This window comes from Rhyacophila brunnea, unplaced genomic scaffold (genome assembly GCF_057557595.1).
Source record: "Rhyacophila brunnea isolate RB1 unplaced genomic scaffold, BYU_Rbru_1.0 scaffold_14, whole genome shotgun sequence".
NCBI classification, from domain to species: Eukaryota; Metazoa; Arthropoda; class Insecta; order Trichoptera; family Rhyacophilidae; genus Rhyacophila; species Rhyacophila brunnea.
Genome location: NW_028232796.1, coordinates 6,154,754 through 7,134,407, shown reverse-complemented (window position 1 = coordinate 7,134,407; position 979,654 = coordinate 6,154,754). Strand labels below are relative to the sequence as shown.

The 979,654-nt window shown below is 33.6% G+C and overlaps 6 protein-coding genes across 11 annotated transcripts; 3 read left to right on the top strand and 3 right to left on the bottom strand.

Moving 5' to 3' along the window:
• Positions 1 to 4,305: 4,305 nt before the first annotated feature.
• On the bottom strand, positions 4,306 to 65,109 carry LOC147075568 (uncharacterized). The gene is made up of 4 exons (XM_085941861.1): positions 64,888 to 65,109; positions 13,648 to 13,746; positions 5,883 to 11,331; positions 4,306 to 5,727 (listed from the first exon to the last, which is right to left on the bottom strand). Exons 2-4 carry the CDS (start codon positions 13,734 to 13,736, stop codon positions 4,855 to 4,857), a joined length of 6,411 nt encoding a protein of 2,136 aa, XP_085797987.1. The 5' UTR covers positions 13,737 to 13,746; positions 64,888 to 65,109; the 3' UTR covers positions 4,306 to 4,854.
• Positions 65,110 to 142,895: 77,786 nt separating this feature from the next.
• Positions 142,896 to 146,149, top strand: LOC147075567 (MORN repeat-containing protein 5-like). Its single transcript, XM_085942348.1, has 4 exons — positions 142,896 to 143,106; positions 144,216 to 144,402; positions 145,844 to 146,017; positions 146,125 to 146,149. The coding sequence occupies exons 1-4, from the start codon at positions 142,896 to 142,898 to the stop codon at positions 146,147 to 146,149; spliced, it is 597 nt and encodes a 198-aa protein (XP_085798474.1).
• A 6,922-nt stretch (positions 146,150 to 153,071) lies between these two features.
• On the top strand, positions 153,072 to 203,077 carry LOC147075566 (free fatty acid receptor 4-like). The gene is made up of 3 exons (XM_085941879.1): positions 153,072 to 153,677; positions 159,179 to 159,335; positions 201,742 to 203,077. The coding sequence occupies exons 1-3, from the start codon at positions 153,481 to 153,483 to the stop codon at positions 202,660 to 202,662; spliced, it is 1,275 nt and encodes a 424-aa protein (XP_085798005.1). The 5' UTR covers positions 153,072 to 153,480; the 3' UTR covers positions 202,663 to 203,077.
• A 4,039-nt stretch (positions 203,078 to 207,116) lies between these two features.
• On the bottom strand, positions 207,117 to 634,816 carry rols (zinc-RING finger and ankyrin repeat domain-containing protein rolling pebbles). 6 transcript variants are annotated; one of them, XM_085941854.1, is made up of 15 exons: positions 634,338 to 634,816; positions 556,765 to 557,003; positions 242,011 to 242,484; positions 226,401 to 226,547; positions 219,318 to 219,520; positions 216,882 to 217,038; positions 216,553 to 216,663; positions 214,998 to 215,341; positions 212,946 to 214,389; positions 211,671 to 211,885; positions 210,773 to 211,061; positions 210,197 to 210,465; positions 209,716 to 209,795; positions 208,424 to 208,649; positions 207,117 to 208,254 (listed from the first exon to the last, which is right to left on the bottom strand). In XM_085941854.1, the coding sequence occupies exons 2-15, from the start codon at positions 556,994 to 556,996 to the stop codon at positions 207,937 to 207,939; spliced, it is 4,509 nt and encodes a 1,502-aa protein (XP_085797980.1). In that variant the 5' UTR covers positions 556,997 to 557,003; positions 634,338 to 634,816; the 3' UTR covers positions 207,117 to 207,936. The 6 variants fall into 6 exon arrangements, with proteins under 6 accessions (XP_085797980.1, XP_085797981.1, XP_085797982.1 ...); XM_085941855.1 differs by lacking the exon at positions 226,401 to 226,547 and having other exon boundaries at positions 634,338 to 634,584; XM_085941856.1 differs by lacking the exons at positions 556,765 to 557,003; positions 634,338 to 634,816 and adding an exon at positions 505,243 to 505,807.
• Positions 634,817 to 747,326: 112,510 nt separating this feature from the next.
• On the bottom strand, positions 747,327 to 877,962 carry LOC147075563 (collagen alpha-2(XI) chain). Its single transcript, XM_085942347.1, has 7 exons — positions 877,958 to 877,962; positions 875,805 to 876,022; positions 806,885 to 807,025; positions 800,392 to 800,606; positions 790,938 to 791,119; positions 776,469 to 776,592; positions 747,327 to 747,498 (listed from the first exon to the last, which is right to left on the bottom strand). The coding sequence occupies exons 1-7, from the start codon at positions 877,960 to 877,962 to the stop codon at positions 747,376 to 747,378; spliced, it is 1,008 nt and encodes a 335-aa protein (XP_085798473.1). The 3' UTR covers positions 747,327 to 747,375.
• Positions 832,081 to 834,091, top strand: LOC147075564 (uncharacterized). The gene is made up of 3 exons (XM_085941934.1): positions 832,081 to 832,434; positions 833,370 to 833,741; positions 834,071 to 834,091. Exons 1-3 carry the CDS (start codon positions 832,081 to 832,083, stop codon positions 834,089 to 834,091), a joined length of 747 nt encoding a protein of 248 aa, XP_085798060.1.
• Positions 877,963 to 979,654: the final 101,692 nt, after the last annotated feature.

Here is a 979,654-nt window from a genome sequence, read left to right as displayed (position 1 = left end):
TGCCTCTCACTCACACGAGTGATACTCTGTGGATGACCGAATGTCCATTATCCAAGCACCTCAAGACTATATAAATGTTTGTAGCTTAGTTTGCTTCCGAATCACTTGCACTCAGACCACGTTTGACATAGTTCCACTGTAATTTTATCCTATATTGTTAACCGTTTAAATAAACACTCATTCTCCGCTATCGGATTCATTGATTAATCGGAATACCAATTTCTTATCAAGTACCTCGACTCCTACTCAACAGTTGTCTCTTAATTTAGGCGATGTCACTGCTCACTCACAATATTGCGTAATAAAAGAACGGGCATATATGGTAATGCAGGTGGCAAGTTCCGCTGTCATTTGTGACAGGACTATGTACTGGAGTTAGTATACAGAAGTGAAGCTATTTTTATAATATTTTGCAGCTGATCTGCTTTTACCATGCTATGCTTTTTTGGAGTATAGTATTATTATGAGACTGCCATTTTTCCTGGTAAAATTCACCTTAATTCAGCTAAAGAATGTTTTTTATAAGAAACGACTTTGATATAACTTTTCCATGTCTGATTGGTGTTTTTGATGCTTACTCGGTTGTGCATTTGCGTATTTTTTGAACGTATTATTGATCACTTTACACCATTTGTAGTGACAAAAGTTAAATCTTTCAATCGTTTGTTGTAAAATCAGGATACAAATAAATATTACGTAACTTTCTCGCAAAAACTACTGTTTGTGCGTTGTGCAGATATACACATTACGTCTGCATGTATCATACCATTACCCTATAAGCCGGCTCTCACATCAGAAATCGCCTTGTATATTTGCGTAATGGCGTTTGACGTCTAGCTAGAGTATATTTCGACGTTTCGAGAGATTACGCGCGAGTGTCGCTATGTGGTTGTGACATGCAACTGGGTCGCCGGTTTCGGAAGGTTCGATTTATGGCTGTGCGGCACACGAGGCGAGTTCTGATGTGAGAGCCAGCTAAATATGTATATTGTATGTACAAATAAGGTATTTGAGAAAAAAATTGTCATATTTAAATACATATATCCATTTCAGTCTTGATTTTAGATCGATTCGAATCTTTTAAATTTGATTTTCTTAAAGAAAACATTTAGAACTGGACATACAAAATTTGATCACAATTCCATCTATATATACGGCTGTTGGGTTGGGTGGAGGTAGGCTGTGAAGATTCAACATAAATAGTGCACACTTCGTCAGTCATACTTATCTGTTTTCATTAAACTAATACAAATTGCAGTTTTCTAAAATTTGATTAGGCTCTGCCTAATCAAACCATAAAAGATAAAAAATAGTCTTTTATCTATAAAATATCTAAAATGATGTATGATTTAATGCCATAATTTTAGATATTATTTTATAGAGAAGAATATTTTTTACCTAATTGTATCTTTTATATTTTTAAAAGCTAACAAATACTATCTGTATTTTAATTCATTGAAAACAAATAAGTATGACTGACAAAGTTTAGTGTGTACTATTTATGTCCGATTTCCACAGTCTACCTCTACACTTCACCACTGATCATGGGTCCCACATCCTGAAGCGGGCCCCCAAACTAGGATCTTTGCCGGGTCTCTTACCTATCGTTAAGGATAAAGGCAGTGTGACGCTCTACAGTAGCGTTTTCCAAATGGTGTATGCAGTAAAATTTATCTGTATATTTAGTTTTTTTTTTTGTATATTTTAATACATCGAGTATTGATACACAATTAAAAATTGTATTGTACAACCACATAAATTTCAAATAATAATGTTATTGAAGGAAAATAGCGCCCGCAGGCGACTTTTTTTACTTGTGAAGCAAATTTGTGATGTGTGTTTATCTCACTTATCTGGTTGACTTGCCTCGCCGGGCCCCCAGGCTAGGGTCCTGTCAGTACCCCCCCCCCCCCCCTTGTGGGGGCCATGCAACTGATACATGGTAAATTATTGCTGCCAATTCTGTAGGAGCTTTTCTTAAATAAACTGTATTATAATTTAAAAAAATATTATAATCAATTTCTAACCTATGCCGAATGTATGCCCCTTCTAAATTATCCCACTATATTCTATTTGTTTCTTCATCTTTTAATCCAGTGCAATTTTATAGTGTATTTTGTAGAACCCCGAGTGATGTGTGTAGAGTGTTGAAATTTTATATCACAATCAAATTCTAATTAAACTGTTCTATGTATAATTTTTATATCACATGGATCCTGTATTCATTCAATACAATTATTGTGAATCTGCCAGCTTTAAAATACCCCAACAGTTTTCTTTGGACTTCTGATTCCCCAATAATATGTCATTATTATTACAATGTTTTATATGTAATAATTATATTATTATTGTAAAAATAATAGGATATTAAAATATTTAATTGCAATGATTAATGTGTTTTATTACATACCTATTGACAAAACAAAAAGGGCATAATCCACACAAACAAAACTTTACAGCAGCCGCAAAAATGTTTCTGTTATGGTTTTCGGTCAAAGTTAAAAATATACAAAATAGACAGTCTTGAAGTGCATGATAATTAATAATTTGGCTTTTATATCCCTAATCTAATATTAATTATTGAGTCAATTAAAAAAAAACCTACAAATATGATAGTTAAGTCGTTTTTCCCATTTCACTTCCTTCTTTTTTAAAAAATTGCCAGCTAAATTTAGATAATAAATTGGTGTTTGCAGCTTCCATCCTTTGGACACAGCGTGTATTTAGTCGTATACAACGTTATTATCCAATAAAACCTATTTTGACAAAACTGAGGAATATGCCGTTTTTCCTTTCTACAGTCGATTATTATTTAATATTATTTTTATATTTTATTCTATGAATAAAGTTTGTAATGATAATATTACTTGATTTAAATTACAAAGACAGAATTTGAAGATACCTCAGATAGCGAATAAGATGAACATGGCAAGGTTGGTAGCACAGCAGTTAAAGACCCTGCCCAGTAAGCAGAAGATGTGTATTCAAATCCTACTTGGTCGAAGATTATTTCTAGGAATTTCCTAATAGATATGTTTCCGAGAGTTTATCATGGAATGTATCTTTAATGAAGAATGCTATATTCTTAAATATTTGTCGGAATTTTTGATGTAACTAAACTATGGCTGGTTGAACTGTGACAGCTCTATTATCAATATTTTTACCCCCATTAAATGCTTGGAGGTATTAGCATGCCAGTACCCGGTAGGCTGCGAATTTCTATGAAGAAAAACCTTACAAACATCTTTTTTGGAAATATATTAAAAGTATATTTTACAATGTATTGTGTTGTTGGATAAATAATAAAACGTTAATTTTTAACAAAATTATTTATTTTCAATAGAACAATAAAATTATTACTCTACTCTATCGAATCTATACTATAATTTTTATAATGTACAAATATATTAATTATTATACTATTTCCAAATTTGCTCGAACATCATTTTTTAAAACAAGAATAGTATTTTTTCCAAACATACCATACAGTTCTTAACTCTCATTTTTACAAAAAGAAATAATATAATAATACTTCTAATTTATAACTATTTTTTTTTTATAATTATATTCTTGACAAAATAATATTTATTTAATAGTTTAATTTTTTCAAGCAGTGCATAGTTTTTAAAAGTATATCTTCCCAATACTTTTTTCATTTACTACATACTTATAATACGTATTATAATCAGTTCCACATATAGGTAAGCCTCAAAACACTATCTTATTGATTGTGTATTGAGCATAATAAATAAAATCGAACATAACATAATTATTGAGGAACTGAATAGAATAGCGGCCTAAGTAGAATTAGGACATTCCACTGTCTTGATTGTGTTAATTAGTTTAAACACATTATTATCAAAACATAATTTAGCACTTACGCCGCTCTACTACTTAGCTCCTCAATTTATTTTCGAATAAAATCAAATACATAAAATATTATAAACCGTCGTTTAGTTTTAGCCCCAAAAATATAATTGGAAATATTTTAAAGTCGTTGAGCTAGTAATTTAGAAGAGACCACATTTTGGTCAGAATAATAAAATAACATCACTGGATCTTGAATTAATATAGTTGAGACTCAGGTCTCGATTACAGTATTCACGCAAAACGCAGTCTCCTGACGGTTAATAGCTCAATATATTATAATTTCAACTTTGTGCCTGTTAAAATTTAACCCAGCCCTGATTTGATTCTTAATAAGTAAAAATTGCTCATCACTACTTAACTGTATTCTAAGAAAATAATTTATTATAGGAAGTTAATGTCAAAATCAGTGAAGCACAACTGTTTAATTTCTTTTTTCTATAGTAGCCAAATCTCCAGTGCAAAATTACCCATGCTCCTTAAATTGTTATATTGTGATAATTATATAAAAAAAAAACAGTTTACCATATACCTATAAATTTTTAAATATCCCCTGCAAATATAAAGATTTCTTTTTCACCCTGAAGCATGTTTCGTTGTGGATCACTGTGGATATTTTTTTTAAAAATAATTATATATGTTTATTTCCATTATTATAATATCTGTTATGTGTGGGGTTTAACACATTGCATCAATAATAATCAATGGCCCATACATTTGAATCACTTTTGGCCCTTAAATAATTGCACAAAAAGAAATTTATCTTTTTAAATCTCATTACAGTCCTGAGTTTATATCTCACTGGTTCAAAAAAATAAATTTCTTAACACAACACGACGTGAACAATGCAACATTAATATCTAAAATATGCACCATTTTATCCACTAACCGTTGAGACGTCACATTACTCGAAATACGTCAATCTGACGTACAATATTTCATAAAGTTTATATCAACCTAACTTTGTAGGTTATATTTATTTAACACTTACGGCAATAATCTAGGATTATATCTACCCATGTGCAGTATTAATCCTGTCGGGTTATGTCTTATGAAGAACATGAAAGGCCTGTCAAATTTGAGTCTCGGGGGCTCCTGTATGGGTTCGGGTAGTCTAGCTTGCCTCGGCCGGAGATGAAGAGGCATCGAAAGATAGCTGGTATCGTGAAGGGGATCATGGAAAGCTCGTTGATAATCTCGAGGTTCATCCCAGAACTCGGTACCGCTCTGCGTCTGGAATGCTTCTTGGAGTATCGGCCTCTGCGGTGTCCTCCAGAGTCTTCTTTGAACTTTGTTCGGTTCTCCTGGATATACTTCCACGTGATGCTGATCTCCTATGTAACCTTCTCCGCATGTTGTAAAAGTATTCACCAGCATCATGTCGGATAGATACAGATCATTCGCCATACCGTTGAGTCCTCTTAAATCTGCCTTTTCTGCGTTGAATAAGTCTCTAAGACCCATTTGCTTTAAAGCCGCTGTTCCATTTACCACTGAACGATGTGAAAGTCTAGGTATCTGTAACTCGAGACCTTGCCGAGGGATAAGCGATCTTAGTAATTTTGCCCATGTTTTTTCTTTGAACGACGAGTCAATCAGTCTTTTCTGTAAGTCTATTATGTCGTCTCCGTGTGCTGTGCTCCCTTGCTGGCCGGGCATTGCGAGAATAGTGCTGACAATCTGGTCTCCTTCTCCAATAGCCGCGACTGTCGCATCGAGTTCCGGCACGTAGCCTGCCAGGAAACCTTTCTTGTAGAGGACTGCTGGAACTGGAATCAGTCTTCTTTGCCTGATTGTCGGTGACACTACAAAGTACATCTCTCCATCACGGCCGTCTGTTGAAGCCGCAGAGCAATCAGTCTGAAAAGATAAAGAATTTTGATTGAACATCAAGAAATTTCCATTAATTTTCCATAATATGTATTGTGATATTTAAGTAAATGTTTATTCATTTCGCACTCTTTAAAATATTGGAAGAAGATGTTGCGTTAACAGATTATCTGAAATAGTATTACCTGGAAAATGTTTGCTGCAAATACGGACAGCGGCGGACTCAACACCATATTGTTGTCTTTGACATATTCTGAAATCTTTCCCCAAGTCTGTCTCTTGACCAGTAGATTGGTCCGTCTTCTGATGACGTCTCCGATCATTTTGAAATTGACTTCTTCAACGTGTCCACTGTAGAATTGTTGGACTCTGTCTTTGTAAAAGCTGAGTAACCTTCCTTTCGCACGATCACTGTAAAGCTCTCTGATTAGCGCAGAAGTAGCAACGCCAGCTTTTTTGGAAACTTCGATGGATTCAGTGACATTTTTAAATACAATATGCGGATTAAATGTCACCATGTCATCTAGTTTTAATATATCATTCATTTCTCCGGATGTGGCACCTCGAGCACCTAAGAACATCATGGCGAGAATAGACGTGACAGCGAATGGAGAGACGACTAAACTTCTTTTAACGTCCACTCCATTCGATGATACGGCATTGAAATAACGGAACGCTAACTCGTTGCAGAGTTCGGAAAATTGAAACACGTCCTCCCCGAGTGTTGACGTTGTCTTTTCAAGTCCTTGGCCATCTTTACTTTTATCTAAGTTGATATTTGTATTGAAGTTCTGTATTGGTCTTTTACTGATGACTACGTGTGTTTCACCAGAATGCGGTCTTTGATAGGGTAAAGGCTTGGCAGAATTTAATGTTGCTTTGTTTATGTTAGATATATTATGCTTGATCACTTCGCTGTGTGGGAACACCGTCGGAATAAGTTTCCATGTGTTTTCTTCTGTTTGTTCATTAACTTTATCAGGATATTTGTTTTTATTAAAATCATCTATCGCAAGAGTTATCCTTAAATGTTCACTATCAGTCAAAGGATTTATGGTTATGCTATCTGCAGCTTTTGTCTGAGGAATTGACGGTGTTGTCCTGAACTCTGTGGTTGTACTGGTATCCTGTTTTACAGAAGTAGAAGTATGAGGATTTATTGGTGGCAAGATTTCTGTATATCTAGTTGTTTTCTGCGTAGTTTGTGTAGTGTGAGGAGTGATTTGGAGTTTTTCTGTGGTTGATCTGTATTCTGGCACCTTAGATGTAGACATATTTTTATCATCTGGCTTAGAAACAGTTTCAGTTACGTTTATATTATTATGTTCAGTTTCTTTAATTTGACTTAAAGCCTTTGGAGTTGTCGAGATTACTGATTCTGTAACATGTATTGTCATGTTCTCTTTATTAGGCTTAGAAATTGCTTTTGTTTTATTCTCGGATTCCATCGAATTATTCTTTACGACAACTGGTTTTGGTGTTTCTAACTTTTGTGTTGTAGATTCAGGAGTACTAACTTTGTCTTTTGAAATTATTACTTCAGTATCTTTTGGTTCAACCTTTAAACTTTCTTTATTTACCTCTTTCATGTTGCTGTTTATCAAAGCCTGTACCTTTGTAATAGTCTCATCAATACTAGATTTGTCTTTTAATAATGGTTTCATAAGATCTATAGACACCTCTGGAACGTTTTTAATAACTTCCTTTATTTCATTTGAAACAGAAACTACTGATTTTTTAGGAATATTTTCTTGAGATTGACTAAGGTTTTTATTTTTTTCATTGCCCATTTCAATTTGTGCTCTTGTTGCATTATGGATTAACGGTTCTACTTTTGGTAGTTCTACAAATTCAACTGGTTTTATTGTATTCACTTTCATTATTTCTTGTTTATGAATTGGTTTTTCATTGCTAATATCTTTAATTACAGGTTTGATTTTAGTTTCTTTTGTTGGTGCAGAATCTTTCTTTATAATTACATCAGTTTTACTGACAGTATTGTCATGGATCACTGTTTTATTTAAAGAAGTAGTTAATTTTTCACCAGATACTAACGAATTTGGTGTCTTAGAAGTATTATTTACTACAGCCTCTTCTTTTACTGGTTTCGGAATTTTCGTAGTCGGCTGATCAATTTTCAAATATTCTTTTTCAATGGTTGTATCAGTCTTTTTATATGCCGTTGTTTTATTCAATGCAGGGTTTTTAGTAATATCAGGTTTTTTTGGTTCAACGTTGGAAGTAATTTTGAAAATCTCACTGACTTGACTTAACATTTCCATTAATTCATGATCTTGTGATACGCTTGTTTCTGTGGTTTCAATGTCTTCATCATATTCATCTATATCATTGACGGTTGTTGCTTCAGCTGATTCGAAACCTGCATATTTTTCAGTATTTATTGTAATCTTTAAAGGCTCATCATTTTCAACGGAGGATGCCGTGACTGGCAATTTTGTTGTTGATGGTGCCTTTGTTACCGTTGACAGAATTTTTTGGAAATTCTCCTTTATAATCTGTAACTCTTCATTCTGATTTGCAATCGTTGAGTTGGATAAATTACCATTGTTTTTATTTTCAATTATACTCAACAATTGTTCAATCTGAGTTCTAATAGTTGTCGTTAGTGGGGTGCTATTTTTATATGCTGCCGCTGGTCTATATGTTGTCGGCTTAATATCCTGCAATGGAGATATTTCCGTATATTCTGATGTTGTTAAAATATTATTTTTATTATTTGCCTCAGTCGTTCGTTTGATTTCATCTTTTTTTATTTTTTCTGTTACAAGCTTTTCAGCTTTTACTGTGGTTGCTTTGGAAGCAGCTTGGGTAGTAGAAGATATTTTCTCACTCACTTTAGCATCGCTATCAATATCATCGTCACCTAAACTGGTTTCATCTTCATTAATGCGACTGAATATAGTTGTTCCTTTAGTCTCAACATACTTCGCTTCTGGTTCTGTACTCATTTCGACACTATCTTTAATTTTATCACTGTCCTTCTGGAACGAGTTTAAGCTTGAGAGTGGAATAACAGTTGGTCTAGAATCATCGACAATTTGTGAAATGAGATCAGTAATAGAGCCAGATAATTCCCCAAGAGCTGGTTTAGTTACGGGTAAAATTTCATAATCTGTTGCTGCAGTATTTGATTCAAGATAATCATCATATTCTTCTTCTGATTCTTCTATTTTTAATGGGGCTAAATTTTCTTTATTTTCAATGACTTCTGAAGGCTTAGTAACAAATTCCGACGTACTGGATGGTTTTTTAGAATGTACTGTACTATTTTTTGTGTGCGTGTTTGAGATTGGTTGAACTTTAATAAATGTGATTCCATCATTATCAAATTCAGCTTTCGTTGTTGTAGACAATGTGACGACTTCCGGTAGGGCACTTGTAACCTTTTCTGTAGTCACTTTGTGCGGAGCAGCTTTTGTGGGTATTATGGTGGTTGTGGAAACCTTTGGTACAACATCTACTTTATGCGTTGAAGATATCACTGGTACACCAGTTGATGAGGCAATTAAATCATCTACCCTGTTATTGTCTTCAACTTTATGATCATCAAACGGAGTATTATTCTTGACTGGTGCATACGGAGAGTCGTCGCCTAAGTCACTAGCAATCTGATTTATTATCTGGCCTATATCAAAGTATGGCTGGTCCGTTACATTGATTGTAGGAATTCGGGTAGGAATTTTTGATGTAAGTGCTTCAGCTTTTTCTGTAGAAGATGATGAAACTTTGGAAGCAATTAAATCAGCCTTTTCTGTGACATCATCATTAGGAAGTGGTCTTTCCAAGTAGTTAGAATTTTCTGTTGGTTTTTTTATAGGCCTTGATAGAAGACTATCAGTACTGTCTTGGTTAGAAGCCTGGCTGGTTACACCGGTTCTTAAAATAATTTCTTCGATTGGAAGTAGATCCGCTACTATAATTGGCTGTAATTTTTCGAAGACCGTGTCAGATTCATCGAAATTCAGATTGTTTATTGATTCAGTTGTTGTAGTTGTGGTAGTTGGTTCAGTAGTAGTTGTAGTAGTCGTTGTTGGTTTAATTGTTGTAGTTGTGGTTGAAGTAGTAGTTGGCTTAGAAGTTGTAGTCGTCGGCTTAGGGGTGGTGGTTGTGGTTGTCGGCTTTTCAGTTGTAGTTGTTGGCTTAGGAGTTGTGGTTGTCGCCTTTTCAGTTGTAGTTGTAGTCTTCACAGTTGTGGTTGTTGGTTTCTCTGTTGTAGTTGTTGGTTCCTCTGTTGTAGTTGTTGGTTTCGCAGTTGTGGTTGTTGGTTTAGCAGTTGTGGTTGTTGGCTTAGGAGTTGTGGTGGTCGCCTTATCAGTTGTAGTTGTAGTCTTCACAGTTGTGGTTGTTGGTATCTCTGTTGTAGTTGTTGGTTCCTCTGTTGTAGTTGTTGGTTTAGCAGTTGTGGTTGTTGGTTTAGCAGTTGTGGTTGTTGGCTTAGGAGTTGTGGTGGTCGCCTTTTCAGTTGTAGTTGTAGTCTTCACAGTTGTGGTTGTTGGTTTCTCTGTTGTAGTTGTGGGCCTCTCAGTGGTAGTCGTCACTCTAACTGTGGTGGTTGTGGGTGGAACAGTTGTCGTAATTGGCTGTGTTGTGGTGGTCGTCGGCTTAGGAGTAACTCTCGTCGTTGTTGAACTGGTATGCTCTGTTGTCGCTGTGAATGCACTCGGGGAGTTACGTTTCACAGTAGTTGATTCAACTGTTGTCGACTTGGATGTTGTGGATGTTATCTTGGCTGCCGGTGTACTCGTCAGCGCCATACTAGTTGGCACACTTTTATTTGGCGAATCATCACTATGTATAATCACTTCAGAGGTTTCATCATCAATTTCAAAAGGCATCGAAGAAGTTGATGTTTTAATATTGTCTATGATTTCGCCATCTGTTGTTTTAGATGCCGCATTCAAAGAATCGTCTTCCAAATCTGAAACTATCTGCGAAATATTGTCTATATTCAGAGGTGACATATCGTCTATATCTTCTTCAAAAGTCTCTGACGAATGAGGCTTTTCTTCAATATTTAAATTCAGGCTATCATGTTCACTTTTAATTTCTAGACTCTCAGTTGTATCTTCTAAAATCTGTTCGCCATCTTCTTGATTAGGTTTGTCCTCATTATTGATAACATCAGTCTCTGGTTCAGAATGTGTCGGAGAAAGACTGTCTGTAGTAATACTTCCACCAGTATTACCAAAAATAGCTGGTAGTATTAAACTCCAAGAGTTCGAAACGTCTGGTGTATCGAAAATTGCTGGCTTTGGTGGACTAGCTTTCTGGGCTTCCATTTCTGCTTTCAGAACATTTTGCACGTTTGATACGATCGTGTGAACTTTAACGTGCGAAGGTGGCTGGAAATTGAATGTTACAGCCGGTTTATTGACATCTGATTGAGCAATGGTCAGCATATGGCCATCGTCACCGTCTCCGGTTGCGATGATCTCTTGGATTTCTTCCAGCGTCATCAGTCTCTTGATTAACTCTCCTGTCTCGTCGAAGGTGTAGAATTCGTATCGATCTGGTCGGATGAGGGTCGATGGACTTCCGACTTTCGCAGGCACTTTTGATGGCCTCGACAGTGGGTTGCCAGCTGGGTCGGCCACGTACGCCATCTCTTGTTTTCTGCAATTTAAAAAAACGTAACATTTAATAACATAATAATATATGAGTCGTGGGAGTATAGAATTTCTTATGAAATTATTTATCTTCAGACAACATTATATAATATAATGTGAAATCGCAGGCAGTGAACTGATAAAATGAATATTACATTGGAAAAATCTCAGAAACATAGTCTATTATACAAATCCAAGAAAGCTACAAAAACTTACTTGGGTTAATAGCTCAGTGAGTTACAAAAATATGTAGGTACATATATTCGAATCATCTCGATCTCAATGTATTGAAAAAAATATTTTTATTCAGGATACGAACAGGATCCATCGTAGATGAATAATAAGAGTTATAAAGTAGTTGAATAAGTGATGGTCCCAATAACAGGCAGACGCAGGAAGCATACTTATCTAAATCAAACTATAATAAATACATTGGAGAAAGCTATTAAAAATGATTAGAAGAGAAAAATGCATAAGTAGGTAATGCAAAATAAAATATACTTAAAAACATTAAAACGTATATATTAAGCAGCGCTCAAAATGGAGAAGTTTACGAACCGGAACGCTCGACAAATTTCTGAAGATATTTATATAGTTATCAAATTGTATGTGTATTTTACAAAAATAAGTGTGTTAGATTTTCTATTATATTGCCTATCTAGCTCAGACGGTCAACGTATTTTGTCTACGGGACGGAGCGATAATTTCACGAACAGGAACGGCGCTCCAGTCCATTTCGAGCCCTGATATTAAGAGAAATCATGCAATGTAAGAAAATAATTCAGTGGCCCAGTTACAATGAGCGATAAATTTTGGGGTAATTTAATTTAAAAGAGGCAAGAGAACAAAAAAGTTCCACTCGATTACTGTAATGATTTATAGTTATATAGTTAATCGGTATATATTTGAATATGTAGAAGTGAAAAGATGTGAGGACGATTATTGACTTTTATTAAATATTAAAATGTTTGACAGTATTTGTGGGCGATCTGAATGATTATATTATAATATTAATGTAATGAATGCTTCTGAGGAGTTTCAAAATTTTGTATTTTCAATATACTTACCAATACAAAAATGCTTCATTATAAAATTTTGGTTATATTCGGTTTGAATAAAAATCATTATATTGTAAATTAAAATTGTTATTCATTGTGGCTAGTTCTGACTACATACAGGGGAAAACTCTGAGCTTGAATCACACCTCGTCGAGTAAATATCATAATGTACCTTCTATTTATTCATTTGATTTATTAGCAGAGCTCGAAATAGACCGGAGTGCACCAGAGCCCACCTCTAGCTCGTGAAACCCCCGAGATTACATACTTTGTAAGTGTATATGAAACTTGTTGAATTCATGGTAAAAAATAATATCTATAGTGAACCTCGGTTTTTGCCTGTCGCACTGATATTTATGGCCTGAACACGTTATTATCACGTCAATATTTATATCTCAGTGCGACAGCACGTGACGTGATGGTAATGTGTTCGGACCATTACATGCCATAGTCTTGCATTCGAAAAGTTTAAAGTCTGTTAAGCCATTTGACCGTCTGAGTTTGGCAGGTAATTTAAAAAAATAATTTACTTACAATTAGGTATATAAATACCTACGAAAGTATGCTAATATATTATGAAAATATTGAGCGCTCCGATTCGTAAACATTTCCATTTTGAGCTCTGAATTCGTTAGCTGATATTCTACGAAATATATATATTTGACTATGTCCGATCCCAATATGATCATATAGGCCTCCACAGAGTTGAGTGGAGATTATTGTTTTTACGAGAAATGGATATTAGCCACTTGCTCAACCTATTAGGTCCATACTCTGACTCCAAACACAAATTGAAAAACAATATTTGTATTTGCCAGACTCAGGATTCAAATCTGGGACCCACAACATTTTAATCCGATGCGTAAGCCGCTCGGCCATCGGACAGCGAAATAAAAATATAGCAAGCTCTAAACAGTCTGCATAGTAAATAATCTTAAATAGTAGGTACTCAGGTACCATAATTTTATTAAAGTATTAAAAAAATACTATGCTTTTGTAGAATTCAATAGAAAAAATAACTATGTAAATTTTAAGCTTTTTTAGAATTTTGTACTATAATCCAATTAAAAAAATATGGCTGGCTCGTGTTCTTTATCTCTCCACTCGTAGAATAACGTGTTCAAAAATGCTAGCTACAGATCATTATAAAAGTATACCTAATAAGATGGTGTCACATTGTTTTGTGACCATTTTATGCTCCAACTGGGCGGTAAATATTTAAGTACTTAATATGTCGAAAATTAAATTATTTAATTTTTACACACCTTTCTGCAGCTTTTCCATTTGTAATGTGTAGCAAAGCAATCAAAAGCAACAGGTAAAACGCTAGAAAGCGTTCTTCCTTGAGCCACATATCTCAGCTTCTGAAATCAAATAGAAAAAAAAATTGTCATTTATTGTACAATACATAATGATAATATACATACACAATATTAAGTGCAACGTTGAAACATTTCGAAAAAATACTGCAAGAAAAACGTTTTGTCAATATGTTGGAAAATAGCTGGTTAAAAGATTTACCGGTAGTGGAAAAGACTATTGATCCATTCACAAGATATACAATAAATGTTTTATAAAGGTATTAAACTTTTAATTTGGTTAAATTATCCTATTATCACCCGGTTAGTCGATTCCTGATTTTTATTACATCGTTTTTATTATGTCGTATTCTTATTTGTTCGGTGGTTGTTTATCCGGTACAAATCTTGCAATCGATTTTTAACTAACTCCCCGACTAGCTAGATATTTGAAACATTTAGAATATATCAGAACACGATGCCATGCATTTTTTTAATACTTTTAGCCATCTTTAAGTAGAATTGAATTCATTTTCAGTTAATTCTGTTTTGTATGACAAGTTATTTCGGAAGAAATCCGTAATACAATCCACTATTATTGGTTACTAGGGGTCTGGGGTCCCCTACATGTAGATTGTACGTATAACATTTCACCGTAGCACAGTTCGCCGTGAGCTTTCATATCGTATACTATACGGTCATCTCTATAGCACCAAGATGAAAAAATACGCGTTGTTCGTGAAGAATTTCAGACAATAATGTTTCAATTTTATTAGATCCTAACCTAACCTAATAAATAATCCAGTATATCGCCTATTTTCAAAATTAGTTTGACGCTGGCTTCCTGTAAACCGACAAGAACCGTGTTTTAGTTAGACATGATCTCAGTAATATACGACCCAAAGAGGTTGGAGGGTCTTTAATACAGGTACGACCATATTATATTTTCGATAGGAACAACATTTCACGGTGCATGCGTACAAATTTCCGGACACGCTAGCCTGCCGGGATTTCTCCCAGTGTCCCTAGCCTGACCAATCCGTCTCTGTTGGTAGGTTTGTACCTAATTCATAAAATTAATTGAACCTATGGCATGCGATAAAATAATTAAATAAAAAAATAATCCATGTTGAAGTTGAAAGGTCATCAAAATGTATGTTAAATATAATTGCTTGCAAAATTGCTAATTTTTCATGATCACTGAAATTTTGATATACCTACATACGTTTACATTATATTATTATGATATGGTATAGATATAGATAGAAGTACAATATGTTAGGCCATGATTTTGAAATGACCTAATAATTAAATTAATCATTAGAATATCAATGTTAAATTTCGTTTTTTCGAGACCGACAGGCAATATGAATCACTCAATCATTCGAGGATTTTCTAGGTGTGTAGTTAATTAATCAGATCACTGTTTCCCAAAATGTGGTACGCATACACATCCATAGGACCGTCGTATAAAAAGAAACAGTAGGTATCAATACTTGGAATGGGTATCATAAAAGTGTCGATACCAAATTATTATGCTTATCCGCGAAGGTCTTTTTTTCCGAAAAAAAAACGTAAAATATCAGTCTCGAAAGAAAGAATCGATACCATAGAATATAATATATTCTATGGTATCGATTACCATCATACATCGTCAGGTGTTCGAATTTAGAACTAATCTCAATACAGTATAAAAAGTAACCAAATGTTAGCATGTGGCGTCGTCACTCAGCGGACAACACTTGTACTGGTGGATATATAGTATTAATGTATTGAAACAAAAATATCGATAATTTTGAATGGCCCTACGTATGCCTAGTACCTACGTATGTGTAGGCGCCTTTTTTCTTAATTGGAAACTTCAGTGAAACGCAAAAAAAACATCAAGTCTAATTAATGAATATAATAAAATATAAATCTTTTGAATGATAGATATACTTATGTCAACGGTGGTCAGATGTTTTTTCGGGTTTTCGTTTAGTAGTATCAAAAAAGTTTGTAAAAATTGAAGATATACACTATCAATATTTTTAACTATGTTGTTTTATACTTACTGTATTAAAATATGACAGCAATATTCCCCGTTTAAACGAAGGCTTTATTTTAAAATATTAACTAAAACTCTATACTTGCACTAAAAAAATATATCAATATAATCAATAGTTGTCCCCGCACGAAAGTGACCATCAAAAAAGACATTTAGTTTTGATTTAATACACCAAAAACGTCTAAATTCTTACATTTGTGTATTTACGTCGGCGGTATATTTTTTAGCATTTTACGATTAGTGGACAGCCGATCAGTGATTCGAGCGGTGTTGCCAATTGTACTATATTATTTTTACTATAAATTTGGTCTGCTATGACATAATAATATGATAGTAAGTAGGCGTATAATTCGCCAAATAATATACACACTATAAAAATTTGAAGATTGGCATAATAATATTAAGAAAATGCTCGTAGATGACATAATTGAGAAAAAAATCTCTTTCAGATCTGAATTCGGTCTGAATCTACGCGCCTCTAAATGAGTATGTTGTATGTAGGAAACACACATTATAATATTGTATAACATGTATTATTATTAGCGGGTTGGAGCGGACACTTTTTTGAGCTGCTCCGCTCCGGGTAGAAAGTTCTAATAAGTATTATATGTATACAAATGTTTCTACACCCATGGTGGCCGCGCGGCTTAAACGTTGGACTATCACGCCGTGGGTCCCAGGTTCAAATCCTGGGTCTGGCAAGTACACAAATGTTGTTTTTTTTAAATTTGTGTGTGAGTCATGGTATGGACCTAATAGTTGAGCAAGTGGCTGACATCCATTTATCGTAAAAAACAAAATCTGTGTATACAAACCTCTACTATGTGGAGGCCCATATTATGATCCTATTAGGATATGACATGGTCGGAAAATGTTAAAAAATATTTAAAAAAATCGTTATTTTCATTATTAAACACAATTTGACAGCAAATCGTCTCTCATTATTTACCTCTTCTGTCAAAGAAGTGAGGTTGTTTAACACTCGGTTGCCGTATTTCAAATAATTCCAGTGTCAGTATCAAAATATACTACTTTCGTTGGATTGTAGGACGACGATCCGGAGCAGTGGAGCACTACAAATTTTCGGTGCTCCGGCTCCGCTCCTGCTCCGGGTATAACCCTATTGCTTCACTTCTACGTGCTCCGTGGTCCTGCTCCGAGCTCCGCTCCAACGCTCTGATTATTATACTCGATAATTAATGTACATAATCGTCAGTGACGTCCCTAGACAAAACGCCGCCCCTAGGCAGGGCCAAAATGCCGCCGTATTTTTTTTTATACAGTACTTTATATCATCCTTTCATGACTCCAATACCTAAGAAATGTGTTGTATGGATACATTACTAACAATATTTATATATTATACTTACCACTTAATCTAATTTAAATGCCATATCTGCTTCAATAGACAATATTGCGAGTCTACGGTTTCAGATAGGTATATTTAAAAATACACTTGACAACTTCCAAAACTCGCGTGTGACTGGCAAACATATTTTGGATTAGGTATGCACGTGTCATTGCTGTTCACCAAGAACGTGACATCCAAGAACAATGGAAATAAACTAGACATCACAAATCCGACAAAAAATACCTGTTAGCCCCTAATTAATACATTTTGTTTCCAACCAGTCAGCTGATTTTTTTAATGGAAAGATATTTATGTTATTACTAAGTTTGTGCATGAGTCAGAGTATGGTCCTAATAGGTTGAGCAAAGGGCTGACATCCATTTCTCGTAAAAATAAAATCTGTTAATACAAACCTCCACTCTGTGGAGGCCCATATGATCCTATTAGGATCGGACATGGTCAAAAGAAAAAAAGAAGTTTAGGTAGCTTTTTCTATATATACCTAGTGATTCTCCTCGATTTGCCGCCCTTTGGGTAACTGCCGCCCCCAAGCGACGCTCAATCTGCCTACCCCCACGGGACGTCACTGATAATCGTCTAATAATTGTTTTCTGCCATACGATAGCTTATTTGATAACATATTACATATACAGAAAACAATTATTAATATAACATTATAACCATCACATTTCACTGAACACTGGTAGGCATTGAACGTTAACATTATACGAACCAGGCAATTAAAGATAAACCCTAATGGTCATAATATTATTTAGTAACAGAGAGTAATATTATGTGAAATTCGCGTATTCCGTAACTTTTGTCATTAAGTTTAACCTTTTATGAGTGACAGCAATTTTTAAAAAACTTTATTGACTCATATTAACATTGTTTTATTACTGCAATTTTATAAAGGTTAACTTACTAATTATTATTAAGTTATTATAATGTTTTAATAATTGTATCTTGTTGATCATGAAGAGAATATTGTCCTAATTTGTTCAAATTTATATACTTAAATGAAAACCATGTTTTATTGTCATATAATAATTATATAAAATGTATTATTGTATTTTCTCATATTGATGTGTTACCATTCCAAAATCAAAACACATTATGATATCTCCTTAATTTATATAAGATTTTCAAACTACGTTTATATGAAAATTTATTCTCTAATATCAGAGAGAGTTATTTTATAAACGTATTTTATTTATTGGTTACTACTAAAAACCTATCGGAACAATTACTTGAGTGTCCTGAGAATTTTTAAAATATATTTCCTTTATCTACCTACTTATGATAAATTTTCATTTTATTTGTTATATCTCAGAATTATTGCTTGCCTTGTATCTGTCAAAATTGCATGTGGAGTGGGCAAGCTAAATAAGCTGCATTAAAGAAATTAAAATGCAATACACAGCATACTTTTATGCACTACATCGAAGTGATTTGACCTACTTGCAAGCATGTGATGGTATCATTCATGGACTTATGCTAAATTTTCAGATTTTTACCCAGAATAGAACTAAGAATTGCCATCTAATAAAATTGCGTGCGGAGTGGGCAAGCTAAACGTTATAAACTAATTTATGAATAAATTTTTAGCATATGCTTATATATTATTCTACTTTTATGTAATATAACAACCAAATTTTAAAATTTCTACTGTATCAATTTTATTTTTAAACAACCAAATAGCAAATATCTCACCACACCATATTTGTTCCCATAAGGCAGTGTTTCCCAAACTTCCGACATCTTTGTACCCCTTCTATAATTTTGAGTACCCCTCGCAAAAAATTCCATATATCAAAATATTTTAATTTTTTTACTTTTTTAATACATACACAAAATAATAATAAACGAAAAATAAACTTAATTCATAATTAAATATTAATAAAATAAATTAATAAAAGTTATATGATATATAACATTTATTATAATCAATGAGAATGATGAAATTCTTTACGTTGAGACGACAGATCATCGTAATTTGGTTCCCTGGTTATAAATTTTTATCTGAGATGCGGTTCCACATCCAAAAGTCTGGTCCTTTTTTTGACTTATTATCTACAATAATGCTGACTAAGCTACTTCACATAGATATGAAGTTGGAAAAGGCAAGATATATTTCAGAACTTTCTCTGTTAAAACTGCATACACATGTTGCATTTTTGCAACCAGAATGATGTTAAAATATACTCTTTAAATTTATTTTTCAAGAATCCGTCTGAAGCTAATTCCAACAATTGCTTTTCTTTAGCATGTGATAAACCATAGAGGTATTACATAGAGATAAACCTTCTAGCATGGATGTTGTATTAATGCTTGTTGCACCAGGCGCAGACAAAGCCCGGTGCAGCGCGTACCCCCAGCAAACTCTTCCCGTACCCTAGGAGGTACGCGTACCACACTTTGGGAAACACTGCCATAGGGCATTATTATCTAAATTTATTAATATTATACTTTCTTCGTTATCGTGTTCTTCACTGTTGATGATCATGACTTTTGTCAAATGTTCTGATTTTTCTAATTATATTACTTAATCTCGTCTCTGTTCTGGCAGAACCACACTAACTGGAGAATACTAGTGTTGAAAAATTTGACTTTGAAATTGTTAAAATGTTTGAAATGGTCTATCATGTGAGTTTATTAAGTAATCGTAAAAAGGATGACTTTAAAATAAATACTGTTTATTTATTAAAAAGGTTTCCAGACTGTAAAGTTTGAAATAAGGAACATTTTGGTATAACTAACTTAATATGTCATTTTTTCGAATTAGTGTCTTCTGCCAGAACAGTGACGATCTGTTTACGAAGAATGAACTTTGTAAGAGCAAAAACAGATTTCTTTGAGCAGGGTAGTTTAAGGGGACGCTTTTGTTTTTAAGATGCTGTATACTAATAAAACAATCCTATGTTATTAACCAAAGTGTCAAATACGTAAATTGTTAGATTCATGCTATTAAGTCAGCAATGGTAAATTATTTCACTTTAAAATTTAGACGAAATCATATTATATAATAACTGAATTTACTCACTTTTTACATTTATGTATATTATGCGATCGATTAAAATCCATCTCCCCGCGATCAACACGTTGGACATTCCTGGTCAATAGCGCCAATTTAAGTAGAAGTAAATATGTATTGTATATTTACTATTATATTATGTAAATATTAATATAATGGTTTTGTTATAAACAATATAAGTACAGATTTATAAACTGATTTATTGCAACGTTATCTTTGTAGTTGCTTTCATCTCGCACTGTTTCAATAATACCTACTGTTCACCCCAGTTCCGGTTCGCGAATTTCTATTACAAATCGCACCTGAATAACATTACTGTAACATCACCGATCAAAAAATTATAAAAGCTTAAATTTTTACGAATAAACTTTCATAGCTGCAGCGCCATAGCAATCTTATTCGTGGATCTATAAATGGACAGACTTTCCCACTTTCTGCGGCAGTTACCAGTAGGCAATCATTCTTTCTTTTTGTATAATGACATCGCTAATAATAGACTGCGTAGGCTAGCCCGCATCGGCCATTCATTTATCGCTGTACATTGTTTTGAATGTAAATTTCTTGCACTCAATATTTTTGTGAAACGCAGAGATGCATTCAGAGAATTGACGGTGTTTGTGGTTTTGGGATCAATGAGCTCAATAAACAGATCGTCATATTAGAATTCTATAAACAAAATACGAGCATCCGCGATATAAATGAAACATTTTGTATCCTCTCCATTTTCATAACCTTCAATATCGTGTTCGTCAATATATGGCAGGGGCCTTATGTTGTAACTCAATGATACTCAACCTTTTTTTTTCTTCGGGCCAAATACATAATATATTTGTAAATTAACGCGGGCCGCATCACTACTGGTGTGACGAAAAAAATCATGAAACCCCCCTATTTTACAAAACATTTTTGAGATTTAAAAAATTATGCGTGTTTTAAAAATTAATCGTGTGCAATAGCAACACTCTTATACCAGATCTGATATGGACCATAATGACAATCCTCTTCGGGTGTCACTATCTGTGCGTCAAAGTCGAAACGAATCTCAAGATATACGAAATTCCTGATATTAAATGTGTTTCGGGCCGCACATAAAAGCTTAAAGGGCCGCATGTAGCCCGCGGGCCGCAGGTTGAGTATCGCTATTGTAACTTGTGAGTTGAAGTCACCCGGTGACATGACGTCATATGACATCATTGTGACGTACTACCGGAGTGAGTCAATAGTCTTCGAGAAATTAACGCTAATCTAATACTGGCGTTATTCATTGTCCCCATACACAAATAGGTGTTTCAGCATAATAATATCTATGGTGAGCCGTGTGCATTGGGCGGCTCGCCTCGATGCGTGTATTGAACATACGTCACAATTACGTCATGTCGTCGGGTGATTTCATGTCACAAGTTACAACATAGGGCTGCTGCCTGTGAATTTTTCGTCACCACTGTTTTCCATCCCAACAAGGTTCGCCGCATACTCGCAAAAGACACCCATCAATTACATAATCTTCGTGATATGTTACAATTGTAGTCTTAGTTCAATAAAAACAAATACGCATGACTAACAAAGTTTAATGTACGCTATTTATGACGGATCTTAACAGCCCACCTCCACCCTTCTCTACTGATATTAGGTATTGATAATAATAGGTAATAAGAGGCGTCTAATTACAAAAAGCGACAAGTTCATAATTCAATATTTTCGGGAAACAACGTTTTTATGTTTCTAGCTTCAATTATTTGTTTTAACGCGAGACTATTTTTTCCGTTGTCTATGTCGAAATTAAAACCAAATGGCAATTTGTTTCAGCTGATAAACTCTTAAATGTAATAAATATAGGCAAAATAAAATTGGACGTAGCGCTACTTGTACCTTAATTTTTAATTTATTCCGCATAAGTCATGAGTTTACCAGATGATACAGCATGGGAGACGCCCTTTTCAATATTGAAGGTTCCCTTATTGGTTGACTTAAACACGCGCGAAATCAACCAAGCTTTAAATAATATGAAACACGGACTTGGCGCTTTTTGTAACAAATCGAAACTAAAAATATTTTTTTCGTAGGGTTATGTCGCGTTTTCCGGAATTTATAGATCAATACATATTGTGTTAAATTATACAAAGAATACGTGCGTATTTTTTTCTCGATTTTGACCAAATCGCTTTTTGGAATTAAACGCCTCATATATGAGCTTTAATCTCAATATTAAACAAAATATAAACGTATAAGTCAATCCAATCATTGTAACGAGCAATCAATTCTGAATAATATTTAAATAATCTATCGGATAGATAATTTTGACAGTTCGTTTCTGTCCAAATGTATGGCCACGAGGCTACCAGTGGACTGTCCGGACATACAATCTTGGTCCGCGATGAATATTTAAATTTAATGCACGACCGTGCCATTTTCCTTTGCAGCATTAAATGCACAATCCGATCGTGAGCCGAACACAACTTAATCTCAGGGTAAGTAAAGCACAGGGCGTGTTTCGCTCACCCAATTCTTCTTACCGCATACCTTATTAAATCTGCTCTGCTTTGCAATATTGCAACGTCTCGCGGTGCAGGGGCTTTTGCAATCGGGATTTTTCGCAATTTTTAATTCGTCGTATTGAGCAATCGGGATTTTAATGACCGGGATTTTAATGAGTTGCTTAATTATTATTTCGTTTCGACCTTTCTGTCGGCATTCACTTAGTCGTGCGGAGCTTCATTTTATTAAAACCGCACAAATCCGAATACAATACTACAATTAATTAATTAATTAACAAATTTAATGAGAAACATAATATAAAATAGGTACGTTTATTTTTGTTTAAAAGAGTAGGGATTTTTTTTAAATACCTTCAACTGCTTACGTTAAGTTTGAAGATATAACTATAACAATAAGTATTATCTAAAATAGAGTTTCACAGTCGGTAGGTATACTGTAAGTTTTATCTTATTTCTCTTATGAATCTTGTAAATTATTATAAAAGTAATAATTTCGTTTATTTTCGTTATTTGATTTTTTTTTCTACTTGTAAAAATCGTATTCGGAGCTATGTTCTTGTGCAAAGTCATAAAATGAGTAAACTGTTAAAAGCGCCTGTATACGTGCATGGATTTACTTGCAGCAATAATGTGTATTATAAACTATAGCAATATTAACTGTTTACGCGTAAGTGGTGACTGTCACGCCAATCTCATTTTTCAAGAGTATTTTATAATACTCATTGACAGGTTGTGAAAATTGGTTTAACCTCAAAATGAGTCTGCGCGGTGTAGTTCGTTTTTTACCGGCAGGTTCGCCACTATCGTATATCGAACAAACCAACTGTCGCATGAAAATTCAGAAGCTTCCGAACTTTTTTGATTCGTGCATACAATCTTGCTACTTGCATGATAATACATGTTTACATATGTATTTTCTTGTTATGGCCGCGATAATACGTACTGTCAGCTAAATCTATGCACGTGTAAACGGGGTATTACTCTAGCAAATAATAAATTCATACTGCAGTTTACAGAGACACTTTGGACTAAGGCAGAACATTAGCAAGCTCATATTAATGAATGTATCGGAATGCTGGGCACTATCAAAAGAGAGGGGGTAGTTGGATCTATTTGAAAGGATGACATTAAGAAGGGTTTTTGGAGTCGTGTAGTCAATGAAATTGGTATAGTGAAAAGCAGGTATGTATAATCAGTAAACAGCTCAGATTAACTGTAAACTCAAAATACTATCCAATTAATAACTTGTGTTTTCTCAATTATTGGTAATATTATCAGAATACAGTACAAGAAAAATGCAATTTACAAATATAAGCCATTCAAATGAAAATACCGCCGACGCTTGTGAAATATTACATCGTACCGACCAATGTTGATTTTAGATAACGTGTATTTAATATGTTAGTATCTCTTGGTTTTGTTGCCTACAGTAATAAAACGAACCCTGCTTCAAAACAGCTACCCATCCGGTACGGTATGCCAGTTTCCATTACTTTATGTTCTCTGGTACCAACTTACAAGATTTTCATATCCATCTTCGATATTTTTCAAAAAAAAACTTATCGGCAATAATGCACGTGTAACAATATGGGAAACGCGCGCCTAGAAATCTAACAATTAATAAAACGAGCCGATTTATTTCTTTATTGTGTATACAGTAGAACCTAGATATAACGGACTCCGATATAACGGATTTCGGATATAACTGACAAAATATCCGGTCACATATCAAAATTGTTAAAAACATCCTGTGAACGTTATACATGTTTAAATCCGTGAAGTATCAATAACATTTTTTGACTATTCGTCACGAAAATCAACTATATTACACGTAATTTTAAAGTTGATTATACAACAGCCCGACTTGAAAAATGCAAACAAAACTTCATTCTTTTTCACTGCAGTATTACCGAAAGCAAGCGCGTCGACATCTAACATTAACGTCACTCCATAATGAGTGTGTCTCGATTTATCATCCGAAAACGAATAAACAGGATCTTATTTGTATTTTTATATAACAGACATTTGGCTATAACGGACATTCCCTTACCCGCATCGGGACAATATATCGAGGTTCTACTGTAGATAGGTACTGTATTTCTATACCTTTTCTTTCAATATTTCATGTGGTCAGAGTCGTTGGCGATCGTTAGTAATTAATAAAAATGATATCTTATTGAATCGCTTTATGTATTACATGAATACATAATATGAGCATTTTCAAATTGGAGCTTTTATTCTATTTTCAAAGCGTGATCCAGGACATTCCTTAAACGTTGTAGATAATCTATTTATATAATTTTGAAGCCTTATTATCCTATATAATTTGATGACTGCATAAAGTATTTTTATTACATAAAATAGTATTCTTTTAAACCTCTCGCTCTAATGTTTTAGAATATAGTCGTATTTCAGTACATAAATATGCAAGGTGTGTTAAGATTTCTTGCATTTAATAATTTTTAAACGCATTTATAAAACTATCCGTATAATTTATGTCGACATTATTATAGTGAAATATTTACGATAAAAAATTATATTGATAATCTCTGTGATTCCAAATTTGACAAGAATTAGACATTTTATTATTCAAAAAATGGGCAAAATTAACACATTTGAAGATAATTCTAAAGATACTAATTATAAGCTATGTCTTTGACCATTCAAGTGTGATAAACATCCTACGAATAATGATTGCTTTATAATAATTATTGACCTAAGAATAAGGTAGTGTTTTTTTGATATACGCCATTTCTTTTGGCATTCCCCGGTGGTTAAGCTACAACATACGCCCGTAGCCATAAATTGACAAACCAAAACTGAAGTAGGGAGTAAGATCATGATAACGCGCGTGTTTGAACATGTAACGTTTAAAAACAAAAGATTTTTTTTTTCGGTTAGGTTAGGTTTTTTTTATGTACTGAAATATGACTATATTCTAAAACATTAGAGCGAGAGGTTTAAAAGAATACTGTATTATGTAATAAAAATACTTTATGCAGTCATCAAATGTTTAAAATAAATATAAAGGATAATAAGGCTTCAAAATTATATAAATAGATTATCTACAACGTTTAAGGAATGTCCAGGGTCATGCTTTGAAAATAGAATAAAAGCTCCATTTTGACCTACGCTGAGCATGTCCCCCCTTATCTCGTTCAGAAGTTAATGCTATTTATTTTAAGAGGACAGTATTTTGATAGCCATTTCAATCATTTCGAATCTCCCATACAGCTATACGATATACCTACTATTTTTAATCTTTTAATGAATTGAATAAGTATATAGGTACCTACCTATAGCTATATCACAATATTATTGTTTTGGTATTTGTGAAACTCCTCTAAGTTGTTATAAGTATAAGTAACAGCTGTATTATTTAGTGTGATATAGTGCGTCATAGATATTTACAGCTTTTAAACATTTTACAGCAAATCGATTGGCATTTAGACGCAACGGTAAATTCGCGTGTTCAGATTCTTTATTGCTAATTTGAAGTATTATTTTAGAGCTATTGTTTCGTGCAATATGTTACTCGCTGTAAATTATTAATTGAAGGCAAGTATATTGTGCATTTTATAAGCGAATATTATTACATTCGCAATTAATTAAAACCAGCAGTTAAAATACAAGTTATTATAAAATCTTTCTTAGTCACTTTGAAACAGCTAAGTTAATGTTTAATCACCGTACCGAATTCAAATGAAACATCAACTCCACAATTTGCTGATAGGTATTACCTCATCTATTTTACAGCAAAATTATTGTCGTGGTACGATTTCATAATGCTTCACAGAATTTGATATTGATTTATTGATTTTTCGAGAAGCTTTAGATTGACTTGTGCAAAAAAAATTGACCAGCAAATTTTTAAATCTCCGTGTCAGTTGAAACTCGAGAACTTTTTTTTGCTTTTCTTGCCCAAAGACGAGAGATGTTCAATAAATATTTGACTGGCGAATAAGAAATTCCGTTCTGGTCCACAGTCTAGTGCTCTCCTTCCCCATGGTATTTCAGAGTTTCCATTTCAGATCAAGGTCGGTATTTTCCGCTAAAAATTCACTTCCTCTTTTTTCTAGCAACAATTTCTCGAATTATCGAGATTCTTATTAGTGATATCTTGAGAATTCTCGAGACCAGATTTATCGATCGCAATCTTTGTACTCCAATACACAATAATATGTACAGTGTATTCATTACATGCACTTGTCTTGTAGCAACGAAACCTGAAATAGCGTACCGTCAAATGGGGTTATTCCGCCTTCTAAGTATAATTCTGCCTAGTAAAAAATATTTTGTTTGTATGGCCACTACTTATTTTTGCACTAGGGCAGACAAAATATTTCTTTATAACCTTATTCTCAATTGTCAGTTAGTCATATTGTACATTTTAAACATCTATAAGTTTACGTTAGTTAATATAAAACTTGACTTTTGTAAATGATATGTGCATATGCAGTTCCGTCAACTGTCTAAAGATCATCATTTATCTACCAGAAATACAAAACGTACGATATTGATATTTTTACTCTCCATTCCATTATATGTTAGCAATTAGAATGGATAGCTATATTTAAATAAATATATATAAAAAAATATGATGATTAATCCATCAAATTTTGATGATTTGCTTTACTTCGAAAATAATGCGCATTGAGCCAAGAAATATTACAAAATAATAGTTGAGGTCTTTGGCACGTGGCTATATAGACGAATACGAAAAAACTCTTGTCAGGGTAACTTAATATGTCAACGTCCCCAAATAAATATTAAAAGTTCCAAAAGTTCTGGCCTGATAAGAAAAAAGACATTGTTTTAGGTTTTAGCACATTTTCGCTTATCTTATATAAAGTTATTGGATTGTTTTGACATAATTATAATTTCTAAATAGATACTTTTATAGCTATGTCAAAACAGTCCAATAAGTGTACATAATGTAACAGAAAATGTAGATTAAATCTCTGACAACAATTAATTTCACTAAACCAAAAACACTGTCTTTTTATTTAGCAGGGCAGAGTTGTACGTAGTTTTAAAACCTATACATTTACAGTAGGTATTTCGGCCACATTATAAAAGGACAAAAGTAAAGTATTTCCCAGCTTAGTATCTAAAAAAATACCAATGGGATACGTAGCAGAGGAAAACATCGCGTTATGTAGGATATTTTTAAGCGCAGCTTCACCAAACATTTTCCGGTAACGGTCAATCAAATAATGACCACACCAATCTGCGATAGATGATGGAATAATCTAGAGATCATAATATGAGTATTGTTTGTAAATCATTCAATCAAAACGCTGTGCGAGTTTCAAAGGGAGAGAAAGAAAATAAAATCGCCATAAATACTGTTGATCTGGATTCAAATAATACGGATGTTGATTTTATAAAGTAACCATTGAATCCCTTGTTCTACACCTGTGCTATAGAAAGCGGGGTATTAGCTATAGAATGTCCCTTCGGCTAGGTCATTTAAGCATTGGATTGGCATTCAAGAGGTCTTATTAGAGGCGCTTTCTGTTACTCGAAGGCATCAGGCGCTGGCCCCATAAATTCAAATTTCAAGTTAATTTATTTATACATATACCTAGTGTACTACACATAATACAAATTCAATGCATGAAAAACAAAGAAGTAGTATTATGAAAACGGTATATAGAGTTAATACAAAAATTATAAAGTAGATGAAAGTACGCCAAATGAACTAAGTAGACCATATTTTAAGAATTTATAAAACAATGTTCGCCTAAACTCATTTCACGTAGGTGGAATATATCAATCTTCGAAGCAATTTGGTTAAAGTTATCATACTTATAATTGGTATTACCGATGGGAGGTTAATTCTGCACATTGGGACAACAAACAACTGATGTTACCGATTTCTAAGATAGTTATCGGGGACACACATGCCGACACTACCAAGAATGGCAGAGTTTACATCTACACCACGTATAAGTTGATTACGTAGCCAAATTATTTAGATCTCTTAGAAGACCCTTACAACGGAACTTAAACTATCAACTGTCAAGTAAAAATCATAAATGACCCATTTTTTTGTTTGGTATGAAATTTACGTAAATAGATCGATGTACGAACGCGCCCCCGGATTCGCGCCCATGTACCTGTCATTTAAGTTATGTGAGTCCTATCTAATTGCGACGAAATTAACAAGTAGTTTTTATAATTCTCTCTGAAGCATTTTCTAAATTGAGTTAATTATTGGCAGTCGGCTTTTATATTTGAAATCAAAGTATTAAATACCTTAATTACTAAACGGTGTCAGGATCTCTCCAAATTTTAGTTATAAAGTACTTGTACTTGCTAATAATAAAAAAAAAACCATTATTTTACTCACAGAATAATTTTCTAATGGTTATTTTCAAATTTGACGATTACGATGGCCGAACGGCTTAAGCGTCGGCTTATAATGTCCCAGGTTCAAACCTTGAGTATGGCGAATACATATTATACGGTTTTTCAATTTGTATTTGGAGTCAGAGTATGTACCCGATAGGTTGAGCAAGTGGATAACATCCATTTCTCGTAAAAACAAAAATCTGTTTATACAAACCTCCACTCTGTGGATGGCCTCTATGATCCTATTAGGATCGGACATGGCCAAAAGAAGAAAAGGGAGGATTTTAATATTATGTATATTTAATAAAGAGTGGCACATTCTTAAATCTTGTGAATTATTCGTTGAATAAAAAAAATAGTTGATTATATTAGCATACTGTTAACTGGTCTTTTGTCTTCATTTGGATAAAAATGATTAATTACAATAATTTTGTAAATTAAGTGAGATTAATAAAAAAACAATGTAGGTTAAAGTTAAATAGTTTAATCAAAGTTATACAGGTATATTTAATACTTACTGCTTAGCTTATTTGCATGTATTACAATAATAATTATTATTAGTAAACGTGCGTATTAGTTACTTGCGTTGTACTAATCCAGATCAACTGATTTCCCCATGTTATATATTCAGCACTTTGTCTACTGGAGTAGAATATAAAGATTGTAGTAAAGATATTAGATTATCAATGAAGCTCGTCTCTCGCATAGTAATTGTCCATGAATGAAGCGTGTTGGACACTTTTAGTTTATGTGACGCATACAAATCAATGCTAATTTGAATACACTTAATTCTAATGCTATTCTAATATGTATTGGCATTGAAAATGAATTTTACTGAATTCGGTCAAAGTTTAATATACCAGTGCAGAGTTCAGCAACCTTGTTACGGAAGGGTGATCAATATAGTGTCTGGAACATTCTTCGCCCACAATATTCATCGACTAAAGTTCTTTGCCGAATAAAATGTGATTGTTTTCATTAATTATAATGATATTTTTATGGAGCGTTCCCACAAAATAGCTTGTCACATCGCGAATACAAATAACATTGCAGTTTTCCCTCAACGGATAATTAGACATTATAGCGGCGTAACTTCGAAAAGAGAACCATAGATGGCGTGGCCCATTGACTAGACGCCGCAAGCGCTATGTAGACAGATTAAGATAATTTAACTATATGTTGACTCCGTAATTGATATCTCTCAAAATATTACATAACTTTAAAACAATAAATGCATTACACAAATAAAATAATATATCTACAATGTTTGTTCATACAATTGAAAGTTATTAATTAATTGTTCCCAATTAGACTTCACAATTTTCCATTTTTACTTTAAATAATAATTATAGCCTAGATTTATGTTAATCAAGTAAGGTTTAAATTTCATTTTCCCAGCAATGACCACATCAGAGTTATTGACGTGACGATATGTAATCGATTTTGACTAACGATGTTGCATACTAATGATTTTTAGTTTGTGGCATCTGAAAAAAAGAGTCTTTTTCTCATTTATTTTTGAGGATTCAAGCCCTTTAGCCCTGTGGTAAATCCAAGCCTGCATATTAGACGTAATAACCCATTTTCATTACGAATTTGGCAATAAATTAATCCTTTAAAGACAGTGTCAAAATATTACTAAATAAACGATCATCACCAAAATTACATTATAATCTGCAATTTCCGTGGGACGCTCGCATTCGATTAAGAATAAAAATAACTCTGAGATTATTATTTCGGGTTTTGTGCAATAGACCTGTTGCGCGTTGATGTCTCTTGTGTACCTGAGGCCGGCCAGTAACGGTACAGAGGAATGAGTATTGTACGGAAGACGCCACCCATCGACTGAATACCTACCATACATGCTCTCATCTCAAATGGACCACGCGAGAAGATATTATCTTCGCATCAATATATCGCAAGGTATTTCTTTATGGCAGTATGTACCTACCCGTATTACATGCTATAATCTTTAGACATGATACTAAACGAAACATATTTAAAACAAATGAATTTTATAAACAAAATAAGTACATAAATATAGTGAAAATTGGCATATTATTCTACCCATAAAGATATTACAATAATCTGTTGAAAATAACCTTTTTCTTAAATACTTAAATGTATGAAATCGAAGCAAAAAAGTACCACTGGTTTACTCATTAGATTGCAAGTTTATTTCAAGAGAACTTCACACGTCTCTATAAGTTTATATTCACCCAATTAGTTAATTACATACATGATTATAATAGCAGATATTGCCAAAATGAGCCTTGAATACTTAAATTTATAGGATTGGATTGGAATTAAATTCTACTTAAATTTGAGTAATTTGACATTTCACGCGATTCACATAGTGTTATATAATATAAATTATAACTATATATAATAAATAGTAACAAGATAAAAATAACTTTTTATATAAGTACAACGTTTTTTAAATTTTCTGTTGAATTATTATGCTCAATAATATGCTCACACTTGTACTTGTTATGAAGTAAATAAAAAACAAACAAACATATATTACTGAAATGTCATTCTGACATTTCATTTTGATTTCCATAGTAACGCACGAATATATTAATAATTTAGTTGCTAAGACCACCCCCTTAGCAACCAATAATAGTCTTTTACTTTTTACGGATTTTTCTGAAATAACTTTCCATACAAAACAGAATTAACTGAAAATGAATTCAATTCTGCTTAACGATGGCTAAAAGTATTAAAATAATGCATTGGCATCGTGTTCTGATAATTATATTCTAAAAGTTTCAATTGTCTAGCTAGTCAGGAAGTTAGTTAAAAATCGATTGCAAGATTTGTACTGGACAAACAACCACCGGGCAAACAAGAATACGAGCCAATAAAAACGTTGCAATAAGTAGAAAGATACTTCCTAGTCAATTTTATGTAGGCAGCCAAAAGGTGATACATTGGTCATCAATTATATGACGCATAACCACGAAAAACACCAATAAATGCGTACGTAAATTATGTAAATAATCAACAAACTTCAAACCAAAACGCAAACTGCCATTTTCATTTTGGGGCAGTAGAAGAAAATAATAAATTTATTACCAAAAGAACTACACGTATAATCGTTAGTTTCGACAACACAAACATGGAACCCTTCAAACCAACCCCTCCCAGCACCACACTCGGTCTTAATCGAACATATCACGAGGCCCTATGTTTGCATGTGAATCATTAGCAGTTTTTTTTACGCCTGGGAATGTCTCAGGAGCAGATACCCAAAACTTAGATCGCCACGTTCTCAAGTGAGTTTTGACTGAGTTAGTTAAAATAAGGTAATTTAATAAAAAGTGTCATGGGAGAGAAAGGCACGGAGACTTAATAGAAATAAATAAATTTAATGATATTATAAGATACAAAAAACAAAACTATGTGAAGAGATCTTCACGTCCGCAATAAGACGCCGCATTTATTTTTTAAATGCAATATAATTGGCCTTAGTAGCGACCAGGTCGGACGGCCCGATGGGCCCAACAGCTGATTGGACCGACTTAAGCATCATTTCTATCTCGGAGCACATTCTCGGACATTTCCAGAGGATGTAGTTTGTTTCAACAATCGAATTGCCTTCAAAATTTATAATACGGAGTGCGTATAAAACATCGTTACTACTTCTACTATTTACTTGAGAATCAAGATGCTGGCCTTTTGTGCATTATATTATATTTCTACCATTAAAATAAATGAAGCATACAATATTGAAGTGATGATTGTACGTTAGTTATAAAAATATTTTATTGCTTGCGAAACAATAAATTCTACATCATATTTTAGTATCATCATAACAATGTTCATTATTGATGTGATCGTAAAGCGATGACTATGGCCAATTAAGATCATAATATGCTCGAATATAATATATATCTGGTAGCACCTATATACATATATGAAAAGATATTTACAATTTTCCAAAATCTCAATACAGATAAGCAGTAACACAATATAACAAACGTCTCAATTTGGTATTATCTATTCAGATAATATCTTATCATTAGTGGAGCTGCATTTCAAACAATATTAATTGTAGTTCATTAGGTTATGCTTTGTTCAATAAATAAAATTGGTGAAAACTTGTCATTTTTCTTGTTATTTATCCCTTAATTGCATGGTGTTGCTTTTCAGCAACAAACTGTATTATTCTTAACATATTTTGTGTTATACTTGTGATATACTTTTTTTATTTACTTTTTCAAAGATGCCATTGCTAATTTATAATAATATTAAACATTATATTTAGTTGATTATAAAAGTAATATACAGATTAATGGGTTACCATCGTGCATTTTAAGGGTTAAGTAGACTTTTATTTGGTTGGTCCTTTACGAAAAATATTTGCCGAATTTTATGTATACACAATGTCTGTTAGCGCTGATTGACTAATGTGCTTACTCATTATGACGGGTCCACACTGGCAACATGTCGCCGGCAACCTCGTTAAATTTTACGATAATTATCATAATTGCTTAAGAAATTTAACGATAATTATCATACTTATCGTAAAATTTAACGAGGTTGCCGGCGACATGTTGCCAGTGTGGACCCGGCATTAGACTTTACATTCAATATTGGATTATCCAGCAGAATTAGGAGATCCATAACCTTAATCTAAAAGAGTTATAGTCTTTCAAAAATCCTAAAATAATACGTAGGTACATGTTTTCCAGAATTTAGCCACCTTCATATTATGTGTGATACTAGTAATACTTATAAGCGCGGCGAATATTGTAGTAGGTATACGTTTAAAGCTTAAACCCGAGTGATCTATTTATGGCAGATATCTCAGCGATCGGCTGTAGTGATTCATCAGTTTCACTGTTGCACATGACCGCAACATTTAAATGTCCTTGCTAGATTAGTCTTTAAAAAAGAATGATTCCCCCTTCACCACAATTTTATAGTAATATAGGTTACTGCAGTGGCGCACCCCATGGCAAGGGGCCCTGGCACCCCCCAAACATGAAAATTATCAGAATGATTTTAAACATTGAAATTGAAAGCCAATAAACTATACCTTTGGGCTTAGACAAATAAAAATACGGCAAAAAAATGATTTGTAATAATTCTCCAGCACCCTTTTTACAAAAATTTCGAAACACTAATGTCAGGTTTTTTTAGAAACCCAATCCCTAATGGAACTGTCAAAAAATTCTCGGTGTCCACCCGAATTCCGGAGTGGTGTAGGTCATGGCTGGGGAGGGCTGACAGGGCTCTAGCTTGGGGGCCCGGCGTGTCGGGTTGACCAGATAAGTGAGATAAACACACCTCATAAATTAGCTTTAATAGTAAAAAAGTCGCCTGAGGTGCTATTATACTTCATGGACATGAACATTTTCAATTACTTATGTAATTGTGCAATGTATTTTTTGATTATTATGTGTCGATACTCGACAGCTCCATTATTTAAGTAGATATTTCACTGTATAAGTACCCTTAATTTGAACTAAAACACAATTTGAAAAAGGTTAATGTAGTGTTTCACACTGCCTTTAATCTTAGAGGTAGGTAGGGGGCCCGCCAAATATCCTAGCCTGAGGGTCCGTTTCAGGATGTGGGGATCATGGCATAGGTACACCGAGTGCAATAGACAAAAGACCGATAAACGAGAAATTAGGCTGTGAAGAAGAAAAAGAGCCTATGGGACTAATTTACATTCTCCTCCTTGGGTCCCCCCCAATATTAAATCCTGGGTGCGCCACTGGGTTACTGCCTAAAATGCGAAATAAACTAAACAATGTTTAAACTATTTATGAAATGACAATATTTTAGAAACACAAAAGAGGGATACCTACTAAACAAATAGTAGGTATTTCAAAAACAGCATAATATGTCAAGTATCTTTAAAAATAATTTGTCTGTTTCACCACCAACTTTCGTTGTATTATTAAAGGCAGGATTGCGTCAAAAATGATCATATTTGGTAAAAATTAAATATATATATATAGGTATGCTAGGTATTAACAAACTTCCCTTTGACTCTGGACGAATACGGGGAGGATTCGCAGGAGAAAAGGGTGGAATGTTTTTGTGGGGGAGGGGCAGGGGACGTGCTTCAAGACTAACACTGTTGAAGGTGAATTTATTTATTGGGGAACGATAAAAATTATAGAGATTAATACAATATTTTTGTTATACTACTCAGCGCGTGTGCGGAAAACGTTCAACAGGGAGGCCGGAACTGACTTAAAAAACTATTCAGTTCAACTGAGGGTGAATAAACTCTGAAAATCATTACTGAAATCTGAGACTAATTGGTATTTACGAGTTCCATAGGGGTGCCGTTATAAAATGATGGTGTTAGTATCTATGTCTTAAAACCCCGTAAACTAAAAAAACATATTTGCGTCATTATGATGCTCTATCCTTTCTTACCATGCGAACAACATTTTAAAGTTGATTAGGCACCTATAGACTTTTAGTGAATTTACACACATCACATCGAAAGAAAGTACTTATAGAAGTATCTGTCAAAAAGTATATGCCTGCAAATATCGAAGGTTATTCGCGAGGGATTAAAAAATAATTACAAGATAAAAAGAACTTTTTATATACTTACAACATTTTTAAATTTTCTGTTCAATTATTATGCTCAATATGCTCAAACTTGTACTTGATATGAAGTAAATAAAAAACAAACAAACAAAATAAATATGGAATACTTACTGAAATGTCATTTTGATTTCCATAGTAACGCACGTATATATTAATAATTTAGTTGCTAGGACCACTCACTTAGCAACCAATGATAGTGGAATGGATTACGGATTTCTTCCGAAATATCTTTTCATACAAAACAGAATTAACTGAAAATGAATTCAATTCCACTTAAAGATGGCTAAAAGTATTAAAAGAATGCATTGGCATCGTGTTCTGATATATATTCTAAAAGTTTCAAATGTCTAGCTAGTCGGAAAGTTAGTTAAAAATCTATTGCAAGATTTGTACTGGATAAACAACCACCGGCCAAAAAAGAATACGAGTTAATAAAAACGTTGTTAAAAGGAGAGATTAATTTATGGTTTCCTTAGAAGCTATAATAACGGTAACCGTTGGTTAAAATTAATATGAATTTCAACGGTAGTTTATTTAAAGTAAAATAATAAAGTAGTAAATATTTTATTAAGATAAAAATTACAATAAAAAATATCATAATCTTGTATTCGTAATGGTGTCTACATTATAATATAATATATGATTAAATCTGTTTTAAATTAATATGTTATTCACTGACTACACATCACACACCCACCAAATATATTCATATTCATAAAAATATTATAAATAATAACTTTATTATAAATTAAAACATTTTTATGTGAAATCCAAGAAGTGTGACGTGTTTTCGCGGTTTACCGCGTGTAATTTTGAGTCTAATATCAAAGTATAAATTAGCATACTTCTATTTAATTCAAGGTAATTTTGAAGTCATCAACACTTCTAATTACAAAAGCGTGTAAAATTCAAGCATTTTTTTTTAATACAAAACGGTACAATTTAGTCTGGGTTTAAATAAGTTGTTGAACCTACTATTAGGTAGGTGGATACACTCTTTAAAATTATTAATTCTTTGCAGTGTGAGTGAGGGCATTAATCAAAATGAAATTCTTTATTCATACTTAGTCAAAATTTATTTTTTATTCTAATTTATTGATGTGATTTTGTACTATTCCAAAAGAGTATGGTATAGTGATTTTTTCGGGTCTAGGACGATTTAACACCGGACAACTGGACGCCACGGAATTCGAAAATAAATAGACGTTAGGTACTTATAGGTACTTTAAAAAAATATATATACTATTATTATTTATATTTAAATGATTATATTATGATTTAATATTTGGTGAGAATGTAAATATGCAGACGTAAATAATGATTTAAACGTGCATATGTTTAAGTTCCAACGAAAAAAGAGTTTTTTATTTTATATAAAGCCTTAGGCATGGTAATTCTCAATCCGCAATAAAGAATACATTATGTTAAGAGTAAAATGAATTAAAACTACTAAGTAGTAGATAGAAACTGATTAAAATACCTCGTCTACGTTCTGTATACGTGTCTACGACAGTGCGGCGTCCAATTGTCCAGAGTCCAGTCGTCCCATTCCCATTTTTTCGAATTATTTTGTAGATTTAATGTATGAGTTTAAATTTAGAACAAAACTTTGATTTTATAGAGTATAAAAATGTGTCTTAATAAATAATTTGAATGTCATGTTTAACACATTGTTATACAGATTTTTCATGCGGTACACTGTTAATCGTACACGGTTCCGTAACCGATGATTTGACTGTCAAACAACCTTCTCAACGGGTTGAACCTATTTCTCTCGGTATTCTACGACAGGAAGAAGACCTGAAGAACCCGCAGCACGTGGCACCCGTGGAAGGCATACAATGTTTGGTTTAATATTCTGAGACAGCATTTCAAAAAGACATCGCGGACGACACAAACGGATACCTACTAACCACCCCATTAATTATAACCATTAAACCAGTCGTATTCGACAACCGTTTGTGGATACGACAGTTTGCAATAACTCGTAGGTGCGGAGTGTCTGGTATGGGGAATGTATCTGGAAAAGTGCGGTATTCCGCAGTTGAAGCGACGAAAAGCTATAAATAGTAAGCGGAGTAAATGTAGAAGTCAGTGGCAGCTGCTAGATTTTCTTAACCCCACCCCCTCCCACCACCTTAAAATCAATTTAAAACATTATGGATATTTTTTCAAGGTGTACTCAAACCATTTTTCTGTCTGCGCATCTGAAGTTTGTGATTTTTAAATAAATTAAAAATACAATAAAATTATGAATGATTCGAAAAACACTAGAGCAGAATTTATTTAACTACATTTGTACAATATATATGTTGTACAATGTATATTATAAATAACAAAATCCATATTATCCAATTAATAATCTCCGTGTGGACGAAACCGGCTTCGTTTGTATTTCATATTTTTTCAAATTGTTTTGTTAGATATTATAATATTCTGTGCACCAAGAATTAACAGTAAAAATAAAAATAATAAGATGAAAGTGTTCAAAGAATGCACCCCATAGATTTAAAAAAAGTTGAAGTTGTGTTTGGATTTAAATAAATAGTTTTTAAATAATATAATAATATATTGATAAAATGTAATAAATTCCATCTTTTGTATTATTTCCCTAAATATACTAAGTAAATTAACAATATCAGTAGGTACACTTCGTTTTAAGCTATATTAAATATGTGAATGACATATATTATTATTACACCACATTTCCCGGAAACGCTAATATGTCGTCTTCTTTATATAAAATATTTCACATTCGAAAGCTTGCATATATTTTAAATTACCTAATTAATAAATCACTTGCATAAAACCATGTTTAATATATTAATATACATAATTTGAAAACATCTCATGCATAAACACACTAGAAAAAATATTTTATAGAAAAACAATATGACACCCGACGGGACTTCTGGATTCGCGCCAGTATGTTTTCCAATTAAACTACGGGCATCTTAGTTAATTACGACGATTTTAACTAGTAGTTGTTACTATTGTTAGGTACATGAAATGCTTATCGAATTGCGTTATAAGGTTGGCTATCGGTTTTAGTATATTAAATTACGGTAGGTATCAATTAATTCCTTAAATACTAACCGATGACACGGATTACTCCATTATTTAATTTTTATAACGTAGGTACTTAGACTTCCTAATAATTTTAATAAACTATTTCTTTTATTCAACAGATAAGACACAAGATTTTAGAATGTAACATTCTATATACTGAATATATATAATTTTAAAACATCGTATGCATATAGGTACACACTAGAAAAAATCATTTTGTAGAAAAAAAATACGACATCCGACGGGACTTGAACCTATATCTGCTGGATGATTTTTTCTAGTGTGTATATGCATGAGATGTCTTCAAATTATGTAAGTATATTCAGTATATAGAATGCTACATTCTGAAATCTTGCGTCTTATCTATATATAAAAAAATTAATGCTTGTTTGTCGGTAGGTACAACCATTTTCTTCTTCTTCTATTCGTGTGCGTTCCTATACCATTCATCAGATTGCAATGAAACTTTTGTGAGTTGTCGTGCGCACGCCCGCGAAGTTTCTGAATTAGTACAACTATCTTATTCTTCTTCTATTCTATCTTCTTCTATTTGTATGCGTTCCTAAATCCATGCTTCTCACATGGACAGCTGTATGTGGCCTGCTCACGCGTTGGTAAACCTTCTGATTTATTCGTGTACGCACCAGACGGAAAACCAAAAAATATTGTGTATCCAAAAGCACTTCAATAAACAGAATTAAAACACAAACACTTTCTTTCTTTGAGTGGAATTGCAACGCATGCCGGGTACTCGCTAGTTCGTTGAATAAAAGAAATAGTTTATTGATATTAATACATTGCTTAAACTTTAAAGACACATATAATAACGCATTTCCCGGAAAACATTCCTATAAAATTTGTAGCTTCCTATACAATATTGCATTTTATCTTCCCTAACAGGTTCAGTTAATAATTGTGGATTTCTCAGTAGAGATTATATCTGGGCGCCTGGTGTTACTCTGAAATGTATTGGAATAATTTTATTTTAATCGCTCCAGAACAGGTTTGGGCAGAATAAAATCGTAAGTATTTTTTTTATATAAGGTTTTTAACCTTAAGGCTGCTTCCGCGTCTCGAGATTAACGATATGAGGTGGCTTTCGATGTATGAAGGCTACGTTATTTAAATATAATAATATGCTTCGCCCACACAATTAATCATATAATATACTCTTACTTAGGCGTATAGAGCTCAATACGACAAAATAATCGCAATATCATCTTTGATAATACGTAGGTAGCATTTACACATACTATCTGTATCTTCAGCGGTATTACGGTACTCTTCCGTAAAAAGAAGACGCGAGAAGATTGATGAACGTGAAGGATTCTTCGAGATGCTGTGCGGTAAACATGCATCGTTCATTGTACGAAAGACATGAGACATGTGAGTCAGATGGTGCCCGTCGGCTTTTATGCGAATGCATCTTGACTTGACCATGGCCTCCATATCATGAAACAAGTCCCAAGGCCAGAATTTTTAGCGCAACCCCCCCCCCCCCTCCACCCCTATCTGTCGCTAAGGTTAAGGGCAGTGTGATGTTATCCAATGGTATTCCGTGAAGTAAAATTAAGGGCATTCCGTGTGTTTTTAGAGATTTTTTTTGTATTTTTAAATAAATCCACATGAATTATTGAATTGTCGGCACTGATAATCATATTATTTTTTTTTATTATTATTAATAACTATGTCCCTGCTTTTCGTACAAGGTAGTTGTTAGTAATTTTGAAATTTCTAAAATCACATAAATACTGTGTCCTAACCGGGAATCGAACCCAGAGCTCCCGGATGGAAGGGCAGATAATCATATTATTATGAAGCACCGATCGGGACCCCCTTTTCTGTTAGCCATGTAAAATGCAAACCTTTGCCATATTGGATAAAAAATAGTCATTTTATTAGTCAGGCAACATAACAAAAATAATTATAAAATAAAATTCTACACAATTATTGAATAGTCATTTAATTATATCAATCATCATTATATTATCATATCTAATTGCATTGCACAGCTACATTTTGTAAATGTTAAGAATCTTCAAGTAAAATAGCACCGCAGGCGACTCTTTATTTACTGTTACAGGGCATTTGTGACGTGTTTATCTCAGTTAACTGGTCGACCCCCTACGCTGGTCTCCTCCTAAGCTCTATCAGCCCCCATGGTAACATGGCAGCCAACGTATTTTGTGAGCGCTCTGAAGATATGAACGAGCCATAAGGTAGATACTTTGTGGACGCTCTTAAGACAGAAGCATGCTATAACGTTCTCGTGACTCGAATGACATAATCAGTAAGAACGAGACATGAAATGTAATTGACGCAAAGACTTAGGTTCAAATAATGTAAGTGACTCATTTCCCATGACTACTATGCGGTGCCCATATGGTCCACTTATGGACTGAACATGGAAGAAGTACCAACATTATATTCGCATCCCGTATAATTTTTTTTTTTTAATCTAGAATATTTAAAAATCGATTTTCAATTTAATTATTTTAATTTTTTTTTTAACATATTGTGGACATTACAAATTATAAGTTTAAGACGTTCACAATATGACATTTAGAAACAAAGATATATAAATATAACAGTGTTACATAAAAAAAGAGATATATCAGTAGACAAGTTAGATAGGTACAAGGAAGTACACCGGATGAGTTAAGCAGACCCTATTTTAAGAATTTATAAAACAACATCCACCTAAACTCATTTTCACGTAGGTGGAATACATCAACACCCGAAGCAATTTCGTTGAACATAGTTATCGCTCTCCCAAATTGGCATTACCAGTGGCAGGTTGGTTCTGCACCTTGGGAGAATAAACAACTGATGCCATTGGTAGGAATTTTAAGAATTGGTGACCCATGATGGCCGCGAGGCTTCAACGTCAACCTATAACGCCGTGGGTCCCAAGTTCGAATCCTTTGTCTGGCAAGTACATTGTTTTTCAGTTTGTGTATGAGTCAGAATATAGACCTAATAGGTTGAGCAAGTGGCTAACATCCATTTCTCGTAAAAAAAGAATTTGTTAATACAAACCTCCATTCTGTGGAGGCCCATATAATGTTATTAGGATCGGACATGGTAAAAAAAGACTATATTTTATAATCAGTCTATACGCCAGACGTTAAAGGCCGGTAGTCACAATATATTCGAAATTGTTCAGGAAATAGCAAAATGTAAAATAATCGAATGACTGTTTTGGCACATACGAAATGGTTATTTTTTTTATTTGGATACAGGTTCATATCCTGTCTTTGTCTGGCGCCATTATGTTTTCGAGATCTTTTTTCTAATATGACGTTTTTGAGGTGTTTCCAAATTATTTATTAATCGCTGTGAATTATTTGTTGAATAAAAACAAACAGTAAATCCAGTTTTGTTCATGGTCACTTTCAAGTACTCACAAGGTACCAAATGGAAACCATTGATATGTGTACTATAAGGGATAGTAAATGGCAGTGGCGAAGGGTGACTTTTGGAAAGAGGTAGGCCGTGGAGTAACCAAGCTTATCAGATATATTTACGGGAAATAAGAAGATAACCCTATATTACTACTGATGAATAGGTACACTAAATTGATGAAATTTCAAAATCTCAATTAGTTTGATATAATTAGTTTATAAATAAGCAATTCGATTGAATTATGTATTTTCCTAAACATTTATAAACGTAACATACGCTCAAAATATATTATCTGTCATCTTGGAAAATATCCGTTGTTGTGTATAATAATATGTTCCATAACAATTTATAATTTAACCCGTAAAGCTAGACATTTTAAAATACTTTTATATTTAAAAGACAGACTTAGGTATAAATAACTGATAAATAAAAATCGCGAGATAAATTATTTTATATTTTTAACAACAATCAATATTTATATGCGATTGAATCCCATAGAAGTTATTTTTTAAATTATCTTCTTATTAATTATTTTGAATAAATGTGCGGATGTAAGCGATAACTAAACAGCCTATGATTTTGGAATAAAAAGCCAGACAGAGACTGGCGTCAGTGGCGTCACGTGACTAAAAACGCATACAAACCACATCTTAAATTCCCATCGAATATTTCATAACATAGTTGAATCCATGCGGCAGTAGTTATGGTTATAAACCTTACTAATTTATAAAATAAAGCTATGTACTTCTGAATTTTGACGATAGGTGACTATCAATTATCTTGGATTTTTCAGTGTATTTTTTTTAAATTTAAATTATTTGCTTGAAGATCTATTTTTCTTAGTAGGTAGGCTTTAAATATTCGCCTACTATGGAGCCTTCGCCACTGGTAAATGGAAGGGAATTTCCTCAAAATTTAATATACCAACTACTCAGACTGTAAATTACTGCACCCCGTGGTCACTTTCCTGGAAGAGATTGCAGTTTCAATTAAGAAAACTGATGATATAATTGGCACCCCGACAAAACCGCCCCGACATTGCCGCCAATCCAAATCCGCCCGTACCAGTGCTCGTCAATACCGCCCGCAAAAATACATAAATATTAAAAACAAGTGCTTTTTTGGTTTTTCGAATTGCGTATCGATATAAATTTACCTACTTACGATAATCAGTGTAATTTGAGATTTAATCCGTTGCAACTGTTAGTAGAGTAATAACTGAAAATCGTCAGCTATTAACACTTAGTACTAAAAACAAAAAAATCACCGATAATACGTGTTTAATCCGATGCAGCTGCGTAGCTTATACCTGAGTTCCTTAATGGAATACCTGGAATATCTACTATTTTTCTTATATCTTTATTCGTATGTTTTGTTTATTTGTCTATATAAATTATTATATTATTAAAAGTAAAAATTGTCTCATTTGTAAATTGTTTTGACGGCAATGTCTGGGCTGTTTTGGTTCGGGCGGTTTTGTCGGGGACCCACCCCGTGTGATGCTGAGTCTTTATAATATGAATACATCAGCTATTCCGAGCTCATTCCTACAAAACCGCACTTAAACATCTCTATGATAATATGATTTATCAGTACTGGTTCCAGATTATTGTTCAACTCTAAGGAACATTTTTTAATTTTATGTCTTCATAGTAATTTATGAAGTCGACATTGTAATCCTATATTTTATTGTAAGCCGGTAAAGAATTTTATTTGTAATAAATAATATTCTCATCGTGATTTATCATTATTATTATCATCATCATCAGCAACGGTCAATCCACAACTAAATTAAGGTATCACCTAGCTTCTTATCTATTTATTTTCTGCCACGTATGTATACCCGCCGAATAAGATGAGTACGTCGATCGAGATCATTAGCATATTTAAACACAATTTAGATTGATTACGATGAAAAGAGATGACCGTATACTATACGGTCTCCACCTTTTTTATATTCAATATGAACATTATTTCAATTTTTATGGCTGATTTTGGCAAAATTCATGAATTCAAGTATGAAAACCTAACCCAACCTAACCTAACAAATAATCCAGTATATCGTCTATTTTCAAAATTTGTTTGCTGCTGGCTTCCTGTAAAGTGTACACCGACAAGAACCGTGTTTTATTTAGACATAAATTTTAATGCAATACGACCCAAAGAGGTTGGACGGTCTTTAATATACGGCAATATATTTCCGATACAACATATCACGGTGAAGTGTGATTCGGCGAACTGCATGCGTACAAGTTTCCGGATGCGGTTTTGATTGGCAAACGAGAACAGTTTCGTTTTTCTACTTATTTACATATTATTTAATATTATGTGCTTGGACATTGGATATTGGGGCATAAAATAAGTTAATATGGAGAAATTTAATATTTCACATTTTTTACGTATTCAGATTACCAGTATAATTTATATAAAAGATAGGTGCAATTACATAGATATAAAAGCAATTAAAATAGTAGGTAAATGATATAATTATACCGAATTTGACAGATGGCGTCATCAGAAATGAAATAACTTATCAGTTTAGTCACTATGTCATAAAAATGTTTTCTATGATTTATAGACAAAACCTCAGTATTATTTCGAAAATGTTTGGGATTACTTGAACATAAAAATATTTAATTTTGGGTACAATCGTTAACTAAAAATTACGTTATCATATACTTCTGCAGAACGTTTTGTACCTGTTTGGGTTAAGGTTTGTTCAAACTATATAAACTGTTTTTTGGTTTACTATCCTTATGCCCAGCATGCACCTCTTCATACCACGGTGCACTACTCTCAATTTATGTATATCTCTTCTCGCAAGAAGTATGTGTACGCTCTTATATTGCATACCTATGCTTAATTATACTATTTATTTTCTTTACACATTTTGCCGAGTTCACTTTTCCATACATTCTTTTGGCTTCGGGGCCATTTCATATACGCGAAGTACCTACACACTGTTTGAACACCTTTGGATTAAAATATAATCAAATGCCACCTTTGCAGATATTGCAGTATCAAAATGCATTCTAATATGCGTATATAGTTATGCAATTTTAAAAGCAATACTATTGGTTGAGATTGTCTCGATTGTGTGGGTTGTGTTCTTCCTCCTTTCTCGAGGTGTCTGCGTCGTTACAGAGGTCATCTATCTAATACGAATAAGAGGATATTAATATTATCACTAACAATATTCAAGATTACATCTAGAAGGTATCTTTATTAATGCTTTTAAAAGGTTGTATTAATTAGATAACTGCCAGATTACAAAACTATAAATTTCGATGAGATGTTATAATCGAAACATCTTTCTAATACACATATTGTTCAATGCCGTTTCGAATAACGTGATTAACATCAAATGTAATCGTGCAATTGTTGCTAATATTTTTAATACTTACACATTTAAATTTAAAACTATCTTTAATTTCATTATTAAATGTCAATTTTTTGTCGCCAAAAACGAAAAAGTACTCTTTGACGTTCGAATTTCGAATTCGTAATACATACTTACCTACCTCTGTAATATCGTTCGAAATTTGAATAGCAACATAATTTATTACAAAAAAGTCGATAATGTATTATGGTAAAACAGGTTTCATTTTATATGTCATGTCATTTAATTTTTATTGGATCTTCTTGTAAATTCGAGATGATCAAATTTATTTCAAAGCAATCAAATCAAGTTTTGCTAGAAACTAAAAGTTGATACGTTTTAATTGCTCTCTAGAAATAGATCGGTTCTTGAACGAAAGTCATATTATAAATTCATGGATATTTAATCATAAAATCGTATCAATTTAAAAAGAGTGAAACTTTAAATTGGATTGTTTTCAACAGCATTTAAAATGATCGGTGAAGAAATATTTTGAATAATATTAATTTTGATGCATTCATTCTGACATTTTGAAATATTCAAAAGAATCAAAGAGTCATTCTCACTATTCATATAAATATCGACTTATAACACCGTGATCTCCTTCCTGTCACTTTTTGGCATACGCAAGAAACATTTTTTTGAGAATAGAAAACAAGTATAATTATTAAGTCAAAACACAGTATTTTGTGCTATTTTAGTTTATTTAGATGCATTGTATACCTATGTAATAAAAGTTACAACAAATTATTAATCCAAACAGTCTACGACATAATCTTTAATTTGCGAGGTATATCCAAATGCTAGAAAAACCAAGTACGTCTAACTTCTATAATATACTAAAGCTTCCGGCTTCCCGGAGAGAAAAGGACGGATCATTATTATAAAGAGAGAAAGAACGCCATCATGTATCTATCCTTCGTAAACAACTCTGCTACTAAACACCATCTGCAATCACTTTGAAACTGAATAAGTAAATAAAGAGTTTGTATATAGTGCATAAACCACAAATCGCACAGTGGTGGCATATTTTTTCTGGTGACAATCCTACTTATCAAATCGGTGTAATAAGTACATTGGATATACAATAATATTTGTTTTAAAATTCCATGTTGACTAATATTTTCTCCATTTTTTTTATAATTATGTGTAATATTTTTTTTTAATAAGCTTGTGATTTTGTCCACGCGTGCACTAATCAGCGTTAGATTTGACAGTGAAAAAATATGCTTTGCGTAGGTTATCGACCGTTAACAAAAACCATGTTCACTGTCTCATATTTTACCTATTTCAAGATATTTTACCATTTATTCGTTTATTTAATGGTTGCTAGATTGTTGCATTATTCAAGAATTGGTGTTAAGAAAACATGATAGCATATTCTAAAGAGTCTTTAATCCACACAAGTAAATCTTACTTGTTGTAAACACCAAGTGGTTAATGCACAATATGTTTTCAAACATTATGAAACAGAATTATTATTACAAAATCACCGGCGATTTTTTAAAAATGCAAATGACACAATATATTATTCAGATGATTTAAAATGGGGCCTCGAAATAGTTCAAACCAGTAATATAATTATTACAGTTTAGACTAAAATCTATTACCCAAATCACTATATTGAACACTAAATTGAATAGAAAAATAAACTTATAATAATATTATATCGTATTGATAGGAAATAGTTTTTTAAATGATTTTCCCGCGCATTCATAAAAATGTCTATATTAATAATAAAATTGATGTGCCTGTTTGTGATTTCGAAATGTTTGCATTTTGATCGGCGATTCATGATACCTAAATACAAAATATAGTTTTTTGTCTGTTTGGTCAGTAATAACCGAAAGAATAGTTAACCAATATTAATTGACAAAATATTATTGATAGGTATCGATTTTAAAGAAGTTTTTTTTTATTTTTATCTGAAAAAATTCTCGGAAAAAAGTATTTGTAACAATTCATTATGAGTATGTGAAATGGTCAGATAATAGCGGTGGAGTGGCAAGGTGTAATGCGAGTAGAGAGCGTGTATAGATCCAACTGTTGTATACCTCATCGATTGAAAATATCAAAACGAATCAGAATATTTTATTCATTCTGTAAAGTTGTTATTTCCGTATTTCACGCAGACGAAATCGATTGTTATCACTAATAACGAATATAGAACATATTTAAAAGTGGAACAGTTTAGCTACTATTAGGTAAACATAGTAATTAACGATTTATTTATTCATGAACAATTTATTAAGAAAATGACCTTTCGTTGATTGATTTTTAAATAAATTTCGACATTAGTGACTTAACCTTAAACTTTCTGTGGAAAAATGAGCCTCTTTTTTTATAATGTTTTGTTTAAACTAATCCATGGAATCATCTTTTGATGATCTAGAACAGGATTCCTAACAGTGTGCCCACGAGCTCAGGTACGCCCCTGACATTTAGTTCACCGTCAGCAAAATGTCGTTTTAAACATAAAAATATAGTGTGTGTTTGTATATTGCCATCTTTAAAATTATATTAAGTAAGTAAGGTCAGTTTTTTTTATCGATATCTATTGTCCAAGTTTAAGTACACCTATACGTATCCGAATTAATGGGTATCAGGACCAAAGTGAAATTTACAACATTTTATCCTAAGTTTACTAGTTATAGAAAAAAAAAACTTCACAAGAGTATTGTCATCTTATTTCCCTTAAAGTTGTATTTTTTTTTGCTTCATGCAGTAAAAAAAGTGTTCTCCTGCGCAATTTTGCTTGAGTCTTATTGAGACCCGTAAAAACTGTAAATATTTGCTCAGAAAAATAAAGGAGTATTTATTTGTACAATTGTAGGTTCTAACACCGCCGAAAGATGTCGCTCCCTAAAGATTAAGCTCAACGGAACCTTAAAAAATCCAAAATCATTATCGGGCAGTCTCATAGAAGTAGGAGCAGGGTTGATTACGATTATTTTTAATTCAAGAAAAATGTTTAGATTATTCATTATTAATAATATTATTAAAATTTGTTTCTGATTCGCAATATATTAAGGATAACGCGGTTTTATTATAAACGGAACTTTAAAAAAGTCGGAATCATTATCGGGCAGTCTCATAGAAGTATGAGCAGGGTTGATTACGAGACAGCAATTTTTAAGCCAAGAAAAATGTAGGTATTCATTATTAATAATATTATTAAAATTTGTTTCTGATCCGCAATATGTTAAGGATAACGCGGTTTTATTATAAAAATAATATTTCGCTGACCTCTAACGTTGACGTTCGATTCGTGCGATACTACCACTGCTGATTTTTTTTTAAATATCTCTATAACATAATATTATAATCACCAGTAATGACATTTCACCGTCTTTCTATGCAATTATCCGTGTTTTTTTATCATTCGATGTAACAAACTGCAGACGATATTATCATACACCAAACACAATGAGAGGGAGTACCAAAAGCTCCTATCCCTTACTGTCTGAAGTGATAGTTACTATATTGTTTACACATGGAAGTTTCATTGCAAAAATAATATGTGACCACCAATCTCTTCTTGATCACAATTTTGTATTCCTGACCAACAAATCGGTTGAGAATCTCTGATCTAGAATCTTAAATGAAGGACACCGGACACCATTACATTAATTGCGATGTTTACAACCAATGTGATTCGTAATTACTCGATTATGGTTCAACACACCTTTTAGTTTATTGAAAGCATTTTCATATAAGTGTTTTTCTGCAATTAAAAATTGAAACTAAGTAGCAAAAAACAATTTATTTTAAATGCTTATTTTTATATTTGATATAATTTGTTCGATTATATTATATGACATCATAATAATATATTCATAAATTCAGGAAAATCATTGACGCTACTATGCAAAAGTGACTCACTTAATTTTTGACATTTTTTTTTCTAATAGAGGACATTGCTTCATGCTAATAATAATTAATTATTATCGTAGTGAAGTATACGACATTGAAAAAATATTCTATCTACATTCTTACGGAGCACTTCCGTTATAAATATTATAGGAACATAATATATTATAATATAATTATGTGTTCATAATCTTTATATTTAAAGATACATAATTTAAATAAAACCGACACCAACAGAGAAAAATCTCTCTAAGATTTTTAAAAATTATGTTTTTTCATTAATAAGACATTATTATGTAGGTACCTACTATATTCTGTATTAAATAATAAAAAAATAACGACATAATCAATTGTTTTTCCCAAATTCCGGGGTGCTTTTAATAAATTTGGTTAACACGGGACGCCATCTATAATCATGTAGATAATAATATTATTAGAGACAGCAGAGGAGATAAAAATCCGCCTTATCTCCGGGAATAAATGCTGGCATGCCTGCAAGCGACTGGTGGGGTCGAAAATTCTAGACGAAGAAGTAAACTTCTAATATATAAAACAATTATTATAAGGTAGTGGTCACTTATGGCTGTGAGACTCAGTGCTTAACTCAAAACGAGGAAAATAAATTAGCTGTCTTCGAACGCAAAATATTGCGAAAAATCGTTGGACCCACGTTGGAAAATGGGAACTACAGAAGAAAAATGAACTACGAGTTGGAAGAGCTGATTGAACAGCAAACAATCATAAGATACTGTAAGTCCCAAAGACTACTATGGGCGGGACATGTGGAGAGAATGCCTGAAGTTAGAGCGCCAAGGATCATGACGAAGTGGCTACCCTAACGGAAGGGACCCAGAGGCCGACCAAGAAGGAGATGGGCTGACGCCGTAGAAGAGAAGACTGTATTCATATAGGAAGACCCGGTAACTAGAGAAGTGTGGCGAGAGACCGGAGTGAGCGGAGAGCGGTTGTGGAGGAGGCCAAATTCCACCCCGGGATGTAGCGCCGTGGAAGAAGAAGAATAATATTGTCATTATCTTACTTGATTACACATCTGGTTACCCTTCCATTGGCGGAGTTTGGGATAGCTCGCAGAATGTATTTGTTATACTAGAATCCACATAACTCAGGAATAATGGGAACTGAAATACCTACCTAACGGGCAAGGAGTAACAGGTAACCGATCTCGAGTAAGGAATAATCCGGGATAAACTTAAACATGTATCAAGAATACGCAATACGTCGAATACTGACAACTGTTCTCGGTTTATGCATTGACGCTCATTTATTATTGGTGTATTACCTGCATAATGCATGTTTCATTTTCGTAGGACACTCACACATTCAAAACCCTGCATCAAAATGTAGTGTATTGAATATTGCCTATCGGAATTCTATTTATTATCTGTTCTGTGCTAAAATTCACATAACTCACAGGTGTATAGTATAAGAGTTCTCACCCGTATAGTAAAATATTTTTTAGGCTTTGTTCTAATATGTATTTATGAGGTTTCCCAAAATTATGTATTAATCAGAATTTTTTAAACATGAATACAAAACTTGTGTAGGTACTCATATACTCAGAATATTATACTCATTTATTTGTTTGTACACTTAAATTATTGAAAAATATGGAGAACGCGTTTTAATCCGTATTACTAAATGTTATTTGTGGTGAAGCACAGTGGTCAACATACTAAATTATTGTTTTGTAATGTCAGACATTATTCATTTTATTAAATATTGCAGTGAGTAGGTGGATAATAATATATTTTGTGAATAAACTTGTAAAATTTACCAGCACGATCAATCGTCCGGCCACGGAGACGTTTCCTGTGGACCACATCCACGCCCCACATTTAGCGTTGCCAATTTAGCATTTTTCTTTGCCAGATCTAACATTATTTTTCGACATTGAAAAAAGCTTTAGTTTTCTTACAAAAAGACTAGGATATTTGGTATATCAGATGCTTATAAACAAACATAACTGTTGAATCGTATATCTTAACAATTAATCAAACAATTACCATGAGTACGAAATTAATAAAGCGATCACTCAATTTTGTACCAGTATACTAGGTTGCCGAAACGTAAGTATTTATTACATGGAAACAGATGCGCGCACACAAGTGGGGAGGATTCGGTTATGAGGCAAATTATTTAGATGAATGGAATATTTCTTCTTCTTCCTGATCGTCAGGATCTCATGACTGATGACCCTGATAATTTGACTGTCCATCAGCCCTCTCAACGGATCGGCCCCATTCTTGTATTCTACGACACGAAAGGCGAGTAGCCACTGTTAGTTCTGTGGTACTCATGAAATGATGCAACCATCTGGAGAATCCAATGTTGGCTTAACAATTACAAATTCTTTAATATCCATTTACCATAGTGCCCAATTATGGCAAACTCAGTAAATAGCTTACTGTAATTATAATTTCCGCAATATCCATTTTCCACAAAGTCGGGAATATCCGATGACGTAAACTCCATATAGAGTAGCTGACTCAATTTTAATAATTATTTCCTAAATATTCTTTTCAAGATATTATTTTGATTGTGAGTAGGTACGACAATAAATAGTGGATCATAATTCATTGGACATGTCACTCGAATATTAGTTCCCGGCCTCTGTATCGCTCCGCACTACATCTCATTCTACCGTGACTCGGACCTCAGAACAGTATCATAAGTATTGTAACATAACTACTGTAACATACTCTTCTACCGACTGTTTACGCTGCAAATAAAACTCGCTCCTCCATACATCGGAGCAACCACCAAATCTCGACTTCATCATCTACAATTCTACAATACCTGAAACACACATATCTAATCTAAAAGTCAAAACAGCGGAGACGACACAAACTGACACTAACGATCGAAATAATAACTGTGACCGTTAGACCACGCACATCCGGCAACCACTTGTGGATACGACGCTTGCAATAACTCGTATAAGTGTTTATCGTCAGACCCTGTGTCCTGGTATGGGGAATATATATATAGAAAGTGGTGGGATACACGTTTGAATTGATGAGAAGCTATAAGTACCTAGTCGATGGGAATAAGAATCAACAATAAATCAGGAACTCTCCGTCAAAACATTTTTCTGTGTGCGCGTCTGCTTGAAAAACGATAAATTCTTTTTCAATCTCTGCCGAATAGCTACTGTTTTACTACTTACGAGTATGTCTGGCATAATATTTTAGTCAACGACAGTTGGCAACACTATTCATATTGGGTTGTTATCTCATAATGATGATGATGAATATAATACTAGAACATTATTAATATTAAAATATTGATGGTTATTTTTTTTATATCGGTTAATAAATAATAAAAGGCATGTCTATGTTTAATTTTACCGGCTTCTAACTGTAAAAATCGTAAGAAACCAAACGAAAATTATGTTTTTGTAAATAAAAAGCAGTCCGTTAGCGTGGTGATAGTCAATTATGGTTAAGTAATACCATTCTGTGATTTTTTTATCCACTGTTTACGACAGAGTCGGTTCAAGGGATTGTAAAAAAATAAAAACATAATATATGGTGCGTATTATTATTTCAAGATACTAGATTTAATATTGAGACGTAATTCAGCAGCAATCAAAATGTACGACCGTCTAATGGACGACATAATATTACGTAATAATGGTTTCTTAAATTTTAATTATATGTGTAGGTACTATCTTTAAAATTATTACTTTTATGGTGGTTCCCATATTCATTTGAATATTTTAATTTTCGACTGCAAGCATAGAGTTATTAAGCAATGTTTTTTTTAAAGTCAAAGCCATGATATTTATGCGGATTTGCGTGATACTGGCGAAAATAAAATGGGTGGAGTCTTGCAAATCACTATGCAAGAGTATATAGACCTAGAATATTTCAATAATTCCATCAAATTTTTCAGTGAATTAATGAAAAAAATAGCTACCTATATCAATAGTTAATTATTGTGAGGATATAATAGGTATAAAAATGAAACCGACGACTTTTTAAAAATATTTTGTTTGCCAAAACCTCCGTAAATGACACAATGCATCGGCGATCTTATATGAACGATCCAGGATAGGGAAGAAACAATATTGCAATATAATTTTGTAAGGGAGGATCTAAAAAAGGTCTTATTTTTTTAATTTCTTCTTCACGATACTGCGCCCAAGCATTCTTCGGTATTATCGTAATCTTTCGTACATAATACCTGTTCTTATTTTAATTTACGGAACCTATGAATGCCTAGCGGTTGAACAAATTGAAAAATACTTTAATAATACTTACAAGAAAATTTAGATAAAAAATTTCAATAAAAAACGGACGGAAAATTAAGAATTATAAAAGTCCATTTATAAAAAAATATTTTCTTTAAAAATCTCGAGGTAATAAATTAGTTTAGAATTCTTAAGATGCAAGAAATCAAAAGTTCTACGCACGTCCAAGATAAAACCTAGATGGAGTAATTATGTATTTAAGAAAAATACATATTTATTTAAGAAAACAAAACATTATAGAAATAAAAAATCTAAATTCAAGACGTACACAACATGAGATTAACATTATAACAAATATTACCCTCACAAGAGAGAAAAATAGATTATATACAATAATAATAATACTAAAAAATAAAATTAAAAACATTGAAAAGAAAAAAAACATACAATTTTATACAGAAAAATTAAATTTCGAATACAAAATTGCTATGTACGTCACAGAAAATATCGACGTCTTTGGGGAGCGCATTATGTGGCATGACTTACTTAATTGGTTACAGAGGAATTTTAATATTACTTTTTCACCCTCCAAAACTAGTGCATCCACCGGCCTATGTGTCATCCGGATCTGTGTTTACCGTTCTCAGTGGATGCGTGTTGTAGTCTCAGCATCGGAGACACCATTCTGGGAACAAACTGTGTAATATCCGCGAAGAGACTATTCTGAATTTGATGGAGTGTGCAACCGATATTATTTTTATGGGCATCCGAAAGCCTACATCTTTTGCGAAATGTTATCATGACGTCTCGTGTGCAATTAGGCCAAATTTGAAAACAAAAAAGACATCTTACTCATGTTAAAAGAGCAAACCGTAAAAAAAAAACAATCGAACATCCGCATCGAAACCAAATTAAATGTCAAAATTTTAAATTTGGATAAAATACATTAATTTCTAGTCATAAACAATAAAATATAAGTTACAACATTTATTTGTTTGTCTTTCTAATGGAGTGCTATATTATTATATAGGTTTTTTTACCAGTGTGACTTTAATGTCAACGACTATATTTTTGGTGGAATAATTTTCTTTTGTAAAATATATCAAGCCAATTGTCTATAATCTATGCGTCACGATCTGATGATAGTTCGATAACATTATGCAATATAGATAATTCTTGTTTACGGTATTTTAAAACAGTCATTAATTTATGTCGCCTAGTAACAATATAATATATGACTTTATCTTATTAGTTAACTCCATTAAATTTCGAATACGTTGCTATTGTTCCCAGCATTAACGATTTTACACGTCTTGAATATAATATTTTTATTGATTATAATTACTAATGATCTATTAGGTTTTTTACGATCTATACGCTTATTCAATTCAATTTTCAATTTATTTATTTTTTAACATATTGTGGACATTACAGATTATAAGTTTAAGACGTTCACAACATGACATTTAGAAACAAAGATATATAAATATAACAGTATTACATAAAAAAGAGATAGATGAGTAGATAAATTAGATAGGTACAAGGAAGTACATCGGATGAGTTAAGCAGACCCTATTTTAAGAATTTATAAAACAACGTCCACCTAAACTCATTCTCACGTAGGTGGAATATATCAACACCCGAAGCAATTTCGTTGAACATAGTTATCGCCCTCCCAATTGGCATTACCAGTGGCAGGTTGGTTCTGCATCTTGGGAGAATAAACAACTACTGATGGTCTCTATTTCTAAGATAGTTATCAGGGACACACAAGTCAACACTGCCCAGAATGGCAGAGTTCTCGTTTATACCTCGTATAAGTCGAAAAAAATATGTAGCTAAATAAAGATTTCTTCTAAATTGCAGAATGCAATATGTAAGCATGCCTAAGGGAAAGTCAGTTGGATAAAGCCACGGATAGTATCCATACAACCTCAAGTAAAGGAGTCCCAGGAATTTCTTCTGTACCCTCTCCACCATAAGGCCATACTTCAACTGGTGCGGTGCCCAAACAATAGACCCACTCTCAAGTCTGCTTCGAACTAAAGAATTAAATAAAAGTTTTAATACCGTAACATCTGAAAAGACCCGGGAAGTACGCATGAAACAAATGAACATTTTAAGCGCTTTGTTACAAATGGTAACTATATGGCTAATAAATGTCAGTTTACTCTCAAACGTAATGCCAAGATCCCTTACAGATGATATTCGATGATATTCGGACAGAACTCTGCCATGCATCGAGTATTGGAAAAACAACACTTTTGAGGCTCTGGTAAACGATAAAAGATTGCATTTATCAATATTGAATTCTAGTTTGTTACGCCTGCCCCAATTTAATATATTATCTATATCAAGTTGGAGCTGACGACAATCGTCCAAGGTGACAACTTCCAAAAAGAGTTTCAAGTCATCAGCGAACAACAAAAACATAGCATTTTTTATTACCAATGCTATGTCATTTATAAAAATCGTGAACAGCAACGGCCCTAAGTTTGAGCCCTGGGGGACACCAGAAAATGTGTAAAAGGTATGTGACTGATAAAGGCCGTACGATACTTACCGAGTGTATTATAAATGATAAGGTAGGGGTTGTTTTACAAACACTTCAACTATTCGTAATGTTAATACTATGGGTTGGTTTATTTGTGGATTTGTTATACATATTTTAAAAAAAATATTATAAAAAATAAAAAAGTAGTTATTATGTAAAAATGTTATTGAATATTAATTGTTAACTAATAAAGACTGATATCATAGATATATCTCATTAATTTACTCCATAAATTCCCAATACGTTACCATTGTTCCCAGAATAGACGATTTTACACACCTTGAGTGTAGTATTTTTATTGATTATAATAATTACTAATCATCTGTTATTAGGTTTTTGCCGATTTATACACTTATCGAGTGTATTATTAGTGATAAGGTAGGGGTTTCCTACAAACGCTTCAACTATTCATAATTTGTTTGTTATATATTTTTATTATGATTCTTGACTAAATAGGTGGGTGACAAAGTTTTTACCTACTTTATTGTATTAATTTATTATACAAGTTAGAATTAACTGTATTCGTTGTCTGTGTGTATTAATTACCTTTTGGTGAGTGCACATAGTGCCTGCCGAAAGGCGAAACCCGGGTCGCGAAAAACGACTCAAATGGAATAGTACAAAACTTAAATCTATTAGAATATAATGTTTTTTTCTAAACGAGTTTGAGGAAACCTTTTCAGGAAGACGAAACCTAAATATAGGTGTCAAAAATCAATTGAAAAAAAAAACAGTAGTCATTTCGCATTGCGAATTAATTAGTTGCAAACTTTACATTTTTCTCATTCGCATCGGTCAAATACTACAGGTATTTTAACATAATTTTGAATTCACACAAACATTGAAATCCTTATTATTAAAATTAATTACACTGGTAATAAAACGTAATATTGAGCTTGTTATATATATGAATGTAATAGTATGTTCGACTTGTACCGAAACCAAAACATTCACATTATAATGCAAATCTAGCTATGTTGTCAGAGTGGTGTATTAGTTATTATCGTATGGGGAATGGAGTGAAATACGAACATTATTAATTTCGGATATTTAGATTAACAATCACAAAAATAATACACGTCAACCTATATTACCGAAACGTTAAAAAACTGCAAAATATGAGGACTATAAGTAATGCTGCTATGTTTCAATGCGCCAACCTACAAAATATACGTATATATTAATTCACTCACACTAGTACGTAACATTCCAGAAATGCCACCCAGTGCTGTAATAAAATAATAAGATTCGATGAAAATATTTGAAAAACTCGATTATATTAGTCAATATAAATTGAAAAAATTATATTAAACGCTTCCACTTCATTGATAATTATTCAAAGATATTAAAAAAATATATTATAATGTATGTAAAATTTTCTTATTATAAAAAAAGCTCTGAGTATAATATAAAATAGCTACTAAAAGGAAGCTTTTTATATTAAAAAAGTTCAATTTGTTTAATTATTATGTTAGGTATGTTAAATCACAAAACAGAACGGTAGAGATTAAACTTGTAATGTATATATATATATATATATATATAACAAAGTATAATAAGAAACTAAATCAATTTACCTGTAAAAAGTAATCTAGTAAAATTACATTTTTAATTGCCATTTGTTATCACAAATGTACCTATGTAGTTTTGGTATATATTTAGTAAAATTTGCCATGTTTTAATATTAATATTAAATCCTTACTACCAGTAATTCTATCTATACCAATATCACATATATTTTGATTCAATCTTCGAGCACAATTAATTTAAAATTAATAACCTTCAAATTGGAGTAACGGATTATTAAAAACAGATAACACACGCGGGTTTTAAAATATGTACGATATTAGAAATGGTCAGTTGAGTGGAGTTATTTTAACCCAAAAGTAATGTAGGCTAAAACCAGTACCTTATAAGAAATTTACTAATACTTCAGAATGATAAGTAATTCTACTTAATATACATACATATTACATTATGATATAAACTAAAGCACAGTTAATAAATAATACATGTGTGCTTACAGCACGAAGCCTGTCACTACGGACAGGTTAAAATCCTATATGAGAAAAGTTAAACTGTTTTACACACTGATTGAAAAAGTAATCTGCAGGCATCACGCACGATTTATTTTCAAGACATAGGCAGAGCAACTATGTAATAATTTATCTTTCCAATGGATTCGGAATTTACTTTGTATTTTAAAACACTACCTGAAAGAAAAAATGTCTTATTATTTATTAAGTGAAAATTACATTAACAATAACATACTTATTAAATAAATCAACCATACGATACGCATTATCCTGGGACACTATGTCTATCCGGTAATGGGGTATTATTTTTGGTTTTACTTTGGGGTAGAAATATGGTAATTGACTCTTTTGTAGGTATCTATATTTTCATTAAAATGTCGTATTGAAAACACATGAAACGTATTAAACACCCAAGTTAAACATAATCATTTATAACCACTGTATAAACCAACTCATTGAGTAAATGCTATTTTTTACCTATTGAATATCTTATATGGCGCTGAGTTAAAGAATATGATACTTTAAAGATGTGGATTTATCGGAGAATGGTTAAGATATCATGAAAATAAACAATACATAATGGCGAAGAACCCTGAGATGGTAAAAAATCTATTACACTCAGCCTTATTGTAATATAGGTAGAGCTCATTTTTCAACTACATACCGTAATAATATTATGATTTTTTTATAAAACGGTATGACATGCGGTTAGCTGTATATAAAACAGAACAATACTGCTTATCAAGAAATAACAGTTAGGTCACATCATGAGAAATTACAAGTGAGATAAATCTTGAACATTAAAATTATAATATAGGTACCTAAAAATTGGTTAATAAGTCAATAGTCCTTTAGCTAAAATGGAAATTTAACACCCACGATGGCTGCGCGGCTTAAGCGTCGGCCTATAGCGTCATGGGTCTCAGGTTCAAATCTTGGGTCTGGAAAATACACATATTGTTTTTCAATTTACGTTGGAGTTAGGTTATGGACCTAATAGGTTGAGCAAGTGCCTGACATCCATTTCTCGTAAAAACAAAAATCTGTTAATACAAACATCTACTCTGTGGAGGCCCATATCTTCTTATTAAGATCGGAAATGGTCAGAAAAACACTGAATTCTACTAATTGAAAACTGATTCTATTAATATTCAAATATGATTACTGTGCACCAATGGAAAGGAAGATACATCCAAAATTACTATTTTTCAGTTGATTAAAAAAAATGACATTTGGACAACTTTGTGTGGGGCTTTTTGAAATTTACTAATTTTATTCAGAAGCGATTTCACTTGTTCTTTTTTCGAATTTACACATACATGATATTATAATGTGGGTAATTTGGTATAATCAACATTTTTTTCAAATTTAACAGTTATTTCCGTTTCCTTGTATTAAATAGAAGTATGCACTGTTTCATTTAATCATATAAGGGAAGAAAAACGATAGATTCTTGGTTGAAAATTCTGTGGCAATACTTCCAAAGTACATACAGGAAAACCTTTTAGAACTGTACTAAAATTAATAATAAGGACATTAAAACATAGTTAGCTAATACGTCAGCGTTTGATTTTTATTTGCGTTGAATCATTGCCCACTGAAGAAGAAAGCCGATACATTACACGACTGGTCCTACTTTTCGCCCTTCCCGTTGTCTATGGAAGACCTGTCATTGACTATAGAGTGCTTATACTGACGCGTCTGTCGTGTTCACTTGTTGGATTATTCTTAGTTTCAGATTATTTTAACGTACTCGTATCTTGGAGACCTTGGAGTTCATCTAATTCAGTGGTTCTGTGTTACTTATAATTGGAAGTGACGATCAAATTAAGCCTTGGCACAGGGAATGGTTTGATTTGGATAAATGAGTTAAATGATAAATAATACACTAGCATTAATACACTTTCTACAAATGTAATGCATAGATCAATGCTACATATTTTTTGAAAATCGATACTATCACCGGTTTTTGTGTGAAGGACTAGTCTGACTTAGACAGCTGATGAATAACAGGAATGTATATTATTTATAAATAACACTACCTAGTTAATTTGGTACTGTTCGGTTATCAGTAATACAGAGGAAAACACATTTTGAAAATACCCGATATACTTGATTATTTGTTAGTTTGGGTTAGTTTAGGTTAGGTTAGGTTGGGTTAGGTTAGATTAGGTTAGGTTAGGTTAAGCTAACAAAAAAATCCAGTTTTTCGGCTATTTTCAAAATGTGTTTTCCACTGTATTCCTGATAACCGAACAGTACCGTTCATTTATTTGATTTGAGAATTTTTCATAATTCAATTTGAAACGAGAAAGGGCGAATCAATATGTCAAGCAATCTGGGATCTGATTTTGACAGCTGAAAAGTGGACCACTCGTTGCTTGTGCAAAAAGTTATGATCGGGCTTCATTAATCTAAAGATGGCGGTGGTTGAATACAAAATGATGTTTTAATATTTAAAAAACCCATATATCATTCATAGAGAGGCATTCTAATTAAATTAATAAATTAGTGAGACTTGTAATGAACGATTTTTCTCATGAAGTAAACGCCTTTGGTTAGTTCTCACCGCGGTACCTTACATCATCGTAATATAGAACAATCACTTTGCTTTACTTTCAGGCAATTTATATTGTTACTGAGATTTTTTATTGCGTGCATCGGCGACAACACTTTTGCACAAAACATAACAAATTATTTAATGAATGCCTTTTTTTATTATTTCTACGCTGAACTCATTTGTAATAAATTTACATAAGCATTTAATAATATTTTATTTAAATTAATCAATTCAAGTAATATGTTTTATTCAATATTATTTAATATGCACAAGACTTATTATGAGGAATACAGCGGAAAACACATTTTTAAAATAGCCGATATACTGGATTATTTGTTAGGTTGACCTAACCAAACCTAACCTAACCTAACCCAAACTAACAAATAATCCAGTATATCGGGTATTTTCAAAATGTGTTTTCCGCTGTATTCCTCATAACCGAACAGTACCGTTTAAGCACTTCAGAGCGTCTATTCCAGGGGGGGGCAAACTTTTTGGATGGAGGGCCAAATTCAAGAATTCAAAATGAGCGGCGGGCCGCAAGTAAAATACCATTTTTAGATATACACTATTTATTTTCACGAAAAATAAACATTACAAAAAAAATAATGAGAAAAATGAAACTGTTGTACATTTTTGAACATTTTTAAAATTCAGGTGTTATTTTGTAGTTGATATTTTCAAAACTACTTGTAAATGGGCATCGGAGATATTTAATCGTAAAGAATTTTTATTGAGGTTCATGATCGAAAATGTTTGTTCACATATATAGGTTGATCCAAAAATAACGAACATTTTTCATGCATAATCTTTAAGTTGGCCGAATTTGTCTGAATTAAGGGCATCGTAAAATTTGGAGATTTCTTCATGACGATGCAATTCTCTTAAATCAGTGTCACACTGCAGGTCAATAATCTCAAGTTGTAGCTCTGTCGGCACACTATCAATATTTATTGAAATCGATGTTCAGCGTAGAAAATAGTGGTTACATAGTGTGAGACGAGACGCAATGAAGACGTACTGAGATAATACATCTACAAAACAATAAATTCTTCAAATTTTAATCTATTGTCAATATTTTTTTAAAAAGTTATTCGTAATCAGGAGTACAATTAATGATGGCGGGCCGCGAAAAAATACCCGGCGGGCCACATGCGGCCCGCGGGCCGCAGTCTGCCCCCCCCCTGGTCTATTCTATACCGGAGACTGCTTTTCGGCCTCTACGGCAGCTATCTATCGTAGGTTTGTATCGTTTTATTAACACTTATTGTAACACGTACAATAAATAAAACATAGCACTTATTTATTGTAACAGTTACAATAAATAAGTGCTATGTTTTAACAGCACCTCTCTTGGCTGTGTTAACTTTAGAGCGAGATAGAAAGTTTTGACTGTTTAGACGGCTAACTCATTGTAACAATTATAATACCTCAATACATAAATATGATAAAGTGGTAATATTTATCACTCGATAATCAGCGTTGTGTATAGAATAGACTCACAGAAGTAGGTAACGTGGTAGTTAAAATTAATTCGCATGAGTCGTAGTAGACGGATCGGTAGCTTAGTGGTTAAGAACACTCACCCAGGTAGTGAAACATGGGAGGGTAAGCAGTTAGGTATTTCAAAATTTAATACTTTTATTTAAATTCATAGTTTCCTTCTTATTGTTTAGAATCTAAACTTAGATAACTAATTTTATTTAAAATTGAAAGAGAATATTATAAATTTTATAATATAATCAACGAAGTACTTATTTGAATTATAAAAACAATACTTATTAAACTTCCGGTTAACAGACCCTCTTCTTTATTAGAACTTCAGATACAGTTAAATAAACAGATATAGTGTTCCGATATACATAGAAATACTCCCTTCGCAATTATTTATCAGATAATCGTAGCCAATTCCAAGACTCTAAAATATTGAACACATTTTGCTTAAAACACTATTTTTATTTTTCAAAAAGGACGAATCGTCCAACGACCGTGCCGACGGCATGGTATGGCATTATTTTCAAGAATAGGTACTAAAAATAGAAGTAGTCCGCATGATAGTCAAGATTATCCAAATGTTTATAACAATACAGATGAAAGGAGTGTTCTATATATAGTAGATACCTAGGTATATATGTTTGGTACTGCCGTAATATTATATTGTATTAGCAATGTAATAATAGTATGAAAATAAAATATATTCTATCGGAAAGAATATAAAATTAAAATTAACATATTGTTCGCTCTAAGCAGATCATATTATGAGCATCCACATAGTGTAGGTTATATCGACTTTTAGAGAAATGGCTGTTAACTGTTGTCTAACCCAATAGGTCCTTGCTCCAGATCAAATAATAGCACACGCTGAAAATAACACGCATATTTGCCAGGTGTAGGATCAAAAACGCGACACCAGGCTACCAACTATAAATGAAAATTTATTGCCGCTGAAAATTGAGTTCCAACTGAAAACGAAACTATATTTTAATTCCAAGGTTTTTTACAAATTATTTATTTACTTTATGATTACTGCATTATTGATGAGTGCAAAAAATCTGGGGGTGTAATTGTCTGTAAACTTTAAAAAAGTCCTGTGTTATTAAACGTTATTTATTCTGAAAGAAAGTTGTCAACAAATAATAATTATCGTTTTATTATGGAATACTTAGTAATTCAATATAACAGTAAATAGGTAATAGTTTTTTAATACGCTTGTGAATCTGTTCGCGTGTTGAATTATGCAAGTATGGATAATATAATGGGTTAATTTTACAGCAGTTTGGCCACAAATTTTGTTAACGATTCATGAAAACGTCCTGATGATATCTCAGTGCTGTTCTATCTTGTATCATTATCCTACGTTATATTTTTGTCATTCTGAAAAACCGTTAAAAAAAGCTCTTCAAAGAGGGGCTGGAAAGCTTTCGATTAATAATAATAATATCTAAATAAAAAGACTTTGAAACCTTAATTAAGAATCTTCTGTAAAGATAACAAAGGGAGGTGTTTTTGTTAGTGAAATACCTTTCGTATAAAATTGCTAGTTATTTTATTTAGTTAGGTATCTTCATATAAAAATTGGTGACTAATACTAAAGCCTTTTTGTAAAAAACACGTATCTGAATATTATTATTATGATGACATCATTAGAGAAAATATAATATTTTGTAACGTTTAATATTATGCCTTATTAACAAAATATATTGAGGCACTACATTAGGGGTCAAACTTCGCAAAATACACTTATTTTGTCCTTGCATTATCAAACTTTGAATGGCACTTTCAGACTATCGTCAAAAATCTGATTATCTTAAGCTAGTAGGTACAGACAACTTATAATGTGTTTTTGCATAATAAAAAACATCGGCGTCTCTGCTGATTTTTAATATGACGTATACATATTTTAAAATTTACGTATGTACATCGAATTTCTCAAGTCGAGACCATTTAATTAAATCTCTTACAAATTCATATTCAGCATTCCAAAGTATCGCCTGAAAGAGTTATTCCGTGACGAGCTACAAATAGTTTGTTAATACAATAGTTAGTGAAAAGTTTGTAATAGACCAATCAAATTCAGCTCATTATGGCTTAAAAAAAACTATATGTATGTACCAAATCTTCTTACATAATATGGAGCCTTTTGTGGTTTACATATTAAAATAGCTGTAGTAACTATTTATTATTTTTGTATGCAAAAAATTACATTAAAATAAAAGCATTTTCTCGTTACATGAAAATGTCACAAATGTATTTTTTGACTCATTTTCATATTTTTAGGCTTCGTCCCTAAAAAGAGGGTTATCTTTAATATATTTGATATATTATATTAATGTGTAAAATAAGGTAGAGTATACATTTTATAACTTTGCACTTTTTACTATAGTGATACGCCTCTTTACCTGATAACCTCGTATAAAATTACATTAAATGATATTCTTTTGTATTAAATTAAATTAAATAAATAGATACAATATGTAAAAAAAAGTATTTTTATAATAAATTACATCATTTTCATCCTAGAGGCGGAGTTCAAAGATACGAAGCATAATATACTTAATTGAATCATATATAAATTTTATAAAAGGAAAATTCTTTCAAATTTATGATATTATATATATGGTATGAAGCTACTTACTAAAATTCACATAGTTTTTTTATTATAAACATTAAGAAGGATCCAAAACTAATGCCTGTTTCACACAGATAAATCGGCCAAATTGAAAACAGAACAGTTATATCCTCAGTTCGAACTCACCTGTTCGATCGGCGCACACGTCGATCAATACAATAAATAAACAATAATCAGTATACTATTACAAAATAAATAGTAACAAACACACAGCGCGCACACCGCGAGCGGACAAACGCAGAGGACAGTAATGTACTAATTGGGTTTGATTTTCCGGCGCGATTTAAATGCGAGCGCCGAATTGTGCGTCCCGGAAGATGCAGCCTGCGCGACAAGTCAAGTGTAACTGTCAGGCCTCGAGCCACGGCGGCCGCATCAGCCTCCGACGCGCCCTCCTCTTCCCTCCATCTCTTCGCGGCGGCCGCTGGCGGTGCCATCATTTGGGCTGATTCACTCGTCCGAAATGCGACGCGCCACTTTCGGTAGCGGAGCAATTAGCCATTTTTGGGGGTGTTGTTGTTGGCACCGTCAATAGACCGGTCGAAAACTGGACATAAATAAGAATATCTTAATAATACACTATACTTAATTCATGTTAACATTCTACTTGATATTGGCTACATATAAATTATCTTTTAATAACACTTTCAGCCCGGCAGATTTTTATAAATCTAGCGCTGTTCCCGGCAGAGCATTGGAGCGGAGCTCGGAGCAGGAGCACGGAGCGCTGGAGCAATGGGATTTTACCCGGAGCATCAAAAATTTGTACTGCTCGACTACTCCGGATGTTTTTTTTATTATTAAATTTTCGTCCTAAAATCCAATGAAAATAATATATTTTGACACTTCGCAATACTGGAATTATTTTAAATATGGCAACACTTCTGAGTGATAAATAACCTCACTTTTTTGACAGAAGAGGCAAATAATGGGAGACCGATTTGCTGTTGTTAAATTTTATTTAACAGAATTAAAAATGAAAATGACGATTATTTTAAAACTGCTTATTTTTTTTTATTTTTTCAACATTTGTATACATATAATACTTTTGACCCAGAGCGGAGCAGACCCTGGAGTGGAGCCGGAGAAAGTATTAGGTCCCGGAGCGGAGCTGGAGCGGGGCAACTAAAAAAAAGGGTCCGCTCCAACGCTCTGGTCCCCGGACAAATTTGAGTGAGATTGGTATTTTATAGTAAATAATGTAACGTGGCCGCGGGGCTTAAGCGTCGGCCTATAGCGCCGTGGGTACCAGGTTCAAATCCCGGGTCTGGCAAGTGTACACATATTGTTTTTTGATTTGTGTATGAGTCAGAGTATGGACCTAATAGGTTGAGCAAGTGGCTGACATCCATATCTCGTTAAAACAAAATCTGTTAATACAAACATCCACTCTGTGGAGGCCCATATTCTTATTAGGATCGGACATGGTCGAAAAAAATAATGTAATTTTAGTTTATTGGGTTATTTATGGGAATATTTAAATTAAACTTTCAGAAACAATAGAAAACAGTTTAATAATTTCGAAGAGTGTAATATTTTTTGCAAACAACCTGTGTTGTGTAGAAGAAAATCACACAATTTACATGTGTAACGAGTCTCGCCTCTCTTCTTCATCTTGACACGTCATACCTTAGATACCCTTGACGCGTATGCCTTCTTCTGTGTTACTGGAATCGCATGTAAGGTATGTCTAGACTCTAGATATATCTCCAGATAAGCTAACAGGCAATCATAAGTAACATTAAATCACTACAATATGTGATCGTAAGTTGATCATATTAGTACCAGATTAATGCTGTAGCTATTTGTTCGACATATTGGGTCAATACTCTGGGTCCAAATACACATTTAAAAAACAAAATACGATTTCGCCAGACCCGGCATTTGAATGCGATAGCCATTTTGGCTGCTTCATCAAGTATGAGTACCGAAGTTTAAATTTATGTTCATGTAATATTATAGTTTGTGCCAATACTGTGTGATTGATGTAGAAAATAAACTACATTGGAAAGGGATAGTTTGAATAATTCCTAAATAATTTTAAGTTGGAAATTTTAAATGGAAAAACTCTGAGGAAATGGATGAATACCAAATGAAATGATAATATCATGAATATCCAACAAGTATACGCCGAATCTCTCCAAAAGATTACTGTGTTTCATTTTCAATTTGATTAACGGCATTGTGAACGTTTCAAAGTGTAATTTCGATAGGTATATTAAGAATAACATTTAGATGTTTACAAAACAAACAACCAAATAATAAGCCTCGAGGTAGATAATACAGTAAAATATTATAACATATAGCAATAATAGTGACAAACTTAATGCAGTTATCATAATGAGTGAGTTAAACAGACCCTATTTTAATAAATATCATTAATTGATAACATCTGTCAAAAAATCATTCTCACGTAAGTGGAATATATCGATAACAAAAGAAGTTTCTTGAGTACATACTAGGCTTAACGATAAAGAAGTAAATTATTTATTTATTCAACGAATAAGACACAAGATTTGAGAATGTAATATTCTATGTATTGAATATACGTAATTTGAAATCATATCATGCATATTATACACTACAAATATTTTGTAGAAAAAAATACGACACGACTTGAATCTGTATCTGCTGGATGAATTAATGCTTATCGAATTGCGTTATAAATAGTTTATGTAACAACTACATACTAGTTAAAATTGTTGTAATTAACTAAGATGCCCGTAGCTTAATTGGAAAAACATATTGGCGCGAATCCAGTAGATACAGGTTCAATTCCCCTCGGGTTTCGTATTTTTTCTACAAAATGATTTTTTCTAGTGTGGATATGCATGAGATGTTTTCAAATTATTATGTACATTAAACGGTAAAGTACACGTACCGATATGCGATGATTATAAATTCAGCATAAATATGTTTATTTATTTTTTCAAACGGTTTTGATGTGTTAGGTATTGCTATTGAGATAATATTTTCTTTCATTGTTATAATGTTTGTTTTCAATATGGGAGATGCACTTTTGTACGAATGTAAAATAAAAATATATTCTGTATCACCTCTATACCACAACCGCGTGTTTTGGTTTCAATATTGTTGGGAAATTGAATTATAAAATTTACCAAATAATTTAGAATGGTTTACATTGATTTATGAGTTACCTGATGATTACATTATGCAGAGAAAAAAATAGTGCAAAAAATATTAGAAGAGAAAAAAACAAGTTACCGCATTGGAAGATTGAGATGACGAATGTACATGTATTTACGGATAGAAATTGAATGCATAATGAAAATAATATTTTAAACATTCAAATACCTGACAAAATGAAAAGTTTGTAATTAGATATCGTTTTAAAATCTTTTAAGTAGTTGTATAGTTTTTACATTGCAAAGGATTATTAGAATATTATATTATTTAAAATCAAATGCGGCCTATTCGATGCTTATATTTTGACGTTGCTGCTTTACGGTAGCGAATTCTAGCACCTTATGAAGATTCAGAGCATTCGTATACTAAACTGCGAGAATATTAATGTTTGCAACGGATACGGAAAGTAACAAGGAGATAAGAGAGCGAACCAATCTCATAACGCTGTGAGTGAAGAGGCGACGTTGACCTGGCTTGCATGTTCTTCAAGCCAACTGGATTCTAGCATCCTGGAAGACCGCTGAATACTATCTACAGAGTGTATACTATGAAGCAAGGACGCTAGTGTAGAGGTTTTATCTAACTCCATACAACTGACATATCTATGCTCTAAAAATGAGCATAGAGAAAACCAGAACGGAAATGTCAGAAATTTGATCACTTCAATATATACGCGACTTACGTACCAACCTTACTACATAATGTTCATATATTTACGACATATACGTCTATTCTTAAGTTTCAAAGTTAAAATATCGTATACCTATGTATACCATTAAAAACCTTTATCCACTGCCGTGTAATTATTATCAATGAAAGGTGTAAAGTAGCATTTTTGCGTTATACAAAAATATAAACTATCTAAATGTCCACGAGTGTTTCCGTTTACAAAAGCCCGTATACATCATTATCTATACATTCTTATGCAAGCTGTCTGAACACAATATATAGCGGGACAGTTGACTCTATACATCAACATACCTCCACAATACTGGCATATCCTGGAATGACGCGAGAAGACTGATTAAGGGGCAGACAAGGCCGAAGAAGAATTCATTACCAGTAACTTTTTAATCATAGTTTTGTGCCAATTTTGATACCGGATGTTTTTGTCAATATTTTCTCTGTCTGCCATTACTTCAAATCAGTGACGTCCCGTGGGGGTAGGCAGATTGAGCGTCGCTTGGGGGTGGCAGTTAATTGAAGGGTGGCAAATCGAGGAGAATCATTCAGTATAATATATAGAAATAGGTACCTACCTAAACTTAGTAATAACGGAAATATCTTTCCATTAAACATTCAGCTCACTTGTTGGAAACAAAATGTATGAATTGACATAAACAGGTCTGATTTTTTTTTTGTCGGGTTCGCGATGTCTAGTTTATTTCCGTTGTCTTTGGACGTCACGTACATGATGACCAGCAATGACACGTGCATATGTGCGAATTATAGGTAGGTACATACGGGCCTAATTAATTTATCCAAATATTATTGAAAGTTGTCAGGTGTATATTTAAATGTATCTGAAAACGTGGACACGCAATATTATCTGTTGAAGTAGAGATGGCATTTAAATTAGATTTAATGGTATATATTTTGTTAGTAATGTATCCATATAATACATTTCTTAGATATTGTAGTCATGAAAGGATGATGAAAAATACTATATTATAAAAATGGGGCGGCATTTAGGCGCTGCTTAGGGGCGGCATTTTGTCTAGGGACGTCACTGCTTCAAATAGCGGTGTATTGATGGGGTAAGCCAAAACCGACTTAAGTACAAGCCGAAGCATTCGGAAACTATCCCTACCGCTGCTGTATATGAGTGACCTATCATTATTTTATAGAGTGCTTATACTGACGTGTCTGTCATGTTTACTTGTAAGAGCATTTTAATTGATTTCGTTAAAAACTGATTGATTTAACGTATCTTGGAGTTCATGTGATTTAGTGTTATTAATAATAAGAATTTTTTGTATGAAGGAATAGTCTGACTTTGACAGCTGATGAATAACAAGAATGTATATTTGTAAATAACACTGATAGGTGATACACTTGATTTGCGAAATTTTTATAATTCAATTCGAAATGAGAAAGAGTTTATAATTAATGTGGTTTTGCAAATCAATATGTCAGTCAATCTGGGATCTAATTTTGACAGCTGAAGAGTAGGACCACTCGTTTGTGAAATTTACTTGTACAAAAAGAAATGCTCAGGCTTTGTATCGTAAGATGGCTCTGGGTAAGCTCAAAGTTCTTCACTTACCGGAAGTCACCCCTTAAATAATACGATGTATAAATTGATACTTCTCGAGATGTGCTTACAGATAATTCAATCATTAGCTTTATCAAATTTTTTTAGCTTTTTATAGCTTCTTTTTACTGTGTTTATACTTTGTCTTACCTGACAAAATCAAAATATATAACTACTCAACGAAATCCATAAAAACATATGCTAAACTTGATTCTGAGCAACAATCCATATAACAAAGTTCGAAGGACAACTAGGTACTACCTATTTACAAACTGTCACATTTCTCGAGTACGTTTCGATATTAGATTGTTGTTTATAATATTCACAATATTATGATACACATGACCAATAATGCAACACGAAAGGTTACATTGAACATGTTTATGCTCACACATATTATATTATATAGTTCACTTCATAATATTTTGAACGGAAATAAAACAATAGATATTGTGTAAATTTTCTTTTGTTGATAATTTAAATATTTACTCCATCATTTGTTGTTAAAAATGTCGGCGTTGAAAACAGATAACAAATTTTATTATGGTAGATAATCTACATGCACTGAATAAGACAAGTTCTATTATATTGGTGATACTACATAGAACAAGAGTTTTGATAGGCGTGTCAATAAATTCTACGTATTTGTCACGATAGGGTGACAGATAATACGATTGATCTTTTAGCCAGGACGCACACCTAAAATTGTCTCTACTGAATCATGTCGATTTTTTGCATTGAGGCATCACATGTTTAGTTTATTAAAATCAGATAAATTATTTATCATTTTTTTTCGACCATATTCGATCCTAATATGATCATATGGGCCTCCACAGAGAAAAGGTTTGTATTAATAGGTTGTGTTTTTTTTACGAGAAATGGATGTCACCCATTTGCTCAACATATTAGGTCAATACTCTGAATCATACACAAATTGATAAATAATATATTGTGTACTAGCCAGACCTAGGATTCGAACATGCGACCCACGACGCTATAGGCCGACGCTTAAGTCGCGCGGCTATCGTGGGTGTATTTAGATTCCAATAATGTATTATACATTTTTAAATGTTTTGTGCGAGAAAGGAATAATATCTAAATTATAACTTATAATCGAGATCTCTCGTTTCGAGAAATAGTGAGGTAAGTTTATTCTCGTTTCTCAAGAAATTATCACTGAGAATCTCAAGAATTATAGAAATTGCTACCAGTAATAAATAAACACAATGAGATTCGAAAGCAAAATGAAAAAAAAATCAATCCAATTCTGGACGGAATTTGTAAATTTTGCCGATGATTTTTTTCTCCAGTAAGAGCTAAGCGGGGTTGCATATCTCAACTCGTCTGGATAACATCACGTCGAATATGTCGATGTGATTTTATTGGCATACAAAACATATTATGAAATATAATATAGGTACATCAACATACAGCTCGAATGCGACAAATTAGTTTGAACAAAATAGCTGGTATCGTTAGCAACAATAATATTACCCGACACGGGACAATGGTATAATACCTAAGTATCGCACAAGCACATGTGCAAGACCTGTTTTTTCATTAATTTCGCCTAGCCGCGTGACGTTACTATCCCGGTATGGCCTTGCCTATGTACGCGGAAGAAAGTTGCAAGATTGCGCCCAGTTTTGATTTATGACAATCTCCCAGTCGAGACTATTTTTAATGTGCGACTGAGCTTACGCTACGCTAAAGAAGAACCATATTCAATTAACACTGTGTAGGTACTTAATTTAATCTATTAAGACAAATCTTTAAAACGTTATATCATAAAATCATATGTCTTAAGATTAATAAACCTGTTAAGTAAACTGTCATCACATTGTACATACAGATTAATATTATTTCATGTTATTCTGCCTTTATTGTGTACCAAATTAACCTTTGAAAGTAGAAAGCAATTTATGCTAAGATTCTCAGCGATTACTTGTTGGTATTTAATGATATTTTTTTTAAGTTGATGTATGTACCTACATGTATTGACCCATTATGAAAACAATCACATAAGTCATAGATAGACTATAATATATTTTTTGTAATCATCATCAGCAGAAGCCGCTGTGCATCGATAGCGGGATAAAGGCCTCCCCGAAGTGTTCTCATTTATTCTTGCTTCACGACATTGCGTTTCCCCGCACTTCGGAGACAATGTATTGCATTCCATACTCTTGTACGTTTTATTTTGTTTAACCCATCGGACCGTCCAACTTGATCGCCACAAAAGCCAATTTGGTGCTTTTATAAAATATGCGACGTCATATTGCCAACTTTAAGATTTTTTAAATTTAAATTGTTCGGCAGCTTTTGTTACTTACTACAATTTTTAATTTTACCTATATGCACTCAAAATTACAAAGGTCCACTTTTATTCATTTATAGCACCTGTACATGTGCATGAATTTACTTGCAGCAATAGTGTGTACTTTAAACTATCGCGATAATAACTATTTACACGTAAAAGTGCTGACTGTCTCGCCAATCTCATTCTTCAAGAGTAAGCGAGACGCGATGTTGTCATTTTATAGTACTTGTATAGGTCGTCAAAATCGGTTATTCTCAAAACGAGTCTGCGCGGTTTAGTTCGTTTTTTTACCGGCAAGTTCACCACTATCGTTCTACTACGCAGGCGCAGATACAGAACAAATCCCAACTGTCGCGTGAAAATTCAGGAGCTTCATGCATGCAATCTTGCAACTTGCATGATAATATATATTTACACGTGCATTTTTTTATGGTCGTGATAATACGTACGGTACGTGTAAACGGGTCTAAGACGATTTGGCGCCGGGAAAACTGGACGCCACGCAATTCGAAAATAAATAGACGTTAGGTACTTATACGTGCCTTTAAAAAATGTATTTAATATTATTATGTATATTTAAATTATTATATTATGGTTTAATAGTTGGTGACAATTTAAATATACAATCGTAAATAATGATTTAATCGTCCATATGTTTCAGTTCCAACAAAAAAGGAGTTTTTATTGTTATATAAAGCCTTAGGCATGGTAATTCTCAATCCGCAATAAAAAAAACATTATGTTAAGAGTGAAATGAATTAAAACTACGAAGTAGTAGATAGAAACTGATTAAAATTCATCGTCTACGTTCTGTTTACGTGTCTACGACAGTGCGGCGTCCAATTGTCCTGGCGTCCAGTTGTCGCATTCCCGTGTAAACAGGGTATAAGGCTCTATCTCTATGAATAATTATGGTTTCTTCAATGTCGTTAGGTTACTTCATTATTCTCTTCATACCATGAGTTGCAAACGTTTTACGTTAAACTCAATATTTAATTAGTGTAATCTTGTGGTTGCATGTCAAGTATATATTTGTGTTTATTTTTATACAACGTTTTGTCATACTTAAAAAACCTGTGCCGCATACGAAATACTAATTATTGTATGCAACGTATCAAATTATTGCATACTTACACTTGATGACGATTTCAGAACATAAGAAAATATCAAGTGAAAAGTGAATTATCGTAATTAAATGAAGCTAAAATATATTGAAGTGAAGCTGACAATAAATGATTTAAGTAACTAGAAATAATTTTGCACAATATATATTTTTTTGTATTACTTCTTCACAGCCGGTGGTTTCTTTGTCAGAAAGTACCAACATCACTATAATCTGTTTTACGCATTTTTCACAATCTGAGTATAAAAATAAATCCTGGCAACATAACCATTGATTGCTATATACGTATTTTATACACTCAATGGTGGTTTATCACAAAGCAATGTTTTTTCAAGAGAGCCTCTAAACCATGGGTGGCCAACCTGTGGCCCGCGGGCCAAATGCGGCCCGCTGGGTGTCAACTTGTGGCCCGTGGAGCAGTGAGAAAATAAAAATAATATGAAATGTTGCCGCTAGATGTGCTAATTTCGCAAATTGATATTCGATATTGGTTCAAGATTTTAAAAAGCACGGTGTGGTTTTTGTTGCATTTGCAACGCCATTCTCCGTAGACGTGAATTTATTACCGGGAAATTTACAAATGGAACATTGTGAAATATGTTGCGATGAACAGTTAAAGGAGAAATTCCATCATTTTGGTTTGGAAGAGTTTTACAAAACATATTTGGACAAGGAGAAATATCCTGCATTTTACATACTCTAATAATGACGTCGCTATTTGGAAACACTTACACGTGTGAACAGCTTTTTAGTCGGATAAAGCATATCAAATCCCGAGTGAGAACACGAATCGCTGATGTGCATTTGGAAAACTGTTTGTGTATAGGAACAACCTCACCCGATATCGATATTGATGCACTTAGCTCTGCCACACAAAATCAAACTAATCACTAAAATTTATTATTTTTATATTACCTATTTTGTTTAATTTTTATTATTTAAAAAAAGTCTAATCTAATAAATATGTTTGATTCTCATTTTTGTTTTATTTTATTAATATATAATATATATTTCTTTTTTGTTTTATATAATAAAAAAAACGGTTGTGTGGCCCGGTAGGAAATCTTATTTTTAGAATCTGGCCCGGCTGCTGAAAAGGTTGGCCACCCATGCTATAAACCTTTCAAATTCAAATTTAATTATTTTTACATACGTTGAAAATTACAATTTATAAATTGAAGACGTTAATAATATGATATTTAAAAACAAATAAACAGTGTAAAATAGAAATAAATATATGCAGTATCACAAAAAAACAGTGTGAAAAGTAAAGTAAAAGGTACAAAAAGTATAAAGCATTGAAGCACACCGAATGAACTAAGTGGACCTTATTTTGAGAATTTACAAAATATCACCCACATATACTCATCCTCACGTACGTGGAATATATCAACATCCGAAGCAATTTGATCGAACAGAGTTAGTTATTGCCCTCCCAATTGGCATCACCAATGGCAGGTTATTTCTGCATCTTGGGAGAACAAACACCTGATGCTCTCGACACACAAGTCAATACCACTAAGAATGGCAGATTTCTCGTTTACACCACGTACAAGTCGAAAAATATACGTGGCCAAATATTGGTATATTCTAACATTTAAACTACACCGTGTAAGCATACCTAAGAGAAAGCCAGTTGGATAAAGCCACGGATACTATCCTTTGATCTCGCTCCACCATAAGGTCTGTTACACCCCCGTATGGTCCCCATTTGGGGATGTCTCTGTGTATTTGGAGAGGCCCGAGTCGGTTTTGTTTGTTTTTTTAAAGAATATTGAACAGTTATCATGTTTTCATATCTACTGTATCATTGTTTGATTAATATAAAAATTAGATACATAACTAATCCATAAATTATTTCAATTTCCCGGGAATATTTACATTAAAAATATTACTCCGTAATAATGTGATGCTATAAATGCGCTATGTATTTTTTACACGCGTGTGATTGCAATAAAATACAATAGTAAAATTATAAATACTATACACATACAGTCGATAAAAAATGCATTCTAATCAACAAGGTCACAATTGAATTTAGTTGACCTAAAATTACGATTTAATCAAGCTTATTATTGGTCAATTATCTGGAGCTCTTCTGAAGTTTCCTACAGGCTTATAGCGCGTCCAGAACAAATTTATTCGATGTCTTTATTTTAGCACTTACCTATAACTATTTTACTTTTAATAATTCGACAGCCTTTCTTCAAGGCATGGTCGCTTTTCACTCTCTTAAAGCTTTTTAAAGATTTTTGTCTGCCGTCACACGCCCGTCAATTATTACCTACGTGGTTGCAGCCATGACATCTTCTGGGTGCCAGGCTTATCAGGCACCATTAGTGAGAGGTGCGAGACTAATCAATGCGCTCTTCAGAGGCATATACATTTTCAGTGATGTACTGTATATTTAGTTTTTGACATTTTATTTTATTGAACATACATAATTCGTAAACACCTCAGATGTATACACACTAGAAAAAAATATATTTGAAAAAATATACGATGATCGACGGGATTTGAAACCGTATAACCACTGGTATCGCACCAACTGTACATTAACCAATTATGCTACGAGCCTCCTATCTAATTACGACAATTTTAACTAGTAGGTCATACATGAAACGCTAGTGGGTATATATGGAATGTTACATTCTCAAAATCTTGTGAATTATTCGTTGATTTTATTGTTTATTATTATTTGTACTTTTATTTACGTTTTCTTCTCCTTTCTGAGGTTAATATTAATTGCTTTGTATTTTTATTTAACTCATTTGATAATAAACAGTTATTCTTAAATAATTTATATCTCATGTTGTGAACGTACAAAACTTTTTTGTTTTTTTTTTTAAACAAATAAATAAATAAATGAGGTGATATCGTATTTTTTCCAAAGTGTTACGCATCCTTTCGCGACTAGTTGAAAGCATTAATAAAATAATCAAAAATTTTAAACCGGATCTTCTTAATTCATCTGAAAAATATCTACAAATCGATACCCTACATTTTTGTGTCTTCTTATCGTATAAATCTTTCAAACAGTAAACAGTAGAACAGTAAATTAATTTCGACAGTAGCTTGCCAGTCGAGTTGATTGAATTGTTATGAACATTCACCATTTTTAGCGCGTAGCAAAAATAATACAACGACAACTTACCGTTATTTTTCACATGAAAATTCATTACGGCTCCATACCATTTACGTTATTTAAAAATCATAAATTGACTACCTACTTTACTAATGAAGTCTTTACTTTTGACTTAGGTATATTATTTTGTATTAACCTTAATTTGTGTCTGTATTGTGTAACCTGGGAAGTGGATTATCATAGCCAAAATGTAAGCTTTGTGTGTTTACTCAGTAATACCAATTACTAGTTTGTATTCAAAATTATGCATATTTTTTAATAGATAAATAATCCTATACCAATATTAAAACATAATCAGTTGAATGATTCATAATTCACATAGACAAAAACATTTTCCATTAGTCATAAAGAAGTATACCTATTAACATGGATATGATGTAGGAAATATTCGTATAACACCCTAATCGGCTGCAATTTTATTTGGATGCTGATAATGCAATCGATTCGTCAGAATTTTAAAAAGTGGGCCTTGAAACAATGCAAATTAGTCATACAATTATTAAATTTAAAAGACGCGTACCTATAATATATTACCCAAAGGATAACAAAATCCTTAAAATTAACTTGAAAAAAACATATGACATACAGCTCAAACAGATACCTACGTACTTACTCATAAAAAAATAACAATTAATATTATTATATTGTGCAATCACTGCCTCCTTCAATAATAATAACTTTTAGTTACTGGGTGTGATTCTAGGAAACAATTAATACATCGATATTCTTTTTATTTTTAAATTCTATTTATTCTTTTTAACACTACAACAGACGTAGAGACCCAATGACAGTAGTGTATTTGTGAAACAATCACAAGCACCCAGGCTTACCACTAAGCACATTTGTATATCGTCTCTGTTCTGGCAGAACACACTAACTGGAGAATACTAGTTTTGAGTAATTTGACTTTGAAGTTGTTAACATGTTTAAAATGGTCTATCATGTGAGTTTATTAAGTAATCGTAAAAAGGATTACTTTAAAATAAAGACTGTTTATTTATTAAGAAGGTTTCCAGACGGTAAAGTTTGAAATAAGGAACATTTTGGTATAACTAACTCAATATGTCATTTTTTCGAATTAGTGTCTTCTGCCAGAACAGTGACGATATGGAATGTGTGGTCTTTATTTTATTTCTATCATAACAATCAGTCAGCGCCTCGGGCCTCGACGTTGGTAAACCCGCAACTGGACTAACCGTTTCTAGCTAAGTTTTACTCGTTTCCGTAATTCCACGAGAATTTTTCAAAACCTCGCTAATGAACTACAACATGCCAACCTCGTTTTGAAATTAAATACAATTAACACACCATTTTTTAATAATGTATCAATAGAGTTCCAAGATCCAAGGTTTTTTAAGCCAGATAAAAGCATTAAAGTTGTATATGATTTATTAGTAAAACGCTGAAGAAATTCCAAAGTTAAGCTTTGGTCGATATTCACGTTAAAGTTATTATTGGGAACAGGGAACTGTTTTCCAGGACGATTCCACGTGTCTTGCCGTTCCACTGCTGCATTATCTCACCAATATTATATATTCCAGCGAAGCTATTCTAACATTTATGACTTAACATACAAAAAGAGCTGCATGTGATAAATATATCGTAATGTGATAAATATATCATATGTATCACATTATGTATTCAGGCAGTTAATTATTACAATAAGTTAACCATCTGAACTGTCAAAAAGTGCTATCTTTTAACAGCCCCAAAGCTGATATACGAGGGTGGGTCAATAAGTCCTTAGAAAAGCCAACAGGTGGCGCGACTAGTACTGTAAGCGGTTTGTTTTCATGCAGCGGCACTACCGATTCAGTATGCTGCGAAGTTTCAATCAGATTGGTCGGGTTGTTGTGTGTTTCTCGTACATTTAAAAAAAAAATTGCTTGTTTACAAAAATGTGAGAAAATTGAGTTTAGAGCTGTTATTAAACATTTTAATATAAAAGGGTTAACAGCAAAGGAAATAAAAAATGAGTTGGATTTAGTTCACGGCATATCTGCTCCTTCACTTGCAACTATTTATAACTGGTTAAATGAATTTAAACGTGGTCGTACATCAACAAAGGATGAACCACGCTCAGAACGTCCTGTAGAGGTGACTACACCAGAAATGATCAATAAAATCCACGATATGGTGTTAAGTGACCAAAGATTAAAGTTGAGTGAGATAATTGAGGTTACAGGGATCTCAAAAGGTAGCGTCATTTCTATTTTACATGACAAATTGGGCATGAAAAAAATTTCTGCAAGATGGGTGCCGCGTTTGCTCACAGTCGACAATAAACGCAATAGGGTGGTGGCCTCTAAAGCCCTGTTGTCGCTCATGCAACGCAATCCGGATGAATTTTTTCGTCGCTTTGTGACTGTAGATGAAACATGGATACACCACTATACTCCCGAGACGAAAGAACAGTCAAAGCAGTGGATTGCGAAAGGCGAACCATGTCCAAAGAAGGCGAAAACCGTAAAATCAGCTGGTAAGGTTATGGCTACTGTATTTTGGGATGCACGTGGAATTATTTTCGTTGACTATTTGGAAAAAGGAAAAACAATAACAGGGGATTATTATGCATCTTTATTGGACCAGCTAAAAAACAAAATTGAAGAAAAACGGCCTCATTTAAACAGGAAAAAAATCCTCTTTCATCAGAACAATGCCCGTGTTCACACATGTTTACGATCAATGGCTAAAATTGAAGAATTGAAGTTCGAATTGGTCAACCACCCACCGTATTCGCCAGATTTAGCCCCCAGTGACTTTTTCCTTTTCCCAAACTTAAAAAAATGGCTAAGTGGACAACGTTTTTTTTCAAATGAAGAAGTCATCGATCGGACAAATGCTTATTTTGAGGACCTTCCGAAAACTTATTTTTCTGACGGTTTAAAAAAATTGAGAAACGTCTAACCAAGTGTATTGAGCTCCAAGGAGATTATGTTGAGAAATAAAAAAAAAATACAAAAATAATAACTGTTTTAATGCTTTTTTCTAAGGAATTATTGACCCACCCTCGTAGTACGTCAATTTTACATATTATTGAGAATTAAGATGTAAGTACGACTGTTTTGAAAAATAATTACGCCAAGGCCGCCGTCTTAATTAATAGTTCCCTGCGAGTTGTCAAATATCTGAGGCTAGTAGCAGCTAGGAGTAATATAATATTTGTTTTACTACATGCTGTAATCGAAATGACATGACTAATAAAATTGTAGGTTATGTTGATATGTTTGACGTTTCAATACAACATTTTGGGATTCGGATGGATATGCCAACACAAAACTAGACCGATCCAAACCAACCCTCCTCGCACCACACTCGGTCTTAATCAAGCGTATCACGAGGCCCTATTTTTGGATGTGAAGTATCAGCAGTTTTTTACGCCTGGGAATGTCTCAGGAGCAGATACCCAAGATTTAGATCACCACGCTCTCAAGTGAGCTTTGACTGGGTTTACTGAAAGACGTAATTTAATAAAAAGTGCCATGGGAGAGAAAAGCACGGAGACTTAACAGATATACCTAAATGAATTTAATGATATATAAAATATAAAAGACATACGTGTATACGCCAGCACGAACATACCCGAATTGGATCGACATGTCCACCAACCTAAATTTTCGCCGTATTATCAATTTACCAATTATTGAAGATAATCGCCGATAGCCGTCTATACCGTCTTGGGTATGAATGCCTTCAGTGTTAATTTATACCAATGAAAATAACGGAAATAAAGTGCTAACTGTTAGGAATATCTGCATTTCTTCTTGTTATTTTTATCAATTTGATATCATCATTAACTGTCTGCTTACTTTACCATTTCATGTTTGAAAGTCTTCTAACATTGTACTCAACATGCATCTTTCCTTGATACATTGCAATGTGAAACCAGAAAATGCTTAAAATAATATATAATTTGTAGGTATCAGTTCTTCATTTCACTATTGACTGTACAGTTATGTTTAGTTTCGTTATTTCAAGATTTTATCTGTGAACTGTGAAGAAACTTTATTAAATTATGATCAAACTGTTTCCCGGAGTCACCCACTTATCAATCAAGCTGCACGAAGTCTTTTTCAGCCTCATTACATCGCTGTATTGTGATACTTCGTGTAGACGTCGAAGGCGTACAAAATTATGTAGACTGCGTAATGCAACATAATTTATTCTAGTGGTAGATACTGACTTTTTTACAACATAAATCAAACAAAAACATTATACCTAGGAGTCTTCTTTATATTATTTTGCGGTTATAATATACGAGAATAATTTAAATTTGTTTGGAAATTGGATTGAGAAAAATGCATAGAAATAGAGTAGCACATCGTGTTTATACTTAAAGAGGTTTTTTTTTTAAAGTATTGCTTGAAGGAGACACAATTTCTGAACATAATATCTAGTCAGAGTAGTAACCAAGAGGCAGTCGCGAAGGGTGGAGGTAGGCTTTTAAGATTAAAATAAATTATACATTAAACTTTGTCAGTCAATTCGTATTTCTTTTCATTTAACTACGATTACAATAATAATTTACAGATGGTGCTGGTTAGTATTTAAAAATCAATTAAACCTTGCATAAACCAAACCATAATAGTTCTGGTATGTTATGGGCGATTCGACAAAATAGTGCCCACTTTTTCATTCACACCTACTTATTTGTTTTCGTTTAATTAAGAATGCATATTACACAATATGTTGTTAGTGAGTTTTTAAAAATGTATTAACCCCTGCATAAACCAAACCATAGTAGATAAAAAAATATTATTCTATCTATAAAATTTCAAACATTACGTATAATTTAATAGCACAATCAATTTCAATAGTAGTCAATCCAAATTCATCATCGTTCATTGACACATAGATTCTATCATGGGCCCCACATCCTGAAACGGGTCCCCAGGCCAGGACCTTTGGCGGGCCCACCTACCTATCGCTGAGGTTAAGGGCAGTGTGGTGCTCTAAAGTAGTGTTTCCTTAATTATACATGGGAATTATCATTTAGGTATATCAATCATCATATAGGTATCACATCAAATTGCAATGCACAACCACATAATATCTAAAATATTTAATAGTTTTGAAACAACGCAGCGCTTACTGTTAATAAAATAATGTGAAAAGTGCATTAGCAAACTAACCAAGAACTCAGTAAATAGATTTTTGTTTGCTTCTATATATCTGGCGCAAAAATCATTTAAAAGTGGAAACATGGCGAACTTATTTTTTTTGTAATTTTGATTTCCAAAGCTCCAATTTTGTATGAATGCCTTCACTTTGTCTGTTTAAATCAGAGAATACATTAGCGCGCTTCACAATAGTATAGAAGTAAGGTATTATAAAATTCGACTCCATATATTCAGACAGGTTTTCAAACAACCTTTTATAGTACTGTTTTTTTATGTAGTTTATAACTAGCGGCCGTTCTATAAACTATGCATTTGCAAACAGCAAACCTGTGGCTACATTAATTGTGTTAAACTTTTCGCGCCTCCCTTTGAAACACTCCGCGCTTCCCAGTTTGGAAATCACTGCAATAAAGCATTATAAGTATAATGACTAAAAAAATATTTTCATTAGTCCAAATTATTTGTTAATACAATTGTACGTAAATAGAACAAAAATTAACAATTTCTAAAACAAGAATTAAAACGATTTCCACGGCATTATCGATTGAAATCATTAAAAATCTACATAGACGCAGAAATTTCATTTTGCAAACTAGGTTCAACTATTTTCGACTATTTTCTATGATGAGAAAATTCGTCTATTGTTAAATTACTAAATTTAATTTCTTAAATTTATCCAAGTATTCAGTATTGTTAATTTTCTTTCGTATAATAATATACGGTATTGTTCACAGTGCATTCCTACAAAAAAATTGCGCTAAGATCACCCGAAAAAAAAGTGTGTCAAGCAAACATTATGTTTTTTTTCCGATGTGTGAAAAATGGTATGCGGTCATTCTTTTCGTCTTTATTTTACTGTAAGCTGAAACAATACCAACAAAGTGCATAGGTATTTACTTAACATTATACTAAGTGTGAGTAATATGACATTTTAATACAAATATATTTTTCTGGAAAACCAACCTTTTAATATATGGCATAAATAAAAACGTCAGTAAGTAAACACCCTTTGGTTGGCTTTAAAGTAAATGAAAACAAAACTAAAGTCATGGTACAAAGCCGACAAAATCAGAGTAAGCTAGGCCAAAGTTCCCGTTTTGGAAAACATCAATTTGAGGTTGTCAACCGGTTCATATACCTGAGTTCCAATATTACTAAAGAGAACGAGGAACTGAAAGAAATAAAAGCCCGAATAACCGCTGCAAATAAATCGTACTTCTCATTGCTGCCCATATTCAAATCCAGAAATGTCCACAGAAAAACTATGACTCGGCTCTATAAAACCGTCATATTCACAGTTGTTGTATACAGATGCGAGCCATGGACGCTAAATATTATGAAAGCAGCTGAAATGGTGAATTGCTTTGAGAGAAAGATCCTGAGGCGGATATACGGACCCATGAATGATAGTGGGGAGTGGAGGATTAGGTAAAACACGGAACTATACCGCTTATACCAAGATTCAAAACTCTCCACCTTCATAAAACTCCAGAGGCTAAACTGGGCAGGCCATGTCCAGCGCATGCCTGAGTCACGGATACCGAAGATGATCCTCGAAGGAAACCCAGGGGGGGAAAGGCCAGTGGGAAAGCCACGCACACGATGGGGTGATAACGTTACAAAAGATGCCAACCAGCTGCTAAAAATCAGGAACTGGAAAAGACATGCGGAGGACCGTACCGGCTGGAGGACGGCGGTGGAGGAGGCCAGGGCTCAACTTGAGCTGTAGCGCCATCGAAGAAGAAGAAGAAGTAAACACTCGCTAAAATCGACTCATCGAATTATTTGATAGATTTTGGTTACAGAATTGAGATTGTATACGTTGTGATATTTTTTTAAAACATAAGAAAATGCCCGACTTAATATTACGATAACTATGACGCACACAATCACATAAGAAGTCAGTCTTTTATCAGAGGTAAATAACTTAGTACCTAGTAATAATAGTAGAATACAATTTTATAAAAAAATTTAATATAAACGGCTATATTAAATTTTACAGACACTAAGACAGTCTAAATATTCCTATGATAACCAAAATACCGAAACTAATAACTATAAACTGTAAATATAATACGTATTATAATGTTCCCTATATTTATTTGTAATATAATATTTTCTTAATGACATTTGAATAACATACTATGCAGTATACCTACCTACACAAATATGTAGACTTTTATTGGCATATTGAATCAGTAATTAAATGAAAAATGAAATTGCATGACATATGCAAGTAAGAAGAACCGGTAATCTTAGATTATAGAAAAATACCGGTAATAGATTTATGTCTAGATATTTTATTATATAATTGTATTGGTGGTTGAAATTACTATAGTAAAGATGTTCTCAAAGTAATGTAAGCTCAAGTTGATGGAACGTGGCAGATATTTATTAAAACTATACCATTTACAATATATTAACTAGTGGGGATCCACCTCCCATCAGAACTTTCAACCCCCCACTAGAGTCCTTTTCATCCCTTTGTTATTATACACGGCAAACAATGACAAACATCAATGCAATGTTTATATTCCATTATCTTGAAAATTAAATCGATATCATACATTTATATGTATATCTGGATATCAGTAGCGAAAGGTGGAGGTAGGCTGTTAAGATTTGCCATAAATAGTGGACATTAAACTTTGTTAGTCATACGTATTTGTTTTAATTGAACTAAGACTACAATTTACATAATATGGTGTTGGTTAGTTTTGAAAAAATAATTAAACCCTGCCTAAACCAAACCATAATAGTTTTGGTATTTTTTTCCGACCATGTCCGATCCTAATAGGATCATATGGGCCTCCACAGAGTAGAGGTTTGTATTAACAGATTTTGTTTTTTTCGAGAAATGGATGTCAGCCATTTGCTCAATCTATTAGGTCCATACCCTGACCAACACACAAATTGAAAAACAATATGTGTACTTGCCAGACCCAGGATTCGAACCTGAGACCCACGGCGTGATAGTTCAACGCTTAAGCCGCGCGGCCACCGTGGGTGTCTTGGTATAGTATAAGCGATATGACACATTGTGCACACTTTTTCATTCATTCTTTGTTTTCGTTGGATTAGGATAGGCCCTGCCTAAATCAAACTATAATAGATCAAAAATATTATTTAATCGATGAAAATATCCAGTTATGTATGATTTAATTGCATTATTTTAGATATTTTGTAGGTAGACGAGTATTTTAAACTATTATCTAGTATGGCTTGTTTTTCGCAGGGTTTAATTGAATTTTAAAAACTAACTGACACCATCTGTAAATTGTAGTCTTATTTCAATGGAAACGTATGACTAACAAAGTTTAGTGTGCATTATTTATGACGGATCTTAACAGCCTAACTCCACCCTTCACCACTGCTATATATCATCCATAAGAAATCAATTAGTGAAGGTTAGAAGTAATTTTAAAGAACATTGTATCGAGATTATATGTTTGGAGTACTGGACCATCTCCAAAATTTAATAGAAATTATTATACGGGAAGTTGGATAAAATTGAGCATGCTATAAAAACGTTGTAGTTATATACTTATATTTTTATCTTATAGAGTATATAGATATTATATTGTGTACCAAGGTGTCAAAACAATTAAATCCTAATATTTTTTTTAACCAGACGCCGCATTTCCGTTAAAATAAACAAAGAATTTACGGCATGTAATTGTTAAAACACTCTCTCAAATCGCGTTCCTAATCGAAATTTTGCATGCCCTAGTAACGAAATAGTGTCAATAGGGTAATTATCGCATTGACACTGAGAAATATATTTAAAATAAAAACAAAAAACAATTGACGTATTGATCATACCGTAACCGAGTGATAAAGTTGGGTAGGTATATCCAAAGAGTTTGGCATATAACTAGAGATACTTATAGCAACACTAACTCAAATTCACTGTAGTGCCAGACTCATTATCGTTAACACACGCAAAACATTGTTTATTTGTTCATTCGAATACATATATATATATATTTTAGAATTAACCATGTCTTTGCTTTTTCGTACAAGGTGGTTGTTAGTAATTTTGAACCATCACAAACACCCAGGCTTTGAGAAAAACATATAAATATTATGTCCTCACCGGGAATCGAAACCAAGACTCTCGGGTGGAAGGCCAGCGTTTCATGCACTGCACCACGAGAACCGCCCATTCGAATTTATTATAAAATGTAACAATAATCTTGAACGTATTATCTGATACTACTACTACAAGGTGGTTGTTAGTAATTTTGAACCATCACAAACACCCAGGCTTTGAGAAAAATATATAAATATTGTGTCCTCACCGGGAATCGAAACCAAGTCTCTCGGGTGGAAGGCATGCGCTTCATGCACTGCACCACGAGAGCCGCCCATTCGAATTTATTATAAAATGTAACAATAGTCTTGAACGTATTATCTGATACTACCTGCTTGTTGGGGCGACGAGCCGACCGGCACTTGAGCGTGCAGCCACGGACGCCTTGGGCAGAATCCTTAATTGGGGGTTGCTGAACAAGCTGACCTTTGCCCCGAGCAAGACGGAAGCTGTCCTCCTCAGGGGTAGTTCTCGGGTCAACATAACTCGACGGCCACCCACGGTTCGTTTTGGCCAGACCTCAGTGCGTTTCTCCGAAAGGGTTACGTATCTGGGAGTAATTCTTGATGACAAGCTGTCTTTCGTTCACCATGCCAAGACGGCCGTTTCTAAGGCCAATTTGGCCTATCAGAGAATGGCCCGAATGGCAGGCAGCAATTGGGGATAGAGCCCTTAAGATTGCATACGGCGCAATTTTCATGGGAATTGCCGGTTACGCCTCCAGCATTTGGCATTCCCGAGTAAACTCCTTAACTCTCGTGAGACGCGCACTACTAAGCGGGCAGCGACTTGCGCTGATCTCGCTTACCAAAGCCTACCGCACAACTTCTACTGACGCGCTTGCCGTACTCGCGGGGGTGCTACCCCTCGATCTGCACGTCCAAGTCAGAGGATCGATCACCCTCCTCTTGAGGAGGATCAGCACAACACTCGCCGGTGTCCATCTGACACCACCGCAGAGATCCAAGGACGTTCCTTACAGGAAGACTGTAAGTGACATTGTGTACAAGACCTCATTTGCGGCATGGCAGGCGAGGTGGACCGCCTCCCCCAAGGGGCGGCACACTTACCGTTTTTTTCCAGACGTATTCTGCAGGCACCAAACTAGAAGACTCCAACCTTCGCACTGGATTAGCCAGTTCCTCACCGGCCATGGCAACTTCGCCGCAAGACTCCACGAGTTTGGCTTGATAGTAGATGGGCCGGGTTGTACCTGCGGGCATGACCACCAAGATGTTGAACACATCCTCTGGGATTGCCCGCTTATGGAATTCGAACGAGCGGAGCTGTTTGCCAGGGTCCGTCCTCACACGGGCCCAATTGGTCATGGAGATCTGGTAGCAACCGAGGCCAACTTTGCGGCATTTGAGAAATTTGCAGCGTCGTATGGGGAGCGGGATAGTCCCGACTCTTCTGTAGACTCATCCATTTCAATTCGTGACACTCAGTGTGCGGGTACACAAGGCGCTTAACGTCAGCGGACAGCAGAGCCAGTTCAAAAAACAAATTTTTTTTTTCTTAACTTTCTTCTTTAAGCACTACGGTGCATGGTTGCAACATCAGTCCCGTGCGGCTCCGTCTCGGGACGGAATGAGCACTTAAAATCACTTCTTTCAGACACGTTTAAAGCGTCATAGAAAGCGGCCGTGCATATCCACGGTTGTGCATATATGACGGGTGGTGGTGGGCACTTTAACGTACTCCTAGATACCTACTGCAGAAACATTTTTTTTGACGGCGTGGTTAATTAAATGTGAAAGCATTTAACTACGAGGGTAGTACTGTGACAACATTCACTCTAGTGTCAGTCTTGGTATCACTTACTATCTTGTGTATATTTTAATTTATTTATTAGTGTATTAGTGTAATGTACTTATGTATTAACGGTAGTTTATCAGCGGCTCTCGTGGTGCAGTGGATAAGGCACTGGCCTTCCGCCCGAGAGTTCTGGGTTCGATTCCCGGTGAGGACACAATATTTATGTGTTTTTCTCAAAGCCTGGGTGCTTGTGAGTGTCCAAAATTACTAACAACCACCTTGTACAAAAAAGCAAGGACATGGTTATTAATAATTAAAAAAAACGGTAGTTTATCATAATTTGTATGTATTGAGGCGGTTAATTGTTACAATAAGTTAACCACACAGAACAGATAATAAATAGAATACCGATTGGCTATATTCAATACGCCGCACGTTGAAGCAGGGTTTTTGAATGTGTGAGTGTCCTACGAAAATGAAGCACGCATTATGCACGTGCAATAGTGTGTGTAATACGCCAACATTAAATGAGCGAAAATGCATAAACCGAGAGCAGTTTTCAGTATTAGATGTACAACGTATTCTTGACACGTGTGTAAGTTTAACCCGGATTCTTCCTTACTCCAGACGCTTACTTGCTATCTCCTTACCCGTTGGGTATTTCAGTTCCCATTATTTCTGAGTACCCTGGCTAACCATCTAAACATTCTAAACTGTCAAAAAGTGCTATGTTTTAACAGCCCCTATCTTGGCTATTTTAACTTTTAAAGCAAGATGGAAGATTTACACGGTTAACTTATTGTAACAATTATAATACATCAATAGTTAAATATGATAAACTACAGTCGATAGCCGCCTTGTGTAAAGAATTGACCCACAAGAATTTTTAAATGATCATTAAATGTTACAACAATGGTGCACATAATACTAATATTATCTATAATCAATCCCCACCGCGTATGTAACATATACGCATATACTCATATGAAGTATTTTTTAAATGGATCATTATTTGTTTATTCATAATTTATCAATGATTGAACTTTAATTCAGATATAGATCTTATCTATTTTTTTATATTTGGTACAGTAATTGTCTGGTTTATTAAGATTTTTCATACTTTACGATAACAGAACAGATTAATAAGAATGTAAAAACCAGTCGTCATTAACCAAGAGGACTAGAGGATGCCTTTTATATAGATACTAGCGGAAATCTCAAAAGTTTTATAAATATTTGTTTATATATTATTAGGTATTTACTTCTTTACTGTCGTTTAATTTTACACCTTATTTCTCTGTTATTTTGTATTACTCTTTTATTATTATTCTGTATCTATAAGTATATTATTAACTCTCTATGTAGTATGTAAATATGTATGAAATCTATAATTTTAATAAACTTTACCATTTGACAGTTTATTAATTAAATAATTTTATTATCGGAAAATAAAATTAATTAAAGTAGAGATGTGCACAAATCCTTGCCAAATAATGTGTTTATTCCATCACCAAAAGGAATTTATTTCGGCAACGCCAAGAGAAGAAGAACACAATTAAAATTTCAGACGCGCAATGTTTTTGTTTCGAAATTGTTTCTTCTTTTAAGATAACCCAGAATTATAATATGTAACTGGGTTATAATTACGCCATTTGTTCACCACTAAGCTATTCTGCCAGTGAGATATTTGACATTCTGATAGTTTTACGTTTTAATAATGGTTTAGAGTTACGATTTTTATTAGTTCATAGGCTAAAAAGGTGATAGTCTTATATCACCACCTTTTTAGCAAACAAAAAAAACAATGTTAAATTAAAACTTATTCTAAATACACAATAGTTATTAATGACTAGGTATAAACCATTTTTTTTGCTTTGGTTGTGATCGTACGATTTCTGTTAATTGGTTGTTTTTGAACGAATAAATTATAATTTGATATATCATATACATAATATCATTTTAGTATATACCTACATACGTAGATAGAATTTAGAAATTATTGATTTACCCATTTGAGATAAAATGAAAGCGATTTTTTAAAAACTTCTACGAGTATATACGATGGCTGGGATTGACGGGAGAGAAATTTTATGAAAAGGTTTTACAAATTGGCGGAGGGGGTGTTAATAACTGTGTTTAATAAAGTCACTACGAATATTGATATATTCCACTTGCGTGTAGATGAGTTTAGGTGCACGTTGTTTTATATATTTTTAAATATTGTTGAAATTGTTTTCTTTAATTAACATTTGTCTTGTTTTTTTTTGTCAATTTGTAATCGGCAATGTTCACTACATTAGGTATACCTTAATTTCTTTCAAAATTTCAGTACTATTCTAGTAAGTAATAGTTTTTTGAATAAGTTTTTAAAATCGTGCAATAATTACCCGCGTGGTCCGGATCCGGATACAACAATGTTTCTAGTAACCACAGAACGGGTTAATAAGATAGAAATGTGAAATCTAGCCGCCATGAACCAAAGTTTTAATTTGCTTTATTACTTTATGCCATTAAACAAACTGAAAATAAAGACGCCGACTGTCCTCAAACATTGAATGCGCGTTTCATTCGCGTGACAAACTTAATTGCATATTGTGAGACAGGTGTGGCTATTTAAAATAACATATTATTCTTTAAGACGTAATTAAATTTATTCCATTTCGAGAACTGTACCACACCCAGTAGGGTAAGCCAGTTTCCATTAGTTTTGTTTTTACTGGTGGTAACTGAGGCGATTTTCTTTACGACAATATACAAATAGTGTGACGTTATCTCGGTAACGTGTAACGATTCTTTGAGTCATGCCATCTTGCAATATTTGAATATTCGCCGGAATAATAATGGGTGCCATAATTAATTCCTCGTTGGATAATAGTACAAAATTCCCACAAAACATTAAGCAACTGGTATGGCGTTCGTTTATTAATTCGAGATAGCTTCTTCGCCTACTTGGCTGCTCAATTTTGTTATTAATTGACTTTTGAACGGGCCAGCTGTATGAAACCTGCTAATGATTTGAAATACATCAGTTTAACACTATCGAATTCAGCTTATTCGATTTGAAAACATAAATATTCTGTCCATATTACAATTTGAATTGTAATAATATTGTAAATATAACATTATAAAAAACATTCAAACAAAATTTTAAATACAAGAAAACAAATGCTATTCAAAATTTTGAATAGAGAACAATAAGTCGAGACAAACGAAGTGTTTTTGTATTATTATTTATTATATTTATCTACGGATTTGAAATGTTCATCAATAATTATTTACATTTAACTTATGAACTTAATTACTCCATTAGCTGCCTGAACTGCTCTTCATGAGAGCAAATAATGTAATATGGTGCAGTGGCGAAGGGTGGAGGTGGGCTGTTAAGATCCAACATAAATAGTGCACAATAAACTCTGTCAGTCATACGTATTTGTTTTTATTGAACTAGGACTACAATGTACAGATGATGTTGGTTAGTTTTTAAAATAATTAAACCCTGTGAAAACGAAGCCATATACGATAATAGTGAAAAAATGTTCATTTATCCATAAAATATCATGCTATAACATCATAGATAATTTTGGATATACCTATTATAGATAGAATAGTATTTTTTATCAAATATGAATCAACACCATGTGTACTATGTATTGTTAATTCAACGAATACAAATAAATATGAATGAAAAATTGTGCACTATTTTGTTGGATCATCCATAACATACCAAAACTATTATGGTTAAGCTTAGGCAGGTTTAATTGATTTTTAAAAATTAACCAACACCGTCTATAAATTGTAGTGTTAGATGCAGTTTAGCGTGCACTATTTATGTCGGATATTAACAGCCTACCTCCACCCTTCGCCACTGGTGTGGTGAGGGTTTTGCAATTTCGTACATAATGAATTTAATTTTATATAACAGTGAAATATTACGATCACTATCTTGTTTTAAAATTATAAGATTACACATAATTATTTAAATATTATAATAACATCAGTTCTAGAATACATACAGGCGGAATGTGTTTAACTATTCCGGATTATATTACCGTTCACACGTCAATTGATTTTACTTTCTTGATTTATTACCAAGAAGATTATACTTAATGAAAAATAATTGTAAAAATCGTTTGAAGAAGCGGAAAAAGTTGGCACACCTTCGTGCTATCATATCTGTCACGCCGTATTTACTTCCGATGTTTCAGGGTTACCACTAATTTTGGTTTAGATAATTAATATAAATACATTCAACATACGTGCATAATTGTGAAAACACTTCTGAGAAAATATATTATAACCGACACTGAAGTTAAGCGCCCTCCACCGAAACCCGTCCCGCACCATACTCGGTCTTAATCGAGCGTATCGCGTGACCCTACAATTGGTGTTGTGAAGTATCTGAAACAATTTGACTGGGAGTGTCCTGGGAGAAGATGCCCAAGACTTAGGTTGCTACGCTCAAAGTGAGGTCTAACTGAGTTTAATGAGTTTATTTTAATGCAAAGTGACAGGAAGTGAAAAGCACATTATAACCGACAAAAAGAATCTTTTTGAAAAAGGTAAGCAATCGAACCTGCATCTATCGGGTATCACGCCCATGCACAAGACTTGCTGCAGACATCTTTCAGTATGTAATATAGGTACTTAAAAAGAAACATTAGAATTTAGCATATCGTCACTGTTCTGGCAGAAGACACTAATTCGAAAAAATGACATTGAGTTAGTTATACCAAAATGTTCCTTATTTCAAACTTTATCGTCTGGAAACCTTCTTAATAAATAAACAGTCTTTATTTTAAAGTCATCCTTTTTACGATTACTTAATAAACTCACACGATAGACAATTTCAAACATTTCAACAACTTCAAAGTCAAATTACTCAAAACTAGTATTCTCCAGTTAGTGTGTTCTGCCAGAATAGAGAGGATATAATGTTAAGAAGGTGCTTTCCAAAATTAATAACTTTAAGGCAAAGTGCATAAGCGATAAATATTGAAAATTGTATTTGAATACATTTCACAGTTTTCTTTATATTAAATAAAAAACAATAAGTAGGTATATTAAAACAATAAATTATTTAAAAAATATATCGTAGAAATATTTAATTATATCTTTTTAAATTCTAAATAAATCAGTGAGACATTATTAATAATAATAAATATGACAGCAATATTTTCTTATTCGCTAAATGATTCCGTATTTATACAGTGAAAGTAAGTCTTTCTATACCATTTTTTTTTCGTTCTCTTGACCGAAAGCTTTATTATAAAATTTCAAAAACATCACTAAAAAATAATATGCTTACACTTTAAAAAGAAATCATTAGAATCATAGTTACCTCAGCACAAAGATTAAGATAAAAAAATGACGTTTTGTTCAGATTCATTACACTAAAAAATTATGAGGATTTTTATATTAAATTTATGTATCTGTATAATAGAGAATTTAAACAACAAAATTTCAAAAAACAAATATAACCTATGTATAATTTTTTATTAAATTTAAAATCTTATTAATTGGAAGCCCTGCGTTCAATTTCTAAATCAAGTGGAAAAGTGCCATTGATATGGATGGTGTCGCATAGTAAAAAAAACACACACAAAGTGTCGCAATATAAGTAATTGTTATAATTATTAATTGCATGTGACATAATAGTGAGAAAAGAAAGACTTACTTACGCCAAGAAAGTAGAGCAGAAAAATTATATTAGGCAATCTCACACACGCGTTATATATTATTATATTGTACGGATTCGTTTCCAGCTAAGAAAACGTTTAGCAGTAATTAAGTCGCCGAATGGGATTAATTGTTTTCTCTCGTTTATGTATAGCAAAATTTTTAATACTCTGTGATTACAGTGTTATGAACAAAAAATATATTTGATAGCAGTTATTGTACGAATTGACTATAAATAATTACAAGATAAAAAGAACTTTTTATATACAACGTTTTTAAATTTTCTGTTGAATTATTATGCTCAATATGCTCAAACTTGTACCTACTTGATATGAAGTAAATAAAAAACAAACGAACAAACAAATATAGAATACTGAAATGTCATTTTGATTTCCATAGTAACGCACGTATATATTAATAATTTAGTTGCTAGGACCACCCTTTAGCAACCGATAATAGTATTTTACTTTTTACGGATTTTTCTGAAATAACTTTCCATACAAAACAGAATTAACTAAAAATGAATTCAATTCTGCTTAAAGATGGCTAAAAGTGTTAAAAGAATGCATTGGCATCGTGTTCTGATATATTCTAAAAGTTTCAAATGTCTAGCTAGTCCGTATGTTAGTTAAACATCGATTGCAAGATGTTTACTGGACAAACAACCACCGGACAAACAAGAATACGAGCTAATAAAAACGTTGTAAAATTGATGAACTATGTCGGTATTTATGTATATACTGTATTTTGACATTTCCAAAGAAACAAGGTGCACCAATTACTGAGTAATTTGTAATACCTACATAGAATATTGAAATTTTGCACAAACGTTCGAAATTTGAATCTACTATTACATTATTTATATTATTCAAAGTATAAATAAGAAGCTGAGATTTTTTTGTAAATTTGAAAGGCATTTATGGAGAATTTTAGAAAAATTGTAGGTTCTTGTAATACGTAATATTATGTTAAAATAATCATTATGTGTTATTTTATCTATTGAGGAAAAAAATAATATAAACAATACATTGTATAGTAGAAGTTTTTTTACGTCGCTGGGACATATGTTCTGGATGCCACCAGATAGTGCGACACTTCGTACTCTTGTGGCACACCTTCAGGAGTTCTGTCACCCTTTCTCACCCTGCGGCGGTGCTATAAAAACGATCTACGCACTACAGGTCTGGCATGGCGAGAGGCGCGAGATTTAGCGATGGACCGAGGGAAGTCGCGCAAATCTGTGTTTGTCCTATGCCCCAATGCCGGGGCGTGAAAGAGTGAAAAAAGAAGAAGTTTTTCATGTAAAATTCACTATCTACTTATTTTAAAAAACTTTCACAAAGCGTGGACCGCAACGCACGAGATTTAGAGAAATCAGCTTGGAGAGGTCTTCAACCACCAGTAAACTGATTTTGACTGATGAACAGTATATAAATATAAGAGTATAGAAATTATGTCGTTAAAAAAGGATCTGCACCTGAGAGCCAGCGTATCGTGTTTTCAAAAAGAACACTTTCAGGAAATTATAACTTAAGATTTTCAGTAGCGTGATGTCTATGGACTATAGCTTTTAGTTTTAGACAATAAATAAGTAAATCGGATTTAAAATATGTGATAGATACTTTAGGTAAAATATTTGTTCTTATTTTCTGCAAAATCATATATATTATATATATGCCAAACAGCTGAAATGGAGATGCGCGGGGCACATTGCTCGCCGAAAGGACGGCCGCTGGACAAATGCCGTCATCCAGTGGTACCCAAGGGGCACGAAACGGCCACAGGGTCACCCTAAAAGCCGCTGGATCTACGAACTAGTAAAGTTCGGCGGAAATACGTGGCAACGAAAGACACAGGACCGAGAGAGTTGGAAGAAGCTTGGAGAGGCCTTCATCCAGCAATAGAAATCCCAGCTGATGATGATATATATACGACACACTATTATCATTATTGATATCTACGAAAAATCAATGTTTTTCTATATAAATATATGAAGCATCGTATAGATTGTATAGAAGACGCCACGACTCTTGGACGGCGTTAACCAAAACAAAACGCATTATACGTGTTTTTCTAACACATTAATTTCACATTAAAAACTTTAGTGTTGTAACCGTTCAGAAATTACCCCGCAAACCGTTTAACACAGCCTTCCTTGCGTTAAACTTACATGAGATAATCGCTGTACATCGCCACGAGCTTCGCACTTGCATATTATCCGGTCGCAATGTTATTTAATAATAATAACTCTGAATCCGGTTTTGCATTGCGAGTCGAACCTCTGCTGTAGAACTTGTTCCGATATGAGGTGCAGCTAATGCACTGACTGTATTGCAGTGTGGAAATATGTCCGGTACAAGAGTTGCATTCTGAAACATTTTATTAAATATACATAGCTTTATAAAAGCTTTGATTGCAACTCGCTGATTCTTTTAAGAAAACTTCACAGTATTACCGAGCTTTTCTTCTTTTCCTAATGTCAATGACATTTCAGTTCCTCGACATAATGATATTACAGGAGAAATTAAAAAGAGAATCATGTCTGCGAATAAATGCTACTTTGGCCTGTTAAGACATTATACCGCATACTATCTCGCCTAACTAAAAGCACTCTTTACAAATCACTTGTAAAGCCAGTACTCACCTACGCATTGGAAACCTGGATAATAACTCTGCGAAATGAACGAGCCCTGAACATTTTTGAAAGAAAAAATCTCCGCCGTATATATGGACCGATCAGGGACGTCACCAATTGGAGGAGAAAATATAATGCTGAGCTCTACGGGCTGTACGAAGATTGCAGCGCAGTTCAATCAATTAAGATTGGGAGACTGCGATGACTAGGTCATGTGCACCGTATGAATGACAAATGAACCGGCAAAGAGAGTGATGTCCAGCAATCCAATAGGGCGCAGGCCAAAGATTCGCTGGTTGGATGGAGCTGCCAGTGACTGCCGTATTCTGGGAGTACCGAATTGGAAAGCGACCACGCTGGATAGGGACAGGTGGAGGGAGCTGTTGGAGGAGGCCAATACCTACACCGGGTTGTCGCGCCCCTGATGATGTTGATGATTACCGAGCTCTTCAGCTTTTCCCAATGTCAGTGACATTTCAGTTCCTCAATGTTCCTGAAAGTCGTAGCTTTATTGAATTTTTGGGAATCGTATACATATAATTATATGGGCATCAACAATCATAACATTTATCGCAGAGCTTCGAATTATTGCTCTTCCCCATGAGGATATCAAATATTTTACCCATTGCGTGACTTATTCTTAGTTTCAATACCAGTTTAAACACATGTCTGCTACGAGTATGAAGTGACTACTAGGGCTCAAAACATCGGGAAAGTAGAATGGATATACATTATTTCTTCCAGCCTATTTTTCTCTGATTTATTTGATAATTTTTATCGCGAATAATTTTTCATATTCCTCGTTTTGGTGTTCCTTACTGTTGAAGCACAGCATTAGAGTGTACAGCTTTTAAATGTCCTTATTACATATTGTAACTTTTCAACTTCGAGTTATCTTTTAATGTACAGCAAAGAGCTATACGTTGGTGCGAATTCATATACTATCGAGATTCTACCAGACGCATTTATTTTATTTCAAAGATTTTTACATTAAACAGAAACTCAATTACAGATTTGACGTGTGGTTGAACATTACATAACTCCCAAACAATAAATATAGCTTAGTTTACATTGTTAAAATTATTCTTCTTTTTAGTCTGTATTTGCTCTTTAGTCGTAGCATTATAATAGGTTACATGTAAATTGTACGTATTAGGTACATTTCACCATAGCACAGTTTGCCGTGAGCTTTCTTATCGGAAAGAGATGACCGTATACTATACGGTCTCCAATTTTATTAGATTCAATATGAACATTAATTCAATTTTCATAGCCGATTTTGGCAAATTTCTTGAATTCAAGAATGAAAACCTAACCTTACCTAGGTTAACTTAACCTAACCTAACAAATAATCTAGTATATCGGCTATTTTCAAAAAAAATTGCCTCTGACTTCCTGTAAACCGACAAGAACCGTGTTTTATTTAGACATTATTTATTTATTTAGAAAAGAGTATTGAAATTACAATGAAATACAAATCATAAAAATGACTTAATTACAAATAACAACCGATATAACAATAAAATATGGGCTTATGTAGATATTAAAGTAAAATGATAAATGCAATTATAAATTTAACCTATTTAACACGTCCACAAACATGATATAGTTAATGAAAAATAAATAAACCTTTATGGTGCCATCAAATAAGTTAATCGCACGATACACAGCATCAGGAAACATTACATCCGTCTTGCGACGGGGTATCATGAAGACCGTAGAGTTACGAGTGATATTGGTGGGAACATGAAAATTAATAATTGTCAGTATATACGGATTGTAAATGAACCCACGAAGAAGTAAAATATATGGAATGTTATTTCAGTACTATACGATGCAAAGAGGTTGGACTGTCTTTAAAATACGACTATATATTTCCGATACAACATTTCACGGTGTAGTCTGATACGGCAAACTGCATATAGACAAGTTTCCGGACGCGAGCATTATATGGATACCATACGGCGCCTACGAAAATTGTTATCTTCTTACGCATTCTCAGGTAATATCAGTGTTTTGCAGGTTCAATGTATACACCACGTCAATGAAATTTAGCAACCTTTCAAGGCGCAGATATCCGGTTGGTTTGGAAAAAGGCAGGGCAGATTGAGACTCTATTAAGGTATTCGTTGCACGTAACTGAGCTTAGTCCAATGTCACTTCTTTTCAATCGATGTGAGGAAAAGCTGTATGGTTCGCTTTATCTCACCGTATTCCTTATCCATATTTTAAGAAAATAAGCAACACATAGGTGGCATTCGGTTTCAATCTAGAACAGTCGCGAGTCTCAGATACTGTCGACCATGGCCCCGATACCCTGAAGTGGGCCCCCAGACTAGGATCTTCGGTAGCCCCCGCTACCTATCACTAAGATTAAAAGCAGTATGGCGCTATACAGTAACGTTTTCCAAATGGCGTTCGAGGTAAAACTAAGAGTATTTAATATATATTTTTAGCGATTTTTAGTATTTTTAATACATCAACTTGAATTGTCGAATATCGACACATCTCAAAAATTTCATCGCATAACTACATGTTTCAAAACCATTATCAACATTAACATTTGAAGTAATTTGTTAACTTTTTACTTTTAGGATCAATTTGTGATGTGTGTTTATCTCACTTTCTGGTTTACCCACCACTACGCTCCTGAGCCCGGCCCACCAGGCTAGGGTCCTTTCAGCCCCCCCCCATGCTGTCGACAGTTTTAAAATAATATTTCACGATGATCGAATACTTCAAATATTTTAACATACTATGCATGTAACCAGTTGAAATGGGAAGTATTAACCAGTACTAAAATTCCAAATGTGTAAGTATATTTATGGTGTTTATGGAATATTTCATTCACGTGGGCAGTATCGCTATCTTGTAATACACGTTAGGTGTTTTCTATGAAGCGCGGTTGTAAATTGCGGATGACGCACACATTTTATGTCCGTAGACAGCAAAGCGACGTTCAACATCGCTTTAACGCACCAAAGACAAGTAATACTTGGGTACTCATATTATAGAATCCAAACTTCTTCCATGATAAAAAAAATCATGGATATACCTATATCAAAGGTTTAGTTATAATGAGAGGTGGGTATCTTTGATTTTTAGTACCATTTTTTCATGTGTGGTGACTAGGGATTGCAATACCGAATGAATATATCAATACCGGTATTTCTTATTGAATACCGGTATTCGTCAAAACAAATTATAGAAACAAAGAAGTACACTTATCAATAAATATAAGTATTAAAATCTTTTTAAAACACCATGTTATAGCAACTTGAAGTACCCTACCGACATTTATTTTGTTAAACTTTGTAAATATGTATAAATCATAATATTTTAGAGCTGTTAATTTTTACAAAAGTACGCTTACAGAAACATCTCTCTGAAATTTAACGTATTTTGGTTGTACTATCAACGTTGAATGAATAATTATAGAATAATTGGAAATATTTGCCATGAATGTTTTTTTTTCGAAATATGTTAATTCTATAAGCATATATAAGGGATTTTGTTTTAATGTTATTTAACTTTTGTTGGTTTCAGTCAATATATTTGCATTTTGGCTGTATAAAACTTATACACAAAATTTAATATACAATTTAAATTCATTTTTGAAAAAAAAAAATACGTGTAAGTATGCTTTGTTAAAACCGAAAATACCGGTATTTTGGATATTTTAAACCGGTATTTTGGTATCGATAGATAATTGAATACCGGTTTTGAAATACCGGTATTGCAATCCCTAGTAATGACGTAACTTGGCCTTCCACAACGGTCATCATCTTCTAATGACACTCTACCTTATTTAAATAAACCTAACCATGTGTAAATCATGGTTTTACCACAACAAAGAGTGACATAAATCGATTCATTTCATTTCAGATAGTTTCCACACTTTTTCTCTATTTTGTGAGGAATTTAATTACTTCATGGAGCTCAATATTTGATATTTTTTCAATTATCATAGACTTCCATTTCGTTTCTGTTCTGGCAGAACACACTAACTGGAGAATACTAGTTTTGAGTAGTTTGACTTTGAAGTTGTTAAAGTGTTTGAAATGGTCTATCATGTGAGTTTATTAAGTAATCGTAAAAAGGATGACTTTAAAATAAAGACTGTTTATTTATTAAGAAGGTTTCCAGACGTAAAGTTTGAAATAAGGAACATTTTGGTATAACTAACTCAATATGTCATTTTTTTCGAATTAGTGTCTTCTGCCAGAACAGTGACGATTTGTTCTATTGAATATTGGAAGCGATTTAATGGAAAAATCTACTTGAAATTGAAACAAGTAAGGATTACCTAACAATAAAAAAATAATTTAACCCCAATACTTGCTACTTTCACCACCATTCCGTGAACTTATGGAACTTCGTATATAAAAATGTCATTTAAAAGATAAACTTTCAAAAGCGCAACCGATTATGATTGATTTTAATTCATCAGGGCGGTTTATCATTATTTTCAACCTACTTTATAGCTTTCATTTACATGTTCTTATATGTATACCAGCGCTCGGAATGGACAGGAACGCACCGGAGCGCCGTTGTGGTTCGTGGAATTCCAAAATATACCGTTCCGGCTCGTGGATTCATTTAAAATTGCGTTGCGGTTCGTTAGATTGAGATATTTATATTTGAATGTATCTTTTAAAGTTTTTCTCAAAATTAAAAATTAACGAAGTTATGTTATGCCGGGCGTGCAAGGGTTAAAAATAAAAATTATGACATCCCTAAATTTCTTTCAACCTTCTTATTTTGTGTCGATATGTCCATGCCTAAATGCATTGTCTAAATAACAAGAAACAACCAGCTGCAAGCGTAAATTACTTTATTACCCAAAAAAATGTGCCTTGCTGACACTATTTGAAAACTCTTAAAAAATAAAGTATACATTGTTTAATAATTTCTAAAGGATGAAACATTTCAAATCTCAATACAATCTTGCCTTTGACTTACGCATTGTTAATTTACTTACCTACTAATTTATTATATTATTTTATTCGGAGTGACAAAAATTATTACTTCGCCATTTATTTTCGGGTGAATGAATTGTGTTTTAAAAGTTTTGTGTTTCTAAGTGGATAATCACCCTTACAATTATCGTTTTTAATAAGTACTTTCCTGTGGGATACAAATTCGCCATTTTTACATAATTATATTATTACATATATACCTATATAGTATATACTATTGTCGCTGGTATCCAAACTGATTTAAGATAATTCTGGCCACACGCACAATTTGATAATTTTGTGGATATTTATAAAAATAATGAAGGCTTAATTACGTAGTAGGTACTTCGTGTAAATCTGCTAAAACATTAGGAATTCTTTCCGGTGGACAATACAGTGGCAACATCTGTTCTGTGATTCAATAATTATTATCATCTCAACAACTTGACTTGTGTTAAAAAAATATTTATGATAAGTCGTAAACCCCAATTTTCACAATGAATAATGAATGATTTTTTCTACAAAAATGTGTTTGTGCCATTGATGGTTTGGGCAGAAAATATTGAATAGCCTTCTGCAGAGTTTATTTATTTGGGACGTTCCTATTGTATTACAATTATTATTACATGCATTGTAGCTTGTGACTTTAAAAATAATAGAAATAATACATAGGTAGTGTGGAGAGAACTTTTACTTAATTTTTGTTTGTAAATTTGTTAAAAAAAAATATAGGAATATCCTTTAATAAAAATGTACGACTATCATAATATCTGTATTGTATGTAGGTACCTATTATCATTTCCATGGCAATAATAATGTGAGTAGGGAAGGACAAACAACATAGATTGAATCGTTTAGAATAAGTAGGTACTAACAAATTAGGTACCTATGTGTCCAGTGCGGACATCTAATTATCTTAGGTGGTGTTAGTCATAGATTATTAAATAAATACGGTGGTAGATGTATATTACAATAATGGTAACCAAAGCATCACCATTGTAACATACCATGCATACAATACAATATTAGTCCTTATAATGTTGAATATAGTAGGTACTAATTAATGATAATTTTATATTATTCTATAAGAATCGTGCTTAGCAACCTGAGTTTCACCTTCCGTCATGTTTTATCTTATATAAATGAAAATGACACACCATTGGTAATTTAATTACAAATAATGCTATGTTTACGTTGTTTGGATGACTTGAAACTTTTATTAGATGTAGGTACGGCCTTATGCCCCTTATAGTGGAGAAGGTTCAAAATAAATCTTTGAGAATCCTTTAAAGCTGTGTGGATAGTGGATACTATCCATGGTTTTATCCGATTGATTTCTCAAGACGCATGCTTACATACTGTATTCTGAAAGTTAAAAAGAGAGCTAGGTATTTAGGCTTAGGCTACGTACTTTTTCCAACTTATATCTACCCAGTACAAATGAGAACTCTGCCATTATTGGTACTTAGTATTGATTTTATTATATATTATTTTATAACTTTCTTGATAATCTAAGTTGTTTGTTCTGCCAAGGTGCAATAATTGCTAATGATAATTGGGCAGGAAATAACTATGTTCAACCAAATCGCTTCGGATAATCGTATATTCCACCTGCGTGAGAACGAGTTTATGTGAACGCTATTTTATAAATTCTTGGTATAGGTAGGCACTTGCTGTTTTTTCTAATACTATTTCTTTATTTTTTAAACACTATTTTAATACTATTTCTTGATGTTTGATATTCTGTGCTCGTATTTAAATGGAATTTGTAAAATTACTGTTTTTTCTAATACTATTTCTTTATTTTTTAAACACTATTTTAATACTATTTCTTGATGTTTGATATTCTGTGCTCGTATTTAAATGGAATTTGTAAAATTTTCTATAAGTACATAAATATTTTTTTAATTTGAATCTATAAGGTACTTATGTGGATATGTTGTTTGTTATGACTAATTAATTACAAACTTATCTATCCCAAATGAGACAGTAAGTTACAATCAGTGACGAGTGGTGGTAGAGGTATCATGCACTGGTTATAGTGGTAGATAAAGTAAAAATAAAGAATAATACAATTTTTGACGGTATACTTTGTTAAAACAAGATTATTTCGCCTGCGGCGCTGACAATCCTTACCAACCTGCCCAATATAGATCCGCGTAAGAAGTTTAAAGTTTATTGTTGCATTTTTATATCAAAAGTACGTACGTACGTAAAGAAAGGATAAGCATAAGTACTTAGTTTCGGAAAATTATACAGCGTTCCTGTTCGTGAAATTTTACATTTCGAGCACTGATGTATACTACCTAGAAGGATCAATTAATTGACGCTACCAGTAACGTAACGTCTCCTCTGTATCCCACGTAGACATCCCGTGACGTCATAACGCGCCGACCGTCTTCCACATTACCTACAGCAGAAGGCTCGAAGGAAAGGAGTGGTCGAACGCTGCGTTCGGTGGTTCATGTTTGCGCTTATGGTTAGAGTCCTGTGTAGGTCAACATTATATTCTATGAGGACTAAATACCGGTTGTTCAACATGTGCATGCTATCTGAGCCCCTGTACGGCTATGTCGACTTTTAAGCTATAATGATCGCTGAATCTTAGGAGTGCACTGATATGAGGATGTTAAAAACTAGGGAACTCAGAAATAATGGGAACTGAAATAACTAACGGGTGTGGAAAAATAGACAACTGATCTCGAGTGTGGAAGAATATGGGATAAACTTAAACACGTGTAAGCAATACGTTTATCTTTGTTCCGACAACTGTTCTCGTTTTATGCACTGACGATCAATTAATATTGGTGTATATGAAGGTATAAGCGTTGGACTATCATGCCGTGGGTCCCAGGTTCGAATCCTGAGTCTGGCAAGTACACATATTGTTTTTTTGATTTGTGTCTGTCAGAGTATGGGCCTAATAGATTGAGCAAGTGGCTGACATCCATTTCTCGTAAAAACAAAATCTGTTAATACAAACCTCTACTCTGTGGAGGCCCATATGATCCTATTAGGATCGGACATGGTCGAAAAAAAAATGAAGGCTGCAACACACACTATCGCACCTCTATAATGTGTGGTTAATTTTCGTAGGATACTCACACATTCAAAACCCTGAATCAAAATGTAGTCTATTGGATAATAGCCAATCGGTATTATATTTATTAATTTGTTCTGTGTTACAAAATACTCTCTCGGGGGAGTCTGTAACCCCTAGAGAGCGCGTCTCCAGGTGGCGGATAGGAGAATGCCCTAATCAAGGGTAGGAGAAAAATAAAATATCTCCCGCGGACCAACAGACCTGGCCCTCCAGGTTGGGGGTTGGGCAGAGGGTTAACCACTCTCTCCCGTGAAATCACCAAAGGTTACTAATACTACACAATGCCTCGGACATATGGCAACCGCTTATAGACGACCCGGACCGAAAAATGGACTACGAATAGGATTTTGGAACGTACTTAGCCAATACCGAGCTGGCGCAGCTCAAAACCTAGTGGAAGAACTGTCAAAATATAAGGTCCAAATTACCGCCATCCAGGAAACCCGTTGGCCGGATAGCGGAGAACTTATAGTCGGACAGCATGTTATCTACTATAGCGGATACACAGAGGTGAAACATGTTTTCGGAACAGGTTTTGTGGTCGCCAGAGAAGTAGCAGATGCTATACTTTCTTTTGAACCCGTAAACGAGCGCATATGTGTGCTCAGAATCAAAGGAAGATGGTTTAATATATCACTTGTGAATGTACATGCCCCGACAGAGACTTCAGAAGAGGCCGAAAAGGATAATTTCTATGATCTCCTTGAAGCGACTTTTGACAGGCTACCGGGACATGATATCAAATGTGTGCTAGGAGACTTCAATGCGAAAATAGGGAAGGAAGCTGTATTCAGACCCTTTATTGGAAAAGAGAGCCTACATGGTCATTCTAACGAAAATGGTAAAAAAGTGGCTCTCTTCTGCAGCGCCAAAAACTTAATCGCCCGAAGTACCACTTTCCCTCGTAAAAAAATACATAAAGTGACTTGGAATTCAAGGGACAGGAAGACCTTTAACCAGATTGACCATTTTCTAATTGATAGACGACACCATAAAGCTATTGAAAACATTCGAAGCTACAGAGGCGCTGACTGTGATACGGACCACAACTTATCGATAGCAACCTTTAGGGAAAAACTTAAAAAGACAGCCCACGCAAATGCGAAAACGAGAGTGAAGTACCATATAGAAAAGCTGACAACTCCAAACGGAAGAGATAGCTACAGAAAAGAGTTACAAAACCAAATCGGAAAACTCACCGAAGGAGCAAGAAAGAGCAAGTGCTAAAGATATGGAAGTCCCATTTTGAAAACTTACTTCAACGCTCTGTACCAGATGAACCTTTGGAATCGCCAGAAATCGCGACAACAGAACCTCTTATACCGCCACCAAATAAGGCAGAGTTGATGGGAGCACTGAGTTATTTAAAGAATAACAAATCGGCAGGAAACGATAATATTCCATCGGAGCTTCTCAAGCATGGAGGAGAAACCTTTCTTAGTGCCATGCTTGAGCTACTGCAACAAATATGGGAGGAAGAAAAGATCCCTGAAGAATGGAAAGAATCACTGGTCTGTCCTATCTTCAAGAAAGGGGACAAACTCAACTGTGCAAACTACCGTGGCATCTCTATTCTTCCTACTGCATACAAAGTTCTGTCGAACATTATTCTCGAAAGAATTCTACCATATGCCGAAAACATTCTTGGTGACTACCAATGCGGCTTTAGACGAAACCGCAGTACTACCGATCAAATCTTTACACTGCGCTTTAACTGAAAAGAAATGGGAATACGCCCAAGATGTACACTGTCTCTTTGTAGATTTTAAAACCGCATATGACTCTATTGATAGAGAAGCTCTCTGGAATATATTAAAAGAATTTGAAATACCGTCAAAACTTATAAATATAATAAAAGTATGCATGGACGGATCCAGAAGTAGAATTCATATGCAAGGTAGTATATCAGAATCTTTTGAGGTGACAGCAGGACTAAAACAAGGCGACTCCTTATCACCCATGCTGTTCAACTTAGCTTTAGAGAAAGCCGTTAGAGAAGCTCTGAAAGCAGAAGGTGGAGTTACCCTGAATGGGTCCCATAAAATATTGGGCTACGCAGATGATTTGGTGGTGCTCGGAGAATCTGAAGAATAAGTCAGAGATATTTTCACTCCTCTGGAGGACACAGCGAAAAGGTTGAACCTACGAGTAAATGTGGGAAAGACCAAGTATTTGAAAATGACAAGAGGCATTGAACCCTCTGGAAACATTGGAATAAGAAACTCCTCGTTCGAGAGAACCTCTCTCTTCAAGTACTTGGGCTCCAACATTACCTCTAAAAATGAAATGTCCCTAGAGCTCTCTGACCGACTGAGAAGTGGAAATGCAGCGTACTTCGCGCTGAGTCGTCTGTTCAGGTCGAAAATGCTGTCCATCAAAACGAAATTCCGGGTGTATAACGTGGTCATCAAGCCAATCGTCATGTATGGATGTGAAACGTGGGGTTTAACAGAAAAACAAGAAAAGGCGCTCCAAGTGTTTGAAAACAGAATCCTCCGGAGAATACTTGGACCCGTCAATGAGAACCACCGGTGGCGCATCCGCACAAACGCTGAGCTCTTCGACCGATACCAACCTAGAATCACTAATATTCTGAGGTCAAGAAGGCTCAGATGGGCGGGCCACGTTGAACGATCTGAAAGATCTAGAACTCTCTATAGGATTTACAAAGGCACACCAGCTGGCACTCGACCTCTTGGCCGCCCTCGACGGAGATGGGCGGACAACATTCAAAGGGATGCCGAAAGGCTGGGGATAGTCAACTGGGAAGAGAGAGCGCTGGACAGAGATGCCTGGAGAAACGTTGTGCAGTCGGCCATGGACCTGAGCGGCCCCTAGCGCCAGTTTAATAATAATAATAAGTTACAAAATACTCCTTTTTATGAGCTGACATGTAAGTCATCCAGCGCTCAAAATGGAAAAGTTTACGAACCGGAGCGCTCGGAAATTTTCTGAAGATATTAAAATAGCTATCAAATGTTATGTGTATTACATAAAAATAAGTTTGTTAGATTTTTGTTATATGGCCTATCTAGCTCAGACGGTCAAATTATTTATTCCACGAGACGGAGCGATAACTTTACCGATTTCACGAAAAGGAACGCCGCTCCGGTGCGTTCCGGTCCATTTCGAGCCCTGAAGTCATCGAATATTGGTGTAATCACCTGGCTGGAAGCGTGAGGGAAGTAGTGCTACACTGTGCTTGCCTATGATCCGATGCTGGAGCATAACAGGGTACAATGAGTGAGTATAGTCAATAATTAATTATTAGAATCAAAAGTTTAATGGATAATTGATATTACAATTTGTATATTTTTACCTGCCTTAACACAGTGGATTAGTGCAGGGGTTGGCATAAGCGACTTGCGAGCCGCATGCCGCTCTTTTCATATACGTTTTCGGCCCTTCAGATATAAACTCCAATTTCACTTCATCTCAAGCAGCCTTATAACTTATGAGTTATGATTTATCAGCACAAGTGAACAGCTATAAAACAACTGCCTAACATAGAAACAATAATATTTGATACAAGGAATAGTTTGCCTAAAACATATTATTATGAAGCGTTAAAAAAAACTAGCTTTTGGTATTCTCACAATCTTTGGCTCTTTATAACAAACATTCTCATATATGAACAAAATAAAAAATAAACTTAGAAGCAGAATAATGAATGATAATTTACAATCATATATTTAATTAAAAATAAGTAGCTATTTGCCAGATAATAGTAAAGCTATCAAAAGCGATCCATAGACGCCGTTATTTTCCCCCCTCAAAATCCATATACATAATAATACATATGTATATTACATAATATATGCGGTTCTCTGGTAACTTTGTAATCCTGTTTCCTTGATAATTTGGCTCTTCTCACTTGATAAACTGCCGACCCCTGGATTAGTGGAAGGGGGTTTTTTTTATCGAGTTTCGCTCTTAACTGTGCGTTTGAGTCTCTTTACATCGTTCAGTAAAGTTGATGATAAAATTTCATCAAAGTATGTGGCTTGCAATATAATATTAAATTAATGTGCATCGTAATAAATAGTGAACAAACATATAACTAGGTAGTAGGTACGATGTTTTATTTCCATAATACAGTCCTCAGCTAATGTTGCTGTCTATGCTAGTTAGAGTTTTATTAATAACAGTTGTTCCCGTAAGTGACTGTGTGGCTTTCAAAATTAATTAATTGTATAAATACGTGTACCTATTTATATAACTACGCAGCATTTTTAGATAATGATCTTCCTCTTAGAGCTGAAATAAGTTAAAATATGATGCGTGGATTAAAGCTTTTGGATAATAGGTACATGTTGAAGATTTAATACGCGACCAATAGAGCAATATGGAAAATTTGTAAAATCTGCAGCCATTCCATAAATAACGTAACACAATAATTATCGGTATGCTTAACCCTCTTTCTTTCATAGTCACATTTCGACACAAAAAAGCCACCCCTCCCCAGTTTAAATAATGTTACTGCCCCCCTCCCTCGTTAATGCCCACTATAGTCAAATCGCGACACTTTAATCGTATTGTCGAACAAGAATTTCTCGTCCACGTGTTAACACTGTGAACTAAAAATTCCCTCCAGTGCAGCTAATCGCACGTTCTTTATCAAATGAGGAATGCCCTCAAATTTATTATATCATTTTACGCTACCGTGGTGTTATGTACGGATCTATCAATTTATGTATGTGATGCTATTTATAATAAACATATGTATAAAACGATCAGGAGTATTGTTAGAATTGTTATTAGTAATCTTTTGGTTTATTGCGGAGAAGAAAAGGGGTCACATCTAAAAGAAGAGCCGATACAATATTTAAACACGTCTCTAACATGCTTTGCCTCCATGACAGGTACGTCACTGATAAGTCACCTACATGCGACTACAGCGACCTCCTGTTATCGCAGATTTATTGTTGTAGAACAATAGTGCTAGTTATTATTATTATTTAGTGCAATATGGTCAACTGTTAAAAATGATAATTGCTTACGTTAATTGATTCGAAAGAAATATAATTAATCACATAAATAAATAATCTTCATTTACAGCGAACCACAAAATTTGTTACCAACCCAAGAGATAAATGTAAAAATATATTTTTTAATGTGAGTGAGACAAAGTTTTCACTGTCTTGTAAGTTAAAGTTTTTGGACATAAGCTGTCAAAAAAATAAAACCCTCTTACACTTAACAACTTGAACTTCGAAAAAGCAATTCGCAGCGAGTAACTAAAGTCGCCTGCGGCATATTATTTTGTATGTGCTCCCATATAATATTTAATGGATTTTGTTATGTTATAAATACTCAATATAAAAGGATTTCCGCTACTCAATTTGTTTAAAAAATGATGTTTCAGTGTGTTTTTTTTAAATTTTGCACATATGTTGTGTTTGTAAAAATTGTCTGTAGACATATAGAAGAATAGAATAGTCACTATAGTAAACTTTTTTGTTAGATTTTTAAAAATAATCCTGAAACAAATTGTTTTATAAAATTCTATGAACCCGTCGGGGGTATACAGAAAAAACCTTTGACAACCCCTATGTATTTAATTGTAATGGGAAGCACAGCTACAGTTAATTAAAAAAATATACTTTAAACAAAATCTATATAAACTGTTGTAGGTATACATCATTATTTCCCTTATTTTATTAGCGCCCACGATGGCCGAGTGGCTAACGTGCCAGTTTATAATGTCGTGGGTATCAGGTAAAAATCTTGATTCTATAATATATATATAATATATTGTCTTTCAATGTGCGTTTGGAGTTAGAGTATGGACCTAATAATTTGAGTAAGTGGTTAATATCCAATTCTCGTAAACACAAAAATCTACTCGATGGAGACCCATAGGGTCTTTATAGAATCGGAAAAAATACGTCCTTATACAAGTAGAACATATCGACACTTAAAACACATAAGATGACGCATATTAATGAAACACAATTTAAACTCAATGTTTGTTAATAAACAAGCAGAAAGTTGGACCACAACAAACACACAAAATGACACATACTTGAGAAAAATGCGATGTTTGTTCTCTTACATAAAATAACCTCATGACTCCAAAACACAACATGATTCAATATACGATCGAAGGCAAGAGGTGCCGTGTCCACACTAGCAACAAGTTGCTGGCAACCTCAATAAATTTCACAAATTTGTTTGGCCAAAAATTATTTTAATCGAAATTTAATGAGGTTGCCAGCGTGGACACGGCATAATGGCCTCACAGTCTCTAACTTTACTGTCAGTGGATAGAAGAATATTTTTTTATCGATTATGGTTTGGTGGCAGGGCTTAATAAATTTATAATAAACTAACGAACACTATATAAGCTGTAATGTGTATTCTTCATTCTACCAAAATAAATAAGTGTGCACTATTTTTGTCGGATCGCCCATAGTATACAAAAATGATTATGGTTTGGTTAGCCAGGGTTTGATTAAAATTTAAAAACAAACTGTCACCATTTGCAAATAATTGTATTCTTAGGTAAATTAAAACAAATAAGGATGACTGACAAAGTGAGTAAATAGTGTGCACTATTTATGTGTAATTGTAACTCCCTACCTCCACCCTTTGCCACTGCTAATTGTCCCACAAAGGGGTGACACCACCTACCTTAGGAAATACTGTTATAATGCGAATTATATTTGTATGAATGTGGTTGAAAAATAAATCGGTGTGCATTGTAAAACAGAAGCGTTGCAATTTCACACACTTAGCTTTTGACTTTGACACATTTAGTTAACTTAATATTGAGCTTTTAGATATAAGAGTCAGTCTTGTTAATAAGTTAATGCGTTAAGCACAAAAATAAATACCAACTCAATTAATTAATTCCATTACTTTTTCACGACCATAAAGAATAAGTCATGTGAATTAATTGCAATCAGACCATTACCCACAGCGCCCGTTCCATTAATGGACATCACAATGATAATATTATATCATTACTAGAGCAGTCGCTATGGCGCAATACATAGACTCTGGTGAGTAGAGGCCGAGTGGTAAGTGGTAAGTGGTGTCGGCGGCGTTCAAAGCGGCGGTCCTCGGTTCGTTAACCGGTTGCGGTCGACGTCCACCAACCATTGCAGCCAGCCGGCGGTCACTGCCATGCTACGTCATACAGTATTGTATATGGAATATACTTATGGATATTATATAACAGGTGTATATCAGTCATACACATGGCTGCGTTTTGGTGAAGATTGTAAAGATATCGCGAACTATTTTGTACAAGTCACTGAACACATAGTGATTATTTTTAGGACTTGTGACTTTCTGCCCACATAAAATGAATATCTTTAACTCGCATGTTTTGTGAAAATAGCAGTTTAATTTATTTATTTATACAGTTATGTAATTTTATTAAATATTTCAAACGAATATAAACTATATTTGAAATATAGATTTAATGTGACTTGCTATTATACATAAATTATACATGCTTACTTACAAATTCTTTTTTTTTCTTTTGAACATGTCCAATCCTAATAGGATCATATGGGCCTCCACAAAGTAGAGTTTTGTATTGACAGATTTTGTTTTTTTTATGAGAAATGGATGTCAGCAACTTGCTCAACCTATTTGGTCCATACCCTGACACACACAAATTGAAAAACAATATGTGTACTTGCCAGACCCAGGATTCGAACCTGGGACCCACGGCGTTATAGTCCAACGCTTAAGCCACGCGGCCACCCTGGGTGTACTAACAAATATTCACCATAAACTAATTCAATAAAAAAAAATATATTCATAGACACTATTTTCACTCCAATAATAAATGCATGCGCATATATTTTATACACAAGGCTACTATCAGCCGCTATCGGAGGGTATTGAGGGTAGTTTATTATATTTATTTTTATGTACTGAGGTATTATAATTGTTACAATAAGTACTATGTTTTAACAGCAACTCTCTTGGGAGTGTAAACTTTTAGAGTGAGATAGACACTTTTGACAGCTAACTGTTCGGTTCAGCTGCAGAGTTCGGTCAGATCTCTTCGTGCGGCCCTTATAGGCCCATGTATAAGGTGCTGGGCTTTCATCCGGGGACTCCAGGTTCGATTTCCAGCGAGGTCACAATATAATATGTAGGTATATGATTTTCTCAAAGCAGTCTCAAAGTGTTTGTGATTATTTCACTTCTATTACTACACTACTACTATTTCACTACGTTATTTGGTTTAATGACCTATTGTAGTGGCAAAGAGAATATAATAAATAACATCGGATTTATCTTTATAAACATGCGAATAAACTTTAATGGTAATATTATAATATATTGAACTAACCATCGAATCATATAGGTAAGAATTACATTATGTACATCCATCTTGATTTATATTTATGTAACGCGTAAACTGTCTCAATCCAACGCACATAAATTTTCGTGCAGAAAAATGTGCGTCTTTGTTGCGCGATCGCCTCAATATAATACTCACCTTACATACCTTTCATCTTAACCTAAACGATTGTATAAAAATTACCATTATACCTAAGCCTACCTAATAAAAAGAGTTTAAATCACTTGAGAGGGATTCTGCAACGTTGTTGGTGTGGTTGAATTGGTCGCTTCAGAAAAAATGTTGTATACGTTGGCCGAAGATAACAAGAGGGTGGTCTGTTTGACGTTTATCTAGAGAAGCACGACGTGCCTATATTCTAACCGTTGTATATCGTATCGTATTTGATTAAAAAAGTCAAATCTGGTCAGTCTATTTCGTCATTCTATAATAAAAATATTATTAATCTATATCTTGTGGGCAATATTGTAAAACTATAGACTATAAACGACCTCTTAATCTCAAATCCATTTTGACAAACTTAAGGGTGAGAGTAGTGTTTTTCGCAAAAACTGAAATTTAAGGCTATACTTCAGTTGAGGCATGGTCTAAAAAGATCGTGGCTAGGCGATGCGCGGATTGTGCAAATGACGCGTGCCGAACGAAATATAATCTGTCATAAAAATCCAACATGCGTCCATTTAATGTTATGTTTATGGTTATATTACTAATAATAATAGTATACTCATTGACATGTTTTTTTTAAGTACATACGTACAGTTTTTTAGTCATCTTTACACGATTTAAGAATATTTTCATCCGACGCCATGACAAAACAAATCGACGTGCGCACACTTCGAGTCCAGGCGACGAGTGAGAAATTTCGTCGCACCTACTGTTGAAAATTATTTGCCGTTTCACTGAAGTACGCTCTTAATAAATTTTACTGATAACTTCAATTTTTAATAATCAATAGGTACGTATCTAAAAATATTTAAAGATTTAATTTAGTTAAAAATTAAACTTAGGTAAAATTTACAGTGACAGTACTTACGATTTTTATCAGTAGGTACTTACATCGTTTGCAATGGATATTTTTATCATTAAAAATATAGTTTAATAAGTTCTTTCGAAAGGTAGCATATTTTTTAAAAATATGAAAACATCTATTTTTCTGGACAATAAAATTATATATATATACATACGACACCCACGATGGCCGAGCGGCTTACGCGTCAGCTTATAATGTCGTGGGTCTCAGGTACTAATCCTGGGTCTGGCAAGTACACACATTGTTTTTCAATGTGTGTTTGGAATCACAGTATGGACCTAATAGGTTGAGAAAGTGGTTAACATCCATTTCTCGTAAAAACAAAAAAATCTGTTAATTCTAACCCACACTCTGTGGATGCCCATATGATCTTATAATGATCGGACATGGTCAAAAAAATACTTAGGTACCTAATATTTAAAATAGATATTATCATTAAAATTAATTTTACAATTGCAGCTTTAATATTCACTCACACAAGTATTACAGTCATTATAAGGGCAAGTATAGTCAAAACTTTTTAATTATAAATTATTTTAATTAGATAAACAAAAAACGGTAGAAGTATGATTAAGCATGTCATACAATGGCTTTTCTCGTCATTTTTTTAAATTTACGGTGCAAAACAACCATGAATAATCTAATCGGCCTAGGTCAATTTTATTGTTACGAAATTAATTGTGCGTATCCGCATGCAGCCTTCCCAAGCATCCCATAATAATATTATAAAATGATTATAATCAATGGTGGCTATGTTTAATTTCGGTGGGAATAACAATTATTGTTGTAAATTATCCACAAATAAGTCGACCGCCATATCCGTACAACTAAACTTTATTTAAGACTTAAATTAGCAGGACCGAATTTAGGACAATTCAATTAGCCATGTGGGCATTTTCGCCAAAGTTTGTACATGTTTGAAATTTGGGTAATATTATTTTTTCACTCAAATTAACCATTTTTATATAGTTAGCAGATTCCTTGTTCTATTGCTGAATTGGTGATAGCAATTTTTCAGCAAAATATTGATTAATACAATATTTATATCATTTTTTTAATGACATTGGGCATAATAAGTTTCCGTTCCGTGACTACGAAACTAAGCTTATAAAACATGAATGAGACACTTTTTATCACTTAAAAGAGCTCTATTAGATTAAAAAAACCATACACTTAAAAATAAAAGTACAAATAGTCAAAAAATATTATTGAATTTTAATTCATGGGCACATTTCATTCCACTCCGTTACCCTATGTCTATAATGGCAGAGCATTTTTCCTTTAGTATTTGAAAAAACCAATCAATGTTCATTCTGCTATTTTTTTAAAGACAGTAATCACTTTTACTAAATTTTATTGGAAAAATATATATGTTTCGTTATTTAATAATCAAATGAAAAATAGTTAACGTTCAACTTTTTTGGGGACATTTTCGGAATGGAACGAAATGGTAACGGAGTGTAATTTGTAAAGCTAAAGTTACATGTTACCATAAAAACAAATTTTTGTTTTATGAAATTTATTTGATTTTTTTGATAGTCAGATATATATTCAACGTGCGTCACAATAACAAAACAAATCAAACTTAATCACTAAAATAGACATATTTTATAATAAATTTCACAATACTAGTAAAATAAGGTAGGTAATAATTTTGACACACTATACATTACCATAACTTTTATTTGGCATTTATATTATTTGTAACTCAGATAAAAAATATTTTAAAGCAAATTAACAATATATGAAAAAAATTAAATCAGCAAGGGATTCGGACGCGAGTTTCTAGCGCGGCACGGAGTATATAACTTTTACGAAAATAATTACAGTCGAACTCGGTTATTACGATCATGGACATAGCGAGATCTCGGATGTAATAAGGAAACATTTGTTGACATTTGGTTTATGATTTTCGCCATACATTTAATTTATTCACTGTTATTACGAGCAACTTATCGTATATACCGAGCTAAAATACTGTTAATGTGTCGATCGTTTTAAAACATTTCGACCCTAAGCAATAAAATCCGATTGGACAGGATGCCGCTGGGGTCGGATTACGTTTATGACACTAGTAAAGTGTCTAAGTACCTACGTTATTGGTGTTTCGCCGACAATAATAAAAAAGTATCCACGCATATGGTTGAAAAATCCAAGGTTTGTGAGGTTCGTAGGTACCTACCCGAGTTCATTACAATAAACAACTTCTTTTGTAGTTTATGAATGCCATGCTCGTTTCGGGGATTTTTACGATGGTTTCCAAATTTTTTATTTTCGACTTTTTGTGTAATGTGACATGCTCATTATAAATACCTATTCTCTGATATAACGAGTAACGCTTATAACAAGCAAATTCAGTCGGTCCCATCTTCCTCGTAATAACCAAGTTCAACTGTATGTTGTCTTGAAATTTACTTGTATTCATCAACATAAAATGTAGCTATACAGGTTGATTGTAATCAAGACGTACTTTTCTGACATTTCGCGAATACCTACAGTTCCAGATAGTAAAAAATACTTTTTCATACATTTTTATAAATTTCTATGCCTAAAATGTATGGAGAAGTTTTAAAAATTTGGTGGCGTATAACAGAAAGAGTATGACAGAGCCAGTGTTTGTCTCGCAATTATTTCAGTCTGGTGTTTTTTCTTTTCCTTCTGTTGTTTTTGTATCTCTCCATACTTTTATCTGCGCTAGTTTTGCGTATTCAGACATATCACATACTTTTGTAATCTTTATTATATAGTCAGGTTATTTTCTATATTTTTTAATGAAAATATTTTTGTTTTTCATACGAACAGACAAAATAAAACTTTTTATAATCTATGAAGAACTAAACACACAATGTAAACCCAACTTTATGCATTCAATTTCGTTACTTTTACATTCCACATATACGTTACCACCAATATAGTTTCGGAGTGGAAGTAACGGATTCTGTTTTAGAAGTGGTTGAAGCCAAAATTTAGCTTAGTTTTATTGTTAAACCTGCGATATGTTTTATTATATCTGTAGTATGAAAGATAAGCTCCATATGTATAGTATGTGAAATAGGAATATGTGATTTCTTACCTTACAAATCGTGGTAAGAGTAGTGGAACTTCTTAAATGACCAACCCAGAAAGCAACCTGTTCCGATAGCGATACCGACACACACCAACAATTTAAATTGTAAATGGCGATCAGTGTTATACAAAAGTGTTGCTACATTAAAAAAATACATATTTATAGTGGAAATTTTTTGCCTTCATGCTAAAATCATGGTAACGGAATGTGGAATTCCACTTTTTCAAATATCCTGGGACACACTTTAAACGTGATTTTTTTTCAATATTGCTCAAAATTTACGGAAAAACTGTATATTTTCCAAAAATATATAATGTAAGCTGTTGAAGACACTACGAATTTAATTTTACACACTCAGAATTAATGATGAAATCAGACTTTGTTTATTTGAATTTAAGAGTGGGACATGGTAAAAACACACTACCTTTCGATCTAAATAATCAATTAAAAATATATACAGGTCAGACAGTTGTATTTAACTGATCGAATAAAGTAAATTAATAAATTTGCATGTTAAAAATACATAACTTTCCAATATTCTATCAGTCATGGGACATGCCAAAAATGCAATGTACAAACTTTGGCGAAAATGCCCATATAACTAATAATAGAATGCACCAAGCAGCCTCTCATCACATTGAGAGTGAACAGGCGACGTTGGACCTCGGCACCATGGTGCGGATGTCAGAAGAGAACTCCTGGCTTGCCTGTTCTTCAAGACAACCGGATTCCGGCGTCCTGGAAGGCCGCTAAATTCTATCTATCAAGTGTATGGGGCGGAGCTACAAGATGCTGGTTTGACCTGGAACGATCCAATAAGACTGGCGAGTGACAGGGATTCTTGGAGGCGCCTCGTGGTGTCCATATGCTCCAACTAAGAGGCGGATATGGGCGAACAAGAAGGAAGAAGAATATAACTACCTATCAAAAAATATTATGTTGTTATAACATTATTAGAAAATTTTGTTATTTACACGGAAAATCTGTATGTATAGGTTAGGTATGATTGGGTGATATTAAATAAAATAATTTGGTTGGGCCATTTATATTTACCTTAATCCTTACTTCCCACCTCCCTCAAATTCCAATATTATTGTCACAAGACCAGACAATGAGCAGTCACGGGTCATGAGAGACCGTGACGCAAATAGCATTTAGTTAATTCAAAACGGCCGTCGCGCGTGGGTCAGCTCAAGAATACCGCTGGTGCGTATTGCCGCACAGCGTTATCAGCTATTCAGAAGTAGTTCGTGGACCCCGACCGGGTCAGCTTGATATAATGTGACTGTAGTTCAAGCGATACTTCTGAATACCTGCCAAGTCGTGATACCGGCTCTCATCATTCATATAATCAATCATCATCATCATTCATCAACCTCACTTATCATCCATACATAGTGTACCGTCAAGAGCCGCGCACCAGGTAACCCAAACAAACAATACCGCGCGAGTGATAGTACAACCAGACCACGGAGTCATCATCAATACCATCAAGGTCAGTTCATCGACTAGCTTTAAACATTTAATTATACACTCAAGAAAAGACTTGTTAAATTATACACTCAAGAAAAAAGACCGCGGACCGGAACGCCGTTGGTTTATTTCTATACAGTTTAACTTATATTACTAAATTATATAATTATTTTTCGTTGTTTTTATTCTTAAAGTAACATACTATCACTCTGACATTTAATCATTTGTTTACATAAGGAATCGCAAATGGCCGACAATAATAAATTCGTTGCCTAGGAGCAACGGAACAATTCGACTATCAACTTTCGTTTGTATACAGCTGATTGATTCGCAGCTAACTTCATACTGTCGCGCACTTTCGTAACGGTGTGCGCGCGCAGTTCTTAATTTCACTCTCTACCAAACGCCCCAAATGGAGTATAACTTAAAAAAAACATTTAAAATCATATCAAAACCTCGGTTCTCTAGACTAGACTAGTATACTGTCCATCTATCGACAAATTTTAAAAACTCGTAAGTCTCGTGGTTTCAAACATGGAATTAAAACATCGTATTTCACAACCAGTGTTATCTGATTCATCGATTAGAGAGGCGTTAAATATATTGTTTTTATTACGTTTTTCCTTCCCTTCAACATTCTTCTCAAACAGACAGACTTCCGAGGTTTTAATAGTAAGGTGACGATATGCATTCTTTAATCTTGCTAATATTAATAAAAAAAATAATTAAATTGACTTTAATATAATTGACCGATTTAAAAAAAATATTGAATACAGCTCTGGGTATTAGATTTTCACAGAGTTCACACAGCGCGACCTTGATCTAACGGTAAGATCTTACAAGCAAATAATATAATATGGCCAATGCGTCATGTATGTACCTCTCTTCCATACAGCGGGGCATTGTGCCGTGACCCAAAACCGAATTCCATATTGACTTCATTCATCTTCTTTACCGCGTCGCTTATTTGGCGACATCTAATTCGATGGATCATGACATGTTGTGAACGATTATTCGTTTTAAAATGAGAACGATTTTATGTCAACACCAACAGTAACCGGAAATAGATGTTTTTGCATTGAAGCATCTTATGTTTAGATAATTAAAGTTGGATACATTATTTAGGCATGGATAATTTATTTATAATATATTTTTAAATGTGTTGTCTTCTCTTCTTCTTCAGCCATATCCGCCCCTTAGTTGGAGCACATGGACACCACGAGGCGACTCCAAGAATCCCTGTCGCGCGCCAGTCTTCTTGCATCGTTCCATGTCAAACCAGTGTATACACTCTATAGATAGTATTTAGCTGCCTTCCAGGATCCGGTTGGCTTGAAGAACAGGCAAGTCAGGTTAAAATTCTCTTCTGGCATCCGCAGCACGTGGCCGAGCCAGGTTCAACGTCGCCTCTTCACTCTCAGCGTGATGAGAGGCTGCTTGGTGCGCTCTCGTATCTCCTCGTACGACAAACAAATTATGTCAAAAATTATAGCTTGTGATCAAGATTTCTCGTATCAAGAGGTAAGTCGGTTCTCGTTTCGCAAGAAATCATCAATGGGAATATCAAAAATTCGAGAAATTGCTACCAGGAATAAATAAACATAATGAGATTCGAAAGTAGCGTTGCCAGCAAAATGAAAAAAGTTTCTCAATTCTGGACGAAATTTGTGAAATTTGCAAAAGATTTTTTCCCTAAAGAGCTAAGCGGGAGTTGTATATCTAAACTCGTCTCGACTGCAACACGTCGAATACTTCGACATGATTTTCACATTTCACATACACAAAACACATATAATTTAATGTACCTCCCCACACAGCTGCAGTACATATTAAAAAAAAACAGATGGTGTCGCCAGCAACAAATTTCACCCGACATGGCGCGCACGTATATTTTTCAGTGATTGATTTTTAATTCTTTTCAGCTAACCACGTGACGTCACTATCCCGACAAGGCTTCACCTATGCGCACGGAGAAAGTTGCAACATTGCGCCCAATTTTGATTTATAGGTATGCCTCCAGTCATATCAATTTTCAATGCACGACTGGTCTAAAAAGGGCCCTTACGTGTGATTAATAATTATTTTTTTGAATTCCTTCGTATTTTATTATTTTAGAAAATTCTTTGGTAAAAACGAGAATTTTCCTATGCAAGATATCGACAAGATATGTAAGATAGCTGCGAATCCATATTTTACATATTATACGAAACACGCTTATTAGAAAAAATCTTGAAAATGATGTTTTCTAATTTTTTTTACATTATTTGTTTGACAAATTATTTGACATAGGTATATATTTCACGCATTAAGAAACATACCGTTTTTTGTTTTGCATAAAACAGTTTCAAATTCACGCAGTTTTTTTACGGCATTACTGTTTATACATTCAATGTGTATTAGTTCACCCAACGGACTTACCTATTTGTGTTTAACTAATATATTATTGACATAGACAAATTGCGCTGATTCGACATTAAAGCAGCAAAAACCGTTAAGTTCATGTACTTACACCGTGCGACTATTTGATTTGGATTCAAATCGTTTTCCTTCATACAGATTACCGTAAGCCACTCTAAAAATCTTAAGATAATTCTAACCTTACACAAAACAAAGCTATTCATTGAATTTTGAAAGTCATCTTCCATTTGAGTCTTATTATTTAACTCATAATGGATGAACGTAACTCGGAAGACTTGAAATGTGTTTTAAAAGGTTCTTTAATTAACCATCTAGATACATTTAACTGATTGTCAGTAAATTAGATATCTACTTACTCGATTTATATCTATCTAACGGAGTAGTGGGCTTAATGCAGGTATTTAAATCCGTAGATAAGTTATTCCCAACCTTGAGACATTTTATAAATCTCGTCAAACCCTTACCAGCCTGATAAATATCAAGGTTAATACTAATTCACTCACATACACTATAACTTCCACCTATTTTAGCCTCAAATTTTGTGTAAATTTACTTCTTCTTTGGCCACATCTGCTTCTTAGTTACAGCATATAGACATCAGACGGTGCCTACAATAGACACTGTCGCTAGCCAGTCGTCTTGTATTATCCCAGGCATGACAAGGCAGACAAGAGGGGGCTGACAAGGTTTTAACCTAGGGGCCTGTGCTCAAGAGGGGTCGGCGTAGTGGGTCGACCAGATAAATGAGATAAACACACATCTCAAATTTGCTTTAATGGTAAAAATGTCGCCTGCGGCGCAATTTTATTTCGGGGTTATCACCATTTCAAAATATAAGGTTGTGCGATGCTATTTTTGGTCGTTGTGTGTTGATACTCGATGACTCCATAATTCGATGTATCAAAAAATCGCTAAAATACACTGAATTTTATTTGACTCGAGGTCAACACCATTTGGAAAACGTCACTGGAGAGCGTCAGACTTCCTCCTTCCGCCAAAACTTCTGACCTGGGGCCCCGCGTCAGGATATGGGGCCCATGATCTCAGGTCATCACGTAGCACCACCGTATACGATATGTGAAGTATATTTAGCGGTTCTAGATCGAAATGAAGACAACCCAGGTCAAAATACTATTAAGCCACTCGCACCACGTGGCCAAGGCAGGTCGAATGTCGTCTTTTCGCTCTCAGCGTTATGAGAGGCATTATTCTCAACGCTCAGTATACGGTTGATCTGAGCTTTCATAAGGTGCCATGACTCGCTACTGTAAACTGTAAAGCAGCACCACGAGAATGCAAGTGTCGAATAGGCGGCATTTGGTTTTAACCGTATACAGTCGTAAATCTCGAGATTTCTGAACTGTGACATACAGTCCATATATGCTGTAGATGAGGAGCATCCAAAGTATCTAATGTACTTGTAATAATATTTGGCGGTAGATGACGATGAAAGAGATAAAGTCGTTGATGCTTGGATGTTGTGAGAGGAGTTAATTGATCGATACAAGAATGCAATAATACTTTAATAAAGAAGACAGCATGAGATTATTATCCTGGGTAATTATGTATTGGTGAGATCGATGTGATCAAGAGATTGATAATAGTAATGAATTGACAGACTTGATTCGAGTGGAATGACGTTGTCGAGTGAAGGATTCATGACTATGGTAGTGCGTCTCGTGATGGACTCGATGAGTTGAGTGAGGATTCATGCATTGTCCTTCTAGTTTATAAAAATGCAGTATACATATATATTACAAGATATATTATCGCAATTAACAGATCAAAACAGACCCTACTGATCTAGTTATAATTAAGGAAATTCTGACCAATATTATTGCTCTATTGTTTTGTTTTGACAACAAAACATACATGTATGATTGCTACAAATATTATGCATTCATTATGCAATTGTGTGGCAAATTTTGCTTTGCTTCTTCTAAGTGTTTTATATTATTAATATAACGTAAATAATTTTAAAATATTGCAAAGTTATTACCTACTCAGAAATATAATGCCTGGTCCACACCGGCAACAAGTCGCGCGACAACTCGTTAAATTTTACGATAATTATCATAATTGCTTAAGAAATTTTACGATAATTATCATGCTTATCGTAAATTTTAACGAGTTGTCGCGCGACTTGTTTTCGGTGTGGACCCGGCATTATACTTCATCACTTATCCGCCATGATTAAATTAGTTACAAGTGTTACAACACCATAAGTAAATAATATTATGTAGCAAAATGGTGGAGATAGGTATATTTATTTTTAACAGGGTCCCTACAAAAATGCCCCCAAGTCACCACATGCCACTGATTTTCATGTAGGTACCTTTTTAAAGATTCCATACATTCCATGCGTGACAATTTCAAAACCACCTTACCTCAAAACCTTAAGTTTTATTTGCATAGGACCACGCATCCACTGACTAAAGAACAACTTATCTAAGTAGGTACTCGAAGGCAGTTGGAATTCTATTTATTTAGCAACTTAAGGGTCAAGCAACCGGTTTCTTTGCACTGAAATCTTTAAATAGATACTACAATGGGACAACTTCTAGGACAAGTCCTCTATCTATACGAACGAAAGGAGATAGAAATTCATTCAAAATCATTTATAAGCATCAGATCAATTCTACTGAAAAAATTAAAACAAGTTGTAATATAGGTAAATAAACGATAATAAATCTGAAAATAAAAAAAAAGATGTTGAGAGAAATCTGCGCTCATTGAGTCGACAGTTATATTTACGATCTCAGAATATGTTGAATTAAGGTTAAGATATAATTTAAATGTGAACCAATGAATCATCGTCATCATCTTGTTTTAATCTGCTAGATGGAAACCTCCGCATGACCATTTTACTCTTCGATTCTCATCTTCTTCGCTGTTACATACAATCACTAAACTTGATGAGTTTGTCGATCTAGCAGGCCGGCTAAACACACCTGAACTCGCCTCATCTGCCGCACAGCCATAAATCAAACCTTCTAGGAACGTCGTTCCGATGTTGCATATGAAGACCGCGCACATCTATCTGGCGAAGGTCGCGCGTAAACTCTCGAAACGTATATATTATATTTTGATGTGGCGACCAGCGAGTCAGTATAGGAATGACCAATTTGTAGGCGTGCGTATGCGTTCCGGCGTTTTTTGCAATTTGTTGATAGCAGCACTAGATTCTTTTTAAACTAAAAAGTCGCATTCAACCAATTTGTGGAGCTCTATTTGGCATTGTGTGTTTTGTGAATAACGAGACGTCACATCGACGTATTCGACACGTTGCAGACGAGACGAGTTTTGATGTGCGAGCCGGCTTAGGCGACCTTGTGGTCGCTTTGTTATCTTGTGTACTACTGTATAGGCTTGTTTACATGGGCTCAGTACTAATCATTAGTGCGAGTAGTGTTAATGATTATCACTGAGCCTTATGTGTGAGTGCATTGTCCAGAAGTTGTCTGCTCACCGGGTGACATTTTGGTTCATCACCAATTCAAAAATAATCCAAAGGCTACCAGAAGTGCAACGTAACAAGGAATGATGTTTGTTGGGCGTAACGCAACAAAAACATAAAATAAACCAATGCATATGGAGGGACACAGAGTAGATATGCAATGTGATAGAGGTAATCATGCGAATGAAATGCGTACATATTATTTTTCTGTTAAAGTTAGCGGCTTTTTTTTATTTAGCAAGTCACTCACAATACGGTAAACACACGTTAAGTGATGAAAAAATAAAGGTGACCTAGTAGGTATAATATAACAGTGGCGAGGGGTGGAGGTAGGCTCTTAATATTCGACATTAATACTTAGTGCTTACTAAACTTTGTCAGTCATATTTATTCTATTTCATTGATCTTTTCCAGCATGTCATTGAAGTATTTAATTAACTATATCTTGAATATGATAACATATATATATTTAAAGCCTAAGTTAAGTTAATAAAAAAACTTGGACCGACAAAATCTGCATAGCATTAAAACCATAAAACTATAGTATCCTGACTACATTATGAGACAAAAAAGTACATCATCCTCCTCATTATTCAACGAAAGATCAACAGCATTCATAGCTGAAGCCGAATATGCCATGGTTGGTATGAGTGCACTGTACAGCTCCAGCGAACTATTCACAACACAATGATAGAGTTGGGGTCGCCCTGCGATAAAGGATGTCATAGGAAAAAGAAGAAAGGGTATAAGTATACACAAATATATTATACAGTTTATTGACTAAACATGGTAATTATTTATTTTTTATTCAATACCTACTGAACATATAGAAGATTTAAGAATGTTAGATTTCTATTATCTATATCAGTGGTTCCCAAAGTTCACTGGGATCCGACCCATCTAACAAAAATTTCCAATCTTGGGACCCACCTCTTAGCTGTCTTAGAGAAAAGAGGGCATAAATATTGGCAATGCTCAGATTCCCTAGTGGCGAGTCGTGGAACTACTTAATTCTGTCTATTTGTTCTAATTGAAATAATAAAAATATTTTTTATAAGTGTTACCAATATGAATGAAAGACTGTTGAAATAAGAAACACAACTTAAATTTAAAAAAAAATATTACTTAAATACCTACACCTGCAAGGTTTTTTACAAAGTTATTTCAATGGGAAGGATGTATTTATTTTGTTTCTTATTTTTCTTCATTACATTTTTAGCATTAACTTCAACTTTAGTTACTTTTAATCGCAGTGAGTTTGATATATCTAATTTATTTCGGTATTTAGTTTTAATGTTAACCATAGCCGAAAATCCGACCTCACATAGATATGAGGTAGTAAAGAGGAGGAGGACTTTCATAGCTTCATCGACCAGGCAAGGATAATTATCAGCAACTGAGAGACAGAATTTCGTTTAAAACTATTTTTCAATGACGTATCTTCTGATAAATCAATGAGTTCTTCACTTGCTTTTGTTGACATACTAGTTGGTAAGTCGTCTTGAAATGGGTTACAAATCCAACGCAACGAATCAAACTTTTTCATCTCTTCCCCAAAATAGTCGTGGAAGTTATTTATCAACAGTGATAAACTGATAAATGACTGGAAATTTCAGACAGTACGTTCATCTTAGGCTGCACTTGGTTTTCAATAATAAAAGTTTCAACTGTTTCAAAACTACTAATTTTTAGGAATTATAAATAACTGAGTGAAATATCAAATTTATCACTTCATATTTTTTTTAATTCATGTATACAGTGGCGAGGGCCCACTCAATATTCGCTCGCGACCCATAGTTTGGGAAACCATGATCTATATTATGTTTATTATATTGTTTCAAAAATGGTAACTGACAATGTTTCGTATTTTTATATTTGCAACACATACAATTTTGTATGTTTGCATTTTTGTCAAAAATTACAACCTTGTCCTGCCTAAGGAAGGCCCGATTTTTTCAAAGTCCTTTTAAAGCAGAAAAATAATATAATAATAATTATTTTTAATCTCGTATACTTACTGAATCTTTCTTCAGTGTATGGAAAAGGCGATTCGCAGTTGTTTCAGTATTGTTTGTTAGCATTGAAACAGGTATTTTAGGCTTTTTAGTTTATACCATAAAACTCCCAATTACAATTCAACATATTTGACATATTGGTATTCAAATCTTTCATCATGCATGAGAAACGATAAGCTCTGTACATTGTGGGAAAAAATAATACGAAGAAAATAAGTTGCTGCTCTTAAAACTTCGGCTAGTAGTAATAATACACCTACATTTTTTGTGTTGGTCACCACTTAATCATTCGGTTCTTGGCGCCGCGTCATTAACCTCTGGTTATTTTTTCATAACGCAAAAATCTCTTGTTAAAATTTTATTATTGTGTCTTATAAAGAACTGTCTAAACCAGAGGTCGACAAACTTATTTCCGTGAAGGGCGTAATACAAAATTTGAAGTAATTTTTAATCACGTCAAAATGAGTGATAAAGTTTAATTGACACGAAAACATTTATTCACATTTAAATGACTTTAAATGAATTTTACATAAACAGTAGGTACGTTTTAATTATCATGAATTATCATACGCATCTTTTTAATATATTTTTTGATGTTGTCAACTCTCGAGTCAGATTTTTAACCACGCTTATTCATATTTGTAAAGAAACAATCATTAAAATAAAACAATTTAATAAAGATGTCTCCGTAATTGTAAATCAAGGGCATGGCCCCCACATCCTGAAGCGCCCCCCCCCCCCTACCTAGTGCTAAAGATAAAGGCAGTGTGACACAATAGCGTTTTCCAAATGGTGTAAAAACGGTAAAATTAATGTGTACTTATATTTAGTGTTTTCTGGATATTGTAATACATCCATGTGAATTATGGAGTTGGCGAGTATCGATACGCAATTAAAATTTGTATCGTACAACCACATAATTTTAAATAATAGTGCCGCAGGCGACTTTGTTTTAATATTAGAGAGAATTTGTGATGTGTTTTTATATCACTTGTCTGGTCGAAACGCCACGCCGGGCCTTTCCTGAGCTCGGCCCCCCAGGCTAGAGCCCTGTCAGCCCCCCCTTTGTGGGGGCCATGGTCAAGGGTCTCGGGTACATATCCCGGGTCTAGAAAAATTCACATACAGAACATGAACCGTTGTATTTGTTACTAACATCCATTTATCGTTAAAAAAAATCCACACCGATTGTATAACCGTTTAAAATAATGTATCTAAATAATATAACGTAATTCACAGATACTTATGAAAAATATAGGCATAAAGGGAAAGAAAAAATACATCAATGTATATAAAATGCACCTCGTCGACAGCTGACGTATAATTATCAAGTCTAATCGTCCGATCAGGACTTTGAAGTCAGACTGCAAATTGCGTCACTATCTCAACAACTACTCCACGTTAACTCTAAGTGAATCAGATTGTATAACCCAATAAGCTACTAATTTTCCATCAGTAAGTAGGTAGCCAAGATGAATCTTTTCTCTGATGTAACTGACGATAGCAAATTGCTTTGGACGCAGATTCAAAAACTAAGACATTTTAATATGGTTAACCATAAGTGGAAAGTGCAGGGTTTGGGAATACTTGTTAGCACAGAAAATATCGAATTAATATAAAAAATATATGAATCTTTCCTACATTATTATTTCTGTATATAGAGGCTATTTTAATTTTTTTTTCGTTTCGCTATGCCTATTACAGAACAGATTAATAAATATAATTCCGATTCGCTCCGATAGGATGGAACACATCCCTGAGGGACTCATGCACATTTTCCAATACCATGTATTTGCTTTTATAAAATAATTCTTTCGACCATGTCCGATCCTAATAGCATCATATGGGCCTCCACAGAGTAGAGGTTTGCATTAACCGATTTAGTTTTTTACGAGAAATGGATGTCAGCCACTTGCTCAACCTATTAGGTCCATACCCTGAAAGACACAAATTGAAAAACAATATGTGTACTTGCCAGATCTAGGATTCGAACCTGGGACCCACGGCGTGTTAGTCCAACGCTTAAGCCGCGCGGCCACCGTGGGTATAAAATAATGATAATGGGTAAAAGAATGACAGAGAATCAGACTAAGTCATTATACATATCGAATTTATGTCGATATGTGGTTAGTTATTTATGTACACAGAGCCTGAAGATGCCGAAAGGCGAAACCCGGGTCGCAAAAAACGACTCAAATGGAATAGTACAAAACTTAAATCCATTAGAATTTATACAGTTTTGTTTACTAATAATGTTAATAGTTACACAAATATTTCAATAATAGGCGCAATTTTAACAGCTTTACATCAAGTGAAAGGTCGTGAGGGAAATAACCAATCCATTGTCTGTCATCGTTTACATCATAGTATCAAAACAGCTTAGATCCCACGACTCGGGTTGCCTGGTTGGGTTACGTCCGTATTACACCGAAAGACTATTCTACCCGGCAACCATGGAACATTACTAGAATGAAATTTATTACACTAGAACAGCGGTTATGAATTTTTTTTTTTTATCTCAGAATCCTTTTAGATTTTGTATAACGAGTAATTATAATATGAAATTTAGCATTGCCTTACACAATGTAGTTTTACTGTTGTAATGCTTTACAATCCCATATGGGTTATTTATGGTCGCTCTTTTTGCAGTGGACTGTAATTTATAGATGCTGGATTACGGATCTAGAGGAGGAGGGGTTACACAGGATGCCAGATACTGACCTTGTGATACTGACCACGTCCAAGTATGCACTCGCACGTTACACGTTTGATGAATGATGTGATGATTCAGGAGACACCTTTACCGGTAACATGGACACAGGTGTTTTACTATACTCTAATAGACTTATGGTTTCCCCGACGGTAAAACTATAACAAGCCTGTTCGCGTACGCTTTCTTGATGTCACTAAACTTAACTCAATGTTAGTTGACTGATGAACCGTAATTGCTGGTTGTCTGGTCTTATGACAATAATAAGGGATTTGTGGTTGGTGGGAAAAAAGGATGAATGCAACCATAATTGGCCGAACCAATGTTATAAAACCAATCTGGTGTATGTCATCATAATACACCAAAACCTTGTACTGGTATCGTCCGAAGTATATTACGTAATGAATAGTACAATAAACCTAATATTGAAGATGAATAATATTTTAGTAAGGTCCATAGTTGGCGATGGATTGAGTAAAATAGTAGAGCCTTGTATTTATCTTATGCTCCGATGTTGGAGCATAACAGGGTGAAGAAAATATTAGGTAAGTATAGGGAAATCAAAATTCAGCAGCATCATAAGCACAGTAAAAGTGCCTTGCAGTTGTAATGGTATTGTTTGCTTGTATATAAACAGGTGTTGCATCAAATAATTATTTCAATACACGCCAATTTCAATACAATAAGTATTTATTCACGGCCGTTGTCGGGCTTTTACTAGTGTTATTTGTATTTGAATAATAATAACAAAAATATTGCGTTTTTCATCTACTAGTCGAGCATAATATAACTGAATAATTCTTTGTAATATGGACATTATGGCCAACTCGAACGTGTGAACCAACTTTACTTTGCTTTTATCAGCTACTGCTACATAGAACGTCGGTCAGCTGACTCCGGTTCCGACAGGATGACGAGGCCATGGCACAGTCTTCCTCTTCATCGACCCATTTCAACATATAAAGTCATATATGGCGTCTTAGCTGCGTGCGAATCAACCACGTTTCGATTACCAAAATGAATACAAGAAATCATCTACTCAGGGGTAGTCAACCTGGTCCCTACCGCCCACTAGTGGGCGTTCCAGCTTTCATGGTGGGTGGTAGAGGCATCAGCCTCAGTGAACTCATTAATAATTTAATTAATTAAATGTAATTTAATCAGACTTCATGCTTCTATGTATGCAAAGAATAAATAAAAAGACAGATTTAACTACAGTAAGTTGTTTTATAAAGATTTATTCTGCCGAACTTAGCGAAAGTCTGACATAAAGTATTTGGTATGTAATTATTTTATGCTTTTTGCTTTAACTTGCTGTAACTCTGCTTTATAAATTTTATAAAGTAAAGTTACTTCCTTACTTTATAACATTACCATTACTGTGGAACCGGTGGGCGGTTAGAAAATATTACTACTAACAGAGTGGGCGGTGAGTATAAAAAGGTTAACTACCCCTGATCTACATAATATAACTTTACTGTAAGTATTCTTTCTTCTTCTTCTTCGTGTTCTTCTTTATATTTGAATAAAAGATTACTCCAGATTTACATTATTCTCGCCGAGTATAGGTATTGCTTAAAATATTGAAATCTTATAGTATAAATTTATACATCCTTCAATGTGACTATTTTATGACGAGGATTGGATTTACACTTGAAGGGCCCATGAGCTAAAACGTAAAGGAGAGTCAAGAAACGAAACTGATCAAAAATATTAAAAAAAAATCCTCAAAGATTCTCTGGGGCGAATTAATTTGGGGGCCTGGGCCATAGCCCGTTTAGCCCTATGGTAAATCGGGCCCTGTTTATGACCTAAACATAAGTTTACCGGTGACAAATTGAGTAAATACGACTTCAAATCACTGTATGTGAGATTTTGATCTCAAAGGATCGATTATTACTACGCAAGAAAATATATTGATATTTCTTTGAGGTTATTAATTTATATTTACAGAGTTTTAAAATACCTCGGAAATATACATATAAGAAAAAAATTAAATCCGGACGGGATTTGAACCCGCATCCGTCGGATTTCGGCCAATGTGTTAACCAATTTAGCCACCTGCGTCCTACAAAATCAACGGATTAGTTGGATTGATTCAGCTTATGCGTTACAGACAGATAAAACAAGATAAATATATTATAATTTTTACATATCATATGATTCGATGGTTAGTTTAATACTATATTTGACCGTTGAAGTCTATTCGCTCGTTTACAAGGAGAAATTAAAAATAACAGTTTTCATATTCATGTTCTTTGTAGCACTACAACAGGGCATGAGACACGATGACGGTAGTGTAGTGAAACAATATTGTAGTAATAAAAGTTAAACAATCGCAAATAACCAGGCTTTTAGAAAATCGTGTAAATATATTGTGACCTTACTGGGTATCGCACCCTGAGCTCCCGGATTGAAGTCCAGCACCGAGGCATGAACAAAAACGAACTATAAATGCGAGTGAGAAAGCATTCGGCACGCTTATATCTCCGCACTATGCGTTAGAGTACGATAGAATTTCTACGGCTGAATTAAATATTTTTTTGTAAACGGCGCCGGTAAATATTGATCCGAATGATTACATTTATTTAAAAACTACAAGCACGTGTTGGTGAAATATATTGTTTTTGTGTTAAATACATTGATATACTACTAGATGAGCAGTTCCCATACAAGTGTCATTTTAAAAATGTACCACAAAACATATTACGAATATCGTCTTATAATATCTCCTTGTAGGTATAATGCGTTAAGACCGTTAACATGGATTCCCGAATTTCACCCGTATTGCCCTGGCTGTAAAACTAAATTTGCGTTCTTGGAATAGTGAACCTAAGGGTGCTGCAACGCAAAACAGACAGAGCAAGTCGTCATGCGCTGACTATTAGTTAGAGTAAGATGCAAGCTAGATCGGGCTTACTCAGTAAGTTTTAACAAAGGCCGAGTCGCTGAAAATCGGGCGTCATTTTAAGAAGCATATGATTCATCCAGTAGTATATCAATGGTTAAATATAAAGTTAATGGTAATTATTTTTAGTTAATTTAGTAGAACATAATATGGTTAACTATGTTGTGTTTAAATTTGATAGTCGTACTGAGAAGCAACATGATGGTATAACGTTTCATACTTAAGTTAATAACAATAAAATTTAGGTTCTCGTGTACGTTATACGCAAGAAACACGGTTTAATTTTACCGAACAATAGCCACTCTCTATATATTATTACTCTTAGGCCAGTACCTTACGCACTGGACTACTAGGGCCGCATGTTCTTGTACTATAAAAGCCACAGAAATTATAGAATATTTTTTCGACCTCTTTCTACCTAACCTATTTTTTGTTCAGTCATTAACCTTGTCACGCATGCATGCGTAAATACTGAAGAAGTGCATTTCAATATTTCCAGATGATAGTTTAGGTTTGTAATTTGTGCATTTTTCTGTTAAAAAAATTGATAATCACCGTATTGTTTACCGCTTTTCGTCGGTTCATATTTTATCAACCGGAAAGCAAGTGCGCCTGGGATTTTTGTCTTGAACCTCAATTATTTACTTCTCACAATATGCAGTCTATCATAACGGAATCATAACAATTTAAAAAATATACCTATATTACTACGTACTACCTGATCTTAAAACGTTTTTTGAAACTTTTGACATCTTCCGATATCTAGCCGCTCTTCTTTGGCCATATCCGCCCCTTAACTGGAGCATATGGACACCACATGCTCAGAGAAATACTGAAGATGATTTTTTTTACTGTAAATATGACTGTCTTAGGACTTTTTTCAGTTATCTACCTACCTTCAAGATACACCTCTCGCCACTGGTATTCTTCTTCTTCTTCTTGTTTGGCCATATCCGCCCTTAATTGGGATATATGGACACCACGCGGCGCCTCCAAGAATCCCTGTCGCTCGCCAGTCTTCTTGCTTCGTTTCAGGTCAAACCAGCATCCCATAGCTCTGCCGTATACACTCTGTAGATCATATTTAGCGGCCTTCCAGGACGCCGTAATCCGGTCGGCTTGAAGAACAGGCAAGCCAGGTTGAAGTTCTCTTCTGACATCCGCAGCACGTGGCAGAGCCAGGTCCAACGTCACCTCTTCACTTTCAGCGTGATGAGAGGCTGCTTGGTGCGTTCTCATATCTCCTCGTTGCTCATAAAGTCATACCACCGCACACCCAGTATTCGTCGCAAACATCTGTTTTTGAAGCTCGGTATACGGTTGCTTTGAGCCTTCGTAAGGTGCCATGATTCGCTACCGTAAAGCAGCACTGTCAGAATGCAAGCGTCGAATAGGCGGCATTTGGTTTTGACCGAGTACAATCGTGAGTCCCAGACATTCCGCATCGAGTTGAATGTTTCTCCAGCCATTACCATTCGGATAGCGAGCTCTTTCTGTCTCTCTGCTCTTTCTCTTTCATCTAGCCGCTCGGTTATATGTAAATTGTACGTAAAACATTTCACAGTAGCACAATTCGCCGTGAGCTTTCTACCGGAAAGAACCCATACATTATATGGTCTCCAATTTTATTAGATTCAATATGAACATTAATTCAATTTTCATAGCTGAATTTGACAAAATTCATGAATTCGATAATGAAAACCTAACCTTATAACGTAACGTAACCGGTAAACCGACAAGAACCGTGTTATATTTAGACATGAATTTTATCTCAGTACTATACGACCCAAAGAGGTTTGACGGTCGTTAATATATGACCATATATTTCCGATACAATATTTCACGGTGCAGTGTTATACGGCGAACTGCATACGCTCAAATTTATTTTACATATAATGAACATTACAAATTATAAATTTATAGCATTCACGACATGACATAATGTAAGTGTTAACATTTTTTTCAAATAAAAATACAGGGTAATGTGAGTAAATAATACAATAATAAAATAAGAAAAATTAAAGCACACGGAAGCACACAGAGTGAACTAGGTTGATAGACCCTATCTTAAAAACCTATAAAACAACGCTCACCTAAATTCATTAAAAAACTAAACATAGTTATTGCCCTCCCAATTGGCAGGTTAGCTGTGAACCTTGGGAGAACAGACAACGGATGCCCCGATTCCTAAGATATATAAATGCATCGTTCTGATGGAATTATACCTATAAAGAGACAGAAACTGAATATGCTGGCATATTATGTAACTTCCCAGAGATAATACACAAATTCAATTTCAGAGATCGGAATCAAACTAAAAATACTGCTTGCTCATTAACTGGGCTGGTTGGAAATGATAATAATTGCTGAGTAGAGCCTTTTGGAAAGCAAGAGGTTGTAGGTCCAACTGAATAATCAAAGGGGTTATCTTCACATCGCGAGATTGCGTAATTTTAGTGATTATTTATAAGGGAAGATTGGATTTCCGGCAGCAGGCTATTGTAGCTTATATAAAGTATTGTGGAAATAGTTAATAAGTCATTACGTCATTATTTCGCATTATACGTATTTTTTCATTATTATATTTTTGATTAAATTTATCAATATTAAAAAACTCGTATATTGTTTGGCACAGTGACAGTTGTTCGAATTTGCCAAAAAATCTTATTAATCAATGTTTTTATAGTAGTTGTAAAAGTATACGAATGGATTATTAGAGGACAAATATTATGAAGTTTGTAATTAAAGATAAATTACTAGTAATTTACTTTTTAAAACGTTTAAAATAAAAAATAAATAAAACGGTTGTACAAAATGACAATATAAATTATATTAAATTTTAGTGGTTAGATTATTAGCGTTGATTTTATTATTGCAAAAAACACACACAATGTCAAAACAGTACCATACTATCAGGTGACCTGAGGCCGATACCGAAACTGTCACATTTTTTAGCCCGAGTTCGAATCGCTGTCGGGTATTAGTTACTTATCTTTAATATATATTTTAGTACCTGTTCTCTTTTTTTCATGGAATATATATTATAAATTATATTATTTCATGTAATATATATATATATATATATGACACCCACGATGGCCGCGCGGCTTAAGCGTCGGCCTATAGCGTCGTGGGTCCTAGATATGGCCCCCATATAATGAAATGGGCCCCTAGGATTATGGATATATGTATAGTGTATTTTTAGTACCTACTTAAATCCACTTGAGTTGTCGAGTATCGATATACAATTAAAAATTGCATAGCACCACCACATATTTTAAAATATGTATTAACGTTATTGAAGTAAAATATCGCAGCGGGCGACTTTTTTACTATTAGAGAAAATTTGTGATGTGTGTTTATCTCAGTTATCTGGATGACTCGCTACGCCAGGCCCCCAGGCTAGAGACCTGTCAGCCCCCCATGGTACGAGGTTTGAATTCTGGGTGTGGCAAGTACACATATTGTTTTTCAGTTTGTGTATAAGTCAGAGTGTGGACCTAATAGGTTGAGCAAGTGGCTGATATCCATTTCTCGTAAAAACAAAATCAGTTAATACTAACCACCGCTCTGTGGAGGCCATAATCTTATTAGAATCGGACATAGTCGGAGAGAAATAGTGAAGATGATTTTTTTTACTGTAAATATGACTGTCTTAGGACTTTTTTTCAATTATTTACCTACCTTCAAGAGACCTCTCGCCACTGGTATGTGGTGATGTGAAAAACTGCTCCAAATTATTTTTTACACCTACGTATACTTGTGCTCACGTGTACTTGCTTAATCATCATCTTCTTCTTCTTCTTTGGCCATATCCGCCCCTTAATTGGGACATATGGACATAATCCGGTCGGCTTGAAGAACAGGCAAGCCAGGTTGAGGTTGTCTTCTGGCATCCGCAGCACGTGGCCGAGCCAGGTCCAACGTCGCCTCTTCACTTTCAGCGTGATGAAAGGCTGCTTGGTGCGTTCTCTTATCTCCTCCTCATAAAGTCATACCATCGCACACCCAGCATTCATCGCAAACATCTGTTTTCGAGGCTCAGTATACGGTTGCTCTGAGCCTTCGTAAGGTGCCATGATTCACTACCGTAAAGCAGCACCGTCAGAATGCAAGCGTCGGATAGGCGACATTTGGTTTTAACCGAGTACAATTGTGAGTCCCAGACATTCCGTATTGAATTGAATGTTGTTCCTGCCATTACCATTCGGATAGCGAGCTCTTTTTGTCTCTCTGCTCTTTCTCTTTCATCTAGCCGCTCGGTTATATGTAAATTGTACGTAAAACATTTCACCGTAGCACAATTCGCCGTGAGTTTTCTACCGGAAAGAGCCCATATATTATATGGTCTCCAATTTTATTAGATTCAATATGAACATTAATTCAATTTTCATAGCTGATTTTGACAACAGTTTGAGTTCCAGATATTCCGCATTGAATTGAATGTTGCTCCAGCCATTCCCATTCGGATAGCGAGCTCTTTCTGCAAAATGCCATCTCCCGTGATGTGTACCCCCAGGTACTTGAAGCTGTCTTAATTAATTAAACTGTCTTAAGCTTAATCATCAGCACGTTAACAATTATTCTCGAATAATTTCATATAGTTTAACGATCGCGATGATCGTACCAACTATCAAAAAACAGTTCGTTAATAAACTCATCAAAATTTACTTTTTACTGGCTGCATTACTAAGATTTATTACCTCCAGCGCGTGTTTTTTTGGCATAAGCAAACAAACACAGGGCCCAAAACAATTTCACGCTACGGAATCGATTCTGGTTAGAACGACGTTTCTTTAATATCTTTTCTCGGTACACTTTTGTCTCCGATCGAGCCAAAAACATCGATTTTCTTATTATTTTCTTGGCGCGATGATCCGCCGGTGAATAATAACGGAATTGTTAATCTTAGCCTTTGCCAGTCGGCTGGCTTCGGTGTGTTTATTATAAGTAAGTCAGTTTTAACTGATCATCCGTGAAATCTATTTACGCGCCCATGAAAAATAATAGTCTTGTTTTTTATAAGTGTCCATTGCCATGACGTAGTGATTCTGAATTTTATAAAATGAGTTTATCATCACATATAAAGATTGTTTTTTGATACGTGTTTCGCTCACGTGGTGAGCAACGTTCCCTCTAAGACAGTGATTATCAACATTTATCAATTGTTAGGGCGATAACTCTATTCAAACAAATCACTTCGGATATTGACATATTCCACCTGCGTCAGAATGAGTATAAATAGGTGGGCATTGTTTTAGAAATTCTTAAAATAGGGTCTGCTTAGCTCATTTGGTCTATTTCCTTGTATCTATTTTTTGTATACTTATACTCTTTTCTATTATTTAATTACTGTTATATAATACTGTTTTAATAATATTTCTTTGTTTCTAAATGGCATGCTGTGAACGTCTTAAATAAATAATTTGTAATTTTCAATATAAGAATCCAACTGTTTTATCCATGGTCCATTATCTGGAGTCATTATGAGGTTTCCTATAAGCTTGTTTTAGAGCGTGCTCAGTTTCGTGTCAAGTTTATAATTATTTTCCTTTTGACAGCTTCTCAAACGAGTATTTTCCGACTAACTTTCTTCAAGGCATGCTCGCTTTTCATTCTCTTGAAAGTTGTAGGTCACTTCTGCTCTTAAGGGCCCACATGCGCCACGTAGGTCAATTCTGCCCTCTAATCTGTTGATTTACATCATAATAAGTTGAAAAAATCACGAAAGTTATCGTTTATTATGTAATGATAAATTATAGGATATTTAAGGGCCCACATGCCCAACGTAGGTCAAAATGGAGATTGTATGGTATTTTCGTAGCATAAGCCTGGACATTTCTTAAACGTTGTAGTTAATCTATTTATATAATTTTAAGCCTTATTTTCCTTTATATTTATTTTAAACATTTGATGACTGCATAAAGTATTTTTATTACATAAAAAAATAGTATTCTTTTAAATTTCTCGAGCTAATGTTTTAGAATATAGTCATATTTCAATACATCCATGTGCAGTGGTGTTAAGATTTTTTAGATGTATTTATTTTTAAACGCATTTATAAAACCATTAGTAAAATTGTTGTTAACATTATATAGTGAAATATTTACGATAAAAAATTATATTGATAATCTCTGTGATCCCAAATTTGACAAGAATTGGGCATTTTATTATTCAAAAAATGGGCACGATTAACACATTTGAAGATAGTTCTAAAGATACTGATTGATGTTTTTGACCATTCAAATGTGATAAAACATCCTACGAATGATTGTATTATAATAATTATTGGCCTAAGAATAAGGTAGTATTTTTTAAAAAAATACGCCATTTCTATTGGCATTTCATTCCATCATTCATGATAATTAATTAATACTGTCGTAAATAAATATTAAAAATATATTAATTCATTATATAAACGTATTTTCTTATAATTACCTATAACAGTTGAAATATAACTAAGTGGGTAGTGCACTGGCGGCACACCGGTTGAAAAGCACTGCTCTAGAATAGTTGTTTTTACTTACCTAAATAATAATTATAAGATATTTACATAATAAAAATATGTTTAATATAATATTATCTTCCTACTAAAAAATATGAACGTAATTAAGCACAAACCAATTAATTAATTGTAACAATAAATTATTGTTGTGTTTTTTTGTTATTACGTACGTGGCTCAGCATTTTGTTACTATTCATACAAGTAACGTATAATTATATAAAAGTATCTAACGATCTTGTAGTAAAATATTATATTGTTAAGAATATTTTTCTCACATTTCTATAATTTTGTATATTAACTTTAACTTGCTATAATTAAAACAATATAATCATTCCGCTTTTCATAGTAGTGTTACGTTATACAAATGTATTTTTTTTATAATATATCATGCAATATGTTAACTCAGTACTTCTCAAACTAATGTGGTAAACTGGAAAAGAGAACCTATTCAGATATTATTGTTTCATTTATTTATTATCGGTATCATACCTTTTAAGCGTCCGTGACGTCCGAGTGGTAAGGTATCTACTTGGTAAGTCGAGGATCTGGCATATATTCATATATTGTTTTTCACTGTGTGTTTGAATTCAAAGCATGGACCTAATAGGTTGAGCAAGTGGATAACATCCATTTCACGTAAAAAAAATAAAACTGTGAAACCTCTCTGTGAGGCGACGAAGATGCACCCAAGATTGTTGATTATTTACTGATTAATAAAAATTGCTATTGATCCATAATGGCCGAAAGATCGAGTGTTACAAAAGGGGTCGTGATAAGTTCATAATATGATGCCCAATTTTTCAAGTGGATTTATTTAGAATAAATAAATAAATACTGTAGAATTATACCACACTGCCCTTAACTTTAGTTTTAGGTAAGGGGGGGGCAAGCCAAACATTCTACCTAGGGGGCCGCTTCAGGATATAGAGGTTGTCAATATGTGATTAAATGGAGGCTAAAATAGAGGAGAGAATGTGTGAATAAAAAAATAGAGATTGGATTAATTGTAAGTTAAGAATAGAGCATGATTAAGATGTAAGCGTAAAGAGTAAAATAGGACAATTAAATTATTCAGGGCATGAGATCGCGCTGTCATCAGTGAACTAGTATCTATAGAATATAATGAAAAAACCAATTTTAGTAGACTAAGAAAACTATGTATAAACCAAGACTTGCAAGTGTATGATAAATTGAATAATGATTAGGGCGCCAAGTGCTTTCTATGTGTGTACATAGCTAAATACCATATAAATAAAGAAAACACTATGATTTAGAGGTAACAACTGTTTATTAGGCTAGAAATATTGAATTAATTTGAACAAGTAATAATAAAGAGACAGTAAATAAAGAAGAACATTATGATACCAAAAATAGGGGTACTCATCTGCTGGACGCTGGTTCATTTGAAGTTGAAGACACTCGGTATCCGAACCGGCCATGAACTAAGTAGGTTAAGTTGAGAGATCCGTCCAGTTTAGACGTCAGGGTAAAAGTGATAGAAATCGATAAAGGTCCAACCCTCCTGCCCGCCAAAGTACAAGTAGGATCTCGTCCTGCCGCAGGGTGGGGATTTGTGTGAACGACAATCAATCTTGCATCCTCTTCTATCGGTCAGCATTTACCTACTTTGAATTTAGGTATAGGTATGAATCCACAACGTGACAAGGTCACACATATTGGTATACTGAGTTGAATCCTGGACGTTAAAAGAACGGACGGTGGAAACGTGAGATTGGAAATATTCGAGATATGGCTGTATTGGCATATGATGAGGATTTCCTGACCTGATAACATCACTAATGAAGAGATTTTAATGCGAGTTGATTAGCCAATGGAATTTCAAGTTATATTCAAACGTTAAAAAGCTGCACACTTCGACCATACTTCTCCCAGTGATAAATATGATTTACTTGTAATGCAGGCAAATGTAGACGCCATCAGAAGCATAGCTAGAAAGATATTCTCCTATAAACTTCGTGCTTTCAATTCACCACCCACCACCCACCACGTCTTCATAAACTTTCAGATGTATGCCGTGACGTAACGAATGAGATGCGCCCTTCAACGTAGTGCCGGGAATGTCCAGGATTCTTAGGTGCAGAACCAACCTGCCACTCGTAATGCCAATTGGGAGGGCGATAACTATGTTCAACCAAATTGCTTCGGTTGTGATAATTATATTCTACTTGCGTGATGGTGAGTTTAGGTGTACGCTATTTTATAAATTCTTAAAATAGGGTCTCTTTAGCAAACTCGGTGTAGGTACTTCTTTGAGCTTCTATTATATATTGTATAATTGTATTTTCACTGCTTTTGTATGTTTATATTAGGTATGTTCTCATTTTATATTTTCATTTTTATCGCTTTTATTACTTTTTTCTTCTTCTTTATAATAATGTTTCATGTCATGTTGTAAACGTCTTAAACTTATAATTTGTAATATCCACAATATGTTAGAAAAGTAAAATAAATTAAATTGAAATTGAAACCCGCTCAAAAACCTGAACATAAGGTTGCTCCACAGCCCTAGGTACATCGTCACGTTTCGTGCTTCCCGCTATATTATGAGACCTGCATGTTATATCGCTGTTGTAACACCGCTGCTGGATGAGGGAAAGTGAGGATATACTACAAATACACTGAGTGTCATACTCTCTGGCGTCATCCGAAAGACGTATGAATCATATTATCTTCGTGATCACGTTAATCACGCTGACTGAAACACCAATACGCGAGTGCTAAAAAAAGTTTTACAAGCACTGTATAATTAGCTTCGAATGCCTTCAATCTGAATAGTATAAATTGCAAACAATATTTTGCGAAGAAAACAATCGCATTGATTAATAGACTCGTTCAAAAAATTTCTTACGGCACTTTATATCTTATGAGTGAAAAATAATTTATTTAAATTTATGTCTTATCTGACATGTTGACTATGAATCATAATAATTAATCCACGCTATTAGTGAATATTTCGTATTGCATTTTTAAATGTTATGCAATAAACATCTATGAAGGCACAGCTCTAATAAATTCAATTTATCAAAAAAAAAATACAATAGCTATTTCGTACATGGATAGTACAGAGACTGCAAGAAGATTTCATCTTTATATTACAACATGTGACGGTTCAAGATATGTAGAGGTTGAAGGCGCTGACTGGTCTATGACATAAATTAAACCAATAAACTTATCGTAAAAAAATACAAAAATTGTTTTATCGAATTGAAAATAATATGTTGTACATGTTGGTATCTATTTTAAATACCTATAAAATTGTGATTACATTGAGATGCATGTCGCGTACTGTTACGCTGTCACGGCGACAAATTTAGTCTACACTCTACGGTTTTCGTCATTTTGCAGATTATTTTGAACGAACACGATCTTTGTAAATTCAATGATGGAGTAACCTAGTAACAAGTATCTGTAAATTCTATACTATTTTGAACGGAACTCAACCCGCAGACCATAGATAATAGACAACATTCTTATAGAAAATATATAGTGCCAACCGCTAAAAACAAAAAACACGCGATTTTGATATGATTCCAAAATGTGTAGGCATGAAGAAAATCATAAAAAACGTTCATTGACTCATGCAGGTGTCGATGCAGTGCGGTACAACGTGAGGTGACCTCATTGTTGTTCTGTTGATTTCGGCAGATTTTGCTAAATGACAATGTTCATTTAAGCAGGTATAGTCAACCTTTTTATACCTACCGCCCACTTTTTTATCTCTGTTAGTAGTGAAATGTTCTAACCGTCCAGTAACGACCGGAAGTAACTTTACTTTATAAAATGTATATTACATATATTGAGTTACAGCAAGTTAAAGCATGTAATAATAATTACTTACCAAATACTTTATGTCAGACTTTCGCTAAGTTTGGCAGATTAAATCTTTATAAAACAACTTACTGTAGTTAAACCTATCTTTTTATTTATACTTTGCATACAGAGAATCATGAAGTCTGATGAAATTACATTTAATTAATTAAATTATTAACGAGATCCCTGAGGCTGATGCTGCGAAACTAAATACTGGATACCCCTACCGCCCACCATTAAAGCTGGAACACCCACTAGTGGGCGGTGGGGACCAGGTTGACTACCCCTTGTTTAAAGGTTCAAAATGTGCTACAGGATGGAAGCACCAGTGTGATAACATTTAATAATTTAATCAAAATTATACACTTTTTTCCCGTAGCGGCAGCTTATTGTGACGTCACGTGATAGTACGCGACATGCACCTCAATATATTTCGCGCTTTATTAGCTATAAATTCTCAGCGTCATACTATACTGCAGACGTAAAGATCTCTTACTTTACTTAGATTGTTTGTCAGTTTTAGAAGTAGGACAATTGTACAAATGACAATGCTTCAATCAAAGCGTAGACTCCCGTGATAAGCAGGATAATGGTGGGGACACTTCAATGTTCGGTAATGCATAACAGTCAAGCAAAGTTTTTTCGCTTAGGCGTATTATGAAAGATAAACATATTTTTAAGATTTTGAAACTTTCTGAACAAGAGCGCCTCCTGTGCTTTATGGAAAACCGCCGACGATCACTGCAAATGCTTTTCAATTATAAAATTTATTATATTATTTTATTTCATTTCTAAAATAATAGCTTGTTATGAAAAGTGAGTGTTGGAAAACATTTTGAATTTTTTTCAAATAATCTCATGTTCCAAAAATTCGTTGTTCATTTGTTTGTTTACGTCTTGTTTTAAATCTGTCATATTTTGACGGTTACAAAATGTATTACCTATATTAAAAGACGGAACACCGAATAGGTGCAATTATTTAATTGAATAAAAGTTATCTGTGATCACATAATCATGTGTGATAATATTAGCGATATAAGTGACGTTTCTACAAAGGAAGAGATGTTTGCCGATGTAGAAGATTCTCTATGGCGTCAAGCGATATCTGCCAAACTTATACATACTGATTCTACAACAGAACACAGCGGAAAATTAATGGTGAATTCAGCTGAAAGTTGTCATGTTTACAAGAGGCTTGTGACAGAATCAAACTATGAGGGAGATTGGGATGAACTTGGGATGGCCGGAAAAGGGCAATACACGTTTGAAAATGGTACAATATTAGTATTCAATATAAAATAGTTAACATTAATGTGTGCACTAAGTGTCGGAGTATCAAAATTATAATATTAAAACACTACTTATCGAAATCATTGTAGTACGCATTGACAATATTGACAAGAAGAACAACCCTTCTTATACGCGTATTTGATTGGGTTAGGGAATATTTTTATTGGCAACTTGTAACGCTCATAAAAGCTAAGAAGGGTCTCAAATCCAACACCGGAAGCATTTTTTTTAATCGGCAGTGGCAATAACAATTTTAGTGAGTCACTGTGACAAAAACTATCTTTTAAACGGGTACCTAACTACAATATTTAGATTTTGGTATAACGCTGATCAAAATTTAATAATCATGTGCTCAGTGCAATTCTGGCAAAGAAATCTCAAAGTACAAGTGTGAATTATGCTATATATAATTAATTTTAAATTGCTGTGATAATTTAACCATTGGCCGTAGTATCCCTAGTTTTATGGAAAAGCACCAAAAGCAAAGAATATTTTTCTTCAATTGTTGTTCATAAATACTAGACACTGAAAATTTTAACGTGAGGCCTGGCGGCGGCGCTCGTGTTGTATCTTATCTATGATTTTCGACTTCGAAGCATTGTGAGTTTTGCCAGGATTGGAAGATATTATTTCCCACTTCCTTAAATAGGTATATATTTTCGCAAATTTCAAATAATGATATACTTACATTTTTCCCAATAAATTTTATATGGCAACATTAAAATTTTAAGTGTGTTTTGTAGTTGCCATCACGGTAACTCTTTCGATAACGTTGTTGAAGAGCCAAATGAGGTTATTTTGTCGTTTTCCTTCTTCACAGTAGGAGATAAGATGACTTATAAACTTCCTGCTGTCACTTTTCAAAACTTTTGCCATTATTAACACGTCTAAATGACTGATACCGCGCACTTATAATAAACGTCAAATGCGTTTGTGGTGAGGGGAATAAATACTGAAACGCGAGAGGAGGAGATCTAGTTCTCCAAGCTGCCGCCCATCACCGTAAACTTTTCGCACTCTAAGTAGACAGCATACCCATGAAATTGCCCTCCAAAACCCTCACAAAATAGTTAAGCAACAAATTCATTGCAGGTACTAAATACATTGGCGAGATGGTAGACAGTCTGTTCGATGGTAAAGGAAAAATGTATCTCCCAAGCGGTGCTTACATTGATGGAACATGGTCTAAAGGAAAGTTGCAAGAACATAAAATATTCTTTCATGACGGACTGGAGTATTCTAAAACAAACTGGACATATTGTCGACAGCCCGATAGGAGGTTTCGTACATAAAAACTCACCATTCTTTAATGCAGTCATACTGAGCAATAGTATTGTACATAGTATATAATTTGAAAACACGTCAGTTAATCAATATTTAACCACTAGAAAAATTCTTTTTGAAAAAATCACTACACCCAGCAGATTTCGAACGTGAGCTCCCTGGGATTCGCACCTATGCGCTTTTCACATAAGTGCGAGAAAATTGACTAAGTAGTAGTTTTACAATAATAATTAAGAGCATACTTCAGTAAAACGGCAAATAATTTTCGACTATAGGTGAGACGAAATTTCGGACTCGCTGGCAATCGGAGAGCGAAATTCGAGCTGTGAACACGTCAATTTGTTTTGTGATGGCGACGGGGGAATTAATTCTTAAATCGTGTAAAGATGACTAAAAAACGTTACCCATTTACTTGAAAAAGAAAACATGTCAATGAATATATTATTATTATTACTAATATAACAATAAACATAACATTAAAAGGACGCATGTTGACTTTTTATGACAAATTATGTTTTGTTCTGCACGCGTCGTTTGCACAATCTTCGCGTCGCGTAGTCACGGTCGTTTTAGACCGTGCCCCAGCTGAAGTATAGCCTTAAATCTCTGAAGCGTTTTCTAGTTTTCGTTGTTATTGGCAGTTGTACAAAAACATTGGCGCGAGTGGTTACAGGATCAAGTCCCGTCAAAATGTGTACGGAAAAGGAATAGTTGCTCAAGTTGGTCCAACCAGCTGTTGGGCCCATCGTACCGTACGACCAGGTTGCCACGAAGGACAATTTTGTTCCATTTAGAAAATTTTCGGCGTCATACTATCAACGTGAAGATCACTTGGATTATTCGGCATTTTTGTATTAACTTTTGTTACTTACTACAATTTTTAATTTTGCCTCTACATGCTCCACTTTCCCATGAGTACTTCTAACTTAAACTCATGTAAATTCAGTCAAAGCACATTTAAGTGCATGGCGACTTCAGTCTTGGGTAACTGCTCCTGAGGCATTCTCAGTCATTAAAAAAACTATGCTTCACATTCAAATGTACGGTTCCGTGATACGCCTAATTAAAACCGGGTGTGGTGCTGAGCGATATGATTTGGTTGGGCCATTAACTTTAATGAGGTGTTTTCAAATTATGTATATTAATTAATCAATTATTTAATTTTTAACCAAAATTTATATCAAAATTAAAAATCACGAAGATGGTCGCCAATATTATCGAATTTCAAACACTTCGGACGTATAGTTGGTACAATTTGGCGTGATTATGCAATCAAGTACATTGGTCGGCTACCAGTGGGTGCAGGTCCGAGTCGGTACAAATATTTTTCTAATGTATGATTCTGATGTATTCCAAATACATTGTAATATAACAGTACATATCGTAGTAAAATAGAGTAAGAATGTCATGTCATGACACTTGATTTTTTTTCACAGGTTTCAGTATGAAATTATTAATGGATTAAATCCTGCGGGAAAATCAATCCTAACAAATGAGCAACCAACAAAAGTAATCCCAAAAAGCCATTACGACACGGTAGATGGGTTCTATGATCCGAAAAGAAACGTTATCTATGATTCGGACAATCCATCTACGAGCAGAGTTATCAGGTTAATCGTTTACATATTCCATTATTTAACGTATTTTTCTCATTTAAAGGAGATAGTTAGAGCTATCGTAAAATCTATTGAATCAACAATTTGGTTGCTTGATGCAGATACGCGATGGTCCACGAGGAATGATAGAAGCATGCGGATCATCCATTCAGTAATCGATCAACTATGACTAACCAAAATCTCAGTCACTCTTAACCTACTGCTAGATGAAGGTCCTTGGTCCTTCGTTGTCATGTCAATACATCCGTTAAACTTGTTTATCTCAGCGCCTTTCAGGTATTTTAATATCTATCGGGTACCAACGAATGACAAGCTTTATTGCCTCTACCTATCTCCATTTCAAGGTGTCTAAATCCTTTATTATTTTCTTGTGCGTTAATTTATTTTTCGATCCATTGGTATTACCAAAATTATCAAATATACTTTCCCTGTTACTGCGTCGTATTACTCTTAGTTTTTCAACTTTTCTGAAATTTATGATCCATGTAAGTACGTTCTGGAAGAAGACACTGATTTAGGATAAAACCGGTAGTACACAAGGTGCTGGGTCGAATACGTACACAAAATTATGGATACGCATTTTCTTTTCTGATTCGTCTACCTAAGACGATAGTATACACGAAACATGATGGTGCCAGACCGGGAAGAAGTAGTATTGGGTCCCACTATTCACATATGTAGCTTGGTACTTGATGGGCACTGAGCGCATGCTGCGCATGCCTCCCAAACTTTCAACATCTATGTACCCCATCTATAATTTTCGTAACACTGAGTACCCCTCGTCAAAAATAATACATATTTAAATAATATATCAAAATATTTTTCCCTCTTTTATTAGCTACTTACATAAACAAAATAATTGATAAACGAAAAATAAAATTCATTCATAATAAAATATAAATAAATGTTATAAGTATTATAAAAAACATTCATTATAATCAATGAGAAGGATGAAATTGTTTATGTTGAGACGACAGATCATCATAATTTGGTTCATTGGTTGTTAATTTTAATCTGAGATGCGGTTCCACATCCAAAAGCCTGTTCCTTTTTGCGGAAAACGCAACTTCACATAGATCTGATATGAAGTTGGAAAAGGCAAGATGTATTTCAGGACATTCTCTGTTAAAACTGGATGCATTTTCCACCAGAATGATGTTAAAGAACACTCCTTATATTTATTTTTCAAGAATCCGTCTGAAGCTAATTCCTGCAACTGCTCTTCTTCCGCATGCGATAAACCTTCTAGCATGGATGTTGTATTAATGTTGAACGGATATCTTATCCATTCAATGTTTTAGTTTAAATCAGGAAAATAGTTTTTCAGGCCCACTTGTAAATTCTCTAAATGCTGTGTTATACATTTCAGAGTAACCACACATACGCAATACTAATAAGTAACGAAGTTTTTTTAAATTATTTTTCCATGTTTGTAATCGAAAAAACTAAGCTGCTTGTTGCACCAGGGGCAGCCAAAGACCCCCACCAAACTCTTCCCGTACCCCAGTTTGGGAAACACTGATCTACATAATATGACAGAAGTAGTTTATTTTGTTATTCGTTTAACTGAGACCATCACAAAAGAAAGTGTGTCTCCCTAATTATGACATGTATACAGATTTGATCCAATCACCCGGTTTATATTGTGGTGGATTAAAAATTATGGAAACAGTAGGTACATACGATAAAAAAATATTACTTACATAATAGCAAAGTATTTTTTTTATAATGCCATGTCTTTCCATCAAGTAGTATTAATAGAAAGAAAAAAAATAGTATTTAGGTAAAATTACGAAAATAATACTTGTATCGATTTTTCTTTCAGAATCCCAAAGGACCGGAATTGGATTAAAAATAATTGTAGAAAACAATGGGATGAACCGGCTGGGCCAAGGCCTGATCTTTACGAATCTTGGTGGCCATATGAATCATAATAAATTGCCCTTTTTCATTATTTATGATTATTTCAAAAATTCTTTGTTAATTATCCATTTTAAAATTATTGGTTAAAATATAGCTGACAACCATGCGTCGCTACTTCTGATGGTACAGTAAAAACGTCGTAAAAATTCCCACACCTAATAATTATTGTTTATAAATGCGTTCGTCTATGTTTTCAAAAATATTTTTAATGTTTGTAAATAGTTTTTATACTGTGTTTATTTGTTTACAGGCAAATGTACATTACGTCTTCATACCTACACGCTAGGTCGAAAACAATTTAGGTTCCTGAGAACCACATTATTATTATCATCAATAATTGTTTTATCATTCATGACTGCAGCGAAAAAATCAAATATCATTGTTATCATCAAATTATCAAATTTAGCAAAATTTGCTTTTAATTTAATTAACTTCGTAGTTGATTTGTGTTTTTAGTATTTGAAAAGGTACAACTCGAAAAATTGATTCAAATTAGAGTTTTTTTTTTTTTTTTTAGAATTATTAATAACCATGTCCTTGCTTTTTCGTACAAGGTGGTTTGTTAGTAATTTTTTTGAACAATCACAAACACCCAGGCTTTGAGAAAAACACATAAATATTTTTGTCGTGACCGGGAATCGAACCCAGAACTCTCGGGTGGAAGGCCAGCGCCTTACCCACTGCACCACGAGAGCCGCCTTCAAATTAGAGTTGTAGCTAATAACAATATTTTATGCACATGGTTTCCTGGATTGTTATCCAATTTTAGGAACAAAATTCTAATGGCGTGGTAGGTCAACCAGTTACCTAAGTGAGATAAACACACACCACAATTTTGCTCTAATATTAAAGAATATACTTTTAGTGTGTTTCCTGACTAATAAAAATGACTATTTGTCCAACATGGCGAAGGGTCACATGTTATTTGGCTATCACAAAAGGGGGTCGCGATAAGTGCTTTACAATATGATGCTGAGTGCCGTGCACACCTATAGTCATGGCCCCCAGAAGGGGGGGGCTGACAGGGCCCTAGCCTAGGGGCCCGGGCTCAGGGGGGCTTGGCGTAGCGGGTCGACCAGATAAATGAGATCAACATGCTGCGGTATTTTATTTCGGGGTTATTAACATTTTAAAATGTAAGGTTGTGCGATACTATTTTTGGTTGATGTGTGTTGATACTCGACAACTCCATAATTCGTTGTGTTAAAAAATCGCTAAAAATACACTGAATTTTATTTGGGGACCCGTTTAGGATGTGGGGGCCATACCTATTATTATAGTCACCACAGACTAGCTAGTCACTTTTTGGACTGGAATATCATGGCTGCTTTCCCTCCACAATTTTATGGACATAAAAATGGTTGTACATAATTTAAAAGCACCTATAGTATTTTATTATTTATCTCATTGTGAACCAGAGATAGAACATTCGTTTTGGCAAAGGGAAATGCTATAAAAAATTAATTATAGCGCATTAAATATAATATTTTATATGACGTACATACACCTGAAACTCTTAAAATACAACATTTTTATAACATCTGTTTCACTGATACATCTGATGTTTACTGTATCCATTGATTTTTTTCTCGTGATAAAAAAATATATCATCCATCATAAATTCAAACCTAATTTAAAGAATTCGCTCATAATGTAATAGGCAAGAAATAACAAAATTCTAGAAACCAACAATGATTTCCGACGCGTCTGGCGTAGTGTTATAATTTTAGAACAACATCTTTTATGGCTAATATCACTGGTGCTAAGCGAATGTCACATTTTATTAGTTCAATGCAATTCCAGACATTTTTAAATTGACCACATCACTTATTCTAATTAAACGCTTCGTTTTTACTAATCGAATAGATTTCTAGACACAGCCGAATACAGCATGTTTTTTTTACTTGCCTATTAATAATTGAATAAACTTCTAAAATGTGTGTGGAGATTGAAAAAACAAAAAAAAATCATGCAATCAAAAAGTAATAGATCTTACAGTAAGTATTTCATCAGTATGTATTTTAAAAGCTTATTTTGGGTAGAAAATATTGAAAACATAAAAGAAAATATATTTGATAATTTATAAATTATGTTTATTATTTGGCATTCACCATCTATAAAAGAAATATGACACGTGTTTCGCTCAAATGGCAAACTTTATCATGCGTGTGAGTACCGAAATTTACGTTTATAGAAGGTTTTTTTATAACAATACTTTGGGGCCACGTTGCTCGCCAGTAGTATGTTATAGTTTATATAACATAGAAACACTTACGGTTTTTGTATGTATTTCGAGTTCACAGAGATTAATCAACAATGACAGAGAATACTTCAAACGATACGCGAAGATAGTTTAACAAGATAGGATGACTCGCTCGATCAAATAACCTTATGAACTTGCTAAAGGATTAGTTCAGGTCAGGTAGGTATCACATTTGAAAACTAGATACCACACTTATCACTAGAAAAAATATCGATAGTGTAAGGTGCTTAGTCTCAAAATAAAGGCTGCGAGAGATCGTCTGCGAGAGGTCATCTACGAGAGATCATCTAGGAACTTCGAACGATGAACTTGCCAAAGGATTGGTTCAGTTCAGGTAGGTATCACATTTAGAAACTAGATACCACACTCACCACTAGAAATGAATCTTAATAGTGTAAGGTGCTTAGTCTCAAAATAGAGGACCTGTATGATCAAAAGGGTAAGAGCTAATTAGACTAAACTGACTGGCTGTGAGAGATCTGGAAAAGATCTCTCAGAGATGCCAATTACGGAGTTAACATAGAGTTAAATCCTAATTCGTCTACATAGTGCGTGCGATGTCCAGTCATCTATGAATCTCTTTTCGAAGTTACACCGCTATATATAGAGAGTTCTTTTTTTTAAATTGCAATTTTATCTTTTACTTTAAATAAATACTCGTAGTTTTCGTTTTAATGTTTTAAGATTTATTCATTAATTAAAATACTTTAAAATGTAAATTATCAAAAAATGTCTCAAATTCCAAGCATTGTATTTTTTCGCTAAGTGTCTCTTGTAGGTGGAGTATTCACATCAACAATTGTATTATTAGGTTGTGTTATTATAGAGTTAGATCTACGAATGCACAATAAAATTACTGGTACATTTGTCAGTACGTCGGTCATGGGATTACAAGTAAGACTGACTATACATGGAAATTATCCATAGTCCATTGACTGTCCAATCATATCGCTTCTTCATGGTATTACAAAAAGCCATTGAAATGCTTCTTTTTCGTGTATAATATAGAGTTTTTTAATGAAGTTTTTGTAAGTTTACTATTATAATAAAATTACAATCAGCCATTTAAAAATGATATTAGTAGAACGTTACCTACTGACGAAAATGGTAGGACCTTGCGGAGTGACTTTTTAATTGTAAGTAGTCCTCGAAAATTTCAATAATTTATCTATCATCGATCTAATTTCGAAGTGATTCAAAAACCGAAATATCCATATAAATAGTTAACTACGTATTATATAGTAGGTCAGTAACGTTGACCTACGGGTCAGAGTGTTGGAACTCTCACCGAGCGCTCAGTGTATTCAAGAGAAAAGTGCCACAAGAAGAAGAAGAATTGTGTATACCTACAACATAACCTGGAGCTTGACAACCTCTTCCATGAAGAAAATATCTCCGCATTCGTTATACTTGGTAGAGCGTAGTAAAAATGGACGGTCTCAGACCGCTGGAGGACATTCTGGATACCAGACCAGACGGTCGGAGGTCGAATGACAGGCCCAGACTTCAGTGTCAATAAAAATGCTATAGCGGCTGATATACATGCCTGGAGGCAGTGACGTCTCGTGGGGTAGGCAGATTGAGCGTCACTTAGGGGCGGCAAGTTCGCATTTCTTGGATGGAGCACAGGACGAACCAGTCAATCATCCACAAACTGAAGATAAAGGAACGGCTCTCGACGATATGTCTGAGAAGAATTCTGCAGTTTTTTGGACATATTGTCAGGCGCGGACCGGACAACCTGGAGAGACTGGTAATTTTTGGTAGCCTCCAGGGAAGGCGAAGCAGAGGAAGAGCGTCTGCGCGATGGAGCGACCAAGTGAAAGAGCTGACTGGGGGCACCATCCATTCTGCCCTGAGAGAAGCGGAAGATCGAGAAGGATGGAAAGTCTTGGTCGCTCAAAGGATGGCGAAATTTAAATGTGGTCACGATCCTCAGCCATGAGTGCACGACCAAGAAGAGAGAGTAAGTATAAAAAACAGACGATTTTTGGTATAATTTTCTCGATATAACAATGCAAACTTTTAATTGACATGAGCAGCTTTGTAAAAACGAATATTCGAAAAAATATTTACTAACTATTAACAGAAATATCTTATCCTTTATCTTTCGAAATAATTATAATATTTGTTAAGTATTTATAAAATGTTTGTTATGCAATGCAGCAAGTTTTTGTTTGATTTAAATTTCCTCTTAACATAATCAATTAGTTCATCGCGATCATTAAATCTAATGATTTCATCGAATACAATGTATTCGATTCAATACATATCATTATAACTTATAATAACAAACACATCATTCGATTATTTATATGTAAACAATAATAAAAAATCATCTGTGTTGTAAGGAATTCTAAGAATTTTTCTGACGTCATAATACTCGTGACGCATTATATTGTATTCGAATGGAAGATACTTTTAAACATTTTATAACATTAAATTGAATACAATAAATTTTGCTCTTTAATTTACATCATAATAAGTTTTTAAGAAATACGAAAATTATCGTTTATTATTATGTAAAAATAAAGTATAGGTTATTTGATACATATTTGTGTAGCTATTTAACGCTCATGTTTGTGCTTGATTAATTAAGCATTACGAATAAATAAAATAATGCTTTATCATAAATATTTGTTAAACAAAGCATTTGATGTTTTTGTTATCAGAAAAAACCGCAACAAGCAGCCGATAGAAGAGTAAGTCCAAACAAACAGAACTTCACAGCCATAACTTTATTTTCCTGTATGCGAATAAATAACAATAAAAAACACACACTTTACGTATTAAGCCATATTAGTCATTTATCGTGAGTTGATGTGGTATGGCTTTGAAAATCTGACTCAACTGAACTTAGTTTAGTATGTTTTTAAATATCGATGAGTTTAAACGTTGTTTTTAAACTGATTTGTCATAATAAAATCGATTAAAATTATTGAACAAACAATACGATACAAATAGCTACTTAGTATTACCAGTACTTAAAAAATATTAAGTAGGTAATATTTTTTGTGAAACTGTGTTAAAAAGTGAATTTAATATAATATTATGAAACAAAATATTTGATCGCAAAATAATAATTATTAAAAAATGTATACCCATGTGAGGTTACCAGATAATTTTCTTTATATTGAATAAACTAGAGTTTAACTGATTCAATACTGTTGTACCTAGTTAGTGTCAATGATAAACAGTGTTAGGTGAAAGTGGTTAAATCTTAGATTCAATTCCACAGTTCTTTTAACTTTTGTGATACTGATAGTGAACGATGACTCCACGTTGGATGTCTTCGTATGGGTTCAGCTCAAAGGATTTGAGCGGGTGGGGTGAAAGATATTACTTCACATACTACACGACTCTTGGTGACAGGGAGACATGTCCGATAGTCTTCGAAGTTATTCTTTTAGTGATTATTTTGGTATGCTCGTTGGTGGCCAACATTGCGCATATAGCTGCTATTTTAAGGTATGTAACAACATTAATTGGATCGCGTTATGCATTGGAAGATCAAGCGACATGATATTTTTTAAATTTAACTACAAATTAGCCTTCCTACTTTAAACTACGTGTTTGTGATTTCTTTCAATATCTTATTGTTTTTCCACTAAGTAGACTATCCTCCAGATAACCTTTCCATTGTACACAGTACACAGACAAAGATTTGTGTGTATAAGCAACCGTATAATTGTATTAGTAAAAGCCAGGCACTTGATTGGTTTACTAACGTTTTAATTCAAAAAAATATATTCCAAATGGCAAGGTTATGTGGCGTCCACTCTACCAGTAAACAAAATTTATAATAAATGCTGCTTATTTATAATCGACAATTGGTTAGATTCATAATTGTATATTTTTTTTCATTGTACGCTTTTTATATATTTACCCGATGGTTTGTTGCATATTATGTATTAAATAGAAAACTTTCAAATTAATTAAGTATTTCAATTGTATCCAAAAAGCAGCTTTATCTATAAATACACATGGTCATTGAGGCACATGCCACCTCCCGTTTTTTTTTAAATCTAGGTACTAAAAATTACAAGATAAAAAGAACTTTTTATAGGTATTTTTAAATTTTCTGGTAAATCATATAAACTTGACTTGACTAGCTTAAACGATAAAAAAAACTGTAAATGAGAGAAATACTGAATAATGAAATGTCATTCCATATTGATTTCCATAGTGACGCACGTATATATTATTAATAATTTAGTTGATAGGACCCCCTAGCAAACAATAATGGTATCGAAATAACTTTTCATACAAAACAGGATTAACTAAAAATGAATTCAATTCTACTGAAAGATGGCTAAAAGTGTTAAAAAAATGCATTGGCATCGTGTTCTGATATATTCTAAAAGTTTAAAATGTCTAGCTAGTTAGTTAAAAATCGATTGCAAGATTAGTACCGTACAAATAAGAATACGACCTAAGAAAAACGTTGTAAAATAGATAGATAACAGTATATTTATATTTGTTTTCACCTGTGGCGCTAACACTATCGATTTTTATCAAAAAACCTGAATGCCCTGATTTCGCAAATGATTCCATCAAATAGCAAGATAAACGATATTATTTTTAATTTTCTGAGAAAGGCAGGGGGGGATCAAATATGTCAGGAGGCTATTTACTTTTAAAGCGTATTTTTTTTTTACAATAATGTCAATAATTATTCATTTGTATTAGCAATGCTACGTGAGTGATGATACTAAATTCCAATTTTACAGTAGATACACTTGCCAGAATAGGCCTAAAGATTTTTACGAACCAATATTAAAATATATATCTAATGTCAGTATCTATTAGAGGTGAGTTGGAAATACTGTCACCAGTTTGTGTACTCAAATTTCGGATGAAACTACCCGTACTAAGTATTTGTTTCCCAATAAACTTATTCCAAAAAACTTGTGATAATATCATCGCGTGGTAGACATGGTAGACATTCAACACTATTGACATAAAATGCGCACGAACGAAATAGCACTTGAATATAGGTATATTTTAATTTATTAGTCTATTGCGTTCGAATGTCTAAATAATAATAGGTCATAAATTTTGTGTCGCAGCACAGTGGTGAGATGACGCACAGGCTTAATCTTGTTATATAACGCTAAAAACATGTTTAAAATTTTAAAAAAATCACTGTTATTCATTTCTGTTAACAATAATAACCTAACTGAAAAACAACTCATAAATTTAAATTTTTACAATAAATGGGACTTTTCGACAAACGGAGCTCAGCGTATTTTTAGCGATTATATTGAAGCCGATACACAGTCTGAGTTCCCTGAGCCGATACGTATTTTAAAATACTAATAATACGGAGTTGGTTTTAGTTTCAGTTGAGTATGAAACTTTTGTCGCATACGCACGCCAAACGATCTATATAGTATTCCAAATACTAGGAACATGTTTATATACTAAGTATTTTTTTTATACTGGTAGTAAGTATACTTAGTCTTCAAAATCGACCAGTTTTCCCATCTCTAGTACCTACCTAGTTAGTTCACCCTTCCTGCCATTCTTTTTGTCTCCGCCTATGGTGTTTATTAGGAAAAAAGCACTTGAATCATTTTATACGATTAGTAATGTTTTTTTTTATTAAAAACAATTTGTATCGTTTTTTTAAAATAAATTTGTGAAAAAGTGACTCAAGTTTGTATGGTAAAATTACGACTAAAAACAGTGATGCTCAACTCAAATTAAATAAAGACTTACAGTATGTACTTAAATAATAAATTTATATCCCGAATGAAATGAATCACGTAAACAAACGTGAAGTAAAAGTGGTCGGCCTCATTTTTTTTTGGATCAAATTTAAAATTATTGTTAATCAAGTGTCCACCAGATGACAAATCATTTTCTTCCGCGAACGCGAATAATAGCGGCATGTCATGTTTTTGTGCGAAATGAATATCGCTTGCAAAATAATATACGATTTTGAGAAGAAGACAAATTATCATTAAAAAACAAAGTACTTAATACTATTAAGGGTGACTGTAATACATCTGCAAACGAATTTGAAAACTGCAATTTGATATATTTCCTTGGTAATTCTCGTTTTAACAGTGAAACGATGTTATTTTTAATTTAAAAATAACGTTAGAATTTAGATTTAAAAAAGAACAGAAAATGTGCACATTTTGTAAGTCAGATTTTTATTATTAAGTACATCGTATTATTTTTAACTAAAATGTATTTTTTATAATTTTTCCAATATAACCCATTTTTCTTGAAAATGTTAAATTTGAAATCTTTGGGGTATATTTATAAAAATTTGAGCTTTTGTTATATGACCGCACCAAAGCTCGATTCGACATAAATAAAACACGACATAAAAAGTTACACATTTTTTTATAAAATGATTTAGTATGTCATCTTCTAAAGAACTTAACAATTTTTTTATAAACTTATTAACTTAGTAATAAAAATCATACTTCCAAAAAATCGTAGTTAGGTACATTTAATGTACCTTTTTTTATATCCTAATAGTATGTTTGTTTAGATAGTATCTACCTTTATTTTTTTTCTTTTGACCATGTCCGATCATAATAGGATCATATGGGCCTCCACAGGGTGGAGATTTGTATTTGACGAAAAATGGTCCTTGCTCACTTGCTCAACCTATTAGGTCTATTCTCTGACTAAACAAAAATTGGAAAACAATATGTGTATTTGTCAGACCCAGGATTTGAATCTGGGAATCATGACATTATAACCCGATGCGTAAGCCGCTCGGCCATCGTACCTACCTACCTACGTGTTGATTATTTAAAACAAAAATTATCAATAAAATTTATTAAATTGCAATTTTTAAATTCGCTCGCAGAGGCAGTATGGTCACTCTTAGGTAGGAACTGTGATGAATAAGTACCTACCTAACAAATATTGTTTAAATTCGTACATTTTATTTTGTATAATTATGTAATTAGGTATGTACCTAAGTATCTACTTATATAATACTATGCTTTTCCATTCAATATCCGCCACGTTGCATGGATGTCACACCACACGTCTGAGAATCCCAGTCGCTTGCCAGTCTTGAATATTCCCAGTTCATTCCGGCATCCCGTAGCTCCGCCTTATACATTCTGTGGTTGGTATTTAGTGACCATCTAGGACGCCAAAATTGTGAGCTTAAATAACAGACAGGTTTAGTTGAAATTTTCTTGAGGCATGCGTAACACGCGGCTGAGCCATGTCCAACGTCGCTTCTTCACTCTCAATGTGATGATAGGCATGGTCCTCTCTCTCATCTCTCGTTACTAAGATCATGGCAAACACACCCTGAAGAGGGTCCTCAGGCCAGTATCTTTGGTAACCCCCTACCTATTACTAAGATTAAAGGCAGTATAGCGCTATATACAGTAACGTAACGAACACCAAATGGTGTTCTAGGTAAAATTAAGAGTATTTAGTATAGTTTTTAGCGATTTATAGTATTTTACAACGATTTTGTTAGCTCGTATTCTTATTTGTCCGGTACAAATCTTGCAATCGATTTTTAACTAACTTCCCGACTATCTAGACATTTGAAACTTTTAGAATATATCAGAACACGATGCCAATGCATTTTTTAATACTTTTAGCTATCTTTAAGTAGAATTGATTTCATTTTCAGTTAATTCTGTTTTGTATGAAAAGTTATTTCGGAAGAAATCCGCAAAAAGTAAAACTATTATTAGTTGCTAAGTGGGTTCTAGAAACTAAATTATTGATATTAATTTAGTTCGTGCGTTACTATGGAAATCAATATGACATTTCAGTATTATTTCTATCAAGTACAAATTTTTTTGATCGTTTAAGCTAGTCAAGTCAAGTTTATAATATGCTTCAACAGAAAATTTAAAAACGTTGTAAGTACCTATATAAAAAGTTCTTTTTATCTTGTAATTACTTTAATACATCCACTTGAATTTTTGAATTATCGAGTATTGACACACATCACAAATTACATCGCATAATTACCTACATGTTTTAAAACCATAATCAACATTAAAATTTCAAGTAAATTAGCGGACTTTTTTCTATTAAGGTCAATTTGTGATGTATGTTTATCTCACTTATCTGGTTGACCAACTACGCCGGGCCCCAGGCTAGAGCCCTGTCAGCCCCCCCCCCCCCCTTGTGGGGGCCATCCTAAGGTTATACCACCGCACATACAGTATTCGTCGCAAACATCTAATCTCGAAGTTATGTATTTAGTTGCTCTGAGTTTTCGTTAAGTGCCACGACTCGCATATACCTTATACCTACATAGTTTAAATTTAAAATCAATTTCCACTATCCAGGATTAAAAAAAAGGTCACTGATCTACAATAGTAATTATACTATGATTCTATTAAATTCCACAATTTCGGTTTTATTTTGAGTTGATAACTATTTCGGTTCTAAAATGGGCGTGTATCTAAATGCTTAAATATTTTACTTACAGAAACATACGTGTCTTCCATTTTATTTATAGAGTAAATAAGAAGGTAGATCTTGTCACTATTTAGAAGTAAAATAATATAGAAACAAGGACAAAATTTTATTCACAGTCTTGATAATGGTGTTACAACTGAAATACGTATCGATAAAAAATATGGTATTATTTATGAGGTATACAATTGAAAAAAAAATCTACGATGGAATAATTCATTAACGGTGCAGATAGGTTCGTAGCAGTAGTAGACTCTCAGTGATTAATTCGAGTGCAGCTTCATCGAACTGATCCGGGCAGCAGTCAGGTAGTTAAAATCACCCTGATGGTGGCCAACGTCTGATAGGGATTCCACAGAATGTTGATGTACAGGAAGTACCTCCCAACCCGCGTCTGAATCCATTCCGCCGAGTAGAATTCTGCGGCTGGATAAAATTGACATGCTTTTGTTTGAATCCATTGGCCGTTAATCACCATTAATAATCTGATCATAGACGCCAATATGTTTTACCTGAAATTTACCATTGTAATGTTTATTTTTCAGGAGGAAAGAAATTCAAACAGTGACAAACAGTTTCATAATCAACTTGGCGTGTGCGGATGTAGTGTTTGCTTTGGGAATCCCCGCCATCATTGCCGCTAGGTCAGCATCGTCGTGGAACCTTGGAGCAGCTACCTGCAAATTACTGCCGTATTCGCAGGTGAGAACATACATTCTTATCGACATATAATGTACGGTATTAGGCGTCATTTAATTGATCATTAGAAAGACATCTCAAACTACTGATTATATTTAGGAAAAGAGGTGTGTCCTAACCCACATGAACGAAAATGTTGTCTATTTTTTATTGTATTTAATATAATTCTGAATGCAACACGATCCACAAAATTTTGTTGCAACCGACATACATTAAAATATACCATACGGACTACAGTGACAGCTGTGAGGTTAATAGTATACATACTATTATATAGGTATGCATAGTATATATATATAGTATATATACATCTATATTTATTTTCTGAGATTGTTCAAAAACATTTATTTTATTAATAAGAATCTAACATACTTAAATTATGTACCTATAAAATTCACAGCGCCTGACGCACATGAATGATTCGTTATAAAGACTTAAAAGGGAGCCTCAAAATAATTGTTAAAATCAGTGATGTAGGTATGTAGATTATTAAGTTATACCAAAATCATAAAAAGAGGCGTATTTCTCACAAATTGAGTATTTACAATTGAGTACCTACTTAAATACAATTTAATATTACCCATTTTCCATCCATTCCAAAAATGGAAAATACAAGTCCATACTCTGACTCATACAAATTGAAAAACAATATGACGTGATTTGTTAGACCCAGAATTCGAACCTGGGTCCCACGACGCTATAGGCCGCGGCCACCGTGTGGAATTATTTTACTACCCTCAAATTCAGTCATTGCCTCGAGTCTCCAAATCTTTAAATCCGACACTGTATATTTAATATTGAACCAATAAAATAAATATTGGAATTAATTAATGGCCCACTGAACCATATTCGTCCCGCACTACACCCGGTCTTTATATACGTTTGAATGTAAAGCATCAGCATTTTTTATGACTGGGAATGTCTCAGGAACAGTTACCCAAGACTTAGATAGACACGCACTCAAGCGTGCTATAACTGAAAGATATGACTTTAAATTAAAATGAGAAGGCTGAGAACACGGGACCCTACGTTTGAATATAAAGCATCAGATTTTTTTATGACTGGGAATGTCTCAGGAGCAGTTACCCAAGTCTTAGGTAGACACGCACTTAAGTGTGCTCTGACTTAAATATATGACTTTAAATTAAAATGGGAAGGATGAGCACATAAAGGTATTTTTTAAGAAAAAACTAATACAGAACTGCCGAAAGTTTTAAGTTAAGAGATCTTTACGTTGACAGAATGTTGAAATGACCGAAGTTACAGACAAATTTTCTAAACGCAACAAAATTGGTCTTTGTGGCGACCATTTCGGACGGTCTGATCGAATCTATTTGAGTAGCTCTTCCATGTACATACACATTTTATGATATTCCCAGATGATGTAGGTACATAAAATAAATAATTATAACTTGAGGATTTGACTCAATCATTGGACATAGCCGATGCACCAATGGGTCTATTCTATGCTTATCGACCGCTAAAGTGATAAAGTGAAAAATATTATCAAACTTAGGGTAGGTTTGTATCAAAATATTAGCACTTATTGTAACAATTACACGAAGCCGGTTTTTATTGTTGCAATAAGTGCTATATTTTAACAGCACCTATCTTGCTGCTGTTAAAATATCGCACTTATTGCAACAATAAAAACCGGCTTCGTGTAATTGTTACAATAAGTGCTAATATTTTGATACAAACCTACCCTAAGTTTGATACTATTTATCAATTTAGTGTTCGATAAGTATAGAATAGACCCACAGGAGCCGACTGTGCTGACCTCTACCCCACAGTGGGCGCTAAGGGGAAGACCATTATGAATTTAGTAGTAAAAATACTCGATTGAATATTCTTGGCAATGCTTCTATTGCAATAGTAATTGATGATACGACGTGATAGGAAATAAAACCACTGATCCTATTAAACGAATTAATTCTACGAATACAAAATTTGCATGTCCGTGATGGAATTTTCTCTCTACAATGGAGCAAACATGGCGAAATTTGTTCACGCATATATTATTTCGTTGAGCGTTGCATTATTTTAATACGCCAGGACGGTGAAAGTTTCACTTGATTGATGACCCTAGCTTTTATGTTTTGTCGATAGATTGATAAGGACAAGGAGTTATTTGGGTTTATAGACTCGTTGATGGTATTCATATTTTAGGTAGGTAATAGGTATACGTACATCTAAAACGTTTAAGAATACATGGATAATAAATTAGAATGAACACAACCCAGTGTTACCAGTGTTTGTCCAAGCAATATAAAATTATTTTTAACAATTACTACCTAATAAAATTGATAATATTATGCTTGTACCTAAAATAGTTTTTAATTGTTTATACTTGAGAGATTGTAAAACTATATATTTAAACAGTTGTGGAAGTAAGTTAATCTGATTTCAAAATACTAAATATTATGTACATGGTAGGTATCTGAATAAGTATCTAATGGTCCTAATGGAATATAACAGGGAATAGACCCGGCAATATAATGTGGGTTAAGTTAAATATGTAAGAAGAGATCTCAGAATATAATATACTATGAAAGCCAGTCGCCATGAACCAAGACTTTGAAGCCATTTTCTGTTTATTTCTTAATGACAATGACCCGCTGAGTGTCTTCAAATATTACCAATTTTGAGTTCACGTTTTGTTTACGTGACAAACTTTAATGCACATTGTGATACATGTGTTACTATTGAAAATAACGTATGATTTGACACATATTTAAGTTTATTCCGTCTTTCTCACACCACGAGAATTATATCTTCTTACAGCTTTGCCCAGAAGGCAGCCCACTTCCTTTATTTTTGTGTTTCCTGGTACTGGTAGAGACAAACCGAGTGGATTTATTAAGTCTTGATAATTGTATGACAACCGAAATAGCTATCGATCAATAAGCGAACATGCAGAATTTAATATAATTTATTGTATCATTTTGTGAATAGTAAACAAGATTTAATGCAACATCGTGTACTGAAAATACATAATTTTGGATAACCTCAGTAACATAGATACATACTTATTTGGAAAAAAATACAATAACCAACATATTTACTGCTCATCACTGGGAATGGGAATGGTTGGAGCAATAATCTACTCGATGCGAAATCTCTGGAACCCACAGCAGAATGACAACTCCTGGAGCCGTGGATCCTAAATTAGAATCCAGTTTCAGCGTATGAAAAATACACATGTCGTTCTAAAAACGGGTTTTTGGGTGAAAACCACGTGTTTATTCCTAGAGTAATTGGTTACCAACAATAAGTAGGTGGCCAAGCTCTACGCCAGATCATAGAGCCAATGATGACTTATTTATTGTCACCAAGAGGCAGCTTTAAGTGGCAAAGTAATCAACCTGTACAAGCTGTTTATAATCCATTAACTACATGTGTAACACAAGTAACTTACCTGCACCATAAATACACCTCAGCAATATTTTAAACTGACAATTAGATAAACATGTTGGTCTCGTATCTAGGGTTAGCATCGGTCGTGCGTGAACAGAACAACTTTGATAGAATATTTTTTATAACAGTCGCGCCTCAGTTAGTACTTTTCTATATACCTACCATATATTGCCAGTTTTAATTGGTTCACTTCCTTTTCGAAAAATTAATATGTAGGTACTCAACGCCTCCTGGAAATCTATCATTTTAAGCGAACAAACAAAGGTGCAGTGACAAATTTGCGTTATTTTATGTATCCATATTTCTAAAAAATGTATAAATATTGTAAATCTGATTGATGCCTTGAAGCTAAAATTATAAAATTATTTAATAAAATAAACTGTATTGACATTCCTTAAGACTACTTACTTGTCTTGTATTTTGTATTTATTTGGAAAACATAATCATCATGTCATCATTATCATCATCATCAGCCTGAATCAATCCACTGCTGTACGAAGACCTCTCCAAGCTGACTCCACCTCTCTCGGTCATGTGCGTTGCGTTGCCACGTACTTCAGCAAAACTTTATCATTTCGACGATCCGGCGACCTCTAAGTCTACCTTGCAGACGTTTTGTACCTCTTGGATTCCACTGGATGACTAAATTTGTCCATCGATTGTCCCTTCTTCGAGCTGTGTCCAGCCCATTCCCATTTGAGGTTTTTTGCGAACTCTATTACATCGCAAACCCTTGTCTGTCTTCTTATCCACTCATTCCTCTTTTTGTCCTTTCGCGTTATGCCCAGCATGCACCTCTCCATACCACGTTGTGCTACTCTAAGTTTCTAGATATCTCTTTTACTTAGGGTTCATGTTTCACACGCAAGGGAAGCACACACTGGTACGAACGATGTACGAACAGTTTTTAAAAAAAAAATCTTCTGCTTTTTTTATATTCAATACCTCCCGACACTACTGCCGCCCCTCTGGTTCACTTTTGCGCCCTCTTGGAGGCGGTATCGCCCACTTTACACGCAATAAAACCTTTTCACCTTCGCTGTCATTTAGTTACACTTCATCTTTATAATATAAGAAGGTTTCCTTAAATATGTTTGAATATTCCCTATATTCCGGCTGTTTCTTTCGTATAGCAATCCTACTCATACCCGCTATTAAAGAGAGAGCTACACATATTATGTACATTAGTTATGTGTGCATCCCATTAAAACAGCGCACATGCCCTCAGGCCGCGACCTGTCACCGGTCCCGATCCACCGCTCAATCGCCCTGCAAGATTGATGCAAGCCCATCTATCAAAAGCCCTCGTGTGCCAACTCCAGTCAGTCAAACTGAAGACAGTCACAGTCAGTCATTTGATCTGACTGGGTCAACGAAACTTACCTATATTTTGTATTCAATCCTTGTTCGCCCGAAAGTGGAACCATGGCAGGGTTACCAATACGCGCTAAACTAAATTGTACTTAATTAATTTATAGAATTATATTTTTTTCCTAATCAACTTACCGTTGAATTAAAAATGCATTCATATAGAAAAACTCCTAAGTCACATCGCTGCATGCGGTAACACTGTAGTGCTCGTCCGTAGTCATTTGGCGGGCGCGGCGCGGCGGCGTCTTGCGAAACTCAAACGTATAACCGTGTGTATTATGCCCCAAAAAACACACTGTATACGAACATTTTACACACGGTTATACGTTTGAGTTTCGCAAGACGCCGCCGCGCCGTCCCCGCGCGACCACTACGTTCTTGCACTTAGGTCACATAGTTTTTACGTGTTGGCTTCTTATAGCAGATAATTTCTATCTCTGGTACTACTGAAAAGAATTAAGTGCAATTTCTCTAATGTAATAATGTTTGTCGTCAGCTTCCGCAAAGGTTTAAGTATTTTAGTGTAAATAAAACTCGTATACGTTAAAAAAACAGTAGTAAAACGACATAGAAAACTCGATATAAAAGTTGCACTGTAGTTTATTCTTTGGCGGGAGTTTTGTATTTTACAAAATAAACAGAACATTATTTGATAATGCTGTGGATCTCGTATCCAGTTACATCTATTTTATTGCAAATCGAGAAGGTAGTTATGACTAATTTTAATACATAGTTAATTCACTGAGTAATTTATTTACGAGGAAACATTTGTTACAAGTTGAAGAAAAGCAATGATAATAATATGAAAGCTTACATGATATTAATATTATCCTTTCATTTGCCAAACGTATTGCTGAAAATATGAAGGTTGGTAATAGATAGAGTTATTAATAGCGCTTCTATAATCACAACAATACTAGACTGCGAAATTATAACTTCAAGTGTCATGGCCGCCTCAGAATGTGCTATCTACCTACAACGAAAGACTAGGCGACAATATTTTTCCAATCTGTAGGGATATTTTTAGTTACATGGTAACATTGAAATGTCAAAGAATATGTAGGTACCTGTCAATGCAGCAACTCTATCATCGACCTTATAAATGTATAAGCCCAATGAGCTCATTTTGTTTTTTTTTTCTTCTTTGCAGTAGGTACGACTTATAATCCTCTTGCTACCACTTTTTGATACTTTTTGCATTATTAATGCATTTAAATACTTCACATGAACTTGCAGCTTGCACAAAATATTAAATAACGAACGTCAAACGATTGCGTAGCGAGGGGAATGAAGAGAAAGGGGCTAGGGAGGATTTTAGTTTTCAAAACGGCCATGCTTCACCTAATACTTACCGCAGTCTATTATAGTATTTGTTTAGTATTAGTATCTACATACGCAATAAATGGCACGCCAGCATTGTGAATCATTATTACGTCTATAATGTCTTTACACTTCTTTGGAAGGATTCGAAGATTGTGGCTCTTTTAAAATATCTTAGTTATGTTTCCTTATGAAGACCTTAGCCTTTTTTACTTGGTTGGCTATATGATCTAACGATTAGCCCCCTTCTCTTTTAGTTACGTGGTCAAAGAACTACAGAATTCTCTGTAATTATATTTTTATAAAACTCTTAAATTTATTTCTTTCATAATATATAATTGTATCCATATATTCGTTGTCTTTGCCCTTCATAAAATTCAAAGTCTTTGACTCGATACCAAAAACAATTTAGTGAAAATACCCTAACGCAAAATATACCTAGCATAAACACGGTACATACCAGGCTTATTTGCCCCATTTTTAAGGAATCAGCCATAGAAATACCATTTAATTAAATCATGGGAATTATCCCCCAAATTTACTCAAAAATATGACCATGCAAGTACATAGGTACTACAAATTTTTAATGGATCTCAATTTCTGTCTGCTTATAACAATGACATTAATATGGACAAATCATCTGGAAAAGAAAATTACACTCACTTTATTGTCTGGTCTGCCGAATGGCATAATCTGTTCTAACGCCTTTACAATAAAGGTGATATTGCTATAAATTCCTGATGCTTTTTGTTGGGTCTGCCGAATGGTTCGGTTCGAACGGGTTCGCTCAAATGAACTTTGACATTAGAAACACTGCTCTAACGCCATTACAATAAAGGTCATATTGCTATAAATTCCCGATGCGTGATATCGCATAATGGAAATTGCGTGACGTCTACCTATACATGCGAATGCGCGAATTTACTTGCTAGCTACTGTATTGAGTGCGTCGTTCATTAATAATGTCATTGGTTTATAATGACTCACTAAAGTATTAAGCCTGACACTTTATAAAATCTTTTTCAATAAACTATTTAATATAATGTAGTGGCAGCCCTGCATCCGACACACTAAGCCGGCGCCATTGTAGCCAATTATTGGTCACTGTCCCGGTTGGTTGAATGGACACTGGATAGTCAGTTTGGATAGTCGGCTAGTCGATCTCAGATGATGATTCAATGTCATGTCATGTCTTCTCTTCCTTCCACATTTGCATTTGTGCAACGCTCGCTTTTTTAAGTCGACATGGACGGTTAACGATAGGTGGGCGCTGAGTAAGCAGATTTTTTTTAAAATAATTATTTTGAAATAAATAATAATAACAATGTTGTAGTGTTTCATAAACATTGTATGATCTACATAATGATGAATAGTATGAAGTATATAGGTACCTAATTCAGCAAAATATCTAACTATAGTTATTTGTAGATTTAGATACTTTGTTGTCAAATAAATGGCAATTGGACGAAGAACGTGTCCACAGAACAGATAATAAATAGAATTCCGATAGGCTATAAAACCAATAAGTACAGTAATAATTGACGCAGGGTTTTGAATATATGAGTGTCACCACCACGCAATATATAGACGTGCAATAGTGTGTGTAATACATCAATATTAAATGAGCGTCAATGCATAAACCGAGAACAGTTATCAGTACATATTCTACGTCTGACGTATTCTTAATTTTTATCCCATATTCTTCCTTACTCGAGATCGTTTGCCTGCTTCTTCTTACCCGTTACGTATTTCAGTTCGCATTATTTCTGTCGATTATCATTTCATCCGGTCAATGTTATTTTGCCATCTGTTATTCGAATAAATGCTCACGGCCATAATGTTTACGTACACCTGCTTACGTACAATTTATAATGTAGATAACCTCATTTCTTCAAACATCTCGGCATTTTACCGCCAGGTGTAATCAATAAATTCTTCAAGTCAAATATCAGCAGAATCTACTATACCGGGTTTAGACTCTTGTCAGATTCCTCGACTATTTGTTTTTTTTTTAATTTGTACCCAAAATACACATTAACCACCATGGGTTTTGAATCCAAAATATATTAATTGAGAAATTCCTGTTAAGTGCTCTCATTTATTTTGTATATCAGTAGATATGTTATCTAATTACAATGTAAACAAAAATGTTTTCTAGAGTATAAAACATATATAAAGTCTGAAGCCTCGACGTGATTTCTCTTTTTACCATAATAGCCCATACTTGTTTTTCGGAACCCCAAAGTCCATTGATTGTGTGTTTAGTTTATATTTTTCGCGCTAACTTCATTTTCAGCATTTGACCAAATTATTTACCACGGCCGAGAATTTATTTTAGTTAAAATCAAATTGGACACGTTCCATATATACATAAAATAAGTTATTGTTGGGATATCATTCTATAACGACTCACATATCTGGTTGACTTTCAATAGTAGCCAATTCCATATTGGAACGAAGTTTCAAAAAATGGAGTGACTTTCAAATCGGGACATGTTCAACTTTAGTGACATTCACAATGGGACCTATCCGTTTCAGCCAATGACGTAAGCGTATAGCCGCTGTAAGTAGGTATGTATTTAAAAATGGAATAAAGTTTATAATGTCTAGATCATTTATATTTAAAAAATATATATAAATAAATACTATCATTGCGGGCAAATCGAATTACAGATAGTACATTTATCTCGAAACGGTAAATAGTGGACATGCGCAGTTTTGATTGCACAAAAAATGTCTAGCCATGAAATAATTAAAATATTTACCACCATGAGTATACTGATAATAATTAATGGCACAATAAACATATGTTAGGTACGTGTCTACTTGACATTATTATTCATCTGTGTTTTAATGCGTCTTGTCTCTTTCATGGTGTTCCTGTGATCCCCCTTCCTCTAAGAGTGCCCATTGATTATCCATGTCATAGGTAGAGTACCTATATAGCGGTGGCAAAGACTCCATACTGGCGATTATTTAAAGCCTACCTTCTTAAAAAAAAATATTTTTTTTTGCATATTGACATATAATCACTTGATTATTTCATATTCTATAAAAATAATTTAATTTGACAATGAGAGATGTCGTATATGTAGGAATGTATTACACAGATTACAAAACAATCGGCAAAGATTTAAAAAAATATATACCACAGCGCGACATCTCTCTTGACGTAAATAAATGTCGGATTATGTGTGAAAAATTATGATTTTTTTTCGTATGGACTACGCTACGTAACCTCAGTCAGTCTATCGAATTGTATGAAATATAGTAGGCTCTTATCGCAGAGCCTAAAACCTTTCCGCATAATATTATTGTCATGACTGCACTTTGTCAAAAATAATTAATAATTATTAGATAATTTAAAAAATAATTTCTATGGCGTTTAATCGAATATTAATAAATATAGATTGTTTTTAAAAACAACAATAAATTTACCTAATAACTTTTAATGTGTACCTATAAATGTTTTGAAAAATACGAAAGTACTTAATTTAAACTCATCGCTCAATTTTATTATGTCATCAATGAGTTTTTGAAGTTTCATTGAATTGTGTCTTTGTCATTAGAGTGCACCTATTCATTAGTAGTAATATCGTATTATATGCTTATTTCTTGTAAGCATATCTGACAAGTGTGCTCTTTTTCTCAGATCTTCCTACTTCAGGCCTAGGATCAGCCTACTTCTTTCCAAAAGTCACCCTTCGCCACTACTATATAACGGTTTTAAGTTGTATTATGCACATCATAGCCCCCACATCCTTAAACGGGCCCCCAGGTTAGAATCTTTTGCCTTCCCCCCTACCTATCGCTAAGGAAAGGCAATGTGACACTATACAAGCATTTTCCAAATGGTGTTCGAGGTAAAAATATTTTTGAAAACACCTACATGAATAATTATGGAGTTGTCGAGTATCTACCTACCTATTGACACACAATAATCGAAAATTGTATCGCATATCGACATATTTTAAAATATTAGCATATTTGAAGTAAAATAGCACCACATGCGACTTTTTTACTGTTAACGCAAAATTTTAATGTGCGCTTATCTCACTCTCATCTGGTCGACCCATCATGCAGGGCCCATTCTAAGCCCGGGCCCCCAGGCCAGAGCCCTGTCAGCCCCACCCTTGTGGGGGCCATGATGCACATAAGTCTTTACATATAAGTAAGGAATCCAATCCCGAGCCAAAATTATGATCCCGAGATTTCGGGATTACAATTTGACAATCCCGGGATTGGCATTTTTTCCATTGTTAATATAAAAATTTTATATTTACAAATAACATTGATAAATCGCTCAAAAATAAATCTAGTATAATTTATACTAGACATTTATTGTTAATATTGTATACGTTCAATCTTGGAAATACATAAGTTTAATGGAGTAGATAATATTGTAATATAAATAATATTGTGAATTTAATATGAGATTGCTGTTTCTGATAGTAAACACTTAATGAATGGGTTAGCGAGATTTAAAATAGTAAAGCAAATCATAGTGTACTCATGACCTTTCCGCTTCATAAATCTAATTAGTCAGCCAAATATGAAACTGCTGTAAAACGTATGAGATTATGGTGGAATTACTTTGTTAATGGTGGGAAGCATTGTTTTTTCCAATCTTTCTCATTTTTATCAATTTATGTAAAAAATAAATGAATCGGCAACTTACACATGGGTATAAATCAAATTTAATTCAAACTCAGTTTATTTCCAATGTATTTATTTGTTATTAAAAGTATTTTTTCTGTTATATTTTCGTTTTTATTTTATTTTCTATAAAAATTGCTAAAAAAATCAATCCCGAAAGTTTCGGGATTATGTTTATCAATCCCGGGATTCATAGGTAACGAAAATAGCTCGGGATATAGATTGGAATCCCTACATATAAGTGTATATATTGCCAAAGTGTGTATTGTGATTTTTTATTACGAATCGTTTACATCCTTCCAGCAAACAGGCAGCACTCGCGTAAAAAAATAATCACCAAAGTAATCATTTACATATGCATACAAGTAAACTCCACCGTGCTCCTTTGTGAGGAATGATTAACGACCAATGCACGTGCGAGAGGTGTGGACTGGCTCTGACAGGTTATGTTACTTATTATGCATCGCCTGTTTTGTTTTTACACCTCGTGGAATTTACCCAATTAAAGGAAAGCAATTTCCGGTACACAATAATAGGAAGAGACTTCAACGCATGCACGGTGTTGCTAGCCGTGGTCTATTTTCATAATTATTGAGTAATTTTTACAAAACACGTGCTTACCGAATGAAAGTAGATTTGTGGAACACTTAGTACTTACCTAAATACAATCGGCGTTGGTAATTTAATACATCAAAGCTTTGATTCAAATATATCAGTCTGCATCAATACATTCTTGGATGAAGACCTCTCTAAGTGGGTTCCATTTTTCTCAGTCCTGTGCGTTATCTATGTTAGACACAGAGGCGAGTTTATTTGACGCAAAAGATTCATCAGCAATAATGGAGACCAGTAAACACTTCAAATTTTAAATGAACTATTTTTTTATTCAACGAATAATTCACAATATTTAAGAATGTAACATTCTAATTATTCAACAAACATAATTTTGAAAACACTTCTGAGAAAATATATTATAACCAATAGAAAAAATCTTTTTTGGAAAAAGTAAGTCACCCCGCAGGAATCGAACCTGCATCTCTCAGGCATAAAGCCCACCAAAGCGGCGCTCGGTGCGCTCACTACGAAGTAGGTCCCCTCCCACCCGCGCATTACCCTTCACCTATGTAATAAGGGGCACAAGAAGCACAAAATAATAATTATTATCAGCGTCTCTCATAACAAAGCAATAAAAATATTATTAAATTTCTCGGGGCTTGTAATTAATATTCACGATGACATCATTCTACCAGCGAAATATCGGACACGCAGCAACTAAACAATGAGCTCACTGTTATTAAATAATACATACTCGCCCGTCTATCGACGACGCTTCCAGAGCGTGATTTTGCTTGCCGTGTTCAATGAATGGGCTACGTTGTATTTTTGTTAATTCGTCCCGCTGAGAAGCCAAACAACGGTGAATCATGGAGCGGGCGGGCACAATGCTTCGCAAATCCAGTGTGCTCTGGCGTATATGATTACGTTGTATTTTCGATGATTTACGCGCCACTTGTGAAATTTTGCGCGACTGCCCCACTCGCTGCGTTAAGTGGGTTTTACGCCTCAGGTTTCGCGCCCATGCACATATACCACTGTGCTAAAGGCGCCATACTTAATTGCGACAAATTTTAATTAACCTGAAGCGCTTTCAAAATTATATAAGTATGTTTACTTCAAATTTGTCTTAAAATTATTAAATTATACCAAAATCTATAATCTCACAAATCGATGATTTTATTTTAATTATAATCACTTAGATAAAACAAACGATCAACTATCGTTCTATAATGTTAAAATCTGTGACGTCGTGTGAGAGCAGGCAGATCATGTATTGCTATAAGGCAGCAGATTAAGTTTTAAGAGTAAGATTTAATTTTTAACGTCTCAATGTCTCAAAAATAATACCCTTTTTTAAGTTGTAGAATAAAATAGGTAACACACTAGATAACTGTCAGTTTTGATACTGGATAGGTAGATCACAGCGTACTTGACACGCGTTTTTCATTTTAGATATCTGGATCTATCCATCGAATGTGTCTTATTTGGCCTATGTATCCTGTCATTTATGGTGTTTACCCAACTCTATTACGTAGGTACTTCGAAAAGGTACCCACCCTTGTAATTCCTCTTGTCCAGTTATTCCGTTTTTTGTTCTTTCGCGTTATTCTCAGGTGCACCTAATTGTACAGCAGCACATTGGTCATTCACTGTTATACCATATTACAAACAGTATCTATATTCTTATGTTTAAAAATATCGGTAGTGTGTACCTACCTAATAATAAGATTGTTTGTGATATCGACTTCATTACCATATAAATTAATCATCGTTTCAATCAGTTTTGAATATCGAATTATATTTTTCATTGTTTGTAATTTTTTTTGGTTCGTATTCAATAAACCCAAATCAACAACCAATAAATAATAATCGACGAATTTCTATCGACCGATTCTGACAGCGAAACAAGCCTATCAAAAAAATACCTACACTAAAAAATTGACAGCCGATCAAAAATAATAAAGAAATTTCTTCGCATTGTTTGAGTGAATGGGAGAGATATGTGTGCCATATTTGACACATTTTATATGAATAGTAGCCTTATAACATTTGATAGTACATTTTTGACATTGCTAGTAACCTAGGGGTCACGGGTTTGATTTATTGGAAGTGCAAATAAGTATCTAATATAATTTTAATATTTTTCAATAACGCTTTCTAAACATCACCTACTAAGCATATTCGTGTTTGTAATATTTGTTAGTAATCTATAAATGGTTTGATATTAATTCTCATCTTTATCATACCTCTTGTTTATGCAGTAGGTGGGCTTATTTTAAAAAAAGAAGAAGAAAAAACACAAGCTTTCCACCACCCGCTATGCCTATACGCGTTTTCGAACCTATATCGTGACGTACCAAACAAGAAGATGACGTCTTTCAAACCAAACTCACTTTGCAATCGGGACCCTATTGCGTCGCCCGTAGACCGACCTCCCTTCGAGTATAAAATAAATACTTAACAAAAGATGGTGGCCAGTCTGACACTTGACATAAGTGCAAACTTCAGAAACCACCCACCCTAGGTATTAAAAAATATTAAATACCTAATCAAAAACAAGCATAAAAGCAAAAGAAAGCATAAAAGATAAAATTCTACTTGATGGACTGCGTTTATTTTCCCCGAAACAACCTCTTCTTTGGGTTTTTACGCAGCATAGTATTTCCTTCGCCTTTACGATGATTGTGGATAATAGATTCAGACTTGTTTCTCAACTTTATATAGATTCCAATTCTGTTTTTGTCATTGTCATTGTCATTACATTATGTTCAGCAATCAAGCAGCGCCACGACCCTGACAAAAATTGACGACGGGCCAACAGCAACATAACATACTTTTCATCGACCTCTGGAGGTCACGACATCAAGCATACCAGAGACAGTACCCAGATATAAATAGGATAAAGGCTTTTGCGCCTAGGTGCCCCATCCCAGCTTATACCCTAAACTAACTTACTAACAAGAATACGAAAATACACTCGACGTAAATGACTAGCACTAGAGCAAAGCTTCGCAATCGGTGTCACGAGATATTAATGTACACACAGTAAAATTCAAGTCATACCAGCATCTCGTAGCTTTGCTGTATGTGCCCTATGGGTGGTATTTACCCCTCTATGTTACCCCTCCGAATCTGGTTAGCTTAAAGAAATAGTTTTCCAGGTTGAGACCGAGAAATTTAGATAGGTACTACGACGGGCGGTGTGGTCCACCATCTTATCTCGTCTTTACTTTTAAAGTCAAACTACCGCACTGAGTATATGTTCTGAAAGCTCAGTATCTGGTTGCTCTGAGCTTTCGTAATGTGCTTTGATTTGCTACCGTCAGAAGTATAATAGGTGACATTATTTGGTTTTAACTGAGTGCAATCGTAAGATATTTCAAATCGAGTTGAATGTTGCACTATTGCAATTCAAATAACGAGCTCTTTTTACAGAGTGTCATCTTCTGTGATTTATTTAAGAAAACAAAACATTGTGGACATAACAATACAACTCAAAACGTTCACAATATTAAATTTACATTATAATCAATATTACTTAGAAGAGAGAAGAAGAAAAAGTAATAATATCAAAAAAAAACAAACAATTTGAAATAGTAAAATAAAGTTTCAAAAACAAAATGCAAAGTATATCAAAATATAAATGTCTTTAGGAAGCGCATTTACTAGTCTTGCACCCCTCGCTAATGATAGCTAATAGGCTGACTCAAGGAAACATTTCAGACCCAGAATAGATTATGGCTGCGACCACGTACGTAATTAATAGGCGCATATCAATTTTAATTCTTTAGGACGCCAGGATTGGAAACCATCTATCGTAATAACAGGTAAAAATGTTTCAAGAGCAGAAGTGACCTATGAGATTCAAGAGAGTGCTCTAAAATAAGCGTGTAGAAAACTTCATGACTCCAGATAATAGACCCATATTCAAGAATACTACGCACTAACGAGACGTATATTATACGTATGGCATTTGTATTCTTGAATGGGTTGGGTTATCGTATGATGAATCCTAGAAGCTTACTTGCACGTGTTTAAAGCGCTCGATAATCAGGTTGAAATCTGTTTTGGGACAGGTGCTATTATACAAAACGTTATTGTCTCTGAAATGGCCTCGATTGAGTTGTCGAATGAAATAGCTCGATCGGCGTTAAGAAAATTTAATAAACAATTAATAAAATGACATATTGAAGTTAATCCCTCCAAACCAAAACCCGCCACGCACCACACCCAGTCTTAATCAGGCGTATCACGTGGCCCTACATTGGCGATGTGAAGCATCTAGTTAAGTTTTAGGTCGGGAATGCCCTAGGAGGAGATACCCAGGACTAAGGTTGCTACGCTCAGAGTGAGCTCTGACTGAGTTTAAAGTTACTTTCTAATGCAAAGTGCCGGGGAGAGAAGAGCACAGAGAAATTATGAAAATAAAAATGATTCTAGTGTATATAAAACAAAATAATGAAGCTAATCATACGGACAGCAAAAATTATGTGAAGAGATCTTCACGCCCGCAGTAAGACGCCGCAAATTTTTAAAATGCAAGATAATTGGCCTTAGTAGCAACCAAGTCGGACGGCCCGATGGGCCCAACAGCTGGTTGGACCGACCTGAGCATCTCCTGTTCGGAGCACATTCTAAGACATTCCCAGAGGATGTGGTTGGCATCCTGAATCTCCCCTCCGCATGGACATGTCGGACGGTTTACAAGTCCAAGCTCAAAGAGCAAGTAAAATGACAGGATAAACGGACTATAATTAATACACTAATGAGAAAGTAGACCAAGTGTCTTCTGCTAAAAAAATTGATAATGGATTTTTACGCCTACGTAAAAATCCAGTCTCATCGCGCCAATTTTACAAACAATAAATAATTATTATGGATGGACCGGTGCGGATGTAATTCAAAAATAATCTGATAAATGTAATTATTTTGCTTGCGGTTTGATATTGCTTTAATGCCCACACAAAACCGAAATGCAGATCGCTTAATGTCGTTGGCGTCCAATATGGCGACCCTCTAAATCGACATGGTGACCGTGACATTTTTTCGTCCGGTTAAAATTTTAAATCGTCTTGGCCAATACGGAATATCAGCATATTAGGGCTTGACATCCCGGGATTACTCTCATGTTCTTTATTCAAAAACTTAATGAGTGATAAGTTTGGAATTCCGGGTCATGTTTTTTTTGGCAACAATAGCATATTTGCATTATATTTAAAATATAACTGAATAAAATTAACAGTTTCGAAATAATTAAAAAAATGAACTACGAAAATTACGATTAATTCTTTATAATTTAATTTTTTGGCCAATCGACAACATCATAACGAGGTCGATAAGCAAAAAAGGACGTAAAGGAAATTCTAGTAGTAATTTATTTGTCAGCAAGATTTATTCCGTGACTAAGTTACATTTATTTTTTCATACGGTAGTTAGTGAAAAATATATGGTGAAACCAATAAAATACTTATTGCTATGCCGCAAAATTGTGAATGGTCACTTACGCCGTTTTTGTTTTTTAAAAACTCGATATTTTAAGCTTTTACTAGATGGTTAGTGTAGATACAGTTTTTTCCTCTAAATAAAAAATATATCAGATATTATTATTTTCCATTGTAATAGTAACAAACGTAGAAAATAACTCTTTTTTATGTAGGCACGTGTATTATTTATTTTCTAATAAACTCGAGATCAATATTTTTTTGATAAGGCCCGTTTTAGACGGGACACCGGTGTCGCGCTCGTATATAATAAGGAGGCCTTTGTATTATGTTTATGAATTCCTCAGGGCGAATGGGTCAACGCGTGTCCGGTACACTTTTCCGTCGGCCGCTACATTCTCAATCCGCCGATACACTTGTTTTTATTACCGCAGCCAGTTTTATGTTCTAATTTATAACGCGAAATTATGCGGTGACTCATTAGCTCTGGGGCGTTCATAAACATAATACAAAGGCCCGTTTAGGCCATTGCCTCCTATATTATATCGAGCGCGACACCGGTGTCCCGTCTGAAACGGGCCCAACTGTCAAAATTCATCTTTACTTACATATAGTACTTATATTTATATTTAGAAATACTGATAAATCCCAATACCGGGATCCCGGGAAAAGGTTACTAATCCTAAAATCTCGAGATTGACAAGTATTGACCGGGATTCTAATCCCTACTGCGCACTTTTTGATATGCCTAATTATTTTTACGATATTGGCTAATTTATTATCGGCTTAATAAAAATGATGATTAACATAATTTAGTAATTATTGTTAGGAAAACATTTTGCATGCCTATATTACTTTATAGCACTACAAGCATGTAGTTAATATTAATTTACGGGTATAGGAAAATATTAAACATGAAGCACTGATAGGTTGTATAATATAAAAATTTTAATTATAAAAGAGTCTAACAGCCAAATTCATTATTCAAAGGAAAACGCGTTTTAAAAATACAAAAATAATATTATATTTATAACAAATTAATACAACACAAACATATACCCCTCCAAACCAACCCTCCCCGCAGCACACTCGATCTTAATCGAGCGTAACATGAGGCCCTACGTTTGGTGTGAAGCATCAGTAGTTTTTTACGCCTGGGAATGTCTCAGGAGCAGATGCCCAAGACCGAGATCGCCACGCTCTCGAGTGTGCCATGGTACAGAAAGGCACTTTAATGAAATATAAGATACAAAAAAACAAACCTAAAACAATACGGACAAACAAAATTATGTGAAGAGATCTTCACGTCCGCAATAAGACGCCGCACATTTTTTAAATGCAATATTATTGCTCTTTGTGGCGACCATGTCGGACGGCCAGCTGATTGGACCGACATAAGCATCCTCGGACATTCCCAGAGGATGTGGTGTGCATCATATAGTTCTCCGCCACATGGACATGTTGGCCAGGTAACAAGTCCAAGCTAGTAGAGCTTGGCAGCGAATCCACCATGGCCTGTCAAAAACTGACTGGTGTAGTGGTCAAATTAAAAAAAAGTTGACAAATTAATAATATTATATTGACATCACTCCTATCATAAAAAATGATCCAACACACAAGTGGTGTCCGCAAGACAATTATTCGCAGCCATAATTCTCCGCCTAGAAAATACTCACCGGGAATATTAAAATACGTAATATAGATGTTAAAATCCCTACAATTTATCTTTTTAAAGTTCGTTCAAATGATATTATTTGAATAATCTAATGACTTTTGATCGACTAACGATTGAAATTATCATTTAAAACAAGTTACCGATTATGCAAACGCTTTATTTTCTACAGCTTGTTAGTGTGTTTACATATTTTTTAGTTATATGTAAGAATTTTGAGAAATCATTTCATGAATATTTACGAAACGGTATAATATGATTTGTAGATAATTCATGAATAAATCAAAATGCTTGTCTAAAATGTACTTGTTACGATAATATAGTTCTTGCATGTTCGAAATGTTGACGAAGTAACGACCCTATAATGTTTATTTAAACTACGTTCTGATCAATCGGACAGTCATCATCATCATTTTATGGTGCAACAGCCCGGGGTGGACTTTGGCCTTCTCCATTCGTCGTTTACATTCCACTATATTATTATAATCTGATATCTCTCTCTAATCCCAGACGACATTCGCTGGGTTATCTCATCCAGTCACCGCATTTTGGTCCTCCCAAAATTTCTTCGATCTGACCGCTTCGCATCAAAAACTCTTCGAATCGATCCATCCCATCTATTTATTTGTGATAACCAACCTATCTTACATTGTATGCAGGCACGATGATTAAGACGATACATCAGTGAAACGGCAAATAATTTTCAACTATAGGCGCGACGAAATTTTGGACTCGCTGAGCGAACGTCGATGTGTCAATACGTCAATTTGTTTCGTGATGGCGACGGGGGTATTAATTCTTAAAGATGTCTAAAAACGTTACCCATTTACATTAAAAAGAAAACATGTCAATGAATATATTATTATTGTTACTAATAGAACAATAAACAGAACATTAAATGGACGCATGTTTGATTTATATCAACAAGTTATATTTCGTTCGGCATGCGTCATTTGCACCCGCGACCCGCAATCCGCGCATCGCCTAGTCACGATCTTTTTAGACCATGCCTCAACTGAGGTAAAGCCTTAACCATACCCACACGCTGCATGCTGCATTTCCAATCCTGTTTATATGGAACGTCTGCATACTCTTTATAGCGTTTCACGGCCTGATACAACTTACTACTGAGTTCAAGAAGCCTAGAGTTAGCGTCTCGACTAAGGACCATTTGTAACGCGTCGTATATCTTACCATAACTCGTAGCTTCCACGGAGGACCCGTCTGCAGTCTTCATGCCTAGGCAGCACACAGCTTAATTATTCTAGAATCGTGCAATGAATGGCCTGCAGCTATGACAACCCCTATAATTGCCGCTGAATATTTTAAATACACTGCAAATTCCCAATAAGCTTCGTAATTACCTTTTTTGAGTTTCTCCTCTCCAGAACCCAATACTCGCCCCAGCCCGCTCCAGGGTCTGCTCCGCTCCGGATAAAAAGTAATAGGTAAGTAGTGTATGTACACAAATGTTAAAAAATTAAAAGCTATATAAGTAGTTTTAAAATAATTGTTATTTTCATTATTAATTCTTAAGCAAAATTGGCGACAGGAAATCGTCTTTCATTTGCCTCTTCTGTCAAAAAGGTTAGGTTATTTATAACTCAGCAGTGTTGCGGTATTTCAAATAATTCTACAATTAATGTTGCAAATGGCAAATATAATATTTTCATTGGATTTTAGGAAGAAAATTTAATAATAATAATAATAAAACATCCGGATCATTGGAGCACTACAAATAATTTTCAGTGCTCCGGGTATAACCCCATTGCTCCACTACTCCGTGCTCCTGTTCCTCCGCTCCAACGCTCTGGTAATTACGATACATTCAATCTTCATTATTGGCTCCGAATATTGCTCGCAGAAGGTTTCTTTCAAATTCTAGAGAGAGCTAATTGTAATGTAATTAAAATTAAAACCCATTTCAGCTAGAAAATTCCCATGTTTTTTAAATGTGAGTATGCTTGAAAGTGGTCAAGACATTGTGAATGAATATAATGTCGTTTTTCATCAAGGTTTTCCTTTACAATACTTTACAATAACTTCCAATAAATGACAATAGTATGATAGTAAGTTATTTCCCAAGACATTTTCCTATGCGTATTACAATAGAGAATACCTAACAATTAATTATTAATAATCTGAAATAGTTAACCAACAAGTAGGTCCTCCGTTAAGATTTTTTTGCCCAGTGGGTGTGACTTTATTGAACAGTCACAATTACAAAGAATTTTATCAAACCACTAAGTTGATTAGCTCAAGGATAATACGCAATACTATAATGGTATATGCATGCATAGTTATAGTATTATTAAATTGAATAAGGAAGAAATATTGAATAAAATAAATAAAAGTTAGGTAGGTAACCAATGAAACTATTATAATACTAGCTATCCAGAACAACTCCCTATGGAAGCAAATGTGGTGTGGTGTCAGATCTGATAATGTAAAATAAAATTATTGGTATGGTGAAAAATTTGGTACTGTTCGGTTATACGGAATACAGCGGAAAACGCATTTTGAAAATAGCCGATAAACTGGATTATTTGTTAGTTTAACCTAACCTAACCTAACCTAACCCAACCTAACTTAAACTAACCCAAACTAACAAATAATCCAGTATATCGGGTATTTTCAAAATATCTTTTCCACTGTATTCCGTATAACCGAACAGTACCAAAAATTTTATTTATGGTTTTAATATTACATAAAAGTGAAATAATTTATTTATTTATTTAGAAAAGAGTATTATGGCATTACAGCGATTGGCCAATGCGCCATAACACATCAACATCATCATCAGCCTGAATCTATCCACTGCTGGATGAAGGCCTCTTCAAGCTGCTTCCACTTCTCTCGGTCCTGTGCATTGCATTGCCACGTACTTCCGGAGAACTTTATCATTTCATCAATCCAGCGGCCTCTAGGTCTACCTTGCGGACGTTTTGTACTTCTTGGATACCACTGGATGACTAGATTTGTCCAACGATTGTCTCTTCTTCGAGCTATGTGTCCAGCCCATCTCCATTTAAGGCTTTTAATAAACTCTATTACATCGCAAACCCTTGTTTGCTTCCTTATCCACTCATTCCTTTTTTTGTCCTTTCGCGCTATGCCCAGCATGCACCTCTCCATACCACGTTGTGCTACTCTAAGTCTCTGGATCTCTCTTTTACTTAGGGTCCATGTTTCACACGCACATGTGATTCAAAAATACAAATTATAAAAATGACTTAATTACAAATAACAACCAATATAACAAGATAGTAGAAAATAAAGTATGTGCTTACGTAGATATTAAAGTAAAATGATATAATACAATTATAAATTTATGATATTCTATAGGTATATGTTAAAAATCAATTTGTAAATAACCTAATAAGGTTTAGCTTGTCTAAATGGCGATTATTTGATGTATGTCGGCCAAAACACTGAATAAAACTATCATACGTAGACAATTTTTTTTTTTAAATCTGATGGCAAGCTATTTTGCTAAGCCAATGATACTATCACATGCCTGCATTTGGCTCCAATCACTTCGATATATTTTTTTCCACAGCTCATTAAACATTTTCAATCTAAGTATCATTGTTGACTAATTTTATTGCTGATAAAATTATAGTCCATAAAACTTTGGGAAACTTTGGTCCTACTTCAAATGAGTTTAATTTAATTTACATTGTCATGACGATAGGTACATATTACTAATGACACGGAATTTATAATTCGTATGTTCATTGTCAATTAGGATAAGCCAATTGTGATTATTTTTCCATGTATGCAATACCTGTAAAATATATATTATGAGATTTTGTAAACATAAGTATTTTGTATTATCTTTTTAAGTCTAAATTCAGGACTGTGAAAAATATAGGTATACTAATAATAAAATTTCAGTGTTCAGATTTCGAAATATTTTCACTATTTACACTGTTGGTACCAATTTATTAGAGTTTCAACTATATATAAATCATTAGAATTCATTATGAGTTAAAAAATAGTAGTCGTGGAGTTTTTGGGGTGAGGTATGGATAGAGGGGCGCGTCTACATCCAACCGTTGTCCACATTATATCTATTTTTTTCTTTCCTTATTTCACGGTAATGATGACTAGATGTAAACAATTACACGGCCGCCTTTGTGTTGCGCTTGGGAAACGCTGGTTATTTTTAATGTGCGACAATAAATCTTTTTAAATTTATTATTTTACGACCTTTTAAAATTTTATTCGACCCCACACAAATGATTGTTGTCTCCCACTCAATAAATAAATAACATATATTACCAATATACATACGTCTGTGACAGAATGACCTAAGCAAGACCTATATTTTCATACAATTTCCGGCTACATACTCTTGACTGTTGAGGAAGACGAATTGACCGCAAAACGTCATACAAAAATATTCTTACTAGTGATAACAAATATCTTATCATATCAAGCTGTGCAGTGAACACTATATACAATCAATTATGTTAAGAGGAATGCTATCATTTAATTCGCTTCGTATAGGAATCTAAGATCGAATAACGTTTCTTACCTAACATAAACTTATAACTTAGGTATCCAAATAAATTTAATTTATAAACCATATTTATAGTTGCCTTACCATGAGTTACGTTGAATTCACGGGAGATTCACAGCAAATTTAAAACTGAATTCCATGCATTGATATACTACTAGATGAAGAGTTCCCATACAAGTGTCATTTTAAAAATGTATCACAAAAGAAGATATTACGAATATCGTCTTATAATATTTCCTTGAAGGTGTAATGCGTTAAGACCGTTAACATGGATTCCCGAATTTCACCCGTATTGCCCTGGCTGTAAAACTAAATTTGCGTTCTTGGAATAGTGACCCTAAGGCATAAAGCCCACCAAAAAAGCGTTCGGTGCGCTCACTACTGAGTCGGCCCCCTCCCACCCGCGCATTACCCTTCACCTATGTAATAAGGGGCTCAAGGACACGCACCAGAAGGACACGCAATAACTAAACAAAGAGTTCACTGTTCTTAAATAATGGCTTCTCGCCCGTCTTATCGACGACGCTTCGAGGAGCGTGATTTTGCTTTCCGTGTTCAATGAATGGACTACGTTGTATTTTCGTTAATTCGTATCGCCGAGAAGCCAAAAAACGATGACTCATGGGGCAGGTGGACACAATGCGTCGTCAAATCCAGTGTGCGCTGGCGTATTTGATTACGTTGTATTCTCGATGATTTACGCGCCACTAGTGAAATTTTGCGCGAGAGCCCCACTTGCTGCGTTAAATGGGTTTTACGCCTAAGGGTGTCTGCAACCCAAAGCTTGCAAGCTACCAAAAATTCGTCATGTGCCAGAGCAAGTCGTCATGCGCTGACTATTCGTTAGAGTAAGATGCAAGCTAGATCGGGCTTACTCATAATTATTGCCAGGTCGTTTTCGAGACAAATATTAAGTGAGCTTATATCGAGTTAAGTCCGCTGATATTAAAACAGTAAGTTTTAACACTGGCCGAGTCGCTGAAAATCGGGCGTCATTTTAAGAAGCATATATGATTCATCCAGTAGTATATCAATGATTCCATGATTCTTGTTCATGGTTGCCGTATATATTCATTAATTTAGTGGCGAAGGGTGGAGGTAGACTGTGAAGATTTGACATACATAGTTCACACTAAACTTTGTCACTCATACTTATTTGCTTTCATTGAAATAAAAGTGCAATTTACATAGTATGGTGCTGGTTAGTTTTTAAAATTCAAAACAACCCAGCGTAATATACTAAACCATAATAGTTTAGTTATGCTATGGGCGATCCGTCAAAAAAAGTGCACACTTTTTCAGCCATGCTTATTTGTTTTCGTTGAATTAAGTATATATATAACATATTATATTGTATGGTGTTAGTTAGTTTGTAAAAAATTATTAAGCCCTGCCTGAACCAAATCATAATCGATAACAAATAGAATATTTTAAATTATGTATGGTTTAATGACATAATTTTAGATATTGTATAGATAAACGATTTGTTTACTATTATCTAGGTATTGTGGCTTGGATTAGGCAGGGTTTTATTGAATTTTAAAAACTAATAAACACTATCTTCACATTGCAGTCTTAGTTGAATGTATACAAATACGACTGTCAAAGTATAGTGTGCACTATTTATGTCGATCTTAACAGCCTACCTCCACCCTTGGCCACTGTTAATTATTGAGGAATTGATAAAAATACTCTAGGAGACATTTCAAATCGTATTATCAAATGTAATTTATAGCGATCAATACAGAATAGTTATAATTCTTCCATCTCGACGCTACATCTCTGCGCTACACACTTATCACACTACACACAAGTGTCTTCTACTAATTCCTATAGTATTTCAAAGTGTCCTCTAGTTTTCCAGTTTTTTTCAAACTGTTCCAATCATCCCCATACAACCAATTTACTCCTGCCACTAGGTCGCTTCCGCTGGAGCATCCACATGGTCAGGATTGTTGGTGTATTTGCAACTGACCTAATCAACCAAATATGTTTCCGTTCAAGGTTGTTCAATTCGTGGTTCATCTTTATTCTGTACACCCAATTTTGCAGTGTAGGTCCAAACATATTTTTCATTCAATGACATTTTTTATTATTTTGTAATGTCATAGTTAATTGGAAAAGCATACTGGCGCGAATCCAGCAGATACATGTTCAAGTCCCGTCGTTTGTCGTATTTTTTTCTACAATATGATTTTTTCTAGTGTGTATATACATGAGATGTTTTCAAATTATGTATATTCAATATATAGAATGTTACATTCTCAAATCTTGTATCTTATTCGTTGATTTTTTTTTTAATATTATTATAATGTCATAGTAATTGTATTTATTTTATTCCCTCTCATACTATGTCCGCGGGTACAGATATTTGAATAGTTTTTTTTAAGGGGGGACATGCTCGTCGTAGGTCAAAATTGAGTTTTTATTGTATTTTCAAACCATGATCCTGGACACTCCTTAAACGTTGTAGATAATCTATTTATATAATTTTTAAGCCTTATTATCATTTATATTTATTTTAAACATTTGATGACTGCATTAAGTATTTTTGTTACATAAAATAGTATTCTTTTAAACCTCTCGCTCTAATGTTTTAGAATATAGTCATATTTCGGTACATGAATGTGCAGTGGTGTTAAGATTTTTTACATTTGTTAATTTTTAATCGCATTTATAAACCCATTAGTATAATTTATGACGAGATAATTTTAGTAAAATATTTACGATAAAAAATTATATTGATAATCTCTTTGATCCCAAATTTGACAAGAATTAAGCATTTTATTATTCAAAAAATCGGCAAGATTAACACATTTGAAGATAATTCTAAAGATACTCATTATAAGCTATGTCTTTGACCATTCAAGTGTGATAAACATCCTATGAATAATGATTGCTTTATAATAATTATTGACCTAAGAATAAGGTAGTGTTTTTTTGAAATACGCCATTTCTTTTGCCTTCCCCAGTGGTTAAGCTACAACATACGGCCGTAGCCATAAATTGATAAACTATAATTAAAGTAGGGAGTAAAATTATGTTAACGCGCGTGTTTGAACATGTACCTAACCGATTTTTTTTTATTTTTTTTTAAACGGTTCATAAACAAACAAACAAACAATCATAAAATTCATGTCTAAATAAAACACGGTTCTTGTCGGCTTACACTTTACAGGAAGCCAACAGCAAACAAATTTTGAAAATAGCCGATATACTGGATTATTTTTTAGGTTAGGTGAGGTTAGGTTTTCATTCCTGATTTGATGAATTTTGCCAATTGAAAATTGAATTAATGTTCATATTTAATCTAATAAAATTGGAGACCGTCTATAGTATACGATCATCTCTTTCCGATAAGAAAGCTCACTACAAACTGTGCCACGCTGAAATGTTTTACGTACAATTTACATGTAACCTTTGATTTTACGCTGAAGATTTGATACTTAGTACCCACTCGTTTGATATCTAATCTCGTAGAAATAAATTAAGAATACAGGTAGGTATAATTTTGACGCAGGTGGCACGACGATAACTGTAATATTAATCATTATAATAATTTCTAATGCACTTGGTCTATCTCAATCAATCAGTTCTGTAAAACTTCAACAGTCTTCCTCTTGATACCAACCCTCTCACTCACAAAAACATTCCACCCATTCACTCTTCCAATCCCCTCGTATTATTCCGGATCCGGAAGGCGGTTTGTTTCCACATACAAAAATACAAACTAATAAAATTGATGAGACTATTCAAACCAAAGGCAACATTGACCCATTCATGTTTTCTTATTGGACTTTGGTTTCAATATTCACTTTTTTACTAAGCAAACGAAATAGATACAATTTGGTAAAATTCAATTTTACATTAGATCACCGACTAGATAATCCAGTGTATCGGAGTTTTGTGGTTTTGACCTAAAAAATGTATGTGACCGCTAATTCTATGACAGACTTTATGACACCACTTTCATTCGTTTTCTCCGCAAATCATTTATTTAGATACATACATTATTTATTTTATGGGCAGTATACGTAATAAAATAATACAACATTAACCCAAAGTGAAACTTCTCAGTTTCGATTAGATTAACTTCTATTAGTTGCATAGGTGGACTAGGGATTGCAACACCGGTATTTCAAATCCGGTATTCCAGTATTTATCAATACCGAAATACCGGTTATAAAAATCCATTTTACCATGATTTTCGGTATTGAGAAAGCACACTCGTTTACGTTTTTGAAAATGGATTATAAGTTATGTGCTGCTAAAATGCAAATATATTGAGTGAATCTTACAGGGGTAATACATTCAAATTATTTGTAAAAAATCACTTGTTCTACAATTATGATCAATACATATTTTTAAATGTCAACATAATAAATGTAGGTATGTAGGTTTTGTCTATAAAATAATATTTTTAAACGATTTTAATATCTATATTTATTATTAAGCACCTAATTCTGTTTTTAAATGTTTAAGAAATACTGGTATTCAATAAGAAATACCGAAAAACCGGTATTACCATTTTAATTCGGTATTGCAATCCCTAAGGTGGACGTATGCATTTATCGAGGAACGTATTGTATTACTTGTAATTTTAAAGTTTTGTTACCTCCCATTATGTGTACGCAACATAATATACCTAATATAACAGGGGTGGCCAACCTATGGCACGCGTTTGAAGAGAAAAAAAATACCTATAATAATAATACATGACAGATTGCATTGTATAATAATTACAAGATAAAAAGAACTTTTTATATACAACGTTTTTAAATTTTCTGTTGAATCATTTATAAACTTGACTTGACTAGCTTAAAGGATCAAAAAAATTGTACTTGATAGAAATACTGAATAATGAAATGTCATTCCATATTGATTTCCATAGGTTACTAACGCACGTATATATTATTTATAATAATTCAGTTGCTAGGACCCCGTAGCAACCAATAATGGTATCGAAATAACTTTTCATACAAAACAGAATTAACTAAAAATTAATTCAATTCTACTTAAAGATGGCTAAAAGTATTAAAAAGATGCATTGGCATCGTGTTCTGATATATTATAAAACTTTCAAATGTCTAGCCAGTCGGGACGTTAGTTAAAAATCGATTGCAAGATTTGTACCGGACAAATAACCACCGGACAAACAACCACCGGATAAATAATAATACGACCTAAGAAAAACGTTGTAAAAATAGCGAGCAAATACTCTTCAGAGATAAGCATTGTGTTTGATTTAAATATATAATTTGATAGGTCAGTCCTTAGACTTTATGCATCATATATAAGATTATCACAGTAACTTCATCGGGCGGCGGGGGTTGCCGCGCCGCGAACCTCTAATTTTGATATATTTACAATGCTTGAGACCACTGATCGGAACAATTCTGGTGTCAATCTGTGCGTAAAGAATCATACTTAGTAATGCAGTAACAAACAATCATTTCTACCGACAAAAATGGCTGCACTAAATAAGAAACAAAAACTTGGTGAAGCTAGTAGTAGTAATTCTGTTCAGTGTCAAAAGTATGTATGGCGTAATTGAAAAAAGTGATATATGCCTGCTATGTTATGTAATGGGTATCTAGAACATCATCATTTTTATAATAGGATTTTTAAAAACTATTTTTTCCTCATGAAAAAATGCTCGGCACGTCATCAGAGTTGAAAAATAATATTTGAGAAATTTTGGCACGCGTACATAAAAGATTCGCCAACCCTGTAATATAATATTATGTAGTAGGTACCTACTCCCAAATCCAACCATATTTTTATTGATTTTCTAGAATATAATATTATGTTACCAATATGAAAATCGGCGACATCATCTATGGAATAATTATTAAACCTTTAAATTTATCACTGTAATTTTAATAGTTTAATATAAATTTAATATAATATAATCCGCTATCTTCGGCGAGCTTTTTAAATTTCATACTATGTCGTTGTCATAGTGTCATTGTATGTGTATTCTTCAAAATCCATCTTCCCGTACCATCCCTTATCGGACGCCATTCACCATTAGGGGGTAATCTTTGTTTTATCGTCTGCACAGTTAAATGAAGTTTTTTGTTTAGTTTTGATTCTACTATAGGTAAATCATTCTACAGTGGCACCATAGGCGATTCGCGCGTGTATTGAATTGCTTGCGACAATGCCTGTTTCAATGCTAGAAAACAATACCACTACAACTGCTTGCCGTACCCATGGTGCCACTGTAAAACGATTTACCTATACTCTCCTGTATTTTCTGTACTGTATCTGTATTTCCCTATTCGTTTGAGACATCTATTATTTATGTGTTCACGGTATTTTGAGGATACGCCTCCAACACTAATAATTAATATCCATAAAGGTTCCCCACAACGACTGTTTTACATTAAGGCTATACTTCAGCTGAGGCATGGTCTAAAAAGATCGTCACTACTAGGCGATGCGCGGATTGTGCAAATGACGCGAGCCGAACGAAATATAATTTGTCATAAAAATTCAACATGCGTCCTTTTAATGTTATGTTTATTATTATATTCGTAATAATAATAGTATATTCATTTACATGTTTTCTTTTTCAAGTACATGCGGAACGTTTTTAGTCATCTTTACACGATTTAAGAATATATTCCTCGGACGCCATCACAAAACAAATTGACGTGCTCACACCTCGACTGTCAATCTCTGATTGGCGACGACTGCGAAATTTCATTCCACCTACTGTTGAAAATTATTTGCCGTTTCACTTAATTATGTATGCTCTTAAATTTAATGTACCAAAAGTCAATATTCGTCCTCACATTTTCTCACTGTTATACATTCATACATAATATAAAACCAATTTAGATTACAATAATTGTCCAAACTTGAATCTTCACAGTGATCGAGTGGATCTGTTTTGTTCCCTTGCCTCTTTCAAATTAAGTTGCTCCAAAATCCACGACTAATTACCTGGACGACTGCTTATTTTTTGTAAATTTTTTTAATTTAATTTTTTCTTTTCTTGTATTGCCTGTCTTATCTTTATATATCACTGTTCTGGCAGAAGACACTAATTCGAAAAAATGACATATTGAGTTAGTTATACCAAAATGTTTCTTATTTCAAACCTTACTCTATGGAATCCTTCTTAATAAATAAACAGTCTTTATTTTAAAGTCACCCTTTTTACGATTACTTAATAAACTCACATGATAGACCATTTCAAACATTTTAAAAACTTCAAAGTCAAATTACTCAAAACTTGTATTCTCCAGTTAGTGTGTTCTGCCAGAACAGAGACGATATACTTTTTTATGTTTTTCTTTTTTTTTTCTCTCTATTTTTCTTTAAAGATTTTCATTCCAGCTGTACGTAATATTTGATCTAACTTAATTTGATTTATTAGGTTTTTTAGGTCCGCCTGTTATTGGGACCATCACAGATTATTTTTTTCTATATTATATTCATACGAGTATCTATCCTCTGTGATTAAACGTGTTGGCCTAAATAAATATTTAAAAAAAAACACCTCCTGTTTCCCTGTTTACCGTTACCATAAAAAATAATTACGACTGAACCATAATAAATATTATTATAGTCTCAGTCTCAGGTCTAGGCTGAGGTCTCATTAATTGCTAATGAGACGTTTAATTATGCACTCGTTGTTGTCTCAATTCTATTTTTGAAACTTCCCATTCTCATTGACCCTATATTAATATTAGGTCGCACGTTCATTTGATTCTCTGTTACTTATAAAACTTGTCTTTCATACAGCTTTTTTTGATACTGTTAATAATTTCATTTTATTGGGGGTTACAAGTTTCTGAGCTCGTTAATATTTTCTATTACTTTATCGTATAATGGTGTGTTCTACTTAATACCCGTTAGTAAGTACCTACATTTATTCAAACGTACATTATTTTTATGTCGCCTATCATTAACTTTCCTCAAATAGGTACATATTCTTCGCCACTGACCTTAGATACGTAAATTCATTTAGTTTTCCTGGATTAATTATCATTTTTCTATTGATTAATTTGAAGGCTGTCGGTAAGTTGTTATTCATAACTTGTTTTTGTACTTACGTATTAAATTCTATTGTACCTACTGTTGGTTCACTAGTGTGGTGTTCGATGTGTAGATTAAGGATGATGATAATGAAGTCTACAATGTAGCAGGGTGAGATTTATTAGCAGCGTATCGGTACAATAGTATATTATACATGATAGTTACGAGCTAGGTACTTGGATTCGAGTGACATCTAGATAAATTATTCTTCGTTATTTATACAACAAAAAGTAACACATTAACATAAAATTCTGGTGCATAATCATATTAGACTAATTATAGAATCAGCGTTTTATATTGAGTAGCGAAATGAAATATTATTTGTTATTACAGTTGTAAGAAAATATGATACTATGAAAAATGATTATTCGGCTAATACACCGTAATGGTATAATGTGCTGTGATATGATGTAATAATACACCGTCTCTAATTTCGCCAATCGACTTGCTGGTCTAGCTAAGTTGTTTACTGGAAATGGATTCGCTGGGAATATATTACTGCAGAGTAATTTGAAACCTTTAAACAATAGATATTTCATCGCTATTACTCTGCAGCTACACTACTATAGTTTACTATAAGCTGTCGTACAGGAAAGTTGTTCAAGGAGCATTGCAGACAGTATTAGATTAAAATAAGAACATTAATTTGATACTCTGTCATTATTATCAAGTATTACGATTTGATACTTACGAGTAGGTACCTACATGCTAATCTACTTTTGAATAATTCATAATTTTATATACATTAGGTATATAGGATATGATTGTATTTATAAATTACTTACCAATTTTCTTCTGTCTTTCCCCTGTATTTCGGTGGCTTTTAAGAGTTTTAGTTAGATATTAATGTGATTTCAATGCTATATAGTCATCGGTTTCCGATACAACAAGTCACGGCGAACTGCGATACGGCCAACTGCATACGTGCAATTTTCCGAACACATTGTAGGTAAAAATGCGCAATCATTTGTTTGGAACTCAACGCATGTCTACGCCTGCATACATTACTATCAATTAAAACCATTTTGGACCGTTTATTTCGTACAAATTTAGTCGATTTAATGAATTCCTAAAGACCACGCATTGTTACATCGAATGAAAGAGTAAAAAGTCCTTAAATATTATGGCCAAAGTTGCACATCCGCGTTATAGTATATAATATATTTTATACTTACAACTGTCATGGTTTTTATAAAATGTATATTCGTCTGGACTGAACTTATACTAAAGTATCATATTTAATAGGCATGAATGTAATAATTGTATGATTTTCCTTTTGGGTTTTTACGGTGAATATACCAATAGGCATTATTAAATTCACCTGTTATCAGGACAATTCCATAATCTGATAAGAGTAATAACTATTAATAATAATAGGTAAGCATGTAGTAAAGTTAGGTTGGTAAGTTTTCAGGGGAAACTACGCACAATTTATCAGTAGGTATTAATTCAGGTATTATCCAATGTTGTATTTATAGATACTGAACCTTTGTGGTTTTTCGATGAAACGTGATAGTTCTAATTTTGTATGCAGGCAGTTTTGTAAACTTAATCAATAATTATTATTACAAAACCACAGTTAATTCCAGCGAAATCCTATGTTTGTAGAGCTGATAACTGCTAATTAATAATAATATAACGTAACTAGTTTACTTTTACTCGTAATTATTGCGAAATCAAAATACTAAGCAAAGCCACTAATGTATGGATAATTTTTATGTATCAATCGCTCGAACTTCTCAATTTATTGATGTTTGTTAATTATTGTAAATTCTTTGTGGAAAGCAGTGGCGTATCAAAGGTGTGCGTGCGTGGCAGCCGCTCCGGGCGCAGAAGTGGAGTTTCGTTGAATATGCAAGAATCAAAAAATAACGAAACATTTATGCCTAAAATTACCAAATTATAGGCGCTTTTAGCAGTGGACTGTAATTTGAAGATGATGGTGGATGTTGGATTATGGATATAGCGGGGGGGTTACACAGGATGCCAGATACTGACCTTTATGTTTAGAGGGCTGGCACGCACTGGGGCCGGTTCGGTGTTCGGTAAACGGGCGACACATTTTGATGGATGATATATGAGGTTAATGAATGATAATGCTAAGTTCAAGATGGATGATAGACGCGACGTTCACTCAAACCGTAACAGACTCAGTGCAACGAAGGTCGAACATATATGTTTTGAATCACTCAGTAGTTAATGTGGTGCGACAACACGCATCCGTTCGTTGTCTTGAGCTCAACTCACGCGCGACGGATGTCTTGAAGTAACTCCATGTTATTAGCAATCATGGTCGTCTTATTACCCGTAATTGCTTGTCGCCCATGTCTGGTGACAATAATAAACAAGGATTCGTGGGTAGGTGGGACGAAAGGATGAGGGCTAACATTTGGCCCAACCAGTGATCAAACGTAACAAACGTGTGTTTATGTAAGTATTATGAACAATACCTAATACGTTGTCGATTATTGTTAATCGATTGTTTAGTCTTTCGTCTGGATAATGATAAATGTTATGTTTAAAATTCAAATGTGTTCTTTCATAATTAGGTACTTACCAATAAATTTATAATCATTTCAAGTACTTATCATATTTTTTTCAGTTTCAGGGGGCCGTACATTTTGGAAATACCTTTTATTACTTAGTTATTTACCTAATTCGTATATTCGTAATTCTGTTAAATGCAAGTCTTGTATTACGCAAGGGGCGCATTTTTCATTACTGGCTCAGGCGCTAAAATACCTAGCTACGTTCCTGGTGGAAATATATTTTAATAATTATTAAAAGTAAAACACAATATTATTTAATATTTATTTCACGTAATTTAATATAGAACGTAACGTATGGAACGATTTTGCTGCAATTCCAGAAAGAATGTTACAGAGAGTAATGGTTAATCTGGAAAAATGTGTGCTGAACGAAGGAAGGCTACTTAATTACTTACTTATATAAGTTTTCACAAATAAAAATGGCATTCGAATAATTCTATTAATTAATTACATTTGCAAAATCGGTAGGTCTTTCTGGCTAACTCGGTATTATTAATTAATAAAAACAAACAAGGCTGCACAAAGGCTCTTGAAATCGCTCACTAAATGCGTAGAGGTAGAGAGCTATTTTCTAATAGTTGTATTGTTTAGTGTATTTTCATAATGTTGACGTGTCCCGTTGTCATAATATTTACATAGAGATAGTGGACGATTATAAGATCGACAGAATAATACACATTGCGATATCGATATTGTATACATGTTAAAAATACACAATTGATAATTATTATCGAAGCATTTTTTTGTATTCATTTTGGACTACAATACAAGATATTATATTATTATGCAGGGACAAAGCTCGTGACTTAATTTTCATACGATTACCCGAAACCTGAAATTAAACCTATAAGAAAAGAATCATAGAAAAAGTTGGATCGAGTGCATATTTCACTTCCCAGAAGAGTGCTCTTATCATTTGAGATACCGGTCCGCCTATGACGCATGTGAATTAATTCTAAAAACAACGATGTACGGTTTTTAAACTTTAACAAAGAAAATGTCAGATAACTTCATACGAACCTAAGAAATCAATAAAATTTCGAATGCTCACCAATGATTTAAAACTGTTAGAGACAATAATTATTGATTGATAATTTTAAATTTTAGGCCCGTTTCAGATGGGACACCGGTATCGCGCTCGATATAATATAGGAGGCCTTTGTATTCGAATAAAGGTGCCTTTGTATTATGTTTATGAACACCCCAGAGTTAATGAGTCAACGCATAATTCATAATATTGACGTGTCCCGTTGTCACAATATTTACATAATAATAATAATAAATTAAACATAAAACTGGCTGCGGTAATAAAAACAAGTGTATCGGCGGCTTGAGAATGTAGCGGCCGACGGAAAAGTGTACTGGGCACGCGTTGACTCATTATCTCTCGGGCGTTCATGAACATAATACAAAAGCCCCTTTATTCGAATACAAAGGCCTCCTTATTATATACGAGCGCGATACCGGTGTCCCGTCTGAAACGGCCCTTACTTACATAACTACCTACCTATTTTATTAAAAACAAAAATAATAAAATCGAATCGTACTATGTAAAAATGAATTACTTTGATAATTTTCCACTAGATAGTATCGTGGATTTCCATACACCATGTATTTTCGATTACCTACCCTTGATAATTCCAATATATTCGAAACAAGTAATACTTTTAATGGACCATAAGGGGAAGGTAGCGAAGGCAATTAATTGATGCCATCAAAATGTGGTGTTGGCGCCGAATGCCTCGTATTTCTTGGACAGAGTACAGGACGAACCAGTGAAGAATCCAGAGACTACAAATAAAGTAACGGCTGTCGACAATATGTCTGAGACGCATTCTGCAGTTTTTTTGGATAGCCCCCAGGGAAGACGCGCTGTGGCGACCAAGTAAATTAGCGTACTGGGGTAGCCTACACTCTGCCCTGAGAGTAGCAGAGAACCGAGAGGGTGGAAAGTCTTGGTCGCTCAAAAGATAAGGAAATTTCAAGTTGGTCACAATCCTCGGTATCCATGAGGGACCGACCAAGAAGAGAAGAGATACTTTTAATTAGTTATATCGGGGGGATTAACATCGGGGTTTATTCTTACCCCCGTTTTAGATCATGTTTTAGATCAGTTAGTTGAGTGTGAGTGATATAATATGTTCGGGCAGTGAGAATAATACACGCGTTGGTATTTTCTTGGTTTTATTTTATAGTAATAAAGTTCGGTAACACGGCACTAAGAAATGACTGTCATATTGATTTAAGTTTGAATTGAAAGGTTTAAATTATACTTTGGAATTTAGATAAGGTGAGAGACACGGAGCGGGGGCGCGTGTCGACTACATTGTAGGAAGGCTCAAATGACAACTGTGTTTTCGTTGCATCATTGTCTATGGTCTATCAATGAACATAGCCAACAACATGACAGTTGTAGGGTTATATACAAAACCTCTACAGTCATTACAATAATGTAAAACATAATATGTTTCATAACGGTAATTAATCTGCACAAACGTTGTGTAGTTTAATCATATAAAATCCTCATATATAATTAAAAAGATTTCTCAACTTTTACAGTTACGTATCTATATAATATGTACAATGTATTTTATCATATTTTGTATTGTTCGTAAGAAATCAATCTAGCGTTTTGGTGAAATCGTATTGAAAAGTAGAATTTACGGCTTATTTGTTTGACCACAAAACCGAAATGAGGTAATCGATTTTGTACAAACGCAGGTACGTGATCATAATAATATAGAAATACTTGCAGCTTATACAATGTTTACTGAAATAGAAGAAGAAGAAAATTCCGTTGTTTAATCCACATTCCCGCTTCTTTTTAACCCTTGCAAGACAGATGAAAACAGACAGAAAAATCAATTGATTGTAGGCACATATTGAAATTTGATATAAGCTGTTTTTTTTATTTATTTTTTTATTAAGGAAACAAACAGTTACATTTTGATTACAAAAATATGTTAAAAAAAATAGTGAAAAATTATTGCAACCAGCAAAGTTTCCATATAATATATATAGTTATAATACAGTTAAGCCTAACAAGATAGAAAGTAAGAAAGTAAGAAGAAATTACATGAGAAAAATGAGGAAGAATAATGAATAATTATTGACGAAAAAGTAATATTTTTTTAAATACATAAGTATCTATAAGCAGGTATCTATATTATGTGTGTTAAGAATTATTGAAATGTATACATAATATGGGTGATCTAAGATAGAACAGAAAAAGAGAATAACAAGAAAGGAAAAGAAAAAAACATATTTAAAAATTCGATCAATGTCCATTATAGAGAATTTTGGAGATGGCGCGTTTAAACGAAACAGGTGAATTATTGAAAGGATCAACGGTGGAGAAAGACATATTGTAATTTAAACAAGAGCGCCGAATAAAAGAGTTTTGTGTATAATTAGAAATAGGTATAGATATAGGCTATATAGAGTCGTCTGTTCAGGTCCAAAATGCTGTCCATCAAAACGAAATTCCGGGTGTATAACGTGGTCATCAAGCCAATCGTCATGTATGGATGTGAAACGTGGGGTTTAACAGAAAAACAAGAAAAGGCGCTCCAAGTGTTTGAAAACAGAATCCTCCGGAGAATACTTGGACCCGTCAATGAGAACCACCGGTGGCGCATCCGCACAAACGCTGAGCTCTTCGACCGATACCAACCTAGAATCACTAATATTCTGAGGTCAAGAAGGCTCAGATGGGCGGGCCACGTTGTACGATCTGAAAGATCTAGAACTCTCTATAGGATTTACAAAGGCACACCAGCTGGCACTCGACCTCTTGGCCGCCCTCGACGGAGATGGGCGGACAATATTCAAAGGGATGCGGAAAGGCTGGGGATAGTCAACTGGGAAGAGAGAGCACTGGACAGAGATGCCTGGAGAAACGTTGTGCAGTCGGCCATGGACCTGAACGGCCCCTAGCGCCAGTTTAATAATAATAATATAGGCTATATACCAATATAGCAAAATTTGATTATTAGGATGTTTGTAAACTAGCACTATTTTATTTAGCTCTACACCACTAACGAGGGTTATGAAAAGTAGGGTAACCGAATTTGTTCTCCTGCGCAGATCGGGTTAACAATTTTACAAACCAACTGAATTACGCGTTACACATTTTGGTACATCTCGGCCTAGTTTCGTTGTTTACCTATCTCTTTGTCATTTTCTGAAGAATACAAAATGCGCGCGAACCAAAACGCAAAACCGCAAGACCATCACGATGCCTCAGCCCAATTTTTCACTCCCACATAACAACAATTATACAAAGAAAGGTCGTGACTGTTACGATCTAAATTGCGTCACATTTTGTAAATTAATGTGAGAAGAGCGGGAAAAATGAGCACCATCTTCTATTTTTGGGATACTGTCGAATTTGCATTTTAACTCATTCAACACCGAGAATAGTTTTCTAGGACAAACATGGAAAAATCCCGGAACAAGGCCTGAACAACAACGAACCATAAGTGCGAGTGAGTAAGCATTCGGCACGCTTATATCTCCGCTATATGCGTTAGAATAAGATAGAATTTCTACGGCTGAATTTAAAAAATTTGAAAACGTCGCCGGAAAAAAAATATTTGGCTGATTACATACATTTAAAAACTGAGAGCACGCGTTGCCGAAGTTTATTATTTTTGTGTTAAATATAAAGTTAGCGGTAATTATTTTTAGTTATTTTAATAGTTAATAATTTTATGGTTAACTATGGTGTGTTTAAATTTAGAAGCAACACGATGGTTTAACGTTTCTTAGTTAAGTTGATAATAATAAAAACGTTGTTCTACTGTGCGTTATACGATAGACACACGGTTTCATTTTGCCGAAAAATAAGCCCTCTCTATATATTATTACTCTGAGTCCCAGAACAACTATTCGTATAGTTTCTAATATATTTTTGACTCGACAATCAAATACGAATCTCAGCCATCTATCTCCAATGGAAGTTTCTTAACAGACTTTTAAATATAAGTGATTCTAAGCCATTCATTTAACCAGTGGTGTCCCAAGGAGTAAGGCAGGTTATGTGTTACTTAAGGGCGTCATATTATAAAGGGCGTTGAATGAAGTAACATATATAAATTTTACAACTTCTGAGAATAGGGGCGGTTCTACGTCTTAGTTTAAAAAATAATCGATGCATAAAAAATCCTGATAACATAACCATGATTGTATTGTAATAACCGTTGTAATACATTGTGAAATTTTCACGAGGGTGTCTCCAAACCTCCAAACCAAACCCCAGGAATGGAAAAAATATAAATTATTAACGTGAATGGAATATTCTCTGAATTTTACAACATGCAAGACCTGTACTCATAAATTGATGTCATCTGGGGTATCCAATGTTCGCTTTAATCTTCTGATACGACATGCGCGGACGACACAAACTGATACTAGATTTTTCGGCCTTAAACGAAACTTTAAGTAATTGAGATAGAACTTAAATACTTAGTAGAATTCAATTATACAAGTTTATAATATATCACTAATATACTATTTATAATTTAGTTATACGAAAATATTATTATAAAATCGTTGGTTTATAAATACTGTTACCTCAGTTGAGGCATGGTCTAAAAAGATCGTGGCTAAGCGATGCGCGGATTGCGGGTCGCGGGTCCAAATGACGCATGCCGACCGAAATAATATAATTTGTCATATAAATCCAACATGCGTCCATGTAATGCTCTGTTTATTGTTCTATTAGTAACAATAATAATATATTCATTGACATGTTTTCTTTTTCAAGTAAATGGGTAACGTTTTTAGTCATCTTTACACGATTTAAGTATTAATACCCCCGTCGCCATCACGAAACAAATTGACGTATTCACACCTCGACGTTCGTTCTCCGAATGCCAGCGAGTCCAAAATTTCGTCGCGCCTATAGTTGAAAACTATTTGCCGTTTCACTGATGTATCGTCTTAATAATTATGACCGTTAGGCCGCGCGCATTTGATAGCCACTTATGGATGCGATAACTCGCAATAACTCTGGGTATGGAGAATGTATCTGAAAAATTGTGGGTTTCCACGGTTGAATCGACAAGAAGCTATATTATAAGTATTTAGTATGAGGGGTGCGGAAGTCAGTGGCACCTGTTTTTATTCTCCCCGCCTTCTCCCATTGCCTTTAAAATCAATAAAAAATATGGATATTTTTCAAAATGAATCCCCCCAAACCGTTTTTCTGCGTGCGCGCCTGCTCTCTTCAAGTAGATGTTCCAATAATCCGGCGCATATACGAACATGGCTTATGTTTGGATTCAGTTTTCAAATTCAATTAACTCAAAACTAATATATTGCACTAATAAATTAAAACTGTGGTGAATAAATGTACATTCATCAATTCATGGGCCGATGACACTCTGAGCCAGATAAAATACTTATGCATAATATTATTCACAGTGGATTTAATAAAAGATAAATTAACATTCTTTCGTCACAATTTTATAATTGGATGCATTTTGTATAATATAAATGTTTATTATTATAATATAGGTTCACTAACTTGTTTACAAAATTGTGCACACCGCAAATTTCGCGAAGAATTGTTTCGTGACCTTTTAAAACGACTTTTGCGGTTCAAAAGGCGTCAAGTTGAATTTTAATTAGATATCATCCTACATACATTTCGACATTCGGTAGGTAGGATATTATCTACCTTCATGAAATTTCACAACAAATTAAGGAATTTAAAAATTACAAAACTTTAAATAACTACTAGGTCTAAGTATATAACTACGCCAAAATTCATCAGACGTGCCGAACATGTTAAAATATGAAAAGCAGTCTTTGCCAAATCATTAATTTAACATTAAATATATTATTAATATTGAACTATTCAATAATAAAATATTTCTAAACTTAAAGCAATAATTGTAATTATTCCTGCCTAAAATCGTCAGAATTCAAAATCTACAAGACAAGTTGTCAACCAAAGAATGCCTAGCTCACTTTCAGTGACGTCTCGTGGGGGTAGGCAGATTGACCGTCGCTTGGGGGCGGCAGTTACTCGTAGGGCGGCAAATCGAGGAGAATCATTAGGTGTATATAGAAATAGGTATCTAAACTTAGTAATAACGGAAATATCTTTCCATTAAAAGATTGAGTCACTGGTTGGAAAGAAAATGTATTGATTCAACATAAAAAGGTTTAACAGACTTGATTTTTTTTGTCGGATTCGCGATGTCTAGTTTACTTCCGTTGTCCTTGGACGTCACATCTTTGATGACTAGCAATGCCACGTGCATATTTGCGAATTATATTTGAATTATAAGCATGTCCCCCACAAAGAGGTACCTACAACGATAAAATATTTAATTGTATATCGACACTCGACAACTCCTTAATTCAAATGGATTTACACATTAATTTTACCGCGTACACCATTTGGAAAACGCTACTCTAGAGCATCACACTGTCTTTATCCTTAGGCGTAAAACTCACTTTTCACAAAATTTCACAAGTGGCGCGTAAATCATCGAAAATACAACGTAATCAAATACGCCAAGTACACTGGATTTGACGACGCATTGTGCCCGCCTGCCCCATGAGTCACCGTCGTGTGGCTTCTCAGCGGCACTAATTAACGAAAATACAACATAGTCCATTCATTGAACACGGTAAGCAAAATCACGCTCCTGGAAGCGTCGTCGATAGACGGGCGAGAAGCCATTATTTAATAACAGTGAACTTATTGTCTAGTTATTGCGTGTCCGATATTTCGCTGGTAGAATGATGTCATCGTGAATATTAATTACAAGCCCCGAGAAATAATATAATATTTTTATTGCTTTGTTATGAGAGACGCTGATAATAATAATTATTTTGTGCTTCTTGGGCCCCTTATTACATAGGTGAAGGTTAATGCGCGGGTGGGATGGGGCCTACTCAGTAGTGAGCGCACCGAGCGCCGCTTTGGTGGGCTTTATGCCTTAGAGATAAGTAAGGGGGCCCGCTAAAGATCCTGGCATGTGGGGGCCATGATTATAAGTACAGGTACTGACCAAATTAATTTATCCAAATATTTTTGCTAGTCATTCGCGAGTTTTGAAAATTGTCAGGTGTATATTTAAATGTATCTAAAACCGTGGACACGCAATATTGTCTATTAAAGTATGGCATTTAAATTAGATTTAGTGGTACCTATATATTATGTTAGTAATGTATCCATACAACACATTTCTTAGATATTGCAGTCATGAAAGGATGATAAAAAATACCTACTGTATAAAAAATGGGGCGGCATTTTGCCTAGGGACGTCACTGCTCACTTTGGTATAATAAATGATCCTAAATGTCAATGCGGAAGTGATAATGAAGATAAATCACGTTGTTCTGTAACGTCCACTATACAATGGTCAAAGATGAAGGCTCCATGAAAATTTAAGGAAAAATTATGTTTATAGCCCAGCCAAACATCAAAACGTTTTTGTGTATCCAAACATTCAAGTGGTTCACGCTGACATGTAATATTATGCCGTATCCACACTGGCAACCTCATTAGATTTCGATTAAAATAATTTTTGGTGAAACAAATTTTGATAATTATCGTGAAATTTAATGAGGTTGCTAGCAACCTGTTACCAGTGTGAACACGGCAATGCACCTCTACCCATTATAAATAATATGTTTTTTGTTTTTTTTTATTCATTAATCTTATAGAAATGTAATAGCAATGTATAAAAACAGCTAAATAAGGGCGCAGACACACGGCATTTTAGTTGACCCACGTCCACTGTAATTCCGTGTGTCTGCAGCCGAAGCCTCAGCTGAGACTTTATAGGTTAAAAAAAATTAAATCTAATAGACGGTTTTTGTTTCATTTCAGTTTGTGTGCGGCTCCGTCCTACTATGGACACTCACCGGAATCAGCATTGACCGATATCGTTGCCTGGCGTCACCAGAATATCGATCTGGACTCACGCACCGGACAGCCGTGATAGCATCAGTCGCCGCCTGGATAATAGCACTCCTCATCTACCTTCCAGCAGCTCTGTTCTTTCGGGAACAAAACATCGAATTCAACTCGACGATCTCCACCAACCCAATGATATACATCAAGAAAAACATTACAATATGTACATTAGTTTTCCCGGCGTCGAATAACTTCAATTCTGGTTTAGCATTTACATTGCCGAGTGCTGTAATTAGTGGTTTAGTTCCAATGGGTATTCTAGTTTACAATCATCACATTATATTCAAGAAACTTAAAGAAATCGAGCTACGTTTAAAAGAAAAAATTGGGAATATTGAATTGCCATCGAATAAACTACGAACAAGCATTCAAACAATAGCAGGAAACCTTCTCCCTGGACTTTCTTTATCCAGCATTGCTGAATCAGGAAGACATAATCCTTTAGTAAGACTTCCTTCAAGCGGAGATATTCAGCGACTAATAAAACACAAAAGAGCTGTAAAGATATTATATTTGAATGTAATTGCTGTTCTGTTAATGTGGCTTCCTATAACTGTAACAATGTTTTTGATTTACGAAGACGGACATAGAGACGATACGGAATTCTTTTTGACGAATCAATACTTTGTATGGAGCATTATCATTGCCCTATTGAACACGATTGTGAACCCGATTTTGTACGGGTTTCTTACGGAGAACTTCAGAAACCATTACCCGGTGTGTAAATGGATCCAGGAGCACTTATGGCCCGCGCGGGACTCTGTTGTTGAAGTTGTACCGAGTCCGGCTTGGAATACAAATCCTAGCAGTGGTAATGCCTCGTGTATTTTTTGACAAAATTTTGTCATAAATGCGATATTACTAACTCCAATTTATTTGGAGCACGGGGAAAGCACAAGATCGCTCTTCCAATATCATTCCCTGAATGTGTAGATTCCTGTTGTAGCACCGCTGTAAAGTAACAGATGGTCAGACAGTAAGACAAATTCCAGGAGTTTGGATCATGTGGAATTTGACAGTGATAATACTCATCATTAGAGAGATTGTTAAATGTAAATAAACTGACATATTCAGTTATAATAATATGACATGTAAACATAAGCTAATTTAGTGTAGATTCAATAATAATATCACTTGCATTAGATTTAACTATGAGAGCACAAGATTTTTAAATATTTATAAAAATAATGACCAAATGTATCTCCTAAGAATAGATTTAAGTATAAATAAAATAGGTATGTTATTTATCAATTGAAATTAGTTTTTAATACCTATGTATATATTTATAGCTTTTGGCAAGATGTTTTTATTAAACGGTTCTATGCCTTCCTTTTCACTCTGTGAGGCCGTGATCGCATTATCTCATCCGACTTTAAACTCAAATTACTAGCCACTGTCGATTGATTTGCATAATCTAAAAAATTAAACACACAGTGACATCTATTTGAATAATTATGAAATACTAAGCCAAAAATCATCGGTATTACAGCGATTTTGGTAAGAGCTTCGTTCTACATTCAACGTGCGTCGTTAAAAGTCTGTGGCCTGTCAAATACAGTCATAGTAATATCGTGAGGCATAGAAAGGGTCATAATATCACTTTCATTCAGCACAATAAGAAAATGATTTAAAGGTGATACTGTTTTACTGATTCAGTGTTGCCCTTTGTCATTCAAACTGATTGTGGAATTACTATGTGATTTTGTATATTAACTTATGCCATATTTTACCACAGTATGATGACCCTACTTAAACAGTATAATATAATATCGTGGGCGTACAGGCAGAAGTCACTAACTCCAAATACACAGTTCTGAGATAATCAATGTTTTTGGTGTTCTTAAAATGGCTGTAAAATCTTTATTTTTTGAGTTCTTCGTTACTTTTATTTTTTTATATGTTCAATAATCTTAAATTGTGACTTATGCCAGTCAAGCAGCATTACTTTTTCTTTATAATGACATTAAAATCTCAATTTCGTCAAAACTGGAGTTAGTGACTTCTGCCTATACGCCTATGAATTATGATATGCACTCTAATATTTATTTTAGTTGTACCTTTTAGTGCATGTATACCGACTGTTTTACGCCATAAATAAAAATTCAAACGTGTGATTGTTAATCACATAATACTATAATTATATTATAAAGTATTATAGATTGTGTTATATTAAAATAATTAATCTTTATAACATTTTGTTAAAAGCAAAATATTGATTATCAGAAAATGTGAATATGTAGATTATAAATTAATATAGACTGTCAAAAATAAGGATCATGAAATTATTTTACTTCTTGTGTAAAATGTGATAACTTGGGAGATGGCTTCATTCAGCAGTGAATCGATGACAGGTTCTGATGATGACGATTAATATTATTACTTCATATTCAGTGGCTTCTGTGATGATAAATCTCTAAACATAATAATCTAACTGGAACATTTGTTTTACGGGAGAGCAAGTGAAATTGGTTAGGCCAAAAAATTTTACGTAATATAAAAAACACTTCATATCTAAAGAAAACTACATAATTATCATCATTTTTTCAATGTATTTACATTTGTTTCCTAATTATATGAAGGTTTTCTTTTTGGAACATTAAATAATAACATTCTTTTGTCTTACCTAAAATGAAACTTTTAGCCTATTCAAATGTCATACATAATATAGAGACATCTCTTGTCAGTTTTGTAAACATTTAGAGCAAACAAAAAGTTGCAGCTGTGTTTTTGCCGTATCAAAGAATAAATACCATTTGAAATAATTCTTGGAAGAAAACTAAAAAATAAGAACTGTCCCCGTAAGCATTAAGCCATTGCAGTATTGAAATAACTATAATTATTATCATGGCCCTCACAAGGTAGGGCGGCTGACAGGGCTCTAGCCTGGTGGCCCGGGCTCAGGTGGGGTCCGGCGTGGCAAGTTAACCAGATAAGTGAGATAAATACATATCACAATTTTGCTTCAATAGTAATAAAAGTCAACCGGCTTGCCAAAAAGTTGTCCTTCAATAATACTTTTACACAATTTCTATACAATGTTTTATTGTGTATGGATACTCAACAACTCTATAATAATTCAAATGGATGTAAGTATTAGAATATACAAAAGAACACTAAATATACACATTAATTTTACTGCGTACACCATTTGGAAAACGCTACTGTAGAGGGGCCCGCCAAAGATCCTAGCCTGGAGGCCCGCTTCAGGATATGGGGGCCATGATTATTATATATGAATTTTTTTTAAATATATGCCATATTAGGTACAACTGTCATTTAAGTAAGATGTTGTAGATGAAAATCATGAATAAGTAAATACAAATAGCACCATACAATGACAACATCATGTCTTGCTTACGTTTGAAGAATGAGATTGGAGAGACAGTCAGCACTTTTACGTGTAAACAGTTATTATCCCGATGGTTTAAAACAGTGCTCCGCAACCGGTGTGCCGTGAGACGATGCTAGGTGTGCCGCGGTGCAATAGCCAAATTTGCATACATGGCTAGTAATTTATATTTGAGCACCTGCGTGAACTTAATAAAACAATGCAAGATCAGAATGAAAATATATTGACGTGCTCTGATAAATTGGCAGAATTCAAAAATAAACTCGAACTTTGGCAGAAGGAGTTAAGACAAGGATCTCTACAAATGTTCCAAAGGAACTACCAGATTACCATTGAAAACAAGGAATCAATTTTGGATCCATCTCAAAAACATTTAACTTTGTTGCAAAAGAAATTTCATCAGTACTTTCATACAATCAATGCGACTGGATACGAAACCCTTTTGCAACCAATGCCGAAAATTCTATAGAAGCGCTTTTCCTATAAATTCAAGAGGAATTTGTTGAATTGAAACTGAGCTTCGCCGATGTTTCATTGGTTATTTTCTGGATTTCGGTTAATAAAAATATCCTCGGATTTCCGACAAAACTATTGCAGTTCAGCTCCCATTTTCGAGTCAAAAAAAGTCGCCTGCAGCGCTATTTTACTATTTTTAATATTAATATTTAAAAAATAGGTAAGGATACAATACAATTTATTATTATTGTGTCAATACTCAACAAATAATTATTCCTAACCCGACAACTAACCATAATTATATTAACATTTATTATAACCATACGAAAAATTGCTAAACATAAAATCAATATCATTAATTTGACCTCGAACACTATTTTAAAATGCTATTTTTTAGTATCACGCTGTCTTCAACCTTAGCTATAGGTACAGGGGCCCGCCAAAGATCTTGGCCTGGGCCTTCCCTTCAAGATGTGGGGTCCATGTTTTGGTGTATAAATTGTTTTACGTGTGGTCTGCCGCGGAATTCTGGGAAGACCTTTGGTGTGCCGTGGGTGGGAAAAGGTTGCGGAGCACTGGTTTAAAATACACACTATAGGTGCAAGTAAATCCATGCACGGGCGCTACAATGCTGACAATCAGAATCAAGAAAAGTGAATAAAATAGAGGTTACCGACTTTGAAACTATTAGCCTCATACCATTATTTTAGTTTGTAAAACTAGCAACTCTTCTTTTCTTTTGAATACCTGGTATTAATGGAATATCATCTATAGCATATACGTCAAATCATTTTAAAAAGCAATCCATAAAAACCTCGTAATTTGTCTCAACAAATTTACAAACCTCGTAAATACCAAGAATTGTTATCATTTTTTTACAGGAGTGTTAAAGATTTTTATTTATAAATTATCTAAAAATTTTATTAGAATTTGTTAGAACATGAAAAAACTTGTTGATTAATTATATTAAAAATTGTGAGATTAAAGAAATAAAAAAAATAGTGTGTTCGATTTTGGAATATATTATATTTCTCGAATAAAACCAAAAGTTGTACATACATTCACATGAACCGTTTCCATACAATATATTGTTTGATATATTTTATAAAATACGCCAAAATATTATGGGCTAGTCATGAAATGGGCTCTTAAAAACATGTTTCATTAATAATTATAATATTATTGTTACATAGTAGTAGTAGTAGTAATCAATTGATTGAATCAATATTTCAGTCTTGAAATAATTTTGTTGTCATTTTGTAAAAATTTCTCCAAATAAATAAACTATCATCTAAACAACTTTCGCTACATTTTCATTAATAAATCAACCTAACATAAAAAAAAATACAATAAAATAATAGGCACTAAAAAAAATCATTTACAAAAGCTTTTAAGCCACATGGATAGAGGCCACTGAGATGTTTCACACGTGACTTTAATAAACTGAGAACATGCTAAATAAGTATAATATATTTTATTTTTTCTCTAATTCATATAAATGAATAAAATAATATTATTCCGGATATAAATTACACATTTAAAAAAAAACACAAGTAACAATAGCATACTGTTTTTTTTATGAATATTTTTTTTGAAAGGCAGAAAAAACTAACAACTTAATTTTATTATACACTTTTTAAAGAAGTAAATACATTTAATAACATATTGCAGATGTTACAGAACACGAAAAAAATACCATGCATTTTTATTAATATTAAATATTTTATCAAAAAAAATATGCTAAAACATGGCAAGATATTAACTTTAATTTCATTAAATATCTCAAAATTGACAAGAAATAGGGCATAAATAATAAAAATCATATATCGCGGGGTTACTGCGAAAAGTTGGTATTTAAGTCGATAATTTAGGTATTTAGATTAAACAACAGATTATGTGTATGTATAAATATGTGTGTTAGAAAAAAAAATCATGGACATCCAATATATAGAACATGCACATAAAGCACAAAGAAATTAGGATACCTGATTTTAGAAGGCATGTCAAACTTCAAATTACAATTACTCCATTACATGATTTTGAGACATACCAACTTTTGGCAGTAACCCCACGGCTATTATTACACTAATTTTGCATATTATGAAAGGCTTGATATGACTCATTAATATATTCAATTAAGAAACACAGTCATTTTATTTAACTTTTTATTACATTATGTATGAGAAAGCAAACAATAATTCTAGAAGTGTTTTAGTATATTTATAGTAATGAATCATATCAAAGCTGTAAATGCTAGGATAATATAAATTATTTAATACTAGAGGGGACACTTAGTAGTAAATTTAAGTCAAGTTAAGACTTAGTGTATCATACGAATTTCTATCTGAATTTCTTTCTGAATTTCTATCCGAATTTCTTTCCCTCGCGGAGACATTTTTATTAGTTATTTTATTGACAATTTCTTGTTGCAAACTTGTCAAAACTTTTTTGACATTGGTGTTATTCTGCGGTGTCAAAAGCAGGGCCTTTCTGACGTCTTGGAGGCTCTCCGTCACTTTGTCGAGGGCCAGGTACGCCTTGGATCTGGCGTAGAAACATTCAAACGAGTCAGGTCTGAGAGAGATCGCTTGCGCAGCCAAATCTGCAGACTCAATGTATTCCTGTAACAATGAAATTTAATACATACTTATAATATGTTAATGTTAATTTTTATAATGAGCACATTTTAATTAGTTACTTCCATTGTGCTTTGACCTTAAAATAATTTTAATTTGAAAAAAAAATGTCACAATAATATTAATAACTGGGAATAAAAAATCTTCTACTCACGTTGAGTTTCCTTTTACATCTGGATTGGTTCAGCAGAAAGTTGGTCTTAAGCTGCGTGAATGTGCAGAGATGCTCCGGTGAGAGGGAGGTTCCAGTTGTGATGGGGTCATTAATGACATTGTTGATCTTCTTGAGGGCATATTGGTAGCGGTGAGATGCTTCTGTGAGACGGCCCTTCCTGTACAGCACATTGCCATCTTCGAGGAGTTTGTTTAAGAGAATCAGCCTGCGAAAATATAACATATATAATATATTAGATTAAACAATATCAAGCGCACTACCTCATCTATTTTAATTTAGGTATCCCACGAGTGAATGTTCAGTGCAGGTGTGTCCAACCAGCTCCTCCCCAAGTAGGTGAATATTAAAAAATACACAGCCATGTTTTCCACTTTGATACAGGAATTTGAGAACAGGTTACACAAGATTTCCGGAAAAATCATCAATATTTTAATAGTACATTGAAACCATGATTTTTAAATTTAAAAAGTCTTGCAAATTGCTTTGGTTTACAAGTGCGTATTATGTTTACATGTTCTTTCACCTTTTCGAAAATGTTCCTTTTCTTTTGAACTGACTAACCTATATTTTTCTTTGAAGGGGTACAAGTAATAAAAAAACACGTGTACAATCGCAAAGCGTAACCTTAGTCTCGGGCACAGCAGAAATGTCTATAAATATAAACGCACACAAGCGTTAAGAATTTATTTCAATGATTGCCATGCATTGAATTGAATTTAATTATAATACCGAATTTTAATAGAATTCTGAATATTTCACACATAAATTGCAGGAAATAAAAATGAAAAATTAGAAATTAAATGTATTACAATGAAACTAGAAACTACACGCAAATAGTGAGAAAATGTCAATTTAGGGCACGTAATATTGGAGTCTATATTTTAATTATAGACTCCATTTTCGTCAACACAAATATATTAAGTAATTCTTAGGAATCTTTTTGCATCAGAAAATCAACTCAAAAAAATTGATGTCTCTTACTGGACTTTGTAAGACCTATCTTCTGAGAAGAAAATATCCCTTTATTCACAATCAAAATCTTATTTATGGTATTTTTGAAAGGATGATATTGACAAGGACTTTCAGGGTTGTATGCGACAGAGATGGTAAGTGGCGAGTGAGGTACAACCACAAACAATACGCGTTGTACAATAATCCCCCCAGGCCATATTAAGCATAGAAGACAGCCTACCACTCAAGAGACTCCTCTTTGAGAGTTCATAATATTTCTAATAGGAAAAAATTTAAGCTCAATAAAAATATGTACTCACAATATTTCTGGTTTTCCAGCAGCCATGGCCCAGGTAGCAGGACCGAGCTTGGCACCTCTATTCAGAAAACATTGCACCACCTGAAAAATGTTAAAAATATTCTTCGATAACATAAGATTAATACAAAGATAAAATATTGCCAACTTTAGAATGAGTATTAATTTCTTGTACTGTCTTGGTTTATCACTAATTCCTTTTATTAAGTGTTATTACATTAATAAACATAGATTTATAATGGAAATACAATACTCTCTTTACATGAAATCCTTTGATATTTTTAATACTACTATACTAATAATTAAGACTTATCTAGTGATTCTAATTAAAACTGTCTGCAATAGTAACAATAAATCTTTCCACCACTGGTAAATAAATGTATCTATTAATAATATGATTCATAATTCTCTTACTAGATGTCTCTACTGCTACGTGTCACATGATCCTTCAATACAATAACTTTATCCATTAAAATTTTACATACCTGTATATTCTTCTGCCCGATCGCCCTATCGAGTGGCCTCATCCCATGGATGTCCACCCATTCCATCTTGGCCCCCTTTTCGAGCAGGGTTTCCACAATATTGGGGTGACCGCCACAAGCCAGGCACAGAGGAGTTCGTCCCACAGAATCTGCCTGCGAAATAGATGCGCCGCGATCCAGAAGTGCGGCGACGCAGCCGAGCCTGCCTCGGAGACAGGCCCAGCCAAGGGCTGACACTCCTTCCGCGTCCGTAGCATTTACATCGGCACCTGGTGAAAAAAGAGAGAACTGATTAATATTTTCTTGAAAAATATGGACTTCACAGTCAGCAGTTGTTGCTAGATATTCTTTCAACTCTATTCAGTACTATGGAAAAGAGATAGGAACGGGGGACATCGTCGAGATTTTCTTCTTCTTCCATGTTATGTAATTATTACGGAAAAATCTAAATTTTGAAACTGATGGCCTCGATTAAAATAGGTTTTGATACAGCAAGGATGCCAAGGAGCTGGTGCTGGAGAATAAAGATTATGTATAGTTTCTATAAATAAACTCAATAAATTAATAAATAATTACCATGGTCCAGTAAAATATCCACAACATTAGGATGGCCTTCAGCCGCTGCGATGATCAGCGGATTCTTGTTGGGATTGGTAAACGTTCCTCCGGCCAGCAGCAGCCTCTCAACAATGACATTGTGCCCTCCCCGGGCCGCTAGACAAATGGGATCCATCCCTCTCTGATTGGAACTCCGGAGGTCGGCCCCTCGATTAATGAGGGAGTCCACCACCGCTAGACAGAAGCTTCCTGAGCCGCATGCTGCCGTGAGAGCTGTTTCTCCCGTTATCGAGCATATGGAATCCACCTGGAATATTTAAAGAAATTGTTATAAGTTATAATCATTCATAAATTATATAAAAATATAATGACACCTGTTAAAACTGTATAAAATAAATAAATTTAATTACAGCATTCTGTATTACCCAAATTACATGAGCAGATTTGTAACGTGACAACTCTTATTGAACATTTGGTCCGATCGACTTATGTCATTTTTAAATCTATTCATTGAGTCATGAGCAAAATCAAAACATTTTTATTTTAGCCTGATCCAACTCAATGATTGTGGTAACAGGTTGAATTTTAATTGGCAACTCTAAAAACGGATACGATAACTGACGGAAAACCCATCCTATCTCGTCTCTGTTTTGGATTCACTGGATAAACTGACAATTCGACTGAAACGGAGACTGATCGGACAGCAAAACTGATCATTTAAAATCACCTTAATAGATATGTCCGAGTGGTTCGAATAACTGAGATAATCATGAGTTTCAACTGGTAATCATGACTTTTTTATCTTCACTGTCTCACTACCACATTTTGGAGTTAATAAAACAATGATGTATTGTGCCCTTCACATGCAATTCACAAACAACGTAATTTAGGTAGGTTCTCAGTATGTTATACATACCTCCAAATCGGCAGTGTCGATCAGATACTCCACGATGTTGAGATGTCCAGCCTGTGCGGCGCCTACAAGAGCATGTTGGGCGCCCAGCACGTCGTTGTCCTGGTTTTTGGGACCCTCGCATCCCAGCAAGTAGGCTACAGTTGTCCCGTGACCTTTCCGCGCAGCGTGGAACAAAGCTGTCTGACCAGTTTGGTCGATGTCTCCCAGAGATGCACCTATTTGACAAAGAGTAATAGATTGTAATATAAAATTATCAAGGGATATTTAATAATTTATAACTTCACCTTTTTGAATGGTGAAGTTTTAAGATGTATGCATGGTGGTCATGGATTGTCTATATATGTACATAAGAGTGTACTACAAATAATGAAGAACTGAGGATTGAACGAAAAATAGTATCAATAGTGATCAACTAGAGTAAATAGACTTAAAAATTAAATATGAGATTGCAAATTCTACATAATTGTATACGACATTCTGTAAAGTGTAAATGATATCTTGTACTATCCATAATTACTATTCCAAGAAGAAATATCTATGTTTTATATATTTATTAATCTTAGAAGGAGGTCGTGTCAGGCCCTGCTCCAAACTCATTTTATAATATTATGTCAGTCATGTTGTACTTATTTGATCATAAACATTGCATTGATATTTAAGTATTGTTATCTCAGTAGAACAGTGACGAAAGGTGGAGGTAGGCTGTTAAGATTCGACATAAATAGTGGACACTAAACTTTGTCAGTCAAACGTATTTGTTTTCATTGCACAAAGTGATTAAGGCAACAATGTGTAGATAGTGTTTGTAGTTTTAAATCCAGTCTAATCTAAGCCAAAGTAGATGATAGTCAAAAAATATTGGTTTATCTATAAAATATCTAATATTATTCCATTATACCATAAATAAATTAAGATATTTTATATTAATTATGGTTTGGTTTAGGCAGGGCTTAAAATTTTTTCAAAAACTAACAAACATTATCTGTAATATGTATTCTTAATTCAACGAAAACAATTAATAAGTATGACTGAAAAAGTGCACTCTATTTTTGTCAGATAGCCCATAGCGAACCGAAACTATTATGGTATGGTTAGGCAGGGTTCAATTTAAATTTAAAAACTAACCAGCACCATCTATCTGTAAACTGTATTCTTAGTTCAATGAAAACAAATAATTATGACTGACAAAGTTTAGTGTGCACTTTTTACGTTGAATCTTAACAGCCTACCTCCATCCCTTGCCACTGCTGTAAAGTTATGAAGACAAATATTTACCTGAAGCTACAAGGCATCGAGCGACATCAGTGTGTCCCTTCTGACACGCGAGAATGAGGGCCGAACATCCTTGAGAGTTTTTCAAATGAACATTGGCTCCAAACTCCAGCAGCATTTGAACCATTGATAAAATCCCTTGATAAGCGTATATTCCCAGCAACGGGGAATTACCTAAGTAGTCAGTTATGAAATCAGGGGAACCCCCGGCAAGTAACATCAGCCTGGAAACTTTCACATTTGGATTGTAGATGTTTCTCAACGTTGAAATGGCTTGACTGACATTTGAAGCGCTCTCCGACACCCATTCGGCTTGTAAATCTCTTGAACAAGTTCCCACAGGTGCCGGGCCTAAGTTTCTATAAAGATGGGCCTTTAAAATATGATGCCCGAGTTCCAAAGTTTTTTCAGCATCTAAAGGTGATTGAACTCTTGATAGTCTGAACGCTATCGCAGAATGACCGGCTCTCAGATCACATAAGAACTTAGGACTTTCTCCGTCGTCTCTGCGTATAAGCCACTCTCTGAACGACGGGTGGAAGAACATGTATGTGTTGTCAATTCGCTTCACCAAGAAGTTTGACAGAGTAGAGAATCTTTGCAGGAATTCTTCCCACGGTAAAAACGTATTCACCAGAAGTGAATTTACAGAGTAGTATATCTCTACGAGGGTTAAAGGATACAATGCCGCAAGACATACGCTTAAAATATGAGTAACTTTTTCAAACGCTTGCAGAGTTTGGAATTTGAGATTTAATTGCAGTAAAAATATTTGCGCCAACGATACAGGCAGCACTTTGTAATTTGCCGATTTCACGACTAAATGACCTTTCTCTATTAAATCCAGTAGAAGTTTTACAAACAGAAACGATCCTTGAGCTAATTGCAGCATGTGATGAGAGAATTTTAATATTCTATCGTGTTTTCCGAGAACGGATTTAATATTTGTTTCTATCGACGGGTTCATCTGCATTCGTAAATTAATATACTCCAAAATATCTCGGTGAACATTATCAGAAGACTGATATTCGTCTAGGCTTAATTTAGTGTACGGAAGTTGTTTCGTTAGTTCTATAAACGGCGACCGAACAGTTGCGACGATTTTGAGCCAATCGGGCATTTCGCCAGTATGATTCGCTAAGAAAGAAGAAATTGTATCTCCATGGTCCGGCCGATGGTATTCCGCCTCGCATAGTCCGTCAACTAATATCACACTGTTGCTTTGATCTATGCTGTTGTTTCTCCGTAGGGTGATGAGGGGTTCGATTATTCCCCTCTTGAAGGCGAGATCAGGGTCGGCGATGCACTCCTTGATAGAGAGGCAGCCCAGCAAGTGAGGTTCTCCGAGTAGATACTCTCGGTAGGCTTGCAAGCGGGGTGATTGGCAAAGCTGTGCGGCGAGGGAGTGGACGAATTCGCCCACTAGACAGGTACTGTTGTTATCGGCCTATAAAAGTTAAAAAAAAATTATGTTAATGAACAATCATTTTATAATCAACTATTGATCCCTTTGCATAAGAATACTGATAGTGATTCTAATAATATGGTCAAATAACGATATAAGTTAATATTCTATGTATTGGTACACTCTAAATTAAATCAGACTGGTGGTAAGCTGTTGTAGTTTTTTGCTAGATAGTCCATTGTATAAAAAACTAGGCTTGTGACATGAATGGAAGGTGTTTTTATATCGGTTGGCAAATATATCTCGGAACACAATGCAGTGTGTGCTATGAATGAATTTACAATGCAAAATGACTTGCAGCTAATTTAATCATTCTTTTTTCCATCGGCACTACAATCGAATGTGGATCTTGGCCACCTTCCAAAGAGGTTTCTTAACAAAGCCCATGTTCTGGATCCAAATACATATTGACAAAAAAAGTGGCCCATGCCTATATAAGAGGACAATTTATTTACTACTCGTCCATCACTGGCAGGTATGCTTTATCATTTAATCATTAGCCTTAGTAACCATATTATTATCAGCTTCATTTTCATATACAAAGGCTCCATCTTAATAGAAAGTTTTTCTTCAAACATATTTGATCTCACCTGGCAAAAATGATAGGCAACAACTTGGGAAGCGAGACTAGCGAGAAGTTTCATGTTGACATCCATTGCCGGCACATCGGCGCAAATGTCTGACATCTCCCTGACATGGTCATAGATGGAATCTTTCTTCCTACCGAAGCAAGAGTACTCAACCAGTTGTAGAATGACGGCAGTCTTCCCGGTTCCTGGTTCACCGGAAATGATGATTCCCGGTGAAGAGGTGTTGAGGGTTTCCTCCATCTCCTGGAAGAGCCACTGTCTTCCGACGAAGAGCGGGTCTTGTTCGGGGATGGGCACTTCGAAGAACAGCGGACGAAGTGTCAACTGAGGTATAGGCGGGTAGACTGGAATAAAAAATAAAATAATTGCACAAATTTGTAATTTTAGAGTCAATGACATTTTAAGCCCTGATTAATGGACTAAACGCAAGTTTTCAAATCTAATAGTTACAACAGAAACCTAATTATTTCAAATTTAATAACTTTACTTGAATAGCGGCAAGCAGATTTAAACCAATAGAAACCATTCCATTCATCAGCCAGTACAATACAATTCACTGCTGGATGAATGCTACTCTTAAAATAACTCCATTCCTCTCAGTATTTTTTGCTGTACAGTATTTTGTCAATCCAATGAGTTTTAGGGTGACTCTGTAGCAATTTAGTGCTCTTCCGCCCTTGAAAATTACTGTATTATCTATTCGCCGAGTGACAATGCATAATTATATGACAATATAGGCATAATTCCTTTTTGTTGTACGGGGCAAAAGAAATATGAAGTTAAGCCCTAAACCCCCAGTCTATAATATAGTTTAATGTGTTGTATTGTTCATACTGTAGTTTACGTGCTAGAAGATATCAATATTTGGCCACGTATTTTTTTCGACTAATACGTGGTGTGAATGAGAACTCTGCCATTCTTGGTAATATTGACTTGTGTGTCCCTGATAACTATCTTAGAAATCAGGAGCATCAGTTGTTTGTTCTCCCGAGTAGCAGAACTAACCTGCCATTGGTGATGCCAATTGGGAGGGCAATAACTCTGTTCAACCAAATTGCTTCGGATGTTGATATATTCCATCTACGTGAGAATGAGTATAGGTGGACGTTATTTTATAAATTCTTAAAATAGGGTCTGCTTAACTCATCCGGTGTACTTCCTTGTACCTATATACTTCATATTTTTTGTATTTACACATTTATACTGTAGAATAACTTAATATTGCATAATTACAGTATTACATAATACTGTTTTAATAATATTTATTTGTTTCTAAATGTCATGTTGTGAACGTCTTAAACTTATAATTTGTAATGTTCACAATATGTAAAATAAATTGAAATTGAAATTAACTCATTTAGTGCTAACACCGCGACTGGCGCGTTTGGAGTAAATGGCCATTAGATATAATTGACATGTTATTTAAATGTGGTAATTAAAAGGTTAGCAGTGATTGTGTTGTCATTTACCACTCATCCCTCGTATTCTAATTCTAACTCCTAGTATCTACTGTTCATTCAAAAGTGACTTGAAGGCATTTGGTAATAATACTTACGTTTCTTTGCATCAATTGTAGGGGCGAGTCGAGTGCCGGTTCTTGCGGATCGTCTTGCAGAAGTTCGTCTATTTTTGAAAAATCCCAGCTCATCGATTTTATTTTGTGTTGCTAGAAAGAAAATAATATATTAATATAACACCCACATTAGAAAAATGGCAACTACTGATAATATCAATATCTATGGAAAAGTTTATAGTTCTTTTGAATTCTAGTACCCTCACAACTAGTTTAATAGTATTACTTTTTGAATTGGATACTCCAGACAATGGAAACCATAAATAAAGTATGTTTAATGAAAACTAAACGTTACAAATATGACTACTCACTTGTGACCGAATGTCTCCGACTGACAGGACTTGATGAGCAATTGCTATTCCCTGACATAGACATGGACATTAGGGATCCTATCGAGTCGGAAGTCTGCTCTTTGCTTCGGGTCATGACACTCACATCAGCCTCTGACGATCCGGTAAGTGTGGAAACCTTAAATTGAGAAGAAACAATGAATATTAAAAATTCCCACAGTTGTAATACATTGTCAAGGAGTTTTACATAACGATCACTTGAATTTGGATTTTGGAAGGAGAATTTGGTTCTAATTATTATTCTTCTTCTTCCACCCTGTCACGTCCCAATATTAGGGCATAGGGCAAGCACAAGTTGGCGCCACTTCCCTCAGTCCATCGCCAACTCCTGCGCCTCCCGCCATGTCAGACCTGTAGCACGTAGGTCGCTTTTGTAGCATCGCTGCAGGGTGAGGGAGGGCCGGCCACGGCGACGAAACCACCGAAGGCTGTTGTGTCTGCTCACGAACTCGGGTGTTTGTAACGCGGTCGTACCAATGTACCCCTAAGATTCGGCGGAGACATCGATTCTCAAAGCTCAAAAGCCGAGACTCTTGAAGCTTAGTAAGATGCCATGTCTCACAGCCAATAATAATCTGGGAGTATTTTGTTGAACAATCAATGCAAAAAAAAAAGTATAAATACTTTTGGCTCAAGATACACATAACCACTACAGTGGCGAAGGGTGGAGGTAGGCTGTTAAGATCCGATATTAATAGTGGACACAGTGTTGCCATATTTTTCTATGCTGATTATGGTACAAAGGCGTACAAATTATAGTATTTCTGATAAAAATATAGCACAGGAACATTTTTCGTCTTGAATCCCTTAAAATTATAGTATTTTGGCATATTTGGCGTAAAAATATAGTATTTAGTATATATTAATCATAGTACGGTTGTCAACACTGAGTGGACACTAAACATGACGTGTTGACAAATGATTAAAATAGTGGAAAAGCCACGGATATCATATAAAACTAAAAATTTTACAATTTATATGATCATTACTTATAGATAATATCATGGCCCTTACATCCTAAAGCAGGCCCCCAGGCCATGATGTTTAGTCGGCCCCCCAACATATCGCTAAGGTTAAGGGCAGTGTAATGTTCTACAATAGTGTTCCCCAACTGGTATTCCGTGTATTTTTCGAGATTTTTAGTATTTTTGAATAAATCCACATGAATTGTCAGCACTCGATATGATATTATGAACCACTGATCGCCACCCCCTTGTGTGATAGCCAAATAACATAATATGACCCTTTGCCATATTGGATAAATAGTCATTTTTATTAGTCAGGAAACACCAAAAATAATTATAATATAAAATACTTCTTGTGAAATAGTCCGCAGGCGACTTTTTTACTATTAGAATGAACTTGTGGGTGTTCTTCCCACTTAAGTGGTCGACGCGCCACGCCGGGCCCCCAGGCTAGAGCCCTGTCAGCCCCCTTTGTGGGGGGCCATGGATAATATTAATTCATATGACGAGAAAAATTTACAAAGCATCAAAATCACACAGATAATATCTTTCCCGCCAAGTTTATAGATTTGCCAGCCCTAAGCTTACTCGATTTTTTTAATTTTTCAATTTTCCAAGGAGTCATCTTTACAGCGTCAGAGCGGAATGCAGAAACATTTGTCATAACTAAAATTTCCTTAGCAGAAAACACTATGCAGAAACACTGTCTTTCTATTGAAAATAATACCATATTTAAAAATTCTCGTTAGGTAAATTAGGAAAATTATTATATAATTGTTAAACGATGACAAAAATATGACAACTGCATTTTATAAATGCAATAACTATAAATACATATTAATATTTAATTATAATACTCTTATGTTTCCGTTATAAGTCATTATACGTGATTCCACAGGCATCACAAGATTTTTTTTAACATGGTAACACTAGCGTCAATTGTCATTCTTCATCTGGTATTTTGTATTTCTGCGGGCTGGCGTATAAAAATAAAATAATATTCTGCAAGTACATGCCAAACGAATTAACACTATCAATATCCATATTGAGATACATTGTTAAATGAATTTGAGTGTATGGACTGTGTTATAGACATGCGAATTTATTTTGACAGCAGCTGTCAGTGGTAAATGGTAATACAGAAGGGGGCGTGTTCATAACAAAAGTAGTCTATGGTTAAGGATTCCTTAACTCTATACTCAGGATTGTCTTTAGTTAAGTCATGCTTTTCGGCGACTTATCCTTAGGAACGAAATCATAGATCGTGCATTCCGCTCTCAATACTTAAAAAAAATATGAGCATAAATTATTTTAAATACATCGAATGTGTCACATCATTGGTGCTAAAGACTCGTGTTTCATTACACTGATTAAAAGAGATTACGGAATTTTTCTTTATAATATATTTACAAATAGTTGACTCTGTTCTTACCGGACTGGTGTTATTGGAGGCCAGGGTATGGGTGTCGAGGCTGGCCAAAGACGTGCAGCTGTCCCTCGCGATGGACTTGTGCTTCTGCCTCTTGCTCCTGGCGCTGTCTCCCATGAAGAGTCCAAGCCGCATGTACAGTTCATTCTGGTTGCCCTTTCTGTTCTCGCTTAGTCCAATAGGCTTTATTGTACCACCCTCGTCATCTGGAAAAGAAATATATATTATAACAAAATTAAGAGAAATTTAAGATATATTCAGGCGAATAATGCATATTTATAATATTATTATGTATTGGAAATGTTGTGTTAGAAGGAAATCACATCAAACATTCAAAATATTTTTTAGTACATGAATAAGCCATTGCAATAATATCTGAATAAAAGCTGCTATGTATGCAAAGTATAAATAAAAAGATAGATTTAGCTACAGTAAGTTGTTTTATAAAGATTTGTTCTGCGAAACGCAGCGAAAGTCTGATATAAAGTATTTGGTAAGTAAGTATTATTATATGCTTTAACTTGCTGTAACTCTGCTATATAAATTTTATAAAGTAAAGTTACTTCCCTACTTTATAAATCACCATTACTGTGGAACCGATGGGCGGTTATTTTTTTTTTACTATTAACATAGATACAAAAGTGGGCGGTAGGTATAAAAGGTTGACTACCCCTGATTTACATTAACCAAAAAGGTATAATTTTATTGGCAAAGGTAACCTGTCTATACCTGTAGTGAAGTGCGTTCAAACAATAGTGGGATGCCTCCACTATTATAGATTTGGCGCGGAGTGGGTTGGCATCCCACCTGCAATTTCCTTGTTTATAAACATGTGAATTTTGTCACTAAATATTTGATTTCATTTTTATAGCACGCCATGAAACAAATTATCAATGTGGGCCGAGTATCCAATGCAACGAGAGAGTATTTTAATTTTTAAATGTCTATGAATGAATACTGCGTGGGAATTGATGTAAGAGATACCTCCGCATTGTCAATACAAAATGTTTGACCACTCGGCCATATGTTCATGTTGCCTACTTGAATAATCACATTATACACATTATAAACAAACGAAAAAAAATGTAAACAAACACAACTAATAATAAAACACTCAATAAATTAGACAAAGACTAATGTACACCAAAAAATACACCATTAGGCGAGGTTGGTTTTTACTATTATTTTATATTTGAGTAGCCAACTGCTAATGGGTGCAGTTTGTTAATTTTGTATCATTCAATTTCACTAAAAGTTTGAGTGGGTATAACAGGACCCAGTGTGATTCATATTTCATTCGAAGAGAGTCCACAGAGCGAGTAGCACGTCATTTTAAATGAAATTTACAACAAAATCCCTGGTCATCGAAGATTTTATTTTAAAAACTTAATAATAATAATTGTCGCTAGAGCAATTCTTTGCAATGATTTATTAGGTGCCGTGAACGCTCTTGCCAGCCGGCGTAATGTAAAACAATGTGAAAAATAATAACAGTATATGGGGTGCCTATACGATAATATTTATTTTTAGGCGTTATAAATTATTTCGTGCATTGGCTTTACTCAACCAACAAAATACAATAATGGTACCTACCTATTGTTTCACTAGTACATATTATATTATAAAAGTAATTGCGTTACTAGTTTGTAAAAGTGTCTCTAAACTCGGGTACATCACTAGATATATTGTACGTTTTTTTTTAAATATGCATTAGAATTAAACAATACTTAGCTATTTTTTTTTTAAATAATTATGTAGGTCTTACACATTAAAAATAAAAACTATTCATTAATTATGTTTTTTGGATAGCACATGAAATAAAAATGTAGGTAGATAATGTGTTTCAAAATCCTTTGTATGTTTAGTTCTCGTACAATTTCAGGTTAAAAAGTTATTAATCTATTTCTAAGTTTCTAAACTACTAAACTAAACTCTAAGTTTAAAAACGTCACAATATCCACCATATTGGTTGTAATACTTCCCACCAAAAAGCTGATTAACATATTGAATTTAGTAACATTTAGTAACAAGTATATTAAAAGAAATTATTTTTTGGTCACCCCATACTCACTAAGCTGAAGTGAGTTTGTTTGTTTTAAATTTAATTTATTGACCATTACTTTTGACCCACGTATCGGCGGCGACTTTTTAATATTACTAGTAGACCAGCTATATCGGACCACATATAAAAATATCATATTTTCAATGCTCAAGGGCATTTCTGTAGAGCGTCCCCTTAACTGTAAGTTAAACGTAGTCGATCGTTAAAGAAAATACTCTCTTCTTCTAGCAACATACTACGAAATCTCAGAAACATACTTTAGGGATAATCTTGAAAAAAATACTTTGGAGGTTGTTTTATATATGTTTAGGACTATGAAAGTTATACATGTCAAGAAAAATACTTCGGCTTCTAAAAATCAAATATATTCAGTCTTAAATAAAAATATTAATAAATATTATTGGTTTTTAAATTCTAATGGACTTAAATTTTGTACTATTCCATTTGAGTCATTTTTTGCGACCCGGGTTTCGCCTTTCGGCATCTTCAGGCACTATGTGCACTCACCAAAAGGTAAATACACACTGACAACGAATACAATTCATTCAAAGTTGTATAACAAATTAATACAATAAAGTAGGTAAAAACTTTATCACCTACCTATTAAGTCAAGGATCACAATACAAATATAACCAATAAATTATAAATAGTTGAAGTGTTTGTAGAAAACCCCTATCACCAATAATACAATGAATAGGTGTATACTTCGTCAAGACCCTAATAATAGATCATGAAATACCTCATTCAAAAGGTATGAAATACCTCATTCAAAAGGTATAATATCGTCAATACTAGCTGCATGTAAGAATATTTTGTAACCTTTAAAAGACTAATAGGTATTATTGATATACCTCATTAGTTAATTTCATTAAATTCATAGAATTTAAATTCAAATCCCAACAAGTACATTGTGTTTATTTAATTATTCTTTATTTCTTAAGATTATCGATCAAACATTAAAACCAAAGGATCGTGTCCTAGGTGATCACTAAATACTGAATAGACAGGTACCTACTTAGCGGTCAGAATAACAAACATACATGACATAGATTACATTGTAAATTATGCATTTAATACAGGCTATGTCGATATTATGTTTCACTCAAGCGAATTCCAGTCACGAATATAATATTATTAATTCCAAGGCAAAAATGCAACATAGCAAAACAAGTTAGTAGGAAAACAAACGTGTAAAAGAAATAATAAGTTATTAATAAAAATAATATGCAGACAATCTTATCCTCAGCTGGAATCAATAATATTAATTTAATTGCATGGACAGGGACGGATTTATCGGTAGGTTCTCCGAGTGCACGTAGAATTAGGGACCTGCGCTGAAAAGGAGCCCCCATCAGAAAATGTTGGGCAAAAATAGTTCTGTCGTAAATATTTAATTTTCCTTAAATCACTTTAGAAGAGCAATCATCAAAAAGGCTCACGTAATTCAACTAATTAAACTAAATTAATTAACTAAAATAAAAAGCAAATATAGCAGCTTTATTACCCCCCCTACCCCATAGACATCCCCATATGAAAAAGAAGAAGAAAATATTTATGGATAGAAGGATATCAAATTACAAAAGAATGTACCATAAGGTAGCATAATTTATTTTTAATTAATTACATTTCAAAATATGTTTTAAGTACCTACAATATAATTAATTATAGCAATACCCTTGCTTTTCTTATAGGGTGGTTCTGTTATTAAATGGAGATATCGCCATTTGCCTCAATACAATAATAAACTAACGTTATAGCGCCTTATATCTATTTACTGGCAGTGTGTATTTTAAACTATCGTGACAATAACTGTTTACACGTAAAAGCGCTGACTGTCTCTCCAATTTCATTCTTCAAGAGTAAGCGAGACGCGATGTTGTCATTTTATGGTACTATTTGACAGGTCGTAAAAATCGGTTTATGTCAAAATGCGGTTTAGTTCGTTTTTTGCCGGTAGGTTCGCCACTATCGTTCTACCGCGCAAGGTAGGCACAGGAATGTTTAAAATGAATAAAAGTGGAAAACAAATTTGAAAGGAAAACTAAAAAAAAGATTGCGGCTTTCATCCTGGATTTTTTTTGGAGAGAAAACTGCCCGAATGGAAATAATCTCAAGTGTGTAAAGTTTATAAGTAAGTACTAACTTGTGCAATAGTATACAATATATAAAAGGAGATGCAATATAATAATAAATTATTATAAAAACAAATATGGTAGATGTGTAAAAGGTGTTTTAACAAAAACAAAAACAACTCAAAATAGTTAGTGCATTATTGTGTATTGTTTGTGTAAAAAAAAACACATTAGTGTCTAAAGCTAAACAGTACTAAGTAATGCACATTTACACAAAAAGGAATGCTTGCTACTGGCACTATAGCAAAGTGTCTCGGTTCTATTAAATTTGATCACCGATGCAAGTGCACTTAGCAAGTTTCCAACAGGTGTTCATTCCGGGCAAAGGTAGGGGGCAGTTAGACAGCGGTCTGCAGCTAAAAACTGAATGAAAGACAACAAACGAGACGGAAAAGCGTGTAGAATAATGTCCATGCACCTAACTGTTTTCTATCAAATAAATGGGGTCACTCGTGTATACAAAAGCTCAAGAGAAATATTCAATAAAATAGTAATGTTTCAATCCGACGACAGTTTATTACCAACTAGGTTAAGGGGTACAATTATATTATCATAAATATGGACCTGGTATTTATCAAGCAGAGCTTTCTAACCGGTGTCCCGAAAGATGTGAGCAATAGCTTTTATCTAAGCTTATTTTTTATATAAAAAAATGAGTTAACAAAAGCTCTCCCCAATATTTACTCGGTGTTTTAATTACAATACTAGCGATGAACTATCAGCACTAGCGTGGTATTATTTGGGCAAGATTCAGTAGAAGGATTTTCTCCTATTATTAATTTGACAAAACCAACGCTCAAAAGTTCAGTTACATTCGTTTGTAGATTTTAAGAATGATCGAAGTGTATTTAACTCAAACATAGTAATTATTTGTCTGAATTCTGGTCAACCCCATGCCCACTATAGTCAAACCGTAACACGAAACTGTAAACGTCGATCGTAGTGCAAGTTAATACTCATACTTCGAATGCAATATTGTAAATGATTGGTGCGTATTTAAATAAAGGGTAATAAATTGAACCCTCCATACCAACGCCAACTCGTCCCGTACCCAATCGACTTTAATCGAACGTATTACGAGGCATACATTTGGATGTGAAGCATCAGCAGTTTTTTACGCCTGTTAAAATCACAGGAGCAAGTACACAAGACTGAAGTAACCACGCAATCGAGTGTGGTTTGACTGATTTTACAGATTGGTTCATGGCGAACAGGTGACCGCATTGCATTCGAAGATAATCAATAACTAGCACTACCATCATAATTCGCAATTCAGTACCATAGCCTGTAGTAGACTGAGCACGGTTAATCAAGAATTTTAAAAATATCACATTTAAAAGAATACAATTAGAAGAAGCATCGACCCATACAACAAAATGTATGTTTTCTTAGAAGCATAAGTTCAATCTCATATATTTTACTCTTCGGTGTTTGCGAATATGTTGTGATCTGAACAGTGTAATATAAAAAGCTTATTCGTTTTTAACACTACATCATGCCACGAAGCCCATTTATAGTACCTAGTGTAGTATTAGTAGTGAATCAATCACAGAAATACCCGGCGTTTATAAAATCACAAAGTTGAATAATTCTAATTTCGGAACTCACCAGGTATCAAACCCGGAGCCCTCGGTATTAGAAACCAGTACTGTAACTATTAGATTACGAGAGTCACTTGGACTGTTAAGTGTATTTATGTCGGTAGGTATTTACAAAAAAAATCTCAGAAAACATTGAATTCGCATGTGTCTACTAAAAAAGTTTCTAACGAACTCGTTAGTGAAGCCGCTAGAAAATGTTTTATTGCCCTCTCAATAAGCAGGTAAACACAATTATTCTCTTCAAACGCGATGTGAGTAGATATTCTAACAACTTAATAACTATTTGCATGTGCCATTGCATTGATATCGGGGAAGGAAAAACATTATTCCTAACATCCTAGCAAGAGTGTGTGAAAAATCGGTAGCGTATTAAGAATGGTTTTCTCAGTAACTACTTAATAAAAATTATATTGCACACCCCTGCGATTTATGCCATGGATATAACAAGCCATAAGCAAACACACTGTTATTCAAATTGCATCTTTGTGCAAAATAGCATTATTTTCAATATTTATCGTAAATTTTTTTTTGGCTTGATAAGTAAGCTACGTTAAATTATACACAATATATTATAGTGGATTTTCACTGTCCTAAATTATTTTATAATGACTATATCTCTCGTAATCATTATATTTGAACTTCGTACACATTACAAAACTTTGGATTTCGTGTTGCCTTCCAATTGACGGCAGGAAGCTCTGATAATAATATGTGATTTCATTTTAAGGGTTGAGCGGTAGGTAGATGATAATAAACGATTTTACAAGGTTGGGTTTTCGACAAACATACTTATTATTTTTTTTATATTAAAGTCAATTACAGATTGGAGGCTATGAGGATGGTTGAATATTCCCCCTAGCCCCCAAAAAACAAAAATGGCGTTTTTTGTTTTTTGAGTTTTTTGAAAAAAAAGTTTTCTCGGGAAAACCGTCAGTCTTCGATTGGCAAAGCATCACTGTTGATAGTTTGTTGAACCTCGATTATCTCAAAACCAAGCGTTTTTTTTTAATTGTTTTTTTTTTTTACAATCAACCACATATTATGTGTCGTTGGTTATCGTGATAATTTAAAACAGATACGTGTCATGGTAATAATTAATTTTAATTATGTGTGCCATTTGTACATAATTATGTTATACTTTTATTGAGTAATATGCTCGTCAAACTCGTTATTGTTGTCTTTCATTCAAACGAAAAAAATAAAATAAAACAAAAACACAAAAAACAAAGAAAACACATCCAAAGGGCAGGCAAAAAGTTCACTCTTAAAAGGGCATAAAATATCCCCGTGCCTGCGAGTTGGTTGAGTCCCCTGGAAACGGAAGTATTAGCCGACCAGAGCGATCTGATCTTGTTAAAGACGAAGCTGCCCCAAGTTCCGGACGATCTTCCGCCCTGAGACACTTCCATCGGCTGGGGGAGGGCCTCGACTGATCGACCTACGAAATTGGCGACATTCTAGTATACCAATAATAATAAGTACACAACCATAAAATAACGCTAGGATAATATTAAATACTTCACAGTAGATATATAATAATTAAAGCTACAATTTTATTAAGTATATCTGTATAGTTTTCTTTTAACATACATACATAATTAAATATTCTTTATTGTCCATTCATATCAATCGTTTCACGTATAAAAGCAATCATTCTATAATTCGATTCCATAACAACTTCATAAAGCCGCGTACTGACAGAGACAAAGTTAACAAACGCATTTAATATATTATATTCATTAAAATTATCATAATTTATTTTAATGTGACTGTTTTACTAACAATAACTTCATTAATATTACTTTTTATCCGTGATTTAATTGACAAGTCGACATAGCAAGATACCGGTGCTGTGATGTTGTCAACTTGTGTGTGAACAGTCTTTAATAGTACACAATATTTTATTTGGGAAATACCACATACAACACTTTTATTTGTAAAAGTAAATATTAAAATTAAATTCTTGTAAATTTGATAATAAAATAATAGTCGATTTATTTTATTGATAGACAATGAATTGTACAGATTAGTTTTTGAGTCAATAACGATTTTGTTTTTCACAATAATCATACAATAGTCCATAAATGAAGTAAAAGTCGTAGTATGTAGGGATTCCAATCCCGGGATCCCGAGCTATTTTCGATACCTATGAATCCCGGGATTGATAAACATAATCCCGGGATTTCAGGATTGATTTTTTTATCAATTTTTATGGAAAATAAAATAAAAGCGAAAATAAAACAGAAAAAATACTTTAAAAAAAAATAACTACATTAGAAATAAACTGAGTTTGAATGAAGTTTGATTTATACCCATGTGTAGGTTGCCGATTCATTTTATTTTTTCACATGAATTATTAAAAATGAGAAAGATTGGAAAAAAACAATGCTTCGCACTTTTAACAAAGTAATTCTACCATGATACTCGTATCATACGTTTTACGGCAGTTTCATATTTGGCTGACACATTAGATTTATGATGCGGAAAGGCCATAAGTACGCCATGATTATTTGCTTTACTATTTTAAATCTCGCTAATCCATTCATTATGTCTTTACTATCAGAAACAGCAATCTCATATTAAATTCATATTATTATTTATATTACAATATTATTTATTCCATTAAACTTGTGTATTTCCAAGATTGAACGTATACAATATTAAAAATAAATGTCTTAAGGGGGGACATGCTCGTCGAAGGTCAAAATTGAGTTTTTATTGTATATTCAAACCATGATCCTGGACACTCCTTAAACGTTGTAGATGATCTATTTATATAATTTTGAAGCCTTATTATCTTTTATAGTTATTTTAAACATTTGATGACTGCATGAAGTATTTTTGTTACATAAAATAGTATTCTTTTAAACCTCTCGCTCTAATGTTTTAGAATATAGTCATATTTCGGTACATAACTGTGCAGTGGTGTTAAGATTTTTTACATTTATTAATTTTTAAAAGCATTTATAAAACCATTAGCATAATTTATTACGAGATAATTTTTGTAAAATATTCACGATAAAAAATTATATTGATAATCTCTGTGATCCCAAATTTGACAAGAATTAGGCATTTTATTATTCAAAAAATTGGCAAGATTAACACATTTCAAGATGATTCTAAAGATATTTATTATAAGCTATGTCTTTGACCATTCAAGTGTGATAAACATCTTATGAATAATGATTGCTTTATAATAATTATTGACCTAAGAATAAGGTAGTGTTTTTTTGAAATACGCCATTTCTTTTGTCATTCCCCAGTGGTTAAGCTACAACATACGGCCGTAGCGATAAATTGACAAACTATAATTAAAGTAGGAAGTAAAATGATATTGACGCGCGTGTTTGAACATGTACCGTTTAAAAAAAAATAAAAAAAAAATCGGTTAAGTACATGTTCAAACACGCGCGTTAACATAATTTTACTCCCTACTTTAATTATAGTTTGTCATTTTATGGCTACGGCCGTATGTTGTAGCTTAACCACTAGGGAATGACAAAAGAAATGGCGTATTTCAAAAAAACACTACCTTATTCTTAGGTCAATAATTATTATAAAGCAATCATTATTCATAAGATTTTTATCACACTTGAATGGTCAAAGACATAGCTTATAATAAATATCTTTAGATTCATCTTCAAATGTGTTAATCTTGCCGATTTTTTGAATAATAAAATGCCTAATTCTTGTCAAATTTGGGATCACAGAGATTATCAATATAATTTTTTATCGTGAATATTTTACAAAAATTATCTCGTAATAAATTATACTAATGGTTTTATAAATGCGTTTAAAAATTAATAAATGTAAAAAATCTTAACACCACTGCACAGTTCTGTACCGAAATATGACTATATTCTAAAACATTAGAGCGAGAGGTTTAAAAGAATACTATTTTATGTAACAAAAATACTTCATGCAGTCATCAAATGTTTAAAATAACTATAAAGGATAATAAGGCTTCAAAATTATATAAATAGATCATCTACAACGTTTAAGGAGTGTCCAGGATCATGGTTTGAAAATACAATAAAAACTCAATTTTGACCTTCGACGAGCATGTCCCCCCTTAAATAGTTTAAATTATACTAGATTTATTTTTGACCGATTTTATCAATGTTATTTGTAAATATAAAATTTTTATATTAACAATGGAAAAAAATGCCAATCCCGGGACCAGTCCCGGGATCCCGGGATTGTCAAATTGTAATCCCGAAATCCCGGGATCAGATTTTTGGCTCGGGATTGGATTCCCTAGTAGTATGTAGTCAGTCTACATAATATTATTAATTTCTTCTATGGCTATAAATTCAACCCTACTAAGAACTCTCTGAAAGAGTAGTAAATGAATCGTATTAATTCTTCTACTTGAATATTTTTGAAACTATTTGGTGTAGATAATTTTTTTCTCTCAATTAAAAATGCAAAAAATAAGTGTCCATTTTTTAAGATTCTACAATATGAACTTACGTCAGACAAAAATTAAAGTCAGGCTGATATAAATCTTACAATAGAATACAGAATACACACACGGGCAAAACTAAAACAAATGAACCCTTAAATGTAGATACCTACATGTATCTACTTTGCAATTCATTCCTATAATTAAGTTACGATAAATTGTCTGGAAAAGACTTACTCATGACAATTATCGTTCATTTAATAGTCTGAATACATGTACAATATTATTAAAATTAACACAGTGAGTGTGAAATACATAAGATAATAATTTACCCTTCGTTTTCTTTGCGTAATAATAATTATCAATTTACACTGTCAAGCTTTCGTTTTCAAAAAGCACGGAGAGTAATAAAAGAGAATGCTGGTTACATGCAGTTACCACAATCTTATACGAATCTCTTATAAACCATTCGCTGCGAATTACAAGGTTTAAGTTTAAATAAATCTAAAAAAATTAAGTTACTTGAAATTATTTTAAAACATTCATGAATACTAATTTAATATTTTCGTACGGTCACATTGATAGATGCAATAGATCCAGAGTTTTACATAACGTTTGTGAAAGAATCACGGTAAGCACTCCAGTAGGAGATATGCGTGCGTCAAAAGGGTCAAGACAGGCTGAGTGTGACCCACAGCTCGGGATAGAAATGTCTGTAGCCTCGATTTGAATAATCTAAATACAAGAAATTAAAATTTCCTTTTCCATCAACAGAACAATGTTTACTAGAAATCGAATAGTCTGCAGATACCAAAAACCTGTCTACTACTGTCGTCATGACTACGTTAGATATTATTTGCCCTATTATTGGGTGACAAGAAGTATCCATCTGGGTGGAAGGACGATGAATTGTATATAAGTATTGGAGTAACCATAACACGCGATGATCTGTCTGCTTTCTGTGTTTAGTTAATTCTAAACCGTTGACGTGGTATTAATTACCACCCACGACACGCAGACGTGAGGTCAAGACGTGAATTAGAGAACTTTATATATCGCACAGACAGAATAGAAGAAGAAATTGGTTTCCAATAAACTTCATAATTCGATGAAGGCGATCTATTGCAAAAGTTCACGGTTTAAAATTAATCGCCTATTTCTCCTACTGTTTGCTACTGAACAATAGAGTAAACGTACGAGTTTTTGACAGCTAGGAATGATAGTAAAATATTCTGTAATGTCGTTGTATGCTCTTGAAATAATGTGTTATTTTTAGTAAACTTATAATAATCTATTGACAAGTAAAAATTACTCCTACCATCGTTCAAATTGACCATGTTAGTGATGTGGATTTGTCAAAAACAACCATAATAATATCCAATGTGATAATTTATCATAGCTTAGTTAAAGCAGTGTTTTATTAAAGATTCTGGTTTTATTACAAACTATTTTAGGCGATTTAATTTATTTACTTGTGAAATTATTTTTAATTAAGTGAAAACTATTTACTAAACGTTTGAATATACCTACTCATAATTTTGAATAATGCAAAGTGAGACTAATTCCCACCCTTAAATCAATATGTTTTTAGAAAATATATAAAGGTACCTAATATTAAATTTAATTAACTTGTGTTAAAGACATGGCGTTTACAATTAATATACGTTTTATAAACATACAGTGAGTGAAGAAGTTTAGCAATAGAAGACCATAAGCGACTGTGTTGTATTGCACTCTCAATAATAATTGTCTTCACTTATGTCAGGCATCAAAGCAGAACTTCCATATCACTAATTTCTAAGATAAATTCACTAAAACATTTTTAAAGAATCCTAAAACCAATTGTGTATCTATTCACCATACCAGCGGATTAAACTTTCATTGTATTTAATGTTAACTCTACCAGAAGCATTGAAACGGTTAACAAACTGTTCTGTCGTCTGTAATTAGGTTAAATGCAACGAATATGTATGGGTGTGCGAAGTTAGCAGTAGGTAAGGTAATCGACGCCATTTGTAACTTATTTCGCTTATGCAATATCCAACGATAATTAAATTAAACTCTGCTATATTGCATTAAAAGTTCTAACGTAAATGAGTAAAATGGACGAATCAACGAATAACGACATCACATAATATACCTAATATAAGATGTATTTATTTGCTAATTTGTAGCATTTGTTTATCTTCTTCTTTTTATGGCATATTCGTTATCTGACATCGGCGATGAGTTCGGCAATTCTTTCTCTATCCATATCTGAGGTTCTTGAGCCAAGAGGTTCTTCTTCTTCCAGAACCTCACTTACCGGAGATATTCCCTTCAATCATAAGAAGCAGAAGTTAATATCTCTCGGGATGCCGCATGATATGGCATTCCAACTTTCTCGTTTTTATTTCTCTGGTTATTTCTTTGGTCTTTACGAGGACATTACCTCGACATTTATACTTAATAATACCTATATATATATATATATATATATATATATATATATATTTATGACCATGTCCGATCCTAAGATCATATCGTCTCTGTTCTGGCAGAAGACACTAATTCGAAAAAATTACATATTGAGTTAGTTATACCAAAATGTTCCTTATTTCAAACTTTGCCGTCTGGAAACCTTCTTAATAAATAAACAGTCTTTATTTTAAAGTCATCCTTTTTACGATTACTTAATAAACTCATATGATAGACCATTCCAAACATTTTAACAACTTCAAAGTCAAATTACTCAAAACTAGTATTCTCCAGTTAGTGTGTTCTGCCAGAACAGAGACGATATATGAGCCTCCACAGAGTAAAGGTTTGTATTACTTAACATATTTTTGTTTTTACGAGACATGGCCCCCACATCATGTAGTGGCCCCCTATATATCGCTGTGTTGCTCTACAGTAGCGTTTGCCATATTCTACACATGAATTATCATTTAAATAAATCAATCATCATACCACAAACAAATTGCATCACACAACTATATATTTTTTAATGTTCAAAAACCTAAAATGAAATTGCGCCGCAGGCGACTTTTTTAACATTATAGCAAATGCGATCTGCGCATATCGCATTTAGTTAGTCAACCCGCTATGTCAGGCCCTCCCTATGTCCGTGCCTCCATGCTAGAGCCCTGTCAGCCCCATCCCCTGTGAAGGCCATGGTCATACATAAATAATTGATAGAAAATGATTAAGTTTAATATAAGAAATTGTGAGGAAATCAGAAAGACTATAAGGCATAAAGCCCATTGACGCAGCGAGTGCGGCGCTCGCGCAAAATTTCTACAAGTGGCGCCGTAAATCATCAAAAATACAACGTAATCAAATACGCCAGCGCCCACTGGACTTAACGATGCCTTGCGCGCCGCCTGCCGCATGAGTCACCGTTTTTCGCTTCTCGGCGATACGATTTAATGAAAATACAAAGAAGTCCATTCATTGAACACGGCTACTTGAGGCGTCGTCGATCAACGGGCCAAAAGCAATTATTTAATAACAGAGAACCCATTGTTTTATTTTATTCCGTGTCATTATATTTCGCTGGTTGAATAATGTCGTCGTAAATATTTATTACAAGCCCCGAAATAATATAATATTTTTATTGCTTTGTTATGAGAGACGCTGTAAAAATAATTGTTTTGTGCTGCTTGGGCCGCTTATTACATAGGTGAAGGGTAATGCGCGGCGAGAGACGTGTGATTATGGTTATGAATACGCCGACTTCGCCCGCTCGACGCGTTCTGTGGGCACCATCGCTAAGAGGTGACTGTGAATGGAATACTGATGAAGAAGTACCTACGTACATAGCTATAAATATCATTGGTCATGGTTATTATTTAAGAATAATAGATTTTTCAAGATTTCCGTTTCATCCGCACAGTTCTAACGCTACTAGTACTTGATGTGGTTTATAGACATAATGTCTAGAGTGCAATAGACAAATAGTCTCTGATAGGCGATAGTAATGCCGGTTGTCCGACATGATCCAATTAATGTGAAGCGAAAGGACTTGGGCGACAGGTTTAATTCGCGTAGGAGTTTTCCGTTGTGAGTGTACTTCACATAGAGGAAATATTGCTTCGTACTAAGAAAATGAACGCCCCAATCCAGCACCAAATGTTTTTGTATCAATCTACATCTACAACAATTATTATTGTCGTTCAACTTTTAGTTGCAAGCATACAGTTTGTGTGATTTGACGTTCTTCTCACAAAACTTTGGCACGAAAATGGAAAAGATTTAAAAACACAACATTCTTTTATCTATCATACATAATTTAAAAAACACTTCTGCACATCTATTCTATACACAAGACTACTTTCGGCCGCTACGGCAACTATCTAGCGTAGGTTTGTATCGAAGTATTAACACTTATTGTAACAATTAGGTACAATAAGTTAGCCGTCTAAATAGTCAAAACTGTCTATTTCACTCTAAAATTTACCACAGCCAAAAGAGGTGCTGTTACTAACTTATTGTAATTGTTACAATAAGTGCTAATAATTCGATACAAACCTACCCTAGATAGCCGCCGTAGCGGTCGAAAGCAGTCTGGTGTATAGAATAGATGCGCTGAGAAGTATATAATCAATAGAAACAATTGAAAAAAAATATGACACCTAGCAGGCTTCGAACCAGTGCCACCCGGGTTTCGCGCCCATGTGCTCTAACAACCAAGCTATACGTGTCCTATTATATTGCGACGACGTTAACTAGTGATTATTACATTTTGGCAATCATCTTTTTTTAAGATATATAGATTTTTTCTATTGGTTACATAAGTAGATACGTGATATTATAATAAAAAATTGGAGTATTCTTGACACCAGTTAGTAATTATGGGAATTATAATACTTTGTTGTAAAATACAAAAGCCGATTACAAATTATTGTAAAACCACTAGTTAACTTCGTCACATTAATCACAGGGGTGAGCAGGTTCGAATCATGCTGGGTGTCGTATTCTTTTCAAATTATGTATTTCTATTCAAAATATGATTTCACTGCTTTAAGTATTCTCGGTTTAATGCTTTCTGTTATAGTATTATCTTCTAACGCAGGTCAGCGTCCATTATTATTGAAGTTCACAAGTCTTCATTTCCTACCGTTTTCTCCTGAATAGTAATTTAAGATTACCTGTCATATTGTTATAAATAAGCAGCTTCCATTCGTCACTACAAAATAGTTCATAACTTCACTCCACTGTCAGTGCGAAAGTGTTTTATTGCAAATTGTTACAACTCTTCACTCCATTCACAATGAGTTAATACACATATGGAAGCTGTTGTTATAATTTATTAAAATAGGATGTCTATACTCGCATAACAGTGGCGAAGGGTGAACTGTTAAGATCCGACATAAATAGTGCACACTAAACATTGTCAGTAACGGTAAGAAACAGAACGGTGATAAAATAAAACAGTGACAAAACAAAACAGCCAGGGTAAATATAAAACATTAATTTTTGTCGTTTCTATTAAAATTATTAATTAAATACTTATAAAACATAAGTTTACAAACGAAGTATATACTATACATATTTATATAATCACTGCATGTTGGCCATTCTTAAAAATTAAAAATCTATACAACATAATATAGAGATACAACAATTTCAATATTAAATGTTGTATTTTTCCTGAAAGCTCATATTTATATTTATCGCTGTTCTGTTTTGTCACTGTTCTGTTTTTTCATGTTCTGTTTTTTTCACCGTTCTGTTTTCTTCATGTTCTGTTTATTCATGGAACCGTCAGTTACACTCATAATTATTTGGTTTCACTGAACTAAGAATACAAATTGCAGATGGTGCTGGGTAGTTTTTGAAATTCAATATATAAAAATTAATAGATGTCACATGATTTTTATTTTTCCGAAATAGTAAGCTTGGCCATCAGAAAGTACGTCCTCGTTCTGAGCATGTTGAAGACGTTCCTCGTTGTAAAAAATGTGTGACTGGTATGAACATTAAATAAAAAATAGTCACATGATGTTTCAAGAAATATTGTATCAAAGTATTGCATCTATGTAAATAATTCTTCGATAAAAACACTCTAAACTCATAATAGCAGTGTGGGATGTAATTATTCGCGTCGCAGCAAAATATACGCCGTATGACAGAGCGAATTAAAATGCCGGACACTATTATACATAATATTATTTCTTGTTTATTGATATAAATATACTCAACAGATAGATCCAGATGGTACCAATATACGCCAACGATTTTGTAAAATCGTTATCAGTGAGTGACCAACTCAGTGTTTGTTTACTATTGTAATACGAACAGGATAACATTATTATGAAAAGGATTTATGTGAAATGGGGAAGCTCATATCGACCCTCATTCTTATTTTCGTGACTTTAAAAAAATGCAGACTGCACTAGTGCCACTATGTACGCACCCCTTGAGGGTAAAAGAAGACTTGTAAGGTTCCCGGCCAACATAATTGGATGCCGCAAAATTATTCGGGATGGACAAAGTGTCTGAAGGAGACCCAAACTCGTCAAGGGTTATAAAGACAAATGAGAATAATAAAATTATAAACCATACTCTCATAAAAGTCATATTTCCTTCAAGTGATATCACCTAAGTAGGTATAAATTGCAGCTTTTTATAAGAAAGAGTAATTCTATAGTAGAAGCCAGCCGACGCTTTAAAGCGACAGTCAATAATACTGGCATAGTCTATCGGTTTAAAATGCATGATCGATGTCGAAGGAGATATGAATGTAATAATCAGTAGGCGTGTTTTAATTGCAGGATTAATGATGAACGTCGTCTTCACCAGCAGTGCCTATTCTGCAAACGATTCTCGTCCAGTTGCCACCAGACACAACACCAGTAAAGATATTGCTGTTGCACTCTCGATTTGATCGATCGAGTCATTTCTAGTTGTCACCCTCTCTAATCCAGTCCCATAAAGAATTTTAAGAGTAGAATCAGACCAGGGAATACTGTCTCAGACAAATGGTTGAATGCAGTGTTGCCAACTAACGTTGACAAACTTATCCCAGACAGAGTAAGAAAAAAAACTAATTAGCAGAATTAAAAAATAGTATTTGTACGAAATTTGTTAATCGCTTAAATTTCGTACATTACATTTATTTTATCGTCAAAAAATGCTAGATTTAACGCAGTATGCCATGTTTGCAGACAGATTAAAAATGCTAGAACTGGTAAGAAAAACGCTAAGGTGGCAATGCAGGTTGAGAGTCAGTTTTTTTTATGATTGCCAATGCGGGATCTGAGACGATAGGACGATTTGGCGCCGCAAACTGGCCGCGGGCGATTGGGCCCCGCTAATTGGCCGCCGGTACAATAGGACGCCGGGACAATTGCCCGCCGATACAATTGGACGCTGCACGGTCGAATTAAATGGGCAAAAGAATAGACGTACCCGCGTATCGATTTGATAGAGAAAGTAGACAAGTCAGTTTTATATGCGTCTCTTTACTTAGTAGTTGTACATAGCTTATACATTTCGCGCTTGAAACATTTTCAATACGGATTGAGAATTATTATGCCTTATGATGTTTATACAAAGAAAAGAATTCTTCCCTCATTAGAACTTAAAGATGTGCATAATTTATTTATTTATTGTGTACACATGGGTACTTATTTATATTTTACAACAAATATTACTTCACTGGGTGCTGACACCATCACATATTTTTCCAATTACATTTTAAAATCGATAATTTGATCCTGTCCCTAGCTTTAGGTTTTATCAATCCTGTACCACGCATTGTACGTACAACAGACATAGGTACCTACCGGTCTCGATTTGCGAGTAGGCCGACAACACTTACGCAATTTGTATGCAAATATCGCCGAGAAGCCAGTCGACCGGCCATTTTGTTTCATTAATAAATTAATATTTTTTTATATAAAAACTCGCTGCCCCTGGTTATAATAACAATAACTCATTCTTGTTGTAATGTTTATTGCAAATATAAGAAATAGTATATACAGCATCATCAGGCTGCATTTATTATTTAGTCCGAAGGACACTACGTTCAAATGGCAGATATTATTATATCTACTAAGAAAAAAATATCAGGTGATAACATCTGTCAAACCATAATTTGTTTTCTTCTGCCAACAATACTTTTATTTTTATGTCAGTTTATTTTTCGAATTTAGAATTTGTAATTACGCGTATGTTTTCTTTCATCTTACCCCATTAAAAACGTCTTCTGCCTGTCTCGCTCCGTCATAGGCATTTACATAATATATTTTCTCTTATGCGTTACAGATAAATGAAGAATATTATATGGTATGGTAATAAATCAGTGGCGAAGAGTGACTTTTGGAAGTAGGTAAGCTATGAGGATCATAGTGCATAGGTAAGTTGTTGTCTGTAAGAAAATGAAAACAGACAGTTACTAGTACAGGTAATAATACTGATGAATAGATGTTAGTTAATTTAATTAAAACCTTAAGGCTATACTTCAGCTGTAGCACGGTCTAAAACAATCGTGATGACTACGCAACGCGAAGATTGTGCAAACGACGCGTGCAGAACAAAACATAAGTTGTCATAAAAATTCAGCATGCGTCCATTTAACGTCATATTTATTGTTCTATTAGTGATAATAATAATATATTCATTTACATATTTTCTATTTCAAGTAAATGGGTAACGTTTTTCAGTCATCTTTACACGATTTAAGAATTAATTTCCCCGACGCCATCACAAAACAAATTGACGTGTTCACAGCTCGCCTTTCGCTCTCCGATTGGCAGCGAGTCCGAAATTTCGTCGCACCTATAGTTGAAAATTATTTGCCGTTTTACTAGACTAGAGAGTGCTCCTAAGAGATAAAATTTCAATTATATTAATAAAACTATATCAAATTAAATATGATTTAACGGTGTAAAAAGCTTTATTTTTTTTAAATGATCTATTTCTTAATTATTTGCTCGAAGACTGGCGCTGGCAATGAAAAACCCTCAACTTTAGTGCAATTTTCCGGTAGATGTTATGAAGCCAAGCAATCCAATCTAACTATTTCATATAATTTGCTAAGGCTGACGATTGCTCACGACTAGGGATTCCAATCCCGGGATCCCGAATCCCGCGATCCCGTGCTATTTTCGATACCTATGAATCCCGGGATTGATAAAAATAATCCCGGGATTTCGGGATTGATTTTTTTATCAATTTTTATGGAAAATAAAATAAAAGCGAAAATATAACAGAAAAAATACATTTAATAAAAAATAACTACATAAGAAATAAACTGAGTTTGATTTATACCCATGTGTAGGTTGCCGATTCATTTTATTTTTTTCACATAAATTATTAAAAATGGAAAGATTGGAAAAAAACAATGCTTCCCACTTTTAACAAAGTAATTCCACGATAATATCATACGTTTTACGGCAGTTTCATATTTGGCTGACTAATTAGATTTATGAAGCGGAAAGGCCATAAGTACGCCATGATTATTTGCTTTACTATTTTAAATCTCGCTAATCCATTCATTAAGTCTTTACTATCAGAAACAGCAATCTCCTATTAAATTCACATTATTATTTATATTACAATATTATTTACTCCATTAAACTTGTGTATTTCCAAGATTGACCGTATACAATATTAACAATACATGTCTTAATGGGTATAAATTATACTAGATTTATTTTTGACCGATTTTATCAATGTTATTTGTAAATATAAAAAAATTATATTAACAATGGAAAAATGCCAATCCCGGGATTGTCAAATTGTAATCCCGAAATCCCGGGATCAGAATTTTGGCTCGGGATTGGATTCCCTACTCACGACAATATGCATTGAGTTTACAAGTACGCATGTAATAATTAGAATATGAGGCTAGCGCTAGAAGATGTCCTAAGTATTTTTTTCTATATTTTTTCACAAGTTGAGAGTATGATTATTAATTAAACCAACAGGTTCTGACTTACATATTTTTATAATTAAAAATACACTGGTATTTCATCAGGAAAAGACAAAAGACAATAATGTTAACCGAATGCTTTTATATTTTGAGCACGACCAGCCAACACGGCGTGTTTGGATTATGCACAGTCAAAATAATCCATCAGAAAAGATCGCCGAGATTTTTTGTGATTGCAAAAACCAAGTACCACAAAAAACTTCGCTGATGAGTCAAGATTCGAACCATCAATCAAGAGCAACGAAAGGGTATTATTAAAAAAGTTAATCGAGGCTAGCGCCCGGTGAATCATCGAGACGTTTTTCAACTGTGGTCGGCTTTTTTAGGAACCGGTATTACAACGGCGATCAATACAAACAGAGCATAATATAGATGGCAAGAAATTATTACATTTTCAAATATATAATCGAACAAGATCAATATATAACATATATCTAAGAAAAATCAATAAAAATTAAGCAATCGCCATTTATTCATTCAGTGCTGTACAGAGTAGTGTTGCCAGATCTGGCATTTTTTTTAAATCTTGAAAAATACGCATCTGGCGTATGGCGTTAAATCTTACGTTTGTCGACAACACTTAAAACTTTTCATAAAAAGGCTAGAATATTACACCATAGTAACTCAGTCAGATCAGCCGTACCTACCGTATATCCTACAGGTTAAAGGTTAAATAAATGTTAGGTATAAAAACTATTTACGTATACACCAAATTCCGTATCTGCATGAATATTAATATAATATCTATATAACTGATGTACCTACCTACCTACTAATATTATGCTAGTTTCTAGGTTTATTTTGTTTTTGAGAAAATCTAGCATACTTTCTGCGTCTAACTTATTTTCTTACCCTATCTGGCATATTCTTCTGAATGACAATAATTGGCAATACTGGTACGGAGTTCAATCCATTTAAGTAGGAACATAATATTTAAAAATATTTATTTCTTAACTTACTTTACTTACTTTATACTTAATCTTACTTTATAAAATATGATTTTTTTTATGTTGTCAACTTTTTTCTTTGTGCGTACACGCCTTTACTCTCAATATAAAGACTGTGAAACATAAGAGAATAAAAATCGTGACAGCGTTTTCAATAATTATTTGTTTTCTCTTTCATTCATCTCCTGTCAAGATTTTTCATTCAACTCTTATTACCAAGCGATACCAGAATCATAATCAATCACCCACAATTCAACCATCATTCATAATCCAACCCTTTTTTCTAACTGTGTTTCTTCGACGCATTCTTATGCCGGGTCCACACCGAAAACGGGTCGCGCGACAACTCGTTAAATTTTACGATAAGCATGATAATTATCGTAAAATTTCTTAAGCAATTATGATAATTATCGTAAAATTTAACGAGTTGTCGCGCGACTTGTTGCCGGTGTGGCCGCACTTTTATATCTATACTAAACAATACACAAAACAAATCCAGCAACTAGCGCTATGCATTAACAATCAAACGACAGTTATTTTATTACATAAAAAAATATTATAATAGTTGAAATATTTATTACAGTTTTGAATTAAGTGCATCATTACTAAACCTTAGCACCTATCAGCTGCAAAGTCAATTACTCCTTATAAATAGTTTTTATTTCTAAATACCATATCCGCACATCATAAAATGAATAGATTCACCCATTTTTGTTAAAATGGATGCCAATGGATCAAAATGGGAAATAGCCAGTTGTTTGCTACAGATGTTTGCATGAATGTTAGAGGTCATCCATGGACTGCAACCGTATGCGGTTTAGATCCGTGTGCCATACTAAACTTATTTTTGTTCATGAAAATATATTTTAACTAAATTTGTAAGTGGTATAAACGGATACGATCAGATGCTTATAATATCGTTTGTGAAAATATATTTCCAAGAACAGAAAAAATAAGCTTAGTATAGCACACGGTTCTAAACCGCATACGGTTTCAGTCCATGTATGGCCATTAGGCACTTTTTTAAAAACTATTCGTACAAATCTAGTCCATTATAAGCAGACAAAGATGGTCCTGATAATAAATTGAATTACCTATTAAGTATACAATGCGATTTTATTGGAATCATTAAATTGATAAATAATTGAGTATGCATATCTAATTCATTCACTATAGTATAGTGTATTTAATTGCAGAGTAAATTATAAAGGTTTTTATGTTACCAATTTCAGAGCCATGAAAATGGTAAATAGCAATTTTCAATATTATGGTATGGTTGTTTATTATGACAGTATTATAAGTCGTAACAAATATATATTACACCATAATTAGAAATGCTAATTGCGAAATATATTTATTTAAGAATCATTAATTTAATTATTATTAGAAGAGTATATTATTATAACTCATAATTTTATCGCAATTTTACTACTGAAAGGAGTTGTTTTTCATTCATTGTAAACGTGAAGGTGACTGACTTTTGTAACGAACATGTGAGAACAAAGCTAAACAATTATTGTTTTCGATCAAAAAAACGTCACTTGGTTGATCAATGCATAACGCTACCCGTCTTAAGTCTACGAGCATTATATAAAATTTTGATTAGTATCATAGAGAATCGATAACTCACCGGATAAAGGAGGTTGGTTTTCATTGTGATGTCCATTCCTGGAACGCTGCCCGAAGGAGCTCCGAATGGACTTTGGACTCAAGAAGAACTTTCTTCTGACATGCGGTGGCGTGGGGCAGCTCTGAGTCATGGGCTGTGGTATCTGTTTCGGAGGCTTCGGAAGCCTGCTGGGAGAATGTTCTTTAACACCGTTATTTCTGTGAATTCTATTATTACTCATCCTTGAAGGTTCGTGGATTTCTACTCTTGTCAGTGATCTGTCGTCGGGGGTCTGGTGTCCCCAGCTTCTGGGCGTTTCAGAGCTGGGCATGCAGATTGTGCACTGTTCGTGCAGGAAGGTGCAGGTGAAGCATCTCTCGTGGCCGCAGGCGTCGATTAACTTTCGCTTTTTGCCCTTATCGAAGGGCATATTACAGCTCGGGCAGTTCAGCCCACCGATTTCGCTCTCGAGGAGTTGTCTGATAGAAGCCAGGTCTGGAAAAGAGGAAAAGAAAATAATTAGTACATGATGTCTTGTAATTAAATCAATGTCCGTACAGTAACGGTCCTATATTGTAAACACCCAAGATATATGTATCATTAATTTTTGAATCACAGTTTCGTAACAATATGATTTTTACGTAATGAGAATAAATAATCGTAGTACCTAACCAAAGTAATAACCAAATAATAATAATTCTTCTCCAACAATACATATTTCAAATAAAATCAATAATGACGGTATTCTATCAAAATTAAATCCTAATTCGCATTCACAAAATGTTAATCATTCTAAAAAAACACTTTTAACGGGATAAAAGAAAAAACTAGTGATGAAGTACCTACAAGAAATGAATTAGTTTCTTTATAAATAGAAAACGTTACAACTAAAATGACACATTTTTAAAACATCTCTTTTTGTAAGTAGGAATATATTGTGAACATACCGAAATATGATTCAATATAAAATTATATATTTTAATTTAATATAAAATCATTTTTTATATATTTTTTATTTTTAGGAAAATCGACGTTTAGTAAAATAAATATGAAATAAGTAAATTGAAACTAAGAATTATTCAAAAATATTTTCACCGCATTAAATAATAGGTACTTAATAACAAGGTCCGATCCTATATAGAATTCACATTTTATATATCGTTATTTTAAAATTGTATCTTATACTTTGCCTTTAAATAAAAAAAATATTTTTCTTTTTAATGTTTTTAGATACATACCTACGTTTTGATTAATAAAAACACTTTTTTTAATGTAAATTCATTATCAATAAATTGACTTAAATTGCAAGCTCCGTATTTTTCCGCTAGATGCCTCTGGTGATCGGAACATTCACGTGAAAATATTTTTAAACTATCAATATAAAAACTCGATAAATATTCAAAAATATTGCATTCTAATGAAAAAATAATAAACTAAAACGATGAAGGCAGTTTCTATTTTATTTTGACATTGAAAAATTATTGTTTCTGCATTTAATAATGTAAGTATCAAATTAACACATTGAAAATTCCTAAAAATTATAAACGATTTAGTAAGTAATAACACAGTAATCGCGCGTTAAAACCAAAAATAAATATATATATATATTATATTATACAGAAACTTAATAGAATACAACTGACCAGTAAAACGCATATTCTAACGTAAAACTTTGGCCTATAGTCTCTTTATAATTTATACGAACTGTTCATTTAATATACACATCACTCGAAAAAATATCGAATAGTATTAAACACAAATAAAATTAAACACTTCGAACACTTTCAACGGCATATTGTTATAATTCCCTGATACACAATCCGTTCAATTACGTATAAACCTCACTCAACTCTAGTCACCGTAGGACTAATTAAAAACTGCACTCGGAAAAACACAACCGATCCGTTGCATCCTAACGGACATACAGCATGACTCAATTGCCACCATCATCGTAAATATATTCCCCATATCCGGCGGAAACGAAGTAAAAATAACATCAGCTGTGTGGAACAGCCAGACAGACGTTCGAAAATCGCGGCGTCTTCAGTCGGTGAGACTCAAAATTATTGCAATATGCACCTGCGTTTTGTGCCGAGAGTCGAGACACGCAGGAAACGATATCGTTAAGAGTCATTCGTCTGTCTCGGGAGATGGTATTGTACTGAAGTGCTTACTTAGTTGCCGCCTGAGCTTGTCCGTCTGTCTGTGTGTATAGGTACACATTTCTGTTAGATCTCTTTGGAGTGGTTTTTGCGGGGGTGTACTGCAGCGTGACCGCGCGGGTTGGACCAAACATGGAATTATTTACTATACTTACAATATTATTGAATGTTATAAAAAGCGGGGTCAATTTTATTAAGTAACTGTAGAAAAAGGGTAAATTATCATTATTTTCTCCTACACGTGGTGCAACACGTGGTACAACGGCGTAGAGGTTTTCGCAACAGACTTTTATCAAATAACGGTTGCTAACCATTCGCTTTAATTAATGGGTAGATACTTACTATATAAATGTAAACAATGTTATATTTTTGGCTGACTACTAAGGAACAAGCGCAGCGTTACCAGCTTTTTTCTTGCCAGATCTACCATTTTTAGATGGGCATCTAAACTTGCAAAACTGCATGTGGCTTATGGCGTTTTTATTAGCGTTTTGTGATGCCTTCAACAGCTTTAAATGTGATGTATAAAAATAAGCTAGATGTTTATTAAATTTATTTTCTTACACATCAGATATTTAATGAAGGTGGGTTCGGTAGGTACTTCAGAATTAAACACAATTAAACAATATGGGCATTATTGGCGTTATAGTGATATAATGGTATCAGCTGTTATAATTTAATGTGTGCTAAGGCATGTGGCATCGGATTGACGATTATCGGCGATTCCACTTTCTGGTATTACCTAATTCAATTATTACTTATCGAAGGTTGTTAGATAAATAAATTATATTTTGTCAGAGCCATAGCCAGAGCCATAGAAAATGTGGTGTGATTTTTACCCGTATAATGAACACTTTTTTGATAGGCAAAAAAAGGAATCGAAATTTATTTTCACAAAATCTACCTTTTTTTCCTGCCAAATAGCTTGTTTTCGTACCCCGTCTGGCATGTTTTTGTCAACGACATTGGCAACACTGAACAAAAGTTGTAAAAACGCGACGCTTACAAGAATCATATTACAATCCTTAAAAATAGTAAATGAAAAACACGGATAACTCGGCGAATATACCTACTTATTTTGTGTTGATATTTTAATGAAAATGTAAGAATATTGCGCAGCAGGCGACATTTTTTGGCGTAGTTGAGAAAAGCGAACGAAAATAAGACTACTGTGAAAATAAAAAGATAATAATCATGAATGAATAACATTAGTCAACTGTGAGATATCAATACTTACATAAGAATTAAACATTAAATTTGTTTACGGGATGGCCATGTTCCTCATGGCCACATTCTAGGATCCGCATAAATGACTGTGTATCACATAATTAAATTATGTAAATAGATTTTACCATTTCCTGAACATTTTATCAGTTTGCATACATAGTCATTTACTGCCTATTCATATAATAAAATATAATATAACTAATACGAAATACAATATTATGTACAAATATCGAATAAAAAGAATTACACATGTTAGTTAACAACATAACTATAACACTATGGTATAAAAAATACATTCATACAATAATTATCGTTTTTAATCATACTTTTCACAACACATAATGACGGCTTGTACGAAAAACGTTGTCGCTGTACCAAAAACACCTTCAGATGATTAAATCATTAATTAATTCAATAAATCGAACTGCCGGTGCCATAAATAAAACAGCATGGTCAAAATATTGTTTTATTGTTGATACATTATTATTATGTATGAATTATATTATATAGTGGAGCGGATTTTTTGCAGGACTTAAGCAACTAATAATACAAGTGTCAAATCGCTAATAAGGTAGGTACACATCGTGTTTTTCATATAATTTGAATTTCGATAGCGCATTCCACAGAAGTAAGTTTACAATATTCGCATGATTTGAATAGAATATAGTGTGAAGAATAGTTGTCATTTTAGGGATGTCTAAATAGTTATGTAATTTATATTAGCAATATAATAATGTAGCAAGACTAGTGTAAAATTAATCTCAGAGTTAGTTAAAATAAAATATTAATCAATATAAAGTTATGTGTATGAAACTAAAAATGCTATAATGACTGAATTGTGTAATCGTGCACGCACATTCTTATCTTTAATTTTTGTAGATGTATTAGCTGGGTTATCCTCATAAATGGCACTAAAATCGTGCATGTCAACAACTACGTCTATCTCGGCCATCAAATATATGTGTGATTAGATTGCTAGAAGAATGATATGGAGCGTATTTCGGCGTCTGAATAATATCTTCAAAAGTGATTCCGATCGTGTCTTATGCGTAAAGTGTTCAACCAATGTGTGCGACCAGTGTTCACGTACCCACTCGTAATGTAAGAGAAATAACGCGGAAAGACCACAATAGCAACCGATGGATAAGGAAGCAGGTCGCTAAGTAGCAGTGGGCTGGACATATCGCTCGACGAGTGGACACAAGGGACAATGAACGTACACAAGGATGCCCTAAAACCCGCTGGATACACGGAACTTATAAAATGCGGTGAATATATGACAGCAAATAACTAGGGACCGAGAAGAGTGGAAGAAGTCAGCTGAGACCTTCACCCACCAGTGGATCGACACCAGTTTAAGTTTAATGCTGTTTGATCATTTACTTTTTATTGTATTGTATTATTCAATTATATTGTTTCATATTTCTTTTTATAAATAATTAGGTACATACGTCCGTAATTACATGCTGCGCTCAGGAGTGAGGAATTTTAAATGGAACTGATGTCAAACGTTTTGAGCAGCATTAATGAAGTTATACTTTCCTGCTGTAATATTGTGACGGATTTAAATTCCGCAGAATTTTCCCACTGCGTGTATGGTCAATTAACGCAACGATTATTAATATTACCATTCGCACGAGACCAGGTGAGGTTTTGACATGCACTCCTCGAGAGGCGGGTGGAAGTGCGGTGGCGAAGAAGTGGCACAGGCTGCAGAAGTATCACAAGGCTGGCGCTCCGCCGCGTCGGCCGGGGGCGGCAATTGCCGGCCGGCCAAGCCTCTGAATTACGCGCGACTTTACATTTAGCAGGCCTATCCGTAGCCATAATGGATGTCCAAGGAGGAGACCAAACATTGCAGCATGCACTATCAAAAATAATACATCGACTTAATTGGCTAAAGGAATCCATATTAACCGGTGTTCTTAATTTACTACTTAATGCGATCCTAGAGTCGCGCGTCCAAAATGTTTGATTTTTTTAAAACAATGTCACAAGCCTGTATCTAAATAATATACAGCCTCATTCCATACCAATATCAACAGGCCGATACCCCATTAGTTATATAATAAAACCGACCAATGAACGGCCCGGTCCCAATTGCCGTACAAAATGACAAAAACCATATCCGCGTAAAATATATGCTAAATTAACTAAAAGCCTATTCTATACGGTGAACCAATGGTCATGCAGAGATGTGATACAAAAAGTACAGATGCAGTAACAGATAATTTGAAAGTTTAGCACGGTGATATGATCGGGTGAATTCAATTGAAAACAACATTTTCCCATACAATTTAGTTTAGGTACATCTACATCTACACTTTTAAGGTAGGTTTTTAATCTTCATTTAATTTCTATCTAAAGCCGTGCAAAGATGGAATGACTACATGTAGCTAGCGAATCGGGACGTGGCCGAGGCGAGAATTAAAGATGGTGATGTCGTCAGGTGTAAAGGATGCGACCGGTGTTATTAGTGAATAATATTCCCGACTCGCTACAAGACTTTGGTGTCTAATAAATTTACCAACGAATGGTAGTATACGCTAACGTTTTACATATTGTATTTACACCTAGTATCTACAACCAACTGTTCGTTCGATACCTATATATTGTGAAAATACACCTATTATAAATTTTAATAATTTGAAGTAATAATCGTACATTCACCTACAACTACATGATGTGGTATATGGAATATAGTGCCTACCAAAATTTTACTGGTTTTAAGCGATTACCTCCAGTTTATCCTTAAATACTAGGACCCATTTCCTGGGAATCGAACAATTTGGCGGCGTCAAATTGCCATAAACCCTTTTAAACGAAACAGAGCGATAATTTAAAATAAACTGAGAAATGCTAAGCTTAATACTTTGGTCGCTGAAGACGCACCCGGCGCGTAATGACCAGGCGGCCGATCGATGTAATTAACGTGCATTTTAAAGGTGGTAATTAAAAAATCATTATCTAGTCAACAGCGAATGAGTTTTAATAAATAGTGTATTATACGATATAACCTGAATCATAGGCAAAATATATTTAGGTTTTAAGAAGACGTGTTTATAACAATTTTCGAGGATGTCATTACCACAAATGAAAACATAACAGGAACGGTAGGAGTGGAAAAGACAGAGAAAAGGCTTATGGATAAAATATGATTTTATAGAATATGAATATACATTTGATTCGGTTGAAACTGTCCAATGTGGAGCTTTTCACGTTTGATAATAGCCACTTAAATAACCCTCTCACTTACGCAGTTGCAGTGACTTCGCGTTGATTTCGTTTTGGCGGGAAAAGTGCGACGTGCAAACGGCCGACAGATTGAATTAAGATACGCGAAAGTGATAAAGATGCGTTTTTTTTTTAATAAAAACTTCGAGAAGGTTAATTCGAAATTGCACTCACTCGCCGAGCGATTGTTAATTTGACGAGGCAATTAGGTAATTGCTTAATGACTTTGTCAGGGCCCATGACATTTTGGCCGTATTCTTTAAATATGCGAATGTACGTAAAATTTATATTGGTTTTATTATGTCTATATTCGTCGCAGAAGAACGTCTTTATTTGTTCAAATTATGGTGATTTTACACAAAGGGGCGTACCCAAACATATTGGAGTCAATAATTTATTGACTTGTCTCGTTAATTATCAATATTACTGGAATTTATATATCGTAAGTATATCTACATTAATCAATTATTGAGGTAGCTGTCTAATAGTAGCGACATCATCCGTAATACACCGCCAGAAACAAATAATATACGAATGTAAGAATTTATGCAATCGTTTTAATGTTTCAAATAATCATTTTCGGTGTTTTAAATCTAAACATGTTTTTATTGTCACTTTTGTATTGGGACAATTATTATTGATTGTAATCAGAGCGTTGGAGCGTAGCTCGGAGCAATGGAGTTTTACCCTGAGCAGGAGCGGAGCCGGAGCACCCAAAATTTGCAGTGCTCTACTGCTCCGGATGTTTTTTTATTATTCAATCCAATGAAAATATCATATTTGATACTTTTGCAAAATTGAATTATTTCAATACAGCAAAATTGTCGAGTGACAAATAACCTCACTTTTTAATAATGAAAATGACGAGTAATAAACCTTGAACTTTTTATTTTTAAACATTTGTATAGGTACATGTTATAATACATATAACCTTTTTACCCGGAGCGAAGCTAGAGCGAATATTAGATCCCGGAGCAGCGCAACTCAAAAAAGGTTCCGCTCCAATCCACTGCTTGTAATCATTTATTTTTCGAGTGCAAGCATAGAGTTTTTTGTACTTGTTTTTTTTTTATTATTTATTTTTGACATAAAAATACGTGTTACTACGTAATTAAGTCATCATGTAAAATATTGTAAGCGTATGCTGAGTATCGTTTTTTTATTGACCCCTTTTCAGCAGCCTATCGCTTTCATGACATGCCCAATACCTCCGTTGAGTCTGCAACCGCTACCGGAGGGGAGGGGGAAACTGCTAATTTAGAAAACACTGGTAAAAACTTTAAAGATAATTACAGCAACAAACATCTTACCTACGCACGGGAAATAAGACATGCTTATTTTACTTCAAAGATTCATTAACCACATGTTATTATAAAAGTATGCCGTTCTACGTGCATTTCCTTCCATCAACGTCTCGCCGCATTAAATGAAGTGCAGGTGGCGTCACCCGCAGCGATGCAACTCGCAAATTGGGCCTCGCGAGGGAAAGTGCAACGCAGTGCGCCTACTGCCCTATCTCAGCGATGCACAAAGGTTTACAAAATCATCATGATTGTTCATTTACAAACTATCTAAGAAATCGGAAGCACATACATATAATTAATGTCTATCCAAGGACTAACAGAACAGATCTAACGTCTTGGTGTTAGTAGTGTTCAAACAAATTAGTTGCTTGAGTTGAGTTTACTTGGACGCTGTTTTATAAATTCATACGGTAGGGTCACAATTTTTAATGGTGTTCATAAATTATGGTTTACTGTTACATGTCATTTTTATAAAGATAATTAAGCAATGAGATTCTTGGGTTTCCTCAGCGGCCATGTCCGATCCTAATAGGATCATAATATGGGCCTGCACAGAGTAGAGGTATGTATTAACAGATTTTTGTTTTTTACGAGAAATGGATGTCAGCCACTAGCTCAACCTATTAAATCCATACCCTGACAGACACAAATTGAAAAACAACATGTGCACTTGCCAGACCTAGGATTCGAACCTGGGACCCACGGCGTTATAGTCCAACGCTTAAGCCGCGCGGCCACCGTGGGTGTTAATTTTTAGTTCAATGAAAACAAATAAGTATAACTAACAAAGTTTAGTATGCACTATTTATGTCGAATCTTAACAGCCTACCTCCACCCCTCGCCACTTTATATTATCATATCATATCGACATAAATTAACAACAGAAAAGATTGCCGCACATATTAACAATGTTTGAAAACCATTCTAAATTTGTACCTACCTAGTTTTCATACTATATTCCTCAATCGTAGTGCAAAATTTCCATATAATACTACCGTATTTAAGTTAACAAGGCCCAATCTTCGAAAAGGCTATTTTTGGAGCGAATCAACCCAGATTTCTGCCTTATATTAAACCTTAAAGACGGTAAACACTGCTGTACTGCGTTCACTTTCCAATGCAGTCTCTTATTGAGATTGCAATATAGGTCAATATGTGAGCCAAGTTCTCAGTATCGATTTTCACCATCATTCAGATAATGGTTTGATCGTTGATATATTAATTTAAAATTGAGATAACTAATAGGTGTATGATTGGAGATTATTAAGCACATATTAAAGGGAACTTCGATTTGAATTTTTGTAAGTATCAAGTCAAGTACCTAGGTGTAATTTTAAAATTAATTTTTGAACGAGATGTAGAAATATTTAGGCGCACGACGTACCTATAACTTATTAAGTAGAGAAAACGCAAGCATTTATTATTTCCAGAGAACATAAAAATAATTGGAAGTGGGCATCGTTGCTAATATAGCGTTTGCTTTCTTGCCAGATCTAGCATTTTTCGCTAGGCATTTAGCTTGCAAAAAACGCATCTGGCTTGTGGCGTTTTTACAAACATTTTGTTGATGCCTCCAACAACTTTCTTCTTCTTATTGTGCCATCCCCTAGCGGAGGTCAGCCACCATCAAGGCGATCTTATATTTGTCGTCTGCTACCCGGAACAGTTCGGTGGAGCTGCACTCGTACCAATCACGGAGGTTCTTAAGCCACGAAATGCGGCGCCGTCCTTTGCTACGCTTCCCATTGATCTTTCCTTGAATGACAAGTTGGGGAATGCTGTATTTTTGTCCTCTTATAATGTGGCCGAGGTATTGTAGTTTCCTGGTTTTGATACTACGTAGAACTTCTCGGTCCTTCCCCATTCGATTGAGAACTTCAACATTTGTCACCCGGTCAGTCCAAAGAATTTTGAGGATGCGTCTATACAGCCACATCTCGAAAGCTTCAAGTCTCCGTGACATCTACGCTAGATATTTAGTTTATTTATTTGTATGCGCATAAAATTTCTGACTATCAGGTACCTACTTAGTGCAGGTAGGCCGATACATATTTTAGTAGTGAGAAATAAAACAACACAAATTGTGTTTCGCACACACTCGAAATCGGTTGCTTGTTACTCCACACCCATTAGCTATTTCAGTTCCCATTAATTCTGTATTCCCTGTGCAATAGTTAGTTACTCACATAAACATAGCTACAACATATTGAACTATGTACTATATATATAAAATATTGGATATATTGAAGATCTTACTCTACTTCCTAAAAATCTTACTCTACTTTTTAGAATTGCCTATCTAAAGCTCAAATGACACTGGAAGACTCAAACTGATCGTCTGTCCCGATTTCAAGTGTTAAATTAACACTTGAAATAATATGAGTATCCATGGTCTTATAGTGAAATGGTATCATATAATATAATGTGTGCTTAGGTATGTGACATCAGTTTGACGATTATCATACAGGGAACACAGGAACTGAAATATTAACGGGTATGGAGTAACAAGCAATTGATCCCGAGTGTGAAAAAATATGGGATAAACTTAAACACGTGTGACGTTGCAGACGTCACCAACGGGCTAATTAACCATTGTAATTAGTGGAGAGGTTTTTCTCTCGCGGGCAACACAAAAATCCTGCGATTGGCACTTCAAGCTTCCGGGTTGTTTGAGTGGTGGGGGGATCGATGTCAGGCGATCGAATTTTGTTTGGATTTCCGTCCTTTCTGGTTGACCCTTGACACGAGTGGACGTGGGAGGAGCACATCCCGCATAGCGGAATCGCTATGCGGCTGTAAATACATTTCATTTTTTAGTATTAATTAATTTTAAGTCTTTGCTTTAATTATAACCTCACTCACATGTGGATATTTTGGTTTAAGTTTAAGTTAGTTGCTGAGAACTTATTGTGTTAGAATTTCAGTTAGCAGACGCTGATATGGTGTCTTTTGTATAACGTAAATATTTATGTATTATAACCTCGTCGTTTGTGAACGGTGGTGATTTTTCTATGGCGTCATGTCGCCATTTATGTATCATTGACTTTTAATTGCATTTATTTTAAATACAGTGAGGTTAAAATTATCACGGTGTTTCATTTAATTTAATTGTATCCCGTAATATTATGTTCTTTTATGTTCTTTTCTTTCATAGAAAAGGCTTTGGCGTCCAATAGAGTCAAGTTTTCAGTGCTCGCAATTAACCGCTGCAGCGGTATGGTAGACATTATCCATCGAATACCAATTGATTTCGATGGTCCTTTCCGTAACAGGATTGGAATTCATCAGAGAGATAGTGTGGAAACCCAGTACCCTGAGCTAGCGGTGCCTGTTCTCCACATAGCTTGGATAACAGTGTTGAATGGTGGTTAGATGTTATCATTTAACACACGTGTTAATAATACGTCATTCTAAGCTTGTCCTTCATTCTGACAACTGCTTTCGGTTTATACACTGACGCTCATCCAATATTGATGTATTTGAAGGTTGCAACACACTATTTTCGTAGGACACTCACACATTCAAAAACTTAAAAATGTAGTGTATCGGACTTCTATTTATTAATCTGTTCTGTGATTATGTAGTACCTACTATTAACTATCCATATTAACATTACAGAATTACGTAGGTATACCGTAATTTCCGTCAGTATCAGTATTAATAAACAATAAATAAGTTTAAAAATTACTACAACACCGTTGATTGTTTTTGTGTCTAAGAACCACGTTTAAAATATAGTAAAACAAAGTGTATCCACCTGCTATGCTGTATATAATCAAACTTAATAAATACCTGTGGTGTGAAACTGGAAGTTAACATAATAAAAAAGTCGTATAATTAAAAAAAACATCGTAAAACTACCATTATCAATATTGCATGTTCACTATTTTGTCGAAATAAGGGACACAGAGAATAAAAAACTGGTTTTAATAAGTTAAAAGAAGAAATTGTGTAGTCAGAACTGTCATTAAAAATATATTTGTATATGAATAAGCTATAAATGCATCTAACAGCGGATGTATATTAAATAAATGTCCATAATAAAGAAACAAGTTAATAAAATAGCAATATACTATACAATGTATCGATACTCGATACTACGATAATTTGAAAACGATAAGATAAAATTAATATTATAGTTTTTAGGTACATCTTAACAAAAAAAATGTTTTTGCAACGAAATGGAATATACATAATTTTGAAAATACTTATGAGACAATATAATATTATAACCAATAGAAAAAATCTTTTTGAAAAAAGTAAGACCACGCAGGAATCGAACCTGCATCTATCGGGTATCTCGCCCACGCACATACTATGCTAAAGGAGGCATACTTAATTACGACAAATTTTAACAATTTGCATTTTTAATAGTCACTGAAGCGCTTTCAAATTTGAGTTACTATCGGCTTTTGCATTTTAAATCAAAGTATGTATTACTTTAATTACCTACTAACTGACGTCACGGATCACTTCAAGATTTTTTGTTGTAACTTACTAGAACTTGCTAATAACTTTAACTAACAATTAATTCAAATATTTAAGAATGTAATTGAATTATATAAGTACATATTCCACCGCAGAAATTCAAATGTCGTTATAACATCGAAATACTACAGAAGAGACCAAAAAACACAACGTAAAAGATAGTGGATAGACACATAATTATCGAATATATCGAATGGAAAATATATTTTCATGAAAATTTCAGAAATCAAAGGTTTAGTATGGCACACGGTTCTAAACCGCATACGGTTTCAGTCTATGGATGGCCTATAAATGAGATGTTATCTGTGTTTTCTTCCAATGTATCCATGTGAATAATATGTAAAATTGCGTTTTATTAAATCAAACAACAATACAATGCAGTTCCACCATGAATTAACAGACAAAATAAAAGAAATTAATATGTAGATATTGTATGTAATGTAGTGTCAACAGCATATAATATATTTTACGAAGACCAATTTTCCACTTTCCTAATGCGATAAACCGTGCATCATGCATAAATGAAATAACCAATAATACTCTTAATACTGTCTCACAATTTCACTCAATACAATAAAATATAACTAGTAATTCTTTTACGACATACATCATGTTTTCTATCAACGCGGACTATAAAAGAAGCAATAAATTGACTGACAAGCATTAATACTTACAAATATTATCGTTTTTAACGACAATAAACACTTTATTTGGCAACATTAAATATGATTAAATTTTACGGTAGCTATGAATAAAATATTGATTTATTTTACAGTGGGTATAATAATTGCACTAAAAGTTATTGGGTTGATGGATTCATATACGTATAAATAATTTCTAGTGACTGTCAATCGAGAGAAATTATTTTTATCAATTCAAATAATCATACATAATTTGAAAACACTTTGGAGAAATATATAACCACGAGAAAAATCTTTTTGAAAAAATACGACACCCAGCAGAATTCGCCCCCCATTTTTTAAGTAACGCAATTTACACACCAGACACATCAGTTAACTTCGTCGCATTTGATTGGACGCATATAATAGCTTAGTAGTCTCGGGGGCGCAGATTTGAATCCTTAGCCATAAATTAAAACCTTCGAGACTGCCGGCGAATGTTGCACGATCACAACCTCGCACATCTGCCTAGCGCTGCTAGCTCTAGCTCTACCAAACGCAGCGACAGTCTGGAGAGAAATGGCCGATTCGCCCGATTCTGCAGCTGTGTGCATGCGCGGAGTCGATATTGGCCGGACATCGACATGCAGGCTTTGGCCAATGCAACTAGACGAATGTCGCAGGGTCGCAGAGTTGCAGTTGCATCGACCAATCTGCGAAGCTTCATTTGATAACGTTTGTTTCTTGGTTTACGATGACGTGCCCTCTTAGAGGGCTCGCACATCAGAACTCGCCGCATGCGTCTTACGACGAATTCGTCGATGTGACGTCATCGTAAACCAAGAAACAAACGTTATCAAATGGAGCTTCGCAGACTGGCCGATGCAACTCGACGCTGCGACGATCCTGCATGCAACATGTCGCATTCTGCTACAGCCTGCATGTTGTATCTAAAATAAGTCGACTCCGCGCAAGCGCACTGCCCGCGGCCATCGGCCATTTCTGTCTCTATCTCTGTCTACACTGTCATTTCTCGCTCATCGCTGGTCACCGCGTTTGACGTTTGTTCAATTGTTCATACAATCAACACAATAAAAATGGCAGACGAGAGACTCTCCTTTTTCGCATTTGACGTTTGCCGCTAGGCAGATGTGCGAGGTTTTAGCAAGCAACATTCGTCGGCGGTCTCATAAAATTTGATTTACGGCCGTCAGGCACACAAGGCGAGTTGTGATGTGCGAGCTGGCTTAGGGTGTCATTTCTTTTAAAAAAAGTTTTTCTAGTGTTTATATATTCTCAGAAGTGTTTTCAAGTTATGTATGTTCAATAAAAGAATGTTACATATTTAAAAATTGTGAATTACTAGTTGAATAAAAAAAATAGTTTAGTATATAAATATGTATATTGAATTGAAAAATTGATTAGCAAGTAAGTACTCGGAAGTATTAATTCGTTCCTATCAAATATCTGATAATAATGACAATGATCCTCAACAGTGGTCAACACGAATACGAAGAATGAGAAAAAAATATCTGGTTTCTCTAAAAAAGTGAACTTCTCCAATTAAAGCTGGTCGTAACATTCAGCAAAAACTGTAGTATTGTTATTTTATTATCCAGTACAAGAATAATCAGTTGATTGGGTTATATATTAGGAAATCAAATGAAGAATATAAAAAAAAACTGTACAACACCTGCATGAAACCCAGTAGAGATTCTTAGAATTTCTCTAGCAGTTAATTTAGAGCAGATTGTGATGATAGTGTTGATAACTTTTTCATGATAACTCATTATATCTATCTCCTACATACCTTCCTACTCTCTCTTTTCCTCATACGTGTTGATCAATTAAACTAAATGATCGAAGATTGCTGTACTAGGAACTTTCCTCGGTGATATATATTTTTAAACTGATCAACATATTTGCAGTGATATATTTACCCAAGTACTTATCCATCTATTCCGCTAGAGGCGTTGTGATTAGGAACACCAGTTATAGTCTAACTACTCGAACTTAATAATATTCATTTGCACAAACTTAAAAGTTTAGCTACAGCTTAGTAATATACTAAGTGGTTTCTTAGCAAGGTGGAAAATGGGAGCTTCACGTTATATGCGAAATATTATATTGTAGTGTATCTAAAACATGGTTTGTAAATTAATATTCTCCCCCTTTTATCCTTATATTTTGATTGATGTCGAGGTTGATCGAAAAGCTATCTACGTCGGGGTCACCGATATGGAAAAAAATGTGAATGATTGAAGGTAGGTACACATGTTTACTTTTAAAACGTATTATTATATTCTTTTGCTATTTGGATAAAATTGTATATATAAGAATGTATAGGCGCGGAGAACAATTTGACATGTCGATGTAAACCGAACTGCGAGGTACAAACGACAAATTAGTCTGCCGTTGCGTGGCGCGTGCGTCGATTTTAGGCTTTCGGGATGATGACACGTAATATCTATTTTACGCATGCCAAAAAACTATTTTGATCGGAAGACATCATGGATCATTTTACTTAAACTGCAAGATGACAATTTATGTATAAACGTCTGTCCTTCCTTAACAGATAATAAATAGAATACCGATAGGCAATATTCAATACGCCGCATGGTGAAGCAGGCTTTTGAATGTGTGAGTGTCCTACGAAAATGAAGCACGCATTATGCACGTGCAATAGTGTGTGTAATACACCAACATTAAATGAGCGTAAATGCATAAACCGAGAGCAGTTTTTAGTATTCGACGTAACACGTATTCTTAACACGTGTGTAAGTTTAACCCGGATTCTTCCTTACTCGAGTCGGTTACCTGCTATCGCCTTACCCGTTGTGTATTTCAGTTCCCATTATTTCTGAGTTCCCTGATTGACTCAATGTGGGACGCCGTAGGCAGTTACTTTTCTGAACACGGTTCTCCTTTGCGTATTACTGACCTCTGAAACTGGGCGGATTGCTGATACCAATGAAAATGCTGTAGCATTCTTCTTTTGATATGATCAGCATGCGGATATTCTTCATCGAATAGTATTTACGCTGGAAATCATGCAAGATCAGTCCTAACCAAGATAGTAACCTTACTCCATGGCATGGCAACACAGCCAAAGAAATGCCGAGTTTTTTTCCAGATATAACTATGGTTGAGAGTATGTATTTTATTTGGTATTTTAAATTAAGGTAATGACATTACTAACTTGACTAATATAGCGTCACTATAGGATTGCTTTGTCGAATATCCGTTTTTGTCGAAATCGACCTTGTAATGCATAAAGATTTTTTGTATCTAAATAGACCAGAACCACCCTTTTCTTTTAATTGCTTTGTAATGAATAAGTATAGCATTCATATGCTGTAAAAACAGCAATTTAAACACCTCTATGTATTTAAATATAGGATAATGAAATTTGTTTACATCTGAACATTTGACATTTGGTCTATTCGACAAACCAATCCTACAGCGACGATATGGCGTCAGGATTTATTAAAATTTTGGTTTTGATGCCCTTACAGTTTTTAATTACATTAATTTTTATTCAAGACTGTATACATAGAATTTCGCATTCTTGTTATTGAAAATACGTAATTTTGAAAACCTTCAGAAATAGAGGTATTTCCTAAAAATGATAAGAGCACTCACCTGGAAAATGACGGATGTCTTCAAATTCAACTCAATCCAAGTTTTTTCCTGACGTTACTTAAGGTGACGCATCAGTGAAACGCCAAATAATTTTCAACTGTACGCGCGACGAAATTTTGGACTCGCTGCCATTCAGTGAGAGAATGTTGACCCAAAAGCACGTCACTTTGCTGCGTGATGGCGACGGGTCAATTAATTCTAAAATCGTGTAAAGATGACAAAAAACGTTACCCATTTACTTTAAAAAGAAAACATGTCAATGAATATATTATTATTGTTACTAATAGAACAATAAAAAGAACATAAAATGGACGTATGTTGGATTTATATGACAGATAATATTTCGTTTGACAGGCGTCATTTTCACCCGCCACCCGCAATCCGCGCATCGCCTAGCAACGATCTTTTTAGACCGTGCCTCAACTAATGCATGGCCTTAAGTATATATTTTCAATAAAAACAAATGGTCTCTCTTGAATAAATGCATGTTCAATTAAAAATGTTTTTTTTATCTTAACTACATCAATTAAGAAGATAATATAACTAAGATTTAAAAAAATCATTTTATCTTAGAGAGTAAAAGACTCTCTAACAGTTGGAGGAACGCAGTTATTCGGTCAAGAGAATGGCACCTAGTCAATACCTATCTGCATATGCAATTTTACTGACCTATTTTACATTATACCTTTCAATGGTAATAATTGAGAGTGCTGTATACTCGAACATAGTCATATAATAATATACTATCATATTAAAATAATAAAATATTTAATTGGAGTTTATTCTATAGCTAATAGCTACACGATACGTATCTTTATTACCTGATATCAATACTATTGTCCGGCAACTTCATCTTGGCTACGTGGCAAATCTGTGAACTACAATCCCCTCCAGAACAGCTAATCGAACTTCCGGTTTCAAATTAGGAACGCCCCCAAATCATTGCATTTTTGACACTTCCTATTGGACGCATCTATCAATTTACGTAATTTGAAGCTTTTTATATTCAAAAGATGTCTAAAACAATACGAAATAATGCTCGAATTATTATCAGTAAACTTTTGATTTATTGCGAAGAAGAAAAAGTGTCGTATTTAAAAGGCGAGCCTATACAATACTTTCAACAAGCCCATTTTACGGGTTCCTGTCATGTCAGGTATGTCAAAATTCAGTGTTGTAATACTAGAAATATTTCCCCAAATACTGGAAATTATGTTTGGATATTATAAAGTTATGTGTATCGTAAACTATTTTATTAATATTTTTAGACGTAAATGATAATTAAGTATAAATGATCATTAGTTAGTTAATGAATCCTTGTATTTTTAAACCGATAAGTAGGTAGGTACATATTGTTTTAAAATTTATGTAAGGTGGATATAATTTAATTTATAGAAAATTATTTTCACAGTATGTGTTTCTACAACAATTTTACTAAAAATACGATATAAAGACATTTGTAAATTATATAACATGTGATTGGGTCATCAATATAATATTGAATATGTTATATCTTTTACTTCTACTTTTTTAGTCTATTTCTATTTGTGTTCTAGTTATTTAACTAATAAATACCTGCAGCAATATTATCAGTTAATGTGGGTTCAATGATACATTTCCTTCCAAATTCAATAATTACGCTGTATTAATTAACCTAATATAATAGTAATAATTAAGAGGTGAAATTATTTGGAAAAAAAAATCTATTGATATTTATTGAACAATAATTAGACTTATAAATTAATGTACTTATAAACTTACTGAGAATAGAATTGATATAAACTTAAAACCTAATTTCGCGGGATATGTTTTCTCAAAAAATGACAACACTGAAATATTCTATTCGCGACAAGGGCGACTTCCTGTTTTCGCCTAAATGATGTTGTCGTACAGTACACAAAAACATAAATGAAATTAATTGTACTTTTATATAGCCAACGCTTTCTTATATACTACCGAAAACTACGGTATACCTACTGAGTTTTTTAGCTTCAACATTTGCACAATGATTTGATCAGTTACAGTTAGAAATTAACCACACAAATTGCAAACATAACGAGATTAGTTCAAATAGTATTGTACATTTGCACAAGAGTTTACAAAATACAAGACAAAATATACAGTACCTCAGTGATCGCTCACTAATGTAATAGGTACAAAAAGGCCAACATTTTTACAAAGATGTGTAACGAGATACGTAGTTATGTTCTGCAGTATGAATTAAATCAGCTCTAAGAGGCCTATATACATGTTAGTGATGACATCAAGATAACGTAGGTGTAAAAAAAAACAAAAACATATAATATTTAAAGAATAAATCCCATAGGTTTAGTGACTAAATAGTCAAAAAATAGATAAGTCTAACCATGCAGAAATTGTCCCTTGAATTGTTGTGGTGAATAGAGATAAATAAACGAAAACGAATGACTAACGACGATATCGTCATACACGAGGGTTGTTTCTTTGATGATCCTGTAACGTAGACCTGTTGTAAGCATTCAACAATTATTATAGTATGCGATGTGATAGAGGTCGCCAAACAGATGAAATGGCAAAGGTCTGACCGTGTCGCTCGGCGAGTGGACAACCGCTGGACAAATGCAGTGATACAGTGGTGCCAAATGTAGACTAAACAACCACAGAAATGTCCTAATACCCGCTAGATTGATGGTGGATGTAAGTGGAAGTGGCAGCGATGAACTAGGGACCGAAAAGGGTGGAAGAAGCTATGGAGGCCTTCGGATCTACGGCGGATATTTCATTTGGTTAAATTAGTTTAATATGAAGAATGTCAATCCTGTAAAAATACTACATTCAGTTTATTAGTACAAACACGTGTTCAACAATGAATTGAGCTTTGAAGTTTCGATGATTTTCAGCAATTATTCACAAAATCGGAGCCGAAAACTTGTTTAGAAGTTTTATAGGGCAAAGTGTGTACGAGATTTTTTAAATATTTGTTTTCTCCTTTTTTACAACCAGACGTAGGTACGTATATCAGTTACAAATATTTCATCATTTGCGTGAAATCAAGCGTGCTAACTTTGGTAAAGCGACGCCCACACGCGTTTTTTATATTTCATTGATATTACAATATTTGCTCGACATTTATAGATTACTGGCTTATTTGGGCGTCGCACTACGGAGGAGTAAACATATAGGTAACATCTTTAATAATAAAGATAAATGAGATATAATCTCAAGTCGTCGAGGAATATAGCTACTATCGATTATGTCACATTACGAAAAATTAATGGAGGAAAAAACAATTTAGGATCAATAATTTAAAGTATTTATGTGTCACGTATATAAATTATTTTACGACACGCGTTTCGCACACATCGTGAGCATTCTCAAATATGTGTAGGTATGTATTAAGGTGTATGCTTGTGTTTATCTAATACCTATTACAATTATTGTAAATAGTTTATGAGGTTTATATGGTTTATGAGGGAACCCTAGTAGGCAATACAATCCTGGACCGCCCCCGGAGATGTGAAGACGACGTCAAAAGGGTCGTGAGAAGTGGGAACCAATTAGGGTTTTATATGTGAAAATTTGCTAAAAACTTTTTTAGTAGAAACTTTTACTGGCCATTTTCATTTCAAATAATCAACACGCATCTAAGAATATATGAATATGTAAATTATTTTATTTAGTTAGAAAATAAGCTCACATAAACTAGTAAAATGTGCGTTTTTGGAGGTCCGATTTTTATTAGTACCTACCTACATAGTATTTAATGAACACCTGTATCTTTAAAATATAGTTTGAACAGTTTTCTACACGGTACCATAACGTTTTTTTTATAATTCACAGTTCTTAAGTATTTTTTAATTAATTACAATTTAAATTCAATTTCCATCAAGTATCCTTGGTCAATAGTATCAATTTTCAAAATGAGTTAAATTGCAATTTCAACTTTTGTTACCGGATGCATTAAGGTCACCCACCCTTGACCTTGAGGGTGAATGGGCAGGGCGAAGAAGAGACAATCAATGGCCATCCAATTACTAGTCATCCAGCGTTAGGTACCCAACAGGTAGAAAACTTCAAGGAGGCAGTAAAGTTCTGCGTACGTACGAGAGAGAGATTGAGAAGATATACAGTGAATATACAAAATTGATATTGAACCCTTCATTCGAGACATTACTTTTATTCAAGATTATATTAACGTTTTATGCATAAAATTTTAGTATATTCATCATTATATTTTGTTTATATAGAAACGGTTTATGCCCGTTCGAATATAAATATAAAACTTGTTTAGTAAACTGACATTTCATTCGAATTTTATAATATAATATAATGAATTTTATAGGTGTGTTAAATTTCTTAATTTTACACCATCGGTAACATATTTTTTTGCATGGGCGATGAGTTCATTGATATCCTCCTACTCGCAACCTAGTCGCGCTATGTTTGGAAAAGATATTTATTTACGCGAACGAAATGATCTGAATAGTGATGTAAATTGTAAATCACGAACAGAATATAAAAGAGAGTTCAAACCATAACCCACAAGCGATTAATTCATTAATAATTCATTCATTCATAAACACACCTAAATGACATTGGACAGGACACATCTAAAGAAGAACACGCCATCGATCAAAGGATACAATATTAGGTATAGTCATGAAATCATTGTTTTCATCCCTATATCAATAATATTATGAATCGTGATTGTAAGGCCCGTTTCAGACGGGACACCGGTGTCGCGCTCGATATACTATAGGTGGCCTTTGTATTCGAATAAATGGGCCTTTGTATTATGTTTATGAACGCCCCAGAGCTAATGAGTCACATGACTATTTTTAAACATTTTCTTTAATTCTAATTGATTTCAGTTTTTTTTCTTTACTATTCATAATGTATAACAGTGGCGAAGACTCCATACTAGGCGATATTTAAAACCTACCTTCTTAAGACATATAAAATTTAAATAACAGCAAATATACCAACAGATATTATATTTTTTCTAAGCAACAGAGCTATCCGCCTCAAACGTAGGATTCACATAATTATGTACTTACATATACAATATATTATACTGTGTCCAAGTCTATCGAATCTTCTACTAAAACATGCAAATAAAGGTTTGTTATACGTTAGGTATACTTAATCCAAAGTTTTTGTTCATGAACTCTGATCGTGTTTGTCCTTGTGATCGGATGTAACCGTATATTTTATTATATGAAACGGGTAATACTTTCATGACAACGCCTACCTTTTTTATCACAAGTACGATTCTCGATTCGGCATCACTCTTTTTGTAAAATATCTATTTTAGTAAAGTTGTAGGTAAGGTAGTTTGTAAAATATTATGTCAGAAAATATTAGTATTTATAATATTTGGTTGGGTTAAGTATGGTGGCCCTCGTTCCTTTTCCCCACCTACCTAAACTCCCTAGTTATTGTCCAGTTATCGACCAGCAGTCACGGGACATCAGTCGACCGTGATTCAAATTACATGAGTTAGCTCAAGTTACGTCATAACAGCGGACGCGCCTAGGCTTGTTAAAGCTAAGCCGTCGTTTAATGATTAATTCGATTATACAGACTGATTCAAAAGTTATTTGTGGACCTCGGTCGGGTCAGCTTGATATAGTGTGAACGTCGTCCAAGCGATACTTCTGAAGACCTGGCAAGCAGTGATACCAGCTCTTGTCATTCATCAAAAGTGTGCCGTCAAGTACCACGCACCGGGTAACCCAACAAACAATACCACGCGAATGATAGTGTAACCAGATCACGGAGCCAGCCTCAACATTAATAAAGTTAGTCCCTGGCATCCTAATAATTATAACACCCTCCTCCCTAGAATCCACACCATCACAATCATTTCGTCACAAAATTACAGTCCACTATGGACAGCGCAAGAAATAATAGAATGGGGAAGGATTTCACATTATTAAATCTTAAAAAAAAATAATATTAAGGTGTTGTCAGTGTTCCAAGTTCGGATCCGGATCCAGCATCAGTAAGAAGTCAATGGGTAATAATTATATAGATTTTATGTTGGGTGATGAGATGAGAATTGTACTTGGTGGAAGGATAAGAAACATATATACTAGGTACAAAGAGAAACTTGACATAAAAGGCTAAAGAAAAGCTGAACAATGGAGAAATCTTCAAATAGTTATATAGGTACATAGGTAACAATTTTCAATGCTTATATTATTATACATACAATAGAAATTGATATTATTCATACATAAAAGGCGACAATCTACTTCGTTCTACTTTTTAAACGTTAAACAATGAACATTATTTACCGTTTTTTTTAAGTATATTTTTACTAAAGAACTCATTAGCAACATAATATTAATTGAGAACACCAAAACGAAAACTAATCAGAATAATTTACACGTCAATAAAATACATCCGTTTGGATTCAGCAGGTTTGCCAATTGAGGACGAATAAAATATATTAAATTTGAATACGTAAATAATTGTAATATAAAAGTTAAAAATATATAGGTGTTTAACCCAAACGGATATAGGTACAATAATTAAATTACAGCTATTCCGTAAAATCCGCGGGTGGTCGCCATTGATGATTTACTATATCCGATTAAGTCCACGCAAATTGAATACAAATTAGCTAACTCTTTTGTTAAAAATTCAGTTCTAAATGTCACGAATACCGAAACGATTATGGGCGATGTCGAATTTCACGTGACCGTTTTATAATGGAAATAGACTAAAAATGAACTCGCGCTAAACTTACACAATATAACTTATTTATAATAAATACGATAAAGACTACGCCACTGGTATGTGCAAAGAGGGTAGCAGGTATTAACAGTGTACACACACTCTTAATGTTATGAGTTTCAGCTCATGAATGTTTACTGTGATTTTAAGCCGGCTCTCACATCTAAACTCGCCTCGTCTCCCGCACAGCCACAAATGAAACCTTCCAAGAACGGCGATCCGGTGTTGCATATGAAGACCGCGCAGATCTACCTAGCGACAGTCACACGTAGCCTAACGAATAGATATTCGAATGCGGCGATGGGCTAACCGATCATGCAATATGTCGATTGCAACAGATGTTTTTTTTCAAACTAATCAGTCGCATTCGACCAATCTATGGAGCTCCATTTGGCAACGTGTGTTTTGTAAATAACAATGACGTCACATCGACGTATTCGACATGCTGTAGGCGAGATGAGCCGGCAAAAATGGAGCTCCTCTGATTGGTTGAATGCGACTTTTTAGTTTCAAAAAAACATCTACTGTCGCAATCGACAAGTCGCATGCTTCTCGGGCTGCGAGTCGAAGACGCCAGGACACATAATAATACCTACGAATTGGTCATTCCTATACTCGCTCGCCAATCGCTGCATCCAAATATCTATACGTTTCGAAGGTTACGTGCGAATGTCGCTAGGTAGATGTACGCGGTCTTCATATGCATGATTTATGGCTGTGCGGCAGACGGGCGAGTTCAGATGTGAGAGACTGCTAAAATCGTTCTGAGGATGGGTCGAAATACATGTCAATATAAATAACTGTTTCAAGACCATTATAATAATTAATAAACTTCGCAAATATCAGACGGAATGGTAAGTATGTAATGAAATGTGACGGAATGGCAAGTAAGTAATTAACTACCCATATAATATCATGAATGAATCTATGACTATTAAAATTTAACCACACGCGCGTGCGATTAACAAAATATATTAGAGAGTCCGTTTCTGAAACCGTTATGTAGGTTCGAATCCCGCGACCGACGAATTCATATGATTTTTTTATTCAGTTATGTTAAGATCCATAGCATCGACCTAATAGGTTGACCGAGACGATTAGTACGAATTCTTGCAAAAATATGTTGTTAATTAAACCTATACGCTGGATTGCGGAACCGATTATATACAAACATATTATTTGGATATCCACTTCTAAATAGGCATTTAAAAAAAATCAAAAGATGATTTGATTTAAATTTTTTGAAGGATCTCCGGCTCTATTTAGTTTATAATAATATTATTATGATGGGAATAACAACTTTGGCATTCACAAAGTTTTGAAAAAGTGGTAATACGTTAATTTTTTAAATACACTATTAACACCTACATAGGAATAGGTAGCTAGGCGGTTAACACCTGCTTTCGTGAGATATTTAAATTTAAAGCGTAACATATCACGGACAAAATTTAATGTCATAGAATAATACTAGAATACTAATACTATTGTGTACAAGATAATACGAGTATTATAGAATGTATTGAGTCGCAGAAAATTATGCATATCACCATTGATACTAAACCGGTGATTCAAGAATGATAAAGCGTACTCGAGATTGACATGAATGTAGGTACATAATATGACCGAAAATGGTCGTCATTTTCTTTATTTTTATTTATTTTAAAAAAGACACTGAGCACAAAACAAATTATTAATTCAAGACGTTCACAACATAACTTTTAGTATATAAAGTACAGGTAAATCAACTTATTGGAGAAAGAAAAGTAAAAAATAGTTTTATAGCAAAATAAATAAAATAAATAACAACAATACATAATTCAAGAAAAATACAAATTAAACAATAAAATAGAATTTTAAAAACAAAATAGGTACATTTTGCATCGCTAAAAATGTCTACTTCTCTAGGAAGTGCATTGACCAGCCGCACATCCCTCGCTTTGGTGCCTGGTGAGCCTGACATGAGGAAACAGTTTTCACCCAAGACAGGTCATGGCTGCGGCCACGCATGTAATTGACGGGTGCATAAAAATTATAATTTTCCAGAATATCAGGATTGGAAATAATAGCACGTGAGGGCAGGGAAAAATGCTTTAAAGTGCAGAAGTGACCAAGGAGTTTCAAGAGAATGAAAGGCGAGCATGCCTTGAAGAAAGTTAGTCCGAAAATACTCGTTTGAGAAACTGCCAAAAGGAAAATATTTATATAGGACATTAAAATAAAGATGTTGAAGAAATTTCTTCTGAACACGCTCTAAAACTAGCTAATAGGAAACCTCATAAGGACTCCAGATAATGGACCCATACTCAAGAATACTCCATTCAGTTTACCATATCGCATCCGAAGTATGACCAATAACTAGTACAAAGTTTACAGTTTCGAGTCACGGCCTGACTATAACGGGCCTTGGGGGGAAAGTAGTGACACGTGGTCTTGAGGAACTAAGGCTATTAGTTATTACATCACGTTCTCTCAAATCGCGCCCTTCCGACTATATTCTGTTTAGTGCCAAAACTATCAAACCTCACGGTAATGTAGTATATTATATAACTCTCGACTCTTATTTGAAAAGTCATAATAATTGATAATCTTGCAATGAATCGATGTGCACATAGGTACTTACTTAAAAATCTACATTAAAGTAGGTACAATTTTATTGTTAGGCGTTAATAATATTGTATATCGTGTATAAAACTTATTGTTTACGATCTCTTTTTTATTTGTTGCTATATAATATAGGTATAATGATGATATCCTTGGAATTTTGCCATTCTAGGTTGAAATCATTCGTGTTAACTGGCGAAAACATGACAACATCGTGTTGTTACATTCTATGCCCATTATTAACGTTTCAGATGACAATAAATAAATAATAAAATCATACTGTGCTAAATATTGTCTTATAAACATATATCTTCCAATATGAGAACGGTAAAGCTGCATAAATTATTATTAAAGTTGTGTTGAAATATATGAAGGAAAGGAACCTCAGAGTAATAATGAAGGAACTGAAATATAACTATAAAGGATGTTTCGAATACAAAAATCATGACCAGATAAACATAAAAATAACGTCGAAATTAAATTAGAGAAATCAATAATAACTGAGTGTAGCGTAACGTGGCAAGGGATCATGCACGTTGGGAAAAACGCGAAATTATCACAAAATATACCAACGGATAAGGTGTCGTTCAAGTATTAGTAACCAGCAGCCCTATGTTCTAACTTGAAGTCACCCGACGACATGACGTAATTGTGACGTAAGCCAATACACGGTCGACGCAAGCCGCCCAACGCACACGGCTCAAACATGCTGAAACACCTATTTGTGTATGGGGACAATGGATAACGCCAGTGTTTGAGCAGCGTTAATTTCTCGAATGCTATTATCACTCCGGTAGTACGTCACAATGATGTCATATGACGTCTGTCGACCGGGCGACTGGGACTCGCAAGTTCTAACATAAGGCTTCAGAGCGTTGGCGCAATGGGGTTTTACCCGGAGCACCGAAAATTTGTAGAGCTCCACTGCTCCGGGTGTTTTTTTTATTAATATTAATTTTTCGTCCTAAAATACAATGAAAATATTATATTTGACACAGCAACACTACAATTATTTGAGTGAGAAGAGGCAGATAATGAAAGACGATTTGCTGCCGGTAATTTTATTTAATAGAATTGATAATGAAAATGATGAATAATAAACGTTATTTTAAAACCACTTATTTTTTTAACATTTGTTATGTCATACATTATTATGTATTTTATTGTTGAACAATAATATAATAATATTTGTGTTATTTATTATTTCTGTGTTTCAAGAACAGGTATCTGCGGCGGATACTGGGTGTGCGGGGTGGTATAACATTTGGAGTAACGAGAGATATGAAATACATAGTCTAATAATTATGCTGAGGGTGAAGAGGCGACGTTGGACCTGGTTCAGTCTAGCTTGTCTATTCTACAAACCAACTGAATTTGGCGTCCTGGAAGGTTGCTAAATACCTTTCACAGGTATGGCGTGGGAAGAAGCAATAAGGCTGTGCGAGCGATAGGGATTATTGGATGAACCGTGTGATGTCCATACGCTCTTACTCAGGAGCGGATATGGAAAACGAATGAATAATTGAAGTGTAAATGAGGAAATATGTGCCTGCACAGAACAGATAATAAATTGAATTCCGATAGGCAATATTCAATACACTACATTTTGATACAGGTGTGTGAGTGTCCTACGAAAATGAAACACGCATTATGCACGTGCAATAGTGTGTAATACACCAATATTAAATAAGCGTCAATGCATGAACCGAGAGCAGTTGTCAGTATTCGACGTATGGCGTATTCTTGGCATGTGTTTAGTTTATCCCGGATTATTCCTTACTCGAGATCGGTAACCTGCTACTGCTTACCCGTTGGGTATTTCAGTTCCCATTATTTCTGAGTTCCCTGTGTGCCTGCCACTCGTAAATATGCTGCTGATCAAAAACTAGTTGGGTACAGTTAGAATATATTCTTCTATATCGATGCACACTTTTTAGAAATATATTTATTTATTGTTCACGATAGAAAGAAGTTTCGTATTCAATTGATACTGTTATTTTGTGTCCGCGAATTTTCAACCAGTGATTGTAGATGCAGACAATACCTGCCTGAGTTTCGTTGTTAGAAGTTATATTATTACATGTTATAATGTATGACGTGTAGCTACTCGACTGTCTTACACATGTCAATATTGATATTGGTTTCGGATCGAGTCTGTGGCGAACGGATTGGTGAATGGAAAGGCTGAATTGAATGTTAAACAGGACGAATATGACATATGAAATGAACGTGAATTATTCATACAACGATCAAACTATATAATACAAGACGGTTGATGGATGTTTTCATTACTTAATACAAAGCAACATGAGATTCTTAGTATTAAGAATTATTTATTGTTATTAAATAATGATAATAATATTTTAGATTCAAATGAAGCACAAGACTGTCGAACGGTGTTTCTTAAATAGGGTTCCTCCGCGAGGGTTGCTGGTTTTTGTAAGATAATATGATTTTGACAAAGAGACCGAAGAAGATTAGTTAAAATATTTCAATCACACTCATATACATATAACTGTGTCAGACGAAGCGGTCAAGATTTTTTTTTTAATTCGATCATTAACTGCTAAACGATAATTTAAAATTATATATGGGCCACTCGGCCCTATTTTTCATTGTAGTGGCATCACGGCATGAAATCCTTGTTAAAATGTTAGAACTACTTATGGTACATTTTATGTATCACAGAGTAATCGTTCCATGGTTAACAAAAATGACATAAAAATGAATCATTAGATAAAATTTATTTTTATTTTAAAAAACAGTCTATATTAAATTTATTAGTAGATACTATGCGATTAAACGTTATAGATTTTTTTTTAATTATCTAATTATTAATTATTTTGGTCATGACAACAATAATAAGTATTATGCGAGATGGTTTTAGGCTCTGCGATAGGAGCCTACCATTTCAATACAATTCGATAGACTGGCTGGGGATAATCGACATTTTTATTTACGTCAAGACAGATGGCGCGCTGTGGTATATATTTTTAAAAGTTTGCATATTGTTTTGTAATCTGTATCCTACGTCAATCCTACATATACGACACCTGTCGTTGGCGGATTAAATTATTTTTATAGAATACAAAATAATCAAGTGATGCAATTAAAAAATATTTTTCTTAAGAAGGTAGGCTTTAAATAATTGTCTAGTATGGAGTCTTCGCCACTGGTAGGTATATTGAATACATTAAGGAAATAAACGTTAATGGTTTTAATACGAGATCTCAGCTGTGGAGAAATTTCAATAAACACTATAAGCAAAACTGATTTTGAACTCGAAGAATCACTGCTGCGAAATATTAATATTCTATAATGTTCCACCATGGTGAACAAAATATAAAAGAGATAAATGGTTCAAATTATTTGAGAAACGCTGCTTTAGACAGACGTGTATTGAAAGTGCTAGAATAAATTAATAACGTACAATTATTATCTCTACTGTACTTTTGTAAGACACCTGGTCACCTCGCCTTGATTGCACCTAGACTACATACTTGTATTTATAATCAAATTTTTAAACGAGCAGGAAATGGGACACAACAAAATTACTAAATGGGAACATACGTGGAAGAGAGCTAGGAGTACCGGGCAACTGGAGCATAGTGGAAAGACCTGGGAGCTGGAGGAAGATGACGAGAAACAGGAGGCTAAGCCAAGCCAATTTACTTATCGACCACATGACAGTTATGCATTGCCACAAAAAATATTTTGTTCATGGTATTTTAAAACGTTTTTATTAGCTCGTATTCTTGTTTGTCCGGTACAGATTTTAAACTAACTTCCCGACTAGCTAGACATTTGAAACTTTTAGAATATATCAGAACACGACGGCAATGCATTATTTTAATACTTTTGGCAATCTTTAAGCAGGATTGAATTCATTTTCAGTTAATTCTGTTTTGTATGTTTCGGAAGAAATTCGTTAAAAGTAATATTTACTACTCACTATTATTGGTTGCTAAGAGGGTGGTCTTAGCAACTTAATTGTTAATATATACGTGCGTTACTATGGAAATCAATATGAAATTTCAGTATTCTACAATATTTTTCAGTAGATATTTCTATAAAGCACAAAAAAATTATTAATACATAGAATTGTCAAGTTTATATGATTCAACAGAAAATTGAAAAACGTTGTATATAAAAAGTTATTTTTAACTCGTAATTTTTATTTGCAGTTAGGTACCCAAATCACTGTTTTTCTCCAGATGTTATCACAGAGCGGGAGGTATCTTAACAAACATTTTAGAAGATTTGGTTGTTGGCCATTCGCTAAAGTCATATTTATGTGTAGATAGTGATGGTCAAAATCGAGGGATGTGATTTATTGATAGAAAAGAATCGATACTGGTTAGAGTATCTACTGGGAGAAAAGTGTAAATACCTGTAGGTTAACGGCATCAAACGATCCTTGTTTATGAGAGATTTTAATGTCCGCTTGGCAAAAATATAGTAGCTATCAAAAGAAAATTATCAGTACTTTTGACATCCCTATCGAAGCCTAGATTTCTTTATAACTCTTATATAGACGAATAAAATTTAATTATACCTAAATACAAGCATAAATAATTTTGTTTTATTATGACACAATTTCAGAGAACTTAATTAGTTTGCGAAACATCGTGTAGGTACTAATCTATCTACATAGATTGCAATTGGTTGAGACGATACCATTCTAATTTTACTGCTAAATTTTAATGGTTGTTTTATAATCAATGGTTTCTAATGTCTAATTACGAGTAGGTATATTTTAGGAGTTAAAAATACGAAGTTAGTGCAGTTTGCATAGTAATAAAATAATAATAGGTTAGGTAGATTTCACAACAGTTTATTAGCTGTATTATACATTAATATTAATATTATTACATAGATATCATTTCAACATTTATTAGATCTGTATCCGTAAGCCAGTGTACCATAATTTAAAAAATAACACTTTCTTTTTAACTTTTTAATGTTAACAAGTACGGTTGTATGATTTAACATAACAATTTCGTGTTTCTGTTATGAATAAACTGAAAAGGTGAACTGGCTCTGAGATTACCATGATAATTTAGGTTTAAAATCTGTACTTACCTACTTACTTAAGGCTATACCTCAGTTGAGGTATGGTCTAAAAAGATCGTGGCTAGGCGATGCGCGGATTGCGGGTCGCGGGTGCAAATGACGCATGCCCACCAAAATATAATTTGTCATATAAATCCAAAATGCGTCCATTTAATGTTCTGTTTATTGTTCTATTAGTAAGGGACTGGCTTTGCCACAAACTCTCGAGTAAGACGTACATCGTGTAGCTCCCGGGTCTTTTGTGCTTTAAAAATCGAAAAGTCATCCGATTTAAAAAAAAAAAAAGGGTTTCTCTGTTTTGGCTCATGAATGTCAACCTGGTGATACAAAACTTTTCCGAGAGATTCCTCCGGAAAGCCGTAAAATCGGAAAATCTTTTTGAATGTTAGTTTTTTGATAAAGTGTCGCGAGAAAGTGTTTCAGAAAAGTCGGTTTTTGCTCCCAGGCGTCGACGGGAGCCTCCTTGCATTCGAAGTCGTCGGAAAGTTTTCGGAAAATCTCAAGGTTCTTCGTGAATCGAGTGAAAACCATTTTTTTTTTTGTCTTTTTTGTGCTATTTGTGACATTGTGAAGGCCCCCTTTGGGCTATAGTGATAAATTGTTTGTGGGATACAGGCGTATGTGCCCTCAACGTTTTGGTGTTTGTCCGAAGAAATTCGGTTCAGACCAACCGATTCTAGCTCCAAAAAACCATAATTTGTATTGTACCATTCCCCGAACACGTGCAAATTATTCATGTTTTGATTTGAACGATTTCCAGAACTTTCTCGAATGATCTGGAAGAATCGAATTTCGAAGTCCGCATAGCAATTACACTTAACTGCAAATCCTTCTAGAAGTTTCTCGAAACTACTGGAGGAAATCGAAAACTTCGAGGGACTTTTTTATTAATAATATTACTTGCATATATATTTTAAGTTTAAATTTAATTTAGATTATTTTATTGAATTGAATATTATCATTTACCTAGTTTCTTTAATAAAGAATATATATTTTATATATATTTTTTAGAAATATTTTTTTTTTTTTTTATAATTCTAAAAAAGGATTTTTTAAATAGTTTTTTAATATTTTTTTTAAATAACATTTTTTTTTTCTTTAAATATTTTTTTCAATAATTTGAAAAAATATATAAATTTTTTTTTAAATTTTTAAATTTTTTTTTTTTTTTACTTTTTCTTTTACTTTATTCATTTACTTATGCCACTAATCTTATATATATATATATATATATTATATAATAAGCTTCTCCACAGCAACTCCACAAGAAAAGCAACGGCATGGGAAAACCTGCAGTCGATCCGCCCCCGGGAGGGGATAAGCCAATAGTTCCCGAGGACTGGTACAATACGCAATCCGACCCCTCCTCCGAGGACTCTGACACATATGCAGTGCTTGACACCACCAAATCCGAAAAGGAAACGGTGAGAACTAGGGCGGAGGCTGCCACAAAGGCGAAAATCCTTGCTCGAAAGGCTGCGGATCTGAAAGCGGAAAAAATCCTAGCGGAAGCTGCCGTGAAAGCCAAAGCATCCGAACGCCAAGCGGCCACAGAAAGAAAAGAGAGGGAAGAGGCGGCAGCCACCAAGGCCAACAAGAAGGTCAAAAAGGTCAGGAAGGAAAGACGTTCCCTGGCTGAGGAAATACCACAGGACTCCGAGGAAACCCCGAGGCCAAACGCCAAGAATCCAAAGAGCGTTGCCCCTCCCGGGGATAGGATAGCCGACTCGGATGTGACGGACTCACAAAACTACTAAGGTTGCTCAAGCAATCCAAAGAGTGAAAGAATTACTTTCCGGCGACGGAAATATCCCCGCATCGACAATTAAGGCGATAACAATGGAACTGGAGGCAGTCGTCGCGGAGACTTGGTCTCTCGCAATCAAGCTTGAATCCAGCAAAGCCATACTGGAAGATCGTGCCTCTTACATAAACGCGGTTGCCGCTGCCACTGGTGACGCAGTCAGTGAAGGAACCAAGTATTCTTGGAGCGACGTCACTCGAAAAGGCGCCAAGCCGGTCAGACAGACTTCTCCGGAATGGCCAATTGTGCCACCAACAACCGCCGCAAGGCCTGGCGTGTTCTTTTTTCCTACACAAGAAGGAATGGAGTCTCCGGCCACTAAAGAAGTCGTCAAGAAAGCCATCGTGCCCGCGGAACTAAAAGTCCAAATAACGGGCTTGCGAATGGTACGTGGAGGTGGGGTAATCATTCACCCCAGAACCGAGGAAGAGGCCAAACGACTGGCCGCCGCTCCCGGTCTAAAGGAGGCCGGTCTCCGGGCTGAAATCGCAGGAAAAAGGCTCCCGCGGATAATTGTATTCAACGTGCCGGTCAAGACGACGGAGGACGACCTTAAGGAAGCCATTAAGGCCAACACTCAAGAGGTCACGGGTCTCCCCTCGGAGGCATACCGCCATGTTAAACTGAGCCACAGGGCAGGCCCCAGAATCGGGAAATGTCACATGGTGATATCGGTCCCGGCAAAGGTGAGGGAAGCGCTCATCAATGACGGGCGCATATATATGGGATGGGAATCCTTCCCAACCAAAGACTTTTGTGGCGCCGTCAAGTGCACAAGGTGTCACTTATACGGCCACATGGCAAAGAATTGTTCGGCGAGAAGCGCCACATGCGGCCATTGCACCGAGGAAGGACACGATAGGGCTGAATGCCCTAATATTAAGGCCCCCGGAAAGTGCCCGGCCTGCGCCAGGCATAAGAAGCCGCACCAACATGCAGCGATCGACCCTGATTGCCCAGCGCGCAAGTACGCAATGGCACAGGAGCGGAACCGAACGGATTATTCGATTCAATGATTCGGTTCGGTCAGTTAAATGCGGGCAAAGGGAAGGCTATAACGGCGGAGCTGATCAAGACGGTTCGGGAAATGGACATCGATTTGGTCCTGGTGCAGGAGCCTTACTCCTACGGCCCCAACCTGGGTTTCAGTGGGGGTCGGGTAATGCACCACGGCCTGGGGTCCATGGCCTGCATCTTCGTTGCGAATCCTACCCTAGTGGTGCTACACCTTGCCCACTTGTCGAGCGAACTCTTTGCCGTAGCGGAGGTCTCCGACCGATCGGGGAACTCCATTGTGGTGGTCTCTTCTTACTTTAAATTTAGCGTAAACATCCTGAAATGCGTCGAGCAGCTCGATAAAATTCTGGTTGCATGCCGCGGCAAACAGATTATAGTGGGAGCGGACGTCAACGTTCAATCATGGCTGTGGGCCCCCCGGGGGCCGCGGTCTGGCCGGGACAATCCAGCGCCCCTCGAGGAACTCGTGGCAACTCACGACCTGACGGTGCTGAATAACTCTAATGGTCCAGCCACATTCTCTACCAACAATGGGGAATCTCACATTGATGTCACTTTGATATCCACTGGTTCTGCCGGACGCGTCGTGAACTGGACTGTCCATTTGGAAGCGTCAGCAAGCGACCACCGTCTGATCACGTTCGCTTACAGGACCGAGAAGGGCCACGCGTCTCTCGCTCCACTTGTGAGCGAGTCACTGCCGAGGCGTTTCAGGACCAAGGGAACCGACTGGGTACGTTTTGACCGCGAGTTTGCTGAGGGTCTGGACAGGATGGCCTCGCGCCCTCTGCCAAAGGACATGCACGCTGCGGCTGAGGACCTCACGAATCTCATGATTGAAAAAGCGGAGGGCACTATCGGAAGAACGACCTCGAGACCGCCGAACCTCGCACCCTGGTGGAAGCCGAGACTGACAAGACTGAGAGACACGATGAGGAGGGCCAGAAGGGCCTTACAAGCAGCGCGAAGATCGCTGGAGGGGCCGCTGCACGCGGACCATCCGCTTGCGGTCACCTACAGGACCACTAGACTCAAGTTCAAAAAGGCAATCAGTAAGGCTAAGAAGGTGCACTGGAGAGAGTTCGTCACTGAAATGGGTGGCAATGATCCGTGGGGCCCCCCCTTCCGCGGGATGAAGCTGGGCTTACGGGCCGGAAAAGTCATGTCGGCGGTACGGCGCCCCGACGGATCGTTCACCAATAGCTCTGAAGAGTCCACCACAGTCCTGTTGGATGCTCTTATCCCGCAGGACAACGAGTCGCTCGACATTGACAACGACCGATTTCAGCAGCTTCGCGTCTATGCGCTGCTCCCCTTAAACACTCCGCGATCCGCAGCCACTACCATGTCCGAACTAGGGATCCTGTTTGCCAGCCTCCCGATTGGCAAAGCCCCGGGGCTTGACTGCATAGATAACGCGCTAGCGAGAAGGGCGTGGTCTCTTGCCTCACACGAGATCACGCAACTCTACAAAGAATGCATGAGTAGTGGCATATTCCCCGACTGCTGGAAAAAGGGTCATCTCACGGTGATCCCCAAAGCTGGCAGTCGCCCTCCTTGTGACCCGAAAGCGTATAGACCGATTACGCTCCTTCCCGTCTTCGGGAAGATATTGGAAAGATTGATAAACAGCAGGATTGAGTCCCACCTGTCGGAAAACTGTCCAATCTCGCAAAGACAATTTGGGTTTAGACCCGGAAAGTCCACCGAGGATGCGATTCGCTTTGTGATCGATTCTGTGGAGAGCTCTGGCAAGGACCTCGTTGCCGGGATTTTTCTCGACATCGCGGGCGCGTTTGATACTGCGTGGTGGCCCTTGGTTCTGGCAAAGCTTAGGCTGAAACAGATCCCCGGGGACCTCTTTGCCTTAGTTCAAAGCTACTTCAGCAACAGGGAGATAACCTACGACTCCGGCTCCAGCCTGATTCACAGGAGGACCACCATGGGGTGTCCCCAGGGCTCCGTCCTGGGACCCCTGTGGAACATTCTGTTTGACGACGTTCTGTCTCTGCCACTGCCTCCGGGCTGCACGCTCGTTGCGTACGCCGACGACTTGCTCCTGCTTGTTGGGGCGACGAGCCGACCGGCACTTGAGCGTGCAGCCACGGACGCCTTGGGCAGAATCCTTAATTGGGGGTTGCTGAACAAGCTGACCTTTGCCCCGAGCAAGACGGAAGCTGTCCTCCTCAGGGGTAGTTCTCGGGTCAACATAATTCGACGGCCGCCCACGGTTCATTTTGGCCAGACCTCAGTGCGTTTCTCCGAAAGGGTTACGTATCTGGGAGTAATTCTTGATGACAAGCTGTCTTTCGTTCACCACGCCAAGACGGCCGTCTCTAAGGCCAATTCGGCCTATCAGAGAATGGCCCGAATGGCGGGCAGCAATTGGGGACTAAAGCCTAGAGCCCTTAAGGTTGCATACGGCGCAATTTTCATGGGAATTGCCGGTTACGCCTCCAGCATTTGGCATTCCCGAGTAAACTCCTTAACTCTCGTGAGACGCGCACTATTAAGCGGGCAGCTGATCTCGCTTACCAAAGCCTACCGCACAACTTCTACTGACGCGCTTGCCGTACTCGCGGGGGTGCTACCCCTCGATCTGCACGTCCAAGTCAGAGGATCGATCACCCTCCTCTTGAGGGGGATCAGCACAATACTCGCCGGTGTCCATCTGACACCACCGCAGAGATCCGAGGACGTTCCTTACAGGAAGACTGTAAGTGACATTGTGTACAAGACCGCATTTGCGGCATGGCAGGCGAGGTGGACCGCCTCCCCCAAGGGGCGGCACACTTACCGTTTTTTTCCAGACGTATTCTGCAGGCACCAAACTAGAAGACTCCAACCTTCGCACTGGATTAGCCAGTTCCTCACCGGCCATGGCAACTTCGCCGCCAGACTCTACGAGTTTGGCTTGATAGTAGATGGGCCGGGTTGTACCTGCGGGCATGACCACCAAGATGTTGAACACATCCTCTGGGATTGCCCGCTTATGGAATTCGAACGAGCGGAGCTGTTTGCCAGGGTCCGTCCTCACACGGGCCCAATTGGTCATGGAGATCTGGTAGCAACCGAGGCCAACTTTGCGGCATTTGAGAAATTTGCAGCGTCGTATGGGGAGCGGGATAGTCCCGACTCTTCCGTAGACTCATCCATTTCAATTCGTGACACTCAGTATGCGGACATACGTCAGCGGACAGCAGAGCCAGTCCAAAAACAAACATTTTCTTTCTTAACTTTCTTCTTTAAGCACTACGGTGCATGGTTGCAGCATCAGTCCCGTCCGGCTCCGTCTCGGGACGGAATGAGCACTTAAAATCACTTCTTTCAGACACGTTTAAAGCGTCATAGAAAGCGGCCGTGCATATCCACGGTTGTGCATATATGACGGGTGGTGGTGGGCACTTTAACGTATGTTCTATTAGTAACAATAATAATATATTCATTGACATGTTTTCTTTTTCAAGTAAATGGGTAACGTTTTTAGTCATCCTTAGACGATTTAAGAATTAATACTCCCGTCGCCATCACGAAACAAATTGACGTATTCACACCTCGACGTTCGTTCTCCGAATGCCAGCGAGTCCAAAATTTCGTCGCGCCTATAGTTGAAAATTATTTGCCGTTTCACTGATGTATCGTCTTAACTCATTTTCGGTTAAAACGGTCGAAGCGTGTCCGAGAATTTGTACGTATGCCGTATCATACTTCACCGTGAAGTGTTGTATTGGAAATATATGGTCGTACATTAAGGACAGTCCAACTTCTTTGGATCGTATAGTACCTACTGAGATAAAATTCAATTCTAAATAAAACACGGTTTTTGTCAGTTTACAGAACCAGCGACAAATTTTGAAAATAGATGATATACTGGATTATTTGTTAGGTTAGTTTAGGTTAGGTACATTATTGTCTGCAGTGACGAACTACGCGTAATTTTTATAGTATACGGCCATCCCTTTCCGATATAGAGCTCACGGCGAACTGTGCTACGGTGAAATGAAATACGTACAATGTACCTACATGTTACCACTCAAAAGTAGAGATAGTGTATTTATAAAGACTTATATTTACACCACGTTATGCGTATGGCTAAAATAAGTCATGAAATTAAAAATAATTGCAGGTAAGCAAATTAATTATCATCTTGTAAATCATATTCATCATATTTTATAAGCTATAAGGTATAAAAGACCACATCATAATCATTTTCAAGCCAATCTGGTATAATTTTCTAGCTTTATTATGAGAAGTTTTAAGCTGTCTACGGTGTCAAAAAATGTTAGATTTAACTACATAAACCAGGTGAATATAAACATTTCGTATCTGACATTCAATATTTTTGACAGGTGGTAGCGAAAATTTTATACAAACACTATTAAATTAAATTAAATCAAAAATAATTACAAGATAAAAAGAACTTATTATATACCACGTTTTTAAATTTTCTGTTGAATCATAATATTTAAACTTGACAATTCTATGTATTAATAATTTAGGACATATAAGGCAATTGTCAACAAATCATTTTTTTGCTATTTTGCAACAAACAAACGAATATAGAATACTGAAATGTCATTTTGATTTCCATAGTAACGCACGTATATATTAATAATTTAGTTGCTAGGACCACCCCCTTAGCAACCAATAATAGTGGATTGGATTACGGGTTTCTTCCGAAATAACTTTTCATACAAAACAGAACTAACTGAAAATAAATTCAATTCTACTTAAAGATGGCTAAAAGTATTAAAAGAATGCATTGGCATCGTGTTCTGATAAATTCTAAAAGTTTCAAATGTCTAGCTAGTCGGGAAGTTAGTTAAAAATCGATTGCAAGATTTGTACTGGATAAACAACCACCGGACAAACAAGAATACGAGCTGCGAAAAACGTTGTAATAAGCTTAATGCAAAAATTATTTAAGTACTTTATTTTTTAAAGCTGTATTTTTGTTTTTATTTAATTTGATTAAGTACCTGTTTTTTATAATAGATAAAAAATGTCAGATACGAGGTGTCAATATTAGATGATCGATATTCAAAACCACTAGATCTGGCAAGAAAGAGTTCTGCAATATTCATTCATCTTGCCATTTTCTTCACAAAAAACATCCACCTCCCGCTTCGCACGATTTCCCCGTATTCGACTAGACCTAGAAAGCAGTTTGTTAGTGTGTAAAAAAATATATATAAATCAGGGTGCCAAAAAAGGAAATCGTCAAAAACACTTTACCATAGAATCAAGCGGCCCAGTTCAATTCAAGACAAATCGAAAATAATCACGTATGGAAAACCAGTCAATTGTATCGTCACTTTCTAGAATCAACCTCACTACCTAATAAGAGTAAGCATATAGTATGCAACAAATGTATAGAAACATTTCGCAATATTGCAGAACGAACGTGACGAATACTATGGTTATTAATCATAGTATTGTATTGAGATCTGACGCCCACAGAATTGCTATTGGCGGAACTGAAAACTGAATCACAGTTTCAAAAGGAGTAAAAAACGAAATTAGCGTAACTCACGGCTAACTAATGATAGGCAATTATTAGAAGTCAGATTTCTTGACTGCCAAGTTATTGATAGACTTGTCTCCTTTTATGGAAAAGGATTGTTTTGTTTCAAATATAAATTTCAAACGAGTATCTCGTATAGAAATATCAATAGTCTGACATGATTAAGATGCTGTACTGAATATTATTTGCTTGTATATCAAAATGAGAGGGAGAGTTTGACTTCATTTGTTCTTAGATATTCTTAATGTCTTCACGGCAGGATAACAATAGCATATGATATTTATAGTTAAAAAAAAAAACTAAATTACCATAGTTACATGTAGAGTTGGGTTTCGGGAATTTCCCGACGGGAAATTTTCGAGATTTTCGTTTCCGAATCTCGAGAATTGAAATTTTTAACATTTCGGGACTTCTTTATTATCAAATATTAATTGAAAAAAAAACGGTTTTTCTACATGAAAAAAGTGGACAGAAAATACAAAACGTTTAAAGACTGATTGGGGGGGGGGGGGGGTATTTAACACAATTAAGTCAACGTCGACTCAAAGTGAGCGCACTTTTTCAGCATCAGGGTCTGTGTTTTTTGAAAATCTATTTTAATAAGTAATGTTTTGAATTATTTTTGTTTTCCTACTTGTCTTCTTACTTACATAAATGAAAAAAAAACAATTTTTTTGGAATTTGTCCGTTTTCACACTGATTTTAGGATTGTATACATGTTTTTTTTTAAATTTCCCGATATCTCGAGATCTCTTTTCTGGAAATCCCGAATCTCGAGAATTCAAAATTACATCATTTCGGGAAACCCCTAATCTCGAGATTGAGATTTACTCGGGAAATACCCAAAACTAACAAATAATCCAGTATATCGTCTATTCTCAACATTTGTTTGCTGCCGGCTTCCTGTAAAGTGTAAACCGACAAGAACCGTGTTTTATTGAGACATGAATTTGATATCAGTACTATACGACCCACAGAGGTTGGACGGCCTTGTCGGTGCAGAGGTCCATTAGGTTACATGCACAGAACAGATAATACATACATTTTGTTGCAGGGTTTTGAATGTGAGAGTGTCTTACGAATGTGAAACATGCATTATGCACGTGCAATAGTGTGTGTAATACGCCAATTAAATGAGCGTCAATGCATAAACCTAGACCAGTTGTCAGTATTCGACGTATTCTTGACATGTGTTTAAGTTTATGCCGAATTATTAATCGGTTACCTGCTACTCCTTACCCGTTAGGTATTTCAGTTCCTAATATTTCCGAGTCCCTGGTGACATGTGTTTTTTGAATGCCAGCAATATGAAATTGACAAATTCGACATGTTGCATACGAGATGAGATGGTTTGAGACTAGAAATTCACTAGACCTATTTCTACAAACTACATCCTCTGCCATTGGATCCAGGTTCAAAACGCATTTCTCAGTCATGGACCGAAATACGAGCCTTTTTAATATTCATGAAGAAAATCTATAAATTCTAAGTATCTACGCGCTATTAACTTAGGTACAATTATTACGTGCTGGTGTGCAATAGCCTAAATCAAAGAATAAGTTGAGATATGGTGTATTTAACAGGTGCAAAGTTATTATGCAATTGCGATAAATATAATTAACGTCTCTTCAGATTTGGAGTGCGTGGTGTCGAACGGTGACTGCTGCGCATGCTCCAGATAACGTCATCCGCCATTACAATATTATATAGTTTAGTTCAGTTACCGCAGGACGCCGTTAAATTAGTTGTGCCACCTGTTCACTAGATAGACTGCCCCAGTTCACTCTATCCCACTTGTGTCTACATTTCAAACATCTGAAGCATTGCGCAAGTGACTCGGCGGATTTATTACAGAAAATGTCACTTCGATTCAATATATTCATTCAATTGTTGATAAAGAGACATTTAAGTAATATTTTATGGACACTCTGCAACACAACATAAGCCCAGTGTTATTTTATTACACTCAGTGTCAATAAATGAGTTTACACTCACACCTCAGTTATTTTTTATTAAGTAAATACTTATACTTTGATATTTAGATTCATTCGGAAAGAATGTCTCATTTTAATATTCCAAGAAAGATTTAATAGGTGTAAGCATATGTAAACAAATTGCAAAGTTTTCTAAGTGACACATACATAATATCAAACTTTTCATTGTGAGACACAAGAAAATAAACAATCACAAAACTTATTATAAACAGTTTTTATATGGTAGCATGCACACATAGCTTACTAGTTTTAAATAAAATGTCAAAACAAAAAAAACTTACTTAATAATTAATAGTGTCAGTAGCAACAAACATTGCATTTTTAAAATGCCACGATTTTATAACACAGCAAGACTTTTAATAAATACAAAGGTCATATTATTATTATTTTGAATGCAGTTTCTGGTTGACATTTTACTGCAAAACACCGCATATATTTTTTGTGATAGTTACAATCTATTTCGATTAAGTAGATGCGAATTATTATTAATTTTAATAGACTGAGTAGGTATCATAAAATGTAAACCAGGTGCGAATTCAATTGTTGTTAATAACAATAAAGATTGAAAATACGGATAGAAAATGATTAAGTTCTAAGCTACAGTTTAGAGAAACATGCATTGGTGAATACAAGAAGTTGTCAGATCAAAATGATGTTTAGTGATATTATAGTAAAGGCATAAAGAATTCTAAAAATACTCACAACTTTATTTACTTACGCCCCTCTTCTATTCAGATTTCAAATTTTACTTAGTACCTATCTTTGAAAAGACTATCAATAAGTTACTGAATAAATATTGGTGAAAAGGATAGACGCAGGTTTAATACAAATAAAATTAATTTAAAAAAAAATAATACTCTCAACTAAAGGTATCACTCTATGGAAATTGAATTTAAAATATAATTAATTAAAACTGTCAGTTGTAAGTTTGCATTTAATGGGTGTGCACACACAAGACGCCAAAAAGCGAAACCTGGACATATTATTATAAATACCTACGCAAATATATTTCGAATGAAAATTTAAATCAATTATCATTCTATTATTTTATTTTACTTTTGTGGGGTATTGTAACCTCGAAACATTTGTTTTTAAATAAAAACATAAAATGTAGTTATAATTCTGGGATTCAGCGATTTCTGACATAATATTTTTATGATTTATAAATTTTAACAAGTTCAGTGATGCCTTGCAGAGTATCAAAACATACTAAAACTAGTTTATATAAAACGTTGTTAAGAGCAGTATTACGCTATGGCTTAGATACGTCGATATTATTTACCTGTCAGTGATTAAAAATTGGTACAGGTATTTGATCGTAGAATCTTGCGAAAAACCTATGGCGAAAATCGCACCTGTCAGCACTCTATATTTTTTGTTAGGTTAGGTTTATCAAAATAATCAAGCACTGACAAAGCACTTCACATTCTGTAAACCAGAAGGAAAACGGTGGGTGTGTGGCCTATAGAAAGACTTAATCAACTGTAAAAGGAGGGTGGAAGACCGAGCACAATGGACGAGTCCGTTCGAGGTGGAAAATTTCCACCCAGGGTTATTGCGCCAGAAAAAAAATATTCGGTAAATAATTTCAAAACAAAAAAAGGATGTATCGTTAAAAACAGAATACTGCGAACCACATTTTGAGATTAATTTCTTCTCATAGCGGACGTGATTCAATGTGAGCAAACCTACTCGATTCCGCGCATTGTTTCTGCCTGTTTCATGGAAATTATGTACTTACAATATATTTCAGGCGCCATAGGAATCAAACTGGTCAGTATCAAAAGGAGCAATGCTCGTATAAATATCGCACGAACAGGTAGTTGTTTGAAATTGGTTGATATAAATTATATAGGGTGTGACTGCAAAGTGCATCGTACTAATAAAATAAAAAGTCTAGAACAGATTTATTGAGCGGAGTGCTATTAAATCAATTTAAATAGAATATCATTTGCAAATAAAACTTTTTAATTATTAGAGCAACGCATTTAAAATGTTTGCTTTAATATCATATAATATATATTATTGTGGTAAACTGTTAATAACTGCGTTAATTAAATTATTTCTTGTGAGGACGTTTCATAGTAGCGTTCACATGTAGTGTACCGTGCATAAATTTATGAATGAACGCGTATATAAAATCTCTTCCTGTTGGCGCTTTCGCCCACCAAACAATTCAGTGGTGGGTTATTAATATGAATATTATAGTATTTTTACACACTACCACAGCGACAGATACGTAGGCATAGGTACATTTTCGAGAACATTTTTTATTATTAAATTAAATTAACTTTTATCTTTTAAAAATCTTAAAAACTACTGAACGTAAAAAATATAGGTACCTTCAGGGACCAAAAAACTGTTTTTTTCTGTTTTAATAAGGGTCATTCTAAAATAGTACCTGTATGACGTAGGTACTTATAATAAAGACGCCGACCCCGATTTTTTTACGTTGTTTTCTAAACTTAATAAGTACCTTCTTAGGGAACAGGAATAGGGAACATTATTCTATAAGTGTGTGAAATGTATGCACAAAAAAAATAATGAAAGAAAAAACCAAAATACTGGTTTAAACATAATGGTTAGCAAAAAAAATACATATATATATACTTATATATATTTTCAAAATTAATATCACATAAATATAATATAGTAGGTAGGTACATATTTGTTACGATATAGTGAAATACTTGTTGTTTGTCGGATGTCAATTTATTTATTTGCAATTTATAATCCTAGACTGTTCGAAGATAATTGAAGACGAAGATTATAAGACATGGTTCGGTCAAATCATTACGAAGGCGATGTTTTACTTACGATATAAAATAATTCATCGACGAAAATAGTTGTTCGCAGTCATATTATGATATCCAAATATACTCAAAATAGTGGTTTGCTTTTTTTTCATTGAATTATAGGTATCGGAGAAAGAGTTCCGTTCAAATTTGGCAATAATATTAGTAATTTTTCACAGATAATTCCAAATAATTGTAGAATAATCCGCTCGAACGCCGATAAAAAAATAAGCCAGTGTAGTAGAGATCTTCGATAAATTAAATGCTTAAGTACGATATAAAATAATTCATCGACGAAAATAGTTGTTTGCAGTCAGATTATGATTATCCAAATATACTCAAAATAGTGGTGTGCTTTTTTTTATTGAATATATCGGATAATGAATTTCGTTCAAATTCGGCAATAATATTAGTAATTTTTCACAGATAATTACAAATAATTGTAGAATAATCCGCTCGAACGCCGATAAAAAAATAAGCCAGTGTAGTAGAGATCTTCGATAAATTAAATGCTTAAGTACTAAACTTTTGCACTGAGCATTCAAGCTTTTCTTGGTCAGCTATTACAACTTTACTCTACTATGACAAATTGTGTTAAGAGAATTTTCCAGAATATTTTTGATCTTAATCAATGAATTTCACACTAAATGGTGTTTAACATCAATCAGTTTCATTATCAAACTATTTCATGATTAATTAAGTAAACAGCATTACCTACTTAATGCACAGTAATTTTCAATAACTGCGGCAGAGTAGATGCCTAGCAAAAGTGTATTTATTGATCAAATTTACAACATAAATTAACTGAAATTACAATCGAGCACATACGAGGGTGGGTCAATAAGTCCTTAGAAAAGCCGACTGGTGGCGCGACTAGTACTGTAAGCGGTTTGTTTTCATGCAGCGGCACTACCGATTCAGTATGCTGCGAAGTTTCAATCAGATTGGTCGGGTTGTTGTTTTTTATTTTTGTACATTTAAAAAAAAATTTGCTTGTTTACAAAAATGGAGAAAATTGAGTTTAGAGCTGTTATTAAACATTTTAATATAAAAGGGTTAACAGCAAAGGAAATAAAAAATGAGTTGGATTTAGTTCACGGCATATCTGCTCCTTCGCTTGCAACTATTTATAACTGGTTAAATGAATTTAACGTGGTCGTACATCAACAAAGGATGAACCACGCTCAGGACGTCCTGTAGAGGTGACTACACCAGAAATGATCAATAAAATCCACGATATGGTGTTAAGTGACCGAAGATTAAAGTTGAGTGAGATAATTGAGGTTACAGGGATCTCAAAAGGTAGCGTCATTTCTATTTTACATGACAAATTGGGCATGAAAAAAATTTCTTCAAGATGGGTGCCGCGTTTGCTCACAGTCGACAATAAACGCAATAGGGTGGTGGCCTCTAAAGCCCTGTTGTCGCTCATGCAACGCAATCCGGATGAATTTTTTCGTCGCTTTGTGACTGTAGATGAAACATGGATACACCACTATACTCCCGAGACGAAAGAACAGTCAAAGCAGTGGATTGCGAAAGGCGAACCATGTCCAAAGAAGGCGAAAACCGTAAAATCAGCTGGTAAGGTTATGGCTACTGTATTTTGGGATGCACGTGGAATTATTTTCGTTGACTATTTGGAAAAAGGAAAAACAATAACAGGGGATTATTATGCATCTTTATTGGACCAGCTAAAAAACGAAATTGAAGAAAAACGGCCTCATTTAAACAGGAAAAAAATCCTCTTTCATCAGGACAATGCCCGTGTTCACACATGTTTACGATCAATGGCTAAAATTGAAGAATTGAAGTTCGAATTGGTCGACCACCCACCGTATTCGCCAGATTTAGCCCCCAGTGACTTTTTCCTTTTCCCAAACTTAAAAAAATGGCTAAGTGGACAACGTTTTTTTTCAAATGAAGAAGTCATCGATCGGACAAATGCTTATTTTGAGGACCTTCCGAAAACTTATTTTTCTGACGGTTTAAAAAAAATTGAGAAACGTCTAACCAAGTGTATTGAGCTCCAAGGAGATTATGTTGAGAAATAAAAAAAAAATACAAAAATAAAAACTGTTTTAATGCTTTTTTCTAAGGAATTATTGACCCACCCTCGTAACATAGTATATATCGTCACCGTTCAGGCAAAAGTCACCAACCCTAAAAACATAGTTTTGAGATATCGCAATTTGAAAGTTTGAAAATGCAGGAAAAATCAGATTTTAATGTTTTTAAGGTTTTATTTACATTAAATTATTTTCTCATGTCTTCTTAATAATTTCTTTAAGGTACTTTTACTTTTTGATGCTAATTAAAACATCTGGAAGGTTTTAAAGGAGGCAAGGTAGCTCAAATTATGGTTCGGTGACTTTTGCTTGTTAATAATCTGAACAATGTTAGCCAAAAGAAGCATCAGTAAAACTCACCATCCATAGTATAGTGACTTTTGCTTGTATATTTATAACGAAGGATATTTTTTTTATAGAGTCAATAATGTCTATTCACCCATAATGACTTTTGCTTGTTAAGATTTTATCGAAAGTCATTTAGTGAAAAACAAATAATTCGGATTTAAGCAAAATTTTACTAACTAATGTACCGAGGTGAGTTTTGCATCTTAAAGAACATAATTTTACGCTTCGGGTGACATACTCAACTCAAAACTGCCATTTTCAGGGTTGGTGACTTCTGCCTGAACGGTGACGATATGTAACAAACCAGGCGTACATTAACTTAAATCAATGCGTTGGTGGGAGTTGAACCGTAAACCTATCTACATCGTAGGAGTACGCCTCAACAGCGTGGACCAGCGTTTTAACTTTTTACACTTCTTAATATGCCCATAATATATTACTGCAATTATGCATACACAGATGGACGCGAAAAACAATATAAATTACCTAAATAATTGCTATAAATTGCATAATAGTATGACGCGATCATACGCAATTTGTAATTTAAGACGAAACTTCAGTGAAAGGGCAAATTTAATAATTTTCAACTATAGGCGCGACGAAATTGTAGACTCGCTGGCAATCGGAGAGGGAACGTCGAGGTGTGAATACGTCAATTTGGTGCGTGATGGCGACGGGGGTATTAATTCTTAAATCGTTTAAAGATGAATAAAAACGTTACCCATTTAAGTACTTCAAAAGAAAACATGTCAATGAATATATTATTATTGTTACTAATAGAACATACGTTAAAGTGCCCACCACCACCCGCCATATATGCACAGCCGTGGATATGCACGGCCGCTTTCTATGACGCTTTAATAAACAGAACATTAAATGGACGCATGTTGGATTTATATGACAAATTATATTAGGTTCGGCATGCGTAATTTGCGCCCGCGACCCGCGACCCGCAATCCGCGCATCGCCTAGCCACGATCTTTTTAGACGATGCCTCAACTGAGGTATAGCCTTAAGTAAGAGTTTGGACTATAAGCAGCGTTCAGTAAAAAATATTCTAGGTGTCTTTATATATACCCCGCGTTTATTACCGAGTGTTTTTTTGGTACGCAAACTATTCTACTTGATGCTAAATAAAAAGAAAAATATCGTAGTGGAAACAGTTCGTCTACCCCGCATCGGATATTGCTGATTAGAATTCGACCCAAGACTTGTAAATGCAATGCGGCGGGCAAGTTATTGCTTATAGTGCAGTTATATTAGTAGCCAAGCCACACAAAAATATATTTTATATGTTGGCGCATAGAAACATGTTGCCATCTTTGACACCTAGGTATGTAGGTATATTATCTATGTTTAACGTTTCGTGTGGATGACAGACGATTTTTGTCAGCTAACTAAACTAAATATTGTATGTTCGTTTAGCTGGGTTCCCTTTCTTACAACAATTGACATGTATGTCCTTTAACAGTGGTTATATCAGAATGTAGAATAATATTAGTAAATAATTAAAGCTACATCGTAACAATTCAGTGTATCAGGATTTATCTTCGCGATATCTTCATTTTTTAGAATTTTGGGTGATTCCTAGATTGTGTTGACTTAATGCTTTCGGATTTTGCTACAATTCTGGTGATTGTTCTGGTGATTGTATTATTAGTGATAGGAGTTTTTTTATAAACACTTCAACTATTCATAATTAATTTGTCGACTTAATATGTGGGTGATAAAGTGTTTATCTACTTTATTGTAATTTATTATATAAGTTAGAATTAATTGTATTCGTTGTCAGTGTGTATTGCCATTGCAAGAGGTCTTGGTGAGTGCACATAGTGGCTGAAGATGCCGAAAGGCGAAACCCAGGTTGCAAAAAACGACTCAAATGGAACAGTATCTACAAAACTGAAGGCTATACTTCAGTTGATGCATGGTCTAAAAAGCTCGTGGCTAGGCGATGCGCGGAATGTGCAAATGACGCGTGCCGAACGAAATATAATTTGTCATAAAAATCCAACATGCGTCCATTTAATGTTATGTTTATTGTTATATTATTAATAACAATAGTATATTCATCGACATATTTTCTCTTTTAAGTACATACGTAAAGTTTTTTAGTCATCCTTACACGATTTAAGAATATTTTCACCCGACGCCATGACAAAACAAATCGACGTGCGGACACTTCGACTGTCGGTGTCCGATTGTCGACTAGTAAGAAATTTCGACGCACCTACTGTTGAAAATTATTTGCCGTTTCACCGAAGTACCTACGCTCTTAAGCCATTAGAATTTAAATTCAAATTCCATCAAGTACCTTCGGTCAATAGTACTTATTAATATTAGTGTATCTAATTTTAATCATTAATCTTAGTTTATTAAATTGAATTTATATTAAAAAAAGTGACAATACGAAATTGTCTTGACTGTGTGACACAGTGTTTTTGTTTCTTCTGTCGTTGACAAACTGCCACCATAAAAATAAATATAATTATTATTATATTAGTCTGAGTAAAAAAAGGCTATACTTTTATTTATCTCCCTTTTATAATGAGAAGGTTTTCATCAAAATATTTGGTACATACATTCCTTACTAATAATGACATACGTTAAATTTATACATTGAGATATATTCTACGAAGGCACCAAGGTTAAATTTTTTTAAGAAATAATGCAATTGAAAAATATATTTACTTTTAAAATCAAGATGACTTTCGCACACGTCCTATATGCGTACGAAAGAGTCCCATAAATTCCCAACCACCCGATGTCCGCGACGGTCTTTATAAGGACTCTACTTTGGTATGCTAACGAGCCAGCCCGTTGCACAATAGAGGCCCACTTAGTATGGGCCTAGTAGATGTAGACGAACTCAATTGACAATTATTGCCGTTCGTTATTTCGACACTGTCGCACGGAAGACGATGGTAAGCCTTTCACAAAGGACTGAGGCAGATGTTCTAAACGCTGGTACTGTGGACGGTTTATTACTTATGCATATCTGTTTATACTAAGTCAATACGTACATTTAAGCCACGGCACGAGATTACGCGTGTACGCTTCATAACTTTGCACTCCGGATCTAGGATGAAAATTATGTAATATATTCTTAAAGTATGCTTTTTACATATATTATATATTTACTTATTTATTACCACATATATTAATGAACGTGAATATCATTTGATCTAATTTTATGCGAGGTAATCACGGAAAGAGATGTATCAGTGTAGTAAAAAGTGCAAAGTTATAAAACGTATAGGTTCTCTACTTTAAACGCAATTCAAATAATATTACCGCAGTATCGTAACAAATTCAGAAAAATAACGTCGTTCGTGTAACTGTACCGTGAAAGAGAAAATGTATTGGAAACTTAGGTTTTTTTCGCACTCTGTTAAAAATATCAAGACGTTTAGATTCTTCTTCTTCTTATGCCTGGCGCTGGAATCCTATGTGGGTCTTGGCATCTGTCAGCATCTGCTTCCATCCAGGTCTGTCCAAAGCCACTACCACAAGTTTCGGACGCACAAAATCTTTAAATCCAACTCGACACTATCCTCCATCTTGTATGAGGTCGAACGGGCCGGCCACCCGAATGTCAGTTTCTTTATCATGCGTGACTCGTCCATCTTGTACAAAGCGTGCGGCTCGCAATTGTATCTTCGTCTACACCCCAACTGTGTGTCATTGATGGGCCCGAAGATAACATGCAGCATGCTTCGCTTAGATGAGCCCAAGACTATTTCCATGCTTGATTAGTGTATTAAAATTTTAGAATGTACCAATAGGTTAGAGAGCAACTACGTCCGATCCTAATAAGATCATATGGGCCTTTACAGAGTGGAAGTTTGTATGAATAGATTTTTTACGAGAAATGGATGTCAGCCACTTGCACAATCTATTAGGTCCATACTATGACCCATACAAAAATTGAAAAACAATGTGTACTTGCCAGACCCAGGATTCGAAAATGGGATCCACGACGCTATAGACCGACGCTTAAGCCATGCGGCCATAGTGGATCGTACATCAATACCACGTATGGACCATGCATACCTACTACCTACCAGCTTTTGAAAAACCGCGAATGAACCCCGATATAGAGACAAAAAAACTTGTTACAATGGGTACTGTAGGCGACGCAATCTATGTTGCGATATTGGGCTCCTAAAGATAGGCGCGTATCTTAGACTTTCGCTCCTAAGCATGATTGTCTATTGCGATCGACGTCAAAACAACATAGGTGGTTATCGTATCTCAATCGGGAAAAAAGTCATCGGAATTATTTGTCCGCAAGCCGGAGATGTTTGCATCTGCGTAGAGCAGTGGCATACTAAGAAGCCGTACAAGCGGATACGGTGTACGATAATACAATTTGATGTTCTGATGATGAGGATGATGATCCTCCAGCCGCTTGTTACGTCACGCCCTTAATCACTGCTCAGTACCGGTTTGAATTCAGGTCTTCGTGCGAACTGATATAAACCGTTTCGCTCAATAACTCAGAACATTCACAAGATAACTTATATCTGAACATAATATCGCCACTCCAATTTATTGGTTTTGATTTAATCAAGTTTGAAATTCGCATCCAAATATAATGTATATACGACAGAGTAGAATTCCGCATAAAAAAACATTTACGCCGATGAATAAACATATTATAGCAATGCACACAGAATACAGACATTTTTTGTGGTCCTCGTGGTCTAGTGCGTAAGGCACTGGGCTCTCACCCGGAGGCTCCGGGTTCGTTCACGGTGAGGTTACAATATGGTTACCTATGTAGGTTTCTCAAATCCTGTGTGTTTATATGATCGTTTCACATCTACTACTTTACTACTGTCATCGGACTTACTGGTCTGTTGCAGTATTAAAAAGAATGGAAGTATACATATATATAATATATATATTTCTTACATTGATAATTATAGTTCTGAAGAACAGAAAAAACTTAATTTTCCTTTACGGCAAATTAGAAACATTCTCATCAATAAAATAATGATTTGACACTATACGATTTATCTGAAACGTTGAACATTGGACATAGGGCCATCCATAGACTGAAACCGTAAGCAGTTTAGAACCGTGTGCCATACTGTTAACGGAAATATATTTTCATAAAGTATATTGTAAGCATCTGATCGTATCTGTTTATACCATACACTTACAAAATGAATGAAAATATATTTTCATGAACAGAAATCATAAGTTTAGTACGCGCAAGGTTCTAAACCGCATACGGTTTCAGTCTATGGATGACCTCATACACTATGATAATTCCACAAGCACTTAAAATTCCCAACACTTCAGATTTTATATTTACAACTACGGTTTCATACTTACATCATAAGGCTTTCATGATATTTCAATGTTTTGATTTGGTATATAAACGATAATTAATTGTAATTATGATGCGTCTGTATGCATTTGTCATTGACGAGTGTGCCGAAGATGACGAAAGACAACAACTTCGTGCAATACTTAAATCATTAGAATTTAAATTGAACGTAGTTATGCAGAATGTAGCCAGTCCACTATAATGTCGAGCTGAGATAATGGGACTTTATCAACAACATGATGTATGTATGTATGTAAAAATGTATGTAAAATGTAAAATTGTAAATAGTATATTATTTCAAGAATACTTTTTTTGCGACTTGGCTATTTTCAGCAGAACGTAGAGAAAACTTTCTCGCATCTGATCTATATCATATCTCATTTTTATTTATTTTTTGTGGACTGCTTCTGCATAACTATGTCCAATTGTTATTAATTATAATGCTCAAATGGTGTTCGTACCTTCATCGGAATCATTTCGTGGATCAGAGTCTCGCTTGCTTGGTTTATTTTCAAAAGCGGATGACTGCAATTACGTCGCCTTTCAAGTAGGTGGCATATTCAATTAAGGGATCAAAACACTGCGCGAAGTGAAAACATAATAATAGTACGTTATAATATCACGTAGAATACCCGAAGATGACATGAAAAGTGTACTTATAAGATCGACGTGTCAACGCCTTGTATTCTATAGTTTACTTTCGATTTTATCGAATTCCAGTATCAACACTATCTTTCGATGTAATACGATGCTAAAAGTAGTAGGTACTATAATAAATAATAGTATACACGCCAATATTAGTAGTATTGACTTGTGTGTCCCTGATAATTAATTTAGAAATCGGGAGCATCCGCTGTTTGTTCTCTCTAGGTACAAAACTAACATACCTATTGATAATTCCAACTGTGAGGTTAATAACTATGTTCAATCAAGCTTTCGATATTGACATATTCAACTTTCGTGACGAAGAGTTTAGTTAGATCGACGTTGTTAAATAAAATTTCAAGTCTACTTATACCCCGTTTACACGTGCATGCGATTTACTGCTGACAGTACGTATTACCAACAAACGTAAACATGTATTATCGTGCAATTTGCAAGACTGCAAGATTGCATCAAAAAAGTTCAGAAGCGTCTGAATTTTCACGCGATAATTGGACTGTGCGATATCCGCGCCTGCGCAGTAAGAACGATAGTGGCGAACCTGCCGGAAAAAACGAACTAAACCACACAGACTCATTTTGAAGTAAACCTATTTTCACAACCTGTCAAATCGTATCTACCATACAATGACAACATCGCATCCAGCTTACTCTTGAAGAATGAGATTGGCGAGACAGTCAGCACTTTTACGTGTAAACAGTAACTATAGGTGCAAGTAAATCCATATTCGTCTACAGGCTCTATTAGTTCACCTGGTATTCTTCCATGTAGGTACTTTGTTTAAAAAATATTTTTTACTCATATTACCGTGTTTTATTTAAATATTGTTAATACCTACATATACCTACATAAACTCAACACCCACGATGGCCGCGCGGCTTAAGCGTTGGACTTTGGCGTCGTGGGTCCCAGGTTCGAATCCTGGGTCTGGCAAGTACACATATTGTTTTTCAATTTGTGTATAAGCCAGAGTATGGACCTACTAGGTTGACCAAGTGGCTGACATCCATTTCTCATAAAAAAAAAACAAAATCTGTTAATAGAAACCTTCACTATGTGGAGGCCCATATGATCCTATTAGGATCGGACATGGTCGTGGACGTTTTAAATTTGTAATTATTTTTTCATGTAAAATAAATGTTTCAATTTGTTTTAAATAATTGAAGTCTTAAAACACACTGTATCAATAATAGTTTCATTCAAATGCCAGCAGGTATGCATCAATATTTTTATCACCTTAATTAAATCTTGTAAATTATTCATTAAATAAAAAAAATAGTTTAATTAATGTAAAAAAATTGTAGAATTAACAAAAAAAAAAATTCAAAACCATTGTACCGTAATATGGCAACAAGACAGGAGTATAAAATAAAGAAAACCATGTTTGAATTAAAGAGAATGCACATAAAAAGTTAATAACATCGAGTTCCTTATTAACTGCATTTTCCTTGTTTTGATGGTGCAACGAGCGTTTGATAATAACGACTGCAGTGAATGCAGGAACGCGGACTGTCATTACGTTTTGATTGCACCTATCAAACGATGACAAAGGATACTGGATGCACTAGATTAGCCGTGATAGCGATGGAGACGAGTGGTTGGCGAGCCAAAAGTAACACAATACAGGCGGACCTCGACTTACGAACGTTCGACTTTCGCACAATTCGCTATTTCGCACATTTCAAAAGAAATCGTTTTTTTAAAACGTTGCGCTGGCCGTGGGGTTAAGATATCACCTTCTCGCTCGCTCACAGGCAAGTGCATTTCTTGCGTCACTTGCATCCTGCTCGCACCCGTCACTTTGCTTGTGAGCTAGCTAGGATAGGTTTAGCTTGCGCAGGAGCGCGTGCGGGCGTGTCATGTTGTGCGTTTTGCTAATTTTCTTCATTTCAAATATTTCACCCTAAAAATTTATAAACATGAGTGAGAAACGGAAGAACTGCAGTGTTGATACGAACAAAAAGAAATCAAGGACTTATAAACTTCACATGACGTTCTGATTGCAGTGAATCTTTTGCTTCAATCGGACGTTCGTATTATACAAACAGGTCTACTACGATATGTTCAATTTTGAAAAATTAAAATAAAATTAAGGAATACGTTCAAAATTGTGGAAATATATTATCTTTAAAGGTTGTTTCCAAAAGAAACGGCATAGTTATGGATGAAATGGAAAAATATTTGTCATCATGGATCGACGACCAACATCAAAAAGATGTCCCTCTGAATATTTCAATTATTCAAGCGAAGGCTCTTAGTTTGTAGAAAGATTGGAAGGCTAGAAAAAGAAGATTCTAACACAATTTTTCAAGCAAGTAACGGTTGGTTTATAATTCACTGGAGAATCGGCTGATTCGGATACAGATGCTGCAAAAGAATTTATTTCTTCATTATCCAAAATTATTGAAGATGGAGAATATTCCTCTAGCCAAATATTTAATGTAGATGACACAGGTTTATTTTGGAATAAATTCCTAGTCGTACATTCTTATCTAAGGAAGAATCAGTTGCCCCTGGGCATAAACCTTCTAAAACCGATTGACATTGCTTCTTGGTGGAAACTTGGCTGGTGATTTAAAATTGATGCCAATGTTAATTTATCAACAAGAAAATCCCAGAGCATTGAAAGGGAACGATAAAAAATTGCTTCCAGTAATCAAATAAAAAAGCCTTGGTTTACTGCGTTAATATTAAAAGATTGGTTCACTTTACATTTCGTCCCAGCAGGTAAGCAATATTGTAAAGTTAATGATTTGCCACTTAAAATAAGAAAAAAAAAGAGTGGCAAACAGTTAACTCTTGATAACTTTTTAAGGGAAACACCCGCAAACCCCACTTAAACATGTCTCTTAAACATCTTATATTTACTTGATAAATAAATATTTCAAAATACACACAATTTAATTTTTTTTTACTTCCCTCTACTTTCGAACATTCAACATTCGCACACCTTTTCAGGAACCAATTATGTGCGAAAGTCGAGGTCCTCCTGTATCATTAAAATGGTAATGAACAGAAATGGCGAGCTTCAAGATACATGCTTGATTTCGTGAATATTTTCTCCGAACATTATTTTCCGACATTGTAATCTCGTAAAAGTTAGAATGTGTATGGTATTTTTTCTGAGATTTTAATATTTTTTCAAACCCATCGCTTTCTTTAAATTTCACTTCTTTGGCTGACAAACCGTCTACTTCGTAAAAAAAATCATATAATAAAAGTGATATCAAAATTTATAATACCAGAATTTCGGGATCAAGAAATAGAGCGGGATCCTAGATTCCGGGAATCTCTGGTAACTCCAGAGTACAATTATATCAATTTACTTAGTTATCCATTAGTATATTATACTAATTGTAAATTTAATCTCACATCTCCGTTGGGAGGATAATAATTTGGAAAACCCCAAGATATTTGATCAGGTTTAAGTCGAAGAGCACGAGGAAGAGCCATATGGGTGGATTAAAGCAGCGATTTCCAAACTGGGAGGCGCGGAGTGTTGCAAAGGGAGGCGCGAACAGTTTAACAGAATTATTAATGTAGCGACAGGTCTGCAGTTTGAAAATGCATAGTTTATAAAACGGCCGCTAGTTATAAACTACATAAACACAGTCATATAAAAGGTTGTTTGCAAACCTGTATGAAAATATGGAGAATAAATTTATAATAGGTACCTCACTTCTATATTATTGTAAAGCGCGCTGGCTATCTCGTGGAAAAATGAAATAAAAGGGTCAAATCATAATGTTGAAATTTGAGGCAAATTTGTTTAGGAACGATAATTTTGTTGTTAAACTTATCTATTTGGTTGAAATTTAAATAAAAATTGAGTGAATAAATTAATGCACCGACCACTAATGCATTCACTGATTTAAAAAGACAAAGTGAAGGCAAGGCATTCATAATAAATTGGATCTTTGAAAATTTTTATTATTAGTACATTGTTGACCATTTAAAAATGTGTCTGTATTATTTAATGAAATAAACGGGGGGAAGGCGCCAAGATTTGATTTTTTAAAAGAGAGGCGTAGTAACATAAAGTTTGGAAACCACTGGATTAAAGTATGATGGGAGTTTCTCGCGGGTTTTCCACTGACACGCTCTGAATGCCTCTGTATGTCGATGGGGGTAAAGCTGAGCTGCGGATAACGTAATTGCCTGCTGGCCAAATCATTTCGGGCACGATCGACAGAGATCCCAACGGAGAAGAAGAAAAAATTCAAACTAAAGTGACGCCCGAGCGCGGTGCCTTTTAAAAACTAAGTTAGTGGGGTGAGGAATGAGATACATGATGACTTCTTGGGTAGATAATAATACAATCATATTATCCATACGATCGATGGCTTTTCGTGTAGGTACACTGTCATCTCGGGTAGACGAATCACAAACAAAACTACGTCCATCATATTATTATTATGTATTACTCAAATCTACCTTCACTATCACGAATGAACCGTATTTTCACGACGCTTCAAACAATACACAATAAAGTGATTTAAAATCCAGGTTAACATCTCTCTGTCTAAGAACTGCTATAAAGCGAACATTTTATGCCTTTATCAAAACAATGAATTCGCGCATATTCGTTCTACATTTATCTCTCTCGTTGGTCAACAGCTTGCTTATAATATAATAGTGTTTAATTTAAATATAACAATATTATATAGGTACATATAAATATTGATACCAAATAACGCAATAACTGCCTAAATCCCACATTAAAAGAAATAAGATAGGAAGAAAAGAACTCATACTTACACAATAATATCATTTTATCGTAGTATATTCGTTAGTATATATTGTGAAATCTAATATTCGAGCCGGTATCCCTGGTCGTAACGATTGACAGATTACTCTGAGCAACGTTTGCCCTTAGCTAATCGGATTCCTTTTGACATTCTTAGAGCAACGTTTACATTTACATACCTACACTACTCTAAGCAACGTTTGCTCCTAGCTAATCGGATTCCTTTTGACATTCTTAGAGCAACGTTTACATTCACATACCTACACTACATTTTCATTATAAAACATATCATCTCTTGATAATGGCCTCTGCAACGAGCCCAAAACATCGAGTAAAGAAGGAAGGAGACACGGTGGAAACCCAAGAATATACTACGATAAAAAACAACCGTGAAAGCCGTGTAAATAAATAATATTATTTTGTAACTTTAAATGATAGATAGAGGAATGCTTCACCGGGATGCACAACGAAGTGAAGAAAGTAACGTTGCTTGTCTCTGCGTGGCTGGAAGGATAGACGACAGGTAGACGTTAGTCACCAGTCGGGAACTAGCCCTTGAAACCGCCTAACCTAACTCGCTGCCTTTATTTCCTGAGTAAAAGTTTTATTTCTTAAATCTATATCTGAGTATCTATTCTATACACAAGACTGCTATCGGCAGCTTTCGGGGGTAGTTTTCATATGTTTGTATTGAAGTATTATAATTGTTACAATAAGTTATCCGTCTAAAGCTAAACAGTCAAAATTATCTATCGCGCTCTAAAATTTAGCACAGCCAAAAGCGGTGCTGTTAAAACATAAACACTGAATATAACAATTACAACTAACTTGTGCTATTACTATAGTGCCGATGGCAGTCTTGTGATATCAATAGATGCGTATCTCATGTGAAAAGCAAAATATAATTAATATTGAAATTCCCCGAATCCGTGGCATTATAGTGAAACAACCCTCTCACATAAACCCGTCCATATTAAGATGTATACGTTACCCTTGGTTTACGCGGCATGTAAAGTCATTTTTTTAAAATTAATAAGTCCCTGTACATAGGTAGGTACCTAATCTATGTACTTCCTATGATAAAGGTATGTTATTATGTAGGTACTGACTGCAAAATGTTGGGTCATGTACACATGATGGACAAGTCACGCATGGCAAAGAAAATGACATTCGGGAAGCCTGAAGGCAAATGAAGACCTGGTCGACCTCGTAAAAGATTGAGTTATGGTGTACAGCAATTTATTTTTAATTTATTAAAACACAGTACCTAAAATATATTTAATTCAGTTTGATATCGATAAAATATAATATATTAAAAAAGAATAATTAATAGTAGACATCAAATCAAAACAACGTAATATTATTATTCATTTTTAAGGACACTGCGAATATTGAAAGTGAAATCAAACAATATGGTACGCGCAAACTTTATCAAAAAGTTTGACCTCAATCGTAGATTTTAAATGTTGCCAGTCACTGAAATGAAATATTTTTTTTAAAAATAACTCCGGCTGACGACATCGGCAAAGGTAATCTATTATTAAAAGTCCTCGGAATAACTTGGGTGCGACAGGTAATTTGGAAATGACAAATTAAAAAACGTTTTCATTCAATAAAACACGATTTGATGAGGGTTCTCCTGGAGGTTTAATACTTTTTGATACACCAACAATATAATGAGTAATTACTTATGTATTACGAACTAGTGCATACTATTATGCAAGTTATTCATTGCCATGATCCTCTCACGATCCACTGTTACGAGACAATGAAAGTTATCCTAGATAATTTATTACACGCTCAGATATATATTAAATTTTAAAAAATCTGCGATCAAGTTCGCTCAACTGGTGGCGAGTGTGATCAAGCGAAACGGCTCCCGTAAAAACCTAGGTAGGTATATTACAAACCCTCCGTCAAAACAAAAACACGAGGGTATTCAAGACGAGTTTTTTTGTATGACACAAATCAAACACATTAGCCGGCTCTCACATCAAAACTCGTCTCGCCTAAAACGTGTCGAATACGTCGATGTGAATTCATCGTTATTCCCAAAACACATGTTGCCAAATGGAGCTTGTTAGATTGGTCGAAAGCGACTGTTTCGTTTGAAAAAAACATCTGCTGTTACAGTCGACAAGTTACATACTTCTCAACACCTACGAATTGGTCATTCCTATACCGGCTCTTATATAAAAAAAACTAGGTAGATGCCTACCGGTGGCGTGCGGTGACTTTTGCTGGTAGGTATTCTGTTGAGAAAAATCTGATTACTACGTATTACCCACGGTTTTTTTTAAATTAATAAAGGCGGTATATGAGGTAGTATAGTGTTATGCTTTTGCAGATTTGATAGCTCCAATATATTCTAAAAATGTATTGTTATATACTGTTATAAACAGAATATAAATCAATGAAACAGAACCTTTTGAAGTATGTAAAGGTAAATATACGATTAGATAGCAAATGCCTACTTAACAGTATCGTGCGATGACTTTTTCTTATGGGGATGTTTTTGAAAACTGCATACTTACTTAATATATTATACGTACATATTACTACTGGCCGATGAAATAGTATGGCGCGTGGTGCCGCAGCCAGATGGCTTTGATATATTTAAAAAAATAACTACTTAATAATAATAATATTGAATCTTTCGAAGAAAAAATACCATATCATTTCACAATAAATAACTACATAAGATAATTAGATTATTTCTGAGAATGCGGAGCATCTACAGCATATATAGACCGCACGCCACTGGTAATCTACTCATTCGTTTATTGAAATCACTATGGCATTGCAAAACAATAATGATGCAGTAATCAGTGTGGCTGTGTCTGCGATAGGCTTCACTGTAATACAACCCTACAAGATACCTCTTTAAATCATAGATTATAATATGAATATGTAGCCATTTCCCAATTGATTGTCTATCTCTACAGAAAATAAAATCATAAAACAATATGCAAAACAAATTTTAAAGTTTGCGTACGATTATAATTATTGATAGACTTCATAAAATATTAAATTATCATAAAAACCACACGTAAGTATGTACTTCGAATAGAAGATAACAACATAAATATTATCTAATAAAATCCGTTATTAGTTTATTTTACTGCCCGACCAGGAATAGAGCTCAGGGACAAGTATAATAAGTGAGCTAGAAATCTACCTACTGTGACATCATCACCAAGTGCAGTTTGATTACAGCCGTTAATCGATTCTTAAAACTCTTGAACGTAGATACAAATACTACAGGGTGTTTTCAATTTAAACTAACATAGTGAGTGTGTACCTCAACGAAAATTGAAACAAAAACTTCAAGTTATTGGACATCTAATAATAATAGGTAGGATACTACAAAATAAAATTACAACTCATGTATACATACGACGAAGTTTAATTAATTAATATCATGTATCCATCAAGTCGTATTGTTTAACGCTGTCTATCGCGTGGTTAACCTGTTTGATACTACCATTCAATTTAAAGTTTTATTTTCATATTAATAAATTATCCAAAATTTGTCTCAATATATTGATAAATAACAAAAAATATATAAGAGAGGTCTTCGCATAACTATTCGAATAGATCCCAATAAAAAAAATTCACTCCATTGAGGAAATTGGCACCAGTCAAACGAAGTAAACACAAATTCTATCGCCTGTTTGTGGAACCAAGAATAACATAAAATATATTATATTCTTAAGGTAGGAGGGGGGCTACATCGCAAGATGGAGGACACGTTAATGATGACGAAGGTCCACTGGAAGACCCAAGTAGTTTGACTATCTGAATAGAGATACCATCATAATGGGTCTTTAAAATTGGATACAGCGAAGATTCTCACCGGATTTTGTGACTAATGATATAATTATTAATATTTGTATGTAGGTAGGTACATATCGTGTTTTTTATATATTATATAAGTAGGTACAATCAGCACCAGCAGCCCTATGTTCTAACTAATGATAAAAGTCACCCGACGGCATGACGTAATTGTGACGTCAGCCAATACACGCTCGAGGCAAGCCGTCCAACGCACACCGCTCACCATAGATATTACTATGCTGAAACACCTATTTGTGTATGGGGACAATGGATAACGCCACTATTTTAGTAGCTTTATATTCTCGAATGCTATTATCACTCCGGTAGTACGTCACAATGATGTCATATGACGTCATGTCGACCGGGCGACTACAACTCGCAAGTTCTAACATAAGGCCCCAGATTCGCCAACATAAGTCGCACAGCTTTACAATAATTAACATAAAACAAACATAATTTATTAGTACACGGCATACCATGTATATAAATTAGTACATAAACCGTACGGTCATCTTCATAGCTTTGATGATACAGTTATGTTAAATCCTTACCAACGGACCCCGATCCTTTACGTGGTCCAGTGGAAGGTGTACGTCGGTAATAAGACTCGGTGGATGTTAGTTATTCTTCCGTGTTGTTTATTCGTCAATTAATCTCAAAGTATAAGTTCATGGTGTCAATAAAACGGAAAGAACTCGGGAGAGTTCGATTCGCAATGAAACAACTCGGAGAGTAGAGCTAATAGCTAAGTTAAGTTTAAACACGTTAAATAATGGTCTGAGTTGAATAATATTAGAATCATTTACAATACATATTATAAATATGAAAAGTAAGTAAGTAATTTTAATGACGCTTAGTTCACGCACAAGGGTTTATATCGTCGCCCCAAAAGCAAAAGGGCACTTGTGCATAAATTGAGTTTTGAGAAAAACGCATTTTTAGTGTTTTTGGAGTGAAAAAAAATCGTGGAGAGGTTATTACTTAATATTTTGAAATTAAATTTGGAACACATGTGACCTAATTACTCAAGATTGAAATGCAGTTTTTATTTTTTTTATAATTTGTCAATTTTTTAATTTTAAGCGGTTACATGTTACCTTTTTCTTATATGCATTTATGAATAGCTTTATCTTCATCTTTTGATTTGCGAGCGTCCAATTTACGCTTATTGTGATCTTCCAAAATATTTATTTGGGCCTTTTTCCGCTGCCACCCTGTTTTTATATTTTTCACAAATTTCACAAGTCCCCTTTTTCTGCAACGAAATTATTTTTTTTTTGTACAAAGGCCCTTACTCGCTTTTAAATAATTACACATGTTACTTTTTTCCTATACATTAAATGAAGATCAGTTTACAAATACACAAGTAACCTTTATTTTCTTTGCTTAATTGTAAATTCATGGGTCTTGCTTCACAGATGCCGTTTTGTCCATAATGTAGAGAAAATAATTACGAAGAAAACTGCATTCATAACTCAAAACCGTCCAAATTGCACATGTGCCCTTTTGCTTTTGGGGCGAAGATATGTGTGTAGTAACACAGCTATAAGGGTGGATACATTGGGGTTGATGTGTGCAATAGTCGAAATCACACATAACAATAGGAACTTAATTAGTTACTTAAGGTGTCGATGAATTAAACAAAAGACAATTTTTTGTCATTGGGAAGATATCATAGAGAAGGGAGTTATGGATACAATCAATATATTATTTACTGTTTAGTTACTTTCTAAACACTTTGTAATTGTAATTTGTTTTATTTTTTTAATCAAAAGCGTAACAAGATGCATTCCTGATGCACTAAAAAACAAATAAAACGCTATTTGAGTGGGGTCACATATTCCTCTCTGTAAATAACAATAAAAGAAAGAATATCAAGATAAAATACTTTATTGCTTGAATAAAAACAAATTTCAATGGACAAAGTTGTGAGGCACGATTTCGTGTTTGAATCAAATTCCCATTAAAAGACCGTCCTCGTTTTAGAAATTACAATTTATCGGACAATGAATTTCACTGTAAATTTTAAACGTAAAAAAACAGGTATTATTTTTATTGGATTGGCTTGCACCGTATGGGTTCTTACACTTTAAAATCACCTATATTTTAGACGTCGTTATTTTATATTAGTAATTTACCACACAGGTGTATAATATTTATTGTCCGAAATTGTATTGTAAGAACCATGTACATTTTTTTAAATTATAATTATTGTGAATATTGTGAGGTGGGGGCAGAAAAGAAGTAAACTATACAATTTGGGATAGGGATAGTTGATAAAATTTCAAGTTATAATAGAGTAGAGGGGCAATTACGGATTTTTTTTTTAAATAAATGTGTTGTTTATTTATAAAAAATTTAACTGTTATAGCATAATGCAGAACCATGATCAATAGGATCCACTTAGCTTATTCAGTGTGCTTCCATGCTTTATAATTTTTATATTTTTTGTACCAACGTATTTACTTTTATGGTTTTGTGATACTGCATTTATATTGCTTTCTTCTTTACACTGTTTTAATACTATTTATTTGCTTATGTCATGTTGTGAACGTTTTAAATTTATAATTTGTAATGTTCACTAGGTATCTGTAAAAAAATAATTGAATTAAATCATAAGTAGAAAAGAAATAATTACAAGATAAAAAGAACTTATTATATACCACGTTTTTAAATTTTCTGTTGAATCATATAAACTTAACAATTGTATGTATTAATAATTTAGGACAAATAAGGCAATTGTCAACAAATCATTTTTTGCTATTTTGCAACAAACAAATATAGAATACTGCAATGTCATTTTGATTACCATAGTAACGCACGTATATATTAATAATTTAGTTGCTAGGACCACCCCCTTAGCAACCAATAATAGTGGATTGGATTACGCACTTCTTCCGAAATAACTTTTCATACAAAATAGAATTAACTGAAAATGAATTCAATTCTACTTAAAGATGGCTAAAAGTATTAAAAGAATGCATTGGCACCGTGTTCTGATGTATTCTAAAAGTTTCAAATGTCTAGCTAGTCGGAAAGTTAGTTAAAAATCGATTGCAAGATTTGTACTGGATAAACAACCACCGGACAAACAAGAATACGAGCTAATAAAAGCGTAAAAAATGTAACAACACGTTGTATGTTAACACTATGTTTTTTTCGGTCAAACTGGGTCGCCGATTTTGACATCGTAAGTTAGACGTCTATATTTTGTTTCTGCATTATGCTCTCAAAACTACTATTTTTATGCAATAGTGATTTTTAAAACGACCATCTTTAACAATGGCAATGTAGTAATCATTTTCGATTAAGAGGTTTGTAAAGTTTGAAAAATTGTTAGCTTTTTATCTAGTCTAATCCTACGTTCATTAATCCTAATAATATTATGTCGTTAAACAATTTTTTTATATATGGGAATACGAAGTAATAACACACACTTTTATAAATTATCATGAATTTTTACTTAGTATCTTGAAAAGAACGAACGAATACTCGTAAATACGTTATCGCAACTGATAAATGTTATATCTTTATCTATTGAAAAAACGTCGTCACATTTTTGATTCAATTTCAGATTCATAAAAATAGGCTTTTGGAAGATAGGTTCCACGTAAGAAATGTTTTGTCTGCACATTTTATCCTGTGTATGGCTCAAGTATGTGCAATTGGGTGAAAAGTTGACGAGAGTCGAATGGAACAAACAAAGTTATATTATAACTCTTCGTTGCTATAGAATTGGTTTGTCGAATATCCGTTTTTGTAGAAATCGACCTTTTAATGTAGAATGCTTTTTTGTATCTAAACGGACCAGAACCATCCGTTTCTTTCAATTACTTTATACTATTATTACTATATGCTGTAAAAACAACAATTTAAATACCTACATGTATTTAAATAGATGATAATGAAATTTGTTTTTGGTCTCCTGAACATTTGACATTTTTTGGTATATTCGACAAACCAATCCTACAGAGACGTCTTGTCTCAGAGAAAATAAAAATAATAAAATATAAACAAAATCATCACAGCCAAGGTCTTAAATTGAATATAATAATTTTACTTTACAACGAATGCAATAAAAAATCGCATTTAACAATTACCTTTTATGTTGGAGTATAATACGAATGTAGTATAATTAATATTGTTCAAAATGAAAATGTTACTCCAATGCGACTATATTACGAGAGAATCGTATAATTATTACCGGCCCACTACGGATGTACCCGACTGCAAAAGGTCATTTTATATAACTCTGTAATTTAATGTAACTCCGGGCACAGCTCGAATGCGACCATAGATGTTAAATGCGACATTTTAGTTTGAAAAAAAAAACAGCTGTTGTCGTAAACCAAAAATTTCACCTGTAATACCAAAATGTCACACCGGCACGTGTGCAGGGGCTGCTTTTTCAATCATTTAGGCTAGAAGTGTAATGCCAGTGTCCCGGCATGGACTCAAAAATGCGCACAAAAGATAGTCGTAACATTGTGTTGATAACAGTTTTGATTTATGACTATATTCCAGTCGAGATGAGTCAATGTGCGACTGGGCTAACGTGGATGCGTATAGTGTTGCATTATTATGCTGAAATTAGTCTATACCAGTGGTTCTCATGTGCGGCCGCATGCGGCCACCACCGCTTTACAGAATAATATTTCAAAAAATTATTTTTCACGGTTGAAAAATTTTGGTCGTAGTTATACGTTGACCAAGAATCAAGTCAATTCAAAGAATAATTGGCAATAATTGCTTTATTAATGATATCGATTTGTCCTACTACTGTATATTGTGAAAGATCATTCAGTGAAATGCACGTCATAAAAAAACAAATATCGAAGCCAATCGACAGATGTAAACTTAAAAGCAGTCATGCGACTCGAGGTGGAAAAAGGGAGAATTTCCATGTGCATCAATTTTAAATAAATAGATATATACTAAAATGTTCAAATGTCTTTTGTTAAATGGACTTGTTTACAAATAAATTGATCCATTTTTTTAGTAAATGAAATTTAGCTTTAATTTTTTCAATCACAACAAAAGTGAAATTGGGTGCGGTCACCAGACGTTTCCAGAGAATTGTCAATGACAATTGTACGGCCACAATTGAATTTCACATGAGAACTCGTGACTGTTCTGGCAGAAGACACTAATTCGAAAAAATGACATTGAATGAGTTATACCAAAATGTTCCTTATTTCAAACTTTACCGTGTGGAAACCTTCTTAATAAATAAACAGTCTTTATTTTAAAGTCATCCTTTTTACGATTAGGTACTTAATAAGTCAAATTACTCAAAACTAGTATTCTACAGTTAGTGTGTTCTGCCAGAACAAAGACGCACTGGTCCATACTGTATACAATTTGAATATATACCTATTTAAAAAAATAATTCGCTTTTCGTATCTTGCATTCGGTTATTTTTGAGATGCACTTTTGAAATGAACGTCTTGTAAATTTTATGGAGTCTGGCCGCTGTTAACGCCTCCAATATCTCGTTTATGTAACGTAACAAATAAGCAAAAATAATAAAAGTTCATGTAAGTACATATTTCAACGATACGTTTATGATGAAAGCAAGTTTATTACCTTTTCCAGTATTATTAGCGTGTATGCCAACTTCTGTAATACATATACATATGTTATAATCAGGTAGAGTCGGAAAGTTCGTCGACAACACTTCGTTGAATGATGGATACATGCTGCATTCCATTTTTTTCTTAATCTAGCATCTAGATTCTAGAATATTCCAGGTGATTTTTGTTCTACGTTATCCTGGACTAGTCGCATCAGATACCAACGCGTTAGACGCTGAGCCACTTACGGAGGTTATGTAGCCAAGAAAATCTCTTTCTACCTAAGCTTCTGCTCCCCTCCAAATCATCCAGAGAAAGAAAATAATGCCATAATAATTGTACAAATCAAGTCAATAATGTGATGATCTTGATAATAGTAATGACCAAGGTCTAGCGATTGCATTACCGGTATTTCAAAACTGGTATCCCGGTATTTTTCGATACCGAAACACCGGTTTTAAAAATCAGACAATACCAATATATTCGGTGTAGAAAGTGGAAACAAAATGTATTAATTAACAAGGCTCAACAGGACTGTATTTTTTGTAGGGTTATGCGATGTCTGGTTTACCTCCGTAGCCCTTGATTGTCCTTAGTGACCAACACTGACCCATATATTTTGAAGAGATTTATATAATATATAAGTATATTGGTAGATACTTCTGTTTTTCAATTATATTATATTGTTATATTACTTAAAATTTTATTATACTTATAGGTATTTTCCTTCGGTATTGGAATCCCTAGTGGTAGCCATCTCTCTCTAACTAATACTGCTTAGCGCCTGATTAGAGAAGTAAGAAATGACATAATTACATGAAAATAAAATCAGTATACCTACCTACTTAATTTATTATGAAATTTTCAGTTAACCCGAATTCGACAGAAAAAAAACATCGCGTGTGAACTGGCGTTATTGTAACCTGCATGCATAATATAATTCAGTCATAAATAACACATCGAATTTAGGCATTGCAATACCGAATGAATATATCAATACCGGTATTTCGGTATTTCTTAATGAATACCGGTATTCGTCAAACATATTATAGAAAAAAATAAGTACCTACCTATTAATAAATATGACTAATAAAATCTATTTAAAACACTATTTTACAGCAACCTAAAGTACCTACCTACATTTATTATTTATTTATTTTAAAAAGACACATTGAGCAAACAACAAATTTTTATTTCAAGACGTTCACAACATGACATTTAGAAGTACAAGTAAATCAACTAGAGAAAAAAAAAACAAAGCAAAAAAAATTTTATGGAAGTATGTATATTGACATTTGTAAATATAGGATCCTAATATTTTAGAACTTTTAATTTATACAAACACAATAAGTCTGGGTGCAGAAAAATCTTTCTGAAATTCAACGTTGGATCAATAGTTATAAAATAATTAGAAAAATATTAACCACGAATGTTTTCTTTTACGAAATATGTTAATTCATCGCGATTCAATTCAATTATTAATCTACGAGTATATTTTTTGATGGATTTTGTTTTAATATTATTGAACCGTTGTTAGTTTCAGCCAATATATTTGCGTTTTGGAAGCATAAAACTTATACATTAAATTTAATAAGTATATTATAATAAAGTAGTGAATAATTTCAAAATAACATTAATTTCAATATCGAAAAACTAAATATGTATGCTTTTTTAATACCGAAAATACCAGTATATTGGATTGTTGAAACCGGTATTTCGGTATCGATAAATAATTGAATACCGGTATTGCAATCCCTAACATCGATCAATATGTATTGTTATTCTTTACGCATTCGCCACTTACATGTACGGTACATCAGGCAACATAATATTATTGGTAACGTAGATACTTCCTATTTAATTTTTTAATAAATTCATTATTTTTTACATCATCGATGAGAGGTCTTTTATTGGCTTTGCAACAACATTGTGCTTTCGACGAATTCACATGTGACCAAAATTCTGATATCAGGAATACGATATTATTGGAAATATGATACGAATCGCCATTTACGGTTCGAAATAGCGTCGTTACTTTTGAGGTTAACTTTAACCGTAAATCACGAGACTTCGCTCAAATGCAGCACAGTTAATTAAGAATATTACTCAAAAATATATTTTTTAAGTCCTACAGTCAGAATTCGCCGTAAATTATATTGTCATATGAGGTATTCAACTTTTACGAGGTAAATAAATGGTTTTGGAAGCGAAATTCTGAAGGTATCCACATGCAAATGAAATGAAGTAGCTGCCCGCATGCATACTAACCGACACGACGCGAAGGTTTAATTTACGAATGGGTAATTTTTACATCATGATCTTGTACACAGACTATACTTATTGTACGCGATGGTAGATTCACAAGCTTATTTAATAATATATAACCCACGCATTGTGATTTTGAAGAGAGAGAATAATTATTGTGTAATTTACAGTTGAAGACACAAGTGGATGAAGGTGTTTATGTTACATTTTATGACAAAGTCTTTTTATTGCGTGGATGGAGGTGTTATGTACCCATCTTTCATATGGATGTTTCAAACATCTTAAAATAATCATCGGTCTGGCATTACGGCAAGGGATGAAGGGGCCTGTTACTTTATTTTTTTTAGTTTTAGTTTTACTTTTAAATTACACATTTGAAGATTTTAACAAACTATTTCTCACGTTAGTAAAATTGTGAGATCCTTAGTTACCACTTGAATAAATCACTAGTTAAATTATCCTTAACTGAAAAAAATACATCAAAAAAACTTTGACATCAATTTACTCAAAACTTTGATTTTGTAACACAACTCCTTCATCCACTTGTGTGTTCAGTTGTTTTCAGCACAAATAACCGAAGTACAATACTAATACAAATTAGAGTGTCATATATAAAATTAATTAATCTTATTTTACAGCTAATTAAAAATGTTGGCCAAATCATTGTTTTTTTTTTCTTAAATATGATCTCACACAGGGGTACACCTACTAGAAAACATTGAACTGACCTTTCTTACCGTGCAGTGGTGATACAAAATTGGCGGTGCACAATCACCTTGCATAGGGGTGTAGGGGAAAATATATTGGGTCAATCTATGAAAATAATTACAAGATAAAAAGAACTTTTTATATAAGTACCACGTTTTTAAATTTTCTGTTGAATTATATAAAATTGACAATTCTATGTAAGTATTAATAATTTAGGACAAATAAGGCAATTGTCAACAAATCATTTTTTTGCTATTTTGCAACAAACAAACAAATACAGAATACTGAAATGTCATTTTGATTTCCATAGTAACGCACGTATATATTAATAATTTAGTAGCTAGGACCACCCCATTAGCAACCAATAATAGTGGATTGGATTACGGATTTCTTCCGAAATAACTTTTCATACAAAACAGAATTAACTGAAAATGAATTCAATTCTACTTAAAGATGGCTAAAAGTATTAAAAGAATGCATTGGCATCGTGTTCTGATATATTCTAAAAGTTTCAAATGTCTAGCTAGTCGGGAAGTTAGGTAAAAATCGATTGCAAGATTTGTACTGGATAAACAACCACCGGACAAACAAGAATACGAGCTAAGAAACGTGGTAAAAAATGAAGGAACGTAATAAAATGTTAATCAAACGATTTTTTAATTTTCCAAGAAAAACATTTAAAATGAATTAATTTTGTAGTATTTACTGGTCATTGTCAGACTACATGAATTCAATTAATTATCACTGTCATCGTCATAACAATACATCGGTAAGATGTGTCAAACGATAAAATAAGCGCTTTTTAGCAAAGCGACCAATATCAGCGCTCTCGCATTCGTACACCTGAGAAGGATCAATCGCCTTTAAACCGAGCTAGTGGGCATCCGACTCAAAATGTAGCTTTCCCAGGTTTGTTTTTTTTTTCAGAGCTAAGAAGCGTATTGTAATCTCTAGCCCCTTCCAATAAGTAAAAAAAAACAATTCCATAACGGTGTATAATTAACATATACATTTGTTTTGTCGAATGCGATACAATTAGTATCGAAATAAATGTGTTTGGTCAGATCCGACCAATGACATTCATATGGACGAAGCATCTGAAAAAAAAAATGACACTCACTTTTGTGTCGGGTCTGCCGAATGGCATAATCTGTTCTAACGCCATTACAATAAAGGTGATATTGCTATAAATTCTCGATGCTTTTTGTCGGGTCTGCCGAATGGTTCGATTCGAACGGGTTCGCTCAAATGAACATTGAAAACACTGTTCTAACGCCATTATAATAAAGGTGATATTGCTATAAATTCCCGATGCGTGATATCGCATAATGAAAATTGCGTGACGTCTACCTATACATGTGCGAATGTCGCTATGCGCGAATTTATTTGCTAGCTACTGTATTGAGAGCGTTGTCCATTAATAATGTCATTGGATCCGACCGTAAAACGAAGTAAGTACATACCTATTAAAATTAATTTAATCAAAAGTTGAGTTCTTTTTCATTTACCCTAAAGTACCATAAGTCATAGTGACACTACTACCAAATAATATATTATATTATATGTAGGTATATATTTAATTTTTTTTTTACGAATATACTCTATTGCAAGGTAGGTAACAATGTAGGTTTGTAGGTAGGCTGTTTTTAACCCCATATGTTGACTTACATACATAAGTAGGTTGCACCCGTAGCTATATTGTGTATAAACTACTTCATTTCGCACTACCAGCATCAAACTAAAGCTTCGCAGTACACATAAATAATACACAGTATTGTTCAATAGGTTTCTGATAGCTTTCTCTTCCCTCAATTGCCTCAAGTGTGATTTTTTGCAACATATATTAAAATACTTATACCCAGTACCAAAAGCAACCTTGTATAAATAATAACTCGTCTACTCGACTTAAAGCTTTAAAAAAATGATAATAAAAGAGTGTATATTACTAAACTTATCGCATTTTAAAGGGCAATGGTGTAATTTTATTATTTTATTATTATTACGATGAATTGCATTTACTGCCCGTGAATAAATAAATAATTGCCAATATTTTCTGGTGTGAAATTAATATGATGCCACAGGAAATGATTAAAATAGGTTTCGAAGCTTTTCCATTAAAATTGCTGCACTTGTTTTGTGATATTTTTTTCAGTTAAATCGTTAAATATAAATCAAAATAGGGAGGTGTAAAATAATAATAGCAGGTAATTCATCCACATTAAAAATGTTAACTGACTGGTGAGAACTGAATTGGCACTGTCCATTTAAGTGGAAGAAACCAATCATCGTCTATATTAAACGATATGGATAAAATACTACTATAACTACAATAAATACATACTATATTTTTTTTATTCAACGCATAATTCACAAGATTTTATGAATGTAACATCGTTTTATTGAATATTTAATTTGAAAACACCCCATTGTAGTTAATGGCCCCATCAAACGACACCGCCCCGTACCGCATCTAGTATTAATTGGGCGTTTCACAAGACCCTACATTTGGTATGAAGCATCATTTTTTCACGACTGGGAATGTCTCAGGAGCAGTTACCCAAGAGTGAGGTCGGCATGCACTGAAATGTGCTTTAACTGAATTTACACGATTTTAAGTTAGGAGTACCCATGGAAGAGAGAGAAAATACGACGCTCAGCGGGTTTCGAACCCGCACCCTTGGTATTCTCGCCGATGTTCTCTACCAATTAAGCTATGTGCGCCCCATCTAATTGCGACGAAATTAAATAGTAGTTTTTCAAAAAAAAATCTGTTTTCTAGTGGTTAAATATTTCTCTGAGGTGTTTTCGAATTATGTATGTTCTATAAAAGAATATACCATTCTTATACCTTTCAGTATTATCAAATACACTCACCCTTGTAGATTGTAACTACGGTATTTCATAAACCTGCATTGATTTGGTCTGGTACATACCTGGAACAAAACAAATATAAACATTAATTTACTTTTTAAATTAAATTTCATTAATTAAACATTAGTTTTTCTTGTATGTAGGTACATGTATTTACAGGCGCGCACATAGAAACATGTTAACAGGGGGGGGGCATTAAAAAAATACCCACAATAATTTAGAGGTAAGTATATTTCATTTTTTAAGGCTGCGAGGCTGCGTTAATAAAAACAATTACGTGTGACGGACAAAGTTTAGTGTGCATGATTTATGTCGAATTTCAACAGCCTACCTCCACCCTTCGCCACTGTACAATAGGTATAGTACCCTACCGCATACACGACACGTATCTGATCTATCTACTCAATGCCAGACTAAATATTATTATAAACTTATATTCAGTAAAAATTCAAGGTTATTTATTTTTCATTACGCTTCAGTCTAGGTGTAATAACACAAACTTGATTTTTCTTTACATTTTTACGCGATGATAGTTTTAAAGCTGATTAAATATCAGAAGGCCGCTGGAGCAATTTCGAGAATGCATCTGAATCAACTTTCTGGATGGAAATAACAATATCGTTGCCTTGGTCTTAAATAATACTTTCAGATCCATGATACGTAGATATCTATTTTTGAGGAAAGGTCAAAAATATTACTCCCAAGTATTGCGCTATTCAAGGTATCGCGATTAGTTCATTGCATGTTAATTTGAATTAACGAATTTGTTAATCTTTTTAGAGTTTCAGCGTGTAGGTATTTAATGACATGATGACTTTATAAAACATATCTATATCTTGCTAAATAAAAAAATATTTCGTACGCCGTGTATAAAAAGAAATTTTAAAAAAATAAGCTGAGTTTATATAATGTAATTATTATCAATAAGGGAAGAAAATGACTGTGTAATGCGGGCGAATATGTAACATATCTAAAAGGTTAGAAAACTTTGAAATAGCAATGGTAAAATACCTTTAGATGAATGCTGAATTTATGAGATATAATGCAACAACTGTGGCCCAGTGTATATTAATGGAAAACCCTAGCAAAGCTTCAAACACACAAAAGAAGTACATTATATGACGCATTGAGCTGAAGCAAGTTATTTATTTTATTCTAATTTTAACTAAGTAATTTTTATAATTGATTTATTATGATGGTTCTGTTGAGATAAGTTAATTATATATTTTCATTTTGAGGTTATACTAAATATATTTAACACTGCTCAGTTAAGTGGAAGATATTAAAAATTACTAGTGTAGTATATTAGTAGAAGTCTAGTAGTAGTGAGTAGTTAGAGTTAGAGTATACGCTTTATAACTTTGCACTTTTTACTACACTGATACGCCTCTTTGGCTGATTACTTCGCATAAAATTAGTTAATGATATTCACTCGTATTAATATAATACCAGGTACCAGGAATACAAACTGCCACTATGCATGGGTTTTATAGACTATGAGAAGGCGTTTGATTCGATAAAGAAATGTTCAATACTCGACGCACTCAGAAAACAAGGAATCCCTGGACGCTATATAAATATTTTCAATAATATATACAGTAGCGCAACAGCATCTGTAAATCTCCATAAACCATCGCGCAGATTTCCTATCAGCAAAGGAGTCCGACAAGGTGATACAATCTCACCTAAACTATTTACAGCTACCCTTGAAGACTTATTCAGGCAACTTGACTGGAATGACAAAGGGATCCCCATAAATGGAGAATACCTGAGTCATCTGCGCTTTGCCGATGACATAGTAATTTTCTCGCAAGACTCAGAAGACCTCCAAAGCAGAATGCAGGAACTCGCTGAAGTAAGCAACAAAGTAGGTTTGAAAATAAATGTAACAAAGACGAAAGTCATGTTCAACTGCTTTGCAGGCCAAAAAGAGATCCTCATCAATGGCACTCAGCTCGAACAGGTGAAAAGCTACATCTATCTGGGACAACAAGTATCTATAGATGGATGTATATTTGATGAAATTGTTCGCAGAGTAAAGCTAGGCTGGAGTGCTTTTGGCCGCCTGAATAATGTCTTCAAAAGTGACCTTCCACTGTGCCTAAAGCGCAAAGTGTTCAACCAGTGTGTGCTTCCCGTGATGACATATGCGTGTGAAACATGGACCCTAAGTAAAAGAGAGATCCAGAAACTTAGAGTAGCACAACGTGGTATGGAGAGGTGCATGCTGGGCATAACGCGAAAGGACAAAAAGAGGAATGAGTGGATAAGGAAGCAGACAAGGGTTTGCGATGTAATAGAGTTTATTAAAAGCCTTAAATGGAGATGGGCTGGACACATAGCTCGAAGAAGAGACAATCGTTGGACAAATCTAGTCATCCAGTGGTATCCAAGAAGTACAAAACGTCCACAAGGTAGACCTAGAGGCCGCTGGATCGATGAAATGATAAAGTTCTGCGGAAGTACGTGGCAACGCAATGCACAGGACCGAGAGAAGTGGAAGCAACTTGAAGAGGCCTTCATCCAGCAGTGGATAGATTCAGGCTGATGATGATGATTAATATAATATTATGTAGTAAAAGAAATATATAACAATATCTAAAAAAATATTTTATAAATATATTAAGTAGGTAAGTAAGTACATCATTTTCATCCTAGAGCCGGAGTTACTTCTTTAATTTCATTTTTAATGAGCAGAATTAGATATTTTTTGTAGTGTTTCTGTTTTATTTTGCTGTTTAGTATTTCGTGAGGTTTTTGGATGTCAATATCGTAATTATGCTGTCTGTGCAGACCTCCTAGACTCTAGAGCACATCGCTCCTTTTCTAATATTGGGCAGTCGTTAATGACCTCCCAAACTGTTTCGAAAGGTGGTGCCATCACACAGACAACAGTGCTATGTGGCCTATTAATCTTTATTGATAAGTGGCTAATACATTTTTGTATAATATAATTATAATCGTGTCAAAGATACATTTGAATATTATGTAGATCAGTGGATACCAGAAAACCTGGACTGGAATGAGGCCATAAAGAAAATGTGCCATAGTATGTGGATAGATTTTCACCATAGGGCATCATTAGAAAAGGGGAAATGGAGTAAGTCGATTCTACCAACACCACGAGAGGTGCCCTGGTTTGTAGAGTCTTCTTTGACGAGGAATGAGCTTAAGTTAATACTGAGGCTAAGAACAGGGCACACCATGGGCAAAAGATTTGATGTCCTCATGGGAAGAAGCGAATCGCAGCTCTGCGATGAATGTCATGTTTTAGAGGACATTGTACATATAGCACTGCAATGCCCCAAATATGAAGTTCACAGAGTACAGCTGCGAATTGCAGATATCTATGAGAATGACGACGAATTGAAGGGTGTCCTGGCGGTGGGTAAGACGGAAGAGCTAGGCAAAATTGTAAAGTTAATTAACAGAATAGGAGTGAGGACCTGATCGACGGATCCCCTTCTAGAAGAGAAGAGGCGATATGACAGCGAGTCGCAGTCAAAGCCTCGGTAAAATCACAAAAAAAAAAAAAAAATATTATGTAGGATAATCTTTGCCCGTAAATTAATTCCATCAGTAAACTACAAGCTCAGTTTTCTTTAAAAGCTATTATTATATTCAAAGGTAAGTAGTACTGTTATAATATTACATTCGCTATTCAACAAAACAAAACCATTACTAACAGTTCCACAGAGTAAATGCCATCCTGATAATAGGATGTAAGACACAATGCAATTGCAAGAAGATCTCTGCCCATCTCAGCGTTCACATTTCTCTTCCCACCCGCCTTTTGACCGACTCTTCTCGCTTTGTATAAGATTCAGAACACAGCCAAGCTAAGCGGCAAAGGAATTCATCTGATGATTAAATAGTCGTGGAGTATACTACCAGCGATTCTTGTACAACCTGCGGCTGTTTACGAGAAGCATCAAGGCCATCTCGAGCACACAAGCGTAGCACAAAGTTTGGCCCTAAAACTCGGTGGTCCTATTTCGTATCTTGTCAATTTCAAAATATACTCCGTAGTTTTGATTGAAAATAAATAATTTAACCGTAATTTTGCATTAGTATTCAATCGTATGATATAAAGTACAAATTAAAATTATTTAATGACAATACATAATTGGTGCTCAAAATGAATGTAAAAAATAGATTATTTTTTTTAAATATTCAACTAAACAACAACAAAAAATGTTGCTTGAGAAAATTTGAGCTTCAGCAATGATTTTAAAATGTTTAGTAAGTAAATAGAAACAATTGAAAAAAATATTTTATGTTTTTTTACCTATTCAAAAGGTATACAGTGATCAAATTGGCTTCAAGGTATTTCGCGTGGCAGATACATAATTATTTTCCAGGGCCACAATGCGATAAAAACGTCTCGAATAAACGCAGTATACCTATAAGTAAATTGCTGCAGTTAACAATTTGGCATTTAGTGAGTGCCGAATTATTATTATATCTCATAACATAAAATTATTGTAATGTCGAATGATAAAAATTTCCGATTATTGGGAAAGTTGCACACTCATTAACATAACTTTTAGATAATTTCGACTATGTATTGACATACAAAAGACGAACGTGCAACAAAACGTAAAAAGATATTCAATGAAACCAAAGACTTTTTAAAATAGAAACATTAATATAGTGAAATAGTCTATAATAAGGCTCTTTATAGGTGGAGAGCTTTCATCTGTGACACAATAGTTGTGTAATTTGATAATAAAATATCATATACTTACGAGATGTACGAAAAAAGAGAGATTATAAGATTAACGAAAACACTTTTTTTCTAAGGGGGGAGCCCAATTGATGCTACAAGTAAGCTGCCGACGTAATTTTGGACTCGCTGGCAATCGGAGAGCGAAAGTCGAGCTGTGAACACGTCAATTTGTTTCGTGATGGCGACGGGGGTATTAATTGGTAATTCGTGTAAAGATGACTAAAAAACGTTACCCATTTACTTGATAAAGGAAAGATGTCAATGCATATATTATTATTGTTACTAATAGAACAATAAACAGAACATTAAATGGACGCATGTTGGATTTATATGACAAATTATATTTCGTTCGGCACGCGTCATTTGCACAACCGCGCATCGCCTAGCCACGATCTTTTTAGACCATGTCTCAACTGAGGTATAGCCTTAATATAATACATAGTTTACTCTTATTGCGTCCCGTTGTTAGACCGCACCGCTTCTATGTGTGCATAACTTCAGAGTCTTTCACTTCCGAGGTATAGGATAAGAAGGTTCGACTCCCGCCCACGTCACAATCGTCCACAACTCATTCGGGCCATTTCTCTCCGCTCCCTCAATAGAACCGGTGTTTTCTCGAGTAACAGGTGAATATAACAGCGTCTCCGAAGAACCTGTACAGGTTGAAGTGTTTACGGCCTTAAAATGGGATACCCGGTTTAATGAAGTACCTATGTAAAAATGTCCAGTGTATTGGAAGAAGTCGTGTAATCATGTTTAACGAATAGGCATCACGCCCATACATTCATTATGCACCATTCTTTGACTAATTAAATTTTAAATCATCAAAAGAAACGAAGTTATTAATTTTAATAGAAGAAAATATTAATTAGGTACGTACCATACTTTCATTGATTGGACTGGTAGGAAGATTATATTCACACATTGAATTTATATTATATTTCATTACGAGACCGAGAAGAATCGAGGGAGTTAAGGAAGGCCTCCGTCAAGCAGTGGATCGACCCTGGTGATGATGATATTTCATTTTTAGTTAGGTATAGCGTATAGCCAAATTTTTCATAATATTCATCAGTATATGCGTGGTTTAAAAACTGTAATGGGTCTAATGACTTCGGACAACTGCACACAGCATTTATATTTTTTTTTTACCATTGGCATTTACCATTTTTACGTGGTCCGCCACTTGGGGAATGGAAGAAAGTAATTAAAGGATTTTTTTACGAGAAATGGATGTTAGCCATTTGCTTAACATATACCTACTTGCTTTTCTCTCCACCACCCCCGGCACATCTCCACACCCGTTATGCAGTCGTATACCGTGGCGTAACGAACATTGGGCGCTCTTCAAAGCTGTGCCGAAAGTGTCCCAGACGGTTAATTGTTACAATAAGTTAACCGTCTAAACCAGCGATACTCAACCTGCGGCCCTTTAAGCTTTTATGTGCGTGCTTAAAAAAAAGGTTGAGTATCCTTGGTCTAAACTGTCAAAAAGTGCTATCGTTTATTTTAACAGCCCCTCTCTTGGCGGTGCTAACTTTTAGAGCGAGATATACAGTTTTGACAGATCAGACAGGGCGGCTAACTTTTTGAGAAGCTCTTCAGAATCTGTTGCAGTTTAATTATTTATGCATATTCATAAAATATTAAATTTAGGTGCTATGAACTCCTTCATTTTGTACGATCGTGTAACGGTTGCAAACATACCCACCCAGCTATCCGACTTTTAAATACGTAATTGTTTCGACTAAATCTACCACACTTAGGGCCGTCAAAAAAGTATTGATACTTCGTTACTTTGTAATCAATACTTTTATTCCAACCAACATCGATACTTTTCCCTCATTCGTTGGAATATCTAAATTCTGAAAGACGATTACTACCTTCACCATAGCATGTGCATGGGCGTGAAACCCGAGAGATGCAGGTTCGATTCCTGTTGGGTGTTTTATTGATTATTTTCACAGAAGTGTTTTCAAAATGTCATAAGTATGTTTAATATTATCATGTTTTTTTTTTAAATACTTACTGCATTTTTTGTAATACGTATTTTTAAAAACATCGATATTTCAGAATCTATCGATAATTTTTCATTAGACGTGGCCGTTCACCACACTAAATGAAATCAGGAAGCCAATTGAGTCAACAATATACGACTCTTATTCCTTATTGAATAGCTATTCAGCTTTATTTGTATTTTGTTATTCGTAAGGTTTCCTCTTTGTTAGTGGAATTTCTTTGAATCAATATGAACTGTCTATTATACAATACTACAAAGTTCTATGTGCCCATTTTTCATTTGACCTCTTTTATCAATGGGCCGGAGAATAATCTTAATTCAACCGGCCATGATGAAAATAATACCACATTTAAATAACCGATTGCTTTGTACTGATATAATAAATGTACGGAAACCTGAATATATATATTATTATAATTATTAATAATAATGCAATCGACATCTTCAACTTTCAAGTCATTTGATTACAATTGAATGTCCTTGCTAAATTCATTTAGTGTATACTAATTACAAATAATACAGTATAAACTTAGATACTAATGGAGGTTTCGGAGCTGTCTCTGGTGGAAGAAATAGGTACATAACCATCACAAATCTGCCAGACGACAAAGACATAATATACAGTATCTCGCATCAAGACATTCGTTTTTTCTTTAAAATTGATATTGTATACTGGTCTGCCTTCTTTGCATACATAACGAGACGATATATATATATATATCTCCAAAGTTTTAGACATAAAAAAATCTAATATATTTGCAAATGCACAGATGAAATAAGAAAATATAATTAGACTTTAAAAAACACTTTTTTTTATTTTGTTAACTGTCAATTCATGGTGGAACTGCATTGTATTGTTGTTTTTATTTAATAAAATGCATTTTTTTGTAGTACTTATTCCACTTTTAATCAAGAGATTAGGACCGGTTTCGTCCGCCTCAGAGGGACATTTTCAACTGAAGTTGAGTTGAAAATGTCCCTCTGAGGCGGACGAAACCGGTCCTAATCTCTTGATTAAAAGTGGAATAAGTACTACAAAAAAATTGCGTTTTATTAAATAAAAACAACAATTTAAAAAAACACGTTAATAGTACCCTATTAGTTAGCATAATTCAACCGCGTAGGCTTAGAAGGATATTAATTTCCAACAGATATTATATTTAAATATCTGCATTTTAATTGATAAGATAGCGAAAACTTGCAAACTATTTTATGATGTATGCAGCATAGAACATTTATTGTATACCCCAGATAATTTCACTAAATTGAACTCTCTTTGCGGAATAGGCAGAAATCGTCTTCTGACAGTCTTACAAGTAATAGACTGCAGCGCATACAAATATTATTATTATGTATTATTTAAGTATTGTTATTAAATATCCAAAACTAGACATAAGGTGTGTAACAAACATACAACCTGCCTCAAATTCCAAGAAACTAAGCATCAGCTATAAAGCCAGGCTATCATACTTTATATTATATATAGAGCAATCGGCGGAAGACGGAAGCTCGCCCATCACCGGGCTTAGTGGCTTCACTTTAATTCTCTAATTAATGTAGAATAATTATTGTACATTGTACGCTGTCTGTCTTAATCTGTAAAATATAAATCGTTTACCTTTACCACCTAAGTCCGTTTTTTTAGACATTTTGGCCCTCCCCAACCGTCGTTCAAGAAGTGTACGCAAAAGCGATTTGCAGTTGTAGTTGTATTCTGCTAGCATTGAAACAGGTATTGTACCAAACAATGGCAATACACTTGCAAATCGCTGACGATGTCAGTGTTGAATGATTTACCTATATCCAATATTGTCAAACTATAAAAATCCCATTATTCAATTTATAATGACTATATTTCACACGTTTCGCTTATTTTGGCTGGCGGATATTTTTTTTATTTTTGTAAATGTAAAGCCTATTGTAAAGGATTCTCTATACGTTTACAAATTAATATAATACATTGATGAGTGGTCTAAGTGTCTTAAGAATAATAATTAATTGTAGCTATTGAGAATCGAGGCTTCGTAAGACGCCTTGGGTCATAATATTATCAGATGGTCGAAGCCAACAATAATAATTATTTATTGATAACAATATTATTAATGATGTCCGGGTTAAAACGAAATGGTTATCGATTAATATTATATTTTCTAACTTCGAGGATCTAGCAAAGCTCGGCGTTGTCAACAGGGAGTTAACAAACTAAAAGCTCGCGGCGAGCTTTTAATTGCAGGAGTTCCATAATTAAGTTTAATGAATTATCCTTCTACTACGTAGCAGTAGTAGGTTGAATATATTAATTACACTGTAACGACGCCGTACATGTACTCTAATACTTGTTTTTTCGGGACATCATGAATGAGGTGCATAACCCGAATGATTAGATCGTCTGACAGCTTTCTCCACGCTTTGAATCGATCCTATAGGCATTCAGTACCACGCCGGACCAGTGGAAAACCCGTGGTATTATTGATTTGTTCCGTCCACCTGGAAAGGGCTCTCCCTCGTATTCTCCTACCTGATCAAATACCACGCATTTTCCCAGAGTGTCATCCTCCTATCGGGTTATATGATCAAAATATTGGAAGTCCAGCGCAGGTAAACCGAGGAAAGTCGGCCGTTAGTTCGCTTGACTGTCCAAGAGACTCCCCAGCACATTCGTGTTCAAATTAATATAATCTCATTATTTATATATACCTATATATTACCACGAAGGCTAAGTGGCTAACGCGCCGGCTTATAATGTCGTGGGTCACAGGTTGGAATCCTGGGTCTGGCAAATACACATATTGTTTTTCAGTGAATGTTTGGAGACAGGGTATGGACCTAATAGGTTGAGCAAGTGGCTAACACCCACTTCTCGTAAAGATATTTGTTAATGCAAGCTTCCACTCTTCTTATATATATATAAGGAGGTTAGTTTCAAAATCGGTAATCTCCATATTCAGAAATTTTGAGATAATCGCAAAAAACTGCCAAGCACATTAACGACTGAAAATAAAATAATTTTGTGTTGCAAACATAATATTATTAAACAATACTTAGAAAAGGGGAATAGCAAAATAAAAAGTCCTTAATTAATGTCAACCAAATTAATAAAAAAAAACATTTCTAAAATCAGTCGTTAAGTATAATATAAAAATGACCACTGATGAATGTAAACGACTTTGCAATATTTTTTATTGGATTTGATATTATACGATTAACAAGCAACTACTTACAGAATCAAGAAAAATATCGAATAAATAAAAATTGAGGTTACCGACTTTGAAACTAATATATAGAAAGTGGAATCTTGATCACTCTTATAATGTATTATCAATATTACAAAACCCGAAATAGATATAGTCACAACAACGTATTTTGTAGAATTCTAAATAATGTAGGTATTATTAATTGTATTTCTCATACAAATAAATTGCATATTTAAATACATAGGAAATTATGAATCATATGATAGACACAACTCTATGAACACACTGTAAATATGATGATAATCTAAAATTGATACAAGGAACGTTTCGTATTTTAATTATTGTCTATTTGGTTGTTCTGTTGCCCCTCACTACTGTTGGAATAGATTAATTATTATACAAAGTGTACTATCATTGGATTCATTGGGGTATTTTGTTTGTAGTATAATAGTGTTATGTATTGTAGTTAAATAACTGACAAACTAAAGTATTATTCAGTTAACCGCTTCGTCGAAGTTTTAGTAAAGAATGTTTTGAAATAGTTCAAATTGAAAGGAATTTAAACAATTAATTCATTATTATATAAAAAGATCTCACGAGGCCTTACACATTAGCGTTTTAGCGTCGTGCTCTGTATTTCTATACATTTTCATATTCCGTCTGCTACGATCGCCCCCGATTGTTAAAAGTCACTTTTAAGTCGTTCTCTGAAGTCGTGACCGAATTAGAACAATTCCCATTTTTTGGGCACGATCGCGTCGAAGATTACCGAAAACGTACGAAAATATACGAATTAATCTTGAGGTTCTAAGCGTGACCGTGCGAACGTGTCCTGTCTTGCGTTTGATATAACAACATAAGTTTGACGTTTAGGTACATCATGAGGCTGCCTGAATTCATTATTTTAACAGACAATAATAAATAATACAAAACAATACCCTAGTAAATAATATAATGAGCAACTCGTTACTTGTCTATATTTCATTTGTTGCGTTACTTATAATTCACACTAGCAACTGAGCGTATATTATGAACCAATCAAAGTCTGATGGTGTAATTGTGCAGAAGCGCCACTGCGTTTGACAAACAGTTTACCGCATTGCATTTGAAACTAGCACTACGAACGGAATTCAATAATTGATTTTGCACCGATGGTGATTACAGTGATTTGGCCTCCTGAATAATATCTTCAAAGGTATATTTCTCATGTCCCTAAAACGGAAAACCTTCAAGCAGTAGGTATGTATTTTCCGTAATCACACAAGCGTGCGAAACATGAACCCTCAATTAAAGAAACATCCAGAATTTTGGGAATTACGCGAAAGGAATACAAATTATTAGAGAAGAAAATAATCAAGGGCATGCAATGTAATAGAGTCCGCTAAAAACCTTAATCAAACATAGATCGAAGAAGGAATAATCCCTGAATAAATATAGTCAAACGATCATAGGAAACGTCTGAAAAGTAGGCCTAGAAGCCGATGGTTCCATTAAATAGTTAAGTTCTAATAAACTTGGAGAGGCCTCCATCTACCAGTGCTACATGACGATATGTATTACATGTGTAAATTATTTTTTATTTATATAACCAGAGTGTTGGAGCGGAGCTAGGAGCATGAGCACAGGAGCAATGGGGTTTTACCCGGAGCAGAAGCGGAGCCGGAGCACCGAAAATTTGTATTGATCCACTGCTCCGGATGTTTTTTTATTATTTAATATTCGTCCTAAAATGCAGTGAAAATATTATATTATTTGACACTTTGCAACACTGGAATTATTTAAAATACGACAACACTGCTGAGTGATAAATAACCGCACTCTTTTGACAGATGAGGCAAATAATGAAAGACAATTTGTCGTCGGATTTTTTTTAAATATAATTAATAATGAAAAGGACGAAAAATAAACCTCATTTCAAAACTAATACGTATTGTTTATTTTTCAACATTTGTATATGTACATATATAATACATATTAACACTTTTTACCCGGAGCGGAGCAGACCTGGAGCAAGTATTAGGTCCTGGAGCGGAGCAACTTAAAAAAGGGTCAGCTCCAACCGTCTGTATATAACTTACAACCCATATTTATAATACAAGATGTAGCCGCCTTAATAAATAATAATGTGTTCAGTACAAGAAAAATATTAAAGCTAAACATCATTTGTGTAAATTCACGACGGATTGAGGGTTGAATACTAAATAGTTTGCGTTGGCGTTAAATACAAGAAATGCAATATGCATTTGGAAAAACGAATAAGACATCATGAAAAGGTGCATGTTTATACCTAAACATGTCACGCAACTTTTTATATTCACAAAAAAAGCTGTCCCTAAGTTCAAACGATAATATATTAGTCTGAACCTGTTTGCCACGATGAAAGTTGAATGTCCGTTTTGTTTAACCCTTCATACTTCAATGGCGTCGTACAATACATAACAATGCAACACGTCGAATTTGATTTTTCTGGAATTCACAAAACACATGTAACGTACCCTTGCAGAGAGTACAGTGCCACAAACTTATCTGTTTTTTGAATTATGGGGAAGCCACAGTCGAAAACTACCCAATCAAGATGCGTAACTGAACAGAATCCGACATTGGAATGATGTATTCAAAATGGCGTCCATATGGCTTCTAGTAGTTCGATTTTTGACCGTTCTTCAGATAAGTTTGTGGGACTGTTAACACTTTTGGTTGAAAAAAATTATCTGGGATCGCATACAACTTTAAATGAGCTCGACGTGTTCAGCCATTCGTTTTGGTTGGTCACATCACGTAACTGTCCGGACCAAGGCCTGAACAAAAACGATGCATGAGTGCGAGTGAGAAAGTATTCGGCACCCTTACAATCTCTGCGACACGCGCTAGAGTAAGATAAGAAAGCCCACAAGAAAAAGCTTGTCGAGGTATAATAGATTTCGGGGGTTTACGACGTATTTGCTCAAAGCAGACAAAAAGCAGAAGGTCCTGTTTTACCCATTTTAATATCAAAGTAATTTGTCGTTATCCCTGCAAGTAGATCGACGAGATAAGTACAAATGAATCGATTGTCGAAAGCTAAATAACAAATAATATGGAAACATAAAAAAAATGGAAAAACCATTAACATAAAAATTAGATCCACCAGTATAAGTTGTCCGCTGAGTGAGAGCGCCACATGCAAACATTTGACATAATATCATTTCATAATTTCTATACTGAGATGAGCTTAGTTCTAAATTATATAGTATTTTTTATTTAGAGCTTTCATAATTTGTCGTTCAAAATAATAATTACGAAACGTTACACCAGTTCTATATTCAAAAAAAGTAATTTTCATTTACGATTTGGTACAAATTTTGACCCCACTCATTAAAATTGAAACTCTAATAAAAATTAGCTTAATCCGTTTATATTATAAGAAGTTATTAATAGTAGACAGTAGTTTCAGCAAAAGACTTTCATAAAGAAAAAAATACATATTATGTAGGTATATTCCGACACATCTGGTTCAGGTACGGTACAAGTATGACATATTAATTTAATTTTAGTAGGTATCTACTAAGTTTTGGCAAGTATATTATATAATAGTGTAATCAATAGATCATTGAACCGGCGATATCCATACGTAATATATACCTACACTATACATGGATTCCTAATATTGACTGAGTTCCGTTTACTGATGCCTTTATACAGTAGATTAGGCACCGAACGTGTTAAATGGACGCTTGATAGGATTAATCCCGCCCCCCATCGGAATTGACTTATGATGCGGTTGTAGATAAATACGAAAAGTTATCTTATCTCATGACCAGGTTCATATTTATAACTCAACACAATGGGGTGCTTTAACTTAGCCCCGTATAATCAAATCCTTGGAGACAATATCGTATTCGACTATATGGTGGAGAGTTGTAGACTGTAGAGGTTTACTCAACCCTACAACTGACGCATTATTGTCTATGCTCATTTATATAGCATAGACAATAATACGAACAGGAAATGACAGTCAATCAAATCAGTTGCATTTCGGCCCTTCAACAGTGTAGCCCATTTATGCGAGCAGCTCCGCATAAGATTTAACCTCAAATCAAACCATAATGTAAATTGTAAATTTTCAAACTCAACATAAAAACTAATGTTACAGTCCTGTATTAGTGCTGTGAGCACTGGCGGCTCCCTGCTTAGGTCATTCGGTCATTGACCTGCCAAAATAAATACCTTACAATCGACATAATAATATTAATAATATGTGCAATGTCATATATAATAATATTAATAATAATCGGTGGATTTGAAATTATAGGGCGCGCGATATTGTGTCGACCCAGTCTATTGGGCTTTTTTTATTTGGGCGATAATTCCCCGAACAAAAATATTGTGTTCGCCGGCAGTCTGAAAATTGCCCAAATTGAATATTTTTATAAAATTTTCTCTCTCGTTTCTCATACATAAGACAGAGATCGATATAACACAAAATACGAGATCGAAGCTTGTAACGGTGCGTGAATTACTGTAATATCGGCAATGCCCGAGTGTGAGACAAAAGATTTTTTCACCTAATTAAATGAAACAGAATGATAGCACTGACTAGATAATTGGTCTCAAGACGCAACTGTGTATGCGGTTCGGATTCGTTGACAGGTTTTGACGAATGCCTTTGGTTATTTTAATCATATGTAAGGAGTTTTTGGTGCAGTTATTGCATATACACACAACGTTTAGTTTTTAGTGATTTATAACATTTTTGTGAAGCAGTTAGTACGCACGCAGTAGCAATTGAAGTCTGTGATACAATTATAATGGAAATGGAAGCACGATTCGCATCCAACGATCATCTCATTATATCCGATTTGTTCAATAAAGAAAATTACACTGATTTTAAAAATAATTTTCCCACACGTCAAGTAAATTTGGTAAAACTGTTAGAAGAAATAAACATAATCAAGTTAAAAAATGAATTATTGGTGTTTTATCAACGATATGATTTGCATGGCGCTAATAGTGCAGTTTCTCTTCTACATTTTTTACTCAGCAATAATTTCAACGAAACATTGTCCGAGTCGATCAAAGTTCTCCAATCATCATACCAATGACAACAGTTGAAAGTGAAAGATGTTTTTACACTCTCAAAAGAATAAAAACCTTTCTACGCAATAGGGCCAGGATAGACTGACCGCTCTTGCAATGCTCAGTATTGAAAAAAAATATGTGGGAAAAATAGACAATTTTTATAATCGTGTGATTGATGATTTTTCAAAAAGCAAAGAAAGAAAAGTGGACCTAATTTACAAAAAATTATAACGCGTTATGTGCAATTTCGGTTAACGATGGGTTGGCGTTATGAAAAACGGACATTTTTTGAAGGGTAAGTAGGTACCTACCTATAACAATTTCTAGCACTTATTCTATAATGTATAAAAAGTCAATTTGCAATACGTCTTTTCAGTATACAACGAAAAGGCAAATTAAAATAATATATTCAAAATTGACCTGCTAGTTTTTTCCGGATTAAGCCGCCAATGGCTGTGAGTATCCAAACTTTATATCCATAATATAAAAACAAGAAAATTCAACCACTGTGTATCATTTCTCACTACCCGGATAACCATATCACGCACACTCAACGCAGCCGTCCAGAACAGATATTAATAACATCGGGGCTACATCAGCATCTTCGAGATAACCGAATATATATTTTCTTCTTTTCCAACTGATTTCTTCACGAAAGTTCAACCACGCATTGATGCGGGGTTAATAGGAAAATAAAAAATAAAAAAATAAAAAAAATAGGAGCAAGTAAACAAGGCGGACTACAGTAACCGCGCCGTCACACAGAACCAGGGAACTCAGAAATAATGAGAACTGGAATGCCTAACGGGTAAGGAGAAGCAGGCAACCGATCTCGAGTAAGAATACGGGATAAATTTAAACACGTGTCAAGAATACGTCATACGTCGAATACTGACAACTGCTCTCGGTTTGTGCACGATCACCTTTCTTTCGACCATGTCCGATCCTAATAGTATCATATGGGCCTCCACAGAGTAGAGGTTTGTATTAACAGATTTTGTTTTTTACGAGAAATGGATGTCAGCCGCTTGCTGAACCTATTAGGTCCATACCCTGACAGACACAAATTGAAAAACAACATGTGTACCTACTTGCCAGACCCAGGATTCGAACCTGGGACCCACGGCGTGATAGTCCAACGCTTAAGCCGCGCGGCCACCGGCATTGACGCTCATCTAATATTGGTGTATTAAACACACTATTGCACGTCTATAATGCGTGGTTCATTTTCGTATTACACTCACACATTCAAAACCCTGCGTCAAAATTTACTGTATTGGTATTAATTAGCCTATCGGAATATTATTTATTATTTATTATTAAACAAGAGGCGGCGTTCAGAGAGCGGGCAGCGGTCTAAACGCCTCGGAAGGCGTTAGCGAGCAGTAGCTTTGCACGACTATTAACCCTCTCCAGGCGGCTCTCGTGGTGCAGTGCGAAAGGCGATGGCCTTCCACCCGAGAGTTCTGGGTTTAGTTCCCGGTGAGGACACAATATTTAAGTAATTTTCTCAAACCCTGGGTATTTGTGATTGTTCAAAATTACTAACAACCACCTTGTACGAAAAAGCAAGGACATGGTTATTAATAAGTAATTCTAAAAAAAAACCTTCCCCCGCTTCTCACCAACTGGAACGACACCGTATAAGAATTGAAGACACGGTACGAGGAAAATGATTCCAACATTGTTAAGGGTTGTGATCTACTATAGCGACGCTGATGCTTTTAATGAAGCCATAAAGGTTAGTATACGAAAATATAATAAATTACTATCCGCAAATTGCAAAATACTTCGTTGATCGATATCACGGTTGTCCGGCCAGGATGCGCCTCGAGAGGTTCGCACTAATTAAAACGCAATAAAATTAATTGCATTCTTATAAGGGAAAAAAATAAAGACATAAAACCTACAATTAAAACTTGGATAAACAACTTTAACTGAGGCAGTCGCGCTATTCGCTCGCGAAGTTAGCAATAAATCGACCATAAGCTCACAGTTGACAGGTTAGCTGTAAAACTTACTTAAAAGGAAAAGCAGTAATTAACAAAACGCTCGGTTTTAACTTTGCACAAGTAAATCTGCTCGTTCTTTGTGTAACGTTTTAAAAGTTACACTTTAAATTTCGAATAAAACGAAGCCTGTCGTAGAAATTTAAATAAAACATGTTTAATCCGACGACAGATAAAACAGTTCTATCATGCTCTTTATCAAAACGTTAGTACAGATAATTCAAAGTTTGCATATCATATTGCTTTTGTGGACTGTAATTATTTTGTTGAAGGATGCTGTGAATTCCGGATCTGGGGGGGGGGCGATTTACCCAAGAATACCAGGCACTGAACTTTGATATTGAGAGGGCCGATGCGCACTGGAACTGGTTCGGTGTTTACGCACTCACGCACTGGTAAACGGACGATACACTTTTGGATGGATGATATATTATGAGGTTGATGAATGATGAGGATGAGTTCAGAATGGATGATATAGACGCGAGGTTCGCTCAAACCGTATCAGATTTAGCGTAAGAAGGTCGAACAGATGTGTTTTATATGAGTCATTATCATATGATATCCTTAATTACCGTCGATTCATGAACCGCAACTGTCAGTCGCCCTGGTCTGGCAACAATAATAATTAAGGATAGGTAGTAGGTGTGATATATTTTTGCGAATTTAAGGATGGGATTGCGATTATAATCGGCCCAACCACATACATACTTGTTTGCACAAATTATTTTACACACACATTTAACTACCTACTACAAACTTTCGGATATTTATCGTAAATACATATTTAAATTAGCTTAAAGCTTTCAGAGATTAAAAGCTCGAGCATTTACTGTTCCATGTAATTGCATATCTTGATGCTGCATTATGTAATTTAGGTGGTCTTTAATCCAATGAGCAGGGTTAATTAGATTCAAAGAAATTTCATCATGAATGAAAGAATCGAAACAGCTAAGTTTATTCAGTGTAACTCGCTGGGATAACGATATCAAATAAATATACCATAAAACCGTCAGTGCTGAATTAGTGCCCTCTGAGATGGGCGAGCGTATACCCAATAAAACGAACATGACTGAGTTCAACCGAGAGTTAAACCCGCACTTGTTTAACTGCCTTTCTAAGACGGAGAAGAAGACGAAGAAGATGCAAAGGGGAAAAAATATGCGAAGCGAGTCCATAGATGTGCACAGCACGAGAAACAAACTGGATATTAATATTATAAAGTGATTTACAACCCGCGGTTAAAGTAACGACGATCATATAGACAGGATGATTCAAGGAAATCCAAAGTGTATTGTGCATTTTTGACAGATACAATAATAAATATTATTACTTACCAGTGGCGAAGGGTGGAGGTAGGCTGTTAAGATCCGCCATAAACAGTGCACATTAAACTTTTTCAGACATACATATTTGTTTTCGTTGAAATAAGACTACAATTTACAGATAGTGTTGGTTAGTTTTTAAAATTCAATCAAACCCTGAGAAACCAAGCCATAATAGATAATAGTCAAAAAATACACGTTTGTCTATAAAATATCTAAAATTATGCAATTAAATCATACATAACTTCGAATATTTTATAAAAAGAATAATATTTTTTATTTATTATAGTTTGGTTTAGTCACGGCTTAATGAATTAAAAAAATTAACCAACAATATGTGTAATATGTAATTTTAATCCAACGAAAACAAATAACTATGAATGAAAAAGTGTGCACAATTTTGTCGTATTGCCTAAATTAGACCAAAACTATTATGTTTTCGTTTAGGCATGGTTTAATTAATTTTTAAAAACTAACTTACACCATCTGTAAATTGTAGTCTTAGTTCAATAAAAACAAATACATATGACTAAAAAAGTTTAGTGTGCACTATTTATAGCGAATCTTAACAGCCTACCTCCACCCTTCGCCACTGTTACTTACATAGTATACGGATATAAATACTAAGGAATATTCATTCTTTACCAATGAAATATTAAACTTTATGTGTATTATAGTGTAGTAAAAGAAAATAAAACTTTTATATATTTTTATTCTTTTTTATAATAGTGAAGAATTGGGGAAGCATAAAATACAGAGTGACTCATAAGTTATGGTTTTTTCCTGAAAAAAAGCAGCAGATAGGAATATTTTATTTCCAAAATCGCAAAAGGCAAACACGCGTTATTGCTGTCAGCAATTAAGACAACGATACCAGCAGTATGTCATTTTGTTCAACTGTTGGTGATTTGGTGGGTTATATGTAAATTATACGTAAAACATTTCACGGTGGCACAGTTCCCCGTGAGCTATCTATCGGAAAGAGATGACAGTATACCTACTATACGGTCTCCGATTTTATTAGATTCAATATGAACATTAATTCAATTTTCATAGCTGATTTTGGCAAAATTCATGAATTCAAGAATGAAAACATAACCTAACCTAACAAATAATCCGGTATAGGTATCGGTTATTTTCAAAATTTGTTTGCTGCTGGCTTTCTGTAAAATGTAAACAGACAAAAACCGTGTTTTATTTAGACATGAATTTTATGTCAGTATACGACCCAAAGAGGTTGGACAGTTTTTAATAACGGCCATATATTTCCGATACAACATTTAATGGTAGAGTGTAATACGGCGAACTGCATACGTACAAGTTTCCGGATATGGATTTGGTGTAGTCACGGTTTCGCGCGGTGTAACGTCCGAAAGGTAATTGCACAATAGTTTTTTGAAGAATAGGATGACAATACCTTTACAATTTACAGTTACTGTTATGCAATATCGAGAAATGCAGTAAAACGATGACAGCTTGGTGGCAGCAAAATGGAGCAATTGCCCATATGGCCAGATCCACACTGCATCTAATAAAGTTTCGAAGAAAGGACGATTTCGGAAGATTTCCATTGTCATCCACTTTCAACCTATTTAGCAGCAATAGACATTCCCTCGGGGGCTACCGGACGAATCGTGTGTATATCATTAAAAGGCGTATCATCCAGTAGATTAAGGACATTTAGGAAGAAATTCAAGAGTTGGGACAGACGTGTAAATAGCCGTTGTGGAAAATGACACAAAAAGAGGCCATGATTGCGGCATGTAAATCGGTGTGTATTAAAATTAACAAGGTTATTTTCAGAACTTAATTATATAAATAATATAAAAAATAATAAACAAAAATCAACCAAAATTCTATCAAGCGATTTATGGGTCATTCTATATTTATTAGAACATCAGCTTGTATGGTTGTTTAAGTCGATGGTTTAATAGTTCTCTTCCACGGCAAGCAAAATACGTATGTACGATTCCCATTCGGGTTTTCCCTCTAATACCAGTGAGTCTGAGATATTTTTACGTTATATTTAAAGAAATATTTCATACACAATATTAGAGGTATATTATATTATTTATACTAAAAAAAGGCAATAAGTATTATTTTATTATCATCATAATTATCATAACGGTTCAATAATCCACGGCGGGTCTTAGCCTCCTCCGAGAACTTCGTCCATCTCCCCCTATACTGGGTCAATATCCTTCAGGTGTCTAGGTTCTCCGTTAACACCGTCCAAACATCGGAGTCTGGGCCTGCATATTAACAATGATTAACATTCTATTTTCAAAAATAAACCAATTAAATTCACATAGGTAGCCTTTCAGAAAGCAGTCGACGTATATGAAAGGCTGGCAACAACTGCAATAGTATCGCCGTTACACGCAGTCATCGAATCCGAACTGCAGATAAATTTTCTATTAGAGTCGACACGGGTGAAAACGCTGCACAATAAACCATCCACTTCTACGTATAATATTTTATTGATCTTTGTTTCGATCTCGGCCGAAGAGGTGCGCGGAGACGATTCGTGATTGCCGATAGATGGCCACGGTGTGAACAGGTGTACCTTTGGAATCGCAACTAAATAGGGAATGAGAGATTCAAAAAAATTTAGCTAAATTAATATTATATGAATCGCTAAAAATCAGCGAAAACCACAGTAATTTCTAGCCATGTTCCACGAAGCACAATATTATGTGCAAATTAAATGAATGAAAAATCTTTAATTACCTACACTAGATATCAGTAGCGAAAGGTGGAGGTAGGTTATTAAGATGCGCCATAAATAGTGCACATTAAACTTTGTTAGTCATACGTATTTGTTTTATTGAACTAAGACTACAATTTACAGCTGGTGTTGGTTAGTTTTTAAAAATCAATTAAACCGTGCCTAACCAAACCATAATAGTTTTGGTTTGGCGATACGACAAATTTGTGCACACTTTTTCATTCATACTTATTTGTTTTCGTTGGATTGATTAAGATTACATATTACACCATATTGTTGGTTAATTTTTTTTATTCATTAAACCCTGCCTTAACCAAACTATAATAAATAAAGTATATTATTATATCTATAAAACATCCAAAGTTATATATGATTTAATTGTATAATTTTAGGTAGTTTAGACTACTATTTATTATGGCTTAGTTTCGTAATTTCGTTAAATTTTAAAAATTAACCAACACCGTCTGTAAATTATAGTCAATGAAAACAAATACGTATGACTGACAAAGTTTAGTATGGACTATTTATGGCTGATCTTAACAGCCTACCTACACCCTTCGCCACTGCTTAAAATTTTGCTATATTCTTATCAGATTTTACTTTTCTTCGGGGTTTTTTAATTTTTTTTTATGAACAATAAATAACACCAAACGCACAACTATTTTATAATATTCATAATAATGAGATAAACAGTAAATGAATAAGCGATGGTCCCAATAACAGGTGGACAAAGAAAGTATTAATCATACATTACACTAAAAGTGGAGGGATACATACAAAAAAGTTATTTCACTTATGTAAGCAGATCGTAAAAAATAAAAAAATATATAATAAAAAGAGCAGACAATATAAAAATACAATTAACAATACAGTTATCCAGATATTATGAACATAGCTCTAAACTATCTTATTTCGAAAGAGAACAAAACATATCCACTGATAATTCATACATACACAGTGCTGCAGAGTTAAGCCACCGGATTGGGTATGTTATATTGTTGTACAGTATAACCCCTATTTTACGTTTTTTAAGGGACTGAAGAAAAAAACCTAATTGGAGGGAAAATGTAAAAGGGGGGTATTGAAAAAAAGAACATTTAAATTTTATGTTTCTAAAAAAATAACGTTTTATTAAAAAAAAACATTCAATTAAAAGTTTTATTGAAAAATCGTTCGAATGTCACGACCCAATCATTGTCAAGTGCGCGTAACTCGCATATTTTGAATATTTCCGACGTAAATCGCGGGAAAGAAAAACGTAAATGCGGGTATTAAATGTACTGAAATACATCGGGACTGAAAAAAATACACGCAATTGCCGGGAAAACGTGAATTCAGGGCACGTAAAAACGAGGTTATACTGTATGTGTAAATGCCGCTGGCGAAGGATAGAGGTAGGCTGTTAAGATCGGACATAGATAGTTCACATTAAACTTTGTCAGTCATACATATTATTATATGTTTTCATTTAACTAAGGCATTGTTTTTTCATTTAACTATATAGGTACAGATAATATTGATTAGTTTTTAAAATTAATTAAAACCTGCGTAGACCAAGCCATTATTAGACAATAGTCAAAAAATTCTCATCTATCTATAAAATATCTAAAACTAAGCCATTAAATCATACATAATGTTGGATAGTTGGATGGAAGAATAATATTTTTTAATCTATTATAGTTTGGGAAGGCAGGGCAGGGCCTTAATGAATTTAAAAAAATGAATGAACATTATGTGTAATATGTATTTTTAATACAGCGAAAACAATTAAGTAAGAATGAAAAGGTGTGCACAATTTTGTCGTATCACCCAAAGTATACGAAAACTATTATGGTTTGGTTAAGGCAGTATTTACTTGATTTACTCTTAAAAATTAGCCAACACCACCCGTAAATTGTAGTCTTCGTTCAATAAAAACAAATACGTATGACTGACAAAATTTAGTGTGCACTATGTAGGTACCTATATCGGATCTAAACAGCCAAATGCAAATTGCTTGACAAGTCTATCAAACGAAGTAGGAATCAAAATAATGATTTATGTTTAAGGCTCTTGATTACTTATATTATTGTTTATGGTATTAACTGTCAGTTAATAAATTATTATTACAGTAAATCAGTTAAAAGTAGTGTCTAATTAACTAACTTAACACATAGAAAATTGACGGTGTCCTGTAGCATTGCAACTATTGCAAGTATTTCTACGCACAAGTCCACTCTTTTAGAGACTAATTAATTAGCATAAAATGATATTTATAGCACCTGATTAATGTCTTGGCAATGGCGTCCTAGGAAATAAATGCCAGTTCAATTAATCAATACAACATTAATAAACATAATCAGTTTGTTTTTCACTTTGCATTTTAGTCGAAATATTCTCACATTAAAATTCATAAACCATGTTTAGGTATACATTATTTTTTTTGCTTGAAGAAGATTAGTGACTATATAGATAGGTAATACTTTTGCATTGGGCATTCAAATCCTTTGATTAATTAGAAACATTCATTTTATTCAATTTAAGTACCTACATAATATTTAAAAAAATCTACGATTGATTTACAGAAATTGCAAATTGATATTGGAAAAAAAATATTAATTTATGTTAATTACCTGCCATTTAGCATTAAAATAACAGTAAATACTAATAACACGGTTTATGATTAACTATTTGACCTTTAATTTAATAATTAAATACTTTAACTTCCTGTCAGAATGATAAGGCTCGTCGCACATTACAACAGCTAGACGCACTCACAAATCGCAAAAAGTACCAGTATATGACGCAGCAACCCCTTTTATCGCGCCGAGGTTCTGCATTCCAAGTAATACCGCCACCCCTGAAATGTACCTCCACCTTAACACTCCCGTTGCCATGAAGAACTCGCACTTTATTTAGGCCCTTAAATCATGGATACCCCATTTATTATTATATACAAAAAAATCTACTTTTAGCTATTTGTAGATAAAATGCTTATGCGTAAAAATAAAAATGCACAAGTAGTTTAATTGAATGTTTTCTATATAAAATTAATCATTTTCCAAAGTCTGATCGATATTTTGATAAGACAGTGATAGGGCTATGTAAAAAGATATACGTTAGAGAAACCCACATAATAATTTTGTAAAGTGAGACACTATTATAAAATGTTATTTGTTAGAACAGCGAGACCAATTTATGTGTTTGTTCAATTTAATTATATGACTGATGGCTTGTATAAATCCTCCCATAATATAACGAACCTTGAAATTTAAAATGTTCCGTGCATCTGACGATAAATGCCAAACTAACCCTTAATGTAATGTTATTAGTGTTTATTTTATCATGTTAACTTTGCTTCATATGACGTTTATTCCTAAACACTTACCTTAAATTCCCGGTATCTCGGGCATGTCATAAAAACCTTTTTACCCAGATTTAGAAGAATACCAACCCTTATTACAAGGTCTGTAAAGTTTACATCAGTTTGTGGAACATGTGCATTTGAAAATATACCTACCTCGAGTGACCTGCACAAAAACGCACAGCAAGCGGTCGGTTTTCCTTTGTGCATATGAGTACTTGCATATTCTACCTCTATAATAAATTATATTGTAGTTATAAATTACTAATAATAACTTATGCCCGAAAAGAATATTATTTAGTCAGGACATGCATTTCAAATACAACTAGATATTCTTTTGTTTATGAAGTATGTAGGTATACAATAGTCGCAGAAAGTATTTTTAGTATTTTCAATAGTATAGTATACACGACATTCTCGTGGTACGAACCACTATGCTTTCTTTCAGTTGGTTACGTCTAATGAATAAGTGCTTACTGATATTTATTTTTATCTTTTTTATTTAAAAAAAATAATATTAGTGAGTAGGTACATGTCTAAATAATTAATTATATTGAAACTGTTGCATTTACATGTAGTTATTATACTATAACATTAACTCCATGTTATTATGTCCCTGAAATCAGTGAATTTATTTAGGTAGGACTAATACATTTAAGATTACCTACTAATTATTAATTTTGCTTTTAATGTCATAAGTACCAAATAATATTATTTTATTATAAAAATGTTATCATACTCAATCTGATGTAGGTATAAACATAATATAATATTATTTCTCTGCACCCCATGTCTGTAAAATCAATTCATTTTATGTTGGTATACCATTTTGGACATAGTCCGTACATAATGGTATTGACTAAATTTAATGTAAATTGCAAAAAATACCTCTATCACATGTATAAAATGTTTTTATGTATTTTGTATATATTATGTAGGTAATGTTATTCTTAATATTTTGCATTTCAGAAAGTGAGTATTTTTCTTAGAAATATAATAGTAGGTAGTTTTATTATTTCGATTGTTTTATATTATAATATAAAGTTATGAGTCACCATTTAAATTTTAATTAGATAATATTATGTAGATATATTCATTTGTAGTTTGTATAATATGTTATGCTTAGAAAATTAAGTTAAAACGTAGTACAATGAAATAGTCGTAATGGGAAAACCACAGATTTAAAAAAACCCGCAATTTAACTGTACCTCCACGGTGGTGTGGAATTCAGTACAATTTTTGAAGTAAGGGGTCTTTCACACCGTTATCTTCCACCTAAGTAAATCTAATGATTGTTTTATTATATGTAGGTAAGTATAATGTTTAGTATCTACAAAAATACACAAGTATTAAATTACGGTTCCTATCAAATACATCAGTGATTTCCAAACTTAATGTTATTACGCCTCCTTTTTAAAAAAAAATGAAACTTGGCGCCTCCCCCCTTTATTTCATTAAATAATTCAGACACCTTTTTAAATAGTCAAAAATGTAGGCACTAATACAAAAATAAAGAAAACTTAAATATATAAATAATAAACAAGGTTTTACTACTTATATTACTACTTATACTTATTTAAATTAATTTATTTTTCATGCGATGGATGTTTAAAAAAGATTTTGCGAAAAGCGAGCCCCTAGGCCAGGATATTTGTCGGGCCCACCTACCTATCTCTGAGGTTAAGGGCAGTGTGGTACTATAATGTAGTGTTTCCTAAATTATACACATACACGGGAGTTATCATTACATATATCACTCATGATATAGGTATCACATCAAACGTACAACTACCTACATATTTAATATATCATAGTTTTGAAATCAAATGATTTTTTTACTATTAGAGTAAATTTGTGAAATAAATAATGGGGAAAGTGCATTAGCAAACTATCATAACGCTCAGTAAATAGATTTTTGTTTGCTTCAATATATCTGGCGCAAAATCATTTAAAAGTGGAAACATGACGATTTTTTTTTTAAATTTTGATTTCCAAAGCTCCAATTTTTTATGTATGCCTTCACTTTGTCTTTTTAAATCAGTCAATGCATTAGTGGTCCTTGCATTGATTTATTCACTTTTTTTTAATTTTAACTAAATAGACAAATTTAACAACAGTTATCATTCGTTAACAAATTTGCCTCAAATTTCAATATTATGATTTGATCCTTGTATATCATTTTTTCACGAGATAGCCAGCACACTCAACAATAGTATAGAAGTGAGGTATTAAAAAATTAGTCTACATATTATCTTCAGACAGTTTAACAAACAACGTTTTTTAGGACTGTTTTTATGTAGTTTATAACTAGCGGCTGTTTTATAAACTTTATTTGCAAACTGCAATCATGACGTGGCTTTATTTGTGTAAAACTTTTCGTGCCTACCTTCGCAACACTGCGCACCTACCAGTTTGGCAATATATAATATGTATGAAAGTACATTTTTATGGAGATACAATATATTTATTTTAACATAGACTAGAAAACCTCTTGTTATGAAATTCTCGAAAGGTGGGTATATTATAGACTTACTACATGCGTATAGGTACACATAGCGTAGTGATTTAATTTTTATTATGTGTAATTATTTCAGCATAATAAACATAACATTAAATAATTTTAGTGGAAACTATAAGATTGAATTATTTTTGTTTTTAATTATTCTTATATAAATATTTAACGTGTTTTGAAATTATATTATAGGTGAGATACCCGGCTTCGCACAGGGTCGCTTAGTGGATACATTTACCTTAGATATTTAAAAAATAATAATGAAATTATCTTTTTAATATTAAAATATCTGTGTAATACAATATGAAAGTAATTCTAATAGGAGTAAAGGTCAAACAAAAGAACTGTAAATTAAAATCGAATCCAAAATATGCAAACGTTATTAATAGTATTAATATGTAGTAAAAAATTCAAAATTGGATGGAACAAACAAACAACAAACTTTGTATTTTATATAATACTAACCATCCCAGGTGTGCGAACAACAACTGAGAAAAATTTCATCGCAATCTGATGAATGTTATAAGAACGCATACGAATAGAAGAAGAAGAAGAAGAAGATAATTGTACTAATTTAGAAACCTTCGCGGGTGTTGGCACAATTACTGACGAAAGTTTTATTAAAATCGGATGAATGGAATAGATACGCATACGAATAGAAGAAGAGGAAAAATATTGTTGTACTAATTCAGAAACCTTTGTAGGTGTGGGCACAACAATTGACGAAAGTTTCATTCCAATCGGACGAATGGTATAGGAATCATACGAATAAAAGGATATAGAATAAAGACGATGAAGAAGAAGAAGATGGTTGTACTAATTCAGAAACCTTTGCGTGTGTTAGCACAACAACTGACGAAGGTTTCATCGCAATCCGATGAATGGTATAGGAACCATATGAATAAAAGAAGATATAATGAAGAAGAAGAGATAGTTTTTCTAATTCAGAAACCTTTGCGGGTGTGCACACAACAACTCACCAAAATTTAATCGCAATCGGATGAATGGTATAGGAACTATATAAAATAAATGAAGATAGAATGAAGAAGAAAAAGAAAATGGTTGTTCTAATAAAGAAACCTTTTCAGGTGTTAACACAACAACTAACGAAGGTTTTATCGCAATCGGATGGATGGTATAGGAACCATATGAATAAAAGAAGATATGATGAAGAAGAAGAAGGTGATTTTTCTAGTTCAGAGATCTTTGCGGGCATGCGCACAACAACTGATCAAAATTTCATCGCATTCGGATGAATGGTATAAGAACGCATATGAATAGAAGAGGAAGAAAATAGTTGTACTAAATCATAAACCTTTGCAGGTGTTACCACAACAACTGACGAAGGTTTCATCGCAATCCGATGAATGGTATGGGAACCATGCGAATAAAAGAAGATATAACGAAGAAGATGGTTTTTCTAATTCAGTAATCTTCGCGGGCATGCGCACAACAACTGATCAAAATTTCATCGCAATCGGATGAATGGTATAAGAACGCATACGAATAGAAGAAGATAGAATAGAAAAAAAGGTTGAAGAAAATTGTTGTACTAATTCAGAAACATTCGCAGGTGTCGGCACAACAACTGACGCAAGTTTCATTGCAATCGGACGAATGGTATAGGAATCATAAGAATAAAAGAATATAGAATGAAGACGACGAAGAAGAAGAAGATGGTTGTACTGATTCAGAAACCTTTGCGGGTATTGCCACAACAACTGGCGAAGGTTTCATCGCAATCCGATGAATGGTATAGGAACCATATGAATAAAAGAAGATATAATGAAGAAGAAGAAGATAGTTTTTCTAATTCAGAAACCTTTGTGGGTGTGCACACATCTTCTTCTTCTTCGATGACGCTACAGCTCAAGTCGAGCCCTGGCCTCCTCCACCGCTATCCTCCAGCCGGAACGGTCCTCCGCACGTCTTTTCCAGTTCCTGATTTTTAGTATCTGGTTGGCATCTTTTGTAACATTATCACGCCATCGTGTGCGTGGCTTTCCCACTGGCCTTTTTCCTCCTGGGTTTCCTTCGAGGATCTTCTTCGGTATCCGTGACTCAGGCATGCGCTGGACATGGCCTGCCCAGTTTAGCCTCTGGAGTTTTATGAAGTTGGAGAGTTTTGAATCTTGGTATAAGCGGTATAGTTCCGTGTTGTACCTAATTCTCCACTCCCCATCATCATTCATGGGTCCGTATATCCGCCTAAGGATCTTTCTCTCAAAGCAATCCACCATTTCAGCTGCTTTTACATTTAGCGTCTATGACTCGCACCCGTAGTGCACACATCAATTCACCAAAATTTCGTCGCAATCGGATGAATGGTATAGGAACGCATATGTCAGACAGACTTTCATTTGTATGTATAAGATATAGTCTATAATCTGCGCGCAAGTGCAAGCAATAAGTTGACAAAGTTTTATCGCAATCGGATGAACGGTATGGCAGCGCATAAAAAAACGAACAAACAAACTAACAAATATTCATTTTTATATTATAGATTATAATCAGGGAATCGATATTGCAAAATTATAAGTATTTTTTTTATATACTAGGGAAATTATCTAAAAGTAGGTAAGATATATCTAAAGTCTTAGAGGTATAGACTTAATACGTGCGTATAAGTTCAAGTAGCGTAGTTATTTATATTTATTAATGTGTATTATTTCAGCATAAGAAACATGATATTAAAATATATTTAGTGGAAACTATACGATCAATCGGAGTATTTTTCTTGATTAATTGTTCTTATGTAAGTATATTATTTTAATGTGTTTTAAAATACGATTTTTAAAAATACTTAATAACATGATACAATAAGATCACAGTGTTTTAAAATTATATAGGGAATCGATATTGCAAAATTATAACTATTATTTTATGTGGTGAACGTGATAACGCAAGTCCACACAGATGTTATCCTACCTAATAACATCCCTCGTTCGCTTCGGATGAATTAGCCACCCCCACTCTCCGTGAAATGGCAGCGTATGTTGGTTGTTCCATTTAAAACAGACCGAGACACGCCGTGGCTTAGATATGACGTACTTTTATCGATGTCCGATATTATACACGATTATAAGATAATTGCATGTAATATACACAGAATAAAATGTTAAACGATGACTAAACAGTATTTAAAAACATACTTTACTTTTTGAAGCAATCAATTAGCTTTTAAAATGCCTTAAAATGCCAAATTTCTATCGGGACACTGAGTGGACGGCATGGGAACGGGCGTAATTTTTTTATCATGGTAAGGGAAAGGTTAACTGCTACTCCCTGCGATTGGTAACGCGTGGCCGTTATAATGTACGAATTGTCTAACTCAGTTTTGCAGCTATTTTAAATAGATCTGTATACAATTTTATTGACGCGAGTGGAAAGTCCAAGTATCTTAAGCTTCCCGTCAAGAACTTTTTACTCTAAACATCGTAAAGTTTATTACCTACTACGCGTTTAATAATAACGAGTAAGGCATATCTTGATTGAGACATTTCGTTAAATGAACTATTATGTTATGCAAACAGTTAAAAAGTACAGTTAAGCTGTTAACCTATCACAGTTAAAGCAAAAAATACTATGAAATGCTGTCTATTAAATAAACCTGGACTATTTGCGTTCGATAACATGGCAAAAACGGAAATCATTTTTATCGACTAAGCGTCGAGCGAACTGCCCAACGATTCTAATGTACGAGAATAAGGTAGTAGGTTCTAGGCATAGTGTAACAATGTATGTATATTAATTTTCTATTGAATCAAAAAGTGTTTAGTAAAGATTATAATACTTATTATAGATAGACAAATAATACACTATATTTCTAATAATTTCGGTAGGTAGTACAATTTTAAAGAAATAACCAACCAAGGGAAAATTATAGCAAATTATATCTTCTACGTATACCTACAAGTCATAAATATTGTGAAATTAGGCTTATAAAACTCAAGAGTCAGTGAACAAAAAAAAATATAATTTATTATATTCACCTCACCGACATACCTGGAACTGCAATAAAAGGATTAGCTACTAACCAGAGGTAGAGTGGGTCCTAAGTGATTTCACGGGGAAAAAATAAATTTACAAACAGCTGCGAATTTAATCTTCAAATATTTCATCTCTTCTCGGAGTTTTGGTATGGGTTTTTCATGTAAAAATATGGTCAGTATAATCCGATTGACTTTAACAACTGCGTTTTTCTCATGCCTAATTTGAGATTGTACGTATATGTACTTACAAAAGTGAATTATATATTAGTAAAGAAGATTTTTGGGTAACAGTAATTAATGCCCATACATAACTATCGTCTGCACACGTTGCGTAGCGTGTTACTCGCTACGGAGTCCAGAAAGTCCACAGCTATCAATCAGATGACTTCCATTCTTACTCTGCTCACTCATGCCTCGTCACTTTTAATGCAGAACCTGCACTTTTCCGGGTAGATTTTTCATGCCCAGAGACCCATAACTATGATTTTAGCGATGAACCCCTGACCTGCAGCTACAACTATTGGTGGGAAACTTAAATATGAGTCGCTGTGACATATCGTACACATGCGTGACATCCAAATAATTAGAACCATTAGTTTCCATTTGTATCGTCCGCGTCGTGCTGTCTTGTTTGTTTTGTTCTGCCGCGGTAGTTATAAATAATTTGTGTTATTTCGGCTATGGGGAGGTCCGAAACTGAGGAGATACCGACCCACTTGTTTTACAAAATGATAATATAAATTGCCTGTGGAATTTATTTGCTGAGTGCTACTAAATTGTGGCTGTGCCATATACATATTATAATATAATATGTAGAGTGTCGAAGGGCATCTGTTGAAGGTAGGTAGGCTGTGGTTGATAACTAAAAGAAAGTCCTAGGACAATCATATTTATAGGACTTGAATTTAAATTTAGTTTATATCTTAAGTATTTTACTGAACAAATATTATACTTTACCTTTTTATAATAGATATTACGCGTAAAAAGACAATAAAGTAGATATCAAAAAAAAGGAATTCCCATACGCGATTCGGACACGGGTTAGAAAGTTCTGCTGTCACGATAGTTGGGCGTTTTTACTACGAGACTATTTGGCATCGATTAAACGACTGTATATTAGAAAGTAACTTCTTTAAACTCAGTCAGAGCTCACTTTGAGCGTAGCAACCTTAGTCCTGGGTATCTTCTCCTAGGACCAATAGCGGCTGGTCCATTAGGTCAATTGGTCAATGACCCTCCAAAAATAAACATCTTACAATCTATGTAGGTTATAATCTAAGATGTAGGTACAATGTATTTTAATAATTATCGGCTAACACGTCAAGGCGAGACGCACACGGACGAACGAACTGTGTGTATAAAATTCAAACAAAAGGAATCCGCTCGGTCGCTATAATTTGGGCATTTGGAAATATGCCGGAATAAAATATTTCTACCTATTTCTCTTTCTCTCTCATTTTCCATATGTGAAATGGAGAAAACACACATTTCGCCAGTCTTTTTTTTAATTTGTTTTTACGCTGCATAGGCAAGATTTTCGTCATTGTCCCAGAAAGAGATAACAATACATTTTTCAGTGTGTTAAAGGAAACAAGTATAAAACGTTGTTCTGTTATTAATTATTATTGCCTCGCGATTTCATCGAGCATGTATTATATTACCTACTAAGCATGAGCATGTATTATATTACCTACTAAGCATGGTTTCAACCGTATTATTTTTTATATTTTTATTATTTCAAACTTCCTATTGTTGTCTGAAAGTTTCATATTATGCAATGTCATTGTTTGTTTTGTAATATTATAGTACTCAACCAAAAATAGCTTTTTAGTTTAGTTTAAATACAACCTTTGACTAAAACGCATCGACTGCATTCATTGTATTAAACAGTTAAACCATTGTATAAAAGTTACCCTTTAAAATGTAATCTGCTATATTAATCGTAAAAGTTACCTTCTAATAAAATCAGTGGAAATATAAAAAGTGTTTATATATACATGATCCCGCCATTTCATAACAGTACACAACACTTTTTCTGATAGTGATAGTTTAATGAAAAAACTACGGAGTTTTTATTAAATATTTTTGATTGTTTGATGTGAAAATAGACATTTTTTTTAAGGTTAAGTAGGTATCTATCTTTTTAATCTAACTATCTAACAATTTATATCACTTCTTTTTTAATGTATAAAAAGCCAATTTGCTTTACGTCTTTTAAGTGTACAACGAAAAGGCAAATTAAAATAATATAAAACTGACCTACCAAATCATCGAGCATAGAGCCGCCAATGCCTAGGACCTAGGGCATTACCGGCCTAAAGCTGAACTAGATGCTTCACATCGCCAATGTAGGGCCAAGTGATACGCTCGATTAAGACCGAGTGTGGTGCGTGGCGGGTTTTGGTTTGGAGGGATTAACTTCAATGTCTAATATATACAAAAAAATACATCGCTGCAAGGACCGGCGGGGAGGTTTACATAATATACATAGCCTCATGTTACGTTTTGACTGCGTTTTTTACAATACGTACGTAATCGTATGTATGTGTTATATGCGTGAAATATTCGAAATTATGTGCAGTCTTTTTTTGATTGTGTAAGTCTGATTAAGCAAGCTGGTAATTAATTTATAATACACACCTACCTACAGACAGAAGCTGTTGGTAAATTATATAATTTTTGTAGAATATAAAATAATGAAGTTATTATTAAAAAATGTTACTTAACAGGCAATTAAAAATTATTTTTCTTAAGAAGGTGGGGTTTAAATAATATCCTAGTATGGAGTCTTCGCCACTGATATAATATAGAAATATAATATGAACATTATATGTTATTAAAATCTTTAAAGTATCAGGATGCCAACAGTAGAAAGTGAAAAATTAAGATGAATGACTAATTCATTCATTGGCGCGTTAACTTTTCACGTTTTCAGATTATCGAATCGTGGCTACACCATCAACTATGATAGAAAGATTTACGATTTGGTGTTGCAATATGTAAATTGGATAATATGACGATATTGTAATAACAGTAAGCTGTCCAGGCTACCTACAAGTAGATATCTAAATCGACAATCATCATCAGCAAGTATCGATCAACTGGTGGATGAAAACCCTCCTAGCTCCTTCCATTATTTTTAGTCACCAGGTCTTCGCTATCACGTACATCCGTCAAATGTTATGAGTTCTTTAACTCTCCGAGTTATATGTCCTATTCTAACTAGTTAGCACGGTCACACGTTGATAATATTTTTCTTACGTTTACCACTCTGGGAAATTCAGTATAAAAGGCGGTTATCTATAATAATTGATAATGATAACACGTGATAAGTGATACGCGAATATTTAAGTTGGTACGCGTGTCAGGTGAATCGCATTTTTTATTTTGCAGAGCTCGGCCAACTTCACGATCTCAATTCTGTAAGAAATTACTATTAAATTCGCCGCATCTCAATACTCAATATGTAATTGTCGTACTCTATCTCGCTCTGAATAAGTTAACGCGGTCATATCTACCCGCGATAAGCATGACAGTTCATATCTCGGGATAATTAACTGTCGGAATACGACATATGAAGCGCCCAATTTCAAAAGCCCCTGAAACGATTTTAAGTTGTTCTGAGAAAAATGGTTTTAGGTAGTTTTGAGAAAAATGAGAAAAAATCATTGAACTTTATGCATTTATTTTTTAATTTGTTACATTCTAAAGAGTATTTTGGCTTTCCATTTTAGCGGTATTTGAAAAGCACACCCAACCATTTTAGCGAGTTTTGAAATTTACCCTAATTTTTGATCATACTTATTGACGAATTTTGACGTTTTTTAAAGTTCAATCTTAGGCCATCATATAGCTCACAAAAATATCCATCTAACTACATATTAACTCAAAAAATTTTAAAAACCGTTTTAGGGGCTTTTGAAACTAGGCGCTTCATATCATATGTACCTATCACATTTTTTATTGATTTTGGAGTTTGGTAAGTGATTTGTTAGAATAGCCGTTTCGATGTAGTCGTTTGTTGACCCTCGGGTACCATTATATATCTGCATTATTTGTCCGTGTGAGATGTCGGCATTACCAGCTCATCAGTTTGGCCAGATCTATCACATCCCGTATGCTTATCTACTTCATCATCCATTATTTTATTTTGTGGTAAAACCTAAATCTATACTTCATATCATTAATTAAATTTAACCGATTAATGAAAACTTTAGACTAGACACTACACGTCCCTTAAACATAAAATAAGACTCGCCCTTAAAATAATAATTTTGAAAACAGTCAGTAGGTAGGCACATAAATTGAAACCAGCCTTTTTTCATAAAAGAGTTCGTTCCACCAAGGAGGAAAACTAATCAAAATTAATTGTTATTGATTCTCACCGAATCGATATACCTCTATCTGCCTACGCAGCAACGTCTCTATTTTGTTGCAATGATTTCATATTATATTCTTGAATATACAAATGCCTATTATAATTGCTGCCAATGCACATTACAACTTTCAATACCGCCTGGTTAAGTCAATATTAACAATAGGCACCACAAAGACAACAATGGACGCAACCGAGTTCCCACAACGGGCGAGTACCACATAACACGGTGATATCGGTAACATTGCATTTCACATGATAGTCGGCTAGACTTGGAGCCCGGCTAGATGATCGTCGGCTGATACGCTCCATTAGCTGATTTCATGATATGCCAAATCGTGGCTAGGAAGAGCCACTTTGACTTAGTGCTTTTTGATCAGGTGCAGTGAAACTTTTCGATATCGCACGACATAAAAAGTCGAATGCATTAATGTGTATAATATACGGGGAGGCTGAACTGCTTATCAATTTCGTACCCTCTAAAAATGGCGAACAAATCTACATTTTTGAATTACACAACCAAACATGTTGTTAATCAGCAGAGCGGTCAGCGGAGCGAAAACTCCAGGAGAGAATCACATCGGGCACCTATGTACAAAGTCAACGACCATTTTGGATTTCTCCAAGTGTTTACAGCAAGAAAAAAAAGTTTTTTTCGCAATTCCTCTAAACGATGTGTGCTCCACGTAGTGACACACGGATCGGATACGTAGGTACATTATAATAGCATAACATCAAGTCCAGAAATGAAGAGTATAACGAGCGATAGAACGAACAAAATCATTGTTTCAACGTTTATATCTCTATCTCAACGTGACAGCACGTGGCGTGATTAGAGTTGGGTTTCGGGAATTTCCCGACGGGAATTCTCGAGAATTTTTCAAGAATTCCCATCCCGAATCTCGAGAATTGAAATTTTTAACATCTCGAGAATCTTTTCTCGGGATTCGGGTTTTCTTTATTATCAAATATTAATTGAAAAACGATTTTCTATATGATAAAAACGGACATATAACACAAAACGTTCAAAGACTGATCGGGGCATTTAATTAAATTTTTGCAACATCACGGAATTCTGTGTCTTAAAGCGTAGGTACGCGATCGTCAGACGCAGCGAACAGTCTGTGTTTTTTTAAAATTCTATTTTAATAAGTAATGATTTGAATTATTTTTGTTTTCCTACTTCTATTTTGTTTGTCTTCTTACATAAATAAAAAAAATTGGAATTTGTCTGTTTTTGCACTGATTTTAGGATTTTTATAGGTTTTTTTTTTTTAAATTTCCCGATATCTCGAAAATTCTCGAGAGTTCTTTTCTGGAAATCCCGAATCTCGAGATTGAGAATTTCTCGGGAAATACCCAACTCTAGGCGTGATGGTAATGTGTTCGGGCCACAATTTGTTTCTATAGTCAATAACTAGTGAATAGTGGAACAACTTAAGTTTGAAATTGCACAGATTGCGATTTCTTATACTGCGCACGAATTAACTACGTTACATTAATTTCTGTCAAAATTATCGAACTTCACGCTGATGTGGTATTTTTACTATATCATTAGCGTAAACGTAAACGCAAAAACGTATTGTCACGTCTATGTGGCGGTTTGTCGAGGATTTGGCGAAGGGCTTTCCATTCAGTTTTATTAAATTACTATTGTCAATAATGGAACCAAAGATACTCAAATCTCCCAGTTTAGATAGGATTACTGCAAAGCAATATTAACGTAAAATTGGCAATGCTAATAATAACAACTGCATCAAGAGACATTGTGCATGCATGAATATTGGTGTGGGTGGTTTGGTTTCCGTACGTGTTTTCTGTATTGTTTCAGCACCCTATCGCCATATGAGAAGAATAATAATTAGCAATAGGTATATTGATAACTAAATTGACTAAACTAAAAGGTTGACAATCAATATCTTCGAAAGCGCATACAAGCGTTAAATGCCGCCAACACAAAATAATCGCATTATATCCTTTTTGGCGCGAAACTTTAGCACTAGTTAATGCTAGCGAATTGTTATGCAAATTTAAGGCAATCCAATGAAGTTTTTCAAAAAAAAGTTACTTCACTTGGCTATCCGCAAGCCACATCCAATAACTTTCTAATATGTTATTATAATGTAGTTACTTATGTCGTAGGTATTTTATGTAGCTGTTATCATGGGTAGTATAAATTTTCGATTTGTCGATTATGGTGCTTATGTCTTTTGAGACGACCGACGAGAATTAATTAATGCTTAGTATATTTTAATGGTGTTACGTGTTTCTGCAAACAAGTACTACCAAACACAGCGTTCGCCCGCTCGCCTGTCGACCCTTCCAGTTGAAGCCAGTCGGCACGGTGTGCCTGCGCGGGGCATATAGACCATAACTAATAACCTACATAGGATAATAATAATAATAATAATAATATGATAACTTACCGGCGAATAGTCGTCCGGTTTGCATATGGCTATCTCGATAAAGCTTATTGTCGTTGTATTGAATTCGGTTTGAAAATATGATATGCTCACCTGAAACAAAAAGAAAACAAATGAATATTAAGAAAATAAATAATTATAAATATGGGTACGAGACGAGTAGGTACTTTTTCTTTTCGACCATGTCCGATCCTAATAGGATCATATGGGCCTCCACAGGGTAGAGGTTTGTATTAACAGATTTTGCTTTTTACGAGAAATGGATGTCAGCCACTTGCTCAACCTATTAGGTCCATACCCTGACTCACACGCAAATTGAAAAACAATATGTGTACTTGCCAGACCCAGGATTCGAACCTGTGACCCACGGCGTGATAGTCCAACGCTTAAGCCGCGCGGCCACCGTGGGTGTCAAAGTGGGTACGAGTACATTAAAAAAACGAAAGACATTTAGGTGATACTAAAAGTATAATATAAGTCAGATAATTTAGAGCAGTAAAACTTGACACAATCATTCGATCTTTGTTTAAAATTATGAACATTTTATAATATACTTAATGTAAATATTTTTCATGAATATACAATGAATTATCAAGTAAACACTATATTTCTTGAAAGTTTTACAAGATGTCTATTGAACGAAACAAAAAATACTAAGGTAGGTATGGGCTTATATCCATGAAATTATGCATAGATTTTAATGTTATCTTAACTCAGCTGGATTCGTTCCAGTAGGAACCATTTCGGTCGAATGGACTGCATATTCGCGGATGACAAAGAAACGGTCTCCAATTTTATTAGATTCAATATGAACATTAATTCAATTTTCATAGCTGATTTTGGCAAAATTTATGAATTCAAGAATGCCTAAATTAAAGAAAGCCTGCCAAACCTAACCAAACCTAACAAATAATAATGCAGTATATCGGCTATTTTCAAAAGTTGTTTGCTGCTGGCTTCATGTAAAGTGTAAACCGACAAGAACCGTGTTTTATTTAGACATGAATTTTATGTCAGTACTATAGGACCCGACCTCCAAGGTAGAATTGCAAGAAATCGCAGATGTCAGTCAAACGGTCGGCCTAAAGATAAATGTCTCAAAGACAAAAGTGATGAGGAATTGCTTTTCGGACCCTGCGATTACCTGTATTAATGGCACCCAACTCGAGCAAATCAGCAGCTACGTCTATGTCGGACAGCAGGTGCCCATAGACGGAAGCATGCGCGATGAAATTGCTCGCAGAACAAAGCTGTGATGGAGTGCTTTCGGACGTCTGAATAGTATCTTCAAGAATGACCTACCATTATCTCTTAAGCGTAGGGTGTTCAACCAATGTGTGCTGTCCGTGCTCACGTATGGCTGCGAGACGTGGACCATCAACACGCGAGATGTCCAAAGGCTAAGAGTCGCACAGCGAGGCATGGAGAGGTGTATGTTGGGCATCACGCGAAAGGACCGTAAGAGAAATGAATGGGTTAGGAAGCAGACAGGAGTACGCGATGTAATAGACGTTGCCAAACAGCTGAAATGGAGATGGGCGGGGCCCATTGCTCGCCGAAAGGACGGCCGCTGGACAAATGCCGTCATCCAATGGTACAAGAGGGGCACGAAACGGCCACAGGGTCGCCCTAAAAGCCGCTGGATTGACGAACTGATAAAGTTCGGCGGAAATACGTGGCAGCGAACGACGCAGGACCGAGAGAGTTGGAAGAAGCTTGGGGAGGACTTCATCCAGCAGTGGATTGACCCCGGCTGATGATGATGATGATGACTATAGGACCCAAAGAGGTTGGACGGTCTTTAATATACGGCCATATACTTCCGATACAACATTTCACGGTGAAGTGTGATACGGCTAACTGCATACGTACAAGAACATCTATGCGTACAAGTTTCCGGACACGCATGGTACCTAGACCTATATTTAATAAAAATAATAATATTGTTTGTCTTACCTTTCGGCCCTGTGAGCTAGGTCATTATTTTTTTAGACGGAATACAAAATTATAAATATTCACGGCGGCAAGAAACCAAATTTGGAACCATTATGCAATTCAAATATTAACACGTCTCATTTGTCTTTCGAATGCATTAAAATTAATAAATGCCGGATTCGCTTCACGGTAAACGATCGTACGAATTGACAGCGCACCACAAAGCCAGCGACATTCGCAGTATATTATTATTGTATTTCAGTTACACGGCACATGAATAAGAAAAGGTAATTTCAAGCCTAATTAGTCAGAGCAGTCTCCTGTGGCGCATCTAAACATAGCATTTGATCATAAACGTACCTGGGTACGGGGTACAACGTACTCTACAACTGGGCACGTACCTACCTTGGGCCCACCTAGTGGAAGTGGGGTAACTTCGCAGACGTGGTAAGGTAGGGCCGTCAAAAAGTATTGATACATGTTGATACTAGTATCGAATATCGATAGATTTTTGTCGAATATAACGTGTATCGTTCGTTATACACGTTTGTTATGAAGGTCGAATTGTGACAAGTTAAGTAAAATGGGCAATAGTGACGTCCCGTGGGGGTAGGAGATTGAGCGTCGCCTGGGGGGGGGGGGGGGGGGGGCAGTTACTCGAAGGGCGGCAAATCGAGGAATATATAGAAGTAGCTACCCAAACTTAGTAATAACGAAAATATCTTTCCATTAAAAAAAATCAGATCACTGGTTTCATCGGGTTCACGATATCTGGTTTACTTACGTTGCCCTTCGACGTCGTTGGTGATCAGAAATGATACGTGCAGATTTGCGAATAATTCGTCTGATATTTTGTCAGTACCTAATGTATCCATACAACACATTTCTTAGATATTGGACTCATGAAAGGATGATAAAAATATTGTATAAAATTAGGCGGCTTTTTGGCACTGCCTAGAGGCGGCATTTTATCTAGGGACGTCACTGGCAATAACTACATAACATTTTCATTAACATTACGGAGTTAAACTTCTTTCGGATGTTATACTCAGTTCTGGAAGTTTTTCAAATACAGACAGAAAGTGATAGCCATATAGCATTGATATTTAAAAAATGACGCGTTGTACGTAAAATATTGCAGACAATAATGTTGCAATTTTATTAGATTTCATAATAATGTTAATTTGATATTGATTGGAGTTAAATATTTGATAATAACACTGTCATTATTATTGTATTTCTAATAAACTTACCAATGCACTTATTTTTTCTGTCTTTACATTGAATTCCGGTGGTTTTTATTACGTTATTAAAAAGTGTTTTATTTAGACATGAATTTGATCTCAATGGTATAAGTACGGTAATCGGTTTCCGATGCAGCATCTCACGGTGAACTGTGATACGGGCAACTTTCTAAGTACAACTTTCAAGACACAAAAAAAACAACGACATATTTTTCTACATTTACGTGATTCAAAATTAATGTGTGTACTAATTACGTTTCGTTCCCGAAAAAAGTCCCAGTTCGCCGCCCCACTAAACCACCGATATCATAAATAATACACCGTTTCGAAATTAATCATTTGACAGTTGTTTTGAGTCGATGTGTCGAAAAGTACCACCCCCGCAGTGGGATCAGTAACACAAACTATTGTTTAATCCCTAACGATATAAACACGTAGGTAGAGTTGGGTTTCGGGAATTTCCCGACGGGAATTCTCGAGAAATTTTCGAGATTTTCCATCCCGAATCTCGAGAATTGAACATTTCGGGAAATCCAGGATCTCGACAATCTTTTCTTGGAATTCGGGATTTCTTTATTATCAAAAATATTAATTGAAAAAACGATTTCCTATATGAAAAAAGTGGTCAGGAAACACAAAACGTTCAAAGACTGATCGGGGCATTTAACACAATTAAGCCAACGTCGACTCAAAATGAGCGCAATTTTTGCAACATCGGGGAATTTTGTGTCTCAAAAGCGTACGCGATTGTCAGACGCAGCGATTGACAGTCTGTTTTTTGAAATCCTATTTTAATAAGTAACGTTTTGAATTATTTTTGTTTTCCTACATCTATTTTGTTTGTCTTCTTACATAAATAAAAAAAATCATGTTTTTTGGAATTTGTCTGTTTTTACACTGATTTTAGGATTTTTTTAAATTTCCCGAATCTCGAGAATTCTTTTTTGGAATTCCCGAATCTCGAGATAGAGATTTTCTCGTGAAATACCCAACTCTACACGTAGGTACTGTGAAATTGTGCGACATTGTACCAATGCTATTTTAAAAACTTTTTGCACGTAATTAATGTAAACTCTCAAATTTTGTTAAGTAGTTATCCCGAATGACTATATAAAATTATTTAATTATTGCTTTAAAAAAATACTGAATGTTCGTAGTATGTAAGTGTCAATATTTCTCCATCAATATTTTAATTTGATACAATACCCATGCCGAGTAGCGATATATTTTCTTTCGACATGACGACCCTAGGTACAGGTGCGGTACGTAGATCACAGGCACAATAGAATCAGTAGGTGGTTCGACAAGTTTGCTATATTAAAAGTAGTTAGTATCATTACTCTTATTGATAATCCAAAATACTAGCAGGCAACTGTGCATATTACATTTTGACAACAATACTCCACTGCTACACTTGCAGTCTAGGCAAAACTGACTAGACTAAAGGAATCAATAAAAATCGTCAAAAAATGGTAAAAATAGCGCAATATGTAGAATTGTAACACCAGGCCTGTCGAGTCAAAATCGTGATAAGTATGTGGCATTTTTGGCGCAATTGATGTTGTGTTTAGTCCTGAGTCGGGTCACATGTGATCAGATTTTTTGAAAGCGACACTACAGCCTAATTTAAATTCTACAAACATTTTAACATTAATTCGTATAATATGTATTCCCATTAAAAAATATTTGTGAGCAAAGGTAAAATCTCTTCTTTAAAAAATAACAAATTAAACATAATGCATGTTACAATCCCAAATGGTCTCCATTTATGGATGTCTTTGTGAATCTGGAGAGGCCTAAATCGATACCAAATCGACAAATAGTAAGGGTTGATTAAGAAAATAAATAATAATAGAGCCGGCAATGCTGTAAATCACGGCCGTTTAAAAATATCGGCAACGTCGCAATTGTCGCCGTTTTTCGACAACGCTTCTCGCTGAAAGCGAAACACAAGATGGCGCGTAATACGCGCCAGACGGCCAAACAGTAAACATCGTTAACTCTCACTTCATATAAAAGAAATTGTAACTGTGAAAAAATGTAACCATTAGTATATATTAACGTAAATACATCTCGTAATTTCCACCACAATTCCGGTGTGTTATTTGTCCACCTCCAAGTCCTGAATCCAGACGAAAACCCATACGAAGAAACAAAGTGACAGCGTGTTTTCACTTTCGAAAATGGAGGGAAATGACATGCACCAATGTATAAAATCAAAAAAGGAAGATGTCACAAGTACCTACCTTTTTTCAAAATTCATCGATTTTCGTTTCGGGCTAAATGTCTACGAATTACATACAGAAACAACAATCAAATAATATAATTATTAAAGTCAACTTAATTTGCTAATATCATGCATTACCACTAAATATATACTGAATTCATTAATTATGATTTTTATTGTACACGACAGCTGACTCCCAAATGGAATATTTCGTCTAGAATTCTAGATCGACTATTGAGGGTGTGAATTTACGAAAAAAATATCGGAAGTGGGGAGCAAAATTAAAGGTTAATATCTTTTTTTACATTGGCGCGTACAAATAAACAAATTTCGATATTACAAAAATATCATTATAAATAGAAAACTATAGAGAATTAAATTATATTAAGTAATATTACATAAAAAATACGATGATAAAAATAGAAGTAAGGAAGCTATACCTAAATTATATTCGCCTAATCGAATAATTTATCCAATATAGTGAGCGATATTAAAAGTTCACGAACGTTGTTTTCTAAGCACTAATAAGTGTGTATAATAAATTTCACCACTATGTGGGTATAATGCCAAACTGGCAGCAAGATCTAGCGAGACAGCTGGCAACTGGTTCTGCTAGTGTATAAATAATTGAAACATGGACGATATAAAATGCAAACATTTTAAAATCATGCAACCAATCAATAATAATCGACGTCATAACAATCGAATTGAAAGAGCTTTGGCATTGAATTAAAATTCCATAACGCATCATCACCGTGGCGCATGCAGTTCTCTCTGTTTGTTTTTAATCGGCATAATTATTAGCGGCCAGCAGGTCGGCTTTTTGTTTATTTCCTTTTCCCGGTATCGAATCTCGAGAACGGCCGGTTGAATAAGCGAGATGGTCGACTCTGACCGTATAGGGAAGTCTCGATCGAAACACGTTTCGCGCTCATTCGCTGACAACGAGATCGTCTGGCGCACTTATCGAGGGAATAGCTTCTTTCTTGCACTTGTCCGAACGGTGCTCTCTCCTGGTGAATAGGGAAAGAACCACGTTAATCCTGCTTGACGAGACAATGTATTTTTAATGCCAATTAGACAACACAAATAAATGACAATCGTATAAGTATAATTATTGAAAAAAAACAAAGATGAGAAATAAGAAAAAACAAGTGAACGACTATTAATTGTAAGTAGTGGCGGATTTCCATTAAGAAGGGATATGAAATTTTTTAAAAAGATGCATATTATAATATTATGTTATTATGTTTTACAATCTGAGTGTAAAAAAAGACTCTGTAGTTTAACACACAACGGCCGTTTATGTCACGGGGAAAATCTGAACAGGGAGACTTGCACATAATATTAAGGTGATTCATCAGTGAAACGGCAAATAATTTTCAACTATAGGCGCGACGAAATTTTGCACTCGCTCCCATTCGGAGAGAGAATGTAGAGCTGGAAACACGTCATTTTGCTTCGTGATGGCGACGGCCGTAATAATTCTTAAATCGTGTACAGATGACTTAAAACGTTACCCATTTACTTTAAAAAGAAAACACGTCAATGAATATATTATTATTGTTACTAATAGAACATTAAATGGACGCATATTGAATTTTTATGACAAATTATGTTTTGTTCTGCAGGCGTCGTTTGCACAATCTTCGCGTCGCGTAAATGATAAAACAATAAACAGAACATTAAATGGACACATGTTGGATTTATAAGACAAATTATATTTGGTTTGACATGCCTCATTTGCACCCGCGACCCGCAATCCGCGCATCGCCTAGCGACGATCTTTTTAGACCGTGTCTCAACTGAGGTATGGCCTAAACATTAACATAGACCAGTAATGGATAAATTCCCCATATCTGTCAGTCACATGCTTCCTATTGTGTCCAAGCTATGGGTTCAAACACACATTAAAAAATAACATGAGATTCGAACTGGAAACCCACGACTTACTAACCATGTCGACCATCGTAAACGCTTTATGAAATGAAAATTGACGTAGGGATACAGATAAACACAGTTTGGAAATTGACCTCTATTAGAGTGCAGCTAGGGTTAGTTTTTCTGTCACGTTATCTGTTTATTACGAAAGAAAATATATATATAAAATATAACGATTCTAATAGAAATAGACTAAACTTCAGGGTAGACGAAATTTTTTTATTTACTCATCTTATTTTTCACACACTTTGTCTATTATACCAGATGAGTCAAGAGCGAATTCAATGTAGCTAATGATTTCGTATTGATTTTTCGAGGGTTGGACACTACTAGCTAGCTAAATTTCTGATAAGGGAGGATTTAAAGATGACTTCATCCGGCAAAGGATGATCTGTATGACATCTGTGTTACCGGTGCGGTGACTCACCATCATAATTGGATAATTATTGTCTCATTTCCGCCCATCAACAAGCAACGCAATTAGAATAATCCGCCAATTATTATTCCAAACCGCCAAACTAGATACAGTTAAACTCACCTTCGCCAGGTGTCAGCCGGCATCAAGGTGTTACCTGCGAGCGGTGAGTCACCGGCGCATTTATCAGCGAACGTCGGAGGCTTCGAGGGAGCGCGGGAGGGAGGAAGGCTCGACCTGATAGTCTGTCGCGCGAAAAAAACCGTCAGCGGCTGAGAGCGGTCAACCACTCCGCCGCCGGTTATCGAGATGCGCCAATCAGGAGATGGAGCTACAAATGTCATAAACTGGTATACAATTTTGTGAAGCTTGCGCCAAATTGTCGGGTAGGTATGTTTCCATAACCGACGATACTTACATAATAAATAGAGCACATACCTACATATACCAAAAGAAACCAACAAAAAGTTAGTAGGAAGGTACCTACTAAGTACGTCTTGTTTATCATTCAGTATGAGTATCATCATTCATATCTGGGTCAATTAAGGCTATACTTCAGCTGGGGCACGGTCTACAACGATCGTGACTACGCGACGCGAAGATTGTGCAAACGACGCCTGCAGAACAAAACATAATTTGTCATAAAAATTCAATATGCGTCCATTTAATGTTCTATTAGTAACAATAATAATATATTCATTGACGTGTTTTCTTTTTCAAGTAAATAGGTAACGTTTTTTAGTCATCTTTACACGATTTAAGAATCAATACCCCCGTCGCCATCACGAAACAAATTGACGTGTTCACAGCTCAAGTTTCGCTCTCCGATTGCCAGCGAGTCGAAAATTTCGTCGCGCCTATAGTTGAAAATTATTTGATGTGCTCTTAAGAGTTTTTATGATTTTAGCCAAGGCCCTATATATATTCAGTACTACTGTATTCCAGTAGCGAAGGGTGGAGGTAGGCTGTTATGATCCACCATAAAATAGTGCACATTAAACTTTGTTAATCATACGTAATAAGCATAAAAAATATTATTCTGTCTATAAAATATCCAAAGTTATGTATGATTTAATTGCATAATTTTAGATATTTTAGAGATAAACGAGTATTTTTTAATACGGTATGGTTTTCGAAGGTTTCATTGAATTTTAAAAAGTAACCAACACCATCTGTAAATTGTAGACTTATTTCAATGAAAACAAAGACGTATGACTGACAAAGTTTAAAGTGCACTATTTATGGCGGATCTTAATTGCCTATCTCCATCTTTCGCCACTACTGTCTTCAAGCCGTGTCACGAAACTGTAAACTTCGATGGTAGTGCCAGTTATTGCACATTTTATTTCGAATGCAATATGGTAAACTGTTTGTAGAAAATGACGATTATTGCATATTTAAATAAATGATAATAATTTGAACGAAAATCTTCATTTTTTGCGAATAAGATAACCGCATTCCATTCGAAGATAATCAGTAACTAGCACTACCTAGCTTGAATTTAGTCGGCCATGGATTTCAGCATAATATGAATATTATAGTTTTGGAATTACTTCCTCGTATTATGTCAATAATAAAATTGCCGTACACGATTTATTTATCCATCGCTAAGTTAACTAGATCTTAAAAATGCGGTAACTTGGATTGAGGCTTTACCGGTGCCTCTGCAGTGCCATTGGGCATTGTGCTTTTGTTACTGTGACTGTGCTTTTGTTCATGTAAATATCGTTGCCATCAACACCCTGCCGTCATACAAGTAGGTATAATAATATTATTGAGATAAGGATAGATTTGGATAATCTATATTTGGCCACGTATTTCTAGCTTTTTTTCTTTTATTTTGTTAACTGTCAATTCATGGTGGAACTGCATTGTATCGTTGTTTAATTTAATAAAAACGCATTTTATAAATTATAATCATAAATTAGGACCGGTTTCGTTTTTAGTTGAAAATGTCCCTCTGAGGCGGACGAAACCGGTCCTAATTTATTGATTAAAAGTGGAATAAGTACCTACTACAAAAAATGCGTTTTATTAAATTAAACAACAATATTTTTAGCTTGGTGCAAATGAGCCGCCATTCTTGGTAGCATTGACCTGTATATGAGCATCAGTTGTTTGTTCTCGCAAGGTGCAGAACTAACCTACCATTGGTAATGCCAATTGGGAGGACAACAACTGTGTTCAATCTAATCACTACGGATATTGATATAAATATTCCACTCGCGTGAGGATGTGTTTAGGTGGACGTTGTTTTATATAATAAGTATATTTTAGCTCATTCAGTGTATTTCCATGTATGTACGTTTTATGTTTCTATCTACTTTTATAAGTATTATTTTTTGTACTAATATTGCTAATACTGTTACTTACATATATCTTTGTTTCTTACCCCCAATGCTATGGTGTGAATGTCTTGCATTCATAATTTGTGAAGTTGTCTTTATTATATTATGCCAAAATAATAATTTTGAAATGAATTGAGAGTAGAATTATTGAATTACATTACAATTATTAAACGGTGTAAAACAGAGTTATTGTTTTGTACCTAATGTCATAGTTCAATGTTATCATTATGCAATGCCACAGCAGGCATAGATATTTGTGAAGTGTGTGAATCTATCCGCGCGTAGAGAATACGTTTTATAAGTTTGGACTTTTTGTGCACTTTTTACTACACTGATACGCCTCTTTACCTGATTACCTCGCATTAAATTAGATCAAATGATATGCACTTGTATTAATATAATATGTATGTAGCATCTAATAAACAAATAGATAATGTATGTAAAAAATATTTTTAGATTATATTACATCATTTTCATCCTAGAGCCGGAGTGCAAAGATATGAAGCGTATACTCTACAAATCTACAACGTTGTACCTAATACCATTTTTATCGAATTTTCTCAGTTTTTCTGGTTCAATTGGGTGTAGTGCTAAATTTCGACTCACGGAAGGTTCATATTATCATTAGGTTGACTAAAAAAGGGACACATTATGCTGCTGCATAATTTGGAACATAAATCACATTTACTCCATAGTGGAGTAGATGGTAGAGGTCTCTGAAGCCGTGAGTGCGAGCAAAAAATACAAATAAAAATAAGTTGCCGACAAAAATATACAATTAAAAAGAAACACTTATTTTACAAAATGTTTCCGGGGAGGTTGTATAAATAGAAATGAACTCATACAATTCTGAATGACGTTGATTAGCTAATCACTTTTAATCGCTTAAATTTACATATTATTTTTAATATGCATATTAATTGGACATGTAAAATGTTATATTATTTAGAAAAAAATACAGTTATATTATAAATTAGCAACCATAAAAACATTTAAAATACAATCAGTCATAAATTAATCAAATATAATACAATAGTAAATTATGGTTGCGGGTTCAATAACGTAATCATTAATCAACAGTATCTATCATAAAAATGCATGCAAAAATGTAGGACATCGCTGTTTTTGCAGATATTGCAATGTCCACATTTCTATGTAAATTGAGTTGATTATTTTTTGTCAAAAATATATATGTTCTTTAGGTATTTAAATGTTTTAAAAATGCAGTCGGTAGGTATATATAAATGGGTATGACGAAATCTATATTGTAACCACATTATAGAAGAGAGGTTTCACCATTTTTCAGATTAAGATTTTGCTATCTGAAAAATACGTTTTGTAGTTTTTTATTTATAAGGCTGAGAAATAGGTATATTACTTTTGAAATTTGTAGTTGGCGATACTTCAGTGAAACAGCTAATAATTTTCAACTATAGGCGCGTCGAAATTTTGGACTCGCTGGCAGTCTGAGAGCGAACGTCGAGGTGTGAATACGTCAATTTGTTTCGTGATGGCGAAGGGGGTATTAATTCTTAAATCGTGTAAAGATGACTAACCCATTTACTTGAAAAAGAAAACATGTCAATGAATATATTATTGTTGTTACTAATAGAACAATAAACAGAACATTAAATGGACGCATAGATTTATATGACAAATTATATCTCGTTCGGCATGCGTCATTTGCACACGCCTAGCCACGATCTTTTTAGACCATGCCTCAAATTTAAAATAATATGAGGAAGAATAGTAATGAAGAATCAGTTATCACGAATAATTGTCAAAAAATAAAAAAAAATAAGTGAGAACAATTCCAACCTCTGAGATTGATTTGAACGTATACCTATATACTTTTATAGCATAATGGTAACTTCTATGTTCTACTATGTTCTAACTATGTTCTAAAAATATTATCTAATGTAAATTTAATACTATAAAACCTTCAGAAGAAATACATCTAAGAAAACTTACCATACAATTGCACAATAAATGGGTACTTACCTAAAGAATGCAATTGCTACTTTATCGATTATTTCTGTGGATGTATGTATGTCTATTGTCTGCTGATATAACGGCAATTTATTACGTCAATGTTTATAATACGTGAGACATTTTCTAAGATATTATGATATTGCCAAATGATATACAAATCATTGCGCATTGCTACAATATCATAACATAACATAAAAATAAAATTTATATAAAAGAGTCAGTATGCAGGTAATGTAATTCAAAATAACCGCACCTGACCGAATATTACGTATGCCATATCTGACACAATTATTTATTTATAAACCGTATTATTATTATTTTGTATTCACGTTTCGCATATAAAATTAGTATTTGAAAGGAGATTGACCTTCTGTTTTGAATTCCACACCACTAAATTGTATGTCATTATTACGTGGTTGGTGCAGTATTCTATTTTTTCTCCACATACAGTGGCTGGAATTAATTTGTGACTACGTGAATATGGGTATTATGAAATTAAATTCATAATACGACCACAAAGGTATCTAATTAAGCATTTTGCATGCTACCGACTTAATATACGTAAGAAGTAGTTAAAATAAGCCATAAATATTGCAATTTTTTTAAGTTTCTGAAATATAGAACAAGCATTAAAATTTTTTTAATGAGTTGGTCCACCAATACCCCCCCCCCCCTCTTTTGTACTAGACTTTCACTACACTACTCTTGCGACCCGATGTTTGTATTTGAAGATAAAATAAATTTGATAAGTACCTAATTTTACAGTTAATAATAATGTAAATTAATCCAAAACACAATGAATTATACATTAGCACCATATATTTGTTTTTAATACGACGCCCGACGGGACTTGAACCTGTATCCACTGAATTCGCATTAATATGATTTACCAATTAAGCTACGGTCATCCCATCTAATTACGACAAAATTAACTACATAGTAGTTTTTACATAAAATACTTATCAAATTGCGTTATGTTTGGCTATCGGTTTTTGTGTTTTAAATCAAGATTAAGTGCCCTAATTACTAACCGATGCCCAGATCACTCCAAATTTTAGTTATAACATACGTACTATTGCTAATAATTTAATAAACAATATTTAAAATACAAATAGAAAATGACATGCATGGTTTCATTTTCGTTTATCGGGCAAGTGTAAATGCGGAAAATCTATTGATAATGTACATTTTAAAGTGTTTTAATCAATCAATACGTAGGTTAGGTAATATCTCAAACATTAAAAATAAAAAAAATATTTATTCAAAGTCAAAGATAAACGTACAATTACAAAAAAACGTTATAAAATGTGAACTCTTTAAAGGATCCCCCCCCATCTTATTATCACATAAGTAATATTATTTTAGGGTTAGATATGTTTAAATTTTGTTTATTAAATTTGCGCCGAAAATATTTTTCGACAATTCACGGTTTTAATGTAGGTTACTTGCCTACTTATTTTATATTCATTTTAAAATGCATCGATTTTTATATATAAAAAAAAGTAAAAAAATGTGTGCAATCGGCAGTCACAATAATCGTGGGGTTGGTTACTTAACTGCCAAAAGTTGGAATATGCCCTCTAAAATATGCTGATTTTTTTGTACATTATGTGCACGTTCTATATATCGCATGTCCTTGGATTTTTTTCTAGCATATAATATATTTATATATAGACACACAATCCGTTAAATCCTCTAAATTCCAAAATTATCGACTTACCAATTTTTGGCAGCAACACACGATATATTGAAGATCGGACCTATTCCTAATGTGTTTGATCATCATGATTATAAGGTGCGTCTCACATGGTCATAAAATAAGTAACTGTCATGAAACTTCGGGTATATTGTAACCTTAATATTTTCATAAAAATGATCCAAGTGAGATTATGCTGGCTTTTGTACCAAAACTGTCCGAAATCGACGGATGAATGTAGGACAAATGCGTTTTTCAATATAACTAATTATATTAATTATTATGTACTTACCTACAAGTAAATTTTAAATGTGTTTATTTTTCTTATTGCGATTTTAATAAAGTAAGTACGGTAATGATTGCTATCCTTCAGTGCTGAGAGAATGGCTCAGTCACTTTTATCACATCATCGAATGACTTCAACCTCACAACTAAAAGTGTTTACTGTAAAAATTACCTCTTACAATATTTGCAACGATGTCGAGCACACAGTCTACAAAATGCAATTATTTCTCGGTTATCTGGCTACCTTTAATTTGAAATACACAAAGAGCTACATTTCAAAATAATAATGACTTCGAAACAAGAACGGCACGAAATTTAAAAATTGCAAAATTACGAATATACACAATCATCATCATCATCACCATCTGGATGAAGGCCTCCCCTAGATCTCTCCACTTTTCTCGGTCCCTAGTTCTTTGCTGCCACGTACCTACATCCACCGAAGTTTATGAGCTCGTCTATTCAACGGGTTTTAGGGCGTCCCTGTGAGCGTTTAGTGCCCCTTGGATACCACTGTATGACGGCATTTGTCTAGCGGTTGTTCCCTCGCCTAGTGACATATCCGGCCCATTGCCATTTCATCTGCTTGGTGACCTCCATCACATCGCGTACTCTTGTCTCTGCTTCCTTATCCATTGGTTTTTTGTGATCTTTGTGTGTTATGCCCAACATGCACATTTCCATGACACGTTGCTATACTCGTAATTTTTTAATTTCTTTTACATTAGGAGTCCATGTTTCACAAACATACGTGAGCACATAATATAGAAACATATTTAAGTGCCATTAAGAATACAAAAAAAAAAAAAAAATTAAACAATGAAGAATGATTCCAATTATTAGCGTACTGGGTGTAATCATTTCACGTCTCATTTCAGACATTAAACATTACGAGCATTACCAAGTTAGTGTTAATCGCTAGAATCAAAACGTGTAGTGTCTGGAGATGGGTGTTGGACGCGTGTGGAGGTCCGCGGTGGAAGCGACGAGGCACGGTAAGGTAATGGGCGAGGTGGGAGCTGTGGACATACCGAACTCCGTTACAAGTGTCATGCCTTCGTCATTTGACTGTGGAATGGAAAAAAGGCGTAATCCACACAAAACAAATTTAAAAAAAATTTAAAAAAAAAAAAAAACAAATTTCAAAGTTACAATACAAAATAGACATAACCGTGAAGTGAATGATAGGCAATTCATAATTTGGTTTTTATATGCCTAATCTGAATTAATTAATTATTGAATAGATTTTAAAAAAAGTTGTTTTTCCAACGTCAGTTCCTTCTTTTTTTTAATTGCTAGCTAAATTTAGATAATAAATAGGCATTTGCAGCTTACATCCTTCGGACACAACGTGTATTTAGTCTTGTACATGTATCATTATAATGCAATAAAACCTAATTTTAAAAAAACCGACGGTTACGCCCTTTTTCCTTTCTAAGGTCGAATATGCTAAATAAAGGGCGGTCATATCGATAGAAAATGTATCGGTATCAAATAAAGATTTTCCGCTAGGGATTTATTTCCGACGACGTTCTGACCCGTGTGTCACCTCCGGATTGCGCGTTTGCCCCCTGCCTAACGAGACGTATCCGTAGAACCGTTGTATAAACGCGATTGTTAATGAATTGTGAATGTTCCAGGCGAGAAGACAGTCGAGATAACTGATATCGCAATGGAACAATAGGCGTAACTAACTGAGACGCTTTTGACATTGAAACAAAACGAAACGTGATTTTGTGATTCATTCCACGCGCCGACAGACAGATGTCACAACTCACAACACACGACCGAAGCGGCTGTGAAAGTTTTCTACTGCGAGAACCTTTCGAGCTTTTTTTAAAACTTAATTTAATGAAACTCATCAATCGATTCATTGGGCCAGAGCTTAATATCGGGATTACTACGCCAAACTAAGTGATAATTTTCAACTTAATATTAATTAGACCAATTCGAAATAATAAAAAAATATTGGTGTGTTCGTAAGTATCTATTATTTACGAACTACCCTACCAAAATATACTTGTAATATTGTCACTTGATACTTGATGGAATTTGAATTTAAATTCTAATGGATTTACGTTTTATACTATTCGATTTGAGATGCATATAATACATTGCGTATACTATACGGTCTCCAATTTTATTAGATTCAATATAAACATTTTTTTTTTAGAATTATTAATAACCACGTCCTTGATTTTTCGTACAAAGTGGTTTTTAGTAATTTTGAACAATCACAGACACCAAGGCTTTGAGAAAAACACATAAATATTGTGTGTCCTGACCGGGAATCGAACCCAGGACCTCTCGGGTGGAAGGCAAGCACCTTACGCACTGCACCACGAGAGCCGCCTCAACATAAACATTAATTCAATTTTCATAGCTGATTTTGGCAAAATTCGTGAATTCAACAATGAAAACTTAACGCTAACCTAACCTAACAAATAATCCAGTACACCTATCGGCTATTTTCAACATTTGTTTGCTGCTGGCTTCCTGTAAAGTGTAAACCGACAAGAGCCGTGTTTTATTTAGACATGGATTTTATGTCACTACTATACGACCCAAAGAGGTTGGACACGTTCGCTGCGTCCAACAGAACTGGTGCGTTGCACATCAGGTGGCCATTAGATATAATTAACATGTTATTTACATGTGGTAATTAAATAGTAATTAAAAGGTCCGCAGCGAATGTATTTCCGATACAACATTTCACGGTGAAGTGTGATAGGGCGAACTGCATACCTACGTACAAGTTTCCGGACAGGATGTCCACATACACCGGACGCCGACTCTAGTGTTTTAAATTTCTCATGGTAGGTAGGTGTGTGACGGCTACATATTTTGAGAATCGCTGACAGATCATGCACAGTCTGTGGGAGACCCGAGGCGCCGGCAAACACCGAATAAACAAAGGACAGGAAGCGTTTATTGATATGAAACTCCAATAAATTACAAAACAATTAACTGTTATTGTAGCTTGTTTTATAGTGCGCCAAATTCGGTACGCATTGACAAGCACTGGATCTTGATTAGAGTGCTTAATTTGAGAAATTATAATTAATTTACCAACATTTATAGATCTTTATTGCAATATCCGGAAAAAAACAACATAAGCTCATTAATATAAATTTAAGTATGGCAATGAAAGTACCATAATCTTATGTTCTGACAGTTTTGATTTCACTACTTTAGTTTATACCCAATTTGATTATAGATACCTACATGTTGCTGATTTTAGTATATATGTAGATCATTCAATTCTGTCAATTCTAAACCGGACACTACCAGTTATTAGTAGCTCCGTCAGTTTGGCCTAATAAAATCTTTCACCGGCTTTTTTTGCGAATGGCAAAGTTCTCCATGGAAATAACTTCAAATGTCAAAAACAAAGTCAGTTCGATCATCGTCCGAATGCCTCATATACGCCGCTAAATCCGAGGAATGTTTCCAAATATCAGAGAATTCTTGAAGACGAGAGAAGTAGGAGTCATGCATTATTAATCAAATCATCGACAAAACAAATAATGAATAATTACAAGATAAAAAGAACTTTTTATATACAACGCTTTTAAATTTTCTGTTGAATCATTCATATAAACTTGACTTGACTAGCTTAAACGATCAAAAAAAAATGTACTTGATAGAAATACTGAATAATGAAATGTCATTTCATATTGATTATGTACCATAGTAACGCACGTATATATTATTTAATAATTTAGTTGCTAGGACCCCCTAGCAACCAATAATGGTATCGAAATAACTTTTCATACAAAACAGAATTAACTGAAAATGATATCAATTCTACTTAAAGATGGCTAAAAGTATTAAAAAATGCATTGGCATCGTGTCCTGATATATTCTAAAAGTTTCAAATGTCTAGCTAGTCGGGAAGTTAGTTAAAAATCGATTACAAGATTTGTACCGGACAAACAACCACCGGACAAATAAGAATACGAGCTAAGAAAAACGTTGTAAAAATAGAAATGTCCATCATTAAACACTACTATCATATTATTATGTATGGTAACGCAATGTGACGGCACAGGATAGAACGGAATTTATTAGCACAGTGACCGAATGGTTAAATGGACACGATAGCAGAATCGGTCAATGACATGAATACGAAATCTAATTAAGCACCCTCTTATTGCAATGTGGATAGTTAGTAGTTAATTTTTAACCACATCCATATACTTACACATATAGGTACATATATCAATGTATATACATACATATACATATATTTTATTTTTTTAAATGCCGCGTCCACTAACAATAATTGACTGGTACTACTACAACTTATAATAAATATGTATTAGCGTAGTCCGATGCTTACGGCAATGGCTTCTCATACGGGTGTTCCGGTTTCGATTCCCGGTGAGGTCACATCACAATACATATATGTGATTTTCTCAAACCCTGTGTGTTTCAGTGATCGTTTCACTGCTACTGCTTCACTTTTCCTTCACTACTACTTCTACACTAACGCCATTAAAACCCACAGCTTGTTGTAGGGTTAAAAAAACGAACAATATATATTTTAATAACCGAATTTAGGTTAGATATTTTAGGGCCATGGGTAGGTATATTAAGACTAAATATTGTTTAGATAAAATGTATGTATCTTTAGAATAAATAATTGGAATATACATAGTATCAATTTCTGCTTAGTTGATATGCAAATAAAGAATTGGAACTATGAAATATCGATAGTTTTTTACCTGTTTCGATACGATACCGATAACAGATATTGTTGTTTTTATTTAATAAAACGCATTTTTTTTTTGTAGTACTTATTCCACTTTTAATCAATAGATTAGGACCGGTTTCGTCCGCCTCAGTGGGACATTTTCAATTCACTGAGGCGGACGAAACCGGTCCTAATCTATTGATTAAAATTGGAGTAAGTACTACCAAAAATTGTGTTTTATTAAATAAAAACAACAATACAATGCAGTTCCACCATGAATTGACAGTTAATAAAATAAAAGAGATAACAGATATCATTACTTTTTCATTCGGAATGACTGCTCTACTTGTACTTACATGCTATTCAAACAATATCATAACATGAAAATTCGCTTGCCGCTGAGTAATCAACAATCGGAAAGCTTTAATAAAAGCACAGGAAACGGAAGTGCTTATTGATTGTACATACTGTACTGGACCAGTACAATAAAATAAAATATCATGCAAATATCAGACGGCTTTCGTATGAAAATTATTTGCAAAGTAGGAAATGCAGTCCCATGCACAACGATACATAGGTATAACATTAAACATGAATATCGTGACAAAAGAATCTTTGCAATAATAATTAATGCCAGGGAATGATAATGAAATTGTTGTATACGTCGTAGAGTATTAATTCATTGTTCAAACATCGTAAAATTGTAAAGAGAGTTAGGTACTATAATTGTTGTACATATAAGATAAATATAATAATTTTCTGAGATGTGGGAAATTTTTAGAAAATATACATTGACCTAGTCAGCGCCTATAAATAATGCATATAAGCAGTCTTCAAGCACTAAAAATTAAATCTTTCAGACTTGCATTGTACGTATTCTGTTGAATGTCTGTTCAAGAAGGGATCATCCATATAATATTATGTCACTCCCTGAGTGGGGGTCTGACATAATGTAATGATTTATGACAATGGGTTTGTAAGAAATATGACACCACATAACCACAACCAACAAAATAATATTAAAAAGTTTTTTTTTCTGAGAATAATATAATACTGAAATCGATAATATTATTTAACGAATTTATTTTTTAGCCAAAACTTTGATAGGAGGGGGCAAAAGATTATTTGACGAAGTATGGCATTGAAGGGAGGGGTAGTAAAAATACCGAGTAATAATAATGTTAAACGCCTTGTCGACCTTCCCCCACACTGGAAAATTATATAAAATCCATCTATAAAACCAATAAGACAATTTGGAAGTGTAATAATTTCAAATGGCAAATTAGGAAATAAAACAAGTTGAAACTGAAATTATAAAACCATGTATGACGATGAAATAACAAAAGTAAAATTGCACAGAATATATTCATATATACCAGTTGCGAAGGGTGGAGTTAGGCTGTTAAGATCCGCCATAAATAATGCACATTAAACTTTGTTAGTCATACACATTTGTTTTTATTGAACTAAGACTACAATTATTTAAAAATTATTAAAAATCCATTAAACCCAGATCAAACCATAATAGTTTTGGTATATTTTCGGCGATAGGACAATTTTTTCACACTTTTTCATTCATAATTATTTGTTTTTGTTGGATTAAGAATACATAGTACACATATTGTTGATTCATCTTTTTTAATTCATTAAGCCCTGTCCAACCAAACTATCATCATCAGCCGGGGTCAATCCACTGCTGGATGAAGGCCTCCCCAAGCTTTCTCCAACTCTCTCGGTCCTGTATCGTTCGCTGCCACGTATTTCCGCTGAACTTTACCAGTTCGTCAATCCAGCGACTTTTAGGGCGACCCTGTGGCCGTGCCCCTTGGGTACCACTGGATGACGGCATTTGTCCAGCGGCCGTCCTTTCGGCGAGCAATGTGCCCCGCCCATCTCCATTTCAGCTGTTTGGCAACGTCTATTACATCGCGTACTCTTGTCTGCTTCCTAACCCATTCGTTTCTCTTACAGTCCTTTCGCGTGCGTGGAGTGGGATGGATGGGGATGGGGATGGATGGATTTCGGGATGGAGTGCTTTCGGACGTCAGAATAGTATCTTCAAGAGTGACCTACCATTATGTCTTAAGCGTAGGGTGTTCAACCAATGTGTGCTACCCGTGCTCACGTATGGCTGCGAGACGTGGACCCTCAACACGAGAGATGTCCAAAGGCTAAGAGTCACACAGCGAGGCATGGAGAGGTGTATGTTGGGAAACCAAACTATAGTAGATAGAAATATTATTCTATCTATAAAATATTCAAAGTTACATATGATTTAATTGCATCATTTTAGATATTTTATAGATAGACGAGTATTGTTTTATTATTATTATCTATGATACCTAGCTTGGTTTCGCAGGGTTTAATTGAATTTTAAAAACTAACCAACACAAGTCGTATTAGTAGTAGCAGTCTTATTTTAATGATAATGGCGTATGACTGACAAAGTTTAGTGTGCACTATTCATGGCGGATCTTAACAACCTACCTCCACCACTCACCACTGATATATATTGCTAACTATAATTAGTAATCACATGTATATTAATCCAATATCTACTGATTTAATTATTTCACAATGTTATTCCCCGTATAATTAATTATTTATTTGGCTACTATTTAAGATAATTAATTCATCATACGATTTTCTTTATCTCTATTTTATCTTTTCTGTGTGATAAAATTAATTATTATGAAATTTGTATGAGACACATTATTATTAACAAAATACTGATATTGCAAGACCTCATTTAGTGATAACCTTATCAATATTATCAATATTATCATTATAAACTAATAAGTAGGTGTATCATTACATGCATTAACATTGTGTGTATGGCAATACATAAGTTGAGAAAAAAATTATAGCCAAACAGCATATTATTAACGTGAAAGTTTTGTTACTAATGGAAGCTTTAAAACGCTAAGGAGGATGTTCCTAAGTGAAATTGTTTGTTAGCAGACATGTAATTGTGATAATAGCATTGGTACAGTCGTGAAGTATCTATAGTCGTATCTTCGGAACAGAAAAAATAGATCACAGAGCCTCGTAAAAACTCTAATTCGCCGCCATTTTAATGATAACAACAATAATTTAGCTATAAAATGGCTGCTCGCCAAAACCATGAGGGTAGGGTTGCCAATATTAATTTTATCTCGGGCGGAAAGGCTTAATAAATAGGTACGTGTACACTTATTTAATAATTTTAATATTTGTATAATATAAAGGATAATTGCCGAGGATTGGTTATCATTCAAAACCGCTTTATTTAGTATTTTAGAATACACTACGTTCACATTGGATGCTAGAAAAGATTTTTACACATTCGGTGGCATAGACCTACTTCAATCCTTCAATATATCCATCGAGTGCAGTTTACCACAGTCTACGGTCATGATTCGTACATTGCATTGGGAGATTCACCAATAAGATCTGTCCAAGATCGATAGTGGGGTGTATGTATGTATTGCTAATCTAATTATTACTCCAGACTGACACGGATATCCCAGGGAAAGGTTATCTGCATTTGAAATTTGGTTCTGGAGGCGGATATTCAGTCTCGTGGTCATCCCACAAGGATAATAGAATTTATCGTCAACAAGCATTAGATATTCGAAACAGAATTTTTTGTAGCCCAAAAATAACGACAATCTACACGAAAATTGTGGTGTTTGATGAGGTAGGTAGAAGGTCTCGGATGATGATGAAGTTGTATGAACCAAATCAAGAGTTCCACGGGTTTTCTACTTACACAGGACATCCGTGTTGCTGATTGCCGAGAGGTTGGAGGCAATCCATTGAAAAAGCAATCATACTCAGTATTGCCAAAGAAATTGGAAAGCATGATATAACTATATAAGGGTGCGTCGAATATAACATAAAACACCGCATTACAGATTGGTTTGGCGACTACTTCACAATACTACCATGAGATTGATTTGCCAATTTACCAGGTGTATTAAAAGACAATCCGCCACGACGAGTAGGTAAATAAGCAGCCAATAATAAAACAATGTTTATTTATATAAATCCAGGAAAATCGATAAAGTAAGGTAACTTAACAATGTTAATATCATTCTATGCAGTTTGGCATGCGTTCAAATGTTATATTAGAAATAATGCATGCGCTTCCTGTATAGAATATACTAATTCTCCTTTTCTGCGAATCTGTGGGAATCACCACTGTTGGGTGTCATAGTGTGGTGGATTAAGAAATCGTAGAAGGAGAGATGAGAAGTCGAGATTTGGTGGTTGCTTCGATGAATGGAGGAGCGAGTTTTATTTGCGGCGTAACGGTCGGTACAATAGTAGATATGTTACAGTAGTTATGTAACAATACTAAACTTATGATACGGATCCGAAGTCCGCATCTCGGTACAATGAGATGTTGTGCGGGACGATACGGAGATTGAGATAGTAACAGACCGGAAACGTATATTCGAGTGACATTTCCTATGAATTATTATTCACTATTTATACGATCAAAATAATATTCTTTTTATTGAAATAATCGAGCCGGCTATTATCTGGCGTTTGCGTCAATGGATGACTTGACTAAGTGAAAAATGGATATGCGGAATTTAATTGCGGTCAGCTCCTTGCGAGTTTGCTATAATTTGACACTACGGAAAATAGATGTTTAATTTGTAATTCTATATCTCTATAAATCTTTCTACTTTGCCCTGTTGTAGTTCTCTATGGAGAACCTTTATTTGGATAATACATAATAAATATAACATACTCGTTCACCTGTATCGTCCAGACGCCGAAGCTCGGGCTGGTGTTGGCAACCCTGGCGGAAGATGGCCGCGGGTGCGTGATTAAATTATTGTTGCAAAACAATAGTACAAAAGTTAATCTTACCACGGATTTAATAGTTACAATAAAATATGCCATGTTGTATTATTATTTGAGTAACTGCAATAATTCGAAATCGCCCGTAAAACTTTCAATAGCATCACGACGTGGCGACGAACAAAGGCAGTTTTAGTAATCAATTTAAAACATCACTTTCTAGTTCTAAAACATTCTCCCGGGTAAAATCACGAACATTTTATAAAATCAAACTTAATATTCGTCATACTCTCAAAATCAGATCAATGAAACTTACACTTACATCCTACCAAACTTACAGTCAAATTGTTATCGAATCAATCAAAACTAATCACGATTATTTTATTTACAACTACATAAATGTAAGTAAGTATATTACAATTTTTTTCATCAAGGTTCTTCTACGGTCCAAGGCATTGAATGACAAATTAATAAATAAATGTATATTATACGAAACACTTCCAATACTAGCTGTAATGTATTTATCTGTCACGCGATTTTTTAAAGAAGTATATTTTGACACGGATGTAAAAAAAGTCTAAATTGATAAATAAAACTTTAATATGTACTCTCATGTAGCTAACCATTATTTTAATAGTGTGATTGACCAAAAGAGTTATAGGTATTTAACACTGCATACCTATCACGACTTTACAAGTTTTGAAGGTATCACAATTAAATAATGATCACTAATCAGGATCGATTTCGGCCTTATCAATGGGACATTTTCAACTGATAAACTGATAGTTATTTTGGTACATTTACTAACAAATTTAAAAAATATATATTGTTTATTAAATATAAGTACTTATGGACAATAATTAAATAAAATTAAGTTTGCATGCCTTTTCGTGTTAAAAAATTAATATATTGACCATTTTCGTTTTAAATGTGTTGTAATATTGTACCTACTGTCACGAACACGTTTAGTGTGCCCCTGAGAGGACGCTCCCATAAGGAGTGGTACCATCCAACCGCTCGATCTGATCAAAATAGTCAATGTACCACCGGTTATATAGCGAGAAGCTCACGACCCCCGACAAAGACGAGCCATATATGATGTATGAGGAAGTCCTACAGTTGCCCCAGCAGGTTCCACTGCTCCTCAGGGTGAACTGTAGAAGAGATAAGTCGGTCATAAGGACCATGAAGAGTGATGGTAAGAATGTAAATAACGACGGAGTAATAATAAGGTAGTAATTAAAATTCAATTAAATAAATAATTGATAGGTATATAAATGTTAAATTAGCATAATACTGTATTGGACTTCGAGTAGATATAATAATGTAATTAAGATAAATGGATCTAATATTGTATAATTGCGATGATTAGGTATTGTCAGCGTGTGTAATTGTAAACCGACATTAATATATAAATCTGTACCTATAATTAGAATATAATGTTGACATAGTTCGATCCACGAAATTAAGCTAGATAATAATTAATCAATATTTTAATTAATTTAATTAGACGAGAATCGGTCCAGACCTGGGCTCTGTACGTAGCATCTACATAGCATCTAAGCCACTCACGAGGTACCGTATACCTCTGGCATCTAATACTTACTTACTTAGGATATGTGCTTATTCATTTGGGCCACCTAGACGGTTTTTAGCGTCTATCCCCTTTATATGAAGTGCCTATCGGGAGTGAAGCATGATTGGGTTTGAAGAAGGACCCGGCCTCAGTGGTTTCGCGACCGACTGAGGCTAGGTTTTAGGTCTGGGAGAAGGGATCTCTAGTAAGTAAAAAGATAAAAGTGTTTCACGTGTGCAAACAAAACAACAGAACCGCCGCCGTCTCAGGCCTCCATCGACCTTCCACCCCACATCTCGCTTCAGTCCGGTTCTGCGGAGTCCAGCGTTCAGTCCGTGGGATTAGGTGTTGGTCCAATCCGAGTCCCGTGTTGGGGTCAGCTTCTTCCAATCCAGTCGAGTGCTCCCAGGAAGACTGAGAGAAGGCCACAAGCAAATCGGCATCCATAATCTCATCTTTATCGCATGGTACATTCGGGTCTTAGCCCGTATGCTCATCAAAATTTGAGCCGCAGAGGGGTGAAAAACTCCGGAGGTGAGCAAGCCCACCTCCGGCCAAAAACCCCTCCGCTGTGGAATTTTCATCACTCTCATATTAATACCATACGCGTGATCCGCACATCCAGCGCGAGATTGCCCCGCGGGATTTCTCGCGGATCATGTGTGTCATATGAGCAGCCTTGGCGCTGCGTTCGCTGGTCGGTAACCGGACAGTTGTCTCCCTCGCACAACTGGATCAATTCCCTATCCCGACCGCGGCCACAGCCGATTGGCTCATGTGTGGAGCGAAAACCCGGTTACGCAATCCATGACAGCCGCGAGATCTCCATACAAACACATTATCAATGATAGCTAGAGCTGCGCGTGTCCGATCAACGTGAAACTTGAAATGACGTATGCGTCTATGGACCGCGGAGATTTTGGTTATTTTATAGTACGCGTAACCATAAAGGTTCGCGAGATATAGAGCTCGGAGACTGGTCAGATTCCATTAATTTTAGCGCCTTAAATATAAGTTAATTAGATATAACATTTATATGTATACGTAGAGAATAAGACCTAATATTTTATTAATTTTTATTTTTATCATAAATATACACGTAGCGCGTGGGCGGCCCGCTTATAGGTCCGGACTGGTGGCTCCCGCCCTTCAATCATGAGGAGACTCACATCACGGGGTGCATACTCAAATGCTAGCGTAAGCGGTAACGAGCAGATTGACGTATCACACTCTTTGATACACTGAGTTTTCGCTTGGTTAATTAAAATCTAAAAGTACAATACCAGCTAAAAAACACATTCATTGTAAGGAGAGCTATATGAAATCGCGCTCTCAGCGGGATGTCGCGAACGAGATTTCATGCCAGCGGCCCGCGCCTACCGAACTCCGTTGATTTCAGCTCGCTCGCGGCTTGCGGTTCCGCGGGGCAATCAATTAAGTCCAAATCTCATAGTGAAAATGATATGTGGATTTTTGACCCGTAGAACGCTCGCCGAGGGGATGAAATCTCCCGATTCGAATAAAAACCCAGGATTTCCGAATTCTGTATCCAGTTTTCTCACTGCTTCCGAGGACGTCACCACGCCGGTGGACGATCCAAATTCGCATCTATTTTCATACATTTGTGCAGTTGCACAGGAGTTTGGGACCACCCAACTCCCCCTTTCCTCCTGCGGGTAAAATACCCTAAGTTGGACTTAGCGTTTCGGCGCGAAAAATCGTTTAGAAGTACCTAACCGGGACTTATAAAAATTTCGTGAATAATTTTCTGTCATAAATACCTATCTGGTACTTTAATATTTTTGGAACAAATTGTGAAGTTTCTCTCTCGAATCAATATCTTTTTTTTGTGTTGCGAGTGTTAATGTACTTTATCATCTGACGGATGACCGTATACTGTGCTTCGAACATTTATGTGAATAATATTAACTTTTTTTTGAACACTAATAATTATAATATGATGAACCATGTGAACTTTGTGAACTTTTGTGAACTTGAACAATATATGGACCATCTACCAACTATGAGTTTTTATTCTGACTTCCAACCATACGAAGACCTTGGCCTGTGACTCCTCTTGGCATTGACAACCTTCACTTCCATACCCTTGGAACTAGCCGCGGCAGTGGAGGGCCCCGTCACTACCTATATTTTTGTAGGTAGGAAACAGTCGAAAATATCAATTTGATGCTGATTAGTGATTATTCGTGAATTATATAGAATAGCTATTTGTCTTTCCATCAAGAATTGATATTTAACACCATCATTGAGGATGATAATATTATATGTTTTTTTTAAATATCTTTTTCGTACAGGGTGTTTGGGAGGGTTAGTTACATTGATGCGCAGTTATGTTCCTCTATTTATCTTTATTTTCTTTATGGACAGAATTAAATAGATGTAGTGTTCTTGTGTTATTTTGTTGTTTAGTAGTTCGTAAGGTTTTTGGAGGTCAATGTCATGGTTTTGCTGTCTACATAGAGTTCTGAGAGTCCATCGCTCCTTTTCCAGTACCTATAGGGCAGTCGTTTATGACATTCCACATAGTTTCGAGATGTGTAGCCGTCACATTGACCACAGCCATCCTCCCTCAATTTAAATATTTTTAGATAGGCTTAATATGGTTACTCACTACAAAAACTCATGTGAAATTAATTTATTATGATATAAGTAGGTACTTCATAAAAAAAGTTTAAGTCCATAGATAAGTAAGTGTTAGTCATATTAAATTTAAAGGTGTTCATGAAAACTTATGATTAATTTAACATACGAAGCCCGAAATTACATATAAATGACATTTACTACGTGGGTTAATCCAGTTGTGCTTGCATGCAAAAGACAAAATGAAAAATGTTCAGGTTTTCACATTAGTGAGTAAATTGAATTTATTTTCATCACAGGACATTTATTATAACCCGGCGAAGTTTATTAATAATTCGTGCGCAAGATAAAGTAGCGAAAACAATCAACAGTTGAACGCTACAAGATAATAATTAAATTCAATATCAGATTTTTATTATCAAGCTTTTCAAAATTGTAAGAAAGCCAAAGAGCTTCAAGCTATTCATAATTAAATATTTTGTTAAACAGTTAACAAATTTTCAAATAAATAACGGACCTTCGGTAGGGTGTAGCGCTCATATAAAAAAGTTATATTTAATAATACTATATTTCTGGACATTCGATTTAAGCCTGGTTATAAATTGTCATCAGAAGTGTGTTGCAATAAATTTTGGTACACAAATACAAAGCGAGAGTAATGTGATTTAAGTGATATTTTGTAAGAGCTTACAATATAGTGGAGGTATCAGTATCAAAGGGTTTGAATGCGAATCTAAAATCACAATATTATCAAATCCAAAAAACGTAGATGAAACCCTTATGTTTAAATAGTTTATCATATTTAACTATTGAGGTACTTATATGAGGTAAACTATTTTTTTATTCAACGAATAAGACACAAGATTTCAGACTATATATACTGAATATACATAATTTGAAAACATCTCATGCATACACACGTCAGTTAGTAATTAAGGAATTAATTGATACCTACCTTAATTTAATATACAAAACCGATAGCCAACCTTATAACGCAATTCGATAAGCATTTCATGTAATAACTACTAGTTAAAATCGTGGCAATTATCTAAGGCGCCCGTAGTTTAATTGGTAAAACATGTTGGCGCGAATCCAGCAGATACAGGTTCAAGCCCCGTCAGGTGACGTATTATTTTCTACAAAAACGATCTTTTCTAGTGTGTATGTGCATGAGATGTTTTCAAATTATGTATATTCAGTATTATAATAAGTTAGCCGTCTAAACTGTCTATCTTGTTCTGAAAGTTAACACAGCTAAGACTGGTAGGTACTATTAAAACATAGCACCTTTTGACAGTTTAAGCTAAACGGTGATTCCCGACGTTTTTTTTGGTTTGGACGGAACCCTTGGCGCATTTTGTATAAATGTCGAGGAACCCCTACCTAACTGTCTCTATTTATTCGCCAATTATTGCAAATTCACGCGGGACCTGGCTGGGAATCTACTAAATACGGATCCTAAATATATGAAAGTGATGCTGAAAAAATGTTATCAATTCTAAAGGAAGCATTAAGCATTAAATTTGTGATAGTAGTAATAACAGTGAAACAACTAAAAAGACTTTATTTAAAACATGCTTTATCACATAGATAGAATCTAATAGATATAAGTCGCTATATTTCAAAATCAGCCAAGTCCACCTTTAGGTATTTTTGACTTTTTTGTGAATTGCTGAAGAACTACTGCTTTCTAACATTTCTGCATTATCAAAATGTGGAATTTATTAATTTTAAATATTCTATACTCGAAATAATATAAACTTTCACCCTAACTTGTGACTGTGTATTTGAGAAAACAAAAAGCTGTTTTTCCCCTATTTATCTATTATGGACTTGGCTGATTTTGAAATCTAGCGATACAATTGATGTATTGTGACCTCACTGGAAATCGTACTCGGAACCTCCGGACGAGAACCCAGTGACTTACGCATTGGACTAGGTACGAGGGCGGCGAACCTGTTATTGTACCTATAACATGATACGCATTTCAATTAAAATCGCGTGCGTTTAAAATTAGATCATTTAGTTTCCTGTCTCTGGTGAAAAAGTTACGATTTTCTATTAACTCAATGTACCTCTTGGGGGCTGATCTTTTATCGTATAGCAGTTACAAGTATTGCAAAGACGCATTGAGTACTTACCTACTTTCATTCATTGATAAATCCTGCAGAGCTGGTTGGCGGGTGGCTACAATAAACTGAATTCATTCAAATGCGTGGGCGAATCCTTTCTACTCTACCTGTGCATACGTCATATAAAATGCATACATACAAGGATAACTTATTAACTTATTAATGTATATTGATACACAGTATACATACACTATACAGAATACACCCTTCAATAAAACACGTCAACGGTAACGGTTATCTGAGGAAAATCTGTAAAATATCACCCGTCCCAAAATGTTCCTCTGAGGTGGACGAAACCGGTCCGGATTTATTTATTAAAAGTGGAATAAGTACTAAAAAAAATTGCGTTTTATTAAATTAAATTAATAATATCACCCGCATTTTTTTATTAATTACCATGCCCTTGCTTTTTTGTACAAGGTGGTTGGGTGGCTTAGTTGTATTGATGTGGGGCTAATTAGGTTCCTCCATTTATATCTTTAATTTTCTTTATGGCCAGGATTAAATATTTTGTGTAGTGTTCTTGTGTTGTTCTATTGATTAGTACTTCGTGAGGCTTTTGGAGGTCAACTTCCTGATTATGATGTCTATACCGAGTCCTGAGAGTCCATCGCTCCCTTTATAGTATAGGGCAGTCGTTGATGACATGCCACACAGTTTGAGATGTGTTGCCGTCACATGGACAACAGTCATCATCCCTCAATTTAAATCTTTTTAGATAAGCTCGCACCACTCCGTGGCCTGTTAGTATCTGTGTGAATTCGTGTGTTTATATAATATATATTATATAACATCACCCGTATTGCAGTGTAGTTAGATTTAACCAACACACCGTTTTAGGATCTAGCAGTAGGTACATCAGTAGATATGTTAGCAGAATAGGGCAATAATAATTCATAAAAATTAACGCAAATTTGCCAATACTGCAATGCCATTTTCACATATTATATTTTTGTCTACGAACGAATGGAGCTTGCATGTGGTGAGTCAGGCACTAATATAATGTATAGACACAGTCATTTATGAGGGACCTTCTATTTTTCACAAAGGTACTAGGTACGTCTAAATACGTTAATTCTAATAACATATTTTTCTGTGTCAAATGTGGACTTCAAACCAATATTTTCAGTAAGTAGGTATATCTCCATGCAATAATAAAAACACGACATAGTGTGTTCGTAGAACAAGTGACGTTGTGCTTTCCATCGTGGTTTTTCGAACAAAATAGAAATATTGCCATCCATTGATTTTAAAAGGAAACCTATTTCCCGCGAAAAATATTAAATTTAAAATCAGATGCGTTATTATTATGGTAATAGTAGGTAGAGTTGGGTTTCGGGAATTTCCCGCAGGAATTCTCGAGAAATTTTCGGGATTTTCCATCCCGAATCTCGAGAATCTTTTAACGGGATTCGGGATTTCTTTATTATCAAATATTAATTGAAAAAATTCTATATGGAATAAGTGGACAGAGAACACAAAATTCAAGGACTGATCGGGGCATTTAATACAATTTAGCCAACGTCGACTCAAAACGAACGCAATTTTTGCAACATCAGGGAATTTTGTATCTCAAAAGCGTACGCGATTGTCAGACGCAGCGAATGACAGTCTGTGTTTTTTGAAATTCTATTTTAATAAGTAATGTTTTGAATATGTTTTGTTTTCCTACTTCTATTTTGTTCGTCTTCTTACAATTTGTTTTTACACAGATTTTAGGATTTTTACAGGTTTTTTTGATATTTCCCAAATTCTCGAGAATTCTTTTCTGGAAATCCCAAATCTCGAGATTGAGATTTTGTCGGGAAATACCCAACTCTAATAGTAGGTACACAATCGGCACACGAGCGCTTACTTCAAAATCTCTCTCGATATCTCCTCCGTGCTGTTCACTAATATCATTGGCAGATTCTGTCGCAAAGGGTCATATTAAAATAAACCCAGGCAACAGTAGATGCCTACACCAAACACCCTGACCAGGTGGGTACACTAGGTTGGAAAGGTCGGGAAACTATAAATAAGTGGTGTCTGACATGGGGATACTTTTAGAGGAGGCCAAATTCCATCATAAGATCTGGTTGTGATTCAGCACAACGGTTTACATCTATACAGCCTGCCCATCAAACGAGAGAATTAATAAAACACTGTATGTGTGTACTACTTCCATTTATCGTTATTTTGTATGTAGACGTTATATTGCTATTTTTTCTACAATTTAAGATAAATAAATAGTGGTAGATCGACAGAAACGCGAGTTTTTTTGTGTAGTTACATTCTAGACATTTTTTTAACTTACTCGAACACGATGGACACGAAACTAAATTTCACCATTTTTTATTAACGTGTCGACGTCATTGACCCCGTCCCTTAAATATGTATTTAAATAATAATGTAGGGAATACCTACATGTTAAAAGTAGCCAACAACAGCTGCAATTCATTAAACGAAGATTACTGAAGTATTCAGACTCGGTACCGAATTCGGTTTCGACCAATTTCCTTCCGTACAATAAAATTAATGTTTTCATATAATTAATCATCGGGGACAGTTGCGACAAGACTAACAATCGATTCTAGATATTAAAAAGTTAATAGAATACAATATCTAATATATTAATTGTGCATTATGTGGTAGAACGCCATTGAAGTATTATTTTGTTTATTCTACAATATTTAAGTTATTTCTGTTGACAGCTGTCGGGCTTATACTGTAGTTGTAGTACAATTAATTAATATGCTCATATCCAGTACCTAGGTAATTACAGTTAATTGTAAATATCACCATTCGAATCATAGTGTCACTCGTAATATAGTTTTGCTTTCTTTCCAAGGTGTGCCAATGTTCATATCACCGCGATATTGTCATATGCGAGGGTGGCGGAAAAGGGCGGGAAATCGGCGCACGCGCAGTTATTAATATTCCGTATAGTACGTTTCACAAAATGTTTCCGATCACCCACACGATTACACCATATATCACATAAAAGTCATAAATAAATTTATCGGTTACCGATAAAATGCACCATAACTATTCAATTAAACAAGGCTATGCTTATTTATCATTAATTAACAGCATTGTAAAACGTATAAATTGATACTTTTCAAAAGAGTACCGGAGTCTCTCTGTGAAATGAAGTTTACTCGCATTTAATGAATGAATAATTTCGCGCAATTTTCGTCCGTACACAGTACTTGTTCTTGCTTACACGGTAAACCCGCTGTCATTAACATTTTCAGGTGGGCAGTAATCGAATTTAATTGACTAAGCAAATTTGTTGAATACATTTACGATCCTTTCAAGAATGCGCTTTCTATAATATAGAAAGCATTTTATGCGTGCTTATCTAACCTAACCCCTTGACGAATGCCTTGGTGAGAGACAACCAGAACCGAAAGCTGATGTGATGATGCCCCAACGATGATTTCAAAGAATTGTACTCCAACCGTTAGTCAAAATGCTAAACAGGATGTAGAAGCATTTAATGTAAACGAGACATCGTCCGAGAGAATCCGGCGGTTTAAAATTTGGGTATATAGACGTAGGTATGTTTAAACTATCGTGGAAAAATGAGATAAAAAACAGAAACAGAGAATCCAGGGCTATAAGACATTATAAAGGGCAAGAAAAGAATCTTTTGGATAAACTCCTCGAGAAAAAAGTCTTAGCAGAAGACCACATAACAGATTAATAAGATGTAAATATAAAAACCATCGCCATGGACCAAGGTTTTGAAGCAGGATACTTTATGACGATTAGGTCATAAAACACAAGTCAAGCAAAATGACATATGACATCATATATTGCGCGTTATATTTAAGTGACAAACTTTAATCCTTTAATGCATAGTATTATGATACATACGTAACTATTGATTCTTTAACGCGTGTTTAAGTTTATCCCATTTTTATCCACACTCGCGATCCGTGGCCTATTATATCACGCCGAGAAGTGTAAGCCAGTTCCCATTAAGAGCGTACATACCTAAGTGAAACGGCAAATAATTTTCAACACTGTGTGTGACGTAATTTCGGCCGCGTTGCCATTCGGAGAGCGAAAGTCGACATGTGAGCACGTCAATTTGGCGTCGGAGGAATATATTCTTAAATCGTGTAAAGATAACTAAAAAACGTTCCGCATGTACTTGAAAAAGAAAACATGTCAATGAATATACTATTATTATTAGTAATATAACAATAAACATAACATTAAATGGACGCATGTTGGATTTTTATGACAAACTATATTTCGTTCGGCTCGCGACATTTGCACAATCCGCGCATCGCCTAGTCACGATCTTTTTAGACCATGCCTCAGCTGAGGCTTAATATGTTTCTCTGTAGAAGACTAATATCATGGCTGAAAAATATAAGGATTTTAAATATATAACGGCCTCAAAGGAAGAGATAGCTTTGATGAGTGAGTGACAGCAATAAAAGAAGTCAGAAAAAAACGTATTAATAATAAATATTGAAAGTACACATACTTTACTAGAGTCAAAATCGGTCGATTTCTGTGGATTCCAATTCTTCCAAAAGTACCATAAATCAGGCTACTTCTACAGTCCTGATTACCGAGCAACGAATCATTTGTTATAAATGAAATTCAAAGATTACAATTTCAATCTAATTCGAACATCATATTGTATTCGAATTAACTTATACCTACCTACATCTCAAATAAATCACGTGTTTTAAAAAAATCCGTATAATTTACCGATCGGCGAAATGCTAGTCGATAAAAATCCCATTGGTTCTCAATGCAATTTATCGGATACGGATTATAATCTTATAAGGATGAAAGTAACATAGCTCCTTTACTATATTTTACATCATTATTAATTCGCATTGAAGCAATGCAGCCAATGCTAATATATTTAATGAAGAACCTACATAACTTGCACACATAAAATCTGTACGCTCATACCCGACAAGAGACCACATCATAAAGATGCACTTTACACGAAAAATCCGCAGTGGTAAGTGACGCTGCGAGAAGGAGTGCATGATCACCACCGGTGCAACTGCATTACGCCTTTGAGTCGCATGTCGCGAGTGGGCGGGCCGCCTTGGATCCTGTACCAGTCCGCCCACGGTCCGAGAGCTGGTCATAACATTATAGCACTTTGTTGCACAACTATTGATAAAACAGTCGTGGATATGACATGATGTACGTGAAATCGGTATCAAGGGGACATATTGTCAAAAAAAAATATCATCGACATCGCTTCACTTGCCGAAAAGGTGTCCAGGCTGTTCGAGACAGACTAATAATAAAAAATATTGACAAGCGTGTTTTTTTAGATTTTGATTAATGAATACAAAGGGTCAACAAGTATATGCGTACTACTTGAAATTTGTACCGGTTATAGCCAGCGCCGAATTTACTTTTGAAGGGGTCAAACCAAAGTGTAAATTTTATTGATCTAATGACAGAATAATTCTATCGATGCACGCCACTAAGCTATCATACATTTTACGTACTGTTTTTAATATGCTTACTCACGGTTCAAAAAGAACAAACTGAAGTTCAACACGGTTTTCTTCAATAATGAAGTTATTTGATTCACTCACAAATTGGGTATAGTATGTATTTTTATTTTAATTGTGTGACATATTGACAAGGGAAGCATCTCATATATTAATTGTGTATTTTAGATATTTTTGCAGGTGGCATATATTTTGCTACAATTGATTTCAGTAATATTATATTTTCATGAAATTATCTTTCTACCATTATCGAGATTGGTGCGGGAGGCAGCTGCTTTATCCGCCTTGAGGTTTTTTCTGGCCCCGGGACCCCTACCAATTCTGGGCCCAAGGCTAAAGCCTCTTTAGCCCTATGGTAAATCCGGCCTTTAGCCCCAAATGTATGGTCATCATATATTTAGTACTTATTAGGTATTGTTTTCTAGGAAAATATTATATGTTTTGTTGTATTATAAAGTTTCGGTACTTTTTCTTTCGTAATGACGGCCCTACCCGTAGGTATCATAGATCCTCAACGGACTATATAGCACTAATTCTCACGTGAAAGTTAACTATGGCTGCACAATTGACAGTTCTATGGAAATTTCTATTAGTTCTATAGTTCTTATCTAAATTTTATTTACTAAAAATATGGATCAATTTATTTATAGACAAGTCCATTTAATAAAAGAGATTTGAACATTTTAGTAAATACCTATTTATTTAAAAATAGTGAAAATGGAAATTCCTCAAAACTCCTTTTTCCAATGCGAGCCTCATGGCTGCTTCTAAGTTTACATCTGTCAACTGGCTGCGATATTTGTTTTTTATGAAGTGCATTACACTGAATGATCTTTCACAGTATACAATAGTAGGAAAAATCGATAGTATTAAGAAAGCAATTGTTGCCAATTCTATGAATTGACTTTATTCTCAGAAACAGACTATTTCACACATGATAATACGAGGGTGGGTCAATAATTCCTTAGAAAAAAGCATTAAAACAGTTTTTATTTTTGTATTTTTTTTTTATCTCTCAACATAATCTCCTTGGAGCTCAATACACTTGGTTAGACGTTTCTCAATTTTTTTTAAACCGTCAGAAAAATAAGTTTTCGGAAGGTCCTCAAAATAAGCATTTGTCCGATCGATGACTTCTTCATTTGAAAAAAAACGTTGTCCACTTAGCCATTTTTTTAAGTTTGGGAAAAGGAAAAAGTCACTGGGGGCTAAATCTGGCGAATACGGTGGGTGGTCGACCCATTCGAACTTTAATTCTTCAATTTTAGCCATTGATCGTAAACATGTGTGAACACGGGCATTGTCCTGATGAAAGAGGATTTTTTTCCTGTTTAAATGAGGCCGTTTTTCTTCAATTTCGTTTTTTAGCTGGTCCAATAAAGATGCATAATAATCCCCTTTTATTGTTTTTCCTTTTTTCAAATAGTCAACGAAAATAATTTCACGTGCATCCCAAAATACAGTAGCCATAACCTTACCAGCTGATTTTACGGTTTTCGCCTTCTTTGGACATGGTTGGTCTTCGCAATCCACTGCTTTGACTGTTCTTTCATCTCGGGAGTATAGTGGTGTATCCATGTTTCATCTACAGTCACAAAGCGACGAAAAAATTCATCCGGATTGCGTTGCATGAGCGACAACAGGGCTTTAGAGGCCACCACTCTATTGCGTTTATTGTCGACTGTGAGCAAACGCGGCACCCATCTTGCAGAAATATTTTTCATGCCCAATTTGTCATGTAAAATAGAAATGACGCTACCTTTTGAGATCCCTGTAACCTCAATTATCTCACTCAACTTTAATCTTCGGTCACTTAATACCATATCGTGGATTTTATTGATCATTTCTGGTGTAGTCACCTCTACAGGACGTCCTGAGCGTGGTTCATCCTTTGTTGATGTACGACCACGTTTAAATTCATTTAACCAGTTATAAATAGTTGCAAGTGAAGGAGCAGATATGCCGTGAACTAAATCCAACTCATTTTTTATTTCCTTTGCTGTTAACCCTTTTATATTAAAATGTTTAATAACAGCTCTAAACTCAATTTTCTCCATTTTCCATTTTTCCATTTTCCACAAGCATTTTTTTTTAAATGTACGAGAAACACACAACAACCCGACCAATCTGATTGAAACTTCGCAGCATACTGAATCGGTAGTGCCGCTGCATGAAAACAAACCGCTTACAGTACTAGTCGCGCCACTTGTCGGCTTTTCTAAGGACTTATTGACCCACCCTCGTATCATCACAAAAACAAATAGATCATTTGAGCGTGGAAATAAATTTAAGACAAGTCATGTGTATTCAACCAATTTTATAAATAAATTTTTGAAATATTACATATTCTGTAAAGCGATGGTGGGTGCAGCAAAATCCTCTGGTGGCCGCACATGAGAACCACTGCTATAGAGGCAATGCTAATGATGAAAAATAAAAATGTTATTTTAACTAAAAAAAAAATCAATTGCTTATGCCGTATCCGTGATTCACTGTATCAATATACCCAACCTGAATTTCATATATCTAGTTACTAGTAGTTGGTACTAGACGCAATAAAATATTTTATTTTCCATGAGCCGTCCGCATCAATGAAGTCTGGTGCTGCAAGACAGAGAGACGCCGTAGGTTATGTGAATGTTTTGTGAAATGAATGAATGAATAAATGTGTGAGAAGTGCGTTGCTCAATATGTTGATGCCACTTCAATGAAACTTGGTCACCAATAAAATCGATTAAGTATATATAAAAGTAAGACCATAAAAGGCCTGCTTGTAAACTGCGGATTGTTGATTCGTTTGGTGGCAATAAATTTGTTTTTCGATAATAAAACGTAATATTATGTAATTTTAGACGATTCGAACTAAAGTTTGCACTGTAACTGATTCAAATACATAACAAAAATTATTACAACATTTGACGATTATGATTATAGTATGCTCACTCGAGACCCGACGCATAATAAAATGTTTATAAAAAAAAATGCAAGGATTCTGTTTTACTTTGGGAAACATATAGGTAAGAAATACGCATCTTATTTGAATTTCAGTTGAAATTGTTTGAGTTTGAACAGTTTGGATGCACTTTTCTAAATTTCCTGACGAATATGTCACGAATTACGTCAAAGAAAATCTCCCTTGAGTATATTTGAATTGGTAACTATAGGAAAAACAAGTTGAAAATCTCTAGGTTGACAATTTTCTATGCTTGTTTACTTATGTAAGTACCTTTTTGTAATTTTATATCGGCATATTAATGATTCGGTACATTTGGCTGCCTATCTACAATGCTTGATAATGATAACGATCTGCCTTATGCCTGGCAGATATAGCTACATTTATATTATAATGTCAATGATTTGGTTCCGGTACAAGTCGAACATATTTCGCGTTCGAAAGGTGAAATGTATATATCAATTTGCTTATATTTATTACAATAAAGAGTTGTTTGTCTAAAACGTATGCATATTGTTCTAATTTGAAAATTAGATACACTGGAAAAAATAAAATAATGTTAAAACTAACCATACTTAACATACCTACATAATATATATTTAAATGTGGATGTGTCTGTCTTTGAAAATATACGCTTCATATAACACAATATAATATGTCTACAAATTTACAGGTTGCGAGGCGAATTTAATATTCTGTGTAAGTACTTACCTACAGAATTTTAATAGTTTTTGTTTTGACCAAGTTTTGTTTACGGACGGTCAAGATCACGATGTGGCTTCCCGCACGAAGAGATTCGGTTTCAATATGCGGACCAGACCGATAAAAAATCCCATCGAAGCAGTTCTCCTCTCAACGATTTTATTGGACATTTTTTCAGGACCCGAAGTGTACCGGAACACTTCAGTGATCCGGATATGGATTGTATATTATGTAGTTACATGAAACACAAGAATGTAACAAATGGAACACGGCTACGTGACCTGACCATATGATTATTCCGGATAGAATAATTATGCTAAATATATATGAGGGTCGAAGAAGTTTTAAGGTCAAATATTTTAATATTAAACTATTACTGTAAAAACATCCACCGCTCCCAGGAGTTTCACAATTGATATAAAACTAGTGAGAGTTCTAAAAGTTTATATATTTGACGTGGACCGCCCATTACGTTATGTATACTGGACTAATTCTACAGTGGCACCATAGCTACGAAAAAAGCGATTCATAGATATATTGATATTGTTTCCTACAACGCCTGTTTCAATACCACTATATAATGATCCTAGTATACACAGTGTAACAACTCCATAAAAAGGTCGTGATTGTGATCGCGACGAGTGTTGAATTATTAATTTATGGGTCTCGACTCTCGGGTACAAATCCCAGGTCAGGTAAAATCACAAATTGTTTTTCAGTGTGTGTTTGGACCCAGAGAACGGACATAATAAGTTGATCAAGTGGCTAACATCCATTTCTCGTAATACAAACTCTGTTAAGAAACCTCGTCGTGAGGCAGACAAGATCCACATCACAAATTGTTTTAATCTATTGCTGGGCTAATGATAGGTTCATTTTTCCTTCATCATTCCGAATCGAGCTATTTTTATGAAGTTGTCGCCTTGAATAGGTAGGTATATATACAATATTTTTAATTCACCTTTCAATATAAGTAGATAAAAGGTATTGGACGATCCTAGGCAACCGTGACTTGGATGCACTAATATTATCATATTTATCATCCCGTCATTTCCGATTTTTACAACGTTTTTATTAGCTCGTATTCTTATTTGTCCGGTACAAATCTCGCAATCGATTTTTAACTAACTTCCCGACTAGCTAGACATTTGAAACTTTTAGAATATATCAGAACACGATGCCAATGCATTCTTTTAATACTTTTAGCCATCTTTAAGTATAATTGAATTCATTTTCAGTTAATTCTGTTTTTTATGAAAAGTTATTTCGGAAGAAATCCGTAATCCAATCAACTATTATTGGTTGATAAGGGGGTGGTCCTAGCAACTAAATTATTAATATATACGTGTGTTACTATGGAAATCAAAATGACATTTTAGTATTCTATATTTGTTTATTTGTTGCAAAATAGCAAAATAATGTTTTGATGACAATTGCCTTATTTGTCCTAAAGAATTAAATTAAGAATTGTCAAGTTTATATGATTTAACAGAAAATTTAAAAACGTGGTATATAAAAAGTTCTTTTTATCTTGTAATTATTTCTGTTCCGTTCCGTTCGACAGTCTATGAATATGTATCCACCCCGAGCCCTGACTTTTATATGGATTGTGATGATTTTGCTTTATTTGGCGCAGATCAAATGTCAAGCCACAATCTATAAGAAGTACCTACGCCAAGTTGAAAAAGATTAAAGTCCGATCGAAAATCATAACGGCGGATAATTATTATTGCAATTTCATTTATTATTTTTTTTTTGCCACATAAACGATAACGTCTGATTGAACATCAATATTTCAACTCAGCAAAATTTCTATCAGACGTTACACGAATAGTTTCAAGATTCTCGGGAGAAATTCAGAACATGTTTTTTGTCAGTCGATTATGATTAAGTTACTAAATACAAATTTAATTCTATAATGCATATTCAAAATAATCGAGTATTCTTTCGACTAAGTTCAGTTATATTATGATTGAGCCTAAACGGTACACGTACGGTATTTATCTACAAAAAAAACACATTAATTACCTGCTAAATTAATTGAAATAATATAATAAAGATCACGAATGGTTTCGTCCATTTAAATGGAGCTTTGCAAAAACACATTATGCAAACAATTGAAATAATAAAAATTCTAAAAATGAGGACTAGGTAATACAATATTCTGTGGTCCAATGCCATATTTGACTATTTACTTTGCCTAACCAAATCAATTACTCATTAGCATCAGTAAGTGGATAGGTAGGTAAAATAACAACAACTTTAAAAATATAATGTTGAGTTAACTATAAACTTATTCGTACTTATTCCACAGGACTAATAAAATGAAATAGAAACGCAAAAAAAAGCTAGACTTCGAGTCACCTTTTCGCATAGCAAATATTAAGAACATGGCACCCACATCATGAACCGGGCCCTCAGGCTAGGATGTTTCCCTTACCTATCCCTTTGTGGGGGCCATGATTAAGAGCAAACATAAGTGAAACGGCAAATAATTTTCAACAGTAGGTGGAACGAAATTTTGCAGTCGTGCCAATCGGTGACTGACAGTCGAAGTGTGAGCACGTCAATTTGTTTTGTTATGGCGTCGGAGGAATATATTCTTAAATCGTGTAAAGATGACTAAAAAACGTTCCGCATGTACTTGAAAAAGAAAACATGTCAATGAATATCTTACTATTATTATTACGAATATAATAATAAACATAACATTAAAAGGACGCATGTTGAATTTTTATGACAAATTATATTTCGTTCGGCTCGCGTCATTTGCACAATCCGCGCATCGCCTAGTCACGGTCTTTTTAGACCATGCCTCAGCTGAAGTATAGTCTTAACGAAATAAAAGCGACAGTCGCATTTTTTATAGCTACAATACTACAACTGCATGCTGTTACGCTCGAGCATCGGAGCATAAGGCAAGCACACAGTCGTGAATCGCCCATGGTGCCACTGTACAATAGTTTACCGAACCTTTTTACGTACATACTTACGCGTGTCAAAATTTCACGCAAATCAAATATTATTTTTCGACTGCCTGACGTGCCGAGCAGTTTTTCATGTTGGAAAAAAGTAGTTTTTTAAAATTCTAATTCTAATAAAAATGACGATGTTATAGATACCCCGCTCATAGAACATAGCACACATATAGCTTTATCACTTTTTTTAAATTACGCTATTCATTTCGGTCCACCAATTTTGAAGCTGTCAGCAGAATTAGTAATAAGTACTAGCGCCACCAGGTTTTTTTCTTATTTGGTACAGCCATTTTTGTTGGTGGAAATTGACACCATAATTGCTCGGATCAGATAAGTAATTCTCTCGGTACAGTAGTCTTAAGATATATTTTCATTAAACGTAAAGTTTATTCTTGGGTATTTGTCTGCTATATTTTATACAATGCGGTCTGTCATTTATTATTATCATTGGTATTTTTTTTCTCTTCAAAATAAAACATTCGCGTTCCTTGCATAATCATCACGCGTGCCATAGGTTCGCAACCACTGACCTATACAATCTTAAATATTATACAAATCGGGCTGAATACAGACAGCATCATTTGCCCGGCTGTTTAGTGATTTAACGTAAATCGACAACGCTAAAGAGCTACGAGATTCCAATAATTATCACGTATGAGTTCAAGAAACTTGACGTGTTTGTCTGTAAAAAGTAAAATTTATTCTCACGCTATTGTTATAAGTGGAAGCAACAATGCAAATAAGCTGAAGAAAATAATATGTTCTCATTCGAAAATGAAAAGCTTTGTATATTCTAAGTCTAAGTGAAGCTAATGAGAGCAAGTGAAGAAATAATATGTACCATCTACATTGGATTCAAAACGATGTAAAATTTGATGCAGCGCTTAGTTATTATTCGTATGGAAAGTTTCATTTCAACAATGAAGAAGGGGGAATGGGGATAGATCCTTATAAGAGCTTATATGACCAACGATTATTATTATTATGAATAACACAATAATATAAACTACTATTATTATTATTAATTGACAATGGTTGGGCCAATAGGGCCAAAGAGCAGTTACGTCCTGAGTCGAACGTGATAGCGGACGCATGCAGGCTTGTTACAGCTAAGCCGTCGTTAACTGATTAATTCGATTATACAGACTGATTCAGAAGTTGTTCGTGGACCACGGCCGGGTCAGCTTGATATAGTGTGACCGTCGTCCAAGCGATACTTCTGAATACCGGCCAAGCCGTGATACCGGCTTTCATCATTCATACAAACCTTTATCATCATACATAAACACAAGTGAAACCGTGAGAGTGACATTCCGAACCGTCCGTTTGCCAGTGCGTGGACACCGAACAGGCTCTTTGCTTTCAAGCTTTGGAGCATCTCCATGTAGTGAAGATTCATACTAATACCTGTAGAAATTCAATGGTTTTCATCTCGATGGTGCTGTTTATTAAATAGAAACCGAGGTAACTTGGATATTGACAAAATACAAACTATCACCAAGTAAGGGCTATCACCAAGTTAGCTCAGTTTACCCTATGTACCAAAATCGATCCTTTTCGACATAATATGTACCTATTTGATTTGAAGGAATTGGGGTTGCTCAACAACATGACGTAATTTAGACAGGGGATAAAAGATTTTGAGACGAAATATGACAATGGAAAATACCAAAAATGCGTTGCGATTTACGATGATTTTTAGCAATTTATCAAATCATGTTCAAAGGTTAAGTCGCTAAAATAATGACATAAGACAAAACATAAATTAATAATAAGTGAAAGAAACTATGTATCAGAGTCTCCAAGGTTTTATCTAACAAGTCGCGAGCCGAATACTACAAGGTTCTAAGTGTTCGTCCTTGAAAAAGTATTCTAAGCTGCCTCATTGTTACTTTTGTTTCTCCAAGGACAAACACTTACAACCTTGTAGTTCTCCACTCGCGAAGTGTTATTCGAAAAGGTGCATTAAATTTAATGCCACGTCAATATTATTGATTGATTTTAGCAGTCATCGAATTAAAGCCTCGTACAGACTAAAAAACATCGCCCCGCAAACTTTTGGCTAACACAAATGCAGGTGCACAAAGAATAGTCTGAAACTGAAGGCATGTCCACACCTGCTATTAGACAGTTTGTGGGTTTAAAACAAAAACCCACGTAGTAGGTACAACTTTAAATATGTCCACACTTAGGAGTGCACCAGTGTTCCGTGCATTTTCGCATTTTTCCATCCGCGGCGAAACAAAAAAAACGTGGACACTTGTATAAAAATATTTAAAATGTTGAACAAGAGAAACGGGAGATGGCACTTCGCAATCCGAATGGGAATTGCTAGCTAGAGCAACATATAACTCCAAGCGGAATGTCTGGGGTGCACGGCTGAACTACCATCGATTTGATACTTATATTCTGACGTTGCTGCTTTACTACAGCGATTCATGACACCTTCCGAAGATTCAGAGCCGTGATGTGAGTTATGAAGAAATAAAAAAAGGAAACGATGAAGCCTCTCGCCCAAAGTGAAGCAAATTGGACCTGGCTCAGTCACGTGTTACGATGCCGCAAGAAAGTCCGAACTTGACCTGTTATTGTACCTAGCCAACAAGATTGCAGCGATCTGGAAGGACACTAAAAACCACCCCAATGGTTTTTACCGCGATCGCGATGCTACTCGGGGATATTGCCATGACCCGGGAAGTGGCAAGAACACTAGCGAGCGACATGCATTCTTGGAGCCAGCATTGACTAAGAAGAAGCTTGTAAAAAGTTTTTATGCAACTTTTAAGCAGTTTTTTTTTATATATTATGTACTTACATATTATTGTGTATTTGCGGGTAGATAATAATATGTGTGTCTGTACTAAGCTTAATGGCAATAAAATTAATCACACATTATTGCTATCGCGAACACGGACATGCAAAATATTGTAACCTCTCGTGTAATGAAATACAATGAGATGTAGCAAAAGTCGCGCCACGCCCTATTCTAGTAGAAGCAGAGGAACCTTGGCTTATATTGCCGGGCTAAGCAACCTGCAACATGCAAAGGTGACCAACTTTCTTGTAATTACAAAGAGGCATAAATTTCATAAAACACGTCCAATTAATCGCGATATCACGAAACTCAATTTCGCGAGCGCTGTTAAAAAACCACAGTAAATTACGTAGACAGTGGTTCCGAACCGTGTGCCTCAAGATACGTACAGTCGATAGTCTATCAAGCAGTGGCGAAGGGTGGAGGTAGACTGTTACGATAGCCATAAATATTGCAAATTAAACTTTAGTTTTCGCATTTGTTTTCATTTAAATAAGACTATAATACACATATGGTATTGATTAGTTTTTAAAATTCAATTAAGCCCTGCGAGACCAAGCCATAATTATAATAGAATATAATATCTAGTAAAAAAAACACTCGTCTATCTATAAAATATCTATAATTATGCAATTAAATCATACATAACTTTGGATATATTATAGATAGAATATGTTTTACCTATTATAGTTTAGTTTAAGCAGAGCTAAATGAATTTGAAGAAATTCATCAACAATATATTGTGTAGGTAATATGTATTCTTAATCCAACGGAAAAAAATTAAAATTAATGAATAAGTGTGCACAACTTTGTCGAATCGCCCAAAATATACCAAAACTATTATGGTTTGTTTTAGGCAGGGTTTAGTTGATTTTTAAAAACTATCCAACAATCTGTTAATTGCAGTCTTAGTTCAATAAAAACGAAATACATATGACCAACAAAGTTGAATGTGCACTATTTATGGCTGATCTTAACAGCCTACCTTCACCCTTCGCAACTGCTATCAAGAATTCGGAGGTCACATTTAAGAATTAATAACGAACATGAATATTTACGAGTAGCTCTTTCAAGTATCAATAAAATAGCTGTAGTCCTACAAAGAAGAGAGTCACGGATACCGAAGAAGATCCTCGAAGGAAATCCAGGGGGGAAAAGGCCAGTGGGAAAGCCACGCACACGATGGGGTGACAACATTACAAAAGATGCCAACCAGCTGCTAAAAATCTTGAACTGGAAAAGACGTGCGGAGGAACGTTCCGGCTGGAGGACGGCGGTAGAGGAGGCCAGGGCTCGACTTGAGTTGTAGCGCCATCGAAGAAGAAGAAGTCCTACAAAGAAACGTATCTTATAAAAACTACATAACTATCTTTTATTAAGATTTAATTTCGTAATTTTTTTAAATGACGGTCAACTAAAAAAATCTTCATAAACATAATACGACGTTTTTCTTCAAGTGTTTTTCTCTCTCTATTAAAATATTCTTTACGGAGCTATAATATGGCTTAGGTAATAAATCTCACCCCTCTTAAGCCAGAGGTAAACAAACATGGTTAACAATCAAACTCTGTATAAAGGTTTCGCAAAAACATTGAGTAAAATACCAATTGTGGGAAGCCAGCTGTTCATTGAGTTTAACGGCCCACGTGCTCGTCGTAGGTCAAAATTGAGTTTTTATTGTATTTTCAAACCATGATCCTGGACACTCCTTAAACGTTGTAGATAATCTATTTATATAATTTTGAAGCCTTATTATCCTTTATAGTTATTTTAAACATTTGATGACTGCATAAAGTATTTTTGTTACATAAAATAGTATTCTTTTAAACCTCTCGCTCTAATGTTTTAGAATATAGTCATATTTCGGTACATAACTGTGCAGTGGTAATAAGATTTTTTACGTTTATTAATTTTTTAACGCATTTATGAAACCATTAGTATAATTTATTACGAGATAATTTTTGTAAAATATTCACGATAAAAAATTATATTGATAATCTCTATGAACCCAAATTTGACAAGAATTAGGCATTTTATTATTCAAAAAATCGGCAAGATTAACACATTTGAAGATGATTATAAAGATACTTATTATAAGCTATGTCTTTGACCATTCAAGTGTGATAAACATCTTATGAATAATGATTGCTTTATAATAATTATTGACCTAAGAATAAGGTAGTGTTTTTTTGAAATACGCCATTTCTTTTGTCATTCCCCAGTGGTTAAGCTACAACATACGGCCGTAGCCATAAATTGACAAACTATAATTGAAGTAGGGAGTAAAATGATATTGACACGCGTGTTTGAACATGTACCGTTTAAAAAAAAATAAAAAAAAAATCGGTTAGGTACATGTTCAAACACGCGCGTTAACATAATTTTACTCCCTACTTTAATTATAGTTTGTCAATTTATGGCTACGGCCGTATGTTGTAGCTTAACCACTAGGGAATGACAAAAGAAATGGCGTATTTCAAAAAAACACTACCTTATCCTTAGGTCAATAATTATTATAAAGCAATCATTATTCATAAGATGTTTATCACACTTGAATGGTCCAAGACATAGCTTATAATAAATATCTTTAGAATCATCTTCAAATGTGTTAGTTTTGCCGATTTTTTGAATAATAAAATGCCTAATTCTTGTCAAATTTGGGATCACAGAGATTATCAATATAATTTTTTATCGTGAATATTTTACAAAAATTATCTCGTAATAAATTATACTAATGGTTTCATAAATGCGTTTAAAAATTAATAAACGTAAAAAATCGTAGCACCACTGCACAGTTATGTACCGAAATATAACTATATTCTAAAACATTAGAGCGAGAGGTTTAAAAGAATACTATTTTATGTAACAAAAATACTTTATGCAGTCATCAAATGTTTAAAATAACTATAAAGGATAATAAGGCTTTAAAATTATATAAATAGATTATCTACAACGTTTAAGGAGTGTCCAGGATCATGGTTTGAAAATACAATAAAAATTCAATTTTGACCTTCGACGAGCATGTCCCCCCTTAATGAATCATTGATGATGAATAGTGACGGAAGAAAGATTACCAACTGGTTTTAAATAAACTACTGCCACTGTAAGTAGGTTTCGTCACCAACCAAGTTTCATTCACGGTTGGTTAACTCAAGCTAATACTTACTAATTCAGATTAAAAAATATATCTGTCACCTAACAAAACTCACACTAGGTACGTGTTCCATACATACTAAGTTATGTATTTAAATTGGCTTTATCGGATAGTATTGAATCTCACGAAATCTAGTGGCTACAAAACTGACAGTTCGGTCAAACTTTTACTGATTTGTACTCACTGTGTTTCGTTTCCACTTTTTTCCGTAGCTGAATAGTGTTTCGAGAATCCAAACAAGTGCCGTCAAACTATTACGAGTGTAGTACTATGCAGTATCCGTTCCCAAGGTATCCACTGGAGACTGGACAGGTAATAGATATGTAATTAGATATGCAAATGCCTCACACCAGTGCTACGGATATACCTGTCTATAGAGCGAACACGCAACACGTGAGCACTTGCTCTTACTTCGTAATAGAGAGTCTTTTCAGCGGAAGCAATTCGTTCATCCTGTGGACTTATTACATAGCAATCTGTAACGTTATATCTTAATTAATGGCTCTTGCGATATAAGAGAAATTTTATATGACTCGCACAGTATATTCTCTTGTAAGTTTAGTATATTTTTCTCTGGAAATCAAGTATTGATAAGGCTTCATTGTGGGAGAGGCTTAATTAAAGATTTTCGATCTGTCTAAAAAATTACTACCGATTAGTTGATTTTATGTACCTATATGATCTATTATGGAGTCAATATTGAGCAAACTACATGGTGTGGTAATTTCATATATATTTTGCATTACGTTTACCTTCCTTTTATATAAAAGGTTTATATTATGTAATCCATCGATATGTATTTCACTGTACGTATTACAACGTTTTTTTACGTGTCTTCATTGATAATTTTGATTTTGGTGAGTGTGTTAAAATTTATTCCTTTTTTGTGTGTTTTAAGAACTGATGACGATATACACATAATGCCTGAAATCTGAATGATAAGATTTTGGTACCACACTTTCTTGTCGCGAGACAACCAACCATGCATAGTGGACATGGTGCATTTTGTCTTTAATAGAAATAACTTCAAAAAAATCTTGACTTAATTTGACATTATTTAAGTGTAGATACCACTGTACTGAAACTCTGTCTAAGCAGAGGAGCCAGGAGTTGGAAGTGATGAATCTAAGGGGGGAATTGAAATAATTCCGTCCTCCATACGACGCAGTATTTTTTTCAAATGTCCCAAAGTATACCTTTGTTGATATCAAGTCGGCTGGCAAACAGCTCCAATCGATCGGATCCCAGTAGTGATGTGACAATATAATCTGGCATTCTTGTATTATGCATGTCTCATCATCATCAGTTAATGCACTACAACCCTTGGCGGGTCTTGGCCTCCTTCAGAAACTTCCTCTATCCTGGACGATCCAGCGCCGACACTCTCCAATAATTGCTTTGACCTAGCATTTTTAAATCTCCTGTCTCTCCGTTATGCATGTCTAGAAGCGTCATATCGAAAAAAAGGTATTTTAACGCCACGCCCTCTGTAGAAAGTATATGACATTTTTGAACCCCCTTCCCTATCGTAAAATAACCAATTCATTGAAAATTATCGATTTACGTAGGTATTACGTTCGTGCGAAATATTTTATTTTTTGTGTTTTGTGAGTTCACATTTTCTACAACCATACTTATGGCGTGACGTCATACAAGGACGAGCCCTAACAAATAATCATCATTATCATCATCATCATCAGCCTGAATATTTCTACTGCTAGATGAAGGCCTCTCCAAGCTGATTCCACTTCACTCTGTCCTGTGCGTTGCGTTGCCACGTACTTCCGCAGAACTCATTTCATCGATTCAGAGGCCTCTAGGTCTACCTTGCGACATTTTGTACCTCTTGGTTACCACTGGATGATTAAATTTGTCCAACGATTGTCTCTTCTTCGAGCTTTGTGTCCAGCCCATCTCCATTTGAGGCTTTTAACGAACTCTACATCGCAAACGCTTATCTGCTTCCTTATCCACGCATTCCTCTTTTTGTCCTTACGCCCAGCATGCACCTCTCCATACCACGTTGTGCTAGTCTGAGTTTCTGGATTTCTCTTCTACTTAGGATCCATGTTTTACATGCGTGTAACAAATAATAAAAGGGCATTATTTCGAGAGCCCCGAGCAAAATTTTCGAGTCGTATAATCCTTTAAATTTTAAATTAACGACAGCTTTTCGGCGGGTAAGTTTTTAATTCGCTATCCGGAATTAATTAAGACGTTCAGTACTCATAACTCGGCAGTTTATCCCACAAGTTATTGGTCGGACACACACGGTCGACAAGACAAGAAAAACAGCCCGTGTAAAGCGATCTTATTAAGAAGCGGCGAAGGAATTAAGTCCACCGAGTCCGTAGGCGACTAATTGACCACATTTTGTACATAATACTACACCTGCATTTTCAACGGAGAATTAAATATTATTATATTTAAATGAGTAGTTGGTCCCCATTCATACTTAACATACCGGTCATTTAGAGCCGATAACCGAAACTCAATGATTGTGACGAATTTAAAATAAGACGGATACCTAGATAATTCCGATTATCAAACATGTTTGAAAACATCGGTCCACTCGTCAAGTTATCGTGGTACAGAAAATTTGAACACAGATCATTTTATGCACAGCGATTGTCAATAAATTCTTTCAACCGAAATTTTGGATTCCGCGAGGTCGTTACTCGATCATTACAGTCGCTATAATGCAATATTAGAAGTTAAGGGTAATCACTAGAGACCGGATTATATGCAACATACAAAGCTTGAAATATGCATGAAAAGTGTCAAAATATGCAACATAAAAAAATAGTCACTTTATTTTTTTTATTTAAAAATCAGCATACAATTAGTAAATATCGACGATAATTATTAATTATTAATTATTTAACATGTTGTTAATCTTGTACCTAAACGTTAATTCGATTCAAGCAATATTTTCGCAGAAAACCTATGAAGGTAGGATTTGTAAGTTTGTGAAGAGGAAGACGACTTGCAAGCAGTGACGTCCCGTGGGGGTAGGCAGATTGAGCGTCGCTTGGGGGCGGCAGTTACTCGAAGGGCGGCAAATCGAGGAGAATCATTAGGTATATTTCAATTTTTCAATTTATTTATTTTTAACATATTGTGGACATTACAAATTATAAGTTTAAGACGTTCACAACGTGACATTTAGAAACAAAAAATATAAAACAGTATTAGATAAAAAAAAGAGAAATAAAAAGAAAATATATAGAAAGCTACCCAAACGTAGATAGTAATAACGGAAATATCTTTCCATTAAAAACATCAGCTCACTGGTTGGAAACAAAATATATTAGGTAATTAAGTAAGTAGGTGCTATAAAATTTTCAACAGGACTAGTTTTTTTGTCGGGTTTGCGATGTCTAGTTTACTTCCGTTGTCCTTAGACGTCACGTTCTTCAGTCACTCGCGAGTTATGGAAGTTGTCAGGTGTATTTTTAAATGTAGGTACCTACCTATCTGAAACCGTAGACTCGCAATATTGTCTATTGGAGGAGATATGGCATTTAAATTAGATTTAGTGGCACATATCTTGTTAGTAATGTATCCATACAACACATTTCTTAGATATTGGAGTCATGAAAGGATGATAAAAAGTACTGTATAAACAAAATGTGGCGGCGTTTTGGCACTGCCTAGGGGCGGCATTTTGTCTAGGGGCGGCATTTTGTCTAGGGACGTCACTGCTTGCAAACAATGCTTATAAATCTATGCTAAAGTGATTTTTTGTTTGCCTTTGGAAGTGGAATCACTGCTACTTGCCGCTGTTATAAGCTGTTATTGTCGTGGGTCTTTCTTTTGCAATCCTGCAATATGAAGACTTGTCTTGACATGATGGTCTATTTGAAACTTCTTTGTGCACGAAATATTTTTCTCGCAACTCATCAATATAAAGCATTTCCGTCGTATGTAAATGTTCCAGGATAGTCAGCTATTCACGAAGATGCACGTTTTTTCCGAATGCATGGTACACATTAAACTTTGCACAAATAAAAAAACTAAACTGATGCATTGATTTGATAATTAGATATTGGATGATTGGATATTGTAAATATAGCGAAAACATGCACCATCACTAGATTTTAGGTAAAATATGCAATAACCGGTGAGAATGAGCCAAATATGCAATTGCATAAGTTGAAATTTTGGATCTTGTGTAGAGAAATAATACAAATCTAGGTATCTTCTACATATATAATTATGAATGAGAACAAATGTATGCAACACAAATAGGTATTTATATTTTTTTGCATTCCGCATGGAAAACATTGTTCACATACGTATAGAATACAGATATATCTTGATCAAAATAGGCATACACCTCATTTTTAACACAGATTGTTCCTGAACAATCCAAACGTGAAATATAAGGGAAAAAATCAAATAAAAAATAGTGTCGCCTGCGGTGGATTTTACTTATTCTGCACTAAACTATGTAAGGGGTTCTGTTATGTTGTATAACATTAAAGGGTTCCGTAACTGAAACTATTTGAGAAACGCTGCTATATAGTAAACAGTCAAACGTATAATAAAAATGGGCGAACGTAAGAAATTAAGAGAATTAGGTACATAACCGTGTTCCAAATCTGAAATTATTCGACTTTTCAATATTTCTCATTTGAAAACACATATAACTTTGGTGTATTTTTAAATCGTAGCGCCCAGGATGATTAATTCTTGCAAACAGTCCCTGCAATGCATAAAGATAAGCAATGTCACACCAACAAGTGGTCGTCATCTACGCTTGGCGTAAATCAGAGTTAATTCTGTAAATTCATAATAATAATGTTATATGTATCACTTACCCTATCAATATAAGCGAGGCAGGGAATGCTTTTTTATTAATTTATCGTCCTTACCTGAAACAAGAAAAAAAAATAATGTATTAATATAGATAAACAAGGCGATGCGCGGATTGTGCAAATGACGCGTGCCGAACGAAATATAATTTGTCATATAAATCCAACATGCGTCCATTTAATGTTCTGTTTATTGTTCTATTGGTAACAATAATAATAATATATATTCATTAACATGTTTTTTTTTCAAGTAAATGGGTAACGCTTTTTAGTCATCTTTACACGATTTAAGAATTAATACCCCCGTCGCCATCACGAAACAAATTTACGTGCTCACAGCTCGACGCTCTCTCTTCGGTTGCCAGCGAGTTCAAAATTTAGTCGCACCTATAGTTGAAAATTATTTGCCGTTTCACTGAAGTACCGTCTTAACACATTGACTGCTGACTAGATAATTACCACATTTAAATAGCATGCTAATTATATCGAATGGCTACCTTAATCGTTCGCGTCTTTAGCGTCCAATCTATTAAGTACGCTATATTATGAGCAGCTACATAGTAAGTATTCGGTTCTGCAAGTATTTATTTGTTTCTTAATCTATTGCACATAATAAAAACTGGCACGTTTCATGATACAAATATATTCTATTGCATTCACTAAATAATAATTTTGATTAGATAATAGGTACTATATTTACGAGAATGATACAAGTGTATTTAAGACTATCTACTATCAGTTATCACTTATCAGTGTTATCACGGTATGATTCATAAAGATGTGTGTGTTAACATCAGCTGTAAAATAAAGTATCAGAGGGTCACTGGCGAAGTTTAGCAGAGTTTATGGTCATAGAACTATACAATGTCAGCAAGGCCGGGTCTAACCGAAACTAGCGTGACAGAAATGCATTTATTTTCTATATTGAATGAATGAATAGAAAGTTTGCAGAGTACAATATAAACGACCGTATCGGTTGAGATGTCACGGAGTAAGACGCATAAAATGGCCGTCGGAACGCAGTTATCGAAGCGTATTTTTCCCCATCCGTCTCACTGATATAGAGTGTCTGACTTGTTTAAAGTCACCATTAATGCAATACTTTTTTGTCATCATCACCGAACAGACCTACTTGCCTATTACAAAGACGCGTTCCACATGAAACAAAAAAAAAATATATATGTAATTATAATATAAAATATATAAATTTAAACGTATTTCTGGTACTCAAACTTGATAAAGCTTAACATCTGAGCGAAAGATTTGTCGCAAAATCATTTATATACCTAGTTGTGGTGAATAACAAGTGACACATTAATAATAATTGGGCCAGACCTTTCACCGTCCCTTCGCCACATGCGTAAAACGACGACACACAGAAATGGAATATTTAAGTTCTATTATCTTAAAAATTAAACCGACGATATTAATTTTTTATATTAATACTTGGAAACGGTTAACGGAAACGGAAAAGGTACCTATGTAATTTTAGTGAAGAAGAAATTTTGCGGAGATCTTAAATTAATAAAGTCTCTGGGTATAGGTACAGGAAATATTTACATAGGCAAAAATTGAGTGAGATAGAAAAACTTTGAAATATAGATTAGAGTAGATAATGAACTACCGCAAAGTGGACGATATCTATTGAAAAGGTGTGATACATCATTACATGGTAATAATCAGTTGTCATTCATTTGGCTTCTAGTAATCGAAACGAAAGTTAAAATAATTGATCTTTTAGATTTTAGAACACACGCCTAGCGGTCCAATTCTTTTTCACTAACGCAAATTAAAAATAAATCACCCACAAAGGCCCACGCCCTACAGCGAAGACACAGCGTCTTTCTAATAATATAATACCATAGTGCAAACGCCAATAATACTATCAATACGATCTATCGGCTGAAAAATATCAACAAATGGCACGCGTTTGCTCTAGTATGAAAACCGCATGCCAGTAATAGAGTACAAACCGCAGGTAGTAAAAGTGATATTGACTGCTTATGTTAAAGCGGATTTTTGTTTCACCTGTAGATACGCAACCGTGCCATAAAAAATACACGCCTGCCTGCAGATCTGCAATAAGTGAACTATTATTAATTATTGTGCACAAATTAATTATATCGATTGGTACAATACCTACAGGACTAAAATCTTGTTTTGCAGTTCCTTTTAGTTTCCTGCATTTTAAGGTTATACCTCAGTTGAGACACGGTCTAAAAAGATCGTGGCTAGGCGATGCGCGGATTACAAGTCGCGGGTGCAAATGACGCATGCCAAACGAAATATAATTTGACATATGAATCCAAAATACGTCCATTTAATGTTCTGTTTATTGTTCTATTAGTAACAATAATAATATATTCATCCACATGTTTTCTTTTTAAAGTAAATGGGTAACGTTTTTAGTAATCTTTACACGATTTAAGAATTAATACCCCCGTCTCCATCACGAAACAAATTGACGTGTTCCCAGCTCGACGTTCTCTCTCCGAATGGCAGCCAAAAGTCCAAAAGTTCGTCGCGCCTATAGTTGAAAATTATTTGCCGTTTCACTGATGTATCGCTTTAATATTATCATACTTGCTTTTCCCTCAACCACCCGCCACGTCTCCACATCCGTTATGCAGGCGTATACCGTGGGGTAACGAACGTTAGGCGCCCTTCAAATTGTTGCCCAGTGCAACTTCCTAATACCTTGGTTGGCGTGCACTAGAGTGTGCGTGATCCCTACTTCGATATAATGTATTACGGTCAATTCTCGATGAGAAGAGACCTTCTCGCTAGCCGTAAAATGCCGCAAACTTTTTAAAAGCTGAGAAATTTCCCCTCGTTGATACCAAGTCGCAGTGGCCGACCGGTCCAACTGAGGGTCGGACCGATTTGAGAAGCTCTCCCCTTTCAACCAACATAATATGGGGACACTCCCAGAGGATGTGATCGGCATCCTGCAATTTTCCACATAAGCAAGTCGGAGATTTTATTAGGCCTAGCTGACAGAGCTATTAATACTGTGTAACTAATAAGTATTGGTGACATTATTATCAAGTTGATTTTTATAAGTAGGTACTAACCTAATCTGTTCTGAGAAGCATGGCCCCAGACCAGGATCTTTGGCGGGGAAGCTATCGATATACCATCATAAATCGTCAGGTGTTCGAATTTTGAACTAAGCTCATCACAGTATAAAAAGCATGAAATCATAATTAGGGATTCCAATCCCCCGGGATCCCGAGCTATTTTCGATACCTATGAATCCCGGGATTGACAAACATAATCCCGGGATTTCGGGATTGATTTTTTTATCAATTTTTATGGAAAATAAAATAAAAACGAAAATATAACAGAAAAAATACTTTTAATAAAAAATAACTACATTAGAAATAAACTGAGTTTGAATGAAGTTTGATTTATACCCATGTGTAGGTTGCCGATTCATTTTATTTTTTCACGTAAATTATTAAAAATAGAAAGATTGGAAAAAAACAATGCTTCGCACTTTTAACAAAGTAATTCCACCATGATATCATACGTTTTACGGCAGTTTCATAGTTGTCTGACTAATAGATTTATGAAGCGGAAAGGCCATAAGTACGCCATGATTATTTGCTTTAATATCGCTAATCCATTCATTAAGTCTATTAGAAACAGCATTCTCCTATTAAATTCACATTATTATTTAAATTACAATATTATTTACTCCGTTAAACTTGTGTATTTCCAAGATTGAACGTATACAATATTAACAATAAATGTCTTAAATTGTAAAAATTATACTAGATTTATTTTTGATTGATTTTATCAATGTTATTTGTAATTATAATTTTTTTATATTAACAATGGAAAAAATGCCAATCCCGGGACCAGTCCCGGGATCCCGGGATTGTCAAATTGTAATCCCGAAATCCCGGGATCAGAATTTTGGCTCGGGATTGGATTCCCTAATCATAATAATGTCAAATCTTAACATGTGGCGCCCTCACTCAGCGGACAACTTATACTGGTGAATCTATGCCTATCGCTAAGGTTAACGATAGTGTGACGCTATACAGCAGCGTAATGTTAAGGGTATTCAGTATATTTTTAACATTTTTTTATTGAACTATTGAGTTGTCGAGTGTCGACAGACAATAGTGAAAAAATGCATTGCACAACCACATTTCTTTAAATGTCGCGATTTTTTTTTACTGATAGAGCAAATTTGTGATGTGCGTTTATCTCACTTATCCGGTCGACTCGCCACGCCGAGACCCATCTGAGCGCAGGCCCGTGTAAATCGCTCATGCATACAACGTGTTTTGGTAACTGCAATCTGATCTTGTAAATTCATTCCGCCATGTTTTCGGGGCAAGAAAATGAACTTCTAAGCATTTTATAACAAGTAATCGCAGCGGCTGTTTTGGGTACGTGGAGCCTCGAGATACTGAGTGGTTTCGAAACATCCTTCGAAGAATTGAAAAATACTCGATTAATTAAATTTCATTGCCCTTTGGTGAATTTCTAACTGTCGCCGTTGTATTAGGTACTTATAAGATACCCATATCGCAGCGGCGGTTTTGGGTACGCGGAAGCTCGAGATACTGTCCGGTTTGGAGACCCCATTCCGAAAATCGAAAAAGAACCATGCATTTTGGTGGATTTAAAACTGTCGCCGTGTAGAACTAAGATACGAGGGTGGGTCAATAATTCCTTAGAAAAAAGCATTAAAACAGTTTTTATTTTTGTATTTTTTTTTTATTTCTCAACATAATCTCCTTGGAGCTCAATACACTTGGTTAGACGTTTCTCAATTTTTTTAAACCGTCAGAAAAATAAGTTTTCGGAAGGTCCTCAAAATAAGCATTTGTCCGATCGATGACTTCTTCATTTGAAAAAAAACGTTGTCCACTTAGCCATTTTTTTAAGTTTGGGAAAAGGAAAAAGTCACTGGGGGCTAAATCTGGCGAATACGGTGGGTGGTCAACCAATTCGAACTTCAATTCTTCAATTTTAGCCATTGATCGTAAACATGTGTGAACACGGGCATTGTCCTGATGAAAGAGGATTTTTTTCCTGTTTAAATGAGGCCGTTTTTCTTCAATTTTGTTTTTTAGCTGGTCCAATAAAGATGCATAATAATCCCCTGTTATTGTTTTTCCTTTTTCCAAATAGTCAACGAAAATTAATTTCACGTGCATCCCAAAATACAGTAGCCATAACCTTACCAGCTGATTTTACGGTTTTCGCCTTCTTTGGACATGGTTTGCCTTCGCAATCCACTGCTTTGACTGTTCTTTCGTCTCGGGAGTATAGTGGTGTATCCATGTTTCATCTACAGTCACAAAGCGTCGAAAAAATTCATCCGGATTGCGTTGCATGAGCGACAACAGGGCTTTAGAGGCCACCACCCTATTGCGTTTATTGTCGACTGTGAGCAAACGCGGCACCCATCTTGCAGAAATATTTTTCATGCCCAATTTGTCATGTAAAATAGAAATGACGCTACCTTTTGAGATCCCTGTAACCTCAATTATCTCACTCAACTTTAATCTTCGGTCACTTAACACCATATCGTGGATTTTATTGATCATTTCTGGTGTAGTCACCTCTACAGGACGTCCTGAGCGTGGTTCATCCTTTGTTGATGTACGACCACGTTCAAATTCATTTAACCAGTTATAAATAGTTGCAAGTGAAGGAGCAGATATGCCGTGAACTAAATCCAACTCATTTTTTATTTCGTTTGCTGTTAACCCTTTTATATTAAAATGTTTAATAACAGCTCTAAACTCAATTTTCTCCATTTTCCATTTTTCCATTTTCCACAAGCAATTTTTTTTTTTAATGTACGAGAAACACACAACAACCCGACCAATCTGATTGAAACTTCGCAGCATACTGAATCGGTAGTGCCGCTGCATGAAAACAAACCGCTTACAGTACTAGTCGCGCCACCTGTCGGCTTTTCTAAGGACTTATTGACCCACCCTCGTACTAACTAAGATACCCGGAAAAAGAAAGGGGGTGCTAACATAACGTAAAGACACCGCTCCACCTTCTCCATTTATCCATTACAAATGCAATTATAATTTTTACTGCGGCTAGCAGCCAGCAGAAAGTTAATACGCCACATCCGCGGATCGGATTATTCGGCAGAACCCGAGAGGTCTCTGGTTAACCGCACCATATCCGTGATGCTGATGATTGAGGGTCTGTTACAATATAAATAATAGCGTGGTGTTATTAAAATTATTATTATACCTGATCGAAATCGTAAGTGTTTCAAAACTTTGTAACATTATCCTCAACATACTTTTGTACCGGTGAGTGAGTCATGGCTTTTTTTCGCAACTTCTCTGGTCAATGAAACGAAATTAGGCTCCAAATGAAAGCAAAAATATTTTACAGAAGACTTTCAAAACTTTTGATGGCTACTCTGTAATGTTTGTATGGATAAATACGTACCTACTTACTCTCCGTATCTCTCTGGAGCCTAATTTTTGAAGCAAGCAGTATCATAAATATGAAAACTTGCTCGAAAACGCGAATTGAAAAGTAAGCATGATGCTTCGAACGGTGTCCAAAAAGGCAACGGAAATATTGGGGAATGGCACAACTGGACGCCAGGACAATTGGACGCCGCACTCTCGTAGACACGCAAACAGAACGTAGACGAGGAATTTTAATGAGTTTCTATCCACTACTTAGTATTTTTCATTCATGTTACTCTTAACATAATGTTTTTTTTTATTGCGGATTGAGAATTACCATGCCTAACGCTTTATATAAAAATAAAAAACTCTTTTTTCGTTGAAACTTAAACATATGCACCATTACCTAAATCATTATTTACATGTGCATATTTAAATTCTCACCAACTATTAAATCATTATATAATAATGTGAATATATTTTTTTTTTAAAGTACCTATAAGTACCTAACGTCTATTTTCTTCGAATTGCGTGGCGGAGTCCAGTTGTCCCCGCGTCAAATGGTCCTAGACCCGAAATATTGGACGTATATTTATGATCGCGCAAGAGTTTGCATTATATCTTGTATATGGACTCCATGACAGCCAATAACAGCTCAAGTTAACATGTAAACAAAATAACTTAAAATATGGTAATGATAAATGCGTCGCATTGACTTGAGATGCTGAAGCGGGGGGAATTTAGTTCCACTAGTTCATAAAAGAACCGTGATGACGTGTACGCCAGCTTATAGAAATTTGACTCTAGTACGTAGCTAAGTATTTATCCTCAAAGAAGCTACGTAGGTACGTCAATTATTTACAATAGATATTGGTATCGATATTTTCTTTCGATGACGAACGATTTTGCTAATTTCTTTTAGAAATAAATCCCTGGCGGACAGTATTGATACGTTTTCTTTTTGTATGACGGGCCTACGTTTATTTTTCACAAATGAGGACGTTTTTTATACAATCACTGTAATACTAATCAAGACACGAGCTATTTGAATACAATATTCGATGGCGTGGTGTTCCGTAAACAGATGAACACGTTAAACAACGCCTAGTAAATATTCTACAATTAATTTAGAAATCGACGTTGGCGGTTTTAACGAGACGCGTTATCATACCTATTACATATTCTAACGGTCGAAAAACTAAAGTATTTGTGTAATCCGACGACGGATATGGATAGGTTTGGGCGGGAAAGATTTCTTTCCGTATCCGTGGAAATTATTGCCCACCAGTATTACTGCCATCTGTTGGCCAGAAAATTATAAGTTACTGATTTACTATTAAATTTATTGGTAATTTCTTTTGCGTGGGATCACACGAAAAATACAGTACCTAATGATTTAAAAATGACCATTAACCAACTCTTCTGTTGTTTACTATAATAACTCACTTACTACGATCACCACTCACTGTGGACTTCAGAGCGATGCCCCTTGTGAAAAAAGGGCTTCTTCAAAAATTACAATTTTAGAAAATCCAAGAAGATGCTGGAAACGCTACGAAACATTCTATATTTTAGTTCAGTTCGAGGTTGTCGCCTCATTTTTATACATTTGTGGAATTTGGTTTATTTGAGTTTATCATATTATGTTAAGTGCGTGTGCTCTGTCCCTGGGCCTACGACGGACTGATTTAAACAGGGCGGCTACAGATTTAAATGAAAATATGGAGATATGTACCTACTGCATTTATCAGGTTATTGTTCTTTAAAAACTTTAAATAAAAGTTATATTTTAATTACGTGTGATGGATAGATACTGTAGGTACATTGGTATACATAATACACAGATATCTAATACAGTATAACCCCTATTTTACGTTTTTTAAGGGACTGAAGAAAAAAAACCTAATTGGAGGGAAAATGTAAAAGGGGGGTATTGAAAAAAAGAACATTTAAATTTTATGTTTCTAAAAAAATAACGTTTTATTAAAATACAACATTCAATTAAAATTTTTATTGAAAAATCGTTCGAATGTCACGACCCAATCATTGTCAAGTGCGCGTAACTCGCATATTTTGAATATTTCCGACGTAAATCGCGGGAAAGAAAAACGTAAATGCGGGTATTAAATGTACTGAATTACATCGGGACTGAAAAAAATACACGAAAACGTGAATTCCGGGCACGTAAAAACGAGGTTATACTGTAATTTGTATAAAAAATAATATTATTGCAACTTTAATTTTAAATACGACTGCATGACAAGAGACTCGTGACGTGTCGCTAAAACGACGGAAGTGACACGACGTTGTATGATGTATCTATAGTCTAAGCCAGCGGTTCCCAACCTGTGGTACGCGTACCACCGGTGGTACGCGAGTGGATAGTTGGTGGTACGCGAAAAATAATCAGTAATGGCGGACATAAAAAGTAAAAAAAAAATCAGTCATAAAAATAACATTTAAACTATTGTATTTTTTCTATAATTCATAATTTTAATTAATAATTTACAGTACAGTTGTTAATATGTACACTCGATGATCGAAAATCCAACAATCAATATCGTATTTTTGGAGTGCACTTTAGCGCCGTTAGCTATCAGTAACTTGAGATGTCGCCGTCACTGTTATGATGGCGCTGTACTCCATTCACTTTTTTTTAAATAAAAATTAGTTGTTTAAAAAAAACTTCTTTGTGTCCTGGTTGTGAATTTCGACAAGAAATGAGGTTCGGCACCTTTTATTAAAAAAAAAACATTGTGATATGCAAAGTTCAAATGTCTCATTTTTATCAGAAAAAATAAAACCTTTGGTATTTTTTTTTTAAACTTAAATAAATTGAGTTCTGGGAAATATAGTCACCCTATAAAATTTATAATGCAAATAGAATAACAAATTTCTCGAAATACAATCATTTTTACGAAGTGGTACAATTAAGCGTGATGTAGGTACTACCAAGTGGTACGCGAGCCAAAGAAGGTTGGGAAACGCTGGTCTAAGCTTAGATCACGACCTTATGCTTGCCCTATACTCAAGAGACTGCGACATGATAGGGTGAATTATATAGCAGTGTGAAGCTTATCAGTCCGGCTGTGTGTTATAAGTTATTTCAATATATCAAACAGACACTAGAGATATAACAATGTGTGTTATCTTATCACTAAATATGCACTAAATATTTATAGTTTTCCCCGTTCGAAAACATTTACTAGGCTATATATATATTACACATTATTTATATAGGATTAGGAATAACTGTTGGCGCCGTTGACGGATAAGAAATAACTCAACAGTGTTGTAATGAAACTATCACCCGTTATCGGTTTTATATTGAAAATAAATATTAAATAAAAACGTATAAAATGTATATATACCTATAATATGTATACATATACCGACATATTATGCTGCTGCCCGCCAAAGCAACCGTGTTACTTCTGGCAGGACGTGCCACAATGTACACAAATAATATTAGCATTAATTAAAATAATATTTAAATAAAACACGATTTAATTGCGTATGCGGGCATCGGGATGATGTCACTGTACGAAATATTTAAATTAAAAAAAATATCAGCAAACAAAAGAGGCGTTAACTTTAAATTAATATTTATTTTAAATACAAATAATCAAGTAGTACCTAAGTATGCTGTGTGCCACACATTTCTGATATCACACGTTACTGGCACATTAGCCCGGGATGGGCCTGGTCTCCTGGAATCGACTAATCCCCCTCAAATCCCGAATTCTAATGGTTCCCGCATCCATCCAATAACCACAATAACTTCGAATCAAAAAGTTTACGAGCTGGTGGGTCATTCATTAAATATCGTATAACCAGGTCATTTTAGTCATGAAATTTTGATGCTTTGGTAATGTTGGGTTCCCCAAATTCCTCGTAGACCTCGCAGTTGTAACATAATAATATGTATACGCCATGTTTCATCTTAATTCTTTGCTCTAAATCTTGCTTTCCGGATTATTTCAAATATCAGAAGACCGTTTTCAGGCGTGTTACTAATGACCTGACATTCTTTTTTACCTATCACTGTTTATTGAATTACCTACTAAAAAATATCCATGATTGATGATTTCTTATTAAATGTGTCATTATTTTTGGTCGTACACCCTACAGGTATGGAGAGGTGTATGTTGGGCATCACGCGAAAGGACCGTAAGAGAAACGAATGGGTAAGGAAGCAGACAAGAGTATGCGATGTAATAGACGTTGCCAAACAGCTGAAATGGAGATGGGCGGGGCACATTGCTCGCCGAAAAGACGGCCGCTGGACAAATGCCGTCATCCAGTGGTACCCAAGGGGCACGAAACGGCCACAGGGTCGCCCTAAAAGCCGCTGGATTGACGAACTGGTAAAGTTCGGCGGAAATACGTGGCAGCGAACGACACAGGACCGAGAGAGTTGGAGAAAGCTTGGGGAGGCCTTCATCCAGCAGTGGATTGACCCCGGCTGATGATGATGATGACCCTACAAGAAGGATTGTATTATAACCGAGAGACAGAACAAATCGAGAATGCCTTGTTTTTCACTGACACAGGCCCTGTATGCCGCTGAATTACACGATGAGTAGAGACAAACAGTGGAGAAGTTTGTCAAACGGCCAAATTATCCAAATCTCGTTAAAGTCATAAAGTCAATGTATTATTTTTAATAAGAAGCACAAATACGATTAAGTCTACTGTAAAATAATATATACATTCATTTATAGCTCTCAATGGTTATCAAAATTAAACATGACATTCATTATATTCGTACAACTGACTAGATGTCATAATTAATAATAGAGTTGTGTTAATCAAAAGTGTGCTGTAAATTCGATATATCTACTACATATATTACTACATTTTACATCTACAGTCCTGCAACCAAGATTCAATTATAAAGGCTATCAGATTGAAAGCGCAAGAACACGACGTATAATAAGAAAAGTATTTTCATAGTCAAAGAACATCTGATGCGATTGTACTGATGATAAACTCACTGCGTTTGAATTATAACTGGTAAAATGATTCTAATAATTAAAATATGAAATTAAATGGAGCAAAGTCATTGTACAATTATTGTGAATTGATTATAATATGTCTACTCGTTCTGGCATACGTCGATATCATGATGCATTGATATAGATACTGTCAATATGCTGGAGCATAAATTTTGATTGGACAGATATTTCAACTAGCGGTATTGCGATTATAACTAATACTACACCTGTAGTTATCGAATACATTTACAGCTATAAATAGAAGAAAAAAAAAATTTCATTCGCTCAACAATCATATGTGTAGATGTTGGCCTCCTGCCGACGCCAAAAAATTCGTGAACAGATTTTACTTTTACAAAAAACAATCGGTGTATGTACATGTAAGCGCGTTAGAATTTATACTTATTTGGCGTAACAAAACAAAAACAAAACTTGTGATAACCTAGATTCTTCGACTAGCTCTTAATTATCCTGTTAAATTACACACTCAAGAAAAGGGGCCGCTTATTGGAGTGCCGTTGGTTTATTTCTATACACTTTAACTTATATTAAAACTAAATTATATAATTATTTCTCGTTGTTTTTATTTTTAAAGTAACAACTGTCACTCTGACGTTTAATCGTTTGTTTACGTAAGGAATTGCAAATGGCCGACAATAGTAAATTCGTTGCCTAGGCAACGGAACAATTCTACTATCAAACTTGCGTTTGTATACAGATGACTGATTCGCAACTAACTTCATACTGTCGCGCACTTTCGTAACGGTGTGCGCGCGTACCTCTCGATTTCACTCTCTACCAAACGCCCCAAAAGAAGTATAACTTCAAAAATGGTGCTGGCCACTCGTTTGACCTATTAGGGTTATGCTATAAATCTAACCACACATTGAAAGACCAACATGGGAATTTGTCAGATGCAGGATTCAAACCAGCGACCACAGTTTCAGATACGAACACTCTACCACTTGTCCATCGCGGGCGTAATACGTTTAAATTGTAATTATAATAATTTAGCAATCTATCTACATACGTCACTAATTAGAAAGATACACAGGTAAATAAATAAAACTAATTAGCTTGATCACATTGATTACACACCATTATTATATAATCAATAAGGAAGCCAATAATAGATGTCGCTAACACTACTTTGTGCCTAACTATAACGATACCCCGTATTATTGAATCAGCTGCAGCTCAGTATCGTTAAGAAGGTAAGGTTTAATCAACAGTCATTAACGGCCTTATCTTGGATCGCAAGAGACCAGCCGGAGTACAGGAAACTCCTACGAGATTTGACGAGACTGATTGTATTAGAAGTCAACCAACGCCCGTTTGACAATGTTGAAATTGTGAAATCGTACAATGACACTTGTTCGATGCAAAGTAATTAATTGTCTATATTATTATAACACAGAATGCACTTTTAATTATAATAAAAAAATATTTAAGTAGGTATCGAATTGGTTACATACGAAAATAAAACTATACACATATAAATAATGTATGCAGATATAAGAAATTGTTCACAAACACATACAAAACTTGTTTTTATATAATAAAGTAGGCTTTCAATCGTATACACTATACAGCATGGCCCCCACAAGGGGGGTGCTGATACCTCTAATAGCATAAAAAGTCGCCTGCGGCGCTGGTTTACTTCGGAGTTGTTTACCATTTTAAAATATATGGTTGTTGTGACGTGTTGAGTGATACTCGACAACTCCATAATTCGATGTGTTAAAAAATCGCAAAACTACACTGAATTTTATTTGACCTCGAACACCATTTGAAAAACAATACTGGAGAGCGTCAGACTGCCTTTAACCATAGCGACAGGTAAGGGGGCCCGCCCAAGATCCTGGCCTGGGGGTCCGCTTCAAGATGTGGGGCCCATGCTATACAGTATGCAGATTTACAAAGAAAAATATTATTTGCATATCCCCATACCCTGACAACGCCTTGGGTATTGAGACAACCTAATAATGTTACGTAGCCAAGAGAATCTCCTTCTGCCTGACATCTTTCCAGCATTGTGAGCTGGAGTAATTATCATACTTGAAGTATGTCACCTTTCTGCGCATTATAGTATGTAATAAGTAACCTAAGAAGTTACATGATTAATTATCATATTGCATTATATAGATATTCGAAAGGACTATAATTACTATTTGCGCCCACGATGGCCGCGGGGCTTAAGCGTTGGCCTATTGAGTCGTAGGTCCCAGGTTCGAATCCTGGGTCTGACAAGTACACATTGTTTTTTTCAATTTGTGTACGAGTCAGAGTATGGACCTAATAATATGAGCAAGTGGCTGACATCCATTTCTAGTAAAAACAAAAATCTGCCAATACAAACCACTCTGTGGAGGCCCATATGATCATATTCGGATCGGATATGGTCGAAAGAAAATATTATAATGTACATCTTTATAATTAGCAGACTCGATTGATTATTTGCTTGGACCCCGCATCGTTTGAAGTATAGATGATGAAGGATTCGTTTACTTTACCCTGCATGGATATTAGCAGTGACTATGATAACATACTGTAGTTTAAAAGTCGGAAGATATTTTTATTCGCCTGCCTTATTTACCGACTTCATGTCGGCGCCGACATGAACCACGAAACGCTGAGTTCGACCCCCAGCTCGCCTGCCGACCCTTCCGCAGTATGAAATGTACAAGCCAGCCAGATAGAGTCGGCATACACACTTTAAAACGCAACCACAGACGGCGTTAATGAGCACGCTGGATTATACGTCATAGGGTACACGATCCGCTGTTTGGTCAGCCACTGTGTCAAATTAACCTGACATTATTATTGCCAATTGGGAGTGAAATAGCCATATTCAAACAAATCTCTGGATATCGATATTCCATCTACGTTGGTAATGGTGAATTTAAATGGAAGTTTAATAAATATTTCTTAAAAAAAGAATCAGCTTAACTCATTCGATAGACTCCCCACTCCCCAGTAGGTAGGTACCTACTTACTTAATATAGCTTGACTTTTATGGAACATTTTATTCTCATCATGTTATAAACGTTTTCAATTAATACACATTTTGTAATGGAATAATATGTTAAAATAGACAAATTTAATTAAAAATTAATAAACCGTGTATGGTAAAGACGAAATCAAATAGAAACGTATTGATTTGTTGAAAATTAAAGATGGGGATTTCGAAAAAGCAGGATATAGTCAACTATAAAACTTTTATCACTATTCGGTATTCAATCCTCTGGATTGGATAGGGATCCAACGGTAAAACTGTCGTATCTAAATTCAATTTACTTCTAGAGTTATTTTCGAAAATATAGAATTTCGTCTAATGAAATTATACGTATGCACTAAATTAGGCTGATTAAACTTGGTTTTTTCTAGCTCCACCAAATATCTACACTATTTATTTTATGGCTTGATTTAGTAAGTCTCCTTTCGATTCAATTATCTCAAACTATGATACTTCACATACTTACTAGTCTGGTTTCAGGGCAGCGATTTATCTAATGTAACAATGAGCCAAAATATAACAAATGCATACTACACAAAACCCACTGACTAAAGATTAATTATATAAATTTTTAATTCGACTTAATACTTATCTTCTGGTGATTATTTGGTTATCATTCTCAATTCCCATACCTCTATCTATCAATTAGCATAACTAATTCCAACCCAATCCGTTTACAAAGAAAATAAGACAAGCAAATACACAAAGTGACGCAATCCATCGACGTGTCCAATACTGGCTTCTAGAAAAGCAAAGATGGCGAGGAATTATTTATTTACTGCAAAGGCGGAAACCGTAGGATGCACCGAGTGCAAGTTTTGCGCGGCGACCGGATGCTCGCGTAGAGAAGTAAAGCCTCCCAGCAAAGCCTACATTGCGTGGACATAATATGAATTACAGAACACATTGTATGGCGTGTTATGCCACGGTACATTGTGTTCGCATGTCTTACAGATAAATAGTTGTCATTTTGATGTCACGCATATCGGTTTTGGAATAAATTACATTGGATTACGTAATAATGATTATAATGCATGCATGAATGAAATGAGTAGTAGAGAAATAGAGAAAGCTTCCGTATGAAGAAATAATTTAATAAAATGCTACCCGTCACATCATCGATATTGGTTAAAAGTGGAGCATAATAATATTGCAAGTGAGAATATAATCATACCTATTTTATTGTAAGACGTTTCGTGCATACGGCACAGTAGAGAATTAAAATTAACGTGTCAATGTATGTATAAGAATCCTCGGTTGAAAGACATCGTATTAATTACGAGTAAAATTAGTAAAAACTACGTACTTATTCCACATAATGTAATAATGATAAGGACCGGTTATATCCGCTTCTCAATTAAATTGATTTATTTAAGTATGTATATTGTTTTTATATAAAAATTGTATTGGATTTTGTACCCATCATAATTCATAAGTCCCCTATTATAGCACGGTTTGACCAGGCTGCAATAATTTGTCACAAATTAGTAATTAACTATGTTATCTTATTAAAATACTTGATTGTATTCATTTATTAGACAATTGTTTAATCGGGTATTTAGCATACATAACTTAACAGTATGACGTCTGATACAAGTCTCGTTATATTCGCTAGATGCTCAATATACGAGTATATTATGTTGGATACTGAATGGACATTTGTTGTACTTTCGATATATTCCCACGGACAAGGGTCAAATGGGGAGTCCCCCAATCAACAGATGTTACACAAAATCATCATAAAACATTGATTTGATGGCGTGAACAATAACATTCATGTTACTAGGTACACCCTCTACAATACTGTGGGAATATAGATTTACACAATAAATCTCTATCTAGTCTAATCAGTACTTAATCTAAAAGGTATCCCTTATTTATTAATATAAAAAAACATCCCTTGCTATTATATAATATTTAGTAATATAACGTATTACTGTGGGAATTAGCTAAGCTAAGAAATAATAATAAATAACTATATTGATTCACATCTTATATACATACATCTAATAGTATTTTATAACACTCCATAGATCACTTGAATTACATTTCAGTAAAATTATTAATACAGGATTGGCAAAAGATTGTAAGTATCTATAGCTTACATTTCGATCATAGGACGGTTAATTTAATCATTTTGTTATTCTACAATAAGAGCGGAATGCAGAAACATTTGTCATAACTAAAATTTCCTTAGCAGAAAACATTATGCAGAAACATTGTCCTTAGTTAAGATCATTTCTATTGAAAATAATACCATATTTAAAAATTCTCTTTCCTATAGTTTAGGTAAATTATTTTATAATTGTTAAACGATGACAAAAATATGACAACTGCATTTTATAAATGCAATAAATATAAATACATATTAATATTTAATTATAATACTCTTATTTTTCCGTTATAAGTCATTATACGTGATTCCACAGGCACCGCAAGATATTTTTTTAATATGGTAACACTAGCGTTAAGCGTTATTCTTCACCTGGCATCTTGTATTTCTGCGGGCTGGCGTATAAAAGTAAAATAATATTCTGCAAGTGCATGCCAAACGAATTAACACAATCAATATCCATATTGAGATACATTGTTAAATGAATGAGTGTACGGACTGTTTCATAGACATGCGAATTTATTTTGACAGCAGCTGTCAGTGGTAAATGGTAATACAGAAGGGGGCGTGTTCATAACAAAAGTAGTCTATGGTTAAGGATTCCTTAACTCTATACTCAGGATTGTCTATAGTTAAGTCATGCTTTTCGGCGACTTATCCTTAGGATCGAAATCTTAGATTGTGCGTTCCGCTCTAATATTATCTATATTTCAATAATTAACGCAAATTCCCGTTTAAAATCAATGGACCCTGTGTATATAAGTCAGCTAACTAAGTAAACGGATGTCACCACTGTCGACTGTGCAATTACTTAGTTTAAATAAGAGTAAATCTTAATTATTTAGCTTTTAAAAGTTATTTGGGTACCTAAGTGGAAACAGACTGCTTTTTAAATGGCAAATATTGACTTTACTTGACTCGTTCAGTTAACGGAAATCTTGAACGCGGTCAGAGGAAAATGACATCATGTCGTTTTAAAAGATATTGATGCAGATTTTGTTAGGTACTTATATTATAACTGTTAATGATATTTTTTACTGAAGTGACTGAAATGATAGTTTTTACGGTAAGTATACAAAAAATGAGAGGCCAGCGCGATTCTATACCCAATTTTAAATAGTCCCATAATAATGCAATAGTTGATGACGTATTATCGATTAGATTCAGAATTTAGAAGTGAATCTAAAAACAAAACATATACTTATAGCAATAGTTGATTATTATTATCAGGGAGCAGAAAAATATTGGAAAATGCATTTGTTACGATTCTCGAGTGTGGAGAAATGAGGGATAAACTTAAACACATGTTAAAGAATATGTTATTTTCAATATTTAGGTAGGTATGTGTTATAATATGGATAAACTCAACGCGCATTGAATATTGGTCAAATTTGAGGATACATATTAGGGGGCTCTGTATTACTTACATTTTAATGGCTTGCCCCTCATTCACTCATGAACCAAATCTGTTCTGTATTACAATGTCCTGGGTAAAAAAACCAGATGTTTATCGTTTTCATTTATTTGATATTTCGTTTGTGATGAATTTTAAAATAACCTATGAAGATTGAATAAATAAACTTCTTATTGTGCCATCCCCTAGCGGAGGTCGGCCACCATCAGAGAGATCTTAGTTTTTTCATTGGCTACCAGGAACAGTTCAGTGATGCTGCACTCGTATCAATGACGGAGGTTCTTAAGCCACGAAATGCGGCGACATCCTCTGCTACGCTTACCATTGATCTTTATCTTTCCTTGAATGACAAATTGGGGAATGCTGTACTTTTGTCCTTTCATAATGTGGCCGAGGTACTGTAGTTTTCTGGTTTTGATACTACGCAAAACTTCGCGGTCCTTTCCCATTCGATTTAGAACTTCAAGATTTGTCACCCGGTCAGTCCAAGGAATTTTGAGGATGCGTCTATACAGCCACATCTCGAAAGCTTCAACTCTCCGTGGCATCTCTTGGTTTAGCGTCCATTCTTCCAAGCCGTAGAAAAGAATTGAAAGAGCGCCATACATACATACGCAGACAAATACATTAAAAAAATACTTTATATTCACATAATTATTAATTTTTGAAAGATTCATAATGTTTTGTTTAATTCATATGAAAACAACTGTTCATAAGATTTTTTGTGTTTAATTCGTGTATTCTGTTCGTTCGTCTCCTCAATAGACACTGAATCATTTAAACAAAAATTTCTTATGGCATAACGTGACCTTCCATAATATTATAAAACATTAATAACAACCGAAGAATCTATTTTTTGTATTAATTACTAACTATGCAATGCCATACTAAGTATATTATATCGCTGTCAGAAAATTAAACCTTTTAACGCGCCAACGACTTTAGTCGTGCTATCGTGCTATCGTGCTATCAAGAACAAAAAATTAACATTTTCCTATTGCTATTCACACGTAAGTAACCAATAAACAAGGGGATTAAATTTAATTTGTATTTCAAATTTCAAGGCAAAGCCAATGTAACTTAATCCAATATACCAAAGCGTTTTTATTAAGAAGCTGTCAACGTTGTCCAATATCCGAGGTGATTAAATTCACGGTTTACTTTTTTTTACACAACCGGTGATTAGATGTTGAGTACTGGTTTCACTAGAAACACGCATCGGCAATAAATTAATTAAAATATTATCTATACATACAACGAATGATTAAACCAACGCCCACAATCGAATCTGATGAATTAATAATAATTTGATCAATGAATCACAATAGTAATAAAGTCTATTATAGGAATTATTTACTGCTGAATAGTATTGCCATGTGATTTGGTATGTAGAGATGCCATATTGGGCACCTGCATTACGCACATCGCGTGAATATAGACAAATAAAATTCTTCATATTAAAGACATCCAAAATCAAGTTTGACAAAAATGTGTGACAAAAAAACTGGTGGGAAATAAAAGGGTGGCACTAAATCGGGAAGCATTCATCCACCAGTGGTTCGAAGGCGATCAAATAAAAGGTTCCTTGTATAGTACATACAGGCTTTGCAATAGATTTTTTCAATCAGTATCGTATACTATGGGAGTAGATAGTAACGAGGAGATATGAGTGAGGACTGAGGATCATGCATACATACTCTAGTCACATTGAAATTGAAGAAGCAACGCTGGATCGACTGGCTCGGCACGTACTACGGAATGTCTCAAACTGACCATCCTTTACTTTAAATCTACAAGATTCCCTGTAACTAACTACTATCCACGGGATGCTGGCACGACTTGGGAAGTCGCAAGAAGACTGAAGAGCGACAATGATTCTTGGAGGCGACGTGTGGTGTCCATGTTATGGTCCGACTAAGGGACGAACATGGACTCTGAATAAGGTAGTGACAACGATCTCTTTAAGCAGACGGCAGAAGCATTAATTGTATGTTTAGAAATTCTCACGGCTGTCTATATTAAGATATCAATTAATGCGGGATACATAAAAAAAACATTTACAAGATATCCAAAGAATACAATACTTCAAAATCAGTATCGACCTTCCAGGCAAATTATATAGTGTAGGTACTGGTTATATGCATCAGTTCAGTCCTTAATGGTTGCTCCCCATATTAACCCGGAGACCAGACAGAGATTTGTTAGCATCCACGTAATTAATTGTACTTAAAGATCAAAAATAGATGTAAAAAATACTGCTTCCTGCTTTCTTGATAAAAAGAATGATCAGGAAGGTACAAGATTTTCCATATAAACGAACGATATTAATTTCATAATTTTAATGGGCGAATGAGTAACATGTAATTAATGAATTTATTTCTCTCCTTTTTCTAGTAAACCCAGTGTCTTCATTTTAAACTTAAAAAATTTAATAGTAGGTTTAATTACGTGGCTGGGACATGTATTCCGGATGCCGCCAAAGAGTGCGGCACTTCGTACCCTTGTGGCACAGCCTCAAGGGTTCCGTCGCCGTGGCCGGCCCTCCCTCACCCTGCAGCGATGCTACAAAAGCGACCTACGTGCTGCAGGTCTGACATGGCGGGAGGCACAGGAGTTGGCGATGGACCGAGGGAAGTGGCGCCAACTTGTGCTTGCCCTATACCCCAATGTTGGGACGTGACAGGGTGAAAGAAGAAGAAGAAGAAATGAACGTATAAATTGGATAAAACTGATACATGTAGTTATAAAGTACGTATTTCATCACCGATTTTTTAATTTCAATAAATAAAATATGACCTTTTTATCAATTCCCAATTACACGTAATTTGCTTAATAGGACTCGATTTTAGTTTTGACAGATTTCGTTAATTGTGTAAGTAACTGAATTATTTATTACCACTAAATGTGAATTAATTAGACGTCTAATGCAACGGTTCCCATTAAACCCAGCCTTCGGACAGTCCATTACATTATCTGTAAGTCTAATTACGTATTCCGTGATAAAATCAAATCTGACATTTGAGATTTGAATTTGGAACGAGTCGAAGGATATTGACACTGGTTTGAAGACGCGCGAACACTAATCTCAAAAAAAGCGAACCACGTTTTCTAAATGGAGACTTCAAAATCATAATAATGACAACATTTAAAATAATTTATTCACGGTGAGATAATCAAAATAAAGATGTAGTAGGCTTACTTTACAACAGACAATTCAATTATTTATCTTCGATTAGATGGATTGTTATTTTTATTATGTTGTTAGTATTGGAGAGATTAAATCATATTAGGTACCTACTCACTTATCTATAATTAATTCTGTACGATCCGTTGTAAACTAATACTTTATTAAACGAATCAGTCTTAAATCAAAAAATAGATTTAGAACTGTGTTGCTGGAATTACTAGTTAAACAATATTTAAAATTTATATCTCACCATACACACCTACTATTAATTGATTATAATATACAAGATTTAAAAATGTAGCATTCATCTTAATTAAGAGGCTCAGAAAAATCCTTGAAAAAAATGGATACACTGGGATTCGATCACACATCATGAGGTGAGGGTGTGAAAGTATCCTAATTCCTGCGAATAATTCTAAATACGGAAGTACTCTATCTATCTGAGGCGTTTCAAATTCCGTTTGGAAAAATTAAAATATTTTTTGTCATGACTTTTCAGTAAATCTATATACACACATAAAAACGTGAAAATTTCAGTAACATGATAACATCGATAGCCTAATTATTAAGAGCGTACTTCAGTGAAATTGCATATAATTTTCAACAGTAGGTGCGACGAAATTTCTCAATAGTCGCCAATCGGAGACCGACCGTCGAGGTGTCCGCACGTCGATTTGTTTTGTCATGGCATCGGATGAAAATACTCTTAAATCGTGTAAAGATGACTAAAAACTTTACGTATGTACTTAAAAAAGAAAACATGTCAATGAATATACTATTAGTAATATAACAATAAACATAACATTAAATGGACGCATTTTGGATTTTTAAGACAAATTATATTTCGTTCGGCACGCGTCATTTGCACAATCCGCGCATCGCCTAGCCACGATCTTTTTAGACCATGCTTCAACTGAAGTATAGCCTTAAGCGCGACGCTCGGAATGCGATGGTTGTAGGTTAAAAAATCTGGTATGCATGTTTTCTGAATAAACGAAACGAAACGAATAATCATCACAATACCACCCCATCTCGTCAACATTAAAATTCTCCCTTTCGCTCTCGCGATTACTCAATATTCTTGTGAATAGCACAAGAAGATTTGTTAGTAGGTAGGTATTTTTTTCATATTTAAATTGAGATGATTATAATATTTAATTACACAACTTTATGAACTCCGGCTTATTAAAAATACAAGAGGTCATGTTGTAAAATGTAAATAAAACACGAAAACGGTGTTATTTTTAATTCAGTTTAAGCATAACAAGTTTTTTAATGTTCCATATTACCATTCGCAATGTCCAACGGTATTTTCATGATAACACCTATAACACCTATTTATTTATTAAGCAATTCTAAATTGGATCCATTCCGAACGTTTAAATTTATATTACATACCAAAGGTGAGTGAAATGTATAAAAAACCTTAGAATAATAAAATATAACGCCGCAAAATATTATGACACCCCAGAGGAAAAATAACTATAGAGATACCACATTATTTTATAGGTGAATATTATACGCCGCCGATTTTTTGCCGTGAATCACTATGAACATAACATAAAGTAGAACTTCAATTAATTATACTGACGGTAGGGGTAGAAATGGGCACTTCCTCTAGACAATGGCAATTTTCCATTAGTCAGTCCAGTTAATAAAAAAAATATTTTATTCAAATAATTCATAAGATTATTCATATATATTTTATATATTATATACATAGCCCCCCCCCCCCCCCCCCACAAGGGGGGGCTGACATGGCTCTAGCCTAGGGGCCCGGGCTCAGGAAGGGCCCGGCATGATGAGTCGACCGATAAGTGAGATAAACACAGACCACAAATTTGCTCTAATAGTAAAAAAAAGTCGCCTGCGGCTCTATTTTAATTAAATAATTATTAATAATTAAAATATTTGATTGTACGATGCAATTTTTAACTGTGTGCCGATACTCTACAACTCCATAATTCAAATGGATGTACATATCAAAAATACAAAAAATCGCTAAAAATAAATACACCTTAATTTTACCGCGTACACCATGGAAAACGCTACTGTAGTGCGTCACACTGCCTTTACTTTTAGCGATAGGTAGTTCGGCTACTAAACTCCGATACAGCATACAGCTCACTTTATAAATCTCTGATTAAAAAGTAATATAAGTACAACTATTTTATTTGTGTGCCAAAAAGTAATATTTAACACTCCGTACACAATAATATTTGCCTTATCGTTTATAAGAAACTAGAATGCAAACATAGATTCAGATTAATTAGTGACTGCACGACTCTCTACCTATCTTCATCAGCCAAATAGATACATTCCATCTTACTCTATCGTAATACAGAGATTAAACGGATGCCCAACGCTGTCTCACTCGCACGCCTTACTTCGATTTTGTTCAGGCCTTATCTAAGTTTATTCAGAGTAATCAACAACGTCATATACATATTATATATAATAAAAAGTGGTCAATTTGCAATGGTGACTTCAGTAGATGTCTATCTTCTATTAATTTATTCATATTCCGTTTGGCAGACATGTAGTATTAAAATACTTCACCGCATTAGTCCGATTTCCTGGTAATTTCTTAGAACTCGAGTCATCTCGAATTCCAGCAAATATGTCTGGCAATTCATTGTCAGTGAGCACATAGCAGAATCCGAAATCCTTCCTTATAATATAACATAACATCTTAGGTATATCAGTTATTGAAGAAACAATCTTTCCCAATAGCCACATATTTCAAAATACCCCAATTAAGAATGTTAATATGCTTAAGGCCATACATTAGTTGAGGCACGGTCTAAAAAGATCGTCGCTAGGCGATGCGCGGATTGCGGGTGGCGGGTGAAAATGACGCCTGTCAAACGAAATATTAATTGTCATATAAATCCAACATACGTCCATTTTATGTTCTGTTTATTGCTCTATTAGTAACAATAATAATATATTCATTGACATGTTTGATGGGTAACGTTTTTAGTCATCTTTACACGATTTTAGAATTAATTGACCCGTCGCCATCACGCAGCAAAGTGACGTGTGCCCGGGTCAATATTCTCTCAGTGAATGGCAGCGAGTCCAAAATTTCGTCGCGCGTACAGTTGAAAATTATTTGGCGTTTCACTGATGCGTCACCTTAACAGGAAGTTATAAAGGCAAAATGTAAGGCAATTCAACTGAATACCACAAATTAATAAAAAGATAATAATAATCAATCGACGAAAAAGGCATAACATAACGTACCTACGTATGTGAATTTATATACACCACGATTATCTAGACCAGGGGTGGGCAAACTGCGGCCCGCGGGCCGCATGTGGCCCGCCGGGTATTTTTTTGCGGCCCCCCCATCATTAATTGTACTTCTGATTACGAATAACTTTTTCATAATTTTTAAAAAAATATTGACAATTGATTAAAATTTTAAGAATTTGTTGTTTCGTAAATGTATTATCTCAGTACGTCTGCCTTGCGTCTCGTCTCACACTATGTAACAACTATTTTCTACGTTGAACATCGTGACACATTTAAATACTTTTGACTCCGCGTTGCAAGGAAAAAAATATATGCCCATGATATGGTAAAAAGTTTGAATGGATTTCAATTAAAACTCAAGTTATTCCTTCGACAAATATCGAATAACAACGTGGAGCACTTTCCAACTTTGAAGTTGCTGAATATACCAGAATATAAATTTGAAGAATATGGTAAAATTATTAAAGCTCTGAATGACGATTTTTCACAAAGATTTGATGACTTCCGAAAAATTGAGACAAGTTTAGCAATAGTACGCGAACCACTTTCAATAGATATTGATAGTGCACCGACAGAGCTACAACTTGAGATTATTGATCTGCAGTGTGACACTGATTTAAGAGACTTGCATCGTCGTGAAGAAATCTCCAAATTTTACAATGCCCTTAATTCAGACAAATTCGACCAACTTAAAGATTATACAAGAAAAGTGTTCGTTATTTTTGGATCAACCTATATATGTGAACAAACATTTTCAATCATGAACTTCAAAAAAAATTCTTTACAATCAAATATCTCCGATACCCATTTACAAGCAGTTTTGAGAATAATAACTACATAATCAACACCTGAATTTAAGAAAATGTTAAAAAATGTACAACAGTTTCATTCTTCTCAATAATTTTTGTGTAATGTTTATTTTTCGTGATAATAAATAGTGTATATCTAAAAATGGTATTTTACTTGCGGCCCGCCGCTCATTTTGAATTCTTGAATCACCCCTGATCTAGACTAAACACAGGAAGTTTGAGATATTTTCGCTTTCAACAACTTTACGATCAGGACGCATCAGTCGCGAAGCACAGTGTTGGGTTTCTATCGTAGGTTTCGTAAAGAGAGAATTTTGTGAATAGAGGCGCGCCAAACGAGGGTGCTATGGATTCGAAACACCCGGGGGGCAAGATTCAGGGAGCGGCAAGTAAGAAAAAAAAGATTTTTAATCATGTTGTTAAAACATATGTTTTCAAATTTTATGTATTCAATTAGGTTCATAAAAATATTAACTTTATGATGAAAAAAATCGAATGCGGCGCAATTTACAATTTGTACTTTCGAGCCAGATCGAGACATTATCGATCGATTTAATATGCTTTAGATTGTAATTCAGCATGTTTATTATTAGCATTATTAAACAGAATATCAGATTTATTTCATAAGACAATCAATTAAAAAAAACACTTCTTTTAGTACACATATACAATAAAAGAGCGGTCCAGAAACTCAGAGTAACACAGCGTAGTATGGAGAGGTGTGTGCTGGGCATAACGTAGATTAAAAAAAACATAATTGCATATGGCAACAAACAAGGGTGAAGGTAATTTTTGTGATGTGACAATAAAATAATTGTTTCAACTTTTCTTTGACTTCTGTCATATTTTCACTAGAAAGGTGTATTTTTATTTGGGGGGGAGCAATTTTAGGTTGGTTCCCGCGCGGCAGCCACCCTTGACGCTTCCCTGTGTATGAAAATGACATCTTGTATATTTTATGGTTTTGCGTCTGTTCTATTTCGAGTTTTGACCTATTAGTTGGCATTGTTATCCATGTATTTGTAAAGAAGAGGTTTTAACAATTGTCAACGTAAATCACTACGACATGTCCGTGTGGGAAACATCGGACTGGCAGGAAGACAATTGCGAGGAGCCCAATAATCAGTAGCACCATTGAGGAAGAAACTTGTACAGAAATGCATAAGAACACCACCAATAAACGGAAGCCTGCATTATTCGTGATGGCAAAGATAATAACGTCCCTTAAGTAGCGTTATAAACATACTTTAAAACGTGCGCACTATCATTGCGTTATCAGATGAAGATCCCTAATGAACGTATGTTTTGTACAACGTCGGAGTAAACCGTGTAGGATTTATTCCCAGGCGCCTCGGATAATCTTTGATCGTATCGACCGATCTGTTAGAGTTAGCCTTATTTGCTGATATCAACGGATAACCATTGAAAATGATCTTTGGATAATTAATAATATCGATAGAGAAACTACCCATTTATTCAGCTTCATTATTATTACTATGTGATGATATAGATCTGGAGGAAATTTCTATGAAGTCTATATAATTATATATTTAAAAACTTATTTGATAGTATCTTTAGCTTAAGTAATCAGTATATTTTAAACGATTAATAATCAATCCAAAATATTATATAGGGAATAGCATTCTAGTGGGTACTTGAATGTATTAAACTTATCCCTATCCATGCACTTCGTGTCTTATATAACGAAATCGTCCAATCGAAATACGCCATAATTATGTATTCATAAGTTTGACAAGAGATTCATTTATTATTTCAAAATAAATCTTCACCGTGGGATCTTGTATAGGAAACCGATGGCTGTATAGAATGATATAAAATCCATGTCCAAATAAAACATTTAACAATACGTAATAAAAAACCACTGGAATACAAGGAAAAGACAGAAGAAAATAGGTAGGTAAGTAAATTAGAAATACAATTATTACCGTAATACGTATACCTATATTTTATAAAATTTTGGCAGGTGCACGCAACTATCATGCCATGCCTACCAAATATCAAATTAATGTTCTTATTGAATCTTATAAAATTGGAACATCACTACATGCAATGAATGCTCCACGAACAAAGCGTATTTTTTTATATGAACGCTATACGGCTAATTCTTGCCGGTACGACAGCTCACGTTGAACTGTAATACGTACAATTTACGTGTAACCCAAATCCTTAAGAGCTAGTCCAGGTGATGCGTGTCTCGCCACGAGTGCATGTGGACGGCTCAATGAGGTCACATGTACCTGTACGTTGTCCAACGTCGCCCATACACAGCGAGAGGCTGCTTAGTCCATTTTCTTATCTCTTCGTTACTCCGAATGTCATACCACCCAGTATCCGTCGCAAACATCTGTTTTCGAAGTTCAGTATACGGTTGCTCCAAGCCTTCGTAAGGTGCCATGATTCACTACCGCAAAGCAGCACCGCCATTTAATGCAAGCGTCGAATTGGCGGCATTTGGTTTTAACAGAGTACATTAATTGAAACGGTCAATCATCGAAGTCGATTTGAGTAAATCTTTTATGTTCTGGTAAATTCTGGTGAATTAATGTTTTTTTCTCTGTGTGACTAGAACTGCAACAATAGGTTAGAATACGTGTTGCGTGCAGTAACAATCAAAGTAATTATACAATTAATTAATAACACTTAACAATCTAATTGCAAATCGCAACTGCGCGCACAAACTGGTATTTCATTCTGTTTTGTCCTATACTTAGCCAAGTGGCATTTTCAGCCCACGCTACTAATGATATTCAAATGAAAATAGAAGCACGACCATAACCATATTAAGTTAATGAGAAAGAGATTATTAGTAGATAGCTATGATTTTTACCAAACTATGTCTTGGTCTAGGAATTTACTTAGAAAAAAGACAAGTTGCCTTGTTATTGGCAGATTGTGCAAATTTACACGACACTTAATTGAATAAGCCCAACGCTAATATCTACCAATAATGTGAGTAGAAATTGCGCCACATACTCAAGTAAATAAAAATACTAGCTTATTACATATTATACAGACGGTCACCATCAGGGCGATTTTTATTCGTCCTCCATACATTGATTGAAGCTGCACTCTTGTTCTTTGATAATGTGGCCGCGATAGGTACAGTAGTTTTCTGGTGATAAAACTTCTCAATATTTACTATTTATTTAAGGACGTCGACATTTCGTTTTTTGAATGTCACCCTGCAGTCCAGTTAAAGGATTTTTTAGGATATGCATCTTCAAAATAGATTGGAAAGTAACTTAGATTTTGGTTGTACTAACAATTATTCGATTTCTTTATGGTCATTAAGGTTAGATCGAATGTCGGAGAAGATAGAGTTCGCTTTAGAATTTAGATGGACAGACAAAATCAAATACACCACAGGTTGTCCACATTCCATTCAGGAATCAGATCAAAATCATCCAGGTAGGGTAAGAGGTCTCAACGAAGAAGAAAACTTACAATATTTTACTTATCTATATTGACAGCTAGTTTGTACTACAAACCCATGTGTCACAACATTCAAAGCGAAAATTAACGTTTACTGTTTTGCTATTAAAATTAACCATAGTAATCGCTAGATCATTTAAACGTTGTTGTAGTCTCTAAAACACCTGTCGACATCAATAACTCTAAAACTGTACAACCCAGAAAAACTTTGTTTCAAAACCATTAAATTTAAATAGCTTCAGTAAAAATCAACTTTCATAAATTACACGTTTCTAATTTTGCTATTCATCGTCATAAAACACACATAAATTAAAGCATAATTTATTAAGTCAATACATTAAAGACTGGGAGATTATACTTACTATACTATAACTAAAACTATCTTAGGTACCTAATAGAAAAAATGCAAGCACTAATATTTACTTATTGTTGTATTTTTTTCAGTATGCACGGAGAATAGAATAGGCTTTATATTACGAGGGTTGTCCAAGACCTTTCTTATTTAAAAAATCAGGAAAATTTTATTTTTTATAAAAAAAGCAAACCAAATTTTAGGTACATATTCCCACTATTTTTCAACGTAGTCTCAATTACGATCTATGCACTTGGTGAGCCGTGGCACGAGGTCCGTTATTCCCTTAGGTATTCCTTGAGCTCACGGACTGGCGGACGGCGATCTTCACGAACGTCACCAATTGGTGACCTCCTTCCTCTCCCCTTCTCATCATGGACGAATTCTACCACTCGAAATCTCAGTGCACCACTTCCTCAGGGTGGACTCCCTCCTGGTTGAGAAACAGAGTGATTGAACGCACCTCGCAGACGGCGGGATTCGACGGCGGAGCGTCCATCTCACCACGAAGTAGCTACCGAGCCGGCTCACCGCTCGTTCTGGAGAGGGAAGTCTACGCTACATGCCAGTGCAGCCATCTTTTGAGAAATAACATCCGCGTCGCCAAAAATGAATAAAGGTCTTTAATTCTTGGACAACCTAGTATATAAAAACGCAACAGCGAACACCAAGGCGTTATGGGCACGTTGGATATGTCTGAAAAATCTGGGTAGCAAAATGAAACGAAGCCGTAAATAAGTCAAAGCTGGATTTGAAGTAACCGCACGCACACGGGAGGGGGATTTGGGTCTGGACCCTCCCAGGAATAAAAATAATATTAATTTTACGTAGGTGAATAGAATTTGTCTTCTTCTTTGTCATGATCTTATGACTGTGGATTGTGACCCAGATGATTTGGCCGTCGAACAGCGGGTTGGTTCCACTTCCCTCGCCATTCTACGAAACGCAAGGTTTGTGTTAATAGAAGATCCATGAGCCGTGATATTCATGCATGCGTCTACCGCTAGATTCAAAATGCGGGGTGTCTAGGTATGGGGAATTTACCCAAGTACGTGAATCCACTATTGAAGGGACGAGACGCTATAACTAGTAGACGGGGTAAATGCGAAAGTCAGTTGCACTGTGTTAACCTAAAAAATCGCCGCCTAAAACAATCAATAATAATTTATACTGTTTATAACAGTGCCATCGAGAACGACTAGAGAACAGTTTAGTCAAGTTGTATCTTGAAAATTTGAGCAGATTTAGTAGGTAATTAAAAACATGTCGTGATAATGACAATCAAACTGTCAATTAATATTTTTAAAAAAATGTTTCCATTTATAGCGCGACGAGATCAACCGGAAGAGACCCGCTTCCCTGATAAGGTACGCATGACAAAACCGGCCCTCCGAGAATATCTTCTACTACTTCTGGACCGGTGTAGTGACCTGAGACAGATTGACCGTCAGTCGGTCTGATTATTATAATCCAAGTGTAACTGCCTAACTGCATTAACTACCTAAGTAAATAAGTGTAATAAATTACACAAATGTCAATAAACATTTGTCCTAAAACAAATGTCCACGCCTGCAAATGTCACTATTAAAACGTACATTTTACGTCGTATACATTTTGCGCGTTTTAATCAAAATACCATTCGACAAGACGACGCGTCGCGATGAAACAAGAAAAATTTTCCCACATATATTTTCACATTTTTTTCAAACCGCTGCGGAAAACAAAAAAAAACATGGGCAACACCATTTTTATATAATCTTTATAGTATTTACGGTCAGATGTATGGAACACAAAAATAATGAGAAGTGGGCTGCCTTCTGGGTGAGGCTGTTACAACTCGAGTGTGGAGATATGGGATAAACTTAATACGTCGAGTTAAAGAATAATGTTATTTTAATAGTAAGTGACGTCTGTATCACAATATGCAGTAAAGCTAGGGTCTAGACTAGTGATTCTCATGAGAAATTTCACTGTGGCCGCACAATTGACATTCGACAGTTTTATGGAAACGTCTGGTCAGGTGGCCACACCAAATTTCACTTTTGTTGCGATTGAAAAAATTAAAGCTAAATTTTATTTAAGTACTGAAAAAAATGAATCAATTTCTTTATGGACAAGTCTATTTAAAATGACATTTGAACATTTTAATGCCTATTTATTTAAAAGTAATGCTAATGTTAATTCCTCAATACTCCATTTTTCCATTGCGAGCCGCGTGACTACTTCTAAGTTTACATCTGTCAACTGGCTTCGATATTTGTTTTTTATGAACTGCATTGCACTGAATGATCTTTCACAGTATACAGTAGTATGAAAAAATCAACAATCAATAAAGCAATTGTTGCCAATTCTTTGGATGGACTTGATTATTGGCCAACGTATAACTTCCACCAAAATTTTTCAACCGTGGTATTATTATATTTAAGTACTTGGTCATGCAATAACGCATATTTAACGTTAGCCCAGTTAATGAAATTAAATAATGAAAATGACGTTGGTGACCGCACATGAGAACCACTGGTCTAGACCAGGATCAGTCATAGTTTTCCATTATTTATATTATGCAAGTTCAAGAACGTGAGCTGTTTCATTGGACCCTCCAATTATATCGTATTCGCATACGGGCATTAAGGGGCCATAGAACTGTTTTATATAACAGTCAGCAATCAAAAAGTATATCAACCATCATATTATTATAGTTAGGCGAAGGAACAAAACAAGACAAGGCCCCGAGGCTGACATTCGGTCGACGTACCTGACCGTCGGAGCCCGTCTTGCCAATATTCGATACAACCCAACCTGATTGAACCGTTGCTTTTGATCGGATTCGGATAGAAAGAATCGCAACTAGTATGTGCGGCTACAGTGCAGAATACTTACGGCAATAATTATGCCACGTGTTTGTCAATCATATATCGGTCGTTTTCAACAGAATACTTACGTACCGTTCATTATAAAAATGAATTAGTATTCGTGCTTTCAAATTTCCAATAAGTACAAAAAAATATTTGAGTTGTATGGAACCAAAAGTAGAATTATCCAAAATCAAAAAAAAATAGTGTTGATAAGTAGTTCAAATTTTAATCTGATACAACTGTATTAAAAATATATTCTTCTTCTTTTTGTGCCATCCCCTAGCGGAGGTCGGCCACCATCAAGGCGATCTTATCTTTGTCGTCTGCTACCCGTAACAATTCAGTGGAGCTGCAATCGTACCAATCACGGAGGTTCTTAAGCCACGAAATGCGGCGCCGTCCTCTGCTACGCTTACCGTTGATCTTTCCTTGAATGACAAGTTGGGGAACGCTGTACTTTTGTCCTCTCATAATGTGGCCGAGGTACTGTAGTTTCCTGGTTTTGATACTACGTAGAACTTCTCGGTCCTTCCCCATTCGATTGAGAACTTCAACATTTGTCACCCGGTCAGTCCAAGGAATTTTGAGGATGCGTCTATACAGCCAGATCTCGAAAGCTTCAAGTCTCCGTGACATCTAATGGTTTAGCGTCCATACTTCAATACCATAGAAAAGAATTGAGAGAACATAAGCCGGCTCGCACATCACAACTCGCCTCGTGTGCCTTACCGCCATAAATCAAATTTTCCGAGAACAGGCGGCCAGTGTTGCATGACACAACCTCGCACATCTATCTAGCGACAGTCGCGCGTAGCCTTCGAAACGTATTGATATTTCAATGCGGCGATCGGCGAGCCGGTATAGTAATGACCAATTCGCATGTGTTTCTTTGTGACTTCGACCCTCTGACTCGGAGCCCGAGAAGGATGCAACATGTCGAATGCAACAGCCAGATGTTTTTTTCAGACGAAACAGTTGCATTCGGTCGATCTGCGAAGCTCGATTTGGCAACACGTGTTATGTTGTTTCGTTAAATAACGATGACGTCACATCGACGTATTCGACACGTTTTTAGGCGAGACGAGTTCCAATGTGCGAGCCGACTAACAACGTACACATACGCAGTCTCAGACCTAGGTTAAGGTCTCGATTGCTAAGGAGGCGTCTCATTTTGAGAAAGGCGCTCCTTGCAATCTCAATTCTAGTTTTTATTTCCTTTTATTTTGTAAAAATATATAAGTATCTATTAATTAATTAGTCGATTAATTATTGGTTAGAATCGTGAGCGGACACTGCAGCCCTAGGTGATTGAAGAGTAATCACGAGGAGACGTTTTACGTGGTTGGGACATATTGTGGGATATATGTAGACGGATACACTTGTGGCACAACCTCAAGTGTTCCGTAGCCGCCGCCGACAAACCCTCATCTTGTGGCGGTGCTACAAAAGCGATCTACGCGCTGCAGATCTCACATAGCGGGAGGCGCGAGACGTGGCGATAGAGCGAAGGAAGTGGCGCACCCTGTGCTTGCTTTATGCCCTAACACTGGGGCGTGATATCAGAATCGGTATCAAATCAATTTCAGGTGTGAGTATGATAGGTATAAACATTTTTAGTTGACAGATATTTCGGTTATAACACCATTCCACGTACCACTATCAAGTGTTGTTTAATGCACTCTTGGAAATGGTGTTTCAACAAAACTGTCAACTAAAAAAACTATTTTTGTGAAAGTCAATATAGGTACTTACTTAATATTGTATTATTAAAATATACTGTTAGATAATAAAAAAACACCTGTAGAATTTTAATATTATAATTTTGAAAAATAATATTCGTTTGGCTTTTAATCACTTAATTGTTATAAGACTCATATTCTGTATGTACATAATTCCATTCTTTAATCTCTTCTATAATTCAAGTGTTAAATAAAAATAATTTAATCAGATGGTTTCCTGTCTATACTAGTGTGAACTATTTATAACCTCTTTTTGTTTTCTTTTATTTTGTTAACTATCAATTCATGGTGGAACTGCATCGTATTGTTGTTTTTATTTAGTAAAACGCAATTTTTGTAGTTGAAAATTTCCCTCTGAGGCGGACGAAACCGGTCCTAATCTCTTGATTAAAAGTGGAATAAGTACTACAAAAAAATTTCGTTTTATTAAATAAAAACAACAAAACCTCTTTTTGAGTATAAAATTTAAATATCTTAGGGGCGGAGTACATGGACCTCACTTTTGCAGTCGTGTCACAATAAAATTATTATTATACGAACGTCGCGGTCGATCACTAAAAATATGGTAGCCACGTTACGTCGTTCCTCCATAGTCTATGCCATCTCGAACATCTAAACTCGTCCGTCTGCAACATATCTAATACGTAGATGTGACGTCATCGTTATTCACAATACACACATAGCCAAATGGAGTTCCGCACATTAGTGGAATGTGACATTTTAGTTTGAAAAAAATATCTAGTGTTGCAAGCAACAAGTTGCATGTGATTCACGCTGCGAGTCGAAGCCGCCAGTGTTGCTGTCACGCATGCGCACAGGCTGCGAGTCGGTCATTTCTTTATAGACGTCAAGTTCACCGGTCACTAATCAGAGTATATTTTGACGTTTCGAGAGGTCACTAGGCGCGCATATGTGCACGGTTCAATATGAAACATCGGTGCGACATTCCTAGAAGGTTTGATGTATGGCTGTGACGCAGACGATGTCGAGTTTAGATATGCGAGCCGGCTATTGCGGCTGTATCGACCGAAAACACTGTTCGTTTGTGGCGCCACAATCTACAAAATATAATAGTGCATTTATCACGTCACACACAGGCGTTTAATTAATAGCATGGAAAACGATACTGGTATGTTTACCTACGTAATTAATAGCTGCGACCCATTACCAAAATGTAGATCATAGCGAGTTTTCTATCTATGAATCACCCGACTTCCTTTTTAATCTAGTCAGTAATTTGTTAATCGTGCAATAAATCTAGTACGGGCAATTTACAATTGACCGTAAAAAGAGTGATAGATTAATAGGTTTAGGTGTTTCAGACCAGCTACAGCTACACGGATTGTGAAAAAAAAACAATATTCACAGCCCGCACAGAACCGGCACGAAGATTATTTTGCACGTTTCGTTTCTTACTGAGATGTTATTTAAAAGTTCACACGTATTATCGTGCAATTAGAAAACTAGAGCTTTGAATTTTTTCAGGTTACAGTAATCATCTAAAAAATATATTATTCGTATAAAATCTTTTGAGTAATCCCCACCTCGACAGATTGAGAGACACCTAGAGATCTTATATTACGTAAATTATGTAAATTATTACTATATATTTAAAATAATTAAAAGTGGTCAGAAATAGAGGAGAAAGGGAAAACAATACAAATGTTTCAGCAATATCAATTATTATTATCGCTCACTCATTATATGCATACAATAATTTCACACGCATCTAGTTACTACTTACAAATTGGAACGTTAACTCATTTATTATGTTGAATATGCATATCTCACACAGTCAGGCAATACTCAATAAAGTTGTCTGACCAAAATTTATGGGATACTCAGTGTCAGCATTATTCGATTGTGAGGGCTCCAATAAATCGCACATCGTAATCGAATGAAAATGTCACTCAGTATCGCCGAGCCTCGGGCTAAATATTTCACTTGTTTTTTTTTTATATTGTACATTGTATTCAAAAACTAAAAGTTTTTATACTCTTGATTCCTCCACCGCTCGTCAACATCAACATCTACACACATACTTACCTATCACCCCAAACAAATAATGGTCCAGATGCACATTCACAGGATTGAGACCTCGATGCTACAGTAGGCGATAGTCTGCACTACATTGGTTACTTTCTAATGAGTTGTAAGAGAAATAAAAAAAACATTTTTTTAATTGTCACAGATACATGGGCTTTCGTCTTACTGCGGTGACGATTTACTAAAGCGTTAAGAGTATTATGGCATTACAGAGATTGACCAATGCGCCATAATACTCGTACATAAGACATACAAAATAAAAAAAATGATTTAATTACAAATAACTACTACTTCAACACCTGAGAATTTTTTCCAACGGTTTCGTCAGGTTCGTGTATTTGATGCTTCATGAACATACAATAATGAAATTTACTGGTTAGTGCATACGATATTTAACTTTTTAAAAGTTACCTTAAACCAGGGATCGGCAAACCGTGGCTCGCGAGCCTCATGCGGCTCTTTGGGTATTGGCTTGCGGCTCTTTGCCAAATTCCCAATTCACATTTTTTTACAAAAAGGGTATGATTGTTGTCGTTTTAAATCCGCCCATTGCAAAAGTCGACAAATTAAATTTTTCTCCATTTCATATTGACACGAGCACTTTGAAATAGATTTTTTGTGGATTTAACAAGCAAAGAGTTATGTAGCTCCAAATTTGTAGGTCTTGCCGCCAAAATTGAGGATTTGGAGAGAGAAAAATGCAATTTCATTACACAACTCAGCGGAGCGCTCTAAAAGAATACATAATAAAGTAGATACTACGATTTTTAATACATGGTATAGCTTTTAGAACTCATATTCGAGTCTACATAATGTGTATGTGAACAATTATTTTCAAACATGAATAATATAAATAGCATTTAGATAAGCCAAATAACCGATGGGAATTTGGAGTCGCACCTGAAATTGAAAACTACAAGTTACATGGATGTAACTCATTTTCTGTAAAAAATATATTTATAATTTCAACAATAAAAAAAACTTATATTTGCGTTAGTTTTATTCGCAAAATCGTCTTCACTTGATAAATAAACAATAACATTCAATGAAATAAATCATATTTATAAAAATATATGTATGGCTCTCGAAAATTTTTTTAACCGTTGTGATACTCATATTTGGCTCTTTTGGTCCAAGAGTTTACCGACCCCTGCCTTAAACTAAACAATGCAATACCTACGGACCTGCATTGTACCAAATCAATCCTCAATCACGACTATTTTTAATATGAATGGATAAACAAAACGAATCCACAGGTTCGCGTAGGTTTTCTCTTCCTCGTCTTTCGCCAAAAGCTGATTTATCGCTTAGATAAGTCGCTCCACTGCGAGACTTTCACAGAGCACTCTTTTATTAACTGTTAAAAAACCGATTATGCGCCGTTTATTCGCGGTTAATACGCTGGGAATGTAAACGATGTTTTTCCCGAGGCATTTCTAAAAACGAGAGATATTTATTTGAATATTGTTGATCGGTCATTGTCTTGATTCAACGTATCGAATGATATACAATTCAACCTGTTCTACCTACCGCGTCTTCTAAACAACTATGGAACAAATTTAAAGTTCGTATAGCAACATAATATAATATTATGTAGGTACCACTAAGCTAGTGCATTGCAAGTCAGATTTCAACGAAAATTTTTCAAATATAAATTTTGTAAAGAAACCCAAAAGTCTTAAAACAAAAAAGTAATAAGTACAAATTATACTAAAAAACTAACTTTTGGACTTAAGATACACTGCTTCTCAGGTATCTGGGCATTTTCGCCAAAGTTTGTACATTGCGTTTTTGGCATGTCCCATGACTTTGATTGATTTTTTCATAGTTATTATATTATAAAATGTTGGAAAGTTATGTACTTTTAACATGCAAATTTATTAATTTACTCTATTCAATCAGTTAAATACAACTATCTGACCTGTATATATTTTTAATTGATTATTTAGATCGAAAGGTAGTGCGTTTTTACCATGTCCCACCCATAAATTCAAATAAACAAAGTCTGATTTCGTCATTAATTTTGAGTGTGTAAAATTAAATTCGTAGTGTTTTCAACAGCTTACATTATATATTTTTGGAAAATATATAGTTTTTTCGTAAATTTGTACCAATATTGAAAAAAAATCACGTTTAAAGTGTGTCCCAGGATATTTGAAAAAGTGGAACTCCACATTCCGTTACCACGATTTTAGCATGAAGGCGAAAAATTTTCACTATAAATATGTTTTTTTTTAATGTAGCAACATTTTTGTATAACACTGATCGCCATGTACACTTTAAATTGTTGGTGTGTGTCGGTATCGCTATCGGAACAGGTTGCTTTCTGGGTTGGTCATTTAAGAAGTTCCACTACTGTTACCACGATTTATAAGGTAAGAAAACACATATTTCTATTTCACATACTACACATATGGAGCTTATCTTTCATACTACAGATATAATAAAACATATCGCAGGTTTAACAATAAAACTAAGCTAAATTTTGGCTTCAAACACTTCTGAAACAGAATCCGTTACTTCCACTCCGAAACTATATTGGTGGTAACGTATATGTGGAATGTAAAAGTAACGAAATGGCATGCATAAAGTTGGGTTTACAGTGTGTGTTTAGTTCTTCATAGATTATAAAAAAAATTATTTTGTCTGTTCGTATGAAAAACAAAAATATTTTCATTAAAAAATATAAAAAATAACCTGACTATAATATAATAATATAATAAAGATTAAAAAAGTATGTGATATGTCTGAATACGCAAAAATAGCGCACATAAAAGTATGGAGATAAAAAAAAACAACAGAAGGAAAAGAAAAAACACCAGACTGAAATAATTGCGAGACAGGCACTGGCTCTGTCATACTCTTTCTGTTATACGCCACCAAAATTTTAAAACTTCTCCATACATTTTAGGCATAGAAATTTATAAAAATGTATGAAAAAGTATTTTTTTGTCACGTTTAACAGAAATGTGTACTCGATTAGATTTAATACCTAGAACTGTAGGTATTCACGAAATGTCAGAAAAGTACGTCTTGATTACAATCAACCTGTATAGCTACATTTTATGTTGATGAATACAATTAAATTTCAAGACAACATAAAGTCGAACTTGGTTATTACGAGGAAGATGGGACCGACTGAATTTGCTTGTTATAAGCGTTACTCGTTATATCAGAGAATAGGTATTTTTAAATGAGCATGTCACATTACACAAAAAGCCGAAAATAAAAAATTTGGAAACCATCGTAAAAATCCCCGAAACGAGCATGGCATTCATAAACTACAAAAGAAGTTGTTTATTGTAATTAACGCTGGTAGGTACCTACGGACTTCACAAACCTTGGATTTTTCAACCATATGCGTGGATACTTTTTTATTATTGTCGGTGAAACACCAATAAGGTAGGTACTTAGACACTTTACTAGTGTCATAAACGTAATCCGACCCCGGCGGCATCCTGTCCAATCGGATTTTATTGCTTAGGGTCGAAATGTTTTAAAACGGTCGACACATTAACAGTATTTTAGCTCGGTATATCCGATAAGTTGCTCGTTATAACAGTGAAAGAATTAAATGTATGGCGAAAATCATAAACCAATTGTCAACAAATGTTTCGTTATTACATCCGAGATCTCGCTATGTCAGAGATCGTAATAACCGAGTTTGACTATAATTATTTTCGTAAAAGTTATATACTCCGTGCCGCGCTAGGAACTCGCGTCTGAATCCCTTGCTGATTTTTTTTTTCATATATTGTTAATTTGCTTAAAAATATTTTTTATCTGAGTTACAAATAATATAAATGCCAAATAAAGTTATGGTAATGTATAGTGTGTCAAAATTATTACCTACCTTATTTTACAAGTATTGTGAAATTTATTATAAAATATGTCTATTTTAGTGATTAAGTTTGATTTGTTTTGTTATTTTGACGCACGTTGAATATTTATCTGTCTATCAAAAAATTCAAATAAATTTCATAAAACAAAAATTTGTTTTTATGGTAACATGTAACTTAAGCTTTACAAATTACACTCCGTTACCATTTCGTTCCATTCCGAAAAAGTCCCCAAAAAAGTTGAACGTTAACTATTTTTCATTTGATTATTAAATAACGAAACTTATTTATTTTTCCAATAAAATTTAGTAAAAGTGATTATTGTCTTTAAAAAAATAGCAGAACGAACATTGATTGGTTTTTTCAAATACTAAAGGAAAAATGCTCTGCCATTATAGACATAGGGTAACGGAGGGGAACGAAATGTGCCCAAGAATTAAAATTCAATAATATTTTTTGACTATTTGTAGTTTTATTTTGAAGTGTATGGTTTTTTTAATCTAATAGAGCTCTTTTAAGTGATAAAAAGTGTTTCATTCATGTTTTAAAAGCTAAGTTTCGTAGTCACGGAACGGAAACTTATTATGCCCAATTTCATAATAAAAATGATATAAATATTGTATTAATCAATATTTTGCTGAAAAATTGCTATCACCAATTCAGCAATAGAACAAGGAATCTGCTAGCTATATAAAAATGGTTAATTTGAGTGAAAAAATAATATTACCCAAATTTCAAACATGTACAAACTTTGGCGAAAATGCCCATCTACAGATTAAGTAGGGATAGGGAGAGATTTGCACTACTACCCAATTCTTTGGTTTATCACCATGCGTTTTTGCATCGAACCTATTAGGTATCACGTATTCCCAATACATGTATCTTTATCTTTCTGTGAAATGACAAATAAAATGGTAATTATCTCGCAGGGGTAGTCAACCTGGTCCCTACCGCCCGCGGCGTTCTAGCTTTCTTAGTGGGCGGTAGGTTTTTCATAAAATTCTCCATGACAATTTAAATTTCGGAAAATATACTATTTGTATCGCCCTCGCATAAGTTTAGTTCACGTTACGTAAGTGAAACTAGATGGCGATATAGTGCGACCGCAAATAAAAGAGCCTCATCCCAGAATAGATCGCGCATGTAAATTTTATTAAGTTAAGTTACTTTCCTACTTTAAAATTATAAATCACCATTGCTGCAGAACCGGTAAGCGGTTAGACAATTTTACTACTAACAGAGATACAAAAGTGGGCGGTAGGTATAAAAAGGTTGACTACCCCTGATCTATAGTGTGTACGTACATGGTGAAACCCCGATTTCTAGAGAGTACAAGATACAACTAAAAAATATTTTGCAAGATTTATCTATTTGAATATGCCTTTAGCTTTCGCATTTGTCATATGGCGTTAATCTAATGTTTTTCAAAAAGCTTTAACTTTATTAGAAACAAGCTATAAGTACTTATATATTAAACCAGATTTGATTGAATTATGCTGGCCTTTTGTGCCGTATTACTTAACAATAACATAGAGTTATCATAATTACGATACTTAGTGATTGCCAAATGTTCTACTTTGGTACATTGATTTTCAGACAACTTACATAATTCTAAGTAAAGTTACAAAACAACCAATAATTCTTCTTTAATGTAGATATATTCGAGCGGATTTTCTCACCCTGTATTTTTGTTAACCGAAGTTGCCAATGTTGGCATTTATTTCCGCGAACTTGGCAACACAAAAGGCTACACCAGCACAACAGGAATAAGAAAATAGCCTATTTTCGATTATATGTATTATAATCTAACAGTTATATTGGAATTGGTAGCAGTTTTCTCTGTGCGTACAGTTGCTAAGAGACTTCGTAACCGACGCCGTGAGTACCAAAAACAACCAATAATTCTTCTTTAATGTAGATATATTCGAGCGGATTTTCTCACCCTGTATTTTTGTTAACCGATGTTGCCAATGTTGGCATTTATTTCCGCGAAATTGGCAACACAAAAGGCTGCACCAGCACAACAGGAATAAGAAAATAGCCTTTTTTCGATTATATGTATTATAATCTAACAGTTATATTGGAATTGGTAGCAGTTTTCTCTGTGCGTACAGTTGCTAAGAGACTTCGTAACCGACGCCGTGAGTACCCAGAACGGATGATACCAATCAAGTCAAGTGAGAAAAGACATCATCATGACACCAATAGCTCTTGGGATAGAATATACCTAGGTACTATAAATCGCGGGTTCCCAACATGTGTTGCGAGGTGCTTACTAGGAGGTCGCCAACAATGGTAAACTAATATCGACCTTTTTCGGAGGAAATTTCACATTTACATTTATCTGTTTTGTATAAGTCACATAGGTATATATGACAAGAATGTGTTACTCGGGAAATCTACACTCGATTGGTAGGTATACAATATAATATAAAATCGAAAAATAACGTTAGTTACCGATGTAAAAGATAAACATTAGTCTTTAAGAGCCTCGAAAAGTGCAATGTTTGACAGTAAACAAAATATACACTAATACCTAAAGTGTATTAAATGTAAAACGTGACGATTCCGAATTGACATGTAGGAAGTGTGAAAACTGTGAATTAATAATCCATTTAAGTATGTAAATAATGTATTTATGATAATTATTAATTTGTTTTTTAACATATTAAAATGCATAATGTGAAAACACCGCAGATACATAAATACCTATTAGACCCCGTATCCATCGGATTCGCGCCAATGTGCTTTACCATCGAGCCACCTACGTCCTAACTAATTACGACGAAATTGGCTAATATTTATTAATTTGGCAATTGATTTGAATCGAGGTCCAATAATAGTTACCTACTTTGATTCATGGCCGAGGGAATGGGACAACTGGGCGCCTGGACAATTGGGCGTCGCCGCACTGTCGAATGAAATAAATAGACGTTTTTTACGATTGTATACAGAAAGTAGATGAGGAATTTTAATCAGTTTCTATCTACTACTTAGTAAATTTTAATTCATTCTGCTCTTAAACATAATGTTTTTAGTGCAGATTGAGAATTATCATGCCTATCTCGTTGGAACTTGAATAAATGCACAATTAAATCATTGTTTACGTGTGCATATTTAAATTATCAACAAGTATTAAATAATAATATAATAATTTTAATATAAATAATGTATTTTAAAAGTACCCATAATTCACAAACGTCTATTTATTTTCAAATTTCATTCGATTACGTGGCGCCCAGTTGTCCCGGCGCCGAATCGTCCTAGACCCATGGCAGACGTCCGAATCTCTCCAAATTTTAGTTTTAACGTAGTTGCACTTGCTATATCCGAGGTGTTTTCAAATTATGCGTGTATTGAATAACGAATGTTACAAAAGGCGGACGAATAAAAAAATTTTGGGAATCCGTGATATATATAGATGAATGGCGGAGAGAGAAAGACTATTGAGTCTCTCACCACCATGACAACGGCAAATAGATAAAGATAAATTAACATCATTTATGCACATTTATTATAATAGGCCTTCCAATGTCCAAATTGTGATTATCGCAAGGATGCACAGTTAGTCTCCTGTCCTGCCAATGTGATAACTTAAATAATTAGTTATAATTAAACTTATATCATTGAGAGATCGGTATTGAGGTCGTCCAAGCATCGCCGAGCAATAGTCCTGAAAGAAGTTGCTTACTGTCGATAAATTTTGCATTCACTTGTCAATAATATTTTCTGACCTCTATAGTCGCTCATCCGTTCTGCACGCAGGCTTTAAAAGCGACAAACAAACGGAATTTTCCAAGGATATTGAAAGGAATTAGATTCAGGCACACATAATAATATATTGTGCTCTGGTAAGCTACGACCCAGACACCATATTATATGCGGATAATTCCTAAAGTTCAGAGTAAATGTTAATTCCTAATGGATTCAAGCTCTGTACGATTCCATTTAAGTCGTTTTTTGCGACCCGGGTTTCGCCTTTCGGCATCTTCAGGCGCCGTGTACAACTTGCCATGTCAATGCAACAACGCCATGTCAACTTAGCTTTCCTAGTAGCCCGTCGTTCTCAGTAGCAGGGTCAAAGTAAGGTCAAGGTAAATTCAAATTCCATCAAGTACCTTCAGTCGATAGTATTAATATTGTAAATGTTAATGTTTTTGAAATTCGTGAACAGGTAGGTGGCTACGGTCTTTATGTTAAATTAAAGTAGTAATCATTACTAATTTTAATTCATAGAGAATCTGGAGTAAATCAAAAACTGTAAACATTAGGTATTATTATTAATATTATTATTAAACACTGCACTTATATATCTAATATATTACATGCTTATAAGCATTTTCATTGAAATATGTGACTTATGAAAACCTCTGAAATTATTATGTACGTATTCGCACTGAACACAGACATAATGGGAAGCGGGTTGCCGATCGATGTATGACGATCTGATTTAGCGGTTAACGCTACGTTTTCATTCGTTTTGGCTAGCCATGTGACGTCACTGTCCCGCCTGTGCACGCGGATGAGAGTTGCAACATTGTCGGAAATTTTAATTTATCATCATGTCCGAGTCGAATTAAATTTTGTTACGTAAACGAGTCACGAATTCAATATTGGTTTTATTCAAGGACATTCAGGCAGTTTTTATGTCTTGTGTTTAATAGTCTAACTATCATTAAGTCAAAAACCAAAATTGCATCTAAATTCTTTGTCTAAGACTATTGACTTGCGCGTGTCTTTCTTATGCTCAAATTACATTGGCAGATTGCATCTGGCCCGATCGTCTGCCACGATTGCCAAAATCTATCTATGGTTTTCCGGGATCGTGAAAGATCGTGAGTAAATTGGAACCAATTCTTTTTCCGTCTGCCACGATTCACGAAGATTCAAGCAAAGATTGCCGAGAACGTACAAAAATATCCGAAGCTAGATTTAACAGCTGAGGATTTTCGGTCAACCTATGTTTATTTTAAACCAATCAAAAGCAAGGACCAACGCAATCGAATCGTTGTGTGTAATTGCTTATATTGTAAAGACGTTGGTCACGACGGTCGGCGTGGATCGTTGGATATGGTTGGATCTGCGCGTTTGCCAATGTAATTAAGCCTTTATTAATCTGCACTGTGGTACTAGTTAAATGAGACTAGTGTGTGATAAAATAAATAAGTTTGTAGACATTGAAGTTACTCTAATCTACGTTCGAACACGACGGGTAATATTACTAATTCCAGTCCAGCTTTGGAAGACCGTATCTCGCACAACATCCGCACGTGTAAAGGCCAATAATGAGATGGGTGGCAACGCAATAAACCGGGGAACGTCTTCGATTCCCGATTGCGATCTGCAGTACTCATTGTTGAAGTTATACGTACGCCCGCAGGTCGAAGAAGACGGCCGACCCACTGTCGGAAGAACGGTGGCGTATTCAGGCACGGGCAACAATGAACAACCTGAGACAGGTGGTCTCCACACAGATGATAAACTTGTTATCTCGAATGACTTGGGGAGTTCAGTTCAATTGCAATTTTATATTACGCTTGTCATATCCTACTATTAATACCTAAAATATAAATGGATGTTTTTAAGACTGTAACAAGTGTGAATTACAATAAGACAGTTCGTACCACGCATCACTCCGTTATCAATAAATGGAAACGCTGCTTATCTCAATTCTGTAAATGTAATACGATCCAATTGTATAATAAATGTAATGCAAACAGAGGTTTGGTGACAGTTTACCACCGAATGTATTTTTCAAGAATTATGAGAAGAATACAATTATAACTTTAAACTGCTACTTGAAATTAAACAGTTATCACTAATATTGCACAGTCACAGTATTGTCACACCTTCTTGACAGGACACATAGTTGCTAGTACGTCAGGTATAATTTTTCTATATTATTATACCACACCTATCGAATGTTTACCTATTTCATCAATTAAATAATACTGCACACCACCAGAGTCTAAATACTCTAAATCATTGTGAAACCTGTGACGTTCATCGCTTGATCCGTCAATCTGGAGGGAGCTCTTCCTTTCCGATTTTCGACCTGACCCAATAACACTAGTTCTTCCAGGTTGTCATCTTCGTTACGGACTATATTATGGCCAAACTGTTATAAAATATTATTAGCTATAAGACATGAGTCAATAAATAAATTCATGACTGACCGAATTCCCACAGTATGTTTTTTTTTTCGACCATGTCCGATCCTAATAAGATCATATGGGCCTCCACAGAGTAGAGGTTTGTATTAACAGATTTTGTTTTTTACGAGAAATGGATGTCAGCCACTTGCTCAACCTATTAGGCCCATACCCTGACTCACACAAATTGAAAAACAATATGTGTACCTACTTGCCAGGCCCAGGATTCGAACCTGAGACCCACGGCGTGATAGTCCAACGCTTAAGCCGCGCGGCTGATGTTACATTGTAAAATATTATAGCAAGGGATATTTTGATATGCATAAATAAAGGATACGTTTTTGATTATGTACTGATTAGACTAGATTTATTGTGTAATTTTAAGAACTAGCTATGTAGAGGGTGTAGTAACATGAATTGTAAATGTTCACATCATACAATCGATAGTTTATGATGTTTTTGTGAAACATCTGTTATTTAGGGGACCTACATATTCTCCCTTTGACCCTTGTCCGTGGGAAGATCGCAAGTAACAATAAATATCTATTCAGTATCCAACCTATATATTAAGCATCTAGTAAATGTAAAGATGACTCTTGTTAGTCTTGCTGCAGACGCCATACCGATAAGTTATGTTAATATCTGTTAATAATACCTGATGTTACAATTGTCAATTAATTGAACCCAATAATCTATTTTAATAAGATAACATCGTTGATTACTAATGTTGGATAATTATAGCAGCCAGGTTAAGCTATAACAAAACAAATTAAGAATCCATCGAAAGCAACCCGAGGAAAGTTTGCCACGAATCTGGAGTTTGCTGGTTACGGAATCGAGACATCTTACTAGAATTATTTTAGTCGTTTTGTTGATATGTTCTCTGTTTCAAATTGGTTACAGTTTCGATATAGCATTAGTTAATGTCATGATAGTAATTATTGAATAAATCTTTAGTTCGGTCCTGGTGGAAAGAAATCCAAGAATATAAGAGTGCAAGAGGAAAGCTCAATGTGGCCATTGAAAACAATAACTTTTATCCGCGCCAGCAAGTTCCATTCAATTCTCAATACGACTTTCACGAAAGATCAATATAAATAATAATATTATAGAGATGATTCAATACGATTTTATTTTCGAGTAGTGGGATGTGGCAATTCAACAGTGGTAATAGTAGTAAGTAATAATAGTATTTAAAAAATATATAGTATCCACCACTAATTTGTGTAGTTTTAACAATAGGTACCAACCCTAGGCGCAATTAATTTGTGTAGTTTTAACAATAGGTACCAACCCTAGGCGCAATTAATTTCGACTAAAAAAAGGTGGGTATGTACCACTACCATTACTGTCGACGCAAATTACAATAAAAGATCGCGTCTGAGTTCAAATATTACCAAAAACAAGGGGTAAGTAAATGGTATTCTGCCATCTTTAAATTAATACCCTTGACTCACATTTGGAGTTACAGTTGGGAATTTGTTTTATTCTATAATATCGCGAGCTTTTTTGAAGCTCTTTTTTCACAAAAAAAAATCCGCGCGTCTGATTTCGCTTTTCCTCCCAAACGTTTTTCCAACTTTCTTCGGCATTTTGTTTGGCTTTTGCATAGTTTTCGTCAGTTTTTCCACTCAACAATAAATTGTCGAAAATTTTACTTATCGTGTTTTTCTTCCGGACAGAAATCGATTTTCCTTCCAGATTAAGGTTCTTGACCTTTCATAATTGTTCCGAGCTGCATATTCAAATCCTGGGTCTGGCACATTCACATTGTTTTTCGTGTTTGGACCCAGAATAGTAATACGTTGAACTAGTGATTAACATAAATTTCACACAAAAAAAAACACTAATGTCAATACAACCTCCACTTTAATAATATTTACTTTCATACTGATTATTAATTGACCTGTGTTTACCGAAAAACTCTAATAAACAAAACAACTAAACGTAGTACACGAATAATTTTCCTGTTCGAAAGCAAACTTTCGAATTGGTAACACCCAACCAGCAATTATATCTAGCATCATACTTTACAAAAAGGAAATTCATTAAGTTAAATAATGACACAGGCCAGTTAAGAAAAATGCGCAATCACAAGTGACTACTGGCAAAGTGTTAGCCTCGATACGTTAATACTTTCGAATAAGTAAGTAAGACGTACGATTAAGGCTTTAATTAATGTTCACAAGAAACTCGGAAAACGATATAATACGTGATGTTGATTAACTTTGCAAACGTTTGATAAAGCACATAGTGGGTACAACTAGTTGTTCGCTGTAATTGAGGGAAATTTTTAATTCAATTGAGATATTAAAAGATGTATTAACAATAACAACAATTAACGAAACAAGGCAAAAACAATTAAGTATCGAATAAAAGCAATTTAAGTGTTTATTACTTGAAAGACAATCGGTAAAAGAAATCAATTATTCTATTCTAATTTTTTTCTTTTATCATATATCAATTATTATATCAATATATCAATCATTCAATTGACATGTTTGAATTTATGGAAGGAAAGTGTGGGCATAATTTAAAACGAATAGAATGGTGCAATTAAATAGATAACATATATTTATTACATTTTTAAATGTTTAACCGCTAGAAGTCAATGCATTCAAAAATGGTCATATAGTAATGGCTACATAATTATTATCTTTTCTAAATATTTATTGACAAATAACAAAGGAACTTATCTATGACACAGAGTTTACATATTATATAGATGATAAATAAAACAAAATTTGCAACAAAACTTAAATAAGATATTCGATAACATACCTATTCAATGCAGCCTTCAGATCAATTTTAAAAATTGGTACACATTTGTAAATAAAAACAGACATTAACAAGACTCTCCATACAGGACCTTATTCTTTGAAAAATTATTGTGGAATTGGAATTTGGAATTAGAACGTATTCAGGCAAAAAAATGAGACCATTACAAATTGTTGCCATTTACGAAAATAATAAATAAGTATAAAATACACACGCGCACGCCATTTTTGGAAGTTTAGTAGTAGTTCAAATTTGTTGATAATTTATCAGTATAATCAATAGGAGGGCCAATTGGTGCTGTGCCCTCATCGTATGATGGTGTGAAACGTTGGCTTTATAGCCCGAAACGGCTATCAACATAATTAACTAAAATATCATAGAAGTAATGTAAACTTTGTTTCAAACAAGTTCTAATACATAACCGCCAATTAAAGTAATACATTGGATTACCTTCAAAGTTATGCAAAAACTACCCCAGTGCCTTCTAAAAGCTTGATTGACTTTCTCTATACTCTATAGTGGTCTTGCTTAGAAGAGCACTTGCCGATAAATTGTTGAAAGAATACTCTATAGTCAGACCGCGGTGCGAAATTACGAACTCCAATCGTAGTGCTAGTGATTGCTGTTAGTAAATAATTATTATTTCATACACATTAGATTATTTGAAAGAAATTTTCATTTACCGCATTGCATTCGAAAAGTATAAGCGATAATTATTAACACAATCTCGAATGCGAGATAATTATTAACAAACCTTTTTTACACTGATCTGGGCGAAATCTGTAATAAATATATGCAGCTAAGCTTCGAGATTATACCAATTGAAAATGCTTGTTTGATTGATAATATGCAAACACCCATTATCCAATAATAACATTAAAACATCTAGGCATGACAATATCTCCTAGCGGTGACATGTTATTTCCCGAGAATGATATTTCAATTTATAAACGAGATAAATCAGTACAATAATATAATGTGACATAAGTGTAACAAAAACAGACACTCACACTGTGTTACGATCGGGTTATCTGAAATTCATTCATAAATAATTTAACGACTATTTTTATCGCCCACACATGAATGAAACTCCAAAATATACGAGTTATGGAGTAGCTCTAAAAATACAATGTCACATTCCTATTGACAACACAAAAAAACTGTCGATTGGTAGTTTAAGTTAAGACATTATGGCTGGCTGTCAAGGTTAATAAAACTTGTCGCGTGTTACAACACAACTAAGTAGCAATGTTTTATGTAACATTGGTATAAATTAGAATAAGCTCAATTAAATGAATGCTTTAATTAATTAGCAGCTGGTTCGAAAAGATCATTAAAAACCAGTAAGTATTGAAAATTTACTAACATTTCAATTACGCATAAGGCCACTCGCACACGATAAGCACTTATGGGTGCGACAGTAAGTAACAACTCGTAGTTGAACATCCCACCGATGGTTGAAGCTGCAGACTAAGTTTGTACATAGCATGAATCAAAACACGCGTTGTTCGGACATGGGGAATTTACCCGCGAAAATGCGAACCTTCAGTCGCAACGGACTTCTGAACTCCGCTCAGTTGCATCCGGTCGGTAAGTAGCTCCTTCCACTATTGGTATTTGGCCAGAGTGAACGGGCGCGTGCAACTCAAACGTATAACCATGTGTGAAATGCCCAAAAAAGACATTCTCTACAAACATTTCACACACGGTTATACGATTGAGTTGTGCACGCCGCTGCTGCCCCGGCGCCCGCTCGTCCACTCTGGCCTAGCGCATAATGCTAGCGCAGATACAAACACTTCTGGTTGCGAACGGTGACACCCGCACGATACAGACCATATTCATAATAATATTTATATGGGAAGTGTACATAGATATTACATTTCGCCATATCACAGTTCACTGTGAGCTGTCGTAATGGAAAGTGGTGGCTATAATATACCATTGAGATTAAAACATATCGCGTTGTTCGTGGAGCATTGCGGACAGTAATATTCAAAGTTAATTCGATTCAGTATTAACAATAAGTTGATATTGGTAAATAACTAATAATAAAGTTATCATTGACTTGCAAAACTACTTTTGAATCTTAATACACTATATTTTTTTATTCAACGAATAAGACACAAGTTTTCAGAATGTAACATTCTATATAGGTACTGAATATACATATTTTGAAAACATGTCATGATTCGATAAGCATTTCATGTAACAACTACTAGTTAAAATCGTCGTAATTATCTAAGGCGCTCGTAGTTTAATGGTAAAACATAATGGCGCGAATCCGGCAGATACAGGTTCAAGTCCCGTCGGGCGTCAGATTTTTTTCTACATAAACGATTTTTTTCTAGTGTGTATAATAATATACATGAGATGTTTTCAAATTATGTATACTTTTGAATCATTCAGAATTTTATATAAATATGTAGGTACGATATGATTGTATTTCTAATTTATTTATCTACCTATTTTCTTATGCATTTCCCTTGTATTCCGGGTTAAAATAATAATTAGAAATACCCACATCAAAGCGATATGCACAAATTATTGTCTAATCACCGGTGCACTGAGTTCTATAAAGAGGCCAGCCCGCAGCCGCCAAGTGTTGCAGTTTTCTGCATCCGAGTTTCACTCCGGCGCCAGCTTGCGCGACATGGGCGCGCGACCTCTGGCTTCCGTGGATATAAATAATATTCCTCAATGTGGCACGGGTCAAGGCCTCCACGGAGAGGAATCGGGCTGTTATCAAGAAGCGCGTGGAGTGTGTTGAACTCCTTATCGCGTGTAACACATAGTATATTAAATTCTCACTTAAGTAGGTATACCACTCCAAGAGTGTTATCTTTGTACAGCGAGGCTGTGAAAGAACTCCGGAAATAGTAGCGCGATAAAACTGTGCTACAAATAATATGATGAAATGTTTACAATAAACATTACGAATTACGACCAGGAGTTATTATTAGTTTTAATTTATTTCAGTAAGTAACATGCTGTTTATATTATTAATCCACAAAACGTCACTAACAATTTAAATTCACCTGATGCCTTTCATTGTTTTCAACACTATGTTTGTAAGTTTGTATGACTACTCATCAGCAACATCTTTTTGGCTACTGTGGACTAACATGCTCCGCCCATTTTTAACCGCACTTCCAATATAAACTAACAAGCTCCTCCCATTTAGCAGACAACAGCGCCTAGAAGCGTAGCTAAGAAGATGTTGCAGAAGTAGTAGTGATGGTGCCCACAGAACGCGTCGAGCGGGCGAAGTCGGCGTATTCATAACCATAATCACACGTCTCTCGCCGCGAATTACCCTTCACCTATGTAATAAGCGGCCCAAGCAGCACAAAACAATTATTTTTACAGCGTCTCTCATAACAAAGCAATAAAAATATTATATTATTTCGGGGCTTGTAATAAATATTTACGACGACATTATTCAACCAGCGAAATATAATGACACGGAATAAAATAAAACAATGGGTTCTCTGTTATTAAATAATTGCTTTTGGCCCGTCGATCGACGACGCCTCAAGCAGCGTAATTTTGGTAGCCGTATTCAATGAATGGACTTCTTTGTATTTTCATTAAATCGTATCGCCGAGAAGCGAAAAACGGTGACTCATGCGGCAGGCGGCGCGCAAGGCATCGTTAAGTCCAGTGGGCGCTGGCGTATTTAATTACGTTGTATTTTTGATGATTTACGCGCCACTTGTAGAAATTTTGCGCGAGCGCCGCACTCGCTGCGTCAATGGGCTTTATGCCGTAGAAGTAGAAGAGTATGTGTCAGTGGCGAAGGGCGGGGGTAGGCTGTTAAAATCCTCCATAAATAGTGAACACTAATCTTTGTCAGTGATACATACGTATTTGTGTTCTTCTGAAATGAGACTACAATAATTTACAGACGGTATTGGTTAGTTTTTAAAAATCAAACAATCAACAAATCAAACAACCCTGAGACACCAAGCCATAATAAATAATAGTAAAAAAATACTCGTCTACCTATAAAATAGATATCTAAAATTATGCAATTAAATCATAGATAACTTTAGATATTTTTTCGATAGAATAATATTTTTTTATCTATTAGATATAGTTTGATTTAGGCAGGGATTTTATGTGGAACAATGCAGGGAACAATATGTTTAATAATATGTATTTTTAATGCAACGAAAACAAATAAGTATTAATTAAAAAGTGTGCAAAATTGTGTCGTACCTATCGCCCAAAGTATACCAAAACTATTATGGTTTGGTTTAGGCAGGGTTTAATTGATTTAAAAAAAACTAGCCAACCCATCTCTAAATTTTATTGTAGTCACAGGAACAAAGATTTTTCAGATCAGTATCCTCCTGCCTGCCTAATAAATTATATGGGTTCTAAATATTCCAAAAGAGTACACACGCGTGGTGTAAACAAAATATTTTCCATAACTTTGTAAATTCTACTGTATGTCGTAATAATCAGTCCTAAAAACATTCTACCCTTAGACTATATTATACCCGTATTCGTCTGGAGTCAGAGGGCGGTTTAGTACTATAATACTTATAACTTATAATACATACATTATTGGGTAGAGACCAAAATTGATTGTATATAATATTAAATTAAATCAAATAAATAATCGCTGTGAAATTAATACTTAAAATGAGACATTCGAATGGTTGGATTCTTCTTGGTTGTTTTCTTTTGATTGTAATTAAAATAAAATTTCATTTAAATTAAAAGTTGAGCCTAAAACATGTAAGTACCTATCAATTTCTAGAAGAGAAATACACGATGAACATTTTCCCACGATAATTTCCACAAAGATGCAGCAATCATTATTTGCGTAACATTTTTTTCATATAATAAAATTAACATCTAGATTTATCTAGCCTTAAAATAATATTTATAATAATCTAATCTAAATTGACAAGTTTGGTCACATCAATTGAACATTTGAACATGTTCCGACTAGTAGATGTAATATAAATTATGTTATTAAAAGAGTCAACATTGTAGAGATAGCGTAACTTTTTATGTAGGTAATTTATGACATCAGCAATGTGTTAAACATATTTTTTTACATTTATAAGCATACCTATCACGGCCTAACTACAAAATAAATAGAATTATTTTACTATCAAAATCATTCATGTAATACTCGATTCATAAAAACTAGACACATGTGGATTGATGTTACTTGTTCCTGAGAGAATTTTAGATTTAACTATGATAAGCGTTCAATAATTAGTTGTACACATTATACTGCGCACTCAAAAACAAAGAGATTGGACTACCTACTGTGCATTATCAATTCATTAGCCTCTTCACTCTCTTCTATCCACTCTATCTTCCACTGCGCTGCGTTTTCCCGACCCTGATTTTCCTATTGGGTGGATGGGTGCAGGGGCGCGCCTAGCGATGGTTATAGGGGTGCAAAACACCCGGGCGGCAAAAGTCCCAAAAACCAGTCAACAGAAAATTGATGAAAATGAGTCATACAGGTAGAATATTTCATGAAAAAACAATTTGTTTGATTAACATTGTTGCACGGATACTAAAAAGTCGCCCGTGGCGCAATTTTCGTCAATATCTTTAAATATTATTTCATAAATTCCGACTTCTGTGCTTCTCGATACAATATATTGTTGATACGAGAAGTCGCTTTGCATTGTACAATATATAATATTGTTATATTACTTAATGGGTAAAAATATGCCATAATTTTTTTTATGAATATTTTGATGACAATACAATAATTTTTCTATGACGTTTGTTATATTTCCGTTAAAAATATATTTTCAATGTGAGTGGAGCAATTATGGGTGACACTCAGGCGACAGACCCCCCTTGACACGTCCCTGGATGGGTGTCTTCCATCCTTGAGACGTGGTCTATTTGACAGACTCGTTTTACTTTCCACTCAGAGATGTTAGAGAGATACTGTACATCTCATATAATAACACTATACTTACTAATTAATATAAGGAAGAATACGAACATGTGTTTCTAAAAGATTTTGGCGGCAATCCATGAAAGTTTGAAAAACATTTGAAAAGTTAATTATAGACAAATATTAAGGCTTTGTGTTGGTAGCATTGCATACGTTCATTGTAAACAATAAATTAATGGCGGGCAGTTGTAAGTTGTCACCTAGCTTTAGTTAATAAGTGAATAAACTACGTAGTTTATTTATAATTTTGCGTGATGAACAGAATAATGATGGTTGATTGTAAGAAAAACTTTTGGTTGAGCCAAATATGGTGGCCGTCATCCCTTATTTCCCCAACTACCTATTTATCATTGTCACAGGACCAGGCGACGAGAAATTACGGGTCATCAATCGACCGTGATTGAATAACATTCAGTTAGCTCAAGACAAGTGTTGGTTCGTTGCCGCTAAACCACAGTTTATTGATTAATTCCATTATACAGACTGATTCAAAGGTTTCTCGTGGGCCACGGCCGGGTCAGCTTGATAAAGTGTGACCGTCGTTCAAGCGATACTTCTGAAACCTGGCAAGCCATGATACCGCATCTCATCATTCATACAACCTAGCATCATCATTCATCAACCTCATATATCATCCATCAACAGTGTACCGTCAAGTGCCGCGCACCGGGTAACCCAACAAACCATATCGCGCGAGTGATAGTGTAACCAGACCACGGAGCCATCATCAACATCATAAAAGGTCAGTGTCTGGCATCCTGTAAACCCCTCCCCCCCTTAACCCTAGATCCCTAATCCACCAGCACCACCTTCAAATTACAGTCCAATGCTAAAAACGCAACCAACTATACATCCTCAACAATAATTATATTTAAATAATTAATAAAGGATTGGTTAATTTTTGTTTTTTTTTTATCACGGCATCAAAATCAACCAATTTGTCGGGCCTCCATATCCCTAAACCCGACACTGCCTGGAATAAATTACAACGCAATACTTTGGTTATACGACTTCGCTGTTGAGTACCTACCTGTTTACATTATGATTAATAGGCAAGATTTTAAGTTCAAAAATAACCATTGCCATATTAACATAATCATACAATAAAAACACGGACACGATGGCAGATTAAGTCAAAAATATATATATAAAAAATGAAATACATAATATTAATCAACGTGGATTATTTATGACATATTATTTTGAGAAAGCAGCAGTCAAGGAAAAAATATTAATTACATTAATTTTATAATATAAAATAAGATAATTTGCATTTTTTAAAAAAGTATAAATAAAATACTATTTTAAGTTAAGTAGGTAGATATGTCATTAATTTTCTTTACTGTTAATTCTGTGTTATCCTCGTATCAAATAACATGTGCGAAAAAACTTGTACAGAAGTAAATTGGCCAAATCCGTAAAGCCGATTCATGAGTGGCATAATGTGGTAATTTGTATGAATTAAAAAAAATATTGTCATTAATTTTAGAGATAAAATTCGTACAAATACGAATTAATGCCATTTGTTAATCGGTTTTGCCTAATCATATAAGTGTTTTCGTATAAATTACACGTAAACTCTAGTGGATGGCTTGATTAATTAATAACACAACTTTGTACATTTGCCGCTTTTTATTTTTAATTACTAAACCCAGACCAGTTTCGCTAAAAAAAATTCAAATGACGACAAAACTTTTAAACCCATGGTAGAGTAGCAATACGTTTTATAACTTTGCACTTTTTACTACACTGATACGCCACTTTGCCTGATTACCTCGCGTAAAATTTGATCAAATGATTTTCACTTGAATTAAAATATGTAGTAATAAGAAAATGAATAGGATAATATATGTAAAACATATATTTCATCATTTTCATCCTAGAGCCAGAGTGCAAAGTTATGAAGTAGCAACTCTATTTACCATTTCAAAAATCATAAAAAAGAGGTAGGTACACAACAGTGGCAAAGGGTGGTAGGCTAATAAGAAGATTCGACATAAATAGTGCACATTAAACTTTGTCAGTCATACTTGTTCGTTTTCATTGAAATAAGAATACTATTTGCAGATGATGTTGTTTGGTTTTTAAAATTCAATTGAACCCTGCCTAAACTAAGCCATGATAGTTTAGGTATGCTATTTGCGACCCGACAAAACTAGTGCACACATATTAGTTTTTGTTGAATTAAGAATAAATATTACTAATGGTGTTGGTGATTTTTTTTTAAATTAATTATTAAGCCCTGATTTTGCCAAACCATAGTCGATAAAAAATATTCTTCTGTTTAAAAAATATCTAAAATGATATGTGGTTTAATCCGGTTTAATGTTTAATGGCATTATTTTAGATATTTTATAGATAAATGAATATTTTTTCACTATTATTTACTATTACTTGGATTAGGCAGGGTTTAATAAATTTAATTATAAAAACTAACAAACACTGTCTACACATTATAGTCTTAGTTCAATAAGTATGACTGACAAAGTTTCGTGTGCAATATTTATATACATTCGCCACTGCTACACAATATAAAATAATGGGACATAATACAAAAAACTAATATTTCTGTTGTTATTTATTAAGGTAACTAAAAACTTGAGTTAACGGATCAAGGGTATTTTGGGTGAGTATTTCGCAAATACAACGCAATGATAATTATTTATAGATTTAAAAATAAATTTATTAAGAACGGCTTGAAAAAATGGCAATGACCAATAATAATTACCAGAGAGCGTTGAAATTTTTATCTTTCATCGAATAATAAATGATTGCCTACTGCCGAGTCTGGCTTATAACAACTGAAGGCGAAATAAAACATATTAAATACAAAAAACCAATGAAGCAGTGGGTGGGGTAGGGAGCACCAAATCATGTGCCCCGTTTATTTTATGCCATTATTAATAAAACACAAAATACAGAATATTACACAATTACGACGAGCCATGCCCAGTATTATTATAGATCTTAAGAGCGTCAAGAATTGTTATTAGATACAATCAAGGAACACAAAATTAATGGGAACTGGGATCTCAAATATGGAAAAAGAATAATATATTACTTTAAATAGTTGCGTCTGTTTCATAATACATTTGTCATTTAAATATAGCGTGCATTCAATACGTGAGAACAGTCGGCGCGCTGTGTGTCTCTTGCTTTTATGGTCTAACTCTAACTACTCTAACTAAAGTAGTAAAGGGAACCGTGCTACCACACAGGTACGGTAAGTCAGTTCAGCGGAGAGTAGAGCCAGTCCAAAAATATAATTAATTGTTCTTCTTTCTCAACTTCCTTCTTTAAGCACTACGGTGCATGGTTGCAGCATCAGTCCCGTGCGGCTCCGTCTCGGGACGGAATGAGCACTCAAAAACAATTAGTTTAGACACGTTTATATTGTCATGGAAGGCGGCCGTGCATATCTACGGCTGTATATACATGACGGGTGGCGGTGGGAACATAGGTAGTTTCCATTAATTACGTGTTCCCTGGATGCAATGGATCTAGATTCTAGAGCTATCTATAATAATTATGTATTCTATTAAAAACAGTTATGTTAAATTTACACTCGCATATTTAATTTTGAAGTTAACGGTGCACTCGTATTAGTTTAATTCTCAGCGCCTCGATTATTCTCAATTGTCAGAATACTATAATGCAGCCAATAACTGATAGTAACAGTAATGCATTTTTTTCATTGCGAAAACGATTCCCTTATCAGCGAAATAATCTCGTGGTACTTACTACAAGTACCAACTTTCACTGTCAGGGGGCGAGATGAATTATTATGTTCTCCGAGGCTCGGAGCAGAGGCCAGCATCTCGTAAGATGTAAAACACCGTTGCATATTATAATAAAGGTACCTGAGTGCTGCGGTGAGTAGCAGGTATATAATATACCTGCAGCCAGATCTTGCAACGTTTGTTACGTGGATAAAATTTTCGACTGCAAGAATAAAATTATTGTATGGATGTCTGAATCCGCTAATCTGACTATTTACTTACTTAGGTATCACAGAGTTCTTGCAAATAATGATCAGTGCAATCAAGAACTGTGATATCTTGTCACTATACATCAGTGGTTTCCAAACTTTATGTTACCACGCCTCCCTTTTAAAAAAATCTAATTTTGGCGCATCCCCCCTTTATTTCATTAAATAAGCAAGGTTTTACTACTTATATTATATTAATTTTTAAATTAATTTGTTTTTCATGCGATGAATGTGCTTGTTCATTAGCACAATCAATTTCAAAAGTAGTCAAGCCACGGAAGAAAGCAGAAAGACTTTTTTTTACTATTAATAAAAAAATGTGCAAACTAACTAAGAACTCAGTAAATAGATTTTTGTTTGATTCATTATTTCTGCCGCAGAAATCATTTAAAAGTGGAAACATGGCGAACATATCTGAGAACAAAGCTCCATTTTTTTATGAATGACTTCACGTTGTATTTTTAAATCACTGAATGCATTAGTGGTCCTTGCATTGATTTATCGACTCTTTTTTTTTAAATTTCAACCAAATAGACAAGTTTAACAACAAAATTATCGTTCCTAAACAAATTTGCCTCAAATTTCAACATTATGATTTGACCCTTTTATTTCATTTTTTCACGAGATAGCCAGCGCGCTTCACAATACTATAGAAGTGAGGTATTATAAAATTGGTTTTTTGAAAATTGAAACAAGGCAGGTTCGCAAACAACCTTTTATACGAGTGTTTTTTTTATGTAGTTTATAACTAGCGGCCGTTTTATAAAATATGCATTTGAAAACTGAAACCTGTAGCTACATTAATTGTGGTAAACTTTTGGCGCCTCACAGTTTGGAAATCGCTGTTCTACATTATCCTATCCATCGGCACGCGTAGAAATTAACAGGATACCGACCGACCATTGCATAAATAGCTCACTCCAATACCCGAACGAAGAGGGGCCAATTGAATGAATTCAGTTACGTCCTGCTTATGGATGTTGAATGTTCTAATAAGAATTGAGGTGCTGACTGTCGAGTATTGGACGAATGTTCAGCAGTCAGTATGTCAACTGAGCTCAGTGACCGAATTGAGTAAATTGACTTCAAAGATAAATATGCGATTGTAGATTCTGTATAACTAACTGTTTCAACTATATAGGTACCATTATAAATCGCCAGGTGTTTGAATTTAGAACTAAGCCATCGTATAAAAAGTATTGAACAATAATAATGTCAAATGTTAGCATGTGGCGCCCCCACTCAGCGGACAACTTATACTGGTGGATATATAGTAGTCCATTCTCAAAAGATCCTTTGGGTAAGTATCTATTCCAATAAATCAAATTGATACATTACCTACCTTTTGATTTTTTTTATTAATATTTTTTAGTTTTGAAGAATTCATAAGCCATTCAAATACATCAAGTCCACGTGATACAACTGCAATGATATTGAAAAAAAAATGCGTAATATACATCATAATAATGCAGTGACATGTTTAAATCCGTCCAATTCTACGGATAATTAATAATAACTTTGTGGTACATACTATAAGAAAACTGCTTTGCAATTATGTCACTTGTTCCAACGTGTTTAAAGTTGTGATTATATCGAGATGCACGTCGTGTACTGTCACGCCGTAACGGCGAAAATTTAGTCTATGGTTTCGTCATTTTGCGGAATACTTTGAACGAGCATTGTCTCTGTACGTTCAATGATGGAGAGTGCCAACTCTGATGTATTAGCATTTTGAATTATTATTCATTATTCATGCTAATTTCATTTAATTTTAACATTTTCTACGAGTGCGTACGTTAAAATTACTTGCGATATTACATCCATAAATAATATTTTGAACAGAACCCAACCTGCAGACCATAGATAATAGACAACATTTTTATAGAAAATACATAGAGCCAACCGCTAAAAACAAAAAACACGCGATTTTGACCAAATGTGTAGGCACGTAGAAAATGATAACAAACGTTCGTTGAGTGAGCTGACCTCATTCTTGGTGATTTCTGCAGATTTTGCTAACTGACAATGTTTGTTTAAAACTTTAAAGGTTCAAAATGTGATACGGAATGAGAGCATCAGTCTGATAACATTTTTAACACCAAGAAAAACGACATTACACCCTTTTTCCGTTACGGAAGCTTACTGTGACGTCACGTGATAGTACGCGTCGTACATCTCATTATAATCACAACTTAATCTCCATTATAAATATTTATATCATCTCAAAAACTTACCATCGGTTAAATTCGACACGATATCGTGTACCTGTACTCAGTACTGCATGAAATGTATGTCTTACCTGGAACAACAACAAAATATATGATTAGTATTATGAAATAGAAGGAACGTTATACGTAATTTGTATTTGTAATTAGTAGAGAAAAAACAAACCAAAAAATAATTGAATAGCAAAGTAAAATTTAAAAAAAAGTCAAATTAAACAATAAAATAGAATTTTAAAAACAAAAAACATATTGCACCGGTAAAAGTGTCTACATCTCTGGAGTGCGTTACCAGCCGCACAGCTCTCGCTATTGATGCCTGGTGAGCCTGACACGAGGAAACAGTTTTCACCCAAAATATGTCATGACTGCGACAACGCATGTAATTGACGGGTGTATAGAAATTAAAATTTGCTATATTAGTTCCTAAGTATTATTAGTTGCTTATCAACTCATCGTGACAGATTGTCTTTTTTATATACCCATGGCCATAATATGTCATAGCCGTGGGCGTAGAGAATAGATAATATTGTCATAGTAATGTGAAGATCTCTGCAATTTAACGAGCAATGCGACTTGTAACGAACTTAATCAATGTACCAGAGGTCCTTCTTTTGCTTCAATTTCAGACATGTATGCTTCATCTCTGTAGAATAAGGTTCTTCCAATACATATTATATTTGGTATTAGGGCATTTTCGCCAAAGTTTGTACATTGCATTTTTGGCATGTCCCATGACTTTGATTGATTTTTTCATAGTTATTATATTATAGAATATTGGAAAGTTATGTATTTTTAACATGCAAATTTATTAATTTACTTTATTCGATCAGTTTAATACAACTGTCTGACCTGTATATATTTTAATTGATTATTTAGATTGAAAGGTAGTGTGTTTTTACCATGTCCCACTCCTAAATTCAAATAAACAAAGTCTGATTTCGTCATTAATTCTGAGTGTGTAAAATTAAATTCGTAGTGTCTTCAACAGCTTACATTATATATTTTTGGAAAATATACAGTTTTTCCGTAAATTTTGAGAAATATTGAAAAAAATCACGTTTAAAGTGTGTCCCAGGATATTTGAAAAAGTGGAATTCCACATTCCGTTACCATGATTTTAACATGAAGGCGAAAAATTTCCACTATAAATATGTATTTTTTTAATGTAGCAACATTTTTGTATAACACTGATAGCCATTTACAATTTAAATTGTTGGTGTGTGTCGGTATCGCTATCGGAACAGGTTGCTTTTTGGGTTGGTTATTTAAGAAGTTCCACTACTGTTACCACGATTTGTAAGGTAAGAAATCACATATTTCTATTTCACATACTATACATATGGAGATTATCTTTTATACTACAGATATAATAAAACATATCGCAGGTTTAACAATAAAACTAAGCTTAATTGAGGCTTCAACCACTTCTAAAATAGAATCCGTTACTTCCACTCCGAAACTATATTGGTGGTAACGTATATGTGGAATGTAAAAGTAACGAAATGGAATGCATAAAGTTGGGTTTACATTGTGTGTTTAGTTCTTCATAGATTTTAAAAGTTTTATTTTGTCTGTTCGTATGAAAAACAAAAATATTTTCATTAAAAAATATAGAAAATAACCTGACTATATAATAAAGATTAAAAAAGATTAAAAAAGTATGTGATATGTCTGAATACGCAAAACTAGCGCAGATAAAAGTATGGAGAGATAAAAAAACAACACAAGGAAAAGAAAAAACACCAGACTGAAATAATTGCGAGACAAGCACTGGCTCTGTTATACGCCACCAAAATTTTAAAACTTCTCCATACATTTTAGGCATAGAAATTTATAAAATTGTATGAAAAAGTATTTTTTTTGTCACGTTTAACAGAAATGTGCACCCTATTAGATTTAATACCTGGAACTGTAGGTATTCGCGAAATGTCAGAAAAGTACGTCTTGATTACAATCAACCTGTATAGCTACATTTTATGTTGATGAATACAAGTAAATTTCAAGACAACATACAGTCGAACTTGGTTATTACGAGTAAGATGGGACCGACTGAATTTGCTTTTTAGAAGCGTTACTCGTTATATCAGAGAATATGTATATTTAAATGAGCATGTCACATTACACAAAAAGTCGAAAATAAAAAATTTGGAAACCATCGTAAAAATCCCCGAAACGAGCATGGCAAAAAAGAAGTTGTTTATTGTAATGAACTCTGGTAGGTACCTACGAAATTCACAAACCTTGGATTTTTCAACCATATGCGTGGATACTTTTTTATTATTGTCGGCGAAACACCAATAAGGTAGGTACTTAGACACTTTACTCGTGTCATAAACGTAATCCGACCCCGGCGGCATCCTGTCCAATCGGATTTTATTGCTTAGGGTCGAAATGTTTTAAAACGATCGACACATTAACAGTATTTTAGCTCAGTATATCCGATAAGTTGCTCGTTATAACAGTGAATAAATTAAATGTATAGCGAAAATCATAAACCAAATGTCAACAAATGTTTCCTTATTACATCCGAGATCTCGCTATGTCCAAGATCGTAATAACCGGGTTCGACTGTAATTATTTTCGTAAAAGTTATATACTCCGTGCCGCGCTAGAAACTCGCGTCCGAATCCCTTGCTGATTTAATTTTTTTCATATATTGTTAATTTGCTTTAAAATATTTTTTATCTGAGTTACAAATAATATAAATGCCAAATAAAAGTTATGGTAATGTATAGTGTGTCAAAATTATTACCTACCTTATTTTACTAGTATTGTGAAATTTATTGTAAAATATGTATATTTTAGTGATTAAGTTTGATTTGTTCTGTTATTGTATATTTATATGACTATCAAAAAATTCAAATAAATTTCATAAAACAAAAATTTGTTTTTATGGTAACATGTAACTTTAGCTTTACAAATTACACTCCGTTACCATTTCGTTCCATTCCGAAAATGTCCCCAAAAAAGTTGAACGTTAACTATTTTTCATTTGATTATTAAATAACGAAACATATATATTTTTCCAATAAAATTTAGTAAAAGTGATTACTGTCTTTAAAAAAATAGCAGAACAAATATTGATTGGTTTTTTCAAATACTAAAGGAAAAATGCTCTGCCATTATAGACATAGGGTAACGGAGTGGAACAAAATGTGCCCATGAATTAAAATTCAATAATATTTTTTGACTATTTGTACTTTTATTTTTAAGTGTATGGTTTTTTTAATCTAATAGAGCTCTTTTAATTGATAAAAAGTGTCTCATTCATGTTTTATAAGCTTAGTTTCGTAGTCACGGAACGGAAACTTATTATGCCCAATGTCATAAAAAAATGATATAAATATTGTATTAATCAATATTTTGCTGAAAAATTGCTATCACCAATTCAGCAATAGAACAAGAGATCTGCTAGCTATATAAAAATGGTTAATTTGAGTGAAAAAATAATATTACCCAAATTTCAAACATGTACAAACTTTGGCGAAAATGCCCATTAACCAATTTTATTCTGAGAACATATTAACATTATTGATTATTAAGCGAAGTAGATAAGATATTTATTAGTCGTAAATTCTATTAATTTTTAAGACATTGAATCTTATTCCAAGTTTAACCTTCTGTGATTTCATTTAAAAGAGAACCAACCTGAAGTGTTCGGAGTGTGAAAATTAGTGGTCCTTTTTGACAATACCCTTAATACATTTAGGCCCCATCTCTCTACAAGGTTTCCTTCAACATTATTGGTTAGCTTTATCAAGGGATAACCACAGAACAGATAATGGATAGAATTCGGATAGGCGATATACAAATACAGTAAAGTTTGATGCAGGGTTTGAATGCGTAAGTGTCCTACGAAAATGAATCAGGCATTATGGACGTGCAATAGTGTGTGTAATACACCAATATTGAATGAGCGTCAATGCATACACCGAGAGCAGTTGTCAGTATTCGACGTAAATGACGTATTCTTGACACGTGTTTAAATTTATCCCGTATTCTTCCTTACTCGAGATCGGTTGCCTGCTTCTCCTTACCCGTTAGGTATTTCAGTTCCCATTGTATCTGAGTTCCCTGATTGAAAACTTGATAGATTTACTTACTTGAATTAAACAAATATAATAAGTAAAAACATAAGTACAAAAAATACCTAAGGGATTATTCAAAAACCACAAAACAGAAGTCCTAAAATCAGCTTTCGTTTCGACCCCAAACTAATCCTGTCTTTCTGCGAATGTTTGTTTTTATTAGAGAAGATTAAGTGCCCACTTTCCCTGAATTGTTTTTGGTACACGCCACTTACTAGGCACGGCTTTCGGGATTTATTTCTACAAGACAAAATCACTCGAATAATAATACATATTCACTCAACATCTACTACAACACAAATATATTATTGTTATTTACGTAAATCCTTAAATCGGAGAAGAAAACAAAAATACCAAGTAAGATTAAAAGGTAGGTAGATACTTATATACACTTGTGTCGTATAAGTACGAGTATGTATGTTGAATGTTATAACTGACTGTCGTATGCATGAGATTCCCAAAAACCTTATAGGCTATATACTGCACGTTTGTATGCATGAGTACAAACGTAATTAGCTGTTAAGTGACGTCACGAATGTGACATATCACGTGTCATGGTGCTCGTATTATAAAATTTCATTCCCCGATAAATATTCAAAATTTTGAAATTGTAAATGTGTCTGAAAGTGTGCGAACGGTACCATATAAATTTAATAATTATATATGAATAATTATTATGAACTTTAAATAATTTATCAGCTATTTTATCACATGTATTTTATAAGTATTCTACTGTACGAAAGGTTGTATTGCCAGTAAACTTTTCCATTTGGTGGCAACACTGAATACATTTGGTGGCAATACTGAATATTATTATGACTAACTTCACTTCAATTATTGAGATGTCAAAAGAGAATAAGAATAAATGACAGAAAATGCAAATGATTTAAGACAATAATATGTAATGATCTCTGTATAATATTATCATTTATACCAATCACCGTATGATACTATTGATGTTTCCAGTGTATTTGAGAGTTGTGCCTTGTTTATTACAGTTATCTTACAATAATTAACTAGGTAGGTAGGTGGTACCGTAATATTTTGAAGAACGCAGAATGCTTACAATTGTATATTTTAATGCCAGATACAGCAGTAGATACATATTTTTGCGGTGGTTTAGCGGAGATATTTTATCGTAATCTTACGTAAGTCCATCTTATGTCTCCATGAGAAATATTGCAAGCGAAATAGGTACGAGGCATTTTATCAGTTACCTACTATCTAGATTATAGACTAGGGACCAAATTATACGTATTTTGTAAACAGCACGACTAGGAACTGTTTTTAAAGTTCGCAAATGTTTTACAGAATCTACAAAACGAATAAGGGCCTCAACCAAATGTTTGTTGCAATGAATGCAAAATTAAAATGACATTTGAAAGTGACAGCTGAGGCAGCCATTTTTAATGGCGCGTGACGTCAGATCGCTTACGTCACAAAGAGTGTTATAAGCTATTCGATGGAAAATCGGTTAAATAGCTTATAAAGAATTTGGTAATCTCATACATACGGCCCTGAGAATATAATTTAGACGAGAAAATCAGTGACATTGTATTTGGTCTTATTTTAAAATCGATGTTTGTTAATAGTGTGATAAGGGAATGGGACAACTGGACGCCAGGACAATTGGACGCCGCACTGTCGTAGACACGTAAACAGAACGTAGACGATGAATTTTAATCAGTTTCTTTCTACTACTTAGTAGTTTTAATTCATTTTACTCGTAACATAATGTTTTTTATTGCGGATTGAGACTTACCGTGCCTAAGGCTTTCTATAAATATATAAAAAACTTTTTTTTCGTTGAAACTTAAACATATGCACGATTAAATCATTATTTACGTGTGTATATTTTAATTCTCACCAACTATTAAATCATAATATAATAATTTAAATATAAAAATAATATTAAACCTTTTTTTTAAGTACGTATAAACCTAACGTCTATTTATTTTCGAATTGCGTGGCGTCCAGTTGTCCCGGTCCCTAGACCCTGTGATAAATAGAAAACTGATAAAGAAGATTTAAGAATCTGCACATCTATTCTATACACAAGACTGCTATTGGCCGCTACTGCAGCTATCTAGGGTAGTTTTGTATCAAAGTATTAAAAATCACTTAGTGTAACAATTACAAAAAGTTAGATGTAATTGTTACATCTCTATCAAGATATTATGAGACGATGTTGCTGAATGATAGCATGTACATAAACATGTGGATTTTATAAAAATCAGCCTCTTAATGAGCATTCAAAGTAGGGCACGTCTCACACGGTCCCACGACGCGACGATACCCAGCATCGCGAAATGTTGATGAGAAAATACGTGATACACAAACATAATATGAAGAGATCGCCTCGCAAGAACAAAGGATTCGCGGACGATGTCTCATACGAGAAGGTTAGAGCATGCTAAGAGATAATCAAGATTCACAGAACGAACGTCAAGAACGAGTTATTTATATGCGGAAAAATGCAACGGCTATCTCAGGCGCCGCTGCTTAAAACTATACAGAGATCGCGAAACTATAATAACATTATGCTCTAGCCTAGCCGCTAGCGAGACAATTCATATTTCCCTATTAATTATTACAACTTATAAGAAAACATAAAACCTATCTGTAAGCGACATCTGAGAAGTGGGCTATTGAGCTCTGACATAAACAGTGCACACTAAAACTTCTCAGGAATACTTATTTATTTTCATACATAATATTGAAAACATTCAGAGAAAATTTATTATAACCAATAGAAAAAATCTGCATCTCTCGGGTATCGCGCCCACGCACATATACCACTATGCCAAAGGAGTAATACTTAATTGAAACACATTTTAACTAATAGCTTTCAATACTCACTGAAACGCTTTCCAAAATGAGCTACTATTGTACCTTTTACTTTACTTTTCATACCTACTGTTTTTGTGATACTGCATATATTTATTTCTTCTTTACACTGTTTCTTTGTTTTTAAATGTCATGTTGTGAACGTCTTAAATTTGTAATGTTCGCGTTGACACAGTTATGTAAAAAAAAAATTAATTGAATATTTTGTTGGTTCTGTGATGTCGTCACATTATCTAAATTCTAAAACATCTATTAGATAAACTTCATTTAGAAGTCAACGACTACAAAAAAATTAATCTGAAGACTATCGATCATAAAACACTAAAACAATTCAATCGATTCGACGAAACCATATTGTCATTAATAAGCCCACATTGCATAACTTACTATAAGACTACCCTATTATTTACTGCAAACGCAATTATTGCCCTTTTAAAACCACTGTGATATCTCGATCCAGCATCCTCCGCGACATTGCGGAGACGTCGTCACGTCATCGCCCCTCTTACTCCCTCACTCCTGGTCAGGTAGAATAACGAAGATGCGTGTGAAAATCGCTGCAGGACATCCAATAAAACGCAGCAAAAAAAAGGATTCAAACGTGCCGGTGGCAACAAATGGGCCAAAAGCTAGCTAAGAGAGCTTTTACTATGTATTGCACACAAAGTATACACATATAAAATTAACATATTTTATATTTCGATTCATTATTAGATTATAATATGTATTGTTTATAATCGCCGGGATAAGTGATAAAATTTTTCATGACTGAAGATCGTGACCAAGAAGATTTGGCCGTCTGACAGCCTTCTCTGAAGCTTTGCTTCACGCAGGGCCTTTGTCAATGTTAAACCTAAGGTACTCTTGATTTGACCTGTACATCTACTCTAAACTGTTAAAAAAGCTATGTATTAACAGCCCCAACCTCTAGAGAGAGCTCTTCATCACCCACCCCGACCTTCGACGTAACCCAATATCACGAGCTTTTCCAGGTTGTCGTCTTCCCTGCTGGTTATATGACCAAAAAATTGAAGATTCCAGCGAAGGCAAACCGAGGAGAGTCTAAACTCTAAATTCCACTAAACCCATTTCAGTTATTTTGGTAAGTAAAATTTTTCCTCTGTCAAATTAAGTACCTAACATAGATAAATTATATTAATTTCTAAGACATATATGTATATCTATATATGTAAATATTTTCTTAATTTCAAAAGATTAGTCAATGTACGTACGGCATGTTAGAGAAATGATTTTCATTACGCATTTAAAGTGTTTTATTTAGACATGTATTTGATCTCAATATTATACGGCCATAGCTAAAGCTTCTTGGGTCCCAGGTTCGAATCCTGGGTCTGGCAAAACATATTGTTTTTAATTTGTGTTAGAGTCAGGGTATGGACCTAATAGGTTGAGCGAATGGCTAACATCCATTTCTCGTAAAAACAAAATCTGTTAATACAAACCACCACTCTGTGGAGACCCATATATGATCTTATTAGGATCGGACATGATCAAATAATAGCTAATAATAATAATTTATTACCAATGCAACAGCTCACGGTGTACTGTGATATGGCCAAATCCATTCGTAAATATTTATGGACATAAGCCTGACTATAATATAGCCCCGAGTAAGTTGTTATAAGTAGGTAAGTAGAAAAATGGATTCAAATTTAATTACATGCTTATCTATGAGATTAGATCGAAATACATTTCGCAATTTTTAATGTTTACGATATTGTCATAGAGAAAATATTATATTCCATGTTAAAATCCAAATCAACAACCATAAACATGACATTTTCGAAGTGTGCCATAACTATACAGCCATAATGAATTTATTGTACGGGAAATATTGTAAATAAATTTAATAATCAATAAAAATAACGTATAAAGGTTAGCCGTTTGAGTGATTGATTGGCATGAATCGATAGCGCGCGATGCAAGTGTTTATCCAAGCAAAAAATAAATAAACAATCAATCGACGCAGAGTTACCTACCTACTTTCACAAAGTTTGATATACGAGAGATGAATAGTGATTTATTAAAAATCAAAATACGCAAGTACCACCTGACATTTTACCCAAGCAGTTAGTGAAGGTAGAGTTCAATAAATTTGTGTCAATCTGTACCTCTCACGATACCTACTTAGCGAATTTAACTGATTTTCTAAAGATTTCGAAATAGGCATCATTTATGATAAGTTTGTTTGAGTCTTTATCTGAAGTGTTGTAAACTAAATTGATTTACTATAAGTAATATGTTTGCGGCGAACATAAATTTTGAATCCAATTGTTCGGCGTACCCATTGGTATAAGAAATACCCATATCGCAACGGTGCAAGAGAGTCTAAACCAGTGGTTCTTAACCTTGTTGGAGGTACTGACCCCCACCAGTTTCATATGCGCATTCACCGAACCCTTCTTAATTGGAAAAATAAAATATGATTTTTTTCAAATTCAAAACATAGGTATATATTTTACTGGTGCACAAAATGAAACGTGCATCGACATCACTGTGTTCAAAGAACAAAACCATTAAAACATGATTTTCACACAAAAACAAAAACATAATAATGAATATTTACTGCAAATCAGTGTGACTTCTGCTGTTGAATTTCATAGACCAGTTCAGAAATGCGCGGCTTCACCTTGGCAAGTGCCACTCTCATGTCATTTTAGAAGTCTGTTCCTTTTCTTCGTTTTTACGTCCAGCATCCTCGAAAAGGATTGCTCGCAAAGATATGTTGTAACAAACGGTATGAAAATCTCCCGAGCTTTCTTAGCCAATAACGGGGTACGTTACCATTTGTTGACACCAAAACGTTGAGAGCGTTGTTGTTATGAAGAGTTGCTGTTAAACCTGGCTCTGCTGAATTTCAATGATTTCATCGAGGTATTCATCATTGACATCTGTTGTCTCAACACTAAACGGGAACGGCTGTCTCACCCATACTGGATGTGACTCTTTTGTAGAGAAGTATCCGTCGAGAGACTTTGCAAGCTCATCATGCAAGTGCGTGGCAATTGCTTACTTCAGTTCCTGCTGTAATCACCTGCAGCCAATAATGGCCAAGCGGGGGGTGTTATCACGAATCATATGAGTCGGGTGTATGTCTTGACCTCCGCCGAACCCCTAAGACTGACTCACCGAACCCCTGGGGTTCGATCGAACAAGGTTAAGAACCACTGGTCTAAACTGAATCCCACTCGTTTGAGGGCATCAACATCTTTCACATCTAGGAGGCCTCGACTCCTTGCGACATATCCTGGTTTAGCGTCCATATCTCCATGCCATAGAGAAGGGTTGGAAAAACATAACACCGAATCGAGGCTCTCCTTGCAATCTCAATCCTTATTTTTCTTTTCCGAGACAGGTCCTCTTTTTCATTGACCAGTCCTCAAAATTTATAGTGGATTACACGTATAATCTTTCGCTAATCTTGGCGTCGCTATTTATGATATTACTGTTAAATAACATTTTCTATTTGATGTAAACAATTTATTAAGCTATCTAGGTTTTTTGGGTATACGCTCTACGGTGAGTGCAACCATGGCCCCCACAAGGGGGGGGGGGACTGACAGGGCTCTAGCCTAGGGGCTCAGGAAGGGCCCGGCGTGATGAGTCGACCGATAAGTGAGATAAACACAGACCACAAATTTGTTCTAATAGTAAAATGCGGCGCTATTTTAGTTAAATAATTGTTATTAATTAAAATATTTGATTGTACGATGCAATTTTTAACTGTGTGCCGATACTCGACAACTCCATAATTCAAATGGATGTACATATTAAAAATACACATTAATTTTACCGCGTATACCATGGAAAACGCTACTGTAGTGCGTCACACTGCCTTTACCTTTAGCGATAGGTAGATGAGCCCGCCAAACATCCTATCCTGAGGGCCCGGTTCAGGATGTGGGGGCCATGAGTACTACCCACAATTTTTTGTTGTTATACAATTGATTATACGAGTATATCTACTAAAAATCGAAAATACAGATAAAAACTATTCAATTTAATGAGTAGATAGATACCTACAACTTTAGAATTTTACGTCATATGTAGCAGGTAGGGGACAAATTTAATACTTTCAGTAAATACTTAGGTACAATAAATCATTGGATACGGAGTCAGTGTGGATTTAAAATGCACTGACGCATGCTACCGGTGCGATGTGCGGTGGTCGGTTAGCTGGAACGGGGTTGAAAGTAGGTTGGAATGAAACTTCAAAACTGATAGGGGTTATTTTGTCTAGGTATATTACATAATATATATCTAGAATGTTATACACGTACAAATGTTTCACCTTATTCTTTTGTGAATACTGAATGGACAAAGTACAAATACGTTCGATTTAGGACTTGTTTTATAATCAATGTCCCCTTCTTAAACCATAAGGCTTAAGCAGTCGTAAAATGCCACCCCTTTCAATTAATTTTCATTACAGTATTACTTATTGAATTTGAGGCTGTTAATTCCAAAGTATGGTAACCTCAATATTCCACCATTTTAAGATTATCGCAAAAAGCCATGAAGCATATTTTACGACTGCAACTAGAATATTTTTTTCTATATAACAATTAGAAAATAGCGGAATAAAATATCTTAACTTCATTAAAATTAATAAAAAAAACATGTTTTAAGTTAGTCGTAAAATAAACGACTTTGCAGTCAACCTCCAGTTTAATTCTGTTTAGCCAGCGAACAGGCGGAGCTGAATTTGATATTCTATGAAAAAACAAACGATGGAAAAGTAAACAGGTGCCTGCGTACAGAACAGAATAAAGAAAATTATCAAAAAGTTAAAAATATAAGCAAACGAGTTTGAAACTAATCGTCTAATTTTAATATGGATTTCTACCCAGCTTATTATAAACCGACAAATTCCATAAAGCTTTTGACGTGCACATCTTTGAGTTTCAAATCCTTACAACCGCCCCTTATGATGTACCGCCCTTCAACAGGGCACAATCTCACCGTTTCTAATAATTCACGTCAATGAACTGTAGATCATGGCCCCCATGCCAGAATCTTTGGCGGGCCCCCCTACCTATCATTAAGATTAAAGACAATGTGAGGCCTACAGTGGCGTTTTCTAAATGGTGTTCGAGGTCAATAAAAATTCAGTGTATTTTTAGCGATTTTTAACACATCGAATTATGAAGTTGTCAAGTATCAACACACAATGACCAAAATTGCATCGCACAACCATACTCAGATGTATTTTTAAAATAGTAATAACCCCGAAGGAAAATAGCGCCGCGGGCGACTTTTATTTACTATTAGAGCAAATTTAATAGGTGTGTTTATCTCAATTATGTGGTCGACCCGCCACGCCCCCCCCCCCCCCCTTGAACCCGGGCCACTAGGCTAGAGCCCTGTCAGCCCCCCTTGTGGGGACCATGCTGTAGATATTCGAAGCATCAGCTAATGCTTCACACCAAATGTAGGGCCTCGTGATACGCTCGTGCGGTGCGGGGCGGTTTGGTTTGGAGGGTCCATGTTTGTGTTGTAGATATTCGAGTAAGTAGTTGTATGACAAAAATATGTAAATGTTCAATGTTTTAATGCTCAACCCGTGAAGATCCCAGACTATGGCCTTAGTTAGAAACTTAGTTAAACACTTAAAACCTAATAAAAAATGAGTGACACGTCAAGTAGAATAAAAAAAATGCTATACTTAAGACTGTTAATGACTGTGAATTGATGTTTTTGATAATTTATTGTAAGTAATTAATAATATTATCTATGTATTTATAGAAAAAAGTATTGGACTGAGTGGGACTCGTACTAACGTCTTTCACTTTCCGGGTGAGTGCTTTGGCTTCTGACTATAATTATTCATGCAAATTATTCTTTATGTTTACGTTTAATCGGAGGTGCTTCAAATTCCACCAATCAGGAACCAATCTACTTTATTCCGTATCGTGGATAAAGATAAAGTAATATTAATTCGATAGAATGTATTGACAGATCAATTTAGTTTTAATTTTAAAGAAAACTGTAAAACCGACTGCAAGTGTGCCTACCTAATTTTTCGACGAATTTTGTCGGGGATATCATGGATGTTTACCCCGGGATATGCATTCTAGCAGGTAGACAAGACTATAACTACCTACAACGAGACAGGCATTTGACGCCAGATGTTCTCCACTGTTTACCTTTACGTGTAATGCGCACATGAGAAATATATTAATGTAATTTTTAATAAATGAAAAGGTAGACGTTTTCTCTACTAGACTATTAATTCCTCAGAGCAATGATATTAATTATTTCTAATCTGCGACGAGACGATTATAAAATAATATGTACCTACCTACTTAATAAAAATAAAACTTTTTACAGTATTATTATAACTCTCAGTCCAAGTAAGTATATACCTAGGTAACCTTAGATTATAGTAAGTAACATTGGAACATATTTTCGGATTGTCACGACATTTCGAGCTCGCGGCAGAATCCATACTCAAAAATAGTGTAATGATGTGTAGGTGCTGTTAGCACAGAAGTGATTGTTATTTTTGTGTTCCCTGTGTGCACAGAAAGATGCAAGATTAATAAATAGAATTCAGATAGGCTATACCCCAATACACTACAATTTTACGCAGGGTTTTGAATTTGTGAGTGTCCTACGAAAATGAACCACACGTTATAGACGTGCAATAGTGTGTTGCAATCTTCAAATATACCAATATTGAACGAGCGTCAGTGCATAAACCGAGAGCAGTTGTCAGAACGAAGGACAAGCTTAGAATGACGTATTCTTGACACGTGTTTTAATTTATCCCATATTCTTCCACACCCGTTAGGTATTTCAGTTCCCTGCCTGTGTGTATGAATGCTAAAGTCATTCCAAAGGGTGTGTATGTAGGCCCTCGTAGTCTAGGTCGTAAGCTGCTGGCCTTTCATCCGGGGGCTTGGGTTAAATTCCCAACAAGCCCACAATATATTTATGTGATTTTCTCAAAGTCTTTTTTACTTATATTACTAACTACATTACTGTTTCACTACACTACTGTCATTGGGCTTCATTACCTGCTGTAGTTTAAAAAAATATGGTAAGTACAAGTCGGTTGTGGGGAAGCCAACAATATTATAGGTATTATCACTTCCCTCCATTTTCGAAAGTGAATAGCAAGCTGTCACTTTTATTTTTAGTATGGTTTTTTGTCTGGATTTTAGGACTTGAAGGTGGACAAACGACGAGTTTATTTGATGAGATCCAGAAACTTAGAGTAGCACAACGTGGTATGGAGAGGTGCATGCTGGGCATAACGCGAAAGGACAAAAAGAGGAATGAGTGGATAAGGAAGCAGACAAGGGTTTGCGATGTAATAGAGTTTATTAAAAGCCTTAAATGGAGATGGGCTGGACACATAGCTCGAAGAAGAGACAATCGTTGGACAAATCTAGTCATCCAGTGGTATCCAAGAAGTACAAAACGTCCACAAGGTAGACCTAGAGGCCGCTGGATCGATGAAATGATAAAGTTCTGCGGAAGTACGTGGCAACGCAATGCACAGGACCGAGAGAAGTGGAAGCAACTTGAAGAGGCCTTCATCCAGCAGTGGATAGATTCAGGCTGATGATGATGATGATGATATACTAGATTACTACATTTTATATAATTTATTTTATACGTAGCGCGAGCGAACAGTGTTTTCTGTCTCGTAGCCGGCCACGTTCTGCCGCGCCAAAACAAAACAAAAACGGCCGCTTGCGAACCAACACAATGCGGAGTTCCCCAATATGAAATTTCGCCGGCAACCATGTACAACGTTGCCGGTTTATTAATATTTATTTTCGTAATCAACCGACTATTTGTTGGTTTGATATCGATTTGGGCCTCTCCAGATTCACAGAGACATCCCCAAATGGGGGACCATTTGGGAATGTAACAGTATACTATGTAATATGACGATATATTTTTTTATTATCCCACAAATCTTGACGATCGGTAATCAACTGATTACTAACAAAATGTACGAATTAGTACATTACAGTAGATTGCAATGAATGATCAAGCATTCCTTGACTACGTACGTACCTATTCATTTTCTGGTACAAAAAGATGTCATTTCAACCGGTTCCCATTGAAATGTAACCGAGGCATTACTAAACTAATCACACTAATACCGGCAGGTAAAATGTAAGTTCCAGGCACACCGAACCAGAAACTCACATTTTTAAACCAATTAATAATTTCATTAAGTGCGTAGATAATGAAAGTATTAATTGATAGTATCGACGATTGAGAAACTGGCGCTTGTGATGTTGTGTTGGTCGGTTATTGTGAAAAGGGCACAATGCAGTGCAGTCGAGTCGACCGAGCCGGCAAAAGGTCTCGGCAATGGCTCTACCGAGAATTTTTAGACGGCTGAGTAATCATCGCTGCTGCAGTGACGGTGCATCATATTATTACATTTGTATGAGAATCAGTATAAATAATAATTATGAAATAACCTGATTAATATACTTTATATTTTTATAATATAACCATAGGTTTATCACGACAGTGAGGGAAAAGATTATTCAGCATCTAAAAACAGCAGATGAACAAATATTGACTAAAATCGTAAAAAGCTGTGATTCAATTGTTTGACTGATGATATTGTGAGATTTTTGGAAAATCACACTGGCGGAAATCCAGCACTATCTATTCTATGGAAAGTATATGTATGGTAGCTAAACGAGGAGAGGTCATGGAGAGCGAAGTCTTTTCCGAGATATGACTGTATAGATAGATGTATCCTGAAAATTACTTGGGCTGGCCGGGTAACAAATAAAATATGCTGACGTCCTTAAACTAATGAGAAACAACCGAGAAGTTCTGCATAGTATCAAAACCAGAAAAGGGACGTATGAGAGGACAGAATAATGTTTATCATTCCCCCAACTCTTTATCCAAGTAAAAATAATCTAGCAGAGGACGACGCTGCATTTGGCTATACCTCAGTTGAGTCATGGTCTAAAAAGATTGTGGCTAGGCGATGCGCGGATTGCGGATCGCGGGTGCAAATGACGCATGCCGAACGAAATATAATTTGTCATATAAATCCAACATGCGTCCATTTAATGTTCTGTTTATTGTTCTATTAGTAACAATAATAATGTATTCATTGACATGTTTTCTTTTTCAAGTAAATGGGTAACGTTTTTAGTCATCTTTACACGATTTAAGAATTAATACCCCCGTCGCCATCACGAAACAAATTGAAGTATTCACACCTCGACGTTCACTCTTCGAATGCCAGCGAGTCCAAAATTTCGTCACGCCTATAGTTGAAAATTATTTGCCGTTTCACTGATGTATCGTCTTAAGTGCTAAGCCAAAAAGTTGTTGGTGGCAATTATTTGTATTTTGACATGAGAGCGATTTGCAAAAAGATATTTATTGGTAGATACTTAAATAATATTATAGTATATATTTTTCACTAACTTCGTCACTGAATAACTCTTGCGGACGCAAATAATCAAACCTCATAAGTAACTAATTTGCACCATAATATCCCTATCGCCAATTTGGATAAGCAAACATGATATTATCAAGTGCGTACATTTTTCAGTAACCTCCGTTATCAAAGCCATAAATTCAGGTCGTGCCACTGAACTGCATGTGACGTGTTATATTGATCATCTTCAAAAATATCTAACCTGTTCGCAATAAATGAAGATTTCATTCAAATTATTACAATTTATTTCAATAATATGCAACAATCATCATTTTCTTTCTACAAACAGTTTACCATATTACATTCGAAGTATGAACATTAACTAGCTCTACCATAGAAGTATACAGTTTCGTGTCACGGCCTGATTGCTGCAGTGGTCCTTGCTCCGTCGTCTACCTACACCCTCTATCGGACAGTCTTTCTTGTAATTATTTATTATGATCTCCGAATCGTTAAAACTATATTTTTTATTACGGCACTGCCCAATCATCAAGCCGATAAAACACAACAAAACAAAGCGACCGAGAAAGGATATTACATGTCCCTATTACGCCACTGGCCGCGGGCGTCATTCGGAACAGGTTCCAAGGAAACCAGTCCTGTCCATTCGGACCGACAACCCATCCCACTTTCGACGCCAGATGGGAAGAGGAAGAAAGCGGCAAAGGGGCGGTGGAGGGTAGAAAACCTAATCAGAATGAAATAAATGCGTTTCAAGTTGTTTTAGAGACAGATCTTTAGCAACTGGGTGAGTGTGAGAAAATTCATTAGGATTAGAACTATGGCTTAACTAACAAGAACAAAGTAATAATTAAATAGGTAGGTAGTCGTTTATAGTTTCAAAGCGTTTGTAATTTAGGGATATTTCAATATGAAAGTCATAAATAGGTGAGAAGTACAACTGATACCTATGATATAAGTACAATGGAATCAGCTTTGCCTCGACGGTAATTAATAATAATTTTTGAATCTTTGATTAATTATTTGTTTACTTAATTAAATAAAACACAATTTTATAGTAGGTACTTATTTCACGTTTTTAATTAAATTTGTACCGGTTTCGTCCTCTTCAAAGGGACATTATCTTTTTTTACATTAATTTTTGATAATCACTTTATACCTATTTACCACAATTATTATGAAATAGATTTAATTAGATATAATTATACGATATGTGTTTCATTTAAATTTTAAACTCATGGAATATGAGTACCAAAAATACATGTTAAATATATGTATAGATATTATAGGTACAATACAATATTAGGATTGTTGCTTATGTCGTGAATATAGTGAACATCAAAATCTAGTATTATTCAACAATAATCATCAGATTAATGATTTATTTGTCTATCTGTCTTTAACGCATGAGAGAAAACACAAACGGAAGACGACGTCTTAAAAGGGTTAAGTTAGAAGAAAACATATTATACGTAAACGTAAATTCTAAATTTGAAAAATAAACTGACGCGCAAATGAAGTTGTTAATTTTGATTTTAATTCGGCACAATTGCGGATTCGGACCCCCCCCCCAGAAATGTATAATAAATATATAAATCACCTTGTGACTGAGAATCATGACCCGGACGATTTGGTTCTCGAACTAAACCTTCACAATGGGTTGGCCCCACTTCTCTCGGCATTATACGACATGCAAGGCCTGTTGCACTCATAAATAATTACTTAGTGCAACTATCTGGGGCATCCATTAATTGCTTTAATATTCATATGCCTGTCGAGAAGACAAGACAGAACAGACGACACAGATGGACACTAACGATCCTAATAATTATGACTGTTAAGCCACACGTATTCGATAACCACTTGTGGGGATGCGATAGCTCGAAATAACTCGTAGGTGAAACCCTTAATTATACATGCAGGCCAGGTGTTTATCGCTAAACTCAAAGTGTGGAGTGTCTAGGTATGGATAATGTACCAAAAAAGTGCGGTATTTCGCGGTTGAATCTACGAGAAGCATAAGTAGTAGGCGGGGTAAATGTGGAAGTCAGTGGCACTTGACAGGTTTTGTTAACCTCGCCCCCTCCAGCTGCATATAAAATCAATAAAAAGATAGGTATATATATTTTTTTTAATGGACTCTCCAAACAATTTTTCTGTGTGCGTGCACCTAAATTAACATGCATAAAATATCCGATCTGTGTCAATGTCCAATTTTGAATCCGGAATTCCCAACATCAATGCGTCGCTTATCATCTATCGCCAGATCGAAATATCTATTCAGAGCAATAGAATAAGTGGAACGGGCCAATTGAAAGCTGTAAAACGGAATTCACATAGCAAACTCGGACGCTGATTGAAACATAGTTTGACAATTAAATCAATAATACCACATTTTGATTTCAATGTCCCGTTACCTACCGAGATCACAGCGGGGTCAAATTTTATATCGACTAGCTAGATTCTCGTCTAGAATGCGGTCCATTGTATTAAAATTACATCAACATTTTTAAACTGAACGAAAGATGTATTAATACCGATCGATAAAATAAAACTAGATTAACGCTTTCGCTGCTGAAGAGATAATGAGATTTTAATTGCCCCCTTTAAAATTCACGTTAATTACATCGATCGGCCGCCTGGTCATTACGCGCCGTGTGCGTCTTCCGCGTCCAAAGTATTAACTGTGTGGCAATGATAACATGCGACGTTAGATATAAATACCTAAGAAATATAATTAATGCATATTATGGTGAAGAAAAGGTGATTATTAAAGAGGTCAAATCCAGAACAGATTAATAAATAAAAATGTAAAAACCATCGCCATGGGCCAAAGTTTTGAAGCAGGATAGTTTTACCCAATAAAAAAAACGCGTCGATTCTTCCCAAAGATTGAAAGCAGGCTATATTATACACTTCAGCTGAGGCACGATCTAAAACGATCGTGACTACGCGACGCGAAGATTGTGCAAATGACGCATGCAGAACAAAACCTAATTTGTCATAAAAAGTCAACATGCGTCCATTTAATGTTATGTTTATTGTTCTATTACTAATAATAATAATATATTCATTGGCATGTTTTCTTTTTCAAGTAAATGGGTAACGTTTTTTAGTCATCTTTACACGATTTAAGAATTAATTCCCCCGTCGCCATCACAAAACAAATTGACGTGTTCACAGCTCTACTTTCGCTCTCCGATTGCCAGCCAGTCAGAAATTTCGTCGCACCTATAGTTGAAAATTATTTGCCGTTTCACTGAAGTACCGTCTTAACGTAACCAACTAAAATACATAGTATTAACTATTGAAATAGCATAGGTATTCTTTAATACGATTATCCCATATTTCTCCACACTCGAGATTTAAATCTTGCTACAACCTCGCCCAAGAGGCAACCCGCTTCCCATTATTTTTGTGTTCTCAGCAGAAACAATTTCAAGAAAGGGCGTAAGCATGTAATACATACGTCCAAAGTTTATTATTATGGATGGAATACACAATGTCTGATATTAGGTAAGTAGGTGTAGATTTTACGCAATAGGCAGTAAGTTCCAATGTTACATGTATAATGTTTTGTCGATTATGTCGTTTTGAATGTTCCAATACAAACGATTATTATTGAAATGCTAGACCAATAGAGACCGTGTCTTAAATTTGATGTTGAAATAATTACACGGCAGCGTGAAGCCCATTCGTCTTTTGGAACAATTTTGAGCTTTGGTCTGGCAGATAAATGCTATTTACAAAACAGTTTACGGACCACAAGAGGTTATTATATACTTGCGGATAGTAAATCATGGTTGCTGCATTCATCCATCGAGTGTTACATTCAATATATTTATCTCTTCACCATTACATAAAAATATGAGACTCAAATCAAAATCGTTCGATGTTCAAGTATATTATCATATTGCTATTCGTGTCCGAAAATTTGTAAGTATACAGTCCGTTCGTGAGATATTACACAATATGGAAAATTGATGACTGTATAGTATTGAGATCAAATTCATGTCCAAATAAAACACTTGAAAAATACGTAATAAAATACAATCATTTCGTATACAATTCTAGCAGGTGCTCGTAAATATTAAGTCGTACTTACCCAATGACATATTAAATGGACGACTCACTTCATACGCGGCGCGCAAGAGAAATTGTGCATGAAAGTCATTCACAGATGTATAGGTAGATGTCACGTGACCATTGACGTATCCGTTTCCATTATGCGATACAAGCTTCGAGAATTTATAGTAATATAACCTTTATTGTAATGGCATATTAGTGTCATGACCCATTGCGTTAGAAACAGATTCTCGGTTACTTACGACTTCTCGGAGATTAGACGCAAGTGAGCCCAGCGAATCACAGGCGACTGACTGTCCAATGGTTCCTGTCATTCAATTGCGTTGAATAAACATTCATCAATATCTTAAAATGGCATTTTATAAATAATAAATAATACTAACACATGCAAAGTGATATCCCATCTTTCTTGGAGTGTTTAGTAGAATTTTTTTCCAATTTTTAACTAGGCACATTGGCATTTTGTAACACAATAATAACGGTGGAGTCGAAACCTGACAGTCAGAAATTTTGTATGGGCAGACCCAGCGGTGTCGCCAGACCGCTTGCAAGCATAATGTTCATTTGAGCGTAGGATACCGATATTAAAATATGAATTTCGCCATCTGGCAGACCCGACACAAAGTGAGTGTCATTTTATTTTCTAGATGCTTCGTCCATATTAATGTCATTGTACTTACCAATCAAAATCAAATTAATGTTCTTGTTGAATCAAATAAAATTGGAACATCACTGTCGTCAATGATACATTAACGCGATTTTTAAAAATCTCAATGCTATACGGCCATCTGTTACCGGTAAGACATCTTACGGTGAACTGTGATACCGAGTAGACCTACTTGCTAACTTACTTTTGGATCATTCAGAATTTTATAAGTAAAAACATGTCCATACAATACGAGGTTCTTGTCTATGTAGTGGAAGCCAGCGGCAAACAATTTGGAAAATAGCCGATATACTAGCTTATTTGTTAGGTTAGGTCATGTTAGGTATGCCTCGCATGTACTATGGAGGTTTCTTTAAGCACTTTGGCACGCAAACTACTCTACTTGATGCTAGTCAAATGAAAACTGTGTCGGCTGAGAGAGATGCATTATTGAAAACCATTCGTCTACCCGCATTGCTAATTTGAATTCGGCCAAGGCCTAGGTTAGGTTAGGTTACCTTTCTTGAATTCACGGATTTTACTGAAATTGGCTATGAAAATTGCCGCTGTTCTCGCCTGGCTTCCAGTAAACAGACTTGTACCCAATATGTTTGTATTTTTAATTTAATTTACTTGTTACCTAATTTCGTCGGTCTTTTTTTATTAATACGTATTTTTAAATGTTTTATTCAGACAATAATTTGATCTCAATGCCATACGGCCATTGGTTTCCGATACAACAACTCAGGGTGAACTATTATACGCCCAACTACATAATATATATTATGCAAGCCCCCCGCATGAGCCGATTTTAGTGAGTAATGTTTTATCAAGTGCATAGCCAACACGCCAGTGTTGCCATAATATAATTTATAAAAACATCGCTTGTAAAATTATAACATTGGAATAAATATTCGATATGTGGCAACACTACGACACGCACACTGTCACACATATTTTCGAATAACCCAGGAAAGGGTCGCGGAGGAAGCGTGAAGGGGGCGAGGCAAGTGCATGAAAAAGTTCGTCATGTTTTGAAGGACACACATGCAATTGCTCTATCTATATTTTTCTATAATCTAAGATATTATGCTTATGTCCAAATTTTCGAGCACGGATGGGTTTTTTCTATCAAGAAGTTATTAGGTACAATAATTTTATATTTAGTATGAATGTACTATGTAGGTACAATACTGAGTAGGTAAATAGGTTCTGAGAGAATATTATTTTTCAATGGAAATCATTTCATATAAGTAGGGATGAGTAGGTACCTATCATCCTTTATAAGTCAGAATGACAATGGTACGAGAATTCGAGGCAATTTCAACTCCCTTTAAGGGCAAACCAAAACCAGTGCACCATTTGGCATTGTTGTAAACAAGGTTTTCAAAATACAACAAAAAAAAAAAGATTTTGGGCTTATTTTCATGAAACCGCCAGCTTATTTTTCGATCGCCAAAAGGGATTTTCAAGCTGACAATAATTATATAATTATTAGTACTTATAAATAAACTTAATACTTTAGTAGGTACAAAAATCTTGGCTACGAGAACCATATTATATGGCCAATATCGGTAACTTAGATTGCATCTACATTATCCATACATAGTACCCACAGAACAGATAACAAATAGAATACCGATAGGCCATATTCAATAAGCCGCATGGTGGAAGCAGGATTTTGAATGTGTGAGTGTCCTACGAAAATGAAGCACGCATTATGCACGTGCAATGGTGTGTGTAATACACCAACATTAAATGAGCGTAAATGCATAAACCGAGAGCAGCTTTCAGTATTCAATGTAAAACGTATTATTGACACATGTGAAAGTTTAGCCCGGATTCTTCCTTACTCGAGTCGGTAACCTGCTATCGCCTTACCTGTTATGTATTTCAGTTCCCATTAACTCTGAGTTCCCTGATAGTACCTAATACGTAATATAGCAGGTACTATATCTAAGGAGAAAAGGCGGTGGCCCAGAACAAAACCCATTTAAAATACGTTCAAGAAACGCGAAGTCGAGCTAAATTAGTAACTCTGGATGGTATTTTGGTCAAGTTTATTGTAGAAATTACTCATAAACTTTTGTGGAGTACATGGCAGCGAAAAACTAAAAACAGATAAGAGTAGAGGGAGCTAGGGGAAGCCTTCAGTAGTGAATAGACCGCGGCTGATGATGATGATGATGAATCAATCAATCTCATATTTTCAACTATATTATTTAACCCAAAGGTCCAAATAATTTGTCATTGTCAATTTGTTCACCGTGTACCTATATTACAGTAAAATATTATGTTGGGTTATTTATCGAGAAACCCATAACGAGCCTTTAAGATATATAAATGGTTAAAAATGCAGTTAGGTACCCAAGACGAATAAGATTTTAAAACTCTTCAATAACAGCTTTTACGAAAATCGGGTTGAAGGTTCCTATTTCTTAAACTAATGGGGAAGGCAGGTATGTTTAAATTTAAATAAATACATTTAATAGCCCTGAAAAGCAGTGCATGTGGGCAGGGGAACGCGCGTCAAGCGAAACACTTGTCCCGAGCAGCAGAGTCACAAGCAGGCAGGCACCTTGATGGGTCTATCTATCCGCTATCGTCACGGGACGCCTTTTATGTTTTCTGTCTAGGGTCGTCATTTTATTTTTTGGTTATCTCTTCAAGTGTGCTAACCGCCTAATCTCTATAAATGCTTGTTCATAACAATATAACAAAGATAGGAACCGTTTAACGACGTATTGTGAGATACGAAAGTGAGAACATTTACAGTATTAAAATGTACAGTTTACACAATATAGTGATGAACGGATATATTAGGATGTACTACGTAATAAAATGTATGTTAAGGAGTAGTATTGTCATTAATTTGTGGATGATAAATAATGCCTAATACAAATTCTATGTATTCAATGTTTATTTGATCACGGAACAAAAAAAGCGAACCACAAGCGATTCTCCAGCAATAGCACTCAAATCGAGCGGGTTAACAAGTACGTATATCATGGACAACAAATATTAATCAACATCAATTTGGGGGCCTGCATAGTATTTTTAAAAGTGACATTCCATTGCGTTTTAAGCAACCGATGTGTGCTATCTATCAGTGCTCACATTTATACATAATGCATGTGAAACATGGACACTTAATGAAAAATAAATACTTACCAAAATTACGAGTAGCGCAGCATGGCATGGAAAGGTGCATGATTGGCATAATGTGGGAAGATCGCAAAATACATCAGTGGATAAAGAGGCAGACAATGACACGAGGTGATATAGGTCGCCAAGTAGATGAAATGCCAATGTGCTGGACGTGTTACTCGGCGAGTGGACAGGTAGGCAAAGGGCACAAAACGACGGACCGGGACCGAGAATAGTGGAATGACCGATGTGACCCCTTTCATGGCCCTCACAAGGGAGGCGGCTGACTGGGCTCTAGCCTGGGGGCCCGGCGAGGCGAGTCGACTAGATAAGTGAGATAAACACACATCACAAATTTGATTCAATAGTAAAAAAAATCGCCTGCATCGCTATTTTCTAGCAACGATATATTTTGTTGGAAATTATGTGGTTGTACGATACAATTTTTAATTGTGTATAAATACTTGACATCTCCAAATTCAAATGGATGTATTGAAATATACAATAAAACACTAAATATACACATTATTTTTTTCCACGTACACCATTTGGAAAACGCTACTGTAGAGCGTCACACTGCCTTTATCCTTAGCGATAGGTAGGGAGGCCGCCAAAGCTCCTAGCCTGGGGGCCCGCTTCAGGGTGTGAGGGCCATGATTATGATTATATAATTCTAGGCTTAAATGATTAAATCCTATAGACATGCTAGTTCAGACTAAGATACACCTGTGTGTGAGTGAATATGAAGCGCCTAGTTTCAAAAGCCCCTAAAACGGTTTTAGGTAGTTCTGAGAAAAATGAGAAAAACAATTTTAGGTGGTTTTGAGAAAAATGAGAAAAAATCATATCTATCAAATCTGTAAACTTTATGTATTTATTTTTTTTAATTCGTTACATTCTAAAGAGTATTTTAGCTTTGCATTTTAGGGGCATTTGAAAAGCACACCCACCTATTTTAGCGCGTTTTGAAATTTACCGTAATTTTTGAACATACCTACGTATTAATGGTTTTTGGCGTTTTATAAAGTTCAATCTTTGGCCATAACATAGGTAACAAAAATATCGATCTAAATAAATATCTAACTCAAAAAATTTCAAAAACCGTTTTAGGGGCTTTTGAAACTAGGCGCTTCATATTGTATGTAAACTGCGTTAAATGAAAACTGTTTACGATCATTTTTCTGTCGGCCGCGTTGTAGGCTAGTGTGCCTCAGCCCTAGAGGAAGGAACACAGACTTCTTATAATATAACAATGATATCAGCTAATAACGATGCCAACAATAATGGATTGTGAGTAGATTCTGTCGTATACTATGACATGCTTACTCGGCAGCACACAATGCCCAACGTGAACATAGATAGTGCATCGTCACTAAAGCACTTCTATCATTCAAAACCTGCGAAGTTAATCATGAACAAGTAGGCAATGGAACTTGAGGCCGATCATTGTGATACCGGTACCTATAAAATATCACCTGCGGATTACAGGCACAAAAAAGGCGATAAAAAACGATGACAAGCTGAGAAACTATTTAAAGATTAATGATCGACATGTGCTAAGAGAAGAATGAATAACATGTCCCGTTAGAATGGAATAAGATAATGGACGATTAGCAAACAAGAAATTGTAGGATCACTAGGAGAATCTATATACAAATTAATGTTTTTGATTTTCGCTCATTCAACAGAAAAGGTGTGAGATCATAATCATAGAAAAACAAAATGAATATAAATGTATGAACTATTATGCCGAGTCCACACCGAAAACAAGTCGCGCGACAACTCGTTAAATTTTACGATAAGCATGATAATTATCGTAAAATTTCTTAAGCAATTATGATAATTATCGTAAAATTTAACGAGTTGTCGCGCGCCTTGTTGCCGGTGTGGCCGCACTTTTAGTCTTCTTGACGGTGACAATAGGTAATGTTGAATAGAAAATATTACTAGTGTCTGTATCAAAAATATAATACTCATAAATATAAATTGAATTTTGGCATATATTATTAACGTTTATTAGTGTGTTTACCCTTGCAAAAATCATTTCGTTCCCCGTATAAAATGTTATGGGACAAGCGTTAAAACCAGGGCTTCAAATCGGAACTGAACCATAAACCGGTAAAACCGTTATTTTTAAACCGGTACATATTCAAACTCGCGCATTAATTTAGGTCACTCACTACCTTCCACTCGGAGTTCAAGCGAGAACTGAAAAAAACGTTATTTTTTTCGGAACGAAAACTGGATTCGTACCGATTTGGGGAACAATCACGTCGAATTTTAAGATTTTTTATTGTATAAGTTTATATTTTTCTAAAAAAAAATTTGCATAAATCAATGACAATGAAATGATAATTTTTAAAAATTAGGGAAAGATTTCTTTGAAAAAATGTCACAGACTGCGTCCTGAAAAACATGCGATATTGACTATGTGATTGTTCCCCACGGCCATCGATATATTTTTTTACTTGAGCCGGAACGAAAACCGAAACGAAAAAAAGTAACGGTTCGAAGCCCTGGATAAAACTAAAACATTAAAAAATGAGACACGCTGTTCTGAAAATCACAACTACATTCGTACAGAGTTAGACCACTATCATTTGCTGCACACTCAATCTCAAAACATTAAAAATGTATGTAGATACTTTGTGTTTACGTTTAATGCTAAACCATGTATAGATGAATCAGTATGCAGTGCATCATAGGAGATTCACTGATGTATTCGAATTTTTTGCTGCAATAAGTGTTTCAATGCTGGCAATCAATACCATTACGGACTACAACTTACTGCAGGACTGCATCAGCCATTGATTCATCAAATTTGATACGACTGGTCCAGAATAGGGATATGTAGTGCATCGATCGCAAAATCTTTGACAGAAGGCTGCACCAATAGAAGGCGGGAATCCAGGAATTGTAGCAATTTGCTAGTTAAATATTAGCTTCATTAGGTAAATTGTAAATTATTCAGACAGTCCCAACACGTAATCGCCAACCATAACTAATAAATTAATCTCACGAACGCCTTTATTTGATTATGTTTATTATCCCCAAGTCACGTTTCGTTTAGCAAACGGGTAATTCACAAAGCAGCTACCATAAACAATCTTAATTGGTCGAATTGCGATTCTAAATACAGTTGCTAAGCTTTGATATTAAGTAGTACGATTCAGATTTACGAGTCGCCTTCATTAAGTTTTATATTAAAATACAAGTTTATGTAATAAAATGCACTCTATAAACAGAATAGCAAAATGAACTTTCGATGGACTTACTACTAACCTGCGACACCTCGCTGCAACTCTTTGGTGAACACACTTCGTTATACATCCACAGGTCAGGTATTTATCGCAAGATTCAAAGTGACTTGTCTGTGTATGTGGAATGTATCCGGAAAAGTGCGTTATTGCGAAAACCTGTAAGAAGTAGGTGGGATAAATGGAGAAGTCAGCAGCACCTGCTAGGTTTTCAACCCGCCCCCTTAAAAATTACTAAAAAAATAGCTTTTCAGAGCTGTCAGTCAAAACTTTTCCTTTTAGAATCAAATAGGACTATATGCTTATGCATTTCAAACTGCCAACATAAATAAAACTTGATAATTTGCCCATAGACTAAGATGGTAGTGATTTCTATAATAACCATCTGATTTGATGGATTATGAAAATAATGTTGATGGGGTGTCAAAATAAGAACGACGTTCTTTTGTCTTACCCGTTCGTGCAATATAAGATTTTATTTCTTTAGGTATAAAAAAATCGCCAGTAAGTTGGTGTGTGGTTCAAAGTGTTGCTAGTGTGGATACAGGAAATAATATAATAATTTAGAATATCACTTGACTGCATAGAATAAATTTGTTTATTGCGATTTCATTGTTACAAAGCCTCGAGATGTGTTTCCAAGAAATTTGATTTGCAACCGTTTTTTACCGCACGTAAAACAATGGCTGTGTAAACTTGATACACACCTGGACTGCAGTAAAGCGCATTTTTATATTGCAATTACGATGACAAAATGTTCTGCATCAGGACATTGCATTTTTGCTTATGGGATCATATTACATGAAGTAGAATATTGAATAGGAGTGCTGACTGATGAGATATCATTCTGTTTAGTGTACACTGTACCTAGTGACATTTTATACAAGCTGTAGGTACACAAATGCCACTGAGAAGGGTAATAATAAAAAATAGGGTGATTAATCCCATGATTTGTTTGCACTCTAGCTAGACGAAAGCATGTATCTTCCAAGTATGATTAAAACGAGCCAATAAAACTATTAATCCCGATCGCACATACAATCTCGTCACGGCTGCGACACGTCAAATTTGTCGATGTGATTTTGTTCTCATTCACAAAACACGTGTAACTTAATTAACGTACTATCGCACATAGCTTCCGTGCAATATCTACTTGTCGCAAGTAACAAATTTCATTTGACATGGACCGCATGTAGATAGCAAAATGTCACATCGGCGCATGCGATCAGTCATTTATATTGGCTAGTCGCCTGACGTCACTGCTCGTGTGCGCGGAAGATAGTTGCAACCATTGATATATGTACTACTGGATGAATCGCTTCTTAAAATGATGCCCGATTTTCAGCGACTCGGCCAGTGTTAAAACTTACTGTTTTAATATCAGCGGACTTAACTCGATATAAGCTCACTTAACCCAATGCTTACGGGCCGCACAAAATTGTGTTTTTGCTAATTACTTTACAAATGCAAATTAACACGTTAATTCCAAAATTAATTAAAAAGACCCGTAAGCATTGTGTTAATATTTGTCTCGAAAACGACCTGGCAATAATTATGAGTAAGCGCGATCTAGCTTGCATCTTACTCTAACTAATAGTCAGCGCATGACGACTTGCTCTGTCCGCTCAGACATGAATTTTGGGTAGCTTGCAAGTTTTGGGTTGCAGACACCCTTAGGGTCACTATTCCAAGAATGCAAATTTAGTTTTACAGCCAGGGCAATACGGGTGAAATTCAGGAACCCATGTTAACGGTCTTAACGCATTATAGGTACCAGGAAATATTATAAGACGATATTCGTAATATCTTCTTTTGTGGTACATTTTTAAAATGACACTTGTATGGGAACTCCTCATCTAGTAGTATATCAATGGTTGCAACATTGCCGGTCGTTTTGATTCATGACCATGTCGCAGTCGAGACGATTTTGTATGCGTGACCGGACTCAGGACGTTATTTTTTTTATGAAATGATTCCAGTGACTCCAGTGAGTAGATAGAGACCTACTGCGCTGATGAATTTGGAGGCACCCTTAGAAATATTTTTCCTATGAAATATACCACCATGGAGTATTACAAAATGAGTTACAATAATAACGTTTCCAGGATTTTACACTTTGAACGCTGGACCTGAATCACCCGGTCTGGACCTCAATGTTTGTTTATCCAAGTATGGGTCCACTAAACAAAAAAGGTTAGGAATCATTGGCCTATCTTCCTACTTATTGTCACTTTATCTTTGTTATCGATGTTGTCATTCGCTGCTTTACGATAATAATAATTAAATTTCACTATCGCAAACCGGCGCCAACATTATACCGGGTGATCTAATACCGCTTCACAAGGACATGGAAAATCAATAGTTGCACTGACAGATCATCCTCTTTTTCAGGAAAAGTATATTACCAATAATATGTATTGTTATCTGTAAGTACCTACTTGGAAAACATCAAAGGACCGGTGCTAAGTATATAATATATCTCAGAATACAAGCAATATATTGATGTAACACAAACATTGGAAAATTATTTAGGACGTCAGAACGACAACTATTGTTTAATTTTTGAATATCAAGTAGGTAAGTACCTAATCTTCTACCATTCTATACTTAGGTACTATCGAAGACAAAAAAATAATATAGGAACCTACTTAAGTAAGTTTACTATGCACTTTTTGTGTACCTACTCAAATGAACGACATAAAATTCAAATCCATTTTTTTGTGTTGACAATAGGTACTATTACATAATTGAAATTCCCTCGACCAACCGCCACGTTTCCACATCGTAACAAACATTGGGTGCCATTCAAAGTTGTGCTGAAACCCGGGAGCGCAGACCTACACAACACTGTTACCTACGTGTAAATTGTACGTAAAACATTTCATCGTGGCACAGTTTGCCGTGAGCTTTCTTATCGGAAAGGGATGAGCGTATCCGTATACTATACGGTCTCCAATTTTATTAGATTCAATAATAATATGAAGACTAATTCAATTATCGTGGCTGATTTTGGAAAAATTCAAGAATGAAAACATAACCTAAGCTAACAAATAATCCAGTAGGTATATCGGCTATTTTCAATTTTTGTTAGCTGCTGGCTTCCTGTAGTTAGAGTTGGGTTTCGAGAATTTTCCGACGGGAATTCTCGAGAATTTTTCGAGATTCACCATCCCGAATCTCAAGAATTGAAATTTTTTACATTTCGGTAAAATCTAAGATTATCAAATATTAATTGAAAAAACGATTTTTCTATATGAAAAAGTGGACAGAAAATACAAAACGTTCAAAGACTCACACAAACTAACTACCTAACACAGTTAAGCCAACGGCGACTCAAAATGAGCGCAATTTTTCAACATCAGGGAATTTCGTGTCTCATAAGTGTACGCGGTTGTCAGACGCAGCCATTGAGACAGTCAGAATTTCAAAAAACATTGAAATTCTATTTTAATAAGTAATGTTTTGAATTATTTTTGTTTTCCTACTTCTATTTAGTTCGTCTTCTAATTTAAATAAAAAAAATATATTTTGTTGGAATTCGTCTGTTTTTACACTGATTTTAGGATTTTTACAGGTTTTTTTAAAACTTTCTCGATATCTCGAGAATTATTTTCTGAAATTCCCGAATCTCGAGAATTCAAAATTTCATCATTTCGGGAAATCCCGAATCTCGAGATTGAGATTTGCTCGCGGAAATACCCAACTCTATGTACAGTGTACAATGTAAAGATTGTAAAGTATAAACCGAGCAGAACCGTGTTTTATTTAGACATGATTTTTATGTCAGTACAATACGACCCAGAGGTTGGACGGCCTTTAATATACGGCCATATACCTACATATTTCCAATACAACATTTTTTCACGGTGAGGTGTGATACGGCGAACTGCATACGTACAAGTTCCCGGACAGGACACAAAAAAACCCTCTTCCACAAAATATCTAGAAACGTGTGAAAAAAATAATCCAAATATTTTGTGCGTAAGTACCTACTTAATCATATTATATTTTTTATATTTTTTTAAGATAATTTTGGATTAATTTAAAAATGATGAAATCATCGACAATATGACTGGCAATAATGAAACCATTTTTACATTTAATAATAAAAATCATGTACCTACCTATGCGTACTTTTCAAGTCTGCTCATGTTATGGCGCCTATGGTGAGACGGAAATCGAATACGAAACGTCTGTAATGTAAATGTGTCACGTGTGCAGAAAAAAATCAACAGCTGAAATCTGGAATGAGTTGAATATACAACGAAAACGAACATACACATAAATAAGTATGTGCATACGTAAATATATGGTAAATATATATATAGAAGCGTCATAGATTCGTTACTCCAAAAGATAAGATTAATTTCCCAACGAATTGTGTCATACATTTTCGAAACCGAACAGTTGGATTTGTGTTGTTATCAATGACATTAAGTTATAGATAAAAAAAATCGGTGTGTGTAGGTACTTATGTACGCGCGTTAGAAGTTATACTTCTTTGGCGCAACAAAACAAAATAAGCCGTTACCCGAGTCAATTAAGAGGACGTTCTACAGAATTGGCCTTGAGAATTGAAAATATGATTTTTTAACATGTGGTCCATAATATCTGGTCTACTAGTTAATATAAAAAGGTCGTGTCAAAGTTGTTTGTGTTAATAAATTTGCTCTGTGACTGATCCGACTCATATTTCACATTTATTTCATCAGGGCTGTCGAAGACATAAATCATAATATATATTTATAATTTTAAATTTTTATTTATAATATATATTATTTAAGTTTTGTGCATCTAATGCCGGGTCCACACTGGCAACAAGTTAATTTGCTGGCAACCTCGTTAGATTTTACGATAATTGTAAAATTTCTTAAGCAATTATGGTAAGTATCGTAAAATTTAATGAGGTTGCCAGCAACTTGTTGCCAGTGTGGAAATGGCTTAATATCCACTGTGGTTCACGTAGTGGCATGGACCTGGGGTTAGCTAATTCAGGAAGTCAACACCCATGATAGAATTTTTTCCAGTTTTGGTTGCATTATATTCCAAAACTCTTCTGTAAAAATCGTTTCCGAGTTTATAAATGGAAATTTCTCGGTGTACATAGTAAACAAACCTACGAATAAAAAAAGACAAAAAGGAACATACTGATTCATCGCAGTAAAATCTGGTAATCAAATTCGCCATTTTGAAAAGCGACGATTTTGCGTAAACAAATATCACGTGGTCTGTACGTGTGCGGCAAACTTCGAATGTGTTTGTAATTTTGTGCAAAGTGCGAATGTAATGTTTTCAAATAATTGATATGGATTAATTATACCATCGTATTATTTTCTCGAAATCATAAACATACTATAATAGTATTTGAGTATCAACCTAGTATGTTCAATTTGAATTGGGTTATAATAATAATATACCCGTATATATATCAATAGTATGTTTGCTACAAAATCCACCCAAGTTATCAGTACGTACTTGCACAGGTTTGATTAAAAACCATGATGAAATTAACATTTAAAAAATATGAATGCTTAATATTATTTTGACAGCCCTGTTTTCTGATCGGCTTCATCTCGCAGGTGTTCATAAAATAATAATAATTCTCCGCGCGGCAGAAATTATCAGTAATAATAATAATATTTCTTGAAATAAAATCTCCGATGATTAGTGATTTTTGCGAAAAGATCGATTTAAATTGACGTAGTTACGACGCCGAGGTCCTTTTTATACTGAATTATATTTGAACGGCGGGCTCTTCAGCGGGCCCTTAATATTACAGTGGATTAGGTTGATCAAAACGTACGCGATTCATCTGTGCCTCATATAGCACATGATAATTGTAATTTAATTATTGTATTGGACCAAAATTCATCTTTGCCATACAGCGGTTATAATCGATTCCAAGTGCCCATGATGAATTAACAAATTTTAATATATCTTTTGAATTATTTAACAACTCAACAATAAGTCAGTAAGTATATAATTTTACTCATAAATAATACTTCCATAAATATAGCCTCAAATCTTGATACACAATCTTTACAATGAAAAATAAATATTATACACTCCAATATAAATAAAGTTTTATAAATATAAATTAACAGTGTAGACTGTTAGTCTCCGGAAATTTGTTTATAAACTTATTATATATTATGTATTATGACACAATATTGGTTATGTTTACAACACGTGCTCTTTACATGGTGTATTGAACGACTAACTAAATGACACTATGCGCATGCGCATGTACCCTTGAGACCGAAATGAATATAACCGTAATAATAGATTATGTGTTACATGCGCGCGCGCAACTTCGTCACACGCCAAAAATACACTCTGATCTATTTTCCCAAACGCGCTAAAAGTATAACTTTAAAAAAAATGTATGTAGCTAGATAATTAGGTAGTAAGTAGATAAAATTTTGATTGAGTATAGAACAAGTTTTATATTAAGTCCCTAGGTACGTAACAGCTCATAGCAGGCGTATATATCGTACACCTATACTTATTTTGTTTAATCCATGCATGAGAATACAATGAATATATTATATCTACATGTTTACACGTGCATGTTACAATGTTTTTCTTAGCTCGTATTCTTATTTGTCCGGTACAAATCTTGCAATCGATTTTTAACTAACTTTCCGACTAGCTAGACATTTGAAATTTTTAGAATATATCAGAACACGATTCCAATGCATTTTTTAATACTTTTAGCCATCTTTAAGTAGAATTGAATTCATTTTCAGTTAATTCTGTTTTGTATGAAAAGTTATTTCGACACCATTGTTGGTTGCTAGGGGTCTGGGGTCCTAGCAACAAAATTTTTAATATACATATGCGTGCGTTACTATGGAAATCAATATGACATGTCAAAATGACATTTCAGTAGTATTTCTATCAAATACAAATTTTTTTGATCGTTTAAGCTAGTCAAGTCTTATTATATCATTCAACAGAAAATTTAAAAACGTTGTATATAAAAAGTTCTTTTTATCTTGTAATTATTCTTGTTATGGCCGCGACAATACGTAGACTGTCAGCAGTAAATCCGTGCACGTGTAAATGGGGTATTATTTTACAAAACATTTTTTTGATAAATTTATAAAATAACGCTTGAGCAAGTCATTTCTTATGGAATTCTATTCAATCCGTTAGTACTTACCTGCTGTACCTACTTATCTAATGAAAATGCTCCATAAAAATAATAACCTCGTCAGTTTGCCGACTTCAATAATGTAGGTAGGTACCTAATAATTAGTTTACTTGACAGTGACTTTAATTTTATGACTTACCTATTTACTGTATAAATTCCAAGTACTTAAATAATTCTACTGCACCCTAAATCCTTCAAATAATGGTATTTCTACAATGAATTTATGACAGATTTAGAAGAAGCCCTAAAATAAGGTCAAAAAGAGGTTCTGTACGAGTTAGTAGGTACACAGGTGTGGTCATTAGACTTTCTGAGGAAAGTACCGCAATTATTATAATCGGATTAGGTTAATTTAAGTAAAATGCCAATAATAAAACTGACCCCCGTTTACTTTGGTGTAGTCATGTAGTGCCTACTGCAGTGGTCTCCAACCTTTATGTTACTACGCCTCCCTTTAAAAAACATCTAATCTTGGCGCCTCCCCCCCTTTATTTCATTAAATAATACAGACACTTTTTTAAAACACAAGTTTTTACTACTTACTTATATCAAATTCATTTTTTAATTAATATTTTTTTCATGCGACGAATGAGCTTGTTTATTACCACAATCAATTTTAAAAGAAGTCAACCAAATTCATCATCGTTCATTGACAAAAATTAATGGATTCTATCATGAGCTCCACATAGTGAATAGGGCCCACAGGCCAGGATCTTTCACCCATATATTAAAAAAATTTAATAGCCCTGAAACAAAGCAGCGCCGCAGGCGACTTTTTTTACTATTAATAAAATTATATGAAAAATGCATTAGCAAACTAACCAAGAACTCAGGAAATAGATTTTTGTTTGCTTCAATATATCTGGCGTAGAAATCATTTAAAAGTGGAGACATGTATTATTGTTATATTATATTAAAGAAATCACGTCAAAAACAATTTAAAAAAAATATATCACACCCTGCCTACACGCTTCAGTTGACACTTTAGCTACGAGTGACATTTAAATTTGAGGTTATTGTTTTCATGCAACCAGCGGTCGTTTTGTGCATTACCGAAACAGAGCGTTTGCAAAAGCGCCATTTTTAAATTTCTCCGCTCCAAATATTTTTTTAATAGGATTTAAATATATGTATTATATATTAAAATAAACATTCATGCACTGAATTTTCACTGTTACGTTAAGATATGAACTTTTATTTATTTGTAGATATTATGGTATAAAAAATAATTTATTCAAAAATTTTGGCGCCTCCCCTGGCAATAGATCGCGCCTCCCCTGGGAGGCGCGCCTCCCAGGTTGGAAGCCGCTGGCCTACTGTCAACCAAGATTACTACACGTAGATATCACCTCGCAACTGAAATTAGGCATAGGTACCAGGGCATCTATGTATACATAATGGTAATACATAATAGTTCGAAATTTGCGGTTTACTTCCTTTTTACAGAACGTTTACTTTGTTGTAGGTATACAGTATAGCACTTTTCGAAAAAAAACGATTGTTACTTAATTATTTTTGCCCAAACCTAAACAGTCGATATTATTATGAGCAAGTATCCTAAATTAATATGTCGTAGGTAATTATTAAATTTCAAATGCGGGATGAAACTAAATCTGACTGGTACAACAATCAATCTACAATGATCAGTGAATTGCTATATTATTAAAATACAATATCGTATTGTACTGTTTCATCAGATACAATGTTCTGTATAATGCACCCCAAGATCAACTACATACAGGCCGTTCCACTGAATTATTGCGAATGATGGTGTCAGTAGTAGGTACCAGTTCGAAATAAATGAAGCTTTAGCGATGGTGCCCACAGAACGCGTCGAGCGGGCGAAGTCGGCGTATTCATAACCATAATCACACGTCTCTCGCCGCGCATTACCCTTCACCTATGTAATAAGCGGCCCAAGCAGCACAAAACAATTATTTTTACAGCGTCTCTCATAACAAAGCAATAAAAATATTATATTATTTCGGGGCTTGTAATAAATATTTACGACGACATTATTCAACCAGCGAAATATAATGACACGGAATAAAATAAAACAATGGGTTCTCTGTTATTAAATAATTGCTTTTGGCCCGTCGATCGACGACGCCTCAAGCAGCGTAATTTTGGTAGCCGTGTTCAATGAATGGACTTCTTTGTATTTTCATTAAATCGTATCGCCGAGAAGCGAAAAACGGTGACTCATGCGGCAGGCGGCGCGCAAGGCATCGTTAAGTCCAGTGGGCGCTGGCGTATTTGATTACGTTGTATTTTTGATGATTTACGCGCCACTTGTAGAAATTTTGCGCGAGCGCCGCACTCGCTGCGTCAATGGGCTTTATGCCTTACGATTGCACATTTCGTTCTATATGCAACAATCGTCAATTTCTACAAACAGTAAACTAGGTACTTATATTGCATTCGAATTATGTCCGTCGAAGTTTAGAATTTTGTGTAACGGCCTGACTATAGTGGGATTCGCCATATACCTATGTTCGTAACCATTAACCAATAAGATAGAACATTACAATAACGATAACAGATAACATATTATTGTGAATTTGGCGACATAATCCTATGGCAGTATGCACAGATGGTTAACTTCTTATCACGGGAATCCAGCCCCCGAGTTGTGGAGGAGGTATCATTTCCGAGGAACAGTTATTGGCAGTTCGCGGGAACCCAATCCATCAAGATGGGTTCGGTTTAGTCTACCTGATTACAGTGATTACAGCTAGGCCAAGTTGAAACTTCAATGCTCCTACTAGGTAGGTAGGTACTTAGTTTAGCGTTTGAGACTATCCAAAGGATAAAATAATATAATAAAATCAATCTTTGGCACTATCAGATTTCTCAGAAAAGTTTTAGGTAGATACCTACCTACATTATATGCAGAATACCGTTACATTTCTTGAGCTAAGAAAACCTCTAAACAAGCGATCTATCATTTCAAAGGCATTTTATTGAATGCAATAATGGACAATAACTGTAAAACATAATAATGATACGTTCTTACTGTAGCAGGTATATACAGAACAAAAAACACATACCTACACTATTATAAACACTGATACATAAAAGCAATACAGCCTTGGCAATATACCTATTATTATTTAATAATTATGCAAAATTGTATACACAAAAAATTGATAGTATCAAAGCATTTCTTGAATAATACGAGTACCTATACCTAATACAAGAAATGAATCCCAGTATGATTATTATCCAATTATTGTATAACATTCTTTATCATCCATAATGCTTGCAAGGTCCCGTCTCTAGATCTAATATGTTTTATAGATCCGACACTGAGTGAGGGCGCCACATGCTAACATTTGAGATATCATTCAATACTTTTTTATACTGTGTTTGTTTGTGCTGTGTTCATTGGCCCCCGTACCCAGGCATTCATAGCGTCGCAGGCGACTTTTTCCCTATAACGCAAATTTGTGCTGTCTGATTATCTCACTTAACTGGTCGACCCCCCACGCCGCCCCCCACTAAGTCAGGGCCACCAAGCTAAAGCCCTGTCAGCCATAGCTGTATTTATACAGGCTTAGTTCTAAATTCGATTATGGTGGTATAATATCTATTGCAACTTTTATCAATAAAATCAGTACTAATCAGTACTACGCACTAATTGATTTTGAGCCCCCCTGCCCATGATAAAAAATAAAATAAAACCAATAAATTCCGACTATTTTTTATCTGTAGACAAAATTAGGTTTCAATGCATTTTAAATAGGAACGCCATTTTTTTACTAATAAAAATAATAAACTGCTTACACGAACGTTTGCATATTATGAAAACTTTCACCACTTATCTGATAAATAACATTCTTGAATAAACGTTAACAATAAATTTGGTAATACCTGTAGGTTAGATAGAGACCCCCTTTTGTGTTATATTGCAGTTATGTTTTGGGCAACATTTTACGCCGAGTTTTTGATGTTCGATATAATTTAATAATGTTATGAGTGTTATGACATATTTTAACTGTTTCGAGGCACCATTTTAAGTCTTCTGTTGAACCGATTGCGTCATCTGCGTCATCCGCGTCAAAGAAAATCGCCCCTGAGTACCACTAGTTAGTTCTGCTTAGATTATTTTATATCGATATGACGCAAGTGAACCCAAATCGTAGGTGGGCAATGTGCGATTTTCTTTGTAAAGGGGGTCTCCATGATCGGAGCAAAAAAATCAAACAACATCGCTTACCCAATAGGTATATCAGCATAATTCATGACTCCTGCTTTTTTTACGCCTATTCTATACCTAATTTCAATAATAATATGCCCTTGCGACCGGCCCAATCCTTGCACACTAGGTACATAAGAGGCCATACAGCACTGGAAAATTATAGAAGTATAAAAATAGAATGAAAATTTATATATTGGTGTGACCTGCATTAAAAATATGTACAGAGTAAAAATGTAATATTATGAAGCTGATCCATTGTTCCGTATTGGTACTTAGATCTTTGGTCATCATTGACGCCAGAATTCCGTGCGTTTATAAAGACCTTGATCTATGAATAGTTTTTTTTGCATGCATTGGATAATTAGCTGCATAATTATTATGCACTTATATTTTTAGTTATAAATAGTTACAATACGTTTTACCTTGACCCAACCTATTCACTAATTTATTATCAGCAGTTAGTTCTGTTTGTCAGATGAAAAAAAAACAACTAGCATCATAGGAACATATCAATTGGAAATATGAAAACACGAATATGCAGTCATCTTTTCAAATTGGTACGGAGAAACACCAGTTCCTGTTTGTAAATTAATAATTATAAACGAAGAACGTACCTACTCAGCAACGTTTCGAGGTCAGTTTTATCAGTCAATATTGGACAGATATGTTCATTAAATAATATTATGGTTAATTTTATTGTTATGATCATGTTTGCTTACCTATGACACTCTGGCTGCGAATATCTTTCCTCTGCACCTCCAACTCTCGCGTCCGTTTATCCATGTTGATAGAAATGTTTACGTATTATTTATTAATTTGCCATCACACGATCCAAACTACACTCGACCGTCAATCATACAGAAAAGTTGCACAATCGATATGGATTAGTAATGCACTAAGAGTAATAAAATAACACAGGTCTTTCGATATGAATCGAGTCGATCATTTCGCGATACAAAACACGATAAGAAGAATACGGCACATATAAAGAAATGTGAAGAAACCGGCCGGATGCTGTCACCTAGAATGAACGATAACCGATCCAACTTGAGATCTCTAGTCATTCAGAAACTACCAAGATTACACAGATAAACAAAGTAGACTTCGCTCTACAGGTTGAAACTATCACACGCTAGGTTTATTTACGTCTATCACAGTTTAAAAACGTTATTAAAATACATTTTATAAACCACAAACACCGATATTACATAAACAACTCACTTTTAAAACTTCTGTAATGTCACTTATATTTTAAATTTAGAATAGAATTCGGATTGTTATTTTGACAGTAGTATTCTGTTCTGTACGAACTTCATTCGCTTACCTTTCCGCGTAATCTTTGACATTATCAAAGGCGCAGAATTGACAAATCCGCGAACAAAATAAACGTGCAGTCGGATCGGTCGTTTTCGATAAACTTGCTTTTGATTTTGCTTTGCTCACTTCAAGCTTCATCAGTGTTGCCATATTTTCAAAGTGGAATTATAGTACCGCGCCTCCAAAATTATAATGTTTCGGCAAAAAATTAAGTACGCGTTGAATGACCAATACTTTTCTGCATTTAAAAAAATACGCGAAAAATAATTAACGTCACCTTTTTTTAGGCAAACATTCAAATGGATAGTATTAAGTATTTTAGTTCTCCCGAACAGCTTTGGGGCTGTTTTTTCAATCTACTGCCAACTTCTTTTCCGAATTTTCAAAATTATAGTATTTTGGGCGTACTGTAGGTATAGGTCATTGAGGTAAATCGTTTTACAGTGGCACCATGGGTACGGCAAATTCGGCTTGCAGTTGTAGTGGTATTGTTTGCTAGCATTGAAACAGGCATTGTCGCAAGCAATTCAATACACGCGCGAATCACCTATGGTGCCACTGTAGAATGATTTACCTTTTTTTTATACCTGTTTTAAATCGTACATAGTACGCAGACGAAAATTATAGTACAAAATACTATAATTATAGTACGGTTGGCAACACTGAGCTTCATTCACTTGAACTGTGTTGCTATCGCTGACTCAACGCGTTGCCTTCCTCACTCCCCGCTACGTCTGTTCCATTTCAGGTACGTACAAGCGCTAACTTCACTTCATACGAATTTCAAAAATATACAACCTGTTGCACAGATGACCGTTTTCTCCCTGTCATAAAAATAGCATGGCTGTTTTTTCAAGATTTTAAAACATTATTTTATATTTTAATTAATATATTCGTTCGATATTATTAATTCTACATATGATTATTTTATTTATGAACCGGTTATTATTAATTTCCTCGTTGTAAGTCTTCAGATACTCTTTACAAGAAAATTTACAATAACATAATAAATTACGTCTGACTATTTTTAGAGAAAAAAAATTAAGCCCGCATGAAAGATCTAATATCTACGCTTTTATGAAAATATAAAATACAATGCCTAATTTAAATCCCTCCCCCACTTAGGTATATAGAAATATAAATGTTGAATATAAATAATTTTAAAACACCTCAGATGTATTATAATATCTAGGTAGGGTAGGTACCTACTATAAAAAATCTTTTTTGAAAAAAAATACGACGCCATCCAGTAGATACAATAAATTTACTTATCTTGTGAATTATTATTCGTTGAATAAAAGAAATGTTTATTAAATATATAAGTAAGTACCTACTTATATTAATTATAACATTGTGTATAGATACCTGATATTAAATGAAAAATTATGTAATATTGGTAAGAACAAGAAGTTATATGAAAAAAGTAAATCTCTGGTAAGCTGAGGGGGTATGATTAGGGAATCCAATCCCGAGCCAAAATTCTGATCCCGGGATTTCGGGATTACAATTTGACAATCTCGGGATTGGCATTTTTTTCCATTGTTAATATAAAAATTTTATATTTACAAATATAATTGATAAAATCGGTCAAAAATAAATCTAGTATAATTTATAGATACTTACTATTTAAGACATTTATTGTATTGTATGCGTTCAATCTTGGAAATAATGGAGTAAATAATATTATAATATAAATAATAATGTGAATTTAATATGAGATTGCTGTTTCTGATAGTAAAGACTTAATGAATGGGTTAGCGAGATTTTAAATAGTAAAGCAAATCATGGTGTACTTATGGCCTTTCCGCTTCATAAATCTAATTAGTCAGCCAAATATGAAACTGCAGTAAAACGTATGAGATCATGGTGGAATTACTTTGTTAATAGTGCGAAGCATTGTTTTTTCCAATCTTTCTTATTTTTATTAATTTATGTGAAAAAATAAAATGAATCGGTAATTACACATGGGTATAAATCAAACTTCATTCATACTCGGTTTATTTCTAATGTAGTTATTTGTTATTAAAAGTTTTTTTTTGTTATATTTTCGTTTTTATTTTATTTTCCATAAAAAATAGATAAAAAAATCAATTCCGAAAGTTTCAGGATTATGTTTATCAATCCCGGGATTCATAGGTATCGAAAATAGCTCGGGATCCCCGGATTGGAATCCCTAGATATGATATACTTATCTCCAATCCAAATAATGGTGTTTAGCGTGTTTAGTCATTCATCCAAAACTCCACACAAACCCTTTGAGTTATTGCAATGGATTAAATGCATTTTGAAAAACAATATGTAGGTACATACATATTATAATATGCACAAATATACTTTATCTGTTTATCATAAACACAATATTTCATTTATCGGACTTATATTGTCATCGGATCTATAGATTTTAGATAATATGCAGGTCCATTTAAAGTACTTTTTGTAATTAAAATGCTGCTGGTAGGTAGATAGGTACATCAGACAAGCCGGTTCTCATTCCAGAGTGGAACACTTAAAAAGGTGGTATCAGTAAGTACCTACAATAAAACTAATAAGATCGATTATTAAACGTAGACAACCCTTTAATAAAAATAATTATTAATAATAATGATAAGTAGACAGGTAATGGCGATAATTATCTAAGGACCATTTAAAATAATTACTTATTTAACCACTAATGGTAATTATATAAAACCTAGTAATACCTACAATAAATTATTCTATGTAGGTAAACTGCATTTTTATATTATGGCATCTTGTGTAATTAAATATTATTAACTATGTAGTACATAGTATGTACGTACACTCACTGCGGAATCAACGTCATTAATCCATTATTCATCAGAAATATCCGTTAAAGACTTTATATTTTGTAGATTAATAATAATATAAAACGAAATACGGCTACAAAATGATCCACGTCGAGGTCAAGCGGACAAAGGCCAATGATTTGCATCGATCTTAGGCTGATGTTGAGAATCACAGGTAAAAAAACCAAATGGTCAAAAAATCATTTTATATAATATTATTATTTATTAAGGCTATAATTCAGCTAGGGCACAGTCTAAAACGATCGTGAGTACGCGACGCGAAGATTGTGCAAACGACGAGTGCAGAACAAAACATAATTTGTCATAAAAATTCAACATGCGTCCATTTAATGTTATGTTTATTGTTCTATTAGTAATAATAATAATATATTCATTGAAATGTTTTCTTCTTCAAGTTAACGGGTAACATTTTTTAGTCATCTTTACACGATTTAAGAATTAATTCCCCCGACGCCATCACAAAACAAATTGACGTGTTCACACTCTCCGATTGGCAGCAAGTCCGAAATTTCGTCGCACCTATAGTTGAAAATTATTTTCCGTTTCATTGAAGTATGTTTCTTAACTACCATGCTCAAAACTACAGTTTAATCACAGTATGTAGATTATTTTTGAACTTTACTATTTACTATGAGAAAGACTGTCGAACATCTTCTATTTTTCGTTTACGAATTATCAAATTATTGGAAAACGACTTTCCCAAAATGTCCTTAGTGATATAAGCTGACATAATAATATTTTTAATTCAAATAAAATCGATATGCCAAATTACAATTTTAAAGCGTTCTCGACAAGACATAAAAAATAGCGATAACAATATTTAAATAATTACAAGATAAAAATAACTTTTTATATACAACGTTTTTAAATTTTCTGTTGAATTATTATGCTCAATATGCTCAAACTTGTACTTGATATGAAGTAAATAAAAAACAAACAAATATAGAATACTGAAATGTCATTTTGATTTCCATAGTAACGCACGTATATATTAATAATTTAGTTGCTAGGACCACCCACTTAGCAACCAATAATAGTGGATTGGATTTCTTCCGAAATAACTTTTCATTCAAAACAGAATTAACTGAAAATGAATTCAATTCTACTTAAAGACGGCTAAAAGTATTAAAAGAATGCATTGGCATCGTGTTCTGATGTATTCTAAAAGGTTCAAATGTCTAGCTAGTCGGGAAGTTAGTTAAAAATCGATTGCAAGATATGTACTGGATAAACAACCACCGGACAAACAAGACTACGAGTTAAGAAAAACGTGGTAAAATACATAGTAAGTATGTAATATGAATAAAAAAAACTACCTACATGGATGGAATGCACACCGAGTGAACATAGACCCTATTATAAAAACTTCAAACACCGTCCACCTAAACTCACCGCCACTTAAGAGGAATATATTATCACACTCATTGCCCGCCCAATTAGCATTACCAATGGCACGTTGGACATTAGGAGAACAAAAATCATGAATGCTCCCAAATTCTAAGATAACCAATGGCACGCAAATCACTACGACCAAGAACGACAGTTTCCATTTACACAGCCTGGAAGTCGAGAAAATCGACCTCTCCTGCGTATAAGGTCGAAACTGCAAAATGGCAACTTTTCAATAGTACGATTTCAATAAATTTTAAAGACGTTAATTTAAATGCTGGAATCGTATTTTTGTAGTTATTCCAATGACATAGAATATTGATTTGATTGGTCGTTTTAATACCATTAAAATTATTTACTATAGGAAATTAAGCCAAATAGCCAAAATCGCAGTTCCGACCTTTTACGTAGAAGGTGTCGAAATAGGTATAGGTACAGCTGACTCTTCGAAACTTTAAAATTAAACTACTGTAGTAAGCAAGTTTCAGTTTGAGCAAGTGGGCACTGTTTCAATGCGCAAACAAATCTCGCATCTATGACGATGTCATAAATGTGGATTTACAGTTAAAATGTATTCTGTGAACAATCCTATCTATTGATTCAATAAATACACAACAGTGACTCTTATTTAAGCATCTTCATAATAATAATATGTTCGGACGTTTTGTTCTCATTATAAGATTAGTGTTTTCAAAAACTTGTATTTTTTAAATACTTAAATAATTCAATTTTCATAATATTGGTGCGTATTTTTCATACGCCGCCACTGTTCTACATTTTTTTTTGATATTGTAATAATTACATGTATTAAAAAAACATGTTTTCCATAGTTAGGCCGTGTAAGTAATTAAAATATAATTAAAAGGCGCTTGCAGCTTTGCTTGCTACCTGTAATTAAAAAATAATTTTGTACCTCAAATGTCACCACGCAATATGAAATTAATTATTCCCACACCTATGTTTAGCATTCAATTTCCAGTGATTTAAACAAATTATATAAAATTCTCACGTTTCTTAAATCAGAGGGCATACAAATACAGGGATTCTGAACCTGCTTTTGTCTATTATACAGAAAACGATGACTGCCAGTTGTAGAGAATTAATTAACCGAAGTTTTTTTTTAAAAAATACAGAATTCGACAGTCATAGTCTGTAAGTACCTACTTTTGACATTTCATTAAATTTTACCGGTGACTAGTTGGACAACGTCCAGTCGGCAATCGTCCAGATGGCATCACCGATTTGATGGCACCAAATTGTCTTGTTTGTCATGTCATAAGACTCATAAGTCGTCGAGTCAAGTCTTTTCTACTTCGCTCTAAACTTCCCAAACAAATGAACAGTGAAATTTTTATGACGCTGACTATCGGGCCAGACGGTCGGCTGGGATTTGCGTAATATAATCAAAATCTAAATGGCGAAAACTTTAATATAAGAATAGATGCTTATAAAATGTTAATGCTTATTTTTTATTTATGTCTATCAAGATAAATACCTAGGTATGATATATCAAAAGTGTATTTGCTTGCTTGCAATACGTACACATCATACCGCAATCTCTCGTCGAGAAGTTCATTTTAGCGAGTAACAACTCAGACGAATCTCTTGATCTGGGACGTGTTTTCAAAGAAGTTCAAGGAATGTTCAAATGCAACTCTTTTTTGGTTTGTTTTTTTTAGCACGCAACATTGCTAAACCGCTTAATGTTGATGCGATTTTCATCATCGCATCATATTACGTATACTACAGATCTTATCTTGATGAAAATAATCGTCTCCACTGTACGAATTGTTAAAAAAAGATGAATCATAATAATATCATAAGAACTATAAACACATTGAATTTGGCACTAAAAAATAATGCGAATCAATGTATTATTCCATAAAACCTCTGAAATGTAATTACAACTACAAACAAAAATAAACAACGTCTTTAAATTTATACTTATGATATACTCCTGGACTTCCCGTCTTCAATGGGGAGCCGGAATAAAGTTTTGTAGGCATAAACGTGCAGCTTGGTCACATAGTCATATAACAGAATATGAAAGACTTATGACGTATCACTTGGCTATCTGGATAAAAAAAAAGAATGTGTTAGATTTAGAATACTAATATGTAACCGAGATATAAAAATTTCAAACTAATAGCTTTGAGTATTATATTAAGGATTCATAGTATTAAAATTGTAATTAATTTAGTAATAGGAATAGTTCGTTAATCTATATAAGATTTTGTTTCATGCGTTTAAAAGAGATGGATGTAAGAGACGTAAGCGTGGAAGAGAGTTAGCATGAAAGTTCTTTTGTAGCAACTGCAGCCCTATGTTCTAACTAGTGATATCAAGTCACCCGACGACATGACGTAATTGTGACGTCAGCCAATACACGCTCGAGGCAAGCCGCCCAACACACACTGCTCACCATAGATATTATTACGCTGAAACACCTATTTGTGTATGGGGACAATGAATAACGCCAGCATTTGACTAGCGTTATTTTCTCGAATGCTATTATCACTCCGGTAGTACGTCACAATGATGTCATATGACGTCATGTCGACCGGGCGACTACAACTCGTAAGTTCTAACATAAGGCCCCCTAAATTATCACGCAAGAATTTAAAAACATTAAAAGCGGCAGTCGGAAGAAACACGAGTTGCGAACGGACGCAAAGTTGCATTCGCGTACTCCCGCGCTAAAAATAAACGAATGTGTTAATTATTAGAATATAAGTGTGTAAAAAGGAAAATAATTGAAAATATAAAGCCACGTGCTTACAGAAAAAGACAAAGACTTTTTATTTAATCTATTTTTTTCTGAATCCTGAGTTCGACACATACCCTGAGCTAGCCCAGAACTCGGGATATCTCACGTACAATAAAATTATTTGTCTATTCTAATATTACTATGAAAATAACCAGCGCCCCAATTAAATTCAGAATTTTCTGTACAACACAAGAATGGACCCCTCCAAACCATACTGCTCCCGGCTCCGCACCACATTCGGTCTTAATCGAGCCTACCACGAGGCCCTACGTTTGTGTGTGAAGCATCAGCAGTTGTTTACGCATTCGAATATCTCAGGAGCAAATATCCAAGACTGAAATCGCCACGCTCTCAAGTGAGCTTTGACTGAGTTTACTGAAAGACGTAACTTAGTGAAAAGTGCCATGGGAGAGAAAGGCACCGAGACTTAACAGAAATAAATGAATTTAATGATATAAGATATAAGTATAAGATATAAAAAATACTAAAACAATACGGACAAATAAAACTATGTAAAGTGAAGAATCTTCACGTCCTTATTGCAGCCGCAAATTTTTAAAATGCAATTTTCTGTACAATTTAATACTTATAATAAGACGTATTTTAAATAATTAGCGTCGTAGAGGCCATCTTCTGCCTTAATTCGCTATCACTGAGCAAATTGCCTACTTTTGCTACTTATCAACTTGTTAGAGTTAAACGATAGCTAAGCGTTTGTTCTAAGAAATTTAAATCGATATAATTACAAACAACATCAATTTGTCAGAAGTACCTATGTATCCTTTTTGTTTTCCGATTTAAACTATTTAGATTCAAAAGTGTGAAAAGAAAATCGTCGATGCGAACGTAGATATTCGATTTATTTTTAAATTTCCCGGTCAAATTTCAGAACAATATCCCTTTCGCTTGTTATATTCGTTTGTCTGTCAGGCATTCATCACCACTGACATAAATTATATTATTACTTATTCATACATCTAAATTCAATAATATTTATGTACTTTCTTCCTCTACTTTAACAAGTTAATTGATAATTCTTAAAACACGTGAATGCGGTCCTTTTGATACAAGCAAAAAATACTATATTGACATGAAAGCTCCACCGCAAGGCAATTTTCCGCGAAGGAACGTCTCCATCGCATCTCGCATCCGGCCAAAAATGTGTGACAATACATAATGATCATTCTGCCAAATACAAAGAAATCAGCAGTTTTGATTCGCATGCATTGACGTGATAAAATGGACTCTGTCTATAGAAAATAAAATGCAAGGCAAAGGGGAACACGCCCATACATACCGAGTCTCCTCAAATCCATCAACAGTTTTCTCGTAATCGGATAAATGTAGATGAAAGTGGGTAACATATAAATCAATTTGCAAGTCTGAGTTTATTTCTATTAGATGATTATTATCCTAACGCGTATAAAGCGAATGGCCGGGAGTAGGGAATCCAATCCCGAGCCAAATTTTTGATCCCGGGATTTCGGGATTACAATTTGACAATCCCGGGATTGAATTGGCATTTTTTCCATAGTTAATATGAATTAATTATATATACAAATAACATTGATAAATTCGGTCAAAAATAAATCTAGTAGGAATAATTAATACTATTTAAGATATTTATTGTTAATATTGTGTACGTTCAATCTTTGAAATACATAGGTTTATTGGAGAAAATAATATTGTAATATAAATAATAATGTGTAAGTAAAACAGTTTTATTTATTTATGAAAAAATAAACAATAAAATACATTTTCAATAAAAATAAAAAATAACATATTGTGTTGAAAAAAATTAAAGATAATTAAAACATTATTCTAAATAATATGCCCGAAGTAATATCCAGAATAGAATTTTCTGGTAGTGCGCAATGGTTTATTTTCTATAAAAAGAAGACAGCTTAGGTTTAAATGGCTGAAACTTCTAACTAAATGTTACTTGATTTATTTATTCTATTTCCCAAATTAATTCGCTTTACGGATGTAACCTGCATTGTACATATTATGTGGAATTTTTAACTTATGTTAAACTATTTACAAATCTAAACGATTTTCATTCATAAAATTTCGTAAAATCAATATTATGTTTAGTATTTACATAATACATTATATGAGATTACTGTTTCTGATAGTAAAGACTTAATGAATGGGTTAGCGAGATTTAAAATAGTAAAGTAAATCATGGTGTATGGCCTTTCAGCTTCATAAATCTAATTAGTCAGCCAAATATGAAACTGCCGTAAAACGTATGAGATCATGGTGGAAATAGGTACTTTGTAAAAAGTGCGAAGCATTGTTTTTTCCCAATTAATTAAATAATTAATTTATGTGAAAAAATAAAATGAATTGGCAACTTACACATGGGTAATAAATCAAACTTCATTCAAACTCAGTTTATTTCTAATGAAGTTATTTGTTATTAAAAGTATTTTTTCTGTTATATTTTCGTTTTTATTTTATTTTCCATAAAAATTGATTAAAAAAATCAATCCCGAAAGTTTCGGGATTATGTTTGCCAATCCCGGGATTCATAGGTATCGAAAATAGTTCGGGAACCTGGGATTGGAATCCCTAGCCGGGAGTATATTGTAAAAATATATAAGACTTACAGTTAAAAATATACTCTACCTACATTGGTTTAATGTTGATTTTCCCAGATTTTCAGCAGATGCCTTTGGCCTATTTTGCAAAACGAGTGCGCTTCGTGTTGAGATTTTGTTTGGGTTCGTGTGACCCCCAGCCCATAGATAGGTACTCCTGATCGAACACATTTTTGAATCGATGCCGTGGAATCAGAGTCCACAACTCTCAGTTTTAGAGGACGGTTAATCACTGTTCCACCGCAGGTCGAAATAAGTAGCATCTCAAGTGCTTAAATTGGTACTCACTAGGTACTACAACGCATCGTGCGAGATTTAAAAGTTTGGGTAACATAGCGAAAAGCTTTCAAAGCAAAAATAGTCACATCAGATTCATCATCAGCTGATCAGCCGGTTGAAGATTGAAGGTTATTCGACACCGTGTCTGTTGATTTCTAGTAAATACCTAAATCATAAAAGTACTTTTTCCCGACAGAAGCATTAGCAAGAATTAAATTTGTGCAACAATCATTAACAGCCTAGCGTTGGTTTACAGATGGATTGGATGAGGCCCGATCCAAGTTCTTTAGATTCATTTAAGTCTTTAGCTTAATGTCATATGTTTCCACCTAATTTAATCCACAGCGCTGACGACACAGCTGTTGTGTCGGCATTAGATGGCCATTAGATATAATTAGCACGTTATTTAATTAAATGATTAAATCGTCAAATTATTTGAGGCTAACCTGTACCATTTGCCGGGCACCTACGGTATGACAATATTATTATTGTGATTACTCACCGTGCTATTTATTATCTAGAATTTCAATAGTTTGGCGACATCTATTTTATACAATTTAAATGATGAGCATCCCCAGATCGATAAACTAATTAAGTATAAATTTTATTGTAAAAATAAATCGTTTAACTGTGTAATATACGAGTAGTTCGTCTAAGTGTTATATGCAATATATTTTGACTTCTTTTTATTAATGTCAATGAAAAGTCGCAACAATAAGGGCAAACGCAGACAGAGTGTGTTGCATTAAATATTATTTTTAATACTTAAATTTAAATCTTATTGCCCACAATGTAGCAAAGAATGATTTTGATTATCAATTTGACTTTCACATTAAGATGCATTTCGAAACCATTTTTGCTGGCATTACACGCCGTGGTTTACAAAGGAATAAGGGAGATTGTATCAAAGGTAGTACCTTATCGTAGACAACCCCACGAGAAGAGAGCGAGAGATACGGGTTCAACGTTATTACCATATACATACAGGTTACATGTATGTTGTACGTATGCAGTTCATCGTGGGACACTTATTCGTGCGCTGCAGTATGTAAAACATGAGTTCGTATAACATTTTATCAAATGACGAGTTCTTCGTTGAACATTTCACCGTGGAATACATTTGTACATATATATATATATAATTAGCCAGGAAACCGAGGCCTACTTCGCCGACCTCGCAAGGTTTCAGTTCGAAGAAAAGGTAGGGGGAAAATTTGAAAAATGAAGCAATTGAATATTTAGGATTAACTTTTCCGAGCGGAGTGATCAGTGCTCTACTATCACGGACAGAACTATGCCCAAAGTGGAAGTAAAAAAGTGTTTCAAGGAACGCGTTGAAATTATTTTGACTGTACCACTTTATTCTTTACTTGGTACCGCGAGAATAACAGTGCACTTCTTTCCAGTCACGCAATATTGCGATGCATTTCACTGCACTGCAAACCACAAAATGCCAACAATACTGATAAAAATAGAACTTACAGGTTATTATTATTTATATAGCGTCGTACTCTGACGTGAATCACCTTATGAAGAGATCTCTAAACGGTTTTTTCATTTATGAAATGTTGATGTTAGCTGCTTGTTTAACGTATGAGGTCCATTTCTGGGTTCAAATAATACATATTATAAAAATATTTCATGTTATCCGGGATTTGTGCCCGAGACCGTGGATACTTTACGACGTTCCCATCGCGATCACATTTACATTTATATGGTCGATCTCTGTCCATTTGATGGTTATCAACAAATCTGTGAAAGACTCGAAGCCAAAATTCTGATTTTTCTCTTTTTATATTATATTGTAAGCATATAATGCATATCATATGCGTCTCAAATTTATGCTCCGTAATTAAGATTTCTTTGCATTCATACAGTGGTGTTTTTAGATTGGTACCCACGCCTGTGGCGAATCGAAATAAAACGTATTGGTACATATTGATATCGAAAGAAAGTATCGAAGAATCGATCAAAAAGTATATTAATATGTATTATGGGGTATGTCAGGAGGTGAACCAGACTATCACCCAATTGCCATCTAACAAGTGCAGATTTGCAAGTATGGGTATACATGAGGTCAACGGGAGCCACATTCTTGATTTTCATATATATAAAGAGTCACACTATAGTCACGTTCTCACGTCGTATTAAGAGCGTACTTCAGTGAAACGGCAAATAATTTTCAACAGTAGGTGCGACGAAATTTCTCACTAGTCGCCAATCGAGGTCTGAGACCGACAGTCGAGGTGTCTATACGTCGATTTGTTTTGTCATGGCGTCGGATGAAAATATTCTTAAATCGTGTAAAGATGACTAAAAAACTTTACGTATGTACCTACTTAAAAAAGAAAACATGTCAATGAATAGAAATGTACTATTATTATTAGTAATATAACAATAAACATAACATTAAATGGACGCATGTTGAATTTTTATGACAAATTATATTTCGTTCGGCACGCGTCATTTGCACAATCCGCGCATCGCCTAGCCAGGATCTTTTTAGACCATGCCTCAACTGAAGTACAGCCTTAAATACACACATCCTGTCACTTACAACATTTAGAAAGGAAAACTCGCGAAAATACAAATATAATGGGGAAAGAAAATACCTATATTTTTGCCGCATTTGCCCACGTCTGGCATATTGTATACCCACTGCCCAGGTATGAATTATTATCTAAATGCTGTTCTTCCAACTTACATAGTATTATTATCCATGTGTGTTTCAATCAACCAAATATCGGTTGCCATGGAAATGGTAAATAGCAGGGGTGGCGAATTTATGACACGCGAGATGATTTTGCATGGCACGCGAATGTTTTATGTTGGACAGAAAAAAATAGAGATAATTTAAAAAAAAAATATGTTTTTCTACAAAAACCTAAATACCTATATAATATAAAATATTAAAATTGCGTATTTTCTTCGGTTTTGAATAATATTTTTATCAATAATATTTATCAATCGTAAAAAACAACGGAATTCATGCATAAAATGACAGATCGCATGGTGTAAAAAATAACAGGCAGATACTCTTCAAGAATAACCAGTATCATTCATTTAAATTGCATAGATAGGTCCTTATGTTTTATGCGTCACATATAATAATATTATAGCGCTGACCTTATCAGGCGGTGGGAGATCTGATCGTCTGATCCGAGCAATTTTTGCGTCAATTTTTGCGTAAATAACCAAGTAACTAAGTAGGTATTATAGTAATACTTAAGAATTCAATAAAGTATAACTTTTTTAATAGAACTCTTATAATTGGTTTTTCATTTTTTTCCTGCTCGAACTATTCGAAAAACTGCTCGGCACGTCAGACAGTCAAAAAATAATATTTGGGAAATTTTGGCACGCGTACGTAAAAAGGTTCGTTAACCCTGGTATATTGGTTAAAATAATAGATATTTAAAAAAAACATAACATGGCTGTCTTGTGATATTTGCGGCTTCTTCTAAATGAAAATGCTTAGTTAAAAATAGCCCAATATATAGAGAAAGGTGAACACACATATACACCCCAATTATAAATGGGTCAACATTTGCGGTTTTCCTAACGCGGCGTTTTATATACGAGTTCACCGGAATGGCTATAATTAGATATAAATTAACAAATAAAAAAACTTTACACATTAAAAAAAAAAATGAAAGTTTAGGAACGTGTTGTTGAGTATGCGTCATTCTTTCCAGTCCCGTTCTGAGGTCAGTTTTTGTTGCGCCAGATAAATAAATTCAGACAGGCACGGACTATAATGGTAGAGACGCCACAGAATAATAAAGCTAACCCATTTCATTAAATTGTTACCTACCACAATCCAATCATTTTACATAACATTCGAAATAACATAGAAAATAAAATACAGGTATATTGTAGAATTTACTGATGACATACTTTTTTAAAAGTCGATGAAACTATGTCTGATCATTACTAAATTGCGAGGATTAAGTAAGTACCTAAATACCAGTGGCGTGTGGTGTGTTTTTTTTGTAGGAGTGCTCTTGAAAATAATTATGCTACAATCATGTTATTTTATTGGGGTTTTGTAACTAATTTCTTATGCAAAGTATGGTGTGTACTACTGTGGAGTGATACCTCTGCGATATTGTAATACATAAGTAAATACATAGTATTAATATTTATTAGTATACAACACTTAGAAGAAATATGGTACATAACCTAAATATTATTATTATAGGTGTAGTAATTTAGGTAAGTATAGACTATTTCCAGGGATGATACGCATATACAGCATCTTTGAACCGCAAGCCACTGCTACCAGCTAGAGGTGGGAAAACTGGTCGATTTTGAAGACTAAGTATACTTACTACCAGTATAAAAAAATACTTCGTATCGAAACTTGTTCAAAAATACTTACATACATACTAGTATTTGAAATATCGGCTTTAATAGAATCGCTAAAAATACACTGAGCCGATTCCACTGGCTTTTCGAAATGTCCCATTTATTATAAAATTTTAAATACATTTTAAATTTACGATAGATTATAATATTCTTGTTAACATAAAATGAATATGCAATGTTTTTTTTAAAATGTTAAACATGTTTTGAGCTGTCATAACAAGTCTGTGTCGTCACCACATTTCCGAGGGAATGTGCTGCCAATTACACAAAATTTATGACCTATTGTTCATATTTAAGGTTATGTCATTCGAGTGCGCATAGACTAATAAATTAAAATATACTTGAAAGTCTACCAACTAGCGAACGACTCGCGATGATCTCATCACGTGCGTTCGTACAAGTTTTTTGGAACAAGTTTATTGGGCCACACGTACTAAGTATGGATAGTTGCATCCGAGACTCGATTACACAAACTGGTGACCGTATTTCCAACTCACCTTAACTACCTACTATATTAAGTGCCTACCGGCAACTTTAGAGACTAATTCAGAGTTGAGGTTATTTGTTTTAATTACTTTTTAGATGGCAGTAGGTATAGATATTATGTAGCAGTATGTACGTACCTACTTACATTGAAAAATGGCACTCAATAATATTGGTACCAATAATGTAATTTTTCAAAAGAATCCACTAAGCAACGTAATGTACCTATTTAATAATATATTTGCGAAAAATATGTAGATACGATACCTATATAAAACGACATACTATTAGTAGTGTGGACCATACTATTCATACTGGATCACAATGCATATTATATTTCAATAATATTATTATATTATTTGTGCAAAAGGGACGAGTTTAATATACATATACAGAATTCTTGACAAAGAGCTACCAATTATTATTAGCACAGTATTTCAGATATATTATTGCAGTCTGTTGCAGTCAGACAACTAAACCGATACAAGTCTTTTATGCCCGTGCTATCTCAACGCAGGTGAAGAAATACGTTAGTTGATGTTGAAAGGACGTTCAAGATAATATAGCGAAGTTACGTAGGATAATATTATAACCACATAACAGTGATAATAAATAGAAGGAAACAAATTTGTTTTGACAGGAAAAACATTGAGTTTGAATTAGAAAGAAGAATACAAAGTTCTTGGAATAAATACTGGAGCTTAAAGGAAATATTGAAAGGCGATATGACAGCAAAGATAAAAAATTGAGTGATGAACTCATGTCTCCTACCATTATTAACCAATGCCTGTCAGACTCTCAGATACTCTAGCACAGTAAAGAACAAAATCATCAGCTGCCAACGCGGTATGGAACGCAGTATGCTAAATATCAACAAAAGACAAAAAATAAGACACACAAAAATAAGAAATATTTCAAAAGCTACAGACGGTCTAATCCATGCTCAAAGACTTAAATGGAAATGGGGGGGTCATGTAGCGCGACTACCAGATGAGAAATGGACTAAAAAAATTACTTCATGGAACGGCCAAGAAGGGAAACGCTACAGAGGAAGACCCCATGCGAGATGGCAAGACGACATCATAAAGCGGGACCAAACTGGCTACAAATAGCCAAATATAGAGCCCAGTGGGACTCTTTGGAGGAGGCCTTCACCCGAGGATGGGTTCTTGCAAACCAAACTAATTAGTATATTAGCATTAAAAATATTATTTAAGTTACAAATACATATTATATGCTAATATAAACGTTAAATACAACTGTTATCTAAATATTATCTAATATAATCTAATATCTAAACATTATTTAATAATATTATATACAAAATAAAAATCTTAATATATATATAATATATTATATAAAAATATTAAATAATAATAATTAATATTATAAACTAGATAGAAAAAGAGAGAAAAGGAAGAAAATACAATCATAGATAGATATATATACGGAATAGATATAATCATAGGTTATATATATATTAGATTTAGGCAATTCACTGTTATTTACTTTTTTGTTTGTAAGAAATAAAAGGCTTTTTAATTTTATTTTATAATACCAATACAGTAAATTTTGACGCAGGGGTTTAAATGTGTGAGTGTCCTACAAAAATGAAACACACATTATGCACGTGCAATAGTGTGTGTAGTACACCAATATTAAATGAGCGTCAATGCATAAACCGAAGATCGTCAGTATTCGACGTATGACGTATTCTTGACACGTGTTTAAGTTTATTCCGGATTCTTCCTTACTCGAGATCGGTTACCTGCTACTCCTTACCCGTTAGGTATTTCAGTTCCCATTATTTATGAGTTCCCTGATATCAAAGTATGAATTTATAGGAAAAGTGGTGTTTTTGCTTAGACGATAATCTCATACCAAGTATGCGCATTGTTCTAGGCGTTTAGTGCTATGATCGCATACGATCAATGCACAAGTGAAACTGTCTAATTTTAATGTATATGATCGCATGCGAAATTTTGGTATTTTTTGTATTTGAATTTATGATTTGTAGTAATTGTTCTTTTGATGTTCGCCAGCACAAAATATCACATTTTACACAAATATATTGTGGTGAAATTTATCCGTCATTTTTACTTTATTTAGTAAGTAAAATAATTTTTTAATAATATTTTTTTTTATTTGTACCACCACTGTAAGGTATTTTTTTTTTTTTTTTTTCGACCATGTCCGATCCTGATAGGATCATATGGGCCTCCACAGAGTGGAGGTTTGTATTGACAGATTTTGTTTTTTACGAGAAATGGATGTCAGCCACTTGCTCAACCTATTAGGTCCATACCCTGACACACACAAATTGAAAAACAATTTTTGTACTTGCCAGACCCAGGATTCGAACCTGGGACCCACGGCTTTGTAGTCCAACGCTTATGCCGCGCGGCCACCGTGGGCGTAGTATACCTAATACTAATATTATGTACCATACGTGTGAATGTATCGAACAAATTTAATTAAAGGCACATTAATTTACGCGTGCAAAGTAATTATTTTTGACAATAGTCCGCGTCTAATCTAGTACTTGGCCACTGCATTGATAATATCCCCCTATTGTTTAAAATGCGGGCATGTTTCCGCCATTTTTGGTTTTGTTATCTCGATTTGAACTTCCCTTTTATATTATGCTAGTTAGTATGTACCTCAGTGGAAGTACTGAATAGTGCAAACTCGTAACTGTTGTTGGAAGAAACTTCGCGATGCTAGAAATGCTCTCCATCTTACAAAACTTTCGCGACCTATAAAATAAAATCAATTTAACTTCTGATCTGCCACAAGTCAATTTTATGCAACACGATAGATCTGATAAGTACAACACACGTACATTTATTAAATTATTTCTTATGCAGTACCAATGTACTTACTCAAATTGTAAGTTAGGTATTTTTTGGAGGTAGTGGATCCACATGAGAATGCAGCTTCCGAAATTGAAAATTTTGCGAACTGGAACGCTCGATAATATTCATGTCAATTTTTTTCTGTTATATACTTATCGTGGATGGACATATACAGTACCATATTAAATCTAAAGAATATTATTTAAGCAGAAAATCTTATTTATCTAAGTATATCAAATACCTATACACTGTCAAAGATTGGATTTTTCTCTTATCTGTTTTTATCTGCCCCAATAAATTATGGCATGGGCCTGTCTAAGCCCCATGGTAGATCATTTCTTTGTATTTATAAATGATGTTTTATCTACGATTGTACGATTAGTAAATTTATTGATAAATTACGTTATTGGTATAATATACAGACCTTGAAGATAGTAGAATTGTACCGAAATGAATTTAATTATTTCTTTAATAATTTGCTAGAAACTTCACGAACCGAACAGCAATTTAAATTTTTTCTATAAAACGGAGCAATAGTCTCGATGTCATTACGAACCGGCGGTTCATTTCGAGTACTGAGAAACAGTTTATCAAATAAAACAAAAATAAATTGTGCAAAATTTTGGTGGTCCCACGGTGTGTTTTTATGGTGACCGGACAAAACTGACCAAGACAAAACAGAACATGACAAAACAGAAAATGAGAAAACAGAACACGACAAAACAGAACAGCCAGGGGAAAAATGAAACATTAATTTTTGTGGAATCTATTTAGGTTAGGTTAGGTTAGGTCATTATTTTGTTGTACCTAGTCACCCAGTCATTTTGAACATATTATATTGATTAAGATGAAATAATATCCTAAGCTTGCCGGCAACACCGAGTTAAGTCCCGTTTATTTGAGGCTTTCTAGCGATTAGGAATGCAGAAATTAGGTATATACTTTGATTTATTATGGCGTATTGAAAATATGTGCTATTAAAAATCCATCAACATAATAGAGATAGGACAATTTCAATATTAAATTAATATTTTTCCTGAAAGGTCTTAGTTATATTTATCGTTGTTCTGTTTTGTCACGGTTCTGTTTTATCATGTTCTGTTTTGTCACTGTTTTGTTTTGTCATGGAACCCTTGAACCATGTGGTAATAATATAATTTATACTTGCAGGGTACATTCTCTCAGAAACATTTGGATACACAAAAACGCTTGATGTTTGGCTGAGCTATAAACGTCTCAATATTAAGTGGTAATTGTAAATTTTAACTATATTTTTTTAAACTGCCTTCTTCTTTGACCACCACAAAGCAGACATTATGAAATCCCCGTGATTTATATTATATTCTTCTTCGCGGTTGCATTGACATTTAGGATCATTTGTTATACCTATGCGTAGCAAGTTTGCAGCTTTGAGACCTTATGTTATAACTTGTGACATGAAGTCACCCGACGACATGACGTAATTGTGACGTAACCTCAATATACGCATCGAGGCGAGCCGCCCAAGCACACGGCTCACCATAGATATTATTATGCTGAAACACCTATTTGTGTATGGGGACAATGAATAACGCTAGTATTTGAGTAGCGTTAATTTCTCGAATGCTATTATCACTCCGGTAGTACGTCACAATGATGTCATATGACGTCATGTCGACCGGGCGACTTCAACTCGCAAGTTACAATATAAGGCCCCTGCAGCGATTAATAGTTTCCCTATTTATTAAAAACAAAACCGTCATAAATTGAGAGTCGATTTGTTTTTATTTTGCATGATAAGGTATATATTTATATTGTGTAAATATATACTGATAATTGCTACTAAAATGTGTAGAGAGTAATATTTTGAATAATTTACAGTACCTTTTTTATTTCGTGTTTCGGTATTATCAAAACATTGAAGCTCAATTTTGTATGTGAATCTGATTACAGAGATATCAATCAGTAATGATCATAAATATACATTTTAAATGCAATGTTCTCGTTCTGTTTACAGTTTACACCATAACCTTACCCTAAGCAGGGTCACGTTGAATAATATTCCAAGCGGAACCGTCTGCGGTGCATTTTGTCATGGGAAGTAATTTTAACAGGTGCTTGTATTGTGAGTTGTGACGGGACGGTGTCCATTGTACTGTGACGATGAGGTTCTTGTTCCATGCATAGTGCCTAACAAAACTCCTGAAAACTACTATCAAATTAAATTAAATTTGAATTAGAATAAATTATGATCCTTATATACCAGTTAATCTCTACAAGAAAAATTACATACAAAAGAAACCAGTTTGAAGAATACATGTCTTGTCACAATTCCGAATCCCTATTCGATATAAATAAAATGGATTTCAAGTTATATTTTTTAGTTACATTTATAACTGCTTTTAGATATTGAATTAAAAAAACTCTTTTACAGATTCAAGGGAAGGTATTTTACTACATTTTTTAATAAATTTCCTTTGTCTCGATAATGTTTTTAGATAAGTACAGAAAAAAACAAAACAATGATTCGGTTGGTCGATGGTGTGCGTGCGGATGTTTACCCCTACTAGTGCTACTAATTACCTGGCAGCCGATGTACTCGTAGCGCTGACGACGGTATACGCATTCATACGCATACTATCCACGAACCGATTCATTGTTTTGATTTTACTGTACGTTTTGATTAAGTCCTTGATAAAATAAAAATTATATCAAATATCATCTTTTGTTTTCTGTCGCCCCCTACCCCTCATTTAAAAGATTAAAAGCGATTGATTTTAACGCTTTCATCTGTCAATGATTGGTGGATTTTTTTACGCATATATACCTAGAAAATGTCCAGCCCATTCCGCTCGGTAAGTGGGCAACGACTAGACAAACGCCGTCATAATAATATTATATTTTAATCCGAGGGACACTAAACCACCATAGGGACGTCCTAAAACCCGCTAGATAGACGAACTCATAAACGTCGGTGGATGTACGTGGCAGTGAAGATCTATGGACTAAGAAGAGTGGAGGGAGCCAAGGAAGGCCTTCATGCAGCAGTGGGTCAACCTCGGTTGATGATGATGATTCATATTAGATATTAAAACCTTATTCGATGTACTACGGCCAGAAAAACCACGTGATAACATTTATACTGATTTGACAATTTTCATTGAACGATCCAAAGTAATTTTGGTACATTGTAAAGGGAATGTTGTATGTAGCATCAACATTTCGACCATTATTTATTATATAGTTGTGAGTTTATTCCACAGAACAGATAAATAAATAGAATTCCGATAGGCTATACTACCTCAATACACTACATTTTGAAGCATGGTTTTTAATGTGTGAGTGCCCTACGAAAATAAACACACTTAATAGACATGCAATAGTGTGTGTTGCAACCTTCAAATACACCAATATTGATTGAGCGTCAGTGCATAAGCCGAGAGCAGTTGTCAGAATGAAGAACCAGCGTATTCTTGACACGTGTTTAAGTTTATCCCATATTTTTACACATACGAGATCGGTTGTCTGTTATTCCACACCCGTTAGGTGTTTCAGATCCCATTATCCCTGAGTTCCTGATCTTCCCACTCCCATATATGTGTATGGTATTTAGCATTAAAAAACTAATACACCCTAGGGAAATCTATAACCACTAGAAAAAACCTTTCGACTCGAACCCGCGCCCCTTGGGATTGATGTCCATGTGTCCTGACCACTAAGGTATGTATGTCCTATATAATTGCGGAGAAGTTAATAAGTTGTTTTCACAATTCAAACTGATCACACCGAACATCAATGTAAATGTTCATATTTCTCTGTTTGTGCTATGTGTGTACTGGCAAACACGTGAGTGTACCAAGCGTACCTAGCTGCAAATTCTAATATGTTGTCATATTAATCCGTCTCTCGGTTAAAGCATTGCAATCGAACCTTATGGAGATAAACTAACGTCATACATATTGCATCAGTTGCAACGGTAACGTAGTGTCAAAATTATATAAAGAAACTTTCGAAATTAGTTTTCTATAATAAAATATTTATGTTAATAATAAAAATTATACACTTATCGAATTCTGACAAATTTGAGTAAGAATCCATCTATAATATTGTATACCTAACAATGTCTTATCTCAAAACTCGTGGCCCTTTTAGATAAGATGCACCATGTGAGACATAGTAGAGATAGCATGACGTATATTATAATATATTACAATATACAATATATCCCACATATAACGAAATATCCTACGTGACCTCATAATATGGTAGTAATATATAAGTATTATATGTATATATTATTAGTTATAAGAACTACTTATCTAGATATTTCCTCGTCTTTATACTGATAATAATATATCATTTGTTGATAACATTTTTATGGCGGTAGCTTGTGTGATTTGTGCAGAACGTAAAAAAAATATGTTTAATTTTTTCCTAATTTGTGGACTGACTGTTTTCTGCATATCTACAAATAATTGACTTTTTACCTATAAAAATCATAAAGACATTATTTTTTACATTGTTTTTCTTTGTTTTTAGCCTTTTTTTCGCAAAAATAACAATTATGCGTCCAGATTCAGACTAGAGATTTTTTATGTTTTATTCCCAAAAACGGTTTTCAAAATTAATGATAAAAGTGAGTTTTTTTTTTTTTTTAATTAAATAAATCTAAAGGACACCGCACTTGAATACGGGACTGTCCTCTAAAATAAAGAACAATTATATTCTTTCGTCATATAAAATAAACCACAAGTTAATTTATAACATCACGTCTCAGTTGTTTTTTATCGTTAGTTAAATTCACTATAGATACATAGTAGCTAGTATCAAATGTATTCGACGTAGTTACCTACAAACACAGTCCACTAGCATTTAGCTTTCTTGATCCTCAATTACTGATATTATCACCGTATTTTAATCCCATTCAGAATTTTTAAATGCCCTTTGGTTTAAAAATAGCCTAAGGTAAACGATCTATTAAGTATCGAACGCATGAACCGTGTATTTCAGCTTGGTAAACCGGACTCATCGTTGATATAGCCTTATATGGGAACTGCAATGATGTGAACATAACATGTAGGCATAGGTACAGACTGCAATATTTTTTACTAGTTTTTTACTATGTTATTGTTAAGTACACAATATCTACTTAGACTTATTAGGAATATAATTATCTTTAAGTTGTTTTTTTAATTGACTCCACAATTCTGGATGTTGGCCACCTTCTGCCTCTGAAATGCAATTCTCTTAAACTATTATAACCATACTCCTGATCCAAACACACATTGAAAAAAAAAACAGGGAAATTTAATAACAGCGATGCGTTGGAGTGGCCAAGAAGGGGCCAGTCTTCACTGTGAAAGACTCATCAAAGAAATAAAGGACCGCGAGGGATTTAGAGTCGCTCACTTACTAGACCCACTCTTCCCCACCTCAGTAATAGCAGGAGACTTTAACGCCAAGGACCGGTTATGGAACTGCCCGCGCAGCGACCCGAGAGGTAATAAAATCGTTAAGTTTACACAGGACACCCAGTCCATCGTGGTGGCTCCTTCAGAAACCACCTTACGTAGAGTGGGGCAATCGTTTAATGTCATAGACTTCGCTATCCTCAGGAACACTAGCTACATACCGATAATCCAAGCACTAGACGAGCTTAACTCAGACTACAAACCCATTCTACTGTACCTGGGAGACCCAGTAGACCCCTTCGCCACACTGCCGGACTCTACCAGATACAAAGTATCATGGGAAGACTTCGGCGCATATATGGAGGAACATCTCAGACCTCGCACACTTCTCACCGACGAATTAGAAATAGACTCCGCCATAGCAGACCTAACGGCTACTACCCAGGAGGCTCTTAAAGCAGCCTCAACTCCTATTAGCCCAGACCTCAAATACAGACTCGACCTTCCAAAACTGATTAGACTCCTCATAACAGAGAGGAATAGGACCAGAAAACTCGGTCAGGACACGGGCGATCCTGCTGTCATCTCTAAGGCCAAAAGGCTAAAGAGGAAAGTCAGAAAAGAGATCAGAAACTTTTCCGAGGAAACTTGGGTTAAAAAACTTCAAGACCTAGTAAAGGGCAGCCACCCTTACTGGTCATTATCTAAAATACTGAGGAACAAAAAGTGTCCCATAACGCCACTAACTGGCCCAAGAGGCCCAGTTTACACTACCCAAGACAAATGCGAACTGTTTGCGGACAGTATAGAAGATCAATTCACTCCAAACCCGATAGCAGACTCAGACTCGGAAGCAGATTCAGATTCATACTCAGGCACAGATTCAGATTCAGACTCAGACACTCAACACAGAGATAAAAGAAAACACATAAAATCAATCAATAGAGAAGCCAGAGCCTTAGTTAATGCCACACCTAGTCCTCCACCGTCACCAAAGGTAGCCGTCTCAGTAGACGAAACCGAAATATTAATCAAGCGACTTAGAAACCGTAAAGCTCCTGGCATTGACGGGATAAGTAACCGTACCCTCAAAATGCTCCCAGACACTGGCGTAGAGTACCTAACGAATATACTCAACGCCTGCTTAGAACAGCAGTATTTCCCTGATTCATGGAAAAATGCCGATATCATCCTCCTGCCAAAACCTGGCAAGAACTTAAAGCTCCCACAGAACCACAGGCCAATTAGCTTACTCCCAACGATGAGTAAAATACTAGAGAGAGCCATAAAATCAAGACTTCAAATCATCATAGATGAGAAATACCAGACGTACAGCACGGTTTTAGAAAAGGCCACTCCACGATACACCAGCTGCTACGTACCACAGAGTACATTAAAGATGCATTCAATCATCACAAATTCACCGTAGGACTGTTCCTGGACATAGCGAAGGCCTTCGACAAGGTATGGATCGAGGGACTGGTCATCAAACTCTCCAGAGCAGAAGTAGACCTACCGATGATCAAGATCCTAAACTCCTTCCTAACCAGGAGACAATTCTCAGTCAAATACCATGGTATCAAATCCTCCATTAGATACACCAAAGCAGGAGTCCCTCAAGGATCTGTATTAGCTCCCATTCTATATAACCTATACACCAGAGACATACCTATCCCAACTAACACTACCGCAAGATCCTGCATAGTCGCACAGTACGCAGACGATACCGCTATTCTAGCTAAATCAATCCAACTTAACCAGGCCACTAAATTAGTTCAGTTAGCAGCCAACAAAATAGCTAAATGGTGCGACAAGTGGCGCATCAAAATAAATGCCAGCAAAAGCGCAGCAATTATTTTCCGTCACAAACACGATAGACACTGCAAAAGCAAAAATAACCTAGTCATGAGCAAGAAGACAATCCCTTGGTCTAGCTCAGTTAAGTACTTAGGACTTCACTTAGATAAGAATCTTACATTCTTTAAACACATCAACGTAAAAGATAGAGAAGCTAGAATAATCAAAGCCAGACTACTCCCAATGCTAGGCAGCCGCAGTAAAGTCTCAACGAGAGGCAAACTGCTCTTACACTCAGCAATAATTAGACCAATAATGACGTATGCATGCCCCATATGGGCACACGGTAGTCCAAATCTCATCGAAAAACTCCAAGTAGTACAAAACGTAGTCCTAAGAGCAATCACAGGCGCCCCGAACTACGTCCGAGGCACAACCCTGCACAGAGACCTAGAAGTGGAAACGCTAGAAGAGCACATCGGAAAACTAGCCATAAAATTTTATGCGTCGATGGACAACCATCCAAACCCAACAATTAAAAATCTTAAAGACTACGATGAAAACACCATTATGGAACATGACAGACCCAGGATCATACTTAGGAGGTTGCAGGCAGGACCCAACAAGAAAAAACAGTTACGACCAAGAAAAAGAAAACAGAACTAATTACCATTTCTGATTCCAGATCCAAAGCTGCCTCTATGTTTTCAGCCCCAAGCTGCCAAGACCCGACCAACTCAGACCAAATCCGCCCTCAAAACCAGAGCGAGCGACTGAGGGTCACCCAGAGCGCAAGGACTGAAGACTGAAGGGGAACAAGGAAAGATCAAAGAGGGACGGCAACATTTCAGACCAAATTTACATAACCATAACGTGTACCTTCAAATTTCAGATCAAACTCACAGCGGCTTGGTTTTTGGCCGGGAGTGTCTCACAAACACTCTCGGAGTTTTTCACCCCACCGCGGCTCAAATTTTGATGAGCAACAACGGGCTCAAAAAGTCCCGAATGGATTCGAAATTCGAAATTCGAATTTGGTATCGTTATCTTTCTTCTTTCTTCGGACTTGCTTGGAGCTGGTGTGGTGGAAGCCCGTGGAACTGGCGTGATCGGCGTGCTGGCACGGAACTGACGCGTTGGGCGAGTTGACGTGGCGGACTCTCGAGGATGAACTTCGCCCCGTGCCTGGATTCATGGTGTCGGGAACAACGCCCTGAAGCTGGACTCTCACTCCTCCTCCCTCAAAGTCGAATAAAATTGTCAAAATGCTGGAGGGTCTCAACGGAGGATGGTCGGCGAACGGGTGTGCGGTGCTGGATGGGATGGCGGCGGTTCGGGCGGTGGCTCGAGTCCAAGTGACCGAAAGAATTTCTTAATTTTTTAGTTGAAAATTGTTCTCTTTCACCTAAAATCCTTATCTAAACAGCACATCCTTGCACTAGAGAGGACAAGAAATCCTCACCCGAGTCTCTTCAAGACTCGGTAGGGTCTCCTCAAGACCCTATTATAAAAGGGTCTCCTCAAGACCCGGATTAAAATCGCACACGTAAATTCAGAGAAACCTTTAACAGAGACCAAAAACAGAGACGAAGGGGATGATGCGTAATGTAGATGAGCCCCAAAACCATAAAGGAATACCCTAAGTGAAGTCAAGAGTCGCTCACTCAGACGATGGCTGCAATTTGGAGTGCTCACGAATGAAGAAAAAGAGAGAAGGAACCTTGATACGGTACCTAGTACGTTAGAGTGTGTGGTGACCCGAGTCTTGGGTTACTGGTCCTAAGACATTAGCGGTCATAACAATAATATGCTTCACACCCATACGTAGGGTCTCGTGATAGCAGTGGTGAAAAGTGAACCTAGGCGTTTAAGATCCGACATAAATAATGCACGCTAAGCTTTGTTAGTCAAACGTATTTGTTTTCATTAAACATTAAACTAAGACTTCATTGTTGATAGTGTTTTTAAAATTCAATTAAACCTTGCTTAATCCAAACATTTATAAAATATTTAAAACTACGCGATTAAACTATACATAACTATAGATATTATATATATATTATATATATAAGAAAAACTAACCAACACAATCTGTAACAAATGTGTTCTTTTCAATGAAAACAAATAAATATGACTGAAAAAGTGTGCATTATTTTTGTCGGACCGACCATAGTTTTTAGTCATAATTTTAGATATTTTATGGATAAACCAATATATTTTAACTAAAAAAAATGGCTTGAATTAAGCAGGGTTATATTAAATTTTAAAAACTAACTATCACCATCTGCAAATTGTATTCTTAGTTCAATGAAAATCTATAAGTACGACTGACAAAGTTTAGTGTCCACTATTTATGTCGAATCTTAACAGCCTACCTCAACCCCTCGCCACTGTGTGATAGAACGGTCACCAGACGTGGTTTGGTGGGGTTATTAACGTCAACGGTACCTACCTAGTTATTCTAAAGTAGAACAAAGTCACATTTTTTTTTTTTTTTAATAATCGAACATTTTCTAATTGAGATATTAAAATTTGTTGATTAGTTTTGTATCAACAGCTTGATAAGTGGTTCAAATGTAATAATAAGTTCGTAGTGAACTGACTTGATTTATTTACTTAGGATTAATATTATTATCTAAGGCTTAATTTAGAATGTTTAATAGATTATGCAATACTTAGGAATTGATATGTCACGACAATTTTATATAAATTTCCATGTAGATATTGCTTTTTCATATTGAAACTACATTTATTATATTATATGTAAATAACGATAACAATTTTGTATGCAGCTATCTTGGCGACAGATTTAATCTCTGTTAATTCTACTAATCCAAATGTTATATGACAATATATGTTATCAGGTCTTTATGATAATTTGATAAGACATATTTTTATTGCCAATAATAATTAATATTTGTGCTAAGTATGCATGTGTTATCATCACTATCAATTAATTTATCATTGTATTTAATATATTGATATGAGAATCTATTTTTTTGCTGCAAGAATAATGATTGCAGTAATTAGGTGACTACATAATGATTTTTTTTGTGATATGAGTAAGAAATACATTTTGCTAAAAAAAAATATCATTTTCGTTATTGCATGACCAGTGATTAGGATTATTGATATTTTTTTACGAGGAATGCTAGTTATCCAATCACCCAATTCACAGACCATAATTTAGTATCCTACTGAATCGTTGTTGATTGCGCTTTTTATAGTGGATTATAATTGATTTTGATGGAATGATTGTGATGGTGGCTGTGGATGGTGGGAGGGGGGGCGTTATGTTAAGGATGTCAGGCACTGACCTTTTATGTTGTTCAGCTGTCTGGCTGAAGCTAGTCCCTGGTGCATGCCCTCACGTCCTAGTAGGCACTCACACGGTACATTTGGGTTTATAGTAGATGAGGAGACACCCTGTGCCGGTAACACGGACACAGGTGGTTTTATTGACGGAGTTTCCACGGAGACTCGAATATAATTAAGGTTTCTACAAGGGTTTCACTTTAAATGCTCGTGGTCTGAACTTAACTTTTTGAATCAGTCTGTATGCGCTTGGAATCACTAGTTAAACGACGGTATAGATATAACAAGACTAGATGCGCCCGTTGTCTTGGGGTAACTTGAGGTAATTTAATGTTATTCAGTCACGGTCGACTAATGACCCATAACTGCTGGTCGCCTGGACAATAACTTAGAATTTGAGGTTGGAGGGAAATATAGGAATGAAAGCGACAATAATTGGCCCAACCAGTTGGTTCATTATAAAAACGCATTGATAATTATAAATAAATATTTAACCAAAAGAAATCAACCCGTATGATATTTATTGATATAAACTTCGATTAAGTATATAAAAATACAAATAAAACTGTATACAAATACCTACAAAGGATTTAGAGACCTTGCAAGACCCGTGGCACTCATAAATTGGTGGAACGACACAGACGAAAAGACAAAGCATCGGGGACGACACACACTTGCAGACGTGTGTTCATCGCTAGACCGAAAATGCGGAGTATCTGGGTATGTGGACGCGACGAGAAGCTATACGCAGTAAGCGGAATACATGTGGAAGTCAGCTAATTTTTGATAACCTTTTGATAATTTTTTTTCAAAATGGCCTCTCGCCATACCATTAATTTTCTGTGTGCGTGCCTTAAGATAATACCTATATCTATAAAACAATGAATTTCTTAATCTGTCTGAATATAGGTTACGATTGCATCTGTCTGCCTGTCACAAAATAGTCTTTATTAAATAGAATTATTGTATTACGATGGTAATAAGTATCTCAACGACATTTGGAAGATGGATAATTATAATATTGTAAACAAAGATTGTTTATAAAAACTTTCCCAGAGAAACCAATAAAATAATATTTATTTACAATAATAATTAATATCAATACGTTTGGCATATATTATTAATATTATGATATAGCTTGTCGCCATTCTTATCTTGCATATGATAAACCCGTGCATGTGCCATAATATAGGTACCTACAGATATATTTAATATACATATTTGGAAATAAAATATGTACCTACTAGTACAATATAATCCATAATATTATTAATCACTGTATTAATAATGAACATCTTGAAATGCGTAGCGATATCCGAGGTAAATATAGATATCATACAATAATATGGACGAAGCATCTGGGGAAAAAAATGACACTCACTTTTTTGTCGGGTCTGCCGAATGGCATAATCTGTTCTAACGCCATTACAATAAAGGTGATATTGCTATAAATTCCCGATGCGTGATATCGCATAATGGAAATTGCGTGATGTCTACCTATGCATGTGCGAATGTAGCTATGCGTGAATTTACTTGCTAGCTACTGTATTGAGTGCGTTGTCCATTAATAATGTCATTTGGTGTAATGAACGGAAGCTAGAGTAGGTTGTAAATGCACCTACATGCTATAACCATCTGAGACATCCAATATTTGCTTATTTCACGTGGCATATCTAACTAAAAGCAAGACGGCGTGGATGACACAAACGGGCACAAAATAATACATTAATCATGACCGTTAGGCCACGCGAATTCGATAACCACGGGTGTATGCGACAGGTCGCAATAAATCGTAGTTATATCTGAAAGTCAGATTTTTATCGCTAAACTGAAAGTGCGGGTAGTTTGGGTATGGGGAATGTGGCCGGAAAAGTGCAGGATTCCGGGATTGCAGTGAGGAGAAGCTATAAGTAGTAGATGGGGTGAATGCGGAAGTCAGTGGCACCTGCCAGATTTTAACACCAAATTATTTTGGAATTCTGGAATCCCCCATACTATTTTTCTGTGAGCGCGCCTGAGACTCATACTTGATAAAGATTACCATGTAAGTTTGTAAGTGAAACACGTGTCGTGAAGCAATTTTGAAATCTGGTGAACACGTTTTATAAATTATCACCAATTAAACGCTGAATCCTTTGAAAGGATTCTTTAGAATTTATGTACATATACGGGTTAACGATATGTGAAGGAGTAAGTTGATTTTTGATTGATGGCAAGGCGCCATAATATGGTCGCGTCTGTGGAAATGTAATCTAAACAATGTGTATTTTTATTTTTATACCTCCTCCACCAGCTTAAAATGATAACTGGATAACTGATAAAGTATTTATCTATTTAATTTAACATTAATGAATTGGCAGTTATAGATAAATCAACCAGTTGCGTGCGGTGACTTAGTTGTAGGGATACGTTGATAAAAAACATGCCTAATTATTATCTGCTAGAACAGTGTTAGTCAACCTTTTTATACCTACCGCCCACTTTTGTATCTCTGTTAGTACGTAGTAAATTTTTTAATCGCCCACCGGTTCCACGGTAATGGTGATTTATAAAGTAAAATAGTAATTTTACTTTATAAAATTTATAAAGCAGGTTTACAGCAAGTTAAAAAGCATATAATAATAATTACTTACCAAATGATTTTTGTCAGACTTTCACTAAGTTTGGCAGAATAAATCTTTACAAAACAACTTACTGTAGTTATACCTATCTTTTTATTTATACTTTGCATACATAGAAACATGAAGTCTGATAAAAATACATTTAATTAATCCAATTATTAATCATATCCATGAGGCTGATGCTGCGAAACTAAATACTGGATTCCACAAGATATAAGGTAGGGAAAGGTATCAATAAACTGAATGTCATTTTCAATATATTTGGATATATATATATATGTTTTTAAAACCCCTACCGCCCACCATGAAAGCTGGAATGACCACTAGTGTGTGGTAGGAATCAGGTTGACTACCCCTGTGCAACATAATAATTTTATTTCTTACGACATTGTTACCAATTGGATCTTAGCGAGTGGCCAGTAAAGAATTTTGTTGTGTGGTATTGCGGACTTCCTACTTTGCGATATTCTCAAAATATTATTAATAATATATATGTTACACCGAATGAGCGAAATTGACTATTACATGAAATGGCCAAAATTTTGGCTAATTCATGTAACAGTCAAGCCTGTTGCCTTATTCATGAATTAGGTAAATTTTCTGCTGGGTACATGAATTCGCCAGGCTATGGAATTCTTGAACTGTCAACATGACAGAAGAAAAAGTAAATTTAATACGGATGGTTTTATTAGTTATAATTGGACATAATATAATATTATTATTATTAGGTTAGGTTAGGTTAGGTTAGGTTTGGTTTTGTAATTCTGAATTAAAGTATTCAACTGAATGTCCATTTTGAGGTTAGCTATCAAGTGTCAACAAACTATCACAAACATTCAATCGACCAAGCACGAATCAAATCACGAAAATACTTTTCAATAAAATTCTTCCGTTATCATATTATAGTTCTAGATTTCTTTGCGCATAGTAAATAGATATGAAAGTCATTGCAATTACATATTGATTGGTATATTTTTATATTATAATCAATGACATTTGTTTAGTTTGATTAGTTGCAAAAAATACCACCGGAGCGCGATCATCTATTTTGACCATAGATAATATATGTACATTTTGACCAATGCACGAGCATTTTGATACATTTAGTTTAGTTGCAAAAAATACCACCGTAGCGCTACTATCTAATTTGTCCAAGACATGAACTAGACAGAAAAATTACTGCCGAATTCACGCACTCTCCAGATATTTTGTCTAATTCATGAATAAGGTAACGGGCTTTCATTTTTCATGATTTAGGCAAAATTTTGCCCATTTCATGTAATACTCAATTTCGCACAATCGGCGTAACATATATAATATAACCTAAATAATAAGTATAATATCGCAACATGGTATGGAAAGGTGCATGTTGGGAATAACGCAAAAATATTACAATAGATAAAGAGGCAGACAAGAGTACGTGATGTGATAAAGGTCGCTAAGCAGATGAAAGTGAGTGGACAACCGCTTGACAAACACCGTCATAGAGTGGTACCATAGACTATACAAACATCTAGACGCCACCCGTTGCATTGCTAAATGAAGCCACGTGCCTTGCGTTTGGTATGTGGGCGAGCGAACGCATTCGTCTACAAATGTTCGAGACCATAGACCATTTCGCTAGTGCTCGCCCAAAGTGCTCGCCCAAAGTGCTCGCACTAGACGCTCAGAATTAAAATATAATTTTCTATTTTTTTTACGTTATATAGTATTTTTAAGCGGTCAAAATGCAACCGTTAGATAAAGATACCCATAATTTAAGTTATTTTAAAGAAACACTAGGTCACTGATATTAAAATATGTAATAATATACAAATAAATTATCACGAACATGTATCAACTTACCTATGAAACGTAATACCATCTTCTTGCTTATCAGTACGGCTACCACATTTTAAGACAACACACAGAACCATCTTTTCTACTTAATTAACTAAAAATATTTACCACTGACTTTATGTTTAACACAACAATAGCAATTTTAGCAACACGAGCTTGCAGGTTATCGACGCTATGTGAAGCGTTTCGCCACATTTACCGGCGACACTTTTGGAAACTAGCTCACGCATAATATGTAGACCTTTTATCTTACTCTAGCGCGTGTCGCAGAGATTGTAAGGGTGCCGAATACTTTCTCACTCGCACTCATGCATCGTTTTTGTTCAGGCCTTGAGTGGTACCCAAGGGGCACTAAACGTCGACAGGGGCGCCCTAAAACCCACTGGGTCGACGGACTTATAAGGGTATACGTGGTCGTGAAGAGTGGAAGGATCTAGAGAGGACCTTTATCCAGCAGTGGATCGACTAAGTATAGTTAAGTAAAATACGGTTGCACAATAAATACATGTTATTATATTTTATAAATTATTTATGGGGATCTTCGAAATCTTCAGCAATCCACATAACATTACAGAAAAGGTTACCTCAGAATGACAACTCTGTTACCTAGAATCTTATGAAAAAGTTAAACAAGTACCTATATATTAAATAAAAAAAAAAAAAAAAGTTCTTATATAAACATACAAAATATAACTCGCACGGCAGTGCCGAACCTAACACATGCGAGGTCCGATTGGCATAGTTGATATGTGGGCATGTTGTTACATTTGATTTTTGCTAGTGCGAATATAATATGGCGATATATTGTGTCATATTACATGTTCAAACTTGTCCATGTCAGCAGTCCGTGAAACGTTAATATGTATATTTTTACAGTTACAGAGGTATACTGCGTCCCTTATATTATTATAATCTCAAGTCTACTCTCCACCTTGTCTAATAAATATTTTTATACCTACAATTTACCGGTCACACTCTGCCCCTCGATAATAACGGGGTAAGCTTTAAATTTGGTGAATGTACGAGCTTATCAATACAAACGGCAAACGAATGATTCATTCCGTAAGAATAAAAATACCTTTTAAGAAAGTCTCGAATTCAGTCTTAAAATTCCCCAAATGTTTTAAATTATCTACAGCTGTAAACACCAGGGATTGTTAAAACATAATGGGTTTATGCAGGAGCAAACTAAGGAGTTAAAATAACTGCCGGAAGAGTGTCTACATAAGACCAATACAATTTTTAACACATTAACATGATGATGGTACACAAAGTCCAGTTTATTGTCCTAAACGACCTAAACCTAACCTAAAGTTTCAAATTATACTGGAATGTTTGCAAATACGTAAATTTGATAATATTCTGCGTACCCTTTTGTGTAATATTTTTTTGGACGCACTCCCTAAACGAACTGTTAATGTACATTTTTAAACATATTAAACAGATTATATTGTTTTCGCGTTCAATGCAGAAATACAAATTTTTCCAATACTCTTTATAATCACGAATTCGGACCTGTTTTACATTTTTTGGCTACTCATTCTACTTAAATTCAATAGAAACACGGACAGTCAAATGATTTTTGATTGAAAAGATTATCTAACATGCAGTATAAATACATACACTGAATTAACTTTTAACACAACTGCGAATCTACATGTACCTACTTCACCTCACCATCGCAACTATTTGACAACTTTACCTAACCATGATAAATTATCGCATAATGCGTTATTCGCGGTTGGATATAGCCGCTCTCGTACCTCATCTCACTATCCTACCGTAGCAATCGTGTCATTTTAGAGAGCAGACACACGGCATTGCAGTCCATTGCAATGCCGTGTGTCTGCGCCCTTACCTAGTGCGATATTTATAGAAATGTTGCAACCTTTTGAGGTATTGTCGATAATGAGATGAAAGTCCACCAAATTGGTATTGGCTAAACAATGTAGCCCATATATTGTGAATCACCAGTAGGGAATCCAATCCCGAGTCAAAATTCTGATCCCGGGATTTCGGGATTACAATTTGACAATCCCGGGATCCCGGGATTGGCATTTTTTTCCATTGTTAATATAAAATTTTTATATTTACAAATAACATTGATAAAATCGGTCAAAAATAAATCTAGTATAATTTATACTATGTAAGACATTTATTGTTAATATTGTATACGTTCAATCTAGGAAATACATAAGTTTAATGGAGTAAATAATAATGTGAATTTAATATCAGATTGCTGTTTCTGATAGTAAAGACTTAATGAATGGGTTAGCGAGATTTAAAATAGTAAAGCAAATCGTGGTGCACTTATGGCCTTTCCGCTTCATAGATCTAATCAGTCAGCCAAATATGAAACTCCCGTAAAACGTATAAGATCATGGTGGAATTACTTTGTTAATAGAGCGAAGCATTGTTTTTTCCAATCTTCATCATTTTCATTAATTTATGTGAAAAAATAAAATGAATCGGCAACTTACAGTGGGTATAAATCAATCTCATTCAAACTAAGTTTATTTCTAACGTAGTTATTTGTTATTAAAAGTATTTTTTCTGTTATATTTTCGTTTTTATTTTATTTTCCATAAAAATTGATAAAAAATCAATCCCGGGATTCATAGGTATCGAAAATAGCTCAGGATCCTGGGATTGGAATCCCTAGTCACCAGTATTGATTAAGTAGTTCTTTAGTTATATTTACGTTATAAAAATAATATAATACATACCTACAATAAGTATTAAGTATAGATCAGTACATACATAATATATTCGCGTGTAATCATTGTTTCTAACCGGACACCGAACCAATGGACACGGGCAGACACACAGTCCAATAATTTTACTAAGTAATACCTATATAGTTATTCTTCTTCTTGGTCGTGCACTCATGGCTGAGGATCGTGACCACATTTAAATTTCGCCATCCTTTGAGCGACCAAGACTTTCCATCCTTCTCGATCTTCCGCTTCTCTCAGGGCAGAATGGATGGTGCTCCCAGTCAGCTCTTTCACTTGGTCGCTCCATCGCGCAGACGCTCTTCCTCTGCTTCGCCTTCCCTGGAGGCTACCCAAAACTACCAGTCTCTCCAGGTTATCCGGTCCGCGCCTGACAATATGTCCAAAAAACTGCAGAATTCTTCTCAGACATATCGCCAAGAGCCGTTCCTTTATCTTCAGTCCCTGGATGATTGACTGGTTCGTCCTGTGCTCCGTCCAAGAAATGCGAAGCATTCGGCGCCAATACCACATCTCAAAGGCATCAATTGCCTTCCGTTCTCTTGCCTTCAGGGTCCACGACTCGACTCCGTATAGGAATATCGAGAACACTAATGTTTGCACAAGCATCATTTTTGTGGCAATCGAAATTCCCCGATCCTTCCATCTAGTGGTAAGGCGTGTCATCGCACTTTTTGCAATTTGTGTGCGCTTTCTTATTTCCGCTTCGCATCCGCCTTTTCCACTGATGGTCGATCCAAGATATACAAACTTGTCGACTGTTTCGTCGTTTTGGAGTGTACTTGGTGTTGATAGAAGGTTGGCCCGATCAATAACCATTAATTTGGTTTTATTCCTATTAATAAGGAGGCCGTATTTGCGACTCTCTTCCTCTACCCGGTGTAGCAGCTCTGAGAGTTCCCTTTCATCAGCAGCGATTAGTGTGGTATCATCTGCGAATCTTAAGTTATTTATTTTCTGGCCACCAATTGTTATTCCGCCTTGCCAATGATCTAGGGCTCTTCGCATTATATGCTCTCCATATATATTGAATAACTGGGGAGATAAAACACATCCTTGACGAACTCCCTTCTCGGTTCGGAAACTCTCAGAAAACGCACTATTTACTCTCACCTTTGTGTGGCTATTGTTAGATAATGTGGATATAGTTATTATAATATCTAAAATGCATGCAGTATTCAATAAATGCACACACAATTATTATTAAGTACCCAATCTGGTGGATTATCCGCTCTGTATCAATAATTTTCCAGGAACAAACCTTTTCCGCCCGTTATTTGGGCTCGCGTCTGAGATAATCCGCCCCTGAGTGCATTTTCGGTGCAACATTTTAGTTCTATCGCAGACCGCCAGAGTGTTCCGAGAACTCGAGCGATTTTAACGACGCGTCAACATTTCACGGAGAGAATATAAAAATTCGCAAGAAGGTTTTATAATAAATTAATGGCACAACTCAACAAAATATCTCGAGTGATTTTGATACAATGTCCGCTTAGGAATGCTTCCATGATGACCCTTTTTTACAGGTATCTATATCTGGATTAGTAGAAAAGCTGGGAAAATACTGTGCTTGATAATACCAAGCAGTTGAGGTATTTATTCATATGGAATCTACTATAGAAATAAAATATTTACCCATCTACCATTACTATTTCGAATTAAAACATTGAAATTGAAAGCCAATAGATTAGACAAATAAAAACACGGCAAAAAAATGATTTGTAATAATTCTCCAGCACCCTTTTTACTTAATGCACTTAATAGCCATGAACATTTTCAATTACTTATATAATTCTGCAATATATTTTTTGATTATTATGTGTCGATACTCGACAGCTCTATTATTAAAGTAGATGTATTAAAAATCGCCAATAATTCACTGTATAAGTACCTACTCTTAATTTGAACTAAAATACAATTTTAAAAACGTTAATGTAGTGTTTCACACTGCATTTAATCTTAGCTGTAGGTAGGGGGGCCGCCAAATATCTTAGCCTGAGGGCCTGTATCAGGATGTGGGGACTATGGTATAGGTACACCGAGTGCAATAGACAAAAGACCGATAAACGAGAAATTAAGCTGTGAAGAAGAAAAAGACTCTATGGGACTAATTTACATTCTCCTCCTTGCCCCTCCCCAATATTAAATCCTGGGTGCGCCACTGATATTAAGACGTGTCTTTAAGATCTGCAGTGATGCCCCTAGATTTCGCCCGATTATTTTTATACAGTATTTTTTATCGTCCGTGCACGTGTCATTCCTGGTCACTAAAGACGTCGGAGGACAACGGAAGTAAACTAGACATTGCAAAATATAGACATGTTAATGGGGGACATGCTCGTCGAAGGTCAAAATCGAGTTTTTATTGTATTTTCAAACCATGATCCTGGACACTCCTTAAACGTCGTAGATAATCTATTTATATAATTTTGAAGCCTTATAGTTATTTTAAACATTTGATATTAAAATAAAAAAAAAATCGGTTAGGTACATGTTCAAACACGCGCGTCAATATCATTTTACTCCCTACTTTAATTATAGTTTGTCAATTTATGACTACGGCCGTATGTTGTAGCTTAACCACTGGGGAATGACAAAAGAAATGGCGTATTTCAAAAAAACACTACCTTATTCTTAGGTCAATAATTATTATAAAGCAATCATTATTCATAAGATGTTTATCACACTTGAATGGTCAAAGACATAGCTTATAATAAATATCTTTAGAATCATCTTCAAATGTGTTAATCTTGCCGATTTTTTGAATAATAAAATGCCTACTTCTTGTCAAATTTGGGATCACAGAGATTATCAATATAATTTTTTATCGTGAATATTTTACAAAAATTATCTCGTAATAAATTATACTAATGGTTTTGTTAATGCGTTTAAAAATTAATAAATGTAAAAAATCTTAACACCACTGCACAGTTATGTACCGAAATATGACTATATTCTAAAACATTAGAGCGAGAGGTTTAAAAGAATACTATTTTATGTAACAAAAATACTTTATGCAGTCATCAAATGTTTAAAATAACTATAAAGGATAATAAGGCTTCAAAATGATATATAAATCTACAACGTTTAAGGAGTGTCCAAGATCATGGTTTTAAAATACAATAAAAACTCAATTTTGACCTACGACGAGCACGTGGGCCGTTAAACCTTGTTTGTTTCCAACCAGCGAGCTGAATTTATTAATGGAAAGATATTTTCGTTATTACTGAGATTAGGTAGCTATTTCTATATATACCAAATGATTCTCCTCGATTTGCCGCCCTTCGAGTAACTTCCGCCTCCAAGCGACACTCAATGCGCCTACCCCCACGACGTCACTGACGATCTGCGTTGGATTGGTAGTTAAATGAATAAAATATGAATGAATGGTATTTAGTTAAGATCGGTTTTGTAATATAAACCCATTGTAAGAATGATTAGCCCTAAAATATCTATCCAACTGAAAAACTTTAAATTTAATAATATAGCAGTAAGGAAAAATAATTTAAAACCTGCCTTATAATAAACTTGCAGATGTATCTTATACATAAATTGCGAATCACCCGCCTTCGCTAAATATAATACTGCTACATTTTTAATGATATTCTCAGTAAATCAGAGTAAATACAGATAGGATCTGTCGTAAGGCTGCTAACTCATTGGTTTCAAGTTTCACAAAGCGAAATCTTACGAGAATCTCTGCAAATGCAATGAACTGCGGTATGTTGAGTTGAACTCGCAGTAGGGTTGCCAAAAGTATAATTATTTTTCGATATTCGGTTATTTAAAAAAAAACCGAGAATCGCTAATCGGTTATAAGGAAAAGCGTTGATTATTTTTAATGTATTGGTTGCTACATGTGGAAAGGACTTTTTAGACATCAGTTCAGTTAGTTGTTTGTTCAGTCTCAGTTGAGATTTCAGTTCAGAAACAACGATGTATATTCCACTCAAAATTAATGTTAATTTTATAAAAAAAACTTTTTAAACGCATTAATTCGTATAATACATTACAAATATTAAACACTAAGTGTGAGGCCTCAGTGCCGGCGTTCGGCGCAGCGTTGAGCGTTATGCGCAACTCAAACTTATAAATATAAACCGTATAAATGTATAACCAAAAAAAGACATTGTCTACGAACATTTTCACACACGGTTATACGAGTTGCGCAAAACGCTCAACGCTGCGCCGAACGCTGCCACTCAGGACGTACACTTATATTTCAATGGAAATTACAAAAGTAGGGAAGTATGAAAAATACGTTAATACTAAATAGTAAGGTCATGCCTAAATGCTTAAGTTAATTTTGTTAAAAATAGGTATCTACATAGATTAGATTGCACCTACTTTCTTAGATGCAATAAAAGACACTGCCATTTTTAGTCTTCGCTATAGTAACATGGGTGCCAGGTTCGAATCCTGGGTCTAGCAAATACACGTAATGTTTTTCAATTTGTGTTTGAGTCAGAGTATGGACCCAATAGATTGAGCAGGTGGCTAACATCAATTTCTGGAAAAAAAATGTTAATAAAACTTCCACTCTGTGGAGCCTCATATTATGATCACCTCAGGATCGAACATGGTGAAGTATGGGCGGTCACTGTTTTTCGATAAGCATAATATACTGGTGCTTTGCCCATCAGGTGGCCATTAGATATAATTAGCATGCTATTTAAATGTGGTAATTAAATATTAATTAAAAGGTCCGCGGCGAATGGGTTTTAACTCTCATTAAGTCGTTTACACGTAAGTTTACCTGACAACTGTAAAAACTGATACGATAACTTACTAATGGTAAACATATCGGGACTCGTATCCGTTTCAGTTTCAGTCAGCCGCTTCAGTTTTTGGATTAACACATTAATCGTTTAAATTTAAGAGCACTTTAAGCATACGAGCGGCACGTTGAAAGTACTCGATCATACAACAGATATACCTACCTACAACAGTGATATCAGACACAAAACACCGACACTTGTATTTCGTGTACTTTGTATTCTTTTGTTACTGAAAACCCGTTGCCATATGAGTAAATGAATACATTATTAGTTACGCCATACAATAATAATAATAAAATAAAAGATGGTTAGGCCTTTTATATTCGCATTCATCCTTTCTTTCATCCAACCTCAAATCCCCAATTATTGTTACAAGACCACCAGTCACGGGTCATGATCGACCGTGATGAAAGTTTAGTTTAGTTAGCTCAAGACTCAAGGTGAGTGTAGTTTGTAACCAGAGTTTATTGATTAATTCAATTATACAGACTGATTCATAAGTTGTTCGTGGGCTACGGCCGGGTCAGCTTGATATAGTGTGACCGTCGCCCGAGCGATACTTCTGAATACCTGGCAAGCTGTGATACCGGCTCTAATTATTCCATCATCATTCATCAACAGTGTGCCATCAAGTGTCGCGCACCGGGTAACCCAACAAACAATACCGCGCAACCAGACCACGAAGCCATCATCAACATCATAATAGGTCAGTGTCTGGCATACTGTTAACCCCCCCTCCTCTAGATGCGGAATCAACCAGCATCACCTTCAAATTACAGTCCACTGCAAAAAGCACCATCAAAAAGGATAATATTAAGCTAAAACAATTCGCATACAATATGAGTCAGGATACGGGCTTATCGGCCTTTATGATTTATATTGATAATTTACATACTTTGAGATAGCAAAAAAATTTAATGCAATGTATGAGTACTTTGCAAATTTGGAGAAATGTAATATAGTCTAAGGCGCCAGTTGAATTTGGCGACTGACTAAGATATTTTAAAAAGCTGAGTGATTAGTGATAACATTGGTACCTATTGATAACTGATTGATTAACTAGATACCTACATACCGCGAATTTATTTTTGTCATATTGTTTCATTATCATTTCCCGGAAAGCGGTTAATTCTTATTTTGTTATTTCCAATTATTATCGTCGTTTTTATCGTAGTTATTATCACACAGTTATTCTCAAAATCATACGTAGGTATGTAGGTACATACTTAGAAAAGATTTAAAAAAAAATAGTAACGTTGTAATGAGAGTAATATTTATAATATTTTCCCCATTCGAACTTAGTCGCCGATTGCGACATCGTCAGTTAGACCTCTATCTTTCGGTTCTGCATTATGCTTCAAATTACTAAAATTCACAACAAAAATCGTTTTCAATAGAACCTACAGAGCTATTTGCAGGTAAGTAGGTCCATTTAAAAGATAACACATAATAAATATCTACAGAGCATCATTATTCGAGTGGCTAGGTTTGAGTAAGGCTAGGGCAGGTTCGAATCCATTACATGCAAATGAAAAGTATTATGTCTTAAGCCTCAATTACATTGAGCTTCTTTACGAGCTGTTTATTGGCGAATTTACAATCTGCCTGTAAAGTCGCCCAGTGTAATCATCGAATAAGCTAATAAGCAGGTTGTAAACACTCTACCGAGAAAAGTTGAAAGCCGGTCAACTTTACACGCTACACGCCGGCGTGTGGGCCTACTGCGTCTGCGCAGTAGAGCGCAGTACCAACCTCCCGGTAAAAAAATGAACTACGTTCCGTTAAAATAGTCTTGGCTTAAAATGGCTTGTGGCTTCTCAGCGAATGGAAAGTTTTGTGTGTAATCATCAAATCGCAGTAGCTGAATCGCCCGCTTTTAAATTTGCCAATAAACAGCTCATAAAGAAGCTCAATGTAATTGAGGCTTTATGATGATAAGAGTGTTCGATTTTTAAATGTCAGAGTGTGTCAGAGATTCAATGATTTTCATTCCAGATTTCCATAAATTACAATAAAAAATAAACTATCATTGGTGATGAAATAAAAAGCGATGAATTCGAATTTTATTTCGCCATATTTCACTAAAGGCACTTTGGGAAACGTTGGATTAAGGCAGTGTTTCCAAACCTTTTTTGATTGACGGAAAACTGGAGCAATTTTGGGAACCTTTACCTGGTACATTTTGAGGGCTATTTACAAAAGAGATATGTAAATAGGTAGGCAGTGATAAACCTTCGAAAAGTGCTGCCCTTAAAATACATTCTTAAAATATACTATAAGCACATACTTAAAATACTCAATACATTATCATCCCTTATTATTTTTAGACTAATTTTATATAAATTTGTTACCTACTACATTGTATTATTTTTGCGTGATTACTTGCAAAGCACACATTTAATATTTGAATATTTAGATTCGTAAAAACTTTGTCTCTTTGCGCCGCAGGCGAAAATGTTGTTAACGTCATGCAATGTTTTCTCAAAAGTGGTATTTAATACCGTCCCTAAGCAACGCGTGAATTGCTGACTCATTTTCTTTCATTATTTAAGTAAACGTCACACAAAACATTTTTTAAGCTAACAACGAAAAAGTTTTCAAATTGTATCGGTTTTTTGAAACTTTTGCGAATTCTCGCGGAGCCCCGGAGTTCCGTGGACTTGGTTGGGAATCATTAAAGTATACATACAGCAAATTGTGAAACTAATAAGCGGTCTTCGCAGGACGGATGTGATGTTCATGATGCTGTGTATCGTGCGACTAACCTGTCTGGCACCGTTGAGGTTGATTTTTTTTAAAACTATAAAAATATAATACGACCATGTGTTAAATAGATTTTTTATAGTTCTAATTGTTTTTATCATTTTACTATAATATGTACAACATACTTTCTTTTCTACTTTATTGTTATATTGGTTGTTATTTGTAATTAAATCATTTTTTATGTTTTGTATTAATTGTGTACTATGGTGCGTTGACCAATCTATGTAGTGCCACAATACTATTTTTTTCTAAATAAATACTATTTAAAAATCAAACACTATTAAGTTGGTTTTCATGATGTAAAATAAAATAGTTTTATGCACAATATTTTTTGTTATACATATTATGTAGCTGCAGAATAATAAGCGATCGAATATCTATTGTTTATAAAAATATCAAATTACTTTGCAGTAATATATTCCCAGCGAATCCATTTCCAGTAAACAATTCAGCTAGACCAGCAAGTGGATTGGCGAAATTAGAGACGGTGTATTATTACATCATATCACAGCACATTTTACGAGTACCATTACGGTGTATTAGCTGAATAATCATTTTTCATAGTATTTTCTTACAACTGTAATAACAAATAATATTTCATTTCACTACTCAATTTAAAACGCTGACTCTATATTTAGTTCAATATGATTATGTAACAGAATTTAATTTTAATGTACTACCATTTATTGTATAAATAACGAAGGATAATTTATCTCAATGTCACTCGAATCAGAGTACTTAGCTAGTAACTATCATGTATAATATACTATTGTACCGATACGCTGCTAATAAATCTCACCCTGATACATCGTAGACTTCGTCATTATCATCATCCTCTACCTACACATCGAACACCACACTAGAGTGACACCAACACATACTTAACTATGTTTTCAAATTGTATTTTTTTTAAATAATGACCTACTGATAATAACTACCTAAGTAGTAATAATAATGACTATTTAACGTATATTTGAAGAATGCTATAAATATTAATGAGTGATAATAACATAATAAAATAAATTATCAATGATATTGACAATGAAACTAGATATCGATTGTTGCAAGGCAATCTTTTTTGTATGGCAATATTATTATAGGCAATATGCTAATTTCTTTGGATAGGTTTATAATACATATTTAGCGTCAATTTAAGAAACCAGTTTCATATAAATAAAGGAAATCAAAATACGTTTTAACCATATGTAATGAAAATATCGAATTATAGCGTTTTATAGAATGCGTAGGTACTGTTAAATTCTTGATACCTTAATAATAATGAATTACAATTCAATAATCGATTTTGCATGGTTTTATAAATTAATTTATTTTGACAGATATCGTCAATGTTATTCTTCTCGTAATATATTTTTAATAATACAAATTAAATTAGTCGCTGTGAATAATCTGTCATATATTTTGTACACAATAATATGTAGGAGGCGAAATAAACGGTCATGTCTAGAGGTGAGTTGGAAATACTGTCACCAGTTTGTGTACTCAAGTTTCGGATGAAACTACCCATAATAAGTATTTGTGGCCCAATAAACTTATTCCAAAAAACTTGTGATGATATCATCGCGAGTCGCTGTTCTGTGCACTCGCAAGTTGGTAGACTTTCAACTCTATTGACATTAAATAGCACATGCATATAGGTATATTTTTATTAGTTTTTACTAGTCTATTGCGTTCGAATGTATGAATAATAATATGTCATAATTTTTGTGTCGCAGCACAGTGGTGAGATGACGCACAGGCTTAGGTTTGTTATATACCGGTCAAAACATGTTTGAAATTTAAAAAAATCACTGTTATTCATTTTTGTTAACAATAATATCGTAACCTAACAGAAAAACAATTCATAAATTTAAAATTTTATAATAAATGGGACTTTTCGACAAGCGGAGCTCAGCGTATTTTTAGCGATTATATTGAAGCCGATACACAGTCTGAGTTCCCTGAGCCGATACGTATTTTAAAATACTAATAATATGGAGTTGGTTTTAGTTTCAGTTGAGTATGAAACTTTTGTCGCATACGGACGCCAAACGATATATATAGTATTTGGAACAAGTTTATATACTAAGTATTTTTTTATACTGGTAGTAAGTAAGTAAAGTAAGTAAATCGACCAGTTTTCCCATCTCTAGTCATGTCATAATCGCCCTATTGCTAAAGGGTGGGAATAGTCAAAATTCACACTAACAAAAAATATTAATATTCAAACATTTAGAGCACGTATCACATTTTAAAAATTATGAGTAACCTTAGTTCTGACAACTAGAGTCCGATTTCTATAAGCTGGCGTACGTCACGGTTCTTTTATGAACTAGTGGAACTAAATTCCTAAATTCCCCCCCACTTTAGTATCTTAACCAGCGATGCCAACCGTACTATAATTATAGTACATTAATATAATTTTCATTTCGCGAAAAATGTAAAATACTATAGTTTTACGCCAAATATGCCAAAATACTATAATTTTAAAGGATTCAAGACGTAAACTGTTCCTGTAGGTACTATATATTTTTCAGAAATACTATAATTTTTACACCTTTGTACTATAATCAGCATAGAAAAAGATGGCAACACTGATCTTAACACTGCATTACGTCCGTCCCCCGCCAACTCCATCGTCAATGCCATGCTAGCGATGCGATGACGTGTACGCCAGCTTATATAAATTGGAGTCTAGTCACATAGAAAAAGGAGGAAATTCACAAAGCGAAAGAATATATTATGTATTAATTAATTATTAGTAATTATGCGCGAGATCTCACCAAATCGCGTCAAAAGATCTTGTTATTAAAATGTTGGGAGACGCTGGTAAATACAGCATTACGTAATCACTAATTATATGCATCAAAAAACAAAGTAACAGTATCATATTATTATTATGCAGAAATAATTACTATATTTATAATCATAATATTGAGTTATATTAAAAAGCATACATTATTTGCTTCCGCATGTCATAATATAACACCTTTAATTTTGGCTGGCGATATTTAAATGGCAGAAGAAAAACACCTCGTCACACATTATAAAAATAATCAATAATAATTAATCATTGTATTTATAAATACATTCTGTTGGCTACCACGAGAGAAAAAATATTTAAAAGAAAATAAATATTCAATGAATCAGGAAAATATCTGTGATGACGATTTTGTCAATTTTGGTAAAAATATATTTAGAGCAGTAAGAAAGTCTCTTAATACTTTGGACGCTGAAGACGCACATGCGCGTAATGACCAGGCGGCCGATCGATGTAATTAACGTGAATTTTAAAGGTGCTAATTAAAAAATCATTATCTACTCAGCAGCGAATGCGTTAAATATCATTAATTAGTACTTAAGGAAAAAATATACTTATTGATTATTTCTTTTTATAAGAGTATAGAACTCACTAGGTCAGGGATTGCGAACCTTTTTACGTACGCGTGCCAAAATTTCCGAAATAATATTTTTCAACTGTCTGACGTGCCAAGCAGTTTTTCATGGCGAAAAAAAGTTTTTAAAAGTTTTCTAAAAAAATAGTTTTTAAGAATTCTATTAAAAAAGTTTAAAAATTACAATTGAGTTCTTAGTATTCTATAATTCACTGTATTTCTAGCTGAAGGCATATCTTTTATTCTTTGAATATTTTTTCCTTGTTTTCAAATTTCTCAAAGAGATCGTGGAAGCGTTTGAACCACTCTTCTTTTATATTAATATATTCTCCATCACTGAACGGTTTTTCATTTTAGAGATTATATGTTTGAGGCAAAATAACAAGCAGTTATTATATTTGAATGACTGTCGATAATTCATTTCATATGTTGATTGAATATTTAAATTTTTAATTGCCCTACCAATGAAATTGTATATTACCATTCAACGTAATAATTATTCTTGAAAATGATTTGCCTGCTATTTTTTATACAATTCGATCTGTCATTTATGCATGAATTTCGTCGTTTCCGTTCATAGCGCATGGATGGGTAAACATAATATGAAAAACCGAAGAAAATAGGCATGGCTATGTCATTATTTTTTAATTTCATATGTAAGTAAGTACCTACTTATATATTTATTTGTAAAATTTTTATAAAAAAAACACTTTTTATACATATAATATAAAATTTCTTTTCTCTTCAAAATGAAACATTCGCGTGCCTTGCAAAATCATCTCGCGTGCCATAGGTTCGCCATCCCTGCACTAGGTAATATGAAATCTAGTGACAGAATATATTATAATAATTGATAAATTAAAACAATTTTAAATACAATGTGTAAGTAAATAATTGTATAGGTACTCGTATATTCAATTAATCTCACTAGTTACGTCATTCCGCCGTGAGTATTTAACTCCTAATTAGCATTATTTATTTTTTATTTTTGTAGGCTTGATAACAGGTCTCGAAATGCGACGGAGCGCAATTCCGGTTGATGAAATTATCTATAGTTTAGTGGAAAAATTATGTTGACCGTCTAAGCTATGTAGAACATTCGTTTCATGAAAATTGTACGTATTACATTTCACTGTAGCACAGTTAGCCGTGAGCTTTCTTATCGTAGTATACGGTCATCTCTATAGCACCGAAATTTAAAAAAAATGCGTTGTTCGTGGAGCATTGCAGACAGTAATGTTCAGTGATGTCCCCAGACAAAATGCCGCCACTGGGCAGCGCTAAAATGCCGCCCCATTTTTTATACAAATTTTTTTATCATCCGTGAGCGTGTCATTTCTGGTCACCGAGGACGTCGAAGGGCAACGAAAGTGAACTAGACATCACGAACCCGACAAAATAATAAAATTGAAGTACTTGTTGACAAAATAAGTAAATTGAAGTCTTTTATATTAATTAATACATTTTGTTTCCAACCAGTGAGCTGATTTTTTTTAATAGAAAGATATTTTCATAACTAAGTTTAGGTACTTAGCTATTTTTATGTAATATAAGAAATGATTCTCCTCGATTTGCCGCCCTTCGAGTAACTGCCGCCCCCAAGCGACGCTCAATCTGCCTACCCCCACGGGTCGTCACTGGTAATGTTCCAATTTAATTAGATACTAACCTAACCTAACCTAAGAAATAATACAGTACAATATCGGCTATTTTCAAAATATTTTTGCCATTGGCTTCCTGTACACGTAAACCAGCAAGAACCGTGCTTTATTTAGAGATGAATTTTATCTCAGTACCATACGACACAGAGAGGTTGGATGGTCTTTAATATACGACCATATATTTCCGATACAGCATTTCACGGTGAAGTGTGATATGGTGAACTACGTACGTACAAATTTTCGGACAAGAGGTCATTAAAAAAAATACATAAAATTGGAAAAAAACATGTTAATGTTTTCAGAAAATTATCGAGCGCTTCGGTTCGTAAAAATATTCCATTTCGAGGGCTGCTTGATAATGGTATTATAGTCGAAATACATATCTATTCACTATACATAATTGATATAGGTAGTCATTTTTCGATATTTAGTCGATTGCCACAAACATTACTGTTCTCGATATTTCAATACGGAGTCGAGTCGTGGACCCTAAAGGCAAGAAAACGGAAGGCAATTGATGCCTTTGAGATGTGGTGTTGGCGCCGAATTCTTCGCATTTCTTGGACGGAGCACAGGACGAACCAGTCAATCATCCAGAGACTGAAAATAAAGGAACGGCTCTCGACGATATGTCTGAGAAGAATTCTGCAGTTTTTTGGACATATTGTCAGGCGCGGACCGGAAAACCTGGAGAGACTGGTAGTTTTGGGTAGCCTCCAGGGAAGGCGAAGCAGAGGAAGAGCGTTTGCGCGATGGAGCGACCAAGTGAAAGAGCTGACTGTGGGCACCATCCATTCTGCCCTGAGAGAAGCGGAAGATCGAGAAGGATGGAAAGTCTTGGTCGCTCAAAGGATGGCGAAATTTAAATGTGGTCACGATCCTCAGCCATGAGTGCACGACCAAGAAGAGAAGAGAGAGTTATTTTTAATTATCAATGCGACATAAAATAATCAAATATCCAAGCACATCAATCTATATAATATATTATACGTAAATAATAATTTTCCTTTGAATGTGTCATTTAAAAAAAAAAAAAAAAATGTTCTCTTTTCATTTGAAAGTCCCGGTAGGTAGGTGTGTAGGCATTTATTTAGTTTTTTTGAAAATGACAAAGGGAGAAAAATTGCAATAAAAACGTCTTCAGCGACGTTAAAGTGTTGAATAAAAGATGGCCATTTGCAAATTTTATTCCTGAATATAAAATTCACATAAATTTTCGCAGAGATTTATCTGTTTCGCTCTGTATAGTGAATTCTATACTATACCGGCACTTTTACGGGACGGCAATATTCTGGATAGTAACTTATTTATCACAAGATTGTATTAAGTGTTTTCAAAATTAAATTACAGTATATAATATTTAATTACCTACCTGACTTTGTAAACCCCCAGTTTGTAGAATGTTTCCCTAGTGCCATTACACAACACAAGCTTACCAAAAAAGATATCGCATTAGCTTACTGAACACATAGCCTATTCGCTATCTTAGGTACTCACCTGAGTGACACTCATCTGATTTGTTGGCTAACCGACGAAACTTGGGGGACAGAATATATAGCCAGGTGGCAGGCAAATAATAATTCCAGGTTTGATTTTTAGTTTCACAATTTGGAAAATAATATAATATGTGATGTTAGTTAAGGCTATACTTCAGCTGAGGCATGGTCTAAAACTCTAAAATGATCGTGGCTAGGCGATGCGCGGATTGTGTAAATGACGCGTGCCGAACGAAATATAATTTGTCATAAAAATCCAACATGCGTCCATTTAATGTTATGTTTATTCGTATATTACTAATAATAATAGTATATTCATTGACATGTTTTTAAATTGACACGTAAAGTTTTTTAGTCATCTTTACACGATTTAAGAATATTTTCATCCGACGGCATGACAAAACAAATCGACGTGCAGACACCTCGACTATCGGTCTCCGATTAGCGATGGCGACTAGTGAGAAATTTCGTCGCACCTACTGTTGAAAATTATTTGCCGTTTCACTAAATAACGCTCTTAACATTCTTAAATTTAAATTTTAAATTTGAAAACGTAATAAATTAATTTTGCCATATTCTCTTAATTCTTGTTATTTATGTTGACGGCTGTTTTGTGCTATGATCCAATGAAGTTCCATCTTTAGAGCGACTATAAGCCCAGCGACGTCCCTAGTCAATGTGCCGCCCTTAGAATGCCGTCCCCTTTCATTTTTAATATCAAAATTTAAGCAAGATTGTTAGGTACATACCTACCTATGTTATAAATAGCAAATGCAACAAAAATCTTGAAAAAAATTACGTCGACATAATATACCTACTGAAGATCAGAGTATTTCCACGAAACCTACTTCCAAGCAGCAGTGCTTTTATGCAGAGCGTTGGAGCGGAGCTCGGGGTAGCTGCACGGAGCAGTGGAGCAATGGGGATTTACCCGGAGCAGGAGCACCGAAAATTTGTAGTGCTCCACTGCTCCGGATGTTTTTTTATTATTATTAAATTTTCATCCTAAAATAAAATATTATATTTGACACTTTGCAATATTGGATAAATAAATAACCTCACCTTTTTTGACACTGAAAATGTCGAATAATACACCTTATTTTTTAATATTTGTATACATATAATACCTATGTCTACCTGGAGCGGAGCAACTCAAAAAAGGGTCCGCTCTAACCCTCTGGTTTTATGTACGTGGAGGTCTGAGGCACTGACACGTATGGATGCCCCCTTTTAATGTATTAAACTTAAGATGTCGGTACTTTTTAATGAAGTGACCGCATCGTCCACTTCAAGGAAAACCGTCACTGCTTCCAAAAGTTGTAATTATCATAGCCTTTCCTTCATTTGCCGCTCTATATATTTTGCCGCCCAGCAACGCATGACCTGCCTACCCTCACGGGATGTCACTATTTAACCTACATTATGAATCTTAAGTGTTGTTCCAAAGGTGGGCATATAACGGTGTTTTACTACTTCTACTATATAAACGCCAATTTAATTTATAATATACATAATTATCATAATAATTTACTTTCATTGAATAATGAATAACTTCCAAAGAATCTTACCTTGACTCCAAACGCTGTTAACTTCTTCGTTGTAAAGATACTCCGTCTCTTCTTCGTCGGACCAGAGGACACCCTCGATACTGCTGGTCATCATTCCGTGGTCTTCGGAGTCCAGGCAGTCCAACATGAGCGTCGCGTCGCACGATCGTCTCTTGAAACATGTCCTGGATGGCGTCACCTGGCCAACAGCCCTTTGTGGACGCCTTTCGGAGAATTCGTCTGATGCATCCATGGTTAATCTGTAAGTAAAAGAGGAGTCGTGTTAAAAATCAGAAATTCGAATCGAAAATTTTGCACAAGATTTGTAAGTAGCTAAGTTTGGCTTATGTTGTATCAAAGTGCGATTTTACAATAGGGTCACTTTTTTCTGAAGCTTCTATTATTTCATCCCGAAAAAGATACATTTTTATAATATGCTGATCTGATGACAAAAGACGTATCTGCTACTACAAAAAAATGATGGATAATGAATTATTATTCGATGACACGCGATTTCAGAGCTGATTATTAAAAGATCTCTAAATTCGTATTTGAACAATGTACTCAATTATATTATATTACTGTAATTAATTTGACCATTTTATGCAGATACATAATAATATTATTATTACTTTGTGATTTTACGCCTATAAAAAAATATATTTAAAAGTTATCAGTTGGGCTTCGAACCATTTTTAGAGTAGTTTTCTTCTTTCAGCAACGCATTGTATCAGAATAAGCTTTGAAATCCTTTAAGAGATGGCAGTGCAATGCACAAAATAATATTATATTGCGATTATGCTAAAGGAAAAACATGGAAATTCAGTTATTATTATTATTTTATTTAATTTATATTGAGTATGAGAATTCGAATATAATATTGTGATAGTTTCACTATGAATTATAGAAAAAATCATATTATTAGGTAAGTTTCTTAATTTATAAACATTGTTATAAATAAATCATAACATTATGCACATATATTTTGAAATGAAACTGAAAAAAAGGTTATGATTGAATATAAATAATTAAATTATATACAGTTATTTCGCATTATATAATATTAATTTCTAGCATACTCGTAACTATTTTCCCGAGCTATTTTCGATACCTATGAATCCCGGGATTGATAAACTTAATCCCGGGATTTCGGGATTAATTTTTTTATCAATTTTTATGGAACATAAAATAAAAGCGAAAATATAACAGAAAAAATACTTATACTAAAAAATAACTACATTAGAAATAAACTGAGTTTGAATGAAGTTTGATTTATACCCATGTGTAAGTTGCCGATTCATTTTATTTTTTCACATAAATTATTAAAAATGAGAAAATTGGAAAAAAACAATGCTTCGCAGTTTTAACAAAGTAATTCCACCATGATCTCATACGTTTTACGGCAGTTTCATATTTGGATGACTAATTAGATTTATGAAGCGGAAAGGCCATAAGTACGCCATGATTATTTGGTTTACTATATTAAATCTCGCTAATCCATTCATTAAGTCTTTACTATCAGAAACAGCAATCTCATATTAAATTCACATTATTATTTATATATATATATATATATTTAATATTATTTACTCCATTAAACTTATGTATTTCCAAGATTGAACGTAGATATACAATATTAAGAATAAATATCTTAAATAGTATAAATTATACTAGATTTATTTTTGACCGATTTTATCAATGTTGTGTGTATATATAAAAAAATTATATTAACAATGGACAAAAATGCCAATCCCGGGACCAGTCCCGGGATCAGAATTTTGGCTCGGCATTGGATTCCCTACTCGTAACGTTGTCGCTCCTGTTGGCAAAAACTGTAGCATTTCATTACAATACATAGGTACCTACTTCGAAACATGTTTGACTTATCCCGGAACCAATACATTCGGATTAGGTAGGTATAATGGTAATATATTATTATACTCGTAGTTATCTATAACTCCATATGAAATGACAGACCGCGGGAACCAAATACAATGAACGATAATTATTTAGTAAAAAGTGAATTAGCACGTTCGCTGCTAATTGGAGCGCATGGGGCGTCACATAATTTTTACATGTCACGAATATTAGCCATTCGCCTTAGCGGATCAAACATAAATTGAAAAATCAATACGCATTTCTTTGTCCAGCCGCGGGTTCGTTTCCGGGATTCCCGGTTTCATATTTATACATCGACGAAAAATCTTTGTGAGACGGTAAGTTGGTCAACATGGTTGTTTATTTATTTAATATATTATGTCGTATATCAAAAAATAAGAATAACGTTTAATAGCATGAAGAAAACTTGCACCGCCGGCGACTGTTTTTACTATTCTTGAAACAAAATTCAAATGAGAAAATCCTTCTTTAAATTGTTTATCTTTACGACATCATTTCTAAGCATCTCTTTCCATACTAACAACTATATTTTTGAAGAAACGTTCATGCCAATCATATTAAAATACTGGCTCTTTCTATTGAGACTTTGAAACAGGGAACTCAGAAATAATGGGAACTAAAATACCTAACGGGTAAGGAGTAGCAGGCAACAGATCTCGAGTGCGGAAGAATACGGGATAAACTTAAACACGTGTCAAGAATACTGACGACTGCTCTCGATTTATGCATTGACGCTCATTTAATATTACGCAGACTATGCACGTCCATAATGGGTGGATAATTTTCGAATGACTCTCACACATTCAAAACCCAGCGTCAAAATGTAGTGTATTGAATATAGCCCATAGGAATTATATTTATTAATCAGTTCTGTGGTTTAAAATAATGATTTCTGTGTATAATTTATGATGATTATTATGTAGGTATTTAAAAATATATTTTGCGTTGATTTTTCGATGTTATCCTTGGTAAGTGCCGCCATTGCGGAATATTATTGAGTGTTTTATTAAAAATATTTTTTTTCGGGTGTTTTCTTGCCGCCTGTAATCTAACTAGTACTGTGCGCACCCCAACACCCCCACTTGGCGTGCCCCTGTGCATCCTTCTAGTGATAATCCAAACTACCTAATAAAACTCAGCATTGAAAAATATACCAAATTGCATTGCATTCAGTTATACTATAAATATTATATAATTACGTTTCGCTGTTTCTTTTTTCATACATAAGATTACCATTAGGCACTCTACCGTGTTAAGGGGATGCCAGCAGTAAACACGTAGAACAACTTCTTTCCAAGAATACTACGCTACCCCCGTGAAATATCAATCTTTACATAAAACACTTTCATGTCTTCCTCTCGATTCGTAAATCTATCGTCGCACAAAGGGACCCCTTTAAATGCATTCTTTTCCTAATACGATCCTCCTGGCCTACAGTGACAAAAAACCATAAATTTAAATTAACGTCCAAGTGAACTGAAATTGTTTTCAAGCCATAAAACGTGTAAGTCAGTCATAATAAATTGAGAAGACATTACTTTAGTTGGCTTTTATTCTGTGAAATTACACTAAAGCCCGTTTTAGACGGGACACCGGTGTCGCGCTCGATATAATATAGGAAGCCTTTGTATTCGAATAAAGGGGCCTTTGTATTATGTATATGAACTCCCCAGAGCTAATGAGTCAACGCGTGTCCGGTACACTTTTCCGTCGGCCACTACATTCTCAAACCGCCAAGACACTTGTTTTTGTTACCGCAGCCAGTTTTATGCTCTAATTTATAACTCGAAATTATGCGATGATTCATTAGCTCTGGGGCGTTCATAAACATACTACATAGGCTCCTTTATTCGAATACAAAGGCCTCCTATATTATATACGAGCGCGACACCGGTGTCCCGTCTGAAACGGGCCTAAACACTGACTCGCTGTAACGAGACACATACATATAGTGATGTCCCAAGATACTGAACTAATCTACCATTAGTAATTTCGATTTCAACAGCAATACTAATGTTAAACCAAATCTCTTCACGTACATATTATTATAACATAATATGTCACTTCCGTCTTAAACTTATATTTGTAATAATCGCTGTAATAAATAAATTTTCATGCAATTTTTGAATTTGAATAACTATATTATTAATTATGTACAGTAGTGTATTAGATCAGCGTTTCCAAAACTTATAGAACCATCTCATGACAATTTATTTGCAACTAAGATTTCTGAAAGATTCTGATAGAAAAGACAAAGCTAGGTTTTTGGTAATAACTACAATAAAAATGAAATAAACTGTAATTCTTCTCGAACGTAGATGTTAGCTGAGTCGTACATCTAAACTCTTCTCGACGGCAGTATATCGAATATATCAATGTGATTTGTTGGTATTCACAAAACACATGTAACCTAATGTACCTTTACACTGCTCGAATACGACATTTTAGTTTGAAAAAGCAGCTGGTGTTGCAAACAACAAATTTCACTCGACATGGGGCGCAGTATAATTCAAAAATTTCGCACTGGCAGAGTAAAGTAGGGCATTTATTCGTTTCGACATAGCCTCGCCTATACTAATGGAAAACAAAGTACACCCTCCTCCTCCCGCCGTGTCTGTACAACCGTGGATTATGCACGGCTGCCTTCCACAGCGCTGTATTGCGACATAATGAATATTTAATTGCTCACATTTCGTCCCGAACGGAACCGCACGGGACCGATTATTTGCAACCATGCACCTCGGTGCTTAAATTTGACTTTGACTCTAGAAAAAAACCGAGAAAGTGAGGTCCAGCTCTGCTGGCCGCTGGCGTGATGCGCCCTATGTACCCGAGTACTGATGCTCAAGATTTTAAACAGATTCTACGGAGGAATCGGGATTAGCCCGCTCCCCATACGACGCTGCAAATTTTTCAAATGCCGCAAAATTGGCAATGCTGCAATCAGGTCCGCGTGGCCAATTGGGCCCGCAGAATTGCGCCCAATTTTGATTTATGACTATATCTCAGACGAGACGGTGTACCAATTGCGACATGGCTTAGGGGTCATCCGCTTATTATGACATAACGCCCCGAGGGACAAGGGTTCTAATATTATAAAGTGAAGGGGTATTTATAAAATATAATAATAATCAATATTTGAGAATAAAATATTCACTATTCTGAAATCGATTATTTTCAACGAAATTGTTTTTAACGAATGGGAGGGGGATGAAATTAATCATGTAACATTTTTTATAAAGCGAAATCATCGCTATGGGATTGGTTTGTCGAATATCCGTTTGTGTCAAAATCGACCTTTTAATGCAGGAAGATTATTTGTGTCTAAATATTCTAAATGAACCAGAACCATCCTTTTCTTTAAATTGCTTTGTAATGAATACAGCATTCATTTTCTGTAAAAACAACAATTTAAATACCTCCATGTATTTTAATATAGGATATTGAAATTTGCTTTTCGTCTCTTGAACATTTGACATTTGGTCTATTCGACAAACCAATCCTACAGCGACGAAATAATAAAAAAATGACGAAATATGACGATGGATAAAATGTGGGGAAGGTATAAAATACTGAAAACTGTGATGTAGCTAAGCAAAGCTTAATTTTTGGTAGAACAGTCGTACGTATACTAGTCTATGAGCGGAATGCACAATCTAAGATTTCGATCCTAAGGATAAGTCGCCGAAAAGCATGACTTAACTATAGACAATCCTGAGTATAGAGTTAAGGAATCCTTAATCATAGACTACTTTTGTTATGGACACGCCCCTTTCTGTATTATCATTTACCACTGACAGCTGCTGTCAAAATAAATTCACATGTCTATAAAACAGTCCATACACTCAAATTCATTTAACAATGTATCTCAATATGGATATTGATAGTGTTAATTCGTCTGGTATGTACTTGCAGAATATTATTTTACTTTTATACGCCAGCCCACAGAAATACAAGATGCCAGGTGATAGAATGACACTTGACGCTAGTGTTACCATGTTAAAAAAATATCTTGCGGTGCCTGTGGAATCACGTACCTATAATGACTTATAACGGAAACATAAGAGTATTATAATTAAATATTAATATGTATTTATAGTTATTGCATTTATAAAATGCAGTTGTCATATTTTTGTCATCGTTTAACAATTATAAAATAATTTACCTAAACTATAGGAAAGAGAATTTTTAAATATGGTATTATTTTCAATAGAATTATTGATCCAATGTTTTTGCATAGTGTTTTCTGCTAAGGAAATTTTAGTTATGACAAATGTTTCTGCATTCCGCTCTACAGTGGCGAAGGCTCCATACTAAGCGATTATTTAAAGCTTACCTTCTATTTTGAAGTATTTAATTTATATAAATAAATATCTATATTGTAGGACATTGTAGGTTATAATAAAAATATTGATTGCCATCTATCGTCGTTATTTATAAGTAGAGCTTTTAATTTAGTCATGTTTCGAATCAAAAATAAATGACGGAACGTCCAACGTGAGTGCTATTTTTAGAATTATTTCAACGATAATCCAAGCCGAATTTTCTACCGAAATTCAGTTGCCAACTTCATGCATGTCTGGGTTTTTGTTCGAAACTCAGAAGCGTTAACAGACAAGCTTATTCGAAATGTTGATTTGTTTATTGTCTTTGCTTATCTTTAAAAGGAAATAATAAATAATAAGGATGATTAAAAAAAATAATAACTATTGTGTTCGATCACATATAATTTATAAATTGTTATTAAAAATAAATATTGTATTAATTCGCGATTATTATTTAGGTTACTTCAGTCATAGACAAACATAACATGCTATTCACAGTTTATGTCATTTTGACATGTCAAAGCGGTGGTAAAGGTTTATTTTATAATACAAAATTCATTGTGTTACTGTGAATGTGGATAAATTATCTCATATTGTACCGAAATCATTCGCCAGTGCTTTAAATATATAAGTATTTATTAAATTGTGTAGTCTTCCGGTAGAAAATGTGCGAACGATTGCATTTAAAAATTATCAAAGCTTGACCTTCCAAGGGTTCATTTAGATTTGAATACAGCAAAAAAACTTATATTAGACATTTTCACAACAATTTATAAATGATAAATATTTGTTTTTAACTGGCAGTTATACATTAAACAAACTTTTTTGTTGGCGATGCGTATTATTTGGTAAATAAAGTATGCGTGGAATTCTACTGCCATAAGTGATTTAAATAATTTGACAAATTCAGCGGTGAAACCTATGACCAGTGTGTCGTTGTCATTAGTGTGCACCTATTCATCAGTAGTAATATCATAAGTATTATCTTCTTATTTCCCGTAAGTTACCTGACAAGTGTGCTCTTTTTCTCTGATCTCCACAGCTTACCTCTTTCCAAAAGTCACCCTTCGCCACTGCCGCTCTATAAGCATAAAGTTTGTATTAACAATAGCTATGTAGGTTTATATCGTCGGCTTATCACCATATTATTAGTTATTTGAATTGCATCAGTCATCACTCTTCATATGCGTGTAGATTTGGTTTCTCTTCAGTAGGCATAGTCTTACTCATATGTTATCAATCGACTAAATATAATATTAAATGTTTCCCACCCCGAAACTATTAACTTTTTAACTAAAATTTGGATGCGCGAAGACGTTTTTCAGAAAGCATAATGTTCTCTATATAACTAAATCTATTCTTGAGAATTTGACAACTATAATAAAAATGTTTGCCATTCCTGATGTGTCATTCCCTCACGTGTACAGAGATACCTACACGTGTCTAAGTAAAAAAGACACGGTAGGTACTTCATATCGCTTGAAGTTTTTTTCAAATAGACCGTTAAAATAATAAAATGAAAGGAAAAGTGAGATAAGTAGATATAGCATGAAGATTTGGTCGTGCTTCTAAATATTGACGCAAGAAACCGATATGCGCCATTTGTCGTGGATTTTCATGTAATGGTATTTGTCATTAGGTGCGGACTAGGAAGTTATATAATTTGAATTTCATTTAAAAATGCTTTTAATTATTAATTTATTAACTACCTACGAGTATAGAATATAAAAGATAAGTACACGATAAAAAAATGCTCGTGTAATGCCAGGGAACACAAAAATAAGGGAAGTGGGTCACCCTCTGGATGCTACAGTAAGGTATATTTTTTTTTTTTAGAATTATTAATAACCATATCCTTGCTTTGACGTACAAGGTGGTTGTTAGTAATTTTGAACAATCACAAACACCCACGCTTTGAGAAAAACACATAAATATTGTGTGTCCTGACCGGGAATCGAACCCAGGAACTCTCGGGTGGAAGGCAAGCGCCTTACGTACTGTACCACGAGAGCCGCCAAGAAGGTACACTTCTCGAGTGTGGTAATGTGTCGAACATGTTATTTTCAATAATTACGTCTATATCATAAAATGAATTAAGTAAAGAAAGCGGGCATTCAATATCGGTAATATTTTAGGACACTCAGCGGGCGTTGTATTTCTTGTATGTTATGGCTTGGCCGTCAAACGGAAACTGACCTCAAAACCTTGGTATATGCCATGGCGACCGGCTTTCGCATTTCTTTCTTATTAATCTGTTATGTGGGTAGATGGCGAGTTACTTGTTTGTTTATCTAATTTGACACAAACATTAAAATTCAATTATTTCAAAACTAGTCTTTTTGACTTATCCCACCGTTGATTTCATATAGCGAATTATGTACAAGACAAAATTTATAATCTACATAACTCCTATTAATTCTTGAAAACGTATTTAATTTAAAATTATTTAACATGAAGTTGATAATATGATATCCAAACCACGTTCGCCTCTGCTTATTCATCTGTTATTTTATTTCATATCCTATCAGATCTATACAAACGGTATGCAGGGAAGGGAATATTTGACTTCCCGAGTATATAGATAGGTATTCGACAAGTGCAATGCGCTGGAACAAACGCCTTCCTGCTTTTAAATCAATACAACCCAAGTCACATTTCACCAAATAACCTAATCCAGGAATGGATTCATCACAGTTTTTGAGCCTTGAAAAATTCAATTAGGCTTTTATTTTTGAAGATTATTTTTCCATTTTTACGCACAAATTGAAAATCGTATACCTACAGCCGGAGGGTGACAGATAATGGAATAATCTAATTAGTGAGTAATTTATAAATTGAGATTTTTAATTCGTTGTGAAATTATTATTATTGCCATTCTGATGAAAAGGGAAAATTGTCATTTAATTAATACGGGTGGCAATTAAATGCACATTGAAAATGCTATTTCCATTATTAAAATGGAAATTTCCTACATATTATTAACATTTTTAATCTGGATAGTATTCACGATGAAAATGATTATCTATTACCATTATCAACATATATAATACAGTGGCGAAGACTCCATACTAAGCGATTATTTAAAGCCTACCCTCTTAATTTTTTTTAATTCGTATTTAAATAATAACTTTAATATTAATTAATATTTAATAAAACTTAACTTAACTTAACTTTAATATTTAATAAAAATAAATAATTATTTTATATTCTACAAAAAAATATAATTTACCAATGACATCTGTATGTAGGTATATATTATAAATTGATTTGACGTAGCAGTTAAACTACCACGTAACAATAGTTATAAATAACACAAACACAATGTATTCTAAGCAGAGGGTTAGAGCGAACCCTTTTTTGAGTTGCTCTGCTCCGGGACCAAATACTTGCTCCAGCTCCGCTCCGGGTATAAAGTTTTAATCAGTATTATACGAATACAAACGTTTAAAAATAAAAAATAAGTTCTTAGTTTTATAAGGTTTATCATTTGTCATATTCATTATTAATTATATGAAACAAAACGTCGGCAGCCAATCGTCTTTCATTATCTGCCTCTTTTGTCAAAAAGTGAGGTTATTTATCACTCGACACTATTGTCGTCTTTCAAATAATTCCACTGTTGCAAAGTGTCAAATATAAAATTTTCATTGGATTTTAGGACGAAAATTTAATAATAATAAAAAACAAACATCCGAAGGAGTGGAGCACTACAAATGTTCGGTGCTCCAGCTCCGCTCCTGCTCCAGGTAAAACCCCATTTCTTAACTGCTCCGTGCTCCTGCTCCGAACTCCACTCCAACGCTCTGATTCTAAGTCAAATGATTCAACTAATTTTGTAAATTTCTTGCATACAACCCTTACAGTATTCTAAAAACACATGCACGCAATTTCAAAAACCTAACGTCATAGTTATAAAGCCTAACATATTTTGTAAATACATACATATGAGGCGTTTAATTACAAAAAGCGACAAGTCCACAGTTCGATATTTGCGGGAAACAACGTTTTAATGTTTCAAGCTTCAATTATTTTTTTTAACATGAGATTATTTTTTTCCGTTGTATTCTATGTCGAAATTAGAACAAAATGGCAATTTGTTTCAGCCGATAAACTCTTGAATGTAATAAATATAGGTAAAATAAAATTTGACGTAGCGCTACTTGAACCTCAATTTTTAATTTATCCTGCATAAGGCACATATTTCCGTGGCACTGTCATGAGTTTACCGGATGCTACAGCATGGGAGACGAAATTTCCAATATTGAACGTTCCCTTATTGGCTGATTTCAGCACGCGCAAAATCAACCAAGCTAAATAATATGAAACACGGACTTGGCGCTTTTTGTAATAAATCGAGACATAAAATATTTTGTGCTGATTTTTTATTTTCTGCCGATAGACTGATGTTACTATAGGATTTGAGTCCTACCCGACACCATATATTTTTCAAAATCGTTTAACGGCATTTATAGAGGCAAAAATACAACAAAATATTTTGTAAATGTTAACAAAACTAATACGAAATAATTCTAGTCTTTATTTTTCTTAACTACGCTAAACATTTTATAGACTGAAAAAAAAGGACACAAATCCGGGAAGATGTAATTTAATATTATAATAATAAATTGGTTTGAAGAACGAACCAGGAAATGCGGATAATAATATGATTGGACCAAATAGCCGGATATTTACTGGGATTTAAAACTTCGGTATGAATGTCATTAAGTAAGGTAAAGAAATCTCTTTCGAATATCGCCCCAAAACGGTGATATTTTTATTTGGCAAATTTATTCGCTGCAAAGCCGAATTTCTCAGTATACCTTACCTACCCTTTCTACCTATGGCAGTATTTCAAAGGGGGTGTCATTCGAATTTTATTAAAAATCTGACTACCCCCACAATTTTTCAAAGAAACGTAGATACCTATCTACCTTGAAAATATATTAAACTCTTAAAATTTATGCATTTGCGTGTAAGTAATAAATTTTATTTTTTTAAATTGATTAAAGTAATGGTTATGTGGTTTTGTTAAATCTTTTAAACTCTTGGTTACTTATTGTTGAACGTTGTGTCATATTATTATATCAGTTTATGATTATAACTGTCTAATAAATCGAGAACTTCAATTATTGTTTATTTTATCAATGCGTAGCAGACTGTAGAACTAACCTGTCATTGGTGATGCCAACTGGGAGTTCAATAGTTGTATGAAATCAAAATTACAATTTATTTATTACACATATAGTGAACATGTGAAATTACAAATTATAAATTCAATGAGTTCAGAACATAACATAAAACAAAGAAAATAAGCGTTAAGCATATTTCAACAAAAGCCAGAGAATACAAATATTAAAAAAGTACATGGAAGTACACTGAGTGAGTTAAGTATACCGTATTTCAAATATATAAAACTACATCAACTAAACTCACGCAAGTGGAATGTACATATTATTCATATTCAAAGCGTTTTGATTCCCAATAATTATTGACAATAGCAATATTGCTTGAGAGAATAAACGGATACGTCAGATTTATAACATAGTTATGAGGTACTTAAAAGTCTATACTAAGCAGAGTTCTTATTTAGAACGCGTGTCAAAAAAAAAATGCAGACAAATAAAGATTTCTTCTAAATATTAGAATACACTATGTAGAAATACCTAAGAGAAAGTAAGTCAGATACAACCACGGATAGTATCCACGCTGCCTCAAATACTGAAGTCTCCAAAATATCTTTTGAACGAAATGACGTCCTATTCCACTTGCGTGAGGTGGAGTTTACAACGGACCTGGGAAAACTATGGCGCACACTTAAAAACTTATCCGAAGATTTCGAAAGCTACCCAATCAAGACTCGCAACTGTACAGGAACTGACATTAGAATGATGTTTTCAATATGGCGTCGATATGGTAGTTCGTAGTTCTATTTTTGACCGTTCTTTAGATAACTTTGTAGGAGTGTACTTCACTGCCTTTTATAAGTATATTCAGGGAATTAGATTAGCGAAAAAACGTTAAATAAAGCAACTGATTATGGATGATGATTAAATATTGGATTGATTGAGAGAATTAAAAATTAAATTCCAGAAAATTATTAAAATTATAACATACTTACCAATTAATTTTTAAACCTTTTTAAATATATTTTTTGCGCAATTTGTAAGTTATAGATTCATATGATTTGAAATTAAATATAAAATATATACGTAGGTAGGTATACTTTGTTAAATTTTGACCATATTTGGACGTAACAGTTTTTTTAATATACCTACATGTGATAAATTCAAGTCTTGTCGGTTTCTTCAACGTCTTCATAATAATTTAACTTTTATACAAAATATGTAGTACGTAGGTAGTTGGTTTTACTTTTCTACATTCTTCATAAAACAAAATGTAATATTACATAAGAAAGTAATACGAAGTAAGAATTACGGCGCATACAGTTGTTTTTTACAACGTATGTCCTATTATACATTTTTCGGTTTAAACTTAAACGTTTTATCGTTTAGCGAGTGTATTCATTATTGTGGCACGTGTATGTTTCAGATGTGGCAAATTGTATCGCGTTTGTATGCCAAAAAGGAAACATACATTAAACTAAAACGAAAAAGAAGAGATTTTAATGTAAGATTGAAAATTGTAAAAAATCACTAGTCAACTTCATTGCAATTAGATAGGACATACGTTGCACTAGGCAGGTCAGATCACATGGGCGCGAATCCCAGATTTTTTCTAGATTACCTACATATTTCTTTGAGGTGTTTTAAAATTATTTATGTACATTGTATATTGTATGTGGTAATTTTTTAACGAATTTGATTCCAGAATTTATTTATTTAAGAAAACAAAGCATTGTGGACATAACAAATCTAAATTCAAGACGTACACAACGTGAGATTTACATTATAACAAATATTACCCTCGCAAGAGAGAAGACGAGAATATATAAAATAATAATAATAAGAATAAAATAAATACAATATAAAAAGAACTTTTTATATAAGTACAACGTTTTTAAATTTTCTGTTGAATTGTTATGCTCAATATGCTCAAACTTGTACTTGATATGAAGTAAATAAAAAACACACAAACAAACAAATATAGAATACTGAAATGTCATTTTGACATTTCATTTTGATTTCCATAGTAACGCACGTATATATTAATAATTTAGTTACTATGACCATCTTCTTAGCAACCAATACTAGTCTTTTACTTTTTACAGATTTTTCTGAATTAACTTTCAATACAAAACAGAATTAGCTGAAAATGAATTCAATTCTACTTAAAGATGGCTAAAAGTATTAAAAGAATGCATTGGCATCGTGTTCTGATATATTCTAAAAGTTTCAAATGTCTAGCTAGTCGGGAAGTTAGTTAAAAATAGATTGCAATATTTGTACTGGACAAACAAGAATACGAGCTAATAAAAACGTTGTAATAAAAATAAAAACATACTTAAGTACAATTTTATACAGAAAAATAAAATTATGAAAACAAAAAACATACAGTATTATACAGAAAAATAAAATTTCGAATACAAAATACTTAGTAGGTACGTCACCCGGAAAAAATCTACGTCTTTGGGGAGCGCATTGACTATTCTTGCACCCGTCGCTAATGGTGCCTGATAGGCATGACACGAGGAAACGGTTCCGATCCAGAATAAATTATGGCTACGACCACGTAGGTAATTGACAGGCGCATGTAAATTCAAATTAATTAGGACACCAAGATTGGAAATCATCACTCGCGATAACATGCAAAAGTGTTAATATATAGAAGCAAAGCTATAAGTATTAATAATAGCGACATGAATGCGAATTTCCAATAACCATCTCCATTCTATGGTTTGCGTCCCTATTGTCAATTTTCCAACTACATTATCTATATTCACCTGTTTACCATATAGTGATATTTGTATTAGGTACTCATATTGTGTATATGACCGGTGTCGTATATGAGGACGATTTTCTTTTTCAAATGCGGAGTTTACTAAAAAAGTACATATTATATGGATATCATTATGTAGCAGTGGCGAAGGATGGAGGTAGGCTGTAAAGATCCGCCGTAAATAATGCACATTAAACTTTTTCAGTCATACGTATTTGTTTTCATTGAAATAATACTAAAATTTCCAGATGGTGCTGGTTAGTTTTCAAAATTCAATTAAACCCTGCGAAATCCAAGCCATAATAGATAATAGCAAAAAAATACTCATCTATCCATAAAATATCTAAAATTATGCAATTAAATAATACATAACTTTTGATATTTTATAGTTAGAATAATATTTTTTATCTACTATAGTTTCGTTTAGGCAGGGTTTAATGAATTTAAAAATAATAACCAACAATATGTATAATATGTATTCGTAATCCAATGAAAACAAATAAGTGTGAATGAAAACGTGTTCACAATTTAGTCGTATCGCCCAAAATATACCAAACCTATTATGGTTTGGTTTAGGTAGGGTTTAATTGATTTTTAAAAACTAAACAACACCATCTTTAAATTGTAGTCTTCGTTCAATAAAAACAAATACATATGACTGACAAAGTTTAATGTGCACTATTTATGGCGAATCTATACAGCCTACCTGCACCCTTTGCCACTATTATGTAGTGACACCATGGGCACGATAAAAGTGACATGGAGTTGTAGTAGGATTGTTTTTCTAACATTGAAACAGGCGTTGCAGTAAATAATTTAAATACACCTGCGATTCGCTTATGGTATCACTGTAGAAAGATTTACCGATAGATCGTTAGCAAGTGACACCGTTAAAAGTCTTCAGATATGCCTCTGCAGTATGCATGTCCACTTATAGCCTTTGCCTTATAGTGGAAATAGTGACTTAAATACTTTTATTTGATCAAAAGTTTCACCAGTATACGTTGTTTGTTGAGCGAGGTCGCCACATGCTAAATTTTAAATATCATTCAATACTTTTTATACTATGATGAATTTAGTTCTAAATTCGATTATTATGGTCCTCATAATGATTTTTGTAGTGCCTAAATAATAAGACACACATCGAAGAATTTGGTTTTATAATATAATGTACAGTGTACACATGCCATATGTTCACCATGTATGGTGTGGAAATTCAAATTTTCTTGTATTATATAATCGAGAGGTGTGTCATAATTTTCCAACACCTGTGTAGTAGCTATCTCATACAGTGAAAACTTCGTAATATTAATATGCAAGTTACTGCTTTGGACATTTTACAACCGTCATATATATTACATATACCTGTACATATTATTATTTACCAGTATTTTATTGTGCTAATTTTCAAGTAGGTATATAAAAGTTTTTAGTATTTGAATCATCATCTCATTTTCAAGCTGATTCAATTTATCTTAGTACTTACGCAGAACTTAATCATCTCGTAAATCCAGTGACTTGTGACTCTACCGTTTAGACGTTTTGTATTTCTCTGAGTCCGTAAATCGCAGGTTCAAACCGGCGACTGGTCAAGCAACACAAAGAGGCCTATATGCTCCGGTTACATGTAAATTGTACGCAAAGCATTTCACCGTGGCACAGTTAGCCGTGAACTTTCTTATCGGAAAGAGATAACCGTATACTATACGATCTCCAATTTTATTAGATTCAATATAAAAATTAATTCAATTTTCATAGTCGATTTTGGCAAAATTCATGAATTCAAGAATGAAATCCTAACCTATCCTAACAAATAATCCAGTTTATCGGCTATTTTCAAAATTTCTTTGCTGCTGGCTTCCTGTAAAGTGTAAACCAACAAGAGCAGTGTTTTATTCAGACATAAATTTTATGTCAGTACTATACAACCCAAAGAGGTTGGACGGTCTTTAATATACGGACATATAATTCCGATATAACATTTCACGGTGAAGTGTGATACGGCGAACTGCATACGTACAAGTTTTTGGACATTTCGAAATAAAGTGTTTTCAATGTATTTTAATGACAGGTGTAAGTATACTGGTCCAGCTTCCGACCACAGTTCATGACAAACAAATTCACAATTAGGTCAATTCTGTAACATCAACAGATACTACTTTTTATTAAATTTAGTACAAACGTTACGTGATGGGTAATTTATTAAATTAAAATGTATGTTTATTGACACAAGGCGCCACTGTACATCGCAAAAGAACGTCTTGGAGATGTGCCAAAGTGCGAAATAGAAACTGAGAAACAATATTGTTAACGGCTTAAAAAATTCATGCACGAGAAATACCTAATTGTTGTTTTTTACCAATAGGGAGAATAGAATTTGGCTATATGATAACATAATTGTATGAACTTATACTGAAGTCAGAATGGTTTAAAGTTTGACCTAAGAAAATATAATTATCGTTAGCGTGTCTAAAGCGATTCAACTGCCAACTGGACGATGCCGACTAGACGCCAAGATAGGGACGATCTACATCTGGGCGCCGCAAAGATTATTGAAATGCACAAAGACCTCAGTCAATGATGCGTGTTTCACATTCTAATCTTCCACTGAATTGCAACTCTCTGATATGATATAGTTCCCGACGTCCAACTGACCTGAGCCTGACACTGACTGAGTAGGCGGCGTCGAATAATCCTGTAGTAGGTATATAGTTTATCCTCATTGACGTGAATTGATTTGCTACTTGATGAAGGACATTCGAATACAATATGGTAAACTGTTGGTAGAAAATGATGATTATTTCATATTGAAAAAAAAAATGAAATATGCAATTGAAAATCTTCATTTCTTGCGTTACTGTAGGATTGCATTCTAAGTTAAAGAATAACTACCACTACTATCGGAAATCGCAATTTAGTCGGCCATGCATGCAACCCACCACGTAAATCAATGAATATAGTTAGGTCAATAAATAGATATGTATATAAAAATGATAAACTAGTATTTTCGCCCGTATTAGAAGTTATGTTACACACTTTTTAGGGGTCACCCATAAATGACGGTACAGGATTTTTATTTTTTTCTGACATAACCGCTCTTCCCCCTATCATCATACTTCATTGCAAAATATTTAATCACGACACAATGTAAACCCTCCCAATAATTATTAAAGAACAAATTCGTTGAATATTTTAATATCAGAGAAAATGAGTTTATATTTTCTTGGTTTGGTGACCTCACATATCTACAACCCCCTTAACTCTTTCGTTATAAATAATCACATTTATTTAAAAAAAAAATCTGAATTCTAATGCCATCAAGTACCTTCGTTCGATAGTATTAATATAGTAAAAAAATCTGTTAATAACACATCCACTCTGAATAGGTCCATTTACTGCCAAAAGTTGGTAGGTTTTAAATTCATGTTATGGAGTAATAATAAATTGCAATTTTAAAGTTTAACATGCCCTCCTAAAATCAATTTACGATCTTTTTAGCATTGGAAATGGTAAACTATACCTATATGTAGCAGCTCAATTTGGAAAGCGTTGGAGAGAGTACAATAAGAGCCATTAGTTAAAATTTGTCGTAATTAAGTATGGTACCTTTAGCACAGTGGTCCAGTGACGTCCCGTGGGGGTAGGCAGATTGAGCGTCGCTTGGGGGCGGCAGTTACTCGAAGGGCGGTAAATCGAGTAGAATCATTTGGAATATATAGAAATAGCTACCTAAACTTAGTAATAACGAAAACACCTTTCCATTAAAAAAAATCAGCTCACTGGTTTTTTCGGGTTCGCGATATCTAGTTTACTTCCGTTGCCCTTCGACGCCCATGGTGACTAGAAACGACACATGCAGGTTTGCGAATATTTACAGTCTTATATTTTGTTAGTGAATGGTTCTTAGAATCTTAGATATTGGACTCATGAAAGGATGATAAAAATACTGTATTAAAAATGGGGCGGCATTTTGGCGCTTCCTAGGGGCGGCATTTTATCTAGGGACGTCCGTGCAGTGGTCTATCTACAAGGGCGCGATACCCGAGAGTTACAGGCTCAATTCCTGCAGGGGTGTCTTACTATTTTCAAAAAAAGATTTTTCTATTGGTTATAATATAATTTGTCAGAAGTGTTTTCAAAATGATGTACCTATGTTCAATAATTAGAATATAACATTCTTAAATCTTGTGAATTATTCGTTGAATAAAAACAGTAGTTAATTAAAAATATATATATTGTTAAAGAAATATGTACCTACTAAGTATATGTAAATAAACAGTCAACAATAAATAATAAAGTCTTGTAATAATTTATCTTTTAGCTATACTCCAAGGGGGGACATGCTCGTCGAAGGTCAAAATTGAGTTTTTATTGTATTTTCAAACCATGATCCTGGACACTCCTTAAACGTTGTAGATAATCTATTTATATAATTTTGAAGCCTTATTATCCTTTATAGTTATTTTAAACATTTGATGACTGCATAAAGTATTTTTGTTACATAAAATAGTATTCTTTTAAACCTCTCGCTCTAATGTTTTAGAATATAGTCATATTTCGGTACATAACTGTGCAGTGGTGTTAAGATTTTTTACATTTATTAATTTTTAAACGCATTTATAAAACCATTAGTATAATTTATTACGAAATAATTTTTGTAACATATTCACGATAAAAAATTATATTGATAATCTCTGTGATCCCAAATTTGACAAGAATTAGGCATTTTATTATTCAAAAAATCGGCTAGATTAACACATTTTAAGATGATTCTAAAGATAGTTATTATAAGCTATGTCTTCGAACATTCAAGTGTGATAAAGATTTTATGAATAATGATTGCTTTATAATAATTATTGACCTAAGAATAAGGTAGTGTTTTTTTGAAATACGCCATTTCTTTTGTCATTCCCCAGTGGTGAAGCGACAACATACGGCCGTAGCCATAAATTCACAAACTATAATTAAAGTAGGGAGTAAAATGATATTGACGCGCGTGTTTGAACATGTAGCGTTTAAAAAAAAAATTTATAAATTTGGTTAGGTACATATTCAAACACGCGCGTTAACATAATTTTACTCCCTACTTTAATTATAGTTTGTCAATTTATGGCTACGGCCGTATGTTGTAGCTTAACCACTGGGGAATGCCAAAAGAAATGGCGTATTTCAATAAAACACTACCTTATTCTTAGGTCAATAATTATTATAAAGCAATCATTATTCATAAGATGTTTATCACACTTGAATGGTCAAAGACATAGCTTATAATAAATATCTTTATAATCATCTTCAAATGTGTTAATCTTGCCGATTTTTTGAATAATAAAATGCCTAATTCTTGTCAAATTTGGGATCACAGAGATTATCAATATAATTTTTTATCGTGAATATTTTACAAAAAATATCTCGTAATATATTATACTAATGGTTTTATAAATGCGTTTAAAAATTAATAATTGTAAAAAATCTTAATACCACTGCACAGTTATGTACCGAAATATGACTATATTCTAAAACATTAGAGCGAGAGGTTTAAAAGAATACTATTTTATGTAACAAAAATACTTTATGCAGTCATCAAATGTTTAAAATAACTATAAAGGATAATAAGGCTTCAAAATTATATAAATAGATTATCTACAACGTTTAAGGAGTGTCCAGGATCATGGTTTGAAAATACAATAAAAACTCAATTTTGACCTACGACGAGCACGTGGGCCGTTAAAGAGCATTTAAAAAAATGCCTCGTCTTAAATTATTATTATCTACTAGAAGGGGAGATTTTCAAAAGTGTAATAATGCATGTTCGTCGGGCTAGAGATACATTTATGACAAATAGTTCAGTATGGCATGACGTTCTGTGCAATGTACAGGAAGACAATCATTAAAAGAGTAACTCCGTCATCCGAGTGCTGAACGAGGGGGGTCTACTACATACCCAGTAGGTAGGCACGTGACGGAAATATCTCGAGCTTTCGTTACATGTTGCAATGAACTTTTAAGTATACGTTTTTGTATATGGAATCGAATAAGGGATTTTATTTTAATTTTCCATTTCAAAATCAACTTAAAATTTATCAGAATTGGAACTATGTAATTCACCATTGAATAAAGCTCTCAATTTTGATTGGCGAGTTGTTTAGTTTCAACCGCTTATATGTACTTACATAATTTGATATCAGTAGCGAATGGTGGAATTAGGCTATTAAGGTCCGCCACGAATAGTGCACATTAAACTTTGTTAGTCATACGTATTTGTTTTTATTGAACTAAGACCAGGGCTTGAAATGGACCGGAGCGCACCGGAGCGCCGTTCCTGTTCGTGAAATCGTTAAAATATCGCTCCGTCTCGTGGAAAAAAAATGACCGTCTGAGCTAGATAGACCATATAATAGAAAATCGAAAAAGATAACTATGTCTTCTAACTATGATAACTATGTATTGTTCTTCAGAAAACTGTCGAGCGCTCCGGTTCGAAAACTTTTATATTTCGAGCGCTGACTAAGACTACAATTTACAGATTGTGTTGATTAGTTTTTAAAAATTAGTTAGACCCTGCCTAACCAAATCATAATAGTTTTGGTATAATACCTATTTTGGGCGATACGATAAAATTGTGCACACTTTTTTATTCATAGATACTTATTTGTTTTATATTACACATATTATTGCTTCATTTTATAAAATTCATTAAGCCTTGCCTAAACCAAACTATATTAGATACAATATTATTCTATCTATAAAATATCCAAAGTTATGTATGATTTAATTGCATAATTTTAGATATTTTATAGATATACGAGTATTTTATGATTATTATTTATTATGGCTTGGTTTCGCAGGGCTTAATTGAATTTAAAAAACTAACCAACACCGTCTGTAAATTGTAGTCTTATTTCAATGAAAACAAATACGTATGACTGACAAAGTTTAGTGTGCACTATTTATGGCGGATCTTAACAGCCTACCTCCACCCTTCGCTACTGATATATATATTATGTTTATATTCTTTAGCTATGTTGCATACACAGTTAGGAAAATACCTTGTAGGTATATGCCACTACTCTCAGTCGTTTGCCATTATTATCACGTATGTACTACTTCAAACGTTCTTAGTGGAGCTATACTATGAAGGGTGTCGACATTTCTAAATACCCGAGGGTGCACGTCACTGTATGGGAACGCTTGGAATAACATTCAACTCAATTTGGAATGTTTGGGTTTCATAACTGTACTCGGTTAAAACTAAATGCCACATATTTTAAGCTTGTATTCTGACAGTGCTACTTTACAGTAGCAAATTCTGGCACATTATGATGTAAGCTCAAAGAAATCCTATACTGAGCTTCAAAAACAGCTGATGTTTGCGGAGGATACTGTTAAGTAGACAATGTAGACATAGTTAGGTAGGTACTTATTTTAAAAAACCTTTTCTTACAAACTTCTGAAACTAAGCCTAATTAATTTTATAAGCACGAAAACCGGCAATCCTTATTTAAAAGTAAGTGATAGAAACTTTATCCAATTATCAAAAACTACAAATAAAAAATATATGAAATAGTTAATTATTTGTGTTTTCATTTCATACTAAAAGTTAAATTCCGTATATTTTTTAAGGTTGTGAAACTTTATCTTTATCGCCGAACTTCCAGAATTGACTGCATGCATTTAAAATAATCCTGTCCTTAATTTAAAGTAAATAACGGCCCAGAAGTTAATTGCCAAAGTTTTCAAATCCAAAAAAGTAAAAACATCCATCCTTTGTCTGAAACTGTGTAACGAAAAAAAACCCTAAGTAAAAAGCTCAAATAAAAGCTAACTTGTGCCGCACATGCGCAACGGATGGAAATGTTCGCGAGATCAGACGTCTGTCGCTTTGCAGGAATGCCTAAGTCCAGAAATAACTGCGATAGCCAGACCAGAGCGGGTTTATTTCGCTCTAATGGCAGTGGTGGATTATGCATCAGGGGGCGTTTGTATTAGGTACTTACACTCTAAGGGGCACCACAATGCTCCATTTGTGTTATATTATATACAACATTTTCGCAAATTGGACCTTTTTATAAATGTTGATTTTATTTAATCAAGTTCTACCACGAGGACCATGAATAGACACAAGGGTCAGTGTCTACACCACCGCTAGTTAACGCATAGTACCTACATGTGGAAGTTTGAAGTAGTACTTTGCCAAAACCACTGTAAGTTATGGCTGTTTGGCGCTCTATCCTAAATGAATGTGTAATATTTTAAAGAAACGTATATATTGTATAATATGTACTGCTACCATCGTGATATTACGGCCTAACTGAATAATCGGTTGACGTAAACACATCAAATTTAATTGTACATACAGTACTCTCTCTGTAATCCACCACCCCAAAATCCAGAGTGTCTAATTAGTGAAAACGGTGGATTATAGTACATGCATACAAAATATGGTAAAAATTAAAACAGGTATTTTATAGTTTTTTTGAGAAATTTGTACTAGCAAATTACGGTTTTATTTATAATCAAAATCAAGTATTTACTAAATTATACATAAGTATTTATAAACTAATTTTATTAATTAAATATTAAACAGTAAATCACTTGAAACAACCAGTAAAGTTTTTCAGAGAGGCAGATATTCTTGAATGGCTTAGGATTCCTGGCTTTCCCTATGACCAAAAGCTTCAGTATGTGTATCCCGGTTGCATTGGAGCACGGCATAATGATTGTGATGCGGTCCTTGGGCACTTTACTACCTGGTACACTACTTTCTTTTGTGATGAACGTACGTTTTACCAAGAAGAAGTTTCCAAAATAAACCCGTCTTATCTGCGTTGTATACTACTTGTACGCGGTGGACTACTGAATTTGCCTATCGAATACCGGCGAATTATAGAGCTTGATTTTGTGCTTTCAACTAGTAAAAATAACGGCGGATTATAGTAGTTGTCGGATAATCGAGCGGCGGATACTGTATATTTGTGTAAACATTAAAGTGTTCTCCATATTTTTGTACACTGCCGAATCATGGACCCTAATAGCAAGGGACTGAAAGATAATCGATGCCTTGAAAATGTACTGTTGGCGTCGAATTCTTTATATGTCCTGGATAGCGCATATAACAAACCAGTCAACCATTCAAAGAAACGTATCTCGGCAGTGTATCTGAGACTCATTCTGCATTTTTTTGGACATATTGTTTGACGTGGACTAGATAATTATTGGCTAGTCACCAGGAAAGACGAAGCTGGAGCAACCGAGTGAAGGAGCTTATTGCTTATTACTTAGACTTCGCTATGCCATGAGACAAGCAGATAACCGTGAGGGGTGAGAGTCTCATTTGCTCTGAAGATAACTGCATTTCAGGGTGGTTATAATTCTCAGCTGTAAGGAAACATTCGAGAAATGAAGTATATAATTATATATTATATATATTTATAATATTTATAATTTAAATAACTATTTTTTTTATTCAGTGAATAATTCACAAGATTTAAGAATGTAACATTCTATTTATTGAACATACATACTTCTGAAGACACTTCTGAGAAAATATATTATAACCAATAGAAAAAATCTTTTTGAAAAAAGAAGACACCCTGCAGGAATCGAACCTGCATCTCTCAGGTATCGCGCCCACGCACATAGTCCACTATACTAAAGGAGTCATACATAATTACGACAAATTTTAACTATTGGCTTTTTAATACTCACTGAAGCGCTTTCCAAATTGAGCTACTATTGGCGATCGGTTTTTGTATTTTAAATCAAAGTAGGTATTACTTTAATTACTAGCCGACGTCACGGATCACTTCAAGATTTTGTTTTGTAACTTACTTGAACTCGCTAATAATTTTTAATCAACCATTTTTTTTATTCAACGAATAATTCACAAGATTTAAGAATGAAACATTTTAATTATTGAACATACATAATTCAGAAAAAAACTTCTGAGAAAATATATGTATGACTCCTTTAGCATAGTGAACTATGTGCGTGGGCTCGATACCCGGGAGATGCAGGTTCGATTCCTGCGGGGGTGTCTTACTTTTTTCAAAAAGATTTTTTCTATTGGTTATAATATATTTTCTCAGAAGCGTTTTCAGAATTATGTGTGATATATATATAATAGAACATCCAGGTGGGAAGTAAAATGAATGATAATCATCGCTCCGCTAAATCAATTGAAGGAAGGAGATATTTGAACATTAACTGATTATTTTTTTATATTTCGCTTTTATGAAAACAGATGTGTGGCCATTGATAATTATTTTAAATTACGATTATGGGCTCCCTAATGCATTGCTACGCCTCTGTTGTGAGCGCTTGGAAACGACTTCACTCGTGACGAGCCTCAATATGCTAGATCTCATGAAGGGTCAGCCATTTTATTGGCAACGCATTGTGATATTTATGTTAATATCTAGCCAAGTTTAAGGTCTAAGAGTCATTAACCTGCATAATATTATCGAACGTAATATTATAAAGGTTGTTGGATCAGTGCCAAAGCTATTAATTCGTCAAAAATAATAATTATTATCCTACGGATCAACTAGTGACGGCAAGCCTTTAGAAATTGTAAAATACTTTTTTTATTTATTTATGGTCATAATTAGATATTTTATGTAGTATTCTTGTGTTATTTTGTTGTTTAGTATTTAATGAAGTCAATTTCACAATCGTGTTGTCTGTACAGAGCACCGTCAGTCTATCGCTATTTTTTTAGTTTAAGGTAGTCCACAGAACAGATAATAAATTCCGATAGGCAATATTCAATACACTACATTTCGATGCTGGGTTTTGAATGTGTGAGTATCCTACAAAAATTAAACATGCATTATGCACGTGAAATAGTGTGTGTAATATGCCAATATTAAATGAGCATCAATACATAAACCGAGAGCAGTTGTCAGTTTTCGACGTAATATGACGTATTCTTGACACGTGTTTAAGTTTATCCCGAATTTTTCCTTACTCGAGATCGGTTACCTGCTACTCTTTACCCGTTAGGTATTTCAGTTCCCATTATTTCTGAGTTCCCTGAAGGCAGTCATTAATGATATGCCACACTATTTGAGAGGTGTTGCCATCACATGGATATTAGTCATCTTCCGTAATAATGGAGGAAAGTAACATTGTCACAATATTCAATTTAGACTTTTTGAAATTTTAGATTAATCCTAATAAGGTCACATGGGCCTCCACAAAGTGAAGGTTTCTTTTAACAAATTTTCGTTTTTTACGAGAAATGGATGTTAGCCACTTGCTTAACCTATTAGGTCCATACTCTGACTCAAAACACAAATTGAAAAACAATGTGTATTTTACAAAATCCAGGATTCAAAACACGATGGCCAAGCGGCTTACGCGTCGGTTTATAATGTCGTGAGTCTCAGGGAGGTTCGATAACATAAACACCTTGTATGAAAAAACAAAGGTAAAGTTAATAATAAATTATATATAAAACATACATAGCACAGTGATATTTTACTAGTTCTACAATCTGATGTGGTTTTAGCTGTATCCCTGAGAAATTTCTTTAATATAGTTGTACGATGAATGTTTGTAACCTATTTGGTTCAAAACACTGATAGTGAAAAAAAAATTTTAACATTTTTAAATGCGGGTTTTGAACTCGTGACCCATTTCATTAGAAGCGGATATTTTGTCCTCGTTCATGGCAGTCGAAAAATACTTGATCAACGTACAGATTTTGTTTGCCCATTAGCAGCGCTCGAAATGGAACGGAACGCACCGGAGCGCAGCACCAAACTGGCACGGAGTGCATTTGAGCGCTTGAATAGTATCTTCAGAACTGACCTCCCACTGTGTCTTAAGTGTAAAGTGTTCAAATAATGTATACCACCAACGCTCATGTATGAGTGCGAAATATATACTTTTTATCTGAGAAAAATCCAAAAATTACGAGTAGCACAACGTGGCATGAAAAGGTACATATTGGCATAAGGCGGAAAGATCACAAAATAAACCGGTAGTTAAGGAAGCATATAAGAGTACGCGATGTGATAGAGGTTGCTAAGCTGATGACATGACAATGGGTTTGACATGTCGCTTGACGAGTGGACAACCGCTGGACAAATGCCGTCATACAGTAGTACCCAAGGGGCACTAATTGTCCACAGGGACGCCCTAAAACCAACAAAGTTTGGTGGATGTACGTGGCAGCAAAGAACTAAGGACCGAAAAGAGTGGAGGGAGCTAGGGATGCTTTCATCCAGCAGTGCATTGATCCCAGCTGATGCTGATACAATTCATAATATTATAGGGTTTTTTTAGAATTATTAATAACCATGTCTTTGCTTTTTCGTACCTACAAGGTGGTTGTTAGTAATTTTGAACAATCACAAACACCCGGACTTTGAGAAAAACACAACAAGTATTGTGTCCTCACCGGGATCGAACCTAGAACTCTCAGGTGGAAGGCCAGCGCCTTACGCACTGCACCACGAGAGCCACCCTAATACCTATAGGGTTAGTAAAAATGAAAAGAAAATTATTTCTGTATTGTTGACATACGTTAGGCAGGTTGGCCTAAGAATAGTGGTGAAGACTGGCTGAAGGTAAATAATTAGAAGATAAAAAGAACTTTTTATATACTTACCAAGTTTTTTAAATTTCTGTTGAATCATTATAAACTTGACAATTCTATGTATTAATAAAAACTTTTTATTCTTTCTTTCTTGATTCTGAGAAATACTGAATGAATATAGAATACTGAAATGTCATATTGATTTCCACAGTAACGCACGTATATATTAATAATTTAGTTGCTAGGACCCCCTTAGCAACCAACAATAATAACTTTCCATACAAAACAGAATTAACTGAAAATGAATTCAATTCTGCTTAAAAACGGCTAAAAGTATTAAAAGAATGCATTGTCGTCGTGTTATGATATATTCTAAATGTTTCAAATGTCTAGCTAGTCGGGAAGTTAGTTTAAAATCTTCAATCGTCCAATACAAATCTTGGACAAACAAGAAAAAATATGTACTGGACAAACAAGAATACGAGCTAATAAAAACGTGGTAAAATAGAAAAAAAAAGAATATTTTGCATTATAATAGGTACACAAACTAAGGTGTTGGTTCCGTTGAGCGTCATGTCTCAAAGATGGACGAAACATCACCATCAAATAGGCTCCTTTTCAGCAGACCACACGGGATAAGGAGGGTCGAGAGAGCTAAACTGCGGTGGTAAAACTGTGTGGTAAGAGATTTTTTGACTAATATCTATTATGGTATGGTTTATGCAGGGTGTAATTGAATTTTAAAAACTAACCAACTGTACTTGTTTTTGTACTTATTCGTTCAATAAAAATAAATACGAAAATTTAGTGTGCACTATTTATGTCTGATATCAACAGCCCACCTCCACCATTCGCCACTGCAGAGTGGAGATGATTCTTGAATACAATCAATAACCATATTAAGTTGTAGTGTGTATGATGAAATATACCATTTTTTTAAATAGAGATTATAGAATATTTCTGGTTTCTTCATAGTTGCATTCATATGTTTCTTAACTGTGATCCCTGGCATTGTAAAATCGTGTTAAAGTTTCAGTACACGGATGGAAGAAAAAATCAAAGCACTTTGTGGTTAAGATAGACGAAACTAATAGTTTAGTACTGACTCTTTGCCACTGGGAAGTAATCTAATATTATTGAAGTGTTTTCTAGCGCTCCATTTTTTCAATGAAAGTGTTTTATGAAACACAATATTGTTGTAGTAGGAAAACACAAAGTTTAAATTTAATATAATGTATTATTGCATAGCAACCGTTTTCAGTTCCGGATAGTTTTCAGTAACAAATAAGGATGTTAATACCGGACGGAATTTTCTACCTTGGGTATATTAAAAATAGAATTTACAATCCCGATTCATATATTCCGGGATTGGTTAAATAACTAAGATATCTTTTAACTGGAAGAAAACAGTGTTTTAATAATATTAATAATATTGTTGTTTTTATTTAATAAAACACATTTTTTTTTGTAGTACTTATTCTACTTTTAATTAATATATTAGGACCGGTTTCGTCCGCCTCAGTGGGACATTTTCAACTTTTAAATTTTTAATTTAAAACTACTGTATTTAAAAAACTGTTATTGGGAAGGTATTATTGGACGGATAATTATTTATGTACCTATTGTTATATTATTTCTATCGCTTTGAATTTTGTTTGATAAATATTGTTTTAAAAAAATGTATTCAGTTGAAAATGTCCCACTGAGGCGGACGAAACCGGTCCTAATATATTAATTAAAAGTGGAATAAGTACAACAAAAAAAATTGCGTTTATTAAATAAAAACAACAATATAATGCAGTTCCACCATGAATTGACAGTTAACAAAATAAAAGAAATTAATATGAATAAATAATGAATAAAATATAGATATATTTTACGTTTAGTGTTTTTACACTTACATATTTTATGTGAGGAATCTAGAAAACTGCATCTAGAAAATCGGTTTAATATGTGTGTGATTAATACTGGCGCATCACTACGAGATTATCGAATATTTCATATAACTATAACTCTGTGACAAACAAATTAAGGTATAGTTAGTAACAAAGAAAAAGTAAAAAGTTGAAAGAAAAATGTAACACGATATCTACAGGGTAACAACTACTTGTGTTGTACTAAGCAATTCGATAAGGTCAAAAAATCTTGCCTAAAAATTACAATCTGTCCTTTAAAACTCTAAGTCTAAATATATTAGCTAATCTAAAATGAAGACTACTATAATATTTAATAAACTGCATGCGACTATGCGTTGCAGATCGATTTGTATAAAATTTCACACTATTACAGTCTGTTTTAAAACCCGTAAGCCTATCAACATACTTTTAGATTTACTAGAACAGTAAATTCCATGAATAATAATTAAGTGTGAAGATATTGCACATATAAATCCTGAAATTGTTATAAATGAATGGTATTGTATTAATAGGTATTAATGAACAAAAACAAACCATACGTGCGAGTGAGTAAGCATTCGGCACGCTTATTTCTCTGCACTGTGCGTATAGTAAGATAGAATTCCCACGGCTGAATTAAATATTTTTTGTAAGCGTCGCCGTTAAAATGAATTTGACTGATTACATTCATTAATTAAAAACTTCGACCACGTATTGCTGAAATGGCATAACGTTTCATAGTTAAGTTGATAATAATAAAAACGAGGTTCTACTGTGCGTTATACGCAATAAATACGGCTTCATTTTGCCGAAAAATAGGCGCTCTCTATATATCATTACTCTGAGGTATTAATGAATTTACCCTTTAGAACACGAAACTGTTTATCTTGTACCGAAACCAGCACATTCATATTAGTATAATGGAAATTTAGCAATAGCTACATGTGAATGAAACCTCCTATTCACAAGGGCACAAAATGTCCCTCAACATGATGCGCTACATAAAGTCTACGTCACTCACGTCTACTCATTAGAATAAAAAATAATATGTTCGCAGGACTGACCAATAGAACCTTCTCGGGCTCCTGGTGTGTACAAGAAAAATGTTCCGCGACATTGTTCCCGAGACATCGACATACATGTTGAACGTTATGTCCCGCGACATGTTGATCCATTTGTCCCTTAGTAAATACATGGCTTGAGACAGACCGTCAAGATAGCCAGACAAACAGTCAAACTACCATAAAATTGTACATCATACGTATAATATAATAACGAAAGGATAAAAATGCCAAAGTTTGTAAACAAGCTTTAAGTCGGCTCTCACATATAAACTCGCCTCGTGTGCCGCACAGCCATAAACCAAACCTTCCGAGAACGCCGATCGAGTGTTGCTTGTGAAGACGGCGGACATCTACCTAGTACCTAGCGACACTACAGCCTTCGAAAAGTATAGATATTTGAATGCAGCCATCGGCGAGCCGGTATAGGAATGACCAATCCGTAGGTGTTTGTATACGACCTGGCGTTTTCGACTCGGAGCCCGAGAAGCATGCAACTTGTCGATTTGCAACAGCATTGTTTTTTTCAAATGAAACAGTCGCATTCGAACAATTTGCGGAGCTCCATTTGGCAACTTGTGTATTGTGAATAACGACGACGTCACATCGACGTATTCGACACGTTGTGGATTAGACGAGTTTTGATGTTAGAGCTGGCTAAGAATCGTTTTTTTTCACTGCACTAATTTACAGAATATTTACACTCTAAAAACGTTACGTTGTCGGAATCATGTGATATAATAGTAAACAATCATTACTCTCCCATTAGCTATAGTCAGATATATTTGATTATTTCAGATGGAACGCATTTAGGAGTTAATCCCGGATTTCCAGCTTTTAGAATCTCGGTAACCCGGGATTGTATACCCTACGTAAGTACGTATAATGCCTATCTTTCAGAGCGGAAGAGCAGAAGTATGCGGAATTCAAAGCTCGACTGACAGCGTTTAATTATGTTTAAAGTGATAAAAGAAACGCTCACGCCGCGATACATATAGATAGACCAATAAATTGTTGGTCGCGTCGCCGTGAATACCGCAATACAAGAATCTGTGACTGATCACGACCAAAGAAAATTCCAGCGCCGAGAAAAACTCAACAGTAAACGGTATAGGGTACACATTTGGTTGATAATATTCAATAACACACTTATTACACAACTATTTTTACGCACACATTTTAATATAGAAGTGGCGAAGGGTTAGCTCTGAAAGGTCATTTATCGTTTATCTCGACATAATTATAATTTATTTATCTATGAGTATTTTTTTTTCTAGATGCATTTACTATCGGAGCTTCTTGGGCACAGTCTAAGTTGGGCACGCAAACTACTGTCCTCGATGCATTGATATAATACTGGATGTATCACTCGATATAAGCTCACTTAATATTTGTCTCGAAAACGACCTGGCAATAATTATGAGTAAGCCTGATCTAGCTTGCATCGTACTCTAGCTAATAGTCAGTGCATGACGACTTGCTCTGTCCGCTCAGAGATGAATTTTTGGTAGCTTGCAAGCTTTGGGTTGCAGACACCCTTAGGGTTACTATTCCAAGAACGCAAATTTAGTTTTACAGCCAGGGCAATACGGGTGAAATTCGGGAATCCATGTTAACGGTCTTAACGCATTATACCTACAAGGATATATTATAAGACGATATTCGTAATATCTTCTTTTGTGGTACATTTTTAAAATGACACTTGTATGGGTACTCCTCATCTAGTAGTATATCAATGCTTCGATGCTAGTCAAATGAAAATTGTGCCACAGTCTGCCGTCTGAGAAATATGCCTTATTGAAAACTATTCTTTTACCCACATCGGGTATCGCTAATTTGAATTCGGCCAGGGCCTATGAAACCACCTTGCAAAAACCCTGGAAAATTCTTTGTAGTGCAAGGCGGTGGTAATTCTGATACATATTTTGTCGTATTAATTGGGAACTGAGAACTGCAATTTATAGCCGAGTTTTCCCGTGGTAAAAAATGTCGCATAGGACCGATATTCTGAGCACATACTTATCCTATCTTATATTACTGTATCTATACGTATTAGGCACCAATAATATAGGTAGCTCTCGTAGTCCAGTGCGCGAGGTGCTGGCCTTTCACCCGGCCGCCCCGAGTTCGATTTTCGGTGAGGTCACAATAGTGATTTTTTCATAGCCGCCTGGGTATTTGTAATTATTTCTCGTCTATTACTAAATACACAACAGTCATTGGGCCTCATGGCTTATTGTAGTGTTAAAAAGAATAATATATTATATAATGTTTGAGGCTTTCACGGTTGTTTTTTATCGTAGTATATTCTTGGGTTTTCACCGTGTCTCCTTCTTCCTTCTTTACTCGACGTTTTGGGCTCGTTGCAGTTTGCTCTAAGCTAATCGGATTCCTTTTGACATTATTAGAGCAACGTTTACATTCACATATCTACACTACATTTTCATCATAAAACATATCATCTCTGGATAATGGCTTCTGCAACGAGCCCGAAACGTCGAGTAAAGAAGGAAGAAGGAGACACGGTGAAAACCCAAGAATATACTACGATAATAATATATTAAATATATTTTAATATAAAAGATGTATTTTATATAATATAATGTCCGTTTGTTTGCTTATAACTTAAAAACTACTGAACCGATATTGATGAAATTTGCACAGCTTATATAGTACTATCATATATTGTTGATACTAATATAATATATAGATGTTATAGAGATAATAAACTTTTAGTAGAATTCAATCTCATTTATCGATATCTCAAAAGAAATTCCTGGGAAATAACCCACTTACAATATGAAGCGTGAGAGGTTTGCCTAGACACTGAGAAAATATATATCAATAGTTTGAAATAATATGAGTTGAGGCGCGAATACAGAAATCGATTACCTAATTAATAATACGAATCAATATATTTCTTCATTGTGTAAATCTGTCATTTTCATCAAAGTAATTGTCGAGTGTAATAATACAAGGTATTTTCTCTTTCAGGGAATTCTTTGAAGATATAGGCAGCTGATAATGTTAATATTAATGAGATGATAGCAATAATTAACAAAATATATTTAATCGACACTTAGGGTTGGGGTAAAAACTCATTTTAAATTTACTTCTCACGTACTTGGACAAGTATATTTCATATTAACCGTCTTCGATCTTTATATTTCAACTCATACATTAATATCTACTTATATCCTTTACAATCATTAACTCAACCTTTTAGTTGGCAATATGTGAGTATATTAAAAAGGTGAGGCGTAAGTTATTCGGTCCCTAATGATTCCAAAGGGCCACAAATAGCCCGAGCGCCTCCGGGTAATTAATGTCAGCTGACATTATAATCCAGGTTTGATGTCATTATCAAAACGAACTGAGGATCGCTCCTGGTTTACGACTAAGGGAAGTAAAGAGGAAATGACATGGCGACGCGTACGGTCACATTTGGGAGCATGTTTAATACTTATACCCAGGAAGGACGAGGCTTGTACATGACAGTGAAACTGCTGATTGAAGCTACGTATTATACACGCTATTCTTTAAATAAACTACGATGATGGAAAAAAATGTTTAAAACGACAAATAATAACGAATTATTCGTTAATTGATTTTGGTTTATTAAGTGTATGAACGAAGTTACACAATTTATACCTACTGATAGCTATGAGAAACTAAGTTTATAAGTAATTTATCTAACATTCTTTGATCAATTGATTTTTTTTAAATGACGAAACCAATCACAGAGTGATTTCAATTGTGGAAATGTCTTTTCACCAAGAAGTAACAACGAAAAAATATATATATGTAGGTATTTACATAATTTTCTTTATTATTAATTATTTGTAATTAAATTAACCAAATTTTTTTTTAAAATATATTTTATAATTAAATTAAGGATTAGGTTGTTGGAAAATCCACTACTAGATCAAACCCTTCCTGACCTATTCTATTATATTTCACATAATTAAATAATGATCGGCACCGGTCTCGTCCGCTCAGTACAACGTCGTCAAATGATAAGACAAATAATTACAAGATAAAAAGAACTTTTTACACACCACGTTTTTAAATTTTCTGTTGAATCATATAAACTTGACAATTATATGTATTAATAAATACTTTTTTTTGTACTTGATAGAAATACTGAATAATTAATATAGAATACTGAAATGTCATTTTGACATTTCATATTGATTTCCATAGTAACGCACGTATATATTATTAATTTAGTTGCTTACCCCCTTAGCAACCAATAATAGTGTTTTACTTTTTACGAATTTTTTCCGAAATAACTTTCCATACAAAACAGAATTAACTGAAAATTAATTCAATTCTGCTTAAAGATGGCTAAAAGTATTAAAATAATGCATTATCATCGTGTTCTGATATATTCTTAAAGTTTCAAATGTCTAGCTAGTCGGGAAGTTAGTTAAAAAAGATTTGTATTGGACAAACAAGAAAAAAATTGTTCTGGGCAAACAAGAATACGAGCTAATCCCTCCAATCGAGCATAATTGGTTCCGGAAAATTCTTTATTAAATTAAATATAATACCTCTTACCGAAGAAATAATAACAGTGCATATATTTATTTATCGACTTTCAACTACAACACCCATCAGTTTTTTAAAACGTTTCTTAAAAAATATTTCAAACGGAATTTCGTTTCTCGCAATGGTGCAATTGATGGATTTTGGATTCTAAGTATTTTTCAGTATTTACTGATTTATGGAGTGTTTTTTACTGGCATATTTTACGCCTCCTACCAGCAAACGATTCCTCATTTTACAGAATATTAATTCCCGAAAACGTTTACAAAGTCCATTAAATCCGAGAGACGTTTAAGACAACACGTGAACATGTCAATCCTGTAATTAATAATTCGTTACCGAGATCGATTAGTCAACGCGCCAGTCGATCCGCTGGCACGACTAGTGTAACTTCTGTCCGCCTAATGACGGGAGCGTCGCTTCCCCGACCGGATCTGAACTGACGGCCGTCGGCGGCGTCGGTTTCGTCGCATTTCCGATTCTATTTTTGAACGCCACGCGCTATTTCAACTTTGCCTTTTCTTCATTTCACACGCCCTTACCTTCCTAGAAACATATAATTAGGATTCCCTTTAGACTGTCATCAAAAGATTCTTTATAAGTAGTTACATCTGATTTGAACGTTTTAACTAGGTACCTCTCTACATAATACTTTAAATTATTATTTATTTTTAAAAACATAATTAATAAGAACGCATTTCTTACTCTATGTATGAATACTTGATACCTAGACGAAGTCATGGTCTCTCAAAACTTTAGTTATAACATACTTGCACTTGTCAATAATTTAATAAACTATTTTTTCATTCAACGAATAACTAAATCGAGAGATTATGTGTCAAACAATACTATCTACAAAGTGCAACTTTACAGAAGAGCCAAAAAACGTTTTGTAGTTTCTTGTAATACAACAAAGTATATGTTTATTCAAAACCTAATGTTCATATTTTATAATTTATTGTGTATTATACATTTATCTTGCTTACGGTGGTGTTAAAATTTATAGGGATGGTTTTAAAAATATGAAAACAAGGGTAACTTTATGTAGTTAACGTTAAACTTTATTGACGATTTAAGAAGAAACCAGAAAAGATTGACATAAAGTTGTTTGACTATCACGTAGCCGAGAATGTAAAATAACGTTACCCATCTAAAAAAAATAGCACCTTTTTTGTAGCTAACTTTGTTTGATTTTAAGCACTCGTATTGATAACAAGATCTAAGAATGTGTCATTTTTTATTGAACATACATAATTTGAAAACACATTTGAATCTTTGATATATATATATATATATATAACAGCCAAAAATAGGTTGAAATCAAGGTAAGAAATTATTATTGGTATTTTGATTCAAACCACAAAAACCTATCGCCAATATTTATTTTTTATTTATGTAAAAAAGACACATTGAACACATAACAAATTATTAATTCAAGACGTTCACATGACATTTATAATAAAAAGTATAGGTAAATCAACATAGTAGAGAAAAAACAAAGCAAAAACAATCGTATAGCAAAATAAATACAATAAAAAAAACAACAATAATTCAAGAAAAATACGCAATTTGGGAAGCACTTCAGTAGTATGACTTCTAAACAATTTCGTCGTTATTAGATATGACGCAGGTGGCTCAATCAGTTAAGTAAATTGGCCGAAATCCAATGGATGCGGGTTCGAGTCCCGTCCAGCGTGGTATTTTTTTAGAGTTTTTTTTTTTTTGAATTTAAAATGATGTATACTATTATTGCACCATAGAGCTAACACAAGATCGCGCTACTTGTCTTGCGCCTGCCATCATTTGAGATATGCAGAATGTAGATCGACGTTATACCATTGCTGCACAGTGAGGAAGCTTCGTTTAATTTGACTTGTGTATATTCGTAAAAGAATAAAGTTTTATTAGATTAAACATTAGGCATATCTATCATTAATAACACATACCATGTCCGATCCTAATAAGATCATATGGGCCTGTGGAGGTTTGTGTTAACAGAGTTTGTTTTTACGAGAAATGGATGTCAGCCACTTGCTCAACCTATTAGGTCCACACTCGTTGAACACACATTGAAAAACAATATGTCTACTTGCCAGACCTAGGAATCGAACCTGGGACTCTCGACACTATATGCCAACGCTTAAGCCGCGCGGCATACAGTAAGACCTAATTTACTAAAATATTAACTAATCACTGAAAAAATAAAATGGTTTTAGAATGTTAAGTAATTCTATTTTAATGTAACGAGTTTATTTTCACGAAGTCATATGACAGATACTTATTTCATGAACAAAATGTTTTTTGTATTCAATTACATTAAGGATTTGTATGGTGTATAAAATATCTTTTAGCGGTGGAATGTATTCAGTGTATGATAATGTAAAAAAATATAATGAAGTCACATAAATCCCGACAATTCATTTGCGCTACATTAACCTAAGAGTCAAGACGGGAACTGTCCATACAATCAACACAAAAGATCCTCTTAAAAGGTGGATAATAATAATCCAAGGCGAGCTTCCGTTCGTGCAGGAAGAGGAGTTCCTTGAACCTCTCCCCAAGATAAAGCTCCCGAAGCTCTCACGGTTTGAGTAATCAGGAGCAAAGCTCGCGTGGGGGTCGCGAGAAATGCACGCAGAGCTTTCGTATCTACGATGCCAGGGTCGAAAGCTGTACAGATTAGTTGGTAAGCTTTATAATCATAAGGATGTTATTTTGTATTTTGCTTTGCGGCCACGATTCTAAATGTTTATGATTTTACAGAGGGATAAAAGCCGACAGCCGTGCTATATTTAAAACAAATTTTGTCAACACTAAAATCTTAAGCTATATTTGATGATATAATGTAGTATTTTATAATTAATAAATTGAATCCGAGGTAAATAAAAGTAATTAAACAATATCATAAATTGTAAATTGCCACTCAGTTTTTAACATGTAATTTGGAAATGTATGTAACTTAATAAACTATTTCAATATAGATATAATTATATATGTAAATATTCATCAAATAATTTGCAAGACTTGAGAATATAACGTTCTATTTAATGAACATACAAATTTTGAAAGATTTCATGCATATCCCACTAAATTCTTTATTTTTTAACCAACATATTAATATATAAGTGACACCCCGGAAGTCCGGGTAGGGAAGGGAGTCGGGGCCACACAGCCCGATCTGATCTCCGCGCTCGACTCTCCGGTCGGCCAGGCCTCAATTACACCCTGGTAGCGTGCCGTCGATCGGCACGTGGGAGTCACACGACCAGCTTCCACCCTTCGACTAGCTCAGTGATTGAAATTGTTTAGGGCGGTCAATTGAAGCTGGGTTTTGGTGTTTCGGTAGAGCACGTTCAGTGTAAGGTTAGGTTAGGTTAGGTAAAGATGCAGGATTGACAGTTGATTATGTTGGATCTTCACAATGAAACACACGTGGTTCGTAGCACAGAGTTTTATATTTAACAGTTAGGTTCACAACAAAAAAAACATACACAACACAATATCAATACACATTAATAATTTCGCCACAGCCCTTAATTTGTTATTGATGAGCGCCGTGGACTGCGGCAATTAAAAATTTAAGGATCTAATCCTTCCACGTTCGTAACACGTGAACGCTGAAATTATTTTTGACAATCGGCGAAAACACTAGGAATGGTACGCGGAGACACCCTGTCCATCCTACCCAACGGCCTCGGTTTTTACTGCCTTGCCAGCCTGGACACCTACCGCGTGCCGCGGCCATGTCTCCTTTTTTTGGTTTTGTCGCTGTCCCTCTCAATCTACCCCCGAACATTCACCCCTCTCTATCATTCTCGCCCGCGGCGGGTACCTTCGGCTTTTACCCGCCATGGGTTTTTTTCCCGCCAGGTAGCCGTGTTACTGAATTCGGGGAATTGGGCTCAAAAGGAACAGCATTAGGTATATTTATTCCGCTAACAAATAAAAGTACAGAGCATTCCACGTGATCGAGCGGCGACAGAGGGAAATCCGGCTTGGCGGACTACAAGAAACATGAATGTGGCATCCATAACTTCGCTCGTACTTTACCCTTAAGGGGTCCTCCATTCACGTATAAACGTGGAGGTATCATAAGAATCTCATGTAAGAATTACTAATTAAAATCGTCGTAATTAAGTAGGATACTTAAGCGATCAGTGGCGCACCCAGGGGGGGGGGGGGCAAGGGGCCCTGGCACCCCCCAAAAATTATCAGAATGATTTTAAACACTGAAATTGAAAGCCGATAAACTATAATTTTGGGCTTAGACAAATAAAAACACGGCAAAAAAATGATTTGTAATTCTCCAGCACCCTTTTTAGAAAAATTTCTTAGATTTTAATTTCTAACACAAAAATTTCGAAAATATTAGGTTTTTTTAGAAACCCAATCCCTAATGGAACTGTCAAAAAATTTTCGGTGTCCACCCGAATTTCGGAGTGGTCTAGGTAATGGCTGGGGAGGGCTGACAGGGCTCTAGCCTGGGGGCCCGGGCTGTGGGGGGCCCGGCGTGTCGGGTTGACCAGATAAGTGTGATAAACACACATCATACATTAGCTTTAATAGTAAAAAAGTCGCCTGCGGCGCTATTATACTTCATGACCATGAACATTTTCAATTATATAATTGTGCAATATATTTTTTGATTATTATGTGTCGATACTCGACAGCTCCATTATTAAAGTAGATGTATTAAAAATCGCCAATAATTCACTGGTATGAGTACCCTTAATTTGATCTAAAACACAATTTGAAAAACGTTAATGTAGTGTTTCACACTGCCTTTAATCTTCGCGGTAGGTAGGGGGCCCGCCAAATATCCTAGCGTTTCAGGATGTGGGGACCATGGTGAAGGTACACCGAGTGCAATAAACAAAAGGTCGATAAACGAGAAATTAGGCTGTGAAGAAAAATATCCTATGGGACTAATTTACATTATCCTCCTTGGGCCCCCCCCAATATAAAATCCTGGGTGCGCCACTGTAAGCGATAGCTTAATTAGAAAAGCACACTGGCTTGATTCCAGCGGTTACAGGTTCAATTTCCGTGGTGATATTCCGTGGTGTTTTTCTAAAAGAATGATATTTTCTAGTGGGGGTATGCATGATATGTTTACAAATTATGTATTTTTGGCATGTAACCTTAGAGCCCTATGTAGAATCCAAGATTACGATCTTAAGAATAAGTTGCCGAAAAGCATGACTTAACTATAGACTATACTGAGTATAGAATTAAGAAATCCTTAACCATAGACCACTTTTGTTATGTCAAATTCATTTAACAATGTATCTCAATATGGATATTGATAGTGTTAATTCGTTTGGCATGTACTTGCAGAATATTATTTTACTTTTTAATGTCAGCCCGCAGAAATACAAGATGCCAGATGATAGAATGACACTTGACGCTAGTGTTAAAAAAATATCTTGCGGTGCCTGTGGAATCACGTATAATGACTTATAACGGAAACATAAGAGTATTATAATTAAATATTAATATGTATTTATAGTTATTGCATTTATAAAGTGCAGTTGTCATATTTTTGTCATCGTTTAACAATTATAAAATAATTTATGGAACTTAGGAAAGAGAATTTTAAAATATGGTATTATTTTCAATAGAAAAAACGAACGAAGCTTTAAGGCGAGGTGAACCATAGACAACATGATCTTAACTAAGGACAATGTTTCTGCATAGTGTTTTCTGCTAAGGAAATTTTAGTTATGGCAAATGTTTCTGAATTCCGCTCTTAGATCACTTCTTAGTAGGAATTGTTATATATTATCAATTACATTAAACGTTTGCTACATATTATTATATAAAATTGTACTTAACTGAAAACTATAAATTTCTTACATACAGCAATATAGCACTGGAATGATGAACTAGTAAAAATAGAAAAATTAATAATAATTCTGCTTGAAGCTGCATCTTTACCATAATCTGTTGTGACCATCGATATACATAGGTACAGAATACACCATTCTTTAACATATTATTTGAACATAAAAGTGGGTATTTCTCTCTGAAAATGTTAAAGATAATAATATGTAAGGAAAATTTATTTTTAAATACATACGATACGTATTTATAAGATAAAATTATGTGGTTGTAGAAACCATAATAACGTCTACAAGTTAACGCAGTTTACAATAATTGAAACTTATTACAATGCAGGTAGAGTTTTCTTTTACGCCACCTTATTATCTATTATCTGTTTAGTACAAAAAAGTATAATATTATTATTGGTATCACTTAATTTTTAGTATTACTTTGTAAGTATTAATTTTAGTATTTATAATTCGTCAGTAGTTGTGATTCGTAGGTACATATCTAATTCATAAAAAAATACTATTGTAACGTAGATAAATATATACGATAACACAAAATAAGGAGTTCGAGCAGAATCGACGTATAATCGAGGTGGTTCCATGACAAAACATAACAGTGACAAAACAGAACAGTGATAAAACAGAACATGATAAAACAGAACACGACAAAACAGAACATGACAAAACAAAACATGATAAAACAGAACAGTGACAAAACAGAGCAACGATAAATGTAGCTATGACCTATCAGGAAAAATATAAATTTAATATTGAAATTGTCCTATCTCTTTTATGTTGATAGATTTTTAATAGCACATATTTTTAATACACCATAATAAATCAAATTATATACATATTTTCTGCATTCCTAATCCCTAGAAAGCCTCAAATAAACGGGACTTTGCCGGCAAGCTTAGGATATCTCATTTTAATCAATATAATATGTTCAAAATGATTGGGTGACTAGGTACAACGAAATAATGAACTAACCTAACCTATAATAACCTAACCTAACCTAAATAGATTACACAAAAATAATGTTTCATTTTCCACTGGCTGTTCTGTTTTGTCATGTTCTGTTTTGTCATTTTCTGTTTTGTCACTGTTCTGTTTTGTCACTGTTCTGTTTTGTCACTGTTCTGTTTTGTCATGTTCTGTTTTGTCCGGTTACCCTCACAGAAATCATTCCGCGTCTAAATCACGCTCTCTACCTCTAGACCACATGCGTAGTTGGGTAGTGTAAAAAACGTATTTATGCTAGCGTGGACGCAAAGCAAAATATGTGTAATTAACCCTATTCTACGTATGATGTTTTCGTGAAAATTGTCTATTTTTTATTTAATGATATATACGTCGATTGGTCCACGCTAGCATAAATACGTTTTTTACACTACCCAACTACGCATGTGGTCTAGAGGTAGAGAGCGTGATTTAGACGCGGAATGATTTCTGTGAGCACGGATTTGAAGCCTCGCGACCGCACGCATAAGAATATATCGTTCCCAAAACATGACACTACCATGTGCCGCCAATGCGTTACGATTTTTTAAGGTAAGTCCTGGCAATAAATGAATTCAATGAACCGTTATTAGCGACTGCACATATGCCACGGTTACGATTTTGGTGAAGGTTTGAAAATTAAAATATAGTCATGATTACACAATTATTATTATAAAATCCAAAAATAACATTTTTAAAAAAATATTCATTATAAAAACATTGTTTCCTCAAATAAGACAGGTGACAATAATGATTATTATAACGTAAGCACTGAAACAAAAAAATTGAAAATATGAAAATATGGGTATTTTTAAAATTACCAGTAAAAATAAACGTTCATTGTTATTACTGGGCAGGTTTCGAAATATTATTCTTTTCATTTCAATTTAACTTTCAACTTGTTTAAAGTTTAAATTAAAAATGTCTGACCAATTTCAAATGAAGGAAGTTAAAAATAGATCTGTGTGGGTGCATTGTCTTATCTTTCGCCCTCCCTAGACATTTTTCCAGTGACTACGTACTCTAGATCCGGTCCTGATTGCCTGTGAGAATATTTTTGAAAAAAGTAACGCATTCTTGCAGTGGCGTTATGTGCAGCAATATTTTAAATAAGTTAATATAAAGCAGAAAGGGAAATGGAAATTGTAGTGCAGATGATAATTATACCTTTATATTATAAAAAAAAAACAGTTTTGTTAAACTGTTATCGTCATATATTATGTGATTTATTGTTCCTGTACGCGTAAAATTAATGCAGATCTTAAATTATTTATTAATTTATTACTAATTGTCAATTCAAGATGTTTAAACGAAATTTAAATAAAAAGAACACTTAAATCAAATTATAACAAAAATAAACAATAACATTAAATTTTGTGAATAAAAATAATCTTTTAACTGTAATTTTAAAAAGAAAATACACACCACTATTATAAAAACTATCTACAAGCCCTGTGGAGAATCCAAGATTTCGATCTTAAGGATAAGTTGCCGAAAAGCATGACTTAACTATAGACTATACTGAGTATAGAGTTAAGGAATCCTTAACCATAGACTACTTTTGTTATGAACACGCCCCCTTCTGTATTACCATTTACCACTGACAGCTGCTGTCAAAATAAATTCGCATGTCTGTAAAACAATCCATACACTCAAATTCATTTAACAATGTATCTCAATATGGATATTGATAGTGTTAATTCGTTTGGCATGTACTTGCAGAATATTATTTTACTTTTATACGCCAGCCCGCAGAAATATAAGATGCCAGATGATAGAATGACACTTGACGCTAGTGTTACCATGTTAAAAAAATATCTTGCGGTGCCTGTGGAATAACGGAAAAATAAGAGTATTATAATTAAATATTAATATGTATTTATAGTTATTGCAAGTGCAGTTGTCATATTTTTGTCATCGTTTGACAATTATAATATAATTTACCTAAACTATAGGAAACAGAATTTTAAAATATGGTATTATTTTCAATAGAAAAAACGAACGAAGCTTTAAGATGAAGCGAACCATAGACAACACGATCTTAACTAAGGACAATGTTTCTGTTAAGGAAATTTTAGTTATGACAAATGTTTCTGCATTCCGCTCTACGTCTCTAAGAAGTGCGTTGGCCGGCTGCACAGCCGTCACTATTGGTGACTGATAAGCCTGACGAGAGGAAACAGGTTTGATGCAGAAGACTCATATCGGTGACGAGTAATTATTGACAGATGCATACAATTTCAAATTTTCCACAACATTGGGATTGGAAACCATACAGCTTGAGACCAGGAGAAACTGATTTAACAGCTTGCCTTGAAAGAATGATAGTAATAAATATGGAAAGGACAATAGTAATATAGATTCAAATAACGACATGAAGCATATAATCTACTAGTCTCGTATCGTACGCCACTGAGGCAAGATACGTAGTCTCTGACTTAACAGTTGCACTGAAGATTTCATTATTTGGTATATCGTTTTTTAAAAGCGCCCCACTCTTTTTGACGAATATACTGTTGACTGAGTCATAATAAACTGTAAGGCGAAATTAATGTTATGGGATAAATAAAACGATACATTTAACACGACGTGGTCTATTATTAACGTACATACAGTGAGCAGGATCGTATGTGATATTATTGAGATAGAAATTGAAACTGAAATCTGATACATGAAAGTTCGAACGATCGCTTCGATATATTTTATATTATTATAATAATTTTTGAACATTTATTTTTAGTACAAAGTAAAAAGTGTGAAGACATTAAAAGTAAAATTTAAATTACGTCATCTATAAATCGTGGAAATATTAAAAATGCAAAACTGGTAAGTAGACATTTCTTTTCAAAATTTTAACTACCTTTTATCAGTGATTTTGAATATATGGAGTATAGAATCACTTCGTCTGTTTCGGTAGCGGGAAGAGCTTCAGCATACGGGTACAGAGGACACTTCGTGTACAATATTCTATTTATTTTCTAAAACTCTTTCTTTAAGCGTTAAGCTGCATGGTTGCTAATTAGTCCCATGTAATCCCATTGGGACAAGGATGTTTCGCACTAAAATTTCATTTTGACACTTGTTAATAGCACCATGGAAGGCGGCCGTGTACAAACCGCGGCTGCATATATATGGCAGGTGGAGATGGAGTACCTCAAATCATAGACCTGAATATACATGGTGGAGATGGGGTAACACAAATCATGTATACCATGTCGGTATACAATAGCAATGCGAATATAGTGTATGGGAATAAACAACTCAGTCCGTGTCAGCATATTGATCGGCGATATAAAATAACTGGCCGCAATTATAAATTCCCTTATTATCCATTTCGCGTAGTGTCTAATTATGGCAAACTCAGTAAATAGCATACTGCAATTATAATTTCCGCAATATCTATTTTTCCACATAGTCAACCATATATAATGAGGTAAACTCCATAATACAGTAGCTGACTCAGTTATAATAATTATTTCCTAAATATTCTTTTCAAGATATTATTTTAATTGTGAGTACGTCGATAAATAGCGGATAATTACGCATGTCACTCGAATATAAGTTCTCTGTCTGTTAGTATCTCAGTTTCTGTATCGCTCCGCACAGCATCTCATGCTACCGAGACTCGGACCTCGGAACCGTATCATAAGTATTGTAACATACTCTTGTACCGACTGTTTACGCTGCATATAAAACTCGCTCTTCCATCCATCGGCGCAACCACGAAATCTCGACTTCATCGTCCACAACACCATGCATGACTATAACATGCCTATTAAGGATCCAGATCCATAACTTACAAAAGCGACTAGTAAGCAGTGATATACCTTTAGTAAAGTTCCCATCATAAACATTTTCAAATTGACGCCCCTTACTACCTGCAATTTCATTTTTAGCTTTGCGTCTTCATAATAATTCGGATATACATACACAAACATTGAAAGAAATTTAGCGCAGCGGACAAAAGTTTTGTGATCTCCACGGAAGCTATTCTCAAAAGTTGTATCGATCACATTCATTCCTCAATTTTCCGTTGCCTTGTGATGTGTTGCTTCTAAATAATAATACACAATTTTTCCACCTGCACTGGACGTCTTTGGTAATAGTCCGTTGTTCTTACGCGGAGCATTGCAGACAATAATGTTCCTCCAAGAATGAAAACCTAGCCTAACAACCTAACCTAACCCAACAAATAATCCAGTATATCGGGTATTTTCAAAAATTGTTTACCGCTGGCTTCCTGTAAACCGAACCGTGTTTTATTTAGAAATGAATTTTATCTCAGTACTATACAACTCAAAGAGGTTGAACGGTCTTTAATATAAGACCGTATATTTCCCATATAATATTTCACGGTTAAGTGTGATACGGCGAACTGCATACGTACAAATTTACGGATACGAAATAAGACAAGGAGAAGTTTATGAAGACTGATAAAACAGGACTGGTACGTAATGATTACGATATCCATTATCTTCTAAGCGTATTATTCTATAAGCTTTAAAATAGACACAACTTTGTGAATTTGAAACGATTCAACAGAGCTATAAATATACAAATTAAGCGGAAATAATTTGATATTTCGTTTCGTTGTAGACATTAAATTTACACTGTTAAGATGTCTATAAAAGGTAGGCAAATAATATATTAATTTATTATTAGGAAGGAATCATTTATTCACAATTAAAACTTTATTTTATTACTACTCGAAGGATTTAATTAATATTTGTTTTTCATTTAATTTCGGAGACACGTCACGTATTTCATTGCCAAGCATTAAAAGTACCATTAAAATGTTACGATTCTGTCTTACTGTTATCCGAATCCGTCAGCCGACATTGCTACATAATAACAAAACAATCTTCCCCCTTTCTTCACATTATTGTGTTATTACTACTTAACAGTGATGGCTAACTTTGCCAGATTACCTATTGCAATATACTATACGCACAAGCGACAGAGAAACATAACTGCTCTTTCTGAGTATTAATTGGTGAAATATGGAGATAACCAGACCGAGTCCAAATAGTGTGCTTTCGCCATATGAAGTGTATTCGGCAAACCAGCGGCATTTAATTCATATTAACACTAATCAGTTATTTATGATATTACAATATATTATAAATATTAGGTGTTGTTAGAGAGATAACATAAATTAACTAATATACATATAATCATAGGTATATACAGGTGGGGCGTGCGAACTTCCTTTTTTGAAAATGACATAAAAATTGCACACATTCCAAAACGTTTCATTATTATTTTTCGCCTTTCACATAACACACGAGACTTCATTGCGCACCGTTTTAAAAATAATATCTTGTACATGTTACCCTCCATTATCAATATACTGATTCAGTGGTATTCGGAAGTTTTGGTTCACTCTTTCAAGCATGCCGACCTTTACATTGGCAATTTCAGTTCGGATGTTATTCTGTAGACCTTCCAGTGGGTCTATTCTATACTTATCGAACACTAAATTGATAAATAGTATCAAACTTAGGGTAGGTTTGTATCAAAATATTAGCACTTATTGTAACAATTACACGAAGCCGGTTTTTATTGTTGCAATAAGTGCGATATTTTAACAGCAGCAAGATAGGTGCTGTTAAAATATAGCACTTATTGCAACAATAAAAACCGGCTTCGTGTAATTGTTACAATAAGTGCTAATATTTTGATACAAACCTACCCTAAGTTTGATAATATTTTTCACTTTATCACTTTAGCGGTCGATAAGCATAGAATAGACCCACAGGATCCGTGGACGATCGTTATAAGCCAGGGATTGGAGATAACCCAACAGGAAATAATCACAGGGGGCTAAATCAGGCAAGCACGCAAGCCAGTTTACTTCACCTCTCAGAGAGGTTGGTCGCCCGGGGATGGTTTATCTCAAAAAATCTATGAAAACCCTGGCGGTGTGGGCTGTGTGACCTCATCTTGCTAAAAACATACATCGTTCAGTTCCATTTCTTTGAAAGCAGGTAAAAAAAAAAAACCACTCATTTCATAGTTACAGCACGACCGGTTTCTTGGAAAAACTAAGGGCTAATGATCCCTACTCTTGAAATTTCACACCATATCATGACACGATCTGAATGAAAGGGCCTTTCATGAAGTATCCTGGGATTTGTTTCATTTGCCATGATGTTTGTTGGGTTATATAATCACACAAACTACCCATCCAGCCCCTCTCATTGAGCCCTTCCTCACCATTCTGTGACCCCCACTAACTTCAATATGCCGTCTAAAAAAGGAAGTTCCCACGCCCCACCCGTTATAAGAAAAATGTTGAAAATTATTTTGAACAAGACAGATTGATGAAAAAAAATACAGAATAATACTATAAAAATATCGCAGTTTTTGTCCACATACATAATAATATAGTGGGCACACAGCAGTGAGTCATATACACTTGAGGTGAATCAGTACATTCAACCAGAACATTTACGAACCCACACCTGCTAAGTGTCAAACAAATTTAATATAATGTGGGTATGTACAGCATAATAGTACAGTATCTATATGTTATAAAAGTTGGCAAGTGCACATTCTGGACACACGATTACTGTTCACATTAGTCATAGTCAAAGTTAGTCCCAGTCAATTATTGTCTATCTACGTCAAACTCTTTTCCCTGTGGCCACAAGAATGCCCACATTCAATACAGTCTACTATCAGACTTCAGATGAGAAAATTAAAACCAACACACTGGGTAAGCCAGTTCCTGACCGGTCATGGTGACTTCGCTGCCAAGCTACACGATTTTTATTTGAAAGAACATGGGCCGGAATGCACATGCGGCCACGACTGTCAAGACGCTGGACATGTTCTCTAGGACTGCCAGCTGAGCGGAGCTGTTTGCCAGCGTCTATTCACACACTGGCCAAATTGACCACGCGGACTTGATATCAACCAAGGCAAACTTTGAGGCATTTGAAAAGTTTTCTGTATCGTATGGAGGACGGAATAATTACTGTCAATTTATATATTCATCACTTTCAACTCCTGATTCCTCTGCTTCGACAGTTTCTGTACACGTGTACACACTTCACGTCTAAGAATCATTTTTTTTTTTTAATTTTATAAGCTTTTTCTTTAAGCACCAAGTTGCATATTTGTTATATCAGTCCCGTGCAGCATCGTCGCGGGACAAGGAAGTGTGGCACTAAAATATTTTTAATTTGATACGTTTATAGTGTCATGGAAGGCGGCTGTGTACAAATCGCAGCTGCATATAATATTACGGGTGGAGATGGGGTAAAATCATTGATTCTTTCGAAATAACTTTTGAAGAGGTGATTTGAACAACAAAGACAAAACTTATGCACGTATTTTTAAAAACATTTCGACTGCTTAATCCGGTTTTTATGAAAATGTGGTGTGATTTTTTTACACTTGTGTTTTAATGGCAAAAAAAAAGATTTTCAAAAAAATCTTGCATTTTTTACGTACCTACCCCATCTGTCATGTTTTTGTCAATGACAGTTGGCAACACTGATCCCATACCGTCGCGCGGTAGGCTCTTTTCACAGGAGGAGAATAGTTTGACGACGAGTGTAATGAGTGTCCAAAAAAATATCAAGACTTACTTATCGAGACGAATGGATTATCAGTGTTGCTTATTTTGTGGTACCGTAAGTTGAAGGTTGACTTTGGGATACTGTGCTAGATCACTGCCAGTTTTTATACTGGTAGTAGATCACAAGGTATTTGAAGTTGATTAACCCTGATCTAGATGAATGTGCATTAATAGGGTGTTGTCATATACAATATACTTATATTGTATTTATGCAATAAGGATAAACAATGCAAATTCGTGTTCGTTATCTATTATGCGAAAGTATTTACTTTAATATTAAAATGTTGAACTTATCTAAGACTGAGTTATAAAAAAAATATTATTATGGTGTTTTTTCTTGTTAAGAAATATATGTATACCAAAAGTTTCAAAAAATAAACAATATAAACTATTTTGCCTTAAAAAGTGAAACGACGAAAGGTTAAAATAATAAATTTACATAATTCTCGTAAAAGGCCGGACGCGGTGCGCCTTCCCTGCTTTCATCCCCCACACAAATAAAAGTTTCAGGCGAGATGTTTATTCGTAAACTTTCCGAATACATAACACCCCTTTGACGTTTTCTTGTATTTCGGTGCGGGCGGTTCCGGCCGGTTCTCGGCTCTTTCCCGAAAGTCTTTGCGACAACCCTAAAAAAGTTTGCGGCAACCCTAAATGTTTGGCATAACTAAAATTATGTATTCATTACTAACTTAAAATTACATCGCCTTTCTTCACACATAACTTATTTAAACTTTAAGACTATTAAGAAGAAAAGGGTTTAAACATAGAAGAAGGGTTCTCTTCAAAATCTTTGGAATATAATATATGGTACTTTTGGATTCTGATTTTGTCACCATATTTCGTTTAGAACCGATAGAGACCTATGGGCAGCCTATGACTCATGTGTTTCAAGTCAATCGTACATGAACAACGTACGAGTATGTCTAGGACAGGGGTGGGGAACCTGCGGCATCCTAGGTTACAGTTGGAATATAAGAAACGCCTATATCACAGCGACAAGCGTGTTATGTATAGGTATTATGTGCAAGGAGGTTCTGAAGTTGGTTGTATCGAGAAACTGGAGAACTAAAAAATGTCCAAACGTCCCATATACGTATTAAGACAAATGCAGTCAGTGTGTGGCTACGTTATCAATAGATCGGGGTTAAGAAAATCTTTCAGGTGTGACTCACTTCCCCATTTACTCCGCCGACTACTTATAGCTTGTGGCTTCTTCAACTGTGGAAATAGCAATTTAAAAGATACATTTCTCATACCCAGATACTCTATAAAGCTAGCTATAAACACCTGGTTTGCATATTTTATTGAATACCTATGAGTTGAACCTACGAGTTATTGCGAGCTGTCGCATCCACAAGTAGTCCAAGTATCGAATGCGTGTGACTTAATAGTTTTAAATATTAGGATTGTTAGTGTCCGTTTGTATCGTCCGCGCTGTCTTGTTTTTTTGATATGCCGCATCGGAATATTACAGCAAACATTGGATACCCCCAGATAGCGGCGTCAATTTTATGAGTGTCACGGGTCTTCCGGTGGCCACAGGTCTTACGCGTCGTAGAATGCCGAGAGGAATGGGGCCACCCCGTTCGACAGCCAAACCATCAATGTCACAATCATCAGTCATAAGGTCCTATAATAATATTCCATTTACCCAAATAATGGTACTGTTCGGTTATCAGGAATACAGCGGAAAACACATTTTGAAAATAGCCGATAAACTGGATTATTTGTCAGGTTTACCTAACCAAACCTAACCTAACTTAACCTAACCCAACCTAACCTAACCTAAACTAACCCAAATTAACAAATAATCCAGTATATCGGGTATTTTCAAAATGTGTTTTCCGCTGTTGTATTCCTGATAACCGAACAGTACCCAAATAATTAGTATTTTTTTTGTTTCTGGGGAGGTTGTCCGAACCAGAAAACCTCTCCCTCGTGTGCGCGTCTGATGATAATATACATTGGGTCAATGACATTAATATGGACGAAGCATCTAGACAAAAAAATGACACTCACTTTTTTGTCGGGTCTGCCGAATGGCATAATCTGTTCTAACGCCATTACAATAAAGGTGATATTGCTATAAATTCCCGATGCTCTTTGTCGGGTCTGCCGAATGGTTCGGTTTGATCGGGTTCGCTCAAATGAACATTGACACTAGAAACACTGTTCTAACGCCATTGCAATAAAGGTGATATTGCTATAAATTCCCGATGCGTGATATCGCATAATGGAAATTGCGTGACGTCTATTTATACATGTGCGAATGTCACTACGCTATATTTACTTCTACTGTACTGAGTGCGTTGTCCATTAATAATGTCATTGCATTAGTTATATTCGTAGGACATGTGAAGATTTTACGGGAGAGTTGGGCTTATGTGAGTTCTACCATTAGGTCTATCGTCAGGTGAGTGTTTCTCACCCCAGATGCATACCATCTGCGAAGGCAGATTACTTCAGGCTCGTCGTCCCTTTGAACTACGAGCTGTCGTCTAGAAAAGTGCTACTATGATGTTTTTAATATTTATGTTTTCTGTAATGAAATAATTTATTCATGATTTATTCAGCTGTTGTCGACGGTGTCTGTTAATTAATTGGGAGCAACATGGAAATGACGTAATCAGAGAGTATTTCAGTACATTTGAAAAATAAAACTGCAAAATGGCAATTAAGGTAATTAATGCCAATGGCAAAATTGTATACAAAGATAGAACAATGGACGGAAGCTCAGTATTATAAACATTGTTATAAACAGTATAAACAGTATTATAAGCATTATTTCAGATATTTCTAAAATTAACAAACAAATATTTTGCTTTAATTTTATATATTTATACTAAATACGTCTTGTACATTGAATAATATATTATTTACTAAGGGCGAAGGGTGTAGGTAGGCTGTTACGATCCGCCACGAATAGTGCACATTAAAATTTGTCAGTCATACGTATTTGTTTACATTAAAATAATACTACAATTTATAAATTGTGTTGGTTAGTTTTTAAAATTCAATTAAACCATGCGAAAACCAAGCAATAATAGATAATAGTAAAAAAATATTCATTTATTTATAAAACATCTAATATTATGAAATTAAATCATACATAACTTTGGATATTTTATAGATAGAATAATATTTTATATATATTATATTTTGGCTTAGGCAGGGCTTAATGAATTTAAAAAAAATGAACCAACAATATGTGTAATAGGTATTATGCATTCTTAATCAAATGGAAAAAAATAAAGTATGAATGAAAATTTGTGCACAATTTTGTCGTATCGCCCAAAATATACCAAAACTATTATGGTTTGGTTTAGGCAGGGTTTAATTGAATTTTAAAAACTAACCAACACCATCTGTAATTTGTAGTCTTAGTTCAATAAAAACAAATACTAATGACTAAAAAAGTTTACTGTGCACTATTTATGGCAGAACTTAACAGCCTACCTTCACCCTTCGCCACTGTCAAAGATATAATTTGTGGAGAAACTTCGCCACCTACTATGCACTGTTAATTTTGTGTTTATTGAAGCATTGTGTAGGTATATTATAATAGAATTTACGCTTCTGAATTTTATTGTAGGTATACATATAATTATGTAAGTCAATGAATATACAAATTATAAGTTTAAGACGTTCACAACATGACATGAAACATTATTATAAAGAAGAAAAGTAATAAAAACGATAAAAATTAAAATATAGACTGAGAACATAATATAAACATACACAAGCTGTGAAAATACAATTATACATCTATATAAGTTCAAAGTAGTACACCGTGTTTGCTATGGAGACCCTATTTTAATAATAATTGATAAAATAGCGTTAACCTAAACTCACCTCACGTAAGTGGAATATATCAACTCATCACCCGAAGCAATTTGGTTGAACAAAGTTATCGCCCTCCCAATCGGCATTACCAGTGGCAGATTGGTTCTGCACCTTGGAAGAATAAACAACTGATGCTCCCTATTTCCATATTTCGAAATCTTATAATATAATCTTATGATAATATGTATTATATTAAAAATATGGGACCTATCTTTTATGTTGAGTTTATTGATTTACTGTATGCAATTGTTGACACATTATATTTCGTAATCTTACAATATAACTATAATTAGTTTTACATCACTTGCGGATAGACAACGTCTAGTTGCACTGACTGTTCTGTGACGTATGTTTTTATTATCGCCTGATTCATTTACGTAGTTTATTTTATGCCGATAGATGTTACTATAGAGTTTTTACAAAATTTCAATCAATTCGAATTAAAATGTATTTATGGTAAATATCCTTATAAATAGGATTAGGAAAGTATAAAATCACATTGTTTAGTATTTCCATGAAAATACATTACATAACACATCTACGCGAAGTACATACCAGTAATAAACTTGGCAGAAATAAGACTATCGTAAAAATAAAACAGCGGGACTCAACATATCATGAAGGTGCGAAAGTGCCTTTTTATTCGCAAAATACACGTCATTAATATATTTTTTATTTCGCATTTTTATTCGCCGGATTTTATTGCCACCAGTGAGGCACTTTTTTCGAAAAGTACGTCGCGGATCACACCAGACCTGACGCGAAATTCTGGGCCCTACAAAAAATGTTGTTGTTGATATATTATATTACCAACTAAAAGGGAGTATTCACTGGAAATTCACATTGCTTTATAACATATACTTTAAATTAACTTAGCTTGAGGTCTATATGACTCATGGCTGAGGATCGTGACCACTTTTAAATTTTGTCATCCTTTGAGCGACCAAGACTTTCTGTCCTTCTCGATCTTCCGCTTCTCGCAGGGCAGAATGAATGGTGCTCTTTCGGTTGGTCGCTCTAGCGCGCAGACGCTCTTCCTCTGCTTCGCCTTACCTGGAGGCTACCCAAAACCACCAGTCTCTCCAGATTGTCCGGTCCGCGCCGGACAATATGTCCAAAAAAACTGCAGAATTCGTATCAGACATATTGTTGAGAACCGTTACTTTACCTGCAGTCTCTGGATGATTTACTGGTTCGGCCAAGAAATACGAAGCATTCGGCGCAAACGCGACATCTCAAAGGCATCAACTGCCTTCTGTTCTCATGCATTCAGGGCCCATGAGTGACTCGACTCCGTATAACAATATAGAGAACACTAATGTTTGCACAAGCATCATTTTTGTGGCAATCGAAATTCCCCGATCCTTCCGTATAGTGGTGAGACGTGTCATCGCATTTTTTGCAATCTGTGTGCGCCTTCTTATTTCCGCTTCACGCGCCCTTTCCACTGATGGTCGATCCCAGATATACAAACTCGTCCACTGTTTATATATATATATATACATAGTATATAATATCTGTCCATTAAAACCGCCAATGGCCTTTTCGTATATTTTCCGGATACCCAGGGATTTTAAAATTCTTTGCATAGATGCAAATACATCAACAATACCACAACCGGTATTAATCGGGCATATTACGGGATCCTTAGTCAGCATCATTTTTTATGACTGGGAATGTCTCAGGAGCAGTTACCACTCAAGAATGAGGTCACCGCGTAGTCAAATGTGCTTTGAATGAGTACCCATGGGAGAGAAGAGCACGTAGAGGTAAAATTAAAAATTAAAATAAGTAACAAAAGCTAATACAAAACTGTCGAATAAACTAAGTGAAGAAGTCTTTACTTTATCAATATGACGCCGCAATTTTTCTAAATACAACAAAATTGGTCTTTGCGGCGACCATGTCGGACGGTTCGATAGGCCCTACACCTGAGGAACTCTTCCCTTTCTGTACACATTTTAGGACATTCCAATTTATTTAGACAATTAATGGTACTGTTCGGTTATCAGGAATACAGCGGAAAACACATTTTGAAATTAGCCGACAAACTGGATTATTTGTTAGGTTAACCTAACCTAATCTAACCTAATCCAACCTAACTTAACCTAACCCAACCTAACCTAACCTAAACTAAACCAAGCTAACAAATATTCTAGTATATCGGGTATTTTCAAAATGTGTTTTCCGCTGTATTCCTGATAACCGAACAGTACCCAATTAATTTATATTTGAACATTACAAATAGGGTGGCTCTCGTGTTGCAGTGCGTATAGCGCTGGCCTTCCATCCGGGAGCTCTGGGCTCAATTCCTGGTGAGATCACAATATATTTATGTGATTTTCTCAAAGCCTGGGTGTTTGTGATTGTGAAAATTACTAAAAACTTGTACGGAAAAGCAAGGACATGGTTATTAATAATTTAAAAAAAATACAAATATTTTTTGATATGGTTAAAAACTAAATTGTTACTAAAATGTAAACTAAATTATCGAAGGCGTGGTGCTAGGATGAAATAAGAAAACAAAATATACAAACTACGTACTTACAATCTAAATAAGTGTGCTTTGAATAAAAATATTTTAATATACTTAGTAAAATAATTATAATAATATTCATTTAGAACTAAATGTCATATTTATATTATAGAACAGTCAACAATTATAAGTAGGTATTTGAATAAAATAACCATCTTTTTGTTTAAAAACGAAAATGGTAAAAAATATGGCAGTGAAAAACAAACTTTCAGAAGTAAGTGAGAAAATGATTAAAGTCACAGTGTGTGGCCCCTCTTCAACTTTTTCACCGTTCGTTTTATGAATAAATTCAAATTTGAGTGAAGTACCCCACCGTGGAAGAAAGCCTTCATACTCGTACATAATTCAATTTGAAGCCTTAGGTACTGGAGGTAAGTATCCCAAATTAACGTGGCGTTATTTTGCCTATTAATAACATCACAGAATAATAATATCAAGATTGAAGCTTTACACTCTTTATTCGTGGGTTATCGTATAATATATACGTATAAAAACACAAATAAATTATATTTTACTATCCTTATGATATTAGACTGAAAATTATGGATACACATTAAAGTAAACCGAGTACTAAAGGTCACAATATATTTATTAGATTTTCTCAAAATCTGGTTCTTTCACTAATATTACTATATAACAACGCCTGAACAAAAACGAGGCATAAGTGCGAGTGAGAAAGTATTCGGCACCCGTATAATCTCTGCAACACGCGCTAGAGTAAGATAAAAGGTTTACAGATGTGGAAGATGGTTTGCTACGGTGTAGCCGCCAAATCTTACCTTATTGCCTAACTAAGCGTCGATAACCGTGTTGCTAAAATTGCTATTTTTTTGTGTTATACATAAAGTCAGTGGTAAATATTTTTAGTTAATTAAGTAGAAAAGATGGTTCTGTGTGTTGTATTAAAATGTGGTAGCCATACTGATAAGCAAGAAGATGGTATCACGTTTCATAGGTAAGTTGATACATGTTCGTGATAATTTATTTGTATATTATTATATATTTTAATATCAAGTGATTTCTTGTTTCTTTAAAATAACTTAAATTATGGATATTTTTACTTAATGGTTGCAATTTGACAGCTTAAAAATACTATATAGCGTAAAAAATAGAAAAATATGTTTTAATTCTGAGCGTCTAGTGCGAGCACTTTGGGCGAGCACTAGCGAAATGGTCTATGGTCTCGAACATTTGAATACGAATGCGTTCGCTCGTCCACAAACCAAACGCATGGCACGCAGCTTCATTTAGCATGCAATGGGTGGCGTCTAGATGTATCTATAGTCTAAGTTATATAACTAAAACTACTGTTTCACTACCTACACTACTTTCATTGGTAATCATGATCTGATATAGTATTAAATATTCAAGTAAGTATATGTTAAGTATAATAAAAATATATATACCTAAACGTTGCCAACTATCGTTTTTATTGCTAGATCTAACATTTTTGTATAGGCATCTATCTATCTTGAAAAATACGCATCTATAAGATCCACCAGTATAAGTTGTCTACTGAGTAAGGGCACCACAAGCTAACATTTGACATATCATTCAATACTTTTTATACTGCCATGAGCTTAGTTTTAAATTCGACTGATTGAACACCTCATGATTTATGATGATGGTATATTTATACCATTTGGCATTAAATCTGTTTTTTTTGATACAGCAAACAAGCTTATTTTTTTATATAAAGTTAGAATTGTATTGTTCTCAATTTTATTGACAATCAAGATTCTGGCTCTTGTAGTTTATCATATATGACTAATAAATTAAAGATGAATATATTATATTCGTACAATAAAATAGACTGTTTTCACTAAGTGCCGACAACATTGAAACATATGAAAATCACATCGGAAATGGATGGTTTTCACAAATTAACGAATTACAGTTGTCTACTGTGTACACTTAAGTTAAAAACTGTAAAAGATCGCCTGCCAACTGCGTTGTATAAACTTAGCCATGTACACTGCAGCCGTGTCCATAAAAAATGAATATACAAATGCCATGACGTGTCTGCAACATCAAATTTAAAAGATTGTCGTGCATTTATATAATCAAATATTTATAAATCAATGTATTTGAGACGCAAAATGCATGAAATAAAAACGCAAAACCGGAAATAAAACGAGACTGCTGAAACTACAGGTAAATAGCGGGAAAACGTGAACGCATTTAAAATCCAGGTTTCACTGTATTCATTGTGAATTCTGAGTTCTAAAGAGAGAAAAATTAGTTGAAGCAGCAGAATGTTAGTTAACCTCCTTCATATTTCCATAATATAGTCGTGCCATGTAGATACATTGTATATAATGTCAAATAAATATGTATTTTTGTCAAATCTATCGGTAAAAAGTAGGTATAACATATTTCGTATGTCAGGGAATTGTGCTTTTGTTTAATGGCAGACACATCAAACATGTGAAATTGTTGAAAGAGTTGATTGACGGCAAACAATGGCAATGGTCGAATGAAATGAATTTAATTGCTTTTATTACCAAAGGCCATTTGTATCAGCAAAAAAAGTGTCGCACCAAACATCAAAAATACTGTCAGTTATACGTTTTTGTGTGATTTTGTACAATGATAAAATTATATGTAACAAATATGAATTTAGATTTGATAAAAATAAATTCGGTTGTGATTTTATTCGTTATTATTATTTTTCTTTATTGTTATTGTAATTTCAAATATGTGATGTCTGTTTTCGTCCAGTGGGTAAGACACTTGTTTATTTATTTTGTGGTACGATTCCCGATGTGGTCATAATATACATTTGTGATATTGCCTGGATATTTCTGGGAATCTGTAGTTACGAGTATCTTCTTCTTATTGTGCCATCCCCTAGCGGAAGTCGGCCACCATCAACGCGATCTTACCTTTGTCGTCTGCTACCCGGAACAGTTCAGTGGAGCTGCACTCGTACCAATCACGAAGGTTTTTAAGCCACGAAATTTAAGCTACGCTTCCCATTGATCTTTTCTTGAATGATAAGTTGGGGAATGGTGTATTTTTGTCCTCTCATAATGTGGCCGAGGTATTGTAGTTTCCTGGTTTTGATACTACGTAGAACTTCTCGGTCCTTCCCCATTCGATTGAGAACTTTAACATTTGTCACCCGGTCAGTCCAAGGAATTTTGAGGATGCGTCTATACAGCCACATCGCGAAAGCTTTAAGTCTCCGTGACATCTCTTGGTTTAGCGTCCATACTTCCATACCATAGAAGAGAATTGGTAGTTATCTACACTACTGTAATTAGGTCCCGTGATCTACTGTAATCTTAAATATCTAAAAAAAATACTTTATTCTATACAAATAAAACATTAATGTATGAAAGTGAATGTGAATCCCAGTAGACACATTAAAATAAATGCAATTTATTAAGGGGGGACATGCTCGTCGAAGGTCAAAATTGAGTTTTTATTGTATTTTCAAACCATGATACTGGACACTCCTTAAACGTTGTAGATAATCTATTTATATAATTTTGAAGCCTTATTATTCTTTATAGTTATTTTAAACATTTGATGACTGCATGAAGTATTTTTGTTACATAAAATAGTATTCTTTTAAACCTCTCGCTCTAATGTTTTAGAACATAGTCATATTTCGGTACAGAACTGTGCAGTGGTGTTAAGATTTTTTACATTTATTAATTTTTAAACGCATTTATAAAACCATTAGTATAATTTATTACGAGATAATTTTTGTAAAATATTCACGATAAAAAATTATTTTGATAATCTCTGTGATCCCAAATTTGACAAGAATTAGGCATTTTATTATTCAAAAAATCGGCAAGATTAACACATTTGAAGATGATTCTAAAGATACTTATTATAAGTTATGTCTTTGACCATTCAAGTGTGATAAAAATCTTATGAATAATGATTGCTTTATATTAATTATTGACCTAAGAATAAGGTAGTGTTTTTTTGAAATACGCCATTTATTTTGTCATTCCCTAGTGGTTAAGCTACAACATACGGCCGTAGCCATAAAATGACAAACTATAATTAAAGTAGGGAGTAAAATTATGTTAACGCGCGTGTTTGAACATGTACCTAACCGAATTTTTTTTTATTTTTTTTTAAACGGTACATGTTCAAACACGCGCGTTAATATCATTTTACTCCCTACTTCAATTATAGTTTGTCAATTTATGGCTATGGCCGTATGTTGTAGCTTAACCACTGGGGAATGACAAAAGAAATGGCGTATTTCAAAAAAACACTACCTTATTCTTAGGTCAATAATTATTATAAAGCAATCATTATTCATAAGATGTTTGTCACACTTGAATGGTCAAAGACATAGCTTATAATAAATATCTTTAGAATCATCTTGAAATGTGTTAATCTTGCCGATTTTTTGAATAATAAAATGCCTAATTCTTGTCAAATTTGGGATCACAGAGATTATCAATATAATTTTTTATCGTGAATATTTTACAAAAATTATCTCGTAATAAATTATACTAATGGTTTTATAAATGCGTTTAAAAATTAATAAATGTAAAAAATCTTAACACCACTGCACAGTTATGTACCGAAATATGACTATATTCTAAAACATTAGAGCGAGAGGTTTAAAAGAATACTATTTTATGTAACAAAAATACTTCATGCAGTCATCAAATGTTTAAAATAACTATAAAGGATAACAAGGCTTCAAAATTATATAAATAGATCATCTACAACGTTTAAGGAGTGTCCAGGATCATGGTTTGAATATACAATAAAAACTCAATTTTGACCTTCGACGAGCATGTCCCCCCTTAAGCATTCCAAATTTAATTTATAGTTACGCTCTGATGTTTATATTTCGTGTAGTACATAAATAAAAATACCGATACAAATAAATTTGATTAAACATTGAGTGTCGCGCCAATATGTGCATTACCAATTATTATACGGGTTCAAATCTCGTCGAGTTTTGTATTTTTTTTCAAATATATTTTTTTCTAGTGGTTATATCTGAGGTGTTTTCAAGTTATGTATGTTCAATATATGGAATGTTACATTCACAAAATCTTGTGATTTTTTCATTCGAATTAATACAGTTAGCCATCATTTTTGAAATGAAGAGTTAAGTGAAATAACAAATAAAAGTACGTTACAAAAGCATGACGTTAATAGCACGATTATCAGCACAGATGGACAAGAAAACAGTTATATATCATTAAAGAAAAAAAGAAATACATATATGAATATATAATATATATTAAAAGAATAAGGGGTATTTCCCGGTGTCTATAATTTGTAACCATTCCAAAATCTATTTGTCTATTTCTATCAAAAATTTATTTAAAAATATTAATAATAACTCCAGAAATAAATTCCCGTGTTTATTTTGTTAAATAATAATATTTACGTCCAGAAACATCATTATCACGTCTTTCAGTATCGCCACTAGAGCTGAAAAAAAGCTGAAGTTATTTCGGTGAAAGCTTATTTTATGCGGCCGAGCTTTCGAGAGTCTGAGGAAAAATGAAAGCTTTCACTAGGACAAGGCCAATGGCCGGCGATCTGGCTTCAAGTGAGTGAGTAAGAGCATAAGATACATAATTTTACACTCTACCGCGCCGCAAAGGAGTATTTTAAGAAATGCGGAGTCGCAATTCTGCTCGTCTTGGGCGGACTTTTATACGTGGGCGGGTATCTTCGCCGCGGAAAGCTCCCAACGCTGATATTGCTCCGAATTGCGAGAGTAATTGGATTTATGGTGAAATTTTGGTAATATATTGTGAAAAGGTCAACATAATGAAATAGTCGAAGATATTTTTTAGAACCACTATCATCGTTTATAGTAATTTATTCATAAGCTTTGTACTGAAAGTTGTGAATGCGTATAGTGTGCTACAACTCTCGACAATTCACTCCACAATAGGATCACCTAATTAGAATTATAATCCGATATGAAATAAGAAGTCATGTCACCTTACGAAGGCATATACTGATCATCGAGAATAGATGTTTGCGGTGGTTACTGGGTGTACGGTGGTATACTTTCAAGAGCAACGAGGATAATAAGAGAGCAGACCAATCAGCTTCATTAATAACAAGTGGAGATAGGCTATTACGAATCTTAACAGCCCACCTCAACCTTTCGCCACTAGGGTAGATTAATTTTTATAATTTATTATCAAAAAAAAAAATGATGATGTTCAGCAAAAATACAAAAAAGAAAACATAATTTAGTTCAAATTGGTAACTTAATTTAGTTCTGCTGTTGCGATATGTCAATTCAATAACAGTCGTTTAAATCACTATCTTCAAAATTGTAGACACGGATTGACACAGACAGTATTCTACCATCAACGACTTGATTTGCCACTACCTGATTTCATTTCTTGGAGTCTATCGACAAGATGGCAAGGAAAAAAAAGTTTAAGTTATTTCGTCGAAAGCTTATTTTATGCGACTGAGCTTTCGAGAGTCTGAGGAAAAATGACCACGGAGAGAAGGAAGATGTATGATTTCGGATACCACTGTTGTGGATACACTGCACCTTACATGAATAAATCAGTTGTGTCGTTGAGCTCAGCAACTCTCAAGGCAAACCAAAAAGTACGATTGCTTGTGACCAAATTATATAGTCTGAACCAGGGCTTCGAGCCGGACCAAAACAAAAAAACCGTTATTTTTATTGGAACAAAAACCGGAATCAAAACGAAAAATATTATCAGTTTTTTCGGTTAGGTATATGTTCAAACACGCGCATTAACATGACCTTACTCCCTACTTTCAGTGTTATCGACGTTGGTCATTTACGGAAACACCAATTCGATAAGCGAAAATAATATATATACTCGTATAATACGAAATAATATTTGCTGTTGTTTTTCATTTGAAATACTATGTGTGTTAAATTCAAGGCGCAAAGAAATCATTCACGATTGTGTGACGCATCTTGATATAATTCTCATAATTTATAATAATATATTATTTTTAAATTTATGGCGACGGCCGTGCGGTACAGCATAACCACTGGTTTTGGAGTGTGTATATTATATTTTAAATACAAATAAAAACATTTAAAAATTAATCACTCGAGACTGAACCGAAAACCGGAAAAACCGTTATTTTTTTGGAAAAAAAACTGGAACCGAACATATGTATATTGTTTTACTTGAACCGGAACGAAAACCGAAACAGAAAAATAACGGTTCGAAGCCCTGGTCAGAAACCTGGGTTTCACGGCACTTTTTGAGGCACGATTTGAGGAAATTGACAGAAATTGGTCGTCGTTTTGCTAATAAAATAGATGAGTACCAATCAGCAGAGTACTGGCAGCGAATTAGCAAGAAGTCTAATAAAGTATTGCTGTCACTGTTTTGGGTACTATTAAGGTGCCCAGGAGACTAGATGAGATATTTTACATACTAGGGAACAATTAAGATATTTTCATGTACTTACCTATATTTTAATTGTTAAAAAAACATCAGAAGATTTGTTTACATTGAATATTATGAAATCAAAATAAAATATTTTTCTTTAACATCCTTTCAGAGATTTAAAAATGTTATATTATTAATATGTAGATGCTTTGTTGTTTTTGTGAAGTATCTCTTTATCGAATAAAATTGTTCAATATCGTTTTTTTGGGCAATTAGGCTTACAACTTCTTATGCCAGGCATTATAGAAGACTTCGTATTATTATAACAATTTCTCTAATAATATTGTCATCCCGCTTTACTGATTTTAGCAAATATGAGATTATTTTCATTTTTATACATAGATTAATTGTAGAAGGTATATTCCTTGAGATTTCACGGTTATTTAAATTGTGTTATCTTCAGTGGTTTATACGAGTTGTAAATATATTTGTCTTTATATTTTTTATGTCGCGTTGAGAGCTTGTAAATTGTAATGTTCACTAGTATAGCTGCATAAATATAAAAATGTAAATTGAAATGAATTTAAGTTTTGTACTATTCCATTTGAGTCGTTTTTTGTGATGCGATAGGACGCAAGTGGCTAAATTGGTTAAACACATAGACCGCAAACCGACGGATGCAGGTTCGTGTCATATTTTTCAAGATTTTTTATTTATATACCTGACTTTCTGTACTCTGTGCCTAATTCTATTTATCACATTTTTTAGTAGCGTTTGCATTCATAGCTTTACAGTTTTCACACGTTATATCTTGAGAATGATACCTGGAATAGTAAGATATGAAAATAAAGAACATACTATGATAAACAAAACTCCAACAAAGATAAAGTAAAGTGTTAATCGTGTTTCAATTGTTGATTAAATATTCCATGGTATATTATTTTAAATTGTGTTGTTTTACTAAGTACATAAAAAATATAACATATCACAATACTAAAGTTCACAATCCTATCGATTGTTAGCTTAAAGTACTTAAATAAAAATAATAAGTACCTAAGTCTGCTTTTTGAATTCAATGCTTAACATAGTAGATAATCCCTCCAATTTTATATGAAGAAAAAAATATGTTTGTGCCCCATCCCAATGATTTTAATGAGAAACTACGTATACAACGATCAAATCCTCGCATTAAAAGATATAATCCTTATATGGAAGTTTTCATATTTTTTTGAAATGTTTTTCGATATTATTTATATCAAAGTACGTAAAATAAATTGAATATACACAAAAAATAGTATACGAATGTAGAGTAGAGCTTCCCAACCGGTAGGCTGCCGGCGATTGGGTATTGTGCCGCATGATGTTGCTTACCTTCTTCTTCTTCTTTCACCCTGTCACGTCCCAACATTGGGGCATAGGGCAAGCACAAGTTGGCGCCACTTCCCTCGGTCCATCGCCAACTCCTGTGCCTCCCGCCATGTCAGACCTGCAGCACGTAGGTCGCTTTTGTAGCATCGCTGCAGGGTGAGGGAGGGCCGGCCACGGCGACGGAACCCTTGAGGCTGTGCCACAAGGGTACGAAGTGCCGCACTCTTTGGCGGCATCCGGAATACATGTCCCAGCCACGTGAATCGTCTCTTCGTGATAACTTCAATCACCGAAGGCTGTTGTGTCTGCTCACGAACTCGGATATTTGTAACGCGGTCGTACCAATGTACCCCTAAGATTCTGCGGAGACATCGATTCTCAAAGCTCAAAAGCCGTGACTCTTGAAGCTTAGTAAGATGCCATGTCTCACAGCCATACAGGAGCACAGGTAGCACGCACGCGTTAAACAAACGACATTTGGTCCTCACAGAATACAGCCTTGACCTCCATGCGACTCCAAGTTGGTTGAACGCAGAGCCCGCCACACCCATGCGGATTCCAAGCTCACTAGAAATACCACCATCATCGGCAACCGTGGCACCCAAGTACTTGAATCTGGACACCAGCTCGACGGGCAGACCAGAAACCCGCAGAGGAGTGTCGGCGTCGATGCAAGCAGCACTGCACATGGATTTGGTCTTAGCGGCATTCAGATGAAGACCCACACGCATCGAGTTCGCGGCTAGCCTGTTCACGGTCACCTCCAACCTCTCGATCGTCGAGTCAAACACGACTGCGTCGTCTGCATACTCCAAGTCGCACAGTCTTTCTTCGCATAGATCGCTTGTGTCATCATGATGTAGGCGTATCCCACTGTCGGGGCAAACCGTCTTACGCATTATGAAATCCATCATGATGATAAAAAGAAAGGGCGCAAGTACACATCCTTGCTTGACTCCTGACGTGATTTCAAAGAGGTCAGAGGATGTTCCGGCTGCTCTCACGCGACACTCTGTATTGGTGTAGAGAGCACATATCACGGCGACCAGTTTCCGTGGGACACCATATCCTAGCAGAATTTGCCACAGAGATTCACGATGAGGACTGTCAAATGCCTTTTCATAGTCCACGAAGCAGCAGTTGCTTACCTACCTACATTAAAATTCAAGCGAATTCTCTATATTGTCGGTTTTGTTACATTATGTGATTACGTCAGCATTTTTTTTTTCATTTATAATAATTAATAGATGTAAGAAAATATATGATTATATTTAAATTTTTCATCAGGAAGTATTACGACCATGGCCTCCAGAAGGAGGGGGGTGACAGGGCTCTAGCCTGAGGGCCCGGCGTGGCGGGTCGACCTGATAAGTGCGATAAACACATATCACAAATTTGCTCTAATCGGGAAAAAAGTCGCCTGAAGAGTATTTACATTTTAAAATATCGAATTGTGTGATGCAATCTTTGGTTAATGTGTGTCAATATTCGACAACTCCATAATTGAAGTGGATTTATTCAACAATATAAAAAAATCGCTAAAAATACACCGAATGCCCTTAATTTTACCTGAAAAACCAATTAGAAAACGTTTCTGTAGAGCGTCCCGCTACCTTTAATTCTAGCGATTGGTAAGGCGGCCCTCTAAAAATCCTGGCCTGGAGGCCCGCTTCAGGATGTGGGAGCCATGATTACGACTAGCTCTTTCAATCACCGATCCAGAGTCAGGAAGTTATGTTATCTTAATCAAGTGAAGCTATCATCACTGATTACCGGATATTTAATATTTGTAATTTCATTACAATGATTCTACTCAATTGAAATGTTTTTTTTTAATGTCTAAAAGTATTAATATAATATTGGTTGGGCCATTCATATTCTCATACATTCCTTTCTTCCAACCTCCCTCAAATCCCAGTATTATTGTTACAAAACCAAATGACCGGTAGTCACGGGTTATGATAGACCGTGATGCAAATAACATTCAGTTACTTCAAAACCGTCGTAGCGCGGGAGTCAGCTCAATGATATGAATGGTGCGTGTTGCCGCACAGCGTTATACAGAGTGATTCAAAACATATCTGTTCGACCTTCGTTGCACTAAGTCTGTCACGGTTTGAGTAAACGTCGCGTCCATCATTCATACAACCTATCATCATCATTCATCAACCTCATATACCGTCCGTTTACCAGTGCGTGAGTGTGTGAACACCGAAGAACCCCCCCTCCCTAGATCAGTAATCCACCATCCATCATCACCTTAAAATTATACAGTCCACTGCTAAAAGCGCCACCAAATAGTATGTTTTGTTATCATGCTATAAAACATCCCCACTCTGAAAGAAATAAAAATAAGAAACCAGCTCAATGAAATATGTTTCCAAAGAGTTATTTTTTGGTCATATAACTTATATAGCCGTCGACGCGGAAATGGAGATCGCCTGCATGTTGATTCGGCCAATAGAAGAACGCGACGGGTATCTCAATAACTTCAGATATAAGAATGGCGGGATGCAGGATAGTAATTTGAATGGAGTTACGTTCTTCAATGGGGAGTATCATGAAAATGTAAAATGCTTGCACAAAAATTCTGATTATCTTTTCCACTTAAATGGTACGCCATGTATTTATATCAATGCAAGTAATTTTCTTTCTTAAAACACTTTTCTGTCCTTCTTAGGGGTTATGTTTTAATCCAAATATTTTTAGGAACATTCTCATTATAAAATATTTGTGTGGTTGTTATCACGATTTTCTTTTATTTAAAACAAATCTTCATATCAAGCTTATGCCGTGTTTAGACATGTCAGTTTTTCTTATTCAACTTTATGTTGAATGTTATACGTTATGTTTGTTCTGTCGAATGTTGAAGGTCAAGTGAATTTGTTAGTTAATTAACATTAATGCGTCGGACCACTTTTTTGGATGAAGACGTCATTGTCAATTCAAAAACAAATGTACTTTGTGACAGGGCAGCCAACTAAATCGAATTAAAATATGAATAAATTGCTTCCACGCGTCGGTGTACTGTCGATTCGGATGATTCACACTTTGATGTGTAAAATACCTCAATTTCATTCTACTTTGTTCAATTATTAAAACGCGATTCTTGGTTTCAACTGCCATTCAACAGCCAATTGAACGACAAAAATCGTCACGTGAAAATGTGGCATTATGTAATGCCTGTTGCAAGTGCAGTTCTACTCACTGACACTGCCCACAGACATAGACATATTAATATGCAGTGATTCGTTATTATAACTAACTATTTTTTCTTGTATACATTTGTTTTTCGATATTACTTATTATATTGTATATATTTTTATGTCTATTTCGGACAATAAATGTAAATGGTTTAATTTAATTTAATGTACCAAGAGTCAATATTCGTCCTCACATCTTCTCACTTTTATACATTCATACATATAAAACCAATTTAGGTTACAATAATTGTCCGGTGGCTTGAATATTCACAGTGATTGAGTGGCTTTGTTTTGTTCTCTTGCCTCTTTCAAATAAAGTTTCTCCAAAATCCACGACTAGTTTTATCAGGACGACTGCTTATTTTAATTGTATTTTTTTTTTAAAAAAAAAAGGTATTTTTCTTTTCTTGAATTGCCTGATCCTGTTCGTTTACCTAAATAAATTAAAAAAAAATGGTAAGTACGTACCTATGCATGACAAGATTGCTTTCAGCACCAAACTGGCATGGAGCGCATTTGGGAGTCTAAATAGTATCTAAATAAAATGACCTCCCATTATGTCATAAGTTAAAGCGTTCAACCAATGTGTGCTACTAGTGCTCTTGTATGCATATGAAACATGGACTCTTAATATGAGAGAAATTAAAAATACAGTAGTGCAGCATGACATGGAAAGGTAAAAAATAAATTAAAATATTGAGAGAGAAAGAAGAGTAAGTATGTGAAGTGATAGAGGTTGCTAAGCAGATGAAATATGAATAGGTTGGTCATGTCGCTCGGTGAGTGGACAACTGCTGTAAAATTGCTGTCATACACGCCGCACATGGAAAGCGAACTCATAAAGTTTGATGGATGCACGTGGCAACGAAAAAGTAGGGACTGAGAAGAGTGGTAGGAGATAGGGGAGGTCTACATCTAACAGTGAATCAACCCCAGGTAATGATGATGACGATATACATTATAATCCAAGTATTATATTTGATTATTGTTTGTTTCATTCCGTGTTGTCTTGTAATATTTTTTTTGTTTGTAAATATGTTCGCTATGCCACGAAAAATGTATTAATTGAATCACAGAACAGATAATAAATATAATTCCGATATGCTATATAACAAAACAGTAAATTTTGACGCAGGGTTTTGAATGTGTGAGTGTCATACGAAAATGAACCACGCAATATAGACGTGCAATAGTGTGTGTAATACGCGGCAATGCATAAACCGAGAGCAGTTGTCAGTATTCTTGACACGTGTTTAAATTTATCCCGTATTCTTCCTTACTCGAGATCGGTGCCTGCTTCTCCTTACCCGTTAGTTATTTCTGAGTTCTCTTACTTGAATAGTTGTACAAGGTTGGTGACTATATATATACCTACACGGTATTACGTTATGAAATATTAAAGAGAATAAATAAATTCGCTGGTTTTTTCTTTTATCATTAGGTGATTAAAGTTTGATCACTGAAAAGTGTCTTTGAAAAATGAAAACGTTAAAAAGTACGACTTCTCGCATCATTTCCCCGGGGAATTCCCCCAACTTTAAAGCATTCCATTCAAATACACTCAGCTACTCAAATAAAGCCATACGGCTGGCTGTATTGCCATAGAGGATAATATGCGCACGTATCTATTTATTGAGATTATTCCGAACGAAATCCGAAATGAGTTTTCTTTTTCTGGCAACACGGGCACGGGAAAAATTAAATATGCAACAATGTGTGCGATTGTGTTTTTTTCGCTGCAAAATCTGTGAATTATTTCGAATTTCCACTGGAGGAAAATTATGATACGAGTATAATTCTCATGACCTTTTCAAATAAAATTATTACTGAATAATATTGCGAAGTTTTTCAACCATAGGTAAATTGACATTTGCGAAAGTTTATAACATTACCACGCGAATCTTTTCAAAAGATTGGGTGTTTACTTGATACTAATATAATATTATGATTATCATTTGGAATATAACACATAAGTATAACATTTTTTGTTCGTTAAACATAATATCGTCACCTTACTATTAAGACCTCATAAGTCCGATATTATGGAAAAATTAAGTTTGTTCGACAAAATTTAAACAAAGACACATTTTAAATCATATCAAAACAACCTCGGTTCTATAGACTAGTATGCTGTCCACCTATAGAAGTAGACTTGAGAGTGGGTCTATCGTTTGGGCCCCGCATCAGTTGAAGTACGGCCTTATGGTGGAGAGAGTCCAAAAGAAATTTTTAAGACTCCTTTACTTTCGGCTGTATGGAAATTATCCGTGGCTCTATCCGACTGAATTTCTCTAAGGAATGCTAACATACTGTAGCTTAAAATTAAGAAGGGATCTTTATTTAGCTACATATTTTTTCAGACTTATACGCGGCGTAAATGTGAACTCTGTCATTCTTGATGGTGATGGCTTGTGTGTCTCTGATAATTACCTTAGGAATCGAGGGCATACGTTGTTTGTTCTCCCACGGTGCAGAACTAACCTGCCATTAGTAATGCCAATTGGGAGAGCAGTAACCATGTTTAATGAAATCGCTTCGGATATTGATATATTCCACATACGTGAGGGTGAATTTAGGTGGACGTTGTTTTATAAATTTTTAAGATATGGTCTATCAAAGTTCACTCTGTGTGCTTCCATCTACTTTTATTTTGTTACTTATTTTATTTCTTATTTTATTACTTATTCTCTGTATTTTTATTTAAAAAAAAAAAATATTTTACACTTATTTTATGTCATGTCGTGAACACTTTGAATTTATAATCTGTTATGTTCATTATATGTAAAATAAATTTGATTTGATTTGATTTATAGACAAATTTAAAAACTCGTAGGTCTCGTGGTTTCAAACATGGAATTAAAACTTCGTATTTCACAACCAGTGTTAGCAGATTCATCGATTAGAATATTGTTTTTATTACGTGAATTATGAGGTTTTTATAGTAAGGTGACGATATGTTATTTTATTGATAACGTTATTTATAAAATAATTATATAACAGCTTTGTACTTATACTTATCTTGTTTTAATACAACAGTGCACAGAAATTTTACGTGTATTTGTATGAATATTGGTTTAATTTTAAGTAGGTCATGGTTCATAAATTATAACATATGTAAAATTAAATTATATTAAATTAAAAATTGAAATAATCAATGTCATAAATATATAGGTAATTATTATTACTATCATTTCCCACTTTTACAATTGTATACATAAACTGTCCATCTATTCTATACACAAGGCTGCTATCGGCGGTTATCGGCGGCTATCGAAGGTAGTTTTTCATATTTATGTATTGAAGTATTATAATTGTTACAATAAGTTAGCCGTCTAAACTTTAAATACTGCCTATCTCGCTCTAAAAGTTAATACTCTTAAAACATAACACTTTTTGACAGTTGAGACGGTTAACGTATTCTAACAATTGACCCCCTCGATACATATATATGATAAACTACCCTCGATAGCCACCGATAGCAGCCTTGTGTATAGAATAGATGGTAATGATAAGATCGACAGAAACTTTTGTGTGTGTTTTGAGGTGATAATCAAACATGGGTTCCCATATTATATCCTCCTAAATATAAAAAAATATTACGATTCTGATATACCAATCGATTCATCATAGTGAATTTGTAGATAAAAAAAATGATTTTACTTATTTTTTACCATCTAAGAAACATATTGTTTATAAAAATATTGGTACGGAGTGGGACTCTAACCCGCATCCATTGGCTTTCGGCCAACGTGCTTTACCAATTAAGCCATTCGTGCCTTATCTAATCACTAAAAATGTACGTAATAGTCATTGTAAAAACCTACCCGTTGCGAATTGAATACTTTTCCAAATCCTCTTCATCTCATCTCATACCTTCATCTCGTGAGAGTGGAAATGGTCTAAAACGTACGCAGGGTTGGGCCAAAGTTGATAACCACCAGGAAGCAACTCAAAATTGACGCTTCATAAATTGATGAATATAAAAATATTTTCAAACGGAAAGTAAACAAATGGAAAAGAATTGAAAATATCATTTTCATATTAATATTATAACATAAGATTTTCTTAAGGTATTCATATTAAAACGATATAAATTATTGTGAATTATACGATTCTGTCCATATACGTCGTAAAGTAATTTGAAATTATGTATATCTGTGCATCAATGAAATTATTCCTGCGTAAACAAATTTTTATTAATGATGAATTAACATAATATAGGAGACGATTTTGAATATCCAAGAAACAAATAAGTACAAAATATTTGTATACAAAAAATATGTTTTAAGAATATTTTATAGGTATCCGATGTTATAGACACAGTCTATTGAGACTTTGAGAGAATTATTGTATATAATTGTAATGCATCGGTCATAGATCAGAGATTTTAAACTCATTAATAAAACTATAGTATGCATTTTAAAATATATTATATTATTTGAGTATAATGTTTGATTTGATTTAAGTCACCCGGTGTATATAATATAGTCGAGATTTGATCACGGCCGCCTTCCATGGTAATATAATCCTGTCAGAATGAAAAGATTTTAGTATCACACTTCCTTGTCCTGAAACGAAGTTGCACGGAATTGATGTAGCAACCATGCACCTTGGTACTTAAAGAAAGAGTTTAGAAAATAAAAAAAGAATCTTAATTTGCTCTGCCATTGTTTATCTTTAGTGACATGAAGTGTCCTCTGTATAGGTGTCTCTGCCGAAGGAGTTGAAAGTGATGAATCTAAGGAGGAATCGAAATTATTCCGTCCTCCATATAACGAAGTAAACTTTTCAAATGCCTCAAAGTTGGCCTAGGTTGATGTCAAGTCAGTGGGCAGTCCCAGAGGACGTGTTCAGTGTCTTGGTGGTCGTGCCCGCATGTGCATTCCTATCCATGTCTTATCAAACGAAGAGTATAACTTGGCTACGAAGTCACTGTAACCAACCGGTCTGGCACACCCAGTATGCTGGTCTTAAGACGATACATCGGTGAAACGGCAAATAATTTTCAACTATAGGCGCGACGAAATTTTGGACTCGCTGGCATTCGGAGGTATAGCCTAAATAGCCTACTGAGGTATAGCCTTAATTGTCTCATGTGGAGCTTGCTGGACACACCATAAAAAAACAGATACGTTTTTTTGTCCTTTGGTGAATGCCGACCATCTTGACTGCCATGAATCTAGTGCTATCTTTTGATTTATCGTATCGCCATTTGGCAAATACTGCCCATCTAGATGTATGCAACGTAGTTTTTAATATATTTGCCGCCTTTTAATTTATATTGTCTGGATGCGGTACATTACCAACACTCCTATTAGTGCGCCCCTGAACGAACGGAAATAATCTGGCGCTTAAAAAGTGAAAAAAAAACAAAATGTTATCTCTTGTTCTGTATTTTTTATACATTGTAAGAGTTTTTGTGAAGGTATATTCTACAGAAACATTGCTTATTCTATTGCTGCCCGTACCGATACCAGAACTTTAATTTGGGAGAAAGTAACTAAAACAAACTTAATTAGTAGTCTAGGTATCTCGTTTTTAGAGGCATCGTTATAAAAAAAAAAACAGTTGTCTACCTACCTACATAGAATTCATTTACGTTTATTAACTAAATTTTCTACCCGGTTTGACGGTTTTCAGGTTTTTCACAACAATTATTTCACAATGGGATTTTTAAAATAGGCAACACAGGGCATATAGATAGAGCATAAATTTTCCAGACAAAAACTGGTAGGACAAAGTCGTGCTGTAGCATTTCAAAATAATAGTTGAGTGTTTTCTACATTTAGTAGGTACCAACTTATCTACAAACATTTCATTGTATTGAACATACATAACTTGAAAACACCTCAGATCGGAACCGTTTCCTCGTGTCAAGCCTATCAGGCACCATTTTTTTTTTTAGAATTGTTAATAACCATGTCCTTGGTTTTTCGTACAAGGTGGTTGTTAGTAATTTTGAACAATCACAAACACCCAGGCTTTGAGAAAAACACATAAATGTTTTTGTCATGACCGGTAATCAAACCCAGGAACTCTCGGGTGGAAGGCGAGCGCCTTACCCACTGCACCACGAGAGCCGCCCTATCAGGCACCATTAGCGAGGGGTGCAAGATTAGTAAATGCGCTCCCTAAAGACATAAACATTTTCAGTGATGTACTTTGCATTTTGTTTTTAAAACTTTATTTTTCTGCGTAAAATTATGTTTTTTTGTTTTCAAAAATTTAATTTTTCTGTATTAAATTGTATTTAAGTATGTTTTAATATAATTTGTTTTTTCTGTTATTTTAATAATTATATTCTATATTCTCTTCTTCTCTCTTGTGAGGGTAATATTAATTGTTATAATGTAAATCTCATGTTGTGTACGTCTTGAATTTAGATTTTTATGTCCACAATGTTTTGTATTCTTAAATAAATAAATATATACCCACTAGAATCATATTTGAAAAAATACGATGCTCGACGGGATTTGAACCCGTATAACCACTGGTATCGCGCCAACTGTGCATTAACCAATTATATTACGAGCCTTCTATCTAATTACGACAATTTAAACTAGTAGAACACACATGGAATGCTTATAAAATTGCGCTATTATTGACTATTGACTATACTTATCTACTTAATACAATAATTTTAGTTACATTTTTAAAATCTTGTGAGTTATACGTTGAATAAAAGAAATGGTTTATTTCAATGTATTTTTGCTTTTTTAATATCGGTTTTCATCTTATTCTTTTTTGGCAATATTTGGCCATTATATAGATTATAATATTAATATATATTTCACATGGCACCTCGAAGAATCTCACTCTTCATTTTTCATGCATCATCTCAGGTAATGCCAGTATATGCTCCAGCGTATATACTGTGAACGGTATTTATCGGTTATCCAGAACGCCAAAATCCGGTTAGTTTAATGAAGAAGCAGGTTCAGTTGAAATTATCTTCAAGCATCTTGTAGTACACTGTCAAGCATGGCCCCCACAAGGGTGGGCTGACAGGGCTCCAGTCTGGGGGGACGGGGTCAGAGGGGCCCGGCATGACGGGTCGAATAGATAAGTGAGATAAACACAGATCACAAATTTGCATTAATAGTAAAAAAAGTCGCCCGTGGCGCTATTTTACTTCGAAAGTAGTGGTTGTACGATGCAAGTTTTAATTATTATATATATATATTATTATTATTATACCCTTAATTTCACCTCGAAACCGTTTGCACAACGCTACTATAAAGCATCACACTACCTTTAACCTTAGTGATAGGTAGGGGCCCGCCAATGTTCCTAGTCTGGGAGCCCGCTTCAGAATATGGGGCCATGCTGTCGAGTAATGTTCAACGTCGCTTCTTCACTCTTAATGTGAAACTGCTTGGTTCGTTCTCTAATCTTCTCGTTACTCCTAGAGTTATAACCACGGCACACCCAGTATCTGTCGTAAATATCAGTTTTTAACGCTCAGTATTATAGTTGCTCTGAGCTTTCGTAAAATTAAGAAAGTACTCTCAGGATACAAACGCCTTGCCCAGGATAGTATAAAAATGCAGACATCGATTATAGATTAATATGATTTCCAAATTTAACTATTAATTAAAAGTATCCCTCCAATTTTAGATATAAGGACACACCAAGGTTAGGAAATATATTAACTTAAATGATTTTCCTTGTATAACCACAGCCCATAGCAATTTCTATGTAAAATATCTTCACTTATCTGTAGAGTAATGTTTAAATATTTATGATATACGGCTAGATTCAACGACATGTGTATGACAGAACTTTTATCATATTTCTTTTTGGCTTAAGTATCGCGATTCATCATTCGTAAGCTAGTTCCCAGGTGTTTGATCTACCATAAAAGTCTATTGGAAACCCTACGTTACCTTGCGGAGAAAACATATGTTTGAAAATATATCCACTTGACAGTTGAGATGTCTTTGGGTGTAGAGAAATAAGTTGATTACAATATAAAAAAATTACCAGTTGCCCGGTACTGCTCTATATGAGAGTAAATTTCGTGTACTGTGGGGGGTTTCGTAGTAAATAAAAAAATAGATTTAAATTAAATCTTATTATGATATTTATATCGATACCAATAATAGGGTATAAATTAGGTTTGCCTATACCCACCCACGATGGCCGCGTGGCTTAATCGTTGGCCCATAGCGTCGTGGGTCCCAGGTTCGAATCCTGGGTCTGGCAAGTACACATATTGTTCATCAATTGAGTCAGAGTATTGGACCTAACAGGTTGAGCAAGTGGCTGACATTCATTTCTCGTAAAACAAAAATCTGTTAAGTGGAGGTGGTGGCATGGTGGCAAAAAAAAAATCAAGGTAAATGTGCCGCAGATGCCGTCATGAGATTTTACAACTTTCTTTTTAGACCAAACCAAACCTAACCTAACCTAACGTAATCGAACCTACCTCAAACTAATATTACCTAATATAATCTTAGTTAGGCGGATCTCGTGGTGCAGTGGGTAAGGCGCTGGCCTTCCACCTGAGAGTTCTGGGTTCGATACCCGGTGAGGACACAATATTTATGTGTTTTTCCTCAAAGCCTGGGTGTTTGTGATTGTTCAAAATTACTAACAACCACCATTTACGAAAAAACAAGGACATCGTTATTAATAATTCTAAAAAAATAAATAAAAATATAATCTTAGTTTGTGACTATGATGCATCAAAATGTATGACAATTTCAAATTTTCAACTAACGATTATTGGATCGAAAAGCCGATGCGCCGACAGAAAAAGGTATTTATTATAATTGTCTACATGGAATAAACTGTTTTCGTAAAAAAAAGCTCATGACGGCATCTACGGCGCAATTACCAATTTCATAACCAAAATATGATAACGGCAAATCTTACATCTATTCAATTTAAGAATCATAAAATATGTAGGTATTTAAAAATTGGAAAACAAAAAATACTTGAAAAATAACCGGTAATTCACATTATTTAATGTAAAAATCAAAATAAACGCATGCTTAACCAATATAAAGTATGTAAGTCGATAAAATATTTTTATTATAAGTTGGTTTTTACTAAAATTAAGATTGATGGTAGAAGCAAACACAACAATAGCCGGTGGCAGTAGGTGAATTTTCCCATAAACAATCTTGCTCCAGTGTCCTGTCACAAGCCACTGAAGAAACCCAGAAACAAGTGAAAATCTATGGCGCAATAGCCATTGCGAGTGCGCGCGCAGCTCTGGGTTTTGCACCATATGTTTTCGTTTGATTATAGTTTACAGTAGACAGACTGTGTTATGTTTTAGATCTTAATTATATGCAATGGATAGGTGACCGCAATTTTTTCATTTGGTCGGGTCAGCGATAGCTTTGAATTGAATCGTGTTTATCATAGGTAAATAAATATAACATTGTTTTATATTGCATAGACTGATGTGTTATAATAAATTTTCAATGTAATTTCTATATTTAAATATATGAATTACATACGAGATTACAATTTTGTGCATATGATACTCAATGATATGAAGGGGAGGAAAAACAAAATGAAAAAATAAACTTTGCCTGTAAGTACGTATGTTTCAATAATATAGGTACATTCTTAAATCCTGATATTTTGGCGACATGGTTATTGCATTCAGTTTACCCATTATGGATTATACCTTAAAATTGTGTTATTTGCTTGGTAGGTATATTTAGTGGCATTTCTCATCAGCTAATTTTATTAAATTCTCAACATCTTTCCCAGTTCTATTGTTTACGAGTAATTACAATTTAATGAGCTTATTGAATGTGTTCACAGTGCGTATATTATAATATAATCTACTAAATACGTGTTTTAACAAACACTTTAAATTTAATATATAATCAAAATCTTGACCCTAAACTTAGTCTCAAATAAGGTTTTTAAATTATTTTATTGATTAATAACAATTATCTGTATTCATTATGAGTTTGCATTAACCATTGGTGAATGAATGCACATAGATCTGAAGAAACCCGAGTCGCAAAAAATTACTCAAATGGAACAGTACGAAACTTAAATTCAAATTTCATCAAGTAAGTACCTAATTCCACCAATAGAATACATATTTTTAATTTTAAACTATTTTGTTTGAACATATTTGTAAAATTGTAATTATTTCTTATTCAATACTGAATTCACACAGTTTTAAGAATGAATCACTCTTTATTTTAAATAAGTATACAATTTCGAAAAGATTTTCAAAGATACAAATTTAATATATTCATCTTATAGCGAGTAGGAGTCAAATGCACATTTTCACTTTCTGGGAAAGTTCCCTGGATACAAAGTTATCAACTCACGTGCCTTCCTTGTAATTTTTCTCCAAAACATAAGCTTTGAAGGTGTTTCAAATTCCCGTTAACGCCGACTTTAAAAAAATATGTAGCATTTATTTGAACACAATGATTTCCACTTGGTCTTGTCCCGAAAATTGTACAAATGTATGCAGTTGGCTTATTATAGTTAACCGTGAGCTGTTGTGTCAGAAATATATGGCGGCCAAATGCATGTCAAATTAAAACTTTAATAGGTAAATCGTAATAAAAACTACCGGAATATTTTAGATATCAATGCTATATGGCCATCTATTTTTAGTAAATCAGCTCTCGGTGAACTGTGCTACGTTGAAATGTAATACATGCAATTTAAATTTAACGGTGGTCTTTGAAGGAGATTACTAAGTAAAACATAAAATATTAATATATTACCTTTTGATTAAAGAAAGTTCGGAGATGCAAAAAGGATTTTTTTCTTTGCAATTATAATTAAACGCACTCACACACAACACTTTTAAATTTAAAAAATCTTAAATACCTAAGTTATTATTATTATGAGGAACTTTTGAAACTTTGAAAGCTTTAAATATAAGCAAATTTAAAAACATGTTCACCAAAACAAATAAATGTTAAAATAGCACACGCGAAAAAGTGTTGAAAAACTTTTTGTTTATGTTATACAAGGTTATTAATATTTATTTACGTAAAGATAAATGTTTTAAATATTTTTTTGTTATATTATTACAATATATTTTCGTATTTTTTAGTTAGTTAATGTTTCTGATCTGGTTTCAGCCGATTTTCGTTCGAAATGTTTTTATGAGCTTTTGAAAGCTTTTTGGTATAATTTTGTAAGCTTTTTTGAATGCGAGGCGCGGTAAAGTCACGCCGGAGCGCGTCTAACCGCGACTGCGCGAAGCTTTCGGCGTCTCGACGTCCTAAGCCACCAATTTATTATTATTCCTCTTTTAAATTGCCGGTTCCTACGTCATCGTATGACTAAATGCTGCATGCCGGTAGTTTCATACTTAAACGGTGTTGGTCGTTATACAAGCTTTATGAATAGGTAGTTATTTTCATTATGCATTCTATAAAACGTTGAACGAAATCTTTTATATACATATTAATGTATACGTATACTTATGATACTATATTATATAATATATTAGGGTTGGCGAACCTTTTAACATGGACCGCGTGTCAAAATTTCTCAAATATTATTTTTCGACTGTCTGACGTGCCGAGCAGTTTTTCATGGGGAAAAATGTAGTTTTTTTAGAATTCTATTAAAACTGTTGATTTTATAGATACCACTTACATAATATAGTATACAATATATTATACCTTTATCACTTTTTTCAATTATGCCATACATTCCGGTACACTAATTTTGAAACTGTCTGCCAGAGTTATAGCTACACGAAGTTTTTGTTTATTATTTGGTATAGCCGTTGTTGTGTAGGTATATAAATGAAATTATTTGTTACTGTATTACTTACTTTGGTTCTTTAAGCACAAATTGACAACATAATTCTTCCGATCAGATGAGGCATTCTCTCGCTACAGTAGTCTCAAGCATTGTAAATCGATCAAAATTAGAAATTAGGCTTCTCCCGCCGCCTGATTAGTTTAGTGCGATGATATTACATGTGATGCATAAAACCTAAGAACCAACCTATAGATACAATTATATATTTACACTAAACGTAATGCTTCTTCTTGAAGAGTATTTGCCTGCTAATTTTTTAACTGTTTTTTTTCTCTGTCATTTCTTCAAAATAAAACATTCGCGTGCCACTAGTGACACGCGTGCCATAAGTTCGCCACCGCTGATATATCATATGATATTAAACAGAGGATATTAATGTTACTCGTAATATACTTATGATTTTAAAGCTAAACCTCAGTTAAGGCATGGTCTGAAAAGATCGTGACTAGGCGATGCGCGGATTGTGCAAATGACGCGCGCCGAACGAAATATAATTTATCATATAAATCCAACATGCGTCCTTTTAATGTTCTGTTTATTGTTCTATTAGTAACAATAATAATATATTCATTGACATGTTTTCTTTTTCAAGTAAATGGGTAACGTTTTTTAGTCATCTTTACATGATTTCAGAATTAATACCCCCGTCGCCATCACGAAACAAATTGACATGTTCACACCTCGACGGTCGCTCTCCGATTGCCAGCGAGTCCAAAATTTCGTCGCACCTATAGTTGAAAATTATTTGCCGTTTCACTGAAGTACCGTCTTAAACGCCTTGTAGAGTTACTCGCAGCAAGCCCTGTTACGTTTGTCGAAAACCGCAAATATTTCTGTATAATTTTAGTTCCACTCAACCAGTCAATTCGATTTTTAATGTAGTTACCTATAGGTATTTTTGAATAGAGGGGCGTTAAAGTATTACATAAGTACGGTTAGAGGTCCCGATTTTTTGAAAAATACGTCCAAAGAATAGCTTATGTCATAATATGTACATACATAATGGTAAAACGTTAAATTAGTGTGGTCTTCCAATTCGCCAACGTGCAGAATAAATATTTGTACCTATATGGGTGTTAATAATAATTCATCCATATTTCAAATGTTAAGGAATTGCAATCAAGACGTATTGTAATACTACAATTTTATAAGACCGCCCCTAGTTATAGTCATAACACACATAACTCCTAATATTATAACTAAAATTAAATAATTAACTACTTAATTGGAACTAAAAAGAATAATGCATAAGATAAACGACAATATAATTTATTTCTACAGTAGAAAAAATTTAAATCTTCAGCTATTTGATTAAAATAAGATAGAATTGCGTGCGATAATTGCCATATATTATTACATCGTACCATGCATTTAACAAATCAATCAAAAATATATAAAAACATACGTGATTAATTTAATCTGATAATAAACGTTCAGCTAGCTTAGGTACATACTTCATCGTTTGACGGTAAGGTGCAGGGGCCCTATGTTAGAACTTGCGAGTGTCAGCTGCCCGGTCGACATGACGTCATATGACATCATTGTGACGTACTACCGGAGTGATAATAGCACTCGAGAAAATAACGCTACTCAGACAGCGGCGCTATTCATTGTCACCATACACATATAGGTGTTTCATCGTAATAATATCTACGGTGAACACTGCGCGCGGACGGCATGCCTCGAGCGTGTATCTGCTGACGTCACAATTACGTCATGTCGTATGGTGCCACACGAGTCGATACTTAGGAAATCGCGGTGCAGCACATGCATTGTTTTTGTACCTAGTGAAACTGTCGAATGAAGGTCGAATATGTTGAAAAACTTATACGCCTATACTGAAGGTACCTATATTGTAGTGGCAAAGGGTGGAGGTAGGCTGTTGAGATCCGCCATAAATAGTGCACACTAAACTTAGTCAGTCATATGTATTAGCTTTCATTGAAATACGACTACAATAATTTACAGATGGTGTTGGTTAATTTTTTTAAAATTCAATTAAGCCCTGCGAAAACCAAACCATAATAGATAACAGTAAAAATACTAGTCTATCTATAAAATATCTAAATTTATACGATTAAATCATACATAACTTTGAATATTTTATAGATAGCATATTATTTTTTATCTATAATAGTTTGGTTTAGGCAGGGGTTAATGAATTTATAAAAACGAACCAACAATGTGTGTAATATTATGTATTCGTAATCCAACGAAAACAAATAATAATGAATGAAAAAGTGTGCATATTTTTTTTCGTATCGCCCAAAATATACCAAAACTATTATGGTTTGTTTAGGCATGCTTTAATTGATTTTTAAAAACTAACCAATACTATCGATAAATAATTATTGTAGTCTTAGTTCAATAAAGACAAATACGTATGACTAACAAAGTTTCATCTGGAATATTCATGGCGGATCTTAACAGCCTCCCTCCACCCTTCGCTACTGCTATATTGTACACACATCGTAATAACATAATATTATCAATGACTGACGCGCGCGTCTGCTCTCAAATTCAAGTGTGTAAGTAAAACAGTTAAAAACATTGCCTCAGATGTGTACTTAGCACAAGGAAAATTATTGTCGTATTTATTATACCCGGTAGTTCAATAGTTAGTATTTAATATTCATTGTATCCCGAAATAATAAATTACTGCCAATACTAATGTAAAATATATGTAATGCCTAATGAAGTGTTAGTCCTGAAGAAGTGGAAGTCCTTTTCCGTGATAGCTGAAAGTCTTCGTGAATATAAACTTTAGTTCCCCACCTACACCTTTACTATTAATTAACAATACAAAACTTTTTAGCAAGACTGTTTCATACTGTCTAATTCTAATAGCTTTCACGAAACTTCATGCGTAGGCCATAGTGGTTTTATAGAAAATATATAAATTCTTGTGAATAGTTCAGTTCAAACAGTGACGGCGGTTTGGCACAGTGTAACTAGTTGTAGTCTAGGAAGGTCAAATAATTCAAGAAAGATATTTGATATCACTTATCAATAAAATTTTTAATTAAATTAATTGTAAATGGCTGTTATACACTACATTTTATCGTTAAGGGGGGACATGCTCAGCGTACGTCAAAATGGAGCTTTTCTGCTATTTTCAAAGCATGATCCTGGACATTCCTTAAATGTTGTAGATAATCTATTTAGATAATTTTAAAGCCTTATTATCCTTTATATTTATTTTAAACATTTGATGACTGCATAAAGTATTTTTATTAGATAAAACAGTATTATTTTAAACCTCTCGCTCTAATGTTTTAGAATATAGTCATATTTCAGTACGTCCATGTGAAGTGGTGTTAAGATTTTTTATATTTATTAATTTTTAAAAGCATTTATAAAACTATTAGTAAAATTTATGTTGACATTATTATAGTGAAATATTTACAATAAAAAATTATATTGATAATCTCTGTGATCCCAAATTTGACAAGAATTAGGCATTTAATTATTCAAAAATGGGCAAGATTTACACATTTAAAGATAATTTTAGAGATAATGATTATAAGCTATGTCTTTGACCATTCAAATGTGATAAACATTCTACGAATAATGTTTGCTTTATAATAATTATTGACCTAAGAGTAAGGTAGTATTTTTTTGAAATACGCCATTGCTATTGGCATTTCCCAGTGGCTAAGCTACAACATACGGCTGTAGCCATAAATTGACAAACGATAAATGAAGTAGGGAGTAAGATCATGGTAACGCGCGTGTTTGAACATGTACCGTTTAAAAAAAAATCGGTCAGGTACAGTGGACCTCGGAATTTCTCAAATTCTCCGTAATTGTTTTTAGTGAAAAACAAAAATCCTGCTACCTACTATATTTTTTGAAATGATTTGATTGACTAAATTTTTGGAAATACTATAATTTCTTAGATTTTCTTTTCTTATAATTCGATGGCAACACTGGTCTCCACTCTCCACTATCTTAGTAATAAGTAAGCTGTAGGAATACCACCTCAGTCTACATTAAATACAGACTCTTATTTGCTTCTCTGGTCTATCGAAGAGGAATTCATTGGTAGATGGATGTCTTTTATCACTGAGACACGACATGTCCAACGGAGCTGCCTCATTTTTATATGTGACCATTGTACAATACATGTAGTTCATGGTTTTATATTTCCTTCCGATGACTATTCTTAATACCTTCTCTTTAAAGAAATAAAATTTCTCTCATCTTGTTAAATAAGGCATAGTATTCCAATCCACCTGTTGAAATGGGACTGGTGAGAGTTTGATTTACTGCCAGCTTTATTTTAGTTTGATTTGAAGCATCTCTGTAAACCGTAGTAGGATTTGTTTGGTAGATTAATTATTCTGCTTACTTCTTGACTGACATTGCTTTGAGGAGAAATACGCGATCGTATATATATGCATTCGTAGCAATTCATCACGAAAGGAAATTTTGAAGGAGCTTCATTCGCATGCATGTATATTATGTTTTTAATAATTGATTGAGTTCCATGTCCTTGGCAGCTACATTGTGTGACTTGGGCTGGTTATAATCTTGCCATTATATTTATATTATCAGAATATATGAAGAATCTCGGGTTTCCCAATTAATGAATCGATCTATTTTTGTAGGTACCGTCACTATATCTTGTGAATGTATCTTGAATACAGCTTGAGATTTCTTTTTTCAGTTCTCGAGATTAGAGAATTTTCGAAATCAAAAATATTTGTTTTCTCGAGAATTCGAGGTTAGTATTTTGAATTCTCGAGATTATTATGAAATTACCACTTATTGCCGAATTTGTATTGCTTAGTTATTTTAGCTTTTTCTATTTTTGCTCATTACAGAAATTCTATTCAGAATCAAGGTCGAAAACTTTGTTATTGTGCCTAGTGAGTATTTTATTTGTGATTTCTCCAGAAATGAGAATGCTCGAAATTTCAAAAAAATATTTCTCGAGAATTTTTGAGACGAAATTTCTCCATCACAGTTTCTAGTGTTAAATGAAAAACAATTGGATTAAATACGTAATACGATCAAATTATCGCTTTGATAATGTTAATAAAATTTTGAAACCATTTGAACTTGAAAAAAAAAACTGCTACACCCTAACCTGGCACACGCTACTGACTGGCTACACACGTGGACCGAATACGTAGGGCGTGTGTTTATTTTGTTTCAAAGTCATCGCACGAGTGTAACGGGAAAGGATTGAGGAGGGTTTATCCTGTCCTATTGAAAAACCTCAGGCCCGGGACGAGCCGAAGCCACAGGAACCTATAAAAATCAGTTAAACGCGGACATAACGCGGTGGCAGGGGTTTTTTATAAGTGAAAACAAATACGAAATGGGTGACTTGTTTGGGCGCTCCAAAGGCGGATAGAATAAAAAAAGAATATATTTTGTTTATCGATTTAGCCAGGTGACATTGTGCTGTAAGAAATTACTAAACCCGTTTATATAAAACGTCAAAATGATAACATCACAGATAACCGAGTATGAAATCATACAAAAAATAGCCCTGTCTTTGAGGATGACATTTAATTGTAATATATCCCTGGTTTCAGATACTGGTTTAATTTAACGAATCAATGTTTAGGGTGTTTAGATATGACATAGTTACAAACATTTTAACTATAATTTTTTAATTCGATACAAAAGAAAGAAAGTTGGACAGAAAAAAGTGAAGACACAATAGAGCTATGGAATAGCAGATAGGTACACAACATTCACCACAGTTACAATAGAACGGAAATTTATTCCAATCTCCGCCACGACTCTTGCTCTCGACGACTGCTATGCTGATACTCGGGACATTGAAGGCACTCGAAAAATGACGTCATATGACATCATTGTGACGTATTTGTTAACCCTACCGGAGTGAGTCATATACTCTTCGAGAAATTTACGCTACTCAAATAGTATCCTTAACAATTGTCCCCATACACAAATAAGTGTGTGGGCATAATAATATATATGTGGCCATGCGCATTAGGTCCCTCGTTTCGATAGGTGTATTGCGCATAGGTCACAATTACATCATTTTGCGAGTGCTTTCAATGTTCCGAGTTACAGCATCAGGAACGTAAAAATATCAGACAAACTCACACAGATCCTAACAGACTACGGAGATCGGGGATCCTTTTTAAACAAATTCAAACTGAGGTACGATGACTATTGTCCATATGACGCAGTGGCGAAGGCTCCATACTTAGCGATTATTTAAAGCTTACCTTCTATTTTCAAGTATTTAATTTAAATAGATAAATATCTATATTGTAGGTTATAATAAAAATATTGATTGTCATCTATCATCGTTATTTATAAGTAGAGCGTTTAATGTAGTCAAGTTTCGAATCAAAAATAAATGACGGAACGTCACAACGTGAGTGCTATTTTTAGAATTATTTCAACGTTAATCCAAGCCGAATTTTCTACCGCAATTCAGTTGCCAACTTCATGCATGTCTGCGTTTTTATTCCAGACTCGGAAGCGTAATCAGACAAGCTTATGCTCTATGTTGATTTGTTTATTGTCTATGCGTATCTTTAAAAGCAAATAATAAATAATAAAGATGATTAAAAAAAATAATAACTATTGTGTTCGATCACATATAATTTATAAATTGTTATTAAAAATTAATATTGTATTAATTCGCGATTATTATTTTGGTTACTTCAGTCATAGACAAACATAACATGCTATTCACAGTTCATGTCATTTTGACATTTCAAAGCGGTGATAAAGGTTTATTTTATAATACAAAATTCAATGTGTTACTGTGTTTTGAATGTGGATAAATTATCTCATATTGTACCGAAATCATTCGCCAGTGCTTTAAATATGTAAGTATTTATTAAATTGTATAGTGTCCCGATAGAAAATGTGCGAACGATTGCATTTAAAAAAAATCATTCCCGAGATTGACGTCTTCAAAAAATAAAAATTATCAAAGCTTGACCTTCCAAGGGTTCGTTTAGATTTGAATACAGCAAAAAAACTTATATTAGACATTTTCACAACAATTTATATGATAAATATTTGTTTATAACTGGCAGTTATACATTAAACAAACTATTTTGTTGGCGATGCGTATTGTTTGGTAAAGAAAAGTATGCGTGGAATTCTACTGCCATAAGTGATTTAAATAATTTGACAAATTCAGCGGTGAAACCTATGACCAGTGTGTCGTTGTCATTAGTGTGCACCTATTCATCAGTAGTAATATCGTAAGTATTATCTTCTTATTTCCCGTAAGTTACCTGACAAGTGTGCTCTTTTTCTCTGATCTCCACAGCTTACCTCTTTCCAAAGGTCACCCTTCGCCATTGATTTGACGGCAACATGTCTCAATCATTAATGACTGCCCAATATTATAAAAGGAGTGATGGACTCACGGAACTCTGTACAGGACAAAAAATATGATATTTATCTTTAAAAACTTTACGAAATATTAAACAACAACATAACACAAGAACACTACGTAAAATATATAGTTTTAGCCATTAAAAATTGATGAAATAAATAGAGGAACATAAATCACTTCAGAATTCACCTAATATCTACTCTAATTTGACAATTTTTAAAAATCTATGTGATAAAAGATCTAGCTCATACTAAAAAGCAAGGAAATGATTTGTAATAAATTATACCAAAATGATTCTTTGTTCGTTCAGCCATATCCACCTCCAGAAACACATTTAATTTTTCTCCATTCTTTGTTTTTTTCTTGACTCTAGTCTTTTTTTTTATTATAAATTATTAAGTCTAAATTATAACGAATTTAAGTTTTTTAATTTTCCATTTAATGGAAAACTTAAATACATTACAATTTAAATTCAAATTCCATCAAGTACCATCGGTCGATAGTAATAATATTATGTTTAGTTAATTGCGGTGTTATAAACCGAGCAATAATATGCATTTATTTTAATACATTATACTGTATCATTTTGGCACATGAATATAATGTTTTATTCACATTAATAAATATATTTTAAAGTAAGCGTCGAGTACCAAGTCTTTGCCCCTGAAAAGTATACATAAAATAGAATCAGCCGTATAAACGTGTTTATTAAAAAGTCATTACCATTTCACTTAATGAAATAAACGACTTCCTTCTCAACAGAACATAAAACTAATAAATATATCCCCTGTGCATCCCCAGGGATTTGGAGGCGGGATATGACAAGTGTTTAAGGAGATTCGACACGCCAACTGCATAATGATATCCCGAACAGGCCCCGACGTGCTTCATTAAGGTGACTAATGTGTACCGACGCCGCCTCGGAAGAGACGCGCATTTTTTCGACGCCGGCCTGCTTCGGAGAGCGACGCCGTGCTTATTTACTCAAAGCCAGAAACAACGTGCATGGGGTGAAACTATTTCTTCGCAGGGGGTAATGCATTGTATCTGAAGATTCTACAACTAATTTTGAATGAGATTATGCTTTCGGAGATATTTGTACATGATGACATCGCCAAAATAAATTTTTAATTTACAAATACATTTATTACAATATAACGCCGAATATTAGCAACTGAAAATATTCGTTAGGCTATAGAGTAAAACTATGACATTGCTACTATATTTGAAATTGTAAGAAACTTCTTTTTTCAATCGTGAACGTAAAAAATAAAAATATATTTAAACAAATAAATACATATGAATATGGTTGAAAATTCAGAAGTCGTCTACTATCAGGGCGATAATTATTGATCTATCATCTGTTACCCAGGACAGTTCGGTAAATCTGCACTCGTGATGGTAGAGTTTATGTTTGAAATAAATTTCTGTGTTATTGATTTTGTGGAGGATGTTGTGTGTCTGTTGTTACATAGCTCAATCGTGTCTTAGGGGAAGTGTGTGTAGGTTGAATGTCTTTTATCTGTGGTGGCTTGTTTAGCGTATTTATCAGCTTCCTCGATCATTATCATTAACATAATTTACGGTGTTCATTGCATGCTGATAATCGCTGGTTAACTGGTTTGATTTATAAACCAATAACGCAACGATTTATAAAACAATTCGTAAATCAAAAACGCATTACCAAAACTCACAGCATTCTTTCGTAAAGATACAACACGGGTGACCAAATTCGTCATTTCCCCGCATCCCGAATTACCCCTCGTTCATCGACAACTACCTAAATTTACAAACTTAGCATTTTAATGAACATGCCGAGTCTTATTAAAATTACTGATCTACTCTAATAGTTGAAGAATTTAAATACTAAATATTAAAAAATAAATTACATCGTCAGAGAGTACTGTATGCTGATTAATATACTTCGTAAAAGTTTTCACAATTCTCAAAACTTTGAAAAGCTCATATCTAAAGTCATTGAACGCCCGCGGCTGTCTCGGAAGTAAAGCATTCCCTTCCGCGCTGTCAGAATCTGTCGCTGCACCAGATTTGTATTCAAATTCGGTTGCAAGAACTTTGTTGTTAATGCAGTTGTGAACTTTGTGGTCTATAATCAAACTGAAAACATTACAGATTCGAGAGTTTTTAACTTTTCCATCGGTTTTAGCGAGCTTTCCTTTTATCGCCTTTTTAAAATCGACCTGAATAGAGAAATAACATCTAAATTACAATATAAATTAAATCAATCGTTGAAGGATTCAAATAAAAATAGTCATATAATATTATGTAATAATCAAATGAAGTGCTTAATGAACTCATTATAATATACATATTTAAATCTCGAGTTTATCTTTGATTATTTTTCGTTTTAATGATTATTGGTGAGTATTGATTATTTCCAACCCTTTATAGTAGTGCTGTACTTTGCATTAAGTGTTGTATATTATTCATTGGATTAGTTAATTGTAGTTTAATTAAATATTATATTACTATAAATATATTTTTTATTTAATTGTAACTAGATGGTTAGGGTGGATTCTGTTCATCTGTTTGTATAATATATCTATGGTATTTGATCAATTCATAGGTACAAAACTGTTATTTTTCATTATAACAGTATTTTTTATAGTTTATATTTAGAAAATAAACTACAAAAGTAAGTTTAATAAAAAAAAACATAAAATAATTCATTATTTTAATAATTTAAGTTGATCAAATGAAAAAGTTCACGTAAATTAGTAAATCTTCATAGTTATATAGAAATTAAAATAAATACCTACCTAGGTACTGCAGTTTTTGTTTTAGTGTTCAGTAAAATTAATAAGATATGGTTCAACAAATTAAGATGCGTATTGATGGATAAGCGCGTAAAAATACAAAACGAATCACGTTTAATAGTACAGAAGGAAAACTGAGTGCAGAAAAACCATGACTTTGGTGATTTGATTGACTATAAAGAGACTTGCCAGCGCTCGGTGTGGTCAACTGAAAAAGGAAAGCAAACGACCGGGAAGAATGGAGGAATCTGCTTGAGGCGATTAACTTCCATCCTGGGTTATAGTGCCAGAAAAAGAAGGCTCGATAAAAGAATACATCAATAAATATGCTCCATCTTGAACCGACAAAACTACTAATATAATACACAAAAAATCCCAACAAGGAGAATTGATAAATTATTTTATTAATACTATCGAACGAAGGTACTTGACCTAATTTGAATTTAAATTCTTATGAATTTAAGTTTTGTACTATTCCATTTGAGTCGTTTTATGCAACCCGGGTTTTGCCTTTCGCCTATAGGTAAGTAATTGAGTTTTTGCCTACTTTATTGTATTGATTTGTTATATAAGTTAGAGTTAATAGTATTCGTGGTCAGTGTTTTTGTCTTTCGGCGAGTTTACACAGTGTCTAGCATCGTATGGGGAGCGGGATAGTCCCGACTCTTCTGTAGACTCATCCATTTCAATGCGTGACACTCAGTATGCGGGTACACAAACCGCTTAACGTCAGCGGACAGCAGAGCCAGTACAAAAAAAAAATCTTTCTTAACTTTCTTCTTTAAGCACTACGGTGCATGGTTGCAGCATAAGTCCCGTGCGGCTCCGTCTCGGGACGGAATGAGCACTTAAAATCACTTCTTTCAGATACGTTTAAAGCGTCATAGAAAGCGGTCGTACATATCCACGGCTGTGCATATATGACGGGTGGTGGTGGGCACTTATTAAAAGTGCCTGAAGATGCCGAAAGGCGAAACCCGGGTCGCAAAAAACGACTCAAATGGAATAGTACAAAACTTAAATGCATTATATTAATATTTTATATTTGACTTTATTTATTCATAATATATTAGATGTATGTTGTTATACTAACAGATTATTATTACTGTGTAACAATAAACAATAAAACAAATTACAAACAAAACAATGCAGGTAGGACATAAAGTTCATTTGCGTTCTATGATATTTTGACGATAGGGGAAAGTTTGGTCTCCAGTGACTTAGTTGCATGCGGTGGCAAAGTTTGCGAAAATGCAATAACTCAATTGTCGTCTTAAAAGTTCCACTGTGGAATTTAATCAGTCATCCTGGAAAAATATACAGACCTGCAATGTACGCTAACGTTACGTCAGGTGCTATTCAAAAGGTTCGAGCATTGAATGAATGATTAACGTAATCATTATTTTTCCAGCGAAAATTCAATTGCATTGTGCACCACAATGTATATTTATATTTTATATATAACGATGCATAGAGTATCAACAAGTTTTTAGCAAGGGTTTAATTGAATTTAAAAAAAACTAACAAACACTATCTACACATTGTAGTCTTAATTCAATGAAAATTAATACGTTTCACATACAAAGTTTAGTGTATTCACACCCTTCGCTATTGCTAGATTGCAGTGGTGGAGGGTGGAGGTAGACTGTAGAGATCTGAGGTCGAGATGGTTTTTAAAATTCGATTAAACCTACCTGAAGCAAACCATAATAGATATAGAAATAATCATCTATCTATAAAATATTTTTATTCTGATGCATGATTTAATGGTATAAGTTTAGATATTTTATAAATACAGGAATATGTTTTATTTATTATATACTAGCTGAAGTACCCGGCTTCGCACAGGGTTGCTTCGTGGTTATATTTATCTTAGATATTTATAAAATAATAAGAGGTAATTATTTTTTTGATATCAAAATATCTGTGTAATACAATATGGCAATATGAAAATAATTCTAATAAGAGTAAAGGTCAAACAAAAGAACACTTAATTAAAATCGAATCCAAAATATGCAAACGTTATTAATGTTATTAATATGTAGTAAAAAAAATCAAAATTGGATGGAACAAACAAACAATAAACTTTGTATTTTATATAATACTAATTTAGAAACCTTCGCAGGTGTGCGCACGACAACTTACCAAAGTTTCATTGCAATCGGATGAATGGTATAGAAACGCATACGAATAGAAGAAGAAGATTTTCTAATTCATAAATCTTCGTGGGCAGGCGCACGACAACTTACCAAAGTTTTATTGCAATCGGATGAATGGTATAGGAACGCATACGAATAGAAGAAGAAAAAGATGGTTGTACTAATTCAGAAACCATGAATGGTATAGGGACGCATACGAATAGAAGAAGAAGATGATTTTCTAATTTAGACATCTTTGTGGGCATGCGCACGACAACTCACCAAAGTTTCATTGCGATCGGATGAACGGTATAGGAACGCATACGAATAGAAGAAGAAAAAGATGGTTGTACTAATTCAGAAACCTTCGCGGGCGAGCGCACAACAACTGGTCAAAATTTCATCGCAATCGGATGAACGGTATGGCAGCGCATAAAACACGAACAAACAAACTTATGTTTATTTATTATAATTTATATTATAGATTATGATTTTCTATAAGCAGGGTTTAAAAGAGGTTTTTGAAAACTAACCAATACCATCTGCAATTAGTGCCTATTCTTAGTTTAATGAAAACAAATAAGTATGACTAAGTTTATTGTGTATTATTTATCTGGGATCTCCACAGCTTACCTGCACCTTCCCCACTGATTTATTAAGATTATGGTTATATTAAGACGATACCTCTACCTACCAGAGGCACATAGCAGAAACATACGGAGCTTGCAATTTGAGACATTTTTTTAATAATTTACAATTTAAACTAGAGGTGGGAAAACTGGTCGATTTTGAAGACTAAGTATACTTACTACCAGTATAAAAAAATACTTGGTATCTAAACTTGTTCCAAAATACTTACTAGTATTTGAAATATAAGCTTTAATAGAATCGTTAAAAATACGTCGGCTTTTTGAAATGTCCCATTTTCGAGACAGGTACAGCTAGAACTGTGGCGCTAGTCACTCATGTTTCAGTAGTTATCCATTTATACAATCACGCATATAATTTGAATTCAGTTTATGTTTACAAATTACAATTATAACACTAAAAAATCGAGAAACTTGACGTGACGAAACCAGATAAACGCGTAGTCAGTTAACGTTATCAGAACTCCGTTATTCCGGCTTGCGACTGACGTCAATTCGATGTAAATGTCTTACTCAACTAAAACTAAAATTAAAACCCGTCGCATACTAAACAAACGCGAGTCGCGACGCCGAAGCGATGATTTCATACGTGGCAAAACTACGAACTAGCTAGCGGTCGGCGAGATCTCATACCATGTGTCGGACTCCTGGACTCGATAAAGTTTCATACTCAACTAAAACCAAAAACCAAAAACTCTTTTAAACCTAAAACCCTAAGGCGAACTCAAAAGTATCCTATAAAACGAACACGTGACCATTTCTGTCCTTCACTATACCAACTTTACAACAGAGGAGAAAGGGAGAACAATGACAGTTGAGTATAATATCACGGCTAGACATACGTGTATCATGATATCTCGCTCGCGCGCATTTAATATCAATAGCGCTGAATAGCGAGTCACGGCGCATATATTAGCGAATGCGTTCGAATTCGAACATCTAATACGTTTCAAGTTTCTTGAAACAAGTTTATTGGGCAACAAATACTTAGTATGGGTATTTTCATCCGAAACTTAAGTACACAAACTTGTGACAGTATTTCCAACTCACCTCTAATTTAAACAGTATTAATTAATAAATATGTATCTGAAAACATTAAAACGAAAAATATTTTTTATTTTCAGTCCAAGATAAACTTACAAATGTTATAAAATGTGAATTTGTCAAAGGATCCCATCTTATTATTACATATATCTTATGGTCATATTTATTATTTAAATTTAGTTTTTTATGTTTTGTCTAAGACTTATATTAATTTATAGTTTTAATATTTTTTAATATTCATTTTAAAAACATCGATTTTTATAAAAAATATAAATGTGTATAACCAGTGAATCCTTTTTATTTATATAAAATCTTAGTTAGGTATAGTCCAAATATTGAACCGATTAAAACAGTTAAAATTGTGTGCAAGTTTCGTATTTTTCGCTAGGTGTCTCTGGTAGGTAGAGGTATTGCCTTAAGGTATGTCTACAGCTGTTGCGTGTAAGCCGTAAGTGTAAATAGATAGCCAGTTAAACTAGAGCGCCTACTTTCGACATGGGTTCTATGACAGGAAAATTCTTCATCCCAAGACGCCTATCATTCTTGGCGTCGAAGTTCTTAAAGTCCATGATTCTTATGAAGCTGCTCCTAATTTTTATAAAACGAAAGGTCAGACAGTACATAAAGATAAAAAATGGAAAAATAATAGATCTTTATATTTCACTTTATAAGAAAAAATGGTTAAATATTACTAGTTACGAGCATTGTATAATCTAGCCAATTTACTCAGTGAAAACTTTCGATTTGAAACCATGGGCTATTCTTAGTATTCCCCTCTATTTATTGGACTTTATAAGACGGGGACTCCCCCCCCGGCTAATGTGAAGTAGTGGTGGGCTTAATGTGGAATAAACTTAGTCATTATTTCTCGTTTAGTGAGACCCGCGGGAATCACATTGCCTTTGATTGTTAGGTATATAGTAAGGATGCTTGAGGTGTCTATATAGATTCACCATTGAACTTGTGAAATATATATTATGGAAATCGAACTAAATGTTCGGGAAGGTTATTGGAACGTCGTCGCCAATCTTTGATGTAAAATTTTGATAAAATATTTTTATTTAATAAATAAATTAGTAGATATTAGTATCATCCACGAAATTAAACCCCACTTCAGGGATTTGGTTGAAACTGGCTTCTGACAGCCTTCTTACCAGTAGTTGGCTGCTATTTATTTAATATTAATATTATTTTATATTTTATGTTTCTGTACATTTTTGATTAACTTTAAGGAATAGAAAATGTAACAGACAACCTGCTCGTAGGAATGTCAGCTGACAACAATTTTTGGAATACAACTTTCCACCCGGTGGTCCCAAAAACCTATACATTTTTAGTGATGTGCTCATTAGAGTTGGGAAAACTGGTCGATTTTGAAGACTAAGTATACTTACTACCAGTATAAAAAAATACTTACTAGTATTTGGAATACTATATAGATAGTTTGGCGTGCATATGTGACAAAAGTTTCATACCTAACTGAAACTAAAACCAACTCCATATTAGTATTTGAAATATCGGCTTCAATAGAATCGCTAAAAGCTGGGGTTTCCGAAATGTCCCATTTATTATAAAATTTTAAACACTTTTTAAATTTATGAGTTATTTTTATGTTAAGTTATAATATTCTTGTTACCATAAATTGAACTGCGTCACCTCAGTCACCTCACCATATTTCAGAGGGAATAATATGCTGCTACGGAAAATTTATGACCAATTTGTTCATACATAAGATGATGTCATTCGCATGCATGGACTAATAAATTAAAATATAATTGTATTCAAGTGCTACCTCGCTCGCGCGCATTTAATGTCAATAGTATTGAAAGTCTACCAACTAGCCAGCGACTCGCGATGATATCATCACAAGTTTTTTGGAACAAGTTTATTGGGACACACGTACTGAGATGGGTAGTTTCATCCGATACTTGAGTACACAAACTGGTGACAGTATTTCCAACTCACCTCTAGTGCTCATTGATAATATATCAATGGATTTTCTGCGTATTTTGATTCTGAAATTTAATTTTATTGTACAACATCGTTTATGTTTTTTATTTTTTTTCTCTTCTCTCTTGTGACGGTAATATTTGCTATACAAATATATATTTTTATTTAACATGCGATTGGGATCTTTGGCGGGCCGACCTATGTACCGCTAAGGTTAAGGGCAGTGTGTTGCTCTACAGTAGTGTTACTTAAATTCTTCACGGGAATTATTGTTTAACTATATCAATCATCAATCATATCACATTAAATTACAACGCACAACCACATATTTAAAATATTTAATAGCCCTGAAGTAAACTAGCGCCGAAGACGACTTTTTTTCTATTAGAGTAAATTTTTGATGTGTATTGATCTCACTTAGCTGGTCGACCCACCACGCCGGGCTCCTCTTATTACCATGCCCCTAGGATAGAGCCCTGTCAGCCCCCACCTTTGTGGGTGCCGTGTCCTGGACTCCCTTTATATATTTTTATTCTTTCTCCGGTCCAATTGTCAAAGGGCAGTTAATTTAGTGAATGTTACTGCTTGCTTCTAAGAAAAGTCACGAGTGTCACATACAGGAGTAGCTTAGTATCAAAGTGGGACATAAGCCATTTACAAAATTTTACAGGACACTCACATTCATGTATGAAAAGTGTCCGTTTTTCATATAACATAACAACTTTAAGCTCAAAAATCTCTGTGAAAACTACCGTTTTTGATACTTTTGGTGGATTATTTGAAAAGAGCATCACTTGCACTACCATAATCAATTAAAACATGAATTTAGTGGGAGGTGGCGTTTGTCCCACTTTGATACCAAGGTAACTGATGAGTATGAATCATATTCGAAAAGTATAGGTACCTCTCTAAAATAAAATTTGAATCGATGTGCATTTAATAAGTTTGAATTTTATTATACGCCTTCGCTGGTTACGTATCAATGTTTTATTGTTTTACCTACGTGCGCTCTTACCCACACACGTGTGTTTATAATATTCGAGTAACACGATCCCCGAGGAGACCACGTGAACCGCGCTGCCTGTCCAACCCACCGTTTCATTACCCCTGCCAATATTGAACTACCCCTGTCAGTCGCTCGGTACCGGAATAATTTACAGCGAACAATTAATCAAGTTAAATATCACGAGATTATCACGATTTTATATAAGCATAAAAAATATTTCTACCTGTCTCTTAAGGGGAGAAATGCTCAGCGTAGGTCAAAATGGATCTTTTATTGTATTTTCAAAGCATGATCCTGGACATTCCTTATACGTTGTAGATAATCTATTTATATAATTTTGAAGCCTTATTATCCTTTATTTTTATTTTAAACATTTGATGACTGCATAAAGTATTTTTATTACATAAAATAGTATTCTTTTAAACCTCTCGCTCTAATGTTTTAGAATATAGTCATATTTCAGTACGTCCATGTGAAGTGGTGTTAAGATTTTTTATATTTATTAATTTTTAAACACATTTATAAAACCATCAGTATAATTAATGTCGACATTATTTTAGTGAAATATTTACGATAAAAAATTATATTGATAATCTCTGTGATCCCAAATTTCAAAAGAATTAGGCATTTTATTATTCAAAAAATGGGCAAGATTAACACATTTGAAGATAATTCTAAAGATACTAGTTATAAGCTATGTTATTGACCATTCAAGTGTGATAAACATCCTACGAATATTGATTGCTTTATAATAGTTATTGACCTAAGAATAAGGTAGTGTTTTTTTAAAATACGCCATTTCTTTTGGCATTCCCCAGTGGTTAAGCTACAACATACGGCCGTAGCCATAAATTGACAAACTAAAAATGAAGTAGGGAGTAAGAACATGTTAACGCGCGTGTTTGAACATGTACCTAACCGAAAAAAAAATCTTTTTTTTTTAACGGTGTAATAAGTCACTAGTTTTGTTCAATCTTTGATACTGACCAAGGGACGATCGGAATGACTAGTAGTTATGATACTTGTTAAATTAAAATGTACCATAATATCTTCCTATAATCCTGATGTATTTGGTTTCAATGAACAGCTGTTAAACCTCCAATGTGACAAAGTACCCAAATGAAAGTCAAAAAACTGCTCTATCAGCATAAACATGAAAATAGAATTTATTATAAAGTCTGTGATTAAATTGATTTATAATATGTACCTACCTAATAAATATAAACTTATTTAACACTAAAATACGCTATTAGAACCCAATGACAGTTGTGTAGTAATATAATAATAGTAATGCAGTAGTAGGAGTGAAACAATCAAACACCCATGAATTGAGAAAAACACATACATATTTTGAGAGCTCAGCGTGAATCGAACTCAGAGCCCCCGGATGAAAAGTTGATACCTTACGCACTAGATACGAGCCACAGGAAATGTTGTAAAATGCTTGTTATCATCGAGTGTTGGAAGTATTACGGGGTAAGTCGGTGGTTTTTATGATTAACTATATTTAGTAATAGGTAGGGTAACATGTAACTGCTTTTTTTTATTTACGGGTATATAAAAATTCTGACAAAATTGTGAGGCTTAATAGCACATTGATAATAATATATGGTTATACATATACAGTGGTACTCAATAGATAGTAAATGCCCACTGGGACACTCTAAAACCCGTTGGATAGATGACTCATAAAATTGAGTGGATGGAGCTAAGAGAGGCCTTCACCCAGCAGTGAATCGACCATGGCTGATAATAATGATCATTCTTAAATTTTATTTTATTAAAATTATTCTTTAATTAAAAAAATATAGAAAAAAAACGTTTTTCTGGTACCTAGTCCTTAAACCGGAAATTTGAAATGGGTTTTTATAAGGTTAGTAAAAATAATTACAAGATAAAAATAAATTTTTATATACAACGTTTTTAAATTTTCTGTTGAATTATTATGCTCAATATGCTCAAACTTGTACTTGATATGAAGTAAATAAAAAAACAAACAAACAAATAAATCTAGAATACTGAAATGCCATTTTGATTTCCATAGTAACGCACGTAAATATTAATAATTTAGTTGCTAGGACCACCCCATTAGCAACCAAGCAAAAAAAGTCTTTTACTTTTCACGGATTTTTCTGAAATAACTTTCCATACAAAACAGAATTAACTTAAAATGAATTCAATTCTGCTTAAATATGGCTAAAAGTATTAAAAGAATGCATTAGCATCGTGTTCTGATATATTATAAAAGTTTCAAATGTCTGGCTAGTCGGAAAGTTAGTTAAAAATCGAATGCAAGATTTGTACTGGACAAACAACCACCGGACAAAAAAGAATACGAGCTAATAAAAACGTTGTAATTTATTTATTACCCAATAAAAGGTATGTGATCGCTATTGCACAATAATTATTACGTTCTGTATTGGTACGACCGAATTTCCATATGTCGTGTCGGTTTACCCACATTTGGAAAGGATAATGATGTCCATTTGCACGAACGATTTGCATTGTCAAACTATATTATATAATACGCGAGCCAGATCAAACTATTATTTAGCTCGTGCGTTGTTGTCTATTCAAAATTCTAATTAGTTTTACTCAATTAGGTACTAACTGTATTGATTATTGTCAGTAGCAGACACATTAATTATTACATACATATTATTATAATATGCGTAAAATAAATATACAGAGCTTAATATAACATTAACAGTGGCGAAGGGTGGAGGTGGGCTGTTAAGAACCGACATAAATAGTACACATTAAGCTTTGTTTGTCATACCTGTTTGTTTTTATTGAACTAAGGCATAAAGCCCACCAAGAAAGCGTTCGGTGTGCTCACTACTGAGTAGGCCCCCTCCCACCCGCGCATTACCCTTCACCTATGTAATACGGGGCTCAAGCAGCACAAAATAATTATAATTATCAGCGTCTCTCATAACAAAGCAATAAAAATATTATTAATTTTCTCGGGGCTTGTAATTAAAATCGGGCACGCAATAACTAAACAAAGAGTTCGCTGTTCTTAAATAATGGCTTCTCGTCCGTCGCATCGACGACGCTTCGAGGAGCGTGATTTTGCTCGCCGTTTTCAATGAATGGACTACGTTGTATTTTCGTTAATTCGTATCGCCGAAAAGCCAAAAAACGATGACTCATGGGGCAGGCGGGCATAATGCGTCGTCAAATTCAGTGTGCGTTGGCGTATTTGATTACGTTGTATTTTCGATGATTTACGCGCCACTTGTGAAATTTTGCGTGAGAGCCCCACTTGCTGCGTTAAGTGGGTTTACGCCTAAGACTACCATTTACAAATGTTGTTGGTTAGTTTTTAAAATTCAATTAAACCCTGCGAAAACCAAGCAATAATAGATAATAGTCAAAAAATACACGCCAATCTAAAAAAATCTATAATTATTCAATTAAATCATGCATGGGAGGCCTTAATGAATTTAAAAAAAATGAAACAAAAATATGTGTAATATTTTATTGAACTAAGACTAAAATAATTTACAGATTATGGTTGATTTTAAAGATCAATTAAACCCTACCTAAACCGAATCATAATAGTTTTGGTAAATTTTGGAAAATCCGACAAAATTGTTTACAAATTTTCATTCATACACTTTCACATTCACAATATAATATAATATTGTGTAATAAAAATAACAATAACAACCAAGAACAAGTTCTTGGTTGTTTTTTTTAAATTCATTAACGGCCCACATGCTCAGCGTAGGTCAAAATGGAGCTTTTATGGTATTTTCAGAGCATAACCCTGGACATTCCTTAAACGTTGTAGATAATCTATTTATATAATTTTGAAGCCTTATTATCCTTTATTTATTTATTTTAAACATTTGATGACTGCATAAAGTATTTTTTATTACAAATAATAGTATTCTTTTAAACCTCTTGCTCTAATGTTTTAGAATATAGTCATATTTCAGTACGTCCATGTGCAGTGGTGTTAAAATTTTTTAGATTTATTAATTTTTAAACGCATTTACAAAACCATTAGTAAAATTAATGTTAACATTATATAGTGACATATTTACGATAAATAAATATATTTTATAATCTTTGTGATCCCAAATTTGACAAGAATTAAGCATTTTATTATCCAAAAAATGGGCACGATTAACACATTTGAAGATAATTTTAAAGAGACTGATTATAAGTTATATCTTTCACCATTCAAATGTGATAAGCACCCTACTAATAATGTTGTTGTTTTGACCTACGCTGTGCATGTGGGCCCCTAAGCGGCTAAACCAAATTATAATAGGTAAAAACATATTATTCTATCTATAAAATATCTAAAACTATGTATGATTTAATGGCATAGTTTTAGATTTTTATAGATAGACGAGTGTTTTTTTGACTATTATTTATTATGGTTTGGTTGTGCAGGGTTTAATTAAATTTTAAAAACTAACCAACACCATATGTAAATTGTAGTCTAAGTTCAATGAAAACAAATACGTATGACTGACAAAGTTTAGTCTGCACTATTTATGGCGGATCTTAACAGCCTACCTCCACCCCTCGCCACTGCATAATAATAAATATAATTATACTATTTAATTCTACAGGATAGTACTCAGTTTATTAGTTGGCATATTATATTTCGGTTGTAATTATCATGACTATAATATAAACGATTTGTCTTGCTTAAAATATAATGAAAACGTCAATTTATTGGTAAAATCATAAAATTATAAAAATTATTGGTAAAAATGGTAAAAAAGTCATAACTGACGTTTTGCAGTTTTGTCATTTTTGAGTTAAATATACCAAGTGATTCTAAAAGCATTAATCGACATAAAGAAAAATAGTTGGCTATCAAAAGTCCTTTACGCTAGCCATGTGAAAATCGTTGTAAACTGTTGGTGTCATAACTCACAATTTTTAAATGAATAATGTGAGTTCTGTCATCAAGGCCTTTCTAACCAATCGGGAGCTCTATTTCCCATAGTGTTCTGTATGTATGTAGCCTTAGGACTCTTAGGAGTATTATATATATTTAAAAAAAATAATGTAAATCGACTCACTCACTCATTAATATTCAAGGGAGTTCAATACTTTTCTTCTAATTGCAAAAAACAGTGATCTGGTGATTTTTTGCGACTATCTCGGAACTCGATTTTTTGAATATGTGAGTTATGACTCTAGACTAGTGGTTCCCAAAGTAGACTGGGCTCCGACCCATCTAACAAAAATTTCCAATCTTGGGACCCACCTCTTAGCTGTCTTAGAGAAAAGAGGGCATAAATATTGGTAATGCTCAGATTCCCTAGTGGCGAGTCGTGGAACTATTTAATGCTGTCTTATTTGTTCTATTTGAAATAAAAAAATATTTTTCATAAGTGTTACCAATAGCTGAATGAAATATCAAATTTATCACTATTTTTTTTAATTCGTGTATACAGTGGCGAGGGCCCACCCAATATTCGCTCGCGACCCACTGGTGGGTCGCGACCCATAGTTTGGGAAACCATGCTCTAGACAACTCAAAGAATCTTCATATAAAATATAAAAAATAATTATAAATACATTACTAATCAAATTTGTTAAAATTTGTAAAAGGGTGAAAACTATCGCAATGTAAGCAGAAATAAAATCAAGTTCGCATATTTGTCTTACCTACAAGTTATTCCTGCGTAAACATAATATTATCTTATATGATTTTGCTTTATGTTAAATGCGTAGCTGAAAAAATGAACGAACCGCGGGGTTAAGTTATTTTGCCGATCAACTTTTCAGAATTTGAAGAAGTAAAAATAATATCAGGGAAGAAGGAAAAGTTAAATCACATATCCCAAATAAATATCTCATGCCGCGGCAGGATATTTCGAAAGTTGAGATTTTCCTTCAGATGCAAGAAACGTGAGAGATATATTTATTCCGACGATTTTTGCAGTACTGATAGGGTCACCATTTATTGTAAACTTATAATAAACACACTAAATTAATTTATGTAAATGGTGGCTTTATGCTTAGAAATACACAATAATTAAGTCATTATAAACATCATCAGCTGGGGTTGATCCACGGCTGGATGAAGGCATTCCCTAGATCTCTCCATTTTTCTCGGCCAAGTAAGTAAATCTACCGGGTTTGGGTCGAAATCCCAAAGGCCGAAATCCCGAAGGCCGAAATCTCGAATGCTGAAATCCAGAATGGCCGAAATCCCGAATGGCTGAAATCCCGAAAGCCTAAATCCCGAATACTGAAATCCCGAACGCTGAAATCCCGAATGGCCGGTATCCTGACGGGGTCGAAATCCTGAAAAATAAAAAAATACAAGCACTAATAATTGCGCAATCGTAACACTTATCTTGAATTGCGCAAATTTTACAAGAGAGACCGCTTGTAAAATTTGCGCAATTCAAGATAAGTGTTACGATTACGCAATCATTACATGAAAGACAAACACCCACTTGTTTTACAAAAAATGGGTTTTTGTCTCTCTTGTAAAATTTGTGCAATTCAAGATAAGTGTTAAGATTGCGAAATTACTACAGGAGAGACAAAACCCATTTGTTCTACAAAAAATGGTTTTTTCTCTCTTTTGTAAAATTTGCGCAATTTAAGATAAGTGTTAAGATTGCGCAATTATAACTGTTCGTATTTTTTCTATTTTTCGGGATTTCAGCCTTCGGGATTCCAGCCATTCAAGATTTCAGCACTCGGGATTTCGGCATTCGGGATTTCGGCCTTCGGGATTTCGTCCGGCACCCAAATCTACCGACACCTTATGAAATCGTCTATTCAGAGGCTTTAATGGTGTGTTTGTGATTGTGTGGTCAAAATAAGCAATATTGATCAATGAAGCCGTGGTTTGTGCTCATATATTTAAAATGATTTTAATAACCAGCGTTTACTAAAATGTTATACGAGGGTTGATGGTTTTTGTATAATATGATTTTGACAAATGAATCACAATATTTCAATCACACATTAACCTACAGCAATCCAGATTATTAATTTCATTAAAATATGTTTTTTTCAGTGTCGGGTTTGGCGGGACGTGGAGGTCCGAGGCACTGGCCAGAATTTTAAGACTTCCCCAAATTAAAATCCATAAATTTAAACTAACTACGTAGGTAGCAGTATATATTATCTATCTTTCCTAGAATCACACTATGTAACTAAAACTAAATAATCATCAATGGTGTCAGTAATGACACGTAATATTATTGTTATATTGGATATTGGTTAAAATATTTACTTCGCTTACTACTAGCTCAACAACGTTTAACATGTCCATGTGGCGGAAAAACACAGGATGCAAACGACATCCTGGGAACGTCATATGGAAAGGAAAGAGCTGCTCAAGTTAGTTCAACCAGCTGTTGGGACCATCGGACCGTCCGAACTGGTCGCCACAAATGCCAATTTTGTTGGATTTAAAAATTTGCAGTATCACACTGTCAACGCGAAGATCGGTTTTATTACCTACTTACTATAATTTTGCTCCTCTCTCACATGGTTAATATTAACTCAAAGTCATGTAAATTCAGTCAAAACACACTTGAGTGCATAGCGACGCTTGTCTTCGGTAACTGCTGATGAGACTTTCTCAGTCATAAAAAAATAATGCTTCACACCAAACGTAGGGTCCTATAATACGCCTGATTAAGACCCGGTGTGGTTTGGTCGGGCCATTAACCCCTTTTTTAAATCTCAAACGAATCGATTGCGTCATTTGCTTTAATAAAAAATCGCCGTTGGTTATTATTGTTTTCCCTAAAATCCACCTCGCTATCTCGCTACGTATACGGAAATTTGTACGTAAACAGTTCACCGCAGGACACTTATTCGTGCGCCGAGTACGTGAAACATGAGTTCGTGTAACATTTAATCAAATGACGAGTTCTTTGTTCAACATTTCACTGTGGAGTATATTTGTACGTATGCTACAACATGTGGCGAATTTTATGAGATGTCTTTACTAGGTTAGGTTATGTTAGGGTTAATCTAATTAGAACATTACTATCTGCAAACTATCGCCGCATTTTGTAAGATACGAACAAATGTATTCCACGGTGAGATGTTCAACGAAGAACTCGTCATTTGATAAAATGTTATATAAAGTCATGTTTCACGTACTGCAGCGCACAAATAAGTGTCCCACGATGAACTGCATACGTGCAACTTACATATAACCATCTCGCTACCGGTTATTTGAATTTTAACGAATACAGAAATATTAGTATAAAAGAAAACTATTTTTAATAGAGAAGTATTCACTGTGGAAATATGAAATGCTTGGATACCACATTTGCATTAAATTCTTCGGAGCTTTGCAGTCTCACCATCAGGAACCGCTACCCAGTCAATGTTACACACATTTTAACATTACAACATTCGTACATATGCTTTAGTATGCTTAGCTTTCACGCCACTTTAAAGTTGGTACGTGAAAATCCAAGGCGTGAAAAACACACACACACCATTATATTAAATGCATTACGTATTAAGCAAGCTTTAACATTATCCATGGGTTAAGAACGTCTGGAGCAGTTTGAAAAGTGAAATTGATTTAACTGGTATTGTATGCATGAAACAAACGGTACCAACAGCATAATTGAATTATTGTTTATTCAAACCAAGATATAAAATTGTAACATTTTTCATTATTTATCTTCACTGAGCTGTTAAATCCTCTGATGTAATAAAATTAAGATGTTACAGAATTCTCAAAAATTGCTCTATAAGCATAATGATAACAGCTACAATGTAATTTCTACGGGCTGCTCTCGTGGTGCAGTGCGTAAGGTGCTGGCCTTCCATCAGAGAGCTCTGGGTTCGATTTCCAGTGAGGACAAAGTATATTATTTATGTGATTTTTTCAAAGCCTGGGTGTTTGTCATTGATAAAAATTACTAACAACCACCTTGTGTGAGAAAAAGCAAGGACATTATTAATAATTAAAAAAAATGTGATTTCTACTTTAATTGTGTTTTTCTTTTTTTCAAGATGTTATGTCATCATCATCAGCTGGGGTAGATCGACTGTTGGATGAAAACCTCTTCTAGTCATTCTTCCTTCAATTCTTCTCGGTCTTTCACGTACATCCACCAAACTTTATAAGTTTGTCTATCTACCGGGTTTTAGGGCGTCCCTAAGGCGTCCCTAAGGCGTAGTTATATAATATTATATTATATTCATCGAACTTGCGTTTACGTAGTATAATATCATTATAATTGTTTTAAAAACAAAGTTTTTTTTTATTTATTCTACAATATTTCAGTTATTGTGTTGATACGCTGTTACGATAATACTCATTTTTAAAAACTTTAACTGAAAGTTTGAAATTTTAATTCATAACATAATGGGAGTTTATAATAAGTGTGCGAAGCCCATCTTCTTTCCTTCACACAACAGTGGCGTAGTTACATTCACTTTATTTATTTTTGAACATACATAATTTTGAAAAACACTTCTGAGAAAATATATTATTACCAATAGAAAAATAGTAGCTTGATTTGGAAGAGCGCTGATGAGCAGGTTTTACAGGCCAATAGTTAAAATTTGTCGGAATTAGTATGTCACCTAGTAGAATAGTGGACAATACTCACGGGGCGTAAACCCAAGAGATGCAGGTTCGATTCCTGCCGGGTGTCTTACTTTTTTCAAAAAAGATTTTTTCTATTGGTTATAATATATTTTCTCAGAAGTGTTTTTCAAAATTATGTATGTTCAATAATTAGAATGGTACATTCTTAAATCTTGTGAATTATTCGTTGAATAAAAGAAATAGTTGGTATTTATTTTTGTTTATAAGTTTGTAGATTTGATTTTTAAAAATAATTGTAGATTTTTGGTTATCGATAATAAACTTATTGTTTTTATATATCTAAAAAAAATATGTATTCATTAATATAATGTTTCAATCAATTACGTTAATCCTGGACGTTTCTTTCGTATTTCCTGTACCTATTGTAGTTGTCAATATTTTGGTTTCTCAGCTGGCGCCTTTGTCAGGACGTGTTGCCTCGATATTAGTTGTTCGGAAAACATTCAGAAAGGTTTTATGTATAATATGTTGTATATAAAAAAATTGACCATTACAAAAATGAACCAAAAAACATATATTATTAATATGCTGTTTAAGAGAATCTAAAAGAATTGATGAAAGGAGACACGTTTGAATAATACATATCTCTACATTAAATGTTATTTTATTATACCTTACCACTGCATTTTATTCAACATTTCTGGTTATGTTTAAAACTGTTAGTTGAATCTTCGAATACCCTGAACAATTGAATATTACCCAGTTACATAATATATTATATCCCTATTGGCTAGACGAGAAATTGTAAACACTTCCGAAGCTATTTTATATAGCCAACTTCTCATGAAATTCTTCAATATGAATGATTAATTCTCTATCAAATATTTATTCTATTGTCATGTTCAATACCTTCGTTCAGGCATTCAATAAATTTTGCAAATGATTTTTTTATGGGGAAGGGGAGTAGCAAATAAGTTAAATAAGCGGCGTGTTATTTTCTGTTTCAATGTATAACCTTGCTCAATCTCTTTATTTAATTACATATCGACCGTGTTTAGGAAAAAGGGCGTAACCCACACAGAACAAATTTTACAGGAGAAACAAAAAACGTTTTTTGAATGATTTTGGTTTATTATTAATAAAAAAATAGGCACAGACATTGGGTGCATGATGCTCGATGATTTGGTGTAATATCTTTTTGATCTAATGATAATTAAAGAAATTATTACAAAAAATCATTAAAAATGAAGGCAAATGCTTTTTTCCTTAAGAGTGGGCCGAACACCAACAAGGTCATTCATAGTTAATTCAGAGAGTAATCTCAGCGTTGAAAGGACGTCATTTTAATTCAGTCTAACCTCAAAAACCTCTAACCATCGGGGATTTATTTTAAGAAACGCAATAATTATTAATTACAATTCTCTGTCGAATGAATAATAATTATTATTATTACCTTCAAACATAACATGTACCTATGCGACGTTAGCTGATGCCGGCCGATGCAATACAGGGCTGTCAAAATAATATAATGGTACAATCTAATGGTAGATACGTTTTAAAGAGTTACAAATTTAAAGTTAAAAATAGCTTACTGTACAGATGGAATAATTACATACTTCCAAGCGTCAAACGGCATACAATTTTCATGTAAAATAACTATGAAAAGACTAGCTGATTATGTTATGTTATTTTTGTATTGTTCTTATTTTTATAAAATATTTCACATATTATCTGATGATGTGTATTTTGGATATATCGTAATATGTATCTTGTCTCATTAAAATTGCTATTAAGTTGATATAACATAGGGAAATCTGTAAATCATTAAAATGTTAATTTCGTTATAGTTTTTAATTAAACCGGTGCAATTACATATTAGATTTAAACACTGTTGTGTTTAAATCTAATATATAATTGACTTTTATAATATCAGATAGCCTTACGCGAGATGGGCAAGATAAAAAATAAAACTGTAGGATGTCGGCAGAAGAGTAAACAAAACCCAGCTCATTGGATAACCGAATGGTAAGCAACTGTATATTATATTATATTTTTCCGCCAAATTGCACACAATTAAAAACAATTTATCATACAAACAAGTAAGACGTCTTCGACAGCCCTAGGTGTCGCTGTCGGGCGTCGGCAGTTTTTTTGTCTTGTTCTCTGCGATCCGCTAGCTTTGAATAAAAAATAATCTATGGGTGACCACGTTAATAATCATTTTTATAGGTATAATTTATTTCTTGCATTGGCTTTACTTACCAACAAAATACAATAATTATTGTACCTACCAACTAAAAGTAAAGTTGCGTTACTTGTTTGTAAAAGTGTCAGACTAAATTTTAGCCAATCGGGTAAGTAATAAAAAGTCACTTTCTTGTTATAATAAACTATGTTCCACGTTTTTTTTTTAATATGCATTAGAATTAAACAATATGTACCTATTTTTTTAATAATTATGTAATAGGTCTTACACATTCAAAATAAATACTATTCATTAATAATGTTTTTTTGGATAGCACATGAAATAAAAATGTAGGTAGATATGTATTTCAATATCCTTCGTATGTTTAGTTAAAGGTTTTCAAGTTAAAACGTTATTAATATATTATTAAGTTTATATCGTGGCTATCCATCATATTGGTTGCAACTACTTGCCACCAAATAGCTGATGATGCTGAGATGACATTTACGTATATTAGAAGATATCATTTTTTGGTCACCCCATTCTTTATTCACTTCGACAGTGTTTATGATTTAAATTTAATTAAGATAACATTATTTACTTTAGACCGAAGCATTGTCGGCGACCTTTGAATATTACCAGTAGAGCAACAATTCCGGACCACATGTAAAAAAATCGTATTTTCAATTCTCAAGGGCAATTCTGTAGAGCGTCCCCTTAAATCAAAACTTAATTAAAGCTCAATTAAAATCTGAATTTAGATAATAATTTGGCATTTGCGGTTTACTTTTTTTTACAGAACATGTATTTAGTTGCATACATCGTAAATATCTAATAAAAGCACCTTTCGAAAAATCGAGATTTACGCCCTTTTTCCTAAACACAGTCGATATGTACATAAATCCTAGCTACTGGATTCCCCAATAATATTTGTCTTATCAATAGTTTGAATATATATATTTTGTGTGACGAGATAGGCGGCAATTTTGGGTTGACATGTAACGATGTAACCATGGCAACATAATAAAAAAATAAATAATTAGCTATAGAAATAAAAAATATATATTAAGCATATTAATATTCTCAAAGATGTTTTGCGAACACTTACAACACAAAGAAAGCTTTATAAAGCGTTCCAGAATTAGTCGTAGATATTAAAAGACTGTCGTACGGCACCTCCCGCGAGCTTTTCTGCATAAAGCGTGAAGTACGAATGTGCTTTCTATATTATGTACATATTATACTTCTTCGTTTGTCTCATGAGCATTGGATTTATGCTGGATTGCTGCTGCATTAATATTATTTCCAACATGGGATTCATAAATAGTTTAATCCATTCATTCAGATTATATACGTACCTACGATTAAAAATAATTCACAAAAATATTATACATCTTCATAGCGATTTTAACTCGGCCATGGAGCCGAATTTAGCGAATTAAACATCTAACATTCTTTAGTTTAAGATATTTTAATTATTTCTAATATATATTCTGCGTTTTTTGCTCTTTCTAGTTTTACAATATTTTTTAGTTTTCAACTTTTTTATAGTTAACCCAAAACGAAGTTTTTAAAGTTTACCTACAAAGTCATTTTAATGTTTTTATTTCATATTAAATACAACGTGAGTTGTTTATCATAGTATATAGAGGACAAAAAATGAAATTTTAGCATAGTTACTAAGTTATAATTAATTCATTTTCTCCAGTTTGGACTTAATGTAGTTTACTTCTCGCGTAGAGATACTTAAGTAAAAAAGCTTCAAGTTTTTTGAGCTTTATTTTCGTAGGTCTCCACTCCTTATAGTAGAAACAAAAACACATCGATTTACCATTACCATTTTGATTATAGTAATAGTAATTTAAATATATGAAATTAATTTTGTGATTGAATAAAGTATGCAATTGATATAGAGCTTTAGATTCGAAATGCAAACTGAATTCGTCACTTTCTATTTCCGAAAATTTCTGCGCTACACAAAACAGCGACAGCGAATAGCGAGCAAGGAAGTCAGACAAGTTCAGACAGGCGGTAAAGTTCCCTCAACTCTACTGACAAATTATTTTTACATGAGTGATTACTTATTATGTAATACTAAATTAAATAATTAATTTTATTTTAGAATATAATACTACGGTAATAAAACATTAGGTAGCTTCGGAAAAAAGGATGTAGGTAGTACCTACTTCAATTTCCAGATAAATTAGAAAACATTGAAGCGTTCGTTCACTTTTCAATTCACATGAATCTATTGTTTTTAGGATTTGAGTAACATATATTATTATATTCAACTGCCTTATTATTTTTCTGAAATAAGGCTTGGCCAACTTTTATATAAGATTTCAAAAGATTCCATCTGACACGTATGTACCGGTATCAAACAGGATATAGAGAGGAGGATAAAAACACGAAGACAGATATTCAAAACTTTACATTGGCATTTTATTATTCAAAAAATGGGCACGATTAACACATTTGAAGATAATTCTAAAGATACTGATTATAAGCTATATTTTTGACCATTTAAATGTGATAAAACATCCTACGAATAATGATTGTTTTATAATAATTATTGACCTAAGAATAAGGTAGTGGGTAAGGTGAAATACGCTATTTCTATTGGCATTTCTCAGTGGTTAAGCTACAACATACGGCCGTAGCCATAAATTGACAAATGATAACTGAAGTAGGGAGTAAGATTATGTCAACGCGCGTGTTTGAACATGTACCTAACCGAAATAAACGATTTACCGAGATTCGGACCTCGGAACCGTATCATAAATATTGTAACATAACTACTGTGACAAACTCTTGTACCGACTGTTTACGCTGCAAATAAAACTCGCTCCAACATCCATCAGAGCAACCACCAAATCTCGACTTCTCATCTCTCCTTCTGACGACTTTATCATCCTTCACACCATGACCCCCACATATCTACCTATTAATTTATCACTCATGCAATGCACAAAGATAAATCTCCCACGTAATAGCCTAAATTTATTGAATGACAGAGATTATAATAAAAATCTCCTAGTGTATGTACAAAAAAACATTCACTATTATAAAACAGTACCTGCATAGCTTTTCATTTGGGGATATTCGGTTTGGCGTTTCTAAAATATTAATTTACCAAAGCTAAAATTTCCTTTTAAGAAATGTAGGCGTGTCCGTTTCCTGAGAATTTCAATTCCCAAAACCGCACCTGACTTAATTGAAAACACCTTTACGGTTTTTTATTTAATTTATCATGTTTCAACTATTATTTGTACAGAAAACAATAGTGTACCTTTTTCGAAAGGAGTAGCCAAAGAATATCTTACGCCCTCGGGACATGATCCGATTCTGCTTTCCCTAAATTTGAATACATATTTATGAGGGGTGGCTATTGTTCCCGTATCAAATACCCACTATTTTATTTGCTTTTCAGTGAATTTAAAAGAAAATATTTTTCTCCCCTCTTGGGGATTTCGGTCGAGTTAATTTGCGGCTACTGTAAAGGAGCTTTCGCTATGTAGGTGCTTTTAAAGTTAACATATTTTAAAAGTTCGATTGTTTGGGTTGAAGTATGGTAATATGATAAAAAGGACGGCGGAAGATATTATCAAAACTTCTTTACTTAAGATTTTTTTGATACTATTCATGGCTTTATCCAACTAACTTTCTTCTTCTTTCAACTGATGTTTTCCGACTTATTCGTAAGAAAAATGAGAGCTCTGCCATTCGTACTAGTTCTCATTGAAAACTATCTAAGGCAGTGGTTTCCAAACTTTATGTTACTACGCCTCCCTTTAAAAAAAATCTAATCTTGGCGCCCCCCCCTTATTTCATTAATAATAATAGACACCTTTTCAAATAGTTAAAAATGTATCTACAAATACAAAAATGAAAAAAAAATATATAAAAATAAACAAGGTCGTTATAATTGAAATTATTATTTTTTCATGCGATGAATGTGCTTGTTAGTACAAAGTGCTCTTTTTCTACTAAACGGGATCGATATTTGGATTTCATTACGGCTAATGCAGAAAATCCCGTTTCGCATAAATATGATGTTACGAATGTTAGCAGTACTTTACTTACAACTTGCATTTCTTGACGAAGTATTGTATTGTTCTTCACTTAGATTCAACCAAAATTGAACTAGGGTTTTTGTTTCAATGAATTATCGCATTTTTTTCCTTTTCAATCCAGATTCATGGGCCCCACATCCTGAAGCGGGCCCCCAGGCCAGGATCTTTGGCGGGCCCACCTACCTATCGCTGAGGTTAAGGGCAGTGTGGTGCTCTAAAGTAGTGTTTCCTAAATTATACACGGGAGTTATCATTTACGTATATCAATCATCATATAGATAACACATCAAATTGCAACGCACAACCACATATTTAAACAATTTAAAAGCCCTGAAACAAAGTAGCGCCTTTTTTACTATTATAAATTATAAAATAAGTCTCCATATCTTCAGACAGGTTTGCAAACAACCTTTTATGGGATTGTTTTTTTATGTAGTTTATAGCTAGCGGCCGTTTTATAAAATATGCATTTGTAAACTGTAAACCTGTGGCTACATGAATTGTGTTAAACTTTTCGCGTCTCCCTTTGAAACACTCCGCGCCTCCCAGTTTGGACATCGCTGATCTAAGGAATCAAGAGTATCAATTATTATTATTATTAATTTTGCAAAATTTTGAGAGAACGTTTACTGTGTTTAACCAAATTGCTTTGGATATCAATATATTTCATTTGCGTGAAGGTTAGTTGCATAGAAGTATTTTTATAAATTGTTAAATTCTCTATAATAATATACTTTGTATGATTTAGTATAATATTTTCTATTTTTAACCATGATTATGTTAAATATATTGTTAATAGTGTTACTTATTTTAACTTATCTTGAATTTATAATTTATAATTATTATACCAAGGATGCTAGGCACTGACCTTTAATAATGATGAAGCTGGCTCCGTGGTCTGGTTTTAACTCACCAGCACTACCATTCTCATGCGTTAACTGTTTATTGATTCACCTTGTGTGCGGCAATTGACGGTTCTAAATGTTTTACAGGTTATAGGTGTTTACGAGCATACCGTTGAAGAATGACTGCCTGTTAATACTCGTAGTAGGGGTTTGGCAAAGGTAATGATGTTAGGTGGGCCGCCATAATTGGCCCAACCAATATTCAAACTATTTTGATGAATAGCAACTGTTATAGATGCCTACATAACAAGTAATCATAAATTACTACCAAATGAACGCTCCATCCCTTGGAAATATGAGACAAATTACAAATTCAAGATGTTCACAACATAATATTAAAAAAAAGAAATACTACTAAAGTAGTATTAAAAAACAATGAAATAGAAGTAGTATTAAAATAACTGTATACAAGAATATAAGGAATAAATACAAAAAATATTAAGTTCATGGGAATACACTGAATAAGCTAAGTCAACCATATTTTAAGAATTTATAAAACAACGTCTAAATAAATTCATCCTCACTTAGGTGGAATATATACTATTCAAAGGTTGTTACCGTCTGCACGAATAATTAATTTTAACCTATCGTAAACCCCAGTGGCGATTTTCTTTGACGTATATGGTGGTCAACGGCTGGTCGGCCCCAAGTGGACACATTGACGCCAGTAGATGTGTTCATAGCAAAAGTTGGGAAATGCCAAACTGCCAGCAAGTCCCATCTGCTGGCCTCCCCGTGGCGACCTCCGGGCAATGCAGCGTACACTGTAGCTAACAGCAGGGAGCGAAGGGCGAGTGACCGGCGCCATAAAACTGGCCTTCTGGCTAAGGGAAGGAAATCCCCGACAGAAAAACCTGGTCGAGCCGACCTTCAGGGCCCTCGTGGCTCAGGCCTCGGGAGCGCCGGGCTAATCACCTTGCCTCCTTAAACGAAACAGATTAACAAAACACCTACACAGCAGCCTCGGACGACAACCGGCTCTGTAAAACGACGACCTTGCATGGAAATGGACAATGAAACAGGTAGAGTAATCCTCTCTAACAACTCGAGTATGCGCATTGGGACATATAATGTTCGCACCCTGCGTACCCCCGGAAAGGACCTGCACGCCACACGCATCATGCACACCTATGGTGTGGACATCCTAGGGCTGAGCGAAGTGCGCTGGAAAGGAGCCGGGAGAAAGTTGATTGAGGGTTACTCTATTGTCTACTCAGGTCAGGAGCAATACCATCGTCAGGGAGTGGCAGTGTTGATGTCAAAGAGAGCGGCCCGTTGCCTCGTGAAATGGGAACCAATCTCGGAGAGACTGATACGTGCCTCCTTCAAGACGCCTGGTAGCTCTTTGACCGTCTTTCAGTGCTACGCCCCCACTGAGGATGCCGACGCGCAGACAAAGGATGCTTTTTACGATTCTCTCCACGCGGCAGTCTCCGCCATCCCCCGAAGAGACCGCGTGATTGTAATGGGGGATTATAATGCGAGAGTAGGAGCAGACCCGGTGCTTGGCCCCACGGTGATGGGACGACACGGCCTCGGTGACCCCAACGATAATGGTGAGCGGCTCGTAGAATTCGCCACTCTGAACGAGCTTGCAATCGGAGGCACTGTTTTTCCTCACAAAGACATTCACAAATATACGTGGACGTCTCCTGATGGACGCACGAGGACGCAGATTGACCACTTCTTATACAGCTTGAAGCACCGAAAGGAACTTCTCGACGTGCGTACTTACAGAGGCGCCGATATCCATAGCGATCATGAGTTACTTATTGGAAACATCCGAGTAAAACTCAGTCGCCAGGCGAGGCCTCCAAAGTGCGAACGAATTGACGTTGAGAAGCTCCGACGCCGAAGAATTCGGACCGACTTCGAAACTGCTGTACGAGATAGTGTAGATCGTATCTACGAGCGGCACAAATCTGAATCTGACCTCATTGAGGCGGACTGGAGCCTCATAAAGAGTGCGATTGTGTCGTCGGCTCGTACCGTCCTTGGTACCAGAAGGAGTGAGCAGCCAAAGTGGATGTCTGACGAAACGTGGGTTGAAATTGGTGAACGAGCCAGGCTGAAAGCCCTGAGAGACGAGGAGAGAGACCCCGACCGAACCGAGGACCGCCGGACTGACTACCAGACCCAAGACAGGGTAGTCAAACGATCCGTGCGGTTGGACAAGCGCAATTTTATGAACCGGCAAATTGAAGCGGCAGAGGAGGCAGCAAGCAGAAATGACACCAGGAAACTCTTCCGAATCACCCGTGAAGTCTGCGGCAGGCGACCACCGACTCCCGGAGCCATTCGTGGTCCCAGTGGAGCAATAGAGTCTGACGCAGAATGCGTCAAGAAGATTTGGAAGAATCATTTCTGCGGAGTGCTGAACCGCCCACCCCCCTTGGATCCCTTTGACATATCTGCGGAAGCTTTACTTTTGGACATTCCCCGAGCGACCGACATTTCCGATTGCCCGCCCACGCACACCGAGATAAAATCAGCTGTGAAAAGGCTCAAGAACGGAAAGGCACCGGGGGGAGACGGGATTCATCCTGAATTCCTCAAGTACAGCTTGAGCGCAATCCTGCACCCTATGTTTCATCTGATGGCAAAGGTGTGGGAAGAAGAGCGCTGCCCAAGGGACTGGGTGAACGGTGAAATCATCACACTTCTTAAAAAAGGTGATCCTCTAAGCTGCGACAATTACCGAGGCATTACGCTACTCAGTGTTCCGGGAAAGATTTTGGCAAACATCATTTTGATGAGAATAAGGGACCCAATAATGCACGTCCTCAGGAAAAACCAAGCCGGGTTTCTACCTGGTCGAGCGTGTGCAGACCAAATCCACAACCTTCGATGTCTTCTCCAGCAGAGCCATGAGTTGAACAGTCCGATGGCCTGCTGTTTTGTGGATTATGAGAAGGCTTTCGACAGTCCGCACCGCCCCTCCCTCTGGATGATACTGGGAGCATACGGGATCCCTCCCAAGATCATTGCCATAATCAAAAGCCTGCACGAGAATAGCGAATGCTGTGTCAGAATTGGAGACACTGTCACGGAATGGTTCGGGGTCACGACCGGAGTCAGACAGGGTTGTGTCCTTGCACCGTTTCTCTTTATCATTCTCTTTGACTTCATACTACGGAAGTCAATACCACCCGACCGAGGCATACCTGTTACCCCCACGGTGAAGCTATGCGACCTGGAATACGCCGATGATGCTGTCCTATTCGACAACTCAATCAAGGGCATTCAAGAGACAATCGACAGGTTGCATAACAACTCCTCTCGCGTTGGTTTGAAAATCAACGCGAAGAAAACCAACGTTTTGTGCAATAGCACCTGTCCTGATCCAGATTTCCCTCTGATTAGCGATGGACAGAGCATCGAGAGCGTCGACAGCTTCAAGACCTGGGGGTACACATCACGGGAGATGGCATTTTGCAGAAAGAGCTCGCTATCCGAATGGGAATGGCTGGAGCAACATTCAACTCGATGCGAAATGTCTGGGACTCATGATTGTACTCGGTCAAAACCAAATGCCGCCTATTCGACGCTTGCATTCTGACGGTGCTGCTTTACGGTAGCGAATCATGGCACCTTACGAAGGCTCAGAGCAACCGTATACTGAGCTTCGAAAACAGATGTTTGCGACGAATACTGGGTGTGCGGTGGTATGACTTTAGGAGCAACGAGGAGATAAGAGAACGTACCAAGCAGCCTCTCATCACGCTGAAAGTGAAGAGGCGACGTTGGACCTGGCTCGGCCACGTGCTGCGGATGCCAGAAGAGAACTTTAACCTGGCTTGCCTGTTCTTCAAGCCGACCGGATTCCGGCGTCCTGGAAGGCCGCTAAATACAATCTACAGAGTGTATACGGCGGAGCTACGGGATGCTGGTTTGACCTGGAACGAAGCAAGAAGACTGGCGAGCGACAGGGATTCTTGGAGGCGCCGCGTGGTGTCCATATGCTCCAGTTAAGGGGCGGATATGGGCAAAGAAGAAGAAGAAGAATATGATACAATCGATTAATTAGAAGATTTAAAAGGGTCCTTCAAACAGTTCAAAACAGTTCATATTATTGAATTATACCAAAGTGTATTTCTCACAAATCGATTACCGCCTATAAATTATTTCACGAAATATAATAAAATCCCTGTTATTATCGGTAGAATTGCCTATAGTATAAACACTCAAACGAATACTATTTGAAATATTTTACAGAAGTGTTTTTTGAAACAGCCTACTTAAGTTATTTATTTCTTATATAAGCAAATTTAAACACAATTTTATTCATCAACAGTTATATCTACTAAATTATGATATTATACAATATTTATTTATATAAATAATAAATAATTGAAGTAGGTTGTTTCAAAGAACTCCCTTCTAAAAAAACAAATGTGAGTTAGAATAGTTCTGCATTCAGCTGATACCTAAATCGTTTTCAGTTAGGTTTAGCATGTGATTTAAGAAAGATACATTGCTATGTTTTCTAGGTACGTTGGTAGTTAAAATTACTCAGTATCTCGGTCGTCTATGTATCTATGGTGATAAACAACTCAATCCGTATCAGCATATTGATCGGCGATATTAAATATATTTTCCGTAGTGTCCAATTACTTACTGCAAATCCATTTTTACACATAGTCAGCTATATCCGATAACGCAAACTCCATATAGTAGCTGACTCAATTACAATAATTATTTCCTAAATATTCTTTTCAAGAAATTATTTTGATTGTGAGTAATAGCGGATCATAATTCATTGGAAATGTCACTCGAATATAAGTTCCCAGTCTGTTATAATCTTAGTCTCTATATCGCTCCGCACAACATCTCATCCTACCGCGATTCGGACCTCGGAACAGTATCATAAGTATTGTAACATAACTACTGTACATTCTTTTGGACCGACTGTTTATGCTGCAAATAAAACTCGCTCCCCCATCCATTGGAGCAACCACCAAATCTCGACTTGTTCATCCACCACACCATGACTCCCACATATCTAAACCCGCCAGTGTTAAGTCCTCGATCGCTGGCTTTAGAAATGGACATTTGCCTCTCGGTTATGGCGTATCAAGTGAAAAAAATGCACACAAAATTATATGTGCTGCTTTTCACAGAAATTCTGTAGCCTAGAGTGAATATAAGAGACTGCCAGTATAGACCCAAATGATATTAATGAAAACGATGGCGGAATGGGATATCTTTCACATGCACTAAATTATAATTGGAGCTAGGCCCAGAATGTGTACCTCCATAATGAGGGTTAAGGTAAGTTTCCTTTGAGAAATCTCATTCAGTGTTAGTTGAATGGAAACATTGAATTTCTCATTATCTTAACGATTTCTGTATAAAGCATGACTTCCTATTACTCCATGATAGGATCTGTCACTTTTCCCATATTATAGTATTACTTCTTATATTCAATATTTATTAAGATTTATTTCATATAAAATGTAAGAATTAGTAAAATCTTTATTACAATGTACATATTGTGGCGACATTACAAAAAAAATATTAATCGACATAATATGTTTATTATTTCTTTTAATATCATATTTCTACTGAGACATAGGAGAAAACTAATAATATTGTGATATTAGAAGAGAAAAATTGAATACATTTAATACATTATAGCAGTAGTTTCCAAACTTTATGTTACTACGCCTCCCTTTCGAAAAATCTAATCTTGGCGCCTCCCCCCCTGTATTTCATTAAATAATACAGACACCTTTATAAATAGTTAACAATGTACTAATACAAAAATGAAAAAAAATATATAAAATAAACAAGGTTTTACTACTTATATTATATTAATTTTTAAATATTTTTTTTAAGCGATGAATGTGCTTGTTTATTAGCACAATCAATTTCAATATTAGTCAATCCAAATTCATCATGTTCATTGACAAATGGATTCTATCATGGGCCCCACATCCTGAAGCGGACCCCCAGGCCAGGATCTTTGGCGGGCCCACCTACCTATCACTGAGGTTAAGTGCAGTGTGGTGTTCTGATGTAGTGTTTTCTAAATGATACACGGGAGTTATCATTTAAGTACATCAATCATCATATAGGTACCACGTCAAATTGCAACGCACAACCACATAATTTAAATATTTAACAGGCCTGAAACAAAACAGCGCTTTTATTTCATTTTCAGATAGCCAGTGCGCTTCACAATAGTATTGAAGTGAGGTATTATAAAATTAGCCTCCATATTTTCAGACAGGTTTGCAAAAAACCTTTTATAGGACTGTTTTTTTTGTAGTTTACAACTAGCGGCCATTTTATAAACTATTCATTTACAAACTTGTGGCTACATTAATTGTGTTAAACTTTTCGCGCCTCCCTTTGCAACCCTCCGCGCCTCCCCAGGGAAGCGCGCCTCCCAATTTGGAAATCGCTGAATTATAATAAAAATCTATGAGTGTTTTAAAAGATTACGTTCATAATATAAAATATGTCAATAAATGGATAATCTAATATATAATATGACAGTGGCGAAAAGTGCCTATTGAAGGAAAAAGGTATGTAGGCTGTAGTAGGTAACCGAAAAAATGTCATAGGACAACCATATTTACAGAACCTGAATCTGAATTTTGATCATTTTTTAGTTTTAGTATAAGTATTTTACTGAACAACAAATATTATATTTTACGTTTTTATAAAATATATTAACTGGCATAAAATATATATAAAAAAATGGCAAACCACGATTCGATCTTGGGCTAGAAAATTTCTACTGTCTCGGTCGTTTTGTCGAAGGAACCGTTTTGCAGTCCAGTGCGAAAAAAAATAATGAACATAATAATATACAAATATACATCACTGTAAACATGTCATGCTTTTATACATATGCTTAGCTCAGGTTTTGACATTGTGTGCGTGTGTTTTTTTACAATACGTGTGTAATCGTTTGTATGTGTGAAATATCCCAAATGGGTTGAAGTCTTTGTTAAATTGTGTTATAGCTTGGTACGTCCTAATAGTGGAATTGCTACGTGCCGTCTGGTTGACCAATTCGAAAATCAATTTATCATATATACCTACAGACAGATGTCGCTGGAAAATTATATTTTATTGATAGTAAAATTGGCAATTAAAAAATATTTTAAATATAGTCTTCGCCATTGATATATAATTATGGAAAAGGTAGAAAGCATCCATTATTATAAATTAAAAACAGTCAAATTGCTATTGGAAAATTCTTTAAAGAGCAATGTGTGGCCATAAAACATGGCGTTATTGCCTAATAATAATTAAAACCTGTCAAAATAAGTCGTTTCATTACAAATCTTTTAAAAATATTTACGATATTCCGTAATGGCAGGAATATATCTTTAAAAAAGTTATGCATCATCTACGTCTTAAAAAGTGGCCATGTTTAAAATAGAGTTACTACTTATAATAGGGTTACCATGATACCTGGAACATTATATACATATTATTTTAAAAATCACCTTTACGTAATAATTATTGTCATAGTTGAAAATTCTTCTGATATCTGATGCCCAGATGTAATGATAAAATTTTGATATATTTTTCAATAATGCCACATCATAGTAGATTTTTGGGTTTCCACCGCGTGTCCTTCTTTACTCGACGTTTCCACTCGAGTCAGGTATTCCTGGTCGTAATGATTGCCAGATTACTCTGAGCATCGTTTGCTCTTAGCTTAGGATTCCTTTTGACATTCTTAGAGCAACGTTTACATTCACACACCTACACTACATCGTCTCTGTTCTGGCAGAACACACTAACTGGAGAATACTAGTTTTGAGTAATTTGACTTTGAAGTTGTTAAAATGTTTGAAATGGTCTATCATATGAGTTTATTAAGTAATCGTAAGAAGGATGACTTTAAAATAAAGACTGTTAATTTATTAAGAAGGTTTCCAGACGGTAAAGTTTGAAATAAGGAACATTTTGGTATAACTAACTCAATATGCCATTTTTTAGAATTAGTGTCTTCTGCCAGAACAGTGACGACATATTCATCATAAAATATATCATCTCTTGATAATTGCCTCTGCAACCAGCCCGAAACAACGATTAAAGAAGGAAGAAGGACACACTGTGGAAACCCAAAAATCTACTACGATAAAAAACAACCGTGAAAGCCTCAAAAATTATAATGCCACGTCAGTGATGTCAATATTGGTAAAAAATCTTGGATGTACGTTCAGTCATAATAATAGAAGAGCTTTGGCATTAGACTGTTCAGGGCGGAGAAAGTTTATGAAGGAAACAAAGGGTTTTAAAACCAAAAACTGTAACAATCATTACTATATAATATTTTCTTTCTACCCTTTTACACTTTTTTAAAGAAGTCTTCATTGTCATTCTTGAAAGCCCTGATTTCTCTATTTATGATAACTGTCTACGCAATGACGTCCCGTTGGGGTAGGTAGATTGAGAATCGCTTGGGGGCGGCAGTTACCCAAAGGGCGGCAAATCGAAGAGAATCATTAGGTGTATATAGAAATAGCTACCTACGCAGCGCTCGAAATGGAAAAGTTAACGAACCGGAGCGCTCGACAATTTTTTGAAGATATTAACATTACTCGTAATTATCAAATTACATATAAATCAATTAGAGTTTTATATAAAAATTAGTGTTCGATTTTTTGGTATATTATGACCTATCTAGCTCAAACCGTCAAATTATTTTTCCACGAGGCGGAGCGATAACTTTACCGATTTCACGAACCGGAACGGCGCTCCGGTGCGTTCCGGCCCATTTCGAGCCCTGTACCTACGTAATCTTAGTAATAACGGAAATATCTTTCCATTAAAAAATTTAGCTCACTGGTTGAAAACAAAATGTATTAATCAGTTAGGTAGTATAAAAGTTTTAACATGACCTTTTTTGTCGGGTTTGCGATGTCTAATTTACTTCCGTTGTCCTTGGACATCATGTTCTTGGTGAACAGCAATGACACGTGCATACCTAATTTAAAATTTATCCAAATATGTTTGCCAGCCACTCGTGAGTTTTGGAAGTTGTCAAGTGTATTTTTAAGTGTACCTATCTGAAATCGCAGACTCGCAATATTGTCTATTGAAGCACAGATGGCATTTAAATTAGATTTAGTGGTATACATCTTGTTTGTAATGTATCCATACAACACATTTCTTAAATATTGGAGTCACGAAAGGATGATAAAAAGTACCGTATAAAAAAAATGTGGCAGCATTTTGACACTGCTCAGTGGCGGCATTTTGTCTAGGGACGTCACTTTATCTACAACAAAGATGCAAGAAATGTTTGTACTTATAAGGTATAAAACTATCTCAATATTTATTATGGCGATTGGGAAGGAAATAGCTTTGTTCAACAAAATTATTGCTCTGTGTATCCATGCATCCATTTTTCTAACATGGGAAAGATTTTTGATGTAAATTAGATTAAAATATGGTATGTTTCACTAAATAACGTAATATGATAAAATATACCTTTAAAATTTTGATCAAATCTCGCACTTGGTGGGTTAGTTTTTCAATGTAAATTAATTGATCCAGAACAAGTACGCAATTGATTGGGGAAAAAGGATTTCAAGCTATACACATTTATATTTTTTTATAAAAATTGATGTTTTTTAAAATAAATATAAAAAATATTAAAACGATGAATTAGTCAAAAATCTAAACGATAAAAAATATAAAACTTAATAAACTAAATTTAAATAATAAATATGACCATAAAATATAATGCAATAATAAGATGTGACCCTGCAACGAATTCACATTTTTTTACAATTGTAAGTTTATCTTTAAATTAAAAATAAAATAAAAATCTTTTTAATGTTTTCAGATACATATTTATTAATTAATACAGTTGATTTTGTAAATTATCAAAAAAAAAAATCTCAAATTGCAAGCTTCGTATTTTTCCGCTAGGTTCTCTGCTGGCATGCATCTCCCCCTTAAACATGTATAATTTAAAAATACAAAAAAGATATCAGTATATTTAAAAATGTTTAAAATTAAATTATTACGTACCTACGTTATAACTACAATTTGGAAAGAAATTTGGAATATCTTGATTTAAACCATAAAAGTCGTTTCCCAAGATTTCCGTTTCAAGACTCAATTTATTAAATGTTTCAATATGTAAATAATACTAAAACACTATTGGTTAATTTCGCTGTAATTTAGATAGGAAGGACGTTGCTCAATTGGTAAAGTACCTTGACTTGAATCCAGTGAATAAAGGTTCGAGTTCCGCTGGTCGTCATATTATTTTTGTTTCAAAGATTTTATAGTATGTATATATTATATATACGTATATTAAATATAACTTTAACTGTGTTGATAATCATACGCTTTATTCTAATATATTAACATGTTGATTATATGCACCCCATATGCAGTAGATCAAACTCTCTCGCGTACTTTTAATACAAGTCAACGCATATTAGCATCTGGACTAGAATCAAGGGGTAGAATTCTTCCCTCCGCTATTTATTACGAAATGTCTGACAGGAATAGTAAAGCTCGTATACTTGAAAAGTAAATGAAAGTGTTTTAAGACCTGTAAAATGGGCAAAATAAAAATGTAAAAATGTTTCTTGTAAAACTGAGATGATCACATTACCAATCAGGAGCTTTTAAGATGAACCAATAAGTCAAGAGAATTTGTAGCTTCTGTCAAACGCAGAAAAGCTGCATTCTTCAGCCAGGTTTTTAGCAATGAGAAGTACGATTTCTTTCAGTTCATAATACAGAGGAAGATTGAGGGCAGCATATGTGTAGGTATAAGGAGATTTTTATTGCTACGTAACCTTCCAAAGTGGCTCAATGTCAGAGGCATTCGTGATTTGATACTGGCCTAGGATAGGTAGATGTACCGTAATTCGGTGATTAGTCTTAGTTGGATTATGGCATGGATAGACATAAAACAATATAATATGGAGAGATACCTGCTTATAGTAACCCAATAATGTAATTCTAACTGAATTCCCTTGTAATATTAATACTATCGACTGAAGGTACTTAATGGAATTTGAATTTAAATTCTGATGGATTTAAGCTCTGTACTATTCCATTTAAGTTGTTTTTCAACTATTCATGATTTGTAATGTATTTTTGTGACCTTTGACTTGATAGGTAAGTAATGGAGTTTTTACCTACTTTATATAAGCTAGAGTAAAGAGTGTTCGTTGTCAGTGTGTATTTACCTTTGGTGAGCGTACACGGCGCCTGAAGATGCCGAAAGGCGAAACCCGGGTCGCAAAAAACGACTTAAATGGAATAGTACAGAGCATGAATCCATTAGAATTTAGAATTCCCTTGTATGTAAAAGGAATTGCATGGGTCGTCATAAATTAATTAAAACAAATCTTAATATAAGTGAGAATCGCATAATATCGGTCTTATGATTAGTCATATATACTAATTATGTAAATGTTATGTAGCCGAATTTTTGAGCACGGAGCACATAATGCAGGACGGGTGATATATTATCATTAGACACCGGACATCTGGAGTCCTTTTTTTTTTGGGACGGACTCGAATATTACAACATTTTTTAATTAAAAAATGCGTTAATAATTTATGGAACCTATGTTTTTCAGAAAAATAAGTTGTACGATGTAGTAGGTACAATGAAATATGAAATAAATGATATTGATAATATGTGCAAGAGACTTTATCGATACTTAATTATATAGAAACGCTGCTATTAGTAGATATACTATACTACTTAGAGAAATTAATGAAGCGCTTACGTATAGAGTGGAAGAATTAGTTGTAAATAGTAATATCTATAATATTTAATAATATTCCACTTATATACCTATTATTGAAATCAATGTTTAAAATTTCTACTAAACTACTTTTATTTTCACTATCAAATAACAAATCACACTTGCTCCCATAATGAGAAGGACCTGACAGCTAGTGTATTATTAAAATTGTACCAATTCTGAATGATTTCGTATATTATGTTGATACTACGAAAATATATAATATGAAAACATATTATTATATTATATGGATTTATGGATAGGTAAAATGGGGAATATCGGACCTACGTGGTTAATGAAACCCTTTAGAAAAAGTTTCGTACGAAATATACTTCAAATCGTACTTTTGTGTTTCAAGCAAGTGGTTGGACATATTGAGATATTCAATTTTAATATATAGGTACTGATGTTGTAATGTTTTTTTTGACATTTTATAGGCCATTTTCAAACACTTTATATTCATCATGCAAAATATGTAAGTACATGCGTTTTCTGTTAATTGCTACTCCCTAATACTATAAATTATATATCATAGTATTATTTCAATGAAATATATAAACCCGATATAATTATTTATTTCGGAAGTTATCAAAATAATAAATCATAATTAGTCGACATTGATACATTGTGTATATATAGTACCTAATACCATTGATAATAAATTATTTTATCAAGAAAATATTAGATATAAATAGGTATAACACAGTTGCAGTGCCTACCATTTGCCTTAACAAGTTGACCTTGGTTCTAATAGTTCATTGCTTTATCCAATCTGGGAGTTCACACATGAAACAATAATTTGATGTTATAGTAATATGGTAGAAAAAACAAAAAAAACTTAACCTGCGCGTTTGTTAACTGATCTACGTATTTTCTTAAAATCCGAGATCACTCAGTTTTGACGATTATGGATTATAGCTTAAAATTGTTTATTTGTTTTTATTTAGTGAGTAGGTATATTTCGTGATATTTCACATTAGCTGGTTCCATTGTTTGCGGGAAATGACGATTTAACGGGCTTACATATTGAATGTATTAATAGTATGTAATATATTCATTACGAGTTTTCACAAACACTTCAGATAATCAAAATTTGTTTTTTACTTGATCCTTTACTAATAGGTAAGAAGGTTTTAACAATCTTTTATTATGTCAATGTGCATTTACGATCGGTGAGTGCGCATAGTGCACGAAGAAGCCAAAAGGCATAAGCCGGGTCGTAAATAATGACTAATAGAATACCTAGTACAAAACATAAATCAATTAGAATTTATTGATTAATATTTTTGCCACTCGTACCCGTTAGATATAGGGACCATTATACCACTTTCCTCTAGAAGGTATATAAGGTACTTTTAAACACTTTGTACATTTTGCATTTTTGTTTATTGTTATTAAATCTTAGTTGATATTATTCTTTTGACTTATTAACTTAAAAATAACAACAATGGATGAAATATAATATTCCTAAATATTATAATATGTCACATATATAATATTGTGTAAGTATATAATATATAATTATCAAGCCTCGATAGCGAAGGCTGCGTGACTAGCAAATGCACTTACGACCTATGTAAACCTGCCGTTCATATTATTTTAAAAGCACATTGGCATTGTTATTTTTTTAAGATTATCCTTTGCTTTGTAATTTTATTCTTGTAAATCCACGGTATTATAGATGGTTGCACTATTATATCTAAAATGTAAACATAAATTTATATACAATATTGGTATATACTACAGCTGATGATGATACATACTATCGTATGGAAAATAATTCATTTTTAAGTTGTGAACTTCTTGTACGTATCATGCAACGAAAGCAATAAAATCGTCTTCAAGTTTTTGTCATTGGTCGGGAACCTTTTTTGATACATACACCTACGGCAGGTGAATTTTAAACACAGCAAATTTTTCACAGTTTTGAAGTTACGCTATTTCTTAATGTATATAAATCAGTCATTTAATAAATAAGGACAAATATCACCAACAAGTTAGTTCAAGTAAACAATCGACTCCCACGTCCTCTATACTTAATTGACTTTATATGCAATAATATGTACCTACCTATATTTTGTACTGTTATTCAATTGAAAATGTCCATTAGGATAAAATCGGTTGAATATCAACATTATGGAATAAATGTGGAAAAAGTACGAAAGTACATATTATAAAGTGTTTTAATGAAATATTTATCTAGGTACCAGTCGTTTTATGTGATGAATAGTTCTTTACACTTTATAATATGTAAGTATTTAAATCAAATACATAATATAATCATATATCAGATAATTACTTTTTAATAACAACATTTAAATATAATGCTAATTATGTCGAATGGCCGCCTAATCGGCGCGCCTTTAGCGTACAATGTATTAAATGGAACGGCGGGACTTTTTTTAACGTTACACACCTACAAACTTACCTGTAGAATGGCCAAAAATGGAACTACGAATTACCATAGGACGCCATTTTGAAAATTTCATTCGAATGTCAGATTTTGTCCAGTTACTAGTCTTGATTGGGTAGTTTTCGACAATGGCTCCATTTTTTTGTAGTACTTATTCCACTTTTAATCAACAAATTAGGACCGGTTTCTTCCGCCTCAGAGGGACATTTTCAACTGAATCTTCCCTTGTTCGGTTGAAAATGTCCCTCTGATGCGAACGAAACCGGTCCTAATTTATTGATTAAAAGTGGAATAAGTACTAAAAAAAAATGCGTTTTTTTAATTAAACAACAATAAATATTAACGTAATACAATCACTAAGTGAAAATCTGAAGTATTAAATGGGACAGCGGGACTTTTTTTAACGTTACACACCTACAAACTTACCTGTAGAATGGCCAAAAATGGAACTACGAACTACCATAGGACGCCATTTTGAAAATTTCATTCGAATGTTAGATTTTGTCCAGTTACGAGTCTTGATTGGGTAGTTTTCGACAATTGCTCCATTTTTTTTGTAGTACTTATTCCACTTTTAATCAATAAATTAGGACCGGTTTCGTCCGCCTCAGAGGGACATTTTCAACTGAATCTTCCCTTGTTCAGTTGAAAATGTCCTCTGATGCGAACGAAACCGGTCCTAATTTATTGATTAAAAGTGGAATAAGTACCACAAAAAAATGCGTTTTATTAAATTAAACAACAATAAATATTAACGTAATACAATGACTAAGTGAAAATCTGAAGCAATATTATATTGCAAAACCTTTAGAAGAATGCAATTACGGCTTACGCAATACATAATATTATAATAGTAGGTTCAAACGAATATTTTCAGGGATGTTTCGCATCTACAGATGTACGCCACTGGTATTTTGAAGATGAAATTTCTTACGATCGATTTGATGAAATTCTTCAATGTCAATAGTTTATAATCAAATAGACCAGTTTGGGCAGAGCATCCTCAAAATACTTAAATATCTAAAGAAATAAACAAGTAGGTATGTGACTTTTTTATCGATATGTAGGTACGGTATTGTTGCTTGGTAATACTAATAGGTATCAATATGATACACTTAGAACATAAAACGGGTCAGCGGACAAAATCTTTCAATATTTGTATTTATATTAGTGGTAGGTACGCAAAAGCTATTCGATATTTAATTATGAAAAAACATATTCTACACGCATTTTATAAAAATGGTTTACCATTACTTACCTGCAATAAAACAAACCATAAATTTTGTAATGCGACCTTTTTAATTACAGTTTGCGAATTTGAATTCGTGTGAGTCGCCCGCACGTCGCGTTAAAATATTGGCAAGACGATTATCTTAATTACAATAATTACCATCGCACCTGAGCTGCCAGAAAAAACAACTGACTAATTGTAGAAATCCATACTAAGAATCATTTGGGCAAAAGTCTCCTTAGGATATTGGATTCGTCCACCATTTTAATGTGTTTTTTTATGGGTTGACGGTTAAAGACTCGAAAGATCCGGTCTTTAATTATCATATCAAAAAAATATGCATTGTAAACGGGAATTATATAGCTATACTAATTTAATTGTTTTAGGCAAAGCAAAAATCTATTGGGAAACGATTATCTACGAAAACACGAAAAGATCTCGGTATTAAAAATGCTACATTATTAATTAAACATATTTTGGACGCATGCGCTAACTGGCGTAATGTTGCAATACTTGAAATTCAAGACTAGGGATACTGTGTCCTCGGTGAGTGCATTTATTCAAATTAACAACTGATACAGAAATCATTTAATTATTTTAAAATTATATTAACTTTCATATTACCTATAATGAATTTCATACTATAAGTCATGGTTCCCCAACTATGGGTCGCGAGCGAATATTGAGTGGGCCCTCGCCACTGTATACATGGATTTAAAAAAATAGGAAGTGATAAATTTGATATTTCATTCAGCTATTTATAATTCCTAAAAATTTAAATAAACTTAAGTTACGGAAAATATTGTGAATGTTGCCAATGCACTACAGATGTTTTGGGGAAGAGATGAAAAAGTTTGATTCGTTGCGTTGGATTTGTAACCCATTTCAAGACGACTTACCAACTAGTATGTCAACAAAAGCAAGTGAAGAACTCATTGATTTATCAGAAGATACGTCACTGAAAAATAGTTTTAATCGTAAACAGTTAACGAAATTCTGGCTCTCAGTTGCTGATAATTTTCCTTGCCTATTCGATGAAGCTATGAAAGTCCTCCTCTTCTTTACTACCTCATATCTATGTGAACATTAAAACTAAATGCTGAAATAAATTGGATATAACAAACTCACTGTGATTAAAATAACTAAAGTTGAAGTTGATGCTAAAACTGTAATGAAGAAAAATAAGAAACAAATACACCCTTCCCATTGAAATAACTTTTCAAAAAAACCTTGCAGGTGTAGGTATTTAAGTAATATTTTATTTTTTATTTAAGTTGTGTTTCTTATTTCAACATTCTTTCATTTATATTGGTAACAATTATAAAAAATATTTTTTTTATTCCAATTAGAACAAATAAGACAGCATTAAGTAGTTCCACGACTCGCCACTAGGGAATCTGAGCATTACCAATATTTATGCCTTCTTTTCTCTAAGACAGCTAAGAGGTGGGTCCCAAGAATGGAAATTTTTGTTAGATGGGTCGGAGCCCAGCCAACTTTGGGAACCACTGCTATAAGTAGTATGTGAGTTATCAATTCGAAATTATTTTGAAAACTTGCGGAAAATCAGAATTTACAAAATTTTGATCACCGTTGACATGTTATATATTGTTGAATAGCTTCCAAAATTAGTTTATTTCATAACGTCGACATCTTTGCTTTTGGCCGATGTAAGTCTATGAATGCCAATAGTCACTGTACATAAAATTGCATATACACAGGCGTTTCGTAAATAAAACTTTTCAACATTACTATGCTGTAATTTCATAATAAATTAACTGAAAACTAATTTACCTAGCATATTATTATAGTAAGAGAAAAAGACCCTTTTCAAATCGCATAAGTTAACACAAATAATTTTCAATGTTGCTCTCGTTTTGGTATCATAATTTTATTTATAGTTTGTACATTGTTTACATATTATTATTTTGTGATGTGCCTTGTCAAGACCAATCTAGTTAGTGACAATTTTGTTGGAATGCTTTTTTTATTATTGTTTATTCGCTTATAGACCGCTTGGCGCATAGGTTAATAAAATATTCAATATTCTATATTTTCACTCACATTTTTCCATCTATGAAGATGACACAAAAATATATAAAAATATCTCTTCAGTAGATGATTGTATTGAGTTACAATCTGACTTAAACCTCCAAAAGCCTCACGAAGTACTAAGCTATAGAACAACTCAAGAACACTACACAAAATACTTAATCCTGGCCATAAAGAAAATTAAATACATAAATGGAGGAACCTAATTAGCCCCACATCAATGCAACTAACCCACCCAACCACCTTGTACGAAAAAGCAAGGGCATGGTTATTAATATAAAAAAAAACATTCTCCAGAAGTATGAACCCCATCAACACAGAATACAAACTAGGAGTCGAACCCTTGAAACGCAGCTCAAAAATACATGACTGGGTGTCATAATGGATAATAAGATGAATTTTAACGCACATATCAATGAAACTATCAATAAAGAATTAAAATTACTAGGTTTTATTCTTTGGATCTCTAAACCATTCAGATCACCTAATGTTCTGAAGGTATTTTACTTCTCATATGTTAAATCCATAGTTGAGTTTGCTTCTGTCGTGTGGAATCCACAGTACGTTACATACATAAATCGTCTCGAAGCGGTATAAAAGCGATTTCGTAAGCACGTCAATTTTAAAGCTTACTGTTTTGATATATCTAATTCTATTTCGACCACTGCAACTTTTTTGGTACCATCTTTGGAAAGTCGACGTTCTATATCCAATCAATATTTTCTTTTTAAAATTATCAATAGTTTTGTTGCCTCGCTAAACCTACTCGAAAGGGTTCCATTGTCCATCAGGATTTACGCAAAACCAAACTTTGTACCATATTAGTCGTAGCGGTTCTAATTATGCACAAAACTCTTTTATTCGGCGTTCTTGTTTAAATTATAATATGTATTTCTCCACCGTTGATCCTTTTAATAATTCACCTGTTTCATTTAAACACGCTATCTCCAAAATTTTGTATAAATAGATATATATATATATTTTTTTTATGTTACTTTTTTTTTGTATATAGTTTAATTATTTATTATTCTTCCTCATTTTTCTCATGTAATTTTTTTATGTAATTTCTTTATATTTATATTATTCTAACTTTCTATCTTATTAGGCTTAACTATATTATAATGTATACATGGAAACTTTGCTGGTTGCAATAACTTTTCATTATTATGTTTTAATTTTTGTAATCAATATGTGACCGTTTATTTCCTTAATAAATAAAATAAATAAATAAATATCTACTATATATATCTATAATTAATTAAAAAAACCCTAAATGTAACAATTCCTACCTTTTTTTAATCAGATGGAGAGGCCGTTTGTACACGTCCGACCTGGTCGTCCGAATCCGTGATCTGAAATCTGCTCGTTTATATACGCTGCTTGTCCATACAATGACTTCGAATGATGGAGGTTATGTGGATAAGCGGAATATATATATATATATATATATATATATATATATATATATGAAGGTAGCCACATCGCACACTCATCTTGGGAAGGGTTTCAGACGTTTGGAGCCAACGATCTTATGCCTCCGTTACATGTAGTCATCATGGTGAGTCATCAACTACTTGGTATTTTGATATATCATGTTATTCAAAGGCGTGACGTGTTTAACCAATGTCTTCTACCATTGATCATATAATATGCATGTGAAACAAGAACCTTTAATGTAAGAGAAATTCCAAAAAATAAGAGTATTGCAACGTGGCATGGAAAGGTAAATGTGGGGTATAACGCGAAAGACGAAGAAAAAAAACCAATGGATAAAGAGGCAGAAAATGTGTGCAGACAGTGGTATCCAAGGGGCACTGAACGCCCACAGGTATGCCTTAATATCCGCTGGACAGACGAACTCGAACTAAGGAAGGCCTTCATCCAGTGGAGCGATTACGGTTAATGATGATGATAGAGGCAGAAAAGCATAGGTACGCGATGTGATATGGGTTGCAAAGTAAATGAAATGGCAATTGGTTGACGTGTCACTCGATGAGTGGACAGTAATACAGTGGTATCCAAGCGGGACTAAACAACCACAGTGACGACATAAGACCCGCTGAATCAACGAACTTATAGAGTCGAGAGAAAACAAAAAAAGTAGAAGGAGTTAGGCGAGGCTTTCTGGCAGTGGATTGATCATGTCTTATGACGATGGTTCAAAGACGTACAAAAAATATACCACAATTTTTGTGTTTCATGTAAAAAGTAAATATTGTCACATCGGAGGCTTTAACAACTCAATGACTATATGTAGACACTTATGTTATTATTAACATTAATACTCATCCATCTACAGTCTTATAAAATATCTAACATACTGTCGCTCTAGGATTAGTTTGACCAAAGCGACAATATGTGAAATGTTCAGGAGACGAAAAACAAAGTTCATTACCTTATATTTCAATGCTGGAAGATCTTTCATATTTATTTATTTTACATAGTGAGAGATACATTACATTAAAACATATTAAAAGAATAATCCAGTGATATTACGAGAATATTAGAAGAATTTGTATTCATTTAACAGCAGATTCTGCATTTTAGCAGCGATCGTTCCGAATTGTGGTGATCGGGGATGCTGAGTAGAGGTAGGTTGGAAATACTGTCACCAGTTTGTGTACTCAACTTTCGGATGAAACTACTCATACTAAGTATTTTTGGCCCAATAAACATATTCCAAAAAACTTGTGATGATATCATAGCGAGTCGCTGTTCTGTGCACTCGCCAGTTGGTAGACTTTCAACACTATTGACATTAAATGCGCACATAGGTATATTTTAATTTATTAGTCTATTGCGTTAGAATGTATGAATAATAAAACGTCATAAATTTTGTGTCGCAGCACAGTGGTGAGATGATGCACAGGCTTAGACTTGTTATATACCGCTCAAAACATGTTTAAAATTAAAAAAAATCACTGTTATTCGTTTTTGTTAACAATAATATTGTAACCTAACAGAAAAACAACTCATACATTTAAAATATTATAACAAATGGGACTTTTCAACAAGCGGAGCTCAGCGTATTTTTAGCGATTATATTGAAGCCGATACACAGTCCGAGTTCCCTGAGCCGATACGTACAGTATTCCAAATACTAGTAAGTATTTTGGAACAAGTATTTTTTTATACTGGTGGTAAGTATACTTAGTCTTAAAAATCGATCAATTTTCCCATCTCTAATGCTGAGCCATATTTTTAAATGCGATAAACTACAGAGTGGCAAAAAACAGTTATCCAGAAAATATCTGAATGATTGATTGTGTTAATAATATAATTATTAAAAAAATACATTTTTGGGACATCGTGCATTGCTTGATTTCACCTGTCGCTAGACACCGTTCAACTGAAGTTCTTTGCCAGAATTATCTTTACGAGGTGTGTTATTGGCTCTACTACTTCGTACGCGGTGGCATGGTTTTACAGCGCTAATATAAAGGGATGTTTCAAAATATGTTCGGAATTACGTATTTTTTGATGTGTTGAAGTTTTAAGCTTTCAGTAGTTAGAAATAATTTTGTGAACGTCGGGAGCAGCCAGTTTGTTTATGACTGCTACCAGGGGCGGGTTTATAAATACACATATAAAGGGTAAAGTGTGGCACTGTACTGAGAAGGGATTCAAAATGAACACAATAATTCAATTAGTTATTATTATTTAAACGAAATAGGTAATATAATATTTATATATTGTGTATATGTTACGACGAATGTGTGAAATTGCGTATTACATAAAATCGGAAAATTTTTGCCTAATTCATGAATATGACAACGGGCTTGCATTATTCATGAATTAGGCAATTTATCTGCCGATTGCGTGAGTTTGGCAGGGTATGGAATTCTTAAACTGTCAACATGACAGTAGAAAAAGTAAATTTAATACGGATGGTTTTATTAGTTATAATTGGACATAATATTATAATATTATAATTATTAGGTTAGGTTAGGTTTTGTAATTCTGAATTGAACTGAATTCCATTTTGAGGTTAGTTGACACCCAGTGGGCCGCATGTGGCCCGCGGGCCGCGGGTTGGCCACCCATGTTCTAGTGGGTATATAATATCTGAGGTGTTTTCAAATTATGTATGTTCAATACATTGAAATAGTTGTAGATAAGTAGGTAGGTACCTACTAAATGTAGAAAACACTTTTAGAAAAACTTTTGTAGAAAAACTATTTTTTTATACGTTTTTCTTAGCTCGTATTATTATTTTTCCAGTGGTTCTTTGCCCGGTACAAATCTTGCAATCGATTTTTAACTAACTTTCCGACTAGCTAGACATTTGAAACTTTTACAATATATCAGAACACGATGCCAATGCATTTTTTAATACTTTCAGCCATCTTTAAGTAGAATTGAATTCATTTTCAGTTAATTCTGCTTTGTATGAAAAGTTATTTCGATGCCATTATTGGTTGCTAGGGGGTCCTAGCAACTAAATTATTAAATATTATATATGTGCGTTACTATGGAAATCAATATGGAATGACATTTCATTATTCAGTATTTCTATCAAGTACAAATTTTTTTGATCGTTTAAGCTAGTCAAGTCAAGTTTATATGATTCAACAGAAAATTTAATAACGTTGTATATAAAAAAGTTCTCTTTATCTTGTAATAATTTTTTTGTAACTTATATTCATCAATATTGTCCAGTTAGAAAAAATAATCTTGGAAGAGTTCCATTTTTATATAAATAATTCATCATATATTTTTTACTTTTACGTAATAATATGTATAAACTCACTGAAAATAGCAGGTACCTACAACAAAAAAATCTTCCTATTAAGACTATTACTACAGGGCGAGTACTATTATTAAAATAGTATAATAATTCATTACTAATAAAAAATCAAAAATATTAATGAGGTCACGCAAAAAAACCAATACATACATAACCATATCCGGAGATTTTCACGTATCACAGTTGACCGTAGTAAGCCGTATAGTGGAGCGGCTAACGCGTTGGTTTATACAACTGTCGTTGGTCCCAGATTCGAATCCTGGGTCTGGCAAATATGCATATTGTTTTTCAATGTGTGTATGGAGTCACAGTGTGGACCTAAAAAGGTTGAGCTAGTGGCTAACATACATTTCTTATAAAAACAAATGTCAGTTAATATAAACCTCGACTATGTGGAGGCCTATATTATGATCTTCTTAGGATCTATTAGGATTAGGATATTGTGATCAAAATCATTTATAAAGAAAACACTTAAAAATACGTAATAAAACCCACCGGAATATAAGGGAAAGACACAAGAAAATAATGTGTAGTAAGTAAATTACAAATAAAATTATATTGCATAATTAAATTTGGATACAATTCTAGTAGGAGAATCAAGTCGTACCCTATTAAATAATATTAATACTATCGACCGAAGGTACTTGATGGAATTTGAATTTAAATTCTAATGGATTCAAGCTTTGTACTATTCCATTTAAATCGTTTTTTGCGACCCGGGGTTCTCCTTTCGGCATCTTCAGGCGTCGTGTACACTTACCAAAGGTAAACACACACTGACAACGAACACTCTTAACTCTACTTTATATCATAAATCAATACAATAAAGTAGGTAAAAACTCCATTACCTACCTATCTAGTCAGAGGTCACAAAAATACAATAAACGAATTATTTACCTTTGGTGAGTGTACACGACGCCTGAAGATGCCGAAAGGCGTAACCCGGGTCGCAAAAAAACGACTTAAATTGAATAGTACAGAGCTTGAATCCATTAGAATATTAAATTAATGTTTTTATTGAAACTAATAAAGTTGGAAAATTCTTATCACAATTATATACAAACCGTGTATCTGTGCAAATAGCATTGCGAATAATAATGTAATGCAAAAAAGAATAAATATTTATAAAACTTATATATTTTTTAATAAAATAAATTTCTGAATTTCCAAGGTCTAATTATAGTAAACCGAAGTAATATAATGAAATAAAATCATACAATTTACGCAAAGGCCCGAAACATAAAATGAGATCCTACTTGATAAGCTGATTAACACGAGTCCTAATTAAGAAAAATGGTTGGCTCAAATACTAATCCAGCAGTTTAATTATGTGAGCTTTACCGACCGCTTTGCTGGCCGCTTAGAGCAGTTACTTAATTAAACTGGTGTTTAATAATTCGACCCTGGACTACACAGTTATTTACGCTAGAATTATTTATGCGGTACAATATTTAACAGAATTTTAAGCAAGTATGAAACGCTGATACTGAACGCAACACACTGGATGTCTTTGATAATAAATATGGTTCAGGAGTAAGATACTTACAGTTTCATAGATGATCGGGAGCATAAACGCTTCTATACTAAAGAAACCACACATTCATGACAGGTTCTCGGCATTATATCTTAGATACGCAGTATAAAAAGGTCGATCTTATTTAAAATGCAAGCTTTGAATTTTCCCTAATATTATTCTGTTAAGGAAAATACTGTAGCCTAGCAAAGGTACCAGTAGCGAAGGGTGGAGGTAGGCTAATAAGATCCGCCATAAATAGTGAACATTCAACTATTTTAGTCATACGTCTTTGTTTTTATTGAACTAATGCAACATACAATAATTTACAGATGGCATTGGTTAGTTTTGTTAATTTAGGCTTGGTTTTCGCAGGGTTTAATTGAATTTTAAAAACTAACCAACACCATCTGTAAATTGTAATCTTGTTTCAATGTAAACAAATACGCATGACTGACAAAGTTTAGTGTGCATTATTTATAGCGCATCTTAACAGCCTACCTCCACCCTTCGCCATTGAAAGGTACATAGCGGAAAAATATGAAACTTGCAATTTAAGACATTATTTTTGTTGTTGATAATTTATATATTATTTAAAATTGTTTGAATAGACCAAAAATAATTGATCCAATACCCTAATAAATAAATTAAAAAAGTGTGTTCCATGTTTAAATTCATTCAATATGAATGATTTTTTTGAACAAATGAGCTTCAGTTTTATGTCTATTGTCTTGTCAAAAATTTAGTGTGAATGATTATTTTTATTAAAATGTTTTCTTGACATATACCTAATGCAGGGAAAAAAATGTTAATTTGATGCGTATATTACAAAATGCCTTGGCAATAGACATTTTTGGAAAATAGTTTTCAGGTGATAACTGCCATTGTAGATATTGAATCAAATTTTAGTTGTTGGTTGTACGTGAATATTGGTTGAATTACATTATTAATTTGTAATGCACTTTTCGCTTTGTATAGATTATGAATAAAAACACAATAAAGATTACGATATTGTTGCTTATATAAGCACCAGAAGCAGGTTAGAGGAAGATAATTCATTGCTGTCATGGGCGAGCAAAGGATGTATGCAAAGGATGACTCAGATCGTTATAAACAACTGGTCCAAGAGTACGAAAACAAGTGCATTATGAAGCAGGAGAAAGAATTGAAAGAAAGGCTACAGATAATGGAGAAAACAGTTCCAGCTCTTATCTCTTGCAATATTATCAAACTAATTAACGAGTACCCTGAATTTGAATTAGAGGTATTTATCATTTATCTGTTTAGAATTGGTCATGTTTTTGTCTATACTATTATGTTTTTATATTGAATCTCAAATTCAAATTCAAATTTATTTATTTTACATACCGTGAACAAATTATAAATTTAAGACGTTCACAACATGGCATTTAAAAATAAAGAAGAAATAAATATATACAGTATCACAAAAACAGTATGAAAAGTAAAGTAAAATGTACAAAAATTATAAAAAATATGAATTATAAAGCATAGAAGCACACCAAATGAGCTAAGTGGACCCTATTTTAAGAATTTATAAAACAACGTACACCTATACTCATCTCACGTTGGTGGAATATATCAACACCCGAAGCGATTTGGTTGAACAGAGTTATTGCCCTCGCAATTGGCATCACTAATGGCAGGTAAGTTTTGCTCATCGGGAGAACAAACAACTGATGCTCCCGATTTCTAAGATAGTAATCAAGGACACACAAGTCAGAGGCAGAGTTCTCATTTACACCACGTATAAGTCGAAAAAAATACGTGGCCAAATATTGATATCTCCTAGCATTTAAACTCTCCTAATTTAAATCTCCTTTATCTCCCTCATTAAGTCATGCACCAAAACTCCCTTCAAAATCTTGGTCTATGGCGACTGACTTTCGAATGTATATTTTGTGGATCAATGTAGTTTGATACTTAGACATATGAATATTTTTTCTTCTTCATATGCTATCCTAATCGGAGGTCGGATTAGGGTGAATTTGTGCATACCTACCTCAGTGTGTCAATGAATTCCATACGTATTCGAATTTTTCGCAGGCCGACTACCAGGCAAGATTTGGCGAGATGCCGAGAAGATCAGATCAGACCCAAAATGACGATTCAAAATCTTCGCGAATGGTCGTCTCTTCAAGGTGTAAAGACTATCAGTGTGATCCCTTCGACTGCATTGAGAAACAGTTAGAACTGTAAGATGATTTTTTTAAAAATTATTATGCTAATCGAATTGGAAGAATAAAGGTGTTTCAAAACACATTAAAGTCGCATAAGTACAGTAAAAACGAAACAATAATGCGGTCGGTCGATAGTGTTCGTGCGTATGGGGAGCCGTGATAAATTCCTGGCAATTGATGACCGCGTATACGTACGTATACGTACATATACAATCGACGAACCGCATCATTGTTTCGTTGTTACTGTACATACTTATTTCACTTTTTGACATTTCACAGTCGCATTACGTTTTTTTATAGAGTATTGTGGCTAAAGATGTCGCATTTAAAAAAACAGTTTTACGATTTTTTTTTCAACGAATATTTTAAACTCAACACATACGCTTCGCTTATCTTTTGTTACATCAGAAGTTGTCAACAAAACGATGCATGGGGAAAAGGGTGCGTAAAGCGCGAATCAAATTGAGGTGCATGTCGCTTCTGTCACGCTGTTGCGGCGACAAATTTAGTCTATGATTTCGCCATTTTGCAGAATATTTTGAACGTGCACCATCTCTGTAAATTCACTAAAGAATGACACATATGGAGAGTGCCAACTATAATATATTAGTAATTCTAATTATTATTAATTATTCATGCTAATTTCAACAGTTTCTACGTGTGCGTAAGTTACAATTACATACTTGTTACATAACATCCATACATAATATTTTGAACAGAACCCAACCTGCAGACGATAGATAATAGACATCATTATTATCGAAAATACATAGTGCCAACCGCTAAAAATAATAAAACGTGATTTTGACATCGAAACGTGACAGTCGAAAAGTGTAGTCATGTAGAAGATGATAAAAACGTTCATTGAGGCATGCATGTGTCGATGCAGTGGAGTTCAACGTGAGGTGACCTCATTGTTGTTCTGGTGATTTCGGCAGATTTTACCAACTGACGATGTTTATTTAAAGATTCAAAATGTGCTACGGGAAGGAAGCATCAGTCTGATTACATTTTAAGCACCAAGAAAAACGACTGCACACACTTTTTTTCCCGTAGCGACGGCGTGACAGTAGGCGACATGCACCTCAATTTGGTTCGCGCTTCACTCTCTATATGTCACGGAACTGCGTAGACGAAGAACCGTTTACCATTTCCCGTGCATCCTCTCTCCACCGGACTGATGGACGTGCGATAATATTTCCGCATATAAACCCATGTCAAAACCTGCAACTTACTGCTATTTATGATAACGTTTAGTTGTCGTCACAATCATATAAAATATAATAATAAGTCGTACATGTAACTTTATTAGAAGTAGGGTAACAATTTGTAAAAAAATGGTTATCTTAAATTTTTCTTTCAAAGTGGTGAGAAATTAAAAATTAGCATTGATGTAATATGAGACAATAATATGTAATAGCAGAACCAACTAGTTTCTTCTGTATCTTTCGATATTTAGTCTTTTCGCATTTTTATTAGAAGAAAGGCTAAAGAATTTGGATCTAGGTGGAGTCTTTGATACTGTTTTATATTATCACATTTGAATGTATTTAACAAAAAAATAAGGCATGGTTAAACTGGTAAGCTGCGCAGATATTACCAAGTTTGCATTTCAGATTTCATAGCAATGGCTGTCACTGTTTAATTCAGGGAACTCAGAAATAATAGAAACTGAAATACACAACGGGTAAGGCGATAGCAGGTAACCGACTCGAGTAAGGAAGAATCCAGGCTAAACTTACACACGTGTCTAGAATACGTTTTACGTCGAATACTGAAAACTGCTCTCGGTTTATGCATTTACGCTCATTTAATGTTGGTATATTACACACACTATTGCACGTGCATAATGCGTGCTTCATTTTCGTAGGACACTCACACATTCAAAAACCTGCTTCACCATGCGGCGTATTGAATATAGCCTATCAGTATTCTATTTATTATCTGTTCTGTGGTTTAATTGCACGGTTTTTATGCTATTTACTTACACAATGTGATATGTTCATATAAATATATTGACATAGTTCTGGGTACATTATAATATGTTCAATTAAATTATATTAATAGAGTATACTGAGTTACTTTGACCATTGATTAAATTAAAAATAATTTTGTTGATTAGTCTAATTTTAACATTTCAGAGAGTAACTTTTTAGAATTTCAGAAATATAGAGAAGCCCTTTTACTTTTTACCTACTCATTCGAGATGTGAAGTTCTCTTCAAAAGAATGTCCAATACAAAGTCATCTGTAGCTAACCTAAGGAGTCTTTTTTATTTCACTTTCATATTTTTGATTCCATCTATTGATGGGTAAGGGTTTACGTAGGGTGTTGATTGATAATTTTCACTTATTAAAAACACTGATTCAGGGACAATGTAAGTATATTTCGCTTGACAAGTACAATTAATTATTAATAACATTATTTTGTAAACGCACGCTTCGGCGCGAAAAGGGGGCAAGTTGTATTTTTAGAGGCGACGTTCGAGGCTCAAGGGTAGGTCACCGACTGACCGTACTACCTACTTTCGACTCTTCGTCCGCCCAGAAACAGATAACGGTAACTTTCTTTTTGTTTGTTTCGCTGTGCATCCTGGTCTAGCCTTGACTCATTTACAGTTACAATAATATTATCATTATATTCCCAACCCTGTCGATTGGAAGATTTTTGATGGGGGATTTAGGCATTATGATATTTGGTATCACTATGTTGAAGAAGGTTTTACTCAGTATCTTGATGTAAACATTTTTTGAGCACATTAGAATTATATTTCTTGCATAGGCGGAAGTGCTGCATTAAAATATTATAGTTTGAAAACATTGGATTTAATAATTGAGACTTATGATAATGTTTTCAGGCTGGATGACATGATGAAGGTAATTCATGAACGTTGCAACGAGCAAGAGGATATCTTACGTAAGCGGATGATGAAACTGGAAAAGATCATTATGGAAACCAAAAAAATCTGCAAAAAGCAGGTAGACGATGCGAACAACAGAATAAAGTCATTGGAGCAGGAGCTTTCTACAGTTAAAGAGAAATCGTCTACAAGTCTTAAAACAAGTAATACAAACGTAAGTCCTGTGCAGATACGTGAGGATGAGTATAGGTGGACGTTAGTTTATAAATTTTTAAAATAGGGTCTGCTTAACTCATCCGGTGTATTTCCATGTACCTATATAATTAATATTTTTGTATGTACATATTTGTTTAATAACATATTATCTATCTCTTTTTTATGTCATGTTGTGAACGACTTAAACTTATAATTTGTAATGTCCACAATATGTAAAAATAAATAAATTGAAATTGAAATTGAACAGATTATACTGACAATTTGTTACAAAAATTTATTAATACAAAATTAATACTTACTAACGTCGACAACATTTTTCAAAAACACTTAGGTATTTACTTGCCCTGTGTGAAAAAGCACATAGGTACTATTTTTCTGGGTTCAATGCCACGTTCACAAGTTCCACGTCCTTTGTTATATACCTATAATAATACCCGGTAGGGTCACAGCGATGGTGGTTGGGCCACGTGTAAGGAATGTTAGCATGTTCAACCATTTATGGCGAGGAAAAAATGTTCTTTTGGGTCACACGCGGCCCGGGGTCCTAAGCATGTCTGTATTTTTTTTGTATACAGCGGGCGGTATCACAGTTCACCGTGAGCTGTTGCATCGGATGTCCGTATGGCGGAGAACCACAGAATGCAAACCACATGCTATGGGAATGTCCGAGAATGTACTGCGGGCCGTCTAACCTGGTCGCCACAAAGGCTAATTATATTGCATTAAAAAAATGCGGCGTCTTATTGCGAACCTGAAGATCTCTTCACATAGTTTTGTATATCCGTATTGTTTTAGCTATGTTTTTTGTATCTTATGTATCATTAAATTCATTTATTTCTGTTAAGTCTTCGTGGCTTTCTCTCCCATAGCACATTTTATTTAAATTGCGTCGTTCAGTAAACTCAGTCAAAGCACATTTGAGAGCGTGGCGATCTCAGTCTTGAGTATCTGCTCCTGAGACATTTCCAGGCGTAAAAAACTGCTGATGCTTCACATCCAAACGTACGGCCTCGTGATATGCTCGATTAAGACCGAGTGAGTTAGTTTAGAGGGGTCCATGTTTGTGTTGTTGCATCGTTTATGCATGGCTGTACAGTATTAAAAGCAAATTCATACCGAAATATAGCACTTAAAAATTCGTAATAACAAATGAAAATAGGTAGGAAAATAAATTAGAAATGCAATCATGTAATACATAATTATATACAATTAAGTTGAACCTATAAATTATCTTATAATAATAACAGCATTAATATCAGATATTTGATAATAATTATGTACTACTAAGCAATATCAAATTACATAATGTTCTTATTGAATCTAATAAAATCTAAAAAAAACTTTACTGTCAGCAATGCTCCACAAACTACGCGTTATTTTTTGATCTTAATGGTATACGGCCATCCTTTTCTGGAAATACAGCTCACTAATAATCTTGAATGTAATATTTACATACAATTTACATGTAACCTATTCTAAGACGTACCCAGAGCTAACCTGCATTGGTGAATGCGATTGGGAAGATAGTAGTGTTCAACCAAATTAGGTTGGATATTGATAATAAGTATACTGCCTAACATGAAGGTGAATTTAGTTGGAAGTTTTTATATTTTAACTTCTAAACGTATTTTTATATTATTCTCTAGATTAAAAAAATACTTGAAGTCATCCTATTGTAAGAATGTATTTTCATTTCAAGGTTTGCATATTTGACGCCGAATGTATGAAGAAAATAGAAGGTCTCCACGCAAGAGAGAGAGAATTGAAATATCAGATTGAAGAGCTGCAGGAACGAGAGGCCGCTTATATTAACACCCTCTATCAGGGAGACGCGCTTTGGGCAGAGATCGAGCAGTACAACAAGAAAAAGATGCAAGAGTACCAAGAAAACGAAGCCACGCTGAAGGAAAGGATATACAGGTGCGAGTGTGATGGAAACAGATGGAGAGGAATGTGCAAACTGCTAGAACAAAAGGTAACTACCTAATTACATCATTAGATTTATTTTACTTTTCAATAGTCTTCACACTTTTCCTGGTACATTACCAATACTCAGACGTCTGGGCTGTCTTGTTTTTTAAGATATGCCGCGCTGCGTGCGTTGCCCAGCGTTGCGTTTGTGCGTTGAGGTGCGTTGTCCAGCAGGTGGCCATTACTATTAGATATAATTAGCATGTTATTTAAATGTGGCAATTAAATATTAATTAAATTGTCAGCAGTGTATTGGATGGGAAGTTCATGTTCATTCGGATAATTTATGATTATCACGTGTCTCCCACTGACACGTCATGTCTTGCGTATCGTAGAATGCTGAGAGGAAAGTAGCTAACCTGGTGAGTCAAAGATAGTTAAATAGTCTGGGTTACTATCCTCAGTTTTATTGAGGAAAATACTACATATAATGGATAACGTATATCTACATTATTACGATGTTTTACAAATTTTAATCATGTTTCAGACATCAGTCTTCACAAAGACAAGTCGGGACAAATGGTTATTAATTTATTTTTATGTACTATTCCATAAAGATCCATAAATTATATAATATCTTTGATCCAGAAAAAGGAACGGCTACTGATCTGTGGTTTTGTATTTGAGAAGCATTGATTTAATTTAAGCCATATCTATATTCTGTAAAATAAATGATTTAGGACGTGTCAAAATACTTTGATTGTATCATTAGCAGTTTTTTTCGATTGTAAGTTTGTGAGTTATACTATTTTGATAGGTACAAGAATTAGAAGAATCTGAGGCACACCTCGAGTCTGGGATTAAAAAACTGCAAGATGAATCTCAGAGTTTGATTTTGTTGAATACAGAACTTTCCAACTACGCTGAGGATCTCAAATTTCAACTAAATCAGTCTAGAGAAGAAAGAAAATTAGATTTAGAAGCTCTCAAGGTATATATAGAATGATAATTATTTATTCATTATTATTGGCATACTTTGCCACCACAAGAAATTGAAAATGTGTTTCAAATATCAGTACTATGATGTGTAATACTTGCTAAAATTATGCGGTTAAACTTAGGGATATATGAAATTGCGGTAAGCATTATAAATTATCGTGGTGTTGATGAATTTTATACAAGTGACATAATATACTTTAACAATGGGTAGGGGGCAGTTTGTACATCATCAGATATACAATATATTTATACATACATGATAACTGTTGTCTATGAAAAGATATAAGCATTTTATTCCTAACATATTATGACAATATCACATGAACGTAAAGTCTAAATTCGCCCTAAGGGCCGGAGTGCTGTGTGATGGTCTACCCGTGCATGTTTGCAAGCTTCGTTTGCAAGATAATCTGCATGTGATTACCGGAAACTTAAAAGGCTGTAAGTGCCATAAATTATGAAAACGGTTTTATTTAGAAAATGGATACAAGTGCCACTGATGCCCGGAAATAATTCTTAAAATTCCAGAAGATGGCGTTGGTTGTATGAATTGTATGGTTGATGTATGAATTGAATACGAGTGTGTTTTTAAATTTCCAATAGGTACCTTCTTTTTTTGAAAATGGCACTTACGCCCTTTTAAGTTTCCAATATTCATGTGTGAAAAAATTATATGTCATTATGATACGTAGTGTTTTATCGTCTTAGAAAATAAACATTTAATGACCACATAAAACATATTAGTACATACTTACCTTAAAAGAGTATTCTTGTTAATGTCGTCGTGTTAAAATTGAGAATAAAACCATATTTATGGTATATATACTATATATACGTGGTTATTGTTTAAAATTATTATTTAATAGAAGCATTATATCCTCATTTTTTAAAAATCAAATTTAACAGATTATTGCAAAATATATTCGGTAAATTATTCAATGGAGTTTGTAATTGACTCATAATTTTAGTGAAATTGTGACATTTTGCGTTCCGTATTTGCCTTGAATAATAATATTAAATGACAGTTTTATGTATCTTCATATATAATTCGTATATAATCTTCATTTTCGATCTCCACACTGTACCCCGGCCCGACATTTGAATGCGTTAGAGCAGTGGTTCTCATGTGCGGACACCAGCGCTTTACAGAAAAATATTTCAAAAAAATATTTTTATAAAATTATGAAATTGGTTGAATACACGTGACTTGTCTTAAATTTCTTTCCACGCTCAACTGATCCATAATGAGTTTTTATGATCAGATCGTATGTGAAATAGTCCGTTTCTGAGAATGAAGTCAATTCAAAGAATTGGCAATAATTGCTTTATTAATACTGTCGATTTTTCCTACTACCGTATACTGTGAAAGATCATTCAGTATAATGCACTTCATAAAAAACAAATATCAAAGCCAGTTGATAGATGTAAGCCTAGAAGCAGCCATGCGGCTCGCATTGGAAAAAAGGAGTATTGAGGATATTCCATTTGCATTATTTTTGAATAAATAGATATGTACTAAAATGTTCAAATGTCTTATATTAATCATGGATCTTTAATTAGAAATGGATCAATTTACTAAATAAATTGATCCATTTTTTTAGTAAATAAAATTTTGCTTTATTTTTTCAATCACAACAAAAGTGAAATTTGGTGCGGCCACCAGACGTTTCCATAGAACTGTCAATTTCAATTGTGCGACCACAGTTAAATTTCACGTGAGAACCACTGCGTTAGAGCATTTTCGTTACAACATAATATATTTGTTTTTGATCGTTCTTCAATAAATCATATAAATATATACGTACTTATTCAAATTAGGTACATAGTTCTTCAAGTAATGTTTGTATACTACTCGGAAAATATACTTCGTGTAAAGTAAAAAATGGTAAATCACAATTCCACAATGTTATTTACTTTATTTACGATTCAATTTGGTTTTCACAGAGCGAATTGTCAATTGTTAAAAAGTTATCCGAGGACGTCCAAATGGAGTTACAAATTAGAAGCATTGAAATGGACATGGAGAGAAGCCAGAGCGCTCGAATGATTCAAATAAGAAATGGGATGTCTGATGAATTGCTCGATATAGACATTACCAATGGAGAACTGCATGAAGAGGTATGTGATCAAATACGAAAACAAATTAAATACACCGCAACAACACATATTACACACAAGTGGCGAAGGGTGGAGGTAGACTGTTAAGATCCGACATAGTGCACATATAACGTATTTTTGTTTTTATTGAACTCACTGATCAATTATAATTTACAGATGGTGTTTGCTAGTTTTTAAAGATTAATTAAACCCTGCCTTACCAAACCATCATTATTTATTATTATTATTATTATTTGTTTCTTTATTAAACACCACAACAGGCCGTCAAGCCCAATAATAGTGGTAAAACTTCCAGGCTTGAGGAATTTACATATTAGATTATGTAAATGTATTTTGACCTCACCGGGAATCGAACCCAGAACTCCGGGATGGAAGGACAGCGCTTTACGCACTGCACCACGATAGCCGCAATAATGTTATGGGCGATCCTACAAAATAGTGCACATTTTTTCATGCATACTTATTTGTTTTCGTTGAATTAAGAATACATATTACACAATATGTTGTTGGTTAGTTTTTTTTAAATTCATTAGGCCTTGCCTATTCCGACCATGTCCGATTATAATACGATCATATTATGGGCCTCCATAGAGTGGAGGATTGTATTGATAGATTTTGTTTTTACGAGAAATGGATGTCAGCCACTTGCTCAATCTATTAGGTGCATACTCTGACTCATGCACAAATTGAAAAACAATATGTGTACTTGCCACATCCAGGATTCGAACCATAATTGATAAAAACAATATTCTTCTATCAATAAAATATGAAAAATTATGTATGCTTTAATGATATAAGCATATATATATATATTTAGATGAATATTTTTTGACTATTATCTACTATGGCTTGGATTAGGAAGTGTTTAATTGAACTTTAAATATAACAAACACTATCTGCACATTTTAGTTTTAGTTTAGTTTAGAACACTGTTTATGTCGGATCTTAGAGTAGGTATACGTTTTATAACTTTGCACTTTTTTTGCACTTTTTACTACACTGATTTGCTTGATCATCTCGCATAAAATTAGATCAAAAATGATATTCAGTTGTATTAATATTATCTAGTAATAAATAAATATATAGATAATATATGTTCATTCTAGCGCCGAAGTGCAAAGTTATAAAGCATATACTCTTAACAGCCTGTCTCCACCCTTCGCCATTGTTACACATTTATAAACTTGAAATATCAATCATATATATTATTATTATGTATAAGTATTATATTATATACAACTGAACTCTCCCAATAACTTGCCGGAACTAGAATAAAATAATTGCTATTTTTGTTTTATTTAAAATATTTTTCTTAGTTAATATTTACTTTACTAGAGATATCTCTATATTAAATACTTGCATTATACTGCCAACGACTATTCACCTATATTATATGTATCTATATAATATGATATTAGTATATTCTATTACATCTTCCGGGTGGTCTAGCGCTCTAAATATATGGTCCCCATACGCCATCTTCCAGAAACTAACTGTTTTGTTAATGATACTGCTCGATCTGAGATCTTCGCTAATATTGATTCCTAGATATTTTTTTTTAATTATTCTGAATTGATTATAAATGTCACAACTTTATATCATAGTAGAGTGGAACCTAGATCTACCGTTCTCGCATAAATCGTTTTCCCGCACGGATCGTTCATTTTTGAAAGTCCCGCCAAACACCTATAAGAAGAATGTCAAATAATCCCGCATTAACCGTTCTCCGATTTATCGTTTTCCTAGATCGATCGTCTAAATATTATAGTCCCGTCACAAATATTATCCCGATTGACCGTTTTTGTTGAATATTATTCATTTGGCTTTCGTAGAATTGTTTATGATTACAGACTATTACAGACCTTTCAGTCGCGTCGCTTTGTTTGCACGGGTCGGTCGACGCTCAGGTTTGCCTCATATCTCGTATCACGAAGTCACAACTAAAATTCCCCCCATAAAAAAACTAGAACTCTAGCTGAGAAACTGAAAATAATTCAACACGTCGAAAAAATCCAGGAGAAAAACAAGTTTAAAAAAAATTAGGTAGATATAGGTAAGTATATCCCGCATTAATCGTTTTTTTTTCTAGGGTCCCTTAAAAATCTTAGAATCGGGGTGTCACTGTAGTCGGACTCCAACCCCGCCTTGGCCCCCTCTTCGCTAGACGCGTAAAACAACGACGCGCACTAACGCAATAAGTATATATTAGCGAAGGTTTCAGATCGATAGCGTCAATAATTAAGATTGTTTTTTAAAGCACATTGTATGGAGAACTCTTTTTTGGACTACTGGACCACCGGAAAATATTAATAGTATGTATTGTCACCATGTTAGGGCACAATTATGATTGCATAATTTGCCATCTTTAACTAATTTATCAATATTTTAGGCTTATTGCCCTATACTCTTTCCTTACAGATTTATAGAGTAAATGTTTTTTCTGAATAAATAGTTTTTTTGATTAATACTGTAATCTAATGAATGTGCTAAAAATACACCGCGGCTTAAGTTGAAAAAGAAACTATTTTATATACTTAAGTTAACATATGACAATATTCTGAACTCTAAAAGACTTATTACGATAATTTCAGTTAGGAAAACGAATAAGTGACAGAAATACAAAGGAAATTAACGAATTTAATCATTTGAAAGACGAATTGGAATGGGTTTGCAATTTATCACCATCAAATAAATGTCCTACGTCTGTATTGCGTCAAAGCAAAAACACAAATAATCCGTACACGAATAAGGACGATAATTATTATATGGAACATTATACATATGTTATGAATGAGTGCATTGAATCGGTGAAGTTACATAGCATATCCAATTATGGTGATGCAAATGCTTGCTATTGGTCTCCCCTTGACGGCCAGAAAGAAATTTCTGACTCTAGTCTCTTAGAAAAAAAGTCCAATAAATTAAAGGAATTAGATTTAAATTGGGTCAATGACTACAAAAAAACAATTGAAGAAAATTTTAATCCAAATCAAAAACAACCTACGACATATAAGACGTCTTTTTCATATGATGCAATTAATATTTGTATGTCAGACGAAGACTTTGAAAACAGTTCCATATGCTTAAACAGGGTTAGTTTAAGTCACGCGGATGTAGAAAAGTCTTATATAAGTGAGAGTGAAAAAAGTTATGTTGGCCTTGATAATGATTACGACAAAGAATCTAAAACTCACATTATGCAATATGATAATACAAAATGTGAGAAGAAATGTAAGATGAAGTCTGAAACAGCTAAAAAGCTTGATTTGTGTAAAAAAATTGGAAAAATAATGTCAAATACTGCTTGTGGTAACATCCCGTCTTCGTGCGCGTGTTTTGAAAGACATCGCTCAGATTTCACGGTTTTGTCTAAAAATAATAACCATAATATCATGAACGAGTCTCATAAAACAAAAGTTATTGAAAATTTTAAACTGATAGAGCTATATAAAGCTAATTTAGATTACCTGTCGCAGAGTAAAATGTATAACAAATTCAGTAATTATAAATCAATCCAAAATAGGATTGCTTCATCTAATTCTATGCTGACAATTGCTACAATACCGTCGTTAGATAACTTTTATTGTTTAAAAGATATAGAGGAAAACGAAAACGTGGACATGCAAGATAATAACATGTTCGTAGATGAGAGAATTGTTTCCGAATTGATACACGAGGCAGATTGCGGTCAAGATGGTTCTATATCATTTCAAGAAATCGAAAGTACTTTTGATGCTGAAGATTATTGTTTACACATATGCGACGACTGTTCACCAAAAGACAATAATATAATACGCATTGATTCGAAAAATAAAGAATGCCAAATATTATGCAAAGACAAAAATAGCTATTTAAATATGTTTTCAAAAATAGAACAGACCCAAAAAGAATTTTCGCAAAACAATGACTGCAAAGAAACAAATGAGAGTGTGACAGATATTTCAGTTGGAAATTATTGTGAAAAACGATTAGAAAAATTATACATTTGTTCATCTTGCGATTCTGAAATTAAAACAGATAAAAAAATTCTTCAAAACACACAATCTATAATATACTCCACCCGTTTTATCAACGAGATAGTGAATTTGTTACAATCTGAAATATCTGACGAAGACTTCTCAGTACTGATTCTCGGAACAGAAGAATCTCCCAAATTGCATTGTGATACTTGTAAATTAGAAGGTAAATTCAGTGAAGGGAATACAGAATACAACGACTATTCCGTACACTCGTCAAGAATAAGCAGTCCACAAGGACATGTAGTTTCATATCAAAACAGCATAATACAACGAATCGGAAATATTTATAAAGATATTAAATCAAGAGGTAAGTCATGTTAAACAATATATTATCATTTCTAAGAGTTAATCAGTGATCTATGATTATTTGTGTCATAAACACATTGTTATAATACTACATAATTATACGATGACAACATGCGACACTACTGCTTTACTGACGTAGTGCCAATGTATACTTTTATTGTAGATATAATTTTCACTTTTTTGAATCTCACAGATCACATTTGGTCTTAAAGTATTTTTTCCTGCTCGCACGCGGTATGGTTTTCAATCCTGATGCTATGGAAACTTTTAATTTGTATGCGCCCGTTAATTACACGCGTGTTTACAGCCATGTTCAAAACTGTTTTTAGTCAGGCTTATCAGACACCAATAGCGAGGGCTATGTGATTGATCAATGTGGTTGATAGAGACGTAGATAGCTTTAGTGATGCTCTATGTATTTTATTAGATATTTTTTTATGTAGATAGATGTTTTAAAAAATGTACATTTTCGGGACGACATGTCGCGGTTGCCAAATTTAAAGTAGGTATACGATAAGAATTAAATGAATATTTTTATAAAATTTCTATATATTTTGAATATAAATGATTTTGTTTCAATTTACAGGTATTGATATGGATGATAAAACAAGTAAAGTAAGTGGCATAGATAAACAAGATAGCGTCGATACACAGCACGCAGTATCGACGAAGAGTTCGAGGAGCCATCGAAATGCTTCCAAACAGCCTAGTCATACAAGTAACAGTAGTCACCAAGAAACCAGCGAGACTGGAAGCCATCGGAATACCTCTCAGCACTCTTTCATAATCACAATATCAAGTAGAGCTGTTAACGAAGAGGGTAATGATATTGTATCTGTAAAATCAAAGTCTTCAAGCCTTCATGCAAAATCAGGAATATCAAAAAATACCAGCAGACGAAGTTCTAGAGTTCAGAGTAAAATATCACGACCCGATGTGTCATCGAATGAAGGATCGCTAATGTCGTTACCGCACGAAGCAACAGAATACGGTTCTTTATCACGCGAAGGATTTCCTTCTAGGGCGTTGTCAAAAAAGAGTTCACGATCAAAAAATGCTTCAGAACATTCACATGGGACAGAAGAAGGATTAGAAGAAACATCGGACGTAGAGTTAAATACAAAATCTCTTTCTAAAGTTACATCGCAAAAAAGTTCACGTTCAAAATATGCTTCAGAACATTCAGGTGTTACAGAAGAGGGATCACAAGAAACATCGGACGTAAAGCTAAATAAAAAATCTATTTCTAAAGTTGCATCGCAAAAAAGTTCGCATTACGACAAAAAAATGGAGCATAGTCATATTTCAGAAGCGGAATCACAAGACACATCGGACGTAGAGATAAATAAAAAATCTCTTTCTAAAGTTACATCGCAAAAAAGTTCACGTTCAAAATATGCTTCAGAACATTCAGGTGTTACAGAAGAAGGATTAGAAGAAACATTGGACGTAGAGATAAATAAAAAATCTCTTTCTAAAGTCACATCGCAAAAAAGTTCACGTTCAAAATATGCTTCAGAACATTCAGGTGTTACAGAAGAAGGATTAGAAGAAACATGGGACGTAGAGTTAAATAAAAAATCTATTTCTAAAGTTGCATCGCAAAAAACTTCGCATTACGAAAAAGAAATGGAGCGTAGTCGTATTTCAGAAGCGGAATCACAAGTCACATCGGACGTAAAGTTAAATAAAAAATCTCTTTCTAAAGTTCCATCGCAAAAAAGTTCGCATTACGACAAAAAAATGGAGCATAGTCATATTTCAGAAGCGGAATCACAAGATAGATCAGACGTAGAGATAAATAAAAATTCTCTTTCTAAAGTCACATCGCAAAAAAGTTCGCGTTCAAAAAATGCTTCAGAACATTCACATGGGACAGAAGAAGGATTAGTTGAAACATCAGACGTAGAGTTAAATAAAAAATCTCTTTCTAAAGTTACATCGCAAAAAAGTTCACGTTCAAAATATGCTTCAGAACATTCAGGTGTTACAGAAGAAGGATCACAAGAAACATCGGACGTAGAGTTAAATAAAAAATCTCTTTCTAAAGTTGCATCGCAAAAAACTTCGCATTACGAAAAAGAAATGGAGCGTAGTCGTATTTCAGAAGCGGAATCACAAGTCACATCGGACGTAAAGTTAAATAAAAAATCTCTTTCTAAAGTTACATCGCAAAAAAGTTCACATCACGAAAAAAAAATGGAGCGTAGTCATATTTCAGAAGCGGAATCACAAGATGGATCACTCCCTCCAAAAGCTTCCGAACGTGGCTTTGTCCCAGAAAAAATATCCTATCAAAAATCAGGTTCCGAGAAAAGATTCAAAAATGGATCTCACCAAGATGGATCACTTTCTGAATCGGAATATAATTCTAAGCGAGGTAGAAGTTGTGATAAAATCTGTTTTAATTGCCATGCCCAAAATGCATGTCATCTCGTATATATTTGTGATCCATGCTTCAGTAAAGAGTGTGATGAATCATCGGAGCATGGTGAAGAGGTACCATTAGTTAAATCTTCAAAAATAAGCTCGATTATTTCATCGCATCCACAATCACAAGAAGAGATGGTTGAATGTGTCGAAAAAACACCAGAGAGTAGCGCTCACGATATGTGTGAAATTGAAAGTGTTAAAAGTACAGAGAAAAGTGAAAACGCACCGACAAGTATAGATGGTGATGATGAGGAGAGTATGCATTCAAAAGCTTCTGCCGCACCATCAACCGTCAAAACTATGTCAAAGGTATCCTCTATCGTTCCCGATATAGAGGATAATGCCTCTATAGAGCCCGATGATGTGTGTCCAAAAGTTTCGAAGGTGTCCTTCGCCGTTCATGATATAGAGGATGATGGTTCGATTGAGCCTGATGATGAAATCGTATCTCCAAAAGCTACTTCTGCACCATCAACCGACAAAGATATGTCGAAATTTTCATCTGTCGTTCCTGAAATAGAAGATGATGGCTCGAAAGAGCCTGATGATGAGGAGATCGTGTCTCGAAAAGCTTCTTCCGCACCGTCAACCGTCATAAGTATGTCAAAGGTCTCATCTGTCGTTCCTGATATACGGGATGACGGTTGTAGGTGTAAACAACCCCCACCCCGACACGGCCTCAAACCAGTCCGTTCAGAGAAAAAGTTAGATACCCCACCAAAATCAAAAACTATAATTTCAGAGAGTAGTATAAAACCTGAAAGTATCCAGACACCAGAGAACGAACAAGAATCTAGTAATGCGTCTCTTTCTGAAAAATATTCTCAATCAAAAAGCGAATCAATACCAAAAACAGATAGCGTTCCTTCAAAAACTGATACGATCCTTTCTGAAAAATCTTCTCAACCAAAAAGTGAATCAATACAGCAAACAGACAGCGTTCATTCAAAGACCGAGAGTCAAGCAAGTATGTATTGTAAATGCAGTGGAAGTGGACCTATCTTAATATTGGAATGTGAAGAATCGGGCAGCATCCAAGAATGTATATGTTCACATTCGGGTGTAGTCGATCCCAGTGAAAAACCGAGCTCAGAAAGTATAAAAACTCCATCGGTAGCCTCCGAAGAAATTAGCTCAAAACCTAGCTCTAAAAACACCGTTGAGAGTCCCGAAAAGAGCGTGAGTAAGGTTAGTTCAAAAGCGTCCACAGAAATTATTGAACCAGAAGAGCCAGACTCAGAAGTGTCGGAACCAGAAGAGCCAGAACCAGAAGAGCCAGAGCTCGAACCAGAACCTTCTGATGAAGAATGTCGACGCTGCGATGCCGAAATTGGTTCGGATAACTGTAATATCTGCGATAAATGCTTGCATGGCGAGACGCGTGATATGGCAAAAACGCTATCGGAGTCATTATCTATTACTTCTACAAAGAGCCAGTGCATGCATACAAACATATTGATAGATATTATACATATCAATCAAGCACCTTGTAGCAAAAAACATCCCCCAATAAAAATTCATAAGCGTGTGGAGCATTCTGAACAAGTTTATTGTTATGACCGCTGCGAATCCGAATCAGCCGCGTCGATGGTTTCTTTAGAATCTTCTGAACGGAAACACCCTGGCTGCACGGAAGCCTGTCCAGAACTGCCCCAAGAAAGTTGCGAATTTTGCAAGACAACTCAGGGAAGTCATTGCTTTATTGTGGAAAAACGCAAAAACGAAATACGTATAAAAATACCCAACTTAAAGTGTGCCGAATGCAGTGCAAAAAAAGAGCGGCCGGAAACCAGCGTCAGGAGTGTCGGTTTCGAAAAACAATTGCAACAATTGCACCAGACACATGCAATACAATTGTGCGCGTCCTGTGAAAATACTTTCATCTTAAAAAAAGGCGATAAGTCCGATGCTAATTGTGAATTGTTATCCAAATCAGCAGACGATGTAAAGGAAGTGTTTGAAAAAATCGATAAAATTGTACCCGACTGCGGATGTGCACCAGGCTGCCATCATGAGAGGGGTGCAGGTTTGTATTAGTATTTTTTTATTCCTATTTTATTAAAAACACTTTAAGGGAACACAGTAATTTAAGACTACTTGTCTTCCAATTATCTAGATAGAATCTTTTATGAGATAAAATGTGCACAGCTTCTTTAATTTTTAATATAAAATGCTTGTAATTATTAACTGTCCTGCTAACAGTTTTAAGGCTATATAAATATATAACATATAATATAGTCTTTTTAATACTTCAACGAGGTCTACTGACATTAGTGTAGTATAGTGAATCAGTAGAGTAGTTAGTAATAGGAGAGAAAAAATCACAAACACACAGGCTTTGAGAAAATCACATAAATATATATATATACCTCTCCGAGATCGAACTCGGGACCCTCGAATGAAAGACCAGCGCCTTACGCACTGGACTAAAAAGGCCAATGCTATAGTTATTAATATACTGAATAATAAATAGCTTTCGGCTATGGATTTATTATAATACGTAGGCATCAGTGGTATACGGTAAATGGGAGTATCCCCAGAAATAGTCGATAACCTCATCTAAAGGTTCTATATTATTTAAATTATTATAATTATAAATATATTGAGAAAAACGCAGAGCTGTCACTGCTAAAATACCACGTAGGTAGCATGGTAATTTATTGGCCGCCCGCCTGGATTCGATTTGTTACAAAAGCAATTACATAATAATGTAATAAATATGATGTGTATTTGTATTTTTTTCAACAACATCCATACGAGTAAAGTAACCACACGCCATTATGTAGATGTTCATAATTTATCTTCGTCGATGAAGTCAATAGAGATTTTCTCTATCAGTAGATATAGAAGTTTAGAGTTTATATGACAATAGATTCAGAAAAATAGTGCTATCAAGCCAAAGTTACTAAATGAGAAAAAGTAATTAACTTAACTCATCTCAGAGATAGAGACATATTTTTTTGAACATCTTTAAACTTTTAAATCGCACATTTGGACATTTTCTTGAATGACAACGATATATTATTAATTTATATATATTTAACAGACCAATAATACGTGTTTTTATTATTTTTCAACAGAACTAACACCGATGCAATCAAAACACGAAGATACACAGGTTTAAACTTTGATAATTACTATTAAAAATTAATAACTATTAGTTTAATTTTTTTTTTATTTTGGCGCATTGAATTGCCAATAGTGGTAAAATTATCACATTTGTAACTGCTTTGTATAAAAAGTTATGGTACATTTTATAAAAAGTGCTTGGAAAATATAAACTTTGAAATCACTAAAATTAACTTGGTTATCTATGATACACATATATAAAACGTAATTAAATCTCACTCGTAAATACTTCCAACAATAACCTACCAATAATTTAATTAACACATATAGGAGAGTTACGAAGAAAAAATATTTTTCTCCAATATAATAAAATTGTTTTAATTAAATTAAAATAAAATCAACTTTGCCATGTTTGTAACAAGTAATTTATTACCCATCTTTCAATATTCAACTGATGTTGAAAATACTATATTATTGTTGGTAATTCATTTTCATTTTTCACAGGCGAAATCGCATGATAAAGTATCACTCTCCAGCAAATGTGACGGACTTACACAAGGCCTACTCATTGTGCAGTACATTACGGATACGTCGATATTGTTTAAGTGGGAAGTTCCGGAAATTAAAGGAATATCAGGATATGAGGTAAAATATTCACTTACTTACTTCTTCGCCCTATTGCGTTCCAGAATCAGAACATAGGGTAAAAAAAATGGTCTTGCAATTTACCTCGATCCGGTGCTACGTCCCGCGTCTCTTGCAATACTAGGTCCTTGAGGTGGTGATGTAGTATGAACCAGTTCCTATTATTTAAATATCGTCTTCTAAATAAAGATAGGGTACTATTTTTGTAATTTCTACCATATTCATGTGCTTTCCGAATAGTGAGTATTGTTTAGCCATTAATGGTGTAATATCATAGTTAATTTCCATATAGTATCTTGTTCGAGAACTAGGTCATAATATAAAGCTTTTCTGTGATATCCCATATTTTTTAAAGTTGTTAATTGATTGTCAGTGATTTAATTATAGTCAACAACATTGGATTCTCATAAAATGTATATTTTGATAGGTTTAGTTGACATGAAAAAATATCTTTCTAACATAATATTAATTTGTTCTTCAATTTCAATTTATTTATTTTTACATATTGTGAACATTACAAATTATAAGTTTAAGACGTTCACAACATGACATAAAAAAGAGATAGATAATAAATGTTATTAAACAAATATGTACATACAAAAATATTAATTATATAGGTACATGGAAATACACCGGATGAGTTAAGCATACCCTATTTTAAAAAATTATAAAATAACGTCCACCTATACTCATCCTCACGTAGGTGGAATATATCAACACCCGAAGCAATTTCGTTGAACATAGTTATCGCCCTCCCAATTGGCATTACCAGTGGCAGGTTGGTTCTGCACCTTGGGAGAATAAACAACTGATGTTCTCTATTTCTAAGATAGTTATCAGGGACACACAGGTCAACACTGCCCAGAATGGCAGAGTTCTCATTTATTCCTCGTATAAGTCGAAAAAAATACATAGCTAAATAAAGATTTCTTCTAAATTGCAAACTGCAGTATGCAAGCATGCCTAAGAGAAAGTCAGTTGGATAAAGCCACGGATAGTATCCGTACAACCTCAAATAAATGAGTCTCAAGAATTTCTTCTGAACCCTCTCCACCATAAGGCCATACTTCAACTGATGCGGTGCCCAAACAATAGACCCACTCTCAAGTCTGCTTCGAACTAAAGAATTAAATAAAAGTTTTAATACCGTAACATCCGAAAAGACCCGGGAAGTACGCATGACGAAGCCCAACATTTTAAGCGCCTTGTTACAAATGGTAACTATATGGCTAATAAATGTCAGTTTACTCTCAAACGTAATGCCAAGATCCCTTACAGATGATATTCGTGACAGAACTCTGCCATGCATCGAGTATTGGAAAAACAACACTTTTGAGGCTCTGGTAAACGACAAAAGATTGCATTTATCAATATTGAATTCTAGTTTGTTACGCCTGCCCCAATCTAATATATTATCTATATCAAGTTGGAGCTGAGTTGAGTTAGCACGAATTTTTGTTTTCTCACAATGAATAAAGGATTTTAAAAGACATCCAACATAGTTACGTTCTGTTTCATTGTCATGGCATTCACAAAATTTGTCATCGTTTAATGATTGAGATGATTATTTATACTTAGTGCCATTGTAACATTACAATAAATGTAAGATTTTAAACGGTGGTTACTTTCAATAATGTTATTATTTGAGTTTTATGAATAATATCTACATCAGGGATGGCGAACCTTTTTACGAACGCGTACCAAAATTTCTCAAATAATATTTTTCGACTGTCCGACGTGCCAAGCAGTTTTTTGTGGCGGAAAAAAGGTTTTCTAAAAAAATAGTTTTTAAGAATTCCATTTAAAAAAGTTTAAAAATTACAATTGAGTTCTTGATATTCTATGTTTCACCGTATTTCTATCTAAGTGCATACCTTTTATTCTTTAAATATGTTTGTCTTGTTTTCAAAATTCTCAAAGAGATCGCGGAAGCATTTGACCACTTTTCTTTAATATTATATTCTCCATCACTGAACGGTTTTCCATTTTTAAAGATTACGTTTGAGTCGAAATAACAAGCAGTTATTATATTTGAATGACTGCCGATAATTAATTGCATAAGGTTTGTTGATTGGATATTTTTATTTTTAATTGCCCGATCCTAAGGACCGACCTATGCAATTGTATATTTACATTAAACGTAATGATTATCATGAAAAGGATTTGCCTGCTATTTTTTATACAATGCGATTTGTTATTTACGCATGAATTTCGTCGTTTCCGTTTGCGCATAGATTGGTAAACATAATATGAAAAACCGAAGAAAATACACACGCCTATGTCGTCATTATTTTTAAATATATGATATATATGGTAGTATTTTCTTTTCTCTTCAAAATTAAATCGCGTAGCATGCCAAATCATCTCGCGTGCCATAGATTCGCCACCCCATGACCTACAACATACATATTTTTATAGTGGTGGCTATTTTTATTTTCAGTTACACATAAATGGAGAGTTGGTACATACAATAAAGTGTCCGTCTAAAAGCTGCGTCACACTCCGAGACATATCTCCAAATAGTAATGTCATTCATATCAAATGCATCTTGGATTCTGATGAAGATCTTGAAGAATAAATACCAAATATAGATTTTAACCAAACCTGTGTGATAGATGATTAATTCGTGGATTTTTAGAAACAAACTTTTAGAAATAACGTTTAACAGCAAGTAGTGCATTTGTTTATTATTTTGTAGTATAGGTACTTATGTATCTACAAGCCTACAAGGGCGAAGATATTCATTTATATTTCAAAATATTTTATTCTATAAAAATGTATAATTTAGACAACAAATAAATAAAAAAATAATTCGTGTTTATTAAAAATATAGCATGTATTAATTTCAAAATAAAATTTTATTTGACAATAAATACCAGTGTTGAAAATGAAAAAATCTGATGAAAGTACTTATGTAAAAAAAATCAGGAGTGTTTTATTTATTTTGTATAGAATTATTTCTTGAATATTATTTTATGCAAGTGTTCACAGCACATTCGTGTTTGGGTTTACCAAAGGTATATACAGTATAATATCATTTATTTAGCAAGAGCCCCGGGTTCTAAAAATTAAAACAATTGACATGCTATTAAATATTCAAAAAATAAATAAAATCGTTTACGAAAAGCTGTTGGTGAAGGTGCTTTCGCTCCTTTTAATGTTTATAAAACATGAAAAGGTAAATTCAATCAAAGATGTTGAAGTAATCATCATCTTTCTTCTATAGAAATAGAGCTTAAACAAATAAAATTGAAAGAAAAAAGTCGCCTGATCTGCTAATTTCCATGCAAACTATGAAAAAGAAGACGAAAGTCATTGTTTGTAGCATAAAAAAATGTTTATTTATGGCAAGCTGGAAATATAGTTTGCGGCTTTGATAGGGAAACTACAGAAAGCTTTATAGTTTATATCCTTTATATAACTTATATGGATTATTTAACAGATTTTGATTACATTATGTTACTTCAAAAAACATAGGTAAGTTTATGAAGAGAATTACAAATATTGAAATTGATAAGATTAGGTAGGTATGTAAGTATGTTTTGATAATTATTTTTTGCAGCCAGCAATACATATTACATAGGTCATCGCCTGGATTATTAATTCAGCCCATATAATATGTTTTATAACATTCACATATTTCTAAAATCTTTGATAATGCAGTTTTTGGAAAGCAAACACGAAAGCTATGGAAACAAATAATTTATTATCCATGGTATTCAATTCATACCATTAAAAAATAATTGGATTGGGACTTAAGGAAGGACAAGAAGTAGACTACATCAATGTCACACCAAATCCCCATGCACATTATATGAAACTAGCAAAAACTGTCATAGAAAATTTACAGCCCTGGTGGGCATTTCATCGTATATCTTCTGAATAATTGAAATATGTTTAACTACAGTGGAAATGAGATCATAATTATTATTGCTGGTATGATCGTATTAAATGAAATACCCCATAATATATTAGTGCAAAATTAAAAGGAAGAAATTTTTTTTGCTGTTAAAAGTTGAATTGATAATTTTATAATATAATCTTAAAGTCAAATTTCGCTATCCATGATACGAGGGTGGTCCCAGAAGTACCCGACCTAACAAAGAAAACACAAAAAAAATGGGAAAAAATATTTTTATTTCTCTATGTAGTCTTCTTTTAGGTCGATACACTTTTCCCAGCGATGTTCAATAACTTCGATACCCTGTTTATACTGAGAATCGTCGAACTCTTCAAAATAGCCATCAACCGCAGACTTCACCTCTTCATTGTTGGCAAATTTTTTACCACCGAGCCATTTTTTCAAGTTTGAAAACAGAAAATAATCCCAGTGGGCTACATCTGGCGAATAGGGTGCGTGAGGAAGCAACTCGAACTTTAACTCATTGATTTTGGCCATTGCGATAACGGATATGTGAACTGATGAATTGTCCTGATGAAACCAAACTTTCTTTTTCGCCAAATGTGGTTGTTTTTTCTTGATTTCATCACTCAAACGCTGCAATAAGTTTGCATAATACACGCCGTTGATTGATTTTCCTTTCTGAAGATAATCAATAAAAATTACCTCTCGCGCATCCCAAAAAACTGACGCCATGACCTTGCCTGCAGATGGAACTGTCTTCGCCTTCTTTGGAGCCGATTCTCCCCTTTCAGTCGATTGTTTTGACTGTTACTTCGTCTCAGATGTAAAATGATGGACCCATGTTTCATCCATGGCTATGAATAGACGCAAAAACTCTGCTTTATTGCTGTGAAACTTCGCCAAACACTTGATTGAAACATCCTCACGATGCTGTTTTTGTTTCATTATGAGTAATCGCGGCACCCACCCTGCGCACAGCTTTCTCATGTCCAAATTTTCAGTCAATATGTGATGTACAGTACTTTTTGAAATGCTTACCATGTCTGCTAGCTTGCGCAATTTCAGTCGACGTTCATCCAGTACCATTTTGTGGATTTTCGTCACCATTTCTGACGTGGTCACCTCATTTGGTCGAACACAGCAATGTTCGTCTTGGCAGCTCATTTGAGCTTGTTTAAACTCAGCCACCCAATATGTTACTATTGTAAACAAAGGAACAGACACCCCGAGAGTAGAATCTAGCGCCGATTTGATATTGGTTGGAATGAAGCTTTTCAAATGAAAGTATTGTATCACATAACTATGACGAATTTTTTTCCATGTTTACAAATTCACTGAGAGCGTTCACTGTTGATGGCTGACAAATAATTACTGAACAACGTAGCGTCGTCAAACTTCAAACTTAGGTTTTATGAGGTTGATACGTTCTATCATGGTCATTATTTTTAAACAACAACTGCTATATATAAGTCAGGTCGGGTACTACTGGGACTACCCGGTACAACTCTTCATGTGGTTGAAACACATGTTGCTAAATAATTTGTAAATAGAAAATAATAAAATTTGAGGGGTAACAATATAATTATAATTAAAAAAAATAACACGTCATTTTACAGAAATAATTTTTTATTATTATATAAATTATTTTATGCTATATACATTTTGTTCTAACATAATTATTATATTCATATATTATTATGGAATACATTGAAATGAAAAATAATTACAATGAGTTTATAATAATATGTATTATAATTGTATGAAAAAGTAAAATGCTCGTGATCAATAAATAATGTTAGTATACTTTTAAGGATACATTATACTATAAAAGACCGAGTAGGTATATTATTTCTATATTAGGCTACAAATTACAATTATACTAAGGAAATACAAATCTCTTTTTAATAAATTATCATAAAATGAACATTGTATGCTTGTGTACGTAAGTAGACAGCTTAAGTTGTCATATTTTATTCTGTGACACAAATAAAATATCACGATGTATTTTTTACGACCATCGACACATGCCAGTAGATCTATATATTACCACTCACTGTCACCATTAATAGCTTTCTTTTTATGGCGGGGTGCTTATTTCTGTACGCTTTTGAATATACAGAAATAAGATTTAATAGTAATAATAACCAAAATTTATAACTCTAAAACAATATTTCTCTTTTAATTATTACATTTACTTATAAAACTGATAAATAATGACGGTTTTTCGCAAAGGGACAAAGTAAAATCAATGGTGAACTAGTCAAATAATGCCGTATACCCACATCATAATAATAATATACAACTTTTATCATATTATTATTATTGTTTGATTTTTTACAATAGTTATAAATTAACTTTAAATAAAATTAGAAGTGGAAATTTTTTGTGATGCATTTTTAAAATCTTCAATATACCTAGTCAATGTATTGCAACTGTGAACAGAATTCTTATCATCACTACGATCCATCGGAACTAGGACGATTTGGCACCGGGACAACTGGACGCCACGGAATTCGAAAATAAATAGACGTTAGGTACTTTAAAAAAAAAATATTTTATGTTATTATTTATATTTAAATGATTATATTATGATTTAATAGTTGGTGAGAATGTAAATATGCAGACGTAAATAATGATTTAATCGTGCATATGTTTAAGTTCCAACGAAAAAAGAGTTTTTTATTTTATATAAAGCCTTAGGTATGGTAATTCTCAATCCGCAATAAAGAATACATTATGTTAAGAGTAAAATGAATTAAAACTACTAAGTAGTAGATGGAGACTGATTAAAATACCTCATCTACGTTCTGTATACGTGTCTACGACAGTGCGGCGTCCAATTGTCCGGAGTCCAGTCGTCCCATTCCCGATCCATCTTATCTTCACTCGTCAATAACTGACTCAGTTACATAGTCTTTGTAACAATTTTGTACAGGTTTGTAAAAAAAAATACCTAGGTATGTAATATGTCATATCGTTTATCTAAGATGCTTTTAATACATTGTAGATATATCTAATTTAAATAATAAATTTTGTGTTTTTTACTATTTTTTTGAGGGTTGAATAATTTCCGCGGTTGGTTGGTCAATTTCAAACCAAAGTAATACACCAAGTTGACCTTTATCCATATTATCTAGTAGTTGTGTATTCTTACATTTTTTTTGTAGTCTTGGCTGTGAATTAAAGGAATTACAATTTTGGTAATGGCTATGATGGGTTTATGTTGCAGACCAGTCGGATTCATTGGACTAGTGAAATTTTAACAAGGTTTTTTGAGTTTTTTTTCGTATATGTACATTTATGGTAAGCATATATTATATGTTTTTTAAACTATTTCTTTTATTCAACGAATAATTCACAAGATTTAAGAATGTAACATTATATACACTTAAAAAATACGTGTGAAAAAGAAAGGTCTGAGGTGTTTATAACTTATGAATATTCAATATACGGAATATAACATTCTCAAAAATTATTCGTTGAATAAAAGAAATAGTTTATTAAAAATTGTTGGCAAGTTCAAGTAGACGTTAAAGCTAAAAATATTTAGCAAGAGCCGTGCGTCGGTTAATAATTAAGGTAATGAATATTCTTTGATTTAATACACAAAAACCGATAGTCAATAATTTGATAAGCATTTAATGTAGGACCTACTAGTTTAAACTATCGCAATTAGGTATGAGGCTCGTAGCTTAATTGGTTAAAGCGTATTGGCTTAACACCAGTGGATATACGGGTTAAAATCCCGTCGAACATTGTATTTTTTTCAAATGTGATTTTTTCTAGTGGTTATATATCTGAGGTGTTTTCAAGTTGTGTATGTTCAGTATTATATATATAAGTTCTAATGGATTCAAGCTCTGTACTATTCCATTTAAGTCGTTTTTTGCGACCCGGGTTTCGCCTTTCGGCATCTTCAGGCGTCGTGTACACTCACCAAAGGCAAATACACACTGACCAGTGTGTGTGTCAGTGTCAGTGTGTATTTGCCTTTGGTGAGTGTACACGACGCCTGAAGATGCCGAAAGGCGAAACCCGGGTCGCAAAAAACGACTTAAATAGAATAGTACAGAGCTTGAATCCATTAGAATTTAAATTCAAATTCCATCAAGTACCTTCGGTCGAAAGTATTAATATTATATATATAAGTATTTTTATGAACGATGATTTTTAATCATTTATCATATTATACATTACTGTCTACATACTAGGACTAGATCAATATAGGTACACTAAAAAGAAAATGTGGGAAACAATGGTTTCACAGTTATGCAATTAAGTAATTCCTCATGACATGTAACGTTAAAGTTATTGTAAGGGAAAAACTACGTTTTTAAATTGCCATCGGTTTTAAAAGATGCTACCACCCAAAATTCTCATAATACTATTGTAATTCATGGGTTACTGCCAAAAGTTGGTAAGTCTCGGAATAATGTTATGGGGTACATAATTCCAATTTGAAAGTTTGACAATATGTCCTCTAATCAGGCATATTGCTATTTTTTTTTTGTGCTTTATGTGCATGTTCTAGTTATGTCAGATGACACATTTTATCTAACATACATATTTTTATGTAAACACATACTTAATCCATTGTTAATTCTAAATACCTAAATTATCGACTTACCAACTTTTGGCAGCAACCCCACCAATTATATTATTTGGATTCAATATTCAAACTCGAAACAAGTCACAATTATTGGGGTGTGAATATTTTAATCAACTTACTGCGTCATGTAAAAGCAACCGCCCATATAGGTACGATAAAGAAGACACGTCCGTCTGTCAGTAGGACATGAATACATTTTGAGCTTCCCTCATCACGGGCGCGTGACTTTCAAGCCCCATATAAAAACTTCGCAAAGCTTTTTCACAAACGACAACATACGCTACGGCATAAAACAAAGTTGATTTTTTACAATACCGAAACATGATACGACTGAGCTGTACTGCGACATGTCAGGAATTAAGGAACTTCTCCGATGTACAACAAAAACAAAACACAATTGTTTTTGTAACTGTCCAGGATTATGTAAATTTATCTGCGTAACTTATTACAAAAAATAAATAATATAACTTCGTATTGTAATATCAAATCGTAATATATTGTATGTCTCTCCTTTACTTCTCTTATATGAGTCAGTAAGTATTTAATCTAAAATCAGCAAGTATTTTCATACAAAGTAAATAAGAGTCCATTTTAAATACTCTCATAGTAAGTTATATAAAAATAAGTATATCCGGAAATTTGTACGCATACAGTTAGAGTTAGCCATACCACACCATGATAATAATATGTTGTATAAGAAATACTTAGGAGTATAATATTGAGATAAAATTCCTGCCTAAATAAAACACTACAAATAACAAAAAAAAAATCGGTATGTGTACTTATGTACGCGCGTTAGAAGTTATACTTCTTTGGCGTAACAAAACAAATAATTCTTGTATTGGGCCAAAACTCACCTTTGCCATACAGCGGTTATAATCGATTCAGAAGTGCCCATGACGAATTAATAAAAAATCAAATTTTATTGGCGTGTTATTATGATTATATTCATTTCGGTATAAATATATTATGTATGCGAATAAATAATATTATTGCAGAATGTACCTACTTTGGAAAAAAAAATCTCAAAACTTGTGTTTGAAAAATTTAGCAAACCGCTATTTCGACCGTCTTTGCTTAAACAGATGACTGTGCAACTATTTTCGTTAACAATAATAATTTAATACAAATCAAAAGTAAAACATAGCCTATTTAATGGTTTAACTGAAACGTGATATTGGCTTTTGTGATGAAACATAATAATTATTATTGTCTTCAATTATTATAAACCGCTAATAAATAAATTGACATGAGATATACGACAAATATTATCCTAAACTATAAAAATATGTATTTTTGTGTGTGAAGTTTCGAAATATTGTAAATTTACACATACCATTGTTTAAATTATTTACCAACTCGAAATTCACAAAATTTATTTATTTTTTGATATATAATTTTACTCATAACTAACATAAATTTAGCCACAAATCTTGATACACAATCTTTAAAATGAAAAATAAATATACACTACAATATAAATAAAGTTTTATAAATATAAATTAACAGTGTAGAATGTTATAATAGTTATAAGAATGAATAATCATAATAATAAATTGTGTTGCAATTTCCGTCACACGCCAAACACGTTACATCGGCGTCACACGCCAAAAATACACTCTGATCTGTTTTCCGAAACGCGCCTAAAGAAGTATAACTTCAAAAATACCGGAGTACAAGGAAAAGAGAGAAGAAAATTGATAGGTAAGTAGGTAAATTAGAAATACAATCATATCGTAAAAATTAAATCAAATCAAATCAAAAATCGCTCCAGTTCTTAAAATTGATTAATTATTATTTTAAATTTTAATTTTTGATGGAACGATATATTGCGATAAAATTTAAATGTTTGGTTATTAGTAGGTACATTTTGTTCTATTAGTACATATTCCACAAAACTATTATAAACCCACGGCGGGTTTCTGTTATTTCCGACAGTAGGAAGATATTCAAATTCAATGTCGATGTAGATACGGGGTTCCCCTTAGTTTATTTCAAAATGTTTCCATGAAAATGCTCATATACTATGAGATATTCGGTGCGATCCGGAACCTCTGTCACCCTTTTGTTTCACCTGTCAGTATATATTCCACAGATTTTTATGCTCAATAAAAATTCTAATACTAGCATGTCACATCGAATATGTCTCGCCAATCAAACGATATTCGTTATTATTTATGCGATAGACCCATATGGATTCAGTTTCCACTCAGTATTTTATAATGATTTTTTTAGAATAATCATGCTTCTGAGGCTGTTACTTCTTTCAATGCCGTATTCTATCAAAGATTGGTGACCAAATTACAGTAGGCACATCTCCATATTCTGGCGCAGAATCAGATCACCTGTGTCTTGAACATTGAAAATCTCCCCCAGAAACGAAAATAACATTTTTTTAGGCGAATAAAAGATAATTAATCTAGCAATTTTTCACTTCGTCAGATTTTCATGACTGAGGATTATGACCCAAATGATTTGGCTGTCGAATAGTTGTCTCAACGGGTTGACTCTCTTTTGACATTCTAAGATAAGCAAGGCTTGTGGCCACAGGAAGACACTTTGGCACTCATGAATATTAAGTGCACCTATTTGAGGAATATAAAGTTTGCTTTATTATTGTGATACAGCATATTTTAAAGACAAAAGAGCGAGTACTACACAAACGGACACTAACGATTCTAATAATTATGCTCGCTGGCCCCGCGAATTCGATGCGAGACGTCACTATATCTCATAAGTGAGCACACGTAATTAAAGCTGCAGGTTAGCTGTTCGTTAAAGTGCGGAGTGTCAGATTATGAGGAATGTACCCGTAAAAGTACGGGGTACCACAGTTGAAGCTACGAGAAGATATACGTAGTGGGGTAAATTAATGGCATCTGATAGATTTTGTCAACTCTGCCCCCTACCGTCTCCTTAAAAATCAATAAAAAATATTATAGATATTTTCCGAATTGGACCCCCCCAAACCATTTTCGGTGTACAAATGTCGCGTATTCAAGAGAATATCCTTCAGCTAACCTTTACATTTTCCTGCAATATGAACTGTAGTAAATCATACTTCGCACCATCGCAACTAAACTGCCACAATCCAAAAAACGTCAAACAGAGAAAATCAGCTTTGAAGTTTTTACCTTTCACATTTTTGTACTGTGTTTTTGAAATATGTTTAGATATTGAATGAAGTTTTGACTTGACTTTGATGACTTAGAGATATGAAATTTTCGGTATATATACTATGAACGATAGAAAATGAGACATAGTAATTAAATCAAAACACGTACATTTGGACTTGTAACGGTTTAGTTGCGAGGGTGCGACTTGTCAATGCAAAAAATAAAATATGACCAAAGTATGTAGTCTTTGTAACTATATAATCTTTAAGCTTAGAGATATTCTTAAAATCTTCTCATTGTTAATGTGATCATCATAGAAAACCCTTATTCTACGTAGATACAACAACATTTTGATAGTCTTCAATATTCTGACTGTCCGATCCCTTAAAGACCAGGTTTCGACTCCAGTAAAGATATACTGTAGCAAATGATCACCCCACCCCATAAATGTGAATGATTCACTCTCCTTATTGACTTATCATCGATATACTGTAGGATTTTTTTTTTATTTACTGACGACCATAAAAATGATTTTTGGTAAACCCATATATTATAATAATATGTCTTACTCGTGTTTGTTATTAGCTTTGAATCTTCATGTTAACTCTCCCCATCCAGGGTCAGTTTCCTTCAGGTGTTTGAGCCGTCTGCTATAGCATCTCAGTTTACACCATCCAAGAACTGGAGTCTGAGTCTGTCAATAGACTGTCAGGATTTTCCAGACACTGACACTTTATTTAACTTATAACTTTAACTTATAACTAACTATTTTTACTTATAACTAACTGTATTAACTTATAACTAACTATTAACTATTTTAACTTATAACTAACTATTAACTTTATATTAACACTGTTCATTCTTGCTCCAGCGTGTAGCACACCAAAGCCTCGCTGACAATTGCGAAGAAGGCTCTGCTTAGCGGATAGAGGGCTGCTCTGATTGGCCTTACTAAGGCCTATAGGACCACATCTATGGATGCCCTGGCGGTCCTTGCGGGGGTCTTTCCCCTCGACTTGCACGTTCAAATTAGAGGATCGATCACTCTCCTTATGAGGAGGATCAATACAACTCTCGCCGGTGTCCCTCTGACACCGCCATCGAGAGTGGAGGGCGTGAGCTACAGAAAGACTGTATCTGAGCTGGTCTACAAGACCGCATATGCGGCATGGCAGGTGAGATGGGTGGCCTCACCTAAGGGCCGCCAGACTTTTCTATACTTTTCAGATGTCTCGATGAGACACATGACGAGGAGACTGGTGCCGACCCACTGGACTAGTCAATTCATGACTGGCCATGGAAACTTTGCGGCCAAACTGCAGGGGTTTGGTTTGGCAAGACATGGGTCGGGTTGCTCATGTGGATACGACCAGCAGGACGCAGAGCACGTCCTGTGCGACTGTCCACTTATGGGCCCCAAACGAGCGGAGTTGTTTGCCCGGGTCCGACCCCATTCGGGTCCAATAGGACACGCGGACATGGTGGCAACCGAGGCCAATTTTCGCCAGAGCATACGGGGAGCGGGACACTCTCGACTCTCCTTGCGACTCTTCAAATTAAAGTCACTCTGATAGTTGCCATATAAATAAACATCATGCATTCGCACTTCAGTGCAAGGTTGCATCACCAGTCCCGTGCGGCTCTGCGCGGGACAAAATGAGGGCTTAAATTCTTTGATCTAGCACACGTAAGGGTTATGTTAGCCGGCCGCGTATGACGTGGCTGCATATACATAATGGATGCGGAGGTGGGAGTTTTACACACCATGTTCATTCTTGCTACATCGTTCGCCCATCGGAGCCTACCAACTGTAATGAGTGCAGAAATACATTCTTCTTGAAAGAGGTTATAGATCTCTAGGTTATACTGAAAACACCATTATTCTTATTAATTGAGTTAGCATTTACTTCCATTTTAGAATTCCATTTTACAAGAAATGGAAATATAATTAATATTAAATTCTACAGGTTTTACCATTATTCTTCTTATAGATGAACTTATATATCCTAGGTAGTACTTTTTTCTCGAATATATTGTCTGTGGTGAGAGGTTACATGTAAATTGTACGTAAAAAAATTCACCGTGACACAGTTCGCCGTGAACTTTCTATTGGAAAGAGATGACCGTATTCTATATGGTCTCCAATTTTATTAGATTCAATATGAACGTTAATTAAATTTTTATAGCTGATTTTGGCAAAATTCATTAATTCAAGAATGAAAACCTAACCTAACCTTACCTAACCTAACCTAACAAATAATCCAGTATATCGGCTATTTTCAAAATTTGCTTGCTGCTGGCTTCCTGTAAAGTGTAAATCGACAAGAACCGTATTTTATTTAGACATTAATTTTAAGTTAGTAGGTACTATACGACCCAAAGAGGTTGGACGGTCTTTAATATATGGCCATACATTTCCGATACAATATTTCACGGTGAAGTGTGGTACGGCGAACTGCATATGTACAAGTTTCCGAACACGGTGGTGAGAGTCCAACACTCCGATCCGTAGATCAGTATTGGTCTTATCAGACTCTTGTACATCTGAATTTTTGTAGGGTGAGGGACCAAAGTAGTATCTTTTATTATAGTATAATAATTCTCCGTTGAAGAGCTTATATTATGTTTAATGAAATCGCTTCGGATATTGGTATATTCCACTTACGTGAGGGTGAATTTAGGTGGACGTTGTTTTTTAAATTCTTAAAATAGTGTCTGCTTAACTCATCCGGTGTACTTCCTTGTACCTATATACTTAATATTTTTGGTATTTACACATTTATACTGTAGAATAACTTAATACTGAACTATCTCTTGTGTTATGTACATAAAACTGTTTTAATAATATTTCTTTGTTTCTAAATGTCATGTTGTGAACGTCTTAAACTTATAATTTGTAATGTCCACAATATGTAAAATAAATAAATTGAAAATTGAAATTGAAAATTGAAAATTATAGTCAATTTTAATGACGTCGTCAGATACTATCCTCAAAGATGGCGCCACATGTATTTGGCAGTATTCTACGCGTATGGATTATTTTGACAGACAACGAGATATGTTGGTTTACCTTTAATAGCTGTTACAATAATTTTTAAATTGAAGACCATCACAGGCGTATCACAAATAAAAGCACATAAAAATATAAATATTGTCCTGAATAAACAAAAGCTCGAATGTTTACGTTTAGTCCAATATTTCATGCAAATCTGTGGACTTTTCAAAACTTTCACGTTTCGTTCGAAGCTCTTATGTAAATTTCACGTTTTATTTTGGATACATTGTTGTATTGTCAATATTCATAGATGCCTTATTTTAGATATGACAAGTCCCTTTGTAAATTTGATACATGCAAACAAATATGATGGCTTGTTTGTGAAAGTATTATATCAACCATATTATGCCAGACTCAATTATTATGAAGTATTGGCCTCTTTATGAATAAAATATGAGCTTGTATTATCTCAGTTTAAGTTATTTATGAATAACGTTTAGTGTATATTAGGTTAAGTAGGTACTAACATTATATTATTAAAAATAATTACAAGATAAAAAGAACTTTTATATAGGTACAATGTTTTTAAATTTTCTGTTGAATCATATAAACTTGACTTGACTAGCTTAAACGATCAAAAAAAAAAATTTATTTGATAGAAATAATACTGAAATGTCATTTTGACACTCATATTGATTTCCATAGTAACGCACGTATATATTAATAATTTAGTTGTTAGGACCCTAGCAACCAATAATAGTGGATTGGATTACGGTTTTCTTCCAAAATAACTTTTCATACAAAACAGAATTAACTGAAAATGAATTTAATTCTACTTAAAAATGGCTAAACGTATTTATAAAATGCATTGGCATCGTGTTCTGATATATTCTAAAAGTTTCAAATGTCTAGCTAGTCGGGAAGATAGTTAAAAATCGATTGCAAGATTTGTACCGGACAAACAACCACCGGACAAATATGAATACCACCTAATAAAAACGTTGTAATAATAAGAAGAGAGAATTGTGAGTCATATGTTCGAATCTTGCGATTGTATCAAATTTAAACGTTGGTTTTTGAATGTTTGGATGCATTGTTTGCAGAGTCGCCGTGAAAAATATAATGTGCATAAAAGATAGAGGTTGGTAGTAAGAAAAGATAAATAAGTTATCATTAAAAATCCGTACTGAAAATCAATTAACCTGAAATTTTATTTATATACAGACTGGCGTTATGTATCACAACAAGATTTTTTCTGGTGTATATATTAGGCATGAGATGTTTCCAAATTATCTTCAGTTAATATGCTAAAACCGATAGCCAACATTATAATGCGATTCTATAAGTATTTCATGTAACAACTAGGTACCAGTTAAAGTCGTAGTTCAATAAGATACCCGTAGCTTAATTAGAAAAGATACAGCAGATACAGGTTTAAGTCCAGTAGGGTGTCGTATTTTTTCTACAAAATGATTTTTTCTAGTGTGTATTATATGCATGAGATGTTTTCAAATTATGTATATTCAGTATATAGAATGTTATGCCGTGTCCACACTGGCAACCTCAATAAATTTCATGATAATTATCAAAAAATTTTTTGACCAAAAATTATTTTAATCGAAATTTAATGAGGTTGCCAGTGTGGATACGGCATTACGTTCGCAAGTCGTGTATCTTATTCATTGAATAAAATAAATAATTTAAAAGTATCATTTTAAAATCTCAAATACACCCAAGTTGCTGTTGTATAATACCATAGAATATTTTTTAAATGAGCATTATGTAGTTAAAAGTTATTTTTGATAATGGTAGTAGGTAATTATAATATTATTTTCAAAACATAAAACTATTATTAGGCTCCGCATTCACTTTGGTATTTGTATATGAGAAATTAATGATTACGCATAAAAACCGCTGAACCAAAGATTTCCCGGTGCAGACACAAATAATTCAAGAGGCAACCTGCCGCCGCCCCTGCTTTACGCCACCTGTATAAATAGTATGTATAATGTGACCATTTATTTTTTTCCCCAAACCGGGACACATAAAAGAAAGGTAGGTAGGTACTTATCTGTTTACGGCGCCTCACACTTTCATACAATACAATAATTGACAAGATAGTAATGTTTTTTTCATGTCATATTAGGTTACCTATTTTATTTATTTATTTGAAGATTATCGGTATGTTTGAGTAGGCGCATAAAACGCATGAGTTCCCAAATATGTTTTTACAGTACATAATATTATTTTATTTATTAATGAAAAGTACCAACATACAGGTATATGAATATACATGAAAATTTATCTGATGTTATATTTTTCCGAATAACAAATTTTCAGTATATTCAGGTATTTCACCATATAAACAGTATTTATATGGTGTTGATTTTAAAAACGAATGAAATTCTTGGCAGGATTTTTTCGAATTTACTTTTATAATTAACATTGGTTTTTAAGGACATCTACTTTCAACTGTGTTTTTTCACTCGTCCACAACTTATTCATACGAGAGAAGACCCTTTCTACTGGTGCATTAAAAATATTTATTTACTTAATAATAATTCTTGTGATTCAAATTATTGGCGCGAAAGTGTTTGAACAATTTCACCCAACGACTTTCGGTTGAAACATTCCCAGTGTTCCATTCAGACCAGGGAACTCAGAAATAATGGGAACTGAAATACCCAACGGGTAAGGCAATAGCAGGTAACCGTCTCGAGTAAGGAAGAAACCGGGTTAAACTTACACACGTGTCAAGAATACGTTGTACGTCTAATACTGAAAACTGCTCTCGGTTTATGCATTTACGCTCATTTAATGTTGGTGTACTACACACACTATTGCACGTGCATAATGCGTGCTTCATTATCGTAGGACACTCACCCATTCAAAAACCCTGCTTCAACGTGCGGCGTATTATAGCCAATCGGTATTATATTTATTATCTGTTCTGTGATTCAGACACTTTTTGCGGTGTCATGTAGTTAAAAATAAGTGAATACTCGTCAAATATTTCTATATCTTGGTCACAAGTTTCTTTTTTTTCGAAAACGGGACATTTTGGCGTCCCAAAGCTTTGTACGTGGACACCGGGACACGCCGCCTAAAAACGGGACGTCTGGTCACATTAAATAAGTAGTATAATACCACACAAATTGTGTATGGGTAAAACAAATGGCTTTAGTAAAAATTGTAAAATATATAAAGATAAGGATAAACCATACAAAGTGATTTCGGTGATATACCCTTTACTTCATACAGTAACACTGGTCACTGGGAAAACTTGATTGATCCAGGTTATAAGTATATTATTGGTGTGTCAATAATTATTGGTTACGCCCCTTTCTTGTATCGAAAACAGGACACAACAAACTTCAAGTAATAATAAGTATTGAAACAAAGGTTGAGACAGGAACATCGCTATTTTGACAGCAAATACCGGGATCACGGTATAAAACATCAAACCTTTGTCAATAATTATTACAAACCCACACAATGTCTTGTGTGATATCAGTCTGTCCACATTTGAAATACTGGCATATAATCATGGCCGTATTCGCTGCGAAAAACGGTTTCTTTAACATTCTTCGCACTAAAGTCTTCCCGGCTACAATTCGTCGCGTCCATAATAATTCTGCACCACGTCTATACCTCAGTTGAGGCATGGTCTAAAAAGATCGTGGCTAGGCAATGCGCGGATTGCGGGTCGCGGGTGCAAATGATGCATGGCGAACGAAATATAATTTGTCATATAAATCCAACATGCGTCCAATTAATGTTCTGAAGTGACATTGTGTACAAGACCGCATTTGCGGCATGGCAAGCGAGGTGGACCGCCTCCCCCAAGGGGCGGCACACTTACCGTTTTTTTCCAGACGTATTCTGCAGGCACCAAACGCACTGGATTAGCCAGTTCCTCACCAACCATGGCAACTTCGCCGCCAGACTCCACGAGTTTGGCTTGATAGTAGATGGGCCGAGTTGTACCTGCGGGCATGACCACCAAGATGTTGAACACATCCTCTGGGTTTGCCCGCTTATGGAACTCGAACGAGCGGAGCTGTTTGCCAGGGTCCTTCCTCACACGGGCCCAATTGGTCATGGAGATCTGATAGCAACCGAGGCCAACTTTGCGGCATTCGAGAAATTCGGCGAGTTTACACTATGCCTAGCGTCGTATGGGGAGCGGGATAGTCCCGACTCTTCTGTAGACTCATCCATTTCAATTCGTGACACTCAGTATGCGGGTACACAAAGCGCTTAACGTCAGCGGACAGCAGAGCCAGTCCAAAAAATAAAAATTTTCTTTCTTAACTTTCTTCTTTAAGCACTACGGTGCATGGTTTCAGCATCAGTCCCGTGCGGCTCCGTCTCGGGACGGAATGAGCACTTAAAATCACTTCTTTCAGACAAGTTTAAAGCGTCATAGAAAGCGGCCGTGCATATCCACAGCTGTGCATATATGACGAGTAGTGGTGGGCACTTTAACGTATGTTCTATTAGTAACAGTAATAATATATTCATTGACATGTTTTCTTTTTCAAGTAAATGGGTAACGTTTTTAGTCATCTTTAAACGATTTAAAAATTAACCCAATGCTTACGGGCCGCACAAAATTGTGTTTTTGCTAATTACTTTTCAAATGCAAATTAACACGTTAATTACAAAATTAGTTAAAAGGACCCGTAAGCATTGTGTTAATACCCCTGTCGCCATCACGAAACAAATTGACTCATTCACACATCGACGTTCGCTCTCTAAATGCCGGCGAGTCCAAAATTTCGTTAAATCAGGTCAATTTAATATATCTAACACAGAAAAGAATTCTAAGTTCCCTGATATCTCAGTATATTATATATGGTTTTGTTGAAAGGAGTCAACCGATTCGAAAATGTATACTCTTCACATCGTAAAAAAATGAACCATATTATCACACCAAATCCATGTGCAGTGCTGTATGATTGACGCCGACACTCCTCTGCGGGTTTCCAGTCTGCCCGTCTGAGCTGGTGACCAGGTTCGAATACTTAGGTGCCACGGTTGCCGACGATGGTGGTATTTCCACTGAGCTTGGAATCCTCATGGGTATGGCGGGTTGAATTAAGCCAACTTGGAGTCGCATGGAGATCAAGGCTGTATTTTGTGAGGATCAAAATTTGATCATTTTTGATTTGACATTTAATGTCGTTCGTTCAACGAGTGAGTGCTACCTGCAGCCCTATGTTATAACTTGTGATATGAAGTCACCCGACGACATGACGTAATTGTGACGTAAGCCAATACACGCTCGAGGCAAGCCGCCCAACACACACGGCTCACCATAGATATTATTATGCTGAAACACCTATTTGTGTATGGGGACAATGGATAACGCCAGTATTTGAGTAGCGTTAATTTCTCGAATGCTATTATCACTCCGGTAGTACGTCACAATGATGTCATATGACGTCATGTCGACCGGGCGACTTCAACTCGCAAGTTATCACATAAATTCCCTGTGCTCCTGTATGGCTGTGATATATGGCATCTTACTAAGCTTCAAATGTCTCGGTTTTTGAGCTTTGAGAATCGATGTCTCCACCAAATCTTAGGAGTACAGCAGCCCTCGGTGATTGAAGTAATCACGAAGAGACGCTTTACGTGGCTGGGACATGTGTTCCAGATGCCGTTAGAGAGTGTGACACTTCGTACCCTTGTGGCACAGCCTGAAGGGTTCTGTTGCCGTGGCCAGCCCTCCCTCACCCTGAAGCGGTGTCACAAAGTGATCTACGCGATGCAGGTCTGGCATCGCGGGAGGCGCGAGAAATGGCGATGGACCGAGGGAAGTGGTGCGAACTTGTGCTTGCCCTATGACCCATTGCTGGGGCATGACAGTGTGAAAAATGAAGAAGAATTATCAGTATAGCAGCTAAGAGGCATATAAAATATTTATCAAATAATGGTTTATCTATACGAAAAAGTTTTGTATGATAAATTCATGTGGGTAGATGTTTTTATTCTATATACCATACTGTTGTAACTCTTTTTTATAAATTATTAATATACTAAAATACTTCTGTGGGTCTATTCTATACTTATCGAACACTAAATTGATAAATAGTATCAAACTTAGGGTAGGTTTGTATCAAAATATTAGCACTTATTGTAACAATTACACGAAGCTGGTTTTTATTGTTGCAATAAGTGCGATATTTTAACAGCAGCAAGATAGGTGCTGTTAAAATATAGCACTTATTGCAACAACAAAAACCAACTTATTTTGATACAAACCTACCCTAAGTTTGATAATATTTATCATTTTATCACTTTAGCGGTCGATAAGCATAGAATAGACCCACTGATGTACATACTATTATTATGTAAGTATATTATAATAGTAATAATAATCATTTACACACATACAATACACTTTTTCAATATACGTGGCGAAGAATTATTGGGTAAGAATAATTATTGTATTCGCTAAGGCTTAGGTTAGGTTTACACCCACGATGGCCGCGTGGCTTAAGCGCCGGCCTCTCGTGTCGAGGATCCCAGGTTCGAATCCTGAGTCTGGCAAGTACACATATTGTTTTTCAATGTGTGTATGAGTCCAGAGTATGGAAATGATAGGTTGAGCAAGTGGCTGACATCCATTTCTCGTAAAAATAAAAATCTGTTAATAAAAACTTCCACTCTGTGGAGGCCCATAATGTGATCCTATTAGGATCGGACATGGTCGAAAGAAAGAAGGATTAGGTATAAGCGAAGAATATTTCTGGACACGTGAAAACCATCGAGTCAACAAGTCAATGATTCTAATCTTCTGTTTCATTATATTTTCTCTTTTTTGTGATCACAGAGACATTTTTACGCAAAATTGTGTTCAGATAATATAATTATAATAAATAAAAAAATACTGGTACATTTATAATTATTGTATTATAACACATAATATTATAATATAACTGTTTATAAACTTACGTAGCTACAAAATTAATAAATAAATTATGTAATTTTATTATTATAATGTTATACTCAATGTATCTTGATTAATTATTACGTAATGGCAAATATTACAGGTGTGCTAATATTATTACATTAATTTAATAACAAAAATTTTATAACTATCAAAATGATTAATAACACTATATATTACATTTTACTTACATACAATAAAATATTTACATTTTTGAAGGCTATGCATAATATTTATTATGCGAATTAAATAAGTAAAGGTAAAATTTTCAGAAAAATGTAATTCAATTAAAAATATTATCTAGGGATGTATGTTTCGTGTAGGTATCTATACATAGCTGTAAAATATATTGAACGATTAAAAATTAATCATATACGTACACATACTTTTAAGTGTCTACGTAGGTACTCTTTTATTGAATACATATTTACTTTATTCAAGGCTAAATATACACTAGATTTAAGAATTTATGGTTCTATAATATTTTAGACTTTCATGGTTGCTTTTTATCGTAATATTATGTATGGGTGCATTCATTCACCTAACAGTACACTTCAACACATTATTTCTTGAAAATGGCTTCTGCAATGATGTCCAAAACGTTGAGGAAATAAGGAAGAAGAGCAAGCGATGACAACTCAAAAATCTATTACGAATATGAGTGTAATGTTATTTTTATTGAAGATACATCATTTTGAAAAGTCTCCAAAGCAATACATATTGGAAAAATCCTACATTTTTCGGATACATATAATTTATGTATACTATAATAATATTAATATAATGGTAAAATATGGTAAATATAAAAATATTATATTTACCATATGAGTCATCTTAATCAATTCAACTAATAATTACGTTATGAAACTGTTGTCATCTTTGATATTTAAATCAAGTTAATGATTGATTTATTTATAGCTGATGCCATCGTGAGTTATTCAAATTATGTTTTGCGTTTATAAACGGTATACTTACCTTCGAATATGAATACTTTATTTGTAATCAAAGTATTAATTGAATTGATTTTCTAAATTAAATTGAAAATAACATTTTGGCACATTTCGTTAAAAATATATTTTATAATTACAAATGACGAAGGAATCTTTTACATTTTAAATAAAAACAGATTTATAATAAATTATTTAGAAAGTATTTTTAATTTTAGAGATGTGTCTAACTTTTCATTAAGTATATGATTTATACGATAAGTATGGAGAGAGAATTCTTAGAAAATTAAATGGTCTTCATAATATCTATTTCATATAACTAGATTTATTTATAATTACCCAAGACACACGATAGTACGATAGTATAGTATTGATCTTGAAATTATTTTATAAAGATATTATTTGTATCCTATTTCACGAAAACAATAATTCCAAGTATGGAGACAAATATTGTGTTACAAACATACATTTAGTTGATAGAATAGGTACACTAATACTTAAACTAATAATACTATTAATTTATTGTGTCTAGGCACGAAAACAGGGAGAGGGAATCTATTGACAAGCGGAATTAGCTAGAAAATTATAAAAAACAATAATAAGTCAAAATGGCGTGTTTCTCGTAGCAACGCAAAATGATAAATGCAAGATGATATTATATTATGCTAATGCCTCATAAACTTTAGAATTCAATGAATACGTTTTTTTGTAATCTGACATGGATGAAAAATATAATATATAAATGTAGACAGTCAAGAAAATTTGGAGTACATTTTTTACTGTTTCATTGGAAATATCGACACGTGGTCTCGTGGAATTTTGTTTTGTTTAAATCTAGATTTTTTTATAACGTAGTCATTTTATTTGATATCAATATTTGCAGGTGTGGACTTGCGTTGAATTCCAAACAAATGATTGTGATGCGGTAAAAGTTTACAAACCATTCTATAATTTATAAAAGGAAATAATATAAATGTTGGGTTGGACTAGAGCTTTTGATTTCTCGATTTTGAGATTGTTTTTTCTGATTTCTCGAGAATTCTTGAGATTCTCAAGAAATCGCTTTTTTTCATTTTTCAGGTTCTTCAGTCTTTTACCGAGAGATTTAAGTAATTCTGTTGAGAATGAAAACCGAGATCTTTTTCTTAGCTGTTTAGGTAATTTTTTTTACCGTGAAATTTAGAAAATTTTATTCTGATTCAAATTCAAATTTTTTGTAGCTTTTTCAGGTAAGTAAAATAAAATCATATACATATTAAGTTGCTTCTCTAAAAACGTTTTTGTGACGATTTAGAGAATTCTTCGAAAATCGAGATTAGCCTTTTTAACTATTTCTAGAGATTTCTCGAGAATCGACCACAACTTCTAGCACACTGCAATCTTAACATATTAACATAAGTACCTTAGTTAATTTAATATAACATACTAAATTAAAATCAATAATTCAACATACCACATCTTCATGAATGCCTTTTGTATTTTTATGACGGTCACGATTATTTTTAATATGAGGCTGTTAAAAGCAAAGTCGACAATGTCTCATGTAAATACATACAAGTGACTTTGTGTCATTTTCTTCCAATAGCCTTATGTCATGGGGTTACTGTCAAAATTTTCGAAATCATGTTATGGAGTAATTGAAATTTGAAGTTTGACATGGCCTCTAAAATCAGACACAATGCTATTTTCTTTGTGCTTTATGTGCATGTTCTATATATCGGATGACCAGCAATTCCACGATACACATAATTACATTTTTTTCTTCTAAAAACAATTATATTGTACTATGCTTGAACAGATCGCTTAAAATTAGTTGTAGTTGATCATGACCGGTTATCGATTACTGAATTGTTTTTATGGACAGGAAATGTGTCAGTTTGTTTAATTTTTTTTATGCTTTTGAAAATTCTTATCGAACTTAACCAATACCAGAAATAAATACATATATTCGCAGTATAATATAATGAATACTATTACTTAGCCTTGTTTATTATAAAGTACTTACGAATTCTCTGAAATTTCCATCAAAACACGACGACAAAATCCAATTGAGTAATATATGATTCAATTAAAAAGCATTCAAGCTAAGTTAGTAAATTAAACAAGTATATCTTGAAACAAATACAGGCCAATTTATTACGGCGTCTCTATTCCCGGGACATTTTCGCATGTTCGGGGATTCCCTCAGTTTTCTCATATTATTATATTACCCAATCCATTAGATTAATCGTCTCTCCTTTGGCATTATTAAATTAGTTTCAGGGATAACTTTCGCACACGCGTAAGCATTTCAAGACCCGTATTAGATGAGACAAATATTTCAATTATCGAGAGATTTTGTAGTTGTATGAAGAATATACAAAATTTAACGTACATTGTCGTATTGTTTATATCGCCGGTGGCGAAGGGTGGAGGTAGGCTTTTAAGATCCGCCATAAATAGTGCACACTAAACTTTGTTGGTCATATGTATTTGTTTTCATTGAAATAAGACTACAATTTAAAGATGGTACTGGTTAGTTTTTAAACCCTGTAAAATCCAAACCATAATAGATAATATTAGATAATTTTGCAAATAAATCATAAATAACTTTGGATATTTTATAGGTAGATAGAATAATATTTTTTATCTATTTTAGTTTGGTTTAGACAGGCCATAATGAATTTAAAAAATTAACCAACAATATGTGTAATACATATGTATTCTGAGTTCAACGAAAACAAATCAGTATGAATGAAAAAGTGTGCACAATTTTGTCGTATAGTCCAAAATATACCATAAAAGTTATGTTTTAGTTTAGGCAGGACTTAATTTATTTTTAAAAAGTAACGAATACCATTTTTAAATTGTATTCTTAGTTAAATAAAAACAACTACGTATGACTAACAAAGTTTAATGTGCACTACTTATGGCGGATCTTAACAGCCTACTTCTACCCTTCGCTACTGCGCCATATTCATATCATCATCACCCGGGGTCGATCGACTACTGGATGAAGGCCTGCCCTAGCTCCATACACTCTTCTCGGTCCCCAGTTATTTTCTGCTACGTATATAATTTATAAGTTTTTCTATCCAGCCAGTTTTAGGGCATCTCTGTGGGAGTTTAGTGCCCCTTGGGTACCACTGTATGGTTTGTATGACGATATTTGTCCAGCAGTTGCCAGTCCATTGCTATTTTATCTTCTTAGCGACCTCCTTCACATCACGTACTCTTTTGCTTATATTTTCTTATCCATTGATTTGTGCCACGTTGCTACTCATATTTTTTGAATTTTTCTTACATTAAGAGTCAATGTTTCACATGCATACGTGAGAGGTGATAGAACACATTGGTTGAACATTTCACGCTTAAGACACAATGGGATGTCACTTTTGAAGATATCCTTCATATACCTAAGTTTATTAATATCAATTATGTTAATAAAATGGTTTTAATGAAGCAAACATCAAACAAGCGGAAGTGATCGCTTTGTTCAATATATTTCAATAATGAACTATTAATAATTCATGATTTGAGATTTTTTCTCAATCGGAAACATATTAAAAAATATACTTATTAGAAAAAAAATAGTCCCATTCGGCACTCGAACCCGCATCCATCGGATTCCGGCCAATGTCCTATACCAATTTAGCCATCTACACTATATGAAATTAACAATACTCATGCTGTAGCACTGCATACATCTATAGTTAAATAAGTTTCAGTTGAGACTTTGTAGCCTAATAATAAAAAACACACTATTCAACAAAGAATAACATGTAGGTATACTTCATCAAGTACCGTTATATCCTGGAAGCGTTACAACATTGCTGTTTGTATGTGCTTGCCAACAATGTAATGTAAAGCAAGTTAAAATTGTAACAATATAAATGGCCTATCAAGTTGTAACGGGGCTCAAAGAGAACCCTTCAAAGCATCGTATGACGCAAAGAACAAACAGTAAAACTAGCAAAGTTTTCTCTTGTAGAATAATCGACCAAAATAACCTACTATGTGACTAAAGTCTGGAGCTTTTTGACTTGACAATACTAGTATACCTAATTCGTATACAGAATTTTCTTCTAGAATCTAGATGGTTTCATCTTAGATAAAGTTTAATAAACAGATGTACTGTTTATTTTTTTTAAATATGAAGAAATATTTTGTCAAAGAAATAAAGCCAATTGCGAGAATTATAATGCTGAGCAAGCGAGAATACGTCATGGTGCTAATTTTTATAACGGAGAATTATTGGTCACACGGCTCTGCCAGTCGCTGAAGTTAATGGCATCACCAAACCACACCCGGTCTTAATCACGCGTATTACGGGAGCCTACGTTTTTGTGTGAAGCACCGGTATTTTTTATGACTGAAAATGTCTCAAGACTAAGGTCACCTTGCATTTAAGTGTAATTTAACTGAATTTACATAACTGTTTTGCTACTGAAGCCGTTTATAATCGATTTATGATTCGTACTATCGGAAAAATAAAGAATTTGGGTGCTAAATCTGATTCTTTTTACAATTTGAAATGGGAAATGTATATTAAATACCATGATGATGCCTTGTCTTTTCTTGTCATCTAAATGACATCAAATATTTTATTATTATAAAAGACTATTGTTGCAAACTTCGTCGTTTTAAAATCGAGAATTAAACCATGTTTTGATCCGTGGTTATACCTAACAATTTTTTAAATTATTTTGTTATTAGCATATACATTATTTATGTATTGAAATATTTTTTTATTCAACATTATAGTTTTCAATTGACTTCTTCAAATTAAATTATAACATTTTCCGTTCAATTTTTGCCATGAATATATTATGTTTTGTTATAGTGGTTTATTAAATTTTATTTCAAGGTTCATTCTTTCCCATTCTTAGTGCATGAGAAAAAACAGGTCACCATCATAACAATATTATACATTTATCCTATACAGTATACACTATCTCCAAAAGATACCCCAAAATTCAATTTTTCAGTGAATGTTAACAAGTCAATCGAATAATATAGTTGTTAGGAAGTGATGCACTAATCAATAGGCATGTATTTAGTGGACAACAATGGTTGATGTAATAGAATCTAGTATATTATAATGGATATCACCGTATTGTTGAAGTAACAATAGTCTGGTCATGTATTTCAGTGATTAGTCAATGCTCTGAAATCTAGATCCGGGTCACAGGAATCCGATGATAGCCACATAGTAAATATATAAAGTGACTCTGCAGTACTATACACTGTCATAGTTATCCACAGGAACTGTTTTGTTCTCTTGCCTCTTTAAAGTTACATTCATAATAACTTTACTGGATAGCTGTTTTATTATTTGTATTTTTGAAGTTATGCTTTTTTTAGCGCGTTTGGGAAATCAGATTAGAGTGTATTTTTGGTGTGTGACATGTAACACATAATTTAGTTTTTCACACGAAAAAAAACGCACTCGATTGGATTCGAACCACCGATTGTTCGGTTATCAGCCGAATGCACTACCTTTACGCCACAGTATGATACTGCAATCGTGACGATTATACAGTATAATATTATAGTTTAGAATTGTTACGTTGCCTAGGCAGCGAATTTATTATTGTCGGCCATTTGCAATTACTCACGTAAACAAACGATTAAACGTCATAGTGACAGTTGTTACTATAAAAATAAAAACAACGATAAATAATTATATACTTAAGTAATATAAGTTAAAATTTATAGAAATAAACCAACGGTGCTTCAATAAGCGGCCCGTTTTCTTACGTGTGTAATTTAACAAGATAATTAAGAGCTAGTCGTAGAATCTAGGTTATCACAAGTTTTGTTTGTGTTTTGTTACGCTAAACAAGTATAACTTCTAACGTGCGCACATAAGTACACACATCGATTTTTTTATTCAGAATGAAAAACAATATTTAGTACTAGTTAAATTTTTTAAATTTTTTAAATTTTTTAAAAATAGGTACAATATTTTATTACACCGTATAGGTGTTTTTATATCTAATTAAAAAAAACAGTTTGGAATTAATTTCTTTTTTTTATCATAGTTTGTATATATAATGATGTGCTTACTCAAACCAAGTGTTTTTTGAAGATAATTTATTAATGGTTTGTTTGCATATTGTTAATTATTATTGTTCATTTATTTAGTATATCTTGCAATCAGCAATACCCGATGCGGGTAGAAGAACAGTTTTCAATAAGGCATATTCTCTCAGCCGGCACAATTTTCATTTGACTAGCATCAAGTAGAGTAGTTTGCGTGCCAAAGTCCTTAAGAAACCTCGATAGTAAATGCGAGGTATCCATAAAGGCATCTAGAAAAAAAAAAAAAAAATACTCTTCAATATTGTATACCTACTTCTATAATTAGCCGTATTCACATTAATAAAAAAATATATGTTTATTAAAGTCGTTTCCAATTATTTATTATTTTAAAGAAAAATATATACTGAAGTACTTTTAATGATACATCGAGAGCTAAAAAAAATATAAACACACAAAATATTTCCAGGAAATAGGTTAACGTAAATCACATTGTCTGTAATACAATTCATTTTGTCATTGTTTCTTATATTTTATTCACATTAACATGCGTCCAAGTGAAATAAGCTGAATGTTAAAAAACCGTATATTTTGCGTTTAAATTATAAGAATAAGCATTGTTACGTTTACACAACAATATATTCGTATATATCCTGTCGTTCGAATTCTTTACGGGTACGGCTTTGCTAATAGACAATTCACGTGTGTGTTACAAACGAAAATATTTATAACATGAAAGAAAATATAAAAAGAAAACATCATAATATTCCTCAACGAGAGCATATCATTTTGTTTATGGCAACACTTTTATATGATTGTGTGTTGTCGTTGTTTTCCCAGTGGAAATACCGGGAAATGGAATTGTTTTTCGAAATACGGACTACAATAAATTTTGGCATAGATATTTAATATGTCACTAAAATATCGAAATACTTCCCGAGAAGGGAAAAACACAACGAATAGCCATGGAAAACAAAGCGAATACCTTTTCAGAAATTTTGAAGGACTTAGTTTTGTTTATAATAGGATAACATTTACTGTCAAACAACCGGTGGATACCATACTTATAATTTAACTGAACTAAATAAAATATATTATACCGATTTTATCCAAAATAGTGTAGATAAACCATCATGATATATTATTTAAAAAATCGGTGTGTGTACTTATGTACGCGCGTTAGAAATTTTACTTCTTTGGCGTAACAAAACAAAATGATAACCTAGATCAGTGGTTCCCAAAGTTGACTGGGCTCCGACCCATCTAACAAAAATTTCCTATCTTGGGACCCACCTCTTAGCTGTCTTAGAGAAAAACGGCCATAAAAATAATGCTAATGCTCAGATTCCCTAGTGGCGAGTCGTGGAACTACTTAATGCTGTCTTATTTGTTCTAATTGAAATAAAAAAGAATTTTTTTGTTAGTGTTAAAAATATGAATGAAAGACTGTTGAAATAAGAAACACAACTTAAATATAAAAAAAATATTACTTAAACAACTACACCTGCAAGGTTTTTTTACAAAGTTATTTCAATGGGAAGGATGTATTTGTTTCTTATTTTTCTTCATTACAGTTTTAGCATCAACTTCAACTTTAGTTACTTTTAATCACAGTGAGTTTGATAATATATCCAATTTATTTCGGTATTTTGTTTTAATGTTAACCATAGCCAAAAATCCGACCTCAAATAGATATGAGGTAGTAAAGAGGAAAGAGGAATTATAAATAGCTGAATGAAATATCAAATTTATCACTTCCTATTTTTTTAAATTCATGTATACAGTGGCGAGGGTCCAATCAATATTACCCACTAGTGGGTCGCGACCCATAGTTTGGGAAACCATGACCTAGATTCTTCGACAAGCTCTTAATTATATTGTTAAATTACACAATCAAGAAAAGAGCCGCTTATTGGAGCGCCGTTGGTTTATTTCTATAAAGTGTATATTACTAAATTATATAATTATTTCGCGTTGTTTTTATTTTTAAAGTAACAACTGTCACTGTGACGTTAATCGTTTGTTTACGTAAGGAATTACAAATGGCAAACAATAATAAATTCGTTGCCTAGGCAACGGAAAAATTCTACTATCAAACTTGCGTTTGTATACAGCTAACTTCATACTTTCGCGCACTTTCGTAACGGTGTGCGCGCGCAGCTTTCAATTTCACTCTCTACCATATGCCCCAAAAGAAGTATAACTTCAAAAAGCTGTATTATGGGGTAACGTAATAATATTACGAGTCTTATAGTTACAAAAGACGTTAGTTCAAATTTTCATCGTTTGTAGCTGCTATGTATTCAACATAATAAAGATTTTTATGCGGTTGTTGAAAGGTAGATAAGTAATTAAAAACTTTTAAAAATACAAATACATAATGTCACATAAACTTATTGAAAAAATGTTCAATTAATTGGGAGTCTGGAGTTGATATGTTTAACAAACTGACTATTGCAATGTGATATATAAACGTATGTCCTGAAAAAACTTAGGTCACGTGACAAATGACAATTCCATGCTATTGTATTTGGTTTTAAGTGGAGTTGACAATCAATGTTTCAAAATTATTTTAGTTTAATTAAAGGTTTGATTATTGAAGTATGTTAAAATATAATTATTGTTATTTAACAGATGAAAGAATTCTGAAGTAAATGATAAAATCTTAATATTTTTGAGCTTTTGCAAAGCTATAGGTAGCTTCATGTATGATTTATGACTGTACTGGAATATAACCATTTCATCTCTTCAAAAAATGACTCAATATTTCAAATTCTCAATTTAAAGAACCCAACTATATATTCAAGAATCTAATATATATTTATCATACATATTTTCTTTTACTACACAGAGGTAAAACAATAATGGCAGTAAATATAAAACGCTTTGAATAATTAACCGAAATATATAACCTCTAGTCATCTCATAGAAATTTCTGTCGGAATTACCCCAATGCACCTTATATATTATCTTTTTCCAGTATATCTATTTTTTATGTTGCAGAGACCTGTTTCCACAACTTTAGTTAGTATATTATCGAAATATTATAATATACTATTGTTTTCAGAATATGGTTCCGTAGGTAGAGAAACAAAATGGCCATTAATGTATGAAAAAAGGACTAACCACATACTAGCAAAGTTAGAATAGAAGAAAAATTCTAAATCTCGAAAGGTTTTGTGCGAGAATAAATTGGGTCAAAGCTTTTCTACAGTAATGAAAAACTTAAGCCCCTTCTAACAGCACATTATACACTAATATGGTATGATAAACACCTTTCTTTCAATGAGCTTTTTGTTACATTCAATATTGAAACCACTTCATTAAAATATTCACATATGCGTGTGAAAGATGGACTCTAAGTAAAAGAGAGATCCAGAAACTTAGAGTAGCACAACGTGGTATGGAGAGGTGCATGCTGGGCATAACGCGAAAGGACAAAAAGAGGAATGAGTGGATAAGGAAGCAGACAAAGGTTTGCGATGTAATAAAGTTTATTAAAAGCCTTAAATGGAGATGGGCTGGACACATAGCTTAAAGAAGAGACAATCGTTGGACAAATCTAGTCATCCAGTGGTATCCAAGAAGTACAAAACGTCCGCAAAGTAGACCTAGAGGTCGCTGAATCGATGCATTGATAAAGTTCTGCGGAAGTACGTGGCAATGCAATGCACAGGACCGAGAGAAGTGGAAGCAGCTTGAAGAGGCCTTCATCCAGCAGTGGATAGATTCAGGCTGATTATGATGATGATATTTTTTTAAATTAATAGAGCAATGATATATTCATAACCGCGAAATTTATATGAAAACTTTTATTAGGTATTTATAAATAGTATATATCAATCGAGGTTTTGAGATGTAGTTGATTTAGCGTAAAATTAGCTAATCACATTACCAACGACGATGTTTTAAAACGAGCCAATAAACCTTTTAAGAACTTATAGCTATGGAAGAATTCTAAAGAATTCAGCCATAGTTTCTTTTATGAGAAGTATGACTTACTCTCACTCAAAATGCAAAAGAAGTCAGTGGCCAGCAGTGGCATAGATACATGTGGAGATTCTTTGATTAATTTGAAAGTGGTTTATTAGCAAAGTTGTTGGCGATCAGATACGTTTGGCCCAAGACAGTGAGATGTACTGAAATTTGGTCACTAAACTTCAATAGAATACGCAAAGAAAGAAGAATAAATAGAAAAATAACAATGTAAGCTTTTGAAAATTTAACCTGTTTGACTTTGTTCATTATACACGTTAACTAATTTTAATGAAATAAATTTATTCATAAAACCAAATTGGCAAAAGTAAAATTAGAGATATTGACAGACACATAACCACTGTCATAAATCACTATCACTTCAGAAGCGTTGAAGCTTCAATTTATGTAAAGGCATAGAGGACGTAGGTCATTTTCTGGTTTAGGTTTCTCCGCAGACGTACAAAGCGTTAGTATTCAATGTTATATGCACATTGGATATTTGTAGGCCTACAATCTATTTGCGGAAGCTTTATAATTTGGTCTAATATCATATGGGAGTTATTCACCATAGATGTCTGTCATTCATGACGCCAGGCTTGTCCAAACTCATCGTTCTTTTGAATGAGTTCCTCTTCTGCCACCCAGAAAGACACTACTGGATTTAATTGGCAGATATACGGAGATCATGTGTGTACGAAGTGGGAGCTTAGAGCTTTTATAAACTTTTGATGAAGCTATGGTTAGCATTTATGTAGAAACAGATCGACCCCGTCTTTTGATGATCGTAATTTACTATTATTATTGTATTAGTACGAGCTAAAATACTGTCTGAAGTTATCATAATTTTACTATGAATAGTTATTATTCGTATATACATTTTTATAAATTATTTATTATCTAACTATTGTCTAAAAATAAACTACTTATTATAAAAAGTACACAACTAATAATTATCTCACAATAAGTAATAAAATAATATTAGCTAGAAAATAATCAGGCAACTTAAATATTTTTTAGAATTATTTGTAATATTATTTTTGTCCTTATCATAGATTTATTTTAGTATTTAATGAATAATTAACATTGGTACTACGGCTTATGCATAGTGATAATATTATTTATCAAATATATATTATTATTCATATTTTATAATTCGTACCTATTAACTATAGCATTTAGATAAAAAAAACACGCAATTTTTTCATTAAGTTGGTATATGAGTAAGCGGTTTACCAATATATTTATATTATTATTTATTTATTGATAAATAAATGTATTTTTTATTCATTAAATGCTATATTTAATAATACTTTTATACAAAATTATCATTTACAATCAACCCTTATCGATATTCTTACTATAGACCTGTGGTGCGTGATTTCAAAATATTGTACTTGGACGCACTGTAGGGGTCGTGGCCTAAGTCGGGTCGCGAGCCGTTAGTGGTCCCGTTTGCTCCTCATCGTAGAGTGCTTCTGCATCACCGCACTGTTCTGCTGCAGCTCCAGCCTTTGGAACCACTGTCAGCTGTTCCAAGTCACCCTGTAAAAATTTAAAAAAATATCGTCATAATATGTAGATTGAAAAATTAATCAATTTCTTTATTGTAATTTCTTGATGGAATGACGCAAAAGTTATTATAAATATCAACAGATCCTAGTATTATTGTTGTATTTTTTAATAGTTATATTATTTTTACATTTTTTTTATTATTCACTAGTGTTTGTACTCGGCTTCGTTTGGGATTTACCAGGCTATTTGTGTATTTGTACGGTTTTATATTACTTTACGACTAAAAAAAAATGAGTGTGATGTTAGTTTTTTTATAATATTAATACTATTAACTGAAGGTACTTGATGGAATTTGAATTTAAATTCTAATGGATTCAAGCTCTGTACTATTCTATTTAAGTCGTTTTTTGCGACCCAGGTTTCGCCTTTCGACATCTTCGGGTGTCGTGTACACTCAGCAAAGGTAAACACACACTGACAACGAACACTCTTAACTCTAGTTTATATAATAAATCAATACAATAAAGTTGGTAAAAAAACCGTTTTTTTTTTTACTTAAAAACTTCAAACTTTAAACTTTTTTTAAAAATAATGTTATACAAAAGTAGGTAATATGTAAGAGTATTATTAAATACTAGTATCTCATTAGTTAACTCCATTAATTATTTTTCTTAGAATTGACGATTTACACCTCTTGAGTATAGTATTTTTATTGTTTATAAAGAATAATGATATATTATTAGGTTTTCACGATTTTCGATAAGATAGGGTTTTTACTAATTAGGTTTTTTACTGACACTTCAACTATTCATAATTTGTTTATTGTATTTTTTGTGACCTTTGACTTTATAGGTAGGTAATGAAGTTTTCACCTAGTTTATTGTATTGCTTTATTATGTAAACTAGAGTTAAGAGTGTTCGTTGTCAGTGTGTGTTTACCTTTGGTGAGTGTACACGACACCTAAAGATGCCGAAAGGCGAAAACCGGGTCGCAAAAAACGACTTAAATGGAACAGTACAGAGCTTGAATCCATTAGAATTTAGCTTTTTTTGTCCAGAGTGTCAGGAATTTGTTTCTGATTGTGCGTTTGTTTCGTTAGAGTGCATTCTTTTGGCTATAAATAATCTTAAAACCTTTGACAATCTATTTTGAAAATATTCACCATCAACCAGAAGGTTTTTGGATTATCTGATCATTGTAATTTTTTTTAAGTCAAAGATGCACTCATATTAAAAAAAAAACCGTTATAAAATGTGAATTCTAGGATCCCATATTATTATTTCACGAGCATGTTTATTTTTCAACTTAATTTATTAAGTTTCCTCTAATGCATGAAATTTTTTTTGACTAATTCATAGTCCTATGGTTTTTTATTTATTAAAAAAAAACCGATCTTAATAAAAAATTAAAAATTGTTAACTCGAAATTCTTTTAATTTAAATAAGTAAAGCAAAGCAGTTTTAAATATTAGTCAAATCCACTTTTTCACAATGTGAGAAAATGCGATATTTTCAGTCCTACTTCATAAAAAGTTTATGTTTAGTAGCAAAAAAAAAAATCACATCGTCTCTCTGATCTGATCATCTTCTTGATATATATGGCATTATAGAAGATGCTGCATGCTTTTGCGATGACGTGATTGGTTGAAATTGATTTTATACTGTTTGAAAAAGAGCCTGCCTGGAATTTTCCAGTGTCGAAAATTAGCACCATATTTAGTTGGTTTTTTTTTAACTATTCGATTTTTAATTTAGTGAGTTATGAATATTACATAATAATATATACAGTAAAAAATATGGAAATTGATCATTTTTGAAAATATCACCGTGTAATGTGTTATTATTTCAAAAATAGTTTAATTCAACAATTTTGGTGTATGTCTTACTGAAAATGGTTGAAAAACACTGAATTAATTAATCTATTCGATTCCACCATTATGGTTACTGTGAGGAACACTTTGATTTTGTGTAAAGCCAAAATAATGTGATCCCACACTAATTATTAAAACCGTCAAGTGCACACTGCACTGGTTGAGTTTCTAAACCGCCGATCGCCATAATTTACAGCGGGGCCACGACTCAGTCGAAAGTTGCCATATTAATTACGCAGCCCGTCCACTTTGACATGTTTTAATTGCGCCAATTGCCGCGCAAAACAGGCGATAACGGCCGCAGCTGCCGTATTGGGTACACTTGAACACCGAAATATACGTTATGTAATATGGCAACACTGGCGACATTTGGCCGCGGCGCCGAGTGCGGTCGTTCTTGGAGGTCCTGCCACTTAGAAGTTGTTTACTTATAACTAATTTTCCTCGATATTATCACGGGAAAATGTAAACGTTATACCTATGTAAAAGTACACGTATTTATTCGGTTTTTCGTATTCGTATTTTTCGCCAAATCATTGCATATACATATTAATGTTCCAATTGTATTAGATTCAATAAAACACTGTCACTATTAACAAATATTATTATATATATATATGAATATATATATATAGATATCTCTTCTCGTTCTAAGTTGATCTTACGCGACGGCACACCAGGTATTTGTTGAACATTTTGTAATTGTTGATCTACCCTGATTTGTTGCTCCATTGCCAAAGATGACATACGAAATTGATCCATTTGGAGCAACAAAAGTCTCGATCTATTAATAGAAGCCCCGCCCATTTTCCCCTCCCATATACATTTTACTCTTTTAGCTTCTGTTGATCCAATTTGAATGAACCAATCAGAGGGCTTCTTGTTCGGCATTGGTTTGAATGCATGTGACGCATTTGTTTACTCCTAAAAGATTCGTTCAAGAACATTTTTATGATTTGCACTCTAATGAAATCAATACAACCGCGCAACTAATAAATAGATATTTGCGATTGCAATTTTCAAGAGAATCTTCGCTGAGATTTATTCTATCAGGGGTCATCCATATATTATGTCACGCTCTAGAAGGGGTCTAATTTATTATAATGTGATGATTTCTGACGAATGTGGCGGGGGAGGACATAATAAAAACAGAGTGGTAAAGGTTGTGACGATAGGCGGGGGGGGGGGGGGTGCTAAAATAGCTAAAATCATGTGACGTCGTATATGAACGGCCCCTTACAGTTTACTTGATAATTTGACTTGGTAATTGTTCTAAGAATAAATGGGAAAGGCTGATGTGGGTTGACACCAGTAGCGAAGGGCGGAGGTAGGCTGTAAAAATCCGACATAAATAGGACATATTATATTAACTAATAATTGTTCTAAATATAAATAAAGTAGACTGATGTAGGTTGACACCAGTAGAGAATGGTGGAAGTAGGCTGTTAAAATTAGCCACAAATAGTGCACACTCAATTTTGTTAACTAATAATAAATTGTTCTTAATACAAATACGGTAGACTGATGTGGATTGACAACAGTAGCTAAGGGTGGAGGTAGGCTGTTAAAATCCACCGTAAATATTGCACACCGGTAGCGATGGGTCGAGGTAGGCTGTTAAAATCCACCATAAAGAGTGCACACCAATAGCGATGGGTGGAGGTAGGCTGTCAAAATCCACCATAAATAGTGCACACAATTTTTTTTTAACTAATAATTTTTCTAAATATAAATAGGTAACAAACTGTTTTGAATGTAAATAGGGTAGATTGATATGGGTGGACAACAGTAGCGAAGGGCGGAGAAAGGCTGTTAATATCCGCCATAAATAGCGCATATTAACTTTTCCAAAACTAATAATTGTTAGTTATGGTGTAGCGATGGTTTCAGGTAGGCTGTTAAAATCCACCATAAATAGTGCACACTGGTAGCGATGGGTCGAGGTAGGCTGTTAAAATCCGCCATGAATAGTGTACACTAAAGTCTGTTAAACTAATTGTTCTAAATATGAATAGGGTAGACTGATGTAGGTCGACATCAGTTGCGAAGGGTGGAGGTAGGCTGTTATTATCCACCATAAATAGCAAACATTAAATATTGTTGAAGTAATTGTTCTAAATATGAATAGAGTAGACTGATATGAGTTGACACTAGAAGCGAAGGGTGGAGGTGGGCTGTTAAAATCAGCCATGAATGGTGCACACTAAATTCTGTTAAACTAATTGTTCTAAATATGAATAGGGTAGACTGATGTAGGTCGACACCTGTCACAAAGGGTGGAGGTAGGCTGTTATTATCCTCCATAAACAGCACAATTAAATATTGTTAAAGTAATTGTTCTAAATATGAAAAGGGTAGACTGATATGAGTTGACAGCAGTAGCGAAGGGTGAAAGTAGGCTGTCAAAATCCACCATAAACAGTGCACACCAATAGCGATGGGTGGAGGTAGGCTGTCAAAATCCGCCATAAATAAATAGTGCACACAATCTTTTTTTAACTAATAATTTTTCTAAATATAAATAGGTAATAAATTGTTTTAAATGTAAATAGGGTAGATTGATATGGGTGGACAACAGTAGCAAAGGGTGGAGAAAGGCTGTTAATATCCGCCATAAATAGCGCATATTAACTTTTCCTAAACTAATAATTGTTAGTTATAATGTAGCGAAGGTTTGAGGTAGGCTGTTAAAATCCACCATAAATAGTGCACACCGGTGGCGATGGGTCGAGATAGGCTGTTAAAATCCGCCATAAATATAGTACACTAAAATCTGTTAAACTAATTGTTCTAAATATGAATAGGGTAGACTGATGTAGGTCGACACCAATCGCGAAGGGTGGAGGTAGGCTGTTATTATCCGCCATAAATAGCACACATTAAATATTGTTAAAGCAATTGTTCTAAATATGAATAGAGTAGACTGATATGAGTTGACACTAGAAGTGAAGGGTGGTGGTGGGCTGTTAAAATCAGCCATAAATAGTGCACACTAAATTATGTTAAACTAATTGTTCTAAATATGAATAGGATAGACTGATGTAGGTCGACACCTGTCACAAAAGGTGGAGGTAGGCTGTTATTATCCTCCATAAACAGCACAATTAAATATTGTTAAAGTAATTGTTCTAAATATGAATAGGGTAGACTAATATGAGTTGACAGCAGTAGCGAAGGGTGAAGGTAGGCTGTTAAAATCCGCCATAAATAGTGCATACTAACTTCTGTTAAACTAATTGTTCTGAAATATACCCTATAAATATAAATACCCTATAAATAGTGTAGACTGATGTGGGTTGACACCAATAGCGAAAGGTGAAGGTAGGTTGTTAAAATCCACCAGAAATAGTGCACATTAAATTTTGTTAAACTAATCGTTCTAAATATAAATAGGGTAGACTGATGTTGGTGGACACGAGTAGCAAAGGGTGGAGGTAGGCTGTTAAAATCCTCCGTAAACAGTGCACACCAGTAGCGATGTGTGGTGGTAGGCTGTTAAAATCTGCCATAAATAGTGCACACTAAATTCTGTTAAACTAATTGTTCTAAATATAAATAAGGTATATGAATGTGGGTTGACACCAGTAGCAGAGGGTGGAGGTAGGCCGTTAAATCCACCCTGAATAGTACACACTAAATTTTGTTAAACTAATTCTTCCAAATATGAATAGGGTAGACTGATATGAGTTGACACCAGAAGCGAAGGGTGGAAGTAGGCTGTTAATTCCGTCATAAATAGTGCACACTAACTTTTGTGAAACTAATTGTTCTGAATATAAATAGCCTAGACTGATGTAGGTTGACACCAGTAGCGAAAGGTGGAGGTAAGCTGTTAAAATCCACCAGAAATAGTACACATTAAATTCTGTTAAACTAATTGTTCTAAATATGAATAGGGTAGACTGATGTTGGTCGACACCAGTCGCAAAGGGTGGAGATAGGCTGTTATTATCCGCCATAAATAGCACACATTAAATATTGTTAAAGTTATTGTTCTAAATATGAATAGGGTAGACTGATATGAGTTGACACCAGAAGCGAAGCGTAGAGGTAGACTGTTAAAATCCACCAGAAATAGTGCACAATAAATTTTGTTAAACTAATTGTTCTAAATATAAATAGGGTAGACTGATGTTGGTGGACACCAGTCGGGAAGGGTGGAGGTAGGCTGTTGAAATCCACCGTAAATATTGCACACCAGTATTGATGTGTGGTGGTAGGCTGTTAAAATCAGCCATAAATAGTGCACACTAAATTCTGTTAAACTAATTATTCTAAATATTTATAGGGTAGTGTCACGAACACGTTTAGTGTGCCCCTGAGAGGACGCTCCCATAAGGAGTGGTACCATCCAACCGCTCGATCTGATCAAAATAGTCAATGTACCACCGGTTATATAGCGAGAAGCTCACGACCCCCGACAAAGACGAGCCATATATGATGTATGAGGAAGTCCTACAGTTGCCCCAGCAGGTTCCACTGCTCCTCAGGGTGAACTGTAGAAGAGATAAGTCGGTCATAAGGACCATGAAGAGTGATGGTAAGAATGTAAATAACGACGGAGTAATAATAAGGTAGTAATTAAAATTCAATTAAATAAATAATTGATAGGTATATAAATGTTAAATTAGCATAATACTGTATTGGACTTCGAGTAGATATAATAATGTAATTAAGATAAATGGATCTAATATTGTATAATTGCGATGATTAGGTATTGTCAGCGTGTGTAATTGTAAACCGACATTAATATATAAATCTGTACCTATAATTAGAATATAATGTTGACATAGTTCGATCCACGAAATTAAGCTAGATAATAATTAATCAATATTTTAATTAATTTAATTAGACGAGAATCGGTCCAGACCTGGGCTCTGTACGTAGCATCTACATAGCATCTAAGCCACTCACGAGGTACCGTATACCTCTGGCATCTAATTTTCATCACTCTCATATTAATACCATACGCGTGATCCGCACATCCAGCGCGAGATTGCCCCGCGGGATTTCTCGCGGATCATGTGTGTCATATGAGCAGCCTTGGCGCTGCGTTCGCTGGTCGGTAACCGGACAGTTGTCTCCCTCGCACAACTGGATCAATTCCCTATCCCGACCGCGGCCACAGCCGATTGGCTCATGTGTGGAGCGAAAACCCGGTTACGCAATCCATGACAGCCGCGAGATCTCCATACAAACACATTATCAATGATAGCTAGAGCTGCGCGTGTCCGATCAACGTGAAACTTAAAATGACGTATGCGTCTATGGACCGCGGAGATTTTGGTTATTTTATAGTACGCGTAACCATAAAGGTTCGCGAGATATAGAGCTCGGAGACTGGTCAGATTCCATTAATTTTAGCGCCTTAAATATAAGTTAATTAGATATAACATTTATATGTATACGTAGAGAATAAGACCTAATATTTTAATAATTTTTATTTTTATCATAAATATACACGTAGCGCGTGGGCGGCCCGCTTATAGGTCCGGACTGGTGGCTCCCGCCCTTCAATCATGAGGAGACTCACATCACGGGGTGCATACTCAAATGCTAGCGTAAGCGGTAACGAGCAGATTGACGTATCACACTCTTTGATACACTGAGTTTTCGCTTGGTTAATTAAAATCTAAAAGTACAATACCAGCTAAAAAACACATTCATTGTAAGGAGAGCTATATGAAATCGCGCTCTCAGCGGGATGTCGCGAACGAGATTTCATGCCAGCGGCCCGCGCCTACCGAACTCCGTTGATTTCAGCTCGCTCGCGGCTTGCGGTTCCGCGGGGCAATCAATTGAGTCCAAATCTCATAGTGAAAATGATATGTGGATTTTTGACCCGTAGAACGCTCGCCGAGGGGATGAAATCTCCCGATTCGAATAAAAACCCAGGATTTCCGAATTCTGTATCCAGTTTTCTCACTGCTTCCGAGGACGTCACCACGCCGGTGGACGATCCAAATTCGCATCTATTTTCATACATTTGTGCAGTTGCACAGGAGTTTGGGACCACCCAACTCCCCCTTTCCTCCTGCGGGTAAAATACCCTAAGTTGGACTTAGCGTTTCGGCGCGAAAAATCGTTTAGAAGTACCTAACCGGGACTTATAAAAATTTCGTGAATAATTTTCGGGAATAAATACCTATCTGGTACTTTAACATTTTCGGTGTGAGAAATAAATTATAAATACCTAACTGGGACTTATAAAAATTTCGTGAATAATTTTCTGTCATAAATACCTATCTGGTACTTTAATATTTTTGGAACAAATTGTGAAGTTTCTCTCTCGAATCAATATCTTTTTTTTTGTGTTGCGAGTGTCAATGTACTTTATCATCTGACGGATGACCGTATACTGTGCTTCGAACATTTATGTGAATAATATTAACTTTTTTTTGAACACTAATAATTATAATATGATGAACCATTGTGAACTTTGTGAACTTTTGTGAACTTGAACAATATATGGACCATCTACCAACTATGAGTTTTTATTCTGACTTCCAACCATACGAAGACCTTGGCCTGTGACTCCTCTTGGCATTGACAACCTTCACTTCCATACCCTTGGAACTAGCCGCGGCAGTGGAGGGCCCCGTCAGTAGACTGATGTAGGTCGACACCAGTCGGGAAGGGTGGAGGTAGGCTGTTATTATCCGCCATAAAGAGCACAATTAAATATTGTTTAAGTAATTGTTCTAAATATGAATAGGGTAGACTGATATGAGTTGACAGCAGTAGCGAATTGTGAAAATTGGCTATTAAAATCCGCCATAAATAGTGCACACTAACTTCTGTTAAACTAATTGTTCTGAAATATACCCTATAAATATAAATACCTTATAAATAGGGTAGACTGATGTAGGTTGACACCAATAGCGAAGGGTGAATGTAGGCTGTAAAATTCACCAGAAATAGCGCATATTAACTTTTCCTAAACTAATAATTGTTAGTTATAGTGTAGCGAAGGTTTGAGGTAGGCTGTTAAAATCCACCATAAATAGTGCACACCGGTAGCGATGGGTCGAGATAGGCTGTTAAATCCGCCATAAATATAGTACACTTAAATCTGTTAAACTAATTGTTCTAAATATGAATAGGGTAGACTGATGTAAGGTGGAGGTGGGCTGTTAAGTTTAGACATAAATAGTACACAATAAACTTTGTCAGTCATGCTTATTTGTATTAATTGAACAAATAATACAAATTGCACATAGTGATGGTAAGTTTTTAAAATTCAATTAAACCATGCATATACCAAACCATAATTGGAGGTAGGCTTTAAAGATTTGAAAAAATAATGCACACTTTGTCAGTCATTTTTATTTGTTTTCATTGAACCAAGCATACAAATAATTACAGATGGTACCTACCTTTTGGTTAGTTTTTAAAAATCAAATAAACCCTGCCTAAACCAAAACATAATAGATAATAGTAAAAAATACTCGTCATATGGACAGTGTGATAAAAGGTTGTGACAATGGGGGAAGGGGGCTAAAAAATAGCCCCAATCATGTGATATTATAGGATGGACGGGCCCTTTAAGAGCTGTAAAAATATCCCGATCACTTGATAATAATTTTGTAAAAATAATTGTATCTAAGTACTACTTAAATATAAATAGGGGAGCGTGATGTGGGTTGACACTAGTAGCGAAGGGTGGAGATAGGCTGTTAAGATCAGCCATAAATAGTGCACATTAAACTTTGTTAGTCATACGTATTTGTTTTCATTGAACTAAGACTACAAAGTGTAGATAGTGTTTGTTACTTTTTATTATCTTTTCTGTGGTTTTTAATATTCAATACATTCCATACAAATTATTACGTATTACAGAACAACTCCAATGGTACTGTTCGGTTATACGGAATACAGCGGAAAACGCATTTTGAAAATAGCCGATAAACTGGATTATTTGTTAGGTTAACCTTAATTAACCTAACAACTAACCTTTAATATTACATTATTGTAATGAATCTGTGATCTACCTACATTGACACAGAAACTTAAACATGTGAGCTAGAATAGATTGGTTCTAAACAGGCGATATGTACCGATTCTGTATTCAACGTAAACAAACATGTATGACTGAAAAACTGCAGTATTTTTGTCGGATAGCCCATAGCATACTTAAACTATTATGGTTTGGTTTTGGCAGGGTTTAATTGAATTTTAAAATCTGACCAGCACCATCTGCAATTTGTATTCTTAGTTAAATAATTAAAACAAATACGTTTGACTGACAAAGTTTACTGTGCACTATTTATGTCAACTCTTAAAGCCTACCTCTACCCCTCGCCACTATAATACACCCATGGTAGCTGACTTGGTAGAGTGGTTGTATGTAAAAAATGGGTTCAATTCCGTGACTGGACAAAAAATACATTTTGTTTTTTAAATGTGTGTTAATCCAACGTAAAGACCAAGATTGGCTAACAAGTAGTAATATTCATTATTCGTTAAATGTTTGTGGATAATCTCCATTCTGTGCAGCCAATGTGTTCCGGACTGGAGCAATAATGTTAAGTACTAGGTACCTATATAAATAATATGCTGTTTATTAAGAAATACACTCAGTTGTATTATTAATAGTTAAGTAATAATATTTTTTTAATGTCTAAGAGGTTTGTTAAACAATAATTTTTGTGCACATATTAATAGAACTAAGTGAAAGTGGGTAGGAGTAAAAAATAGCCAAAACATTAAATTGTGCTTACAAAGCATTTCTTGTCTACAAAAAGGTCGGCAGTAGGTATAACACCTAATAATTGTTTATGTTTAATGAGTTTTATGACCCATTTATCAAAAATGGTCCGCTTTTATGACAGCTCGGACATTTCAAGGAACCATAAAATTAAAATAAAACCAATGAATCAATCGACACAAAATTTGTATAACTTTATTTATTAGCATTATATTCTTCATCATAAAACATATTATTATTAAGTGGTTGTATACAACATGTTTATCTTATAACTACAATAATTAAGCAGGTAAACACTTATTAACATATTTTTATTGAAGACAATAGATAAGACCAATAATTAAGAATCCAAGACTCTGTATGTATGATACACAAATTTATAATTTATAATTGTAACTGGACTTAAAAAGGAAATGTTGTTGAAAAATTATCGCATGTAACTAGACTTGCCAAGATGAAAACTGATAAATTTTGTTTATAGGTACTAACTTATTTGTTTTAATCAACATTATTTTTTAGATAGCCGTTAAGAATATAATACTTATTATAATGGTAAAAAACAGCAATTACCTACTTACTACATTGTCATAGAACATAAAATATTATTATAATCAAGCTTTATTTTAATTTGTTTTTGTAAATGTTATTGACATAAGTATTTAACTGCTCCCAGGAGCGTTTATGTAGTGTAGGTTCTTTCTTCAAAACTTCTAAGCATTTTGCTTTTCCTGGATTTTTTTTCTTTAAAATATTTTTTCACAATTTGAATTTCTTCTTCTGTCCATTTCAAGTGTACCTTTTTCCTTCTCTTCGGTACTTTTTCTTCTTCTTCAAAGTCATTGTTTTCACTTGTGTCAGAGATCAGGCGTAGACGTTTTTTTTTATTGAATTAAGTCTACAATTTACAGATGGTGTTGGTTGTTTTTAAAAACAATTAAACCCTACCCAAACCAAATCATAATAGCTTTAGTATAGTTGTTTGATTTAATAAAATACAACATTTTTTTGTAGTAAGTACTTATTCCACTGAGTTTCAAAATGTCCCTCTGAGGCGGACGAAACCGGTCCAAATTTATTTATTAAAGTGGAATAAGTACTACAATTTTTTTTAAAAAACAACAATACAATGCAGTTTTACCATGCATTGACAGTTAACAAAATAAAAGCTTTAGTATACTTTGGGTGATACGAAAAAATTATGCACATTTTTTCATTCATACTTATTTGTTTTCGTTGGATTAAGAAAACATATTACAGATATTGTTGATTAATTTTTTAAATTTATTAAGCTCCGCCTAAACCAACCTATAATAGAAAAAATATTATTCTATCATTAATATTAAAAGTTATTTATGATTTTAATTGCATGATTTTAAATATTTTATAGATATACGAGTATTTTTTGACTATTCTCTATTATGGCTTGGTTTTCGCAGGGCACCTATAACTGAACTTTAAAAACAACTTAACCAACACTATCTGTAAATTTTAGTCTTATTTTAATCAATGAAAACAAATACGTATGACTGACAAAGTTTAGTCTGCACCATTTATGGCGGATCTTAACAGCCTACCTCTGACCTTCGCCACTGCTAGGTAGATACTTCTTAAGTGGAGGGATCGTGTGTTTCATTGACAGTCTGGTGAATAAGTGTGTTTGAGATATTGTTTGAAATAAATAACAATACGTATTTAATTTAATTAATGAATATAATTACTCACCTCATTTTTTTTTCATTATTGCTCAAAGTATCATTATTCATTCATTATTATTGCCATTGGTTTTGAAGTTCGGCGAGGATGTTTCAGCGCCTTGATACGGCGTCATATTTCGAGTTAGAATAATAATCATGTACCTACCTAATAGATCTAATATCTATATTGTCGTTAATTTTCTACAAACACGTATCTCAAAAAACACAACTTTTCAGGAGAGGCAAATAAAAACTTTATTCACTCAGTTTTTAATTCAGAAATAAATTTTCTTCTATGAAATATCCATTTAGAATAGTTACAGATATTTTCCTGAAAAAAAATGTTATGTTTCTTCAATCTATCGCACTATACTTTCGACCGATCAGTCATATTGTCGGAGATACGAGAATGCTTTGCAAATTTACTGTGAGTCATTCCACAATATTACTGCAGTAAACACGTATCTTGACGAGAAAGTGCTTCTGTATAATCATCTGTCGGAGTTCAGTATTCTGTATAGTTACAAACACCTAACTCAGGATACGAGTTTATAATATTTATAAAAGTCTTGTATTGTGATACGAGTTTTTTTCCATTGCTTCAATCTATTAGTTTATAAATAAAGTATGTTTTGAGATAGGTACGTGTTCGTGGAATATGTACGTATTCAAGTTCTGAATTCACTGCATCAAATAACTCAAAACTGAGATACGTGTTTGTAGAAAATTGACGACGATAGTATGTTATTCTAATTATAAAACGCGCGTACGGGAGTTCACCGCGATAAAATAGCATTTGAAAAAAAACAAAAGGGATTTCCCGACCGAATTGCAGATTTCTTGCCGTAACCCTTTGTCTGCTACGATTTATTCCAACGTGTATGTTTCTGAGATTTTTCAAAATAATGTTATTTCTATAATAAAAAACCTTGTGTGTATTCTATATTGATTAAAAAATATAATTTCATCATCATAAGTAGGTACAATAACGTATGATTGTTCGACATGAATATTGTAGGTTAACCGAAATTAAAACACTAATATATTATATTGTAAATAAATAGTAATTACATTATATTTACAATTCCTTGTGTATACTATATTGTTATTTTGAATTGATAATATTTATAAGTAAATACCTATGTCTGACTAAACTAAGTCACCCGCACGCTGTGAATGGCTTTGAACCATGGATTGAGGAAAATAATGATCCTAGCTAATAAAAAATTCTATACATAAGGGTTTTGGCTTTAAACTTGTATAAATAAAATGCTTTTGGGTTTAATATATAGACATAATTTAAAAGTATTTTGGAAATAGTGTAAATAATTATAATTAATTGTTATTCGAGAAATGGATACAGTTAAGAAGGTTCTAATAATTGATAAACTGTAAATTATTCTCATCATTAATGTTTGAGACTTTCATGGTTGTTTTTTTATCGTAATAGATTTTTGGGTTTCCACCGTGTGTACTTCTTCCTTCTTTCCCCGGCGTTTAGGGCTCGTTGTAGATAATGCATGATAATGGCTTCTGCAATGAGCCCGAAACGTCGAGGAAAGAAGGAAGTACACACGGAGGAAACCCAAAGATCTATTACGATATTCTCATCATTGACCGGGTTATCCTTTACTACATTAGTATCAATTGAGCTAGCTATGAATAGATTTTGATGTCCGCTTACAAAACCACTATAAAGTTTAAGCGATACCTATAAAAATTAAAAAAAAAAACATTTTTCAGAATTAGGCTTTGTCTAAAATGAAAACCTGAAAAATGAAAGTGCGGAAATAATTTTTTTATCGTTTTTAGGTAAATTGCACTGCAATACAATTGCAGTGTATTCACGTTCTTTTAATGCTGAAATTTTGGGAGTCCAATGTCACATAGTTTTCGAAATACATACTTCTTAAACGACGGTAGACCAATTTATACTTTAGACCTGAAAGAGTGGATGTCCATTTTAAGTCATTTTTGCTTTGAGCTATAGCAAAAAGACTTGCAAAAGTGCGGAAGTCCAATATACGGAGTTTTAGTCCGAATGCGAGGGAGTATTTTTTTTAAAATAGATTAGGAATGCTGAAGTGACACTTGGACTGCATTATTGGCTATCACCCGCCTCGTCGAATATTGTAGTCTGTTGAAGGTTTAAAAATTAAACTACAATCAAATATTATTTGGCTTGGTTACGCAGAGTTTAATTATTTTTTTCAAAACTAACTACCACTATCTGACAATTAATGGAAACAAATTCTTTCGTATGGCTGGCAAAGCTTAGTGTCCACTATTTATGTCGGATTTTAACAGCCTGCCTCCACCCTTTGCCAGTCTCAAACAATATTCTTTCAAGAAGGGCATCCCTTATTCGGGAAGTGAGGGAAAAACTTAATAAAGGTAAGTTATCGCCAAGAATTCCTACATTTTCAATCATTCGTTTATTATCATGTTCCTAACTTTTGTTTACAGATAATGCTAATACTAATAACCAACCTAAAAAAATGGTGTAATATTTCATGAACTAATCAATAAGGATGGTTTACTATGTTATACAAGTTTGATTAATCAAGGCTTGATTCTATATTATATAATATCATACACCTTTGTCTTTCTATAGTGGTGAATGGTGAATTTAATTTGTAGCTAGCATCTCAACTTCGATGCAGACTAGCGATTTGAATGACAAGACTACATTGCTCATTGCAATGATACTGAAAAGAATTATCAGATTCTACGTAGTCCGAACTTATATTTATTTTTTTGTTTTATAATACTAAAGCTTGTTTTTACGTCTACTGATAACTTGCACTTACAGAAAATCTTTCTTCTTTGACACCATCTCTCAAAATTACTAATGGATTACTATGCTTAATTCAAATGAACATGAATCGATGGATTTATAAAAGTGTTTGCCAATACCACTGCTAAGCAATAGTTAAAGTTTCTACAAAAGAAAGCTAATAAATTCCCAATAGGTACGTTGATATTGTTCACAGTATTGACGATTTCACACCTCTTGAGTGAAGTATTTTTATTGAATAAAATATTATAATCCGATATCTGATATTATGTCCGTGGAGACAAAACATTTTGGTTGAAAGCACAATACAATAATATGTCCTATACCTAAACTTTATAATGCAAAAAATTTCTGCAAATCAAAATAAATCAAATTTATACAATATTACACAAGTGTTTTGTTATTTTTTATTATTTTTATATTTGCATTGTGTGTAATGGCTTAAAATATACCTATGATGATTATTATTACAAAAATATAATTTTAATTGATATTATTTTATCGTTTTATTACATATTCAAAAGCCCAAGTCTTAGTATAGAAATTATACAAAAGACAACTTAGAGCAGCTGAAGATAATTTCCCAATTATGAATTAAATAATTAAAAAAAGTCTAACCTTGAATGGCCTTTACAATTTACTAATTTAGCAAAATAATCAGAGATATCTGAAAAGTTTCATTTGTAGACATTAGACTGATTTTTTTGTTTTGTTGATTGATTTGTTTTTGGTTAAAACTGCTCTCCTGGAAAATATTGAATATGTGATTTCCAGACTTTCAGCTCTAATTTACAGTTACATTATGTATCATAATATGCATATAATTTTCTAACGTAAATGAAACGCGCATATTTATAAAGTATGTATGTGTTACTTTGTAAACGAAATACAGTAGGTAGCTAAAATAAATAACATTTTTGCTCCAAACTGCAACACATTGGGCTAAACAGAATAGAGATTTCATTAACAGACCTTTTACGAAGAATGGTTTTAACTTGTTAGCCATTCGCCCAGCCCATTTTGTATTTTCGTTGTATTAACAAACATTTAAATTGATTGGGTCCACTTTTTGATAGACAATCGCTCCAACAACTCGGGGTCACCAAAACACCAAACACAATCACTGCTGAACTTTTAATTACCCTTTAATTATCACATTGAAATAACACGTTAATTATATAAATATACCTACCCTAAATAACTGGATAACTGCATTTATTTAATTCATTTTGGATATAATTGACGTTTTAAACTTTATAGAAAGGTACGTACTATATGTACAACTTAAACATATTCTGATAATACACCGGTGGCGAAGAGTGGAAGTATACTGTTAAGATCCGACATAAATAGTTAAGACTAAACTTTGCCAGTCAAACGTATTTGTATTCATTGAACTAAAACAACGTGTAGACAGTGTTGGTTAGTTTTTAAAATTTAATTAAACCCTACCTAATCCAAGCCATAGTAGGTTTTAGTAGAAAATATTAGTTTATCCATAAGACATATAAAATTAAACCATACATAATTTTAGATACTTACCTATTTTATAGATAGAAGAATATTTTTTTATCGATTATGGTTTAGTTTAGGCAGGGTGTAATGAATTAAACCTGATTGAAATGAACTAACAAGCACCATCTGTTCCTAATATGTATTCTGAATTCTACGAAAACAAATAGTAAATATGACTGAAAATGTGTGCAATATTTTTGTCGGATCTCCCATAGCATACTTAAACTATTATGGTTTCATTTAGGCAGGGTCTCATTGAAATTTAAAATCTAACCACCTCCATCTGCAAATTGTATTCTTAGTTAAATTTTTAAAACAGATAAGTTTCACTGACAAATTTTACTGTGCATTATTTACGTTGAATCTTAACAACCTACCTCCACTCTTCGCACTAGTGTCAACCCATATAGGCCTACCCTATTTATATTTAGAACAATTAGTTTAACAATATTCAGTGTGTACTATTTATGGTGGATGTTAATAGCTTACCTCCACACTTCGGTACTGACATCAACCATCATGAGTCTACCTAATTTATATTTAGAACAATTAGGTTAACAACATTTAGTGTGCACTATTTATAGCGGATTTTAACAGCATGCCTCCACCCTTCGCTACTGGTGTCAAACCACTTCAGTCAACCCTATTTCTTCTTCTTATTCCACCCTGGCATGTCCCAACATTGGGGCATAGGGCAAGCACAAGTTCGCGCCACTTCCCTATTTATATTTAGAATAATCAGTTTAACAAAATTTAGTGTGCATTATTTATGGAGGATATTAGTAGCATTCCTACACCCATCGATACTAGTGTGCACTATTTATGATGGATTTTAACAGTCTACCTCCACCCTCCGCTACTGGCATCAAGCCACATCAGTCTACCCTATTTATATGAAGAAATATTATTTAACAAAATTTAATGTGCACTATTTACATATATTTAGTTTAACAAGTGTGCACTATTTATATTGGATTTTAACAGCCTACCTCCACTCTTCGCTAATGGTGTCAACCCATATCAGTATACCGAATTCATATTTAGAACAGTTATTAGTTTAAAAAAAATAATATGCCCTATTTATGGTGGATATTAACAGCCTACCTTCACCCTTCGCTACTGGTGTCAACCAACATCACTCTACCGTATTCATATTTAGAGCAATTATTGGTTTAACAAAATTTAATGTGCGCTATTTATAGTGGTTATTAACAGCCTACCTCCACTCTTCGCTACTGGTGTCAACCCATATAAGTCGACCCTATTTATATTTAAAACAATTAGTTTAACAGAATTTAGTGTGCACTGTTTATGGTGGATTTTGACAGGCTACCTCCACCCATCGCTACTGGTGTGCACTATTAATGGTGGATTTTAAAAGCCTTCATCCAACCTTCGCTACACTACAACTAACAATTAGTTGAGGAAAAATTAATGTGCGCTATTTATGGCGGATATAACCAGCCTACTTCCACCCTTCGCTAATGGTGTCAACCCATATTAGTCTACCGTATTCATATTTAGAATAGTTATTAGTTTAACAAAAATAATATGTCCTATTTATAGTGGAATTTGACAGCCTACCTTAACCCATCGCTATTGGTGTGCTCTATTTATGGTGGATTTTAAAAGCCTTCATCCAACCTTCGCTACACTACAACTAACAATTAGTTGAGGAAAAATAAATGTGCGCTATTTATGGCGGATATAACCAGCCTACCTCCACCCTTCGCTAATAGTGTCAACCCATATTAGTCTACCGTGTTCATATTTAGAATAGTTATAAGTTTAACAAAAATAATATTTCCTATTTATAGTGGAATTTGACAGCCTACCTTAACCCATCGCTATTGGTGTGCACTATTTATGGTGGATTTTAACAGCCTTCATCCAACCTTCGCTACACTACAACTAACACTTAGTTTAGGAAAAATAATGTGCGCTATTTATGGTGGATATAACCAGACTACCTCCACCCTTCGCTAATGGTGTCAACCCATATTAGTCTACCGTATTCATATTTAGAATAGTTATTAGTTTAACAAAAATTATTGTCCTTTTTATGGTGGAATTTGCCAGCCTACCTTCACCCATCGCTATTGGTGTGCACTATTTATGGTGGATTTTAACAGCCTACATCCAACCTTCGCTACACTACGACTAACAATTAGTTTAGGAAAAAATAATGTGCGCTATTTATGGTGGATATTAACGGCCTACTTCAACCCTTCGCTAATGGTGTCAACCCATATTAGTCTACCGTATTCATATTTAGAATAGTTATTAGTTTAACAAAAATTAATATGTCCTAATTATGGTGGAATTTGACAGCCTACCTTCACCCATCGCTATTGGTGTGCACTATTTATGGTGGATTTTAATAGCCTTTATCCAACCTTCGCTACACTACAAATAACAATTAGTTTAGGAAAAATTAATGTGCGCTATTTATGGCGGATATAACCAGCCTACCACCACCCTCGGTAATGGTGTCAACCCATATCAGTCTACGGTATTCATATTTAGAATAGTCATTAGTTTAACAAAAATTAATATGTCCTATTTATGGTGGAATTTGCCAGCCTACCTTCACCCATCGCTATTGGTGTGCACTATTTATGGTGGATTTTAACAGCCTACATCCAACCTTCGCTACACTACAACTAACAATTAGTTTAGGAAAAATTAATGTGCGCTTTTTATAGCGGATAATAACAGCCTACCTCCACCCTTCGCTAATGGTGTCAACCCATATCAGTCTACGGTATTCATATTTAGAATAGTTATTAGTTTAACAAAAATTAATATGTCCTAATTATGGTGGAATTTGACAGCCTACCTTCACCCATCGCTATTGGTGTGCACTATTTATGGTGGATTTTAACAGCCTACGTCCAACCTTTGCTACACTACAACTAACAATTAGTTTAGGAAAAATTAATGTGCGCTATTTATGGCGGATATTAAAAGCCTACCTCCACCCTTCGCTAATGGTTTCAACCCATATTAGTCTACTGTATTCATATTTAGAATAGTTATTAGTTTAACAAAAATTAATGTCCTCTTTATGATTGATTTTGACAGCCTACCTTCACCCATCTCTATTGGTGTGCACTATTTATGATGGATTTTAACAGCCTACATCTAACCTTCGCTACACTACAACTATAAAATAGTTTAGGAAAAATTAATGTGCGCTATTTATGGTGGATATTAACGGCCTACTTCAACCCTTCGCTAATGGTGTCAACCCATATTAGTCTACCGTATTCATATTTAGAATAGTTATTAGTTTAACAAAAATTAATATGTCCTAATTATGGTGGAATTTGACAGCCTACCTTCACCCATCGCTATTGGTGTGCACTATTTATGGTGGATTTTAATAGCCTTTATCCAACCTTCGCTACACTACAAATAACAATTAGTTTAGGAAAAATTAATGTGCGCTATTTATGGCGGATATAACCAGCCTACCACCACCCTCGGTAATGGTGTCAACCCATATCAGTCTACGGTATTCATATTTAGAATAGTCATTAGTTTAACAAAAATTAATATGTCCTATTTATGGTGGAATTTGCCAGCCTACCTTCACCCATCGCTATTGGTGTGCACTATTTATGGTGGATTTTAACAGCCTACATCCAACCTTCGCTACACTACAACTAACAATTAGTTTAGGAAAAATTAATGTGCGCTTTTTATAGCGGATAATAACAGCCTACCTCCACCCTTCGCTAATGGTGTCAACCCATATCAGTCTACGGTATTCATATTTAGAATAGTTATTAGTTTAACAAAAATTAATATGTCCTAATTATGGTGGAATTTGACAGCCTACCTTCACCCATCGCTATTGGTGTGCACTATTTATGGTGGATTTTAACAGCCTACATCCAACTTTTGCTACACTACAACTAACAATTAGTTTAGGAAAAATTAATGTGCGCTATTTATGGCGGATATTAAAAGCCTACCTCTACCCTTCGCTAATGGTTTCAACCCATATTAGTCTACTGTATTCATATTTAGAATAGTTATTAGTTTAACAAAAATTAATGTCCTCTTTATGATTGATTTTGACAGCCTACCTTCACCCATCTCTATTGGTGTGCACTATTTATGATGGATTTTAACAGCCTACATCTAACCTTCGCTACACTACAACTATAAAATAGTTTAGGAAAAATTAATGTGCGCTATTTATGACGAATATTAACAGCCTACCTCCACCCTTCGCTAATGGTGTCAACCTATATCAGTCTACGGTATTCATATTTAGAACGGTTATTTGTTTAACAAAATTTAGTGTGCACTATTTATGGTGGATTTTAACAGCCTACCTCCACCCTTCGCTAATGGTGTCAACCCATATTAGTCTACCGTATTCATATTTAGAATAGTTATTAGTTTAACAAAAATTAATGTCCTATTTATGGTGGAATTTGACAGCCTACCTTCACCCATCGCTTCACTACAACAAACAATTAGTTTAGGAAAAATCAATGTGCGCTATTTATGGAGGATATTAACAGCCTACCTCCACCCTTCGCTTATGGTGTCAACCCATATTAGTCTACCGTATTCATCTTTAGAATAGTTATTAGTTTAACAAAAATTAATGTCCTATTTATGGTGGAATTTTGACAGCCTACCTTCACCCATCGCTTTTGGTGTGCACTATTTATGGTGGATTTCAACAGCCTATATCCAACCTTCGCTACACTACAACTAACAATTAGTTAAGGAAAAATAATGTGCGTTATTTATGGCGGATATTAACAACCTACCTCCACCCTTCGCTAATGGTGTTAACCCATATCAGTCTACGGTATTCATATTTAGAATAGTTATTAGTTTAACAAAAATTAATATGTCCTAATTATGGTGGAATTTGACAGCCTACCTTCACCCATCGCTATTGGTGTGCACTATTTATGGTGGATTTTAACAGCCTACATCCAACCTTTGCTACACTACAACAAACAATTAGTTAAGGAAAAATTAATGTGCGCTATTTATGGCGGATATTAAAAGCCTACCTCTACCCTTCGCTTATGGTGTCAACCCATATTAGTCTACCGTATTCATATTTAGAATAGTTATTAGTTTAACAAAAATTAATGTCCTTCTTTTGATTGATTTTGACAGCCTACCTTCACCCATCGCTATTGGTGTGCACTATTTATGATGGATTTTAACAGCCTACATCTAACCTTCGCTACACTACAACTATAAAATAGTTTAGGAAAAATTAATGTGCGCTATTTTTGACGAATATTAACAGCCTACCTCCACCTTTCGCTAATGGTGTCAACCTATATCAGTCTACGGTATTCATATTTAGAACGGTTATTTGCTTAACAAAATTTAGTGTGCACTATTTATGGTAGATTTTAACAGCCTACCTCCACCTTTCGCTAATGGTGTCAACCCATATTTGTCTACCGTATTCATATTTAGAATAGTTATTAGTTTAACGAAAATTAATATGTCCTATTTATGGTGGAATTTGACAGCCTACCTTCACCCATCGCTATTGGTGTGCACTATTTATGGTGGATTTTAACAGCCTACATCCAACCTTCGCTACACTACAACTAACAATTAGTTTAGGAAAAATTAATGTGCGCTATTTATGGCGGATATTAACAGCCTACATCCAACCTTCGCTACACTACAACTAACAATTAGTTTAGGAAAAATTAATGTGCGCTATTTATGGCGGATATTAACAGCCTACCTCTACCCTTCGCTAATGGTGTCAACCCATATTAGTCTACCGTATTCATATTTAGAATAGTTATTAGTTTTACAAAAATTAATGTCCTATTTATGGTGGAATTTGACAGCCTACCTTCACCCATCGCTATTGGTGTGCACTATTTATGGTGGATTTTAACAGCCTACCTTCAACCTTCGCTACACTACAACTAACAATAAGTTTAGGAAAAATTAATGTGCGCTATTTATGGCGGATATAAGCAGCCTACCTCCAACCTTCGCTAATGGTGTCAACTCATAGCAGTCTACCGTCTTCATATTTAGAACAATTGGTTTAACAAAACTTTATGTGCGCTATTTATGGTGGATATTAACAGCCTACTTCCACTCCTCGCTACTGGTGTCAACACATATCAGTCGACTCTATTTATATTTAGAACAATGAGTTTAACAGAATTTAGTGTGCACTGTTTGTGGTGGATTTGACAGCCTACCTCCACCCATCGCTACTGGTGTGCACTATTTATGGTGGATTATAACAGCCTTCCTCCAACCTTCGCTACACTTCAACTAACAATTTGTTTAAGAAAAAATAATATGCGCTATTTATGGCGGATATTAACATCCTACCTCCACCCTTCGCTACTGTCCACCCATACCAATCTACCCTATTCACTTTGAAAATAATTTGTTTAACAGAATTTAGTGTGCACTATTTATGGTGGATCAAAATTTGCGCATATTGTTTCATGAGATACACACCTACAAATTAACACATTGGCATTTATTGCAATATCAACTAAAGATACGAGATAAGAACTAGTCACGCATGTATTTTTTTCAAATCGCCTTCCACTACTCACAATTAGGTAGGTACCATCAATTTCTGATTAGCAAAGTTCATATTATTGTTACTGCATTCTTTCGGTCGTCGCAATAAAAGTGTCTAGTTACCAATTTATTTTGTTGTTGTCTACCTACTACACACACATTCCATTCTGGATCATCTTTAGTTTGGTTTTGTGAGAATATAAATAGAGCCACGAAATGTCAACCTTCATACCAGATACATAATAAATATATTCATTTCTGGATCATCTTTAGTTTGGTTTTGTGAGAATATAAATAAAGCCACAAAATGCCAACCTTCTTACCAAATACATAATATATATTAACTTCTGGACCAACATTAGTTCAGCTTTGAGGATATAAATAGAGCAACAAAATGGCAATCTTTGTTAGAAAAATGGCCGTTTCTAGAACAATTTGAGCATATTTTTATGGCGAGTACATCGACTGGAATTAGTGGCAAACTGGCAACCTAGGAAACTATTGAAGCGATGTTGTCAATTCGCGCAGACGTATTCTATTTCAACGAAGATAAATAGCTATAAAGGTGGATCAACACCTCCTCTAACTTCTTACACGATCAACAAACAACGGGAAGAGTTGATTATATATATATATATATATATATATATATATGATTTGATATTTGGGTGCTTCATAATAATAATTATGGATCAAGTCCATCAAAATGGATCCTGAGATATTTGGACCTAAAGTTAAAACTCCTTTTGTAAAATTCAGGAATGTTTTAACTGTATTTGATTACCATATTTTGATAGTACATGGATCAATTTAAATAAATAGTCGAATCATAAAATATATTCAGGCTTTATTAATATTACAAATTATTGTTAGCAAATAGCTCTTTATACTGCTGAAGAAACTGTCAAAATGGACATGATTCACATTCAATTTGATGTCTTATCAATACTAGTATTGCCATTTATGCGGAAAATTATTACCACACAATATATAAATCTGTTTTATCTAGGCACTGAAATAAAAAAATCAAATTTTATAGAAATTTGGACTTGATCCATAATTATTGTGAACCACCCATATATGATTTGATATTTACAAGTATGTAACTCCAACCTACTTTTGAATTATTTAGAAATATATATAATATGAATATATTTAAAATTTATTTATTTACCTATTTCCTTCTGTCCCTTCCTTATATTCTAGTGGTTTTTATTACATACGTATTTTTAAGTATTTTATTTAGACATACATTTCATTTAATGTTATCTGTTTCCGACATAACAACTCACGGTTAATATTGTTAAATGCCAAACTGCGTTCGTACAAATTTTCGGACACATTATTAATAATAATATTATTGCATTTAATAAAATTGGAATATTACTGTTTATAAACAAGTGTAGCAACTAAATGGTTTTGAAATATACCTAGAAAATATAATATACTTCACAAATAACAATATGACCACTTGCCGATATAACAGATCACCATGAACTGTGCTATGATGAACTGTATACGTACAATTGAGATGACGTAACCAGCCATCTCGATTAAGTAGAAGATAGCTTTAACTCAATTAATTATAAATAAAATATTAAAATTTACTAGATTACACACATGACATGATAATATTAATTAACGATTTTATTTATTCAACAAATAATTCTCAAGATTTGAAAAATCTACCATTCTAATTATTGAACACAATTTCTTAATTATGTTAAGTTCTTAAATCTTGTGAACTATTCGTTGGAAAAAGTTTATAATATAATTCAATAAGGATTCTAGAACGCTCCATTTTTTCATAAGAAAGCTCATAAACAAGTTGGTTGCTCAAAAACTTGTCATCAGGTAAATCACATAATCAAAGATAAACAAGTTTAGCGGAAGTATGGCAACAAAATATTAATGAATTTTATGTTTAGAGACAGAAAGAAAAGACCTTCATCCAACAGTAGATTGAAAAAGGGCGGACGTGCTGAGCGTGGGTCAAAATGGAGCTTTTTCTATTTTAAAAGAATTCAATTTCAAAGAATTTCAAAGCGTTAACATCATTTTACTCCCTATTTCAATTATAGTTTATCAATTTATGGCTACGGCTGTATGTTGTAGCTTAACCATTGGGGAATGCCAAAAGAAATGGCGTATTTCAAAAAAACACTACCTTATTCTTAGGTCAATAATTATTATAAAGCAATCATTATTCGTAGCATGTTTATCACACTCGAATGGTCAAAGACATAGCGTATAATAAGTATCTTTAAAATTATCTTCAAATGTGTTAATCTTGCCCATTTTTTGAATAATAAAATGCCTAATTCTTGTCAAATTTGGGATCACACAGATTATCAATATATTTTTTTATCGTAAATATATCACTATAATAATGTCGATATAAATTATACTGATTGTTTTTTAAATGCGTTTAAAAATTAATAAATGTAACAAATTTTAACACCACTGCACATTTATGTACTGAAATATGACTATATTCTAAAACATTAGAGCGAGAGGCTTAAAAGAATACTGTTTTATGTAATAAAAATATTTTATGCAGTCATCAAATGTTTAAAATAAATATAAAGGATAATAAGTTTCAAAATATATAAATAGATTATCTACAATGTTTAAGGTATGTCCAGGATCACGCTTTGAAAATAGAACAAAAGCTCCATTTTGACCTACTCTGAGCATGTCCCACCTTAAAAATAAATTCACAAGAATGTCAAAGTCAAAGTTACGTAAGTATATAATTGTAGTGCCTCTTGAGGTGATGAAATTGTTAAAAGGAAACCCTACGAAAATTATCACTATTCACAATAAACGAATGTAGACCCACACTTGATTAATAGATTTAGATATCGGTTTTATTATGGTGAATATATTACAATGTCACCTGGTTATATAATTTGCATTATATCATCAGTGAAGCATTTAGCCATCACCTGTGTTGGTATATTATTATTATTATTGTGAATTCTCTGTGCGTCATCAAACACCTTTTGCAAATATAAATTACTTTGTCGTGCTTTAATTAAGATAAGCTCGCACGCACACCACTGAGTATATTGCGAAATACTCGTGCGTTGTGTTTTGTATTGTCTCGAAGGTAAACTGCTACAGAGCTTTGTTACGTAACAGTTATTTTGCAATCACAGGTAGGCATTGTAAAGCTCACAATCATAAAAATCATATTAATTATTATAACATATTTATTTATCTTTTAAAATAAAATCGGAAGTGACAGATACTATTTTAGTCTTTAAGAAGGGTTGGGGGAGATAAAATTCACACTGTCACTTTATATTCATTCAAGCGAATAACTTACTAATGAAAATTTCTCAAAAAATAGTCTATTCAGGTACCTTCACATGAAACAAGCAATATCCCTAAAATGCATACTGTACTACGTATAGAACAAACTTTCTTTTCGATATTACGAGTAAATCAGACATGGATTTTATCACAAATTTTATATTCAATGGTAAAGTAGGAATCATTATTTAAATTTTGCCGACATCTGTCATTATAAATTGTAGTTTTTGGATATATTTTTTTGTAATCTATACTACTATATTTAAATTCAGTTTTAACCACAAAAATTTTAGATTTTGATTGGGAAAAATATCTTACTGGATTCTATAAGGTGGATTAATTAATTATGTATGATAATAGAGCGCTACCAGGAATACAAACTGCCATTATATCTTGGTTTTATAGACTATGAAAAGGCGTTTGATTCCATCAAAAAATTCTCAATTATAGACGCCCTTAGCAACCAAGGAATTTCCAGACGCTACATAAACATATTGAACAGTATATACAGTGATGCCACAGCATGCGTGAAACTCCACAAACGGTCGTGTAAATTCCCCATTAACAAAGGTGTCCGGCAAGGTGATACCATTTCACCTAAACTATTCACCGCTACTCTTGAGGACTTATTTAGGAAACTTGATTGGGAGGAAAAAGGTGTTCCAATTAATGGAGAGCACCTCAGTCACCTGCGCTTTGCAGATGATATTGTTATACTCTCACAAGACCCGAAAGACCTCCAAGGCATAATGAAGGAACTCGCGGATGTCAGTCAAACGGTCGGTCTAAAGATAAATGTCTCAAAGACAAAAGTAATGAGGAACTGTTTTTCGGACCCTGCGGTTATCTGTATTTCTGGAACCCAACTCGAGCAAGTCAGCAGCTACGTCTATCTCGGACAGCAGGTGTCCATAGATGGAAGCATGCACGATGAAATTGCTCGAAGAACAAAGCTGGGATGGAGTGCTTTCGGACGTCTGAATAGTATCTTCAAGAGTGACCTACCATTATGTCTTAAGCGTAGGGTGTTCAACCAATGTGTGCTACCTGTGCTCACGTATGGCTGCGAGACGTGGACTCTCAACATGAGAGATGTCCAAAGGCTAAGAGTCACACAGCGAGGCATGGAGAGGTGCATGTTGGGCATCACGCGAAAGGACCGTAAGAGAAACGAATGGGTTAGGAAGCAGACAAGAGTACGCGATGTAATAGACGTTGCCAAACAGCTGAAATGGAGATGGGCGGGGCACATTGCTCGCCGAAAGGACGGCCGCTGGACAAATGCCGTCATCCAATGGTACCCAAGGGGTACGAAACGGCCACAGGGTCGCCCTAAAAGTCGCTGGATTGACGAACTGGTAAAGTTCGGCGGAAATACGTGGCAGCGAACGACACAGGACCGAGAGAGTTGGAGAAAGCTTGGGGAGGCCTTCATCCAGCAGTGGATTGACCCCGGCTGATGATGATGATGATAATTGTAAAAAATAATTTAAACATAAAAAATAATAATTACAGCATTTTTATACTACACAGTATTTTTTGATGAAAATATGTTAATAGAAAAGATATAAAACATTTTTTAAATAATTTTTCCCGTAATTACACATATCCGTTGAATATGGGTATATATATATATTTTTTTGAAAGATTAGAAAATTATGCATTTAAGGGTCAAATAAACCGGATTGTTGAGCTAACTACAGTAACCTTTCGATAATCTAATTTAGGTAGGTATGTGAAACAAAAAGTTGGTCATTATTTTAGTTAATTTTTTTAAACTAACTTTTTCTTAATAAATAATTAATTAATAAAATATATTGTGGTATTGCTGCCAAAAGTTGGTAAGTCGACATTTAAGGTATTTTGAGTTAATAATGAATTATGCGTTTTTAAAATACCTATGTCTAAAATAAATTTAGACCTGATGAGACCACTAGAAGGTAATTTTCCAGGTAGTCTTATTATTGATAAAAGTTTGTAACTGCTGATTTTTCAATATTATGTGGTTTTTAATATGTGACCAGGGAAAAGTTTGTAACTCGACACTTACTACTTAATATCTTTAAACCTTTAACAAAATATATGTACGACAAATTACGGTATTCTAATAAGAAACTAAACGTAAAATATAGCATTCTGATTCAAAAATGTTTGCAAAAATTTTGTAACTATACTTACAAAAGTTTTTATGGAATATGTGTATGTTATTTTTTAACGCATCTTCTCATCTCTGTAAGAAATAAATTACAAGTTATATTATAATACATTGTAACATGATTCTCCACAGCGATAAAACTTTCCACGATTTGATTCCTATATATAATTCTTAGACAATGTGGTACACTTTAATATTATGAAATAATATAAATAATATAAGTACTTTAAATAAATTAATAAATAAACCTAAATTCAATAATTAGGCATACGCTAAGACTGCTTATAATATGGTAGATGTCAAACTTCAAAATAGCCATAACATGTTTTTGAAACTTACAAAGTTTTGGCAGTAACACAACGAAGGTACACTTATAAAATCTTACCGCAAACAAGTAGCCTATTATGAGATCGGCATCCTTGGGGGTGTCCAGCGAGTTTCTGCGCAGGACGTCAGTGCGCAGCCAGCTACAGTCGACGTAACTCCGAACCGTGCTGTCCCCATGAACGCTGGTTACACAAACAAAACCATATTAGCATACATATCAATGTGTCTCACTATCAGAGGTTACCAAATATCACTGAATCACTATTTGACTAACATATATTTAAGGTATTCAGTCGGAATGTTTATATAAATAAGTCAGTACATAAAAGCATGGGACGTTACTGGATATCTATTCACTCAAATATATTTTGAAATCAGTCAAATGAAAATCCGTTGCATATAACAACAGTCAGAATGTATTTCCTAATGCATTAATAATTACATGAACATACAAACCCATATCTATTAACCATCCAGTAGATTACAAAAAAAATGGCAGTTTTTTCCATATTTGAGATTTATATGTAATTTTGTTTTTTTAAATGTTAACAGTACATCACAAGAGTTAAAAGGTATTCCGAAAAAAAATCATTTGACAAAAGAGTTTCTACAAATACATCATAATAATTATGTTAAATGACATCTGTGTATAACATATTTTACTGATAGTTACCTACTTCAAAAGTTCTAATGATTATTATTTCTCATAGAAAAATAAGCACATATTGTGTTGTATCACATCAAAAGAAAAACAATCATAATTCACAAGGAAGAGATTCTATTAAGTTTTCTCTCCTGTAAAATTGTTCAGTTCTGGCATATCGATACCATATTTCAATAGGAAAACAACTCAAAAAAGCTTGTTCCAAGATAATGGCGTATTAAACTTTTGCAGATATTATTGTCTCTCTAATTTTAAAACCTTGAAATTGAGGAAAATGTATGTTTTTATAATATTCAGTTTAGTGGAATTAGATATTTTTATAATTTAATAAGGAATTGCAGCAGAAATTCCAGTATAGTGTAACTGAATTAATGATTAATCTCAAAACGGGTTTTTCGATTTTATGAAACATTAAAGAAATTTTTGATTCTTTTTTTACTGACTGACTGACTGAGAAGACTTTTTTATGTTGAATGGCATTTATATTAAGGGGGGACATGCTCGTCGAAGGTCAAAATTGAGTTTTTATTGTATTTTCAAACCATGATCCTGGACACTCCTTAAACGTTGTAGATGATCTATTTATATAATTTTGAAGCCTTATTATCCTTTATAGTTATTTTAAACATTTGATGACTGCATGAAGTATTTTTGTTACATAAAATAGTATTCTTTTAAACCTCTCGCTCTAATGTTTTAGAATATAGTCATATTTCGGTACATAACTGTGCAGTGGTGTTAAGATTTTTTACATTTATTAATTTTTAAACGCATTTATAAAACCATTAGCATTATTTATTACGAGATAATTTTTGTAAAATATTCACGATAAAAAATTATATTGATAATCTCTGTGATCCCAAATTTGACAAGAATTAGGCATTTTATTATTCAAAAAATCGGCAAGATTAACACATTTGAAGATAATTCTAAAGATACTTATTATAAGCAATGTCTTTGACCATTCAAGTGTGATAAACATCTTATGAATAATGATTGCTTTATAATAATTATTGACCTAAGAATAAGGTAGTGTTTTTTTGAAATACGCCATTTCTTTTGTCATTCCCCAGTGGTTAAGCTACAACATACGGCCGTGGCCATAAATTGACAAACTATAATTAAAGTAGGGAGTAAAATGATATTAAGGCGCGTGTTTGAACATGTACCGTTTAAAAAAAAATAAAAAAAAATTCGGTTAAGTACATGTTCAAACACGCGCGTTAACATAATTTTACTCCCTACTTTAATTATAGTTTGTCATTTTATGGCTACGCCCGTATGTTGTAGCTTAACCACTAGGGAGTGACAAAAGAAATGGCGTATTTCAAAAAAACACTACCTTATTCTTAGGTCAATAATTATTATAAAGCAATCATTATTCATAAGATGTTTATCACACTTGAATGGTCAAAGACATAGTTTATAATAAATATCTTTAGAATCATCTTCAAATGTGTTAATCTTGCCGATTTTTTGAATAATAAAATGCCTAATTCTTGTCAAATTTGGGATCACAGAGATTATCAAAATAATTTTTTATCGTGAATATTTTACAAAAATTATCTCGTAATAAATTATACTAATGGTTTTATAAATGCATTTAAAAATTAATAAATGTAAAAAATCTTAACACCACTGCACAGTTATGTACCTAAATATGACTATATTCTAAAACATTAGAGCGAGAGGTTTAAAAGAATACTATTTTATGTAACAAAAATACTTCATGCAGTCATTAAATGTTTAAAATAACTATAAAGGATAATAAGGCTTCAAAATTATATAAATAGATCATCTACAACGTTTAAGGAGTGTACAGGATCATGGTTTGAAAATACAATAAAAACTCAATTTTGACCTTCGACGAGCATGTCCCCCCTTAACTCAAAACATTGAAATTTTGAGTTATTTTTTTATTGAAATGGAGTATCGATATGTTGTTTTTGTAATCAACCCTTCAATTGCATTTCGAATTTATCTATCAAATTGTAAGAGAAATAAAAAGGCTTTTATTTCCTCACCCGTCTCAATGACTGTAGTTTTTAAGTTACTATTGACTTGAAAATGACATACAAAGAAGTATTATAGTTCAATTTTACTGTCGTTCGCAAAAATATGCCAGACAACGTAATAAAACAAGCTGTATTTTTCAGTTAAAAATTGGTAAATTTTATGAAAAAGAAAAATATATTGGAGCCATAGGAGACAAATCCACGCTGCAGCCCGAAAATTTCCTCTGATTAAAAGAATCGTGACATTTTTTCAGTTTTTTCGAGAAAAATCAACTTTCAATACTCAAAAACCTCATTCATAGTAAAACATGTTAGAGCTTTTTTTTTTGGAAATATATAATATAATCGAAAAAAATCCGTTCGAGGAATATTCCCAGAGCTTTTTCCACAGGTCGAGAGCTTTTTGGGAATAAAAAAAAAACTTCATAGTTTTTTAATTTATCTGATACCGCATGGCCGGCGAGTTTATTTATGAAAAAAAATGTAGCAATTTTATAAAATCTTTTGACGCTACGAATTTTTCCAAACTGGATTTAATAAAAAAAATACTACGTTGGCAACGCTGGTTAGTTCAGACTCCACTTGCACGCTGTCAATACTGTCACGTCAACGTTTGAGTTAACAATAATTGTTGCGTGACTTTATTAGTTATTAGAACTGTCAATAATAAAATATTATAGTAAATAAGTGCCTACCAACATGACCTATTTATATATTATTTCAAAATAGTGAAAAAATACATTAAACATGCTACAAAAACTATCTGATAAAAAGTACATACTAATATACTATTAATAATATTAATACTATTGACCGAAGGTACTAAATAAAGTAGATATCATGTAAGTATAATATTGAATATTAATTGTTCAACTAATAACTTTTAAAGACTGATATCATAGAAATATTATCTCAATAGTTAACTTTATTAATTCCCAATACGTTACCATTGTTCTCAGAATGGACGATTTTACACCTCTTGAGTGTATTATTTTTATTGTTTATAATTACTAATGATCTTGTATTAGGTTTTGATGATTTATTACACGCTTATCGAGTGTATTATTATTGATAAGATTATTTTACAAACACTTCAACTATTCATAATTTGTTTGTTATATTTATTTATTGTAACCCTTGACTTGATAGGTGGGTAATGCAGTTTTTACCTACTATATTGTATTGATTTGTTATATAAGTTAAAGTTTGCTTTTTGGTGAGTGTATAAAATGCCTGAAGATGCCGAAAGGCGAAACCCGGGTCGCAAAAAAACGACTCAAATGGCATAGTACAAAACTTAAATCTATTAGAATTTAAGTTCATATACTGTTAGAACAGTAGATTTATCATCAGTGTAGATATGTCCATAGCTAATAATGTCCTCTCTAAGTCGAATCTCATTTATTTATTACTGTATGTTACGTTATGTTACACAGAACTTAAATATACAAATAAACTTTTTTTTAGAAATTGACTCATAGTTTGCTTGACAACAAAATCGGAACCTATGTATATTGTAGTCATATTATGACAAAATGGATAATGTATTTTCATATTTAAAATTGAAACCTTTTTTCAAATATAAATTTCAAAGTAACCCCTTTGTATCAGACAACTAGTCGAGAAGTAGGTATTTCCTCAGACCCTTACACGCCCCCAAAATGAGTATCTGTATACTAAACAAATAAACATTAGACGTGATCGAAATTCACATGTAAAGCTCACATTTGATAGCACAGCCTTTGACAATGTTTAAAAGCTCAATCGATTACTGTGTTTGAAGTAAAAGCCAGCGCTGAGATTGCTTTCGTTCGGTTGAAACATTGCATAGTTTTATTAAACTCAGTCGTTTGCTTTATCCCTTTCTTGGAATTGAATGTATCCAATACTGTGTTTATGTTTCATTCATGTAAGTTATTTATCTGTTTTTTAAGATAGAATTAAACATACCATTTATTACTTATAAGGTTTTTCAATTGTAAGCAACAGTAGTCAAAACCTTTCTGTTTTCTAAGATAAAGTTTATCAGATAAAATCAGCTTATACTATAATGCAGATTTATACTATTTAGTGTGTTCTTGTATATGGCTGAATTATCTGGAGTCCTTTAAAAGTTACCAACAAGCTTATTTTAGAGCGCGTCCAGAATAAATTGTTTATTCGATGTCTTTATTTTAACACATTATATAATTATTTTCATTAACTATTTATTTTATTTAACGAATAATTCACAATATTTAAGAATGTACCACTATAATTATTGAACATACATTATTCAACGTAATTAAGCATGGCAGTCGTAGTATTGTAGTAATAGGACGCGATACCCAAGATATGCAGGTTTGATTCCTGCCGGGTGTTTTACTTTTTTCGAAAAAGATTTTTTCTATTGGCTATATTTTCTCATGAGTGTTTTCAGAATTATGTATGTTCAATAATTCGTCAAGCGAATACTTTCCGACTGTTTTTCTACAAGGAATGCTTTCTTTGCACTTTCTTGAATTTCGTATGTCACCTTCTGCTCTTGAGACATTTTCTGCTATTACGAAGGATGGTTTCCAATCCTGGCGCCCTAAATAATTTAAATTAGTCTACCTACGTGGTCCCAGCCATGGCCAAAAACTGTTTCCTCGAGTCAAACCTATCAGGCACCATTAGCAAGATTTACAAGACTAGTCAATGCGCTTACTAAAGACAGATATTTTCAGTAATGTGCTGTGCATTTTGGTTTTGAAACTTTATTTTAGTGTATAAAATTATTTTTTATTTTTTGTACTTCTCTCTTATGAGGGTAATATTTGATATATTGTAAATGTCATATTGTGAACATCCTGAATTTTGATTTATTATGTCGCAATGTTTTGTTTTCTTAAACAAATAAATAAATAAAAAGCGGAACTGAACTGCTTCTTAAAAATAATTCCAACTTTATTATATTATAATACATTAGTTTACATCCCTTATGTATGCAACATTATGTTAGTAATCGTATAAATATTGCACGTATTCTTTTCTAAGAATGTTCAGTCTACCATTTCGCAATGCTACATCAATTTTTCATTCGGACATTTGATAAAAAAAATGTTATAAAATCCACGTTACTGGAATTCATCTCCACAAATGTAATCTTTCATTGCTTCTAGTATTCTGTACAGCTACGTTCAAACAAAGCGTAGGTAACGAATTGGTATACGCTTGGCCTGGTCCTTGGGGAGATTTCTGGGCAAAGAAACTTGCACGAGTTGCAAAGAAAAGCAACCGGTGCATGTGGGGACAGGTAAGATAGATTTAAAAATAAAATGCACGGTAGAACAAACGTAAGATGAAATTGTGTATTAATAATAAATGATATTTTAAATTCGAAAAATTATTCTTTGATTGTCATACTATTTTATTAATAATAATAACTGTCGATTTTAGACGAAAAGATATTGCAGTATTTAAGTTAATTATCATGTTCGCTCATAAGTGAAGTATAATAACTCTCCACAAAGTAAAGGATAATATATTTTTAACAGGCTTGTTTAACGGGGAAATTGATTGGGTGTCCTTGCACTGGATTACTTATACATTGAAAAATCAACATGCATTTTTGAGTAGCCGCGAGCTTGGACCCGCAATCCATGGCTTCATATTTATACAAAATCGGTCGCTCTACCAACTAGACCAACGTACATCAATTAATATAAATCAATATATAAAATGCTTAATTTATATAATTGAAAAAATGCATTATTCGGTATATTATTTATTCAAACAATTTAATCCAACAACGAGAAATAATTAGATAAGCTTTCAGATCGATGAGAAAAAAGCACGTTTTTAAATGACAGTAAGCTTTTGCATTTTTTTAATATAGTGGGACAAAGCTTTTTCTATATTTTATCTAATTTTTTCTAACAAAAAACGATATCTACATTTTTTCTAAATTCTTGTAAATTATTATGGGAAATGTTATGCTGGCAGCTATAATAATTATTGAGCATCAAACATCACGTAAAATTACAGAAAAGGATCACCCTAGTTCTTACCTAATCCCATCACCATTTTTTTACTATTGCCAAGAAAAATATCTACGTACCTAGGTATGTAAAAGTATTATTTATTCAAGTAATTATAATTAATGAAGACATCGCAATGACCAAAACATCTTCTGAAACCTTTTAATAATTTTTTCATGCTTTGCAAAACGTTCCCCAACATTTTAAGGAGCTTCCACAATGTATAATATTATACATGAATACTTTTATTAACAACTATTTTCAGTGCGTTAATATGAATGACGAAAATCCTATTTTACTTGTTTCTGTCATCGGCTTTTCATATTTTTTAAATTTAAACTGTGCAAAAGACGCGTATAAATTTCAGGCTTAATTTTTTTGAGAAATATAAAATTTTGTATATTATTGTCTTGTAAATTTTAAATGTTAAATAATACTAACGTGCCCTATGTATACTATTTATTAATAAACCATTTCTTTTATTCAACGAATAATTCACAACATTTGAGAATGTAACTTTCCATATAATTATATTAAACACAAATAACTCAAAAACACCTCAGATAATATACCCACTAGTATATACACAGGTTAAAGCATATTGGCGCGATACCAGTGGATATACGGGTTCAAATCCCGTCGGGCATAGTATTTTTTCAATGTGAATTTTCTAGTGAATAATATATCTGTTTTCAAGCTATGTATGTATAATATTTATTATTTTCAAGGGAGATATCTCCAAGCCTGCGTTTGAATTTTTTCTACTTCAGTCATAATCCATGGAATTACGGTTTTCATGACCAGGTTCTATTCTGCTTAGAATTCTTCTCCAGCTATCTCTGAACCTCAGTTGAGCAGATTGTCGACACTAATGAAGAACCTGTAGCACTCTTGCTTTTCGTTTTCCCTACGCATTGAAACTGGCTCAAATAAGCTGTTTGAATTCATTTAATTTATTATAATGAATAAACATTATATTATATGTGCAAGACGCAATACAAAATATCAACATGTCATGAAATATAATATATATATATAAGAATATATAAAAGTACTACAGTGAAATAATACACGTATATATAAGTTGGTTGGACCGATTGAGGTGGTCCCCAATCCTTTCTTCCCACCTCCCTCAAATCCCACTATTATTGTCACAAGATCAGGTAACTAGCAATTACAGGTCATCAATCGACCGTGATTGAATAACACTGAGTTAGCTCAAGACAACGTGTGCGTATTGGCTTGTTAACGCTAAACCATAGTTTATTGATTAATTCAATTTATACAAACTGATTCAGAAGTTGTTCTTGGGCCACGGCCGGGTCAGCTTGATATACTGTGACTGTCATCCAAGCGATACTTCTAAATACCTGGCAAGCCGTGGTACCGGCTCTCATCATTCATACGATCTATCATCATCATTCATCAACCTCATATATCATCCATCAACAGTGTACCGTCAAGTGCCGCGCACCGACATCATAAATGGTCAGTGTCTAGCATCCTGTTATATCCCCCCCCACCTAGATCCATAATCCAAAAACCATCAGCATCATCTCAAATTACAGTCAACTGCTAAAAGCGCCACCATAAGTATAAAAAGAAAACCGATTAAAATTATTAAATACAAAATTATATTATAAAAATACTACAAAGTATGCGGAATAAGTCCAGTGTGATTTTAATAATTTATACAATAACGTCCACTATCCCTTACTCATTATACTATCAATAACTCACTTCCCCGATCCTCCTAACGTCACATGGTCAAAGAACTAGATATATCGTTTAAGTCAGATGATTCAATCTGTCACTTACACTTAACTGTACAAGGTGATTTTGTTTGAACTATTACACGTGTCCTCTAACTAAGGTTTATTATATAATTATTATTAAAAACTAATACAAGAATTTCCATAACTTGTTTGGAATTTCCAATTGATGTAAACTTTTTACTATTTGATTTGAATTGTTTTTGTATAGTCTGAAATCCTCGGGTCGCTAAAAAATCAAGTGGAACCTCTCATGAATTAAAATTAAAAATATATTGATTTTTCCTAATATTTAAATTATGAATTTGTCGGGTAATATAATACCAACACTTCACACTTTAGGAAACAAAAACAATATGGCGCGCTTTCATCATTGAAGCCCTCAAAAGCTTTTGATTTTCGAAGCTTTAATTACATTCACAAAATTTAATTTTGAAAGCTGTTCATGCATTTGTGATATTTGCGGGATGATGTTATAATGTTCAGGGATCACGTTTGCTGTATATAATAAAAACACAGTATTGTGCAGTTTACATGACCAATATTATTACATTATTAGGTATATATTATTAATATGCATAATTACATTATTATTAAGAACATTTCAATAAATGTTTATTGCTACCGTGGTACCGGCTCTCATCATTCATACGATCTATCATCATCATTCATCAACCTCATATATCATCCATCAACAGTGTACCGTCAAGTGCCGCGCACCGACATCATAAATGGTCAGTGTCTAGCATCCTGTTATATCCCCCCCCCCACCTAGATCCATAATCCAAAAACCATCAGCATCATCTCAAATTACAGTCAACTGCTAAAAGCGCCACCATAAGTATAAAAAGAAAACCGATTAAAATTATTAAATACAAAATTATATTATAAAAATACTACAAAGTATGCGGAATAAGTCTAGAATCTAAGAATATTATTAATATGCATAATTACATTATTATTAAGAACATTTCAATAAATGTTTATTGCTGGATAATTTAGATTTACCCAACACGGATTATATTTAAATACATATTATTAATACTTTCGACCGAAGGTACTTGATGGAATTTGAATTTAAATTCTAATGAATTCAAGCTCTGTACTATTTCATTTAACGAATTCGCTGCTGAGTAGATAATGATTTTTTAATTAGCACATTTAAAATGCACGTTAATTACATCGATCGGCCGCCTGGTCATTACGCGCTTGTGCGTCTTCAGCGTCCAAAGTATTAATCTTAAATGGAATAGTACAGAGCTTGAATCCATTAGAATTTAAATACATATGCCTAATGAATTTATAAATTGACAACAAATACCTGACAGAATGAACTATTAACGTTGGGATTACTCCAGAGTTGACGAACCTTTTTACGTACACGGGTGCCAACATTTCCCAAATATTATTGTTTGACTGTTTGATGTGTCGAGCAGTTTTTCATGGGGGAAAAATGAAAAAAATGTTTTTAAGAATTCTATAAAAAAGTTAAAATTTTAAATCAAATTCATGAGATTCTATCTTTCACCGTGTTTCTAACCGAAGGTATATCATTTATTCTTTGAATATTTTCCCCCTTGTTATCTAAATCTGAAAACAAATTTGTGGGAGCATTTTAACTATGCTACTCGTATTTCATATTATTATATTTATTTTCCCATAACTTTTGTTTAAACACGCGCAGCAATATAGTTAACTATCTTAGTTACACGTTTTATCACGTCTTCAAAAGGTTTAAGACCGTCTTTTGCACACTACGCATCTTGGTATGTTATGCTATGAAAGCAGCCTCACAGTGAACGAACAACAAACTTTGTAAATATTAAAATATTTTTGTAAAAAAAAATAGTTGCCATAGATTCGCTATCACTGACCTAGTCTATAATAATTAGATAAGATACCTAATATAAATAATGAAAGTTAGATAGTAATTTATTTTTATTTTTAAAAGCATAAATTTATCCTAATTACATTGTAAAATGTAATAATTATCACTCGGTAATCACCATGTATAAAAATTACTTTACTTAATATATTCTCCTCACCAGAATTGATAAATCTCACCTTTTGAGTAAAACACGATATATAAAATATTTTTTTATATGAGATGAATGTCAAGTGCTAATATTATATAAATACTAGTTTAAATTTTATGAAGCAGTACCTACATAAGTTTGAAGTACTGTTTGGGCAACAGTTTTCTTGGAAAAAATAACCAATTTCGAAATATGAAAACCTACACGAAAATGAAAAAATAAGTATGTTTGTATCTAAAACATGATTTTATTGAAATATTCCTGGAATAATATAATTATGTAAATAACATTGCTGACTAAATATGCAAATATTGTACAAACTGGAAAACAGATTATATTCATAGAAAAGAAAAAAAATGAAAATGAAAATAATTTGAGTCTGAAACTTATATAAAATATATAAATATGAAAGTCATCTAAATTAAAGCAACTTCAACTCTTGCTTGTGTCAAAAAGTTTCATAAAATGTGTAAAAAAGCATCTGACATTCATGTCACCCCTTATAACAGTTTTGTTTGAATTGTTCTTAGTCTGAAAACTTATCTTGAAATTCAAAAAAAAAAAAACATAGTTTTTCATCATTCCATTTTAAAGTTTCTATTTTATCCCATCGTCTAAAACAATGTTTAAATTTTTAATTAAATATACTCATCATTTATAAAGGGTATCTCTATTTTCATCTTGATATGTGCCTAATGTTTCTCTTGTAGGAATATTCATTTCAGTTAAATATTCTGGGTTAAATCATCCCTAAAAAGCCACACGCATTAAAATAATTAAAGGAATTAAAAGCCTTCGAAATAACATATTGTGTGGCAAAATTAAATGAACGTAGAGCCTTTATACTACGATATTATGCTAATTAGGTAAACAGGAAGCATAATAATATATTCAATAAAAGATACTAGAATTTGATATTTAGAATATTATATTATAAATACAAGATAAAATAAAAATAATAATTTATCAAATGAAAGGTTTAAACTATTTTGACATGACGTTTATTAACATAGTGTAATTTAAAAGTAGATTAATAAATATAATTTGCTTCTTTTCATGACAAATTACCGCTCTAACTGAATGCATTAATACAGTGAGTATATATTTAATATATGTTACAGATTTTAGCGTTAACATTTTTTATACCTACTTGATCATTTACTTAGTAGGTAATAAAGGTATTCTCTTCTTTTATTGAATAAATTTATAACCTAACTATAATATAAGCGAGAATTAACTGTCTTCGTTTGTCAGTATGAATTTAACTTTAGTGAGTGTGCATAGTGCCTGAAGATGCCAAAAGATGAAACCCGGGTCGCAATAAAAGACTCAAATTGAATAGTACAAAACGATTAGAATTATAATTTATTTTGAGATAATGAGGCAGACCAAATGAGAGTATTTGAAAATATCGATACGAGAGTATTAGCTGAAAATATCGCTCAGTGAGTTGACAATTGCTTTACAAATGGTGTCATACAGTGGGATCTAAGAAGTTCTTAATCGCGCTAGATCGATAAATTCACCGTTTATGTCACAGCAGAGAACTAAGAATTGTATGGTGTTTGATACTTAATTCTTACGTAATTAAGGATTCTCTGAGTTTAAGGGTTTGCTTCAGGTTATATTTACAGCTCTGAATATTATTTTTTATCTAATAATAATAATAATATGTAATGTATTCACGCGTAACAAAAAAAATGATAATATCGACCATGACAGTATAACGGATGAGATATGATTTCCATATAAAATGCACATACTGTTATTGAAAACAGCACGAGTTTGCAATACAATATTTTCCTTTTTGAATGCAAATTATGTCACAACCGTGATCACAGTAGATATTCCAATTGGACAAACAAATATTCAGATACGGAAAAACGTGTGAAAAAAAAACATGATAAAGTAGAAAATATTCCGTTTTTTCCGTAAGAGGGCGTTCCTTTGCCGTAAAAAGTCTGTTAAATATTTATTGACATGAAATTCGAGACGTTTGATGCAGTAAACATTTTGAATGTTTTCAAACACATTTGATTTCGTTTTGTGACTTAAACTGTCTTTCCTATTCCTTTTCAAATGTGGATTAAATTGAAAAGAAAGGTTGTATGTACCTTTCAAATAAAATATAATATTGTATGTAAAGTTTCTATTTCTTCCAATAACGCTACTACGAAATTATATTCGACCTTTAGCAGTTTTCAACTAGTTCTGCACACTTAGTAATTCCTACGAGTCAACCTTTAGAGTTGCTACTTCATATTTTTGCACTCTAAGATGAAAATAATTACAAGATAAAAAGAACTTTTTATATACCACGTTTTTTAATTTTCTGTTGACTCATATAAACTTGACAATTCTATGTATTAATAATTTAGGACAAATAAGGCAATTGTCAATAAATCTTTTTTTGCTATTTTGCAACAAACAAACAAATATAGAATACTGAAATTTCATTTTGATTTCCATAGTAACGCGTGTATATGTTAATAATTTAGTTGCTAAGACCACCCCCTTAGCAACCAATAATAGTAGATTAGATTACGGATTTCTTCCGAAATAACTTTTCATACAAAACAGAATTAACTGAAAATAAATTCAATTCTACTTAAATATGGCTAAACGTATTAAAAGAATGCATTGGCTTCGTGTTTTGGTATATTCTAAAAGTTGAAAATGTCTAGCTAGTCGGGAAGTTAGTTAAAAATCGATTAGAAGATTTGTACTGGATAAACAACAAACAAAAAAACAAGAATACGAGCTAAGAAAAACGTGGTAATGTATCAGAAAATATTTTTTTTACATAATATTATCTATTTATTATCTTATTATTACACATTAATCAAGTGGATATCATTTGTCCTAATTGTATGCGAGGTACAGACAAAGAGGCGTATCAGTGTAGTAAAAGTGTAAAGTTATAAAACGTATACTTTACTAAATCTATACAGCGAACTTCTTAATTCATGGATGGGTCTAATTTTCAAAGAGTCCATAATTATCATTCCAGCTGTTCTCCTAGAAATTATCCATACTTCATTACTATACACAAATTAATGTTCCTTTTATCATACATACTTTGAAATTGACTACTTTGAGAAATATATAACCACAAGAAATTTTTTTTTTAATACGACATCCAGCAGAATTCAACCTGCGCCCCCTGTGATTCATGCCATATGATTTGACCACTAAGCGATACGTGTCCTATCTAATTGCGATGGAGTTAACTAGTGTTATTACAATACGTATTCTGCAGGCACAAACTAGAAGACTCCAACCTTCGCACTGGATTAGCCAGTTCCTCACCGGCCATGGCAACTTCGCCGCCAGACTCCACGAGTTTGGCTTGATAGTAGATGGGCCGGGTTGTACCTGCGGGCATGACCACCAAGATGTTGAACACATCCTCTGGGATTACCCGCTTATGGAACTCGAACGAGCGGAGCTGTTTGCCAGGGTCCGTCCTCATACGGGCCCAATTGGTCATGGAGATCTGATAGTAACCGAGGCCAACTTTGCGGCATTCGAGAAATTTGCAGCGTCGTATGGGGAGCGGGATAGTCCCGACTCTTCCATCTGTATCATCCTGTAGACTCATCCATTTCAATTCGTGACACTCAGTATGCGGGTACACAAAGCGCTTAACGTTAGCGGATAGCAGAGCCAGTCCAAAACAAAAAAAAATCTTTCTTAACTTTATTCTTTAAGCACTACGGTGCATGGTTGCAGCATCAGTCCCGTGCGGCTCCGTCTCGGGACGGAATGAGCACTTAAAATCACTTCTTTCAGACACGTTTAAAGCGTCATAGAAAGCGGCCGTGCATATCCACGGCTGTGCATATATGACGGGTGGTGGTGGGAACTTATATAAAAAAAATACATTTATTATAGTATATGTATCTACAATAAAATAATGTTACATTCTTAAATCTTGTTAAAAAAAAATCACGTTTTACCTGATTATATTATACAGCTGCGATTTTTACTATCAATCATAAAGATTTGAGTCTGAAGTATAATTATTACATTTAATTACCTTATAGCGATTTGGTGCCATCGATAGTCTTTGAGAGTTGCTGGTAAGTGGATGACTTCAGTTCCATTGGCACCAGCATGTACCAGTCTGGCACCACCAGCTGATAGCTCCAATGAAAGATAGGCATCTTGCTGACGCCTTGAACGTAGGCTGAACAGCGTACCCTGGCCGACACCGCCACTCTAAGGACACAAAAATAACTTATTTAAAATAGTGTAATATGCAATTTAGGTACACAATCATAACATATTTCGTACTAATGTTTTGTACCTAAACTTTATCATGTTATAGGATGTTTAATACCATTTGAAAATAATTGGCAAAGACGATGTGTTATCTATTTATGAAATTGGCTAAAATTCTTTGGAAAATTATTTAGTAATATTTCTGCATGTAAGCACCCCAACTATTTCTTTAACTAAATCGTTTTTAAGAAATTAATAATATACTTAGATAATTCTGACAATCTTGAAGAGAATTTGTTGGAGGTATAGCTTTTTTACAGGAAAATTAAGATGAAAAAGGTAACTAAGATTGATAATTAAATTTGATTCCAGTCATTTTGTCCTGAAAATTATTCACTTGTAATACCATTACACTTATAATGTATATTAAGATTTATTAACTAAAGTTGTAATACGATAATAAAGTCTTGCATTCGTTTTAGAACAACCATAAAATAAGTTTTTCTTTATTTGTATATTAATTAAAATAAAACACAATATGTAGTACTAATTCCACTTACTTTAATCATTATTTTAATTTTAGTCAAATACGTATCGACCACTTCAAAGAGACATTGTTAACGCCAGTTCTAACTTATATTAATATAATAAATTGGCACTACATAATGTAATCTATTTTAATTAATAAATTGCATTTTCAAAATAATTGATTGTTAATATCGTAAAATAAACTTCTTAATTAGATGCACAATTGCGTAAAATATAATATTGCGTCGGCAAGTAACCAAAACAAGACATCAATAGGCCTCAATTTTACAACGTTTTTCTTAGCTCGTATTCGTATTTGTCCGGTGGTTCTTTGTACGGTACAAATCTTGCAATCGATTTTTAACTAACTTACCAACTAGCTAGACATTTGAAACTTTTACATAAACTTGAACATCATCTGATGGTTCACTTTTTCCCTTTCAAAAAACTTTCGACTTTTCAACGACTTTCATACAGTACTCCGGCCCTTAATATTTTTGTAGTTTGTATGTATTCAAAATGTGTTATTCAAAGTTGAATACTGTTTCAATACGATTTTTTCTTTAGAATAAATAGCTTAACTATGTACATTAGGTAAGGCATACATTTACATAAACAATATTGACATAAAGTGTCCAATATTTCACAAAATTATTGTGCTGTCGCTTCGTGATATTATGTAGGTACCTGATCTATATTATTTAGTACCTACCTGAAAACTCACCTCTCAATGTGTCAATCAACATTATTTACTCAACAGGTATATTAAGGCCAAATTTCATTTTCGAGCCTATCAAAAAGTTTATGTAGAGAAAATATAAAAAAAAATACTCACTAACGAAACTGTCAAGTAGAATATTGCCATCGGAAAAAAATCGACGAATAATAATTTCGTCGTATTTTTTTACAGTTTTTAAATGGCGCCAGAAAAAAAAACTCGATTATTCACGGTCGTTGATTATTCCCAATTTCGCTGGGATTCCCCTCGAGGGCGGAGATAAATTTGAAACCTGATTTCGTTCAATTATTTCTAATGGAACTCCATGCTATTTATGACCGGAAAGTCATTACTGGCGAATAATATCGCGAAATCAATATGAGAACGTCTCAATTGAATGCGTTTGGAAGAAATTTTCTCGATTGAAAATATTTTTCTTTGCAATGATAGATTGTGTAGAATAATTTTAATAATACTGTTCCGAGGTCCGAATCTCGGTTGAATGAGATGTTGTGAGGAGCAATATAGAGACTAAGGTTATAACAGACCGGGAACTTATATTCGAGTGACATGTCTAATGAATTATGATCCGCTATTTATTGACGTACTCATAATCAAAATAATATCTTGAAAATAATATTTAGGAAATAATTATTATAGACTGAGTCAGCTACTATATGGAGTTTGCGTCATCGGATATAGCTGACTATATGAAAAAATATATATCGCGGAAATAATCTGCACTAAGCTATTTACTGAGTTTACAATAATTGGACACTCCGGGAAATGGATATTATTAGAGAATTTGTAATTTTGGTAATATATTTAATATAGCCGATCAATATGCTGATACGGATTGAGTTGTTTATCACAATATACGTTATACGCATTTTTACACAAATTTAACACATAATCTTAATTTGAATTACAATTTAAATACAGGTATACGTGATTATGTCATTAAAATCGAAGAAAAACATATGCTACCGGCTTGCCAGCCAACAAAGTTATCACGGACGTCTTTGGAGAGAGACTTGAATATTTGGCAGAAACTTTAATATATACCAAATATTACTCAATGTTATCAAATTCAACGTGTAAATGAGCACGAGGATAGTTGTGCCTACATTTTGAGAAACTGCATGGTGAACAACAGGGGAATATTTTTGAGTATCTATTAACCAAAATCTTTTTGTGTTATAATAATAGTTACACGGTCCATACGCTCTAAGCCTAAGCTAAACAAATACAGATAATTATTACTGAGAAGAATGGTAGGTTCTTGTCAAAGGCAGTTGCATTTTTATCCAGTGACGTCCCGTGGGGGTAGGCAGATTGAGCGTTGCTTGGGAGCAGCAGTCACTTAAAGGACGGCAAATCGAGGAGAATCATTAGGTATATTATATAGAAATAGGTACCTAAACTTAGTACGTAATGACTAAAATATCCTTCGATTAAAAAAATTAGCTCACGGATTGGAAAAAAAATGTATTAAGAATTCACATAAAAGCTTTAACAGGACTGTATTGTTTTTGTCGGTTTCGCGATGTCTAGCTTACTTATGTTGTCCTTGGACGTCACGTCTTTGTTGACCAAAAATGACACATGCAGATTTGCGAATTATATTTTGAATTATAGGTACGTACCTACATAAGTACTTACCTAGCTCGCGTGTTTTGAAAGTTGTTAGGTGTATTTTTAAATGTATCTGAAACCGTGGACAATATTGTTTATTGAAATAGGGATGGCATTTAAATTGGATTTCGTGGTATATATTTTGTTAGTAATGTATCCATACAACACATTTCTTAAATATTGGGGTCATGTAAGGATGATAAAAAATACTGCATAAAAATGGGGCTGCATTTTGTCTAGGGACGTCACTGTTTAAAAAGTCTTTGCAGTTTGTGACATCCAAATCTAGTATAACGAGACCTGCATATTTAAAAAAAATCATGCTTGCTGTGAATTTATAGATATTTCCATGCGTGAAGAGTGTTGCCATACGTTTTAGTACCTTTAATTAGCCTTACCTTTATTTTCCAACTCCTACACTTCTAAGAACTTCGTAAAAAATCTTTCTACGTGTACTTGAATAGAAACAGTTTGAAAACGTCAATATTCGTCCTTACATCTTTTCACTTCTCCAATTGTTAAAATAAAACTAATCTACGTTACTATTGTCCGGTGGCTCGACTACAACTATAAATCATCATAGCAATCGAATGCATCATGAATCGCATCTTTCAAATTAAGTTGCTTCAACTTCTCACTGTAACTAGATGACTGTATTTTTGAATTATTTTTAAAATTATATCGTATGTTTTCTCTTTATATATTTTTTGTACATTATATTTTTTTATAGTATGCAGACGACGCAGTCGTGTTTGACTCGACGATCAAAAGGTTGGAGGTGACCGTGAACAGGCTAGCCGCAAACTCGATGCGTGTGGGTCTTCATCTGAATGCCGCTAAGACCAAATCCATGTGCAGTGCTGCTTGCATCGACGCTGACACTCCTCTGCGGGTTTCTGGTCTGCCCGTCGAGCTGGTGTCCAGATTCAAATACTTGGGTGCCACGGTTGCCGATGATGGTGGTATTTCTAGTGAGCTTGGAATCCGCATGGGTGTGGCGGGCTCTGCGTTCAACCAACTTGGAGTCGCATGGAGGTCAAGGCTGTATTCTGTGAAGACCAAATGTCGTTTGTTTAACGCGTGCGTGCTACCTGTTCTCCTGTATGGCTGTGAGACATGGCATCTTACTAAGCTTCAAGAGTCTCGGCTTTTGAGCTTTGAGAATCGATGTCTCCGCAGAATCTTAGGGGTACATTGGTACGACCGCGTTACAAACACCCGAGTTCGTGAGCAGACACAACAGCCTTCGGTGATTGAAGTTATCTTCCCTCCCTGGCCCTGGCCCTCCCTCACCCTGCAGCGATGCTACAAAAGCGACCTACGTGCTGCAGGTCTGACATGGCGGAAGGCACAGGAGTTGGCGATGGACTGAGGGAAGTGGCGCCAACTTGTGCTTGCCCTATGCCCCAATGTTGGGACGTGACAGGGTGAAAGAAGAAAGAAGAAGAATATTTTTTTATTATCTTATAAGTACTACCTATTTTTTTTCTGTTTTAATAATTTTTAATATGTCTCTCTACTGTATTTTTATAACTGTATTTACTGTTTGATTTAATTAATATAATTTCTGTGTTCGTCTGTTACTGTAATTTTTTTAATCTCATATTATATTATTTAGCGATTGACCTAAATAAATAAATAAATAAAAAAACACTGTTTTAAGCTACAACATTTTATATAATTAAGTATATCATTTTCAATATTGACCCGAACAAATAAGTGGAAGGCATGGTTATATTAAAAATGTTCAATTTATCAAACGGTCAATACTCAGTCACGCCATAGATTTTCTAGTAACAATATTTACTAAGAAAACTCGCAATCCCGTTTTGATGTGAGCCTAATAAAGTCAATATGGTATGAAAGATTGAGTATAACATTCAGATATAATATACCAACGTGTAATAACCGTTATATTTGCTCAAAAGCCACGACTGAAATGTTTTATTTAACTTCTTGATGTGCGTCCAAATACTACAAACACACATTTCAAATATTAATATGGAACATTAGTGTAGACTTAAACGTAGAATTGTTATTGGAGCGTAATTACGTTATAGTAGTTTAGTGTACACAGAGTCTCTCAAAGTTTTTTGGGCTTAGCACCCTTCTTTAACGAATAATTTTTTTCAGCACTTTCTCTCCGGGAAAAATCTAACTTTAACTCAATTAATAATAACACCAATTTTGGAAACCACACGGTATAATTAAGCATGACCAACGCGTCAATCGCGAAATACATTTTGATCGATCGCACCATTGGCCTATAGGAATTGAGTCGTTATAAACTATCCATGAGAAAGATCTCGTGACTTTGTGTTATCACATGATTCCACATATGATGACACACGAGTTAGAAAGAGAGAATATTTAAATCCCTGCGCTTTAATACTTTGGACGCTGAAGACGCACCCGACACGTAATGACCAGGCGGCCGATCGATGTAATTTACGTGCATTTTAAAGGTGGTAATTAAAAAAATCATTATCTAGTCAGCAGCGAATGAGCTACCCCTTAGCATCGCGCGGTAGGCTCATTGCAAAGTAGGAGAACAGTTGGACAATGAATGCAATGAATAAGAAATTGAAAATCTATTTGTAATGGTGCAAGACAAGGCGTGTTTAGTGTTGCGCCTCATTGTCGTTAGCCAAATAGAATAATACATTAATTTGTTCAATTCAAACAATGTCAATGGGATAGTGCTTTAGACCGCTGATAGTTTTGATACTGGATAGATCACAGCCTGCTTGAAATTGGACATGCTTGGTATAGATCAACAATTACAATCCTTTTTATGCATACCTACTTGTTTTGGAAAGAGTGTCAAGGGATAAAACCAGGTAAAAGAGCTTTTTTGAACTTTCCTTTCCCAATATTTTCCTCAAATAATTTATTCGGAATAATTATAATAACCACGCTATCCGAGATATTTCAGATTCCTCTCATAAAAGGCAACCAGTTGTGTAATTAAATCTAGTTATTTATATTATTGCAAACATGATTTCAGATGTCATCCGATATTATCCAAATACAAACTAATATAATCATACAAAACTTTAAAACATATACTAGAAAAAAATACGACGCCTGACGGAATTTGAGCCCGTATATCCACTGGTATTGCGCCAATATGCTTTAGTCAATAAAGCTGCGGGCCTCCTACTTAATTACGATAATTTTATCTAGTAGATCCTACATGAAATACTTATCAAATCGCGTTTTTTTGACTATCGGTTTTTGTATTTTAAAGTAAGGAATCATTAATTACCTTTAATTACTAACCGACGTCCGGCTCTCATTAAATATTTAGTTATAACATCTACTTGAACTTGCTAATAATTTTGATAATCATTTCTTTCATTCAACGAATAAAAGAAATGGTTATATTATAATCGTGATTTATTGGAAAATTTATTAGTTCTAATTAGAGTCATTTCAGGGTACACCCACTATATCATCACACGAAAGCTAGAACGAAGCTGCTGAGAAAATGAGAAATACGAAATTATTCCCTTATCGTTTATTCATTATTACCAAAATACATAATGTAGGTACTAAAGAAACATTATTGCAAATTATAGTAACAACTTCAATTAATATTACATAGTACAGACAGGTATGATAACATAGAACTGTAAAAGACGGTTGAGTTTTAGTACCTACCTGTGCCAAAATAATTACCTATAAATATATATATATATATCGACTGTGGAAAGGAAAAGGGGCGTAAGCCTCAGTTTTTGCAAAGTGGGTTTTATTTGTTATTAGCAAAGTATTCAACTCAATACATGGTATGCCCAAAGGATTTAAGCTGCAAATGACGAATTATTATGAAAATTTAGCTTTTAGTTTTTAGAAATGAAGGGCGTGTGAATTTTACGTCCAGGAAAAGGGGCTCAAACCACGTCAATGGCATTATAAGTCGTTTAAGCAATCTTTTGTGGTAAGGAAAAGGGCGGTAAGCAACTTAATCCGTAAATGTATGAGGATAATGGCAGTTTTACTAAACGCTGACGGCCGGCTGGCTCAGGTATGAACCATAATGAAGATTAAGCCACCTAATAGTTTCGCTCGCTCGTTTGACAGTCCAACACGTTTTTCGACACTCTCTCCATTAAAATTCATTTAAAGTATACTAATCCAGTGAAAATGGCAATAGAAAGAAGTTAAAATATTCTTAAAATGTGTGGTGTTAACATGGATGGAATAAACAACACAAAGAAAAATGGTAAGACCTTAAAATTACGCCTTGAAATTGTTATGCCGCACAAGTGAAGCGTCATCGTTAATTCTCTGTAAATTGTTATAAAACATTATGTTACAACTTATATTGTGTCTTAATCATTGGTTAATGATGTATTGTTCATATTAGATGATAAAATTAATAAAATATTTGCTATATTTACCTCAAACACCGCCGTGCGGTTTGTAGGTTATGTGACATGTCAAACACAATTCTAAACTGAACTTGGTCCTATGTACGCTTATATTTACGATTAAAATCATTGTAATGGACAAAAATTATAATGATGCACCGTATTATTTATAGTAATAACATAAATCTCGAGTAAAATGCGTTTTGTTTTAATTTGTTGTCAGGAGCCACTTATCAAAGTGACAAGTGATTGTCAAGAACCAAATACATCCGCAAATATTGGTTATTTGTTATAATTATTGTAAAAAACTAAGATTAGCTTGAATCAATATACTATGTCTATCTATATATAATAAAATATTTGCTATATTTACTATTATCATTATTACTATTATGTAATAATTATGTGTCATTTATGGTTTAATAAAATACTTTTTTCTGAAAATAATAAATTATGATTGTTCTAATTTTAAACTTAATATAATTAAACCATAGGAAATGAAAAAATATTAAATAAACACCTAGTGAAACACTATAAAGAAATACATTCCCAAGAATTTAATTAAAAATAAGTGTGAAAAAAGGCTATTTGCTGCGTAAATCCACTGTATTTTATGAATACGACATTTGAAATTGGTAAGGAAAAAGGATGTTACCATCATTTTTATCGGTTTTTCTCTAATAACTTACGTAATTAATGTCAGATTGGGAAAATAATACACCAAATTATTAATCATTATGCACTTTAAGTCTGTGTATATTTTTTATTTTGATTTTGACAGAAAATCATTGAAAAAACGTTTTTTGCTCCTCCTGCAAAATTTGCTTTGTGTGGATTACGCCCTTTTTCCTTTTTACAGTCGATATATAAACCTGATATCAGGTTCTCTTGCTTGGTATATATGATTTCATTCTCTACCCATTCTCTTCTCCCTAACTCACTTAAGATAATATATTATTTTGAACGCCTGAAAGCAAACCGAATGTAATACTCGTAATTATCATAGGAAAGTAGGTACGTTCTTGACCGAAAACTGAAGTAGATTGAATATTAAAATTGAAGTAGATATTTATTGAAAATTACCAACAAAAGTTTCGAAAATCCTTTTTCTTTAAATAAATGTTATGAAATGTAATATAGCGCCCGAATCGGACAAAATTGTAGGCTCAAGTTCTGTTTGGTGTAATTTTTTAAAAGTAAGTATATTGGGGGGTGCTTGAAGTTGTCATCTTACTTAATAAACACGCATGGGTAATTTAAAAAAAAAATAAAGTTATAATTTTAAATACAAAATGTAACAAAACATAACTGGTTTAATTTTTTCCATTTTTCTCAAAACAAGAATTTTGTTGGATACAACGTTATTCCGGGCAAGGGCTCAATTATTACACTGGTGATATTACACGGCAGGATAACACGACCTACACGTATGTACAGGTTTATACGATACTTTTAACTTGGATATTTTAAGGAAAAGACGAGCGTCTCGTAATGTCTACATGTTTAAAGCTCTGTTGAACAACTGTTGATATTTCCGTCTCGTTATTGTCTATGCTCTAAAAATGAGCATAGACAATAACATGTCAGTTGTTGAGTTGGGTAAAATCTCTACAAGTATCGATGCCGAATCATAGTCCAGTCGCATATGCAACAGTCGTCTCGATCGCAACATGGTCATAAATGAAAACTGTCAGTTCTCATTGTCATTCTGAAACTGTCACTCTCTTTGAGACAAAAGACTGGCTGTGAAGGCAGCATCTGAACATACGCCATTTTATACGATAGCAGACGTTTTTTACCAAAAATATTTGATTGAACTCACGTGGCTTACTACTAAAATTTCTGCATATTCTTATTTTATACAATATAGGTATGTCTTTAGTATGAAACTCAATTTGTAGCATGTATAAGCTAGCTCGCACATCTAAGTTCGTCTTTAAATTCAAATATTAAACAGTGCTTAAAAAGATATTGTAATAATATATATACTCGTATATGTATTGTAAAATTACCTCAGGTCTCAGCCGGAGTGACAAGAACAGGGTGAAGTCCTTGGGAAATCCCTGAACTGGTTGAGGCTGGTGGAAGAGCTGCGCTGATGGAAGCCAAACGTACGAGTCGGCTTTAAGTCTTAATGCCCGGGCCCTTCCTGGCACGCGACCCCAGCTAGCCCTGCCCTGCAAGGAGCGTCCTCTGGCTTCTTCTTCGTCTAATGGGCTTACTGCGCCTGTAAAAATATGATAGTACATTTATAAAAGCATTGGTGACTAAGATCCTGTGTCTTTGGTTAAGACTTTGAAATGCGTTGCTGTAAACGGACAATGTAATTTTCATCCACGGCCAAACGGACATACCAATCAATAATCAGCGAACTCTATGATATATAGGACAGCCTTTCTTTAGTTTGTATTCGCTAGATTTTTCAATTTTTTGAAACAATCGTTGTTATTGACCCTAGTACGGAACTTGTATTTGGTATTACACTTAGGTTAATATGAATGATGTGTTTGCATGAATGATCAGATACCCTATGCCGGTAGCACGACTTGAATAGATGTTCTGATTCAGTGAAGTTCCGTAGGGGTATGCAGATTGAGCGTCGCTTGGGGGCAGCAGTTACTAGAAAGGCGGCAAATCGAGAAGAATCATTAGGTATAAGTATATAGAAATAGGTACCTAAACTTATATCTTTCAATTAAAAAGTTTAGCTCACTGGTTGGAAACAAAATATATTAATTAACATAAAAGGTTTAACAGAACTGTATTTTTTGTCGGTGTTGCGATGTCTGGTTTACTTCCGTTGTACTTGGACGTCAAGTCCTTGATGACCATCAATGACACGTGAAGATTTGCGAATTATATTTGAATTATAGGTAGGTGCATACTAACGTAATTAATTTATCCGAATATTTTTACCAGTCACTTCCGAGTTTCGAAAGTTGCCAGGAGTATTTTTAAATGTATCTGAAACCGTTGACTTGCAATATTGTCGATTGAAGAAGAGATGGCATTTGAATTAGATTTAATGTTATATATTGTGTTAGTAATGACCAATCCATACAACACATTTATTAGATATTAGAGTCATGCAAGGATGATACAAAATACTGTATAAAATAATGGGGCGGCATTTTGACGCTGCTTAGGGGCGGAATTTTATCTAGGGACGTCACTGTCTGATTTACCAAGCCCACACGGTGACTCGTATTGAGATCTTGCTTAAACAACGGCAACACTGTGGCAAGTTGACTCTCTCGGTGTCTACTAATAACTGGCTCTCATGAAATCACGGTCAAACTGATGACCCTTGATTTTTAAATACTTGGATGACAATGATAATAAGGATGGTAGGTTTGACATATGTTTGCGGGTTTAAGGATGGGATTGGGATGATAATCGGCCGGTGGTGAAGGGTAGAGGTAGGCTGTTAAGATCCAACATAAATATTGTTCACTAAACTATGTCAGTCAAACGTATTTGTTTTCATTGAACTAAGACTGCAATGTGTAGATAAAGTTTATTAGATTTTAAAATTCGATTGAACCCTGCCTATTCTAAGCCATAATAGATACCAAATAGTCAAAAAATATTCATTTATCTATAAAATATGTAAACTTATGTCATTAAATAATGCATGCTTTTGGATAATTTATAGATAAAAGAATATTTTTACAGATTATGGTTTGGTATAAGCAAGGCTTAATGAATCTAAAACTAACCAACACCATATGTACAATGTATTCTTAATTCAACGAAAACAAATAAGTATGACTGAAAAAGTGTGCAATATTTTTGTCGGATCGCCCATAGCATACCTATACTATTATGGTTTGGCTTAGACATGACGTTATAATTTAATTTTAAAAGCTAACAAGTACCATCTGCAAATTGTATCATTAGTTGAACGAAAACAAATAAGTATAACTGACAAAGTTTAGTTGTGCTCTATTTATGTCGAATCTTAACAGCCTACCTCCACCCTTTGCCAATGTAATCGGCCCAACCACCGTTGAATACAGAAAAGAGTGAAGTAAAGCCGTCAAGAAGTCTGGTTGATGGTTAATTCATCCCAGTGGTAACTAAGTCCTAAGTCATGGGAAAGAAGAAAAAATATACTTAGGTAAATGTTGTGAATAATGTAATATTATAATTACCCAACCACCGTTGAATACAGAAAAAATGAAATAAAGCCGTCGAGAAGTCTGGTTGATGGTTAATTCATCCCAGTTACCGTCCTAAGTCATGAGAAAGAAGAAAAAATATACTTAGGTAAATGTTGTGAATAATGTAGCATTATTCCACAAATAACGTTACAGTAAAATTGATGAGAAACGTACAATAATTAGACCTACTGGGAAAACCTATAAATACCACATAAAAGTTTAAGTTACAAAGCCCATATTAATTTAATTAGTCCAAAAAGAAAATTTGAGTCTATTTCGTGTTTTCAATACTAAATGTATAGGGATGTTTTTGAATATTTTGTTTTCCGCATTAAATAAGCACGTTTCGAATTCTGCAATATATTTACGTTAAGCATACTTCGAAAATTCGAGTTAAAAGCTGCTAAAATTCCACATGTTTATTTCGCTGTATTTTCTGCCTTAGCAGAAAACATATTTCCCAGGCGTGGAAAACACGCGGTGGAAATTTTACTCCGGAGTTCTCTACTTAATAAATATTTAAAAAATACCCCTTTCACTGGGAAGGAGCAACCCGTGGAACCTTTCATAACTGTATGTATTTATTAAAGAATGATATTATTTAATGAAAATATTTTCGTTTCGAATTATTACACTTCTCGCAAAATGTTAAAAGATGTTTGTTAAAATGTTTGTGGAAAATTTCTTCTGAAGAAAATTTTATGTAAGAAAAAATATTCCGTTTTTTTATCAAATAAAAATAAGTCGATTTAAGATATTCAGCGTCGTGGTGGTAATTCATGATAATTTAAAAAAAATGAGTTTAACGGTTGTGATTGCTTTATGAAATTTTTATGTTTACTAAGAGTACTGCTATTTATCTGTCAGTTTATGTAATGTTATAATTTTTGTATATAATGTATGCCGTGTGGTAGGGGTAGAAAATAACTGTTATGTGGGGAACGGATAGCAGTGGCGAAGGGTGGAAGTAGGTTGTCAAGGTCCGCCATAAATAGTGCACACTAAACTTTGTCGGTCATACGACGTATTTATTTTCATTGAAATAAGACTAGAATTTACAGATGGTGGTGGTTTGTTTTTAAAATTCAATTAAACCCTGCGACAACCAGGCCATAATAGATGATTGTCAAAAAAACTCGTCTATCTATGAAACATTTAAATTAGATTAGATCATACATAACTTTAGATATTTTATGGATTTAACAATATTTTTATCTATTATAATTTAGTTTAGGCAGGGCTTAACGAATTAAAAAAAAATAACCAACAATACTTGTAATTTGTATTCTTAATCTAACGAAAAAAAAATAGTATAAATAAAAAAATGTGCACAATTTTATCGTAAAATATTCAAAGAATATTATGGTTTGGCTAGGCAGGGTTTATTTGATTTTTAAAAACTAACCAATACTATCTGTAAGTTATTGGAGTCTTAGTCAGTAAAAACAAATACGTATGACTAACAAAGCTTAATGTGCATTATTTATGGCGAGTCTTAACAGCCTACCTCCACCCTTCGCTACTGACGGATAGCGAAAAAAGAAAAATAACTTATATATTAGCCAGATTTAAACGAGATTGTTTTTTTTATATATTTAAAATATTTGTATTTGAAATCTCGCGATTTATTTTAAATTGTTAAATCAACCAGTATATTTTGACATCCAGAAGTATCAAAATTTCTATCTAAACAAGTAAGTAAAAAAAACATTATTTACTGTCAATATTTGAAGTCTCTATTGTCAATAGTGAATGCAACCACATCGTGGGGATTGTAGGGAAAATATTCCTATTAACTAGGTAAGACGTATGTAGATACTCTATTTACTTCCACTGTAGAGAGTGTAAATGATATGGGGAAAATAAGGCGAGTTTCGTAGATTGCGTAATATAATATTATTTAATAGTTAGCATGTACGTAAATCAAGTGAGTATAATTTTTGATCTCCTATGTACTGTAGTCTCGACTGTAGTAAAGGAGAGGAATAATATGAGATATCATAGTATTTTTTATTGCAATATTTATAAATGTAAATTAAGCTATTAAGGTATTGAACATTCATAATTTTGAAAAACACCTTCTGAGAAAATATATTATGATCAAAAGAAAAAATCTTTTTTGAAAAAAGTAAGCCACCCCGGCAGGGAATCGAACCCTGCATCTCCTGGGTTTACGTCCGTCGCATTTACCTCTATGCTACGCAGTGACATACTAATTGCGACAAATTTTAACTATTGGCTTTTTTAATACCTACTCATCAGCGTTCTTCTAAATCAAGCTTCTTTGGCAATCGGTTTTTGTTTTATTAAATCAAAGTAGATACCTATTACTTCAATTACTAACCGAAGTAGTGGATTTCTCCAATATTTTTTATGATGTAACTTACTTGAACTTGCTAATAAGTTATAATTAACTATTTCTTTTATTCAATACTTTTTTCAATAAAGATTTTTTCTATTGGTTATAATATATTTTCTCAGAAAGTGTTTTTCAAAATTATGTATGTTCAATAATCAGAATGCTGCATTCTTAAATATTGTGAATTATTCGTTGAATAAAAGAAATAGTTAATTATTAATGTATGTTCATACAGAGTATGTGTGGATATTGTATTATCAATGATATTGACATCATAATTTAAATATTTTATATAATTACAATATAAATCATTTTACTCTTCCTAACGTTACCTTACGCACAGATTATACTGGCAGATTTGCAGATACAATCAGATCAAATGACTCATGTTGATTGTCTGCTTTGATTGTGAAATGTCGTTTTGGTTTATTCCATGAAGTCGTAGCTAATAATCAATATAGAAAAATTCAATTTTTTGCCCTCGACCTAGCCAACAATCGTTGACAGTTGAATCAAAGATTTTCAAGAGCTTAGAATAATATCCAAATTAACTGTTAGCTTTTGATTAGAGCCAAACGGGGCGCATATATCATGCACCGTGATAGAATGCAAGTCTAACTTTCACGCAATTAAGATGTTTGACTTTATTGATTACTTTCATAGACAATATAAAAATAATACGTCAGTGAATACAATCAGTAGCTTTTTACCTGTCTAAATTTCATTAGTATTGAGCATATATTGCATAATGAGGGAAGACTATTGTGTGTTGCCAACTAGCTGGCCAATAATTTATTAACAGTTTTAACAGAATTTATGTTACGAATTTATCAACTCAAGCTTCAATACGATTGAGTTAGTAGCTGACAATAACATTAATATGGACGATGCATCTGGAAAGAAAAATGACACTCACTTTTTGTCGGGTCTGCCGAATGGCATGATCTGTTCTAACGCCATTACAATAAAGGTGATATTGCTATAAATTCCCGATGCTTTGTGTCAGGTCTACCGAATGGTTCGGTTCGAACAGGTTCGCTCAAATGAAGATTGACACTAGAAACACTGTTCTAACGTCATTACAATAAAGGTGATATATCTATAAATTTCCGATGCGTGATGTCGCATAATGGAAATTGCGTGACGTCTACCTATACATGAGCAAATGTCGCTATGCATGAATTTATTTGCTAACTACTGTATTGAGTGCGTTGTCCATTTAGCTATTTAAAGTTGACAATTATTGCTCACAGCGATTACCATCAGTCATTGAATCCACAAATCTGCTGGTGTAAATAGGCCATTAGTTGCGTTAGTAAAAAGTAACTGAGAAAGCATTGAATGGATAAAATTAAGCATAGTTGTACACTACTTTATATAAAAGGTTTGACATTTTGTCGCAGAAGATGTCAATGATATACATAATATACATAAACGATTGTCAGTTTTGTCGACCATGAATTCAACTGCACAATAATAATATTCTTTAGATTTTAACATACTTCATAATTGAGTAGGTTAAAAGCAAAAGCGATTATCAAGGACATAGTTCTGAATTAATCTAATTTGAATATTTCAGAGAGTGACTAAAACTAATTTCAGAAAAAGAGAGAACCCCTTTTGCTTTTAACAAACTCAATTATAAAATGAAATACGCATGACAAACATATAAGAATATTTTGAATACCTGGGTACCTACTATCTTTTTAACCTCCTGGCATGTGTTGGAGATTGTGATGTGAAGTATAAATAATAAAATAGTGACACTTTGAGACTATTACAATATCATACTTGAGTGGTTGTATATCATTCAGGATAAATTTATTTTATGATTAGTAAAAAAAAACGATAGCAAGATGATTGCCAGGACAAATTAGATGTTGGCGAAATGAAATAACATAAAAGTAGTCTTACGAGAGAAACAAAATTCAATTTGTGGATTTACAGAATTAGAACGCGATAATTAAAATAGTGATTATTTACCTTGGCATGCAAAATTATTGCAAGCACGGCCTCTGGCGCTAGGTCCGGGACACGGAGCAGCTCTGCACGGCCTCATCTGCTTTTGTCGTCCTCCACCACACGTCACTGAACACGGCTCCCATTCCGCCCAGTCTCCCCAACCTGAAAATAAAAAATATTATTTATTAGAAATAATAGCAAACTGTCAACAATAAGCAACATATTTATACAGCATTTATTCAATATGTAACAAACATTTAACAATGGCCCAAAAGTAATTTGACATACCTACTAGTTTTTAGAAACAAAACTTTAATTAATTGGTAATATTAATAAGATTTTATTAATACATCAGATAAACAGACTAATAATGTATTATCTTCTCTAAAATTACTTAGGTACATCTATTCTATACAGAGTTATGTTATGCAGTGTTTCCCAAACTTTAGACATATGTGTACCCCTTCTATAATTTTCATAACACTGAGTACCCCTCGTCAAAAAAAATAAAATTGCATATACTTTAATAACAATTAAAATATATTTATTTTTTCTCTTTTTAGTATATAAACAAAATAATATTAAACGAAATCATAATAAAATATAAATAAAACAAATAAAAGTTATATTATAAAATAACGTTCATTATAATCAATGATAAGGATGGAATTGTTTATGTTGAGACGATAGATAATCGTAATTTGGTTCCCTGGTTATTAATTTTAATCTGAGATGTTTTTCCACATCCAAAAGCATATTCCTTTTTTTTTGACTTAATGTCTACAAATGCTGAAAAAACAACTTCACATGGATATAAAGTTGGAAAAGGTAAGATGTATTTCAGAACTTTCTCTGTTAAAACTGGATACACATGATGCATTTGCAACTAGAATGATGTTAAAGTACACTCCTTATATTTATTTTTCTAGAATCCATCTGAAGCTAATTCCAATAATAATTGCTCTTCTTCCGCATGCGATAAACCTTCTAGCATGGATTTTGTATAAATTGATGTTGTATTAATGCTCGTTGAAACAGGCGCAGCCAAAGCCCGGTACAGCGCGTACCCCCACGAAACTCTTCCCGTATCACAGGGGGTGCGCGTACCAAACTTTGGAAAACACTATAATAATTATAAGGCATTCGATTTTTGAAATATAAAAAATCATATCTTTTTGTTTCTTTCTTTCGATAAGCTTCGTTAGAATAACGAAAATAATTTAGATAAAAAACGAAAAGAAATCCTATCGGCCAAATGCAATTGTTACAATTCGACAACTGAACGAAAATAAGACAAAGCATTTAATTATTATTAGGGCGCCTGATAAAATCTGGACTTTTCCATTCAGTCGTGAAAATAAGCAAGGGATGTAGGCTTTGTTCACTTCGTGATTCCGGTCATTATTTATACAGTCGCATATCGTCACCTTACTATTAAAACCTCGTAAGTCTGCTTGAGAAGAATGTTGAGGGGAAAGAAAAACGTAATAAAACAATATTTTAAACACCTCTCTAATCTAATCTATGAATCTGCTAACACTGGTTATGAAATACGAGGTTTTAATTCCATATTTGAAACCACGAGACTTTTAAAATTTGTCGATAGATGGACACCATACTAGTTTAGAGAACCGAGGTTACGATATGATTTAAAATGTTTTTTTGTTTAAATTTTGTCGAAAAAACTTCATTTTTCCATAATATCGGACTTACGACGTCTTAACAGTAAGGTGACGATATAATGTCATAATTACATGACTCATAAATATATAGCTTGATCGAGAAGAGTAAATAGAAACATTTTTATTATATCTAACTCGTCGATTGGTGTGAACGATTGTATCGAACACGTAACGTTATGTCCACACTAAATCCGGGCACATGTTTATTCAAGGTACGCACTTTAAACAATTGAATACACGAAATAAAATAGGTATTAAGCACCAAAAAGTAGAATCTGAGATATATAAGGATTTTAATGAATAATTTGTTTATTTTTCATAAAAACACTGTTTTATTAGCTTCTCAATAGATATAACCTGCAATTTTAATGTCATTAGAAGAAAAAATACAATTTATAATTAAAGATTGTAAAAAAAACACATTTGAACAAACGATATTTTAGAAAAACACTACGTTGCAATACTAATTTCTTAAAAAAAGGACTAAGTGCCACGATATCGAAAACGAAGGTCTCATGACACATATTACCAAACGGCACTTAGTGCCTATTTTTTAAATTATCACGCTGTGTTTGATGCTCAAAGCCATCTTTGAATATCCATAGAAGCCTGTAATATATTTTTCTGCACTTATACATTGATTTAAGATATTGTGCGATGGCACGTAGAAAATTTCTGCATACTCACTTTTTTTAGATTTTCGTGCACTTAGTGCCTATTTTATTTCGTGTAACTATTTAATTGTGATATTTTATCCGGTGGTATTCAAATAAAATACTGTGATTATTTGCAGGAATTCAGTTAAAGGCAATCTTCCCGAAAAATAAATCGACAACACCCATGTCTTTCTCTTGCTATTTTATATTTTTGTAAAATGAAACTATGATGAAAATATTTGATTGATAAATCAAAATTGATAAACAAAGAGTTTATTTTGAGGGATTCTTGTTGTACCCAGTAAATAATTGAAATGTGTAGGGCAACGTGGTGCCCGCATTGTACGTATTCAAATTGAGCTAGGACATGAAGTTAGATCTCATCTCTGGCCGTGGGGTCTTGTTGACGTTTGATAGTAGCTATACTCTATTCATTCAACCGACAATAATATTATAATAGTAAATATATGTACTTAGCCATACATTATTTCGTCAAAAATAAGCTACAATAATTAACAGATATATTTCAAGTAAACATGACATTGGGCGTGTGTGACCGAATCTGAAAGCTTGCTAGTGTAATAAGAAAATTCCAAAAATATATACTTTTATATTATAATATTTATATTTATTTTATAATACATATTTTTTAAATCATCTGAAACCACATAATTTTTAAAATTATTATATCTGCACCTCAAAGCCAGTAGATATGTCTGTAAGTTAGATTTTGCCAACAATAAATGTGGTACAGAATTGATCCATAATTTCCAAATCCCATTTTGGCGGATTCCTTAAATTACGTTTTCCCGAAATTCTTATTTTTGAATTCAATATACTTTATTACATTGGCTCTCACATGGGCTTTTTTTTAGAATTATTGATAACTTTTTTGTTCTAAGCGTTTTCCTACAAGGTGGTTGTTAGTAATTTTTGTACAATCATAAATACCCAGGCTTTGATATACATAAATATTGTATCCTCACCGGGGAATCGAGCCCAGGGAACAGGAGCAAGGCCAGCTTACACACTGCACCACGAGAGTCGCCTCACGTAGATTAACCTTACTTCAAAATTAAATAATATAAACAATATTAAAAAATTATTTGAAATTAATATGTACGGTACCTAATCATTATATTTATTTTAGAAAAAAATAGGTTTTTGGGCCTTTAAAATGGGATCTATTTTTTTTATTTGCTCATTGTTTACTACCATGAATCACTACATGAATCGTACTCTACTCTTCGTTATAAGCCAACCCAGATGATCTTTTTTTTGGCGAAAGACAAAAGATTCTTTTATCTGGCATGACTATTGGTTTATTATTGAGTTTCGGGAACAATTGTTCAGAGGCACGCTTTGAAAGTATCCTCCCTTGAATTTTCACAGACAATTATGTTCATTTTTGAATTCGCTGTATAACTAGGAATTTGTAAAAGAGATAAGAGTTTTTTTTTTCATCTTCATAATATACTTTCGCGAAGTGAACAATGTAATATTCTTGTTTGACAGGGCTATTGAAAAAATGTTTTTTTTTAGCATTTTTGATTGGGCTTGTATAAAAATTTTTACTTGTTTTTAAATTTGTAACTTTTACAATAAAAAAATGTGATTTTTTTCATGCGAATGAATCAAAGTTATACAGTAAAAATATTTTTATATATCAAGAAAATAGTTTCTAATAAAAATAGCTTGGTAAACCTTTATTAAAAAAATACTAATAATTACTAAGGAATCTTATTTGAAGTTAAGTTCCATACAGTTAGGCATGTTATTCATTGCTTAAAAGTCAAGGTGGCGTTAAATTAAAGAAGCAGACTGAATAATAAAAATATAGCGTACATAATAATATGTGGTTGTTTTTAATATAATATTTGTATATATTTTTAGTTGTAAATGTTAGAAAATTAATTATTGTTTGCATTTATCCAATTATATAAACTACACAGAAATAATAAATTTAGCAGGTAATAATTTTACATAAAATTCTAATAGAGTGACAATTTGAGTATACTTATGGGTGATAAGTTCCTGATGTCTGTATTTGTCTATTTTACACATGTATTTTGTAATTTACCGCTCTGCACCTTAGTATGTGTCAAACAAATATTGGTTTCCCGAGATTTCACAAAATTCTTCAAGGGTTCCGTCAAACAAAAAAGGTTGAGCATCCCTCATGGTCAGTTTTATTTGATAAATTTAATGATATGTCCAAAGATTTTAAGATTAAAACATAAAACCGAGTATTTATTGAATTTAATTATGAAACGCTACCAACCTAACTATGATAGTCAGTTATAAATGTAAAATAACCTTATAAGTTATAACAATGTGACAGAAACTAATTTAATTTTAATATTTACGTTCAAGTATACCTATATATAACTTTGACATTGTTTCGTGTACTTAACTAACAGAATTGAAAAACTCCATTAACCTTTCTATTCAAAAGTTCTATACCTATTATAACAACAAAACCTTTTGCCTAATGAACTAAAAGAAGGTTCCCTAAAACACTAAATATTTCATTCCCGACGAGCATATATATAATATAATGTATTATTAAATTCGCTAAAACTTTGAAAGTGAATATCAATACCTAATTATGTCACCCAAAAGGTTTATGTCGATTTGGCGCCACCGACAAGACGCCGCCGATTAGACGTTAGGACAATAGGTCGATGAGACAACTGAACGACAGATATCTATACATTTCACAGATACATAAAATTGGTAAATAAATACAAGTTCATTAACAAGTTTGGATGTATGTGAAGGTAGATGAACAATAGAGGAGTGAGGAACTGAATTCTGATGTTCATGTAGATTGCGTGTTTATTTAACAGTTTGAAAAGTATAGTGATACAGTTATACAATGGTAAAATATAACAGAAAAATAGGTTTTATTAATATTTGAGGCATTAAGTTCTCTAGCAAAATACAGTGTGAGTCGGTAGACGAAGTGAATATTATTAGTGAGTGATTTATTCGACCGTGCTAGCCTTTTATTGAACCCGTGACGATGGATAATGCTTACACTCAGTACCTATGTCAGGTATTTGGTGAAAAAAATACATTTTTACTAGGTATAATAAACATTAACAAGTGGGTGGTTCACAATAATTATGGATCAAACCCATCAAAATGGATTCCGAGATATTTTGACCTAAAGTTAAAACTTCTTTTGTAAAATTCAGGAATGTTTTCACTGTATATACTTACTATATTTCGATAATACATGGATCAATTTAAATAAATAGTCGAAACATAAAGTTTAGTATAATCAGGTTTTAATGTTAGCAAATACCTCTTTATACTGCTGAAAGAACTGTTAAAATGGACATGATTCACATTCAATTTGATGTCTTATCAATACTAGTATTATCATTTATGCAAAAAATTGTAGAGATACGATTGTGATATACACAATATAGAAATCTGTTTTATCTAGCCACGAATTTTATGAAAATTGGACTTGATCCATAATTATTGTGAGCCACCCAATTTCTTTGAGGTAAACAAAGTGCTTACTAAGTAGTAATTCGATTCTGTGAAAAATGTGTAAAAGAAAGTGCATGTAATAAACTATAATTAAATAAATAACAATAATTTAAAAGCGGTTCGTATTTCATGGATTCTGTTGACACTGATTGGTTCTCACGGAACCATCGAGAGCCACAAATATTTACGGTTTTTATTTATATTTATGTAGCTATATACGGATTTATATTTATGATGTAAATGCATTGTGAAATAATATTCTCAGATTGAGTGATGTTCTGGAAATTCTGCGATGTATTTTAATAAACTTTGTTAGCTTAAACCTTCAATGTATCGACCAAACAATCAACGATATTGGATAATAGTATTAATAAATACTGATAAATCTCGAATATTATGCATTCTTCATGGTTTTTTTGGTGGTAATATTAAATATTATGTATGTCATAAACTATGAAGATCAAAAGGTCGTTCAACTGCATTGTGAAATTATATGAATATTGAGTCTTTTCGACAGATTATTATACAATATTATCGTGGTACAGTGCAATATTGGAAAATAAAAGTAAATTATCGATAATAGTTTTTACAACTAGCGTATTTTTTATTATATTCGTTTGTTTTCTTGCCAGTTAAAATCATAGTGTACATGATTTCTCCATGCATTAATAGCGGCGCCCAGATACCCGGCATATAGTCAGAGTCGCCTAATCGGCGGCGCCGAATAATCCCATTCCATCACCTACATTACAAACGTGAAGTATTCTTAATTTGAAGGTATGCTTATATCACTCTAATTTTAAACTACAAAGAATATTAATGTGTTAGTTACGTAAACTAAAAAGTTGTGCTTATTTACAAAGTGAATAATTTTGTAGAATTATTAAAATGTAGGTCTTGTAAAAGGGGGCATTTTATATATTAGTATTATATTCGTAGATCAGTGGTTTTTACGTGAAATTTAACTGTGGCTGCACAATTTAAATTGACAGTTCTATGGAAACATCTGGTGGCCGAACCAAATTTCACTTTTGTTGTGATTGAAAAAATTAAAGCTAAATTTTATTTACTAAAAAATGGATCAATTTATTTATAGACAAGTTCATTTTTTAATAAAAGACATTTGAACATTTTATGCATATCTATTTATTTAAATAGAAATTCCTCGATACTTCTTTTTTCCAATGCGAGCCGCATGGCTGCTTCTGAATTTACATCTGTCAACTAGCTTCGTTATTTGTTTTTCATGAAGTGCATTACACAGAATGATCTTTCACAGTATACACTAGTAGGAAAAATCGACAATATTAATAAAGCAATTATTGCGAATTCTTTGAATTGACTTCCTTCTCAGAAACGGACTATTTCACAGATGATCTCATCATAAAAACACAGTATGGATCATTTGAGCGTGTAAAGAAATTTAAGACTGTGCTATGTGTATTCAATCAATTTCATATTTCTTTGAAATATTATTTTGCAAAGTGATGGTGGCCGAAGCAAAATCTTCTAGTGGCCGCACACGAGAACCACTGCTCTAGATAATTATTGACGTGTATATGGAGAGGATAGAGTTATTCAAGTCAGTAGCATTTTCCAGAGTTATTTTGTCTATATTTTTTATTTCATTTGAGCGAAACACGTGTTGTAAAAATAATCTTTACTAAACGATAAACCTATTTAATAAATTATCGTGAATTACCACAAAGTAAAAGCTGAATTTATTGAAAATAATACAAATTAAATTATACAAATTAATATGCTATTGTTGGTTGATGAATAATTATTACAAAAACCAAAATCATAAAAAATAGTGAATACTAGTTTTCTTGTGTTCTTTTGAAATATTATATTACAATTAATAGGCGTAGATACTATTTTTTGTAAATTAATAATCGTTTTCATTATTTTTCAAAATTAATGCTTACATATTTTACACAGATAATGCTATATTATTGAAATACAGCTGCTAGTAATTTTGTTTAACGTTAAGTGAATTTTTATCACTTTGTATTACTTCATTATAGAGAAAAAAGAATAATTGTGACGCATGTCTTCTTCTAAATTGCATAGGTATGTAAAAATAATATATTCTACTGACGATAAAATAGTCTGACAGAGACTAGCTTTTCTCAGCATGAATATGAATAGATAAACAAGTCGAGCTGCTAGGAGTACGTTGAAATGAATGTAAGTATTCCTATAGAATGTACGAAAGCTACAAGTGGAGTTAACGAGATCGCATATATGAGCTTTCAGCAAAGCAAGTTTATTCTATGTGATACACGAAAGTTATAAATCAAATCTCAAATCTCATCACTTATTATTTTTAAATTTCAATTAAATCTAGTCCATTTAATCTGAAGTAAAATATATAAAGTGCCTAATGCGTAGTAGAGTATACGTTTTATAACATTGCATTTTTTGCATTTTTTACTACACTGATACGCCTATTTGTCTGGTTACTCGCATAAAATTAAATGAAATGATATTCACTTGTATTAATATATTATTATGTAGTAATAAATAAATAAATATATGTAAAAAATATATTTTTAGAATATATTACATCATTTTCATCCTAGAACCGGAGTGCAAAATAATGAAGCATATTATACTCTAATACATATTTAAATAAGTGTTTGTTAGGTAATTTTAAGTAATAAGTTAAACAGTAATACAATAAATACATATATTCTTTCGAATAAATCAATGTTGTATTGACTACCAATTATCTATGCAAACACCAACCCCAAATAAATTAATAATATGCATGCATTTTTGGAAATCGAAATATGCCTTAAAAAATTTGTGGATGATGGATTTTGTGTGTGTATACGTAGAGGAATAGTTTATTCGTACCTAATGCATGCATTTATTTAATCAACCACTGATAAAGAAACAAATAAATCATTAATTTATAATTGTTCAATTAATTTTGTTCAGTTTTCAGACTTTAACCAAAGTAATTCAATTAAAAAAAATATATATTATTAATTTACTGAAACTTATAGCTCTAATTAAAAAAAAACATAGAAACCGGTAGCGTTGCCATATTATTTACTGTTTTGTTTATTATTACTCTTGTTGGTTCCCGGAACATTATCGCTCATAATTATCTGACTACAATTTTTGGTCACAATTCTTTTAGCATTACTATTAATATTTAAAAAAAAATGATTTTTATATAATTGAGGTCAAAGTTAAAGAAGTGTGGGAAAATTGTAGGCAAAGATTCTTTATATTATTATAGATCCATAACTAGAGAATTCAATACCGGCATTTCGGTATTTCAAATTGAATACCGGTATTACCTAATACTGGTATTCTTCAAAGCATATAGAAAAAAAGAAGTACCTATATATCAATAAAAATATAGCTATTAAAATCTAGTTAAAACAATATTTTATAGCAACTTAAATTAGTATCTGCGTACATTTATTACGTTGACCTTTATTAACATGTGTAGATCATATTAATATTTTAGAACTGCTGGATTTTTTACAAATAATGTCATTCATTTTAACGTTTGTTGGATGTTGTATCAACGTTAGATCAATAGTTATAGAATAAATGAAAATATTTGCCACGAATGTTTTCTTTTTCGAAATTTATGTTAATTCATCGTGTTAATTCTATATTTAAGTTGGTACATTTGAATTTTTTTTTTTTTTTTATTTAAATTTTGTTGGTTTCATTCAATATAATTATTTTCATTTAGGGAGCATTAATCTTATACAATAAATTTAATATACAATATATTATTAGTAAGCAATGTAAAAATATTATTAAATTCATTCTCGTAAAACATAAACGGACTTATATATATTTTTAATTTAATTTTAACAAACAGTTACATTTTGATTACAAAAATATGTTTAAATAATTAAGAGATAAAAAAAACTTTTTATATACGACGTTTTTAAATTGTCTGTTGAATCATATTATAAACTTGACTTGACTATCTTAAACGATCAAAAAAAATGTATTTGATTGAAATAATACTGAAATGTCATATTGATTTCCATAGTAACACACGTATATATTAATAATTTTCTAGCAACCAATAATAGTGGGTTGGATTACGGATTTCTTCCGAAATAACTTTTCATACAAAATGAAAAATTAACTGAAAATGAATTTAATTCTACTTCAAGATAGCTAAAAGTATTAAACAATGCATTGGCATCGTGTTTTGGTATATTCTAAAAGTTTCAAATATCTAGCTAGTCGGGAAGTTAGTTAAAAATTGATTGCAAGATTTTACCGGACAAATAAGAATTCGACCTAATAAAAACGTTGTAAAATAGAATAGTGAATAGTTATTGCAACCAGCAAAGTTTCCATATATAATTTATAATATAGTCACAACTAACAAGGTAGAAAGTACGAATAACATAATTATAAATAAATTACACAAAGAAAATGAGGAGGAGTATTGAATAATTATAGACAAAAAGTAACATTTTTAAAAATATATAATTGTTATAATATCATGTGTATTAAGAATAATATTATGAGTGATCTAAGATATAACAGAAAAAAAGCATACATTTAAAATTCGATTAACGTCCATTATACAAATTTTTGGAGATAGAGCGTTTAAACGAAACAGGTAAATAATTATTGCAAGGATCAACAATGGAGAAATACTCATACATACATATTGTAATTTAAACGAGAGCGCCGAAAAAAAGAGTTTTATGCATAATTTGGTAATATGCTTTCTTAATACTGAGAGTACCAGTATTTTTTATTTTTGAAACCGGTATTTTGTTATCGATAAATAATTTAATATCGGTATAGCAATCCCCATCTACAACGTTACATAATTTGCATATTAGTTATCATGTATCTACTCGTGTAGTGAATAGTTTTGTAATGGACTTTTGATAACATAATGACTTCGGGATTTCGTTCTTCGGGATTCCGGCCTTCGGGATTTCGACCCAAACCTGACTCGACAGTATACATTATTAAGTTGTATGCAGTTAAAATTGTGTTTTAATTAAACATGAATTCTATAAAAAAAACAGTAAGTTAAGCCAGATGAATAAAAGAATACTTATTTCTCTGTAATGTAACTTTTTTGTAAAAAAATAAGCAAATTATTTAATTTAAAAATACTAACGCGAATAACGTAACGCAGCTTTTCCGTATGTAAATTTTGAACGCACAAAAAGCATAAAGGATACTGGAGCTTTTAGAAATGCGGTAACAGTTTTTTCATTTTCTTTTTTGTATTTATTTTTATCTTTTTGGATTTTCAGTGCGGGATTTCAACGCGCCAAACCGCTTTTGAAAATTTTTCCGATTTAAAGTGCCCACTTAACTTCAGGGAGATGTTTTGAAATTTTGCTACCATGGCAGGGTAGTAGCAGCTCCATACAACATCCGACAAATAAATTATATTATCAAGGCGTTAGACGTTATATCTGCTCATTGTATAATTGTTGACTAAATACGGTATAATAATAATATATTGTAAGGTGATGGAATTTTTTATACACTCAGAAATTATATGCATATAAATTCCAAAAAAATCCATATAATGATTTACCGATGCAATGAGTTTTAAAAAAAATCCTCATCTGTGATTATGATAATATAATGTTGGGTTAATAATTGATTTGCAGAAAATGTATTCTGTGATCGAAATTGTAGGAATTTAAGTAATTGTATGCTGTGTGAAGTTTGTGAGAGAAATTAAAAAAAAGATTATGGCATCATTTGATACTAGCAACAAAACTATTTATAAAAATCTGGTTCCAGAAAATAAAAAAAGAGATTAACATTCTTCTTTCTTCTTCTTTTGCCATATCCGCTCCTTAACTGGAGCATACGGACACCACGCGGCGCCTCCAAGAATCCCTGTCGCTCGCTAGTTTTCTTGCTTCATTCCAGGTCAAACCAGCATCCGGTAGCTCCGCCGCATACACTCTGTAGATTGTATTTAGCGGCCTTCCAGGACGCCGGAATCCGGTCAACTTGAAGAACAGGCAAGCCAGGTTGAAGTTCCCTTCTGGCATCCGCAGCACGTGGCCGAGCCAAGTCCAACGTCGCCTCTTCACTTCCAGCGTGATGAGAGGCTGTTTGGTGCGTTCTCTTATCTCCTCGTTGCTCCTAAAGTCATACCCACCGTATACCCAGCATTCGTCGCAAACATCTGTTTTCGAAGCTCAGTATACGGTTGCTCTGAGCCTTCGTAAGATGCCATGATTCGCTACCGTTAAGTAGCACCGTCAGAATGCAAGCGTCGAATAGGCGGAATTTCTATTAGCAATAATTAACGAATGTCATTCATACGCCATACGGAAATAAGTCAAAAATGCATAATATATTAGAAAAAATCTTGAAAAAGAAAATACAGTACTGGGCGGGACTCGAACCCGCATCTATAAGATTCCGGTCAATGTGAATAAATGTATAATGTATCCGAGGTGTTTCCAATAAAGAATGCAAGATTTTTGAATCTTGTGAATTATCCATTGTATACTTTTTAATCATCAATATAGGTGGCGTAAACAGGTGGCGCAGATGTTATCGCTATTGAAAGAGATTTATCAAACCCCAGATCTCTTTCTTCAAATGGAACTTGAAAAGGTGAGTTGATGTAAATTATCCACAGGCACTGAACTACGTAAGGACTTAATGTAACCAAGAAAGTAATTAATGTAAGGACCGAAATGTTAATATAAGTGATGTAAAATACGATAAAAATGTCAAAATTTGTACAGTCACCAGATAATATTAAATTACGAAATAATTATTATTGTCGTTAAAAAAATATCAGGATTAAATACATTTTATTATTATAAAACATTCGAGCGTTTTTTTTAAATATAATTTATAATTATAGGCATATCAAATCACATGATAATATTTAAATTTTAATGTGGAATTTAAATTAAGCCCACTTGATTGTTTATTTGATTGTTGCATTCTTTAGTAATTGATAAACCAATTAATTCACAAATTTAACTGATTTAACTGACTGTGTACTTATATTATTGAAAGTTTTATTGGATATATTTAAATCCATAATTATTATAAAACATTATTTGTGGACAGTAGCGGAACATCAAAATCTTGGCACTTAATAAAAAAAATGAAGGTAAAAAATGATAATAAAAACAAAACAGAAATAAATATAAAATAATGTTTTAGAATATTATAAAACCATAGCTCGACGTCCATGACGGCAAAGCGGCTTAAGCATCGGCTTATATTGTCGTGGATTGCAGATTCAAATCCTGGGTCTGCAAATACACATATTGTTTTTCAATTTGTGTTTGAGGTCAGAGCTAGGGGCGGCAGGTTACATGAAATTATGGTGAAGCAGGCAAGTATGGTGAAAAAGTACGGCTAGACAGGGTGGTAATTAATTTGCGGCAAAATTTCCACGTTAACATTATATTATATGGGTACGTTATAATGACCAAAGTAAATCCTCCGTGATGCCCTGCATTTTTTTTATCGCGTCGCTATTTCTCGTAAGGTGTCGGCAATTGTTGGCCTGCTTCATTCAGTTGTATGAGAAAGGCGATTTCTTGCCCCTCTTTTTATTCAATACCTCTATAGGTCAGAGTATAGAGGTTGAGTTAGTGACTAACATCCCTTTCTCGTAACAGCAAAAGTCTGTCAAAACAGTATGGAGGTCCACATTATATGATCGGACATGGTCAAAAAATAGTTATAATATCAACACTAAACATTTTTAATTGCTTATTGTCACAATATTGACAATTTAAAAGCTGAAATTTTTTTAAATGCATCTATGAAAACAAATTAAATGCATCTATGTGCATTGTTAACTTAGTTTAGTAAATAAACGTTATTATTAAATTCACTGTCAGATATACTACATAGATACTGATACCGAGAAGAATGGGTGGAGAACTCACATGTATGCTGGCAGCGTTCTTCACGAGTATCACCTTGATTGAGGGTTGTGTGGACATCAGGACATATAATTCAAGATAAAACACGTCTTTGATTTGACAATTTCCCTGCGCAGGGACGTTTAATTACATTAACTTTTCAGACATTGGTTGGATTACATTATTAATTACACTTAAAGGAGTCTTAGATTTAGCTATAGCACAGTCACTATGTGGGAGCACGTGTTTGAACACATTAGCCAAACTGGCGCGAAGGCGTTTTATCGAGGACGCGACGCGTGGTTTTGAGGTGGTTATAGGGATTATTATTAACACAATAACGGGGAAAGAGATTCACTAATTTATCATATTGAGACAAGCGTGGTCCTAGACACCTACCACTCTCCCGGGAGAATTTGTACTGCCGGCAATTATCTACGACGGATCTATGGGTGATGAGACAAGAGGGAGGGGCAAAGGGATGAAACAAAATTCCGGTAAATTTTTGTTTGTCTCTCGGCAAGTTACCATTTCCTAGTAGCTGGGCTTAGGTACTCGCCCTTTTCGCCGCTGTTGAAATGTGCCATGATGATGTTATTTCGTAAATCAGGGGTAGTGAACCCTAATTCGAAGGCGTTTGATTAGGTTGTGGATTTGTGATTTGAAACTGCGGGCCAGGGGTTTTTTCGTCTGGTGACAGTACTACCTTTTCAATATTCTCTAATCGAGTCTAAGCTTCACAAAAACATTCGATTTACATTCTATTATTTACATACATTACTAAGGTAATAATAATATTGTGTAGCTATACAGGAATTGACGGTACTAGTTTTAAACAGTGACAAAAATAAATAATTAAATCGATGCAAAGCCGAAGCAAAACCCTGTTTGGCACATGCATTTCAAATAGGAAGTCATCTCAAGGTTTCCGTTACTTTATACTAATAGCGACAGAAACAGTTTGTATTGAAAAAAGTCACGGACGATTTATGCATTTCCCGCTTTTCATATAAATTTTACTACATTTCACTTAGTCGCAAATGAAATAGCAGATTGTTATATTTCATACGAACCAGGAATGATATAAATGTAGGTCGTAGGGAAACTATACTTTTTAATTTAATTTATTGTGTTAACTGTCAATAATTCATGGTGGAAATACATTGTTTTATTTATTTAAATAGAACGGAAAATTTATCGTACCGATTCCACTTTTATTAAATATATATTTAAATTAATAAATAATACGATATGTCCTTCATTAAGTGCAGATTACTCTAACATATTTCAACGAGTGTTGATTGTGTTATCCATTTAATGACCATTTAAGTTCTTGCTATAGATAAATAATATATATATATATAGGTGGCGGCTCTCATGGTGCAGTGGGTAAGGCGCTGGCCTTCCACCCGAGAGTTCTGGGTTCGATTCCCGGTCATGACAAAAACATTTATGTGTTTTTCTCAAAGCCTGGGTGTTTGTGATTGTTCAAAATTACTAACAACCACCTTCTAAGAAAAAGCAAGGACATGGTTATTAATAATTCTAAAAATAAATAAATATATATATAGGTATGCATTACAAAAAAATGGCTATGGGATTGAAATTTCGCAACCCACTTTGAAACTTTTCTAATGGACGTCATAATGAAAATTAAATAAAAGGCCAAATTTATATGTCTAATCTTTCAAAGCATGGATAAAATATAATAATATATACATTTAAAAAAAAATCGGTACAGTTCGGTTATGAGGTATACAGCGGCAAACACGTTTTGCAAATAGCCGATATATTGGATTATTTGTTGGGTTAACCTAACTAAACCTAACCTAACCTTACCTAACCTAACCTAAACCAACCTAACCTAACCTAAACTAACCCAAACCAACAAATAATCCAGTATATCGGGTATTTTCAAAATGTTTTCCCCTGTATTCCTCATAACCGAACTGTACCAAAAAATCTATATTTTCAGCAGATATATTGCATCTTAAAAATTTACTTTTCTATGCAACTCTGCTAAACCACCATCACTTAAAAATTTTCAATACTTCATAACTTCAAGTCGATGAGTATGTTTGAATATCTCGACATCAGTGGAGAAGGGTGCCTTTTGAAGTAATGCCCAACCGCTCGATCTAGAAAATTGTGTTATCACAATAGTCGGGCGGTCAGTCCGCAGAACCACGAGACGAATCCAGCGCACCGAAGTTAATGGTGACATATACAAAAATGCCTTAGACTAAATAACAAAAAGCCTCAGGTCACGTGATAGAATTGACACCCCGGATAGGGAGGGGAGTCGGGGCCGCACAGCCCGATCCGATCTCCGCGCTCGACTCTCCAGTCGACCGGGCGACGATAACGCCCTTGGTAGTGTGCCGTCGGTCGGCACATGGGAGTCACACGACCAGCTTCCACCCTTCGACTAGCTCAGTGATTTAAATTGTTTAGGGCGGTCAATTGAAGCTGGGTTTTGTGTTTGGGTAGAGCACGTTCAGTGTAATGACCTCGACAGTTGATTATGGTGGATCTTCACAATGAAACACACGTTGTTCGTAGCACAAAGTTTTATTTTTAACTTATAGTTCACAAAAAAGGGTACGTACACAACACACAGATACACAATATTAAGATTTGCACGGTTTATAATTTTTCAACAGCCCTAAATTTATTAATGATGGGCGCCGTAGGCTGTGACAATTAAAATTTAAGAATCAACGTGACACAAAGTCCGTCGCGTATCGGAGGCTTCGGCTAACTGCCCGCCAGATTGGTTATGTCCCCGTTCCAGCCTTATCGCTGTCCCTCTCGATCTACCCCTGGATGCTCATCCCTCTCTGTCGTTCTCGCCTGCGGCAGAACGCTTGGGCCTTTACTTGGGTTTTACCTAAAGGGTCGTCCAAGTCACCTTTTTGCCAGGTAGATGAAAGTTACAGCGATTTCGGAGGGATTGAGCCCAAAAAAAACAACACTAGGTATCTTAATACAAATACGATTTAAAACTAAAGTTATTTCCTTTGAGTCTCGATCATACCAATTCCGCAGGTCCAACCTTTATCTCCCTATCTAGCAATTTTTATATTTATAGATAATTAATAAAAAACATCTTATGCATAGAACGGCGATAGAAGGACTTTGGCTTGGCGGACTATAAGAAACATGAATGTGGCATCCATAGCTTCGCTCGTACTTTGCCCTTAAGGGGTCCTCCATACACGTATAAACGTGGCGGTATCAGAATGACACTGGTTTTGATATTGTGTGTATGTATTTTTTACAATACATGTGTTATTGTTTGTATGTGTTGTGTTCGTCAAATGTACCAAATTACTTGAAACCTTTTTATTATTGTGCTGGTTTCTGCTACGTATTAGTAGCAATACTACTGGGTCAGCAGGATTCAATATATCCATCTAGCCGTCGATCAATTTATAATACATTCATACATATCCGACAGATGTGGTTGGCAAATTAAAATAATTTTGTAGAATATAATATAATAATCAAGTTATTATTTAAATATGTTAATATGTAATTAAAAATGAGCGGGTCGGCTTTACGTAGTATGGAGTCTTCGCGATTGCTGGATATACGCAAAATAAGTTTTAACCTTAAATAAATCCATTTTCCCTAAGAATTGTTATTTATATTTTAATGTTATGTACTTTAATAAAACTGCACTGATCTATGAGTGGCCAATATATGAAGTGTCATTTTGATTCTCAAATTTAGAATTCATAATTTTTGATTTCCTCACTTTAATACGACATAGTTTGAACAATAACTATTGATATTATATTTATATAAGTATTTAATAATTCACAACTTACAATAAGAATCACTTGAGGTGACATTGTATGGATGCCATAATATATTTTTTAAAAATTATCTAATAATTAACTACATGTGATAGTCATATAATAAAGTATAGTACTAACAAATATTTTTAGAAATGTTTCGTATCTACAGCAAGTGTGAGCCGCACGCCACTGATACAAACACCTACAGTTTTTCTTAGATTTTTTTCTTTTAAAATTGATTAGAAAGTTTTATTAGGTAGGTATCGGTAAAAATGTATTACGTACTTGAGACAGTAGGGTAACTAGAGACAAAATCATTTTTTTTTACTTTTTGTGTTATAATGATATAATCACATTGGCTACATTGAGTAAAATAATGTATAAGTGTCTCTCATTTTCAATTATATAAATGCGTCTTAGTCACAGAAGTCTTTATTATAATTGTAGTAAAATAGAGATAAAAAATAAACCCAAAATCATTTCATTGTAAACTGATTTATCTTATATCCTAATTGAAACAATAAAAAAAAAACACATAAAAATAACGAAAAAACAATTCGACGATCCCTACGTAAACTCGGACATCTACAAAAACGTAATTTTACAGGAGAGCTATTTTAAGTAAAAATAGTTTGTTTTCTACTGAACTTCTATGTTTTTATTACTAGGCACCATAAATTCAGGGAGTATTATAAATACTATACACAGTTTATTTACTCATTATTACATTCTTTCTAAATTATATACTTTTGGTGGAACTGTAGTTGTCCGACTTTACGTCGACTTCCAAACATCCGTTAATGAGACAACTACCAGATGTCTCACTTTACGTGGGAAGGAATTCATATCAATTATTAGCAACTTTATTTATTACTATTGAAATCCTCCTAACAATTTAGTATAATATTATCTTCATATTAACTAACATTTTTTTACTAGATATTTATCCGCTTTATCCTCATTTTTTAACTGGCGAGTGATTTTTTTTATTCTGAAGATGACTTAAATAATTTGGATTGTTCCTCAGTGGGACTGGTATCATTCAGCGAATAAAACAATCATCATACTACAGTCGAATTCGGTTATTACGATCTCGGACATAGCGAGATCTCGGATGTAATGAGGAAACGTTCGTTGACATTTTGGTTTATGATTTTCTTCATACATTTATTCACTGTTTTAACGAGCAACGTATCGGATATACCGAGCTAAAATGCTGGTGTCAATCGTTTAAACCTTTCGACCCTAAGCAATAAAATCCGATCAGACAGGATGCCGCCGGGGACGGATTACGTTTATGACACTTAAGTGTCTAAGTACCTTCATAATTGTTGTTTTCGCTGACAATAATGAAAAAGTATCCACGCATATGGTTGAAAAATCCAAGGTTTGTAGGTGCCTACCAGCGTTCATTACAATAAACAACATCTTTTGTAGTTTATGTAGGCCATGCTTGTTTCGGGGATTTTTACGATAGTTTTTAGATTTTTTATTTTCGTCTTTTTTCGACTTTTTTTGTTATGTGACCGCTCATTTAAAAATACATATTCTCTGATATAACGAACGAAAACAGTCAAAATAATACAAGTGAGCTTCTAACGTACTTTTTTTAGGCTACCTGCACGGAGTATATAGAGACAACTGGCCACCTTCACGACGTAAACAAAGACAACTGGTATTTATCTGTTTATGTGACCGGAAGTGATTGTCTGGTGTCCGATATAAATACGGGTATATTAACATATACGTGTTTACGCGGTTCATTTAATAAAATTACAGTATTTGTCCGTTTTTACGTACATTTTTTCCGAAATTAAGTGAGATTTTTTTCTCCTCCTTATTTTATATCAAGGGGGAAGTTATTTTAAGTGTTTTGGCCAAAAAAGTAAAAAACGGTTTTTTGGTAGATGTCCGAGTTTACGTAGGGACCTTCGATTATAATATAATTATAATTTGACCTAAGTAACATAATTGTTTGAAATTCTTCAACTATATAAATAAAAGAGATTAGGTATGTATTGTATGAGATGAGTGTAATAAAAAATATGACCACATTTTCACCAAGAGTGTCTCAAGTAATACACTTTTACGGTCCCCACTTTTGATTAAGTACATAGGTATACTAATTATAATTCGTTCAATTACGAATATTTATTTGAATAGCTCTTTATGAGAATAAAATTGGCAAAAAAGCTGAAATTTTTGCTAGTGAAAATAAATATCGAATCAAATGTCTTAAGGTATCTTTTTGTCAAAGAAACTTGAAATCATTCTTCACTAAGTTTTATTAGTCTATTAATTTAGCAATTTATAGAGCGAGACAGTAAATTAAACAGGGCTGACGTTTAAGTAATTGAGTAGCTTATTTTGTAGTTATTAAAACAGCGCTGTTCAAAGTTGAAGAAATATATTTAGTTTGTTAACAATGCCTAAACTTTCATGGCACCTTGTTTATATAGTCACGATCAATTTGAAAAGTTTCCGACAGCTCGAAGTTAAAAAAGGGGAATTTTTGCCTCTTCATTCGGCTGCGAGAGGACCAAATCGCAAAATCTTAAGTGCTCCTGGAAAACAAAAAGCAATTTAAGAAAATACTCCCAGTTTTAAAACTTACTTTGTCATTGAAATAATATTTTATTCCGATTGTTATGTATCTTTGCTTCAAAAGTTTTAAGAGCACTGTAGGGTTTTGAGATGGCTTGAATATTTTATGAAGCCTTGCGTAACACAAGTGGGGATTTTTGAATGAATGATTTTTTTCATACATAAAAATGAATGTTAACAATACCGTATAAAAAGGAAAAACATTTAAAGAACTACACCTATTGAAAACTATAAATATATTACTATATATTACATATTTCTATTTATATTAATGTGCCTACTATTATTTTTACCAAGTTTTTATTAGCTCGTATTCTTGTTTGTCCAGTACAGATTTTTTCTTGGGCAGTACAATTTTTTTCTTGTTTGTCCAAGATTTTTAACTAGCTTCCCGACTAACTAGACATTTGAAACTTTTAGAATATATCAGAACACGACGACAATGCTTTCTTTTAATACTTTTGGACATCTTTCAGCAGAATTGAATTCATTTTCAGTTAATTCTGTTTTGTATGTTTCGGAAAAAATTCGTTAAAAGTAATATTGACTATGTGGGTCCTAGCAACTAAATTATTAATATATACGTGCGTTACTATGGAAATCAATATAAAATGTCAAAATGACATTTCTGTATTCTATAATATTTATTCAGTATTTCTATTAAATACAATAAAAAGCTTTTATTAATACATAGACTTATCAAGTTTATATGATTCAGCAGAAAATTTAAAAACGTGGTATATAAAAAGTTCTTTTTATATTGTAATTATTATTAACTGCATTTAGTGATATATATCGACGGCACTGGATAAAGGCCATCACCCATCAGGTTTACTGTTCTTGCAATGACTTCTCGAAAGCATTTGGCAGAGTCTATCATGACATTCTAATAGAAAACCTCCAACTTATTTGATTGTCGGATCGATATATTATTTGGGAGTTATTTTAGGAACCATCAAAAATACGTATCGTACAGCCTCCATCAGCCACGAATATTCAATTCATTTCTGGTCTCCCTCAGGGCTCAAACTTGGGTAATTTGCTATTTACGATTTTTATAAATGACATAGCAATGGTCATTATATTTTTGTTATTCGCTGATGACTTGAAACTCTTCATAGAGGTTGTCACCTGGGACGATTGTCGTCAACTCCAACTTTATATGGATAATACTTAATATATTAGATTGGGGTAGGCGTAACCAATGTTTACTAGAGCTATTAGCCTCCTGAGTATTATTCTTTTCAATATTTAACGCATGGTAGTGTTATTTTGTGAATACCATCACTGTAAGGGATCGTGCATTACATTTTATAGCTGACCCTCATTTAGTGGCTAAATAATACTAAATAACTATCATTTGCAAAAAGACTTTACACTACCCTACTACTTGTTGGGCTTTGAGGGACATTTTCAACTCATCGAGTTCAATTAAATTTTTTTTAACATATTGTGGATATTCTAAATTATTAGTTTAAGACATTCACAACATGACATGAAAAATTATTATAAAGATGAAAAGTAATATAAACGATAAAAATGAAAACTATAGAAGTTCAAAGAAGTACAGCGAGTTTGCTAAGGAGACCCTATTTTAAGAATTTATAAAATAGCGTCCACCTAAACTCACACTCACGCAAGTGGAATATATTAACACCCGAAGCAATTTGGTTGAACATAGTTATTGCCCTCCTAATTGGCAATACTAGTGGCACGTTGGCTCTGCACCTTGGGAGAATAAACAACTGATAAGATGGATGGATATTTAGAAGATAGTTATCAGGAACACACAGTTCAACACTGCCCAGAATGGCAGAGTTCTCATTTATACCTCGTATAAGTCGAAAAAAATACGTACCTAGATTAATAAAGATCTCTTCTAAATTGCAGACTGCAGTATGTAAGCATACCTAAAAGAGAGTCAGTTGGATATGTCCCTCCGAGGCAGACGAAACCGGTCCAGATTTATGAGATATGCATTTTATTAAAATAATTTAATAATACAATGCATTTCCACCATGAATTGACAGTTGACACAATAAAAGAAAAAAGAACACACTGTGATAATCCAAAAATCTATTACATTAACAAATAACCGCAAAAGTCTCAAAAATTACGTACATAAGTTTGTTGTCAATAATATTTAATTATGTTGGACTAATCTACCTATTCTGTTATGCAAAATAGCATTTTTAACGTAGGGCGTATTCTGTTTGGTACATTAAAAAAAATATAATATACATACCTAAAAAAAACGTAGGTAATTAATTACTTACCGTATTTTCATTTTACCCACATTAAAATCCCTCTTATGAAATAATGTACTTACCTACATAATATAATGTGAAATTGAAAATTTCTCTTGGTCGTATTTTCCTTTATTGGTTTGCTAATGGCATAACACGTCATTAAGTTATTTACTATCGCCTTCTGAATTATTAAAAATGTGGCTTTCACCGTGTAATAAATAATTCATTCTTAACGTAATGAGTTGAAATATATGTTTTTTACTACCCGCTAACACATAAAGTAGCGTGTATTTAACCTATTCCGTTATATGTGTAATCAAATGAATTTATTACCTAGATAACAGTTATTATTCCCAAACGCTGTTTCGGTAAATTTCATTACCGGCCAAATCCGAAATTTCCGTCAGTCAGCTGAACGTAATTTGTCATTTACTCATTATGTACCAGTGGTCCAAAACCATATAGCAAAAAATGTATTGGTTTTGATAACGTCACATATAATATACAGGGTTAACAACTATTTTTAGGCGTTTTTAAGGTCTAAAACAAGAATTAAAATATTTCGAGATTATTCACAGATTTTTTTTCTAAAACACTGCACCATGTAGCACAGCGATTTCCAAACTGGGAGGCGCAAAAAGTTTAACACAAATGTAACCACAGCTTTGCAGTTTCCGAATGAATATTTTATAAAAAGCTTGGGGGCCCGGGCATAACACACATCTCAAATTTACCCTAATAGTTTAAAAATATGTAATAAATAAAAATAATGTTGAAATTTGAGGCAAATTTGTTTAGGAACAATAATTTTCTTGTTGAACTTGTCTATTTGGTTAAAATTAAAAAAAAAAATGAGTGAATAAATCAATCCAAGGACCACTAATGTAAAAAATCACTGATGTAAAAGGACAAAGTGAAGGCATTCATAAAAAATTGGAGCTTTGGAAATCAAAATTACAAAAAAAATAAGTTCTATTACACTTACACTTCTATTACAAACTACAACAATATCTACTGTCATTGGGCATAATGGCGTGTTGTAGCGTTAATAAGAATGTATAATATTATGTTTAATTATATATTAGGAGCATTTATGTATTTCAGTGAAACGGCAAATAATTTTCAGCAATAGTTGGGACGTAATTTTGCATGCGTTGATAGTCGACCTGTTTGCACGTCAATTTGTTTTGTGATGGCGTCGGAGGAATTAATTCTTAAATCGTGTAAAGATGACTAAAATTGTTACATATTTACTCGAAAAACAAAACATGTCAATGAATATAATATTATTATTATTAACAATAAACATAACATTAAATGGACGCATGTTGAATTTTTATGACAAATTATGTTGTGTTCGTCACGCGTCGTTTGCACAATCTGTGCGTTGCGTAGTCACGATCGTTTTAGAGCGTGCCTTAATATAATTGACGTACCTACATACTTAGGTAGGTATATATTAATACAAAAAATAAATTAGTATTACAGAAACTAGTTTCATATTTTCCATAAAATAATTTTAGAGGGATGAAGCTTTTTCGAATAATATTTCTTGTCGTTTATTGCTTTATTCACATGTCTTTATTTATACAATTTGAAAACTATTCACTTATTTCAGTAATAAGCCAGCCGAATTGCAAAGGGTTTACCAACATATCAATAACTATTACAATAATATATTAGTGCTGTGATACATACTTCTGTCGTTTTTTCAAAAATATCCCGGATATGATTTTGGTCAACCTGCGATGGTTGGCAATCCTACACACGTGACTACTGCACCCAGTAAAACGTTAAATTAGGTTTTACAGTGAAGCACAATAGAGAAGTAGCAGCAATGCCAATGATTTCATTTAAAACGTATACATGTGAGCTACTTTGCCAAATAGTTAATTTTATAGTGTTCACAGTTCAGTTAGTTTAAAGGTACTTGACAGTTTAAACCGGGTATAATAATGTTTAGCGCGTAATTTCTATTCCGAAAATATTCTCTATTGCACAGATTCCCAACCTTTTTAGAGTCGTGACCCTATTTTATAGAAGTAAAGTAACCCGCTCAGTGTTGCCATCTATGCTGATTATACTAATTAAAAAAGTGTAAAAATTATAGTATTTCTAAAAAATATATAGTAAAGGAACATTTTTCGTCTTGTTTCCTTTAAAATTATAGTGTTTTGGTATATTTGGCGTAACATTATAATATTTAACATTTTTCGCGGAATTAAAATTATAGTACGGTTGGCATCACTGAACCCGCCCCTAAAATAAAAAGCCCTTTTAATAGAGTAAAGAAAACGCATCAAAAATAGTTTTATTCAGTATAATATAATTCAACAAAATTTTAATTAACATATATATTTAATGCGATGGTTGAAATTTTAACTCGTTAATCAGTTTCAAAATTGGCGGCTGAGTTTTCGTTAAGCGTCAATTACATTGAGCTTTTTTACGAGCTGCTTATTGGCAAATTTAAAAGCGGGCGGTTCAGCTACTGCGACTTCATGATTACACACAAAACTTTCCATTCGCTGATAAGCCACAAGCCAGCGAGCGATTTTGACGGAACGTAGTTCGTTTTTTTACCGGGAGGTTGCTACGGTCTACTGCGCAGACAGTGTTGCAAACTAAAATTTTCAAAATTCAGTAGATTTTTTGATAGATCTACTGAAATTTCAGTAGACATGGCAACACTGTCAACGCATACGCAGATCATAGACAATAGATACGTAAAAAAGCATAGATAATAATATAGACAAGCTAGCGAGTTGATATTATCGTAATATGTCAATATATTATTATTGTGTTGTTGTTTAATTTTCTCGGGTTCTAGCGCTAAAAAATGAAGTGGAACGTAAATAATATTGTGGAATTTCTTAACGTCTACCAGCAGTACCCTATGCTATGGAATATAAAAGACAAAAACTATTGCAATACAAATTTAAAAGATGAAATTTTCAAACGTCTTTTTAGTGAACTTAATGAAAAGCAGTTAATTGGGGGAATGGATACGAAACAATTGAAGGAAAAAATTAAATCTATTAAAGATGTATATAGACTTGAATTAAACAAAATTGAAAAAAGTAAAAAGAGTGGCTGTGGCACCGAGGAACTTTATTCGCCAAAGCTGGCATGGTTTTACGATGGAAATTATTTGAATGAGGTTTTGACTACAAGAAACAGCAAATCAAATTTGGTGAGTAAAATATTATTTATTTTAATGTCTATTTATTTACAGATCATTATAAATGCATTATTAATCAGAGTCCAACTTTCTCCCATTGCCAAGGCAGGGGATGTTCTTCTGTAAAGTATGTGGCATATGTTCGTCTGAATTCCTCAGCAGCACGTCTGTAATTATTGCTGCCTAGATTATTAATAGGCTGCATAATATTGGCACTTTCCCTCCAGAGCCCAGGTGTTATATTCCCAGTGTTTAAATCTTCTCTATCCACTGCTTGTTGTGGAAAGTAGTTGCCTGGAGAAATCTTTCGTAACCAGTTATGAAGACTGCAAGCAGCCCAAATAAATTTATCAATGGTTTCCGGTTTCAGCTCAATCGGTCTTAAAAATATTCTAAATCGCCATGCAAGTATGCCAAAAGCATTCTCTACGACCCGTCTGGCACGGGAAAGACGATAATTGAATATTTTTTCAACATCACTGAGACCAGTTCTACTGTACGGTTTCAGCAGATTTTCTCTTAAAGGGAAAGCATCATCTCCAATAATAACCCCGTATTCAGGCATCCCGAGAGTATGGCTTTCCATTGCAATATTCAGAGTGCTATCTTTGAATATTGCACTGTCACTTGCTCGGCCATTTCCACCTACGTCGATGTAAGTAAAGCAGTAATCGGCATCAACCATAGCAAATAATATGATACTATAGGTTTTTTTGTAATTGAAGTAGGCTGAACCGGAACATGGAGGTCTTTTAATGGTGACGTGTTTCCCGTCGATGGCTCCAAAACATTTAGGAAAATTCCAACGCTGGAAGAATTTCTTTTCGATTTCTTTCCATTCATCAACTGTTTTAGGTACCTGTAAACAATAAAAGTAATAAATTAAATTAAATTAAAGTAATATTTTAAATAAATTGAAATCAGTAACAGATTTGTATTACTTCTAGGATCTGTCACAAAACAGCCAAGAAACAGTGCCAGATGAGAGCAGTGAAAGCTGTAGGGAATCTGTTGAGTCCGACAACGACAACAACTGCCCAGAAAAACGCTGCAAGAACAAGTCGCATGCAAAAATGAGACCACCGCCAATGAAAACGGTTAAAAAACGACCAGCATCCGAAAAATATCCTTCTGAAATATCAGAAGCGATTCACCAATTGGACCAAATTGCACAGAATGCATCTGAGGAGAAACCGTTTGACATTTTCGGAAAGTTTGTTGCATCTGAGCTTCGTCAGCTACCACAGCGACAAGCCATCTTACTACAGCAGGAACTTCAAACCTCTATCATTCGTTCTAAGCTATCCTCTTTGGAGCATGTCGTTTATTTAAGCCCACAACAAGTTGTCGATAATGCATTTTCACCATCTTCTAACCATTCACTTGGTTCGCATTCTGTCTCGTCAAACGAGGATAATGACGTTTTAAGACAGGCTATGTTTAATACATTTGGGGCAAGTATGCAGTAATACTATATACTGTAACTATACTTTCATGAAATATATTCTTACAAGAAAAACTGTTGTTAATAATTATTCGTAGTAAATTAATTTTCACTCACCTCAATAAATGGTTGAAGGGCGCGAGAAATCGCCGTAAGCACTTCGGGCAAAAACTTCGATATTGTTGGTTCCGGAATTCGAAACAGGTATTCCAGAGACTTGAATGAATCACCAGTTGCTAAATAACGTAGTGTAACTTCCAGTTTTGTGACTACTGGGATTGCCATCCTCATTTTCGTATCTTGTTTTTTGAGCATTCCATCTACCATTTGCAGTAAATCATCAAAATGAGTACAGTTTAATCTCAAAATATTTCGATAAGCCACATGATCTTCGTCTTTCAATTCTTTCAGTAAATTGCTCGATGCACCATATTTCTCACGTCTTTCTATCCATGATTTTACCCACAATCTTTTGTGCCTCAATTTCTGCTTTTCTTTCCTTTCTAATTCCTTTTTGATAGCATGAGCTAAAATAACGACTCCCGCGCGAATTACTTCCGTCGACATTTTGAAAAGGTACTACTGATTGTATAATATAATTATATAATACTGTATGTAATGTATTGTATTCAACTGCCTGTAGTTAGTTAAAATTAGTAAAAATGCTTGCCGAACAATGTTTCCATTAAACGTCAAAAATGTAAATTTCAAAATGAGTAGTTCGTTTTTCCACCACCGCGCTCTACTGCGCAGACGCGATACGCCCACAAGCCGGCGTGTAGCTTATAAAGTTGACCGGCTTTCAACTTTTCTCGGTGGCGTGTTTACAACCTGCTTATTAGCTTGTTCGATGATTACACTGGGCGAATTTACAGGCAGATTATAAATTTTCCAATAATCAGCTCGTAAAAAAGCTCAATGTAATTGACGCTTTAATGCCAAACTCGTGTCATTCTCAACATTTAATCTGTTTCTTGTTTTGGTTTTCAAATGAAAAAAGCGTTCAAATTCACTTTAGTAGAAATACGTAAAAGCAAATGGTAGTAAAACTAGAAATGTAAGCATGATAACATTTCGATATATATATAACTGATATATAGCACACCAGTGGGTCTATTCTGTATTTATCGACCGCTAAAGTGATAAATATTATCAAACTTATGGTAGGTTTGTATCAAAGTATTAGCACTTATTGTGACAATTACAATACGTGGATGTAATTGTTGCAATAAGTGCTAATACTTTGATACAACCCTACCCTAAGTTTAATAATTTCTAACACTTTATCACTTTAGCGGTCGATAAGTATAGAATAGACCAACTGGAGAGATTCACAAATTGTTCATGAAATAAGTTACGTGGCGAGGAATCGTTATTTTTCATTTTTATTTTATTTAAGAAAACAAAACATTGTGAACTAATTTAAATTCAATCAATCAATATTTTTTATGTTAACTGTTTTAACCGGCGACCCCACTTAAGGTCGCGACTCATAGGTTGAGTACCTATGCCCTATTAATTTGAATATGTAACAGAAAATTAAAACCATTTTTTTTATATTGTCACTGTGTTTATATGTATAATTATTTAATTCTCCATGACAATATTGGATGTTTTTGACGTTGATTGGAATATTAGAAACTACTGTAATCATTTATTACATATAATGATTTTTTGGCATTCTATACAAGAGGATTCCCATGAATGGTAAAAGCGGCGGAAAAAGGTAAATTATTTATTTATTTAGGAAAAGAGTATCATCGCATTACTGCGATTGGCCAATGCGCCATAATACATAATAAATACTTACAAATTATAAAAATGACTTAATTACAAATAATAACCAATTTAACAAGAAATTAGAAAAGAATGTATGTGCTTATGTAGATATTATTGTATTAAGATATTAAGTGTTCTTAAATAAATAAATAAAAATGATAAATACAATTATAAATTTAACCCACAAACATGATAGATATAGTGATTAAAAAATAACGCACGCAATGAGTTTGATTATGTAGTGAGAGAACCACACTCCTCACAGTTGGGTGTTATTTTTTATTAAATTTGGTTAATTTATAAAGTACCTATTGGTTAAAAAATACATTTTTTGCCCAAGACCATGTTTGATTAAGTTACTAATAATTAGCAAAGATCGCAGCACTTTGAGGATATTTTTGGTAAAAAACATGTGGATAGAAATTTTTGATAATTCATGTAAAATACATACTTTTCGTCGTTGCTGAGAAAACCTGAGAAGGGTAATAATTGTTTTAGGCAATACGATACCGATAGGGTGAGAAGACCACGTGAATGAATTCACTAAAAATCCGATAACATCCACAACATGGCTCGTAGAGAAAAGGGTAAGTAGGAGAATTCCACAATATCTATTTCGTAGTGGTCCTCATTGACGTGGCATAATACGAGGTAGAGTAAAGAACAAAATATTTTACAAAACATCCAAATTCTAGAAAATAATCTAATTAATAAATTTACACGGTCGTACCGAGAATATTATGCGCGAGCCCCACAGGTACATTATTTTCCACTCAAAAACGGTTCGTAATCAAATAATTATTTTTCAAAGTTTGGGGTAGTTTCTCACGTTGTAATTTTACTATTTAACAGTAGAATAATAAATATATGTACATTTATAAAGTATTGGGGAAGGGTGAATGTAGGTAAGTTGGCTATGGCAGTTAATTGAAAAAGGTCCTAGGACAGCCATATTTACAGAACAGGATTTTGAATTATTTTAATCTTCTGTAAATCTTACTGAACCAGAAATACTATATTTTACCTTTTTATAATATATATTTTACAAAAAAGACTGTAGCTGCAGAATAATTGTAATAAGCGATCAAATATCTATTATATAAAATTACTCTGCAGTTATATATTTCCAGCGAATCTATTTCCAGCAAACAATCTTAACTAAATCAGCAAGTTGTTTGGCGACATTAAATACGGTATATTATTACATATCACAGCACATTATAAATCATTACGGTGTATTAGCTGAATAATCATTTTTATAGTATCATATTTTCATACCACTGCAATAATAAATAATAATTCTTTTCGCTACTCAATTTAAAACGCTGATTCTACAATTAGTCTAATATGATTATTTACCAGAATTTTATGTTAATGTGTTACTTTTATTGTATAAATAACGAAGAATAATTTATCTCAATGTCACTCGAATCCATATGTACTTAGCTAGTAACTATCATGTATAATATACTATTGTACCGATACGCTGCTAATAAATCTCACCCTGCTACATCGCAGACTTCGTCATTATCATCATCCTCAACCTACACATCGAAGACCACACTAGTGACCTCAACCTACACATCAAAGACCACACTAGTGACCCAACAAGACAATACAACTGCTTAATCTGCAAACCAGCCAATTGCATTTTTGGCCAATAATGAGATTTTGATGGAATTTTGTTATAAATCACATTAACTCCTAAACATAATATAAATAAATGCGTTATCATTCTTCACAGAAAACAGCCAACTATAGGTGCTAAATTTCTAATATCGTAGATGGAACAACTCCGCTCTTTATATTATTTTCTTTATATAATATAAAAGGGAATCTAAAATATTGTATTAATTCATGGTATAGCTTATATGTAAAAAATATCGTAATGTATTTTTGGAATTGTTAAATTCCGCTTGCTAGTTAAAATTTTTGTTTTTTCTCCTTTCTGAACATTTTGTCCAAACGGAGTTAGCCGGTTAGATTAGATTAGATTAAGCAGTCGAACATGCACTTAAATGGGTATTAAAGAAAGGTAATACTCAACCTCGATTCGAACTCGGGCTAGATCATTATCGGGTGGTATCACGGCTGTCGACCGTTTAGAACGCGAGAATGTTTCGGTATCAGCCCGATGCGACCAAGTAAATGTACGTTTTTACATAAAATGCATCGTTGTATGTACTGGAAGGCTCATTAGGCTTAAATATCTACAGCCTCAGGCCACGTGATAGTAGGACCTTCGGAAGGTATTCTTTAAATAATCGCCTAGCATAGAGTATTTATCATTGACATAGAGATGTAGCATAATTAAAAAATGTAGGACCTTAGGAAATTAGTTTCACAAGTCGATGTAAACATTATATATTATCAAGCACCTAATTTCAAATTCCCCTAAAACGGTTATCGAAAATTTTTAAGTTAGATATGTTTTAAATGGATATTTTTCTTAGAATTAAAGACTGAAATTTAAAAAAACGCCAAAAACCGTCATACGTAACATCAAAAATTTAGGTGAATTTTAAAACCCGCTAAAATGGTTTGGTGTGCTTTTCAAATACCCCTAAAATGAAAAGCCAAAATACTCTTTAGAATATAACGAATTAAAAAATAAATACATAAAAGCTCACAGATTTATTAGATATGAGTTTTCTCATTTTTCTCAAATCTACCTGAAATCGTTTTTCTCAGAATTACCTAAAATCATTTAAGGGGCTTTTAAAACAGGCGCTTCATGACCGCGTAGTGTGGAGCCTTCCCCGGTGATACACCTTGGTTTTGTGTGTATTAATCTGCTATCGAATGCAGAGTGAGTAACTTATAACGCTCTGCCAAATACCGCAACGCTGATCACAGGGCGTCGGACCAAACCGCCACCAACGACTCGTCATAGCAGTCAACTCTGCGGAAGCAGAACCGGGCGGAAAGGGAGAGGGGCAATGAAACCATCCTCCGGTTGCACGACTTCACGTTTAGCGATCGGCCGATGGCACTTGCCGTAATTGGATTGCCGCCGCAGAATCGCTCGGGAACCACCCCATTCCCCCACCCCGACATTGCCATGTCACGCGACTTCCAAAGCTTTGACGCGTTGAGCTTTTCAAAGTTCATTCCGAAAAACGTCAAAAATTTGTCATATTTGGACATATAAATTTACTTCCATCAAAAACTTTACTGACAAGTCGATTTCACTGTCTTATTCAGCTAGTTTAAAACAACTAAAGCAATCAGAAAAATATTTATATGTAATTGGTATTAGCGTTCATATAATATTATAATAGAAGTAAAAGTTAATTTTGATTAAACGGTTCGACTAAATTATATCCAATAAAGCATTTTCAATTTTCCTTATATGTCTTGAACACAATATTAATTTGATCGTAATAAATAAAATGTTTTACCTATTATTTTTAAAATGGTAATAAATTCTTTTTCCGATCGTGTCCAATCCTATAAAGATCATAGGGCCTCCACAGAGTGGAGGTTTTGTTTTGTAATTATTGATAACCATGTCCTTGCTTTTTCGTAATTAGTAATTTTGAACAATCACAAATAACCAAGCTTTTAAAAAATCACATACATATATTGTGTCTTCACCGAGAATTGGAACCCAGAGCTCTTAGATGGAAGGCCATAGCCTACGCACTGCAACACAATTTTTGTTTTTACGAGAAATGTCAGCTACTTTCTCAACCTATTAGATCCATACTCAGACTCATACACAAATTGAAAAACAATATGTGTACTTGCCAGACCCAGGATTTGACCCAGGGACCCACGACGCTATAGGCCGACGCTTAATCCACGCGGCCATCGTGGGCGTAATTAAATTCTACGGCATGTTTTTTTTTTAATGCGATAGCTACCTATTTTGGTTGTAATATCATTATCAAGACTACAAACGACGTGTGTGCATTTAAGTATAAAAATCATAGAATGCGACCAAATTATCTCTCTCTTCCACCCTTTGACCATTCAAGAATAATTATATCTACTTACTTGTACACCGTATTATTTTACTTTCATTTTTATCACTAAATTTTATCCTTGCAATATAGTATTATGTCTTAATATCTGGCACAAAGGGAAGCGTAAAAGTTGGCTATGGACCAAGGGAAGAGGTGCAAACTTGTGTTTGCCTTATGCCTTAATGCTGGGGCATGACAGGATGAAAGAAGAAGAAAAAGAAAAATATACCGTTTTTCGGAAATTTCAGATTTTTGGAAAGTTGAGGTCAAAAGACAACAGCTGTTAGGTCTTCTATGGAAATTGATAATGTGAGATTCTAACTATGTCCACCATTTCCACATCTTCATATTATCTCGAAGGATTTTGCCTGTTTGAAATATATTTACATACGTTTTGGAAAAAAATATTTGTAAAATATAGCAAAACTAGAGTCCGCATTCATTAGATTCCATACAACTTGTTTTGTTAATTAATATATATAATTATTACTTTAACAGGCCAGACTTTTTGATGTTTAATAGTGTACTTTAGTAAAATAAGTGAAATAATATCATACATACTCATGACGTAATAAATAAAAATCTACGCGACTGAAGTAAAATATTTTTCTAACGTATTTTTCATTAAATGACAAAATAATTAGAAACATAGAATAATGTTTTTTTGTCAGATTTTATTTGATGGTAAAGGGTTTTTTCGTTTTTTTACTGAGTAATAATTTTAGGTAACATATTATTGGAATGTTGTTAAAAAAATATTATCACCACGATTGTTTTTGGATACACTTCCTTTTCCTAGACTTAAGTTTTTCGTTTCTATCATTTTCTGTCAACATTAATAATTAACTTTTCGGTCCAGTGGGTTTTAGAGAGGACATAATAATTATTATTATATTTGTTACTTGTTATGACACTTGGGCAATTCACTAGACAGCAAAAAAATAATTAATTCCATTTATAAGATGGTTTTATTTATAACTTAGAAATATTTTAGTATAAGTATTTATTCCGAATTCACAGAGATTAACCAACAATCACAGAGAATACTTCAAACGGTACACTAAAATAGATTAACAAGATACGAGGGTGGGTCAATAAGTCCTTAGAAAAGCCGACAGGTGGCGCGACTAGTACTGTAAGCGGTTTGTTTTCATGCAGCGGCACTACCGATTCAGTATGCTGCGAAGTTTCAATCAGATTGGTCGGGTTGTTGTGTGTTTCTCGTACATTTAAAAAAAAAATTGCTTGTGGAAAATGGATAAATGGAAAATGGAGAAAATTGAGTTTAGAGCTGTTATTAAACATTTTAATATAAAAGGGTTAACAGCAAAGGAAATAAAAAATGAGTTGGATTTTGTTCACGGCATATCTGCTCCTTCACTTGCTACTATTTATAACTGGTTAAATGAATTTAAACGTCGTCGTACATCAACAAAGGATGAACCACGCTCAGGACGTCCTGTAGAGGTGACTACACCAGAAATGATCAATAAAATCCACGATATGGTGTTAAGTGACCGAAGATTAAAGTTGAGTGAGATAATTGAGGTTACAGGGATCTCAAAAGGTAGCGTCATTTCTATTTTACATGACAAATTGGGCATGAAAAAAATTTCTGCAAGATGGGTGCCGCGTTTGCTCACAGTCGACAATAAACGCAATAGGGTGGTGGCCTCTAAAGCCCTGTTGTCGCTCATGCAACGCAATCCGGATGAATTTTTTCGTCGCTTTGTGACTGTAGATGAAACATGGATACACCACTATACTCCCGAGACGAAAGAACAGTCAAAGCAGTGGATTGCGAAAGGCGAACCATGTCCAAAGAAGGCGAAAACCGTAAAATCAGCTGGTAAGGTTATGGCTACTGTATTTTGGGATGCACGTGGAATTATTTTCGTTGACTATTTGGAAAAAGGAAAAACAATAACAGGGGATTATTATGCATCTTTATTGGACCAGCTAAAAAACAAAATTGAAGAAAAACGGCCTCATTTAAATAGGAAAAAAATCCTCTTTCATCAGGACAATGCCCGTGTTCACACATGTTTACGATCAATGGCTAAAATTGAAGAATTGAAGTTCGAATTGGTCGACCACCCACCGTATTCGCCAGATTTAGCCCCCAGTGACTTTTTCCTTTTCCCAAACTTAAAAAAATGGCTAAGTGGACAACGTTTTTTTTCAAATGAAGAAGTCATCGATCGGACAAATGCTTATTTTGAGGACCTTCCGAAAACTTATTTTTCTGACGGTTTAAAAAAAATTGAGAAACGTCTAACCAAGTGTATTGAGCTCCAAGGAGATTATGTTGAGAAATAAAAAAAAAAATACAAAAATAAAAACTGTTTTAATGCTTTTTTCTAAGGAATTATTGACCCACCCTCGTAAGATGACGCGCTCGACCAAATAACCAGACGAACTTGCTAAAGAACTTGTTCAGTTCAGGTCACATTTGACAACTAGATACCACACTTATCACTAGAAATGAATCTCGATAGTGTAAGGTGCTAATTTTCAAAATAGAGAACCTGTATTCGACTATCTGTAAGACTACGTTTTTTTCCCACCACCACCCGTCATGTATGAAACTGTGAGAAATATCAATTACGGAGTCAACATAGAGTTAAATCCTAATCTTCTAGTCTAAATAGTGCTTGCGGCGTCCAGTCAATAGGCAGTGCTATCTGTGGGTCTCCTTTCAAAGTTACACCGCTATCATACATTGTAATTTTAGCAATTTGTCGTCGTCAATAACACCGTGTTCGCTTCCCGATCAATTGGTTCAGTATATTATTTTATGATCCGTCTGTATACCCAACGTGCATCATCTTAATTATATAATCTTAATAAGGATTGTCTCTCAAATATTCAAGATCAATATTTAATATAAAACTGTTGCGAAATAAAAGGCAAGATAAGATGAAAATCAACAAATGAGTTGAATAATAGGCGAAATTAACCATACTGGAGATATATACAAGGAATGTGTCGAATCAGCCCACATTAATTAGTAAATTTTACACAGAAACATAATATTTATTTCATAAGAAGTTGTCCAAAACTCAGACAGCAAGATGTCATAATATTATATTATAAAATAGTTAGTTTGATATTAGTTTAATATTTATTATGAACCTTTTTTAACCCTTTCTTTAGGTTATTTTTGTAAAATCTTGACCCAAATAAACACACGTAAAATTTGCAATATAGATAGGTATTTGTGTTTCTTTACGGACCACAATTTGTACCGTGGGTGACCTAAGTAATATGTTATATCTATTATGAAAAATTTGATCAGCAAATGCTTATAAATAAAATTGAAACAGGATTATTTTGGTCCGAAAACTTGCCATATTCATTTTATAGGATACAATTTTATGCTGGGAGATTTATTTGTCAGTATTGTATTGAAATAAAAATAACTTGCATTGTTTATTAACATATTAAGAAGAACAAGCACAAAAAAACAGTACGTACCTATATCAATATAAAAATATCATGTTTCAATGCTATAAAGTCTAAAAATATTATTTTTTCTGTTTCCATTTCAAAAACATTTTTTTCTCGTTAATTTCCATCAATCATTTTAAAACAAAACACTAAGATAAGAAAATAATTATTTCGTTGATTTACTTATTACCTACCTATATAAGAAAAAGTCGAGAAAATACATATTTAAGAGCGTAATGCAAAGATATCGACAGTAAGTTAGTCTCAATGAAGACGTTCTTATAAGAGTAATAAATACTTACATTTATCACTCCACCTAAGTCACAGGTTTCGGCAGCGTAAATTAGACTTTAAATTTTATACTAACAACACCCAATGCCCACTATATTTAGTCCGCGGCACAAAATGGTGAATTTCAATCGTATTGTTAATTATTGTTTGAACTTAGAATGCAATATTATTGTTTGAAGAAAATGATGATTGTTTCATATTTGAATCTAAGGTTAATTATTTTTACGATATGTGCAATCGAAAAATTTCATTGTTGCGAACAGATTACCGTATCGTATTCGAAGATAAGCAATTACTAGTTCTATCATCGTAGCTCGCAATTCAGTATCGCCGCCTATAGACACTAGACAGCCTTGTTACAAGCTTAAGTATGACTATGAATTACTCTCTAATACTGTGGTATAAAAAGGATTTACAATTTTTGGAATTATGTGGTGAATATTTCTCAATGTCAATAATCTTTGACACTTTAAAACACAAACATAGCTTTAACCACTGCTTAAATTCTGATATCACAATCAATAAAACTATCGACTAAGTACCACAGTTTGATTTTTGCCGCCATCGGAAGTTTACCCCCCGCCATTTTGTGGCACATCCGTTTCCCGCCATTTCCCGCGCTCCGAGGTGATAATTACGACGCTGCGCTGACGCAAACTTGTACCGCCCGCTTGTTATTTATTTATTTTCATTTATTTTTATTTTTCTATCTCGAACAGGAAACTGGAACTGCCGGCTGTTAATTTCTTCCGGACGACGATTGATCAGCGAAAGCCGGTAAGTGAGAAACTAACAGTTTTACGCTAACTTTTTGTAGATAGGTACTAGTAGAATTTTACACAATTGTTTATATTTAAGACGTAGTAGGTATGTAATGATTTTTTTACTAATTATCTTTTGTAGATATTTTCGTTATGATTTATTACATTTGGAATTGGTTATTCGATATTAACTTTTGCATAATTTCGTGGAATTCCAGTGTTCCGTAGAATCCTAGTTGGGAACGAAACATGTACGGTTGATATTAAATTATCACAATATAAGTAGGTACTACCTACTATTTTTTTTTTAATTAATACTACTAATAATCACCATTACAGTGATATTTAAATAGCCTTATTATAGGGGATGAAGAAGAGAAAAAGGTAAAAAAATCAGATATGAAATTGATTTAAATTCATTACTGACTTAAAAAATGTGAGATTTTCACTCAACTTGTAGGATTTTAATAAGATCGTAAATATATAATTATGATGTTCAATTGACATATTTGGACAAAATAATAATATAAATTATATTAAATTCTACAGGTATTTTTTTTAAGTAGATAGCTATTTTGATAACAACACCATTGTCAATATTTTCCTTCAACCCCCCACCACGTATACCGTGGCGTAACGAACGTTAGGCACTCTTCAAAGTAGTGCCGAAAGTATCCCAGGAGCAACGTCCCAAGACCTTGGTTGGCGTGCACTAGAGTGTGCGTGCCATTATCAAAACTATGAAAATAAATTACCTGTTTAAGTATAAAACTCATAAAGTGAGACGTAACGATCTCTATGAATAGTCCCAGGGTGAGGACAAGTCGTTTATTTTTGTAGTTTTGATAATGGTGTTATAACTGAAATAGTAATCGACTTAAAATATCCTGTAGAGTTTAATATAATTTATATTATCATTTTGTAAAATGGAATTCTACAAAAAGTATGTATGGAGATGTGAGTGAAGGGTGGAGGTAGGCTGTTAAGATCCGCCATAAAGAGTGCATATTAATCTTTGTTAGTCATACGTATTTGTTTTATTTATTGTATTGGTCAATTTTAAGAAATCAATTAAACCCTGCCTAAACCAAACCACAATAGTTTTGGTATGCTTTTGGCGATCAGACAAAATTGTACGCACTTTTTCATTCATACTTATTTGTTTTCATTGAAATAAGAACACAATATATTAGAGAACTTGTTGGATAGTTTTTTTAAATTCAGTAAACCATGCTTAACCAAACCATAATAGATAAAAAAAAATATTCTATCTATAAAATATCCAAAATTATGTATGGTTTAATGGCATAATTTTAAATATTTTATAGATGACGAGTATTTTTTCACTATTATCTATTATGGATTGGTTTTCGCAGGGTTTAATTGAATTTCAAAAACTAACCAACACCACCTGTAGATTGTACTCTTATTTCAATGAAAATAAATACGTATGACTGACAAAGATTAGTGTGCACTATTTACAGCGGATCTTAACACCCTACCTCCACCCTTCGCCACTGGGAGATGAGGTGTATATTAGGTAAATATAACGTGAAAATACTATAAAATAAACCAATAGATAGACAGGCAGACAAAAATAGGTACGTGATCTGAGAGAGGTCACTAAACTGATAAAATGATAAATGTGACGGACACGTCGTTTCGCGAGAAGAAAACAACGAGACAATTACTACAGAAATACAGTGGTACACAACAGGTATTTAGTAATCAAAGGGTGTCCAGTATAGACGAACTCATCATATTCCGTGGATCAATGTTGGAGCATAGAATTAAGGACCGAGAAGAATGCAAGGAGATAAAGAAGTTATTCATCCAACAGTGGATGGTAATATCACGATATCTAGTTATAATTCTTATTAGATAATTTAAACAAAGCCCAATGTGACCGAGCGGGTAATCCGTCGGATTATAATATCATGGGTCCCTGAGTCGAATCATCTCTCTAGAAAATACACATGTTGTTTTTCAATGTATGTTTGGAGTCAAACTATATAGGTTGAACAAGTGGCTGACATCCATTTCTCGTTAAAACACAAATCTGGTAATAAAAATTCCACTTTATGAAGGCCCATTTTTTAGAATCAAAGATGATTTAAAAAAAGAAATAAAAAAAAAATATTTTTTATATTATTTTTTCTTTTATATCTTTCTATTGCAGTATATGTCGTTCTTGAAAAGCACGGCGGTTAGCGTGACAAGAGATATACATAGATTTAATGTGATCGACTGGAGATATAGAGCTTGGGATAGAGATTCCTGGAGGACAATTGTGTAGTCGGCCATAGACCTAAATTGTCTGTAGCGCCTACTTAAGTATTTCGTTCTGGTCGTAATTCGTCGAATCATTATGGTATAGTAATAATTCATTCACATGCCGCTCATATGAGGGGTATAAAAGCAAAGGAAGCTCTCTAACAAAACAGTGTTTTGAAGAAAAGGCTAAAAAACTAATTTAAGGCAGATAAGTTTAATGCAGAATTTTTTTTTTCAATGTAGAAATAACGTTAAAAAGATAATCTGTTTAATTAAAATCGGTAATTTCGCTACACTTATTAAAATATTTTAAATATAAAAGTCAGCTAGATAAATGTAAAAATGTACAAAAAGCAAACTTCCAAATTTATAAGATTGCTGGTTTTGCGTCTAACTAATTGATTAGTTTGCTGTATTTGCTCCCAAATTGTACCGACCGGCCATTTTGTCACGTGACTTTTTGTATGCGAATAATATTGAATATAGAATAATTCAGCCTATGCTTCTAATGTGAAGTTCTAAAGTGATTTTTGTATGAAAGAATGCAAGGTTTGCGCCTCAAATATTGTTTTACCATGTGCATAATGAGAATCTCTATATTGCTGCATTTGTAGGTTATTTTGCCAATTTTTACAAGATTGCTGCCTTTGCTTCTATACCCCTCACATATATAAAACACTGACATCATCACTGCGTCATATTTTGTTTTGGCTACATATAGTGATTATTAAAAAAAAAATAACATAAATAATCTGGAAAATTATAATAATATTACATAGGTAATGTATTCATTATTTTAAGCAAGAAAATCCGAGCGAAGTAACGTACGAATCGCAAAGTGGATATAATTTATGGCTTATAAATAATTCAGTATATTGCAGTTGTTTTCCTTTTTCAGGGGCGACTCGTGCCTTGTGGCGATAAATTATGGCCACGGTCAATAAGGTTGAACGCTTCTTCCGTAAATTCAATATTTTGTGGCATGTTTGCGCTTTTTTCTTAGCAGGCTGTACTCTCACGTCATATCGAGTACACGACACAGTATCCTTACGTTTTTGTGTTCACCCTACCCCGACTCCATATGACGAAATGATTCCGGAATTGTATTGTAAAAAGGCATAGGGATTATATTATAATGTAGAGATATAGAATTACAAATTAAATATCTATTTTTCGTATTGTCAAATTATAGCAAACTCGGTAAAGAGCTGACCTCAATAATAAATTCTGCTTATCCATTTTTCACTTAGTCACTTCATCCATAGACGCAAACGCCAGATAATAGCTGACTCGATTATTTCAATAAAAATAATATTATTTTGATTGTATAATTGTTGTTTTTATTTAATAAAACGCAATTTTTTTTGTAGTACTTATTCCACTTTTAATCAAGAGATTAGGACCGGTTTCGTCCGCCTCAGAGGGACATTTTCAACTCTGAGGCTCTAATCTCTTGATTAAAAGTGGAATAAGTACTACAAAAAAAAATGCGTTTTATTAAATGAAAACAACAATACAATGCAGTTCCACCATGAATTGACAGTTAACAAAATAAAAGAAATTGATTGTATAAATTGCGAATAAATAATTATTCATCGGAGATGTCACTCGAATATAACTTCCCGGCCTCTTAGAATCTCAGTCTCTATATCACTGCGCACAACATCTCATTGTACCAAGATTCGAACCTCGGAACATTATCATAAGTATTCTAACATAATATTGTACCAACCGTTACGCCACAAATAAAACTCGCTCCTGCATCCATCTTCGACTTCTTCATCATCATCCTCAACACCATGACCTACAACACATCAACGACTCCCACAGTAGTAACCCACATCAAATCCCTCAATAATTATTGTCTCATCTGTTCTTCATCAGTGTATAACTTATATCGATTGACTCGTGCTAATTATATAAATCGAAACATAGTTCCGATTCATTTTTCTATAATGTACTATCCCAGATATATTCCATTTTCGATTATTTCGAGTAGGTGGTGATCTACTATCCTGTATTAAAACTGCAGTGTTCTACAGCGTTTTCCCATAGTTATTTAAATAATAAATGTATTCTATTAGGCTGAGGAAGTGAGGACACCGAGGCGTTACAAATTAACACTTGTTTTTCACAATCACAATGAAATACTTAATTGATTAAAGTTTAATTGTCGAAATTGATAGATTTTGGTCTTTAAACACTTTGTGGAAATACTTAAAAAGTTATTTAGTGTTTAAAGATGTTCTTAGATAGGTTTTAAAAATCAACCATAGGATTTCAGTCGATTTTGAAAGTGAATCATGTGGTTTTAGATTGTTGTAAATTCAGGTAAAGTATTCTGCATACAATGGCGTTTCCTTCCTATGGTCCTAATGAAACGAAAAAAGAAAACAAAAATTTATTTATGTGGTTGATGTCATTAGTTGAATATAGCAGACTTTGAAATTAAATAAGATTTTTTTAACAATATGCGCTATCTTTGTATTTAGAGTGATTTAAGAAAATGAATGATGTGTTACGTAGATACTATTGAAAAAGAGAACTATTTGGCATTGAAATTTGAATAAAAATGACGTTAGGTAGGTTTTGAAATTAAGTTGCTCAAATAAGCATAGATATCGAAAAAATAAATAAAATATAACATATATATGACATGGGTAATATGACAATAGTATTGACAGTAATTGACAGCATTGGGCATAAAAATAAAATATTTTCTTCAAAAGAGCCGAAGTAAACTTTTAGGAATTATAATCATCAATGAGTTAATTATATGGAATAAGTAATGGATTATATTGTAAAGTAGGTAATTTATTGTGTTTTAACACCGCCATCTTTAGATTAATAAAGCCTGATCAAAACTTTTTGTACAAGCAATGAGTGGTCCACTTCCATACTATTTATTAATAATGACAGGCAATGACAGGTCATCCATAAAGAACGGAAGGGGCGGAAAGATAGGACCAGTCGTGAAATGTATCGGCTTTCCTCTTCAGTCGAAAATGGTTTTAATCAATATAATGTAAGGAAGAAAAAAATGCTTTTGGATTTAATGACCGCCAGGTAAAGATAATCATGTTTGTTATTTGTATTAAAAATATTCTTATGACGACTGCACAGTTTGACAGATATTCTTAAGCGAAACGATCTCTATATAAAGTTGTACTCTACCCATAAGTTTTTGTATTCACTCTGCCACCTTCTAGGAGCGTAACGTATAAAATATTGTGGCATATTTTTTCATTTTCTTTAGATTTTAGATACAGGTTGACTGCTCTCTCTTGTCAAGGAGGCTTGTCATGCTAGCGGAACATTTTTATTTATTCGCCACCCCCACCCCATAGATTTACTATACTAGAGGGAGTCATAAGAACTTTTTGTATTGCAACACTTTATAGTGACTCTAGAACGGTTTCGTATAGTTGAACTGGTAAATATAGAAACAATCTACTCTGGAAATATTGAATGCGTTTTTATATTTATTAATAGAAGAATGAATAATTTTATTCATAAATTACTTGATCGTCATCAGCCGTGATCGATCCACTATTGAATGAAGGTCTCCCCTAGCTTCGTCCATTCTTCTTGGTCTCTAATTATTCGCTACCACGTACATCCACCGAACTTTGTGATTTATTTATTTATAAAAAAAAACCCATTGAGCACATAACAAATTATTCATTCAAGACGTTCACAACGTGACATTTAGAATGAAAAGTACAATTAAATCAACAAGAGAAAAAACAAGGTAGAGAAAAAAACAAAGCAAAAAATAATTTTATGGAAATGAAATAAAATTAAAAAAAACAACAATAATTAAAAAAATACATCTCATCTCAGGGCATCCTTGTGATCGTTTAGTGCTTTTTGGATACCACTATATTCCAGTCTACTGCCATTTCATCTGCATAGCGACCTTAATCAGATCACTTAACTTTGTCTGCTTACTTATCAATTGGTTTATTATGTGGTCTCTCCGCCTTATGCCTAATATGCACCTATCCATGCCATGTTGTTCTTATCATAATTTGTGGATTTCTCTTAAATTAAGAGACCATGTTTGCACTGTGCATGTGAGCACTGGTGGCATACATTGGTTGAACACTTTACGCTTTAGACGCAATGAGAGGTCATTTTTGAAGATACTATTCTGGCTGCCAAATATGCCCCACGTGCCAATTTGGTTCTGCTAGCAATATCGTCATGCATGATATTCATCCAAGATAGGCGTACTTAGGTGCTATTTTTTTTTTTTTAAATAATGATAGTGCATTATATAATATATAATCAGTGACGTCCCTAGATAAAATGCCGCCCCATTTTTGTATACAATATTTTTTATCATCCGTGCTCATGTAATTTCTGGTCACCAAGGACGTTGAAGGGCAACGGAAGTAAACTAGATATCGCAAACCCGACAAAAAAATACAGTCTTGTTAAACCTTTTATGTGATTAGTATATTTTGTTTCCAACCAGTGAGCTGATTTTTTAAAAAATAAGATATCTTCCTTATTTTGTACTCAGTTTAGGTAGCTATTTATATATACCAAATGATTCTCCTCAATTTGCCGCCCTTCGAGTAATTGCCGCCCTCAAGCGACGCTCAATCTGACTACCCCACGGGATGTCACTGTATATAGTTAAATAGTATATAGTTAAAAACACTATTTTTTTTAATAAATAAGTTTTGACAACTGTTTTGGACTATAAACATATGCTTAGAAAGGGCTAAATATAACTAAAGTTAATCAATATCTAAACAGTAAACGTTTATATAAGTAACTACCTAGGGGAGGCAGGTTATATTATGAAAGTATGGTGAAGCAGGCTGGTATGGTGAAAAAGTGTGGTGAGGCGGGCTGGTAATCAATTTGCGGCAAAATTTCCACGTTAATATTACATTATATGGGTACGTTATAATGAGCAAAGTAAATCCTCCGTGATGCCTTGCATTTTTTTATCGCGTCGCTATTTCTCGTAAGTTATCGGCTATTGTTGGCCTGCTTCATTCAGTTATATGAGAAAGCCGATTCCTTGTCCCTCTTTTTATTTAATACCTCTATGATAACTACCCTCAGTTTGAATATCATGCCGAAGTTGAGAGCATCGACGCACTCAGAAACCGTCATGTTTCGTTCCTTATACATGATAGTGGTGTAGTGAGGATTTATTTTTGTTCTAATTATTAATTATATTGTTTTATTATAAAAGATTTAAAAAAGTGAGTTTACTTAAAAGTTTTAAATAAATATTAAGAGACTCAAAGCAGTGTTTCCCAACCAGTGCGTCCTTAGACTATAGAATAATTAAAGTTATTTTAAAGAAACACACTACGTCACTTGATATTAAAATACATAATTATATACAAATAAATTATCACGAACATGTATCAACTTACCTATGAAACGTAATACCATCTTCTTCCTTATCAGTACAACTACCACATTTTATTACAACACACAGAACCATCTTTTCTACTCAATTAACTAAAAATATTTACCACTGACTTTATGTTTAACACCAAAAATTGCAATTTTAGCAACACGGTTATCGACGCTTAGTTAAGCAACAAACTAAGATTTGGCGGCGACACTATTAGCAAACCATCTCCCACATCTGTAAACCTTTTATCTTACTCTAGCGCGTATCGCAGAGATTATAAAGGTGTCGTATACTTTCTCACTCGCACTTATGCATCGTTTTTTTCAGGCCTTGAGTGCGTCGCATTTTTTTCAAAAACTATTACAAGTGAATATTTCTCATTATTTCAAGCAAAAAAATTGAATTTAACAACTTTGGTATGACTAGTTTTACAGTATGTTTCTAACTAGGTTGAAAACACTGATTTAGAAGATTTATGAGATAAACCATATATGGTCGGAGCTACATAGTACCAGTGTTGCCAATTTTCGTTGACAAAAACATGCCAGACGGGGTACGAAAATAAGCTATTTGACAGGAAAAAACGCTAGATTTTGTGAAGGTAAAATTGAAAGTAAATTTACTTATTCTACCAAGAACGAAGTCAATATCTTTCCTTTCAAATATCGAAAAAAGTGCAAAAATCAAAAAAATGTCTATACGTCATCTAAAAACACACATTTTAACAGAAATATAATAATTCAAAATTGATTATAGTATGTCACCAGCGTTCAAGGTTCGTTTCATGTCATTCCGATAATCGTCAAACTGTTGTCACATACCTAAGCACAAATTAAATTATTTGATACCAATTCACCGTAAAGCCATGGGTGCTCCCATTGTTTCAAGTGTTAAATTATGTTGTTTTATTTTTGACGCTACTAAAATAGATACCGACCTACCTAGGTTTACAGAAATTTGATGCGCATGAAAATAGATTAACTAAATATCTAGCGTATTTTCAGCACATTTAAAGCTGTTGGAAGCATCAAAAAATGCTAGTAAAAACATCACAAGCCAGCTGCATTTTTTGCAAACTAAATGTCTATCGAAAAATGCTAGATCTGGATTCTCGAGAATTTTCGAGATATCGGGAAATTTAAAAAAAAACTTTAAAATTCCTAAAATCACTGTAAAAACAGACAAATTCCAAAAAAATAAGGTTTTTTTTATTCATGTAAGAAGACAAATAAGTAGGAAAACAAAAATAATTCAAAACATTACTTATTAAAAAAAAAATTCAAAATCACAGACTGTCAATCGCTGCGTCTGACAATCGCGAACGCTATTGTGTCACAAAATTCACTGATGTTGCAAAGATTGCGCTCATTTTCAGTCGACGTTGGCTTAATTGTGTTGAATGTCCCGACCAGTCTTTGAACGTTTTGTATTTTATGACAATTAATATTTGATAATAAAGAAATATCGAATACCGAGAAAAGATTCTCGAAATCCAGGATTTCCCGAAATGTTAAAAATTTCAATTCTTGAGATTCGGGATGGGAAATCTCAAAAATTTCTCAAGAATTCCCGTCGGGAAATTCCCGAAACCGAACTTTATCTGCATGGTACACGAAACAAACGTCACAAAAGACTGTGTATTAGAAGAACTGACATATATGTACATGACATACCTACTTGACATCCACCTATTTGATTCACTTTCGAGGATTAAATTGGAACTGGCTTCTGGTAGTCTTATATCTAGGAAATAAATTCAATGTATACATAATAACGTTAAGTATAAAATTGTAACATTTAATCTGTCTAATTGTTAATTTTGGCTTTCGTCAATCAAAAAAGGCACAGATATTTGTTTTTTTCTTAGTGTTAAATGGCGATTGTAGGTAACCGACTCCTGAACACTATGTTAGTCAATGTTTAACTAGGTATGCTGAATTTGCTGCAAAGCTCCATGAACTTAGACTTATTATCCGATCAACATGTCCATATGACAGAGAAATAAAAGATGTAAACGACACCCTCTAAAAATGCTTTGAATATTTAGGTAAAAAAATGTTGCTTAAATATGTCTTTGCATAATAATCTTCGTGAGTTTTCAATTAGTTTTGTATTATTTTTTGTTAGTTTTCCGTGAGCCTTACTCCCATGGGCACTTTTTATTCGAGAAGTAATTTTAAACTCAGCTAAAGCACACTCGAGTGCATAATCTTTCCAAGACAACTTAATTACTGCATCCCTTGGGTATACTTATTAATGTGCTATGTGACTGGTTGGAGTTCTTGTATTACCAATAAAATATTACTGTCAATTTCCCAACAATGTGTAAATGATCTGCTTACTTAAAATTTGGGTAGTCCTTCAATATGAATTTAAATGGTTTCAAAAGTTGATGTTAAAAAGCATTGTTGTATATTTCTTTATTTAATCTGTTAATACAGTTGATTGGACGATATTTATATTGTAATTTCTAGGGCATTGCAATGCTACGCATTTTATTTATAGAGTTAGAGCCGAGCCACACCGGGCGACTCTGGTTTCGAGACCAGGGGTTCTAGTTAGAGCGAGTGCAAGCTTCCCGGTCGAGATGACGTCATATGACATCATTATGACGTACTACCGGAGTGATAATAGCACTCGAGAATATTACGCTACTCCGACAGCGGCGCTATTCATTGTCACCATACACATATAGGTGTATCATAATAAAATTTTCTATGGTTATTCTGTGCGCGGTCGGCATGCCTCGAGCGTGACGTCACAATTACGTCATCTCGTCTGGTGCCACACGAGACGAGAGTTAGGAAATCGCGGTGCAGTCGCCGAGACAAGACCGATGAATGCTTGCTTGCGCTACTACTAGGCGACCAGGTGTGGCATGGTCCATATAACTGCATACATCGGTCTGGTCTCGGCGACTGGTCTCGAGACCAGAGTCGCCCGGTGTAGCTCGGCTCGCATATTGGAACTCGTCTCGCCTAAAAACGTGTCGAATACGTCGATGTGACGTCATCGTTATTTAACGAAACAACATAACACGTGTTGCCAAATGGAGCTTCGCAGATCGACCGAATGCAACTGTCTCGTCTGAAAAAATCATCTGGCTGTTGCATTCGACATGTTCCGTGTCCGAGGGTCGAAGTCACAAAAAAACACATACGAATTGGTCATTACTATACCGGCTCGCCGATCGCCGCATTGAAATATCAATACGTTTCGAAGGCTACGCGCGACCGTCGCTAGATAGATGTGCGAGGTTGTGTCATGAAACACTGGCGGCCAGTTCTCGGAAAATTTGATTTATGGCGGTAAGGCACACGAGGCGAGTTGTGATGTGCGAGCCGGCTTAAATTCAAATTACATTGACAGATTGCGTCTGGCCCGATCGTCTACCACGACTGTCAAACTCTATTCTCTATTGTTTTCAAGGATCGTGAGCGATCGGGACGAAAGTGGAAAATTTTATATTATTCCGTCATGCGATCCATTCATTAGCAAACGAAGATTGCCGAAAGCGTACGAAAATAGCCGAATACGCGCCCGCTCGCGAGCTACGCCAAACGGCCATTCATTCTATTGCTCGATTTCTCGAACTACAAGATGGCGAAATCTCAAAAAAATGTAGGTATGGACTAGCGCTGAGGCCCTCATCGAATTAATACACGCCAGTTGAAATATAGCCATACTCGCTACAATTAGTCTTAATCGATTGGCTTGGAAATTCAAGCTCGCTCAGTTATTCATGATGTAAATTAACAATAAGTATACAAAACTTTCTATAAATGTCAAACGGCCGCGCAAATTTAAACAGACGCTCGCTAGGTTTGACTGCTCAGTTTTTTGACGTTATATTGCGCGGGAATGTATAGCCACTAATCTAAGAAATATCTAGTTTTCGGTCAACCTATATTTTTAATAATAGCAACACTATGTTTATTTTAAACCAATCAAAAGCAAGGACCAATGAGATTGAATCGTTGCGTGTAATTGCAAATAGTGTTAAAACGTTGGCCACGACGGTTGTTGGATCGGGTTGGGTTTGCGCGTCTGCCAATGTAATTAAGCCTTTAGATTTTTCTTGAACAAAACTTGAAGTTTGTAATGTTTGTATTGGATGTACCTTTTAAATTAGAAGGAGTTTTTCTCAATACGAAAGCAATATAAAAATCTCATATAAATTCTATAGGAATCTCACATAAATTCAGTGTAAGGGTTACTACAATTAATATTTGAAAGCAATACACGTCTCAGATTCACAAAAAAATAAATAGTGTCGAAAAAATGGCTTTGAAATATCTATTTTTATCAAAATAGACTACCCACCTCGCTTAAAAAATGGCAAAAACGTTTTCCTTGTATTCTCATCCCATTCAACTCTCAGATTGATTCCGTAGAAAATGTCATAAGGGAACATTTCTCATAAGAGTGTGTAAATTTGGTATTTCATACTCGTACGTACAATATAAAATCATAAATTTAATCTTTCAGTACGAATTTTGGAAGAAACCCAAACTTAACAAGCTAGCGTTTTCTAAGAAATTGTTATAGAATTTGATTATTGTACAATACCTATTTAGAACGGTATATACATATCTCTTACGCTATTAGTTTTATTCTTCTCTTTTTACTTCATATTATATATGAGGACAGGAATATAAAAAAAAATCCATAAAAATTAACAGTTTGGTGTAGCTTATGATCTTCGGGTCTATTCTGTACACAAGCTTGCTTTCTGTCCACTATCGCAGCTGAATAGGGTAGGAAAGTATCGAATTATTAACACTTATTGTAATAATTACAATAAGTTAACCGTCTGAATTGTCAAAACTGTCTATCTCGGTCTAAAAGAGGTGCTGTTAAAACATAGTACTTGTAACAATTATAACTAAATTATTGTAATTGTTACAATAAATGTTATTAAATCGATACTTTCCTACCCTATTTAGCTGCCATAGCGGACCAAAAGCAGCCTTGTGTATAGAATAGACCCGCTGGCGGTGTAATCGGACAGTAGTTTTTTGAAAATGAAAGTGGCAATGCTGTTACTACAGTCAATGGTGAACACTACAGAGACATGATTACTGATTTTTTCTGGTATACCTAAGTTAGATGATTTTGATTTGGACAATACAGGGTTCCAACAAGATAAGATGGTGCAAATGCCATACAGTTCGTAGAGATAATAAACTTTTTGAGAGAAAAGTTCAGTATATATATTATCTCTTACATGATAACCCTTTATATACAATATATAATAATATAGTGACTAAATGTACGACAATAATTATTTGTTTAATATTTTATGATTCAGTTGTTTACTAACAATAAGTCAAAACATTCAACTAACTTCAAGTGGCAAAAGTTACGTTTAATTTAATAAAATTTCACAAATCCCTGAATTCAATGAAAATTATGGAACATTTTACCGCAAATAAACTTTCGCCAACTGCCAGCAGGGAAAAGTTTATGTGTTTAACCAAAGTATTCAAATGATAAGCCAGCTTTTAATTTCGCTTAACAATAATTAATCACCTCATCAGTGAACCGATAGTAATCTGTAGGTACGCATTTGTGAAAACTCCACAGGTTAAAGTAAGAAGGTATTTTATAGGTATCAAAGACTCTTAAGAACTTCGTATCTCGGGCTAGATAAAACTTTCGCTGTGAGATCGTTTTCAAGTTTGGGAACCTATATAATCAGCAGTGTGACATCAATAATGAGAGACTCCGTGCAAGACGCGTTAAAGGCCTCACTAAGTTAAGTAAAGTAGACATTGAGTTTTTTAAATATCTACATTTAGTCTTATCACTCTTGCACAAAGATTTTTTTGAAAGATTCAGTATTTACTTGATTGCAATTCATGATAATTACGAGAAGGCTTTCGACAGTCCCCATTGCCCAAGGCCGATAATAATTAAAAGTAAAACCGTGACACGAAACTATACTTTGATGGTAATGCTAATTATTGCTCATACTTAGAATGCAGTATAGTAAACCTTTTATAGAAAATGATTATCGTTGCATATATAAATAAATGGTAATAATTTGAACGAAACATAAATCGATATATCTTAATATCTTAATTTATTGCGAACAGGTAACCGCATTGCATTCGAAAATAATCGATAACTAGTATTGCCATCGTATTTCAAAATTTGGTGGCATCGCCTCTCTGTATAATACTGAAAGTATACGGGAACCTTCCCAAGATCGTCACTATAATCAAATTTCTGGATGAGATGAATTTCATCCTTAGATAATATTTTTATACTATATGGGGAAGGAATTAAAAAAAACTGTAGCATTCTTTGTTATTCCTATTATACAGTGGCGTAGAGTTGACAAACTAAATTTAATCAACCTATTTACAGGTGAGTTTTTGTAAGTAATAGTATTATATCTATATCCGGGTCTGACGAACCTTTTTATGCGCGCGTGCTAGATTTTCCCATATATTATTTTCAACTGTCTGACGTGCCGAAAGGTTTTAAAGATGTGTATTGAAAATGTTTAAAACTTACAATTTAGTTATTGAGGTTCAATTTAAACCACAGCATATATACTCTGAAATCTAGAAACGGTGAACGAGTTTGTGTATTCGGGATCGACCATTAGTGGAAAAGGCAGATGTGAAGCAGAAAAAAGAAGCACACACCGATTGCGAAAAATGCGATGATACATCTAACATTTTTTTTTTTTTTTTTTTTTTTTATTAATAATCATGTTCTTGTTTTTTCGTACAAGGTTGTTGGTTGTTAGTAATTTTAGACAATCACAAACACCCAGGCTTTGAAAAAAAACACATAAATATTGTGTCCTCACCGGGAATCGAACCCAGAACTCTCGGGCGGAAGGCCAGCGCCTCACCCACTGCACTACGAGAGCCGCCTAACATCTAACCATTATATTGCCATAAAAATGATGCTTGTGCGAATTTTAAGTGTTCTATAAATTTTTGTACGGGTTCGACTTATGAACTCCAAAGGAAAGAGAGTCGAAAGCAGTTGTGGTGTTGATGCTGATTACTTCGTATTTTTTGAAACGGGTACAGGACGAACTAATCCAATATCCAAAGACATCATATAAAGAAACGGCTTTCGTCCATATGTCTGGATGCATTCTGCAGTTTTTTGGACATATTGTTTGGCCCGGACCGGATAACTTGGAGAAACTGGTAGTTTTAGCCAGGGAAGGCAAAGCAGAAGAAGATCATCAGGTGCGTACTGACTGAGCGAGCAGCCTTTGCCATCGATAATATACGTAAAAGCCTCGCGAAAAGTACGCGACTCGCTCGAGGCAAACGCAAGCGCCGCCTCGCCCGAGCATTGCCGCGAACCGATCCAATCGTTGTTGGTTTATCGATGCTCAAAGGTGCTGTGTGCGGCTGCCTCGCGTAACGTTAATTTTTTTGAAGCTAATTTCCGAGGCTGCTTGCTCAGTTAGTACGCGCCTATTATTGGCATGCTGTCCTGAGAAAATCAGAAGACCAAGAGGGGTGTAGAGTTTTGGTCGCACAGAAACCACACTTTAAAATATCCACTTTATTAATTTAAAGTCCAACATAACATTTGCTCCCATAGTGAGTAGTATTTGGATAAAATTATTCTAATGTTTTTTTTTTTAAAGAAACAGATGGGTACCTATATAAAGTAAGCCTAAGTACTAAAATTCGCGTTAGTTTGATGAACCGAACGATTACGTAGCTCACGAGGTGGATTGTACGCGTGGAACAGTTTCTTCTTTCGTGTGGGGTATGAGATCCAAACTCGATTTTCAGATTTCGCAATTTACTGCGCGTAATGTGTTTTCTAGTTAACAATGTAATTTACTCAGGGAGTTTATGAACTGTATTCAAAGTTGTGCAATCTACTTTACGCATTAAATTATTCACCTTTAGTACGAGAGGCATAAAACTTATACGTACACTCAAAGAGGTGACTATTAGAGATGGCATCCCAATTATTAAATAACCGGTTACTGATTTTTGGTAAATAAAATGATAAAAATATTTTGTCGTGCTTTGGAAACACACATTAGTAATTATTTGGTTGATAGAGAGGTATTTTACCACGTTTCAGTTAATTATGTTTTGTATGAAAAGTTATTTTGGAAGAAATCCGTAATCCAATTCACTATTATTGGTTGCTAAGGGGGTGGTCTTAGCAACTAAATTATTAATATATATGTGCGTTACTATGGAAATCAAAATGATATTTCAGTATTCTATATTTGTTTGTTTGGTTGTTTGTTTGTTTGTTGCAAAATAGCAAAAAAATGATTTGTTGACAATTGCCTTATTTGTCCTAAATTATTTATTAATACATAGAATTGTTAAGTTTATATAATTCAACAGAAAAATTTAAAAAGTGGTTTATAAAAAGTTATTTTTATCTTGTAATTATTTATGATACTCGTAGATCAGTGTACCGTATGAAAGATTTGCGTGTAATTGCAACCACATGAGATGAGGATTACGGGGGGGGGGGGGGGGTGTGGAGTAACGGTGACTGGTACTGACCTTGATTATTCTACTGTTTGAATATATTAGTCACACTGACACTAATTGAGTTAAATTATAAACAGGATGCCCGTTACACGTATGCAATTATCCAGTCATACCTAAGGGATGTTATACGATTAAAAGTCATACGTTTCATGGTATATTCAATTAAAGAAAGATTAAAGTTTGGCAAAAATACCTGAAATTGAAGAACAAAGAATCGAAAAGTATAGAAGTAGCTTACGGCGATCCTTATCCAGTGGTAGATTAAAACAAACTGATGATTAAATTGAAAATACCGTTATTTTTTTAATCAAATAATCATGATTTACAATCGATTAGCATTTAGCTTCACAAAAAGGCGTATATTGGTGGTAATTCGGACATAGTTTTGATTTTCTTTGTTTATCTAAATCACAGCTTATTCGTAATGTTATAGTTTTTAGCAGATAATATGGCAAAAAAACCGCCAATATTGCGGTTAGTTCTTAATAATCTTTAAACTTATTTTTAAACATTTTTGTCACCTTATCGAAATCGACTATATTGTTTCGCAATTCACGGCTCTTTATTAATTTATTAATGGTAAATACGTTGTATATACTAAATCTATTAATAATAATTAGTCATACTACGTTAAGTCGAAACCATCCAAAAAGAAAAGTTTGTCAATGGGTGCATTGGTACAAATGCAGTTGAAGTACTGTGGGAGTAAAAAGATCATTTAATTATTATTCACCACTCAAATCAGTATTTAATATTCTAGAAATAAGCATAGGCATTTAAATTTTGTATCATATTCATCATGAAAAATTAATTATCCCAAAATTTCTATACAATTTGGAAATGATATCAGCTGTTATTTTCATATATTACGTATTTTTGTATAAAATAATTTTACCATGACGTGTTTGATTAAATAATATACTTATTATACATATAAATCTATTTATATAAATTTTCTAAATTCTAATAAAAATATCTTAAAGTCAACACAAAAAAATGCTGAACCTTTTTCAAAGATTATAGCCGACTTACCAAATTATTATATGTCATGAATCTGAGAATATTCTTTAATCCGGTTACTAAAACAGCCGATTAATTCGGCATGGATAATAACTGCTCCATTCTCTTAATATAAATTATCATTGTAATCTTTTCAATTAGATGATGTATGAATATATAAAGCGAGATTGATGTTGATAATACACTTACTTAGAGAAACTTAATATAAAATTGTCTTTGTGAAATGTAATTAGATCTTCTAATTGATAGCATAATTCGATATTGTTTGACATCAGTGCACTAACATCAAAGTCTCTTTATAATGTTTTATTTTCAGTTTTATAAAAGGTTATGTATTATTTCAATAAAAGTTTTATACATACCTTGTTCATATCAATACACCTAATGTTATAAACCAACTGCATATATCTGATACGATGAAACCGGTGTTGTTTATATAATTGTAACAATAAGTACCTGTATAATTAATCAAATGTATGTAATAAAACATATTGAACTGATTGCTATATCATTTAATACATATTTCCCTTCAATAAGAGTATACGCTTCATTACTTTGCAAACCGGCTCTAGGATGAAAATGATGTAATAAATTCTATAAATATTTTTTAAAGTCGACGTTCTATATCTGATCAATATTTTCTTTTTTAAAATTATCAATGGTTTTGTTGACTCACCAAACCTACTCGAAATGGTGGGTTTCCATTGTCCATCAAGATTTACGCGAAACCAAACTTTGTACACTGTCAGTCGTAGCGATTCTAATTATGCACAAAACTCTTTTATTCAGCGTTCTTGTTTAAATTATAAAATATGCATTTCTCTACCGTTGATCCTTTTAATAAATCACCTATTTCATTTAAACGCGCTATCTCCAAAATTTTGTATAAATAGATATATTTACTTATATTTTTTATGTTACTTTTTTTGTATATAATTTAATTGTTCATTATTCTTCCTCATTTTTCTCATGTAATTTCTTTATATTTATGTTATTCTTACTCTCTATCTTGTTAGGCTTAACTATATTATAATGTATACATGGAAACTTTGCTGGTTACAATAACTTTTCATTATTATATTTAAAAACATTTTAATCAATATGTAACTGTTTGTTTCCTTAATAAATAAAACAAAACAAACATAACCTATTTATTTATTGATTACTACATGTATATAATACAAGTGAAAATCATTTGATCTAATTATTGTATACAAGGTAATCAAGTAAAGAGGCCTATCATTGTAGTAAAAAGTGCAAAAAATTGCAAAGATATAAAACGTATACTCTACAGTAAATAATTTTGTATTGATTTTTATTCGCTTATGCAAATACAACTAACTACCACTGATTTTATTTGTTTTTTTATAATGAATATTCGAATAGCATTAATTTAGTAAGTTACATTGCTGGCTTAACTTTCAACACGTGAGTTTGAAATCAATGTATACTCCGGTTTTTTGTAAGATTTTCCACTAGGACTATTTTAAATTTTCATATAGATCAGTAGTATTACAAAGTATGCACCGCTAACCGTTCAAAAAAACCAGGTAACGTTAATTCAATACGTGGATACTTGATCACATTGATAGATTCGTAAGCTAAGGTATGTTCAGTTAATAACAAACAATACACTGCTATTCTCTTATCGCTACGGTGAGCATTTTGTCCTTTGTGCATTCATTTGTTTTAACGCAGTATTTAAAAAAAATCACTATTAGAAACCCGTATAAATAAGCACTTTACATTGAATTTACTACTTTTTTTTTGCTCGTGAAAATGGAAGAGTAATAATATTTAAAAAAAATACTGTGCATAGATTGGCACGGATTAAAAAAACATTAAAAAACATTCGTCTGATTCTGATAGGAAAAAATTCGACTGCCAGCAGGAAAAATATATAAAAAAATGTAATTCAGAATGCAAATTTTTTAATATGCAGTTCAAAAAGCTAAAAAAAATATTTCAAATCTGATTTTGACGAATTGACTGCTCAGAATGTACACATATTTTTACATTGCCGTGAAATAAGAATAAAGTTTGAAAACGATTGACCTAGATCGGTAGTTGTAGTTGTCAATTCTTAAAAAAATATGATTTAACACGACGGCCGAGCGGCTAACGCGTATGTTTATAATGTCGTGAGTCCCAGGTTTGAATTCTGGGTCTGTACAGATAGACAGAGTATAGATAGATTCAATAAGTTGAGCAAGTGGCTAACATCTAATTTTAGTAAATACAAAAATCTGTCAACACAAACGTCTACTATCTGGAGATAGATATTACCTTCTCAGGATCGGACATAACAAAAAAATATCAATATTAAACATAAAGAAAAAATCAACAATAATTGTAACTACGGAATTTTGAAGGCAGTTTTCAGGCAGACATAAAAAGCACCCCATATATCCTTAAATATTAGTAATATTGAGTGCGCGTTTCATTTACGTGATACACTTTAGTATGGGTAGGCAGATTGAGAGTCGCTTGGGGGCGGCAGTTACCCAAAGGGCGGCAAATCGAGAAAAATCACTAGATATATATAGAAATAGCTACCTAAACTTAGTAATAACGGAAATATTTTTCCATTAAAAAGTTCAGCTCACTGCTTGGAAACAAAATGTATTAATTAGGTACTATCAAAGTTTTAACAGGGTTCGGGTTCGCGATATCTAGTTTACTTCCGTTGTCTCAATGCAATGACACGTGCATATATACCTAATTTAAAATTTATCCATATATGTTTGCCAGTCACTCGCGAGTCTTGTAAGTTGTCAAGGGTATTTTTAAATGTACCTATCTGAAACCGTAGACTCGCAATATTGTTTATTGACACAGAGATGACATTTACATTAGTTTTAGTGGAAGGTATATAATATATTGTTAGTAATTTATATGTATCCATACAACACATTTCACAGATATTGGAGTCATGAAAGGATGATATAAAGTACTGTATAAAAATGTGGCGGCATTTTGTCTCGGGACAGTTCTCAGAAGGTTGCTCACTTTTTATTTTTTGTTACCTGACTGGTGTTTATTTCATAAACTGTTTTAATAATATTATGAAGGTACCAGTCAAGGAATACAAAAATAGAAAATGGGTTACCTTCTCGGTATGGAGTATGGAAGTGTGTATAAATAATATGAGATAAATTTAGAGACGTGCTAACTCTCTGCTGACTCTTTACAAGACACTTGTAAAGCCAGTGCTCACCTACGCATCGGAAACCTGGACATTAACTCTGCGAAATGAACGAGCCCTGAACATATTTGAAAGAAAAATCCTCCGCCGTATATATGAACCGATCAGGGATGGCACCAATTGGAGGGGAAGATATAATGCTGAGCCCTACGGGCTGTACGAAGATTGCAGCGCAGTTCAATCAATTAAGATTGGGAGATTGCGATGTCTAGGTCATGTGCACCATATGAATGACAATGAACCGGCAAAGAGAGTGATGTCCAGCAATCCAATAAGACGTAGAAGAAGAGGGAGGCCAAAGATTCGCTGGTTGGATGGAGCTGCCAGTGACTGCCGTATTCTGGGGGTACCAAATTGGAAAACGGCCACACTGTATAGGGACAGGTGGAGGGAGCTATTGGAGGAGGCCAGGACCCACACCGGGTTGTCACGCCTCTGATGATAATGATGATGACTGGTGTTTATTTCATAAACTGTTTTAATAATATGTACGTACCTACCAGGCAAGGAATACAAAAATAGAAAATGGGTTACCTTCTCAGTATGGATTTTAAAGTTTGAATAAATAATATGAGATAAATTTAGAGACGTGCTAAAAATGTTATTGTCAATATTTATGTATATTAAAGTTTGTCATGTAAACGAAACGTGCACTTAATATTGGTAATATTTGATTCTACATCCGTTTTATGGATACGTCTGTTATGCTCATTGCCTAGTATGCAGACAGAATATTATGTACTGCCAACATTAATCGCGATATTATCAAGATTCAATGTTACAATATGAAAACGTAGCATACTAAAATGGAGTTGTATTATTAGTGTGAAACAAGCTACAATATAACGTCTACATATGCATCGGAAACTGAACATTATCAAGGGAGTAGTTTGCAAGAGTTTGCAATATGACCCTGTTGGCAAACTAATGCAATAATTCTTTACTGCAATGGCTTTAAATATAATTCGTAATTAGAAATTCGTCTTATGTTTTTAAAACTTTTTTGTAGAATTAATACATGAGAAACCTACTGCAGATTATAAATGATGTTATTTAAAAGCTACATACAAGCAGTTTTCACGCCGATAATGGAAAATTATTAAAATAATTAATAGCTCTGTAGGAAAATAATAATTAGATTTTTTGTCTTAATGTTAATCTATTTTACATAAATAATTTTGAAAAATACTTTCTGAGAAAATATCGTCTCTGTTCTGGCAGAACACACTAACTGGAGAATACTAGTTTTGAGTAGTTTGACTTTGAAGTTGTTAAAAAGTTCGAAATAATGGTCTATCATGTGAGATTATTAAGTAATCGTAAAAAGGATGACTTTAAAATTAAGACTGTTTATTTATTAAGAAGGTTTCCAGACGGTAAAGTTTGAAATAAGGAACATTTTAGTACTAACTCAATATGTCATTTTTTCGAATTAGTGTCTTCTGCCAGAACAGTGACGATATATTATAACCAATTGAAAAAATCTTTTTGAAAAAAGTAAGCGGGGTGGCTTACTTTTTTCAAGTAAGTTACATTATAAAAAATATTGGAGAAATCCACGACGTCGGTTAGTAATTGAAGTAATAGGTATCTACTTTGATTTAATAAAACAAAAACCGATTGCCAAAGTAGCTTTATTTAGAAGAACGCTGATGAGTAGGTATTAAAAATGCCAATAGTTAAAATTTATCGCAATTAGTATGTCACTGCGTAGCATAGAGGTAAATGTGACGGACGGGACGTAAACCCAGGAGATGGCTTACTTTTTTCAAAAAGATTTTTTCTATTGGTTATAATATATTTTCTCAGAAAGTGTTTTTCAAAATTATGTATGTTCAATAATCAGAATGGTACATTCTTAAATCTTTTGAATTATTCGTTGAATAAAAGAAATAGTTAATTATAAGTTAATCTATTTGTTTGAAATAATATACCTATTCTTTATTGTACGAGTATTCCACGCTCATATTTCACTGGTCTTTTGCTAGAAATCTATATTCGATTTGGCCGATATGACGTCTTAAATCCAAGATGGTACCTAACTATTCTATACAATAATTAGAAAAATGTATCATAACTGTTTTTATAATTTCTTTTATATTGTTAACTGTCAATTCATGGTGGAACTGCATTGTATTGTTGTTTTTATTTAATAAAACGCAATTTTTTTTATAGTACTTATTCCACTTTAATTAATATATTAGGACCGGTTTTGTCCGCCTCAGTGGGACATTTTCAACTGAATACATTTTTTTAAAACAATATTTATCAAACAAAATTCAAAGCGATAGAAATAATATGACAATAGGTACATAATAATTATCCGTCTAATAATACCTTCCCAATAACAACAATGTTTTTATAATATTCTTATACGACAGTTATGTATTAGAATTATAATATTGTCCCGATCATAATGTATATTTTGCGAAAAATGCATTAATATTTAAAACAGTTACATATAGAATTTACAATCACACATTTCTCATATGATTTTAATACCTCATAATATATCAAACACTATTAATTTTACAGTAGTTTAAAAAAACTCTCTATGGTCACTATTATGCATTTCATTCCGCTTTTTTCCGTCATTTGAAAATTGTTCCACGAGATTATGGATTGCAATACCTAATGAAAATGTCAATACCGGTATTTCTTAAACATTAAAAAAAAAAGTACGCGCTTATCAATAAATATAGCTATTAAAATCTTTTAAAACTATTATGTATTTTATAGCAAAAACCTACATACTTACCTACATTTAAAAATATGTATTGAACATAATTGTAAAACTAGTGATTTTTTACAAATAATTTGAATATATTGATAATTTTCACTAAAGCCCTTAATAGTTCATCAAGTGCAAATAAGTCCGGCTGTAGGAAAAGTTTCTTAAATTTAACGCTCGTAACGATCAATAATTATAGAATAATTGAACATTTTTGTCACGGATGTTTTCTATTTCAAAATCATATTATGATAATTCATCGCGACAATTAATATAAATATATTTGATGAAATTTGTTTTATTATTTTCTCATCTCTGTTGGTTTCACTCAATATATTTGCATTTTAGTGGCACATAACTTATGATTCATTTCCAAAAACGTAAACGAGTGTGCTTTCTTAATACCGAAAATCCCGGTATTTTGGATTCTTAAAACCGGTATTTTGGTATTGATAAATACTAGAATACCGGTATTGCAATCCCTACACGAGATAGACCCTAGCTATTGAGCCGCTCGTTTTCAGTGCAATTGCTGAGAATCCCTCAGCATTCTACGATATGTAGTGGAAGACCTGTGGCACTCATGATTGGTTCAACTATCTGGGGATTCAATGTTTTTGCTTCAATATTCTGATGCAGTATGTCCAAATGTCAAGACAGCGCGGACGATACAAACAAACACAATCTATTGTTAATAATAATTATTACCACGCGCATTCTACAACCATTTGTGGATACGACAGGTTGCAATAACTCGTAGGTGAGCTCAAGTAATTATAGTTGCAGACTATATGTTAATTGCTAGACTTCAAGTGTCTGCATATGTGTAATGTCCACGGTTGAAATGATAAGAACCTATAAGTAAATACGGAAGTCAGTGGCACTTGTATTTCGTTGAAGCCGCCTTCTTCCGCCATTTAAAAAAATCATTAATAAATTATTGTGAATATTTTTTAAAAATGGACCCCCTTTACCATTTTCTATATGTGCGCATAAATATATCATACCTGAAATCCGAATATAAAATAATATCAAAGCAAAACAAAATATAAGGACATTCAAGTCGATTTTTACTGAATGAAGTTCTTCACTTATTGTGAATGTAAAAGTTAAATATTTTTTGATTGAAATCTAAAAACAACTAGAGAAATAGATTTTACCAGAAGAAGTATTTTGAAATCAAACTTGCAGTAAAGCGAGATTGTTTCTGTTCTTTCTACGTCAGCAATCAACTCGAATAATAGGAATAACCCAAAGCAAACATCTGAGCATCGCTGATTCAAATATTAAATATTCATAATATTTTACAACAGCATCCAAATGTAAATATTATTTATTTGAACAACCAATTTGATATTTCTGTAATATAAATAAGTAAATGTAGCATAATATTGAACATACATAATTTTGAAAACACTTCTGAGAAAATATATTATTACCAATAGAAAAATTTGTTAGAAAAAAGTAAGACACCCCGCAGGAATCGAACCTGCATCTCTCGGGTATCGCGCCTACGCACACAAAAAAATGACATCGCATCGCGCCTAAAGCTAAATTGTCCAACCGATGCGTGCTACAAATATTACAAAATAGTAATAATACAAAACTATGAATAGCGTCAGGTAGCATAGAAAGGTGCATGTTGACATAAACCAAAAAGTCTACAAAGCAAACCGATAGATATGGTGGTAGAACTGGCAGACAAGAGTACACGATGTGTCATAGTGGTTTCCAACCTGATGAAATAACTATGGGCCTGATATGTCGATCAGCGACAAATGCAGTATTACAGTGTTACGCATTGGATTAACGCATTTATGGTAATAAACTTAATAAACTCGATCTGTGTCAGCATATTAATCGGCGATATTAAATAACTGAACGAAATTATAAATTACTAAATATCCATTTCCCGTAGTGTCCAATTGTGGCAAACTCAGTCAATAGCTTGCTACAATTATAATTTCAGCAATATCCATTTTTAAACATAGTCAACCATATCCAATGGCGTAAACTCCATATAGAGTAGCTGACTCAATTATAATAACTATTTCCTAAATATTCTTTTCAAGATATTATTTTGATTGTGAGTACGTTAATAAATAGCGCATCAGAATTAATTGAAGATGTCACTCGAATATAAGTTCCCGGTCTGTTAGTATATCCGTCTCTGTATCGCTCCGTACAACATCTCATTCTACCGAGACTCCGACCTCGCAACAGTAACATAAGTATTATAACATAACTACTGTAACATACTCTTGTACTTTGAATTTGAAAATATATGTACATGCGATGTTGGTATGTGACGACGGAGAATTATAAGTAGATAATAAGTTAGATTAGGGTTTCATCTAGCAGTGAACTGCGAGTGGTTAAGATGCTGATGATGATAATATGTCACTACTAAAACTTATTTTTCTATTCAATTTAATAAAAATTTTCCATTAAAAGTATATTAACACATTTTCTTTCCTAATACGACAAATTTTAAAAACACTTCGTCGGCAATTTTTATTGTGGGTGCAGTAGCTTAATTAGTGATACTATACACCCACGATGGCCGCGCGGCTTAAAGGTCAGCCCATAGCGTCATGGGGTCCCAGGTTCGAATCCTGGATCTGGCAAGTACACATATTGTTTTTAAATTTCTGTATGAGTCAGAGTATGGACCAAATAGGTTGAGCGAGTGGCTGAGAACCATTTCTCGTAAACAAATATATCTGTTAATCAAGCCTCTACTCTGTGGAGGCCCATATGATCTTATTAGGATCGGACATGGTCAGAAAAAAAATATCGTAATTTCGGGACATATTTTTACCACGTTTTTCTTAGGTCATATTCTTGTTTGTCCGGTGGTTGTTTATCCAGTACAAATCTTGCAATCGATTTTTAACTAACTTTCCGACTAGCTAGACATTTGAAACTTTTAGAATATATCAGAACACGATGCCAATGCATTCTTTTAATACTTTTAATACTTTTAGCCATCTTTAAGTAGAATTGAATTAATTTTCAGTTAATTCTGTTTTGTGTGAAAAGTTATTTCGTTATCCAATCCACTATTATTGGTTGTTAAGGAGGTGGTCCTAGCAACTAAATTAATAATATATACGTGGGTTACTATGGAAATCAGCATGACATTTCAGTATTCTATATTTGTTTGTTTGTTTGTTGCAAAATAGCAAAAAAATGATTTGTTGACAATTGCCTTATTTGTCCTAAATTATTAATACATGCAATTTTAACAAGTTTATATGATTCAACTGAAAATTTAAAACGTGGTATATAAAAAGTTCTTTTTATCTTGTAATTATTTTATGTATGTTTCTGATGGGATTATAGATTTCGTTGTATTATATTTTTTTCGTAACGTTTGCATATAATACAAGAATTAATTGAAAAGAATAATTAGATTATTAAAAATACAAAGAAATAATAAAAAAAACAATGTGATAAATGATGCCATTATTCCAACAGGAAAAAAGTGAAAACATAGTCTGATATTAATGTATTTTTTCTCGTAAATTGGTTTATACACCTGGAGCGTTTCACACAATTCGCAAAACACAATGGAGCAAAAGTGGGGGACGGTATTAATGCAACTTTCCACCGCAGATCGGGTTCCTTCGAGGCGAAGTAAAACCCTTAGAGGAAAACTGTTCTTGACTTGTCGTGATATTGCAACGCTTTTGTACGTTTTGTAGTTACGTCTGCAAAGAAATTTGTGCAGGAAGTTTTGAAAACAAGCGGAACAATTTACAACGTCAGCAATAAAAATAAAATAAATGATTTTTTAATAGGTATATTTCTGATGTCTGATGGTAATATGTATAGTCAATAAAGAAGGCTACGTTATACAATCAGTACATAAATATTTAAAAAAAAAATGTTTAGATAGTGCAAGTACTATTGTACTATTCCATTTGAGTCGTTTTTATACTCACGCGCTATATATACTCACCAAAGGCAAACACACACTAACAACGAATACTTTTAACTCTACCTTATTTAATAAATCAATACAATAAAGTAGGTAAAAACTCCATTACCAACTGTTACACCCATGATTTTCGGGCCTCTCCCGATAGTCTAAATTACGTAATTAATAAGTGTAACCATGTCACCTGGCCTCTAGTCAACAATGGACGTGCGTACGTCTAAAATTCCTTGATTAACTGTCAAAATATTCAACACGTACTTAGCACGTAAGAATTGTATCTAATTATAATAATAGTATGTCAGAAAAGAATGTGATTTGCCGAATAAAAGAGACGAAAGCCGAAAGAATTTAACAATAAGAAGTATGTAAGGGAAGGATGACAACACTGCTCGATATAAAAAAGTCAGTCTAGGGTCGCCATTTTAAAGAGGAAACATCAGCCCCACGACTCAGAGAGTAAAACAAATACAAATAGAGCATGGAAGTGAAAAATGAGATACGGAGTGAAAGGTCATAGATTAAGAGTTGTGAACGATAATATTTATTTATTAATAACAAATCTAAAATTAAGAGCAAACATTTGGAAGTGTTACTAACATGAGTAATCTAAGAATATAAATCGACCAAAATAAAATGAGTTTCATTTAATCATACCATGAAACAGATACCAATTTGATTAATTTTTGTGAATCCCGGGTCCTACCAAAATCTCGAGCTAGCCACAGGACCCGGGATATCTTACTAACTGTCAAGTCAAGGGTCACAATAAAAAATATAAAAAACAAACTATGAATAGTTGAAGTGTTAGTAAAAAAAACCCCCATCTTATTAATAATAATACCATATTAATACTTTCGACCGAAGGTACTTGATGGAATTTGAATTTAAATTCTAATAGATTCAAGCTCTGTACTATTCCATTTAAGTCGTTTCTCGGGACCCGGGTTTCGCCTTTCGGCATATTCGGGCGTCGTGTACACTCACCAAAGGCAAACACACACTGACAACGAAAACCCTTAACTCTACCTTATATAGTAAATCAATACAATAGAGTAGGTAAAAACTCCATTACCTACCTATCTAGCTAGAAGTTACAAAAAAAGGAGAAAAAATACAACAAACAAATTATGAATAGTTGAATTGTCAGTAAAAACCTAATTAGTAAAAATTAGTAAAAGCATATTATTATAATAAATCGTCAAACCTAATAATAGGCCATTATTCTTTATAAACAATAAAAATACTACACCCAAGAGGTGTAAATCGTCAATTCTAAGAAAATAATTAATGGAGTTAACTAATGAGATATTAGTCTTTAATAATACTCTTACATGGTACCTACTTTTATAACATTATTTAAAAAAAATATGTATATATTTTTTCGTTGTCAGTGTGTGTTTGCCTTTGGTGAGTGTACACGACGCCTGAAGATGCCGAAAGGCGAAACCCGGGTCGCGAGAAACGACTTAAATGGAATAGTACAGAGCTTGAATCCATTAGAATAATAATACACTCTATAAGCATATTATAATAAATCGTCAAACCTAATAATAGATCATTTATTAGTGCTTATAAACAATAGAAATACCACACTCAAGAGGTGTAAACTCGTCAATTCTAGGAACAATGGCAACGTATTGGAAACTAATGGAGTTTACCATTGCCGACTCAAGTTGAAAGCCGATACATTCACAACGACTGGTCTTAATTTTTCCGCCCCTCCCGTTGTTGTTTATGGATGAACTGTCATTGTTCTATGGGTGCTCATACTGACGCGTCTGTCATGTTCACACAGGGAATGGTTTGATTTGGATATATGAGTTACATGATAAATAATACATTAGCATTACACACGTTCTACAAATATAATGCCTACATCAATGCTACATATTTTTTGGAAATCGATATTATCACCGGTTTTTGTGTGAAGGACTAGTCTGACTTTGACAGCTGATGAATAACAGGAATGTATATTATTTATAAATAACACTGATAGTTAATATATTTGTTTTGAGAGTTTTTTGTAATTCAATTTGAAACGAGAAAGGGAGAATCAATATGTCAAGCAATCTGGGATCTGATTTTGACAGCTGAGCAGTGGACCACTCGTTACTTGTGCGAAAAGATATGCTCAGGATTTATTAATCTAAAGATGGCGCTGAGTTAACTAATGATTTATTAATATTATATCTATGATATCAGTCTTTAAAGTTGTTAGTTAAACCATTAATATTCAATAATATTCATACATGGTCTCAATATATTTTTTTTAAATATAACAAATCCACAAATAAACCCGTCTAATATAATATATATTAATATACATACTTATACATGCCTAAATCCACATCCATACATTCTCATTCTCATATATATATATATAAATATTATAGTATATAAATAGCATTGGCCATATAGTCTCGCATGCAAACCATCATATATAGGATATAGCAATGGACTAGGTACTAGGAAAGCTAAACTGATAGAGAGATTAAGAAAGGCGAAACCCGGGTCGCAAAAAACGACTCAAATGGAATAGTAAAATACTACTTATTAAGGACTATTAGAATCCTAATTAGGAATCAAAGTTACTACCTATTTTTACCTAAGTATCATATCTGTTATAAAAGTTTGCTTCAAAATTACTTTGAAATAACACATCAGTTAAGTTATGTTTTGAAAACATGAACGATAAATAATAAAATACGATATTGTACCTCGTGGATTTACTGCTGGAGGTACGTATTATCGCGGCCATTAGGTACAAGAAAATGCACGTGTAAACATGCATTGTCCTGCAAGTTGCAAGATTGCATGTATGAATCAAAAAAGTTTGGTAGCTTATGAATTTTTACGCGACAGTTGGGATTTGTTCGATATCTGCGCCTGCGCAGTAGAACGATCGTGGCAAACCTGCTGGAAAACAAACGAAATATATAATGTTTGAGGCTTTCACGGTTGTTTTTTATCGTAGTATATTCTTGGGTTTTCACCGTGTCTCCTTCTTCCTTCTTTAAAAATGCAAAAGGATATTCTCACAATATGATCCAAAAAGCCACCAGAAGCAAAATCAACCCGATCAGTCAGGAGGAAAAGATACAGTTCAAAGGCCGGGCCTATCTACCTTACATCAAAAACACCACAGATACTATTTCCAGGATACTTCGGAAACATAATATTGAAACAATATTCTCAACATCGACAAAGGTCCGAAATATGCTAAGACCAGTAAAGGACTCACAGCCTTTGTACTCGGCAGGTGTATACCAGATAAGCTGTCGTGGATGCCCAAAAAAGTATATAGGCCAGACTTCTAGAACGGTACAGAAGCGTGTGAGTGAACACGAGAGAGCATACCGTCTTAAACATTACACGATGTCGGCAATTGCCGAGCACTCGATGGATACAGGGCACAAATTTGACTTCGAGACCAAGATATTGGGTCGTAATAAAGGATATTTCGCACGTTTGGTAAAGGAGGCCATTGAAATCCACAGAAACCCTGAAAACATTAATAGGGATGATGGATTACGATTAAAAACGTCATGGCTTCCGGCACTATCAGCAAAATCTAATATTCGAGCCAGTATCTCCGGTCGTAATGATTGACAGATTACTCTGAGCAACGTTTGCTCTTAGATAATCGGATTCCTTTTGACATTCTTAGAGCAACGTTTACATTCACATACCTACACCACATTTCATCATAAAACATATCTCTTGATAATGGCCTCTGCAACGAGCCCGAAACGTCGAGTAAAGAAGGAAGAAGGAGACACGGTGAAAACCCAAGAATATACTACGAAACGAAATATACCGCGCAGAGACTCATTTTGAGGTTAACCGATTTTCACATCTTTCAAATAGTACAATGAAATGACAACATCGCGTCTCGCTTACTCTTGATGAATGAGATTGGCGAGACAGTCAGCACGTTTACACACCATTGTTGCAAGTAAATCCATACACGTGTACAGGCGCTATTATGGTTAGATCTTCTTTGGCACTGTCATACATCACAATGTATTTGTACCTATATATAAAAACTGTAAGAATATAATATAATATTTTGCTTTATCGAATAATTCAATATTGAAGCGAATGAAACTGGTCTTAATCATTATTTAATTATGTAGAATAAGTGCTATATTATATAATACTGTATTATTTTATTATTACATTGTCTTTCCGTCGAGAATAATTATTGACAGTTAACACCATTATTCACGTATAGGTTTAAAATATTAATTCGACTAAGCCTTCGATGCATAATATAATCAGAATGTCAACTCACGTTAAATCAAAATTACGTCAATGTAGCATACATAGACAAAAATGAAATGACAACTGCTAACTCTACGACTAACTACTTACGACCTTTCATCATTACTGTGACCATTTTACCGATAATTATCAATATATTTTTAAATTGTCAAGAGAGGTAAATCTATGCATCAAGCACTATAATTCTTAAATAATAGGTAGGTATTATAAATATTACAAGACGTATCTACGATATTTGAATATTTGGTTTGTGTACATTGTGGTAGCACATTATTATTGTCAAATCTCTTGTGTTGATAGTTCATTCGGTTATGCAATATTGTGGGATTATCGACTTACCTATTTCCCTGAGCGCTACGGTGTCCAACTCCTTTGTCCACCTCCTCGGTGCTGCTGTGGACTTAAGGCGATCGTGCGTGCCAAAAGCGGTTGTCGATGCGGGGATTACCCTGGCGAAGACAAATAATCCTTTCGGAGCAGGTTCGGCGCCCGTCCGCGTCCGCGGACGTGAGCTGAAGCACGACCGGAAACCGCCCAGCACTGTTAAGTTCACCTGTCTGTAACAAAATAATTTAAATACAAATTCATTACATAGTTCTAAATTTCAATGAAAATCATTAATTTATTTATGTGAAGATAAACTACGGTAAGTCCATATTGACAACTTTTCAGGACAGAAAATTAGTGATTTTTCTAGCATTGAACGTTTGGTATTTACTTATTAGTGATACGATTTAAGGCACCTACATTTTTTAAATAATTTATTTTGTGTTGTGTTATTTATTATTTTAAGACATAAAATGGTAGATGTCACGTGACCATATGACGTATCCGTTTCCATTATGCGATACAAGCTTCGAGAATTTATAGTAATATAACCTTTATTGTAATGGCGTATTAGTGTCATGACTCATTGCGTTAGAAACAGATTCTCGGTTACTTACGACTTCTCGGAGATTAGACGCAAGTCAGCCCAGCGAATCACAGGCGACTGACTGTGTCCAATGGTTCCTGTCATTCAATTGCATTGAATAAACATTCATCAATATCTTAAAATGGCATTTTATAGATAATAAATAATACTAACACATGAAAAGTGATATCCCATCTTTCTTGGAGTGTTTAATAGATTTTTTTACAATTAGGCACATTGGCATTTTGTAACACAATAATAACGGTGGAGTCGAAACCTGACAGTCAGAAATTTTGTATGGGCAGACCCAGCGGTGTCGCCAGACCGCTTGCAAGCAGAATGTTCATTTGAGCGTAGGATACCGATATTAAAATATGAATTTCGCCATCCGGCTGACACGACACAAAGTGAGTGTCATTTTATTTTCTAGATGCTTCGTCCATATTAATGTCATTGCATAAAATACTTGAAAAACAAAGCCTTCGGAATATTTTAATGCTTAATCTTAATTTAAATTTAATGCATATTATGAGGCACACATAACTATTAATTGAAACTTATATAATCTTTAGCACATATATAATATTATACCAATAAATCATACATAGTTTTAGATATTTTATATAGAGAACAATGTTTTTTTAGCTATAATGGTTTAGTTTAGGCAGGGTTTAATTGAATTTTAAAAACTAACCAACACCATATTATCTAAAATAATTTATGATTTAATGCCATAATTTTAAATATTTCGTAGATAGAAAAAATATTTTTAAATAATATATTATTATGGCTCGGTCAAGCAGAGTTAAGTTGAATTAAAAAAATACCAATATGATTTTTATTCAGAGTTCAATGATAACAAATTCTATTAAAACATTCATAATTTTAGATATTTTATAGATAGAATTTTTTATTTGTTTTGGTTTGGTTTAAGAAGGGTTTAATCGAATTTTAAATACCATAGTATGCTAGTTGTATGATTAGTTCAATGAAAACTAATAAGTATAGTGTGCACTATTTATGCCGGATCTTTACAGTCTACCTGCCACACCCAGAAGATAACGCAACCATTATTTCTGTGTTCTCTGATATTATATAACCAAAAAAAAAAAATGAAAATAGCTCATGTTGATTAAATTTGAACTTTATTGTGGAAGAGTATATCTCTCGCATACAGAATTTGTAATATAATAGCAATAGCCCGCGTGACTTCACCGGAGTGATATCTGAAAGTAATAGTAGATATATTATAATAATATAAAGAATGAAGAAAGAGATTAATTCGATTTATTTACCCATCAAATTTTGAGATAAACAGTTGAATCTTGGCGCTATTAGGCTAGGCATATCACTACCTAGCTATTCGATTTCTATGAATAGCGAGTCAGTGCTTTAAGCGCAAAATATATTATGGCGCATGTCGCGGACTATCACGTGACGAAGTGTGTTATGTCGTTTTTCTTGGTGTTTAAAATGTTATGAGACTGATGCTCTTATCCCGTAGCATATTTTGAACCTTTCAACGAACATTGTCAGTTGACAAAATCTGCCGAAATTACCAAAACAACAAAAAGTTCACCTCATGTTGAACCGCACTACGTCCACATCTGCATGACGTTTTGAATGTTTTTATCATATTCTACATGTCTACATATTTTTCGAATCATGACGTCAAAATCACGTTTTTTGTTTTTAGTGGTTGGCACTATGTATTTTCTATAAGAATATTGTCTATTATTTATGGTCTGCAAGTTGGTTTCTGTTCAAAATATTATCTATGGATATAATATTGCAAGTAATTTTAACGTATGCACACGTAGACACTGTTAAAATTAATTAAAATTAGCATGAATAATTAATATTTATTCAAAATATTAATTCATTAGAGTTGGCACTCTCTGAGAGAGGTAGTGATCTTCAAAATATTCTGAAAAATGACGAAACCACATACGAAATTTATCGCCGTGACAGCGTGACAGTGACTTGACATGCATTCAGCGCTCGAAATGGAAAAATTTACGAACCGGAGCGCTCGACATTTTTCTGAAGATATTCACATAGTTATCAAATTGTATGTGTTTTTTTTTTATAAAAAAATAAGTGTATTAGATTTTCTATTATATGGACTTATCTAGCTCATTCGGTCAAATTATTTTTTCCACGAGACGGAGCGATAATTTTACCGATTTCACGAACAGGAACGGCGCTCCGGTGCGCTCCGGTCCATTTCGAGCCCTGCATGCATTTCAATTTGATCACAACTTTAATCTAATATACGTGCGTCAGTATTAGACTCGACCTGGAGCTCGATAAGTTAGCGTTTGGCAACGGTTTTTTTAATTTGTAATTTTACGAAAACCCTCGTTAGATGGTTAAAAGCATTTGATTTCTTTAGGCTTACCAAAAATAATAGAAATTAATTTAGAGAAAGTTTAAAATTTTACGTATTACAGTTAAATGTATTGAATTCAGCTAATTATGCTTTAGAAAGTTCTAAAGTCTAATAATCTGAAGAAGTCCTATAAGTATAATTATTTTAAAATCTTCTCTTTAATGTTACTCTCAGAATGATAAATTTAATGCTCTACGCAGATAATCCGCTGCCTAAATAATGACGACATTAAAGAAATATTATAGCAAAAAGGATTATGCAGCTATAATTAAATCAAAAAGTTATTTCGAGGTTGCCACGTCAAATTACTGCCAGATAAAAGCTTTTGTCATACCATAGGCGTACAGATTTTTTTTTGTAGGGTGTAATAAGAAAAAGTAAACAAACAAAATTATTTCAAGAATTCAACTCATTTTTCTAAAATTTTCCTGATTTCAAGAAAATCTCTCCCATATAAAAATACATCTCGTTTGTTGTCAATGTAACAATAATTAATATCTCGGTTGAATAAAATATTACCATTTTTTGTACTGAAAAAAAACACCAAGCTATTTTTTGTTTTACCGAAAATGGGTTCCATTAGTAAAGGGCTGAATTAGTAATGAAAAATATAGACCAATAAGATTTTCTCTTAAAATTGTTTTTCGCTAACCTTTTCTACGACATAGTCTACAATAGCTTCTTTCACATCTTCATTCATCAATTCTGAACTTCGTATAGATAAGTAATATAAGGTATACAGTTTTACATATAATAGAAATCAATTACATATAGCAATATCACTAGATAAATAATTCATGAAACAATTAAAAATTGATTTGCAAAATAATATTAAAAAAATATTAAAAATACTGTGTTTGTATGTGATTTTTTAATGGTTATTATATATATATTTCCCTTTCCCTCTATAATGTTATAATATTTACAACGTTTTTATTAGCTCGTATTCTTGTTTGTTCGGTGGTTGTTTGTCCGGTACAAATCTTGAAATCGATTTTCAACTAACTTCCCGACTAGCTAGACATTTGAAACTTTTGGAATATATCAGAACACAATGCCAATGCATTTTTTTAATACTTTTAGCCATCTTTAAGCAGAATTGAATTCATGTTCAGTTAATTATATTTTGTATGGAAAGTTATTTCATAAAAATCCTTAAAAAGTAAAAGACTATTATTGGTTGCTTAGAGAGTGGTTTTAGCAACTAAATTATTAATATATACGTGCAATACTATGGAAATCAAAATGAAACGTCAAAATGACATTTCAGTATTCTATATTTGTTTGTTTTGTATTTACTTCATATCAAGTACCAGTTTGAGCATATTGAGCTTAATAATTCAACAGAAAATTTAAAAACGTTTTATATAAAAAAGTTCTTTTTATCTTGTAATTATTATGGTTGAAATTGGAACCAAAATAATGAGTGAGTACATCTCTTTATCATTATGAATTTATGGTACACAGACTAGTTCAACAAGTTTTAAATTATATGTACACCAATAACATAAGTGATTTAAGTATTTAGGTGTACATTATATTCATGTTCGACCTCATAAGGATCATATATGTTCCTGTACAAAGTAGAAGTTGTATTGCCAGATTTTTGTTTTAAGAGAAATTGTTAGTTAGCCACTTACTCAACCTATTGGGTCTTTACTATGGGTTCAAACACATACAGTAAAACAACATGTAAATTTAACAGACCCGAATTTCAAATCCAAATGACAAGGGACTTTAATAATTTTAAATAATCACTATTATATAACCTACTCATGATCAGGCATTGATAATTTAAAGAAATCACCCGTTTATGGTGCTGACTTAAATTGCTTTAGGTTATCGATTATTTGGTCTAAAATGGCACTTTGGCTCTAAATAGTCTTAATTACTTATAATATAGCTGCCCCAAATATTGGATGTGTACTTATGTACGCGCGTTAGAAGTTATACTTCTTTGGCGTAACAAAACTGATAACCTAGATTCTTCTACTAGCTCTTAATTCTTGTTAAATTACACGCCCAAGATTTTCTTGAGCTTATTGGAGCGCCGTTGGTTTATTTATATACACTTTAACTAATATTACTCAATTATATAATTATCTCTCGTTGTTTTTATTTTTAAAGTAACAACTGTCACTCTGATGTTTAATCGTTCGTTTACGTGAGGAATTACAAATGGCCGACAATAATAAATTCGGAATAAAAACATAAAAATTCTACTATCAAACTTGCGTTTGTATACAGCTGCCTGATTCCCAGCTAATTTCATACTGTCGCGCACTTTCGTAACGGTGTGCGCGCGCAGAATTTAACTCTCTATCAAACGCCCCAAAAGAAGTATAACTTCAAAAATAGTATAACTGAAAAGACATTATTTTACTTAGTATCTTATCTTAGTAAGTAACATAATTAATTGATATACTACAGTTGAATTAATATGAAATAGTATATAATTCCGTTCCTTCATTTTTCCTTTATTATATATGGGATAATCTCACGAGTACGCCCATGATACATTCCTGCATTATTCGTATATTTAAGTATCTAATCCTCTTCAAATTCACTCAAGGAATATAATTTTTATTCCGCCCGCTAAGTATATTCCAACAAAGGAGGCGAGGAAAGTTAATTAGCGGAGAAAATACGGAGGTTCTCTCTGCGCCATCTTTCAGATATAACTTGGTCTTTGATCTCGCGGGTAGAGCAGTTGCAGCTGATGGCTTCAAAGAATCGAAATTAGCTCCGGAAATTATTCGAAATATTGAAATTAAATTTCTAAGGTACATTTTCTGATTGACGAAATATTGCAGAAGATAAGTGTTTTTACTCAAGAATATTGAACAACGCCGAAAGAAATCTCTGTAGAGATACAAAGTAAAACATTTCACTCTATAATTATTATAAATTTAGGTACTTGGATAATGATAAAAAAAATATTTTTATTATTATTATTCTGTGACACGTGTTTTAGATTGTCAAATCTATCTTTAGACTGAAATTTTTACAAGAAATTATTTAATAAGTCTTTCACTGTAAAGTATAAAAATTGAATGTTACATGGATGTGATTTACTTTACATTTCAAAGGACTGTCACAAAGTAAATTATAAATTTTATGAAAAAAAAAACACGAAATTAAAAATATAATATATACTTTTTTTTGTAATTTCGACGCTGTATTGTTTTCGTGACTCTTAGTTTTTAAGAAATTAACAAAGAAATAATGGACTTGCAACATAAATAAATGATTTTTTTCTTTTAAATAAAATACAAATATTACACACATTGTAGAGCAGAAGCTAGTATGTAGCGTTTGTGACAATGAATTTGTGAGTAGAATTTTGTTATCCAAATATAATTTTGATTTTAAAATCGATATGTTTTTTTTATTCAAATGGTATAAATTTTGTAGCGTAGTTGTGGCGGCTGTCGTAGTCTTCTTATTGAGTGCTCCGAGTTCGATTCTAAGTGGGGTCACAATACATAATGCACTGCTGCAGTATGTCGGTTGTACCAAATGAACAAGGCGTAAACTGAAAGAATTAATAGTTAAAATAATGTTATTTTCTCAAAACCAGTGATTGTTTCACTTATAGTAAGTACGACTCTCAACAGATACCATGGCTTATTTTAGTGTTAAAAATATATATAAAAAAAAAACACTTATAAAGTTAAGAGAATAATAACTAAAAAACTATTCTCGTGTCTGTAATATCAATGAAATTAAAATATGGAAGAAACGTCACAACACAGTATTGCTGAATCAATTGATAGAGACTGCTAATATAATTTGTTATTCTATAGTGCAGTGCTCCGCAACCTTTTCTCACCCATGGCACACCAAAGGTATTCCCAGAATTCCGCGGCACACCACAGGTAAAACAATTTATACATCAAAATGTGGACCCCACATGCTGAAACGAGCCTCCTACCTATCGCTAAGGTTAATGACAGTGTGATACTTTAAAGTAGGTAGTGTTTTTCAAATGGTGTTCGAGGTAAAATTAATGGTATTCATTGTATGTTTAGCTATTTTTTGTATTTATTAATACAAACACCTCCCAACCACGTATTTAAAAATATTATTATCAGCGTAGTAATATAGCGCCGCAGGCGACTTTTTTTAACCATTATAGAAAAATTGTAATTTGTGTTTATCTCATTTATCTGGTTGATCTGCCATGCTCCCCCCTGAGCCTGGCCCCCCAGACTAGAGTTCTGACGAAAGAGAACCCCGAAGTTCTTATCACCCGTCAAGTATGACTGCTTATCATTTTTAATTATAGCTTGAGTTGAAAAAAGCTGAACTGCGATAGCCTTGTCGGAAATCCAAGGATATTCTTTATTAACCTAAATCCAGAAAATACCCAATGGAACATCGGCGAAATTCATTTTTAGCGTCACGTCGATCCTCAATTCAACAAAATTCCTCACGAATATAATTATTATAGTGCTTCTATATAATTTCCGGCATTGGTTGCAAAAGGGTTTCGAATCCAGTCGTATTGATTGTATGAAAATAATGATGAAATTTCTTTTGCAGAAAAGTTATAAGTTTTTGGGCCGGACCCAAAATTCATTGCTTGTTTTCAATGCTAGGGGATTTATTTAATATTCCTATGGTAGTGAAGCATATCAATATATTTTCATTCTGACCTTCCATTTTTTTATTAATTTTATTCAGGTGCTCAAATATATTACCAGCCATGCACGCAAATTTGGCCATTAAGTAAGTATTGTATAATATAATAAATTATTTGCATTTTTGACACAACGTACCGCGGCACACCTAGCATCGTCTCGCGGCACACCGGTTGCGGAGCACTGCTATAGTGTATGTTATGCAATTACTGTTTTAGTTCATGAATCTTATCACAGTTGAGGCGAGGTGAGCTAAATAAGGTCTCCATGTAGTTCAACGAAAGAAGTGTAATTTATGAATACAAATAATACATATTAAAATCTCTACTACCATTATACTAGTTACATTGATACATTATACCATAGTTTCACGATTGGTATTATTACCATCGAAAAAAATGTGCATATGTATAAAACATTAATTTTTGCTAAAAAATAATCAATCAAGTATGGTTAAATGTGAAATTTATTATGATTTTTTGTTGGAATCACTTTAGGCAGGGTCCAGATTACCTTGGTATCACTAGTAGTTACGCTGAAAGACATAATGTGAACAAAATTTCACTTATTTTTTTCAAATCGCGAAATCTCGGTATCTCGTTAGATTGGGTCTAGGACGATTCGGCGCCGAGACAACTGGGCACCACGCAATCGAATGAAATTTAAAAATAAATAGACGTTCGTGATTAAAATTATCGTTACTTTTGAAACATATATTTATATTTAAATTACATACCTATTATGATATTATTTAATACTTGGTGAGAATTTAAATATGCATATATGTAAATAATGATTTAATAAATTGTGCATAAATATGTTTAAATTCCAGTTAGAAGAGAGTTCTTTTATTTTTATATGAAGCCTGATGTAGGATAATTCTCAATCCGCAATAAAAAAATATAATGTTAAAAGAAAAATGAATTAAAACTACTAAGTACTGATTAAATAATAAATATATAAGATAAGAAACTGATTAAAATAATTTTTCGTATACTTTCTGTATAAAATCGTAACGAACGTCTATTTATTTCATTCGACAGTCTGGCGCCCAATTGTCCTGGCGCCCAGTTTTTCCATTCCCTTTAGATCAAAGTATTTAGGGTGGGAAGCGACAAAAAACCCATCCTTATGGTGGCCAGCTTTTGATAATTATAATAATTAAATTGTTTATACATTTATGAAAATATATAAACAAGTTTAATTAAAATTTTACCCTTTTAATAACAAAATGTGAAAAATTCTCGTGAAAAAAGACACGACGGTGTTGTATAAATAAGTAAAGTTATCTTTATGCTATCACCGGAATAATTGATTTATGAATCGTTAAGTTAAGCTTTGATTTAAGCCGAACCTTTTCAAGCAAATGACATTATAAGTACTACTGAAATTATTCAATTGGAAACACGTTTTACGAAAATGTACCATCGGCCAGAGAAAATCCAATAAATTTTCCAGAACTGAAATTGAGTCTTAATCTCGTAATTGCATAATATCATCTAATGCGATTCTCCCAAGTTCACAACCAATATTATTTGTAGCGTTTACGGAAATGGTGTTATATTATTTAATATACAAATTTTAGCAAAAATCTTGGACTGATTAGTTTTGAAATACACATTGTAAATAGCCTAATAAAATTCTGTCATAATTTTCAAAGAATAAATATTAAACTATCAATGTTTTTCTTATATTTTAAATGATTTTTTTGAAAATGGGTAATATTTTTCCCATAAAAATAGGGAATAATTTATGGTTGCGCCAACTGTGGTGGCCTTTATCCTTATTCCCCACCTACTCAAGTTTCCTAATTTATTATTGTCATCAGACCAGACGACGAGCAATTATGGGTCATAAAAACCGTGATTGCGAATAACATTCAGTCAGCTCAAGAATACGAACGGGTACGTGTTGCCGCGCTGCGTTTACTACCGAGTGATTCAAAACATATCTGTTCAACCTTCGTTGCACTGAGTCTGTTACGGTTTAAGTGAACGTCGCGTCTATATCATCCATCCTCAACTTATCATCACCATTCATCAACCTCATAATATATTATCCATCCAAAGTGTACCGTCCGCTTACACCGCTCCAGCGCGCGCCAGCCCCCTCGACATACATGTCAGTGACTGGCATCCGGTATAACCCCCCCCCCCTAGATCCGTAATCCACCAATCACCACCATCACCTTCAAATTATATAGGTCACAGCTAAAAGCGCTACCATTTATACATTCTAAACATTTCCTATATTTACAAAAAATAAACTTCAAATGGCTCTCTTTTAAAATGGCCAATGATTTGAGTTACCATATCTCCACCCGTCATGATATGGAGCCCACAATTTGTGCATGACCACATTTCATACCCGCTATAAACGTGTCTGAATAAAAAGTTTTTACTGCCACACTTTTTGTCCCGAAACGAAGCTGCACGGGACTGATGTAGCAACCGGTCGCCTTGGTGATTAAGGAAGAATTTAGGAAATAAAACAAAGAATCTTGACTTGCTCTGCTGGCATTTGTCTTAAGTGACATGAAGTGGCCCCTATACCCGTGTACTGTAATTCTGTCGAAACAGAGGAGTCGAGAGTTAAAATGGACAATCAAACTTATGACAGTTATTACTCTGAGGTGCGACATTTAATAAAAAATACCAATGTTTTCCAAATATTCTAATGCGGTACTCTCACTCAGCGAAACACTAGTAGAAAAGTGGTCAAACATGTCGATACTATTATTTCAGGTAACCGGACAAACAGCCAGGGAAAAAATAAAACATTCATTTTTGTCGTATATATTTATACATTAAATACTTATAAAACTTTAGTTTATAAACGAAATATATATATAAATATATAATATATATAATCACTGCATGTTGGCCATTCAGCGTAAAAACTTCAATTTATTTGTTGATTTTGATAATCATGCACAGAATTATTAAGCTAATTATTTCGTTCTACCTAGTCACCTAAGCATTTTGAACATATTAGATTGATTAAGACGAGATATATCTAGCTTACCGGCAAAGTTTAGTCCCGTTTAATTGAAGCTTTCCAGCGATTAGGAATGCAGAAATTATATAATTTGATTTTTTTTTACGGCGAATTGAAAACTTGTGAATAAAGAGATACGACAATTTCAATAACAAATCTTATATTTTTCTTGAAATGTTATAGTTCTATTTACCGCTATTCTGTTTTGTCACTGTTCTGTTTATTCATGTCATTTTATATCATGATCTGTTTATTCATGGAACCGTTCTTTCAATCTCATATTATTAACGATAACCTTTTGAAATTCGATATTTTTCTCTAGTCGGTATATTTAAATGTTGATTGGCGATTACCACGCAATATAATATAATAATATTGAACTCATTATTTTCGTTTAGTTCAAGTAGTTTTCTTGGTATTTTGTTCTCCAGACGAAACATATCGATATTATGTAGAAAGTGTTTTTTGTGTTTCTTTGTTGTTTTTCAATAAGTATATCGTAATACATAATTAATAATAATAATAATATAGCTATGAGTATAATATTTTGACAGTTGAAGTATCGAAAGCATATCACCTGCGTATCACCTCAGAGTAACCAGTAATAAATACAACATATTTTTTTAACGCGTAATGAAATAAATATACATCCATGAAATGAGAAAACAATTCTATTTATAAAACTTTTTGTGTCTAATTAATTTAAAACATTTCCTACAAACCTCAAATGTTCCATCTCGAATTTATATATAAGTTTAGTATTGTATATCTATCATGAAAAAGTTTAATTAAAAAAGTATCTATACTTTCATTCGATATGATGACCCTAACTAGTAGTAATACAGTCTTCGAATTTCGCCAAAGCTCCAAAGTTCGAAAGCTCACATCTCGCTGTTTGCTTTTTATTTCCGTTGTGTTGGGCGCCAAGCTACGTAAAATGAAACACTGGCGCCATCTGGTGGTGTAGGTGTGAGTGATTAACGATGTGTAAGCATATAGGCTGAAATTGAGCTTTTTAATCTACGTAACGTCTATGCCTAATATTATAAACATTCAAAGTATTTTTTGTTGCTATCTCACTGTTCTGTATATTTAATCAAAGAAATGTAAAAGTCTGTACAACCATATTATATAAAAAAAAACTTTTGATGTACCTACCTACATACATAGCGGTTATTTAGTTTTTCTGCTGTTAGCCGTGATTCTCAATCTTTTTTGGTTGTCGAAGATGAATTTCGGTCATAAATCTATACCCGTGAAAATATAATCATATTTAGCATTTAATTTTCTATGAGTGACGTTTCAGATTATATACCGTTGCTACTGCATAATTTATTCACATATCAAATACAGATTTTTATCATATTCAATGATACATTTGGTGATGAAGTACTTGTTACTTTGGGCCGCAAGAAATGTCATTTCGGGCCGCGTTTGTGCAACACTGATTTAAGGCGATGTCTTTACCTACCAAAGACTAACTAAAAAGGATTTCAAGTTATACACATTTATATTTTTATACTAATCGATGTGTTTTAAAATAAATATAACAACTATTAAAACTATGAATTAGTCAAAATTCTCTTAAATGAAGCTTAGAAAACTTTAAAACAAAATTTTAATAATAAATATGACCATAAAATATATGTAATAATAAGATGGGGTCATCCAAAAAATTCATTTTTTTACAATATTGTAAGTTTATCTTGACTTGAAATAAAAAATATTTTTCTTCTTGATGTTTTCTGATACAAATTTATTAATTATTAACACGGTTGAAATTGTAAATCATCAAAAAATGTCTCAAATTGCAAGCTTCGTATTTTCCGCTAGGTGCCTCTGGTAGGTAAAGATATCACCTTAAAGGCAATCCCAAATAACACATTAAAAGTTTCGATCGAAATATTAAAGACATAAAATCGCTAATTATACATTTTTTTTACCCACAATATCGTAACAATAAATACTATGATTTATTAAAATAATACTCCGCGAGACATCTGCCCAATCGCGTGTCAGATTCATTAGTAGGGATAGTAGGGCTCTACGTCAAGCAAAGCGGAATGACATCAACTCTACGTACATCATTTTCATGGGTGTGATTAAAAATTTTGTCACAAAATTACTAAAATATGACTTAAAAACTCTATGTTTGCATTTGAAGAAGAAAACATTCTAATATTTGATAGCAAATAGCAAACAACAATAAATTTCAATTAAGTAGGTATACGATAAATTTGCATAACTAAATCATTTTGCTACAGGTAGAGGGAAAACTTTGCTACACATGGTAAGAAACGCAGTACACGAAAACCCATGATGCCAGCCCCGGAAGTGGTCATGACTCCCCCTCGAAGAGGACAAGGAATAGCTTTATGGATACGTTAAACAAAAGTGCCACGCGGGTTTTTCTCCGATACGGGTTGTATGCCAGGAGATGTATATATGAGCCCTGGATAAGGTTGCTGGCCGAAAGTAAAATTATTCGGATCATGAGATCTCGATGAAAAAGAAGAAGAATGATGTTATCACATAGTACATTAGTACTTAACATATAAAATAAGTCTACATGAGTATACAATATTTCGTCACTGTTCTGGCAGAAGACACTAATTCGAAAAAATGATATATTGAGTTATTACCAAAATGTTCCTTATTTCAAACTTTACCGTCTGGAAACCCTCTTGATAAATAAACAGTCTTTATTTTAAAGTCATCCTTTTTACGATTACTTTATAAACTCACATGATAGACCATTATTTCAAACATTTTAACAACTTCAAAGTCAAATTACTCAAAACTAGTATTCTCCAGTTAGTGTGTTCTGCCAGAACAGAGATGATTTATTAAAAGTACTCGTACGAAAGCGAGTTCAAGCATGTTTATCAAATAACAAGTTAGGACGGTGAGAGACTCAGGGGCTGAAATCATGTCTTTCAGTGCCACTATCGTCCTAGGTAGATGAATCACAAAATAAATTGCGTCATTCATATTATGTATACTCAAATCTTCTCTCCGCCCAGTCTAGAAAACATATCCGCAAGTTAGCATAGTCACTTTTATTTTAAGCTGCCGTGACTGCGTATAAATAACACATAATAAAATAATGTAATAATAACCAACCAACGAATCAATCGTTGAAGAACTTTGAATCAATAATAATAAATCAACCACATTTTATATACATAAACTTTTAGTAATAAACGACTTATGATTTTATAAGTGCGTGGTATAATAATATTATTATATACTCCATTACGTAACTACAAATCTGATAATTGTAAATGCTCTGTACTTATAATGAAATAACATAATATGCAATTAACATTATAAATGATAATATTTTCAGTGACTTAAATACAGAGTAATACTGAATTTTTAATGTTTTCGTTGTTGTTGAGAAACAGCGGATATGGATTGGCTAAAGATTAAATCCCCCGCATCACGGATTGACAGTGGAGCCATGGATAATTAACATTCTTACTACGCAGCGAAAAAAAGCCTTCGGAAAGCTTTCAGCGAAAATTTTCACAAAAAGAAGAAAGCCGGGGAAGAGGGTGTGAGTGAAAGGGCAGATCCGAACACTAATTGAGTTATTTTTTACCTGACTGAAACTTAATAAAAAAAATATTAAAATGATTCTACAGGAATGGTGGAGGTGGATTCTATGTTGAGCTGTTTATTATTGGAATACTGGAAGTAAGTCAAGTTCCTTAATATATTTCTCTTGCTAATATTTTTTTCTAAAAGGGAAATCCACTTTTGAATTTGTAATTTATAAATTACAAAATAAATAAAATGATGCATATATGTATGTATATGACGTGTGTGTATGTATTTAAGGGACAGTAGCCGACTGACTTCTCATTTGTATGACTTCAGGTGAGTGGCAAGAGACGAGAATCTCTAATCATCGTCCCTTCCCACTTTCTTTTCTACCTGAAGTCATTGCGTCGTTTAGTTTTCCTATTCCCTTCTTAGAATTTTGGTACGATAAAATCCAAGTGAGCTGACATTTGGTTATAATTTACAATTCTTAAAGCTAATTTTAACACATAATAAATTATGAATTACAAATTTTATATATATTTCCGTCAGAAGACAGTTTCAGGATAATCCCTCAAGAGGGCCAATTAAGTGGATTTTAGTCTATACTTGTGTAGGTATTTATTTAGTCGTTAGGTCTCTGAATATTAAATTAGAGAAAATGTTTTAACGTAATATGTGAGCTTACATATTATCATTGAGGGTTTTTCTTCTTCTCACTAATTGAAATAATGATACCATTTATTTTTAAACATTCAAATAAAATTTAAATTGCGTAAAGTGCCAATATGTACATTGTGACACCACCCCATTTTGCAACGTAGGTTGACTTACACTGTTACATTTTTCAACAGCTTAGCTATCAGCTGTTACACGTGCCAGTCTTCTAGTGCCAGGGCTCGTCAATCACTGAAATCCCAGCGGAGAGATCTTTCGGCTGATTAGAAATGCTCGGAGGACCCCTATCTTAATACAGTCACGCAGATAATGGAAGTATTATCACAAAAGGCATTGAATTTATTGATTCACTGGTCAAATTAGGATCAAGATTATTCGGCGTAAGCCTACCAGTAGAATGGAGTACTTAATATTATATTAGTAGCTAATAATGCTGACAATGTTCATTGGATGGATAAAATCGAGATGAGATAAATTAGATTGCTTTGAAAGATTTTTTTATAGATTTGTCTGTGGTTATAAGAAAAGTAATCTGAAATGACAAATTTATAATTTGGAGGAAAACGCATTTAAAATTCTAATGTATTTTCATATGAAGAATTATATATATTTTTCTAAATATAAAAGGGTATGTACTAGATATTTTATATTTTGCATGAGTGTAGCGTAGCGCTCACAAAAAAATTACACACATCAAAAATAAACAGGAACAGTCATTTTTTTCATTTTAAAGATAAATACAAAATAACAAAAATAAACTGTAGTCGTTCTGTGTGGGCTCTACTACACCCACGATTGCCGAGCGGTAATGTATATAATTATATAATGTCGTGGGTTTCGGGTTCAAATCTCGTGACTGGAAAATTCACATGTTGATTTTCAACGCGTATTTGGAGTATTAAGAGAATAAATATTTGGAGATTTTTTTTTTCATAGTGAAAATTAATAATTATAAATTTAAGACGTTCACAACATGACATTTAAAAACAAAGAAATAGTGTAAAGAAGAAATAAATATATGTAGTTAGCATTATCTACTGATGAAGTGTTGTTGCAAGTGCGTTATTTTAGAAAAGATTTATCTTCAGAGTCAGTTATTAAATATCTACACATGTATAATATTCTGTATTTATACAATAAACATCTAGCGTTGAAATAAATACGCGTTGAGGAGAATAAAAAAACTATTATGACGTATGGAAATTTACCCTTATTATAATGAGTTTATTTTTTGTTACTATATATTTATCTATTTATTGTGAAACCTCACCTTACCACTCGACTGCTGCTATCTGACAAACTTTACCTACTCGTGAAGAGTTGTTGTTGCAAGTGACATATTTTCGAGAAGTTTTATCTTGTAACTTTTAAACTTTACCACTTTACTGACACCAATAATGTATTCTATAATCTGTGGTAGTATCATCAAAATTCGTTTAGTAGTTTTTGAATGATAATAAAAGAAACAGACTCACAAAAAAACTATATAAGTTTAGTACATTTTCAAATCGCAAATATTTTTAAAACACTGTAAGTATATTATTAGTAGAATATGTGTCTATATTATTATACTTTAAAGGGTAGATACATACCTATCAGTTGTGTTGTATGGAGATCCATAGTACGGGCTAAAGTCTGCCAGTTGATTCGCCCCTTTGTAGACAGTCTCGAGCGAAAAAACCACCCCATGTTCCTGAAAATATACGCATGATTAGTTAAGGGATTTTCTAGTTTCGGTTTTTTGCTCAATCTAATCCCTTCGTTTTGTCAAGGACGTTGTATTACGAAGGTTGATTGTTTTAGTGCGGAATAAAAAAACATGCAAACTGTAGAATTTTTTAGAAATAACGGTTACACAAGAACGACATCCGTACACTTCCACAAATAACGTTCTTCGAAACTTGACATTTGCCTTTTGGGATATTTGGGGTTCATACCTCATTTAATTATTATTAAATATAAAAGAATACTCAAAAGTATTATTACTCTATAATACAGATGCTATGTGTTTCATATACAATTTACATAAAGACGTTACAATAAGAACTTATCGTTTTTTCGATAAAAAGTAAAATTACCGGAATATTTATTAGAATTATTGTACAGAATGTACCATAGTTTAATAATTAACCATCTGTGAATTATTGAGACATTATCATTCTTTTGACCACGTTTGCCATTACACAAGGCCTGTTATATATCGTCGATGAAGCTCCGGATATTATGTTTCAGATTAGGAGTCGTTTATGGCTTATCAGGGTAGACTCGGCAGGGCCAAGGTCACCAAAACAGGAGATATGAAAAAATTATTAGCAATAGCTGTAGTATTTTTCGTGCATTATGATAAGTGGTGCCATCCTGTTGAAACCTTTTGTTTTCCAAGTTCATTCCGTTTAATTCGTGTAAAAAGCGTAATTATGTTACGGTTAATATAATAACGTCTCGATAACATTTTCTTCCCAGAAACCACACCAAGGGGCCTTTCATCCAATATTTTTGAATGCGATTTTACGGCAGATGGCGTGCAAAACGTATAATTGCGTTCATCCAGATTTTGTATATAAGCATCTCGCCGAATCCGTACACAGAATGCCGCTCTACCATAAGTTTAGCGAATCGATTGCTAAATATGGTAGAGTCGATGTTTGACAGATTGCAACTGACAGCCCGCGTTTGTTGATAATAATAATTTACATACGTACTATCACTTCCCTCCATTTTTGAATGTGAAAACAAACTGTCACTTTTATTTTTAGTATGTTTTTTATCGTCTGCATTTTAGGGTTTGGAGGTAGATAATTAACACACCGGAATTGTTTCGGAAACGACGAGCTTATTTGATGATAATATATACTAGATTACTACATTTTATACAATTTTTTTTTGGATGACGAAATATGCGTAGCGCGCGCGAGCAGTGTTTTCTGCGTGCTGTCAAGGAAGCTTCTCTCCGCCAAAAAAAAAACCGTCACACTTGCGAGCTGTGCACAAAATGCGGCGTTGCCATACGTATTTTTTTTGACAATGTTGCCGGTCAGATATTTATTAGACAGATATTAAACATTATTTAATTATTTTCGCAATCAGCCGTTATTATTTGTTGGCTTCGATACCGATTCGGGCCTCTCAAGATACACAAAGACATCTCCAAATGGGGACCATACGGGGGTGTCACAGTACTTGTTTTCTTCCGTATTTCATTATGATTCAGTGATTTATTTTGATTATTATCTAATGGTATTATCTATTTTACAATTGATCCTATAATTGGGGCTTCATTTTATTCAATCATGATTGCTTTCTTTATCACTAAACTTTGCTTTCGTAGATGAAACTAATCTACAACGCCGTAAATTTCGTAAAAGCGATAATGCTTTCGGATTCAAAAGTTTCGTTAGTAAATACATATCAGACGCAGATGAATGAAAATCTAATTAATATAGATATATATATTTTAATAACTTAATTCATATTATAATTGTGCTGGAAACGATTTATGCATAATACATAGTATATTATCACCATCAGCATTTACTTTTATTTGTTTATATAGGTACATACCTTCCGCGATAGTAATCATGTACTTACTTCTCAAGAGTATTATATTTGATTATGATGATGATATAATGATTATATTTATTCAATAACGTTTATTCGGCATTCGGATTATCCGGCCATAATGTAATATAAATCAATAAATATAAGATATAATGAGTATGTAAATGACGTAGCGATTTAAACATCTTTCATTTTCAATATTGGCATTGTATTACTACTGGAGGTATCTCACGGCAAAATGCAAAAATTACGTCCTGTGTCGTTTTTGTTTGACGTTTAAGCGTCCATAGACATCAAACTTGTTAAAAAGTGACCATAGAGAAAGATATTCTTCTGATTTTGGTAGAATGAATACTTGATCCAAATATGCAAGCATACCCGAACACTATGATTTGAGTGAAGCATAACGGAACATGAAGCGATGTCTGTATACAGTTTCGCAAGCACTTCCATGAACACTCGACTAGTTAGTAAATGGTTTTCAACTGAAACAGCGTAAGTTTCGAGGGTAATAAACGATTCGGTTTGGCTTATTCCATGGATAGGGTACAAGCCGTGTAATGGTTTCTCATATACATAATTTTCGCTGCACAATTTTTGCTATTTTTTACGATTTATACCTATTGTTGTACCTACTGTCTAATTTTACATATCTTCAGAGCCTACATATTATGTCAAATTTGAAATGATAAAGTGACTCTAGTAGCAAATGGCGGTAAATATAAAGCCGTCAGCTTTTATTGATACACCCTATTTTATGGTTCAAAGAGGTAAATTACAAAATAAACGCGTAAAGTAGAAAGAATTCGTGGAAAAATGCTACTTCTCACTATCTAAGGGTTGGAGTGTTGTGTGAAGGTAGAAAATGAAGAAAAGGGTATCTTTGCAAGGTTAACCCAGATAATCTGTAGACTTTGTAGAAATATTCTTTAATATGACATTATGATAACTTAATGTCTATTCTCATATTATAAATTAATACTAAATGACTATGGCGGCTCTCGTGGTGCAGTGGGTAAGGCGCTCGCCTTCCACCCGAGAGTTCCTGGGTTCGATTCCCGGTCATGACAAAAACATGTATGTGTTTTTCTCAAAGCCTGGGTATTTGTGATTGTTCAAAATTACTAACAACCACCTTGTACGAAAAAGCAAGGACATGGTTATTAATAATTCTAAAAAAAAAAAAAATACTTAATGACTAGGTACATAAAATACATTAATAAAATAAAAGTTTAGGTATTCTTGAAAAAATTGTCATGTTTGTGGAGAAAACCTGCGGATTCTATATCGAAATATACACGTTACCGCGGTCGTTTCTGGAACTAAAACCATTGCAATACCGCCAACATGCAAAAAGCAATACTGTCATCGCATACAGCGCTATGACGAAGAAGTCAATGTATAGAGGCGCACAGTTGCACTTTTCCAAATTATTATTTTGTCAACACACGCATAATATCTTAATTTTTTATAAGATATAACAGATTGTAGTCAAATGTATTCGGTAAATTATTCAATGGAGTTTGTAATCGACCCGTAATTTTCTAACAATTGACTGGAACATTTTTGAGGCGATGAATTAAATTAAAATTGTCTAGAATAATTGTTTTTCTGTATAGGAACTACAGCATCCATGGGAATCATTACGGCACTCCAAAGAGCCGTTAAGTACACTTTGAAAACCTTTGTTATAAACACTACAACTAAACATTGAAACAAATGAATTGAAAAACTGCAATTTTGTACACTTTATTGATGATTTTTACTTTAAATCAGCACGTATCTAAAAATTAAAAAAATACTTTTTAATTTATTAAAAAACAAACTTAGCAAAAAAATACTATAAGCATAACATGTGCGTATTGTGGAAGTCAGATTTTTATTACTACATCGTATTTTATAGATATTTTAATCATTTAAATGTAGTTTGATAATAAATGTCCTTTAGAACTATGATTTTTTATAAAAAAACTTAGCACACGACAATTTAATGTTAATACTATTCAAGAAATTCTTCAAATTGGACACCCAAAAATGTATATTTTAAACACATAGTTTTTATAAACTTTATGTATTTTTCAAAAACTATTTTATTTTAAATAATGATACTATAGGGTACTTGGTGGAATTTGAATTTAAATTCTAATGGAATTAAGCTCGTTTATTGTATTAATTTATTATATACGCGAGATTAACTGTATTCGTTGTCAGTGTGCATTTACCATTGGTCAGTGCGTATAGTGCATGAAGATGATGAAAGATGAAACTTCTCTCTTCTTCTTCCACAGCGCTATATCCCGGGGTAGGATTTGGCCTCCTCCACAACCGCTCTCCATTCACTCCAGTCTCTCGCCACACTTCTCCAGTTACCGGCTCTTCCTAGATGAAGCCAGTCTACTTTTACGGCGTCAGCCCATCTCCTTCTTGGACGGCCTCTGGGTCTCTTCCGTTGGGGTAGCCACTTCGTCATGATCCTTGGCGCTCTAATTTCAGGCATTCTCTCCATATGTCCCGCCCATCGTAGTCTTTGGGACTTACAGTATCTTATGATTGGTTGCTGTTCAATCAGCTCTTCCAACTCGTGGTTCATTTTTATTCTGTAGTTCCCATTTTCCAACGTGGGTCCAAAGATTTTGCGGTGTATTTTGCGCTCGAAGACAGCTAATTGGTTTTCCTCGTTTTCAGTTAAGCACCAAGTCTCACAGCCATAAGTGACCACTAGCCTTATAATTGTTTTATAAATTAGAAGTTTACATCTTCGGTCTAGAATTTTCGACCCCACCAGTCGCTTGCAGGCATGCCAGCATTTATTCCCGGAGATAAGGCAGATTTTTATCTTCTCTGCTGTCTTATTTTGGGTATTTAGGCTGGATCCGAGATACGTGAACTTATCCACCCCTTCATATGCATGCTGTCCTATGTCTATATTCTGCAGCTTCATATTCATGCTGTCCTATGTCTATATTATGCAGGTTCATATGCATGCTGTCCTATGTCTATATTCTGCAGTCATATACATGCTGTCCTATGTCTATATTCTGCACAAAAAGGTGAAACACGGGTTGCAAAAACGATTCAAATTAAATAATATAAAACTTAAATTCATTAGAATTTATTTAAAAAATAGTATGTAATATATTATAATGTTTTTGGGTATTGATTTAAGAATAGCAATATCAGTAAAATTTATCAAATTGCAGTTTTAGCTTAAAACGTTACTCTTGTAGCTGCAGAATAATAAGCGATCTCTATCAAATTGCTCTGCAGTAATATATTCCCAGCGAATCCATTTCCAGCAAACAATCTTAGCTAAATCAGCAAGTTGTTTGGCGACATTAAATACGGTATATTATTACATATCACAGCACATTATAAATCATTACGGTGTATTAGCTGAATAATCATTTTTATAGTATTATATTTTCTTACGACTGTAATAACAAATAATATTTCACAAACTACTCGATTTAAAACGCTGATTCTATAGTTAGTCTACTATGATTATGTAACAGAATTTTATGTTAATGTGTTACTTTTATTGTATAAATAACGAAGAATAATTTACCTCAATGTCACTCGAATCCAAGTACTTAGCTAGTAACTATCATGTATAATATACTATTGTACCGATACGCTGCTAATAAATCTCACCCTGATACATCGTAGACTTCATTATCGTCATCCTCAATCTACACATCGACACCACACTAGTGACTCAACACTCTCACCCTAAAATGAGATAAAATTGGATTATGTAGATTTTTAAATTAATTAAAAATTATTTGATATGATAATTTTTCGACATTGGCATTGTATGAATAAATAAAAAGGGGTACCTTAAAATATCTTGTAGATTTTGCAACACTTACACTTCTGAAGATTTTATCTCACGAACTTGAAATTATATATTTATTAGCAGAAATATAATAAATTTATCCCGACCCTCGTCATTGTCAGCCATTTTGCATGGGCCTTGTTTTAAAATGGAAATTTATTTATCAAGTAATTACGCTGTGCCCATTTAATTTTGACAGTGAATGGTTATTTTATACATTTGGCGTTACCACGATTTTGATCATAATTATTCAAAAGGATTCCGTCCCGTGAAATATATTGATAACCACTAGGTATATTAAGAGACCTGCCAGGTAGATATATTATTTATAGTTTTATTTATTTATGTACCTATACGTTATATGACGTAATCAGTGTAAATATGTATTATTTACAGTACGTAATAGGGAGAGTAAACATATTTAAAAATACATTTCTAAGTAAAAACAAATAGATGACGCGGTTAACAAGCAAAATTCATAAAAAAGGTTTGATAGAATACATACACACTTTTAAGATCTGTGGGTGTATTCTGTAGGTATATCGAAGCAAAATTAGCTCATATTTATTGTTTTATTACATACTTAGAGCCCTATGCAGAATCCAAAATTTCGATCCTAAGGATAAGTTGCCGAAAAGCATGACTTAACTATAGACTATACTGAGTACAGAGTTAAGGAATCCTTAACCATAGACTACTTTTGTTATGAACACGCACCCTTCTGTATTACCATTTACCACTGACAGCTGCTGTCAAAATAAATTCGCATGTCTATAAAACAGTACACTCAAATTCATTTAACAATGTATCTCAATATGGATATTGATATTATTAATTCGTTTTGGCATGTACTTGCAGAATATAATTTTACTTTTATACGCCAGCCCGTAGAAATACAAGATGCAAGATGATAGAATGACACTTGACGCTAGTGTTACCATGTTAAAAAAATATCTTGCGGTGCCTGTGGAATCACGTATAATGACTTATAACGGAAACATAAGAGTATTATAATCAAATATTAATATGTATTTATAGTTATTGCATTTATAAAATGCAGTTGTCATATTTTTGTCATCGTTTAACAATTATAAAATAATTTACTTAAACTATAGGAAAGAGAATTTTTAAATATGGTACTATTTTCAATAGAAATGATCTTAACTAAGGACAATGTTTCTGCATAGTGTTTTCTGCTAAGGAAATTTTAGTTATGACAAATGTTTCAGCATTCTGCTCTTACTACTTACCCGTGGTGTACGGTGACCTTTGCTTGTAGGATTCTGTTTTTTTTTCTAGATGCCTTTGTAAGAAGCGTTTACTATCGAGGTTTCTTAACGGCCCAGATGCTCAGCGTAGGTCAAAATGGAGATTTTATGCTATTTTCAAAGCATGATACTAGACATTCCTTAAACGTTGTAGATAATCTATTTATATCAATTTGAAGCCTTATTATCGTTTATATTTATTTTAAACAGTTGATGACAGCATAAAGTATTTTTATTACATAAAATAGTATTCTTTTAAACCTCTCGCTCTAATGTTTTAGTAATTAGTTAGTTAATAGTTAATCCTAAAGAAACTGATTATAAACTATGTCTTTGACCATTCAAATGTGATAAACATTCTACGAGTAATGTTTGCTTTATATTAATTATTGACCTAAGAATAAGGTAGTATTTTTTTGAAATACGCACTTTTCTATTGTCGTTCCCCAGTGGTTAAGTTATAACATACGGCCGTAGCACATAAATTTACAAATGTTAAATGAAGTAGGGAGTAAGATCATGATAACAAGGTTTCAAAATTATATAAATAGATTATCTACAACGTTTAAGGAATGTCCAGGATCATGCTTTAAAAATAGCATGAAAACTCCATTTTGACATACGCGGCGGAAGTCCCCCCTTAAAAAATGCTGACACACAAATTACTTTATTTAAAAAACGAACGGGATGAGTAAAATTTCTTATTGAAAACAATTCGTCTATCTGCATCATGTGTTGCTGATTTGAATTCGGCCAGAGCCTATGAAACCGCCTTACAAACCCTGGAAAATTCTTTACAGCGTAAGATAGTGGTGACTATGATGAATGACGTGAAATGTATGGACCATACAACACTCTTGCATGCATACTTTACCTGGAATTTATAAATGTATGCAAATCGAAAATTTTACGAACCGGAGCGCTCGATAATTTTCTGAAAATATTGACATGTTTTTTTTTTATCAAATTTTGAATATTTTATAAAAACAAGTGTGTTAGATTTTTTGTTATATGGATTACGAAATATATCTCAGATGGTCAAATTAATGTTTCCACGAAACGATAATCTCGGAGATTTCTTGAACCGAAACCGCGCTCCAGTCCGTTCTGGTCTATTTTGAGCCCTGTAATTAATGATATCCATTGATGTTTTAGATGCAAAGTATCCTCAGAAATACTCTCTTTAAAACAGTGTTATTTTTTGTGCGATTGGATAGTAGGACATAAAAACGTGTTAAGTATTTAAAGTGTAAAACTTACACATCTTCATAAGATACAATTAGTTTCAAAATTTCAAGTAGATCGTACAATAGTAGGCATAAAATTTTTTTTTTTCATTTATTTTGACCAAGTCGGATCCAAATAAGACCATATGGGTTTTGCAGAGTGAAGATTTGTATTAACAGATTTTTTTTACGAGAAATAGATGGTACCCACGTACTTAACCTATAAGGTCCATACTCCATACTATGACACCAAACATAAAAAAAAACGATATGTGTATTTGCCAGGCCCAGGATTCTGGGACCCACGACATTATAAGCCCACGCATAAGACGTTTGCCCATTGTGGGCTTATATACACACATATGTATATCTACGTATTTCTTTTTCAATTACATGTATATAAGCAAAAGTCACTGCATATAATTAACACTATATTATCATATTATAAGTAAAGCAAATTAATACGTTTGCTGTTAATTGGAACATAGTGGAAATTACATGGACTGACATTTTTTTACGAGGAATAGTATCTAATTGTTAACCATTCGCCCAACTCATTGGGCTCTTGTACAAGATCAATAATTAATATACATTACAAAACAACATGAATTTTTGAACAGCTGTAGGTTTGAACTCGCGACTCATTGATAAGTATTAAAACAATGATGGGGGAAGAAGAACATGGAAGTTTACTTATTGATAAAATAAATATACATGTAAATGAGTTGCCTAGAGTCATAACTCACATATTCCAGATATATAATTTTGAGATAATCGCAAAATACTACACACTACTTGAATATTAATGAGTGAGTGAGGGAGTCGATGTACGTTTTTTTATTTTTATATATATATAGTACCCCTAAGGCTGTAGACACACAGCAAACTATGAGAAATAGATCTCCCCGATTGGTTAGAAAGGCATTGATGACAGAACTCACATTATCAATTGAAAAATGTGAGTTATGACACCAACAGTCAACTTTATCAACGATTTTCACATAGTTTAAAGTGAATTTTGATATCCAACTATTTTTATTTATATAGATTAATGCCTTTAGTATCACGTGGTATATTTAACTCAAAAATGAGAAATATGACTCTAGGAGACTTAAATGTAATGGTTAAATTAAAAATATATTCTCCAAAAGCTATTAACCGCATATAAGTAGATAATAATAATGTTCACAGTAATTTACAAAATGCAACCAATTCAATGTAAAAATAAAATACCTAACCACGAATATAAATGATTTTTTTCGGATAAAAAAATATTGGTTCGTGAATTTATTATCCTTCGAATCGAAAAAAATGAATTAAAATAAATCACAGATTTTGGCAAATGCCACCATTCTTTATGCCGAGTTAATCGATTATGGTCTTTAAATCAATGTAAGAAAATCGCGTAACTTTGAAACAGGCACTTAAATATTTTCTCCCTTCAACACTTTAAACGGAACATTTATTATGAAAATTAAAATTTATTGGACTCGCTTACCGAGCTCTTGCAGCTTTGTCGGTTAGCAGATAAGCCATATTGTGAAATGTGCTAATATTTTACAGGATACTGGTCTGTAACCGCAAAGAAAAGAAAGTATCAGTTAGTTCAACCATCACTTGCATCCGAATGGTTTAATGACTTTGCGATTAGAAATACTTCTTCTTTTCTTTTTCCGTGCCCGTTTCTTTAGCCATCTCGTGTGCAACGTGTCGAATACGTCGAAATGACGTCATCGTCATTCACAAAACACACGTTGCCAAATTTAATGGAACTCCGTAGATTGTTCGAATGCGACCTTTTAGTATGAATAAAACGGTTGCATGTAAATTGTACGTAAAAATTTTCACCGTGGCACAGTACGCCGTGAGCTTTCTTATCGGAAAGAGATAAACGTATACTATACGGTCTTCAATTTTATTAGTTTCAATATGAACATTAATTCAATTTTCACAGCTGATTTTGGCAAAATTCATGAATTCGAGAATAACACCTAACCTCACCTAACAGATAATCCAGTATATCGGCTATTTTCAAAATTTGTTTGCTGTCGGCTTCCTGTAAAGTGTAAACCGACAAGAATTGTGTTTTATTTTGACATAAATTTTATGTCAGTGATATACGACACAAAGAGGTTGGGCGGTCTTTAATATAAGGCCATATATTTCCGTATATAAGTGTGATACGGCGAAAAAAACATCTAGTGCTGCTATCAACAAATCGCATGCGTTCGAGGCTGCGAGTCAAATACGCCAGAACGCATACACACACCAACGAATTGGTCATTCTTATACCGGTTCGGTACCACTCGCTAGGTAGATGTGCGCGGTTTTCATATAGAACACCGGAGCAACGTTCCTAGAAGTTTTGATTTATGACTGTGCGGCAGACGGGGCGTGTTTAGATGTGAGAGCCAGCAAAGTGGAACATGTGGGCACCATTTGACGTTTCCTAGAACCAATATCGTTACATTTTCCTAAGTCAAGCCTCCCCTAATTCTGCTTTTGATATTTCTTTGCTAGAATGCTAGATGCTAGAAACGAAAAGGCTTTAAAAGACAGGTCAATTTAAAACTACTTAAAGTCCTGTTGTACATGATGGTCAAGTCAGATCTAATGTCTCATCACCTTGTGACATAAGGGTGTATGATCCGTTCTCTTATTTACTCAGGAACCTTCCTTGTGTTTAATGGCCAAGGAACACAAAATTAATGGGAACTGACATACTTTATGTCACGCGGTAGTAGTATTGAAGCTGGGTCTGCTTTGTTATATTCACAATCAAAAATATTCACAAATCACCAATTGCATTATCATACGAATACGTGTATTAAATAAGGCTCTAAGTACCAAAAAATAGTATTGCCTGTAGTGACAAAATACCGAGTCATTGCAGTAAAATTTCATGAAGCAGATCTTTTGAAAAATGTAGTTTTACAGTGTGAAGCAATCACGGCAGCTTCTATAATTTTAGGTATTAAGAATTCGCAAGTGTCAATACACCATCGTCAGCTATTTTATATTGAATGCCGTTGACCACTGCAGTGCTACTTACACCATTATAAATAAAACACGCCAACGTACTTACAATGTCGACACGTTTAATTATTGTGCTGTATTTTTTTGACTTGCTTGAGGCACTTAGACTATAGTTGAAGTTATTGGCGTTGGTATGTAGAACATTTTTCTATAAAAATGTCAGTTTTTATTATTTTGGTACTTAGCGCCTTAATTAATACACGTATTCATACATCGAAAAAACATAAAGATTTTTGAATTGTAATCGCTCCCACTTTTTTCAATTATAACTTGAAATTTTACAAAAAATCCTTTTCCTATACACTCAGTTATGTCCCTAGACAAAATGCCGCCCCTAGGCAGTGCCAAAATGCCGCCACATTTTTGTATACTTAGAGTACTTTTTATCATCTTTTCATGACTCCAATATTTAAGAAATGTGTTGTATGGATACATTACTAACAATACCACTAAATCTAATTTAAATGCCATTTCTGCGTTAATAGACAATATTGCGAATCTACGATTTCAGATAGGTACATTTAAAAATACGCCTGACAACTTCCAAAACGAGTAACTGGCAAACATATTTGGATAATTTTTAAATTAACGTAAGTATGTACCTACCTATAATTCAAATATTATTTGTAAATCTACACGTGTTATTGCTGTTCACTAAGGACGTGAGTCCAAGTACAACGGAAGTAAACAAGACATCGTGAACCCGAGAAAAAAAGTCCTTTTAAAACTTTTATAGTAATAATTAATACATTTTGTTTCCAACCAATGAGCTGAATTTTTTAATGAAATATATTTCCGTTATTACTAAGTTTAGCTAGCTATTTATATATATACATAATGATTCTCCTCGATTTGCCGCCCTTCGGGTAAGTGCCGCCCCCAAGCGACGCTCAATCTGCCTACCCCCACGGGATGTCACTGCATACACTACACAGTATAAATAGTGATAATAATAATATTACTAAATATTTATTTATATTATATATATATATGTGTGGTAAATACAAAGTTAAACTCGTTTTACAAATACTCATAAATCGCCACCAAGTAAATACTAATTCTTTTGAAAAGGTTTTAAATGAAATCATTATTTTATATCAGATTTAGGAATTTATCATTCATTATTCATTGAGATTGCATAACTTGGAACAGTCTATCAGAAAAAAGCTCTGAAAAAATCTTTGAGCGAAAAGCTTCGATAATTTTATATTATGCCAGACAATTTGTTTTCCCAAGAAATGTAAATGTGCGTATTTTCCAATTCATCGTAATAATAATATATACATGTGTTTTACAATAAAACATACAATACTGAATAATATAAGACATTAAGTTCTCCACCTACAATTACTACGCTTACATATCAATTCATTAAACAAATTAAAAGAGGCTTCGAAACAGACCAAATCAGCAATAAAATAACATCGGAATTAAAAAAAAAAAACGTATTTCTCACAAAATTTAGTATAAAACATCACCAAAAACATAATGAAATCCATGCAACTAAAATCAAAGGACCCTATTAACACAACCACTTAAACATCTGGTGAGGTCATATGTGTACATAAAAACCCACTTATATTATTGTATGTCATCCTTGTCATATTAATAATAAATATTTTTAGTTACAAGATGTAATTATAGGAAAGAGATAGTTTGATGTTTTTACTAGGTATGTTAGTAGTAAGAGTCTATGGCTTTATTTTATTTTGTTTCATGGAGATCTCAAAATTAATCAGTGCCTCGAGTTTCCACGTCACTAAGTCCGCCACTTCCAGAGACCAGTCGACAGAACATGAGACACATTAAGAATATTATATCGACTGTAGAAATAAAAAAAGACGTAACCCCCAGTTTTTTCAAAATAGGTTTTATTGGATAAAGTTGTACCCGATAAAATACACGTTGTGTCCAAAGGATGTAAGCTGGAAATGCCGATTTATTATCTAAATTTAGCTGACAATTAAAAAAAAAGAATAAAGTGAAGTGGGAAAAACGGCTTAACCATCATTTATGTTGGTTTTTGTTTAATTAACTTAATAATTAGATTGAGATTAGAAATATAAAAACCAAATTATTAATTATCATGCACTTCACGGTTATGTCTATTCTGTATTTTAACTTTGAACGAAAACTGTAACAAAAAAGTTTTCGTGTTTCCTATAAAATTTGATTAGTATGGATTACATCCTTTTTTCTTTCTAAGGTCGATATTCTTCATTGAAAAAAATAAACATTAGCTATCAAGTCAAGTAGATTGTTAGACAGATAATGTGTATTTATTATTTTAAGCCATGCTCAGATGAAGATTTATGTTAAATATGTTTCTAAGACTGTCTCAAAGTCAAAATATTCTTATTTTCAAAAAACTCAATTTATCTATAAAAAAATGCACAATAGAATACATTTGTCTCAAATATTAAAATCCATTCAGTAGTTTTCCCGCGTTTTTCTTTGTTCAATAACTGTCGAAATAAATTCAATAAATCTTTTTGAAATGTTTTCAAGGGATTTCGAAATGATTGAAATGGCGCAAAAAGATGTCTCCTGGAGTTCTATGAGTAACAAATATTATTCACTATTATACCCCCTGGGATTGGGCCTCGCTTACCTTGTGTTCGGTCGGGATATAGACACCGCGGAATACGATTTCAGTCCTTCTGATCCTCTCTTCTAAGGACAAAGTATCCTTACACGACGAGCAGACTGCTACTCCAATACTCTTGCAAATCAACAACCCTAGAAGGGTGTTGGTAATGGAGGTCATCTTGATATAATTTTTCAACACAGCGGGTCACTTGTAATGGCAAGTTATTATAAGAAAATGTTCGATTTCATCTCTTGTTTTTTGGTTACATGTTTGCAGGGATCTGTAAGAAAAAGAAAAAAAACTCGTTTAGTATAGCGTATATAAAATCATAACCATAATCACGGGTCCTTAATATTACAGTGCAAGAAGAATAGCCCGTACTTATTACAAAATATGTTTTTCACAAATTGAGTAAGAAAAAAGCTTAAATAAAACTATTTACACAATGAAAATACAATTATTTAAAATCTCACTGACGATTACAAAGTCTAAATTGTATATATTTTTAAATACATAATACATTTCTTAATTATTTTATGAGCGAAAAATTTGATCCACAATGATTTAAAAAGTAATTAATTTATGGTTTCTATGTTTTATGAATTGTGAAATATTATTTTAGTCAAAATATGTTTGTTTGTTCATTTACTGACATCAACATAATATAAAAATAATTAGGTACAAGATAAAAATAACTTTTTATGTAAAATGTTTTTAAATTTTATGTTGAATTATTATGCTCAATATGCTCAAACTTGTACATGATATGAAGTAAATAAAAAACAAACAAACAAATATGGAATACTGAAATGTCATTTTGACATTTCATTTTGATTTCCATAGTAACGCACGTATATATTAATAATTTAGTTGCTAGGACCACCCCCTTAGCAACCAATAATAGTCTTTTACTTTTTACGGATTTTTCTGAAATAACTTTTCATACAAAACAGAATTAACTGAAAATGAATTCAATTCTGCTTAAAGATGGCTAAAAGTATTAAAATAATGCATTGCCATCGTGTTATGATATGTTCTAAAAGTTTCAAATGTCTAGCTAGTCGGGAAGTTAGTTAAAAATCGATTGCAAGATTTGTACCGGACAAACAACTACTGGAAAAACAAGAATATGAGCTAAGAAAAACGTGGTAATAATAAAAAATACAAAGTTTTTTTGTTTAAATAACCGTTCCTGCCAATTCTAATTTTGAATTTTCACGACAGATAAAGTTTGGATTCGATTTTAATTTCTTTTGTTTGACTTAGCTGTCAGAATTATTTTCACCCAATCGCTTGCGGTGATTTAAAATAAAAATATTCAATATAAATTATTTTTAATTTACACTAATATGATAGGAACTTGGTTATTATAATAAATACTCGTAATTAAAAAATATGTTCGTAATGTTAGTAAGTAATATTAAACATAATATAATACTTATTGTTCGGTAGGAAGACTTCACAACGATACAGATTTAAAAAAAATATTTCAGAAATATCGTATTTTACAAAATAACTTTAATTAACTTTCTATGAACATAAAATATTCTGCAAGTACCCTAACCAATTACTGCACAATAAACAACATTTAATTACTCTGTAACATATTTATGGAACAAAGACGCTAGTGTTTATTTAAACTATTTAGCGAAACAAAATGCGAGAGATAGCAAGCAGTGAAGGATGCTTGTGGACGAGGACGAATTCCGCTCCGGGACATACCACCGGGAAAGAAAAAGGAAAGCAACAAAAGACGTTCATACTGTCATACTATGAAGAGAAAGGGTGTCTACGGAATTCAAGTATTTTTATACATTACATTTCTATATACAGCGTATAATTAATAGAATATTTTGATTCTTGAGAAAGACATGAAGTTTCTATTGAAATTTTGATATTAAAGAATACCTTCTAATTTTGATTTAACTTTTAATTTGTTTAATAGTGGGCAATACATACCTTCTAATTATGTCACAAAGTTAGTGTCACGTGTATTATAATTCAAATTTTCTTGGTTGCATTTACTATTCTGTGTGCTTTACCACTCGGCCACATGAGCGTACCAAAGCGAGAAAAATAAATATTTATATTCTACGGTATGATCAATATTTTGGATACATTATGTCTCCATTAATTAAGGATTATTTTATTGAAGTTATACTTCTTTTGGGGCGTTTGGTAGAGAGTAAAATTGAGAGCTGCGCGCGCACACCGTTACGAAAGTACCCGACAGTATAAAATTAGCTGCGAATCGGTCAGCTGTATACAATCGCAAGTTTGATAGTAGAATAATTGAATTTATTATTGTCGACCATTTGCAATTTCTTACGTAAACAAACGATTAAACGACAGTTGTTCCTTTGAAAATAAAAACTACGAGAAATTATTATATAATTTAGTAATATAAGTTAAATTAAAGTAAATAAGTATACACACCGATTTTTTAAAAGTAGATATTCTATCTGCATATTATATTATATATTCATGACTGATTTCGTCTTATGACATCTTTATAATTGAATATTATCTTCATAGTCGTAACTCGTAAGACGATACTCATCTTGGAAATGGTAAAAAATGTAAAAATAGTACTTAAGATAATTCAACTAAAAATAGCAGGAGGTACCTAAACAGCAGTGGCTAAGGGTGGAGGTAGGCTATTAAGATCCCAAAAAAATAGTGCATATTAAACTTTGACAGTCAAACGTATTTTTTTCATTGAATTTAAGAAAGAATTTTAACTGTGTGATGGTGTTTGTTGGTTTTTAAAATTCAATTGAACCCTGCCTTCCAAGCCATGGTTGATAATATTTAAATACAAAACATATTTAAAATTATGCCAATAAACCATGCATCATTTCAGATATTTTATAGATAGAAGAATATTTTTTATCGATTATGGTTTTGAACATACATAATTTTGAAAATACTCATGAGACAATATGGCCAATTAGCGCTTATGAGCCGGTAATAATAAGGCCAATAGTTAAAGTTTGTCACAATTAAGCATGGCGTTTGTAGCATACTAGTAATGCACAGAGCACAAAACCCAAGAAACGTAGGTTAGATTCCTGCTGGGGATTCGAAAAATATTTTTTAAATTGGCTATATTTTCTCATGAGTGTTTTCAAAATTATGTATGTTCAATAATTAGAATGGTACATTCTTAAATCTTGTGAATTATTCGTTGAATAAAAGAAAAATAGTTAACACACAATCACTGCTAACCTTTTAATTACCACATTTAAATAACACGTTAATTATATCTAATGGCCAATGACTCCAAACGCGCCAGTTGTGGTGTTAGCACTAAATGAGATATTATGGTTTTGTTTATGCAGGGCTTAATGAATTTTAAAAAAAACTACCGTCTGTAATGTGTATCATTAATTCAATGAAAACAAATAAGTATGACTGAAAAAGTGTGCACTATTTTTGTCGGATCGCCCATAACATACCGAAGCTATTAGGGTTTCGTTTAGGCAGGGCTTAATTTATTTTTAAAAACTAACCAACACCATCTGTAAATTGTAGTATTAGTTCAATAAAAACAAATACGTATGAAAACTTTAATGTGCACTATTTATGGCCGATCTTAGCAGCCTCCTCCACCATTCGCTACTGTTAAGCAGAAATAATTATGATACTTATTTAAAAAAAAAAAAACTCAGCTGTTGTCTTTCACTTGTTTGGAATAATGCAAATTTATTATCAACATATAACTATTTAGTATAGCTGCATACTACGCTGTATGTTTATGTAAATAATGAAGAATTTAATAGAAAAAATGATAAATTACTGTGGATATTGTATCTAACAAAACGTGAAATAAAATTGTTATAAAAAACTCAAAACATTGTGATTTTTTTACTCGAAAAAAAAACAGTTTTTGTGGTATAATGTATTCATGTTGTTCTGGAAAAAAAATAAGTAGGTACTCTCATTCAATGTGAGTTCGGCAGTACTTAGTTTATAATAGCAACGGGGGTGGTTTTGTTGCTTTTGGGAAAAGTGGACATTTAGTAGAAAGCTCTTTATATGGTTTCATAAAACCTCATTATGCTTGAAATATATTATATGTACCAACTTGCAAAAGCACAATCTTAGAATTTGGCATTCTTCACAATAAAAAAAAACGTTAGTAATGGAAGTAGCCTTCTCCCGGTCGAGCCTTGAAAAATAAAATATTAAAAATACGTACAGCGCGGTACGATTTGATGGGAAATAAGAAAAAAAAATATTGTGACATTGAAATAGGTACCAGGTGATATTGTCACTAGTTTATATAGGATTCTACAGTGATATTTTATTCAGTGGATATTTTCGGGTATGTAAATATCATTATTTAAAAATAAATAAAGGCCTACGCGTGTGGTTTATAATTTGGAAATAAACGTGTCTGAAAGAATTCACGTAATATTTATTTTATAATGTATAATATAATTGAGTCGCTTAGAATCATAACTCACATATTGCAATTTTGTCGTTTTTTAGTTAAATATGCCAAGTGATTCTAAATGAATTAATCTATATACCGAAAAATAGTTGAGTATTAAAAGTCAATTTAAACCATGTGAAAATCGTTGACAAAGTTCATTGTTCGTGTAATGTGTCGTATATTTCAAAGAATAGAGTTTTGTCACCAACGCCTTCCTAACCAATCGGAGAGCTCTATTTCTCATAGTATGCTGTATGTCTGCAACGTTAGGAGTATTAGGTACATATATTTAAAAAAAAAAGTCATTCGACTCTCTCACTCATTAATATTCTAGGGAGTTCAATACTGTTCTTCTAATTACAAAAAAATAGAGCTCTGTTGGTTTTTAGCGATTATCTCAAAACTTGATTTTTGGAATATGTGAGTTATGATTCTAGGCGACTCAATTATTAATAAAAGTTGTGTAGTATCCCACATAAGTCGTTTTTAGCGACATTCGTTATTGACATTTTCGTTCTTTTCATAATATGTTAAATGTAATATACTCCACAATGATTACTTCTATATACTAAATTAACATAATAAAAAACCGCCCGATTCATTGAAGTAAAAAACGAATTAAAAATTATAAACTATTTTAATGGAATAGTACAAACTTCCGTTTATTATTATATTTTTTTTATTTATTTAGGTTAACCAACAGGATCAATTAGAGAGAAGAAGTATATTTAGAATATATAATAAAAGAATATGTGATGGTCCCGATTAGGGAATCCAATCCCGAGCCAAAATTCTGATTCCGGGATTTCGGGATTACAATTTGACAATCCCGGGATTGGCATTTTTTCCATTGTTAGTATAAAACTTTTATATTTACAAATAACATTGATAAAATCGGTCAAAAATAAATCTAGTATAATTTATACTATTTAAGACATTTATTGTTAATATTGTATACGTTCAATCTTGGAAATACACAAGTTTAACGGAGTAAATAATATTGTAATTTAAATAATAATGTGAATTTAATGGGAGATTGTTGTTTCTGATAGTAAAGACTTAATGAATGGATTAACGAGATTTAAAATAGTAAAGCAAATAATCATGGAGTACTTATGGCCTTTCCGCTTCATAAATCTAATTAGTCAGACAAATATGAAACTGCCGTAAAACGTATGATATCATGGTGGAATTACTTTGTTAAAAGTGCGAAGCATTTTTTTCCCCAATCTTTCCATTTTTAATAATTTATGTGAAAAAATAAAATGAATCGGCAACCTACACATGGATATAAATCAAACTTCATTCAAATTCAGTTTATTTCTAATGTAGTTATTTTTTATTAAAAGTATTTTTTCTGTTATATTTTCCATAAAAATTGATAAAAAAATCAATCCCGAAATCCCGGGATTATGTTTATCAATCCCGGGATTTATAGGTGTTGAAAATAGCTCGAGATCCCGGGATTGGAATCCCTAGTCCCGATAACAGGCGGACATAAAAACATAATAAATCAAATTGAAAAAGATTGCAGATCGGTGGTATTTCGGTATCGAAAAATACTGGGATAACAGTTTTGAAATACCAATATTATAATCCCTTCACAAAATACGTATTATTAAAAAAATGCATTTTTTTTAATTATTTCAAATAAACTCTGTAATAAAATTCATTCGTATTGTAAAAAAAAGGTAAATCAAAATCAACAGGTCTCATCTAAACACTAGTACGTTTAGTATTTTTATTACTTATTACCGGAAAGTTGCTAATGAAGGGCGCTATATAAATATTTTAAATAGCCAAAATCGCATAATATATTAATATTATACTTTATTCGGAAACACTTCAGAAACATATATTACAAAAAAAAAATATTAAAATATAGTGGCATCCATCGATTCTGGCCAATGTTTTTTACGATTTTAGTCACATGTACCCTACTTAATTATAATGAGATTAAAAAATAGTCATGCAACTGAAGCGTTTCTACAAAAAAATGGTTATATTATACGAATTTATTGTATATGTTGTGCGGGATGTCAAATATAAAAAAATAGATCAGAAAGCCGATGAAATGACAAGCCAAATAAGTTGATCGGCGAATAGACAATCGAGGAACGAATTCATTCATACTGTAGATCAGCTGAATTGATGAGTGTCAAGTTTGATAGAGAAGCATAATCTATAACAATTATTATTATCTAGGTACTGTGATTGTGGATATTAATACTTAACCAATTAGTTTTAGTATTAAAGCATAATTTCATAAACAATTAGAAAATTTAATGATATGTAATTGTTTTAATGGTTTTGTTTAAACGAACGAAACTTTTTTTTATGGCTGGTTGATACTTGAAAGAGCTACTCGTAATCCTTAGTGAAGAAATTTATTGAACTATCTAATATACCGAAATTAAGAAAATAGTGCTGGTAAATAATTTTAATTTTAATTTCATCGCACTAAGTACAATGAATCTCGCTACGTCGGTATACCTTGAATATTACCTGCGTACCTACACAATATCAAAAGTACACTTATCAATCGCTTGCGCTAAGAAGCTTTGCGATAGAAAAATTAAAACCGCAAATATTTGTGTAAACTTACATATAACGATTCAGGATAATTGATTTTTCCCTTACGTAAATACAGTGATGGGGTGACAAAATATTATTTTCGGAAAATAGAAGAATGCCAGAATGATTTAGATATGACGCAAAAGTACGTATTTTAAAGTCATCTCTAGTTAGACCGCGGCACTAAATTGCGAGTTCCTATGTTAGTGCCAATTATTGTTTAACTACGAATACAATGTAGTAACATGTTTTTTTAATCGAAATTTTGTTGCATTTAAAAAAAAATGGGCGTCTTATTGCGGAGTGAAGATCTTTTCAGATAACTAGTTTTATAATAATACGTCTGTATGATTTTAGTTTGTGGTTACATGTAAATTGTACGTAAAATATTTCACCATGGCACAGTTCGCCGTGAACTTTCTTATCGGAAAGAGATGACCGTATACTATACGGACTCCAATTTTATTAGATTCAATATGAACATTAATTCAATTTTCATAGATTTTTTGGCAAAATTAATGAATTCAAGAATGAAAAACTAACTTAACCTACACTAAGCTAACAAATAATCCAGTATATCGGTTATTTTCAAAATTTGTTTGTTGCTGGTTTCCTGTAATATGTAGACTAACAAGAACCGTGTTTTATTTAGACATAAATTTTATGTCAGTACTATATGACCCAAAGAGGTTGGACGGTCTTTAATATACGGCCATATATTTTTGATACAACATTTCACGGTAAAGTGTGATACGGCAAACTTCATACTATTAGTTTGTATACTGTGTATTTGTTAATTATAATCATTTGGACTTCGTGACTTTACTCTGCTCCTCTCACTAATCTGCACTTTATATTATAAAGTCTCTGTAAAATCAGTTAAAGCACACTTGAATGCGTGACGACCTCAGTCTTAAATATCTACTTCTGAGACACTCTAAGGTAAATAAAACTGCTGATGCTTTATATCTAACCGTAAGACCTCGTGAAAAGCTTGCGATTAAGAATGAGTGTGGTGAGGAGTGGGTTAGTTTTCTTCCCAGTAAATAAAGATTTTCAATTGGATATTTTGCTCACATTAATTAAGTTAATACCATTTTTCAATCTAAAACAATCATTCCAGTTTAGCGATAACTGGCACTAATATCGCGCCGCGGCTTGAATATATTTGAGTGGGCCTTGGACGTGTCCATAATAATGTTTTTATTTCGAGAAAAAAAAAATTAAGTTTTTTTTTTTTATTTAAAGTTATGTTAAGTAACATTTTCTTATTATCAATGGTTCATTGAAAACGGCGAAGTTAATATTTTTTTTGCGAAAAGTTCTGCGCAGCACGAAATTTAAATTATTTGATTCTTATCGCAAATATCATTTCCGCACTTTTTAATTTTTTTTTAAAAAAGCATCCTGTTTTTTTTCGCATTATTTCACGGAGTGTTAAGTTTTTTTAATAAAAGATGCGAGATAAAATATTGCAAGTTCATTTCAAGAGCGATTCGCGAACTTCTGGGCCGAAAATTTACGATAAAATAACACTCGAGGTTCTCCTACGCGTACGCATAATAATAATAAAAAAAACGTAGAAAAAGTTTCCGCCCGCGTTATATAAAAAAAACCATTAGATAATTACAATTTTAGAAAAGTTCCCGCGCGAAAAGTTCACGACCGGATTTTTACATCGGAAAATAAAACAATAAAATAGTACGCAAGCTTTTAATACGCAAGCTTTCAAAGTGATATTAAGGCTGCGCTCAGTAGGTAAATGGAAATTAATTAAAAAAATCTTTTTCGTTAAGAGATTTAGTGTTGGAAGATTTCGCGTGTTTGAACAGGTGTTGGGAACTACGCAAAATATAAATTATTAACGGCTCAAATAATACAAAGAATTTATGCGTAGCTTCATCTATAAATAATATTATTACTGCGTTATAAGTACCTAGTTGTTATAAGGTCAAGGACGATATTTCGTTGACTTGGCGATACCAACAAGACTACTATTGAATGGCAGTGGTGAAGGGCGGAGGTAGGCTGTTAAAATCCGCCATGAATAGTGCACACTAAACTTTGTCAGTTATTCGCATTTTGTTTTCATTAAAATGGGACTACAATTTACAGATAGTGTTTTTAAAATTCAAATAAATTCTGCGAAAATTAAGACATAATAGATAATAGTCAAAAAATACTCGACTATCTATAAAATATTTAAAAATATATTCAATCATACACAACTTTGGATATTTTATTCATAAAATAATATTTTTTATCTATTAAAGTGAGGTATAGGCAAAGCTTAATGAATTTAAAAAACTGAACCTACATTGTGTTTAATGTGTATTTTTAATTCAACGAAAACAAATAAATATGAAAGAAAAAATATACACAATTTTGTCGTATACCAAAATTATTATGGTTTAGTTAGACAGGGTTTAATTGATTTTTAAAAACTAACAACATCATTATTTGTAAGCTGTAGGCTTAATTTAATAAAAACAAATACGTATGACTAACAAAGTTTATTGTGCACTATTTATGGCGGATTTTAACAGCCTGCCTCCACCCTTTGCTACTGCTAAATGGAAGATTGTCACCTTGGCGCCGGTAATAATGATTGAGAGATAATTTACGAGATAATTAAGTTCTGTGGAAGAACCTGACAATGTAGTAAAGAAGCTTTCAGTAGCAGTAGATTAATCTGAGTTGATTAATTTTTGTAAAAACTTACAAGCTATCTATAAAGATTATTTATTAGCGAATAAATAAAATGAAATGTTTTGAAATAAAACATTCAAATTTTACGTGGTAGAAGTCCATTATATAATTGGGACCTTCCAATGATGGTTTTATAGCCCAAAACAGCTGTCAACGTAACGAAGTAGCGTTTTAAAAATAACTTTGTTTCAAAACCATTGAAAGTTTTATTGAAGTATTAATAGTGGCTATTTAAAAATAAATCTATACTCGTTTTTTATATTTTCTTTTAATTTACCATCAATACTGATTATTATTGAGAGTACATAAATTTTAGTTTATTGATGTTATACTTCTTTAGGCGCGTTTGGAAAATCAGACCAGAGTGAATTTTTGGGGTGTGACATGTAACACATAATTTATTTTTTCACAAAAAAATAAACGCACTCGATTGGATTCGAACAACGGATTGTTCGGTTATCAGCCAATCACACTACCTTTACGCCACAGTATGATACTCCAATCGTAACGGATTATACAGTATAATAATTATTATAGTTTAGAATTATTTCGTTGCCTAGGCAGCGAATTTATTATTGTCGACCAATTGCAATTCCTTACGTAAACAAACTATTAAACGTCATAGTGGCAGTTACTTTAAAAATAAAAACAACGATAAATAATTATATAATTCAGTAATGTAAGTTAAAGTGTATAGAAATAAACCAACGGCGTTCTAATAAGCGGTCATTTTTCTTAAGTGTGTAATTTCAAACGTTCAGAGCTAGTCGAAGAATCTAAGTAAAGTTATCACAAGTTTTGTTTTTATTTTGTTATGCCAAAGAAGTATAACTTCTAACGCTCGTACATAAGTACAAACATCGATTTTTTTTATTCAGAATGAAAAACAATATTTAGTACAAATTAACTTTTTAAATTCATAAACAATCGATAATGAAGTTACTCCACTGTTTATCATTTAAATTTAAAAACTAAGTTATTGTATCTAATATCCATTTTTGTGCAAAGAAAACTTTTATACCTCTTGTAAAATTTCAATTCTGTAAAAACCGAAGTTTTAAAAACTCAACGGATATACAAACATCCAATTTTTCAATATATTTAAGCAATGATATTATGCAACCGGGTTCGTAGATTTTACAAAGTTGCCAATAGCTATAGGACTTTTATTCAGAGCTATGAAATTCACGGTCTAGTTGAGATGTTTGGCGATCCAAAAACCGACTTTTCCCATGCTTCAACTTCTTTATTAGAATTGGATAGAAATTCTTGTGACTCCTTTATTCAAATTTTCGGAAAGCTTTTTAGGCACTGTTTGGTTAGACTCTTTTCTATGGCAGTTATTTCAAAGCTCGCAATAGTCGCAATCCAATATAGGAATAAGCTAGGAATACCCGAGGAAACGTGCAGGGTCTATTTCCGGAAGTTCTTTGTTGCCACATTTCAGAATTTCTACAAATGGATAAAAAATATTTTTGTTTATTAAAAATACGTTGAGCTTTCTGTTTTCAATCGTTTAACATACACTATATTATAATATAATATTTCAATCACAACTGCTTAGAATTTATATTTTATCTTATATTTAAAAATTTCTATTGGAAAAAATCAAACTCACATCTTTCACTTTCTGGGTAAGTGCTCTAGCTTTTAAACTATCAATCCATATATAATTCATTTTGAGAAAATGTATTATAACCAATAGAAATGGAAAAAGTAAGACACCCCGCAGGAATCGAACCTGCATCTGTCGGGTATCGCGCCCGCCGCGCATAGACCAATATGCTAAAGCTGTCATACTAATTATGACAAATTTTAACTATTGGCTCTTATAATAGTCTCTGAAGCGCTTCCCAAATTGATCTAAGATTGGCTATCGACTTTTGTATTTTAAATTAAAGTAGGTATTACTCATTCACTGCGGACCTGTTAGTTATTAATTAATGACCACATTTAAATAACATGCTAATTATATCTAATGGCCATCTGATGGGCGTGATACCCGAGAGATGCAGGTTCGATTCCTGCGGGGAGTCTTACTTTTTCCATTTATATTGGTTATAATACCATTTTTTCAGAAGTGTTTTCAAAATTATGTATGTTCAATACTTAGAATATTAAAATCATAAATCTTGTAAATTATTCGTTGAATAAAAAAAAATAGTTAATTCCATATATAATTCTTCTGAATTATTTCTAATAATTTAGTTATATCTGAGGTACTTATGATGATCGAGCAGTAAAGTGTCGGCATATGAAGTCATGAGCTTCTTATTCAAATCTCGGGTCTCAAAAATTAGATGTTATTTTTTTTAATGTGTGTTAAGACCCAGAGCATGGTCTTGACAAATTGAGTAGTTTACATGCATTTATCGTAAAAACATATTTGTTAATACAACTTCCGCTTTGTGGATGCCCATTTGCAACAGAGTAATTGAATTATTTCAAATTCCGCCAATCACTCTCATTAGTGATTAGTTTTATAAACAAATGAGGTTAATCACCTTACTAATATAATTGTAAATTACATTTGTCTACTTACAAAAAAATCCAATACTAAATATTCTGAAGATTTAATCTATCATTTTTCAAATCTTGAGTATAATAAGAATTTAATAAAAATAATTACAAGATAAAAAGAACTTTTTTATATACAACGTTTTCAATTTTTCTGTTGAATTATTATGCTCAATATGCTCAAACTTGTACTTGATATGTAGTAAATAAAAAAAAACAAACAAACAAATATAGAATACTGAAATATCATTTTGATTTCCATAGTAACGCACGTATATAATATTAATGATTTAGTTGCTAGGACCACCCTCTTAGCAACCAATAATAGTCTTTTACTTTTTAGAGATTTTTCTGAAATAACTTTCCATACAAAACAGAATTAACTGAAAATGATTTCAATTCTGCTTAAAGATGGCTAAATGTATTAAAAGAATGCATTGGCATCGTGTTCTGATATATTCTAAAAGTTTCAAATGTCTAGTTAGTCGGAAAGTTAGTTAAAAAAATGATTGCAAGATTTGTACTCGACAAAAAACCATCAGAGAAACAAGAATACGAGCTAATAAAAACGTTGTAATAGGTTGATTATTGCCATTTAGTTATAGTAAATACGTAATATAAATTAAAATACATTGTCTTGTTAGTAAGCTAATATTATAACGAAAATAATATAATTGTTAAATTAATCAAACAACAGCCACAAAACAAGCTTAATAAATATTTATTATAAAATAGTTTACGCAAACAATACACAGCATTACAACCTTCCTACGGTAGGGTAACACGAAAACAGCAAAGTAACGAACGAGTGATGAAACATGAAAATTAATACTTGCCAGTATTCAAGAATTGCAAATGAATGCACGCAGAAGAATTTGAATGCTTTAATCCTTAGATAGGAAAGCTTTAAGGCTTTATTAAGTTCACGTGTTTAAATATTTAGATATCTATTTATTTATTCATGTAAAACATGACCACTCCAGTAGTAGTAACCTAAATGACTTGTTTGTGGTAGTTTGTTTGAAAGGGAAACTTCCTTGAAGCTTTTCTTTGTGTTCGGAAAAGCCAGCGGCGATAAGACCGTCGGTACTTCAACCATGCGACGCCTGAATAATTTTCAGTTACAGTATTAATAATAACATCACGTGATTTGACATTTTATTACCAGAGTTAAGTTTCATAACTATTCGTAGATGTTTGATTTTACGACGCTTAGAAATCGTACAGAGTCATCGTCCCCGTTTTACCGATAATATTATTAAACTGTAGTAATTAATTAAATTAATAAGGCCTGAATAAAAAAAAAACAACAGGAAAATTGAACATTCAAGCGAATATTAAGGCCGTGGATATACGGGCAACTTCGTGTTGCTCCTGCTGGCAGCAAACGAGCTGCCGTACTTGGCAGCAAATTTGTCAGCGGAAGCTAGATTTTACGAACTACTACTATCACTATATGATTCACATTTTAGATTCTAAATGCACTCATAGTTTTTTATGTCACTTATAAAAGCGTCCGTGTCAAAATTATTGTCGTCCATATTTGGCAAAAACTCGGACTGGAATGACGGTGCACATGACTAGGCGCCAGGCGGTGAGAGAGGTGGGAGAGGCTGAGTTGCTATACCGGGCAGGGGTTTGGGTCGAAATCCCGAAGGCCAAAATCCCGAAGGCCGAAATCCCGAATGCCGAAATCCCGAATGGCCGAAATCCCGAACGGCCGAAATCCCGAATGGCCGAAATCCCGAATGGCCGGAATCCCGAAGGCCGAAATCCCGAAAAATAAAAAAATATAAACAATAATAATTTTCAACCAGCGGTACCCAAATAGGCGGCTCTTTAACTTGCGTGTGTAATTTACCGAGATAGTAAAAATAGTTTTATAAAAACTATTATTAATTATGGAATCAACCATAAAAATAATTTGTAACCAGCGGTACCCAAATAGGCGGCGCTTTTTCTTGAGTGTGTAATTTACCAAGATAATAAAAATAGTTTTATAAAAACTATTATTAATTATGGTATGAAGCATAAAAATAATTTTCAACCAGCGGTACCCAAATAGGCGGCTCTTTTTCTTGCGTGTGTAATTTACCATGATAATAAAAAAGTTTTATAAAAACTATTATTAATTATGGATTGAAGCATAAAAATAATTTTCAACCAGCGGTACCCAAATAGGCGGCTCTTTTTCTTGCGTGTGTAATTTACCATGATAATAAAAATAGTTTTATAAAAACTATTATTAACGCTTTCGCTGCTGAATAGATAATGAGATTTTAATTGCCCCCTTTAAAATGCACGTTAATTACATCGATCGGCCGCCAGGTCATTACGCACCGTGTGCGTCTTCCGCGTCCAAAGTATTAATTATGGATTGAAACATAAAAATAATTTTCAACCAGCGGTACCCAAATAGGCGGATCTTTTTCTTGCGTGTGTAATTTACCATGATAATAAAAATAATTTTATAAAAACTATTATTAATTATGGATTGAAGCATAAAAATATTTTTCCACCAGCGGTACCCAAATAGGCGGCGCTTTTTCTTGAGTGTGTAATTTTACAAGATAATAAAAACAATTTTATAAAAACTATTATTAATTATGGTATGAAGCATAAAAATAATTTTCAACCAGCGGTAACCAAATAGGCGGCGCTTTTTCTTGAGTGTGTAATTTACCATGATAGTAAAAAAAGTTTTATAAAAACTATTATTAATTATGGATTGAAGCATAAAAATAATTTTCAACCAGCGGTACCCAAATAGGCGGCTCTTTTTCTTGCGTGTGTAATTTACCATGATAATAAAAAAAGTTTTATAAAAATTATTATTAATTATGGATTGAAGCATAAAAATAATTTTCAACCAGCGGTACCCAAATAGGCGGCTCTTTTTCTTGCGTGTGTAATTTACCATGATAATAAAAATAGTTTTATAAAAACTATTATTAATTATGGATTGAAACATAAAAATAATTTTCAACCAGCGGTACCCAAATAGGCGGCTCTTTTTCTTGCGTGTGTAATTTACCATGATAATAAAAATAATTTTATAAAACTATTATTAATTATGGAATGAAGCCCAAAAATAATTTTCATGTTAAATATCATTTTAAATGGGTAATAACCTAATCATAATTATCAAATGCGCTTGTAATACAAGCCTTGTATATTGATTATAGGTTTTATCGGAATTTGATTTCTGATGATGGACAGTTCAATGTGGTCTTATCTGAGAACGAAAGTGATAAAGCTGTCTTTTATTAATAATTATCAGGTATACATAACATTTTCATTAGCTTTGTTAATACGTAGTCATGTTCCAAACTCAATCTGTAAGTTTTCTTTCTTTTTTCAACCATGTCCGATCCAGGTTTATTTTTTTACGAGAAATGGATGTCAGCCACTTTCTCAACTCATTAAGTCCATACTCTGACTCATACACAAATTGAAAAGGCAATATGTGTACTTGCACAGACCCAGGATTCAAACCTGGGACCCACAAAGCTATAGGCCGACGCTTAAGCCACGCGGTCATTGTGGGAATAGTCTTAGTTCAATAAAAACAAATACGTGTAACTGACAAAGTTAATATGCATCATTTATGTCAGATCCTAACAGTTCACTTCCACCCTTCACCACTCTTAAACCTAGCATCCAATTAAATAACATTTTTTTGTATTTTAACTAATCAATATGTACGTTTCTTAAAACTCACAATTTAAAAAAAACGTCGTAAAATGTGCGCTCGTTCAACACCCGTCTTTGATTATTATAGGTATCAGATTTTAAAGGTATTTTTATCACTAAAATGCAGTGTGATAAGTTTGTTGAATTAAATAAAAATATTTTTGAATAAATCATACTTTCTATATTTCATTTTTGAAAATCGTGAAATCTCTTTTATTTATATCAAATCTAGCTTAACACTGGCGACCTTTTCGAGACCCAGGGTTGACTTGGACTAGTAATTATATGAAATAAATATAATTATGTACAAAAACGTTGAAGAAAATTTAATTTTATCGCAGTGATTCCAAACCTTTTTCATGTCACGGCACACTTTTCAAATTATAATATTTTCGCAGTACATTGAAAAATACTTAACATGTTGGTTGACATATAACTTCATTCGGACTTTCAAATTATCGTTTTTTATCCATTTTTTAATTTAATAATTAATTTAACCACATCAGAGTTTTGACCAACTAGATTACTAGAGGGACATTTTTATATGTATCATATAATAGCGATTTCACATTGATTTCATTGAATTGGTAGCCATAAAAAATTTTCTGAATGATAGCACATATAAACTCTTCCTTATAATCATTATCTTTAGTGACTTATTATGTCACACTGTTAATTGCATTTTTTTGAAATAATTCAATGAACATGAATAATATTAGGTTATTAGTTACAAAGTCGGTAACCTTCATAAATACTTTTATTTATATTGTTCTTGACTCAATTTCTGTGAGTACAATTCCATCGTACATATGCATTTTCATAAAATATCAAATCCAGCTCCGATTGTTAGTTAAATAGAATTAAACAGGAAATCGAGTGCAAAGTTGAATACATTCATCAGGCTCCATTTTTTTATATATATCAACTCTATACATGATTTTTTATTAATTCTTATGACGTTAAGGATATTTTATTTTACTACTCGCTTTTCCTAATTGATCATTAATATGTTTGCAAAAATAAAATATTCTATTTGTAGTCCTAAATGTGCTTGACAGCTGTTGTTTGCGAGTGTCTCAAAATGGTGGAATAAGCAGGTTACCAACTTTGAAATTAACAGCCTCACAATATGCAAAGCCAGTGCTGCTATATTCCACAAAAACAGTGAACTTTCAACATAAAAGATAATTCACCAGGGAGAAAATGCTAAAAAATGATAAACATTCATCGAAAATATAATATGCTATGGCGTACATATTTTTCACAGTACAGTTTTTTTAATACCAAATAAAATTGCGCCACAAGCGACATCTTTACTTAAACATACTAGTAGTATAAAAAAATGTGGGAAAAGTTTATTTTTACTTTTTGTCAGAATTTCTATGATTTATAAAGAAAATAGAATGAAATTCTGCAGTATATTTCTTAATCGTTTCCGATACCCGTTTGGAATCACTATTCCATGGCCCTACTAAAGTTTTTGGTTATAAACATAATCTAAAAATGTGCTTCATATGGATTTAATTATATGTATCCATTAATTATTTTGTTCATTTGATAGTAAGTATGATAAATTGTATGAAGGGTTGCCAACTTTTATTCAGATGAATGAAAGTTGAGAGCCTTTTTAGCTCTTCTGGGAATGTTTTTTTCCGACACATTTAAAAAAATTATGTGTATTGAGATAAAAAATTATTTTCTTACTTAATTCCAAAATAATAATAGTTTTTATAAAACTGTTTTTATTATCTTGGTAAATTACACACGCAAGAAAAAGAGCCGCCTATTTGGGTACCGCTGGTTGAAAATTATTTTTATGCTTCATACCATAATTAATAATAGTTTTTATAAAACTATTTTTATTATCTTGGTAAATTACACATGCAAGAAAAAGAGCCGCCTATTTGGGTACCGCTGGTTTAAAATTATTTTTATGCTTCATACCATAATTAAGAATAGTTTTTATAAAACTATTTTTATTATCTTGTAAAATTACACACTCAAGAAAAAGCGCCGCCTATTTGGGTACCGCTGGTTGAAAATTATTTTTATGCTTCATACCATAATTAAGAATAGTTTTTATAAAACTATTTTTATTACCTTGGTAAATTACACATGCAAGAAAAAGAGCCGCCTTTTTGAGTACCGCTGGTTGAAAATAATTTTAATGCTTCAATCCATAAATAATAATAGTTTGTATAAGACTATTTTTATTATTTTGGTAAATTACACACGCAAGAAAAAGAGCCGCCTGTTTGGGTACCGCTGGTTGAAAATTATTTTTATGCTTCATACCATAATTAATAATAGTTTTTATAAAACTATTTTTATTATCTTGGTAAATTACACATGCAAGAAAAAGAGCCGCCTATTTGGGTACCGCTGGTTGAAAATTATTTTTATGCTTCAATCCATAAATAATAATAGTTTTTATAAAACTGTTTTAATTATTTTGGTAAATTACACACGCAAGAAAAAGAGCCGCCTATTTGGGTACCGCTGGTTTAAAATTATTTTTATACTTCAATCCATAATTAATAATAGTTTTTATAAAACTATTTTTATTATCTTGTAAAATTACACACTCAAGAAAAAGCGCCGCCTATTTGGGTACCGCTGGTTGAAAATTATTTTTATGCTTCATACCATAATTAAGAATAGTTTTTATAAAACTATTTTTATTACCTTGGTAAATAACACATGCAAGAAAAAGAGCCGCCTATTTGGGTACCGCTGGTTGAAAATAATTTTTATGCTTCAATCCATAAATAATAATAGTTTGTATAAGACTATTTTTATTATTTTGGTAAATTACACACGCAAGAAAAAGAGCCGCCTATTTGGGTACCGCTGGTTTAAAATTATTTTTATGCTTCAATCCATAATTAATAATAATTTTTATAAAACTATTTTTACTATCATGGTAAATTACACACTCAAGAAAAAGCGCCGCCTATTAGGATACCGCTGGTTGAAAATTATTTTTATGCTTCAATCTATAATTAATAATAGTTTATATAAAACTATTTTTATTATCTTGGTAAATTACACATGCAAGAAAAAGAGCCGCCTATTTGGGTACCGCTGGTTGAAAATTATTTTTATGCTTCAATCCATAATTAATAATAGTTTTTATAAAACTATTTTTATTATTTTGGTAAATTACACACGCAAGAAAAAGAGCCGCCTATTTGGGTACCGCTGGTTTAAAATTATTTTTATGCTTCAATCCATAATTAATAATAGTTTTTATAAAACTATTTTTATTATTTTGGTAAATTACACACGCAAGAAAAAGAGCCGCCTATTTGGGTACCGCTGGTTTAAAATTATTTTTATGCTTCAATCCATAATTAATAATAGTTTTTATAAAACTATTTTTATTATTTTGGTAAATTACACACGCAAGAAAAAGAGCCGCCTATTTGGGTACCGCTGGTTTAAAATTATTTTTTTGCTTCAATCCATAATTAATAATAGTTTTTATAAAACTATTTTTATTATTTTGGTAAAAATCACACGCAAGAAAAAGAGCCGCCTATTTGGGTGCCGCTGGTTTAAAATTATTTTTATGCTTCAATCCATAATTAATAATAGTTTTTATAAAACTATTTTTATTATCATGGTAAATTACACACGCAAGAAAAAGAGACGCCTATTTGAGTACCGCAGGTTTAAAATTATTTTTATGCTTCAATCCATAATTAATAATAATTTTTATAAAACTATTTTTATTATCTTGGTAAATTACACACTCAAGAAAAAGCGCCGCCTTTTTTGGTACCGCTGGTTGAAAATTATTTTTGTGCTTCAATCCATAATTAATAATAGTTTTTATAAAACTATTTTTATTATCTTGGTAAATTACACACTCAAGAAAAAGCGCCGCCTATTTGGATACCGCTGGTTGAAAATTATTTTTGTGCTTCATTCCATAATTAATAATAGTTTTTATAAAACTGTTTTTATTATCTCGGTAAATTACACACGCAAGAAAAAGAGCCGCCCATTTGGGTACCGCTGGTTTAAAATTATTTTTATGCTTCAATCCATAATTAATAATAGTTTTTATAAAACTATTTTTATTATCATGGTAAATTACACACGCAAGAAAAAGAGACACCTATTTGGGTACCGCTGGTTTAAAATTATTTTTATGCTTCAATCCATAATTAATAATAGTTTTTATAAAACTGTTTTTATTATGATGTAAAATTACACACTCTCCATAAAGCGCCGCCTATTTGCGTACCGCTGGTTGAAAATTATTATTGTTTATATTTTTTTATTTTTCGGGATTTTGGCCTTCGGGATTCCGGCCATTCGGGATTTCGGCATTGTGGATTTCGGCCTTCGGGATTTCGTCCGGCACCCACCGGGCAGCTAGAGCTGCCGAGTGTATTTTTGACGCGGCGACAAATTAACTGCCGCAACTCGGCGGTTTCGGGCAGCACGTCGACTGCAGATGCCGAGGTCGGCAACAGTGAGTTGCTGTGTATGCGTCCGTTATGAGTTTTGTTTGAAAAATTGGTTGAAGTTGCCCGTATATTCCCGGCCTAATACAAATTAAAATTGTTGATCAGGTACACAAAAGAAGGAAGAAGTGTTCAGATATCCAAAAAAACCTCTATCAGGACATAAGACAAACAAGATTTTTCTACCTACTCATAATTAAAAAAAAAAAAGCAATATTATGTTATATTTAAAAAGTGAAAATAATATTTTAAATATTATGTGTGTGTATATTATAGGTATTATGTTTAAGTATAAGTGCATAGAAGTTTTTTTAAAAATATCAGAAATCTAAATCAATCAATGGATTAAGTGTCATTCGAACGCGTACTTTTCACTCGTCTAAGTGTATTTTCTGTGAATAATATTTTTTGTAACACGTATTTTTAATATATTTTTTTTGTTTATATTCAATTTAAAAAAATAAATAAACATCAACATGTACAAAAATGGTAACCATTTATTTATGCAATTATAATCATCTCAGATATCGTAGTTATTGTGAATACGTAGGCCTACCAGCAATCGCTTGGCAAACAAAAGATTTGTGTATGAATCCCACTTGGTCCATATTGATTTTTTTTGTTACTAAAGTTAACCATTTTTGGACCTTATAATCTATATATCAAGACGTATATATTTTTTTTGATATACTGATTATCATATAAATAACATAAAATAATCGTCTCCTGTGTGATCAGTAAAAACAATAAAGTTTAATGAACGAAGATTTTGCAAAATACATATTTATTATAATTAATTAGTGAAACTTTACGGGTTTATAAGTGTTACCAAAACCATTAGACATTTATAAGAGACACGTCAGTCCACACGTAACCCAAGGACTTTGGGTATAGGGTCCTATCCTACACAATTGTAAGGGAACCCGTCAATAGAAAGGTTAACCGATCTTGTAAACGACCTAAAGGATTATGTCCTTTACCTATATTTTAAAGAAATATTAAGTAATAGCTATATTTAGCCACGAAACATAGATAATGTATTATAGATGTTCGATCCAATGTAAAGATAGTGGTCAAAGTTTAATTAATTATAAAGAAAGTCTTTTTTCTTCTTTTATCTAATCTTTTTTCTATTTTACAATAAGTATACAGAAAACAATCTTTATAATGATATTATATTCTTAATAAAACGTACGGTATTTATTTTATTGAGTATTGATTTTTTTAGTAACTATTTACAATATCTATTTTACAAAATTTTTCTTAGCTCGTATTCTTATTTGTCCGGTGGTTTTTTGTCCGGTACAAATCTTGCAATCAATTTTTAACTAACTTCCCGACTAGCTAGACATTTGAAACTTTTAGAATATATCAGAACACGATGCCAATGCATTCTTTTAATACTTTTAGCCATCTTTAAAAAGAATTTAATTCATTTTCAGCTAATTCTGTTTTGTATGAAAAGTTATTTCGACACCAATATTGGTTGCTAGGGGGTCTGGGGTCCTAGCAATTAAATTATTAATATATACGTGCGTTACTATGGAAATCAATATGACATGTCAAAATGACATTTCAGTATTATTCCTATCAAGTACAAATTTTTTTGATCGTTTAAGCTAGTAAAGTCAAGTTTATATGATTCAAGAGAAAATTTAAAAACGTTGTATATAACAAGTTCTTTTTATCTTGTAATTATTATATAAATAACATTAACTCAATAATAAGTCATTAGGAGATAAATGGGTTTAAAGATTTAAATATAAGAATGTTCATAGTTCTTCAAAATAGAGTGGCCCAAGCATAAGACGAATATCATTAGTGAAGAATCTAAGGACATGATTTCATAAAAACACAACCTCGTTGTTCTTGTCAAGGACTCAAATGCGGATATTATATTGCAAATATTCATAAAGGAGATGTAATGTGATGAAATACAATTTAATTAATCTTTTTCTTAATTAATATATAATAATCTATAATGTACTTAATTCACAAAGTCATATACTAGTTAAGAATCCTAGATTACAATCCTGATTCGTCTGGTTAGAAGTACATTAGCAATAGCTATTGATAAAAATAGGTTTATATATCATTGTAAAAACCTGCCTTCCTTGACAAAAATTGCTATACGAATTCTCATATAAATGTAGTGTGATTCAACAAGTAAAACTGTTTGCACCTGCTCAATATCCAAACAAAACTTCAAAGATTCAATAAATATACTTAGGGCAGTCTACGACATAGGTGTCCGAATCTTAGAGCAATCACAGCGATAATTATCGATTGGTTGATACAAAATTGCCCGCATTTGACGGTGAACAGTGAACTATACGTATTTCTGCAAAAAGCAGATAGTCAGATTCTCAACGTTAGTGTCCGTGACCCTACAATTTCGTCATTTCAACCTACTGCTGATATATTTATATTCACAGGTGATGGTATATGTAGTAAATATAATAAACTATATTAAAAAAACACCAAGATTAGTGTCCGTAACTCTACAATTGAATCATTTCAACCTAGCCCTATACCAATGACATTATTAATAGACGACGCACTCAGTACAGTAGCTAACAAGTAAATTCGCCCATAGTGACATTCGCACGTGCATAGGTAGATGTCACGCAATATCCATTATGCGATATCATGCATCGGGAATTTATAGCAATATCACCTTTATTGTAACGGCGTTAGAACAGTGTTTATAGTATCAATGTTTGTTTGAGCGAACCTGTTCGAACCAAACCATAGCAATATCACCCTTATTGTAATGGCGTTAGAACAGATTATGCCATTCGGCAGTCCCGACAAAAAAAGTGAGTGTCATTTTTTTTCCAGATGCTTCGTCCATATTACTGTCATTGCCCTATACATACCACGATGGCCGCGCCTCTTAAGCGTTGGCTTATAGTGTCGTGGGTCCCAGGTTTGAATCCTGGGTCTGACAATTACACATATTGTTCTTCAATGTGTGTATGAGTCAGAGTAGGTATCAAATAGGTTGAGCAAGTGGCTTAACATCCATGTAAACACAAAATTCTGTGTTTACATGGATGTTAAGCTTCCACTCTGTTGGGGCCTATATTATGATCCTATTAGGATCGGACATGGTCGGAATACATACAGTCCACTAAAATGTACAACTACTGCTGATCTATTTATAACCACAGGTGATGGTATATTATGTAGTAAATAATATTGTTAAACAATATAAAAAAATACCAAAGTTAGAGTACGTGACCTCAAAATTACGTCATTTTGACCTAACCCTGTAGGTAGGTATGTAGATAAAATGATATTTGTAAATTACATAAAAAATACACTAAAATGTAATAGCACTTGTATTTGTTCAATCATGAGTACCTACCTTAATTATTATAATAAAGATCTTTCCTCTTATATACACATATCATTTTGATTACAGCATGTCTATTAGAAGTATTAGTACTAGTAAAATTTTTATATTATTATAATCTAAAATCCGTCAGCTGGATTTGAATATCAAAACCTATTACTTTATCCATCAATCATGTATGAAGCATGCACTTTCTCACCTTACAGTCTACAAACCCAACACATTCGATTAAAAAACGATTTTCCTTTTAGAAAATTTAGGAAAGGTTGAAAAAATTAAATCAAATTTTTTATCGTTTCGGTAGGTACCTAATATGTTTTTATTTTAAATTGAAAATATTTATGTATTCTAGTTATTTTAGTAAATTCAGTATTATTTTGAGACAACTTAAACATCTATTTTTATAAGTGCATAGCAATATAAAGTGTTTAAATATCGATAAAATTTTAGAGTTTGTTAAAATATTTGGATTGCTATGACGATTGGTTTATTAATATATAACTCTGTATCTGAGAGCTGACTTATCCTAAAGACCAAAATGGCATTTTGCATAAAACGTAATTTAAATTTAATTTTAACTATTTCATTACATATTATCTTTTTTGTTTTTCATTCTAAAAAAATACAATTTATGCAGTTCGTGCATTATTTAAAACACATTTATGTGAAAAAGGTTTTGTTTTGGTACCTTCGTAAATTTGACTGTATTAAGGGTTTTTATATTTTAAGACATTTTGGCTTCATCTTCATTTCTTTCTCATTTTCTTTCAAATGTTGCATATAGGTTAAAATGACAAAAAATATTATAACTATTGATAAATAATATTAAAATCTCTTGTTTTAAATCTAAACTGTCTCTTGTATATTTAGGATAAGTTAGCTCTAAAGGAAATGTCAGTTAAGACATAATGGTTTTGGTTTATCTTATTGCAAATAGAAGTGTGGGAATCAGTATCACTGGAGGAAAAATATATGTAGATAATCAAACCAAGCTTAACTTAATTTCTACAAAAAAGCACTTGGGTCAAGTTTGCTCTGAGGTACAGAACCTTGAAACAGTTACCAACAAGAATAATCTAACATCGTAGAATTAACAAAATAATTGTTTTTAACAATTTATTTTTATAATAATTTGAATCCTTTTGCCATAAATATTTCACAAAATAATATATTGAAATAGTAAGAATAACAAACACAGATTACACATAAATAGACAGAACCCCAGTTAATTAATGGATGGGAGAAAAGATTCCTTATATTTAGTTTTTCGATCACTCTGAAAGGACAAGAACTTGATCAGGAAGTAATTTAATAAAAGGTGACCCTTTTTCGAAACGACATCTCAGAATTAGAAAAACCCGAAACTTCTCTACATTGGAAACTAATTCCGTATTTTATATAACATGCTGAAAAGCTTGGAGAAGGTAATACACTAGAGTGGTAATCTTTCGATCGTACGTGTTACGGAATTACGTAAACACCTTATTATCGAGTTTTCCTTTGTGTATACGGATTGACGTTTTCCCTTATTAAGTAAAAGTGATGGAATTTGTTTTATACTTACATTAAATTAAATAAAATTTTCTCGTGGTTTGGATAAAGTTTGTATAAATCACTATTTTATAGAATAGCAAGAAAAACATGTTATAAAAATTGTCAGAGGTAAGTACACGTTATGGGGCTTTTGAGTACCGTTGTTTTGTCACGGCGAACATTCCAATTTTAGCACGTTTTTTTAGCTCGTATTCTTGTTTGTCCGGTGGTTGTTTATCCAGTACAAATCTTGCAATCGATTTTTAACTAACTTCCCGACTAGCTAGACGTTTGAAACTTTTAGAATAAATGAGAACACGATGCCAATGCATTCTTTTAATACTTTTAGCCATCTTTAAGTAGAATTGAATTCATTTTCAGTTAATTCTGTTTTGTATGAAAAGTTATTTTGGAAGAAATCCGTAATCTAATTCACTATTATTGGTTGCTAAAGGGGTGGTCCTGGCAACTAAATTAGTAATATATGCGTGCGTTACTATGGAAATAAAAATGACGTTTCACTATTCTATATTTGTTTGTTGCAAAATAGCAAAAAAAAAAATGATTTATTGACAATTGCCTTATTTGTCCTAAATTATTATTACATAGAATTGTCAAGTTTATATGATTCAACAGAAAATTTAAAAACGCGATATATAAAAATTTCTTTTTATCTTGTAATTATTAATTAAATAATAATTAATGTAGTGAGCACTATTATATTATGACAACTTAGTGTAAGTACTCCTAAGTCTTAGCTCATTTGTTTTTTGTGCGAAGATTGTAATTCAAATGCGTTGATTCGATTTGTATTTTTCTTAAACTCGGAAGTGTGAGATGCATTAAAATAAATATATTGAGATCCAAGTTTGTACCAATTGGTTATATTTTGATTCAAAATAATAAAAGATGGTTGCCAATATTAACGTGATTTGAAATAGTCCTTTAGTCCTATTAGTAAATTGTCCTACTAAATGTAGAGTAGATATTTTGTTTTTACGAGAAATGAATGTTAGCGACTTGATAAACCTATTAGGTTACTACTCTGACACCATACACAAATTGAAAAACAATATTTGTGTAAAGAGAAATTCTGTTAATACAAAACCTCCACCCTATGAATGCCCACATGATCTTATTAGGATCGGACACGGTAACAAGTAGGTATATTTGTTTTTGATAGGTTGCAAATATTTGTGTGTAATACATTAAAAGAGACTAATAAATTATTTATTTAATAATTAATTTATAGGATTTGAGAATGTAACCTTGTTTATTGTATCTATTCATTATTTGGTACCCAAAAATTGATTGCTAATATATGCAATTAGATATGCGCTTCAGGAGTGTATATTGCTAGTTAATTTCGTTATAATTAAGTAGGAAGAAGGTGATTAAATTGGTAAAACACAATAGCCGGTATCTAATAGTATAATTAATTCTGATTTATAGAAGGTACATGAATCGAAGAATAATGTCAAAACAGATGAAACTTGATTTTTGAAATTATACTTCTTTTTGCGCATTTGGGAAATCAGATCAGAGTGTATTTTTGGCGTGAGACATAGAACACATAATTTATTTTTTCACACGAAAAAAAACCCACTCGATTGGATTCGAACCACCGATTGTTCGATTATCAGCCGAACGCACTACCTTTACGCCACAGTATGATACTGTGATCGTGACGATTATACAGTATAATATTATAGTTTAGTAAAGTCTCGTCGTTGCCTAGGCTGGAAATTTATTATTGTCGGCCATTTGAAATTCTTCACGTAAACGAACGATTAAACGACATAGTGACAGTTGGTAATTTAAAAATAAAAACAACGAGAAACCATTATAAAATTTAGTAATATAAGTTAAATTATGTAGACATAAACTAACGGCGTTCCAATAAGCGGTCCCTTTTCTTGAGTGTGTAACTTAACAAGATAATTAAGAGCTAGTCAAAGAATCTAGTTTATCATACATAAGTACACACACCGATTTTTTTAAAGTTATTAATAACCATGTTTTTCCTTTTTCGTTTAAGGTTGTTGTATTTTTGAATAATCACAAACACCCAAGCTTTGAGAAAATCACATAAATAATATTGTGTCCTCACCGGAAATCAAACCCAGAGTTTCCGGATGGCAGACCAGCGCTTTACACACTATACCACGAGAGTCGACTGATGAAACTTGATTAGGTAAAACTCATTTATATGGAAAAGTAATATAATCTTTGTATAGTAAATATACGTTGTAAAATATATAAGTAATATGAAAAAACGGTTTTATATATATTTAGGTAACCAGAAAATGATTACCAAAAAAAAGTTCAATTTATCAATTTATAATAATTAAGGTTTTTTTTCCCATGCTTCAGTTTAAGCTAGCCACAAAAATCGACACAGAAGTGGATTATAAAAAAAGGTTTTTTTAGTTATATTTAGAAAATGTGCGAAGCGTGATTTATAAGGCAATAACAATATTAATCTTAATTAAGCACTGCGAATCGTATGAAAAGGGTTTCGAAATCAAATTTCTTCTGGAGCCACCACCCCCTAAACAGCGTCCGGCCTGTCGCTTCAAATTATCCAATTTGAGGTCGAAATTAATTTTATTAATCGTGCTCACATTTCTGACCTCTGTCAAATGCTTAATCTCATCTGCGAGTGGGCCTATCTCTACCAATTATTAATGGCCCCATATTAAATTTCGCATTCGAAGGAAATTATCTGCGTGGGAAAGCGTTGAGGTTATATCGTTAAGCGGGAAAACTTTTCGAAAAATGTATTTACAGAAAAAAATATACGCAGAGAGACCAATTTTTGTTTCGATATTTATTTGTGTATCATAATATATGCATATATATATGGATATCAAATATGTATTATATGAAACAAAAAAATGCAAAACAGCAAAAAATCCATAAACTAAAACTAAAATAATATATAATTAAACAAAAAATATTCACCTATAGGGCTATATATATATTACATACCATTTAGCCATTTAGCGAATGGAAAAATACCGAGATGTTCTGCATAGTATCAATACCAGAAAACTACAGTACCTCAGTCACAAATTGAGAGGACAAAAGTACAGCATTCCCCAATTATTTGTCATACAAGGAGAGATCAAATTTAATGTAAACATTTAATTAACAATTTTTTTATTCAACGAATAATTCACAAGATTTAAGAATGTAACATTCGAATTATTGAATATACATAATTTTGAAAATACTTCTGAAAAAATATGTAACCAATGGAAATTTTTATTTAAAAAAAAAAAAAAATATGTAAGTACCAATGTTCAATACGATGTCCGAGTATTGAACGGTAACAAGTCCAAAATTCTACATTTCGCAATATTGGTCTCAAAATACTCGTCATAATGAGCTCTTGCCGGTTTCGTACAGATCCATTTCGAATTGTTTCCATTTAAAACTGGCGATTGACCATACGTTTCAATTAAGAATAGATAAATTCTGACATGTATTCTTTTAAAACTTGTCAAATCTTGTGTATTGTAAAATACTCGAAATATTAAAACATGATTATCTCAAAACTACATTTTTTGAATTGTCACAGTTTAATACTGGGTCATCGAACAATTAGAATGTTACATTCTTAAATTTTATGAATTATTCTTTGAATAAAAAAAATAGTTAATAAAGACTGATATTAAATAATATGCGTCTATCGGTGGTAATAATATTTGGTATATGATTATTTCTCCTTACAAAGTAATAGACAATCAAAGAATAAAATGTTATATCGATATGAAATAATATAAAATAGCACTTATTCCTGAACGGATCATTAAACGCAGCCCATTGCAGTGCTATAATAAAATAACGGGAGGTAATAGTTTCTAGCCGATTCGCAATAAAATCGTATTGTAAAGTTCTTTTGCAGTTTCATATCAGTGCACGAGAATTACTTTCCGATCGACCATAAAAATAAATGCTCTCGAGTTGCGCTTCTCAAAATATTTAATGCTATAATATTCACATAACACGTTTTGTTAATTGAAGGGGCCATATAATGCCGAAGCTCTATTAGGTATACATAAATATATATTTTAAAATCTGTGATTTTCTAATTAAATATAAAATACATTACGACTATTAATAATTTAAAAAATCGGTGTGTGTACTTATGTACGCGCGTTATAAGTTATACTTCGTTGGCGTAACAAAACAAAAACAAAACTTTTGATAACCTAGATTCTCTCTTAATTATCTTGTTAAATTACACACCTAAGAAAAAGGACCACTTATTGGAAAGCCGTTGGTTTATTTCTATACACTTTAACTAATATTACTAAATTATATAAATATTTATCGTTGTTTTTATTTTTAAAGTAACAACTGCCACTATGATGTTTAAGAGTTTGTTTACGTAAGGAATTGAAAATAGCCGACAATAATAAATTCGCTGCTTAGGCAGCGGAACAATTCTTAACTGTAATATTATACTGTAGAATCGTCACGATTGAAGTATCATACTGTGGCGTAAAGGTAGTGCGTTCGGCTGATAACCGAACAATCGGTGGTTCGAATCCAATCTCTGTGCGTTTATTTTTGTGTGAAAAAATAAATTATGTGTTACATGTCACACGCCAAAAATACAGTCTGACCTGATTTTCCAAACGCGCCTAAAGTAGTATAACTTCAAAAATCACGTCTTTTTGATCTTCAACAGAACTTATTAAGGTATATTTTAATGATAATATCATCCATAAAATACGTTATATGTAGGTAGTTATAAAATTCCAGTGTTCAATACACGCATATTTAGTTTTTGTTAAATTGCTTGAAATAAAAGTATATTTTGTATAGATTTTTAAAGTTTATAGTATATACGATCGATTTGATATAATGAAAAAAGATTCTAAGTTTGTTTTATTTAAATATAATATAATATAAAATAAAATAATATTATTTCATAATATATAAAAAGGCTTTTATTGTATTTATTTAGAACGGCAATTATTTTAAATAACTAATGTTGAACAATAAAAATAGTGTACCATCCCCTAGCAGAGGTCAACCACCATAGAAGCGATCTTAGCTTTGTCATCTGCTACCCGGAACAGTTCAGTGGAGCTGCACTGATACTAATCACGGATGTTCTTAAGCCAGGAAATGGGGCGTCGTTATCTGCTACGCTTACCATCTTTCTTTGAATGACAAGTTGGGGAGTGCTGTACTTTTGTCCTCTTATATTGTGGCCAGGTACTTTAGTTTCCTGGTCCTTTTCCATTCGATAGAACGTCAACATTTGTCACCCAGTCAGTTCAAGGAATTTCGTGGATGCGTCTAAACAGCTATATCTCGAAAGATTCAACTCTCCTTGACATCTATTGGTTAAGCGTCCATATTTCCATAGAAATTAATTGAGATAACATGACACCGTACCATATGCGGTTTCAGACATAAGTTAAGATCTCGATTAGTAAGTAGGCGTCTCATTTTGTAAAAGGCACTTCTTGCGATCTCAATTCAAGTTTTTATTTCCAGAAACTGATTCCATTTCTCATTGACCTATGTACCTAAATATTATTTAAATGATTCCCACGGTGAATTGGTTTGCTGTTAATGACAAAACTTGTGTAAGTGTTTGGTGTCGCTATTTTTGATACTAGTACTAGTTTTGTTTTCTTGAGGTTCATTTTTAAACGAAAAAAATAGATCGGTTATTGAAATGGCAGTAGGTATCTAGTGTAAATCTGTAAAGATTTATTTTGTAGAATCACTTATGTTTTTCATGTGTCCCATTTAATATTTACTAAAAATGATTGAGAATCATTGCACTCAAATACGTTTTATGGCACGTCCTCACAACTGGATTTAGGGTTATGGATTTGGCAAACACGTAAAAACGTATTCCGTGGCAATAAAATACGTAAACGCTGGTTTTTGAATATGCAAAACGAATACAAATACTAGTTTCTTGAGATTTTCAACACTATAAAGTGCACTAGGGATATAAACAACGCGGATACAGGTGATAAATAAATTTATGTATCACAATACTGTGATGGGAAATAGTTACACCTGGCCAACATACTATTGAATAATATTTTGGTATTTGCTTTTATACGAAATTGTGAACAAAAATTTTCAGCATTGTTTATCAAAAAAAATGATAAGCATCTTTTTTGAATGTTTTTATTATATAACCTAATTACACCAAACAGAACAGTCCAATTATCAATCGAGCGAAAGACTTTGGTCAATCGCACCATACTCTTGATAATGTAATAATTACTTACAAGATAAAAAAACTTTTTAAATACAACGTTTTTAAATTTTCTGTTGAATCATATAAACTTGACTTGACTAGCTTTAAAGATCAACAAAATTTGTACTTGATAGAAATAATACTGAAATGTCATTTTGACATTCATATTGATTTTCATAGTAATGCACGTATATATTAATAATTTAGTTGCTAGGACCCCAGACCACTAGTAACCAATAATAGTGGATTGGATTACGGATTTCTTCCGAAATAACTTTTCATACAAAACAGAATTAACTGAAAATGAATTGAATTCTACTTAAAGATGACTAAAAGTATTTAAAAAATGCATTGGCATCGTGTTCAAAAATTTCAAATGTCTAACTAGTCGGGAAGTTAGTTAAAAATAGATTTCAAAATTTGTACCGGATAAACAACCACCGGACAAATAAGAATACGACCTAATAAAAACGTGTAAAAAGTGTGTAAACTCAGTTGTTATTTAACATGATGATTCCCTTGAGATTTTTGAGGTTAAACATTAATCATATTATCTATTTTTTTAACCAACTTATACGGTCAGAAATCAACGCATATATGACCTCGTCGTATCACTTGATTTGTATTAATTGCATAACTTAGTTTCTTCCACAGGAGTAATATAAAAAGAATGCTTAAATCCACACGCTTTAAACTAAGATGTTTTCCCCTTGCCATCGCGTAGTAGGAACATAATTTGACGATTATTGCAATGAGTGCCAAAAAGAAGACCAAAACTTATAATTTTCTCGACCAATGGGAAATTGAGTATTTCGTTGTCATTGTGAAAGCCTTAGTGTCCTCAGGCTAATAAATAATACGTTTATTAAGTAGAAGTATGGGAATACGAGAGCGTGTCAGATCACTGTCAGTTTTGATACTGGATAGTCGATCGATGGGCATGCCTAGCATAGAGCAACGGTCGGAGAAAAGAGTTAAATCATCCAAATCAAAGAACACGTAAATTAACGCATTCGCTGCTGAGTAGATAATGATTTTTTAATAAGCACCTTTAAAATAGACGTTAATTACATCGATCGGCCGCCTGGTCATTACGCGCATGTGCGTCTTCAGCGTCCAAAGTATTAATATAATAAATAGATGGTGATCGGTAAGTTTTTAAATCCTCATTTTTTGTAGAAACGAAAACAATGCTATACCCTTTGTAATAACCTAATTTAGTTAAGAACAAGGGTTTTTACCCTTTTGAACTTGAAAACAAAGTACAGAAATTGTTTGAACTCCCATGACAATACCCAAATTTCTCTGACATAAAAACCTTGTTATCAATGTTGTGTGAGGAATCGAAAAAAAAACAACACCAAATTTCCAATACCTAAAGTGTTAAGTGGATATATTTTGAATGAAATGGTTCAGTTCAACAATACTTGTTATTAATTTTGTATAAGTATGTGTTATTCTAAGTACATACATAATTTATATTTGACTTTTTATGCAGGTATCTAATGATATATTATTATTTATACTTAAAAATCGGACACAAGTGTATTTATTATTCGTTCTAAGGAAAATAATTAGCTTGTTTTATTTACTTTTAAGTATTTAATATAATTTTTATAGATATAATTTAATTATGGGTACTATTTTCTCAAAAACGTTTCCAGACCCCCCCCCCTGATACTTGTATAAGATATTTTTATTTTTATTTAAATTCTTTTGATATATCAAATACAATTAATATTTAAATACAGACGTTTTATTTAACTCGGTACAAATTTATACAACATAATACGAATAATTACCTATTTATATTATAAAATATTTTTTGAAAGAAATTAAACTAATACATCTATAACTATTTGATATTACAGTGGCGTTATAATTATCCAGTAGGTAAATTAGGATAGTTTTTTTAGATTTAGTAGATATGGACGTTATTAAATAATAACATAATAAATGAAAATAAATGTTTTGCAATTAGAATAGGCGTTTCATAAATGAATAAAAATGTTACAGATTTATATTGTAATTCAAAAATACTAACTCAAAAGGACGTAAGCGACGGCCTACACAGTTTCACAGCTTGTATTTTTCTTTAACTACTATATATATATTTTTTTTTAATTTAGTACCAAAGAATATTATTTAACATTCTTACCAACTTAAACCTCATAAATAACTCATTTGCGCCAACATATTTCTATGGCTTAGAAGTCTCGAATATTTTATTCAATCCTCATCAAGGTATGTATGACGATACCGTACCTCCCAGTGGCGAAAGGTGGAGGTAGGCTGTTAAGATTCAAAATAAATAGTGCATTATAAACTTTGTTAGTCATACGTAGGTATTTGTTTTTATTAAACTAAGACTAAAATTTACAGCTATAAATTTAAGTCTTATTTCGATAAAAACAAATACGTATGACTGACAAAGCTTAGTGTGCACTATTTATGGCGGATCTTAACAGCCCAACTCCACCCTTCGCCACTGGTACCTTCTAACTGTTTACTATTATTTTATTTTATATTATATTAAATATATCTTAATTTTTTATTCTAACCCTTTTTAATGATACAGATATATAAATTGTATCACTACATCAATCTTACTTCTAAGTTAGAAATATTCAATTATCTGAATTCCCATATTATATTATTAGGTTCGATTTCTTAAAATATGTTGGCTAAATTTGTTACTATAAGATAGTTAGTTGTGGAAATAGTAATGTTCTAAATTAAACAAGACAGTTTATTAGGCCAAAAATTCAATGTTTATAGTTAGATTACATTATATAAAATACAAAAATATAAATAGTTAAATACATTATAAGTTATTAAGTTATTATACATACAAGTAATCATCATAAGTTAAATTATATTTTATTTATTCTTTATACGAAATTCATATTGAATTATTTGCTTTAATAATTGAATTTAACACGTCTATCATTATTGCTAGTGGCCAAAGAGAATTCATTAAAAATTAAGTCAGCTTGATTATTGCAAACGTCCATTCCAACCGTCGTTTTAATTAATTGCATAATGCAAGCCGCAATGAGACTGGTGGTCGTTTTCATTATCACAGCGGTCTATGTAGTTATTTAATAAAGCCCGCGCTATTTGGATGGCAATGAAGTACATAACCATTGGTTCATGTACTGTTACATTAAGTCTCAAGCCACCGAAGCAATTCAGCTTGGGAGGTGATTAAAAGACATTATAATAATTATTATAGTAACATCTATCGAAGGAAAAGATAAATAAAACTCGCAGTCGATAATACAGATCACTGTAACAAGACTCGCAGAGTTAACATTATAACTTCAGTCGAATTTTATCAATCAAACAATACACATCAATCAACATCAGTTCTGTGTAATTACTTAATTTTTATGCACATGGCGAAACAATAATGTACTAATGAAAACGACAAAAATGGGTAACCACAAATTTGTAAGCCTTTCAATAAATTGACAACCACAGTTAATTCGATGTTAAAGACACAAAATTAAAACAGATAGGATGACTTTATTATAAAATAGAAACACTTCCGGTTTTAGTATTTATTAATAGTTCTCAGAGATAAGAAGAGACAATAACAGAGAATACTTCAAACGGTACACGAAAATAGATGAACAAGATAAAATCACTCGCTTGACCCAGTAACCAGATGAACTTGTCAAAACTTGAACTGTCAGTTCAGGTAGGTATCGTATTTGACAACTAGATAACCACAGTTAACACTAGAAAGAATGTGGATAATGTAAGGTGCTTAGTTTAAAAATAGAGGACTTGTATGATCAATAGAGTCAGAGCTAAACAGACTAAGTTGAGGCTGTGAGATTGTGAGTGAAAATTACGGATTTAACATAGAGTTAAATCCTAATCCGTCCACATAATGCTTACGACAATTTAAATTTCATCAAGTATCCTCGGTCGATAGTATTAATAATATATATAAATTATTATTTTTGTAGCCCATGTGCATCCAACAGTATTTCTCAAAAAACATCAATATTAAGTTAATCCTTTACTTTATGGTTCTTCCAAATTTCATTATCTTATTTTATTACGCGATAATAACACACGAACAAATTTTGTTTGTCGACCTCTATTTTCCAGTAAAATACCAGAACTTAGTCGCATTCCTTGCCGTAAAAGCGCTAAATTTTCACACGTAAAATTATATCCACGGAACACCGGAAAATGCATCGTATGTGCTCTGTGTATGGATTGTGTTTGGAACAAAGCGCACTTCAAACGGATGCCCAGAACCATACGGTGCAAGTATTCTCAAGCAAGAGGATTAACGTACTACTAAGAGATTTTGATAATATTCATTAAATTCCTGTGTACCGTATGTGTATTTATCTAAAATGTAAAATATTGTATATACACAGTGGCAAAGACTCCGTACTATTCGATTATTTAAAACCTACCATCTTAACGGCCCACATGCTCAGCGTAGGTCAAAATGTAGCTTTTATGGAATTTTCATTCCTTAAACGTTGTAGATAATATATATTTATATAATTTTAAAGCCTTATTATCTTTTATATTTATTAAAATTAATTTCACTGATGGTTTTGTAAATGCGTTTAAAAATTAATAAACCAAAAAATCTTAACACCACTGCACATGGATGTACTGAAATATGACTATATTCTAAAACATTAGAGCAAGAGGTTTAAAAAAATACTATTTTATGTAATAAAAATACTTTATGCAGTCATCAAATGTTTAAAATAAATATAAAGGTTAATAAGGCTTCAAAATTATATAAATAGATTATCTACAACATTTAAGGAATGGTTATGGTCCAGGGTTATGCTCTGAAAATACAATAAAAGCTCCATTTTGACCTACGCTGAGCATGTGGGCTCTTAAGGAAAATAGTTTTCCAATAGCATCTATCGTATATGTAGGAATGTATAATACAGATTACAGAACAATCTGTAAAGGTTTAAAAAATATATACCACAGCGCGCCATTTGTCTTTACGTAAATAAATATCAGAATTTTTGTCAAGAAATGGTGATATTTTCTCTTATCGACTTTAAGTCACGTGACCTCAGTCAGTCTATCGCACTGTAAGAAGTTTATCCTATCGCCAAACCTTAAAACTTTGCGCATAACATTATTGTCATGACTGCACTGCACTTTGTACAAAATAATTAATATTTTAAAAAATATTTCTATTTCATTTAATCACAATATAAGTATAAATTAATAAATATAGATTGTTTTAAAAATAAAAATAAACTTTTTCTAATAATTTTTGAAATCTTACGTATTTTATGTTGTCAGTGAGCATTGGAAATTTCATTGAATTAGTGTGTCGTTGTCATTAGTGTGTGTCTATTCATCAGAAGTGATATCGTACTATCTTCTTATTTCCCGTAAGTATAACCGACAAGTGTGCTCTTTTTCTCTGATCTTCACAGCCTACCACTTTTCAAAAGTATTACATGAGTATTGAATGGAAGTTTTTATTTAAAATGATAATTTAATAAGTAATATAATATGTACTTATTTATTTAAACATAATATCTTGTTCAGTGGTTTCACTATTAAACAACCATTTATTATTTTTGTACTAATCTTATTCATTGAGTATCGAAATTTGTTTATTAGGATAAAATATAAAGTCAATATTTATTCAAAGTAGGTATAGTTCATAAACTGAAGTTAAATACAACAGATTTATTATTATTATTTTTTAAATTTTTGATTTAATTTTAGAATATAACTGTGTTGTTTGTATGTTATATTTAATATTTTTTTATGTTAACTGTAATTCATGGTGGAAATGCATTGTATTATTGATTTGAGATCCGTTTTATTAAAAATAATCAATAATTATATTTTACAAATATTATAAGATTGGTTGTTTTTTGTATCTATTTTTTTTGTTTTAGTTATCGAATAGTTAATATGCGTAACTATGTTTTTAATTTTATTATAATTTTAGAAAACACCTCATTTTTATTCACAATTATTTTAATGTGTTATTATAAATCCGTTTTTAATTTTCTAATATTTGAAAAATTTGACGTCCTGGGCTGGAAATGATTGATGGCATAGATGTTATTCACACCCTATCAATTTGAATTTATTTTAGTCGATTTAAAAATAAAAGAAATTCTTCTTTATAGCACATTTTATATTATAGTCATTGCTCAGTAATCAATTATTATAAAAGCTCATTTCCATATTTTTTTTCCAAAATTTAATTATCAAACCCTTCTTTCGTCCATGTCCGATCCTAATAGGATCATATGGACCTCCACAGAGTGAAGGTTTGTATTAACAAATTTTGATTTTACGAGAAATGGATGTCAGCCATTTGCTCAACCTATTAGGTCCATACTCTGACTCGTACACAAATTGAAAAACAATATGTGTACTTACCAGACCCAGGATTCAAACCTGGGACCCTCGACACTATAGACCGGCGCTTAAGCCACGCGACCATCGTGGGCGTATCGTGCGCATCGTTGGCAAGCCCTAGTATTAATTAAATTTATCAGTTATGCTCAAAGTCGTTGGAAGCACGTTTTGAAAGCTCTGTTAATACAAAGGTTTTGTCTAGAAACCACTCAAATAGAATATACTTTTGAATAGCGCAGCTTTAATTCGGAAGTGCATTTTGTAACAGCTATTAACCTTAAGACTTCCTAATAATAATGTATACACGTAAATACACGTAAGTCTTCTCAGAAACGTGCTTTTAAAAGCTTTCCAAACACTATACAAATAGGTACTTAAACCTTACTTAGTCTCTACTGAATTAAATACAACTTTTGCTTGTTTAAAAAGAAATGTTTTTAAAGAAGTAGTTTTCTGTAGAGCAAACACCAGTGTTATATTATGTCTTAATAAAACTTTAAATATTTTTATTTCAAAAAGTCATATTTTTTGTAGAAAGTGGGACATTATAATAGTAACATTTAAAATTGCTTTAATCTGAAATGTAATATTATGATCATATCGTCACCTCAATATTACAACTAGATAACTTTGATTTGATCATTGTTGGGAAAATTAAATTGAAAACTTACTTGATTAACCTAAATCTAGGCTATAATTATTATTTAAAATATGAATAAAAAAATTGTGCTTCTTTAATTAGGAACAATTAAATATAATGTTCAATTGTATGAAAAAATATTAAAGTTTATATTGTTTGGTTTAAAGTTATCTAATATTTTCAACACACAAAATTAATACCGATCCCGTCAACTTTTGACTTACCTAGTTTTATCATATTTTAGAGAAGGAAATGCAGAATAATAATCAATAGCCATCTCAAAAATAATGAGAATCAAGTTATCTAGTAAGTTGTAGTTCTAATTGAGGTGACGATATATAAAAAAAATGTAGAAGGAAATTGAATAAAGAATTTTTATAATTTTGTTACATAAACAATTTAGGTCAACTTCACTTCCACGACTATCTTGTTGTAGTATTAATTGAGGTGATGATATTATTGTATGCACTATACGTGCGAGTTATTCTTGTAAGTATTAAAATAATTTTCGCTCTTCATAGTGTAGAGGCTATATTAGGAAACAGTTTTTCTTACAATTTTCTCCCAATGCATTGGGAGAATTTTATATATAATAACTCAAGAAATTCAGTCAAAGCGTAGTTGTTAGTGTTAGTTTTCTTAGTTAGTGTGGTGATCTAAGTCTTGGGTCATTCTCATGCTTAAACTCTGATATGCCTGATTAAGAATGAGACGTGGGTTGTATGGTGGGTACTATTCGATTTAATGTATTCACGTTGTGCAAATAAGAAAAGTTATTTAGGCTGACAATTTTGAATACAGAATGATTGGTTTTGGTTTTGTAAGGAAAGAGGAGTATCAAAGAAATGGAGAGATATTTCTTTATCGCTCGAAAAGAATGAACCACGGACTATTGAGAGCGACCCATCTTTACGAGAACACATCTGCACGTGCCCTGCCATCTGATCCTTTGTTGATGAACCCTTTCCTGCAATACAGCCTACAAGCTTCACAGCCTTTGAAGGCCTAGTAGCTTTATAATAATATAAGTCTTTGATGTATCACAATTGTATCTCTGCCAAAGATTTTGAAATGGTAATAACAACATCCAGTTGTTAAAATTTCCTTTTATAGACCGACATCTGACTGAGTTCACTTTATCGTTTTACTACAAGAGCCTTCAACTATCAAACAAATAAAAAGCAATAATCTAATACCGGAAATATCTTCTGCTTCACAGGATACAAATAAAATCAAATATTGGCTTTTTTATAAAAGAAATTTTTCTAATAGAAAACTTTGTTACTTACGTAAAAAATATAATACGTCAGGTTAAAGATATTTATTTTTTTATGATGTCAGTTTAGCAGAAAAAATAAATTCATCAATTAATTTAGAAAATCTTGATGTTATTAACTCCAGTTTTTAATCACCAATGCTTATAATAAATAAGTACATTAAAATAAATTAACAATTGGTAGAACGTTGTTATAAAGTATTTTACCACGATTTTATTAGCTCGTATTCTTGTTTGGCCAGTGTTTGTCCAGTACATATTTTTTATTGTTTGTCCAAGATTTGTATTGGACGATTGAAGGTTTTTAACTAACTTCCTGACTAGCTAGACATTTGAAACTTTTAGATTATATCAGAACACGACGACAATGCATGCTTTTAATACTTCTAGCCAATTTTAAGCAGAATTGAATTCATTTTCAGTTAATTCTGTTTTGTATGGAAAGTTATTATTGTTGGTTGCTAAGGGCGTTACTATGGAAATCAATATGAAATGTCAAAATGTCTTTTCAGTATTCTATATTTAATCAATATTTCTATCAAGTACCTACAATAAAAAGTTTTTATTATACATAGAATTGTCAAGTTTATATGATTCAACAGAAAATTTAAAAACGTGGTAGGTATATAAAATTTTTTTTTATCTTGTAATTATTTTGTTTTAAATAGTAGATGGTTACATAGTTCACGTAAACAATAGCAAACACCGCCAGTTTTATCCACTTAGTAAAACGTTATCAACCTAAACAAAAAAATACCGTAATGGGTATTAATATATATATATATATATAAATTTCACAATTCATGTTCGATAGAGATTATAGTTACTATATTTCAATTATATTTTAGTTGGAATGACGCCAATGACTTGTTTTAAATAATATGATTTATGTAAATAATTACACAGATAATAATCTGTAAATATGAAAAACAGATTAAAGGGGGCTAAAATGGTTTTGGATATATCTGAATGAAAATATTTCCAAATCTCTTTTATATTATTAAGTTAAATGTTGATAAAAAAATAACCACGCAAATGTCTTATTTTTCAATAATTGAAATCCACAATAATGGCAACAGAAAAAAGAAAATGATAATAATAATAATATGGAAACGAAGGATGAAAAAAGAAAATTGCTTTTTTTCAATTACAATGCATTATTGTTTTTCGGCAAAGGGCTGAGAAATATTTTTTGATCAGAATTCGAAATCTCGCAAAGACGCGCGGAATAATAAACAATATTTAAATTCTCCTAAATATTTACGACTTTCAAATTTTTAATATCCGAATCTCATAATATCGGAATTTATCGACAAGTAAATCCGACATTTTTTTTCTGAGAATAGTTAATTACATACTGGGAATAATGAATAATTTAATTTCTATAATATTATTTAAATAAATTTACCTAATTGATTACCTCTTACTTATAATATTTATCTATGCAATGAGGGAACTACGCTAGGGGGGAGTATCTGGGGGCTGTGCCCTATAACAGGGAAATTTATTAAGTGCCTACATATTTCGATGAATATTATTCGCCGTCAACATAAATTACTCAAATATCATAGAATCAATAAAAACTATGTATTAAAACGATTATAAGGCATTTAGGGGTTGCAATACCGAATAAAAATATCAATACCGGTTTTTCGGTATTTCTTATTGAATACCGTTATTAATACCGGTATTTCTTAAACATTAAAAAAACAGAAGTATGTGCTTATCAATAAATATAGCTATTCAAATCTTTTAAAAATATTATTTTATAGCAATAACATTTATTATGTTGACATTTAAAAATATGTATTGATCATAAAATTGTAGAACTAGTGATTTTTTACAAATAATTTGAATATATTAATAATTTTAACTAAAGCCCTCCAAAGTACATCAAGTGCAAATAAGTCCTGGTGCAGGAAAGGCTTTTTAATTTCAACGATTATAGAATAATTCAACATTTTTGTCACGGATGTTTTCTATTTAGAAATAATATTATGATAATTCATCGCGACAATTACTTATATACCAGTATTTCGCAATTGATAAATACTGAAATACCGGTTTTGAAATACCGGTATTGCAATCCCTAATGGCGTTTACATCCGTCCAACAGATAGTATTTGCCACTGATGTAGGTACAACGTCAAGACATAACCATATATTGATTAGGTATATTACATATTTTTTAAATTATGGTTAATTCTTTTATATACTATCATTTTATAATAAACAGATCCAGATTTCTATGCCAAATACTTGTACTAATTATTTGGCATGTAAGTATTAATTAGTAAACTTATAGAAGATCGATAATTTTAAATAATAAATTTATTGTTTTAGTCATATAATTTGCACTAATTACCATAACGTGATGTATTTTTTGATGACTTTCTAATCAATCTAATCCATAAATTTTCTTTTGTCTTTTTGTTTTAGCAACCTCGATATGTAAGTCTCTTTACAGTTAGGTAAATGATTTATCGATGGGTTAGTATACATATATATTATAAATCCAGTTATTACATGTTTTGAATGCATTATATAGAGTTATATATATTTTGATTATATGTTTTGAATGCTTATATAAATATATTATAGATTTAAAATGAGACATTTTATAAAATAGTATATTAATATAATCATTATTTTTACTGCTAAAAATGCAAACGGGAATTTACTAACTAAAAAACTAACTGTCAGGTAAAATCGGAAATAAAATAAGTACCTATGCACTAACTCATTAATATATTTTAGCAAGATAGAATTAAAAAACAATTTTCTGGTAAAATTATTCAAAATAAATGTATCAAACGTCGACAAAGTGATAAGAAATAAAGCAAAATATAATATTATTTTCACTCATATTAAATCAGAAATAGATGTTAAAAGTAAGTTTTGCAGATTAAATTGCCAGAAAATTGTGATGACCTCCAGACAAGAATGCAACAACTTGTAGAATTTAACCTGAAAGTAGGTCGGAAGATAACTGCCTTCAAAACAAAGGTTATGATAAATTGCTTTGGGGAGTCAAAGTTAATGTAACCCAGTTTGAATAAGTAAGTCAGCAACGAATATTTCGGATAGAAAATATTATCATAGATAAAGATTTAAAAAAATATATATATCCGGAGATAAAAACTGGTAAAAAGTATGCAAATGTCTGATTAAAATATTGAAGAGTGATTTCCACTGGATTGATCATACATAGTCCAGATCACGATACATCTGACATAAATAAATGACTATGTTTTCTTATTCCTTCAATGATGGAAACTTTATTTTCTAATGCATTGACAATCAAGCAAGCGTAGTCATATTTGGGGGGAATTTTTACTGTTTCATCGAAAGTAGCGACACTTGGTCTTGTGTATTGTTGTTTTATTTATTTTAATAATATATATTTTAAATTTAATTTATTTAGGAAAACAGACAGTTACGTTGAATACAAATAATGTGTATAAAAAATAAATTAGAGAAAAGGTATTGCAACCGGCAAAGTTTCCATATATAAATTATAATATAGTTAAGCCTAACAAGATAGAAAGTAATAAAGTAAGAAAAACATAAAATATAAAGAAATTACATAAGACAAGTGAGAAAAAATATTGAATAATTATAAACAAAAAAGTAACATTTTTTTAATATTTTTTTTTTGACCATGTCCGATCCTGATAGGATCATATGGACCTCCACAGAGTGGAGGTTTGTATTGACAGATTTTGTTTTTTACGAGAAATGGATGTCAACCACTTGCTCAACCTATTAGGTCCATACCCTGACACACACAAATTGAAAAACAATATGTGTACTTGCCAGACCCAGGATTCGAACCTGGGACCCATGGCTTTATAGTCCAACGCTTATGCCGCGCGGCCACCGTGGGCGTTTTTTAATATATATACCTAATATGTTATATTATATGTGTGTTAAAAATTATTGAAATTTATACATAATATGAGTAATCTAAGATATAACAGAAAAAAGGAAAATAAGAAAGACACATGTAAAATTATATTAATCTCAATTAGTTTAAATGAAACAGGCATAAGTATAATATTGTATACAATATACATATATATTATTTGTAATACTACAATAGGCTGTGCGTATCAAAGACAGTAGTGTAGTTAAATAGTAATGTTGTTAGTGATAGTTAGTGAAATGAAACAATTACAAACACCCAGATTTTGAGAAAGTCAAATAAATATATTGTGACCATACCGAGAATCGAACCCGAAGTCTCCAAATGTAAGGCTGGCGTCTTATACACGGGATTATGTGGACGAGGGATCGGACATATCAATAACACATTTAATTTGTTAATTTGTTAGCAATTATCGTAGGTGTGGATGTGCGGATGTGCTGATGTGGACGAGTGATTGTGCATGTGCATTTTTATGTTGGCAAAAATTTTCTGGAGGTATAATAAATTTATTTACGGAAATATATGCATATTAGTATGGACTAGACACGTGATGTTTAAGTTTTGCGGAATTACATAGCAACAACTAAGGGCCGAGAAAAATGGATACAAAAATTCATCCTACAGTAGATGATGATGGTAAGGTAAGAGACTATTTAAATTTTACTGAAAAGGTCAGAAGGTCACGTAATATTTCAACAAGAGAAATCAGAAGTGATGACCTTTCTACTGTTAGTTTTGTAGGTTTCCGCTATCAAACGAAAGAAGTAGTATTGGAGCCGTTATTAACCCAAAACTCCCTGCCCTGCGGTCTCGGCCCACCATCGATTTTCATTGAATACTCCCGGACTTGCTCGGAACAGCTGTCAAAACATCTCAATGGGTAGAAACTAATATCAATTCTATTGTGGAAAAATACTTAAAAACATAATAACGTAAATCTATTTCGAACTGAAATATATACTACAGTTAGTTCAATGTTTTTAGAATTGTATAAATACTACTTCTGATTTTATATATACTTTTAATAGGTACTTTGGGATGAAAATAAACAGAAAAAGTAATATATAGTTAAAAAATCAATAAAAAAAGAGTTTCTATATATCAACACATACGTAAGTATTTAACTATTTTAATTTTTTTGTTATACTCTTCTTTATAATGTTTCAAAATCATGTTGTGGACATGATGTACTTTAAAAATTGTAATTTTTACTCATTAACATTTATTTATTTAGGAAAGAAGAGTATTATGGCATTACAGCGATTGGCCAATGCGCCATAATACATAATAAATACAAATTATAAAAATGACTTAATTAAAAATAACAACCAATATAACAACAAAGTAGAAAAGGAAGTATGTGTTTATATAGATATTAAAGTAAAATGATAAATAGAATTATAAATTTCACCTATTTAACACGTCATCAAACATGATATAGTTAATAAAAAATAAATAAACATTTATGGTGCCATTAAATAGATTAATCGCACGATACACAGCATCATGAAACATTACATCTGTCGTGCGATGGGGTATCATGAAGACCGTAGAGTTACGAATGATATTGGTGGGAACATGAAAATTAATATTTACCAGTATATACGGATTGTAAATGAACCCACGAAGAAGTAAAAAGGCATGCTTTAAAAGAACAATCACTCTTCCGAGTGGACAGAGATTGCAATAATAATATACCCAGAAGAAAACGAGTCAAAAATTCATTTTATTATCATTATCATAAGAAAAGAATCCGTATGTCCTTAAGTAGAGAAATCTATGAATTTGAATTTTAATGATAAATAGTCAGACTCAAGCAAGAACCAAACCAATAACTTTGTGATCACTATACCAAAGAAAACTACCGAACAAAAGTATTTGGGTAACCGTGAGATTCAATCCAATGAAGTAATTAATGAAATAAATATTAAAATAACTTAGGTAATAAATGTTATCGGGTGATTTTATCGATCAAATTTGTCAAAATTTTACATAATTATTCGCATTTTTTTACAAAGGCTAGCAATATATTCAAAAGCATATACATTACATTTCCAATAATACAATAAAGGCCACTTTATGACTGAATACCTTCGTATTTCTTTGAAGGACTCCATTAGCGATTAATCGCCATTACTTAGTTCTATAAAGAATGTAAAGTAAAAAGAATTTGAATAAAATAAACATCTAAGTAAATCTGAATGGCTTGATATCAAGTTAAGTAGATAATATTATGTTAATGTACCAATCAACTTTAATAACGTTTGTGCCTATTGTTCCTTACCTATAACTTTATATAAGCTTTGACCTCCTCCTGCATCCACCGCTATATTTAAAACCGCTTTATTATATTATTTATTTCTTTATTTCAAAATAATACTACCTTATTCTTAGGTCAATAATTATTATAAAACAATCATTTTATACGATCAATGCATTTAAAATTAATAAATCTAAAAAATCTTAACACCACTGCACATGGATGTACTGAAATATGACTATATTCTAAAACATTAGATCGAGATGTTTAAAAGACTGCTATTTTATGTAAAAAAATTACTTTATGCAGTCATAAAATGTTTAAAATAAATATAAAGAGGATAATAAGGCTTCAAAATTATATAATAGACTATCTACAACGTTTAAGGAATGTCCAGGTTTATGCTCTGAAAATGCCATAAAATCTCCATTTTGACCTACAAGTATACGTAAATCACTATTAAACTATTAATGCTAATTTAAAGCTTTAAATTATTATTTAATACGATTTTTTTAGTTACTTAGATAGCTACTTACCGTATATTTTTAGTAAAGGTTAAAGGGGATTTTATATACTCAGTAAGATGTTTCATAAAGAAATACTTGGAATGTATACTGTGTAGTGTAATCTTTTCCATAAATATAATTACAGGTTACTTAAGAAAAACATTTTCTCCCTGTTTACAAAAGCTTCGTTTTGACAAAACCCACGCAATTTTCAAGGTCACGCAGCTTTAAAACTGCCGTAGTTTAGTTTTGTACACAATAAGCTTTGTACGACAGAAAAAAGCATTTCGAGATAAGTGGCAGAAATCTGTTTGAGTGGTACAAGTGTCTTGGGAGAAAAATTGTTGAAAGAAACTTTCTTGTTACCAGCCCGCCTAAGGCTCCGCTCTGGATTCCATGTCTTTTTAAGTGATAAATAACCTTTGAATCATACATTTTATACACGTTTTTATTCGTATTTAAATGTTTTACTTTGGGCATATTAAAAAATAAAATCACATAAATTGCTCTAAAAACTTTCGAAAGCTTTTTACTCTTTTCAGAAAAATCTTTAAATACACTTCACAATGTATATTTAAATTATATATACACAAAACAATTTTATTTATTTAAATGAAAAATAGGTATAGCGGAGTTAGAAAAAATAATTTATTAGATGTTAAACACCTGAGTCCATAATTAATAACAACACAATAATGATTACTATTAGAAAGCTGAATAACAACTTGGTCATGAGCTCCTTATGTAGAATCTTCATATATATTATAATATCGTCTCTGTTCTGGCAGAACACACTAACTGGAGAACACAAGTTTTGAATAATTTGACTTTAAAGTTGTTAAATGTTTGAAATGGTCTATCATGTGAGTTTATTAAGTAATCGTAAAAAGGATGACTTTAAAATAAAGACTGTTTATTTATTAAGAAGGTTTCCACACGGTAAAGTTTGAAATAAGGAACAATTTGGTATAACTAACTCAATATATCATTTTTTCGAATTAGTGTCTTCTGCCAGAACAGTAACGATATTATGTAATACACAATTATTACCGTGAGCCTTATGCTCAATCATATATCATACACAATTTGAATTAAGTAATTGAAAAAATCTTTTTAATAACGACACAGCAGGATTCAAACTTGCGCCTCCTAGGATTTGCGCCAATGTGCTCTGACCACTAAGTTATATGTTTCCTATCTAATTGCGTCAAAGTTAACTAGTAGTTATTAATTACAATACCCTCTGAGTCGCTTTCTAAATTGTGTTACTTTTTAGCAGTCGGATTTTGTATTGTAAATCAAAGTATTAATTACATCAATTACTATCCAGTGTCAGGGTTTCTACATATTTTAATTATAACGTATTTGCATTGTATATCGTCACTGTTCTGTCAGAAGACACTAATTCGAAAAAATTACATATTGAGTTAGTTATACCAAAATGACACTTATTTCAAACTTTACCGTCTGGAAACCTTCTTAATAAATAAACAGTCTTTATTTTAAAGTCATCCTTTTTACGATTACTTAATAAACTCATATGGTAGACTATTTCAAACATTTTAACAACAACAAAGTCAAATTACTCAAAACTACTATTCTCCAGTTAGTGTGTTCTGCCAGAACAGAGACGATATATTCGGTGTTGTTTGGACGTAACCTGATAACTGTTTTTTTGGTCATTTTATGTTAAGAGTAAAAATTGGGTCACTTAGTATTATCTTCCATTTGGTTATAACCCGGGTAAATGTACCGTAGAGGTGGATATGAGATTTTACAACTTTCTTTTTAGACCAAACCAAACCTAACCTAACCAATATAACCTAACCTAATCTAACCTACCCCAACCTAATATTACCTCATATAATCTTAGTTTTTGATAATGATGTATGAAAATTTCAAATTTTCTATTAACGATTATTGGATCGAAAAGCCGATGCGCCGACAGAAAAAGGTATTTATTATAATTGTCTACATGGAATAACTGTTTTCGTAAAAAAAAATATATAAAAGCTCGTGTCCGCCTCTGCGGCACAATTACTATAACCCGATATCTATATTTCACTTAACATGCTTAAAACGCTATTGTAATAATATGATGATATGTGAACAAAAACACAGTGGTTAGTTTGGTCATAACATGACCAAAGACCTTAATATCATAGTTTGATCACTGATAAGTGACCTTATTTTCCAATTAGAGAAATAATTGACAATCTTAGTATTGTCATATTCTTCTTTAGTTATTTTTTTCAAAATGTTTTTTTCAAATTTAAACAAAAAAATTAACTGAAATTTATGTGGGCAATTCAAAACTTAAAATGGCTCTCCTTTAAATTCAACATTTTGCAGTTAGCAGGTTATGCCCAAACAACACCGAATGTTCAATAAAAGAATATAACATTCATAAATATTATTCGTTGAAAAAAACAAATAGTTTATTAAATCATATCATTTAAAAATATTTAGATTGGCAGTAATAATTGCTCGAATTGGTTTTGTTGAAAATAAGTAATACGAATGAGATGGTGATACACATACAGGATATCATAATAATTATTATTTTGAAAATGAAGCAGAAAACGAATTAAAGCAGATACCCACAAATTAAAAAAAAAACAATATCAAATCGCTTATTAACCCAAGTAAGTAAAAAAGTAAAAAGGTTGAATAAATACATACTATACTAGTAAATGCACATTATTTGTTCAGTTGTCATTAATGTAAATTAATTATTAAGATAGCACGGAGTACCTTTTTTATAAGGAAACGCTTTCTTAGCAATCGGGACACTTAGATTTGACACTTCGTCTATGTTTTGTTGTTGCGTTCTCCCAATCTCTTTCTATTGTATGAAGGTATGCAAGCAAACCCAGGAGATGTTACGGAGAGTAAAGGCTTTCGATATATGGTTTTAGGTGTATCGAATGACCAATATTCACGCATCGAATAGGAAAGGACCGAGAAGTTCTGAGAGGACAAAAGGGTAACATTCGCAATTTTTATAATCTATGGGAACATCAATGGTTGCATCAAAATATCGCCCCGAGTAATAACGCTCTATGAGGCCGTGATCGACAGTCCGCACATACAAATTTCGCGAGTTATCTCGTCATCTTAAACTCAAATTACTAGCCACTGTCGATTGATTTGCATAATCTAAAAAAATAAACACAAAGTGACATATGTTTGAATAGTTATGAAATACTAAGCCATACATTATCGGTAAAACAGCAATTGTAGTAAGAGCTTTGCTGTAGATTAAATGCGCTCCGTTCGGGGTTAATTAGGATTAGAAGATTTATTAAAGACCACCAAACGAGTCAATAAAAAAGTATACTGTATTGATTAATACAGATATAACAATGAAATAGTTATACATCAATGAAATTGTGAAAGAGGAATTATTAGATATTCAAATAGAATAAATAATAACTGATATATATATTTGGTAACGGTTTATATTATATAATCCGTATCGTCAAAGGAATACTTATAAAGCGGTCAAAAATTTATTTTTTACACTAAAATAAACATATCTCAAACAGATTTATTTTATACAATGTAATAAATTTAAAATGTAGGTTATGGGTTGAAATTAATAATAAAAACCATAAAAAACTAATACTAGATTGATATTCTAGCATAAAAACAAGAGAGTGATCGTAAAAATACTTCAAAGAACCTTAAAAAAGTGATAGACAAATATCATTTAATATTTAAGTCACAAAAAAAGTCTAGAAAAATCGTGTTCACATTTTTTTCTTACGAATGATTTAAAAACATTTTACCAATAACTGAAGTTGCTAAAAAGGGGATTGAAAATAATAGAACCTTTCAGTAGAACAACGTGAAAGTGGTTAAGTAATAATTGAAAGTTTGTTTTACTATATTACGTGTAAAGTTTTTTTTATCAGATAATTATTACGAAAAATATTCGTAAAATAATATTAAGTTTATTCAAATAGATTTCCACAGTCATTGTTTCACGTCTTTTTTTGCCTCCATCCCTTGCTTACCCCCTGCAGATATTTGAAAAGTATCATTTTCACAACTGACAGTTATTAGCCATTTGTTAAATTTATTGAACCAACTGGTATTTTGCAACTAACCAGTTCCAAGATTTGAATAATCGATTTACAAATTTAAAGACATTGATAATAACATATAGACATAATATTTAAAAATCAAATTTTAGTCGTAAAAATAATATATTTGTGGTTTTATCCTAAAAATGGCTCCATTTTATTAGTACCTAGGAAGTATTTGATTTAAGAATTTAAGTCCTGAGCGATTAGTCTGTTCTCAATATGGTTCCCGCTTAGTAATCCCGGCGTCTAACAATATGACAATAAAACCATTCAGGCATCAATCCGTACTGATACGCGCCATTTTAGTTTCTGATTTATGACGTCACGAGCTCATCAAGAAACGCGCGACGCGCCTCCCAAATCGGCGGCCATCAATCAAACTAAACGTGAACAGAATCTTTCGAACCCAATTTGAATGAAATTTCATACACTTCTATAAGCATTATAATACAAGTCTTTGATCTCCTGATAAACTTTTCGAATTTCGAAATATGCTCGGCTTTCCAAGATTTATTGATTTTTATATCTTTAGTCTTCTGTTATACAATAAAACTGTAAAATTTTATTCGTTGGTCTGGAGGGAAGATTGTTTTATATATATGACATCCCGCAATAAATTTTATAACCGAATAATAAATAAATATGGGTCAAATGGGACATCGCAGGGAACAAAAAATAAGGGAACTGGGTTACCTTTTGGGTATGGTGGCAATAAAGTATAATTTTATAGTGTAGAGATATACAGTGGTGTAATGGAACCAGAGCATGCCAGTGTGGTGCTCCAGCAATTTTTCAAACAGTTTTAATGAATATTATGGTACTGTTGAGAGATAGCCGTCTAATAGAATAATATAACAATATAATTAAATAATAAAATTAATAATATAAGAATAAAGAAGTACGTGTCGATATCTGGCGCTTGCTGCGCGACGCTGCTAGATACAGACTATTGTTTGTAAGAGGGAGACAGATTCTTCTTCCCACTCTTACGCCGCACCTGTGTGTATGGCGTGATAGTATTTAGTTCTCATCGGTTATTTGTAACGCGCGCATATAAAATGTGATCTTTCTGTATAATAATATTCATGCAGCTTAATATTAAATAAAGTTAATCGTATATTAAAACTACGTTGCTTATTTTTGATCCTCAAAACAATCCACAATCCCCAACAGGTACATATAATTGAAAATCGTGAATATAAAAAAATGTATCGTTGTCGCATTTAGCACTATACTGATGTATGTAATAAACTTATATACATGTTAAAGAATATGTTATTTCCAATATTTACATCTGAATCATGAAGAATGATTCCACTTCAGTCACATTTTTTGCAATGAGAATTATAGTTTACAGTTAGTACTAGGTACTGATAGACGATGAAAGGAAGGAGATGAGAATCTTTTGGCTATAAAACCTTATATGCAATGGGCTTATGCTATAGCTTCTAGGCTATGCGACTGTTCCGTTTGAAAAAAAAACATCTTCTATTGTAATCGACAAGTTGCATCCTTCTCGGGCTTTAAGTCGAAGAGTCAAAGTCACATACAAATATCTACAAATTGGTCATTCCTATACCGACTCGCCGATCACCGCATTCAAATATCTATACGTTTCGAAGGCTACGCGTGACTGTCGCGAGGTAAATGTGCGCGGTCTTCACAAGCAACACTGGATCTCAGAAAGATCTCCGAAGATCTCGGAAGGTTTGTTTTATGGCTGTGTGGCACACGAGCCGAGTTTTGATGTGAGAGCCGGCTAAAGCTAATTATGTAGAACTAAGTACGTGGCAACAGTACTAAGAGACATGAGATCGCTTTGGTGAGACATACATCCAGTAGTGGAGAGGTTCAGGTTGTTGAAGACAAATACCGAATAAATTTTCTATAGATTTTAATGTTAGATTAAAATATTATGTAATATGTATGAGTTTAAACTTTGCAAGTTCAACTAAAGCAATCTAATTATAATAAGGCTAACTGGATTCTATAATAATATGGACAAGATTTAACATATTTTACTCTGACAATGTGGCGAAAGTTAAATCTTTAAATAAAAAATATTCTTTGCAAAGCTTTTCGGTAATATCTACTTACTTACAAGTTATTGTAATATCATCTTGAAAATATCTTGACTCAAGAGTGTAAGTGTCGTAGGTAAAAAAACGTTTTTTTACACATTATATATTCACCATAATAAATTTTCCTTCGTTTCTTCTGAGGGTAGGTTGATTGCCCGAAACAGTTGCCAATAGTAATAATTAAAAACATTCTTACCAAAAAATCATTGATAAGTAATCCATATGGAAAAATTGTATCATGAAAGAAAATGTTATGATTAATAATTCACAAAAAAGTGTTTTTTTTGTGTTAATATGGCAGAAGGTCGCATATTTGTTGGCTATTACAAAAACGGTTTACGACTTGTAAAATGTTGGGAACCAGTGATATAGTAAATCCAACTACGCACTATAGTTGATCTCAATTGGGCATATTGCGATGCGTAGTAGAAGACAAGACACCAAGACGCCTCTGATTTTTTTTTGCTTAGGAATATTTAATATAATATCTTAACCTTTATTTTACGAGTACCATGTTTATAAATACCGTAACATAGCATTACCACATTATTTACATTACAAGGGCGAGAATGACAGTTTGGAAACAAAGCGTCACCTTACTATTGAGACCTTGTAAGTCCGATATTATGGAAAAATGAAGTTTGTTCGACAAAATTTAATCAAAGAAAATATTTTAAATCATATCAAAACCTTGGTTTTCTAGACTAGTATGATGTCCATATATCGACAACTTTTAAAAACTCGTAAGTCTTGTGGTTTCAAACATAGAATTAAAACCTCGTATTTCACAAGCAGTGTTAGCAGATTCATCGATTAGAGAGGTGTTTAAAATATTGTTTGTATTATGTTTTTTCCTTCCCTTCAACATTCTTCTGAAACAGATTTACGAGGTTTTAATAGTGAGGTGACGATAGGTATAATATTGTATTTATAATATTTCTCAAAAATCACCAGTCCTCTACAAATGTTTTATCGATGATTCTAGTAATAGTTAAACAATGCATATATACTGCAATATAACATAATTAAAAAAAACTGCGCACACAACATTATAAGTATATATATAATATTTTATACACCATAATAACAGCTCGGCTCGAAAATTTTATAAAACTGATACTGTTAGCAAATATTTATTGTGCATTGAGAGATGACCTTTATTGTCTATAACGTGGCTTTGTATCATAGAAAAGGAAATATTATCAAATCATCATATAATAACATGTATATATTATATTTTAGTGATGGTGAAGTCTTTACTGAGCCTTTTTTAAAGAGGCACCTAGCGAAAAAATACGAAGCTTGCAATTTGAGATATATTTTTGATAATTTACAATTTCAACTGTATTAATGAATAAATATGTATCAGAAAACATTAAAAGAAAAATATTTTTTATTTTAAGTCAAAGATAAACTTACAATTGTAATAAAATTAATAAAATGTGAATTTGTTGAATCGGACCGCACCCTATTATTACATATATTTTATGGTCATATTTATTATTAAAATTTAGTTTATTAAGTTGTATAAGCATCATTTAAGAGATTTTTGACTAATTCATAGTTTTATTATTTTTTATATCTATTTTAAAAAACATCGATTTTTATAAAAAATATAAATGTGTATAACTTGAAATCCTTATTTGAAAATATTGAGGCCATACATAAATAAAATTTGCAAGTTTCGTATTTTTCCGCTAGGTGCCTCTTTAAAAACGGCTCAGTAAAGGCTTCACCTGAATAAATTTATTGATCGCGCAACTGCAAAAGCTGTGTCTTTCACTTACGACACTTATACTCTAGGGTTCAGATATTATTACAACACGTTGTTATTAAATATTTAATAGTTTTTCCCCGAAGAACAACCAAGTTCATGTTATCGTCAGAGTTACTTTATAAGTGATCTCGTACCACAAGGAAGTTAGAAATATCAGCGGGGCGTAGTTTGTTTGAAACTTTTGTCGTTTCGTGGATACGTATCCATGAATTTTCTTTAATACTCTTATTTACTATCCTGACTGTTGTATAATTTTCTATGCTTTTAAGATACTAAAGAAATTATTATTAAAATTTTAGAGATACAATATACAATAATAATTCTAATGGATTTAAGTTTTGTACCATTCTGTTTGTGTCATTTTTTGCGACCCGAATTTCGCCTTTTGGCATCATCAGGCACTGAGTACACTTACAATAAAAACTATTAACGCCAACTTATAACAAATCAATACAATAAAGTAGGTAAAAACTCCATTACCCGACTATAAAGTCAAGGGTCACAATAAAAAAATATAACAGACAAATTATGAATGTTGAAATGTTTGTAAAAAACCCTCTACCATATCAATAACAATACACTCGATAAGCATTATAATAAATCGTCAAAACTTAATAATAGATCATCAGTAATTATAAAAAATAAAAATACTACATTCAAGAGGTGTAAAATCGTCCATTCTGGGAACAATGGTTACGTATTAGGAATTAATGGAGTTAACTAATGAGATATATTATTATTTATATCAGTTTTTAAACATTCTCAAGTGGAATTGTATAAAACTTAAATCCCTTAGAATTTAAATTCAAATTCCAGCAAGTACCTTCAGTCGATAGTATTAATACAATTATAATATTAAAAAATAAATTTAAAAGCGAACGGTAGAGGTAGGGAAAATGCAATATTGACAATTGCAATCTTTTGTCGTTTGGTAGAGCCTTGTGGGTATTGTTTTTTCCAATATTCGATGCATGCTAAAGTTCTCTCGCGAATATCATCTGGAAGGAAAAATTGGCATTGCATTGGAGTGTAAACTGATGTTTAGTGTTCATATGATAACCGTTTGCAAAAAAGGCGCTACAAAATATATTAGGCTTTGCCTCCGTATCCGTTTTTTTTCGAACGGTAGGGTATTAAAAATCCTTTATAATTCTTTAGTTAGAATTAGGCTTGAGACTGGGTTTATTGTTAAGGCACCGCATCAGTTGAAGTACGGCATTTTGGTAAAGAGGCTTGATAATAAATTATTGAGACTTCTTTATATGAGGTTGAATGGACACTATCCATGGCTTTATCTTAGATATACTTACATAATGCAGTTTAAAAATCAGAAATCGGAAAGTATTTGGCTATATAATTTTTCCGACACGTATGTCAGTATAAATGCAAAATCTGCCATTTTTGGTAGTGTTGTTTTTTGTATCCCTGATGGCTATGTTATAAATCGGGAACATCAGTTGTTTGTTCTACCAAGGTGCAGAACTAACATGCCATCGGTAAGGCCAATTAGGTCGGCAATAAGGTTGTTCAACCAAATTCCTTCTGATATTGATATAAGTATTCTATCTGTGTGGTGATGAGTTTTTGTAGACGATGTTTTATAAATTCTTAAAATAAAGTCATTCATCAGACTTAGATTATGTATTTACTATTTAATATACCTACTATTTTACTAATACTGCTACTATTTCTTTGTTTTTTATTATTGTTTTTATACTATTTCATTATTGTTCATATCATGTTGTGAACGTCTTACATTTGTAATGGTTTCTGCATGTTTAAACATTTATCTATCTGAATTTGTATTTGAACTTTAGAATTCTAGCTGATATTGAATTTAGAAGCAACTGTAGTTTATTCATACAAGGTTGTAGAACAAACTTCTTATTGGTGATGTCAATCGGAGACTGCTAACCATATAACCATATCGTTTCGGATATTGATATATTATAGTAATATGGTGAATCGTATAGGTATATAAGAAAATGTGGATTTTAAACGTCACGTTTTTGTAAAATCATCAGGACAATTTTGAAATGTGTCAATTCAATCGGTAGATAATTTGGTAGCGCACAGATCGAAGTGAAGATGTAAAAATATCAACGTAAAAAAAACGTCGTTTAAATGAGCAGTTAGTGCGTTTTCCAAAATCTCTTAGTATAATAATAGTGTTAGATACACACTACGGTGTACTTCCTTGTAGTTATATTTCACTATTCCCAATCAAGATCACTTGATTGGGAGGAAAAAGGTGTTCCAATTAATGGAGAGCACCTCAGTCACCTGCGCTTTGCAGATGGTATTGTTATACTCTCACAAGACCCGAAAAACTTCCAAGGTAGAATGCAAGAACTCGCGGATGTCAGTCAAACGGTCGGTCTAAAGATAAATGTCTCAAAGACAAAAGTGATGAGAAACTGTTTTTCGGACCCTGCAATTATCTGTATTTCTGGCACCCAACTCGAGCAAGTCAGCAGCTACGTCTATCTCGGACAGCAGGTGTCCATAGACGGAAGCATGCACGATGAAATTGCTCGAAGAACAAAGCTGGGATGGAGTGCTTTCGGACGTCTGAATAGTATCTTCAAGAGTGACCAACCATTATGTCTTAAGCGTAGGGTGTTCAACCAATGTGTGCTACCCGTGCTCACGTATGGCTGCGAGACGCGGACCCTCAACACGAGAGATGTCCAAAGGCTAAGAGTCACACAGCGAGGCATGGAGAGGTGCATGTTGGGCATCACGCGAAAGGACCGTAAGAGAAACGAATGGGTTAGGAAGCAGACAAGAGTACGAGATGTAATAGACGTTGCCAAACAGCTGAAATGGAGATGGGCGGGGCACATTGCTCGCCGAAAGGACGGCCGCTGGACAAATGCCGTCATTCAATGGTACCCAAGGGGTACGAAACGGCCACAGGGTCGCCCTAAAAGCCGCTGGATTGACGAACTGGGAATACAAAATACAGGACCAAGAGAGTTGGAGAAAGCTTGTGGAGGCCTTCATCCAGCAGTGGTTTGACCCCGGCTGATGATGATATTTCACAATTTATTTTTTTATTTTTCAATCACACTGTTTTTATATTTATACTTACATAAATAATTAGTAGTCTTAGTATTTTTATTGTATTAGTTATTTATTTTTATTTACGAGTATAATAAATGTTTCATCATAATATTATGTTTTGCACGCCTTGAATTTAAACTTTTTAATATTTATTTATATCAATGATTAAAATTAATTTAATCTTTATATAGTTAAATAGAATCAATGTTTTACATGCCTTATCCGATTTTTTATTAGTGAACGCCGCGCGAAAACACGACCAAAACCTCCTGTGCAGATTGAATTTTCGATACTGATGGCATAATATGAGCGAAATCCGGATGCGACACGCTGTTGAGATAGAAAATTCTACAACTAGCCCATGCTACTGACTTTCCTTCTTATCTTACTTATCACAATGAACCTTGCATACTCCCAAATACCACATGACCGGTTTTTACAGTATCAATTTTATGTACACGTAGACTGGAGGCGCTATAAGGTAGGGAGGTGACCTTGCAAAAATATTGCATGTGCGATTCAATTTTTATTTATCCTTTCATTGATTTAAACAAAAAAACAGATTTTGAAAACGTACGATACCTTCTGACAAGGTGGATATCAGTGGCGAAGGATGGAGGTAGGCTGTTGACATCCGCCATAAATAATGCACACTAATCTTTGTCAGTGGAAAGTATTTGTTTTCATTGAACTGAGACTATAATAATTTACAGATGATGTTGGTTAGTTTTTAAAATTCAATTAAACCCTGCGAAAATTAAGCCATAATAGATAATAGTCAAATAATACTCGTCTATCTATAAAATATCTAAAATTATGTCAATAAATCATACATAATTTTGAATATTTTCTAAATAGACCTTTTTTATTAATTATAGTCTGGTTTAGACAGGTCATAATCAATTAAAAAAATCAACAACAATTGTAATTGTATTCCTAATTCAACGAAAACAATTACGAATGAAAAAGTTTGCACAATTTTGTCGGATTGCCCTTAAATAGTATGTCAAAAGTATAATGGTTTGGTTTAGGTAGGGATTATTTGATTTTTAAAAACTAACTAACACCATCTGTAAATTGTAGTCTTACGTCAATAAAAACATATATGTATGACTAATAAAGTTTAATGTGCACTATTTATATCGGATCTTGATAGCCTACCTCCATCCTTCGCCACTGGTGGATGTTCACATATAAGTCTTAAGTGGCTGTCATATTATGTCCTTAGTATAACTAGGTAAAATAATCTTAAAAGAGATCATAATAATATAAAATATACGCTCCATATCGAGAAAATTACGTAAATAACACTCAAGAATTACGTGTTACATAGTTTTAAAATTCTTATATAAACGATTATTATCATAAAGTTAATGTGTAAGCCTTAAAAAGTTAACGAGTAACAATTTTATTCATTGTCTCTACTTTGGAGCTTTGCGCTATCATATTTACATAAAGCTTTGATCAAAGTTTATTACGAAAAATAGTGTAAAGCAATTAAAAACACGAAAGCTATGTCCTGCGCACGTGAAATTTATGGAGTTTGTTTCAACACCCTAATATAAATATTTCTTTATCCAACTTTGTAAATAACATTATACCCAATTAATTAACTAGACGCTACATTCATTTTCATAATCTCCACAAAAGTAGTGCACAACAAGTAAATACGAGCAAATTGGTCATTTAGAATTTTGCTTTTCTTTTACTTGCTGTAATAGTATTGAAACTATGTTAGTTACAAGAAACATACACTTATACAAAGAACAATACTATATCGAGTGGATTTTATTCTTACTAGAATCCTAAGGGCTCTATAAATATATTATTTATGCCGGGCCTTACACATTGGGTATTTTATCCGATGGAAAGAGTGGGAAAATCGATTTTCAATACGGACTACTAAGACGTCTATGAGTTTTTCTAAAACCAATATGTGATAAACATTGAGATATAATATTAGTACTTATTGTAATATTGTTTAGATTTTTATTTCTTTTATATCAAGCCAAAAATATTCTTTATACGTCGATATTACGAAATGAATGGTATGAATAAATTGATTGTTAAAGTCATTTTGCTTCGTTTTATAGCTGTGACGGACTACATCGATTTGTCTTAGTGATTTTCAATTTATTTCAATTTCAACTTATTTATTTTTAACATATTGTGGACATTACAAATTATAAGCTTAAGACGTTTACAACATGACATAAAACATTGTTATAAAGCAGAAAAAAGAAGTAATAAAAGCGATAAAAATGAAAATATAAAAAGACAACATAATATGATGTAATGTCACTATTAGCGCGAGTGGTCTCCTTTTTTTCTCTGTCTAAAAATTATAAGTATAACGTTTTGCAAGTATGAGTGGCACCTTTTAACTTTACTTAGAGCCTGTTTTTCTTTGACAATACGTTTTCTTTGATTATGATTGTATTGTCGTACCTATTATATATTTTTATATCGATATTGTCGGAATGTCATACTTTTTAAATACGATTGTTTATAAAATGTTATATACGGGTGTAGTTAGAGCTCATCAATTCAAATTGTTTGACATCTTAATTTTGCAATATATAGTACAATTGCTACGTGCGGAGATTTTCGGGTGACTGACGACATTCGTATCCTCAATTGCGTAACATAACATATGACAAAGTGACAGTACGCGACGTGCATCATAATGTATTTGAACATTAAGGGTAGTTTTTATACTACCGAGGAGCAATGTTCCCTGCAAAGCGCGCGCACACCTACCAAAATGTGTCCGCACACATGTTTTCATCCCCCGCACAGTCATCAAGCAAAAATATTGTAAAAGAAAGTTTACTTTGCCAGATTTTAGTTTTGCTATAATGCACGAAACCATCACATGCACAATTCTTCGACTCATTTTTCGGGAGGCGAAGGTCGAGTGCGACTAACGCAAGCACGCAAGAGAAATTTTAAGTCGAGAGGGATCCCGATATCCGTCCTGTTATATCGTGTGCCAAGGTATATGAAAAGATGATACGTATTGATTACCACCTATGTTCAGGGTCCTCTACATTTCTCAGTCTTTGACATGTTCCAAGTTGCAAGAAACATTGTCAGTACAGTCTCATAGTAGTCCTTATTGTGAAAACATCACAGTTCTTACAATATTTTGAAAAATTGTAGTGTGTGTTTGTGGAGGTGGGGTGTAAATTTACCGCACTGGGTGAAACCAACCCTAGTTACGCCACTGCTCAGATGCGTTGATGATCCGCACACACAATAGAAAAATTAGAGGGAACGTTGCCGAGGAGAGTACTTACTAACTGTAAATATATTTTTTCATATACAATGGAGCTTTATGTAAATAAGCTTTAAATATAGTGCAATATTTATAGCATAACACTTATAATCTTAAACATAAATAAAGCCTTCGCTTAAATTTTCTAAGCCCATTGTTATCATATTGTGCCGTAAACATATAAAAATGATTACATGCAAAAAGGTCTGAGATATATTTTCCATCATGCCAAATTTTATGCTGATTTATCTAACGGCCCCAGTGCGCTGCCTTCGCCTTCCGGCTCTAACTTAACGTTAACGTGAAGCAGTTCACGAAAGATGTGTGATGAGTGAACACATTCACTTATAATATCGTATCAAACTGTGACAAATTATTTAAAATTATTAATCTAGGGTCATGGATTGAACTAACGTGTACTATTCATTTAATTATTGTTTAAGATTTTTTTAAATAAATATTATTAAGAGAAGATGAATAATAATAATTATGTATGTAGGTAATGTCTTTCATATTTTCGAATATAAAAATAACGTCTTTAGCTATTATATTGTTATAATAATAATATGTAAGTTAAAAAAATATAGCTGTGAGAATTGATTTCGTTTCGTTCCAAGAATAATTAAAATAACGTCATGTTAGACAATTTATTTTTCGATAACTATAAAATGTTTTGACACCCACGGTGGCCACCCGGCTTAAGCATTGGACTATAAAGCCGTGGGTCCCAGGTTCGAATCCTGGGTCTGGCAAGTACACATATTGTTTTTCAATTTGTGTATGTCAGGGTATGGACCTAATAGATTGAGCAAGTGGCTGACATCCATTTCTCGTAAAACACAAAAAATCTATCAATACAAACCTCCACTCTGTGGAAGCCCATATGGCCCTATCAAGATCGGACACGATCAAAAAAAATGTTTTTAATTGCAATTCAAAAACAGTTATTTACCTACATAGTATAGAATCCAGTTGAAATTAAATAATTGTTCCTATTATTTTTGGCATGGTTTAAAACTCAAATGAATTTAACATAAAATTTGTAATATAAGCATCATCATCAGTTGTGATCGATTTATGGTAGCACACACTGATTGAACACTTAACACATAATACATAATGAGAGGTCACTTTTGAATATACCATTCAGGCGCACAAACGCTCCATTGGTTCTGCGTGTAATCTCGTTATACATACCTCCGAAAATTCAAGTTTGTTGTCGATTTGAGTTGCAGTCAACGCGGATTACAATTATGTTTTATACTATTTAATGTATTAGTGAAAACAACGTTGGAAAAATTATTGCTATGTTTTTATATATAAAATAATGTGATAATGAAATTGGATAACTTTAGCCTATGGTAAAAAAATATTAATAGTAATTTTTTAGATATTTTAAAATATTTACTTTATTGTTCATGTATTTTGTACATAATTGAAGGAAAAATAAGAATTAACAATACAAATTGCAAATATTAATACTATCGACGGAGGGTACTAGATGAAACTTGAATTTTAATGGATTTAAGTTTTGTAATATTCCATTTGAGCTATTTTATGCGACCCGGGTTTCGCTTTTCGGCATCTTCAGGCACTATGTGCACTTACCAAAAGGTAAATACACACTGACAACGTTTTCAGTTAATTCTAACATATACAATAAATTAATAAAGTAGTAAATTAACTGTATTCGTTGTTATTGTGTATTTTAGCTTTTTACCACAAAAACGCGGGTAGCAAAAAACGACTCAAATGGAATAGTACAAAACTTAACTCCATTAGAATACAAATTGCAAATATTGCTGATCTAAGTTTTGTGTCTTGTAAATTAAAAACGTAGAAAATACAGACGATAAAACAGACAGTTGACAAATTCTACAAAACACCAATTATTAATATACATACATTATTCATATCAATACCATTCAATACTTTTTTTAACTAAAAAATGTACAAATTGTAACCGTATGATCATGCTATTATAACGGCATTATTTTAAACTATTTTTCTTGTTGTTAACCAATCTTAGATCAATGGAAAAAGTCACCCTAGTTGACCGTTATTCAAGTTATAATAATTACGTTGCACCGTTTAAAATTTGTAACTTACTTTATACGAATTGAAGCACATTTTTACATAATTCACACCGCGATACATTCGTTCAAAGTATTATGTAACATAAACGTAACTGTGTAGCAGCTAGCAGCCTATCGTTAGATTGTTTGCAAATTCAAAACAACCCAAGTCCGCAAACGAAAATTATTCATAACAATACTTTGGCAATTGAAAGTTAGTTGGTAGAATTATGATTACGCGGGAAAGGGAAAATCTCGACACCATTATTACATAAGACAGTATAGCTTGCTGTGTTGCTCGCTTGTTTTCAAGTTACTTAGCAATTAATTCTCCATGGTATACTTTTACTTGTATGGTGGTTAATCAGCGGCAAAGACTCTCTGCATAACGAGCGAAAAGTATAACAATACACACTTATTAATCGAGTTTGACACGTTGGTTTATTAATCAGGGTTTCACGTGGTTGGGACACGTGTTTTGGATGCCGCCAGAGAGTGCGACACCTGTAGTCTTGTATCACAACTTCAAGGGTTTCGTCGTCGTGACCGACCCTCCCTCACTCTGCAGCGGTGCTTTAAAAGCGATCTACGGGTTGCGGGTATCACATGGCAGGAGGCGCGAAACATGGCGATATATTAAAGGAAGTGGCGCATTTTTGTGCTAGCCCTATGCTAGAACACTGGGGCGTGACTATGGATTATAATACCGATATTTTAAAACCGGTATTCTAGTATTTTTCGATACCGAAATACATGTTTTAAAAATCATACAATACTGATATATTAGGTATTGACAGTAGAAACAAAATGTATTAATTAACATAAAAACAGGACTGTATTTTTTTGTCGTGTTACGCGATTTTTGGCTTACTTCCGTGGCCCTTCATCGTCTCAGGTTACTAGCAAATACACATATTATAAAATTACTATATTTTAAAAAGATTTTTACATAATATGTTATATTTATTGGTAAATACTTCTATTTTCCAATTATTTTACGAATACCGGTATTCAATAGGAATTGCAATCCCTAGGCGTGACAGGGTGAGGTAAGTAATTTGTAAACAATTATGAGAAATATATAACCATTAGAAAAAAAATTAGGAAAAAAACACCCAGCGGGGTTCAAAACTGCGCCCCTCGGGTTTTTTTTCTAGTGGTTACATATTTCTCAGAAATGTTTTCAAATTATGTATGTTCAATAAAAGAATGGTTTTTGCAGTGTTGAATTGAATTTTAAAAACTAACCTACACCATCTATCTGTAAATTATAGTATTATTTCTATGAAAACAAATAATACAATATAAGACGGACAAAGTTTAATGTGCACTATTTATGGCGGACCGTAACAGCCTTCCTCCACCCTTCGCCACTGCTATCCGTTCCTCATATAATAGTTCTTTTCTACCCCTAACATACAGTATACACTATATTAAACAATAATTATTATAACATTACATAAGAACTTATTTCATTTGACCGACGAACTGAATCATTTTCAGGCCCCTCATGATAAAAAAACTGCTGTAGATACATATAAAGTCCATGTGAATTTAATATAAAGTTAGTAAAAATAGAATTACATTAGCCACAAGTAAAATAGTGAGTTATGAAGCCCTGTGTTCGCCCGGGGGTATTTCCAGGCTCGCCTCTTCTTTGCAAAGAGTTGCTTTTCTGAGCCACTGTTTTGCAAACGACAAATTACTCTCGTTACGTTTATTGAGTCGGTCTGATGGGGATACCGTACAACATGGACACTGAACTATTGTGGAATACTACAATCAGAATAAAAATTGAACTCATTTATTTAAGTGATAACGTCATTACTGTGGGGCTGCGACCCTTAGAAATGAAAATATTATTAGAAGCGTACCATATATCTTGTAGTGATTGTTGTTTATTTTTCATTGTTTTCTTTTTATCCAGACAAAGAAAATGTTACAGTAAAATAACTAAAAATTTATAATAAAATCATCTTTAAGTAAAGTTACGAGATTTAAAAAAGTACCATTTTTTATTGAATAGGTGAATTTGGCGAGTCTCGTTATTGAGAGAGGAGACCACTGTGATTTGAGATGACAAAAGTGTGTAGATGGAGAGTCGCCAGGATGTGAGATGAGAAGTCAAAATTTGGTGGTTGCTTCGATGGATGGAGGAGCGAGTTGTCAGGATCTTTAGAATTATACAAATACCTATTATATTTAAAATATTATTATTTTCGATAACAATTTATTTTCCTCCATATTTTGTCGTAATTTGGTGGTTCTTGCAGAGACTATTCTCAACAGATAATGTATTACACTATAAGTACTACTAAAATTGTGGTGTATGATTGCTAACGCCGTTCTAAGTGTGCCAACGTAGTTCTTTTAAGATGAATAATCACGTAAAATACCGAGAAATGCGTAATATATACTTAGTTTGTATAAGTAGGATCTGCCTTTTAAAGTTTGACGTCGATCAGAAACCTAATACAAACATGTTGGTCATAATGATTTCCAAAAAATAAAATAGTGGAAATGTATAGAATTATAACACTCTTAGCCCACTGTAGTCGATTTTACTTAGTTATATTGGTAAATTATATTTTAAAAAAATGCAAACGGACAAGAATCATAATAATATGCGTGTCAATATTTAACATCGATCGGATAAATTTACGCAAATCCTAACAAAGCAAAATATTTCAAACTAAAACGTGAGGTGCTATTTAAGTTTTTGGGCTGTCAATAGAAACAGTAAATAATTAAATTATTATTACCAATACAATCACACCTACAATAGTTTGATTTGAAAATCGAACTGCCTTCAAAATTCTTAATACGGAATGCGTATAAATCGCAAATCAAATTGAGGTGCATATCGCCTACTGTTACGCCGTCGCGGCGACAAAATTTTGTCTACGGTTTCGTCATTTTGCAGAATATTTTGAACGATCACCATCTCTATCAATTCACAGAAGAATGACACTGATGAAGAGTTCCAACTATTTATAGTGTATTAGTAATTTGAATTACTAATAATTATTCATCCTAATTTCAACAGTTTCTACTTGTGCGTACGCTAAAATTACTTGAGACATGACATCCACAGATAATATTTTGAACAGAACCCAACCTGCAGACCATAGATAATAGACAATATTCTTATAGAAAATACATAAAAAAACGTGATTTTGACATAACAGTCGAAAAATGTAGGCATGTAGAAGATGATAAAAATGTTCATTGAGTCGAGTAGATATCCATGCATCACAGTTCAACGTGAGATGATCTCATTATTGTTCTGGTGATTTCGACAGATTTTGCCAACTGACAATGCTAGTTTAAAAAGGTTTAAAATGTGCTACGGGGTAGTAGCATCAGTCTGATAACATTTTAAACACCAAAAAACCTACTTCCCGTAGCGGCAGCTTACTGTGATGTCACGTGATAGCCAGCGACATGCACCATAATATAATTTGAGCTTAAGATTCATTATTTCTAGAGTCAAAATTATTTGGTTTGTGCCAATTATTGTTTTGTTACCCACCAGTTTGCTATAGATGTTGTTAAGCATTAACCCTACTAACGAGTATAATTCATTATGAAAAGAATACGGCGCACAAGACCGCGGGTAACTAAATTGTGGAATAAGTGAGCACGCAAAAGGATCATTGTTTTTCATCAGCGAGGCTCGATCCTTCGCTTTCTTCTACTAAACAATTGAAAAGTTTCAGCGGATAATCTACTTAATATTGTTTACTTGATGGAAAGGCATTATAATAAATTATATATTATTTTATTGTATTGTATCCAGATTTGAAATTATAAATGAGACCTCATTTTATTTCTGAGTAAATAAATAACTGATGTCAATTATTACAGTTATGCACTTGAGAAAAATCAACTTATTATTATCCTTAATATACAGTCAAATTTGGTAATTACAAGGAAGCTGGGACTGACTGTATTTGCTCGTTATATCATTCTATATTTTTTTTGCGCCACATTCTATTTAAGCATAGAACATAAAAAATCTGAAAACCATTGTAAAAATCCTCGAAACAAGCATGGCATTCATAAAATACAAAATAAGTTGTTTATTGTAATGAAGTGCTGAGCCGCCAACGCTAGTATGTACCCACTGACTTCACAAAGTTTGGATTTTTTACAAGAAATTTCAACCATATACGTGGATACTATTTCAATGTTGTCGGCGAAAACACCTATTAGGTACTTAGACACTTAGCTAGTGTCATATCTAGGTCATCATCGGTCTAGTTAACTTTCCGGTCGGATTTTATTTCTTTGGGTCGAAAATGTTGTTTTTAAACGATCGACCCATTAGCAGTTTTGCTCCGAATACCCGAGAAGTAGCTCGTTATAACAGTGAATAAATCTAAAATCATAAACAAAAATGTCAACGAATGTTTCTTCATTAAACGAGATCTCGCTACTTTCGTGATCGTAATAAACGAGTTCGACTGTAGCTGTTTACTAGCGATAGTCTGCAATTTTTTCTGTATAAAATATGAAACTAAAAAGTACAGAGCAATACTAAATGATGAAATATTATTTATTAAATCAATTAGATAAATAACAGTTGGATCTATGTGTGCTCTATTTTACCCAACCCCTGAGTATTCCTCTGGGTATTCTATTAATGCAATCTTTGTCCACCCAAAGTGATTATTCTTTTAAAACATTTCTTTTTGCCTCTTCGTGGGTTCATTTAAAATTCATCTATACTGGCATTCATTTTTTCCATCAATATTACTCATGATAACTCTGCGGTCTTCATGTTACTTCATGGCAGGACGGGTGTGATTTTTAATGATGCTGTATATCGTGGGATTAACCTATTTGATGACATGCATAATTATAAGAGTCAATGTAACAATTATGAAATACATAGAAGTACGCCGCATGATATATTATATAAAACGACATCCACCTAACCTCATGCTTACGAGGACGTAGGTGGAATATATAAATATCCGAAGCAATTTGGCTGGACGCAGTTATTGACCGCTCAATTAGCATTATCAATCACAGATTAATTTTGCACCCTGGGAGAACAAACAAATAATGTTTACGATTCCTAAGATAGTTATCAGAGACACATATGTACAACCAAGAATTTTTAAGTTTGCTCTTACACTGCGTATAAGTCAGAAAAAGTACGTAGCCCAAACAAAAAATAAACATAAGTGCGAGTGAGAAAGCATTTGTTAAGCTTATATCTCCGCAACACGCGTTAGAGTAAGATATAATTTATACGGCTGAATTAAATATTTTTTATACACGTCAGCGGTAAATATTGATTGATTGAAAAACTGCAAGCACTTGTTGTTAAAATTTATAGTTGTTGTGTTAAATACCTATATAGTTAGTGCTAATTACTTTTTAGTTAAATAAGTAAAAAATATGGTTAACTATATTGTGTTTAAATTTGGTAGCCGTACTGAGAAGTAACATGATGGGATAACGTTTCATATTCAAGTTAATAATAACAAAATTGAGGTTCTACTATACGTTATACACAAGAAACATGGCTTCATTTTGCCGAACAATAGCCACTATCTTTATATTTTTACTCTGAGACTAGTTCTTAGTATAAAACTTTTCCGACTTGTAGACTGCAACACAATTTATTAGCATACCTAAGATACATTCAGTAAAAAGACAAGGGTAGTATCCATATACAGCCTTAAGAAAAGAAGGCTCAAGAATTTATTCTGAACCCCCTCTACTATAAGACCGTACTTCAACTGATGTGGTGCTCAAACATTAGGCACACTCTCAAGCCTACTTTGAACTACGGGATTTTAAAGAATTTTAAATACCTTAACATCCGAAAAGATCCCGGAAGCTCGCTAGTTGCCCAGTATTTGTAGCGCCTTTAATATGATTACCTTAAGTTTATTCCAAAAGCTTTGATTTTACAATAAAGGTATGTTTCTTTATGGCGTGGATGAATTTGAGTACCATCTTCTTAAAAGAAACCACCCATATGAGCGTCTTATATATAATATGAGAAAATTACTATGTCAGTATTTTTACGACTTATGCTTAGGCCTGCATTTTTCGGTTTTCCGTACACACAGTCATAAATACTTAATTCAATCCCACCAACATGTGTAATATAAGAACCAAAGTGCCATTTTGGGAAGTAATAAACTTTCACACGCTCTTATTAAAATCACCAGATGGTGAATATACGAGAAATTTTCTTGTTTTTTTTTCTTCACGCAGTACCTACCCTCTACCCGGATCCTTTTTGAACTTTGCAAGTAAAGCTGTGATTAATTTCAATGCTTTTTTTTCTCTCTTTAAGTACGGCTTTAGGAGTAATTTGTTTTTTTTTTCATTACTTTTATCACCTATAAATAACTTCTTGCTTTAAATTTTATTTTAATGTATAAAAAATTACAAAGCAATAATTACATATAGAATTTTTACTGCCTTCCAAGTATATATTATTATATATTTTAAAATTCATAATAAATTTGTCTTAATTCATAATTTAATTTGGTCCCAATGTAGAGTATAAATAGTACACGCGACGTATAAAATTTACACGTTGTTTGATCCTGCGTAAATAGTCCAATAATTTGAATGGATGAACAATTTCTCATAAAACACCTGTCAATATACTCTACTTTTTGGAGGTACATTTTGCATTACTTTGAAACAAAAATACTTTATCAATTTTATTTAAGTATAGGTACGATATTTTTTTATAATATTGTACTCTTAGAATATTAAAATTTGGATTCAAATATTGCACATTTATGTTTACACAAGCACATATTTGTATCATTAATTAATAGTATTTCATATTTTAGGTTCTGACCCCCAAACAAATCTTTTCATCCAGAGTACTCAAAAAACTGGAGGATTTCCTTCTTTTTTCTATCACTACAGTCAGTGGGTACCTTGGCTATCTCAAACAGATGCAGAAAATGCTCACTAGTTTCTTTGTATATCATCAAGCCTCGTGAATATCAATGCTTATCTATTTATAAGCTCTTAACGCAAACGTGAAATCTGATGACCTCAGGCTCATCAAAGAGCTTGTATAGCTTATATAAGAATCACTGACAGTTTAATATACACGTCTCTGATCCAAAGCATAATTATTTCTTGAAAGTTTGAGGAATTTTTGTGCGTATAGAGACCATTATTTCATTTATTTGCATCGAGCCTTTTTCTGCATAAAGTTTGAATACCATTTTACATATTATGTAACCAAATTGAGTAAATGGGCAACTTAAATATACGACTGTAAATTTTATATTAATAATATTTTTAGTAAATAAATAACTATTTTAAAAATAATATATTTGTTTATTACAAAGAATGACGTCTTTATAATTACAATGCATTTATAGTTTTTGAAGGCGTGCAAATCAGGCTACTAATAAAAATATTATCAACATCTTATATACCTGTACGTTCACAGTATTAGGTACTAGGTAGGTATACAGTTTTTCCAACAACAATATTTACATGCATGAAATAGCCATTTAATGCTTAGGTCCTTATTATTGACAATAATTATCTTTGCATGTGACTATGACATGGCCGTTATTAGATTAAGATCGCTTCAAATAAAATAAGCACTGTATTTTAAATATGAAAAACTTTTTTTAATAACACTGTTTTAGTGTGTTAAGATGTTCTGCCAATTTTTTGTTGTAATTAAATATATCTTCAGTGTCCCTTATAAAAAAAATGTTATTTCTTTTTCAAAGTATAATCTAGTTGGATTTTTGACTTAGAGTCTTTGATCTTTGATTGAGCATTTCACCATCAAGTTTATGTATTATTCATAATTTTAACTATACTGAAGTGTTTTTTGTAAATCCAGAAAATAAAATCGTAAATTATTATACCGTTTGACGATATCAAAGGAAATGACAATATTTCGTTTGAATTTTTTGTTATTGTTAATTTATACCAGTGGCAATGATTCCATACTAGGCAATTATTTATAGCTCACCTTCTTAAAGAAAATATTTTTTAATTGCCAATTAACATATTTACATAATAACTTGATTATTTCATATCCTACAAAAAAAAAATATAATATACCAACGACATCTGTATTAAATTTAGGAATTTTATAAATTAACTGCCGGCTAGACGGACATAATATTGCATCTACTCCTATTAGGTCAATAGAATTGGTACTAATACGTAGCAGAAAATAACACATCATACAAAGGCTTCAAGTAATTTGATACATTTCACGCACATGACACACACAAACAATTACATACGTATTGTTAAAAATACATGCACACACTATCAAAATCAGTGTCATTCTATCATATGACCTGATGCTTTTTGTCTAACAGGGTCTTAGTTTTTTATATGTATACATTTATTTTGGCACGCTGGATTCATCCCGTAGTCCCGAGGTCTAAGCATCTAACTCTCGTGACATCACATTTTTCTAGATATATATCTATTTTAGTACCCCTTTTTTTTGTGTATTCATCATCATCATCAGTCTGAATCTACCCACTGCTGGATGAAGGCCTCTCCAAGCTGGCTCCACTTCTCTGGGTCCTGTGCATTGCGTTACCATGTACTTTAAAGAACTTAATCATTTAATCGATCCAGTGGCCTTTAGGTCTACCTTGCGGACGTTCTGTATCTCTTGGGTACCACTGGTTGACTATATTTGTCCAAAAATTGTCCCTTATTCGAGCTATGAGTCCATCCCATTTCCATTTGAGAGTTTTAGCAAACTTTATTATATTTCAAACCTTTGTCTGTTTCCGTATCCATTCATTCCTCTTTTTATCTTTTCGCGTTATGCCCTGCATGCACCTCTCCATATCATGTTGTGCTACTCTTAAGTTTCGAATATCTATCTATTATAAAAAGGTAAAGTATAATATTTTTTGTTACCTAAGTAAAATATTGAAGATGAAAAAATCAAATTTAGACTTTTTTTCAGTTATCTACCTCAATCTACCTACCTTTAACAGGCATTCTTCGCCATTGAATTCTACACTGATTAAATTATTGGTTGGTATTGACAGTTGTGTTGGCTATAAATTCATTCTCAGCATTCTTCAAAGCTGAACAGCGAATATTGTATCTCGGTATGAATATAATTTTATAAGAAAATGGTGTTATTAAATTTTACTATGAAAATTCCAGTTAAATAAATAAAATTTATTTAAACAACATCTACTAGGTACAAAATAATAAATTGCGAGAATAAATTTTAATTTTTTTGATGGAACTACAGCTAAAATCGAACCCTGGCCACTACAGTCGTTCTCTTCTACAAGATACGGTCCTCCGCTGGTATTCCTTAGTTGTGCAGATCCATGGTGTTCTTTCCTATTAATTGTATATAAATATACCTAAAGTAAATACATCGATCTTCACACTAGTCTCTTTCCACTTACCTACAATATAGTGTAGCAATAAAAAGTAAACTATATATATTGTGATTTTAAACTGGTTGCCATCAGTTAAAAATATAACAACTGACAAAACTAGTAGGTACTGATAGATTTTTTTTTTTAAATGTATATAAACTTTGACAAAGTAAAACACAGTAAAAACAGTAAAAAAAAATTCGCATTTTATAAGAACATTAACTTAAAATTACCTGCTATTAATTAAATCTAAGAGGGTTAATTACAAGCACTATTAGTAGGTAATATAATACTAAATACTTAATTATTATGTATGTAATAAAAAATAATCAAAGTAAAAAGAAATTGGGTTAAATAGCTTCTACAAAAAAAGAAAATTCCCATTTCGATGGAAAGAGTTTTCGTAAAAAAATATTCTTAGAAATATTGGATAAATAAAACAAAATCACTTCCTGTTTAAATCAACGATTTTTTTAAGTTGAACGAAGCACCTAAATGCCAAGCTACTCAATAACATGAAAGCGAAATATAATATCTAATAAATATTGATTCTTCTTCTTCTTTGGCCATATCCGCTCCTTAGCTGGAGCACATGGACACCACGCGGCGCCTCCAAGAATCCCTGTCGCTCGCTAGTCTTCTTGCTTCGTTCCAGGTCAAACCAGCATCCCGTAGCTCCGCCGTATGCACTCTGTATATTGTATTTAGCGGCCTCCCAGGACGCCGAAATCCGATGGGTTTAAAGAACAGGCAAGCCAGGTTGAAGTTCTTTTCTGGCATCCGCAGCACGTGGCCGAGCCAGGTCCAACGTCGCTTCTTCACTTTCAGCGTGATGAGAGGCTGCTTGGTGCTTCTCTAATCTCCTCGTTGTTCCTAAAGTCATACCACCTCACCGCACACCCAGTATTCGTCGCAAACATCTGTTTTCGAAGCTCAGCATACGGTTACTCTGAGCCTTTGTAAGGTGCCATGATTTGCTACCGTAAAGCAGCACCATCAGAATGCAGGCGTCTAATAGGCGGTATTTGGTTGGTAGTATTGATTACCTAATTTTAACACAATGCTTACGGGCCCTATTAATTAATTCTGTAATTATCGTGTTAATTTGCATTTGAAAAGTAATTAGCAAAAACACAATTTTGTGCGGCCCGTAAGCTATGGGTTAATACTACGATAAAAATATTATAAATTTGATAAAAGTAATAAATTGATCATT

Bases quoted from the DNA above. Each gene is read 5' to 3' on its own strand.
- LOC147075568 (XM_085941861.1), bottom strand. From the start codon at position 13,736: ATGTGGCTCAAGGAAGAACGCTTTCTAGCGTTTTACCTGTTGCTTTTG. The intron at 11,332-13,647 runs GTGTGTAAAAAT...TTTAAATTGCAG, and splicing joins AATGGAAAAGCTGCAGAAAG to AAAACAAGAGATGGCGTACG. The intron at 5,728-5,882 runs GTAATACTATTT...TTATCTTTTCAG, and splicing joins TTGCAGCAAACATTTTCCAG to ACTGATTGCTCTGCGGCTTC.
- LOC147075567 (XM_085942348.1), top strand. From the start codon at position 142,896: ATGTTTGCCGATGTAGAAGATTCTCTATGGCGTCAAGCGATATCTGCC. The intron at 143,107-144,215 runs GTACAATATTAG...AATTCATTGCAG, and splicing joins GCAATACACGTTTGAAAATG to GTACTAAATACATTGGCGAG. The intron at 144,403-145,843 runs GTTTCGTACATA...TTTTTTTCACAG, and splicing joins TGTCGACAGCCCGATAGGAG to GTTTCAGTATGAAATTATTA.
- LOC147075566 (XM_085941879.1), top strand. From the start codon at position 153,481: ATGACTCCACGTTGGATGTCTTCGTATGGGTTCAGCTCAAAGGATTTG. The intron at 153,678-159,178 runs GTATGTAACAAC...TTTATTTTTCAG, and splicing joins CATATAGCTGCTATTTTAAG to GAGGAAAGAAATTCAAACAG. The intron at 159,336-201,741 runs GTGAGAACATAC...GTTTCATTTCAG, and splicing joins AATTACTGCCGTATTCGCAG to TTTGTGTGCGGCTCCGTCCT.
- rols (XM_085941854.1), bottom strand. From the start codon at position 556,996: ATGGATGCATCAGACGAATTCTCCGAAAGGCGTCCACAAAGGGCTGTT. The intron at 226,548-242,010 runs GTGAGTTATCGA...CCAATTTCGTAG, and splicing joins AAACCAACCTCCTTTATCCG to GTCGATCAGTCGAGGCCCTC. The intron at 210,466-210,772 runs GTAATTATTTAT...TTTTTTCACCAG, and splicing joins GGATATTTTACTGGACCATG to GTGCCGATGTAAATGCTACG.
- LOC147075564 (XM_085941934.1), top strand. From the start codon at position 832,081: ATGAAGTGGAACGTAAATAATATTGTGGAATTTCTTAACGTCTACCAG. The intron at 832,435-833,369 runs GTGAGTAAAATA...TATTACTTCTAG, and splicing joins GAAACAGCAAATCAAATTTG to GATCTGTCACAAAACAGCCA. The intron at 833,742-834,070 runs GTCGTTTATTTA...AATTCGAAACAG, and splicing joins AGCTATCCTCTTTGGAGCAT to GTATTCCAGAGACTTGAATG.
- LOC147075563 (XM_085942347.1), bottom strand. The intron at 800,607-806,884 runs GTAAATAATCAC...ATATTTTTACAG, and splicing joins CAATAATTTTGCATGCCAAG to GCGCAGTAAGCCCATTAGAC. The intron at 747,499-776,468 runs GTAAGATTTTAT...AAATTTTTACAG, and splicing joins TAATAGGCTACTTGTTTGCG to GGTGACTTGGAACAGCTGAC.